Here is a 1,153,433-nt window from a genome sequence, read left to right on the forward strand (position 1 = left end):
TCTCTCTCTGTGTACATATACAGTATATGTATACTACATATGCATATATATTAAATAAAATTGTTCATTTGAATTTTACAATTCCTCTTTATTTTGAATCTAGTATCATCATCAAAATTGTTTGGAATGAAGTATCTTAAAGGTTCTAACACTTAGGGATCAGTACATTTCTCCTTGTATTTCTATCAGCTTAGTTTTATATGTGTAGCTTGATAATTTATTTCAGGCATAGAAGGTTTCATGACTTTACTTAAACCAATAAAGTGTATTTTTAGCTTGTCCCATTCATCAATCTGTTTTCTGCTATTATAATTAGCTCCACAGTGTTGGTACAATGTGTGACTTTTGTTATTAAAATTTGCCCTATATATTGATATATTTTCTATTATTATCACACTTTATGTTATCATAGTTTTCACTCACTCATATATGGAATATAGCTAGATTTAGGATTGTGGTTAACTTGGTTTCTTTCTTTTGTCATTTATTTATTTATTTATTTTATTATTTCTTGACTGCCTTCCTGCCTGATGCTGAAGATTTTGTTTATAATGAGGAAATAAAACTTGTGTTTATTGTACTTACTTAGTATTCCTTAGGTTGGAGTCCCCAGAAAGGAGAGCCAGAGGCAGGGAGCAGAGTAAAGTCAAGTGGAGAGAAAAAGGGAGAGTCAATAGAGAATATTTATGGAGCTGATGGTTGACCTTCAGAACCACCCTTCCAGAAAATGGTGTGAATCAGAACAGTATGGTCTCGGGAGAACAGGGTGGGAATTTATCCACTCACTCCTATTGCTCACTACTCAAAATTCTGGCTGATGGGATGTTAATTCTTCCTTGCCCTGTATTCTGGCTGCACATGGATGGGAACTGAGCAAAAATCCTTAGCTACCTGCAATTATCTGTGAAAGACGAAATGCTGGGAACAGGAGGCATGAATGAGGCATGAGGCAAGGGTGTTCACATGCAAAGCAGACACACCTGAAGAGGTTGTTGCATGTCTACTCAGAGTCAGTCTTCGCAGAGGTGGTTGGGAGAAGAGCAGGTGAATCTGAGAAGGTGAATGAATGGTGCATACGAGGTTTTTAGTATGGTCTTCAGTCTAATATCTGTTTGTTTAAAATCTCATTTTAATTCATCAAATTGTCTTTTCTCATTTTTTTTCTAGTTTTTATTTAATTTTATTTTAAAGATTTTATTAAAGTATAGTTGATTTACAATATTGTTAGTTTTAGGTACACAATAAAGTGAATCATTTATATGTATACATATATCCATTCTTTTTTAGATTCTTCTCCCATATAGGTAATTACAAAGTATTGAGTTCTCTGTGCTCTACAGTAGGTCCTTTTTAGTTATTTTATATATAGTAGTGTGCATATGTCAATCCTAATCTCCCAATTTATCCGTCCCCTCTTCCTCCCTGGTAACCATAAGTTTGTTTTCTACATCTATTATTTTATTTATTTATGTTTTGTAAATTAGTTCATATGTACCATTTTTTTTAAGATTCACAAATAAGCAATATCACACTATATTTATCTTTCTCTGTCTGACTTATCACTCAGTATGATTATCTTTAGGTCCATCCATGTTACTGCAAAGCATTATATATCATATGCTTAATAGTTACAACTGTTTAATAGTTATAACCATTTAATATACACATTCATAGAATAATGTTTAGTATCTATTTAGAAAATGAACATAACATACTTTCACTTTCCTATGTGCTCCATCTCCACCAGTTATCCTGTGTTGACATTCTCAAGGTTTAACTGAGTATTAATAAAATTTTTGCAATATTTCTGCATTATCTCATGATAACCATTACATATTTGTTTTCTGCATTAATGGGGAAAAATCTATTTTTGAGTTCACTGTTTTCTTTTATAGCTATATCCACTTCTCAATTCAACCCATCAAGTGAGTTTTCTATTTATTTTATTTCAACTGGAAATTAAAACCTTAAAGTAAACTCTTTTAAATGGCAACTGCCTTGCATAAACTGAGAAGAGTTGAGACAGGAGAGGTCCATCTACTCTAATAATTATGGTGATGCATGGCTAGGTGACCTCTCCTGTGCTTAGCATCCATTGACTCTGATTATGGGGGTCCCCTAGAGTGCTACCATATTAGCACAGGATTGATACAGAAGTCTGGAGCTCTGTTTTCTTATGTTTGTTTTATTATCTTCATAGTTCTTTCTAATCTCCTTTCTAAATTCCAGGGATTCCTCAAAATATCTGGTTTGCTAACAGCATTCTTCAGTTTTTGGTGCTCATTTGAAGATGTGCACACACATGCTCACATGTGTGTGTGTTTGTGTTCGTAGTCTCTTTTCCCAGTGGCACCCTCTCCCTGTCTCCTACCTCTTTCTCTCCTCCATTCTGCTTTTGCTCTCAGAATTTTTCTCATTATATAGAATTTGGAATAATAGAGTAGAACTGTATACTCAGTATATTCTGGTTCAATCTCCAGTACATTTTCTAATTAACTATATGCTTTTATTTTGTTACTCTTAGTTTTCATTAAAACATGTTTTTTTTTAAAATGCAAGCTGGATAATTGGGTTAGTATATCTGAGTGTATTTAGTAGATGAAGGTGTGTTAGTTGCTCTACTGTGTCCGACTCTTTGAGACCCCATGAACTATAGCCTCTGTCCATGGAATTCTCCAGGCAAGCATACTGGAGTGGGTGGTAGTAGTAGTAGTAGTAGTAGTAAATAAAAGTCACTAAGTCATGTCTGACTCTTGTGACCCCATGTAGCCTGCCAGGCTCCTCTGTCTATGGGATTCTCTAGGCAAGAATACTGGAGTGGGTAGCCATTCCCTTCTCCAGGGGATCTTCAACGGAGGATCAAACCCAGGTCTCCCACATTGCAGGCAAATTCTTTACCATCTGAGCCACTAGGCCAGCATGATTTAGTGGATAATCTTTTTAATTTTCAGCTGGTAAAGAATCCCCCTGTAATGTGGGAGACCTGGGTTTGAACTCTGGGTTGGGAAGATCCCCTAGAGAAGGGAAAGGCTACCCCCTCCAGTATTCTTGCCAGGAGAATTCCATGGACTGACTATACAGTCCGTATGGGGTTGCAAAGAATCGGACATGACTGAGTGACTTTCACTTTCACTTTTTAAATTTTAAACTATGTTAACCTTAGCATTTGCCCAGATACTGCCTGCCACCCTCCATTCTGCCCAGTTCCTGAATCAAAGTAATGCTTAAGCGATACATTAATAAACAGCAAAGTATTTGAACTTACCATCTTTTTAAATTATGTGACTTGATAAATTGCATGTTACTGCTTAAGATAAACATTAAAAACATTTAACATTGTAGGTTAAACTGTATTAGTCTAATCTAGAAGCCACATCACAAGTGAATATGTATTAATTTATAAATATAAATGTCTAACTCTGTCAATCATCTTACAGATTATACAGTTAGGATTGAATACCAGTTGTAATTTTTGTCACACACAAGGCTTCATATATGAGAGAAATACAAATAAAAATATGAAAGGAACTAATATGATTATTTGCACAATGTAAATATAGAAATAGAGCATGCTTTAGGGATCTTAAGGGATCTTGGGATCCATTACATTCCACAGTTGTTCTAAAATTATAGTGTCTCTCAAATTTTGAAAGCTAGAAGTTACCTTCAACTTAAAGCAAATTATAACGGCAAAATGTTACAATAACATATGGCACTAAGAATGGATTCTAAATGGCCACCTGTTCCTAATATCTATAATTGCAACAGATAATTATTGGGAACCTGCTGCTCAGCACTGTGTTAGCCACTAAGAGTTTGAAGATGATTAAAAGGACAAAATAACAACCCAGTACAATTCTTATTGTTGCCTTTCTCAAAAATGTTAGCAAATTGAGGAGTAATAGTAGTAGTTTTGTTATTTTGTTAAACATCAGACTTCCAAATCTAAGTAAAATAAGAAACTGTCAGGGAATTCCTTGGTGGTCCGGAGGTTAGGATTCTGAGCTCTCACTCCTGAGGTCCTAGGGTGCAGTCCCTGGTGGCCAAGACGGTAAAGAATCTGCCTGCAATTCAGGAGACCTGGGTTCAGTCCCTGTGTTTGGGAAGATCCCCTGAGGAAGAGAATGGCAACCCACTCCAGTATTCTTGCCTGGAGAATTTCACGGACAGGAGCGCCTGGCGTTACAGTTCATGGGGTTGCAAAGAGTGGGACAAGACTGAGTGACCAACACACACACACACACACACACACACACAGAGGGAACTAAGATCCTGCAAATAATGCATCATGGCCAAAAAAATAAAAAAAGATTCCAACCAGGTCCAGGAATCTTAGGGATCTGTGAAAGTCATAAAGAGTATCCTCCAAACTATTCAGTCATTTCCTTACAGAAATCAGTGTTTTACTTTTAATATCTTTGATGAGATCACAAAGACTAAAGGATCAGTACTTCCTTGCTTTTGTTGGAAATGAATGAACTCAATCTTTACCCAGTTTAGCACAGAAATAAGGTGGTAAATGAAACTGATAAGGTTTGATGACACAGATCCAGATTCTAATTCTTGTGTCTTATCACACCCTGGTGAATTTAGGCAAATTACCTCCTTGAAAAGGAGTACATCAAGGCTGTATATTGTCACCCTGCTTATTTAACTTATATGCAGAGTACATCATGAGAAACACTGGGCTGGAAGAAGCACAAGCTGGAATCAAGATAGCTGGGAGAAATATCAATAACCTCAGATATGCAGATGACACCACCCTTATGGCAGAAAGTGAAGAGGAACTCAAAAGCCTCTCGGTGAAAGTGAAAGATGATAGTGAAAAAGTTGGCTTAAAGCTCAACATTCAGAAAACTAAGATCATGGCATCTGGTCCCATCACTTCATGGGAAATAGATGGGGAAACAGTGGAAACAGTGGCTGACTTTACTTTTGGGGGCTCCAAAGTCACTGCAGATGGTGATGGCAGCCATGAAATTAAAAGACACTTACTCCTTGGAAGGAAAGTTATGACCAACCTAGATAGCATATTCAAAAGCAGAGACATTACTTTGCCAACAAAGGTCCATCTAGTGAAGGCTATGGTTTTTCCAGTGGTCATGTATGGATGTGAGAGTTGGACTGTGAAGAAAGCTGAGTGCCGAAGAATTGATGTATATTGCTCAAATTTAAATAAAACAGGATTGAACTTAATACCCTGGTAAATAGATATGTATCATCATAATCTATTAATATGTGTAAGCTCTAAAATAAACAAATACAATGAAACCCCACAGGCTCATATAAGTATAATAAGAAATATATTATGTGGTGATAAGTGATCATACATCATGCAAACGTGGCATTGCATGTATCTTTGTGTTTAGGAATATGCTTGCCAGCTATGCCACACTAGTCATCACTTCTTAACATATTCTGTTCTTAAATAGCACACAGATAAAACTAAAAAAGAATTAGCCCTATCTTTGATCAATGTTCAGAACAAATATATGGCAGAGAATTATTATACAGCACACTTTTTCCAGAGGGCAATAGATTATTCACTACCATGTCAAATCGTATAATTCAGCCTATTTAGATATGATAGATTACAGTAAAAAAGCATTATTTTAATAATGAGTGTAAAATAGTGTTAACTCTAATCAATCAGACATTTGTTAGCATGCTAACAACCTGATTACTGTAGTATCGGCTACCAAACAGGTAAGAGTATATGCTTATAAAAAGATAACAACATTGATTACAGTATATGGGTTCACTTATTCTAGGAACAATAAGTATAAAGATAAGTGTAGAAATAATAATTTGTTAATTAAATGTGTTTTAAAATCACAGTTGCTGACACTGGCTGCTTCTTTTCACCTCTCTGAATTTTAAATAAAAAGTGCCTTAAATAACTTAGAATTTTCTGCAATTCATTTATCAGTGCACTTAGCCTTCACCTAATAAAAATGCATTATTTGGCTTCAGCATGAAATTTCCCAGATAGTCCAAGGCAAATCTGCCAAATCTATGCCAATACTTTTCTAAGTATTTTGCAAATTAATCTTTAGAAAGGATGAAAGCTTACTTTCTTAACTTTGTAATTAAATGAATATTTTCTCTTCATAAACAGAACTTAATGAACCAATGTTTATGTAATTGTCTGTTTGCCAATTAAACACTTATCCTAGAACTTATAACTACCCTTCTTCGTCAAGGAGTCAGCAATAGAAAATTCTTTCTTTTCTGTCTTTTTTTTTAGTAACCTTTCTTCTGCCAACTTTTCCCTTATTCTTCCTCCTAACTGTTTTTGCTCATCCTCTTTGCTTTTTACTCCTTGCTTTTTCCATTTCTCCACCCTGCTCCACTTCCAGTGGAGTAGGAAGTGAGGGAATAGTGATATCTCATAAACAGCTAAGTGGGGAACAGCAGGTGAAGGTGTAGATCAGGCAGGAGAGGGAAGCCACGGTCATAAAGCTTGATCGCCTTGGTTTAAAACATTTAGAAGCTGAGATGGAGGAATTTTCCTGGCCCAGAATCTGGGAACTAAAAAAAAAAAAAAATTCCATTAGATTTTTCTCAAATGAAGAGAAGATTACATGTTCAGATGGTTCAATGTCATTGGCAGTGATGCTGAGGAAAAGCCAGAGAGCGAAGAGCTAAAAAAAAATAGGGGCAAACTGTCTAGTTGTGCACAGGAGAGAAGTTGAGCCCAAAGTTGAGATAATGAGAGTGAATTTGAAAGAGACAGAGACTATCGAAGGAATACAACATTAAAAGAATCCCTGGAGGAGTCAGCAATCAGTTGCAGAAAGGACAGAAGTGAGTCACAGATTAGCAATGGAATGAATGCACATTTATGCGTTCTTTCCTAGCTCCTTTCCTGAAAAGCACATATATCACCGGATGGTTATCTGAACAAGAGCCCCGCTGAAGAGGGTGACAATCAGCCTAAGCCAAGCAGACAAGTAACTCTGCTACAGGGAACAGCCCTAGAAACAGGTTTTATGATTTAGCATAGATATGTCTTTTTTCTTAAAAGAAACAATCTCAGCTTATATTTTATTCATAGAAGCCATTCTTTACTCTATTGCCTTGAGTGATTTTGGCGGTGAGTAGATGTGAGAGTAGTAGCTTTAAATTCACCCGTGCCCTTGAAACAGCAGTGTGCAGTACATTCAGCATTGTTACCCTGTCGCTCTTCTGCCTGCTTTGTGGGCCTGTTATGAAACTCCTCTTTTCAGAAAATTGTATTCTGGTGCTATTATTGAATTAACATTTTACTTAAATATACACACACACACATATCTCTGAGAGACCATGTAAATAATCCAAGGACAGCAAAACGGCATACTCTCTAGGAAAAATTTTTAAAATGTCTAAAATGCCCTGCTTACCTTAGTTTCAAGGGAGATGCAAGGACCTGTTATTGAGGCTGACCAGGTGACTCAGTGGTAGAGAATCCGCCTGCCACTGCAGGAGATGCATGTTCAGTCCCTGGGCTGGGAAGATCCCTGGAGGAGGAATGGCAACCCATTCCAATAGTCTTGCCTGGAAAATCCCATGGACAGAGGAGCCAAAAGGGCTACAGTCCATGAGGTATCAAAAGAGTCAGGCACAACCTACCGACTGAACAACCACCACCTTAGTTTCAAGGGAGATGCAGGGACTTATTAATAATGAGTGGACATATATACTAAGTAGAAAGTCAAAGTATATATTTTCTTTCAGATAGAAACAGAAAGCATGATATTCCTGATTCTGCTTCCCACATTAAAGAATAATTATATTCTGTATAAAACATAATGTTTATTTGTACACTGAATTTTAAAAGTTTAAAAGTTATCACAAACTTTTAAAGCATGTGAGCTGTGCATCCTAACGTTAGCTGCACATTGGAATCCTCTGGAGAATGTAAGAATACTGAAAACAGAATTCCACCCTGAGAAATTCTGATTTGTAAAATTCTCCCTAGTCAATCTCATACATAGCCAAGGTGGAAATCACTATATTAGGGCCTGCCTGTGGTTTAAAAAGTAATTTCTCTCCTACCAACATAACAATAAAATAGGATGTTGGAGGAAAGTTCCTTCTGAACTTTGTATGTGAAATCAATCTCATTCAATTTACAATTCTGTCACTGGATGATCCTGGTAATGAGTTGACCTGAGTCATCCCTTCATTGAAAGAACACAGTGTAGAAAGAGGAACAAGAACACTGGAATCAGGGATTTCCATGGGTGTTGGCCCAGCCATTTGTGGAGCTGCTGAGATGCTTTGAAAATGACTAAATCTCTGTTAATGTCAGTTTCCCCACCAATAAAGTAGAAGTGATTAAAATATACACTTAACAGCCCAGAAGCTGTTTATTTTTTTCACATATTTACCTTTTTATTTTTTGATGAGAACTCTCTAAGCAAATTTGAATTATACAATACAATACAATGCTATCAGCCCTTCATGGGTCACTAAATCAACCCTGAATATTTATTGGAAGGACTGATGCTGAAGCTGAAGCTCCAATACTTTGGCTACCTGATATGAAGAGCTGACTTGTTAGAAAAGACCCTGATGCTGGGAAAGACTGATGGCAGGAGGAAAAGAGGGCAGCAGAGGATAAGATGGCTGGAAGGCATCACTGATTCAATGGACATGAACTTGGGCAAACTCCAGGAGATGATGAGGGATAGGGAGGCCTAGAATACTGCAGTTCATGGGATTGCAAAGAGTTGCACCCAACTTGGCAACTGAACAACAAAGTTATTAACTCTAGTGACCATGTTATACATTAGATCCTAAGATCTTACTGATCTTATACCTAAAATTTATACCCCTCCTTATTTCATCCACCTCCTGCCCCTGGCAACCATTTTCTAACCTCTGTTTCTATGAGTTTGGTATTTTTTTTACAAAAAATTTCCACATATAAGTGATACTATTCATTACTTGTCATTCTCTCTCTGACTTATTTCACTTAGCATAATACCCTCAAATTTCACCAAACATTTTCTTGTTTCGAATTCCACACAGAATTGTCAGGTATGTGCTTGGAAATTATGACATCATTGTTAAGTTTCACCCAACTCTTTGCAATTGGCAGGAGTATCTTCTTTTTCATGGTGCAACAATATTCCATCACATATGTGTACCACATGTTTATTCATTTATCTGTAATGGACACTTAGATTGTTTCTATATCTTGGGTACTGTGAATAATGTGGCTATGAGCATGGGAGTACAGATACGAGAAGCTGTTTAAATTAAATGAAATAATATGTATAAAACTTGTCACATTGGAAATAATCAGCATGCAATTCCCTTTTCCTTTACTACTGAATTGTAACCTTTCATATGCTCTGGTCCTACTTTAGGATAAAATAGGCAAAATCAAGTGAAGGTGATCAGAATCAAGTCTATCTATTTATTGCCTTGTCAACAACTCTGTGGAGACTGGTACGAGGTACTTTTAAGTTTTAAGGAAGAAAAATGATTTTTTTTTAAATAAAACACACACAAAGCAGATATTTTTCTCTTAATATATACTGTTTAACTTAAAATAGTTGGTTATGAGAACTACGAGGTTATTACAAAGACAATGCTGCTGATGCTAAAAATAAATTCATACGCATACATGTGAAATTGTTTCTCGGAATTTAGGGCACATACAGAAGGATGACAATATAATGCAAGTACAGAGTCCTGGAGATGTGGACCTGAGACAACAAGCTAGTTTCCTAACTCCCTGGTTTACCTTTCAGTGGGCTTTTCAGGTGGTGTTAGTGGTGAAGAACCCGCCTACCAATGCAGGAGACCTAAGAGACATGGGTTTGATCATTAGGTTGGGAAGACACCCTGGAGAAGGGCATGGCACCCCACTCCAGTACTCTTGCCTGGAAAATCCCATGGACGGAGGAGCCTGGTAGGCTGCAGTCCATGGGGTCACCAAGAGTTGGACACGACTGAGTGACTTCACTTTCACTTCACTTTCATGCATTGGAGCAGGAAATGGCAACCCACTCTAGTGCTCTTGCATGGAGAATCCCAGAGATGGGGGAGCCTGGTGGGCTGCCGTCTCTGGGGTCGAACAGAGTGGGACACAACTAAAGCAACTTAGCAGCAGCAGCAGCAGCAGAAGTGACTTAGCACACACATACCTTTTAGTGGAAAATATATTTTGATGCAGATGGGAAGGAAGCAAATGTGGACATGGCAGGTAATGGAGGTTATCCAGGTGAGAGAGACGACAGACCCTGGACCAGCATGGGTGATGGAAACAGAGAACAGATGGTTTGTATGAACTATTTGGAAGACAGAACCAACAGGATCTACATACAAGGAGTATTTACCTCTAAACTACCTTTGTTATTATTATTATTTTTTTAATTTTAGCTGTGCTGAGTCTTTGTTGCGGTGCACAAGCTTTCTCTAGGTGTGGCACACAGGCTCAGTTGTTTTGCAGAATGTGGGGTTCCTGACCAGAGGTCTAACCTGCATCCCCTGCATTAGAAGGCAAAGTCTTAGCCACCAGCGGAGTCCCTATTTATGTACTATTTTACAGTTAAAATCAATAGGATTTGAAAGAGAAGTTTATGGGTGATAACTATATACCAGACTTAAGCAGTCACATAAATGATGCTACTATTTGATAAAATTGGGTATACTAAACAAATCTCTCATTTGGGATGAAAGATCATATTCCGAACACTTTGTGTTTGAAATTTGTTTGAAGTATCCAAGATGAGATGCCAGGTTAACAGTTGGGAGATGTCTCAGACCCATAAAGGAGAGATATGGGAAGCAGATAGACACCTATGCGTCATCGATTTTAGATGGTAAGACAGCAAATGAAGTGATGAGTACAGGGGATGATATTGAGATAAAGCACCTGGTGAAAAGAGTGTACACGTTGGTGTTAAGGGCTTCCTGTGATAACACTGACTGCCAGTCATGCCAGTGCTTTGTGTACAATAGCGTGCACGTGTGCTCAGTCGTGTCTGACTCTGTGACCCCATGGATGATAGTCTGCTCACCAGGCTTCTCTGTCTATGGAATTTTCCAGGCAAGAATACTGGAGTGGGTTGCCATTTCCTCCTCCAGCAAATCTTCCCAACTCAAGTATAGAACTTGAGTCTCCTGAGTTTCCTGTATTGGCAGACTGATTATTGTACATAAGAGGGAAAAGGGGAAGCCCCTTATGTACAATAGCAGAATTTAACTCATACGTCCTCTTTCTTAGAACTTGTCTGCAAGTGAAAACAAAGCTGCTCTTCAAGAAATGTTGCATATTCAGTTGACCTTGAACAACATGGGTTTGAACTACACAAGTCCACGTATATTTGGATTTTTTTGACAGTAGATACCACAGTACTACACGATCCAAGGTTGGTTCAATCCAAGAATTTGAAAGTGTGAATACAGAAAAGTCCTGGGTATAGAGGAACTGCACACATGGAGGGCCAACTATAAATTATACACAGACTTTGACTGCAGGGGTTTGGTGCCCCACATTATTCAAAAGTCCACTGACTTGAATGGCTGTGATCCAAAAGTCTACAAATAATAAATGCTGGAGAGGGTGTGGAGAAAAGGGAACCCTCTTACACTGTTGGTGGGAATGCAAACTAGTACAGCCACTATGGAGAACAGTGTGGAGATTCCTTAAAAAATTGGAAATAGAACTGCCTTATGATCCAGCAATCCCACTGCTGGGCATACACACTGAGGAAACCAGAAGGGAAAGAGACACGTGTACCCCAATGTTCATCGCAGCACTGTTTATAATAGCCAGGACATGGAAGCAACCTAGATGTCCATCAGCAGATGAATGGATAAGAAAGCAGTGGTACATATACACAATGGAGTATTACTCAGCCATTAAAAAGAATACATTTGAATCAGTTCTAATGAGGTGGATGAAACTGGAGCCTATTATACAGAGTGAAGTAAGCCAGAAGGAAAAACACCAATACAGTATACTAACGCATATATATGGAATTTAGAAAGATGGTAACGATAACCCTGTATACGAGACAGCAAAAGAGACACTGATGTATAGAACAGTCTTATGGACTCTGTGGGAGAGGGAGAGGGTGGGAAGATTTGGGAGAATGGCATTGAAACATGTGAAATGTCATGTATGAAACGAGATGCCAGTCCAGGTTCAATGCACGATGCTGGATGCTTGGGGCTGGTGCACTGGGACGACCTAGAGGGATGGTATGGGGAGGGAGGAGGGAGGAGGGTTCAGGATGGGGAACACATGTATACCATAAAGAAAAAAAAAAAAAGTCCACTGACTTGGAAGTCTTCAAAAGACAACCAAATTTTCCAAATGGCCCTTAGATACAGCCATTGTATAGAATGACCAAGTAAAAATCTCAGACTGGGAATTATAAAGATTGGTTATTTCTGTTTAGAATCCTGTCCAGAATCCCAAGATTCTTTTTTCTGTTGTTCAGTTGTTAAGTCATGTCTGACTCTCTGCAACCCTATGGACTGCAGCATGCCAGGCTTCCCTGTCCTTCACTATCTCCTAGAGTTTGCTCAAATTCTTGTCCATTGAGTCAGTGATGCTATTTAACCATCTCATCCTCTGCTGCCTCCTTCTCCTTTTGCTTTTAATCTTTCCCAACATCCGGGTCTTTTCCAGTGTGTCAGCTCTTCACATCAGGTGGCCAAAGTATTGGAGCTTCAGCTTTAGCATCAGTTCTTCCAATGAATATTCAGGGTTAATTTCCTTTAGGAGTGACTGGTTTGATATTCTTGCAGTTCAAGGGACTCTCAAGAGTCTTCTCCAACAGCACAGTTCAAAAGCATCAATTCTTTGGTGCTCAGCCTTCTTGATGGTCCAACTCTCACATTCATACATGACTACTGGAAAAACCATAACTTTGACTATATGGACCTTTGTCAACAAAGGATTGTCCCTGCTTTTTAATGTATTGTCTAGATTTGGCATAGTTTTTCTTCCAAGGAGCAAGTGTCTTTTAATTTCATGGCTGCAGTCACTGTCTACAATGATTTTGGAACCCAAGAAAATAAAATTTGTCACTACTTCTACTTTTTCCCCTTCTATTTGCTGTGAAGTGATGGGACTGGATGTCTAGATCTTAGTTTTTTGAATGTTGGATTTTAAGCTAGCTTTTCACTCTCCTCTTTCACCCTCATCAAGAGGCTCTTTAGTTTCTCTTTGCTTTCTAACATTAGGGTGGTATCATCTGCATATCTGAATTTGTTGATACTTCTCTCGGCAATTTTGATCAAGCTTGTGATTCATCCAGCCCAGCATTTTGCATGATATATCTGCATAAAAGTTAAATAAACAGGCTGACAATATATAGCCTTGTCTTAGTCCTGTCCCATTTTTGAACCAGTCAGTTGTTCTATGTCCAGTTCTATGTGTTGCTTCTTGACCTGCATACAAGTTTCTCAGGAGCCAGTAAGGTGGTCTAGTATTCCCATCTCTTTAAGAATTTTCCACAATTTGTTGTGATCCACACAAAGGCTTTCTTTTTAAGTCCCTGAAGAAATAGTTATCCATTGAGGGTTTGCCAAATAGTCTCTTTAGGAAAATTATTTTCATGGGCATCAGCTGTAGTCTGTGATCTAAAATTTAATTAAGAATTCTAAATCTCTCTTGAGTCTCTAATAATCAGTGACTATAAAGACATTTGCAGCTCACTAGTTCTGACTATCTTACTACAGAGAAAGGAGTGAGAAAGCTCCAGTGAAGGATTTTTCCTGTGTTAGGTAACTCCCTCCCTTCCATAATGTAGAGAAACATCTACTTTTTAGTTAACATTCTATTTCTATCCACCTTAGGTGGAATGGTTGAATTCTTAGTATTTGAAAACAGTGAATAATTTAAAACTCTAACAAGTAAAATTTAGTCCACCTGTTCTTAAATGCAATCTCACCTTCCAGGGTCAGGTATGCTTTGATAATTTGGGTTCCTAACAGAGTGGAGGAAGCAATTAAGAGCTTTGCTTTTGTAAATCATGTTTTGTATTCAGAATCAAAAGACCAGGTTTTCCTAGCCCGCCCAGTGCACAGGATGTACTGTGAACTGAATACAGTGGGAACAGAGAACTGTCTTCACTTCCCTAAATCCTCATCTTCCTTTATGAAAGTTTTGTCTTTTTTGTTGTTTCTCGTTATTGGACTTTTGATTTTATTGTGGGCTATTTCAGGCATTCGAGTAAGAATAAAGTGATATAAAAAAAGCATTATAGTCAACATTAGGGGTCATTAAAGATTAAATTAGGAAACAATTGTTTCTGATTTTTTTAAGAAGCTGAACATTACAAAGAGTTGAAGTTCCTTTTTGTCCTCTTCACCTGTATCATTTCATGCCCTTTCTCCTTCAATTTCACTATCCAAAGGTCAGTGCTCTTAAAAGAAAGGTTTTTGTTTGTTGGTAATGACTGAAGGTCTCCTGGACCCTTACCAGTTTCTGTACAGAGAGGAAATCAGAGAATGTACTAAATCTATAGAAACTGACCCTGTGTATGTTAAAACCATAACCATTTTGATACATATTATACTCTACACGCTCAGTAGATAGTGAGGTATTCAAAAACTTACATATGTGGTTTGCAGTTTTTGTTACCTTTTTGAATAGTATTATACTGCATGTAAAATTTTACACTTGTTCTTTTTTTTACTGAAGTATAATTGTGTTACAATACCATGTTAGTTTCTGCTGTACAACGAAGTGAATCAACTGTGTGCATATGTATATCCCCTCCCTCTTATACCTCCCCCCTTCCCTCCTCCACCCCACCCATCTAGGTCATCTCAGAGCACCAAACTGAACTCCCAGTGTACGCCTGGCTCTTAATATTTCATTTTTGAGTTTTATCTATGTTAGTAGCAGTAACTCTAATTAATATCAACTGGGGTTGGTACACACTACTCCAAAATATGACACCTTGGCATATTGAATATTTTAAGCTGAAGGAGTTTGAGAAAATAGCAGAGGCAGGAAGGTCACTCTGACTTCCCCTCCTTCCCCTGAAACCTTCTGATTCCTGGAGAAAAGGAGCATCTTTTTCTCCAAAGACAAGGTGTTGAGCAGAATCTGAACAAACTTTAAGGCTTTACTAAGTTTCCCCCCAGTTTATTCCACCTGCCTCATGTTCTTTGACCTATCATATTTCTCTGTGACTGTTAGCTCTTCACCAAGTATGCCATACTCACCATTTCTTTGACGCTTTGTTTCCTTGTGTAGGTTCCTATGTCACATGAAAACTATATTAAATAAATATGTAAGCTTTTCTTTTATTAGTCTGTCTTTATCAGTTTAATTTTCAGACCCAGCTAGGAAGTCTAAGATGGCCAAGGAAAACTTTTAGCTCCCCTACAGTAATATTCCATTTACAGTAATATTATAGTAATACTCTAAGGTATTATTCCATGTTCCCATAGATGAATGTGAGGTTGTTTATAGTTCTAGTATTATAAAAAAAATGAATCACTAAGCATTATTGTTCTGGTACATGCCTTCTTGTGTTTATATGTGAGAGTTTTACATATAAGATATTTATTGTTTGTTATATATTATAACATTGTTAACTTTATGTCATATTGCTAAATTGCCTTCTGAATTGGTCTTAAAAATATACATTCCCGGTAATAGTGGGAGGCCTCATTTCTTCATTTTTTGCTAACACCTAGTATTTTATTTTTTGTGTGTTGGCTCAATTTTATCTCAGACTTCTGTGATTAAGTCCATGAAAAATCTTGGTACTGCCACCATTTTCTTGGGTATCCTCTCCATAAACACTACCAGCTCCTTGATTCTTTTCAGATGAACAATTCTTAAACAGTTAAAATACAGTGAGCCAAATACTTTGTACACTTATTAGCTGTTGTAATCTATTATATAACTATGCCTAATCAAAACAACAGGAGTAAAACCTTCCATCTGTTATATTCACCTTATATTAGCTAAATGGTGACAATTAGAATAAATGTAATTCTGATTTAATAATGAAAAGTAAGAGGATAACCCAGTCATTGATGAGACCACACCAGATTCACCATGAACTTCAAGTTGCTGTTGTTGTTTAGAGTAAGATACTCAAAATTACATTCCTGCTTCAGTCACATACATTGTATCTTACCCCACTGGTAAACTAGGAAATCGGTCAAGGTACCAAATCCTTTTTTAGCTCCCTATATTCCCTATTTAAAATAAGTTTATTATGATTTTTGAATTAAAAAGAATATATTAACAATTTTTCCAAGCACCTTAGTTAATCTTTCTAAAGGATTTTTCATATGTTGAGGCCTTAATAAAGTCACATTACCTTTCACCTTTTTAACCTAACTTGGGCTTCCATGGTGGCTCAGACTGCAAAAAAATCTGCCAGCCATGCAGGAGATCTGGGTTTAATCCCTGAGTCAGGAAAATCCCCTGGAGAAAGGAATGGCTACCCACTCCAGTATCCTTGCCTGGAGAATTTCATGGGCAGAGCAGCCTGCAGGGTTACAGTCTATGGGGTAGCAGAGTTGAACATATCTGGGCAACTAACTCTTTCACTGTGTCATACTAGGGTCCCACAGTTTGGTGACCTGCCCAAACACACTGACCATGAAGAACAATCTAAATGATCAAGATTTTGTTGCCCCACTTATTTATTCTACATCTCACCTACTTCTCTATTATTTCAGGACTTTACTCCTTGATAACAAATCTGGGAAACTAATTAACCAGTACCAACAGTGGGTTAATGTCCTAGAAAATATTTACCCTAGAAAGTAGTTTTTAAGTCTCTCAAAATATTAGTCTATAAGCCTCAAACTAAGCTTATCAAATGTAGAAGGGGAACAAAAATAATATTAGACTCCAGCTTATTTTAACTCACTTAGGTACCCTTAAGAAAACTCCCATTTGATCATCCACCTGCCTCAATAAGGCCTGAGACAATCATACTCACCATTTAAATTCAAAGCCATAAGCATAGCATGCTAATGGAACCAAGGCAAATAAGTAGGTAGCAGTTTATTTTTAATGGCTATTAAATATTGTTAAATTGTAATGAAACATTTAAGAAAATATATGTGATATTCAAATGAACACCAAATGATTTCATTTCACACTAGTCAATATTAAATTAACTCCATATTACATGAAAATGTTGTACTTCACTGAAATAAGCAATAAAAGAAAATTATGCTCTAACCCACAAACATGTTATGGTTGGAAATTTGTTATTAAAAAAGAATAGGGCTAATATTGTAGAACTATTTTAAAGTCATTTATTTTTTAAATAATTAAGGGAAAATAACCACACCGGTAGTTCCATTATGTGTTTTAAATCAATGAATCAATGAAATGCACTAAAATGTTGGCAGGCATAAACAAATTGCTGTTGTACCATCCAAGGCCTACTAAAAGTTATGTAAGTAGTATAACAAAAATCTAAAAAACATAACATTTAACATTGAAAGTGAAATGAAAGTGTTCATAGCTGTCCAGTCGTGTCTGACTCTTTGTGACCCCAGGCTCATCAGTCCATGGAATTCTTCAGGCAAGAATACTGGAGTGGAGCCATTCCCTTCTCCGAGGTTCTTCTCAATGTTTCAAATTTGAAAGTTGAAATAATTAACTAAAAGAATTGATAACCTAAACAGCCATGAATGTGTAATATACACATGTAATTGGTCAACTGATATGAATATTTAAATTGTTGCAAATTATGGAGTTGAATAAAAAAGGTCCTTTTGCCTTTATACCAACTCTCATTATTTCCACATATTCATCCAAATTAAATATGTGTTTAGGAACTTCCCTGGTGATCCAGTGGTAAGACTGTGTCTTCCAATGGAGGGGGTGAAGGTTTGATCCCTGGTTAGGGGGCTCAGATCCACATAACCCATGGCCAAAATAAAACAAAACATAAAAAAAAACAGAAACAACATTGTAATAAATTCAATACTTTAAAAATACTCCACATCAAAAAATCTTCAAAAAAGATGTATTTAAATATTATAGATAAAATAATAAAGTCATAGTAAAATGCTCAGAGTAACAATAATAATTAATATACAATAATATTTTGATTAATTTCACCTCAGGCTGCTGCTGCTTCTGCTAAGTCGCTTCAGTCGTGTCCGACTCTGTGCAACCCCATAGACGGCAGCCCACCAGGCTTCCCCGTCCCTGGGATTCTCAGGCAAGAACACTGGAGTAGGTTGCCATTTCCTTCTCCAATGCAGGAAAGTGAAAAGTGAAAGTGAAGTCGTTCAGTCATGTCTGACTCTTCGCGACCCCATGGACTGCAGCCCACCAGGCTCCTCCGTCCATGGGATTTTCTAGGCAAAAGTACCGGAGTGGAGTGCCATTGCTAATCATACTCAAAAGATATTTATGGGTTGTTTGATTAATGGGTGATTTTAACTTAGATTTAATCTATGATAAACTGAAAGTGATTCAGTTTGGGTGGGATTTTTTTTATTGTTCTTGTTATCATTTTTGCTTCATACACCAATTCATTAAAATACACACACACTTAATTGAGTGCCTACTCTACAACATGCTGGGACACAGAAATAAGAGATCCTCCAGGACATCACAGCTTCATGTGACAAGCAAGAATGCACTGTGTGGCCTGCCTGCCATGGCACACTAGCAAAACACTATGGGATCTCAAAGGTGTGTGTGTGTGTGTTGAATTTGGGGCACCATCATTTTGTGGAGGAAGCATTATCTGGATTGAGAAAAGACTAGCATTTGACAGCTACACAAAGTGGGGATGAAGAGGGCAGTAAAAACAGCCTGGGTAATCACATAGAAGTAGCCAGAACATCATTCTCAGGAGACCACGGTCCTTAATTGAAGTGATGAGACAAGCTTAGACAGAGTGGGAGAGAAGTGGCTAAAGAGAAAAATCAAACACTGAATCAACAAAGGCCCTTGTGTCATTTTAAGGAACTGGAGCTTGATAACCAGACAGAGAGCATTCTGTGTTGAAGAATCTGCCTGCCAGTACTTGAGATGCTGATTTGATCCCTAGGTCAGGAAGACCCCCTGGGAGAAGGAAATGGCAACCCACTCCAGCATTCTTAACTGGGAAAACCTATGGACAGAGGAGCCTGGCCGGCTGCAGTCCATGGGGTCTTGAAAGAGTGGGACACTCTGCAACTAAACAACAACAATCAGACAAAGAAGTCCTTAAAACACTTAAACAGGGAAATGGCATTGTCAGATTTTCACTTCATATAGCTCACCCCAGTTGCCTCATTGTTGGTGAATACTTCCTACAATTAGAAAAGTGGACACAAAAAGAAACTGTGTAATAATCTCCCTTTACCCCTGGCTGTGGAGGGAGGAGTCAGAGTCCCCACAAAACATGGAGTACTGACCTTATTATAGTTTGACTCATGTTAAACTGCAACAGTAAGGAAAGGATGCAAATTTACTTAGTCCTTTGCTTCCCCCTCAGCTTAGAGGTAAACTCAAAGAGCTCAGGAATAGAGCTGCAAGTTTACTTTGTTGTTCAATAGCTCAGTCGTGTCTGACTCTTTGCAACACCGTAGACGTCAGCAGATCAGGCTTCCCTGCCCTTCACTATATCCCAAAGTTTGCTTCAATTTATGTCTATTGAGTTGGTGATGCCATTCAACCATCTCATCATCCTCTGTCATCCTCTTATTTAACTTAGGGATTTAACAACAAACTATAGCCAACTTCCTATATCCAGCCCACTCTCTGTTTCTATAAACAGAGTTTGATTGAAACTCAGTCACGTTCTCATTCTTTTATGCATTTTCTATGGTTCATTTTGCACCATGACACTAGAATGCTCACAAAAGAGAGTGCAGAATGTGCAAAGCCTACAATATTTACACTCTGGAGCCTGTGTAGGAAAAAAATGCCAATCCCTGATTTCAGAGATCACTCAGTCCCCAAGATGTATTTTTTCCACAGAGTTCTATCTTCTTTGCTCTTTATTCTTATACTTCAGACATATCTGGGATCATTTTCCTTCTGCCTGAAGTCCAACTTTTAGATTTTTTTCTATGAAAGTCTGCCATGCTGACTGTTCTTAGCCTTGTTTGATTGAAAACATCTTTTTTCACCAACAGTCACAAAATGTTTTACACATTAAAGAGATGATTCTTCTATCATACTTGGTTGCTGTTAAGAAGTCAACTGTCAGTCTAACTATTGCTCCTTTGAAGATAATCTTTCTATTTTGTTTGCCTCTGGCTTCTCTTAAGATTTTTCTCTTAGCCTTTTTTTTTCCTTCTAAAGTTTCAATGTAATGCAGTTAGTTGCAAGTTTCTCTTTAATTATCCTGTGTGGGATCTGTGGGATTCTTGAATCTGCAGATTACTGTATTTCAGAATAAAAAAAAAGAAAAAGTCAACCACCACTCTTAAGTTTTATTTGCTCTTCCACCACCTCTTTATCTTTCTCTAGAACTCTGATGACATATCCAAATCTTGTTGGGTTCATCCATGGTTATGTCTCCTTTGGTCTTTTTGGATAGAACTATAGAGAATTCTTTTCAACCTATCTTCATACAAACCAAGTCTGTCTTCAGCTCTCCTTGTGTGTCTTTAAGTCTCCTCACAGATAATTTAATTTCTAATATGTATTTTTCTAGAAGTTTTATTTCTTTTAAAACCTGCTTTGTCACTCTTTATTGTACCAAGCCCTCTAGGGATATCTTTAAATTGTTGGTTCTTTTATTTAAATAAGGTCAGCATAAGTGTTTTATGGTGGTGGTGGTTTAGTTGCTCAGTTCTGTCCAACTCTTTACAACCTCATGGAATGTAGCCTGCCAGGCTCCTCTGTCTGTGAGATTTTTCCAGGCAAAAATACTAGAGTGAGCTGCCTTTTCCATCTCCAGGGGATCATCCTGACCCAGGAATTGAACCCATGTCTCCTGCATTGCAGGCAGTTTCTTATGCTGAGCCACCAGAGAAGCCCTATAACTGTTTTATAGTTGGTGTCTAATTATCTTAACATCTTATGTCTGCATTTTACTGTGCTTCTGGTTTCTTTTTCCACGTTTTCTACATATCTTCATAGAGTCTAGCATGTATATGCATCTAGTGATCATTTTTGGTGGGATAAGCATTCTATATGAAAAACTATTTTAGGGCTAATTTGACAAACAACTTTTCAAAGACAAATTCTGTCACTGCATCAGGTCAAGATTTGATCCAGATAATTCAGTACATGACTATAATTATTCCCAGAATCTGCCATTTCTCCTTCACCTTCAACTCTTGGCCTAAGAGTAAATTCTTTAGGGTCTTGGCTTACCAAGAACAAAGAGTCCTATTCAACTTCTCAGTTTAGTTGAATTCTAGCCTTTGATTTTAGTCCCATTCTCAGAAGGCAACTGCCAAGAAGTTAGATACCTTCAGGGCAAAGTCAGTTTCTGTGCTGGCATAAATCTCTGGGTTTTCATTATTCCTTCATTTTGGTCTGGTAATTGCTTACTGTCCTGTTGTCTGTGTGATGTTCTTTTGTGATATTTTATCCAGCTTTTTTAGTTTTCAGCAGGAGGGTACCTGCCAATAGCCTGGCCCTCCAATTACTAGGAACAAGAAGTCTTTTAAATTACATTTTAAAGGTGAGGATATTAGTTTAAATGAGACATTAATTTTCTGCTAAAGGAGACCACTTACTCTGTTGCCTTGGTGAAGCAGGGGAAGTGTCTCAATTTTTTTTTTAAGTGCTTCACAGGTTTAAAGGACTATAGAAGACTGTGCTCTTTTTTGCTCCGACATTATAAAAGGCTCATGTTAAAATAACTACTCGAGGTCATTTTTGTCCATAAAGGGCTGTGGCTCTGGCAGATATCCAGAATTCCAAGAATGTTTTGCTGATGCCAATGGTAGACTGAGAAAAGGGCAATTCACTGCAGCTTCTTCCATCAAGTGTAGAGTCTGTTTTTTCTACCCTTTGAATTTGAGCTGTTTTCCATCTTACTCTTGTAGGTACAATGCTACAGAAAGGATGTTCTCCATGTTCTGAGCAGAGCTTTAATAATCTTTGAGTACACCCACTCTTACTTCTGGAACCCTGTGAACTTCACTTGAGCAAGTCAGTGCCAGACTCCTGGAGGATTTGAGACCACGTGGAAAGATGCCCCACTTACTCTAGCTGGGGGAACTCCCAGTTGACCACTGACCCATGAGCAAGCTCACCTTGAGTCATCTTGAATCAGATGACCTTGGGTCATCTGAGATCAATCAGATCTGCCCCAGACTAAAAAAATTCAACCGAACCTAGTCACCTTGCCAGCCCAGGGATTTATGAGTTGAATATCTGGTTGTTTTCTTAAGCTACTAAATCTAGAAGAGATTTTGTTTGTAGGAAAAGCAAACTCATATAGCTTTGTAACCGATATATTACTTAATTAAAAGTATTCTTTTAAAATCACTAATAAGCTCTCAATAGTCAAATCAATGAGCCTTTTTCTGTTCTTATCTAACAAGACCATTTTAAAGCATCTAAGAATCTTGATTATTTTAAAATGTGTACTCTCTTGATTTCTGTGACACCATAACCTCTTGCTTCTACTAGAACTTCTATACTGTCCTTTCTTCATTTCTTTGATGAATTTTATTATTTTTGTTGTTCTGTTTTTGTTTTTTTCTACAAGTGTTAGCATTTACTAGGCTTCAGTCTTCTTCCTACTTCTCTACCCACAAATTCCCTTTTTTAGCTCTCTTCAGTTTTTCTTTCAATGACCATTGGAATGGTTTTGATAAACTGTATCTTCATTAAAAACAAAAAAACAAAAAAAAACCTCTTCCTGCATTACAAACTTATGTAATCTCACAGCTGACTGTGCGTTATCTGTCCCCAGGCCCTAAGATTTAACATAACCCAAATTGTATAATCATGTTCTTTTCTTCTGTCTGATGATTGACTGGCTGGCTCTCCCTCATTTCAGACAGTGTCACCACCCGGCATCCAGCAAGCTGCTTGAGAAATCTCAGCATAATACTGAACTCTGCTAGACTCCATCGTCCTCATTATATCTGTGTCCTCTACTCCTACTGCATTTCCCCAGTTCAAGCCCTCCTTTGCTTTCTCTTGAAATGCTAATAGCATCTTGATGAATCTTCCTAACCTTGTTCATCTTTCTTAAATAGCCATCTTAAACTCATCTGCCAAAATAAGTTATTAAAAACAAACAAATAAAAAATAACTTTTAGAGGCTTAGCATTTACTGTAAGAGATTTGGAAAATCATAAGCACATATGCTACAACAATTATTTTCTCTGCCTCTGACAGTCATCACTATGTGATTTCTGCATTATTTTCATGTTATGCCTAGAATCCAACTTCACACAGATGGCCATTACTAGTGGATAAGAGATAGCTTTAAGGCTGAAATCTACTTGCCTTGGATTGTCAAAGATAAAACTGGATACTCGCCAGAGTGGTAAAAAAAATTTTGATCGGTGAAATATTACTGCAATAGATAGTGTTACAAGAGCTGAACTCAATTTTTATTGTACAGAAGTCACTGGGCATTTTAAAGGAAAAGGAAGAAGTGTAATTAGAGGCTCAGTAGAATTAGGGAAATGAAAACTTAAAAAAAAAGTGGTCAGTGTAAATGCCAATTGGGCCAGCTGTGTCTGTTAGATGGCAAATATGGAAGTTAGGATTTTATCCTCCCATGGAGACTGGGAGACTGAGGTAACATCACATGTTAAAGGAATGACTTTCAAGTCCTTGAGAAAGATACTGTTGAATTGTAGCAGATACATGTATATCTCGAAGGGATAGAGGAAAGAGTCGAAACTGAAAGTCCTTTTCAGCAAATGCTCTAAGAAAGAGATTTTTAGGGACAAATTTCACATGTTGTCTGGGGCCTTGAATTTATTCCAACAGGCACTTTACAGGAGGCTAGAGTCATTCAAGGGATGAGGTATTGAGTTCTATGTTTACTGTAGGAGGAGGAGAGTGGACAAAAGCATTTTTGTTGAGAGTCTATAGTTTTTATAGACCTAGTCTGAGATCTAGTCACTAAGAGGGCTCAGAGGAGGCTGGCTAGAGTTTGGTCAAGGAGAGAATCTTTGTCAGGATTAACGTCTATATGCCATAACATTATATTGTAAGAATAGGGTATTCATTCAGTAAAGACTTAATGATTGTTCCAGTTAATTGTATTTTGTTGTTGTTTAGTCGCTAAGTCGTGTCCGACTCTTTTGCAACACAATGGACTGTAGCCTGCCAGTCTCCTCTGTCCATGGGATTTCCCAGGCAAGAGTACTGTATTGGGTTGTGATTTCCTTCTCCAGAGGATCTTCCTGACCCAGGTTTCGGACTTGCATCTATTGCTGCATAGCAAATAACTCTTAAGTGCAATGGCCTATAGCCACAATAATAATTTACTTCACAAACAAATTATAGTTTGGGCAGAGCTCAGAGGGGAGCTCATCTCTACTCCATACAGCAGTAACCAGGGCAGCTCAACTGAGGCTAGAAGCTCTACTTCCAAAATGGGTCATTCACACGATTGGCAATATAGTGCTGACTGTGTAGTCTGGGATCTCAGCAGTAGGCAAGGAGTTTGTATTTCTCTCTATTTGAGTCTCTGCATCAGGCTGCTTGGGCTTTCTCATAATGTGGCAGCTAGATTTTAAGAGTGAGGGTTCTGAGAAAACCAGGCCATAAAACAAGTTTTAGGACAAAATCTGGAAAGTTCTAGAAGGTCACTTTCATCATATTTTATTGGCCAAATGTTAAGGCCAACCCTGATTCAAGAGGAAGGCATTCTACCTGTTGGGGAGAAGAATGTCAAAGAATGTGTGACTGTTTTTCTTCCACTATGCTGAGTGCTTGAATGAATGGAGTCGATGCAAGATTCTTTATTAGCTGTCCCCTGTCTATATCTTCTGGATTTTTTTTTTTCATTTCTCTTAAACATATTGTGTAAAAATAAGCAAAGAAAAATCTAAAAACGTATTTCCATTCTCTTAAATACTCCTTTCTTTTCCTCTGTTTCTCTATTGATGCTGTATCCTCAACAGAGAATGTCCATCCATTCTCCTACTATTTGCTTCCTATATAACTACATCTCTTTTAATAGTCAACTAAATTTTCTTTCAGGTATTTTTTCATGAAAGCATTCTAGATTCTCTTCCTTTGTGATTATGTCAAATCCTATATGAATCCTTCTAAATATAACTGCATGCAGTTTTGAAGATTTTTTATAATGTATCCATTCATCTCATTAGAACTCTGAAGTCAAGTATTACATTTTAAATGTCTTTGTATTTCTAATATTTAGTACATCTCCTAACAATTGTATCCATACAGTGGTTTTAAAATAAAGGACACTTAAAACAATGACCTCTCTAAACTCCAACAAAATTTGTGGACTCAAAACATCTGAGAATGGGTCATTCAGCTAGGAATTATGATTCCAAAATAACTAAGGGCTCTAGGCAACATTTTTCCTTCCCTCCGAGAAATTCTCAAGGAGTCCAGCTCTCTGAAGACAAGTGTTGTTTGACAAGTTTGTGAAATCAAGTTCACTGCTCTCTCAAATTCTGCCTGGTACTATGATTACAGTGCCTCAGCAGCTTGAATTTCCTGGGCAAGAGTACACTATGCTGTAATAATTCAGAAGCTGTTTTTTTGTTCTTGAAACATATGGTGCTAGCTCAGATTTATCTTGGGAAAAGCTGGTCAGGAAGAGAAACTGCTGAAGAGCTGAAATCTCTCCCAACAGCTAAGGAAACGATGGAGTGACACTGGCGTCCTTCCTTGGAGAGCTCAGGCTCTCTGCCAGTTTGTGGTCCATATCTTGAACCCAAGAGCTGCTTCAGGTCTAATAATGATTGCCTCGAGTTGCATAGGACTGATATTACCCCAAAGGGCTCATAGTTTCGAGCATGCTTAAATGAACTCAGCTAGAAAACAGAGCCTCAGAAAAATGGATTAGCACTGCTAAGAAAAGAGTTTATTTTTATTCTTCCTACTTACAAAGTTACAAGTTGACTTGTTCACAAAGAATTCTGGTTTTGCTCCACATTGATGTTCAGCTGGGTGCAACCATTATTCTGGGAGAACACATAGAACAGAATGTGGTAATAGAGAAAATGCTGTTATTGGCTTATCTCTTATAGAGAAGTTTGCAATGGGGCTGAGACCACCTGAAATGAATAACATCCTGAATGTTCAATCTATATCATCCTGTGATTTATTACTTCATTATAATAGACTGAATTTGAGTCAATAGTTTGCTCAGGAATTAGAAAAATATCTTACTTGATTTGTTTTGTGTGCTCTTTTGAAATATTTGCTTCATCAAGTAATCCTTTACCCCACTCTCCCTCCCCTAGCCTCCTCTCCTCTCCTCTTCTTTTATTCTCTTTTTCTACATATACATGTGTGTGTGTTTGTATAAATTAAATACATACTTATATATGTAAACATAAATATACACTGTTTGCATATATGCATATTAAGTGTTAAGTCTGGTTGAATGACTACAATTGAACTTATGATTTGAATATTGTACACACATTCCTTCCAGACAGAAGACTAAAGGTTAGTTTCCTAGCATTAAGGAGAGAAAGATAGGTTAGTAAACATATGGACACTATGTGCCCAGGGAAAATGTTTTTAGAAAAATAATGGCATTAGTAAAAGGCATAGAGAAAGCTGGAGAAAACACCAAATTAAAAAAAGGACAAAAGGCCTCTGCTAATTTTTTGTCTGGAGGAATAGTGTTCTATGAATCTTGCATCTTCAGTAATAAGAATGGATTAACAATGGAGAACAGCTGGAATAAGAAAATATTCTGATTAAATATTTAATATTTTAAATAGGTTTATTCTAATAAAGGTAGATTATATTTAACCAAATAGGTCAACCAAGTAAAGACTAGTTTTTAATCAATCATAATACTAATTTGTACTTGGCTTCTTAGGGGATGCATGTTCTTCATGGAATACTCTGATTTCTTCTCTAATACAGTTTTCCATGTGTGTGTGTGGGTGGGTGTGGGTGTTCATTCATTTTATTATGATGACTAAACACCTGTCATTTGTTGGAACAGGATAAACATTTTCCTATAAATATTGGTAGGTTTAGAAAACTTTATTTCAGAAAGAATAAAAGTGATCATTTCAGCTTAGTTTTTTCCAAATCATAATAATCTGAATAAATGATTTTGTAGTACCATTTTAGTAAAAAAAAAAAAAAGTTAAAAAGAAACTTTCTAAAAAATAATACTTCACAAAAGCCAGATTTCAAATTGAAAAATCAGAGATAGATAAAATCTGAATATTTGGTCATCTGAATATTTGTCATCAAGACATAGGTTAGGAAATCTCAAAGTTCCCCACCTACCCAAAAAAAGTTCCTCACCCCTTCAAAAAAATTTGTTTCTCCAAAAAAATTGAATCAGCTTTCCTAGCCCTGGCTCATTATAATGCTTTATTTACATTTTATAGAATGTTTTATAAACAGTTAAAATATCTGATCTTATCTCAGATAAATAAATGTATTGTTCACATGTTACACACATTTACACCCTTCCCCCCACAGGCTATCTTCCAAGCTACGCTTTCAACTCCAGAGAACAAGCACTGCAGGGTGTGTGGCCTGTTCTAATTCCAGTCACAGGACAAATGTTCTCAGCCAATAAGCACTTTGTGTTCCAAGTTGAGTGCATTCTTTATTTATTTTGCTGCACTCTCTTGTGGTGCCTCCATTTATTTTATTTTATGGTAAACAGTTTTCATCCACAATGGTTAAGAGAAACAATCTGTCAAACACAAACACCTAGCTGAATATGCTAGTATTAAACGAACATTGTTATGATGGCCGTGTGTAACTACAAGGAATGGTTGAAGGAAGAGATGAATATCAAAGATTGGTAGAAATATTTTAATGGTTTTATGGGCATCAAAAAATATCCCTCAATCAATTACAAATCACAGTGGTCCTTAAATTCAAGCATGCATCAGAATTACATAGTAGTCTGGTTAACTACAGATTGCTGGCCCCACCTTCAGAGGTTCTGTTCCATAAGTCTAGGGTAGGGCTTGAAAAGGCTCATCTCTAACAAATTCCCAGGTGATTCTGATGCTATAAGTTGGGGAGCACACTTTGAGAACCATTCTTCTAGAGTAACACCTAAAGGGTTCTTCAATCTGGATTTATCATAATTACTAAAATATTATTTGAGAATTGTTTGAAAAAAAAAATGGTGCTACTTACACAACTTCCACAGAAAGAATAAAAAATAACTAGCTCTATATATCGGAGAAGACAATGGCAACCCACTCCAGTGTTCTTGCCCGGAGAATCCCAGGGACGGGGAGCCTGGTGGGCTGCTGTCTATGGGGTCTCACAGAGTAGGACACGACTGAAGCGACTTAGCAGCAGCAGCAGCTCTCTATATATAGTTGTTTATAGTTGCTTTTATATAGCTGTTTTATATATACAGTTGTTTATAGTTATTTTAAAATATATAATTGTTTTATTATAATAAAATATAAATAAAATATAAAATACATATCATAAGCCCACTTGGACTTCCCCAGTGCTCAGTGGTAAAGAATGCACCTGAAATGCAGGAGATGCAAGTTTGATCCCTGGGTCAGCAAGATGCCCTGGAAGAGGGTACGGCAACCCTTCCAGTTGGAAAATCCCATGGACACAGGAGCCTGGTGGGCTACAGTCTATGGGGTCACAAAGAGTCAGACGCAACTGAAGCAACTGAGCACAAGAAATGGCAATCCACTCCAGTACTATTGCCTGGAAAATCCCATGGACAGAGGAGCTTGGTAGGCTACAGTCCATGGGGTCGCAAAGAGTCAGACACGACTGAGCGACTTCACATATTAATTCCACATTCTTTTTCTGCTAGGCAATTAGTGAAATATTGAGTAATACTTTAGCCAAATTTAACTAAGGGAAAAACTTGGTTCTGGCATAATCTGAACCTTCAGACACAGTAGACTTCTACTTTTTTTTTTTACTGCCTTCCCATTTTGGCTACTCACCCCCAGAGTAACATCCTGGAAAACGGTCATCATCTAAACCTGCTTTATCTATTACTTCTTAAATTCTATGTCACCTTCTTACAACCTCCTCGAAGTTTACAGACTCTGATTGCCTCCTTTTGATTTTTTTTTCCTCTTTTTTCTCAGTTTTTCAGTTCATTCTCTTCCTCCTTCTTTTTCTTTGAACACATCTGCACCTCAAAACCAATCACCACAACCATGAAGAAATGGCCATTATTTTTCTACCATTGCTTTCTTTGCATCCTATTTGGCCAAAATAATCCAACCTAATCATCATTTCCCCTTTGCTTTGCACATTATTCATCATCATTAGACAAATTAAAGGTAAAAGAACCTGTATATTTGCAGCTGAAATTTTGTGAATGCCAGTATTAGTTGGACAGTAGTCATACACGTCCCTATTAGTCTTCTCTGCTGTTTTCGCAGTCTGTATTTCAGATTCTCATCACTGAAGTCTCTTCTGACCATCTTCTCCATCACACTTTGGGAAAAAAAAAAAAACAAACTTACCTTCCATATAATAGTAGCCACAAGTCAGTTTTTCCCTACGACTTCCTTCACCCTTCCCTATGCTGATGCTTATGCCCTCGGTTATCTGTGCCTAATTCTTTGCTTTCCACTTCTGAGGAAAACAAGAGCAAAAGCAAGAACCAGCACATGGGTAGTGTCAGATAAATACCCTATTTCCCTTGATATTGAATATTTCTTACCACCAGCATGCATGTGTGCTCAGTCATGTCCAACTCTTTGTGACCCCATGGACTATGTAGCTCACTAGGCTCATCTGTCCATGGGATTTTCCAGGCAAGAATACTGGAGCAGGTTACCACTTCCTACTACAGGGGGTCTTCTAGACCCACAGATCAAACACAGTTTTCTTGAGTCTCCTGCATTGGCAGGTGGGTTCTTTACCACTTGGAAGCCCTTCTCACCACCAAAACAATGCCTTAAATCTTTGGAAACAAAGCCACTCTATTATATGCTGCTCTTCCATTTATTTTTAAAAACAAAACCAAAAATTCATTCTATTCAAATTATTTCTTTCCCAGCTTCTTGTCTCCTAAACTAGCCTGCGAGTTTTTTTTTTTTTTATTCCCTGTGAGTCCTACTCTTTACCTCCATCTTGTCTCCAACAGTTAACCTAGTACCAGATGCATTGCAGGGGCTACTCAGTCAATGAGCCAATGGGTCATTTCTCTGTTTTCATTGTCTCATCTCTGCCAATCCTCATTTTGTGCTCCTTAGTTATTTCCCGTTAGTTTTCTCATCTTGGCAATGATGTTTTTATTATCTGTCATTTGCTTACCCATTTGCCAAATGTTTACACCTTTAAAATATATATATTATTATCTCATATTATCTCATATTATATATATATATATGAGACATAAGAGCACAAAGAAGAGTCTCACTCCCTCAAAGGCAACCTTTGCTTGTATTTGTTAAATGATATTCTAAATACAGCTCCATGCATACTTAAAATGCACAGTCTCTGGGTCTTTTACTGGTTTCTTTTCTTTATTGTTTCTATTTCAATGGGGTTGGTGGCATGGTAGTAAACTGTACCTGGAGCAGCTATCAACCATGACTAGAATGGAGATTAAAGTCAGGGGTGGCAGGGCTTATCTTGGAACAATTCTGTGCCCATTTGTTGTTTCAAATATCTTCTCATAAAACCTGCTATGTCTTCAAACTTAGGAGCATCCCTCTCTTTCTAGCAATGAAGTCATGTGATATGATCAGATGGTCACTGCTTCCCTTCCCTTCTGGTTATCTATGTCCAACCATCTCCCTGTACTAAGAAACAGGATTGAAGACAGAAAGATGGCACACTGGCAGGATCCAATTTTCAGACTGCTTTCTCCTGTTTTGCCCTGTAGATTGGGGTCTGCACAGGGCCACTCTCCCTTCCTCCCTCGCAGCATGCACCCTTCTACACCTTGTCACCAGTGTCCATGGCACTCTGCTAGGGTCTCCTATACACTGAAATCACTTAAGCAGCCCAGGGTGTGTCTGCTGTACCCACATTTTTTTAAAATAAAGAAACTGAACTACAGAAAGCTTAAATAATTTGCTCTATTTCATCACACTGCTAGGTGGGGGAAGCTCTCTGTTTAACTCCAGTCTTGTCTATATTCTTGAACACTTTCCAAAATCATACCAAGTAACTCACTTTCCAAACAATTTGTGTCCATTATCATGTGATTCACACATTATCACCTCATTAATTTGTTCATTTTATTGCTCATTTCCAGAATGGTCTTGCTGCTTTTTTTAAACATAAAACATCCCAGCCAGTCTTAAAGAGCCAGTTTATAGCTTGACTTGCATCCTGTCCTTCCCCTGATTGTCCTAGTAGAAAGTAATATTTTTTCTATTACACTCAGGTGTGTTTGTGTCTAACATTTGTTTTAATTGAAGTATAGTTGATTTGGAGAAGGAAATAGCAACCCACTCCAGTATTCTTGCCTGGGAAATCCCATGGACAGAGGAGCCTGGCAGGCTATAGTCCATGGGGTCACGAAGAGTCGGATACGACTTAGCAACTAAAGCACCACCACCATAGTTGATTTACAATGTTCTGTTATTAATGATAGTTAATAGTTTCAGGTGTACAGAAAAGTGATTTTATATATATATATATATATATATATATATATAATTTTTCATATTCCTTGCCCTTATGAGTTATTACAATTTATTGAGTAGAGTTCTTCTGTTCTATACAGTAGGTCCTTTCTGATTACCTTTTTTGTGTATGGTAGTATGCATATGTGAATCCCAGACTCCTAATTTTTCCCTGCTCGTATCCTTCTGCTTTGGTAACCATAAATTTGTTTTCTATGGCTATACTTATTTATAATGAATCAATTCTTGTTAGAAATACAAGCATCACCTTAGATCTCAGAATTGTACTTTGTATTTCTCTCCCTATCTGGTATAAAACTATTTTATTTTTGTTTTCAATACTTGGTTTCGATAAATAGTGTGAAAAGTGGAGGTAAAATCAAATGAAAAAATAATGTAGCAGTTATTGTAAGAAGATTAAAGACTGAAGTCCTAGCATTTATTAGCTGTGTAATATTAGAAAATGCGACTGGGGCCCCTGGACCTTATTATTGCCATCAAGAAGAATGGTAGTAATGATAAAACTACATGTTTTACCTTTTATTGAGTTTTTAAGAGGGAATCACATACAATAATAGATATGGAAGTGTTTTATAAATCATAGAGTGCTGTGTAATGGCATTTTATTGTTGCTAATAAAAAACAGTCGATTGGTTATTTAATTGACTATTAGGAAGGAATACAGTGCACAGCAAAAAAAAAAAAAAAGAAAGAAAGAAAGAAAAACAAAGAAAGAAAGCTGAGACTGTGATCTTAAAATACAATTGTAGAAATTGTTGATGCTGTCTTTCCTGTAGCTGAAGTTACCTGATTCTGCCTTGCTTTAGGGCTTTTTCACTACCCCTTAAGATAAAAGACTAGAAGACAAATCCAGAAAAAATGCATAGCTAGGCAAAAGTCTAGCTGGAACTCAACGAAGCAAACCAAGATAAGTAAAGACCCACCTTGAGGTGGGGTAGAAGATATGTAATAATTGTTACTAACTACACAAAGTGACTAACTACACAAAGAAAGAGAGTTGCTTTAAAGTTGCTTAAAAACACAGGAAATATGGATGCTCCTATTGAATCTGCCTGTAATGCAGGAGACCCAAGTTTGATCCCTGGGTTGAGAAGATCCCCTAGAGAAGGGAATGACAACCCACTCCAGTATTCTTGCTTGGAAAATCCTATGGACAGAGGAGCCTGGCAACCATGGGGTTGCAAGGAGTCACACACAACTGAGCAACTCACACACACACACACACACACACACACACACACCCATTGAATCAGCTTAACTGAGTCACATACACATAATTATCTGTATCGCAAAGCAATATTGTAAATATCAGCAATGAGTTGTAAAGATTATATCACAGTGAATGACTATACTATCCTTTGTATTATTACCCAGCAATTACAAAAGACAGGTAAAATTAAATTTAAAAAGAAATTCTCTATGTTTAATCCAGACATTAAATTGTTATAAAAATTTTATTTATTTTACTTTGGAGGGAAGCTGAATTTGGAGAAATAACAATAATTTGATGTTACATAATGTCTAGGAAACAGTGTGTACATAACAAATATTTTTTGAGTCACTCAGTGAATGGTAGCCACTGGTGTATAAGGTAAATAGTATTTCTGGGTGAAAAGGCTGAAACATTGATTCTTTTGGCCCATAAGTGCTGGGATATTACTTACATACAGCAAGTTCCCTACATACACACCTTCAAGTTGCAATATTTCAAAGATGTGAATGTGCAGTCTTCAGCAACTTAGTGATGCTCATTGAGAAGCTAAAGCTAGATCTGCAAGGAGTAGGCTTCACTGAACTCCTTGCTGTGCAACATGAGGAGCTTACTAATGAAGACCTGATGGAACCGGAGGTCCAGAGAAGGGTAAAGAGAGACAAGAGGAAGAAGTAACTGAAGAATCAAAGAGATTTATGACTCAGGAAAAGGCAAAGGGATTTTCTTTATTTGAGGAGTCACTGTTGGTTTGTGAGGCCAGGCCTCAAATGTAGAATGGTACACAAAGTTGCAGCAGTGGTTCAGAATGCAATCCAGTGCTGCCGTGTCATCTACGATGAGAAAAAAAGAGCTATGACCCAGTCATCATTGGATCAGAGGGTAGATATAATCCAACCAGGAACCACCACCTGTACCGTCAGGCATGAGTGAAACTGTAGCCTGCCCTCCATTACCTACTGCTAGAGATCCTTCAGCTCTACCATCTCCCACCTCCTCTCCTTCCTCCAGTCAGTAACTCTTCTTGCCTCTTCACTTGATGCCAGCCCTTGGAGGCCAGCTGTTGTACTGTATACTGTACTTTTCAGGTACTGTACTGTAAGATTTAAAATATTTTATTTATTTTTGGTGCTTATTTGTTCTTTATTTGTGTGAGAAGTATTATAAACTTATTATGTTGCTGCTGCTGCTAAGTCACTTCAGTCGTGTCCGACTCTGTGCGACCCCATAGATGGCAGCCCACCAGGCTCCCCCGTCCCTGGGATTCTCCAGGTAAGAACACTGGAGTGGGTTGCCATTTCCTTCTCCAATGCAGGAAAGTGAAAAGTGAAAGTGAAGTCGCTCAGTCGTGTCCGACTCTTAGCAACCCCATGGACTGCAGGCTACCAGGCTCCTCCTTTCATGGGATTTTCCAGGCAAGAGTACTGGAGTGGGGTGCCATTGCCTTCTCCTATAAACTTATTATAGTACTGTCCTATATAGCCAATTGTGTTACCTGAGTACCTAGATTAACTTTGTTGAACTTAAGAAAAACTGGACCTACAAATGTTCTCTAGGAACAGAACTTGTTTGTATCTAGAGGTCTTTCTGTATTTAAAAAGAAAAAATAACTCTTAACCAAAAATAATTTTTAAAAAATTAAAATTTGGGAAAATGCATAAAATGTCACCTAATATTTTCATTGTTCCACTAAATGAATTTGTTTTAATTTGTAAGACAGTAATTATTGCATCTTGTCTCTGTGAAGACATATTTGTGAACCATTTTAAGTAAATCCTTTTTTCCTTTTAAATTTTCTAACAGTGGAGAAAATATTTTTTGTCCCTGAAATATGCGGTTAAAAATTATGAAATTGGATGGATAATTTATGGATAAAAATTATCATATATGTCATGGTGTGATTCCTTTAAAACTTAGTGGAAGGCTTTTAAAACTCACCTACTGTTTTGTAAGGGTATCAAGAATTAATATCTTTGAGGGTTTCAGAGGTGGCTCTAGTGGTGAAGAACATGCCTGCCAATGTAGGAAGCAGAAGAGATGTGGGTTCAGTCCTTGGGCTGGGAGGATCCCCCATAGAAAGAAATGGCATCACACTCCAGTGTTTTTGCCTGGAAAATTCCATGGAAAGAGGAGCCTCGTGGGCTATCGTTCATGGATTGTAAAGAGTCAGACACAACTGAGCACAGGCACACAAGCGCATGCACACACACACACACACACACACACATAGAGTAACTTTGAGGTATGGAGTAGTGAATGATGGAGTTTATGTTTTTGTTAAGTGTAAAGGGAAAAACATTCACACAGTAACTGCTGTTTATATAGTAGGTTCACAGTTACCTAATATACCAGCGTGCCAATTAAAATCGAGAACATGTCATTAAATAGGCTTATTCTATTCAGAGTTAAAAACATGACAGCAGCCAACCTTTATTGTTAGGCTTTACTGCAACAAAAGTTCTTTGGATGCTACTGCATTTCTAGTGTTAATTGACTGAAAGTGATAAAAGAAGTCAAATATCTAGACAGGGCTATATATTTCGGGAGATAAAAAAAAATTACTTTCTTACTTTCAGTAAAATCTCTCATTGATCACAAGAAGCAAATGTCAGTCCCCAGTTCTCTAACTTACAACTATAATGCATAAAAATGTACTACTTGAATCAGTTCAGTTGCTCAGCCATGTCTGACTCTTTGCAACCCCATGAACCACAGAACACCACGCCTCCCTGTCCATCACCAACTCCCGGAGTTTACCCAAACTCATGTCCATTGAGTCGGTGATGTCATCCAACCATCTCATCTTCTGTCGTTGCCTTCTCCTCCTGCTCTCAATCTTTACCAGCATCAGGGTCTTTTCAAATGAGTCAGGTCTTTGCATCAGGTATTGCACCAAAGTATTGGAGTTTCAGTTTCAACATCAGTCCTTCCAAAGAACACCCAGGACTGATCTCCTTTAGGATGGACTGGTTGGATCTCCTCGAAGTCCAAGGGACTCTCAAGAGTCTTCTCCAACACCACAGTTCAAAAGCATCAATTCTTCAACTCTCAGCCTTCTTTATAGTCCAACTCTCACATCCATACATGACCACTGGAAAAACCATAGCCTTGACTAGATGGACCTTTGTTGACATAGTACTGTCTCTGCTTTTGAATATGCTTATCTAGGTTGGTCATAACTTTCCTTCCAAGGAGTAAGCGTCTTTTAATTTCATGGCTGCAATCACTATCTGCAGTGATTTTGGAGCACACTAAAATAAAGTCAACCACTGTTTCCACTGTTTCTCCATGTGTTTGCCATGAAGGACTCGATGCCATGATCTTAGTTTTCTGAATATTAAGTTTTAAGCCAACTTTTTCACTATTGTCTTTCAATTTCATAAAGAGGCTCTTTAATTCTTCACTTTCTGCCATAAGGCCACCCTTATGTCATCTGCATATCTGAGGTTGTTGATATTTCTTTTTTTTTTCCTAAGTGGTTTATTTTTATTTTATTTTATTTAACTTTACAATATTGTATTGGTTTTGCCATATATCAAAATGAATCTGCCACAGGTATACATGTGTTCTCCATTCTGAACCCTCCTCCCTCCTCCCTCCCCATACCATCCCTCTGGGTCGTCCCAGTGCACCAGCCCCAAGCATCCAGTATCGTGCATCGAACCTGGACTGGCGACTCATTTCATTTTTGATATTATACATATTTCCCGGCAATCTTGATTCCAGCTTGTGCCTCTTCCAGCCCAGCGTTTCTCATGATGTACTCTGCAATAAGTTAAATAAGCAGGGTGACAATATACAGCCTTGACGTACTCCTTTTCCTATTTCAATGGAATGCATAAATGAGATATAAAGGTGATATTCTATGAGTAAAATGAAAAGGTCATACTAAACTGTGTACTTCTTGTCTTACTAATATTTACATTCTGTGGACTTAGCATAACATCTATTTTGAAATAGAAGCTCCTTGAGTATTTATTGAAGTTAACATAGTTTGATTATCTAAATTTAAATGTAGTTGAATTACATAAGCAACTAATTTAGCTTAAGTAGTTTTACTTAGCTGACAAAGATAGTGACAAAGATAGCATTAAGATGGACAAACAAATAAGTATACAAGAGTTTTGCAAGCAATTTTTGGAAAAGATGAGGTAGTAAATATTTTGAATTTAGGGTATCAAAATCGAGGATATTATGTAGTATTTATAAACTTATTTTTAAATGTCTATAAATACGTTTAAAATATAAATATTGTATGTGAAAGTGAAGTCATTTAGTCATGTTCAACTCTTTGTGACCCCCATGGACTATAGCCTACCAGACCCCTCCATCCATGGAGTTCTCCACGCAAGAGTACTGGGGTGGGTTGCCATTTCCTTCTCCAGGGGATCTTTCTGGCCCAGGGATTGAACCTGGGTCTCTGGCATTGTAGGCAGACACTTTATCATCTGAGCCACCAGGGAAGTACTAAATATTGTATGTACTATAATATAAACATAGAAATATAAAAAAACATTCCTAACTCATAGACAATACAAAAACAGGCACAGAGCATATTTGGTTCATGAGTCCTGGTGTGCTGATCCCAGAAGGAGACCTTGTACAATAAATTTGAAGATTTTATTCACAAATTTGACCTAAATGTTTCTGTAGATTTTGTCCTTCATAATGAAGATTTACATACAAAATGGTAGTGTAGTGATAGATTGCAATCAATCTCTTGTGAATTTGGAGTCAACAGTTGTAGTGACTGGTTTAATTGTGTCTTTATTTTGCCACATATGTTAGCATGATGTGGGTAATAGGGCTTAGATAAGTATGGATATTCTACTGAAGATGACATCATCAGGAGAAAAAATCAATGGGGTTTAAAGTACACCTTAGAAAACGGATGTGCTATGGGAAAGGGAAAATATTCTTCCTGGCAGAAGGAGGATGTTCATATCCAAATGGGCTTTGGGAGCTATGTGAGGCTCGGTTAGTTGCTTAGGAGTATGTCAGGCTGTTGTCCTTGAGATCCACCTTTTGACATAAGAACATCTGCATTGGAAATATTAAACATAAGTGCTATCTATTTATGAAACTGTGCTCTCCTTTGCCAGAAGGAATTCTACACCTCTAACATGATAAAACATGCAATCAAACATGCATGTGTGATGGAAATTAAATTTAACCAATTAATTTATCTACTTTAAACAAGATTTGACTGTGGTCCATTAGTGTTGCCTTTTTAAAGGAGCCATGGGTCATTTTCCAAACTGTAAATTCTTACATGTAGCACCTTTGAGTAGCATCATAGTAAAATTTAAGAAAATCTGAAAAATTATGAAGAAGGGCAAAGCTCTTAACCTTTATGAGTCTGTGTCCTCATGTATCAGGTGAAGAGATTTGATCTAATGAATGCTAATAATCTACTTTTTAAATTCCAGGAAGGTATGAATTTTCTAAATATCTAGCATGCAAAACTACTCACTGAATCACCTAAGGTACAAAAATCTACTCATATGAACTATTTTAACACCTAGACCATACTTCCCAAACTGTGTGTCAGAGTGCTCTGGGACACTACAGTGAACTCACAGAGACATCTGTCAGACACTACGCAAACTCCTGGATAGATGTAGGTCAATTTCAACTCATTCTTTTAATCCTGTCACATCTTTCAGGAACTAACTTTATGGTAGTTGCTGTGACAAACATAGTTCCATGTGAAAATCAATGTGAAACAGGAAATGAGAATGGTAGTGAACAGTCTAATTTCAAGGTTTGAGAAGTTTCACAATGACCAAGAGATTGAAAGCACATACATGATTATTCACATTCATTTTAGACATTTTAGGCTTCCCAAGTGGTACTAGTGGTAAAGAACCATCCTACCAGCTTAGGAGACATAAGAGACACCAGTTCAGTTTCTGGGTTGGGAAGATCCCCTGGAGGAGGGCATGGCAACCCACTCCAGTATTCTTGCCTGGAGAATCCAATGGACAGAGGAGCCTGGTGAGCTACAGTCCATAGCGTCGTGTCACGATACCTTTGAGGGACTTAGCATGCATGCACACTTGCACATGGTAAAAGAATGTTAGATATTTCATTTGTCCTAGTAGCATCATGAAAATATTACTAAGTGTGCTGTGAACCAGGAAAGTTTGGAAACTGCTGAGATGATGTATAAGTCATTTATGGGTCATGTGTTTCTAGTGCATTCGATTTTTCTAAAGCTAGTAATCTAAATATTGAGTATATCTGTCATACTAATTGTGATTCAAAAACTTGATCATACTCACTTTCAATCTATAGTTCTCCAACCGCAATCCTACATTGACTTAAACTACTCCTAACCCTTGAGAAATAAGGGTTCTCAGAAATAAGGGTGCATACCTAAAACACAATTTTTACATAATATGATGGTAATAGTGGGGTGGAAAGAGGATGGAATTTTAGTTATATTCAGGAGATACTACATTCTTTAAAATATTTTTACTATTATGCCATATTTCCATGTTTTCCTATGATACAATGAGAATTTAAATGTGATGAATCGTGGGTAGAAAAAAAGTGAGCCGTAGGGAACGGAACAGACCCTCTACAGGAAACTGTTATAGAGAAGTCATATTAGTGAATATAATTCCTGGTCAGGAGGTCAGTAAAATGAGAAAACAGATGTGCTCGGGGAGTAGATAGTCCTTGACATGATGGTATAGGCAATCTTTTCAAGAAAAGGGAACAGTCAGATTTCGCTTAATGTTATTAAAGGCAAGACTGAGCTTCCAGCTGAAGAAAAACTTAACATCATAAATCACTGTACCTGGTGTACAAGGGAAATGAAACTCAGCCTAAATTAAAACATGGACCAAAATAACAAACATGAAAAACAAAAAGAAGAGCCGTTGCTTTTCTAAGTGAACATAGAAAATATTTTTTCAGCTGCATAATGAAATGCAATGGACAGGTGCAAAGACACAGAACATAGTAAGCCACAGAAACAGATAAATTAGGAGTCTTGGATGAGCAGATTTATATGCAAGTGTAACTGAATCACTTTGCCGTACATCAGAAACTAATACAACATTATAAATCAACTATACTTCAATAAAGAAAAAGGAAAGAAAATGAAATCAACATGAGCAGAAAGGCTGGCGTTTAAAAAATTGACCTTAACTGTGTGCAGGAAGAGTCAGAGGAGCCCCACAGCAGGTAAATATCTAGGGCATTAATAAGAGTAAATGCAGTCCAGTGAGATCCCAGGAAATGTTCATATAAACAGAGCTCCCAAATTCAAGTGCAAAATGAACAGGATGGGCAGTGAGAATGAATGGACATGAGTTGCGTGAAACGCAGTGGACTAGAGCATGTTACTTGGTCAATCTCCAGCTTTTTGGAAGATTTTCAAGTGGGAAAGAGGTACCATTATTGTCAGATTTTCTAACTTTATATAAGCCAGATATTGGATTTTTATGTGAAATCTACTAATCTTAATATATTGACAGAAAATTAAAAATAAAAATTTAAAGAACATAGCGATCAAATAAACACATGAAGACCAAAGAGAAATTTTGGTTTTGCATTTCTTTTGCCAAAAGTCTTCACCAAAATGAGTATGTAAAGATTCATTTGTTATCTGATACACAGGTTTTTTTATTACACAAAATACATTGTATGTGTGTGTCTAGAGAGAGAGAGAAAGAAAGAGAGAGAGAGAATGACTACAGTTACCAGCTCATCATTAATACTTACTGTCTTAGTCTGTTAGGGCTGCTATAACAACATACCACAAACTGGGTGGTTTATAAACAACAGAAATTTATGTCTCACAGTTTTGCAAGCTTTTTGCAGTTTTGCAGCACAATCAGCTTCTGACATGGGCCCCCTTCTGAGATATATTCTGCCAACATTTTGCTCTGTCCTCGCATGATGGGAGTGCTTCCTAGGTGGTGCAGTGGTAAAGAATTTGCCTGCCAAAGTAGGAAACAAGACACGCAGGTTCAGTCCCTAGATCAGCAAGATCCACTAGAGGAGGGCATGGCAACCCACTCCAGTAATTCTTGCCTGGAAAGCTCCATGGACAGAGGAGCCTGGCAGGCTACAGTCCATGAGGTCGCAAAGAACTGGACACAACTGAGCACAAACGCATATGGTGAGAGGAATAAAGGAATCCATGGGGTCTGACTTATAAAGAATCCACCCCAATCATCTAATCACCTCACAAAGTTCTTGTCTCCTAACATTATCACATTAGGCATTAGGATTTCAACATATGAATTTTGAGGGAACATGGATTCAGACCATAGCACTTAGGAGGTTTTGGTTTTCAAAATGTCTTCCACACATTTAGAGAGATATCAGTTTCACAGCTGACTGTGGACCTGGGCCAACTCTTGTGACTTAATCAAATCAAACTGCATTTAAATTGAATCCTTTTCTAAAGAAACGGTATATTTTTCCCTTTAAACCCATTCCTAATATTATTTTAAATGTAATTTTTCAGAAAATTAGAAAGAGAAACAAAAATCTGAGGATATTACCAAGCAAACATAGAGTTTAGAAAGATCTATTTGATTACTTGGTTTAGAAGCAACTTTTCCATACAACTATATTCATCAATAACCCCAAGGTGACTGATCTATTAGAGGACTGCATAAATAACAGTAGAGAATGACAAAGCTATTAATCAATAGTTTAGTTATTATCAAAAGTTATTAATCAAAAGTTTAGTTATTATCAACATATTCTATATAGGAAGATAGGATAAAATTCCAGAGAGTAATGAAAACTTTCTACCATAAATATTTGTATAAATTTTCATAGGTTTGTAAGTGCTGGTAAGCCTTTTTATCTGGAACATTTCACTTCCTAAAATTGCCAGGCAATTTGCTACCAATATAATCAACAGTATATATAAAAGTAATACATTGCAAAAAAAAAATGCATGGGCATAAATTCCACCAAGTTTTATTTAATACCCCTTTCAACTGTGATTTCCTAATCTTCCCCAAAGAAATACAGTCAAGTCCTACAATTCACTAAAACTTGATTGTCTCATAATTTATTTTGATCATTATAATTTGATGACTATGATATTCCAAATTTAGGACTCTGCTACCTTCCAGCTTCTGGTTTTGCTTTTTTAGAACACTGCCTTGACAGAACCTTAAGGAAAAAAAAAAATGACTCTAGTCTTCTTAAGGATGAGAAACCAAGTGGGAGAGGTTCTAGCCAATGGTGAGCACTCAGAACTAACAAGGGGAGTGAGGCTTCCTTGGACCATCTATCCCCTTAGGAGCAATGAACTGACTGCTAGAATTAGAGATCTGAGGGAAGACCTGCAGAAGAGCTAACCAAATGAACTGAGCCCAAATTGCCAACCCTAGGGATTGGGAGCTAGTAAATGACTATTTTTCCTATGAAGTTTCAGGATGGTTAGTTACACAGCAGAAGTAAAACAATGTGTACTAATCAGGGGTCAGCAAATTTTTCTGAAGAAACCAAAAATCAGGAATATTTTTAGGCTTGTGAGTCATACAGTTCCTTACACAACCACTCAACTCTGCTCTTGTAAAACAAAAGCAGCCATAAACATGTAAACATATGAGAATGACTGTGTTCTAATAAAACTTTATTTACAAAAAGAGGTGGCTATTACACAAGTACTTATAGTTTGTGCAGCTCTGATATATATGTATTTGTATGTACACATTGAATATGTGTGCTTATATGCTCTCAAGTGGTCCATGAATATATGAAGTCTTTCATGATTAGTGTTAAAATAGAAGAGTAGATACTTAAGTGCAGAATGGAGAGAAGGAAGACAATAGGCAGATTAGAGACAGTTTGGATCAAAAAGAATGAAGACCACTAGTCAAAGTGAATAGGTTAATAAGTTCATTGTATATATACTTATTACATGTATACTTCTATCAGTTCAGTTCAGTTCAGTCACTCAGTTGTGTCTGACTCTTTGTGACCCTATGAACTGCAGCACACCAGGTCTCCCTGTCCATCACCAACTCCTGGAGTTTACCCAAACTCATGTCCATTGAGTTGGTGATGGCATCCAACCATCTCATCCTCTGTCATCCCCTTCTCCTCCTGCCCTCAGTCTTTCCCAGAATCAGGGTCTTTTCCAATGAGTCAGCTCTTTGCATCATGTGGCCAAAGTACTGGAGTGTCAGCTTCAACATCAGTCCTTCCAAAGAATACCCAGGACTGATCTCCTTTAGGATGGACTGATTGGATCTCCTTGCAGTCCAAGGGAGTCTCAAGAGTCTTCTCCAACACCACAGTTCAAAAGCATCAATTCTTTGGTGCTCAGCTTTCTTCACAGTCCAACTCTCACATCCATACATGACTACTGGAAAAAACATAGCCTTGACTAGATGGACCTTTGTTGGCAAAGTAATGTCTCTGCTTTTGAATATGCTATCTAGGTTGGTCATAACTTTCCTTCCAAAGAGTAAGCATCTTTTAATTTCATGGCTGCAATATATATGTATGGATTTATAAATATTATACAATATTTATGGAAAATACAAAAGGTAAAGTATTTATATGCATATTTTATCTATATGTATAATATATATTGTTATATATACTAAAATACCTTTTTTGTATTTCTATATATGTGTATTTATAAATATATGTGTGTACATGTACCTAATAATATCATTTTCTCTAAGAAATATTGCTAGCAAATTCATTCTTCATCTGTGTCAATGGCTCATTTCAGATATGATAGATATCTAGTTATATTACTCTGAAACTTGTGTTTTGGAAAATAAATCAATGAATGTCCATTTTAAACCTATTTCTCAAGTTTAAACTCATTCCCTTGGTGCTATCTCTTAAATAGTAATAAAAGGTTTTGCTCAAGCTGAGCCTGCCTAATCTAGACATTACACTCTTGTGAAAATAACCATTTTGATAATAAGGAGACAACCAGACTGCTAGAGATTCAGCCAGGACAGTTATGTTACTGTGTGGCTGATATTCAATCAGCCACATTATTAAGACCCAAGATACTGTAACAAATTTTTAATATATTATAAGGTGATACTAGTAATAATCTATAGTGCAGTGAGCAAAGACTTTCAAAAAATATTTTCCACTTAAATGTTTTTCTAACTTCATGTTAAAGATTGTGTCTGTGATCCTAGTTAAAGATCAAATCTTTAAAATATAGGTACTTTAGATCTGTATTTGTATTGAATTTGAATGTGAAGATCTTTGCTAGAATGCTTTGAAAGAGATTAGAAATATTGATTCTCATTTAAGTACTCTTAGATCACCAAAATCTCACTAATGAAGAATTTCTTTAGATAATGACCCTTATTGGCTAGTTAACAAACTATCCCATGAACATGTAATACATTAATCCCTCAAACATGGCCTGAAATCTCTAAATGAGATATTCTGTGGACAGGCACCGCAAATGGCACCCCCTCTCAAAGCTGATGGTGGTTGTTTAGTGGTGGTGGTGGTTTAGTCGCTAAGTCATGCCCAACTCTTGCAACCCCATGGACTGTAGCCCACCAGTCTCCTCTGTCCATGGGATTCTTCAGGCAAGAATACTGGAGTGGGTTGCCATTTCTTTCTCCAGGGGATCTCTAGGGATCTGCTGCAATGCAGGCAGCTCTTGCATTGCAGGCAGGTTCTTTACAGCTGAGCCACGACAGCACCCCCTCCCACCACCCCACCCCACCACCCACCCACCACCATCTATACAAACATCATAATGCAAGCCTCAGCCTTGGCTCTTCTGCTTTTGCCATGCTGCCCGCCCTGGACCCCGCATCTGCCAAGTATATGACTAAGTTTATGGAAGTTTTGGAAATACAATTCTTTCAGAAACTTAGTAGGCATATTACCTATTTTATCCCTGTCATGTTGTAACCACATGTAAAGTTTTTTGTAGACATGCTTCCTTTTTTTTTTTTTTTAATTGGAGGATAATTGCTTTAAAAGGTTGTGTTGATTTCTGCTGTATAACAACATGGCTTCTCTGGTGGCTCAGAGGGAAAAGCGTCTACCCACAATGTGGGAGAACTGGGTTCAATCCCTGGGTCAGGAAGGTCCCCCGAAGAAAGAAGTGGCAACCCACTCCAGTATTCTTGCCTGGAGAATCCCATGGACAGAGGAGCCTGGTAGACTATAGTCCACGGTGTCACAAAGAGTCAGACACGACTGAACAACTTCACTTTCTTTTTTCTATCAACCATAAGTGTACATATATCCCCTCTCTCTTACTCCTCACCACCCCCACATGTTTCTTAAACCTGATTGATTTCTCTAATTGTTTGCCTTCATACATTATATCTCAGTTAATTGTGGTGATTTGGGGACTTTCTGGCATGACAGTTTTGAGTGAGATGGCCACAGCCTTAATAGGATCTTTGCTTCAGGGCTGTATATGAATTGTCCTATATCATTCTATTTTTTTTTTCCTCTTAGCAGTTACTGTTAGTGGACTAAACAAAAGCTTTGATAACCATTTGGCACTCTCAAATTTGGACTCTCTAATTTATTTTGATTTATTTTAGCAATTATTTCCCAGACAAACATTTTATTATATTACTATCTCAATACACATAATTACTCTTATCTTTCAAAGCATTTTATTGAGAGCTACAGGCTCAGGAGCCCTACTTCTCAGTCTGTCTACTTCCTAAATCACTATTGACAACAATTTTACCTGATGGTTTACAACTGCATAACACGGGTCTCCATTCAAACTGCTTCCAGTATCAGTGACTTCCTTGCATTGCTGCCCAACCACTAAGCCAGTGCAGTATATATAGGTTATTGTGTACTGTGCTTAGTCACTCAGTCATGTCCAACTATTGTCCACCTCATGGACTGTAGCCTGCCAGGCTCCACTATCCATGGAGTCCATGGGGTTTCTCCAGGAAACAATATTGGAGTGGGTTGCCAAGCCCTTCTTCAGGGCATCTTCCCAACCCAGGGATCAAATCCAGATCTCCTACATTGCAGATCAATTCTTTACCATCTGAGCCATCAGGAAAGCCCTTTAGATAAAACAGGGCCTTATTTTCTGATACCAAAATCTCACTGTCAGAAATAAGTGAATTCACTATGAGTAAGTAAGTACCCGACATTCAAAAAACTAAGATTATGGCATCCGGTCCCATAACTTCATGGCAAATAGATGGGGAAACAATGGAAATAGTAACAGACTTTATTTTCTTCGGCTCAAAATCATGCAGATGGTAACTGCAGCCATGAAATTAAAAGACACTTGATCCTTGGAAGAAAAGCTATGACCAACCTAGACAGCATATTAAAAAGTAGAGACATTACTTTGCCAACAAAGGTCCATCTAGTCAAAGCTATGGTTTTTCCAGTAGTCATGTATGGATGTGAGAGGTGAACTATAAAGAAAATTGAGCACCAAAGAATTGATGCTTTTGAACTGTGGTGTTAGAGAAGACTCTTGAGAGTCCCTTGGACTTCAAGGAGATCAAACCAGTCAATCCTAAAGGAAATCAGTTCTGAATATTCATTGGAAGGACTGATGCTCAAGCTGAAGCTCCAAAACTTCAGCCACCTGATGCGAAGAACTGTCTCATTGAAAAAGACTCTGATGCTGGGAAAGATTGAAGGCAGGAGGAGAAGGGGATGACAGGATGAGATGGTTGGATGGTATCACTGATTCGATGGACATGAGTTTGAGCAAGCTCTGGGAGTTGGTGATGGACAGGGAAGCCTGGTGTGCTGGCAGTCCATGGGGTCACAAAGAGCTGGACACGACTGAGTGACTAAACTGAAATAAGTACTTTGTTTTGCTCTGTTTCCCAGCAAAGACTGTTTGTAGACCTAAATAAATGTCTTGCAAATATTTTACATGACCGTAATATGAGATTTTGCAGCTGTATACATATGCACACATACATACAGTATCCATCCTTTGAAACAATATATATGATCTTCTTGGGTCTTCACACTAAGTGAAGTCTCATCAATGTGATTAAGAGGTAGTCTTTTTTTTTTTTATTTCTTTGCCAATAACTCAGTAAGAGGCCAATGCTTTCCAATATTTTTACATAATATCAAAAATGTCTGATTAAGCAAAAAATTTATTTAATTTTATCTTTTGTTAGGGAAAAAAAAAGTCTATTTTATAAAATGATTATCTAAATTTCCAGTCATGAGGAAAGAATCTAATTTGCCAAAAATGACTCAGAATTAATTTTATATTTTACCATTTGTCCTTAGCACCCACTCAGGCCTGTGTGTACCTCTCTACTGATTGTGCTTTCTTGTAATTTTTCTCTTAGAGAGCTACTTTGTGATTGTAAAAATCCACACAAGTCAACACACCAGAATAGTTACAGATAATTAATTAGGCTCTATTAAGTTAATTTCAATCCTAGAAAAACAAAAGTTTATATTTTCTAACAATGTATGTGCTGAAATTGAGGACAGTCATCTGGTGAATCATTCATTCTTTTGTTTGTTTTTTCTAACCTCACAAATTTTCAGTGATTATATTGAAAAATACTCAGGCAAAGACTCCAAATAAAGAAATTAAAATTCTCAGAAGAGATATTATAAACAGATGGTAACATAAAGGTTAAAACCTTTGTGATTTAAAAAATCAATAATTAAGTTTTTTTTTTTAGTGTGACTTAGATCTTTAAAGCACAGATCAGATTGATTACTGACATAATCCAGTTTTTTAAACTCCTTTTTTATAGTCTAAAGACATGAGCATACATATATAATTTCAATCACCCAAAGCTATTTTGGCATCAGTGTGATAGCCTACTGTACTTCTGCAAATTACTTTATCTCCTTTACTGCTGTGCGATTCTTCCTGTCAATGCCATGTCTCTGATAATGTCACTTCGAACAGTGATTGTGTGAATGCTTGGAATCACTGATAATTTCCACAGACAGCATCTTGTAGTAAAGTAGTAAGGGAATGTTTTTCTATTCTGTGTAAGTGTCTTACAGTGACTGATTTCTTACAAGATGGCTTTCTTGGCATCCAATGCAAGGACTCTCATCCCAAGACAGAACTGTATGCACAAATTAGAAATGGATGAAAAAAGTCTTAAAATAGAACTGCATTGGAAAAATGCATTCTTTCTTAACAAACTCCTGAACTTCTATAATCCCTGGTTAACAAGGTTATCATAATTCCAGACAGAGAATTTTCTGAAGTAATAAACATGTAAATGTCTTTCATCTTGATAATTTTTATATTACTTCATTGAATATTATAGCTTGAAAAGAACAGAAATTTCTTTCCATATAAACTAACAACTAGACGATCCATTGCCTAGTCTAATTGTTTACAAAGTTAAATTTCTCTAAAATAATAAAATTCTAAGTTTAAAAATAAAATACTAAGATAAAGGGGGAACAAGGAGGTTGATGGGAAGTATAATAAATAGAGAGCAATAAAAAGGATTTTGGACTGGTTACAGATTTTATTTACTTTTATTTTATTTGATTTCTAAGTGCTATATCAACCATGTTTTATATGGTTAACTATGTCAAATAGCTAGAAACCTTGTCTATATGTTTAAAACAAGGCCCATAATATTAGAAAGATACTGATTTAACAATGACTCAGATTAGCTAGACAGAGGGATAGATAGATAGATAGGTAGATAGATAGATGATAGACAAGCATGGTATATATATATATATATACCAAAGCAAACATTTTATATGTGTATATACACTGCAGCATCTTTTTCAGTTTTAGTCAAATGCTCTTATGCATTACTATTTGATCATAAACTCAAAATGTACTCTAAAATGCTAATTTCTAGAAAATATAATGCCTGAGGCAATTTTACAGAACTTGTGATTTGTGTCATTACAGTCCTACTTATTATAATTTCAAAAGATTTATAGAACACTTCTAGTCAGTCTTTTTAAGAAAACCTAAACAGTGGTCATATATGGATGTGCGAGTTGGACTGTGAAGAAAGCTGAGCAACAAAGAATTGATGCTTTTGAACTGTGGTGCTGGAGAAGACTCTTGAGAGTCCCTTGGACTGCAAGGACATCAAACCAGTCCATTCTGAAGAAGATCAGCCCTGGGTGTTCTTTGGAGGTAATGATGCTAAAGCTGAAGCTGCAGTACTTTTGCCACCTCATGCGAAGAGTTGACTCATTGGAAGAGTTGACTCAGGGTGATACAATCCCTCTGATGCTGGGAGGGATTGAGGGCAGGAGGAAAAGGGGACGACAGAGGATGAGATGACTGGATGGCATCACCGACTTGATGGACGTGAGTTTGAGTGAACTCTGGGAGTTGGTGATGGACAGGGAGGCCTGGTGTGCTGCAATTCATGGGGTTGCAAAGAGTCAGACATGACTGAGCGACTGAACTGAACTGAACTGAAACATGAAAAATTTAAAATAAGCATTCTCTCTTTTTAAAAGACATGGGAATACCAGATCACCTGACCTGCCTCTTGAGAAACCTATATGCAGGTTAGGAAGCAACAGTTAGAACTGGACATGGAACAACAGACTAGTTCCAAATAGGAAAAGGAGTTCGTCGAGGCTGTATATTGTCACCCAGCTTATTTAACGTATATGCAGAGTACATCATAAGAAATGCTGGGCTGGAAGAAGCACAAGCTGGAATCAAGATTGCCAGGAGAAATATCAATAACCTCAGATATGCAGATGACACCACCCTTATGGCACAAAGTGAAGAGGAACTAAAAAGCCTCTTGATGAAAGTGAAAGAGGAGAGTGAAAAAATTGGCTTAAAGCTCAACATTCATAAAACTAAGACCATGGTATCTGGTTCCATAACTTTATGGCAAATAGATGGGGAAACAGTGGAAACAGTGTCAGACTTTGGGGGCTCCAAAATAACTGCAGATGGTGATTGCAGCCATGAAATTAAAAGACGCTTACTCCTTGGAAGGAAAGTTATGACCAACCTAGATAGCATATTCAAAAGCAGAGACAGTACTATGTCAACAAAGGTCCATCTAGTCAAGGCTATGGTTTTTCCAGTGGTCAGGTATGGATGTGAGAGTTGGACTGTGAAGAAGGCTGAGTGCCGAAGAATTGATGCTTTTGAACTGTGGTGTTGGAGAAGACTCTTGAGAGTCCCTTGGACTGCAAGGAGATCCAACCAGTCCATTCTGAAGGAGATCAGCCCTGGGATTTCTTTGGAAGGAATGATGCTAAAGCTGAAACTCCAGTACTTTGGCCACCTCATGCGAAGAGTTAACTCATTGGAAAAGACTCTGATGCTGGAGGGATTGGGGCAGGAGGAGAAGGGGACAATAGAGGATGAGATGGCTGGATGGCATCACTGACTCGATGGATGTGAGTCTCAGTGAACTCCGGGAGTTGGTGATGGACAGGGAGCCCTGGCGTGCTGTGATTCATGGGGTCACAAAGAGTCAGACACGACTGAGCAACTGAACTGAACTGAATCTGATTATACACGATAACATTGATTTACCCATTGTTTTTTATGCTGCTAGTTTTCTCTTTCACCAAGTTGTTTCTCGGGGTGATACATAGGCCCTTGTGAATATTATTCCTGGGAAAAATAATCTAACCACTCCCAATACATGTGTATCTTAACTAATGCAGATAAAATATGCAGAAGGAAATTGCAGATTTCTGAACCTGGAGTAGGATCAATGGGTCATAGTATTATAGACTAGAGTTTTTCAAACTTAGATATCAACAGAGTCTTGGAGGGTAATAAAAATGGATTAAACAGGTAGGTATAATCTTGTAGACTGTAATGAACATAGGAACCGATGTCCCCTCAAAAAGAGCCAATATCTACAAATGTCAGGCAATTGTTTTCTTGCTGAAATCTGGACTATATAGTACAGCTGGCGAAAAAGGCAGAAATTCATTTTTTGTATGTCAAGTTTCAATTCAGTGTAGTTATCTAATTCAAATTATTGAACAATATACACATCATACAAAACACATCTCTGAGAACTGTCAACAGTCAGTTTTAACACTATGTACATATCATTTGTCGAAATAACAAACTTTTTATAACAAAAATAAGTATGCAACATTTTTAATTGAATTTTAATATTTTTTTCAACACCAGTCAGTCATGACTCCTATCATTTCTTATTATCTCATAACTGTCAACTTTTAAAATTTATTTACTTTGGGGACTATGAATACTCTTGATATTATAACTATCAAAATTCTTATGACAATATCTGTGTGACCACTCATCAGTGGAAAAGAGGGTGGGTGCATAGTTGGGATGGGAATGAAAAGTTTAGGAAATTGTTTGCTAGGTTGTAACAGGGAAGTTTCTTGGTGGCTTATATAGTAAAAAATCTGCCTGCAATGCAGGAGACTTAGGTTTATTCCTGGGTCAGGAAGATCCCCTGAAAAGGAAGTGGCAACCCACCCCAGCATTCTTGCCTAGGAAATCCCATGGACAGAGGAGCCTGGCAAGCTACAGTCCATGGGGTTGCAAGAATCGGACATGACTTAGCAACTAAACCACCACCACCACCATTGGGGAGCTGAGGCAATTTCTCTTCCTTATCAAGCATGGCACCTCTTTATCTATTCGGGCGTCTCTAGCTATATGGGGGAAGAAAACATGAATTTATGTCTCTAAGGTGTTTTAAAATAGCAACAGAATTCTAACCTAAAATATTAGTCCAGGAAATTAAAAAAAAAAAAAAAGAATTGAAGCCATGTCCAAAATTTAGCCTGAGACTTTAAAAATGTTGAAGGTATTAAAGCTGCAGAACAGGCAAATGAAAAATTGCTATAAAATTATTGTAACAAGAATTCACCTACTGCTGGAACTATTTTTCCTTCCTCAATTCTCCCCAGTTCACCTCTAACACCACACAGGCTCTGCTCCTGGTTAACTTATGGAAAAAATTAAGATGGTTTCAGGATGGGAAAAAACATACTCAGGGTAAATCCTGACATGGCTACAAAAGATAAGCTCTCTACGGAAAACCATGTTCTTGCCTTCTATCTGTTCCACCTCTGCTCCCTTGAACTAACCGTGTTAATGATGAGCCATTTCTCAGTCACTGAGACTGTTCTTGGAGAAAAGTTGGTTCTCTTATACCCAGATCTTTAGGAGGTAGTCCTAAGCAAAGGTTCTATACCTCAGGCAATGCATCTCATCACGCTTGCTTCTCATTTAGAGTCACTCACTCCAGTAAATGATGCCTTAGCCATTTTAATATTCAGCTGGCATGTCAATTGTCCCATGCTGACAAATGCATAGATGTCAGTAATTGAGCAGCCTTTTTTTTTTCCTGCCTCTGGCCCAAGGGCCCAAACAAACCTACTTAGAAGGCTGTGAATATTAGCAACTTTTGAAATCACTGAATAAAATATCTTCACTTTTTTATTCAGTTATATATTTACAATGTATATTCCACATATACATTGGAATACATACATAACTAGTTTTGTTTCTTATTAAAATTATATTTTAGGTTAAGTGCAATATTTTGATTCTGTTCTAAATGGCAGAGAGAGCAAGACATTGGCATTCATTTTTTTTGTTGTTCATTTTGCTTATGCTATTATGATGTTAATTAAAAAAATCTGGATCTAGATGAAGAGAAACTTTATTTGAAAACATTATTACTAAGGAACTGGGGGGATGGACTTTTACGGTAGGAAGAAGGAGGTTAATGCAATAGAAGAACATAACCATGAGATCTACCAGCTTCTCAACAGCTAGTGGGCAATATTCTTCTCTTCGTAAGGAGGATTAAACAAAGCTAACAAAAAACAAGGTTTGAGGAAGTGAATGTGCAAGGATGAGATAGAAGGATCATAAATCAGAGACTGTTTTATGCTGCCATCTGACTATTCTCAAGATGGGAACTTAAGGAGGGGTTGTATACAAGCTTGGGCTAAGGATGGATCAAAATGCAGGAGCCTGGGAGAAGCAGAGGAACTTAACCAGAGTTTGGTTACAAGCATTTTGTTTGGATTAATCAGTGGGGACTCAACAGGTAATCTGATCATCTGTAAGGCAAAGAATGAGAATGTAGAGGATCTGTCTCTGACCTTGTCAGAAGTAAAGAAGAAGAACATCTATAGTCTTAACTGAATCATATGGGAAGGGTTGATTCATTGCAACAATCCTCTTCCTCAAAACAAAGGCATGGAAAGATTGCTTAACCATTGCTACTTCCCAGAATCACAGGACTCAGATACAACTCAGCATTGACATTCAAAATTTCATACTGAAGTACAAAGATAAAGTTTAAAGTAGTTTAATCTTGAGAAACTAGAATCTACTTTAATTCCTCGTAATGACTGAGTAATATTCCATTGTATATATGTACCACATCTTCTTTATCCATTCATCTGTCATTGGGCATTTAGGTTGCTTCCATGTCCTGCATATTGTGAATAGTGCTGAAATGAACATTGGGATGCATGAATCATTTCAAATTTTGGTTTCCTCCAAATATATGCCCAGGAGCGGGATTAATGGATTATGTGGTAAATCTATTTTTAGTTTTGATATTTTTTAAGAAGCCTTCAATCTGTTCTCCAAAGTGGCTGTATCAATTTGCAATCCCATCAACATTGCAAAAAGGTTCCCTTCTCTCCACACCCTCTCCAGCATTTATTATTTGCAGATTCTTTCATGATGGCCATTTGATACATTCTGATTATAGTTTATGATTTGCATTTCTCTAATAATTAATGTTGAGCATCTTTTCATGTGCCTCTTGGCCAAATGTATGTCACTGTAAACCAATTATACTCCAATAAAAAAACAAATGAATGTTCTTGGAGGAATGTTCTGTCATAGTTTATGAAGATAACCATACCTTCAGGGCAGTGGTTATCAGCTGGCAATTATCCCTTCATCCCCTTCCCCTGCAGACACCTGGAAATATTTTTGATTGTCCAAATGGAAGTATGGATGCTACTGGCATTCAGTGGGTAGAAGCCAGTTTTTCAGTCACTCAGTTATGTCCAACACTTTGCCACCCCATAGACTCCAGCACACCAGGCTTCCCTGTCCATCACCAATTACTGGAGTTTGCTCAAACTCATGTCCATCGAGTAAATGATGACATTCAACAATCTCATCCTCTGTCGTCCCCTTCTCCTCCTGCCCTCAATCTTTCCCAGCATCAGGGCCTTTTCTAATGGATCATTTCTTCCAATCAGGTGGCCAAAGTATTGGAGCTTCAGCTTCAGCGTCAGTCCTTCCAGTGAATATTCAGGGTTGATTTCTGCTAGGATTCACTTGTTTGATCCCCTTGAAATCTAAGGGACTCTCAAGAGCCTTTTCCAACACCACAGTTAAAAAGCATCAATTCTTTGGTGCTCAGCTTTCTTTATGGTCCAATTCTCACATCCATACATGACTACTGGAAAAACCATAGCTTTGACCGTATGGACCTCTATCAGCAAAGTAATGTCTCTGCTTTTTAATACGCTGTCTAGGTTTGTCATAGCTTTTCTTCCAAGGAACAAGCGTCTTTTAATTTCATGGCTGCAATCACCATCTGCAGTGATTTTGGAGGCCAAAAAAATAAAGTCAGCCACTGTTTCTACTGTTTCCCTATCTATTTGCCATGAAGTGATGGGACCAGATGCCATGATCTTCGTTTTCTGAATGTTGAGTTTTAAGCCAACTTTTTCACTCTCCTTTCACTTTCATCAAGAAGCTCTTCAGTTCCTCTTCGCTTCCTGCCATAAGGGTGGTGTCATCTGTATATCTGGGGTTGTTGATATTTCTCCCAGCAATCTTGATTGCGGTTTGTGCTTCATCCAGTCCGACATTTCATATGATATACTCTGCATATAGTTAGATAAGCAGGGTGACAATATACAGCCTTGATGTAGTCCTTTCCCGATTTGGAACCAGTCTGTTGTTACATGTCTAGGTCTAACTGTTGCTTCTTGACTTGCATACAGATTTCTCAGGAAGCAGGTCAGGTGGGCTGGCATTCCCATCTCTTGAAGAGTTTTCCAGTTTGTTGTGATCCACACAATCAAAGGTTTTAGCATAGTCAATAAAGCAGAAGTAGATGTTTTTCTGAAATTCTCTTGCTTTTTCTATGATCCAATGGATTTTGGCAATTTGATCTCTGGTTCCTCTGCCTTTACTAAATCCAGCTTGAACATCTGGATGTTCATCGTTCACAGACTGTTGAAGCCTCACTTGGAGAATTTTGAGCATTAGTTTGCTAGCTTATGAGATGAGTGTAATTGTTTGGTAGTTTGAACATTCTTTGGCATGATACCAAAATTAGATTGATTATATTCTTTGCAGCCAAAGATGGAGAAGCTCTATACAGTCAGCAAAAACAAGACCAGGAGCTGACTGTGGCTCAGATCATGAACTCCTTATTGCAAAATTCAGACTGAAATTGAAGAAAGTAGGGAAAACCACTAGACCAATCAGATATGACCTAAATCAAATCAAAACTGAATTTGGGTATTGGCCACCTGGTGATATCTATGTGTAGAGTCATCTCTTGTGTTGTTTGCTATGACCAGTGCATTCTCTTGGCAAAACCCTGTTAGCCTTTGCCCTGCTTCATTTTGTACTCCAAGGCCAAACTTGCCTATTACTCCAGGTATCACTTGACTTCCTACTTCCTACTAACAGAAGCCAGGGATGCTATTAAATATCCTATAGTATACAGGACAACTCCACAGGAAAGATTTATCTATACCAAACTTTCAATACTGTTGAGGTTCAGAAATTCTGCTTAAGGGAAAAGAAAAAAATTGATAACTGTGTAATTCTCTGCCATTGTCTGGCTGTGTAGACTCTCAGAAGTCAGTTACCTAGTCTGAGCCCCAGTTTCCTTATATGTTACCTGGGAGCAATGCTGTTTATTTCATAGGGATTGTTGGGAAGACCTGGGAAATAAAAGTCAGATAGAAAATATTAATTACTTATTTCCCAATTTTCCTTTCATATACTTTTATCCATTTCTCACATTGGCTTCTCCAAACTAACTTTTGGTTATCACCCATGTCCCAGTGGTTGGACAGAGATGCTAACTCAAGAATCTGGGGTTGAAGTAACAGAGAACAGAACTCGAATACCACCAGGATTAGCTTTCTGAACATAAGCAAAGCGACAAACTTATTCCCTCTATGTTTCAGTTTCCTTAACTGTCAAAAGGATAAAAAGACATTTTCCCTTACCTGTCTCGGGGATGAAAATAAATAAGTTAATAGGGAAAGCAATCAGCTTGCCCAGAAGAAGTGATCAATAAATGATTTTTGCTTCAACAAGATGTGAAAGCACTTTCAGAAGTTATGAGCATTATCTAAATTGAGGGATTTAAGTGGCCATTAAAATTTATTTCACTATAATTTATTTACCAGTCTTGTGATCATAAGGGTGCTCTTTAATTTTTTAGTTTTATTTTAAATTAAATAACTATCTACAAAAAATCTAAAACTATGTATGGATAAATCTCAAATTAAGAGTATAAAATTCCTCATATACTCAGATCTGTTTCTACTCTGGATACTTCTTTTCGTAATTTTTGAGTTTTATTTCTTTGGGTAGTTTCCTTTGTATTGTTGTTCAGTTGCTCAGTCATGTTTGACTCTTTGCAACCCATGGACTGCAGCCAGGCTTTCCTATCCTTCACTATCTCCCAGAGTTTGCTCAAACTCATGTCCATTGGTTCAATGATGTTATCCAACTATCTCATCCTCTGTCACCGCCTTCTCCTCCTGCCCTCAATTTTTCCCAGCGTCAGGCTATTTTCCAATGAGTGGGCTCTTCGCATCAGGTGGCCAAAATATGGGGGCTTCAGCTTCAGCATTAGTCCTTCCAATGAATATTCAGGGTAAATTTCCTTTTGGATTGACTGGTTTGATTTCCTTGCTGTCCAAGGGACTCTCAAGAGTCTTCTCCCACACCATAGTTTTGAGAGCATCAATTCTTGGGCACTCAGCCTTCTTTATGGTCCAACTCTCACATCTGTACATGACTACTGGAAAAAATCATAGCTTTGACTACAGACCTTTGTGGGCAAAGTGATATCTCTGGTTTTGAATATGCTATCTAGGTTTGTCATGGCTTTTCTTCCAAGGAGAAAATTTCTTTTAATATCATGGCTGTGGTCACCATCTTCAGTGATTAGAATAAATATTTTGATTTTTCATGATTTATTAATTTTAGACAGAATTATGTGATTCCACTCTTCAAAAGATTAATCATATAGTGACTTACCTAACTATATATGTCTCTTTTCCTTCCTGTGCTAAAGTTTACTGTTTATGCTATTATTTTAATGTTTCAAAGTTTATAAACTTCACACTTGATATGTAACTTGTTGTATTCCAATTTTACTTTGGGTAAATTCCAAAAATTTAAGTGAAATTTAAAAGCATCAAAAGCATCAATTCTTTGGTGTTCAGCCTTCTTCACAGTCCAACTCTCACATCCATACATGACCACAGGAAAAACCATAGCCTTGACTAGATGGAGCTTTGTTGGCAAAGTGAGGTGGGTTACAAAAAAAAAAAACAGGATTGGGGAAAAGGAAAGGCTGGGCTGTGAAACATGACAAAGTCCTCAACTTATCCCAGGAGAAGCTCTAGAGCTAAGATGCCACTTTAGAATTGTCCCAAACTGGGTCAAAGGAGAAGGCATTGGTGTGGGTTACAGCAAGGAAGGGGCATGATGTTGGGTATGATTGGTTGTTCCCATCAACAGGAAAGTTTGGGTGGTGGGTGGGGAGGGAATCAGCTGCCCACTATCAGCCACCCCACCAGTAATTCCAGCAGCTGCGGGAACTCAGGCTCCAGACCTGAAAGGGGTGACAATGAGGCAGGGAGGAATGTGGACAGCACAGAGTGGAATCCAAAACTGTCCCCAAGGAGTTATTTCTCATATGAGATCCTGGAACATTTGAAAATTTGGATTTGTCTTTTTCTTTATGCTTTCCTGGTAATTCGTCTGAGTAGATATTCTTTTCCTCAGGTTGTCTATTTTATCATCTTCTTAGCACACAGTTTGGATAAGTAAGTCTGCCAACCAGATACTTACTATAAGCTGTAGCTGTATCCTTTTTCTCTCTATGGAAGATTGAGGAATTTCTCTTCATCCTTGAAGTTCTGAAATCTCTCAGGATATGGATCCTCTTCAATTCCAATCAGTGTTTCTGTCTATGATACAAGGCTGTATCTTTTCTTTAGCTAAAGAAAATATTTTTATTTATGTATTTCATTGTTTCTTTCCATTTGTAATCCCAGTTCTTTTCATCTGCAACACTTATTCAATAAGACCTAGAATCCTGGATCTACCATAGAAGGAATCTGTCCTCTGATTATACTTGTCTTTGCCTTTTGTTTTTTTTTTTTGTCTTCTGGGACATTTATTCAATTTTTATCTTTCAGATATTCAGCTAGAATCTGAGCTTTATTTATTTTACTTTTCATTCTATATGCTGACTTTAAAAATATCTAGGTACTTTCTTTGTCTAGTAATATTCCTTTCTTTGGACAGCAATCTCTTTTATAAATGAAATAAATGCTTGTTTTTCTCTGAATATGCTAAATCTATTTTGTAGATGTTCTTTTCTTCTGTACGTCATTTCTATTTCTTCCAAATTGGCTCTATGTTTCTTTACCCTGGTGTTTGCTTTAATGTTTTGCTCACATATTTGGCAATTCATGGTTCATTGTTTCATGAATAAAAACAAACCTAATTTGACTAGTAAAGGTTGTTTTCATAGGTATACTCTGAAAATACATTTAAATCTGTCTCTCTAAGTCACTAAGTTATGCATGCATGGTGTGTGTGTATCACTGTGGACTAAATTTTATATATATATATGAGAATGTATGTATATTTAATATGTAATTGTATGTATTTACACTAAATATATATAATAGTTTGCATATATTGTATATATTGATATATATTATATATGCTTTATTTTATCTTTTGTTTTATGTATTTTGTGTTGTTTATAGGATATATATTACAAATATTTAATGTATTATTATATATAAGTAATACATATATATACACACTATGTATATGTGTCCTTTTTTATGTAAAATGTAAGTGACCTGAATGTTTTTTGACCATCAGTTCAGTTCAGTTCAGTCACTCAGTCGTCTCTGACTCTTTGCGGCCCCATGAATCACAGAACACCAGGTCTCCCTGTCCATCACCAACTCCAGGAGTTCACTCAAACTCACATCCATTGAGTTGGTGATGCCATCCAGTCATCTCATCCTCTGTCGTCCCCTTCTCCTCCTGCCCCCAGTCCCTCCCAGCATCAGAGTTTTTGCCAAAGAGTCAACTCTTCACATGAGGTGGCCAAAGTATTGGAGTTTCAGCTTTAGCATCATTCTTTCTAAAGAACACCCAGGACTGATCTCCTTTAGGATGGACTGATTGGATCTCCTTGCAGTCCAAGGGACTCTCAAGAGTCTTCTCCAACACCACAGTTCAAAAGCATCAATTCTTCGGCTCTCAGCCTTCTTAACAGTCCAACTCTCATATCCATACATGACCACTGGAAAAACCATAGCCTTGACTAGACGGACCTTTGTTGGCAAAGTAATGTCTCTGCTTTTGAATATGCTATCTAGGTTGGTCATAACTTTACTTCCAAGGAGTAAGCATCTTTTAATTTCATAGACATCTCTATTAGCCTCAAATTCTCATTACTTTCAATATTTTCATAAGATATTTTTGGTCATATTTTCTGCTCTTTTCTTTCCATCAGCATCCTAGTTTTTACTCCTTAGCTCCAATCCCACTCCTTGGTCCCAGGGAAATACATATAATCTGATTAGTTATCAATCAAATGTAATTAAGTCATTCTCATTAACGTCTGGTGGTTTAGTTGCTAAATCGTGTCTGACTCTTGCGACCCATGAAATATAGCCTGCCAGGCTGTTAGTTCATGGGATCCTCCTGACAAGAATACCAGAGTGGGTTGCCATTTCCTTCTCCAGGGCATCTTCCCTACCCAGGAATGGAACCTGTGTCTGTTAAATCTACCTATACTGGCAGGCGGGTCCTTTACCACTAGTACTAGAGTGTGAACTAAATCATACACATCTACCTTTTCTGCCTCTGTACTTGTTCTACGTCTTATCTATTTCCAAGGTGCTTTTGTATAGGTGAAAGAGCCACTGTGTGCCACAGTTTTCAGACCTGGCCATCTGATACTCATCTTCTCTCTACTTCCTTTATTGATGTCACAGTCTGAGGGTGATAAGTTCTTAAGGTAAAGGCTTCTGGAAACATATAAGGTCCCACATTTGTTGTTCAGTCACTCAGTCATGTCCCACTCTTTGTGACCACATGTATTGCAGCATGCCAGGCCTCCCTGTCCATCACCAGCTCCTGGAGTTTACTCACACTCATGTCCATTGAGTCGGTGATGCCATCCAACCATCTAGTAGTCTGCCTTCCATTTCTCCTCTTGCCTTCGATCTTTCCCAGTATCAAGGTCTTTTCTAATGAGTTGTCTCTTTGCATCAGGTGGCCAAAGTATTGGAAAGAAAGAAAGTCAAGTCACTCAGTCGTGTCTGACTCTTTGTGAACCCATAGACTGTAGACTACCAGACTCCTCCGTCCATGGGATTTTCCAGGCAAGAATACTGGAGTGGGTTGCCATCTCCTTCTCCAGGGGATCTTCCCAACCCAGGGATCAAACCCAGGTCTCCTGCATTGTAGGCAGACGCTTAACTGTCTGAGCCACCAGGGAAGCCATGTGGTGGTCCCACATAGGCTACTCCAAACTAGATGCAAGCAGAGCTGCTTACTAAGAGATCAGGCTTTCATGCAGCCCTTACAATTGTGTTTTGGTTCTCTATAGCTATTATTATTCCTGTTGTATATTGTCCTACTGAAATCACAGGCAAAAAAGTATAAAGGGCAAGCATTTGATTTAATGAAAACATCACCCTAAATCCCAACAGTACCCATTCATACATTCTCCTATGTCTACATGAATCCATTTAAAAATTATAAATATTTATGAAGTGCTTAGTCACTCAGTCATGTCCAACTCTTTGTGACCCTTTGGACTATAGCCCACCAGGGTCCTCTGTCCATGGGATTCTTCAGGTAAGAATACTGTAGAGGGTTGCCATTTCCTAATCCAATTTATGAAGAATAAAACCTATCTATCAATCAGCATCCACCACTGATTTTTTTCTCAGAGGATTATATTCACAAGGGCCAACAGACCCCCCGACCTTTGCTCCCCAACCTGCTCAGGAGACTGTTTTTTAATGGTAATTCCATTGATTTCACTCCAACTAGGTAAAAATAAAAGAACATTTCAATACAAGTGAATATTTTTATACTGAGAACATTGATGAAAATCTAATATAAATAATAAAATTTCCTTCACATAATCTTTGCATTTTATCTAACATTAGCAACTACAACTAGAATTAGTAACATTACTTTTGACATGCCTCTCTCCTTATTGGAGGAGGTCACTGAGAGGACATGACTGCTGGTTGACCCTTGGAGCTGGACTTGGGCAATGGGAAGAACCTTTCCTCCTCTCCTGTCTTTAGAAAATACCTTCTCTTTCTCTAGGAGCTACCTCAAAGATGCCAGCCCTGAGGGAGTCGTATGCTAATAAAACCACGACTGTATACATGACAACCCCATTAAAGCCTCTACATAAACTCTCAAAACTGTAGTAAGCAGATGTGGTGATCTATTTGTCTTGAGGTCACCCAAGACAGTGGCTCAATGGGTAAAGACTCCACCTGCAATTCAGGAGACACAGTAGGTGTCTTCCCTGGGTCGGGAAGACCCCTGGGGGAAGAAATGGCAACATACTCCAGTATGCTTGCTTGAAAAATCCAATGGACAGAGGGCTTGGTGGGCTACCGTCCGTGGGTCGCAAACAGTTGAACACGACTGAGCAACTAAGCACATGCACACAAAACCAAGACTCATGTAAATTCCCTTGCTTATAAAAGTTGCCACCGACCAGCCTGGAGTGGTCTGCCTATTTCTTTGGTCTCTCCTTGCTCACTGTGTATGGGGGTCAATTTTGAATTTCACCTGGGGAATTCCTGGGATTTAGGAAATCACTTCTGATTATGACATACCAATGTGTTTCTACTTCTGTACTTAGGAGTGTAGCATTAATGTATTGGCATAGATTATTAATTCCTTGATTTAAGTAGAAAACTCAAATAAAGGAAGTGGAATATAGATGCTTTGTTAAGAGTGAAGAGGATCCAAAGCATTTCATTACCTGCAAAGGCTACACTTGCCTATGTGTATGGTGGTGTGTGTGAGCTGGGGATCTGCATGGAGGGAGATTTGAAGGAGACGGTATGGAAAATTGGCCTTTCTTCATAATTTTTTCAGGAGCTTTTGTTGCTCCCCAGAGGGACTGTGTTAAGAGATAGTGAAACTGTATCACATTGTTTGAGTAAATGACAGAGCTCTGGGAAAAGGGTAAATGACCGAAGACAGAAAGGTGTGAGGTGACTTGCTTGGGCTTCAGAGTCTGTCACTCTGTTGCTGAGGCAACCATTGCTAGCAGAGAAATAAGATCCATGGTTACCTTTCTGGTGGTGTTGAGTTGTTGGGGAAAATATTAGCAAAGAATTTGGATCATTTGTTCCCAGGAGACCCATTTGAATCATCGAAGCTTAGTGTCATTTGTCTGTATCTCTTTCAAGTATGCATTCCACATATCAATTTGCTTAAATGGTGGGTGCACATGCCAAATCTAATTATCCCTTATCTCACAGAGTCATTAATCATTTCTATCCATTATTCATTGTCTACCGATAGCTACTCCAATCTTTAGTACATGAAACTTCAATACGTATTAGAATACCATGTTTGTAAATGGCATTTTTCCCTGAAATGCACTGCATGGCATTTCTTAGTTAGATGAAATATTTTGGGCATGAAAACCGGTGGTGTGTTTTATGTCTAATAATCTATAAAAATAATAAAATAAAAACAGGATGTTAGAGACAATTGTGAAGCTGCTAATACTTATTCATTATAATGTTCATTAGCATGGTAAAGTGAAAATATTATACAATCTAAATAGCATCCAAGAATCTCAAAACACATTGAAAAGAAATTATAACTTATCAAAAGCATCATGGGTGAATGATGTGATGAGGATATTTTCCTAGCTAAAATTTAAAAATTACGTGAAACTAGGGTTAGCTATGGGCTTCCCAGGTAGTACTAGTGGTAAAGAACATGCCTGCCAATGCAGGAGACACAGGAGACTCAGGTTCAGTCCCTGGGTTGGGGAGATCTCCTGGAGGAGGGCATGGCAACCCACTCCAATATTCTTGCCTGGAGAATCCCATGGACAAAGGAGCGTGGTGAGCTATGGTCCATAGCTCAGGGTTGCAAAGATTCAGACATGACTGAAGTGACTTCACATGCAGGATTAGCTATAGCATTCTCTAGCTGTTGAGTATCTTCAATTGCTGTGTACAATCATTATTGCCCCATATGCATTTTGACTCTCTATTTTCCTCCAAAATATTTGAGTGGTACTGAAATAGATGTGAACAATGATCAAGTTCAAAACATTTTTTTCAGACACTGTCTATTGCACAGCAGAGATTTAAACTCAGATTTCATGACTGCAACTATAGGTATTTCATCCATAGATAGGGATGTAGCCAAATATGTTCAGTGCCTCCTACATAACCAGTTACTATATATAGTGCCAGTACATATTATTTTCACTATTGGGAAGGCTAATTGTTTATATGTACTATCTATATTTCCACCTGTAACATCTATCAGCTGTCTTTCTATCAACCTATCTATATCTATCTATTGTGAAGGTAATCAAAGTTCAACAAGGTTAAGTGTCTTGCCCAAGTTTCCTAGATAACAAATGAATCTGCCAAGATTTGGATCCTAGTCTGCATATTTAAATTGTAATTTGCATGTTGCCAAACCCCTCTACCTTTTTTTTTTTTTTTAGTTTCATATAATGATGAGGAAGTAAAAAATAACATTTTCTTTATACTATAATGTTAACTTAATGTTAAATGTCAAAGATTCCACCCAGAGTAGCTTAATTCATCCAATTCACTTATTTTAAAAGTGTGAAAATGATGGTTCAACAAAGGTTACTGCTTTACATATTTATACCATTATTGTTACTGTTTCTTAACTTGTTATCTTGTTAATATTTTTACTACATCTCACACTTTCTTCTTGAGCTGCTCATAACTGGAATATCATGTCTTATTTTTCTTTTATTTCATTTTTTCTCTCCTTCTAGCAAAGATCGACATATATAAGATTGAACTCAAAACTTTTGTCTTCCATAAATTCTTGGCAAATTTCTAACACATAAAATGTTGTCTGTTGGAACTAAGCATATATACAGTATAATTAACCTTTTCTTACTGTGGCTTATTATTTATCCCTCCTTGTAATCATCTTTTTGTTTCTTTCTTTTTTGCTGAGACAGAAAATTTTTATCACATGTGTTAATATTTATTTTTACTTGAAGAAGAGAGTCACAGACAGAAAAACAAGCTGTTACTAGGTATTCGTAGAGTTCAGTGGTCTAGCATAACACCAGGTACATAGTAGGTGATTCAGTGGGCTTGGCAGGTGGCACAGTGGTAAAGAATCTGCCACTGCAGGAGGCACAAGAGATGTGAATTCGATCCCTGGGTCAAAAAGATCTCCTAGAGGAGGAAATGGCAACCCATGCCAGTATTCTTGCCTGGAAATTCCATGGACAGAGGAGCCTGGTGTGCTATAGTCCACGGGGTCACAAAGAATCAGACACAACCAAGCACATGCATATACAGGTGGTTCAAAAAGGACATGTCATTATCTTTCAAATGCCAACTTTTGGTACAGTAAAATATCAATCACTTTTTACATAAATGCCTTGCATGGTTGATTGGGTTTCCCTGGTGGTTCAGAAGGTTAAGAACATGCCTGCCAATGCAGGAGATGGGAGTTTGATTTGCAGGTTGGGAAGATCCCCTGGAGAAGGGAATGGCAACCCACTCCAGTATTCCTGCCTGGAGAAATCCATAGACAGAGGAGCTTAGTGGGCTATAGTCCATCAGGTCACAAAGGGCGTCACAAAGGGGTCATGCTGTGACTGTGTCACAGTCACACAACTGAGGGATTAAATCACTTGGATGGTTATACTACATTTTTGTCATTTAGGGACTATTTGTTTTTGTTTGGTTTTCTGATTTTTTTTTTTTTTTTTAGTTATCTTTAGAGGTTAGGTGATACCTAACCACTTCCCTCCCCCCACAACAGAATACTATTCTTATTAGAAGTTCCTAATACAGGCAATTCCAGAATGCAAAGTGTGATAGAACACATCTGGGAAGGTGAGAAATTGAAACCATAGTTTGGGGGTAATACATTGCATCACCGTTATCCTTGCAGCCTTCAGGTCTTCTGTGCCACCCTCTCCATTAAACCATTTAATGTGCAAGATCTTCATTTGTTTCACAATTTTTACCAGATTTTTCTGCTTTTACTAGATTCTCCAGCACCCAAATCCCTGGTTTCCTGTAGGCCTTAAGAAAAAATATATAGAGAGAAAAGGGCAAGTGTGGGTATGGGGTAAGACAGGGACAGAGAGGGGCCACCAGAGGAGGAGAGAGGAAACTGTTTGGCTAAACCACTCATCCTTTTAAAGACATGTTCATCTACTGTCTCACCAGCTGGGCAAAGAGTGCTGTGAGAGAAACTTGTCCGCTTTCTTGTAGCTCTTCATGCTTTCCAGTGTATTGACTTTGCCAAAGTGTGCACTCAATCAGTATTTGGTCATTGATTGATGTTTAGTCATGACAGAGGGCAAATCGTTTGGTCTAGTTCATTGACGAGGTACAGCAAGTCAAATCATGTGAACTTTTATCACTGAAAAGGGAAAAGAGAATTACAGAAGTTGGAAATTCACTGCCCACTACCATGGAGGTAGAAGTCAAAATAAGCAATTTTTCCCACCAGCTTTTCCCTTTGTGTGCTTCTAGGCCAATAAACTCAGTATTTTAACATGAATTGCCTAAAACTAACTGCAAGTGTCTATATTTCAAAATGTGTCTCTATTTCACCTTTGAAGCATTGACTTGTCTATCAATCCCTGAAAAGCTTCTGTAAGATCAACATAGCTGAAGACTGACCCAATCATGTTGAAGACATTTGTGGGCACATGCCATAAAAAGGAATGAAATTGTGCCATTTGCAGAGATGTGGATAGACCTAGAGTCCATCAGAGTGAAGTAAGTCCGGAAGAGAAAGTGTGAAAGTGTTAGTCAGTTGTGTCCAACTCTTTGTGATCCTGTGGACTCTAGCCTGACAAACTTCTCTGTCCATGGGATTTCCCAGACAAGAATACTGGAGTGGGTTTCCATTCCCTTCTCCAGGAGATCTTCACAATCCAGGGATGGAACCTGGATTTCCTACATTGCAGGCAGATTCTTTACTATGTGAGCCACCAGGGAAGCTCCAAAAGAGAAAAACAAATATCACATAATAGTGCTTATTTATGGAATCTAGAAAAATGTTACAGATAAACTGCTTTGCAAAGCAGAAATAGAGACACAGATGTAGAGAACAAACTTATGGATATGAAGGGGAGAAAGGGAAGGTGGGATGAACTGGGAGATTGAGATTGATCTGATCTGATGCATAAAATAGATAACTAATGAGAACCTACCGTATAGCACAGCAAACTCTATTCAGTGCTCCATGGTGACCTAAATGGGAAGAAAATCTATAAAAGAGGGAATATATGTATACATGTAACTGATTCACTAACATAACATGTAAAATAAATACACTCCAATAAAATTAAAAAAAAAAACACATATAAAGACCCTCAAAATTAGGCAAGGGAGATTAACAGAGGGAAAAATAATTCAGATGCCCTGTTGTATTTGATCCTCTCATTCATGTACTTATTGCCTCAAGTACCTTCAGAGTAACCATTTGGGGGACAAAGTGGGAAAACATGGAGAGACAAAACACTGGAGTATTCAGTAAACTTGATTCCCAAGTGCAGGAATAATTTAGGGTATCATTTCAGAGTAACTTCCACCTTAGCAAAAGCTTTCTTCACTAGATTTGTTGCTTCTCTGGAATAGGTTGCTGATTTGATAAATGGGTACCCCTTTACTCAAGCCCCAAACCTGAATGGTACCCTTTATCCTTTTCTGTCCCCCACCTACTACATCCATTCAACTACCAATTGTTGTTTATTGTGTCCCCTAAGTAGTCCTTGATTTTTTCTACTTCTCTCCAATCTGCTATTATCACAATAGTCTGAAGCAACAATATCTCTCACCTAGACAATTAACTCCTTCAAGCTAATTTCCATCCCTTTCTACAATCAAATAAAATACAGAGGTTAAGACTGCAAGCTTTCAACTCAGACTGCTCACTGATCAGCTTTGTGACACTGGGCAAGTTGCTAAAGCTTTTTATAAAGTGGAAATGTTTTCCACCTCACTGAGTTGTTATGAATATTAATATCTGAATACATGTAACATCCCTAAAGAGATCTAGTGTATAGGAGGTTCTTAGTATTACACTCAGCAGATCTAGTGATATATAAAATGAATAGCTGATCATCCCCTTTTCCAGCTTAAAACCATTTAATGACTTCACATTATTTTTAGAATAAAGTCCAAAATTCTTAATATGGCTTCAAATGAGTTTCCTTGACTTGGCCCTATACATATCTCCAGCCACATCTTTGCCATTCCTGTGTTCATTATTTCATCTTCAACAGCACTGGTTTAATTCACATTTCTTAGGCATTCAGGATTCATTTTGATCTAAACCTTCACATGCACAGCTTTCTTTTACCTTCCTTTAGCTGGATCTTCTCTCATTGTCCCTTAAATTCTGATGTTCTTTCAGAATCAAACTTAAATAACACCTCCTTGGAGACTTCCGTGGAGATTTGGGCTTCCCTGGTGGCTCAGCTGGTAAAGAATCCACTTGCAATGTGGAAGACCTGGGTTCAATCCCTAGATTGGGAAGATCCCCTGGAGAAGGGAATGGCTACCCACACCAGTATTCTGGCCTGGAGAATTCCATAGACTATATAGTCCATGGGGTTGCAAAGAGTCGAATACGACTGAGTGACTGTCATTTTCACTTTGGAGATATTTATTAAGTGACATTATTGTATGAGTACTCAAAACTAGATCAAATCCCCCTCTACATGCAATTTCATAATGTCTAAAATTAAAACTAGCTATTTGTGTAGTTATATGTTTTGTTCTTTTCTATCATGTAAATTTGATTACATTAAGCTTGTAGTGAAACAGGCAATATCTATTAACCAGTGAAGACACTGCTGCTGCTGCTAAGTTGCTTCAGTCATGTCCGACTCTGTGCGACCCCATAGACGGCAGCCTATCAGGCTCCCCCGTCCCTGGGATTCTCCAGGCAAGAACACTGGAGTGGGTTGCCATTTCCTTATCCAATGCATGAAAGTGAAAAGTGAAAGTGAAATCGCTCAGTCGTGTCTGACTCTTCGAGACCCCATGGACTGCAGCCTACCAGGCTCCTCCGTCCATGGGATTTTCCAGGCAAGAGTCCTGGAGTGGGGTGCCATTGCCTTCTCCATGAAGACACTATCACTAATCTAAAACAGTGCCTATCTAGCTGTTTAGCAAATTCTTTAATTCTTAATCGATCAGTCAATCAAAGGCTTAGAAGAATAACTGTAGAGTTACTCTAATTCTGTTCTTTGATTCTCTAGAGGCTTCATCCTGGATCTACTTACCAGAAGGAGAGCCAGAGATGCCTTAGATAATTCATCCTAATCTCCCATTTTATAGATAAACCCATCAATTCAATGAAGCAATATGAAAGGCTGTCTCCACTTTTCTCCTGTCGAAAGTTTGACTGCTTCCCTATCTACTGTCACTATGGAAAAATTCCCAAATATTAACCTGGACATTAGTAGAGATTAGTTGGCCAATTTATAAAGCTGTGTATTGTTGAGTCCAAAATTTAAATGGTAAAACTGAGATCAGTAAAATACTGTAATAAAAAAAATATTGAGACCATAAACAAATATCCCCTCTACCTCATCATAATGTTCTGTTTAAAATCATTCTTGAGCATAAAATATAAACTGTGATAGATATTGTTAAAGATTTCTTAAATTACTTCTATTAATAAACAGAAAAAGGTGTGATAATGGATAAAAACTTGAATCTTGACAGATGCCTTAAAATCTGACTGTTCTTATTCTTGCCAGTGTGGAAAAAGAAATATATTTTCAATATGAAAGAACTCAAACATATAAAATACAAACTTGAAAATCAGAAAAATTGTAAGTTAGTTACAAGATTTAAAAATATATTTTATTTCTCTGTTTCTTTAAATAGTGAGCCACTTAAGGGCAATGGATCCACAAATTGACTTTTTAAAATATTTCAATTAGACTTGCAAAAAATCATTATATTAGGATCAATAAAGGGTACTTATTTCACAACTGGAATTGCATCTACTTACAATGACCAGATACAAAGTTTTGTTGAAAGAGTTTCATTTGTTGAGCATTTCTGTTTTATATAATTGTATCTTAGTCTACAGCATCACTGCTATTGACTAAAATTATATGGCACTTCATACATTTCAAGTTATTTTGTGTTTTCTGTGCTCAGGCAATCTTGACTGAATATGAATTCTTTTTGTCAACCTGGAGTAGTTGAAGTATATTTATTTAAAAGCAATACTAATGATATAAATAGACGTAAGAAAGGTATCACCTGAATAGGCATTTTCAGGTAAAAGAAACGTTTATATTTGAAGTGGAGGAGACATAGTATATATTTACGAGTTGTTTTTTACACATAAATTTCAATGTTGTTTTAGTTCTTCTTCTTCAGACGCTCTCGCTCTTGTTCCTTTTCCTATGTCACAGACATTTATACTCCTCTTTTCTCAACGTAACCTTTCCCTGATTACAGGCATTGTGCTAATTACTCACTGTGATTCCAAGGTTGCACACAGCCAGCTTTGTTCTCACTTCTGCAGAGACACACAGCTGCATCCATATTCAGTAGGGAGTTCTTGAAAATAGCCTAAGTGGCACTTGGGAATAGATCTTCCTCCAGTGAGTAAATACCTATTCAAATAAACAAAATATACATTCAGTTAGCATATTTATGAAATGTTACACTTTCCAAATGAGTCTTTTTACAATGAAAGATTCATCATATGCTAATACAATTGTAAATATTGTGCCAGGTCATATCTAAAGATACAAAAGTCTAAATGCCTATTACCCTAGGTCTTCAAGATTTTTCTGCCAGAGACAATACACGATAGTAGCACTTTGTCACTGCAAAGAACCAGGAAGTTTGTTGCTGTAGCTTTGTTTTGTTTGGTGGAAGTATATCAGCAAAAGACACCAACTGTAGAGTCCTGAGTGTGTTTTGTTTCCCTAAATAGAATTCTGATTCTCTTGTTAAGATAATTTAATTAGTTCCTACTTAAAAAAAAAATCAGAAAATATTATATAAGTACTGGATTTCTGTTTTCTTTTGAAAACCATGAAGATCTTCCAACTCTGAGCCCCATCTCTGTCCCAAAGCAGTGACCACTGTCCAATAGCTCAGCTAGTAAAGAATCTGTCTGCAATGCAGGAGACTCTGGTTCAATCCCTGGGTCCGAAAGTTCCTCTGGAGAAGGGATAGGCTACCCATTCCCATATTCTTCGGTTTTGCTTGTGGCTCAGTCGGTAAAGAATCTATCTGCAATGTGACAGACCTGAGTTTAATCCTTGGTTGGGAAGAGGAGGGCATGGCAACCCACTCCAGTATTCTTGCCTGGAGAATCCCCGTGGACATAGAAACCTGGCGGGCTACAGTCCATGGGGTCACAAAGATTCTGAGATGACTGAGCAACTAAGCACAGCTCAGCACACAGGGATCTTTCTATCCTCAGAGGGAGGAGGGTTCTATTGTTTTCCTAATGTTAGTTAAAAGATATTTTTTCTTATATCTCTTTTTCCATCAAGTGTGGTAAAATTAAAAATGGACCAAGATGCTAGTATGTTTCAAATAAATGGAGAGCAATATATGGAGCCAGTATATTTCTTCATGGAAGCAACAAACATTCCATATATTTAATTTGTAGCAGTGTCTGCATGAAAGATTGCATCTTCAACACCTCGCCAGTCTCCCCTCTTGCACACATTTATATTAACTTACTTGCCTCTTAGGAGTTGTGTTTACAGCCACTATGACATAGTGTGAGCTGACTTTTGTAAAATGAGTGTGTGAACATGTGTACACTTAGGGAAAATTGGCGAAGGATACTCCCGATGTCAACTGCACTATTTCTGGTCTATGGGGTTGTGAGTGATTTTGACTTTACTCTGCTTCCCTTTTTTATATTATGAGTTTTTCACTGTATACTTGTGTTATTTTTAAAAAAACAGAAACAACAGTAATTTTTTCTTTCTTTCTTTTTTTTAATTAAAGAAATGGTTTGGTCAGAATGCTAAACACCCATTCCCCATTTGTTCCCCTCTGGATGCAATTAACGCATATTTCAATCTTTATAGAACCTAACCCCAAATGCAAGGATCTTTATAATCAACCTTGCCAAATTGATTTTCACTCAATCAAAAACCTCGTCTCCAGGCATATTGATTTTCTCATTGTCATTTAAACACACCTGAACCATGAACTGTTTTCCTCCTCTCCATTTTTATTTATTCTGTTAACCCTCTCAACTTGCATCCCAACCCAGAATATCTTATTTTGTCAATGCTCAAAATACTCACATCATTCAATGCCAGCTCAAAATCCTCATTAATGCCTCCCTAGATTTCTGAAGTGATCTCCCTAATTGCAATTGTACTAAACCAATTATAGCAGACAGCTTAATTTTACAATAATATTCCCTTATTTGTCCTCTGAGGAATACTAAGTCCTTGAGATATTAGCAACTTTTATAATATAAAAACCCAGTGGTTTAAAAACAAAACCAAATCTTTAGAAACTTTGGTTTCTTAAATGAAGTTAATGAGATTTATTAACTACAGTGCTGCTGCTGCTAAGTCACTTCAGTCCTGTTCGACACTGTGTGACCCCATAGATGGCAGCCACCAGGCTCCCCCATCCCTGGGATTCTCCAGGCAAGAACATTGGAGTGGGTTGCCATTTCCTTCTCCAATGCATGAAAGTGAAAAGTGCAAGTGAAGTCACTCAGTCGTGTCCGACTCTTAGCGACCCCATGGACTGCAGCCTACCAGGCTCCTCCATCCATGGGATTTTCCAGGCAAGAGTACTGGAGTGGGGTGCCATTGCCTTCTCCGAACTACAGTGCTAAGAATCATTAAATTTAAAATAAGAGAACCATTAAAATATGCATGCTCTCCTATTTATGTTGAAGACAAGAAGTTTTAAGATATGGTATTTTACAAACTCTTATCAGCATCAAACTCCTTTTTATGGTCTATATTTTTTGTAGAATTTCACAGAATACTATTCTGCAGAAGACAGTTTGTGTGGTGCTAGTTTATTCTGTAGTTCTATGTTTATGCTTTTCTTCCAAATCAGCTAGAAAATCTCTAAAGACACTGAACTTGAATTTGAGCTCTTAACAATATTTTTGTGCCTCAGAGTTCTTGGACAGTTATGAGCATATGGTAGGTACACAAAAACCACAGGGAGATGAGAACAGCCCTAAAGATGCATTGGCTATTAGCTGAGACAGAGGAGTAACAGCAAAGGGAAAGGAATGGGGCCAGGGGTGGGGCCATGCCTAAAAGAGCATTAGCTAATCTCTGAACATCTAACCTTTTCTCTTTGTGACACTTATTCTTTGTGACTATCCTGTTTGGATCAAATACTTTCAAACCCATGCTTCATGTGACTCCACTGCAAAGAGGAAAAAGAATAAAGAGATAGGGTCACTTCCATTCAAGGTGCAGCCTCATTTTTCCCTCTCTTGTTGGCAAATTGATGGGAACTTGACACCTGACATATCTTCTTTTAAAATGAATGTAGGGAAGGTGGATGATAATGTACTCGATTTTTTTTTTCAGTTTCAAAATGAATGGCACAGTGAAAATCCTTCATGAAGTCTTGATCCAAAGAAATTAATTCAAAGAAATATTTGAGCTGTCTACCTACCATCTCTAACAGATTTTGACCATTTATTTCTGAGCATGTTTATTTCTGAAGTACATACATGTCTATTAATTAATTAACATTCTTCTTGTTTATGTTTTCTTGTACATCTCATAATATCCTTAAACTGCCCAAGACTGGACTTAACGTGCCTTGTTCCATGTTCTGCAAAGGAGAGGTATATAAATATTGAACATTTAGTATGGTCTTAATGAATACATGAACTATTCATAAAATGCATTCCTATTGTTCCTCTTTGCCATGTTTAACCATTCTGTTTCCTGTCTTTTGTCAAACTATGTCCTTATTTTGCATGTATTCTGATTACACCCAAAAACCCATTCTCCTCAGTCTTCATTTCTCTCTGTCCTTATTTCTCAAATAGTCACAGAACTAGTAGCATTATCACCTGACAACTTGTTCAAAATACAGAATTTTAGATCCAACCCAGGCATAGTGAATCAGAATACACATATAAACAAAATCTCTTGGTAATTCTTATGGCTGCTCCTGAACATTTGAGAAGCTATATTCTAAGTGTCTTCTGAATTCCCACTGTGGTCTCAGGTATTTAGCTTACAGACTCCTTTCTTTCTCACTTTCTGTTATTGCAGGAATTTCGCCAATTTTTCTTTCTCTCTCTTCTTTTTTTTTTTTTTTAGCAAGTCAGCTGGCTTAGGAATCTCTAAACCATCTTCACAATCTATCTTCTATCTTTTCAAAACTCTCCTATCTGTACATCCTTCACTCTTACTCCAAAGATAAACATTTCATTGAACCTGCCTTCCTCATAGTTAATTGAATCACGTAGAATTTCCTTCTTCAAGATTCTCTGAAGAGGAGATTGCTCCATTTTTTAGGCATTCTGCAGGCCACTGTCTGCTTTTCTGCTCCATAACTCTCCTTAAACTCCTTCAACTCACAATTACATAAAATTTCTTAAGGTATGGAGCATTTCCCAAACTTCAGTTGATGTCAAAACTTTCTTTTCCCTCAACTTCTGTGGCATAGTCCTTTCCTGATTCTGCAAAGATTCAGATCTCTCGTTCTCATTTTCCTACATCTGCTTTCTTAATAAATATACTGTCTACAGTCATCTCTCTTCAGTTTCACTCATTTATCTCCCTACACAATTTCTGTAGGTGACATTACCTACCCTCAAGGTTTGAACTACCAAATTCAGTGCCACTGACTCTTTGTATCTCTGGCCTTGCCTTCTCCTGGGCTCCATGCCTTTCTTTGCCTGTTAGATAGCTCTCCTTGTCCATATGCCCCCAATTAAACTAATTTTCTCCTCCCTTTTTGCATTCTCTGTTCCTTAGCTGGGTTGGTAGAATTGAAATGCCCTTCTCAACTCCTCTTTTCCTTTACCCTCCATGTCCAATCATCTCTTAGTTCTGTCAGTTCCACTGTCTTAATCGCTTTCAAATCTATCTTGTCTCTCTTATCACATTGTTACTGACTCAGTCCAACATTTCTTCATTATTTCTTCCTTACACTGTTATAATTGTCTCCTAATAGATTTTCTTGCTCCTCATCTGCTGAGCTCCTTCTAGTTAATCTTTCTCACTTCCTCTAAAGTGAAAAAACTTCTTTCCTCAAACTGGAGTCAGCTTAGTGGGTTTCTCCTTGTGCTTAGTTGCTCAGTCGTGTCTGACTCTTTGCAACCCTTTGGACTATAGCCTGTCAGGCTCCTCTGTCCATGGAGATTCTCCAGGCAGGAATACTAGAGTGGGTTGCCATCCCCTCCTTCAGGGGATTGTCCCGAGCCAGGGACTGAACCCAGGTCTTCCACATTGCAGGAGGATTCTTTACCATCTGAGCCACCAGGGAAGCCTGGGTTTCTCCTTGCATGTTCACAAAAAGCAAGTAAGGTCTCCTGAGGTCACAACCTGAAAGGGACAGGAAGGTAGATAAACAACCCAAGTGAGGCGTGGTTTCTTAGGCAACATTTCTTTCTAGTAACTATGTATAAATGAAAATAAGGAAAAGGTTTAAATTGATTCTGGGTCGAGAATATGATTACAAATTGCTTTTAAGACTTCTTATCTTAGCCTTTAGTGAGTTGTTCTTAAATAAGCCCTACTAATTGCCCATCCATGTTTCATAGATGTGCATCATTTTCCTCTTTTATATCTTTGACTTACCTAAAAACACAGCTCAGGAATGACCTTCTCTCATTTCCAGATTCTTCACTCTCAATTTCCTTTTTCTTTTCCCCAAACTACGTCTTCTGAAAGGGAGACTGGAAATTCAAATCTTACAGTTTGAATTCATGGGCTAGGATCAGGAAAAAAAGGAATTATTCCAGGGGTTTGTGAAAGATTCCAAAATCTGAACAGAGGAAAACCTCAAAAATCACCAATTTATGAACCAAAGATGGAGATGATAATTACTGAAAATATCTTTCATGATATCAGCACCAAAGCTAAATTCTATGAAATGTACAATCCAAGATGATGGAAGACAAGAGAGGGTACAGGTGGAAAAGTCTTTGGCAAATACTCGTTATTACTGTGAGACATTGTACGGAATGGGGACCACTGCCTGGGACTAGCATTGACATTCAAGTACTTGGTTGGTGCAGAAGTCAGCCTGCCATGTTTACAAGACCAGGACTTGGTACACACCTTCCCTCAGAGCCTTGCTATGTGGAGGAAATGCCTTTCATTTCCACCGTATGCCTTGTTCTGCATTAGAAATGTGAGAAAGCCTGATCTAAATGAGGATGACAGAGAATCTCCAGATTAATAATAAGGGTGATAGCAATTCCAGGCAGAGGGCCTGGAATATTCCTGCAATGAGGAACTATCTTATTTAAATCTGTGTTCCCAGGATCTGTCATATAGTAGGCCCTCTAAATGCATTAATATGTGAGTCTGCAATTAGAAAGTCACAAACATAAGATAAATGCTGAAGCCAAACAAATGACCACGGAGTTTAAACAAATAGAACAAAACTGAAACTCATTTAAATTTGTCTATACATACTATTCTGGTATTCATTTGGTTGGCAGGGCTTCCATGGATTAAAAATATTCCTCAATTGGATGCCATTTAATAAACAGGAAAATTTCTAAATGTAACTGTGAACTACATGACCAATAGAAGATTAAGTAGTCCAACCTGAAGTTTCTTAACTACTTGAACTATAATAAAAACTTTCCATCTATTCATACCATTAGATAATCAGATATTTTGAATCCACACCTATTAAACCCTCCATGTGGGTATATTTGGGACATGTTCAAAACAGCATCCGAGTCAGAATTACTAGAAGTCTTACTAAAGAGTCCCAGTATCATTTCCACAGAAACAAATGTGCAAGTATGTTACTTCCTGTGTATTCAAATACAGAAATTAACAAACCACTCATTCTTTATTTTGCTTCCCTCAATGCCAACATGTAAACTTTAAGTTCATATGTGAAAAGTGGTGTTAATGGATAATCCTTAAAAATACAGATTAACAAGGGAAATTTCTCTTTAGGGACTTAAAGATCAGGGAACTGAATTAACATTGAGTTCTTACTGGATTCCAAGGCATTTAGATAGGTTTTCTCATTTGATCTTCACAAAAACTCTAAGTAACTGTTATCAATAGGAAACAAATGAGAAACAATGAGTGAAAATACCAGCGACTTCAGTTCAGTTCAGTTCAGTCCCTCAGTCATGTCCGACTCTTTGTGACCCCATGAATCGCAGCAGGTCAGGCCTCCCTGTCCATCACCAACTCCCGGAGTTCACTCAGACTCACATCCATCGAGTCGGTGATGCCATCCAGCCATCTCATCCTCTGTTGTCCCCTTCTCCTCCTGCCCCCAATCCCTCCCAGCATCAGAGTCTTTTCCAATGAGTCAACTCTTCGCATGAGGTGGCCAAACTACTGGAGTTTCAGCTTTAGCATCATTCCTTCCAAAGAAATCCCAGGGCTGATCTCCTTTAGAATGGACTGGTTGGACCTCCTTGCAGTCCAAGGGACTCTCAAGAGTCTTCTCCAACAGCACAGTTCAAAAGCATCAATTCTTTGGCGCTCAGCTTTCTTCACTTTCCAACTCTCACATCCATACATGACCACTGGAAACACCATAGCCTTGACTGGATGACCTTTGTTGGCAACGTAATGTCTCTGCTTTTGAATATGCTATCTAGGTTGGTCATAACTTTCCTTCCAAGGAGTAAGCATCTTTTAATTTCATGGCTGCAGTCACCATCTGCAGTGATTTTGAAGCCCCCAAAAATAAGGTCTGACACTGTTTCCACTTCTTAATGCCAAGAACTTTAATAGGCATGTGGGTATCTAGTATCTAAAGCTCATTTTGCTGTTGAGGGCTACTGCTGAGTTGATTGGTGACTTGCTTACAGAAATGCTACTCTTAAGTGGTAAAGTGGGGTGTATGAAGATTTTCTTACTAATTTCAAGGCTTGAGTTGCTTTTATTATAAGCACCTACAATCCTTAAAATAGGTTAAGGCCATTTGGGAAACAGTGAACTGAACTACTTATTTATCTGTCATTTAATCAAATCCATCTGCTTAAATGCCTGCCTGCTATTTTGTATTTGTCCACAATGCCTAGCATTGCATTCTGCCATACTTGACAACCAGTAAATGCTTGCTGAATTGATGGATGATCTTTTGTGTTCTGTTAAAGAACACTCATCAAACTCCAGGAACTGTTTGTCTTTGTGTTAATAAACAACTGGTTATGATGAACCTTTTAAAGAAAATTAAATTATTCTCCTCCAAAAACACACACATTTAGTAAACATGAGAATTTTATTATTTGGGGATATGTTTTTGAGGGTATTGATTTTAAACTCAGTTAAATCGCTAGAAGGCAATGGCACCCCACTCCAGTACTCTTGCCTGGAAAATCCCATGGACGGAGGAGCCTGGTGGGCTGCAGTCCATGGGATCACGAGGAGTTGGACACGACTGAGCGACTTCCCTTTCACTTTTCACTTTCATGCATTGGAGGAGGAAATGGCAACCCACTCCAGTGTTCTTGCCTGGAGAATCCCAGGGATGGAGGAGCCTGGTGGGCTGCCGTCTATGGGATCACACAGAGTCGGACACGACTGAAGTGACTTAGAAAGCAAGCAAGCAAATGGCTAGAAGAATGGGAATAGGATTGAAAAAATTTTCTTTATGAGCCATATCTAATAATAACTGTTTGATATGTAGATTTAAGTACAAATTCACAGAAATCCTTATCAAATAACTGATATACTGCCTTATGCTTGAGTGTACAATAAAATATCTCTTAATAGATCATTTAATGTATATGCTACATCTATATGTTAAGTATATACACTTACCCTATGTATATGTAACAATTTAAGCCTTATCCTCTAGACATAAAGAAAGGAGATGATATGTATTTTGTCTGCTCTGCATTTGGCAGCTGGCTGGAGAGTATGCATCCTTCCTAATACTGATGTTCAAAATAATCATATGAAACATATATTACTATTATTGCATTTAGATGGAGAAACTAAGTCAGGAAGACTTAGTTGCCCAACTCACACATCTTATTTAGAGTTTAAGCCTACCTGTCTGATTTCAAAGTCTTTGTCTATTGTACTTATGGCACACTAATCCCAGTAATTCAAAATACAAGGAAGACATAGTGATGCAAATAGAGCCTTCATCCAAAAGGATCAGAATAAAAGGGTAATGAATAATAAAATATTTACAATATCTGTAGGGTCAAAGATAAGTGCATTTTTGGAAAAAAATAAGAATGACTGGAAGGAAACACACCACAATGTGAACAGTGGTTTCATTACATTACATTTTGTTATTGTAGTAATGGAAAAATTTAAACTCATAATAAGGCAGGATGAGGGCATTGTAGGACAAGACTTCATATCAAATTAAAAGAGAATTATGGGAGAGGAGCCTTGTGAAGTTATCCAGAAGCTTGGGCAGGGAGAAGGGAAGTTCCAAGCTTCTACTCTGAATAACCACAGACAAGAGCACTTAGCACTCCTTCGTGAAATTACACTTTCATTTCAAACCCAGGATAAGAGCAGTAGTCATGGTTGGGTGAGAGTGTTGAGGAAAAGAACAGTGATGAAGTCTTCTACTTATCACACAGGCAGGAAGGTCCCAGGCTGACTAGACAATCAGTATGCTAGATGCTGGAGACAGTGGGTGAAGTCGTGTCAGGAGGCCCCACATGCTCCTGTGACATGTGACAAATGGTCCTACTCCTTGAGCTGTTGCAGGAAGGGGGACTCCTCCCAGGTCCTGAGAGTGGGCTCTTGTCTAATGCTCAGAAATGAATTGTCTGAAGAGACACACATGCTGACAAAGCAAGAGACTTTATTGGGAAGGGGTGCAAGCGGGAAGGCAGTAAGGTAAGGGAACCTAGAAGTACTGCTCTGCCACATGACTGGCAATCTCAGGTTTTATGGTGATGGGGTTAGTTTTCAGTTGCCTCTGGCCAATCACTCTGACTCAAGGTGTGATGGTGCACACATCACTCAGCCAAGATGGAGTCCAGTGAGGTAGACTCTGGGAAGTTGCTAGGAGGACTGGAGTTTCCTCTCTCCTTTGACCTTTCCCAAATTCTTCTGATTGGTGGTGGCTTGTTGCTTCCACATTCCTTGCCAGGACCTCCTATTTAAGATAACTGTGAAAAATTCTTCAAGAGATGGGAATACCAGACCACCTGATCTGCCTCTTGAGAAATTTGTATGCAGGTCAGGAAGCAACAGTTAGAACTGGACATGGAACAACAGACTGGTTCCAAATAGGAAAAGGAGTTCATCAAGGCTGTATATTGTCACCCTGTTTATTTAACTTATATGCAGAGTACATCATGAGAAACGCTGGACTGGAAGAAACACAAGCTGGAATCAAGATTGCCGGGAGAAATATCAATAACCTCAGATATGCAGATGACACCACTCTTATGGCAGAAAGTGAAGAGGAACTCAAAAGCCTCTTGATGAAAGTGAAATAGGAGAGTGAAAAAGTTGGCTTAAAGCTCAACATTCAGAAAATGAAGATCATGGCATCCGGTCCCACTATTTCATGGCAAATAGATGGGGAAACAGTGGAAACAGTGTCAGACTTTATTTTTCTGGGCTCCAGAATCACTACAGATGGTGACTGCAGCCATGAAATTAAAAGACGCTTACTCCTTGGAAGGAAAGTTATGACCAACCTAGATAGCATATTCAAAAGCAGAGACATTACTTTGCCAACAAAGGTCTGTCTAGTGAAGGCTATGGTTTTTCCAGTGGTCATGTATGGATGTGAGAGTTGGACTGTGAAGAAGGCTGAGCACCAAAGAATTGATTCTTTTGAACTGTGGTGTTGGAGAAGACTCTTGAGAGTCCCTTGGACTGCAAGGAGATTCAACCAGTCCATTCTGAAGAAGATCAGCCCTGGATTTCTTTGGAAGGAATGATGCTAAAGCTGAAACTCCAGTACTTTGGCCACTTAATGCGAAGAGTTGACTCATTGGAAAAGACTCTGATGCTGGGAGGGATTGGGGCAGGAGGAGAAGGGGACGACAGAGGATGAGATGGCTGGATGGCATCACTGACTCTATGGACGTGAGTTTGAGTGGACTCCGGGAGTTGGTGATGGACAGGGAGGCCTGGTGTGCTGTGATTCATGGGGTTGCAAAGAGTCGGACACGACTGAGCGACTGATCTGATCTGATGTGATGTAAGTAGTTACTATCAGGACTGGCCAGGGACGATGGATTCAGTCAGTGATTCCCCTACACAATTCCTTTACAGATCCCCTGAGAGGAGGTGTTCAGGCTACCTCTCACTGTATTCATGTGTCTTTTCCCTGCAGTGCTCCTGACGAAGCACTCTGGAGATTGTGGAGAGGAGAGTAGACTGGTAATGAGAGAAAATAGAACTTTGTTGTTTTTATTTTTCCTTCTACACAGCTTTTACTGCTTCCTTTTCCCCTTCCTTCATTTCTCCCTTCCTTCCAAATATGTGCATCCTGCAAGAATTCCCGCTTACCACCCCATATACTGGTCAGGTGTGGAGAATGTATTGACTATGGCTTTCTTTAACAATAATACAAAACTCATCTATTTTATTAAAAAACAAAACAAAACTCGGGTCTTATATTTCATTTTTAATGCCCCCAAAGAAAAGAAGTCACTAGCATCTTAAGAGTGCTGCTATATCAAATGCTGGTGGTGGTTTAGTCACTAAGTCATGTCTGACTCTTATGACCCCATGGACAGTAGCCTGCCAGACTCCTCTGTCCATGGGATTCTCCAGGCAAGAATACGGGAGTGGGTTGCCATTTCCTTCTCCAGCTACACCAAGTAGCCTACCCCTTAAAACTGTTTATGATTTTAAAACTGGACATTTTAAAGCTTGGAGAAATCATTTCTGGTCCCCAGTCAATGAACTTTTCTCTCATCTCCTAAGGAGGCTGACCTTAATGAGCTAAACGAGGGTCCTTTTAGTTCTAGTTTATGTGAGTAGTGATACCGAGCCACCAACCTAGCACAGAAGATAACTTCCTGTGAGTCTTTGAGGCTGGGTGTTCAATCTTTCATGTTTTAAGCATAATCCCAGACCATTCTGCAAAAAGATTTCTTGACTTCCACTTCAAAAATCAAAGGCAAGTTTTCTCACGGTTGTTGATTTTTATGCCATAAATGAATGTACAGGAAAGTCACAAAGCTTTTCTCTTTACCTTGGGCAGTCAAGCTTGCTAATTTGACCTCCTACTGTCATTCAGAATCTTCCACCAGGAGAATTTTTTTAAGAAGCAAGAAGCTGAGCACTTAGGCATGGAAGATTGTTTTAATTATTTATTTTTATGGGATGGAAAGAACTGAAAGAAAAAAAAAAAAGAGGTATCTTGTGTCTTTGAGGAATCTTTCATGGATGAGAAACTTTAGGGTACAAAACAACAGCTTTTCTCAGTTTATCCTGAAAATAAAAAAATAATGTGAACACAAATCACAATGCAACAAAAACTCTGAGGTGAGTTCTATACATGCCCAGATCCCTCTAAGCATACCTATGTGTGTTAGATTATCTCGGAGAGAAATTGTGTTGGAGTTTATGACAGGAAAAGTGCACCTGTGTGAGTTCTGTCTTACTATTTCTGTAATAGTGTAGATATTCAATGAACATATTTAGAACAAATGACAATGTTTTTCCAGTTTTATGTATTCTCATAGTATTTACAGAGACACATCAACTGGATAGAGTTGCAGCTATGAGCAAGAAAGTAAGGCCATAATATTTCACAAATTATTCCCCCTAAAAGCTCATGTATATATTCTCAAGAGATGTCCTCAGGCACTGAGTCAGAACCAATATATTTTTATGTTATGACCTATTCTACCATACATGGCTATCTCGTGTCTCAGGTCTAAACAGATTAAAAGAGAAAATGCCGCTAGCAATCGGCAAAGACAAAACATGCAGAGGGATAGATGGGAAAACCACAAAGCAGACACAGAGATTTACAGAGTCAAAAAATGAGGGACACCTATTTTAGGAGAAAACAGCTACAATAATAATCTTTGGGAGCGTGGCACAGAAATATATGTCTGAATATTGACTGAAGTTATCATATTTAAAACCCCCAGTATATGTAGAGAACCATGTAATAATTCTAGAAATCTGTCCATCCAAAATTGACTTTCAAATATTTTCACTTAAAGAGATTTCCTTTACCAATGATGGAGGATACATTTGGTCTGAGATTCAGTTAACTCAGTGTTTTTAGCATTAGGTGCAGGGGTTGGCTTCTCCCTTACATGGCCCAAATGACTTCATTTTCTTTTAAAACAGAGCCAGAGCAGTTAGCATGCATGCAAGCCATGGGGTGGGTGGGAAGAAGAGATACTTTGTGCTAATGGAAAATTAGCTCAATAACTCAAAGAGCATATCTGGCATCACTTTTGTATGTGAGAGACATCTATTTGGGTTTTCATTTTCTGATAGGCAGTGATAGAATTACAACTAATACAATAAATAAATAGAGCTTTAAGAGGTACAACAAAAACATCCCAACCCTGGCCAGTGATTTGATTTGCTCCGGCACATCTATTGACTGAGCCATGTGGCAGGGAACCAGGGTTTCCACACAGCAGTGGGTGGAGCCATGAATCAGGCAAGCCTCTTAGCAGAGAGGCTCATGGGAAAGTGCAAGATGAGGCAGTACTGCGACTGGCTGACTGCCCAGGCTGCAGAGGCTCTCAGCACAGGACAGGAAACGAGGGCTCCATACCGCTTTGTCCAGCCTGTTGGGCCAGGCCAGGTGTGGAAGGGATCCGGGTCCATCATCAAGCAAGGAATATCAAGCAGCAGGTGGGCCAGGCAAGGGAGGGAATCAGTCTCTAGTTCAGAAGACACCAATGAGCGTTGTAGTTTTAGGAGAAGTTCATTCACAGTAAAAGGAAAGGGGCACTAGATGAGGTGGAAAATTTCCCCAATGGAAAAGATACTGATGGGACTCCAAGTAAGATGGCCAGTCAAGGGACTAGAATTCTAGGTAGATAAAATCTAGGTAGATAAAAGCAAGGTATAGAGAAGACTGTGATTTAGAGACTATACCAACTACATTCCAGGCACAACTGTGCTGTTAGACTATTAGACAAAGAACCAATTCAAGGTTCTGCTTAACTATGGGACTTAGGCTGCCAGCACTTTCCATAATATCACATGTGGCTAGGCTAGACTTACGCTGAGAAATGAGGGTGACCAGTATAGAGGTTGGGATTCCCTGCTGGCTCAGATGATAATTTGCCTGCAATGAAGGAGACTAGGGTTTGATCCCTGGGTGGGAAAGATTCCTTGCAGAAAGGAATGGCTACCCACTCCAGTATTTTACCATGGGCAGAGAAACCTGACAGTCTATATAGTCCATGATGTTCAAAGTTTAAGAACAAAAATGTAGAGGATATAATGTAGGGACTGGCAGAGGCACTGGTGTGCATCACACTGCTCAGATAAAGCTTATAAATCTGCACCAAAAAAAAGGGTTTTATTCTAATTTGCTTTTCCAAAAGTTATATACATAAATGGTTGCCTTGCTTCATTTCTCCTCTACATGGGGAACAGGGGTGGCTATCTGGAGAAAAAAAAAAGGCTTATCAAAAAATTTTTAGTACCCTATTGAACACATCACTGCATTTTAATCTGGGACAGCGGGTGGAAAATGGCATCTGGTTAATCAGATGTTTCTAGATTATTTGATGATATAACTTAACTCTGTTGATGATGAAATGAAAAACTGCATGTCTTCCCTAGAGCAGCATTATAAAGCATTCTGCTTGGTACTTAAAATTGATTGTGCATTATATTGGTTAAAGAGTGACATTTTGAAAATAAAATTAAGGCTGGTTTGCATTTGTGTTGAAAAAGTTGTGCATCCATTTAATACGAATATTATTTTTCTTCTAGAACACATGTGTAGTTTGCATTTAAAATAACTCAATGTTTTTACTCAATATTGTTTTAAAAATAAGATGAATATGGATATAATCATTCATAAGGAAAATAACTCTTATGAGTGAGATTGGTTGCTATATATTTCCTTGGAAAAATAAAATGCAAATATATATTTTATTAATGATAGCATAAGCAATACCATAGTAAAAATACCAAAGTGGTTTAATTTTTTTAATTGAAAGTCTTTATAAAGCAGTAGGAAGCATTATATATTATTACCTTTTACATCTAGAGTTACATTTAGAGATGCTATCGGAATCCTGGATCAATATCTGTTTATTATGATTTAAGCTCCATGACTTTGTTGCATTATGTTTAATTTGTGTGTATTTCCTTGATTCACAACCTACAGTAAATTCTTATTACTTAGATCTGGGCAAAATGTCTTTAAAATTATCCATAACTTCCAGGTAGTAGAAAAAAATGAATTTCATATTGATGGTAAAGGAAAACAAACTGCTACCCATGTGTGATGCACATAGATTTATTATCTAAATAAGTCTTGAATTCCTCCTTCAAATATGATTGGGAGTTATATTCTTTCTAGAAAATTTCATTTTCCAAGGGTGCATTTGCAAAGATATCAGAGCAGCAATTAAAATAGCAAATAGTCCAGCAATTATAACAGAGAATTTGAAAATATTTGCCAAAAAAAAAAACTATCTTATTTAACTTAGGGTATATTACATGATATTTGAAAAGGGACTCAGGAGACTTGGTGTTCATAATTTTAATCACATAAGTGAAAAAATATATTGCTGTTATAAAATTTGTGTTATAAGATGATGTCAGAGACAAAAATAATAGGGAAGTTCAAAGATTGTGTTTTCAATTTTTAAGTGATTTAGGGTAAATCATCAAAGGACTCTAGGAAGACAGTCTCAATTTCTCTCTCTTTCTCACACACCTTAAAAGCCTCACATTTTAAAAGGCCAGGCAAATACTGTACTAAAAGTCAGTGAGTGAAATATATAGTAAGCATCTGATTGTAAATCTAGCCATAATCATCTAGAAAGATAGTTATAAAATGGACATTTTGGGCCGAGTATCAAAGATTTAATAAATTAAGCTTTGTCAAGCAAGAGAAGGAATTGAGTTTCAAAGCAGCCTAGAGGGGGAAAAGTAAGAATGGAAAGATACATCTAGGGTCTAACTGAGTAGTATTTAATTGAAAGACACATCTGAGAAAACAATAAACAAGATCTTGAGAGTATTTTGTTATAAAATAGAATGATGATTCCGTGGTAACGGTGCATTGATCAATCTCTGACCAGCAGGAGAGTGAGCTTGGCCAGTGAACTGGCTCTAATGTGAACCTCTTTGTCCCATACAAATGGTTCTAGGCCAGAAAATCTAAGCTCAAGGACACTGGATCCCACTGGAGAGCTCAGAGCATTTGTACATCAAACTACGTATTTATTGTGTTAGTCCTTATCATGTCCGACTCTGAGACGCCATGGATTGTAGCCCACCACACTCCTTGATCCATGGAATTCTCCAAGCAAGAATACTGCAGTGGGTAGCCATTCCTTTCTTCAGGGGATCTTTCCAACCCAGAGATCAAACCTGGGTCTTCTGCATTGCAGGCAGCTTCTTCACTGAGTTACCAGCGAAGCCTAATATGTATTTATCAAATGCCATGTAAGAAGCAGACCCTATGCTGGGTACCTAGGGCATGGGCATGAACAAAAGAGACAAAGGCCTTAAGGGAGGGTATTTTAGGGAAGTTAGTCAGGAAAGATCTTCCTAGGATAGCAGCACTTGATAGAGACTTGAAGGAAGTGGAAAGTGAGCATCATGGGTTTTAGAAGTGTGTTCCCTGTGAAGGAAACAGCAGAGACTCTCAGGTCCTGTTTAAGGACCAGAGAAGTGGTCAATGAAGCTGCAGGAGTAGGAGCAGGGGAAGAATGATGGGAGAAGATAGATCGGAGGTAGTGACAGCAAAGGGGCCAGTTCAATGAGAGCCTTAGAGCCACTGTGAAATCTGGCTTTTGTCTCAGTAAGGTCATTGAACAAATTTGAGTAAAAGAGGCTGCTCTGAAGAAATTGAAGGGAAGCAAGGGTGTAGGAGGGATATGAGCAAGCTTTAACGATCATCCAGATAAAAGATTTTAATAGCTTGAACCAAGTTTCTAGCAGTGGAGGTACTAAGATGTGACTGAACCCAGGATCACTCAGCAGGATTTGCTGCTGTAGTGGATATGGTGTGTGAGAGGAAAGAGAAGTGAAGAGAGGAGTAATTGATGACTCCAGGTTTTCTAATACAAGTAATCAGAAGGATGGACATGCCATTTACTGCAATACTTTATATTATGAGAGGGAGATAAATAGAGTTTTGGGCATGACCATTTTGAGGTGTCTACTGGACATTCAAGCACAAAGGAGAAGTTGAAGTATTTATCTTTGAAAGTAGAAAATAAATGGAATAGAGGAATATTGTAATATTACCAGATAGCCCTAAGGATCCACCAGGGATTATGAATTTCCCCAAGGGATTCTAATGTTAGTCAAGAATGAATACTGTTGGATAGGACAAGAAGGCATAGATATTCCATTAAGTTATTAAGGCTATCAAAATCCCTTGGCAATATATTGCACTCTGCACATTGTTTTTTGGGCATGGGAGTGGGGACTGGAAACTGAGTGGCTTTGAAAAGTTCCTTAATTGATTCCATAGATCGTTCTCAACATGGAAATCACTAACATAAATCAGAAGAAAATATTTTTTCTAGTTTCTTTCAGGAGCATTCTCAAATTAACATCTGTAAACTTGACATTTATGAAGGAGGCAAATGAAAATTCCAAAAGGCATGTTATGTCCCAAACACTGTATTTGCTGCTTTATGCATATTATCTTTTTTAAATTAAAAATTTAATTGGAGTATAATTGCTTTACAATATTGTTTTAGTTCCTGCTGTACAATACCGTTTAAGTCAGCTATATGTATACACATATCCCCTCCCTCTTGAACCTCCCTACCATTCCCCCCAACCCACTCCTCTAGGTCGTATTATCTTAATTGATCCTTCCAGCACACTGTTGAGATGGAGACTCAATTTGTAGAGATGAAGAAAAAAGGTTAAGGTATTTCACCTAGGTAACAGGGATAGGGAGAAGGCAATGGCACCCCACTCCTGTACTCTTGCCTGGAAAATCCCATGGATGGAGGAGTCTGATAGGCTGCAGTCCATGGGGTCGCTAAGAGTTGAACACGACTGAGCGACTTCACTTTCACTTTTAACTTTCATGCATTGGAGAAGGAAATGGCAACCCACTCCAGTGTTCTTGCCTGGAGAATCCCAGGGATGGGGGAGCCTGGTGGGCTGCTGTCTATGGGGTCGCACAGAGTCGGACATGACTGAAGCGACTTAGCAGCAGCAACAGGGATAGAGGTAAGATTTTGCCTTCAGTTTAGTCACTCAGTCATGTCCAGCTCTTTGTGACCCAATGGATTGCAGCATGCCAGGCTTCCCTGTCCAACACCAACTCCCAGAGCTTACTCAAACTTATGTCCATCAAGTCGGTGATGACATCCAACCATCTCATCCTCTGTCATCCCCTTCTCTTCCTGCCTTCATTCTTTACTAGCATCAGGGTCTTTTCTGAGTCAGTTCTTCACATCAGGTGGCCAAAGTATTGGAGTTTCAGCTTCAGCATCAGTCCTTCCAATCAATATTCATGACTGATTTCCTTTAGGAAGGACTGGTTGGATCTCTATGTAGTTGAAGGGACTCTCAAGAGTCTTTTCCAACACCACAGTTCAAAAGCATCAATTATTTGGTGCTCAGCTTTCTTTATAGTCCAACTCTTACATCCATACATGACTACTGGAAAAACCATAACTTTGACTAGATGGACCTTTGTTAGCAAAGTAATGTCTCTGCTTTTTAATATGCTGTCTAGGTTGGTCATAGCTTTTCTTCCAAGGAGCAAGCGTCTTTTAATATCATGGCTGCAGTCACCATGTGCAGTGATTTTAAAGGCCAAAAAAATAAAATCTGTCACTGTTTCCATTGTTTCCCCAAATATTTGCCATGAAGTGATGGGACCAGATGCCATGATCTTCATTTTCTGAATGTTGAGTTTTAAGCCAGCTTTTTCACTCTCCTATTTCACTTTCATCAAGAGGCTCTTTAGTTCTTCTTCACTTTCTTCCAAAAGGGTGATGTCATCTGTATAACTGAGGTTATAGATATTTCTCCTGGCAATCTTAATTTCAGCTTGTGGTTCATCCAGCCTGGCATTTCGCATGATGTACTCTGCATATGAGTTAAATAAGCAGGGTGACAATATACAGTCATTTCTACCTGAAGAAGTTGAAAGACGTTTCCAAGTGTTTGTTATAAGGCAGAGGTTTAATAACTTGTTTAAGTGCATACTGTCTATACAGTGATGTCCTTAGTGGTAAAGAATCCACCTGCCAATGCAGGAGATTCAAGCAATGTGGGTTCAATCCCCAGGTTGGGAAGATCCCCTGGAAGAGGGAATGGCAACCTACTCCAGTATTCTTGCTTGGACAGAGGATCCTGGTGGGCTACAGCCCATGTGGTCAGAAAGAATCAGACAGGGCTGAGTGACTGAGAACACACATATACCTCTATACAGTGATATGTTAGATTCTGGAAACACTTAAAGACTGTAAGTGTCATGAAGATTGAGTGTGCTGGATGCTGGTGTGTTCTTGTATTCTTTTATTCATCCAACTTTTATTTAGAGTTTATGATGGGTAAGGAGCTAAATAACACATAGCCTTGTTCTCAAGGATTTCCTATGCTATTAAGAAAGTCAGATAATAGTGCACTGTTTCTGCTTTAAAGGCTTTGTTCCTCTTGCCTATTTAATATTCATCAACTGCCTATAATCCTAGGCTTTGCAGAAATTATTTACTGCTTTCTGCAGTGATCAGTTAATCAAGCAGGGTCACAAAGGGGATCAAGCAAGGGTGGTAGAAATCTAGATCCTGGAATTCAGTAAAAGTCTCTGCTAGCTAGAGCCCAGGGTTCTAAATACAAAATTAGAGGCTGGGACACAGCAGTGTGTGCTGATAGGTAACCTGAACCTAGCAGATGAGCCACCAGGAGGGAGACCAGGTGGAAGCCAACACTGCTGGTTTCAGTAAAGGCAGAACAAGGTTGGAAATTCCAGGTCAGAAGGTCAACTGTTTCGAAGAGAAGGGTATTGCTGAAACATATGAATGAAAAAGCAGAGTTCAGAATCTCTACCTCCATTATGGATCTGCTTAGGTATCAGACTTTTTGGAGTAGGCTTTACTACTTTTTCCACACTCAGGGAAAGAGGAATGAATGTTTGATGGGTGTACTGACTGTCACTAGCAGGAAGAATCAGAGCTGCAGCCCCCCAGGTCCCTAGCTACATGAGTTCCTTGAGAGTCCCTGGTCTACTTCAGTAGAGGAACAACAGGCAGAGGGCTGCATACTTATTAGGACAGTCTTTTGCTGGGAAGATCCTCTGGAGAAGGGAACAGCTACCCACTTCAGTATTCTGGCCTGGAGAATTTCATGAGCAGAAGACCCTGGCAGACTACAGTCCATGGGATCTCAAAGAGTTGGATACAACTGAGCAATTTTCATTTCACCTTGCTGGAAAAGGGAATAGCAACCCACTCTGGTATTCTTGTCTGGAAAATTCCATGGACAGAGGAACCTGGTGTGCTGCAGTCCATGGGGTCACAAAGAGTCAGACGTGACTGAGAGACTGAATTGAACTGAACTGAACTGAGCGACTAACACTTTTTCCTTTTTCACTTTCTTTTGCTAGCACATAGCTGGGCAGATAACTCCTTTCAGAAACTAGAGGTTGAGAAATTAATTCTGAAACTAAAGAATAAGACAACTGGAAGAGGTGGTTTATTAAGATTATTAAACCAACAGCAGCAATGACACTTCCCAGCCTAAGCTGCTATTTAAGGCATATAAGATGCTTGCATAGACAGACTTGCTCAACAGACCTGAAAGAGTAATAAAATACGAGGTGAAGTAAAGGCAGAGAATGAATGGATTTGATCAGTGAACAGAGCACTATCCAAGTTACAGAATAGTTTCCACAAGGTTACAAATTCTAAAGGCAGGGAAAGTACAATAGGTTTAAAATGCACTGGAATCCTAAATATGCCAAATGCACTGCAGAGTCCAATAGACTTGATCCTGCTGGGGATGGTCATACCTCAATAGGGTTTAGTCTTCTGAACTTCACATCACTCATTTGATCTGAGGGCGTAAAAGTGTGTGGCATTGCAGAATAAGCACAATTTTGAACAATCTTCCCAGATACCCAAAGGTCCCAAGCACATTTTATTCTGTTCTTTTATCACACAACAAGTAAAGGGCAGAGGACAGAGAGACTGTCAAATGCTTCCTCTGACAATCCAGAAATTCCTTCAGCAGATCTTTACAAGTCTCGGGCAGATGGTCTTTGCTTCTCGGCAGCCTGGTTCCAGATTCATTTCACAATTTATCAAGCAAAGTAGTGGAAGAAAACACAGAAAAACTTTAGGCTGAGACCCTCTCTTTTGCATGACACCAGAGGGCTGTGTACAACCTGGGGTAGAATCACTTGGTGTATTTACTAACATTTAAAAGAGTACAAGTTTTTAATATAAAACTGATTGGTTCACTCAATTATTGTAAGGAGATGAGGAACTCATTAAAATGCTGGCCAAACCCAACCACAATTCTGGGACCTGGGGACTCAAATATTTTCTTAAAAATACCAGTGTGAAGGAAATGAGCATTATTACCCTGGAAGCAGTGAACCCCACTCTGAGACAAGAATACCCCACTCTGACCCATACTTCTAGTTGTTGGGGCAACCACTTTCCCTCTTTCTATGATTTTTCTTTACTATACATTGCATGTTATTCTTTGACCATTCTCATATGGATGGACTACTCCCTTCCCATGCAAAAGTTAGGATTCAGAACAAGGAGTCACTTAGCTCTTGTTATGTAGAATGGTTAAGAGTCCACAACCTCGACTTTTGAAAACTTGAATTTTCAGCCTGGGTCAGCTCTCCTATCTGGCCTTTTTATTAAAAGCTTGGAGAATTTATATGTGGGTTTTTTAAAGCAAATTTTGACTCTATGTATAGAAGAAGAGGAAAGAGAAACATGCAGTTGTTGAGTGTGTGTTACACAAATATTAATTAAGTCAATGGAATCAATGAAAAAGATACTATTTTTCAACTCATCTACATCTTTACTAATTTTTTTTGGGGGGGGGTCTAGTTCAATCAGTTGCTAAGAGAGGATTGGTAAAATCTTCAACTCGAATTTTATTTCTTCCTTAATAGAGGAGACATTATTAGAGGTTGAATTGTGTTCCCTCAAAATTCATAGTTTAAAGTCTTAGCCCCCAGTATCTCAGAATGTGACTGTAGTTGGAGACAGGGCCTTTAAAGAGATTATCAAGGTAAAATTAGGTCAGATGGGTGGCCTCTAATCCAATATTACTAGTATCCTCATAAGAAGAGGAGATGAGAAGGCTGCTGTTTGCAGGTCAAGAAACAAGCCCTCCGAAGGAATCAAACCTGCTGTCACCTTGATCTTGGGCTTCTAGCCTTCAGAAATGTGAGAAAAATTTTCTCACTATGGTTTAAACCACCCAAGTAGCATAATTTTGTTACAAAAGTCCTTACAAATATAACCATATATAAGTTTATAGTAGCTATGCCTTCGGTAAATTAAAACTCTATCAATATAAAATATCCCTCGACATCTCTGATAGTATATATTGTGTTAAATTCTATTTTTAGTTCAGTTGCTCAGTCATATTGGATTCTTTGTGACCCCATGGACTGCAGCATGCCAGGCTTCCCTGTCCATCATCAACTCCCGGAGCTTACACAAACTCATGTCCATCGAGTCGGGGATGCCATTCAACCATCTCATCCTCTGTTGTCCCCTTCTCCTCCTGCCTTCAATCTTTACTAGCATCAGGGTCTTTTCCAATTAGTCAGATCTTCACATCAGGTGGTCAAAGTATTGGAGTTTCAGCTTCAGCATCAGTCCTTCCAATGAATATTTATGACTGATTTCCTTTAGGAAGGACTGGTTGGATCTCCTTGTAGTCGAAGGGACTCTTAAGAGTCTTCTCCAACACCACAGCTAGAAAGCATTATTCTTTGGCACTCAGCTTTCTTTATAGTCCAACTCTCACATCCATACATGACCACTGAAAAACCATAACTTTGACTAGATGGACCTTTGTTGGCAAAGTAATGTCTCTGCATTTTAATATTTTGTCTAGGTTGGCCATAGCTTTTCTTCCAAGGAGCAAGTGTCTTTTAATATCATGGCTGCAGTCACCATCTGCAGTGATTTTGAAGGCCAAAAAACATAAAGTCTGTCACTGTTTCCATTGTTTCCCCATCTATTTGCCATGAAGTGATAGGACCAGATGCCATGATCTTCATTTTCTGAATGTTGAGTTTTAAGCCAACTTTTTCACTCTCCCTTTTTCACTTTCATCAAGAGACTCTTTACTTCTTTTTCACTTTCTTCTAGAAGGGTGATGTCATCTGCATATCTGAGGTTACTGATTTCTCCAAACAATCTTGATTCCAGCTTGTGCTTCATCCAGCCTGGCAGTTCACATGACATACTCTGCATACAATTTAAATAAGCAGGGTGACAATATACAGCCTTGAAGAACTCCTTTCCCAATTTGGAACCAGTCTGTTCCATGTCCAGTTCTAACTGTTGCTTCTTGATCTGCATACAGATTTCTCAAGACAGGTCAGGTGTTCCGGTATTCCCATCTCTTGAAGAATTTTCCATAGTTTGTTGTGATCCAGAGAGTCAAAGGCTTTGGCATAGTCAATAAAGCAGAAGTAGATGTTTTTCTGGAACTCTCTTGCTTTTTTGATGATCCAGTGAATGTTGGCAATTTTATCTCTGGTTCCTCTGTCTTTTCTAAATCCAGCTTGAACATCTGGAAGTTCATGGTTCACGTACTGTTGAAGTCTGGCTTGGAGAATTTTGAGCATTGCTTTGCTAGCATGTGAGATGAGAGTAATTGTGTGGTAGTTTGAGCATTCTTTGGCATTGCCTTTCTTTGGGATTGGAATGAAAACTGACCTTTTCCAGTCCTGTGGCCACTGCTAGAGGTTTCCAAATTTGCTGGCATATTGAGTGAAGCACTTTCACAGCATCATCTTTTAACATTTGAAATAGCTCAACTGGAATCCCATCACCTCCACTAGCTTTGTTCTTAGTGATGCTTCCTAAGGCCCAATTGACTTCACATTCCAGGATGTCTGCTTCTAGGTGAGTGATCACATCATCGTGGTTATCTGGGTCATTAAGATCTTTTTTGTTAGTTCTTCTGTGTATTCTTGTCACCTCTTCTTAATATCTTCTTATTCTGTTAGGTGCATAACATTTCTGTCCTTTATTGTACCCATCTTTGCTGAAATACCATGTTCCCTTGGTATCTCTAATTTTCTTGAAGAGATTTTCTAGTCTTTCCCATTCTATTGTTTTCCTCTATTTCTTTGGATTGATCACTGAGTTCAACAGGAAGTGAACTCTTTTATCTGATATTAATTCTGGCACTCCAATCTTCTTATGCTAACTGTTAACTTTCAACCTGTTTGTATCTTTATATTTAAAGTATATCTTTAATAAACATAAAATAGTTAGGTATTTGTTTTGCTGAAGGTTTTCACTTTCAACTCAGGTTCAGAGGATTTGTTAACAAAATAAGCCACTTGTTGTATACAAATAAATAATACAAACATTTATTAGAGAATTATCTAGTTAACTTATACTAGCATTAGAAGAGAAGAGAAATAGAGACAGCAGAGGATACATCACCAAACTGGGTTTTGACCAATATCCAGACTCTAACAGTGCTGGGAAGTAAGGTGACATAGCACATCTGGAGTCCCAATTGGGAGAAGATTCCAGGCAGAGAGGCAGCTCCATGGGTAGACTTCAGAAACTTCAAAGATTGCAGTTTGGGGTTCCCATTTACAATCCCAGGAAGCAAACCCATATCATCATCAATCTGTGAGCAAATAGCACTTCTGGTTTCATGTTAATGTTGTTAGTTTTGCCTTGTAAAACTTGGAATGTTGTTAAGCCTGGGGCTACCCTTCAGGGGTTCAACAGTCTCAGGACTATCTTTTTTTTTTTTTTTAATTTTATTTTATTTTTAAACTTTACATAATTGTATTAGTTTTGCCAAATATCAAAATGAATCCATCACAGGTATACATGTGCTCCCCATCCTGAACCCTCCTCCCTCCTCCCTCCCCATACCATCCCTCTGGGTCGTCCCAGTGCACTAGCCCCAAGCATCCAGTATCATGCATTGAACCTGGACTGGCATCTCGTTTCATACATGATATTTTATATGTTTCAAAGCCATTCTCCCAAATCTTCCCACCCTCTCCCTCTCCCACAGAGTTACTATCTTATCTATGGTTCAAGCAAGTCTTGCACTTCAAGCAGGCAGTCACTCACAGTCATTCATAGTCAGGGCAGCGTCCAGGCAGGTTACAATCAGGTTACAGGTTACAATCAGAGGCCTGTTCTGCTTTGTCTCTGAAGTCTAAACAAGACTATTTATTTAATTTCCCTAAAAGTATTTTAAAAATCCATTTTGACTATATCAGCCTTTTAAGCAAAAGGTTTAGTCCATTTACATCTACTGCAATTATTGACATAGTTATTTACCATTTTCTTTTATCCTCAAGATATCACTTTTTTATTTCTTTTTATGCTAAGTAACTTATTTATTATATTCTAGAATTCTGGACATTATATAATGAAGACCCTGGAGTCTGTTTTGTTCCTCCAAAGAATCCTGATATCTTGTTTGTTTATGAAGCAGATAAATTGATTGGACTCAAACTGCAAATTCTGTTTTTGTTTTTTGGTTTTTTTTTTTGGTAGAAGCCCAAAATTCAGTTAAGTTCTTCAATTCTTAGGTCATCTATTTGGAGTATTCTCTAAATGTCTATAGTTCATGGGTCAGCCAGAAAATTAAGCAGCATCTTTAAATGCTGTTTTATCTGCTTTGCAAGGTATAAGCTGAAGTCTGCCCTTAGATTAGATGCTCTGGAATGAAAAACTCCCTCAGTGCTGCTCCCTTCTTCCAAGTGTTGATTCCCTTTCAAAATGTGTCTTTTTCTTTTTTTTCCCCCTAATCTCCTTCCTTTAGCTATGTTTTTCATAACTATTTTTGCAGTGGTTATAGTTACTATTTTGGGGAAGAGTGGTCCAATGGAAGCTCATTTAAGAAGTAATTTAAAATAAAGTTTGGAAAAGTGCATGGGAGAAGGAAAGAAGAAAGAGGAAGAGGAAAAAGGAAAGAAGAGAGAGATTTCCAACAAACAGTGGGCAAATGGGAAAGACCTACAGGAAGGCACCTGAGATCCAGTCCATTAGATTAAATGACATGAAGAGACAGAATAACCGTTTCATGTGGACCTGAGAGAAAAGTGAGAAGGGCTAGTGGGAAAGGAAGAACCCCAGACACTAGTAAGAGTTATATGAGAAATACACACAGGAATGACTTCTAATAATAAAGCCCTTATGTAGTATAGTGTCCTCCCTTTGAGTGTAGGCAGAACCCATGGCTTGTTTCTAACAGATGGAATATGGCAAAGGTGATGGGATCTCACTCCCTTATTTATGTTCCATGATATGAGATGCCTGGTGGACAAACCAGAGTGAGATGCTCTCCTCCTGACCGTGAAGAAGCAAATGGCAGTGCTGTAAACTGCCTATGTCACATGGCAGAAACTATATGTCAATGGCTTCTAGGAACTGAGAGCAGTCTTCAAACAAGAATCAGTTAGTAATGGATGTTCTCTTTCATGTGTATTTTTGTTGTTGTTATTGTTGTTCAGTTGCAAAGACTCTGTGACCCCATGGGCTGTAGCATGCCTGGCTTCCTTGTCCTCCACTATCTCCTGGACTTTCCTCAAATTCATGTCCATTTAGTCGGTGATGCTATCTAAACATCTTATCCTCTGCCCCCCTTCTCCTTTTGCCTTCAATCTTTCCTGCCATCAGGGTTTATTTCCAGTGAGTCAGTTCTTTGCATCAGGTAGCCAAAGTACTGGAGCGTCAGCTTCATACAGCTACAAGGAAATAAACTCGACTGCAAAGTGACTGAGCTCAGAAGCAGACTGTTCTCCAGTCCCAGTTCTAGATGAGAACACAGTCCAGAAAAAAATCTTAATTTTTGCACTGTTAGATCCTAAGCTGAAGACCCAGCTAAATCATGCCACATGGAAACTTGTGAGGTAATGGACAAGTTTGTAGTAATTTGTCAGCAACATAGAAAACGAATACAGGGTGTAAGCCAAAAAGCACTGCTCTTCCAAGTTGAGTATCTCAAATGAAATCAGAAAAATGGCTATCTGTTCAAGACATTCAGGAATAGGAGGAAGAGGGCACACATCAGAGGGACTAAGTAACACTGACTCTGACTCAAGATTATAATGGCATATTACCAATGGAAACTCTGAAAGTGACCTCAGTCAGAGGCGGTGATTGGGAAAATTCAGTTATTACAGGGAGTCAAGAATTAGAGTGACTGAGCTTGGTCACCTTGAGGCCAACATGATTATACTGGCATGGATTAGAACTTTCAGGGGAAAATAATTATAATAAAAAAGAAAATTTGACTGTATATAAGAAAAGAAAAGTAGTGAAAGTCCACTACAAGAAACTCAAGACATTGACTATACCACCTAAGAGCTGTGCTAATATTTGGAAGGACTATTGTACACTGGGACTTCCATGGTGACTCAGATGGTAAAGACTCTACCTGCAATGCAGGAGACCCAGGTTCAATCCCTGGGTTGGCAAGACCCCCTGGAGAACAGCAACCCACTCCAATATTATTGCCTGGAGAATTCCATGGACAGAGGAACCTATTGGGCTAGAGTCCATGGGGTCTCAGAGAGTCAGACTTTCACTTTCACTGGTATACTAGAAATTTTGCTGATTTCATAGATCAGCATTGACCAAGAGAAATATAATGTGAGCCATATATATAATTTTTAAAAATTTAGTAGTCACACTTGAAAAGTAAAAAGGAAGATGTGAAATTAATTTTAATATTAGATGGTATTGAATCCAACATATTATTTCATTTAGTATTAAATATAAAATGTGTTAATGAGAATAAGATAGCTTCCTTTTTTTTTTTTCTACTAAGTCTTCAAAATCTAGTATATTTTTCACCTAGAGCATTGTGTTCATTCAAAACAAGTGTTATTTTTTCAATGTCATATTTTCACATTTAAGCACTCAAATAACAACTACATTTTTGTCTGTTTTATTTTGCTTTGTAATTATTGATTTTATTTTTAAAAGCAGTTTTAAGATTACAGAAAATGTGAGTGAAAAGTACAGAGATTTCTCATATACCCCTCACCTGTCCCATATACACTGTTTCCTTATTATTAATATTTTACGTTAATGTGGTATATTTGTTACAATTAATAGGCCAATATTCATATATTATTATCAACTAACTGCCATAGTTGGCATTAGGGTACTTTCTTTGTGTTGTATATATGATAGACTTTGATAAAAGTATAATGACATATATCCACGGTTGCAATATGATACAGAATAGTCTTATTGTCTTAAAAATCCCTGTTGCCCACCTATTTGTTCCTCTGTCTGTCCTCCCCTGAACTCCTAACAGTCACTGATAGTTTTTGCCTTTTCCAGAATGTCACATAATTAGAATTACATGGTATATAGACTTTTCAGATTAGCCTATTTCACTTAGTAATGTGCATTTAAGTTTCCTCAATACATTTTCATGGCTTGATAGGTCATTTCATCATTGAATAATATTCCATTGTATGTATATACCACGGTTTATATCCATTTGCCTAAAGAACGGCATGTTGGCTGTTTGCAAGTTTGGGCAATTATGAATAAAGCTTCTCTAAATATTTGGTGCTGGAGAAGGAAATGGCAACCCACTCCAGTATTCTTGCCTGGAGAATCCCAGGGACAGAGGAGCCTAGTGGGCTGCCGTCTATGGGGTTGCACAGAGTCAGACACGACTGAAGTGACTTAGCAGCAGCAGCAAATATTTGGTGCAGGTTTTTGTGTGGACAAAAGTGTTCAACTCATTTGGGTAAATAGCAAGACATGTGATTGATGGATCACATGGTAAGAGTATGTTTAGTTTTGTTAAGAAATTGTCAAGCCAACCCCCAGAGTGGTTGTGCCGTTTTGTGTTCCTACCAGCAATGAATGAGAGTTCCTATCGCTCCACATTCTCACCAGCTTTTGGGGCCAGTGTTTTGGATATTCGCTATTCTAATATGTATGTAGTGCTATCTCACTGTTTTAATTTGTAATTCTCTAATATCACATGATGTAAAGAACACCTACATTTTAACAACCATTAATACCACCACTACCACTACTTACTAACACTTAATTATCACTTCCTATGTACTAGACCAAGCACTTTTCACATACTTTCTCACAACATCATGAATCAGATCCTATTATTTTTAGGCATTTTTGCAGAAAAAACAAACTGAAGTTTAGAGAAGTTAAGTACATTCTAGCTAATGGTTTCTCTGACTCCAAATCTCATCTCTTAACTACTAGTATTTTTTCTTCCTCTCTCGAAGTGTGATCCTAGAATCTCTTACTTCAGAATCAACTAGGATGTTGATAAAAACTCAAACTCCCAAACACTCTCCTGACACTACCATGGGGAAAAAAATGGCAACCCACTCCTGTCTTCCTGCCTGGAAAATTCCATGGACAAAAGAGCCTGGAGGGCTACAGTCTGTGGGGTCACAAAGAGTTGGACACAACTGAGTGACTGAGCACATAGACATTACTCTATTATATCAAAATCTTCACAATGAGTATCTGGAGAGGGAGATGCTGATTTATATCCAAGACTGACAATCACTACACACTGTACTATCATATAAGGATTATTTAAAATCTAAGTAGAAGTTGTGATATTTTGTTGTACTTGATTCATGTATTTCTCTTTGAATCATATTTGTAAAATATAATTATTTATATAAAATAAACTATACTGGAAACAGTGAGAGAATAACTTCAATGTAAGTCAATAAGTGGTTCACTGTGTCTCCTCATTAGAGAATACATAAACAGTTTTCCCCACATATATCCAAGCTTGTATCAGAAAATATCTACCAAAGATTCTTATTATTAGTACATGCACTTGAGTGCAGATTATAAAATATAGGAGCTCTCACCTAGATACGGATTCTTAAATAATATATCTGAATGAGGAATAGAATAAAATTGATAGTTTTATAATAAGGAAGCATAGCTGTAATTCTAATAAGAGGGGAAAAAAAAAGTCCATTGAATAACTCTTAGGTATCCCTCTGTGCTAGATAAATTGGACAAAATCATACAAAATACTCCTAGTGTTATGATAGATTTGTCTAACTATATGTCTGTATACCCTTTTATATTGGGTATATATATATATATATATTATACCTATAAATATGCACATATATGGGACTTCCGCAGTGACTCAGTAGTAAAGAATCCACATGTAAATGCAGGAGATGCAGGCTCGATGCCTGGGTTGGGAAGATCCCTTAGAGAAGGAAGTGGCACCCAGTCCAGTATTCCTGCCTGGGAAATCCCATGGACAGAGGAGCATGGTGGACTACAGTCCATGAGGTTGCAAAAGGAGTTAGACATGACTTAGCAACTAAACAATAACAACAATGCATGTATATATGTGTGTGTGTGTGTAAAGTTTATAGTATATTTTAAACATCAACTCAGGCCAAGCAAAAATCAACAAAACAGAAAGTCTATAAAAACTTATGAATTAAATTAAATAGATATGTATTCCTTCTGACTTTTGACCCAAGACATTATTAAGGATATTCTCAATAGGATTACCTGTATTCAAATCCTCGTTATGCCTCTAAATAGGTTTGGAACATTGGATATTGAAAGACTTGGTTTACATCATTCTAGATGGAGGTAGAGATATATCTACACTGTAGAGTTGTTGCATTAAAACCATTAGAGAGTGCCTGAATCACATTAAGCAGTCAATAAATGTGAGTTATTATCTTAACTATTATTATTATTCACAGGAAAAATTCAAAAATGGGAAGGGACTTGATAGAGTAGTAGAGTGGAAAGAGGCTCGAATGCCAGTGTGGTACCTAATGGTATCAGGAAGTAAATGGTATGTGACGGATGCACAATGTAGAAATTAAGCACTCTAGGAATGGAAAACAGAAGAACTCACTTTTCACAGGAATGGGCACGGATGGTTTCTTCAAGAAACTTAAATGAGTTTGCAGTTGTCTTTAGGTGGAGAAAATGTGCATTTGAAGGGAGTGTGCTTTCAGGGATATACAAATTCAGAGATTTTAGCACTTCACAAATGGAAGAACCTCAATTGGACCCTCAGACAGAGCCCACTGTGCCAAGATTTGGAATGTAGGCAGAGAGAGATTCAAGATAGGTGCTACATAAGAAAGAAGCTCAGCTCCAAGTGAGAAGAAGGCATCTTTCTAGCACTAACTGAAGCTCACCTTGAGTAGTACTGCACAGCCTTGTACAGCTAGAAAACTGCAGACAGGACAAAAGAACCCTTTAGAGAAGATGCCCCTGAAGACAGAAGAGAAGAGGCATAGCTACAGGAAGCCACCAATCCTGCCAAGAAGAGCATTAACTGTTCTCTATCACACAGCCTGTGTACTTCTGCAATCAATAAGAATGAGTGGGCTCGGACTGGGCCTCATTGTTTTACCATGAAATTTGGAATTGAGCAATAGAGTCAATCTCCCATTTTCTACATGGTGTTAGACCGAAGCTCAGTTGACACAGCATTTAACAATATGCAAATGAGTCAATGGCCTTGAGTTAATGGTCTTGCAAGGAAGATCCCAAAGAGGATGCCCAGCAAAAGATAAAACTCCTTTCTCCTTACAACTTCTTTTGTCTATCTCCTTGTTGATCTCAGTATTTGCTACCTTGAGGAGTTCTAAAAGCATAAACAAGATTAGCTTTCCATTTTCAAAGCCATAAACCATTTTGGAAAGTCAGGAGCAATTCTGTAGCTGTACATACATTGAAGAGAGAGCATGACACTGAGCATAGAGCTTTACCATCACTCAAAACAATTTGGAAGGGATTATTCTAAAATGCAGTACCTATCTTTTATTTTCCATTTTTTTTAATAGACACTTTTTATTGTTTACTAAGAGCCAAGAACTCTATTAGGCATTTTTTAAACTGCTGTTTTAAAACAAAATACAAACACATGAAATCACAGAAAATTACTATAAAGCAAATACTAAAACACTATTATTTTAACCGAGCTTCCCAGGTGGCACTAGTGGTAAAGAACCATCTACGAGTGCAGGAGATGTAAGACACCTGGGTTTGATCCCTGGTTTGGGAAGATCCCCTGGAGAAAGGAATGGCTACCCACTTCAGTATTCTTGCCTGGAGAATCCCATGGACAGAGGAACCTTTAGGGCTACAATCTATAGAGTCACAAAGAGTTGGACACAACTGAAGTGATGTAGCATGCACACATTATTTTAACTACCACCTACATCAATGAATAAAACATTGCTAGATATCTAGAAACCTCTCCCTCCAAAAGAAGCTCTGTCCTCTCCCTCCAAAATTAAGCACTGTTCCGACTTTTACAGTAATCCTTTCCTTATGTTTTTTTACAGTTTATCCCTTAAATGTGCATCCTAAGGCACTGTAACCTAGTCATCAGTTTTCAAGTTGATATGTTTTTTTTTTTTAACTCCATTTTAATCGTCATCCCTTTCTCCTCCCACCACCAATTGCCTCCTTTTCTCTTTTTAAAAATGTATCTTTTTTTCTCGAGTTTGCTCTAGATTAGAGTTGCTAATTGCATATTCATGATGCAGCTTTTCAGGTTTTCTTTTCTGTATTGTGGGATACAGGACCCTTCTCAGACACAACTTTGCTGTTTTGGGTAAGACTATTGATGGTGCTGCGTTCGTTTATCAGGAGACACAACAACAATGACTAAAGGCTTAACATATCAAAGACTGATGCTTAACATGTCAATCCATCCATAAATATCTAATAAAAATTAGAGATTCCAAAATGGTAACATTCTAGCTCTATTCAATGTTTTTGTACATTAACTCTAATAGTTTTATGGATAAGGAGATGCTTCCTCTCATCTACAATTTGGTTACCCAGTGGTACAGTTCCAAAAAAGGCAGAATTAATGTTTGATTCTTTTCTTTCATCTAGTTTTCATGAGAACAAACTGGTTTCCTATCAACCTCAGAAGGGGACCAATTAAGATTTAAATGTATCTGGTGGATTCCCATCCACCGTAATTTCTATCCTTACCAAAGTTCAACATTTTCTTTGGCTCAGTAGAGGCATTTTAATGCTCCCTTTTAATTCCCCTTAACATTTTCACTTTGATGCACTGGAGAAGGAAATGGCAACCCACTCCAGTGTTCTTGCCTGGAGAATCCCAGGGACGGGGAGCCTGGTGGGCTACCGTCTATGGGGTCGCACAGAGCCGGACACGACTGAAGCGACTTAGCAGCAAAAGCCCCAGCAGCAACATTATCCTAATAGTCTTTGAACGTTTTCATGCTGGTGCTGCTGCTGCTGCTGCTAAGTCGCTTCAGTCGTGTTCGACTGTGCGACCCCATAGACGGCAGCCCATCAGGCTCCCCGTCCCTGGGATTCTCCAGGCAAGAATATTGGAGTGGGTTGCCATTTCCTTCTCCAATGCATGAAAGTGAAAGTGAATAGTCTTTGAACGTTTCTATGCTAGTTTATGTCAAAGTGTTTCAGGTTTATCTGGTACACTGCTTATTCCAGATACAGTGCATCTATTTCTATAAAAAGCCCTGGTTTCCTTTATGATGACAATCTGGCTGTAGGTGATAACTGTTGCTACTAGGGTTGCTAGTTCTAGCAAATAAAAATAAAGGACACTATGTTACATTTCAATTTTAAATAAACAACGAATACATTGTCCCAAAATCTACACAGGACAACTTGTACTAAAAAGTATTTGTTGCTTATCTGAAATCAAATTTAAATGGACAGCCTATATTTTATCTGACAACTGATTACAACTAGGCAGGTCATCTCTAGACAGTATTAGTCCAGGTCCTCTGAGAAGCAGATATGATTAGCTATGCAAGAGAGTTATGGGAGGAAATCATTATGAGGAAACAAAGCCAAGGGTTTGAAAAGACAGGGGAGCCCTCAGAGGGTGATGCAGGCTTGACTTCTGTGAAAGGCAGGGAGATGAAAGGAGAGTAAGAGAACCAGAGTCTCAAATTACAGTTCAGTTCAATACACATAAATATTTACAAATATATACATATCCCTGGTTCACATGTTATTTCCTTAAATATCTTAAATGTGTAGATTTATTTTCCCCTTAAGATAAAGTATTATTGTGGAAAAATCGAATGATAATATTAGTTAATTTTAAGTATTTTTTTGCCTACATGCCCTTCCAATTTTCTTCCTTTAAAACCTCTTAATTTTACATGGTGTTGATTGTGCTGTGTTAATAATCTCAGGCACATTATGTGATTTTTGAAAAAGTAGTTAAATTTTTTTTTCAATGTCATGATATTTTCTTAAATCATTGTTTTCAATGTTTCTTCTCCCTCCCACCTTGATTTGTTTTCCCACTAAGGAACTCCCATAATCTGTATGTTGGATCTTCCTTTGTGTCTGCAGTATTTATGGCTTTCTTTTGGATATGTTTATTTCTTTCTTCACTTCTTTTGGTTTTTTATCATTTTTCTCTTCCCACTTTGATTTTCCTTAGAAAGTAAATATTTAACTCTTTGCAGATCATTTATTCTCTGTCATAATACTTAACACTGTCATTGCACCTTGAAAATAATCATAAGTATATGTCAATGATCAAGTATGAAAAAGTTTTATATTCCAGTAACTTTATTTATAAAATAGGAAGTGGGCTGCAAACTATATTTTGCCAATCCTTGGTCTATTGGGATATTATTCTCCTTCTTTCTTGCAGGAAGTTTGTTTTAAAGGGAAACGTTTAAGTGAACTTTTAGATTGTTAGAAGTTCAGACAGGTTTTCTAACTTCAAATAAATCTTTTTTGTTTTCCTGTAGTGCTTAAAAAAACATAATAGCTTGTGCTCTTAGATTTCCCAGACCTGTTCACCTTTTGTCCATATTTTCTCTTTCCTTCATCTCTATTATTTTTATTCTGCTCAATTTTGATTCCACTTCTAGTAATTTTTCCTCAGTGTGTGGTCCTGTGTTGGAAAGAAGCCTTGGAAGGTCAATTTCAAAAGTTCAAAGGATCTAGGCTGCTTTAGCTACCTTAGACTTTGACATTGGCTTGTTAAAAGCTATGAAGTTAAGAACTATGAAGCTGTGAAGTGTTTGAGATTTTACAAGGCTTACAAGTTAACAAGTTAACCTACCAGTTTTATGGATATTTTCAAAAAGTATGAGACTCTTGAGTCAGAGACAAAGAATTTTACTACTTATAGCAAAGAGTATGAAAGTGAAAGTCGCTCAGTCCTGTCCAACTCTTTGCTACCCCATGGACTATGCAGTCCATGGAATTCTCCAGACTAAAATACTGGAGTAGGTAGCCATTTCCTTCTCCAGGGGATCTTCCCAAGCCAGGGATAAAACCCAGGTTTCCCACATTTCAGGAGCATAAACATCATCATATTCTATTTGTGCAAGCTCTCCTTGTCCCCAGGTCCCATGGAGGTGAGTGATTGGACCCAGATGAATGTTGGTTTATACAGTGGGTTACAGATGAGGAGGAACCCTGAGCTTAAGAAAGTCAAACCTTTTTCAGTGAGAAGTAAGGCGGCTCTTTGCCTTTGTTCCAGAGGAAGACCATGCTCCCTCTTTCCAGGATAATTGCTGTACAAATATACTTTAAAAAATACTCAAGAATAAAAGACCATTTCTTGTTAGTAAGGCCTGCAGAAATGGGAGAGATCAACTGGAAATTGATTCCCTGCAGAATCCCTTTCACTCACTATTGAAATGAACAAAACCTCTCCCAGTTATTTTTATATTGATCCACGGTGCTTTCTCGTGAATACCATCCACTGACTATTTTTTGGTTTTTTTCCTTGAATATTTTGGGATTGTAGGTATGTCATTTGCCCTACTGCTTCCCTCTGCTTTCTCTAGATACCATGGGTACTCAGGCTGCGTGGCTTCTGGTATTTACAGATTAGTAGAGGTGTTTTATTGAATGGATTTGTTGTAAATGTTGTGCTTCTGGTTTTGATGTCTAGTTCTCATCTAGCCTAAACCCATGCTGACATCACTGCAGTCCATCTTCCCAAAATAACCCTATCTTTTTAAAGAAAGTATGCCAAGCTGATTTTCCTTTTTTTTTTTTTTTTAATTCTCATTTTGGACACCAACTTTACTATGCTATGATATGGTTATACTCTGTGATCGTACTGAGTTGCAGTGGGGTGTTTGACCTTTTCTCCCTCCTCCCAACACTAAATGGTACTAAGTTTTTCTATCATTTTAACTGCAGGTCCAGTCTTTTTCTTTTCTGTTTACAAGATTACAGACTACATATTTTCCCATCTTGCTATTATTTGTGTATCTCTGCTGCTGCTGCTGCTAAGTCGCTTCAGTCGTGTCCGACTCTGTGCAACCCCACAGACGGCAGCCCACCAGGCCCCACAGTCCCTGGGATTCTCCAGGCAAGAACACTGAAGTGGGTTGGCATTTCCTCCTCCAATGCATGAAAGTGAAAAGTGAAAGTGAAGGCGCTCAGTCGTGTCCGACTCTTAGTGACCCCATGGACTGCAGCCTACCAGGCTCCTCGGTCCATGGGATTTTCCAGGCAAGAGTACTAGAGTGGGGTGCCATTGCCTTCTCACCCTACAGTAATTCCTGTTACCCTCTTTTTGAATATCTTACCCAAAGACTAGTAAATCAGACAAATAAACTTGTTTAAAACGTGTGCAGAGGTTGCAAAGGAAAAAGAAAAATGCTCTGAGTTTGGGCATAATTCTAGAAGATTCTGTTGACCTTGTGGTAGTTTTGGCATTATATGGACAGGCTATAGAAATTTAAACTGTGTGAAGATGACAAACCTTTGTGTTCAGTTCAATATAAGTTTACCTAGTATGGCTCCTCCTCCCTCAAATTCAGTATAAGATTTATATACAAGGTGGGAAATAGATGTCCATAGGAGCTGCATTGCCAATATAACTCTTATGTCCAAATTCATTTTTTCCTATGAGTTCTCAGTACTAGAGGTTCAGTATTTTACAGCACATACTGTCTGCTCATGAGCAGTGGAAAATTTCAAGTTTATTTGGCTTTCACTTAATGTTTTGTAACTCAGCAATATCTGGCAAGCCTTTACCGATATCCAGCCTCAGCTGGATCAGATCAGAGGATTATGAAGATTACATAATTGCTACTGCTAAGCCACTTCAGTCGTGTCCGACTCTGGGCGACCCCATAGACAGCAGTCCACCAGGCTCCCCTGTCCTTGGGATTCTCCAGGCAAGAACACCCTAGTAGGTTGCCATTTCCTTCTCCAATGCATGAAAGTGAAAAGTGAAAGTTAAGTCACTCAGTCGTGTCTGACTCCTAGCAACCCCATGGACTGCAGCCTACCAGGCTCCTCCATGGGATTTTCCAGGCAAGGGTACTGGAGTGGGGTGCCATTGCCTTCTCCGGATTACATAATTCCTACATGTTAAATAGAAAAACATAAAATATTCTGAGACAATAGTAAGATAGAAAAAAGATATTTTCTTTGGATGATGCTGCTCAATAAATTATATAAAAATAAGTTCATAGGAGATTGTGAGAGAGCTTAATATTGAAATGGTAAGGAGAAGAATTATTTTTTTTCAAAGTATATTTCATCCACGACTTCTTTTACTTAAGCAAGGAGACTGATATCGATCCTCATCCACAACCCCTGCACACACACAAACTGTACCTCTGTGCCCAGTAAGCTTTTCTGCCCCCCATACAAATTACAGTTTAGTAGAAAAGGTAAAATGTCTTTTGTGGCAATTAGAATGCTGAGCAAGCTAATGTAGAATAAAGGCATAAATTGTGTAGTGAGGTATACACTAGAAGACATGTTAATGAAGAGTGTCTCTTTGAACTTGACTTAGGAAAGGATGTGAGAGGAGCTTAGCCCTAATCAATCAATTACAGTTGAGAAGATGGACAAATGAGTGGATCGCTTCTCCACAAGTAGGAGTAGGGAACCACAAAAGAGACTTCCATCCATCCTATGAGGCTATTTTGATGTCCTATCAATAGGATTAAATGCTCATATGAATACTACTGACTCAAAAAAAATGGCCAATTAATTGCTATTTCTCTAGTCATTGGTTTGTATAAACTGTGATATTTGTTAGTGATTTTCTCCACCTCCTCCACTGATGCATGTAGTTAATTGTTAAGCGCAAAATGATAAACATTACAAGAAAATACAGATAATTGATAGTAATTGAAAAATATCAAATATAACTCAACTAGAGAAGAATAAGGAAATTAAAATTTGAAGTATGCTTTCTAAAATTATGTGAATACATACTATAGAATCAATGGCAGGTGCTATACTTAATACCTAACCAAAAGGAATTAAAGTATTTCACAATTCTTATGAAAACATTAATAAGAATATAAAAGACTTAATATACTTGGATAACCCTAATAATAATAGCGTTAGAATGCCTCTTTTGGTTTTCCCTCTTTCTTTTTCTTTTCTCACTTCTCCTTAATCTCTTCTTAATCTTTCTCCTTTTTTGATTTGAATAAAGATACATGAAGCTAGTAAATATTTAGAATCGTAGGATAGACATCAAGAGACTCAGTTATCTTCCCAAATAGATACAGATGACGGATAGATAGATGAATACAAGGATATAAGAAGTAATCTATATCAATAGCAAACAACTCATCTAGGTTAATATGTTAAACAGCGTTAAACAGTGTTCAGTAATAAGAGATGTATTTTATGTGCCTCATTTCAATAGAGGTCACATCCCAAGATGCCCTGAACTATATTTGCAAAATCTAAACATAGAACTCTGGGACGAAAGGACTGGCTGGGAATCCAAAGACTTGGCCTCAATTTTCTTTGGAGATGGTAGAAGGAAAGTTGCCAGTGGTAGAAACTCAGTGGGTAGAGAAGAATGCCAGGGGCCCTTTAATGCTAGTGGATGGTCTGGAGCCTTCTCATTTGAATCTGAGACTAGACTATCTTTAGTTTTCAAGAGGAAAATTCATGAGGGAGTGTGAATCTAGCACGAAATCCTTAAAAATACACTGAGCATGGTGAAATTGTTAAAAACAGAAAAGAAAAGAAAGTAGGAATTCTCTCTGAAATTAGTCAAGATCTCAAGTTTTATCTTTCAATTTATAAAAGATTTCTCTGAAAGAGAAATGTTCTTTTTGCTGTTCTGGGAATTATATAAGGAAAGGAGTCAGGTAACCACTATGAAGTCTGAGTGTAGAAGTAATAATGTACTTTCCAAGAACAAAGATAAAGAGGTTATTTTGAATCATTAGAAAATCTAATCCTGTTTAGGAAGTCAGAAATATCAGAGATATCAGGTTCATAGACACATTACCTGAAAAGAACAAATAGTATGCCAATGTTTCTGAGTACTTTTCCACATCTGACAATCCTTCTGTCATTTGTGGACAACATCTGATTCAGGAAACATGATTTCATTTCTGAAGAAATAGGAAGATAAGGAAATAATTATCACAAAAAAAAGGAAGGTATTTTACATTAGTTCAGTTCAGTTCAGTTCAGTTCATTCACTCAGTCGTGTCCAACTCTTTGCGACCCCATGAATCGCAGCACACCAGGCCTCCCTGTCCATCACCAATTCCCGGAGTTCACTCAGACTCATGTCCATCGAGTCAGTGATGCCATCCAGCCATCTCATCCTCTGTCGTCCCCTTCTCCTCCTGCCCCCAATCCCTCCCAGCATCAGGGTCTTTTCCAATGAGTCAACTCTTCGCATGAGGTGGCCAAAGTACTGGAGTTTCAGCTTCAGCATCATTCCTTCCAAAGAACATCCAGGGCTGATCTCCTTTAGAATGGACTGGTTGAAAAAAAAAAAAAAAAAGAATGGACTGGTTGGATCTCCCTTCAGTCCAATTACTCTTAAAAATCAAATAAACACAAACCCCTTGTAAAGCAAGGATACTGAAGTGAGTAGCCATTCCCTTCTCAAGGGGATCTTCCTGACCCAGGGATCAAACCTGGGTCTCCTGCAGGCAGATTCTCCACTGTCTGAACCATCAGGGAAGTGTAAAGAATCTAGTAGGTAAAAATAACAGGTAATTGCCCCCACATTCTAGATGTTTTGGTGTTGTGATTCAGCTATACATTGGAGCGAAAATATTAAATGGGAAAATCATGTTCACTGCTTTCCTGTCTGAATACTCATGTATGTCACAGAAGGACTGTTGGGGATAAAGATTCGAGGTGTTTTAATGTAACAACCAAGAGGACTGTACAGTCCTGGTCTCAGTGCCAATGAGAAGTTTGTTAATATCTTCCTGTCTCCAGTGAGCAACAAGAATGACTGTCAGGATATTGCAACTCTGTCTGCTTCCACCAGAGATCATAATTGGGCTATGAATTTTTATAACAGGAAAGTCTTCGTATCATAGACAGAGACTAACAAGTTTAGTTAAATTAATGCCCACAGCATCTCAGAACAGGATGAGCTCTGTACATGGGTATCACTCAAATATGTAGTGACACTACTTCTTTTTCTTTCTTTTTTTATTAAAACATCTTTGTGATAGTTTACTGGTTAGAGCTTCTGTTAATAATATATGTCTTATTTCTGAGGATTGCTCAGCATCCTGGTCTTCTGCCCAGTGACATGATATGCACTTCGGGGAATTCAAGAAGCCAATTGAGGTGAATAGAGGTGATTTATAAATCGAAAGCAAATGATAGTAGAAGATGTGAACCAAAGCTATTTCTTGATCTGCGAAAAGCTAATTGGGCACATTTCAGGCTAGGTCTCAAAGGCGCAGCTCATGAACTCTGTCTTCCTGATGTTGTGCTCATTACAGACACTCAATAGAGAACTGGCTAATGCTAGAGAAATCCCCATCAAAGTGGCCTTAACGTGACACTGCAGATTTACTTCTGGAAAGAGAGAGAAGCAAAAAGAAGGGAGAGATTCCAGGCAACCAGCCATTACAGAGTCCTATTTGCCTTAAGTAATTGATCTGAAACTGAAGAGTTTGTCTCTAAAGGCTCTCTGGGCTTCACACATCCTCAAGGGACTTTGTCTTCCTCTAACTTTTCAGGGTTTAGCCAGCCTTTATTTGTTACTGTTGTTGTCAGAGGAAATGTGGGATTTTATAACCTTTGATATGGAAGACTGAATATAGCACACATGATCTAAATATTCTGGAAAAATCCATTTTTGCCACTAATGCTTAAAAATGTTAATGATAATCTTCAATGAATTTAATTATCTAAATCTCATGGCCTATGCTCAGTCATGTTAATCATTCTAGATAAAATGAAATGTATGAGTTGGTATCATACTTTTAAAGAATCAAATATCAAGGAAAGAAAGACACTGCAAATGTTCACAATGTCATATGTGAGAAAATTTGGGGGTGACTTGGAAAACTTAAATCAATATATTGAGGAAGCAGCTTAGTGAGTTATGTTTACATGGGAACCTGTAAGTAGGATTTGAGTCAGTAAAATTTTTCCAAAGCGAATAGAGGAGTCTGAATTCTAGAAATTTTCCTGAATAATATGGCCACATGTTGCAAGATTTGGATATTTATAACCCCAAATAGGAGAGATTTTGGTGGACAATCTCTTCAGTTTTTGCAGTTTTAAGACCCTGATTCCATTCCACAAAAACTGTAGGAAAACTTCCTTTATCATTGCCTGACTGTTATAAAATGAATGCTTGTCCATGAGTTAGCTCATTAAATATATGAAAAAGCTACTGAGAAATACTGTATAAATCTCTACAAAACTCTCCTTAATAAATCTGTTTTTTAGAGATGATACACTATAAAGAAATGAATTTTAATTTTCTGAATTCTAAAAATAGTATCAAGACAAGAATTGTCAGTGTACACATATGTGTAACTAGAGAGCCGGGGGAAGTTTGGTGGATATTAAGGGTCTTTTGTGAAGTAATTTACTTATCTATTGATTTTTTGTGTTATTTTTGTAAATACTTGTCTAAGATTTAAAAGTATGTAATGTAAACATTTTAACATTTCAATGATACATGTTTGCTCCATAAAATTAATATATTGTCATAGAAATTTATAGAGAAAGATGAGATCTTAGTGGTCGTGTGCTCTAAAGATTTTAATTATACCAGGTAAGGAAGCAGATCCATAAGTGACTTTCAGTTCAGTCACTCAGTCATGTCCGACTCTTTGCGACCCCATGGACTGCAGCATGCCAGGCTTCCCTGTCCATCACCAACTCCAAGAGCCTACTCAAACTCGTGTCCATCGTGTCAGTGATGCCATCCAATCATCTCATCCTCTGTAGTCCCCTTCTCCTCCTGCCTTCAATCTTTCCCAGCATCAGGGTCTTTTCCAATGAGTCAGTTCTTCGCATCAGGTAGCCAAAGTATTGGAGTTTCTCTTCCAATGAACATTCAGGACTCATTTCCTTTAGGATGGACTGGTTGGATCTCCTTGCTGAACAAGGGATTCTCAAGAGTCTTCTCTAACACCACAGCTCAAAAGCATCAATTCTTTGGCGCTCAGCTTTCTTTATAGTCCAACTCTCACATCCATTCATGACTACTGGAAAAACCATAACTTTGACTAGATGGACCTTTGTTGGCAAAGTAATGTCTCTGCTTTTTAATATGCTGTCTAGGTTGATCATAGCTTTTCTTCCAAGGAGCAAGTGTCTTTTAATATCACGGCTGCAGTCACCAACTGCAATGATTTTGAAGGCCAAAAAAATGTCTGTCACTGTTTCCATTGTTTCCCCATCTATTTGCCATGAAGTGATGGGACCGGGTGCCATGATCTTCATTTTCTGAATGTTGAGTTTTAAGCCAACTTTTCCACTCTCCTGTTTCACTTTCATCAAGAGGCTCTTTAATTCTTCGCTTTCTGTAATAAGGGTGGTGTCATCTGCATATCTGAGGTTATTGATATTTCTCCCAGCAATCTTGATTTCAGCTTGTGCTTCATCCAGCCTGGCATTTCACATGTTGTACTCTGCATATAAGTTAAATAAGCAGGGTAACAATATACAGTCTTGATGTACTTCTTTCCCAATTTGGAACCAGTCTGTTGTTCCATGTCCAGTTCTAACTGTAGCTTTCTTGACCTGCATACAGATTTCTCAGGAGGCAGGTCAGGTGGTCTGGTATTCCCATCTCTTTAAGAATTACTTCTGCCCATACCTCCATGCATGAACTAGGGCATGAGACTAGGGTAAGAACTACAATACGATCACACCTAGTCTGGCACAGGTCCTTTTGTCTACACTGCACTAGCTTTACATCTAATTGTGTGGTTTTAAAACTTTGTAGATGTTTGATTGTAAATCAGTGTTTTATGTCTTTATACGATAATGTAATCAGAAACCATACAACACTCAGCTTCAGACATTCTCTCAGAATATAAGCCTTTTTTTTCCCTTGACCAGTGGAATTTTTCCTTCAATAAAGAATAAAGTAGAAAATCCTATGTTGTAATTCAAGGACATCACATTTCAAAAAAATAGAGTATGTAAGTTGGAGACATTAGTTTACCTGTGCTGTGGTTAGTCATGTCTTTTCAACTCCCTTGAGTGTAGTAGCCTGCCAGGCTCCTCTGTTGGTGGGAATTCTCTAGGCAAGAATATTGGAGTGGGTTGCCATGCAAGGTGGATCTTCCCAACCTAGGGGATCAAATCCAGGTCTCCTGCATTGCTGGCAAATTCTCTATTGTCTGAGCCACCAGGGAAGCCCAGTTTATCTGTGATTAAATTTTAATTAATGCCCTTAACTTAGATCCCAACAGCTGTAAAATAATCCTCTTAGCTTAGACAAAATAAGGACCCACCAAAAAGACAAAGACTCAAATTAAATCAAAGAAGCTTTCCTTTAAAAAATGATATATGCACACAAATACACATACACGAAACATACAACTTATGTCTTGAATTGTGACCCAAGTGGATTTTATAGTGAATACTGATAATGGATGCAAATTGAACAGCTTAATTCAATCAAATAAGTAATCTTAAGTAGAATGAAGATAACTGCCTTGTCCTATGTGGCAGAAATCTTTGTATATAACTAAATTCCTGCAAGTCAGTTGTTCAATATAGAACCAAATGCAAAGGATGACACATTGAAATAATGAACAGAAGAGCAAAATATAAAGACAAAAACACTTTTTGAATAATAGAGCTCCCTTTCTCCCAAAACGTTATATGTAAGGGAAAATCTGTATTGTCAGTTTTAATGGCTAAATTGCCCAATAGCTATTTTACTACTGTTTCATTTAAAATTTTTGTTTTGTACTTTTACAACTAGCACAATTATTCCTATGAAAATGGTCCAACACACTATAATAGGCCACTCATAATATGTACTTCATTACCTGTTTTTTAAAAGCCAGTTTTCTCTCCATCCAAATACTACCTTTTTCTGTAGAGAAAGTCATTTTATTCTCTAATCTACTCAAATCTGGTGAACCTGGCTTTCTTAAAAAAAAAAAAAAAGAAAGAAAGAAAAAGCATATCTTAAAGGCACTATTGCTACAATTAATGCTTAGGATAAGTGTGACAATGCATACCTTAGGAACTAACAAGGCAGGATAAAAACGTTTTTTTATCCTACAACATTCCCTCAGCTGTGTGTATGTATGTGTGCCTGCGCGCTCAAGTGTTGACTATTTGCTGCGACACCATGGACTGTAGCCTGCCGGGCTGCTCTGTCCGTGGAATTTTCCAAGCAAGAATTGTGGAGCAGGTCGCCATTTCCTACTCCAGAGGATCTCCCCCCACCAGGGATCAAACCCAGGGTCATCTCTTGAGTTTGCTAGGAGGTGGCTTGTTCTTGGACCAAGTAACTCAGAAAAGGATGGAGTTTGTCCTTAGCTAGTAAAACATGAGTCAAGGCGACTCCCCTCCCCTTCCCCACGCATTTTCTAGGTCCCTTCTGCCGAAACCTCACAACTTGTGTTCTGAATCCAGTAATACCAGATAGTTGACTCCTCCCTTCCAGTCTCTGGCAAGAAATCTCCAACAACCAGTGCTTGAGACTCACGGGCTGCTTGTTGCCCATCTGCTCTGGGCGGGTCCTTTCTACTATCCCGGGAAATCCGCGTGCTAGCGCATTTGGATGAAACTGGAGGACTTTGTTTTCTTATACCCACAGGGATTCGGCTCCAAAAAGCTACATTGACTCATTGTTTTGTATCCATGCTCCAGGCTCCCAGTACTCACTAAAACGTAAACTTTGAAAGGGAGAGAAAGTTGTGTTGAGGAAGGGAACGGTGTAAACGGACTGAAAATTTGAGGATTTTTCTTCGTGTCCAGAGACAGAGAGAAAAAAGTAGGAGTACCAGAGTATCATTATTTTAATTCAACCTTTAGGAATTCCACTGGCATTATTAACCAACTAGCCGGGGAATCCAGGCTGGAGGCTAAAGGATCCCTGTCTATTGACTCAAATCAGAAGACCGGTGGTAATCAGTCTACGACAACCTCTTCGGTCCCGATAGGTGTTGGTGCCCGGGATGGGGCTCTCGACCGACAGTACCCCTCTGCCCCCTGGCTTCTCGGAGCGCTGGAGCATGCCCAGTGACAGCGCAGGAGCCACCGAGGGCTTTGCAAGCGCGCACTCCGCTTCTCCGGGTTTTAGCAGGAGCCCGCGGGGGGCGGGAGGGGGTGAGGGGACCCGCGGAGCTGGGCAGCCTCCGCCGCGCGTGTGGGGAGCTCGCGCCAGGCGCAGTGCTCTCGCCCGCTTTGCAGTTGCTCCAGAGATGCTGGCGCGCGGCTCCCGGCTGCTCCACCTGGCGAGCTGAGCTCTGCGCGGGGAGCCCCCGGGGGCTGGCGGGGGGCGCAGACTGCGGTGGAAGGCGAGCCGGGCTCCTCCGGGACTGCGAGACAACGCTCCAGCACTGTCAGGTGCCGCTCTCCAGCCGCTCGCCGCTCCGCTAACTTGTCACTTGGTGGTGTCCGCTCTCCAGGGCTGTCTACGCCTTGGGGTGGTGGGGTGGTGGTGGGGGGCGGGGGGAGTGGGGAGTTAGAGGGTCTGCGGTGGCCGAAGGAGGGATCCTGCGAGGGGGAGCTTGCCTGGTGCCGCTCCTCTTCCCCTCCCCATCGCTCCCCTCCCCCCACCCCGTCGCTGCCGCTTTGCCTTCCGCCAATTCGGAGAGCATCGGGAGCCTGTGACATGCAATCCCTGCCAAGTGACGGTCCCCGAGTCTGAAGTGCCCGCGAGGAAGTGAGCGCCAACACGGGCCGCGGGCGATGACAGCCATGAAGCAGGAGCAACAGCCCACCCCAGGGGCCAGGGCGAGCCAGGCGCAGCCGGCGGACCAGGTGAGAGTTGGCAGCTGCGGCCAGGCCCTCCCAGGAAGGGAGACTCCAACCCGCGCTTCCCCCGCCCCTCCTCCAGGGCTCAGCTCCCACGCCTCCTTCTCCCCACCCACCCCCGCCCCAGTTCCAGGCTCTCCTCAGCTCATCCATGGACTCTGCACGAAGTTAGAGCCTCCGAGTGCGCTCCGGGGCCGGGCGAGAGGATGCGCAAGGTGGAGAGCCGCGGGGAAGGGGGCAGAGAGGTAAAGGAGGGGTGGCCTGGGCAACCCCTCGGGCCGGCCCCCGACGGAGGGGAGGTGGCCGGGGCCAAGAAATGGGGACCTCTTGGCTCCTATTGAAGCACGTTGGAGGAATTGCTGCTCTCTTGGAGGCTTCCACTTGCTGGGTTCGAACCCTGTTTTCACGTAGCTGAGACCAAAGCTTACCCGAGTAGGCAGATGACCTTTAGGCCATCAGAGTACTTCCTTTCCTTTCTGTTTTCCTTTGAGGAGACCGGGACGGGGGTGGGGGTGAGGGACGCAAAATGGGGGAAGAGGGTGTACCACGCATCTGTTGTCTGCTTGGAACCGAGCTTGGAGCAAAAAGGCATGATTAGGTGGAACTGGGAAGATAGTGGCTTTAGTGATTTGTTGAGTCCAGATGTGTTGTTTCTGCAGAAATGAGGGGGTGCGCTGTGCTGGCTGAGGGTAATTTTAGTCCGTTTTCTGTCTTTCCTCTCTGGTCACCCCGTTTTGTTTCGGTCTTTAGGAATCTGTAGCATAACCATACGGTGAATCTCCATCTCGTCTCTGTCCCTGGGTTGGGGTGACTCGTGAGTTCGGTGTCGTCTTTTCCCAAAGTTGGAGGGTCGGGAGCGCCGAGGTGCCCTGGCCGAGAGGAGGGAGGCTGTCACGTTTACTCATTTAGAGAGTCTGAACCAAGAGGGTTGTACTTAGGTCTGCGGATAACCACGGAGCTGGAGGATGGAGGCGCCGGGGTCCAGAGGTGGTCTCTCTGCCCCGAGCGCACTATTGAAGGCCTCTCAAAGCATTTCTGGCGGAGACACTTCGAGCTCATTGCTAGAAGTGGATGAAGGGGGTGCAAACAGCGAGGCTACAGTAGGGCTCAGCTCTTCGCATATTTTAAGCATTGAGGAGTTAGTGAAGGGGAGCTGTCCGCTCAGAGTGGTGGGAGGCAGAGGGGGCGACTCTAGGGCTGCCGTTATTAATGTTCTAGTCCTGGCTGTCGCTCCTGGCTAGTGGCCTCTCTTTCGCCCTTCCCCCACCCTTCTCATTTTGCTCACATATGTTTCACATAGGTGGTGAGGATTACTCAGACTTAAAGCCCCCTCCCTTTACTGAGATGGATGTTGCAGTTTTTATAAAGCACTTGTTTTCTTAAACCATTCTTTTTGCTCCTTACCCTGAGAAAAGTATGAAAATATTAAAACATGTATATAACCTGTCCTTTCTCCTTGTATCTCTTTTCCCTGCTCCCTCCAGCACACATCACAAGGTAGCAACGGGTTATCTGATTATAAAAATAATTTCAGGAGAGGAGCATGGATTTAACATCCTCTTTCAGGCTGACAGCTCTTAAATTTCATTAATAAGCCACTGAGCCTCTCTACTGCACTTGGAATGATACTACCAATAAGAATGATTAGCCAGGTGAGAGTTTCCACATGAAATCTTTACTCACTAACCTGTGACACCAGCTGGTTACTTGAGGCTCTGCAAACAGTTCAGTGATGGTGGAGGTGGGGAGGAAGAAGCAGAGGATACAGAAGCTGAAAATGTTTATGTAAATAGTGGACAAGCTGTATATCCACAGCAAAGCCTTTTTTCAGAACTAATCTGGTACTTAAAATTCACATGAAGACAGAGACTCAAGCTTGAATCTGTTGTTAGTGTGCATTTTTGCTTATGCCACTTCAAATAGTCAGGGAGTGGCCATTTGTAGAACTCATGTTTTAATTGAGTTTTTTTTAAGTGCCTTTCTGAGCACTGATGTGATTTTACAATGTCAATGGTATGCATATTACACTTGAGCTAAAATGAAAGAGATTGATTTCTCAAGGGAAAGGAAAGGAAGACTGAAATATACATGGCAGCACCCCACTGGGAGTTTTCCAGGCAATCCCAGAATATACCTATGTGTAGTCTATTCTTTGTCTAAAGCTTGACATACAAAATGATGAGCAGATGATGTGGACAATTGCTGTGATGGCTTAAACTATTTCTTTTAAGAGTCTAGGTTTTTTATTAATAGTATTAGTCATTGTGATTTAATTCTGCAGTTGTTAGGTAACTCTCATGTGGCCCCAGATACAATACCTCCATATAGACAAGATCGATTGTTCAAGTTTCTGTGATCTTTCCGGAAAAAAAAAAAAAAGATTCACAAAATTAAAAGTGTAGCTTTATGAAATCCTACTTAATGGTTTAATAGGAGGCATGTTCCAGTAAGTCACTTGCTAGGTGTTGATTTTGAGTGATTTAAGCTTTTGAATATTGCCAGAAAGGTCTTTTGCTTTTTGTGGTAGTGATTATTATGAAACCTCAAAGATGCCTTGTCCAGAGGCCATCAAATACCCATTTCTACGAACAGCATCATGGAAGACCAGAGTCTTTCTTCTCCGTGAGATGGTTATGAACCACATAATTTAATTGTTGTTGTGGCCTTTTAGAGAGTTCGGCGTCCCTATTTCACCTTATCTACTACTGTCTTCTAGCGTAGGGTGCCATGACCAGAGGTAGCCCCTCCTCTGGGAGCAGATGCAACAAGAGTAACAGGGACTGCATATTTTTATTACTGTTCTGAATCATTGGAGATATTTTCATCATCTCAGTAGTCTTGCCTTTAAAGCTTCATTGATTAAATAAATGTTTACAACAGTTACTTCTGTTGTTTTTATAACACTCCACATTTACAAAATGTCTAAAAATAAATGCTTAGCTGTGGGTAGAAGCAGTCATTCCCACTTAACGTAATCAATATCCATTTTACATCAGGGAATACATAATCTTGAGTGGCTAGTTGTAACTTATTATTGGATTTGGAAATCTCTTCCTGTGTGCTTGCCATGTGCTGAGTACTGTCCTCTGGGTTGATAAGGTAACACTCACTGAATGCATTTTCCTACTTGATCCTCAAAGCTGACAATTTTTAAGTTAGGTCTTGTTATTATTCCTAGTGTAGGAATGAGAACAGAGAATTCTCTCAAGTAACTAAACAACTTGATCAACCTTGTCTTCATAAGTGGTACAGATGAGACATAGTCCTAGTCTATGGCAGTTAAAAAAATAAGCTCTTTTAACTCTAAAGCTCCATCTTCTAACCTTTACACAATTACAGTTCAACACCCTTCTACTGGCATAATGCAGAAGAATTGCAAATATTACATATGCATGTGTATAAATTTACCTTGAATATAAAATAGGTAAAGATTTTGTTTAACTCTTCAACTGTAAATGTAAATAATAAATCTTGAAATTAAAAAATTAGGTTAGTATCTCTTAAAATAATATAAAACCAGATATATCCTGATAAGTACATAGGAACTTAAAAAAAATATTTCTATCATTTGCCCTTGGTAGTGGTAAGACTTTCGAGGCTTCTTAAACATACCTTTTTATAGTTAGACCTGGTTTAGAATTTGCTCAAGTTGCCACCAGGTGGCACCCTTCTGCTGAGTCCAATGGGTAAAAATATTTTCTAAAATGTTTGATAGGTCTCTCAGCTCCAAAAAACCAAACCCAACAACAAAAAAGCAAACAAACAAACAAAAAAATTAAACAAGAAAAAAAACGATAACCTTATTTCCTGAAGTATGACTAAAAAGTGTATTTTTATAAACAACTGTTTGGCTGCAGAGGCAGCATTAGTTATGCATAAAAAATCAACAACAACAGTAAAACTCATTCTAGTAGAAATCCACTCTCTTACTCTCTTACATAACAGCCTATTAATGAAATAGTTCATGAACAAAATTGGGGTTAAATAGATAATACGTAAAATGCCTTTTGTAAAATATTAGGGTACTTTTGACTTTTAGGTGATATTAACCTAAAGTTTTCACAAAGAAATTAGGATCCAGTATTTTTACTTCCACTTTGGTCAACAAACCTGATTAAAAATTTCAAATGAATACTTAATGAATTCATAAAAAAGTTATTCTTCCCTAATACATAAACATGTCATAATTTAGTTTATATTGTTTTTAACACAGAACGTCAAAGAAAGCTTTTAGAAATCATGTTAAGAAACTTTAACAGAAAATGTATTACTTCTCAACATTCAATATAAAATACATAGTATCTTATTGGTGGAAGAATTCTGTATCATTTGGTTATAAAAGACATTTGATACAGGTGCTATGTAGAAGTTTTTATAACTTGTTGTTCAGTCACCAAGTTATATCTGACTCTTTGTGACCCCATGGACTGCAGCATGCCAGGCCTCTCTATCTCTCACCATCTCCCGGAGTTTGCCCAAGTTCATGTCCATTGAATCAATGATGCCATCCATAACTTAGGAGATATATACATCCTAAAATGAAAGAAAGAAAGTGAAGTTGCTCAGTCGTGTCCGACTCTTTGCGACCCCATGGACACCAGGCTCTTCCGTCCATGGGATTTTCTAGGCAAGAGTACTGGAGTGGGTTGCCATTTCCTTCTCCAGGGAATCTTCCTGACCCAGGGATCGCACCCAGGTCTCCCACATTGTAGACAGAAGCTTTACCATCTGAGCCACCAGGGAAGTCCTATCATCCCTTAATTTCTTATTACATATATTATATATATATGTCTTACTGCAAATATGTACAACATTTTATCTGCTGAGTTTAGAACACACCACAAAACGTTCCTTGCTTATAAGCTTCTGATCTCTCTGTTTATTTGAAAGACTGAGCATATTGCACATTTAAGAAAGATTAAAGTATATAAAAACAAGTTAAATAAAATTGTATTATTAAATATTAATGCTGCATTATCTTATGAAGAGCGTTATATTGGAAACAAAACACTAGAACCAATTTCTCCTAGTCTAAGTAAAATTAAAATTATTTTCAAACTTTGGTTTCTTGGACCATTTATGATTATGTTTTAGACTTTTAGTACTTATAGACACATTTTAAATTTATTTATAGGGTATCATGTAGCATGCATGGCATGCTGAGTTCCTTCAGCTGTGTCCAACTCTTTGTGACCCTGTGGACTGACTATAGCCCTCAGGCTCCTCTGTCCATGGGATTCTCCAGGCAAGAATACTGGAGTGGGTTGCCATGTGCTCCTCCAGGGGACCTTCCCAACCCAGGGATTGAACCTAAATCTTGTATCTCCTCCATTGTGGGCTGGTTCTTTACCATTAGCACTGCTACAAAGCTAGGATGCTGCAACTAGGACTGTGAGTTTTTGTGCCATCAACCGGAGTATTTATTTACCACTATCTATATATTATGCACTGGAAAGCTCAGATTCAAATTCATATCTCAGCTCTGATAGTCATTGCTGTGTTTTGGTAGCAAGATAAGTCATTTTCTGTATTTCATCTGTGAATGGAGGTGGCTATAGATCCTATACCTGATTGTTGTAAGGACTGAATGAAATAATAAGTAAAAGCTTTTGAAAAATGCTTATCTCATACAAAGTGCTTTCATTACATGTATAGTTTGGGAACAGGAACCCAGGGAGGAAGAAACTTAGAGGATCATTGAGTCATGTACAGCTGCTATATCATTTTAGTATTTTCCAGAATATTGCATTAATTAGTACACATATGTATGTGATTACATATGAGTTTTCACATGCATAAAAATATTTTAATGATGTAGTAAATATTACTGAGTTAGGCATTGAGTTGGCAGAAATGCAGACTTTACAATATTTCATAACATCCTTATTTCCACTCAATGAAAACTCACTTCTCTACCAAAATTGAAAAAGACACATGTACCCAAATTTTCATTGCAGCTCTGTTAACAATACCTAGGACATGGAAGCAACCTATATGTCTATTGACAGAGGAATGGATAAAGAAGCTATGGTACATATATACAATGGAATATTACTCAGCCATAAAAAGGAACACATTTGAGTCAGTCCTAATGAGGTGGATGAACCTAGAGCCTATTATACAGAACGAAGTAAGTCAGAAAGAGAAAAGCAATTATTGTATATTAGTGTATATATATAGAACCTAGAAAGAGGGTACTGATGAACCTATTTGCAAGGCAGCAGTGGAGACACAGACATTGAGAACAGACTTATGAACATGGCTTGGGTGGGGTGGGCTGTATAGAGTTACATGGAAACATACATTACCATATGTATAATAGATAGCCAAAGGGAATGTGCTGTATGAATCAGGAAACTCAAACAGGACTCAGTAATAACCTAGAGGACTGGGATGGGGAGGGAGGTAGAAGGTATGTTCAATTGGGAGGGGACATGGGTAAACCTATGGCTGATTCATGTTGATGTTTGGTAGAAACCAATGCAATACTATAAGGCAGTTATCCTTCAAATAAGATTAAACAAACAAAAATTAAAAAAGCCTCACTTCTTTACTGTCCTACTCTATAAGAGGCCATGCTAAAAGTAAACATTGGTTAAGTCTCACTGCTGCTGCTGCTGCTGCTGCTAAGTCGCTTCAGTCGTGTCTGACTCTGCGCGACCCCATAGATGGCAGCCCACCAGGCTCCTCCATCCCTGGGATTCCCCAGGCAAGAACACCGGAGTGGATTGCCATTTCCTTCTCCAAGGAATTAGCTGCTGAACATGCATATTGTTTTCAATGTACTTATATTGGTAATAAGCATGGAGAAGGAGAAAAGAGGGGTGTGGCTTACAGAAATATCTCAGGAGATGAGATTTTAGTTTTGGAACAGGAAAATGTGCATCGCAAGTGGAGTCCCCTGAGGAGCCCAGGGTGGGTGTGCCTACTATCATTGGGAGTGAGACTAAGTAACCCAGTATTGGGCTCAGATAATTTGAAATATTTTTACACACACTTTTTTTTTTTTTTAACAGCTATTCCATTGCAATATTTAAATATACACAACATTTTTGATGTCTGACTATTAAAGTTACCTCCATGTATTTTCATGCTTTTTGAGTGACTCTGTGGGTTCTAATCAAGTTAATATCTTACTGAAACATTTTAATGGGGATAAGTACTAAAATATGTGTCAACCAGGAAAGGGTGGAGCTCTCCCTACTTGAAGACCTCTAAAAGCTCCAAAAGAGCAAAAATAAATAGTGGAGGAAACATAAACTTCTTCATAAACACATCTTCATATAAAGTTAGAAATACTTCAGTGAAAAGTGTATGCTGCCTCTCCTTGAGAAGTCATATAGTTCAGTACTGATTATTTCCAGCTCAGTCTTGTGTTAAAACTTGTACTTGACCTGGTCTACAAGCTTTTTGGCAATAGCCAACCTCTGTTTACTTTTCTCCATCTAGACAACACATGTTTTCCAAGGCTTTTAAAATGTGTGCCTACCATTCCCCTACCTGGTAGATATTCTTTTTTTTTTTTGATATTCTTATCATTTATTATGTATTCACTAAAAGAAGGCTTGTCATTTCCAGGGTAAGAGAGGAAGCTGGGGAGTAGGCTCAGTAGGGAGAATGGGACATTTAAGAGAGACTTCATCTATTATTCATTCATTTTCCTTAAACTGCCCTAAATTCCTAAGCTTTCTGACATACTTGTATGTTATGGTAAATATAACACCCAGCCGCCAGACCAAATGCAGAAAACTGGCTTCTATCCGAAGCTGATAGAAAAAACATTTTATTTCAAACTGTAATTGATGTTAACAGCACTCTTGGTAATGTCTTCTACATAATAGAAAATTATTTTCATTTTCTTTTCAAGTTTGTTCATCCCATGGTTTATTTCAGAATTGTTAAAGCATTAATAATGTTTAAACCAATTTGCAGATAATATGCTTTTTCCCACTAACCAGAACAGCATCTTCTGCAATATATTTTGGAATTGCCAAATGATTCTCAGATTAATTATATTTTGGAGAAGAAGGTGACATTATGTAGGGTTGAAAACAGAGTCCAACAATTTCAGACTGAATCTTTCTTTTGCCATTTGCTGTGCAATGTAGAGCAAATGATTTAACCCCTCTGAAACCTGTTCTTCTCTTTAAAGGAAGGGGATGGGGAGAAAGCAGCAAGGATTAGTGACAATCCATGTGAAGAGGCTTGCTTAACTTCTGTCCCAGGGTAAAACTTAGGGCATATTGGGTTGGCCAGAAAGTTTGTTCAGGTTTTCTGGTAACAGCTTATGGAAAAGCCTAAATGAACTTTGCTGGTCAACTCCATATTTTTATTCTTATTGTCACTATGTGTCTAAATTATCTGAGAAGATTATTGTGTTTTTTTGCAAGGGTAATTTTGTATTTACATTAATGAAAATACTAAACTTGATGAAAGTGAAAGAGGAGAGTGAAAAAGTTGGCTTAAAGCTCATCATTCAGAAAACGAAGATCATGGCATCTGGTCCCATCACTTCATGGCAAATAGATGGGGAAACAGTGGAAACAGTGTCAGACTTTATTTTTGGGGCTCCAAAATCACTGCAGATGATGACTGTAGCCATGAAATTAAAAGACGCTTACTCCTTGGAAGGAAAGTTATGTCCAACCTAGATAGCATATTGAAAAGCAGAGACATAACTTTGCCAACAAAGGTCCGTCTAGTCAAGGCTATGGTTTTTCCTGTGGTCATGTATGGATGGATATGAGAGTTGGACTGTGAAGAAGGCTGAGCGCCGAAGAATTGATGCTTTTGAACTGTGGTGTTGGAGAAGACTCTTGAGAGTCCCTTGGACTGCAAGGAGATCCAACCAGTCCATTCTGAAGGAGATCAGCCCTGGGATTTCTTTGGAAGCAATGATGCTAAAGCTGAAACTCCAGTACTTTGGCCACCTCATGCGAAGAGTTGACTCATTGGAAAAGACTCTGATGCTGGGAGGGATTGAGGGCAGGAGGAGAAGGGGACGACAGAGGATGAGATGGCTGGATAGCATCACTGACTCGATGGACATGAGTCTGAGTGAACTCCGGGAGTTGGTGATGGACAGGGAGGCCTAGTGTGCTGCAATTCATGGGGTCGCAAAGAGTCGGACATGACTGAGCAACTGAACTGAACTGAACTGAAGCATATGTGTGTGTGTGTGTGTGTGTGTGTGTGTGTGTGTGTGTGTGTGTACATTACCATGGGCTTCCCAGGTGGCTCATGGGTAAAGAATCCACCTGCAATGCAGGAGGTGTGGATTTGATTCCTAGGTAGGGAAGATCGCCTGGAAGAGGGAATGGCAACCTATTCCATTGCCTGGAGAATCCCATGGACAGAAGAGCTTGGTGGGCTCTGTTCCATAGGGTCATACACACACTCACACAAATGATCTTAATATGCTAAGTAATTACAGTTGATTTATTATAAGGCATTCAGTAAAAATTTATAACAACCCGACTGATTTGTACTATTTTCAGCTGCTTAACTGTTTAGGATCTTCTTTGAAGTGATCATGGTTTAATATTCTCTTTCCAGAAGTTTGGTTTCCAGAAATGACTGAATTTCCTTAGAAATTCTTTGCATGTGGGAACTGATGATATGTTGAGTTGAAATTTAAGAAAAGTGCATAATCAAAAGTGACTTCAGATCTGGGAGAGCCAAATCAAGTCATCTATATATTCTCCAGCCAAGTTGTATGTTATCTGACTTGAATATTATTGTAATTTATCATACTTATCGATTTTTCTCAGGTCAGTGCAAAAACCTATGTGTCAGGTTACAAGACAGCAAATGAAGAAAAGTGAGGAAACAAGCCATTTTTATTATCTTTATCCCCAACCCCCTTTTAAGATCTAAATACAGATTCGATTTTTTTCTTCTGTATGAAAGTCTCTGCTCTGAAAACCTAAATATGACAAATCTGAGGTATATTTTTGAGAAACTGAATAGAAAGCTCTCCTGCAATTTATTTTCAAATAATGGGCCAGAGAGACCACTCAAAGTTGCATTAATAAGGCTTATACAAGGTAGAAACAGGCCTTTTCTGTTATTGATATGTGATTTTAGTTTTTGCAAGAGTAATGGGTAAGTGAAAATTCTGGTACTCATGATTCCATTAATCACATCTCACCTCCAGGAAAGGTTTTAATATGTGTTAATGAATGCAAGACATGGATTTTTTTTTTCATTTCACATATTTTGAAACAAATGCTAGAACTTTCTTTCTTTTTTTTTTTTTTTAACAAAACAACCCTTTAAATCAGTGTTTTATGAACTTGCATAATGATTCTTCTCACTTAGACACAGAATACAGGATTACGAATCAAGATACCTTTGGAATAGAGGTCAAAACTATCTTTTCACAAAGAAAAATCTGAAATTCATGAAGAATGTCTCAAATGTAGAAATAGGTCATTTGTTTGGCTATGTTGGCATGTAATTTACATTTCCTGGGATTTATGAATTTATGAATAGATTTTCTATCTACTCCATTAGCTTTTAGAGATTTTAAGGGAAAAGACTATGCATTTCACTGTTTGTTTCCTCTTAGAATACTATGAAGAGTGTTTTTAAGATATAAAGAAAGCATATTTTGAAGGTATCTTCATAAAGTTGTTCCTTTTCCCTGATCCTATGAATTAAGTGGTTTTCATTTCTTGACAAGTCATGTTGGCAGTGATAGATAGGTGTGAATTGAACCTGGAGCTGAAATGAAGAGACTCACCCTCATATTATTATTGCAAATGGGATTTACCCAACATTAGTGCCAGAGTGGCATTATGGGTGGTTTCTTTTGCATCTGTCACTCCTTACAAATGTCTGTTTGCACACAGAATCAGAGCTTGTTATGTTACAGGATGGTCCCTTTGATTTCCTGTGTTTCCCTTTGCATCTGTGCCGTCTCTAAATCCAAATCCAGTTTTTTCTGCCTTTCTGTATTTCTGAGATCCAGTTTCTTTCCAAGACTAATTCCTTGAGTCTAGACAACTGCAATGTCCATAGTGACCTTGCTTTTCCAGATTCTTCCATCAAATAGCCATAAAGTCATCGATGATAACATTTTGAGAAACTCTCCTTGTCTTTGTTTTCAAATCAGGAGACAGTCAATGTAGAGGTGAGTGTCCTGTTTCAGATCACACCATTGGTTAGAATCGGAAGCAATACTTGATTTGGGGTCTTTCACTTATGTGCATTTTTCGTGTGTCATGCCACCAGAGTCAGTTATTGATATAGAGTCTCTGGTGATTTTTTGGTGGCACAGACACCTTCCTTAGCATTTGACATCAGAGTAAAATTTTTTTTTTAAATTAGTGTTCTTAAAGGCTTTGAATCTGTAGGTAAAACTCTTTGATATTTCTTGGTTTCTCCATTGTGATGTGCTGGTTCTAGGCCAGTGGTCTTTAGACTCTTGGCACCTGGCCACAAAACCATGGAACCATATAAGCATCTTCTCCAACTAGCTGTGGCAAGAGAGCACCTCAATGCCATAAAGCCATCATGAAAATAATCTGTGAGGTGCACTGTTCCAAGGAAATGATAGCAACTCTCACCATACGTGAAGACATGGGCATTCTTAGACCTCTCCTCTTCTCCTCAGCATAAAAGGGGACCCATTGATCTTTACACTCAGCACTTGAAATTGCAATTCAATGATGAATAGACAAGTGATTGGATGAGTCCCTTCTTGTGAATGGAGGGATGCACCCAGGTGCTCTAGAAAGCATCAAGGTGAATTTTAGAGCTTTCTCTGGAAGTTAGTAGAAATAACAGGCTTCTGATTTGCTGGAGTTCTTGGAAAACAGAACCATTTCTAGAGGATGTAGTAATTTTGTCAGTGTCCCACGTTTCAGTACTAGATCAGAGGAACTTTTATATGCTAAATATATAGGAAGCAGTTTTGACATGTGAACTACTTTGAACCAGTTTGACAAGTAGTTTTGTGTGAACATTTACACAAAATTCTTGTTAGTGGAAAGAACAATGGCTTTCTATTCATTTGATGATGTCATGCATACTTATCTTTGTGACCCCATGACTATAGCCCACCAGGCTCCTCTGTCCATGGGATTCTCCAGGCAGGAAAACTACAGCAGGTTGCCATTTCCTCCTCCAGGGGATCTTCCCACCCCAGGGATAGAACCCACACCTCTCTTGCATTAGCAGGTGGGTTCTTTACCACAGAGCCATCTGGGAAGTTACAACCTCAGTTTAAACTCTACTAACTAGTTTGAGCAAGTTACCTAGTCTCTTTCTGAATTTAATATTTCATCTGAAATGGTATGATGCTTACCTTGCTGAATTGTTCTGAAGATTAGCAATGAGATAGGTTTATTAATCAGGGGATGATGAAAATGACTGTGCTTGTATTGTTGTTAATGTATATTGGGTACTGGAGAAGACTCTTGAGAGTTCCTTGGACAGCAAGGAGATCAAACCAGTCCATCCTAAAGGAAGTCAGCTCTGAATATTCATTGGAAGGATGGGTACTGAAGCTCCAATACTTTGGCCACCTGATGTGAAAAGCCAACTCTTTGGAAAAGATCCTGATGCTGGAAAAGATTGAGGGCAGGAGGAGAAGGGGGTGACAGAGTATGAGATGGTTGGATGGCATCATCGACTCAATGGACATGACTGAGAGTAAACTCCAGGAGACAGAGGAGGACAGGGAAGCCTGGTGTGCTGCAGTTTATGGTGTCACAAAGAGTTGGACATGACTGAATGTTGAACAACAACAACTACCAGAGAAAGGCAAAGGGATGGGGCGTCAGGCTTCCGATGGACTGGAGGCTCTGGCTTCATCTTTTTTCTCTGTTACTTTGACTAAACTTCAGAGCACATTTAATATTGAGACTTTTTTTTTTTTTTTTGACATGGAGACTATATGGGTTCAACTTGGCTCCAAAGCAAAGATGGATTAGGTGTTGGTTAGTAAAATATCCATTTATTTTTAGATTCTTTATAAATGCAGAAAAATCAACAATGTTTGCATTCTGAAGGTGGAGAACTGAGTATGGATTTGCCTTTCCTGATTTTTTCCCCTCCATTCCATGGTTAAATATCCTACTCATACTTATGATACATTCTACATTTGGAATGCTGTTTCATTCCTATTCAGAGCTGAGAGCTGTAATGGCGAATCTAAAAAAACTAATATAGAATCACAGATGGTGCAAATATTTGAAAATAGGTAAATACAATCTAGGATTAGCTGTTTGGGCTCAGAAATGTCAGCTTCGTATTGCTTATTGGTCACACAAGACAGTTTTAGCTAAGGGGAAATCCAGGACAAAAGCATCATGGTATAAAATTTCTGGTTTGGAGCTATGCAGTATAACAAGCCCATGATTATTACATAAACTCCAGAATGAGTCTCTATATAGCTAGAAAAGGTGTTTTAGACAGGTCACAAAGTACCAAGAGGTTATATATATGATAAAAATTAAGTAAATATAATAGCATGGAACTGCTATCATTAATATCTGCTAAATTACATTTAAAGCCAATTTTTGAGGAGAAAATATCCATTCTTATAGAAATGCTGCAGTTTCACAGTACATGACCTGAGCATGGGAACTACTAGATTGCCAGCATAAAATCTGTAGATGGTAGTTATTAGTAGTAAGTGCTGTGTGTCCCTATTTCTGACTGAGAGTTTTAAGCAATATAATTTGTTTTTCTTTCACTTTTTTCCCCTATTACAGATAAGATTCTTTTAAAAGTTTCTTAGAATTAACTATGGTGATTGTGTTACCTGATTAACTGACAAGACAACTGAGAATGATATAGGCTAACTTGTTAAAGGTTGTAACCACTGATGAATTTAGAAACCAGAGTAGTTTAGTAATTAGAGGTCCTCTCTTCCAGTTTGGGAGTTGGTAGGTGACTCACTCAATCATGGGATCATAGAAGCCATGTCTGGTTGTCTGTGTTGTTGTCAGATGAAGTAAAAGAGGGTGAGAATTAATGGGAAGGTTCCAGCTGGTTTAGGTTTTTTTCTTTTACTTAAAAATTTTTTTTCTAGGCAGTAAGTTTAATAAGATTAAATCTATTATATATTGATCCTATCTGGAAGCATCAAGGAGCAGGTGGACATGAGTGTAATGGTTGGGTGAAATCTCGATTTTCTGCTATTTTTTATTTCTCAGATGAAGTGACAGAGAATGGAAAGATAGATTGTAGATTGTATACGATCTGTAAAGCAGCACTGATCCCTATCAAGTAAGAAATCCTGGCTTCTCATATAAGTGTATAGGGAACATATGTCAAGGATTTAACTTATTAATAAAGAAACCATCAAGATGGGAAAGCTGGTTTGAAAAACATGCGAGGAAGAGACTTGAAATAAATGACGTACAAAATCTGCAAACTTAGATCCAAAACTGGTTAATATTCAAAAGGGCATTTAAATTATAACCTTGGTAGTTATCTTTTATAGCAGACAGAATTTTTTTGCCACTTACCTATCTTCTACAAGTAACATCTAATAATTACTTTGGATCCATGTTGAGAGTAAATTTTAAGTCTAAGAAAGATACATTTTCCTAGAGTTGTATAATCCTTATGTGGGTTGATTAGAAATGCCGTGGTCTAACACTATAAAGATGGACACATTTCCAAATTCTCTAAAATCTTAACATCCCCAACCTCACAAAAATGATGCAGTCCAGGTCTACAGTTGATGTTTCAACCAACTTCTTAAGCAATTTTATGATAGCTTTTTACAAGCCCTTTGGAGCTTGAATGTCAGACCTGATTCATCAACAGCAAAGTTCTGGAATGCAGCCAGTCATCCAGTGCTGTTTGTCAGGTTGTCCCAACAGATTGGTCCAGGTGTTTTTGAAGGATGGGAGAGAACAGTTTGATAATTTCAAATAGCTCTCTGTGGAGAAGGTGAAGTATTTAATAGAATAATTGCACACAGGGAGGTGAAAAGCCATTCTTGAGGATTTAGCGAAATAAAGTTCAGATCAAGATCCAAGAGACATGTGTCCAATCCCTGGGTTTGGAAGATCCCCTGGAAGAAGAAACTAGCAACCCACTCAAGTATTCTTGCCTGGGAAATCCCATGGACAGAGGGATCTGTTGGGCTACAGTCCATAGGGTCATGAGAGTCGGACACGACTGAGTGACTAAACAACAAACAAACAAACAAGTTGCATAATAGTAGTGGTTCTTAGAAAATGGCTGCTTTCAGAGCTGCCCTTTGGAGGTGAGGGATACCATAAGCACTCCCACAGTCTGATTTAAGATGTATCCTAAGTTTTCCTCCTCTTGGCACTCACTTTCCTGACTGCAAGTCCAGGGGTAGCTCATCTCATCTGTCTGCAGATATCCGACTGAATTCCACCATGATTCCCTTTGGCCTTTTAACTTTAAGACTGAGTAGACAGTGGTCATGATATATGTCTAACTGCATTGATTTGAAATTCCATGGTAACTTGGTATGCTCTTCCTTGAGAACTGATATTTGGGCCAAGAGGAAATGAGGCCTTTATGAAAGTGAAGCAGTAGGGGTGGGAGAAAATAAACATAGATATGGGATTGAGAATCTCAGGAGGGGATGATCCCCTGCACATGGGGCCAGACACTTCCCTTAACTAACCCTCAGTTTTCTTATCTGAGTGAAAAAAAAAAAAAAAGATTTAAATTTAGATGAGTATTTTTGTATTATGTACAAAATATGTATGAGTATATTTGTATTATGTATCATCTGCATATCTCAGGTTATTGATATTTCTCCCATCAGTCTTGATTCCAGCCTGAATCTGTGCTTCATCCAGCCTGGCATTTTTCATGATGTACTCTGCATAGAAGTTAAATAAGCAAGGTGACACTATACATCCTGAACATACTCCTTTCCCAGTCTGGAACCAGTCTGTTGTTCCATGTCTGGTTCTAACTGTTGCTTCCTGACCTGCATGCAGGTTTCTCAGGAGGCAGGTAAGGTGGTCTGATATTCCCATCTCTTTCAGAATTTTCCACAGTTTGTTGTGATCCACAAAGACTTTAGCATAGTCAATGAAGCAGAAGTAGATGCTTTTCTGAAACTCTCTTGCTTTTTCTGTGATCCAACATATATTGGCAATTTGAACTCTGGTTCCTCTGCCTTTTCTAAATCCAGCTTGAATATCTGGAAGTTCTCAGTTCACTGAGAAGCCTAGCTTGGAGAGTTTTGAACATTACTTTGCTAGTGTGTGAAATGAGTGCAGTTGTGTGGTAGCATTTTTTGGCATTGCCTATTTTTGGGATTGGAATGAAAACTGACCTTTTCCAGTCCTGTGGGCACTGCTGAGTTTTCCAAATTTGCTGGCATATTGAGCGCAGCATTTTCACAGCATCATCTTTTAGAATTTGAAATAGCTCAGTTGAAATTCCATCACCTCCACTAGCTTTGTCTGTAGTGATGTTTCCTAAGGCCCACTTGACTTTCCACTCCAGGATGTTTAGCTCTAGGTGAGTGATAACACCATCGTGGTTATCTGGGTCATTAAGATCTCTTTTGTATAGTTCTTCTGTGTATTCTTGCCACCTCTTCTTAATATCTTCTGCTTCTATTAGGTCCATACCATTTCTGTCCTTTATTGTGCCCTTCTTTATATGAAATGTTTCCTTGGTGTCTCTAATTTTGGTTTCTATTTCCTTCTCCAAGAGATCTCTAGTCTTTCCCATTCTATTGTTTTCCTCTGTTTCTTTGTATTGTTCACTTAGGAAGTCTTTCTTATCTCTCCTTGTTATTCTTTGGAACTCTGCATTCAAATGGGTGTGTCTTTCTTTTTCTCCTTTGTCCTTTGCTTCTCCTCTTTTCTCAGCTATTTGTAAGGCTCCCTCCTACAATCATTTTGCCTTTTTGAATTTCTTTTTCTTGGGGATGGTCTTGATCACAGCCTCCTATACAGTGTTATGAACCCCCATCCATAGTTCTTCAGGCACTATGTCTATCACATCTAATCCCTTGAATCTATTTGTCACTTCTCCTTTATAATTGTAAGGAATTTGTTTTAGGTCATACCTGAATGGCCTAGTGGTTTTCCCTACTTTCTTCAATGTAAGTCTGAATTTGGCGATAAGAAGTTGATGATATAACAAAGTTACAAAGTAAATTTAGAATTATAAAAGGAAAATAGTTTTAGTAATAAAATTATTGGCATTTTTATTATCACTGACAGAGGGTAAAGTTTTGAATACTATTCATAAATGCCATGCAGTGGTCAAGTGCCTATATCTCATTTTATCCTCACCATAACTCTATGTGATAGGTATTACTTTTATTCCAGTTTTGCGTATGAGAAGCTACGGTTTGGAAGGTGAAGAGATTTTCAAGGTAGCACAGCTAGTAATTAGGGAAGCTATCTTTTGGTCACATACAATCATATATATTATAATAAGTATCAGGTGTTTCCTTTATCAAAATGAGGCCATAATTTGCTGTGTGTGGTTGATCAGCACATCATATTTGATTTTTTTACACAGAAAATAGTAGTACTAGTAATTTTACTGGAAGTTAACAGTAATAATCCCCTTTAGAACTCTGCAAGTTTGTACCATCATCCTTATGTTAAAAATGGGGAAATTGTGAGATCGAGTGGTAAAGTAGTTAGACTAGGGCCACATACCATAATTCTATGTCATAGATACTACTTTTATTCTAGTTTTGCAAATGAGAAGCTGCAGTTTGGAGGATTAGAAGATTTCCAAGAACCAGAGTGGCAGAACAGAAATCTGAATCCTCACCATCTGCCTCTGGAGCCCTTGCTCTTGAGTCCTCTACTACACAGTTCCCGAAGTGTTTAGTGCATACCTATTGTGTGTGAGGCAATGTGATAAGAGCATGGCTCCCGTCTTCTGTATGTCCATGACAAATGAAGTTTACTTTGAAATTATTAACCATGAGTAACTTCATGTTTACTCAAATATTTTAAGAAAAATGTTTCTCCCATGTCCAAATGTGTTCTTCAGTTTGTGTGACATATGAAACCAGCTTTAAAATTAGACATAGCTAATTTTAGTGTCTTTCACATGGTATCTTATGTCTACTAATAAACTAATAAATAAGTTTATTAGTGAAAAATGGTGAGAACTAAAGGATATAGGGTGTGTCTGTAAACTTCATCATGTAGAAGAACTTAAGATTGCCTTGCCAGTGTCTCACAATAACCTTGAGCGACACATGGGCTTCACTATTTTAATGAATGAAAAGGTGAATGCTTTCACCCTAGTTATTCAGCAACCTAAGTGTCAGATCTAAGCCTGATTTTGCAACACTCTCATGTAATTTTGTTTAGTTCAATGACCAATATTAACTGAATCTTTTTATATTTCCTGACTTTAAATACAACAATCTTCATTAATTTCTGAATAACATAATCAGGTGGTTCAAACATCAAAATTGGTATACATAGAGTGAGAAATCTCCCTCCTGCAGTTATTCCCCAGCTACTGAGTTTCTAATTCTATTATTTTCTAAATAGATAATCACTATTAATGTTTACATTTTTTTCTGTTCTTTGTTCTGGAGACATTTGTTGTATGTAAAACCTACTCAGTTTCTTTAGCTACCTCCCTTTCTATATAAATGTTAGCATATGTCGATTTAAAATGTGTGATATTTTAATTGTTTTGATAAATATCTGGATATTATTAAAATAGGCTAACAGTTGACTTCTTTGACACATTTACTCTTTTATTCATTATGAATTAGAGCTCTTTGTGTCCACTAAACCCATAGCCAGTTTTGGTGCCTGTGTGTGCCTGTGCACTTGTATGCATGTGGAAGAACTGTGCTCTTGAGACATTGCCTGAATATAGTACATTCCCACTAAACACCTGAGAAATTGTCTAGTGGAGCACACAGTAGCATAAACTCTAAAGGCAAATAGCCAGTATGCTTTTCTAATCAGCCACACATAGTAAGTCATTTACTATCGCTTAGATCACTTGTGAGAGTGTTAGTCTCTCAGTCATGTCTGACTCTTTCGTGGCCCCACGGACTGTAGCCTGCCAGCCTCCTCTGTCCCCGGAATTCTCCAGGCAAGAATACTGGAGTGGGTTGCCACGCCCTCCTCCAGGAGATCTTCCCAACCCAGGAATTGAACCTGAGTATCCTGTATTACAGGCAAATTCTTTACTGTCTGAACCACCAGAGAAGTTTAATATTATTTAAATATTTAATAAATCATTTAACCTCAATTTAATAAAAGAAAGCAATTGATGGTTATTAGGATGTGTTTGACTGTATGTGACCAAAAAGATATTTTCTCTACTTACTAGCTGTAATACTTTGGGAATCTTAACCTTTCTGAACCTCAGCTTCTCATTTGTAAAACTGGAATTAAGGTATGCAATTTGTTGACATTTACTTCACTGCTGTGTACATCTATGTATATATATATATTTAGCTTTATAACCTTGGTCTGTATATGTTAATTAGATTATTCTAATGGATTAAAAAGAGAATAGCATCCTTCCCATCTCAAGCATTAGACTTAGGAATAAGTGCCAACTGTTGCATATTCTAAAACTTTGCAGGGAATTTTTGAGCACTTCCCAGTGGATAGATAAAAAGGAAAGGGACATCTACTGTCATTTATTAAAGACAGATTTATACTCAATAAGTTACTTAGGGTAAGGAAATAAGACAAACTTTAGAAATTTTAATATAGCATTTTAAAAGTACCATGAGTTTTCTGTAACAATAAGAAAGATTTTATATCACTAGATGAATGAATGGTGTTGTGAAGCATAAAGTCTGCTTGTAGACAGGACCCAACACTGTGAAAATATCATTTCCTGTAATTTTATTACGTGGTATGGAGACTTTCAGTATGTGATGATGAATATATGTCATGCTTGCATTTTTGTGTATCCTGGGGGGTTTAAACTAATTTGTAAAATTGGAAGCATCTCTTTAAGAGTATACTATACTTGATTTTCATTAAAATGCTAAAATTATTTGCTTAGCCTAAAAATGCTGTATGTTGTTCTCAGCCACTGTTGACTTATTCTCCTAGTGAAGAAGAAAGAATAACCATAGTTTAGGGAGAGATGGAAGACCTTGTCCTTTGCAGAATCTTTTTTTTTTTTTTTTAATTACTAAAATAAATGATAAATTCTTATGTCCCTACAACCTTATATAGTGAAGTAGGTGAGAACCATTTCAAACCCACAAAATCTATTCAGTCAAAACATTCCCCTCTGTTCCACCAAGTAGTATTGAAAATTATTAACAAAAACACCAGGAAGAAAAATAGCAGTGATGAAATATTTTATTGATCCATTAAGGACGACCAGGTCTCCAAGGCTGTAGTCACTTTCACAAGGGGATGTTTTAGTTAAACTATTCTTAACAACAGGGAAAGAAAAGTTTTAAAAATTTCTTTTAAAATTCCATAAAGGTTACAGAGCTATTTAAAATCAAATAACTCCTTTTCTCAAAAAATTTTAAAGAAAAATCAATTTTTTACAATGCACTTCCTGAATTATGGTAGAGCATACTTGGTGGCAGGTAATCTTTAAACATTAGGTGAAAACATTTCATTTCTAATGGTTCTGGGAAGTCAGGCCACTAAATGGGAAGCAGTTATTAGAATCTGAAACAGGCAGTAATCCTTGATGTCCTGCTTGGGATATTAGGAGAAAGTGGGTACGGTTTAAGAGGTACATTGATGGAAATAGAGGTTTTATAATTCATTTTTCTTGATCTCTAAATAACCTAATCAGAAAACATATATGAAGCAATACCAGAAGAATTCCTGATTTCATACGAAGTGAATGAATATGACTTAAAATAAATCTTAATGTGTTAACTACTACATTTTTATACACAAAGACTGGGTAGCAGTATCATTTGATTTTATCATGAGGAATCAACCCTGTTGTGCATTTTAATTCAGCATCTCTTAAGTTAGTCTTTTGCTTTTCCAAATTAACCTGGAAATCTTAGGTCAGAATATTAGAGTGGGTAGCCTTTCCCTTTTTAAAAAATTTGGAGGCTAATTACAATATTGTAGTGGTTTTTGCCATATATTGACATAAAGCAGCCATGGGTGTACATGTGTTCCCCATCCTGAACCCCGCCTTCACCTCCCTTCCCATCCCATCCCTCAGGGTTATCCCAGTGCACCATCCCTGAGCACCCTGTCTTATGCATTGAACCTGGACTGGTGATTTGTTTCACATATGATAATATATATGTTTCAGTGCTATTCTCTCAAATCATCCCACCCTCGCCTTCTCCCACAGAGTCCAAAAGACTGTTCTTTACATCTGTGTCTCTTTTGCTGTCTCACATATAGGGTCATCATCACCATCTTTCTAAATTCCATATTTATGCGTTAGTATACTGTAGATTGGTGTTTTTCTTTCTGACTTACTTCACTCTGTGTAACAGGCTCCAGTTTCATCCACCTCATTAGAAGTGACTTAAATGTGTTCTTTTTTAATGGCTGAGTAATATTCCATTATGTATATGTACCACACTTTCTTATCCATTCATCTTCCAAGGGACATCTAGGTTGCTTCCATGCCCTGGCTATTGTAAACAGTGCTGCGATGAACATTGGGGTATACATGTCTCTTTCAATTCTCATTTCCTTGGTGTGTATCCAGCAGTGGGATTGCTGGGTTATATGGCAGTTCTATTTCCAGTTTTTTGAGAAATCTCCACACTGTTCGCCATAGTGGCTGTACTAGTTTGCATTCCCACCAACAGTGTAAGCGGGTTCCCTTTTCTCCACACCCTCTCCAGCATTTATTGTTTGTAGACTTTTTGATAGCAGACATTCTGACTGGTGTGAGATGGTACCTCATTGTGGTTTTGATCTGCATTTCTCTGATAATGAGTGATGTTGAGCATCTTTTCATGTGTTTTTTAGCCATCTGTATGTCTTCTTTGGAGAAATGTCTGTTTAGTTCTTTGTCCCATTTTTTGATTGGGTTGCTTATTTTTCTGGAATTGAGCTGCACGAGCTGCTTGCATATTTTTGAGATTAATTCTTTGTCAGTTGCTTCATTTGCTATTATTTTCTCCCATTCTGAAGGCAGTCTTTTCACCTTGCTTATAGTTTCCTTCATTGTGCAAAAGCTTTTAAGTTTAATTAGGTCCCATTTGTTTATTTTTACTTTTATTTCCATTACTCATAGAGGATCCTGCTGTGATTTATGTCAGAGAGTGTTTTGCCAATGTTTTCGTCTAGTAGTTTTATAGTTTCTGGTCTTACATTTAGATCTTTAATCCATTTTGAGTTTACTTTTGTGTATGGTGTTAGAAAGTGTTCTAGTTTCATTCTCTTACAAGTGGTTGACCAGTTTTCCCAGCACCACTTGTTAAAGAGATTGTCTTTTCTCCATTGTATATTCTTGCCTCCTTTGTCAAAGATAAGGTGTCCTTAGGTGTGTGGATTTATCTCTGGGCTCTCTATTTTGTTCCATTGATCTATATTTCTGTCTTTGTGCCACTACCATACTGTCTTGATGACTGTAGCTTTGTAGTATAGTCTGAAGTCAGGCAGGTTGATTCCTCCATTTCCATTCTTCTTTCTTGAGATTGCTTTGGCTATTAGAGGTTTTTTTGTATTTCCATACAAATTGTGAGCTTATTTGTTCTAGTTCTCTGAAAAATACTGTTGGTAGTTTGATAGGGATTGCATTGAATCTATAGATTGCTTTGAGTTGTATACTTATTTTCACTATATTGATTCTTCCGATCCATGAACATCTATTTCTTCATCTATTTGTGTCCTCTTTGATTTCTTTCATCAGTGTTTTATAGTTTTCTATATATAGGTCTTTTGTTTCTTTAAGTAGATATATTCCTAAGTATTTTATTCTTTTCATTGCAGTGGTGAATGGAATTGTTTCTTTAGTTTCTCTTTCTGTTTTCTCATTGTTAGTGTATAGGAATGCAAGGGGTTTCTGTATGTTAATTTTATATACTGCAACTTTACTATATTCATTGTTTAGCTCTAGTAATTTTCTGGTGGAGTCTTTAGGGTTTTCTATGTAGAGGATTATGTCATCTGCAAACAGTGAGAGTTTTACTTCTTTTCCAATCTGGATTTCTTTTATTTCTTTTTTTCTCTGATTACTGTGGCTAAAACTTCCAAAACCATGTTGAATAGTAGTGGTGAGAGTGGGCATTGTTCTCTTATTCCTGACTTTAGGGGACTTTGTTTCAATTTTTTACCATTGAGGATAATGTTTGCTGTGGGTTTATCATATATGGCTTTTATTATGTTGAGGTATGTTCCTTCTATACCTGCTTTCTGGAGGGTTTTTATCATAAATGGATGTTGGATTTTGTCAAAGGCTTTCTCTGCATCTATTGAGATAACCATATAGTTTTTATCTTTCAATTTGTTAATGTGGTGTATCACATTGATTTACAGATATTGAAGAATCCTTGCATCCCTGGGATAAAGCCCACTTGGTCATGATGTATGATTTTTTTAATATATTGTTGGATTCTGTTTGCTAGAATTTTGTTAAGGATTTTTGCATCTATGTTCATCAGTGATATTGGCCTGTAGTTTTCTTTTTTTGTGGCATCTTTGTCTGGTTTTAATGTTAGGGTGATAGCTTTTCTCTTCTCCAGGGGATCTTCCCATCCCAGGGATTGAACCCAGGTCTTCTGAATTGCAGGTGGATTCTTTACCAGGTGAGCCACAAGGGGAGCCCAATTTTAGATCAGATAATATAAATACAGTGAGACAGAGCAGTGTATCAGGATTCTCTTGATCCCAGGATATTGGTGTGTTAGGTGACACACCAAACCCTCTGTTTGCCTAACAACCAATAGAGTCTCAGGACATACCTCATGGATGAATTTTAAGTGTTACTCCTGGCAAAATCTAACTTTATCATCCTATCAATAGAAATTCATGTGTATATATACATCTAGACAACCAGGATTATGCTCAAAAAAAGCTATTCTGAATGGGGAAGTTTCTGCCTATTCTTTCAGTGCATGCGTGCGTGCTCAGTTGTGTCTGACTCTTTGCCACCATGGATTCTAGCCTACCAGGTTCCTCTGTCCATGGAATTTTCCAGACAAGAATACTGGAGTGGGTTGTTGTTTTCTCCTCCAGAAGGTCTTCTTGACCCTCCTCACCTGTGTCTCCTGCATTGATAGATATATTCTTTACCACTGAGCTGCATGGGAATTAAGTGTTTACTTTGGAAGCACTGAGGGTAACCTCAGACATTCTTCCTTAAAATAACTTACCTTCCTGCTTCTGCTTTTTTTCTTTTTTTCCTTCCTTCTTTTCATTCTTTTTAAACTAAAGAGACAGGAAGTAATACAGAAGTAAATAAAAGTCTATCACTTTATGGCAACCCACTCCAGTATTCTTGCCTGGAGAATCCCATGGACAGAGGAGCCAGGCAAGCTACAGTCTATGGGATCTCAAGAGTCAGACACAACTGAGTGACCAAAGACACACAGCACACAATGTAGTTCTATGTAGAGAATGTCGCTATAGTTGTGAGTGTATGTGTGTGCAGGTACAGATAAATAATGGAAACATCTCACCTTTGTTTTGATTTGTGAATACAGAACATTTCAATGCCATATTCTAACATGAAACTGCTTTACATCAAGACCTTTGAGGCACATCTGTTCTTTTTATCTTGGACCCTGAAAAATAATTTTTGGATAAGCATTTTGTTTCAAGATACTTGAAATGAGCAACAGTAATTTCTTTAAGTCACAAAGGAAAGTCTGGTGAATTATGGTGCTAACCTGGTAGCTGCCTCAGGCCAGACAACTAACAGGGAGGGACCACAGCCCAACTCATCAGCAGAGAAAAAGTTTAAAGCTTTACTGAGCATATACTGAGAATACACAGAAGAGCTATACCAAAAAGATCCTCCTGACCCAGGTAACCACGATGGTGTGATCACTCACCTAGAGCCAGACATCTTGGAATGTGAAGTCAAATGGGCCTTAGGAAGCATGACTACGAACAAAGCTAGTGGAGGTGATTGAATTCCAGTTTAGCTATTTCAAATGCTAAAAGATGATGCTGCGGTAGTGCTGCATTCAATATGCCAGCAAATTTGGAAACCTCAGCAGTAGTCACAGGACTGGAAAAGGTCAGTTTTCATCCCAATCCCAAAGAAAGGCAATGCCAAAGAATGTTCAAACTACCACAGAGTTTCATTCATCTCACATGCTAGTAAAGTAATGCTCAAAATTCTCCAAGCCAGGGTTCAACAGTACATGAACTGTGAACTTCCATATGTTCAGACTGGATTTAGAAAAGGCAGAAGAACCAGAGTTCAAATTGCCAACATACATTGGATCATTGAAAAAGCAAGAGAGTCCAGAAAAACATCTACTTCTGCTGTATTGACTATGCCAAAGCCTTTGACTGTGTGGATAACAGCAAACTGTGGAAAATTCTTCAAGAGATGGCAACACCAAATCAGCTGACCTGCCTCCTAAGGTATCTGTATGCAGGTCAAGAAGCAACAGTTAGAACTGGACATGGAACAACAGACTGGTTCCAAATCTCTAGAGGACTATGTCAAGGCTGTATATTGTCACCCTGCTTATTTAACTTATATGCAGAGTACATCATGAAAAATGCCAGACTGCATGAAGCACAAGCTGGAATATAGATTGCTGTGAGAAATATCAATATCCTCAGATATGCAGATGACACCACCATTATGGAAGAAAGTTAAGAAGAACTAAAGAGCCTATTGATGAAAGTGAAAGAGGAGAGTGAAAAAGTTGACTTAAAATTAAACATTCAGAAAACGAAGATCATGGCATCTGATCCATCACTTCATGACAAATATTGTTTCCAGGGGAAACAATGGAAAGAGTGACAGACTTTGTTGTTTTGGCCTCCAAAATAACTGCAGATGGTGACTGAAGCCGTGAAATTAAAAGATGCTCACTCCTTGGAAGAAAAGCTATGACCAACCTAGATAGGATATTAAAAAGTAGAGACATTACTTCGCCAACAAAGGTCCATCGAGTCAAAGTTATGTTTTTCCCGTAATCATGTATGGATGTGATATTTGGACTATAAAGAAAGCTGAGCACTGAAGCATTGATGCTTTTGAACTATGGTGTTGAAAAAGACTCTTAAAAGTCTCTTGGACTGCAAAGAGATCCAACCAGTCCATCCTAAAGGAAATCAGTCAGGAATATACATTGGAAGGACTGATGTTGAAGCTGAAACTTCAATACTTTGGCCACCTGATGCTAAGAAATGACTCACTAGAAAAGACTGTGATTCTGGGAAAGATTGAAGGCAGGAAGAGAAGGAAACGACAGAGGATGAAATGATTGGAAGGCATCACTGATTCAATGGTCATGAGTTTGAGTAGGATCTGGCAGTTGGTCATGGACAGGGAAGCCTGGTGTGCTGCAGACCATGGGGTCCCAAAGAGTCGGACATGACTGAGCGACTGAACTAAACTGACTGAGCATAACCCTGCCCTCCAGGGCAAGACTCAGTTTTCCCCACAGTCAGTCCCTCCCATCAGGAAGCTTGCACAACCGTCTTGTCCTCATCCATCAGAGGGCAAACAGAAGAATCAAGAAGTACAGTCCTATGGCTTCCAGGATGAAAATCATATTCATAGAAATCTAATGAAAATGATCTCATGGATCACAGCCTTGTGTAACTCAGTGCAGCTATGAGTCAGACCTTGCAGGCCCACCCAAAATGGATGGGTCATGGTGAAGAGTTCTGACAATATGTGGTCCACTGGAGAAGGGAATGGCAAACCGCTTCAGTATTCTTGCCTCAAAAACCTGGAATTATTCTGAAGTTGTCTTAGGCAGATTCTGTTTTTTGTTTTTTTCTCATAACCCATTGCTCAATCACTTGGTGGCTTAAAATAAAAACTACTTTATTTCTCATAATTTTGTTGTTTGTTTATCCTAGCAGGAATGGGTGACAGCTCTCCAGTTCCCTGCAGTGTCACTAACTCTACTAGGAGCGAGGCTACGTGAAAGGGCCAAGGAGGTGTCACTCGTGTGGCTGGTATCTTGGGACATGTTCACATGGCCTTTATCTTTCACCACAGTTAGCTTGTCCTTTGTGCCAGTTAGTTGTCTCCCAAGAGGGAACATTTCAAGCAGTGAAGGCAGAAATTGCAGATCTCTTAATAATCAACCTTGGAAGTTATAGAGCTTCTCTTCTGCCACTTTCTATTGGTTAAAGCAAGATATAGGGTCAACCCAAATAACAAAGAGGGAAAAATACTTTATTAGAGATGTGTAAAGAATTTGCAAGCATCTTAAAACTACCAAGACTCAAATAATGTTGGTAAAAACAGAACTATATCTGAGCATAAACGCTATATGAGCATGTGAAGAATTTAAAGGTGTTTAAATGATGAAAAATATTGTAAGAATGAAAATGATCCCATGAAATACAGAGAACAAACAGGTGGTTGGGGAAGGGAACAGGTGAGGGAAATAAGGAGGTACAACCTTCCAGTAGCAAAATAAATGAGTCATGGGTATGAATGTAAAATGTGGGGAAAATAGAGACATACTGTTTTTTAGTTGTGACTTTTTTTAACTTTGTATTTTATGTTAGAGTATAGTTGATTAACAATGTTGCAATAGTTCCAGGTATTCAGCAAAGGGATTTAGTTATGCATATACATTTATCTATTCTTTTTCAAGTTCTTTTCCCATTTAGGTTGTTACATTATGTTGAACAGAGTTTCCTGTGCTACACAGTAGGTCCTTGTTGGTTTTCTATTTTAATGTAGCAATGTGTAACTGTCCATTCAAACTCTCTTAACTATACCTTCCCCTCACTTTTCTCCCCTGGTTATCATAATTTCCTTCTCTAAATCTATGAGTCTGTTTCTGTTTTGTAAGTAAGTTCACTTGTATCCTTTCTTTTTCGATTCCCTTTATAAGCAGTATCATGTGATATTCCTTTGTCTGATTTACTTCATTGAGTATGACAATCTCTAGGTTCATCCATATAGTTGCAAATGACATTATTGCAGTCTTCTTAGTGGCTGAGTAATATCGCATTGCATATATGTGCCACATCTCCATTATCCATTTCTCTGTTGATGGACATATAGGTTGCTTCCATATCTTGGCTACTGTAAACAGTGCTGCAGTGAACACGGAGGTGCATATATACTTTCAGACTGTGTTTTTCCCTGGATATATGCCCAGGAATGGGATTGCAGGATCCTGTGATAGCTCCATTTTTAGTTTTTTAAGGCACCTCATACTGTTCTCCATAATGACTGAACCAATTTACATTCCCACCAACAGTATAGGAGGGTTCCCTTCTCTCAACACCCTCTCCAGAATTTATTGTTTGTGGATTTTTTTATGATGGCCAGTTTGACTGGTGTGAGGTGACATCTCATTGTAGTTTTGATTTGCATTTCTTTAACATTTTTTCATGTGCCCCTTGTCCATTTGTATGTTTTCTTTGAAGAAATGTCTATTTGGGTCTTCTGCCCATCTTTTGATTCAGTTTTTTTGTACTGTTTTTGTATGGTGGTGGTGATGGTTTAGTCATGTCCAACTTTTGCGACCCTGTGGATAGTAGCCCTCCAGGCTTCTCTGTCCATGGGATTCTCCAGGCAAGAATACTGAAGTGGGTTGCCATTTCCTTCTCCATTTGTATGGTCACTGACAGTAATCAGGTTTATCATGGTGATCATTTTGTAATGTATGAAAATATCAAATCACTATTGTACACTTGAATCTAAGTTGATTGTAGTTCAATTTTTTAAAAATTCATAATACCACTTAATATTTAAGAGTTGAGTATCAGACTAAGAATTTGAAGAGATGCTTCAGTGTTAATAAAAATTTTTTAAAAAGTGATATCATGGCGTCAGTGCTATGCTTGGCCATAATCTATCCATGTGAGCCTCTTTAGAATGTGGAGGCAAGTTGTAGTTAACAGAAAACAATCCTTCAAATGTAGTAATGCTTAAAAAGACACAAATTTATTATTTTCACTTAAACACAGAATTATATGTAAAGCAATCACATTTATCAAGGTATAGTCAAGAAATATATTTATTTGGAAATAAACTTAATCTACTATTTCATTGAAAATTTCATATGTTCTAAATAAACTTTTAACTTCAGAGAAATTATGACCATCTAGAATAATTTGGTGCCAAGAAGTAAAATATATATCTAGACTTCTGAGAAGGTGTACATTTTAAAGAATGGGACAACATTGTACATATAAGTTGGTTGTTATGGCTGCAAGGGTACTTTAATTCTGAGATATAATTACTTTAATGAATTCTGCCACTGTGAAATATTTTATCTGGTCACATTTCATGCTGGAAGAAGCAGCTATGCTGGGATCGATGGAATTCCAAAGATTTCACATGGAGTGAGCTTTTTCAGATAGGGGAAAATGATCCAAGAACAAAATCTTTGGGGTTCTCAGGAATATCATTCATTGTAAAATATTTTTAAAAATTATTCCTGTCACTCTTTAGACCTTAATAGTACTTGAAAATTATCCTGTTCTCGGTGGTGTTGCCTAAAAGTGGACTTCAGTGCTAGTCAGATACCCCTCTCCATGGTGTACATCCCTAGATATGGCGCCTTCCTTCTTTATTTACCCATGGATCAAGCAAGAGCTGTTAACTAAGGGAGAAGGTGGGAAGGCCATCTCAGAAGACCCTTATGTAATCTGAGTGATGGAAAGTTGCTTTTCTGTGCTCTCCCCTCCTCCACACTACCTGTTCTACTTGGAATACTGCTTCATATTTGCATCTTCCCTCACTTTTAGGGGAGATGGGAATGTAGAAACCAAGTAGTAAACTTACCACCTGAGAAGAGTAGTGTGGCTTGTTCCACAGGGATCACAGGCTGCCAAGAGTCCTTTTTGGAATGTGAAAAATTGTGTGTGCACACACACACCCAGTGAAGGAAAATGTGAAAATTTGCACACATGTGCGCATACACACACACAGTGAAGGAAAAGTAATAAGTTGCTTGGAGATTTCTCTTGGCACAATAACCTAAGTTGTGCAAAAGTATCTCTGACTACATTTTAAGCAACTCTCTCTTACTCAGAGCAGAAAAGAACATAAAATAATATTATCCACTGCTGTAATAAAATGTTTTGGTACCTCAAAATGCCACATAAAGATTCTTTTATTTCTTAGAGATGGGTACTTCTGTTTATACTCCAAATTCTATGAAAAAAAGCCCTATTCTTTTTTAATTGAATAAACATTTATTGAGTATCTATTATATGTCAAACATTATACTATTCCTAAACTTACAAAGTCAACCATCTAGTGGAACTTTATGTAGACACAATGATGCTACTGATGATTATTGCAGTGAGGTGCCCATGGTAATGATGGAGATGAAAATCGAGCACGAATAGGAAATTACTAAGTATCCCTGAATATCTGTAGAGATTTGCTCTTCAAAGTTTCACCTCAAAAACTCTTTTTACTTTGATTTGCTACCCTTTTATGTTGACTCTGACTTGCAGTCCTCGGGAATAAAGCTATGTGTGGCATTTTAAGCATTCTCTCTTGTTGGTTTCAGCTAAGTGCTCTCTAGCTACAATCTTTTAGAATCTTTTACTCCATCCTGTTTTGTATTTACCTGTTAACTGGTCTCTCTCCAAACAGCCACATCTCTTAAGGGCAGAGACTGGGATTTGTTAATTTTGAATCATCAATGAGAAAGTTTCAAAAAATTGTTGTGAGATTTGCGTTTGTGGCAGAAATGATTTGAAGAGAAAGAAGTTTGGCATTTAGATGAAGAGGTAATCTTTATTAAGCTGGTTAGTGTTTATCATAGCTCCCAATTTGTGGATCACTTTAAGGGTACTAGGGCCGGTGAAGCCTTGGTGAACTTGTTTTGACAGATGCGATGATCATTTAGCCTTTTGTTATATAATCTCACAGGAAAAGTTCAGAGTGAGATGATGTACAGCAGAAGGACAAGAACTCCAAAAGCTTAAAAACTCCAAAGATTAAAAGAGTGTTAAAGAAACTTGGAAGAACAAAGTCTGGGAGAAACAGAATCCAGAGGGTACGGGGCTTACAGGGAGTTGTGTTGGAAACTTTCTGTGTGACCAGGTGACCAAGAGCACAAGCTAAACTGACAGGTGAGTTAATTACATTAGTTTGAACTTCAAATCTAATCAGTATCTTGGGGTTTGAAGTCCAGATAGGGGGAGGGAATAGGCAACTCAATGACTTTCTGAATAAGCAATTGAAAGAGTCTATAAAACCTAATAATAAGAATAGTGACCCCAAGGGCAGGACCACTATTCCTGAGGAATGTCAAGAATCAAAAAGGGGACTTCCCTGGTGGTCTAGTGGTTAAGACTTCACCTTCCAATATAGGGGGTGCAGGTTCAATCTCTGATTGGGGAACTAAAACTGTAAATATCTAGTGGCCAAAAAACCAAAACATGAAACAGAAGAATATTGTAATAGATTTAATAAAGACTTAAAAAAAAATAGTCCACATCAAAAATAAGAAACAAACAAAAAAAAACCTTAAAAAAAAAAAAGTAAAAAAGGAAGCAGTACTTTAAACTCATGTCCAATCATCAGAATGATGTAGCCTTTGGCTATTATTATCATTATGGTTATTATTACTGTCATCATCATCATTATTATTTTGCCATAACTTGGTATATCAGGAAGAATTCTTGTGCTTCCTGATAAGAATTAACTGTGCAGCTGAGCTGACTAGGCTGGGTTGCATTGGCTAGAGTAGAAGAAGATATTACAAAAAGAAGGAGAAAGGAGAGAAAAATGTGAACATCTGTGGATGATATATGTAAAGTTCTTCCATTTCTTGAACTTTATAAGATGATGGCAGCAGGAACTTGACAAGAGTAACACTCTCTTTGGAGGTTGCCCTCCATGGATGCTCCCATTTATCACAACTTATAGAAGTCGTATGTGGGAGAATTACTTTAGACAAAGCCAACCCAGCTGTAATTAATGGCTCAGGCCAATACTGGGTCTTTGCAACAGGTGACAGCAAGTTGCCTGAAGTAGTTACAATGAAAGAGAATAATCTATTGGAAGCTATTATCCTAAGTAATATATTTTATACAAAACAGAGTTAAGGAAAATGAATAACAGTATTTAATAATGCACAATATGAAGTCAAAGAGAATTTTGAAAACCTTAAAAAATGCCTTATTGCTAAGTTCCACCATTGCTAGAGAAAAATTATATAGTAGTCTTTTGTTGTATGTTAGTAAAATATTGAAATAAAGGAGGAAAATAATATTGCTTGAAATTTTTATTTTTAGAATTGGATCAGGATTATACAATGAGGTGTATCGCAGCTTGTTTATAACTTTTGAATTCTGAACTTGTATAAACACTGGAACATTGTTTGAAAGGATCTCATGCTTAGAACTCACAGCAGGTTAACTGGCTTGTTCCTATGGCCTGCTTTTATAGATACATTTGTTGTTATTTCTTTTTCAGCTTTTAGATTATAAGTATACAACGAATTGCAGGAACTTCTGACCTGCTTGAAAAGCTTTGGAGGCTGAACTGCATTGTATTAATGAGTGAGAAGTTAAAGCCAAGAATTTAAATTTTTCAGCACTCATTAACATAAATGTAGAACATTTCACCAGAGAAATGAATGCAATGACAAAAGTTTTAAAGTATTACAAGAGTCTGAACTAAAAAAGAACTCATGAAATATTAACTCACCATTTTACGAAATTCATTTTGCAGAATAATTATTGCTAGAGTCCTAAAAAATGTTGGAGAGTTTCAAAAATTAAAAAAAAAGTATGTAAAAGTCAAGTTTTTAGCGATAAATATTTTAAATTTACGTCAATTTATACTAAGCTTCAAGTTTTTTTTAATTTCTGAAGAAAATTACATTAAGAATGCATGGAATATTTTAGAGTTATGACTAACAAACCAAGAAGAAAATAACATAAATATAGCTATTTAATGTTATCTAATTGGGCATAGATGGATGTGACTCTAATTCAGTGTAGCAGAAACTCCAGGAAGCTATTTTAACAAGAGGATATAGTCCAGACAATATTACATATGCAGGTCACCATATTTAGAGGTAATTACTGTAATTATAAACCTATTAGTATAGATTGTAATGCACGTATGTTCATTATAGGAATTCTCCAGGAATTGGAGTTCTCTAGGAATTGAGTCTTCTCTAGTGAAAAATATTAAAATTATTTTCAAGAATAAAGCTGATTACAGTATAATGGAGCAACTCCCCACCACCTTTACCTCACAATAAATGCACCCCATATTATTGTATTGGTTATGAATTTCACAGAATTCTTTAATTGGTTGAATTTCCCAAAAGTTTATTATATTAACTTAATTCCTTATAACTCTTTGGCAGGTAAGGAATAAGTTTCTTTTATTTCTTCCTCTATTCTCTCTCTCTTACTACTCAGTAATTCCATTGTTTTATTCTCTTCTTCATTCTTGGTCTTAGTTCTTTTTGCTTGTAAACTTGGTTTTACATGGATATTTTTCTGTGTAGAGAAAATAGAGTGCTCTTTATATGCTTGGGGTACCAGATGCACACAGATGAACCTTATACACCAGGAACTGTACTCATCACTGAAGTCATAGTTTTGAAGAAGATGATAGAGCTCTCAGAGCCTAAAGTGAAGTAAAGGCAGAGACAGACAAGCACACAGTGGTTTGGTGAAGGTAGCAGAGTGTGCAGTGAACGCTACAGGCATCTTGTAAGAGTCTTGCTCAGCTCATCCTTCAGTGTGGTAGTGGAAGGGAGTCAAAGAAGACTTTCCAGAAAAGATGACCTTTGACCTGAGACTTGAAACATGAGCCGAGATAGGATAAGAACGAGGGATGGTAATCACTTCAAGAAGGCAGTGTGATGCATGAATTGTATAGGTCCTAATCATTGTTACTTATGGAGAAATTACAAGCAATTGTGTATGACTGTCCATAAATTTCAACGAAGTGGTATGTGATGAGGTTGGGGGATGGAGGAGGCTTGTCCTAGGAATCATTGTCTCTATAGGGTATTCCTTTGGGCTTCCCTGGTGGCTTAGCAGTAAAGAATCCACTTGCTATTGTTGGAGAAGTGGGTTAGATCAGGAAGATTCCCTGGAGAAGGCATGGTAGCCCACTACAGTATTCTTGCCTGGGTAATCCCATAAACAGAGAAGCCTGTGGGCTACGGTGTATGGAGTCACAAAGAGTTGGATATGACTTAGTGACTGCTGCTGCTAAGTCGCTTCAGTCGTGTCCGACTCTGTGCGACCCCATAGACGGAAGACCATCAGGCTCCCCCGTCCCTGGGATTCTCCAGGCAAGAACACTGGAGTGGCTTGACATTTCCTTCTCTAAGACTTAGTGACTAAGCAACAACAGCAAATAGGATATTCATAGCAGCTTGGGCTATTCCCTAGCAAATGAGGAGACTGTTGGAGGACTTCAAGCAGGTGACACTCAAGGCCAATTTTATATGTTTCATTTGGTAGTTTTATATGTTTCATTTCTATGTAGGATGGACTTAGAGTAGTAATACTCTCCAGTGAACAGTCTATCAATAAGTGCAGATGAGATAAAGCACCTGGGCTAAAATTGTGGTTATAAGGAAAGAACAAAGTAAAAAGTTTGAAAATATAGTTTCAGTTTATCAGGCCTTGGGAGTCAAGTAGGATGATGATACATCTTCAGGGATGTATATTTAAGTATGGAACCTCTTTGAGGGAATATCATGAGTTCAGAATGCCTCACAGGTTTTTCAGTTTGTTGGCTCAGGGATGTGGTGGGAAGACTCGTAGAATACATAAGGAGAAACAAGTCCAACTGAGAAGTTAGTTTTTGGTATATGAAGTTTGAGATACTTTTGGACATTGTTGATCTGAGATTAAGTCTTAAAAAAGGAAAGTAGATATAAATTTGGAAGTCATCACTATATGTAATATATAATATATTATATATATATATTTTTTTTTTTCTGAAATTCCCTTGTTTTCTCTATAATCCAGCAAATATTGGCAATTTGATCTCTAGTTAATCTTCCTTTTCTAGACCCAGCTTGGAAGTCTGGAGGTTCTTGGTTCACATAATGCTGAAGCCTAGCATGCAAGATTTTAAGCATGACCTTACTAGCATGGGAGATGAGTGCAATTGTCCAATGGTTAGCACATTCTTTGGTACTACCCTTCTTGGGAACTGGAATGAGGACTGACCTTTTCTAGTCCACCAGGGAAGGGTGGATCTTCCCTGTACCTCAGATGGTAAAGGATCTGTCTGTGATACAAGAGACCCAGGTTTGACCACTGGGTTGGGAAGATCTCTGGAGAAGGGAATGGCAGTCCACTCCAGTATTCTTGCCTGGAGAATCCCATGGACAGAGGAGTCTGGCAGGTTACAGTTTGTGGGGTCGCATAGAGTTGGACATGACTGAGTGACTAACACTACTAGTCCTGTGGCCTTTTTTGTGTCTTCCAGATTTGCTGACATAATGAATGCAAAACCTTGATGGCGTCATCCTTTAGGGATTTGAATAATTCTGCTGGAATTTCATCACATCCACTAGCTTTATTAACAGCAGTGCTTCTTAAGGTCCATTTGACTTCACACTCCAGAATGTCTGGCTCTGGGTGACTAATCACACCATCATAGTGATCCGGTTCCTTAAGATCTTTTTATGCAGTTCTTTCATGTTTTCTTTCCATCTCTTCTTGATCTCGTCAGCATCTACTAGGACTCGACTATTTTTATCCTTTATTGTGCTCATCTTTGGTCAGATGCTCCCTTGATGTTTCCAGTTTTCCTGAAGAGGTCTCTAGTCTTTCCCCTCTTGTTGTTTTCTTCTGTTATTAAACCATGTTCATTGGAGAAGGCCTTCTTGTCTCTTTCATTGACCACACCAAAGCCTTTGACTGTGTGGATCATGACAAACTGTGGAAAGCTCTTAGAGAGATGGGAATACCAGACCATCTTACCAGTCTCCTGAGAAACCTGTATGTTGGTCAAGAAGCAGCAGTTAGAACCACGAGGAAGAGCATATGGGAAGTAAAACTTCAAAAGAGTTTTGCTGAGCAGGGAAGGAGTAAGACTAACAAGAGTAGAAGAATCATGGAATTCAGCAGGTTTTCTTGTTTCTTAAGTTTTATTTTGTATCACTTATTTGATTTCTCTTCTTATTTTTTAGGACAGCAGGAACTGAAAAATGTTTATAGACTACAGGGAAAGAACCAGTTGAGGCTAAGATGGAAACAATGGGAGGAAAGGGGATTATTAAGGAAGTGGTGTCTTGGGTATATGTCAGGTAACTGGATCTTTCTGTGTAAAGAAAAGCTTGGGCTAATATCTATTATGACTATTCGAATTTCATTGAATTTAACTAAAAAGAACCATGACTTGAGTAATTTTAAGCCTACAGAATTACATTAAGATAACAGGTAGTGTTTCAGAAAATTCATGCCCATTCAGAAAATTCATGGATGAGGTCATAAAACATAGGAAATCTGAGAAAGGTCAATAATAGAAAATGGGTAGAAAACAGAAATGCAAATACTTTCTAACTGTGCATAAGAGGCTCATATTTTCTCCTAAAAAAAGAAACTCAAATTGAAATTATACTGCAGTACCAATTTTCACCATTCTGATTGGCAGCAATACAAAAGTTTGGTAATATATACTGTTGTTGAGGCTCTCAGACTAGCTGGTAGAAATGCAAAATGGTACAATTTTATATGGAGACAAATTTGGCACTATTTAGTACAACTAGATGTACTCTTGCCCTTTGACTCAGCAATCACACTTTTAGAAATCAGTTTCAAAATATATTGGCAAAATATAGAAAAACAGAAAGTACAAACAAGGCAATTCATTGTAAGTCTATAATAGCCAAACACTAGAAGCAGCCCAAATTTCCTTTAATAGTATTGTGATACATCTATACCAATGCAGTACTTTGTAGTTATAAAAATGATTGATATATTTCTATTCACTATTACCATCATTATATATATGTTAAATATACACACACATTAGAGAAAAACATATATGCACTCACAATGTAGAGAGAAGTATGTATGTATTATATACTCTCATTTTCCCAAGAGGATCAATCTGCATATTCTTAGATAAATGGTACAAAATATAATTGTGTACACACACACACACTTATCTGTTTATACTTACAAATATAAACCTAGAAAGATAGACATAACCCTATAAATATTTTTCCCTGTTACAGGAAGAGGGCAATGATGTGACAGTGACAGAAAGAGAAGTATATTTTTCTTTGAAAATACATTATCTTGTAGAAGTGTTTTTGAATCTCTGTAAATACATAGTTTAAATTATGACAAACTAAATTAACAAAGGCATCTCTAAATATTAAAAATAAAACATACTAACATATCTAAATATGCATCCAGAAAGAAGCTATTCCAAGTGACTTTAAAAAGCAGCAATCTGAATATTATATGCCTAGTGGAATATCCTTAGATTAAAAAATTTTTCAGGAAAATAATTGTTTATAATTGTCATATTTTTTGAGTATTGTTATTATTTTTCTGAGACTCAGTGTGTGTGATATGAGCAAGATATCATGATCTCTGATGTATGGATATGAAAACTGAGAAGTTCAGAGAAGTTTGTAAACTTATCAAATGTAACATATTAGACAAACTGACCTTCAGGAGGTCTGACTTTCTCACCAGGACATTCTAGGCTCTTCCTTGCTGCTAATGTAAGAGCCTGAAGTGATTTTCTTTCTCCCTTTTTTTCCCTAGGCATTTTTAAAATATATGAATAAATATAACATTTTTATTGGTATATAGTTGATTTATGATTTTTTTTTAGTTTCTGCTGTGTAGCAAATGAATCAGTTATACAAACATATACATCCAGTATTTATTTTTTTAGATTTTCTTCTCATATTGATCATTACAGACTGAGTATTGAATAGCATGCCCTGTGCTTTTCAGTAGGTTCTTATATATATTAACTATCTATATATAGTTATCTATATTAACTCTCTATATATCAGTTCAGTTCAGTCACTGAGTCGTGTCCGAATCTTTGCTACCCCATGAATTGCAGCATGCCAGGCCTGCCTGTCCATCACCAACTCCCGGAGTTCACTCAGACTCAACGTCCATCGAGTCAGTGATGCCATCCAGCCATCTCATCCTCTGTCATCCCCTTCTCCTCCTGCCCCCAATCCCTGCCAGCATCAGAGTCTTTTCCAATGAGTCAACTCTTCGCATGAAGTGGCCAAAGTACTGGAGTTTCAGCTTTAGCATCCTTCCTTCCAAAGAAATCCCAGGGCTGATCTCCTTCAGAATGGACTGGTTGGATCTCCTTGCAGTCCAAGGGACTCTCAAGACTCTTCTCCAACACCACAGTTCAAAAGCATCAGTTCTTCAGCACTCAGTTTTCTTCACAGTCCAACTCTCACATCCAAACATGGCCACAGGAAAAACCATAGCCTTGACTAGACGGACCTTTGTTGGCAAAGTAATGTCTGCTTTTGAATATGCTATCTAGGTTGGTCATAACTTTCCTTCCAAGGAGTAAGCGTCTTTTAATTTCATGGCTACGGTCATCATCTGCAGTGATTTTGGAGCCCCCCAAAATAAAGTCTGACACTGTTTCCACTGTTTCCCCATCTATTTCCCATGAAGTGATGAGACCAGATGCCATGATCTTCGTTTTCTGAATGTTGAGCTTTAAGCCAACTTTTTCACTCTCCTCTTTCACTTTCATCAAGAGGCTTTTTAGTTCCTCTTCACTTTCTACCATAAGGGTGGTGTCATCTGCATATCTGAGGTTATTGATATTTTTCCTGGCAATCTTGATTCCAGCTTGTGTTTCTTCCAGCCCAGCATTTCTCATGATGTACTCTGCATGTAAGTTAAATAAGCAGGGTGACAATATACAGCCTTGATGTACTCCTTTTCCTATTTGAAACCAGTCTGTTGTCCCATGTCCAGTTCTAACTGTTGCTTCCTGACCTGCATATAGGTTTCTCAAGAGGCAGGTCAGGTGGTCTGGGATTCCCATCTCTTTCAGAATTTTCCACAGTTTATTGTGATCCACACAGTCAAAGGCTTTGGCATAGTCAATAAAGCAGAAATAGATGTTTTTCTGGAACTCTCTTGCTTTTTCGATGATCCAGCGGATGTTGGCAATTTGATCTCTGGTTCTTCTGCCTTTTCTAAAACCAGCTTGAAAATCTGGAAGTTCACGGTTCACGTACTGCTTAAGCCTGGCTTAGAGAATTTTGAGCATTACTTTACTAGCATGTGAGATGAGTGCAGTTGTGTGGTAGTTTGAGCATTCTTTGGCATTGCCTTTCTATTTCTGCTTTATTGACTAACCCTTATGGCAGAAAGTGAAGAGGAACTAAACAGCGTCTTGATGAAAGTGAAAGTGGAGAGTGAAAAGGTTGGCTTAAAGCTCAACATTCAGAAAACTAAGATCATGGCATCTGGTCCCATCACTTCATGGGAAATAGATGGGGAAACGGTGGAAAGTGTCAGACTTTATTTTTGGGGCTCCAAAATCACTGCAGATGGTGACTGAAGCCATGAAATTAAAAGACGCTTACTCCTTGGAAGGAAAGTTATGACCAACCTAGATAGCATATTCAAAAGCAGAGACATTACTTTGCCAACAAAGGTCCATCTAGTCAAGGCTATGGTTTTCCCAGTGGTCATGTTTGGATGTGAGAGTTGGACTGTGAAGAAAACTGAGTGCCAAAGAATAGATGCTTTTGAACTGTGGTGTTGGAGAAGAGTCTTGAGAGTCCCTTGGACTGCAAGGAGATCCAACCAGTCCATTCTGAAGGAGATCAGCCCTGGGATTTCTTTGGAAGGAATGATGCTAAAGCTGAAACTCCAGTACTTTGGCCACCTCATGCGAAGAGTTGACTCATTGGAAAAGACTCTGATGCTGGGAGGGATTGGGAGCAGGTGGAAAAGGGGACGACAGAGGATGAGATGTCTGGATGGCATCACTGACTGGATGGACATGAGTTTGAGTGAACTCTGGGAGTTGGTGATGGACAGGCAGGCCTGGTGTGCTGTGATTCATGGGGTCGCAAAGAGTCGGACATGACTGAGCAACTGAACTGAACTGATCTGAACTATCTATATATCTTGTTAAGTATCTATATATAGTTGTGTGTATATGTCAATTTTGAGCCTTTGTTGCTTGCTCCCTTTACAATAGGCTGTGAACACGTGCTATAATCTAGATGGTAGGGGATAGAATGAGCATTGGTGTGTGAAGTTGAATACATTAATACAAGATGTTCAGTACCATAGCAAGTTCTCAGTGTTGTATATTCTTGTGCAGATGCAGTCTTCCAGGTCCCCTCAGGAAGACAAAAAAAAAAAAAAGGTGCTTCCCTGGTGGCTCTGGTGCAAGAGATGTGGGTTTAATCGCTGGTCGGGAAGTATTCCATATGCTGTGGAGCGGCTGAGCCTGTGTGCTACTGCTGTTGAGTCTGTGTTCTAGGGCCCATGCACAGCAAGGAAGAGTGGCCTGATTTCACTGTAACTGGAGAAGGGCCATAACAGCAGTGAAGAGCCAGCATGGCCAAAAATACATAACTAAACAGAATTATTAAAAAAAAAAAAAAAGTCTTTCTGAAGGAGCTTTTGCTGTACTGTGCATAGGAAAAGAATTGCATTGGTCAGACTCCTAGGGTTGCATTTTGCCTGTCTGATAAATCTATATTGGGACACCGATGCAGATTTGGGGGTATATTTTGGGCATTTAACACATGTTAATTATCATCACTGACTGGGCAGACTTATTTGAAGAAACAACATGTGATTAGAAGATGAGGGGTGCTCTGTAATTCAAAAGCCTATTTCGCACTCATGAGACTTTGTTGGGGATACTAATTCTGACTCCTGGTGGCTTTCAAGGAAGATTTATCTTTAAGATCATATGATCATTGTCCCTCTCCTATTTTATCATTGTTGTATACTCTTAAAGATGTTAGGATTAAATGTTTTTTATGTTCTAATATGATGAAAAAAGGGCTTTCCCAATGGATCAGCGGGTGAAGACTCGCCTGCAGTGCAGGAGATACAGGAGACATGGGTTTGTTCCCGGATCAGGAAGATCACCTGGAGGAGCTCCTGGCAACCCATGCCAGTATTCTTGCCTGGAGAATCCCATGGGTTTAGATGCCTGGTGGGCTATAGTCCAAAAGGTCACAGAGTCAGACACAACTGAGCAACTAAGCATGCATGCATGATGAAAAAGACTCCTCCCCCCAAAAAGCACACACACCTGTAGAGATGAATATTCTGTTGGGTTTGCAACTCTAGAAGAAGAGACTTCTTTTTCCTGTTTGTCTCTCAAAAGTGTGAATATATTTCTGGATATTACTTTGAGCTTGTGCTTTAGAATCTACCCAGTTATTTACTTCTTCCCCCAAGGAGTCTGCACACATTCACATTCTCATGTCTACTTATGTTAATGTCTTTATGCCATTGTTCTGTCATAATAAATATTGCTTTGGCTACACATACCTGTAAATTATTATGATATATTTTGATCCTGAGAGTTGGATAACGATTAAAACTTGTGGGACCTCAGCTTATTCATTTAGAAGTGGTAGAAGTTTTTATTGCTTTGTCAGAATTCTTAACAGCTGCCTCTCCCTTAGTTTCATCCCACAGTAATCCTTCCTTAATGGCTCTTGTGGGGTATTTTGTGGCATTTCATTCTTAACAAACAAGTAACTCTTCAGTGGGCCCTCCGATTTTCTCTCACTTCTCTTCCACGTTGACTGGTGTACCAACACACAGTATATTACTTACTTTATTACTTCCAGTTTGGTGAAAAAGTGGATTTGACATGACAACCAAATATTTAATGGAACAGAAGTGTAGAGGAAGAACACGTCTTAAAAGAAATATAAGAAGCAGTATTTCATGTCAATCTGAGGTGTTTTCAGCATTGAGGAAAAAAATATGTGCCATTGAAGTGCAATTTTTTCAGAGACAAGAGTTCATTTTATTTATTAATTGTGGACAATCCATAAAGCACAGCAGTATTTTCCCAGAGCTTTCCCCCTGTGGTTTTCTAATTTATTTGAAATGTAGAAAAGAAAAATTTCAGCTGGGGCAGTAGAATTAAAGTTCAACTTAAATATATTTGATCACTGGGGCATATTCTTCCCTCAGATGACAAATGTTTAACAGAATATATTAACATCTGCCTTGCTTGACTCTTGAATCTGTGTGCCTCTCCTACTGGGGCTTATTATGCTGACAGTGGCCTACTAGGTTAGTTATTCTCTATTTTGTGAAAGAATATTTTTTAAATTATTACTATCAGATTATATTTTTAGTAAATTGAGATTTCAGTTTTCTATTTCAAAATATAATATTGTTAGAGTTGTGTTAATCCATGATAGCTAAAACTGATGCTACATTAAAATGTGTATATATGAATATGTGTATGTGTGTGTGCTAAGTTGCTTCAATCGTGTCTGACTTTTTGCAGTCCTATGGACTAAGCCTGTCAGGCTCCTCTGTCCATGGAATTCTCCAGGCAAGAATACTGGAGTGGGTTGTCATGCCCTCCCTCAGGGGATCTTCCCAACCCAGGGATTGAACCTGATTCTCTTATGTCTCCTGCATTAGCTGGCGGTTCTTTACCACTAATGCCACCTGGGAAGCATACATATATGTAAGCTACCCTTTCAATGGGTAGCTATCCCCAGGAAAGATAACTTTTCTAAAGGATCAACTTTAACATTTATTATTCTATAAGCAAAATCATGGTCAAGACCTCTGATCATATTTTCTTGGGGACTCTTAAGGCATTCATGAATCATTACTGAGTTCTCTGTTTGCACTTCTCACTTTGCTAGAGCATAAGAAGGTGTGAATATGGTGTGTGTAGGGCAGCTGTCCTGAAGGAGCTTATCAGAGAACAATTGGAGGACAAAGCACAATAAAGTCAAAACATTAGGTTTAATATAACCACAAACTATGATGAAATATATGGAGCTGAAAAGAGAAGAGCTTCCTATTGGGAGTTGCTTTATTATAATATTGGAAATTAAGTCACATCTTAAGATATGGATGGATAGGCTTAGTCCGGTCATGGTGAGATGATGGATGATGCTGGTAAATAAGTATGACATGGGCAAATATTTAATCACAGAGTACCTGGGAAACAGAGAAGACTGGAATAAATGGAGTTGCAAATATGGACTCATAAACTTACCTTCAGCAATTGTCAAGATACCACTGGTGGAAGCTGGTCAACTTCATGCATTTTGGCCACAGTAATTTAGTTAAGAATCCAGATTGTAGGGTAAGAGATCTTATTGGCTATATTCTTCAGAGGTTAATATATCATTTTCTGTACTGCATTTAAAGCACACTCTAAACCCTAATAGAAGACTTGCTTCATAGCCAAAATCTGGGATGTTGGTAAATCTTGGCCATAAAATTTAAGAGTTGGCTTATTTCATATCCTGTTTTAATGAAGCTGCAGGATCATTGGGGTCTTGAATTATGCTTAACAAAATGAATATACTGTGGCATTTGTAGTTGGTGTGATTCAGAATTCACTTGGGTAAACTGCATGTGTCTATACTCTTTAGGATCCTATTACTAACTTTTGTAGTAGTCTGCCAAGTGTGATTTTATTAATTTGTGGTATACCTATAGTCATGATAAATGCTCTTAATTCCCCATGATATGTACTAGGTTATATATTAATATACAGTGATTTTCACTTTGAAATATTTGTTGAGATTTGCTGATTAATATAGTATATTTCCTTTAAAACTCTTATGTATTTGTCATTCAGTGTAATTTCTCATTAAAATTTAGTGATCATATCAACATTATTTTCTTGGAAATGATTCATATAACTGCATCAAGATTAATAAAAATAGGTTTGTCCATCCTAAATCATTAGGCTAAGACTTAAATGAGTGATCCTTAGGTTAAAATCTTGCAAGTTTTCCTCAGCTCACTAAGAGTAAAAGCCAAAGTTCTTTTCATGATTTACAAGCACCCATGTTCCCTGATAGCTCAGTTTGTAAAGAATCTGCCTGTAGTACAGGAGACCCCATTTCTATTCCTGGGTTGGGAAGATCCACTGGAGAAGGGATACGCTACACACTCCAGAATTCTTGGACTTCCCTTGTGGCTCAGATGGTAAAGAATCCACCTGCAATGCGGGAGACCTGGGTTTAATCCCTGCGTTGGGAAGATCCCCTGGAGAAGGGAAAGGCTACCCACTCCAGTATTCTGGCCTAGAGAATTCCATGGATTATACTCCATGGGGTTTCAGAGGGTCAGATATGACTGAGCGACTTTCACTTTCAGTCATTGAGCACCTTGATACTTGTCTGAACTCATCTCCTCAAACTCCCTCTTACTCATAGCATTCAGCTTGTGGTACTGCTGTGGATTGTTGTGAGGGTACCAAATGAAATGTGTGTGTGTGTGTGTAATTGTGTACTCTCCCAGTTGGAGGTTTTATCCCTTAGTGTAACTATCTGATTCTATATGTGCACCCTGAAATTTTCGCTGTCCCCCAGTCATGCCTTTGCCTATGCTGTTCCATTAGTCTAGAATTAGTTTCTCTAAAATATCTTCAGGGAAAACTCCCTCAAATTCTCAAAGACCTTGATCAAATTAGTTCTTAATGAATCTTTTCCTACAAGGATTTTTTAAAAGTTGCACCACTTTTCTTCTAAGCAGTCTTTTTCTTCACAACACTTGCCACTTTCTAATATGCTATATTGTTTTTGCTTACTCTCTTTGTTGTCTATATCCCTTCCTCACACATAGAACATAAATTCAGAGAGAATAAGGCATTTTTTGCTTGCTTTTACTAGAGAATCTCCAGCACCTAATTCAGTCTGGTGTGGAGTGTCTAATAAATATGCATTGAATAAAGACTAGAATCTTCATCTAAATGCAAGTCTACCATTATTATCACTTCAAAACAAATAGATCTTATGGTGAAAAAGGATGAAACAGGTCTTAGCTTTTCTTCTAATCAGAAGCTATTATCATACTTGAAACATTAAATGGAACCAAATTTCTAGATTTCTTTCTATTTGCATCTCCAGACAACATTTACAATCTATCTAGAAACATGCCAGAGACTAATTACGATGAAATAGATAATAATATTATAGTAGTAATGGCAATAATCCTAGCTAACACTTTTTAAAATATTAAATCTCAGGCATAATTTTTATTAATTTTCCCCAATTTTCTTATTATTGACATACAGTACTGTATGAGTTTAAGGTATACAGCATAATGATTTGACATATACATTACGAAATGATTGCCAAAATAAGTTAATTTTTTATTTCTATTTATTAATTTTTTGTCTGTGTTCTGTGGCATCTTGGTTCCCTGACCAGGGATCGAACCCACACCCTCTGCATTGGAAGCATGGAGTCTTAACCACTGGACCACCAGGGAAGTCCCACTCAATAAGTTTATTGAACATTCATCATCTTGTATAGATACAAGATTGAAGAAATAGAAAAAAACTTTCCCCAGTGATAAGAACTCTTAGGATTTACTCTTTTAACAATTTTAATATACAACACACTGCAGATCAATTACATGTTGTAGTACTTATTTATCTCATGACACTAAGTTTGTATCTTTTGACTGCCTTTATTCAGTTATTTCTTTCCCTACTTTCTGGCTCTGGGAACCAAAAATTTGATATCTTTTTCTTGGAGTTTGCTTGTTTTTGAAGTATAATTGACCTGCAACACTATATTAGTGTTTTTATACAGCATAGTGATTTGATATTGCTATATATTTCAAAATAATCCCCATGATGTCTAGTTACCATCTGTCAGCAAAGATGTTACAAAATCATTGACTGTATTCCCCACATTGTACATTTTATGGTCGTGACTCACTTGTTTTTCAGCTGGAAGTTTATACCCCTTTTTCCCCCTCACCCATTTTTCTCCTTCCTTCACCCCCTGCCATCCAGTAACCTGTTATATCTTCTCTGTATCTATGATTCTGTTTCTGGGTCATTATACTTGTTCATTTGTTTTGTTTTATAATTTTATTTTATTTTTCTTGAGGTTGATCTCACAGTCATGAGATGCAAATAAAAGACGGTGATTTTTGCTCATCATTGTTTTGTTATTTAGATTCCACATGTAAGTGAGATCATATAGAATGTGTTTTTCTCTGACTTATTTCATTTAACATAATATTCTCTAGGTCATCTATGTTTTCCCATAATGGAAGACTACATTAATATATGACTAATATTCAATTGTGTGTGTGTGTGTCATATATATACATCACATCTTTGTTCATCTATTAATAGGCACTTAGATTGCTTCCATGTCTTGGCTATTGTAAACAATACTTCAATGAACATGTGAGTAAAGGTCTTCCCATGTGGTGCTAGTCATAAAGAAATCTCCTGCCAATGCAGGAAACATAAGAGCCATGGGTTCAATCCCTGGGTTGGGAAGATCCCCTGGAGGAGGGCATGGCAACCCACTCCAGCATGCTTGTCTGGAGAATCCCAAGGACAAGGAGTCGGGCAGGCTACAGTCCATAGTGTCAGGAAAGAGTCGGAAACAAATGAAGCAACTTTGCACACACGCACACGAACATGAGTGCATATATTCTTTTGGAATGAGTGTTTTCCTATCTTTGGGTAAATACCCAGAAGTGGAATCACTGGATTATATGGTAGTTTTATTTTGAATTTTTTGCAAAATCTCCCTAGTGTTTTCCATAATGACTGCGCCATTTAACATTACCATCAATAATGCATGAGGGTTTTCTTTTCTCCATATCCTAGCTGACACTTGTCTTTTGAATAATAACCATTCTAACATGCATGAAGTGATATCTATTGTGGTTTTGATTTGCATTTGCCTGATGATTAGTGGTATTGAGCACCTTTTCATGTGCCTCTTGACCATCTGTGTGTCTTCTTTGGGAAAATGTCTATTCAGATTGTCTTTTTTTTTTGTCTGCCTATTTTTAAATCAGTTTTTTTTTTTTTCTTTTTTGATGTTGTATGCGTTCTTTGTATATTTTGGCTATTAACCCTTGTCAGATATATTATTTGCTTTTCACATTCTGTAGGTTACATTTTCATTTTTTGGTCATTTCCTTCACTATGCAAAAATGTTTTAGTTTGATGTAGTCCCATTTGTTCATTTTTGCTTTTATTTCCCTTATCTGAGGAGACATATCCAAAAAATATCACTAATACTGATGTCAAAAAGTGTACTTTCCTGTGTTTTCTTCTAGAAGTTTTATGGTTTGAGGTCTTATATTTAAGTCTTTAATCCATTTTGAGTTTATTTTTGTGCATGGTATGAGAAAGTAGTCCAGTTTGAATTATTTTTTGGTTGTAGCTGTTCAGTTTTCCCAACACCATTTATTGAAGAGGCTGTCTTTTCCCTCTTGTATATTCTTGCCTCCTTTGTTGTAGGTTAATCGCCCATACAAATGTGGGTTCATCTCTAGGTATTAGATTTTCTTAAGCTTCCAATATATATATTTTAAAATTTTGCTAAATTTTATATAGATTTTATTAAATTACCTAATAAAAGTGTTAAATTTTTAACAAACATTTTGATTGGCAATGCAGAGCAATATGATGCCTGCATTAAGTATGATGGAAATCAACCACAGAAACTTAAATTAACTTGTCCAGGGTTAGACAGCTGGTAAGGAATAGATTTCAGATACCAAACAAGGATCTGCCTCAGAGTCCAGGCTTTAACCAATGTGCCAAGACTACTATTAACCACTACTCTGTTTCCTGAAGTCTAGCTGTGGGGGAGTACAGGACTCTTTAACCTCTTTTCTATTTTATTTGTTTATTTATTTATGCTTTTATTTAGTTAGTTGGTAATTTGCATGTATATGTACATATTTTTTTCTACTTGAGATTCATTGGGTATTTGTGTGGATTTTATGATAGCTATATCTAGTCTAGAGAATATAAGAGTCGGGTAAATTCTTTTATTTTCTAGGGGGGAATTTATTGGCTTCTAAACACAGGGAATCAAAAACTAATCTAAATAACTATTAAGTTGTTTCCATTTGACATTTCTGTTTTTCTTGTTATATTAAGGGCATCATCTTTATTAGTCATTTGAACTTTTAGGTCTTAGGTTTGAAAGTAGTAAGTACCTGAGAGAAGGTTTTTGTTCACACAGAGCCATGTAACTCTATCTTTATTTTAATATAATACTTTCCCCAAAAGTATTTGAGACGAAATCTGTGCTTCATTTTGGTTTTGACATATCTTGGTTCTTGTATTTGTTTTTTTTTCTCACCTTTTTGTGTTCATATCCTCTTTTTATTCTTTATCTTTGTTCATTGCACTGTGTAGTTTTAAATTCGTATTTAGACTAAACGATGATTTTAAGAAGGTAGTTCTTGTGTCATGTTCCCTTTTCATTCATTGTCTTCAAGACAGCTTAATATATCTGGCTTAATATATCTGTCTTAAGATAGCTTAATATATCTGGCTTTCATAAGGCATAGTCTATAGACTATATATATGAGTTTGAATATATGTCAAATAGTATGCAAAGCTCTCTACTTGACACTTTAGGGATCAAATACTATCATAACACTCTGTGTTTTAAATGAAGGCAGGTGTTTGACCTCCAATATAGCTGACCTTTAATCAACAGGGAACATATAAAATGTCCCTAGTGTGGAATGATAGTATTTAGATTATACATAAATGAAACCAACTCTCGGTCCCCTTACTATTTCTGTTATTCTACATCAGTTATTGCATCTGAGAAGCAGAGTACTTTCTGTTTCGCTACAGTTCATCTAGTTTGAAGTAAGAAAATTTAAGAGTGCAGCAAAACAAACTGCCTTTTGCAGCCGAACTCTGTCTTCTCTGACAGATGGTTTGGTTGGGCGTCTTTTCCATTCAGAGAAGTGTTATATTTGAAGAATGAAAGCATTGAAAGAGGCCATTTGTTTTATAGAAGCAGGGTTTCAAATAACCATTACCACTGCCAATCTCTACTGTAATTCTTGGTTTTTCACATAGGTGTACAAGAAGCCCTGGGGTGATATTAAACATTCAGGCAATGTTTTTTTTTTTTTTTCCCCTAAAGTCATTAAGCATCCAGCATTTAATCTTTTCTATATGCAGATTAAAAATGAAGCTTGATTAAATAGCAACAAAGGAAGATTCATTCAGAAAAAATTGCATCATTATTGTTGGTTTCTTTAGTGCAAATAACTAATTTATTATGCAGAAGAATAAGACTTTCTAAGAGTATTATTTCCCCAAGCAGATATAGCACTTGTGAAGGTTATGGAGTATCTGTTTACTCTGCTAACCTAATTCTCTGCCCATGCCTCTTGTCAATGCCTTTTTTCCATTCTGGTATAGAACAATCCACAGCTAGGACTATCCTACTGATTATACTTCAGGCTCTAGATCCTTCCTAAAACTGTTCTCATATATTGGTATCATGACTTGATTATACTGTCTACTTGAATCATTCCACCTAATGGGAACTTGCTTTTATAACAATTTAAAATATTATTGACTTACTTGCTGAATATATTTGCATTTTCCTAAGGATTACAGGGGCTTCCCAGGTGGCTCAGTGGTAGGGAATCTGCCTGCCAAGGCAGGAGACCCAAGAGATGTGATTTTTGATTCCTGTGTGGGAAAGATCCCCTTAAGTAGAAAATGGCAACCCATTCTGATATTCTTGCCTGGGAAATCTCATGGATAGAGGAGACTGGCGGGCTACAGCCCATGGGGTAGCAAAAAATCAGATACGACTTAGCAACTGAGCGTGCATGCACACAATGACTATAAAGCCTTGTCCTAAAGAAATAATGCAAATAGAGGGGAAGCAAATGTGCTTGTCATTCATTAAGAAAAAGAGAGAAGCAAGAAAATAATATTTGGGAACAAGAGATATTTCTTTGTTTTTCAATTCTCAGTACTTTGTCCTAGTTTAGGTTATCCTATGAGCCCCTTTAAGAAAGTAAATGGCAACTCAGTCACTATAAAATCTAAAAGATTAAAACAGCCCACTTACTTTGAAACCATAAGGTAAAGAATCCTCCTGCAGTGCAGGAGACACAGAAGATGCAGGTTTGATCCCTGGGTTAGGGAGAGCCTCTGGAAGGGGAAATGGCATCTCACTCCAGTATTCTTGCCTGTAAAATCCCATGGACAGAGGAGCATGGTGGGCTACAGTCCATGGGGTAGAGTCGGATACAACTGAGGGAGCAAAGAGTCGGATACAACTGAGGGAGCAAAGAGTCGGATACAACTGAGGGAGCAAAGAGTCGGACACGACTGAGGGAACACAATCAATCTTTCCCCGAACACATCTCACAGTTTTTAGGATATGGAGCCATTTTGCTAGCCACTTTGGGGACAGTTCAGGTTTTAAATATCACTTTTAAGCTAATTCCGTCTTATACTAGAATCTACCAGTTGTGTCTATGTGTGAACAGCAGAGGAGATGAGTCCAAGAAAGGTAATCAAGAATGATTTCCTCACGAGTAGGCTGTTTTTTTTCTTTTTTTTAAGGAGACTATGTTGTCCTTGAGGTGTATGGAAATCTTTCTTTAATTTTAGTTTACTTTGTATGTATCTTTATTTAAAAAATTTGTTGTTGGAGTATAATTGCTTTACAATGCTGTGATAGTTTCTGCTGTACAGCAAAGTCAATCAGCTATAAGTATGTATACATCCCCTCCCTCTTGGATTCTCCGCGGCCCCCAATCCCATCTCTCTAGGTCATCACAGAGCAGGGAGCTTGCTATATAGCAGCTTCCCACTAGTTGCATATTTTATGTATAGTGGTGCTTATATGTCTTATAGTGCTGCTCTCTCAATCCGTCCCACCCTCCTTTTCCCCTACTTGTGTCCACAAGTCCGTTCTCTATGTCTGCATCTCTATTCCTGCCCAACAAATAGGTTCATCTGTACCATTTTTCCAGATTCCATATATACGTGTTAATATATGATGTTTGTCTTCCCCTTTCTGACCTCCTTTACTCTGTATGATGGGCTGTAGGTCCAATCTTCTTCTTTATTTTTTTAATCGCTACTCCTCCTGCTCTGGACCTAGTTTCAGCCCCACGTCCTAAATATTGGGCCACAAGAGGAAAGTGATGCCCTGTTGTGTCTTCAGGAGCAATATTTCTGCATATTTAGAATTGCTACCCCATCAGGAAATCTTGAGGTTAAGAACCCTTATTTGAAGGAGGAAAATATTGGGGAATTAGAGACTGAATATCTTTCACTTCCTCATATTAATGTCTTTCTTTAAAATGTAGTGCTCTTATGTCCTGGGATGTGGCTCCTGTACTCTGAAGGTTTCTAAGTTTTATGTTAAATTAGTGCTTGTGCTTTCTCAAAATGCTAATCACCAATATTATTTTACATTTGATCAAAACTCAGCCACAGATACATAATTCATTTCCATTATTTAATTAATTATAAATTCAAGAAATTAGCACTGCTGATTTGAAAGTCAAGCAATTTTCTGTGACCTAGCAGCTTAAAGCACAACCTTCTCTGGTTTATCACTAAATGAAAAATACCTGCTAATTAGGTATGGGAAAATTGTGGTTTGGTGAAATTGAACTTATCTCAATTTCCTGACTAAATGCCCTTGGCATTTTAAGCTCATCTAATTCAGTTTCCTGATTTTTTTTTTTTTTTAATTGCTTAGCTTTGGTTTAAATACTTCCAGTGGACCTATTTTCCTCTCCTTATTTACTGGAAAGTCTATATATCTAACAGTTGTATTTTTTTGCAAATACTTCATTATTTTAAGTCTAAATTGGATTCCTTATAATTTTACTTGCTTTCATATTTCTCAGAGCAAAATTTTTTTAACATTAGAATGTTACTGTCTAATAACGCTTTCTGTAATGATGAAATGTCATATTATGTCCAATATATAGATGTAGCTATAGACTTTGAAATGTGTCTAATAGGACTGAAAAACTGAATTTTTAATAGAATCTTCTTATTGTTGTTGCTAAGTCACTTCAGTCGTGTCCGACTCTGTGTGACCCCATAGACGGCAGCCCACCAGGCTCCCCCGTCCCTGGGATTCTCCAAACAAGAACACTGGAGTGGGTTGCCATTTCCTTCTCCAATGCCTGAAAGTGAGAAGTGAAAGTGAAGTCATTCAGTCGTGTCTGACTCTTAGCGACCCCATGGACTGCAGCCTACCGCGCTCATCCATCCATGGGATTTTCCAGGCAAGAGTACTGGAGTGGGGTGCCATTGCCTTCTCCATAGTGACCCCATGGATTGCAGCCTAACAGGCTCCTCTGTCCATGGGATTTTCCAAGTAAGAGTACTGGAGTGGGGTGCCATTGCCTTCTCCATAATAGAATCTTAGCTAAATTAAATTAAAATACCCATTCATGGCTACTGGCTCTAATACTGGATATCAAGAAATATTGTTGTCACCAAGGGCACAGAGTAGAAAATTTTCTCTTGTATATTGCCTCACAGGTAATACACCATGCACACAATTTTCTTTCACAAGCATTTGAGAAAAAATTTTTGGTGTTAATGCTTATTTTGTCACAGAGATAAAGTCATAAGGAAAATCTCAGAATGTGGTCAACTCAAATTAAGAAAATAGGTACACATAATGATCAATCAAGGGTGAGATGGGCAGGGGAGGCATGGAAGCAGGCATAGAGAGGGCAGTAAGACAACCAAAGAGTGGCAGTTACTCAACTGCATTGTCCAGGTTCATGTTTCCTGCAAGAAGAGATGAGTCTTCAATATAAGAAATAGGGTTGCCTTGCAGTCTATTCTTTAAGTTTTTTTTTTTTTTTTGTATTTATCCTTTTTTCCCCAAGTTGTTGCCAGTGTGTGTTATTCAAAAGATCTTTGACATTTCTCAAATCTCTGCTGATGAGTCGACTCTGTTAAGTGTGAAAGAGCTATTAAGGTGAGGAGATGGAGAGTCATGTACATATATGCTTGTCTTTTATCTTTTGTACAGTTTTTCTCCATTCTTAATATCAGGGTAAACAGATTGGAGAGAAAGATGCTGAGTTGCATCACATTGGGCAGAGCTGAACTGATCAGAGCTAAGAGTGGTGGCCTTCCAAATTATTAAATTAGTTTACTTTCAGCCTCATTCAACTAGTGTAGTCATTTCCCTGCTCTTAAAAAATAAACACACACACACATAACACCTTGAAGCTGCTGCTTTTATGTTTTTTGGCCTCTACTTTCTCTTTTTGAACCTCTTTGTGACTTACCTCGATCTCCCTGTCCATGCATAGTATTCTTTATATCATACAATATATTTTATTATGTTCATTTCTCATTAAATTTTCCCTTCTCTCTGCCTTACCTAAACTCTTTCCCTGCCTTTAGAAGTTTACCTAATTATCATACTAAAGCAGTTCATACTCAGTTGTGAAGCAGTTCCCCAGGTTAGGAATAATAGAGAAAGTGAGTTATTCAAATGAATGTTTAAATGATGGAATCCTACAGGGGTGGGTGACTCCGAGCTGAGAAGATTTCCCTTGCCTACTATGAGCTGTCTTTTGTCATCCTGATTTGAACTGATTTTAGGGTTTTTGTAAAGAAAAGGAAAGCTAATTAGTGAAATTGTCTTCTGCAGTTAAAATTCCATTATGCCTTGTCTCCCTGTCTCTGCCATAAAGCTATGTATACACTGGTGGCCTCTTAAAACACTAAGTGACCGCTTCTCATTAGGCAAGGTATAAAAACACAAGTAGTAAAGAGGGTGATTTAACTCGCTCCAGGGAAGTCTTCTCTTCACACACATCCAGAACTGGCCACGAGTCAGACACTGGCCTCAGCATTTGTGGAATAAAAACAAAGCCTCTAGCCCCTTGGAGCTGACAGGAGCAATAGGTATGGTGAGGACTGCATAGATCCAGTGTGTAATTGCAGCAAATTCTATGATAGTAATGGAGAAAAATCTATTGAGCCTTTAGGCGATATAAGCAGCTTAGTCACATAAATTCTAATCTGCCAACAACCCACAAAGCAGATGTTACCACCTACATATTTCAAATGAGGGTCCTGAGGCTCAGAGACGTGGACCCTCTGGGTAAAACCTTTGGCCCTGTCTCTGGCTGCATCCATGCTCACAGGGCAAACGTGTCATGGAAGAAAGAGGAAGCAGCTCATTGTCTTTTGCCTGCCTTCCCTATCGGATAGTGACAACTCCTCCTCTGGGGCACAGTGACTCACTTCAGTGACAGGAATTCAAAAAGGGAAGAAGCAGCTTCTTACTTGTGGAGGAGACTAGTGTACACATTTTCTTGAAAGTGTTAGTTGCTCAGTTGTGTATGACTCTTAGTGACTCCATGGACTGTAGCCTGCCAGGCTCCTCTGTCCAGGGGATTCTCCAGGCAAGAATACTGGAGTGGGTCACCATTCCCTTCTCCAGAGTATCTTCCTGACCCAGGGATCAAACCCCGGTCTCCTGCACTGCAGGCAGATTCTTTACTGTCTGAGCCAAGAGGGAAACCCCATACATTTTCTTATGGGAGCATAAAGTTGCAGAAATGTTTCTTTGTCAACAGGTGACTAGGCTGCTTTCCACATGTGTTAGTGAAGGAACTCTGTTAGTGTGAGTAATGTAGTAGATAACCTTGAGAAACTGACTTCATTTTTAGAAGAATCTTTAAGACCTCAAGTCAGCATTTTCTGATATGTCCTCCACATGTGTTCATTAGCATTCCCTGAACAAGAGTTTCTTGTACAAAGAGGTAGATGTGGTCCATACTTATGGTTCCATGTGGGAGACACTTCCTACCAAATCCTTCTTACTCAGTGCTCTGAGAAGTACTACAGTAGAGAAAATATTGAATTTTGTTTATTTATTTTTAAATTTTTTTTAATTTTATTTTATTTAATAATACAAAAAATTTTAATAATAACAAAAAAAATTTACAATATTGTATTGGTTTTGCCATATATAAAAATGAATCTGCCACAGGTATACATGTGTTCCCCATCCTGAACCCCCCTCCCACCTCCCTCCCCATACCATCCCTCTGGGTCATCCCAGTGCACCAGCCCCAAGCATCCAGTATCATGCATTGAACCTGGACTGGCGACTCATTTCATATATGATATTATACATATTTCAGTGCCATTCTCCCAAATCATCCCACCCTCTCCCTCTCCCACAGAGTCCAAAAGACTGTTCTATACATCACTCTCTTTTGCTGTCTCGTATACAGGGTTATTGTTACCATCTTTCTAAATTCCATATATATGCATTAGTATACTGTATTGGTGTTTTTCTTTCTGGCTTACTTCACTCTGTATAATAGGCTCCAGTTTCATCCACCTCATTAGAACTGATTCAAATGTATTCTTTTTAATGGCTGAGAAATACTCCATTGTGTATATGTACCACTGCTTTCTTATCCATTCATCTGCTGATGGGCATCTAAGTTGCTTCCATGTCCTGGCTATTATAAACAGTGCTGCGATGAACATTGGGGTACACGTGTCTCTTTCCCTTCTGGTTTTCTCAGTGTGTATGCCCAGCAGTGGGGTTGCTGGATCATAAGGCAGTTCTACTTCCAGTTTTTTAAGGAATCTCCACACTGTTCTCCATAGTGGCTGTACTAGTTTGCATTCCCACCAACAGTGTAAGAGGGTTCCCTTTTCTCCACACCCTCTCCAGCATTTATTGCTTGTAGACTTTTGGATCGCAGCCATTCTGACTGGCGTGAAATGGTACCTCATAGTGGTTTTGATTTGCATTTCTCTGATAATGAGTGATGTTGAGCATCTTTTCATGTGTTTGTTAGCCATCTGTATGTCTTCTTTGGAGAAATGTCTATTTAGTTCTTTGGCCCATTTTTTGATTGGGTCATTTATTTTTCTGGAATTGAGCTGTAGGAGTTGCTTAAATATTTTTGAGATTAGTTGTTTGTCTGTTGCTTCATTTGCTATTATTTTCTCCCATTCTGAAGGCTGTCTTTTCACCTTGCTTATAGTTTCCTTTTCTTCCCACATTTGACCCTGGAATCATGTTGGTTTCTTTTTCCTCTTCCAAAGTCAATCTATTAACATTTCCGTAGAACATATTTGAAAAATATTTCATTAAATTAAAGGGATAAATGATGTGGAAAATTCAGGCATACTAGTGGGACTAGGGAAACATTTTTTTCAGGGTGTGGGTTGTAGACAACCATTTTGTTATTCAACTAGGTTTACACTTCTGGTGGTACCTGGTACTAAGTGGGTATCCTTATAGTTTTCTACGGTAATAGAACCAATTGGCTTGCATGGATTCTGTAAATGCTAACCAATGTTAAATAATAATGCTAAGATTAAGCATGTGCATCCTGTCTGCTCAGTCTGGATGCAGGACTGTTGTTGCTCTTTAGTTACTAAATTGTGCCCAACTCTTTGCAACCCCATGGACTATAGCCTGCCATGCTCCTCTGTCCATGGGATTCTCCAGGCAAGAATACTGGAGTGGGTTGCCATTTCCTCCTCCAGGGGGGTCTTTCTGACCCTGGGATTGAACCCACATCTCCTCCATTGTGGGTGGATTCTTTACTGCTGAGCCACCAAGGAAGCCCAAATGCAGGATAGTCTCAAAGAATTATGTGATACAGTGGTGCTATCTCTTTAACAGTCTTCAAAGATGTGATCATAAGATCTATAGAACTAGAAAGAAACCATGACTGAACAAATACGACTCTTGGAGATTTTTTTCAACAGCCACCAAGTGTTTTGTTGACTTTTCCAGACTTTTAAAAGTGCTGTAACTTCAACATTCAAACCTCCTTTTTGTGTGCATAATAAACATTTCTGCTCTGTATAATTTTAACTAGACCAAATGATGCTTACACTTTCCAGATACCAGCTGTTGAAGCAGCAACTTTCAAATGATTTTGCAGATTGGCAAACACATTATATCTTTGTGTGTTTTGCAGCTGTCTCTTCAGTGAGCCTTGCTTTGCTTTTTGTGAAGTAACTCATGTACAGTGACAGAAGAGTATTTGTTTTCCTCCAACAGTCTTAGCAATTAGTACTTTTCAAGCTCCAGTTTTCCTTCCATGCAACAGGTACCCTGTACTGTGGACCATTTACAAACCAAGGTAATGATGTGTAGGGTTTTTAAGGGCAATTAATTTACAGAAATAAAGGAGAAAGAAGGAATATGCTTTGTCCTGACATGAATAATTTTAAAATTATTTACTCAACAAATACTCAACACAGTGTCTTTGTGCTGAAGGCACTCTGCTAAGTATTTTACAGCAACTGAACAGTAAATTGTATGAATTAGTTGGATAAAGTGTAAAAGAGAAAGTTGTTCTAAGGAAAAACGAAATTTTAGAGGTGATAGCGCATCACTTTAGTGCAATAGAGGGGAACCCAATGAGGCTAGTGCAAAAAGTCCAAAATGAGAATATCTTAAAGTAAATCTTGGAAGGTAACGGATAGATTGTGGAAGGCCATGTTACAAAGCTTGGAACTGAGCCTGAGCTAATAGAAAGCCTTAGAAGGATTTTTAGCAGGGAGATACCAAGGTCAGATTTGTGTTTCTAGGCAAAGATGCCTTGGTATCGGATGGAGAATAAATTGGAGAGAGTCAAACTGGATGCAGAAAAACCCTAAGGATGTTATTGCCTAGTTAATTAACAATGATTGGCAAGAAGGAGGCAGTGGAAATGAAGGATCCCAGTAGTTTTCTTATACATGTCTATTGGCTGATATAGACAGTTGTGAGCTAGAGGATGATAGAATTTTATGTTTATTTTTTTAAATTGACTGTGGCCCAGATTCAGTTCAGTTCAGTTCAGTCTCTCAGTCGTGTCCAACTCTTTGCGACCCCATGAATCGCAGCATGCCAGGCCTCCCTGTCCATCACCAACTCCCAGAGTTCACCCAAACTCATGTCCATCAACTCAGTGATGCCATCCATCCAGATTATGAACTGCTTATTGCCAAATTCAGACTTAAATTGAAGACAGTGGGGAAAACCACTACACCATTCAGGTATGACCTAATCAAATCCCATAGGATTATACAGTGGAAGTAAAAATAGATTCAAGGGATTAGATCTGATAGAGTGCCTGAAGAACTATGGACAGAGGTTCCTGACATTGTACAGGAGACAGGGATCAAGACCATCCCCAAGAAAAATAAATGCAAAAAGGCAAAAAGGTTGTCTGAGGAGGCCTTACAAATAGCTGAGGAAAGAAGAGAAGCTAAAGGTAAAGGAGAAAAGGAAAAATATACCCATTTGAATGCAGAGTTCCAAAGAATAGCAAGGAGAGATAAGAAAGCCTTCCTTAGTGATCAATGCAAATAAATAGAGCAAAACAAGAGAATGGGAAAGACTAGAGATCTCTTCAAGAAAACTGGATATACAAAGGGAGCATTTCATGCAAAGTTGGGCACAATAAAGGACAGAAATGGTATGGACCTAACAGAAGCAGAAGATATTAAGAAGAGGTGGCAAGAATATACAGAAAAACTATACAAAAAAAAAAAAAAATCTTCATGATGCAGGTAACCTCAATGGTATGATCACTTACCTAGAGCCAGACATCCTGGAATGCAAAATGAAGTGGTCCTTAGGAACCATTACTATGAACAAAGCTAGTAGAGGCGATGGAATTCAAATTGAACTATTTCAAATCCCGAAAGATGATGCTGTGAAAGTGCTGTACTCAATATACCAGCAAATTTGGAAACCTCAGCAGTGGCCACAGGCCTGGAAAAGGTCAGTTTTCATTCTACTCCCAAAGAAGGGCAATGTCAAAGAATGTTCAAACTACCGCACAATTGTACTCATCTCACACACTAGCAAAGTAATGCTCAAAATTCTCCAAGCCAGGCTTCAACAGTATGTGAACTGTGAACTTCCAGATGTTCAAGCTGGATTTAGAAAAGGCAGAGGAACCAGAGATCAAATTGCCAACATCTGCTGGATCATTGAAAAAGCAAGAGAGTTCCAGAAAAAACATCTACTTCTGCTTTATTGACTGTGCCAAAGCATTTGACTGTACAAATCACAACAAACGGTGGAAAATTCTTCAAGAGATGGGAATACCAGACCACCTGACCTGCCTCCTGAGAAATCTGTATGCAGGTCAAAAAGCAACAGTTAGACCTGGACATGGAACAACAGACTGGTTCCAAATAGGGAAAGGACTAAGTCAAGGCTGCATATTGTCACCCTGCTTATTTAACTTATATGCAGAGTATACGAAATGCCAGACTGGATGAAGCACAAGCTGGAATCTAGATATTGCTGGGAGAAATATCAATAACCTCTGATATGCAGATGACACCACCCTTATGGCAGAAAATGAAGATGATCTAAAGAGCCTCTTAATGAAAGTGAAAGAGGAGAGGGGAAAAGTTGGCTTAAAACTCAGCATTCAGAAAACTAAGATCACGGCATCAGGTCCCATGACTTCATGGCAAATAGATGGGGAAACAATGGAAATACTGAGAGATTTTTATTTATTTTTGGCTCCAAAATCACTGCAGATGGTGACTGCAGCCATGAAATTAAAAGGCGTTTGCTCCTTGGAAGAAAACCTATGACCAACTTAGACAGCATATTAAAAAGCAGAGACATTACTTTGCCAACAAAGGTCAGTCTAATCAAAGCTCAAAGCTAAGGTTTTCCCAGTAGTCATGTATGGATGTGTTAGTTCAACTATAAAGAAAGCTGAATGCTAAAGAATTGATGCTTTTGAACTGTGGTGTTGGAGAAAACTCTTGAAAGTCCCTTGGACTGCAAGGAGATCCAACCAGTCCATCCTAAAGGAAATCAGTCCTGAATATTCATTGGAAGGACTGATGTTGAAGCTGAAACTCCAATACTTTGGCCACCTGATGCAAAGAACTGACTCTCTAGAAAAGACCCTGATGCTGGGAAAGATTGAAGGCCGGAGGTGAAGGGGATGACAGAGGATAAGATGGTTGGATGACATCACCGGCTAGATGGACATGAGTTTGAGTAGGCTCCAACAGTTGGTGATGGACAGAAAAGCCTGGTGTGCTGAAGTTCATGGGTTCACAAAGAGTCGGACACGACTGAGTGACTGAACTGAATTGAACTGATAGTTGATTTGCAGTATTATATTAGTTTCAGGTGTATAGAATAATAATTCACTATTTTTACAGATTATATTCCATTGAAAGTTATTAGAAGATAATGGCTATCATTCCTTGTGCTATAAAACATAGTCTTGTTGCTTACCTATTTTATACAGAGTAGCTTGTATTTTTTTTTTAGCATTTTTATTTATTCATTTATTTGGCTGCACTGGGTGTTGGTTCGGCATGAGGCAACTTTAACTTCAGCATGTGAATTCTTAGTTGCATCACATAGGATCTAGTTCCCTGACCCAGGATTGAACCAGGGCCCCCTGTGTTGGGGTCTTGTCACTGGACCAGGGAAGTCCCAGTAGTTTGTTCTTAATCCCTTACCCCAAACCTCCTTCTCTCCTTTTGTAACCTTAAGTTGGTTTTCTGTATCTGTGAGTCTGTTTCTGTTTCATTAAGAGGATGGTAGAATTTTAGATCTAGAAGATTCAGTAATCTAAGCCCTTGGTTTAAAGTGTGAAAACTCAGTCTCAAGGCAATTAAGTCAACTTGTTAAAACTTTTAAAGCTAGTTAGTAGGAAAGCCAGAATCAGAACCCATGTCTCTAGGGAAACTTGCTTTGTATCACCTCTCCATTTTTATTTTATTTTGTATTTTATGACTTTCATTTAGCCTTACCTGCATAGCATTGAGTAAAAGAGTAATTTCTTTCAATAATATTGTGAAATGCTAAAATAAGGTCTTGTAACAGAGGGGGAAGATTGAAGGCGGGAGGAGAAGGGGACGACAGAGGATGAAATATGTGGATAGCATCACTGACTCAATGGACATGAGTTTGAGTAAACTCCGGGAGTTGGTGATGAACAAGGAGCCCTGGCATGCTGCAGTCCATGGGGTTGCAAAGAGTCAGACATGACTGAGCAACTGAACTGAACTGAGCAGAGGGGGGACATTTAATGGCAGCTGTCTCTTCCTCTGCCTCTTGCTATTTGACTTTGAGCAATGCATCCATTTACTTCCAATATCTGGTTTATAAGTTTTGACTCAACCAGTCTCACATGTCTCCATCAGTCAGTAAACAAGTATTGATCACCACCCATGCTCCAGGGACTATAATAAGTGCTAGGTGTATATTTTGAGTAAAGCTCTGTCCTTAAAGCTTTGCAGCATAAGGCGAATGCACAGGGCAGCAGGGCATCCAACCCTTCTCTGGGTTCACTCTGACTTCCTGGGAATGAAACTTATTTAAGGGCAGTGCCAGTATCACAGTTTCAGATTGTCTGAAGTGTAAATTTAGGAGTAAATTGACAAAGCTGAAAAAAAATACTGTTCATATTTCATTTTTGTACCTCACCCTTGTGATTAGTTGTAACATATTTATTCTGAAACCCTTTCTGGAATTGGCCTTGTGGATGTCAGATCAATTCTGATCTCAGAGTTGAGTCATTGTAAATGGGTACCATGTTAGATTACTTGGGCCATGTTAGATTACTTGGTTCAGCCCTTGCGCTAGTGGTAATGATAGCAGTGCTTACCTCAAAGGCCTTCCTTAATGAACTTTGACATCCCCATCTTGATCCTAAGGAGACATCCTTACTTTTGAACATATCTCCCAACTTTAAACTGCAGCTCAATTATAAAAGTTAAACATTTTCATCTTAAGAAAAATGTCAATGCTCTCATAAAAATCCACATTCTGTCCAAGAGGCCAAATATGACTCTGTATGGAACACAGGCATGTTGGCAGAAGAAGAAACTGGGTACAAAGCTTGTATTCTGTATTCGTTTGCTCATTAATTGTTTTTATTGGATAGATTTGCTTAGCAAAATTTAAGATATGCACACACACTCACATTTGAAATAGTTTATGCTGCTGCTAAGTCACCTCAGTCATGTCCGACTCTGTGCGACCCCATAGATGGCAGCCCACCAGGCTCCCCCGTTCCTGGGATTCTCCAGGCAAGAACATTGGAGTGGGTTGCCATTTCCTTCTCCAATGCATGAAAGTGAAAAGTGAAAATGAAGTCGCTCAGTCGTGTCCGACTCTTTGCAACCCCATGGACTGCAGCCCACCAGGCTCCTCCGTCCATGGGATTTTCCAGGCAAGAGTACTGGAGTGGGGTGCCATTGCCTTCTCTGGAAATAATTTATAGTGAGGTTTAAATGTGAAGTTTTGGTGTGTGAGATTGTGATTCTCTTCTTCAGCTGCATTCTTGTGGGTTTTGTTTTTCTAGCATTTTTTGTTTCTTTGGTATTTTTCTTGTGTTACTTGTCTACTATGGTTTTTTGGGGTTTTTTTTTGTCCAGTCTAACTTTCTTCTTTTATGCCTTGCTCTAGTTATCTTGCTTTGGCTCTTGTTCATTTCCTGAGTAGGCAAACAAACCTCTGGGAAATGTGGTCTCACAGCTCAGAACAGCAAAGAAAAAATAAATAACACAGTAACTCCAAGGAAGGAACTGTGTTTCCTGGAGATGAATTCGTGCCAAAGCAGATGCAAGAAGCAGCAGCTCTGGCAGGAAAAGGGAAGAACTACAGATGTGTCAAGGTTGTAATTCCCAGCTTTAGTGACACCAATAGCAATGTAGACAAAAAGCACTGCGTTTCCACAATATAGTTATATAGATGCTAAAGATACAGAGAGGGAGATTGAATTAATCTCAGCAGTACAAATAAGACACCTTCAAGACATTTATATTTTAGTGCAGTTGGTTTATTTTGCAAACAAATTCACAACTATCTGAACTGTTGTATGACTAATTCCATTTTTGTGCTGTACTTTTAAGACTAAGGTGTAATGATTTGAATAGAGCTATTTATTAACTTTAGTATAATTTTGCTAAATTTATGAGTGCTTTTTGGAAAGCGAGTCACCTACTTAGTTTCTTTTGGTGATCTTTATGCATTTCACTGTGCTTTTATTTTAGACTATAAAATATTCTGTGAGAATATATTTTTGAAACGAGGATCTATCAGTGGGTCACAAACAGCTTCAATTTGCCAACATATTAAAACTTTTTTTTTTTTACTAATAAGATCACAGCTATTTTCTTATTCATTTGACATGGAAAATATTTGACTTTCCCTAAGGCAACCTTTTTTATTATCTCCCTTTTTAAAGAAGAACTCAACATTGTTTTTTACATTTGAGTAACATATGTTCAATTGAACAATATAAATGAAACCACAGTCAAATAATTAGACCCCGTAAATGGTTTTCTTTAGGTGTTCTTATTTATTCTAAACTTCGAATGGTTATGATATGTCAGCCAGAAAGATCCAGTTTGAATAAGAACAATAAATAATTTGATTTTTTTTTTTTCCTTTGGGATCCGTAGGAACATTTTATTTTTTTTTTTATTTTTTTTTTTAATTTTATTTTATTTTTAAACTTTACATAATTGTATTAGTTTTGCCAAACATCAAAATGAATCCACCACAGGTATACATGTGTTCCCCATCCTGAACCCTCCTCCCTCCTCCCTCCCCATACCATCCCTCTGGGTCGTCCCAGTGCACTAGCCCCAAGCATGTTCTGGAATTTGCCTGAACAGAGAACAGCCTGATGCGGTGATTAAAAGGATGGGCTCTGAAATGTGCCAGCCAAGAGGTCTGCATGCTCCTTCCTGTATGACATTGCTAAATAAGGATGATGATAACAGGCAAGTTGGCCTCTGGCTTCTTTGTAAAATGGCACAAATACCAGTGCTGACGTGAGAAGACAGTTTTGAGACAATGTAAGAAAATCCTTTAGCAGAGTCAAGCCCTAGGAAGTACTGACTAAATTGCCCTTGGTTAATAGTATAATTGGTTCTTCCAGGTAGCACTAGGTAAAGAATATGCCTGCAGTGCAGGAGATGCAAGAGCTGTGGATTTGATGTGGGTTCCATCCCTGGGTTGGGAAGATCCCCTGGAGTAGGAAATGGCCACCTACTCCAATATTCTTGCCTGGAAAATTCCACAGGCAGAGGAGCCTGGCAGGCTACAGTCCATGTGGTCACAAAGAGGCGGACACGACTGAGCACTCTGCAGTAGTATCATTACCATTTCTATAAGCTCTGCTAGTTCTGTTTATGAGATTAGTCATACATCATCCATTGTCAAATCTAAAATGTGACAACAAATTTTAGATTTAATAACATTGGTTGATTTAGCCCATTGAATTATATTCAATATGCAATATGAAATATATATATACACACACACGTATATATAATTCAAATAATTCCTCTTTGTGTTTATTTTCCACCCTTTTGCCTTAGACTATTGACTCTTGAGGGACTTTAATGCTATGTTGTTTCACTTAATATGGCAGTAATGTACTAACCATCAGTTGTGTATATCAGAAGCAGTAAAACCAATATGACTTTAGTACATTCATATTTTGAAAAATTTTTTTCATATATTGCTTAGACTCTAAGAAACAAATGATGTTGATACTTGCATGAAATAGAGTGAGAAATGAGCTATTAGGTATTTTCTTTTCTTTTTTTTAGGGTTGATTGTAAGAGGCAGCAAATGCTTTGAGTCTGAAATGTTTTCCTATCTCATTTATTACTCTTTTCTTGATTAACAAGTAAGTACTAGTTAAAGCTATTTGATGCTATGGCTGTTTAGCTTTTTACGCAAAAATGGATCAAAACCATTTGATAAGTGTGCATTTAGCATTATGCAAGAGCACTAACCCAGGATACATGGCTTAGATCTGACCTTCACCTGCAATTACTTATCAATGAAGCTCTGCCCAGGCCATTGTCAAGTACTTGTACATTATCCACATTATCCACAAATTATCTAATTTACAAGTTGAGAGGTTAGTCTTTATCTGTATTACCTTTAAACTAAATACTTATTGTTCCCTTAAGCATGTTAGTAATTTAGAAAACAAGGAGTAAACCTTTCTGCCTGAATCTGTTAGGTCGTAACCCTTCATCACAGGCTCTTTTGAAGATGTGAAGAGGCTTTATATGAAGATGATCAGAGAAGCCTGCTCAATGGGAAAGAATCAACCCTATGTGTATGACATGTAGTAGTGTCTTCCCTCACCAAAGGCCTACTCCAGTTATTTAGATCAGAGGTTGCCTTTCATTACCGTAGCCAAAATACTCCCCTTTGATCTGCATCTTCTTAGATTCAACATAAACTTTTATGGCACATATCTTTGAGAAGTCCTTATTGGCATGCAAGGGGTCACTGCATAGTGGAACTTTTAACATATGAAACAAAACAATATTAAAAAATGCTTTATTTATTTGGCTGCACTCAGTCTTAGCTGTGGCACCTAAGATTTTCCGTCTTTAGTTGCTGTATGTTGTATCTTAGTTCTCTGACCAGGGATTGAACCTCACCTCCTCCTTTGAGAGCAAGGAGTCCTAGCCAATGGACCACCAGAGAAGTCTCAAAACAATATTTTTGTGTTTGGTGGAATGATAATCTATGCAACAATATTGTAAAAGCTAGTTTTCTTTTTTTTTTTTTAATTTATTACTAAAAAAAATTTTTTTTTAAATTATACATGTGTTCCCCATCCTGAACCCTCCTCCCTCCTCCCTCCCCATACCACCCCTCTGGGTCGTCCCAGTGCACCAGCCCCAAGCATCCAGCATCGTGCATTGAACCTGGACTGGCATCTCGTTTCATACATGACATTTCACATGTTTCAATGCCATTCTCCCAAATCTTCCCACCCTCTCCCTCTCCCACAGAGTCCATAAGCCTGTTCTATACATCAGTGTCTCTTTTGCTGTCTCGTATACAGGGTTATCGTTACCATCTTTCTAAATTCCATATATATGCGTTAGTATACTGTATTGGTGTTTGTCCTTCTGGCTTACTTCACTCTGTATAATAGGCTCCAGTTTCATCCACCTCATTAGAACTGATTCAAATGTATTCCCTTTAATGGCTGAGTAATACTCCATTGTGTATATGTACCACAGCTTTCTTATCCATTCATCTGCTGATGGACATCTAGGTTGTTTCCATGTCCTGGCTATTATAAACAGTGCTGCGATGAACATTGGGGTACACGTGTCTCTTTCCCTTCTGGTTTCCTCAGTGTGGAAGCTAGTTTTCTTTAGTTGCTACCTGTCTGAAGCACACACATATATGCTAAACTGCCTTTTACTTTGATATATTTTTATCATAACATATTAATGTATAAATACATATTTGGGCATGTTTGTCCATAAATTCTTAGAGTGACATGTTTATTATTGCATGTTCTGCCTGAAATGAGTTCATGAGTTCAGTACTTGAGAAATGCATGTTATTCACATCAGGTTTATTATATATGGAATTGCAAGAGTTTATTTTACTTCTCTTTCAAGTCCATATAAACAATTTATCTATCTAAGTAGAAAACTGAGACATTCACATGACTAGCCATGCCCACTAATATTTAGTATTCATCACTCTGTTATCCTTTAAGTGAGTTCTTAAATAGTTCTGTTGAACTATAGGCCCAGTAAGGCCTATAGAATATAGTTGAAGATCTGATCAGCAGTTATAGTGAGAATTTCCGAGAGGAAATTTGGGAAAGTCTTCACTGAGGACTCATTTCAGGTAGCTGGAGTATAATACCCTCCTGGACCTAGAAGGATGCAGTGCATTTTTATTTCACATATTTTGTTTCAAAATCAGTAAGAGATACCTTGGAGTAGGAAGTTGTGTTCCTGACAAGCATTAGTTTAGAAAAGACTGAGATTGTAAACTCAAACATATTATAGACCCATTTTGCCCATCTCTTGCTTATAAGAAACTCTCTGTGCTTTTACCCTGCTTCACTGACCCACAGTGTGAAGAGATCATAAGAGTAATCAATACTCATCCTTAAGGCTTCAGAGTTTGTTTTATATGAGGTCTCCATGGAAGGATCTGTGTTTACTTTATCTGTCTTCATCCTGACTGATCATATACCACTTACCTTTCCTCTTTTCAAACTAAAATCTAATTTTTCTTTCTTTTTTGAAAATTTGTTACTTAAAATGTCTCCTCTGATATTCTTGTTCTGATATTATTGTTTGATGATTTTAGTAGGAAAGAATAAGGTCTGCATTTTTGTTTGTGAACTCTTCCTGGTTATTCTTTGACATTGTTTTTAGTTGTATGGCTAATATTTATGTTTGCTAACATGCATGTACTTAATCTCAAGTGAATAATAATAATGCATTACAATGTATAACATATCAAGATGATTAGCATATAACTGTTTCCTAAGTACTACAGTGTTTAAGTGTAAGTCTATAGCACTGAAACTACTATTATCTAGTACTTACTAGGATAAGTAGATTTTAGTCATATTTAAGAGCTTAATAAGCTGACTCAGGTCCCTAAAATAGTGTTTGTTATGCTGAAATAAGGGCAGAACTTATAGATTGAAAAAATTCAGCAAAAATATTTTAAACAAAAATATTAGGGTAAAATAACTTTTGAAAAAAAGCATTTAGAATTTGGACTTCCATTTTGCAGAGAAATTCTGTGTTTGAGAAGCAATCCTTCCCAACAGGAGTTGGGAAGCAGAATTCAGACCGTAACATAATTTTCTGGCAAGTGTGGCCAGTGGGTTGTAGAGTGCCATGCAAATTGAGAATGGTTGTCGCTGTGGAATGAATGGAGGTTTGGTCTGGGTGCCAAGTCAACGTAAGGAATGAAAGCTACATCCCATGAAGATGGTTTCATGACAACCCTGGCTTTCAGCACATTGATGAAAAGCTTTATTATTCCACTTCTGCTTCAGTTGCAGGCATCCTTTCAGGGGTTAAGCTTACCCAAGAGTATTACCTCATTTCCAAGTCTAAGCATCAGGTCCTGATAGATGGTATGAAATCGTCAAACCCTGTGGATTTTCAATGGCATTTTAAAATCATCTGTATCAACAGAAATGATGTTAAGATACACTGAGTTCATTTTAAATAATTTCTACTTCAGCCTACTTTGAGAGGGGGCAGATAGGGAAATATGAATCAGTATTGTCATGCGATGTGCAACTTCTATATGAAATAGTTAAAGTGTCACTAAACGTGTTTGTCTGGAAGTCGTATGAGTGTCCCAGTCTGTCCTTCCTCCAGACTTCCCCCTTTATTCAAAAACACTCCATGGCCATAATTTGAGCTTGTCTCCTGTCTCTGGGGAGATGTCAGAGGTTTGCCTGGTTTTCTGTATCAGCTCATCACTGGCACTGCCGTCCATTCCCTACCTGACTGCATTGTTGCTTTCCTGACAGAATTGTGACCCCTGGCTTCCCTGCGCTCTCAGGTTTCCCATCCACTCAGTCTGACTGAGGGCACACAGCTTGTTTTCCCTGTACTCATCTTGTCTAACTGAGATTACTGTCCTGTGGTTAACGACTATCTGTGTTGTGGACATGACATAATTTGAAAAAGGATAGGGCAAAAATTTTAACCTACTCCATTACCCAGTGGGTTTGGTTTTTAAAGTCTGTGTTTTTATTCTAGATGAGACAATTTATGTTATGATGTGGTATGAATTTTGTGGATATTTTCACTGTTGGTTATCCGGAGTTGCCACAGAACAAAGGTGTTGGTGTAATTCTCTAGGTCTGTCAGTATATTATGCTAGTATTAATGTGATGTCAAAGAGTGACTCCTTACAGTATTGCACCAAATAAAGACACATCTTGTTCTGTGCTAATCTCAGCCTACCAATAACCAGTGTTGTGGCTGGGCAGGCCCTTGTGGTTCTTATGATTGCAAGACACTCTTCAGCAGTAACATCAGGAAGCTATGAAAAATAAAAGTTTATTATGTATAGGACATAGAAATTACACGGGCCACACAGTGAGGTTGTGGGTGAAGAGAGAGAGAGCCTATGCCTGCAGTTCAGCTCTTATTGGTGTTAATCAATGGTGGGGACCTAGGGTTTCCACAGGCTCACTCTTTAGTGGAGAAGGGATTGGCAACCCACTCCAGTGTTCTTGCCTGGAGAATCCTGTGGACGGAGGAGCCTGGTGGGCTGCTGTCCGTGGGGTCGCACAGAGTCAGACAGGACTGAAGTGACTTAGCAGCAGCAGCAGCATTCTTTATTGGTGAATTTAAAACACAAAAGTGGAAATTTAAAGCTGGAAGAGAAAAAACAAGTGGCTCAAATGTCAGTTATCAATATCAGCCTAAATTTGTAAAGCAAAGGAGACTTAGTGAGGGGAGGTAGTCTGAATCTTTATCTAGTGTGTCTGGCAGTGTGCTTTTCTGAGATGACCCTGTTTGAACCAGATGCCCCAGCAATCAAAGCTTAAGTCAGGCACTTGCATTGAAAAAAGGAGAAAACCCAACTTTCAGGACTTACACTGTACATCTTTATTCCCATCTAACAAGAGATCACATGATTTCTTTTGATCATTTTAAAATTTTGAAATTTTTAAGTTCCTTGACCAACGTGATGAGCATTAAGTTGCAATTTTAACTCTGAAAAGAGACTTTGTAAAAGATGCAATATGATTTTATAAATCTGCAGAGTTCATGAAAAAAACTTTCATTTTAGAATAGGCCAGATGCTATTGTAGCTGATAGATACATGCAAAAATTTAAATCCTCCAAGGTCTATGAAGAGACCACAAAACTTTAAAAATTTCAGTGACTGATTTTATAACTATACATTATCTGATTTAACATAATAAAAACATGCATTAAAATTTTTGAGTTTAACGGCAAGGTACCTTTCAAATTTATACATGCAATCTGTTTGGATTTATTTCTTTATCTGTTCAATAAGTTTCTATTCATCCACAGTACCTAGTTTACTGAATAAACTTTAGTACTCAGTAAATTTTTAGTAAAATTTAGTAATTTCCCATCTTCTCCCAGATGAGTTATTTTTACTTCAGGGTTTTTACCAAGATACTTCATAATTAGGAGCTAGAAAGAAGTCTCAAACCGCTTAGTTTTGATTCCTAGATCTCTCATTACCAGCTGTTGACCTTAGAAAAATTATTTAATAACTTTAAATCTTAATTTATTTCATCTGCAAAATGATACAAGTGTAGTTGTTTAATAACAGTAACTGGCCCTCCTTATAAATGACATGACAATATGGTAAGCCGCACATAGAGTGTTTGTCATATAAGGTTAATTTAATATTAATTCTGTTTCTGTGATGGTTATTATTATTTATTTAGGACTTTGACATTTTTGTTTAATTTTTTGCTCATTTGACTATTTACCATATTATATGGAGGACTCTTTCCAGACAGAAATAACTTGGTCTGGTTTGGTCTTTCCTCAGTAGGTAACATGTGTCCTAAACATAATAGGTATTTAATTAATTTAAGGTGAATAAAGAAAAAATGCCATTCCTCTACAAAACGCTGCCAGAGGAACTTACTAGACACACAGTTCATCTTTCATTCAATGCTACCCATCACCCATCCTAAAGCATCTGATTTCCTATACATGAAAACCAAACTCCCTTGCAAACAACATCACTGAGGTTGACTTTGGTTACTTTGCCCAGCACTATTCATACTAAACTATTTCATCTGCTAAAGCACACTACTGATTCACATCTTCTTGCCTTTGCCTATGATTACTTATGACTAGAATTGTCTCTGCCTTATTTACCTGTTTAACCTACTTAAGGAGATCAGCCCTGGGATTTCTTTGGAGGGAATGATGCTGAAGCTGAAACTCCAGTACTTTGGCCACCTCATGCGAGGAGATGACTCATTGGAAAAGACCCTGATGCTGGGAGGGATTGGGGGCAGGAGGAGAAGGGGACGACAGAGGATGAGATGGCTGGATGGCATCACCGACTTGATGGACATGAGTTTGAGTGAACTCCGGGAGTTGGTGATGGACAGGGAGGCCTGGTGTGCTGCGATTCATGGGTTCACAAAGAGTTGGACACGACTGAGTGACTGAACTGAACTGAACTGAACCTACTTACTCCAAGACTCACATCAAGCATCACCCTTTCTCAAGCCTCTGCTAGGTTTAGGTCTACCTTCCATCCTCTGCTTTACTTACTTGTCATATGTTACTTGACCTTCACTGTTATTCATTTTTTTCTCTCTCGGTCATGTGATTATATTCTTTGTAAGGGCAGGCAAAGTTCTGGTCTTAATAATAAATGTTTTGCCTGAGAGTTTCTTAAAAGGGTCACTAAACATGTACTGAGCTGAACTGAATATGTTATATAGAGTTATACTTTCTCCATTCAGCTTTCTGACTTGCATTCAAAAGGATACCCTTTCTGTTTTTACATTTGCTGGTGTAAAATGTTACTTTGAAGCCCTTATCCCAGCTGTCAAATACAGGTAAAAAAACGAATTCAAGAGATAAGTATCTTTGAGGTTTTGGGAAAGGAGAGAAAAAAAGGATTTGGTTGTTCTTGAAGCATGACCTCTAACCTTATATATCTTTCCTGTGACTTTAATCAGTGTGTAGCAAGAAAGTTCTGCTGGGTACTTTTTTCTGGAAAAATTGTATTCCCTTACTTATAAATTGTATTTATACCTGGCTTCCTTAGAGCATGACATTTGAATGAAATATGTACCTTATGAAAATTTATTTGTTTTACACTACATGGTTTCCAGCTATGGTACTGGCATATCTTATATTGAAAGCAGTGGTCATGTCTAATGTTGTTAAAAAAAGAGGGTGTCTTTTAATAAACTAAGAGATGCATTGATTTCTTAGAAGTTTTTCTTAAGCTCCTCCCACCAAAAAACCCCCCCAAAAACAAGAGATAACAATTCTGGTCTAGTTTTAATATTTTATTTGGAGACAGTAAGATCTTATTCTGTTTGCATCCATTTGAACCAGACTCTGTGTGTGTGTGTGCGTGCACGAGTACATGCTCAGTCATGTCCAACTCTTTGTAACTCTATGGACTGTAGCCCACCAGGCTTCTCTGTCCATGGAATTTTCCAGGCAAGAATACTGGAGCAGGTTTCTATTTCCTTCTCCAGGGCATCTTCCTAACCCAGGGATCAAACCTGTGTCTCTTGAGTCTCTGCATGGCAGGTGGATTGTTTACCACTCTACCACCTGGAAAGCCCTGAACCAAACTATGTATTTCATATAAACTTTTTCTTTGAGGATGCTGTGAGTAAAATTTTTGACTTACTCTCCATGCCAAGGAGATCCTCTGTAGAGTAATATATACTGGAAATAATTATAATAAAATATGCTTTTGATTTCCCATGTCTAACATTTGAGTCTCTAATGTTTATGAAGTACAAATCAGTTTTGTGGTGATTGTTTTTCTGACCATAATTTAAACAGAAAACACTGCTGAATTAAACTATTTTAATTGAGAGGAAAAACAATGTCGATTTTTTTTTTTACTAAAGAAAGCCAATATCATATGTTCAAATTGAAGTTCATTTATTTATTGGTCTTAGAAGCATTATTATTACACATTCTGATATACATGATCATTGCCCACCAAAGCACTAGGATCTGTGATTAGTGATAATATGTTGTTCTATGCTTAGTGGTCTATAGCTCACCAGGGTCCTCTGTCAATGGGGATTTTACATTGTCTCTTTTATCAGAGTATCTATGCTAAGTCACTTCGGTCGTGTCTGACTCTGTGCGATCCCATAGATGGCAGCCCACCAGGCTCCCCTGTCCCTGGGATTCTCCAGGCAAGAACACTGGAGTGGGTTGCCATTTCCTTCTCCAGTGCATGAAAGTGAAAAGTGAAAGTGAAGTCGCTCAGTTGTGTCCGACCCTCAGTGACCCCATGGACTACAGCCCTCCAGGCTCCTCCATCCATGAGATTTTCCAGGCAAGAGTACTGAAGTGGGTTGCTATTACCTTCTCCGATCAGAGTATCTAGGGTACTATTATTATTCCCATTTTATGGATGATAAAAAAGGGCACAGAGAGTTCAAAGTAACATAGCTTAAAAAAGTGTTAACGGGTTTTAATTCTTCAGCCTAAGATAATACATATTCATAAAACAGGCTTGTATTTAGCTGTACTTGGTAAAAAGTTGAGTAATTTTGGTTTCTAGACTGTGAAGTGAACTTGAAAATGAGCAACATTATGTTGTATTTATTTCCCCACCATTTATTATGTAATAGGGATGCAGTCAGTTTTTGTATCCTGGTCTTGCATATATGTTCATATTTACTTGGTTTAATATTTCCAGCTCTGGTTCTTAGTACTTTTCCATGTTCATTTTACTTCTGTTTCAAGCCACAAACCACATGCCATTCTTAGTACAGATCTTTCTCTGTCCATGGTCCTGAAGTCAATAAGCTATTCCGTAAAGAATAACAATAAAAAGGTTCTCTCTTCATCAACCATCAGATAATTGATGTTTATCATATGTATTACTGAGATATAACCCAGAGAAGTTTGTATTTCTTGAAATATTACCCTATATTGTCAATTTAAAAGTTCTGAAAACTTAGTAACAGGAGAATAAAATGACCTCAAATGTCATTTGTCAAGCCCTGAGAAACAGAAAGTTAAAGAAACTGACCTAATTGAGCTTGGAACCTAGGCTCACAATTAGCTTGAAATTGAGCTTGGAAGAAAGCATAGCTATATTGTTTTATTTCCTTGTCCTTTAATGATGCTACACTGCCTTGTCTCTTACATTAATAAAGAGAAAATTTATCACAGAAGAATGTGAATTGTTGGACTTTTTCCTCAGAATTTATCATCTGTGATCAACAACTAGAAATGTGTGAACCAGTTGGTCCACCTAACTGTGATAGAGTGATGGCAGAGATTATAATAAACACCACCAATGATTAGCATTTATTGGGTTTTCACTGTGATCTTTACAAGCATCATTCAATTTAATCTTCCCTTCAACCCCATAAGAACTAAAATTATCGGTGTGATGGTGGAGATCCTAATACTCAGAGATTTAATTGCCCATTTACCTTGGCATTGTTGCAGGGTAAATGTTTGAAGCCAGGTTTTCTAACACCAAAGTCTATATCCTTAATCACTATTTTATATTGCCGACTTTGTTTCATACACTATTGTATCTATTGGTAGTTGTCAACATTGCAGGCGTTACCACTGCCACAGACTCTTTTTATGAGCTTGTTTGTGACAGTGATAAGAAAAAAATATAGTATATTTCCAATTAGTTATCTTTTGTAGATTTCCCACGTGATCCTATGAAAGACACCTTGGGTTTAGCATTGTTCTAGGGAAAATGCATTCAGGAATAATGATGTTACAAAGTCATCTGTTTGTAAAAGATTATGTGTAGTCTACACATAACCAGTCTTTGATAGGGGAGCAGTATTTCACCAACATAAATGACCTTGAGAAAGCTTTAGACCTGCTTAACTTGAAGTTCATTTAATTTTTATTTCTGAAAGCAAAACACACTATGCTTTTGAAGAATCTTAACAAGTTCAACAGAGAAATATAACAATACATCACTATTACTATAGCATGCACTCTACTGTGCATTTAACATAATTCCAATTATCATATCCATTCTTCAGAATATGGATCTATTTTTATATATCTATTTCTTAATGAATAGATATAATTTGAGGTAAATGTGAAATACACAGTGCAGTACCTGATTTAGATAGATAGATATTGTGCATTGATTATCTATATCTATATGGATAGATATAGATGGCATTATCACCTCCCTCAAAGCTCTAGTTATTGAGAATATCCTCTAGCATCTAGCAGCATTGTAAGCTGTTATCAGAAAATGTCAGGAAAGCTTAAATTCAATTTTACATACTCTTCAAGAAGACAGCATATATGCAAAACATCTTGTCGCTTAGAGTATTGCTGTCATTTGTCTCACTTGTAGATTTTGTTGTCATGATACATTGAACAGATTCTGGTAGTGGGTGGGTTAGACTGTCTAAGTATTATTTTCTATCCCAAAATGTTCATTATGCTCTTTTTGGTGCATTTTTATTAAGAAACTTAATTATTTAGAGTTCTAGCTATATATGTCTCATGAGTTGTACATATGGTGAATGTGTGCCAAGCAGTTTTGTTGAATCTGACACATTTCTACAAAGACACTGTGAGAAAAAGAAGTCAATAAGATCTACTTGCATTTTGAGTTAGAAAACCTTCCATTTAGTCATCATGTGGTTCTATTCTTTATTTCCATGAAAATTGTTTGAAACATAGCAAACCCATATTTTTGAATTTGATATCTATACTGTCAGTTTTCCATAGAGCAAAATAAAACTTAACAAGCAGGAACAAGATCTTTGACTGCCATGTAATAATGTGTCAGGTAATCTTATTCAGCTGTGAAATACTTAATACTTTTGAATGGCACTTTACTGAATACTTCTATCTATAACAGAATTTATTAAAATGCTCATTTTGACTACTTATAACAAGTGGATCAATTCAGTATTTCCAATAGTGGTTAAAGAAAGCTCAATTTCATTAAATATCTGTGAGGAGGAAATTGATTTCAGAACAAAAGTCACTATTTCAAATTACTTATTTGGACTTCAGTTTTGCTTGTTGGTGGAGTTCCCTTTGTATAACCAATTATAGTAAGTTAAGCTTTTCATTTGTTATAAGGGATGTGTTCCTGTCTGAAAAACTACAAATTTCAAGTAAATCAAAAGAAAGACAAACCATGGCACCAAGGGATTTACTGTAGACATTGAGGCACATTTCAAGTTTATACTGAAAGCTGGAAGCTCCGTATAAATTGCCATGTTCCTAGGACATTCTTACAGTTCTGGATGCAGGCAGACACTACATCTGGCATTATTTTGACATCAGGACATTTGGATGGGTCGGATCTTCTCAAGATTTCATTTTAAATTGTTTGGAGTTTCTGAAGTACCCATATGCTTCCTTCTTTTTAGGTGACATAAAATAAAATGTTTTGAATAGTCTGAATTATGTGAATATGTAAGATTCTAGAAACTTCATGAAATATAGAAATTATATTTTTCTGAACTGAAGTGGATGAACCTAAAGGCTGTTATACAGAGTGAAGTGAGTCAGAAAAACAAATATCGTATATTAATGCATATATATGGAATCGAGAAAAATGGTACTGAGGAACCTATTTGCAGGGCAGGAATGGAGATGCAGATGTAGAGAATGGACTTGTGGACACAGCGGGGGAAGGACGTGATTGAGAGAGTGGCACTGACATGTATGGACTACCATGTGTAAAATAGATAGCTAATGGAAGTTGCTGTATAATACAGGGAGCTCAGCCTGGCGCTCAGAGATGACCTAGACGGGTAGGATGGTGGGGGGCGGGTAACGATGGGAGGGAGGCTCTAGAGGAAGGGGACATATGTATTCCTATGGATGATACACATTGTTATATGGCAGAAACAAACACATTATAAAGCAATTATTCTCCAATTAAAAATTTAATTTTTTTTATTTTTCATTTTAATGCAGACTATTTTTAGCAATAAATAATTTGTCAGAGTGAGGTCAGTTTTCAGAATACCTGAAATAAGTTAGAAACATTTACCTTGCATTGGAGAAGGAAATGGCAACCCACTCCAGTGTTCTTGCCTGGAGAATCCCAGGGACGGGGAGCCTGGTGGGCTGCCGTCTATGGGGTCTCACAGAGTCTGACACAACTGAAGCGACTTAGCAGCAGCAGCAGCCACTCCAGTATTCTTGTCTGGAGAATTCCATGGACAGAAGAGCCTGGCAGGCTACAGTCCATGGGGTCTAAAGAGTCAGACACAGCAGAGCAACTGACACTTTTCACAGGAATATAATGAATCCTTGAGTTGTAATTCATGCTTTTTTGTTCTCTTTTTTCCTTAGGTCAAATTTATTGAGATGTAAATTGCATACAGTATGATTCACTCTTTTTAATAAATAGTTTTGACAACTGTATGCAGTCATGTAACTGTTAGCACAATTAAGATGCAGAAGTGTTCTCTCAAACTCTTTTGCCCTTAGTCACCCATCCTTGACTGTCAGTCCTTGGTAGGTACTGATACGTTTCTCGTCTCTATAGTTTTGCATTTTGCAGATTTTCATAGAAATAAAGTGATACAATCTGTAGTCTTTAGGGACTGGCTTCTTTTAGTTAATGTATTTGAGATTCTTTTCTGCTGTTGTATGCCTTAGGACTCCATTTCCTTTTATTGCTGAATACCATCCCATTATATAGAGATACCATAGAGTGTTCAGCCATTTTATGCTTTCTTTTTATTTTTCTAGGCAGGGTTTCTGCCATGAACACTTAGCATTCTGTTAGCACTTTGACTAATTATCATTTTATATACATTTATTTTCTTTAAGGCTTTTCAAATGAGCTTTCACAATTTTAGTTTTTGAAAAGCAGGAGCTTTTGGACTTACTATGTTATTTGTAATCATTTATACTTAAATAAGGAGAAGGCAATGGCACCCCACTCCAGTACTCTTGCCTGGAAAATCCCATGGACGGAGGAGCCTGGTGGGCTGCAGTCCATGGGGTCCCTAAGAGTCGGACACGACTGAGCGACTTCACTTTCACTTTTCACTTTCATGCATTGGAGAAGGAAATGGCAACCCACTCCAGTGTTCTTGCCTGGAGAATCCCAGGGACGGGGGAGCCTGGTGGGCTACTGTCTATGGGGTCGCACAGAGTTGGACACGATTGAAGCGATTTAGCAGCAGCAGCAGCATACTTAAATAAGCCCTAAGGTAGGAAATGACTGCCCAGTTCAGGATTCTTGTTGGGATAATCCCATGAAACAGAGGAGTCTTGTGGACTGTGGTCCATAGAATCACAAAGAATTAGACATGACTGAGCAACTAAGCAGTGAGCAAATACTTAAATAAGCATATATTGTATTTAATAAAAATAAATCATATTATAAAATATTCTATTAAAACCTCAAGATCTGGTAATGATTCATGTTCAGACATTTTTGGGGATGCCTTTTTGATATCAAATTAATTGTGAAAAATTTGAACTACAGACACTTATAAAAGAATAAAAGGAGAAAAATCTATAGTGTGCTAACATTGCCTATAGTTTCCTGGAAAATAAATATAATTTTTCTTAATCTCTAATGTCTGTAACCTTACTCTCAAAAATTGAGAACTATTGATTTATACTTAAGTTGGAAGGTTTAAAGTGAAACCTAAATTAGGTAATTTAGTTAACTTAGGGGAAGCAAGCTGAGTCTGTGAAATGTGAATACGAAAAATACTTGAATGTTCAAAATGTTAAAAAAAAAGAAAATTGTAATTTATTTTTTGAAATAACCTGTATTCTTCCGGGAGTTCTCTACTATTATTAACCCATATATTTCAAGTAGAGTTAAAGCTCAGTTATTTAAAGTTCTGTAGGAGAAGGCAATGGCACCCTACTCCAGTACTCTTGCCTGGAAAATCCCATAAGCAGAGGAGCCTGGTAGGCTGTAGTAGCGACCGTGGGGTTCGCTAAGTGTCGGACATGACTGAGTGACTTCACTTTCACTTTCCACTTTCATGCATTGGAGAATGAAATGGCAACCCACTCCAGTGTTCTTGCCTGGAGAATCCCAGGGATGGGGGAGCCTGGTGGGCTGCCATCTGTGGGGTCGCACAGAGTTGGACACGACTGAAATGACTTAGCAGCAGCAGCAGCAGCAGTAAAAAATAAGTAGTATAGAATTATTGATGGAAAAAATTGCTTACACATAATTAACAATCTAGGTTATGAAGTATGGAAGAATAATTTTAACTTTAATATCTTAAAATAAGAATGTGCATATTCTTTTACCTTTATCTCATTCTAAATACATGAAAATAAAATAATATGCATTCTACTTATATACATGTATGTTTATCCTATTGCACTGGGCTGGCTGAAAAGTCATTTGTGTTTTTCTATAAGATGTTACAGAAAAATCCAAATGAACATTTTGGCCAACCCAATACATATATTTGTAATCTTTTTTGTTATTGTTATATTCCTCATCTTTTCCTGTGATTTTTAAAAAATTATTGAAATATAGTTGATTTACAATGTTATATTAATTACTACTATACAGCAAAGTGAGTCAGTTATATATATATATATTGGGTTGGTATAAAACTTCTTTTGGTTTTTAAGTAAAAATAAAGGGCACATTTTTCATTTTCATCTAAGAATTTTATTGAACATCATATTCATCATTTCATTCCACTACCTTCTCCCATTTTTCAGGCAACTTTATAATTCCATCTCCCCAAAGCTTCTATTTCTTGAGCAAAGAATAGTTCCAAACACCTTTTACAGTTCAGAGAACTGCAATTTTTTCCATTAAGAAAATTTTGTAAAGAAAAAGACATCTGAAGGTGCAATTTCTGGTGAGTACGGTAGGTGAATCATAACTTCCTAGCCAAGCTGTAACAGTTTTTGCCTGATCATCAAAGGAACATGCAGACTTGTGTTATCCTGATATAAAGTTATTCATTTTTCTATTGACTAATTCTGGGCAGTTTCCATTGAATGCTGCTTTCAGTGTGTCTAATTGGGAACACTACTTGTTGAAATTAGTCATTTGATTTTCTGGAAGGAGCTCATAATAGAGGACTACATTCCAATCCCACTATGTACACAACATCACCTTCTTTGGAGGAAGACCAGCCTTTCGTGTGGTTCACGGTGGTTCATTTCATTCACTTGCCCCACAGTCTCTTCCATTCCACATTATTGTACAGTATCCATTTTTCATCATTCCGTAATGTTTTCTTTACATTTCAATAGAGAGTTGCATGTGGAAATATTGTGAAGAAGGTTTTTTTCACTTTAGCTATATGGAACTGACATATAAAAGCGATTAACATAACCAAGCTGGTAAAATGATTTTCAGCACTTGATTTGGATATTTTGAGTATGTCGGCTCTCTCCTGCACAGTGTAACATTGATTGTTGTCAGTGAATGTCTCTAATTGATCACATCAATCACAGAACATACAGTGCACAAATCTTTGTTTATGTTTCAGTTGTGTTTTTATCTTTCTGGAAATAAAAAAGCATATTATGCTGAAAATGTTGCCTTTTACTTCCATTTTAATATGAAATTGGCTACACACAAAAATCACCAATTTTTAAATGCATGTGGATATGACAGGTATCACAATACAATCTAACAAAATTGTTTTGAATGAAGTTAAAGTGCTAGTAGAGCATATTATGGGGATGGGGGGGGTGATGAACAGACTTTCTGGCCAACCCAAATATGTATAATTTTTTGTATAATTTTATGTTATGGTTTATCCCATTATATCAATTGATTATAGTCCCCTGTGCTACCTAGTAGGACCTTCTTGTTTATCCAGTCTATATATTCCAATTTGCATCTCAGACTCCCAGTCCATCCCTCTCCCACCTCCTCTCCCTCTTGGCAACCACCAATGCATCCATGAAAATTTTTAAGTACCCATTTTACATTTTGATTTATTTTAATGCTTGAATCTTTTGTATGTTATACCTATATTTAGAATTGAAAGGGATTTAAATCATCTTAGTTGAGGCAGCTCATTTTTCTGGAGAAGAAAGTAATCTCTTGAGTGGTTAGTGAACAGAAAAGTTCCAAAAGGTATGAGATCTCCATGTCAATTCAGGAGAATCTCCCCTATTTTTCATTTCATAGTTAATGGGAAGTGAATCCTATCAGAAAGAATTTTCTATACTTCTGTTTGAGACAAACTCTGGGCCCCAACTCTTTTATTCAAGAATTAGAAACATGAAATAAATCTAGTGCCAGAGTACACATCTTCCTGGGGCCCCTTCCTTTCTTCCTCCTCATACTCCTGTGGCCTTCATTCCAGATCAGTTCCATGTCATCTCATGTCAGACCAGTGCTTCTCAAACTTTGGTAAGCATGAAAATCATCTGGAGAGTTAACAATGCACACAGCAGCCTAGCTTGTTCAAACTGGGCTTTAGATTTTCATTAAATTCTACATTTGACAATTGACATTGTCAGTTGACATTGGTTCCTATTAGAGTTTAGAATCGCTGGTTTATAGAGTCCTGCCTGCACTGTTGGAGAAGCGCGCTCTCTGCTTAAATCCAGGGAACATACTTTACCTGGCACAAATGTTCTTAATGCAAGTCCATTGTTGTTGTTGTTTTAAATCTATATCATTGGCACAAAAGTGCATTTCCTGCTCTCAGTCTTGAATTAAATTCAGAGTTATTTCAGATAGAACTTTATTGGGCCTCATCAGGTTTTTCTGGAGAGTGAAAAACACCAAGGTTTTATTTTATGAGCTTTGAATATATTTCAATAACACTGAGCATAGAGAAGAAGGCACTGGGTTGCTAATAGATAACCTCAGTTATCTATTAGCTGCTAATAGCTGCTAATAGATAAGCTAGTCCTTAAAAATGCCAGGTTGTCCTCTTTCTAATTATCTTGCTTACAGTGTTTCACCTGGCCCTCCCTTTTAAATTTGCTCATCAATATGCAGATTTGATTTCACAGGCTCCAAGAAGCCTGTGATTTCCCCAGTGTTTTGTGCTTTCTTCTTCCTCTGAACATGTGTACAGTTGTCATGTAGCCACTGTTATGAAAGGTATTCTGACATGTATGAGTGTCAGTGTGCATTCTCATTATCGTCACACAAGGCAAGGAAACTAATTTTATTCCTTTTCATGATCACTGCACATTACAATCTCCCTAAAATGCATATTGCATGGAGTGAATACACTCATTTTGAGCTCTTAATCTTATGGCATTAATATTTCCTAGTAATCATAGTAACAGCTGCTGTTTATTCCATAGGTAATATACGCCAGCCTTGCTAAGTGTTTTATGTATATTACCATCCTTAGATGTCCTTACAGCCATCACTCTGAGATGTAGGTAGGTTTGTTTACTCAATTTCCCATGTGGAGCAATGTGAGGTTCAGGAAACAAATAATTTAATGTGTTGCAATAGCGGGTAGGGACCATAGCTGCCTCTTAAATATAAACGGTTAGCAGTTTCACTGATAGTGTTCATAATCATCTAATCTTGACTGTATGTATTTATGTATGTGTGTGCTCAGTTGTGTCCAACTCTTTGCAACCCCAGGGACTATAGCCCACCAGCCTCCTCTGTCCATGGGATTGCCCATGCAAGAATACCAGAGTGGGTTGCCATTTCCTTCTCCAGGGGATCTTCCTCGACCCAGGGATCAAATTCATGTCTCCTGTATTGCAGGCGGATTCTTTACCACTGAGCCACCAGGGAAGTCCAATCTTGATTGTAGATTGTCTTTTTTTTTTTAATGGATTCAAAGTGGCAAAGTGAAATAGGTGACTGACTGTCTTGTAATTTAAGGGCTTATAGGGACAGGATTTATTCTGTTATGCAGAATCAAAGATGATCTTTCAAGCAACTTGAAGGTTTGCAATTTTGTTGGAATCAGGCATGCATGCGTTTGTGTGATATTTGTTTTCATGCATTTCAAGTGAGGCTAGATGAGTGGTATTATGTTTTCCAGTAACTGATACCACTGTGCTTTCTGAAAGAAGACAGTCTAATTGCCTATTTCAAAAACTTTTTGTTATTTAGAGAATTTTATCTGCTTTTTTTAAAAAACAAACAAACAAACAAACAAACCTGGTTCTTGAATATAGTCCAAAGTAGAGTCCCATGGGCTTCCCTTGTGGCTCAGCTTGTAAAGAATCTACCTGCAATGTGGGAGACCAGGGTTTGATCCCTGGGTTGGGAAAATCCCCTAGAAGAGGGCACAGCAACTCACTCCTGTATTCTTGCTTGGAGAATCCCATGGACAGAGAAGAGTCTGGCAGACTGCAGTCCATAGGGTTGCACAGAGTCCAACATGACTGAAGCATTCAGGCACGTCTGTGTGATTGTCCACCCTTCTCCCTGAAAGTGAAAGTGAAGTCGTGTCTGACTCTCTGCGACGCCGTGGACTGTAGCCTGCCAGGCTACTCTGTCCATGGGATTCTCCAGGCAAGAATACTGGAGTGGGTTGCCATTTCCTTCTCCAGGGGATCTTCCTGATCCAGGGATCGATCCCGGGTCTCCCGCATTGCAGGCAGATGCTTTAACCTCTGAGCCAGCAGGTGACCACCTTCTTAGTACAGACCACACTCACCTCCATAGGCATCTTTTGGTTTGGAGAAGTCCACATCCCCAACCTCTGCTCTCTACTTTACCTCCTGGTGTTTCACTTTGAGGGGGATATTTCAATATGAGTTCTCTCTGAGGTTACATTTGATGATTCTTCTTAGAGACTTTGGGTTTCCTTGCATGGAGACTCAGTTTCTGCTGAGAGCAAACCACAACGGAGCCTGTCACAGACAGGAACTCCTCTCCCAGCTTACAGCCCACTGTGGGTGTGCACACGATGTAATCCCCAGGTAACTTCTGTACCACCCTCTGACTCATACAGCACTCACTTATCTTTGTCACATCAAATGTGGGGAGAGAGGCTATGCTACTCCCTACCCCCACAACACACCTCATCTCTGTTCTCCAATTTCTCTCCAACCCCAACTGTGTCACTTAGCTTTAAACAGAACATTCTAGATCTTGGAGTGAGTTACCATACCATTCCTTTCATCAGAGGATCTTCCCATCCCAGGGATTGAACCCAGATCTCCCACATTACAGGCAGATTCTTTACCACCTGAGCCACCAGGGAAGCACATTATGAGATATAAAAAGTGAAAGTGGAGTCGCTCAGTTGTGTCCGACTCTGCGACCCTGTGGACTGTAGCCTACCAGGCTACTCTGTCCATGGGATTCTCCAGGCATGAATACTGGAGGGGGTTGCCATTTCCTTCTCCAAGGGATCTTCCTGACCCAGGGATCAAACCCAGGTCTCCTGCATTGCAGTCAGATGCTTTAACCTCTAAGCCACCAAGGAAGCCCATGAGATATAAACTAGTCCTCAAACCAGTAGAAAGATGAATGAGGTAGGAAGGGAAATGCTTTTTATGTCACTTCAATCTTAAAGAAAGGGGAGTGGATTCTCACAAGTGATAGGACGAAGTTGAAGATGTTTTCTTTCAGATTCAGTTGTCCTCTAGTTTTATTATGAGAGTCAGTGTTTATCATTTTTAGGCTTTTAGGCTTCCCTGGTGGCTCAGTCAGTAAAGAATCCCCCTGCAATGTAGTAGACTCTCTGTAATGCAGGAGACCCAGGTTTGATCACTGGGTCAGGAAGATCCCCCGCTGAAAGAAATGGCAACCCACTCCAGTATTCTTGCCTGAGAAGTCCCATGGATAGAGGAGCCTGCAGGACTACAGTTCATGGGATCACAAAGCGTTGGATATGACTTAATGTCTAAACCACCACCACCACCACTTATCATTTTTACCTCCAGCCCACAATAAGAAATACATTTTGCATCATAATCTAGTTTTCTTGTCTCTGTCTTCCTTTCTCTCTTTTTTTCATACCCACACATATACAAACACACACACCCAAAATATATTTTAAAAATCCAGCACTTAGTTATACTATTAATGCAGGCCCTGCCCTATAATTTCTTCTTTTCAGTCCAGTCTTCAGGACATTTGTTTCATGGCCTACTAAACTGATTAGATAACCTTCAAATGGATCAAGTCTCACAATTTATAAACACTACTGTAGAAGGTAAAGGGTAATAAACACGTTGCCCTTTCTCTCCTTGATACCACAGACTCTCAGATCAATAGCTAGACCTTCCTAAAATTGGCCTTGAAAATTTTAGAATCTTAATTCTCAACAGCGGTTTTCTCTGCTGTAATTCATACACTACTGGGGAGCATTTGGAGACGAGAGATAAAGCAGTCTCTATGTTGTGCAACTGCTCATTGTGTACACTTTGACCAGAAAACAGATCTGTGTGGGTGCACACACACTCATATTTATCAGACCAGTTTTGTTGTTTTCCTTAAATACAACAATAATACATGCTTGTTGTTTAAAAATATTCTGAAATACTTGTTAAATAGTTTCTGTTTTTTTTTTTTTTTTCCACTCCTGCAGAGTAACAACCATTTCAGGTCATTTTCAGGCCCTACACAATACACATACACCCCCATGCACACATATTTTAGTAATCCTTGCATTTCTGTCAGGGCTTTGCTTATTCTAGAAGTTGATCATCATAGGCAATGTGACCTTGGCATGAGAGTCAGCTTTTGTTCTTAAGTTTAAACCGGCACCTCCCAGTTGCCTGGAAGGGCAAATTTATGATCTCTCTGGGATGAGAACTTGATTTTTAGACTATTAGCTTTTCTTCAGCTTCTCTCTCATTTCCCATGAAAATACTTAGGTTTTTCTTTTTAACTTTTTTTTTTCCTTAGCTTTTATTACACATTTGCTAATTTTATTCTCAGTGTGACCTCTCAGCTATCTACAGGGAAAGGCAAATTGCTCTAGAAAACCTCCACTCAAGGAAGTTCAGAAAATAGACTTCTCTTTGTAAGACTAATATGGTCTGGGAATGGTTTACTGGGGTGCAAAAACACTTGCACATCCCAAGAGAGCAGGAGAGTAGAAATAATGATCTGGATGGTGAAAACAATAATGAAGACTGTGCCTCAATTATTTTTTTCTTTTTTAAGTATTTGTCTTCTAAGGCACTGAGGTATAAATCTCTGGTTTCTAATTTGTAGAAAATAAGAACTGTGGATAGAAGGATACAATCTGTGATACAAACTCATTTAAAACAATATAATTCTATTTTAAAATGAAGTTGCCTTACTTGGTAATTTCAAAGCTGAGCATGTGATGCTATTTCCTGAAGTGCTCTAAATTATCCTAAAGTTGAAATTTGACGCTATTACCCTAAGAAATGCATTTTGTGGGATGGGCTTTGTGCTTGAGTTTGCAGCCTGGGCAATTTCTCACTGAAATGTTTCAATTGCTCTCTAAGCTCCAACCCTAGTTCCTTATCTCATGACTAAAATAGTTTTTTCTTGAATAAGGTATAGGAAACAACCAGCCAAAATAAAAATTATGTACACTGTCTTGGACACACACTTCAGAGTTCTGTTTCATTGTTCATGATGATGATTGTAACCCTCTGTCTAGTACTTTTTGTGTCTGTGCCTGACATTCTCCTGAACATTGTCATTAAATCCTTAAAATGAAACTCTGAGTATGTACTATCAACTTTTGGTAAAATGAAAAAAAAAAAAATGCTCAAGAAGTTTCTTACTAATGTAGCATGGTGGTGGAGCTTTTAACCCATGTCCTCAAGAATATACTCTGGACATGGTTGTTAGGCAGATGTTCTCAAGAACAGTTGCTCTTAGGTATTTAATGGCAGAGTCTTTCCAGACATCTAGCAGGAATTCAGTGGATGTCTTGTTTAGTGTGTTGGTGAAAGTATTAGTCACTCAGACATGTCTCACTCTTTGCGACCCCACGGACTGTAGCCTGCCAGGCTCCTCTGCCCATGGAATTTTCCAGGCAAGAATCCTGGAGTGGGTAGCCATTCCCTTCTCCAGGGGATCTTCTTGACCCAGGGATCAAACCTAATTCTTTAGCATCTGAGCCACCAGGGAAGCCCAGGATGAAAATCAAGGTGATAAGTATTCTCTTTGGTCCTCTTATTACCAAAGAATACTTTTATATTATTAATAAGTTCTTCAAACAAACACCAGGGAGTCTCATGTGTTTTCTTTTTCAGTGGCAGGCATTTTGAACTGATCACAGCATTCATCCTGGTGGAACGAAGTTTGTTTGCAGGATCATTCACAAAACAGCATTCTAGCCAGCCACCACGGATCAATCGTTGATGGCATCAAAATAGACACCATTGATTGGCATAAAAATTGTGCTATTATAGTCTTCTTCCTTCCTATGACCCACCTGTTCTGATGACTGAAAAGACAATTTTGAATTTTTAACTCAAATCCATAAGAGAAAGGTTGATTTGTAAGAGACACTTCTTAGGTGCTATGCAAGTGAAGCTGGACTCATAGGATACATTCTGTTGTGGAGTTAAGTAAGTTGGCTTTCCTTATTAATGAAAACAATTTTAACATTTTGGTGTTTCAGTGAGTTAAAATTTTAAGGAAAGGTTACATTTATACACTAGATTTTGGGATTTGACATGAACAATTTTCACTTAAGATAAGGATCTTAAAAAACCATTGTTTTCCTTGCAGCCACTTAATGCACAGGAGCAGCAACAACAACCACAATAAAAATAAAACTTTTCTGGCTTCTGGGGCTTCTGTGGTGGCTCAGATGGTAGAGAATCTGCCTGCAATGGGAGAGACCAGGGCTTGATCCCTGGGTCTGAAAGATCCCCTGGAGAAGGGAATGGCAACCCACTCTACTATTCTTGCTTGAAGAACTCCCTGGACAGAGGAGCCTGGCAGGCTACAGTCCATGGGGTTGCAAAGAGTTGGGCCCAACTGAGCGACTAATACCTTCACTTCACTTTTCATTTTCTGCTTTCCTTCTGGAAACCTAAGCTCCGTGTTGATAAGCCCTATATATTCAAATGCAATCTTTACAAAAAGCCTTGCAAAATGTTGTTCTACTTTTAAAACAGAATAAAACCAAAAATAACTGTGATTCGTCTTTCAGTAACTTGCTCTTCAACAGCACAACTCATAACTGACATATCCTACAGGGAATACCAGGTATGTCTCTCCATGTCTAAATCTTGTGATCTAACAATGAACTGAATGATAGCAGGGACTTGCCATGGTAAATATAAAAAATAAGTACTATTTCTAATATCTCTAAGGCAACTTTTTACAAACTTCATATTTAGATATTTTGCTAAAATGTAATATTTTGGGGTTTCCCAGGTGGCTCAGGGGTAAAGAATCTGCCTGTCAAGCAGGAGACATAGGTTTGATCCCTGGGTCAGAAAGATTCCCTGGAGAAGGAAGTAACCGAATCCAGTATTCTTGGCTGGGAAATCCCATGGACAGAGGAGGCTGGTGGGCTACAATCCATGGGGTCTCAAAAGAATCAGACACTGTTTAACGATTAAACAGCAGCAATATTTTGATTAGCCCTGGTAGCTGCAAGTTTCATAATTTTCTTTCTTTACTCTTTCTCTGAAATAACACAATATGCATAATTTCTAATATCATCAGAATCTTACCTTTGCATAGACTACTGATATAAAATAGCATTGGTATTATTCATAAAATACAGTATATCCTTAGATATTGTGATTTAAATGAATCAGTATTAGTACATCAGTTCTCCTTCCCCTCTACACTGGTCTTAGTGATGTTTGTGCTGGGAATTCTTTAATCATGGCATCATAACGAAAGAGATATATAAGCTGGACTTTTACTGTCAATCCAGCCACTTCCAGTTCCCCTGGACTTTTCATGAGCCTTATTTTTGGCTTTGTGTAAGGCAAAAACTCTTCATACTATGGAGTAGAACTGTACTGATGTGCGTTTAGTCTTCATCTTTGTTCATCATTTGACTTTGATGAAATCAGTCAGTCCTTCTGTGCTTAAGAATTTTACCTTGAATATGTGGATAAATGTAAGTCATAGGGTTGTCAAAAAGATTGTCATACACTTATGAGAAATTCCTTGGAAATTGTGTGTTCACTGACTTCTATTACTGTCACAGCAGTTACTTTGAAGATAACTGCTTCAAAGTAGGTAGCACTTGGATGTATAATTTTTAAATAGTTTAAAAAATGAGCCAATATACAGTTGTAAATAAGCTTACGTGGAAATACTTGATAGAAAAATGAATATTAATATCTATTATGTTAATTCTTAATGGTATTTGTTGATTTCTCTACCATCTCACATGAACTTTCTTTACTTTTCAAATAAATTCAAATATTGGTTGTATATAGAAAAATATGGGTTTCCCTGGTGGTTCAGCAGTAAAGACTCCACCTGTAGTGAAGGAGATGCAGGTGGGTTTGATCCCTGGGTGAGGAATATCCCTTGGAGGAAGGAATGGCAACCCACTCCAGTATTCTTGCCTGGAGAATTCCATGGACAGAGGAACCTGGCAGGCTACAGTCTGTGGGGTTGCAAAGAGTCAGATATGACTGAGCAAATATCTGTCTGATGTATACACACACACACACTCATGCAGATACAAACACCATAACTATACCATATCATGCCATGCTCAGTTGCTTGATGAAAGTGAAAGAGGAAAGTGAAAAAGTTGGCTTAAAACTCAACATTCAGAAAACTAAGATCATGGCATCTGGTCCCATCACTTCGTGGCAAATAGATGGGAAAACAATGGCAACAGTGACAGACTATTTTTTTGGGCTCCAAAATCACTGCAGATGGTGACTACAGCCATGAAATTAAAAGACGCTTGCTCCTTGGAAGAAAATTTATGACCAACATAGACAGCATATTAAAAAGCAGAGACATTACTTTACCAACAAAGGTATATCTAGTAAAAGCTATGGTTTTCCCAGTAGTCACATATGGATGTGAGAGTTGGACTATAAAGAAAGCTGAGCACTGAAGAATTAATGCTTTTGAACTGTGGTGTTGGAGAAGACCCTTGAGACTCCCTTGGACTATAAGGAGATCCAACCAGTCCATCCTAAAGGAAATCAGTTCTGAATATTCATTGGAAGGACTGATGCTGAAGCTGAAACTCCAATACTTTGGCTCCCTGATGCAAAGAACCAACTCATTGGAAAAGACCCTGATGCTGGAGAATATTGAAGGCAGAAGGAGAAGGGGATGACAAAGGATGAGATGGTTGGATGGCATCACTGACTCGATGGACATGAGTTTGAGTAGTCTCCAGTAGTTGGTGATGGATAGTGGAGCCTGGCATGCTGTAGTCCATGGGGTCACAAGGAGTCAGACAAGGCTGAGTGACTGAATTGAACTGAACTGATGAAATGTTGCTTGCCAGGCTTCTCTGTCCATGGAAATTTTTAAGCAAGAATACTGCAGTGGGTTTCTTTCCCTTCTCCAGGGGATCTTCCTGACCCAGGGATTTTACCTGGGTATCCCGCATTGCAGGTGGATTCTTTGCCATCTAAGTCACCAGGGAAGCCCTGTGTGTATCTATGTATACTTACATACATACATATATAATGTTCTTTATTCGTAGTGATGCTTTCTAAGGCCCACTTGACTTCACATTCCATGATGTCTGGCTCTAGGTGAGTGATCACACTATCGTGATTATCTTGGTCGTGAAGATATTTTTTGTACAGTTACGAACAAAGCTAGTGGAGGTGATGGAATTCCAGTTGAGCTCTTTCAAATCCTGAAAGATGATGCCGTGAAAGTGCTGCACTCAATATGCCAGCAAATTTGGAAAACTCAGCAGTGGCCACAGGACTGAAAAAGGTCAGTTTTCATTCCAATCCCAAAGAAAGGCAATGCCAAAGAATGCTCAAACTACCACACAATTGCACTCATCTCACACGCTAGTAAAGTAATGCTCAAAATTCTCCAAGCCAGACTTCAGCAATACGTGAACCGTGAACTTCCAGATGTTCAAGTTGGTTTTAGAAAAGGCAGAGGAACCAGAGATCCAATTGCCAGCATCTGCTGGATCATCAAAAAGCAAGAGAGTTCCAGAAAAACATCTATTTCTGCTTTATTGACTATGCCAAAGCCTTTGACTGTGTAGATCACAATAAACTGGAAAATTCTGAAAGAGATGGAAATATCAGACCACCTGATCTGCCTCTTGAGAAATCTGTATGCAGGTCAGGAAGCAACAGTTAGAACTGGACATGGAACAACAGACTGGATCCAAATAGGAAAAGGAGTTCGTCAAGGCTGTATATTGTCACCCTGCTTATTTAACTTACATGCAGAGTACATCATGAGAAACTCTGGACTGGAAGAAACACAAGCTGGAATCAAGATTGCTGGGAGAAATATCAATAACCTCAGATATGCAGATAACACCACCCTTATGGCAAAAAGTGAAGAGGAGCTAAAAAGCCTCTAGATGAAATTGAAAGAGGAGAGTGAAAAAGTTGGCTTAAAGCTCAACATTCAGAAAATGAAGATCATGGTGTCTGGTCCCATCACTTCTTGGGAAATAGATGGGAAAACAGTGGAAATAGTGTCAGACTTTATTTTTTGGGCTCCAAAATAACTGCAGATGGTGATTGCAGCCATGAAATTAAAAGACGCCTACTCCTTGGAAGAAAAGTTATGACCAACCTAGATAGTATATTCAAAAGCAGAGACATTACTTTGCCAACAAAGGTCCATCTAGTCAAAGCTATTGTTTTTCCAGTGGTCATGTATGGATGTGAGAGTTGGACTGTGAAGAAGGTTGAGCACCAAAGAATTGATGCTTTTGAACTGTGGTGTTGGAGAAGACTCTTGAGAGTCCCTTGGACTGCAAGGAGATCCAACCAGTCCATTCTGAAGGAGATCAGCCCTGGGATTTCTTTGGAAGGAATGATGATTAAGCTGAAACTCCAGTACTTTGGCCACCTCATGTGAAGAGTTAACTCATTGGAAAAGACTCTGATGCTGGGAGAGATTGGGGGCAGGAGGAGAAGGGGACCCCAGAGGATGAGATGGCTGGATGGCATCACTGACTCGATGGACGTGAGTCTGGGTGAACTCCGGGAGTTGGTGATGGACAGGGAGGCCTGGCGTGCTGTGATTCATGGGGTCACAAAGAGTCGGACACAACTGAGCGACTGAACTGACTGAACTGAATGTTCTTTGTATTCTACTGGGCTTACATTTTGCCTTCCAGTTTGTTGTAGTATAAAAGTTTTGCTAAGCATTTGCTTTGGCATAATATGAAAATTCATCTTGGCAGCCTCCAGTATTTCTTGTTACCAGCTTCATGACTGGCAATTACAACTATTTTTATTTTAGTTGTGGAAATATCCCACTTCTGGTACTGGTTTGGGTACAAGGTAAATTATGGTATGCACATTAACCCTAGAGACAACATCTCAATGACTGAACATGTAAGAATGGAAGTTCTCTTAATGTCTAAAAGAAAATGATGCTTAGATTTAATATATATACCTGTTTATATATATTTACATTATATAGTATATAGTTATATATATATGTATATATATATGCAAAGAATAAGGTTATTTTTCTGTTGTTTCATTTTCTCACATTCTTAAATTATATATTATTTTGTAAGTATTATAATTATAAAGAGGCTTCCCCAGTGGTAAAGAATTTGCCTGCAGTGAGGAGCTGTAGGAGATGAGGGTTTGATCTCTAGGCAATTTGGATAACAGAGAACAGCAGAGTGGAAAGCTCACCATAATCTTTGAGTTAATGACAGGTATGAAAGTCAAAGTCTTAGTTGCACAGTCAGGTCCAACTCTCTGTGACCCCATGGGCTGTAGCCCGTCAGGCCTCTTTGTCCATGGGATTTCCCAGGCAAGAACACTGGAGTGGGTTGCTGTTTCCTTCTCCAGGGGATATTCCTGACCCAGGGATCAAACCTGGGTTTTCCAGGTTGCTCGCAGATTCTCTACTCTTTGAGCCACAAGGGAGGCCCTAGTGAATGACAGGTATGGAAAACAATTCATATAAATTAAAGGCCATAACCTAGGCAACCACCAAGCACTTGATTTAGCCAAATCTGTATCATAATGTCCTTTGGCCCAGGATGGTGACTTCTTTTTTCCCCTTCATGCTATTTTTAATTTGACCATTTCTCTCCTCATAGCCACCAGAGAATGCTTTTTGACCATTAAGAAATATATGAGTTAGTTGTTTCAAACAATGTCTGTGCCTCTTTGAATGAGGATTTGTACAAAATGTAGTTAAATGTATTGGCTGAAATGAATTTTATTTTACAGATAAAAATAGTATAATATGATAATTTAAAATGATATAGTAATAATACATAACACAATAAATATAATTATGTATAAATATAAATATGTATAATAATACAATAATGTTATTAATTATATTATTATAGTATAATAATATAATAAATATAAAAATGAAAAAGAATATTAGAGTTTGGTAAACTACGTAGAGAATCTGTCTTATCATTATTTTGAAACCCCAAATTATCATTTTGTGTTGTCTGTCGTGTTTTAAGTTTGAAGTTTTTTTGTGTGTTGGATATTTACTACTATAGAGATAGTGACAACTTAAAATAAGAATTTAAATACTTATAATGATAAGTAAATCAAAAAACCTTTTGACATTAAAAGGAATTTTGTGATATTTATTTTTGTGTACATTAATATGAGAACTGAAAATAAATGCCCAGCGTTTCTATTAATATATAAATGACTGTAGTATATATACATATATACATGATACAGTGACCTTTAAAGTTACTTCTACAATTGCTATAATTAAGCCATAGTCTTAACAAAATATTTTTTCCAAGATGAAAGGAATATAAAAATGTTTCTGGCATTAAAAAATTGCAATAAAGAAGTTAGAAATCAAAGCCAAAATAAATAGCTTACATAGTGAAAACAGTGCTTTGTCTGTGGTAAATTTTTTGGCTGGGATAATGTAAAATATTTCTTAATTCTTGAAAGTAATTATTGTGAATGCTTCATAAAATGATAGGGTGAGAAAGAAAGCATTTTGTTTAAAAGCTGAAAATATGAATAGAAACATATTGCACAGTAGAGTATCTTAAAATTTTATAACAATTCTGAATAAATATTAATGGTAATAAAAATAAATTATGTACATATATATATGTATAGTTTTCTCCAATCTGTATCCCAAGGATACCTCTATCTTTACCATTGCTTTCAGATTTATTTTACAGAATTGTAAGCATTCTGTGAGACAACAGAATAGTTGTCATAGTAATACGTGATAGGTTTTCTCTTCTAAAAGTCTGTCACAAAAGGAATGGATTCTTATGTCCTCCTTATAAGTTTCTTAGGGAGACTGACAATGAAATCACTGTATTAATTAATTGAATATTAGATCTAAAACTCTATGAACTATTTCAGATACAGTGATAATTTTTTAAATTTAATTTTGCACTGATGTACTTCTGATTAGAAAAACATGGTCATAGTAACTCTTGGCTTAAGCCTTGAAAGAGTTAATGGATCTTTCCAAGTACTTGTCAGCAAAGAATACCATAAACACTGAAATGAGCTAAATGAAGTTGATGAGCAAGTAAAAGGACCTATAGAAGAAAAAAAATGTTAATGCCATAAGCTGAACACTGCATGGGAAATTAATAGGATGAGAACTGAAAAGACGTGATTGATATTACTGCAAAACAGCCAATGGTGTCTGACTTTGAGTTCTTTAGTAGAGTGATAGGATATGGAATCAGATTGCAGGAGTATATGGAAATAAGGAGAAACTAAGGGAAAGGTAGTTTGTCCTTTCAAGAAGGTTCTTGATGAAGGAAAGAAGGGAGTAGTGTTTGAAGAGAAAGCATAGTCCTTGTAAAGTCTGTATGCAAAGACAACAAGCCAAAGTGCTGTTTGGTTGTTACCCTTGATCCTATTCTGACTAATGGGGCTTTGCGGCCTCCTTCTATGCCTCGCCATTTAGTTCAGGTTCTTCCCAAGAAGGGTATTACATGGCAAATCATTGTGAATAGCATGTCTCCTCTGCCAGTTTTCTTTATTCCAGTTCAGGGGATTGTAATGATGTTCTATACCATTGACTGCAACAAAGGTAACAAAGATGTAAATGTGCCTTCCGCAAAGGTGTGGATGCCCACTGAATGGCTAATGCCTTTTCCACGAGGAGAAATTTCAGTATAATCCCACTGAAGTCAGTATTTAGATTTGCCTTGTACTTTCAGACTCTGACAGATTTCTGTAAAACAGCTCTTAGTTTTTATATACTCTTTTATGCTTAAATGCAATTCCCTCTCTCTAGGACTCAGGTATGAGTCCCACAGGAAAAGGGCTGGCACATGTGTGAAATGCCAGACCATGAGGTGTGGTCCATTATTCCTGCAGTCAGATGTGACTCATGGTTTTGAACTACACTTGTGTACTTTCACCCTCTTCTCCTTTATGATTAGATTTTTCACTAGGGGCTTCTCTGACTCCACTTGCAGACTTCTTTATGGGTCAGTCCACTTGTCCATCATGAATATGCAGGAATGAATGAGTGTGTATACAAATTAGGCTGCCAACTGGGGTGAACTGCTATGTTAGTTATTACAGAGCGAATGGTGAAGTGGGTGGAGTTGAAGTTGTTACTCTTGTTTGACAGTGAATAAGGGTGGGGAGTAGAACAGGAAGGGAACAAAGTCCTAATGATAATGAAAAGAGCAGTACTACCATAATGAATATTTAAAGAGGAAGTGCATATACAACCTTCTTTATGTGAAATATAATGAATATTAATATCTTAAGTACAAGAGTACAAATCATACTTCTGTTCCTGAACCATGATCTGAGAGGATGAAAAAAAAATATTAGATATATGTTCAAATTAGTTAGAAGACTCAGTAGAAAATCATGATGATGGTCTGGGTGACACTTGGAGTGGGAGACTTTAAAATAGGTGCATAAATATTTTTTGCAGCACATGAATATTATAAAAGACATAATTTGAAAGTAGAAATTCTTACAAAGCATTTTGAAATTTTGGTAATATGTTAATATTTTATTGGGAATTGATCAATAATTTTTGATGTCTTTATATGCTAGGGATTAAACCTAGTAGCTTTTCAACATTTAATATATAAAATGGGCTTCACTTGTGGCTCAGAGGATAGAGAATCCATCTGCAATGGAGGAGACCCAGGTTCCATCCCTGGGTTGGGAAGATCCCTTGGAGAAGGGACTGGATAAAATGTCACAAATAGATGAATCTGATAACTTGTCTTTCCTGTTTAATGAATGTCTTAATATAAAATACACTGTGAGAAATATTAAGTGTTGTAAGAAGTAAATTATTAAGGAAGTTCAAGCAGATTATGTCTACATGAAATTATTGGAGAATGTCTTATAAAAGATGACTTTTTACCTGGACCTTAATAATAGGTAGGACTTATGATATATGGCAAAACCAATACAATATTGTAAAATTAAAAAATAAAATAAATAAATAATAATAGGTAGGACTTAGAAATACAAGGGGAAATATGATGCATTCCAAGTAGAGGAAGCTGCATAGACAAAATGAGAGAAGTCAGTGAGCAGTGAGCACAGGAAGTGGCTTAATTTAAAAATTTTCATTTTATATTATAGATTTACAATATTTTGTTAGTTTCAGATATTCAGCAAAGTGATTCTGTTATACATTTACATATACCTCTTTTTTTAATTTATTTTCCCATTTAGGTTATTGCATAATTTTGAGTAAAGTTCCCCATACTATACAGTAAGTCCATGTTGGTTATCTATTTTAAATATAGTAGTGTGTATATGTCAATTTCAAACTACTGATTTATCCCTCACCACCACCTTTCCCCTTCAGAAAGCATTGTTTGTTTTTGACATTTGTGAATCTGTTTTGTAAATAAATTATTTTTGTACCATTTTTTTATGTTCAGCATATAAGTGATATCACATAGTATTTGTTTTTCTCTGACCGACTTCATTTAGTTGGATCACCTAATAGGTCAAGTGGTTTATGAGAAATGAGGTTGAAAGTGTAATTAGAGGATACATCATTGCATACAATATTAAGTTTGAGTTGTTTCTTAGAGTATTTTAAGCTGAGTTGTTACATGATCTGGTTTGGAACTTTAGAAATAAGTTCCTGAAAATATCAAGACTTCTGAGTTATATATATTTTAAAGCAACTTCTATAGAAGAAGGATAATTCAAGTCTGTGGACAAACCATCAAAGAAAAAGGAACTTTGCTTTTCTTTCTTAAAGAGCTAGTGGAAGTTAAAAAGGTGAACCCGGTTCCAAGAGAGGAACAATGAATCTCTGGGGTCAGGAATGCTGCTGTGGTAAAGATCAAACAAACAGTCCTTAATGATTGTGCAGGGGTAAAGAATCCACCTGCCAAGTCAGGAGACACGTTGGGAAGATCTTCTGGAGTAGGAAATGGCAACCAACTCTAGTATTCTTGCCTAAAAAATTTCATGGACAGAGGAGCCTGTCACATAGAGTCAGACACAACCGAGTAACTGAACATGCATGTATAATTATCTTGTATTTATTTTTATAATGAGTGATTTACCAGACAGTAAAGAAATCTGTACAGTAGCTGATCAAATACTGAAAAGACCCAGAAATATGATGCGTTTAGCTATTGAATTTACTATTTAAGTATTCCCCAAAGGTATTAAGTTTTTTGCTTCTTCTTACTCACTGGCTTCTCAGTTATTTATGTTCAAATATATTTCTTATTTACCTTTCTGGCAAGGTCTGAATGTATAGGCAAGAGCCCTTTTTTATTCTTTTGTAAAATACATATGCAGAGAGAGACTACAATGTGATAGATCCCATACCCCAAATCAGTGAATCTACTGCACACCGACTAATGATACAGCCTCTCTTTTGTGTATTTACCCAGACACAGATCTTGCCTTTTAGTTGTAGAGGTTAAAATTGAAAGTTTGTGTAAGGAGAGAAAGTCATTGATGGGCACATTGGACCATGTAAAAGGTATAAGCAGAATTTAGAAGAAAGGGAGAAGAATTGACCAGAGATGTGTGGGTGATGAATGTAGGGAAGTGGGAGTCAGAGTATGAATATGGAAAATTATGAGGCCATGGGTTATGGCAATGATAGCTTCAGCTCACAGGACATTTAATTACACACTCTATTTTGGTTCTTAAAGAAGATTCCCAGAAGAAATTACTGTTGCTATGAGTCAACTTAATAACAGCTTATATTCAAAATTGTGTTTGTATACATAATTATTCAGTTCAGTTTAATGGCTCAGTCGTGTCCGACTCTTTGCAACCCCAGGGATTGCTGCACGCCAGGCTTCCCTGTCCATCACCAACTCCTGGAGCTTGTGGAAACTCACGTCCATCAATCAGTGATGCCCATCTAACCATCCCATCTGTCATCCCCTTCTCCTCCTGCCTTCAGTCTTTCCCAGCATCAGGATATTTTCCAGTGAGTCAGTTCTTCATGTCAGGTGGCCAAAGTATTGGAGCTTCAACTTCTTCATCAGTCCTTCCAATGAATATTCAGAACTGATTTCCTTTAGAATGGACTGGTTGGATCTCCTTGCAGTCCAAGGGACTCTCAAGAGTCTTCTCCAACACCACAGTTCAAAAGCATCAATTCTTTGGTGCTCAGCTTTCTTTATAGTCCAACTCTCACATCCATACATGACTATTGGAAAAACCATAGCTTTGACTAGATGGACCATTGTTGGCAAAGTAATGTCTCTGCTTTTCAATATGTTGTCTGGGTCAGTCGTAGCTTTTCATAGATAGTTATTGGCAACTAGCAAAAATCTTCACTGCTTACAAAGTGCTATATGTTCCCACTCTGACCTAGAAAAGTCTTCTCTTATAACTGACTTTTAGAATTATATTAATGAAACAGATCAGATCAGATCAGATCAGTCGCTCAGTCATGTCTGACTCTTTGCAACCCCATGAATCACAGCACGCCAGGCCTCCCTATCCATCACCAACTGTTGGAGTTCACTCAGACTCACGTCCATCGAGTCAGTGATGCCATCCAGCCATCTCATCCTCTGTTGTCCCCTTCTCCTCCTGCCCCCAATCCCTCCCAGTATCAGAGTCTTTTCCAATGAGTCATCTCCTCGCATGAGGTGGCCAAAGTACCGGAGTTTCAGCTTCAGCATCATTCCTTCCAAAGAAATCCCGGGGCTGATCTCCTTCAGAATGCACTGGTTGGATCTCCTTGCAGTCCCAGGGACTCTCAAGAGTCTTCTCCAACACCACAATTCAAAAGCATCAATTCTTCGGCGCTCAGCCTTCTTCACAGTCCAAATCTCACATCCATACATGACCACAGGAAAAACCATAGCCTTGACTAGACGAACCTTTGTTGGCAAAGTAATGTCTCTGCTTTTGAATATGCTATCTAGGTGGGTCATAACTTTCCTTCCAAGGAGTAAGTGTCTTTTAATTTCATGGCTACAGTCACCATCTGTAGTGATTTTGGAGCCCAGAAAAATAAAGTCTGACACTATTTCCACTGTTTCCCCATCTATTTCCCATGAAGTGATGGGACCAGATGCCATGATCTTGGTTTTCTGAATGTTGAGCTTCAAGCCAACTTTTTCACTCTCCACTTTCACTTTCATCAAGAGGCTTTTGAGTTCCTCTTCACTTTCTGCCATAAGGGTGGTGTCATCTGCATATCTGAGGTTATTGATATTTCTCCCAGTAGTCTTGATTCCAGCTTGTGCTTCTTCCAGTCCAGCGTTTCTCATGATGTACTCTGCATATAAGTTAAATAAACAGGGTGACAATATACAACCTTGACGAACTCCTTTTCCTATTTGGAACCAGTCTGTTGTCCCATGTCCAGTTCTAACTGTTGCTTCCTGACCTGCATATAGGTTTCTCAAGAGGCAGGTCAGGTGGTCTGGTATTCCCATCTCTTTCAGAATTTTTCACAGTTTATTGTGATCCACACAGTCAAAGGCTTTGGCATAGTCAATAAAGCAGAAATAGATGTTTTTCTGGAACTCTCTTACTTTTTCGATGATCCGGCAGATGTTGGCAATTTGATCTCTGGTTCCTCTGCCTTTTCTAAAACCAGCTTGAACATCAGGAAGTTCACAGTTCACGTATTGCTGAAGCCTGGCTTGGAGAACTTTGAGCATTACTTTACTAGCGTGTGAGGCCTAGATCTGATAGATAGAGTGCCTGATGAACTATGGAACTGATTCAAATGTATTATTTTTAATGGCTGCAATAATATTCCATTGTGTATATGTACCACAGCTTTCTTATCCATTCATCTGCTGATGAACATCTAGGTTGTTTCCATGTCCTGGCTATTATAAACAGTGCTGTGATGAACATTGGGGTACATGTGTCTCTTTCAATTCTGGTTTCCTTAGTGTGTATGCCCATCAGTGCGATTGCTGGGTCATATGGCAGTTCTATTTCCAGTTTTTTAAGGAATCTCCACACTGTTCTCCATAGTGGCTGTTCTAGCTTGCATTCCCACCAACAGTGTAAGAGGGTTCCCTTTTCTGGAGCTTCCCAGGTGGCTCAGTGAATCCACCTGCCAATGCAGGAGACTCAAAAAACGTGGGTTCAATCCCTGGGTCAGAAAGATCCCCTGAAGAAGGAAATAGTTTGACTTGCATCCTATCCTTCCCCTGATTACCCTGCTGCTGCCACTGCTGCTAAGTCGCTTCAGTCGTGTCCGACTCTGTGCGACCCCATAGATGGCAGCCCGCCAGGCTCCCCTGTCCCAGGGATTCTCCAGGCAAGAACACTGGAGTGGGTTGCCATTTCCTTCTCCAATGCATGAAAGTGAAAAGGGAAAGTGAAGTCACTCAGTCATATCCAACTCACAGCAACCCCATGGACTGCAGCCTACCAGGCTCCTCCACCCATGGGATTTTCCAGGCAAGAGTACTGGAGTGGGGTGCCATTGCCTTCTCTGCCTGATTACACTAGTAGAAAGTAATACTTCTTCTATTACACTCAGGTGTGTTTATGTCAACCCTTACATTTTTTTTTTTTTTAACTATTGAAGTATAGTTGATTTGGAGAAGGAAATAGCAACCCACTCCAGTATTTGTGCCTGGAAAATTCCATGGACAGAGGAGCCTGGTGGGCTACAGTCCATGGGATGGAAGAGTTGGACACAACTTAGTGACTAAACAACAACAACTATTTCAAGCATGGTTTCTGTGGGGAAGCATGTATTGAACTTCAGTGAAATGCCAACATCAGTGTGTCCAAACTGTAACTGTCTTGTATGCTATTGGGGAATGTTCCACAAGCTGGGATTGCCATCTCAGAAGTGGGGAGGAGAATGAAAATAAGAGTCAGGCAAGGATCTGGTCCATGAAAGTGTTTCATGACTTTTTCTCCTACTGAAGTTATTGTAAGGAAGACAGAAATAATAGCAACTGCAGCATCTACGCAGGGCAGGTTTGTGTACTGCAGGAATCAAAGTACTTGTATCCACTCCTTTAGCTTAGAATCCACAACAATTTGAAACACTTTTCTCCCATTTCCGACAGCTTCACTAAGAAAAGCTCCACAGCTTTCTCTAAGAAAAGTTTTGAGAAGTAGGTGTGATTGGCCCAATTTTATTAATGATGGTTTTAAGGCATATTGAGATTGAGGCTGTCTCTGCTAAACCTAACACCTCTCTTTGCTAAACACAGTTCCTTGCACGTACATACATGCCTCACTCTTCTGCCACCTTTCTAGCTGCCTCCAATGGCTCTATAAATTCAGTCACTAGGGAAGTGTGAGCCTAATAAAATCTGATTAGAAAGTTTTACTTAAACCCTCAGCCCTAAAATCTTAGCTCTACATCTCTTTAACAAATATCCATGGTGGCTAATTGAAGTGCAAACGTAGAAAAAAAAAAAGAAAGAAAGAAATGAGAAAGTGATGTCTACCAAATAGCAGCGTAAGTATTTCTACTGTGCACTATCGTTCTCCCTTAAACAAGAAAATACCTTCACAGGAGCTAAGGATTGCAGGTGAGGGATTGTAGCACATGGGTGAAGCATTTTTGTTCAGTTTTCTAAGCCATGTCTGACTGTTTGTGACATGCACTGTAGCATACCAGCCTTCCCTGTACTTCACTATCTCCCAGAGTTTCTCAAACTAAAGACCTTATGTATGACTTGAAACCATGAAACTGCTAGAAGAAAACAAGGGGAAAAAAAGCTTTTAGAGATTGTTATTGACTGTAATTTTCTGGATATGACACCACAAGCCCAAGCAACAGAAGCAAAAGTAAACAAGTGGGACTATACTCAAGTGGCCATTGAGTCACTGGTGTTATCTAACCATATCATCCTTGTCGCCCCCTTCTCCTCTTGCTATCAGTCTTTTCCAGCATCAGGGTCTTTTCCAATGAGTTGGCTCTTTGCATCTGGTGATCAAAGTATTAAAGCTTCAGCATCCGTCCTTCCAATTAATGTTCAGGGTTGATTTCCTTTAGGATTGACTGTTTTGATCTCCTTGCTGTTCAAGGGACTTTTACCAGTCTTTTCCAGCACTATAATTTTAAAGCGTGAGTGAAGCATAGAAAGAACAAAAGGTGCATAGAGAAGGGTAGGAAAGATTGATTTGCCTTGCTCCCATCACTTCTCCCCCAAGCCTGAGCAATCCAACCATAGAGACAGGTCTCTGACCCACCTGGGTGTTGGCTAATTCTTATGGCCCTAGTCAGCTCCCATGGCATCAGCAATCAGTGGATTCCTGCTAACACAAGCTTCTGGCACATCTGAGTGGCAGCTAGCTGCCACATCCCCAGGGTGCGCCTGTGGACACAGGCTCCCAATTTACCCTCAGGAACTCAGGCTCCCCTCCATGCCAACTACCACAGACCTAGGCTTTCAACCCATCTCAGCACCAAGCTAGGTCCCATAGACCCAGCATCTTGACCCAACCCAACAAGAGACTAGCCCTCATGATTTCTATAAAGCAGGTTGAATCCTACGGACACACCCTTCTGGCCCACTGCATTGCCAGGCCAGTCTCCAGACTGAAATTGGAACCCTGTCTCACATCATTCACAAAATTCAGCTTAAGATGAATTAAAGACCTTATATATGACCTGAAACCATAAAACAACTTGAAGAAAGCAAGGGGAAAACAAGCTTCTTGACATTGTTCTTGACCGTAATTATCTGGATATGACACCACAAGTCCAAGCAACAGAAGCAAAAGTAAACAAACGGGACTATATTCAAACTGAAAATCTTCTGCACAAAAATAGGAACATTGAGTAAAATGAAAAGACAGGCTATGGAAGGAGAGAACATATTTGCAAATCATGTATTTAATGAGGGATTAGTATCAAAAATTGCATAAGTAACTCCAATGACCCAATGGTAAACAAACAGATAATGCAATTTCTAAAAAATGGACAGAGGACTTCAATGGACTTGAATTTTCCCTCTCTAAAAAACTAACCAAGCATAAAGATAGTGAACAAGTACATGAAGAAATGCTCAACATCACTAATCATCAGGAGAATGAAAATCAAAACTACAATGAGATACCACTTCCCACCTGGCTATTATTAAACAAAGGAGAAATAGCAAGTATTGGTGAGGATGTAGAGAAAAGGGAACCATTGTGCACTGTTGGTGGGAATTTAAATAGTACAGCCACTATGGAAAAAGGGATGGAGGTTCTTCAAAAAGTTAAATATAGAACTACCATATGATGCAGTAATCCTACTTTTGAGTTTATGTTTGGAAAAAAAAAATGAAATCACTGTCTTGAAGGATATCTTCATCTACATGTTCATTGTAGTATTATATGTGATAGCCAAGACATGGGAGTAACCAAAATGTACATTTATGATTAAAAGGATAAAGAAATGTGGAAGTATATGTGTGTGTGTGTGTGTGTGTTTACATGCAATGGAATATTATTCTGCCATGAAAGGAAAAGCTTTTGGACAACATGATTTGACCTTGAGAGTGTTGATTTAGGTGAAATAAATCTACACAGAAAGACAAGTACTTTATGTTTTCACTTATAAGCACAGTCTAACAACAGGAACTCATACAACTAAAGAGCAGAATAGTGGGACTGGAGAGTAATGAGGAAATATTGGACAAAGAGCACGAACTTACAGTTATAAGATAAATAAGTTCTGAGGATCTAATCTGTATAGCATAGTCACTGTAATTAACCATTTTCTATTATGTGTTTAACATTTTTAGGAGACTAGATCTTAAATTGGAAACCTACTCCAGTATTCTTGTCTGGAGAATCCCATGGACAAAGGAGCCTGGTGGGCTACAGTCCATGGGGTCGCAAAGAGTCGGACACGCCTGAGCAACTTCACTTTCTTTCTTTCTATAGTTCCTTTTGGAGAAGGAAATGGCAACCCACTCCAGTGTTCTTGCCTGGAGAATCCCATGGACAGAGGGGCCTGGTGGGGCTGTGGTCTGTGGGGTTGCAAAAAGTTGAACACAACTAAGCAACTAACACACACACACACACACACACACACACACACACAGATCTTAAATATTACCACCACAAAAAGAAATAATAATTATATGATACCACATAAGTGTTAATTAACTGACTGGAGTAATAATCTCATAGTTTATATGAGTATAAAGTCAGTGTTGTACACCTTTAACTTATATATGCTATATGTAAATTATAAATATCCCAGTAAAGCTGGGGGAAAAGAAGGAAAAAAAATATTTGAGGAATTAATGGCTGAATACTTCCAAACATGTTAGACAAAATAGAAATACATGAGTTTTTACTGAGAGAAAGAAAGGAAGGAGAGGGGGAAAGAAGGAAGGGGAAAAGGGAGGGAAGGAAGAAAAGGAGAAAGAAATAAGAAAAGAAAGGGAAAGGAAGAAAGAAAAGAAAGAAAAAAGGAAACAAAAGTTTTTCTTTAGAAGGCAAAATACTGTAAGAAAAAGGAATGATATTTTTCAAAAACCAAGGTCTCAGACTGTTAGGAGAAAGCTTAATAAGGAATGGTTATTTACATAATCTCAAAGTATTTTCTTACATAATACTTAATTACAAAGAAAACAAGGCCAACTTTACAGATACTAACTCTGATGATAGACATCACTGTAATCAAGTGATTAATGTTAACATCACCATAATTAGGATAAATGATATAGTCTGCCTTTTGACATAATGCACCAAGAATGATATAGCATCATGCACATGACATTCCTACCAAATATGTTTAATGTGAATCTAAACATGAGAAAATATTACACGAATGTAGATTGAGAGCATTTCACAAAATAGCCAACCTGTGCTCTTCAAAAATGTCAAGGTCAAGAAAGAAAAAGAAAAGTTGTGAGACTGTTTCAGAAATGAAAATGAAAAAGACAAAGGAGATATTACTAAGTTCTAAGCACAATATAAAATTGCATCTTGAACAGGAAAAAATGAGATGGTTGTTATTGGGAAATAGAGGAAGTCTGAATTTTTACTGTGGATTAGGTGATAATTTAACTTTAACACATTTTCTGAATTTTATGAATATATTGTGGATTTTACTTATACTTCAGAAGTATATTTAGAGATGAACAATGACGATCAATGAATGATCAATTGAATCATTCAATCAATGAAAAATATTTACTAGGAAATGGGATAGCATGTGAAAAATATTTACTAGGAAATGGGATAGCATGTGAAAATAATTAATCTATGAAGATTTACATATTTTAAGTCCAGTTGTTTTTCAATATCATTGTTTATTAAATATATATATACACACAGCACATACATATATATGTATATGTATGTATCAGATCAGATTCAGATCAGCCACTCAGTCGTGTCCGACTCTTTGTGACCCCATTAATCGCAGCACACCAAGCCTTCCTGTCCATCCCATCTCCTGGAGTTCACTAAAACTCACGTTCATCGAGTCGGTGATGCCATCCAGCCATCTCATCCTCTGTCGTCCCCTTTTCCTCCTGCCCCCGATCCCTCCCAGCATCAGAGTCTTTTCTAATAGTCAGCTCTTCACATGAGGTGGCCAAAGTACTGGAGTTTCAGCTTTAGCATCATTCGTTCCAAAGAAATCCCAGGGCTGATCTCCTTCAGAATGGACTGGTTGGATCTTCTTGAGGTCCAAGGGACTCTCAAGAGTCTTCTCCAACACCATAGTTCAAAAGCATCAATTCTGCGGCTCTTAGCCTTCTTCACAGTCCAACTCTCACATCCATACATGACCACAGGAAAAACCATAGCCTTGACTAGATGGACCTTTGTTGGCAATGTAATGTCTCTGCTTTTGAATATGCTATCTAGGTGGGTCATAACTTTCCTTCCAAGGAGTAAGCGTCTTTTAATTTCATGGCTGCAGTCACCATCTGCAGTGATTTTGGAGCCCCCAAAAATAAAGTCTGACACTGTTTCCAGTGTTTCCCCATCTATTTCCCATGAAGCGATGGGACCGGATGCCATGATCTTCGTTTTCTGAATGTTGAGCTTTAAGCCAACTTTTTCACTCTCCTCTTTCACTCTCATCAAGAGGCTTTTGAGTTCCTCTTCACTTTCTGCCATAAGGGTGGTGTCATCTGCATATCTGAGGTTATTGATATTTCTCCCGGCAATCTTGATTCCAGCTTGTGCTTCTTCCAGCCCAGCATTTCTCATGATGTACTCTGCATAGAAGTTAAATAAGCAGGGTGACAATATACAGCCTTGACATACTTATATATATACACACATATGTATGTATATATCTGGAGAGAGAGACTTCCCTGGTGGCTCAGCAGTAAAAATCTGCCTGCAGTTCAGGAGACTCAGGAGACACAGGTTCACTCCTTGAGTCAGGATGATCCCATGGAGAAAGAAATGGGAGCTCACTGCAGTATTCTTGTCTGGGAAATCCCATGGACAGAGGAGCCTGACAGGCTACAATACCTGGGATCCCAAAAGAGTTGGACATGACAGCACACAGTCATGCATATACATGCACACACACACACATATGTGTGTATGTATATATATGTGTGTGTGTATATATATATATACACACACACATATACCCCATGCAGAACTCATGTGAGGTAGTGAGTGGTCATAAATATACTAGAAATAGTTCTTATATTTGAAGTAATTATAAAGTGATGGACAAGTATATATTAGTATTATGTTCGAAGCTGTTTCTAAAGAATTAGAATTGAGAACATGGGAAAAGAACAGCCTTTGAAAACGTTTTAGATAGATTGTCTTTGGGCAGTCCCATCCTCCCAGTATCAATTCAGTTCAGTTCAGTCACTCAGTCGTGTCCGACTCTTTGCGACCCCATGAGTCCCAGCACGCCAGGCCTGCCTGTCCATCACCAACTCCCGGAGTTCACTCAGACTCACGTCCATCGAGTCAGTGATGCCATCCACCCATCTCAGCCTCTGTCGTCCCCTTTTCCTCCTGCCCCCAATCCCTCCCAGCATCAGAGTCTTTTCCAATGAGTCAGCTCTTCGCACGAGGTGGCCAAAGTTCTGGAGTTTCAGCTTTAGCATAATTCCCTCAAAAGAAATCCCAGGGCTGATCTCCTTCAGAATGCACTGGTTGGATCTCCTTGCAGTCCAAGGGACTCTCAAGAGTCTTCTCCAACACCACAATTCAAAAGCACCAATTCTTCGGCACTCAGCCTTCCTCATAGTCCAACTCTCACATCCATACATGACCACAGGAAAAACCATAGCCTTGACTAGATGGACCTTTGTTGGCAACGTAATGTCTCTGCTTTTGAATATGCTATCTAGGTTGGTCATAACTTTCCTTCCAAGGAGTAAGCGTCTTTTAATTTCATGGCTGCAGTCACCATCTGCAGTGATTTTGGAGCCCCCCAAAATAAAGTCTGACACTGTTTCCACTGTTTCTCCATCTATTCCCCATGAAGCGATGGGACCGGATGCCATGATCTTCGTTTTCTGAATGTTGACCTTTAAGCCAACTTTTTCACTCTCCTCTTTCACTCTCATCAAGAGGCTTTTTAGTTCCTCTTCACTTTCTGCCATAAGGGTGGTGTCATCTGCATATCTGAGGTTATTGATATTTCTCCCGGCAATCTTGATTCCAGCTTGTGTTTCTTCCAGTCCAACATTTCTCATGATGTACTCTGCATATAAATTAAATAAGCAGGGTGACAATATACAACCTTGACGTACTCCTTTTCCTATTTGGAACCAGTCTGTTGTTCCATGTCCAGTTCTAACTGTTGCTTCCTGACCTGCATACAGATTTCTCAAGAGGCAGACTGAAATCAGATTGATTATGTTCTTTGCAGCCCAAGATGGAGAAGCTCCATACAGTCAAAAAAAACAAGACCAGAAGCTGACTGTGGCTCAGATTATGAACTCCTTATTACCAAAATCAGACTTAAATTGAAGAAAGTAGGGAAAATCACTAGACCATTCAGGTATGACCTAAATCAAATCTCTTATGATTATACAGTGGAGGTGAGAAATAGATTTAAGGGCCTAGATATGATAGATAGAGTGCCTGATGAACTACGGAGTGAGGTTCGTGACATTGTACAGGAGACAGGGATCAAGACCATCCCCATGGAAAAGAAATGCAAAAAAGCAAAATGGCTGTCTGGGGAGGCCTTACAAATAGCTGTGAAAAGAAGAGAAGCGAAAAGCAAAGGAGAAAAGAAAAGATATAAGACTCTGAATGCAGAGTTCCAAAGAATAGCAGGAAGAGATAAGAAAGCCTTCCTCAGTGATCAGTGCAAAGAAATAGAGGAAAACAACAGAATGGGAAAGACCAGAGATCTCTTCAAGAAAATTAGAGATACCAAGGGAACATTTCATGCAATGATGGGCTCGATAAAAGGCAGAAATGGTATGGACCTAACAGAAGCAGAAGATATTAAGAAGAGATGGCAAGAATACACAGAAGAACTGTACAAAAAGATCTTCACTACCCAGATAATCACGATGGTGTGATCACTGACCTAAGTCCAGACATCCTGGAATGTGAGGTCCAGTGGGCCTTAGAAAGCATCACTACGAACAAAACTAGTGGAGGTGATGAAATTCCAGTTGAGCTATTCCAAATCCTGAAAGATGATGCTGTGAAAGTGCTGCACTCAATATGCCAGCAAATTTGGAAAACTCAGCAGTGGCCACAGGACTGGAAAAGGTCAGTTTTCATTCCAATCCCAAAGAAAGGCAATGCCAAAGAATGCTCAAACTACCTCACAATTGCACTCATCTCACATGCTAGTAAAGTAACGCTCAAAATTCTCCAAGCCAGGCTTCAGCAATATGTGAACCGTGAACTGCCTGATGTTCAAGCTGGTTTTAGAAAAGGCAGAGGAACCAGAGATCCAATTGCCAACATCCCTGGATCATCGAAAAAGCAAGAGAGTTCCAGAAAAACATTTATTTCTGCTTACCGACTATGCCAAAGCCTTTGACTGTGTGGATCACAATAAACTGTGGAAAATTCTTCAAGAGATGGGAATACCAGACCACCTGATCTGCCCAGTATCAATAAGGAAGCCTATATGAAAAATTGGCATAAGATGATACACATTCTTGACCATATCTAAAATTAAAAAAAAATACCCATGCCTATGAACTTTGCATTGTATCACAAAATAATGATACCCTGAAGCAGACTCCAACAGATTTTCCTCAGACAGACCACATCACCCTATAGATGAAAGAATTAATATGTCTTCCATGTGATTCAGAATTATTATTTTTTTAAATGTACTTAGACTAACAGATACTGTGGTCTGAACTTTGCTTGTAATACTAATTTGTTCAGTAAAAGATTGATTAAAATATGTAGCATTTGGAACTAATCGGTAACAGTTACAGAAAATTCATTTTTCCTCCCTGCAAAAGTCACTTCTTTCAATTATCTTAAGTAATTCCAGTGAATAACTTTTATTTAAATTATTTGGATAATTGCGTCTGATCAAAGTTGACCTCTCATGGGCTGTTGACCTATAGGATTATATCTGAAATAATTGCCAAGGTTATTGCTTAGTATAATGCTTGTTTAACTCAGAGATATACATGCCTCACTGTTAACTGTGTTCTAAACCCTTCTCATCTGATTGATCATGATTTATTGAGAGCACCCTTTTTTCTCTGTGTGTTTACTTCAGTTCACATAACCTAAAAGGGTGTGTGTGTGTGTGCAGAGAGTTGGCAGTGGGGGCTCTGTTGGATTTGATGCTAACTTTAGTTGTTGGTCTTATACTTAATCAAGATTTTATTTTAAACTTGATCCAAAGAATAAAAAGTTCAGATTTTTTTTATGGACTCGAGTGAAGGTTGCCTAAATTCTTTAAAACTGTACATCTCAATTTACTTCTTAGATGGGTTTAATGCATCTCTTTCCCAATTGTATTCCTTGAAATGAAAAATATCTTTTGTAACCCTCTAGCTGTAGGGAGTTTGCCAAAGACAAAGTTGTTTACAAAGATTTTAATTTCTGACCTATGATTTCAATCTTCTTTTCATCTTAATATAGGTAATGGTAATATGTATGCAATATGTCTCAATATGTCATTGTTATCTGTAAAAAGTGAAAAACTAAAGTAGAAACCCTATCATTTTAAACAGGTGTTTTCTTCTAACTTACATAAAATTACATAATTTTTTTCTAAGTTATATTCATCAATTCCTATATGTGCACTTTGTTTGCACATATATGTTTGCTTTAATGATATAACTTCAGTTCAGTTCAATTCAGTCTCTCAGTTGTGTCCGACTCTTTGTGACCCCATGAATCACAGCACACCAGGCCTCCCTGTCCATCACCAACTCCCGGAGTTCACTCAGACTCACGTCCATCGAGTCAGTGATGCCATCCAGCCATCGCATCCTCTGTCGTCCCCTTCTCCTCCTGCCCCCAATCCCTCCCAGCATCAGAGTCTTTTCCGATGAGTCAACTCTTCACATGAGATGGCCAAAGTACTGAGTTTCAGCTTTAGCATCATTCGTTCCAAAGAAATCCCAGGGCTGATGTCCTTCAGAATGGACTGGTTGGATCTCCTTGCAGTCCAAGGGACTCTCAAGAGTCTTCTCCAACACCACAATTCAAAAGCATCAATTCTTCAGCGTTCAGCCTTCTTCACAGTCCAACTCTCACATCCATACATGACCACAGGAAAAACCATAGCCTTGACTAGATGGACATTTGCTGGCAAAGTAATGTCTCTGCTTTTCAATATGTTATCTAGGTTGGTCATAACTTTCCTTCCAAGGAGTAAGTGTCTTTTAATTTCATGGCTGCAGTCACCATCTGCAGTGATTTTGGAGCCCCCAAAAATAAAGTCTGACACTGTTTCCACTGTTTCCCCATCTATTCCCCATGAAGTGATGGGACCGGATGCCATGATCTTCTTTTTCTGAATGTTGACCTTTAAGCCAACTTTTTCACTCTCCACTTTCATCAAGAGGCTTTTGAGTTCCTCTTCACTTTCTGCCATAAGGGTGGTGTCATCTGCATATCTGAGGTTATTGATATTTCTCCCGGCAATCTTGATTCCAGCTTGTGCTTCTTCCAGTCCAGCGTTTCTCATGATGTACTCTGCATATAAGTTAAATAAGCAGGGTGACAATATACAGCCTTGATGAACTCCTTTTCCTATTTGGAACCAGTCTGTTCCATTTCCAGTTCTAACTGTTGCTTCCTGACCTGCATACAGATTTCTCAAGAGGCAGGTCAGGTGGTCTGGTATTCCCATCTCTTTCTGAATTTTCCAGAATGATATAACTTATGCTCTACATAAACCTCTACATGAGGTTTAAAATTATTTTATAGGATATTTTTAAGATAATATTGTCAATGGAATTGATTTTAAAGTATATGAAATACCATGTGTGAAATAGATAGCTAGTGGGAAGCTGCTGTATAGCACAGGGAACTCAGCTCTGTGCTCTGTGATGACCTAGAGAGGTGGAATGGGGTGGGGTGGGAGGGAGGTCCAAGACGGAGGGGATTATATGTATGCATATAGCTGATTCCCTTCGATGTACAGCAGAGACCAACACAACATTGTAAAGCAATTATACTCAATAAAATATAAAGTTATAGAGAGTTCTAGACGAATTTTCTGTTCAGAGAAGGCAAAATGTGAAAAGATTGAGAACCACATGGGATTTCCATTGAAACTGAAAAATACATAGCCTGACTTCTTTTTCTCTCTATTCTTATTACTACTTCAAATTCTTAAGTAGAAGCAGCTGTCATGAAAATTTGGGCCTGTTTCTTTTTAAAAAGTAAATTTGATTTATTGGTGCCAGAAACATCAATAAAACAAAAATACAGTTGACCTTTCTATACAACATGGGTTTGAACTTATACATGGGTTTTTTCCAACAAATATATAGTCCATGATCTGAGATTGGTTGAATCTGCAGATGCAGAACCACTCTTGTAGAGAGCCAACTGTAAAGTTATACATGGATTTAAAACTGTACTGGGGAGTCAAGGCCCCAATCTCCACATTATTCAAGGGTCAAATGCACTTTCAAATTAATTTTATTATTGTCATGGTACACTGAAATAAGATTTATCCTAGTTTATGTATCTGAAATTACTGTATTATGCAAAAGGATTAGAAATGAGAAATTTAAGCAAGTCGACAGTGAAAATGCTGTCAGTAGCTTATATTATTTGAATACTCACTGGCTGCCAGCTGCATGCATTTTTATCTCAATTTTTATGGCAACCCACTGATGGCAAAACCATTCAGAGTTGAAATAACTGATTTGAAAACAAGAAAGTAAAGACAAGAACTTAGGAATAAATCAAATTTTAAAAACATTTAAACCTCAAAATTCAATTTGGCAAATTAAATCTTCATAAAATTTAATTAATGATGAAATTAAATTCAATATAGAATGTTAATAATAAACATGTACTCAGCATTTTAAATAAGAAATATAAATTTCATTCTACAGAGAGAATGTCTACTTTTACCCATGTACATCACCACTGAAGTTTATGATCAGCCACATTTATCAGAACATAACAAATAACAGTAGTTTAAGTAAAGTTGATACGTATTTCTCTTATAAAGAATATCTAGAGGTTGGCATTCCCAGGCAGGTATAGGCAGCAGTTATTTCCTGCACCTTGCTTATCTTATTTCCTGCACTTAACACTTATCTCCAACTTGGTGCTGGAATTTCAATCACCATGCCTGTGCTCCAGTTAGCAGAGGGAGGAAAGACTACAAAGGCAGTGTGCTTCAACTATACCTTTTAAAGAGCCTACTCAGAACCATCCTCATAAAACTTTTGCTTACTGTTCACTGTTCAAAGATTTTATCATATGACCACACTTAGTCACAAGAGATTCTAGGAAATACTGATATATAGTCTGTACCTGGACATATTGCTGCCCTAAGAATAATCCTTTTTTCATTTTCTTTTTTTTTAACATGTTAAATATATACAGTTTATCGAATGTCAAATATATTTCAGTAAAGATGTTTAGAAGGAAAAAGCAGGAGAATACACCAAGCAGATATTAACAAGAACAATAATGAAAAGATTATTTCCGGCTATATTACCTGAGACAAAACAAATTCAAAGGCAAAAGTCATCATTAGTGATAAAAGTTAACTGTGTAATGATCAAAGTTCAATGCCTACCAGACATTGTAAGTCTAAGAATATAAACTTGCAAATATATATTGTTAGATATAAAGATATGAAGTTATACACACAGATAGTATCAGAATATCTTTTAGTACAAATTCCAAGGGATATTGACAAATTCCTCATTTCTGTGGAAATTTTCAATATCTCTCTCTCAGTTATTGGCATGTTAAATACACATAAAATTAGTGAGGAATAATGAAATTAATATGGTTGATATAATCAATGTAAATAGACTTACCTGCTCTAAGTATAATTTTGGAGTTGCCAAATAGAAGTCTCAGTCCTGGCCTATTTTCATTCAATATACAATGATTTAAAAAGTACACATGCACATATACACAAAAACAGTATGTAGTGTGATATATATATAATAAATATGTATTTATTAGAAATTTTTATTTATACTTGCTTTAGTATATTCAATAATGGTTATTTATCAGTGAAATATATGACCTCTTTTTGTAGCTCATAATTTAAATCTATTTTATCTCATAAATGTATACCTTTACAAATAAGTTTTTAAAATAATAATTTTGAAATTTCCAATGTTTATTCACTATTTTCCCCCAGATTAACCCTTCTAGAGTCAGTCACTATTTTTTATAAACTATATATGTTAAATGTTACAGTATTTTCAATTATTTGGTCAATGTCAATGACAGTTTGAAAGTTGGAGATATGTTCAAATCATTCTGTTGATATTTGGACTTGCTTTCTTTTGGGGGTGCTTCCATGGTAGCTCAGCTGGTAAAGAATCTGCCTGCAATGTGGGAGACCTGGGTTTGATCCCTGAGTTGGGAAGATCCCCTGGAGAAGGGAAAGGTTACCCACTCTGGTATTCTGGCCTAGAGAATTCCATAGACTATACAGTACATGGGGTCGCAAAGAGTCAGACACAGCTGAGTGACTTTCACTTTCTTTTTTTTTTGATATGATAAGGATTGCTTGGGCTTCCCTTATAGCTCAGTTGGTAAAGAATCTTCTGCAATGCAGAAGACCTCAGTTCAATTCCTGGGTAAGGAAGATTCCCTGGAGAAGGGATAGGCTACCTAGTCCACTTAAGTATTCTTGGGCTTCCCTTGTGGCTCAGCTCGTAAAAAGAAACTGCCTGCAATGTGGGAGACCTGGGTTCGATCCCTGGGTTGGGAAGATCCCCTAGAGAAGGAAAAGGCTACCCACTCCGGTATTCTGGCCTGGAGAATTCCATGGACTGTATAGTCCATAGAGTCACAAAGTGTTGGACACGACAGAGACATTCACTTCACTTTCAAGGATTGCTTATTTGTTTACTTTTTTATCATTCCTGAGTCAAGAAACTTGGAGATCATATGAATGTACTTGCTTTTCAGTTAAGGGTCAGATGTTCAATTTAAGAAAGGTTAGGGATGAGGTAAATCAGTGTGTTCTAAGATGACTCCATAAATCCAAGACACTGGCCAGGAAAAAGAGAGTATGTTTCTCAAAATCTCAGTAACAACTGTTATTGGCTCCTTGAATGTAAGGTACTGTTGTTCAAGAATGTGTCATAGTTTATAGAACTGTGCATCAATGTCTATACTAATTAGTAATACTGAGTGTTTACTGAGTCAAAAGGGATAGATATATGATTTTAAAAGCCATTTTGTATAGCTGTTATTTAGAATTTTAAACTTTCTTAGTGTGTTCTTCGTAATTTACCTTAATTGTAAATGTTCTTTTGAGAAGTAAAGCTAAAATTTGGGGAATGGAAAGTACTTTTAAAATCAGAGCCTCTCCTCGAGTTCGCTAGTTCATTAAATTAGAAATTAAAAGTTGAGGAAACTGACAAGGGAATTGGGGCATACTCTGGAATTACTTTCAAAGCTAAACATGAAAGTAAAACTGTGTCAAAACCATAATTAGTATTTGCCCTTGAATTGTCCTTGTTAACAGAAGTGGAACAGTGGAAAACACTGCATAGAAGCATTGGCTGGAAATAGTGCCTTTCATAGCCAATAAATCTCAACCACTTTAGCAGAATATAATTAAGAGGAGGGTTTATAATCTCTGTTGCTTAAAAAAAAGCAGAGCACATCTTTTTCTACATTTCTAAATTCTCTCATGGAATCAGCTGAACCTGTGTCTTTCAAGATTTCATTGCTATCCACAGTTAAAAGCTGTATTGGAATTTTTAAACTACTCTAGATAGCCCGGTTTTATTGAGTCTAAAAGGCAGCAGGTCATACTGTTATTTTGGTGGGTCATTTCCACTTTGGCTATTTCTGGTGGGAACCATAGGAGAATTAAAGGAAACCTCTGGTGAAAAAGTAGGGCTAACTGGGTCAGGATTGAAGAGGTTTGCCTTGGAATCATGGTGGATTCTCATTCAGCCTTGAAAATTTTTAAATAGGATAACTTTTCTGTCCCAGCACTTTCTTATAATCTTATTTATCTTTTGACTTTTTTTCTTGTTGGAAGAAAATACATTTGCCACCTATTTCTTGAGTGCACATCTTGGAAAGGACTAGGCCAGGAGTTTATTTGTATGAATTGCCGACATTTTGTGTCTGTTCTAAAATCATCAACAAATGTTTAAATGTTTGGAAAGTAGGTGATTCTCTTGTACTACAGCCAGTGGTTATATAAAGTTTGTCTCATTTCTCTTTTTAACCTTTCCCATATTCTACTCATTATAAGGCATAGGTATTTTACTTATGTCTATATTGCCATGTATTTTGCAACATTTAGTTATATTATTATAACTGTTCAGAGAAGACCCAGACATTCTCCCAGAACATCTCCCATGAAGTTCTACTAATATAAGTAGTGGCTATGTTAACTTGACCCCAGACAAACAGTCTTGAAGTATCTTACCCCAGACAAACAGTCTTGAAGTGTCTTATCAGTTCGGGATTTCAGCTATAGGCAGTTGACAAAGGATTAAGGATGAGCTGGCAAGCAGCCTGCAGAACTAACACTTGGGAAAATTGTCAGGAGAGCTTAAGTGCTTAAGTGCTGAAGTTGAAATAAAACTGTCTTACTGAAACTGATCTGAAAATGCTGAGCAGTAAGGTAGAAACCAGGTGTGAGACAAAGGAACCAAAACAAACAAGTGGGATTGGAATATAGATTAAGAAACTAGAGCCAGGGTACCTTCATTTTGGTGCCTAAATAACATGCGTATGTTTTCTCAAATGGAGAAAGTAGATCTCAGGATCCTCAGTTGATTTCAGTCTTTTTTGAGGAGGGGCGGATTGTAACCTCAGGGGTATAACAGCATTCTCCTCTTTGACCTTCCTTGAAAACTACCCAGAGCAAATCTAAATTTATTAAACACTGTAGTGAGGGAGTAGATCACACTGATGCTCAATAGGGAGAACTCATGGAACTCTATTGAATTTAGGAAGAGTTCAAAGCCAGGAAGATATAAAGAGTTCATATTTTCCCCTTTATATTGGGAAAATGATGACCTATTTGGTCAGAGTTTCAGAGAAAATTGGTGAAGCTGCATTCTTTATTATATTTACTTTTTAATTTTACTTTTAATTGGAGAATAATTACTTTATAATATACTTATGGTTTCTATCATACATTGACATGAATCAGCATAGGCATACCCATGTCCCCTCCCTCCTAAACCTCCCTATCACCTCTTGTCCCATACTATCCGTCAAGTTGTCATAGACCACTGTTTTTTTTATTATTAAAAAAAATTTTTTTTAATTATTATTATTTTTTAAATTATTATTATTTAATTATAATAGTTTTAATGCCATTCTCGCAAATCATCCCCTCCTCCCTCTCCTGCATCATACAGCAAATTCCCACTGGTTATCTCTTTTACATATGGTAATGTTTCATCCTACTCTCTCAAGTTTTCTACCCTCTCCCTCACTCACTGTGACCAAAAGTCAGTTCTTTATGTCTGTATCTCCTTTACTGCTCTGAAAATAGGATAATCAGTACCATCTTTCTAGAGGCCATATATATGTGTTAATGTATGATAATTGTCTTTCTTTTTCTTACTTCACTCTGTATAATAGGCTTTAGGTTTATCCACCTCATTAGAACTGACTCAAATGCATTCCTTTTTATAGCTGAGTAATATTCCAATGTGTATATGTACAACAATTTCTTTATCCATTTATCTGTCAACAGACATCTAGATTGCTTCCATGTCCTAGCTACTGTAAATAGTGCTGCAGTGAACATTGGGGTATATGTCTTTTTCAGTTATGGTTTCCTGAGGGTATGTGCTCGGTAGTGGGATTGCTGGGTCATATGGTAGTTTTCATTGCTAGTTTTTTAAAGAATCTCCACACTTTTCTCCACAATGGCTATATCAATTTGCATCCCCACCAACAGTGCAAGAGAGTTCCTTTTCCTTCACACCCTCTCCAGCATTTATTGTTCATAGATTTTTTGATGAGACTCATTCTGACTGGTATGAGGTGATACTACTAGTTGTACCTGACACTTTGTAACCCCACAAGCTGTAGCCCTTCAAGCTCTTCTGGGATTTCCCAGGCAAGAATGCTGGAGTGGGTTGCCATTTCCTTCTCCAGGGGATATTCCTGACTCAGAGATTGAACCTGTGTCTCCTGCATTGGCAGATGGATTCTTTATCACTGAGCCACCAGGGAAGCCCCATCCATAACACTAGGCCTATAATAAACCATATTCCAATATATGGGTCTGGGACCTATATTCTTTGCTCTGTTTTTCTATATTTATATCTATATTTGTAAAGTCACTTATAACTTGTAACACTGTTTCCCACCTTATCTTATTCTTTTTTTGACTCAAATAAAATTTGCTAATTCATTGTCATTTGCTCACTCATATGAATATCACAATGACATTTTTCAAATTAAAAAAGAAGTTTCTGAGATTTTGGTAGAAACTTGATCAAGCTGGTGATAAATTATACAGCTTTAAATTTATTTAGACTAGGTTTAAAAGAACAGATAAAGCATTATAATTTTACAAAAAATACTGTGCATTGTTTCAAATTTCTTTCTAAATATATGTGTATGTATATAGCATATATATGTATATATACATATAATTGATATTATTTTTATTTTAAATTCAGTTATATCCTTGTTTCATATTTGTAGAAGTCATTTTGTTTGTCTGCAGACCCTGGAACTGGTTAGAGACTCTGATAGATTTGAGAATTTCTGCTTTGTGTTTTTCTAAATATAAAGAATTTCATTTATAGATAGTGACAGTTTTATTGCTTACTTTATAATCCCCTTACATTTTGTTTCTTTTGCATCTGCTGTGCTGTGCTTAGTTGTTCAGTTGTGTCCGACTCTTTGTGACCCCATGGACTGTAGCCTACCAGGTTCTTCTGTCCATGAGGATTCTCAAGGCAAGAATATTGGAGTCGGTTGTCATGCCCTCCTCCAGGGGTCTTCCTGGCCCAGGAATCGAACCAGGGTCTCCTGCATTGCAGGTGGATTCTTTTATCAGCTGAGCTATCAGGGAAGTCCCTTCTTTTGCGTATGTCTTATTATATAGAAGTGTCAGTAGCTCTCATTCTTATTTATTTCCTGGTCTTGAAGGAAATGATTTAAGCATTTGCTTTAAATGCTTATCATGTGATAGAAAGCACTTATCATGTTAAAGTTCCAGGACTATTGTATTCAGTGCCCCTGACCCCAGAGCAGGTCACTGTTGATTCACACCCCTGCTGTAGGTGCCTGACAGCCACGGGCAAGTCTGGCTCAGTCTCTTGTGGGGTCACTGCTCCTTTCTCCTAGGTCCTGGTGCACACAAGGTTTTGTTTGTGCCCATAAAAACTCTGTTTCTCCAGTCCTGTGGAAGTTCTGTAATCAAATTCCACTGGCTTTCAAAGTCGTATTCCCTGGGGGTTCTCAATCCCTTTTCCAGATCTACAGGTTGGGAAATATGTTGTGGGCCCTAGAACTTTCACAACAGTGCGAGAAGTTTTTTGGTATAACTGTTCCCTAGTTTGTGGGTTGTCTGCTTGGTGGCTGTATGGTGGGGCTGATACTCTGTGCCTCCCAGGTCTGCTGCAGCCAGAGCCCCTGTCACCACGGCAGGCCACTGCTGACCTGTCCCTCCACAGGAAACATTCAAATTTGGAAAACTTAACAGTGGCCACATGACAGGAGAAGGTCAGTTTTTCATTCCAATCCCAAAGAAAGGCAGTGCCAAGGAATGTTCAAACTACTGTACAATTGCACTCATCTCACATGCTAATAAAATATTGCTCAAAATTCTCCAAGCAAGACTTCAACAGTATGTGAACAGAGAATTTCCAGATGTTCAAGCTGGATTTAGAAAAGGCAGACGAACCAGAGATCAAATTGCCAGCATCCATTGGATCATAGAAAAAGCAAGAAAATTCCAGAAAAACATCTGCTTCATTGCATATGCTAAAGCCTTTGACTGTGTGGATCACAGGAAACTGTAGAAAATTCTTAAAGAGATGGGAATACCACCTTATCTGCCTCCTGAGAAATCTGTATGTAGGTCTGCTGCTGCTGCTGCTGCCAAGTTGCCCAAGTCGTGTCCAACTCCATGTGACCCCATAGACAGCAGCCCACTGGGCTCCCCCATCCCTGGGATTCTCCAGGCAAGAACACTGGAGTGGGTTGCCATTTCCTTCTCCAATACATGAAAGTGAAAAGTGAAAGTGAAGTCACTCAGTTGTGTCCGACTCCTAGCAACCCCATGGACTGCAGCCTATCAGGCTCCTCTGTCCATGGGATCCTCCAGGCAAGAGTACTGGAGTGGGGTGACATTGCCTTCTCCGTATGTAGGTCTAGAAGGAACAATTAGAACCAGGAATGGAATAATGGACTGGTTCCAAATTGGTAAAGGAGTATGTCAAGGCTGTATATTGTCACCTTGCTTATTTAACTTCTGTTCAGAGTACATCATATGAAATGCCAGGCTGGGTGAAGAACAAGGTAGAATCAAGATTCCTGTGAGAAATATCAATAACCTCAGATATGCAGATGACATACCCCTTATGGCAAAAAGTGAAGAGGAACTGAAGAGCCTCATGATGAAAGTGAACAAGGAGAGTGATAAGCTGGTTTAAAATTCAACATTCAGAAAATGAAGATCCTGGCATCCAGTCCCATCTCTGCATGGGAAATAGAGGGGGAAACAGTGGAAACAGTGAGACTATTTTGTTGGTCTCCAAAATCACTGCATATGGTGACTGTAGCCATGAAATTAAAAGACACTTCTGGAAGCAAAGCTATGACCGACTTAGCACATTAAAAAGCAGAGACATTACTTTGCTGACAAGGTCCGTCTAGTCAAAGCTATGGTTTTTCCAGTAGTCATGTATGCATATGAGAGTTAGACCATAAAGAAAGCTAAGTGCTTTTGAAAGAACTGATGCTTTTGAACTGTGGTGTTAGAGAAGACTCTTGAGAGTCCCTTGGACTGCAAGGCAATCAAACCAGTCAATCCTAAAGGAAATTAGTCCTGTATATTCATTGGAAGGACTGATGCTGAAGCTGAAGCTTCAATACTTTAGTCACCTGATGCAAAGGGCTGACTCATTAGAAAAGGCCCTGATGTTGGGAAAGATTGGGGGCAGGAGGAGAAGGGGGTGACAGGGTATGAGATGGTTGGATGGCATCACCGACTCAATGGACATGAGTTTGTGTGAACTCCGGGAGTTCATGATGGACAGGGAGGCCTGCTAAGTCACTTCAGTCGTGTCCGACTCTGTGCAACCCCATAGATGACAGCCCACCAGGCTCCCCCATCCCTGGGATTCTCCAGGCAAGAACACTGGAGTGGGTTACCATTTCCTTCTCCAATGCATGAAACTGAAAAGTGAAAGTGAAGTCACTCAGTCATGTCCGACTCCTAGAGACCCCATGCACCACAAGCCCACCAGGCTTCTCGGTCCATGGGATTTTCCAGGCAAGAGTCCTGGAGTGGGGTGCCATTGCCTTCTCCAACAGGGAGGCCTGGCGTGCTGCAATTCATGGGGTCGCAAAGAGTCAGACACACCTGAGTAACTGAACTGAACTGAACTGTACTGTTGATAGATATTTAGGTTGCTTCCATGTCCTGGCTATTGAAAACAGTGCTGCAGTAAACATTTGGGTGCATGTATCCGATTATGGTTTTCTTCAGATATATGCCAAGGAGTGGGATTGCTGGATCATATAGTAGCTCTCTCTTTAGTTTTTAAGGAAACTTCATAATTATTTTCATAGGGACTATACCAATTTACTTTCCCATCAACAATGTAGAAGAGTTCCCTTCACTCCACACCCTCTCTAGCATTTATTGTTTGTAGACTTGATGATGGCCATTCTGACCAGTGTGAGGTGATTTGACATTGTAGTTTTGAGTGGTATTTCTCTTGTAATTAGTGATATTGAGTATCTTTTCATGTGCTTCTTGTCCATCTGTATGTCTTCTTTGGAGAAATGTCTATTTAGATCTCCTGCCGCTTTTTTGAATTTTTTTTTTTTTTTATATTAAGCTGCATGAGCTGTTTGTATATTTTGGAGATTGATCCCTTGTCCTTTGCTTTGTTTGCAAATATTTAGTCCCATTCTGAGGGTTATCTTTCTGTCTTGTTTATGGTTTCTTTTGCTGTGCATAAGTTTGTAAGTTTAATTAGGACCCATTTGTTATTTTTGTTGTTATTTTCATTACTGTAGGAGCTGAATCAAAAAGATCTTGCTATGATTTATATCAGAGAGTTTTCTGTTTATGTTTTTCTCTAAGAGTTTTATAGTGTCTGCCCTTACATTTAGGTCTTTGATACATTTTGAGTTTGTTTTTGTGCATGGTGTTAGAGTGTGTTCTAATTTCATTCTTTTATATACACCCATCCAGTTTTCCCAGCATCACTTATTCCAAGAGACTTTTTCTCCACTGTATATTCTTGCCTCCTTTGTTATAGGTTAGGTGTCCAGAGGTGCATGGGTTTATCTCTGAACTTTCTATCCTATTCCATTGATCTGTATTTCTGTCTTTGTGGCAAATACTGTCTTGATAGCTATAGATTTGTAGTATAGTCTGAAGTCAGGGAGCCTGATTGCTCCAGCTCTGTTTTTCTTTCTCAAGATAATTTTGACTATTCAGGGTATTTAGGTTGTTTGTCTTTCCATACAAATTGTAAAACTTCTTGTTCTAATTCTGTAAAAAATGCCCTTGGTGATTTATTATGGATTGCATTGAGTTTGTTGTATAGTCACTTTCACAATATTGATTCTTCATATCCAAGAATATGGTATATCACAACATCTGTTTATGCTATCTCTTATTTCTTTCATCAGTGTCATAATGTTTTCTGAGTATATATCTTTTTCTGCTTTGCTGCTGCTACTGCTGCTAAGTCGCTTCAGTCGTGTCCGACTCCGTGCGACCCCATGGACTGCAGCCTACCAGGCTTCTCCGTCCATGGGATTCTCCAGGCAAGAACACTAGAGTGGGTTGCCATTTCCTTCTCCTTTTCTGCTTTAGGGAGGTTTATTCCTAGGCATTTTATTCTTTTTGATGTGATGCTAAATGGGATTGTTTCTTTGGTTTTTCTTTCAGACGTTTCATTGTTAGTGCATAGGAATACAAAATGTATTAATTTTTATCCTGCAAATTTACTGAATTTCTTGACAAGCTCTAATAGTTTTCTGGTAGCATCTTTTCTATGTATAGTATCATATCATCTGTAAATAGTGATAATTTACTGCTTCTTTAAAATTTGGATTCTTTTTATTTTCTTTTCTCCCATAATTGCTGTGGCTAGGACTTCCAAGTGAACTCTGGGAGTTGGTGATGGACAGGGAGGCCTGGCGTGCTGCGAGTCATGGGGTCGCAAAGAGTCGGACACGACTGAGCGACTGAACTGAACTGAACTGAGGACTTCCAAAACTAGGTTGAATAATAGTGGCTAGAATGAGCATCATTGTCTTGTTTGTGATCTTAGAGAAAATGCTTTCAATTTCTCTTGTTCCTGATCTTAGTTTTTCACAGTTCAGATACTTTTTTTTTCACAGTTGAGAATAATGTTTGCTGTAGTTTTGTCATATATGGCCTTCATTATGATGAAGTAAGTTTCTCTCTATGCCCACTTTCTAGAGAGTTAAATCATAAATTTGAGTGTTGAATTCTGTCATAAGCTTTTCTTGCATCTATTAAGATGGTCATTTTTTTATTCAATTTGTTAATGTGGTATATCACACTGATTGATTTATAGATTTTGAAAAATCCTTGCATCCCTGGGATAAACCTACTTGACCATGGTGTCAGTTCAACTCAGTTCAGTCACTCAGTCCCGTCCAGCTTTTTGTGACCCCATGGACTACAGCATGCCGGGCTTTCCTGTCCGTTACCAACTCCTGGAGCCTACTAAAACTTATGTCCATTGATTCAGTGATGTCATCCAACCATCTCATCCTCTGTCGTCCCCTTCTCTGCCCACCTTCAATCTTTCCCAGCATCAGGGTCTTTTAAAAATTAGTCAGTTCTTTGCATCGGGTGGCCAAAGTATTGGAATTACAGCTTCAGCATCAGTCCTTCCAATGAATATTCAGGACTGATTTCCTTTAGGATGAACTGGTTAGACTTCCTTGCTATCCAAGGGACTCTCAAGAGTCTTCTCTAACACCATAGTTCAAAAGTATCAGTTCTTTGGCACTCAGCTTTCTTTATAGTCCAACTCTCACATGAATACATGACTACTGGAAAAACCATACCTTTGACTAGATGGACCTTTGTCAGCAAAGTAATCTCTCTGCTGTTTAATATGCTGTCTAGGTTGGTCATAGCTTTTCTTCCAAGGAGCAAGTGCCTTTTAATTTCATAGCTGTAGTCACCATCTGCAGTGATTTTGGAGACCAAGAAAATAAAGTCTCTCACTGTTTCCATTGTTTCCCCATCTATTTTCCATGAAGTAATGTGACTGGATGCCATGATCTTAGTTTTCTGAATGTTGAGCTTTAAGCCAGCTTTTTCACTCTCCTCTTTCACTTTTATCAAGAGGCTCTTTAGATTTCTTCACTTTCTGCCATAAAGGTGGTATCATTTTGCATATCTGAGGTTATTGATATTTCTCCTTGCAATCTTTATTCCAGCTTGTGCTTCATCCAGCCTGGAATTTTTCATGATGTACTCTGCATATAAGTTAAATAAGCAGGGTGACAATATATGGCCTTGATGTATTCCTTTTCTGATTTGAAACCAGTGTTGTTCCATGTCCAGTTCTAACTGTTGCTTCTTGATCTGCATACAGATTTCTCAGGAGGCAGGTCAAGTGATCTGGTATTTCCATCTCTTTAAGAATTTTCCACAGTTTGTTGTGATCCACACAGTCAAAAGCTTTGGTGTAGTCAATAAAGCAAAAGAGATGTTTTTCTGGAACTCTCTTGCTTTTTTGATGATTCAACGAATGTTGGTAGTTTGATCTCTGGTTCCTCTGCCTTTTCTAAATCCAGCTTAGACATCTGGAAGTTCACGATTCTCCAAGTCTGGCTTGGAGAATTTTGAGCATTACTTCACTAGTGTGGGAGATGTGCGCAATTGTGCGGTAGTCTGAACATTCTTTGGCATTGCCTTTCTTTGGGATTGGAATGAAAACTGACCTTTTCCAGTCCTGTGGCCACTGCTGAGTTTTCCAAATTTGCTGGCATATTGAGTGCAATACTTTCATAGCATCCTCTTTTACAGTTTAAAATAGCTCAAATGTGATTCTGTCACCTCCACTAGCTTCGTTTGTAGTGATGCTTCCTAGGGCCCACTTGACTGCATTCCAGGATGTCTGACTCTAGGTGAGTGATCACAGCATCCTGATACCTGGGTCATGAAGATTTTTTTTGTATAGTTCTGTGTATTCTTGCCACCTCTTCTTAATATCTTCTGCTTCTGTTAGGTCTATACCAGTTCTGTCCTTTATTGTGCCCAGATTTGCATGAAATATTCTCTTGGTATCTTGAAGAGATAATCATCTTGAAGAGATCTCTAGTCTTCCCCATTCAATTGTTTCCCTCTGTTTCTTTGCATTGATCACTGAGGAATGCTTTCTTGTCTCTCCTTGCTGTTGTTTGGAACTCTGCATTCAAATGGGTGTATCTTTAGTTTTCTCCTTTGCCTTTAGCTTCTCCTCTTTTCTCAACTGTTTGTAAGGCCTCCTTAGGCAACTATTTTGCCTTTTTGCATTTCTTTTTCTTGGTGATGATCTTGATCACTGCTTCCTGTACGACGTCAAGAACCACTGTCCATAGTTCTTCAGGCACTCTGATTGTGGTGTATGAAACTTTTATTGTGTTTGGGTTTAGTTTGCTAGTATTTTGTTGAGGATTATTATTATTTTTTTAATCTATGTTCATTGCTGTTATTGGCCTGTAATTTTCTTTTTGGTGTGTGATATTTTTGTCTGGTTTTGGTATCAGGGTGATGATGGCTTTGTAGAATGAGTTTGGGAATGTTCCTTCATTTGCAACTTTTTGGAAAAGTTTCAGAAGAGTAAGTGCTGACTCTTTATGTGATAGAATTTGCCTGTGTAGCTGCATCTTTAGGTTATTTAGTTATATACCATCTGTGTACCTAGGAATATTTATTACCTGTAGGTCTTTTCTGTCTCATAGTATGTGTACAACAGTTTTATTTGGGTTATTTTCTTCCTAGTCATTCATGTTTTTTCTAAGATTTTGCTTTGGATAGTTTTCTTTTCGGTCTTAAGTTTTAGGAATGCCTTTTGAAAATGATTCTGATAATAAAAGCAATACTAATACCTGAGTTTTTAGCATATGTATTCAGTTTCTACTCTCCACCTACAAAAAATCCCCTACTGTCCCCTCCAAAAAGACTCCTTAATGCCTGTGCTTATTCTCATTTTGAAATTCTCTCTTTAATTTTAGAATTATAAAATTTCTTTCTTTGTAACACAATTAGGTATTTCTAAAATACCTAACAAATGAGCTAGCTCACATTTATATGTGTTTTAGCAGGAAAAGGGCACGTATTATTTCAGTGTGTCAATTTGCCCCTAATCAAAAACCCTGAACTATAATTTTTTAAATTCATTGCCATTATAGACCTGTTTGGTTTAGCACCTCATCTTTTGTCATGGATCTCTCTCAATTTCTTCTAGTCTTATTCCAGATTTCATTCATGTCACAGTAATTACTTTGTGTCATCATTCCTTTACTCACCACTATTTTATTATTATATATTTTCTGAAAAACCTAAAAAGTCATGGATATAACTCAGTATTTATTCATTTTGACTATATATTCAGAATATCACATAATCTGATTCAACTATTGATTATTTTATATATATATATATATATAAACATTTTAACAAAGCATTTAAAAAAAATACTTATGCTTCTTTCTGTCTCAAACATAGGTCTTTGTCAGTAATTGATATGTTGAAAAATGCAATGTTTAACAAAAATACCATTAATTAAAAGGCAGATAAATCAATCTTAATATTAAAAGCACTGATGATTCTTAGATAAATTGTGCACTGATAAATTAACGTTAATAGAAGTGCCATATGCCAAGCATTTTCTTTTTGCCATACTAGCATCTCTGTATTCACTGCTCTCATTAGTTATTTTTCCCCCAGACCCTCGTAAAGAAGATAAACTCATTATAATGCATTGTGTATTAATTCCAAAATTCCATGTATTTCTACAAGGGGGAAATATAAGCCACAATCATGGTACATTTCTTTGGAACCAGCAGAGTAATCCTACACTTATATCTCATTCCCCTTTAAGTAACAGTGTGTAGCTTGAGCCTTCCACAGTAATGTTTAAAAGTGTCAATAAAATATTAGCATTTATTGCCCTCATTCTGGAAATAATAGCTTTATCCTAGATCAAATCATCTTATGTCCCTAGATGTAGTTTTTCATCCTACAAATATTGTATAGAGCTTATCTACAACAGAAGTCACACTTCTTTTATCTTACTAATGTGTCCATTTCAGTAAGTAGCCCAGCCTTTGGTCCTGGGCCCAGATTGATCTTTGGGGATATGTTACCCATGGGAGCTATGATTCTTTATCTAATGAATGCTTAAGACTCTCATTGTCCTGACTCCTAATCAAGAGTTGTCCTTTTTAAGTATTTGACAATGATATGTGATGTTCTGTCTTTTGAAGATCTTCCCAGGGACAGACTTGGTAGCTTCAAAATGATTACTGATTGTGTTACTTTAATAGTTTTATCCTATTAATAACTGCAATCTGTGAAAGTCTTATTCTTGTTTTTAAAAAGTACATTCCAAAGAGTCATTAATAGAAAGTAGAGTAGAGATACTCATTAATAAGCTAGGAGTTGCTTCATTGGTTTGGCTTTTATTTCCATATGCTTTTCTCATATACTTGTTTTATAGGTTTTTCCCCCTCTTAGACTATGTTCAAAACTTTAATTTTCCTTCAAAAACAGTAGTGCAAAAATTCTATATGTGTTCACACATTCATGTGTGCACACACTCACACACACACACAAGCCCATTATTAAATGCATTAGCTGGCAGCCAATAAATCTATATCCATTTCCATAATTTTTTTGGTTATTATATGTCTGAATTCAAGTAATTATGAATTGCATTAAGTTGCATTTTAATTCATAATGAGAATGGGAAGTAGTTAAAATGATCTCCATACTAAAGATTCAGTATAATTATAAACAAAGAAGAGTATATGTACCAAGAAAATCATGCTGAAAAACTTAAATTATTGAGGCTGTTCAAGAGTGCTAATGGATATTTTATGATATATTTTTAGGGATTTATGTTACATTATTAATATATTATGGTTTTGAGTTATGACCTATATTAGTTTTTATTAAAATAATGCTCCATAACAAGCCATCAAAAATCTCAAAGCCTAACAACAAATATTTCACTGAAATGACTGTATTGCCTGCTGTGGCTATGCTTCACACTACTGGTTAGGTTTGTGTCTCCGTGCCTCTCACATTCTGGGATTGATGCTTACTTGAGGAGTAATATTTGCATGGTTTAAGGCAGGATTGCATATACCAACCAAGTCCTACATGTACATCTAAAGCTTGACTGAAAAGATTAATTATATTAGCACACATGTCAACAGTTCAGACAAGTCATTTGCTCACGCTCCAAGTCAGTGAAGAGGACAGGTATATACACGTTGTATATTCACCCCATTTTCAGATGGAGAAGGAAGAAAGAATTGTGAACAAATAATACTATGTGCCACATGAAATATGCTTAGTAATATTATTTGTAAGTATTTGTAACAAATTCAAACTATTCTTCATGAAATATAGCAATGAAGTCATGTATTTTAGGATTATACTGTTTAGACAGATGGTGCTATTTCAGTTCTGTAAGCTATTTAATGTTCATTTGTAGATCATGTATGCATTAAAATATCAAGATTTAATTTCATAGTGTATGTGAAAAGTGGATACCAAATTCTGGGCTGTGTAATAAAACTATATAGGAAATGGTCATGAGAAAATCATGAATTTAGCAAACTTCTATTTATGGTTTATATTAAAGGCCCCAGATGTTCAGTCTTACACAATGAGGAAAACGGAGCTTTTCTTTCATATTGTTAGGTTCTACAACTTGCTGGTATTACAACTTGCTATAGATGACACTTGAGTTTTTAGATGATTCAAAGATCCTCACTGAAGCATGTGTGCCACATAGTCTTGTGCCAATTTGAGCCATCTCTAGGCTGCATTGCAAATAAAATTTAACTAGCAATTTCACAGTTCCCATTTTTCTCATTCAATACATATTCATTGGTGCTCCCAATGTCTCCATTCTGTTCTTTAGTTTTGGTTTTTCCTTGTATGTTTTTTATTTTCTCTGAATTTAATTCATCTTACTGTCCTAAAGTGACAAATGCTTTCATTATAAGCATTTATTTAATATAGAATTCTGTATTAGATACTCTATATGTAAGTTAGTAGGGAACATGGTCTTCTAGGACAGTGGTTTTCAAATTAAAAAAAAAATAAATTGGTCCTATAAGAAAAAGATATTCATTACAATCCCCTAAACACATACATCCTGCTGCTGCTGCTACTAAGTCACTTCAGTCGTGTCTGACTCTGTGTGACCCCATAGATGGCAGCCCACCAGGCTCCCTCGTCCCTGGGATTCTCCAGGCAAGAACACTGGAGTCGGTTGCCATTTCCTTCTCCAATGCATGAAAGTGAAAAGTGAAAGTGAAGTTGCTCAGTTGTGTCCCGACTCTTCGCGACCCCATGGACTGCGGCCCACCAGGCTCCTCCATCCATGGGATTTTCCAGGCAAGAGTGCTGGAGTGGGGTGCCATTGCATTCTCCAGCATACATCCACATACATATATAAAACAAAAATTTTGTGTAGATAATAGTTACCTTACTGCATGTGATACATCCTGATGTATTCTATTTCATTGGGGTAAGGTCTGGTAGCAACTCACTAAATGTATGTTAGTTCCTCTAATATGTCTCATTTCACTGTAAAATGCTACTTTAAAATTTTTAGGTCCAGCTGGATGTTAGACTTAAGGACAGAGGAGAGGACACTTATGCATTCATACATTCTCTGGTATCTGTGTATGTGTATGCTTAGTTGATCAGTTGTGTTCAACTCCTTGCAACCCTATGGACTGTAGCCTGCCAGGTTCCTCTGTCCATGGGATTCTCCAGACAAGGTATACTAGAGTGGGTTGCCATGCCCTCCTCCAGGGGATCTTCCCAACCCAGGGATCAAACCCAGTTATCCCACATTGCAGGCAAATTCTTTATTGTCTGAGCAACCAGGGAATGCATTCATACATTCTCTGGTATCATTAACTGCTAAACAAATGGTACAGATCATAAATACTAAAAGAGTTTGGTAAAGGAGGAAGCTAATCTAATTATAATAGTGATATCAGACCTCATTAAGGATGAAGAGGTGACACTTGGATTGCATATTGGTGTTTCAAAAGGATTAATGTGAAAAAGTATTTTGTTACAGTGGCGTGGTCATCAGGAGGACATATTGTGGGCAGTATGAATTAGATGAGACGGATTGAGATGTGGGGGTTCATTTTGAGAATCTGTGAGAAATAAGCATGCAATGAAAGACTAATTCCAAATTATATCTTTATATGAATGTCAGGCCAAGAATCTTAAAATTTATTCTTTGGGCAATAGGAAGTTTCTTTCAGTTTTTTATTTTGGAGGCTGGAATAATGTAAAAAGTGTTTAAGAAAGTGAATTTGATGGGTGACATAAAGCATCAACATTTTACTGCTATTGTATTTTTGCAAGTTTCTTTTTTAGATTTTCTGATAAATTCTTTGGTGTTGAAGTTGTTAATTGCTGAACAGGGTTAATCTCTTACACCTTTCTGGGACTTGTTGGCATTTTGACAGGAACTAAATTGGATAGTGTTTTAACACTTGTGAATGTTACTCTTGAGAAAGTGTCCATGGGGATCAGATGCATTCACCTCTCATATATTCTATCCTGAGAATTTTATGTGTTCTTAAAAGTGTTATTTTCAGTGTCCACTATGCATTGAATCTGCTCCCTACTCTCTAGAGTGGTTTTATCTTTATTAATGATCTTAATTTTTTTGAGGACTGTGATAAGAAGCTTCATATTTCAGAATGATAATAATTTGATCAGCCTTTATGTTCTAAGAAGTTAATTATTAAAAGTACTTAGAAAGACAAAATAGCATGAAATATTAGTGACCATATTAGTGAAACAGGTTGTTGTATCCTCATAAGTTATTTTGCAAAGGATACAAACAAAGAAAGCCCTTATTTTTATTTTTATTTTTTTTGCTGGGAGGAGCAGGGAATAAGACTATTTATATTATGTTTGTTTTATTATAGGCAGAAACATGTTCTTCCTTTAAGCTTCTGGTCACTGTCAACGCCAGAGGGCTATTGAATTTTTCTACTTATCAACCCCTGTAGGGTGTTCAAGGCTAAAAACATCTTAAATGCCATATAAGTTAGTTTGAAAACTTTGCTCTGTAGTCTATATAAAGATGCAAATATTTATACCATGAGAAAATCAAGGGATGTTTAGAGGATGTATTCCTATACAGTTTAGATTATCATATTGGAAGCAAATCATATTTTCAGTGAGATGTCTTTCCATCCTTATATCAGAAAGGCATGTCTCTGTGCCTTGAGAGAGAATATTTAAAGACATTTCTAATTTCACAAATAGGAATACTTTGGAATAGCCGAGAGTTGTCATTAGGGAGGAAATCTGCTACACATTAGCAAGCACTGTTAAATGTAAAGCTTCCCTGGTGGCTCAGATGGTAAAGAATCTGCCAACAAAGCAGAAGACCTGGATTCGACCCTTAAGTCCCAAAGATCTCCTGGAGGAGGGTATGACAACCCACTCCAGTATTCTTGCTTGGATAATCCCCATGGACAGAGGAGCTGGGCGGGCTACAGTCCATGGGGTCGCAAAGAGTCAGACATGACTGAGCGACTAAGCACATTATATGTAAAGGTGATGTCTCAGGCAAATAATGGATCAAATTCTTGAAAAATCAGGGTACCTTCATTATCATGTAACTGAATTTCCACAGTGTTTTTCACCAATCTGTGATGTACTCAAAGAAAACTTTTCTGTATCTCTCTGCTCTTTTCTCCTACCCTCTCTCTTTCACCACCTGTATCTGTCTTTTAATCTTGTCACAGTTGCTTTTCCAGTACTTTCCATCCTCAGGATATTTGCTCATATAATTTCCTCTACTTCATATACTTCTTTTCTTCCTACTGCTAAATATAATTCCTCACCATAAAAATCAGTCTCAAACCACAGAATCTTTAAGATGTTTCCCCAGACTTTCATCATATTTAATCTTATGTACCCATTTTCACTGTGACTTGTGTTTTAAAAATTATAGTTCACCTTCATTTTCTTACTTAACAGTAATTTATGTATATCCACTTATTCTTTCCTTAATGTTCTACTGTAGGTCAAGGGCTCACATACATCATAGTCATTGACACAGAAATTTGTAGAGTTGGCAATTAATAGATATTTAGGTGATTTAACATTATTTCTATGCTGTAAATACTTAAAATTATATTTTCCATTTATCTTTCAATTTTCATACTATTGTGGCTTCATTAGATATAATCATAAGGGTAAGACTATTCATCTTCATACCTGCTTTACTTGAACATGTTGTTTTATATGACATAGATGCTTACTAAATGTTATTTGGGAGACAGCATGAATTGTTGTAAAGCTCAATATCTTAAATTCAAGGTTGTAACTTGAAAAGTTAACACCATTTTACAGAAAAGTAACTAATGTATTGAGTTCCTATTAAGTTATTGTAGGATACCAGGAGTAAGAATATAGAGCAACTGTATTAGTTATCTATTGCTACATAACAAATTACCCCCAAACTTCTGGCTTACAACAACTAACATTTAACATTTGTTATCTCACTGTTTCTTTGATTAGGAATCTGGAGCCTGATTTAAGTTTTCTCGTGAGGTTGTAGTAAAGCTGTTGACAAGGGCTGCATTCTCATCCGAAGAGAAGGGGAGAATTATTTCCAAATTCACTGTTGTAAGCCTCAGTTTCTTTCTGGCTGTGGCCAAGAGCCTGTTCTTGGTTTTTTGGTTTGGTTGTTTGTCCTATAGATTACTCCACAAAACTGCCTCATGATATGACATCGTTTTCCCCAGGTTGAGCAATCAGAGAGACAGAGACAGAGAGACAGACAGATACTAAGCGAGAGAGAGAAAGAGAGAGAGAGAGAAGATGGAAGACCAAGTCTTTTTATAATCTAAATTGGGAGTGACATTCCATCATTTTTGCTACATTTTATTGGTTTAAAGCAAGTCACAAAGTCCAGCCCACATTCAAGGGCATGTGAGACATAAATATAGAAGGGGGATTTTGGGGTCCCATCGTATAGGCTGTCTACCACAATACTTACCCTCTTTTTTCAAACTCAGTTCAGCATACTGAAAATGCCCAAACTGTTTCCCCTATAGTATAATGCTTTCATATCATTTTATTGCTGCTTAAAGGAATTTGCATTTTGCTATGTATAAAGTATCAACAAATTGGTGTTGTACAGCCAATTTTTTTTCACTCCATAGAGGAAACTGATTTGTACAACATTAAGAGAGACATTAACTATATTCCATATCTATGAACTGTTACTGACAGTTTTAATACAGCAGGGTATTTTGTAGCTGATAAGGTTTTAGAATAAGGAAATCTTGACAGAAGTTTTGAGTGTATATTCTTTATGCTTTCATACTGTGAAAACTATGCACTCTCCTAAGAAAAGATTTTGAAGTGACACAAGGGATCAGTCTGAAAATTGACTTCTAGAGTCTTTGCTCTGCTGGTTTTATCATTTTTTTTTTTAAACTATTGACCACTCTCTTTTTCATGTTTATTTCTTTTTTTTTCTTACTGCTTTAAGAAATGTAGTGACAAAATCTAATTTCTCACAAAAAGAGTAAGCAGTAGAGATACTAGGTACCTTTGAACAGCTGTGATGTCTTCTGAAAATATTTATACATGTGAACTAGAACTTCAAAATCTACCTGACAGCTGAAATATAAATTGTAAACAAAAGCAGGTTTAAATAAGCCATAGGTGAAAAACATTTGAGTAGGAAAGTATGAAAAAAATGGTAAAAACTGCATTATAATTTGATATCTTCAGTAAATAATTAATATTAATAGTGTAGGTTCTTTTTATTAAAATTTGACTGGCAGATGCTTTACCCTCCAAACCACCAGGGAATATTACTTAAAATTTGACAAATGATAACAAAAATCATTAGAAATGTTATTTTTCCAACAAAGGTCCATCTAGTCAAAGCTATGATTTTTCCACTAGCCATGTATGGATGTGACAGTTGGACTATAAAGAAAGCTGAGGACTGAAGAATTGATGCTTTTGACCTGTGGTGTTGGAGAAGACTCTTGAGAGTCCCTTGGACTACAAGGAGATCAAATCAGTCAGTTCTAAAGGAAATCAGTCCTGAATATTCATTGGAAGGACTGATGTTGAAGCTGAAACTCCGATACTTTGGCAACCTGATGCAAAGGACTGGCTCATTGGAAAAGACCCTGATGCTGGGAAATTTGAAGGTGAGAGGAGAAGGGGACAACAGAGAATGAGATGGTTGGATAGCATCACTGACTCAATGGACATGAGTTTGAGCAAGCTCTGAAAGTTGGTGATGGATAGGGAAGCCTGGTGTGCTGCAGTACATGGGGTCACAAAGAGTTGGACATGACTGAGCGACTGAACTGAACTGTACAAAAATAAAAATAACAAAAATTAAAAATTGGTATTTAATTGTAAAATATGAAGATGACATAATTTTTTTTTAAATTCCATGATTTCCATTTGTGTTGAGAACACTTTTATTTAGTCAAATATATGTGAAAATGTTATCTTGATAGACTTTTAAGAGTTTTAATAAAAGATACAATCAGTGTAAGAATACATATTCTATCAACTGGTTTTATTCATACACTTTGGGAATAATCTGATAATGATGAAACATGAAAGCACTAACATAATAAAATTGAACAAAAAATCTTCTCAAATAAATTGATGTTACTGTTTCACGGACAGCTGGTATTGTTATAAATCATTCTACTTACATTGTCGTAAGTGCTGTCTGTGAAATGAATCAGCTTCACCACGTAGAATATACAGTAGAAGGTTGCTAACAGGTTGTTAGATGAAGTGAACATTGGATTGTGTCGTAATTGGCATTGTTAGGCTGACAGACATTGTAATGCCTAAATGGGCCTCTTCAGTGTTTTTTCTAGAAAAATAATCCAGCTTGTAAGGCTTGTAGAAATGTTGTAAATGAACAGAAAAACTTTCATTTTGACCTAGAATGTGTGAGTTTATTAAAGGATAAGTATGTCAAGTTTGTGCTAATTTTAACTACCTTTTACCTTGAGCCACTGAAGGGTAAAGAGATTAGAGTCAAGATCATTATGGATGTGAAATGCTTCATGATTCAAATATTTATCTCATATATGTACTCAAATGGTAATAGGAAACAAAAATACCTATCAGATTTTCATTGTGATAGTGAAATATCTAAAAGAGTGGGATTGCTTTGCTGTAATTTATCTTGCTGCTTAGGTTTATTTGGTAAAAATGACCAAACTTTTATTAAAAGCAGTTGTTTTCTTTTATACATATAAGGTGCCATTTTATGATAGATATTGATAGATACATAGGTAGTTAGATATTGATAGATACATAGGTAGTTAGATATGGAGAGACAGAGAGAAAACTCCCTTGTATGAAATTTAGCTTTTCCCTTGATTGTTTAGAAATTCTCTTGTTTCCCCATTTAATGTCAATTGGATAGCCAAGAGTGGAGTGTATTTGTTTTCTAAAAGCACATTTTTTTTCCATCTTTATTTTTTGTTATTCATTCACTCTAAATATCTGTTTGAATTTACTCTAATACTTTCCTGTCTAACCAAGATTATCTGTACCTTTTATTTTTCACATTTTGTCTGGAGAATTTGCTTTTCATGAGGTCTCACAAACAACTGACATTTATGACTACCTTGGGCTTCCCCAGTGATTCAGACAGTAAAGAATCTCTTTGCGATGCAGGAGATCTGGGTTCAGTTCCTGGGTCAGGAAGATCCCCTGGAGAAAGGAATAGCTACTCACTCCAGTATTCTTGCCTGGAGAATTCCATGGACAGAAGGAGCCTGGTGGGTTATAGTCCATGGGATGGCAATGTCAAATATGACTGAGCATATTTTATTTCAAATCAAGTATTTCAGAACAGTACTAGAGATTTGAAATAATGTTTTTAAAAATTATCAAAATGATTGTTGTTTTTTCTGACGCTAAAGAGCAAACATTGATTGTAAAGATTGAATTTGGAACATAAGGCCAATATGGTAGTTTCCCCAAACTGTTTTGAGTAGAAAACTAGTGTGGTAGTCTTTCAGTAGGATTCCAAGGCCACATAAATTTCAGAATTAGAATTAACGCATTGTAGCTGCCCTGTGAAATGTTTCAGTCTTTACTATGCTCAGATACATCATGCATCTGCTAGCATCTGGGAAAAGTCGTGTAATAAGGTGTGCCAGTTGATTGGTTGGGCAAAGAACTCCCGCCTCCCTCTGTGAAGCACCTTAGGGAACCAGTTTTCTTGTGCATACAATTTGAATCCTCAGTTAAAAGTTATTATCTTAGTCAGTCTTACCTTTGGATGATAATCTTATTATAGGTAATTGTATAGTTATGCTTCAAAATAGTCTATCTGTTTTATTTTTAAAGGTGATTTTAAAGCTTTACTGTTATGAACTCTGCTACTTCATGTGGTAATTCTTTAACTCTAGAACCTACAAAATTAAGCCAACTCTGATACTAAAGCCATCACTTCTTTGACCATCACTTTCCCTAATTCTTAAGTGAAATTTGAGATTTGATTTGTTATTATTGCTATAGTGGTATGGCCGGAGTATTTTTTATTTCTTTTTTCTTCTTTTCATTTTTGTTTAATCTGCAGAGAAGTTCTGACACCCTCTGGAACTCTAATGGGAAGAACTGTAGAATGTATCCACTGCCAAAAGAACTAATAAAAAATTTACACACTGGAGGCCTTAGTTAAATGAATTATTCATCAACAACTGTCCATCAGGGCATTAGAAGTTTATGGCAGTATGAGCTGTGGAAAATAGAAAGAAAAATTACCAATCACCAACTCTATAAATGGGAAAATCAGAAATTCAGATTGAATCTGAATTTTAACTTATGCACATAGAAAGACACCATGCAAAATATTGAGAGTGACTGCAAACTTTTTATACACCTCATTATTTAATAAACATGCAATTGGCTGCCAATTAACAGTTGTAGACTCTTTCTTGTTTTTCTGTCCCTTCATCAAGCATAATATTAATAATAGTGGAGAAAAAGCATGTTCTGGTTTCTAGTGTTAACCTTCCTCTTTAAGATTGCTCAGCACTTCAAGCAGGCAAACTGTGTTCCCAGAATAGAATCCTATTTTGGCTTTCTTTTGTATTAGAAACAGTCCATTGCATCTTGACAAGGTGTTTTGAACCAAAGGAAGAGGTCAATGATTTAAACAAGCTTTCGTAAAAGTGTATATAGAGAAAGCTGATTCTTAGCTTTCCAAAATTAATTTTAACAACCACCTGTAATTGAAGGCACTTCACGCAGGGACCTTCACAAAACAGACGTTCAAAAATTGCAAGTTGACCCGTACTGCAGGAGAGTCATTTTGTGCCTTTGAAAAGTTCCCTGGGATAAATCACACAGTGTCTGTATTGAGTTCTCTGATTAAATAATAATGTCTCCCAGTCTTTTTCATTCCTCTCTAGCTAGTCATTCATCTATCTATCTGTCTACATATATGTGAATGTGTGTGCATGCTAAGTTGCTTCAGCCATGTCCAGCTCTTTGCGACCCTATGAACTATAGCCCTCCAGGATCGTCTGTCCATGGGATGCTCCAGGCGAGAATACTGGAGTGGGTTGCCATGCCCATACACACACATATTCAAATATATTTTATATAATTTATCTATTGATGTATATTAATCGGTAAATACTATGGATCCAGCAGTTGTTGAGGGCATGTGACTTAATATACACTTGCAAAAATTTATGAAGAAAATAGTTATTAATATTTTATATATTCTAAGTCATGGCTCAAAGAGTCTAAGGAATTTTTCCATGTTGACCTAGTAAAGGAAAAAGTTACTGTATATGTCATTTTAGTAGCAAATACCAGCCTTTCTCTTTTTTTCTGGATATTATGTAAAAAATGTACGGACAAGTTTCTTCATAAACTCATACCATAAGAACAACTCCTTGGTTTCTATCATATTCTTGGGGACAGAAACATCTTTCTTAAATCTCACCCAGAGATGAATTGCACGCTCATCTTTTTCTGATAATGAATATGTGGGGACACCAATTACAGTTTTTCTTTTCTCTTGGCTTTTAGCATAGTTATTGATAATGAGAAAATACTCAAATGGCAATTTGCCAGTTGGAGAAGAGGGAACAAAAATTCGTAGAACCTGGCCAATCCAAATTTGAAACAATCGCCTTTTAAGAAATGGAGAGTTCACTGTGGTTGCTCATGAATGTTGTCACTTGTATCACTTAAAAGGATAATTTATAAATGGCTGGGGGAGAATCCCAGGCCCAAATATGCTCTCTTCTCTGAAAAGCAGGCAAACACATTTTGAGCTAATTTTATCTGCATTTTTGTCTAAGAAAAAGATGTTTCATAATTCTACAGACAAGTGATTTTGTTTTTTCTAAATATGGGCTTCCTCTAAGTATCTGAAATCGCTCATACTCGGGACAGAACAATCCTGAGCTGAGTGTCCAGGGGGAGACTGTCATGGGAGTTGGCACATTAGTGAGAAAGGAGACATTACTTCAGAGGAACTTAATGATGCCATTTTTTTTTTTTTTTCTGGTACTCCAAGGTACAGCCGCCATTAGAGAGATGACTCTGAGAATTCTGTAAGATACTCAATGATATATAATCACCTTTATTGGTGACATTATGAAGCATGAGACATTTTAGCAAGATCATCTTTTGTCAGAGACATGTTTATCATTTCTCTTTCGTTAAGTCAGTGCTAATAAAGTTTCTGATTCACTGCTGTTTTACTCCCAGAACTGCACTAAATAGGATTATTTTCATAAAACTCATGACTTGGGCTTCCCTGGTGGCTCAGTGGTGAAGAATCTGTCTGCCAACGCAGGAGACTCAGGTTTGATCCTTGGTCTGGGAAGATCCCACTTGCTACGGAGAACTAAAGCCTGTGTGCCACAATTAGTGAGCCAGTGCGCTAGAGCCCGGGAGCCGCAACTACTGAAGCCCTTGCACACTAGAGCCTGTGTTCTGCAACAAGAGAAGCCACCGCAATGAGAAGCCTGCACAGCACAAGTAGAGAGTAGCCCTCACTTGCTGCAACCAGCAAAAAGCCCATGCAGCAGGGAAGCCCCAGCATAGCCAAAAAAAAAAAAAAAAAAAGTGACTAAAATGACCTGCTTTTGACCTATGTCCCTCTATTTCTGCGGTGATCCAAAAGATATTTCAGCACAGAAGTACATGCCAACAGAAGTTTAAAGTTTACAATTTTAAAGTCCTGTTTATTTCTTACTTACCCAAAATTCTAAAATGAATTTCTTAAACAATTTCAATAAGATTGAAAATAAAAGCAGTAATATTAAGAAATACAAATTATACTTTGTATAATTTCACTTATAAGTTAGATATTTTTTAAACAAGTCAAGAAGTAAAATCCTAAAGAAATATTTTCCATGTTTTTCCTGTCTCAGAATTGGTGTAAACAACCACTGTAAACTAAAATATAAAATATGTTCTCCATTCTCTACCAGTAAGGGAATCTTGGAGTATCTGCTCTGTGCTTCTTAGAGACCAGCGAAGCTGTGAGCGAGGCAGATAATAAAGTGCAGTGTAATGAATAACTTTATAGAACTTCTAGCCTTTAAGGGCAGTCAGTTTGGAATACTATGCTATCTTTTAGCACAGTGTACTTTTTGATGTCACCCTAGGGATCTGAGAGAATGAGACTGCTACTTAAATCCTGCCAGGTTTTTTTTTTTTTTCTTCTGTACTCAATAGCACTTTCCCTATATTCTATACATGACATTATGTTACAGGAGAAAATGTTTTATAGCAAAGTCATTTGGGCACTTCAGTCACTATGTTCCCTTGGATACTTATAAAGAATAACCAGTTTTATAATAAAAGCCATTCTAGTGATATATGCATACTTTTTTGGATTCCTCCTATTTTTCTTTTAGGAGTTGAAAGTTAATGAAACTATAGCATTTCTTGAGAACAACTTATGTAACTATTTGTTGTTGTTTAGTCTCTAAGTCATGTCTGACTTTTTTGTGACCCTATGGACTGTATAGGCTCCTCTTATGGGATTTCCCAGTTGGGAATACTGGAATGGGTAGCCATTTCCTTCTCTAGGGGATCTTTCCGACCCAGGGATTAAACCCACATGTCCAACACCGGCAGGCGGATGCTTTACCACTGAGCCACCAGGGAACCCCTTATGTAACAGTATTCCTTTTAAAATAAGTGTACATTTTTGTTACTCAACATATCACGTAAACCAAATTCTATGTGTTATGTATGAAGTACTGACTTTTAACTTTCTTAAAGTATATGTAATTGAATTTGTAAGTTGTTACAAATTATTTTCTTCATATCGCCATAAAAAAAATTAAGGTTGGCAGAGATATCGATCTTCCCTGGGGGCTCAGATGGTAAAGAATCTGCCTGCAATGCAAGAGAGCTTGGTTTGATCCCTGGGTAAGGAAGATCCCCTGGAGAAGGAAATGACAACCCACTCCAATAGCTCAGTTGGTAAAGAATCTGTCTGCAATGCAGGAGACCTGGGTTTGATTCCTGGGTCATGAAGATCCCCTGGAGAAGGGAATGGCAACCCAGTCCAGTATTCTTGCCTAGAGAACTCCATGGACAGAGGAGCTTGCTGCTGCTGCTGCTGCTAAGTCGCTTCAGTAGTGTCCAACTCTGTGCGGCCCCATAGACGGCAGCCCACCAGGCTCCCCCGTCCCTGGGATTCTCCAGGCAAGAACACTGGAGTGGGTTGCCATTTCCTTCTCCAATCCATTAAAGTGAAAAGTGAAAGTGAAGTCTCTCAGTCGTGTCCGACTCCTCTCAACCCCATGGACTGCAGCCTACCAGGCTCCTCTGTCTATGGGATTTTCTGGGCAAGGGCTGTAGTTCATGGGGTTGCAGAGTCAGCTGCAATGAGCGACTAACATTTTCACACTTTCCAGTCAACCTCCATTAATGTTGTTGATCTATATTTACAATCAGATGTTTCATTGCTGTACAGTTTGATGAGGTGGTTAAGACCATAGCCTGGGAGACAGGCACGGATGCCAATTCTGTTTCAAGCTTCTCTACTTATGTATAACTTTGGACATTCCACTTTTTCATTCTGAGGCTCAGTTCCCAACTCTTAATGTAGAAATAACACTTTCTTCATAATGTAAAGTTGTAAGAATTCAACTAAATGTCATGATTGCTCCTATGATAAAGTCATTGAGAGCACAGGCTACCCACTGCTTATGATGTGAAACTGTTTCTTTGTGCTCTGTCTAGAGCCTGAGCTCTTTATTTCTGGAACAGTTATTGATTGTACCACTTACTTATCTATTAAATTCATTGTTATAGATGCCTTTTGAGTCTGGCTCATCAGAAGCTGTTCTTTTTTTTTTGAACAGTTTTAGAGATAATCTATACACCACATAGTTAATTAGTTTAAAAATAGAATCCAATGTGTTTTACAGAGTCATGCTGCCATCACCATATGAAACTATAGAAGCAGGGCACTCAAAGCTGGCGCTCTGGGACAACCCAGGGGGATGGGATGGGGAGGAAGACGGGAGGGGGAATCAGGATGGGGGGGCACATGTGCACCTGTGGTTGATTCATGCTGATGTATGGGAAAAAACACCATAATATTGTAAATTAATTATCCTGCAATTAAAATTAATTACTTAAAAAAAAAAAAACCTTAGAAGAAAACACAAGAGTAAATTCTTATCTTGGGTTACACAGTGATTTCTTAGATATGACATCAAAAGCACCAGTGGTAAAATTAAAAAAAAAAAAAATAGAATATAGGGAACCCAAAGCTGGTGCTCTGTGACAGTCTAGAGGGATAGGGTGGGGAGGAAAGTGAGAAGGGGCTCTAGGAAGAAGGGGACACATGTATGCCAATGACTGATTCATGTTGATGTAAGACAAAAACCACCACAATATTGTAAAGTAATTATTCTCCAATTAAAATAAATAAATAAAAAATAGATAAGTGGAATTTCATCACAATTAAAACCTTTGTGCTTCTGTGAACCCCACCAGATCAGAAGCCCTTCTTTTGCTATGTGAATGACCCATAGACTTAATTGGTCTGGAAATGGACATTTAACCCATGGTAGTTTGACATAGATTTTCTCATGTAGGAAACTGAAGTAGATACAAGAAAATATCATGAAGGGAATCTCAATTAATCTATTACTTGTAAACTTCAGAAAACTTCATTCATCATGTTTTATTCACTATGTAAAACGAGAAGCCCAAAAGTCAATTAAGAAAGAGAAGGAAAAGTGAGGAGATTTTGATCTAGAATAATGCGCTCAAATTAAAAGACGCTTACACTTTGGAAGAAAAATTATGAAAAACCTAGATAGTATATTGAAAATCAGAGATATTACTTTCCCAACAAAGGTCCATCTAGTCAAGGCTATGGTTTTACTAGTGGTCATGTATGGATGTGAGAGTTGGACTGTGAAGAAAGCTGAGCACCAAAGAATTGATGCTTTTGAACTGTGGTTTTGGAGAAGACTCTTGAGAGTCCCTTGGACTGAAAGGAGGTCCAACCAGTCCATCCTAAAGGAGATCAGTCCTGGGTGTTCATTGGAGGGACTGATGCTGAAGCTGAAACTCCAATATTTTGGCCACCTCATGCGAAGAGCTGACTCATTGGAAAAGACCCTGATGCTGGGAGCGATTGGGGGCTGGAGGAAAAGGGGATGACAGAGGATGAGATGGCTGGATGGCATCACCGACTCGATGGACATGAGTTTGAGTGAAACCCAGGAGGTGGTAATGGATAGGGAGGCCTGGCGTGCTCTGATTCATGGGGTCACAAAGAGTCGGACATGACTGAGTGATTGAACTGAAATGAACTGAATGTGCTCAAAATGTTGCCTGTGAATCAGTACCAGGCCATGAATTGCTTATTACTGGTTTCTACATGATAAGGAGTGTGTGCAGGAATGTCACAGTTCAGTTGGCATTTGCATTTGGTAGCAAGAATTGCCCAATTAAAAGCAAATTATTTGTTATACATTTCTAAAATACTTATTTATTTGACTGTACCTGGTCTTTTGTGCAGCCTGTGGGATTTTTAGTGCACATGTGGGGTCTGGTTCTCTGACCAGGAAAGGGATATAGTCCCCCTGCATTGGGAACATAGTGTCTTAGCCACAGGACTGCACCTTGAATACATTTTACACAATCTTGTTAAGGACCAGCTTTTTGTGTGACAGTCTTCTAGATTATTGGGACATAAATCTTTTTTAAAGTATTCCTTGTATCTTTCCTACAATTTTATGTCCAATGGTAGCAGGTTGCTTGCCCTAATCATGCTTAATAAATACTGATTGAATTAGTTGTGGAAAAGTGAATCCAGTTGCAAGTTGAATTTGGAATTATATAAAAAAATGACATGATGAAAGATGTGTCTTTAGGATCAGCAGGCCTGTGTGGAAATGAACATTTTTATTAGCCTTAGAAATAATAAATAGTAATGAATAATAAATAGAAATGAAGTTATTTCTGTTTTACTAAAATATGGACAAAAAGTTAAAATCTATGTCTTTACTTTTAAGCAATGGTAAAAACAAAGAATGAACATTTATTTATTTAATTTATTAAATGACAATTTTATTATATATGTGTGTCTGGAAGTCTTAAGTCTAAGGCATAAGAATGCAGGCTTTTCCCAGGAAAACAGTGACTTCTTGAGACATATTTTATAAACCAGCCCATGTTTCTTTAGTCATCTTTTATGATTTCTCACACAGACCAACATTATGTTGATTAGACAGACAGTCATAAAATATCAGTAGTTTCCATTGGGAAAGTATTTAAATGCAAAGCAAGATGTCACATTTGTTATTATGTATTCCACATATGTTTGGAAATTATCTCTTGAAGATTTCTGTAATTAACCTTGGACAATTAGCCTTTGTTCTTTACTATGTTGAGATATGTTCCCTCTTCGCCTATTTTCTGGAGAGTTTTTATTGTAAACAGGTATTGAATTTTGTCAAAAGATTTTCTGCATCTTTTGAGATGATTATATGGTTTCCATCCTTCAATTTGTTGTGGTGGTGTATCACATTGGTGGATACTGAAAAACACAAAAGCCTTACTACATCCCTGTTATGAATCCCACTTGCTCATGGCATATGATATGTCTAATATATTGTTGGATTTGGTTTGTTGGTATTTTGTTGAAAACTTTTGTGTCTATGCTCATCAGTAATATTGGCCTGTAATTTTCTTTTTTGTGGTATCTTTGTCTGGTTTTGGTGTCAGGGTGATGGCTTCATAGAATTAGCTCAGAAATGTTCCTTCCTTTTCAATTTTTGGGAATAGTTTCAGATGGATAGGTATTCATTCATCTCTCAATATTTGGTAGAATCAGCCTGAGAAGCCATCTAGTCCTGGACTTTTGTTTGTTGTAAATTTCTAAATCACAGATTCAATTATGGTACTTGTAATTGGTGTCTTCATATTTTCTATTTTCCTCATTCAATCTTAGGAGACTGTATCTTTCTAAGACTTTGTACATTTCTTCTAGGTTGTCCATTTTATTGATACATTGCTACTTGCAGTGTTCAAGGTTTGAAAAACTATTTTCTCCACTTAATATGTTATATTATAAATATTCTGCCTCGGATTTGTGAGAGAAAATTTCTATTTTACTCTTGTTTTTCTAAGAAAGGTCCTATGAAGGAGTACCTTAAATATCCTGACCCTATGGCTAATATATTTTTGTTCTCACCTGATTTCTTTCATACTCCTTTAACCATGAGAATTCTATCTTATCTCCAACAAAAGCTATAATTGAAATAACTACATCCATAAATTGGATGTAGTGGAATTCAGCCCCTAAAAACAATATTATACACACTTTTTTGTGTTTGCTTTTTCTCAGCTAGACCATAAACACAGGTTTTAATTTTTTATTTTACTTTTTATGTAGTTGCTTCCAAACAGATTTTCACTACATCCCCTAAACTTAAGTTTTCTTTTACTGTTTTCACTCTTAGAATAAAGTGAAGCTCTTGCGTTATTTCAATAGGAACTGGAAATACATGCTTTAATGAGGCAATTTCTGATTCTGTATCAGAACTGGGTACAATGTGTTTTTTCGTTTCAGAAGTAAAGATAATCCCCTGTTCTTGCTGGTGTGTGTTTCAGAGACTTTTTTTCTTTTGCTTGTTTGTTTCTACTAGTTAGAAATGAGACAGAATTCCCATAGAGTAATTTTATCTGAGACACTACACACTTGAAAACTTCATAGAAAAGGAGGCTTCTTCCTCAGTGGAGCTCATTTGCTAATACATTATTTTCCACATGATCAATGCTGGTTTGAAATGGAATAACCAGTGTATCTGTGCCTCTTGGTAAAATCACAAGTCCACCAGAAAAAGAATACACCTGTAGGAGAAATCCTAGCTTCTTATTTTTAAAAAGTACATATGATCTTACAACTCCTATTGTTTTAATTACTGTTGAAATTAATGATTTGCCTCTATCAGTGCCTAGCAAGAAATGGTATTCAACAAATGTTAGTTGAGTTAGTGAGTACTTTAGTCCACTTGGGGCTTCCCTTGTGCCTCAGCTGGTAAAGAATTTGCCTGCAGTGTGGGAGACCTGGGTTTGATAGTTGGGTTGGGAACATCCCCTGGAGAAGGGAAAGGCTACCCAGTCCAGTATTCTGGCCTACAGAATTCCATGGACTGTATAATCATGGGGTCACAAAGAGTCAAACACGCCTGAGTGACTTTCACTTTCACTTGGTCCACATAGTATAAGTCATAGGATATAAATATATGTGATCGTTTATCCTCTGATGTATATACACTACTGACACTATGTGTAAAATAGATAACTCACGAGAACCAACTGCATAGCACAGGGAACTCTACTCCATGCTCTGTGGTGACCTAGATGGGAAGGAAATCCAAAAAAGAGATATATGGAAACATATGGCTGATTGACTTTGTTGTACAGCAGAAACTAACACAACATTGTTAAAGTAAATATATTCCAGTAAAAATTAATAACAAGTATACATGATCCTTATTCCAATATCAAAAACACTGGATATCTTAAAATATTATAAAGTTAAATGTGGAAAATTTTTGCTGTGCTTTATGATTATGAAAGCAATAGCTGTTCACAATAAAGTATTCAAAAATATCAAAATGTTTATGGGGTAAGAAGACATTTCAAGAATTCTAGAATTCTAACCCAGGAATAATCTTTAAGTTTATCATTGATTTTGTATTTTTTGTTTAAAATTTAATATTATTATTATGTTTATAAAATGTATATTCTTTACTTTGAGTTGGCAGTGTGGAAGAAGAGAATCCAGTTTTGTACTTTAATACTAAAAAGTTTGTATAAACAAGTGATAACCTAAATAACCTTAGTACCTTAAAAAAGTACTGCCAACTTATAATATGTTTTTAATAAATGCATTTAGGATGATAAATATGCATCAAACAGAATTGTGTGACACAGTTATGGTTGGCTTTACTGATGTATTTCCATACAATAAAATCCACCAATTTAAATGCAGTTTGATTAGTTCTGACAAATGTGTAGAACTATTGGCATAATATTGGCATAATAATATCATTTATAAAGCACTTCTGTCACTCAAGGATTTCAGGTTTTCTTCTAAAACTTTTACAGTTTATCTATTATTTTTACATCCATAATGCTTCCCAGTTAATATTTTTATGTGATATAAAGTCATGATTATGGATCATTATTTTGCCTGTGGATAACCAATTATGCCAGTATCATTTCAATAAAAGATGATCCTTTTTCCCCTTAAATTCCTTTGGCACTTCTGTTGAAAATCAGTTTGTCATTTATGTGTGAGTTTATTTTTTTTATAACATTCAATTCCATTCACTTATGTATCTATCTTGACCTCAGTGCCATACTGTCTTGATTATTCCAGTTCTAGAACAAGGTAGAAATCAGGTAGTGCAAATTTTCCAGCTCTGTTCTCCCTTTTTCATATTAGTTTGACTATCTAGATCTTTTACATTTAAATATCAATTGTAGAATCAGTTTGCAGTATCTAGACAAAAAACCTTCTGAAAATTTGATAGATATTGCATTGAATCTATAGATCATTATGGGAAGAAATGGTATCTTAATAATATTGTCCTGCAATTGATAAACATGGCCTATATCTCATATATCCCCTTTATTTGATCCTTATTAATTTATCTCAGTGAAAAGTAGTTGTCAATTAATGTCTTGCACATATTTTATTAAATCTATCCTTAAATATTTTATATTTTGATGCTATTGTAACTGGTCAAGGATTGAACCTGCATCTCTGCGTCTCCTTTATTGGCAGGGAAACCCTATGTATTGTGTATATATATATATCTATATATATACACACTTCACATACAATTGATTTTTAGATAAGTGAATATCTTTTTATTTTGCAAATCTGCTTTTCAGTTCTAGGACTTTGCCCTATATTCTCTGGGATTGATTTTCTGTGTAGACAATTGTGCCATTTGTAAATTCAGTTTTATATTTTCCTTCCTAATATCTGAATGGCTAGTATTACTAATTTCCCCCCAGTGGCTAATATTTGCTTTTGGTTTCTGAAAGTACACTCAAAAGCTATGAAGTCTTTTTCCCTGAATCCCACTCCAAAAAATATTGCAGAGCTATATTTATTACATTTTATACTTATAGTGTCTTACCTATAAAAAAACTTATAGGCAAGGCACTTTCAGGAGACTAGTTCTTTCATTTTGTACTAAGAGCCATGAGGGTTTGCATCGCAGAGGATCTTATCTAGGAGGTAAACTTCATCAGCAAGTGTAGTATCTCACCAGCTAAGTTTCCTTGAAATATACCAGAACCTAGTTAAATATCAGAAGCTGGATATCCTGTGTTTAGAGATGAAAAATAATATCCAAATTTAAGCTCTGTTTTAAACCAGCAGCAGATATTGAGATGTTTTGGAGTGTAAGTCTCTTCAGTAAGATACCATTCCGGTCCTGTACCTTATTCCCCACTTTGACAGCAGAGCCTTAACTCATTCTTTACATATAGAAAAGCTTTTTGCTCCTTTCCATGCTGGGATAAGGATTATATCTATATGTGCATTTACAATATAATTTGGACATTTGAATATTTTCTAACTTCCAATAAACCCCATTCACATGCCCTTCTTTAATTGGATCCTATATCTGGCAATGATTTTCCTCTTATTTCCTGGTACTAGCTCACTCTTCTTAATTTGAATCTCACTTCTGGTCCTGGCCTCTTTCACAAGTACAAAGATAGTATAGATTTTTATATCATAGGGCTGCCTTGAGCTGATGCAAATCATTCAATTACAGTAGTGTAGATAAGGCGAGGGAATATTTCATGCAAAGACGGGCACAATAAAGGACAGAAATGGTATGGACCTAACAGAAGCAGAAGATATTAAGAAGAGGTGGCAAGAATATACAGAAGAACTAAACAAAAAAGATCTTCATGACCCAGATAACCACAACGGTGTGATTACTCACCTAGAGCCAGACATCCTGGAATGCAAAGTCAAGTGGGCCTTAGGAAGCATCACAAAGAACAAAGCTAGTAGAGGTGATGGAATTCCAGTTGAGCTATTTCACATCCTGAAAGATGATGCTGTGAAAGTCCTGCACTCAATATGCCAGCAAATTTGGAAAACTCAGCCGTGGCCACAGGACTAGAAAAGGTCAGTTTTCATTCCAATCCCAAAGAAAGGCAATGCCAAAGAATGCTCGAACTACAGCACAATTTCACTCATCTCACACATTAGCAAAGTAAGGCTCTAAATTCTCCAAGTCAGGTATCAACAGAATGTGATCCATGAACTTCCAGATGTTCAAGCTGGATTTAGAAAAAGCAAAGGAACCAGAGATCAAATCGCCAACATCTGTTGTATCATCAAAAAAGCAAGAGAGTTCCAGACAAGCATCTGCTGCTGCTGCTAAGTCGCTTCAGTCATGTCCGACTCTGTGCGACCCCATAGACGGCAACCCACCAGGCCCCGTCCCTGGGATTCTCCAGGCAAGAACACTGGAGTGGGTTGCCATTTCCTTTTCCAATGCATGAAAGTGAAAAGTGAAAGTAAAATCACTCAGTCGTGTCCGACTCTTAGCGGCCCTGTGGACTGCAGCCTACCAGGCTCCTCCGTCCATGGGATTTTCGAGGCAAGAGTGCTGGAGTGGGGTGCCATTGCCTTATCCGAGACAAGCATCTACTTCTGATTTATTGCCTATGCCAAAGTCTTTTTGAACATCTGGAAAATTCTTCAAGAGATGGGATTCCAGACCAACTCTCCTGCCTCCTGAGAATTCTGTATGCAGGTCAAGAAAGCAACAGGTAGAACTGGACATGGAAAAACAGACTGGTTCCAAATTGGGAAAGGAGTATGTCGAGGCTGTACACTGTCAGTCTGCTTATTTAACTTATATGCATCATGAGAAATGCTTGACCAGATGAAGCACAAGCTAGAATCAAGATTGTTGGGAGAAATATCAATAAGCTCAGATATGCAGATTATACCACCCTTATGGCAGAAAGTGAAGAAGAACTAAAGAGCCTCTTGATGAAAGTGAAAGAGGAGAGTGAAAAGTTAGCTTAAAACTCAACATTCAGAAACTAAGATCATGGCATCCGGTCCCATCACTTCATGGCAAATAGATGGTGAAACAATGGAAATAGAGACTTTATTTTGGGGTACTCCAAAATCACTGCTGATGGTTACTGCAGCCATGAAATTAAAAGACACTTGCTCCTTGGAAGAAAAGTTATGACCAACCTAGACAGCATATTAAACAGCAGAGAGATTACTTTGCCGACAAAGGTCCATCTTGTCAAAGCTATGGTTTTTCCAGTAGTCATGGATGGATGTGAGAGTTGGACTATAAAGAAAGTTGAGCACCAAAAAATTGATGCTTTTTAACTGTGGTGTTGGAGACTACTCTTGGACAGCAAGGAGATCCAACCATTCCATCCTAAAGGAAATCAATCCTGAATATTCATTGGAAGGACTGATGCTGAAGCTGAAACTCCAATACTTTGGTCACATGATGTGAAGAACTGACTCATTGGAAAAGACCCTGATGCTGGGAAAGATTGAAGGCAGGAAGAGAAGGGGCAACAGAGGGTGAGATTGTTGGATGGCATCACCGACTAATGGACTTGAGTTTGAGCCAGCTCCAGGAGTTAGTGATGGACCGGGAAGCCTGGTGTGCTGCAGTCCATGGGATTGCAAAGAGTCGGACACAACTGAGTGACTAAACTGAACTGAACTAATAAACTTTATAATCAGACTGAAATTAGTGAATGACAAAATCTGTGATACAGAACATTACATTTTTGGATGGACAGTTTTTAAATTCTAGCAATGAGGAAGTGATAACTACCTGCTGAAATTTTATGTTGACTGACTCTCCTCATGCTGTTTTTGTTTTTATTTATTAATTTGGCTGCATCAGTTTCTTAGTTGCCTCACATGGAATCTTCATTGCAGTATGCAGGCTCCAGAGTACATCAGCTCAGTAGTTTCAGTGTGAGGGTTTAGTTGCCCGGCAGCATATGGGATCTTCGTTCCCTGACCAGGGATTGAACCCATGTCCAATGCATTGGCAGGTAAATTCTTAACAACTGGACCACTGGGGAAGTCCCTTTATGCTAACTCTTTTAACTGTGTTTATTATTTACTGTTTTATGTTGGTCACTGTTTTAAGTTCAAATAAGTAGTCACTTTTAATAACTCGTGCTTGTTTATCTTAGATGTGAAGTATATGGTACAATTTTATTAGAGATTTTGACTGATTAATCAATCTAGTTGAACACTAATTGAAGCTTAGTGTTTAAATTCTGTCTGAAGGTGCCATTACTGGATCAGGGAAGGATGGAATAACCAGCCTTGATTTCTGATCAGTCTGACAATCTCTAAAAGTAGAGATACACACCCTGAGTGTGTATGCATATGATATTGAGTTGTGGTTGTCTCTTAATTATAAGCAAAATTACTCTCATTTTCTCCTCAATATCAAAGTTTTCATCAATTTTGAGTAAAGAATTCACAGAAAGAAGGAGAATCTAGATCAATGTGCTGAAAATTTTTGCTTAGTTTCTGTGTAATCATGGCTGTTAACTACCTACACTATTAATTTTTGGTGACACATGAAAATTACTTTCACAATAAGCCTGTTCTTTATAACACCCACATTTGTTTAGCATAGTCGTGTTTCTGTTAAACCCATTGAACAGAGAGAGCCTATCAATTTATCTTTAATGCATTATCTTTTGAAAGCACTGTGAATTCTTTGTTTGTATTCTCTGAGTGGCCTTAGTAAGTTAAAAAAAAAAAAAAAGACCTAATATTTTAACCTGTCAGACCTTTAGGCACTAAGTAATTTTTCCTGCACTATTAATTAATGGTACATGGTATTATCTATGCTGTAAATATGTTAATCAGTTACAATAAAATAGGACATACCAGCTTTTGGCTCAGTGGGAAAGAGAAAGTAAATATATTTTTGTTGTTAGAATAAAACATGTTACACTGTTGCTATAGGAAATAGATGCTTCTGAAATAGGTTCAAGGCAAAGGAAACCTACAAGTTAAAATATATATTTTGTAAACCTGTACCTCTAAAGTATGTTGACAGAAGAAAACCTAACATTTGAGAGTTAAGTTTATTTGGAGATCATACTGAGAATCATATCCCAGAGATGTCCTCTAATATAGCCCTGAGGAACTATTCCAGAGAGGTAAGGAATGACCCAGGTTATATAGGAGTTTTTTTTCTGGGGAAAAAATGTAACTGGACATCAAAAGATTAATGTTATTCACAAAGAACAGACATCTCAAGTTAATAATTTTAGTACTTTTCTTTGTATGAGAAAGATGCAAGGATTGGGGCTCGTTGAAGTTGTTTCTTAGGTATGCATCTCAGCTATCTAGGGCAAGTATCCAAAGCACAGAATATTTCCTGCTTTTCTCCAGCCTGAATTCCCCCAGCATGTACCTTTGATGGCCAGTTGTAGTGACTAATGACTTGATCCATTACAGAAGTAGGATGTACTTTGGTGCTTGGTCACTCAGTCATGTTGGACTGTAGCCTGCCAGGCTCCTCTGCCCATGGAATCTTCTAGTCAAGTATACCAGAGAGGGTTGCCATTCCCTTCTCCAGAAGATCTTCCCAACCGAGGGATCAAACCTAGGTCTCCTGCACTGCAGGCAGATTCTTTACTGTCTGAGCCATATAGAGCTTTCCTAGAAGTGGGATGGCGGGCACCTTTTTTTGTTTACTAGAATGGCAAGCAACAACATTCCCTGTCCAGGGTACCACACAAAAGAAGAGGCTCCAGTGAGGGAGGAACAATGGGTTTACATGTTAATGTCACATTCAGTTCAGTTCAGTTCAGTCACTCAGTTTTGTCTGACTCTTTGCAACTCCATGGACTGCAGCACGCCAGGCCTCCCTGTCCATCACCAACTCACAGAGTTTACTCAAACTCATGTCCATTGAGTCGGTGATGCCATCCAATCATCAATGTCACATTAATTTCTACTTTATCCTTTACATCACTTCTCTTTATTCTTATTTCCCTTAAAATGTAGTTTTTCTTCCAAACTATAGCCATAACCTATTTACATAAAATTCTTAGGTTATCAGTGATGTTTCCTACTCATTGTGTTTTAACATCTGAAGTGTGGACTTGTAATTAATTATCACAATATTTAACTTAAATGTTTGTCCATAACATGCTTGGCTCTGTGCTCAGGGCTTAAAACTCATTAACTCATTTAAACCCCACAGCAAAACTCTGAAGTTGTGAATGGAGAGACCAAAGCTTCAGAAATTTAGCCATAACTTTAGATGAATAGCAGAGCGAGTCCTGAGTGCATGTCTTTCTACAGTGACACCCAGTCTCTTAACCACTGCTCTTTCGCATGTCACCTTATTATTGAGTCACTAAGTCATGTCCAACTCTTTGTGACCCCATGGACTGCAACAAACCAGACTCCTCTGTCCTTCATTGTCTCCCAGAGTTGCTCAGATTCGTGTCCATTTAGTCAGTGATGCTGTCTAACTGTGTCATCTTTTGTGCCTTCTTTGCCTTTTGCCTTCAATCTTTTCCAGCATCAGGATCGTTTCCAATGAGTCAGCTGTTTGCATCATGTGGCCAAAGTATTGGAGCTTCAGCTTCAGAATCAGTCCTTCCAATGAATATTCAGGGTTGATTTCCTTTAGGATTGACTGGTTTGATCTTGCAGTCCAAGGGACTCTCAAGAGTTTTCTCCAGTTTTCAGAAAGATAATTAACATCCACTATTTCATAAGCTGAAAGATAGATTACCTATAATATTAGAATTGTGATATCCAAATGCAGGTATTAGAGAACATATACTAGAGAATAAAAGTGAAGGTATAGTAGGAGGGATAATTATATATGTCTTGACTTATTTTTAAAATTCTTTGGAACGTGTGCAAGTACACTGGTGACCTTTCTACATAGACCTCCAATGAGGAAAGGTATCCCTTTGTTAGATGAAACCCTTTTCATTTCAAGCATGTAAGCAGTACCACACTTGGTGGATTAAAGATCGATTTATCTCAGCAAGCAAAAAACATTGTCAAATTGGTCAGTCCTCCTTTCTGGCTTTCTCTTTTTTCTAGGAATGGGAAAAAAAAGAGGGCTTTACTTTCTACTGTCTCAGAATCTTGTACCTAAAGCTACAATTGCTACAAATAAAACCCAAGAACAATTTGCTTTGTGGTTTCCATATGTAATTACATTATAACTGCTTCTCTTTGCCCTGTAGTCACAGTTGCAGTTTGTGATTAAAATATAAATGGAAATAAAGTAATGACCCATTGTAGTTAATGAAGCATTTTCTTTATCTGTAGTTTCTTTATTGCCTTTATTTCTTTTTCACAGGTTAACATATGTATGTTAATTTTTATGCATGCTGTATGCTGAACTTACATTTCCGTATATTATTTAGGGAAACTTTTACATTAGCTCTAATAAATAAACTGTTAAGTTTTAAATCATAGTCTTTACTTAATTTATTTCTATTTGCTCATTTTTTCATTACTCCAGGAGGAAACAGCCTGGTGCTTTATTTTTATAATAAAATTCTCTGAGAAAGAGTTATTATGGGTTTTAACACTGGTGTGAAAACATCATTAAAGTTTACAAAGCAATAACTTTTAAAAACATTTGGAGAGATTTTTGGCTGATGCAATTTTTCTGCTAATATTTTTGCTTCTAGATAAGGGAAACTGGATTTAATTCTTCCTTAGATCCTATTAGATTTACACAAATTTAACTATATTTCCTTTTATGATACACATGTAGAGTCACATCATTTTCACTTTGAAGTTATTAAATATGATTTATTTTTCTGTGTTTGTGGCCTGTGAAGTTTAAAGTGAAAAAATATACATATGCACGCAGAGGGCTGAATACTGAACCAGTATTGACTCATTCTTCACAATGGCAATTAGAACAGAATTTAAGGAAAGGAATAGAGGATGTGTGTGGAGGAGGGAGATGAGGGTATGGATTAGGGGTGATGAGAGTGAGCAAAGAGAGAGGAGTATAGAGAAGGAGAGAATGAAGTTTATTGTTAAACTCTATAAAAATGCTCATTGTTTCGATGGTCATTTTACTGTTGTTTTTACTATCCATGAAAAATGAATAAGATCACTGAAAAGGTAGCCAGTATCAATGTGATTCTGATAGCAATGGGCTTCCCTCATGGCTCAGCTGGTAAAGAATCTGCCTGCAATGCAGGAGACCTGGGTTCTATCCCTGGGTTGGGAAGATCCCCTGGAGAAGGGTTAAGGCTACCCACTGTAGTATTCTGGCCTGGAGAATTCCATGAACTATATATAGTCCATGGGGTTGCCAAGAGTCGAACAAGTCTGAGCGACTTTCACTTTCTTTTTTTCCTTTCCTTTTCTGAGACCAAAGGAATTATAGTGCCCACATCCTTTTGAAAAAGTTTCCTGAAGTCACATAACACTGATTTGTTACAAACCAGATGGGCAATGGCAGTCTATCAAATTCACATTTCCTGCTTCCGTGTGTACAAGACCTGTCTATATGAGAGTTTGCTAAATTCTTATTGAAATATTCAGAAATACAAATTCAAGTATGTATTTGTGATCTTGGAGAAATGATGACATTTTTAATAATTGGATTTCTTTACTCTGGAAAGGTGGAAAATATAGGACTATAAATTCAGCATTCATGAAATTATTAGGGATGTGTTTAAACAGAACAAGGGATTAGCAAGTCCCAGTGTGTTCATATCAGAAAATGGAGTAAAGGTAGGATTCATGGAGATTTCAATGAAATTTAAAAGAGATAATTATCAAGGCAAATGAAAAGTACTGGTACCTGATTCATGTGAGATTTGTACATTTTACTCTATGTAAATTTCACCAAAAAAGTTAATGCCATAAATAGCAAGTTAATAATTCTGAAATCTGGCTGCTGGGTACGTAGCTATTCACTTTTCATTTTCTCCAAATTTTCTATATGTTTAAAAATTGTAATAATAAAATATTGGGTAAGAAAGTAAAAGTTCCTAAGACAATGGTAAGAAAATCCAAGTCTATCTGGTAACAATAGTTGAAAAATAAATTATTTTTTTAAAAAAGCATTTTGATAATCATGACTTTTATAAACAGTACTCTCTGAAGGCCCCAATATTCTTCTGACTTTGTTGGAATCCTGGACTTAATAGCTGTGTGTGTGATCAAGAGTATCCAGTTTTGACATACTTTTGATACAAAAGGAATTGTCATACACAAATATTTGGCAGAAAATTTTCTAAAGTCATATGGTCTACTGCAATGCTTCTGGGCATACAGGACCTATATGTGAAGATTGGCTCAAATCTTACTAAACCATTCAAGAATATAGGTTGAAGCATGTATTTGAGACCTAAACTAAAACAGAGATGAGATCAAAATTGAAAATAGCCTTGAGAAAGTTGAAAATAGCCTAAACCAAAAGATATCACTGATACAGGATTAGTCAACATTTTTCTAAATTGATACAGTATGTGTTTGGGGAAAGACATTTGTTTTTTCCTTAAGTCATGATACATCAATAATTATGTACATGCAGTAAGTTTGTCTCTGGTTTCTCTAAGACACCCAAATTATTTGGGGTTCAGTTCAGTTCAGTCACTCAGTCATATCTGACTCTTTGCGACCCATGGACTGCAGCATGCCAGGTCTCCCTGTCCATCACCAACTCCTGGAATTTACTCAAACTCATGTACATTGAGTCAATGATGCCATCCAACCATCTCATCCTCTGTCGTCCCCTTCTCCTGCATTCAATCTTTCCCAACCTCGGGATCTTTTCAAATGAGTCAGTTCTTCGCATCATGTGGTCAAAGTATTGGAGTTTCAGATTCAACATCAGTCCTTCCAATGAACACCCAGGACTGATTTCCTTTAGGATGGACTGGTTGGATCTCCTTGCAGTCCAAGAGACTCTCAAGAGTCTTCTCCAACACCACAGCTCAAAAGCATCAATTCTTCAGCGCTCAGCTTTCTTTATAGGCCAACTCTCACATCCATACATGACTACTGGAAAAACCATAGACTTGACTAGATGGACCTTTGTTGGCAAAGTAATGTCTTTGCCTTTTAATGTGCTGTCTAGGTTTTTTCATAGCTTTCCTTCTAAGGACAATCTTATAATTTCATGGCTGGAGTCACCATCCACAGTGATTTTGGAGCCCAAGAAAATAAAGTCTGACAATGTTTCCATTGTTTCCCCATCTATTTGCATGAAGTGTTGGGACCGGATGCCATGATCTTAGTTTTCTGAATGTTGAGTTTTAAGGCAACTGTTTCACTCTCCCTTTTCACCCTCATCAAGAGGCTGTTTAGTTCCTCTTCACTTTCTGCAATTAGAGTGGTATCATCTATATATCTAAGGTTATTGATATTTCTCCTGGCAATCTGGATTTCAGTTTGTGATTCATCCAGCCTGGCATTTCTGTATACACTGTATATATAATATACAGTGTAAACTGTTTTGATCTTATTTTAGAGCAGCATTTTTCAAACTTGCTTACTAAATAGTAACAAGGAAGGCTACAGACTGAATATGATTACTTCTTGAAATATCTTTGAAGTTTAAATTATTTGTCTTTACAACATGTTATATAGCTTTTGCTCTCCATGAAAAATCTTGCTTACTTTAAAACATCATATCTTAATATATTCATTAGGTAAAAAACTTGTACACATCAAATGTTCAGGTAGAATGGATTCTCTGTGAATGGATTTTGAATTTACTCTGCATCTTACCATATCTTTGGTCTGCTGCCGGGATCTCCAAAGTGATGTGTAGCAAAATTTGGGGAGCATAGTCTTAGTGGATTACAGATATAATATATTTTTGGTTATTGTTTTACCAAAAGATTGTTTACTGTATCCGCTGAACACGTAGGTATCAAATTGAAGCACTTTCTTTAACTGATGTGAACATTGTCATATTATATATATTAGGCTGGGATGTTGGTAAATACCTTACTGAGAATGATAACTAAATCTATGATATATGTCTACTATGAAAGTTTGAAAGACAAGTGAATACCAAGTTGAACTGTTACTCAGTGAAATCAACTGGTTGCTCTTCATTTCTCATAACACTCCTTTTATTTTGATGGATTCACCTAAAGACAAGATCTGCTACTCAGATTTGGGGAATAGATATACTGATACTTAAAATCATATTAAATGCATCTACCTCTTGGGTGCAGATTCGTATTAAACAACAGCATAGAGACTGGCAAAGAAACCACATTGCTAAGGTATAAATTGATCTAGAAAAATGACCTTGCAGCATGTAGGACTTGGATCAGTTTAGTCAAGCCTTTCTGTCCTTATTGACAGACTTTCAGGGAAGTTAAATGAACATCTAGAAGTTGCTTGGTGAACATGAAACCAGAGCAAGGAAAATTGGTTATAAATTTAAGATACTTGATAATCTTAGCCCTGTATTCTCTTATATGTTCATTTCTTCAATAGGAGTTTTTGTGTCTAGGGGATCACAGTTAATAACTAGGAGAGCACTGCTGTATATTACCTCCTTCTGTTTGCTGAACAACTTCTCTACCTATAACAATCTAGGCAGAATATAGGCCATGTTCCTCTTCACAAACTGGGGCCAGTTCTGTTTCTTATGATTCAACCACAAGAAAGCAATATTTTTCTTTATTCCCTAAATTTACTGTGGTACCATTATGTTGTACAGAAAATCTTCTGGAAAGGGAAGAATAAGGGAAATGTTGAGCTGTTCAGAAACTGTGGAACTTACAGCACACACATCATTAGAGTAATGCATCTAGTAAGAAGAGAGAGGTAGAATGGAGATTTAGAAATGATCTTTTAAAAGGAGAGAAAAAGAAGGTGAGGAGGACAGTTATGGTGGGTTCATATATCCTGGGTCATCTTATGAAAGTTCATGTTTAATCATCGAGTCTGAATCAATACAGACATCTGTAAATGTCTGTTTGTGATGAAGGAGCAAGCCCTGGGTTTCATCAAGTACTTTTTTTTAAATATCCTTTATCTTCCTTTTAACAATCAAATTGAGGAAACCAGATAAGGAATTTTTATCATGGAAAATTATAATAAAGAAAATGTATTTTACCTTGGGACAAATAATTTGCCAATCTTATATCTTATAAAGAATTAATATTCCAAGTATGTAAGAAACTCATACAACTCTATAGCAAAACCAAAAAAAATCCCAAAATCTGATTGAATAGTGGATAGAGGACCTGAATAGACAGTTTTTCAAAGGAAACATACAAATGGCCAACAGGTACAGGAAAACGTGCTCAACATCCCTAACCATTAGGAGAACAGAAGTGAAAATCAGATTGAGATATTATTTTACACCTATCAGAATGATATCAAAAAAGACAAGAAATAACAAGTGTTGATGAGGATGTACAGAAATGGGAACACTTGTGCACTTTTGGCAGGAATAAATTAGTACAGCCACAATGGAAAACAGTATGGGGATTCATCACAAAGTGTGAAACAGAAATATTATAGGATTCAGCAACCCCACTTCTGAGAATATGTGAAAGAACATTAAATCAGGATCTTAAGCAGATATTTACTGAAACATTAATCTCATTAGCTAAGATATGGATACAACCAGTGTCCATCCATGGATGAACGGATAAAGACGATGGGTATAGTTATGTACATACAATGGAATATTTTTCAGCAATGAGAAAGGAGGAAATCCTGCCATTTTTGACAACATGGATGGACCTTGAGGGCTATGCTGAGTGAGATAAGTCAGAGAGAGAAGGGCAAATACTATATGATATCACTTATATATGAAATCTAAAGAAGTCAAACTCATAGAAATAAGAGTAGTTACCAGGGGGAGGGCAGAGGAAATGGAGCAATGGTGGTCAGAGTATAAACTTCCAGTTATAAGATGAATAACTTAGAGTTAACAATCATATATTGGACTTTAAAATTGCTAAGAAAGTAGATCTTAAATGTTCTTACAAAAAAGAAATGTAAATTTTATGAGGTGATAGAAGTGTTAATCAGTGCTCCTGTGGCAACTGTTTCACAATACATAAGCGTATCAAATTAGTGCTTGGTATACCTAAATTTTATACAATATTATGTGTCAATTATATTTCAGTAAAGTTGGGGGAAAAGAAATATGCATTTTCTGAAAAGGAAGACCCTCAAAACCACTAGTTGTGTGGCTTCTAAGCCAATCATCCACCCTGCCCCCATTCAATAAATATTTGTTGATTAAAGAAAATAGTCTAGTGGAAGAGACATATAAAACTAGACCATCAGATGTAATTTAAGTGCTACCATCAGGGTAAGCCAAGGTGCCATCATGGAAGGGGGCCTCATGCAAACCTGGGGGCATAAATGCATCATTCTAGAGAGACCAACAAGGCCATCATTATAAGTGAGCATACATTAACCAGGAGGATGATCTCTGGAAAAAAACATGCTTCTAGTTTTAGAGATTTAATTATTTATTTACCAAATATAGGTTGAAGTTTTACTGTGCATGGGGCTCTTAAATTAGTTCTGTGCATACACTGAAAAAAGAAACAAGATCCCTGGAGTTTGTATGCCAGTAGGTAAATTGTGTATATTTTGGATTGTTGTTGTTTAGTTGCTAAGTCATGTCTGACTCTTTTGGATCCCATGGACTATAGCCCACTAGGATCCTCTGTCCATGGAATTTCCCAGGCAAGAATACTGGAGTGGGTCTCCATTTCCTTCTTCAGGAATCAAACCTGGGTCTCCTGCATTGTCAGGAGACCACTGAGCCACCAGGGAAGCCCATATATTTTGGATTAGGTTTTGCAAATTTAAATCTGGGAGAATTATTTTCTCTGCCCTATCCCCATTAGTTTGTTGCTTTTTTGAAGAAGAGAGCCTCCAAAACAGTGCTTACAGCATTTCTTCTTTGAATAACTGTTCTTAAATTTATCTTCAAAAATCTCTTCTATAAAGCACAACAAAATGAGCAATGATATGGGTCTCTTTTGGTAAGCTTATTACTTGTAACTAGTAACTTAGAATCCTTACATCAATGTTTTTTTTTATGAGGAGAGAACTTATGATTGGTTTGAGACATCTATTAAGCATCCTCAAATTCCGAGAATGCTTTTTTTATGCTAATAAATATCACAAGAAAGTGAGTTGATGATGTCTATCATGTGGCCAAAGCAGTGATGGTTTTCCAGAGGGACAGACAGGAGTCGGTTATCTTTTCCTGGTAGGTGGATTGTCACTGCCCATTTCCTCCCCAACACAAACTTAAAGCTGATTGAATTTGTGACCCCATGGACTGTAGACCACAGGGCTCCTGTCCATGGAATTCTCCAGGCAAGAATACTGGGGTGAGTAGCCATTCCCTTCTCCAAGGGATCTTTGCAATCCAGGGATCAAACCTGGGTCCTCTGCATTGCAGGGAAATTTTTTATCACCTGAGCCACCAGGAAAAGCCCTTTATATCTCTGGGAGAATGAAAATATGACATGCAAAACTTAAAAAATATCAAATTTAGATTTAAACTCTCCAGTAATTCTGGCAAAATGAACATTTAGAGCAAACTTCTTTTGAAAGAGATTGGGGGATGGTCAGTTTATAACTAGAGTACTGAGGGGACATTCTGTTGAAGGCTGCAGATACTGACTACTGTATTCACAGACCAGGGGAAAAAAAGACTCTCTTCAGCATATGAATAGAAACATTGACTGGCTTTGAGGCAAGTAATTGCCTTACTCATCCGCGCACACAAATTTCAGCCAGAGAAGTCCTCATTTAAGCAGAGCACAAATGATGCATGATGCATACTTATGTCGATGAAGTGTAATTTACCTTGGATTTATTTAATTATTCTTGGTCCATGGGGTTTCTGAAAAATATCCAGGATACCACATTACTGCAGATTTAACTAAAAGGTCCACATCTTTGTTAATTTCTTATTTCTTCATTGCATGATGTGTACATAGAGTATATATGTGTTAGAATTGGTCATAACCATCACAGGGCAATAGAGAAGTTGAAATAAACACATATTCTTAACATTTCCAATTAAAAGTAGTACAAGAATGTTGATTAACATAGTGAAAATATAATTCTTTCCTTTTTAAATACCTGTATGATACTTATTAACATTTTAATGGCAAAAGCAATAAAAATAATTAAAAGCACATTTAGTTCCTGTTCTGCTCTATTTCCCTGATTCCTGCTCTTTTTTTCTTTTCAAGCGAAAGTTGTAAAATTGGTGTTCTAGCTGTAACTGCCTACTTATGATATTAAATTTCTACATGTGAAGGAAGAATTAGAAAAATTTTTTCCTACACAAATTCTGTGTTTCAGTTTGGGAAAAAAAAAAAAGTGGTTATACCTCCATTCTTGCCATTTGAAGGGCAGAATTGAAAATTTTAACAATAAAATGCTTAATTTTCAAAGTTCATTATACTTTTTCAGGGTTAAAAATAATAGATAATAAGTAAATATGTGAAAAAATCAAGCTATGAGCAGTGTCAAATGTGTCTGTTTCTATTTCAACTATTCAATTATTTTCTACTGCTGAGAACCCTGCAGTAGTAAAGAATTCATCTGCCAATGCAGGAGACACAAGAGATGTAAGTTCGATCCCTGAGCTGGAAACATCCCTTGGAGAATAAAATGGCAACTCACTCCAGTATTCTTGCCTGGAAAATCCTCTGGACAGAGGAATCTGGCAAGCTACAGTTCATGGGGTCTCAAAGAGTAGGACACATCTGAGCGACAGAGCACACACATGTGAGGACCCCAAAGGTTTTTTTACTGAAAGAGAATTCTTCCTCGCCACTGACTCTCCCCCTTGTGTGCCTAACTGAGAAGTGACACTTGTTCCTGAGGAGGCCAGCGATTTCCAGATCCCGCCCAATGCACACAGACTTCCTGGGAAGATTTTTGGCTGGTAATTTGGTGCTAGTGATATAGAAGTCCAGTTAGTTTAAATAAGGAAATCTGGTGAATTGCCAGATTTGTCCCCAGATGCTCAGCAGCAGCTAAAGGTCAGCTGTGTTATAAAGAGCAAATTAATAATGCTGGCTTTGAACTTGGCCTGTAGCTACAGCACCACTTGTTCTTTTCAAGCAGTCTGGCTTTGCCAGTGGTGCTATTTTCTTAACCTTTGTTTGGAATCTTATTTGACTCTTGGACAATGGCAACCTTTAACTAACCACTAGAAAAAGAAGCCTATTAAATATACCTTGTTCAACTGAAGAGTTAACAATGAATAGTTTCTCCCTCAGCCTGAGGTGAACTTTTTCTGTCTTTCACCTATAAGCTCTTCCTGATCCAAGTCTTAGCTAGGAAAGGGTCAAAATAGATTTGGTCTTTAGTATACCTAATATTTAACACCATTGCGGGGGTGGTCTTCTCTCTGGATTCCTATCACGTTCAACTTCTTACACTACAGTATTAATTTTTTAAGAATATTTTGTGTTATTTTCTTCTATTGTTTAATAATCTGTTGATCTCCCCAACTAGGTTGGCAGATTGTCACTTATTTGAAGGTAATAAACTCATCTGAATTCCTTACAATCCTCCCTTCCTTCCTTTCTTCCTTTCTTTCTCCTTCCATCCATCATCCAATATAAGCTGACATCTGTCCTTGCAATAGACTGAAACTTCAAAAATGTATATTCTCATTAAGACTTTGCAAAAGTTTTATAAAACTCTCTGTTTCAAAGGAACTGCTTTTCCTGATTCAATGACAGTTAATACTCATGAACAATTGCATACAATTTTAAAATTTAAATTAGAGATGGTTACAAAATTTAATACAGCCTAAACAGTTTATGAATAGTTTTCACTTGCATGATTTCTTTCAAGGCTCACAGATATCATATGCAAATTGGTAATGTCACTTCTGTTGTATGTGTGAACAAAGCAAAGCTGTTTTATCTAGGAGACAGAAAAATGGAGATGATTTTTGGGAAGTACTGGCTGCATTAGACAGTGTCCAGTGGCATTATTTGGACATAGGCTGCTATTTCTGACTGATGTCTAAGAAAATGAAAGCTAAGCTAAGCTAAGCTTGAGTCACACAGGTAAAGTGGGTAGACCAGGTTGCTAGATTTTACTCTTTTCTCTCTCTCTATGTCAAATACTCCACATTAAACATGGATAATCTGTTGTTAAGTTAGTTTTATATCACACTTTGATATAAAAGTAGTTTTATATCTGTTGATATAATAGTACTGAAAATTAAGATTTGAAATTCTGAAAGTAACTGCAAGATAAAGAAAAAGTATTGTCCCACATCCCCCAAGTAGTTTCTTAGTCTATTACATTCATAACATCAGTGAATGTGGGTAGGTCCACCATGTTTCAAAAATTGTGCTGGGCATCACAGATACAATGAGAAATGACTAGCTTCACTGCCATCCTCATAGGCAAGAGGATAGTTTGCTAAAATATTGGAACTTTGGGAAAACTTAATGAAAGATGATGTCTGCAGCCTTCTCAGCTGAAACCACACTCAAAGATGATTGTCTGCCTTGTTGGCTACTCATGCTGACTAATGAATCCCAGAACTTTAGGACTGTTGATCCCAGTTTGTAGATCACTGAGATTCTTTTAGTGGTCTTTAAACAATAAGCATACATTTCCTGAGATGAGCCAACAACTACTCTCCTGGGGTGCCTTTTCTCTTTAGATTACAGAGAGAGATAGCTAGTTCATCTCCTAGTTCTCAAATGGCTGGGATGACTCCCTGGAGATTAAAGACCTTATTCTTTACTCTTAAAGCATAAAGCTGACCCCAGTCGGCCAGTCCAAATAGTTTGTGAACACTTACTATGTGCCATACCAGTTGTAGGGGATGCAAAGATGAGTATGTAGTGTTTTCACTTACAGATGAGGTGGAACTCAATTGAGATTGAAGCAAGATTTGGTAGGAAGAAGATAATAAAAGTGACCATTGTGTCTTAGGCACTATCTGTTGGATTCATAATTATGAAATATTAGGTCAATCATATATGTTAATAGAGCTTATAATTATAGAATTTGAATATAAAATCAAGATATACTGATGCCAAAGCTGCTAACCAATAATGTATTCACCAAATTTCACTGAGGTTGAAGTGCATCATTTTAATAGTTTCAGAACTGTATTACTAGGACATAATCTCTATAGTTGAGATTCTCAGCCTTTAGTGTGCACAAGAATCTTCTGAAAGCTTGTTAAAACAAAGGTTATTCAGGACCCAGAAACTCAATAAGTCTGTGATGGAGCCGAATAATTTGCATTTGTACTATCTCAGAAGTGACACTACCATTCTTCGAGTAGCACTGACCTCAGGGATGTTCATCTAACTTTAGCAAACAGCAGAATCACTAGGACAGATTTTAAAAGACATTGTTGGACTGGGCCTTCCATGGAGATTCAGCAGGTCCAGAATGAGGCTAAATACTTTTTATTTCAAGCATGCTTTCAGATGATGTTCAGCAGCATCTAAAGGTCAACTTTAGACTCTGCTGGTTCATGGACTGCACTTAGGACTAAGGAACTTTCTAACTAGGTAAATGTAAATAACCTAATAAGAAACTCAATTTTGAGAGATGTAAACCCTTTGACCAAAATAAGTATTTTACCTAACTTGGAATTCTCATGGGAAAAGTAGAAAAAAATTGTGTAAAACTGCATATGTGAATGGCATAAATCTGGGAAGCAGTAAGTCCTTCAAGTGACAAGTGATAGTGATACATGTGAAAGTGAAAGTCACTCAGTCGTGTCCAACTCTTTGTGACTCCATGGACTAAACAGTCCGTGGAATTCTCCAGGCTAGAATACTGGAGTGGGTAGCCTTTCTCTTCTCCAGGGGATCTTCCCAACCCAGGGATCAAACCCAGGTCTCCTGCATTGTAGGCAGATTCTATACCAGCTGAGCCACAAGGGAAGAATACTGGGGTGGGTAGCCTATCCCACAAGGCAAGAATACTGGAGTGCGTAGCCTATCCCTTCTAGAGTGGATCTTCCTGACCCAGGAATTGAACCAGAGTTTCCTGCATTGCAGGTGGATTCTTTACCAACTAAGCTATGAGGGAAGTAACAATGATACATGAAAAGATGTTATACATATAGAGGGCAAAGCTAGGCTGCTTGAAAGATACAGTGATGCCTTTAGCTCCCTGTTTTCTTAGAGATCAATTTTTTAATAGCTTGTCCATACATTCATTTTAAATATTTAATGTATAAAATTAATTAAAAATCTTTGAATGGTGTAAAATGCCATTAAATGCTATCACTAGAAATTGTGTTCATATAGAGGAAAAAAGTGGGCCTGAGCCAAGCCTGGGGGAGCTCCACAGTTTACAGTTAAGTCTAAGAAAAAACTAGTAAAGAAAATGGAGAAGTAGCTCATGATGGAGGATAAAAAATTAGGAGAGTGTGGTATCACAGGAAAGACTTTCCTGGGAGGATGTGTTGGTTAATGGTTTAGGTTGCTGCTAAGAATCTGTGTAAAATAATGGAAAAATTGACTGTCTGATTTGGCACCATAAAGACCATGAAGTCGTCTCATCTAGGTGTCATGTGAAGCCCCAGTTGGCCTTCTTACAGAAAGAAGGTATAATGAGAAATTGGGGTCAAAATCTAAATAATTTGTTGATATCTGTGTCCATGGATTTTTTTTGAAATATAATTTTAATTAGTGTTTCTATTGTTATAATATCACATTTTTTTATTAGTACAGGTTTATATTACATGTAATATCCAGCATGCATCATGATTTTTCTTTCTTTCTTTTTTTTTTTTAAAGCATTCTATCTTCAAATGATTATTTTTCCAGACTAATTCACAGTAATTTTATCAGATCAAGGGAAGAGTTCTTTTAGAGTTTTGTTTTTTGGGGACTGCTCTAAATTTTTAGTTTAATCTAGGAAGATGAACATTTTTTTCCATACTGAATCTTGCTTAAGAGCGATTCAGTGATTCCTACATCCTTCAAGTGATCTTAGATGCCCTACAGCAAAGTTATGTGGTTTTCTTTCTTTGGACACTAAAACTTTGTAAAGTCACTTAATATATCTGCTGCTATCATGTACATTTCTAAATCTGTGGCAAAATATGCATAACATGAAACTTACCACTATAATTTTTAAGTGTGCTACTCTCTTTGGTAATAAGAGTGGTACCACTCTAACTGGTATGAAGTGCATTCATACCATTGTGCAGCCTACATTAACATATACCTTTAGAACTTTCTTGTCTTCTAAACTGAAGCTCCATACCCATTAAACAATGACTGCCCACATACAGACAGATATCAAAATGACTCTTTTACAGTTCCCTCTTTCCTATTTTACATAAATGATAACAATTATATATTTATATTGTGTGTCAATTAACACAGACAATCTTTATCTTTTGTTTTTCAAATTCTATGTGTGTGTGTGTTAGTGGCTCAGTCATGTCTAACTCTGCGAACCCATGCACTATAGCCTGCCAGGTTCCTCTGTCCATGGGGATTCTCCAGGCAAGAATACTGGAGTGGATTGCCATTTCCTTCTCCAGGGAATCTTCCCAACCCAGGGATTGAAGCTGGGTCTCCTGCATTGCAGGCAGATTGTTTTCCATGTGATTGTGGTTTCAGTCTGTCTGCCCTCTGATGCCCTCTCTCAATGCCTACCATCTTACTTGGTTTTCGCTTACCTTGGATGTGGGTTATCTCTTCACAGCTGCTCCAGCAAAGTGCAGCCTCTGCTGCTTACCTTGGACATAAGGTAGCTCCTCCCTGCCATATGCCCTGACATCGGGGGTGGGGTAGCTCCTCCTGGTCACCACCACTGACCTCGCATGTGGAATAGCTCCTCCCAGCCGCTGCCCCTGACCTCCCGGATGTGGGGTAGCTCCTCACAGCTGCGTTTGTGCGCTGTCTTAGCTGCCTGTGCTGTGGAGCCATCCAAGACGGACGGGTCATGGTGGAGAGTTCTGACAGAATGTGGTCCACTGGAGAAGGGAATGGCAAACCACTTCAGTATCCTTGCCTTGAGAACCCCATGAACAGTATGAAAAGGCAAAAAGATAGGACCCTGAAAGATGAACTCCCCAGGTCGGTAGGTGCCCAGTATACTACTGGAGATCAGTGGAAAAATAACTCCAGAAAGAATGAAGGGATGGAGCCAAAGCAAAAGCAACACCCAGTTGTGTATGGGACTGGTGATAGAAGCAAGGTTAAGTGCTGTAAAAAGCAATATTGCATAGGAACCTGGAATGTTAGGTCCATGAATCAAGGCAAATTGGAAGTGGTCAAACAGATGACAAGAGTGAACGTCGACATTCTAGGAATCAGTGAATGAAGATGGACTGGAATGGGTGAATTTAACTCAGATGACCATTATATCTACTATTGTGAACAGGAATCCCTTAGAAGAAATGGAGTAGCCATGATGGTCAACAAAAGAGTCCAAAATGCAGTACTTGGATGCAATCTCAAAAACGACAGAATGATCTCTGTTCATTTCCAAGGCAAACCATTCAGTATCATGGTAATCCAAGTCTATGTCCTGACTAGTAACGCTGAAGAAGCTGAAGTTGAACACTTTTATGAAGACCTACAAGACCTTTTAGAACTAACACCACCAAAAGATATCCTTTTCATTATAGGGGCCTGGAATGCAAAAGTAGGAAGTCAAGAAACACCTGGAATAACAGGCAAATTTGGCCTTGGAGTACAGAATGAAGCAGGGCAAAGGCTAATAGAGTTCTGCCAAGAGAACAGACTGGTCATAGCAAACACCCTCTTCCAACAACAAAAGAGAAGATCCTATACATGGACATCACCAGATAGTTGAAGCCAAAATCAGATTGATTATATTCTTTGTAGACAAAGATGGAGAAGCTCTATACAGTGAGCAAAAACAAGACTGGGAGCTGACTGTGGCTCAGATCATGAACTCCTTATTGCCAAATTCAGACTGAAATTGAAGAAAGTGAAGAAAACCACTAGACCATTTAGGTATGACCTAAATCAAATCTCTTATGACTATACAGTGGAAATGAGAAAGAGATTTAAGGGACTAGATCTGATAGTGTGCCTGATGAACTATGGAATGAGGTTCATGACATTATACAGGAGACAGGGATTAAGACCATCCCCAAGAAAAAGAAATGCAAAAAAGCAAAATGGCTGTCTGAGGAGGCCTTACAAATAGCTGTGAAAAAGAAGGGAAACAAAAAGCAAAGGAGAAAAGGAAAGATATACCCATTTGAGTGCAGAGTTCCAAAGAATAGCAAGGAGAGATAAGAAAGCCTTCCTCAGCGATCAATGCAAACAAATAGAGGAAAACAATAGAGTGGGAAAGACTAGAGAACTCTTCAAGAAAATTAGAGATACCAAGGAAACATTTTATGCAAAGATGGGCTCAATAAAGTACAGAAATGGTAAGGACCTAACAGAAGCAGACGATATTAAGAAGAGGTGGCAGGAATACACAGAACTCTACAAAAAGATCTTCACGACCCACATAATCACAATGATGTGATCCCTCTCCTAGAGCCAGACATCGTGGATGTGAAGTCAAGTGGGCCTTAGGAAGCATCACTATGAACAAAGCTAGTGGAGGTGATGAAATTCCAGTTGAACTATTTCAAATCCTAAAAGATGATGCTGTGAAAGTGCTGCACTCAGTATGCCAGCAAATTTGGAAAACTCAGCAGGGGCCACAGGACTGGAAAAGGTCAGTTTTCATTCCAATCCCAAAGAAAGGCAATGCCAAAGAATGCTCAAACTACTGCACAATTGCAGTCATCTTACACTCTAGTAAAGTAATGCTCAAAATTCTCCAAGCCAGGCTTCAGCAATACATGAATCATAAAATTCTAGATATTCAAGCTGGTTTTAGAAAAGGCAGAGGAACCTGAGATCAAATTGCCAACATCTGCTGGATCGTCAAAAAGGCATGAGAGTTCCATAAAAACATCTATTTCTGCTTTATTGACTATGCCAAAGCCTTTGACTGTGTGGATCACAATAAACTGTGGAAAATTCTGAAAGAGATGGAAATATCAGACCACCTGACCTGCCTCTTGAGAAATCTGTGTGCAGGTCAGGAAGCAACAGTTAGAACTGGACATGGAACAACAGACTGGTTCCAAATAGGAAAAGGAGTACATCAAGGCTGTATATTGTCACCCTACTTATTTAACTTATATGCAGAGTACATCATGAGAAACGCTGGGCTGGAGGAAGCACAAGCTGGAATCTAGATTGCTGGGAGAAATATCAATAACCTCAGATATGCAGATGACACCACCCTTATGGCAGAAAGTGAAGAAGAACTAAAGAGCCTCCTGATTAAAGTGAAAAAGGAGAGTGAAAAAGTTGGCTTAAAGCTCAACATCAGAAAACTAAGATCATGGCATCCGGTCCCATCACTTCATGGCAAATAGATGGGGAAACAGTGTCAGACTTTATTATTTGGGGCTCCAAAATCACTGTGAATGGTGACTGCAGCCATGAAATTAAGATGCTTACTCCTTGGAGGGAAAGTTATGACCAACCTAGACAGCATATTAAAAAGCAGAGACATTACTTTGCCAACAAAGATCTGTCTAGTCAAGGCTATGGTTTTTCCAGTGGTCAAGTTTAGATGTGGGAGTTAGGCTATAAAGAAAGCTGAGCACTGAAGAATAGATGCTTTTGAACTGTGGTGCTGGAGAAGACTCTTGAGAGTCCCTCAGACTGCAAGGAGATCCAACCAGTCCATCCTAAAGGAAATCAGTCCTGGCTCTTCATTGGAAGGACTGATGTTGGAGCTGAAACTCCAATACTTTGTCCACCTGATACAAAGAGCTGACTCATTGGAAAAGACCCTGATACTGGGAAAGATTGAGGGCAAGAGGAGTAGGAGACGACAGAGTATGAGATGGTTGTATGGCATCAGCGACTCAATGGATATGTGTTTGGGTGGACTCCTTGAGTTGGTGATGGACAGGGAAGCCTGGCGTGCTGCGATTCATGGGGTCGCAAAGAGTCGGACACGACTGAGTGACTGAAGTGAACTGAGCTGAATTGTTTACCATGGGTCTCCAGGGATGTCTTCAAATTCTATAAAATTTAAGATAAAGTGTGGAATTGGCAGCCCAAATTACAAAAATACTATTTTTTGTTTGTCTTCTTATTTACCCTTATGGGTTGCTTTGCGTTTTCATCTGACTTCAAATTATTTTTCTTTTGTTTCAGCTTGAATGACTCCCTTTAGCCTTTGTTGTGGGGCATGTCTAGAGGCATTGAAATCTTTCACCTTTTATTTATCTGGCGATGTCTTAATTTTACCCTCATTTTCAAAGAATGTTTTTGCTGGACATAGATTTTTTGTGGTTGATAGTTTTTTATTTTAGTCCTTTAAATATATTATCCCACTGTTTCTGGCCTGCAAATTTTCTGCTGAGAAAACCATTGCTATTGCTCATAGAGCATATTTCTAATAGCTGTTTTAAAGTCTCTCTGTAGTAAGTCCAGAACATGTTATTTTACAGTTAATTTCTAGAGATATATTTTGTTCTCTGACTGGACCATGTTTTCCTTTTTCTTTTTCTGTAAGCCTGTGGTCTTTTGTTTAAAACTGGGCATTTGAATAAATAGCCACTTCTTCCAGTCATTAGAGACTGGATTTTTGCAGAGGAAGATGTTCTCTAATCAGTTCAGCAGGAAACTTCAACATATTTTCAGGTTTTTTTTGCATTTGTCTTCCCTAGACCTGTGTGTCCATGCCCCCCACCCTACATTCTTCCTTCCCCACTTCTCACCATTTCCCAGTATACATGGTTCTTTTAAAATGTCTTGATTTCTCTAAGGGTTTCACCCTAGCTTTATCTTAAGGTGTTGAGTATTATAGTTTATTTCTAAGCAGATAATCTATTTTCCTCAAATTCTGTTTGTCTACAGACCTCCTGCAGTTTTCATTCACCATGGAAGCCTCTGTGGCCTTCCATGCCTTCGACATGAGATCTAAGCTATTGCTGCTACTTCTCTCAGGCAAGACAGAAACCAGTCTCTCAGGTAGCACACAGATAGGCCGGAGCATGCAAACAATTCCCGCCCATTTCTTCCATCTGAAGAAAGGAACTGGGAATTGAGTCCCTTCCTCCTGAGCGTACCATACTATGCCAGCGAGGGAAATAGGGCATTCAGACATGCCATGACATATCCCGCCTTTTTAAGTATGGCTTTTTCATGGTTGGATATTTGCTTGGTTGCTACAGATCCTTAGCTGGTTTAGAGTTCCTATAATGCTATTTTAATCAGTCCATTGTTATTTACTTGGTGTTTCCATGAAGGCCTGGAGCATCCTAGTCTGCCATCTTGCTGATAGCAGATTTGTTTGTTTGCTTTTTTAATTGATGTTTTACAGTTCTACTTGTGGTTTTGAAGTCTAAACAGGTTCAGAATCTTAGGAGATCTTCCAAACCTATAAATCATGATATTGTGAAAATATTACTGAAAAACACATTGCTGATAGCTGTCATGTTTGTTTTGTTTCTAATTTAATGGTGATCCATGTAGAAGTGTGTCACAAACAAACATAATTATCAGGGAGTGATGAATGCCAAATTACAATTGGGATAATTGCTACTTCTTTTATAAACAAATTAATGGTGAACAAATAAAACCAAATGAGAATGTTTTTAAAATAATAAAGCAAATAGCAATAAAGACTCTTGCCTTGTATTTCTAATATTTCCAGGTGATGATGCTGTGGTCTGTAGGTCACACTATGAGTCGCACTAGCTCAACACTGCCTCATGTACACTGGTAACATGAAGCTGTAACAGATATCATTTTTAAAAAATATATAACTTGTGTTCATTTACCAAAACTGTGCACTTCACTTGACATAGTCTTTTAATTGGAGATGGATGATAAATTAGAAACTTGTGAATGTCTGCAAGCATAATGGGCAATCTTAAGAAGTGGTAGGTATTATCAGCATTAAATTACAAATTAAGTATGAAAAATAATTTCTACAGTTATATTTTCATTACTAATATTCATTACTAATATTACCACCAACTCCTGGAGCCTACTCAAACTCATGTCCACTGAGTCAGTGACATATTTATTATATACATTTATATTCTTTTGGGACTTCCCAGGTGGATGAGTGGTAAAGAATCTGCATGCTAATGCAGAAGATGCACGTTTGATCCCTTGGTCAGAAAAATCACCTGGAGAAGGAAATAGCAATCCACTCCAGTATTCTTGCCTGGAAAACCAATGGGCAGAGGAGCCTGGCAGGCTATAGTCCCTGGGGTAGTAAAGGGTCAGAAGTGACTTGGCAATTGAGCATACCCATACATTTATATTCCTTTTTCTTAATTTTTAGAAAGTTGGCTTTGCTGGTTTAGCTTTTTTTCCCTTGTTTTGCACAAAGAAATTATATATCAGTCAGTACGGTTGCTCAGTCATGTCCAACTCTCAGTGATCCCATGGACTGCAGCAAGCCAGGCCTCCCTGTCCACCACCAGCTCCCGGAGTTTACTCAAACTCATGTCCATCACATCGGTAATGCTATCCAACCATCTCATCCTCTGTTGTCCCCTTCTCCTCCAGCCTTCAATGTTTCCCAGCATCAGGGTCTTTTCAAATGAGTCAGCTCTTCGCGTTAGGTGGCTAATGTATTGGAGCAGCTTCAACATCAGTCCTTCCAATGAATATTCAGGACTGATTTCCTTCAGGATGGACTGGTTGGATCTCCTTGCAGCCCAAGGGACTCTCAAGAGTCTTCTCCAACTCTACAGTTCAAAAGCACCAATTCTTAGGTGCTCAGCTTTCTTTATAGTCCAACTAACATATCCATACATAACTACTGGGAAAACCATAGCTTTGACGAGATGGACCTTTGTTGGCAAAGTAATGTCTCTGCTTTTCAATATGCTGTCTAGATTGGTAATAACTTTTCTTCCAAGGAGCTAGCATCTTTTAGTTTCATGGCTGTGGTCACCATCTGTAGTAATTTTGGAGCCCCCCAAAAATAAAGTCTGTCACTGTTTCCATTATTTCCCCATCTGTTTGCCATGAAATGATGGGACCAGATGCCATGATCTTAGTTTTCTGATGTTGAGCTTTAAGCCAACTTTTTCACTCTCCTCTTTCACTTTCATCAAGAGGCTCTTTAGTTCTTCTTCACTTTCTGCCATAAGGGTGGTGTCATTTGCATATCTGAGGTTATTGATATTTCTCCCAGCAATCTTGATTCCAGCTTGTGCTTCTTCCAGCCCAGCATTTGTCATGATATACTCTACATATAAGTTAAATAAGCGGGGTGACAATACACAGCCTTGATGTACTCCTTTTCCTATTTGGAACCAGTCTGTTGTTCCATGTCCAGTTGTAACTGTTGCTTCCTGACCTGCATATAGGTTTCTCAAGAGGCAGGTCAGGTGGTCTGGTATTCCCATCTCTTTAAGAATTGTCCACAGTTTATTGTGATCCATGCAGTCAAAGGCTTTGGCATAGTCAATAAAGCAGAAATAGGTGTTTTTCTGGAACTCTCTTGCTTTTTTGATGATCAAGCGGATGTTGGCAATTTGATCTCTCGTTCCTCTGCCTTTTCTAAAACCAGCTGGAACATCTGGAAGTCCATGGTTCATGCACTGCTGAAGCCTGGCTTGGAGAATTTTGAGCATTAGTTTACTAGTGTATGAGATGAGTGCAATTGTGTGGTAGTTTGAGCATTCTTTGGCATTGCTTTTCTTTGGGATTAGGATGAAAACTGACCTTTTCCAGTCCTGTGGCCACTGCTGAGTTTTCCAAATCTGCTGGCATATTGAGTACAGCACCTGCACAGCATCATCTTGGCTTTAGACAATTATTATTCTAGACTGTCACATTTGCACTTAATTTTTTAGATAACATAAAAACATTCAAAGGCTTTGTGGAATAAAGTGATGTAAATGAAACCAAGATTGAGAAATATTATAATGGTAATGAATTTAAGATGGATGAAAAGAGGGAATGAGAGTAAGAGTTCATTAAGTCTGCTTTCCTAAGCAGGGACTTGAAGATTCCTTAGGTAGTGATGGGTCATTTTTAGAGGAGCCTGACATTCTTATGTGTATCTCTTTATGAACACCAGATAAATATTTTTACTCAAGTATGTTTTACAATTTTTAAAATGGTATATATTTTTTTACTATGCCATTAGGGAAAATATGAATTTATTTGAAAGCATTACAGAATTCAGAAAAGTGTTTATAAAACTGTGAATTTTTCAAATATGTAGAGGCTCAAATTATTCCTTGATTTATTGGTTTATGGACTGCTTCAAGAAATATTTACTTCTAGAACAGCATATTATTGGGTGAGCAGGGTTTCTGAACTTAGACTTTTATGGGTTGGAACTTGAGATATTCTACTCATTAAGAGTGAATGTAATTGTTATTGATCTCTCTAAATCTCATTTTTTGATGTGCAAATTTGTCAAAATAATAGTACCTTTACTTATTTATTGTGAGGATTTTATGAGATTGTGATTATAAAGTGTCTAGTACAGTACCCAAACACATAAGATATCTATTATTGCTGTTAGACAGTGTTTGGTAGACATTATAGTAATATCATGTTCAAAAACCAAAAAACTCACTCTGAAGTCATTTTTCTGGTTATTTGCCTTCAGTTTCAGTGAGTGAATCAAAATCAGAATCAGTAGATATAAAATTGTAATTTCCTCTTGATTCTTTTGAACGTGAAAGTGAAGTCGCTCAGTCGTGTCTGACTCTTTGCAACCCCATGGGCTGTAGCCTACGGGGCTCCTCTGTCCACAGGATTTTCCAGGCAAGAGTACTGGAATGGGTTGCCATTTCCTTCTCAAGATTCCTTTATTGGACTGAACAGTCGGTTATAATTGCTTACAGTTACTCTTTTTCCCTTTTCTTACACATCCCCTTGAGTTAATAAATGTGGCAGTGCTTGTGATTGTTGGCCAAGATACTCACTTCTTATTGTTTGTTGCCCCTCTTTTCATTGTCTTAGTTCTTGAGATGAGTATTTCACAACTTTTTGCCCATCTTAGCCTTCTTTTCAGGGCTTCCCAGGTGGTGCTAGTGGAAAGAACTTACTTGCCAATGCAGGAGAAGTAAGAGATGTGGGCTTGATCCCTGAGTTGAGTAGATCCCATGGAGAAGAGTATGACAACCCACTCCAGTATTCTTGCCTGGAGATCCCATGGACAGAGAGCCTGGTGGGCTACAGTCCATAGAGTTGCAAAGAGTCAGGGTCTGAAGTGACTTAGCATGCATACACGCACAGGGTTCTATTAATACATAGAGCATTGCATCTCTGATCTGTCACTCTTACTTCAGAGTAGTCTTACCTGACTTGTGCATGTGAGCTCGGTTGTGACTGACTCCTTGTAACCTCATGGACTGTGTAGCCCATCAGGCTTCTCTGTCCAGGCAAGAATACTGGGGTAGATTGAACCTGTCTCTCCTGCACTGTCAGATGGATTCTTAACAACTAAGCCACCTGGGAAGCCCTGTGAGTAGCCTTAAGTAGAACCTTCATATGGAAAATAACTGTTCATCACATCGCACAGATTCTAACAAAGAAATTGACCTATCAACCTTCAGTCACATTGCATTCCAGAAAAGTGTTTCTGGTCTGGGACAACTATTACTTGTCTTTTTTTAATTTATTTTTGGTTGTTCTGGGTCTTTCTTTGCTGCTGCACAGGTTTCTCTCTAGTTGTGGTGAGCGGGGACTGCTCTCTCGTTGTAATGCACAGGCTTCTCATTGCTGTGCCTTCTCTTGTTGTGGAGCATGGGCTCTAGAGCACAGACTCAGTAGTGGTGCCACACCAATTTACTTGCTCCGTGGTATGTGGGACCTTCTCGGACCAGGGATCAAACCCGTGTGTCCTCCATTGGCAAGCAGATTCTTTACCACTGAGCAACCTGGGAAACTGTATTGTTTGTCTTGATGTTGCTGCTGCTGCTGCTGCTGCTATGTTGCTTTAGTTGTGTCTGACTCTGTGCAACCCCATAGATGGCCTCCCGCCAGGCTCCCCCGTCCCTGGGATTCTCCAGGCAAGAACACTGGAGTGGGTTGTCATTTCCTTCTCCAATGCATGAAAGTGAAAAGTGAAAGTGAAGTCACTCAGTTGTGCCTGACTCGTAGTGACCCCATGGACTGCAGCCCACCAGGCTCCTCTGCCCATGGGATTTTCCAGGCAAGAGTGCTGGAGTGGGGTGCCATTGCCTTCTCTGCTTAATGTTGTTACTTTAATGCTAATGATTTGATAATCTACTGTCTCAACTTATATGGAATAAGTTTATAAATGGAAATTCTAACCAAAATGCAGGAGGGGTAGAGGTATTGAACAGTAAGCATTAATAAGCATGAACAAGAGGTGTGGCGTGAACCATTTTAGAAAAAGGAGTGAGATTGACTTCTGCTGGATTTGGTTCATCAGAATGAAAGATAAACCTAAATGGACTGATCTGAGAAGGCGTAAACATTAAGAAAACACCCTCTATGCATGGTTTATTCTAGCATTTATTTAGGACCTAGTTTTTAAGTCCAAAGAGTTTATGGCAGAATTGAGTGCACTGTCACTATGTGAAAATTGGCTTCAGTGCTTTAAACTGTGAGTCACAATAACCCATTTATAGTTTATCAAATGTTTATATCATATTTTACTTATCTTTTTAAAAGAAAGACTGGGGCTTCTTGGATGATTTGTGTATACACTGTGAACTGGAAACCTTTATGTTTTGTTTCATTTGTCCCCAAATCATTTGACTATTTTTCAATAAAGAAGGTTTTATTGGGAATGGAGTAAAAGAAATTGGGAATTGGGGTAGAGAGAAAGAAACAAGAAACTTAGTGTTTTATAAACTTTATTGTAAAGAAAATCTGGCATGTATTTCAAATCAGGGTGGTCTATGCTTTACTTTGGTGAATGATGCTCATATATTTCTAGTCAACAGAATGGAACACAGATCTGAAAATTGTAAAGTTTTACTATGCATATAGTAAAAGATGCTCAAGTTTCTCCTTCTCTGTCAGTCATACCTTCTTGCCAATATTATGCGTGCTGCCCAGGGAGAAGATGTTGTTATCTATTGCTATGGAAGCAATTGTTTAATTTAGTTACTACATCCTCTTGATTTTTATGAGTAGTGGTAAAAGAGGACTTTTTATATTGACTAATGTGCACCGGTCTGCATTGAGGGGGGATTTTGAATTATTTTCCCATCACTAATCTTTTTTTACCCCTTTACCAGTTAAAAAAGTAGTCTATAGTGCTTCAGGAATATTAATATTTAAATCCTCATTGTAGGGTCCATTGTAGCAAGAAAAATGTAAATGGGCACACTTTATTTCCATATTATTTTGCAGAGTATTTTGGCAATCATTCTAGTGTTTATAGTCAATGTATTTTAATACCATCCACATTTTGGACAGCAGGCATAAAGCTCTGCTGGTTTATCTCTTGGAGAAGTAAGATTGCCCCTCATAAGATAGCCATTTATAATACATGCACCTTTGAATAATTAAATGAGCCACTGAAGAGGAAAAGGATTCTAATCAGTTTTCAAACTGTGATTCTTCCATGCACTGAATCATTCCTTTATGAATACATTTCTCTTGGAACATGTATAATTATGAAACTTCTTTTTTTTCTCTCTCTGTAGGAACTGGGAAGTAACAGCCCTCCACAGAGAAACTGGAAGGGAATTGCTATTGCCCTGCTGGTGATTTTAGTTGTATGCTCACTCATCACTATGTCAGTCATCCTCTTAACCCCAGGTAATCTGTCTTTATTACTCTCTTATGGTGGTATTGTGGATGATAATTTCACATTGAAATATCTAAAGAGGATAATCTTATATGGTATCTTAGGACACATTAACATTGGTTGGAATAAAAAAATGCATAACCAGACATTTTGCAAATGGCACAGTCATTTTGTGGTTTAAATATCATGCAAGATATTTTGGGGACATTGGAATATAAAATATATATGTGTGTGTGTGTGTGTATATATATATATATATATATATATATGGAATGCTAAGGAGATCTTTGGTCTCTATTGCTACTGAGAGACTTATTATGATTGTTACTTTAATAAATGTGGAGCATATTTGACTTTTATTGCAATGAGGAGATGAGGGAGTAGAGTCTGGAAGTTTCCATATGTAGGAGATAGCTCAACTGTACTGATGGTGGGAAGGGAGGATGTGATGGACAAAGAGATTTAGATCAAAAGAAAATGAGCTAAGCCTCTGAGTATGATACCTCAAATTTCTTCCTCTCTTCTTTCTCTGTTGTTTTTACATTCCTAGTTTCTGTCTAAAGATACTCTCCAAGCTGCTCTTGCATTACTCTTTAAATTTTGTTCTTTATATTAAATGGTTGAATTCTATTATGTAAATTATCAGTATGTTTAATTCTTCACTGGTATTTATTTCAGTACTTGGAATTTTACTGCTCTTTGGTAGGTGCTATTACAGAAGGCAGAGAAAGGCTGCTCACATTTTAAACTCACAAACTGCCTTCCAGGAACAAAAAATTTTGTCATGGTGCTACAACCCATCCAACTAGCTTGCTCAAAGACTGGTCACTGTATAAGGCTCAGCATTATAAAAAATAATCATTTCTTATACCTATAACTAGTCCAAAAATAGATAAAGCTAGTCCAAATTATGCAGTTACAGCCTGTTGTTAAAGACTATGTATTTATAACTTCACTTCCTGTCCCAGTTTTGTTATTTACAAACCCTTTAAAAATGTTGAATTTATCTCCTCATGTACAATATTTGATTAACAAAATGACCTCTTTCACAGGTTCATTTAGTCAACTAATTATTGTGGCTAATTATACAAATTGCAGTATCCATTGTTCCAAATATATAGATTTCCAAAAATTTAGTTCATAGTTGTTATTTAACATATGAAGAGCTGGAGAAAGAATTTGAGGGAATCAGGAAAGAGGAAAGAGGAGGGAAAGAGAATTTTAAACAAAGATAGAAAAAACATTCCTGATAAGAACTGGTTTATCTATCATTCTCCTTAGGAATTTTCTCTTACAGCCTCATTTGTGCATCTGCAAGACAGTGTAATGAATGGTGTGATGGCTATGAGTTGTTGCCAGTTGCCAAGAATCTTTGTTAAAGGAAAATGAGCTTATGTTTGGTGCAGTGTTTCACTTAAACATAGAAATTTTGACATAATTATTAAAAACTGAATGACATGCCTTAACTGCTTCTATTGGTGACTGTTAACCAAATGGAAGAAATTAGTTTCATAAAATGCCTCTGTGTTTCTCCTTAATTTTTTTCTGTCTGAGTCTAGTATCCTTTTCCTAGTTGTTGACTCTTTGAGGCCACAGTGATACTTTGGTGTCTTTGGGATATTGGTATAACAAAGACCTATAGGGTTGGTTACTCACTCTGCAAAACCCTTCCCAATTTGCCCCAGTAATAAAAATACAGGATGGTTGCATTTATTTTGTCATGCACTTATTCATTTATTAAAGCAAGAGTTTACATAAAATACACTTTGGTTTGAATTCTGGATCTAACAGAACTAGTTTTGTGAAATTGGCTAATAGTTAAACATTATATCTACTACTGTGGGCAGGAATCCCTCAGAAGAAATGGAGTAGCCATGATGGTCAACAAAAGAGTCCGAAATGCAGTACTTGGATGCAATCTCAAGAACGACAGAATGATCTCTGTTCATTTCCAAGGCAAACCATTCAATATCACAGTAATCCAAGTCTATGCCCCAACCAGTAACGCTGAAGAAGCTGAAGTTGAACGGTTCTATGAAGACCTACAAGACGTCTTAGAACTAACACCCAAAAAAGATGTCCTTTTTATTATAGGGGACTGGAATGCAAAAGTAGGAAGTCAAGAAACACCCGGAGTAACAGGCAACTTTGGCCTTGGAATATGGAATGAAGCAAGGCAAAGACTAATAGAGTTTTGCCAAGAAAATGCCCTGGTCATAATAAACACCCACTTCCAACAACACAAGAGAAGACTCTATACATGGACATCACCAGATGGTCAACACCGAAATCAGATTGATTATATTCTTTGCAGCCAAAGATGGAGAAGCTCTATATAGTCAGCAAAAACAAGACCAGGAGCTGACTGTGGCTCAGACCATGAACTCCTTATTGCCAAATTCAGACTTAAATTGAAGAAAGTAGGGAAAACCACTAGACTATTCAGGTATGACCTAAATCAAATCCCTTATGATTATACAGTGAAAGTGAGAAATAGATTTAAGGGACTAGATCTGATAGATACAGTGCCTGATGAACTATGGAATGAGGTTCGTGACATTGTACAGGAGACAGGGATCAAGGCCATCCCCATGGAAAAGAAATGCAAAAAAGGAAAATGGCTGTCTGGGGAGGCCTTACAAATAGCTGTGAAAAGAAGAGAAGTGAAAAGCAAAGGAGAAAAGGAAAGATATAAACATCTGAATGCAGAGTTCCAAAGACTAGCAAGAAGAGATAAGAAAGCCTTCTTCAGCAATCAATGCAATGAAATAGAAGAAAACAACAGAATGGGAAAGACTAGGGATCTCTTCAAGGAAATCAGAGATTCCAAAGGAACATTTCATGCAAAGATGGGCTCGATATAGGACAGAAATGGTATGGACCTAACAGTAGCAGAAGATATTAAGAAGACATGGCAAGAATACACAGAAGAACTGTACAAAAAAGAGCTTCACAACCCAGATAATTACGATGGTGTGATCACTGACCTAGAGCCAGACATCCTGGAATGTGAATTCAAGTGGGCCTTAGAAAGCATCACTATGAACAAAGCTAGTGGAGGTGGTGGAATTCCAGTAGAGCTATTCCAAATCCTGAAAGATGATGCTGTAAAAGTGCTGCATTCAATATGCCAGCAAATTTGGAAAACTCAGCAGTGGCCACAGGACTGGAAAAGGTCAGTTTTTGCCGGGAGCCAGAGTGAGGACCTCCATCTGTGGCAAAGGTCATGGAGAAGGAGGCTCGACATACGCAAAGGCGGGATCGAGCCTCAGGAGTCCCCCTGGAAATTCTCGAGCATCTACCCCCAAAAACCAGAGTCTGCCTACTTTACTGCTTTGTGCTCTCAACTTTGACTTTAGTTGGGGCTGTCCCCCACCACCATCTCGCTCTCTCTGATAAAGAGTTAACTTACAGCTCCAGTTAATAAGTTCCTGGGCATTAGGAGTGTTTAAATCCAAACCCCTCAGATAGCTCTCTAACTCGCCTGACAAGTTTACCCGGACTCCTACAGCTATGCATACGATTGTTTACCGTCTCCCAGCCTGGAAAGGCATGGGAAGCTTAAGATATTCAAATAGCTTAGAGCCTCTCAGAGAGTTAGAAACTGTCAGAATAAAACTAGTAAAAGATTTCATTGATGAGCCAATGCTTGCTGCCAACTTTCCACATCCCCTGTATTGTATCCTTGAATGTGTATTAATTAATATAGTTGGTATGTAGAAAAAATAAGTAGTGGCCTTGGTGTTAGCAACTTTAGACCCTTAAGGTAATAAATTCTTTCCTTTGTTGTGAACCCACTGCACGTTTGCCCTATAGGAATGCAACTTTATCTAACACCTCTGGAGGATGGCCCCAAACCTTAAAATAATTACTCAGAGAAACTAAGTCTTATCTTTGACAAACCTTTGTCAAGAGTCATAAAATGTTAATAGGCCTTCTGGCCAGAAGATGATGTAAATCACCTAAACCATTTGTATATGGTAAATTTGCAGAAAAGAAACCCTGGTTTTGATAAGGATCAAAGACTGCTGACTTTGCATGATTTCACACCCCCTATTATCCTCTATATACAACTTAGGGTATAAAAGCCCCTGTTGAAAATAAAGCTACAGGCCTTGTTCACCAAAGCTTGGTCTCCCCATGTCATTCTTTCTTTTCACATTCCGGCTGAGTCTCCATCTGGAGCGTGGAGGTCCTCTGCGACCATTTATTTATCTGGGCTTCTAAAACCCACTCGAGAAGGTGTCTAAGGTGGGGCACCTTACCCTATTTGAGAGGGCGCTGGCGGCCTCCGTGGTCAGAGCTAACCTGATGTCACAGGTTATATTGATTTTCTGCGTAAACCAAGCTACTCAGCCTCTTTTCTCTGCTGAATTTTCCTACTGAGCTATCCTCATTCTGTTACTCTTTATATCTCTAATTAATATTTAAATAAAGCTATAAGCTACTGTATCCAGAGAACTCACCGAAGCTGGGGCTGGACCTCGGCAAGTTTTCATTCCAATCCCAAAGAAAGGCAATGCCAAAGAATGCTCAAACTACCGCACAATTCACTCATCTCACACGCTAGTAAAGTAATGCTCAAAATTCTCCAAGTCAGGCTTCAGCAATATGTGAACCGTGAACTTCCTGATGTGCAAGCTGTTTTTAGAAAAGGCAGAGGAACCAGAGATCAAATTGCCAACATCTGCTGGATCATGGAAAAAGCAAGAGAGTTCCAGAAAGACATCTATTTCTGCTTTATTGACTATGCCAAAGCCTTTGACTGTGTGGATCACAATAAACTGTGGAAAATTCTGAAAGAGATGGGAATACCAGACCACCTGACCTGCCTCTTGAGAAACCTATATGCAGGTCAGGAAGCAGCAGTTAGAACTGGACATGGAACAACAGACTGATTCCAAATAGGAAAAGGAGTACGTCAAGGCTGTATATTGTTACCCTGTTTATTTAACTTATATGCAGAGTACATCATGAGAAACGCTGGACTGGAAGAAGCACAAGCTGGAATCAAGATTGCAGGAAGAAATATCAATAACCTCAGAAATGCAGATGACACCACTCTTATGGCAGAAAGTGAAGAGGAACTAAAAAGCCTCTTGATGAAAGTGAAAGTAGAGAGTGAAAAAGTTGGCTTAAAGCTCAACATTCAGAAAACTAAGATCATGGCATCCGGTCCCATCACTTCATGGGAAATAGATGGGGAAACAGTGGAAACAGTGTCAGATTTTATTTTGTGGGGGCTCCAAAATCACTACAGATGGTGACTGCAGCCATGAAATTAAAAGATGCTTACTCCTTGGAAGGAAAGTTATGACCAACCTAGATAGCATATTCAAAAGCAGAGACATTACATTGCCAACAAAGGTTCATCTAGTCAAGGCTATGGTTTTTCCTGTGGTCATCCTGTGGTCATGTATGGATGTGAGAGTTGGACTGTGAAGAAGGCTGAGTGCCAAAGAATTGATGGTTTTGAACTGTGGTGTTGGAGAAGACTCTTGAGAATCCCTTGAACTGCGAGGAGATCCAACCAGTCCATTCTGAAGATCAGCCCTTCAATTTCTTTGGAAGGTATGATGCTAAAGCTGAAACTCCAGTACTTTGGCCACCTCATGCGAAGAGTTGACTCATTGGAAAAGACTCTGATGCTGGGAGGGATTGGGGGCAGGAGGAGAAGGGGACGACAGAGGATGAGATGGCTGGATGGCATCACCGACTTGATGGACATGAGTCTGAGTGAACTCCAGGAGTTGGTGATGGACAGGGAGGCCTGGAGTGCTGAGATTCATGGGGTCGCAAAGAGTCAGACACTGAGCAACTGATCTGAACTGATCTGATCTAAACCTTGTCTTTAACTTCACTCATCTGTGTTATGGATGCAACTCATAATGGCAACTTTACATTGTTGTTACTAACCAAGGTTCTTGACTTCATTAATCAATAGAAATTAATAAGAAGCCAGACAAAAAATTCAGGCAAGGCTTTCCTGGGGCCCCTGCTGTAGCAGAGAGGAGCAAAAAACAAGCAACAGGTTCCCTTTCTTGCTCACTTGCTCCCCAAGCGGGACATGCTGGTTCTTTATATGGGGTGACAGTCTCAGGTCCAGGGCTTGGCTCAGAGGGATGACTTAGGTGTTTTGCCCACCCCTTTGGTGGTGCTGTGTGCAGGGGATATGCACAGTACCCTCCTCTTGCTCTTGGTTCTTCAGAAGTGGCAGTTGGGATCTTTTGCTCTTTTTGTATTTTGTTGTCAATGGTTTGTCCAAACTGGGCATGCACACAGTTATTTTTGGTCCCTTATAGTTTTTTTTTTTTTTTTTTTGTATTTTTTTGCTTGAGAAGATGTTGGGCCATGTGTAAGCACTGCAGTAAAGGGTATCGGGTTCCAGGTCTTAGCCTGTCTCAGTGTTACCTCTCAGGGATAAATCAGCTAATAAAATTGAGGTGTTTGGTATAGTGTGTAGAACTACTGCTACCATTTGTTTTATTATTTTTATTGTTAAGTACTTATTGACCACCAGACACAATGCAAAACACCGTTACACGAGGGAGACTGCTAAGAAAAAATATAAAGTCTTTTAGGAGTATAGATCTTCTCTGATTTCAATGTTAAGTTTTGGCATGTGGAAAAATACCAAATATTTAATCTGGAGTCAGTCTCTCAGTATTCTGTTCATTCATTTATTCATACATCAATAGATGATAATGGATTTCTTACAACTTTCTAGGTACTATACTAGTTGGTCTGTCTCCTGCTTTGTATCTTATCTTTATATCTTCCAATCTCCTTTTTCCACAACTACACAGGAGCACAACAACCACACATCCCCAACTCAAAGAAGTGAAGTTTTAATTTCATATGAGATTAATTATACAAGTGGAAGTGGCAATTGTTTTTTACATTAATAATGTACTAAATTTGTTTTCCCTGGAGAAGGAAATGGCAGCCCACTCCAGTATTCTTGCCTGGAGAACTCCATGAACAGAGGAGCCTGGTGGGCTATAGTCCATGGGGTTGCAAAGAGTCAGACACAACTGTGCTAACACACACACACACACACACACACAAATTTGTTTACCACATGTTCGAATATGTTTGCATTGCACTGTTATTTTTGGCAGGGATGTTATGAAATGAAAAACAGAAGTCAGTATACTCAAGTGGAAAAAGTATTATTACAGAAACAACCTGTGTTCTATACTCTATAAATTCAGTGTCACCAGAATTGGAAGATTATGCAAACTGATGAAGCAGATAAATGAAATCATGGTGGTTAAGAATTTTGCTTGAGTTGTGAGTAAGCAAATACTATCCTGACTACATGACCATCGTGGTGGGCTCACACCAAACAGCAGAGTGAAATATAAGGTCAGAAGATTTATTAGTTTGTGGCCTGAGTCCTAAGACTGGAAGTACTCCCAGAAGTTATCTAGTCTTGCCTCCCTCATTAGACAGGAAACAAACAAGCAAAAACCAAATAAAACTGAGTTTGTTTGTTTGTTTGTTTTTAACCTCTGGTTCTGAGGGCTAGCATGTTCATTGAGACCATTAGTGTGGACCTTTGATTTCATGCATGTATGCTTGTGTTTATCTGTGACCAGACTAGTGCTCTGATTACACAGAACCTTCCTCTTTTTAACCTCAGCAGTGCTACAACAGACCAGCAAGGGAAAACCTGTGACTGAGGGAATAACGTGCTACACTCCCCTCTAATCTTCACTTTGTTCACAAATACGTCCTGGAGGCTCAGCTTTCTATTAGTCCGTCAGACAGATGGCAACTTTCAACCAGGAAGAGGAATCCACTCAGGAGGGGAAGCTTCTGATGGTGAAATTATTCATCAGGACACCTGACTTTTTAGAATAAAGGACTGACTCTAGAACAGTCCATCCAGCAAGGGTGGAGGTCAGAAATCCGTTTGCCTTTTATAGCTCTATGACCTTGGGCAAGTCACTTACCTTCGTTTGTTACTGGGAAGAACAAAATCTGACTCCATATTTAATCTGCTTCTTTTGCTTTAACCTTTGTTTTACATTACTTTTGTTCACAAAAAGGATAATGTTTATACATAATATCATGCATCAGCGAACCCTGCCTCTCTGCCTGAATGGTAAACTAAAGTGCCTTTGTTCAGGATCCTGTCCACATGTGGTTGTCCACAGGAAGGTAGGCTTCCCTGGTGGCTCAGAGGTTAAAGCGTCTGCCTGCAATGCGGGAGACCGGGGTTTGATTCCTGGGTTGGGAAGATCCCCTGGAGAAGGAAATGGCAACCCACTCCAGTATTCTTGCCTGGAGAATCCCATGGAGGGAAGAGCCTGGTAGGCTACAGTCCACAGGGTCTCAAAGAGTCGGACACGACTGAGCTAGTTCACTTCACTTCTCCCTGAGGTTACCATTCCAAGAGATATTTGCAAGATTAATGGTCTTTTGACTTTACTTCCTCACATTCACCCCCTACCCCACCCTGTTCTATAAAAGAACCTGGTATCCAGAACTTGATAAGACGGGTTTGTTTTTTTTTTTTTTGGAGTAACAAGTCTGCCTTCCTCTCAGTCGGCCAGCCTTCCAAATAAAGTCTTAATCCTTTCCTCAACACCTCACCCCTTGGTTAATTGACCTGTCATGTAGTGAGGAGAGCTAGATTGGACTCAGTGACACTGTGATATCAAGTGTTTTGTTGACAAAAGGGGCATCTTTGTTTTGCCAAAATTTGAAGTGATTTATTGAAGCTCATTACAGTCCTAGTATTTATGATCTAATAAAACAATAGTAATAATAGTGGCTTCCTTAGTAACATACTAAATCTGATAAACTCTCTCACTGACCCTTCCTACATTGGAAATATATTTAATTGTTTTGAGGGGTAGATGGAGGAGAAAGCATACAAGGAATTACCTAGTCTAAGAAATGATTTAGAGACTGTGATTTCAAAATAGGATCACATTTTGCAGGTTAATTCTAAGACATGCAAGCCTATAACCAGAGAAACACATGTTCATTGTAATTTTGGTTTGATTGCAAATTTTATTACAGAAGTAATTTGACACAGGTGTCTTAATTTCCAAGATTGTCAGCAACTTCCCTGTCTTGTGAAAAGAAATCCTAATTATTTTTGAAGAGTGGGTTAACCATTTAAGTGTTTCTTTAATAAGTAACTATTTCTGAAACCAAAACTTTTCATTTTTTTTTTCTGATTAAAGGGTATAATTACTTGGATATGTTGATTAAGCCCACATATCTTTTTATTTGCACTGAAGTCACTAATAAAAAAAGAATACCCACATTTATTTTCAGAATAGGTAACAATAAGATCAATAATTTAGCTTCTCAGGTGGTGCTAGTGATAAAGAACTTTCCTTCAGTGCAGGAGACTTAAGAGATGTGGGTTTGATCCCTAGGTCAGGAAGATCCCCTGGAGGGGTTAGACAACCCTCTCCAGAGCTCCTAGAGAATCCCATGTACAGAGAGACCTGGAGGACTATGGTCCATAGGGTCACAGAGAGTTAGACATGACTGAAGCGACTTAGCAAGCACACAAGATCAATAATTATACTCTAAAATATATGGGTGCACATTCATGCTTAAAGTCCTGGAAACCAGTTTTAGGTAGCTATACATTTACTCTACAGTCTCATATTTATATTTAATATGCAGAATGACAGTGAACATGGTTAGGAAATGTTTCACACAGGAAATAATTACCCATTTTGACCTGTTTTGAAAAATAGAGAAATGTATTTTATGAATTAGAATGTATTTGGTAGAGAATATTCATCAAGCTCTTCAGTCTTGTTGCCATATTAAAATAACCACTATGGACTGTGTGTATTACACCAGTTCTTCAGCGGCACTGGCCTGTTGCCCTTTGATTAATGTCTGTAATAAGTCAGTGTCAAAACAGGGTCATCAGGTTAATTTACTCTCATGGTTGACTAAAGGAAACATATAAGGTAGTGAAATTGTGTCTTCATCATTAGCTCTAGCTCTCACTTTTAGGCAATTTTTTCTCCCTTTAGTTCCTTCTCCAGGTGTGCACCTGGGGTTGATCCTCACAGGTCTATCAGAGTATAAAAGAAGTCAAGCATTAAGGTGTAAGATATGAGAACTCTGCTTGATCTAACACAGTAATTTAATAAGGACTGTCCATTTCCATCATATAAATTTACTTATTTTCCCTAAAAGGTATCTCTAATAGTAAGAATTTTACAATAAATTTAGATTCCATTTTGGAGAAAATTTACAGAGGTTGAGATTGCCACTGTGATGCTGATGATAGGTAAATCTTTAATGTCAGATAGGATTTGATCCATGAAGTTAGACTCAAATAGTTCATTTGAGCCAAAACTTAGAACCAAGGAAGTAGAGGCTACCCAAGAAATATATATAGTCCTATTGTGAAAAATAAGCAAAAGAAAAAATTGAAGTTAGCCATTAAGGATGAGTGCCTTTCTTTGAAGAAATACCTACTTATGTATATTTTCCAAAGAGAGTGAACAATCATCTCATTTACTCATCACACACAAATTTAATAGAGTAGTTTTTTAGGTAATAAGTCCGAGGTCAGCAGAATGTGGATGAATTAGGTGCCTAGTTTACAGAGAATATGAAGCAGATAGACTGATTAAATTGACCTTGATATCAGACTGACTTGAGTCCATGTTCTTGCCTTGATGTGCATGTTAGTTGCTTAGTTGTATCTGACTATCTGCAACCCCATGGACTGCAGCCTGCCAGGCTCCTCTGTCCATGGGATTCTCCAGGCAAGAATATAGACTAGGTTGCCATTCCCTTCTCCAAGGGATCTTCCCCACCCTGGGATGAACGTGGGTTTCCCACATTGCAGGCAGATTCTTTACTGTCTGAGCCACCAGGGAAGTTCTCCTTGCCTTGATATGTGCCTGCAAATATGGCTTTGTAGCAAAGAATTTGCTCTTTCTATTGTCTTAGACATTAAATTAAAAAAAAAAATGAGTGAAGTAAGCCAGAAGGAAAAACACCAATACAGTATACTAACGCATATATATGGAATTTAGAAAGATGATAACAATAACCCTGTGTACGAGACAGCAAAAGTGACGCTGACGTATGGAACAGTTTTATGGACTCTGTGGGAGAGGGAGAGGGTGGGAAGATTTGGGAGAATGGCATTGAAACATGTAAAATATCATGTATGAAACGAGATGCCAGTCCAGGTTCAATGCACGATACTGGATGCTTGGGGCTAGTGCACTGGGACGACCCAGAGGGATGGTATGGGGAAGGAGGAGGGAGGAGGGTTCAGGATGGGGAGCACATGTATACCTGTGATGGATTCATTTTGATATTTGCAAAACCAATACAATTATGTAAAGTTTAAAAATAAAATAAAATAAAAAAAAATGATTTGACCCTTTGAAATGAGGCTTTAAAAAGATTAATCTGTCCCTGTTTATCAAAAAGATAATTTTCCAGAAAACAGTTGATAAAATTAAGTACCTTATTGGACTAATGACAACTGATTTGTTATTGTTATGCAAAAACTCAAAATGAATTTATTCTAGTTACTATTATGTCCTATGAAAATAATAGCTGCTGGTTATAGTTAGTTAAAATGTCATGTTATATTATGTTCCAAGCAATCACTTGGCAGCTGTAATTTAAAAGGTGTCATTTAAGTATCTGACCTGTATTTTAAAATGTCAAAGCAACGATTAAAGTCTCCCATTATGCTTTTATGAGGGTGAAATAATATTTTACAGATTTTGAGATTTGCACTACTCAGTTATAAACATCAACATCAACCAAGATGCAAATTGTTTATTTTATTTTGTTGAATTAAGAAGGGAGATATGTTGTATTGACAGGCATAAGCTAAATTGTCTTTGCTTGTTTTTCCAAGAACAGCACAGATGAACACATTTGAATATGGTATTAACCAGGCATAATCAGGCTGCCAAAGAGAAAACAATGACAGATTTTAACAGTTTCCCCCTAGATAACACGGATTGTGGTTGCTTTTCTAATAGATTTATCTCTTAGGTTAAATGGAAAACAATTTTATCTGGCACTAATAAAGTCAGAGTAATGTTTTTTGTCTTTGCTTTATCGTTGCATTTCTATTTTTAAGTCAAATTTTATTTCCTTATTTATTTTCATATTTTTGTGTTGTTTAATCAGATAAGTAATGGATTTAGTTCACATTTTAATATGTTGATTTTAATAAGAGTCAGAGGAGAATTTGTTTTAATAAGTAACATTTATTTATCTGCTTGCTACATGCCAGGTTTTTTTTTTTTAATTTTAATTGGAGGCTAATTACTTTACAATATTGTGGTGGTTTTTGCCATACATTCACATGAATCAGCCATGGGTGTACATGTGTTCCCCATCTTAACCTTCCCTCCCACCTCCCTCCCAATGCCATCCCTCAAGGTCATCCCAGTGCACCAGCCCTGAGCCCCCTGTCTCATGCATCGAACCTGGACTGGCAATCTGTTTCACATATGATAATATACATGATTCAGTGCTGTTCTCTCAAATCATCCCACTCTTGCCTTCTCCCCACAGAGTCCAAAAGACTGTTCTATACGTCTGTGTCTCCTTTGCTATTTCGCATATAGGGTCATCATTACCATCTTTCTAAATTCCATATATATGTGTTATTATACTGTATTGATGTTTTTCTTTCTGACTTACTTCACTCTGTATAATAGGCTCCAGTTTCATCCACCTCATTGGAACTTATTCAAATGCATTCTTTTTAATAGCTGAGTAATATTCCATTGTGTATATGCACCACAACTTTCTTATCCATTTGTCTGCCAAGGGACATCTAAGTTGCTTCCATGTGCTGGCTATTGTAAACAGTGCTGTGATGAACACTGGGGTACATGTGACTCTTTCCATTCTGGTTTCCTCGGTGTGGATGCCCAGCACTGGGATTGCTGGGTCATATGGCAGTTCTATTTCCAGTTTTTAAAGGAGTCTGCACACTTTTCTCCTTAGTGGCTGTTATAGTTTGCATTCCCACCAACAGTGTAAGAGGGTTCCTTTTTCTGCGCATCCTCTCCAGCATTTATTGTTTGTAAACTTTTTGATAGCAGCCATTCTGACTGGTGTGAGATGGTACCTTATTGTGGTTTTGATTTGCATTTCTCTGATAATGAGTAATGTTGAGCATCTTTTCATGTGTTGATTAGCCATCTGTATGTCTTCTTTGGAGAAATGTCTGTTTAGTTCTTTGGCCCATTTTTTGATTGGGTCACATATTTTTTTTCTGGAATTGAGCTATAGGAGCTGCTTGTATATTTTCAGATTAATTCTTTATCAGTTGCTTCATTTGCTATTATTTTCCCCCATTCTGAAGGCAGTCTTTTCACCTTGCTTATAGTTTCCTTCATTGTGCAAAAGCTTTTAAGTTTAATTAGGTCCCATTTGTTTATTTTTGCTTTTATTTCCAATATTCTGGGAGGTGGGTCATAGAGGATCCTGCTGTGATTTATGTCAGAGAGTGTTTTGCCAATGTTTTCCTCTAGGAGTTTTATAGTTTCTGATGTTACATTTAGATCTTTAATCCATTTTGAGTTTATTTTTGTGTATGGTGTTAGAAAGTGTTCTAGTTTCATTCTTTTACTAGTGGTTGACCAATTTTCCCAGCACCACTTGTTAAAGAGATTTTTTTCTCCATTGTATATTCTTGCCTCCTTTGTCAAAGATAAGGTGTCCAAGGTGCATGGATTTATCTCTGGGCTTTCTATTTTGTTCCTTTGATCTATGTTTCTGTCTTTGTGCCAGTACCATACGGTCTTGATGACTGTAGTTTTGTAGTATAGCCTGAAGTCAGGCAGGTTGATTCCTCCAGTTCCATTCTTCTTTCTTAAGATTGATTTGGCTATTCAAGGCTTTTTGTATTTTCATACAAATTGTGAAATTATTTGTTCTAGTTCTCTAAAAAATACTGTTGGTAGCTTGATAGGGATTGAATTGAATCTATAGATTGCTTTGGGTAGTATACTCATTTTCACTATATTGATTCTTTCTATCCATGAACATGGTATATTTCTCCAACTATTTGTGTCATCTTTGATTTCTTTCATCAGTGTTTTATAGTTTTCTATGTATAGATCTTTTGTTTCTTTAGGTAGATTTATTCCCAAGTTTTTTATTCTTTTTGTTGAAATGCTGAGTGGAATTTTTTCCATAATTTCTTTTTTTGTTTTCTCATTGTTAGTGTATAGGAATGCAAGGGATTTCTGTGTGTTAATTTTATATCCTGAAACCTTACTATATTCATTGATTAGCTCCAGTAATTTTCTGGTGGAGTCTTTAGGGTTTTCTATGTAGAAGATCATGTCATCTACAAACAATGAGTTTTGCTTCTTCTTTTCCAATCTGGATTCCTTTTATTTCTTTTTCTTCTCTGATTGCTGTGGCCAAAACTTCCAAAACTATGTTGAATAGTAGTGGTGAGTGTGGACATTCTTGTCTTGTTCCTGACTTTAGGGGAAATGCTTTCAATTTTTCACCATTGAGGATAATGTTTGCTGTGGGTTTATCATATATGACTTTTATTATTTTGAGATATATTCCTTCTATGCCTGCTCCAGAAGGAAGGTTTTTATTATAAACGGATGTTGAATTTTGTCAAAGACTTTCTCTGCATCTATTGAGATAATCATATGGTTTTTCTTTTTTAATTTGTTAATGTGGTGTATCACATTGACTGATTTTCAAATATTGAAGAATCCTTGCATACCTGGGATAAAGCCCACTTGTTCATGATGTATGATCTTTTTAATATGTTGTTGGATTCTGTTTGCTAGGATTTTGTTAAGGATTTTTGCATCTATGTTCATCAGTAATATTGGCCTGTAGTTTTCTTTTTTTGTGGCATCTTTGTCTGGTTTTAGTATTAGGGTGATGGTGGCCTCATAGAATGAGTTTGGAAGTTTACCTTCCTCTGCAATTTTCTGGAAGAGTTTGAGTAGGATAGGTGTTAGCTCTTCTCTAAACTTTTGGTAGAATTCAGGTGTGAAGCCATCTGGTCGTGGGTTTTTGTTTGCTGAAAGATTTCTGATTGCACTTTCAATTTCCGTGCTTGTGATGGGTCTTTTAAGATTTTCTATTTCTTCCTGGTTCAGTTTTGGAAAGTTATACTTTTCAAAGAATTTGTCCATTTCTTCCAAATTGTCCATTTTATTGCTATATAGTCACTGACAGTAGTCTCTTACCATCCTTTGGATTTCTGTGTTGTCTGTTGTGATTTCTCCATTTTAATTTCTAATTTTGTTGATTTGACTCTTCTCCCCTGTTTTCTTGATGAGTCTGGCTAATGGTTTGTCTATTTTATTTATCTTCTCAAAGAACCAGCTTTTATCTTTGTTGATTTTGGCTATGGTATCCTTTGTTTTTTTGTATATATTTCTGCCCTAATTTTTATGATTTCTTTCCTTCTACTAACCCTGGGGTGCTTCATTTCTTATTTTTCTAGTTGCTTTAGGTGTAGAGTTACATTATTTATTTGATTTCTCTCCTGTTTCTTCAGGTAAGCTGATATTGCTATGAACCTTCCCCTTAGCACTGCTTTTACTGAATCCCATAGGTTTGGGTTGTTGTGTTTTCATTTTCGTTCATTTCTATGCATATTTTGATTTCTTCTCTGATTCGTTGGTTATTCAGATGTGTGTTGTTTAGTCTCCATATGTTTTTATTTTTAATAGCTTTTTTCCTGTAGTTGAAATCTAATCTTACTGCATTGTGATCAGAAAAGATGCTGGAGATGATTTCAATGTTTTTGAATATACCAAGGCTAAATTTATGGCCCAGAATGTGATCTATCTTGGGGAAGGTTCTGTGTGCACTTGAGAAAAAGGTGAAATTCATTGTAATAGGGTGAAATGTCCTTTACATATCACTTAGGTCTAACTAGTCCATTTTATCATTTAAAGTTTGTTTCTTTGCTAATTTTCTGTTTAGTTTATCCATAGGTGTGAGTGGGGTATTAAAGTCTCCCACTATTATTGTATTACCATTAATTTCCCCTTTCATACTTGTTGAGTTCAGTTCAGCTACTCAGTCATGTATGACTATTTGCCACCCCATGAAGCACAGCACGCCAGGTCTCCCTGTCCATCACCATCTCCTGGACTTCACCCAAACTCATGTGCATCGAGTCGGTAATGCCATCCAGCCATCTCACCCTCTGTTGTCCCCTCCTTCTGCCCCCAATCCCTCCCAGCATCAGGGTCTTTTCCAGTGAGTGAACTCTTCACATGAGGTGGCCAAAGTATTGGAGCCTCAGCTTCAGCAATAGTCCTTCCAATGAATACCCAGGACTGATCTCCTTTAGAATGGACTGGTTGGATCTCCTTGCAGTCCAAAGGACTCTCAAGACTCTTCTCCAACACCACAGTTCAAAACGATCAATTTTTCAGTGCTCAGTATTCCTCAGAATCCAACTCTCACATCTATACATGACCACTGGAAAAACCATAGCCTTGAGTAGACAACCTTTGTTGACAAAGTAATGTCTCTGCTTTTTATTATGCTATCTAGATTGGTCATAACTTTCCTTCCAAGGAGTAAGCGTCTTTTAATTTCATGGCTTCAGTCACCATCTGCAGTGATTTTGGAGCCCCCCAAAATAAAATCTGACACTGTTTCCACTGTTTCCCCATCTATTTCCCATGAAGTGATGGGACCAGATGCCATGATCTTCATTTTCTGAATGTTGAGCTTTAAGCCAACTTTTTCAGTCTCCTCTTTCACTCTCATGAAGAGGCCTTTTAGTTCCTCTTCACTTTCTGCCATAAGGGTGGTGTCATCTGCATATCTGAGGTTATTGATATTTTTCCCAGTTAATCTTGATTCCAGCTTGTGCTTCTTCCAGCCCAGCGTTTGTCATAATGTACTCTGCATATAAGTTAAATAAGCAGGGTGAAAATATACACCCTTGACATACTCCTTTTCCTTTTGGAATGAGTCTGCTGTTCCATGTCCAGTTCTAACTGTTGCTTCCTGACCTGCATATAGGTTTCTCAAGAGGCAGGTCAGGTGGTCTGGTATTATCATCTCTTTCAGAATTTTCCACAGTTTATTGTGATCTACACTGTCAAAGGCTTTGGCATAGTCAATAAAGCAGAAATAGATGTTCTTCTGGAACTCTCTTGCTTTTTTGATGATCAAGCAGATGTCGGCAATTTGATCTCTGGTTCCTCTGCCTTTTCTAAATCCAGCTTAAATATCTAGAAGTTCACGGTTCACGTAATGCTGAAGCCTGGCTTGGAGAATTTTGAGCATTACTTTACTAGCGTGTGAGATAAGTGCAACTTTGTGGTAGTTTGAGCATTCTTTGGCATTGCCTTTCTTTGGGATTGGAATGAAAACTGACCTTTTCCAGTCCTGTGGCCACTGCTGAGTTTTCCAAATTTACTGGCATATTGAGTGCATCACTTTCACAGCATCATCTTTCTGGATTTGAAATAGCTCAAATGGAATTCCGTCACTTCCACTGGCTTTGTTTGTAGTGATGCTTCCTAAGGCCCACTTGACTTCACATTCCAGGATGTCCAGCTTAGGTTAGTGATCACACCGTTGTGATTATCTGGGTCATGAAAATCTTTTTTGTACAGCTCTGTGTATTCTTGCCACCTCTTCTTAATATCTTCTGCTTCTGTTAGGTCCATACCATTTCTGTCCTTTATCGAGCACATCTTTGCATGAATATTCTCTTGCTGTCTCTAATTTTCTTGAAGAGATCTCTAGTCTTTCCCATTCTATTGTTTTCCTCTATTTCTTTGCATTGATCGCTGAGGAAGGCTTTCTTGTCTCTCCTTGCCTTTCTTTGGAACTCTGCATTCAGATGCTTATATCTTTCCTTTTCTCCTTTGCTTTTTGCTTCCCTTTTCAGAGCTATTTGTAAGGCCTCTTCAGACAGCCATTTTGGTGTTTTGCATTTCTTTTCCATGGGGATGGTCTTGATACCTGTCTCCTGTACAATGTCACGAACCTCAGTCTATAGTTCATCAGGCACTTTGTCTATCAGATCTAGTCCCTTAAATCTATTTCTCATTTCCACTGTATAATCATAAAGAATCTGATTTAGGTCATACCTGAATGGTCTAGTGATTTTCCCTACTTTCTTCAATTTAAGTCTGAATTTGACAATAAGGAGTTCATGATCTGAGCCACAGTCAGCTCCTGGTCTTGTTTTTGCTGACTGTATAGAGCTTCCCATTTTTGGCTGCAAAGAATATAATCAATCTGATTTCGGTGTTGACCATCTGATGATGTCCATGTGTAGAATCTTCTCTTTTGCTTTTGGAAGAGGGTGTTTGCCATGACCAGTGTGTTCTCTTGTCAAAACTCTATTAGCCTTTGCCCTGCTTCATTCTGTACTCCAAGGCCAAAGTTGCCTGTTACTCCAGGTGTTTCTTGACTTCCTACTTTTGCATTCCAGTCCCCTATAATGAAAAAGACATCTTTTTTGGGTGTTAGTTCTAAAAGGTCTTGTAGATCTTCATAAAACCATTCAACTTCAGCTTCTTCAGCATTACTGGTTGGGGCATAGACTTGGATTACCGTGATATTGAATGGTTTGCCTTGGAAATGAACAGAGATCATTTTGTCGTTTTTGAAATTGCATCCAAGTACTGCGTTTCGGACTCTTTTGTTGACCATCATGGCTACTCCATTTATTCTAAGAGATTCCTGCCCGCAGTAGTAAATATAATGGTCATCCAAATTAAATTCACCCATTCCTGTCCATTTTAGTTCGCTGATTCCTAGAATTTCGATGTTCACTCTTGCCATCTCTTGCCATCATACTGGTTAGCATTTGCCTTATATATTGCAGTGCTGCTATGTTGGGTGCATATATATTTACAATTGTTATATATTCTTCTTGGATTGATTCTTTGATCATTATGTAGTGTCCTTCTATGTCTCTCTTCCCGGCCTTTATTTCAAAGTCTATTTTATCTCATATGAATATTGCTACTCCTGCTTTCTTTTCATCTCCATTTGAATGAAATATCTTTTTCCAGCCCTTCACTTTCAGTCTGTATGTGTCCCTAGATTTGAGGTGGGTCTCTTTCAGCCAGCATATATTGGGGTCTTGTTTTTGTATCCATTTAGCCAGTCTTTGTCTTTGGGTTGGGGCATTCAACCCATTTACCTTTAAGGTAATTATTGATAAGTATGATCTTATTGCCCATTTTGTTGTTTTGAGTTTGAGTTTATAAACCTTTTCTGTGTTTTCTGTCTAGAGAAAACCCTTTAGCATTAGTTGAAGAGCTGGTTTTGTCGTGCTGAATTCTCTCAGCTTTGGCTTGTGTGTAAAGCTTTTGATTTTTCCTTTATATTTAAATGAGATCCTTGCTGGGTACAGTAATCTGGGTTGTAGGTTTTTCTCTTTCATCACTTTAAGTATGTCCTGCCATTCCCTTCTGGCTTGAAGAGATTTTATTGAAAGATCTGCTGTTATCCTTATCCCCTTGTGAGTTATTTGTTGTTTTTCCCTTGCTACTTTTAATATTTGTTCTTTGTGTTTGATATTTGTTAATTTGATTAGTATGTGTCTTGGGGTGTTGCACCTTGGGTTTATCCTGTTTGGGACTCTCTGGGTTTCGTGGACTTGGGTGGGTATTTCCTTCCCCATTTTAGGGAAGTTTTCAACTATTATCTCCTCAAGTATTTTCTCGTAGCCTTTCTTTTTGTCTTCTTCTTCTGGGACTCCTACGATTCAAATGTTGGGGCATTTAACATTGTCCAGAGGTGTCTGAGATTGTCCTCATTTCCTTTAATTCTTTTTTCTTTTTTCCTCTCTCCATTTATTTGTACTATTCTGTCTTCCACCTCACTTACCCTATCTTCTGCCTCAATTATTCTACTGTTGGTTCCCTCCAGAGTGCTTTTGATCTCAGTTATTGCATTATTCATTGACTCTTTTTTGTTTCTTCTAGGTCCTTATTAAAGTTTTCTTGGGCCTTCTCAATCCTTGTCTCCAGATTATTTATCTGTAATTCCATTTTGTTTTCAAGATTTTGAATCATTTTTACTATCATTATTCTGAATTCTTTCTCAGGTAGACTCTACATCCTCCTCTTTGGTTTGGTTAGGTGTGCTTTTATCATGTTCCTATACCTGCTGAATATTTCTCTGCCTTTTCATCTTGTTTAGATTGCTGTGTTTGGGGTGGCCTTTCTGTATGCTGGAAGTTTGTGGTTCTTGTTTATTGTGGAGGTTCCTCCCTGTGGGTGGGGTTGGACGAGTGACTTGTCAAGGTTTCCTGGTTAGGGAAGCTTGCTTTAGTGTTCTGGTGGGTGGAGCTGGATCTCTTATCTCTGGAGTGCAATGAAGTGTCCAGCAGTGAGTTTTGAGGTTTCATTGGGTTTGGTGTGAGTTTTGGCCGCCTGTATTTTAATGCTCAGGGTTATGTTCCTGTGTTGTTGGGGTGTTATTGGTATGTCTTGCTCTGGAACTTGTTGGCTCCTGGGTGGAGCTTGGTTTCAGTGTAGGTATGAAGGCTTTTAGATGAGCTCTTGTTGATTAATGTTCCCTGGAGTCAGGAGTTTTCTGGTGTTCTCATTTTGGATTTAAGCCTCCCGCCTCTAGCTTTCAGTCTTATTCTTACAGCAGCCTCAAGACTTCTCCCTCCATAAAGCACCTATGATAAAACATCTAGGTTAATGGTGAAAAGATTCTCCACAGTGGGGGACACCCAGAGACGTTCACAGAGTTACATGGAGAAGAGAAGAGGGAGGAGAGATAAAGAGGTGACCAGGAGGAGAAGCATGGGAATCAAAAAAAGAGAGAAAAGTCAAGCCAATAATCAATTCCCTGTTTACTCTCAACAGTCTGTAACACTCAGAGAGGTCCACCGAGTCCCATAGAGAAGAGAAGAGGGAGGAAGGAGATAGACGTGACCAGGAGGAGAGGAGAGGGAGTTGAAAGGAGAAACCAGTCTAGACTGTGATCAGTTCCCTAAGTGTTCTCCACAGCCCAGGACACCCAAAGAGATTCACAGAGTTAAGTAGAGAAGAGAAGGGGGAGGGAGGAGATAGAGGTGACCTGGGGGAGAAAAAGGAAAGTCAAAAGGGGAGAGAGCAATCAAGCCAGTAATCACACTGCTAAGTAAAAATGTGTACTGAAGATTGGATTCTTAAAGGTACAGAATTGATAACAAATACCAAAAAGCAAAGATTAAAAATCTAGAGTAGAGGTTAGAGTCTCAGAAATACAATATCAAAAAAAAAATGCAACAAAATCACAAAAGTTATAAAAATATATATATATATATATGAAATTTGCTTTAAAAATAGGGTCTTTTTTCAAGGTAATAGGTTTTAAAAATAAAAATTAAAGGATTAATAAAGAAGTTAAAATTAAAAAAATAAAAAACATTAAAAAATGATAATAGTAAAATATATCTAGAAATTTCTCTGGAGCTGTTGAGGGCAGTGTAGGGTCGGTTCAGTTTCAGATAGTTCCTTGTTCCAGCTTATACTTCTGAAGGTTTATAGGTCCCTTCCAATGTAGCCAATGCCAACTACAAAGTTTTAATCTGTTGCTCTTGTCACTTCCAAAGTGGTTCCCTCTTCTTTGTTTATTTTGGCTTCCTCTGTTTACAAGTCTCTTCAGAATCTAACTTCCACCCTGACAGAAGGGGGTGAAGGTGATCATTTATTTAGGCTCACTTGTTCAATTGTGCTGTGGGGAGGGAGGAAGACTGCAAAGAAATATCACTGGCATGTGTAGGGAGTGCTCGCAGGGTCTGGGCCACACTGGGTTTGCCCCTGCTTACAGTGTGTGTGCTTTCTAGGTCAACACTGCACAGGCTCCAGGTTGCTCTGCATGGGAACTGTCTAAGGCAGGCCCTGGGTTGCATGCACTTCCCGGGTCTAAGCCATGGAGGTTCAGGTTCTTGGGTACTCCACAAAGGCACAGACTTGGCTAGGCCTGCATTTTGTGCCCTTCCCAGGTCTGAGCAGCTCAGGTGACCAGGTACTTGGTGAGCACACTTCCCAGGTGGGCAGTGTATCTTATCACCTCCCTCATCCCAGCTGTTTGGTTTCCTGGGTGCACAGTGGGAGTGCTGTCTCAAGTGTGCTGTGTATCTCCTCTGGGGAGCATATGTATGGCTGCGACTCTCCTGGCAGATGTCAACTGTCCAGGATCCCAGGAAGACTTGATTTGCAACTGGGAGCCTGCATGCAGTTTGGTAGAGGATGCAGTCTCTTGGGCTGAACTTGCCCCTTGCCTTCTGGCTCTGACTGTCGCCCGCCTGCCTCCCTGCCTCTGGCGGGGGATGGGCTGTTCTGCAGCTGGCTAGCTCTCCTCTGGTATTTGCTCAGTCCTTCCTTCTGTGAGTGGGCCAGCAGTGCCTTAGGTTAGAGCTTTTCAGGGGAAAGTTCTCTCTCTCTCTTTTTTTTTCTCTCTCTCTAGCTATCTCACAGTTTGGGTTGCTATCTCATGTTAGCGCCTTCAGATTGCCCTCAGGGCATTCTGGCTCAGTCCTTACCCTAAGCAATGTAGCCCATGTCTCCCTGTTCAGCCCCCGCTTGCTGGTGGCCAATGTGAACATCTAGGCTACTTTGCTGCTGGGAGTTGCCATTAGACACGTAATCTGTGGGTTTTATTTATTTTTTTCCTCCCAGTTATGTTGCCCTCTGAGATTCCAAAACTCCCCACAGACCCACCGGTGAGAGGGTTTCCTGGTGTTTGGAAACTTCTCTTTTATGACTCCCTCCTCGGGACGTCTCCCTCTCCATCTCCAACTCTTTTGTCTCTCTTTTTATCTTTTATATTTTGTCCTACCTCCTTTCGAAGACAACTGACTGCCTTTCTTGGTGCCCGGTGTCCTCCGCCAGAGTTCAGAAGTTGTTTTGTGGTATTTGCTCAGCGTTCAAAGGATCTTTTGATGAATTTGTAGGGCAGAAAGTGGTCTCCCCGTCTTATTCCTCTGCCATCTTAGGACCGCCCCCGCCTCCAGGGGTTTTCTTAAGTACTTTTAATGTACTGATTATTTATGCTCATGCCACTAACATGAAATAGATACTATTAATTTATTTATTCTACATTATTTGACTGAGTCTTGCAAGTTACAGTAAATTGGCTGTCACACAATTAGAATGTGGGGAAGTTGGGTCTCTACTCTAGGGCTTTTTGGCTCTAGCACTTGTCTTAATCTTGAAATGAAAGTTAAAGTCTATACTGTATCTATGGACTGTATAGGCAAAGATCATATTAGAAAAAAATAGAGAAATGAACTATGCTTTATTCTGAACCTTTATTATTTTTAATAAGTGAATTAATTCTGTGTATTTCTATAAGGGAATGCAAAGCAAAGAATGAATTAATCTGGAGGTGTGACCAAAAGTAGCTAGGGAGAAATAACAAGTGGTTGATTAAAAAATACACATGTATATTCTCTTTCAGCTATCAATTTTTTTTTTTGAAATCTCAAATAGTCATGATAAAATATAAGTGAACATTTTCTTTCCTAAACTGCATTGTATAAAAAATATTTACATGTCACTGTATAACTTTAACTATGTTGTTGTATTTTTATTTGCTTGTTTCTAATAGAAATATTTACTTTAGGGGTATAATAGCTTGATCTCTGAAAATGAGGGATCAAAATAGTGCTTATGAAGCAGTTTCCTTATGAGAAGGAGTTGCATCCAGTTGCCCCTCCTCCTGGAAAAAAATTAACATAAATTTCCCCCTTGTATTTGTGAAAGGGGTTATTTTAATATGCAGTTATTTACCAGGGACTTCAGCATCCAGTCCTTTGGTTTTGAAGTATAACTGAAGCCACTTCATTCCAGAGTTCATTTATTGGTATGAGAAGATACAGTATCTGTTAAAAAAAAAAAAAAAAAAAAAAAACCAAAGCCCTTAAGTTAAATAGTGTTTTAAACTAAATAATATCATACTCTCTGCCTTTGCTCTGGAAAATGAAATTTTGGCTGGAAAAATTTCAGTGTTTGTTCATTGTTTTGGCTTATTTTTTCACCTCTTATTCCTGGTCTAAGATTGCTCAAATGAATCTTAAGTTCCAGCTAAGAAACCTTTCTAGAGAAAGTGGAATCAGTGAAACTAGACTTGGGAAACATCCTTACTTAAATGGAAAACTGGCCTGTATAAGTGAGTATAATAATTTTACTTTGGCATGGAGAGTAGATCTCTGATCCTAGACTCACAGCCTACTTTGCTTTTTCTGGGATAGCATAGGACGCTTACTCCTTGGAAGGAAAATTATAACCAGCCTAATGAAAAGATATACCCATTTGAATGCAGAATTCCAAAGAATACCAAGGAGAGATAAGGAAGCCTTCCTCAGTGTTCAGTGCAAAGAAATAGAGGGAAAAAAATAGAATAGGAAAGACTAGAGATCTCTTCAAGAAAATTAGAGATACCAAGGGAACATTTCATGAAAAGATGGGCTCAATAAAGGACAGAAATAGTATGGATCTAACAGAAGCAGAAGATATTAAAAAGAGGTGGCAAGGATACACAGAAGAACTATACAAAAAAAAATCTTCATGGCCCAGATAATCATGATGGTGTAATCACTCACCTAGAGCCAGACATCCTGGAATGTGAAGTCAGTGGGTCTTAGGAAGCATCACTATGAACAAAGCTAGTGGAAGTGATAGAATTCCAGTTGAGCTATTTCAAATCCTGAAAGATGATGCTGTGAAAGTGCTGCACTCAATATGCCAGCAAATTTGGAAAACTCAGCAGTGGCCACAGGACTGGAAAAGGTCAGTTTTCATTCCAATCCCAAAGAAAGGCAATGCCAAAGAATGCTCAAACTACCACAAAATTGCACTCATCTCACACACTAGTAAAGTAATGCTCAAAATTCTCCGAGCCAGGCTTCAGCAATACGTGAACCATGAACTTCCAGATATTCAAGCTGGTTTTAGAAAAGGCAGAGGAACCAGAGATCAAATTGCCAACATCTGCTGGATCATGGAAAAAGCAAGAGAGTTCCAGAAAAACATCTATTTCTGCTTTATTGACTATGTCAAAGCCTTTTTGTGATTTTGTGGATCACAATAAACTGTGGAAAATTCTGAAAGAGATGGGAATACCAGACCACCTCACCTGCCTCTTGAGAAACCTATATGCAGGTCAGGAACAACAGTTAGAACTGGACATGGAACAACAGACTGGTTCCAAAAAGGAAAAGGAGTTCGTCAAGGCTGTAAATTGTCACCCTACTATTTAACTTATATGCAGAGTACATCATGAGAAACACTGGGCTGGATGAAGCACAAGCTAGAATGAAGATTGCCGAGAGACATATCAATAACCTCAGATTTGCAAATGACACCACCTTTATGGCAGAAAGTGAAGAGGAACTAACAAGCCTCTTGACGAAAGTGAAAGAAGAGAGTGAAAAAGTTGGCTTAAAGTTCAACATTCAGAAAACGAAGATCATGGCATCTGGTCCCATCACTTCATGGCAAATAGATGGGGAAACAGTGGAAACAGTGGCTGACTTTATTTTTCGGGCTCCAAAATCACTGCAGATGATGATTGCATCCATGAAATTAAAAGATGCTTACTCTTTAGAAAGAAAGTTATCACCAACCTAGACAGCATATTAAAAAGCAGAGACATTATTTTGTCTACAAAGGTCCGTCTAGTCAAGGCTATGGTTTTTCCATTAGTCACGTATGGATGTGAGAGTTGATCTATAAAGAAAGTTGAGGGTCGAAGAATTGATGCTTTTGAACTGTGGTGTTGGAGAAGACTCTTGAGAGTCCCTTGGACTGCAAGGAGATCCAACCAGTCCATTCTAAAGGAAATTAGTCCTGGGTGTTCATTGGAAAGACTGATGTTGAAGCTGAGACTCCAATATTTTGGCCATCTTATGCGAAGAGCTGACTCATTTGAAAAGCTCCTGATGTTGGGAAAGACGAAGGCAGGAGGAGAAGGGGACGACGAAGGATGAGATGGTTGGATGGCATCACCAACTCGATGCACATGAGTTTGGGTAAGCTCTGGGAATTGGTGATGGACAGGGAGGCCTGGCGTGCTGTGACTCATGAGGTGGCAAAGAGTCGGACACGACTGAGCAACTGAACTGACTGAACTGCGACAACATATTAAAAAACAGAGGCGTTACTTTGCCAACAAAGGTCTGTCTAGTCAAGGCTATAGTTTCTCCAGTAATCATGTATCGATGTGAGAGTTGGAGTATAAAGAAAGCTGAACACTGGCGAATTGATGCTTTTGAACTATGGCATTGGAGAAGACTCTTGAGAATCCTTGGACTGCAAAGAGATCCAAGCAGTCCATCCTAAAGGAAATCAGCCGTTAAGGAGGCCTGGCATGCTGCAATCCATGCGGTTGCAAAGAATCGGTCACGACTGAGCACTAAACTGAACTGCACTGATTAGCAATTATACAGTATTAACAAACAAGGCTAAGGATTTTACTTTTCCATATGAGTTATTCCATATACCATAATATTATCCACTTTCAAGTGAACAGTTTAATGGCATTTAGTATATTGACAATGTATGTAACCACCAAGTCTATTCCAAAATATATTATCACCCAAAAGAAAGCCCAGTGCCCATTAAGAAGTTACTCTTCATTTTCCAGTTGTCCAGATCCTGATGATCACTGGTCTAGCAGTTTCTATCAGTTTACTTATTTTGAATACTTCATGTGAATGGGACCAACCTATACATGTCCATTTTAGTTTGAGTTCTTTCATTTAACATGATATTTTAGAAGTCCATCCACATTGTCACATCCATTCATCCATCCACTGACAGAAATTTGGGATGTTTTCATCATTTGGCTCTTGGGAATAGAGCTGCTATGACCATGTGCTTACATGGATTTTTTTTTCAATTTTTTTCATTTCAATAATATTATGGGTATACATCCAGGAATACAATTGTGAGATTATGTGTTAATTCATTCATATTTAACTTTTTGAGAAACTACCATATTATTTTCCACAGCAACCAAACCATCTACATTTCCAACAACAATATACATATGTTCTAGTTTCTCCACATACTCACTAACACTTGTTATTTTCCATTTATTATGTGATCATCATCTGAGAGCTCTGAAGTTGCGTCTCTTTTGGTTTTAATTTGAATTTCCTGAATGATTAGTGATGTTGAGCATCTTCTCATATACTTATTGGTCATTTGTATATCTTCTTTGAAGAACTGCCTATTCAAATCTTTTGAACATGTTTTCATCACTTTGTGTGATTTGCTGATGAGTTGTAGCAAAGAGATCCAACCAGTCCATTCTGAAGGAGATCAGCCCTGGGATTTCTTTGGAAGGAATGATGCTAAAGCTGAAACTCCAGTACTTTGGCCACCTCATGCGAAGAGTTGACTCATTGGAAAAGACTCTGATGCTGGGAGGGATTGAGGGCAGGAGGAGAAGGGGACGACAGAGGATGAGATAGCTGGATGGCATCACTGACTCGATGGACGTGAGTCTGAGTGAACTCCGGGAGTTGGTGATGGACAGGGAGGCCTGGCGTGCTGCGATTCATGGGGTCTCAAAGAGTCGGACATGACTGAGCGACTGATCTGATCTGATCTGATTCTAGATATTAATATCTAGCTAGATATATAATTTGCAAATATTTTCTTCTGTAGGTTATCTTTACTTTTGTGACAGTGTCCTTTGATGTATAACGTTTCTTAATTTTTATGCAGTTCACTTTTTCTTTTGTTGCTCATAGTTTTGGTGTCATATCTAAAAATCCATTACTAATACAGAGCCATAAAGATTTACCTGTTTTTTTGGAGGTTTCTGGTTTTCATGTCTATAATTAGAGCTTTGATTGAAATTGAGTTAATTTTTGTATATGGTGTGAGGTAGGTTACAATTTTATTTTTTACATGTGGATGTACATTTCACCTAGAAACATTTGTTGTTTGTTTACCCACTGAATTTTTTTCATCCTTGTTGATTATCATTCACCTTTGTTGATTATATTGGTTTATTTAAGGATTTGCAACTTTTATCAATTGGTCTGTTTCTAACCTTAACCACTATCATATCATGGTTTTGAGTACTTAGTGTTATAATAACTTTTGAAATTAGAAGATATGGGTGCTCCAACTTTGTTTTCTCTTTTATTTTTTCCCCCTACTTGGATCCTTTTACAATTCCATATGAATCTGAGAATTGTCTTTTCCATTTCTACAACAACAACAAAGGCAGTTGTAATTCTGATGTTGATTGAGCTGAATCTGTGGATCACTTTGGATAATATTGCCAACTTAGAAATATTCTTTCAATTATTAAAAACAATTGTCTTTTATTTTATTTATAGCTATAACTTCTTTCATCAGTGTTTTATAGTTTTAAATGTAAATTCTTTACATCCTTGGTTAAATTTATTCCTATGTATTTTATTTTTTTGCATGTGATTTTAAGTATAATTGACTTCTTATTGCTGGCATAGAGATATACAACTGAATTTTGAGTGTTGGTAAACACTAAATTTACTCATTAACTATAGAAGTTTGTTGTATATTATTTGGGTTTTCTATATATATAGTGGAGAGATATTTGTGTCATTTTTGTGACAGATATTGTGTCAGATATTGTGACATTTATGAATAGACATAATTTTGTGTCTTCATTTCCAGTTTAGCTGTCCTTTATTTCTTCTTCCTGCCAGGCTAGAATTCTGGTTAGAAATTCCAGTACAATTTTGAATAGCAGTGGTGACATTGGCAATCATTTTCTTGTTCCTGATCATGAGGGAAAGCTTTCAACATTGACTACCATTTTAGCTGTCGGTTTTTCATAAAGACCTTATTTCCTGTTGAAGTTTCCTTCCATTCCCAGTTTTTGAAACATTTTTAAAAGAAAAAATAATGAATTTTCTCAAATGCTTTTTATTATTAGTTGAGATGAGAATGCTATTTTCCTCCTTTTTTTCTATTAGTGCAGTATTACATTGGTTGCCTTTTTTTGATCAGGTTACCTTACATTTTGAAATAATTCTCTTTGTTAATAATTCATAATCCTCTTGATATGCTAAAGAGTATGGTTGGCAATTAAAAAAACAATTCTGCCATCTGATACTAGTATTTCATTGAAGGTTTTTGCATCTATTTTCTTAAGGAATGTTAATATTTTTTTCATGTGTTTTTTTGGCTTAGAATCAGGATATTTCTAACCTTACAGTATGAGTTATTAAGTTTTCCTTCCTCTTTTATCTTTTGGAAGAGCTTGAGAATAATTGGAGCTAATTCTTTCTTAAATATTTGGTAGAATTTGTAAGTAAAGCCATCTGTTCCTGGATTTTTCATGCTGGGTTTTTTTTGGCTATGAATTCAGTCTTTTTATTAGTAATTGATCTGTTCAGGTTTTTTATTTCTTAAATCAATTTGGTAGTTTGGGTGTTTTTAGAAATATGTCCATTTTATATGTTATTTAAGTTGTTAGCACACAGTTGTTCAAAGTACTCTCTCATGATCCTTTTAAATTCTATAAGACTTTAGTAATGTTCCAAGTTTCATAAGTGACTTATTACTTGCATCTTTCTTTTATATCTTAGTCAACCTAAGTAGAGTTTGATCAATTGTGTTCTTTTCAAAGAACAAACTTTTGCTTTTATTGATTCTTTCTATTGATTTTCTATTCTCTAATTTCATTTATAATCACTCTAATATTTTATTACTGTCTTCTACTAGACTACAGTTAATTTGCTCTTCTTTATCTACTTCTTTACATGCAAAATTAGGTTATTGATTTGAGATATTTCTTTTTTAATGGAGTTGTTTTTCTCTTTTAGTAATACCTCACTGTTTTGAAATGTATTTTCATTTTCATTGTCTCAAAGTATTTCCTAATTTCCCTTGTGATTTCTTCTCTGAAATATTGCTTATTAAAAGTGTTTTGTGTAATATCCTCATACAAGTGATTTTTCCAGTTTTCTTTATGCTATTGATTTTTACTTTTACTCTATCTCATTTAGAGAATATATTTTGAGTAATTACAATATTTTTAAGTTTGTTTAAGCTTGTTTGGTGACCAAACATATGGTGTATCCTGAAGAATGTTCCATGTATTTGAAAAGAATGTATCCTGGTATAGTTGGATGTATATATAGATTAATAGATCAAGGGATTGATGATGCTGATATACTGATTATTTTACTGATATTGATGTATCAAATTGGGGAAGTCAGTATTCATTGTAATGAATAGTCTCTGAAGTCTCTATTCCTTTAGTTTATATACAGTTAGTGTTTTTCAAATATTTCACTGAATGTTAGGAATCAAGAAGTTGGGGCAGGCAGGGGGAAAAAGAAAGAAAAAAAAATTTTTTTAAAAAGAGGGGACAAAATCCACTCTCATTCTTTTCAAATTAGTCCTGTGCTTGGATACTTTTTCAGATCATCTGCATTTCTACTTTAGCCTTCACTTCATGCATGTACTGAGCCTAGAGTTTAGCCAGAGGTGAAAACTCGGGGTCTTTTCAGCTCTTTTTAGAGCGTGCATATGGCTTTCCAAATGCTCCAATATATGCAGGCGTTTTGAATTCATAATTTTCCAGAAAAAGTAATTTTCCAACTTTCCCTCCCAGCTTTTGGTTCTCTGTGTTATATCTTAACTGTGTCTTTTTCCCCATGTAGCTATAGCCTGTTCATTTGCTTTAAGACATTTTTGAGGAATATTCACTTTTCTGCCCTGAATGTTCTGAACCAGATGTAACAAAAATGAGTGCTTCTATTAGTTAAGACAGTTTAGAGCAGGCAAGCACAGTTCTTTGGGAATAAGAACTACTTTTCTCCTTCTAGAATCAGAACCATACTTCAAATGCAGGCACCTGACTCAAAGATTGCCACCAAGACCATGAGGGGAATGGGGGTAATGGCCAATAAAAATGCCACAAACTTTCCTGTTATTTTTGAGTTGCCTTTTTCTTGATTTAGTGTTTCCTTGACTTCTATAAATATTTGACTGTTTTCTAGACTTTTGACAAAGTTTATTCTGACAGTTTTGCTTAGTTTTTTTTTTTTTTTTTTTTATGTTACGATGGGGAAATTGTGTTTTTGAGCAGCCTACTTTATGTGCATTCATCACTCTAATAACAAATTTTACTGATACAACTTATATGCAACTGGCCTCTGTCATTTTTGATCAACCCAAATTCCTTGTTATATTTGAAACCATCAAGCATAGGTTTTATATCTTTACTATTTGTACAGTTTCCTCCACTTATTTTATGATGCATAATAGTTTACACTATCAGTACAAATAGTTTACACTATCAGTATACTACCAATACAATATTTAGTTTCCACTAAATATTGAGTAGTGACAAATAATGCACTTATTCACTCTTGTATTAAAAATTAGAGAATATCAGAGAAATAGTTCAGGGAAGTTCTTGATGCTGAACATAATAAATAATAATACAACATAGTATAATAATTAAATCTGATGTTGTTACCAAATCAAGAAGCTCTGTATCTGTGGAGACCTAGGATAATACTATAATCTTGTTGTTGTTTAGTCACTTAGTCATGTGTGACTCTTTGTGACCCCATGGACTGCAGCACTAGGCTTCCCTGTCCTTCACCATCTCCTGGAGCTTGCTCAGACTCATGTCCATTGAGTCAGTGATGCCATCCAACCATCTCGTCCTCTGTTGTCCCCCTTTCCTCCTTCCTTCAATCTTTTCCAGTATCAGGGACTTTTGCAAGTCAGGTCTTCACATCATGTGGCCAAAATATTGGAGCTTCAGCTTCAGCATCAGTTCTTCCAATGAATATTCAGGATTGATATCCTTTAGGATTGACTAGGTTTCATCTCCTTGCTGTCCAAGGTTTCATCTCCTTGCTGTCCAAGGGGCTCTCAAGAGTCTTCTCCAACACCAAACTTAAAAAGCATCAGTTCTTCAGTGCTCAGCCTTCTTTATGGTGCAACTCTTATATCCATACATGACTAGTGGAAAAACCATAGCTTTGACTGTATGGATCTTTGTTGGCAAAGTAATGTCTCTGCTTTTTAGTATGCTGTATAGGTTCGTCATAGCTTTTCTTTCAAGGAATAAGTATCTTTTAATTTCATGGCTGCAGTCACCATCTGCAGTGATTTTCTAATTAGTCAGGTCTTCATTGACCCATAACCTTAGCAGTTTGAAATGAGGATACAATAAACTTAATAAAATACACAAAAAAGTACACATAGGAGAGCTTAGTGTACTAAGCTCTCAACAAATCCTTGAAAACACAAAAATTATTTTAGGCATTTGAATTATACCTATATATATTATCTGAATTAGAAATTAAAAAATAATTTCTTAGAATTTTTATGAAATATCTTTTAATTTATTTAAAATGGCAAAATAAGGCTATTAAATGTAAATATGCATAATATGTAATGAAAAATATATTTTCAAACTTTGGTGAGAAGAATGTCATTATTTTATGTGTTTGCAAATATTTCACATCTGGCTCAATAGAATTCTGCAGGATTCTTCTATGTATCTTTTGTCAATTCTTTTGCAATAAGTTGCTTTAATTGAAGTATATGAAGGACTTCTGGCCTCATGAAGATATGTAGTTAGAGCCTGAGGAATTTTTTTAATAGCTTTTTCACATAATTGTAGATTCCTTTCCTTGATACTTCTTGAAAACTTGTGGTAGATTCTAAAAAGCTAAGTGATACATTCTCAATGGTTAGTTGCAGTGTGAAACCTGAAGCCGTATCAACAAAATGTCAGTACTCTTTAAAATCCATTGGTCCATCTAGCGCTTTAATAGGATCTTTTACCTATGCATGATTCTCTAACATTATGTATTGGTCATTTGGAAAATATTAGTTCACTGAGTTATACACACCTTCCAAATGTTGGTAGAGTTTATTGCATAGTGTTATAAAAAACAGTGAAAATCACTGCTAGTAAAACTAGAAAATTCTCACTGAAGGAGTATTGGGAAGTGGTCAAATTCAAGGTGGAGAAGACAAATTTTACTCGAAAGCTTGAATTTTATAGTTTGTGGTAAATACAAACAGTTGTGTTTTTTAAGTGAGAGACTCATTTTGTTTATTTTGAAGAAAACATTTGCCTGATACTTAAATCTAAATAATTATAATTTGTTTTCATTCTTTCGACTAGAAATAATGTTCTATGGGAAAAAAAAAAAGAAACAACAGTTCAGTTCTTAACTCAAGCAACTGCCCACATACATTTCTTTGGAACAGCTGTCATGTTGCTACGCAGTGGATGTGTTTTGATGGGCCAAGGGTAGGAGATATAACTCCATTTTCACCACACAAATATTAAAAGGATCGCAAGGGTTCAGACTGAATACAATGAATAATTTTTAGAACTGTATTTGGGAAATTCTTCACTGGAATAGAGTTTTTAAAACATTTTTTTGAGTATCTGTATAAAGAACAGGATGATGACAGTATAGTTTGATGCCATAGTGTTGACTGTCAATGAGATACCTGTAGTTTGGTTTTGCTCCAGGCGTGAGAATTTCAACCCAGTGTAAAAGAAAGATGTATCTTAGTATTACAAATGTAGTTTTGACTTTTGGGACTGCTGTCCACTAGTTGTCCATGGATTAAGGACTGCTAACTTCTCCTGTAGAGCCATGTATATCTGGAACAAAAATTTGCTGATGGTGAGATCACTGAAAAAAGTATTCTTGAAGAAGCAACTTAAACTTGGTTATATAAGAGCTCAAAGGCCCAGAGTAGTGCCACATCACTCTAGGGTAAAAAGAAGACTTCATTCTAATGTGAGTGTGTGTGTGTGTGTGTGTGTGTGTGTGTGTGTGTACATGCATGTTTGTGTATATGTATGTGTGAGGTGTGTGTTATGTGTATATATGTATCAGTCTGTAAATGGCCTTTATTTCTCACAATGTGAAAGGCCTTTAGGCAAGTAAATTTTTCATATTTATGTTTCCTACTCAAATTCAGGAGATTTAATTTGGGAAAAGTCTCAGAAAGAGGTTTGAGAATGATTAGCACTTTCCATAATTGACTAATTTGACTAATTAAACCTATGAGTAAATCCTAAAGCTCTTGATTTATTTATTCAAGAGATGACAAGTTTGAGGTGGAATTTAATAAATCCTTCAGAACCTAAAAGCCATACGTTATTTGATGAACACTTAGAGTCTCTGCTGAAAATAAGGAGAATGAGTACAAAATATAACAGAACTTAGGGCGTCTTAGAGATGCAAGCTACTTTATATGCCACAGTGCGTATGTTTGTGTGAGTGCATGTGTGTGTGTGCATGTGTGTGCACACACACGTGTGCATTTGGTATGCTCAATAAAACTATATGAAGAAACCAAATATGTTGACAGCACAGATATTCTAGTTGAAGAGTTTTAACCATGTAATCCTCATCCACCCTTGTCCTTTCTCTGCCCTAAGAGAGTTTGTTAGAGTCTCTAGAACACAACTAGCCATAGTGTAATTAGGTCCAACTCTTTCTCTTCACAAATGAAGAAACTTCTGCCTGAATAGATGGAGTGATCTAGCCAAGGGCACATATACTAAGGGTTTAACTAGGATTAGAATATAACCGCCTAGCTCTGATTACTGTTATTTCAGCATTAATTCTTGTCCCTGTCTGAGTATAGAGAGTGGGAGCATGATCAAAACTGTGTATTGGGAGACTTTGAGAAGATGAATTGATCATAGGAGGCAAATACCTTGTAATCCATTTTTTGATATTTTGTATTCAACATAAATTTCCTGTAACTTTTCCTCATGGATGGTGAAAAGGGGCAGAATTGGGAGTGACAGCTAAGTAAATATTTAATACCTTCCTTGCTAGCTGTCCTCTTCATTCTATTCCATATAGACCCAGCATTAGTTATAATTTAATAAATTTCCACATAGTTGAATTTTTAAATGACTTTTTGTAATTAAAATATGGCTTTTTTACATGAAAGCTACATGCTGGAAATATGTGGTACTTGAGAAGGAAAGACAATTCATTGGAAGATAATCTGATTTAGGAAGTAAATTCTTTTTGAGAGGATATATAATTAGACTTTATAAAATATGGGGTTCATCTGAGTTAAAAGTGGTTCTAGATGATAGAATTGATGAGGATAATGGATTGCCTGGTCTCTTTATTCAGGAAACTTTGCTAGTGCCACAACACAATATTAGAGTAGGAAAAGGCAAAAGAAAGAGATAAAGGAAACTCTGGGCATACCAAGAGGAACAAAGGTAATTATCTGGGACTATAAAACAGATGGCCGGCACTGCACTAATTCCCTTTGTTCTTTTGTTCAAATGGATGAATCAGTGTCCAGAATACTAAGTGACAAGCTGCTTCAAGTTTCCTTCATTGACATGGCTGATTTACAATTTATTTGTGTGATCCATATTTTTGACCATCCAAATTCAAAATAACTGAATACTCTTTTGCAAAAAGAGACTTCTGGGACTTCACTGGTAGTTCAGTGGTTAAGAATCTGCCTTGCAATGTAGGGAACACCCGTTCAATCCCTGGTCTGGGAACTAAGATCCCATTTGCTGCAGAGCAACTATGTCCATGCTCTGCAATTACTAAGCCACGAGGAAGGATCCCACATGATTCACAAAGATCCCACATGATGCAACAAAGACCTGACTCATTCAAATAAATTTTTTTAAAAAAGAGACTTTTAAGTAAATTTTACATTTCACTAAATTTTTTCACCTAAAAGGTACAACTCAATACTGTACTTTTGGTAGGTACTTACAAAAACATATTGGTAATATTTGGGCTAAAGGAAGCTATGAAAGAGACAAAAACTCAAGAGGGGAGAAAAACATTTTGTTTTGTGACTTTGAAATTTCAAAATTCAAATTTGCTTTGTACTGACCTATACCTTTTAACATTTTAGTAATAACATTTTAATATTTAACATTTTAATAATAATAATGACAGTGGCTAACATTAAATGAGGTGATTACCTTGCCTAACGATTTCCATATACCTCTTCATTTAGTAATAAAAATCAAAGGAGATATAGCTTGTACCAGAACATATCTTGTAATTTTCTTCTGTTTCAATGATACATACTTTTATTCCTCTAATTTACATTCTAAACAGTATATATAGCTAAAGATGATGCTGTGAAAGTGCTGCACTCAATATACCAGCAAATTTGGAAGACTCAGCAATGGCCACAGGACTGGAAAAAAGCAGTTTTCATTCCAATCCCAAAGAAAGGCAATGCCAAAGAATGCTCAAACTACTGCACAATTGCATTCATCTCACACGCTAGTAAAGTAATGCTCAAATTGTCCAAGCCAGGCTTCAGCAATATGTGAACCGTGAACTTCCAGATATTCAAGCTGGTTTTGGAAAAGGCAGAGGAACCAGAGATCAAATTGCCAACTTCCGCTTCATCATCAAAAAAGCAAGAGAGTTCCAGAAAAACATCTACTTCTGCTTTACTGACTATGCCAAAGCCTTTGACTGTGTGGATCACAATAAACTGTGGAAAGTTCTGAAAGAGATGATAATACTAGACCACCTGACCTGCCTCTTGAGAAACCTATATGCAGTTCAGGAAGCAACAGTTAGAACTGAACATGGAACAACAGACTGGTCCTAAATAGGAAAAGGAGTATGGCAAGGCTGTATATTGTCACCCTGCTTATGTAACTTATATGCAGAGTACATCATGAGAAACGCTGGGCTGCAAGAAGCACAAGCTGGAATCAAGATTGCTGGGAGAAATATCAATAACCTCAGATATGCAGATGACACCACCCTTATGGCAGAAAGTGAAGAGGAACTAAAAAGCCTCTTGATGAAAGTAAAAGAGGAGAGTGAAAAAGTTGGCTAAAAGTTCAACATACAGAAAACTAAGATCATGGCATCTGGTCCCATCACTTCATGGGAAACAGATGGGGAAACAATGGAAACGGTGTCAGACTTTATTTTTTTGGGCTCCAAAATCACTGTAGATGATGATTGCATCCATGAAATTAAAAGATGCTTACTCCTTGGAAGGAAAGTTATGACCAAACTAGATAGCATATTCAAAAGCAGAGACATTACTTTGCCAACAAAGGTCCATCTAGTCAAGGCTATGGCTTTTCCAGTGGTCATGTGTGGATGTGAGAGTTGGACTGTGAAGAAAGCTAAGCACCGAAGAATTGATGCTTTTGAACTGTGGTGTTGGAGAAGACACTTGAGTGTCCCTTGGACTGCAAGGAGATCCAACCAGTCCATTCTGAAGGAGATCAGCCCTGGGATTTCTTTGGAAGGTATGATGCTAAAGCTGAAACGCCAGTACTTTGGCCACCTCATGCGAAGAGTTGACTCATGGGAAAAGACTCTGATGCTGGGAGGGATTGGGGGCAGGAGGAAAAGGGGATGACAGAGGATGAGATGGCTGGATGGCATCACGGACTCGATGGACGTGAGTTTGAGTGAACTCCAAGAGTTGGTGATGGACAGGGAGGCCTGGCGTGCTGCAATTCATGGAGTGGTAAAGAGTCGGACATGACTGAGTGACTGAACTGAACTGAACTGGAAATGGTAATCCTTTTTTCATTTTCTTGGTGATAAATTAGAAAATATTAAAAAGAATTTGAAATATTGTATATTTCAAGATCTCAAATGACGTATATTTTGACAACATTTAGTATTCTGAGTCACAGTTCAGCATCCTAGTGAAACAACAGAATAGGAAAATGATGGAAAATCAAAGGGGAATTAGTGCTTTAGTTGTTAAATAGTAAAACAAAAGTTTTAAGTCTGACTAGGAGATTCACAATCAACAAATATTTTGAAAACATATGAAATTTGGTGTGACCGCTATCGTTTGTATTCAGTATTTTCAACTAGTTATATAAGGAGGGGGTGTTCCCAGTGCACCAACCCCAAGCATCCAGTATCGTGCATTGAACCTGGACTGGCATCTCGTTTCATACATGATATTTTACATGTTTCAATGCCATTCTCCCAAATCTTCCCACCCTCTCCCTCTCCCACAGAGTCCATAAGACTGTTCTATACATCAGTGTCTCTTTTGCTGTCTCGTATACAGGGTTATCGTTACCATCTTTCTAAATTCCATATATATGCGTTAGTATACTGTATTGGTGTTTTTCCTTCTGGCTTACTTCACTCTGTATAATAGGCTCCAGTTTCATCCACCTCATTAGAACTGATTCAAATGTATTCTTTTTAATGGCTGAGTAATACTCTATTGTGTATATGTACCATAGCTTTCTTATCCATTCATCTGCTGATGGACATCTAGGTTGCTTCCATGTCCTGGCTATTATAAACAGTGCTGCGATGAACATTGGGGTACACGTGTCTCTTTCCCTTCTGGTTTTCTCAGTGTGTATGCCCAGCAGTGGGATTGCTGGATCATAAGGCAGTTCTATTTCCAGTTTTTTAAGGAATCTCCACACTGTTCTCCATAGTGGCTGTACTAGTTTGCATTCCCAGCAACAGTGTAAGAGGGTTCCCTTTTCTCCACACCCTCTCCAGCATTTATTATTTGTAGACTTTTGGATCGCAGCCATTCTGACTGGTGTGAAATGGTACCTCATAGTGGTTTTGATTTGCATTTCTCTGATAATGAGTGATGTTGAGCATGGTATGGGGAGGGAGGAGGGAGGAGGGTTCAGGATGGGGAACACATGTATACCTGTGGTGGATTCATTTTGATATATGGCAAAACTAATACAATTATGTAAAGTTTAAAAATAAAATAAAATTAATTAATTAAAAAAATAAAATAAAATAAAACACAGAATAGAAAAAAAATAAAAAATAAATAAAAATTTTATATTTTGGGAAAAAAAAAAAAGGAGGGGGTGTTACCCTTTCCATGAACTTTAAACAATCAATAATGTTTAAAAACAGAAATGCACTAGAAGACCAGTCTGTAGCAATGTTAAAGATGGGATATGATAATAAGCTTTAAGAATAAATAAAGATTTAAAGGTAGAGTTGGGAAATATAAGTGGCAGTATACTGGAAATCCAGAGAAGATAGAGAATGCCATGAGCAGAAAGAGTTCTGAATAACTACCTGATTAGACTTTTCTTTTTATTACTGTTTTAATATGACATTATTTCAAATTTAAGATTTACATTAAAAGAAATATTTCTGAACCACTAATATCAAGAGTAAACCTATTAAAATTAACACAATTTCAGTAGAGAAAACACGTACTGAAAGTCACAAATTAATTTTATTCAGCTTAGTACTGAAGAACTTTCTTTTCTCTTCTAAGATTATACAGCTAACTTATTTCAAAAGGCCATTTAAAAACAAGATTGGAGTTTTGGAAGAAAGCATAGAAATGCCAATAGAAGTCTATGATCATAAATGACAGACTAGTACAGAGAAAAGAACATGGAGTGAATTATTTAATGTCAATTCTGTTTCCTATTCTGTTGCCAAAGATTAATCTTTTAGTTAAGATTCTATGTCTTGTAACAATTTAACAAGTAATTACTGTTTCCAATTCATTAAATACTTGTGATCATTGTCATATTGTGCATCTCTTTGGATCTTTGTGCTCTTATTCATAATTATAATCATAATCATAGGATTCTATTAATATTTGGTCAGCAAATATTCAGCATTTTAATTGCAACTATTAACATATATTAGATTTTAAGACTTTTACACATGTACCCACACTCATATGTATACACACACACATTGCAGAAATGTATTTTGTTACAAAATAACTAGAGATAAGATGTGTTACCCACTACCTTACTAATGGAGGATAAGGTCTATGAAGAGAAGTGAAATTTGCTCAGTCATGTCTGACTCTTTGCAACCCCATGGACTAGTCCATGGAACTCTCCAGGCCAGAATACTGGAGTGGGTAGCCTTTCCCTTCTCCAGGGGATCTTTCCATCCCAGGGTTCAAACCCAGGTCTCCCGCACTGCAGGCAGATTCTTTACCAGGTAAGCCACAAGAGAAGCCCAAGAATACTGGAGTGGGTAGCCTATCCCTTCTCCAGGGGATCTTCCTGACCCAGGAATCTAACTTGGGTCTCCTGCATTGCAGGCTGATTCTTTTACCAACTGAGCTATGAGGGAAGCCCCAAGGTCTATGAGATGAATATTAAATTTAAGTAATATATATTTTTTGATATTAGGAAACAGATACTGATATCAGAATTTCTTCCTCTGAGGATTTCTAAGAAAGGAGTTGTGCATGAGGGATCATCTCTCAAAGTTATTTACAATCTAATACCAATTTCCTTCTAAGCTACCTTCTCAGTGTCTAATGTAAGTGATTGCAATGAGTGCGAGCCATGGAATGAATGCAAGCCAGGCTTCTCTGTTTAAGTGCAACAGTGGAGTTAAAATAGAGAGAACATTAATAAAATGTATCAAATAGTCAGGTTTCTCAAGTTGATTCTAACATAAATTATCTTAGAAGTCAAGTTGCAATTGAGTTATACGTATTTGCTGATGAGATGTAATAGGTGATGCTACTAATATTAGTACTAAATAGCATGCAACAGTGAGCCGAGGGTAAATGTGGAGTTTCAAGCTGATGTATTATAGACAGTTTCCTAAAGGAAACAAACAAAAGCCTCACTGTTTTGTGAATGCTCTGACACTGCTCTATGTGTGAAAATAGACGGACACTTTCCTGAGCAGGCTGGAATAGAATAGGATGCTAATAAGGTCTGGAGAGGTACACAGAGCAGTTGAATTTCAATAGGAGAAAGGTTCTTGTAGCTGTAAAGAAGTAAGAATATTCTCAAAGTTATCTCTATAAAATTGTATATTTAAAAAATTTAATTAACACAATATTAGTGAATAAGGGGCCTCCCAGGTGGTACTAGTGGTAAAGAACCTGCTTGCCAATGCAAGAGGCATAAGAGATGCTTGTTTGATCTCTGGATAGGGAAGATCCCCTGGAGGAGACCATGGTAACCCACTCCAGTATTCTAGATTGTAGAATCCCATAGACAGAGGAGCCTGGCAGGCTAGAGTCCAGTAGGGTCGCAAAGAGTCAGACAAGACTGAAGCAACTTAGCAGGCACTCATGCAAAGAGAATGAGGAAATAAAATTTATTTTGTGAGTCATTGTAGCTTAGTAAGTCAAAGAGATGTAGGCCCCAATTTCAGTCCTGCCTCTTACTGACCACGTGACCTTTGTCGAAATCTTTAACTTTGCAGAGCTTAAGTTTCTTCTCAAGTGAGTTTGCTAATATACAATATGACTTGAGGGAACATCTGGAAGAGAGATGGTAGATTACAAAGGATGGAGACCCCAAAAGACTGTGATGAGATGTGGAGATGAAAGGAGGTAGGGGATAAAAGTCAGGCTCCAAGGTTATTAAAACAGAAGCTTACTTATTCATTATGTGTTGAAGGAAGAAGTCTCTATTCTAGGACTGAAAAATTCAAGAGACCTCAGTGATAGTGCCTCACAGCTAAGGAAAAATTTAAAGAAATGAGCCAAGAATAGAAAAAACAGAAAAGAAATGAAGTACAGAGCTCACTCAGTAATGAATGAAGACAAATAAATTAATCCTTATGTTATGTTTGAGTATTGTTTAAATTTTAGATTTCATCACAATAATTTGAATTACTTTGATGAATTGATTTTATAATAAGTTCCAGAGGCAATTGGAGTTAAAAATCCTTACTATTAAATTATTAAACTATTTCAGATTGCCAAAATAAATGAAGTTCAAAATCCTTAATAAAATATTGAAATGTTAAATGATCAATACAATAAAAATGAAAAAAAAGATCATTAGTTTAATTCATTAAAAATGTAAACATTTAAATAAATATTTAACATATTAATCTAGCAGTATAGAAGTAATAATAATTTTCCATGAGCAGTTGGATTTTGTTATAGAAATAATGGTGTTAGAATAAGGAAATTTCTTTTAAACAATTTTTATATCAACACATTAAAGGAAAATATTTTTACATAAAAGGCTGTAAGTGTATCATAACATAATTTCAAATAAAAATTTTAAATGTCATGGTAATAAAAACAAATTACTTAAGAATGATAGAGATTCCTTTCCAATAATCTAGAAAATATATTAAATAATGAAATATTAAAGATGCTGCCATAATAGAAGAAAACAACAGGATTGTTATTTTTTCATTATTATTCAACATTGCTTTGACAATGAAGCTAATGAAAGCATTCACTAAAATGAAATAAACATCTTTTAATTAATGGTGCTGGAGCAGTTACTTGTCATGCAATGTGCCCAAAAAATAAAATAAAATATGAATCTCTAATTGTTCCTCATATGATAGAAAAAATATATCTCAAGATCATTCAGGGAGTTATATGTAGAATATAAAACTATGAATCTTTCAGGATACAAGAAAATCTTCAGTGTTATTTGAAACATTCTAAGTCTTGACAGCAAAAGTGTGATTTATAAAATGATAAACTAGACTTCATCAAAACTGAAAAAACAAAAAACAAAATATCTTTTCTTCTGCAATAGTCCCTTTTAAGAGGATGAAAAGAAGCAAGAGAGTTGGAGGAGATTTGAGTTGACATATCAACAAATGATTTGTATCAGAATATAAATACTCTCTAAACTCAACAGTTAGCCAATCCCACAAACAAAGCAATCCAATTAGAAAATGTTCAAATGACATTACCAGACATTTCACTGAAGAGGATATAAATATCACAAATAAGCACATTAAAAGATGTTCATTAGCTCTCAGGGTAATGCAAGTTAAAACCACAATGGCATTCATTATACGCATGTCAGAATAGCTTATTAAAAAAAAAATCCTTGCAGGAATGCAGAAAAACTTGATTTTTTTTCTTACAAAAATAAATATGTACCATATGACCCAACAATTGCATATTTTGGTATTTATCCCAAGGAAATGAACATTTATGTTTACATAAAAACCTATAAATAGTTTTCATAACAACTTTATTGATAGTAGCCCCAGACTACAAATGATAACCCAGATTTCCTTCAACAGATGAACAGTTCAACAAACTGGTACGTTCATGCCTTGGAATATCAGCAAACAGCAAAAAGAAATGGAGTACTGAAAGACTCAATGACTAAAGTGGATTTCAAAACAATTATGCTGAGTGAAAAAGGCCAGTCTCAAAATATTACATAATGCATGTTTCCACAACACCCTTGAAATTGCAAAATTATAGAGATGGAAAAGTAGATTAGTGGTTGCCAAAGGTTTCAGAGAGAGGCTATGTGACAAAAGGGCAACACAGGAGATCCTGGTGACAGAACTGTTTGTGTTTTCTGGTGCTCATCATATTTGATACAACTACATAGAAATAAATACGGCCACATATACACACATGTACACAAATGAATACATGCAAAACTGGTGAAATCTGAATAAAGTTGATGGAAGATATAAATTTTCTTTTTGTGCTATTGACTATGCAGATATATGTGACTGATGGAAACTGAATGAAGGGTATAAAGGATCTGTCTTTCTGTATTTTTTCTTACAACTGCATGTGATCTGTAATATCTGAAAATTTTATATATCTTTTGTATATGCCTGTGTGTATATATTTTACACATAAGTGTATGTATACATATAAACATATGTATATGTATGTGAAAGTGGAAAGTGTTAGTCACTCTGTCCAACTTTTTGAGACCCCCATGAACTATAGCAAGCCAGGCTCCTCTGTCCATGGGATACTCCAGGTAGGAATACGGGACTGGGTAGCCATTCTCTCCACAGGCTCTTCCCTAACCAAGAATTGAACCCCGGTCTCCTTCATTACAGATTCTTTACCGTCTGAGCCACCAGGGAAGCCCATATATATGTATGTGCTGTATGTATGTATGTGCTGTGCTTAGTCGCTCAGTCATGTCTGACTCTGCAACCCCATGGACTGTAGCTCACCAGGCTTCTCTGTCCATGGGGATTCTCCAGGTGGTAATATGGGAATGGGTTGCCATGCCCTCCTCCAGGGAATCTTTCCAACCCAGGGATTGAACCTAGGTCTCTAGCATTGTAGGCAGATTCTTTTACCATCTGAGCCACCAGGGAAGCCCATGTGTATGTAAATATACGTGCATACATATATGTATAAATTTAAACTTTATGAAAAGGAAAAAATATTTTCAGATGATGTAACCAAATAAGTAGAAAAGAAAAGATTTCATTTCCATTGGCATTTTAAAGCAAATGTGATATGGTAAATAATGTAATGATTAACTCTATGTGTATATAAAGTTATTTAGATTAAGAATGGGAAATATTCTGTTCACAGTAACAAAACACATGTGAGAGAAAGTTGCTCAGTCGTGTCCGACTCTATGCGACCCCATAGACTATACAGTCCATGGAATTCTCCAGGCCAGAACACTGAAGTGGGTAGCCTTTCTCTTCTCCAGGAGATCTTCCCAACCCAGGAATCGAACCCAGGTCTCCTGCATTGCACGTGGATTCTTTACCAGCTGAGCCACAAGGGAAGCTCAAGAATACTGGAGTGGATAGCCTATCCCTTCTCCAGCAGATCTTCCTGACCCAAGATTACAACCGGGGTCTCCTGCATTGCAGGCAGATTCTTTACCAACTGAGCTATCAGGGAAACCCTAAACAAAACATACATACTTACTAGTAAATACAATAGTAAATACAAAGGATCTATATGAAAAGTAGAAGATGAAACAATTAGTGTACATAAAATATGAGTGAACTAAGTTCTGAAAGAAGAACCTTTATATTACAAAATGTTTAGAGTTTTTCTATTCACTGTGTATATGTTTTGCTATTTTAGTAAGATTTCTATTTTGGTGGGTTTTAATATGATTTTCAAGCTCATATGAAAGAATGCATGTTTGAGAAATAGTATTTGAAAAACTATTAATACTTGAAAATAAGAATTATATGGTGTGGTGTAATTGCTTTAAAGGTGTTTTTTGTTTGTTTTATATCTGCCTAAAAGATGCAGTAAATAAAATATGTGGAATTTACCTAGGAGCAAAATTATAGTTAATTTTTCAATTCAGTTGATAAGGATCATTTTTAATGTATTGTGTTAGAATAATCTACCCTCCCATTGAAAGTTAGATCCTACCTCCCACTCTTAGCTGTATTAATTTCCTTGGATCAGCTAAATAAATGCCTATCAAATAGAGATGATGAAATATAATCATGTAAAAATTGAAAGGATTGGACTGGACAAATTATGGTGCTTTTATATAATCTCAGGAAACTTTACATTGTGAAACTTACCTATAACAAAATCCGGTCTTATTGAGCTATTTCATTGAATAAATATATTTTCTGAAATCCTAATAAAATTAGCTCATTTTATTAAAATCCCAAAGTCCTATGACAGAAAATTAATTATAGAATCATGGCTCTTTTTCTTTGTCAAACAAAAAGCACTCGTCCTTCCCGCTAAAATGTTCTCATTCCTTCATTTGTCCATGCCATTCCCTTTCTCTGTATTTTGAAACCTGAAAGTAGTGTCAGCCACTTAGTCATGTCTGATTCTTTGCGACCCCACGAACTGAACCCTGCCAGGCTTCTTTGTCCGTGGGATCCTCCAGGCAAGAATACTGGAGTGGATTGCCATTCCCTTCTCCAGAGGATTTTTCCCGACCCAGGGATCAAACCCAGGTCTCCTGCATTGCAGGCAGATTCTTTACCATATGAGCTACAGGGAAGTTCCACAAAGGAAAGATCCAGAAATGAAACCTGAAAGGCCCAGGTCATTTAACTTTAACATAAAAATGAATAGATTTTATTTTCAAGAGAAATTTTATGTTCATGGTAAAATTGAACAGAAGGTATAGAAATTTCCCTTTTACCTTCACCTGGGTGAAACCTTCTGCACTGTTATTATCCCACCCAAGATATGTTTGCTACAATTGATGAACTTATATTGACATATCATTATCAGCCAAAGTCCGTATTTTACTTTAGGGTTCACTCTTGCTTTTGTACAGTCTATGAATTTGGACAAATGTAAAATTACATGTATCTAGCATTATAACTTTTCATACTGTTCATGGGGTTCTCAAGACGAGAATGCTCAAGTGGTTTGCCATTCCGTTCTCTAGTGGACCCTGTTTTGTCAGAACTCTCCACCACGACCTGCCTGTCTTGGGTGGCCCTACATGTTATGGCTCATAGTTTCATTGAGTTAGACAAGGATGTGATCCATGTGATCACTTTGGTTAGTTTTCTGTGATATTTTTAGAGTCTTCAATGTTTACATTTTTCAGTGTGTTAAGTAGTTGGAATCATACAGTATGCAGTCTTTTCAAATTGGCCTCTTTCATTTAATAATTTAAGATTCTTCCATGATTTTCATGGTTGATAGTTCATTTCTTTTTATCACTGCATAATATCACAACATCTGGACCACAGTTTATCTGTTCACCTACTGAAGGACATCTTGGTTGCTTCCAAGTTTTAGCAATTATGAATAAAGCTACCATACCCTCCATGTGCAAATTTTTGTGTGGCTGTAAGTTTTCAACTCATTTGGGTAAATACCATAGAACACAATTGTTAGATTATATGCTTAGTTTTATAAGAAACCACCAAACTGTCTTCCAAAGTATCTGTACCATTTTTCATTCCCACTAGCAATAGTTGATATTTGTTCATTTTGTTTTTCACTGAAGTCTTTTCTGATTGTTTTTGCAAGGTATTTTCCTTCCTTTCTTTCTGTTTATACAGCACTCTATATCCTCATTCTGACATCTATCATATTCTTTCTTGCTTTGTGTGAAGCCCTTGGGACATGAAATAGATATGTCGCCTGTACCTTATATTACTTCACTTAACACCTTGAAAATTAAGAGCCCTATTATTTGTTGAATGAATAAGGTAATTTTAAATTTTGTCATATGAGACTGTCAAATGGAGCATTTTTTTTTGCAAATAATTTTATTCTAGGCTTGGATCACATGATTCTCACTAGTTCCACTTGTTATCTATTTTTCAGTTGTTTCTGAGCAATTATTTTGTGGGTTAAATACATGCTTGACTCATATTGAAGGAAATTGCATTTAAAGTTATTGATTTTTTTGCCCCAACTTTTCTACTGGAAGAAACAAAACCTTGCTGCAATAAGTACTGAGCCTTTAAAAAAAACAATATCTAGTGTTCTTGCCTGGAGAATCCCACGGACGGGGGAGCCTGGAGGGCTGCCGTCTATGGGGTCGCACAGAGTCGGATACGACTGAAGTGACTTAGCAGCAGTAGCAGTAATGATGTTAGCATATATTCTTAAGACTTTATTTTCAACAAGAGTTTAGGTAACAGCTGAAAGGTCACAAAGATGGTTTTATACAGTAAATAAACAATGGCATTGTTTTACAAAGAAAATAAAATATCCCAAACTTGTGTATAGACTTTTTCATCTAAAAACTTGCTTGCTGTGTTTAATTTTGGTGCTTGGGAAATTGTGTTCTTCTATTTCTTAGATTTTGGAATTTAAAGGGAAATACACCTAGTGTATGTGTCAGGGACTTATATGAATGTATACTTTTCATTCATATTCTGGCATTGTATTACTTTTGCAATTTTTGCATTTGACTCCTAGACTCAGTATTTGTTGGATGGTAATTATTTGTTGAAATTTGGCATTTATTCTGTTTATTTGGTGAATTTGGGAAGTTTTATTTATCATATTTGTTTATAACATTTACCTCTTCATCTTTGATATTTATAACGAAACTATAAATTTATCATTAGAATATGTTGAAGTTATTTTGGAAAATAGTGGGCTGGATTATGGTTAAACAGTGAAAAATGTGTCCTTTGAGGCACAATTCACTGTTTTCATATTATATATCACAACATAAAGTCATGGAACAAACTTCTAAAGCCAAAGAACATTAACATTGCCATTTTATATTGTTATTAACATGTTTTTGAAGCAAAATAGTCCAAATATTATAATTCATTAGTTTTTAAAAGTAACATAAGTGTCTAACCTAAATTTTATTTTATTTTAGATGAACTCACAAATTCATCAGAAACTAGATTGTCTTTAGAAGACCTCTTCAGGAAAGACTTTGTGCTTCATGATCCAGAGGCTCGGTGGATCAATGGTATGTATGTATATTCTTATACATCATGTTTATTTCATGTTCTATATGGTGAAAATTAAATAATGGGATTTGTATTAATATTTTAATTGACATTATTCTTCAATGATTTTGTATACCATTTAATCAGAAATGTACACCTTGGCTCTTATGAATAAAAACCTTTTCTTAAGTCTTCAATAAAATCATCCCCCAAACATTAGATTGACTGCTCTGTATCTGCTTTTCCCTCATAATCATTAATTATGTGACTTGAAACACATATTATATCTCTAGCATTTCTCTAGGTAATTCTCATTGGTGTAGAGGTATAGATATGGGGAGTCTATATGTAAGTGCTTTAAATTTGACAATCAAGTTAATTTTCTTTTCTCTGTAGTTTTTCTTTTTTAAGTTTAAATGCCACAAACTAAGGAGACTCTAACAAAGCTGAAATGACAGAAAGAGCATGGGAATATATTGCATTTTGCCTTTTTCTGGCTTGGCTAAGAAACCGCCTCAGCTTTCTCTAGGTTATTCCTTATTTTGTTATTTTTCAAAAAGTTTAAAAAACATTTAGATTTTAAATTAATTAATTAACTCATATCACTTAGTGGCTCCAGGGACTTCAGTTTGTCTTTATGGGAGTTTGTGGGGGGAGTTATTGTGTAATCCAGTCATAAGAAATGTGTTGGTGAAAAGTAAATCAGGGGATTCCCTGGTGGTCCAGTGGTAATGACCCCATGTTTCCACTGAAGATTGCAGAGGTTCTATCCCTGGTTGGGGAACTAAGATCTCACACACAGCATGATACAGCCAAAAATAAATGAAGAACTAAAAATTGTCTTTTAGAAAAGAAAGAAGGAAATCAAATTTCCATTCCTTGAGTTTTACAATTTGCCTAACCATAGTAATCACTGTGGTTGTTGTTTTTGTTTTGTAGTCTCTAAGTAAAGTAGGACTCTTTTGTGACTCCGTGGGTGGTAGCCCTTCCAGGCTTCTCTGTCCATGGGATTTCCCAGACAAGAATCCTGGAGTGGGTTGTCATTTCTTCCTTTGGGGGATCTTCATGACCCAGGGATTAAACCCATGTCCTGTGTCTCCTGCATTGGCAGGTGGATTCTTTACCACTAGGGACACCTGGGAAGCCCCATCACTGTGGCTTGATAGCTGTTAATCTTTGCCCTTCACTTTGTTTAGACATAATATGTATATATTTTTGCTTTATCTTCAAGGCCTAGATTATTTCAAAGCATAGAGCTTTGCCTTTTTATCTAATAAGTACTGTCTCACAGTCCATCCTTTCTTCTCTAATATCCTAATTAAGTACTTTTATGTCTGCAAATTAAGTGTTAATTTATGGAAGCTATAAAAATAATGTAATTTAATTCACTAGGGCAGGGGCCAAATCATACTTGTTTACCTATCATAGATACAGTTTTTGGAGATTAGCAAGCACTTAAGGTAATTTTTTTTCTTTGAATAAATAAATGAAAGCATTTAATTGAATTTCAGTTTTATTTTTCTATAAACTCAAGTTTCAGTTGAAATTGGTTGCAAGATAAATATCATGCTGATGATATTACAAATAGAGAAAATATGATAGCAATTTTATTAATCTATTTTTGTGTATTTTCATTCTGAATTCTTCATAAACTTTAGTCTTGCCATATTGTTGCCTTTGCATTATGATTATTTCAGATATACAAAACTGTGATTTATTTCAGATGAGTACTATTACTAAATGTTAAGAAGGGATATAATTTTCTAGTATTATTCTAAGTGGATCTCTCACAAACTGTTCTCCTGATGTGCTAATGTAATTTTGCAAGTCATCTTTTTACTTGCTAGCCAGTATTTTCTATTGAAGGAGATGATCAAAAAAAATGTGAGTCATTAAATTTGAAATGCTGAATAATATTCTGTTTTCTTCACCATGATTTTTTTAAATTTTATTTTATTTTTAAACTTTGCATAATTGTATTAGTTTTGCCAAATATCAAAATGAATCTGCCACAGGCATACATGTGTTCCCCATCCTGAACCCTCCTCCCTCCTCCCTTTTCTTCACCATGATTTTGATCAAACTGTTAGAAATTTGTGTAGTCTTTTACTTTGGAAAGCAAGAAAAATCATGGGTCTCATCTCCCTTCTCAGGTTAGATTGGGCTATTTTAAAAGTCATTTACTCCTGTGTGTACCTGCACTTCAGTATCGAAGTACCAAAGGACTGGAGGGATGTGTAAGCAGTGAACCGCATGCTAAATTAGGCCATATTTCAATATCTAGGGCACACATTCTACTCTAATGCTTTACAAGGTATCACAATAGTGTTATTTGGAGCAAGTCATTTTAATCACTTTTTCATAATTTCTTTACCAATCATTGGTAAACTTGATTTTGAGACTATATCCTTGGATAAAGCTGCAATGTTATTATTGTAGTCTAAGTAAAACCTAAAATCAATAATACTTATAAAAGAATTTGACATAAAACAACCCTTTAAACAGGATTAAACAAAATCTAAGCTCTTAGAGGCATGCCGTCTTCATAAATCCTACTGAAGGAATTGATTCACTGTCAGGAGATTGTGTGTGCTGGGTTGCTTTTTGAGCAGGGGGATAGATTTGTCTTCATTTATTCCTGTTATGCAATCCAGATCACCTTTCTGGCAATCACTAGATACTTGGCCTATTTATGTATTCCTCACAAAGCCAGAAAATACAATGGTAACTATGAGTACAATGTGTAACCCTGGCTTCATTGTCACAGATTATGTCTGGATGTAAAATGTGAGCTTCTTTTTGCTAATAATGTTTCACCAGGATTCCAAAGTATATAAGTGGATTATATAGGAGTCTAACCTATGCTCATTTGGAAGGAGTCTAACCTATGCTCATTTGCAAACTTTAGTTAATTGTTATTACATATATTACATAATATAATATGTAATTATATTACATATATATTATATACACACATATATATATAATTACATATATATATGTAATTATTTAATACATTGCTAGTGAAGGAGACTGAAGGCTTATAGATGACCCTGATATGTGTAGGCTGAAGTGCAGTAATGTCATTCATTATGCTCCTTCACCATTAATATGTATTTGAATGTCAATGCAGCCTTGGATGGGTGCTCATGTTCCTGGTTAGCAGAACATCTGCCTTCCCCTATACCTACTCAGATATCTGAAATCTCCATTTTTATAGTGTCTTCTTCCTAGTTATGTCACCTTGAGTCCTGGACATCTATCTTCTTTAATGTTATTCATCTCCCACATACATTTGAGGATCAATCCATCATCAAAGAAAAATCTAATATTGAGTGGTTTCTATGCTAGGCTTTGTGCTGGATATTTATGAATGTATTTCATACATAGCATGTAAGTTATAATGGTGAACTCCAGAAAACTAAGGCTAAAGCAAAAAATTTATCCAAAACACAGCTGATAAGAGTTGGAGCCTTCTTTAAATCAATATGTTCAAAGTATAAAGCCTATCTTCTTTCACTGTCACTGAGGTGCCATTCCCAATTTTTAACACATACAGTAATTACCTCCTTGATAGCCTCATGGTTACAGATGTCAGTGTGACTAATCCTTCATGTTGAATATTGCAATCATGTCATTTCCCAGGTGTATCCATATAATGGTAACTCATGTGGTCACTAAAAGAAAAATGTATAAGCATATTTATTGATGTGTATGGTAGAAGGAGAAGAGGGCAACAGAAGATGAGATGGTTGGATGGTATCACAAATGCAATGGACATGAACTTGGGCAAACTCCAGGAGATGGTGAGGGACAGGGAATCTTGGCATGCTACAGACCATGGGGTCACAAAGAATCAGATATGACTTGGTGACTAAAAACAGCACGGTATAAAAAGTGAACAAAGATGTCTTTAAAACAGAGTGGATAGTATATGGTTCACACTGTCTCTCCTGTATACCAGTGAAAGTTTACAAATGCCTGGATTTTGACCTGATTTTTTTTTTCTTTTTGCATATTCATTTTTTCTAAATTTTATTTAATGAATGTATACATTTATGTGATTTTATAACTAGTTTTTATTTTTAAAATTTTTAATTCAGTTTTTATTTTACAAGTGAATTTTTATTTGCAAGTGGATTTGCAAGTAAAGTTGTGTTTGTCTTAAGTGTACAGCAAAGAAATTTAGTTATGCATATACATATATCCATTCTTTTTTAGATTCTTTTCCTATATAGGTTATTATAGAATATTGACTAGAGTTCCCTGTGTATAGTAGGTCATTGTTGATTACCTGTTTTATATATAGAGGCATGTATATGTTAATCACAGACTGCTTCATAAATAAGAAGTTTCATGGGTCTCTAGACCTCCAGCAGTCTCCTGGCAAATATAACTTTGTAAGGCTCAGCTAAAAATTGTAAAGTTATTTCTCAAAAAAATCAGAGGGACCCCTTTGCCAGTTGAATAAATTTCAAAGTCTTCCCAGTGTATTCCAGGCCTCTCAGAACCAAGCTTGGCCTCTTTCCTACTCCTCTACTGTACATTATGTTTTAGAGATATTGAACTACTTGATATTTTTCATAGGTCTCAAAAGTTCTTTTGACTTGGTACTTTTGTCCACACGGTCTTCTGTACCTGGAATCCCTTCCCCAGTCAGACAGCCTACATTTTTATCCCACTTGAAATCTGATTTTCAGGTGCAAAGACAGTGACTATTCCTTTTCCTGCCATCAGTAAGGGACATTATCTTCCTGTAAACCCCAGAGGCTGATTCTCTCATATAGAAATTTCTGCCTTGATTATAACATATTTTAACCTACTCTAAGACAGTGCTTCTAAAACTATTATGAAAGACCACTATCTTAAAATTTAATAATTTGTTTTTATTTCTTATTTGGTATGAATCTATATTTTTGAAAAATACAATAAAAAATGAATTACTAGAAAATAAAGTGATAAATAGGCATTTCATATACAGTCTCCAAATTTATCTTCTTATAATCAACCATTCAAAAATTACATTGCAAAAATATAATACATACCACAATAAAAATGGGCTCCAAAAAAAGAAATTTCATATCATGCTTTGTTTGAGAGAGGATATACAGGCAACTCATAGAAAGGATTGTTACTGGTAATTTTTGTAATTCCTAAATCAGAATTAAACAAACAGTGAGAGAAATAGTGGTTATTCACTTTACATGCCAATTCTCAGATTTTGAACAGAAACTAGTATGTCAACAATATTCAGAGGTTTTAATGTAGGAAATGAACTAGCTTCCTTCTTGTTAACTAATCTAGGTTAGATTGACAACACTAATCTCAGGGGATGCTGTGTATCTAGACTATCTCTATTTTTTTTTTAAATAACATTATTGGTGAGAAGAAATCAGTCTCTAAAATAAGGATGATGGCAATGGAAGTAGAGATCTTATAGCAATTTTAACAATTTTGGGATATTGACTTTAAAGTTTTATACAAAAGGAATCAAATGATACTATATTTTTAAACTCTATCTTCAACTCTTTACCACTAGCTAATGTCAAAATTTATTCTGTAGGTTATAAATCATTTATCCATCAAAAACAGATTTTGGATTTTAAGTACATCTGGGGTATAGTGAAAAGACTACAGTTAAGTCCATAACACATGCTGGGGGTCAGGAGACCCATGAAATTTTTCATGGGAGAAAGCCAAGCTTCTGCTCAGGTATTAATAAATTAGTTCATTTATCATGCATTTGGATCTTGCAACACTGTCAAATTGCTACCAAAGCATCTAAATGCTTATCTTCAGTTAAACTTACCCCATTGTGGACCAGTGGTCAACAAATTGCAGTTGGGTGAAGTCTAGCAATGTCACTCTAAGAGCAGCTCAGTTCTAAGAGACAATAAACCCTGAGAAATAGGACTTGTGTCACATTGATGTAAAAGTCAACCCATCAATTAGCACATTGCTGGGATCCAACTAGGATTCAAAATAGTTCACTTAGCACAGTGAGATACATTTCCTGGTATATGAAGGTGGGCCCCTTTGACCCACAATCAGTATAAGTTTCTTTATGGTTCTCTTTCTTATGGTGCGCATAGATTTTTTTTTTAATCTATACAAAGTTGTCTTTGCCAATATCCATCCCATATATGAGATTTTGCAGTGTTGTTTTTTTTTTTTTAATGGCTAGCTGGGATGAGTGATCATGTGTGAGGCTCTGGATATAACTGTGATTTTATTGGACTAATTGTTGGAGCCAGCTGAACTTGTCTATCACATGATACTCAAACCTGTTATCTTCAAAATGATGTGTCGAAGTATGACATATTGAAAATAGGAAAAAGTCCTTAAAAGGAGATTAACCAGATAAAAGAAGATGAAAAAAAAATCAGCTATTTTAAAAAGCTTTCCAAAGCTTGGTTTCTTCATCAATATTTGGGATAATATTTCCTATAGGTAAGAGCACAATGAAAATAAGCTATAGTTTATAAAACACAAAGATAAAAGGTAAATGCAAAAAAATAAGAACACACATATGAAAAGCAAAAATCTAGAACCTAATAAATCTTCAAATAGTAGAGATCCTGACGACAGCTTTTAGAGATGCTCTGGGTAATTAATAATTCTTTAAAATACCTCCAGCAGGCTTATGCTGATAAATTATATTCAAGATTTTTAATATAAAGTAAAAAGCCATTCTTGTAATCTTCATGAAAAATAAAACAAATTGCTGAAATAGTACCAATAATATTTACAGTAATAAGGGAACTCATACTTAGGGAAATCAGACAAAATAATCAGATTTGTTTCTTTGCTTGTTTGGCATTGTTTTAGCATGCAAGGATTTTTGTCCCTCAGTTCAATTTTATTGTGTTGCAGAAAATGGATTTATTTGTGTGCAGGGAGCTAGTTACACTTCTGACAGCATTATGACTCCCAGCCCTGAGTCAAAATTTTAACTCTTTCAAAATTTTAACTCTTTCAACTTATTTTTAATTTTTCTCTCTTTTTCGTTTTTTTATATATAACCATCAGCAAAGCTGATATTTTTAAAAGTTAGAGTTGAATTTGTGACTATGAGTTTTTGAGAGTAATTTATATTTTTAGTGAAACATAATTTAATTAGTTTATCATGCCTGATATATTTTAAAGTAAGGATGTCAAAGTATCTTGCTATCAAGAGTAGATCACTTCCTGCCAAAATTAAAGTGTGCATGATAATATGTCATTAAAGCATATTTACTTTTATGCATACTGCCAAAAATGTTCTCTTTATTACTATGGGATTTATATGCTCCACATGCTTTCATGAACATTTAAATTAATCTGTATTAAAAACATTAGAAATCAAAAATAAAATTAAAATATTTACTATAAAAATCAAACTGTGGTAATTTTACATACCAGTTGAAAGTATTCCTACTTTTGTTTGAAATTAAAATATAGTTTTTTTAAGAAAATATTTTAAAGATTCCAGCTTATGTTAAAGTGATAATATTTATACTAAATGATTTACCCATAAAATCCAGTGTTAACATTTCAGGGGGAAAATATTAGGAAAATAAAATTCCTGTGTTTAAATAACACATGGTTTACTTAAGAGTATTTAAAGGGAGTTGAAAATATAAACTGAACTTTAGATTTTGAGAACTAAACTTTCATGTTACAACCTACTTTTTATAGTAGAAAAGTATATTTTGATTTTTTAAAGGGAACAAAAAAGTCTGTGTGAGTGGTAAGAAACATTTATGCTTATATTCATCAAGCATTATTGAATTCCAAAACTATATGCCCTGCACAGTTCTGTATATTCCAGGTGGAACCTGTTGACATTTAGAAGGTTTGCAATAAAACAGATTGTGTACTTACAGTGCATTCCACATAATCATGGTTGGTCTTGGCTTTTTGGCCCAGGAACTGGGTTTCTCAGCACAAATGTAGATTAATAGACACTTTGACATCTATTTTTCCCTCAATTTATCCATCTATCCTTTTATCCATTCAAGATATATTTACTGAGAATAGACAAAAATTCTTCTAGATATAGGATGTAAAAATCAATAAACACAGTTTTTTTTGGTCAGGGAAATTATGAATGCATTCCCCATTGTTTACAGTATCTATTCTGATATAGAATGTGAAGAAGTAAAATTAGTAATCAAAATACTGTGATTGGAGTAGAAAGTAGAGATAATTGGCGAGTTGCCAGAAATGTTCCATTCGGACTATGATGAGGTTTGGTTAACATTCTTTTCCCCAGAATCCAAACCACATCTCCATTTTCCACACTTCTGTCCCTGATATGATACAGGAACTCCAGCACATTTTGGTTTTTGAATTCTTTTATTCTCTTTGCCTCTCCTTTACTTGATACAGTTTCCTCTTATATGTGATAGTAGTTATGGCTAATATATACATGAACCACTGACATGTTTAAAAGAAATAAAATATAATTATGGTACCCAGGGAATTCAGAAACTAGATGAAGATAACATGCCTGAAATAATCAGACAACAATTTGATGATAAACTCTTGGGTCATTACTGAGGGGAAAAAAAAAGAACTGTAAAAGATCAATTTGAGTTAAGAATAACTAGAGTCATCTTTATGGAAAAGGTGAAGTTCAGTCTTAGTGTAGAGGTCAGATGAGCCCAAGACTAGAAAGAGGATGTCCCTGGAACAACAAGGAAGTATTATGACAGGGTCATAGGAATTGGCATAGTGTGTAAACTATCTGTAATGTCCTATGTCTGTGTGTGTGTTTAAAATTAATGGTGAAAAAAGGCAATCAACTCAGATTGGTGTATATTTAGAATATTAATACTATCATTTTACTATACCTGTTATACTTTGATCTACTTTAGCAGAATCATATTATTAAATTATGATTTTAAAACAGAAGAATTTGAAGTTACTCAGATCATTACCAGCTATATCATTTTCCTTGGAACTAGAATAGGAATTTCACCTAATATGTTTATGATACATTCCTGTTTACATTTACTCTTCCACTTTTTTAAGATGTTTCAACATGCCTTAGATATTTGTGTTTCTTTGAAAAACTTTGGAGGCAGAGTGGGCATTAATTTTGTGTTATACATGAGTAAGTTGAGCCACTGTTTTTTTCTTCACGTCTCCCCAATTCAAAATCAGCACTTAAGTCTGGCCAGAACCCAGGTTTTCCATGTTCAATGTTGGGCAGAATACATCACCGTAGAGAAAATGTCTTCAGTGAACTATTTTTGTATTTTCCTTAAACTAATTTTTAATACTGTTTATAAACTATCAAAAACACATATCTGGCTTAAGGAGAGACATATTAAGAGGAAGATTAGTAATAATAAGGGAAGATTTCTTTTGACTCTTATCTGACAGTTTGAATTTGAACAGAATTTTTAGGTGATTTTGAGAAAGCATAATCATTTTTGTATCATCAATTGTAACTATAAAAAAAAAAAAGTCTTGCAAAAAAAGTAAAATAGTGACATTTACACATAAAGCTTTTAATTCGACTTGCTTTGCCTGAGTCATGTTTTGTGCTTGTGTGTATGGCAGGGGGCAGGGGGGTGTGCATTTCTTTCTAAGGCCAGTTTTACTTAATCATGTTAGTCATGTAGTCAGAGGCGATGGGCCATTGAGACCTTTGGGTAACACACAATCAACTATTCTGCTATGTTATATTGGATAAACAAGTATTAAACACACAGGTACATTTCAGAAAGTCTTTAGTTAGAAGAATTGCTTGAGATAATTTTGTTTAACAGTAAAAGGCTAAGATTCTCTATAGTAATTCACTTCAAGCATGAGCATTTAGTCAACTGAAATGTTCCATCTTGTTCACAGTGGCTTGGTTTCACATCTGCTCAAAGAGGCACATACAATAGTATATCTAGCATTTTACTTCTATTTCTTTTCAATATTTATCTTTTATTTTTGGTAAATATTAAATACTATTTTTATATAGTCCTGTAGGGCTGCAAAAAGTTTGTAATATATTCTTTCATTAATTTATTTTTAATGTCCATAATATGTTATTTTGAGATTTATCTAATAGGAGCTAGTAACCATGCTTGCATTTTTAACTTATCATACATGATATTTATAGTTCTCTAATTTAAGTGAAGATACATTCATTTTATAAATCAACAAACTGAAGTTTCAAGCAAATGTGGCTTTATCAGGTCCACACAGCTAAAAGGAGGCAGATTCAAGCTTTAAGGTAATATATCGTACTATCAATTTCAGGCAACAATGAGCATAATAACTATAAACAAATTAAAGTTTTAGAAATATAATATTAAGAAAAGATATAACACGTATAGAAAATAGTTTTTAGATGTAAGATTAAGCATAAACTATATAATTTAATGTTGGAAAAGTGAAACTTCTCTAATCAATTTATACAAGAACTCTGAAATAAGATGTGCACAGAATTTAATGTGGGATTTAAAATTTAATGTGGCTAGAAAACAGAGTATTCCACTGGGATTCAGGAGCCTGGCTCAGCAGCTGAATATTCCCCTTGGGAAGACCTCATCACCATTGCTGTGCTGGGCCTCAGGTTCTTCTTGATCAGTGGGTTTGATTGAATAACACAGTCAATTAGATATCAATGAGTGGCACCAGTTTTCTCACATTTGGGATTACCCAAATCTGCATGTGGTTGCACAATTGGCCTTAAAGTAATTGGCAATGTGACTACAATGCATACTTCTGAACTTCCTATTATCTAGTTTAAGTGGAAGTTTTATTATTATTATTAGCAGTAGTATTAGATGAATTTTAAAATTCTCTGTTATCACTTTCAAAACTTGATTCTACTCCATATCAGTTTCTAAGAGACTTACCAAATGACACCAGTTAATCTGATAATGCAGTTTACCTTGTCTTGTAAGATGCCAAGATTTTAATCATCAATAATGAGAATAGCTTAATGACCTATGCATTTATTTATGAGTTAAAATATTAGTTGTGTCTTGTTTCAAATGAACATTGAGAATTAGGGGCAGTGAAGAAGGTCTGAGAAGGGGATATTCTGATCATGCCATTTATTATACAATTTTTATAATTTAACTTTTTCTGTTATACATAAAAGTGAAAAAAAAAATAGTGTAATCAGCCTCTAAGTAATTATGATCAACTTGTGAATGATTACCAACATGCTATGGTAATTATTCAGCCAAGGATACAAATATGAGTGTGAAATACAAAAGACTGGAAAAATGAAAGGAATAAATCTAAATGAAGCAAAAAAGGAGAGTTGTTGTTGGTGATGTGCTAGAGGGGAGGATTGCATGCTGATCTCGAATGCTGATCTTTTATGATCTGGAATGCTGATGGATTCATGATCTGGAATGATCTGCATGCTGATTCCATGGTTCCTGTGCTAATTCTGAATGATATAACATACCTTAAAAAAAAACATATATATATATATATTTATTTATTTATTTATTTTGGATTGTGCTGGGTCTTCATTGCTGCACAGGCTTTTCTCTAGTTGTGGAGACCAAGAGCTACTCTCCAATTGTGGTATGTGGGTCTCTCTTGTTGTAGACCTTGGGCTCTAGAGTGCATGGGCTTCAGAAATTGTGGCACGTGGGGTCATTAGTTGCAGCTCCTGGGCTCTAGAGCACAGGGTCATAGTTATGGCACATGGACTTATTTGCTCCACAGCATGTGGGATCTACCAAGATCAAGGATCCAACACATGTCTCCTATGGGTTAGATCTCCAGGTAGATTCTTTATCACTGAGCCACCAGGGAAATGGATACATTTATCTTTAAGGGTAAAGGCAAGGAAATTAAACCAGAATTATGAGTGTGAATTCTTGCAATATGATTGAAAAAATCAGACCTCGAGAAACAAGAAATTGGAGGTGCTATCAGAACCATCATTGGATGCAAAAGGCAATCCTGTTAGTAAGGGGTTTGATTTTTCATGCGGATTTCAGAGTTAACAAAAATGAAAGCCTGTGGGGATGGATGTCTGCTCAACTGAAATATGTTACATGTAACAAGCATAGTCTTCCATCTTTTGATGAGGCTAGTTTAGGTAAAAAGAAGTGATTTCTCCACTGGGCCCCGGTGCCCGGAAACACAACGGCCCGCACGGCGCGAGGCCGCGGCGCCCCCTGGCGGCCGGCGAACCCCTAACCTCAGCGAGTGCCGGCGATAGGACTCCTCCAAGTGGATCGCACAGAGAAGGCAATGGCACCCCACTCCAGTACTCTTGCCTGGAAAATCCCATGGATGGAAGAGCCTGGTAGGCTGCAGTCCATGGGGTTGCTAAGAGTCGGACACGACTGAGCGACTTCACTTTCACTTTATCAATGTTACAGAGAGGTTGTGTGATCATGTGATAAGGATGCCTTAGTAGGATTCATATAATTGATAGAAAATTGTAAAAGATCTCTGAGTGTAACTTTAGTTCTGAGACTTCATAATTTTTTTTTTCCTCCATGTCAGCATAAAGTCATGGTATAAACCACTGTTTTAACAGTTCTTTGGTTTAGGAAACCAGTTGGTACTTTGGCCTAAAACCTTAAGGAATTGTGTCAGCTTTCACAGAAATTCCTTTGCTTCTTGTTCCCATACCAGAAACCTCCAGTATATGACATAACAGTGTTTTCTCTTTGTTTTGACTGGCCATATGGAATTTCTGAAACATAATTTAAAAGCTGATCTCACTTTGCACTTTCAGTTGATAACACCTTGGCATACTTCTTTGTGCTGTCAATACCTGTGCCAGTTTTAATGAGTTTGAATATTCATTACTGGAGTTGTGTACTCAAACCATTAACCTGTCACTTCTTTGTTCTTCTAAATAGCATCTGAAAGCAGATAGCTTGCAGCTACCTGGTCCCTGGTGATATTCAATTTGTAAGTGAAAAATTACACACATTAATTAGTTCTATGTGTATATGTTTCCCACTTTTTCCTAGGAGTATGAATGTTCACTAGGTTTTCTGTCATTACCAGTTTTGCTAATTGTTTAATTTTTCTTTTGATGAAGCTAGTTTAAGTAAAAAGTAGTGATTTCTCCATTCCTTATTAATGTTACAGAGAGGTTGGGTGATCACATGATAAGGATGCCTTAGTAGGATTCATATAATGGATAGAAAATTGTAAAAGATCTCTGAGTGTAACTTTAGTTCTGAGACTTCATAATTTTTTTCTCCATGTCAACATAAAGTCATGGTATAAACCCATGACAAAATACTTTTTACATAGCCATTCTTGAGTTTTAATTCCACAAAGATGCTACTATATTCAAAAGATTATAAAAAATATAAACTCTCTTAATAAGAAAAGAGAGTAACACCTCTTGTAGCACCAAGTACTGCATAATCTTTTCTGACTGTTGATTTTAGATGACTGTGTTGCTCTCTGAGGTCCTCCCAACCATTGAGGTGGAGAAGCAACCTGTCTATATGTCAGGGCAGAATGCTTGACAAAGAAAAGGTTAGGTCTCCAACAATCGGAACTTTACATCTGTCTCTGGTTGAGCTGGTAGGCAAGTCACTCCACTTCTTTAAGCAGCCCAGTCATTACTCACAAGACTGAGAAGATAATTTGTCTTTCACTTCCTCCTAGAGCCACTGTGAGCATCACCTGGGATGTAAGTTCTCTAAAAATGTTAAATCATGTAAAAAGTTCTGTCTCTGTTCTTATTTACAGAGAGTTGATATTCATTTCACTAAATAGTATGGCCTTCGCCAAGTCAACCAATATGCTTGGCATTACTTTTATCAAAGTACCATAGTGAGAATCACAGCATCTAATTATTACTTGGGTGTTGAGTATGTGCCAGGCAATTGGTTGTTTGTAATGTTCGACTTTATTTAATCCTCACAACAATGCTCTGAATAGTGTTTATGATCTCCGCTTCACTACTGAAGAAACCAAACCCAGAGACCTTAGAAACTATCCCAGGCTCCTATAGCTAGTAAGTAGCGGACCTGGGGAGAGATTCCTCAGATTATAGGATGAGGAGAGATTAAGGGTACAAAGTTTCAGTTATGCAAGATGAATACATTCTGAGGATCTAATGTACAGCAATGTGATGACAGTTAACACTATTGTACTGTTTTTCTAGACATCCGCTAAAACACAAAAGAAAATAAAAGAGAAAACGTTAACTGTGAGGTGAAAAGTGAAAGTGAAAGTTGTATCCAACTCTTTGCAACCCCATGGACTATACAGTCCATGGAATTCTCCAGGTCAGAATACTGGAGTGGGTAGCCATTCCCTTCTCCAGGGGATCTTCCCAACCCAGGGATCGAACCCAGGACTCCCACACTGCAGGTGGATTTTTTAACCAGCTGTCACAAGGGAAGCCCAAGAATACTGGAGTGGGTAGCCTATCCCTTCTCCAGTCGATCTTCCCAACCCAGGAATCAAACTGGAGTCTCCTGCATTGCAGGTAGATTCTTTACCAGGTCAGCTACCGGGAAAGCCCTAACTGTGAGGTCATGGGTGTTAATTAGTTTGTTGTGTTGATTAATACATAGTGTATAAGCATATATAAACCAACTCATAGATATGAGTTTGAGCAAGCTCTGGGAGTTAGTGATGGATAGGGAAGCCTGGCATGCTGCAGTCCATGGGTTCACAAAGAGTCAGACATGACTGAGTGACTGAACTGATATATTAACATCAACTTGTACACCTTAAATATATACAATTTGCATTCACCAATCATGCCTCAATAAAGTTGGGAGAAAAAAAATTAATTACTTAAAATTTAGTCAAAAAAACTGCTTAGATAAGAGTACAGAAGAAAAAGATCATGAAATGTCCTACTTTAATTTTTTGTTTGTTGTGCTACTTTAATTTTGTTTTGTTTTGGCCAAATTTGCTAAATGTCCTGCTATCACTTTCCCTATCTGCTTTGAAATCCCAACTCTTGCTATCATATTTGAGGGCACATTTGTCAGTTCTTATTACTTTTAGTTCCTGTTACTCATTGAATGAGCTGAAAAGCCATGGCATGTGCAACTCTTGTGACCCGATGGAGCCTGCCAGGCTCCTTTGTCCAGTGGGATTTCCCAGGTAAGAATACTAGAGTGCCATTTCCTTCTCCAAGGGATCTTCCTGACCCATGGATGACCTGCATCTTCTGTGGCTCCTGCATTGGCAGATTCTTTACTGCTGAGCTACCTGGGAAGCACCACCCCCCATCCCCAACCAACTGAGTGACTTAATGTTTATTAAGTTTATTTAAATATAAATAAATATAAATATTAAACATGAATAAACTTGTTTATTTAAACAATAAAGTTCTTATTGTTTAAAAACCCTATAATTCACTGAATGAGCTGAAAAGCCTTGGTTACACACAGCTGGTATTTGCTCTTAGCAAACTACCACTTTCTACTCTCCAAAACTTGCCATACCAAAGAAAAGTGCTCAAACCATGGAAAAGGCACACACTGGCATGTTCCCCAGTTGAGTTTATGTCCTCAAACCTTTCTTTTCTATAGCAGAAGTAGAAGCTTCAGTTCTGCTTGAAATTCAACCCTGGCTTTCCTAGTCTTCTCTAGTTTTTGAGAAAGCCTCCTGGACTAGTTTATGCTCAGCTGTTTGAGACCTTCACTGGTAAAGTCAGTTTCCTCAAGCAGAAATGTTAAATTTTGTCTGTATTTTCAGATTCCAAAAACAATGTCTTGCATGTAGTTATTTTCACAAATGAATTGGTAATTTGGTGCCACACACAGACCCGCATTTTAATTTGAAAACAGACATAATTGTGAGGGTAGGCTTTAAAATGTTTCCTCACAGATTTAGAAGCAATATATATAATAGAGGACATTATTTCTTCTTTCAGCAATTCAAAGGAAGAAAAGCATTCAGTTTATTTAAAGCTTAACAAAGGAACTAAATTATCTTGATGAACTATTATGACCAGTCATAGTGTGGATTTTGATTACTGATGGGCAAACTCCCATATCAAGTTACACACATTTTAAAAAATGAATATTTTTTTCTCCACAATTGGTGAGACAAGTTGTAAAGACTAGACATATTTGTTTCTGTTGGGATCCCTGAAATATTCATTTTTGTCATGGAATTACACTTGAGTCAAAACCAAATATCTCAAACTAGAGGAACTATGCTAGAATTCAGTACATTGTTGGAGGTCTCCTGCATGCCGGCAGGGCAATATATATTGCTGAATTATTCTCATTATTTAGGGCTTCCCAGGTGATTCAGTGGTAAAAGAATCCACTTGCTAATTCAGGAGATGCAGGTTTGATACCTGGGTTGGGAAGATTCCCTGGAGGGGGGAATGGCAATCCACTCCAGTATTCTTGCCTGGGAAACCCCATGGACAGGAGTCATGGGGTCTCAAAAGAGTTTAAAACTACTTAGTGACTAAATGACAGCAGCAGCAGCATTATCTGTAGTTGCACCATAAAAGACAAATACAAATATGGAAACTTCTAAAATATGAATAATTTGGACCCTTAAAGAGAGTAGTTTTGGGCTACTGGGTAGGTTGGTTCCTTAGAGCTGATTCTTTATACCAAGAACTGAAAATGTCTGCAGATCCATGTAATCAGGCAGAAAATAGGTGAGTTGCTCAAAATATACCATATCTTCATGAGCATCTATTGAGTTTTTATGTTCAGAAATTTCTTTTCTTTTTTTTTTTTTTATATTGGGTTTCTATGTATCAAGTTACTGTTTTTTCTTTGATTTTTCAAACTTTTCATTACACTGGCAATTGATCCAGATAGGCAAAACTGGAAGAGGTTTTAGAAAATTATTCCTTGGTGTACCATAATATTTGAAAGTGAGAGCAATGTTGAGTTTATTTTAATTCTGTGGGGTCCATCTCAGTGCCTGACACCTTTTTGGTGTTCAGTAATCTTTTAGTTAAATTGTGCATTACCTGCCACCATCCACAGTCCTCATACCAAGCCCTGTGTTAGACTTAAGTGAATCTTGTGATAACTGTGGGTTTTCTCAAGGTCATAAAAACACAGAGAGTCATAGTCAAAACCAACCCAGTGATTCTTATTTTTGTTGTGTGCTGTGCTCAGTCACTCAATCCTGTCTGACTCTTTGCAACCCCATGGACTGTAGCCTGCCAGGCTCTTCTGTCCATGGGGATTCTCCATGCAATAATACTAGAGTGTGTTGCCATACCCTCCTCTAGGGGATCTTCGCAACCCAGGGATGGAACCCAGGTCTCCTGCATTGCAGGCAGATTCTTTACCATCTGAGCCACCAGGAAAACTTTATTATAAATCAGTATTAGTTTATAAATTTATATTCCTGTTATAAATCAGAAATTTTTAGTATAAATCAGTGTTACTATATTACTGGCTTTTCTGACCTCTATAGTAATTTTCTGATTGTAGATTTATTGATTTCATGCAATCTAAAAGGTCGGTTTTAAAGGAAGACACAGTGATTGGTAGAGTTTGCCTGGGGTTTTGCCAAGAAGTGACATTTTGACAACAGAATTATCTGGTTTCTTCCCCCAAAGAGACCCATAATGCTTAAGGTGATTCTTTGCTCTGTCTTTTTTACCTATAATTACACCAGTTATTACTTCCCTCTCTTGACTAAGTTGCATATTTCAAGAGCTCCCCAAATTTACCTTCCACATGACTTTTTTTCCATCTTCATTTAGGCATCAGTTCTGCTAAATGAATACCTCCAATGCTTCTATTGAAATTCTGGCTCTTGAAGGCCTTAACTATATTTATTCTTCATATAATTATCCATTTTATTCTTTACAGTTTGTCTATGGTTATATTTGCCACATACTATCATATTTCATTTTAATTTACTAAACAGATTTATTTTATTTTATTTTTTAACTTTACAATATTGTATTGGTTTTGCCATATATCAACATGAATCCGCCACAGGTATACATGTGTTCCCCATCCTGAACCCTCCTCCCTCCTCCCTCTCTGTACCATCCCTCTGGGTCATCCCAGTGCACCAGCCCCAAGCATCCAGTATCGTGCATCCAACCTGGACTGGCGACTCATTTCATATATGATATTATACATGTTTCAGTGCCATTCTCCCAAATCATCCCACCCTCTCCTTCTCCCATACAGTCCAAAAGACTGTTCTATACATCAGTATCTCTTTTGCTGTCTCATATACAGGGTTATTGTTACCATCTTTCTAAATTCCATATATATGCATTAGTATACTGTATTGGTGTTTTTCTTTCTGGCTTACTTCACTCTGTATAATAGGCTCCAGTTTTGTCCACCTCATTAGAACTGATTCAGAAGTATTCTTTTTAATGGCTGAGTAATACTCCATTGTGTATATGTACCACTGCTTTCTTATCCATTCATCTGCTGATGGACATCTAGGTTGCTTCCATGTACTGGCTATTATAAACAGGGCTGCAATGAACATTGGGGTACACGTGTCTCTTTCAATTCTGGTTTCCTCAGTGTGTATGCCCAGCAGTGGGATTGCTGGGTCATAAGGCAGTTCTATTTCCAGCTTTTAAAGCAATCTCCACACTGTTCTCCATAGTGGCTGTACTAGTTTGCATTCCCACCAACAGTGTAAGAGGGTTCCCTTTTCTCCATACCCTCTCCTGCATTCATTGCTTGTAGACTTTTGGATCGCAGCCATTCTGACTGGCATGAAATGGTACCTCATAGTGGGTTTGATTTGCATTTCTCTGATAATGAGTGATGTTGAGCATCTTTTCATGTGTTTGTTAGCCATCTGTAGTCTTCTTTGGAGAAATGTCTATTTAGTTCTTTGTCCCATTTTGTGATTGGGTCATTTATTTTTCTAGAATTGAGCTATAGGAGTTGCTTGTATATTTTTGAGATTAGTTGTTTGTCAGTTGCTTCATTTGCTATTATTTTCTCCCATTCTGAAGGCTGTCTTTTCACCTTGCTTATAGTTTCCTTTGTTGTGCAGAAGCTTTTAAGTTTAATTAGGTCCCATTTGTTTATTTTTGCTTTTATTTCCAATATTCTGGGAGGTGGGTCATAGAGGATCCTGCTGTGATGTATGTCAGAGAGTGTTTTGCCTATGTTCTCCTCTAGGAGTTTTATAGTTTCTGGTCTTACGTTTAGATCTTTAATACATTTTGACTTTTTAATTCATTTTAATTTCTTTTTAAGAAAAATATCTAGTCTTCCATAAACAGGTTAGTATCAGCCATTATCTCTCCCTCTCAGTCCCCGAGATTATATTCTGTAAATTTTTTATCATAAACATTGTGTTGCTGCTTATCTTTGGAGTAAAGACTGTCTGTCTAGACTCAGCATTTATTCCTATTGACTCTGCTGGGTCTTCCAACTATCCACATACAGAACAGGTGAAACTGTATCTGCTTTGATACTTTTTAGCATCTAAGCAGACTCCAGCTTAGTGACATCTTATGAAAATGAATATTGCCTCTTTTCCCATCTCTTCAATTCTTGCCCCTCTAATACTTTCCAAGTGAAAGTCGCTTGGTAGTATCTGACTCTTTGCCACCCAATGGACTGTAGCCTGCCAGGCTCCTCTGTTCATGGAATTCTCCAGGCCAGAATACTGGAGTGAGTAGCCTTTCACTTCTCCAGGGGATGTTCCCAACCCAGGGATTGAACCCAGGTCTCCCACAAAGCAGGCAGATTCATTACCATTGGAACCACCAGGGAAGTCCCTTTCTGACACTTTAAACAGTACTAATGAAAAATATCATGTTGCATTCCCAAGAATCCCCTTTTAGGAAGGTTCGTCTTGCTTGTATTCAAGTCTGTATCTCTTTACTTATAGGACTACAGATTATAAAACCTATGGGCTCCATCAATGTTTTCCCTAGTCCTTCCTATTTCCCAAGTATTTTCTAAAAGCTGACATTCTAATGGATATTGTAAGAATGACATTGTAAGGAGGAGAGATTGAGAAAGTATGGTAAAGCATGTATGATATTTTAAATAGCACCTAAGCAGCAGACTTAATTATCTGGTTAATACACTCACTTGAATTTTAGATCCAAGGGATGGACAATGGTAGCAAATGGGAGCAAAAGACTCATGTGTGTGCGGGTGTCTGTGTGTGTGTGTTATGTATTCATTTATGACAACATAGCCTGGTGATCCAAATACTGGAGTTTTTAATCCAACTCTTAAGAAGATGATGGAAATTCTTCCCAGTTTCTCAAAGGTTGATGTTTCTATTTTTTAGCGAGGTGTGATAATTGCTAAATACAACTATATTTGTTAAAATGTATAATTTGGTAGTTTCCTAGATGGTGCATTGGTAAAGAATCTGCCTGCCAATGCAAGAGACATAAGGGATGCGGGTTCGATCCTTGGGTTTGCGAAGATCCCCTAGAGAAGGAAATGGCAACCCACTCCAGTATTCTTGCCTGGAGAATGCCATGGACAGAAGAGTCTAGTGGGCTATAGCCCAAGGGGTCACAAAGTTTCAGACATGACTGAGCACACACAGTGCTCACACACATAATTTGGTAGAATTTTGGGAGAACATCTTGAAAGTACTGCTAGTTAGATATCATTTCATATGAATAAACTTTGGACATTTTTTATTTTTTAAGTTCTGAATGACATTTATTCTGTTTTGACTTCTTCTAAGGTTGTTCAGATCACCAAAACATTCCTTGTAATTTAAAGGAAATTTAGGATCAATAAATCACTGAAAGTCTGATGAGATGCAGCATCAAAGCAGCTCTATTCACCAGAAAGGAGTTACAATGACTAATTAATAAGCACTAATGAGCTTCTGCATCTTTACATGAGTTATATGCTTGATAATTTTTTATTTTGAAGTTTTAATGAAATTAAAATTCTACACAATAGCTAATAAAGATAGCTTTAATATTTATAAAAACAGAAGATATTTGAGAGACATTTTATTAGAAAACTTGAGATTATCCCATGTCTTGGATTGGATTTTAAGATTTCCAATTGACATCAATTTAGGAATTAAAAAGAAAAAAAGAATACCCATGCCCTAGTTGTGCTTCCATTTCATGTGTAAATTTGGGAACATTCTTAATTTTAGGGATCTCACTTAGTTGAAGGCCGTCGGTGAGTTCAAAATACTGTTTCAGGGGCCTCACAGTAAATTAGAGTTTGTGATAATTATTAAAGAACTCCCTGGACTTCTTACAGCTTTGGTTTTCCATCTCTTTTTGTCTTGAGACTTTGTTCTAACAAAAACACACATGAAAGGAGCGAGAGAGAAGAGACAAAGAAAATAACTCCTCTGAATAAAGTTTAAATCCTGCAGGAGGTCTGGAGTTTGCCAAATGTCTCTCCTTTTTTCCTGGCAGCCCCTGGAGTCCTTTGTGAAAGCTTGAGGGCTTCAAGGAGCACAGGATGGAAACTACAGCACACAGCATGTTTTCAAGATCAAAGGATATATTCGGACACTTGTAGTAAAATGCAAAGTATCCAAATATAATGTTCAGTCTTATTTTACTAGTAATTTATTTCTTTGTAATGTATCTATCCATCATTTTTTCCAACTCATTACTTCTTTTAAAAATCTGAATTAGTATATGATACTTATTATTTTGTAAAATTAATTGGTATTAGAGTATAGCTGATTTACAATGTTATATTAATTTCTGCTGTATAGCAAAATGAATCAGTTACGCATATACATTTAGATTAGTTTCTCATATAGGTCATTACAGAGTACTGAATAGAGTTCCCTGTGCAATACAGTAGGTTATTATTAGTTATCTATTTTACATATAGTAGCGTGTATATGTTCAGTAAGTGTTATGGTGAATTAAGTCCCTAATTTGAATCAAATATGATCAAGAGGGAAGAGAAGAAATATTAATTTTTAAATTAATTTAAAATTTATTATATAAAATTTATTATTAATTTAAATTAATTAAAGCAATTTTAGTGCTTTATGTGATTTAATGCTATGTGGTGTTTTTACTGGAGGTCTCTATGTTATGCATTTGTACAGATATGAGTTTGTGAAAGGCTGTTTTTCTTTTTTCCTTGAAGTACTAAAAGTATTTTCTTTGAGTAAAATTTGAAACCATTGTGGAAATTTATGATATTTACCAACTGCCTTTATATGGTCATATTACTCTATGGTTAGTTTATATCTCATTATTTCTGTGATTGCCAGCTGGTCAAATATATACTTTTATTTGTTTTACTTGCTGATGAAACTGAGCTGTTTTCACTAATTATAACAGTTACTTCGGATAAGCATGTTAGTCACTTAGTCATGTCCAGCTCTTTGCAGCCCCATGGACTCCTGTCCAGGGATTGGGCAGGACAAGCCTGTCAGGCACCTCTGTTTGTGGGATTTCCCAGGAAAGAATATTGGAGTAGGTTATTATTTCCTCCTCCAGGGGATCTTCCCGACCCAGGGATCAAATCTGTAAGCAGATTCTTTACTGTCTGAGTCATCAGGAAGCCCATAATCAAATAAATCAAGGACATGATTGATGAAAAGGAAATGTTCTCAAAAGTATTTCAAAAATTGAGATTATTTTATAAACTGATCTATATTTTCACAATAAAGCAGAAAATTGAAGCTGTATTATTGTGAACAGCAACAACAAAACACTTGCCTCAATATAATTTCATGAATTTCTTTTGATTTTTAAAAAATTTTACATGAGTAAATTTCTTGATTTTCTTCTGCAGTTTTGATTACTTAAATATACACATACTGAGTTCATATATATGCCACACCTATGTATGGTTTTGGAAATACAGATGAATGACGATTTATATATTAATTCAAGGGTAAGTTAGAAATGTAGGCAAATAATTTCAGTAAAATGTTTGGGTATCATATGAGGTTAGAAATATACCGAAGACAAAATTTATAGCAGAAGAAATATTGACTTTCTGTGGTGGAACCTTTACAAAAGAAATACAGCTTGTGCAGGGGTTTCAAGAATGAATAGAAATTTCTAAATGAACAAAAATGGGTCAGAGAGTAGTACTGGGTGAGGGAACAATGGTGTCTTTACATGCAGAGATGCAGCCCAAATGCTTTTCTGTTTAATATTTGAGAAATGTCTTGTTTCCATCTTTTATTCTTCAACTGGCTGATTGTTTTACCCAGGACAAATAAATGAAAAACACAAAACTTTCTGTTAGTAGTAATTTTTGTAAATCTATCTGTAATACATACAAAGGTATCTGGAGAAGAAAATGTTTTAGATCAAAGTTTTTAGATTTGACTGTGCAGAAGTTTGGATTCCAAAAACACTCTGTGAAACTGCAGAAGCAGCAACGGCATGAAAAGCTTTTCTGATTCTCTACTTTAACCAGAATAGTCTCACCTTAAACTGGTTTTAATATTGAGGTTCTTCATTTAGGAAAGGAAAAAAAAAAAACAAAAAAAACAGCGTTCTATCACAAAAAGTAAATGCACAGGCAAGATATATTTAACTGAAATCCCTTATAGACTTAGACTTGTGGTCATTTTCTCTTTTCTTTTTTTATATGTTTCAGATGACAGGATAATTGAGAGATTGTTTATTGACTTGGAAATTCTCATCCCATGAAATCCATATTTACTTATTTGCAGGTCACTCATTTTTCCCCTGATAATTTTAGAAAATGTCAGGGAAAAAAGACACAGTGATTGATCATATTTGGATAGAGTTAATCCATGAAAAATTAAAACTTGATCTTGAAAACTGTAATGTATAACAATTTTCAGAGAAAAAGAAAATAGTTAAAGGCATGGGGAAAGAAAACATGGAGCAAAAGCTGCATAGTGTCAAGTATGGACATTCTGGTCCCACTTCTACTATATGTAGAAAAAAATAAACCATAGAAAGTTAAGGTTTAATTCCTATGATAAACCTATACAGCATACTAAAAAAGCAGGGACATAATTTTGTGAAAAATGTCCATCTAGTCAAAGATATAGTTTTTCCAGTAGTCATGTACGGATGTGAGAGTTGGACCATAAAGAAGGCTGAGTGCTGAAGAATGGATGCTTTCAAACTGTTGTGCTGGAGAACTCTTGAGAGTCCCTTGGACAGCAAGGAGATCAAACCAGCCAATCCTAAAGAAAGTCAACCCTGAATATTCGTGTGAAGGATAGATGCTGAAGCTGAAGCTCCAACACTTCGGTCAGCTGATGTGAAGAGCCAACTCACTGAAAAAGACCCTGATGCTGGGAAAAATTGAAGGCAGGAGGAGAATGAGGTAATGGAGTATGAGCTGGTTGGATGGCATCATCGACTCAATTGGCATGAGTTTGAGCAAACTCCCCGAGATAGTGAAGGACAGGGAAGCCTGGCATGCTGCAGTCCCTGGGGTCACTGAATCAGACATGACTGAGCAACTGAACAACAACAATCTGATTTTTAAATAAGTATTTTTAAACAAGAAGATAAATTTAAATAACAGTACGTGTCTTGGAGCCCTCCACCTGTTTGTATCACATACTGTAAATAAATATGCTTAGGAAATATAAGATAAACCAAGTATAAGAGTGGGCTTCCCTGGTAGCTAGGATAGTAAACAGTCTGCCTGCAATGCAGGAGACCCGAATTCTATCCCCAGGTTGAAAAGATCTCTTGGAGAAGGGAATGGTACCCACTCCAGTATTCTTGCTTGGAGAATTCCATGGATAGAAGACCCTGGCGAACTACAGTCCATGGGATTGCAATGAGTTGAACACAAATGAGTGACTAACATTTTCACTTTCAGAGTGCATCAGAATCACCTGGAACTATTGTTAGAATATAAATTGCTGGTCCTCATGCCCAGAGTTTCTGATTCAGAGGGTCTGGGTTAAGCCAGAAAATATGCTAGGTGACACTGCTGGTCCCATGACTAACACTTAAGAGAGAAACAGATCATATGAATTTGAATTACTGAAATTCTGTCTTCAGATAAGAAGAAAATAATGATCATATTTCTACCTACAGGGTTGTGGAGGTCTTCTTTATTAAACAAATTTCATAGTTTTGTTTTAGAAATTAAGTTTAGAAAGTTTGCAATAATGACTGTAACAATATCCCTTACTGCTATTTTAACTCAATTTTTAGGTACATAGAGCTTCTTCCTATTAATATTTTCCACAAAATTGATTTATGTTTAATTATAAACAAATTTAACTTATTCTGTATTTTTTTTGCTTTTGTAGTATACTACTCTGGGAATTTAAAATTTTACATTTATATTTTCAAGATGAACTCAATTGAACCTATGTATATCTCTCAAAAAATTTTACCTATAATTTGCATAACTTGAAACCAGATGGCAGAAGTGATTTCTTATATAAACATATGATAATATTTGTAAATTTATCTTTTCAAAAACAGTCAGCCAAGACTTTTCATTAAAAGATATGAACCTGAAGTCTTTAAGAAATACCATTTGAAGATTATTGATTTTTAAACCAAGTTTGCCTTATTAAATTTCTTTTCCTTTCCCTAAAAAAAAGTCATTTTACCATTTTCAATATCATTATGTAAAAGTATATTGTAAAAACATTATGTAAAAACACTTTATGAATGTTACTTTTTCCTGAGTATCATTATTTGGGCACACACCCAAACCTACTGATAATGCTGCCATCCTCACAATGCAAGAGAAATATACTGAAGGGAGAATAATTTTGATATCCAAATATTTGAAGAAGTAACATTTGAAAGGGATATAGATTTTGGTTTAGCATAGTGTCAGTGGAGGGAAGTTATAGGAAGACATATTTTATCCTAATGTAAGAGAAAATATGTGAACAGAATGATAGAGCAATTAAATAATTCTCTGATGCACTCTATAAGTGTCTTCAAATTATGAGTGTGTGCTTATAAGAAATCCTGTACGATAGATTCTGAACAAGTTTGAGTGTTAGAATGGATGCTGTCCTGATTTTTTTATGGTTCTTATAATTTAAGCTAGTTTTTTTCCCCCTAAAGCTCATTTTCTTTGTTATTTTATTAGCTTTTTAAGTCTTTTTAATATTCATGTAGGTAAGAGTTTAAAATTCCTTGGAGCCTTGCATTCCAAAGATTTTTTTATTAACACATGCAATTTGTTGATCATTTTGTTTAAACCATAGACATAAGTTGAAGAAATGCTATTCTCAACATGAATTATGGAAGGAATACAACTGAAAAAAAGAAAGACCTTAAAGAGAAAGAAAAAAATGGGTGCATGTAAGGTCTTTTGGTTTTAAAAATAAGATAGTTTTTGAAAATTGCCATTCTTTGGTTATTTCTTTAGCTTCTAGGTGTCAGTCTAGATGGTGAATGGAAAGATAATCATTACCCTTCAGAGGTAAGAAAATCTCCACAGGTTTTATAGAACTTATTTGATTTCAATAAGCATTAAAAGGTTTTGTAATTTTTGCACTGTCCCACATTCAGTGTAAAGCCAGGATTGATTCTGCTCTGAGCTCAGCAGGATGAAACTCTTAGCAAGTATGAAACTCTCTTAATTGGCCCACATCCTTTCAGTAGGACTATTACTCAGTCAGAGGCCATTATTTGTGATAACCCACTACTGACTTGGCAACTAGACCAGGGAAAAAGGTTGTTAATAACCCCTGCTCAGAGACCAGATTAGTTGACCAGTCCTGGAGTTTATAATCCAGTATATGGAATAAACATATAACCATCACTGCAGTCAGACTACTTTAAGCCCTATACCTGAGGCGGTACAGTATATGAGAACTAAGTGTAGCACTAGGGTCAAGCTTGTTTTAAAATCCTAGCTTAGATTTTACTTTGACATTATGCTAATTGTTTAACTTATTTGGGGCACTAGAAATATAAACACAATCAAGACATATTATCTGCTTACTTTTAAGGAAATTATTACTAGCATATTTGTTAATGCAGTCAGTTATTGTTATTACACTTTGTAATATCCACTGTGTATAATTGTAATGGACTCTGATGGTGCCACACTAGAGATGCTGCATCTTGGAAGCCACAGAAGGATTGCCTGACTACTTAAGGAGGTCAGGACAAGTTTCCTGGAGGAAAGAACAATTGAACTAAAACTAGTAGGAAAAGTTGAATTAATAGCTCTTTAGTAAATATTGTGTGTTTATTTGTGTCGAACACATAATTTCCATAATAGTGAACTAGCTTAGTAGGACAATCCAACGATATAGGAAATCTTATTCCACATGAGAACATAGATGTTTAGGGAGATTATATAAGATCATTATTTACATACAGCATGTTGTAGCTGAGCTCAAAGTCCAAACAAAGTTAATGCTATCAACCTATTTGCAATATTGTGCAGTGTTAGACAAATAGAATAGTGAGTCTTCACTGTCTTACCTCAAAAAAAAAAAAAAAGGATTCTATGAAAACTGATTAGAATGCTACTTGACAGTAGAATGAGGGTGGAAGATCTGAGCATTATTTCAGGAGGACTCCTTCCCATAAAAAACTAGCTGGAGAAACGAGAAATGGGAATAATGTTTCAAAAAAGAATAGTTAGAAAGATAACATAAAATTATGATGGATTTAACACTTTGTATTTTACCAGTAGTGTTTGACTAAAGAAATTCATTAGGTTGTTGAGGGTAAAAGCCTGAAAACAAGGCATTGGGGATGAATGTTGAAAGAAGGAGTAGATGAAGGGAGTAAAGCCCATTCTTGCGAGCCATGAACATGTAATGAACATTTGAAACACATACACCTACACACACACACACACAAATATATATATATATATATATATAAATATATATGTACATTATATATATATTTCAAACATATATATATATTTAAAAAAATGCTTGTTTGTGTGCACACTAACTAGAGACTTTTAAAATAAATCACTTCTCTTTTTACTGATACACCATTTTGTTCTAAAATTGTGATAATCAGATGGAAGTGGGGGTAGGTTGCATTTTGAAGTGTAAATTCTAGATGTGAACATCTTTAAGTATTTTAAAATTTGTCCTCACTGTTAGGAAAAGGTGTGATTTCACAGTATTCTTTGCAAAGAGTAGAAAGACAAAATTTAGAATATTATCAAGGAAGTAGTCTATCACTTTTTTTTTCCTCTCTCTCTCTTTAGCTCTGCTCTTCCAGACTGGCTTTCCAATCTTGAATTTCACTAATAAGCCCTACTGCTTCTAATGATTTCTTTCCACTGCTCTGTCTGTATTTAATTCTTATTATTAGGTCTGCTTTCCCATCTGAATTTGCTTTCAATGGAGAAGAGGTATCAAATATATGTAGGACTATTTCACTGTTAAGCAGAGCTTGATATGAATATAAATTAAAAAAATACATAAAATGAAATAGTTTTTGCCTCTGTCTACATTTATCCCCACCCACTCAATTATTATTTTAAAGGAGTCCATGAGAAATAATGGGAGAAATAAAAAGAATGAGGGAAAATATTGAGAAATAAATAATTTAAGTTTTCAGCTTGGGAAACTAGAAAAAGAAAAGCAAATTAAATCCCAAGAAAGTAAAAGCAATACTATGAATTAAAACAGAAATCAATGAATTACAAATAAGAGAATAGGGAAAATCAACAAGCACAAAACAAGTTCTTAAAATGATGAATAAAATAATAAGCCCCTAGGTAGGCTAACTAGCTAAAAAAAGAGAGAGGAAAATATTTACTAAAAAAGGAAATAAAAGAGGGGTATCATTATGGACACTATGGACATTAAAAGGATAATAAATGAATACAATAACCAACTTTATGCACACAGACTTGATAACCTAGATGAGATACACCAATTCCTTGAGGGAGACAATCTGTCAAAACTCACAGAAGAAGTAGACAATCTGAATAGTTCTATTTAAAAAACTGAATTAATATCTAACAACCTACCACAATAGAAAGCACCAGGCTTAGATGGTGAATTCTACCTAATTTAAGGAAGAAATTACAGTAAACCAACTCTCTACAGTCTTTTCAGAGGATAAAAGCAGAGAGAATGTTCTAACTTACTCCGAGGCCCACGTTACTCTTATACCAAAACCAGACAAAGACAAAGAAAGAACAAAACCATAAACAAAAATATAGATCCATATTTCTCATGAATATAGATGCAAAAATCCTTAGCAAGCCACATCTAACAAAGTAGAAAAATTATACACTGTGACCAAGTGGGATCTATCCTCAGGTATGCAAAGTTGGTTCAACACTTGAAAATCAATAGGTGCAATCCATCACAGCAAGAGGCTAAAAAGAGATGCAGAACATGATCTGACAAAATGCAACACCATTTAGTAAATCTTTAATACAATTTTCTGTTGATGAGTGGAGCTGTGTTCCCTCCCTGCTATTTGCTATGCTAAGTCACTTCAGTCATGTCCGACTCTGTGCGACCCCACAGACGGCAGCCCACCAGGCTCCCCCATCCCTGGGATTCTCCAGGCAAGAACACTGGAGTGGGTTGCCATTTCCTTCTCCAACGCATGAAAGTGAAAAGTGAAAGTGAAGTTGCTCAGTCGTATCCGACTCCCAGTGACCCCGTGGACTGCAGCCCACCAGGCTCCTCCATCCATGGGATTTTCCAGGCAAGAGTACTGGAGTGGGGTGCCATTGCCTTCTCCGCCCTGCGATTGACCTGGGGTCAAACTATGGTGGAGGTAATGAAGATAATGGTAACCTCCTTCAAAAGATCCCATGCATGTACTGCTACACTCAGTACCCCCAAGCCTGCAGCAGGCCACCACTGACCCATGCCTCCTCTGGAGACTCCTGGACAGCAGAAACATTACTTTGCCAACAAAGGTCCATCTAGTCAAGGCTATGGTTTTTCCAGTAGTCATGTATGGATGTGAGAGTTGGACTATAAAGAAAGCATCAATTTTTCAAATGATGCTTTTGAACTGCAATGTTGGAGAATACTCTTGAGAGTTCCTTGGACTGCAAGGAGATCCAACCAGTCCATCTTAAAGGAAATCAGTCCTGAATATTAACTGGAAGGACTGATGTTGAAACTGAAACCCCAATACTTTGTCCACCTGATGCGAAGAACTGACTCATTTGAAAAGAACCTGATGCTGGGAAAGATTGAGGGCAGGAGGAGAAGGGGACGACAGAGGATAAGATGGTTGGATGGCATTACCAGCTTGATGGACATTAGTTTGAGTAAACTCCAGGAGTTGGTTGTGGACAGGGAGGTCTGGTGTGTTGTAGTCCATGGGGTTGCAAAGAATCAGACAAGACTGAGCAACTGAACTGAACTGGCTGAACACTCATTCATGGTAATACTCTCAGTAAACTAGGAATAAAAGGGAATTTTTTAACTAATTTTCCATCTGGAGTAATTAAGATTGACCAAAGAGGTAGGATTGAATTTTAGGATTTATTAAATTTGTTTTTTAAATGTTTGTCATACTGTATGATAATTAATGGTTAGACAATTTATATACCTTATATTCATTACTTAAAATCTCCTAGGAAATTAATTATACTAGGCAAACTTTACTAAAGAGGCATGAATCACTGAAATATTATTAATTAAAAGGATCAAATGAAGATAATAAGACTTCTTTGTTTCTTGTGCTCCAAGTAAAAGTATAAAATTCTATGTTATGGGATAAATTCATTTTTAATATATTTTTGTCAATCAATAAATACTTATTGATTGCATGTTAAGTTCTCAAAAAAAAAGCTATGGGAAAATACAAAAATATGAAAGGCATAGTTTAAAATTTTCAGCTTTAATTGTGAAACTAATATATGTATGTATGTGTATTTATACTTTTATATTCTTTTACGATTGAAAATTCCAAACATGCAAATCAGTGGAGAGAAGAGTAAAACAAAACTTCAGCAATTCCTGGGTCTGTTTGTTTTTGTATACATTCCACACTTTTGCCTGCTTACTTCTGTGTTCTTTGTAATGGGAAGCAGACCCAGTGAGTTAGGATTTTCAACCTTCTCTGTCCTTCTCACCTGATTCTAGCAGTGGGAGACGTAAGGAATGGGACTTGAGGCCCCCAACAGGTTTCTTCTTATCCTTTCATACTCACTAGCTTCACAGAACATGTTAACATGTTGCTTTATTAACCTCATCAACGTTTTTCTTAATTTTAAATAAATAACAACCATCATGCTGTTTTACCCATAAATACCTCAGTAATGCATCTGGAAAAATAAAAACATTGTCCTCATGACCAAACTATCATCATAACATCTAACAAAATTAGCAATAATTTCCACACCATTTTTTTTTTGCATTTTTTAATAATCTTAACTGTACTTTGTCCTTTATATTTGAATTGTTTGAAACATACTTCAATGAAGATCCCCATATTTTAGTATATCTCATGCAATATTTGGGGCTATTTGTACCAAAAGAGTAATTTTCATTTATCTGAATTTCAAATTTAACTAAATGTTCTATGTTTTTATTTGGTAAATTTAGCAATCATACATCTAATTTGGTTATTATGTTTTTATAGGTTATGAGTGTTTGCCAAGTCTTGGTTCAGTTACCAGTAGTAAATATGATGAGATAGTCAAGGTTGTATGGCACTTATATTATATAAGTAAGGATGCTAATCAAGCAATAAACAATTGGATGAATAAGATCTTGACAAGCACCATAAGAAAAAAAAAAGTGGTGAATGTGACTGGAAGATGGGGACAAATGCACACTCAGGGAAAATTCCTCTTAGGAAATGACATTGACCTGACTGAAAAATTACAGAAGGCAGCCAGACATGTGCAAATTCTAAGGAAATGTGTTTTTAGAATAGAGGATTGAAGATGTAAACTTTCTGATGTGGGAACAAATGATATATACTTTTTTTTGTTTGTTTTTGTTTTTACTGAAGACTGCAATAAGGTATTTGTTTCTGGACTGTCTTGAATAAATAGGAAAGTGTTCTGAGATAAGAGTCGAAGAAGTAGAAAGGCACCATCAGGTAGAAAGACACCACGTTATTTAGAGGGTTTTTGTGTCATCAGATGGGCTTCCCTGGTGGCTCTGATGGTAAAGAATCTGCTTGCAATGCAGGAGACCTGAGTTCTATCCCTGGTCAGAAAGATCTCCTAAAGAAGGGAATGGCAACCCACTCCAGTATTCTTGCCTGGAAAATTCCATGGACAGAAGAGCCATGGAATAGCATTTTGGGCTCTATGCTTAAGTATAATGGAGGGCTTTAAAGTAGGAAAACAACAAGAAATTATTTTCTATGGGAAGAGATCATTTCGGCTGCAGAGAACTGTTAGAGGGGAATGGTGGATTTTAGACTAGTTTGCAGGGGGTAATTATGGTAGACTAGCAGGAGGTCTAAGTAGTTCAGGCAGAGTAGCAGTGGAGACAATAGAGGAGGCAGTCTGAAAACCTGGCCTTCCAGGGTGATTCAACCAGCTGTACTTAACCTCTTTCCTTACACTTCTAATAGTCTCCTGAGTAAAACACCCACTGTTACCACATCTAAAATGCTATATTGAAATTTCTGATTATGCTATGTTTTCCCTTCCTAGACTTATATACCTCTTCGGGACAGACTAAATGGTTTTTCATAGCATCTTGCTCATATTCAGTGCTCAAATCATATGTGGAGAGGAAATTAATTAATGGGAACTTGTTTCACATTCCATAAATACTTTTTAATGAATGTGGCTCCTGCAGTTTTATTAATTAAAAAGCCAATATATAAGATATATAACTATGGCTGTTATATATGATATATATTATATATGACATTTATATAAAATATATTGCTATATATCAAGCATATGATATGTAATTAAGGCATTATAGAAACTTTAAAGCCTATTTGTTTTTTAACCCTTGAAAGCTAAGTTTGGAAAAATATGTTTGTAAGCCACTTGGGATCATAACAAAAGTAATCAAACACATGTTTTTAACCTCTTAAAGAAAGCCAGATGTAATTTCCTCAATTTTCATGACTATATTGTATGTTTGATATCAGACCTCATTTTTTCTCCTTTTTCATTGAAGGCCAATCCCTGTTATCTTATAATCTGTAATATCTTCACACCTATCAACTTAATGAAATCACTTTTCAAAATGTCACAACTGCATTGTGATAAAAAAATGCACCCAACTGCAGCATTCCCCCCCTGCCTGCAGTTAGATGCCCTTACAGTAATATCTCACACACACACATTCTACTGGATTTCAGCTACATGAAATTTACCATATTTCATGAAGCAATATAATGTCCTGGTTCTTTTACAATTATGATTAGTAATTAACCATTTGTGTCATAACTTTAATTTTTATTTACCTTTAACACTTGGGGAAGGAATCATTTCTATTTTGTTAAATTTTCTTTGCCTCAGATGAGCTTGAAGCTTGGAATTCAGCAAGTTTATCATGAATAAGTAACTGACATAATGAACTAAATAGTAGCCTTACTAAACCTAATGATACAAAGTCAACTGTGGTTATCTCCCTAAGGGTGTTGAGGGGGTAGAAGGATGAGAAGAGTTCTGGTTAGAGGTGTACCCATGAATTAAAACAGCCACTGCTAACAAAATTGCACTCACCATATTCTAGGGAAGCTCAACATAATATAATGCATGAGGACTTTGGGACATTTTTGAGAACATTATTCATAAAAGTAGTATTTGATATACAAGTATCTTATAGCCTCTGTGTGAATGCTTATTTGTTAACCATGTGAGATTTATAGAATTACCTATCAAGGCTTCTCTGTAATTGACTAGTATTTCATTATTTAGCACAGCTCCTTTGTTGTAAGACAATCTTTAATCTATCCTGTAATTATGTTCTTATCAAATCAAAGCTGGTCTATACCTTATTCCCCACAGGCCATAGGAAAACTTGAGAATTCCTTTGTTATATAAAATCCATCTACATTCAGCAAGATTCTTCTGAAAACCCAGTCCCTCATTTTGTTACATATTTTTGCCTCTCTAGTTCTTACTTCAGTGAATGGAAACTTTTTGATACCGAAAACTATTTGTTATGTAAGTTGAAGGAGGAAAAAGAACTTGAGTTGAAACTAGGGCAAAAGCAGCTTTTAAGAGTTTGTGTCTGTGTCTCCATGGACTCTTGTTGAATACACAAAAACACCATGCTGGAGTATAATCACCCCAGGAAATGAAGCTAAGCTGAGACAATCCCCACAAAGGCTGTTTTTAGTCAGTAATAATTATATGTTAACCAACTGGTGTTTTCTGCCAAAGGGTAGATGACATTTCTGTTGATGATAAGTTGCATGTTCTGTAGCTGCATCTTCATAGCACAAACGGCTTTCACTAAATTTCTCAGCAGTGTGGATTAACTATCAGATGATCTTGCTCTTCTTGTCACTGTTTTCTCTTTTATGCTCTGCTTGATATAAATAGGGGTATCGGACATTTCTCAAATGATCTTTATTGTATCTTTCCTTCCACATATCAGTTGCTCCCTTTAACACTCAAGTTTATTGTTGAAAGAGAAATAAACTGGGTCTCCTCTCCCCTGTCCCTGTTTTTTTTTTTTTTTTTAAGTTTTGATGGTTGATCAAAATGAGAGCACCATTTTTCCTTCCAAAGACTTTATAGGATAATTGATGTGCTAAAATTTCACACACTGTACAAGGTGTATTTTGTTGTTGTTCAGTCCCTAAATCCTGTCTGACTCTTCCAGGACCCCATGGACTATAACCCCCTCAGGCTCCTCTGTCCATGGGGTTTCCCAGGTACGAATACTGGAGTGAGTTGCCATTTCCTTCTCCAGGGGATCAATAAACTGCATATCAAAATTATCTAGATCTCATTAAAAACTAGAATTAAGTTCCTCATTTTAGTAAAGAAGTTGAAATTAGAGATTAGATCATGTGTCTACAGTCTAGAACTAAGTCGCAGGATTATTGACTGCATCCCAGAGTTCTTGTGTCTTCATAATCACTCTCATCTTACATTAGTTATCTTTTCCATCAAAAGGAACACACACATAAAATATTACTCTTTCTGTCATTGTTTGAAATCCCAGTATTGATTTCATGAGGACCATCAGACAAAAAAAGTATAGTTAAAATGGAAAATAGAGAAGAACCTAGAGGAAGGAGAGCTGCTCAGAAGGCTGATGTATGTGAGTTTTACAAACCCATGAGTGTATTAGTTTCTTTAGGAACCCAGAGTAGAAATCAACATTTACTTAACATGTGACATATAACACCATTATTTTTAATTAGCCTGTTGTATTTGGGAATATTTTACTGATCCAGAGTCTTTTAAAGCATGGATATAAAACAGCAAAATAACGATGAGCTACTAGGACTTCTCCCTGCTTATACTGGAAAAAAAAAAGCAATTTTTAATAATGCCAACAAATATAAGGCTTCCCTCATAGCTCAGTTGGTAAAGAATCTGCCTGCAGTGTAGGAGACCGTGGTTAGATTCCTGGATTGGGAAGATCCACTGGAGAAGGGATAGGCTACCCACTCTGGTATTTTGGGGCTTCCCTTGTGTCTCAGCTAGTAAAGAATCCACCTGTAATGCGGGAGACCTGGGTTTGATCCCTAGGTTGGGAAGATCTCCTGGAGAAGGGAAAGGCTACTCACTCGAGTATTCTGGCCTGGAGAATTCTATGGACTACACAGTCCATGGGTCACAAAGAGTCAGACATGACTGAGCAACCTTCACTTTGACTTTCAATAAATATAAAGGCCTTGCAACTGAATACCTATCAGGTGACCAGTGTAACACCCTTACAGGATCACATTGATCATGGAGAGTGATTATGTTCTGAAATCATTCTATTTCATGACTGCTAAAATAGGCTGTATTCTAGGTACTATGAGAACATTCAGGGTGAATACTGACATCTAGAAGAAAAAGATTTTTGAAATAGTATATGAAATGGCTATGTTCATATGTCAGACAGATCTACCTTTGAGACTTGAATCTTTAACTTTTTTCCCCAATCCATATCCTTTATTAGTAAATGAATAGATCTAGCTCTGCTTTTGTATAATTGTTGATATTCATTTCTGGTCTGAACCTAAAGGAAAACATAAAAACCTCATGATTGAACCACAGGATGCACACAGGTTTGAGTCCTCATCTTAATAAGTTTAGGAGCTTCATCAACTGTTCTCTCTAAACTAGTTTCCAGGTCTATACAAGTGAAATACCAGCATCTAAACTATGATGTATACTGAAATATGTGTGAGACAATGTGACTTTAGCACATATAAATAGTAAATAATATTTATCATAATTATAAATATATATTTGTAAGTAATTAGTCCAGTGTTCATAGCCTGCCAGGCTTCTCTGTCCATGTAATTCTCCAGGCAAGAATATTGGAGTGAGGTGCCGTTGACTTCTTCAGGGAATCTTCCTGACACAGGGATTGAACTCTCATCTCTTGAGTCTCCGGCACTGCAGGCAGGTTCTTTACCATTTGAGCTAGCAGGGAGGCCAAATAACTTTTTATCATAATTATATATCTGTAAATAATTTAGCCCAATGTTCATTTTATTAAACTGAGGCCAAAATTAAAACAGAAAAAAATTTTTTTTTCTCCTCTAAGTGAATGAGAGAAAAGTACAAAGGGAGTTGTGGGGGTGATGAATGAGGAAGTCACTGTATTTACAATTGTTGTTTAGTCACTCAGTTGTGTTTGACTCTTTGTGACCCCATGGATGGCAGCACGCCAAGCTTCCCTGTCCTTCACCATCTCCTGGAGCTTGCTCAAACTCATGTCCATTGAGTCAGTGATGCCATCCAACCATCTCATCCTCTGTTATCCCCTTCTCGTCCTGCCTTCAATCTTTCCTAGCATCAGGGTCTTTTCTAATGAGATGGCTCTTCATATCAGGTGGAGCTTCAGCTTCAGCATCAGTCTTTTCAATGAATATTCAGGACTGATTTTCTTTAGGATTGACTGGTTGGATCTCCTTGCAGTCCAAGGGACTCTCAAGAGTGTTCTCCAACACCACAGTTCAAAAACATCAATTCTTCAGTGCTCAGCCTTCTTTGCAGTCCAACGTTCACATCCATACATGACTACTGAAGACCATAGCTTTGTCTCTAAAGACCTTTGTGGGCAAAGTAATGTGTCTGCTTTTTAATATGCTGTGTAGATTTGTCATTAGCTTTTCTTCCAAGGAGGAAGTGTCTTTTAATTTCATGTGTGCCCTCATCATCTGCAGTGATTTTGGAATTCAAGAAAATAAAGTCTGTCACTGTTTGCATTTTTCCCCATCTATTTGCCATGAAGTGATGGGACCGGATGCCATGTCTTAGTTTTTTGAATGTTGAGTTTTAAGCCAGCTTTTTCACTCTCTTCTGTTACCTTCATCAAGATGCTCTTTAGTTTCCCTTTGCTTTCTGCCATAAGGGTGGTGTCATCTGCATATATGAGGTTGTTGATATTTCTCCTGGCAATCTTGATTCCAGCTTGTGCTTCATCCAGCCCAGCATTTCACATAATGTATTCTACATATAACTTAAATAAACAGGGTTATAATATATACAGACTTGATGTAGTCCTTTCCCAATTTGGAAGCAGTCTGTTGTTCCACGTCCAGTTCTAACTGTTGCTTTTTGACTTGCATACAGGTTTTGCAGGAGGCAGGTAAGGTGGTTTGGTATCTACAGTACACCAGTTCAGTTCTTCATTTCAATGTAGGTAGATCTTAGTGAATTAATGAGCTAGACAATAAGATTTTCTATTATCAGAACCTGAGTGTCTCAACAGAAATAGTATTGACTCAAAACACCAGGGACCTGTGTTCTCTCAGTAAGTTCTCCCTATATGACTCAGGACCACTCAGCTGGGTATCCACTTTCTCATCTGTATAATAGAGTGCATGTGTGTGCTCATTCATGTCCTACTGTTTGTGAACCCATGAGCTATAGCCCACTAGGCTCCTCAGTCCATGGAATTTTCCAGGCAAGAATATTGGAGCAGGTTATCAATTCCTTCTCTAGGGGATCTTCCTGACCCAAGGACTGAACTCCCTGTCTGTTGAGTCTCCTGCATTGGCAGACAGGTTCTTTACTACTGTTCCATCTGGGACTGAGTCCTAAAGGTCTTTCTAGACACAGATTTCCATGGTTCTGTGAAAATCCATATTCTCCACTTGTTAACATAAAAAAAAATCCTTCCATTTTGTGTTGTCAAATGGGAAATAAATTCAAGGCCTCACATTATAATATCATCTTGGCTAATTTTGCTGTCTTTCCCCTCAAGCCTAGAATTACTGGCAAGCTGTAGCACCACTGAAACTTACTGAGGCTCTAATCTTCAATGACCTTTTGTTTTAAAAGCTGTGCTGGGTTTTATTTTCAATGACTACTTCCTTTTAAAGAGTGGTGGTCACTTTGATATCTCGTTAATAGAAAGGTCAAAAAATTGTCAGTCTTAAGGATTCATAAATTGTTGAGCTGTGCTTTGTTATTTTCCCATTTTCAATTTTTATATTTCCCATACAAAGCTGTGTGCTTTCATTGAAAAAATACATAATTGCACTCATAACTGCAAAATATTACATATAGAGAAAATTTACTTCGGGTTATAGGTGAAAAAAAACTCTATGCCTAGTGAATTTAACCATAAAGGACATTATTTTTAGGACTGTCTATTAGATGAGCAAGCAAGTTACATATCAGACTATTTTAATATAATTTCATTTCAGTGGTCATGATTTAAACTATAGCAAATCCTAACATTTCCATACAGATATATTGTTTTATAGTTTCGTTCTTTATATTTATAGTCACCATTACGTGAGATATTCAGTATAGTGAAAACAGTAGCTACAACTCTAGAATTCTAGTTGCTGCTGGAGTTCCCATGGCAGGGTAAATTGGGACATGAGGAGAAAGGAGCACATTGAATTCATTATTGGTCCATTCAGTTTCTGGGCCTTTGTACGTCTTCAGTAAAAGAAAGAGACAGAGCTTTGGAACTTGTTATTTTTTTTCAATTCGCAAGAGGCAGGCCTTTCTTTGGTCTGGCTTGGTTAAAGGACTTAATATAGTAGCAGATCAGCCTCCCAGATGTGCTCTGTCTCACCTGGTTTTTGAAGACAGCAAAATCCAAGCTGAGATGCGTGAACCTGAATTGTCCAGGCCACCTCAGTGAAGATAGCGTATTATGGCACTCAAGCCAATGAAACACCATATACTATGTGTAGGGCCATAGCAGAGAGAATATGATTTATTTTAGGACCTGAAAGAAGTTTGTAGTTAATGGTAGGTAGACATAAGGCAGTTAGATGTTAAGAGTTGGGACTGACAGAGGGAAGTGGATTAATTTAGACCATTATACAGAAACTGACTTCCTTAGAATTTTCTCAAATGTATAAAGAAATTCAGAATTCATTTTTAAAGCCATATGGAGACACCTTAGTATTTTAAGTGAAAAGTGACATGATCAAATTTCCATTTTAAAAATTGGAATGTAAAATTATTACAGTCTTCATATTTCAGAACTTCTGAAGCTGGAGGACAAAAAATGGGGCAGACATTTTAAGTAAGAATACAGTCCTTGCCTCAAAATCACAGTGTTCTTGAAATGTAAGTGGAAGGACTGATGAAACCCACCCGACTGCTCTTTAAATTACTCTTTTGGGAATGTGGAAGATGTTACAATTATTTTTTAATAAAAATGTCACCTTATTATAGGCTGCTATGAGTAAAATGCTTGTGCTTAGTCAGTCAGTCATGTTAGACTCTTTGCAACCTCATGGACTGTAGCCCACCAGGCTCCTCTGTTCATGGAATTCTCCAGGTAACAATACTGAAGTGGGTTGCCATGCCCCTCTCCAGGAGATCTTCCCAAACCAGGGATCGAACACAGTTCTCTCACATTGCAGGTGGATTCTTTACTGTCTGAACCACTGGGGAAGCTCATGAGTAACATACAAGAGAAAGAAAGAAAAAAAAAAGCCCATTAAATGTTACCTCTCCATGAAACTAATGAAATGGTTGAATAATTTATTTGTAAGGCATTTATTCTAGCAAGATACAATTTTCTAATATGAGAGCAAGTTGAAGATTTAAAACAGCTATCAAAATAGTTCATATTGGGTGAAATCATTTTTCCTGAATTACGAGACCATTATAAAATAGGAGTCTAATCAAAGGGGTTGTTCAAAGGTTAACCCTCTATCCAACCCAGGCATCCTTGAACTCTTTAATCAAAGAAACTGTTAAGAAGCCAGAAGAGACTTTCAGACGAGGGTTTGTGTGTGTGTGTGTGTGTGTGTTTGTAGTTGATTTATAGTGTTGTGTTGATTACTGCTGTACAGCAGTGATTTAGTTACACACATATATTAAGTATGCATATACACATTCTTTTCTCTAATATTATTTCTCATTATGGTTTATCATAGAATATTGACTAGTCCTCTGAGCTATACAGTAAGACCTTTATTGGTGCTTCTGGAATAGCACAAGGGAATAAACACAAGAAACAGGTATCCTTGACTGATCTTCCAGGAGCCAAGTTCAGATCTTAAATAGAGTGAGGGTTGGGCAGATCTGAGGGTTTGGGCCAGAGGTGTGCTCTGGGCTGTCCTTTCTCCCTCTTTCCCTTCCTGGGTGCCCTGTGCAAGGATCAGTCACATCACTTCAAACAGCGTGAACCAGCTCACTACTGCCACCCTAGGAAGATGGAATAGTGGTCGAAATTCCCCTTTTGAGCATGCTGATGCTGGATGTTTTGAGCATGCATGATGCCGGGCTGGTCTTAGCTGCCTTTGTGGTCTCCACTTCCAGTTTCACCAGCTGGTCAGGTGCCTCCTGCTCTGAGTCAGTTTCCTATTTGTTCAGGGAGACACTGTCCACGTGCTACTGTTCTGGCAGGTTCCAACTTATCTCAGTATGAAGTGGAGCAAAACTCAACCCACTGCATGGTATAGTGATGTATAAAGTTTGCATTTACTAGAGACCCCAAACTGAAGGCAACTAAACAGCAGTATTTCTACACTTATGTTACATGCCATTTTCTCTAATATACTAATCCAGGAAAACTTTCTGGCCCATAACCAGGGCTAGCTCCACTGCAACTCCTGAACACTACTCTGCAGGGAAGGCCATGTGGAGAGTCTGGGTTTGGGGGATGGTCACTGGGGTGGAAGGCATGGCTCCTTCCTTTCTGCGCATCTGGCCAGCAGAGGATCACATAACTTTACTGTCCAGGAGCAGAGGAACCACATTAACTCCAGTGGAGATCTCCAATTTCAATAGGGGATCGCCTCCTATTCCACCCACTGAGACCCCCCTCCCCAGACCCTGCCCGGGCATGATCATGCCGTTCACTCTGGGGCCCTGCCTGCCTGCCACATCCTCCTGCAACAGTATGCACCTCTGAGCTTCCCCGAGGCTGCTTTCTCACTTCCAGAACCCACAGACCAGCGGGTGATCCCAGAGACCCTCCCGTAACTCATTGGACCCCCAGCCCGGCTCTTTCGCCTTTCCCCTACTTAGGTGTGAGGTCCAGCCTGTCCTCCCTGAGGATGCAATCCACATGCTCATCTTCTTGCCCTATTCCTCCATGTTGCTGGCAGCAGCCGCAGCTGCATGGGTCACCCCAGGAGTACAGCACTTCTTGTTTCAGCCACCTACTCGCCTGGCCTCTACCTCTCCAGCGCGGCTGCCTGATCGCAGTCTCTGCCCATCCATGGGTGTCTGCCCCTACATCCACTCCCTGGTGGTCCCAGCACTTCCCCGTGGAGGGTGGGCCCTGCCTTCATACCTACCATATTTAGAGTCAGACTGTCTCAACCCTACTCTTTTGCTTAGGACAGTGCAGATTTTTTTTTTTTTTTTCATGCATGTAGGATCTTAGTTCCCTGGCCAGGGATCTAACCTCTAACCCAAGATTCCTGCAGTGGAAACTCTTGGGATCTTAACCACTGGACTGCCAGGGAAGAGATTTTATTTTCCACAGGTCAAATGATTATACATTCCTCCAAATATATTTTTTATAATGTATTCATCTTACTTGGCTGTGGGACTTCCATAAATAATAACAGTAATAATTATCTAGAATTTCCTGCTGGGGCTTCCCTGGTGACTCCACCATAAAGAATCCACCTGTAATGCAGTAGATGCTGGTTGAATCCCTGGGTGGGAAAGATCCCCTGGAGAAGGAAATGGGAACCCACTCTAGTATTCTTGCCTGGAAAATCCCATGGGACAGGGGAGCCTGGTTGGCTACAGTCCATGGGGTTGCAAAGAGTTGGACATAATTCAGCGACTAAACAACAACAACAGAATTCCCTGCTAAGAGTAATGGTATCTGTGTTATCCAAAGTTGAGAGTGAGTGTTGCAAGAGAGTTAAAAATCAAGAATGATTATTTTGACCATAGAGAAATGAATGATTTCTTCCTTCCATCCAGTTGTTTGTCTTCTACTTGTAGGAAAAAAAAAAAAAAAAGTACTCTCATGTTCTCAAAACTATTCATGTAATAGGACTCTTCCTCTGAATTAATTTGCTAAGGTTGCCACAATCAAATACTACAGACTGGGTGGCTTAAACGAGAGATGATTATGTCCTCATAGTTTTATCATGTCCTCTGAAAGACTTAAATCAGAGTGCTAGCTGACTTTGTTCCTTGAGGACTCTCTTACAGGCTTACAGATGGCTGTTCTCTCCCTATCCCTTTGCACGGCTGTGCCTCTGTGCATATGCTCCTAGGGTCTCATTGTATGTGTCCATATCTCCCCTTCTTGTAAAAACACCAGTTAGAGTAGGTTAAAGCTTACTCTAACAGCATCATTTTAACTTCCAATTTAAAGATCCTATCCCCAAATATAGTCACATTCTGAAATACAAGGGGTTAGAGCCTCAGTGTATGAATTATGGGGGGACATAATTCAGTCCACAATAACTACCAAAAGTTTCACTGACACCTATCAGCTTTTAACTGCTCTGATTTTCCACCCAGGCCCTCCCCTAGGGCTTTATTTTTGCTTTATTTTACTAATTAAAGTATGCTAATTAAATTTACTAATTAAAAATACTGTTTAATAATTAAAGTGTCTTTGCATATCAAATTCATTATCCAATAAAGGTCTATAGCTTTAGTTTCCAGTTCACTAGATCCTACCTAGTACTGACTTTATACCTCAGCTCAAAATTTTCACAAATTCTTTTGTAGGTAAAAATCTTTGCTGGAGATAAAACTCGTGGGTAACTGATAGACACTTTTCCCCTTAATTTTGCATTCTTTTACATTGAATTTTGATTATTCCATATATTTCCATTGTCTGCTTGTCTAGATTTTAGTTGATTTAGGATGAAAATGACATTTTATATTCACTGTATATCTTAATAATGTCCAGTAGCATGTTGTATATATATCATATTCTCAAATTATCCGATTTGATTGAATTTCTGATTAGTGAAGTATGCAGCTACTTCAATCCGTTTATTTTCAATGTTACCTTAATTGGCTTTGTGAATTCCCAGCACTTTCATTCAGCACTTGTCATCTACAGTGCTTGAATGAGCTAACAGTTGCATGCTTTGGGTAGCACTCTAGGCATGAGGGTTACCTCGATACTGTAATCCTTGCGTACCTCAATGCACATCTATTGCCTCATAGACTGCCAAGCTTGATTTTACTGACATGGATGGATGGTTCATTTTTCTTTATGTGTCCTTTCAAGAAGATTAGCCTGCCTGAAAGACAATTATTTCTTTTTAACCAAGGTTATATGAGCATATACAGCTTTTTTGTGATAATCTTAAAAGTTATGGTCACTTTTGAACTATGTTAGGTAAAAGATTCATATTGACTTCCATGAATTATCAATGTTTGTTTTCAGAACACTGGTGGAATAATGTTTAGGAATAAGTTGATATCTGAACTCAGTATCCAGTAACCCATGTCAGTTCCTTTTGTGATTTGTTAAAATGGTAATTCTTTAATCTAACTCTTTCACCTTGGAATAATATACAAAATATCAGTATGCATAAAGGGCTCTTGGAAGTCATTGTTTATTTATTGTTTCTTCTTTTGTGTGTATAGTCATGCACCTAACGAAAGAAATAGCACACAATGTCAACAGCTCCCACTGTGTTAGTCTTTTACTATCCCAACATATGCCCTAATATTTAAAGAGCAATAAAAGTCTGCTGCTTCCACAGTCATTAGCTTTGGTTGTTGCAGTCAATCACCCATAGAAGTCAGAGTCATATTAGTTTTTTTTTTTCTTCCTCATTGAACAATCTAGCCATCATTCTCCTTTATCATTAAAGGAAAAATGAACTTAGGAGACTGCCCAGACACTAAAGTGCATTTGCAACATGAGAAAACTCTCATCACTTTACTTGAGGAAAGGTACCTCTGTCCTGTTGAAGGAACAGTAAAAATGAGGTTAACATTATTGATTAATGCATTAGCCTATCTTCTTTAAAGTGGATTGATAGTTTCTAGTTTTAAAATATGTGTTAATTCAAGAAAAGAACTATATGAGTAGTTTACTGAAATACTTAGATAATTTTAGAGGATATTCACTCTGGTCTCACTGATTTGATTACTTTTGCTTAATCATAATTAGTAATGGAAATAAGATTATTTCCAACCTGATGTATCTGTAAAATCAAGAAATTAAAGAAAGATATAAGTTGGTCATGTTTGAGCGTCCTTGGTGGGTTATGTAACCTTGAAATAATTTCAGCTAGGTTAGGGAGAGTAATTTGGGAGAAGGCAATGGCACCCCATTCTAGTACTCTTGCCTGGAAAATCCCATGGACGGAGGAGCCTTCGGCTACAGTCCATGGGGTCGCTACGAGTCGGACACGACTGAGTGACTTCACTTTCACTTTTCATTTCCATGCATTGGAGAAGGAAATAACAACCCACTCCAATGTTCTTGCCTGGAGAATCCCAGGGATGCGGAGCCTGGTGGGCTGCCGCCTACGGGGTCGCACAGAGTCAGACACGACTGAAGTGACTTAGCAGCAGCAGCAGCAGCAAGGAGAGTAATTAAATTTTTTTCAATAACCTCATTATGGAGAAAAACTAGAAACATAGGCAATTTTATATTTACTTTATAAGATAAAAGTAAATACTATTTTTAATTTTATTTCATTTGAACTGAAGCAATTTCATTGATAATAAATTTTGCATTTCTTCCATCATTCCAGAGTCATAATTATAAGTGAATAATGTTAAATTTCAATTCTTCTGATATTCAGATCAAATTTTTATATTTGTGTTAAATATATATGAATTACAGAACATGAGTTTGGAAGTGAGCATCTAAATATCATCATGAAAACTATACATAAGTACTCTTATTAAATGTAAGTTGTAGCACTGTGTGATTCACTGGTGAGGCAGGGAGCTAATGTGTTGTCACTCAGGCTCAGCTTCCTCTTTAGTCTCTGACCAGTTGCTGGCCCAGAGTTTTTTTCCTATGCTTTTGGCCAGAACTTTTTGATTATTCAGATTACTTGTCCGCCTCCTTTGAGGTAGGGTTTTCAGAGTCAGTGTTGGCTAGGTCTATCTATATCCCCTCACATGTTTGTTTTCGTAACCAGTGGTCCTTGCTCCTGACCACATGCCTCTCTGATCAGTCGCAGTTTTGTCACCTCAGCACATCGCTGGGTTATTAGTGTGAGTTGATCTCATAGAACAACATCACATAGAACAAATGTTCATGACTGTTTTGTAATTTGATAAAGTGATGAAATTTATGGATATGTCTCTCATAAAGATGTTCTTCACACAAGCAGTTGCATAACATTTCAGGACTGATTGATGACCTTAGAACTCATGGTGAAGAGGTGCCTCTGGATGCATTTCCTTGGATATTTTACTTAAGTGTGATTTTTTTTCTTTCTTTTTTCCCTCGGTTATGTTAAGCTTCTTATTAATAGTAAGGGAAGCCGTGCTTAAAAACTAGATTATTTTTTTATGTATGAATATGTGGCAAAATTTACTGCAACTTATATGATTTATTAAACTAACTCAATCCTGAAGCAATTGCATTATTAAGTAGTTAAAAAATTCATGACATGTCCTTAACACAGTGAGAGTGCCTTGGAGGAGCTCATTCATCCAATAAATATGTGTTTAACAAACTGCTTGAAATGAATCTCTTTTATGGGTTTTTGTAATTATTGTTCTTATTTAAGATTTATATATATGTGTATATATATATATGTATATACACACACAGCATAAATAACAGAATTTGTTTTTAACATAGGGTTATGGTTTGTTTCTGAATGCACGTAGTCACAGTCCTTTGCTTGTGAGTATGTAATAAAATGCTTTGTTGCTTCATTAAAGCTACTCAGTAGGCTGTGGTGTCCTAGACATATTCTCTACATGGTGCATAGCTACCTTTCTATTTTGAGATTTAAAGGAGCACTGCATTGAAAACTTTCTGTGATTTCTTATTCTGTATCAGATGCTGAGCTCTAAGATGCAAATGAAGATCTTAAATTTTAACTTTTCTGAATTTTCAGCCAGATATTTTCAAAACTAAAGGGCTATGTGAAAAAAAAAAAACACACCATTTCCTGTGTCATCTTAAAAAGAGGTGGTTCTGCTTATGTCGTATTCTGAGATATATGCAATCAGTGGCAAGCCTCCTCAATAACAGATTGTAAATCTGTTATGACTACAGACACATAGAGAACACAACTGTCTAAGAACTGCAGTTTTCAATTCTTTTAGCATTTAATTTTGTTTTAGTTTAGTTCAGTCTCTTAGTTGTGTTCTACTCTTTGTAACCCCATGGACTGCAGCACACCAGGCTTCCCTGTCCATCACCAATGCCCAGAGCTTGTTCAAACTCACGTGCATGGAATCAGTGGTGCTATCCAACCATTTCATCCTGTGTCATCACCTTCTCCTCCCACCTTCAATCTTTCCCAGCATCAGGGTCTTTTCCAGTGAGTCAGTTCTTCACATCAGGTGGCCAAAGTATTGGAGTTTTAGCTTCAGCATCAGTCCTTCCAATGAATATTCAGGACTGATTTCCTTTAGGATGAACAGGTTGGATCTCATCGCAGCCCAAGGGTCTTCTCCAACACCACAGTTCAAAAGCATCGATTCTTCAGCTCTCAGCTTTCTTTATGGTCCAACTCTCACATTCATACATGACTACTGGATGGGTCTTTGTTGGCAAAGTAATGTCTCTGCTTTTTAATATGCTCCCTAGGTTGGTCACAGCTTTTCTTCCAAGGAGCAAACGTCTTTTAATTTCATGGCTGCAGTCACCATCTGCAGTGATTTTGGAGCCCCCCCAAAAACAAAGTCTGACACTGTTTCCATTGTTTCCTCATCTATTTGCCATGAAGTGATGGGACCGGATGTCTTGATCTTAGTTTTTTGAATGTTGAGTTTTAAGCCAACTTTTTCACTTTCCTCTTTCACTTTCATCAAGAGACTCTTCAGTTCCTCTTCACTTTCTGCCATAAGGGTGGTGTCATCTGTGTATCTGAGGTTATTGATATTTCTCCCTGCAAACTTGATTCCAGCTTGTGCTTCATCCAGCCCGGCATTTCTCATGATACACTCTGCATATAAGTTAAATAAGCAGGGTGACAATATATAGCCTTGACATACTCCTTTCCCAATTTCTAATCAGTCTGTTGTTCCATATCTGGTTCTAACTGTTGCTTCTTGATCTGCATACAGATTTCTCAGGAGGCAGGTCACGTGGTCTGGTGTTCACATCTCTTGAAGAATTTTCCACAGTTTGTTGTGATCCATACAGTCAAAGGCTTTGGGGTAATCAATAAAGAAGAAGTACATGTTTTTCTGGAATTCTCTTGCTTTTTCTGTAATCCAATGGATGTTGGCAATTTGATCTCTGGTTCCTCTGCCTTTTCTAAATCCAGCTTGCTGCTGCTGCTGCTAAGTTGCTTCAGTCGTGTCCAACTCTGTGCCATCCCATAGACAGCAGCCCACCAGGCTCCCCCGTCCCTGGGATTCTCCAGGCAAGAACACTGGAGTGGGTTGCCATTTCCTTCTCCAATAAATGAACACCTGGAAGTTCACGGTTCACATATTGCTGAAGCCTGGCTTAGAGAATTTTGAGCATTACTTTACTAGCGTGTGAGATGAGTGCAGTTGTGTGGTGGTTTGACCATTCTTTGGCATTGTCTTTCTTTGGGATTAGAATGAAAACTGACCTTTGCAAGTCCTGTGGCCACTGCTGAGTTTTCCAAATTTGCTGGCATATTTGGTGCAGCATTTTCACAGCATCATCTTTTAGGATTTAAACAGCTCAACTGGAATTCCATCTCCTCCACTAGCTTTGTTCATAGTGATACTTCCTAGGCCCATTTGACTTCACATTCCAGGATGTCTGGCTCTAGGTGAGTGATCACACCATTGTGGTTATCTGGGTCATGGAGATATTTTTTGTATAGTTCTATGTATTCTTGCCACCTCTTAATATATTTTGCTTCTATTAGGTCCATACCATTTCTGTCCTTAGACTTGTGTTATTGCTTAAGCATCATATTTTTTGACTCTGTATTGTGAATTAGTGTTTATTGGTACCACCTCTTGCCTCATTACTTCTATTTCTACTAGTATCATCATCCCTAAAAATTATAATTTTGTGAATACTCCTACTCTGACTGACATATAGAAAAGCACTTTATTTTAATCATGTTGCACATAAAGAAACTGAGATATAGTAATTTTTAAATGACTTGCACAAAATCACACATACAAAAACTGTATTGGGAAGATAAATTTTTCTTTTCAGTAATCCACATATGTAAACCAAAGACCCAGAATAATAGTAGCCTAAACTACTGCTCAGACTATTACCAGGCCCTTTAATTAAATAAAGCACATTGTTTAGTTATGATTTATAACCTACCTAAACTGTTGGAATAATCTTAAAATTATTCTGTTTTCCAGCTACATTATTTATTTACCTGTGAAAGAATCTTGAAATTTTGCCTTAGAATCAATCCACATACTATATGCAGCAGTTTTATGCATTCATTTACCCTTTATTTTAGAAGTTTTGATATATTAACTTATATGCTTTTTATTTTTTAAAAATGTTATTGGAGTATAGCTGGTTGTCAATGTTTTGTTATCTTTAGGTATACAGCAAAGTGAATCAGTTATGCTTAAAGACCTGTTGATGTATCTGAGTAAAAATATAACTTTAAGACAGGAAAAAAAAAAATTGTTTTATCATAATTCCACCCAACTCCTCTATAAAAAGTCTCAGATAAGTCTCTTGACTGACTGAATTTACCAAATAAATATGGATGAAAAGAAGTGAATGAATCCCATCCAATAAAGGAATTTCAGATTAATTATTTAAAGAACCTAGAAGTAAATACTCTTATTTAAATTACAATGGACTTTTGCTTATGGCAGCATGAAGATGTTGCCAAATTCTCCCTCCTGTCCCACTCCCCAGATAAGTATAAAATTAAAAGAAAAATGTCAGAAACAACATTTGAAGGTACTGGATACCAACCAAAAGCAGATGAAAGGTTAGTAAAAATTTACTCATAATTAACTCAAGAGCTATAGGTTAGAAGACAGAGTTATCTATGGCTTTTTTTGTCTAAGTTACTTCCATCTTTACTTCACTCCCCAATAGGGTCAACAAAAGCTATTGTTTTAACCATTGACATGAAAGCCACAAGCTCCAAAGTCATAGGGAACTGATTCAGTTTGGAGTTGTCAGTGAAAACCTATGGTTTTGGCAGCTAATGTGGGAATTTAGATAGGACAAAATTGGGAAGGAGGGGAAATTTATATATTTGTTAGTCCAGTGTGGTCATCCTGATTGGGATAGACCAGTCTGAAATTTAATTGAAAGATCCTAGAAATCGGCTCCATAGAAAATCTGAGATAAGTTCTTCACGTATCACTGGCTGATGGAAAAGTTTGCATATTTGTCAGGGAAACCTGAGAAGGCTTGAGAAATATGTGATGATGCAGACTTGAGGACTAGCTATAATTCTGAATGTGTTTCCCAAACCACTCACTAATCAACCTGAAGAAGGTTTGCACCTTATGGGAACAATGATTTAGAGCACATCTTCTATCCAAATAATGAGATAACCAATAAACCATAAAGACACGGGGGAGATTATCTTTCCTGGTGGCTCAGAGGGTAAAGCGTCTGCCTGAAATGCTGGAGACCCGAGTTCGATCTCTGGGTCGGGAAGGTCCCCTGGAGAAGGAAATGGCAACCCACTCCAGTATTCTTGCCTGGAAAATCCCATGAACTGAGGAGCCGGTTAGGCTACAGACCATTGGGTCACAAAGAGTCGGACATGACTGACTGACTTCATTTAAGCATAAACATAATGAGAATAATAATAATGAGAAAAATAAGTAAAGAATCACAGGCTGCTCATCATGGGGGAGACAGATTCTACAATAAGATTAGGAATTTAATTAAAAAAATACAAAACTCACAGGACTATAAAACTTATTTTAGACTTGGTATCATATGTTCTCAAAAATGTTAAATTTTCACCCCCAAATTATGAGCCATTCAAAGAAACATAAAGGACTGTATCTATGAAAGTTGATTGATAGGACCAGGTGTAAAATTTAACAGGACAAAAAAAAAAAGCAGCTATTGTAAATATCTTCAAATTAAAGGAAACTGTATTAAAAAAAATAAGAGATATAATGGCAGTGAATCCACAAATAAAGAATATCAATAGAGAAATGTAATTATAGTTTTGAAATGAAAATAAAAATTATATTTTTGAAAAGTGAAAATATAGTTTTATATTTGAAATAACTGAAATTAAAACATGATCAATGTATATAATAGTAGATCTAAAGTTGTAGGAAATAATATTCAGAAATTAGATGATAAATATGATTTTTGAAATCTGAATAACAGAGAGAAAAAAATTGAAGAAGAGTAAAGACTCTGAAACAGGTGAGACAACATAAAACTATCAATGTCACAGTAGAAATTATTGGAAAAGCAAGTAGATAAGCAGAGACAATCAGTAACCAAAATTTGTTGTTGTTTTTTAATGGTAGGTAAAAGAGATAAACATTTAATTAGACTGATTAATAAAGAAAGAGAAGAAAAAACTACCAAATTCGGTAATAAAAAAGAGAACTCAGTATAAATTCTTCAGAAATTACAAAAAACACTATAAGAATAGTATTTGACAATTATAAAAACCTAAGTAAAATGGATACATTAATGAAAGACTGAAATTACCAAAAGTAACTCCAAGGGTTGGGGGGGTAGGCAAATCAAGAGATTTAAGTCAAGTCCAAAAAAAAAAAAAGGTTATTAATTAGTGCTCTTTCCTCAAAGAAAGCCTTTATGTAGATAATGGATTAATTCTATCAAGCATATACAGGAGAATACCTAATAATGCTTTACAGACTATTTGAGAAAATAGAGAAGGAACACTTTTCAATTTATACTTTGAGGTGATTATCACCCTGACACCAAACCTGACAAAGATGTTTCAAGAAAATAAAACTACAGAGAATATCCTTCAGGTACAAAGGGAGCAAAATTCTTAATGGGCTGGTAAATTGAATTTGACAACATGTAAAAAGGTTATACAACTTGACCAAGTGGGGTTTACCCCAGGAATTCAAGATTAGTTCATCATTCAAAAAATAAATTATTATAGTCTTAATACAAGTGAGAATCAAATAAACAAGTGAGACTCTCAAATTTTTCTCAGTTGATGCAGAAAAAATTTATTAAATCTAACACAATTATGGTGAAAATTTATCAAGAAACTGTATAGAAGAGAATATCTTCAAATTAATAATGAGCACTTATGAGAAAGCTATTCCTAGTATAAAAGGTGAAAGGATGAATAATTTCACTGTATGATTGGAAAAAATGTAAGAGTATCTAAATTCATCTTTTTTACTCAACGTTGTTAAGGAGTTATACCAATGCAATAAGACAGGAAATAGAAATTAAATACATAAAGTTTAGAAAGGAGAAAATAGAAAGGTTTTTATTTTTAGATGACATGATATTGTATGTAAAAACGCTAAAACATCTACAGAACAATCAGTAATATATAATAAGTTAATTTAGAAAAGTGACAGAATTCAGTCAATATACAAAAAAATAGTTTTTTACATACTAATAATATCTGATAATCTAAAATATGAAATAAAGAAAATCCTATCCACACTTTTAAGAAAAGTTATTTATGAGTATATTTTTTAAGAAATATATGTTCTTTAGAATAAAAATTGCAGAACATTGTGTTTTTTTACATTTTAAAATTAAGAATTTTATTTTTAAAAGTAAATTTACTAAATTAAAAATATGAACATTCTAAAAAATGTTACGAATATTGTTAAACTGCATTTTTTTTCCTGTAACTCTCTTGCTTATTTTATTTTATTTTTAAACTTTACAATATTGTATTGGTTCTGCCATATATTGAAATGAATCCGCCACGGGCATACACGTGTTCCCCATCCTGAACCCTCCTCCCTCCTTCCTCCTCATACCATCCCTCTGGGTCATCCCAGTGCACCAGCCCCAAGCATCCAATATCGTGCATCAAACCTGGACTGGCGACTCGTTTCATATATGATATTATACATATTTCAATGCCGTTCTCCCAAATCATCTCACCCTCTCCATCTCCCACAGAGTCCAAAAGACTGTTCTATACATCAGTGTCTCTTTTGCTGTCTCATTTACAGGGTTTTTGTTACCATCTTTCTAAATTCCATATATATGCATTAGTATACTGTATTGGTGTTTTTCTTTCTGGCTTACTTCACTCTGTATAATAGGTTCCACTTTCATCCACCTCATTAGAACTGATTCAAATGTATTCTTTTTAATGGCTGAGTAATACTCCATTGTGTATATGTACCACCGCTTTCCTATCCATTCATCTGCTGATGGACATCTAGGTTGCTTCCATGTCCTGGCTATTATAAACAGTGCTGCGATGAACATTGGTGTACACGCGTCTCTTTCCCTTCTGGTTTCCTCAGGGTGTATGCCCAGCAGTGGGATTGCTGGATCATAAGGCAGTTCTATTTCCAGTTTTTTAAAGAATCTCCACACTGTTCTCCATAGTGGCTGTACTAGTTTGCATTCCCACCAACAATGTAAGAGGCTTCCCTTTTCTCCACATCCTCTCCAGCATTTATTACTTGTAGACTTTTGGATTGCAGCCATTCTGACTGGTGTGAAATGGTACCTCATAGTGGTTTTGATTTGCACTTCTCTGATAATGAGTGATGTTGAGCATCTTTTCATGTGTTTGTTAGCCATCTGTATGTCTTCTTTGGAGAAATGTCTATTTAGTTCTTTGGCCTATTTTTTGATTGGGTCATTTATTTTTCTGGAGTTGAGCTGTAGGAGTTGCTTGTATATTTTTGAGATTAGTTGTTTGTCAGTTGCTTCATTTGCTATTATTTTCTCCCATTCTGAAGGCTGTTTTTTCACCTTGCTAATAGTTTCCTTTGTTGTGCAGAAGCTTTTAAGTTTAATTAGGTCCCATTTGTTTATTTTTGCTTTTATTTCCAATATTCTGGAAGGTGGATAATAGAGGATCCTGCTGTGATGTATGTTGGAGAGTGTTTTGCTTATGTTCTCCTCTAGGAGTTTTATAGTTTCTGGTCTTACGTTTAGATCTTTAATCCATTTTGAGTTTATTTTTGTGTATGGTACTAGAAAGTGCTCTAGTTTCATTCTTTTACAAGTGGTTGACCAGATTTCCCAGCACCACTTGTTAAAGAGATTGTCTTTAATCCATTGTATATTCTTGCCTCCTTTGTCAAAGATAAGGTGTCCATATGTGCGTGGATTTATCTCTGGGCTTTCTATTTTGTTCCATTGATCTATATTTCTGTCTTTGTGCCAGTACCATACTGTCTTGATGACTGTGGCTTTGTAGTAGAGCCTGAAGTCAGGCAGGTTGATTCCTCCAATTCCATTCTTCTTTCTCAAGATTGCTTTGGCTATTCGAGGTTTTTTGTATTTCCATACAAATTGTGAAATTATTTGTTCTAGCTCTGTGAAGAATACCGTTGGTAGCTTGATAGGGATTGCATTGAATCTATAAATTGCTTTGGGTAGTATACTCATTTTCACTATACTGATTCATCCAATCCATGAACATGGTATATTTCTCCATCTATTAGTGTCCTCTTTGATTTCTTTCACCAGTGTTTTATAGTTTTCTATATATAGGTCTTTAGTTTCTTTAGGTAGATATATTCCTAAGTGTTTTATTATTTCTGTTGCAATGGTGAATGGAATTGTTTCTTTAATTTCTCTTTCTGTTTTCTTATTATTAGTGTATAGGAATGCAAGGGATTTCTGTGTGTTGATTTTATATCCTGCAACTTTACTATAATCATTGATTAGTTCTAGTAGTTTTCTGGTGGAGTCTTTAGGGTTTTCTATGTAGAGGATCATGTCATCTGCAAACAGTGAGAGTTTTACTTCTTCTTTTCCAATTTGGATTCCTTTTATTTCTTTTTCTGCTCTGATTGCTGTGGCCGAAACTTCCAAAACTATGTTGACTAGTAATGGTGAAAGTGGGCACCCTTGTCTTGTTCCTGACTTTAGAGGAAATGCTTTCAATTTTTCACCATTGAGGATAATGTTTGCTGTGGGTTTGTCATATGTAGCTTTTATTATGTTGAGGTATGTTCCTTCTATTCCTGCTTTCTGGAGAGTTTTTATCATAAATGGATGTTGAATTTTGTCAAAGGCTTTCTCTGCATGTATTGAGATAATCATATGGTTTTTATTTTTCAGTTTGTTAATGTGGTATATTACATTGATTGATTAGCGGACATTGAAGAATCCTTGCATCCCTGGGATAAAGCCCACTTGGTCATGGTGTATGATCTTTTTAATGTGTTGTTGGATTCTGATTGCTAGAATTTTGTTAAGGATTTTTGCATCTATGTTCATCAGTGATATTGGCCTGTAGTTTTCTTTTTTTGGCATCTTTGTCAGGTTTTGGTATTAGGGTGATGGTGGCCTCATAGAATGAGTTTGGAAGTTTACCTTCCTCTGCAATTTTCTGGAAGAGTTTGACTAGGATAGGTGTTAGCTCTTCTCTAAATTTTTGGTAGAATTCAGCTGTGAAGCTGTCTGGACCTTGGCTTTTGTTTGCTGGAAGATTTTTGATTACAGTTTCAATTTCTGTGCTTGTGATGGGTCTGTTAAGATTTTCTATTTCTTCCAGGTTCAGTTTTGGAAAGTTATACTTTCCTAAGAATTTGTCCATTTTTTCTACGTTGTCCATTTTATTGGCATATAATTGCTGATAGTAGTCTCTTATGATCCTTTGTATTTCTGTGTTGTCTGTTGTGATCTCTCCATTTTCATTTCTAATTTTATTGATTTGAATTTTCTCCCTTTGTTTCTTGATGAGTCTGGCTAATGGTTTTTCAATTTTATTTATCCTTTCAAAAACCCAGCTTTTGGCTTTGTTGATTTTTGCTATGGTCTCTTTTGTTTCTTTTGCATTTATTTTGGCCCTAATTTTTAAGATTTCTTTCCTTCTACTAACCCTGGGGTTCTTCATTTCTTCCTTTTCTAGTTGCTTTAGGTGCAGAGTTAGGTTATTCATTTGACTTTTTTCTTGTTTCTTGAGGTATGCCTGTATTGCTATGAACTTTCCCCTTAGGACTGCCTTTACAGTGTCCCACAGGTTTTGGGTTGTTGTGTTTTCATTTTCTTTCATTTCTATGCAAATTTTGATTTATTTTTTGATTTCTTCTGTGATTTGTTGGTTATTCAGCAGCGTGTTGTTCAGCCTCCATATGTTGGAATTTTTAATAGTTTTTCTCCTGTTATGGAGATCTAATCTTACTGCATTGTGGTCAGAAAAGATGCTTGGAATGATTTCAATTGTTTTGAATTTACCAAGGCTAGATTTGTGGCCAGGATGTGATCTATCCTGGAGAAGGTTCCATGTCCACTTGAGAAAAAGGTGAAATTCATTGTTTGGGGATGAAATGTCCTATAGATATCAACTAGGTCTAACTGGTCTATTGTATCATTTAAAGTTTGTGTTTCCTTGTTAATTTTCTGTTTAGTTGATCTATCCATAGGTGTGATAGATCTCCTATGGATAAAAGTAATAGTAATAATAGTAATAAAAGTCTCCCACTATTATTGTGTTATTGTTAATTTCTCATTTCATACTTGTTAGCATTTGCCTTATATATTGAGGTGCTCCTGTGTTGGGTGCATATATATTTATAATTGTTATATCTTCTTCTTGTAGTGATCCTTTCATCATTATCTAGTGACCGTCTTTGTCTCTTTTCACAGTCTTTGTTTTAAAGTCTATTTTGTCTGATATGAGTATTGCTACACCTGCTTTCTTTTGGTCTCTATTTGCATGGAAAATCTTTTTCCAGCCCTTCACTTTCAGTCTGTATGTGTCCCCTGTTTTGAGGTGGGTCTCTTGTAGACAACATATGTAGGGGTCTTGTTTTTGTATCCATTCAGCCAGTCTTTGTCTTTTGGTTGGGGCATTCAACCCATTCACGTTTAAGGTAATTATTGATAAATATGATCCCGTTGCCATTTACTTTATTGTTTTGGGTTTGAATTTATACACAGTTTTTGTGTTTCCTGTCTAGAGAATATCCTTTAGTATTTGTTGGAGAGCTGGTTTGGTGGTGCTGAATTCTCTCAGATTTTGCTTGTCTGTAAAGCTTTTGATTTCTCCTTCATACTTGAATGAAGTCCTTGCTGGGTACAATAATCTGGGCTGTAGGTTATTTTCTTTCATCACTTTAAGTATGTCTTGCCATTCCCTCCTGGCTTGGAGAGTTTCTATTGAAAGATCAGCTGTTATCCTTATGGGAATTCCCTTGTGTGTTATTTGTTGTTTTTCCCTTGCTGCTTTTAATATTTGTTCTTTGTGTTTGATCTTTGTTAATTTGATTAATATGTGTCTTGGGGTGTTTCGCCTTGGGTTTATCCTGTTTGGGACTCTGTGGGTTTCTTGGACTTGAGTGATTATTTCCTTCCCCATTTTAGGGAAGTTTTAAACTATTATCTCCTCAAGTATTTTCTTATGGTCTTTCTTTTTGTCTTCTTCTTCTGGGACCCCTATGATTCGAATGTTATAGCATTTAATATTGTCCTGGAGGTCTCTGAGATTGTCCTCATTTCTTTTAATTCGTTTTTCTTTTATCCTCTCTGATTCATTTATTTCTTCCATTCTATCTTCTAATTCACTAATCCTATCTTCTGCCTCTGTTATTCTACTATTTGTTGCCTCCAGAGTGTTTTTGATTTCATTTATTGCATTATTCATTATATATTGACTCTCTTTTATTTCTTCTAGGTCCTTGTTAAACCTTTCTTGCATCTTGTCAATCCTTGTCTCCAGGCTATTAATCTGTGATTCCATTTTGATTTCAAGATTTTGGATCAATTTCACTATCATTATTCGGAATTCTTTATCAGGTAGATTCCCTATCTCTTTCTCTTTTGTTTGGTTTGGTGGGCTTTTATCCTGTTCCTTTACCTGCTGGGTATTCCTCTGTCTCTTCATCTTGTTTAAATTGCTGAGTTTGGGGTGTCCTTTCTGTATTCTGGCAGTTTGTGGAGTTTTCTTTATTGTGGCGTTTCCTCGCTGTGTGTGGGTTTGTACAGGTGGCTTGTCAAGGTTTCTTGGTTAGGGAAGCTTGTGTCGGTGTTCTGGTGGGTGGAGCTGTATTTCTTATCTCTGGAGTGCAATGAAGTGTCCGGTAATGAGTTATGCGACGTCTATGGTTTTGGGGTAACTTTGGGCAGCCTGTATCTTGGAGCTCAGGGCTGTGTTCCTGTGTTGCTGGAAAATTTGCTTGGTATGTCTTGCCCTGAAACTTCTTGGCCCTTGTTGGTGCTTGGTTTCAGTGTAGGTATGGAGGCATTTGATGAGCTTCTGTCAATTAATGTTTCCTGGAGTCAGGAGTTCCCTGAAGTTAGGGTTTGGACTTAAGCCTCCTGCTTCCAGTGATCGGTCTTATTTTTACAGTAGTTTCAAAACTTCTCCTTCTATACAGCACCATTGATAAAACATGTATGTTAAAGATGAAAAGTTTCTCCACCATGATGGCCACCCAGAGAGGTTCACAGTGTTACATGGAGAAGAGAAGAGGGAGGAGGGAGTTACAGCTGACCCGAATGAGATGAGGTGGAATCAATAGAGGAGAGAGCGGGCTAGCCAGTAATCATTTCCTTATGTGCACTCCACAATTGGACCGCTCAGGATGTTCACGGAATTATACAGAGAAGAGGAGAAGGAGGAAGGAGACAGAGGTGGCCAAGAGGATAAAAGGGGGAATGAAAGGAGGGAGACAGATCCAGCCAGTAATCAGTTCCCTAAGTGTTCTCCACCGTCTGGAACACACAGAAATTCACAGAGTTGCATAGAGTAGAGAGGGGTTAGGGAGGAGACACAGGTGACCTGGTGGAGAAAAAGGAGAGTCCAAAGAGGGAGAGAGCAGTTGAGCCAGTAATCTCGCTCACTAGTGAAAGATGGGTACTGAAGATTGGGTTCTTAAAGGTACAAAATTGGTAACAAATACATAAAAGCAAAAATAAAAAATCTAGAGTAGAGTTTGGCATTTCACAAATACAATGTTAAAGAAAAGAAGAAGGAAAAGAAAGAGAGAAAAACAAACAAACAAACAAAGTTGCAAAAATTACAAAGAAAATATAGGTACAAAATTGATAACAAATACCAAAAAGTAAAAGTTAAACATTTAGAGTAGAGTCTGGAATTTCAAAAATACAATGTTAAACAAAATAGAATAAGAAAAAGAAAGGGAGAAAAAACATACAAAAACAAACCAAGTCACAAAAATTATAAAGAAAATATAGGTACAAAATTGATAACAAATACCAAAAAGCATAAATTAAAAATATAGAGTAGAGTTTGGAATTTCAGATATACAATGTTATATAAAAGAAGAAGAGAAAGAAAGAGAGAGAAAAAAAGAAATAAAAAAAGTCACAAAAATTATTAAAAAAAATATATAGGTATAAAATTGATAACAAATATCAAAAAGCTAAAATTAAAAATCTAGAGTAGAGTTTGGAATTTCAAAAATACATTGTTAAAGAAAAGAAGAAAAAAAAACAAGGTCACAAAAATTATAAAACATATATATATCAAGTTTGCTTTTTAAAAAAAAATGGTCTTTTTTTTCTTTTTTTTTGCAAAGTAATAGTAGGTTATGAAAGTGAAAATTAAAGGAATAATAGAGGACTTAAAATTTTTTTAAAAATTAAAAAAAAAAAAGAAAGAATGATCATAAAATTAGTAAAAATATATCTAGGACTTTCTCTGGTTTTGTTTTGGGTATTGTGGGGTCAGTTCATTTTCGGCTAGTTCCTTGGTCCAACTTATATTTCTCAAGATCTATAGGCCCCTTCCTATGTAGATGGTACTAACCACAGGGTTTTAATCTATTGCCTGTAGCTTCCAAGGCAGTTCCCTCTGTTATAGCTTCTTCTGTTTGCTGGTCTCTTCAGTGTCTGGTTTCCGCCCTGACACAAAGTGGAGGACACTTTTTTTTTTTTTTTTTAGGCTCACTTGTTCAGTCGCGCTGTGGGGAGGGAGGGAGGGATGCTGCAAACAAATAACACTGGCGTGTACTCACAGTGCCTCAGCCACACTGGGTCTGCCCTGGCTCACAGCGCGTGTAGCCTCCCTGCCCACACTGTTCAGGCTCTAGGTTGCTCTGCGGGGAACCATCCGTGGCTGGCCCTGGGCTGCCTGCACCTCCCAGGTCCAAGCCGCTCAGGTTCAGGCACTCGGGTAGTCCTCAGAGGCGCAGACTCGGTTGGGCCTGCGTTTTGTGCTCTTCCCAGGTCTGAGCAGCTCAGGTGATGAGGTGTTTGGCGAGAGTGATTGCTGCGACTTATCGCCTCCTTGCTGCTTGGTTATTTAGGTGTGCACCCGGCACCCCTTCTCAGGCGGATGTTGACCGTCCAGACCCCCAAGAAGTTTTAGTTAGCAAAGAAGCCTGCTTACAGTTTTGTAGGTAATGTCTCTCTGGGGCTGCAATTGCCCCCTTCCAGCTCTGGCTGCCTGTCACCAGAGGGGGACGGTCTGCAACCGGCTATCTCTACAGTCCTTTGTTCTGTGCGCGGGCCTGGCGGTGTCTTAGGTTAGGGCTGGCTTTTCGCGTGGTAGATATCCCACAGTCTGGTTTGCTAGCCCAAATTATTTCGCTCAGATAGCACTCGGGCTATTCTGGCCAGATTCTTATTCTAAGCGATGCAGCCCGCGCCGCGCCTCCCTGCCCAGCCCCTGCTTTCTAATGGCGGATGCAGGCGTCTGCGCTGCTTCTCTGCTGGGGAAGTTACCGTAGGGCTCGCAATCTGCAGGTTTTAATTGTTTATTTATTTTTCCTCCCTGTTATGTTGCCCTCTGTGCTTCCAAGGCTTGGCACAGATTCAGCAGTGAGAAAGTTTCCTGGTGTTTGGAAACTTCTCTCTTTTTAAGACTCCCTTCCCAGGACGGAGCTCTGTCCCTCCTTCTTTTGTCTCTTTTTTTGTCTTTTATATTTTTTTCCACCTCCTTTCGAAGACATGGGTTGCTTTTCTGGGTGCTTGATGTCCTCTGCTGGCATTCAGAAGTTGTTTTGTGGAATTTACTCGGCGTTTAAATGTTCTTTTGATGAATTTGTGGGGGAGAAAGTGTTCTCCCCATCCTACTCCTTCACCATCTTAGCTCCTCCCCCAGAACATTGTTGAAGATAATAAAGAATACCTAAATAGGTGAAGATATCTGCCAAGTTATTGAATTAGAAGATTCATTATGTTTCAGATGATGATTATCAGCAAGTTAATTTGTAGATTAAATGCAAATCTTATCAAAACCCCAGCAGGCTTTTTGTTGTGGAAATCAATTTACATGGAAATGCACAGGACATAGAATTAAACAAATAATTTTGGAAAAGGAGAACAAATGTAGAGGATTTATACAATTGATTTTAAAAATTATTGTAAAGCTACATAATACACTGAGATACTAGCATAAAGAAAAAGTTATAGGTCATTGAGAAATTAAATAGGTGGTCTAGAAATAAAACTGAATATTTATGGTCAACTTACTTTTGACAAAATTGCCAAGATAATTCAATGGGGGAAAGGATGATGTTTCAACATGTAGTGCTAGAATAATTTTATGTCCTTGCTTTACATAAAAATTAACTTGAAGTGGATTATAGACCTAAATGTAAGAGTCAGAATTTCAAAACTTTCTGCAAATGTCGTAGAAGAAACTGTGACCCCAGGAAAAGTGATTTTCTTTTTTTTTTTTTTAAATGGCACCAAAAGCCCAATCAAGAAATTATAAAAATAAAACTACTTCACAATATTAAAAACATTTGCATTTCAAAAAAACATTAAGAATATGAAAGGTAAGCAACTTACTAGAAATAATATTTGCCAATCATATGTCTAAAACTACCTTTATTCATGGAAATTGAAAGTCGCTCATTGTGTCCTACTCTTTGCGACTCCATGGACTGTAGTCCATGCAATTCTCCAGGCCAGAATACTGAAGTGGGTAGCCTTTTCCTTCTCCAGGGGATCTTTCCAACCTAGAGATCGAACCCAAGTCTTCCTCGTTGCAGGCAGATTCTTTACCAGCTGAGCCACAAGGGAAGCCCACTTTTATTCATAATATATAAGGAATTTTGACAAATTAATAATTTAGCCAAAATGTTAAAAATATATCAAAATTTTTAAGTCACTTAAGATGATATATGAACAACAAATAAACACATAAAATATACTCAAATTTCTTAGTTATTAGGCAAATACAAATTTTTATCCATATTTGATTTCACCTACCACTTAATGGAATGGTAATAAACAATCAGAATGACAATGTGAAGAGATGGTGAAAATATGGAGAAAATGCAGCTCTCAAACACTTTTGATGAAAGTGTTAAGGACAATATAACCACTTAGGAAAACAGTGTAACAGTTTCTTAAAATGTTAAACATTTGCTTACCACATGGCCCAGCATTTCCACTCCTAGCCATCTACCTAACAAAATAGAAACAAATGCCCATTTAAAGATCTATATGTTCATATAGCAATACAGTATTCATAAAAACCCCAAACTGGAAACCAGTGGTCATCAACTGGTAAATGGTTAAACAAACCATTACATCAGGAAGTGGAAAGCTTATTATCAGTAATAAGAAAGAAACTATTTCAATATGCAACAACACATATGGACCAAAAAACATTTTGTGAAGTGAAAGAAGCCTATGTATTATATGATTTAGTTTACATTAAATTTCTTTATAAGGCAAAATTACAGAGACAAATATCAGTGTTTCCAGAGGCTGTTTGTGGGATTGACTGGAAATTGATGTAATATTTTGTAGTAATGAAAGTGTTTTAAAACTGGTTTGGGATGATGGCTGGACAACAGTATAAATTTACTAAAACTTCTCAAATTGTACACTCAATGTTATATTATATAATTTATACCTCAGAAAAGGTCTTATGATATTTCAGTTCATTTTCTTAAGATTTGTGCATGGCGTGTTTGTTATAGCTTAATATAATTTTAGTGAAAAAGTAAATCTTATCTGCTTATTCATAAATACAAATAAGTATTTATATATTGTTGTTTCTGTTGGGTGTCCATTTTCCATGGAAATAAAATTATAAATGTTGGGTAATTTTTCAAATAACCAACAGTTTTGTTTTAGGTCATGATACCGTTCATCCCAAGTTTTCTTAGTTCCTGTGGGTTATAATTTTCCTAGTTTCTGTATTATTCCTCAAATGTTTACTTAAAAAAAAAAAGCAATTGCAGAAACAGCATTACTTTTCAGACATTATATCACATCACACATTTACATGAGCATCTACTGTGAACCATGTGTGATGCTGTGCTTTAGAGATAAAACTGACTTAAGAAAAAACAAACAAAACAGTATTTTGTTCCATATAAAACCTCATTTTAAGATCCAAATTAGATTGCAAAAAGCATATAAACTGAAAGACTTTGTCAGGGACTGGTAAGGGTTCAGAGCAAAGGGAAAGTTCTTCCTACTTGTATTCGTATTGAATTGACTATTCAGAAAGAGCTGCTGTCTATAAAGATTTATTATAAAGGTTATAAAGATAAAACCTATAAAGATTTTGTTATTACATTGGAAAAAATTAAAAAGACTCATGCTATAATATTTGTATCACTTTAAATCACCCATTAATTACAGTGTAAATTCTAGATTTATGAAGAATAGAACATCTTTAGACAGTTTGACTGAAAAGGGCAGAATTTGAAGAACAGCAACAACAAAACACCCTGTAAATACAGGTCTGTACTTGTAGAGTCACTGAAATTTAAATTTCTTCAGAATTCTTCTCAATGAATGTTTAATTAGCATTTTCATTTGAATAATTAAAGCATTAATGGTACTGGGTTGACAGCAGTTGATTTTTGCAGTGATATGATCCTTTGTAGTGACTCTGGGTGACTATATTAGCTCTCCTTGACACAAGACTAAGCTCTTCTGATCTGTTCATTGAAGTGCAAATACCTGAAATTATTCATCCTTTTGTACTCAATGTATTATTAAGGTTTTCTTCCCACTTACTATTTTTTTAAGCTTATTGTTTGGGAGAAATAGAGATCTTTAACTTTTATAGAGAAGAGAGATGACTTTTCTAATCTGAGTATGTGACCACTTAATGTCAAAAAAAATGTGTGCCTTCACTGTATTATTTAGGGGGATTCAGAGAGTCCCTGTTGTACCAGGGCAAATAGTATTCATGATTGTTTTACTTTTTAATATTAATACCTTAAATGTCTCTCAGTCGTGTCTGACTCTGCAACCCCATGGACTGTAGCCCGCCAGGCTGCCCTGTCCATGGGATTTCCCAGGCAGGAATACATTAAGTAATTACCTGTAAAATCCTAATGCCATCAATCATTCTGCCACATATAATTTCTCTTTTCTGGGATGTCTGTGTGTGCCATAGCCAGATATTGTTTTCTGAGGAGTGGTTCCCTACACAGGGACCACCCAGTGTTGTGCCACGAAGCTCTAGCATTTGAAACACAGCTCGGTGGACCAGTGAAGAGTATCTGAGGAAAAGGCAGTTTTCAGTAGATGAGCTAGAAGATCACACAGTAACCTGGCCCACAAAATCTGCTCCACATCTTTATTCTGCTGAATAGTAATTGGCAGCTATTCAGCTACTTTTTCTTTTGCTGTCTGAAATGTAGGAGAAACAGATGCAAAGAGAAACAGAAACAGGAAAAAGTCAGTAAACAGAGACCATGAATTAGAAAATTCATAAAATAGAGTTAAGTAATTGTCAAAAAGCAGAAAATAGTGGCAGAGCCCCCACAATAGTGGGACACTAGAATAGGTTATCTCTTCACAGTGAGGTTTGAGTAAATTAGATTTCTTTCTTTATATTTTCTCTGTTTTAGGTAGTCTACAATAAGAGAATGTTGCTTTCATGATTAGAACAATATGTACAAATAGCATAAATGCATCTAAAATTTTGAAAAAAATTACTAGCTTGATTTAACTAGATTTTCCTTTGTTTATCATCATGACTCTGCAAAAGCTACTGCATCTGTTCCTTTATGAATGAAATACTGATTGGGCAAACTGAAATATAGTTTCTTATATCTCATATTTAGGCTTCTGTAAAAAACGTGGTTTCTGAATAAAATGCAGACATAGGTTTCTACTCTGTGTTTCAGCTCAGGGACAGTTTGTGGAGGATGGGGAGTTTCAGCCTGTTAGTCATCAAGTTTAATTCTCCAGCTGTCATTTTAGTCATTTGGCTTTGTCTAAGGAAGATAATTCTATATTTCTCAGTGATTTTTTTTTTCATTGAGATTTCTCTGTCACAGTGGATATCTTCGACATTGTCACTGGAGCCAGAGGAACTTGATATATGCTTCTGATTCAGAGGTCAAGGTGTCAGAGACACAGTTTTGTTTTGTTTTGCCTTTTTCTGAGGAGGAGTCATTAGTTTCTTCCTTTCATTAGTATAAACTAGATTTATGCCAGATCTATTCAGGTGCTACCAGATGATTAATGAGTATATAATCACCATGTCCAAAACTCTATCGGTGTGACATGAGACTTCAGAATCTTGCTTCAAACCTAGACTTTAAAAATAATTTAATCCAACTCTCTTATTGTAGAGATGAGTCAGTGTTGTCTGAGACAAGTGAAGTGACTTGCCACAATTATACAAAAGCATATGATAGAGCAGATTCTAGATCTGAAGCCTCCTCCTTCTAGCCAGGTGCTTGTTCTGCTGTGCTGTAAGAGAGGTACATTCTGTTTGTCTTTTGTCCCAACATGTACTATATTTCTTGATACAGAGTAGGTGCTCAATTAAAATCTCTTATAGGTGTCCGTGAATACTGAGTACATTCTATCACTTATCAGAGATATGCACAATTCATCTATGGAGAAGCTTTTATCTCCACACTATACATTGTTACAGCAATTTTTAAGACTGACATATATTTAACATCAAATCGCCTTCATTAATATACATGGAATTGTGCCTGGCACTCTGCCAGGATCTGCCCAAAGAAAATAATATAAAATTTGCCTTACCTTTCTAAATATTTAATCTCTCACATAGTCCAGAGAGAGGGAGAGACTTCAAAAAAGTGCTAAGCTCCTGAATGCCTAAGGCAAGGCAAGCATCAAACACAAGAATGCAGAGCCACTATTCCCCAGATCAACATCAAGACATAACGCTGTCTTCAGGAAGACCCTGAGAAGGAAAGCACTGCTAGTGACCCGAATTTTCCAGATTATCACTGATAAGCCATGTGAGTCAAGATGCAGACAGATTTTCTGAAGTGCTGTCACCAATATCAACTTTGAGTCTTCCTGTGTCATCTGACCGCTTCATCATTATCTCAGATCTGGGCTTTCCTGGTATCCTTTTCTATTCTTGAACTCTCACTTGGGTCTGGTGATCTATGGTCCTATTATTGATTTACATTTATTATTAGCCTGTCTGCCTAGTAAAAGAGATGTTTAATTCTGCTCACATTTCTCCTCTTGCCTTCCTAACAGGAGTTACACTTTCTTTTCTCTTTGTCATTATTCTTTAAACTTCTGTGTGTCTAGCTGTACTTTGACCAATTTAAAGTACAGAGGCATGGATGTCAAAGATAGATACAGAAACAGCTGTTAAGATGGGGTCTTGGAATTTTTAGTAAAGCTAGGTCTTTTGACATTATTATTTGTTCAACAGTTGTTTCTAAACGGTTGACTTCTAAAGTCCATCCTTATGTTGACCATCCTTTAACCAAGTTCACTGCTTAAAATTAAAATAGAAAGTAGCACAGTCTATATTAATTAAAAGATCCTTTAAGGGATCAAGGCCAAAATCTGGGTAAATGAAATCTTGCCAAGTGCACAGGCCCAGAAATAACTGCACCTTCCTTTAGCAAGAATTCTACAGACTATCACACTCATATATATGACTTTCCCTTAATTTTGTGCTAATATATAAACTGAGGGTCCTGCTTGTCTTTGTAATTACCATTTACATGATATATATGCACATGAAATAGTGGAGTTTGTGTATGTATATGTCAGGATAGGGCTCCTGACCTTGTCACTGGGAAATAAATCTGATTGTGTAGATGGCCTACTTGATATGTTCATGTAAATATATATACATTCATGTTTATTTTAATATCAGAATATTTGAAAATTACAATGAGTTTTTAATATAGTAGCATTCTAATTCTAGGATTGTTGCTATTTCTCTGTACAGCTTCAAAAGTTATCAATACACATATCTGAAAACAAAACTGTCAATTTGAGGTCATTTGTGTTTACTCTCTCTTCTGAGAATATCAGACTAATTAGATTGCTGCTGCTGCTGCTGCTTAGTTGCTTCAGTCGTGTCCGACTCTGTGCGACCCCATAGACAGCAGCCCACCAGGCTCTGCCGTCCCTGGGATTCTCCAGGCAAGAACACTGGAGTGGGTTGCCATTTCCTTCTCCAATGTGTGAGAGAGAAAAGTGAAAGTGAAGTTGCTCAGTCGTGTCTGACTTGTAGCGACCCCATGGACTGCAGCCCACCAGGCTCCTCCGTCCATGGGATTCTCCAGGTGAGAGTACTGGAGTGGGGTACCCCTAAAAACTGAAATTATATTTTGTTGTTTGCAACTAGATAATATTACAAAATAAGTTGCCATAGAAAGACTACTCCAGTAGCTATTCAGCAGGCATTTTTCTTAGCCAAGTCATAGAGTGAAGTAAAGAGGTGGGCGTTATGTTGATAGAGTGCAACAGCTAGTACCAGTTCAGTTCAGTCACTTAGTTGTGTCCGAGTCTTTGTGACCCCATGGACTGCAGCATGCCAGGCCTCCCTATCCATCACCAACTCTTGAAGCTTACACAAAGTCATCTCCATTGAGTCAGTGATACCATCCGACCATCTCATCTTCTATTATCCCCTTCTCCTCCTGCCTTCAATCTTTCCCAGAATCAGGGTCTTTTCAAATGAGTCAGTTCTTCACATAAGATGGCCGAAGTACTGGAGTTTCAGCTTCAACATCAGTCCTTCCAATGATTATTCAGGACTGATCTCCTTTAGGATAGACTGCTTGGATCTCCATGCAGTCCAAGGGACTCTCAAGAATCTTCTCCAACACCACAGTTCAAAAGCATCAATTCCTTGGTGCTCAGCTTTCTTTGTAGTAGGAGCCCCTTGTGGCTCACACAGTAAAGAGTCTGCCTGCAGTACAGGAGACCTGGGTTCGATCCCTAAGTTGGGAAGATCCCCTGGAGAAGGAAATGGCAACCCACTCCAGTATTCTTGCCTGGACAATCCCATGGATGGAGGAGCCTAGCACTCACATTCATACATGACTATTAGAAAAACCATAGCTTTGACTAGATGGACTTTTGTTGGCAAAGTAATGTCTCTGCTTTTGAACATGCTGTCTAGGTTGGTCATAACTTTTCTTCCAAGAAGTAAGTGTCTTTTAATTTCATTGCTGCAGTCACCATCTGCAGTGATTTTGGAGCCCAGAAAAATAAAGTAAGCCACTGTTTCCACTGTTTCCCCATCTATTTGCCATGATGTGATGGGACCAGATGTCATGATCTTAGTTTTCTGAATGTTGAGCTTTAAGCCAACTTTTTCACTCTCCTCTTTCACTTTCATCAAGAGGCTCTTTATTTCTTCTTTTCTTTCTGCAAGAAGATTAGTGTCATCTGCGTATCTGAGGTTATTGATATTTCTTGCAGCAATCCAGCTTGTGATTCATCCAGCACAGCGTTTCTCATGATGTATTCTGCATATAAGTTAAATAATCAGGGTGACAATATACAGCCTTGATGAACTCCTTTTCCTATTTGGAACCAGTCTGTTGTTCCATGTCCAGTTATAACTGTTGCTTCCTGACTTGCATACAGAATTCTCAAGAGGCAGGTCAAGTGGTCTGGTATTCCCATCTCTTTCAGAATTTTCCACAGTTTATTGTGATCCACACAGTCAAAGGCTTTGGCATAGTCAATAAAGTATCAGTTCAGTTCAGTTTAGTCGCTCAGTCGTGTCTGACTCTTTGTGACCCCATGAATCACAGCACGCCAGGCCTCCCTGTCCATCACCATCTCCCAGAGTTCACTCAAACTCACGTCCATCGAGTCAGTGATGCCATCCAGCCATCTCATCCTCTGTCATCCCCTTCTCCTCCTGCCCCCAATCCCTCCCAGCATCAGAGTCTTCTCCAATGAGTCAACACTTTGCATGAGGTGGCCAAAGTACTGGAGTTTCAGCTTTAGCATCATTCCTTCTAAAGAAATCCCAGGGCTGATCTCCTTCAGAATGGACTGGTTGGATCTCCTTGCAGTCCAAGGAACTCTCAAGAGTCTTCTCCAAAGCCACAGTTCAAAAGCATCAATTCTTCGGTGCTCAGCTTTCTTCACAGTCCAACTCCCACATCTATACATGACCACTGGAAAAACCATAGCCTTGACTAGACGGACCTTTGTTGGCAAAGTAATGTCTCTGCTTTTCAATACGCTATCGAGGTTGGTCATAACTTTTCTTCCAAGGAGTAAGCGTCTTTTAATTTCATGGCTGCAGTCACCATCTGCAGTGATTTTGGAGCCCCCAAAAATAAAGTCTGACACTGTTTCCACTGTTTCCCCATCTATTTCCCATGAAGTGATGGGACCGGATGCCATGATCTTCATTTTCTGAATGTTGAGCTTTAAGCCAACTTTTTCACTCTCCTCTTTCACCTTCATCAAGAGGCTTTTTAATTCCTCTTCACTTATAAATAGACGTTTTTCTGGAATTGTGTTGCTTTTTTGATGAGCCAGTGGATGTTGGAAATTTGATCTCTGGTTCCTCTGCCTTTTCTAAAACCAACTTGAACATCTGGAAGTTCATGGTTTACATATTGTTGAAGCCTGTCTTGAAGAATTTTGAGCATTACTTTACTAGTGTGTGAGATGAGTGTAATTTTGCAGTGGTTTGAGCATTCTTTGGCATTGTCTTTCTTTGGGATTGGAATGAAAGCTGAGACATTTTCCAATCCTGTGGCCGCTGTTGCGTTTTCCAAATTTGCTGGCATATTGAGTTCAGCACTTTCACAACATTGTCTTTTAGGATTTGAAATAGCTCAACTGGAATTTCATCCCCTTCACTAGCTTTGTTTGTAGTGATGCTTCCTTCCTAAGGCACACTTGCCTTCACATTCCAGGATGTCTGGCTCTAGTTTAGTGATCACACCATCGTGGTTATCTGGGTCATGAAGATCTTCTTTGTATAGTTCTTCTGTATATTCTTGCCACCTCTTCTTAATATCTCCTGCTTCTGTTAGGTCCATACCATTTCTGTCCCTTATTGAGCCCAACTTTGCATGAAATGTTCCTTTGGTATCTCTACTTTTCTTGAGAAGATCTCTACTCTTTCCCATTATTGTTTTGCTCTATTTCTTTGCCCTGATCACTGAGGACAGCTTTCTTATATCTCCTTACTATGCTTTGGTACTCTGCATTCAAATGGGTATATCTTTCCTTTCCTCCTTTGCCTTTCACTTCTCTTTTTCATACTTATTTGTAAGGTCTCTTCAGACAACCATTTTGGTTCTTTGCATTTCTTTTTCTTGGGTATGGTCTTGATCCCTGTCTTCTGTGCAATTTCAAGAACCTTTGTCCATAGTTCATCAGCCAGTCTATCAGATCTAGTCCCTTAAATCTATTTCTCACTTCCACTGTATAATCATAAGGGGTTTGATTTAGGCCATACATGAATGGTAGTGGTTTTCCCCACTTTCTTCAATTTAAGCCTCAATTTAGCAATAAAAAACAGTATAGATCCCTGCTTCCCTGGTGTGCAGAGTACACATTGAGATTTTGAAAATAGAGCTAATTAGTGTATTCCTCCCTTTATTCTCATAATTTGCCAGTATTGGTTCCATATCTATTTAGAGTAGAAGACAAATCATATTTAAACTGGCAGCTTCCTCATTGTGTAGCTAATACATATGGATAAGTAAAATTAAAATCATGGCTTAATCTAGCCAAAAGAGGTGCATGGAAAATTGATGGTACCTTCTGGATGATCTTGAACCATACTACTCAGAAGCATTTTCTTACACTTAACATTTCTGTGTCAAGTACTTTACTAACTTAGGTGTATGGTAAAGAAAAGGACCTTGGAAAATTTTGTCAAGACATTCATATGCTCAAAATACCATTAATTGATTAACATATTAATCAATTAAATAAATTCCAGTTCATTTGTATGCCTTCCATGTTGCAAGTTGTTACTAATTCTGAGTTCTGGCTTTATAAGAGATAAACATGATAAGCCATTTGTATATGTCCACTGAGGGCTCAAAGTCTTCCTTGTGAATTAGATCAATAAATGCACAATTATAAGGCTATGTTCCATTTTCATGAATAGAAGTTTACACAAGAAGATTGAAATCTATGAGAACATTTATAGAGTTTAGACGTAGAGAGGATTGTTCAAAGCAAGGAACTACATCAGGTTGGGGGATGGTGGAGTGGGGGTCTTCACTCGTGTAACTGCTTCCTGGTAACGTCGTACTGGTACTTTTATCTTAGATCATTTCAGATACTTGTTCTGTAATATTTATACAGGCAGAAAATTCTGTTGTTGTCACTCATGCTTGCTATATAAGACTGATAAAATCTTGTGTCACCCTTTTCTATGGGAAATTGATGTTGTAAATTTAAGTGGACTCTGGTAAAAATATTTCAGAGCTCCACAAGATAGATCCAAGTCTTTGAATATGAATTTGTTGGTACCATGTATTGTAGGTTGTCAAAGGTCCACTAGAAGAAAGTCAGTGAATTCAAACTCCCAAATAATGGGAATATGTTACCTTTTCTGGCTCTTAGGTAGTGGTGTCAACTTGTTTCTAATGTATATTCCTGTATGTTGTGGGAATGGAGTCAATTTGGAGGAGCTTGGGAAAAGATTTGTAGTTTGGAAAAGGAGTAACCTCATATAAATCTTTGTAACAGTTTACTTAAATATTAATAATAAATAATTTACCAATATACTTGATTTAGCAAGCTCTTCTATAAGTAGTATTTCCAGTGCTTAATATATATTAATTTTTTTGATCATTGTAACAACTCTATGATGTACTTTTTATATCATCGCATTTTGTATATAAGAAAATAAAGGCAAAAAGAGGTCAAGATTGTCTAGGACCACAGCTACTAAGTGTCAGAGTCTGGTATTCTCTTCAGCATTGTACTTAATGCCTCTGAATTTATGATGCCCTGCTCTTTCTCTCATCTGGTGCTTGGTGTTTGTTGTACTTATGTTAATTTTTCAGTTGAATCATCTGTGTTTTGCAGGTATTCAGTCATGCTTTCAATATATTTTATACCATTATCTAGAATTTTTCTCTATTATTTTTTTTTTTTTTTTGGTTTGTTTTGATCTAATTATGTTGACCAATACCGCCAGAATAATAGTTGTGATAGTAGGCATTTTGCCTAAGTGGAATGCTACAGTTGTTTCCCACTGTATCTATGATATAGGCTTTGTTCTGCTGCTGCTGCTGCTAAATCGCTTCAGTTGTGTCCACCTCTGTGTAACCCCATAGACAGCAGCCCACCAGGCTTCCCCGTCCCTGGGATTCTCCAGGCAAGAACACTGGAGTGGGTTGCCATTTCCTTCTCCAGTGCATGAAAGTGAAAAGTGAAAGTGAAGTCGCTCAGTCGTGTCCAACTCTTAGCGTCCCCATGGACTGCAACCTACCAGGCTCCTCCACCCATGGGATTTTCCAGGCAAGAGTACTGGAGTGGGGTGCCATTGCCTTCTCCTTTGAGTTCTAGCTAGCTAGATTTCATAAAATTAAGGTTCATGTGAGGAAGCAAGTTCAGTAATCCATGTGAAGAGAAATATTGAGAGTTTGACTCATTTTGAAGGTGGAGTTGATTGCCTGATTATTGGGTTTGGATTTGCAGGGGGTCTTTCTAGGTGGCACAGTTGTTAAAGAACACATCTGCAACACAGGAGACACAAGAGACATGGGTTTGATCCCTGGGTTAGAAAGATCCCCTGAAGGAGAAAATGGCAACCTATTCCAGTATTCTTGCCTGGAAAAGTCCATGGATAGAGGAGCCTGGCAGGCTATTTAGTCCATGAGGTCATAAACAGTTGATCAGAACTGAGCACACATGCAAGAAAATTAAACTATTGGTTATACCACTTTAGAGATTATCATTGACCTTGACAAGAGCAGTTTCCATGGGGAAGTAAAGGCATAAGCTTGACTGAAGTGAAACCAAGGAAGAATGAGAAGAGACATTAGAAAGAGTTCTTTCAAGCAATTCAAGTAAGGAACACCCAGAAGAGACGGTAGCTATCAATGAAAGAATATGTAGGGTTAACTCACTGTTTTTAATAAAATACATTGTAGCATGCTATACACTGATAAGAATTATCTAGGAAAGAGGGAAAGATTGGTGCAACAAAGACAAATGTAATTGATAGACGTTTGTTCTTCAGATGAAAAGGATAGAATTTAGGTCTTGAAAGGAGGCATGATCAGAGAGTGGAACAAGGTAGTTGATCCCCAGTCACAAGGAAGACAGAACATAGGACCAGACAGGTATGCACACAGGGTGCTGAGCACACTTGCATGAAAATAAAGAAGAGGGAAGAGGTATTTGTAGAAGAGAAAAATATGAATTGTCTAAGAGAGTGGTACATTTGTACAATCTAGAAACAGCTATTCCTTCAAAATGATACTTTTCTGTCATCTTCCAGAAAATTGGTGAAATACACTAATCAACAATGACTGTGAATGTATTATAAATAGGGCCCTCTATGGTTGGGCAATGCCCCAGAAATGTATGTTGATGATAGTTTTAGGAAAATATAGTAAGAGATCATAGTAGTCATTTGCTGAGTGAATGAATATAAAATATAATAGTTGTCTTAAAAAGAAACTTAATGAAATCTAAGATGGATGCTGAAGGTTATAAATATATTTTGGTCTTTGAGATATACCAAAATTAGGAGTATAATTAAAAGATAAAGTCCACCATTAGCTTCATGATTTAATGTTTTGCCCAGTTTATCACTGTATCCAAATTATTAAAGTAAGCTTTCAAACATTTGCTTTAAAATAGACCATTCTTTTCTATTCTTTATGAATTAAATAGAGTCCATTTTCCCCCAAAATGTATGTGCAGCTTGAATTCTATAGAAAAGAAAGAACTAAAATGCATTTTAAAAATACCTAAGGCCATTAAAACGTCTCCTGGTGATATTTAAAGTGAGAAATAGGGCACTACTTAATTTAAGTAGTATATTAATAATGTGGAAATGGGTTCAATCTTCTCCTCTTGGGGTTCTAGAACTTTCCTCTTGCAGCTGTCTATATCCTTAGATGACATATATTGTTATTAACTGAGAGCTAAAGAATGTCTTACGAAAGTACTTTTTACTCAGGTTAACATACTTCATGTAAAATACCAAGTGCGAGTTATCAGAGGAAGAGGTGAGGTTTTGGTGTTTTTCCAGATTATTGTGGTTCAATTCATAGAAAACCCAAATCCTGTCCTGCTAATCATGACTTCTCCCCACAGAGTTCCTGTACGTGGAGAATCTGTATATTTAGGTATGAAAGTACCAACTTTAACAATAGCCTTATACATATTTTATCCTCCAGTGCAGATATCTGGACTAAGGATGAATTGGCACAACTGACCTAGACTCAAGGCTTGAAGGAAATTTTCTACTTTCCCTTCTCCTTTATAAGCATGCTTGCAGGAAATAGAAATATAAATTTTTTGCTTGCAGCAAAGAGAAATTTGAACCAAAAAGAATCCATTTATGTTGATGTCACAAAATAGAGTTAAAGTGGGACTGAAAGAGAAGGGATGGAATGAATCATGGATAGTTGGTTACTAAGGCACTATTTTATTTTATCTTAATTTTTATTGGAATATAATTGCTTTACAATGTTGTATTAGTTTCTGCTGTACAGTGAAGTGAATCAGTCATAAATTTACATATATCCCCTCCCTCTTGGACCTCCCTCCCACCCAACACTCTAGGTCATCAGAACACTGAGATGAGCTCATAGCAGCTCAGATGTGCTTTATAGCAGCTTCCCACTAGCTATCTATTTTATAGATGATAGTGTATATATGTCAATCCCATTTTATTGCCCCAAATGCCTTATACTCTCACCAGTGAGATTTACTACTCTTCCTTCACAGAAAGATCTGGAATAAACTGTGTAGAGCCAGGACCACTTTGAGAAGTATACCAGAAGCCAAATGTAATGTTTTGAAGATGTTGAACCTCATCACATTTTGACCTCAATTGGTATTATTTGCGGAATGGCAATTACTTTGGAGGCCATTTACTTTAACTCACTGATAGTATCAGTGAAGTAATGGAAATCCAGAGGGCTTAAATGTCTTGTCCAGAGTTTCAGAGAAATTTAATAGAACCAGCACCAGAATTTGACTCTTCATTTGTGAATTTTTTGATTGATATAGTTCATAGATAAAATCTCTGACTGCTTTCATAGGATTCAGAAATGTCTGATCAATCGGTGGGAATACACCACTAACAGTCTGTTTCAAAGGAAATACTGAAATGTGTCCTGGGGGATAACTATGCCAAAGATGACTTCTTTGTGGTTCCATCCAATAAGTAATACTGAGTTTGATAGACTCTTTTATAAAAGGGGATGGAGTGAGGTTGTGAGGTGGATTATCCAGGCAGCTGAATATCTGCGATCCCCACTTATTGCTCTGACACGCCCAACATGTACTAGAGATCAAAGAACTAGAAACTATGGGTAAAAGAGTGAAGAAACGGTTTTCACTATAGATAGTTTAAAATATAGGGATCATAAACTATATTCCTGGCTCTCTGTCAAACAGTTTAATGAAAACAGTAGGATTCTCTCCTCTTTGGCATGAGACATCATATTGCCTGGACATGTTGTGGGCTCCCCAAAATATAGTGAAGTCATAACTTTGGCTTATCAGGGATGAGGGATTAGAAGCTCTTGAAAGCAACACTGGGAGAAGTCCTCTGAAATAGAAACCTCATCTGAGATCCAAAAAGATGGATTGTTCTAACCCATACTGAAAAGTGTTGCTTCTTTTCTCTGTCTCTTTCTAAGTGCATTTAATTTACCAATTATTTATTAAACCATGTTCTTGAAAGGCAGACATGACTCAGATGCTAAAAAATCTTCTTGCAATGAGGGAGACCCGGATTCAGTTCCCTGGGTCAGGGAGATCCTCTGGAGAAAGAAATGGCAACCCACTCCAATATTCTTGCCTGGAGAATTCAATGGACAGAGGAGCCTGGTGGGCTACCGTCCCTGGGGTTGCAAAGAGTGAGACAAGACTGAGCAGCTAACACTACCGTGTTATCATTAATAGCTTTATACCTATATATATATATATATATATATTTTTAAATGTCAAACCTGAAAATCATCTTCAACAACATCAGCTTATTTTTATTAATCCAGTTCAATTAGACTTAGACAAATAGTGAATAATATAGGTGGGAATTCCATAAGGTACTAAATTATATGGACGTGAGTCTGAGTGAACTCTGGGAGTTGGTGATGGACAGGGAGGGACTGGTTGGATCTCCTTGCAGTCCAAGGAACTCTCAAGAATCTTCTCTAACACCACAGTTCAAAAGCATCAGTTCTTTGGCACTCAGCTTTCTTCATAGTCCAACTCTCACATCCATACTAGACCACTGGAAAAACCATAGCTTTGACTAGATGGACCTTTGTCAGCAATGTAATGTCTCTCCTTTTTAATATGCTGTCTAGGTTGGTCATAGCTTTTCTTCCAAGGAGCAAGCATCTTTTAATTTCATGGCTGCAGTCACCATCTTCAGTGATTTTGGAGTCCAAGAAAATAAAATTTGTCACTGTTTCCATTGTTTCCCCATCTATTTGCCATGAAGTGATGGAACCAGATGCCATGATCTTTGTTTTTTGAATTTTAACTTTAAGCCAGCTTTTCACGCTCCTCTTTCACTTTCTTCAAAAGGCTCTTTAGTTCCTCTTTGCTTTCTGCCATAAGGGGTGGAGTCATCTGCATATCTGAAGTTATTGATTTTTTTCTCCTGGCAATCTTGATTCCAGCTTCTGCTTCATCCAGCCCTAGGTTTCACATGATGTACTCTTAATGTAAGTTAAATAAGCAGGGTGACAATATACAGCCTGGACGTACTCCTTTCCCGTTTTGGAACCAGCCTGTTGTTCCATGCCTGGTTCTAACTATTGCTTCTTGACCTGCATGCAGATTTCTCAGGAGGCAGGTGAGGTGGTCTGATATTCCCATGTCTTGAAGAATTTTCCGTAGTTTGTTATGATCCACACAGTCAAAGGCTTTGGCATAGTCAATAAAGCAGAAGTAGATATTTTTCTGGAACTCTCTTGCTTTTTCTATGATCCAATGGATGTTGGCAATTTGACCTCTGGTTGCTCTGCCTTTTCTGAATCCAATTTGAACATCTGGAAGTTCTTGTTTCAAATACTGTTGAAGCCTAATTTGGAGAATTTTGCTCATTACTTTGCTAGCATGTGAGATGAGTGCAATTGTGCGGTTGTTTGAACATTCTTTGGCATTGCCTTTCTTTGGGATTGGAATGAAAGCTGACCTTTTCCAGTCCTGTGGCCACTGCTGAGTTTTCCAAATTTGCAGGCCTCTGAGTGCAGCACTTTCATAGCATCATCTTTTAGGATTTGAAATAGCTCAGCTGGAATTCCATCACCTCCACTAGCTTTGTTCATAGTGATGCTTTCCAAGGCCTGCTTGACTTTGGACTCCAGGATGTCTGGTTCTAGGTTAGTGATCACACCATCATGTTTATCTGAGTCATGAAAATTTTTTTGTATATTTCTACTGTGTATTCTTGCCACCTCTTCTTAATATCTTCTGCTTCTTCAAAGGTTTTTAGTAAATAATCACAATTCATATACCTTTCATTTTTTAATGCTATGTAAACTTGGGTTGATAATAGAATAAATAATTTCTAGTGCTCTCAATCGTGATAGTGGTTTAGTTCAGTTAATAAATTAAAACTGTAAAAGTGTGTTCATGTCCCTATGACATTCTCACTGTCGGGACCATTTGCTCAGATTCATTTATACATGTGAAAACTTTTTAATTATTTAGCATTGAGAGAGATAATTATATTCCTGGAAATACCATTTCCCATCTATGTGTGGCCACAGTCCTGAAAATATCCTGAGTTCTCCCTAGAATATTGCTGTTCAGCTGAGCTGTAACAGGAGATACAAATTCAAATAAGAAGTTTAAATTGTCTAGTTGTTGTTTGGTTGCTAAGTCATGTTTGACTCTGTTGTGATTCCATGAACTGTAGCCTGCTAGGCTCCTGTGTCCATGGCAATTTCCCAGGCAAGAATACTGGAGTAGGATGCCATTTCCTTCTCCAGGGTATCTTCCCGACCTAGGGATCAAACTGAATCTCCTGTGTTGGCAGGCAGATTCTTTCCTGATGAGCCACCAGGGAAGCCCCAAATTGTCTAGTAGCCACACTGGATTAAAAAAAAAAAAGGTAAAATTAATTTTAATAAAGTATGCTACTCAATCCAATATAAATTTAAGCATTTACCTCATGGTACCAATATAAGAATTGTTAATGATATATTTTAGATTCCTTTAAAAATGTGTTGTAATTTGTACTTATAGAATATTTCAACTCAGACTAACCATGTATGAAGCACTCGATAGTAAAATATGGTTAGAATGGCAACACTATTTGCAAAGAGAAACTCTAGGGTATGTTTTTTTATGGATATATAAAACTATTATTTTGTGGAAGCATAATAAGAATTATGAGTTTTAAAAATATTAATTAAAAATTCAAATGATACTTGCCATCTTTTGTATAATATAAAAAAAAATCAAAGTTTTTTTTTTTTTCCTGTTCTTTAATATGGATATTTTGCTCGTATACATAGCTCCCCCTGCCTGTGGAAAGTTTCTCCAGAAGAAAATAATTGAAAGGAAAATAATTGTTTTGCCTAGAATAGTAGCAGAGAAAACTGGGAGAAAAAGGATGTTCCAGTGTTACTTAAAGCAAATTTTAGCTTAGGCATCGGTCATCATAACTTGAACGTGAGTTTGAGTGAACTCCAGGAGATGGTGATGGACAGGGAGGCCTGGCGTGCCGCAATTCATGGGGTCGCAAAGAGTCGGACACGACTGAGTGACTGGACTGAACTGAAGGAGTATTTACTGAGAGAAGTGCTATAATGTTACAACTGTGCAACTAATGGCAGTGCCTTGTGGAAATGCTGTCTGAGACTAGTTGATAAACAATATTTGGGAAGTATGATTGCTTTATTATTTGATAACTATGCTCATCAACAAGGAAACTTTATATATTGCCTGTTATATTTGCTTAACATTGTTACATATTATATTTAACTCATATGAATTAATCTTTAACAAATAAAATGGAAGAAGAGTAGGAGGTTCCAAAGCTTACATCTCCCACAAAAACAGTAATAAATAAACAACTTGAAACTAATGAAAGTAACTCAGGGAAACTCTAGACTACAACAGAGTAGCAACAACCACCCTGGGATCTCAGATATGAGGATGATGGCAAAGAAATGTATATGAATCAGTTTATCTACATCACTCCATCCTTCCTGAGGGTGGCTCAGTGGTCAAGAATCCACCTGTAATGAAGGAGATGCAGAGACACAGATTCAATCCCTGGCTCAGAAAGATGCCCTGGAGAAGGAAATGGCAACCCACTCAATTATTCTTGCTCAGAAAATTCCATGGACAGAGGAGCCTGATGGGTTGCAGTTCATGAGGTCACAAAAGAGTTGGACACAGCTGAGTGACTAAACAATAGCATCCTCCAGGCCAGAGCATCTTGGTGCCAGGAGAGAGATTCTTGGGGGAATTTCACCCCATGTAATGGGAAAAAGGAGAGTGGGAGAACCCCAGCAACCAGTGTGGACAGTTGCAGCATGTGCTACTGAGGACTCCTACGGGCCCTGGACCAGAGTTGTCACTGCAGTGAGACCTGCCCCCAGGGGCCATGCCCCTGCCAGGTTTCAGGTTGTGGCTTTGTCCTATCCATATTGGGGCAGCCACTACTGCTCTGACACTCCCACTTCCACAAGTCTAGGACGCAGATTATTGTGAAGATCCACCTGGCTGATTTTCCAGTTTTAGCAGCAGGACCTCTGGGTCCCAACACATGGCTTTACTAGGCCACTGCAGGGGACATGCTACTGCTGTTCTCTCACTGCCCTCTGGGGCCAGAGTGGGGACTTTGACTCACCATATCAGGTCGTGCCACTTTGCACCGTGTACCCTAGGCCCAAGCCACCGGTGTACCCTGTCATCCTAGAGCTGCAGTCTGCACTGACGTTGACCCCAACTGAGGAAGATGCATGACTACTATGTGTTGTGTGCTCCTGGGAAATAGACTTTGCACCCTTCCCAGATGGCATCCTTCCAACCACCTTCAGGACAGACTGTAACCTTAAAGTCTGTCCACACTGAAGTCAGTCTGAAAAGGCTGAATGAGATGACTCTTTCAAATATACAGATATCCATGCAAAATCATTAGAAATGTGAGAAAACAAGGAGACATGACACCACAAAAAGGATGTGATCATTTTCTACTAACAAACTCCAAAGAAATGGTGATATGTGAGTTATCTGAAAAAAAAAAAACCAAAAAACTCACAGTGATTATTTTAGGGAAGCTCAGAGAGATTTAAGAGAATGGAGACGGACAGCTCAATGAACTTTGAAAAACAATATACGAAAAAAAAAAAGTTAAGAAAACAGTGATAAACTATATTAAAAATAAGAAAACAAATTCTAGAGCTGAATAATTTAATGAATTAAATTAAAGATACAATAAAGAATTTCAACAATAAACTTAAAGAGGCAGAAGAGAATCTGTGAACTTGAAGACAGATACCTTGATATTATCCAGTTGGAGGAGAAAAAAATATTAGGATGCAAAACAGTGAGGAAAGCCTATGTGAATTATGGGACACCATCAGACAGAAAATATTCACATTATGGGAATATTAAGGATAAGAGAGACGGAAAGGGAAAGAAAACTTCTTTAAAGAAATAATGTCTGAAACTTACCAGATCAGGGAGAGACATATCCTCAAAGAGAACTTAACCAAACTGATTCATCCAAAAAGAACTTAACCAAAACATATTATAATCACGCTGTCAACCATCTAAGACTTTTTGATGGTTGATTTTGATTCTTTTCTAAGAATTTTGAAAGCACAAAAAATGGCTCATCACACAGAAGGGGATTCTGTTAAGATTATTTTATTGATTTCTCAGTAGCAACCTTGCAGTCTAGGAGAGAGTAAAATGACATATTCAGAGTACCCAAATGGGGAAAAAATGCAAAAACTCAATCAGAAAACTTTGCTAGCCTAAGAAAAAAGAGAGATGGCTCAAATTAATAAAATTATAAATTATAAGGGGGACTATTTCATCATCGTGATACTGAAACCAGACAAGGACATTATAAGACAAGAACATTACAAGCCAATATCCCATATGAACATGATGTAAAATTCTCAACAAAATACTAGAATACCTTTCAAGAATACATTGAGAGGATCATACAGTGTAATCAAATGAGATTCATCCCTAGAATGCAAGGATGTGTCAATGTATAAAAGTCAGTTATTGTGATACACCACATTAACCAGATAAAGGGTAAATATCATAGATCATTTCAATAGATGCAGAAAAAGCAGTTGGTAAAATTAAACATCTTTTCATGATAAAACTCTCAACAGATTTGGTAGAAGCAATGTTCTTCAACACAGTAAAGACCATACGTGACATGCCCACAGCTAACATAATACTCAGTGGTGAAAAGCTAATGCTGCTGCTGCTGCTGCTAAGTCGCTTCAGTTGTGTCCAACTCTGTGTAACCCCATAGACGGCAGCACACCAGGCTCCCCCGTCCCTGGGATTCTCCAGGCAAGAACACTGGAGTGGGTTGCCATTTCCTTCTCCAATGCATGAAAGTGAAAAGTGAAAGTGAAGTCACTCAGTCGTGTCCAACTCTTCGTGACCCCAGGGTCTGCAGCCCACCAGGCTCCGTCCATGGGAGTTTCCAAGCAAGAGTACTGGAGTGGGGTGCCATTGCCTTCTCCCGAAAAGCTAATAGCCTTCCTCTAAAATCAGGAATAAGACAAAATGCCTACTCATGCCATTTCTATTCCACCAAGTACTGGAAGTTCTGCCCATAAAAGTTAGTAAAAAAAAAAGGAAAAACAGGAATCCAGATCAAAAATAAGTAAAATTATTTCCATTTGTAGATGATCTGATCTATTTAGAACCCCCTATAGACTGCATACACACACACACACACATAAGGAAATAGCATTGAGGAAGAAAACTCTTCTCATGTATGAAACTGGAGGGCATTATGTTAAGTGAAATTAGCCAGACAGATAAAAACACATACTTTATGGTATTACTTATATGTGTTATTTTTTTTAAAGGCAATTTCAAAGGAATAAAGGACAATATTGTGACTGCCAGAGGCTCAGGGAAGGGGTAAAATGAGTGAAGTAGATCAAAAAATAGGGGCTTCTCTGGTAGCTCAGATTGTGAAGAATCTACCTGAAATGCAGGAGACTTGGGTTCAATCCCTGGGTCAGGAAGATCCCCTGAGAAAGAATGGCAACCCACTGCAGTGTTCTTGCCTGGAGAATCCCATGGACAGGGGAGCCTAGTGGGCTATACAGTCCATGGGGTTGCAAAGAGCCAGACACGACTGAGCAGTTAACACAAAAACAGATTAAAGAGTATAAATTTTCAGTTATAAGAAAAATAAGTTCAGAGGATACAATACACATCATAGTGACTCTAGTTAATAGCATGGTATTATATACTTGAAACCTGCTGAGAAAAGATCTTAAGTCTTTTGCCACACAGAAGAAAAGTTAACTATGTGAGTCGATGGATGTTGTAATTGTAATGTTCTTGGTAATCATTCCACTGTGTATTTATATATCAAACCATCATATCGTACAGTTTAAAAATGCACATCTATATCTGTCATTTATTCCCCAATAAGTTTCAAAAAAGTCTATTGTTGTATCTCTTAGAAGTCTGTTTCTTCAAATTATTCCTTTCTTGTCACTTTGTTACTTTTGCTTCAATATGACATATTTTTTTTCTAGTAAGATGTGTTTTAAAATAAAAAAATAAATATAATTAAAATTTAAAATAGTCTAGAATAATATATAATATCTAATAATGTATATGTATATATATGTTAGAGATTCAAAAATGTATTTTAATGAAAAAAAGGAATTGGTTATAGCTGATTTATACAGTCATCATTCCTTCTCTGCTAAAACTTCTGTGGAAGCTACATCATTTGCTCAGGATTATTTATTCTTGCCTCATAAAATACTGTTGCCTAAAACTAAAGTTTCTCTGCCTTGCATTGCAGTTAGTTTTATTTTTCTTAAAGTGTTGGAAAGAGAAGGGTGGTGGTGAACAAGGCGGGGGATACTTTTATCACCAGTGGCTTGCTACAGGCCACGTTTTTTCCTGGGAGATTTTGACTAGGCTGAGCGCTAAACATGAGAGGGACATGAGTATTTCATCCATACAATTTGAAGTGATATAAAATTTTCAAGAAACTGGAGCAGTTTAAGGCTGATTTAGGATCCAATAGAGAGATCATGGGTATCCATAGCAGAGTGTGCATACTAGAAATACTATTGGGTACTCTGTAAAAGTATGGTTTTCACTTTTTTTTAGGAAAGTGGATGACCTAACATTATAGTTTCTATCATAATTTTAACATGCAAGCTTTTACCTAGCAATACCTCTCCTAGGAATTTTCAAAATGATATTTCTTACAACATTATTTATAACACTGAAGCAAAACTAAAGTTCTACAGATAAGAAAGTGGCTAAAAACTTAAAGAGTTTCTTAGAATATTTTGCTGCTTTTAAAAAAATGAACTACATGTATATAACAGATGAGATATAGTTCAACCCATTTTTTTTTAATATATATGACTGCCTGATAGGTAGGAGAACTAAAGAGAAAGGTATAAAGGATTAATGAGTGTATAGAAGAAAGAAAGAAAAAATGCAGGGAAAGTAAATTAAGGAGATACATGTTAAACTTTAACTGTGGTTATTTTTGTGAATAAAATTACAGTGAATAAAGGAGGAAATTTTTTCTTTATATTTTTAAGGTTTTTTTCCCTCCAAACTCCTTATATTACTTTTGAAATATGTTACATAAGAAAAACATGTAAATATGCTATTCTTACCTGGGGGCTGTTATTGTTTTTAAAATGAAATTATATTTATTATATACCCCTCACTTTATTTGGGAAAAAAAAAGAACTTGAGCTTTATAAGAAAACATAAAATTTAATAAATTAACATAAATATAGTGTTTGGGGGAAATGATAATATAGGATGTGATCATAAGATAGAGTAGTAATGTGATCTAAAAATGCATAGCATAATGTCTAATAATGTGGTTCCATGCTGTCTGGCATAGAAGAATCGTTCAAAAGACAAGATTTGTTTTATGTACATAATAATAAAAGCCAACTGACACTCCTGTAGTCTCTCCAGGACTTAAAAAACTTGTGCATATTTTACAATTAGAATACACATTAAGAGACTGCCCGCTTTCCCAGGATCAGATCTTATCTGGCACCTTTGCTTGGTTTATTTTGTCTTAATACATAACCTTCTCCTAAGAAAAGCAAACAAACAATTAGGCTGAGGGCATTAGCAGTGTATGGATGATAATGGAGCAGACATTTATTAACAGACATTTAGAATCTTGAATGATTCATGATTATCACACTCCACTCTAGTGAATAAGACATGCCAATTATTACTGTGTTAACCTTTTTTCATTTTGTGAATATGTATGTGAACAGCCTAGGCCAGGTTCAGAGGAACATGTGATTGGAAAGGTAAAGGTAGTGCATCTGACAAAGAGTTGAAGGGTTGGGGAGGTCTTTCAAAAAAATAGGGGGAGGGCACAAGAACTGTGTGATATCTGTTTTCAAATACTTAGAAGGAAAATGCAAAGGGGGAAATAAATGAAATGAATTAATAAACTAGGACCTGAAGTTGGAGGTTAGAGGGCAGTAGATTTGGGTTTGGAGTCCCTTGGACTACAAGGAGGTCCAACCAGTCCATTCTGAAGGAGATCAGCCCTGGGATTTCTTTGGAAGGAATGATGCTAAAGCTGAAACTCCAGTACTTTGGCCACCTCATGCGAAGAGGTGACTCATTGGAAAAGACTGTGATGCTGGGAGGGATTGGGGGCAAGAGGACAAGGGGACGACAGAGGATGAGATGGCTGGATGGCATCACTGACTCGATGGACGTGAGTCTGGGTGAACTCCGGGAGTTGGTGATGGACAGGGAGGCCTGGCGTGCTGCAGTTCATGGAGTTGCAAAGAGTTGGACATGACTGAGTGACTGAACTGACTGACTGACTGAACTGACTCAGAAAAGATTGTCTAAAAGAGTGTATCTGCTCACTGGTGACATTAATTGTTTCAAAAATGATGTTTGCTAGTTAGCTTTGACTGAATTATTACAAGACCAGGGCTTAAATATTGGAAAAGTTACTCAACTAGACCATTTTAAGATTTCTAAAATGTTTCCAGATCTGTGGTCAGTTCTTTTTTTTTTATTATTTAGTTATTGAGTGATATGAAACTAACATGAATCATTGTGAAACATGAAACACACACCTAAAACAAAGCATAATATTTTTGTTTCTTAATGTAGCACAGTGGAAAATGAGATTATTTAACATTGGAAGAATGAAAATAGTAGCACTGTGATTTCTCTTCATAGATTTTTAGTCTTTGCCAATCAAAGTTTTCAAGTACTTGTTGAATTCAGCTGTTTACCAGAAGTAAGATATTCCAAATAATACAACACTAACAAAGAAAAATTAATATATTCTAGGGAAAAAAATTTGTAAATAGTATTCCTTTTACAGCACATATGAAGAAATAGCTAAATTGGTAATCCCAGGTTTTTGTTTTCTATTGAATTTTCTAACTGAAAAGCCTCGGGCAATCCCTTTTCAAGAATGGTATTCTTTTCATATATAGTTTAATAAAGACAGCACAATGCCAAGATCCTTGAAATGGCAGATGAGCAAATTGCTCTGTGTTTTACTGCTCACTCAACTCCTGCATTGGTAGTATTTGACAAGTAGAACTTAAATGGGAGCGCTTTTCTAAATTTGTTCTTTTCCTTAGAGAGGGCAGTTACTCTAAAAACTTACTGAAGTAAGGTGGCATAAATTTCCCTCCTCATTTATTAGGATCCAATCTGCATGTAAACTCTGCCAGGCATATTATACTAGGTTGGTTAAACAGATATGATACTAGCTCTTTAAGAGAATGAAAATCAGATGATATCAAAGTAGAGACACAAAGCTATTATTTATACCAAGACACTGTCATTCTTCATGAACTAATATCTTGCAAAAGAAGAAGAATCTAGGGGTGCTGCAATAAATATTAGATGATCTGTTCTGACCAGAAATCTAAGCAATCAAGCTAAGCATGATAGACTTTTAGGAGCATAGAGAACAAATCTATGAATCTCATTAGGTCAAAGAGAAAGAGGCAAATATATACATATAGGTGTGATTTAAGGCAATAAGGAGTAAAGGATCCAGGATCAGGGAATATAATAGAGTCAGTGCCTAAAATAGAGTCAGTGCCTTATGAACACATCATGGTATCAGAGTGTCAACAAAAATTTCCTTATATTAGTAGGTATGGATCTAGATTAGGTAACAAAATACAAATGGACTGCAAAAATGAAGTTTGATTCTGAAGTTAAGTAGAGATGGTGCTTCAATTGAGGGACTCTGGAGAGGCTACTCCTCAGCATGTCCCAAAGGCGCTATATATTGAGCCCCAGTATCTGTTACACAAGCCGTTGGGGATTCTTCTGTCCTTTCTTTTCTCTGTGCCAAGGATCAGACCAATGAAACTGTGAGCACTGGTCAGATATTTAGCAAATTTTCCGGCGGGCTATGAAGGGGATTCCTTGGCACATTTTTCTTTTTTTTTTTTTTGGATTTTTTTTTTAAATTTTTTTTTTAAACTTTACATAATTGTATTAGTTTTGCCAAATATCAAAATGAATCCACCACAGGTATACATGTGTTCCCCATCCTGAACCCTCCTCCCTCCTCCCTCCCCATACCATCCCTCTGGGTCGTCATAGTGCACTAGCCCCAAGCATCCAGTATCGTGCATTGAACCTGGACTGGCATCTCATTTCATACATGATATTTTACATGTTTTAATGCCATTCTCCCAAATCTTCCCACCCTCTCCCTCTCCCACAGAGTCCATAAGACTGTTCTATACATCAGTGTCTCTTTTGCTGTCTCGTACACAGGGTTATTGTTACCATCTTTCTAAATTCCATATATATGCATTAGTATACTGTATTGGTGTTTTTCCTTCTGGCTTACTTCACTCTGTATAATAGGCTCCAGTTTCATCCACCTCATTAGAACTGATTCAAATGTATTCTTTTTAATGGCTGAGTAATACTCCATTGTGTATATGTACCACTGCTTTCTTATCCATTCATCTGCTAATGGGCATCTAGGTTGCTTCCATGTCCTGGCTATTGTAAACAGTGCTGCGATGACCATTGGGGTACACGTGTCTCTTTCCCTTCTGGTTTCCTCAGTGTGTATGCCCAGCAGTGGGATTGCTGGATCATAAGGCAGTTCTATTTCCAGTTTTTTAAAGAATCTCCACACTGTTCTCCATAGTGGCTGTACTAGTTTTCATTCCCACCAACAGTGTAAGAGGGTTCCCTTTTCTCCACACCCTCTCCAGCATTTATTATTTGTAGACTTTTGGATCACAGCCATTCTGACTGGGGTGAAATGGTACCTCATAGTGGTTTTGATTTGCATTTCTCTGATAATGAATGATGTTGACCATCTTTTCATGTGTTTGTTAGCCATCTGCATGTCTTCTTTGGAGAAATGTCTATTTAGTTCCTTGGCCCATTTTTTGATTGGGTCATTTATTTTTCTGGAATTGAGCTGTAGGAGTTGCTTGAATATTTTTGAGATTAGTTGTTTGTCAGTTGCTTCATTTGCTATTATTTTCTCCCATTCTGAAGGCTGTCTTTTCACCTTGCTAATAGTTTCCTTAGATGTGCAGAAGCTTTAAGGTTAATTAGGTCCCATTTGTTTATTTTTGCTTTTATTTCCAATATTCTGGGAGGTGGGTCATAGAGGATCCTGCTGTGATGTATGTCAGAGAGTGTTTTGCCTATGTTCTCCTCTAGGAGTTTTATAGTTTCTGGTCTTACATTCAGATCTTTAATCCATTTTGAGTTTATTTTTGTGTATGGTGTTAGAAAGTGTTCTAGTTTCATTCTTTTACAAGTGGTTGACCAGATTTCCCAGCACCACTTGTTAAAGAGATTGTCATTAATCCATTGTATATTCTTGCCTCCTTTGTCAAAGATAAGGTGTCCATATGGGCGTGGATTTATCTCTGGGCTTTCTATTTTGTTCCATTGATCTATATTTCTGTCTTTGTGCCAGTACCATACTGTCTTGATAACTGTGGCTTTGTAATAGAGCCTGAAGTCAGGTAGGTTGATTCCTCCAGTTCCATTCTTCTTTCTCAAGATAGCTTTGGCTATTCGAGGTTTTTTGTATTTCCATACAAATTGTGAAATTATTTGTTCTAGCTCTTTGAAGAATACCGTTGGTAGTTTGATAGGGATTGCATTGAATCTATAAATTGCTTTGGGTAGTATACTCATTTTCACTATATTGATTCTTCCAATCCATGAACATGGTATATTTCTCCATCTATTAGTGTCCTCTTTGATTTCTTTCACCAGTGTTTTATAGTTTTCAAATCATTCCAAGCATCTTTTCTGACCACAATGCAGTAAGATTAGATCTCAATTACAGGAGAAAAACTATTAAAAATTCCAACATATGGAGGCTGAACAACATGCTGCTGAATAACCAACAAATCACGGAAGAAATCAAAAAAGAAATCAAAATTTGCATAGAAACGAATGAAAATGAAAACACAACAACCCAAAACCTGTGGGACACGGTAAAAGCAGTCCTAAGGGGAAAGTTCATAGCAATACAGGCACACCTCAAGAAACAAGAAAAAAGTCAAATAAATAACCTAACTCTACACCTAAAGCAACTAGAAAAGGAAGAAATGAAGAACCCCAGGGTTAGTAGAAGGAAAGAAATCTTAAAAATTAGAGCAGAAATAAATGCAAAAGAAACAAAAGAGACCATAGCAAAAATCAACAAGGCCAAAAGCTGGTTCTTTGAAAGGATAAATAAAATTGACAAACCATTAGCCAGACTCATCAAGAAACAAAGGGAGAAAACTCAAATCAATAAAATTAGAAATGAAAATGGAGAGATCACAACAGACAACACAGAAATACAAAGGACCATAAGAAACTACTATCAACAATTATATGCCAATAAAATGGACAATGTGGAAGAAATGGACAAATTCTTAGGAAAGTACAACTTTCCAAAACTGGACCAGAAAGAAAGAGAAAATCTTAACAGACCCATCACAAGCACGGAAATTGAAACTGTAATCAAAAATCTTCCAGCAAACAAAAGCCCAGGTCCAGACGGCTTCACAGTTGAATTCTACCAAAAATTTAGAGAAGAGCTAACACCTATCCTGCTCAAACTCTTCCAGAAAATTGCAGAGGAAGGTAAATTTCCAAACTCATTCTATGAGGCCACCATCACCCTAATACCAAAACCTGACAAAGATCCCACAAAAAAAGAAAACTACAGGCCAATATCACTGATGAACATAGATGCAAAAATCCTTAACAAAATTCTAGCAATCAGAATCCAACAACACATTAAAAAGATCATACACCATGACCAAGTGGGCTTTATCCCAGGGATGCAAGTATTCTTCAATATCCGCAAATCAATCAATGTAATACACCACATTAACAAATTGAAAAATAAAAACCATATGATTATCTCAATAGATGCAGAGAAAGCCTTTGACAAAATTCAAAATTCATTTATGATAAAAACTCTCCAGAAAGCAGGAATAGAAGGAACATACCTCAACATAATAAAAGCTATATATGACAAACCCACAGCAAACACTATCCTCAATGGTGAAAAATGGAAAGCATTTCCTCTAAAGTCAGGAACAAGACAAGGGTGCCCACTTTCACCATTACTATTCAACATAGTTTTGGAAGTTTTGGCCACAGCAATCAGAGCAGAAAAAGAAATAAAAAGAATCCAAATTGGAAAAGAAGAAGTAAAACTCTATTTGCAGATGACATGATCTTCTACATAGAAAACCCTAAAGACTCCACCAGAAAATTACTAGAACTAATCAATGACTATAGTAAAGTTGCAGGATATAAAATCAACACACAGAAATCCCTTGCATTCCTATACACTAATAATGAGAAAACAGAATGAGAAATTAAGGAAACAATTCCATTCAACATTGCAACGGAAAGAATAAAATACTTAGGAATATATCTACCTAAAGAAACTAAAGACCTATATATAGAAAACTATAAAACACTGGCATGTTTTTCCCACTGCTTTTTCCTCCTGTCCTTCAACTCTCTCCTGGGACTCAAGCCCGACCAAAACTAATGAAACTCAGGCTCTGATGTCTCATTGCAAAAATTCATTGAGAGACAAAGTGATAAGAGGTAGACTTGGTGTGAACCATTGCTGTTGGCAAGGGCTGGGGCCATGGAATTAGGCCTGGCTAGGATTTGTCATGGAGAAGGCAACGGCACCCCACTCCAGTACTCTTGCCTGGAGAATCCCATGGACGGAGGAGCCTGGTAGGCTGCAGTCCATGGGGTCGCTATGAGTCAGACACGACTGAGCGACTTCACTTTCACTTTTCACCCTCATGCATTGGAGAAGGAAATGGTGACCCACTCCAGTGTTCTTGCCTGGAAAATCCCAAGGACAGAGGAGCCTGGTGGGCTGCCGTCTCTTGGGTTGCACAGAGTCAGACACGACTGAAGCAACTTAGCAGCAGCAACAGAGATGGTGCTTACCAAAATCTATCTACCTAATGCCAGTGTGATAGAGAAAAATCACAGGACATTCCTTACTCCTCTGTGGATCTTGACTTCACCATTGTGCTAATGATACTCACTTCTGGTCTCTAACACTTTGGTGGTCTAACCAGCTCACTTTCCTTTATCTGTGACCCAACCTGCACAATGTGCATGCCCTGGGTGTCAGCTGTCCACCCCAGCATTTGCTCTTACTTCTTCTATTTGAATGTAAAAATAGGACAAGTGGGCACTTGTGTCTGCCTAAATATTCATGTGAACTACATTTTGAACACTAGCATTCTAAATCTCCATTACCGCAGGATGTCTATAAAGTTGGATTTGGAATTTGATTAGAATAATGGCAGAATTATTGCTAATAAGGCAAATAAGCTGTTTTCAAAGCTGAACAGAAAGCCCATCTACTTTATCTGGGAAAAAATCATGTCAGTAAGCACAATAATCAAAGCTGTATAAATTACACATGCTCTAAATAGGGAAGCAGACAAGGCACTCTTAACCAAAAAAGGGATTTCAGATCATTTTTTTTTACTCAGTTTTCTACTCTGAAATTCATTGTTACCTATCAATTGCCTTTCCTTAGCCAATGTCAAGTCTATGGACAAGTACACTTAATTATGTTAGCTGGAATGTTCAGCTCCATGGCAGCCTTCATCAGTTCATTGCTCTTTTTTATTTAAGCTGTTACAGACTTTGCTAAAATCTAAAGGAAAGGAGAGGCAATTTCTTCTAGGAAATAATGCCTGAAATTAAACACTTGATTTCCAACAAGAAAGATATATGTAAATATAGAAAGAGTTGGTCTGCTGGTTTTGCGGCAGTCAATCTGAGGGACTTTAACTTTCACCTCCAATATGGGTCTTAGCTTTCTCATCTGTGACGTGAGAGGATTAGATTTGCCCATGTGGAGGCCCATTTCCTTCTTTTAGACTAGAGAATTCTTGATGAATAGACCAAATGATTGGCTGACTGGATTTCAATTTTGTATGTTTGAAATAATTTGAGTTACGTTTAAGGGGTCTTTGTTTAAAAGGCATATACAAGTGAACATGTCTGTATGTGTGTGTATCTTTTTGTCAGTACTTATCAACAGGGGGCAATTGTGCTCCTCAGTGAACATTGAACAAAGTCTAGAGACCGTTTCAGAGACCCAGAGATGGCATGTTATGTCTTCTGGTTGGAGAAGCCACAAATACTGCTAAACATCCTATTGTGCACAGTACAGCCCTCCCACAACAAATGGTTTTACAGTCAAAAATATTAACGATGTCAAAGTTGAAAACTCCTACAGGTAGTTATGGCCCAGGTTGACTGCATACCCCATATTTCTGGATATTGTAACAAGTCCAATTGTGACTTGTCATATAGATTAGACAGAGCAGGATCTTTTCCTGACCCCATAAAGAAAGGATTTCTCAGTTTTGTCTTAAATGCTAGGGATTAGAGGCCAGGTTTATTCTGGTGCTTAAGATTTCACCTTATTGTGAAATTAACAGTCATGATTCGAGAATTCTGTACATGTATTTCTTTTTGGGCTTCCCTTGTAGCTCAGTCGGTAAAGAATCTGCCTGCAGTGCAGGAGACCTGGGTTTGATCCCTAGGTTGAGAAGATCCCCTGGAGAAGGAAACAGCAACCCACTCCAGTATCCTTGCCTGGAAAATCTCATGGATAGAGGAGCTTGATGGACTTCAGTCTATGGGGTGGTAAAGAGTCGGACACAGCTGAGCGACTAATACTTACTTACTTACTTATTTCTTTTTATTATTAGTTGATATATTGTATCCTTCCTAATGTACAATATAAAAAATATTTCAAGGTCTATGAAAGCAATATGTTATCCATTTTTATGTTGTGGTGTTAGTACGTATTAATACAATTGATATTATGGGTTGACCTCTAGGTTTTCTATATATTTATAGCCAACTGAAAACCAATAGATATTTTCATGATTTCTATAATTTTAATGATTTTCTATATTTAGGTAGAATTGATTTGACTGTGTGTATGTTGAAATAAATATATGCAAAAGCACATCTATAAATAAAATAACTAAATTTTTTATTTCTATGATATCATTACTTCCAATAGCATGATGCTGTTTTTTATGTGTAGCACAAATTTTTATCTAGCTAAGGTCTACATTTACTAACTTTTTAATATACTATTGATTTCACTTTAAAAACAGATTATCAGGCTAACACATGGTTGTCCTTCACATTAGGTATATCTGCAGGGCCTCAGAAAATGAAAACATTCGGTATTTTGCTCCTATTTCTTTTATTAATTCCATTTATTTCTTTATTCCCTTTAACAAGAGGGCTGGTATTTTCAAAGATTAAGTTATCTAAGAGAGCTTCTCACTAACTTTAATAAAGATTTGTCCTTCATGTACCATTCATCTATCATGACTAACATGCTCCTATCCATATCTAAATTTTTACCTTATAAGATTTTGTAAGTTTCTGGTTACATGACTCATAGCCTGTCTCTAACAGTCATTTTACATTTCTTTAGATAAATAACGTCTATATACTGTGATTCAGTTTCTTCTTTAATAATCTGGTCACAGTTTTCTGTTCAATTTACCCCAGAAATGGTGGGTTAATTAATATTAAGGCACTTTGAGAAATATCTGAGATGCAATAGATGTGGGTTTGATTCCTGGGTTGGGAAGATCCTGAAGAGGAGGGCATGACAACCCAATCCAGTATTCTTGCCTGAAGAATGGACAGAGGAGCCTGGCAGGCTACAGTCCATAGGGTTGCAAAGAGTTGGACATTACTGAAGCATTTTAGCACACATACACACACGTACACATGGGTAATGTTGGTAGTATAATTTTTACATGAGATAGCAGTACCAGGAGCAACAAAAACATGAATTTACTGGGGCAAATTAAAAAAAAGCTATGATATAAAAATGTTCCTGCGTTATTTTGCATTCAGATTATGATTCAGCTATAATTGGAAATTTGAATAATTCCTTCAAAAATCTCTATCACCAAAGCTTCTGAAATACAAGCTCACTTCAAGGTCAAGTAAATTATGTCCTTTATTGTTAAAGTTGAGCAAACACCTGCAATGTACCACATATTGAATTATGTCCTGGGAAATACCTGGATGAATCAAATTGGTTTCTTGTCCTCGAGAAGCATCCGGTTCAGGTGAAATGGAGTGACAGACGCAGTAATAGAGTCATGTGCAGCAGGAGTGGAACATGAGGAAGCACAGGTAAACTCTTCTTGGTCGGAGGGCTCAGTATCAGTTCAGACATTTTCTCTACTGTGGCTTGTCTTTAGCCCTCCTACCAAGAAGAGTTTACCTGTGCTTCCTCGTGTTCCACTCCTGCTGTATATGATAAATATTTGGGGGTAATTTTTACTTCAAAGCCGTGGCCTGTTTTGAAGCAAAGACCTTTGGTAAGTGGTGTAGAAACCATCAATGAAGACAGGTATGCTGTTGTTAGTGCTGACTAGACTCTAGAAGAGAGGCATCTGCCAATGGTTTTTGGGCTGTGGGTAACCAAATCATCTTTGTGATCATGCACAGTTTGAAAAGCTGTACAAAAAATCTTTAAACAGTTTCTTGGGATTAGAGATTACACATATGTAAAACAATTTAAATATTTTCTGTATGTTTGATGCTAAATGAATTATTTTTGTTTTCTAAAGGAATGTTTATTTACCAAGAAAATAAGTTTGACTTTTATGTGCATCCACACACACACACACTTTGGTAAGAGTAAATGTATATTCCATATTTCCAGGAAATATTTAGGAAATTTCAACTATTGTTTTCTTTTCCTTTTAAACTTATCAGTAATATGAATAGAAATGTAACACATTTTAACAATTAATGTTTTATTCATTGTGTTTGTTTCTGAACTGTTATGGTGTTTGGAAATGTGTACCTTTTACAACTGCATGTTAAAATTCTTTTCCAAGTGCCTGAGTAAATTTGGTATCAACTTCAAAAATGCAAAGTATTTCTTTCTACTTTATCATATAAAGTGCATAAAATGATATTTTTAGCAGATAAAGACTTTTTGAAGATAATTTAAACTGAGGACATACTCTGCAAGTATAATCTGAAATATGTGGAGCACTGTCTTATTCAGAGTCAAGAACATCAATTTGATTTCAGATTGCAGTCTATTTCTACAGCAGTGTGGCAGAGTGCTTAAGAGCTCAGCCTCTGCCAGTCAATGGACCTAAGTTTGAATTTCTGCCACTATCCTGTGATTAACTGTGTGCTGGCATGGTGCTTAAACTTTCCGATCTTTAGCTGGTCCTTGAGTATTGTTAGGCTAAAAATAATACTTTTTAAAAAGGTTGTTGAGACAGTCTAACAAGACTGTGTGTGTATGTGTGTGTGTGTGTGTGTGTGTTTATGAGCACATGCATGCATACTTTGCAGAGTGGTCAGTAAAGAAGCATTTGATTTAAGGTTAACTGTTATTATTGTATTATTATTTCATTATTATTATTAATATAGTTTTGTGCTGAAATAAATCCCTGGTCCCTCAGACGGTAAAGAATCCAGCTGCAGTGTGGGAGACCTGGGTTCAATCCCTGAATTGGGAAGATCCCCTGGAGAAGAGAATGGCTACCTACTCCAGTATGTAGTACTGCTGTCTGTTTATGAGGTATGACTCTAAAGTAATACAATTTTAATTTTGTGATCATAAAAAAAAAAAAAAAAAAAAACGCCTGGAGAATTCCATGGACAGAGGAGCCTGGCAAGCTACAGTCCATGGGTCATAAAAGGTTGGACATAACTCAATGACTTTCATATTCATATGCTAACATGCTAATACATTATAAAGTGCTTTCCAGCTGGCTCAATGGTAAAAAATCTACCTGCCAAGCAGGAGACACAGGTTCGATCCCTGAGTTGGGAAGATCCGCTGGAGAAGAAAATGTCAACACACTCCTGTATTCTTGCCTGGGAAATTCCATGAACTGAGGAGCCTGGTGGACTATCATCCATGGGGTCACAAAGAGTAGGACACGACTTAGTAACTAAACGCATCAACAATGCACTGTAAGGCAGGTTTCTCATTCTCTTTTCCAGATACATACAGATGTCACTTCTTTGAAATGAATATCCAGGATATCCTTGAAGAGAAGGATATGACAAAACGAACATGAAATATGTCCAAGGAGTGTGCAGGGAGGAAGAAGAGTAGTTGCCTCTATTTGAAAAAGTAGGGTCAAACCTTTGTTCACGTGACTTTCTCTCTGAGACAGCCTACTTCTTTTTGGCTACTCTCTAGGTGTTAATTCCTTTTCTATGACTTTCCTTAGGACCTTTTTGTTGATCAGACCTCTTTTTAACCTTTCATCCTCCTACACCTTCCTTCTATCCCCAGCCTTGTAGAGTGACCACTCCTCCCTTGATTCTACAGTCTGCTATACCTAGTGCATACATGGCATATACTAGATGTGATGTTTAACTGGAGTCTTAAGTATATGCATGTCTTCCCTTAATAGGCTGTAAATCCTGCTTATTTTATTTCTATATCCCAGAAATCTAGTAGTTTATCTAGGAATTTCATACAGTTTCTATGTGTGAATGAATGTGACAGATTCTCCATGTCATAAGAGGATGGACAGAAGCTGTCTGATTGCTGTAGCAAACCAAATATCCTTGGGTTAAAATGATGATCTGTATTGGCTACTATTGAACTATTCCTGCAATTAGATAAATGATGAGAAAGTGTGTCATGATCACATGCTATGAGCCCAGTGGTCTATTCTGTAATCTTAAAAATCCAATGACGTAAATTCATGTGAATTAACTGTAATGAAATACTCCTCTGAAGAAAAGAAATTGACCTTTCTGAGGAGGAATCCATGACTGTAATTTCAGTACCACAGACAGCAATTCAGGATCCCTTGTTCCATGGTCTTACAGAGGGAATGGACATCTGAATGCTATATTCAGCTAGAGAACATTGTCACTGCAGCATTTGCTTAGACTCCATGGAAAAGGGATGTGGGTGGAAGCAGAAAAAGTAATTTTCTCAGTGAAAGCCTTAGGAATTCTCACGTATTTTGAAACTTAAAAATGAGTCAAGAAACTTAAGGATAGTTTCACAGAAGAAAAATGTGTATAGCAAGTTGATTTTGGCATTGAGAATAGGGTCATGCAGAGTATCAACAGAAAATTTATTTTAGTCTGGTCTTCTCTTTTTTTCCACTGATGACTCCCTGACCGTGATAGTCTTTTATCATCACTCCCATCTTTGTAGAAGTATGGCTTTTTTTTTATCTTTCTAAAGCTTACTCCCATCTATTATCATTTTTTTTTGTTCTTTCATTCCTCTGAGTATCCCTCCTCATTGTTATCCATAAGCTTTTCTATTCTTAATCCCTTCTCTTTATTCCTTCTACATACTTAGAATAACCTGCACTTCTTTGACCCTTTTCTCAAGCTTTCCTGTTTTCCCACTTTACCAAAACAATTATAAGCAGCTTGTTTTACTATTTCAATCCTCATTGATTGTCAAGGCTTATCTACAAACCATCCAATCTATCCAAGTGATTTTCAAATCCCACTAATCATCAAAGGCATTTAATCCTATGAAGTTTTAGGCTACATTCATGGAGATTAGATTTTGACAGCTCTGTTTCCAAGAAGGTCTAACTTTATCAAACACATTTGATGATCAGGAAATATATATGCTATCTATTTTTCTAGTTAACCTCTGGCCTCATATCTAATACAGTTTAATTATATTTTGGCTCAATTATTTAATCTTTGTTGATCATTTTTTCTAAGATTTATTAGAAACCCCTTGAATATTAAGGCCATGTATTATATCATTTTATCTAACTATAGATAATAATTAAAGCATTTTAAATTTAGCTAATTTTAAGGAAATAAGCCCCCCCATATATATAATATATATATATATATATTTACTGTTTATATCTTTAATTTAGTGGAAGAAAAAGTGAAATTTTAACTTCTAGGATGAGGCACCTAATGACAAGGGATTTGGATGGTATAAATAAGTGAGAAGCAGCCTCACTGATGGAGTTTTGTATCAGCTAAAGAGACATGAGGCTGGGGCAGAAACATCTCTGAAGTTCTACTTCCAAAAGTCATACTTGCTAAGTAATCATCCTGGTATAAAATACAAAAAAATGTTAGTGTGCATGCACACATACAAATATATGCACACAAACGCACATGCACAGAGTAGACTTCTTTTTGCAGTTCTGCTATTATGAATTCCCTTTCCATGATTTTGCTAAATATTAATAGCATCAGTCCTCCAACACTATGGTTCAAGTTTCATTTACTATGGTATATTAGTTGTGTGCAATTTGCAAAACATATATTTTACTGGTAGCTCAGTAGTCCAGAAATCACTATGTAAATAAGAGATTGTATCATGATTCATGACCAATTATGTCCTTTCTTAAGGTCTGTCTGTTTGGTCACTTAACATCTCTTATTTAGTTCATAGACAGACAGCAAAGCATATTTTTATGTCACTTCCTTATCTCAAGTTGATAAGTCCATGTGACATTTTACAAAAATGAGTGAACAAAATAAGAAACTGGCCAGCACAAATGAAAGTACATCAAACAAATTAAAACTGATAATGCTGGGAATGAAATTTGAATGGAATGCAAATACAATAGCTGATGTAAGGAAGTTGATATTGACACCATTCAAGAATACATAGAAAGCCAGAGGAACTTAGTGAAGGGCAAAGTGAAAATGAAAGTCGCTCAGTCATGTCTGATTCTTTGTGATCCCCATGGACAGTAACCTGCCAAGTTCCTCTGTCCATGGAAATCTCCAGGCCAGACTACTGGAGTGGGTAGCTGGTCCCTTTTCCAGGGGATAGTCCCAACCCAGAGATCGAACCCAGATGTCCCACATTACAGGTGAATTCTTTACCATCTCAGCCACCAGGGAAGTCCAAGAATACTGGAGCGGGCAGGCTATTCCTTCTCCAGCAGATCTTCCTGACCCAGGAATCAAACCGGGGTCTCCTGCATTGCAGGTGGAATTTTTACCAACTGGGCTACCAGGGAAGCACAGTGAAAGGGAACCTGTGACCATAAATGAGGGAAGTGATTTTGAAAAAGTGGATGAAGATATCACAGAGGAAGTGATATGCCCTAAAAAACTTCACATTAAAGGAACTCTCAGAGATATTTCATGACATCTCAGGCAAAAAAATAGAAAATGTTAGAAGCATATCTAAACATAAAAAGGAGTATTACAACTTACCATGTTGTTTAAAATATACTTTATTATCATTAATTTATATAATGAGAAAAAATACAAGCATAGTTCAAAATATTCAATAAATTTCTTATAAGAAGCACTTTAAATTTCAATATTCCTAATGTTTTAGATTACATCATACTAAATAAATAATAGTTTTACTACTTCTTTTCATCGCCCCATATATGTATAACCAATGATAAGATAATTTTTTTTAACATTTTGAAAACATTTTTCAAGTGCCATGGAACAATCATAATTTTTCCCATTAAGTTCACTTTGCAATATCAGTCAAAGCTTTCATGAACGTTTTTGCAGTCACACATACTATATACAGAAAAAAACTGCTTGAATATTCTTTAAATGAATAATCAAACTTGCCACAAGGTAAAGAAAATCCTTTGGACTAGTGAAAAATGCATGTGTTTTTCAGACTATGTATGTTCGTGCAGATCCTAAAGTTTGAGTTTTTATGGGGCAAGAGCATTCTAGAAAAATGGACAAATATGAGAAAAGTACCACAATACAGTGGCTTGAACAAAGGGAATGTTAGTGGGTTAGAAAAAAATGAAGTAAAATATTAAAGGAATGAGGTTCTGGGGCTTGTTTTGTCTATCAGATAAATGTAATTTTTCTTTAAGTTAAAGCATTTGGACCTTTGTTATCGTGAGTGACAGTATCATTTTTTTTGTTGATTTTTGAAACACCTTAGGTAACAGATTATGGCAACAAAGATAATTTTTTCAGACATATCAACAAAAAAATCTATTGTGATGCAAAAATAACATGAATATATTGGATGTGGAATGGTGATAAAATTCTGAAATCTTAGTTGATAAGTGACCACTCCACTCCAGTGTTCTTCCCTGGAGAATCCCAGGGATGGGAGCCTGGTGGGCTGCCGTCTATGGGGTCGCACAGAGTTGGACACGACTGAAGCGACTTAGCAGCAACAGCAGCTATGATGACCTGTTGAACATATTCTATATGCCTACCTGTTTTTAGTATTGCATATAAACTTAGAACAGTGGATAAAATTGATGGTATTTGGTTTAAATTTTTGTCTACAGATCTTGCTGTAATAGCTTAGGCATTTGATATGATTAAATGTTTTTGATCTTGAGACAAATGAGCTGTAAATTGAATATTTTAATTTCTTGTTCTAAAATGATACTGAATATAACTTACAAAAGCATGTAATAGAATCCTTTGGTGATATAAAGATTAAAGCACTGAATTAAGTCCTAGATTGTTGTTCTTATTTAGAAAATGCCTATTTTAAGATAATCAATGGATTCCTGACCACACTCATCAGTGCTCAAATATTAAATGTAGTCTATCAACCATTTTAAAACACCGTTTACTGATGACCATTTAGAGCCTTGGATACAGCAGAGGACAAGGTGGGTAGTAAAGAGACAATAATAAAAAATGGAAATGGCATGAACTAAGACTTGGAAGTTTTAAAAACAAGGAAAGTTAGTTTATCTAATGAGACATTTTCTTGATCTAGTTCTGAAACTTCATTCAATTTGTGTATATGACTATGTTTTGAAGAAAGTATTGGGATTTGTATGAAGTACTTTCAAAATAATCTGTATTCAGATTAATTAACACTTTTGCTACCAAAATAATAATAATAATATATTAATTGTTGATATGAAATTTAGGGTTAATAGTCTATAAAATGAAAGTAAAAAAGTTGACTTAAAACTCAACATTCAGAAAACTAAGATCATGGCATCCGGTCCCATCATTTCATGGCAAATAGATGGGGAAACAGTGGAAACCATGAGAGACTATTTTTTGGGGCTCCAAAAATAGTCCATTTGGGCAGATGGTGACTGCAACCATGAAATTAAAAGAAGCTTGCTCCTTGGAAGAAAAGCTATGACCAACCTAGACAGCATATTAAAAAGCAGAGACATTACTTTGCCAACAAAGGTCCATCTAGTCAAAGCTATGGTTTTCCTAGTGGTCATGTATGGATGTGAAGTTGGACTATAAAGAAAGCTGAGCACTGAAGAACTGATGCTTTTGAACTGTGGTGTTGGAGAAGACTCTGATAGTCCCTTGGATTGCAAGGAGTTCCAATCAGTCCATCCTAAAGGAAATGAGTCCTCAGTACTCATTGGAAGGACTGAAGCTGAAACTCCAAAACTTTGGCCACATGCAAAGAACCAACACATTTGAAAAGACCCTGGTGCTGGGAAAGATTGAAGGCAGGAGGAGAAGGGGACGACAGAGGATGAGACTGTTGGATGGCTTCACCAGTGCTACGGACATGAGTTTGAGTAGTCTGCGGGAATTGGTGATGGACAAGGAAGCCTGACGTTCTGTAGTCCATGGAGTCGCAAAGAGCTGGACATGACTGAGCAACTGAACTGAACGGAACTGAAAATATATTAATTTTATAAAGTAAAGATATATAATAATTCTCAAAAGGAAGCATAGCGTTTCATTGGTGATTAATCATGTGACTACATAAAGGTAAATCAGAATATAATTTATGATAGTTCAGTTAAGTTCAGTCACTCAGTTGTGTCCAACTCTTTGTGACCTCATGAACCACAGCAGACCAGGCCTCCCTGTCCATCACCAACTCCCAGAGTTTACCCAAACTCATGTCTGTTGAGTCGGTGATGCCATCCAACCATCTCATCCTCTATCGTCCCCTTCTCCTCTTGCCCTCAATCTTTCCCAGCATCAGGGTCTTCTCAAAAGAATCAGCTCTTCGCATGAGGTGGCCAAAGTACTGGAGTTTCAGCTTCAGCATCAGTCCTTCCAAGGAATATTCAGGACTGATCTCCTTTAGGATGGACTGGTTGGATCTTCTTGCAGTCCAAGGAACTTGCAAGAATCTTCTCCAACACCACAGTTCAAAAGCATCAATTCTTCGGTGCTCAGTTTTCTTTATAGTCGAACTCTCACATCCATACATGACTCTGGAAAAACCAAAACCTTGACTAGAAGGACATTTGTTGGCAAAGTAATGTCTCTGCTTTTCAATATGCTGTCTAGGTTGGTCATAACTTTCCTTCCAAGGAGTAAGCGTCTTTTAATTTCATGGCTGCAATAACCATCAACGGTGATTTTGGCCCAAAATATAAAGTCTGCCACTGTTTGCACTGTTTCCTCGTCTATTTGCCATGAAGTGACAGGACCAGATGCCATGTTATTAGTTTTCTGAATGTTGAGCTTTAAGCCAACTTTTTCACTCTCCTGTTTCACTTTCATCAGGAGGCTCTTTAGTTCTTCTTCACTTTCTGCCATAAGGGTGGTGTCATCTGCATATCTGAGGTTATTGATATTTCTCCCGGCAATCTTGATTCCAGCTTGTGCTTCTTCCAGCCCAGAGTTTCTCATGATGTACTCTGTATATAAGTTAAATAAGCAGGGTGACAGTCTATAGCCTTGACGAACTCCTTTTCATATTTGGAACCAGTTTGTTGTTCCATGTCCAGGTCTAACTGTTGCTTCCTGACCTGCATACAGGTTCTGAAGAGGCAGGTCAGGTGGTCTGGTATCCCCTTCTGTTTCAGAATTTTCCACAGTTTATTGTGATCCACACAGTCAAAGGCTTTGGCATAGTCAATAAAGCAGAAATAGATGTTTTTCTAGAACTCTCTTGCTTTTTCAGTGATCCAGCGGATGTTAGCAGTTTGATCTCTGGTTCCTCTGCCTTTTCTAAAACGAGCTTGAACATCTGGAAGTTCACGGTTCACATATTGCTGAAGCCTGGCTTGGAGAATTTTGAGCATTACTTTACTAGCCTGTGAGATGAGTGCAATTGTGTGATAGCTGGAACATTCTTAGGCATTGCTTTTCTTTGGGATTGGAATGAAAGCAGATCTTTTCCGGTCCTGTGGCCACTGCTGAGTTTTCCAAATTTGCTGACACATTGAATGCAGCACTTTCACAGCATCTTCTTTTAGTATTTGAAATAGTTCAACTGGAATTCCATCACTTCCACTAGCTTTGTTCGTAGTGATTCTTCCTAAAGCCCACTTGACTTCACATTCCAGGATCTCTGGCTCTAGGTGAGTGGTCACACCATCGCGATCATCTTTGTCATGAAGATCTTTTTTGTATAGTTCTTTTGTGTAGTCTTGCTACCTCTTCTTAATATCTTCTGCTTCTGTTAGGTCCATACCATTTCTTTCCTTTATCGAGCCCATCTTTGCATGAAATATTCCCTTGTTATCCCTAATTTTCTTGAAGTGATCTCTAGTCTTTCCCATTCTATTGTTTTCCTCTATTTCTTTGCATGGATCGCTGAGGAAGGCTTTCTGATCTCTCCTTGTGGTTCTTTGGAACTCCGCATTCAAATGGGTATATCTTTCCTTTTCTCCTTTGCTTTCACTTCTCTTATTTTCACATGCACATCACCAGATTGTCAACACTGAAGTCAGATTGATTATATTCTTTTCAGCCAAAGATGGAAAAGCTCTATACAGTCAGCAAAAACAAGACTGGGAGCTGACTGTGGCTCAGATCATGAACGCCTTATTGCCAAATTCAGACTTAAATTGAAGAAAGTGGGGAAAACCACTAGACCATTCAGGTATGACCTAGATCAAATCCTTTATGACTATACAGTGGAAGTGAGGAACAGATTTAAGGGACTAGATCTGATAGACAGAGTGCCTGATGAGTTATGAATGGAGATTCATGACATTGTACAGGAGACAGAGCTCAAAACCACCCCCAAGAAATAGAAATGCAAAAAAGCAAAATGGCTGTCTGGGGAGGCCTTGTGCTAAGTCACTTCAGTCGTTTCTGACTCTGTGCAACCCCACAGATAGCAGCCCACCAGGCTCCCCCATCCCTGGAATTCTCCAGGCGAGAACACTGGAGTGGGCTGCCATTTCCTTCTCCAGTGCATGAAAGTGAAAAGTGAAAGTGAAGTCACTCAGTCGTGTCCAACTCTTAGTGACCCCATGGCTTGCAGCCTAACAGGCTCCTCCGTCCATGGGATTTTCCAAGCAAGAGTACTGGAGTGGGGTGCCATTGCCTTCTCCAGGGGAGGCCTTAAATATTGATAATTATGTTTCCTAAAATGCAGATATTTTTAGAATTGTAAGGGATGTCAAATATCATTTAATCTTGCCCCCTACATGATTTCGTCTGATGAATAAGTTCTGTGGAAAAGATGTATTTGAATCAACCTCAAATGATGTTAAGACATTCTCTAACACTGATTGAGAATTTTTTCTGTGAATTATTTTTATCTAGTGTGAAGACCAAGTAGCAAACTGAACTCTCTGTTTACTGTGTAGCTCCTTTACAAATGTCAACCACCCTTTGCTTTAACCACTGAGGGAGGGTTCAGCTTTAAAGAAGAAATATGTTTTATCAATTTTATACTTTTCAGGGCATGTTGAAGCTGTGGCCCACCTATATCTCATGCCGACTTCCTTATGGAGCTGCTACTTATTTGTAATACAATATTTATTGGCCCAAGTAGCTGGAATCTGTCTCAGGTCCCCCCTAGAGACTTCATTTCATGATACAAATTTAAAAAACTGGAGTCTATGAAGTCCAAGTGAAGTGAAAGTGATTAAAATAGTTACTTCCCCAGCCACATTAACTGTATAAGTGAAATATGTTAACAGATTATCAGACTGAATCTGAAAGAGCAGAGTTTCATTCCCCAAGTGTTAAGCTTGTTAAGCACAGCTTTTGCATTATTTTTTTCTACAACAATCTCAGATACAGGTCTCCATGGTACTTTTAAAAATGGGAAGTGATGCTGGATAGGAAAACAGATGGCAGCTTAAATATTCATAATTTGGTGTTCCTTTACCTTAATCATGCAGTAAGCGACAGCTTGCACCACAGTGTGTGAAACATATTAAGAGTATGACTAATATGTTTAAGTTCACTCAGGAGGAAATTGGTGTGAATTTTGAAGGTGATAAATGACTCTCTTGGTGGTATTGTAAAAACTGTCACTAAAAAATGAACAATAATGGTAGAATTTTTTTGTTGTATCTCAATCTTCATTCAAATAATTTAATTTTTATAACAGGTATTTTAGTTTACTAAGTGTATTCTAGGCATTTCATAGTGCCAAACAAGTGATACGCATGGACATCAAGAATAAAAGTCATATTTATTTTATAGAATGTATTAAAAATATTGTTAAGCCATTTATATTACTAGGGATTCAAACTGAAAGAAAGAACTTTTACTGTGGATGAAATTTCAAATTTAAGCAGCAACTATGATAAAAATAGTGTGGTCAAGCACATGAAAAGATGTTACACAACACTGCTAATGAAATGCAAATCGAACTACAGTGAAATATTACTTCTCATTAATTAGAATGACCATTATAGAAAATAAACCAAAAGCGGAAAGTAGCAAATGTTGTCAAGTATGTGGAGAAATTGGAACCTTTATGCTTTCCTGATGGGAATGTAAAATGGGATAGCCACTGTAATATACAGTATGATGGTTCCTCAAAAAAAAAAAAAAAAAAAGAAGCATAAAATTACCATAAGATCCAGAAATTCCTCTTAAGGTGTGTACTGAAAATAATGGAAAGCAGGCACTCAGGATATATGTACACCGATATTCATAACAGCATTATTCACAGTAGCCAAAAAGAGGTATAATTCAAATATCCATCAGTGGATAAATGGATAAACAAAATGTGGTATATACATGAAATAAAAAATTATTTAACCTTTAAAAAGAATGAAATTCTGATACATGTAACAACATGAACACATTTGAAAACCTTATGCTAACTATAAAGAAAACTGAGCACCAAAGAATTGATCCTTTTGAACTGTGGTGTTGGAGAAGACTATTAAGAGTCCCTTGGACTACAAGGAGATCCAACCAGCCCATTCTGAAGGAGATCAGCCCTGGGATTTCTTTGGAAGGAATGATGCTAAAGCTGAAACTCCAGTACTTTGGCCACCTGATGCGAAGAGTTGAGTCATTGGAAAAAACTATGATGCTGGGAGGGATTGGGGGCAGGAGGAGAAGGGGACAACAGAGGATGAGATGGCTGGATGGCATCACTGACTCGATGGACGTGAGTTTGGGTAAACTCTGGGAGTTGGTGATGGACAGGGAGGCCTGACGTGCTGCGGTTCATGGGGTCACAAAGAGTTGGACACGACTGAGAGACTTGGACATGGAACAACAAACTGGTTCCAAATAGGAAAAGAAGTATGTCAAGGCTGTAGACTGTCACCCTGCTTATTTAACTTATATACAGAGTACATAATGAGAAATGCTGGGCTAGAGGAAGCACAAGCTGGAATCAAGATTGCCAAGAGAAATATCAACAACCTCAGATATGCAGATGACACCACCCTTATGGCAGAAAGTGAAGAAGAACTAAAGAGCCTCTTGATGAAAGTGAAAGAGGAGAATGAAAAAGTTGGCTTAAAGCTCAACATTCAGAAAACTAATATCATGGCATCCAGTCCCATCACTTCATGGCAGATAGATGGGGAAACAGTGCAAACAGTGGCAGACTTTATTTTTTTGGGCTCCAAAATCACTGTTGATGGTTACTGCAGCCACAAAATTAAAAGACGCTTACTCCTTGGAAGGAAAGTTATGACTAACCTAGACAGCATATTGAAAAGCAGAGACATTACTTTGTCAACAAATGTCTTCTAGTCAAGGCTATGGTTTTTCCAGTGTCATGTATGGATGTGAGAGTTCGACTGTAAAGAAAAACTGAACACGAAAGAATTGATGCTTTTCAACTGTGGTGTTGGAGAAGACTCTTGCGAGTTCCTTGGACTGCAAGGAGATCCAACTAGTCCATCCCGAAGGAGATCAGTCCTGAATATTCCTTGCAAGGACTGATGCTGAAGCTGAAACTCCAGTACTTTGGCCACCTGATATGAAGAACTGACTCACTGGAAAAGTCCTTAATGCTGGGAAAGATTGAGAGCGGGAGGAGAAAAGGATGACAGAGGATGAGATGTTTGGATGGCATCATGGACTCAATGGATAAGTTTGAGTAAGCTCCTGGAATTGGTGATGAACAGGGAAGCCTGGCGTGCTGCAGTTCATGGGGTTGCAAAGAGTTGGACGTGACTGAGTGACTGAACTTAACTGAACTGACCCACTATTGAATTATAGAGTTTCTGGCTTTGATTTTTGTAGTAGTAATTGCATACTCTCCAAAAGACATAGTTTAGGTGCTACTTATCCTAATTTTTCACTTTATAAATTCTTTTGATTATCATTTTTTAATATTAGTAGTATTTCTATGAAATAAACCACTTGCCCTAGTAGAATTTGTACTTAAATAGAAAATGTGTATGTATTTCCATATATTATATGAAAAGTGAATTTTACTAACAACAAATTTTCTCCCTTAAAGAAAAAATGTTATTTCATTAAGAATTATTAAACTGACATTGTTTTTCTTTTACACTGGTTTTCAGAAAGTTTGTTGGCATATTAACTATACAAGCCCTACATAACTTCCTGTATTGGTTTTATTTTTTTCTCCTTTTTTAAAAATTATATTCCTCTTGTATCTGTATTTTCTTCTTTTTAATTTAGTGTTATGAATATTTTATTATTTCACAGTAGTTTTTTATTTCAACTCCAGCAAGATTTTGAGGGAACTGATAAACCCAAATTCAATAAAACAGAACAATAAAGCTAGTCACAATAATAAAATTGGAAAATAAAGAAGATGTAGTGTAAACAACCAAAAGTGTAGTTGAATAATCATGCTGTATGGATCCAGAGACAGGAACACACACTTCCAGCTGAGTTCTTCAGCATGCCATGGTGTATATGATTTAGATTCAGCAACCTCATGTGGGACTTGAGAGATTTTATTACCTGAAGTCGTGAGGCATAAGTTGGGAAAGAATTTTACATGTGACCAATATATATGTCCATTTGCAATTCAAAGTCATATAAACTAGTATCTCCTTTAGGAAACTTTTCTACCTCTGTCTGTTCATGCTTAGGATCTGTGATTACTATGCTTTTTCAGGATGACCTATACGTGTGTTAGCAAGGTCGTGTACCTCTGTTATACTCTAGACCTGTTTTTTTTTTTTTTCAATACCTCAGCCACTAGCCACATGTGGCTAGTGAACACTTGAAATGTGACTGTTCCTTGGCTTTGAGTTTCTGAAATCACACATAGTTAATATCAATTTAGACTCCAAATTTGTTTAAGAACTTAGACCCAATAATTTGATTTATCATGGGACACTTTATTTTTTTTAAATCCCTCTTAGCCCCAGATCAAGAAAAGGTTCTTAGTTTCTTGCTCTGGTAAGTAGAGATTTTTTTTTCCTCCACTTGGCTTGCACTCCTGTGAAATCATCTATTTAATATAGTAATCTCAGTTCTGCCCTGTATGGACACCAAAATCCAATTCCTTTATCATAACTAGCCCAGTGATCCTGCTCGTACTTATCAGGGCTGTTACTAGTCAGACTGGCTGCCTAGTACTCTAGGTTTTCTTTTTTTTTTTTTTTCCTTTAACTCTCATAGCTGTTCTACGTCTGTGACTCGCATATGTGTGTATGTGCGCACCCCCATCCCCCACACACACATTTCATCCAATCATTCTTGGTGTTATTTTACAAGTGTTGCTGAGTTACCCTAATTCTTGATGTGTTTAATAGTGTTCAGTGTGCAGTGTTCAGTGGGGCATTGCCTAAAATTTTTAAAAGAAGATCAAACTGATGTTTCAGGAAGATTAGTTTGGTTACTCACGTGTGAACATGTGAGTAGATTATAAAAAAGAAGACAGTAACTCAAGATGCCTTTTATTTAATGCCTTTGATGATTACTGAGATATATCAAGTTTTAAACTGAACACAAATCTAGAGGAAACAAATTGATAAATGAAGTCTGTCTTTTATGAATATAAATAGAGTAGTTCCCCTTTGCAACTATATTAAAAACTATTATCACGGACATATTTTTTCTAGAGATTTCATAAGTGAAAAAATACAACATGAAAAGATTGAGCAGTTAACAGCTGTAAAAATTATCAATATTTTTCCTTCATTTATAGAATAACTGTTGTCTTGAACAGTTAAACTATGTGGCTTTAGTTTTTTTTTTTTTTTCCAACTACAATTTTATTTTAAACTTTACAAAATTGTATTAGTTTTGCCAAATATCTGAGAATACACAGTTAGAAAGCTAAGGAGAGAAACAACATTGTCTGAATAAGAAGGAAGGTTTTAACAAGAATCAAGCCTATCCATATGGATGGTAAACTATTTTATTTATTTATCCATTTTTATTTTAAATTTTATATTCTGCTGACAAAAAGTCTTTTAAAATTTTAACATTATGTTCTATTAAGTCTTTGATTTGGGTTTAAGTTACAAAGCTTGCCAGGTGGCTCAATGATAAAGAATTTGCCTGCCAGTGCAGGAGGTGGAAGAGATGTGGGTTCAATCCCTGTGTCGAGATGATCCCCTGGAGGAATAAAGGCAACCCACTCCTATATTCTTGCTTGGAAAATTCCATGCAGAGAAGGAGCCTGGGAGTCACAAAGAGTTGGAGATGACTGAGTGACTGAGTACATACACACACACTACTGAGATACATGATTTTCATTAGTACCAGTGATGCACATACTATTTTGTATAATATTGTATAGTATTTTAAATTCTTTAGCATTTTGAATTCTTCAAGGCTTAAAACAAGGCTTAAAACAATCTGATCACATGGACCACAGCCTTGTCTAACTCAGTGAAACTATTAGCCATGCCATGTAGGGCCACCCAAGATGTACAGGTTATGGTAGAGAGGTCTGACAAAATGTGGTCCACTGGAGAAGGGAATGGCAAACCACCTCAGTATTCTTGCCTTGAGAACCCCATGAACAGTATGAAAAGGCAAAAAGATAGGACACTGAAATATGAACTCCCCAAGTTGGTAGGTGCCCAATATGCTACTGGAGATCAATGGAGAAATAACTCCAGAAAGAATGAATAGACAGAGCCAACACAAGAACAGCACCCAGTTGTGGATGTGACTGGTAATAGAAGTAAAGTCCAATGCTTTAAAGAGCAATATTGGAGGGGAGGAGCTAAGATGGTGGAGGAGTAGGATGGGGAGAACACTTTCTCCCCAAAAAATTCATCAAAAGAACATTTAAACACCGAATAAATTCCACAAAACAACTTCTGAATGCTGGCAGAGGACATCAGGCACCAGAAAAGCAACCCAAGTCTTCGAGAGTAGAGAGAAGAAATACAGCTCCACCTACCAGAACACCGACACAAGTGTCCCTAACCAAGAAACCTTGACAAGCCACCTGTACAAACCCACACAGAGTGAGGAAATGCCACAATAAAGAGAACTCCACAAACTGCCAGAATACAGAAAGGACACCCCAAACTCAGCAATTTAAACAAGATGAAGAGACAGAGGAATACCCAGCAGATAAAGGAACAGGATAAATGCCCACCAAACCAAACAAAAGAGGAAGAGATAGGGAATCTACCTGATAAAGAATTCCAAATAATGATAGTGAAATTGATCCAAAATCTTGAAATCAAAATGGAATCACAAATAAATAGCCTGGAGACAAAGATGGAGAAGATTCAAGAAAGGTTTAACAAGGACCTAGAAGAAATAAAAGAGAGTCAATATATAATGAATAATGCAATAAATGAAATTAAAAACACTCTGGAGGCAACAAATAGTAGAATAACAGAGGCAGAAGATAGGATTAGTGAATTAGAAGATAGAATGGTAGAAATAAATGAATCAGAGAGGATAAAAGAAAAACGAATTAAAAGAAATGAGGACAATCTCAGAGACCTCCAGGACAATATTAAATGCTACAACATTCGAATCATAGGGGTCCCAGAAGAAGAAGACAAAAAGAAAGACCCTGAGAAAATACTTGAAGAGATAGTAGTTTAAAACTTCCCTAAAACGGGGAAGGAAATAATCACTCAAGTCCAAGAAACCCAGAGAGTCCCAAACAGGATAAACCCAAGGCGAAACACCCCAAGACACATATTAATCAAATTAACAAAGATCAAACACAAAGAACAAATATTAAAGGCAGCAAGGGAAAAACAACAAATAACACACAAGGGAATTCCCATAAGGATAACAGCTGATCTTTCAATAGAAACTCTTCAGGCCAGGAGGGAATGGCAAGACATACTTAAAGTGATGAAAGAAAATAACTTACAACCCAGATTATTGTACCCAGCAAGGATCTCATTCAAATATGAAGGAGAAATCAAAAGCTTCTCAGACAAACAAAAGCTGAGAGAATTCAGCACCACCAAACCAGCTCTCCAACAAATACTAAAGGATATTCTCTAGACAGGAAACACAAAAACGGTGTATAAACTCGAACCCAAAACAATAAAGTAAATGGCAACGGGATCATACTTATCAATAATTACTTTAAACAAAAATGGGTTGAATGCCCCAACCAAAAGACAAAGACTGGGTGAATGGATACAAAAACAAGACCCCTATACAAGAGACCCACCTCAAAACAGGGGACACATACAGACTGAAAGTGAAGGGCTGGAAAAAGGTTTTCCATGCAAATAGGGACCAAAGGAAAGCAGGAGTAGCAATACTCATATCAGATAAAATAGACTTTAAAACAAAGGCTGTGAAAAGAGACAAAGATGGTCACTACATAATGATCAAAGGATCAATCCAAGAAGAAGATATAACAATTATAAATATATATGCACCCAACACGGGAGCGCCGCAATATGTAAGACAAATGCTAACAAGTATGAAAGGAGAAATTAACAATAACACAATAATAGTGGGAGACTTTAATACCCCACTCACACCTATGGATAGATCAACTAAACAGAAAATTAACAAGGAAACACAAACGTTAAACGATACAATAGACCAGTTAGACCTAATTGATATCTATAGGACATTTCATCCCAAAACAATGAATTTCACCTTTTTCTCAAGTGCACATGGAACCTTCTCCAGGATAGATCACATCCTGGGCCATAAATCTAGCCTTGGTAAATTCAAAAAAATAGAAACCATTCCAAGCATCTTTTCAGACCACAATGCAGGTTAAGATTAGATCTCAATTACAGGAGAAAAACTATTAAAAATTCCAACATATTGAGGCTGAACAACACGCTGCTGAATAACCAACAAGTCACAGAAGAAATAAAAAAAGAAATCAAAATTTGCATAGAAACTAATGAAAATGAAAACACATGAAAAGATACTCAACATCACTCATTATCAGAGAAATGCAAATCAAAACCGCTATGAGGTACCATTTCACACCAGGCAGAATGGCTGCGATCCAAAAGTCTACAAGCAATAAATGCTGGAGAGGGTGTGGAGAAAAGGGAACCCTCTTACACTGTTGGTGGGAATGCAAACTAGTACAGCCACTATGGAGAACAGTGTGGAGATTCCTTAAAAAACTGGAAATAGAACTGCCTTATGATCCAGCAATCCCACTGCTGGGCATACACACTGAGGAAACCAGAAGGGAAAGAGACACGTGTACCCCAATGTTCATCACAGCACTGTTTATAATAGCCAGGACATGGAAGCAACCTAGATGCCCATCAGCAGATGAATGGATAAAGAAAGCAGTGGTACATATACACAATGGAGTATTACTCAGCCATTAAAAGAATACATTTGAATCAGTTCTAATGAGGTGGATGAAACTGGAGCCTATTATACAGAGTGAAGTAAGCCAGAAGGAAAAACACCAATACAGTATACTAATGCATATATATGGAATTTAGAAAGATGATAACAATAACCCTGTGTACGAGACAGCAAAAGAGACACTGATGTATAGAACAGTCTTATGGACTCTGTGGGAGAGGGAGAGGGTGGGAAGATTTGGGAGAATGGCATTGAAACATGTATAATATCATGTATGAAACGAGTTGCCAGTCCAGGTTTGATGCATGATACTGGATGTTTGGGGCTAGTGCACTGGGACGACCCAGGGGGATGGTGTGGGGAGGGAGGAGGGTGGAGGGTTCAGGATGGGGAACACATGTATACCTGTGGTGGATTCATTTTGATATTTGGCAAAACTAATACCATTTTGTAAAGTTTAAAAATAAAATTAAAAAAAAAAATGAAAACACAGCAACCCAAAACCTGTGGGATACTTTAAAAGCAGTCCTAAGGGGAAAGTTCATAGCAATACAGGCATACCTCAAGAAACAAGAAAAAAGTCAAATAAATAACCTAAAGCAACTAGAAAAGGAAGAAATGAAGAACCCCAGGGTTAGTAGAAGGAAAGAAATCTTAAAAATTAGGGCAGAAATAAATGCAAAAGAAACAAAAGTGACCATAGCAAAAATCAATAAAGCCAAAAGCTGGTTCTTTGAAAGGATAAATAAAATTGACAAACCATTAGCCAGACTCATCAAGAACCAAAGGGAGAAAAATCAAATCAATAAAATTAGAAATGAAAATGGAGAGATCACAACAGACAACACAGAAATACAAAGGATCATAAGAGACTACTATCAACAATTATATGCCAATAAAATGGACAACGTGGAAGAAATGGACAAATTCTTAGGAAAGTACAACTTTCCAAAACTGGACCAGGAAAAAATAGAAAATCTTAACAGACCCATCACAAGCAGGGAAATTGAAACTGTAATCAAAAATCTTCCAGCAAACAAAAGCCCAGGTCCAGATGGCTTCACAGCTGAATTCTACCAAAAATTTAGAGAAGAGCTAACACCTATCCTGCTCAAACTCTTCCAGAAAATTGCAGAGGAAGGTAAACTTCCAAACTCATTCTATGAAGCCACCATCACCCTAATACCAAAAGCTGACAAAGATCCCACAAAAAAAGAAAACTACAGGCCATGCAAAACTAATACAATATTGTAAAGTTTAAAAATAAAATTAAATTAAAAAAAAAAACTACAGGCCAATATCACTGATGAACATAGATGCAAAAATCCTTAACAAAATTCTAGCAATCAGAATCCAACAACACATTAAAAAGATCATACACCATGACCATGTGGGCTTTATCCCAGGGATGCAAAGATTCTTCAATATCCACAAATCAATCAATGTAATACACCACATTAACAAATTGAAAAATAAAAACCATATGATTATCTCAATAGATGCAGAGAAAGCCTTTGACAAAATTCAACATCCATTTATGATAAGAACTCTCCAGAAAGCAGGAATAGAATGAACATACCTCAACATAATAAAAGCTATATATGACATACCCACTGCAAACATTATCCTCAATGGTGAAAAATGGAAAGCATTTCCTCTAAAGTCAGGAACAAGACAAGGGCGCCCATTTTCACCATTAATATTCAACATAGTTTTGGAAGTTTTGGCCACAGCAATCAGAGCAGAAAAAGAAATAAAAAGAATCCAAATTGGAAAAGAAGAGGTAGAACTCTCACTGTTTGCAGATGACATGATCCTCTACATAGAAAACCCTAAAGAATCCACCAGAAAATTACTAGAACTAATCAATGACTATAGTAAAGTTGCAGGATATAAAATCAACACACAGAAATCCCTTGCATTCCTATACACTAATAATGAGAAAACAGAATGAGAAATTAAGGAAACAATTCCATTCACCATTGCAACGGAAAGAATAAAATACTTAGGAATATATCTACCTAAAGAAACTAAAGACCTATATATAGAAAACTATAAAACACTGGTGAAAGAAATCAAAGAGGACACTAATAGATGGAGAAATATACCATGTTCATGGATTGGAAGAATCAATATAGTGAAAATGAGTATACTACCCAAAGCAATTTATAGATTCAATGCAATCCCTATCAAGCTACCAATGGTATTCTTCACAGAGCTAGAACAAATAATTTCACAATTTGTATGGAAATACAAAAAACCTCGAATAGCCAAAGCAATCTTGAGAAAGAAGAATGGAACTGGAGGAATCAACCTACCTGACTTCAGGCTCTACTACAAAGCCACAGTTATCAAGACAGTATGGTACTGGCACAAAGACAGAAATATAGATCAATGGAACAAAATAGAAAGCCCAGAGATAAATCCACACACATATGGACACCTTATCTTTGACAAAGGAGACAAGAATATACAATGGATTAAAGACAATCTCTTTAACAAGTGGTGCTGGGGAAACTGGTCAACCGCTTGTAAAAGAATGAAACTAGAACACTTTCTAACACCATACACATAAATAAACTCAAAATGGATTAAAGATCTCAACATAAGACCAGAAACTTAAGACAACATAAAACCTTAACATAAACAAAAACATAAAAACTTAAAACAACATAAGACCAGGATGGGGAACACATGTGTACCTGTGGTGGATTCATTTTGATAATTGGCAAAACTAATACAATTATGTAAGGTTTAAATAAAATTAAAAAAAAAAAAAAAAGAAACAAGACCAGAAACTATAAAACTCCTAGAGGAGAACATAGGCAAAACACTCTCCAACATATATCACAGCAGGATCCTCTATGACCCACCTCCCAGAATATTGGAAATAAAAGCAAAAATAAACAAATGGGACCTAATTAAACTTAAAAGCTTCTGCATAACAAAGGTAACTATTAGCAAGGTGAAAAGATAGCCTTCAGAATGGGAGAAAATAATAGCAAATGAAGCAACTGACAAACAACTAATCTCAAAAATATACAAGCAACTCCTACAGCTCAACTCCAGAAAAATAAATGACCCAATCAAAAAATGGGCCAAAGAACTAAATAGACATTTCTCCAAAGAAGACATACAGATGGCTAACAAACACATGAAAAGATGCTCAACATCACTCATTATCAGAGAAATGCAAATCAAAACCACTATGAGGTACCATTTCATGCCAGTCAGAATGGCTATGATCCAAAAGTCTACAAGCAATAAATGCTGGAGAGGGTGTGGAGAAAAGGGAACCCTCTTACACTGTTGGTGGGAATGCAAACTAGTACAGCCACTATGGAGAACAGTGTGGAGATTCCTTAAAAAACTGGAAATAGAACTGCCTTATGATCCAGCAATCCCACTGCTGGGCATACACACTGAGAAAACCAGAAGGGAAAGAGACACGTGTACCCCAATGTTCATCGCAGCACTGTTTATAATAGCCAGGACATGGAAGCAACCTAGATGCCCATTAGCAGATGAATGGATAAGAAAGCAGTGGTACATATACACAATGGAGTATTACTCAGGCATTAAAAAGAATACATTTGAATCAGTTCTAATGAGGTGGATGAAACTGGAGCCTATTATACAGAATGAAGTAAGCCAGAAAGGAAAACACCAATGCGGTATACTAATGCATATATATGGAATTTAGAAAGATGGTAACAATAACCCTGTGTACGAGACAGCGAAAGAGACACTGATGTATAGATCAGTCTTATGGACTCTATGGGAGACGGAGAGGGTGGGGAGATTTGGGAGAATGGCATTGAAACATGTATAATATCATGTATGAAACGAGTCGCCAGTCCAGGCTCAATGCACGATGCTGGATGCTTGGGGCTGGTGCACTGGGACGACCCAGAGGGAGGGTATGTGATGGGAGGAGGGTTCAGGATGGGGAACACAGGTATACCTGTGGCGGATTCATTTCGATATTTGGCAAAACTAATACAATATTGTGAAGTTTAAAAATAAAATTAAATTAAAAAACAAAAAATAAAGAGCAAGATTGCATAGGAACCTGTAATGTAGGTCCATGAATGAAAGCAAATTGGAAGTGGTCAAACAGGAGATGGCAAGAGTGAATGTCAACATTTTAGGAATCAGCAAACTAAAATACTGGAATGGGGAATTTAACTCAGATGACCATTATATCTACTACTGTTGGCAAGAATCCCTTAGAATAAATGGAGTAGCCATCATAGTCAACAAAATAGTCCAAAATGCAGTACTTGAATGCAATCTCAAAAATGATAGAATGATCTCTATCTGTTTCCAAGGCAAAGCATTCAGTATCACAGTAATCCATTCAATATCACAGCCTATGCCCTGATCAGTAAGCCTGAAGAAGCTTAAGTTGAACGGTTCTATGAATACCTCCAAGACCTTCTGGAACTAACACCCAAAAGAGATTTCCTTTTCATTATAGGGGACTGGAATGCAAAAGTAGGAAGTCAAGAAACACCAGGAGTAACAGGCAAATTTGGCCTTGGAGTACAGAATGGGACAGGGCAAAGGCTAATAGAGTTTTGCCGAGAGAATACACTGGTCATAGCAAACACTGTCTTCTAACAACACAAGAGAAGCCTGTATACATGGACATCACCAGATGGTCAATACCAAAATGAGATTGATTATATTCTTTGCAGCCAAAGATGGAGAAGCTTAGCAAAAACAAGACCAGAAGCTGACTGTGGCTCAGATCATGAACTCCTTATTGCCAAATTCAGACTTAAATTGAGGAAAGTAAGGTAAACCACTAGGCCATTCAGGTATGACCTAAATCAAATAAAAAATACAATCAAGTGAAAAATAGATTCAAGAGACTAGATCTGATTGACTGAGTGCCTGAAGAACAGTGGATGGAGGTTTGTGACACTGTACAGGAGACAGGGATCAAGAGCATCCCTAAGAAAAAGAAATGCAAAAAGGCAAAATGGTTCTCTGAGGAGACCTTACAAATAACTGTGAAAAGAAAAGAAGTGAAAGGGAAAGGAGAAAAGGAAAGATATACCCATTTGAATGCAGAGTTCCAAAGAATAGCAAGGAGAGATAAGAAAGCCTTCCTCAGTGATCAGTGCAAAGAAATAGAGGAAAACAATAGAATGGGAAAGACGAGAGATCACTTCAAGAAAATTAGAGATACCAAGGGAATATTTCATGCAAAGATGAGCACAATAAAGGACAGAAATGGTATGGATCTAACAGAAATGGAAGATATTAAGAAGAGGTGGCAAGAATACACAGAAGATTTATACAAAAAAGATCTTCATGACCCAGATAATCACAATGGTATGATCACTCACCTAGAGCCAGACATCCTGGAATGAAAGTCAAGTGGGCCTTAGGAAGCACCACTATGAACAAAGCTAATAGAGGTGATAGAATTCAATTTGAGCTATTTCAAATCCTAAAAGATGATGCTGTGAATGTGCTGCACTGAATATGTCAGCAAATTTGGAAAACTCAGCAGTGGCCACAAACTGGAAAAGGACCATTCTCATTCCAATCCTAAAGAAAGACAATGCAAAATACTGCTCAAACTACTGCACAATTGCACTCATCTCACACAGTAGTAAAGTAATGCTGAAAATTCTCCAAGCCAGGCTTCAGCAATATGTGAACTGTAAACTTCCATATGTTCAAGCCGGATTTAGAAAAGGCTGAGGAATCAGAGATCAAATTGCCAACATCCATTGGATCATCCAAAAAATGAGAGAGTTCAAAAAGTGTCTACTTCTACATTATTGACTATGCCAAAGCCTTTGACTGTGTGGATCACAGCAAATTGTGGAGAATTATTAAAGAGATGGGTATACCAGACCACCTGACTTGCCTCCTGAGAAACCTGTATGCAGGTCAGAAAGCAACAGTTAGAACTGGACATGAAGCAACTGACTGGTTCCAAGTGGGAAAAGGAGTACGTCAAGACTGTAGACTGTCACCCTACTTATTTAACTTATATGCAGAGTACATCATGAGAAACAGGGCTAGATGAAGCACAAGCTGGAATCAAGATTGTGAGAGACTTTATTTTGGGGGCTCCAAAATCACTGCAGACAGTGACTGTAGCCATGAAATTAAAAGATGCCTGCTCCTTGGGAGAAATATTATGACCAACCTAGATAGCATATTAAAAAGCAGAGACATTACTTTGACAACAAAGGTCCATCTAGTCAAAGCTATGGTTTTTCCAGTGGTCATGTATGGATGTGAGAGTTGGACTATAAAGAAAGCTGAATGCAGAAGAATTGATGCTTTTGAACTGTGGTTTTAGAGAAGACTCCTGAGAGTCCCTTGGACTGTGAGGAGATCTAACCACTCCCTCCTAAAATAATTCAGTCCTGAATATTCATTGGAAGGACTGATGCTGAAGCTGAAACTCCAATACTTTAGCCCCCTGATGCAAAGAGCTCACTCATTTGAAAAGACCCTGATGCTGGGAAAGATTGAAGGTGGGAGGAGAATGGGAAGACAGAGGATGAGATGGTACACTGGATGGCATCACTGAGTCAATGAACATGAGTTTGAGTAAATTCTGGGAGTTGATGATGGACAGGGAGGCCTGGCGTGGTGCAGTCCATGGGGTCGCAAGGAGTTGGATGGGACTGTGGGACTGAATTGAACTGAAATAGTTGGAGCAGTTTTCGCAGTACTTTCAACCTTCAAAGGCAGAAAGTACACAATTGGTAGTAAAGGCTCCCCTCCCACACTTTTATCTCTTCATGTGAAAAGTCTGTGATTAACAAACATTTTGTTGGTGTTCTCTAAAGAGAATAGTGTTCAAACTCTTAGACTTTGTAACTTTACAGCAATGTTCTTAACACTTGATTTCAAGACATTTTTATTCACTGGAAATTTGAGTGCCTGTTGTGTGAATAAACAGTAATGAACTAAACGGACACTGCCTTTGCTGTAATTGAGTTTAGAATTTGGAAAGGAAGATGGACATTACATTTGTGAATATAGCTATTCTATATCTTACCTAAGGAGAAGCGTGGGATTTTACAATTGGTGTTGTCAAAGTTGTTTAAGTGAAGATGGTGTTTCTCAAGGGGGCTTCCCAGGGGGTGCTAGTGGTAAAGAACCCACCTGCTAGTGCTAGAGATGTGAGACTCGGTTCTATCCCTTGGTTGGGAAGATCCCCTGGTGGAGGGCATGGCAGCCCATTCTAGAATTCTTTCCCAGAGAATCCCATGGACACATGAGCCTGGTGGGCTACAGTCCATAGCATTCCACAGAATCAAACTTGACTGAAGCGACTTATCACACACTGTGTTCCTCAATATGCAGTTCCCAGACAAGCAGTATTAGCAACACCAAGAAACTTGTAAGAAATGTAAATTCTAGGGCTGCACCCGAGACCTGCATGCAGGTTGTCGCTTTAGTAGTGTCTGACCCAGTGTGATGCTATGGACGTTAGCCGGCCAGGCTCATCTGTCCATGGAATCCTCCAGGCAAGAATACTGGAATGGGTTGCCATGCCCTCTTCCAGGGGATCTACCCAACCCAGGGGCCGAACCTACATCTCTTACCTCTCCTGCATTGGCAGGGTTTTATTTTTTTTTAACCACTAACACCACCTGGGAGAAGGCAATGGAACCCCACTCCAGTACTCTTGCCTGGAAAGTCCTATGGACGGAAGAGCCTGGTAGGCTGCAGTCCATGGGGTCTCGAAGACTCGGACATGACTGAGTGACTTCACATTCACTTTTCACTTTCATGCATTGGAGAAGGAAATGGCAACCCACTCCAATGTTCTTGCCTGGAGAATCCCAGGGACGGGGGAGTCTGGTGGGCTGCCGTCTGTGGGGTCACACAGAGTCGGACACGACTGAAGCAACTTAGCAGCAGCAGCAGTACCACTACCACCACCACCTGGGAAGCCCCCATCTGAGACCTACTGAGTCAGAAAGATTAGGGATGAGTCTAGCAATTGTGGTTTTAACAAATACTCCAGGTGGTTCTAATGGCTGAAGTTTGAGAAGGACTGATCTAGGTCATGATTTCTGAGTGTGGGCACCACTGGTATTTGAGACAGATAATTCTTTGTTGTGTGGGTCTACCTTGTGCATTGTAGCCTGTTTATTAGCACCCCTGGCCTCTAACCAGTAGATGCCAGTGGCATCTCTCAGCCCGTCAACCAAAAATGTCACCAGATATTGTCACCAAGGGGCAAATTCTTGTTGCCAGTTCCCCCTCCTCACATCTCTCCATCTGCTCACATGTTAGATAAAGTTCAAATAACATACTCAGCCCTTTATCTTGTGATCACATAGTGTGTGGTTAAGTGCTCTGAAACAAATGAAATAGGGATTCTACCACATTTATTCAACAAAGAATCCTAAATTAATTTGATCTTAAATATAAACAGAGAGAATCTAAGTTTTGGTCATGCTGGTCTCTCCTTCATCACTTGCTTTCAACTTTTTTCTTTTCCTTTTTAGTTCTTCCCTATTTTGACGTCTGTATTTTTCTTATCCTTCTCTTTTTTAAAGTAAGGAGTGGATAAATACTGTTATAGATTAGTTCTGTTTTGACCTTAAATAGTAACTCATTCTGTTTCTCTTCTAAATTTAGCAATTTGATGAATCTCATGTAATTAAAATGAAGTTTATTTTCACATAAATTAGACTGAAGCACCTGCTGTTTCCTAAGACTTTGAACATATAAAAGTAAAGAAAGTGAAGGGTGCAATTTTCATTTTATCTTATATTAGCAAAAAATCAAAATATTCCCACTGTTGATTTATATTGTCTAGAATCCTCAGTCAGTCATAGATTACTTGGGAATTCATTTATTTTCAGGTCATTTAAAAAAAAATTTATTCATCCATTTTATTGATATTTTAAAAACTTTCCTCAGCCCTGGTTATTGGATAAGAAGATGTTCTAGTTTCTTATGACTTTGAAGCAAACTCCAAAGCCCTAATTTGAGGATATGTTGCCAGAAGTCAAATAGATAAAAGTAGTTGCAGTGAAAAAGCAGAGATCTCTCCTGATCCAGCAGTCATTCATTTTGAAAAGTTCATAAACATGTGCATACTTTCTGAAATTGTTAATAGACCCAGCCCAATTGCATGTTTCCACAAGTTAGTTATGCTAGCAGGCCTATAGCAGGGGTTATAGGAGTTAATTCTCAGTAACATTTGACTGATACTGATAAGGATCGGAGAGGGGTCAAGGATATTTTATCTCCATTATTAACATTCTTGAGCAGGATTATAGTTAATAAGTTGTTTACCATAGATAATGGGGATGATGATGATGGTGATCATAAATAATATGTATAAATAGCTGGAAAAATTTCAGACAGGTTGAATCAAAGATAACATCTTCTGGAATTTTTTTTTTTTTTTAATAAGAGTTCTTTGTTGATGACTGGAAAAGGCAATGGCAACCCACTCCAGTACTCTTGCCAGGAAAATCTCATGGAAGGAGGAGCCTGGTAGGCTTCAGTCCATGGGTTCGCGAAGAGTTGGACACGACTGAGCGACTTCACTTTCATTTTTCACTTTCATGCATTGGAGAAGGAAATGGCAACCCACACCAGTGTTCTTGCCTGGAGAATCCCAGGGACAGCTGAGCCTGGTGGGCTGCCATCTATGGGGTTGCACAGAGTCGGACACGACTGAAATGACTTAGCAGCAGCAGCTTTGTTGATGACAATGTAGTGTCATGGGAGGCGGATAGTAGCTGAGTACTAGATAGCCCCAGTACCCTGGGGATCAGGTATACATTATAGAAAGGGAATCACAAATAGAGATGGGGAAGGTGGGGATTGAAGAAAGTGTGGTTGATTGGGGTAGGCCTCATCGTAACCTGAATTTTTGAGGATGCAGCTTGTAACAACCTTTGATGCCCTTAGGCTTACTCACAAAAATAAAATCTTATGTCCCCAGTGAATCCAGAATCAGAAGACAGCTGGATGGTCAGGGACAATCAGAACAGAGACAGAATAAAATGGTGACTTAAGAACAGGCAGAAATGGGGAACGGCAGGAAAGAGACAGCCAGGATGGCCAGAAACAGCCAGTGAGGCCAGAAACCATCAGGAAACAGAGCTGGAGACAGTCAGGTTCAGACAGCCAGAGCAAAGGGAGCCTGAGCCAGGAGAACTGAAAGTTTTCTGAAGCAGTGTTACCAATTTGACAGCATGCTTTGAGGGTCAATGTGGCCTCAATTGAGCAGAAGCTCTGACTCCACTTGTAATATATTTATTTATGCATAAAGATGTAAGTGCCTCTCAGAAGCCAGCAAAGAGATATATAACTACAGGAGGGGTCTGGGTTCAGGGTGGGAGCCTTGGCACAGAGCAGTGGAATGTTTTCTGTGCAACAGGGAGGCAGGGTACCCAAACACCATCCCAAATATTAAATTATTAATTTGCCTTGTAAAAAATCCTTATAAGGTGAAGCACAAGGAAAGGAGGATGGGGAAGCCAAAGACAAGATTTGGGCTGGGGGGATGGGGAGGGAAGCTGCCCTCATTGTCCCCAGGCCAAATAAACATGTGGAGGTCCTTCATTTCATGGTAGGGAGTCCACAATTCTCTCCTCCTTTCTCTCTTTTTCCTCCTCCTTGTTTCCCAATCTTTCTTCTGCGTGGCATTTGTTGTTTTGTGTCTAAAGAATTCACAGGGTAAGAAGGGAGGGTGAGTTCAAGGAGTCAAAAGGCTGATTACTGCCAAGGCATTTGACTTTGTGGACGTGTAGGCTTCCACCTTTAGGCAGGGGAAGACAAATGAGCACAAACAAAGGATTATCTGCAGAGATGGCATCAAAGAGGACTTGAACTTGACTGTGTTTCAAAATTGAAGCTATCAGGTTTGGGAATGCATCTTGGCTGGTCTGGAAGAGCAAGGTGATGGTGGTAGGAGCATCTATTTGAAGCCATCTTCCTTAGCGGATACTGTCCCCCACAAACCTCTCACCTGTCACTCTAGAAAAGCCTTCACTTCTCCTCCTCCTGGAATCTCCTCTTGGGTTCTTCTAGGCACAGCATGGGCTGGCAGGCCCAGTTCCACTGCTGTGTTTCAATGAGAGCAGAGGTTGTGAGATGTGTTTGGTAGTGAAATAGATACAGCATCACTCAGGTTTTGGAGGGAAGAGTATAATCCATGTTGCATGGGGAACACTGAGAACACATCTTTGTGCTCAATTGTATCCAACTTCTGTGATGCTGTGGACTGTAGCCTTCCAGGCTCTTCTGTCCATGGAATTTTCCAGGCTAGAATACTGGAGCAGGTTGCCATTTCCTACTCCAGAGGATCTTCTCTGATCCAGGGATTGAACCCATGTCTTCTGTGTCTCCTGCATTGCAGGCAGATTCCCAGAGGTTAGAGCATGTCTGCCATGTGGTTAATCAAATGATTGGTTACTGGGAAGGCAGAGGATAATGACCTGCATTTTTAATGCACAGGACGAGGAGGACAATGAGGGGAAAACTTGAAAAATTCCATTCTTAGGAAGAAGTAAGCAGAATGAAAAGTGAAGCTTCCCCTTAAAGATTCAGGAGGGTAAGGAAAGAAAAAACAAGAATTGGCCCTCTGTGAATAAAATACCATTAAAGAACAAGATGTCAGATTAAAACAGGCCAATGACAACAAGAAAACAAGAACAGCAAGATTGGCTCTGTATTAAAGAAACTGCACAACTATACTTCAATGTAGCATGAAGTGCATGCACCTTTGCACTAAGATGCATAATGAGCTACCCTACCCCTCAAGTATTATCTGCTGTCATTCAGTTCAGTTCAGTCCAGTCGTGTTCGACTCTTTGCGACCCCATGAACTGCAGCACGCCAGGCCTTCCTGTCCATCACCAACTCTCAGAGTTCACCCAAACCCATGTCCGTCGAGTTGGTGATGCCATCCAACCATCTCATCCTCTGTTGTCCCCTCCTCTTCCTGCCCTCAATCTTTCCCAGCATCAGGGTCTTTTCAATTGAGTCAGCTCGAAAAGCTAATTCAAGACATAATCCTGATCATAAAGAAACTAGGACCCAATATTTATAAAACTTACTGTGTGAAGAAAAGTATCACCTACTATTGCCAGACAAGAAAAATTCAAGATAAGAAATCATCATCATTAAAAAGGAACCCAATATTCACAAAAATGTATACATGAAGAAATGGCACAGAATGAATATTTATTGAATGAATTCCTCAATTTTTGTTTTAATTCAGAAGCGCTCATGAAAATACATGGGTAAATTTAAAAAATGCTTACTTCATTTCATTCAAGCTCTGCTGAACGGAGGTATCCACAGAGTTGCCTTCTCAGACCACACTTTCTCAAATAATTCTCCCCAATCACTCTCTTCATGGAAAATACCACTACCTGAAGTTTTACCCTATCATTTTTATTGGTATATTTTCTGTCTCTGCTACTAGATTAAAAATACCATGTGGTCAGCAAATTCATTTGCTTTAATTTATCTCTCATATCTAAAATAGTGCTGGCCAAACAGAAGGCACTCAATAAATAACTGTTGAATGAATAAATGAATGAATGAATCCATTAAATATTTTCGAAGGGATCTGTATACAAACTAAAAATGAAATAGTGAAATGTTCATCAACTTCAATCAGATATTTGAGATGGGTCCAATTTATCTGCTTTGACATGTAAACTTATTGTGACTTTGTTTTAATACTGTAATTTTAACAGGAAAATATATTTCTAAATGAGTCAGCTAGTACATTTTGGAAAACAGTTGGTGCAATAAGTACTGGGAGAGAGCCATGGGATCAGGCCAATGAAACATTCATTTTACTGTTGGAAATTTTAATAAAACAGTAAGATTATTGATGTTGCTTCTTATTAGTAAGACTTACCAGAGCAGCATATGCTGAGAGGATAAACAAAGATGAGAAGTATAAAGTCTGGTTGATCTTAGTAGTTGAGGTGACTGTGTTAACATTTGAGAAGAAAAACAGTGTTCTCATTTTAACATTCACTGCACTCTTATCACTGATGCTGAACCTGGCATTTCTTACATTTGATGTGGAGTGAGAGTGGTTTGTCTTCAAAACCCTCTTGGCTAGGGCCAGTTGAATTTATCCCTGCATCTGACACATGAATGTCTAACACAACAAAGTGTTCTTGGCTCCATTACATTGAATATCACGTTTAGGGAGGTCCTGTGATGAACACATGTCAGTTTCTGTCCTAAATGTTAAAATCAGAATCACCTGTTTAATAGCCACTTGGCGTTAAGCTCCAAGTGGTTGGAGCTTAAGCTCCAATCAGCTACACTGCTGCTGCTACTGGTGCTGCTGCTAAGTCGCTTCAGCTGTGTCCGACTCTGTGCAACCCCGTAGATGGCAGCCCACCAAGCTCCTCTGTCCCTGGGATTCTCCAGGCAACAGTACTGTAGTGGGTTGCCATTTCCTTCTCCAGTCAGCTTCACTGATTCCACTGAATCAGTGGATTCAAAATATTTCCCAAGCTGCTGCAAAGATGTAAGTCATAGACCCTCCATCAGATCCTCAGCATGTTTGTAATAGGAATTTGTAACTGTGGATTATGAGGCAGTCATGGAAGTTACACGAAAATTATCTATATCTTCCCTGGTGGTGCAAGTGGTAAGGAACATGCCTACCATTGCAGGAGATGCAAGAGATGTGCGTTCAATCCTTGGGTCAGGATGATCCCCTGGAGAAGGAAATGGCAACCCACTCTAGTGTTCTTGCTTGGGAAATCCTATAAACAGAGGAGCCTGGTGCGCTGCAGTCCACGGAGTCCCCCCAAAATCTGAGTCCCAACACAACTGAACACACACATGCTTTAAAAACATGCAGGTGCTTATAGTCAAGAAATTTGTATGGTAAAATTGATTAAAAACAGGAACTTTAAGTATGTAATTATCCTTTCATTTTTTAAGATAGAGTAAAATAAAATGCCAGAGGTGTGAATTTATTTTTCTCAAGCCCAAGAATTATTCATTAGCAGAATAAAGACATGAATTGAGGCCTCTTGAATCCCAATTCTTTGGTACTTTCTAATAGGTGCAAAAAAATCATCTGAAATCTGATTAAATAAATCTTTCAGCTAAGTTTTGTTACATAAAATTTTGATTTGTAAAAAACATTACAAAACAAAGAAACATTGAAATGTAAGATACAGATATATAAGCCAGTACTTGAGATACAATAAAAAGAAAACTACCAAATAGATTCCAAGGCCAGGATATAGTCAGCATTACTTTTTTTTTTTGTCACTTCTAGTACCTTGTTATTGAGATATCTGAGACAGGCAAAAAGGAGATCAAATATGACATTCACTTGTTCTTCATAGCTCTGAATATTTGCTGTCTAATGTGTAAGCTTTTAGCTGGGAGGGGCTGCTAGCCATTTACTGTCTCTGTGTGTTTGGGAAATTGTGCTGAGCTCTGATGGCGTAGTCATTCCCAAGTCATTCACTCCTATTTGTCTGTCTTTCTTTACTGTACATCTGTGCACATTTAGAGATTTTATTTGCTGTAATATTCAAAATGCAAGATAATAAAATATGAACATAGAATTCTCTAGTATATAAATGTTGTTCCTCACAGAATATCAAATCCTCTGTGATAGGGACCAGTGTTCTTATGGTTGTCTTATTCATGTAGAGGCTGAGGCTTGTAGATTGCAGTTTGACAGAAATGACAAACCGACTAAATGACAAAACATATAACAGGGATTTACAAGGAAATCAGTGATTTTCCTACTGGAGCCCTCATACTCTGTATGTGGGAATATTAAATAATGCAACACAATTTAACAGTTTCTTTAAAAGTTTTTAGGTGACATAGTAAGTATGTGCCCAGGCAAAATGAGACGTGTGTGTGTGTGTGTGTGTGTATCCTGTACATACATATATACACACGCACACTACAAACCTGTATGAAAATGCTCATTAGAATATTATTTGCATGGGCAAACACTGGAACCAATCCAAAAGTTTATCAACTGGTAAATGAATAAACAAAAGTTGTGTATTTGTGTAGTAGAAAACAAATCAACAATAAAAACAACCAAACCCTGATGTATACTACAAAATGAATGAACCTTGAAAATATTGTATGAATCCACTCATATGAAATATTCAGAAGAAAAAAAAAAGAAATATCCAGAAGAGACCAATTTACAGATACAAACTGAAGACTCTCTGGTGAGATTGCACCAAATGGGCTCCAGAGAATTTTTAGGGGATGATGAAAATGATCTAAAACTGAATTTTGGTAGTTAATGTCCAACTCTGCAAATTTATTATGACTCTTTGAATTTTGTACTTATAATAGGTATTTTAAAAATATACATTTTACCAAACAAATACAAAGTGGGTGGCAGTGGTGAGGAAGGGAGGGAGAGACAGGGAGACACTCAGAGACTGTTAACAATAGGAGAAGCCATGGGAGCCATTCTAGATGTAATCTAAGGGAATGGCAAACCACTTCAGTATTCTTGCCTTGAGAACCCCATGAACAGTATGAAAAGGTAAAATGATAGGATACTGAAAGAGGAACTCCCCAGGTCAGTAGGTGCCCAATATGCTACTGGAGATCAGTGGAGAAATAACTCCAGAAAGAATGAAGGGATGGAGCCAAAGCAAAAAGAATACCCAGCTGTGGATGTAACTGGTGATAGAACCAAGGTCTGATGCTGTAAAGAGCAATATTGCATAGGAACCTGGAATGTCAGGTCCATGAATCAAGGCAAATTGGAAGTGGTCAAACAAGAGATGGCAAGAGTGAATATCGACATTCTAGGAATCAGCGAACTAAAATGGACTGAAATGGGTGAATTTAACTCAGATAACCATTATATCCACTACTGCGGGCAGGAATCCCTCAGAAGAAATGGAGTAGCCATCATGGTCAACAAAAGAGTCCAAAATGCAGTACTTGGATGTAATCTCAAAAATGACAGAATGATCTCTGTTCATTTCCAAGGCAAACCATTCAATATCACAGTAATCCAAGTCTATACCCCAACCAGTAATGCTGAAGAAGCTGAAGTTGAACGGTTCTCTGAAGACCTACAAGACATTTTAGAACTAACACCCAAAAAAATGTCCTTTTCATTATAGGGGACTGGAATGCAAAAGTAGGAAGTCAAGAAACACCTGGAGTAACAGGCAAATTTGGCCTTGGAATAAGGAAGAAAGCAGGGCAAAGACTAATAGAGTTTTGCCAAGAAAATGCACTGGTCATAGCAAACACCCTCTTCCAACCACACAAGAGAAGACTCTACACATGGACATCACCAATGGTCAACACCAAAATCAGATTGATTATATTCTTTGCAGCCAAAGATAGAGAAGCTCTATAGAGTCAACACAAACAAGACCAGGAGCTGACTGTGGCTCTGATCATGAACTCCTTATTACCAAATTCAGACTGAAATTGAAGAAAGTAGGGAAAACCACTAGACCATTCAGGTATGACCTAAATCAAATCCCTTATGATTATACAGTGGAAGTGAGATAGATTTAAGGGCCTAGATCTGATAGGTAGAGTGCCTGATGACTATGAAATGAAATGTGTGACACTGTACAGGAGACAGGGATCAAGACCATCCCCATGGAAAAGAAATGCAAAAAAGCAAAATGGCTGTTTGGGGAGGCCTTACAAATAGCTGTGAAAAGAAGAGAAGCAAAAACCAAAGGAAAAAAGGAAAGATATAAATATCTGAATGCAGAGTTCTGAAGAATAGCAAGAAGAGAAAAGAAAGCCTTCTTCAGAGATCAATGCAAAGAAATAGAGGAAAACAACAGAATGGGAAAGACTAGGGATCTCTTCAAGAAAATTAGAGATACCAAGGGAATATTTCATGCAAAGATGGGCTCGATAAAGGACAGAAATGGTATGGACCTAACAGAAGCAGATGATACTAAGAAGAGGTGGCAAGAATACACAGAACTGTACAAAAAAGATCTTCACGACCCAGATAATCACGATGGTGTGATCACTGACCTAGAGCCAGACATCCTGGAATGTGAAGTCCAGTGGGCCTTAGAAAGCATCACTACGAACAAAGCTAGTGGAGGTGATGGAATTCCAGTTGAGCTATTCCAAATCCTGAAAGATGATGCTGTGAAAGTGCTGCACTCAGTATGCCAGCAAATTTGGAAAACTCAGCAGTGGCCACAGGACTGGAAAGGTCAGTTTTCATTCCAATCCCAAAGAAAGGCAATGCCAAAGAATGCTCAAACTACCACACAATTGCACTCATCTCACATGCTAGTAAAGTAATGCTCAAAATTCTCCAAGCCAGGCTTCAGCAATACATGAACCGTGAACTTCCTGATGTGCAAGCTGGTTATAGAAAAGGCAGAGGAACCAGAAATCAAATTGCCAACATCTGCTGGATCATGGAAAAAACAAGAGAGTTCCAGAAAAACATCTATTTCTGCTTTATTGACTATGCCAAAGCCTTTGACCGTGTGGATCACAATAAACTGTGGAAAATTCTGAAAGAGATGGGAATACCAGACCACCTGACCTGCCTCTTGAGAAATTTGTATGCAGGTCAGGAAGCAACAGTTAGAACTGGACATGGATCAACAGACTGGTTCCAAATAGGAAAAGGAGTACATCAAGGCTGTATATTGTCACCCTGTTTATTTAACTTATATGCAGAGTATATCATGAGAAATGCTGGACTGGAAGAAACACAAGCTGGAATCAAGATTGCTGGGAGAAATATCAATAACCTCAGATATTCAGATGGCACCACCCTTATGGCCGAAAGAGAAGAGGAACTAAAAAGCCTCTTGATGAAAGTTAAAGTGGAGAGTGAAAAAGTTGGCTTAAAGCTCAACATTCAGAAAACTAAGATCATGGCATCCGGTCCCATCACTTCATGTGATATAGATGGGGAAACAGTGTCAGACTTTATTTTTCTGGGCTCCAAAATCACTGCAGATGGTGACTGCAGCCATAAAATTAAAAGACGCTTATTCCTTATATGTTTGAGACGGATTATGATCTAATCAGAAAACTCAGTCAGCATCTACTGTCATTCCACTTACTTCCCTAGCTAAATAACTAAATTAGAAAATTTGTTAAATCTGATGAGTTCTAGGTAAAAATAATGACCAGTGAGGATCTAATGACTTCCTGTGGACTCACATATTTTTCTAATTTTTAGCTTCACCGTGGGTTTCCTCACAGCAGCTGTGTTCATTCCATCAATAAGATCACATTCTTATATTTATAATGTTTTTAAACATTTAACTTTTCTCTCACTAATTTCAACATCTCAATTTTAAAACTACCTAGTGCAACACTGTGATTTTTTTAAGGTTTTTTTTTTTTTTGTCTTAGAGAGTGGAAACTAAGATGTCCTCAAAGAAACACAGCATGCCAGTTTTGACAATTTCTAGAATGTTGAGTGAACTCTGGGAGTTGGTGATGGACAGGTGGACAGGGAGTCCTGGCATGCTGCGATTCATGGGGTTGCAAAGAGTCAGACATGATTGAGCGACCGAACTGAACTGAGAATGTTGAGACTTTTGGAGTTACCAGCCATGTTGAAATAAATTATGATACATTGATGTTCAGTACCTCAGTCATGTCTGACTCTGTGCGACCCCATGGACTGCAGTACACCAGGCCTCCCTGTACCTCACAATCTCCTAGAGCCTGTTCAAACTCATGTCCATTGAGTTGGTGATGCCATCCAACCATCTTGTCCTTTGTCCCTTTCTCCTCCTTCCTTCAATTTTTCCAAGCATAAGGGTCTTTTACAATGAGTTGGCTCTTCACATCAGGTGGTCAAAGTATTGGAGCTTCAGTTCAGTTCAGTTTAGTTTAGTCGCTCAGTCGTGTCTGACTCTTTGTGACTCCATGGATCGCAGCACTCCAGGCCTCCCTGTCCATCACCAACTCCCAGAGTTCACTCAAACTCATGTGCATTGTCGGTGATGCCATCCAGCCATCTCATCCTCTGTCGTCCCCTTCTCCTCCTGCCCCCAATCCCTCCCAGCATCAGGATCTTTTCCAGTGATTCAACACTTCACATCAGGTGGCCAGAGCACTGGAGTTTCAGCTTCAACATCAGTCCTTCCAATGAACACCCAGAACCAGTCTCCTTTAGGATGGACTGGTTGGATCTCCTTGCAGTCGAAGGGCCTCGCAAGAGTCTTCTCCAACACCACAGTTCAAAAGCATCAATTCTTCAGCTCTCAGCTTTTTTCACAGTCCAACTCTCACATCCATATGGAAAAACCATAGCCTTGACTAGATGAACCTCTGTTGGCAAAGTAATGTCTCTGCTTTTGAATATGCTATCTAGGTTGGTCATAAGTTTCCTTCCAAGGAGTAAGTGTCTTTTAATTTCATGGCTGCAGTCACCATCTGCAGTGATTTTGGAGCCCAAGAAAAGAAAGTCTGACACTGTTTCCACTGTGAGCTTTAGCGTCCTTCCAATGAATATTCAGGGTTGATATGCAAGACTTATAAAAAGGAAAAAAAGTAGTTTTCTTAAGTGAAAAGAGATAAGATCTATTTGTACCATGCATACTTTACATACATGTAGCTAATCTATAAATCTATTAACATGCCTATTTTAATTGAGTATATATAATATGAACCCTCTGCTACTGCTGCTAAGTCGCTTCAGTCGTGTCCGACTCTGTGCGACCCCAGAGATGGCAGCCCACCAGGCTCTGCTGTCCCTGGGATTCTCCAGTTAAGAACACTAGAGTGGGTTGCCATTTCCTTCTCCAATGCATGAAAGTGAAAAGTGAAAATGAAGTTGCTCAGTTGTGTCCAACTATTCACGACCCCATGGACTGCAGCCTACCAGGCTCCTCTGTCCATGGGATTTTCTAGGCAAGAGTAGTGGAGTGGGGTGCCATTGCCTTTTCCGTAATGTTAAATATAAAATATTCATACTAAAAATATATGCTCAATATATATATTGCTGGGTTCTTCTCTAATCAATGGAATTTTTACCTAATTTTTGCCTTGATTCTGAAAGTAGAGACAAATAAAGATAGAACCTTCATGGAACATGTGTTCTATGGCAGAGGATCACAATTGACAACTGCCACTGCAAACAGCATTGGTGGCCATCTATGTTAATCTCTCTGAGGCCCCATTGCTGACTTAGGTGGATACATGGTAGACAGTTATCAAAGTTCAGGATGTGTGTGTTTGCCCATTGCTCAGTTGTGTCTGACTCTTTGTGGCCCCATGGACTGTAGCTCGCCAGGCCCCTCTGTCCGTGGAATTTTCTAGGCAAGAATACTGGACTGGGTTGCTATTAGCATGTTAATTTTCCTGGAGTGTTCACCAGCTCTTCCAGTAACCAAGTACCCTCTAGGGATGAAAAAGACAGTTTGAAGAAAGGTGGGCCTCAAAGTACACTGGAAAGAAAAAAAATTTTTTGAGGAACAAAAAATGCATGCAATATGAATCCAAATCTAAGGGTATATTTTCAAGTAAATGTTACCAACTTCCAATAACTGAATAATTGGGATTATTTTTAACTTCTTCAAGATTAATTTTAGTCCTACAACTAGAGTTTAAAGAAAAAAATTGGGAAGATATCCATACCATAAGTCCACCCTTAGGTATTATTAACTTGCAAGGCTTACATAAGGAAATACATACTAAACATCTTTATTCAAATCATGGTCCTAGATGATGTGGATATAAAGCAGAGTGGAATATGGAATTTGTACTCAAGATAGAAAATCACATTAAATTTTTTTTTCTCTCTTCTCAGCATATAACCATAAATGAAGTAGTTTTCCTTTTTAAAATTAGTAACTGTGGTATTCATGTGAATATTCAGTGGTGATGAGAAATTCAAATTTTAGCTTTATAGGCACTTCCTAGTGACTGATACAATAGGTTTCAGAGGCCCGTTAACTCTACCTGGTGACCACATAAGTAATTCACACTCTGTTGTATGAATGGGTTACATTTTTCATAATGGCCTGAAAATATAAAACCTGTCTTTCTTTCCCAATTAGTTATCCTCTTTTGGCATATAAGTGGAAGAGACATAATGAAGTACCAGAAGTTTTATCTGTTTGAGCTCAAGTAATACTTCCCAAGGTGACATTTCATGGCTAAAGAGGCAGTATTCTTGGTTTTGTGTTTGAAAACACACTTATTTAGATTGAGATTTAAGATGGTATTTTTATTTCCACAGGAATTTGAAAATGCTTAGCAAACATACACTTGATCATTTCCTTTTACAAATATACTGAGGCTTCTGAATTTCAATAATGAACTCTTCTTTTTGGCCAGTTGCCTGTATATTTATCTATAAAATTAGTATCATTGTGACGAGGTTGTAGTTATATAATTGTTCCCTTACTGTTAGATTCTGGGTCTCTCTCATTTTGCCCTATCAGAATCCTGGGAAGTAGCAGAGAAGGTCACTGCAGGTTCCAGTGAACATCAATTTGACTTCACAACTGCTATGCTTTGTCAACTAAAAGGAAAAAAAAAAAAAGAGTTGGGCACTGTGAGCAGTTGGAGCACCGTCAAATGAATTTGATCAGGAGATATTCCCTGGCCCAGCCAAAGGTTCTTTATACATGGGATTAGTCCCACATGAGAGTGGGGACCTTTCACATAATAAGGTGGGGAAGTGACCATCTCTGATTAAATTTCAGAATTATGGAGAGAGGGGGAGGATAATGGTAGAGTACATTCTGACAACAGATCAAAGGAAATATGAGATTAAATCCAAGAGAAATATATTCCTGAATGCAAACTTAATTGCTTAACCAATTCTTACTGATTAGGGCCTCTGTCTTCTATAACAGGAGCAGGATAAACTGAATAAAAAGAATGTGTCCTTATGCCTTGTCATCACAAAAGCCAGAACAATGCTGAAACATGGTCAGATCAGATCAGATCAGTTGCTCAGTCGTGTCCGACTCTTTGCGACCCCATGAATCGCAGCACGCCAGGCCTCCATGTCCATCACCAACTCCCGGAGTTCACTCAGACTCACGTCCATTGAGTCAGTGATGCCATCCAGCCACCTCATCCTCTGTCGTCCCCTTCTTCCTCTTGCCCCCAATCCCTCCCAGCATCAGAGTCTTTTCCAATGAGCCAACTGTTTGCATGAGGGGGCCAAAGTACTGGAGTTTCAGCTTTAGCATCATTCCTTCCAAAGAAATCCCAGGGCTGATCTCCTTCAGAATGGGCTGGTTGGATCTCCTTGTAGTCCAAGGGACTCTCAAGAATCTTTTCCAACACCACAGTTCAAAAGCATCAATTCTTCGGCGCTCAGCCTTCTTCACAGTCCAACTCTCACATCCATACATGACCACAGGAAAAACCATAGCCTTGACTAGATGAACCTTTGTTCGCAAAGTAATGTCTCTGCTTTTGAATATGCTATTTAGGTTGGTCATAACTTTCCTTCCAAGGAGTAAGTGTCTTTTAATTTCATGGCTGCAGTAACCATCTGCAGTGATTTTGGAGCCCAGAAAAATAAAGTCTGACACTGTTTCCACTGTTTCCCCATCTATTTCCCATGAAGTGATAGGACCGGATGCCATGATCTTAGTTTTCTGAATGTTGAGCTTTAAGCCAACTTTTTCACTCTCCTCTTTCACTTTCATCAAGAGGCTTTTTAGTTCCTCTTCACTTTCTGCCATAAGGGTGGTGTCATCTGCATATCTGATGTTATTGATATTTCTCCCGGCAATCTTGATTCTAGCTTGTGCTTCTTCCAGTCCAGCGTTTCTCATGATGTACTCTGCATATAAGTTAAATAAACAGGGTGACAGTATACAGCCTTGACGAACTCCTTTTCCTATTTGGAAGCAGTCTGTTGTTCCATGTCCAGTTCTTACTGTTGCTTCCTGACCTGCATACAAATTTCTCAAGAGGCAGATCAGGTGGTCTGGTATTCCCATCTCTTTCAGAATTTTCCACAGTTTATTGTGATCCACACGGTCAAAGGCTTTGGCATAGTCAATAAAGCAGAAATAGATGTTTTTCTGGAACTCTCTTGCTTTTTCCATGATCCAGCGGATGTTGGCAATTTGATCTCTGGTTCCTCTGCCTTTTCTAAAATCAGCTTGAACATCAGGAAGTTCATGGTTCACGTATTGCTGAAGCCTGGCTTGGAGAATTTTGAGCATTACTTTACTAGTGTGTGAGATGAGTGCAATTGTATGGTAGTTTGAGCATTCTTTGGCATTGTCTTTCTTTGGGATTGGAATGAAAACTGACCTTTTCCAGTCCTGTGGCCCCTGCTGAGTTTTCCAAATTTGCTGGCATATTGAGTGCAGCACTTTCACAGCATCATCTTTCAGGATTTGGAATAGCTCAACTAGAATTCCATCACCTCTACTAGCTTTGTTCATAGTGATGCTTTCTAAGGCCCACTTGACTTCCCATTCCAGGATGTCTGGCTCTAGGTCAGTGATCACACCATCATGATCATCTGGGTCGTGAAGATCTTTTTTGTACAGTTCTTCTGTGTATTCTTGCCACCTCTTCTTAATATCTTCTGCTTCTGTTAGGTCCATACCATTTCTGTCCTTTATCGAGCCCATCTTTGCATGAAATGTTCCTTTGGTATCTCTAATTTTCTTGAAGAGATCCCTAGTCTTTCCCATTCTGTTGTTTTCCTCTATTTCTTTGCATTGATCACTGAAGAAGGCTTTCTTTTCTCTTCTTGCTATTCTTTGGAACTCTGCATTCAGATATTTATATCTTTCCTTTTCTCCTTTGCTTTTCGCTTCTTTTCTTTTCACAGCTATTTGTAAGGCCTCCCAGACAGCCATTTTGCTTTTTTGCATTTCTTTTCCATGGGGATGGTCTTGATCCCTGTCTCCTGTATAATGTCACGAACTTCATTCCATAGTTCATGAGGCACTCTATCTATCAGACCTAGGCCCTTAAATCTATTTCTCACTTCCACTGTATAATCATAAGGGATTTGATTTAGGTCATACCTGAATGGTCTAGTAGTAGTATTTATTTATTTTTTTGTTTTGTTTTTCAGTAAAACTTAAAACTTAGTGACTAAAAGTGATCTTTTTGGAGTAGTTGAGATGTTCTGTATCTCAGTTGTGATGGTAGTTGGCTGTTGTTCAGTCACTAAGTCGTGTCCAAACTTTGTGACCCCATAGACTGCAATATACCAGACTTCCCTATCCTTAACTGTCTCCCAGAATTTGCTTAGATTCATGTCCATTGAGGCAATGATGCCATCCAACCATCTTATTCTCTGTCACCACCTTCTTCTGCCTTCAATACTTCCTAGCATTAGGGCCTTTTCCAATGAGTCAGCTCTTCACATCAAGTAGCCAAAGTATTGGAGCTTCAGTTTCAGCATCAGTCCTTCCAATGGATATTCAGGGTTGATTTCTTTTAGTATTGACTAGTTTGATCTCCTGGCAGTCCATGGAACTCTCAAGAATCTTCCCTAGTACCACAATTTGAAACCATCAATTCTTCAGCTCTCAGTCTTCTTTATAGTCCAACTCTCACATCCTATATGTATACTGGAAAAACCATAGCTTTGACTCTGTGTACCTTTGACTGCAAAGTGATGTCTCTGCTTTTTAATATGATGTCTAAGTTTATCATAGTTTTTCTTCAGGGATCAAGCATCTTTTTAATTTCATGGTTGCAGTCACTGTCAGAAGTAACTTTGGAGCCCAAGAAAATAAAGTCTGTCACTCTTTGTACTTTTTCTCCATCTTTTTGCCATGAAGTGAAGGGACCAGATGGCATGAACTTAGCTGTTTAAATATTGAATTTTAAGCCAGTTTTTTCACTCTCTTCTTTGACCTTCATCAGGAGACTCTTTAGTTCCTCTTTGCTTTCTGCCATTAGAGTGGTATCATCTGTATATCTGACATTGTTGATATTTATCCCAGCAATTCAATTCCAGCTTGTGAGTCATCCAGCCCAGCACGTTGCATGATGTACTCTGCATGTAAGTTAAATAAGGAAGGTGACAATATATAGCCTTGATGTACTTCTTTCCCAATTTTGAAACAGTCCGTTGTTCTATGTCCATTTCTAACTGTTTCTTCTTGACCTGCATACAGGTTTTGCAGGAGGCAGATAAGGTGGTCTGGTATTCTCATCCCTTTAAGAATTTTCCACAGTTTATTGTGATCCAAGCAATCAAAGGCTTTAGCATACTCAGTGAAGCAGAAGTGGATATTTTTTTCTGGAATTTCCTTGCTTATTCTATGAACCAACATACATTGGCAATTTGATCTCTGGTTCCTCTGCCTTTTCTAAAACCAGCTTGTACATCTGCAAGTTCTTGGTTTATAATGTTGAAGTGTAGCTTGAAATATTTTGAGCATTACCTTGTTAGCATGTGAAATGATGGTAGTCAGTCAGTCAGTTCAGTCGCTCAGTTGTGTCCAACTCTTTACAACCCCATGAACCACAGCACTTCAGGCCTCCCTGTCCCTCACCAACTCCCGGAGTTTACCCAAACTCATATCCATTGAGTCGGTGATGCCATCCAACCATCTCATCCTCTGTCGTCCCCTTCTCCTCCTGTCCTCAATCTTTCCCAGGATCAGGGTCTTTTCAAATGAGTCAGCCCTTTGCATCAGGTGGCAAAGTATTGGCATTTCAGCTTCAACATCAGTCCTTCCAATGTAGTATATACCTATTATATATATATTTGTTAAAACTTATTGACCTAGGCTGTTAAAGTGGGTGAATTTCATTATATATAGATTACGTCCAAAGAAAGCCTATTTCAAAAATTGTAACTTACCTTTCTCTTTCTCACTGATGTGATAGAAATTCTATGTATTATTTGCTTTGAGTAGAGATATTGCAATAAAGAATATGCAATGCTTCTTTGTGCACCAAGAGATTATGTTCCTTTTGTCTTGATACTCTATTGACCATAGAGTCATTTTCAATCTCACTCCCTGAAATGAAAGTGTTAGTCACCCAGTCATGTCTAATTCTTTGACCGTGGACTATAGACCACCAGGCTCCTCTGTCCATGGAATCCTCCAGGCAAGAATACTGGAGGGGTTGCAATTCCCTTCTTCAGGTGATGTTCCCAACCCAGGAATCAAACTCAGGTCTCCTGCATTGCAGACGGATTCTTTACCATCTGGGCCACAGGAGAAGCCCTCCTCCTCAGCAAACTTCCTTCCCTCTTTCAACTACATAAACAAAAATATACTTTGATAAAGAAATGCCCTTTCCTGTGGGCCTCTCAAACCCCATGGTACTTCAGGATTATTTTTTTTTTAAGCATTATATCTTTCTACTACTGGAGAAGAGAGGAAAATAGCACCAATATGCTACTGGAGAAGAGTGGAAGAAATAGCTCCAGAACAAATGAAGAAGCTGAGGCAAAGTGGAAGCCACACCCAGGTATAGATGTGTCTTGTGGTAAAGTCCAATGCTATAAAGAACAGTACTGCATAAGAATGTGCAATGTTAGGTCCATGAATCAAGCTAAATTGGAATTGGTCAAACAGAGGATGGCAAGAATGAACATCAACTTTTTAGGAATCAGTGAACTAAAATCACCGGAATGGGCAAATGTAATTCACATGAACATTGTATCTACTGTTGTGGGCAAGAATCCCTTACAAGAAATGCAGTAGCCCTTGTAGTCAACAAGAGTCCAAAATGCTGTACTTAGGTACAATCTCACAAATGACGGAATGATCTCTATTCATTTCCAAGGCAAACCATTCAATATCACGTTAATTCAAAACCATGCCCCAACTACTAATGCTGAGGAAGGTGAAGTTGAATGGTTCTATGAAGACCTATAAAACTTTCTAGAACTAACACCAAAAAAAAAAAAAGATGTCCTTTTCATCATAAGGGACTGGAATGCAAAAGTAGGAAGTCAAGAGACACCTGGAGTAACAGGCAAGTTTGGCCTTGCAGTACAAAAGGAAGCAGGACAAAGTCTAACATAATTTTGCCAAGCAAACATGCTGGTCATAGCAAACACCCTCTTCCAACTGCACAAGAGACAACTCTAAACATGGACATCACCAATGGTCAATACCCAAATCAGATTGACTGTATTCTTTGCAGAACAAGATGGAAAAGCTCTACACAGACAGCAAAAACAAGACTGGAAGTTGACTGTGGCTCAGATCATGAATTCCTTATTGCCAAATTCAGACTTAAGGAAGGTAGGGAAGACCACTAGGTCATTCAGATATGGCCTAAATCAAATCCCTTACAATTATACAGTCTAGTGACAAATAGATTCAAGGAATTAGATTTGATAAGAGTCCCTGAAGAACTATGGATGGAGGTTCGTGATATTGTACAGGAGACAGGGATCAAGACCATGCCCAAGAAATATAAATGCAGAAAGGCAAAATGGCAGTCCAAGGGGGCTTTACAAATAGCCAAGCAAAGAACAGAAGCAAAAGAAAAAGGGAAACGGAAAGATATACCCATATGAATGCAGAGTTCCAAAGAAGAGCAAAGAGATAAGAAAGGCTTCCTCAATGATCAATGCAAAGAAATAGAGGAAAACAGTAGAATTGGAAAGACTAGAAATCTCTTCAAGAAAATTAGATACCAAGGGAACATATCATGCAAATATGGGCACAATAAAGGACAGAAATGAAATGGACCTAACAGAAGCAGAAGATATTAAGAAGCAGTGGCAAGAACACACAGAAGAACTATACAATAAAGATCTTAATGAGGCAGATAACCACAATGGTGTGATCACTCACTGAGAGCAGACATTCTAGGGTATGAAGTCAAGTGGACCTTAGGAAGCATAACTATGAACAAAGCTAGTGGAGGTGTGGAATTCCAGCTGAGCTATTTCAAGTCCTAAAAGATGATGCTCTTAACCTGCTACATTCAATTTGCCAGCAAATATGGAAAACTCAGCAGTGGCTGCTTGACTTGAAAAGATCAGTTTTCATACCAATCCCAAAGAAGGGCAGTGTCAAAGACTGTTCAAACTACCACAAAATTGCATACATTTCACATGCTAGTAAAGTAATGCTCAAAATTCTCCAAGCCAGGCTTTAACAGTATGTGAACTTAGGACTCCTAGATGTTTAAGCTGGATTTAGAAAAGGCAGAGGTACCAGAGATCAAATTGCCAACATCCATTGGATCATAGGAAAAGCAAGAGAATTCCAGATTTACTTCTGGTTCAATGACTATGTTAAAACCTTTAACTGGGTGGGTCACAACAAACTGGAAAATTCTCAAGGAGGTGGGAATACCAGACTACCAACCTGCCTCCTGTGAAACCTGTATGCACATCAAAAAGCAACAGTTAGAACCAGATATAGAATAACAGACTGGTTCAAAATTGGGAAAGGATTTCGTCAAGGCTATATATTGTCACCCTTTTTATTTAACTTATATGCAGAGTATATCATTAGAAATGCCAGACTGGATGAAGCACAAGCTGGAATCAAGATTGCAGGCAGAAATATCAGTAACCTCAGATATGCATGTGACAACACCCTATGGCAGAAAGCAAGGAGGAACTAAAAAGCCTCTTGATTAAGGTGAAAGAGGAAAATGAAAAATCTGACTTAAAACTCAACATTAAAAAAACAAAGATCATGGCATCCGGTCCCATCACTTCATGGCAAATAGATGGGGAAACAATGGAAACAGTGAGCGATTTTATTTTCTTGGGGTCCAAAATCACTGCAGATGGTGACTGCAGCCATGAATTTAAAAGATGCTTGCTCCTTGGAAGAAAAGCTATGACCAACCTAGACAGCATATTAAAAAGCAGAGACATCACTTTGCCGACAAATGTCCATCTAGTCAAAGCTGTGGTTTTTCTGGTAGGCATGTACAGATATGACAGTTGGACCATAAAGAAGGCTGAGCACTGAAGAATTGATGTATTTCATCTGTGGTGTTGGAGATAACTCTTGAGAATCCCTTAGATTGCAAGGAGATCAAACCAGTCAATGATAAAGTAAATCTACCCTGAATATTCATTGGAAGGACTGATGCTGAAGCTGAAGCTCAAATACTTTGGCCACCTGACTTCTTAGAAAAGACCCTGATGCTGGGAAAATTTGAAAGCAAGAGGAGAAGGGGACAACAGAGGACGAGATTGTTGGATGGTATCACCCACTCAATGGACATGAGTTTGAGTAAGCTCTTGGAGATGGCGAAGGACAGGGAATCCTGGCGTGCTGCAGTCCATGTAGTCGCAAAGTATAGGACACAACTGAGACTGAACAACATATATCTTTCAGAAATTGAATAGTATTTGGAAATTATCACCTTGTTTTATTTTACTATTTTTCTACTAAAAAATTGAGATTTTTACCATCCACAGAGACACCTCAAACCGCATGTTCAAAGTTAGGTTCAAAACTGTTCCTCACCAACTCTTTCCGCTGTTTTCCAGACTACAGCTATGATACCATCACCTGCCCATCATATAGAACTCCTCCATGATTCCCTTTTTCTGATTCCTTTCTGCACATGGCATCCAGTTTCAATCAGCTCTACCTCCTTACCACTTCTTTGTCTCATTCCCTTATAGTCATCCCCCTATTTCAACCTCAATTCAGACTTCATTCATTGTTTGCCTAGCCTACTGTTTTTTCTATGTATTCTCCTTTAAGTCTTATCTCATCAGTCCATATACCTTGTGCCTAAAAGTTCATCATGAACATATGAAATTATTTCTGTCTTTTTCTGATTTAATCTTCTTCTCCTGACTTCTCATTGCCTATGTCATTATAACCAAAATTTATTGGTATGACACACAAGGTCCTCCATGATAGAGGCTGTCCACCTCTTCAATACTGATTACAAAACCTTGCCGTATTTAATAGTTTGGTCCTGGTATGGACTGAATATTTGTGCTCCTCCAGAATTCATATTTTGAAATCCTAACCTCCAGTGCAATGGCATTAGGAAGTGAGATCTTTGTGTTATGTCATAAGGGTGGGGCCTCATGAATGCAATTAGTGCCCTTGTAAAAATAAACAGGAGAGCTTCTCTTTATGTTTCTGTTTTTTGCCATGTAAGGCTAAACTAAGACAGCCATCTGCAAACTAGGAAGTGGCTTCTCACTATTGGTGATGGCATCTTGAACATGGATTTCCCAACTTCCAGCACTGAAAAATGTTGTTTAAGTCATGCAGACTATTGTAAAGTGTTATAGCATCTTTGCAATCTCAAAGCCATAGTAAGCTGTCTAATTCATTTGTATTGTTGTTTAACCTATTTTATGAATGGCCTTCAAGGTATATTAATTCCAGGCAGGTGGAAATAGTTACAGTGTAGACCACATTTGGAAATTATTAATATTCATCTGAAGGAGAATTTAATGTTTTCTTATCATTTGAAAAGACCCTGATGCTGGGAAATAATGAAGGCAAGGGAAGAAGGGGACAACAGAGGATGAGATGGCTAGATGGCATCACTGAGTCAATGGACATGAGTTTAAGTAAACTCCAGGAGTTGGTGTTGGGCAGGGAGGCCTGGCATGCTGCAGTCCATGGGGTTGCAAAGAGTGGGACATGACTGAGAGACTAAACTGAACTGAACTGACGAGTCATCATCTCCTGTGTAGTGCAACAACTTTCTTTATTTTGTTCCATTTGTATCTAATCTATTGCATTACCATATCATGCACTAGATTCAGCTTCCCTTTAGGCAATGCTGACTCCCTTGGTTAAACAGGCTCAGTCTGTCAGCTAGGTCCCTCTTTGGACTCTCACCATAAAATGGTATCTAGGCAAGATTTGATTTCCTAACCTCATGCTGCTGAAATAATATTTATGCATTGTATTACCCTCTGGCATCTCTGGACTCTAGTGCTTTTATCCTGTTCCCTGTGGTTTGCTTTCTCTCTGTTGATCTTAATGGTGAGCTCCTAAACTGGTGGAATCCAGACTGGCATCTCTCATTTGCATTGGATAGAAACTAGTGGTGCTCTCTTATCTACTTAGCCTGTGCTTGACTCATGATGGTTTACAGAATCCCTGAATCACGATCTGAATCAGCCTCCATCAGGTCATCACTGTTTAATCTCCAGGCTACTTTGCATGTCCAGTTCTATTCACATTGCTCTCAAATGAGTCAGATGATACTCTGTGACTCCTCTCATTAACCAGAATGATGTGATCAGAACAGGACCAATCATAATGTCTTTGGGGCCAGAGCAAGAATAGAAAGGGAAATGCTTTTTCACAATAAATATTTAATTCATAAGTCATGCTGTTGGATTGTTAAATAAAATGTAGTTCAATCTGTTACCTTAACAAATATGTGGCCCTGACTATCTGGGAAGTTACATTTGAATTGAGAATTATATGACTCTGGGCTCCTCTTGTGGCTCAGCTGTAAAGAATCCACCTGCAATGTGAGAGACCTGAGTTCAATCTCTGGGTTTGGAACATCCCCAGGAGAAGGGAACGGCTCCCGACTCCAGTATTCTGGCCTGGAGAATTCCAAGGGGTCACAAAGAGTTGGACATGACTGAGCAATGTTCACTTTGTGACTCTTTAGATTTCTGAATCAAAGCTCAGTGGCACAGGAGAACCAGAACCTGGGATCTGTCACATGGCCAACCTATCATCTTAGTGCCTTTAGAGCCTCAGACAAGCATGTGGATACCCCAGCCTGCATGGGGAGAATGTTCACACTCTTCTGGAAACAACTATTTGTCCCCTACTATTTGTCAGTCTCAGCAGTGTCCACCTAGGTGGTTTAATCTATTCTAAAGGAGGAAAGACCCAAGGAATGAACTCTCCTAGGCTCTGGAACAAGGATCCAGTAAAACTTTCTTACAGTCCTGGGCAGGTATGGACTGCACATGGGTATATTACCAATGGATAACTATGGTACACCCTTGGCCATGGAATCCTTGCCCCATGAGTAGGAGTGTGGCTAGAAGGGGGATAGAGTAGCCTAGAGAGTACAGGGGTTAAAGTTGCCTTCATCTATGTGCAGTGTTGATCCATGCACAGTAGTTATCACAATCTCAAGAGGAACAGGTATGTGCTCCTGTGCACCACCTTTATTAAGTACTCTGTTGTCTTCTCTTTAACCATTCTGTGCTCTGGTTATCCTTTACTTGTTCTCAAGAGGACAAGTCACCAATGTAATCTACCAATGTAATCTACAATATGTTTTGGGGTCCATCTTAAAGGAGAAAAGGTTCAAGGAATCTTAAACAAGGAATAGGTATTATTTAATATTCACTGTATCTTTTCTCTGTCATGCGTGTAAAAATTGCACGTGACTCTTTCTAGGTTGAAGTAACATGTATTCATAAATTCAGCAGTTAACTTCTTTAGCTTTGCCAATAGCTCTGTTGATTATTTCTTTAAATAGTATGCTTATCTTATTGTGAAATGTGAACTTTGCAGTAAATCTATATATTAAAATGTGACTAAAAATGAGAACAGATAAAGGAAGTGGGAATGCTACATTTTGAAGGATCTAGTATATTTTTCACACCAAGGGGAACAAAAGTTATTGAAATCAATTGTCCTGTGGCAAAATGTTATTACAGAATGTAAAGGTTAATGACAATAGTTGAATATTCTTGCTCAAGTATGGTAAATTATGTTTTAGGATTTGAGGAAATGCTAAATATATTGAAATAGGAAGTGAGAAATAATAAGCGCAACATTTTTATTATTTAGTTGATATATCTATAGGTTTTGAGTTTGCCTTGAACCAAACACTATGGTTCCCCCATTAGTTTACTTTCTTATTTGCTTTGCTTCTTAAGACACTGATGCCAAATTCCGTTATTGGTAACCATGATTAACCTTATTTTTAAACAATTCACCTTTACTATTTATGTGAAGACTAATTTAAAAGTATGAAAAACATTGTTTGTCATCCATATCAACAAAGTGTTCATTTCCAAATCCCCAATTTAATTATTTTCTTCCTTTAAAAAAAAAGAGTAGACCCATGCATTACAAACTGTGTGGAAATAACAGTCCACGCAGATCTTTATTTATCAGGAAATTTTAAGTTTCTTTAAAATGCATTTTGTATTGTTTAAGATGGGAATTATAATGTGATGTTCCTGAACTTTTAAAATCATGAAACCCATAATTTGGAGTACCAGGTAACATTTTACGGAAGCTAGTATTCTTGAAAATAGAGACTGATATGTTTGGTGGAAACTTCTTACAAACAACATGTCTAGGAATATGAATAATCCCCAAATGATATTAGAAACCTACACTTAATTGATGTATCAATAATAACTTATTTCAGTTTTTGAAGATTGTTGCCAAAACTTCTTACTTATGAAAATGTCCTCTAATAAACCTAATGTAGTCCTATCTGTAGTGTTAATAATTTACAGTAAAATTAAAATTTGAGATGATAGAATAATATAAATAGTATTACATTTGTGAAAAACTGAAAAGGCTATCTATTAAAACTTTAGTTTTTTAAAATCTGACTTTTTAATTATTTGTATAATTAGTAATTTACATGACTCTTGAAACATTATGATACAGCACTAAAACATAGAGATTTTTGTCTAGATATTGAACTAGAAATCTAGTCCAGTGTTGGTTTCTTCACTAAGTATCAGTGTGACTAAGGGCAGGTTAGTGCATCTCTCCAGATTCTAAAATGGTGATAGCATTATCCTCCTAAAAAAGGCTGAGATATTAAAGAAATGACATATATATGGAAAGTACCTGGCCTATAGTGGGAATATTGATTACAATTAACCTCTCTTCTCCATATATTTTCTTAAATTTCAATTATTATCCTGAGGAGGTATCTAGCTTTCATATAAAAGGTTAAAATTTCCTCAGAAACTTGGAAAACCTAGGGGAAATTTAGTATAATGTTAAAGAAGAAAAGCAGAAGTATAGACAGCATTGGTAACAATGAAGAGAAAGCATAATACATACATGCTCAGTCACACATGTGCATAATATGCCCACACAATGCACAAACTAAATCCCACATGAAATAACTCATTCAAAAATCAGCAGGGAATAGACTCTAAAACTTGCTCTTATGTTAGGATATATTGAACTGAACTGCTACATTTTAATACAGCAAACTGAGGGACAGATTACATTTTTAATGAAAAGTTTTATGTCAATGTGAGAATAATGATATTTGAAGTGTTGACTTTTGGCTTCTTAGTAAGGATCATTATATAGAACAATTTGTACCCCAGCAAAGCATTGTGAAACAGAAATTATCACCCTTAGCAGTCAGGAGAGATTACAAATATAAACTGAGATAACAGAGTCAGGGCCTTGTTTGAATGCTATGTTCCAGGTTTGCTAAATGGATGTTGGAAGAATTTGGGCAAAAAAGGAGAATCAAGAAAATTATGTAAAGAAAAGTGAAATATAAATGTATGTCTTTGGGGCTGGTGCACTGGGACGGCCCAGAGGGATGGTATGGGGAGGGAGGAGGGAGGAGGGTTCGGGATGGGGAACACATGTATACCTGTGGCGGATTCATTTGATATTTGGCAAAACTAATACAATTATGTAAAGTTTAAAAATAAAATAAAATTGGAAGATTTAAAAAAAAAAAAAGAAGAAGAAGAAAAAAACAAACAAAAAAAAAAAAAAAAATAAAAAATAAAAAAAAAAAAAAAAAAAATAAATAAAAATTTAAAAAAAATAATTAGAAAACAGTAAGGAAAGACTAACTTTACTTTCAAATTAAAATTATTCTAAAATAAGGTTTTTTGTGCTTGTTTTTTTTTTTTTTTTTTTTTTAAGAGCAATTGCCAGGAGTTTTTTTTTGTTGTTGTTGGTCTAACAGAACAAAACCAGGCAGAGAAGTCCCCAAGGAAACACTTAAACACTTCATTGCTGTTTGCCATTTGGTCCTTCATCTTCTAAGCTCTTACTGTATATCCTTTTAAAGATTTAAAACATTTATTTCAATCACAAATGCAATCTAAGTGTGAATAAATAAGTGTATTATCTTTTAAGACCTCCCCCCTTCATGTTCCTTTAAAGAGAAGAGGTGCTAAATGTCTCTTCATAGCCTATTTGGCCATAGTTTTCCCACCTGTGATTTTAAAAATAGATCTGAAGTCTTTTCCTCATTTCATTAAAGAAATCCTGGGAAAGAAGTCCTATTGATACTGTTGATAGTCTCCAAAATGTAAAGATAGTAACTGGGCTGAAGGCAACTCGGATGGGCCTTCAGCTAACAGAGCATCATTAGGAAGTGGTGCAGAGGCAAATCTTGTCAACAAGATACCAGCTCCTTCCACTAAAGCCAGAAGAATGGCACCCATTGCTGCTGACCCAACCATGGCTACTGGTACCTTTCTTGCTGCCATCATGGTTCTTGTGAAAGCATCACTCTTGATGGAGTTCTAGGGATCTTCTTTCTCTCTGACTTGAACCATATTATAATCATTCATGGAAAGCAGACCTCTCCCAACTGCAAAGCTATGTCCAACTGCAGAGCCCTGGTTTTAATAGCTGTCAAACTGCTTCCTAGCCTGTGCTTTACTCCCAGCAGAGAATTGTGAAAACCTTTGCTTTCTTGAAGGATACCACCATCTATGCTTCTCATCTTGAAGTCCCCACTGCAGTCATCCATGATTCTCTAGGGGCAGGGCGGGCCTGCATACTCTTTTATCTTGACTTTGTGGCTAAATAAGTTTTTAAATTCAGTTTAATCTAGGGACATTGTTGATTAAATTTTAGATAACAGTTTGGTATCTGATTGAGATAATGAGAACACAAGACAGATTTACTGATCTCTATTTTGTACTGTGTGAATTTAGAGTATAGTCAATTTAAAGGTCTGCTAGTTAGAAAGTGCTGCCTCTCTATTACTACAATCAAAACCTTTCGGACTTTAATTTTATCTTTGTTTAAAGAATTAAGATCCTTTTAAAAGTTGTTCAATCACAGAATGGAATTATTTTTAAAAAAAAGTTAACTCCTTTAGGTTTTACTTAAAAGATAGATTCTTAAACTCTTAGATATCAGTTAAGATCTGTATATTTTATTGAATATACATGCGTTGGATTAATTAAATTCAAGTGGTGCTGGGAAATCTGGTCAACCACTTGTAAAAGAATGAAACTGGACCACTTTCTAACACCATACACAAAAACAAACTCAAAATGGATTAAAGATCTAAACGTAAGACCAGAAACTATAAAACTCCTAGAGGAGAACATAGGCAAAACACTCTCCGACATACATCACAGCATGTCCTCTATGACCCACCTCCCAGAATATTGGAAATAAAAGCAAAAATAAACAAATGGGACCTAATTAACCTTAAAAGCTTCTGCACATCAAAGGAAACTATTAGCAAGGTGAAAAGACAGCCTTCAGAATGGGAGAAAATAATAGCAAATGAAGCAACCGACAAACAACTAATCTCAAAAATATACAAGCAACTCCTACAGCTCAACTCCAGAAAAATAAACGACCCAATCAAAAAATGGGCCAAAGAACTAAATAGACATTTCTCCAAAAAAGACATACAGATGGCTAACAAGCACATGAAAAGATGCTCAACATCACTCATTATCAGAGAAATGCAAATCAAAACCACTATGAGGTACCATTTCACACCAGTCAGAATGGCTGCGATCCAAAACTCTACAAGCAATAAATGCTGGAGAGGGTGTGGAGAAAAGGGAACCCTCTTACACTGTTAGTGGGAATGCAAACTAGTACAGCCACTATGGAGAACAGTGTGGAGATTCCTTAAAAAACTGGAAATAGAACTGCCTTATGATCCAGCAACCCCACTGCTGGGCATACACACTGAGGAAACCAGAAGGGAAAGAGACACGTGTACCCCAATGTTCATCGCAGCACTGTTTATAATAGCCAAGACGTGGAAGCAACCTAGATGTCCATCAGCAGATGAATGGATAAGAAAGCTGTGGTACATATACACAATGGAGTATTACTCAGGCATTAAAAAGAATACATTTGAATCAGTTCTAATGAGGTGGATGAAACTGGAGCCTATTATACAGAGTGAAGTAAGCCAGAAGGAAAAACATAAATACAGTATACTAACGCATATATATGGAATTTAGAAAGATGGTAACAATAACCCTGTGAACGAGACAGCAAAAGAGACACTGATGTATAGAACAGTCTTATGGACTCTGTGGGAGAGGGAGAGGGTGGGAAGATGTGGGAGAATGGCAATGAAACATGTAAAATATCATGTAGGAAACGAGTTGCCAGTCCAGGTTCGATGCATGATGCTGGATGCTTGGGGCTGGTGCACTGGGACGGCCCAGAGGGATGGTATGGGGAGGGAGGAGGGAGGAGGGTTCGGGATGGGGAACACACGTATACCTGTGGAGGATTCATTTTGATATTTGGCAAAACTAATACAATTATGTAAAGTTTAAAAATAAAATAAAATTGGAAGAATAAAAAAAAATAAAATAAAATAAAATAAAATGAGACAAATCTAGATTGAAGGGAAAGATACCTCAGTAAGTAGAATTGTTGCAACCTAGTGTCTACTTTTTGGAGAAGGAAATGGCAACCCACTCCAGTATTCTTGCCTATAGAATCCCAGGGATGGGGGAGCCTGGTGGGCTGTCGTCTATGGGGTTACACAGAGTCGGACACGACTGAAGCGACTTAGCAGCAGCAGCAGCAGTGTATACTTTATGGCTTCCCTGGTGGCTCAGTGGTAAGACTCTGCCTGCCAATGCGGGAGACATGGGTTTGATTCCTGGGTCAGGAAGATCCCCTGGAAAAGGAAATGGCAAGCTACTCCAGTGTTCTTGCCTGGAACATCTCATGGAGAGAGGAGCCTGTTGGGCTGCAGTCCATGGAGTTGCAAAAGAGTCAGATATGACTTAGTGACTAAACAACAACAAACAAGTCTGTACTTTAATTGGGAATTTTCAAAATACAAAATATTTATCACTGCAGCAACCAAACAAAATCCTTATTTATACAAGTCCTCTTTTCTAAAGAATTTTGAATTTGAATGTCTACTCACAACAAAAAGAGAGGCTTTGCCTTTTGTCCTTTGATATAATGTGGTTATTAGATGTTTGATTTTAAAACATTATAGAAGAATCTTTTGGGGGCAGACATGTTGGTAAATCTGTTTCTGTAGCCAAGAATATGAATAAATCCCAAGCTCTCATCTTGGTGAACTTCATTTATCATCCTGTCACTGCACCATCTTTTTACAGTTTCATCCTGGACCAAGGTTTCATGGCACAGAATAATATTCTGGGCATCAAACCATAGCATATGAACAAGTGGATGGCCCAAATGTTTGAAAGCGTAAATGTGCCTCTCTCACTGGGCACTGGTTGAGAGGGTTGAAGCCCATTAGTTGTAATTGCCGTTCAGACTAGAAGAAGAAACTGTGTCCAGATGAGAAAAAATTTCAATGTTTGTGTGGATTTGGATTTTAATAGCGTCTGTCACATTCCATCACTGTTTACTTGAGTATTTCCCCAATCTGCTCTTGCAGCACTGCATTTCTGCATGCTTCTTTACAGCACTCATTGTTTTCAAAATGTGGTGTGCCATTCTCTCCTTTCCAGTCCAGTAGTTATGTTTGCAATTTAATATTAATAAATGGTCAGTAAAAATATAGATCCCTACAAGCTTAAGTTCTGAAATAATATTGATGATTTAGTGTAATATTTGCTCTATGATCCCATGGACTATAGCCAGTCAGGCTCCTCTGTCCATGGAATTCTCCAGGCAAGAATATGGGAGTATTTCCTTCTCCAGGGCATCTTCCCGACCCAGGGATTGAACTGGGGTCTCTTGCATTGCAGACAGATTCTTTACCATCTGAACCACCAGAGAAGTCCAATATTTATTTACTTTTACATTTTATTTACTTCTAATTTTTTCTTTCCTTTTTGTTCTCACTCATCTGAAGGTGCATCTCAGTCTTAGTTAAAATTTTATTCTTTTCAAAATTAAATATTGGGAATTCTCTGGTGATCCAGTGGTTATCACGCTGCACTTTCACTGCCATGGAGCTGGGTTTGATCCCTGGTTAGGGCCTCCCTGGTAGCTCAGCTGGCAAAGAATCCACCTGCAATGTGGGAGACCTGGGTTCAGTCCCTGGGTTGGGAAGATCCCCTGGAGAAGGGAAAGGCTACCCACTCCAGTATTCTGGCCTGGAGAAACCCATTGACTATATAGTCCATGGGGTCGCAAAGAGTCAGACACGACTAAGCGACTTTCACTTTCCACTTTTCCTCAGGGAACTAAGATCTCACAAGCGTATGATGTGGCCAAAAAACAAACAAACAAATAAAAAGCCCCTAATTAATGTTGATTGTGTTGTTTAATTTCTAAACCCAAAGGAGCCTAAAGTATAAACTTTTTGCATAAAGAAAATACATGGAAGGAAGTTTGTAGTGTTGAGCCATGCTGCTGCTGCTGCTAAATCACTTCAATCGTGTCCAACTCTGCGCGACCCCATTGACGGCAGCCCAACAGGTTCCCCCGTCCCTGGGATTCTCCAGGCAAGAACACTGGAGTGGGTTGCCATTTCCTTCTCCAATGCATGAAAGTGAAAAGTGAAAGTGAAGTCGCTTAGTCGTGTCTGACTCTTAGCGACCCCATGGGCTGCATGCAGCCCACCAGGCTCCTCCGTCCATGAGATTTTCCAGGCAGGAGTACTGGTTGAACCATGAGAGAGTAATAAATATGGTCTGTCAATGACACTGTTCAGAACACTATTGTCTTGGGAGGAAGAGCATGCCTTACATAAGGCAAAGCTGCTGGTCTTCCAGTGGCACATTCAACACTGAGATAGGGTGTATCAAAGAGGTAGAGTACAGCAGACTTTGAGAAGTATGTTAATAACACACTATGGAGAAATATTTAGGGTGGGTACCAACTTTGAGACTGGGATGTGTACTTTGGTACTGTCCTTGAATGTTGGCACAGCTGTGCTGTTTGTATCTAGCTATTTAAGACATTGAAGACAAACCAGGGAATCTTACTAGGGAAGGAAACAAAGGATGCAGATCAAAGTTAAAAAAATGATTTCAGGTATTATTGCTGGTTGCTTATAGTTATGGGTTATTCTATCACCAATTTAGAATATACTACCAGTACTTTGGCCACCTCATGCAAAGAGTTGACTCATTGGAAAAGACTCTGATGCTGGGAGGGATTGGGGGCAGGAGGAAAAGGGGACGACAGAGGATGAGATGGTCGGATGGCATCACCGACTCGATATATGTGAGTTTGAGTGAACTCTGGGAGATGGTGATGGACAGGGAGGCCTGATGTGCTGCAATTCATGGGGTCGCAAAGAGTTAGACACGACTGAGCGACTGAACTGAACTGATACATACATATATATATATATATATATTTGTTCATTTCACTTTTTATAATGTTATATCAATATATTAGTCTACCATTATTCCTCCCAGAACAGTCTCCTTTCTTACTACTTTACTGTTCTTATGACATATCACTGTGACTATTGTTAATTAATTAATTAAATAAGGAAGTCCTTAGACTAAAGTGGCTCTAACGTTTTGGATGCCTACTAAGCAAACCAGAGCCTAAGCCAGAATCAATGCACCAAAATCCATAAAAACAAAAGTAAAGAACAACTGACCACAAACTGCCTGCTAGGATTTTCCAAATAAGTCAACTGCTTAAGCTATAGACAATCAAATAATAGATTTGTTTTTCTTCTCTGTCTTCTCTATTAAAATAGTTTCCCTAACTTCTGTCAGCAAGGAGCTCCTAAGCATTTTTGGTCTGACATTGTCCAATTTGAGTTGACCCTTAAACAGACATTTGGAAAAAAAAAATAATGTGCTTCAGTTCAGTTCAATCGCTCAGTCGTGTCTGACTCTTTGCCACCCCATGAATCGCAGCACGTCAGGCCTCCCTGTCCATCACCATCTCCCGGATTTCACTCAAACTCATGTCCATCGAGTTGGTGAGGGCATTCAGCCATCTCATCCTCTGTCATCCCCTTCTCCTCCTGCTCCCAATCCCTCCCACCGTCAGAGTCTTTTCCAATGAGTCAACTCTTAGCATGAGGTGGCCAAAGTACTGGAGTTTCAGCTTTAGTATCATTCCTTCCAAAGGACACCCAGGGCTGATCTCCTTTAGAATGGACTGGTTGGATCTCCTTGCAGTCCAAGGGACTCTCAAGAGTCTTTCCCAACACCACAGTTCAAAAGCATCAATTCTTCAGTGCTCAGCTTTCTTCACAGTCCAACTCTTGCATCCATACATGACCACTGGAAAAACCATAGCCTTGACTAGACGGACCTTTGTTGGCAAAGTAATGTCTCTGCTTTTGAATATGCTATCTAGGTTGGTCATAACTTTCCTTCCAAGGAGTAAGCATCTTTTAATTTCATGGCTGCACTCACCATCTGCAGTGATTTTGGAGCCCCAAAAAATAAAGTCTGACACTGTTTCCACTGTTTCCCCATCTATTTCCCATGAAGTGATGGGACCGGATGCCATGACGTTCATTTTCTGAATGTTGAACTTTAAGCCAACTTTTTCACTCTCCTCTTTCACTTTCATCAGGAGGCTCTTTAGTTCCTCTTCACTTTCTGCCATAAGGGTGGTGTCATCTGCATATCTGAGGTTATTGATATTTCTCCTGTCTATCTTGATTCCAGCTTGTGCTTCTTCCAGCCCAGCATTTCTCATGATGTACTCTGATATAAGTTAAATAAGCAGGGTGACAATACACAGCCTTGACATACTCCTTTTCCTATTTGGAACCAGTCTGTTGTTCCATGTCCAATTCTAACTGTTGCTTCCTGACCTGTATACAGGTTTTTCAAGAGGCAGATCAGGTGGTCTGGTATTCCCATCTCTTGAAGAATTTTCCACAGTTGATTGTGATCCACACAGTCAAAGGCTTTGGCATAGTCAATAACGTAGAAATAGATGTTTTCTGGAACTCTCTTGCTTTTTCCATGATCCAGTGGATGTTGGCCATTTGATCTTTGGTTCCTCTGCCTTTTCTAAAACCAGGTTGAACATCTGGAAATTCATGGTTCACGTATTGCTGAAGCCTGGCTTAGAGAATTTTGAGCATTACTTTACTAGCGTGTGAGATGAGTGCAATTGTGTGGTAGTTTGAGCATTCTTTGGCATTGCGTTTCTTTGGGATTGTAATGAAAACTGACCTTTTCCAGTCCTGTGGCCACTGCTGAGTTTTCCAAATTTGCTGGTGTATTGAGTGCAGCACTTTCACAGCATCATCTTTCAGGATTTGAAATAGCTCAACTGGAATTCCACCACCTCCACTAGCTTTGTTTGTAGTGATGCTTGCTGCTGCTGCTGCTAAGTCGTTTCAGTCATGTCCGACTCTGTGCGATCCCGTAGATGGCTTAGTTTACCTTTTAACACTTCTTATATTTCTAAAACAAGAGGAACATTTTCCTGAAAACTTCTAACCTTTTCTCTTTCACCTGGAAAGTAGACCTCTCAGACTGATTTTGTTTTATAAATTATAAATGTCTTATGAGTGTTGGTGGCTATCTGATATTGTAATAGAACCCGAGCATTGATATTCATTTTGGTTGGCATGTCCAATTTATGAAATTCAAAATTTATTTTCATAACCTGGCTTACGAAGGGTATATTAAGTGAACACAAATTTTAGAGGCTTGTTGACTTAGTAGACTCAATAATAGAAAAGGACAACTGTCTAGCTATCAATAGCTGTGGGAATTTAGAGTGGGAAAGAAGAAAATATGCCTTTCTCCTTAATAATTCTTTCATTAATACCTTAGTAACCTCCTACATAACATCACTTACTCCCATTTAATTTATTCTCTTTGTATATCTCCTTTGGCTTTCCTAAAACAATACAGTTAATTTTATAGAGGGAATTCCTAAATTCAAGTCCCAGGAAGGGCAGTGCCAAAGAATGTTCAAATTACCACAAATTGTACTCATTCACATGCTAGCAAAGTAATCCTCAAAGTTTTTCAACACTCAGTGTTTTCAAAGGCTTCAACACTGTGTGAAGTGAGAATTCCCAGATATTCAAGCTGGATTAGAAAAGTCAGAGGAACCAGCAATCAAATTGCCAACATCTGTTAGATCATAGAAAAAGCAAGAGAATTCCAAAAAAACCTCTACTTTGGCTTCATTGACTACCTTAAAGCCTTTGACTGAGTGGATCACAACAAATTGTGGAAAATTATTTAAGAAATGGGAACACCTGACCACCTTACCTGTCTCCTGAAAAATCTGTATGCAGGTCACGAAGCAACAGTTAGAACTGGACATGGAAAAATGGACTGGTTCAAAATTGGGAAAGGAGTACGTCAAGGCTGTGTATTGTCACCTTGCTTATTTAACTTATATGCAGAATATGTCATGTGAAATGCTAGACTGGATGAAGCACAAGCCAGAATCAAGATTACAGAGGAAAATATCAATAACATTAGGTATACAGATGACACCACCTGTATGGCAGAAAGCAAAGGTGAACTAAAGAGCCTCTTAATGACAGTGAAAAAGGAGAGTGAAAAAGTTGGCTTAAAACTGAAGATTAAAGAAACAATGGGCTTCCCTGGTGGCTCAGATGATAAAGCGTCTCTCTGCAATGCAGGATACCTCAGTTCGATCCCTGGGTTGGGAAGATCTCCTGGAGAAGGAAATCCACACCAGTACTCTTGCCTGGAAAATCCCATGGATGGAGGAGCCTGGAAGGCTACAGTCCATGTGGTCGCAAAGAGTTGGACATGACTGAGCAACTATGTGTATATATATATATATGTGTGTGTGTGTGTGTGTGTGTATGTGTGTATATATATATATATATATAGTATAAAGAAACAAAGATCATGGCATCTGGTCCCATCACTTCATGACAAATAGATGGGGAAACAATGGAAACAGTGACAGGCTTTATCTTCTTGAGCTCCAAAATCAGTGCAGATGGTGACTGCGACCATGAAATTAAAAGCCAGTTGCTCCTTGGAAGAAAAGGTATGATGAACCTAGACAACGTATTACAAAACAGAGACATTACTTTGCCAACAAAGATCCATCTAGTCAAAGCTATAGTTTTTCCAGTAGTCATTTATGGGTGTAATAGTTGGACTGTAAAGAAGGCCGAGTGATGAAGAACTGATGCTTTTGAACCATGGTGTTGGAGAAGGCTCTTGAGAGTCCCTTGGACTGCAAGGAGATCAAACCAGTCAATCCTAAATGAAATCAGTCCTGAATATTCATTGGAAGGACTTGATGGTGAAGCTGAAGCTCCAGGTCTTTGGCCACCTGATGCTTAGAGCCAACTCATTAGAAAAGACCCTGAAGCTGGAAAAGTTTGAAGGCAGGAAGGCAACAACAGAGGATGAAATGGTTGGATCACATCACCAACTCAATGGACATGAGTTTGAGCAAGCTCTGGGAGATTGTGAAGGACAGGGAAGCCTGGAGTGCTGCAGTCTATGGGGTCCCAAAGAGGTGGACACGACTGAGTGATTGAACAACAACCTAATGTCATATGTTCTTTAGAATAGTATTGGGCAGTGCAATGACCTGGCTTTTCAGTGTTTCTTCCCACCACCACCTTCAGGAAGTTTGCAATCTTACACCTTGAAAACCACTTTCAGTTCCTGCAATGGTCGGACTATGGCTAGTTCAAGTTTTATGATTTTATTCATATTGTCTCTATTATCTTCCTATTACAGTGGGACAGTTTTCTAACATTTTTTGAAGCTTTAATGAAACTATAATTTTTTTTTTTCTCTTTTAAATTCTTCTTGGAGCTTACTTCTTCTGAAGTAAACTTCTGAGATAGGTGCTCTTTTTATGTGCTTGCTTAATGCTTATGTATTTAATACTAGTTGCCTTTTAGATTTTTTTTGGTTCACTTACTTCTCCCAACAACCCTGTTGAGTAAACAACTGTAATTTTTATCAGCTTCTTCTTATACATAAGGAAACTGAAGCAAAAAAAAAAAAAAAGAAAAAAAACCTGCAAAAACTAGTACTTGCCTAATGTCTCACAGCTAAGTGATAGAATGAGTTTTGAAGACAGGTCTAGTATATATACCAGTGCTGTCCAACAAAAATCTGAGTACAAATGTGATTTAATTCATAAATTTTCTAAAGAACACATTGAAAAAGTTAACAGAAACTGGTGAAATTAATTGTATTAATTTATTTTGTTTAATACAGTATATCCCAAATAACATTTTGACATGGAATCAGTATTAAAAATCAATATTAAAAATGAGGTATCATAATTTTTATGCTGTCTTCAAAATGCAGTATATATTTTATAGTTAAAGTATATCCCAATTTGGCCTAGAGTTTTACATTGAATGTGGCTAATTGCTACCTTTAGTCAATACTGAATAGCTTTACTCTTAATCACTGTACTCTTTGTACTGAAATAGTTTTATTTGCCTATATCCCCTACTGAACTCTGAACTAAATGAGTGAGGAAGTTTTGTATTTTTAGTACATAGACTAGGTATTGCATGATATATAATAGAAACATGACTATTTATTGAATTTTGTTGCTGAAGTATATTGTCAAGTTGAAATTTCAAGAGATTCAAAATACTTGATTAAATGCATACATTTGCCACTCTTGAGCAGATCATGAGAGAAAATTGAGAAGATATCCAGGAAAATGGTTGTGTCAGGGACAACAGGATATACTTAAGATTCCATTTTAAGAATATTATTATATTATTATTATTATATATAATAATGTAATATTATAAGATTATCATTATAATATTATTTTATCATGTTTGATAAAATCATGAGTGGAATCATGCTTCATGCATTGTAGATGCCTAATAAATCATTTCTAATTTTATTTTATTTTATTTTTTTGAGCCAGGGCTAGTAACCTCAACTCCTACAGGTGTTTATTATTTATTTGAAATCCTATCCAACTTGCCATTAGTTTGGACAAGCTGGGACAGTTTCTCAAAATGAACTCCATTATAGTGAAATTGTTCCATCTGTTTTCCCCAAATGAAGGCAGCTTCCCTCGATGCTAGTCAAAGAGTGAGGGCTCCTTGACTCAGAACCAGATGCAAGCTTAATACCAGCCTTCCATTTCAGCTCAATTACATTCTTGGTAGCCTATGAGACTCATGGGGTAAACTTTTTATAACAATTATCAATATCAGCCAATTTTTCAGAATGGGCAAGAATAAACTTCAATAGCTCCAAGATGAGTTTTCAGTGTTCCAAAGGTTCTGTCTGGCTGACTGCCACGGAGAATATTGTAGGAGCGTAAAGAGTGCAGTTTTATGCAACATTCTAGAAAATGGCTAACTTTATGTTACTTAGATTCCAAAGATTTTATCAAAATAAATTAACTATTTACTGCTCTTTTTTTGGTATAGTTTTTTTGTGTGTGTGAGATAAGGAAAATGACTTTTCCTGTGATATTTTATATATGGAACTGCAGCTGTGTGTGTGTGTGTATGAATATTTTCTAGCAATGCTTGGAGACTGGCCTATCATTCACTCTCTCATAAAACTATTGTGGAGCGAAGAGAGAGAGCATTCTACTGAAGGGCTATAGGCTCAAAAATAACCTGAAATTTTGAGATTCTCTGTAGACTGGTATATGTTTATTGGGGTTGAAATTTTGTTAGCAGTAGAATTGGAATTCAGGCTAATTTGAAATGATATAAAGTCCTTGAACCCAGGAATGGCTAAATCCTGTCATTATTTAGCATTCTTTTGTCTTATAACATCAGATACATCATTATACAAGGAGCTATTAATTATATTGAGTGTCCATAATCACAAAAGTGAAATTCTTTTTTTTTTTAATTATAATAGGGCATCTAGATTTAAGTGAAACTTCCCTTACCTCAGAAATCTAAATTTTAGCACCATGCTGCTCTAAAAATGAAAGCAAATATTTTCTATAAAATAGAAGAGGGTAAGAAGTTATAATTGTCTTCTTGCCTCTGAGCAAGGCTCTAATGGGTTCAACACATGGAAGCAGACATTTTAAAAAGCACCAGAGACCATATGGACTTGGCTTCTTAGGAATTCAACCACAAAGACTCTGGAAGCATAACAAATAGCAGTACTTCAACAATGACTTTTGAACATAGTGACTTCTCACATAAGTAATTTTTAACTTGATTTATACAACTATGCCTGCATGCATGCTCGGTCATTCAGTCATGTCCAACTCTTTGTGACCCCATGGCCTATAGCCCACCAGGCTCCTCTGTCTTCATTGGATTTTCCAGGCAAGAATACTGGAGTGAGTTGCCATTTCCTTCAACTTTGTATTGCATAAAAGAATATCTTATAAATTACAAAAGTATAAAATTGTATTAAAGGATTTACAATAACCTTTTAATCAATAAGTTTATAATTGACGTAAAAATTCATCAAGTCTGATTTAAAATATTTAATATAAAAAGATAGAGCTAGCTATATTGTCTTTTTAAGTGTTTTCTAGAGAAACAAGGCCAATTTTCTCTTGTCTGTCTATCTATCTATCTAGAGAGAAGAAGAAAGAGGGAGGGAAATGGAGAGAGAGAGATAGAGAACAGGGAATACTAGTGGGTCCATTCAGTCTCTGTCTGATGTGCCAAGAACCAGGAGGACTAGTATCTGAGGGCAGGAAAAGAGACACCCCAACTCAAACAAAAAGAGTAAATCCACTCTTCTCTTGCCTTTTTGTTCTGTTTAGAACCTCATTGGACTAGATACTACCCACCTACATTGGTGGTCTTTATTCAGTCTCTCTCAAATGCTAGTCTCTTCCAGAGGCATGCTCATAGACATACAAAGAAATAATGTTCTATTACCTATCTGAGAATCCCTTCACCCAGTCAGGGTAACACATAAAGTGAACTATCTCAAGAATGCATAGAACTTTAATTTCCTTTTTAACATTTCCATTCATTTCTAAAATACATTGTGTTACTATTTAAGTCATAAATGCGGGATGAATAGAAAACACCAGGATCTATCACCCCACCTAGATGATGATTGTATTGACAGAATCAGTCTGATATAACTATTTTGAAACCTTGGAGTCTATTAAGGCTTGTAACTTCCAGGGGGAGGTTTGGATAGCAAATTATAGATGATATCAGTCAGTTTCAACTCTTAGTGCAGTACCAGCTACCTGTCCCTCACACCTCAAGCTGGGGCAGAAAGCAGTGGATATATTCCAGGAGAATCTTGCAGAAGCTAGAGTGAACAAAAAGGACCCTACCTTCTAACTATTAGTGATCAGTGTTCTTATTACTGATTGTTGCTTCTGATCATAGAGGTACAGACAAAGAAGTGGGATCTTTGTTATACCTACCTCTAGTGTTGCAAGCTCCCCTTCTTTTGGCTGAAGTGACTTCTAGTGATATTTAAAGGGCTAGCATCTTCCGCCCTTGCCTTTTCTTTTCATTCTTCCCCCCACCCCCTCCATTTTGGTAACCAAACATTAAAGACTGACACCTTCATTCCCAGGGGAAAGCACAGTATCAGAAAAGATCTGAAAAATTCATAAGCTTATACATCAATGATCTTCAGCTCAGCTAGCCTACAATAATCAAAAACAAAACAAAACAAAAAAACCCCAGCAAACTCTGGGGAAGGAGGATAATCTAGTTTCCAGAATTATCACAATACTACATTTAAATGAATAATTATCGACAAAAGGTAAAAAGGCATAAAATGGGACAGGGAATTGTGACCTATTCAAAGGTAAATGAAAAGTAAACCTTCAACAACTGTCCCAACAAAGGGACCGTAGTAACTGGTTCTGAAGTAGTCTGGTGGAAGATCGACTAGACAAAGATTTTTAAACAATTTTATACATACTCATACAGCTAATGGAAGACATGGAAAATGTGAAAAAGGTAATATATAAACAAAATATAAATATCAATAAGAAGACAGAAAACATACAAAGAAACAAAAATGAAATTCTGGAGCTGAAAAGTAAAATAATTGAAATGCAAATTTTTTCAACAATATTATCAGCAGATTTCTTACCAGATGAATTGGAGGCCAGAAGGCAGTAGGTGATATATGCAAAGTGCCAAAAAAATTTTTTTAAAGCTCAACCAAAAAGTCAATATCCAGAAAAACCATCCTTCAAAGATGAGAGAGACATTAAGACATCCCCAGGTAAATAAAAGATAAAGGAACACAATAGTGTTAAAATGTTCTGCAATAAATTCTAAAAGAGAGCTATACATGTTGAAATGAATGGACACTAGACTGTAACTCAAAGCTGTAAGAAGAAATAAAGATTTCAATAAAGGTAAATATATAGAAAATTATAAAATCTATAGTTATTGTAGCAATGGTTTGTAACTTCATTTTTTTTTTTTGGTTTTCTACATGATATAGTAGGTTAATACATTTAAAAATAATGTATTAGTCTAAAAGCTAATATTACTGTAAATTGGTTTGTAACTCCACATTTTATTTTCTACATAATTTAAGATACTAATGCATTAAAATGGTTTGTTTTTGGACATACAATATGTAAATATATAATTTTGTGACATCAACAACTAAAAGGAGTAGGAAAGTAAAGCTATATAGAAGCAGCAATTTGTATGTTATTGAAGTTAAGCTAGTATAAATTCATATCGACTGCTACAACTTTAAGGATGCTAAATGTACTCCCCACAGTAACTACAAAGAATTAGCTATAGAATATATGCAAAAGGAAATGAGAAAGATATTTAAATATTTCTCTATAAAATATCAGCTAAACACAAAAGAAGATTAATGCAGGAAATGAAGAACAACAAAAATAATGAGCCTCATAGACCACAAATACACACAAAATGACAGGGGTCTTTGCTTATCAGTAAAAATGTTATAATTTAAATTAGTAATTAAATGTAAATCAATTAAATTCCTAAAGACAAGATTATCAAATGGATAAAAGTATATAATCAGTAAATTCTATCTATAGGAGACTCACTTTGAATACAAAGACAAGAAGAAGTTAAAGCCAAAAGATAGAAGATATGGCAAATAGTAACCAAAAGAGAGCATCTGTGACTCTACTAATATTTAAAATATACTTTAAATCAAAAAAGTTTGCAAAAGACAACATTATATATTAACAGATGGCTCAATTCAAGAAGATATGACAATTATAAACATTTATACATGTAATAATAATCAAAATATATGAAGCAAAAATAGAATTAAAAGAAATTAGGTATCTCTGCAATAATAACTAGAAACTAGAAGATAAATAAATAGAATACTAGAACAACATAGTCACCCACCTACCTCTAACAGAGAGAAAAATCCACCCAAAAATAAGAGAACAGACATTCTATTCAAATGTAGATAGGGCATTTTTCAAAATAGGCCATATGTTAGTTCACAGATTTAATCTCAATGGATTTTAAAATGTAGATGTCATACAAAATATGTTTTTTTTATTTTATTTTTAAACTTTACATAATTGTATTAGTTTTGCCAAATATCAAAATGAATCCGCCACAGGTATACATGTGTTCCCCATCCTGAACCCTCCTCCCTTCTCCCTCCCCGTACCATCCCTCTGGGTCGTCCCAGTGCACTAGCCCACAGCATCCAGTATCGTGCATCGGAACCTGGACTGGCAACTCGTTTCTTACATGATATTTTGCATGTTTCAATGCCATTCTCCCAAATCTTCCCACCCTCTCCCTCTCCCACAGAGTCCATAAGACTGTTCTATACATCAGTGTCTCTTTTGCTGTCTCGTTCACAGGGTTATTGTTACCATCTTTCTAAATTCCATATATATGCGTTAGTATACTGTATTGGTGTTTTTCCTTCTGGCTTACTTCACTCTGTATAGTAGGCTCCAGTTTCATCCACCTCATTAGAACTGATTCTAATGTTTTCTTGTTAATGGCTGAGTAATACTCCATTGTGTATATGTACCACTGCTTTCTTATCCATTCATCTGCTGATGGACATCTAGGTTGCTTCCATGCCCTGGCTATTATAAACAGTGCTGCGATGAACATTGGGGTACACGTGTCTCTTTCCCTTCTGGTTTCCTCAGTGTGTATGCCCAGCAGTGGGATTGCTGGATCATAAGGCAGTTCTATTTCCAGTTTTTTAAGGAATCTCCACACTGTTGTCCATAGTGGCTGTACTAGTTTGCATTCCCACCAACAGTGTAAGAGGGTTCCCTTTTCTCCACACCCTCTCCAGCATTTATTGCTTGTAGAGTTTTGGATCGCAGCCATTCTGACTGGTGTGAAATGGTACCTCATAGTGGTTTTGATTTGCATTTCTCTGATAATGAGTGATGTTGAGCATCTTTTCATGTGTTTGTTAGCCATCTGTATGTCTTCTTTAGAGAAATGTCTATTTAGTTCTTTGGCCCATTTTTTGATTGGGTCATTTATTTTTCTGGAGTTGAGCTGTAGGAGTTGCTTGTATATTTTTGAGATTAGTTGTTTGTCAGTTGCTTCATTTGCTATTATTTTCTCCCATTCTGAAGGCTGTCTTTTCACCTTGCTAATAGTGTCCTTTGATGTGCAGAAGCTTTTAAGGTTAATTAGGTCCCATTTGTTTATTTTTGCTTTTATTTCCAATATTCTGGGAGGTGGGTCATAGAGGATCCTTCTGTGATGTATGTCAGAGAGTGTTTTGCCTATGTTCTCCTCTAGGAGTTTTATAGTTTCTGGTCTTACGTTCAGATCTTTAATCCATTTTGAGTTTATTTTTGTGTATGGTGTTAGAAAGTGTTCTAGTTTCATTCTTTAACAAGTGGTTGACCAGATTTCCCAGCACCACTTGTTAAAGAGATTGTCTTTAATCCATTTTATATTCTTGCCTCCTTTGTCAAAGATAAGGTGTCCATATGTGCGTGGATTTATCTCTGGGCTTTCTATTTTGTTCCATTGATCTATATTTCTGTCTTTGTGCCAGTACCTACTGTCTTGATAACTGTGGCTTTGTAGTAGAGCCTGAAGTCAGGTAGGTTGATTCCTCCAGTTCCATTCTTCTTTCTCAAGATTGCTTTGGCTATTTGAGGTTTTGTGTATTTCCATACAAATTGTGAAATTATTTGTTCTAGCTCTGTGAAGAATACTGTTGGTAGCTTGATAGGGATTGCAGTGAATCTATAAATTGCTTTGGGTAGTATACTCATTTTCACTGTACTGATTCTTCCAATCCATGAACATGGTATATTTCTCCATCTATTAGTGTCCTCTTTGATTTCTTTCACCAGTGTTTTATAGTTTTCTATATATAGGTCTTTAGTTTCTTTAGGTAGATATATTCCTAAGTATTTTATTCTTTCCGTTGCAATGGTGAATGGAATTGTTTCCTTAATTTCTCATTCTGTTTTCTCATTATTAGTGTATAGGAATGCAAGGGATTTCTGTGTGTTGGTTTTATATCCTGCAACTTTACTATAGGCCAATATCACTGATGAACATAGATGCAAAAATCCTTAACAAAAGTCTAGCAATCAGAATCCAACAACACATTAAAAAGATCATAAACCATGACCAAGTGGGCTTTATCCCAGGGATGCAAAGATTCTTCAATATCTGCAAATCAATCAATGTAATACACCACATTAACAAATTGAAAAATAAAAAACATATGATTATCTCAATAGATGCAGAGAAAGCCTTTGACAAAATTCAACATCCATTTATGATAAAAACTCTCCAGGAAGCAGGAATAGAAGGAACATACCTCAACATAATAAAAACTATATATGACAAACCCACAGCAAACATTATCCTCAATGGTGAAAAATTGAAAGCATTTCCTGTAAAGTCAGGAACAAGACAAGGGTGCCCACTTTCACCATTACTATTCAACATAGTTTTGGAAGTTTTGGCCACAGCAATCAGAGCAGAAAAAGAAATAAAAGGAATCCAAATTGGAAAAGAAGAAGTAAAACTCTTACGATTTGCAGATGACATGATCCTCTACATAGAAAACCCTAAAGATTCCACCAGAAAATTACTAGAACTAATCAATAACTATAGCAAAATATGTTTTGTGATCACAATGGGATAAAGTTAAAAAATCAATAACAGAAGAAACACTTTAAAATTCACAAATCTGTGGAAATGAGACAGCACATTCTTAAAAATTAATGGAACAAGGAAGAAATCACAAGGGAAAGTAAAATAAACTTAGATATAAATTAAAATGAGTGTACCTCTAAAATATCTTGGGGACAGTGAAAGCAGTGCTGGGAAGAAATTTATAAATGTCAGCAGTTACATTAAGAAAGAAGAAAGCTTTCAGATCAACATCCTGATTTTGTAACTTAATAAACTAGAAAAAGAAGAAAAAACTAAACCCAAAAAGCTAGAAGGAAGGAGATAATAAAATAACAGAGATAAAATAGATAATATAAAAACTAAAACATTGAAACAAAAATTTATTCTTCAAAAATATCAACAAAATGGACAAATCTTTAAATAGTTGGACTGTTAGAAAGAGAGAAATATAGAGAAAACATTCAAATCTCTAAAATCAAAATGGAGGTGGGGACATTACTAGTGGTTCTACAGAAATAAAAAAGGATTTAAGAGAATAGTGAGAGCATCAACAATTTGGATAATGTACAAATTCCTAGAAAAATAAAACAGTAAGTGATGAAGGAAAAAACAAACAAACAAACCAGTAAGAGCAAGCCCGTAACTGGAAATCTCCTAACAAAAGAAACCCTGAATCTAATTGTTTCAATGGTCAATTCTATCAGACTTTAAAGAAGAAATATCATGGAACCTTAAAGCAATTCAAGAAAATATGAATAAATGGAAAGATATACCATATTTAGCAGTTAGAAAACTTGATATTGTTAAGATTTAAGTACTACCCAAAGGGATCTACAGATTCAGTGAAATCCCTATGAAAATTCCAGCAATAACTTTTTTGCAGAATAGAAAACCCCATTTTCAATTTCACATGGAATCAAAGGGACTGTATATAGCCAAAACGGTCCAGAAAAAGGAGAACAAATTTTGAGGACCCAGATTTCCTGATTTCAAAGCTGACTATAAAGCTATGGTAGTCAAAACAGTGTGATACTGGCACAATGACAGACATACATTATAACAATGGAATAAAACAGGGAATCCAGAAATAAACCTTAGCATATTGATCACATGATTTTTGACAAGAGTTCTAAGAATATTCATTGGAGAAAGGACTTTTTTTTTCTTTGACAAATGATGCTGAGCGATTGCATATCACCACACAAAAATAGTGAAGTTGGACATTTACCTAAAAACATATATAAAAATTAACTAAAAATGGAACAATGACTTAAATTGAAAACTTAACGCTTTTAAAAAATCTTGGAAGAAAACAGAGCAGAAAGGCTTCACAACATTGCATTTGCCAATGATTTATGTGTATGCATGTGCGAGTGTGTGTGTGTGTGTGTGTGTGTCTGTAAGACACCAAAATCACAGATAAACAAAAGAAAAAACAGAAAATTTGAGGCTCTTAAAAAAAATTGTTTACATCAAAATAAACAAACAATAGAGTAAACGACAGTCCACAGAATTGAAGAAAACATTTGAAAGTCATGTATCTGATAAGGGATATCCAGAATGTTTAAAGAACTCCTAAAACTCAACCACAAAAGCACCAAACAATATGCCATATAACTTTTTTTTTTTATTTTACTGACTGAATTTTAGTTGCCATTTTCTCCCCTTCATATTTCCAAGAAACATGGTAAACACTTGACAAATAGTTGTTTGATTACTCTAACCATACACTAAAAAACTGCATTTTTTTTGTTTTATCAGAATACTTTAATAAGGACACAAATAGTGATTGTTTTCTCTATTATATCTGCATCTGTAAACATAGTCATCTACTAGCTTGTCGTATCTGTGCTTCCAGCTGTGTACCAGGGCAAATGTTATGAGGATGAAATGCAGGTGATTTGGGGCAGGATTTGCAGATGGGGCTCTTATCTGCTTAATGATGTGAAAAATGTCATATTAGGAAGAGGACAGGAAGGTTCATCTTTTTGAAGCAGAAACATTATTTCCAATGCAAGGAATCTCATGTTTTCTAAAAGATCATGGGACACAAAAAAGGTGATATAAAATGCTTATTTATTTGTAAAATGTTCTCTCTGATTCCTTCACTTCAAACTTGGAGAAACAAAGCAAAGAGACAGTTAACTCTTGTGTTTTGTCAGGCCTAGATCTTTAGCTCTTGTATAAAAGTTAGCAAGCAAACTGCCATCTGTACAAACAGGTGGCTTGAATGATGTAGGGTATTAGAAACAAATCATTTTTGGAAGGATGACAAGGAATAGAAAATTTAAGGAAACCCAGAGTTCCTTTAATAAGATGAGAAATGTGAATCATTGATTGTGTCAGTGTTAGAAGATAAAGTGTGGAAATATTTGTTCAAGAAGTCTCTGCATTGCACACATTTTCCCGTTGTGATTCTGTAATCAGTGTGCTCACCCCAAGGAGCCAATGGAGCAGTTACCCTTGTGCCTTCACAAGAGACTTAACTGAGGTCATCTTAGAAACTGTAGTAGGGAAGATGACTTAATGCCACAACATACCTAAGGTATTGCTCACCCTTGACTTAATTATGACTTCATAGTGATTTTCCTGGCTTCATAATGAAGTTCTTCTTCAAAGCTCAACTTTGTTCTCAGGACTACTTTTATTAAAAAAAAAAATCTGTAAAAATTACTGATAAACCAACTAAATACTCTCATAAATCTGTATGTCTAATGTTAAATTTTCAGTTTATTCATGATCTACTATGTGTAGAGCTTGTGTTAATAGAAGTAAGGGTGAGAAGGTTCAAAGTAAAGAAGATGATGAATTACAGATTACAACCAGAACACAGAAACAAACCATTTTTGTTTTGAAGATGATGAAGAGTTTAGCTTTATTTTTGAATAGTTGGAACAAATATCAGGTAAATAGCACATATATTTCTTTTTTATTCCACCAGCAGTTTTACTTTTATAGCCAAAATAAATCTAAAAATGTATTTTTTAAACTTTTTTAGCATTTCAGTCTTCTATTCTTTGGTCTTCTTTACCTTTCTTCTGATTTATTTATTTTAATAAATCCATCAAGGTAAAATTCATATAGCATAAAGTTCACACCTTTAAAGTATACATTTCATTGTCTTTTAATATCTTCATAGAATTATCCAACCATTGCCCCTATCTATTTCTAAAATATTTTCACTGCCCTTGATACTCATTAGTAGTTATTTCCTCTTTTCTTTTCCCTTTCATCCCTGGCAACCAGTAATCTACTTTCTATTACTATGCCTTTTCCTGTTCAGACATTTCTTATACATTGAATTATGCAATATGTGGGTCTTTTAGAAGAGCTTCTTTCAGTTAGATTGTTTTCAAGCTTCATCCCTCCTGTAGCATGTATCATCCGCTCCCTTATTGACAATGTTCCATTGTATGAATATATCACATTTTGTTTATCTATTCATTAATTTATCACATTGAGTTGTTTCCACTCATCATTGGCTTTAGACCTTAATATCCTTTTATAGCTTATATTATTCAGTGAGAAATTAACCCTTGTAACTTTTTTATTCTTGCATAGTCCTCATAGAATGTATCTGATGATTATATAAATGCACAAAATGGAAAGATTTAGACATTAATTCAGTGAGACACACAAATACCAACTATATATTCAGTTCTATTCTAAGTAATGTGATAAATAAGAAAATATGAATATTTCCTTTTAGAAGGAGTATCTGTACTTTTTAATGATTAAGCAATATCTGATAAGAATGGAATATAAGTCAAGTAGAGAATTCTTTTTAATGCTAGCCAAATCATCATAATTGGTTTTGGTACCTCCATCATCAACAAAGTCAGGATCACTTATTGGGCACATAACTCTCTACAAGATATTGCAATTTTTTGCATATATCATTCAGATACCTAATTGGGACTTTTTTTTTCTTATTTCTAATGACAACAGTAAATTGCAGATAACTAATATAACCACTCCAAAAATTAAATACTTGGGAAGTAAAAAAGTCAGTTTTTATCTCAAATCTCTAAACCATACTTCATAAATATATGCATATATGCATGCCTAGAATATATGTGTATATATATATACATATATTCTATGGGATTTCCCAGGCAAGAATACTGGAGTTGGTTGCCATTCCCTTCTCCAGGGGATCTTCCTGACCCAGGGATCAAACCCATGTCTCCTATACTGCAGATGGATTTCTTACCATTGAGCCATCAGGGAAACCCATATATATATAACATACACACATATTTTTATATATTGATATTAATTTCATAGCTGAATAAGATTGTTGAAGGAACAGACCTTGAACTTACCCATGGTGTTTAACATTCACATTTGGTTAATCATGCTCAGAGTTGGGGTTGAGGTCAGTAGTTTGAGGAAAACAGTTACAGTGATAAAAAGCATCATTACCATCACAGTGGTGTTATACCATTAAATGATTGATTTTAAATAGTATGTTTAGGTTTTATCCTTATTGGAAAGACTAATTTGTAATTCAGTCCATTGTTTGGCAAATCTGAAGTCTCTTAACAACTCAACCGGAGACATAAAACTTTGATGGAGATTTGTGATTCTTCCAGGACATGCATCTACATCTCCTCAGCAGTCTCAGATCAATCTGCTGCCAGCGTGTTTTTCCCCCCCTCAGTAGAATGCATCCTGGCAAACCCATTCAATCCTCCTGGCCAGCTTCCCCAGTGGGCCACAACAATCTTATGCTTTCAGGCAAAATAATTTTCCTCTAAGGCAAGTGTGACTTAGGAATATGGCAAGGCCCCAAGTAAATTGGAAAATATTCTCAGAATTTTAACAATTACTAAAAATATTTCCTTTTATGGGCCCATTATTCTGCAACCAAGTACCCGTTTTACACACACACATACACACACACACACATACACACTTATAATCAACTGTGCTGCACTTTCCTGCATGATAAAATGTCCTCTTATAGTAAGTTTGGAGAGGCATTGTTTTTGTTGTAAATACCTTCATAAATAAAATGTTTACCTCAATTCATATACACTGTATAATAGATCTGTTGTCTGTTTCACTTATCCAGACTTGACCCTGTCCTGGCATCCACAAAACAATTTCTCCTTTAAAAAAAAAATACATACCCAAACTTCAGTAGAAGTGAACATGAGATTTAGTCCTATGCTTGTTAGTACATCACACACCCCTAACAACCCAAGGCAAGAATGTGCCTGTCCAATGAGGACCAAAGGGGTAATGAATCTCTTATTGAGAATCCTAGAAGAAGAATCTTAATTTTTCCTGTTGGCCTTGAAAGTGAGAGGCAATAGATTTTACTGATATTTGGATCATAAAGGGAAAGCCTATTAGAATGAAGCCATCTGAAAAAGACAGAACAAAACTGTAGTATACTACCCATGCCTAGATGATATCATTTGAGCCTCTGCAGCAATAGAAACCTTGAAGTCACAGACAATACAGGTTTTGTTTTTTTTTCTTCTTCTATTTTTTGAGTTAAATCCATTAGGGTTGGGGCTTTCAATACTTGAAACTGAAATAAGCCTCTACTTTTCTCCCAGTTCCTACCCTGGTGTATAAAATGGTAACAATAAAATATTTCTGTGTTCTTATCTGATGTTTTCTTATAAGAATATAAATTTGTATAAGAGCTGTTTATAATTAGGTAAATATCACCTTTAGGCTTATTACAGAATATAATTAACTCCTTTATACAAGTTGGACTCATCAGTCTTTTTTGTTAATTAATTGAGTTTTTCTAATGAACTTTAACACTATTAAAAAAAAAAAAAAACTAAATATGCTTGAGAAGTTATTTCAAACAAACTTAAAAGCCAGACTTATTGCCCAAGGTTATTGCCTCTTTTTATAAACCTGCCTATAGAATTAATAACAATTTTCTTACATTAATATTCCCAGAGTCTGATTGTCAGAAAGTGAATTTTTAAGCAGTGTTTTAGTTACTTATTTCAGTGTTGTTCAAAGTTGTTTCTGTTAAAAGCAATGCAATACTTCCATTTTACTCCACTAAATTAATTTCCTATTCAATTAAGTCTTACCTTATGGTTCAAATATATGCTTCTTTAGTGCAGTGATCAATTTTAATCTCTAGAGATTTAACTGAAAATGCAGAAATTGATAAAGGTATGTAATTATGCATTTGAAAAGTCACAGCATCTGTTGTTTAGATGTATTAATTAGTTGTACAACAAAAAAATTCGTCAGTGCTATTTTGTGAAACTATGTTCAGGGCTAAAATATCTACATTTACTTTATTGTATTTTAAAATGTTTTTGCTTTTTCTTTTCTTTATTTCCAACTATGATGCCCTAATTTATTTTTCTTTATATAATGTCCATTTGAACTGAAACTATTAAACATTTGAAATAGCCAGTGGAGAATTTTTAATGGTAAGGTATAATGCCTAATTTACAATTTTAAGAGGAGTAAAAGGGATGGAAGGCCTGACTTATGTTGAGATATCAACTACAAGTTTTGTAAGGAAACATTAAAATTTCAGTTATTTTTCCTTAGTATATTATCATTATACAAATTTTCTGTAATGAGTAAATATTACTTTATAATCAGAAAAGAAGCAAAAAGTTACTGCCTTTAATGTATGTCTTTTTCTTTTGTTATCTTGAGGGTTTTAATAATAAACATGACTGGAAAAACATTTTCATAGGATGAAAATCTGCCTGAGATAAGCTGGCACTAGACAGGGAAAGGTAACAGATCCATCTGTCCATTCAACTGGAAGACCCATTTTAAGATACTGTATCTTGATAAGAAGGACATAACCTTATCAAATATAGTAGAGAGTAAGCATGTTTGTCAGTGGAACAATGTCAGTTGTTAATGGAAATTGACTAAAGTACATGAACTGGTCACACAAGATCCAAGTAGTTAATATATACATATTTAGATATAGACATGTAGATATAGATATTTATATCTAAGTATAAATAGATATCTATCTAATCTACCTATCTATCTGTATATATAAATAGTGGATTTCAGAGCTTTAAATGGCAGTCAGTGTTGTAAGATTCAAGCACAAATTGGATGTGTAGAGTTAATGTTCATTTTGAGTCTCTAATTTACAAGTTTGGTGTAGATTATTTGATTTATTATTGTTAATTAAATGTCACTATGCAATTTGAGACCGTGCTATTAATGATGTTGAAATTAATATTAAAATTAAAACCTTGAGAGAAAAGGAGGAGATGTTTAGAACTGAGGAAGGATAACTTGTAAAGCAGTAACTAAATTGTCTGAAATTTTTCTCTGCTTGTTAGCTCACATATATATATATATATATATATATATATATATATATATACATGAAGCCTATGGATCACAGACAAAGAGAGTTTATTAGTCATAGCAACAGACAAATCATCACAGGGCAATGTGTTGAGAGCCAGATGGTACCTTCTCATACAGTGAGGTGCCTTACAGGAATGGAACCCTGTTAAAAGAAGCCTTTTCTCTTGCATAGAATTGCTAGTGACTGCCCATCCACAAATGTACATTTGGAGGCTGTGGTCAGCCCAGTTTATTCTTTCTAGCCTAAGGAAAAATTGAGAGAAGTTTTGTGCTCAGATGCTCAGTCATGTCTGACTGAGACCCTATGGACTGTATCCTACCAGGTTCCTCTGTCCATGGGATTCTTCTGACAAGAATACTAATGTAGGGTGCTGATCCCTCCTTCAGGGCATCTTTCCAACCCAGGGATTGACCCATGTCTCTGATGTCTGCTGCATTGGTAGGTGGATTCTTTACCACTAGCACCACCACCAGCCCAGGGGCTGACTAAAACAAAAACAAAATTAGAGAAGAGAGAAGTGATTTAAGTGTTTTCACAGTCTGTTATTTTATCTTTATATTTTTAAGTTTACATGTTACCTTAAAATAAGCTCTATTCTTCGTATGTGCCATCGTAGTGTAGACTTCTAAACCTTTCAGATCCTAGCTGTCATTTATATTTCATGTAAGATGCTTGGTGAAGGGAAGACATGAGTCTGTCTTCTTTTTGCTTTCAAACTTCAGTAGATGGGACCACTCAAGAGAGATATATGTGTTTGACATTAAGAAAGCTTTGGTAAAGCTGTTGTTATTTTTGAAAATTTTATTTTTTATTAATTTATGTTTTTATTTTTGAAAATTTTAACTGAAGAAAGTTAAAAAACACTTACAAGTGGTATTTATTTGCTGCTGCTGCTAAGTCGCTTCAGTCGTGTCCAACTCTGTGCGACCCCATAGACGGCAGCCCACCAGGCTCCCCCATTCCTGGGATTCTCCAGGCAAGAACACCGGAGTGGGTTGACATTTCCTTCTCCAATGCATGGAAGTCGCTCAGTCATGTCTGACTCTTCGCGACCCCATGGACTGCAGCCCACCAGGCTCCTCCGTCCATGGGATTTTCCAGGCAAGAGTGCTGGAGTGGGGTGCCATCGCCTTCTCTGATTTATTTGCTACTGCTGTGCAAACAGACCTTCTAGTAGGAAGACGTATTTTAAATTCTGGAGAGTAGTATTTAAGTTTTCTCTTAGGTGACTATTTTGCAAATAATCTAAAAAATGAAATGATCATATAAGAAATGCTGCTATTCAAATTTTAGCTACAGATCAAAATAACATCATTTAGTTGAGTGGTCATCAACGGTTCCATCTAGTCTGTAAAGGGCTCTTTATCACAGGAAGTGTCATTCATAGGATTGACATTTCCATATGAATTAATGATGATTACTCAGAATTATGACAACATTTAAATTAAGACAGCTTTTAATCTGATTACAAACTTTTAGGAATATAACATTTATTTTTTACATTTGTCTTTATCCTACTTAACAGGAATTCAGATCCAATTTTAAGGTAAATATACCTCTCATGGCAGATTGGGAAACAAAAATTCTTTCAAGTGTATAGTTATTTGGGGGATCCAAAAATAATTCTTCTAGTGACATTGCAATGATCAGGGACTAATCTAACATTTATAAATATGGTAAGTAAAGTGAAAGATATGTTCTTTGAATGAAACAAACAACACAGAAGTCATCAGATTTTTCTTTAAAGTTATCAGAGACTAAATGTTTTAGGTTTTGTGAGTCATATAATGTGTGTTGCAGCTACTAAAATCTGCTATTGCAGTGCAAATGCAGTTACAATACATAATAAATAATCATGTAAATGAGTAATCATGACTGTGGGGAAAATTTGGTGCCCCCAAATCTAGACCACATCAACTGCCAGAGTTTATCAAACACTGATCTAGCATACAGAGAAAATATCTCTGTCTGTATCTCTCTGTATAATTTATATATATTTCAAATATTTCATTTAACATCTTAATTAAATCAGTATCATAGGGCTTATATTGATTAATGTTGACTTCAGTTTAGTTGAGTTCAGTCACTCCGTCGTGTCTAACTCTTTCCACCCCATGAACTGCAGCACGCCAGGCCTCCCTGTCCATCACCGACTCTCAGAGTTCACCCAAACTCATGTCCATTGAGTCAGTGATGCCATCCAACCATCTCATCCTCTGTCGTCCCTTTCTCCTCCTGCCCTCAATCTTTCCCAGGATCAGGGTCTTTTCAAATGAGTCAGCCCTTCACATCAGGTGGCTAAAATATTGGATCATGAACTCCTTATTGTCAAATTCAGATTAAGTTGAAGAAAGTAGGGAAAACCACTAGACCATTAAGATATGACCTAAATCAAATCCCTTATGATTATACAGTGGAAGTGAGAAATAGATTTAAGGCACTAGATCTGATAGAGTGCCTGATGCACCATGGACAGAGGTTCATGACATTGTACAGGAGACAGGAATTAAGACCATCCCCAAGAAAAAGAAATGCAAAAAAGCAAAATGGCTGTCTGAGGAGGCCTTACAAATAGCTGTGAAAAGAAAAGTGAAAAGCAAAGGAGAAAAGGAAAGATATGCCCATTTTAATGCAGAGTTCCAAAGAATAGCAAGGAAAGATAAGAAAGCCTTCCTCAGCGATCAGTGCAAAGAAATAGAGGAAAACAGTAGAATGGAAAAACTAGAGATCTGTTCAAGAAAATTAGAGATACCAAGGGATCATTTCCTGTGAAAATGGGCTCAATAAAGAACAGAAATGGTGTGGACCTAACAGAAGCAGAAGATATTAAGAAAAGGTGGCAAGAATACACAGAACTGTACAAAAAAGATCTTCACAACACAGATAATCATGATGGTGTGATCACTCACACTCACCTAGAGCCAGACATCCTGGAATGTGAAGTCAAGTGGGCCTTAGAAAGCATCACTATGAACAAAGCTAGTGGAGGTGATGGAATTCCAGTTGAGCTATTTCAAATCCTGAAAGATGATGCTGTGAAAGTGCTTCACTCAATACGTCAGTAAATTTGGAAAACTCATCAGTGGCCACAGGACTGGAAAATGTCAGTTTTCATTCCAATCACAAAGAAAGGCAATGCCAAAGAATGCTCAAACTACCACACAATTGCACTCATCTCACACAGTAGTAAAGTAATGCTCAAAATTCTCCAAGCCAGGCTTCAGCAATACGTGAACCATGAAATTCCAGATGTTCAAGCTGGTTTTAAAAAAGGTCGAGGAACCAGAGATCAAATTGCCAACATCCGCTGGATCATGGAAAAAGGAAGCAAGTTCCAGAAAAACATCTATTTCTGCTTTATTGACTATACCAAAGCCTTTGGCTGTGTGGATCACAATAAACTATGGAAAATTCTGAAAGAGATGGGAATACCAGACCACCTGACCTGCCTCTTGAAAAACCTATATGCAGGTCAGGAAGCCACAGTTAGAGCTGGACATGGAACAACAGACTGGTTCCAAATAGGAAAAAGAGTATGTCAAGGATCTATATTGTCACCCTGGTTATTTAACTTCTATGCAGAGTACATCATGAGAAACGCTGGACTGGAAGAAGCACAAGCTGAAATCAAGATTGCTGGGAGAAATATCAACAACCTCAGATATGCAGATGACACCACCCTTATGGCAGAAAGTGAAAAGGAACTAAAGAGCCTTTTGATGAAAGTGAAAGTGGAGAGTGAAAAAGTTGGCTTAAAGCTCAACATTCAGAAAACTAATATCATGGCATCTGGTCCCATCACTTCATGGCAAATAGATGGGGAAACAGTGGAAACAGTGGCTGACTTTATGTTTTTTGGCTCCAAAATCACTATGGATGGTGATTGCAGCCATGAAAGTAAAAGACGCTTACTCCTTGGAAGGAAAGTTATGACCAACCTAGATAGCATGTTGAAAGGCAGAGACATTACTTTGACAACAAAGGTCCATCTAGTCAAGGCTATGGTTTTTCCAGTGGTCATGTATGAATGTGAGAGTTGGACTGTGAAGAAAGCTAAGCTCCAAAGAATTGATGCTTTTGAACCGTGGTGTTGGAGAAGACTCTTGAGAGTCCCTTGGACTGCAAGGAGATCCACCCAGTCCATCCTAAGGAGATCAGTCCTGGGTGTTCATTGGAAGGACTGATGCTGAAGCTGAAACTCCAATACTTTGGCCACCTAATGCGAAGAGCTGACTCACTGGAAAAGACTCTGATGCTGGGAAATATTGACGGCTAGGAGGAAAAGGTGATGATGAGGATAAGATGGTTTGATGGCATCCCTGACTCAATGGACATGGGTTTGGGTGGACTCCGAGAGTTGGTGATGGGAAGGGAGGCCTGGCGTGCTGTGGTTCATGGGGTCACAAAGAGTCAGACACGACTGAATGACTGAACTGAATTGAAAAATAAATTAAATTGAGAAATATTAAAAAGAATATTGTAGTAGAGGGAAAAATTCATTAAGATCCTTCATTGGGATGGATGCCATATTATTCTGCTCTACAGAAATTATAAACTGATGAATATTAGTTCTCTCAAAGTATCACCAAAATAACCTTATGTACATGAAGAAGCAGAGATGAGTTTGTTGCTTACTTGGTAAAGATCACTTTCTTGCCCACTTGAAAGTGGGCAGCATATTCTCCAAACAGAGTGGCAAAGGAGAGGTGTTTTTTATGAGGTTTTGGGGGGATGTGGTTTTACAGGTCTTTCAATAAGTAGTATTGATTAGGACTGGTTGAAGTTTTGTGTTGGAAATGTTGGGGACTAGTGAATTTTAGAAGGTGAGGTCTTGGGAGAAGATCTTGAATAGTAAACAGTCATTTGGTTGAGTTATGTATTGTTCTGAGAAAGAAATGTTTACTTTAGTGAGCATTAGTTGAGTAATCTATTTTTCAAATAAAAGGGTTTTCAGAAAGTTCCTGAAAAAAATAAAATGATGAGGGTATTTGCAACCCCATCTTCCTGGCAAGAATGTTATGAAATATTAAAGCCATATTAATGCAGACACTTGAAGAGTAAATTCATGTTAATATACACTGTGGAATATGTGTGTATGCAGTTTCACTTCTGAAAGGAACAAGAGATAGAGTGTTTCTGGAATTTGTAAAGTAACTGAAAACCCAAAATAAACACATTGATATTGAATAAAAATAGATAGTAGAAATATTTGAAAGAAATTATATGATTAAATATTAAATGATTCATGTAGAAGTGCAGAAAAGAGACATACAGAGTAAAGACGTTAGAAGTGCTGAGAATCTAACAATGCTTTAGGAAAGATGAAAATTCTGGACAGGACTTGGTCTTTGAATACTGGATATCATAAGCAAAATAAAGTGGGAGTGAAAAAAGACTTCTGGACAACTCTCAACAATAGATGATTAGGGCTTTTTTTAAAAATAGAGATCAGGAGATAATAAATAGGGAAATATATGCTGAAGCCACTCAGTGAGTAACCTGAGTGCAGTGACTGTTTTCCAAGCATATGAGAGAATTCCAAGTGTTCTTTAGGATGTTATACTATGTTATGGGAATAAACTACAGGCATAAAGAACACTGAAAAAACTAAAGCAATCCTCCAAATGAGAGGTCATAAGGCATAATATTAATATAGGAGTAGAAGAGAAAGAGAAGATGTAATGAACTTATATGTGTATATACATATGCATACATACATAGATACATAAATATATATATGTCTGCTATGTTTTATGTATCTGCAAGACATGTATGTCATCTAGCATAGAAATGGAAATATAAAGCCAACATACAGGAGAGGTCAGGGCTCAAAAGTTTAAAAAATCAATTTTGGAGGTTTTGAGGTTTCCCAAGTAGCTCAGTAGTCAAGAATCTGCCTGTCAATTCAGGGGCTGTAGGAGACATGATCCCTGGGTCCAGAAAATCCCCTGGAGGAGGAAACGGCAAACCACTCCAGTATTCTTGCCTGGGAAATCTCATGCACAGAGGAGCCTGGCCTGCTATGGGATTACAAAGAATGGGATATGACTTAGTGGCTGAGTGAGAAGTAGAAATGACCACTCAGAGAATAGCAATTGGGAAAAAAAGAGCTCAGAGTTGAGCTTTGCAGGGTGTCTTTGTTTAGACAACAACTGTTTGAGTAGAATGTGTAGACTTTTTTTTTTTAATTTTATTTAATTTTTAAACTTTACATAATTGTATTAGTTTTGCCAAATATCAAAATGAATCCACCACAGGTATACATGTGTTCCCCATCCTGAACCCTCCTCCCTCCTCCCTCCCCATACCATCCCTCTGGGTCGTCCCAGTGCACTAGCCCCAAGCGTCCAGTATCGTGCATTGAACCTGGACTGGCATCTCGTTTCATACATGATATTTTACATGTTTCAATGCCATTCTCCAAAATCTTCCCACCCTCTCCCTCTCCCACAGAGTCCATAAGACTGTTCTATACATCAGTGTCTCTTTTGCTGTCTCGTTCACAGGGTTATTGTTACCATCTTTCTAAATTCCATATATATGTGTTAGTATACTGTTTTGGTGTTTTTCCTTCTGGCTTACTTCACTCTGTATAATAGGCTCCAGTTTCATCCACCTCATTAGAACTGATTCAAATGTATTCTTTTTAATGGCTGAGTAATACTCTATTGTGTATATGTACCACTGCTTTCTTATCCATTCATCTGCTGATGGGCATCTAGGTTGCTTCCATGTCCTGGCTATTATAAACAGTGCTGCGATGAACACTGGGGTACACGTGTCTCTTTCCCTTCTGGTTTCCTCAGTGTGTATGCCCAGCAGTGGGATTGCTGGATCATAAGGCAGTTCTATTTCCAGTTTTTTAAGGATCTCCACACTGTTGTCCATAGTGGCTGTACTAGTTTGCATTCCCACCAACAGTGTAAGAGGGTTCCCTTTTCTCCACACCCTATCCAGCATTTATTATTTGTAGAGTTTTGGATCGCAGCCATTCTGACTGGTGTGAAATGGTACCTCATAGTGGTTTTGATTTGCATTTCTCTGATAATGAGTGATGTTGAGCATCTTTTCATGTGTTTGTTAGCCATCTGTATGTCTTCTTTGGAGAAATGCCTATTTAGTTCTTTGGCCCATTTTTTGATTGGGTCATTTATTTTTCTGGAGTTGAGCTGTAGGAGTTGCTTATATATTTTTGAGATTAGTTGTTTGTCAGTTGCTTCATTTGCTATTATTTTCTCCCATTCTGAAGGCTGTCTTTTCACCTTGCTAATAGTGTCCTTTGATGTGCAGAAGCCTTTAAGGTTAATTAGGTCCCATTTGTTTATTTTTGCTTTTATTTCCAATATTCTGGGAGGTGGGTCATAGAGGATCCTGCTGTGATGTATGTCGGAGAGTGTTTTGCCTATGTTCTCCTCTAGGAGTTTTATAGTTTCTGGTCTTACATTGAGATCTTTAATCCATTTTGAGTTTATTTTTGTGTATGGTGTTAGAAAGTGTTCTAGTTTCATTCTTTTACAAGTGGTTGACCAGATTTCCCAGCATCACTTGTTAAAGGGATTGTCTTTAATCCATTGTATATTCTTGCCTCCTTTGTCAAAGATAAGGTGTCCATATGTGCGTGGATTTATCTCTGGGCTTTCTATTTTGTTCCATTGATCTATATTTCTGTCTTTGTGCCAGTACCATACTGTCTTGATAACTGTGGCTTTGTAATAGAGCCTGAAGTCAGGTAGGTTGATTCCTCCAGTTCCAAGAAAGGATTCCAGGCCAAGATAATGGTTCAAAGGCAAAAGAGGATTTAAGAATCCTTCTGCTCATTTTAAGTGTCACACAATGCAAAGTTGAGTAAGATGGGGATAAGCATGGGGGGAAAGCACATTGGATTTGGTTATCCCAGGTCAGTTTTGATGTTGGCAGCTTGTTATTGAGGGGAATGAGGGCTGAAACTGCTTTAGAGAGATACGGAGAATTACATGTATGGTGGGCACACAGGCTAAGTCTGAAACCCCTTGTACAGAAGATTTATTGAGGCTTATTTTGAAAGGACAAAAGCCTGGAAAAGAGCAAAGAGCTGAATGATAGTGATTATTATTATTAATTTCTAATATAGAGAAGAAATATATACACCATGAAAAATACAAGTAACTGGCAAGATGTATACCTGTGGCGGATTCATTTTGATATTTGGCAAAACTAATACAATTATGTAAAGTTTAAAAATAAAACAAAATTTAAAAAAAGATATTTAAAATTATGGAACATATTCAATTTGGTTAAAAAACAGCTGTTTTTTTTTTTTTTTTTAGCTTTTGAAATAAGAAAGAGCGTCTCTTTCTAGAAGTCTGAGGAAAGAGAAAAATGTATATGGAATGATATTTTGAGGTAGACAAAAAGGACAATAAGCCATTTCTGATGGCCTGAATGTTCACAGGTGAATATATGAAGCTGGGGGTCTTTAAAAAGTGAGGAAAATTTCTACAGATATGAGCAGTGTTTTAGGAGAGATGGTTTAGGGCCTACTGTGTTTCAGTTATGATTAATTCAATAGTCTAGATTTACTATTGATATCTTTAAATAATGATTAAATCTTATTTTGATATTTAACATATTCTTCCTGAATTTATTTGAACATTTTCAGTGATTATTATTTCATTATTTTGTTTTACTGTTCTTTTTTTCTAATTTTTTCAATTTGATTGAGTGTGAATTAAAAAAAAAAGATGCCATAGAATTTTTCTTTGAGATATGTTAAAAAATAGATTTTTAGGGCAAAAATCACATTTGGATTAAAATGTTTCAAGCCATCAATTTGTCAAGATTTTTTCCACTTTTTGAAAATTCTCTCCACAGATGGATGATGGATGATAGATTTAATTTTGAAACATTAAAAGCAAATTATCATGTTAAAATTAAATGCATAATTATCAATAATAACATTAAAAAATAAGGTGACTTTATATAGATATTCAGGGAAAGTGAATTTCATCAGCTGTCAACACCCAGAATAACCTGTTATGCGAAGCTGAGTTTATTACCTATTTTAGTCAGGGAGGGCAATATTTTGACTGTCTTAGAATGTCCAGAAGGAGGGATTGGTAGGTTAGGATGGGATGGGGGTTATGTATAGGGCTGGAAATCTAGAAGTGAATTGTTAAGACAGCTCTTCCAGTGTGAGGGTCTGATTGAAGAGGTGTGCATTTCATGATGTAACGGCCTAGGTAGATTGACACTGAGAGACAAATATCTTGAAGTGACTCTTAGAGAAACAGTTACTAATAAGAATTATGGTTGTTCAGTCACTAAGTTGTGTCCAACTCTGTGGCCCCATGGACTGCAACAGACCAGGCCCCTTTATCTCTCACTATCTCCCAGAGTTTGCCCAAGTTCATGTCCATTGAATCTGTGATGCCATCCAACCATCTCATCCTCTGTTGCTCTCTTCTTTTTCTGCCCTCAATCTTTCCCAGTATCAGGGACTGAATTAACGGTTGATAATTTGCTCAGATTTGGGAGCTTATGGCTCAGATACATTACTTTTAAGAAAGTTTCTGAAACAAAATTAACTTTTGTACTAATTTACAGTCTTATATTCATGGGCTAAAACTTGCAAGCTCTAAAAGTAAAATCTTGTGGATGTAGATCCTGACAGTCTGGGTGAATGCAGAGGCCTCAGTTCTAAATTTCAATAGCAATTTGAGAACTGAACTATAATATGAATTGCATTACTACCTGCTTTGTGTGGACTAGGTATAAACTAAAAGCTTACCTTTACCTGAAAGAACTTAAATTTAGGATATAGTACTATTTTTTCCTTTTGCTACAAATTATAGAAAAAGGAATTAGAATGACAAGAATTTGGGGGTGGGGCAGACACAAAAAACACATTCATATAGCTCAGGATGAAAAAGCTAGACAGTGATTCTCTCTTGTCATGTCTTTTCATTTAAAAATAAAAGCATGACTGAATTGAATATGTCTTCAGGATAATTGACTCTTAACTTTCAATGAGCTGAAAAGGAAGAAAGATTATTTAATCAAAGTACTGTATAGACATGTCTAATACAGTGTTTTAAGAATTTTTCAAGTACACTCACCTTGATCTTCTTGTGTTAAAACACTTTACTCATTGATCTAATTCACTCATATTTCATTACTTAATACTAAAGAAAATATGAGGTGACACTTGTAAAATAAATTCCAGAAAGTAATTTATTAATGCTATAATAGGAGTTTCAAAACTAGGAGATTCCACTAGTGATTATAAATCAAATAGTAAAGTAGCATAAATATGACACCCAGAAGATCAGATTTAAAGACCAGAAAAAAATTAAAGAGAATTAATAAAGGCAGATGTTAGATGCTTTTAAAATAATTCATGCAGAAATCTGTTTCAAATGTTAACCTAGAGAGTTACAGTTAAATTTTAAAAAAGAAAGGTTTCTTCTACTAATACAACACTGAAAGTCCACTAGTAAAATTTGCAGGAGTGCAGATTCAAAGGCATTTATAAACACAAATCTCTACAGATGTTTTTCAAGTCTAAATGATTATCCAATTAATTTACTTTAAAAATATTAAGTGTAGTCTTTATCTTCTCAAACAAGCTCCATTTACTTCTATTCTGATTCTAAGGGAAATATTATAAAAATGAATGTTTCTTACCCCACCCCAATATAATCCATCACCTGCTGAGGGTTTCCTCTTACAATGAGAGACAATAATGACATGTACTACTTTGTCACTTCCATTGAAGAAGAATCACTGTTCATGCTCTCTGAACTTTTCAGTTCAGTTCGGTTCAGTCACTCAGTCATGCCCGACTCTTTGCGACCCCATGAATTCCAGCATGCCAGGCCTCCCTGTCCATCACCAACTCCCAGAGTTCACTCAGACTCACGTCCATCGAGTCAGTGATGCCATCCAACCATCTCATCCTCTGTCGTCCCCTTCTCCTCCTGCCCCCAATCCCTCCCAGCATCAGTCTTTTCCAATGAGTCAACTCTTCGCATGAGGTGGCCAAAGTACTGGAGTTTCAGCTTTAGGATCATTCCTTCCAAAGAAATCCCAGGGCTGATCTCCTTCAGAATGGACTGGTTGGATCTCCTTGCAGTCCAAGGGACTCTCAAGAGTCTTCTCCAACACCACAGTTCAAAAGCATCAATTCTTCAGCACTCAGCCTTCTTCACAGTCCAACTCTCACATCCATACATGATTACAGGAAAAACCATAGCCTTGACTAGACGAACCTTTGTTGGCAAAATAATGTCTCTGCTTTTGAATATGCTATCTAGGTTGGACATAACTTTCCTTCCAAGGAGTAAGCATCTTTTAATTTCATGGCTGCAATCACCATCTGCAGTGATTTTGGAGCCCCCAAAAATAAAGCCTGACACTGTTTCCACTGTTTCCCCATCTATTTGCCATGAAGTGAGTTTATTGAGGTTGGACTTTTGATTCAAGTAAGCATTGATTGAGAGCTATAAGACAGGAGACCAGAGTCAGCTGGCAAGACTGAATGAGTAACACAGGTGACCAGGGTTGCTGTTGAGCCTGTGCCCATAACTATGAGATAGAAAGGAAAAGGAAGAGAGGGAAAGAATATAAATATAAAATATTTATGTGTGTAAAACCTGTTATTTTTTTACATCATGAGAAAGGTCAGCAAGTAAAGTTCATAATGAAAAGAACCTAAATTTTTTGTACGTGATGGAAGAAATTGAGAAGGTGACAGAAGACCTTATTTTAAAGATCTCATAGGTTTATCTTTCAGTACATCTAAGTACAGTTCAGATAGTAACTTGGAAATCTTTGTCTCTTCTTCTTCTGTCTTAAAACACTTTGTCTTTTTCTGTGGCCCATGTCTTTCCATCTTTCCCTTTCTGTGTCTTTCCAACGTGTCCCTGTCCCCATTTGATTGAAGTCAAGAAGAATCATTGACCTCTGTGTCATCCCTGACTCTAGTAGGAGAGTCATATTGGGCTCTTGATCTTCTGAATGAAATGCTGAAGAAAAACAAACTTTATTTTTGCTAGTATTAATTGCTTCTCATCATAACTTCTAGGTGTTACTATTTATAAGGTTGCAATAACTAGAGAACAGTCAGAAAACCTTGCTCTGTCAAAATGTCAGGCATTTGCACATATTCTTGACAATCCAACATGTAGTATTTATTTACTGCCAGTATATGGATGATGACCATTGGGTTATATAAGTTATATGTAACTTATATAACTTTACTTACTGTGAATAATAGGTCCAATCCCTCTCAATATTGCCTTTTTTTTTTTCAAGACTGTACATAGGGTTCAATTCATTTCAGTTCAGTTGCTCAGTCGTGTCCGACTCTTTGCGACCCCATGAATTGCAGCACGCCAGGCCTCCCTGTCCATCACCAACTCCCAGAGTTCACTCAGACTCACGTCCATTGAGTCGGTGATGCCATCCAGCCATCTCATCCTCTGCCGTCCCCTTCTCCTCCTGCCTCCAATCCCTCCCAGCTTCAAAGTCTTTTCCAATGAATCAACTCTTCACATGAGGTGGCCAAAGTACTGCAGTTTCAGCTTTAGCATCATTCCTTCCAAAGAACACCCAGGGCTGATCTCCTTTAGAATGGACTGGTTGGATCTCCTTGCAGTCCAAGGGACTCTCAAGAGTCTTCTCCAACACCACAGTTCAAAAGCATCAATTCTTTGGCACTCAGTACATAGGGTTAGGGAAGTACATAGGGTTAGGGAAGTGTAATACCATGGAGAAGTTTAGAACAGTAAAACTGAAAAGGAGGTTATGCTCATGCAAAAAAAAAAAAAAAGACAAGACTACTTTTGTTTGGGTATCTTTCCTTTTATCTAATTACATATATATGTATATATTATATATAATTTATATATCTTTTATGTGAATATAGGTATCTTTCTTTTCTTAACTTCTGAGTACTCTTCCTGGCAATTTTTCTCAAGTTGATATTTTCAGGTGTAGAGTTCTTAAAATGGTTTAATTTCCTGGTTAATGTGGCTGAATTAAACACAAAATTATATAACATTATCAGTTCTCCAAACTAAATGCAGCTATTTAAATTGAGGACAGCATTCTCTTTAAAGTTGACAAAGTGGATACAATGGTTGGCATTGTACCAGTCTCAGAGATTTTGACCTTTGATCAGACAACCCAGGCAAAATATCAGAGGCATAATTCGAATCCCAAGGGAAAAAGAAGTTGAGTAGAAATTGAGTGGTGGCAGTACTGGATACATGAAAAAATTTGCATGAATGTGGTTCATAATGACAGTCTCAGAAATATGTCTAGTTATGTTTCAGGGGCAACCTCGTTAAAGTTTAACTACATCACTAATCGGTAACAGCTTCAGAAATGGGAGGTGCTTCTCTTTGTCTCTTCTTTCTAAGCTCAGAATGGGCAGCAGGTTGCCCATATTTTAATTACTTTTCATTTGTTGAGCCAAGAATCTCAGTGACCCTCTCACTAACCCTGTTTTCTTTGCACAATAGGCCATAGGCTAGACAGGCTTCCTGATCACTGAAGAGGATTAATATGAGCCAAGTGTAGAGATCTGCTCAGGTTATTAAAGGCTAACAGTCATTGTTCCAATGAGCCTGTTTATTATGCACATTATCTTCTCTATAGCCATTATATTACCTAGTCAATGTGTTTGTCAATTGTTCATATCTTTGTTGTTGCAGATACAGATGTGGTGTATAAAAGCGAGAATGGACATGTCATTAAACTGAATATAGAAACAAATACTACCACATTATTATTGGAAAACACTACTTTTGTAAGTAATGAATAATTAATTACTTTAATCATTTCGGTGTTGTTTAGAATGCTCTCAAAGTATACCTAATGGCCTTTTGTTTTAGCTTCAGTACTTGCAAAACTTTTCAGGTGACGTTCAGTTCAGTTCAGTCGCTCAGTCGTGTCCAACTCTTTGCAACCCTATGAATCGCAGTACGCCAGGCCTCCCTGTCCATCACCAACTCCTGGAGTTCACTCAGACTCATGTCCATCGAGTCAGTGATGCTATCCAGCCATCTCATCCTCTGTCGTCCCCTTCTCCTCCTGCCCCCAATCCCTCCCAGCATCAGAGTCTTTTCCAATGAGTCAACTCTTCGCATGAGGTGGCCAAAGTACTGGAGTTTCAGCTTTATCATCAGTCCTTCCAAAGAAATCCCAGGGCTGATCTCCTTCAGAATGGACTGGTTGGATCTCCTTGTAGTCCAAGGGACTCTCAAGAGTCTTCTCCAACACCACAGTTCAAAAGCATCAGTTCTTCGTTAGGGCTAGTATATTATGTCGAATCAGGAGATCTATTGATAAGAAATACTCATGTGACCATGTGCTTTGTTTCTTCCCCATTGATCCTTTTTAGTAAATGAATAAGTATTTCTTTTTTTTTTTATAAATATTTCTAAGAATATTGTTTTTTGAATGAATATTTATTCCAGTATTTTCTATGTCAGTTTAAACATAAAAAGGCCAATTTTTTAAAAAAGTTAGTATAACCCAGATCATTATAACTTTTTCTCTCCATTTACTTCTCATTCTTCCTGACTTGCTTTTAATTGTGATTTTGCAAATCAAGTAGAAGACAGGCTTTGTAAAACTGGCCTTTTGTTGAGGTTGCTGTGTTTTACCTTTATAATTTTGCATTCTGTCAATATCATTCCTCTTCTCCTGAATCATTGTTTGGCCTAGCAATGATCAAATAAACAAATGAATGTATTTTGTTCTTATAAATGTATATGAACTTTGGGGTAAATTAAAACCTCTTTGTTTAGATTTGCATGGAAACCCACCCCAGTATTCTTACCTGAGGAATACACATGGACAGAGGAGCCTGGCGGGCTATAATCCATGGGGTTGCAAAGAGTCAGACATAACATGACTGAGTGACTAAGCAAACCATCTTAAGGTTATATTTAGCTGTGATTACCTAATGAGTAAGTGATAGTTAATTAACTATTTCAAATGTTCAAAATCTAGCTATCAAACACCACTGAAAAATAGTATACAGTTATTTGCTTACTGTTTTAGATAAACAAAGGTTCAATGTATTTCCTATTAAATGTGTTAATACGGTATAGACATAGTACAAGGCCTCAGAAGACCTTCTGTACAAGTTAAAGAAATAAGCAAATTATCACATACTTTTTGTATTTATTCCTACTGGTACATTTGCAATAAACATCTGGTCTTCATGTTTATAACAGAGTGGTCAGGTGGAAGAGATGAACTAAAAATTTTGTTGTTTGGTGTTTTTATTTAATAAGAGAGAAGTGGTTGTTGAAATCATGAAGTGATTGCATATGTATATATCTGTTAGACTAAACCAAACAGCTCATGTACTTTAGCAATTAGGCTATTAACTAAATAACAATGACATTTCTGTTTTTAAATGAATCAGTCATTTCACAGATATTAGAAGAACAGGTACTCTGAATGCAATGTGTAATTGTATTAATACTTGTGGAATGCCAAGGAAATATGAAGCATATTTCTCACTTTCTAAAATATGGATTTCCTTGAGGGAGATAATGCTAACATTCCTGAAAAAGCTTAATAAACAGCATGGAACAGTATTATTTATTTTTCCATTTTTAATTAAGTAATATATTTATTTTTTATTTTCGCTGTGCTGGGTCTTTGTTGCCGCTCACAGGCTTTCTCTAGTTGCAGCGAGCAGAGGCTACTCTCTGTTGTAGTGTATGAGCTTCTCACTGTGGTGGCTTCTCTTTTACCAGAGCGTGGGCTCCAGGGCACCGGGCTTTAGTAGCTGCAGTACTCAGGCTCCAGCGCCTGGCCTTAGTTGTTGTGGTTGATACTTGAACTTAGTTTCTCTGTGGCCTGTGTAATCTTCCCAAATGTGGGTTCAAATCCGTGTCCCCTGCATTGGCAGGTGAATTCTTAACCACTGGGCCACCAGGAAAGTCTCTATTGTTTCTTATTTTGGTGGTCCTCTGGGATATTAGAGAAGAGGCTAAGGAATCATTGAGAGATGTTTTAATCAGTGGGAAAGAAGGCATCAGTAGGAAATAGGCCAGGGGGTAGAAAGCAGAAATTGATAATGATGGCAGCTAATGATTTGCTGATTTAAGTCAATGCAAGTTAATTTCAATAAGACTAGTTTGGAGAAGAAACTTAAATGCATTTTGTATTTTGTTTCCTTTATTATAAAGTAATATTTTTGATGAGGATGGGTATAGGCCTTTAGTGGTCAGGCATTTAAGAATAGACTCTTAATACCTGAATATCTGGTGTGTGACTTTCCCATATTGATCATCCCCTTACACAGGTTAATGAGGTCTTCTAGTTAGGCAGGTAGGTAGTTTAATCACTCAATCATGTCCAACTCTTGCAATCCCATGGACTGTAGCCCAGTAGGCTCCTCTGTCCATGGGATTTCCCAGGCAAGAATACTGACGTGGGTTGCCATTTCCTTCTCCAAACGAGGTCTTCTACTGGTTGTTAATTATCTTTTTTTTTTTTCCCCCAGAATTTATTCCTTGCTTTATTAGTCTCTTTGGTGCATCAAAAAAGAAACAAAACAAACAAACATTTTTGGTTATTGTTCCCTTCTGCTGTTGGTACTTCATACCAATCCCATCTCATTGTGGTTTTCTCCATGTGCTGATTAATAACATTTTATCATTATGCTTGTATGTTTAATCTTTTAAAAATCCTTTTGAGGTCTTTTTCTACTCTTCTATAGTTAGTCATGACTCTTAATTACCACTAAGTAATATTTAACAAATATTCAAATTTACTGATCTTCTAAGATTCATAGGATCCCTAAAGACATTTATCTCACAGCACAGATACTTAAGCAATTTATAAGTCCTGGAGGTGTCAGAATTCAACAGAGGAGGGTGAGGATAAGGATTGGAATGTGGCTTATATTTGCAACTAGTTAACTTAGATCTGCAAACAAAAAATACAAATTACCATGATTCCAGATAAATTCAAAGGTACTCATTTAATCATTTCCTCCTCCTAACTCCAAGATAGCATTATTAAACACAGTTGTGTTTTAAAGTGCATACTAGGCTAAGTTCTAGATATATTTTCTCTCTCAGGCTATTCTCTTGGGAAAAAAATCTATCGGAGCATAAAAATTTTATTCATACTGCAGTTTCATTTTTTTTCATTGAACAATTAGTGATACTTTAATTACAATTATAATTAATTGGATTAGATGTCTATAAAAATCTTTGTAATAAAAGTGTACCAAAGCAATTGAAAAAAAAATTACTTAAAATGTGAAAGCAGAATAGCCTTTTGTTTAATAAGATATATTTTAAAAAAATGTGACTGTCAATTTATTTTAAAAATTAAGATAACACCATACTGTCAGTTCTCTTATATATTTTTTAAATATGAATATGATTAGCTGTGTAATCATATAGAGCAGACACTATGATTAAAAATAATATTGACCCTGACTGTCAAAATAAAACAAAAGCAAATAATTTTTCTGAAATAGTTGTCTTAAGGCATTCTTTTGTTTTGAAGATAGGTAGATTTGTAATGAAAGAAGAAATTAAAGGGTATATAGCTTTTTGAAAAGGAGTTATGTGAAAGAAATGATTTAGCCCCCAAACTGCTCTTAATCATTTCTAAGTGTTTGGAAATGTTATCTCATAAACCCAGAACTATTTCAAACAAAGCTAATTCACAGTGTCATAATTATGAAAACGTTTCATAAGTATTAGCTGTATTCTTTCTATTGTCAATAATTTGAATATTGCCAGTGGTCTTGGCAGAAAACACCAGTATTCATAAATAGTTCTATCAAATCTTTGTTTGACATTAGAAAGGAATTGAAAACACGATTCCAAGCCATATGCTTAAACATTATTAAGATTTCTTTTTTTAAAGAGACAGCTTATGTACTAATATTGGAAGAGACATGGAATATCTGTAAGATATCTGTAAGCTTTTAAAAATATGCTATTAAAATAGCCTAAAGCAGAGAGGGGAAATTCATATATTTTAATGATTCCAAGGAATGTGACCTGCATATGTTTTGGTCCAGGCTCAGCCTGCAGCAGCTTGAAGCAGGATTTGGTTTCCTGGCCAGAGATTGAAGTCTGACTGTGGCAGTGAGAGTCCTGAATCCTAGCCACTAGACCAGCAGGGACAATTGACAAGGCCCTGGCCCACTGCTGTGTAGAATTGAATTTTCACATAGAAATGGGAAGCAGTGAAACAAGTAAAGTGCGTATTCGAGGAAAAGAGTATATGTGGATAGACCTAGGGGGAGGCTCAGAGATAGTCACACCCTTGTGGTAGTTTGAATCACTTCAGTTCACTTCAGTTCAGTCACTCCGTCATGTCTGCTCTTTGCGACCCTGTGGGAAGGAGCAAGCCAGGCTTCCCTGTCCATCATCAATTCCCGGAGCTTATTCAAACTCATGTCCATAGGGTCAGTGATGCCATCCAACCATCTCATGCTCTGTTGTCCCCTTTTCCTCCTGCCTTCAATCTTTCCCAACATCAGCATGTTTTCAAATGAGTCAGTTCTTTGCATCAGGTGGCCAAAGTATTGGAGTTTCAGCTTCAGCATCAGTCCTTCCAATGAATATTCAAGACTGATTTCCTTTAGGATGGACTGGTTGGATCTCTTTGCGGTCCAAGGGACTCTCAAGAGTCTTCTCCAACACCACAGTTCAAAAGCATCAATTCTTTGGTACTCAGCTTTCTCTATATTCCAACTCTCACATCCATACATGACTACTGGAAAAATCATAGCTTTGACTAGATGGATCTTTGTTGGCAAAGTAATGTCTCTCTCTGCTTTTTAATATGCTATCTTGGTTGGTCATAGCTTTTCTTCTAAGGAGCAAGCATCTTTTAATTTCAAGGCTGCAGTTACTATCTGCAGTGATTTTGGAACCCCCAAAAATAAAGTCTGTCTCTGACAGACTTCCATTGTTTCATCTATTTGCCGTGTAGTGATTGAACCGGATGTCATGATCTTAGTTTTCTGAATGTTGAGATTTAAGCCTACCTTTTCACTCTCCTCTTTCACTTTCATCAAGAGGCTCTTTAGTTCTTCACTTTCTGCCATAAGGGTGGTGTCATCTGCATATCTGAGGTCACTGATATTTCTCCCAATAATCTTGATTCCAGCTTGTGCTTCATCCAGCCTGGTATTTCTCATGATGTACTCTGCTTATAAATTAAATAAGCAGGGTGACAGTACAGAGCCTTGATGTACACCTTTCCCTGTTTGGAACCAGTTTGTTTTTCCATGTCCAGTTCTAACTGTTGCTTCTTGACCTGCCCACAGATTTCTCAGGAGGCAGGTCAGGTGGTCTGGTATTCCCATCTCTTTAAGAATTTTCCACAGTTTGTTGTCATCCAAACAGTCAAAGGCTTTGGTGGTCAATAAAGCAGAAGTAGATATTTTTCTAGAACTCTCTTGCTTTTTTGATTAATCACTTACACAGGTCATTTCTTCCAGGTTACCTTTGGCCAGTTATCTTGCTTTGTCTGGTTCTGATTCTGTATTGAAGGTCTGTATATGAGGGTCTTCCCATATGTGTGTGCATTTCTCTGCCAAGATGGACACTAGCGAAAAGTCTGTCACTTACTATGGGGTGGTACCCCCTCCATTATGGTTCTTCAAGGAGCTGGTCTTTACACGTTCTATGTATTCAGGAATGTCTCTGACTTTGAGAATGAGGAATATGTCATCCTTTATCTCTTATCTGGGCTGGGCTTAGCCTCTCCTCCCTCCTGCTATTTTGGAGTATCTGTCTACAGGCGAGAAACTCCAGCTGCTCAGCCTGGGGCCCATCTATCGCCTGCCTCACAACTATTTATTTATAGATCAATATGAAATAGATTTGACTAGAACCAAGAGAAGTTTTTGGACTTATCATGCATAGAGATAGCATCAGTTGATTTGCATACCACTGTATTATTTTTGCTTAATATTCACTTATTCTGCCACTGAGCATTTGGGGTAGGAGATAGATACAAATCTTTTTACCACCAAGAAATTAAGGAACTTATTTTCTATCCATGATAGAGTAAAGAGCTACCTGATGAAAAAAACCCAAAAAACAAAAAACAATGTTACAAGCAAATAATTGTTGGATAAAGATAACCAAAATGTCACCTCTTAAGATTTGAAATAAAGTAAAGTTTTTGGAAACTTCTGATCAGCCAGATGGTTTCACATACTGGCTATAATCATGGAAAACTTATTTGTTAAAAGTCTAGCTTCAGGTAAGGCATACAAAGATGGCAGAGTATTAAAACCCTAAGTTCACCTTCTCTCATGGGCATATCAAAGTTACAATTATTTATTGAACAAGCACTGATGAGAGAGACCAGAATCTACTAGAAAAGATCTTCCACAAGAAAGGATATAAAGAAGGAACCACAACAAGACAGGTAGGAAGGGCAGAGTTATAGCGTATATTCCAGACCCATTCCTCCAGGAGAATGATCCACAAATGAGAGAATAATTACAAATGCAGAAATTCTTCCCAATGAGAAAGGAATCTGAGTCCAACACTGGGCTCTCCAGCCTGGTGGTACTAAAGCAAAAAGTAGAGCCACCAAAATGTATGGGTTTATTTATACATTTATGCAAAACATATGTGTGAAATTCAGAGGAGCTTACTTTAGGAGATCCAGAGGACTGTGGAGCATAGGACTTCACTTACAAAGCACATACATAGACAAAATCGCAAACATTGTGGGACCCAGGGCAGAAGCAGTAGTTTGAGGGGATCCTAGGTCAGACCTATCTGCTGATCTTTTGAGAGTCTCCTGGAGAGGCAGGAGGCAACTGGAGCTCACTCTGAGGATATAGGTACTGGCAAGAGTCATTTTGGGGAGCTCCTTCTACCAGGTGGATACTGATGCTATCAAAGGACATCTTGGAATCTTCCCTCTAGCTTTTTTAAACAAGACCCTGGCTTGCCCCCACCTACCAGCCCATAGATACCAGTACCGGAACCCCTCAGGACAAGCAACCAGCTGGGCAGGGAGGCAGTCCCACCTACCAGCAGGCAGGCTGCCTTAAGACTTCTTGAGCCCATACCAGCCCTGGAGAGGACCCTGTCCACCACAGGGTCCATGAAGAATACTCATAAATCAGTACACAGGTACTAGATCAACGACCCCCAGGAGGGCCCTGCAGCCAGAGACCATGGGACACTGCTTTATCCATCGGTGGGCATGAATGGTCCCTAGAACCTTCTGGGCCCTGGGCCCTCCCAGCAGCCATCCAGTTCTAACTTTGTGGTCAGCCTCATTCACTAGCAGTTCAACACCAACACCCTAGGACCCAGCTCAGTCTTCCAGCAGATGGCACTAGCCCTTGGACCTGGCTTTATCCATGATGGGTGAGCACTTTGTACTTCTCTGCCAGCTGCCCCACTCTCCAATGACCAGTACTAGCTTTGGGATACCCTAGAACCTGTGGCCAGTCATGTAAGGAACCAGCCTAACCCACCAGCAGGCCAACACTAAATCCAAGAAAGCCAAAAGCCCAAAAGCCATCTGCCTAGAACCTAGCACTGCCCTGGAGTATGCCAGCACTAGCACTGGATTCCACAGCCAGCCACCATGTGACTGGGCTCCACAGTGGCTGTCAGTCTTTTGTACAAGACAGGGGACTGGCAACCAATCATACCAGGGGCTAGCACACTTACCATACTGCCTAAAGTAGGCCACCACGAGAGAAGGACCCACATAGCCCACATAGGGGCACCCCAAGAGCATAGAGCTCCAATGACCAGAGGGGAATGTGCTGCTGAGATGCAGGATATCTACCTCCTACAAAAGACCACTTCCAAGGCCACTTTTCCAACTTTCCAAGGTCAGGAAACCTAACCAACATACTAGAAAGAGAAACGGCAAATTAAGGAAATGGGCAAAGTAACAGAGGAACAAGTTCTAAACAAAAGAACAAGACAGAACCCCAGAGGAACTGAGTGAAGTGGATAGAGATATATGGTCTAATAGATAAAGAGTTCAAGATAATTACAATAATCAACAAACTTGAGAGAAGAATTGATGAAGAATGAAAAGTTAGACGTTTTAACAGTGTACGAAAGTACTGGATTGGCCAGAACGTTTGGGTTTTTTAGAAAAATGTTATGGGAAAACCCTAACAAACTTTCTGGGTAATCCAATATAAAGAAGAACCAAATAGAGATGAAAAATACAGTACTGAAAAAAATACACTAAAAGGAATAAACCATAAGTTAAGTGATGCAGAGGAACAGATCAACAAGTAGGAAGACTGAGTAGTGGAAACCACTAAGGATGAAAAGAAAAAAGAAAAAAAAAGAGATAAAAAAGAAATAAGGACAGTTTAAGAGGCCTCTGGTACAATGTTAAGCATAGTACCATTGATGTTATAGGGGTCCTAAAGAAGAAGAATTAGAGAAAGGGTCAAAGGACAGGTCTGAGGACATGATAGCTTAAAACTTCCGTAACCTGAGAAAGGAATCAGACACCCACATCCAGGAAACACAGTCTCAAACAGGATCAACCCAAAGAGAACCACATTAAGACACACTGAAACTAAAATGGCGAAGTTAAAGAGAGGAATATTAAAAACAGCAGAGGCAAAGAACAAGTTATGTGCATGGCAACTCTTACTAGGCTCTTAGTTATTTCAGCAGAAACTCTGGAGGTAGGAAGGGTGGCAGAATATATTTAAAGTAATACAAGTGAAAAATCTACAACCAAGGAAACTACCCAGCAACAGTTTCATTCAAACTTGAAGGAGAGATCAAAAATTTTAGACAGCAGAAGTTAGAACTATAGCATCACCAAGCCAGCTTTACAAAAAGTGTTAATGAGACTAATCTAAGTAAAAAAGAAAAGGTCTCAACGAGAAACATGAACATTATGAAAGGAAAAACTTCCTTAGTAAGGCCAAATATACAGTAAATATATTTTGGATATTAACTCCTATCAGTCATGTCATTTGCAAATATTTTCACCCATTCGGTAGATTGCCTTTTCATTTTGTTTGTGCTTTTATTTGGTGTCTGAAAGCTTTTAAGTTTAATTAGGTCCCATTTGTTTATTTTTGCTTTTGTTTCCTTTGCCTGAGGAGACAGATTCCCTAAGAAATATTGCTATAATTTCCATCAAAGAAATTATATATATGCCTATATTTTCTTCCAGGTGGTTATGGGTCTTGCATTGAGGTCTTTAATCCATCTTGAGTTTATGTTTGTATATGGTATGAGGAAATATTCTACTTTCATTCTTTCATATGTAACTGTTTGGTTTTCCCAGCACCACTTATTGAAAAAGCTGTCTTTTCTCCATTGCCTATTCTTGCCTCCTTTGTTGTTGATTAATTGACTATAAGTTTGTGGGTTTCTTTCTGGGCTGTGTATTCCATTCCATGGATGTGTGTGTCTACTTTTGTGTCAACATATGTTATTTTCATTACTATAGCTTTGTAGTATAGTCTGAAATCAGGGAACTTGGTTATTGCTGCTTTGTATTTTTTTCTCAAGATTGCTTTGGCAATTTGAGGTCTTTTGTAGTTCCATATAAGTTATAGGATTATATGTTTTAGTTCTGTGAGAAATGTCATGGATATTCTGATAGGGATTCCATTAAATCTGTAAATTGCTTTGGGTAGTATGGGAATTTTAACAATATTAATTCTTCTGATCCTTGAACATTGGATATTTTTTCATTTCTTTGTATCATTTTCAATTTTCTTTATCAGTGTTTTATACTTTTCACAGTGTAGGTCTTTCAAGTCCTTGGTTAAGTTTTTTTCCTCAGTATTGTATTCTTTTTGATGTGATTTTTAAATGGGATTGCTTTCTTGCTTTCTGTTTCTTTTAGTTCATATTTGTATATAGAAAAGCAACAGATTTCTGTATATTATTCTTATATCCTACAGCCTTACTGCATTTATTTACTAGCTCTAAATTTTTTTGGTGAATATTTCAGGGCTTTCTATATACAGGCTCATGCCATCTGCAAATAGTGACAGTTTTATTCCTTCCATTCCAGTTTGGGCACTTTTTCTTACCTGATTGATGTGGCTAGGATTTCCAATACTATGTTAATTAGAAGTGAGTGTTGGCATTCTTGTTTTATTCCTGATTTTAGAGGAAAAGCTTTCCAATTTACACTGTTACGTATGATGTGGGTTTGTCATAAATGTCCTTTTTTATGTTGAGGTATGTTCCATTTGGACTTCTCAGGTGGAGCCAATGGTAGAATCTGCCTGCCAACGTAGGAGACTAAAAGATGTCAGTTTAACCCCTTGGTTGGGAATATCCCCTGGAGAAAGGCATGGCAACCCCCTCCAGTGTTCTTGCCTGGAGAATCCCATGGATGGAGGAGCCTGGTGGGCTACAGTTTATAGGGTTTGCAAAGAGTCTGAAGCAATAGGCACGACTGAAGCAACTGAGCATATAAGCACGCACGTTCCATCTACATATTCTATTCTTACCAAAAGTAATAGTAAATACAAATTCAGTTTATATAGATAATCTTACAGCTTTATATATACTTATATATTTAGTAAAAAAAAAAAAAGAAGGCAAATAAATTCACATTGTTAGTTCTGTTTTTTGGGAACAAAGCATTTATTTTTACAATCTCTCATTTAGTGTAATATTATTTTTACAGTCATATGGCTTTCTTCTTATTCTTTGTCTCATAATTTATATGTGTTCATAAAATATTAACAATTGATATTTTGTAAAATTAGTATAAAGAATATATTACTTTTAGTCTTCCTCATTGACATTTTAAAGATGACATAGTGAAAACATGGTTGGAAAATATATACAGTATATTGGCTTATCCAATAAGACGGTCACTAGCCACATATGACTATTTAAAATCTAATAAAGTTAAAAACTCTATTTTTTAGTTACAACAGCCACATTTCAAACATTCAATATCCAAGTGTAACCAGTGGCTACCAATTTGGATAATGCTCATACTGAGCCTTTCCATTATCATAGAAAGTTCTGGTATTATTGTTGTTGTTCAGTTGCTCAGTTGTGTGGACTACAGAACGCCAGGCTTCCCTTGTCCTTCACCATCTCCTGGAGCTTGGTGAAACTCATGTCCCTTGAGTCAGTGATACCATTGAACCATCTCGCCCTCTGTCATCCCCTCTTCACCTGCCTTCAATCTTTCCCAGCATCTAGATCTTTTCTAATGAATCAGCTCTTCATATCAGGTGTCCAAAGTATTGGCTTCAACTTCAGCATCAGTCCTTCCAATGAATATTCAGGATTGATTGGTTTGATCTCCTTGCAGTGCAAGGGACTCTCAAGTGTCTTCTCCAACACCACAGTTCAAAAGCATCAATTCTTCAGCACTCAGCCTTCTTTGTAGTTCAACTCTCACATCCATACATGACTACTGGAAAAACCACATCATTGACTAGATGGATCTTTGTTGGCAAAGTAATGTCTCTGCTTTTTAATATGCTGTCTAGGTTTGTCATAGCTTTTCTTCCGAAGAGCAAGCCTCTTTTAATTTCCTGACTGCAGTAAACATCTGCAGTGATTCTGGAGCCCAAGAAAATAGTCTCTCACTGTTTGCATTGTTTCCTCATCTATTTGCAATAAAGTGATGGGACTGAATGCCATGATCTTTGTTTTTTGAATGTTGCGTTTTAAGCCAGCTTTTTCACTCTCCTCTTTTACCTTCATCAAGGTGCTCTTTAGTTCCTCTTCACTTTCCGCCATAAGGGGTGGTTTCATCTGCATTTCTGAAGTTACTAATATTTCTTCCTGCCATCTTGATTCCAGCTTGTGCTTCATTCAGCCTGGCATTTCAAATGATGTACTCTGCATATAAGTTAAATAAGCAGGGTGACAATGCAGCCTTGATGTACTCCTTTCCCAATTTGGAACCAGTCTTTTGTTCTGTCTGGTTCTAACTGTTGCTTCTTGACCTGTATACAGGTTTTGCAGGAGGAAGGTAAGGTGGTCTGATATTCCCATACTTAATAAAGATAAAATTTTCCCTCAATATTACATTTTGAGGGTAGCAATTTATCTATTTGTTCAGTTCAGTTTCTCAGTCATGTTCTACTCTTTGTGATCCCATGGACTGCAGCATGCCAGGCTTCCCTGTCCATCACCAACTCCCAGAGCTTGCTCAAACTCTTATCCATTGAATCAGTGATGCCATCCAAGATATTTGCACCTATCATAAATTTCTCCAGAAATGTGTCTATGATCTGTACATAAACAATATATCTCAAATATGTATATATTTATGTGTGTAAGTGTTTATTTCCACAGCATGGATGATTACCTTTTTCATCCACTTAATAGTATAAATTGAAGATCTTTTTTTATGATGCCTTTTTTTCCCCTCTGATATGATTTAGTGAGTTCATAGAATTCCCTTGCATAATGTACTACCATATATTCATTTCCTATTATATTCCTGTAAATATACTTGACAGTCATCTTTGAAATATATTTGTGGGCTAAATTCATAGCAGTATGTAAAAAGAAAAGTTTATTTGAAATTTAATAGACAGTATTAAATTGTGGTAAGCAAGTCCACCAATGTTATATGATACTGCCTGTTAATCTACTCTGGCCATCACTAAGTATTGCCAACATGTTAACCATTATCACTTTGGCTGATGAAAAATAGTAATTAATTTTATATGGATTTGTGGTTATTTAATTATGAGTGAGACTGAGCATTATTTTGTCATATGTGCATTGACAATCGATTCATTTTGTCTATGAATTCCTTTTCATAAGTTTTTAAAATTGGGACTTAGAAGTGACACCCATGTGGCAAAACTTTAAATATTTCTACTTACCTTGAATCATACTGGAATGATTCATTCACCACCATCTAGAAAGTTCAGTGAAAGTTTTTTTGTATTACATAGGTCTTATTCAGTTCAATTCAGTTCAGTGGCTCAGTCATGTCCAACTTTTTGTGACCGCATGGACTGCAGCATGCCAGGCTTCCCTGTCCATCACCAACTCCTGGAGCTTACTCAAACTCATGTCTATTGAGTTGGTGATACCATCTAAGCATCTCATCCTCTGCTGTCCTCTTCTCCTCTTGCCTTCAATCTTTCCCAGCATCAGTTTCTTTTCCAAGGACCTGTATCTGTTATTAACCGGTGGAAGAAGGAATGAATCACAAGTATTAGTGAAGGAAGAGCAATGGGAGGATTTGCGAGTAAATGTCTATAATGACCTCATTTAACTTTAAATATTTATTTAACAAAACAATCAGCTGCTCTATAAAGTGTTAGAAGTATATACCTTAATTTTTCTCTCAGTTGTCAAAGTGAAATAAAATTAATACTAAAAAAAGAAATAGGCAAACTGAACACACTCTTCATGCTTTGAACTTAATGTAACCCTGAAAATGTGTTAAAAAGAAAAAAGAATTGATCTTTGCATTCTATACATTTTGTTAAAAATATTGAAGCTATTAATAAACATTTCTGATAAAGGGGACAATGCAAGAAGTAACATGGATTTTGGTCATTAAAATGCAAAATTAGTAAATGACAATTCATTTTTCTATCTATGCTTATGGCATCCCACTCCAGTACTCTTGCCTGGAGAATCCCATGGGCGGAAGACCCTGGTAGGCTGCAGTCCATGGGGTTGCGGAGGGTCGGACACGACTGAGCAACTTGACTTTCACTTTTCACTTTCATGCATTGGAGAAGGAAATGGCAACCCACTCCAGTGTTCTTGCCTGGAGAATCCCAGGGACCGGGACCCTGGTGGGCTGCCGTCTATGGGGTCGCACAGAGTCAGACACGACTGAAGTGACTTAGCAGTGTTTTTTTTTTGGTGCATGCATAACAGCTGCTAAGCACAGTTAAGGAGATCCAGAAGTGTTTCCAATTGAGACTATTAGATGATAATAAAAAACTGTTTCTTTAGATCTTGGAATTTAGGCTCAAGACATTGAGCAGGAGGCAGCCTCTAATTGTTCCTTATTGTCATTCCATGGGATTTGCTTTGATTACAGGACATTTTTCTATCCCCAAGTAAGCAGAAAGTTCTGTGTCACCACGGACGTAAATCTGAAATTACTCTTTTCTTTTACTATTGTCCTTTGATTTGGCAGATTAGGGCCATTTATATTATATCTGCTTATTAAATGGATACTGAAAAAGAAGGAAGTGGAGAATCAACTTATTATGATTCCAGAGCAGGAGGAGAAATAATACATCTGTTAATGTACTCAAGAAATACTTTGTTCAAAACTGAAAACCTGAATCTTGTTACTCTTTGGTTTTTCATATGAGTTGCATATTCAGATTCTGCCTCCGAATTGTCATATTCTATGGTTTTTGTTATTTGTATCCTGTATCTATTATAATCTGTGAAGATCATTAGTTAGTTGAAAAATATTAGTGTGTAATTAATATAACAATTCTTCCTATTTAATTGAAAAAATAAGCTAAAAATATAAAAACACAGTTCACAAAAGAAACACAGAAACACATATCATTAATAAATAAATACTTAACATAATTTACAAACAGAAAAAGGATAGTCAAGAAAGAGATAGTATTCTGTACCTATCCCACTGGCAAAGTTTAACTCTGACGTCCCCAAGAATTGAAAAGAATGTGGAAAACAGGGCCTCTTAATCATTGCTGACAGGAGGGTAATTTGTGTTTTTACTTTGGGTAACAGTTTGTCATTTTGTGTGAAGTAAAACATTCACACACCCTACAACACACGCGTTTCTCACTTTCTATTAATAGGCATTTCTAATAAAGTGAAAAATAAAGAATTACTTTCAGGTTTGGACCATTAAAGTGAAATTTAATGAACAAATGGCAGCTCAACTTTTCAACTAATTCCCTCTGGAAAATATTTTTATATCCTTGGGTTTTTGTTGAATGTCTAACTCAGTTTGGTTATATATATGTTTACCTAAATGACACATTTTTTTAGTCTTAGTTGGTTTTGAACTTTTAATAGAGGCATCAGATGGTCCATGATATTATGCATCCTACTTAAATGTCCTCAGCATTCTGTTACAGATTCATGCATATTTACATGTAGTTGTAGTTCACTGACTTTTATAGGCTATTATATTATTTTATGTTATTTTCCTATTGTTATCTGGTTTGTCATTATTTCTGTAGATTATAACATATTTGCTGTGTATCTGATATTTAAGTTTAACTGGGCATCCTGTGTTTTTACAGGTTAAATCTCTTGTGAACAACACTTAGTTAAGTGAAAGTGAAAGTCGCTCAATTTGTCCATCTCTTTGGACCCCCTGGACTATACAGTCCATGAAAATCTCCAGGCCAGAATACTGGGGTGGGTAGCCTTTCCCTTCTCCAAGGGATCTTCCTAACCCAGGGGTCAAACTCAGGTCTGACAGAAAAGTTATTAGTCTAATTCCATGTATTGAAAGTCTATTAAGATGAAAACAGCAAATAAATGTTACACTATTTATATATTATGATTTTATCAAAGATAGAAAATAAGAGAAAGTAGATATCGAACTTGATATTGTTAAAGAATATACCAGAATACATTAAATCTCAACAAATAATTTTCTTTTTCATTACTAACCTATGTTCTCTTATTTTCTTTGAAATTACTTATGGCAATGCTAAACTAATGATGTCATACCAACTTATGATCATGTCTCAAGAAAATTTAATTTTTACAGCATTAGTATTATCCTATGTTTTCCTCATATTGAAAGATTTAGCCAAGTTAATTTTTTTATGAAGCAATATTGGTCTTTATATTTTCTTTCTAGAAATGTAAAAATTGCATAGTTTTTGGTAACCATACCCTGGCCTATGTCAGATATGAAATCATTTCACTGACAAAAATACTTGAAATGTCTATATCATATTTTAAAATATTAACTCTATTAACTACAGTTTTCTTTCTAATATTTACCTAATGGAATATTAGCAAAAATTGTACTTAAGTAATTTGCTACTGGAGGAGTCTAATCAACCTATCTTATAAACATTATATTGAATAAATCATATTAGACCATGATTAGGAAAACTTATCCAGAAATCCTAATGTGATATATTATTAGGATTCCATAACTTTTCTATCTACTGTATTTTTAATACAATTAGTATGTTATATTCTTTGCCTGAATATAATAGCATCCATTTAAAAAATATGTTTGAAATATTGTGATTAGGAAATATTAAGACAAGAAGAATGAGAGTAGCACAGCTGACTTCAGAAAAATAATTTGCATATTTTGTAATTTATAGTCTCTCTATACTTTCTCCAGCTTCAGTTCAGTTCAGTTCAGTTCAGTCTCTCAGTCATGTCCAACTCTTTGCGACCCCATGAGTCGCAGCACGCCAGGCCTCCCTGTCCATCACCAACTCCCAGAGTTCACTCAAACTCACGTCCATCGAGTCGGTGATGCCATCCAGCCATCTCATCCTCTGTCGTCCCCTTTTCCTCTTGCCCCCAATCCCTCCCAGCATCAGAGTCTTTTCCAATGAGTCAATTCTTTGCATGAGGTGGCCAAAGTACTGGAGTTTCAGCTTTAGCATCATTCCTTCCAAAGAAATCCCAGGGCTGATCTCCTTTAGAATGGACTGGTTGGATCTCCTTGTAGTCCAAAGGACTCTCAAGAGTCTTCTCCAACACCACAGTTCAATTCTCCAGCTTAAACTTTCCTAATTTATTGTATTCTTGAGTGGAGGAATACTGACATTCTTTTCTAAGTCACCTAGTTGTCCCTGTTTTAAGTTATTAATAGAACTCAGAAACCATTAGCTGTCACCTTCTATTAAAGATAAAATATTGTTTTTTAAATGTTTTAGTGTATGGAATATGATCCAAATCAATAGAGTATTAATTGGCTGTTCATGTTTATTGAGCAATAAAGATATATGTGAGGCATTCTGCATGAGTTAGTAAGTACTGATTTAATAGTCTTAAGAGCTACCTACTGGTGCCATGGCATTTTCGTCATTGAGTATTTTAATAAACTATTCTAGTATCTATAAAATGCAAGTTTCCAAGAAAAAAAGAGTGACCATATTTTATGTTTATACAAGATGAATGTCCGAGATATCACAAAGAAATATAGTTCAAACACTCTTCTAAGTAATTGGGTAGCTAAGAAAAGACAACATTAAAAAATACAATAATGGTCTGATTTTTTTTAATCTTTGCATATAAACACAGTTATGGTGGTAACAAACAATCATGTTCTTATTTAGATCTGCAAGATAGAAGGTAATCTCTTTGCCTCTTCCTTGTTCCTTTTATTTGAAGTTAGGCAGAGAAAGAGAGCCTATCTTTGGTATCACATAATAGATTACAATTTGGTTTGTATTCTTTTCTGCCTTCTCTCAATCCTCTTTCCCTTTTAATCAATGACATAGTAACCATTTCTCTCCTGCCATTCACTTAAGTTCAACTGGCTTTTTGAAATCTTTCCTTATGCTCATTTCACAATCACTTATAGTCTACATTGCCAAAGAAACTTTTTCAAAACATTTGAAAATGTAATATTTTATTTTCTTCTAGAATAAGAGATGACTTTTCAAAGCATTTTCGTCAGTTATTAAAATGATCAGTTTAAAATTAAATTAGATAATTAGGGACATTATAGCCAAATAATTTAACATAAGGGGTATTTGTGTTATGTGTGTGTAGTCATTTTGGTTGGACGAGGTGAAGAGAGCAGAAAATAAAAAAAGACCATACGGTTCTCAAAGACTTGTTTTCTTGTTTTCATCATTCTATATTTGTTGAAAATGTACTCTTTTACACTCTAAGACTTAGTTGATTCTCCAGCTAAAGTTTTTAGATCAGTATTTTTGTTGTTGTTAAATAGAGATGCCTATGCATATGTTAGGACTTCCCAGATGGCACTACTGGTTTAAGAACCCACTTGTCAATGCAGGAGAGACGTAAGAGACACAGGTTTGATCCCTGGGTCGGAAAGATCCCCTGGAGGAGGGCCTGGCAACCTATTCCAGTGTTCTTGCCTGGAGAATCCCATGGACAGAGGAGCCTGGTAGGCTACAGTCTATAGGGTCACAAAAAGTTGGACACTACTGAAGCAACTTAACACTCATATATTTTATATGAGTGTTAACACTTAAATATTTTATATATAACACATATTTTATATAACACTTATATATTTTATATTTATATATAACACATATATTTTATATATAAAATATATATATATATATACCACGTACATGTTATAAGATATAGAATAATATTCACCTAAACTGTACAGATCTTATGCATCTGACATTTCTCAGTTTTAAAGTACCCAAGCTTTCTTACCAACTTTTGTTTTATTTTTAATTCAATCTCTGATTCTTCTCCTCTTGATTAGTCTTTTCTCATCCTTAAGTCACACAAATGCATATTTTATATTTTCTGGCACTTCTGACATTTAAGTTTGTGTTTAATGATTTCTTGCCATGATATTCAATATCTGACAACTTGGAATACCATCATTATCTATTTCTATCTCCAGTTATAATGTTTCTGACAAGAATGAATCATTGCAATGGAGCCTCTTAATAGGGGCATTACTGTGGCAATAGATGTAAATTGAGATTCCAAACAACCCAGAAGAGCAATCAGAAACAGTGATCAATGATGAGATGGACTGCACATATAATTATATACATGTGACTCAGATGAATCGCTTGTGCTGAAAAGGACAGAAAAGGCTTAAAGGGGGAGAATTAGAATGATCTTTGTGAGAAATAAAAGTCAAATAAGGAGCAGGGAGAGGTGATGCTGTTACAGCAGGTGGGACAGATTGAACAATAATACAATGATAAAACACATTCAAAGAATAAAAGTAATAGTAAACATTACTCAAAATAACTGTATTGTTTCTGATCCACCCATGGTAAAACATGTTGTTTGATAATTTTTTCCTTTAATTTGGGAATTAATTTGCATTGGATGTAACCTTTTATGTAATATTCCATAAAGTCCCAAATATTTCATTTAAATTTCAGGCTTTTGCACAAAAATCTGAAATATCCCCTGTTAGGTTTCCACAGGGATTATAACCACAGCATTATCTAAAATTGATATGTCTAAAATTTTCCTTAAAATATGCCTGTTTTTTGCTTTTCCCCAACTGAGGTTGCAGTAGCAACATTAACCCATGGATTAAAAATGTGAAAACCCATATTTGTTTTGTAGTTTCTTTCCTTGGTTTTCAAATATAGTCATTAAATTATTTTGTTTTTATCAACCATCTCCCTTGCATATGTCCCCTTCTTTCTATGCTCTTGGCTCTTTCTAAACTTCTTGACATTGCTTATCTGGATGACGATGAGAACCTCTTACCAGATCTAATTGACCTCAAGATATCATTAGAACCAACTCATTTTCTTTTCCACCCAATTGTCAGAGGAATTATTCTAAATTCAAATCTGACTTTATTGCTTCCTTGGCTTTAAATTTCACCATTCATGGATTTAAATTTCACCATTCAGCACTAATCCATGGGGCTGGCCACACCTCTTTTAAAGCTTTGTGCATATTTTTGAAGATTGTTCTCATAATATAGTCTGCAATTTCATATAACTGGAAAACACTGGATTATGAAGTTTTCACTGACTTTACCACCAAGTATATGAAGTGTATACCATTCTTTTTTGTAACTCTCCCAGCATTGCCCCTCTGACCCCCACCTCACCTTTGTCCTTATGGCAGTTATTGCTTTACCAAAATTTAGCAAACTAGTAGCCCCTAGGCAAAATATGGTAGCCATATATATTTCAAAATACTGGGCTATAATTTTAAAATCTTATTGTGAATTATATTAGAACTACTGTATATAATTTCTTAAATGATAATGGTTATTGAAACCAAGGGGCTACTGCCCCTTTAAACAACCTAGTCTAAGGGCTACTTGCCCGCTAGTCCATTTGGCCTCAGTGTATTCAGACATCCCTTTTCTATCACTACACACCCAGTCTTTTAAGTCATTTGGATTTTGGACTCCTGCTGTATCATGGAAAAGCACAGTTCTTATCTTATCCTGCCCAGTATGAGATGGGAAAATTTCCAATGACTTTGTTTTTCAACTTTGTAGCACCTTCAGTGTTTACCATGATGCTCATCTTATTTTGAACGTTCAGTAAGTTAGTTTTGGTACAGTTGAGTGATATACAGAATGAGGTACTACAGAATCTTCCCAAGCTGCCTGAAAGCATGCATTTGTTTCTCAACTTGATCAGATAGATGTCTTGTTTTCATTGTTGTTAAATTAACAACCAGCATATCTGTTTTTCTGTTTCTCTCACCTGGCATGTCTTTAATTGAATGTTCCTAGATGGCAGAGTTCATGCATTTTAATGCTCTTTGTCCAAAAATGCACTAGTAAGCATCACTGCTGAATAATACCAATAAGCACATGTAGAAAATATCTCTGCATCCTTTTATTGCAATAGTAATGAAGTGATTAAATACATAGGTAACAAAATAGCATTATTGACAATAATAAACTTCCTAAAATACTAATTTGAGGCCTTATCAAGTTGAGAGTCAACTGGAACTATATTAATGTCTGTAATTAGGGTCAATATACACCAAGGAGTCTCTGGGGTCTGCTAGGAAGAATTAATCTCCCAGATGCAACAGATGATAACGTAAATGGCTTATGCTAAGAGGGATTTTTCCTGAGATTTCCATGTCCCTTAGCTAAGCAGCAAGAATGTCTGTCTTATACGTGTATCATCAGCAAGTCTCTTTGCAGCACCACCTGTGCACAGCTCTCTAAATTTAGAGAAGTTTCTATAGCTTGGGCCTCTGAAAAGGTATTTGGAATGTTTCCCAGGTTGTGTGCTGCATAAACTTGGAGGCAGTATAGTGATAATTAATAAAGTGCCAGACTAGATAATTGTAGGAACTGTAAAAGATACTAAAATGTTGTTACCAGGGGCTCAGATGCACCTGTGAACGTGTGAAGTTAATTTGTGTGAGCAACATCATATGAGAGTGGATGGGGACAAGGGAGGTGAGATTTTCTTGAATTCAGACTTCAGACAGTGTGGCTCTCTAAAAAAAGAGAGAGAAAGGAGGAACGAGGGAAAGAAGGAGGAAAGAAGGAAAAAAGAGAGGGAGAGATGGAGGAAGGGAGGAAGGGAAGGAAGGAGGGTGAGAGGAAGGAAAGAAAGAAGGAATGAAAACAAAAAAGAACCTCCTGTTGGTGCAGGGCTTGTGAAAGGAGTTCCCCCTTCATTCTTTCATGATGTATACTTCTCTGTGACCTTGACAAAAGTTTAAGAACTGTTATAATTAAAGTTATCTTATTCCCATTGGACTGGAATGATGGGTATTGCCCTTTTAACCAATTTTTAAATAACAATGAACCTCATCTGTGTAACAATGCACCTCCTAATACTGCATTCCTGTGAGAGAGAGGACCTTGTGTTCTCTATGTGACTCTGAATTTCATACAGGCTAATATCCATGGTTTCTATGTACACTAAGTTAGTGAAAAAATTAGAATGAGGATACCTTCCTTACAGCTTTGTCATGGAAGGAGTGTTGAGAACTACAGAGTTCAAAGCAATTTCAGAGCTTATAATATGATAGATGATAGCTCTACTAATTGTGATGGTATCTCCTCTGTTGTGATTGTAGTTTGTTGTTATTTTCATTATTATTGAAATGGCTTTTTGAAAAAATGAAAAGCATATCTAGCTGAGAAATGAAAAAAACTATGTTATTTCAACAATTCTGTAGGTGTGTGTGTAAGGGGGTGCTTTCCCCTGGCTCAGCAGCTAAAGAATCAGCCTGCAGTGCGGGAGACCAAGGAGATGTGGGCTGGATCCCTGGGTCAGGAAGATACCATGGAGGAGGAAATGGCAACACACTCTAGTATTCTTGCCTGGAGAATCCCATGGACAGAGGAGCCTGGCAGGCTACAGTCCAAAGTGTTGCAGAGTCAGACACCACTGAGTGACTAAGCACAGCACAGACTTACAATTCAATTCTTTCTGATACTAATTACCCAGAGTTAGTGAAAAACCCACAGGTTAAAGACACAGTGACTGCCCCCAATTTGATAATGTGATAGAATGATACAGAAAGAGCTATAGTTATGATCACTGGTTTATTGTAAAGAATACAAATGAAAAGCTAGATGAAGAGGTAAATAGGGTAAGTGAAGAAGGGTCCTAAGCACAGACTCTGTCTCAGAGTTGAGACGCATCCTCTTCTGCTACACTGATATGTTTATTATCAAGGAAGCTTCTACAAATCTCATCATTCAGAGGCTTTCACTGAGATTTTGTTAGCTAGGACTGGTTGATTAAATTGCTGGCAATGTGATTAAACTTCATCTCCAGTGCTACCACCCTCCCTGACCTCCAAGTAGGGTCCAAAGTTCTACCCCTCTAATCAGGTGGTTGGTTCTTCTGGTGACCAGCCCCCATCCAGAAGCTATTTGGTCACTCTCCCCTCATGGAGTCATCTTATTCAAATCAGATCAGATCAGTCGCTCAGTCGTGTCTGACTCTTTGCGATCCCATGAATCGCAGCACGCCAGGCCTCCCTGTCCATCACCAACTCCCGGAGTTCACTCAGACTCACGTCCATCGAGTCAGTGATGCCATCCAGCCATCTTATCCTCTGTCGTCCCCTTCTCCTCCTGCACCCAATCCCTCCCAGCATCAGAGTCTTTTCCAATGAGTCAACTCTTCGCATGAGGTGGCCAAAGTACTGGAGTTTCAGCTTTAGCATCATTCCTTCCAAAGAAATCCCAGGGCTGATCTCCTTTAGAATGGACTGGTTGGATCTCCTTGCAGTCCAAGGGACTCCAGAGTTTTCTCCAACACCACAGTTCAAAAGCATCAATTCTTCAGCACTCAGCCTTCTTCACAGTCCAAATCTCATATCCATACATGACCACTGGAAAAACCATAGCCTTGACTAGACAAAACTTTGTTGGCAAAGTAATGTCTCTGCTTTTGAATATGCTATCTAGGTTGGTCATAAATTTCCTTCCAAGGAGTAAGTGTCTTTTAATTTCATGGCTGCAGTCACCAACTGCAGTGATTTTGTAGCCCAGAAAAATAAAGTCTGACACTGTTTCCTCGTCTATTTCCCATAAAGTGATGGGACCGGATGCCATGATCTTCGTTTTCTGAATTTGAGCTTTAAGACAACTTTATCACTCTCCACTTTCACTTTCATCAAGAGGCTTTTTAGTTCCTCTTCACTTTCTGCCATAAGGGTGGTGTCATCTGCATATCTGAGGTTATTGATATTTCTCCCGGCAGTCTTGATTCCAGCTTGTGTTTCTTCCAGTCCAGCGTTTCTCATGATGTACTCTGCATATAAGTTAAATAAACAGGGTGACAATATACAGCCTTGACATACTCCTTTTCCTATTTGGAACCAGTCTGCTGTTCCATGTCCAGTTCTAACTGTTGCTTCCTGACCTGCATACAGATTTCTCAAGAGGCAGGTCAGGTGGTCTAGTATTCCCATCTCTTTCAGAATTTTCCACAGTTTATTGTGATCCACACAGTCAAAGGCTTTGGCATAGTCAATAAAGCAGAAATAGATGTTTTTCTGGAACTCTCTTGCTTTTTCCATGATCCAGCGGATGTTGGCAATTTGATCTCTGGTTCCTCTGCCTTTTCTAAAACCAGCTTGAACATCAGGAAGTTCACAGTTCACATATTGCTGAAGCTTGGCTTGGAGAATTTTAAGCATTACTTTACTAGCACGTGAGATGAGTGCAATTGTGCGGTATTTTGAGCATTCCTTGGCATTGCCTTTCTTTGGGATTGGAATGAAAACTGACCTTTTCCAGTCTTGTGGCCACTGCTGAGTTTTCCAAATTTGCTGGCATATTGAGTGCTGCACTTTCACAGCATCATCTTTCAGAATTTGGAATAGCTCAACTGGAATTCTATCACCTCCACTGGCTTTGTTCGTAGTGATGCTTTCTAAGGCCCACTGGACTTCACATTCCAGGATATATGGCTCTAGGTCAGTGATCACACCATTGTGATTATCTGGGTCGTGAAGATCTTTTTTGTACAGTTCTTCTGTGTATTCTTGCCATCTCTTCTTAATATCTTCTGCTTCTGTTAGGTCCATACCATTTCTGTCCTTTATCGAGCCCATCTTTGCATGAAATGTTCCTTTGGTATCTCTGATTTTCTTGAAGAGATCTCTAGTCTTTCCCATTCTGTTGTTTTCCTCTATTTCTTTGCATTGATCGCTGAAGAATGCTTTCTTATCTCTTCTTGCTATTCTTTGGAACTCTGCATTCAGATGTTTATATCTAGTCATCTCATTAACTTTTATTATATATGGTCAAAGTGGTCTAGTTATCAATAACAAAAGACCCTTCTATCACTCAAGAAATTCCAAGGATTTTATTGTTTAAATCATTTTTAAGAGATTTCAATTATTTATTTATCTGGTGGTGCTGCAGGGTATATGGGTTCTTAGTTTTCCAAACAGATCAAACCCATGCCCACTGCAGAGGAAACCTGGAGTATCAACTATCAGACCACCAGGGAAGTCCCCCAAGCATTTTAGAAGCTCTGTGTCAGGAGCCAGGAAAAAAGGCCAACTATATATTTCTATTATACCACAGTTTGCCAAATATTGGTTAGTCTGAGTTTCCTATCCTTTCCAATATGTTGAAAATTTGTAAGTACTAAAACCTTGACTTCATCGTTTTTTTGTTTTTTCTTGGAGAACTGTTGTGGAAACTGCCCTGTATACAATTATTTATACATGTATTTCTCTGCAAAAACCATTAAAAATTAGTTTGCTTAAAATCCATATAGAGTTTATTTTTTTGTTTGTATTTTGTAGGCTTTTGATGTGCCAACTCAATTTCCTTGCCTTCTCTAGATTTGAAGTTACATATAAACTCTACTTCAAATAAAACAATTTCCCCACTCTCTATTTATCCTTCACCTTATTTTCAATTCTTTTCAACATCAGATCTATTCAATGGTAAAATTAAGGGCTCAAAATAGAACATTTGTATCATGGTTGTTTATATACCATATAAACACATTTCAAGTTTGTATGAATTTGAAAGTCACTCAGTCGTGTCCGACTCTGCGATCCCATGGACTGTAGCCCACCTGGCTCCTCTGTGCATGGAATTCTCCAGGCAAGAATGCTGAAGTGGGCAGCCATTCCCTTCTCCAAGGGATCTTCCTAATCCAGGGATTGAACCCAGGTCCCCCACATCTAGGAGGACTCTTTACCATCTAAGCCACCAGGGAAGCTGTATATGCCATATATATATATAGACATACATATATATATACATATATATGGTAATCAAGATAATTAAAACATTTGTGTCTAAATCTGCTCCACTCTGGGAGTTTTCTTTAAGGAGATTTTGTCTTTAATATATGTCTTTTCAAAAATATAAATATATAACCAGTGATAAAACTAAAGTGCAAAGACAGAATATCATGACACCACAGAAGGCCACTATTTCTTTTCCTTTTGACTAATCCAGCATGCAAATATAAAAGCATTTTGATTACTTTGAAGAAATTCAATGATGTTTTGCTTTTGTTTCTATAATGAAAATATTAACTTAGTCTATAATGTTAAAATGTAGGGGACATATAGGGCAAATATTTTTCTTAATGAAATGTCTAATATAGGCTCTTCCAAGTTTTTATGTCCATCTGTGTGCATGACTATTTAGACTTAAAGTGTGAATGAGAGTGCTTATTTTACAGTATTATGAGGATAATGGAGATATTTTTAATATTTACATATCTAAATGCTTATTAACCTTTCTATTATTAAACATTTTAAAATAATTGTTTCTTTTTACTTTCAGGTAACCTTCAAAGCATCAAGACATTCAGTTTCACCAGATTTGAAATATGTTCTTCTGGCATATGATGTCAAACAGGTAAAGGAATGAACTTCTTTGCAAAAATGTTTTATTTGTGGTTCACTCAGGTAACAGTTCATAGTTTTTCATGTCATCTACTCAACTAGAGAAAATTTGGCATATCCAATAGCTACTGGTGATTATTGATGACTAAGATGGCACAAGAGAATTTTGGTGATAGTGTCCTTTCTTTCATACCTAGCTAGTAAATTACTGGAGCAATCTGCTAGGTACTGGCTAGATACAAGGCCGTCTCTTTTAGTGGGGAGTGTGGCAGAACTCAGGAAATCCAAAAAATGGGAGCTTTTGATATTCCCACATAAGGCTTAATATCTACTTAACTGTCATATGTATATGTGGATTAAGGAATTTCCTAATAGCTGTTCCCTGAGCTGCAGTGTGTACTGTTGGAGGGGACTGGTGAAAACATTGATTCAGTTTATTGTCAATGGATTCTTTGTTGGTGTTTGAGCATAACCCTACAGTTGCAGAAAATTCTGAAAGTGGGATAAGGCAAAGAATCAATTCTGAATAAATAAAATGTTCTAACTGCAATTAGCATTTCATTATCCCATGTCAGCTCTATAGCACAATTAGAGTAATATGCATGGTTGTGGAGTATCTTATACTTAGATATAATTCGCATTGTTAAAAAGCAAAGTAAATGTTGAGAAGGCCGTTCAGCAGATTGGATTCTTTAGAGAATAAATGATTGGAAATTATTCAAGGAAGTTTTGTGTGGTTTAAGGCAGATAATAAAAATTTATAGACTTAAAGCAGAAAGCTTCATATAATGCATTGAAAGCCTTTGAGCACATGACAGTTTACAGTTCAAAGAACCCTCTCCTCGATGGTTTTAGTCTTTTGAAATATACATATGCTATACTTTTAGACAAGTTTATGTTTCTTATTTTAAAAAAGTAATTTATACTTCAAAAGGCAAGGAGATTGTAATCAGACATTTTTTTTATGTTATAAAATTTGACCCTTTTCCTTCACCTTTGTTCTGTGTTCTATTCATTGAAATTTTGAAAACCATTAAGGAAAAATGCTCGTTTCAGAAGCAAAAATAATACAGTGTCCCCAAGTTTTTGAAATAATATTTATCTAAAGAGTTTTAATTAAAATGACTGCTACATAGCTTTCAGTAACTACCATAATTAAAGACATATAGAACTAGCAGAAGGGTAAATACACAGATGAATGAAACAGAAAATAGAACTCAAAAACAGACACATCCAAATCTGCCTAACTGACTTTTGACAGAAGTACACAAGCAATTCAGTGACAGAAAGATAGTACTTTCAACAAGTGGTCCTGAAGCAATTGGACATCCATGGGCAAATCAAGCAAGCAAAAGCCCCATAAATACATTGACTTAAGTTTCACATTATGTAAAATCTCAAAATGTAGTATGGATTTAAATGTAAAATTTTAATCTATAAAACTTATAGAAAATACATAGCAGAAAATATTTCATATCTATAGCTAGGAGAATTTTCTTAAACTGTATATTAACTGGTCACACTTAGCTACTCTGGAATGTAATATGCAAAATTAGGTTGACTTTGGATACTAGCCAAAATATATCAGAATTATGTGAAAATATACTTAACACCAAAAAGATACCTATAGATCAATCTTAATAACCCCATTTTATATTTTTGCTTAATTTCAGAAAGAATGAAGATATTTTATTGACACAGTCTTTGAAAGTGAGAGGAAGCTCACTTTAATAAGTAAAAAATGATCAAATGAAATTTCATAATCTTCTATACTTCATTCATATATTCTTATTTATTCATCATCTATTAAGTACAAACTCCTGGACTATACATTCTGCAGGGTGTGGCATGTGCACCTATAGGCACACACAAGATTGAAGCTTCTCCTTTAAGAAACACACAGTTACAGGTGATACCACTCAAACACTTATGTCCACATACAGCCTTTGAAGGATGTGTTATAGGCTTGATGATATTAAACAATAGAAAAAATTCCATTCAAGATACTCATGATAGAGAGGGAAGCATGGGTTGGGCTCTCAGAGTCAAATAGGTAAGGATGAATAGAAAGACATTCCAGGTGGGCAGACTACAGGAGGCTTCTTAGAAGCAACATTAAGTCTTTGAGGTATAGCAGTCAATTCAGACTAGCCCAGAGACTGACAATTTAGTGAGGAAAAAGAAAGAAACCTGTAAGTTTTTTTGAATCCAAATTAAAGACAATTTAATAGAAACCATGGTGTACCCTGAAATGGCAATTTGGGATCATTGGTTTTAAAGAAATTAAATGCTGTGATTACCTGGTGTATCTGTCAGTGTGTGCACTTACAGATAATGCCCATTAATAGAAAGAGGGAAAAGGTTCATATAAATTCCAACCAACCCAAACACATCCACTCAAATTATTATGGAATGTTTTAATCCCTTTATCTCCCTATATATAAAAAAGTAGAGAAACAGAAATTATCATATATAAAACATTGTTTTAGGCAGTTTTGAAACTGTTTTTGAGTGTATCCCCCTTTTCTTGAATTAATATTTTATGGAATCCATTTTTATAAAAGGAGTTTATGAAGGAAAAGATATAACAAAATTTTAACTGAACTGAAATTCATAATAGTTAACAAAATTAACTATATTAAAATGTACAATTCAGGGGTATTTAATACATTCACAATACTGTTCAAACACTCTCTATTTGGTTCCAAAAAATTTTAATCATCCCAAAAGAAAATCTTATTCCCATTAATCAGTAATTCCTCATTCTTCCCTACCCTATGCTCTGATAATCATGAATCTAATTTCTACCTAAGAATTCACTTATTTTGGATATTTTACGTGAATGGAATCATGGAGTATATGACCTTTCATCTTGTTTCTTCCACCTATTTTTTTTAGGTTTATCTGAATTATAATATATGTTAATACTTCATTCTTTTTTATGGTTGAATACTATTTCATTATATGTATGTACCATGTTTCTTTATCCATTCATCCATGGAAGGTCATTTGGCTTTTTTTCCCTCACCTTTTGACCATTATAAATAGTGCTTCTGTGAACATTTGTGCACAAGAAGTTTTTTGATTACATATTTTTATCTTTGGCGGTAAATATATTGAGGTGTAGAATCACTGGGTAAAATGATAATTCTGTTTATCTTTTTGAGAAACCACTAAACAGCTTTCTAAAGTTGCTGCACCATTTTACATTCATACTGGCAATGTGTAAAATGTACCCATTTGTCTGAGTCCTCACCAGTTGTTGTTATTTTCCATTCTTCTTATTATAGCCATCCTAATTGGTATATCATTGTGGTTTAGGTGTTAACCTCCATAATCAGACTAATGATGTTAAGTGTATTTTAATATGCTTGTGTGCCTTTTGTGGTTTCTTCTTTGGAGAAATGCTTATTCATATCTGTTACCTTTTTTTTTTTCTTATTGTAGTTGAGTTTGAGAGCTATTCAGACATTCTAGATAGCAGACCATTATCAAACATAAGGCTTGCAAATATTTTCTTCTACTCAGTATATTGTCTTTTCACTTTTTTGATAATGTCCTTTGGTGTATACATTTAAAAATTATGATGAAGTATGATTTATCTATTTTTTTATCTTATTACACATGCTTTTTGTTACTATGTCTAAGAATACATTGCCAAATTCAAGGTCATGAAATTTTAACCTTAGGATTTCTTCTGAGAGTTTTATAGTTTCATTCCTTATATTTAAGTGGTTGATATATTTCAAATAATTATTTTTGATTGAAATAGGGGTTCAGATAGAAAATATTTTAAGGGTCTTGTTATATATTGAAAAAATGTTTTCCAAATAGTTGTGCGATTTATACTGCCCTTAGGCAATGCATAATCTGCTATATTACCATCTTTACTAACAAAGAACTTTATCTTAAATATGGACTAATTATTAAATTCATAGATTCTATACAGCCTAACTACTAATTGGATGCATTTACACCCACACATACCCACACACATCACACACATATACCCACACACATCACACCTACATTATACACCATCTGTATTAGTTTTATTTTACTATGCAATAAATTACCTGAAACTTAGTGACTTTGGAAAAAAAAAAAACCAAAAACCTTTTTTCACAGTTGTTTTTGTGTATAAGGAACTGGGGATTGGCTTAGGTGGATGGTTCTTGCTTTAATGATGTTGCAATCAGGTATCAGCTGGGGCTGCAATCATCTGATGGCTTGACTGAGGCTGTAAGATACATAGCCAAGGTAGAGCTCGATTAACTAGTGCTTGCTGATGGCATGAGGCCTCAGGTTTCTCCACATGAAACTCGTTTCAGTGCAACTTGTGTGTCCCCATGATGTGGTACTGGGATTGTCCCAGGGTGAGTAAGCAGAAGATAAAGATGGAAATATCTGTTACTTTCACTTTTTTTTTTCTTTTTTGTCACATGAGTCAGGTCTAATTCAGTGCTGGAAAGGACTACCAGATGATGAGGACTTGGGGAGACCAATTTAGAGGACGGCTAACATAGTCCCCAAATATTTCATATTCATCCTACATGAAGGAAAGTTACATGGCTCAAAATAGCCTGGAGTTAAAATTCCCCTCCAGATCCTCCCCACCATTGTATGCAAAACAAAGAACTCTCTCACCCCTAGAAAGAAAATGGACATTTAGATTGATTAAGCCCAGCTCCCAGCCGGTCTCAGCCTGTGGCAGATCTCCAGAATTCCTTGCCCCAGCCATTTAAGAGATAACTACTTCAAACAACCTTGGAGAAGAACAGACCCTCTTAAGACAGTAGATTTCCACATATGTGCCTATATATACTTACTCTTTTCTTGGGTTAGTGCAGCAGCTCACTACTCTGACTGGTGCCCCTTCTCGCCTCATTAAAGGTGATCTGTCCCTGTAAAGTGTTGGTATCGTTCTTTTTCCGAAGCTCTCCTTCTCTAACTCCCTTACCCTACACTACACATGAAGTATACTCAAACCCCCAAATTTTATCCATTATGATCTAGTATTTTAGTCAAGCAAATCCATCTGCCTAGGCATGTTTCTTGTGACTGTAGTCTCTTGAGTATATTTATATAATCATATATTAAAGTAAGTATACTCAATATATATCCATATATTTGTATCCATATAAACACTATAAATATACACATACATTTTAGTATGTATTTAAATAAAAATTTAGCTATTATTCTCAGGGTTTTTTCTTTAGTTTTATTGTGAATAATATTTTATTTACTCCATTTATCTTTTCTAGTCTTAGTATTGTTTAAACATTTGTGTGTATAATTCAATTATTAATTTTATTACCATTTACTTAAATACATCAACAATTTTTTGGCTTTAATTATTTTTCTGACTTAAATAAATCTTGAATTTTGTGATTAAATTTATTTTTCACTTTGTTATGTTGACTTTCTTTGTAGGCTTAGAGAACTGCTCACCAATATGTTAAATATGTAATTATATTTTTTTATTTGTATACATTTTGTGTGTAAACATTCATTCTGTTTTACTTGTAACTGTTTAGGGTGACAAGTGATCAAAAACCTCTCCTTCTAATGATATTAATAATGGAAAGACCTATCTTTCTTATCAGTGAATGTGATCAAAACCAATCTTCCCCAAATGGAAAACTCCACAGAGACATTTTCAATGTATTATGAGAAAACCACCCAACACAATAAACTGTCATGAGTGCCACACACGTCTTCAGTTTTCCCATAACAATACGGAAGAAAGGGAAAATACGAATACTTCTCAGTTAAGTTCAGTCACTCAGTCGTGTCTGACTGTTTGCGACCCCATGGACTGCAGCACACCAGGCTTCCCTGTCCATCACCAACTCCCAGAGCTTACTCAAACTCATGTCCATTGAGTCAGTATTACCATCCAACCATCTCATCCTCTGTCGTCCCCTTCTCTTGCCTTCAATCTTTCCCAGCATCAGGGTCTTTTCCAGTGAGTCAGTTCTTTGCATCATGTGGCCAAATTGTTGGAGTTTCAGCTTCAGCATCAGTCCTTCCAAAGAATATTCAGGATTGATGTTTAGGATAGACTGGTTGGATCTCCTTGCAGTCCAAGGGGCTCTCAAGAGTCTTCTCTAACACCACAGTTCAAAAGCATCGATTCTTTGGTGCTCAGCTTTCTTTATAGTCCAACTCTCACATCCATACATGACTACTGGAAAAACCATAGCTCTGACTAGATGGACCTTTGTTGGTAAAGTAATGTCTTTGATTTTTAATTCTTCTCAAAGTTACTCAAATCTACTATCCTGAAAAATTTCCTGGTGTAGAGAAAAATCTCACATGTTGATAATCCTGCTTCTAGGATTCTGTGAGAGAGTTTCACTGATATACAGGATGTAGCATTGTTATTTTGGAGTATGGGGGTCTTAATGGGGAGAGCTTATTTAGTTTTCCTTCTCTACTAATGTCTTCAATTGGAGTCAAATGTCAATAATTGAGTGTAGGCCAAATTTAGAAAGTATGTTCTCCGTCAACAACTGAGTCCTTCCGTGTGTCATCTGTTGAAACACTATGTTACTGACTTTGAAATGCTTTATTTAGAGCTTAAGTTGGCATCTAAGCTATGAAGAGTATGATTCTTTCTTAGACTTTTTTTCATGTTAACTTGTACTATTTTAACAGACAATAATTATCCATAGACACAAAGCAACTATGATTAATAATATAGGGTTATGGACACTTTTTTAAGAATCTGTATCAAGAAGATCATGTAAATGTAAACCAATAATGTTTTAGTCTTTGCAAAGAAGCCAAAATAATATTCATTTTTGTATCAATGTCAATTTTTATTGAACTTGGGCTAAATCTTTTCCCTTGAGATGCTTGACTATTAATTAACTCAAATATGATAATATGAATGCTAGTTCCAGCATTATTGGCATGGCCAAGAAGTTTGTTTGGGTTTTTCCTAACATCTTACGGAAAAACTCGAACAAACTTTTGAGCCAACCCCTTATTTTACTTCCACAATATCAAAAAGGTAATTTCAACAAAGTAAGAAGTTGCTGGATCATCGAAAAAGCAAGAGAGTTCCAGAAAAACATCTATTTCTGCTTTATTGACTATGCCAAAGCCTTTGACTGTGTGGATCACAACAAACTGTGGAAAATTCTTCAAGAGATGGGAATACCAGACCACCTGACCTGCCTCTTGAGAAACCTGTATGCAGGTCAGGAAGCAACAGTTAGAACTGGACATGGAACAACAGACTGGTTCCAAATAGGAAAAGGAGTATGTCAAGGCTGTATATTGTCACCCTGCTTATTTAACTTACATGCAGAGTACATCATGAGAAATGCTGGGCTGGAAGAAGCTCAAGGTGGAATCAAGATTGCCAGAAGAAATGTCAATAATCTCAGATATGCAGATGGCACCACCCTTATGGCAGAAAGTGAAGGAAAACTAAAAAGCCTCTTGATGAAATAGAAAGATGAGAGTGAAAAAGTTGGCTTAAAGCTCAACATTTGGAAAATGAAGATCATGGCATCCGGTCCCATCACTTCATGGGAAATAGATGGGGAAACAGTGGAAACAGTGTCAGACTTTATTTTTGGGGCTCCAAAATCACTGCAGATGGTGACTGCAGCCATGAAATTAAAAGACGCTTACTCCTTGGAAGGAAAGTTATGACCAACCTAGATAGCATATTGAAAAGCAGAGACATTCCTTTACCAACAAAGGTCCATGTAGTCAAGGCTCTGGTTTTTCCAGTGGTCATGTATGGATGTGAGAGTTGGACTGTGAAGAAGGCTGAGCGCCAAAGAATTGATGCTTTTGAACTGTGGTGTTGGAGAAGACTCTTGAGAGTCCCTTGGACTACAAGGAGATCCAACCAGTCCATTCTAAAGGAGATCAGCCCTGGGATTTCTTTGGAAGGAATGATGCTAAAGCTGAAACTCCGGTACTTTGGCCACCTCATGCGAAGAGTTGACTCATTGGAAAAGACTCTGATGCTGGGAGGGATTGGGGGCAGGAGGAGAAGGGGACGACAGAGGATGAGATGGCTGGATGGCATCACTGACTCGATGGGCGTGAGTCTGAGTGAACTCTGGGAGTTGGTGATGGACAGGGAGGCCTGGTGTGCTGCAATTCATGGGGTCGCAAAGAGTCGGATACAACTGAGTGACTGAACTGAACTGAAGAAGTCACTTTTTTTTTTTTTTTTTCTGACCAGATGAATGTTTCTCATGGTTTGGGCATGTAACATGGTTCCTAGGTCATTATTCTGCACCATAAAATTGGAGAATGTTCTATTCTCATTGTGGTAATCAGTAGGCACATCAAGATGAATGCTGTTTGGCTGTAAGAATTTTACAGTGTGGTAGAGGCTCTATCGGAGAAGGCAATGGCACCCCACTCCAGTATTCTTACCTGGAAAATGCCATGGATGAAGAGCCTGGAAAGCTGCAGTTCACTGGATTGCTGAGGGTCGGACACAACTGAGCGACTCTACTTTCACTTTTCACTTTCATGCATTGGAGAAGGAAATGGCAACCCACTCCAGTGTTCTTGCCTGGAGAATCTCAGGGACGGGGGAGCCTGGGTGGCTGCCGTCTATGGGGTTGCACAGAATCGGACACAACTGAAGTGACTTAGCAGCAGCAGCAGCAGAGGCTCTAAGATACATATTATACCTATTTATGGAAAAATAGGTAGATAAGTGGGGGAAAGAAGATGAGTCTTACTGTAGGGAGGTAGAGACTGATTTTTTGAGAAGATTGCCCTCTCCACAGGCACATTGGGGTGATCTTATGATCCTTTAGAGTGTTAGGGTTATAGTTATTCCCTTTACCCCTTTCCAAAGGAGAAGTCTACTGGTGATGGTAGAGCTTAAGCTTCAGTGTCCCTGCTGGAGTGCTTTAGTGATGGCAGGGAATCTTTCAGATTGTTTGATTTTTCTCTTTCCCAGAAGGCTTGTCACAACTTGCAGGAACAATCGACCCCTGTAGACATCACAGTTAGTGACCCTATTTACATGTAAACGGACTCCAAAGCAAATCAAACTTATAAATCTTTAGGTAATATTCCTGAAATTCTGGAGAAAATGGCATGGAGTCAGATAGTCTTTGACATTTTTTTCTTTTTTTTGAAAAAAGAAGATATTAAACTTGCATAATAAAAGGGAAAATAAAGCTAAAATACGTCATCTCATATATCAGATTATTGAGTTTATCTGGTGCTATTTTTGGAATGCAGCAGTAGTTGAGATAAATGGTATATTTTCTGTATTATTAGACCAAAGAAAGAGAACTCACTAAATGCTTTTTTCCTTGGCTCATGGCAATCATTATGAACACTGATTACTCTACAGTAACTCAGCAAGAGTTTTCCTGCCTGGTTTCTCACATCTGTGTCCTTGTCTGAAGGATGGGGTACAGAAGAATAAAGAGCCTGGAGAGAAAGACAAATACTGTAAGACAAATAGAGAAAGACAAATGTTATCACTTAAATGTAGAATTTAAATAATGCTACCTTGTAAAAACAGAATACAATGATATTCACCAGGGAATGGCAGATGGGAGATTAGGAAAGATGTTATTTTAGGAGATAACCTTACAAGGAGTAGTAAGTAAACCCTAGAGATTATAATGCACATATAGACAGTAATATTATATGATAATTACCAAACTTGCTAAGAGACTAAAACTTAATTATTTCAAGGACTAAAAAGAAAGTGTAATTATGTAATGTGATAGAGGTGCTAATCATTGCTACAGTGGCAGTCATATTACAATATATAAACTAACATGTACTCATTAGACTTACACAATGATATATGGAATATATTTCAATTAAAAGAAATGGGTGAATAATATGCTTACACCATCTCTTGTTGGAAAGAATGTCATAGCCTTAGCAGGTTTTCCTTTAATCACTCTTCTTCCTCATTTTTTTCCCCTATTTTTTTGAGCACACCATGCTGCATGCAGGATCTTAGTTGCCCTGGCCAAGGACTGACCTATTCTGTGTGCTGTGAAAGCATGGAGTCTTAACCAATGGACCATTAAGGAAGTCCCTTTTCTTCCTTTGATTTCCTACACTCAAGCTAAACTGATCCTAAAAAAAAATAAATAAAACTGTCATTCTCTGTTTAAAATCTTCCTGAGGCTTTTGGGATAAAGAAGTCATAACACAATGCACAAGATCCTGCCTGCTGTTTTAACCTCATCTTCCACAACCTACCCACCCCCTACCCCTTGCTCTCAGCACTTCTGGATTTCCTTTATTTCTTCAAATCACCATGCTCCCTCCCATCTTGGGGTTTTCACTACTCTTCTGCCTAGAACAAGTTCCTGTCCCTTTTCTTCATATTGGTATTTTTTACTTATTCTTTAGATGCCCATTCAAGCATGTGTGCCTTAAACTTACAGGCTGTTCCAGACCTTCTCTGACTTGATCAATTCAGTTCAGTTCAGTTGCTCAGTCGTGTCTGACTCTTTGCAACACCATGGACTGCAGCATGCCAGGCTTCGCTGTCCACCACCAACTTCTGGAGCTTACTCAAACTCATGTTCACTGAGTAGGTGATGCCATCAAACCATCTCATCCTCTGTCATCCCCTTCTCTTCCCACCTTCAATCTTTCCCAGGATGAGGATCTTTTCAAATGAGTCAGTTATTTGCATCAGGTGGCCAAAATATTGGAGTTTCAGCTTCAGCATCAGTCCTTCCAATGAATATTCAAGACTGCTTTCTGTTAGGATGGACTGGTTGGATCTCCCTGCTGTTCAAGGGGCTCTCAAGAGTCTTCAACACAACAGTTCAAAAGCATCAATTCTTTGGTGCTCAGCTTTCTTTATAGTCCAACTCTCACATCCATACATGACTGCTGGAAAAACCATAGCTTTGAAGAGATGGACCTTTATTGGCAAAATATGGCTCTGCTTTTTAACATGCTCTCTAGGTTGGTCATAACTTTTCTTCCAAGGAGCAAGTGTCTTTTAATTTAATGGCTGCAGTCACCATCTGCAGTGATTTTGAAGCCCCCCCTCCCAAGATAAATCTGTCACTGTTTCCATTGTTTCCCCATCTTTTTGCCATGAAGTGATAGGACCAGATGCTATGATCTTAGTTTTCATGATACCCTTCCTTTCCTTTGTAGAATTTATCACAATTATAATTGTGTCTAAGGGGTTTCCCAGGTGGCTCAGTGGTAAAGAATCTGCCTTCAATGAAGAAGACTCGGGTTTGATCCCTGGGTCAGGAAGATCCCTTGGAGAAGGAAATGGCAACCCGCTCCAGTGTTCTTGCTTGGGAAATCTCATGGACAGGGAGCCTGGCGGGCTACAGTCTATGGGGTCGCAAAGGGTCAGACACGACTGAGCTGTGTCTCACAATTATGAGAATCATAATTGTGTCTAACACAATGCTTGACACATTGTTACTTAAGAAAAAAAAAAGAATGAATAGAAACATAATTTATGAATTAATAAGCCAGAACCTCAAGTAAACTTTTCCTTAAAGTGCTGGGCAAGGGTCAGTTGCACTTCTCTATGCCTTTATGGCATCTGGTATATACTCACATCTCAATATTTCTGTCATTGCATTGAACACATCCATTATGTGTATGTGCCCTTGACTAAACTATAAGACCTTTAAAGTCAAGAATTTTGCTTCATTCATTTTAATGCCCATAGAGTTTTCTGAAGTGAATGGCACATAGTAAACAGTCAAGTGTTTGTGAAACTAAAACCGTGATTATCAATCTTGGCTACACATCAGAATCACCTGGAGAGTTTTAAACATTATTGATGGTTAAGTTCTATCCTGCAGAACCCTGATTTAATGGTTTTGGCATAAAGCCCAAACATTGGAATTTTGAAACTCTTCAGGAGATTGTCATGTCAGCCAGGCTTACAGACCACTGAATTTAAGTGAACTGGTGTCTTCCACCTATTGAAGACTTTTCAGATTTCAAACAAAGGAAAGGCAAGAAATAAAAATTAAAATACCTGCTTTTTTGTACTGTGCCTACTCAGTGCCAAAGTCTTTGCCTATATATCTTCATTCCTTACCATTTCTCTTTACAATAGTTGCTATTATTTTATTAATGAAAGTACATACAGAAACAAAGGAAATCCCCAAATTTGCATAATATGACTTAAGATTCATTCTTTATTTTTCTTCCAGGAACAATAGTTCTCAATATATAGTCCCATAATAGCAGCACCAGAACCTCCTGAAAATTATTAGCAATGTAAATTATTGGGCTCTTCCCAGACCCACTGAAGCAGAAACTGTGGGTATTGGACCCAAGATCTTGGGGTAACAAGCCCTCCAGGTGATTCTGATAAAGCTCAAGATTCAGGGGGAACTGATTCCTTCAAATTCAAGAGCTCTACTTGGGAAAAGACCTAAGTAGCCAGAGCTTAACCATGTATATGGCAGTGATTTAGAGAAAATATCATTTAAGAAAGTTAATTTGCCATTTTCTCTTTTAGTATTTAGTATTTCTAAATAATGTAATCCTGGATTTAATGTTCAGTTGTTCCCTTCTGATGCTGGCCATTGTTCTGGCATCATTTACTCTTCAAGGTTGATGCTTAATGTTTACTCTGCCATATTATAATTAGGTATGGCTTAGTGGGGAATGCACGGAATTTGGAGGAAAATAGGTGAGTTTATATTCAAATTGAAAATAAAAGTATTAGTCCGTCAGTCATGCCCAGCTCTTTGTGACCCCATGGACTATATGGAATTCTCCAGGCAAGAATACTGGAACGGGTTGCCATTTCCTTCTCCAGGGGATCTTCCTGACCCAGGGATCAAACTGGGGTCTCCTGCATTGCAGGCAGATTTTTACCTTCTGAGCCACCAGGTAAGTCCGGATTATTCATACTTATATTTTATGGACATACGGTGAGGATAGTCTAAGTAAGTTTTACAGCTGAGCATATCTCTATGACTATCACCCAGATTAAGAAGCAAAACATTACTGTGTTCCTTTCCAGTCACCACACACCTCCAGTCACAGTTCAAGCTGTTAACAACCTACATTATTTTAGTTCAATTTTATATATATATATATTTTTTTCATACAGTATATACTGTTTTGCGTATGTCTTCTTTTACTCACCAGTAGGTTTGTGCAATATATCCATATTATTCGATAGTAGAATAGTACCTGGTTTATTTTCCCAACTACATAGCATTCCACTGCATATATCACTGTTTATACATTTGGACTATAAAAAATTTGTATCTGAAACATAGATTTTTGGTGTTGGATTATGTCTCTGAACACTCCCTTTACTATTTATTCCCTGCCTCTTTTTTAGCACCTATTTCAGAAGGGGATTTTAGTAGATGAAACAAACTTTTGTTGAGTACTCGAACAGTGCCTCTTTATGAGAAGTCTGTCAATTTAAACCTGTCAAAATCCTTGTTCCCTAGTCAGTGATATATTTTACTAAGGTGGGAGACTTAGAGGTGTTAACTAACTGACTTAAATAAGGGTCCCTCTTCCCAGGTGCAGAGCTCACATTCAATCCTGTCTTTCTAGCTCCAGAGCCCCTAGTCTTTTGATCATACTGCCACTTTGTGAGAGTTCTTACATATCTCCGTAGGTTTATTCTACAATCTGTCATAATTATTTATCAATTCATTTGCAATTATATCTGCTGTATTCTAATTAAGTAATTAGAAAACAAATGGAAATTGTATTTCGTATTAATTACTGGCAATACTTGGGTAGAATTTATTATATTTCTCCAGACTTACTGGTTATGCATTTTATTTTTATATTTCCTTCTTAGAAATTGTTTCTCAAAAATAGTCAACTAAATAAATATGGAATGCATTTGGATACCATTAATTTGAAAATATTCCTGAAGAAAAAAAATTAGTGTTATAAAATATAATTCAGTCTAGATTTTATGAAATTTTGATTATCAGAAAATTTATGGTTAAGAATTATCATTTTGTATATGACATGTCCCATATCAAACAAAGTTATTTTTCCCTCTATTCCAAGTGATGCTAAATCATAAATAGTTTTAACCATTTAAATCAGGTTTTCCTTATATATTATTCCAAGACAAGTGAAAGTATTAGTCCATTCATTATTTAACAATTGCAGTAGTAGGAAAGCCAGTAGTATAATGCATTTATAAATATATATTTAACTAAAACAATAAATAATGGAAACAAACATTTAAAAATTGTTTAATATAGTTTTCTTACTGTTTGAATTAATCTTGCACATTCAATAGACTAATAAATACCTAAATTAACTATTTCCTTTAATTGCCAACATCCTTATTATGTCTTATGTTTGGGGTCAGAAACTTTAATTACATTTACTTTCATTTAGGCATAATTAGAACTGTCCTTTATACATAATAGGAGATACCTCTTCATGAAAATAAGCTCTTTCTAAAAAGCAAAGCAAAACAACAACAACAAAAAGGAACAAATCTTTCAAACCATGTCTAACAGAAGGAACAAATCAGTTACACATGTGCTACAGAGACTGTTGACATCTGTCGTTCAAAGTCAGTGCTCTGCAGAAGATCAGTCTTGTATTTCTCTAGTGTTATAGGTATTCACTTTAGTTTATGTTTCTACTAGTCTTGTAGACAAGACCTTCTTTATGATAAATATCTATTGTAATTCACTGTACCATGAATTCGGCATGCACTACTCTCTGAAAAGTAACTCTTCTCTAGGGAATTATCTAATTAAATTCTAAGCCTTAATACTTCAGTGCTTTACAATTATAGACACATATTTAAGAAGTTTATGGGAATGAATGATCTGATCATGGAATTATCTAAGCTATTGATATTCATGCACTTGGGGAGCACTAATATTTCAAATAATCCTATTAATAAGAAACACAGGGAAATCACAGCCTAGGAAAGTGACAGTATTCAAATATATGGAACTTGGAATCCCATGTATTTGGATTCTGAGAGCCTCTGCCTTCCAGTGCCTGTAGAAAGTACCTTCTTGGTTCCATTGTTGCTGCTGTTGCTAAACTGGCCTTTCTAATTAACCTCCTCCTTGCTAAAGAGAGATAATAAGGCATGAAAAAACATTAACATCAATTTTTGATTTTTTCCCTTGCTTGAAAAAGAAGAATCCTAAGAGACAAAAAAAAAAAAAAAAAAGAAAGGAAGGCAGTGAGAGAGGGAAGGAAGGATAGAGGTAGGAAGGAAACCTAACTTTCGGAAGATAGCATTTATAAAACCTCATTTTTGTAGTAGCTATAAATGTATTTATCAGTGTATCATTAATTCAACCACATAGCATTTATTTGACTTTGATTTTGAAAATATAGTATAGTATGTGTGTGCTTAGTCATGCCTGACTCTTTGTGACTTTTTAGACTGTATCCCGCCAGGTTCCTCTGTCCATGGGATTTTCCAAGCAAGAATACTGGAATGGATTTCCATTTCCTCATCCAGGGGATCTTTCCCATCCGGGAATCAAAAGCCCTTCGCCAACATCTGCTGCATTGCAGGCAGCTTCTTTGCCACTGAGCCATTGGGGAAGCCCAAAGTGTAATATAGAGAACCTGAAAATACTGAAATACATGAAGATGATTATAATGTGTGTTCAGATCAGTTCAGTCACTCAGTCATGTACAACTCAAGGTGACCTCATGGACTGTAGCACACGAGGCTTCCCTGTCCATCACCAACTCCCAGAGTTGACTCAAACTCATGTCCATTGAGTCGGTGATGCCATAAAACCATCTCATCCTCTCTTATCCCCTTCTCCTCCCGCTTTCAACCTTTCCCAGTATCGGGGTCTTTTCAAATGAGTCAGTTCTTTGCATCAGGTGGCCAGAGTATTGGAGTTTCAGCTTCAGCACCAGTCCTTCCAATGAATGTTCAGGACTGATTTCTGTTAGGATGGACTGGTTGGATGTCTTTGCTGTCCAAGGGCCTCTCAAGAGTCTTCTCCAACACCACACACAGTTCAAAAGTATCAATTCTTTGGTGCTTAGCCTTCTTTATAGTCCAACTCTCACATCCATACATGACTACTGGAAAAACAATAGCTTTAACTAGACAGACCTTTGTTGGCAAAGTAATGTCTCTGCTTTTTAATATGCTATTTAGGTTGGTCATAACTTTTCTTCCAAGGAGAAAATGTCTTTTCATTTCATGGCTGCAGTCACCATCTGCAGTGATTTTGGAGCCCCCCAAAATAAAGTCTGTCACTGTTTCCACTGTTTCCCCATCTATTTGCCATGCAGTGATGGAACCAGATGCCATGATCTTAATTTTCTGAACGTTGAGTTTTAAGCCAACTTTTCCCCTCTCCTCTTTCATTTTCATCAAGAGGCTCTTTAGTTCTTCTTCACTTTCTGCCATAAGGATTGTGTCATCTGCATATCTGAGGTTATTGATATTTCTCTTGGCTATCTTGATTCCAGCCTGTGCTTCATCCAGTCCAGTATTTCTCATGATGTACTCTGCATATAAGTTAGATAAGCAGGGTGACGATACACAGCCTTGACATACTTTTTCCCCAATTTGGAACCAGTCTGTTGTTCCATGTTCAGTTATAACTGTTGCTTCCTGACCCACACACAGATTTCTCAGGAGGCAGGTCAGGTTGTATGGTATTCCCATCTCTAAGAATATTCCACAGTTTGTTGTGATCCACACAGTAAAAGGCTTTGGCATAGTCAATAAAGCAGATATAGATGTTTTCCTGGAACTCTCTTGCTTTTTCCATGATCCAGCGGATATTGGCAATTTTGATCGTGGGGCCTCTGCCTTTTCTAAATCCAGCTTGAACGTCTGGAAGTTCATGGTTCATGTACTGTTAAAGCCTGGCTTGGAGAATTTTGAGCATTACTTTACTAGCATGTGAGATGAGTGCAATTGTGCAGTAGTTTGAGCAGTATTTGGCATTGCCTTTCTTTGGGATTGAATGAAACTGACCTTTTCCGGTTCTGTGGCAACTGCTGAGTTTTCCAAATTTGCAGGCCTACTGAGTGTAGCACTTTCATAGCATCATCTTTTAGGATTTGAAATAGCTCAGCTGGAATTCCATCACCTCAACTAGGTTTGTTCATAGTTATGCTTCCCAAGGCCCACTTGACTTTGTATCCAGGTTGTCTGGCTCTAGGTGAGTGATCATACCATCGTGATTATCTGGGTCATGAAGATCTCTTTTGTATAGTTCTACTGTGTATTCTTGCCACCTCTTCTTAATATCTTCTGCATCTGTTAGGTTTGTTCATAGTGATGCTTCCCAAGGCCCACTTGACTTTGTATCCAGGTTGTCAGGCTCTAGGTGAGTGATCATACCATCGTGATTATCTGGGTCATGAAGATCTCTTTTGTATAGTTCTACTGTGTATTCTTGCCACCTCTTCTTAATATCTTCTGCATCTGTTAGGTCCATACCATTTCTGTCCTTTATTGTGCCCATCTGTGCATGAAAATTTCCCTTGGTATCTCTAATTTCCTTAATGATATCTCTAGTCTTTCCTATTCTATTGTTTTCCTCTGTTTCTTTGTATTGATCACTGAGGGCGGCGTTGTTTTCTCTCCTTGCTATTCTTTGGAACTCTGCATTGAAATAGGTATATCTTTCCTTTTCTCCTTTGCCTTTTTCTTCTCTTCTTTTCATAGCTATTTGTAAGACCTCCTCAGACAACCATTTTCTGTTTTTGCATTTCTTTTTCTTGGGGATAGTCTTGATCCCTGTCTCATGTACAATATAATGCCTGTATTTACCTCTTTTAGAGAAAACCATTATTAATATATTTATTTATTTCAAGTCTTTTTTGTCATGCATAGATCTTTCTTTCATTTAAACACAATTATTAGAATACCTTGAGAGCTACTGTGTAGACAAAGTTTGTCATACTAAGCATCAAGATTTTGTTCAAGTAACCTAAATTGACTAATTGACTCCAAACCTTTGTGATATAAAACAGTTTTATCTTCATGGATTCTGTGTGTTCTGCAAGGGCTCAGCTATACTGTTTGTTCCCACTTGCCTTCTCATACGTGATTACTGTAGGTGTTGGTTGGGGCTGCAGTCAAGTGCAGAGCTGACTGGGGATAGAGGATCTGCTTCCAAGGTGGCTTACTCATGTGATTGAAAGTTAATACTGGCTGTTGACTGACAGCCTCAGTATTTTTCTATGTGGACCTCTCCAAAGGGTTACTTGCTATTTTCATGACATAGTAGCTGAATGGGATATCCAAGGGAGCAAGGTGGAGTCTGCAGTGCCTTTTTGGATCTGGTCTTGAACCAAAAAAGCCTTCAATACCACTATGTTCTGTTGGCCACATAGGGTCAGTTGTGATTTCAGGTGGAGGGAGAGTATTCTAGGGCATGAAAATCAGGAGATGAGAATCATTGTGTGTCATAGATTCTAAGATAAAGAAATTAAATTGCATGAAGGTTTTGGACAGTTTATCATGACACCAGTGTAGCATTAATGGAGATAACATGATGAATGCTCGTGAAGTTAGGTGGCTTTGAAACTGCCTAACTACCAAAAGAGTTATGATTAGTTAGTATTATGTGTGAGCATCTCTGTCAATATATCACAGGCCTATGTTATTCTTATTGTCCCTTCCTATTCATTATGATTAAACCAGTTTTAAATAAATAGATAAAAAATGCTGATAAATGTTTAGAATGAAAGTTGATTTAGTGGACTACAAAATCTAGATTACAGATTGTCTTGATGTGAGAATGCTAACCCAAGGCAACACAGTTACATTTATTAATGGTTAGTGTGAATTTAAGCATGTGTTTATTTAAAAATCTGGTTCTTAAAATAAAGGATTTGGGATAGTAACTGGTATCCTAAGTTGGGTACTTTTATTGATCTTAGACTCAGTGTGGACTTTGACTCTCACATGAATTTTAAAAACATCTATATATTTTTTTGTTTGAATTAATAGAATTAAACTGCCTAGAACTGTGCTTTCCTATATTGTAGCCACTGTCCACAGGTGCTAAATGAGCATCTGAAATGCAGTTAGTCTAAGTTCAGGAGTGCTGTAAGCATAAAATATACATTCCAGATTTTGGAGGCTGAGTTAAAAAAATAAGTAAAACATTAATAATATGTCATGTTCAACATATATAAGATAGCATTTTATATAGAAGTTAAATGCAATGTATTCATGATTTGTAAACATTTTGCTCCTTTTGTTATTAATGGAGCTACAAAAATTAAACTTACTTGTGTAGTACTTGCATTACAGTACTCTTGTTCAGTACTGCACTAGAACACATGAGGTAAATATTCCAGTGTTCTAAGTGCCAGATGTTAATTTGGGATGCTGGGCCCACCTGAAGATCATATGAAAGGAGATAGTCGTGATTCTCAAAGACTTAGAAACTGTTGATATAATGAAGGAATTAGATAAGTAGCTATGAATAGAGAAAACTTGGCAAAATACAGGGAGAATAATATGCATCTTGGGTGTTAAAGGGCTGTCAGAGAGAATAGAAGCTAGATATATTTCTTATTGTAAAACTCAGGCTGGTAATAACAAATGTCATCAGAAACATTTGACTCAACATAAAGAAGGCCACTCTAACAGTTCCTTGTTCAGTGATACAAGGGCAGGAGTGGGAGGCAGAAAGCCTACTTTCAAATGGTAGATGGATAACTCTGCATTATAGTCACTATAGAAAGAAATCTTGCACAGATGAACTGTGTTGGAAAGTCTTTCATTATTCCAAGAAAAACAACAGCTTTTTCTCTGAAATACATCATACCATAAACATAGGAAGAAAGAGTTGTGTGATTCTTCCACTAATATGTCAAGTTTGAAATCTTGCAGAATATACAGTCCTGGGATTTTATTTCCATAGATGTCAACCAAAAGCAGTAGACATTGCTTTATTTAGCCATATCTATTTTGAAAAGATGAAACATAGAAAAACTTTTCAGAAAAAAAATAACAAAAATCATTCTTACATTTCAAAGTAGAAAATTTCAAGTAAGAAAAAAAATATGTACACATGGAAAGAAATTCAGATATAGGGTTTTCTGATTATACCAAGGGACAACAATGTTATGATTCCTAACTGAGATTTACACTAATTAACTTGTAATTGCTTTTATGTTGCCTATTTTAAAAAGAAAAAAAAACAATTAAAGATTGTGTGTAAGTAAATTAAGCAGCTCAAAGATAGTGTGTGGTATAAGGAGCCTCTTAATTAGCCAAACTGAAAGGACCTAAGCATTTTTGAATAAAGAGGGAGCAGAGAATGAAACTAGAGTAATGAGGCCATGCATTTTTAAAAGAACTCAGCCAGAAAATGACCAAGACTTACTGTCAAAAAATTGAGACTTCATTTTTAAGAGCACTTTTTTGTTTATATATAAGATTTAATTCTATGGACAGAGAAGCCTGGTGGGCTACAGTCCGTGGGGTTGCAAAGAGTCGGATACGACTGAGCGACTAACACATACAGAAACACACAATTCAGTGTACCTGAACATAATGAAATGCTGCATAATCATACTTAATTTTACTTATTTGCACTTAATTATGTTCAATACATGTTTTTATACATTTTTCTCCTCTTGTAACTTTGAGATCATTTAAGCCTCTAACTAGACATTAATTTGGAGAAGGAAATGGCAACCCACTCCAGTGTTATTGCCTGGAGAATCCCATGAACAGAGAAGCCTGGTAGGCTGCAGTCCATGGGGTCGCATAGAGTCGGACACGACTGAAGCGACTTAGCAGCAGCAGCAGCGGACCTTAATTGGTGTGACATCCCCAACACCAAGTTCCATGCAGCTGAGCACCATTGTCATTTGTTTCTTGAACAAGTGGATGACTCCACAAGGAGGGGGCAAAAATTCACCTCCCAGGAGGAGAAGACCTACTCTCTGGCTCTTCTGCTTAATAGCCTTCCAAGGCTCTCTATCAAAATAAGAGATACTTTACAAAGATGATGAAAAGTCAGTGCTATTCATGTGAAATTTGATCTTCATAAAAGAGATAAATGAAATAATCAGAGTTCTTCACATCTAATTTTTCATCTTGAGCTAGTTTTTTCACCTATAATTTTACACTTGCATTTATGAATAGTAGCTGATTGACAGTTATTTACTCATTTTTTAAATTTTTGAGTAGAAAAATGGTTCTGGCTATTATAATACCAATGCAAAAACATTAACAGTTTTCAATATAGGGTATCACTTTGTCATTATTACTTTTCCCTGTATATAGAATTGAGGAGCAGATTTTTATCATTTATGTTTACCATTGTATTTCACTTAATATGGTGCCTATCATGCATAATAACATTCTGTTGCCTTTATATGTAAAATCAGTCATACCTTGAGACCAAAATAGTGATATGTATGTTCATTTACTCTCTCTTATAATTGACACAGAAAAGTATTTTTATGTTTATTGGTGTGATACAGAATGGAGGTACATTTGATGCTGTTGCTAGTCATGATGTTAAGAAGGAATAGAAATGTTAAAACTGACTATAATTGAATTATTGCACATTAGAGCTGTACCTATTAATTATTTATTCATAATAGAAAACAAGGTCTTGGTTTTCAGAAAAATGCTCCAAATTACTGTAATTTTCATCAAAAACACAAAGCCCTTTTTCCTGTAGTTGGACATTTAGGTTATTTCAGACTTTCCCTCTATCTAAATAATGTGTAATTATCATCTTTGTACTTAAAACTATGTCCACATTTCTAATAAATCACTGAGTTGGATAATATCAATTTTGTAAGGGTTGTACTTGTTTCTAAGAAGCTCATCTCAAATAACACTTCTATTACCTCTGAATTATCATGTGTTCTTTTAACTTAAACTTTTAGCATTATTAATATTGTTGATGAGAAAATTGAATAAATCATTTAAGAGATTAGATGAAGACCTACTAGATAGACAATAGCAGAACTGGTATCAGAATCAATAGTCCTGATATTAATCACAATGTTAAGATGGTTTTCCTTGAAGTAAGACGTTCCAGTCATCCAACATAAATTTATTCAACACCTGTTTATAGAGAGCTTACTCTGTGCCCAGCACTGTTCTACGCATCATGGATACAGCCCTGGATAAAAACAATGAGAATTTCTTGTCCACATGGAGCTTACATACTGAAAGAGAAAGAATAGTGAAAATAAATGAATAATTTATATATCATGTTAGATAGTGCTGAGTGCTAGGGGACTTTATTTTTATTTCACTTTTATTTACTTTTATTTTTAAATATAGGTTCACAAGAAATTACAACATAGCACAGAGTCGTGTCTGTACCCATCACCAAGCCTTCTCACTTGGCTATATCTTACATTAACAATCATGCATTCTTAAAGCCAGGAATAGTGTATTTATCAAAAATTATATGATAATATTACTGAGAATTTACCATATTTTGCATACACTCATCTTTTGGCAAGTCCTTGTATGTATTTCTGTTGCATTTTCTCACTTATAACCGATGTCACTACCATAATTAAGATACACATCTGTCACCACAAAGGGAATCTCTTATGCTGCTTCTTTATAGCTATACCCTCCCACCCCTGCCTCTAAACTGTGGTGACCACTGTTCTCCATCTCTATAATTTTAGTATCTCCAGCATGGTATATAAATTGAATCATACAATATATAATATTTTAAGATTGACTTTTAGTTTTTTATTTTCAGTATAATGCTTTTAAGGTCTGTATAAATTGCTTTGTGTTTGTTCCCTTTTATTGCCAAGTAGTACATAGAAATGTATGAAGCAGAAAAGATGTATGAAGGAAAAAATGCCATAAGAAGGGTAAAGTTTTCAAGAGTGGTTAGTACAGGTATTCCCAAGGAAATGGCATCTAAGCATATGGTTAAGGATGTGAGCAAAGATGTGAGCAAAGTTAAAGATGTGAGCAAAGCACTCTTGTGCTCTGAAGAAGAGCTTCTTAGATGGAGGGAGTATCAAGACCTTGGTCCTGAGTAAAAGTTTGGAACAGCAAGGAAACTGATGGTGGCTAGAGTGGTAGGAGAGAGAATGGCCAGCACGAAAAGATGACATCAAGGCTAACGGGGGGAATCTCTTGATTCTCTACAGACCCTCCAAAATTAATATAACTGCAATGACCATATAACTCGAGTGATTATATAACAGCTGTGACTCAACAAAAGTTATTTTTTAAAGATGAAAAGAGTGAGAATAAAAACCAGTGCTCTATAATTACAAAATACCTTTTTGTTTAAAGTGTAATTTTATCTTTAAAAAGGATTAACTGAATTTTTTATTCCATTTGTGAATTGTTTGTGCTGATTTTATCAAATTGTTTAAGTGATTTTGTCACTAAGTGGAAGAAACATATATTCTATTTCTTTTCATTATTTATGACCCACTGGTATCTGCAGACCTCATTCAGAGGGCAAAAAATTTTAAGAATTTACTGGAAGAACAGAAATGGCATCTCCTGTGATTCAAAGGGCATTCCATCAAAGTATGGTCTTCATTATAGCAAAATCTCATGGAAGTCAGGGAAAATGAAGGCGAAGTCTTACCAGACACGTTCTGTGGTTCTTTGTGGTCATCTCAGATGTCACTCAGTGAACTCACCAGAAAAGCCAATCCATTTGGAAAGTTGTATGAGCTGAGCCAAGTGTTAGCTTTTACCCATTCAAAGAATAGGAGTCTACTTTGTCTCTTTGACAGTTCTCAAAAGCAGCTCAATAAATGAACAAACAAATTCTGAATTGAACTGGTATTGGAAAGAGCTGGAAATCCTAATCTTTCTTCACAAATATGCTGATAATAAACAATAAACTTCAGGTAAAAACACAGCCACACAAATAGTAGTTCATTCATTTCAGCTAAATACCAGCTTCTCCATGAAAACTTTCTCTCCTTCCTTCTGTACTATGCAGTTAGAAACTTACCTCCTCAGCATGTGATGCTGTATTTCCACCATCAAATATAAGCTCCCTGAGGGCAGATACTATTTTTTCCTTCATTTGTTTTTCCTACCATACCTAAAATGGAGTAAAAAGCAGTAGACACTCTGTAAAGAAAGAATACATTTCTCTTGCATCAAGGAACACAAGTTATGACTTGCAGGTGTGCTTGGAAATATGGCTACTGCTGTAAACAATTCTAGACATTCCTTTAATGAGCATCAATATCTGATTACTATCCCTTCTATAAAACAAGGAATTAAGAGATGAAACCTAACTGCCAAGAACCAATAGGGGAAATTTTTCATTCTGTTTATTTGAGTGCCTGCTGTGCAAGTGACATATTAATATTAAATGTGTTTTTAATAATCACATCATAAAAGGGGAAAGAATTGATTATTTGAAAAAATTAAAAGCATTTACTACCCACTGTGTAGGTAAATAAAAAAAAAAAAAGAAAAAAAAACTGAAGAAACAGTAGCTTTCACATGCTTATTTCTCCCCAAAAGTGTGAGATGGTAAAACTGAGAAATAAATTAAAATGTGCTTTTAGGTATTTATAATATTGTGTCATGAAAACAGTAATAAAAATTCCTTTATGAGGTTCATTTATAGGATATTAAATAATCCTTAGAACATTGTCAATATAGTCAGCTTTCTGGGATTACAGGTATTGGTTGTTCTTGTTCTAATTTCTTGTTTTACATTTAAACATCCTGGGCTACCTGCCACACAGGTGTTTATGATTGATATAATGGACGATAAACATTGCTATTTCTGCAGGTTCTTTAGCACTGAGATCAAGTTTTGCATTTACTTTTTATTAATTCCTAGACACTCACATCTTTAAACATTAGGGATGAAAGTGTAATCTCAAAAGAAGCAATAGGAAATACAAGACAACTTGGTCAAAGTTGTAAACTTCATACAGGAAATTATTTGGTATCTGTCCCAGAATTCATTCTAGTGCAAAATTTAACCATACATCCAAAAACTATTTATTCAGCCCTTTTCTCCAATCAAGTGTAGAGCTCTGATTAGAAGTTTTGCAGTCTAGCTCAGTTTAGGTCTGGTTCATTTTATGGATTAGAGCTAAATTAGGCCAAGTATACTCAGACAAGTTCCCACTTAAGGGCAATGTAACATAAGACATTAAAGCATATGCTGCTTTAAAATTGTAGCCCCACATATAAAGAGGTGCAAAATGTTTCTCATCTGCTGCCAGAGGTGAATTGAAATGGTGGAAATGGACCTAGTGATAGTATGGGACTATTTCCATTTGCTTTATTTCATCTTATATTTTCTATTTGGTAAATAGACCATCCACTGAAGTTTTGTCTTCAGCATTTGTTGCCCAAATTATTTCTTTTTTTTCCAGGTTAAAAGAGGTGTTCTGGGAGAACAACAAGTTACCAACTTACCAACTGAGAAATTGAGGCCCAGAAAAGTCAAATTACATAAGGCCATATAGTGGCAGAGTTCAATCTAGATATTGGTTCTCTATATTCCAAGGTTTTTTTCCATTGTTCTTCAAAATATTCTGTATAGTTAGGAGAGGGAAAACTTATATTCCCTCCAAAAATGTTTTTAAAAGACACAGGTATCTTAAGCCCTTTCGAATACTAATTATATTATAGATTTCCCATATATCTACTCATTCATTTTCAAGTAATTAAATATAAAGAAATGTGCTAAGAATTAAGAATAAAAATAGTTAAATATAATTCCTGCTTTTTGTTTGAAGAGTTCATACTCTAGTGGGCAAATTTGTATAAATGGAAGAATTAAATGTGAATGAGGATTGATCAAGAGCCAAGAAAGTTCAAAATTTCCAGAAAAGAACATCAAAACTCTACCTTCAAGATTGGGTAGGAGTTGTCTAGGATTAAAAAAATAAAGTGGAGAGATGCCTTGAGGCACAGACAGAACCAGAGTTATAAAAGGTCCCAGCTTGTGTACAGAGCAGTGAGATGCTTGGTGTGGTAGAAATGTTGGAAAGTGAAATGTAGAAGTGATTCAGAAGAATTTTATCTGCTTGCTAATTATTGTCAGTCTCTGAATTTAGTGTGTGTGTGTGTGTGTGTGTGTGTGTGTGTGCATCTTCAGCAGTCACTTCAGCTGTGTCAGACTCTTTGAGAGACCCATGTAGAGTAACCCGCCAGGCTCCCCTGTCCATGGGATTTTCGCAGAAAGAGTTCTGGAGTGGGTTACAATGCCCTCCTGGTATCTTCCCGACCTCGGGATCAAATCTGCATCTCCTGCATTGCAGGTGAATTTTTTTTTACCACTGAAAGGTTGCAGCTGTGAACAGTGAATGACACTGGGATTTGTGGCCTCTGGAGTAGAGGAATTCAATCCAGGACCCGAGAGGAGGCTTGATCACTCGGAGCTTTTGTGTAGCAGAGTTTTATTAAAATATCAAAGGGATAGAGAAAGCTTCTTTCATAGACATCAGAAGGGGACAGAAAGAGTGACCCCTTGCTAGTTTATAACAAGTAATTTTATACCTGTTAGCATGCTGCTAGGAGATCCAACCAGTCCATCCTAAAGGAGATCAGTCCTGAGTGTTCATTGGAAGGACTGATGTTGAAGCTGGAACTCCAATACTTCAGCCACCTGATGCGAAGAGCTGACTCATTGGAAAAGACCCTGATGCTGGGAAAGATTGAGGGCAGGAGGAGAAGGGGACAACAGAGGATGAGATGGTTGGATGGCATCACCGACTCAATGGACATGGGTTTGGGTGGACTCCAAGAGTTAGTGATGGACAGGGAAGCCTGGCAGTTCATGGGGTCACAAAGAGTCAGACATGACTGAGCGACTGAACGGAACTGAACTGAAACAGATAAAAGAAACACCTCAAGACTGAGTTGCACCAGGCTCCTCTCCTACAATATATATTTTGAGATAGAATCATCTCAAAGGGGATAGAATCATCTACAAGGGGAATCATCTCTGGCCGTAAAACAATTCTGGCCATAAAACAATTGACATGAATCTTGAAGAAAGGCAGATTTCCAAGCAAATACATCCTTTCATTGACATAGCATAAGGAAATATTTCCATAAGAAAAAACATTGGTTAGCTCAAGGTTCAAGATAAAGTTCAGGCAGATCCAGGTGTCTTCATGATAACACAGGATTAGAAGAAAAGAAAAAAAAAAAGTCTACCACTTACAGTTTATTTCCTTCTGCCACTTGAGAACCTCTGCCCTCCTTCCCAAAGCTGTTAACCCTCTCACCAATGAGCCACTGGAGAAGTCCTCTAAAGTTAAATGTGGTGAAATAAAAGCATGAATTCCCAAATCCTCACTTACAGACTCCAAAGAGCACATGAGTTTTTGATATCAGGCAAAGCTGCCAATTTGTTATCAGAGAGTTTGCCTCTGTGTGGCACCTCTGGGCCTAATGAGCTGGGCAAGATCATAAGAAACTACAGGTTCTCTTTTCCCCTCTCTGACCTAAGATTAGTGGTGAAAGTTGCTATTTTGATCCCCTATCTTCCATGTCCTCATGCTTGGTACTCAGGACTTTTCTAATCCTTCTTAACCTTATTAATAATCTCTTTATTTGGGGGTGGAAAAAGGGGGCAAACAGAAGCTCTGAGCAATCCCTAACTTTAGGAATGTCCCTCTTAGACTTGATTTGGGGCATGGTATAATTTTCTTTGCATTTTCTATTTCTGAGAGGCAGTGACACTGATAGATTTCATCCTCTCCCTTCCCAACTGATCACTAAAATTTCTATCAGAGATAAACAGTCAAGACCTACTTGACTGGATATTTTCAGTCAGATGAACATTTCATTGATTAAAATTTAAATAAGAAAATTGATTAGCAAGTGCTATTCTAACCCAGTATTAAGTATGCATATTTTGTGTATATGTGTATGTTGATATGTATTTTCATTCGTGTAGGTAGACCATTCTGTAGTTATATTTATATTTGCAGCTGTACTCAATCTGGATAAACTAAAATGTAAAATACATTCCTGGTTCCCTTGCAATGGGATAAGAGATGTATTTTCTTCCCTCTCATTTTTTTTCTTTTCTTTTATTTTTTAACTTTACAATATTGTATTGGTTTTGCCATATATCAACATGAATCCGCCACAGGTATACATGTGTTCCCCATCCTGAACCCTCCTACCTCCTCCCTCCCCATACCATCCCTCTGGGTCATCCCAGTGCACCAGCCCCAAGCATCCAGTATTGTGCATCAAACCTGGACTGGCGACTCATTTCATATATGATATTATACATATTTCAATGCCATTCTCCCAAATCTCCCCACCCTCTCCCTCTCCCACAGAGTCCAGAAGACTGTTCTATACATCAGTGTCTCTTTTGCTGTCTCGTACACCGGGTTATTGTTACCATCTTTCTAAATTCCATATATATGCGTTAGTATACTGTATTGGTGTTTTTCTTTCTGGCTTACTTCATTCTGTATAATAGGCTCCAGTTTCATCCACCTCATTAGAACTGATTCAAATGTATTCTTTTTAATGGCTGAGTAATACTCCATTGTGTATATGTACCACCTCTTTCTAATCCATTCATCTGCTGATGGACATCTAGGTTGCTTCCATGTCCTGGCTATTATAAACAGTGCTGCGATGAACATTGGGGTACACGTGTCTCTTTCAATTCTGGTTTCCTTAGTGTGTATTCCCAGCAGTGGGATTGCTGGATCATAGGGCAGTTCTATTTCCAGTTTTTTAAGGAATCTCCACACTGTTGTCCATAGTGGCTGTACTAGTTTGCATTCCCACCAACAGTGTAAGAGGGTTCCCTTTTCTCCACACCCTCTCCAGCATTTATTGCTTGTAGACTTTTGGATCGCAGCCATTCTGACTGGCATGAAATGGTACCTCATAGTGGTTTTGATTTGCATTTCTCTGATAATGAGTGATGTTGAGCATCTTTTCATGAGTTTGTTAGCCATCTGTATGTCTTCTTTGGAGAAATGTCTATTTAGTGCTTTGGCCCATTTTTTGATTGGGTCATTTATTTTTCTGGAATTGAGCTGTAGGAGTTGCTTGTATATTTTTGAGATTAGTTGTTTGTCAGTTGCTTCATTTGCTATTATTTTCTCCCATTCTGAAGGCTGTCTTTTCACCTTGTTTATAGTTTCCTTTGTTGTGCAGAAGCTTTTAAGTTTAATTAGGTCCCATTTGTTTATTTTTGCTTTTATTTCCAATATTCTGGGAGGTGGGTCATAGAGGATCCTGCTGTGATGTATGTCAGAGAGTGTTTTGCCTATGTTCTCCTCTAGGAGTTTTATAGTTTCTGGTCTTACATTTAGATCTTTGATCCATTTTGAGTTTATTTTTGTGTAAGGTGTTAGAAAGTGCTCTAGTTTCATTCTTTTACAAGTGGTTGACCAGATTTCCAAGCACCACTTGTTAAAGAGACTGTCTTTAATCCATTGTATATTCTTGCCTCCTTTGTCAAAGATAAGGTGTCCATAGGTGTGTGGATTTATCTCTGGGCTTTCTATTTTGTTCCATTGATCTATATTTCCGTCTTTGTGCCAGTACCATACTGTCTTGATGACTGTGGCTTTGTAGTAGAGCCTGAAGTCAGGCAGGTTGATTCCTCCAGTTCCATTCTTCTTTCTCAAGATTGCTTTGGCTATTCAAGGTTTTTTGTATTTCCATACAAATTGTGAAATTATTTGTTCTAGTTCTGTGAAGAATACCGTTGGTAGCTTGATAGGGATTGCATTGAATCTATAAATTGCTTTGGGTAGTATACTCATTTTCAGTATATTGATTCTTCCAATCCATGGACATGATATATTTCTCCATCTATTAGTGTCCTCTTTGATTTCTTTCACCAGTGTTTTATAGTTTTCTATATATAGGTCATTAGTTTCTTTAGGTAGATATATTCCTAAGTATTTTATTCTTTTCGTTGCAATGGTGAATGGAATTGTTTCCTTAATTTCTCATTCTGTTTTCTCATTATTAGTGTATAGGAATGCAAGGGATTTCTGTGTGTTGATTTTATATGCTGCAACTTCACTATATTCATTGATTAGCTCTAGTAATTTTCTGGTGGAGTCTTTAGGGTTTTCTATGTAGAGGATCATGTCATCTGCAAACAGTGAGAGTTCTACCTCTTCTTTTCCAATTTGGATTCCTTTTATTTCTTTTTCTGCTCTGATTGCTGTGGCCAAAACTTCCAAAACTATGTTGAATAGTAATGGTGAAAGTGGGCACCCTTGTCTTGTTCCTGACTTTAGAGGAAATGCTTTCCGTTTTTCACCATTGAGGCAATGTTTGCTGTGGGTTTGTCATATATAGCTTTTATTATGTTGAGGTATGTTCCTTCTATTCCTGCTTTCTGGAGAGTTTTTATCATAAATGGATGTTGAATTTTGTCAAAGGCTTTCTCTGCATCTATTGAGATAATCATATGGTTTTTATTTTTCAATTTGTTAATGTGGTGTATTACATTGATTGATTTGTGGATATTGAAGAATCCTTGCATCCCTGGGATAAAGCCCACTTGGTCATGGTGTAAGATCTTTTTAATATGTTGTTGGATTCTTATTGCTAGAATTTTGTTAAGGATTTTTGCATCTATGTTCATCAGTGATATTGGCCTGTAGATTTCTTTTTTTGTGGCATCTTTGTCAGGTTTTGGCATTAGGGTGATGGTGGCCTCATAGAATGAGTTTGGAAGTTTATCTTCCTCTTCAATTTTCTGGAAGAGTTTGAGTAGGATAGGTGTCAGCTCTTCTCTAAATTTTTGGTAGAATTCAGCTGTGAAGCCATCTGGACCTGGGCTTTTGTTTGCTGGAAGATTTCTGGTTACAATTTCAATTTCCATGCTTGTGATGGGTCTGTTAAGATTTTCTATTTCTTACTGGCCCAGTTTTGGAAAGTTGTACTTTTCTAAGAATTTGTCCATTTTCTCCACGTTGTCCATTTTATTGGCATATAATTGCTGATAGTAGTCTCTTATGATCCTTTGTATTTCTGTTCTGTCTGTTGTGATCTTTCCATTTTCATTTCTAACTTTATTGATTTGATTTTTCTCCCTTTGTTTCTTGATGAGTCTGGCTAATGGTTTGTCAATTTTATTTATCCTTTCAAAGAACCAGCTTTTGGCTTTGTTGATTTTTGCTATGGTCTCCTTTGTTTCTTTTGCATTTATTTCTGCCCTAATTTTTAAAATTTCTTTCCTTCTACTAACCCTGGGGTTCTTCATTTCTTCCTTTTCTAGTTGCTTTAGGTACAGAGTTAGGTTATTTGTTTGACTTTTTTCTTGTTTCTTGAGGTGTGCCTGTATTGCTATGGACTTTCCCCTTAGGACTGCTTTTACAGTGTCCCACAGGTTTTGGGTTGTTGTGTTTTCATTTTCATTCGTTTCTATGCAAATTTTGATTTCATTTTTGATTTCTTCTGTGATTTGTTGGTTATTCAGCAGCGTGTTGTTCAGCCTCCATATGTTGGAATTTTTAATAGTTTTCTCCTGTAATTGAGATCTAATCTTACTGCATTGTGGTCAGAAAAGATGCTTGGAATGATTTCAATTTTTTTGAATTTACCAAGGCTAGATTTATGGCCCAGGATGTGATCTATCCTGGAGAAGGTTCTGTGTTTGCTTGAGAAAAAGGTGAAATTCATTGTTTTGGGATGAAATGTCCTATAGATATCAATTAGGTCTAACTGGTCTATTATATCGTTTAAAGTTTGTGTTTCCTTGTTAATTTTCTGTTTAGTTGATCTATCCATAGGTGTGAGTTGGATATTAAAGTCTCCCACTATTATTGTGTTATTGTTAATTTCTCCTTTCATACTTGTTAGCATTTGTCTTACATATTGTGGTGCTCCTATGTTGGGTGCGTATATATTTATAATTGTTATATCTTCTTCTTGGATTGTTCCTTTGATCATTATGTAGTGACCTTCTTTGTCTCTTTTCACAGCCTTTGTTTTAAAGTCTATTTTATCTGATATGAGTATTGCTACTCCTCCTTTCTTTTGGTCTCTATTTGCATGGAAAATCTTTTTCCAGCCCTTTACTTTCAGTCTGTATGTGTCCCCTGTTTTGAGGTGGGTCTCTTGTAGACAACATATGTAGGGGTCTTGTTTTTGTATCCATTCAGCCAGTGTTTGTCTTTTGGTTGGGGCATTCAACCCATTTACGTTTAAGGTAATTATTGATAAGTATGATCCCATTGCATTTACTTTATTGTTTTGGGTTCGAATTTATACCCCCTTTTTGTGTTTCCTTTCTAGAGAATATACTTTAGTATTTGTTGGAGAGCTGGTTTGGTGGTGCTGAATTCTCTCAGATTTTGCTTGTCTGTAAAGCTTTTGATTTCTCCTTCATATTTGAATGAGATCCTTGCTGGGTACAATAATCTGGGCTGTAGGTTATTTTCTTTCATCACTTTAAGTATGTCTTGCCATTCCCTCCTGGCTTGGAGAGTTTCTATTGAAAGATCAGCTGTTATCCTTATGGGAATTCCCTTGTGTGTTATTTTTTGTTTTTCCCTTGCTGCCTTTAATATTTGTTCTTTGTGTTTGATCTTTGTTAATTTGATTAATATGTGTCTTGGGGTGTTTCTCCTTGGGTTTATCCTGTTTGGGACTCTCTGGGTTTCTTGGACTTGAGTGATTATTTCCTTCCCCATTTTAGGGAAGTTTTCAACTATTATCTCCTCAAGTATTTTCTCATGGTCTTTCTTCTTGTCTTCTTCTTCTGGGACCCCTATGATTCGAATGTTGTAGTGTTTAATGTTGTCCTGGAGGTCTCTGAGATTGTCCTCACTTCTTTTAATTCGTTTTTCTTTTTTCCTCTCTGTTTCATTTATTTCTACCATTCTATCTTCTAATTCACTAATCCTATCTTCTGCATCTGTTATTCTACTATTTGTTGCCTCCAGAGTGTTTTTGATCTCATTTATTGCATTATTCATTATATATTGACTCTTTTTTATTTCTTCTAGGTCCTTGTTAAACCTTTCTTGCTTCTTCTCAATCCTTGTCTCCAGGCTATTTATTTGTGATTCCATTTTGATTTCAAGATTTTGGATCAATTTCACTATCATTATTCAGAATTCTTTATCAGGTAGATTCCCTATCTCTTCCTCTTTTGTTTGGTTTGGTGGGCATTTATCCTGTTCCTTTACCTGCTGGGTATTCCTCTGTCTCTTCATCTTGTTTATATTGCTGAATTTGGGGTGTCCTTTCTGTATTCTGGCAGTTTATGGAGTTCTCTTTATTGTGGCATTTCCTTGCTGTGTGTGGGTTTGTACAGGTGGCTTGTCAAGGTTTCTTGGTTAGGGAAGCTTGTGTCGGTGTTCTGGTGGGTGGAGCTGGATTTCTCCTCTCTGGAGTGCAATGAAGTGTCCAGTAATGAGTTATGAGATGTCTATGGTTTTGTGGTAACTTTGGGCAGCCTGTATATTGGAGCTCAGGGCTGTGTTCCTGTGTTGCTGGAGAATTTGCTTGGTATGTCTTGTCCTGGAACTTGTTGGCCCTTATGTGGTGCTTGGTTTCAGTTTAGGTATGGAGGCGTGTAATGAGCTCCTGTCTATTAATGTTCTCTGGAGTCAGGAGTTCCCTGGAGTCAGGGTTTGGACTTAAGCCTCCTGCTTCCAGTTATCAGTCTTATTTTTACAGTAGTCTCAAAACTTCTCCTTCTATACAGCACCATTGATAAAACATCTAGATTAAAGATGAAAAGTTTCTCCACCGTGAGGGTCACCCAGAGGGGTTCACAGCATTACATGGGGAAGAGAAGAGGGAGGAGGGAGTTAGAGGTGACCTGAATGAGATGAGGTGGAATCAATAGAGGAGAGAGCGGGCTAGCCAGTAATCACTTCCTTATGTGCACTCCTTAACTGGACCACTCAGAGATGTTCACGGACTTATACAGAGAAGAGAAGAGGGAGGAAGGAGACAGAGGTGGCCAGGAGGATAAAAGGGGGGAATGAAAAGGAGAGAGACAGATCCAGCCAGTAATCAATTCCCTAAGTGTTCTCCACCATCTGGAACACACAGAAATTCACAGAGTTGGGTAGAGTAGAGAGGGGTTAGGGAGGAGACACAGGCGACCTGGTGGAGAAAAAGGAGAGTCCAAAGCGGGAGAGAGCAGTCAAGCCAGTAATCTCGCTCCCAAGTAAAAAATGGGTGCTGAAGATTGAGTTCTTAAAGGTACAAAATTGGTAACAAATACCTAAAAGCAAAAATTAAAAATCTAGAGTAGAGTTTGAAATTTCAAAAATACAATGTTAAAGAAACGAAGAAGGAAAAGAAAGAGAGAAAAAGAAAAAAAAAAAGTCACAAAAATTATAAAGAAAATATAGGTACAAAATTGATAACAAATACCAAAAAGCATAAATTAAAAATCTAGAGTAGAGTTTGGAATTTCAGAAATACAATGTTAAGAAAAGAAGAAGAGAAAGAAAGAGAAAAAAAAGTCACAAAAATTATATTTAAAAAATAGATACAAAATTGATAACAAATATCAAAAAGCTAAAATTAAAAATCTACAGTAGAGTTTGGAATTTCAAAAATACAATGTTAAGGAAAAGAAGAAAAAAAAAGAAAGAAAGAGAAAAAGAAAAAAAAAACAATATCACAAAAATTATAAAAAATATATGTATTAAGTTTGCTTTTAAAAAAAATAGGGTCTTTTTTTTTTTGCAAAGTAATAGTAGGTTATAAAAGTGAAAATTAAAGGAGCAATAGAGGACTTAAAAATTTTTTTAAATTAAAAAAAAAGAAAGAATGATCGTAAAAATGGTAAAAATATATCTAGGACTTTCTCTGGTATTGTTGTGGGTATTGTGGGGTCAGTTCATTTTCGGCTAGTTCCTTGGTCCAGCTTATATTTCTCAAGATCTATAGGCCCCTTCCTCTGTAGTCGATACTAACCACAGGATTTTAATCTATTGCCTGTCGCTTCCAAGGCAGTTCCCTCTGTTATAGCTTCTTCTGTTTGCTGGTCTCTTCAGTGTCTGATTTCCGCCCTGATACAAAGGGGGTGGTGGTGGACACTTTTTTTTTTTTAGGCTCACTTGTTCAGTCGCGCTGTGGGGAGGGAGGAACGCTGCAAACAAATAACACTGGCGTGTGCTCGCAGTGCCTCAGCCACACTGGGCCTGCCCTCGTTCACAGCGCATGTAGCCTCCTGCCCACACTGCTCAGGCTCTAGGTTGCTCCCTCGGGAACCATCCGTGGCCAGCCCTGTGCTGCCTGCACCTCCCAGGTCCAAGCCGCTCAGGTTCAGGCACTCGGGTAGTCCTCAGAGGCGCTGACTTGGTTGGGCCTGCGTTTTGTGGTCTTCCCAGGTCCTAGCAGCTCAGGTGATGAGGTGTTTGGCGAGCACAGTTGCTGCGACTTATCGCCTCCCCACGGCTTGGTTTTCTGGGTGTACAACCGGCGCACCTTCTCAGGCGGATGTTGACCATCCAGAACCCCAAGAAGTCTTAGTTAGCAAAGAAGCCTTCTTACAGTTTTGTAGATAATGTCTCTCTGGGGCTGCGATTGCCCCCTTCCGGCTCTGGCTGCCTGTCACCTGAGGGGGATGGTCTGCAGCCAGCTATCTCTGTTCAGTCCTTTGTTCTGTGCGTGGGCCTGGAGGTGTCTTAAGTTAGGGCTGGCTTTTTGCATAGTAGTTATCCTACAGTCTGGTTTTCTAGCCCAAATAAGATCGCTCAGACAGCGCTTGGGGCATTCAGGCCTGATCCTTATTCTCAGCGATGCAGCCCGCGCCTCCCTCTCCAGCCCCACCTGCTAATTGTGGATGCAGGCGTCTGCGCTGCTTCTCCGCTGGGGGAGTTACCTCTGGGCTCGTAATACGTGGGTTTTAATTGTTTAATTATTTTTCCTCCCTGTTATGTTGCCCTCTGTGCTTCCAAGGCTCGGCACAGACTCAGCAGTAAGAGTGTTTCCTGGTGTTTGGAAACCTCTCTTTTTAAGACTACCTTCCTGGGACGGAGCTCTGTCCCTCCCTCTTTTGTCTCTTTTTTTTTGTCTTTTATATTTTTTCCTACCTCCTTTCGAAGACAATGGGTTGCTTTTCTGGGTGCCTGATGTCCCCTGCCGGCATTCAGAAGTTGTTTTGTGGAATTTACTCAGCGTTTAAATGTTCTTTTGATGAATTTGTGGGGGAGAAAGTGGTCTCCCCATGCTATTCCTCCACCATCTTAGCTCCTCCCCTCTTCCCTCTTATTCATTTGTAGTTATCCATATCATTTTTATTTCCTTTTCAACATTCTTGCATGCATGCATGTTAAGTAAATTCAGTCATGTCCAACTCTTTGTGTTTATGGACTGTAGCCCACCAGTATTCTCTATCCATGGGACTTTTCAGGCAAGAATATCGGAGTGGGTTGCCTTTCCTCCTCCAGAGGACCTTTCCAGCTCAGAAATCAAACTCACATCTCTTATGTCTGCTGAATTGGCAGGTGGGTTCTTTGCCACTAGCTCCAGCTGGGAAGCCCTCACTCCTTATTTGCATGATGGCAGTGGCAACTAACAGGGTTATCTACTCTCATTAAAATGAATTAAAATAATCATTGTGTGATGAAATATAGATGTAGTTGTTACTATTCAGTTACTAAGTTGTATCTGACCCTTTGCGATCCCAGGAACTGCAGTATGCTAGGCTTCCCTGCCCATCACTATCTCGCATAGTTTGCTCAAACTCATGTCCATTGAGTCAGTGATGCAATCCAACCATCTCATCCTTTGTTGCCCGCTTCTCCTCCTACCCTCAGTCTCTCCCAGCATCAGGATCTTTTTCCAATGAGTTGGCTCTTCCCATTATGTGGCCACAGTACTGGAGCTTCAGCATCATTTCTTCTAATGAATAGTCAGGGCTGATTGCCTTCAGTATTGACTGGTTTGATCTTGCTGTCCAAAGGGATTCTCAAATGTCTTCTTCAGTACCACAATTCAAAAACATCAGTTCTTTGGCACTCAGCCTCTTTATGATCCAACTCTCACATCTGTATATGACTACTAGAAAAACCATAATGTTGACTATATGGACCTTTGTCACCAAAGTGATGTCTCTGCTTTTAATATGTCATCTAGGTTTGTCATTGGTTTAGAGATAGAATAAAAATGAAGACACTGATAATTGAACCTCTTAAATAATAATATTGCTTGCATTTAACTCTTTTCTTTGCAGATTGTAAAGGGCTTGAGAGTGTTTTTGAGGAACTGAATGTCTAAATCCTTTGGAAGAGCTGTCAAAGTGGGATAGTATAGTTAATAGGATGAAAACTTGGGGAAAGACAGACATTTTACCTATTTTATCATGTAGGACTATGGGGCTTTCCTAGCTCCTCTTATTATGTTTGCAGTGTTGCAGTTTCATCACATCTACATGTGATGAACATTAATTTTTAGATCTTACTATTAGACCTACTATCTGATGAGCCTGATGGGAAATGATTATGAAATCCTTGGAAGTTATGACCCTAGCCTTTGAGAACGTTGTAATTTGATATTCTTTCCTTGACTCATTTTTAGATCTGTGTTCTACCCTTATCCCTGATACCAAATGTCACTTCATATCCATTTCCATCTTGATATTGCCTTACAGAAAAACTCTAAGCAAGACATGAATGATAACTTACTATAAAATTCCCAGTGAGGTCATTCTTCATCTTTCATTTTGTTAAATAATTGGAGAACTATTTTAAAAGCTGTCTGGCTGTAACATATAAAGCCATTTTGGAAGGATGTTTTTGCAGAGTTATAGCACTGAAATCATTTTTATTAGAACTTCAAGATCTTTGAAAAAGTTCCTTTGTACATGAGAATATTTAAGGCTTCTATGATATATTAGTAGCTTATATTAAAAAGAAAGCACAATGCCTTATCTCATTTGCTGTTTCTAAATCTGTTTCATAAGTCTACATCAGATATGCTTTTCTAAAAAGGCTTATAAACGATTTTATTAGGGAAAAATGTTAGAGGAACAGGAGTATTTTATATTTCTTTACATGTAAGAATAGCACTCCCTTAATAGTCTTGGGTAGAAATACCAGTTTTACTTATTAGAATAAAATCTATTTCTTTTATGTTTCATTGTTCAAATGCATTTTACTTAATACTCCAATTAGACTTGAAAATAGTACTTGAATAAATAAGTCATTTTAACTTTTGCACAATAAAATCTTGATTAGCTAGAAAAAAACTAACAAGAAATATCAATTTACCAGAATTAAATTGTAAGGCAACTGAAAAGTACCTGGAATTCAGAAAACTATATTAGAAAATTTGAGGGAATTGTGCTAAAGGTTATAATCATCTAATCTGATTATTTTGCTTTTTATTGTTTTAAAATCACAATAGATATTTAAGTCTTCTCAGATCATTAAAGCAAGTTTTCTTCTGTTTCTTAGGTTCTTCTTACAAACTAGGAAGTGGAATAAAATTTTAATAGCATAATCAACAAAAAATGAAAGAAAATCTTCTGATGATTCCTTAGTTAACCAGGGTCAACATAACTTCTTTGCTGGCATTGTGTTGAAAATACATACATGGAGAAGTTGATAAGGGGGTTTGTCAAATAGACAAATTAGAACACAAAAGTACAGAAAGACAAAGACTTAACATACAGGGAATATTCTTTAACCTCAGTGTCAAAAAGTCAGTGATGTCATGGAGAGCTTTAGCTACTTCCTCAGCAGATCTCTAATCCCTTTTTTATTCAAACATTAGTGACTCTAAAGAAGACATTATTCCTGGCCTCTAGGAATTTACCATCTAATGACAGAAAGTGGAGGAAGCTAACAGCTGCATAAAGTGCCATATGCACCAAATTTAATTACTAATTAGACACATTTAAAATACTCATCAATAAATGACATAGCCATGGTGGATGTATCTACAGTATAAACAAATCTGCACTTTAACTACCAATTGCTTGAAAATAGCATTTATTTCCATCTCAGTTACAGTTAGTGTTGCTTGATTCTATGGAAACAAGGCAATATATCTTGTAACTAATTTATAATAGTTATAAAATTATCCTTTTCTTTTACCAAAGTATAATATTCCCTCAGTTTTTCTGTTTCTGTTAATAGTATTATTACCCATCTAACTAGCAGACTTGAAGTTCCAGTTATCTTTGTATTCCTATCATCATCAAATCATCCTAATGCTTCTGCATTTCCACTGCAAAGACTTACTAAGGCCTCTTTTAATCCTTTCCTTTGCTATGGTTGTGGTTTAGTAGCTAAGTAATGTTCAATTCTTAGGTTTCCTTAGCTGGGACTCCAGAAATCACTTCCCCACTACTTCCAGATACATACAAATATTAAAGCGTTGCTTTGTTTGGATAAATTGATTTCCTGAAAACCTTTTCCTGAAAATGGTCCAGTGCTTTCTGTTGAATAATGTACAAAGAAGTCAACCAGGCATCACGCCAATACAATAAAGCCAGATCTGACTTTTTCTGACACTGCTTTCTCTGTCTACATTAATGATCCCTTTGTGCCATAACCGTGCATAGTTATACTTTGACCTGTCCCAAACGGTTCACCTTTTCCTTTCTTACTACCTGTGCTCACAGGTGTTGCTCTCTCACCTCCATCACTGTTTATAATACTTTATCTATCCTTTACTCTTTAGTTCAAAGATGTAATCTCCCATGTGTTCTTTCCTTATCCCTTCATTTCAAGATGATCTTTTCTATCCCTGAGATCTTACAAACTTGTCCACTAGTCCTGTGATACTTTATACATATTGACTTCTGTAAGTCAAGGCATCTATATGTCTCTTTGCCCTCATCTATTAATTACATTTCTATAATACCATACTCCTCAGAATGTCTATCATCTTTCACCTGGACTGCTACAGTAGACTCCTGATTGGTCTTCCTACTGCCACGGCCTGCCACTTCCTTTCTTGTTCATTCTCCACCCAGAAACAAGGATGATTTCTTAAACAAAACACAGATATGAGCATGTCAGTCATTAAAATCAGTGAATGACACCACATTAGGATAAACCCCAACCTTTTTGAAGGTTTACAGTGATTCATAAACTCTGGATTATGTCTGTATCTCTGGCTTTTTCTTTCTCCACTATCTTTCTTTACTATCTATGCACCAGGGGCATTTGATGAAATGTATTTTTGAGTATATTATACTCCTTCTTACTGCAGACTTTACATATACTAATCTCCCAACTGTAATGCCCTTTCCTACAACACAATCATGTTTGATCCAGGCATGGATGATGTTCAGTACAGCATCCTTTATACATCCTTTGTATAATACACTACTTGATATTTGGAAAGCAAGTCCATCCATTCAGGTTAGGTAGAACCAGTCCCACTCATGAAATGTAGGTCATTTCAGTTATACAAAAGGTGGGAGAGAAAATTTTCTTAGAAAAGTCCAAATGCTATTAAGAAAATGAAATAAAAAGAATAGATTCTAGTTTGGCAACAGTGAAACTCCACTATAGTCAGTGATGGCATGTAAGTATAACCATACATAATTACAGAAACTCTTTACACAGTTGTGAATTACATCAATAGTTGGTTAGATTATGAGATATGAATAAAAAATAAACAAAACCTGTCATCATATATTATATGCATATCCATCCAACAGCTAAAGTTAGCTGACTTGATTCTTTGGCCCAGGTAGAACTTTTCATCCTTATAACATCAATTTCTTTAACATCATTATTGTCATTGCTCCTCAGAAACATTGCTCTGCTCTGACAGCTGTAATGAAATACACGATACATACAAAATGTTCTTGAAACCACACTCAAGGGAATATGCAGAGCACATATCTGAAACAGATGAACAGAGTCCCTAGTGCACTTTACATCACAGAAATATCTACTTCATTTTCTAACTGCTTTTCATGCAGAAACTGACCCCCATTTTTGTTTATTTCGTGAAGTTCTCACTAACCATCTGCTTAGCCTATGACCTATTTTATTTCTCAAATTTTCAGTTGAAATGAAAATCAACTTTAAAGCTTTTTTAAAGGAATGTGAAAAAGCTAAATATGGGGTTGCAGCTGGTTCAGACTTTCTGTTGAAATTATTATGGCCTGTATAATTTAAGATCTATTTATGTAATTGTCTTGAACCAGGGAAAACAATCAAAGAAAGCTGCATGTTACATCATTTTGTCACAGTCAAATATATTAAAAGAGACATTGTCCTTGTCCTCTTGTTTAAATAATTTAACTCCTAAATAATAATCTTGCTCACCCACAGATGTGTTAGGTTGACCCTCATGGTGTTGGTTGAAATACTGACTTAAAAAGTTCAAAAACAGTTTAGTTGTCAGCATTTGAAACTGGGAAATTGTACATACAAATCCATATTTTTTTTCCTCTTAAAAACTTGGAAGATCTTTCAATATTGTCATATTGGGATGGGATTTCCATGGGCAAATGATGACTGGCCTTCAGAGATACCTTATTCTCTTTTGGTTAACCTTGGTACTCGTAACTTGTTTGTTTGTTTTCTTTTATTGTGAAGTAAAAGTCACTCAGTCATGTCCTACTCTTTGCGATTCCATGGACTATACATTCCATGGAATTATCCAGGCCAGAATATTGAAATGGGTAATCTTCCCCTTCTCCAGGGGTCTTCCCAAGCCAGAGATCAAACCAAGGTGTCCTGCATTGTAGGCGGATAATGTTGTCTTAATTTCAAGTGTACAGCAAACTGACTCAATTATACACACACACACACATACACACACATATTCTTTTTCAGATTTTTTTTCCTTATAAGCTACTGCATGATATTTTGTATAGTTCCTTGTATGATATAATAGGTTGATTGTCTACTTTATATGTAGTAGTGTGTATATGTTAATCTCAGTCTCCTAATTTATTTGTAACCTCCCCCATCCCTCACCTCTCTCACCTTTGGTAACCACAGATTTGTTTTCTTTCTTTTTTTTAACTATTTTTTTAATATTGGAGTATAGCTGATTAACAATGCTGTGATAATTTTAGGTAGACAGCAAAGGAACTTGGCCATACATGTACATGATTCCATTCTCCTTCAGTTCTTGCGTACTCCACTTATTTATACTATCTGTCAAGCTTTTATAGACATTTCAGAATATAACAATTACTTATCAAAATTAGAATCTTGGAAAGGAGTTGACCAAAATGAACAGTATATGGAGTTCAATATCAAATAAGATTTGGGCGTCTGTCTTACCCCTGGTGGGCTCCAGTCCATGGGCCACAAAAGTCACACATGACAGTGACTAAACCACCACCATGAAATAAGATCAATTTCAAGCTTAAGAACAAATCATTGAAGTGATGAACAAATTACAAAGTGAATAAACTAGAAATGCTTGCAGCTACAAGTGAAAGCAAATCCAAATGCAGTTGGTTAAAAAAAAAATTGTATTAGTTTCATACAAGAAGAGGTCCTAAAGTAGTCAGCTAATGTTATGTGTTCTGTGACTGTACATAACTGGGCTGGCATCTCTAAATGTGATTAACTTTTTCCTCCTGTCTGTCACCTGGTTGTTATATTAATAGAATAGCTACTATAAGAACAGATATCCTATATCTACTCTAGGTAGAGAAGTGAAGGTAATAAAATGGGAAGGGCTATATCAATTCTGTTTGCACCTTTTTATCAATTAAACAAAATATGTCCATGAAATCTCAACTAGCTAACTTTAACTAAGGCAACATCTCTGTTCAAGAGAAAATAAATTATAATGAGTCATTTAGAAAAATCATAATTTATCCCCTTGGGATAACATAGGGTTTGCCCTCCCCAAGATTGTTACCTCCTAGAATTTTCTTAGCACAACATATGGAAATGAGGAGGAGACAGCTGTGTAGACATTGATCAAAATTTGTCACACAAGACTTCTATGCCCCCAATCAATTTCAAAGGACTTCACTATAAATTTTGTCTTGTACTTTAGAAAGGCTCCTTCCAAAATAACCATTGTCTCACACTAACAGAATTATTATCAAACCAATCAATATTTTCTGATAGATGAGGCCACTGAGTTGTTCATTCTGGAGACTTTTCATCTTTTACTCTGGGTTTCAGTTGACCTTGGCAAGTGATACGTATGTTGAGGGAGGTGGAAGATTTTCTAAGGCAGTATAATTTTAGGGTATAACAAATTCAGGGGGCAGAAAAAAAATTTTTAAAGCATCTTTGTTAGAAGTCCTTTGAAATTGGTTGGGTGCAAAGAAGTCTTGTGTGACAAATTTTGATCAATATCTACACAGCTGTCTCCTCCTCATTTCCATATTCTGTGCTGCATATTGAATAATCATTGATAAAGTATATTATTAGTTCACAAAATTCAAGATTGTGTTTTCCAGACTGGGATGGTGTTAAAGAATGAATTAAGCAGAAAGAAAAGGTTGGGAAGAGATCAAAATTTCTTTATAACTTCTGTCTTTTTAAAGCATTTCTTTTCCTTTGATTTTAGGCAAGATGAGATTACATAATATGTGAAACAAATCTACTTATACTTTAAATTCCTCTATTTATGGCCTGAAATTTGAAACTAGGTTGACCCAGCTGTGATGAATCAAAAGATGGTAAGGAGAATAGAGGACTTAGATCAAAATCTTCATATAGTTATGGTTGTCTGGCTAAGGAATGAATGGATTTAAGGGGAATTCACTATTGCAAAAGCAATTCAGATAAATTTAATGTGAACATTTCCATGTGAAATTTTGAATTATTCATGTTATCCAGATTTTATCAATTTATAAATAAGTATGTAGTCATTTGACTTTCAAAAGCATATCCTGTAAATACCATAGGCTTGATATACTTGATATAAATTATGAAATCACAGGATAACATTACCATGAATTTTTATATTCAAATGCAGACTATCTCTTTTCTCATAGCTCTTCTTCTTACTCATCTAAATAATATGAAGCCAATATAAATTATATTTGTTATAAACTTATATTTGTAAGTTGGAATTATCACTGTTTCATGATTAAAAAGTATATAAACATTAATAAATTGTTTTCAAATCTGTAATTGTATACACTTATAGTTCTTCCTCCGGAGAAGGCAATGGCACCCCACTCCAGTACTCTTGCCTGGAGAATCCCATGGACGGAGGAGCCTGGTAGGCTGCAGTCCATGGGGTCGCAAAGAGTCGGACATGACTGAGCGATGTCACGTTCACTTTTCACTTTCATTCATTGGAGAAGGAAATGGCAACCCACTCCAGTGTTCTTGCCTAGAGAATCTCAGGGACGGGGGAGCCTGGTGAGCTGCCGTCTATGGGGTTGCACAGAGTCGGACACGACTGAAGCGACTTAGCAGCAGCAGCAGCAGAAGCGACTTAGCAGTAGCAGTAGCAGCATAGTTCTTCCTCAAAAAATTTCTTTTTCATTTTAACTTTGAATGTATAAATAGAATGGCATATTAACATAAAATATTTTGATCATTGAGTATCATACATTTGCAAAAGCTTCATACAAAAAGAAATGAAAGGATCCTAATTGTATGAGGACATTGTTTGAATATATTACTGAGTAAATTGAATTATTTACAAAACAAATGGTGTATTTCACTTTGTACTATGAGCTTTCTAGCAAAATGATCTATTTTAATTCTTTCATATAGACCACCCCATAAGCACATGATTGGGACCGTGCTGGGAAGATGCCCTCTGATGCTCTTTTGGCTCAAAAAATCATGCTGCGGTGTGCTTTTCCTGAGATGATTTTTATATGCCATTCAAACAACTCCCTAAATAACATACTGTGAGCTGAATTATTCAATTTCAGGTGGAGTGAATAGACAGAACCAGATCCAGATTAGTTTCTCTGTTCTATCTCTTTATTTCTCTGTCTCACTCTCTCCCAGACACACATACACACACACACATACACACACACACACATACACACACACACACACGTACATGCATGCACATAACAAAAGAACAGCTTCCTCTATAAATATATTAACCGAAAAACTTTATCTTAGTTTAAGGCCGGTGGTTATTTAGTGTTATTCTCTGCAATTTACTTTGCCCCCTACCTAAAATTTTGACATGACCTTTGGCACAACTTAGGGAGTTAAAATTGCTGAAATTTTTATCAGACATGAGAAAATAGAATTTAAATCATAAATGTGCCCTCACATGAGTTCACCACAACGAAAGCAAATGGTAACAAGAGAATCAAGATTCATTACATTTTCAGTTACATTATCATTTTTCACCACTAAGATAGTCATTTATTATTTTTGAAAAGGACACCATCAAAGATATTATTCCCTAAGCTTACAAGTATAGTAAAGACTAATATTCGTTCTTGGGCAATAGCAATTTGAGCACCTACTATGTGATGGGAAGATTAAATAAATATATTAAATACGTATGTTCCCAGCCCTCAATTACTACATGTATTGGTCAGAGTAGACTCCATCTATACTGCATTCATAAATCAAACCTGATCTCAGACAGTTAATGTAATCTCACACCCCAGAGATAACTGTTACTAATGACTTCCCCGTGGTTCAGTGGTAAAGAATCCACTTGCAATGCAGGAGATGCAAGTTGGATCCCTGGTCAGGAAAATCCCCTGAGGAAGAAATAGGAACCCACTCCAGTATTCTTGCTGGGAGAAACTGGGACAATCCCACGGACAGAGGAGCCTGGTGGACTACAGTCCACAGGGTTGCAAAAATGTCAGACACAACTGAAAGACTGAGTATGCACAAATGGTTCCTCATGAGTCCTTCCAATCTTCTTTCTTCATAGCAACATACACACTGAAGCACATACAGAGTTTTATACAAAGGAACTAGTATCCGGGAAGCTGTTCTGTAGGAAGCCTTATTTATATTTAACCGTTTTTATAAAATATCTTTAAATGAAAAAAACCCATAAATATAGTCTTCTTCTTTTGCATCAAATCATTAAAATCATTTCTTTGGCTTGTATTATAATCTCTGCCTCTTGTTCAAATTTACCTATTTACTGTATAAATCACCCACTACCTATTTGGATTGAATATTCTGTTGGAGTTCTTTCCAGAAACATTCATTTCTAATACAGAGGTATCTCTATCTCTCTCTTCAACTCCTTATGAGTGCTATGAAAAAAAGTCTTAATTCCTGTGCAAATACCCAGATTTTCATGCCTCTGTAACAGAGAGAAGAAGGTGACTGTGATAGGACATCAGTATCTCATTCCTACTGCCCTTATTTTGGTAACTGATGTTTGATACCAACATTAATGAGGGAATTTATACCCAAACTAAAAATCAGAGGCAGAAATAAGTCTTCTTTTCAAAGGCATTGCTTCCTGTCTTATGTTCTGTTCTCTAGAGATTGGGAACACATGATTATGTTCCTTTTTCTTATCTAAAAACCATACCCCCCTAACTCATTCTTGATCTCTTCCTACTTTCTTACATATTAACACTTAAGGAAATAGTGAATATACTAATGTTTGGAAGCCTGGTATGCTGACTTGTGTATGTCATTTTTGGCATGAGTGAATTTGTTTTCAGGGAGTGAGGAGAGGCTATGGGGTTACCTGGGGAAGATTTTTCTGTAGCTTCTAGTTTCTTCGAATATATTGCCAGAGTATGCACTTATTTCTGTATGTATTTCCAAGACATCATCAGTAGCACGCACTAACTAGTTGTTGTTTTGTTGTTCAGTTGCTAACTCATGCCCAACTCTTTGCAACCTCATGAACTGCAGCATGCCAGGCTTCTCTTTCCTTCACTATATCCTGGAGTTTGCTCAAACTCATGTCCACTGAATAAGTGACACCATTCAGTCATCTCATCCTCATTTTTTCCCCCATTGGAGTGTAATTGTGTTAGTTCCTGCTGTACAATGAAGTGAATCATCTGTAGATTTACATATATCCCCTCTCTCTTGAACCTGCCTCCCACCCCTCCCCACCCCACCTATCTAGGTCATCACAGAGCAACGAGCTGAGCTTTCTGTGCTTTATAGCAGGTTCCCACTAGTTGTTTTATACATGTAGGGTGTACATGTCACTTCTAATCCACTTGAGAACCTTCAGAATCTTTGTACATCTTTGAAACAGGAAGAGTTTTTTTGAGTACTAAAAGCATAACCTAAGTTAAAGATTAAGTTAAAAGGTTAACTTCTAGGTTGTTTCTTTAGTATGGTCTTAATTCAGTTGTACAGAAGATAAGAAAACTTCGATTAATTGACTGATACTCTTTAGAGCACTAATATGATCCTGGGAAAGATAAGAAAATTAGCTAGAAGGTGAGAAAGAGGTGTCATTACATTTAAAAATGTGCCTCATTAACAGTGACTGCAATATCAAAATCTGAATTGTGCACCAAATAAAAGTACTATCAGGATCTTTCTGCTCTTAAAAATGGGTTTAATTAGTGCTCACTTTCATGCATTCATTATATATATTCTCATATTGTCTTTTTTAAAAATAAAAATGTAATGCATCCCACAGTCATTTCTACGAGGACATTCTGGCTAAATTAATTTAATCAAGGTGCTAAAATCTATTGTTTTCTCCTTCAAGGTAACAAAAGCACTTTAGAGCTACTTTCAATGCCTGGAATGGGTCAAAATTGATTGAACAGCTTTCTGTTTATACACTATGATGTGTGTATACACCACTTTATATACCATGATAAAGTTATAAAATGTACAGCTTACACAGTCTTGTGATAGAAACAATTTTATGCCGTTTTCAGGTGAGCATAATAAAATGTGTCATTTGTCCAAGGCCCCAAACACTGGTAAACTCAAGATTCAAACAAATACATTTTTCTGACTGCAATGACCATTGTGTTTTTACCTTACTTAGTAAACCATGAAAATTCATGGCTTTACAATTGCAATTTGGAAGTACTCCAAAAATTCTGTAAACAATATATTGTATTATATTATGAGTTAAACTTCACCATGTTAAGCATATACGTGTATTTACGTGTGTATGTACTTAATTTCTTGATGTATTGAAATGCTGTCAAAAGAGTTCTAGTTACTTCACATTTTTTCAGCATGTCAGTCATGAAGAGGAAAAAAATGAGAGATTTCTGTATAAAGAAATTGAATCATCTTTTACAACATATCACCAAACCAGCTGCCATTTTGATTCTGCATAAGACAATCATAGAATTATCCATCATTGGTTTTTCCATCCAGAACTTTTCCTGTCACCTCTATAGAGATTACCAGGTTAAGGTCTACCTCATTCAGAATCTTCCCTTTTGCTCTAAACCTGACTTCTCACAATTACCCTTCTAAATTCTATAATAACTTCCTTTTCTTGGGGTATAATTTTCTATAATCTGTTGAACTGGATTTAAGATTTGTGCACATATTGTAGAAATACTCAGTGATACCTAGAATATTTTTCTAAGTGTTCTAGAGGGCACAGATCCATCATGGATTATAAAACCTTTGGTGAATAAAAAATGGATCAAGGTCGGACTGGAAAAAAAATGGCCTACTCCTATTTGTCACTGATTCTAAAATGCAAAGGCTTATACTTAGGAAACCATTTTCAGGGGCTGAGAGGTCTCCTGAGATTTTATTTACTGTGAAGTTTTCAATCGTCAACATAAATGCAGAATTAATGCTGCAAAAGAGGAAGCAACATCGTCTAGTGAAAAAGAATGGATTTGGAGATTTAGAAGTCAGATATTATGGAGTTTGTTTTTAATCTCTATCACTTAGTACCTGGGGAATCTTGGACAAGTTTCTTAAAATGATATTATATGTACTTTATAAGATATTATTTTGTATACTTTATATATTTCTATATAAATCAATATATTATATATTGTGTGTGTGTTTATACGTGTGTATGTCTTCAAGGAGCAGACCCAAGATGGAATTAGATATGAAAGAGATTTATTAAGGAAAAACTTGAAAAAGAAAAAAAATGAAAGATCAGAGGTACAGAGCTCAAATTTGACATTTGTGAAAGTAAAAGGGCAGGGAAGGAAGTATCTCAGACTATATGGAGGACATAAGAAATTTTCAGACAGGACTATTTTAGCAATCTCTTAAACCAAAGCTGCCCTTCAGAGAATTCTACCTCCTGCAGGAATAGGCTTGCACTTGTACCTTCTTGAGAGCAGCCCTCAGGAACATGTGAAAGTGAAAGTGTTAGTCCCTCAGTCATGTCCAACTCTTTGCAACCCCATTGACTATAGCCCACCAGGCTCCTCTGTCCATGGAATTCTCCAGGCAAGAATACTGGAGTGGGTAGCCATTCGCTACTCCAGAGGATCTTCCCAATCCAGGGATCTAACTTGGGTCTCCTGCATTATGTGCTGATTCTTTACTGTCTGAGCCAACAGTGCAAACTTGATAGTGATTCCAGCAGACCAGCAGATGGGACTACTCTGCAGGGTCTCTTAAGGGAGATCTCAGTGAGTTATGTCCTTGTACTGTGGCATGTGAACTAGAAGTTGCACAGATAATTTTGGAGAATGAGAGACAAAAGCTTTGTACATTATAAAAATGTCTGTCTTTATTGAATAGATTATATGAGTAACTGTTATGAGAATTACCAGTCAGATTTTCAAGTTACATTCAGGGTTTGGCTAAAAATGGTGGTCCTAAACTCAGGTATTATGATTCAATAGAGAGGTAATGGGGTCCCTAAGAGTCGGACACGACTGAGCGACTTCACTTTCACTTCTCACTTTCATGCATTGGAGAAGGAAATGGCAACCCACTCCAGTGTTCTTGCTTGGAGAATCCCAGGGATGGGGGAGCCTGGTGGGCTGCCGTCTATGGGGTCACATAGAGTCAGACATGACTGAAGTGACTTAGCAGCAGCAGCAGCAGAGAGGTAATAAGGAATGTGCATTGTGTGTGTGTGTGTGTGCGCGTGTGTGTTTTCAAACTTTATTTTGTATTTTTTCACAACCATTTTTATTTTTTACAATGTTGTTGTCTATATTCCCCATAATGTATATTTGATTCCTATTAATCATTTACTTTGTAACTGGGAGTTTCTGTCTCTTAATCTCCCTCACACATTTCACTTATACCTCCACCTCCCTCCTAACTGGCAACCACCAGTTTCTCTTTTGTGTATTTGAGTCTGTTATTATGTTATGTTTGTTCATTTGTCTTGTTTTAGATTCCACATGTAAGTGAAACCATATGGTATTTGTCTATCTCTGTCTGATTTATTTCTTTTAGTGTAATAAAGTCCATACATGTTGTTGCATGGGAAAGGAAATGGCAGCCCACTCCAGTATTCTTGCCTTGAGAATTCCATGGACAGAGGAGCCTGGCAGGCTACAGTCCCTGGGGTTGCAGAGTCATACACAACTGAGCAACTATCACTCACTCACTCATGTTGTAGTCTAATAGTCCATATATATGTACATATACATATATAATATATATCATATTTTTCTCATTCATCTGTCAAGAAAAACCAGTAATTTCCATATCTTGGCTATTTTAAACAATGCTGCAGTGAACATAAGGGTACATATATCTTTTCCAATTAATGTCTTTGTTATCTTTGAATAATATCCAGAAGTGGAATTGCTAAATCTTTGGTAGTTCTTTTTAATTTAATTTTTTGAGGAAACTCCATTGGCTGTACCAATTTATGTTTTATCTACAGTGTAAAAGTGATCCCCTCTTCACTGACAGTTGTTATTAGTTACCTTTTTTTATATAACAGCAATTCTGATAGGTGTGAGGTGATATCTTATTGTGGTTTCAATTTGCATTTTCCTAAATTATTAGTTATATTGAGATTTTTTTCATGTATCAGTTGGCCATCTGTATATCTTGGAAAAATGTCTGTTAAAGTCCTCAGTTCATTTTTTAATCTTATTTTTTTTTGACATTGAGTTATATGAGTTCTTTGTATATTTTGCATGATGTATTAACCTCTTATTGAATATACTGTTTGTAAAATAGATTTTCTCATTCAGCAGGCTACCTTGCAGTTTTGTGATAGCTTTTCTCTCTGTGCCAAAACTTTTAAATTAGATATAGTCCCATTTCCTCATTTTTGGTTTTGTTTCTCTTGCCTAAAAAGAGATATCTAAAGAAATATTGCTAAGGCAGATGTCAGAGGATCTTCTGCCTGTGTTTTCTTCTAGAAATTCTACAGTTTCATAAGATGTGTAATCTTTAGTCTATTTTGAATTTAGTTTTGTATGTGGGATGAAAAAGTAGTCCAATGTGATTATTTTGTATGTAGCTGTCCAGTTTTCTCAGCACTATCTGTTAAAGAATCTGTCTTTTCTCCACTGTATATTTGTGACTCCTTTCTTATAAATTAATGGACCAATAAGTGAGGATTTATTTCTGGGCTTTATTCTGTTCCATTGATATGTATGACTGTTTTTGTGCCAGTACCATGTTGTTTTGGTTACTGTAGCTTTGTAGTATAGTTTTAAATCAGGAAATTAGATACCTTCACCTTGTTCTTCTTCCCAAGATTCTTTTGACTAGTAGGGGTCTTCTGTGCTTTCATACTATTTTTAGAATATTTATTCTTATTCTGTGAAAAATTGCTATCAGTATCTTGAAAGGGATTGTGCTAAATATATACTTCTTCCAAACCATAAAAATGATGTATCTTTTCATTTGTTTGCATTTTCTTCAATTTCTTTTTTCAGTATACTATAGTTTCCAGAGAAGAGGTCTTTTACTTGGTAATATTTATTTGTAGATATTTTATTCTTTTGTAATAGAATTATAAATGAGATTTCTTTTAAATTTCTTTTTCTAGCAGTTCATTTTTAGTATATATAAACACAACAGATTTTTTAATTTTACTGAATTCATTTATTAGCCATAGTAGTTGTTTGGTGTCATCTTTGGAATTTTCTATATAGTATCACATCATCTGCAGTCACAGTTTTCCTTTTCCCTTTCTAATTTGGATTCCTTTTATTTCTTTTTATTATCTGATTATTATATCTAGGATTTCTAGTTCTGTGTTACATAGAAATGGGTAAGAGTGGGCATCAGATCAGATCAGATCAGATCAGTTGTGTCCAACTCTTTGCGACCCCATGAATCGCAGCACGCCAGGCCTCCCTGTCCATCACCAACTCCCAGAGTTCACTGAGATTCACGTCCATCGAGTCAGTGATGCCATCCAGCCATCTCATCCTCTGTCGTCCCCTTCTCCTCCAGCCCCCAATCCCTCCCAGCATCAGAGTCTTTTCCAATGAGTCAACTCTTCGCATGAGGTGGCCAAAGTACTGGAGTTTCAGCTTTAGCATCATTCCTTCCAAAGAACTCCCAGGGCTGATCTCCTTCAGAATGGACTGGTTGGATCTCCTTGCAGGCCAAGGGACTCTCAAGAGTCTTCTCCAACACCACAGTTCAAAAGCATCAATTCTTCGGTACTTAGCCTTCTTCACAGTCCAACTCTCACATCCATACATGACCACAGGAAGTGGGCATATTTGTCTTATTTTTGACTTTAAGCTTTCCAGTATTGAGTATACATGGTTTTTATTACGTTAAGGTAGATTCCGTCTAAACCCACATTGTTCAGAGTTTTATAATAAATGAATATTGAATTTTGCCAAAGAATTATTTCAATTTATCATCATATAATTTTTATTCTTCAATTTGTAATTGCTGTATATCACATTGGATGATTTGCAGATATTGAAGCATCCTTGTATTCCTGAGATAAATCCTAATTAATCATAATGTATGCTCCATGTAATGTACTGTTAAATTCAGTTTGCTAGTATTTTGTTGAGGATTTGTTTGCATCTATGTTTACCTGCAATCTCTGTGCCTGCAGTTTCCTTTTTTGAGGTATCTTTGTCTGTTTTGGGGCAGGGTGAAACTGGTCTCAAAAAATGATTTCAGAAATATTCTAAGAACCCTGCAGTTTTATTCTTCACTAATATTTAACTTTTTGATGTATTTTATACCTACTTATAGGTTATTTTGCTTCTTTTATTTTTAAACTTTTCTACTGTCTTTATAAGTGGTTTATTCTACCTTTGCTGTATATTTACCTTGGCTATTGTGAGTTTTTTCTTTTAAAACTTGTATATTTCTAGTTGTGGTGTTTTCCTTCTTACTCAGAGAAGTCTGTTTAACATTTCTTGTTAAAGCTGGTATAGTGAATCTCTACTCTTTTAGCTTTTACTTATCTGTAAAATATTTATCATTCCTTCAAATGTGAATGATAATCTTGCCAGGTAGAGTATTCTTGACTATAGTTTTGTTTGTTTTTTCATCAATTTAAATATATCTTGCCACTCCATTTTGGACTGCATAGTTTCTTCTGAAAAGTTGATTGATATATAGGAGTTCCCTTGTACTTGTTGCTTTTCTCTTGTTCTTAAGATTCTATCTTCATCTTTAATTTTTGACATTCTAAATTACAGTATGTCTTGATATAGACTTCTTTGGGTTGATGCTGATGGGGACTCTTTGTGATTCCCAGATCTGGATATCAGGTTCCATTCCCAAGTTAAGGATATTTTTAGCTATTATTTCTTCAAGTAAGTTTTATGCCCCTTTTTCTTTGCCTTCCAGGACCACATAACACAAATGTTCATATGCTTGCTGTCATACCAGAGATCTCTTAAACTATGCTAATAATTCCTTTTTTCTCATTTTTTTTCCTGTTCAGTTTGAGTGATTTCCATAACTCTGTATTCCAGTTCACTGATCCATTCTTCCATATCATCTGATTTTCTGTGGATTTCTTCTAGTATTCTTTATTTCCACTATTGTGTTATAATTTGCTTCTGTTTGGTTCTTTATGTTTTCTAATTTTTTGTTAAAATTCTCACTGTGTCCATCCATTCTTCACTAGAGTTTGCTGAGTATCTTTATGATCATTATCATGAACTTCTTATTGAGTAAATTGCTTAACTTTATGTCACCTATTTCTTCTTCCAGTGTTTATTTTGTTCCTTCACTTGGAACATATTCCTCTGTAGCCTCATTTTTTCCTTACCTCTCTGTTTTTATTTGTATGTATTAGCTTTGGGGGCCTCTTAATCTTGGGAAAGTTGCCTTGTATAGGATACAGCCTATTGGTCCCAGCAGCACACTCTCACCTGGTCACCAGAACTATATGCTCTAGGAGAAGTTCCCAAAGTAGATTGTGTGATCCTTTCTGTTGTGGCAGAACCAACTAATACAGGTGAGCTGGGAAGCAGGGCTTACCTTGGTCTGCTTGGCTGCCAGGTCCTGCCTCATACAGTGGCTGCTAGCCCACTCGAGGGTGGGACTGGGTCCCAGCACAGCTGATCTCCAGCCCAGAGAGTCCTACGGCTAGTGTTTGCCAATTGGTAGATGGTCATGGGTCCTGTGACAGCTGGCGATGGGGCTCTGGGATTCCTGGGGCCATTTCTTACTGATTGGTGGGCACATAAGACCCTAGTACTAATAGACTAGTGAGAGAAATACAAAATGAGAGGATCTTTCCAACATCAGTGTCCTCGTGTTAGAACAAGCTCCACAAAATGGCTGCCAATGACATCTATTTTTGCAGAGGTATGCTATTTACCTCCTATCTCTGAGAGACTCTCCTAAAGCAATGAGTAGGTACGATCTAGGATCTTTACAATTTACTGTCTCCACACTAGATCTTAAGAGAGTGTGAGTTTTTGCATTAGCCCTTTAAGGTTAGCGCCTCTGTTTCCTAAAACGTCCTGCCTCTCTTGTATGCAAGCCCCTCTGGCCTTTAAAGCCAGATGTTCTAAGCGTTTGTATTCCTGGTGTAGGACTGCAGGTTGGGAGCCTGATTTGAAGCTCAGAACCGTCACTCCTTGAGGAGAATCTCTACAACTGTCATTATCATCCTGTTGTTTGGTTGTCCACCCAAGAGTGTGGTCCTTGACTTTCTGGTATCTCCACTCCTCTAAGCCATCTCATTGTGGTTCCTTCTTTATCTTTAGTTCTGGGGAAAAAAAAAATTCTGCTAGTCTTTAGGTCATTCTTATCAAGAATTGCTCTGTAAAAATGTAATTTTGGTATGGTTGTGGGAGGATGTGAACACAGAGTCTTCTTACTCCCCCATCTTGGCCACCTCAATGATGTGTATTTTTAACAAATAACCAAAGGATTCTGAAGTTTCTATGCCACAGCCTGAAAAAACCTAAGTCATATAGAATATATAAAACCACAGTGATTATTATACACCCTATTTAAAATTAGAAATGGTTTTATATTTTAAAAATCTACTCGGGAATTATTTTCATTTATTCAAAAATTGTATTTTGTATATGATATTATGCAACCAAGGCATAAATAGATTAATAATTTTTATGGAAGTTCACAAGGGAAGTAGAAACTAGCAGCCATTCAAATAACCTCATTTTCCTTTTTTAGCTGCTATCTCTCAGCTACTCCAAATACCCATATCTACTTTAATCATAATGAATCACTGCATTTGTGAATGATGGGTACGTAGTTATGCAAATGAATTGCCCACACTGAGCTAGTTTAGTTGATCAAGCTTTCCAGGTCAAGTAGGGCATTTCCCTAGGTAAGACTGAGAAATGATACTTCCCAAATCTCTTGGAAGATAAAGAGAAAATCATTACAGCATATTATCTATTTGTAATTTCAAGTAGTATTTTTGTCCTTAAACTGTTCCCCAATTATTGGGCAGATTCAATATAGACATTATTTCTTGGAATATTTATTATAATTCTTTTTTGAACTCTATTATTTTCCTGTTGTTCAACTTCACAAAAATGTACTCAAGCGGGATAAGTATTCCAATAGGAATATGAACATTATATTAAAAAACAAGCTCAGTATAAATGCAAATTGCTCCATAAAAATATTGTGAAATACTCTAAAAGGGGCTAATTTAATGTGAATAAAACATTTTAAAGTGACTTTTAATGTTAATGCCTATAATTTTTCAATATACTGAAAATAGTAATTAGTGACAAAATTATAATTTTATAACAATACCCTACTTAGTTTGAAAGTACTGAATAAGGTCATTCTTATTTATTTTACATTTTTATTTCTAATTTACAAACTTGAATGAGACTGCCTTCTTGGTGCTTAAGTTAATCTAGTGTAATATAAATGATGCTAAAATGATAGAATGGTACATTAGACTTCACTTTATTTTCCATTAAAGTTAAAATTATTAGTTTGTGGCTGATGTTTTTGTTTTTATAACTATGTGAAAAGAATTGTACTTTTATTTTCCAAATGATGTACAACCTAGTAGACAACCATGTCAACCTTACAGCTGCAGTGCTCAAACAGTATCTTGATTTTTTTTTTTTTTTTTACATATAACAAGATCAAATGAGCAGGATCGGCAGGCCACTTAACAAATATTCAAATTTGTTATAACACGTTAATTTCTGGTGGAAAACATTTTATCAAATTATTTCTAATGTTATTATGAGTTTATGATGGTTCTTTCTTAGAGATGATATCTGCAAAGAATACACTGTTTCATTGTTTTAGAATCCTGACTTTGATCTACTTTTGAGCAGGTATTCATGAATCTGAAAAGAAAAATCTTTTCATATGTATGAACTGGTCATGACTGTCCACTTTAAATTTTCTCTCTTGGGCTTGAGGTCTCTGTTCAAAGAATGCATTGCTGCAAAAGAGTCAACAGTGTCTTCTTGCTTTGTAAAATAATAAGGCAAGCTACCAAATTTCTTGTTGGAAATGTATTTAGTCTTCAAGATGGTGGTATTGTTGCTAACTACCTAACAGTAGAGCCCTCAGAGATCTAGCCAAGCCACACAGATAATTCTCTTTAATATGCAGGTGGTGTGACCTGCTGAGACTTAGGATTATACCAAAAAAGATCAAGCAAGTTGAGACTATAGCCCACCGGACTCCTCTGTCCATAGGATTTCCCAGGCAAGAATACTAGAGTGGGTTGCCATTTCCTTCTCCATGGGATCTTCCCGATGCAGGGATCAAACCTGTGTCTCCTTCATTGGTAGGCAGATTCCTTCCTGAGCCACCAGAGAAGCCCATCAGGGAGGAGCATTTATAGAAAGAACACATAAGAAATGAATATTTAAATCATCACTATTAAATTTGTCTTACCATGGCCATTATGACCATTTACTCTTCCATTCTAAAATGAATTGGAATGTTTTTAAATGCATTATCAGGCCCTCTTTGAGTCAGTGATCCTGATATCTCCTGATATGGACACCTCTGTTCATTTAGGTATCATCCCACTCCATACTTCCCAGTGAAGGGAACAGAAGAAAGAGTAAGTTATCAATAGAAGCAGTTCTTTCTGCAACAGAGAATCTATGGGTTCTTTTGTCCTTTTATAATACGAGCCTTAAGGAAACTAGCCATTATTTATATTGAGCTGATAGAATTGCCTGCTGAAATCTCAGGGGTGAATGGAATAATCTACTGCAAAGTTCAGTTCAATTCAGTTCAGTCGCTCAGTCATGTCCTACTCTTTGCGACCCCATGGATCCCAGCACGCCAGGCCTCCCTGTCCATCACCAACTCCCGGAGTTCACTCAGACTCATGTCCATCGAGTCAGTGATGCCATCCAGCCATCTCATCCTCTGTTGTCCCCTTCTCCTCCTGCCACCAATCCCTCCCAGCATCAGAGTTTTTTCCAATGAGTCAACTCTTAGCATGAGGTGGCCAAAGTACTGGAGTTTCAGCTTCAGCATCATTCCCTCCAAAGAAGTCCCAGGGCTGATCTCCTTCAGAATGGACTGGTTGGATCTCCTTGCAGTCCAAGAGACTCTCAGGAGTCTTCTCCAACACCACAGTTCAAAAGCATCAATTCTTCGGCGCCCAGCCTTCTTCACAGTCCAACTCTCACATCTATACATGACCACAGGAAAAACCATAGCCTTGACTAGACATACCTTTGTTGGCAAAGGAATGTCTCTGCTTTTCAATATGCTATCTAGGTTGGTCATAACTTTCCCTCCAAGGAGTAAGCGTCTTTTAATTCCATTGCTGCAGTCACCAACTGCAGTGATTTTGGAGCCCCCCAAAATAAAGTCTGACACTGTTTCCACTATTTCCCCATCTATTTCCCATGAAGTGATGGGACCAGATGCCATGATCTTCATTCTCTGAATGTTGAGTTTTAAGCCAACTATTTCACTCTCCACTTTCACTTTCATCAAGAGGCTTTTTAGTTCCTCTTCACTTTCTGCCATAAGGGTGGTGCCATCTGAATATCTGAGGTTATTGATATTTCTCCTGGCAATCTTGATTCCAGCTTGTGCTTCTTCCAGTCCAGCGTTTCTCATGATGTACTCTGCATATAAGTTAAATAAGCAGGGTGACAATATACAGCCTTGGCATACTCCTTTTCCTATTTGGAACCAGTCTGTTGCTCCATGTCCAGTTCTAACTGTTGCTTCCTGACCTGCATATAGGTTTCTCAACAGGCAGGTCAAGTGGTCTGTTATTCCAATCTCTTTCAGAATTTTCCACAGTTTATTGTGATCCACACAGTCAAAGGCTTTGGCATAGTCAATAAACCAGAAATAGATGCTTTTCTGGAACTCTCTTGCTTTTTCCATGACCCAGCAGATGTTGGCAATTTGATCTCGGGTTCCTCTGTCTTTTCTAAAACCAGCTTGAACATCTGGAAGTTCTCGGTTCACGTATTGCTGAAGCCTGGCTTGGAGAATTTTGAGCATTACTTTACTAGTGTGTGAGATGAGTGCAATTGTGTGGTAGTTTGAGCATTCTTTGGCATTGCCTTTCTTTGGGATTGGAATGAAAACTGACCTTTTCCAGTCCTGTGGCCACTGCTGAGTTTTCCAAATTTGCAGGCATATTGAGTGCAGCACTTTCACAGCATCATCTTTCAGGATTTGAAATAGCTCAACTGGAATTCCATCACCTCCACTAGCTTTGTTCGTAGTGATGCTTTCTAAGGCCCACTGGACTTCACATTCCAGGATATATGGCTCTAGGTCAGTGATCACACCATCATGATTATCTGTGTTGTGAAGATCTTTTTTGTACAGTTCTTCTGTGTATTCTTGCCATCTCTTCTTAATATCTTCTGCTTCTGTTAGGTCCATACCATTTCTGTCCTTTATCGAGCCCATCTTTGCATGAAATGTCCCCTTGGTATCTCTAATTTTCTTGAAGAGATCTCTAGTCTTTCCCATTCTGTTGTTTTCCTCTATTTCTTTGCATTGATCACTGAGGAAGGTTTTCTTATCTCTTCTTGCTATTCTTTGGAACTCTGCATTCAGATGCTTATATCTTTCCTTTTCTCCTTTGCTTTTCGCTTCTCTTCTTTTCACAGCTATTTGTAAGGCCTCTCCAGACAGCCATTTTGCTTTTTTGCATTTCTTTTCCATGGGAATGTTCTTGATCCCTGTCTCCTGTACAATGTCACGAATCTCATTCCATAGTTCATCAGGCACTCTATCTACCAGATCTAGTCCCTTAAATCTATTTCTCACTTCCACTGTATAATCATAAGGGGTTTGATTTAGGCCATACCTGAATGGTCTAGTGGTTTCCCCTACTTTCTACAATTTAAGTCTGAATTTGGTAATAAGGAGTTCATGGTCTGAACCACAGTCAGCTCCTGGTCTTGTTTTTGTTGACTGTATAGAGCTTCTCCATCTTTGGCTGCAAAGAATATAATCAATCTGATTTTGGTATTGACCATCTGGTGATGTCCATGTGTAGAGTCTTCTCTTGTGTTGTTGCTAGAGGGTGTTTGCTATGACCAGTGCATTTTCTTGGCAAAACTCTATTAGTCTTTGCCCTGCTTCATTCCATATTCCAAGGCCAAATTTGCCTGTTACTCCAGGTGTTTCTTGACTTCCTACTTTTGCATTCCAGTCCCCTATAATGAAAAGGACATCTTTTTTGGGTGTTAGTTCTAAAAGGTCTTGTAGGTCTTCATAGAACCGTTCAACTTCAGCTTCTTCAGCATTACTGGTTGGGGCATAGACTTGGATTACTGTGATATTGAATGATTTGCCTTGGAAACGACCAGAGACCATTCTGTTGTTTTTGAGATTGCATCCAAATACTGCATTTCGGACTCTTTTGTTGACCATGATGGCTACTCCATTTCTTCTGAGGGATTCCTGCCTGCAGTAGTAGATATAATGGTCATCTGAGTTAAATGCACCCATTCCAGTCCATTTCAGTTTGCTGATTCCTAGCATGTTGACATTCACTCTTGCCATCTCTTTTTTGACCACTTCCAATTTGCCTTGATTCGTGGACCTGACATTCCAGGTTCCTATGCAATATTGCTCTTTACAGCACCGGACCTTGGTTCTATCACCAGTCACATCCACGGCTGGGTATTGGTTTTGCTTTGGCTCCATCCGTGCATTCTTTCTGGAGTTATTTCTCCACTGATCTCCAGTAGCATATTGGGCCCCTACTGACCTGGGGAGTTCCTCTTTCAGTATCCTATCATTTTGCCTTTTCATACTGTTCATGGGGTTCTCAAGGCAAGAATACTGAAGTGGTTTGTATTGCCTTCTCCAGTGGACCACATTCTGTCCGATCTCTCCACCATGACCCACCCGTCTTGGGTTGCCCCACGAGCATGGCTTAGTTTCATTGAGTTAGACAAGGCTGTGGTCCTAGTGTGATTATATTGACTAGTTTTCTGTGAGTATGGTTTCAGTGTGTCTGCCCTCTGATGCTCTCCTGCAACACCTACCATCTTACTTGTTTCTCTTACCTTGGGCGTGGGGTATCTCTTCACGGCTGGTCCAGCAAAGCTCAGCCGCTGCTCCTTACCTTGGACAAGGGGTATCTCCTCACCGCTGCCCTTCCTGACCTTCAACATGGGATAGCTCCTCTAGGCCCTCCTGCACCCGCGCAGCCACTGCTCCACAATGGTCATATTTACAAATGGCTTTGAGGGAATTTAGGTAATTTTTATGAAAAAGTCATTGTAGCATGTATAAGTAGTATTTAAATTATAAGATAAATTAGATAAATAATTATTTTATGTAAAATAAAGCATTTTTAGAAATAAAATCATCAAAGTACTTGAGATAAAAAAGAACAATTATCTAAAATTTGAGCATCAATTTTCCCAATGAAAGAGATTATTCAAATACATACTAATGATCTCATTCTCATCTTTTGAAGTTTTGGGGGACATATTTTGGAAAAAATAAATGTCTATATGTAGAATTTCTTACATTAGCATTTTAAATGCTCTGAATCAGTATTGCACTTATCAACTTCTGCCAAAAGAAATCAAAATTAAAGAAAACAAAAACTATTCTGTGGTATCTTTTAGAGTTACCTTTATCTGATTCTCAAAACGGTACTGGTCTTTAAGTGCCTTTCTGGATATATTATTAATTTCTTCCTTTAGAAAATCTGATAATTGTTTGTTGAAATCACAATCCATAAAGGCTCTGTGGGAAGCAATATTTTCTTCCAATCCTCCATGGGTTATAGAGCCAGGAAGCAGAATAGATACTGTATCAGCTCCTCATTACAATTTCGAAATAATTTCCCACTTTTCCTATCTGAGAACCCAGATTTAAAACAAAGCAAGCAAGCAAACAAACAAAAAACTCAAGGCATATAGCTCTACAAATCTCTCTCTTTCTCATAGTCATTATCTACTAACATTATCTACTAATAGTATGCTGAAGCTGCAAAAGATTGAAGATGGGAGGACAAGGGGATGACAGAGGATGAGATGGTTGGATGGCATCACTGACTCAATGGGCATGAGTTTGAGTAAACCCCGGGAGTTTGTGATGGACAGTGAGGCCTGGCGTGCTGCTGTCCATGGGGTCGCAAAGAGTCAGACATGACTGAGCGACTGAACTGAACTGAACTAGCTATAACTAACTATATTTGCCACTCGCTGCCATTTATTTATGGCTTGAGATTCTGGCTCACTCTTTCTCTTCATCTCTACTATATTCTGGTGCTACTGCTGCTGCTAAGTCGCTTCAGTCGTGTCCAACTCTGTGCGACCCCATAGACAGCAGCCCACTAGGCTCCTCTGTCCCTGTGATTCTCCAGGCAAGAATACTAGAGTGGGTTGCCATTTCCTTCTCCAATGCGTGAAAGTGAAGTCGCTGAGTTGTACCTGACTCTTAGTGACCCCATGGACTGGAGCCTACCAGGCTCCTCCATCCATGGGATTTTCCAGGCAAGAGTACTGGAGTGGGGTGCCATTGCCTTCTCCGCTACTATATTCTACATGACTTCAACATCAAAATGCTCCTAAAGCTTTTATTTGCTTTCAAAATCTTTTTAGTTCAGTTCAGTTCAGTCGCTCAGTCGTGTCCGACTCTTTGCAACCCCATGAATCACAGCACACCAGGCCTCCCTGTCCATCACCAACTCCCGGAGTTCACCCAAACTCATGTGCATCGAGTTGGTGATGCCATCCAGGCATCTCATCCTCTGTCGTCCCCTTCTCCTCCTGCCCCTAAGCCTTCCCAGCATCAGAGTCTTTTCCAATAAGTCAACTCTTCGCATGAGGTGGCCAAAGTATTGGAGTTTCAGCTTCAGCCTCAGTCCTTCCAGTGAACACCCAGGACTGGTCTCCTTTAGGATGGACTGGTTGGATTTCCTTGCAGTCCAAGGAACTCGCAAGAGTCTTCTCTAGTACCACAGTTCAAAAGCTTCAATTCTTCCGCGCTCACAATCTTTTACTCTATGTTAAATCAACTTATCATTTCAAGGCTCAAACACTAAATTTTTTCATTAGCATTACTCATCTGTGATCATTCATGATTCAAAGAATTCTACATCTTAACATTTTTTTACCTTGTTATATTATCCCCACTCTGTTAATTACCTCTATTGCTTTTCATTATCCATCTTCTCCTTCTATTTCTCTTTTTAATTAGCATAGATTTCAAAGCCCAAAATAATATTTGCTTCCTTGCAATCAATCTAAGTTATTTTGTCTCTCTCTTGCTGAGACATAATCATGTGTCAGATCTGGGTTTTAATCATTGCTTTGTTTCAACCTTAAATAAAAAAACCTCCTCAAATGCACACCCATCTCATACATACCTAATTCAGTTTCTCATTTCATACCTTCTATTTTCTATCAGGCCTTCCCTGGTGGCTCAGACGGTAAAGCATCTGCCTACAATGCGGAAGACCTGGGTCTTTCTAAAATGACTTCTGATCTGAGTAGTCAAATAATTTTCATAAGCTATCAATTTAAACTCATTTGTACTTTTATCATATTCAGGAAGCTGAGGGATCAGAACTAAGGTAATACATTTTTCACAGTAATTAACATATGAAGTCAATTGACTATCTCTATTCCTTCTGACAAATATTTATATATAAATGCATGAAATATTCAACTACCTTTCCTTGAATATATGAATACATATTAGGACTAACTTACTTTAATGAACATTGTGAACAAAACATGAAAAAATAGAACAATCATCTCTTAAACATGTCAATCAATTATCATACTTATATAAATTTTGACATTATGATTGTTTCTGGAGCATGTACTATTTGTATTTCATTATTATGCCTCTCAGCATTTTTACTATTCCTAACTCATTGTAGATATCTTCAATGTATTTATTTGAAATATATATTTTATTTTTCCATTAGGTCTTATAACTGTTAGTTTATGTCAGAGTTCAAGATGAAAAATCTTTAAAAGTCTTATGTTTATTATAAATAACACATCAAATGTCTTCTGATAGTACAAAGCAAAATCCCTCTCAAACCCAAAACAGCAGCTATACAATCACCTGAGAACAAGGAAAGGCAGATAAAAAGAAAAGAGACTCATTTAAGCTTTAAGAACACTCAAAAACGCTAAGTGAAGGGATTAAAAAGATATTTCATGTGAATGGAAGCAAAGAGAGTCAGAGTAGCTACACTTACAACATACAAAATAAACTTTAAGTCAAAAGCTGTAAATAATGACAAAAAAGGGTATTATATAGTGATAAAATTGTAAATTCATCAGGACTATATACAATAATAAATAGATATGTACTCAATATTGGAGGACCTACATATATTAAACATTTATTAACAGATATGTAGGCCAAAATAAATAGCAATATAATAATTATAGGAGATTTTAATATCCCACTCCCAATAATGTATAGATCATTCAGACAATCAATAAGAAAAAAATTAAGAAAATAATGGACTTGAACTATGCTTTAGAGCAAATGTACTTAACACACATATACCGGCCATTCCATCAAAAAACAATGGAATACATGTTCTTTTCAACTGCACATGGAACATTCTCTAGTACAGATGACATGTACTAGAGGCTACAAAACAAGAGAGAAAGAAACTGAAGTCGCTCAGTCATGTCCAACTCTTTGCTACCCCATGGACTGTAGCCTACCAGGCTCCTCTGTCCATGGGATTTTCCAGGCAAGAGTACTGGAGTGGGTTACCATTTCCTTTCTCCAGGAGATCTTCCCAATCTAGGGCTTGAACCTGAGACTCCAGCATTGTACACAGACGCTTTACCGTCTGAGCCACCAGGGAAATCTCTACAAAACAAATGTGAAAAAATTTAATCAGACTGAAAACATACCAGGTATCTCTTCTGACCACAGTGGTATGACACTAGACATCAATAATATAAGAAAAGATTAAAAATTCACAAATATGTGGAAATTAAATAGCAGTATGTATGAACAGCAAATGAGATATCAAAAGAGAAATAAAAATATTGAGACAATTGGAAATGGAAACACAGCATACCAAGCAGACAATTCTGAGAAAGTTTACAAGATAAATGCCTGCCTTAAGAAAAAAAGAAAGATTGCAAATAAACAAATTAATTTTATACCTCAAAGGACTAGGAAAAGAACAAACTTAGCCCAAGTTTAGAAGAAAGAAATAACAAAGATCAGGGCAGAAATAAATGAAATAAAGATTAAGAAACAATAGAAAAGATCAATGAAACTAAGATATTTTATTTTTTAAAGATAGAAGTGACAAACCCTTAGCTAGATTAAAAAGAGAGGGGTTTCAATTAATGCAGTTATAAATTATATAGAAGATATTACACCTGATATCAAAGAAATACAGTGGATCATAAGAGACTATTCTGAACAGCTAGTTCGGTCACTCAGTCATGTCGGACTCTTTGCAACCCCATGGACTGCAGCACTCCAGACTTCCCTGTCCTTTGCCATCTCCCGGAGCTTGCTCAGACTCGTGTCCATTGAGTCAGTGATGCCATCCAACCATTTCATCTTCTTTCATCTCCTTCTTCTCCTGCCTTCAATCTTTCCCAGCATCAGGGTCTTTTCCAATGAGTCAGTTCTCACATCAGGTAGACAAAGTATAGGAGTTTCAGCTTCAGCATCAGTCCTTCCGGTGAATATTCAGGACTGATTTCTATTAGGATGGACTGGTTGGATCTCCTTGCTGTCCAAGGGACTCTCAAGAGTCTTCTCCAACACCACACACAGTTCAAAAGCATCAATTCTTTGGTGCTCAGCTTTCTTTATAGTCCAACTCTCACATGCATACATGACTACGGATTTTTGTCGGCGAAGTAATGTTTCTGCTTTTCAATATGCTGTCTAGGTTGGTTGTAGCCTTTCCTCTAAGGAGCAAGCGTCTTTTAATTCCATGGCTGCAGTCATCATCTGCAGTGATTTTGGAGCCCAAGAAAATAAAGTCTGTCACTGTTTCCATTGTTTCCCCATCTGTTTGCCATGAAGTGATGGGACCAGATGCCAGGATCTTACTTTTTTGAATGTTGAGTTTTAAGCCATCTTTTTCACTCCCCTCTTTTACTTTCATCAAGATGCACTTTAGTTCTTCACTTTTTGCCGTAAGGGTGGTGTCATCTGTGTATCCGTGGTTATTTATATTTCTCACAGCATTCTGGATTCCAGCTTGTGCTTCATCTAGCCTGGCATTTCACATGATGTACTCTGCATAGAAGTTAAATAAGCAGGGTGACAATATACAGCCTTGACATACTTCTTTCCTAATTTGGAACCAGTCTGTTGTTCCATGTCCAGTACTAACTGTTGCTTCTTGACCTGCATGTAGATTTCTCAGAAGGCAGGTAAGGTGGTCTGGTTTTTCCACCTCTTGAAGAATGTTCCACAGTTTGTTGTGATCTACACAGTCAAAGGCTTTGGCATAATCAATAAAGCAGAAGTTGATGTTTTTTCTGGAATTCTCCTGCTTTTTCTACAATCCAATGGATGTTGGCAATTTGACCTCTGGTTCCTCTGTCTGTTCTCTTGTTTCCTTTCTGAACACCTATTCACCAACAAATTTGATGAGTAGAAGAAATGGATGAATTGCTAGAAACATACAACTTATCAAGACTGAATCATGAAATAATAATAAAATATGAACAGACTAGTAACAGGGAAGAAAATAAATCAATAATCAAAAATCTCCAAATAAAAACCTAGAACTGTATAGCTTCACTGGTGAATTTTACCATATATTTAAATAAGAATTAATATCAGTCCTTCTCAAAAACTTACCAAAAAATGAAAAGGAAAGATACCCTTCCAAACCCATCTTATGAGATATTAGATACTATAATAAAACTGCACGTTATTATCCCCCATGAACATAAATGATGTCCTCAACAAAATACTTGCAAACTGAACTCACAAGCACATTAAAAGGATCATTAACCATGATTAGTTGAGATTAATCCCTGTGATTCAAGGATGTTTCAACATATGCACTCAATAGATGTGACATACCATATTAATAGAATGAAGGATAAATAGCATATGATTATTTTAATAGATACAGAAATATTATTTGATAAAATTTAATATTTCTCATGATAACAACTCTCAACAAATTAGGTATAAAAGGAATGTGCCACACATAATAAAGGCCATGTATGATATCCTGACAGTTATCATTATATTCAATGGTGAAAAGTTAAAAACCTTTCTTCTAATATCAGTAACTAGACAAGAATGCCCACTGTCACCATTTCTATTCAGTATTGTGCTAGAAGTCCCAACAGAGCAATTAGGCAAGGCAAAAAAAAAAAATAATAATAATAATAAAAGGCATCAAATTAGAAGAATTGAAACTGTCTCTATTTGTAGATTTGTGTGTGTGTGTGTGTGCAGCCACTTAGTGGTGTCCAACTCTTTGCGACCCCAGGGATGCAAAGCCTGCCGGGCTTCTTCTATCCATGGAATTTCCCAGGCAATACTAGAGTGGGTTGTCATTTCCTCCTCCAGGGAATCTTCCTGATCCAAGGATCAAACCCACATCTCCTGCTTGGCAGGCAGATACTTTACCACTCAGCCACCTGGGAAGCCCCATTTTCAGATAATATGATATTACATACAGAAAACCCTAAAGACTTAAAAAAAAAAAAAGAAATATCCTGTTCAAATTGATAAATAAATTCAGTAAGTTTATGAGATACAAAATCAACATGCACTATGAGTTTTATTTTTTCTTCATTTACAATAAACCATCTGAGAGACATTAAGAAACCAGTTTCATTTACAATAGCACCAAAAATAATAACATACTTAGAAATATTTGACCTGAATGCTGCAAACTATAAGACATTGTTGACAGAAATTGAAGACACAAATAAATATAGACATCCTATGCTCTAGGATTGAAAGGAGGACTTTGTGAAAATATCCATACTATATTAAGTGATCTACAAATTCAGTGTAATTCATTTCAAGATCTCAATAACATTTTTCACAGAAGTAGAACCTAAAATTTATATAGTACTATAACAGAATAAATAGCCATAGCAATCTTGAGAAAGAAGAGCAAGCTGCAGGCATCATATTTTCTGGTTTCAAACTGAATTATAAAGCTGTAATAATCAAAACAATATTGTACTGCTATAAAAGCAGGCACATAGACCAGTGAAACCGAATAGAGAGCCTAGATAGTATTACAGCATATATAGTAAATGAGAGCATATGTATTAAACTAGTTTTTTGACAGAGTTGACAACAAATAAAAAAAGGATAGTTTCTTCAATAAATGTTATTGGAAAACCTGAATATCCACATGCAAGGATGTGGATGTATTAGGGATGTATTAGGATCCCTGTCCTACAGTACTCACAAAAATAAGCTAGAAATGATCAAATAATTAAATATAATACATGAAACCATAAACTCCTAGAAGGAGACACAGCGCAAAAAACTTTGACAAAGGTCTTAGCAATAATATCTTAGATAAAGCACCAAAAGTCCAGACAATATAAACAATTGGGATTATCACATTGAAGAACTTTTGCCAAGCAAAGAAAACAGTCAGTAAAATGAAAAGCCAAACTACAGAATAGAAGAAAATATTCACAAACTCGGGGGCTTCCCTGGTGCCTCAGATGGTAAAGAATCTGCCTGCAATGTGGCAGACCTGGTTTCAATCCCTGGTTTGGGAAGATCCCCCGGAGGAGGGCATGGCAACCCACTCCAGTATTCTTGCCTGGAGAATCCCCATGGACAGAGGAGCCTGATGGGCTACGGTACATAGGGTTGCAAAGAGTTTGACACAACCAAGTGACTAAGCACAGCACAATCTCCAAGTTATACAAAAACATCAGGCAATTCAATAGAAACATTTCAAAGTTATACAAAAACATCAGGCAATTCAATAGAAACATTTCAAATTATTATTTTTATTTAACAATGGGTAAAGGACCTGAATAGACATTTTTCTTGAGAAGATATTCAGATGGCCAATAGCCATTGGCAAGTTGCTCAACATCATTAATCAACAGGAGAATGCTAATCAAAACTGCAATGAGATGCCACTTCGCACCTGTTAGGATGGGTATAACAAAAAAACAAGTGAGAAGAAGAGGTGGCAGGATGTGGAAAAAAGGGAACCCTTTTACACTGTTGGTGAGAACGTAAGTTGGTAGAGACACTATGACAAATTATGTATTTTTTTCTCAAAAAATAAAAATAGAACTACCCTATGATCTAGCAGTACTTCTGGGCATATAAGAATCCCCCAGCTTTTCAAGGTTTATGCCACTTTGCTTTTATCAAAGACCTACATTAATATCTGCTTTTGTGAACCTAAAGAAATTAAAAGAGGATTTTTACTTTTATGAGAGAAGGTGATAAGCACAAAAAGCCTTCAGAATTTCTTTTGCTGCTATCTGTTAGAGAGGCATTGTGCACTCTGAATAGTGAAGAGTGGCATTGCTAGTTTCCTTCCCCTGGGACTACACTCAGCATTTCAGCATCAAGCCCTTTACCTCTGAACTGTGTCTCTAAAGTTAGTATGCCTGAGGCAGTGGGTGTGTGTGCATGCGTGCGCTCAGTTGTGTCCAACTCTTTGGGACCCCATGGACTATAGCCGGGCAGGCTCCTCTGTCTGTGGAATTTTCCAGGCAAGAATACTAGAGGGGGTTGCCATTTCCTAGTGTGATTTATCTGGATTTATTGTGTGCATCTCTTAGCAAGACATGTCCTAAAGTAACTGTTCCTTTGTTTAATGTCTTAGGTTTAGGAAAGTTTTCACAGGAACACTCTACTTTTAGATGGGGGTGGCGTTATATATCCAAAGAAAACAAAATCACGCTTGAAAAGATATCTTCACACCTATGTTTATTGCAGCATAATTCACAATAGCCAAGGTTTGAAAACAAGCTAAGTGTCCTCTGACAGATAAATGCATGAATAAGGAAACATGGTGTATTTATACAAACACTCTCTCTCTCTCTCTTTCACTGGAATGTTATTCAGCTGTAAGAAAGAAGAAAATACTGCCATTTATGATGACATGATGGACCTTCAGATCATTAAAGTGAAATAAACTAGACAGAGGAAGACAAATACTGTGCGGTATCACTTACATGGGCTTCCTAGATGTCTCAGCAGTAAAGAATTCGCCTGCCAATGCAGGAGATGCAGGAGACACAGGTGTGATCCCTGGGTTGAGAAGGTTCCCTGGAGTAAGAAATGGCAACAGCCCCAGTGTTCTTGCCTGGAAAATCCCATGGTGGGCTACAGTCTGTAGTGTCTCAAAGAGTCAGAAACCACTGAGTGACTAAGCATGCATCACTTTTATGTTGAATCTAAAAAGCCAAACTCCTAGAAAGGGATAGTAGAACGATGGTTGGAGGACGCTGAGGGTAGTGGAAATGGTAAGATGTTGGTTAAAGGAAACAAACTTCCATTACATTTAATATTTCTGAGTTGTGTGCTTGAGAGTTGCTGAGAGCAGATCTTAAGTAGTCTCACCAGGGAAAATAACTCTGTGAGGTAATTCATATGTTAACTATCTTAATCTTGACATATGAGTATCAAATCATCATATTGTATACTTTAAACACATACAATATGTGTCAATTATCTCTCAAAAATAGAAAAAAAAGTTGAAGTAATAAAAAAGAGGATATGATTCTATTTCAAGTATGAAGAGTGATGTAGAAATATGCTGGCATTTTGGCCAGATGGGGGGCTCAAATTTTGTGTCTACCACTTAATGCTTAACATTGTAAAACACATCTTTATGATAATAAAAAAGACAATTTTATATCTAGTAGGCACTTGGATCAAGTTTTTTCTCTCACTTTTCCTACTCCTATCCCTTTGTTCTGAGATAAAATCAAATTCAGAATTAAAATAATGAAATTCTTGAGACATTTTAGCAGAAAATAGCAAATTTCAGGAGACTGTAGCAAAATATCTGAATTATATAAATGACAGAGAATTTTGTGCCTTGTCCTCATATCAGTGGGAGACTGGGAATGAGATTTTTTTTTCTAAAATCAACTGGTCCAATCAGCAATTCTAAAATGATGAAATAAAGCTACTCTGCTATAGTCAAATTTTTATGTAAATAGTGTTTAATTTTCAAATATTTGCTCTTTCTTCTTGACTTTAGCATCTTCTATACCTCATTCTGAAACTTCTTTTGGCTACTCTTTTGGAACATAAATTGTATTTGTTTAAAAATACAAGGTCTTTAATACTCAATATATCTTCAGTCATGGAAAAACCTTGGACAGAGTAAGTCTATTTAAAAGAGATCTTTAATCATTTTTCACTAAAATTTTATCATATGGATATTTATGTGTGTGTTTTAATCGGCTTTTAAATGTTTTTCTTCTGATTTTATTGAACTTTAGGTTTAGGGAGAGAAAGATGACAGTAAGACACATTTAAATGTAAACTGTTAATAACTGTTAACATAAAAAGAATGTTCTTTCGAATATTTTCTGTATGCAGATACACTTTCACTTGAATACAATCACACTTTATACTAACTTGTACCTAAATTATTTTTTATTATTTGTATATCACAGAGAGGCTTTTATATAAATATACACATATATCATTGTTATTTTTTTCTATGATCTTGTAGTGCTCCAAGATATAAACTTACTGTGACTTATTTCATTAATATTCTTGGAAATTTAGAGGATATAATGATTCAATCAGATGAACTCTTAAGTTATAATGACTTTTTGAACACTGAACTCAGGCACTATCTAGTGTTTCCAATTGTTTTACTCAAAAGAAAATCTTGAGAAGCACATTGTATGGTAAACTGTCATTTTGAAACGGTGTTTCCCACAGTAAAATTATTGACTTCTTTATCTTTTGCAAATTTAGCTTCCAGTTTAAAGAACATTTTTGTATTGATTTGTTTTTTTACTTAAAGAAAAATTGAGTCTTAGTCATGCTAGAGTCAGAAGAACTGGAGTTCTAGAGGCAGATTCCAGACTTAGACTCGGTCTGTGAGGCTTGATTTTGAGAAACTAAGTGTATCACCATTCTGTCTCAAAGAATGATAACCTGAATGTCCTTACTTTGATACCAAATGACCTACTTATTTTCTATGATACTGTGAGGAAAACAATAAAAATACATTATAATCGAAGCATAAAGCAGAAACTTTCTCCTACCCCTTGAAAAGCATGAGGTAGCAAACTCAGAAACTTGTAGTTATATGGATGTATGGGTGCCCTGAAAATAATTTATTTTTTTTTTTTTTATATTTTAAAACTGTAGAATTTGAAATAATTTCAGATTTTAAAAATATTACAAGATTATTTAAAGTAATATTGTAAACCCTTTGCCAAGATTCTTTCTTTATATATGTATGCACATATGCACTTTACACATAAACAGAGGCATTTTTTTCCTGAATCATCTGAGAATAAGTGATAATGCCCCTTTAGTCCTAAGTGCATTAATTTTTCATTTTAGGAAAAAGACATTCTTTTAGAAAGCAATAACATGATTATCAAATCAGGGAATTTATATAGATACAATATTATAAAACCTATTTAAATTTTGCCAGTTGTTCTACAAATGTATTTTTAGGGGGCAGGGGAGAGGGAATCTTGGCCTAGGATCCCATCCAGGATCATGCTTTATTTTTGTCTGTTTTGTCTTCTTTTATCTGGACTATTTCCTTAATCTTTGTGTCTTTTATGGCCTTGGCATTTTTAAGGAGTACAAGTCAATTATTTTATAGATCTTCCTTCATTCGGGTCTGTCTGAGATTTTCTTTGATTGAGTTCAGATGATGTATTTTGGGCAATGACAGCAGGGAGGTGACTTTGTGTCCTTCATGGTGCAACAATTCAGGACCCACACTCTGTCTATTTGTCATTTTAATGGCAGTGGTTACTTTAATCATTGGGTTAAGATAGTGTCACTTTCAAATTTGTAAGTATCAATCATTTTCCACAAGAGAATACTATGGCTTTATATAAATGGCATGTTCTCTATCAAATTTCCCTAATGTCTTAGCATCCATTGCCTTTCTTTCCTGAAACAATTATTATGGTGGTATTTCTAAAATTTTAGTAAACTTTTTTCTTCCATATGTTTCATCTACATTTGAATTCTTCTCTAAGGAAACACTTCCCATTTATCCCCATTCATCTGTTTTATCCTATGGGTTATCCATTAGCATTTATTTTGGTGATCCAATTTTCCAGAGTTTTCCAATAGGATCCACTTCAGGCTGGCGATCAGTAGGTTTGATGATAATGTTGTATCTCTACTAATTTTCTGTATTGATTCAAAACATTTCCATAATTCCATAAACATTTGCTTACTTTTTGTTAGGTGTGTTATTCTAGGCTTATCTTGAATGTTTCCTTCTCCAATTTAAGAATCAATCATTTATCTTGTTTATTTCTTTATATTAAATAGCAATATTTAGGAACCTAAACCTTGGATTTAGGTGTGTTCATTATTACTATAATGACAAATAAGCACATCTGCATACTATGATTATAGATACTTCACTATATCAGTTTCTAATGTTTTATTAATATTCATTATTTTATATTGATATTCCAGTTAATATTACAGGGTTCATTTTAGCCTTCCCTTTTCCTGTGTTCTTACAGTCTTACATAGGGAGAAATTTGGAATCAATTCTCCACAATATATTGAAAGATTTGGTATTTCCTCAGCCTTAAAGTGGGCTTCCCAGGTGGCCCAGTGGTAAAAAATCAGCCTGCCCATGTAAAATACACAAGTTCAATCCCTGGTCGGGAAGATGCTCTAGAGAAGGAAATGGCAACCGGCTCCAGTATCTTTGTCTGGGAAATCCCATGGACAGAAGAGCCTGGAAGACTACAGTACATGGGGTCACAAAGAGTTTGACATGATTTATGATGCAGCCTTAGAGTATGCATAAAATAGTTTTATATTGCTAAATAATGCCATGTGGAAATGAAAATAACTCACTACTCTCTCTCTCTGTATGTATTTTAGACTCCAGATTTCAATAACATGTTTTCTGTATTATTTTTTTATTTATAGAAAAATTGAATCTTAATTGCATTAGAGCGGGAAGAGCTGGAATTCTAGAGGGAGATTCTGTACTTGACCTGTGACACTTGATGTGAGAAACTGAGACTATTTCCCTATTTTCATTCAGACAGATTATTATGAAAAACAACTATAAGCATATATGTCAAATCTCAATTTCAGATATTAAATTATAGTTTTTCTTTCAGAACATCTAGATTATTAATATGAAGTGTGCTTTTTCCCACACTTGTAGATTTTATATATCATTTGTGTATCTTAATTTATATCCAACATTAAAATAATTCTTAAAGTTAAAATTGTACAAAAATATATACTTACGGTGTTCTTACTTCCTCTGTTCCTTTCTATCTATCCTTTCTTAAGCCACCAAACTTCCTTCCAGGTTTAACTCACTTCTTATACATATACACATTAGTTTCTGGTTTATATCTTCAGTGCTGCTTTTTTCAAAAATGCATAGATACAAGTACCTTACCTCTTCCCTTTTGCATGAAGCATAGCGTACCGTAGATACACTTTTGAATTTTTTATTACTTTTGTACCTTTGTATCTTTTGTGCTTCTTATGACTTAATGCAGTATCCTGAGTATCACTCCATATCACACTTCTTAATATCTCAATTATTTTTTTTAACTAAATAGTGAGGATGTATGCAAGATTACCCACCTTCTCTCACATAGTGATGTTTGGCTTGTTTTCAATTTTATGTATAGGCATTGGGGCTTGATTTCAATTTTTAGCAATTATAAAGACTGCTTCAAGGAGAATTTCTAGATGCTGACTTTCTTGGACAAAGATAAATGCATGTGAAGTTCTATTAATTAAATGTTGCCAAATTTTCCCTTACAAAGTCAGCATTGATTTGCATTCACAGTAGCAATGTTTGAGAGTGCCCATTTCCCTTGAACTTCACCAAGAGAATGTTAAAAATATGTTTAATTTTTTCCAATAAGATTGGTAAAAAAACTATTTCAGTGTATTTATATTTGCATTCCCCTACCTGGCTTCCCTGGTGGCTCAGAGGTTAAGTGTCTGCTTGCAATGCAGGAGACCTGGGTTTGATCCCTGGGTCGGGAAGATCCCCTGGAGAAGGAAATGGCAACCCCTCCAGTATTCTTGCCTGGGAAATCCCATGGACAGAGGAGCCTGGCAGGCTACAGTCTATGGGGCCACAAAGAGTCGGACATGACAGTGACTTCACTTTCACTTTTCACTTTCACCTGCACTTGAGACTGAATACTTTCCTTATGTTTAAGAGCTAATTTGGATCTGTTTATGCACTGATTTTGACATTTGCTCAATTTTTATTATACAGTTCATTATTCCAAACCAATTTAGTTGCTAAGAGTATGTGTCTGTTTATGATATTATGTTATTCAGTTCAGTTCAGTTCAGTCACTCAGTGGTGTCCGACTCTTTGCGACCCCATGAACCGCACCACACCAGGCCTCCCTGTCCATCACCAACTCCCGGAGTCCACCCAAACCCATGTCCACTGAGTCGGTGATGCCATCCAACTATTTTATCCTCTGTCGTCCCCTTCTCCTCCTGCCCTCAATCTTTCCCAGAATCAGGGTCTTTTCCAATGAGTCAGTTCTCACATCAGGTGGATAAAGTATTGGAGTTTCAGCTTCAACATCAGGCCTTCCAATGAACACCCAGGACTGATCTCCTTTAGGATGGACTGGTTGGATCTCCTTGCTGTCCAAGGGACTCTCAAGAGTCTTCTCCAACACCACAGTTCAAAAGCATCAATTCTTCAGCGCTCAGCTTTCTTTATAGTCCAACTCTGACATCAATTATTACATGGCCACTGGAAAAACCATAGCCTTAACCAGACGGACCTTTGTTGACAAAGTAATGTCTCTGCTTTATAATACACTGTCTAGGTTGGTCATAACCTTCCTTCCAAGGAGTAAGCGTCTTTTAATTTCATGGCTGCAATCACCATCTGCAGTGATTTTGGAGCCCAGAAAAATAAAGTCAGCCATTGTTGCCACTGTTTCCCCATCTATTTCCCATGCAGTGATGGGACTGGATGCCATGATCTTCATTTTCTGAATGTTGGGCTTTAAGCCAAATTTTCCACTCTCCTCTTTCACTTCTATCAAGAGGCATTTTAGTTCTTCTTCACTTTCTGCCCTAAGGGTGGTGTCATCTGCATATCTGAGGTTATTGGTATTTCTCCCAGCAATCTTGATGCCAGCTTGTGCTTCCTCCAGCCCAGCCTTTCTCATGATGGACTCTGCATAGAAGTTAAATAAGCAGGGTGACAATATACAGCCTTGATGTACTCCTTTCTCTATGTGGAACCAGTCAGTTGTTCCATGTCCAGTTCTAACTGTTGCTTCCTGACTTGCATATAGGTCTCAGGAGGCAGGTCAAGTGGTCTGATATTCCCATCTCTTGAAGAATTTTCCACAGTTTATTGTGATCCACAGTCAAAGGCTTTGGCATAGTCAGTAAAGCAGAAATAGATGTTTTTCTGGAACTCTCTAGCCCTTTCGATGATCCATAGGATGTTGGCAATTTGATCTCTGGTTGCTCTGCCTTTTCTAAAACTGGCTTGAACATTTGGAAGTTCACGGTTCACGTACTGCTGAAGCCTGACTTGGAGAATTTTAACCATCACTTTACTAGTGTGTGAGGTGAGTGCAATTGTGCAGTAGTTTGAGCATTCTTTGGCATTGCCTTTCTTTGTGATTGGAATGAAAATTGACCTTTTCTAGTCCTGTGGCCACTGCTGAGTTTTCCAAATTTGCTGGCATATTGAGTGCAGCACTTTCACAGCATCATCTTTCAGGATTTGAAATAGCTCAACTATAATTCCATCACCTCCACTAGCTTTGTTCGTAGTGAAGGCCCACTTGACTTTACATTCCAGGATGTCTGGCCATAGGTCAGTGATCACACCATCGTGATTATCCGGGTTGTGAAGATCTTTTTTGTACAGTTCTATCATAAAAAATATAATGAGACTTGTATTTTATGTATTTATAAATCTAATATGAAATATGGAATATATGATATATATTATATATCAAGTGATTGATATTACATATCAATCATTGAGTAATAGTGTGTATGACCTATGTATATTTTAATACATATTAAATAAATTTATAATATGTAATACATCATACATATGATATATATTTAATATTTATATGATATTATGCATAATAAAATATATGTAAGATATATATTATATCGATTAATCAATTAGCAAGTTTATATATACACATTTATAGTATATATCTATTATATATTATATAAACATATAAAATATATATCTAATGTATCTAATGTAATGGTACTGTAATATACTATAATTAGAAAATGTATGATATAATATATTTTACATATTAAATAATATAAACAATAATATATATTATACAGTATACCAATAAATTCATATTATATAATACATCAATCATTTTGTAAGAAGGTGTATATATATTTATACTATATTGTGTTGCCCAAAATATTCGTTTGAGTTTCTAAGATGTGATGGAAAAACCCAAATTAACTTTTTATCCAATCCAATATTTTATATAAATATATAAAATATATATGATATAATATATATTTTTGTATTTATGTGTATGTGATATATTGCATAATAAAGAGCACATATGATATATATAATATACCAATCAGTTGGTAACAAAGTATATATATATATATATATTTATTTATTTATCATATCATATACATGATCATATATATATCATATAATATAATTTATATGAACATGTATATTTATCATACAAATATATATGTGAATATATCATGTATTTACATATATATGTAATATATACTATATTTCACATAAATATATATATTCATATTATATCTTTCATATATCATATAACTATAAGATGTAAATATGTTGAATATATGTATTAAATATATATTCATACTATAATATATAGATATTTTGTCATGTGATATAATTTTAAAAAATTTGCACTCAGTTTATCAGTTTGTCTTTGAGTTTGTCTATGACATTTAATATATTTTAAAATCTAGTTTCTGTTCTCAGTGTTTTATTGTTTCTGAACTTTGAACTATAGTTTCAAAACCCTTGTGTACAAACAGGGCAAAAAGATTTTACAGCATTTACATGTTTTCTTGTAATATGGTTTCATTTTTACATTTAAACCTTTAATTTATTAGAATTTGATCAGGTATATATTGTAAGATACAGATCTAATTTAATCCTTTTTGACACTTAGCTATTGTCAATTTATTTATTAAACTATTTATTAAAATGTTATCTTTGCCCAGTTATTTGAGATGTCCCCTTTACTATATACCAGATTTCTTATTTAGTATATATTTTGCTGCATGAGGTTTTTGTTTTACCTCTGTTCATTGTTGCCTTACTTTTTATTTTTTAGAGAAGTATAATGCCTAGTTAACTTCTTTGAATAGTTTATCTTTTTCCTTGGCATCAATATTTTAATACTGATACTTAGTATATATGTGTGTTAGTCACTCAGTCATGTCCAACTCTTTGCAGTCCTATGGACTGTAAACCACCAGGCTCCTCTGTCTATGGGATTCTCCAGGCAAGAATACTGGAGTGGGTTGCTGTGCCCTCTTTCAGGGGATCTTCCCAACCCAGGGATAGAACCCAGGTCTCCTATACTGCAGACAGATTCTTTACCTTCTGAACCATCAGGGAAGCCAGTGGATACTTAGTCTTCCTTAATTCTTTCTCCTGCTTATGCCTGAACAAAGGTCTTTATTTTTTATAGATGTGCTCAAGAAATATCCTGTTCTTTGTACTATATTAGTTATACTGTACAGCAACTATGTGAGGTTTGTACTTGCATTAAACCTAGTATACAAATTAAAAAAAAAGAGAAATCAAGTTATAGAAAGTTGAAGTAATTGAATTCATATAGCTAGCAATTTGTGCAACCTGGTTTTAGACTCAGGTCACCGGCTTTCAGAGCCTGAACTCAAAACCAGTAATCTGTATGTTGCATGGAATGAATGAGCATTTTATTGATTTTGAAAATTCCAAGATATATAATCCAGTATCCTAAACTTTAAAATGAGAAGAGTTGCCTAAAAATACAGTACGTAAATGAGCTATCTGATTTTAACTAAAAAGGCAATGGTATGCTATATTACAAATATTAAATATAATTTGGTAATATAAGGTCTGTCTAGTCAAAAATCTGATTTTTTCCAGTAGTCATGTATGGATGTGAGAGTTGGACTGTAAAGAAAACTGAGTCCCAAGAATTGATGCTTTTGAACTGCAGTATTAGAGAAGACTCTTGAGAATCCCTTGGACTGCAAGGAGATTCAACCAGTCCACCCTAAAGGAAATCAGTCCTGAATATTCATTAGAAGGACTGATGCTGAAACTGACACTCCAATACTTTGGCCACTTGATGCGAAGAACTGACTCAGTGGAAAAAACCCTGATTCTGGGAAATATTGAGGTCGGAGGAGAAGGGGGTGACAGAGGATGAGAATGTTGGATGGAATCACCAACTCAATGGACATGAGTTTGAGTGAGCTCCAGGAGTTGGTGGTGGACAGGGAAGCCTGGCGTCTGCAGTCCATGGGGTTGCAAAGAGTCAGACATGACTGAGCGACTGAACTGAACTGAATATCAGTAGTTTTAAACATTAATTTATGCTTAATGAGATATACCAAAATATTATCCTTCAAGAGGGAGAGGTAATTATTACAGAATTCATTAATAAGAGATTGAAATGATCTATTTTCAAATATACTTAAATCATGTATACATAACTGAGGAATATGTATATATTATTCAGGACTTGTATGATTCAATAAGAAATGATCAGTAGGAAAGTACACCTGATGAATTTACTTAATGAAAATCATTATACTCAATATGGACCACTGCTAATATGTATTCACAGTCACACCCTTGTACAGACTGTGGACTGCATGAGTACCTTCCCAGGCTAGGGGGCCCTTGCAAAGTCCTCTAATTCAGAAATCAGGGAGAACCTGAAAGATTCAGTTGACAGTGGGCATGATCAAAACCGTATTTATTATTATTAGCTAATTGTAATCACAAATATGAACTAAAATTAATTTAAAATAAAATGGCACTATACCATGTAGGTATAATGGTCATCTGAGTTAAATTCAGTGAAAATGTCTATTTCTGCTTTATTGACTATGCCAAAGCCTTTGACTGTGTGGATCACAATAAACTGTGGAAAATTCTGAAAGAGTTGGGAATACCAGACCACCTGACCTGCCTCTTGAGAAATCTGTATGCAGGTCAGGAAGCAACAGTTAGAACTGGACATGGAACAACAGACTGGTTCTAAATAGGAAAAGGAGTACGTCAAGGCTGTATATTGTCACCCTGCTTATTTAACTTATATGCAGAGTACATCATTTGAAATGCCAGGCTGGATGAAGCACAAGCTGGAATCAAGATTGCAAGAAGAAATATCAATAACCTCAGAGATGCATATGACACCACCCTTATGGCAGAAAGTGAAGAGGAACTAAAAAGCCTCTCGATGAAAGTGAAAGTGGAGAGTGAAAAAGTTGGCTTAAAGCTCAACATTCAGAAAACGAAGATCATGGCATCCGGTCCCACCACTTCATGGGAAATAGATGGGTTAACAGTGGAAACTGTCAGACTTTATTTTCTGGGACTCCAAAATCACTGCAGATGGTGACCGCAACCATGAAATTAAAAGACGCTTACTTCCTTGGAAGGAAAGTTACGACCAACCTAGATAGCATATTCAAAAGCAGAGACATTACTTTGCCAACAAAGGTCTGTCAAGTCAAGGCTATGGTTTTTCCAGTGGTCACGTATGGATGTGAGAGTTGGACTGTGAAGAAGGCTGAGCACCGAAGAATTGATGCTTTTGAACTGTGGTGTTGGAGAAGACTCTTGAGAGTCCCTTGGACTGCAAGGAAATCCAACCAGTCCATTCTGAAGGAGATCAGGCCTGGGATTTCTTTGGAAGGAACAATGCTAAAGCTGAAACTCCAGTACTTTGTCCACCTCATGCGAAGAGTTGACTCATTGGAAAAGACCCTGATGCTGGGAGGGATTGGGGGCAGGAGGAGAAGATGACGACAGAGGTGAGATGCCTGGATGGCATCACTGACTCGATGGACATGAGTCTGAGTGAACTCCGGGATTTGGTGATGGACAGGGAGGCCTGGCATGCTGCGATTCATGGGGTTGCAAAGAGTCGGACACGCCTGAGCAACTGAACTGAACTGATACCATGTAGAGGGCTTCCCTGGTGGCTCAGAGGTTAAAGCATCTGCCTGGAATGTGGGAGACCTGGATTTGATCCTTGGCTTGGGAAATTCCCCTGGAGAAGGAAATGGTAACCCACTCCAGTACTCTTGCCTGGAGAATCCCATGGAAGGAGGAGCTTGGTGGGCTACTCCACGGGGTCGCAAAGAGTCGGACATGACTGAGCGATTTCACTTCACTTCACTATACCATGTAGAAGAGAAAATTATTCAAAACTGATTAAAAGATAATCAGAAAATATATTTTCATATCATCAGATTTTATTTTAAGTGAGGTTCATTGCAAGTGAAATTACCTTAATCTTCTGTGTGAAAAAGAACCTGAGGTCTGTGGTCTGAGGAGAAAATTTTACATAATTTTACACTTCCATCATTGTTGTTGCTTTCTGAAGAGTCTGAAGAAAAATCAAGACAACCGGAAAACTGTTTTATCTTTTATTCCTGCTGTTTTCTAATCTTATGAAAGTGACACTCATCATAGGTTAGTTGTTAGAAACTGAAAAATAAATGACATTCTAAGACTGTCTGCAGAAGCAAAATAATCAGGAGACCTTGAAATAATCCCATTAATTCAATATAGTCAAAACAGAGTAAAGGAGGAAAATCCTTAATCCATATTTACCTATACTGGTTCAACAGTTTCAGTGACATACTTGTAAAAAGTCATTCTTTTCTGTGCTAGACATTTTCCTCATGTTTCATCAGGAGCAAAATACTTGATTAGAATGTCTAGCATTAAATATTTTTGTATTTCAAATGAAGTCTATACTTCAGATACAATAGAATGCCCACAGATTTCATGAGAACTTAAAAATGTGTTGTGGGGATTTCCTTATAAAAAATCACCCCCTCCATCCATCATCTTACTTGGTCATCTTCAAATGCATGCCAAATATATGTTCTGAGTTAGTGCTATGGCATAATTATTTTAACTTCCTAAGAGGAAAGTGTTTGTTGCTCCATCAATCTGACTCCTTGCGACCCCATGGACTGTAGCCTGCCAAGCTGCTCTGTCCATGGAATTCTCCAGGCAAGAATACTGGAGTGGTTTGCCATTTCCTACTCCAAGGGATCGTCCCAACCCTGGGATCTAACCCAGATATCCTTCACTGCAGGCAGATTCTTTACTGTCTAAGCCATTAGAGATGTCAATTAAAGGAGAAAAGGGCCTTAAAATAAAGTTATTTTGTTAAAAACCTAACTTTAGAAATGCTTTTCTTTTAAATGTATTATTAATTAATCTACTGAAATAGATACAGGCTTCCCAGGTGGTGGTAGTTTTGGTGAAGAATGTGCTTGCCACTGCAGGAGGTGCAGGAGACCTGGGTTCGATTGGGTCAGGAAGATCCTCTGGAGCAGGGTCTGGCAACCCACTCCAGTATTCTTACCTGGAGAGTCCCATGGACGGAGGGGTCTGGCAGGCTAGAGTCCATAGGGTCGCAAAGAGTCAGACCGGACCAAAGCTGCTAGCACACGTGCTAATGGATACAGAAATGGATACAGTAATTCTGCATGATCAAAGACTGTGTATAGTTTGAACAGATAACATTAATGTATGAAAGTAATGTGTATGTTTAATCACTAAATTGTGTCTGATTCTTTGCAATCCCATGGACTGTAGCCCTCTGGGAAGAGTTACTGCTGAGCCACCGGGAAGAAATGTAATAATATGAGACAGTATTGTCCTTCAGGATAGCTATGTCTCATATACCACCTAGCGTCATTCTTTGCTGTTGGTTGACTCACTGACTCCCACCAGTTGAGAGGGCTATTGGTGGGTGTCAGGCACAGTGTGAATCAGGATGTGGAGATGCAGTCAGTCCTTGGCCCCAGGCACCTGCACACCCACTAAAGGATCCAGGAAGCCAGGGCTAACTCCCCTGTGCTTGCTCTCAGCCCAGATCTTTTTACTTAACTCACTAAAATGTAAAATAATTAGACCCACTGAGACCTAAAGTATGAGTCAGTGAGATGCAAAAGCTATCAAAGTGTTCAGTCACTTATATCACCTTGAATGTTGGCAGTATCTTTAATCAAATATGCAAAGTGTAGAAATATGTTAGGGCAGCAGACTTAAAATGGACATTTTTACCATGTCACTGCTCCCCCTTAGTCATGAGGACCTGGCATAAGGAAGTTTAGCTCTCTTTTGTTTCAAAACATCAGGTATAGTTGTTTGTTGCTTTTCCTGATTTTAGAAGCAGTGTGTTCTCACTCTGGAGAACATAAAAATTAGAGAAGATTTTAAAAGAGGAAATTAAAAACCACTCACCCAAAAAGGAAACTCCTGAACAATTTTTGATGTATTTATCGCCAAAATCTTTGTGTGTATCTGCATGTGTGCACATGCGTGTCTGTGTATCTTTTATAGAGAAAAAACATGCATTCCCAAAGGAAATATAGAGTAAATTATTTTCACCTTTCTAAGCTAAATTGTTAAAGGCTTTTCTTACATTGGAAAATCATAACACTCAATTTAAGTAGAAAGTATTTTACCCAACTATCATCTGAACAAACCAAAGTTGTTTAATTACAGTATTACATATTGTATTCTTTAAAAAGCTTAATGTATTTACAGATCAAAGCATGTATCATAACACCTGGGTTGCTATAGAGATGCCTAATTTTATCAAGATTTAAAAAATGTAACAGTAAATCCATTTGCTTTGTAAGTATTCTAAAGACTTACCATGAACACTTCTTTCATCAACTGTATATGACAAATACAGGTACAAGATCTTTTATATACCTTTTAATTAGCTCCATTTTCCAATCTTTCAGTTTTCTGATACATTCTGTCTATATTTCCTCACTTTAGAATTATCAGTGAAAAAGTTATGTTCTTCAAACTTTTTAAACTTGGCCTGCCAACCTAATAATGTATGTATACATGTGTATTAGGGTTCCTGGTAGCTCAGCTGGTGAAGAATCCGCCTTCAATGCAGGAGACCCTGGTTTGATTCCTGGGTCAGGAAGATCCCCTGGAGAAGGGATAGGCTACCCACTGCAGTGTTCTTGGGCTTCCCTGGTGGCTCAGTCAGTGAAGAATCCGCCCGCAATGGAGGAGACCTAGGTTTGATCCCTGGCTTGGGAAGAACTCCTGGAGGAGGGCATAGCAATTCATTCCAGTATTCTTGCCTAGAGAATCCCCATGGACAGAGGAACCTGGCGGGCTGCAGTCTATGGAGTTGCAAAGAGTCGAAAATGACTGAGTGACTAAGCACACATACACATATGTATATTGTACACACACAAATACATATACACGAGCTGTGCATGCATATGTATTTGTTCGTTCATGTTGTTCAGTTGCTAGGTCATGCTGATTCTCCCCATGGACTGCAGCATACAAGGCTTCCCTGTCCTTCACTGTCTCCCTAAGTTTGCTCAAACTCATGTCCATTGAGTTGGTGATGCCATTCAACCATCTCATTCTCTGTTGCCCCCTTCTCTTCCTGCTCTCAATCTTTCCCAGCATTGGAGTCTTTCATATCTTTTTCTTTTTCCCTCTATGTATGTGTGATATAACACTAGCATGAAGATTCTAAAATTGTTCATGGGACAGAATCAAGGTCATCTGATTACATAAGTCATTATTTAGATTCATTTTTTGTAATTTCATGAGAGTTTGAAGAGAATATTTCTTGGGACCTAAAATGTTAGTATTGCAGTTGTTGATTTAACAGAATCTTTAAGAAATCATTCAGTTATTAATGAAGACCAAAGCTTATTATTCTGTTTTGAACTGTCTTTGAAAAGATGTGGGGTAACTTTGGGTCTTCCAGAAGGTAACTGACTTGGGTAGATAATGACTATTTCATGATGCCACTTGAAGAAAAGTAGTGAAGAAGAAATTGGATCTGTAATAACAGAATTCTGTAATAATAGAATTCCATCTGTAATAACAGTACAGAGAAGATATATTGATTATGGCATAAGATGTATCTAAATGCTTCATTAGAGTCATGAAAAAAGGTTGTCATTATCCTTTGGAGGTACAGCAGAACTCATTAGCCAGATTCCCAAGACAGCAGAAATTTCAGAATGCTGAAATAAAATTCAAGATAGAGAGTGAGAGAACCTACTAGTGGCAAGTGGGAACTAGACCAGTGGTCAGAGAATGATGGAATCATATCAATGAACAGAGCAGTGAAGTGAAGAGCTATAAATACTTACTGCTGAAGTGCTAGCCATGCCTGCATACAGCCTGTATGAAACCCAGGTGTCTGGAGATTTTTGAGCTTCTGTATTTACAGTGTGATTCCCATTTTCTTATAGCTCCGTACGTATATTGTAAGAGCTCCTCCCTTTACTTGAGTTAGACTCAGTCTCTACAGCTTGACCCATTGAAGCTTAGTGAAAACTATGTCCTTCTTAACACAATTCATGCTGGGCATTGTAATTTTCTTTAGCTTCTGTAAGCTAATTCAGTCACCAGCAAAGTCATACACATAATCTAAGAACCTCATAATCATACTTCACTTTCCTCTCCATCTTACCAACTCCCTCTATTCCCCCATCTTCACTCTATCCCCTCTACTGCCACCTAGTTCTCAGGATTAATTAATCCTTTTCCTCCTTAATACTACTCTCTCACCAGGGTAATGTCTCTACTGAACTACTCTGAAAGCATGGAACTATTTCCCTCCCCTCTGTTTTGTTTCCTTATCATCCTCTACATTTTATTTGCTGTGCTGTGCTTAGTCACTCAGTCAGCTCTGACTCTTTGCGACCCCATGGACTGTAGCCTGCCAGGCTCCTCTGTCCATGGGGATTCTCCAGGTAAGAATACTGGAGTGGGCTGCCATGCCCTCTTCCAGGGGATCTTTCCAACCCAGTAATTGAACCCAACTCTCCCACATTGCAGGCAGACTCTTCACTAGCTGAGTTACAAGGGGTAGGATAATCCATATGTGATATGATTAGAGCCTTAGCACAGGCTTCTTGCCTTCCTGTATGAAGTTTTCTGTGAATTGGCTCTCTCTATCTCACTAGACTGTAACTCCTCCAACACCTCCTGTCCTGTTGTCTCCGACTCAAATGCCTGCCGCATCTCTATTTGCTTAGTATCTCCACTTGCTCTTCAACACCTAACTGAACTATCATTGTCTCCCAGAAGATTTCTAAAACACACAGTGGTTAGACCCTCCTCTGAGCTTCCAAAACTGTGATGCCTGTATGTAGCATTGTCCACTGAGTGAACAACTTAATTGTCTGGTTTTTTTTCACAAAGCTATAAGCTTACTGATGCTGAGGACAACTGTTATTACACCCAAATCTGAAACAGCACCCGGAATATGCCAGTGACCAATACATCTTTTCTGAATGTACTTTCCCTGGACCTTGCAATCTCTTGGCTTTAAATGACCTCCTGGGCCCTCTCCCTGCCCATTTTAGCCCAGTCTTCTCCATAGAAGGATTGACAGCAGCAGCTTGTTTACCTGCTGTGCCAAACCCAGATTGTGGCCAGTGCTGGGGCTCAGAGGAGCTTAGAAGGAAGCTCCTATAAATAGTGAGAATTCCTTAATGGTTTCCCTGGGAGCTGATTTTCTTAAAATCATCTTCCCATGCTCAGTTTTATCAACTTTACCTTGATTAATCATGCATCTAGAAGAAATCTTCAGTTTCTACTTTTTATCTTTATCCTGTGTTAAAAAAAAAAAAATTGCTCTTTTAGAAAGATGTGTTTTGATACTAACAGAAGGGGTTCTACAGCCAGGGTAGAGTGTAATGAAACAACAGGCCCATCAGGGATCAGACTGCATACTTGGACTTTGGGGTAAACATAAATAATAATAGTAATAATAAACCTTGCTCTTGCTTCATGATATTTTGTTTTGATTTTTTTGGATGGAATCTGTCTTGAAGCATCATCATAAGGAAGTGAGAGTTTGGTACTGTTTTAGAACTTCAACTTGAAAAGGATTTCAAGTGTGCAGATTCTGAGTCCTCTGGAGACATTTCATAGGCACCATCATTAGGGATAAGTGGAACAGCCCTGTGGGCTCTTTTTCGTTTATAGCCCTTGTTCCTGAAGGATGAAAAGTAGTTTTTCCTTGTACATACAGTAGCTCGAAGCTCACCACTTCCTAAGAAAGTGCCAGCTCTGTGGCTGAATTCAATTTGTGTTCAAAATTGCCTAAAGCAGAATTTCAGACTGTAGCAGCAAAACAGGATCATATCCTTATAATTACCCATGGTTGATGATTGTGATGGGCAGAATAATGTTCCCCCAAAATGTCCACATCCTTATCCCTGGGATTTGTGGATACATTGAATTATAAGGCAAAGGGAATTAAGGCTGAAAATCACTAAATCTTAAAACAGTAAGATTATACTGGATTATGCTGGTGAATCTAGTGTAATCACATAAGTCCTTTAAAGCAGAAGAAGGAAGAAAAGTCACCCAAAAGCCACAAAGATGAAGGGAGGGCATGAGCCAGAGAATGCAAGAAACCTGGAAGCCACTAGAAGCTGCTAAATACCCTCCACTGACAGCCAGCAACACGGACCATAGCTCTATAGCTGCAAAGAGCTCAATTCTGCCAACAATGTGAATAAGTAAGGAAATGGGTTCTTTCCTGGAGCATCCAGAAAGCCTCCCTGCTCACACTTTGATTCGATTCTAGTGAAACATTTGTCAGACATTTGACCTACCAAACTGTAAGATAATAAATTTGTGTTGTTTTAAGCCCCTATGTTTGTGACAATGTAATATAACAACATAGAAAACTAATACAGTGATCTATTAAACACTTACCCGTGGCAGGGACAAAATGCCTTTGAGAAGATTGCAGTTTAATTGTCAGGAAAGATATAAATACATGGGAATTTCCACGGTAATGAAAGAACAAGGCAATATTTTGAGACAGTAATTGTTTTAGTGGCATAAAACAGTGCTTGATAAATTGCCAAATGAATTCTGCTAAGTTTTAAGCAGAGTTTTAATGAAGAGGTCAAAAAAAAATGAGGTTCAGGTTCATGGTCTCAAGTATGTTCCAAGAGGCTAAGCACAGCTTTGGTAAATAACCTCACAAACATTGGTTTATTTAATGTGAATTGGCATTATATCACTAAGTGGAACATTTTATGGCACTGAATGTAAGAATTCACAGTATTCAGTTGAAGTTTTCAGGAAAATACTGAAAGGAGATTGAATAAGAACCAAGCATGAATGTCTAAGTAGGATTCATTTAGAAAAGGAGAGGAGAGAGAGGCTTTATAGAAGATAACAAACTGACCAATATTTCAAAGTGGACAATGTCTGCTTACCTATGGGACAATTAAGAATAATGCACATTTGCTGAAAAACACCCACAAAATCTGAGTGATAACTCCAGTCCAGGTACATACACAATCACAAACATATACCTCCCTCTCCTGAGCAGTTGGCAATACACAGTTTCTAAAAATGAGACAGAATAAAGAGTAATCTCTCATGTGTTCTCCACTAACCAAACTGAGATAGAGCATAAGTTGTAAGAAATTTAAGAAAAGAAGCCCCAGCATTTTGGTTTCTAATTCCTTTCAAGTTGGGACTCAAAAGGTCACTGAAAGTCAGGAGAAATCCTCAAATAATACCACCCTTCCAGCCAAAGTTGAGACTACTAAAGAACAGGAGATTTTTTTTTTTTTTGGTGGGGTCAGGCGGGTGGGGTGGATCAACACAGCTCTTGGATAAGCCCCGATGTTCCCTCTGTCCCAACAAGGATGATAGCCAAAGCAGTGAGGGCCCCCAACCGTCAGAAACTGTCCTAGCTGCTCACTGATTTCCAGGCCCAAAAAGGTCAGTCATTAGGCAGATACTGCGTCTTCTGTCTCCTCCTACCTGGAGACCCATAGAGCCAAATCCTTCTGAAGCAGGAGGCCCAGGAAAGACACGTAGAGAGAAGACATGGGTGTAATTTGTGTCTTCATTACTGATTAATAATGGAACTTCATGCCAATCAACAAACTTCTCTAGGCTTTAGTTTCTTCATTTGTAAAATTGCACTGATGATATTAAAGTGCCTGTCTCAGAGTAGGCTTTTATGTCCTTTAGTGTGTGTGTGAATTTTAATGAGATCATACAATCTTTGAAAGTGCTATAAAAATGTTAGTACTGTTGTAGTTATTATTGTATTAGTTCTCTAGGTCTGCCATGACCAAGTACTACAGACTGGGGACTTAAACAATAGGTATTTATTTTCACACAGTTCTGAAGGCTAGATGTCTAAGATCAAAGTGTTGGTGGGGTTGGTTTCTTCCCAGGCCTCTCTCCTTGGCTTGTAGATCATCACATTCTCCCTGTGTCATCACATGGTCTGCCCTCTGTGCCTATATGTATACAAAGGTCCCCTCTATTATAAGGACACACAGTCATACTGGCTTGGGATCTACTCTAATGACTTCATTTACTTCTTTAAAGATTCTGTTACCAAATACAGTCACCTTCTGAGGTACTGGGGGCTAGGGCTTCAACATAGGGGACAGGAGGTAAAACAGTTCAGGTGATAATAATTATTATTTGATGATTATGATTAAAGCCAGTTTAGTGGTTAAAATAATTTTTTTTTGTATTATATCAGTTATGAACTTCATCTGTAAAAATAGTGAACACCTCTTTTGGGTCCCTTTGAGGCCTTAAAGTCACAAAGTCACTGCTTCTTAGGGGCAGCAAAAGCTGGCAGCATGGCTCTGTACCTCCTCTTTGCTCAAGTATTCATGCTCTGAATCCAGTGCCTAGGTCTCTGTGGGTTTTGTTACTTTTAACAGGAAGTTAAAGTGTTAGTCACTCAGTCCTGTACAACTTTTTGTGATCCCATGGAGGATTCCTCTGTCCATGGAATTCTTCAGGCAAAAATACTGAAGTGAATAGCTATTCCCTTCTCCATGGGATCTTCCTAATCCAGGGATCAAACCCAGGTGTCCTTCAATGCAGACGGATTCTTTACTGTCTGAGCCACCAGGGAACCCCCCTTATCAGGAAAAACTCTCCTCACATTATGGTCTCATAATGTGACCATGAATGTGACTTTCGTGCATCATGAAGGTATTCAGTCCAACTGTAGAAATTTACTCCAAAGACAAAATTAATGTGGAAGCTAACAACTTTTCTGCAACAACTCTAAATTCTCTTCTGGAAAAAAAAAATGTTGCTAAAATCATCGTGCTTAGTTGGCGTTTCCTATTGGAGCTTTTCTCCACTAGGCATAGAGACTGGACTGACTAATTCAGGGTAAAGGGCTATATTCTAGTGTATCCCAAACTCCCAGGGACCTCATTTATATCCACACCTCAGACAAGCAGAGATATGGGCAGTAGGCAACATTTATCCTGGGGGAACTGATCAAAGAAGAGAAGGCACCTGGAAAAATCAAACCAAGGAAACCCACCGACTCAACTATAATTTGAGATGCTAATCGTTCCAGAAGCATATCTTATTGGTTCATTTAATTTGATTTGGGGAGAAATCTTCCACAAGGATTTGGGGATTTTTCAGACCTAAGATACTGACAGAAAAAGCAAAGTTTAATTTACTATATTAGCTGCCTCTGTGGAATCACTTCATCAAGGCTCCTAATAACCAAAGCACCGGCTTTCAAACTTTAATGTCACTAAGAATTATCTAGAGCACTTGTTAAAATGCCACTGGCTCAAAAGATTCTGATTCATCCAGTCATATGGGGGGCCCAGAAATCTCTATTGTCTCATGCTTTCCTTCTCAGAGGCAATTTTTATTTCCCTAACAAATACTTACATAGTGTTTATTACATACCACATACTATTATAAACATTTTATAAGTGTTGAGTGAGTGAGTGAGTAAAGTCGCTCAGTCGTGTCCGACTCTGAGACCCTGTGGACTGAAGCCCCCCAGGCTCCTCTGTCCATGGGATTCTCCAGGCAAGAATACTGGAGTGGGTTGCCATTTCCTTCTCCAGGGGATCTTCTCGACCCAGGGATCGAACCCAGGTCTCCCACATTGCAGGCAGATGAACTAACCTTCTGAACTGAAGGGTTTAGAGGCTGTCAAATGGACATGACCTATAAAGGCAGTTTTGATGGTTTTACATAGAAATGACCTCTAATGGAAGAGAACACAAATGGGAACTATTTGAGATATATTTCTATGTAAAATGTAGTTAGCACATAATTCAGCATTTTAAATGAGCACTCTGCAACCGAGACCAAATATCAATCATCTCTTGAGGTTTTCTACTATGTACCAACATCAAATCTACATAGGAATAAATGTTACTCCTGCTTTTCTCTTCTATATCAAATGTCCTGATGCCTTTGTGTCTCTCTGGAGAGAGGCCGAGTTTCTGAAGGCGTATTGTTGGCTTCTGATAAAGAAGGCAGAGCACCAAAGAATTGATGCCTTCAAACTGTGGTGCTGGAGAATACTCTTGAGAGTCCCTTGAACACCAAGGAGATCAAACCAGTCAATCCTATAGAAAATCAAGCCCGGATATTCATTGGAAGGACTGATGCCAAAGCTGAAGCTCCAGTACTTTGACCATTTGAGGTGAAGTACCAACTCATTGGAAAATACCCTGATACTGGGAAAGATTGAGGGCAGGAGTAGAAGAGGGCAACAGAGGATGAGATGGTTGGATGGCATCACTGGCTCAATGGACATGAGTCTGAACAAACTCCAGGAGATAATGAAGAACAGAGAAGACTGGTGTGCTGCAGTCCATGGGAAATAGTCAGACAAGACTTAGCAACTGAACAACAAAGCTTCTGATAAGTCACAAAACACTGTAATTTTTTTTGTCTGCATTTTATAAGAGAGGAATGAAGGCAAGTTGTTTACCCAAGGACATAGTGCTAATAAGTGGAAGGGCTGGGATTTGCACCCAGGCAGTTTTGTTCAATAGTCTATGCTCTTGGCTACTATGATATGCTGCCACCTCATCTTGATGCATATTTTCCAGCAGTCAGGGTATGAGAAATGCCACAGTAAAAACTATTCATGCAGATATAACAACTGATCCCATTAAGCAAATGATGTCTGTCAATCATGTATACCTGTTTGGGGAAAAGCAAAACACAAGCATTTGTGGAGTGCCTACTCTGTCAGAAGCTCTGATAACCACACAAACTTTATAGGAGAAATGACTTAAAACATTTTAAATGAAAATACTTTCAAGCCCACTGTGTTTCTCTGGGTCCTAATGAATGATCAGGAAGCAACATAAAAGTTGTTTCCAGATGCCCAAACTGCTGCTGGATGCAATCTCCAGCTCTTCCAACATATAACTTAGGAATTTGCTGGTATTAAATCTTTTTTCTTTTAAAAACAATTTTTATTTGGAAGCAATCTCAATATTACAGAGATATTACAAGAACAAACATTCTGCAAATGATTATCCCTCATATATTCTTTAGCCTGGATCTTTCATTATTAAAAATTTTACATAATTAATTCCTTCATGTGTTCAGCTATTCTCTCCCTTTCCTCCCGCCTTCCCTTGGTGCCCTCCCATCTTCCAGCTCTGGAAAATGCACCTGAATGTGGAAGTCTTCAAGACATATTTTTTTGGACAAACATCCATTGGACAAATAAGGAAAAGGAGACCCAAAACAGTTAAATCATTTGACCAAGGTCAAATTTCTGGAAAGTGACAAAGCAAAGATGTATTGTAGATTCCACATTCTTATATAGTGTACATTTAATCATCTGAGAGAAATAAAAGGAGCATGACTGAGGCTCATATTTTTGAGTTTTCAGTGGTGGAGCTTCTGTGTTCTTAGTGGAAAGTTCTTTGGTATCAGTCTTAGGAAAAAGTTTTTGGATACATCTCCTCAAGCAAGGGAAACAACAGCAAAAATAATTAAATGGGATGACATCAATCTAAAAAGGTTCACACATAAATGTTTCTGTCTTTCTGTGATCACTGGGCTCAGCTCAACTGCAAAAAATAATTTGACTCAAAAATAGTGAGTACTCAGTAGTAGTATGAATAAAGCGCTTTTGTTTTACAGATCTCTATATAATCATCCTAGTATTGTCAGCTGCCTTATGTCATTTTACTTCATAATAGGTCAGTGAATCAGGGCTTATTACCCCCTTACTATGAATGAGGAAATTGAAGCTCAAGGAGTTAGTGATTTCCTCAAGGTCATATAGCAAAAATGTGATTGAGAACTGGTGCCCAGGTTCCTAGTTTCAGACTTGATCTTTGTACTAACAAGCTTCTTGCTCAGCCACACACACTACTAAACTCTGTTATACAAAATAACCTGCTAAGCAGAATTAGCAAACCACTGACCCATACAAAGTTGTAGGTATGAAAACAACAAGATTCTCAGTGGTACCCACAAATGACCATTATCCATGGAGTAAATGCTACTCAGAAATGCTAAAAGACTCTAGGAAGTTGTGCAACTTCATCTTGTCCTTTGAGGATAGGCATTTAGTGGACCTGAATCTTTTTTTTTGGACCTGAATCTTATTGTGACCCTAGAAACTGGTTTCCTAAGTGACTAAGGGAAATGAATTCAAAGATCAAGCATCTTTTCTGTAGATGTCTCCATTGTGCTCACCACAAAGTACAAGGACTTGAGACAAGACATGGATCTAAAGATTTTCAGTCCAGGGAAACAGTAGACTGTTATCATCAGGACTTCCCAGATGGCACAAGTGGTAGAATCCGCTTGCCAGTGCTGGAGACACAAGAGACTTGGGTTTGATCCCTGGGTCAGGAAGATCCCCTGGAGAAGGAAGTGGCAACCTGCTCCAGTATTCTTGCCTCGAAAACTCCATGGACAGAAGAGCCTTGCAAGCTATATAGTCTGTTGAGTCACAAAGAGTCAGGCATGACTGAGTGACTGAGTATACACACACACACACACACACACACACACTCACAAACATCATCATTATCATCATCATTAGTGACCAACACAAGTATTTCATATTTCCTAGCAGTTTTAACTTCATAAACTTTGTTAATAGTAATTGACATATTTGAATCTCAATGTAGTGTAGATCAGTAGATATGTAACAATTGTCATATTTCAGTGGAATTCTCAGCAATGTTAGTGATTCAACTAATATCTTGCAGTTAATTTTACTCTCCTGATGCTGAGCCTTTCCTCTTGTCACCAGTCAGCAAAGGGGAAGAAGAAAAAATTGGTACATGCTTGCTTGCTATGCACTATGCAATCAGTTAACACTCATCTTCTCATTCTCCTTGCTTTGTAATTATTTTATCATCTTGCATCTCTGTGAGATGATCAAATATTATAATCTCCATTTTTATGAATGAGAAACTGAGGCTCAGAATGCTTTTCAAATTATTTCTAAATAGAAGAGAAATTTAAGTTCAAAAAGCAAAGAATGGGAAAAAAGTACAGTGAATATTTTCTTTAGGTTTTACATATGTTCCAGGTCACATTCTAAACAAAGTGCTCCCTCTTAAATTTCTCTGTTGTCAAGACTACTAGGAAAATAGTTCCTTTCTAGCCTCTTTAGTATCATTTACTCAGTATTATTTCAGTTCAGTTCAGTTCAGTCGCTCAGTCGTGTCCGACTCTTTGTGACCCCATGAATCGCAGCACGCCAGGCCAGGCCTCCTGTCCATCACCAACTCCCGGAGTTCACTCAAACTCACATCTATCAAGTCAGTGAAGTGATGCCATCCAGCCATCTCATCCTCTGTCGTCCCCTTTTCCTCCTGCCCCCAGTCCCTCCCAGCATCAGAGTATTTTCCAATGAGTCAACTCTTCGCATGAGGTGGCCAAAGTACTGGAGTTTCAGCTTCAGCATCATTCCTTCCAAAAAATCCCAGGGCTGATCTCCTTCACAATGGACTGGTTGGGTCTCTTTGCAGTCCAAGGGACTCTCAAGAGTCTTTTCCAACACTGCAATTCAAAAGCATCAATTCTTTGGCTCTCAGCTTTCTTCACAGTCCAACTCTCACATCCATACATGATCACTGGATGAATATGAGGGATTGTGCTCATTCTCTTCAGTTGTTTCCAACTCTGTGTGACCCTATAGACTGTAGCCTGCCAGACTCCTCTGTCCATGGGATTCTCCAAGGCAAGAATACTGGAGTGGGTTGCCATGCCCTCCTTCAGGGGATCTTTGCAACCCTGGGATCAAACCCATGGTGTGTCCTGCATCTTTTGCATTGCAGTCGAATTTTTTACCCCTGAGCCAGCTGGGAAGCCTGAATCTGAGGGATTACAATGATTAATTTTTAGATAATGTCAGTGCATTCCTGAGAAAATTTTCCAGGAATTATTTGTTAATCTGTTAAGAATATTTGGAAGGAATGATGCTAAAGCTGAAACTCCAGTACTTTGGCCACCTCATGCGAAGAGTTGACTCATTGGAAAATACTCTGATGCTGGGAGGGATTGGGGGCAGGAGGAGAAGGGGACAATAGAGGATGAGTTGGCTAGATGGCATCACTGACTCAATGGATGTGAGTCTGGGTGAACTCCGGGAGTTGGTGATGGACAGGGAGGCCTGGTGTGCTGCGATTCATGGGGTCGCAAAGAGTCAGACACGACTGAGGGACTGATCTGATCTGATCTATGTTCATGTACTATTAGTTTCTTTGTGTGTGTTAACGTTGTTTGTTTTTATGTCTTTCTTTTTGTTAAATAGTATCAAAGTCATAAGATGAGTTAAGTATTCTTTATTTTATGGAAGAGTTTATGTATAATTGATTTATTTATTTCTTAATTGTTTGGCAGAATTTACCAAAGAAGCCATCTGAACCTGTGATTTTTCTTTTCTTTTATTAGTTGAACTAATAAAAAGTTCAACTTATATAATTAATATAGGACCATCCAGGTTATGTATTTTTTCCTTGAATGAGGTTTTAACATCTGAAGGATGTTTATGATACTGGTGATTTGTAACTTCTCTATTATTAGTTGAATATTTTAATATAAGTATTTTTCAATGAACAAGATTTGGCATTATTTATTTTCTGTACTGTTCACATCTTTTCTTTTTTGTTAATTTGTCTTTTAGCATTACTATGTTCTTTTTCTATTTACTTTGGGTTTACATTGATCTTCTTCTATATCCTCTAGATGATATCTAAAGCTAGAAATTACCCCCAAGTTCCTGACTTCAGGCTTAGTCCATTTTTTAAAATCTTTTTTTTCTCTCATTATTTTTTTGACTTAATTAAATCTGTTGGTAGGTCTTCAAGTGCACTGATTTTCTCTGTCATTTTTTTTCTACTTGCAAGCTCATCTATGTTTATTTCAATTCTAACATTTCCTTTTATTTTTTTTTGTATTGTCTCTCTTTGTTGAGATTTCGTATTTTCATTCATTATGAAGGCATATTCATTTACCTTATAAAATATAGCAGCTACTTAACCATCCCCATCTGATAATTCTAACTTTGAGCCATCTGCTTGTCACCTGTTGATGATCTTTTACATTAGAATTTAGTCACATTCTTCACCTTCATATGTCTAGATATTTTGGGTTGTGTCCTGGACATTGTGACTGTTATTGTGTATAGACTCTGGATTTTGTTTTGTTTTATTTTCCCAAAGATTTTATATATAGATAGATACAGACATAGATGTAATTTTAGCAGGCAGTTTACTTGTTAAGACCTTAATTTCAGTCCTTCACACCTGCATTGCTTAGTGACTCACATTTTCCTTGTTTGGTCATTTTTATTTGTAATTTGCTTTAATTCTGTTCACCAGCCCTACTCCCCACATGAGTGATTCAGTAATTAACTAGAAACTTGAGCTGAGTTTGTGTATAAATTAAAGTTTAATGTTTCCCTCCTCCAACTCTTTGGCAGCCCTTGTTACCTCAGAGCTTCTCCTAGTTCCTCTGACCAGAAATCTTTTTAGCTATCTCCTCCAAAACTGCGTCTACCCTAAGGATAAAGCACCAATAAAATGGGGATCAACTATGTGCTGGTCACTTTCTCAAAGTTTTAACTTATTTCTTGGAAATTCCATTTTGTCCAGCTTCTAAAGCCCTCAACTAAATCTGCTTTTTGTATTTATCCAGAATTTAAAGCTCTTATTTATGTGAGAAAAGGTTTGTTAGGGGCTTATTTCTCCAATTCAAAAGTATAAACTTCATGTTCAATAAATTTTAATAACTAAAAGAAAGAAGAAATGAATTTTCCCTCATGTGAAAGATGCAGATTTTAATGCATTTTATCAGATTCATTAACATACAGTTTGAAAAAGAACAGTAACAATGGTGATTTTCTGAAATTTGTATTTATATATCAAGCCTTTTAAATGAGTTAGTTGATTTCAATATACGTATTGAAATGCACAGGACTAAAGTGTTCAGATAATCTGTTCTTACACATCATTGGGGAAATGATTTCTGCTTGATTGCCTCTAAAGCAAGGTTCATTCACATTTAATTAGCATAAGAGTAGACCACTTATAACATTAATCCACAAAGCTGAATTTATAATTTGTAAGAGGTGGCAACTTTGAAGTTGACATTTCTTTTATATCAGTGAGATTGCAGCTGCAGATGAAGTACAAATGACGTATTATGCAAAATAAAAATTTAATTATGAGGGAAAACTTGAATATTTCCGTTTGATTAATAATATAAGCAGATACCATCTAATTTAAATTTACACAAAAGCATAACTGCCGTTGAAAAACTGCAGTGTCAATTTAACACTGACACCAATCCAAGTCTCTCCCTAATCTTTCTGTATAGGCAAAGCTAGTAGTCATTTGGGTATGAACCAGTCTTTTTAGAATTAATGCCTAGGAAACAGAAAAAAATAAAATTTTATTTTAAGCCCTTCTATTTCATGCTCATTCACTTATTTATCTTGTAAATGTTCATTTTTTGGGGCTTATGGTACTAGAATATTTTTCAATTTGGCTCTAGTTGCCTACTTTTAGAAAAGAAAAGCATTCATTCATTCAAATTCTTTGAGCTGATATTTATGGGAATTGTTCTAGTTTGCCAAAGACACTCTTAATGTGCTGACTAGAACTGAACACAGAACTTACTCAAGTAAATTATGATATATTTCACTTTTAACATTATCTGGATTTCAGAATGATATTAACTTATTGTAAGATTTAATTAGTTGTTGGTTTGTTTTTGTTTTTGGGTTGGTTTTAGCAGTCTTGCTCTTGTGACAGCAGCAATACAAACCACAAAGCTACCAAAGTATATATTGATGACTAAGTTCTAAAACTTTTTCACATTAAATGCTGTTAAGTCTGCATTTATATATATATATATATATATAAATATATATATATATATATAAATTTACCATTTGGCAGTTCTGTCTCCCAAAAGAGGAATCTATAGAGACAAATGAAAAAATCATTACTTGGGTTAATGAGCATTACATAGGGAGATAGAAAGTCTTGTTCTCTACTAGTTGAACAACACTAATTGTATAACTTTGAAACCAGGCTCCCCTAAAACTGAATTCCCTTGCAGAATTTAGGATTAATCTCTATGTCTAAAAGTGTATTATCTTTCTTTTTCCACCCCTGTTGTCCTCAGGATTGAGGAGTATCCGAGGAAAGAGGAAGAGGGTAGGAAGAAAGAAGCAGGAGCTTGTGGGGCCCCTATAAGCTACAAATACCCCTTGTGTCCCCTATTTCTCATTTGTAGAAAAAGGGTTTTTGTCTCCCAGGCCTTTTTCAAGTTCCAAAGAGCAGATTGAAGCAGTTAATGTTTAGAACTAAAGAGTTACAGGACTAAAGAGTAACAGTTCCTTCTGAAGGTTGTAGATAAGAATCTAATGTACATATTTGGGTTGTTCTGCAGAAACTAAGACCCTTACCCAGTGGAGGATACTGACTACATGATGACCACAGCATTCAAACCCAGGCTGGTTGAAATCAGAAAGTTGATGATTGAAATACCCTAAATATTACCCTATTAGCTCACTGCCAACCAGTCAGAAAAAGATCCATGAGCTAAACAGGCGTCCTATGACCCTCCTAACACTGTCTTTAAAATCTTTGCCAAAAAGCCATTGAAGAGTTTGGGTCTTTTGAGCATGAGCTACCCATTCTTGCTTGGTGCACTACAAATAAAGATTGCACTTGCCTCACCACAACCGAGTGTCAGTAGACTGGCTTTGCTGCAAGTCAGGTGAGCAAACCCACATTTAATTTGGCAACAACTTTAGGCAAATCTTTCAACATCCCAAGTTCTCTATTTCTTCAACTGCTAAATTAGATATATTTTGTATTAAATGATCTTTTAGTTTTGTGTTTCCCCCCAAATTAACATTTCTATGAATAAACTCCTTAAAACATGCAGGGAGTTAACAGTCTTTAGGTAAAAGTCTGTTTGTCAAAAGGATAGAAGACTCAAAGCAATGATGTTTCTCATAATCTCATTTGTATATTTTCTGAGGACTCAGAGATCTATTAGATATGGTATCTGTCTGAAGGAGCTGGCTAATTTTATGGAATGGTGGAGTTATATATAAGAAAACATAATGAATGTTTCAAAAAATGCTACAGGAATGTATGTTTCCAAAGTCAATGTATGTTTTTAACACAGAATCTTATAAAGACCTCTTAATCATATTTATACATCATTAAAAGTTAATTTCAGCCTTCTGTTTTCCTGGCTATCTGTATTTCTGTTGTCCAGTGAGATTATTTCATTCAATATCTAAAAGCATTTCCTCAAAACCACTTTTTTTCTTTTTTTAAAAGCTTTTCTACTTGCCCTTTTAAGCCATGTAGGTTTTGTCTTTATTTTTCCTTTCTACTTTTTCATGTGAAGTTGCTGATCTTAAGAGACTGGGATTTTTACAAAAGAAAAGAAGGATCTTCCTGGCAGGCAAATGATCTGTGTGAAAAAACAAAATGCATGTGTTTGCAAGGTGAAAGTTCTTCAAGGGAGTCACTCACTGAGCAGCCATGGTCCACACAGATCATGGAATAATAGCTGTGGGGGCTGTGGGGAAGTCAGAACTTACTTTGTAAATTGCTCTAATTTTATCTGCCAGAGTCAATACTCTGAAATAACCACTTAATTAAAAATAGCCACTCACTGGCTATTTTTAATAATAGTGCAATGGATAGACATACACGTTAAATTGGTATATGCTCTCTTATTTCCTTGAAGTAATTTCTGTGATATATAATTATACAACAAGGTTAAGGTTACAATAATTTAAGGTACTTTTAAATGATTACTATTAAGATTCTTAATATACATTGATATACTATCTCCCAGGAAGTTGGTACATTTTCTGTTTTACCTGGAATGTTTTTTTTTTCTGTTTGTTTTGTTTTTTTTTTTATTGAAATATAGTTGATTTACAGTGTTATGATTACCTGGAATATTTGAGTCATATCTACTTTCCTTCCTTTCAACATTCTAGATATTATCACTTAAGAATGTTTTTAAAAATCCATATAAATTTCCCATATGGTAATTGAATATATCCTGCTGCTACTGCTACTGCTAAGTCACTTCAGTCGTGTCCGACTCTGTGCGACCCCATAGACGGCAACACACCAGGCTCCCCCTTCCCTGGGATTCTCCAGGCAAGAACACTGGAGTGGGTTGCCATTTCCTTCTCCAATGTAGGAAAGTGAATATATCCTATGGGAAAATAAAAGACTAGTTTTGGAACAAAGTTTTCTAGTCAAAATATAGCCTGTCATTTTCTTATACTTCGGTTGGTGACAAGGATACCATACTATCTGTGAATTGTGACTTTAAAAAGGCACAAATAGGAGTCCAGTCTCAACCCTGAGCCGTGGCAGTGATCAGGAAAATAGAACAGATCTGTTTTCTCAGGTTTCTCTACTCTCCCCAGTATCTGAAGAGACAGATAAACTAGGGTGTGGGCTCTTGCTCTCATGTAACATTTGGGCATAACAGAGTTTGCCTGAAAGAACTTCGCCTCCCTTCAGGTCTGTTTATCTTTGGTTTCTTGACAGTTATTTAACATGTCAGCCTAGCAGCAAAGAAAAGGAGAAAAAGTATCAGTCCTGCTATGTGCAATGCTGGCATATTTTTAAAGGTACACTGAGTGCAAAATAAATCTTAACTATTTCAGAACAGTGATATTTTTTCATCAGAATTTGGATCAGTGAGTTTGATCCACTGTCCAAGATGTGTGATAAGCATAAGGCTGATTTTTTTCTGAAAGATAAAATATTATGAAGTGACTTTTTAAAATTGGGAAATACTTATTAAGCAGCACTCTGCAGACTATGCTTGGTGCAGACTCTCTTTGCAAACTTAAACCAAGGTAAACATGTAGGAATTTACTTCTTAAGACATAAGGTGCATTAGCAAATGAATGTTGAATAAGAACAGGCATTTATAAAGATTTAGTTTATAAAGGAAAGAGGAAAATGTATCTTAGGTACAAGCCACAATTTGAATAAACTTTCTTTCAAGCTATTTTATTTGACAATAGCAGCTTAGAAACAGTGCAGTCTTTCAGGATATACAGATGACCTTTGAAATGAATTGATATTGAATGATAAGCCTGCTTGTTTTTGTTAAATGGGGTGATGACAGCTGATTCTCAAGGTTGTCCTTCCGCAGGGTAGCCTGGGACCCTATTTTCAGAATTGATCAATTTTCTAGTCTTCTCTGTATATCCCTCAGAACCTCCAGTCTCTTGGCATCGATCTTAAAATAATATATCTTATATAAGGACCTGTCCAACTTCTGATTTAAAATCAAGCTGCCTAAGTGTAATCCTCATACCTGTCATTTCTTCTCTGACCCCAGAGGAACTATCTCAACCTAGACTGCTCACCCACTCGTTGAAGCATAACAATGCTCTGAGCCTGAACTGGTCACCCACAGTTTTTCTGTTCTATCAAGGTAATTGCTATCATGTTTCACAACCACTGTCTCTTTCACTCAAGGCAATGCCAGTCATATTTATCCTACTTCCTTCACCTTGAATATCACCACCTAAATCCAAGGCTTTTTCATTTTATGACCCTAAACCTGCAAGCATCTCTTAACTATTATCTCGCTTTCTTCCAATGTGCCAATAGCAATAATATCATCCATTGTACTTTTTCATCTGTTCATCTATTTTTTGAAAACATTAAATAAACACCTCTTTCTCACCACATTATCAAAATGCCTTTATGAGACTGTTAAGGTCATTTATAGCTGAAAATCTCCAATTTTATCTTATTCTCATCACAAAAGTGTGGGGAAACATTAATTATCCAACAAATTATGTTCTTTTATTGTATTTTATTCTAATTTTTAAATGCTTGTTATAATTTAATAAATGACTTCATGCATACAGGCATGCTAAATCGCTTCAGTCGTGTCCGACTCTTTGTGACCCTACAGACTGCAGCCCACCAGGCTCCTCTGTCCATCAGACTCTCCAGGCAAGAATACTGGAGTGGGTTGCCATGCCCTCCACCAGGAGATCTTCCCTGACCCAGGGATCAAACCCATGTCTCCTGCAGTTCCTGCGTTGCAGGCATATTCTCTGCTGCTTAACCCCTGGGGAAGCCCAAAATGACTTCATGACCCACTGCTAACTTTTTATAACGTGTTGCTTAAAGATGAGTTCTATAAAGTTTTCCATGATTTTACAACAGTGTATGTGAATGGATAGATGATAATGTGACAGAGAAAATTAATAACCAATATCCACCTACTTTAAAAGACTAGGTCATGGCTAGAATTCTGGAAAATAAAGACATTTTGAAAGTGTGTTCTTGGGCAGATGATAGTTAACCAGGCATTTATTGGATATAGTCTGTGTCTGAGATACCACACATGTTATATCATTTCATGCTGATAAGAAAAATACTAGTTACATTACTTCTCCAATTTTGAGGTTGAGAAGACTGTGAGTTAGAGAGACTTTGTATTATCAACTAAAATATATTCACAACCTAGGGGTTGAGAGCTGTGTTTTATTTTGCAGACATACTGGGGACTTCAAGACTAGGAGACATCATCTCAAATAACACTGAGAAAACTTCTCTGAGAATTCTAGGGAGGAGCCATGGTATATAGGAGTTTTGCAACAAAGAACAGTTAGTAGGAACAAAAGATTATTGTTAATAAAAGAAAATTAGGTCTCTCAAGTTAAGGAATTTAGCACTTTTCTATGTATGGGAAGACACAAGACTTTGGGCTTACTGAAATCATCTATCTGGGGCCAGTTTCCTCTGTTTTTACATTCTGAGTTTCCTCAGCTACTAGATGGCAGGTATTTGTTTTATTCCTGAGTTCCCTGGGGGCTTACCAGCTCACTGTAGGTGGTAGCTAAAATCATTGTTGGCTTATTAACATGGCAGACAATATTTTATTCCTCAGTAGGTATCATAGTTTTTCTAAGATGACACAATGTGTGAGCTAAGGGGTCAAAATTTAAATTTAAACTTTGCTATCACCCTATGCTATCTCCCTAAATGGTGATGGTAAAGATTTTCAATAATGCCATTGCCTGTCTAATAAATTCAATTTCTACTTCCTAATCTGCCCAAATTCTCATTAATTTCCAACTCTTAGAATCTAAGACATTTCTACATTGTCTCACGATAGCATTTAACAGTATAATATATATTTCAGTATTTAAAAACTCATTAAGGCATGGGAAATAGTATGTAGTAGCACGTGGATAATTTTCTGCTGATGTTCTGGTGATGTTTCCAAACCAAAGAGTCAGTTATTTCTTGCATTTAAATTTTGTAATCTGAGAGAAAAGACAAAGATGGAGGAAGAGGCAGAAGGAAAAAATGAGAGAAAGAAAGGAGGAAAGAAAGAGAAAAGGCAGAGAAGAAAAGAAGAAGGAAACATGTTTTAATGTCAGCACATAAGTAAAATTTTGGAATCTCTAGGATTAACACTATTCCGCTCTCAAATAGCCAGAAGTAAGCAAGCACACAGGGTATCTGTGAAAGTAGATAACAACAGGGAATTCCCTGGCTGTCCAGTAGTTAGTTAGGATTCAGCACCTCCATTGTCATGGAACTGGGTTCAATCACTGGTCAGGGAGCTAAGATCCCACAAGCCATGCAGCATAGCCAGGAAAAAAACCAAAACAGAATAGTAGAATAAACAACAACAAAACTGCACATGGCATTCACTGTCATGTGTTCCATACTCCCAGAATAAAGTCTCACATTTTATTTATTTTCTAATTATCTGCACAGAAATTGAAGTTGGCATGCATGTAATTGAAAATTATGGAAAAATACCTAATTTGGTGTATCATTTTCTGAACATTTTTCTTGCCAAGAGTCTTTATAAATGTTAGAGAATTTATAATGGATCTGTGACTCACACCTTGTGTCTGAGTCTGTGTCTGCGTCTGTCTCTTAATCCTTTTACTTGTAGGAAATAGGTTGTATATTACTTGACTTGCCATTTATTGAACCCATGGTTTTTAAAAGACTTCTATCCATTTTAGTCATTTAGTGTGACTATGAAGTCCTACAAAATCCAGTGACTTAATGTACCTCATAGTAATTGAATAACCTCCCAAACTGTGAGTTAAACTTTTTGTTTTATCCGAAAACCTCAAATTCCAGTTTTCTTAGGTTATTATTTTTTTTTTAATTTTAGGTAGGTATTTTCTCAATTTTACACTATTTCTGTTTTTCTTATATTCTGATTCTGTTCGTGCTGAGCAGAAATGTATTTTCCTCTCAAATTTAAGTGACTTAATTTGGCACTTGTCCTTAGTTTTCATTTATAGAATTACTTGCAGATGAGAGAAATGAAATAATAAAGAGGGAGAGAAAGCCAACAGAAGAGCAGTTTCTACCTATTTTCAAATCATTTTATGGTCTAGCCATGAATATTCCCATCTTGTGATCAAAACAACTAAAATTTACCCAAATAAATTATTTCAAAACCAGAAATGTCTGCCTTGTGTGTCTTTTAAACTCAGATTAAATCAACATGTATGAAGTACCTACTATGTGATAGATCCATCTTCTCTTTCATCTTCCCAACAATACTCTGATTTACTGATTACATAGGCAATTTACTCTGATTTACATAGGCAATTTACTATGCATACTATATAGACCAGGAACTAAGCTCTGAAGTTAACTGATTAAAAGTCACATAGATTCAAATCCAGATTTCATGATCGAAAAATTCAGTGTCTTTGATTTTTTATATATCTTTAGATGATTTTGCATCTGTCAAATTCATGGTGTAGAGTTGGTAATACAGAGATGTCTAGCTAAAATTTAAAATTGACATACAAGTTAATACAAATGATTTTTAATGAAAAATTTTGTTAAGCATTTTAGTTAACATATTGTTATTAGTGGGCTTCCACTGTGTCTCAGTAGTAACGAATCTGCCTGCCAATGAAGGTGGCACAGGAGACATGGGTTAGATCCCTGGGTTGGGAAGATCTCCTGGAGTAGGAAATGGCAACCCACTCCGGTATTCTGGCCTGGAAAAATCCATGGAAAGAGGAGCCTAGTGGGCTACAGTCCATGTAGTCTCAAAAAGTTGGACTTGACTGAGCAACTGAGAATGCATCCAAACATTGATATTAGCTCACAAAATTAAATTTTCATTGACTAAAAAATAATGGCTTAATAGGTGTATTTTATTTTTTTTAGATTTTACCTTCTCTTTTTTTATTTTATTTTATTTTTTATTTTTAAACTTTACAATATTGTATTTTTAAGCACTGGTAACAATCTGAGATGCCAGTAAGTGAAAGTGGAAGTCACTCAGTTGTGTCCGACTCTTTGTGACCCCATGGACTACACAGTCCTTGGAATTCTCTAAGCCACAATACTGGAATGGGTAACCTCTCCCTTATCCAGGGGATCTTCCCAACCCAGGGATCAAACCCAGGTCTCCTGCATTGTAGGTGGATTCTTTATTAGCTGAGCCACAAGGGAAGCCCAAGAATATTGGAGTGGGTAAACTATCCTTTCCATGCCAACTGAGCTATCAGGGAAGCCCCTGAGATGCCAGTAACAATCTTAATTCCTGAAAGAAAAAAATACTTTTTAAGATTCTACAGGGGAATTTCAAATATTAGAGATTAACTTCTCATATATATGTTCACAGTTTTTTTTTTTTATAACTGCAAAAAAATAATATATTTAAAGGAAGTTTTTATTAACATCCCAAGCATTATTTTAGCTAAAAGAATAGATTCAAATTGAAACTGTTTAAGTCTAGAAGATAAAACCAAGCTAAAAGAAATAATACTGCTTAAAACATAAGTCAAATGTATTCTTATCTTTTCTTGTCAACTTCATCCTGTGTATCTTGTCACTGCTTACTGATTAATTTCCTTTGAATTGTTTCTCTCACTTTCTTCATGAGAGCTTGATTGCTGGATCTGACAGCAGATCAGATACTCATAAATAGTTGGCTGAAGGATTCTCAATCTGATAGTGGAGAACTTTGAGTTCAAATGAGCTTAGGATTTCCAAAGGAATATCCTGAAGAAGCAAGGGACAAGGGTTCATCTCTGTTCATTAGACTCAGTCCTGCTGTGAAGATATCACAAAAGTCAAAGTTAAAAACAAAGAATGTGAATGCCAGTGTTGATTTCCTGGGCTGATCCTTAAGGAGGTTTTTGGTTTGCACAGTAAGAGGTTGGTATAATTGTTCCTATTATAAAGATAGTAACTGTGTACCTTTTTTTTTTTTTAAGTTCATAAAAACCCATGTTCTTTACCACTTTGGGAAATTAATGATGAATAGCATATCAGGCAAAAATAAGGAAAAGAATGAAAGAAAGCTTATAATCTCCTTCTTATAACTCAATTGTTACTGTTCAGTTGCTCAGAGCCTGCAGGTTTCCCTATCCTTCACTATCCAACCATATCATCCTCTGTCACCCCCTTCTCCTCTTACCCTCAATCTTTCCCAGCATAAGGGTTTTTCCCAATGAGTCAGCTCTTCACACCAGGTGGCCAAAGTATTGGAGCTTCCACTTCAGCATCAGTCCTTCCAAAGAATATTCAGAGTTGATTTCCTTTAGGACTGACTGGTTTGATCTCCTTGCTGTCCAAGGGACTCTCAAGAGTTTTCTCCAGCACCACAGTTTAAAAGCATCAATTCTTTGGCACTCAGTTTTCTTTATAGTCCACCTCTCACATCCATACATGACAACTGGAAAACCATAGCTTTGATTATATGGACCTTTGTCAACAAAGTCATGTCTCTGCTTTTTAATACACTGTATAGGTTTGTCATAGTTATTCTTTCAAGGAGCAAGCATCTTTTAATTTTGTGGCTGCAATCACTGTCTGCATTGATTTTGGAGCCCCCCAAAATGAAATTTGACACCATTTCCACATTTGTCCCATTTATTTGCCATGAATTGATAGGAATGGATGTCATGATCTACATTTTTTGAATGTTGAGTTTTAAGCCAGCTTTCCCACTCTCCTCTTTCAATTTCATCTAGCTGCTCTTTAGTTCCACTTTACTTTCTGCCATTAAAGTGCTATCTCAATTAGAACTGGCCAGATGCAGTCCAGTCCTTGACCATCTAAAATTGGGATGACTCTTGATTAGTCTGTGGCTTCCCTGAAAGTATTGAAGAAAGGAGTTCTAGGAAGGAAAACCAAAAATTCACAGAAAAGTTAGCAAAACTAAAGTCTAAAGTTGATTCATGAAATTATATTAGCCCAGATGGGTACTCATTGCTTTTCCATGAGCTCTTCCATCATCTTGTCAATTACTTGAATACTAATGTCAGAGAAGGTATACTTATCATATTTGTAGATATGGTAGACATGACGAATGTACTTAAAAATAACATAAATTCACTCAAATATATTTCAATAGTTTAAAAAATTATATTTTCTCACAAGAAGAAATTTAATGCAAATAGATATGGAAAGTCACATTTAGTAAAAACAAACAAATGAAAGTAAACATATTTACACAAATATACAGGGAGAGATGGTTTTTAACAACTGTTTATGTGAAAAAATATACATAAGGATTTTAATGGATTATCTTTAGCACAACATGAGCCAATATCATGAAGTGGCTGTTAAAAATATTGTCCCATCACTTTCTGTAGTATGTTTCTAAGCCATTTGTAAAAATAAAAGCAGATAGTTCTTCTATGGGCTTCCCTCATAGCTCAGTTGGTAAAGAATCTGCTTGCAATGCTGGAGACCCTGGTTCGATTCCTGGGTTGGGAAGATCCCCTGGAGAAGGGACAGGCTACCCACTCCAGTATTCTTGGGCTTCCCTTGTGGCTCAGCTGGTAAAGAATCTGCCTGCAATGTGGAAGACTTGGGTTCGATCCCTGGGTTGGAAAGATCCTGTGGAGAAGGAAAAGGCTACCTACTCCAGTATTCTTGCCTGGAGAATTCTGTACAGTCTATGGAGTTGCAAAGAGTCGGACACAACTGAGCACCTTTCACTTTCAATCCTTCCACTACATTGTCCCTTTTTTATGTCCTTTAGAATTTTTTAAAATTTATTTTTAATTGGAACATAATTGCTTTACCAACTCAATGGACATGAATTTGAGCAAACTGTGGGAGATAGTGAAGGACAGGGAAGCCTGGCTTGCTGCAGTCCATGGGGACCCAAAGAATTGGACATGATTTCGGAACTGAACAATTGGTTTATAGTGCTGTGTTGGTTTCTGCCATACAACAACATGAATGAGTCATAAGCTAACATATCTTCCCTCCTTCTTAAACCTCCCTCCCACCACCCATCCCATCCTACCCCTCTAGGTTGTCACAGAGCAGTAGGTTGGGCTCCCTGTGTTATACAGCAACATTCCATTAACTATCAGTTTTATATATCGTAATGTATGTTTCAATACTACTCGCTCAATTCCTCCCACCCTCTCCTTCCCCCCTCCCACTGTGTCCACAAGTCTGTGTCTCTATTCCTGCCTGCAAATAGGTTAATCAGTACCATTTTTCTAGTTTCCATATATATGCATTTGTTTTTCTCTTTCTGACTTACTTAACTCTGTATAACAGGCTTCTAGGTTCATCCACCTCACTAAAATGACTCAAATTCATTCCTTTTTATGGCTGGGTATTATTTCATTGTATATATGTATCACCCTTTATCATTTGTTATGGCTTAAAGCTCAACATTCAGAAAACGAAGATCATGGCATCTGGTCCCATCACTTCATGGGAAATTGATGGGGAAACAGTGGAAACAGTGTCAGACTTTATTTTGGGGGCTCCAAAGTCACTGCAGATGGTGATTGCAGCCATGAAATTAAAAGACACTTACTCCTTGGAAGAAAAGTTATGACCAACCTAGATAGCATATTCAAAAGCAAAGACATTACTTTGCCAACAAAGGTCCATCTAGTCAAGGCTATGGTTTTCCCTGTGGTCATGTATGGATGTGAGAGCTGGACTGTGAAGACAGCTGAGCGCCAAAGAATTGATGCTTTTGAACTGTGGTGTTGGCGAAGACTCTTGAGAGTCCCTTGGGCTGCAAGGAGATCCAACCAGTCCATTCTAAAGGAGATCAGTCCTGGGTGTTCTTTGGAAGGAATGATGCTAAAGCTGAAGCTCCAGTACTTTGGCCACCTCATGAGAAGAGTTGACTCATTGAAAAAGACTCTGATGCTGGGAGGGATTGGGGGCAGTAGGAAAAGGGGACGACAGAGGATGAGATGGCTGGATGGCATCACCGACTCCATGGACGTGAGTTTGAGTGAACTCCGGGAGTTGGTGATGGACAGGGAGGCGTGGCGTGCTGCGATTCATGGGGTCGCAAAGAGTCGGACACGACTGAGTGACCGAACTGAACTGAATATTATTAAAATTCGTTTCTTTACATGTTTAATGTATATCTTTTTACTAGCTTATTAGCTCTCCATATCACATGTTTTATTCACTAATACATGTTTAAACTATGCCTAGTATAGCACTTGGCCCAACATATATTTCTGAATGTCTGAAATATGGTAAATGAGGACACTTCAGTGAGGTGAATGAGGACAGGTTCTATATTTTCTTCAATCTAGAAAAGTTGGAGCCCTGGGTATATATGTCTTATATTGCAACTCAGGAAACAGGCTCAGACTCAAAGTGTAGAAACCATGGAGAGATTAATTTAAATTCAACATATTATATTTTAAATATTCTAAAACTTAATGTTGAGGTTTGAAGGAAAACAGCAAAATTCTTTAAAGCAATTATCCTTTAATTAAAAAAAAATACTCTAAAACAGAGATATTCCAAAATGGAGTAGCCTAGACTTCTAAGTAAACATGGTAGAATAGAAATATTTGTTTCTCTGGTATTGGAGATGCCAAGTCAGATAAAGGAACAAGTGCTTATGGAACAGGGAGAAAGAGATACTTAGTCTATACCCTGAATGACGACACAGCTCCCACTCTCCTAAACCCTGCCCACTAATTTTACTGTCTCCTGAAAGGATTTGGAAAGCTTTTCTCTGAAAATGGAGAATTCTAAGAGAAAAGATGCATAGATATTGCCGAATAGTTATCACAAATAAGATGAATGTCTGGTTACTCTACAGGAAGAATCACCAATCCTGAAGCTCTGTCTGTGATAATAATGTCCAGTCATCCCTTAGCATCTTTTTTCTTAAATGTGAATGATTCAGTGATGATCAAATAATGGGCATAAGCTTCTAACTGGAAATAAACTAGAGATATAAAATGAAAGCAATAGAGACATTGGGAGAAGTATAAGAACAAAAAACTACCATTAATATCCACAGAGAATTTGTTGTTGTTGTTGTTTTTTGTTGTTGTTAATGAGAGGATGCTGTATTAAGGAGTATGGAAAAGGAAAAACAAGTTTGAAAAATTTTTAAATATATATATATATATACCATGTTCTAAAATTTAATGCAAATTTCATTAAAGTTGAAGATGTTAACATATCTGTAATATATATTATACAATATTATATAATGTATATCTGTGATATATATTATCATATAATATAAAAAGGAAATTAAAACAATTGGATGGCAGTCCATAAAGACCAAGAAGAAAATAATTTAAAAAAAACAACTGTTTTCAATATATATATATATATTTTAAAGATATATATTTCTAGACTGAGTACCAATGGCAATGGGTGAGGGGAAAAAAAGATTCATTCAAAGGCATATTAATATGAAATTTCAGAATGTAGAAGAAAAAGAAAAGTCCATAAAGTTTTACAGAGAAGAAAATAGATTTGGAAATACAGAGGAAGACATAGCAGACAGATTCTTCTCAATGGCAAAGTTATACATTAGAATACACTGGGAATTACTTTCAAAACACAGGGAAAATTATGGGGCTTTATACCTAGTCAATTGAGCATGATGTTAGAATGAGGACATTTTCAGATCTACAGAATCTCAAAACAATGTCTCTCTCAGGAAACTAGTAGGGAATATGTTTCAGGAAAAAATATAAATCAGAAAAATGAAGACATGATATTGGTATCCATAAGTCACAGGATCATTCACAGGAGACATGAAAAGTGAATTATCAGAATGGTAATGGAAAGGTATGCCATTTTAACATCAGGAAAATGGTAAGCTCTCACACAATGTGTCCAAATTAAAATTAAATTAAGTAAGTAGATAAACATAAAAGCAAACACTCTGGTAGAACACTAGAACCTACTGTAACATTTACAATCTGTTTGGAAAATTCAGGGTTAAATTAGCTTTCATTATATGCTATGCTATGCTATGCTAAGTCACTTCAATCGTGTCCGACTCTGTGTGACCCCATAGACGGCAGCCCACCAGGCTTCCCTGTCCCTGGGATTCTCCAGGCAAGAACACTGGAGTGGGTTGCCATTTCCTTCTCCAATGCATGAAAGTGAAAAGAGAAAGTGAAGTCGCTCTGTCGTGTCCGACTCTTAGCAACCCCATGGATTGCAGCCTACCAGGCTCATTTGCTTTAATAAAACCAAAATTGTTTCAAGTAAAAAAAGCATGCAGGTAATGGCTCAGCTCTGGATAGTAGAAACAAGCTTAAAGAGAGAGAGAGAGAAGGAAAATAGGAAAAAAGAAACAATAAACAATACTGGCCAGAATAAATTAACGTTAGAAAACATACCTTTTAATAGAACATTGATATTCCTGGGCATGTCAGGAAATTAATCTGCCCACTCGATAATGGTTGCAAATTAGTATCTTAAAGCATGTCTTTTCCCCTACATATCTATATTGTATCAGATCAATGTAACTTGCATTTTCACAGCACAAAGCAAATAGAATTTTAATAAAAACTGGATTGTGTGACTAATACTTTTGAATTTTAGTGCATAAAAAACCTTCATGTAGGAAATGAAAGAGAAAAAAATAACCAAGTCCCTAACTTTTCAGTAGGGGAACCAAATGTAAAATGATTATGGAAAATATATCATTTTCAAATTAGTATTCCGCACTTCAGAGGAAGAACATATTTTTCTCCTGCATAAATTATGTGGCAACACATTTCTAAAACCCAATCTTAATCTAAGCAATGAACATTTCAAAAAGTAAATTAATATCTTCAAGGGAATGAAATACAGCATGTTAGGGAGCCAACTCCAGCACCACAGTAATTATGGCTTTGCCAACATTTCTGCAAAAAGCCTGATTCTGAAACAGTATTTTCCCTACTTTCCCAGCCTTGTTGATGACAGAGTCTAGTGTTGATCCCAGGCTCTGAATACAAAGCTGACCTGTTTTTTTTTTTTTTTTACCTTCTTCAAGTGAAACTCATTTATAGCAATTTGGGTTTCTAACTTCTTCTAGAGAAATATGTATGATTCCAGATTTCTCTCATTTGATCTGTTGTAGCTTACAGATGGGAGAAGGAAATGACAACCCACTCCAGTATTCTTGCCTATACAATCCTGTGGACAGAGGAGCCTGGTGGGCTGCTGTCTATAGGGTCTCACAAAGTTGGACACGAAGAGCAACTTAGCATGCATGCATGCATTGGAGAAGGAAATGGCAACCCACTCCAGTGTTCTTGCCTGGAGAATCCCAGGGATGGAGGAGCCTGGTTGGCTGCTGTCTATGAGGTCACACAGAGTCGGACACAGCTGAAGTGACACAGCAGTAGCAGCAGCAGCTTACAGATATGAGAGTATCATCATATTGAAGAATGATTGAATTTTACAGCTGAATTTGGGGATCATGTTGCTGAAGCCATATCATAAGGGGTGGGGTGGGGGCAGGGATCAACTTATAAATGTTTAACAAGTGCTAATCTTGAAGTCAGCATGCGTACTACATTTTCTTGAAGTCAGCATGCGTACTACATTTTCTTTTTTTTTCATTTGTCCATCAGTGGAAATATAGGTTTTTCCATATCTTGGCTATTGTGAACTATGGGAGTGTAGATAGTTCTTTGAGATCCTGATTGTTGTTATTTTGGGTAAATATTCAGAAGTGGATCATATGGCAAAGAAAATGCAATTATTCAGAATACATTTCTAGGCTCAGTTCAGTTCAGTTCAGTCACTCAGTCATGTCTGACTCTTTGCGACCTCATGAACCGCAGCACACCAGGCCTCCCTGTCCATCACCAACTCCCGGAGTTCACCCAAACCCACATCCATTCAGTCGGTGATGCCATCCAACCATCTTATCCTCTGTTGTCTCCTTCTCCTCCTGCCCTCAATCTTCCCAGCATCAGGGACTTTTCAAATGAGTCAGCTCTTTGCATCAGGTGGCCAAAGTATTGGAGTTTCAGCTTCAACGTCAGTCCTTCCAATGAACACCCAGGACTGATCTCCTTTAGGATGGACTGGTAGGATCTCCTTGCAGTCCAAGGGACTCTCAAGAGTCTTCTCCAACACCACAGTTCAAAAGCATCAATTCTTTGGTGCTCAGCTTTCCTATGGTCCAACTCTCACATCCATGCATGACCACTAGAAAAACCATAGCCTTGACTATACAGACCTTTGTTGACAAAGTGATGTCTCTGCTTTTTAATATGCTGTCTAGGTTGGTCATAACTTTCCTTCCAAGGTATACGAGATATATTGCAATATGGAAAGGCAATCATGCCCATTTTTGACACTTTCCAATGGCCCTGGATCAGAGAACTGTATGAAGATCGTGAAAAGTGTCTGTCCAAAATTCATATTTTTATACCTTCATCAGCTTCTCACTATTTGCTTGACTTGACTTCTTTTTAATATGACCAAATTAACATCTTTATGAAGCATAAAATGTTCCAAACAATCTCATTTATAATCAATAAGACCCAGTATTATAAATATTTGGTGATACCTGTCATGATATTTTCCCCTGGACCAAAGATGGAAGCCATTCTGGAAACCAAGAGCATTTAATTAGAATATACCAGTGCTTTCTCTTTCTGTGATGACTATTCTTATGAGTTTCTAGTTGGGAGTATTTGCAGAATTATTTTACAAATATAGTTTGGCTAAGTAACTCCTCATTACATACCTCTGTGAAACCTACTAGAACAACATCATAATTTCATAACTGTAATTTCAGCTACTCATTTCTTCCACATGTATAATGAAGTAGAATGTATCTCTTTAGTTCCCACCAATAAGTTTATATGATGATATCCTCTGCCCAAATGTAGCAACTGGGAAGAAAGTGCTTTGCAGGCAGAAAACCTGGGCTGTAATCTCATATCTGCAAAATACAATTATAACGATCCTGGGAAAGTTACTTAATGTTTCTGTACCTCAGTTTCCTCCTTTGTAAAATGAGATTAATATACCATCTCTTCTAAGGCTATGTATTAATAATATATTCTAACTATATATATATATATATATATATATATATATATGAAATTATACAAAATTATAAAATAGATACAGTGGTATCCCTAACACTGTTAGATGCATTAAAAATGCTGAACACTTGAATTTTTTTATCCCTTTCATAACTTTCTGTTTAATCACAATAACAGTATTGTGACTGGTAATATTAGGAGTAATTTTACCACTAGACAGAGTTAATAAATCAACTGTGTAAAATGGGATATAAAGCAGAGAATGTGTTTTTTTGTTTAATGATTATAACCATGACTGCTACCTGACTTTCATATTTTATTCCTGAGAGGATGCCTATTTATCCAAGACCTAAAAGAAATACATTCTCAGAGTATACTAAATACTCTGGTTATCGAGTGGCTTGTTTCTGTGACTTGATGTTGAAGAAATCTCTAGAACAGCCACATATTTGGATGCTATTTATATATATGTATATATATAGGAAGTGAATCTCCATATGTTGGAAGTTCTTGGCATTGGTATTCTCTCTTTTGCTAACTGGCCTGGTAAGTGTCTTAGTCATAAGTGAAGTTCAAGAAATCTGAATGCTTAGTCAGTGTTCAATAAGCACTCAGAAAAGTATGTGAATGCTAACATTGGAATAATGTGTCTGTGGTTTTGGATTTATATGTGCTGATAGAATATCTTTTGGTGTTCAGGGTATAGAAACCCTTGTGTTAATTTATCATCAGATTAGTTCTGTGTCTGAACGTCCAAAGTGCTTCCAACTTGCTTATCTAATATGGCTACTGCCTCTCCATGGTGTGGAATCTGCACTGTGATTCAGAGTCATCCTCTGCATAGAGCAGGCTCAATATTCCATTGTTCTTGTCCCTACTAACATAAGCCCCCATCTTCAGCGAATCCTTTCCTGACAGCTTGAATAAATACTGCTAAGACACACCCCTTTTCTGAACCTCTTTAATACTTAGAGCCAATACATAATTGTCTCAATTTGTATTCCTGCAAAGGCAGACTCAGGCATGAATTTGAGTAGAAGTAGATTATTGGGGAGATGATCTTAGGAAATCCCATGAGAAAGCAGGACAGTAAAGATATAGCAAAGGGTATATTATCAAGTATCTTAGACTGTGGGCACCTGATTTTAAACCCTCTGAGGAGCTGTGCTTTGGGAAATGGTATTATAATTCATACCTCAGAAATATTTCCATGCCTGTCCACAGGAGAGATAAGGGTGGACTCAATTCTTGACTTAAAAATGATCTTAGGGACACTTGCTACAAACCACTTCCATGGATGGCTGAAGGGGAGGCCCAAGAGATCCTTGGAGCAGAGCAACAAAAGTATTATCGGATGGAATTCAGGGTGCACACTGAAATGTAAGGGCCAAAGGATAAGGACAGAAAACTGAAAGGTCTACCATCATCACCTTGAGAACTTTTCCCTTATTCAGTTTTAGAATTGGATAGAACTTTAGAGATCAGTTCTCAGCTTACATCTCTCAATAAAGTTGTGGATTGTGCTTTAGATGCGACAGTTGTTCAATGAATGGAGCCATGTATGCACATGGCTGGACCTGCCCATCCAGTGCCATTCAGGCACCTAATTACTCAGACTGTATGAATCAACCTTGCAGATTTCCAGGTGCCTTCTGACAGTAGCACGTGTGCATGCTTAGTTGCTCAGTGGAGTTGGACTCTTTGCAACTCTATGGACTGTAGCCCGCCAGGCTCCTCTGCCCATGGAGTTTTCCAGGCATGAATACTGGAGTGGGTTGCCATTTCCTCCTCCAGGGGATCTTTCTGATCCAGGGATCGAGCCAGTGTTTCCTGGGTCTCCTGCATTGCAAGTGGAATCTTTACCACTGAGCCACTGGTAAGCCTGGACAGTAGCGTGACTGTTGATTAAAAATTTCTCTGACTTCCACAATTCTACAGGGGAAGGAAATCTCTCTTGGAGAGGGTAAGTGACTTCCTTAATGAGGCAACCTGAGTGCATGTCTCCTGCAGTGAGGACCGAGATCATCTCTTAGAGTGAGACCGTATCAGAGATTATTTTGATACATGGGTAACAGTGAACACATAAAAAGTATAAAATCATATGAGAGTGGGAAACATATTAAATTATTACGTGTACTAGTCAAGTTCAGTTCAGTTCAGTCACTCAGTTGTGTCCGACTCTTTGTGACCCCATGAATTGCAGCATGCCAAGCCTCCTTGTCCATCACCATCTCCTGGAGTTCACTCAAACTCACGTCCATCAAGTCGGTGATGCCATCCAGCTATCTCATTCTCTGTCATCCCCTTTTCCTCCTGCCCCCAATCCCTCCCAGCATCAGTCTTTTCCAATGAGTCAACTCTTCACATGAGGTGGCCAAAGTAGCCTTACATTTATTTCCCTGTCTAAATTTTTCTACCTCCTTTCTTAAGTGTGCTGCTGCTACTGCTGCTGCCAAATCGCTTCAGTCGTGTCCGACTCTGTGCGATCCGCATAGATGGCAGCCCACCAGGCTCTGCCATCCCTGGGGTTTTCTAATTATTATATATGCACAAAAAGACAGAGAAAATCTATTTAAAATTATTGCAATTCAGAACAAATATATACACATTAAAGAGCATGTATTTTGTTGGAACAACCTTGCTATTGTGACTGGTGAAGCTTACGCGATGCCTGCTGTAATCCCAGGATGCTAACACAAACAAGATACTTGTTTACCTGAGTAGCTTCATCTAGCAGAGCACTCTCCAAGAGCTCAGTGTTGTCCAGCTCACTAAGTGGGTAATTTCTTTTGCCATGGATTCTTAAGCAAATGGAATCTAGTTAGAAAAAGGGTGAGATAATGAGAATGAGGGTATTTTAAAACAACATAGCTCTCTTCTTTTAGTATAGATTATATGTCCCTACTCCTGGGGCCTGTGTTATCCATCTCTATTAGACAAGTGCTTCCAGACTCATCACTGCCTCTGAGAAGTGATAGGCTATTGGGTATGTATTTCTTTCTTTCTTTTTTCTTTTTTTTTAAGTAAAGTTGATTTACAATGTTATGTAAATTTCTGATATATATCACAGTGATTCAGATATACATATTTATACATATTCTTTTTCATTGTCTTTTCCATTATGGCTTGTTACAGAATATTGGATATAGTTCCCTGTGTTGTACAGTGGGACCTTGTTATTTATCTATTTTATATATACTAGTTTATATCTGCTAATCCCAAACTCCTAACTTACTTCTCTTCTACCTTCTTCCCATTTTTAAAAGTGGCTGGAGAAAACTAGGAATAAATATAATTTTAAGGGAGGAATTAAGAACATATCAGGATTAGAACACTTAAAAATAAAATTAAATAATTCTGATGTTAAGCAAATGAGGAAAAATGAGAGTAAAAATTTCAGTTTTCCTTTCGTCTGTGAAAAGAAAGAAAATCAAGATTGAAAAGAAATTAGCAGGTTCTGAAATTTATAAAAACTGTCAGGAAAGCAATGAAGAAGTAAATAAATATTTAATAGTAAGTTATAGTTATAAAACTGTTTATATTTTTATTACATCTGAAAATTTGCTAGCCAATTACTATATTAATTCAGTCCACTTAAAACGTGCAATTACATATACACACACTTACACATGCACATTTATTTTTATCTCAGGCTATTTTACTTCTAAAATAGAAATATATGTTTTGAAAAATAAGCATTATTTATTGTGTCTCATTGACTTATTGTAAATTCTAGAATGGCATGAAGTTACAAGTTGCATCACAAGTGACTCCATAGAGTAGATGAATACAAATTCTAGTTACAAGATCATAGAATTACAAAGTAAATGTATTCTCAAATTGCTGTAGTTATGTATGAAAATATTAGCTCAAGCAAAAGGGTAATTGTTAAAGGAGGGTAGAGCAACATGTAATATTAAACAAAAATCTGGAAACCACTGCTTCTTATTGCCAAAGCATATCTGCTTAAGGTTATTGCAATTATTTAGGGGAATTAAGAAAATTAATGCCAAACCTAATGATTTGAAAACATAGTCAATCATGTAATATGGAATGAGAAATTTTATCCTGAATTTCTTTCCTTTCTCTTTGCAGAGAGAATCGAAATGATTATACTAGAGAATTGAGTTTGACTGTACAATTAGAAAAATGTAGCACATGTCAATTAAATAGAAGTGAGAGATACAGGGAATTAATCTTCCTGTCCCAGGGTGTACTTTTTCCTACATTTCTTTTACTCACAATTTTCTACTGCTAACTTTATGCTGTACCATAAAATTTCAAGTTTCTCTTCCTCTAATATTCTTTTTTCTCTCTGTAATGACTTTTTCTGATTAGCTCCATTCATTCTTTGGACTTTAACTCAGATATCACCTACATTAAATAGCCTTCCAAAGTCTAGGTATTTAATCTAGACTTTACTTTTTAATTTATTTTTTTTAATCTAGGTATTTAATTTATACCTGTATGGCAACACCGTTCACTTGTCTTTCAATCTTCCATACCATTTATAGTTCTAAAATTCAGGTATGGACATACTAGTTCCCTGCTTAAAATATTTCATTTGTCCTCAGTATCTATAATAAAAACTCTAATATTCTTAGCATGGCATTGCTTGTACTTCATATCTTCTCACAGTGCTCTCATCCTTTTCATAAAAGATCAATACTCAGTTACAGATTCACTGACAGTTTTCTGAATAGGTGCAGCAGTTTCTAACCTTCCTGCCACTACCCCTGCTGATTCCTCTGTGTGATCCTCTTCTATTCTAGTAACCCGCTCTCCTCTCAAGGCTCAGTCAACCATCACACTGTGAGCTTTCTGCCCACCCAGGCATAGAACTGACTTTCTCAGTGTGCCTGTGTTGCTGACCCTCCCAAGTTAGTCCCCAGAAAGAGTTCTTCTGCTCCATGAGGCACACACCAATAGAAGGAGACCAGATTCGGTTCAGAAGCAAACGAAAGCTTTATTCTTTGATCAAAAAATGGAGAGATGTGAGCTTGCTTTCTAGAGTACACATATTCCGCCTGAGAGACTGTGGGCAGGTCTGCTTATAAGGTTCTGTCAGTGGGGAGGGGTGGGGAGAGAGTTCGCGTGAGGTGGGTGCATGTGTGTTGTTCATGCTTCAGATCACAGCATCTCTGTGAGGGCCCACTTCTGCCATCTTGAATTACAATGCCGTGCACAGCACTTTGCCACATGACCCAGGAGCCGAGATGTCATTTCATACTAGGAACTCCAGTCTGAAGTTCTGGGAGTGAGGCTTCTGCTCATGACCTCCTACGAGCAAGTGAAACAAAACTAAGCACAAGGGGGAAAAAAAATAAAAGTTAGACTTTATTTTATAATCCAGATTCTATTTTTACTCCCCTGTAACTCTTAATGGTCTTTGTCTGTGACACCTGCTTTATTCTGTCTCAATGTCTATCAAAACACGTGTTATCACTTAGTGAATCCAGTCATTTCCTATTCTGTCTTTTTTCCAGCAAACCTACTGAAGATAGGGCTTTGTTTTTTGATTTCCAACAACAGATAGAGTGGATACCTGAGAGTTGGTTATTATTTGATTGAGTAGATAAATGAGTCAATTGTAAAATGTGGAAAAGATACTGAAATGGGCTCCAGAGTTGAAACTATATTCTTAATAAACCTAAATTAAGGAAGACTTATTCCATGTGTTCAGTTTTTCCCTCCAAGTGAAATAGCTTCACATTCATATATAGCATATTGGAATGTTCTGCCACTGCTGCTTTACAGACGGATGTTCTCATCTCCTGAAATCTTTGCTCACTACCATTGATTTAAGAAGCTCTTCTCCAGGATGACAGCAGTACTACCTGAAAATCAAGTCCTTGCTTACCGAACAGAGCACAGGGCCAGCTTCACATTGAAATACAGTCACCAATTATGTGCTAAACTACTCTCCTTCCTGCTTTATCTCTTTCCTTTCTGCACACACTCACACATATTTTATATTCCAAAGAATAATGTTAAGTTTCAGTTCAGTCACTCAGTCGTGTCCAACTCTGTAAACCCATGGACTGCAGCACACTTCCCTGTCCATCACCAACTCCCGGAGCTTGCTCAAATTCATATCCATCAAGTCAGTGATGCCATCCAAGCATCTCATCCTCTGTCATTCCCTACTCCTCCTGCATTCAATCTTTCCCAGCATCAGGATCTTTTCTAATTAGTCTGTTCTTCGCATCAGGTGAGCAAAGTATTGGAGTTTCAGCTTCAGCATCAGTCCTTCCAATGAATATTCAGGACTGACTTCTTTTAGGATGGACTGGTTGGATTTCCTTGCAGTCCAAGGGACTCTCAAGACTCTTCTCCAATACCACAGTTCAAAAGCATCAATTATTCAGCACTCAGCTTTCTTTATAGTCCAACTCTCACATCCATACATGACTACTGGAAAAACCATAGCTTTGACTAAATGGACCTTTGCTGGCAAAGTAATATCTCTGGTTTTGAATATGCTGTCTAGGTTGGTAATAGCTTTTCTTCCAAGGAGCAAGCATCTTTTAATCTCATGGCTGCAGTTACCATCTGCAGTGATTTTGGAGCCCCTCAAAATAAAGTCTCTTACTGTTTCCATAGAGTGGATAGCTGTTCCCTTCTCCACATCTTCCCAAACCCAGGGATCGAACCCAGGTCTCAAACATTGCAGGCATGTTCTTTACCAGCTGAGCCACCAGAGAAGCCCAAGAATACTGGAGTAGGTAGCCTATATGTTAAGTTTAATTCTTAGCATACATAAGAATGTTTTAAATAGGTACGATAGTCCTTGACATGGAGCATTTTTAAATATGAGAAAATGGAAGATGAACCCCATTAATTTAATAAACACATTTTTTCTTTGATTGTCTATTTCTGAAGGTTGTAAGATTCATGGATGGTAAAACAGGGATTTTAAACATGCAAGGATCATTTCTATAGTGGAACTCTATAATGCAAAATCTACAATGCAAATTTCAGCATGGAAAAGATAATGGGAATATTCCTAATCTCAATATGGTTCCTTAAGTGAACTTAGCACCATATGGAGTGCCATATACTTAGAGTAGCCTGGTAAATACTAGAGATCCATTGACTCTTATTTTTTTCCCTGAATTGGCTCTTTAACAAATATTTTCCTCATATTCTTTTATACCTCTTATATGCATAGCCTTGGCCTTCTTTGGAAGAAAAGAGAATATAATTTATTTGTTTTGAGATATTCTCCTTTATAAAGTTTATTCTATAGAAAAATAATCATTGCAAAAGATAATGAATACCTCTGACAGTGAGTCATTTCTTTAAGTGTTAGAATATTTTTTTTTTTTTTGCATTGAGGAGACTTTCATTACATTTCTTTCTTATCTGTATTAAGGGCAAATTAATTTTAACTTTCTTGGATGACCTTTCATGATTTTGCATTCCTCATCTGTGAGTTAAAACAGTACTTTTCAAAGTATAATACAAAAATAACTGACTCTCAAGGATTTCAAGGACAATCAAGTTTAGGAAATGTTAAGTATGTTTTTATAATACCTTTTAGCATTCCCTGGAACTTGTTTAACACAGAACACTTTTTTTGAGAAATACTGACTTAAAGGGACTAGGATCATTTTCAAAAATGTCTCACAAAGGGGAGCCCAATAAAGGAACCAAACATTTTCTTCTATCATTAACTGGAGGCATGGGGCTTTAAAAAAGCTGGTTATAGTCAAATGTAATATTCTATAGGAAAATGGATTCATTCCTTTTCTGAATCCTTTATCTAATCAGTCCAGACTAACTTCCAGCAAACATATTCTGTTGATCATTGAGTCAGCTGAAGGAAAATCCATTTCTACTACAGGAAAAAATTTCCCAGCTAGTGTTGAATATAAGGGTGTGTAGAATGTAGCATGATCTATTATTATACAGTCAGCGTATGGTGATTACTTTCCTTGGCTTTAATCCTTGTGTTATAATTGGCATCTGAAAAGGATAAGATGAATTCCCTAAACTGCATGCACATTGTATTTTTTAATCTTGTTGTTAAAGAAGTTATAATAGTTTGGTAAAATGATTCTTAATGCTGTTAGTAGACATAGGCCACTTTGGGAATCTGATTCATGCTAAGTCACTTTAGTTGTGTCCAACTCTTTGTGACCCTAGGAACCATAGCCTGGTAGATTTCTCTGTCCATGGGATTCTCCAGACAAGAATACTGAAGTGAATTGCCATGCCCTTCTCCAGGGGATCTTCCTGACCCAGGGAATGATCTAGTGCCTCTTACACCTCCTACGTTGGCAGGTGGGTTCTTTACCACTAGCAACACCTGGGAAGCCCACAGACCCAACAAAATGCAAATAAGCACATAAACACAGATATTTGCATATAAATTTAGGGCTAACAACCCCTTTACTTTATCCTTGGGTCAGTGGTCTCCAGATTAAGACCCTTGCTACTATGAGGCTCGAGTCTCTTAAGAATTCTTACTTGGATTATGATTTTTACTACACTTATTTTTAAGAGAGTAGGTTGTTCAGGAAATGTTTATGAAATGCCAAACAAATGCCAAGCATCATTTTAGCAATGGGATTACAAAGATTACTATGACAGAAAACCTGTCTTTAGCAGCTCACAATCTAGATGTAATTATAATCTAAATATGACTAAATATTTACATATGGAGAAGGCAATGGCACCCCACTCCAGTACTCTTGCCTGGAAAATCCCATGGGTAGAGGAGCCTGGTGGGCTGCAATCCATGGGGTTGCAATGAGTCGGACACGACTGAGTGACTTCACTTTCACTTTTCACTTTCATGCATTGGAGAAGGAAATGGCAACCCACTCCAGCATTCTTGCCTGGAGAATCCCAGGGACAGGGGAGCCTGGTGGGCTGCCATCTATGGGGTCTCACAGAGTCGGACACGACTGAAGTGACTTAGCAGCATTTACATATAACTGAATTTCCTAGCCACATTCAGGTGTGTCTATAATTACTCTTAAATATATTTATTTTATTTATATAAGAGTAAACTCTGGTGGCTTAGTGGTAAGGAACCCTCCTGCCAGTGGGTTCACTCTCTGGGTCAAGAAAATTCCCAAGGAGAAGGAAATGGCAACCCACTGCGGTATTTTTGCCTGGGAAGTCCATTGACAGAAGAGCTTGGTGGGCTACAGTCCATGAGATTGCAAAGAGTAGGACATGACTTAGTGACTAAAATAACAACAACAAAAACTCATACTTCAAGGTTCTCAGAAAAATAAACCTAAAAGATGCAAAGACAAGTGAACCAAAGCACATCTGGCAAAATTGTCATAACTATCATTATATTGGATATTAATATGGTGCTTTTTGTAGAGTTCACACATATCTTTCACATGTATTTTGTGAGCTGGGTAGAATTTTCTTACCATTTCATTTTTGCTGACTGAGGTTCAGATGGCAATAGCCCCATGCCAAAGTTTAGATGTTTTAATCAGCATAAGAATCGTTCTAATTCTAAAAACCTGTGCACCTTTTACTTCCCTGGTTTCAATGTATATTTTTTAAGAAAGATTAGTTTTGAAAGCGGCAAATCCTGGAGACTGCATCAATGAATTGATCAGTCAGAGTACATCATGCTTAGAATCTAGAGGTTAATCCAGAAAATCACAAAAAGGAGCGAAAGAAGAAAGTGTACAATGAGAATCAAAGGCAATGGCTAACAGATTGCTTCATTGTCAAGGGTGAGGAAAAGGTTTTTATTTACATCCAGATATTTTCCTGATTCTTTACTGTCTAATCCACCAGGTGGGGCTAGTGGTAAACAACCTGCTTGCCAGTGCAGGAGACTTAAGAGACACAGGTTTGATCCCTGGGTTGGAAAGATCCCCTGGAGCAGGAAATGGTAACCCCCTCTAGTATTCTTGCCTGGAGAATCCCATAGACAGAGGAGCCTGGTGGGCTACTGTCCATAGGATCACAAAAAGTCCCTCATGACTAAAGTGACTTAGCACATTTTCCTGAATTCATGCCTGTGGATTGCCTGAAAAGTAGATCAAAAGCTTTTCATTGATTTTCATGTTCATGCAAGTATGCATTCTCACAAAATACATGGATTCTGAAAGAGCATTCATAACTCAGATTTTAGCAAATTGAATGATTTCACTAGTAAAAGGAGGCCATATGAATCACTTAGTATAGTGGTTGGAAATACTCTGCCCCTTTTTTAAAATGTGTTTTTAACAGTTTTATTTAGATATAATTTACATGCCATAAAGTTGACTCATTTGGGAGGGAGATTCAAAAGGGAGGAGATATAGGTATACCTATGGCTGATACATGCTGAGGTTTGACAGAAAACAACAAAATTCTGTAAAGCAATTATCCTTCAATAAAAAATGAATTAATAAAATAAAATACACAATGAGTCTATTTTCAGAGCTGGGTATCCATCACTATAAACTAATTTTAGAGCATTTTCATCATTCCTCCAAAGTAGTCCTTAATACATTGGGAATCATTAACCATTTGTTCCACTATTTACCCCTTGACCAGGCCCCATCCATAGACAACAGCTTATGTATTTTATGTCTGTATATATTTGATGATTCTACATATTTCATATAAATGGCATTTTATACTATGTGAACTTTTGTGTCTACTTCTTTCACTTGATATAATGCTTCTGAGGTCTATATGTGTTGTAAGCTGTATAAATACTTTATTTCTTTTTATTGTCTAATAATATTCCATTGCATGGGTATACCACAGTTTATTTACCCATTCATCAGTTCATGTAAATTTGAGTTGTTTCCACTTTTGACCATCAATGCTACTGTTTATGAAAATGTTTTTCAATTTATTTGCTTATTTTGTATATATATTTCCATCCCTCTTTTTAGAATTCTATTGCTGAGGCATATGGTAACTCCCTTTTTAACCTTCTGAGAAACTGCCAGATTGTTTTCCAAAGTGGCTGCAACCATTTTACAATCTCTCAGCAACATATAAGGCTTCCAATTTCTCCATATTGTTGCCAACACTTTTCCAGCTCTTTATTTTTTTTTTCTTTTTTTTTTCTTTCTTTTTACTTTTTCTTTTTTTTTTTTTTTAAATCTTCCAATTTTATTTTATTTTTAAACTTTACATAATTGTATTAGTTTTGCCAAATATAAAAATTTCCAGCTCTTTAAAATGTATTTTAGTGTTCTCAAAATTATAATTATCGCTTATGCCTTTTTTTTTCTTTCTCATGTTTTCCTTTTTTGAGCAATTCATGGCTGTACCAGTCTCAGAAATACTTTCATAATCTCCTTGAGAGATTTTATCAAATCTCATAGAAAAAATCCCCCAAAAGACATTTTTATAGATCACTAATGATATTGAGGAACTCTGATTGTTTGGATAAATAAAAATGTCTTGGAACACAACCACACTCATTCATTTAGTTTTATTTCCTATGGCTGTTTTTGCAGTATAATGGTGAAGTTGAGTAGTTGCAAGAGAATATATAATCTGCAAGGTCTAAAATATTTATATCCAGACCTTTACAGAAGTTTGCCAACCCCTGCTTTATCAAATAAAAAATCACATCCATAACTATGTTTTATTTACATGAGAATTTCTATATATCAGTGTCCTTAATGATAGAGAAAAAAGTGTATCTAATTGTATATGGAGAGGAAGACTGAAATGACTGGATACACCTATGAACTTAGTGTTAAGTTTCTATTTATTCCTTCACTCATAGTCATTCAGTATGCTTATCAAATATTCATTTATTTCATGTATTTATTAAAGTCTTACTATATTCCTATAGATGCATTAGACTCTGGAGACATTGCAGGAAGGATGGCCAATAGCTCTGCTCTAACCAAGTTCACAATTTATGTAAAGACTGCCTTTTACAGAGTGAAAGTGATGAAGAACAGTGGTGACAGAGCATGAGGGAAGATGGGACATGAGAGTGGATAAAGATTAGTGGAAGGGACTGTTAGAGCAGTATTTCCCAAAGTATGAAAATATTTATCAATGTCGCGAGAGGAAAAAATAAGTATCTCTGATATATTATCTTTGTGTCTGAAGAACCAATTTCTTTTTCTATATAGTGTCTCAGAAACTTTAATATGTAAAATATGCACTGCAGATCTCTAGCTGTATTTCCCAGTTTCCCAAGATCACCTTTTAGTTTGACAGAGAATTTTTATAGGAGTTAGACCTCCATGAAACATTTTCTGGGGAAAAAAAAAAAAGAACTTTGCTATTCAAGAATTGAGTTGAAGATGGAAAAGATTCATAAAAGCTTCTGGAAAGAAAACGAGGTCACACACTCACACCTTTGGTTTTCTAGTACGAGGTTACCTTTCAGATCTTGCAACTTCCCCTTGTGTAGATATTAGGCCTGTAAATTAGTTATGATAATGCCTCTTTCAAAGGGTCTTTGAAGTTTAGATTTTTTCCTTTATTAAATACCTGTCTTTCATTTGAATTTTCTAAAGCACTTTAAGATTACAGAGAAGAAAGTTCAAGGAAAGATAATATAATAGATTATTCTTCCTTCAGCTCTAACACTTTTGAAAGAATTATTTCTTACCTTTTTGTTAAATTGACTTAGATAAATTTTTCAAAGTGAAGTGTTTGGTTCTCAAAAGCTAGCAATATCTTTTCATCCTTTTTTTTTTTTTTCCTAATATTTTCCTTCTTTGACCAATTCATGCCTGGATAAGTCTCCAAAATACTGTCATAATTCCCTTGCCATTTTTTTTTAAAATCAAAACCTTCAGAAGCAAATTTCCAAAAAGCAAGAGCAAGCAGCATCAAGAATGTTCAGTTAACCAAGATTAGAAGTGCAGATAGCAAGCAACCTATGAGAACACCTAAACTTCTGCTATGTGCAGCCAGTAACAATTCTGAACCTTGTGAAACTCAAGCTCAATTACACTGCCATTTAGCACTGTGTACTTGATATGATTAGTTACCTTCCCCTCAGTTTCCTCTTTTGTGTCATCAAGAGACCTAAGGATACGTATCCCAGCCTATTGTGAGTTCCAAGTAGACAGTTGGCATGCAGTACATATAACTGCCAATACAAAAATTGGTATAAAAATGATGAAACATCTGTTAGAACATTTTTTTTTTAATTTGGTGAAAACATTATTAGTGCCTTGAGGCAAAATTCATCTGCTATAATGCATCAGAGTTTGTGTAAAATTTGTATCACTTTGTCATGACTTGAAGCTGGAGGGGATTGATAATATGTTGGATAACCAAAGAATGACCATATCATATTGACAGAGGTATGATGCATCTAATTTATTAGATAATAATATTACTATATATATATAATTACTATATATAATATAATATTACTATATATATAATTACTATATATAATATAATATTACTATATATATATATAATTACTATATATAATATAATATTACTATAATATTATAGACATAATATTAGAAAATTAAGAAATTGGTAAAAGACCCTTATTTGCATCAAACATAGTCTTACAAAAAGTCTATGAAATGAAAGGGGTGAGTGTAGAAAATACTCATGGGTTTAAAATTACTGTAAGAGCAAAATGAGTTAATGATATGATAAGGAGACACATGTGCCCAAAACAGTCCACTGTAATTATAATTTCCTCAAATAGATAAAGTATCTGCAGCCATAGCGATTTTCGCCCTCCTCAGATTTGGACTTGATTCTTAGAGTGCTGGATTCAGATATAGTCACTCCACTCTGAGGGATAAAGATAAATGCTAATATATTCAAGAAAATTAAGTAGTTGTTGGTGGCAGCTGTTAATAAAAAGATTAAGATATTAGGGGCAGTCATGTAGATTTGAAAATCAAATACAAAATTATATAATTGAAAATAATAAAACCACTTTGCTCCCACAACCCCAGGTGAATTTGCCTTAAAGAGGATCATCCATTTGTGATAGTGATGTGTACTCAAGGTTTGAGCATTAGTTGTAACTTTAAAAGACTAGAAGCATCCTAATGTTATGGTTGAATAATTTATCTACAGCCACTCAGTGAAATAGTATTTTTCATGAAAAAAGATGAAGTAGTTTTCCATGAACTGATGTGATTTCTAGGATACATAGTGTAAAGAATGAGTACAGAATAATATATAGTATATTATATTATGTAATATATATTTGTATAAATATATTGTGTAATATATAATATATAAATATATTATTATGGTACATAATAATATAATACATAATATATTATGTGATGATATATTACATAACTTTTATGTAACAGATAAGGGGAATTAAGAATAATTGATTTTCTCTTTCTTGAGATATCTGTATCTAAATATCTGTCTATACTATTTTGGCAAAAAGAAGCAGAGGGCCACTTAATAGAAGCTAATGAAAATAGTTACGTATAAGGAGTAGATGAAAATGAAAGAGAGGAAGTAGGAATAAAGGTGTGCCTTCTCTGAAGTTCCTTCATTATATAGTTTGATGTTTGAACTATAAAAATATTTTGTATATCTAAAAAATAAAAATGTAATTTAACCAAATACAAATAAATAAGCCTAACCAAATAGCCAGTTAATAAAACCACACTAAGAAAATAACTTAATTAAACTTACACTTAAAATTTAATTAATTTACTAATAAACATATTAATTAAAATATTTATTTGTTGCAATGTTAGTCATAAAACACATGCTTAGAACTAGATGTATTGTGAAGTCCAAAACCGCTGTACAAATAGGATCTTTTTTGTAGGTTTGTTGTTGGTAGTTATATTGATGAGATAATTCTGAAACAATACTGTGTCTGTAATGCAGGAAAAAATAAATGAGTATGTATATAGATGTTGTTGGGAGACAGAAGATATAAACATGGAACAAAATAATGTAGAAGAACACTGCAGTGTAGGATTTTATTAAGAAGTCTTGGTTATAACCACATCACATGTGCGCACGCACACACACCCCACATACATATATTTGATATGTCCTTCAAACACAAGCCCTTATTTATCCGTCTGGAATCTATCTAACTCTTCTACATTCTAATAATATACTTTCCTCTTGGTTAAAGTATGTCATGATATCATTTTGTGCACCTAAAGCTGAGATCATGATTTCTAAAATCTGTTTACTGCATGCATATTAAAAACTAGGAAACTTAAAGAAATCGTTGGTTTCAGGTCTGAACAGGAAAAAACAAAGTAAGTCTTGTACTCAAAGATTAATGGGGTAAGAGAGGGTACAGATATGGTGTATAGGGAATTCGGATCTCCTAGGTGGCTCATTGGTAAAGAATCTGCCTGTAAATGCAGGAGATGTAGGTTTGATCCCTGGGTCAGGAAGATTCCCTGGAGGAGGAAATGGAAACCCACTCCAATATTCTTACCTAGGAAATCCCATGGACAGAAGAGCCTGGCAGGCTACAATCCATGGAATCGCAAAGATTCAGACATGGCTGAGTGACTGAGCATGGGCACCACATAGGGGATTTATTGATCTAATTTGTAATATATAATATCTGTAAGAAAAATATAGAATGGCATATTAAACTGAAAAAAAATGCATACACGTGTCTGCAGTGATGCAAGAGATAGAGAAGAAAGCATAAAAATAGGGGTCGTCATTCAGTTGCTAAGTTGTGTCCTACTCTTTGCGACCCTGATGGACTGTAGCCCTCCAGGTTCCTCTGTCCATGGGAGTCTCTTTTTTCAATAGAATGACATGTTTTACAAAACAGTTGATCTGGACTTTTCAAAAGATTCAGTAGGAGAAGACTAGGAGAAGTCATTCATTTTAAATGAAAGACTGTAATGGCATAACAGTCTAATACAATATATTAACTTTGTATCATGTATCAAATTATATGTATATATATCAAATTATCTCTCTCTCTATATATATATATATCTATATATATAAAGCTTCCCAGGTAGTGCTAATGGTAAAGAAACTGCCTGCCAACACAGGAGATATAAGAGACACAGGTTTGATCCCTGGGTTGAAGGATCCCCTGGAGGAGGGCATGGCAACCCACTCCAGTATTCTTGCCTGGAGAATCCCATGGACAGAGGAGCCTGGAAGGTTATAGTCCATAAATTCACAGAGTCAGACATAGCTGAACAACTTAGTATATACACATAAAACATTTATATGACTACTGGTGAATTTTGCGTATAGGTTCTGTGTTGGATAATGTTAAGCTTGATTTTTCTTGGGCATGGTAATTGTGTTATGGTCGTATGTTCTGGACAGGCATGTTGAAATGTCATACTATGTGCAATTTAATTTACATTGGTTAACAAAACAGATTTGTGCAAGTGTGTGTGTGGGTGTGGGTGTGTGTTGAGAAACAGATGAAAGAGATATGGCAAAATCTTGATAGTTTTTGAATACAAAGAGTATTTAGGTCTTTGTTTTACTGTTCTTTTAATTTTCCTTCATGTGAAAATCTGAAAATAAAAAATCATAATTAACCTACATTATACTGAAATGTAAGGAGAAGGCAATGGCAACCCATTCCAGTACTCTTGCCTGGAAAATCCCATGGACGGAGGAGCCTGGTAGGCTGCAGTCCATGGGGTCGCGAAGAGTCAGACATGACTGAGCGACTTCACTTTCACTTTCCACTTTCATGCATTGGAGAAGGAAATGGCAACCCACTCCAGTGCTCTTGCACTGGAGAATCCCAGGGACGGGGAGCCTGGTGGGTTGCCGTCTCTGGGGTTGCACAGAGTCGGACACGACTGAAGCAACTTGGCAGCAGCATCAGCATACTGAAATGTGAAAACCAATCAATTATTATCAAGAAATAACACAAAGAGGGAGACAGATTTCTATTCCCATGTCATATATAACATAATAAAACTCAAGAAGATGGGATCTTGAAAGATTCTGAAAGAATGACAAACTACAGAAGATGGGTAATTTACTTAAACAGACCTCTCACCAACAACCAATAGAAACCCCAAAAGAGTGGAACAGTATCTTCAGTGAGATGAGACAGATTACAGTTCTGTACCAAGCAATATGTCTTTCATGAGCATGGGTGAAAAGAGATATTTTTAAGCATACAAGCTGAGTTAAGCCAAAATAAATGACTCTCTAAGAAAGAAATTCTAAATATATAATTTAGGCAGAAGGAAAATGGAAAGGCAGAGATGCAAGAAGAAATTATGAGCAATGATAATGGTAAATATGTCATTAAAGCTAAACAAATGATGACTATATAAGACAATAATAATTTGAAATTTTGTGAAGAGAAAAAAATCATCTTAGAAATTAAAAAAAAATAATAACCCTGATGACAAAATTGCCTACAGCTACATGAGTAAAGTGTAGTATAAAATCATCTTTGTATGGTGTGAAAGTGGATAACTTAATTATCCTTGTTAAGTTAAATTAGGATAACTCCTGAAAGGATAGACATAAAGCATAAACACTCAAAACCAGAGGGGAAAAACAGAAAAAAAAAAAAAAAACCTTGAGAAACATGAAAAAATGCAATGCCTGATAGAAAAGTTTGGGCAACAACAAGATTATAAACATTGGAGATTTTAGAAAACCAATACAGTGTAATATTGGGCAAGGATATCTAACAGGTGAAGAAAAATAGCAACACCAAATTGTGGATAAATATTGCTTAATAAGAACTAAGACTGAAAATATTATTGGATTTACTAGTGAGATCAGAAAAATAGCATGTTTCATAGACAAAAGACTGATTAAATTTCTGTTTTCTTGAGGGAAGGGGGTTACTTATCTAAGCCAGGGATAGACAAAGCTCTCACCAACTGACAGCAAAGGTGATGATGCCAGTCAAATCAAACTTGTGTGAAGTCCAATTAAGCCTGAATATTAAAAGTCTTGTGACCACTGCAAATATGGCATTCAGTTGGTATAATTCAAATATAAGAGTGAAGAAATCAAATTGTGTAAAGACAGTGGCATGTAGATTAATATCAAGAACTCTGATTCAGTATTACATTAAATGTAGGATATAGAAGAGAATCTGAAAGTTAATAAAATCTTTGGAATTCTGAGATCATTTTTCCACTGAATAAGCCTTGTGAAAATCTCTGATGTATGCAGTTTCATATGCTTCTGTAATTTCTCCTATTTTTAATGGGTGCTGCTTTGTGATTCTTTGGAAAGAAAAAGTATCATGAGACTTAGAAATCTATCAGTTGATTGCACATTTCTTGTTCAGTCAAAACTGACTCAGAATTCTAAGTGTACTAACACTGTGCTTGAAGGGTTGATAATGAGTGATTTAATTCTTTGAATGTTATATATGATTACAGTCTGGAAGGCTGAACCCTTTTGGTGATGGTCAATGATGCAGTAAGAAGGTTAACACAATTTGCACTGGTAATTTCTCCCTCATTTGTATATTTCAATCAACCTTGGCCTTTATCTCTAAGGGCAAATAGAAGTGCCTGTACACAGAAGTCCAGAAGAGAATCTGGCTTTTCCTCTTTTAATCCTCGAATTTTAGGGCAAAATGGCAGTTTCCCAGGTGTCTCAGTGGTAAATAATCCGCGTGCCAACCAGGAGACGTGGGTTTAATCCCTGGTTCAGGAAGATCCCCTGAAGAAGGAAATGGCAACCCACTCCAGTATTCTTGCCTGGAAAATCCTATGAACAGAGGAGCCTGGTGGTCTACACTCCATGAAGATAAAAAAGAGTCGAACATGACTGAGCAACTAAACAGCCACAGCAGCAGGCCAAAATGCCAAGTAAAAGTTTTGTGACTACATCAGTACTGATTTCTAGGAATAAAATAGTTTCTAGGAATAAAGGTAATGTGAATGTATCAATATTGATTTCTAGGAATAAAATAGGAATGCCTGAAGGACTGTATGTATTTTTCCCCTATAGTTCACACAAAATAACTGGGTAGTCTATTTTTTTTTAAACATGTAAGGTTTCCATCATCCTACAGCATTTCCCTTTGATATCCCCCTCTGGACTGTAAGGACTTTCCTGATAGCTCAGTTGGTAAAGAATCTTCCGGCAATGCAGGAGACCCCTGTTCCATTCTTGGGTTGAGAAGATCTGATGGAGAAGGGAGAGGCTACTCACTCCAGTATTCTTGGGCTTCCATTATGGCTCAGCTGGTAAAGAATCTACCTGCAATGCAGGAGATCTGAGTTTGATCCCAGGGTTGGGAAGAACTCCTGGAGAAGGGAAAGTCTACCCACTATGTATTCTGGCCTGGAGAAATCCATGAACTGTATAGTCCATGGGGTCACAAGGAGTCAGACACGCCTGAGCAACTTTCACTTTCACTTTCTGGACTGTAAAATATGAAGGGCATGGACTGCGAGTTGAGCTGGTTTAATGTGTGTTCATCTCATTTCCATCAGTAAAACAGAGCTGCTTAAATCACTGTAGGCATAAGGATTCATTCTAAGAATTATACTCTACATTAATATGGGAGCATCAGATGAGGTGAAAGTCTTTAATGGAGAAACGGAAGATTAGAAAGAGAATCACTAACAGATTTGTCTAAAGCACTGCCCAGGTACACAGGTAAGACCTTGCAGTCGAATAGAAGAAACTGAACAAGTCTACCACCAACCTTCTCTGGTGGTTTAGACTTTAAAACTCTGCCTGTAATGCAGGAGATGCGGATTCAGTCCCTGGCTCAGGTAAATCCCCTGTAGAAGGGAATAACTACCTACTCTGTGGTAAGTGATACCTTACTACTATCCTAAGGTAACCTGAAAGTGGTGTTTTCTGTTTCTCTTCTACCTTTCATACATAAGTGTTCTCTTCTGATCATTTCTAACTGGAACCATAAGGAAAAGGGTATTTTGCAAATGAAAGTACCCATTATTAGCCTGAATAATCAACTCAATGATTGGGAGTGTAAAACAGTAGACAAACTAGGAATAAAGAGATCAATAATAGTTACAGGGAAATAAGCCAGTTGTTATATGCAAGGAGAGCAGACAGGAAAGAAAAGTGTCCAGAAAGACTTCTTCTGACCTGATGCTTTATGTCATGTAAGTATGTGCAGGTGGCACAATGGTAAAGAATCCGCCTGTCAGTGCAAGAGATACAAGAGATGTGGGTTTGATCCTTGGGTCTCGAAGATCCCCTGGGGAAGGAAATGGCTATCTGTTCCAATATTCTTGCCTGGAAAATTCCATGGACAATGGAGCCTGGTGCGCTTTAGTCCATAGGGTCACAAAGAGTTGGAGATGACTGAGCACACACACACACACACACACACACACACACACACACACATGCAGCAGTGTGATCTTTTACAACAGTAGAAGATCAAGGAAAAGATTGGTTCCAAATCAGGAAAGGAGTTTGTCAAGGCTGTATATTGTCACCCTGCTTATTTAACTTATATGCAGAGTACATCATGTGAAATGCCAGGTTGGATGAAGCACAAACTAGAATCTAGATTGCTAGGAGAAATATCAATAACCTCAGATATGCAGATGACACCACCTTATGGCAAAAAGAGAAGAAGAACTAAGGAGCCTCTGGATGAAAGCAAAAAAGGAGAGTGAAAAAGTTGTCTTAAATCTCAACATTCAGAAAACTAAGATCATAGCATACAGTTCCATCACTTCATGGCAAATAGATGGGGAAACGATGGAAACAGTGACAGACTTTATTTTACTGCACTCCAAAATCACTGCAGATGGTGATTGCAGCCATGAAATTAAAAGACGCTTACTCCTTGGAAGGAAACTTATGACCAACCTAGACAGCATATTAAAAAGCAGAGACATTACTTTGTCAACAAAGGTCCATCTAGTCAAGGCTATGGTTTTTCCAGTAATCATGTATGGATGTGAGAGTTGGACTATAAAGAAAGCTGAGTGCCAAAGAATTGATGCTTTTGAATTGTGGTGCTGGAGAAGACTCTTGAGAGTCCCTTGGACTGCAAGGAGATCTAGCCAGTCCATCCTAAAGGAAATCAGTCCTGAATATTCATGTTGAAGCTGAAACTCCAATACTTTGGTCACCTAATGCAAAGAACTGACTCACTTGAAAAGACCCTGATGCTGGGAAAGAGTTGGTGGGAAGAGATGGGGATGACATAGGATGAGATGGTTGGATGGTATCACCGACCTGATGGACATGAGTTTGAGTAAGCTCCAGAAGTTGGTGATGGACAGGGAAGCCTGGTGTGCTGCAGTCCATCAGATCACAAAGAGTCTGGACTGAACTGATTTATGCTAGGAGCCAAAGTGAAGTGAGACTTACTGCTGAGCTGATAAGGGCTCATAGATGAATGAACATCAAATTTGCTGCAATTTTCTTTTTCCCTTCAAATATAATTAACAGGAAATTAATTTCAGAAAATGTGTGGTACTTGTGAAAAAATGTAGATTTCTAGAGCTTCCTTATAGACCTAGGAATCCGAATTCTCTAGGGTTTGGATTCAAGAATCTATGTTTTACAGTATGCTTAAAAGTTTATTCTACACAATGTAATTTGGAAACTTACACTTGTGGAATGGCTAATTTATGCCAAGCATATGCCAAGTCCTTTAGAGGCACTGTTGTCTTTCCTCACTATAACCAATGACTGAAATAGAGACATAAAAAAATAAATTAAATTTTTAAGAAGCTAACAAATAGAAGAGATATTGCTATTTTTTAGAGAAAAGAAATAATTAAGCTAGAGATGGCAAATAAATTATTTGTCACATATCTATTAAGTGATTGAGTCCATATTCAAATTTAGATCTTTTTGGCTCCAAAGTATGCCCTTGGGATGTTAAATATGATAAAAAGGCCAAGCTCACTGAATCACATACCATCTTGATAAATAAGCATGAGCAAGATTCCTCCAGGAAGAATGAATAATACTGTTCTTGCATTAAGTTATGTCTGAGTGGATTTCTAAAAAAGTCCTAGAGGTTGAGATGCCTCATCCATTCCCCAAACAAGCAAGTAAGTAATAGACAAAGGAAGGGTTTGAGAAAAGACCTTCCAAGAAAAGGAGAATTTCCCACTTGCCCTGTTTCCTGTTTCACCTCCTCCTCCCTTTCTACCAACCTACCACACATGATGAAGAAGTCCTGCATATGACTTATGTCATCTTTGTGTGTCCTTAGCATTGGGGAGCATTCTCATTTCTTCTCAGAAAAAAAAAATACATTGTTTAAATGATATTAATTTTATAGTTAATATATAAAAAGAGTCTCTTTACCTATCTTTTTAAAAGCAGTACTGTGGACTCCCTATGGCTGAATTATTTGTATTTTTGAAGGAATAGGTGAGTGTGAGTGAGAAAGCTGTGGAATCAGATTTTAACCTTAGAGGTGAACCTAGCTGTTGCTGTTGAAATGTCACCTGAAATGCCTGTATTCTAATTTAGACTCTGTTATGAAGCATTACCAAGACAACTAAATTGCTGGGTACCTTTTCTAACAATCAGAGGTGGTCCAGTTGTTTTGAGTTGTCTTGGGCACTAGATAATTCTTCTCCATGTAAGATATTTTTGTAGGGGCTTATATTTGCATGGAGATGTAAGTTTCAGTCCCTCAACCTTTTTTTTGTTGTTCTATTACTATCATTCACCAAATGATGGTAAAGCTATCTTTCTTCCCATGTCTTGCTGAATTCCTGCTAAGACTGACAAGACAAAAATTTGTAAAATAGCTTTGAAGATATGTAAAATTATGTATATTTTATGGTGTGCACATAGGAAAGCACTCTTCCATCAGCAACAATTTCATTGGTTCCAATGTCTCAAATCTGGATGCTTTTTACTATTTCTCTTAGCCCAAGCCATCATGGCTCATTGGCTCACTAATAGGATTCTAAATGGTCTCCTTTTGTTCTGCCTGCTTCAAGAGCCCATTACCTATTCAGAGTAATTGAGATGCTATCCTTTCCTTGCATGAGAATGTATCACTACAAGTCTCACCATGGCTTCAAGGCCTTATGTGGTTTATCCTCACCTGTTTTTTCAGGTCACTTCTCCTACCAGTGTCCCTTTAGTTTTCTATGTTACAGCATCACAAACTTGCTTTTTTATCTTCAAATGTGTCCAGCTCATGCCTACTTTCATCTTTGCTCCTCTCGTTTTGTTCAAATATTACCTCTTCAGAGAAACCTTCAGATCAGATCAGATCAGATCAGTCGCTCATTCGTGTCTGACTGTTTGTGACCCTATGAATCTCAGCACACCAGGCCTCCCTGTCAATCACCAACTCCCGGAGTTCACCCAGACTCACGTCCATAGAGTCAGTGATGCCATCCAGCCATCTCATCCTCTGTCGTCCCCTTCTCCTCCTGCCCCCAATCCCTCCCAGCATCAGAGTCTTTTCCAATGAGTCAACTCTTCGCATGAGGTGGCCAAAGTACTGGAGTTTCAGCTTTAGCATCATTCCTTCCAAAGAAATCCCAGGGTTGATCTCCTTCAGAATGGACTGGTTGGATCTCCTTGCAGTCCAAGGGACTCTCAAGAGTCTTCTCCAACACCACAGTTCAAAAGCATCAATTCTTCGGCACTCAGCCTTCTTCACAGTCCAAATCTCACATCCATGCATGACCACGGGAAAAACCATAGCCTTGACTAGAAGGACCTTTGTTGGCAAAGTAATGTCTGCTTTTGAATATGCTATCTAGGTTGGTCATAACTTTCCTTCCAAGGAGTAAGCGTCTTTTCATTTCATGGCTGCAGTCACCATCTGCAGTGATTTTGGAGCCCAGAAAAATAAAATCTGACACTGTTTCCACTGTTTCCCATCTATTTGCCATGAAGTGATGGGACCAGATGCAATGATCTTCGTTTTCTGAATGTTGAGCTTTAGGCCAACATTTTCCACGCTCCACTTTCACTTTCATCAAGAGGCTTTTGAGTTCCTCTTCACTTTCTGCCATAAGGGTGGTGTCATCTGCATATCTGAGGTTATTGATCTTTCTCCCGGCAATCTTGATTCCAGTTTGTGTTTCTTCCAGTCCAGCGTTTCTCATGATGTATTCTGCATATAAGTTAAAAAAGCAGGGTGACAATATACAGCCTTGATGAACTCCTTTTCCTGTTTGGAACCAGTCTGTTGTTCCATGTCCAGTTCTAACTGTTGCTTCCTGACGTGCATACACATTTCTCAAGAGGCAGGTCAAGTGGTCTGGTATTCCCATCTCTTTCAGAATTTTCCACAGTTTATTGTGATCCACACAGTCAAAGGCTTTGGCATAGTCAATAAAGCAGAAATAGATGTTTTTCTGGAACTCTTTTGCTTTTTCTATGATCCAGCGGATGTTTGCAATTTGATCTCTGGTTCCTCTGCCTTTTCTAAAACCAGCTTGAACATCAGGAAGTTCACGGTTCACATATTGCTGAAGCCTGGCTTGGAGAATTTTGAGCAACCTTACGTCACCCTAAATCAATTAGCCTAAACTCCTTCCCACTCCCACTGTCCTCCTTTATTGTCTTCATAGTACTTCAGTTCAGTTCAGTCGCTCAGTTGTGTCTGAATCCTTGTGACCCCTGCAGTGCGCCAGGCTTCCCTGTCCATCACCAGCTACCAGAGCTTGCTCAAACTCATGTCCATCAAGTCAGTGATATCATCCAACCGTCTCATCTTCTGTCCTTCTCTTCTCCTCCTGCCTTCAATCTTTCCCAGCATCAGGGTCTTTTCAAGTGAGTCAGTTCTTTGCATCAAGTGGCCAAAGTATTGGAGTTTCAGCTTCAACATAAGTGCTTCCAATGAATATTCAGGACTGATTACCTTTAGGATTGACTGATTTGATCTTCTTGCAGTCCAAGGGACTCTCAAGAGTCTTCTCCAACACCACAGTCCAAAAGCATCAATTCTTCTGCACTCAGCTTTCTCTATAATCCAACTCTCACATCCGTACATGAGTACTGGAAAACCCATAGCTTTGATAAGATAGACCTTTTTCGGCAAAGTAATGTCTCTGCTTTTCAGAATGTTGTCTAGGTTTGTCATAGCTTTTCTTCCAAGGAGCAAGTGTCTTTTAATTTCATGGCTGAAGTCACCATCTGCTGTGATTTTGGAGCCCCCCAAAAATAATGTCTGTCACTGTTTCCACTTTTCTCCATCTATTTGCCATAAAGTGATGGGACCAGTAATGCTAGTAAAGTAATGCTCAAAATTCTCCAAGCCAGGCTTCAGCAATACGTGAACCGTGAACTTCCTGATGTTCAAGCTGGTTTTAGAAAAGGCCGGGGAACCAGAGATCAAATTACCAACATCCGCTAGATCATAGAAAAAGCAAAAGAGTTCCAGAAAAACATCTATTTCTGCTTTATTGACTATGCCAAAGCCTTTGACTGTGTGGATCACAATAAACTGTGGAAAATTCTGAAAGAGATGGGAATACCAGACCACTTGACCTGCCTCTTGAGAAATGTGTATGCACGTCAGGAAGCAACAGTTAGAACTGGACATGGAACAACAGACTGGTTCCAAACAGGAAAAGGAGTTCATCAAGGCTGTATATTGTCACCCTGCTTTTTTAACTTATATGCAGAGTACATCATGAGAAACGCTGGACTGGAAGAAACACAAACTGGAATCAAGATTGCCGGGAGAAAGATCAATAACCTCAGATATGCAGATGACACCACCCTTATGGCAGAAAGTGAAGAGGAACTCAAAAGCCTCTTGATGAAAGTGAAAGTGGAGCGTGGAAAATGTTGGCCTAAAGCTCAACATTCAGAAAACGAAGATCATGGCATCTGGTCCCATCACTTCATGGGAAATAGATGGGGAAACAGTGGAAACAGTGTCAGATTTTATTTTTCTGGGCTCCAAAATCACTGCAGATGGTGACTGCAGCCATGAAATGAAAAGACGCTTACTCCTTGGAAGGAAAGTTATGACCAACCTAGATAGCATATTCAAAAGCAGAGACATTACTTTGCCAACAAAGGTCCATCTAGTCAAGGCTATGGTTTTTCCCGTGGTCATGCATGGATGTGAGAGTTGGACTGTGAAGAAGGCTGAGCACCGAAGAATTGATGCTTTTGAACTGTGGTGTTGGAGAAGACTCTTGAGAGTCCCTTGGACTGCAAGGAGAGCCGACCAGTCCATTCTGAAGGAGATCAGCCCTGGGATTTCTTTGGAAGGAATGATGCTAAAGCTGAAACTCCAGTACTTTGGCCACCTCATGCGAAGAGTTGACTCACTGGAAAAGACTCTGATGCTGGGAGGGATTGGGGGCAGGAGGAGAAGGGGACGACAGAGGATGAGATGGCTGGATGACATCACCGACTCGATGGACGTGAGTCTGGGTGAACTCCAGGAGTTGGTGATGGACAGGGAGGCCTGGTCTGCTGCAATTCACAGGGTCACAAAGAGTCGGACACGACTGAGTGACTAAAGTGAACTGAACTGATGGGACCAGATGCCATGATTCTAGTTTTCTGAATGTTGAGCTCTAAGCCAGCTTTTTCATGCTCCTCTTTCATTTTCATCAAGAGGCTCTTTAGTTCTTTGCTTTCTGCCATAACGGTGGTGTCATCTGCATATCTGAGGTTATTGATATTTCTCCCAGCAATCTTGATTCCAGCTTGTGCTTCATCCAGCCCGGCATTTCCCATGATGTACTCTGCATGTAAATTAAGTTATGCTTAACTTATGAATTTATGAACTTAAATTCATAGTGCTTAACACTATCTAAATCTATTCACTTACCAGTTTATATATTCATTATTAATTTCCTGCTGCTGCTGTTGCTGCTGCTGCTGAGTCGCTTCAGTCATGTCTGACTCTGGCTCCGCCGTCCCTGGGATTCTCCAGGCAAGAACACTGGAGTGGGTTGCCATTTCCTTCTCCAATGCATGAAAGTGAAAAGTGAAAGTGAAGTTGCTCAGTTGTGTCTGACTCCTAGCGACCCCATGGACTGTAGCCTACCAGGCTCCTCCGTCCATGGGATTTTCCAGGCAAGAGTACTGGAGTGGGGTGCCATTGCCTTCTCCGAATTTCCTGCTACTAAAGTGTAAACTCAATAAGAGTAACACCTTTTATCTGTATCCCTAGTTCCTAGAAGAGTGTCTTTCATATTCTGGGTTCAGTGTACAAGCTGAATAAATCAATAAACCAATGGGAGAGACTTGCATGTGTTAAGCTCAGTGACTGGTCAGATTCAGGGAAATTATGGGATGTGGGTGGCTCCAGTGGATACCCTTTTTTATGTCATTCCATGTATCATAGTTTCACAAAGCATCATGCTTTTTAGCCACAGAGTCTGAAACAATGAAACAGAGCATACAAGTTGGCTGTGGACTGCTTCTCCCTTAGTGGCATGGAGTAATGAGCAGAAAGTTCATGCACAATTTAAGTTGATCACTTAAAAATAATCCTTTCCAGCACATAGACAAAGGATGAAAAGGGCATCAGTTTCTAAGTCATTGGCTTTTCAGTTGTTAGAAAAAATGATTGTAAATATGTTATTTGCAAGTTACATTTATTAAAACTCTAATTAAAAAATATTTTCTGTTTTCAAAATAGACACAAATTTAAATAGAAATGAGGTGGTGCCTCATAAATACAATTTGATGATATTTATTTAATACATAAGATACTGTGATGTTTAGTTGTACAGGTTAACTTGACTGGGACACTGTGCCCAGAAACTTGGTCAAACATTCACATTATTGTGGATATTTCTGTGAAGATATATTTTGTTTTGTTTTGTTTTTTGTTTTGGATGAGATTAATCAGTGGACTTTAAGAAGGTAGAGTGTTCACCATGATGTAGGTAGGCCTCATCCAATCTATTAAAGCCCTAATGGAACAAAAACTGACCTCCTCTGAGCAGGAAATAATTCTGCATGCCAATTGCCTTTGGACTTCAAATGCATCTCTTCTCTGAGTCCCCAAACAGCCAGTTCATCAGATTTTGGACTTGCCAGGCCTCTAAAATCGTATGAGCCAATTCCTTAAAATAAATATGTCATTAATAGAATGTTGACAAAATAAACACATTTTATCACCATCCTGCTGGTTCTGTTTTTATGGAGAACACTGACTATTACAAATATATTACTGTTATGGGTTTAAAATATACTTTTGAGGAAAATTTACATAACCTGTCCAGATATTTATTTGGTTAATCATTCAGTTAAATATATAGGCTGTATCTGTCACTTCAGAAAGCTTATTAGTACATTGCTATTAAGAATCAAAAGATGATATATAATATCCCATGATATGTGAATCATTCAAATTATTTAACATAAATTAAAAGAAAATGAAGGAATAAACTCAACTTAGTTCATTTTCTCTGATTCAGCAATTAAAGTCGGTCTTGGCCCTAGCAATAAAATTATCTGAAGAAAAGGTAGAAAGAGCAAGTATGACATTAGTATTCAGTGTAAATGATGGCCATAGTAAGCTAGACTTATATAAGCTGTTATAATATGTAGAACTCATCACTGTAGTTCAAAGTTATGCTCAGCATATTTTTTCTTCTTAATTGCTCAAGACACTCCACTGTGACATTGGCTTCTTTGGCTGCATAGAGAATTTAAAGAATCAACTCATTGTATTTTATGGTTAACATGATTGCTAATAAAGAACAGTAATGGCATGAAAATTTGCAGAGAGACAGTAAAATGGAAAGCTCAAGGACTCCATGTGTGCAAATTGAAAAATACATATTCTGCACAAAAAGTTGAAAAGGGAAATAAAGATAAAGCCATGATATGGTGACTTAATTCAAGAGGTAATGTATCTGACTTAGAATATTTGACAATGTTAGTGGCATAGGGCACACATGAAATTATATCAATAGAATTATTCTCCAAGACCCTTTATAAGTTGCAAGAATTACTGTTAATTATTGATTTTGCTTGCAAATGTGTCTATATTCAGCATACTTCTAGAAAGCTGATCACAAAGTTTCATTGTTTTTTGTCCTCATGAAATATCTTAATTCCTGTCCGCAGGTCTTTGTATTTGTTCAATTCATTTCACTTCAGTGGCTCAGTCATGTCCAACTATTTGCGACCCCATGAACTGCAGCATGTCAGGCCTCCCTGTCCATCACCAACTCCCAGAATTCACCCAAACCCACATCCATCGAGTCAGTGACGCCATCCAGCCATCTCATCCTCTGTTGTCCCCTTCTCCTCCTGCCCCCAATCCCTCCCAGCATCAGAGTCTTTTCCAATGAGTCAACTCTTCGCATGAGGTGGCCAAAGTACTGGAGTTTCAGCTTTAGCATCATTCCTTCCAAAGAAATCCCAGGGCTGATCTCCTTCAGAATGGACTGGTTGGCTCTCCTTGCAGTCCAAGGGACTCTCAAGAGTCTTCTCCAACACCACAGTTCAAAAGCATCAATTCTTCGGTGCTCAGCCTTCTTCACAGTCCAACTCTCACATCCATATATGAGCACTGGAAAATCCATAGCCTTGACTAGAAGGACCTTTGTTGGCAAAGTAATGTCTCTGCTTTTGAATATGCTATCTAGGTTGGTCATAACTTTCCTTCCAAGGAGTAAGTGTCTTTTAATTTCATGGCTGCAGTCACCATCTGCAGTGATTTTGGAGCCCAGAAAAATAAAATCTGACACTGTTTCCACTGTTGCCTCATCTATTTCCCATGAAGTGGTGGGACCGGATGCCATGATCTTTGTTTTCTGAATGTTGAGCTTTAAGCCAACATTTTCCAGTCTCCACTTTCACTTTCGTCAAGAGGCTTTTGAGTTCCTCTTCACTTTCTGCCATAAGGGTGGTGTCATCTGCATATCTGAGGTTATTGATCTTTCTCCCGGCAATCTTGATTCCAGTTTGTGTTTCTTCCAGTCCAGCGTTTCTCATGATGTACTCTGCATATAAGTTAAAAAAGCAGGGTGACAATATACAGCCTTGACGAACTCCTTTTCCTGTTTGGAACCAGTCTGTTGTTTCATGTCCAGTTCTAACTGTTGCTTCCTGACCTGCATATAGGTTTCTCAAGAGGCAGGTCAAGTGGTCTGGTATTCCCATCTCTTTCAGAATTTTCCACAGTTTATTGTGATCCACACAGTCAAAGGCTTTGGCATAGTCAATAAATAGATGTTTTTCTGGAACTCTCTTGCTTTTCAATGATCCATCAGATGTTGGCAATTTGATCTCTGGTTCCTCTGCCTTTTCTAAAACCAGCTTGAACATCTGGAAGTTCATGGTTCATGTATTCCTGAAGCCTGGCTTGGAGAATTTTGAGCATTGCTTTACTAGCATGTGAGATGAGTGCAATTGTGCGGTAGTTTGAGCATTCTTTGGCATTGCCTTTCTTGGTAACTTGGGTAAGGATGTGACTAAGTATGCCCAGTGAAAACTCTTATCACTCTTATCCTATGGTAAGAAGGAAGAGCTTATTTTATGCTGTTACTTTGTATCAGCAGAGACTTAGCCAGAGAGCTCTCTCCCTCCAGTCTAGCTTACTTACCAAGGGAAATAAAAGGTTTCTCACTTAAGGGATCATGAAAAGGATCCATCAGAGCAGGCAGAATGGTGAGCCTTATGATTCCTTTATTTAAAAGTAATCCATTAGAATTTTGGTCTTCCCAGGTGGCTCAGTGGTAAAGAATCCGTGTGCCAACCAGGAGACGTAGGTTTGACCCATGGGTCAGAAAGATTCTCTGGAGAAGGAAATGGCAACGCACTTTTCTGGGAAATTTCTGGGAAATTCCATGGACAGAGGAGCCTGGCAGGCTGCAATCCATGGAGTCACAAAAGGATTGGACATGACTTAGCGACTGAACAACAGCAGCAATTAGAACTTTTTGCGACTAGACTGTCCTAATTAATTTACATTCATTTTACCATGAGAGAGGAGAACATGTATGAGAACTTATTAAAGAGTGAGGTGAGAGTTCACAGATTAATGGAGTAGAGATTCCAACCCAGTTGGAAAGCAAATAATAATTGAAATCATATGGAGGGTCCTCACCATTCATCTTTGTTTTCTTAGCACCTACCAAGTGTTGAATGAGCCAAGTTTAAAAGATTAATGGCTTAGAGACACCAACCCAGTTGGAAAGCAAAGCAGTAATTAAGACCAGGCAGAGGGACTAGCACAGAAGTGTCCATATTGTTATGATTATTCTCCTAAAAATGTATCTTTCCAGCATTGATGGTAAGAGAAGAGTAAAACCTAGAGAGAATTCAATGGCATGGGGAGAGAAGAGAGGAAATGATACAACAGCAAGAATAAGAATATTAATGGCAGGAAATAATGTATCTTCCCTTGGATGCATTAGTGAATTAAAGTTTAAAATGACCAGAGTGATTTGGTCAAATATTTAATATAAATGAGAGGAATTATTCTTATGTTCCTTATTCTGAGTTCATTAACAACCAAAGGGATTTTAATGGACTTTGACAGAATTAAGTGACAACCAACAAAATAAGATAGGAGTTCATCATGGAGAATATTGTATTTTGTGGTAATATTAACTTTGCACAAGACATTTTTGAAACTACAGCTTAAGATTTCCTATATTCATATGTTTTGGTTTTTAAATCTTTATTCCTCCTTCAAAATGTTCTACATATAGAAACATGATGGGCAGGGAGTCATTGATCAATGTCCTATTAATTTTTTCATCCTTTTATATTACCTTTTAAAATACAATTATGATTCTTTTAGACTACTTTAAAATAATCTTTGGGGTTAACAATGTTCTGCTTTCAGTGGTAAAAAAGGAGAGAATTCAATTAAATTTTACATTCCCTCACCACATGGATTCTAAAGTACTATATACTTTATGAACTTACTATGTTTTATGCTCTATACTATTTAATTTGAATGAAACTGTGCCTCATATTTTCAGAGTATATATTCTTTAGTTATTCATATTAGTTCAAATAGTGAGAAAATAAATATATCTCCATTTTTCTTCCTGCACATTGGCTTCTAACCAGTCACAGATTTTCTTTCCAGCCTTAATACTTACAAAAAAGCTGATTGCTATTAATGTCAGCTGGCAAATAACACATTTTCTCCAGTATGGAAGAACTAAAACATATTTTTGTTCACAGTATGTCAAATGTATAAAGTCAGTGAACTTCTGATTTGTTGGCAGAAAGTGAGACTAAAAAGCAACGTTTGATATTCTCCTGTGGTTTCTATTAATTTGTTGGCACAAATAGTTTTTATATTATAAATGATACTCAACTTCTTTGATGGCCTCACTTTAAGATTTTGAACCAAAAGATCTTAACCATATAGAATTTCAGTCACTGGGTGTTTTTTTCAGAGGTATTTGGTACTAGAAAGTACCTTTTATTCACTTCAGCTAGAATCTATGTACTGGATTTCCTATTAATGTAATTATTTCAGGGAACATCTTAACTGAGTAACATTTTATGACATGACAACTTTTATCTCCTCAATCTTGAAAAATATGGGTCACAACAAAGGTACATGCTGGTGTGGGGTGGTGTGGGGTAAGCCACTTGGCATCTTGTAAGGATAATTGTATATTTACTGTTTGTTTAAATAATTAAAGTGTTGATTTGTCAAGATTATGACTATAGTTTCTCTTTTTAATTCATTATACATATTGCTGCCAAAGAGATTATTCTGTCTCATATATTCTGGCTGAAAAAAATATATACAGTATCTCTGTACTATTTTCAGAATTTTTTTTTTCTTCTTAGAAGAGTACACTGGTCCTTTGCATCATTGCCCCTACTTGGCTCCCAGCCTCATCTGCTCTTCTCTCACCATGATGACTCCTGCCCTTAGCAATGGTGGTACAGAGTCATCCTCACAAACTCCCTGCTTTGGGTCATGGACTTCCATTCTAGTGACACCTTAACAAGAAAAGAAAAAGAAAGAAAAGGAAAGAAAGAACTCCTGCACATTTTTGAGGCTCACCTCAAGTATCCCCTCCCCCTTATCTTTCCCAAATCCCCCTGATAGAGAGCCCTATTCTACCATCTATTGTACTGTGTCAACACACAGAAAATTCATCCAATTTTGTAAAGGATTTTCATGGTTTTCATTTTATCTTACAGATGATTTGGAACTTGAGGGTAGCTTCTGAGTCTTGTGTATCTCTGTATCCTCCATCACTTAGCAGTAAATAGTGGTAAAACTTTTCTTTTTTTTTTTGAAATAAGGAATGAAGGGACAGCACAAGTTTTTATAAACAAGAGAACAAAACAAGCAAGTCAACAAAACAGTACTGATTCACTCAATCCTATTTGCATAATAGAAGTTGACATCTGAATTAGTCTTTTTAGTTGTTAAATTGGAAGAAAATTAATGATCCTGAAAATGAAAGGTAGGGTGTCACATTATCAGCATTCTTAGAATATAACTAGGAACTTTCATTCCTTCTGTTGTCCTCTTTTCCTTTTCTGCTCTGAATTATCTTCTAACATGGTTCACCCAAGTAGAAAGTTAATTAATTTTTATTAAGCAGTTAAAGGAAGAAAAGTAATTTTCATTTCCTAGTCAAAGAATTGGAAAGAGAGAAACTGATTTCTTAGAAATGACCATCTTAGAGGCCAAAAGTTTGCCTACATATAGCAAGATCAAAAGGATGAATATTATGGGAATATTACATGGGTAATGCAACATGTCTGTCAATGTGGAGAGATATATCTCGACATCAACTTTGATCACATGATGGAGGGAATTTTTGTTGTTGTTTAGTTGCTAAGTTGTATCTGACTCTTATGACCCCATGGATTGTAGCCCATCAGGCTCCTCTGTCAATGAGATTTCCCAGGCAAAAATACTGGAATGGTTTGCTATTTCCTGGGTCAGGGGATCTTCCTGATCCAGTTGGACACGACTGAGCAACTTCACTTTCACTTTTCACTTTCATGCATTGGAGAAGGAAATGGCAACCCACTCCAGTGTTCTTGCCTGGAGAATCCCAGGGACGGGGGAGCCTGGTGGGCTGCCGTCTGTGGGGTCGCACAGAGTCGGACACGACTGAAGTGCTTAGCAGCAGCAGCAGCAGCTTCCATTTTGCTGTAAAGAGAATGAGTAAATAACTTCCATGGTTGAACAGCTTTTTGTTTCTTATATTTATTTTAATTGGAGGATAATTGCTTTACAATATTGTGGTGGTTTCTGCCGTACATCCACATGAATCAGCCATAAGTATACAGATGTCCCCTCCCTCAGAAACCTCCCTCCTACCACCTACCCCATCTCACCCCTCTAGGTTGTCACACAGCACTGGGTTTGAACTCCCTGAGTCATACAGCAAATTCTCACTGCCTGTTTTACATATGATAATGTATATGTTTCATGCTACTCTCTCAATTCATCCCACCCTCTTCTTCCCCCACTGTGTCCACAAGTCTTGAACAGATTTTTAAATTTTGCAGATTTTTAATCTTTCTACAAACAAATAGTGGCATACTCTACTCTTCAGGCTAACCGAGTTAAACTGAATTGGATTTCACCATTTCACTAGCTATAACAAGTAATGATCAGTTCTTAAAGCCTCTAAGGAGTACATCAATGACATCTATAGCTTAAGAGCATGCCATAATACTCAGAAATACATAAATTCAAAATCTGGACCCCATAATTGGTTTGTTCCGTGATGTTGGATAATTTAATTTTCATCTTTAAGGCCTGATTGTCTCAGTTATAATATAAAATTGGAGTCTTTTGAGGATATAATGAATAATAAAAATATCTAATATAAACTGAGTACTTAGTACATGCCAGTCTTTTTTCTAGGTGCTTTATACAAATTAATGTATTTAAACAATACTGATAATTTATTATTTATATACAATTATTATACCCATTTTACAGAAGAAGAAACTGAGAACCAAGTAAATGATAAATTATTTGTTAAATTAGGTATATTGCACAGGGCCTGATATGTAGTGAGCAACAACTAACTGGAAATGGATGCTGCTTATTTCTATTATTCATATGTCATTTATATTATACATGTGAAGACAGGTAAGTAGATTGATATGAGAGAGAGAAGAGATTGAGAGAGACAGAGATTCATTGTAAGGAAATTATATTGACACTGAGGAGTCCAACAACTGCAGTCCCCATGCTCAAGACCCAAGGGAGACTACGGTATAGTTCTAATCTGAGTCTGAAGGTCTGAGCACTGGGAAAGTCAATGGTTCTAGTCCTAGCCTGAATCAAAAGGCAGAGAAGAGCAATGTCTCAGTTTGAGAAGAGTCAGGCAGAGATATAAAATTCTTTCTTATTCTGCTTTTTGTTCTTTCTTCAGTGGATTGGATGAGGTTCACCCACAGTGAGGCAGGCAATCTGCTTTACTCATTCTATTGATTCAAACTTTGATCTCTTCCAGAAACACCCTCACAGACACACTCAGACTAATGTTTAACCAAAGATCTAAGCACCTATGGGCCAGTCAAGTTGACACAAAAGATTGACCATCACACTAAATTTCAAAGGAGGCAATGTTTATGGAATCACTTAAAAACACATTCTTAAAGTGAAGCTTATAATTTCATTTTACAAATGGAAGCATAAATGAAGGTGGAGTCTGGTCCACAACTCAGACACAATAAACATTTTATTCAGTGAATAAATCTTCCCTTAGAGGTGGATATGCTAAATTTAGAACATTGTTGCAAATAATTGAAAGAACAAGGTACAAAGGAAGTCCAAGTAGAAGATAATTTAGGAAAAGCAGAGCAAATGAAATGATGGTAAAGGATATATCCACATATCTCAAGTAACTGAGGTATCTACATAGGTATTGGTTTTAGGAATTAGACAACTGGACAAAACATGAAGTAGAATTTGTCTAACTGAAGTTGAAAAAGAATTTTAAAAATTATTCTTGGAGTAATGATGACTATACAGAAAAAAATATAAAACCATAGCTTCTTCTGTTGGGCCCTATCTCAATCTATCCTCATTAGTACCAGTAGTTTACTTTTAAAACGATACCTGTAATTCACATACTTAAAAATATTTTAGAGAATCCCCACTGTCTAAATGGAATTCACACTGCTTTGTATACCATAGATTCTCCTAGCATTTTGCCTAACTTTTCATTTGCAGACTCAATTCTTTCCACTGCTCCCTCTAAATATACTCAATTCTATCTGCAGTTAACTACTTATACTCCTTCTCTTGTCTAAATGACTCCAAATCCCCTTTTTCAACTGATGAGCCCTGCTTCTTGAAAAGCAAGTTTATGATGGTAGCAACAATAATGGGAATCACAATATAATGGGGAAAAAGAAGAAAGCGATGGAGATTATAGCTCTTTTATTGATTATTGCTGGCCAAGTCTTTTAAAGAACATCTTAACTGTGTTATTTCATTTAATTCTTACAACAAATCTTGGTTCAGTTATTCATAGATTATTGTTGTGGGAATTATAGCTTAGAGAGATTTGAGGGCCTTGCTCAAGGTCACCCACTTAATAAAAATAGCTTTAATTTAGGCTGAATACCAAGCCCACATAGCAAAATATTTCTAAAAATCCTTTTATTAATAATAAAAATTTAAAATTTGTGAAGTTCTCTAGTATGTTGTTTTTTATATTGTATTTTTATAAGAATTATTTACACATCAGACTGCTCAGTTGATTTGATTTCCTTAAACTGAGAGAGGAGTTCCATCAATCTGGTTGCCCCTTGCCTTGCACAGTGTTAGGTTCATCATAAGTAATTTATAATCTTTTATTAATAAAAACAAATATAAAAATTCTAAATATACCCAAATTAAGGCCTACAACCCCAATAATAAAAATAAGAAATCAAAGCAAATTGCTTTTGCTATTTTAAATGTTAGGAGAGATAAAGTCTTATTAAAATTCCCCTCTACTGGGATGTCAACAGATAAACATACTGGACAAAAATAAGCACTAAGCTTAATTATTTCACTTAATTATTATTTGCGGAAGTTCTTTGGAAAGAGAGGTATAAAAGGATACAAAAAAAGGAAGATCAAGAAATATGCCAAATTGGCACTAATTTCCTGAGCAAACAGAATAATCTATAAAAAATCATTGTTTGGGGGTAAGAGTTGTGCTTGTTTCAGTCACAAAAAAGCATGAAAATTATAATTTGTTTTAAAATAATCCTGTCATAGGGGAACTCAATATGCTTCTTCCTATATTAAAAAACAAAATGAATTTCTTGTGTGGCTGCCCATTATGAGGAAGGATAATGATCTTTGTCGCTTATAGCCTGATCAATAGCTTTCACTCCCAATGTGCAACCTCTGTGTCACCATCAAGACAGCAGAGGGCAAAAGAGATGCAATAAATGCTGGCACAGGCAGGATGAAGTAGCAGATGGACTCTTTAGAGTAATTATCAGAGATAGAGAATTCTCCCAAAACTAATTCCTACAACTGTAACCTTTTGATTGGATTTCTTCATAGAATTCAGCCTGTCTTTTCTCATTTTAAAAATTGTGCATTTGTTCTCTAGTTTTCCCTGTCTTTTACAGAATTTCTTTGTAAATATTCTCTATAAGTAAATATTTGAAGCGCAATTAATGCATTTTTCTTTTTTTTTTCCAGCTTCACCCTACGGTCAATTTGTAAATACATTCAATTGGAGATAGATAAATGCTATTTATAAATTTCAAGTTCAACTTGAAATTTAAATCCCCTTATCCTTTTTACTAAAATATACATTGCCATTGTGTAATATTTGTAACAACCCACATACATAACTTCTGTACCATTTTCGATTATAAGCATTTGCCTAAATAAGCACAGTTATCATTGAGATTCTGGGACTCAAATTTGAAATGACTGAGTACACCCATAATGTGTACTCTTTGTGTGCTATTTGCTAAAAAGTACTTCTAAATACTGTACATGTATCAGAATAAAACAAAATTTTTGGTGTTAATCAAGGAATAGCAGGTCCTTTAGAAGACTTTTTGTAACAAATGATACAAAAGTTAAATCATACTATATAAATTTTGAATCTGTGAAAGTCACAATTTGTGTTTACTCATCCATGATATTTATTTATATCTTGTCTACTCTATCCTCTGTTTCCTTCTAGATGACTCTACTGGGTGAGTGGTTCAGATACCTATTAAGTCATATGGATCTGTGACCTTTTTCTATAATTTTGTTTTTTTCAAATTCTAATCTTTACTTAAATCAATAACAAAATACATGAATTTACAAACCACTAAGAGGTTGGTCATATAATTGTTCAACATCTTCCCACTGAGTTGATTCTATTTTTCAGAGAGTTAGTGTTTTCTTCAAGATAAGTAAGTTTTTAGGGGAAGACTGGGAGAGAAGACTGAAAGATAAAGAGTTGGTGACAGGTATTAGTTACTATGGGAGAGTCAATAATAATATAATACATTTCCAGATACTATTCATGTTTGAATTACTTTTTCTTAAGTCTCAAGTTTAAAATTTGGAGCTTACTTTTTTTTTTTTCTTAAATTCTGGAAGGATAAAAAACTGGAGGCTGAAGCAGCTTTGGAATATTACTAATATTTGACATAAAGATGTGAATATATGAAAGAACTTTTATATCTTAGCATAGAAAAGGAGAAAGACAAAACTGTGCGTAAGAGAGAAAAATTATAAATTCTACTTAGGAATTAGTCTTCATTTGGTTTCATCTCAATATCACAAAAATGTCTATTTATGATTAGAACTGCTCATATTTAAAATTCAGAAAATATAGAATATTATAAAGAAGAAATTATAAATTAACTGAAATGCCATGAGTTGAAGAAGATCACAGTATACTTGGCATATATTCCTCAAGAACATAAATAAAATATGTTAAAACACAACTAATATCTTGACATGCTTATTATTTATCTTATAGAAATATAATCATTCTATATAAAATTTATAAAATATCTTCTCATATAATTTAGAATGACTATGAAAAAATGCAGAATTATCTTAAATTATAAAATTAAATTAACACTTTTGCTCCTATCAGCATTGAAACATAATTATATATCAGAAATAAATTTAAGGTAAACCTCTTTCATTTGTTTAAAAAAAAAAAGTATAAACCTAGAAGTAGATATAAAATGATGGTAGTAATAAATTTCCTCAAAAAGGTTACATGCAAACCTAATTAATCGATGATGAAAATAAAGATTAAAGAAAATGTCTCATGACTTTAAAACCAGCCATTTCACAGTTGTGCAATCATGTGTCAAGTTCAGTGCTTATTGCAATAAGTGGCTCTAAATAAGAGTACATTTCTTTTAATTTATAAAATATTAAATGGTTTTTTCTCTAATTTTTAAGGCATTATTTAATCTGTATTTTTTATTTTACTATTTCTTTTTTCTCATTTTAGCCTTTATTATTCTCTCCTTTCTCTCAGCCTGGTCCATTTGCTCTGCTTTTCTCTATTCTGCCTTGAAATTCTCAGCCACCATGAGGTGGATTCCCATTAATGATTACTTTTAGAAGTTCTTGTGTATTTAAAGCTGTTTTGGAGCAACCTGAATGCTTGGAAGTTATATAATCACAAGACTTAAAAAATGATAGTTATATTTACATTTATGTAATGAAAATGAAATGTCCTTTCCACATTAATGGCTACTAGCAATAAATAGCATTAGAAATTCTCTCAGAGAATTTAAACATTTATGTCTAATGTGTTTGAAAAGGTTTCTTGTTTAGTGGATCTCAGTAGAGCATATGTTCATGTTCTTTTTTCTTTCAATATTTAGGGCATTATCTGTGATATCTAAATTGTACCCAAAATAATAACACTAATGACTTTTTTTTTTTGCCAGCAATGTAAAGTAGCACACATGTGTTATCTCTCAGTTTTTTGCATCAGAGATCCAGGCATGGATTAGCTGGGTCATCTGCTCAGGATCTCACCAGGGTGCAGTTGAGGCATCAGTCAGAACTGAGCTGCAGTCTCATTTGCCATTTAGGGGTCCTATTCCAAGCTTACTTGTTATTGGCAGAATTGATTTTCTTAAGGCTATAAACTGCAGCTTTTAGCCCCAGTCTGCCTGCTTTTTAGCATCTGCAGGACATTCCTTGTCACGTGATTCTCTACACAACATGGCATTTTGCTTCTTCAAGGTCAATAGGAGAATCTAGTATCTGCTCCTGCTACTCCTGTTTCTGAATTCTAGTCCCAGTTTTAAGGGGCTCACTTGACTAGGTCAAGCCATTCAGGGAAATCTCCCTTTGGATTAATTTAAAAGCAACTTAATAGAGATTTTAAGAGATTTAAGAGACCCAACAGAGACTAAGACAGAACTGTGTTTGAGTGTCTCCTGTGAAGGTACGGGTCAGCAGTGGACTGCCACAGGGGCTCATGGATAAGGCATTAAGACCTCTTGGAGGAGGTCACCATTACTCCACCATAGAGCCACCTGAACTTACAAAGGACTGGGAAACAGACTCTTGGCAGGCACAAACAGAGCCTTGTGTGCACCAGGACCCAGGAGGAAGGAGCAGTGACCCCACAAGAGACTGACCCAGACTTGCCTGTAAAGTGTCCAGGAGTCTCCAGTAGAGGCGTCGGTCAGGGCTGGGGGCACTGGGTGCAGCAGTGCATGCATGGGGCTTTTTGAAGGAGGTAGCCATTATCTTTATTACCTCCACCATAGATTGGCCCCTGTTTTCCAATGAACTGTGGAAAATTCTGAAAGAGATGGGAATACCAGACCACCTGACCTGCCTCTTGAGAAACCTATATGCAGGTCAGGAAGCAACAGTTAGAACTGGACATGGAACAACAGACTGGTTCCAAATAGGAAAAGGAGTACGTCAAGGCTGTATATTGTCACCCTGCTTATTTAACTTATATGCAGTGTACATCATGAGAAACGCTGGGCTGGAAGAAGCACAAGCTAGAATCAAGATTGCCAAGAGAAATATCAATAACCTCAGATATGCAGATGACACCACCCTTATGGCAGAAAGTGAAGAGGAACTAAAAAGCCTCTTGATGAAAGTGAAAGAGGAGAGAGAAAAGTTAGCTTAAAGGTCAACATTCAGAAAACGAAGATCATGGCATCTGGCCCCATCACGTCATGTGAACATGGCCTTGCCCATCAAAACAAGGTCCAATTTCCCCCTCAGTTAGTCTCTCCATCAGGAAGCTTCCATAAGCCTCTTACTTCCATAAGCCTCCTACTGCATCTGAGGGCAGACAGACTGAAAACCACAAGCACAGGAAACTAACCAACCTGATCACATGAACCAAAGCCTTGTCTGACTCAATGAAACTATGAGCCATGCCATTTAGGGCCACCCAAGATGGACGGGTCATGTGGAGAGTTCTGACAAAATGTGGTCCACTGGAGAAGGGAATGGCAAACCACTTCAGTATTCTTGCCTTGAGAACCCCATGAACAGTATGAAAGGGCAAAAACAAAAATAGGACACTGAAACATGAACTTCCCAGGGCAGAAAGTGCCCAATATGCCACTGGAGATCAGTGGAGAAATAACTCCAGAAAGAACGAAGAGATGGAGCCAAAATGAAAACACCCAGCTGTGGAGTGACTGGTGATGGAAGTAAAGTCCTCTGCTATAAAGAGCAATAATGCATAGGAACCTAGAATGCATAGGTCCAAGAATCAAGGCAAATTGGAAGTGGTCAAACAGGAGATGGCAAGAGTGAACATCGACATTTTAGGAATCTGCAAACTAAATGGACTACAATGGGTGAACTTAACTCAGATGACCATTATATCTATTACGGTGGGCAAGAATCCCTTAGAAGAAATGGAGTAGCCATCATAGTAAACAAGAGTCCAAGATGCACTACGTAGATGCAATATCAAAAATGACAGAATGATCTCTGTTCATTTCCAAGGCAAACCATTCAGAATCACAGTAATCCAACTCTATGCCCTGACCAGTAATGGTGAAGAAGCTGAAGTTGAACAGTTCTGTGAAGACCTACAAGACCTTCTAGAACTAACACCCCCAAAAGATATCATTTTCATTATAGGGGACTGGAATGCAAAGCAGGAAGTCGAGAGATACCTGGAGAAATAGGGAAAGTTGGCCTTGGAGTACAAAATGAAGCAGGGCAAGGGTTAACAGAGTTTGCCAAGAGAACACGCTGGTCATAGCAAACACCCTCATCCAACAACACAAGAGAAGACTCTACACATGGACATTACTAGATGGTCAATATCAAAATCAGATTGATTATATTCTTTGCAGCCAAAGATGGAAAAGCTCTATACAGTCAGCAAAAACAAGACAGGGAGGTGACTGTGGCACAGACAATGAACTCCTTATTGCCAAATTCAGACTTAAATTGAAGAAAGTAGGGAAAACCACTAGACAATTCAGGTATGACCTAAATAAAATACCTTGTGATTATACAGTGGAAGTGACCAATTGATTCAAAGGATTAGATATGATACACAGAGTGCCTGAAGAACTATGGACACAACATTGTATAGGAGGCAGGGAACAAGACCATCCCCAAAGAAAAGAAATACAAAAAGGCAAAATGGCTGTCTGAGGAGGCCTTACAAATAGCTGTGAATAGAAGTGAAAGGCAAAGGAGAAAAGGAAAGATATACCCATTTGAATGCAGAGTTCCAAAGAATAGCAGGGAAAGATAAGAAAGCCTTCCTTCAGAGATCAATGCAAAGAAATGGAGGAAAATAGAATAAGAAAGTCTAGAGATCTCTTCAAGAAAATTAGAGATACCAAGGGAACATTTCATGCAAAGATGGGCACCATAAAGGAAAGAAATGGAATGGTCCTAATAGAATCAGAGGATATTAAGAAGAGATAGCAAGAATACACAGAAGAACTGTACAAAAAAGATCTTAACGATCCAGATAATCATGATGGTGTGATCACTCACTACAGCCAGACATCCTGGAATGCAAAGTCAAGTGGGCCTTAGGAAGCATCACTATGAACAAAGCTAGTGGAGGTGATGGAATTACAGTTGAGCAATTTCAAATCCTAAAAGATGATGCTTTGAAAGTGTTGCACTCAATATGCCAGCAAATATGGAAAGCTCAGCAGTGGCCACAGGACTGGAAATAGTCAGTTTTCATTCCAGTCCCAAAGAAAGGCAATGCCAAAGAATGCTCAAACTACCGCACAATTGCACTCATCTCACACACTAGTAAGTAATGCTCAAAATTCTCCAAGCCAGGCTTCAACAATACATAAACTGTGTACTTCCAGATGCTCAAGCTGAATTCAGAAAACACAGAGGAACCAGAGATGGCATTGCCAACACCCACTGGATGATTGAAAAAGTAAGAGAGTACCAGAAAAACATTTACTTCTGCTTTACTGACTATCCCAAATCCTTTGACTGTGTGGACCACAACAAACTATCGAAAATTCTTAAAGATATGGGAATATCAGACTACCTGACCTGCCTCTTGAGAAATCTGTATGCAGGTCAGTTAGACCTGGACATGGAACAACAGACTGGTTCCACTTAGAGAAAGGAGTATGTCAAGGCTGTTATATGCAGAATACATCATGAGAAACACCAGGCTGGATGAGGCACAGGCTGGAATCAAGATTGTCGGGAGAAATGTCAATAACCTCAGATATGCAGATGACACCACCCTTATGGCAGAAAGCTAAGAACTAAAGAGCCATTTGATGAAAGTGAAACGGGAGAGTGAAAAAGTTGGCTTAAAACCCAACATTCAGAAAACTAAGATCATGGCATCTGGTCCCATCACTTTATGGCAAATAGATGGGGAAATAGTGGAAACAATGACAGACTTATTTTGGGGGGCTCCAAAATCACTGCAGATGGTGACTGCAGCCATGAAATTAAAAGACGCTTGCTACTTGGAACAAAAGTTATGAGCAACCTAGACAGCATGTTAAAAAGCAAAAATGTTACTTTTCCAACAAAGGTCCATCTAGTCAAAGCTATGTTTTTTTCCAATAGTCATATATGGATGTGAGAGTTGGACTATAAAGAAAGCTGAGCACCAAAGTATTGATGATTTTGAACTGTGGTGTTGGAGAAGACTCTTGAGAGTCCCTTGGACTTCAAGGAGATCCAACCAGTCCATCCTAAAGGAAATAAGTCCTGAATATTCTTTGGAAGGACTGATATTGAAGCTGAAACTCCTATACTTTGTCCACCTGATGTGAAGAACTGACTCATTGGAAAAGACCCTGATGCTGGGAAAGATTGAAGGCTGGAGGAGAAGGGGATGACAGAGGATGAGATGGTTGGATGGCATCACCAACTCAGCAGACATGAGTATGAGTAAACTCCGGGAATTGGCGATGGACAGGGAGGCCTGGCATGCCGCAGTCCATGGGGGTCACAAAGAGCCATATACGACTGAGCGACTGAACTGAACTGACTGAATAGAGATTTTAGAACATCTGCAAAATCCCTTCACTTTTGCCACCTACAGAGCACACTCACATACTCATGTGGAAAAAGTCCCATTATATTTACAGTTCTTGACCGTACTCAAGGGGAAAGGATTCTGCAGCGTTTATGTACTAAGAAGATATATCAGAGTTCTTCCTGACGTAATTTTATGTTTTAAGAAAGTGATGGCTCTTTGAGTATAGCAGTTACACATAGGGCTATTATGTTTTCAAGGGGAAAACATAATTTTATTTCCTCTTAATTGGCTACGAATTATTATATAATATCAAATTAAAACCTTGGTCTTCTCATCCAACCATCTTGTCTATTATTACATAGTCTCAAAAGGAGTATGTACATGCTTTTAAAGTCTAATTATGCTAAAAAGTCAAACTAGCTTTTCAACGTCAATTTTTATAAAAGTTACACGTTTACTTTTTTATTGTCTTTTTAAAATTGATGTTCAAAGATTTATATTATACGTGTACAGAATAGTGATTCAAAATTCTTAAAACTTATAATTTCATTTATAGTTATTACAAAATATTGGCTATATTCTGTGTTGTACAATATATCTTTATATCTTATTTTGTACATAATACTTTGTACCTCTTAATCCTCTATGCCTATACTGCCCACCTTTCCCTCTCCCCACTAATTTGTTCTCTATATCTGTGAATCTGCTCCTTTTTCATTATATTCACTATTCTGTTTTATTTTTTAGATTCCACATATAAGTGGCAATGTAGAGCATTCCTCTTTGTCCGATCCATTTCACTTAGCATGATATTCTTCAAGTCCATCCGTGTTGTTACATATGAAGACATTTCATTAACTTGTATATATATCTATGAATATGTAAATATATGTATTTATATAATACAGCATATGCTTATCTCCTTTTTCTCATTTAATAGGTAATACATTATGTATAATATGTAAATTATATTATTGAAAAGTAATAAAACTAATGACATTTCATGAGGCCACGATTTGTTAATTCTTCAAGACAAATTGCAAAGACTATTCTATTTGGGAGGAATTTCCTATTCTGGACTGTTGTGCTTTTGGAGAAGTACATATCCAGTTCACATTAGTCACTCAGTAGTGTCAGTTAAAACTGGACATAGAACAACAGACTGGTTCCAAACAGGAAAAGGAGTACATCAAGGCTGGATATTGTCACCCTGCTTATTTAACTTATATGCAGAGTACATCATGAGAAACGCTGGGTAGATGAAGCACAAGCTGAAATCAAGATTGCTGGGAGAAATATCAATAATCTCAGATATGCAGATGACACCAAGCTTATGACAGAAAGTGAAGAACAAGAGAGCCTCTTGATGAAAGTGTAAGAGGAGAGTGAAAAATTTGGCTTAAAGCTCAACATTCAAAAAACAAAGATATTGGCATCCAGTCCCATCACTTCATGGCAAATAGATGGGGAAACATTGGAAACAGTGGCAGACTTTATTTTTTGAGGCTCCAGAATCACTGCAGATGGTGACTGCAGCCATGAAATTAAAAGACACTTACTCCTTGGGAGAAAAATTATGACCAACCTAGACAGCATATTAAAAAGCAAAGATATTACTTTTCCAACAAAGGTCACTCTTGTCAAGTCTATGGTTTTTCCAGTAGTCATGTATGGATGTGAGAGTTGGACTATAAAGAAAGCTGAATGTGGAAGAATTGATGCTTTTGAACTGTGGTGTTGGAGAAGACTCTTGAGAGTCCCTTGGACTGCAAGGAGATCCAACCAGTCCATCCTAAATGAAATCAGTCCTGAGTGTTTATTGGAAGGTCTCATGTTGAAGCTGAAATTCCAATACTTTGGCCACCTGATGCAAAGAGCTGACTCATTTGAAAAGACCCTGATGCTGGGAAAGATTGAAGGCAGGAGAAGGGGATTACAGAGGATATGATGGTTGGATGGCATCACCGACTCAATGGACATGAGTTTGAGTAAACTCTGTAGTTGGTGGTGGACAGCGAGGCCTAGCATGCTGCTAGGGGTCGCAAAGAGTCAGACAAGACTGAGCCACTCAACTGAACTGAACTGAATTGACTGTGCCCATCTTTACATAAAATATTCCTTTGGTATCTCTAATTTTCTTGAAGAGATCTCTAGTCTTTCCCATTCTATTATTTCCCTCTATTTCTTTTCATTGTTCACTTAGGAATGCTTTCTTATCTCTTCTTACCATTCTTTGGGATTCTGCATTCAAATGGGTATATCTTTCATTTTCTCCTTTGCCTTTCACTTCTATTCACAGCTATTTGTAAGCCCTCATCAGGCAGCCATTTTGCCTTTTTGCATTTCTTTTTCTTGGGGATGGTCTTGATGACTGCCTCCTGTAAAATGTCAAGAACCTCCCTCCATAGACAGGCACTCCATGTATCATATCTAATCCCTTGAATCTATTTGTCACTTCCACTGTATAATCATAAGGGATTTGATTTAGGTCATACCTGAATGGTCTTGTGATTTTCCCTACTTTCTTCAATGTAAGACAAAATTTGGCAATAAGGAGTTTATGATCTGAGCCACAGTCAGCTCCTAATCTTGTTTTCATTGACTGTATAGAGCTTCTCCATCTTTGGCTGCAAAGAATATAATCAATCTGATTTCAGTATTCTGGTGATGTCCATGTATAGAGTCTTCTCTTACGTTGTTGGATGAGGGTGTTTGCTATGACCAGTGTGTTCTCTTGCCAAAACTCTGTTTACCTTTGCCCTACTTAATTCTGTGCTCCAAGGCCAAATTTTCCTGTTACTCCAGGTATCTCTTGACTTCCTACTTTTGCATTCTAGTCCCCTATAATGAAAAGGACATCTTTTTTGGGTGTTAGTTCTACAAGGTCTTGTACATCTTCATAGAACCATTCAACATCAGCTTCTTCAGCGTTACTGCTTGGGGCATAGACTTAGATTACTGTGATATTGAATTTTTTTTGGAAAATGAATAGACATCATTGTCATTTTTGACATTGTACCCAAGCACTGCATTTCAGACTCTTTTCTGACTATGAGGCTACTCCATTTCTTGTAAGGGATTCTTGCCCACAGTAGTAGAAGTACTGGTCATCTGAGTTAAATTCGCCCATTCCAGTCCATTTTAGTTCACTGATCCCTAAAATGTCAATGTGGATATGGATACATATCCAGATCCAGATCCAACATAACTCTGTTCTTTAAGCGTAGTAAATGCAGCAGCTGCTGCTGCTGCTAAGTCGCTTTGTGTCCAACTCTGTGTGACCCCATAGACGGCAGCCTACCAGGCTCTTCCATCCCTGGGATTCTTCAGTTGAGAACACTGGAGTGGGTTGCCATTTCCTTCTCCAATACATGAAAGTGAAAGTGAAGTCACGACTCTTCATGACCCCATGCACTGTGGCCTACCAGGGTCCTCCATCCTTGGGATTCTCCAGGCTAGAGTACTGGAGTGGGTTGCCATTACCTTCTCCAGTAAATGCAGCAAGAGTATGTAAAAATAAGTTAAGCTGCTTAAAAATAATGTAATTGATAGGCACTCTACAGAGGTTTCTTTCTACCATCCCATCCATATTTTTTGGTACTACTCTGTAATGTCCTCAGATTTGACCCATTTACCTGTCCTTTCTGTGCGCAGTTTCTTTCCCTGTCATGCTTAGGTCTAGCTGACAACCTTTTCCTTGAGGATGATTTAGGCGTCATAACACCTCTCTCTCTTTTTTATATTTATTTCTGTTTGTCAGCAAACATAGTTATGACTTGCTGTATTTCACTCCTCAGAATGTTAATATCATCCATAAATTATGACCTATGGTAGGCCCTGGTTTTTATCAATCATCAGGGAGCAGTTGATGCTGATTGAATCAAATAAATGTGATGTTTGCCAAGTTATGACCTTGTCAGTTAACTTGGGCGCCGCAAATCTTTTAGATCTATAGGAATGGAATGTAAAAGATAACTGAAGAAGGCAAACTTCCATTAATTAAAATAATGGCTTTTGTCTTTGAATAGTTTTTTATTTATAACATGGGATAATCTAAAAGCTCTGCATAAAAAATAAAAAGACACCCATTGCAAATCTCCCTCATGTGGAGTCACAGAGTAAAGGACAATTGCCAAGAAAATTAAACATGAAAGAAAGCTTGCTCAACTTCCCATTTTCTAACTACACTATGTAAGTGAGAAGGGCTTCCCTGGTGGCTCTGGTGGCAAAGACTGCCTGCAGTGCTGGAGATCTGGGTTCGATCCCTGCATTGGGAAATTCCTCTGGAGGAAGACATGGCAACCCACTCCAGTATTCCTGTCTGGAGAATCCCCATGTACAGAGAAGTCTCGTGGGGTACAATCCATGGGGTCACGAAGAGTCAGACATGACTAAGTGACTAAACATATATAGGTGTGAGAACAAGATAGGAAGGATTGTTCCAGTTCATTCAGTGAGCTTTAGCAGACTTGAGACGAAAACTGTTTTCCTCACTGACTCCACATTCCATCTCCTGCAAAGTGATTTTTTCCTACACTGAAAGTGATTTACAAAACATAATTTAGGATTAAATCTATTTCCAGTTAGCTTCAAAAATGCAAATAGAGTCCACTTTAATATACATCTCTAAAATGCTGCAATTCAGATAAGGCCCTGAGGCTACATTCAAATATGAGAAGAAATAAAATTAACATGAATTGTGTTGATTTAGCCACAAGTTGGTGATTTGTGTTAGCCACGTTATTTTTTCCCCCATAAAATGACTGAATTTGAGACAGTATTTCCAGAACATGCACATAAGCTTTAGATGATGGCCTTAATAGTAATATAATAATTATAAGGTAATTGTCTATATGTCTACTATACAGAGACATATCCAAGGATTTTAAATGTTTGTCTGCTTGTTGTAAGAAATTCAGTTGGTAACTCTTGCAAGGAAGAACTCATTAGTTCTCAGTCATTTGTCAGTTGTACCAGTCCCAGGCAAATTTCTTTCTGTTTTGACTTTCTATTAATCAACCATATCCTAAGTGCTAAAAGCAATGAGTCATCTCAAGAATTTATGTTTTGTATGTCATCATTTCTAGTTTTGCCATTTTGTACTCACAAACAAGCCACAAATGGATTAGTCATTGTATCATCTAAGGGTATAAATCCATGGCATGGAGGTTAATTTAAGAAATAGGTTGTCCTAGAATTTTATAATAACTTCATTTATTGAAACCCTGTTATGTGACATTCAGTGTGCTAGGCGGTTTCCATTTATCATTGCCAACTTGTAACTGGCAACTATTTAAGGATTATCTAGTTGAAATCCTTCCCTTTACACAATGAGAAATTGAAGCTCAACAAATTTGGGCATATTGCTAAAGGTTGGTGAATGAAATAGCTGTCATTAATTCTTGGTCTCTGGATCCCAAATCTTATGTTTTCACCCTTCATCATTCTGATTTTGTGTATCTGAGAATTTAGAGAGAGTCCTTTTGGCTTTTCAAATCACCACCCCTTGACAGAAACAATTGGATGGATGAAAAACCATCTCAGGAGATACTCAGGTCATTCCTTAACATCAGGTTTCTTTATTGTGCAAGTGTTTTGACACCAATGCTGATTTTCTCTTCACATGGTTTGAAATGGAACTTATGTAAATCAATGCCTGAAGAAAATATAGTGAGAGAAATACACCAGAGTAAATAATACCAATAAAACCTAACTTGCAGTGTACTAGTTAGACCAGCTACATAAACTGTGGTGCCAGGGAAAATAAAGATGTGAGATCCCTCATTTAAGAAGCAGGAATAAAGTGCCATTAAAGATGTTAATACTAAAATATTTTTTTATTTCCTCTATGGTCTCTGTCTCTTTCAGCTTGTTATGGTGTTGTGGATTTTATTATTATTGCAATTTAATTTCATTCTAAATACAGAAAATAATAATTATTAGCATGAATTTTAACATTGGTACTTATATTGCATGATACCAAATGTAAGTGAAAATATTAGTTCTTATCTCATATGTGGAACTGAAGATATACAATTCATATTCCTTTTTAGCTTGTATATGAAAAAGTCTTTCTTTCTTACTTGACAATGGAAACACACTGAATTCAGCTGTTTTATTTCACTTTTTGATTTGGATATATTCTGCTAACAATCTCTGTGTACTTGTGCTAAGTCGCTTTAGTCCTGTCCAACTCATTGAGACCCTATGGACTGTAGCCCACCAGATTTCTCTGACTCTGGGATTCTCCAGGTAATAATACTGGAGTGGGTTGCCATGCCTTCCTCCAGAGGATCTTCCCAGTCCAGGGACTGAACCAAGTTTCTTCCATCTTCTGCACTGGCAGGCAGGTTCTTTACCACTAGCGCCACCTGGTCTACTTTTGGCTCTAAGATGTGTAAGACAGAACATCAAAGGAAAGGAATTATGGGTTTTTCTCCTGCTTCCTTCAGTGACATCATTTTCAGCTTAAGCAATTGACTAACATAAGGAAGTAGCACACATAAAGACAATATGATGTCGTTCCTTTCTTTTTTTTGTTTTAAATTCAGATAAGTTCTGGTTCAAACAGAGAGGATTGCCTCTTGTGGCTGTTAAGCCTCCTTGCCTACTCAACTGGGGACTTGGCACAATTACACTCAGTTTGAGTATTGCTGAACTACCACACATTATGAGTTTATCAGAATTTGGTGAATATGATCATCTTAGATAGTATCTATGAATGGGATAACAAGCAATGGCAGACATGTCTATTGTGCATATCTTCTTTGGTCACATGTATGCTCCGCTATCCCAAAAGACTTTTGTTATAAAACACAAGTTCAAAGACAAGCTGTTAAAATGTCAACATGTTAAAAACCAAGCACAAAGTCTTTCTGTGTCTGGGGCCTAGGTCACAGACTTAACTTGTAAAGGTGAAAACTTGCTGTGTCTAAAGAATATTTACTATATAAAGAAGAATTAAAGAAAGACATTTCCTTCAGAAATATTTTACTTTTTAAACATAGTATTGGAAGTCTTAGCCACAGAAGTCAGACAGACATTATTTGTTTGTTTATTTGTTTGCTTTCTTCCTTACAAGAATGCCCCTTTGAAGTTGGAGAAATTTTAAGAAGTCAGGAAACTACTAAGAGAATACCTGGGAAACAAGACATTGTGCAAATTTTAACTTCATTTTGTTGAGTGGCCATAATGCTTCTAAGCTAGATGGAATTTAGACTGTATTATTGTTGGGGGAAAGAAAATGAACAAGGGATTTAAAATCGGAAAACGTATACTTACTAGATAGATAAAATATAAATAAGTTATATAACTTGATCTGTAAAATGAGAATGATCATGCTCGTCTCTCGGAGTTTTGCAAAAACACAACTCTAATATACACAGGGGGGTTCTAATAAAAGTTCCAAGATGAATATGGAATCTGACATAATAGATATTTTATAGATAATAAATATCTTTTTAAAAATGGAAATATCCTATGACACTTGAGGAAAAATCTTATTAATATGCTCTAAGGGTCAAAAATAATTTTGGAAGATAAATAAAAATAGGACAGTATACATTTGAATCTTTGAAAGTATCATAAAAGATAAAAACAGTAAGTGACAAAGTGACAAAAAAAAAAAAAAAAACTGAAATATCATGATGAGTTGTTCAACACTGCAAGAAAAGAATCAGACCAAAAAGAAGGCTATCCCAGAAAGAGAAAATTGAGGAGAAATGAGGAGTTGATTTTACAGTTCTGTTTGAAGCGTGATCCTGGAGAAAGAGTTCCATAAGGCCCTGTCTGATTTCTATACCCTATATTAATCTTGTTTTTCTCTGAATCAGCACTATATCACTTAATTATGTACCTCTTAAATCATGCCCCACTCCAAATGTCTGTGTCTCATGTTCATCACTATTTTACAGATTTCTTGGTCATTAAAAACCAACTATGAAAATTCATTTTTTTCTTTTATTTTCTCAGTATATGGCAAAATAAAAGTTAATTGTTTTTCAGGTGCTTACTTTATTTTTCACATTCCTATGACTGTTTCTATGGTCATTATAAAATAACAATTCAAATATTTGGATAAAAATGAGAGGCTTAGGCTAAAGATTATTGAGTCATTTTTGGGTTCAGAAGTTTATTATATACATGCCCCTGGAAAACGGAGATTTCTTTAATGAAAATAGATGATTTGAAGCCTAATAATTCAGTGTTTACATAATCCAATTTCCTTAGAAAACAATTCTTCTATTTGTTTAAAGTCCACGACCCTAACTACCATCTTATACCGGGTCCTATTGTACTTCTTGTTCTTATGTTTTCCTTCATTTTCTTCATTTGTTCTGTCTGCTTCTTTGTACCTTGTTTCAGATTTTATTTTTATAGTTCCATTGCATGGAGATGTATGTTTTATTCTGTTCTGCTTTGCTTTGCCTTAATTATAAGAGTCTTTATTTGGAATTAAAAAAATATTTCCCATAAATGACAACATTATTTTGTACCACATTTATAGACCAATTTCTTGGCTAATTATTTGGCCAACATTCTGAGACAGTTATTTAAAAACACGAGTGTTCTGTGTCATCATATGAAAATCAAGAATAATCATAAGAAATGTGTGCAATTAGTTGATAATTCATTTGCTATAGACTCTATGTTTTTACAAATCACTATAGATAAAGGACCTGTATACAAAAGAAATAAAGAATTCATCATTAAACATTAACAATAGCAATAACATAACAATCTTCTTACCCACTACCAATAATAAGACAATATTTCAAGATATATGTTCAAGGAAAATATACAGATAGCAATTAATATGGACATGAAAAAAAATTCAAGATGATAAGTCATTAGGAAAATTCAATACCACTACACACTTAACTAGAAGGGGAATATAATAATTGTACCAATGAAAGTGAAAGAGGCGAGTAAAAAAGCTGGCTTAAAACTCAACATTCAGAAAACTAAGATCATGGCATCTGGTCCTATCACTTCATGGCACATACATAAAATGTAAATCTATGTTCACACAAAAACCTGAATCTTGACGTTTATACTATTCTTCAGATAATTATCAACAACTTGAACCCAACCAAATGTTCCTCAATTACAGAATTAATAAATTTTGGTATATCAATATAGTCAAATACTATTCAGCTATAAAAAGGAAAAAACTCCTGACAGACACAACATGCATGAACCTCAAATGCCTAATGCAAATGAAAAGAAAATAGGTTTAAAGGGCTACATACTGTATTAATCCATTTATATGACATTCTAAAACTTGTAAACTATGGAGACAGAAAACAAATCCATAGTTGTAATGTGCTAGAATTAAAGAGAAAGATTGAATACAGAGTGAAGTGGGGTAATTTTTTGGTGTAATGGCTCTATTCTCTACCTTGATGGTAGTGGTGGTTCCATGACTAAACAAAGTTGTTAAAACTTACAGACCTGAACAGTAAAAGGATTGAATTTTTAGTACTTAAATGGATAGTGAGCTATTTGTCATTAGACATAAGGCGAGATACACAAGATGTATAAAGAAAGAGGGTATTTTAAGAAAACTGTCAATTCATTAAGACATTATCAAGTATCACTTCAGTTCAATCACTCAGTTGTGTCCTAATCTTTGTGACCCCATGGACTACAACATATCAGGCTTCCCTATCCATCATTAACTCCTGGAGCTGACTAATGTCCATCGCGTTGGTGATGCCATCCAACCATCTCATCCTTTTCAGGAAAGTAATGTCTCTGCTTTTTAACATGGTGTCTAGGTTGGTCATAGTTTTTCTTCAAGGAGCAAGCATCTTTTAATTTCATGGCTGTAGTCACCATCTGCAGTGATTTTGAAGCCCAAAAAACAAAGTCTGTCCAATAAGTCTGTTGTTTCACGTCCAGTTCTCACTGTTGCTTCCTGACCTGCATACAGATTTCTCAAGAGGCAGGTCAGGTGGTCTGCATATGATTCTGTAAATGAGGAAGAATTGGCTCTTTATTTTACCGTATTTCGATAAAGCTAAGACGTGCATTTTTTCACATTGTATCATCCCTTGAATTAAGATGACTATAAAACAAATGGGACATCATAACTGAATCACTTACTGGAACACAAAATAGTGCTATATCTTTCAATTGATGATATCTCAGATTTGATGAAATTCAGTAATTATTCTCCTTTAGCTAGCAAGTTTTGGGAAGTATATCTTTGTCAAAAGGGTTAAAGGCTGAAACACTGTGACTACTGCACTTTGCTGACCTTCATTCCACAAGACACTACTAATTACTTCACAGCAACTGCTAAATGGAAGAACACAATCAATATGATATTGAGACATTTAGTGCGTCACTGGAGTATTTAAAGCAAGATTCCAGGGAACTGTAAGTTAAAAAGGAAAATTAATTTCTAACTGCTTGAACCAGCATGGTCAATAGAGCCTTCAGAAATGATGGACATGTTCAGTCTGCACTGACCACAAGCCACTTGTGACTATAGAATGCTTGAAATGTGACTACTGCAACCGAGAAACTAAACATATAACTTTCCATCACGTTAATTTAAATTTAAATGGCAATGAAGCAAGTTTAACCTGACTGAGGCACAGAGAGAATTCCAGCATGGTCAGAGTATGCCCAGGGGGAAAGAGGAGTCACAGGGCAGCAGTCAGAGGCAGGCAAAGGCCAGTCTAGAAGGGCCTTGTGAACCCTGGGACTTTTTTTCTATGTGTAAAGGGTCACCCTGGGAGGGCTTTAAAAAGAGAGTGATCTGACAATTGGTCTTGAGAAATCTGTATGCAGTCAGAAAGCAACATTTAGAACTGGACATGGAACAACCGACTCGTTCCAAATAGGGAAAGGAGTACGTCAAGCCTGTATATTGTGACCCTGCTTATTTAACTTATATGCAGAGTACATCATGAGAAACGCTGGACTGGATCAAGCACAAGCTGGAATCAAGATTGCCGGGAGAAATATCAATAACCTCAGATATGCAGATGACACCACCCTTATGGCAGAAAACAATGAACTAAAGAGGTTCCTGATGGAAGTGAAAGAGGAGAGTGAAAAAGTTGGCATAAAGCTCAACATTCAGAAAACTAAGATTATGGCATCTGGTCCCATCACTTCATGGCAAATAGATGGGGAAACAATGGAAATAGTGACAGATTTTATTTTTGGGGGCTCCGAAATCACAGCAGATGGTGACTGCAGCCATGAAATTAAAAGATGCTTGCTTCTTGGAAGAAAAGCTATGACCAACCTAGACAGCATATTAAAAAGCAGAGACATTACTTTGCCAACAAAGGTCCATCCAGTCAAAACTATGGTTTTTCCAGTAGTTATGTATGGATGTGAAAGCTGGACTATAAAGAAAGCTGAGCACCAAAGAACTGATGCTTTTGAACTGTGGTGTTGGAGAAGACTCTTAAGAGTCCTTTAGACTGCAAGGAGATCCAACCAGTCCATCCTAAAGGAAATCAGTCCTGGGTTTTCATTGGAAGGACTGATTTTGAAGCTGAAACTCTAATACAGCCACCTGATGCAAAGAACTGACTCATTGGAAAAGACCCTGATGCTGGGAAAGATTGCAGGGGGGAGGAGAAGGGGACGACAGAGGATAAGATGGTTGGATGCTATCACTGACTCAATGGACATGAGTTTGAGTAAACTCCAGGAGTTGGTGATGGATAGGGAGGCCTGGTGTGTTGCAGTCCCTGGGGTCGCAAAGAGTCAGACATGACTGAGCAACTGAACTGAACTGATCTGATCTAATTACCTATCAACACTACCAAGGCTTCTGGGTAGAGAAGGGGAGGGGAGAGAAGTGGGCAGAGAGAGCATTTAGGAAGCTGTAGAAGGGTCCAGGTGAGAGCCTCTTGTGGTTTAACTAGGAGGGGCAGACGTAAGCTACTCTCCAGTACTGGACGGTGCTGGGAAACTGCCAGAAACCTCTGGGGGGTGCCTGAGAGTGTCGCTACTGGACCAAGATAGAGCCACTACTCATCCATTAATTTATTTAAAATATGTATAGATTGAGCATCTGCTCTTTACCAGGAGTTGTGCTAGGAGTTGGGATTACAGCAATGAAAGGTACAGTCATGGTCCTGACCTCTTGGAGATTATAGTCTGGGGGGTATTGAATAGAAGACAACCAACGAAGACATCGAAAAAGCAATAGAGTCCAGAAAAACATCTATTTCTGCTTTATGACTATGCCAAAGCCTTTGACTGTGTGGATCACAATAAACTGTGGAAAATTATGAAAGAGATGGGAATACCAGACCACCTGATCTGCCTCTTGAGAAACCTATATGCAGGTCAGGAAGCAACAGTTAGAACTGGACATGGAACAACAGACTGGTTCCAAATAGGAAAAGGAGTATGTCAAGGCTGTGTATTGTCACCCTGCTTATTTAACTTCTATGCAGAGTACATCATGAGAAACACTGGCCTGGAAGAAGCACAAGCTGGAATCAAGATTGCCGGGAGAAAGATCAATAACCTCAGATATGCAGATGACACCACCATTACGGCAGAAAGTGAAGAGGAACTAAAAAGCCTCTTGATGAAAGTGAAAGAGGAGAGTGAAAAAGTTGGCTTAAAGCTCAACATTCAGAAAACTAAGATTATGGCATCTGGTCCCATCACTTCATGGCAAATAGATGGGGAAACAGTGGAAACAGTGTCAGACTTTATTTTTCTGGGCTCCAAAATCACTGCAGATGGTGACTGCAGCCATGAAATTAAAAGATGCTTACTCCTTGGAAGAAAAGTTATGACCAACCTAGATAGCATGTTCAAAAGGCAGAGACATTACTTTGCCAACAAAGCTCCATCTAGTCAAGACTATGGTTTTTCCAGTGGTCATTTATGGATGTGAGAGTTGGACTGTGAAAAAAGCTGAGTGCTGAATAATTGATGCTTTTGAACTATGGTGTTGGAGAAGACTCTTGAGAGTCCCTTGGACTGCAAGGAGATCCAACCAGTCCATTCTGAAGGAGATCAGCCCTGGGATTTCTTTGGAAGGAATGATGCTAAAGCTGAAACTCCAGTACTTTGGCTACCTCATGGGAAGAGTTGACTCATTGGAATAGACTCTGAAGCTGGGAGGGATTGGGGGCAGGAGGAGAAGGGGATGACAGAGGATGAGATGGCTGGATGGCATCACTGACTCTATGGACATGAGTCTGAGTGAACTCCGGGAGTTGGTGATGGACAGGGAGGCCTGGTGTGCTGCAATTCATGGGGTCGCAAAGAGTTGAACACTACTGAGCGACTGAACTGAACTGAACTGAACTGAATAAATTTATTGCTGTTGAGATCAGCTCTGAAAAAAATCTAGATTTCCTCCTGTAAACAATGGGGAGACATTGATGGTACTGATGCTTTACACTTATTTTTTTAATTGATGTATGTCTTATAAATAGTAGATTGTCCAGATCGAAAATGCCCCTCATTATGAATTATAACCACCACTCAGTCAAGATTCAGAATATTTTCAGTGTGTTAGTATTCAGTTAAAATTGTTCCACATGTAGATATATTTTTCATGTGTTAGTGGTGGGAGGTGAGTACCATTTCCTCCCACTTCATCATCCTGATCACTTCCAGCCACCGTAATGCTAATTGCAATTGTTAGGAGTCAAAATGTGTCTAAAAATATCTAGATAATTGACTTATATGAAAATTATAATTAAAAAATGTAGTTTGCAATGATTAAGTTAATAATAAAAATCCTAATAATTAATACTTCAAACATGATATCCTCATAATAACAGCAGTGGCAGCAGCAACAGCAACATCAACAGTAATAATAATATTTGCTGCTGCTGCTAAGTCGCTTCAGTCGTGTCCGACTCTGTGCTGCCCCATAGACAGCAGCCCACAAGGCTCCCCTGTCCCTGGGATTCTCCAGGCAAGAACACTGGAGTGGGTTGCCATTGCCTTCTCCAATGCAGGAAACTGAAAAGTGAAAGTGAAGTCTCTGAGTCTTGTCTGACTCTAAGCGCCCCCATGGACTGTGGCCCACCAGGCTCCTCCATCCATGGGATTTTCCAGGCAAGAGTACTAGAGTGGGGTGCCATTGCCTTCTCCAATAATAATGTTTATTGAACACTTAAGATATACTAAGAACTTCACAACCATTATCACAGTTAATCTATACAGTAAGCCTATGAGGTAGGTCATATTATCATTCTTATTTTCCCCATATGAGGCCTTAAACTCACACTGTCCAAAATGTAGTTCACTGGAATTTAAATGTAGTAGGCTGCTGAGCATAAATTCTAATAGCACATTAGGTCCCTTAGCCAAGTCATTGAGAAAATTATATTTCTTTTGTCCAATTTTTTGTCATCTACTTGTTCAATATCTTCTGATAGTTTCTGGAATTCTGCATGCTATTTTCCTCCACAGTCAGAACTGTGGTTATTTTCTCATATATGGGTTCTTATAACTAATTCAGAAGTTCAAAGCCTCAATTAAGAATAATACTTAAGTTAAAGAAAATGTATCATCTTCTTCAATGTTACTTAAAAGGGTAATTTTCCTTTATAATTCAGTGTGTAATACCTGCTGCCAAGTATATTACCCTCAGCCTAGCTGCTGTTTTCTTTGAACCAGGAAAGATATTTGATACCTATGTACTCCTAGATTCTGCCCATGATACTACATTGGGAAATCATTTTAAAACTTTGTATATTTTCTTGTAAGAATCACTTCTTTAATGTACTCTAAACTGAACAGGATGATGGACTTCACATTAGGGAAGAACACTGACTCTGAAGCCCTTTTCTCATGTTTTATAATGAAATTTCTACAGCCCCTAGTTTTTCTGTTCACTCACTTTGCCTCTGAAAAATGGAAGTTCTCATAGAGTAGGATAGCATTTCCCAAACCTGCCTGACATAAAGAATGACTGGAGTCACACAGTAAATTATAGATTTCAAGATCTCTCCTAGGTGATTTCCTGGAATTCATAATTTTATAAAGTTCTTCTAATGATTTTATGATTCAGAAGAGTTGAACTCAGTGCTCTGTTGTGACCTAGCTTGGTGGGATGGGGGTCGGAGTGAGATCCCAGAAGGAGGGGGTATATGTGTACATATAGCTGACTCACTTCATTGTACAGCAGAGCCCAACTAACCTTTGTAAAGCAACTATGTGAGTGTATGTGCTCAGTCGCTCAGTGGTGTCCAACTCGGCAACCCCACGGACTATAGTCCACCAGCTGTTCATGGAATTTTTCAAGCAAGAACACTGGAGTAGGTTGCCTTTCCTTCTCCTAAAGGGGATCTTCCAGATCCAGGGACTGAACCCATGTCTCCTGAGTCTCCTGCATTGGCATGTGGATTTTTACCACTGAGCCACCTATACCCCAATTTAAAAATATCTGAAATCAAAAGACATTTTTTTTTAAGAGGGGAGGGGAAGGAAACTTTGGATTATAGTAAGTCTCCTACATACGTACAAGCCTTCAAAGATGTGAACGTGCTACTACCCGGACTTCACTGCATCATTTGTTCAAGAGGGTAGATAGAATTAAATCCATCAAGGAACCAGAACGTGTGCTGTAAACATTGGGTGTGAGTGAAATTGCAGCTTGCCTTCCATCTCCTATTGCTGATGATCTTTCAGCCCTACCATCTCCCACATCCTCTTCCTCCTGCAGTCACTAACTCTTCTTACCTGTTCACTCAATGCCAGCCCCTGTATGCTGGCTGTTGTACTGCACTTTTCAAGGTCCTGTACTGTAAGATTTAAAACGTTTTCCTTATTATTGCGTTTCTTTTTTTTTTTTTTACCTATCTTTTTTTTTTAATTTTATTTTTAAACTTTACATAATTGTATTAGTTTTGCCAAATATCAAAATGAATCCGCCACAGGTATACATGTGTTCCCCATCCTGAACCCTCCTCCCTCCTCCCTCCCCATACCATCCCTCTGGTTCGTCCCAGTGCACTAGCCCCAAGCATCCAGTATCGTGTGTTTCTTTTTTAATGTATTATTTTGTGTGAAAAGTATTATAAACGTATTACAGTTCAGGACTATATACTCAATTGGGTTGGTTGGGTACCAGGCTAACTTTTTTGGTCTTACAAACTGATCGAACTTAAGAACACGCTCTTAGAATGGAGCTTGTAGGAGAGTTACTGTAGGAGCCTTACTGTGTCAAGACACTAATGAGTCCAAGTGCAGCACTGGGACTCTGGGGTCAACCAAATTGGGCACAGAAGTAAAGGAAACAGATCCACGTACTTTAGCTTTTCAGATTTTGGGTATAAATCATATGTACTTGCAAGTATTATAGTTCATACAATATATAGGTTTCTAAGAGGGATAAAAGGTCTATTTTTGATCCTTCGGCTCTGGTACCTGCTCTACCTGATGGTTTCTGAATGATCTGTTTATCATTTTGAAGGCTCAGTTGGTTCAATTGAGAAAGTCCTGCTTTTAGTAATAATCAAATTGGCATATGCCACTTTTCCAGAGGGATATACATGAAGATTGAGATTGAAAGTCAATTCTTCATATATTTGATTTTCATGCCATTAGAAATGTTACAAATAGAGGGATCAGAGCGATTTTATATTGAAAATCAGTGGAGCATTATCTTTGCTACTTGGGGTGACAACTTCCTTTAGATATTAATGTCACAATTTTGTTTCAAGTTCTGTTTTCTTTTGAAAAATAAGTATTTCCTTATAGCTTAGAATTCAAGTCAATTTTATAAGCAGCATATAAAAGCACATTCATTTTTATGGATGTCTGCCTATGTATTTATTCCAGGACTATTCTCAAATATTTTCAGCCTACAACATTTACCCTTAAAAGAGTTCTCTATTAACTCTTTCAGTAACTTCTTATCCTTAATTAAAAAAAAGAAAAATTATTGGCGTATAGTTGCTTAACATTATTGTGTTAGTCTTAGCTGTACAGCCGTGATTCAGCTATACATATACATATATACATTATTTTTCAGATACTTTAATCATATAGGTTATACAGAACATTGAGTAGAGTTTCCTGTGTTATACAGTAGGTCCTTGTTGGTTATCTACTTTATATATAGTAGTATGTATATGTTAATCCCAAGATCCTTATTTATCCCTGCCTGCTATTTTTTCCCTTTTGTAACCATAAGTTCGTTTTCAAAATCTGTGAGTCTATTTCTATTTTGTAAATAAGTTCAGTTGTATCATTTTTAAACATTAGATTCCACATATGTGATATCATATGATATTTGTCTTTATCTGACTTCGTGATTATCGTTCATGATTATCATTCATTATCATTGAATGATACTGATTATCATTCATCTAGTATGATAATCTCTAGATCCATTCATATTGTTGCAAATGAAATCATTTCATTCTTTTTTATGGCTGAGTAGTATTCCATTGTCAGAGAAGGCAATGGCACTCCACTCCAGTACTCTTGCCTGGAAAATCCCATGGGCGGAGGAGCCTGGTAGGCTGCAGTCCATGGGGTCACACAGAGTCGGACACGACTGAAGCGACTTAGCAGCAGCAGCAGCAGTATTCCATTGTAGATACATACACATTTTCTTTATCTATTCCTCTGTTGATGAACATTTAGGTTGCTTCCATGTCTTGGCTATTTCAGATAGTGCTGCAGTGAACATTGGGTTGCATGTATCTTTTTTGATTATGGTTTTCTATGGATATATTCCCAGGAGGGGCTTTCCAGTTGATGCTAGTGGTAAAGAATCTGCTCACCAATGCAGGAGACATAAGAGATGTGGGTTTGATTCCTGGGTAGGGAAGATCCCCTGGAGAAGGAAATGGCAACCCACTCAACTGTTTTTGCCTGGAGAATCCCATGGACAGAGAAGCCTGGTGGGCCACAGTCCATGGGGTCACAAACAGACACGACTGAAGCTGTTTAGCATGGACACAGATGCCCAGGAGTGGGATTGCGGGATCATATGTTAGTTCTGTTTTTAGGTTTTTAAGGAACCTTCATACCATTCTTCATAATAGTTGTATCAATTTAAATTCCCCTCAACAGTGTGGGAGGGTTCCTTTTTCTCCATACCCTCTCCAGCATTTATTGTTTGTAGACTTCTTGATGATGGCCATTCTGACTGGTGTGAGGTGATACCTCACTGTAGTTTTGATTTGCATTTTTCTGATAATTACTGATGTCAAGCATCTTTTCATGGGTTTTTTTTTTTGGGGGGGGTCATCTGTATGTTTTCTTTGTAGAAATTTCTATTTATGTTGATCTTCCACCCATTGTTTTGATTGAGTTGTTTGTTTCTTTGACAGTGATTTGCATAAATTGTCTAGATGTTTTGGAGATTAAACCCTTGCAGAGAACATATTTACAAATATTTTCTCCCATTATGAGGGTTATCTTTTTGTATTGTTTATGATTTCTTTAGCTGTGCAAAAGCTTTTTAGTTTAATTAGGTCCCATTTGTTTATTTTGGTTTTTATTCTCATTTCTCTAGGAGAAGGATCCAAAAAGATAGTGCTGTAATTTATGTCAAAGAGTGTTCTACTTTTGTGTTCCTCTAAGAGTTTATAGTGCATGACCTTTCATTTAGGTCTTTGTTTCATTTTGACTTTATTTTTGTACATGGTGTTAGAGAATGTTCTAATTTCATTCTCTTGCATGTAGCTCTTCAGTTTTCCTAGCACCACTTATTAAGAGACTGTCTTTTCTCCATTGTATATTCTTGCCTCCTTTGTCATAGACTAATTGATCATTGGCATGAGGGATTATTTCTGGGCTTTCTATCCTGTATCCCATCCTTAAGAAAATCATTGATTCTTCTTGAAGATGTTTTTATCACTATGAAAAGACAAAGTTATGTCACTTGTTCAAGTTTTCACAGTAAATGTTGAACCAAACAATCTACAAACTTTTACACCCAATCCACAGTCTTCATATTATACTGCTCTGCAAGCTTATGATGATAGAAGATATTAAATTAAAACAGGAACAAGTAAATTATGCTCATGACCAATAAAAGTATATTTTAAGAAACGGACTCAAGTTTTTGAAAGTAAGAAACAATAACCTTTCATTTGACAACAATTAATCCTATTCTTGGTTTAACTGGAATTTAATCAGGAGTGTAACTGGAATTTAATCAGCAGATTAACACCTGTACTTAGGCAAGATTTAGAGTGTATGTATGTTACAAAAAAGTGAAATGAACTAACTTTCTCAGATGTTTAGTTCAGTTCAGTCACTCAGTTGTGTCCAACTCTTTACTACCCCATAAATTGCAGCACGCCAGGCTGCCATCACCAACTCCTGGAGTTCACTCAAACTCGTGTCCATCGAGTCGGTGATTCCATCCAGCCATCTCATCCTCTGTCATTCCCTTCTCCTCCTACCCCCAATCCCTCCCAGCATCAGGGTCTTTTCCAATGAGTCAACTCTTCGCATGAGGTGGCCAAAGTATTGCAGTTTCAGCTTCAGCATCAGTCCTTCCAATGAACACCCAGGACTGATCTCCTTTAGGATGGACTGGTTGGATCTCCTTGCAGTCCAAGGGACTCTCAAGAATCTTCTCCAACACCACAGTTCAAAAGCATCAATTCTTCGGTGCTCAGCTTTCTTCACAGTCCAACTCTCACATCCATACATGACCACTGGAAAAACTATAGCCTTGACTAGACGGACCTTTGTTGTTAAATATGTATTTTAAAGTTGTATTGTAGTGATTCTAGTCAGAAAAAAAGATCAGTTATAGAAGGCATTTAGGATGTTCATTAAATAAAAAGATAAATTACAAATCAGTTATACTGGAGAACAGCCTGGTTATTGGGGGAAGGAAACAACTGAATTTATGCTACTGCTAAGTTGCTTTAGTCATGTCCAACTCTGTGTGACCCCATAGACAGCAGCCTACCAGGCTCCTCCATCCCTGGGATTCTCCAGGCAAGAGTACTGGAGTGGGGTGCCATTGCCTTCTCCGAAATGAATTTATACTTCACCCTTTAAACCAAAAATAATTTTAGGTGGATAGACGATATCATGGATTTTAGAAGTACTAGAAAAATAACTGTTTAAAGTCTATAGTGTTGAGGTAATGAAGCTTCTCTTGGCACAGCACTAGGATCTGAAAAAGTAAATAGCTTAGAAATAATCACACAGAGATTTAACATTTCTCTTTAGAAAATAACCAGGGCTTCCCTGGTGGCTCAGATGGTAAAGCGTCTGCTCACAATGTGGGAGACCTGGGTTCAATCCCTGGGTTGGGAAGATCCTGTGGAGAAGGAAATGGCAACCTACTCCAGTATTCTTACCTGGAAAATCCCATAGACAGAGGATCCTGGTAGGCTACAGTCCATGGGGTAGCAAAGAGTCGGACACGACTGAGCGACTTCACTTCACTTCACTTAGAAAATACACATAGACAAAGAGAAAAGGCAAACTTTAGTTGGGTAAAATATTTATTGAATGCATGAAAATATATTTTCAATTTGTAATATAAAAAGAGCTTTTAGATATCAACAAGGATAAGACCAACAATCTGTTTGAAAAGACAATGATAGGTGAGTCACAAATGAATAAATACAAATCTTTAGGAAAAATACAAAGCAATATGACAAGCTAGTTAGGCTTAATCATAATCTAGCTGCAAGTTTAATAATGATGTTTGTTTTCATTTTTGCCATTCAAACAATCTAAATCAGCACAATGGGTAATATTATTTTATTGTGGTATTAAAGATAAGCTATTATACTTGTAAAGCACTTAGCATTATAAATTATTTCTAATCTTTCTAGAAAATGACTTGGTAATATGAAGCAAAATGTAAAATGTGCAAATCTTCTGACCTACAAATTTTACTTTGGGTCACGTATCCTAAGAATATGTGTAAATATCCAATGAAAATAATTTCAATATTTTGCTTATGTGAAAATTTTAATAATCTAAATAGCTATTAACATGTAAATACTTGCATAAATTAAAATATATTCTTTAAAATTATGTTTTTAATTTTTTCTCTTATATTTTAGCAATTATTCAAAACAAATGAGTCACTTATTTATGGGGTTATGGTGTTATAAAAAGTAACTAGTATGAATTACATACAATTAATTTTTATGGTTGTTTTCCTTTCCTGATTGATAGTGAGAGGTTTCTTAAATTTTAAAATTTCAATTGCAATAATTTTGAGTTTTCCTGATTTTGATGGGAGTTTTGATTTAGTCTCATGTGATAACTAAATAGTTTCCTTATAATTTTTCATATATTCTTTGAAAGCGAACGGTTGGATATGTTTTGCTTTCTCCATTTTCCTAACGAATAAAGCAAAAAGTTTAAATAACTTGCTCAAGTAAACACAAGCTAGGACTTTATTCCATTGAAATAAAGAAAGGACCTTTTCATCAAGTTGCTGGGGAATTAAATTACTAACTTCCTATTCTGCATACTTGGTTCAATCAACAAGGGCCTGCAAATACCTCCAAGTATTGTTGAATCAATTATTTTAATCCTTGTTTTTCAAGCAGCAGTACTAAGTGGAAACAGCTTGAGATTTTTGTCTCTTGCATTGTTGTTGTTGTTGTTATTCAGTTGCCAAGTTGTGTCTGACTCTCTGCAGCCCCATGGACTGCAGCACACCAGGCCTCCCTGAGTCCCGTTGCAATAGATTTATTTCTTCACTGACATGCTTGAGAGAAATCTAGTGTATGGGTATTTCGATGATATTTAAGTTTTGCACTTTACAATACAATTTGAAAACCTGCTTGCACTACTTGTCAGCAATTGACCCTTAAGTGCTATTCAGGTTATCAAACCAGATGTGTTTAATATTAGGACATAGGAAATAGTATAATGTCAGGTGGATTGAAAGTAGTTTATTCACATGAATTAATATAGAAAGGTCTGGTATATGAAAATATTTTATTACAAAAGGTGGCACTGTCAATGAGGTTGGTACTTTAGTCAGCAGTATATTATGGTGAAAATTACCTGTTAAATATGAATAATTTAAAACTGATGCCAGGGAGCTTCTTTGAAATGAAATTTTGTATTATAGACAACTTCTCATGAATAAAATTATAAGAGTAATTCTAGGACTTATTGTTATGATGAACAGTTAATGTTTTTAACAGGAAATATATCAGAAAATGGTTTCTTTCTCTCACTCAGCAATCTTGTATAATGAAATATACTCTTCGCATACTAGTTGCTGTTACTTTGCAAGCCATAGGTTTATATCCTGGGCACAACAAACCTATATGAAATTGAAAAATGATACCCAGGTCATTTTTTTTTTTGTCTGCTTTAAAGACTTGAGTCATTAGCCATCCATTTTCTTATACAAAACAAATGTTTTAGATGAAATCATGTTTGAAAATGAAAGTCACTCATATGTGTGATTCTTTGCAACCCCATGGACTATAGCCTGCCAGGCTACTCTGTCCATGGGATACTCCAGGAAAGAATACTGGAGTATTGGCTATAGTTTTGTAGCTAGTTTTCATTTGCTTCATGTAGAATATGAACTCTACCCTGTATAACTTTTACACATTTATTGTGTTCTGCATGCATGAGTGCTCAGTTGCTTCAGTCATATTCGACTCTTTTCAACCCTATGAACTATAACCCTCCAGGCTTCTTTGTCCTTGGTATTCTCCAGGCAAGAATATTGCCTGGGCAATATTCTTCAGGCAAGTGGGTTGCCATTCCCTTCTCCAGGAGATCCCAACCCAGGAATCCAACCTTGGTCTCCTGCATTGCAGGCAGATTCTTTACCATCTGAGCCACCAAGGAAAATTTAATTTACTCTTATTAATCAAATTAATTATCTACGTATTTTTATTAGGTTGTCCATTTTCATAGTACAGTGACTGTACTGTATTTCAACTTAGTGAACACACTATGAATACTAAGAAAAAAAAACCAATGTCCTATCTTCTCCAAATGGGAAGCCTACTAGACTCACATAAAACAAGAAAGAGTAAATATTGCTATATATTCTATGTGATGATGACATCATGATGCCTTTAGGCTAACAGAAAGACTAAATTGGGTTGTGAAAAATTGTCTTTTTTTAATTAGCAAATTTATTTTTATTTTATATAGGTTTTGCCAAAATTAATGCTGAATTTAAGCAGCATCTAAACTTCATCTTCTCTAGCATCATTTATGTTAGTCTCACCCTCTTGAATATTTTACTGTCTGCCACTTACCGTAAAGGTAATACAATGAAAGAATCTTACATGATTCTTTTATGTGGTAACACTTTAAAACATGCTTGCCTGTGTGGAATGTATAAGATTTTGGTTCCAATCATGGTTTTAACTTGTTTACCTCGGAGGAGGAAGAGGTTTTTTTTTTTTTTTCTTTTTTCTTGTATACAGGATTCTTTGTATTTCTTATAGGATAAAACACAGGAAAAAAAGTTTTTTTTTTTTTTTGCAGGTGCATGCTCAGTTATGTCCAACTCTTTGTGACCCCATGGAATGTAGCCCACCAGGCTCCTCTGTCCATACAATTCTCCAGGCAAGGATACTGGAGAGGGTTGCCATTTCCTCCTCCAGGGAATCTGCCTGACACAGGGATTGAACTTGCATCTTCCGCATTCACCAGTGGATTGTTTAACCACTGAGCCACCTGCGAATCCCAGAAAACATTTTTATCCACTTTCAGATTGAGGATCAAGGGTATGACATCAGTGAAAATCTCAAAGTAGGGAAATCTAGGGTGTGCTCATCCCAAGAAGCACTGACATAGGTAGTAAAACCTGTCAGTAATGATCTTATCAATACATATAAGTTTTTTAAAATTAATTTTTATTGGCATGTAGTTGATTTACAGTGTTGTTAGTTTCTGCTATACAGCAAAGTGAATCAGTTATGCATATACATATATCCACTCTTTTTTAGAGTCTTTTTCCAATATAGGTCATTACAGATTATTGAGTAGAGTTTCCTGTGGTATATGGGCTTCCCTGGTTGTTGAGATGGTAAAGAATCTGCCAGCGATAAGCGAGACCTAGATTCAATCCCTGGCTTTCAAACATCCCCTGGAGAAGAGGACTGGCTATCCACTCTAGTATTACGGCCTGGAGAATTCCATGAACAGAGGAGCCTGGGAGGCTACAGTCCATGGGGTCACAAAGAGTGGGACACAACTGAGCAACTTTCACTTTCACAGAGTGTTCATGTCAATCCTAAGGACTAAGGAAAGGAGACTAAAATATGACAAATATTACTTAGACCTTTAATACCCTCCCATATTTATTTTCTTTTTCTACTAGTACTTGCTGTTCACAATGTTCACAGTTGTTGTTTTTTTTTAATACAGTGTCTTAAAACAATTTTTGTAGAACTGCATCTTGTAATTTTGTGAACCCTAATTACCCCACTAGAGTTTCCTACCTGATGGTCTGTTTTTTCATTGAATAATAAAGATAAAATTTCCAACAACAGAGCCACTCCTTACTCATTGCTAAAGTTATTATCCTAGAACAAACTTCGCATCATACCATTTATTTCCAAGAGAAACAAACACTTTGTTGCCTACATGGTCTTTTCTCTCACTGCCATTTTTCACAAGTATTAATATTATTTATTGAGAGACTTACTTCCTCACACTTTAGTTTTCCTAACTGTCTGATTTAATGGCAAATCCATAGTCCTATTTTAAATATTCTCAAGGCCATGAAAATGCATGCTATTTATTCCAGTTCGGCAGTTTAACTGCGGTGCATAGGTTTGGTACCTAGAGATTTAAGCCTCTACTTAAGCATAAATTACTAAAGCACCCTTTCTTTTTTTCTTGTAAATGTAACTCTCTTTAACATGAATCTCCATAGATGTCTTAAGTAATAACTGATATTCCAAGAAAAAAATCTGAAAAACAGCTAAAAGAGAAGGGGATTTACATTTTTAATCTGATATATTAGATCATCTTTCAATGAAATCCCTGTTAACTGTGATAATCACAATTAATTCATGCCTACTCTTGTCCATAAATCTTTGGGTGGTGCCTTAAAAGGTCTTTCAGAAATAAATCTTTTGCAAAGCTGGAGTCATGCTTCCTGTCCCAGGTCCCTGAGAGAGTGTACAGAGAGATTAAGTCATAATATGAGTTGTAATCGGACAGATGTAGGTGCAAATTGTGGCTCTGTCTCTTACTTAAACTTTCAATGCTTCCAGAGCCTGTCATATGAATTATGAATTACACTTTCTACTTCCTGAGGTTGATTTAACATAAATAATATGTGTATAGTGCTCGGCAGTGTCCAGTATATAGTAAGTCTTCAATTCAATAATTATATTAGTCCCTTCTATGCCTAACTCAGCCGTTATCTTCTTTATGATTGCATCTTGAAACAGATTACTAACTGCTTTTTGGAAAGCTTATGGTTTATAATTTGCAAGTCCTAATTTAACCAAGACCTGCAACTAGATGCCCTTATGCTAATATGTTTCCTAACTTTGCCACTGCAAATGAATGAGTTGTGGGCAGGGATCATATTATAGGTTTTGCATTTGGCAAGGTACTTGATTTATGTGCTTGCATATAATAAGTATTCAACACATGTTTATAAATTGACCAACAAATATCAGATCAGATCAGTAGCTCAGTCATGTCCGACTCTTTGTGACCCCATGAATCGCAGCACGCCAGGCCTCCCTGTCCATCACCAACTCCCGGAGTTCACCCAGACTCATGTCCATTGAGTCAGCGATGCCGTCCAGCCATCTCATCCTCTGTTGTCCCCTTCTCTTCTTGCCCCTGATCCCTCCCAGCATCAGAGTCTTTTCCAATGAGTCAACTCTTCGCATGAAGTGGCCAAAGTACTGGAGTTTCAGCTTTAGCATCATTCCTTCCAAAGAAATCCCAGGGCTGATCTCCTTTAGAATGGACTAGTTGGATCTCCTTGCAGTCCAAGGGACTCTCAAGAGTCTTCTCCAACACCACAGTTCAAAAGCATCAATTGTTCGGCGCTCAGCCTTCTTCACAGTCCTACTCTCACATCCATACATGACCACAGGAAAAACCATAGCCTTGACTAGATGAACCTTTGTTGGCAAAGTAATGTCTCTGCTTTTGAACATGTTATCTAGGTTGGTTATAACTTTCCTTCCAAGTAGTAAGCGTCTTTTAATTTCATGGCTGCAGTCACCATCTGCAGTGAATTTGGAGCCCAAAAAATAAAGTCTGACACTGTTTCCAGAGGAAATAAAAATTGTCAACTAATACTCCTTTGTATTTCATTCTTTTTAAAAATGGTTTTTATCACCATAATCATTTTTTAAAATGCTGCCGAGTGCAAAACTGTGTCAAAGAGATTGTGTACTAGACATTTGATAACTGAATGGATGTAGCTAGTATTCATTTACTTCATGTAGAGCATGAACTCTACCCTGGATAACTTTTATACATTTATTGTGTTCTGCATGCATGAGTAAGTGCTCAGTCGCTTCAGTCATATATGACTCTTTGCATCCCTATGAACTATAGCCCTCCAGGCTTCTTTGTCCATAGTATTTTCCAGGCCAGATTGTTGAAGTGGGTTGCTATTTCCTTCTCCAGGGCATCTTCCTAACTCAGGATCAAACCCATGTCTCCTGCATTGCAGACAGATTCTTCACCTATTGAGCCACCTGGGAAGCCCTTTTGTGTTCTGGCAAGCCTTAAATATGACTGCTATTTTACCTTATTTCTTCTAGTAATATCTCATCCTATATCTATGTTATGTGTATAGTTGGTCTTCTATATTTAAGGATTCTGGAATTGCAAATATGCCTATTTTCTAAATTCAATTTGTAACTTCAGGATCCATATTTGCTGCACATTCTCAGTCATTCAAGACAAGTGCTGAACAGGAGAACATTTGTGATGCCTGGTGTGCACTTTCCCAGGTGAGATCAAAGACGATGATGCAATGCCTTCGTTTTCCAGCTTTCATACTGTAAATTAGTGTCCTTTTGAGGGTTTTTTAGGGCTATTTTTTCATGTGTTTGTGTTTGTTTTTTTTTTTCCATGATTTTACTGTTTAAAGGGCTCCCAAGCATAGAGCTGAAGTGCAGTCCAGTGTTACCAGGTACCAGTAGGCTATGATGTGTTTTAAAGAGAAATTACATGAGTTAGGACTGAACAAAAAAGATCTTCGTGACCCCAAATAATCACAATGGTGTGATCACTCACGTAGAGCCAGACATCCTGGAATGTGAAGTCAAGTGGGCCTTAGAAAGCATCACTATGCAAAGCTGGTGGAGGTGATCGAATTGCAGTTGAGCTATTTCAAATCCTGAAAGATGATATTGTGAAAGGGCTGCACTCAATATGCCAGCAAATCTGGAAAATTCAGCAGTGGCCACAGGACTGGAAAAGGTCAGTTTTCATTCCAATCCCAAAGAAAGGCAATGCCAAAGAATACTCAAACTACCGCACAATTACACTCATTTCACAGGCTATTAAGTAATGCTCAAAATTCTGCAAGCCAGCCTTCAGCAATACATGAACCATGAACTTCCAGATGTTCAAGCTGGTTTTAGAAAAGGCAGAGGGACCAGAAATCAAATTGTCAACATCCTCTGGATCATCAAAAAAGCAAAAGAGTTCCAGAAAAACATCAAATAGTATTTCTGCTTTATTGACTATGCCAAAGCCTTTGACTGTGTGGATCACAGTAAACTATGGAAAATTCTGAAAGAGATGGGAATGCCAGACCACTTGACCTGCCTCTTGAGAAATTTGTATGCAGGTGAAGAAGCAACAGTTAGAACTGGACATGGAACAACAGACTGGTTCCAAATAGGGATAGGAGTACCTCAAGGCTGTATATTGTCACCCTGCTCATTTAACTTATATGCAGAGAACACCATGAGAAATTCTGGGCTGGATGAAGCACAAGCTGGAATCAAGATTGCCGGGAAAAATATCAATAACCTCAGATATGCAGATGATACCACCCTTATAGGAGAAAGTGAAGAAGAACTAAAGAGCCTCTTGATGAAAGTGAAAGAGGAGAGTGAAAACGTTGGCTTAAAGCTCAACATTCAGAAAACGAAGATCATGGCATCCAGTCCCATCACTTCATGGCAAATAGATGGGGAAACAGTGGAAATAGTGGCAGACATTACTTTTTGGGCTCCAAAATCACTGCAGATGGTGACTGCAGCCATGAGATTAAAAGATGCTTGCTCCTTGGAAGAAAAGCTGTGACCAACCTAGACAGCATATTAAAAAGCATAGACATTACTTTGCCAACAAAGGTCCATCTAGCCAAGGCTATGGTTTTTCCAGTGGTCATATATGGATGAGAGTTGGACTATAAAGAAATATGAGCGTTAAAGAATTCAAAATACTTTTGAACTGAGATGTTGGAGAAGACTCTTGAGAGTCCCTTGGACTGCAAGGAGATCCAAATTATAATGGGAACTAGTCCTGAATATTCATTGGAAGGACTAATGTTGAAGCTGAAACTCCAATAATTTGACCACCTGATGTGAAGAGCTGACTCATTAGAAAATACCCTGATGCTGGGAAAGATTGCAGGTGGGAGGAGAAGGGGACGACAGAGGATGAAATGGTTGGATGGCATCACCTACTCAATGGAGATGAGTTTGGGTAAACTCGGGGAGTTGGTGGTGGACAGGGAGGCCTGGCATGCTGCAGTCCATGGGGTTGCAAAGAGTCGAACATGACTGAGTGACTAAACTGAACTGAACATGAGTTAGGTAAGCTTCATTCAGACATGAGTTATAATACCATTGGCCATGAGCTCAATGTTAATGAATGAACAATATTCAGTGTTAGATGCCACTTTTTCAAGTTAAAAAGAAACACATTAAAAATGTATTGATTATTTGATCAAAATGTAACCAGAGGCTCATAGAAATCTAATCCTGTATTTCTCCTAGGAGAAATCATTCAGCATTTTCTAATTCAATGTTCATGGTGACTTATAGATCATAACAGCAATAATGATAATCAATTATACCATTCATGATGATTAACATTTAGTAATCTTGTATAAGTTCCTAGAGATGATTGGAATCGGATTGGTTTGTGGGATCCTATGATATTTTCTGTACCTCCCAATACCTTTTGGTATCAGGAGACTGAATATCATGTCAAGTCCAGCTTCCAGGAGTATATATTTGATCAAATTTTTACATAGTATGTCTCAGTTTTGCCCCATACCTACTACCTTTGCCATAACTATTCATACTCTGTAACAAACAGTGGAGCATCATTTGCAGAGATGAGCTGAATATGTAATTTTTGACCATGAAATTTCTTTGTCCCCATGGATCTTATCAGATGTTCAATTTGGCCCTTATTTTACAGCAGCCAATAATTACAGTAAAAAGACTGTTTCTAACCTTAGGGATTCCACTTTCATCTTCTCATCATAAAACAAGACCTACATAGCCAATGTAGAAGAGATATATATGATAAAAGGAAGTGAAGAATGTTAAAAAAGAATAGAAAAAACTGGAAATACAACTGCCATATGACCCCGCAATCCCACTGCTGGGCATACACTCCAAGGAAACCAGAATTGAAAGAGACACGTGTACCCCAGTGTTCATCGCAGCACTGTTTACAATAGCTAGGCCATGGAAGTAACCTACATGTCCATTGGCAGATGAATGGATAAGAAAACTGTGGTATATATACAATGGAATATTACTCAGCTATTAAAAAGAATGAATTTGAATCAGTTCTAATAAGGTGGATGAAACTGGAGCCTATTATACAGAGTGAAGTAAGTCAGAAAGAAAAACACCAATACAGTATAATAACACATATATATGGCTTTTAGAAAGATGGTAACGATGATCCTATATGTGAGACAGCAAAAGAGACACACATGTCAAGAACATACTTTTGAACTCGGTGGGAGAAGCCGAGGGTGGGATGATTTGGGAGAGTAGCATGGAAACGTGTATTACCATATGTGAAATAGTTCACCAGTCCAAGTTCAGTGCATGAGACAGGGCACTCAGGGCCAGTGCACTGGGACAACCCTGAGGGATGGGATGGGGACGGAGGTAGGAGGGGGATTCAGGATGGGGAACATATGTACACCCATGGCTGATTCCAATATTGTAAAGTAATTAGCCTCCAATTAAAATAAATAAAATTTTAAAAAAGGAATAGAAATGCCATTCAAGGAGAGAGATGCAGATTAGCACAGACTGAATTTATTCCAATGTGCCTTAATATAGATGTTCAATAAAACCAAGTTCATTTCTTCTTGAAAATTCCCCCTTTTAAAATCCCTGCAACACTATGCAAACAAACATAAAGAAATGTCTATCTCTAACCCTGTTCATCTCCTACCTTGTACTATTTATATTTTATGGTGGACACATAATGTAATTTAGTTATGGGAAAATTACAAAACAAGAAGTATTTGAGATCTTCTGAGTACATGCACACACTCACACACACACACACATACACATCAAGGATAGTGGATTTAGTGGAAAGAGTTCTAAGCCAGGAGAAAAGGGTTAGGATCTAATTACCTGTAAACTGCAAACTATTGGCTTTTTAGGGAACCTATAGTTGAGGCTCAATCTCTATGATATGTTTGCTATGTGTTTGCAGGTTGGGTAGGGTTAACTTTTTTAAAAAAATTATAGTTCACTTGCAATATTATATTAGCTTCAGGTGTACAGGGCTTCCCTTGTGGCTCAGCTGATGAAGACTCCGCCTGCAATGTGGGAGACCTGGGTTCAGTCCCTGGGTTGGGAAGATCTCCTAGAGAGGGAAAAAGCCACCCACTCCAGTATTTTGACCTGGAGAATCCATGCGGTTGTAAAGAGTCAGACACGACTGAGTGACTTTCACTTTCAGGTGTACAACATAGTGAGTCAATATTTTTATAGTTTATGCATATACAATATTATTAACTATACTTGTGACTTATTTATTTTATAACGTGTTGTTTGTACCTTTTAATCCCTTTCACCTGTTTTCCTCATCCTCTGTTCCTCCTTCCTCTGGCAAATGCTAGTTAGTTCTCTGCATCTGCGAGGGTTAAATTCTTTATTATGATCTTCCATTTCAACATACCAGCTGAGAGAAACAAATGCTGTATCAAGCTAAGAACTACAAAGCAGAAAGTGAATTTATATATTTTTCTCTCTAAATCCCATCATTGGAAAGACATCTAAGTTCTTAGGATTCATACACTGAGAAGAGCCCGTAACCTCTATAGCTCTACGTCATATAAATATGATAGAAAGAGACCAACATTCAGTGATTATATTCATCCAGTTTTGTGTCAGCGATTATTTTGGCTTGCTTTGACTAAAACAGTAGTGAACAGGAACTCTTTGTCAAGAGGGATATGAACCTAGAATTCATAGCAGAGTGCATTAGGTAGATTAACAGATGGAATGAATAGTTTGTTTACAGATGGAATGAATAGTTTGTTTCTACCCATAACATCATTTAAACATTTGTCTGATTTGAAGACCACTTAATGACTTGGCAGTTTACTTTGGCAACAGAACTTTCTGAGATGGGAAAACAAAATGTAGAAGTGGTCACAGTTCTCACCTCTTTATCAGCTATAGTAGTAAATTCAAGATTTAAAATTTGTAGTCAAATATGGAATTTTATAGAACACAATATGAATGCCAAAATAGACACCAGAAAAAATATTTTTCACCTCTATGACTCTATAGTGAAGGTGATCTCAGGTTTAATAGTTATTCCAAAAGAAATGGAGGAAACACTTCATTATGAAACACAGTAATATAACAAATTGTGGGAGGATTGTAATTTCAATGCACAGAATGAACACTAGTATTTATTTACCAAATATGTGGCCAATAATGTTTAATTGAAGTTATTATTGCAGTGAGAAGAAATAATAATTTGACTTATGAGGAGTTTTAATTGACAGTATTATATTTGTGCAATGTACATCGACTATAGGATAAGAGAAGTTTTTATAATTACATGCTGAAAAATGAAAGTATCAATATAAGCTCTATGAATCATGTAAATAATAATATAACAATATAGTTAAGTGGAAAAAAGTTTCTTCACTGGATCCACATAGCTTAGAAAAATATAATTTCATTAAAATGTCACAACTTATCATCTCTCGCCCTAACCTATCTTTTACAATTTTCCTCATTTTCTCTGTATTCCATTATTTCATCATCTTTAATTAGTAAGAACCAACATTTACGGATATCTTTGCATCATCCACTATGGTCCTTAATGTCACCTCAACACGGAAGCTGTGATCCTTTGGAGGATGCCCTTTAGAAAGAAACAGGACTCTTTATAAGATGATATAAGATGTCTCCTGAAGATACATACTTGCAACCAATTATTTAACATATAATTTTCAGATATTTCTATGAAGTGCTTGGGGTATTATCCCATTTTGTCTCCACAAGCACTTCCATTTGCAAGAGATTTTTCCCCATCAGAATCATTATTCAACAAATATTGATTGCATGTTGCAGGCAAATATGATACCATATAAGGTAATATGGCAGATGCCAAGGTAATACACACCTGGACCTGATTCCAGTGGGAAAAGGAAATAAACACTTAAAATCTTATCTAATTTATGCTACAAGGTGTGAAATGGCCTAAGAGTAAAAAGTAAACTTTGAGAGAAATTCTCTAGATAGGCTGTAATGGAAGGAGGAAAATTTTTCATCTGAGTGAAGTTAGGATATCCTAAAAAAATAAATTTAAAAAAAAGAGATATTCAGAATATACAGAAGGAATTTATCTAATATAGCTGGAGTATAGACTAGGTGAAGAGAAGTAGTGGATGATAAGAGAGGAAAACTGTGTAGAATACAAATACCAAAACACTGGAGTGTCAATGTTTCGATATTCAAACTTGAATAAGGTTTGAACTTTATTTTATAGGTAATGAAGAATCACATTTTGAATTCTCTCTAAAACCAATTTTGCATTTCCAGAATTTAGTAAAAAACATATATATACTCATTAAAATAGAGCCTTTACTCCAAACTATAACTCTTCTTTTTGTTTCAGATTTTTCATTATTCATATACTGCTTCGTATGTGATCTACAATATACACACTAGGTAAGTTCTTTGATCATCTGGTTTCCATGAGCAACCGTCCAACTGAACTGTAGGTGTAGGTGTCAATTTGTTCATATAAAAATATTTACCTTTTTTCAAGGGAAGTTTGGGAGTTAAATCCTCCAGAAGTAGAGGACTCTGTCCTGCAGTACGCAGCCTGGGGTGTCCAAGGGCAGCAGCTGGTAAGTACAGGCATTAATATGCACCAAACACTGTCAGCCAGGGCCCTATGGGAAATGCCTATAGAAGGCAATGTCTTTAAAAGTTGTCCTATTATATGGATGTTTTCCATTTACTTTAATATCTTGTATCTAATACTCCAATTTAAGAATATATCAAACAGTACCAATATTATGTTGTCAATTAATTAAATAGTAAAAATTTATAAAGTAATGTGTGATTAAACTGTTAGTTGATCATGAAACCCAGAAGAGATCCAAGAATATGAAGGCCAGTTCTGCAAAATTCTGGTTACATCATGTTTTATTTATTCTTAAAGCAAAATTCAGAGCAAAATTTAAGATAGAAATCTACACTTGACAGTGTTCTCTTAAGAAAAGGTTTTTTCATCATCATAATTTGAAATAATTTTGAAATTATCACAAGTTCAAAAAGAGAATGATTGATGTAAAAGCAATTTGAGCTTCATGATATTCTTGTACATGTCTCATGCAGGCCTGGATATAGACTTTAAGGGCAGACTGCTCAGAAAGTGGTATTGCTTGTGTGTATGGCTTGAGCATGGTCAAAAGTAGTACACATGGCCAAACTGATTTCTAAGTGTTTTTGTGTGTTTATATGCCTACTAGCAACAGTGTGAGAATTCCTTTTGTTCCGTATCCTCATCAATACCTAGTTTTTCCAGGCTGTCATATTTTTTGTTAATAATGACATTATTGCTTCTTTATTCCAATTTCTATACTTTTTATTTTATTAAAATCTTTTTGCACTAGCTAACCTACAGATATGTCTAGTTATGGTGTGATAGTTTCTTTTTTTGTGGAAAGATTTTTTTAAATTATTTTATTATGACTGTAAGATTAAGGTTTTGGTAATCTATGCATTTATAAAATTCCATTTCACCTAAATTTTCAAATTTTTATCATAATACATTTAACTTCTCTGTTTTTTAAGCTTTACATTTGTTTCTGTATTTATTTTTTCGTGTTTTCTAATATTATTTGTAGGTTCTGTTCTCTCTTTTTTCATGGTCAGCTTTGGTTGATATTTATAAATTTCACATTTGTCTTGTCAAAAAGCCAAATATTGAATTGATTTTATCCTTCCTAGTATAATGTTAGTGTTTCCTTTTTCTTTTGTAAAAAATAACTGAAGACTAGAATTTTCTCTAAATTTTCCTTAATATTCATTCAAGTTTGATAGTGATATTTTTATACTAATTTGGTTTGAATATGTAGAAAATAGATCATATGTTCTTACTTCTGATGGGTTATTTTGATGTTTGTTTTCGAATTTACAAAACTATGAACTTGGATTTGAAATTGAGTTCTAAAGTTCAAAAGCAGGTCTCTGTAATACTGACTTTGGAAATAATAAGAGTTGATTAATGGCTTAATATAAACTTTTACAGATGTTTTCCATGTGGGAAGTACAATGTTTTATATGTGCCTATTAGGTCTATCTTAATACATAATTAAGTTTTTAAGACTTTTTAAAACAAAAGTTTGTCAATAACAATGAGAGAAATGCCAGATGTTAGACTTGAAGCTGCTTAAGCATCTTTATGGTTGTATTTTATAAAGAAATCCTGTGTAACAGTGTATTCATTGTCATATCCACTCTAAATGGTTGATTAAATTATTTTAAAAACAATAAGTAGTAATTTAAAAATGAAAAAAATACTGCTGTGTTTCTGTCCTCCTCAAAAGAAGGCAGAGGTTACACTAAAACAGGTCTTAATCCAGGCACCTGCTTTGAGGGTGCCAGACCTAGAGAAAGCATTCCATCTATATGTCCATAAGAAGGAAGACATAGATTTGGGAATGTTAACTTAGAGGTTGGGACCTGAACCCCAGTCACTGGCATACTTGTCCAAGAGGCTCCACCCAACCACCTGAGGCTGGCCTCCCTGCCTTCAAAACCTTGCAGTCATTGCAAACTTGATAAAAGATGCTTTAAAACTTGGGGGCAAACTATTTTTATTAGACACCAAGTGAAACAACTCCTGAATGGGAGAGGTCACTTATGGATGTCTGATCAAAAGATCTTCAGATACTAAGTAATATTTAACAAAATCCTGCTTGTTTGAGCTACAAGTGGTCTGTCATTGCAGATCTTTTTAACAATGAAACAGAAGGCAGAAGACCATATTAATAACAACAAACTAGTTATAGTTACAGCTTGGTTACAGCTCAGGTGGGAAGCAGGCAGGGGCAAAGGGCAGTGGCTTTCCAAGATGCAAGAGCAGGGCAACCCCTAAAGCGGTCCTGATTCCTCTTGGCTTCCCTTTTTATCGTTTCTGTCTCCTCCCTGTGAAGCCTGGTGGGTTACATCCTGTGAAAAATAGGTGGTGGTTCAAGTATTCACCAGATTGTTTATGCCCAGGACCAGAGGTTCTCACTCAGGTCCTCGACTTCCTCTTTTGTAGGTACCCCCAACCTGCATTGTTCTGCTATCTTGGACTCTATTTTTTTCTATTCTAACTACCTGACAATTCTAATACCATAGATTATAAGCAGTGTGTTTGTCTTTATCATGGGTCTATTTTAGAAACATTTAAAACAGTGTGTTTATATTCCTATGTAAGACTGTCTCTAGATCCATTCCATTATGATATTCCTAAAAGCTGGCAGCAGAAAATGCACAGAATATGCTAGATATAAAGGTGCAGGTCTGATTCAGAGATGGCAAGAATCAATGTGTTTATCAGCAGTGGTGAAGTGGGCAGTTCTATAGTCTTACTCACTTTCCTCTGCTGCTGACAAGAGAGCTGGTTCATAGGGCAGAAGCAGATTCTAAACACACAAAATGTCAGAACACAGAAACCCAAGTTAACCTCATGTTTGTGGCACTAGAGAGTCCTTGGGACAAATCTATAAATGACTCTTGTTCTGCAAGTCTGAGAGGAGAAAAATTCTGTGCCAAAGTTTATGACAAAATAATAGTTTCATACTCTCAATGAAGTAGTATTAGTTGCATGCATTTTCTCTAATGATTCATATTTGCTATTGATTCATTATTCTTTAACATATTTGAAACAATCATAAAAGTGCTAAAAGTTTATAAAAAGCATAGATCTTCTCAAGGGAGTTATTTTGCAGGTGATTGAATCCTCATACATCTATCTTTGAGACTGTTACTTAATCTCCATATGCCTTAGTCTCCTTATCTGTAAAGTGCTGACAATAGCAATGCTTTACTAATAATGCTATCATGTTTAATAAGTATCAATCAAGCATATAGGATTTTAGAGGTGTTAGATTTAATTGTTTTTAAAAGATAAAAAAAAAACTTTGTTACTTGAATTTTAACTTCTTTAGGACTTTTTATGTCACTAAATTTGTGAAGAAATGAGGTTAAGTTCTGTGTAATGGCATTTTTCAAAGTCATTTGGGAAAGTTTGCAGTGAATTCCACTCTTATTGAGGTTATGTTTTGTGCAAGTAAACATAAATTCAATGCATTATCATTAAAGAGTTATCTCTACAAATAGCTATTGGTCCATTTCATGTGAATGACAGGCTTTGTCAATATTTGAAGCCATTAGCAAACTCTTCAATGTGATTTCTCAAAGATGAGCCATTGCAATTAATTTAAATGAGTCTTATAGTGTTTATAAACTAAGGACAATTCATTTTTCATCTTTAATTCTCAGTTTCAAATTTTATTTGCTGTAAAATAAACTCCTGGCTATAAAGAAGAAAGGAAAGAGGTTAGGCATAATTCATAGATAAAGAAAGTCTTAATTAGAATTTAAACGATGTAGAATTTTTTAGTAGCACTAGGTGTAGGGGAAAACAACTTCGATGGATCTAACTACATGAGGAAAGAATCTGACACAATACAACATGTATTATTTATAAAAGGCAGTGAGTACATTACTTTACTTGTAGCAAATGTATTATAGAAGGAAATAATAGATCCTGAAACAGGAAAAGGTATATTAGTCATTCATTTGAAAAAAATTCTGGTTTAAGATGATTTAGCCTTTTTCTTTTCAAAATAGCTTCATCATATGAAAGTTAAAATCACTCATTGTAAAACATTTTGAAAATTCATATAGTTCCTATAATTATATGAATTCTTCTAAATTCATATAATGGAGAAGGAAATGGCAACCCACTCCAGTGCTCTTGCCTGGAGAATCCCTTGGACAGAGGAGCCTGGTGGGCTATAGTCCATGGAGTCAGAGTCAGACACGATTGAGTGACTGACACACACACACAAATTCATATATAAAAATTAATTATACTTACCTATAATTCTACCATAAGAATTGAAAGATTTTGAAAATCAAATGAAATTTGAACATAAGGAAAAAACATTTCACTGACTAAAACACGCTATCTAGAATTAGAAAAAAAAACTCAGTTCAACCTCAGATTCTGTTTTTTATTTTGTGACTTATGGAAGGTTGAAAGCGTTAAGCTTGCTTGTTTTAAAAATGAAAGAAAATCATAGCTATCCTCAGTTTAAATGAGATAGGTCATATGCACAAGTTGATTTCCAGAAAACAGTATTAACCATGTATATGTGTATATATGTGTATGTATCATATGTATGTGTATGTGTATTCAGAGAGAGAGAGAGATAGGAAACTTGACTCATGCAATTATGGCAGCAGTCTGGTCAGCTGGAAACTCTGATAAGATTTAGTATCACAATCTTGAGCTGCAGAACAGAGGCAGAAGTCCTCCTTCAGGAAGCCTGTTTTTGCTGTTAAGGTTTTCAACTGATTAGAAAGGACAAATCATATTATTCTTTAGTTAAGGTGAACTGATTATAAATGCTAAGCATACCTTTTAATTACATTCACAACAGGAGTAGTATTTGACCAAAGAGACACCAAAACTTATCCAAATTTACATATAAAATTAGCCATCACAGCATAGTAAGCACACAATAAATGATATCTATTCATTTGATTCTCACTTGTCCTTTCACGTATTAACATAGTTAGTGCAGAATTTCATCATCTTTACCCTAAAACATTTTACAGCTTATTTTCTAATATCCCTTCTTCAGTGGCTAGCCACTCTAATTCACACCTGCAGAGGTATGGTTAATAATGCAGATCCTTTACAGCTGCCGCAAGCTTATGAAATGTCACTGAGGTGACACAGAGTGCCACTGATGTGACTCACAAGATGTGACTAAGGTGTCACATCATCTGACTCCTGACACTTCATCACAGTGCACAGCACAGAGTTTGCTCTGCCTGAACTAAACTCTGTAATTTGCAGAGGGTGACACAGGGCTGCTTTATGTTCTAAGACATTTCCCTTTCTATACCCATTGTTTTCCTCAGAACTCTTTGTCAAAGACTTTCTATCCTCTTTGACAATTTTTTCCCAATATGTCTACATCTAAGTGAATTTCTTACTCCTCAATAGTCTAACATTCTTCTTTTTTACCTCAAATTTTAAATATTTTATATTATTTATATACATTGCTATCTTCCACCACTGACCTATAGTCATTTCCAGGGCAGATGGAATAAAGACTATGCTAAATGTCTCTGTCCTCTCTCTCTTCCGTCTTTCCCTCATCTTCCATCCCCTCTTCCTCCTTCATAAAAAATCATTTAGCACAAGGCAAAAGGTTTATTTAATAAGAAACTAATGAAAGACTAACTGTTGTCTCCATGGATAGTGGGATGCCAAAGAAGGTTTTGAGAATGGCATAATATGAAAAGATATCATACATGTAAAGACACATTTGGCAGGAAAGTTTATAACAGAGTGTAGGTAACTAAAGGCAGAGAGCTAGGTTTAGAGGCCATTAGTATAACCTAGCACTGATTTGATAAGAAACAACATATTTAAGAGATGAATAAATCAAGTTTTAAAATGAGAAACTTTGCTTGCAGTTGAACAATGAAAACTGTAAAGTGTTTATTACACATAAATTATGTGTATTTCATTACATTTTACAAATAATCTCATTTAGACTCCTAATTTATTTAAGCCACTTTATTGAATATAAATAAAAATTGATGCATACTAAAGGCTGTACTTTGCATTGAATACATACAAAAGACTGTACATATTTAATGTATAAAAATTGATGAGATGAAAATAAGTAAACACCATGAAAGCATCACCACCATAAACAATGTAAACATATCTATCACCTCCAAAAGATTTTTACTGCTCTCTACTTTTTCATGTGATAAGAACACAGCATAAGATAGATTCTTTGTTAGATACTGCTAGTATTTCTTTCAGTCTATTTAGGGTACAATAATCACCATACCTGATCTTTCAGTGGCATAAAGCTTTAAACATATTCAGTGTGTTAATTTATCACAACTTAGGTATTTAAAGAAATCACATTTCTGCACTTTATTATATATATTTCTGAAAAACATAATGTTTAGGTAATTCTCCATATACAAACTGTTGCTGTTGGTTAGTTGCTGAGTAGTGTCTGATTCTTTGCAACCCCATGGACCGTAGGCTGCCAGGCTCCTGTGTCCATGGGATTTCCCAGACAAGAATCCTAGAGTGGGTTGCCATTTCCTTTTCCAGGGGATCTTTCAGATAGGGCAGGTAGATAGTTTACCACTGAGCCACCAAGGAAGCCCTTCCAAATACAAGTACAAAACTGTCAAATTTTCTATCACCTGTGTTTTTACCTACTAGATATTTACCTTAAAATTGTATTAAAATCTTAAGTGATTAACAAGGGTTCTTTGCCTCTCAGTTCAGTTGCTCAGTTGTATCCGACTCTTTGCGACACCATGAATCGCAGCATGCCAGGCCTCCCTGTCCATCACCATCTCCCGGAGTTCACCCAAACTCACGTCCATTGAGTCGGTAATGCCATCCAGCCATCTCATCCTCTGTTGTCCCCTTCTCCTTCTGCCCCCAATCCCTCCCAGCATCAGAGTCTTTTCCAATGAGTCAACTCTTCGCATGAGGTGGCCAAAGTACTGGAGTTTCAGCTTTAGCATCATTCCTTCCAAAGAAATCCCAGGGCTGATCTCCTTCAGAATGGACTGGCTGGATCTCCTTGCAGTCCAAGGGACTCTCAAGAGTCTTCTCCAACACCATAGTTCAAAAGCATCAATTATTCAGCACTCAGCTTTCTTCACAGCCCAACTCTCACATCCATACATGACCACTGGAAAACCCATAGCCTTGACTAGATGGACCTTTGTTGGCAAAGTAATGTCTCTGCTTTTCAACATGCTATCTAGGTTGGTCATACCTTTTCTTCCAAGGAGTAAGTGTCTTTTAATTTCACGGCTGCAGTCACCATCTGCAGTGATTTTGGAGTCCCAGAAAATAAAGTCTGACACTGTTTCCACTGTTCCCCATCTATTTGCCATGAAATGATGGGACCAGATGCCATGATCTTCGTTTTCTGAATGTTGAGTTTTAAGCCAACTTTTTCACTCTCCTCTCTCACTCTCATCAAGAGGCTTTTAGTTCCTCTTCACTTTCTGCCATAAGGGTGGTGTCATCTGCATATCTGAGGTTATTGATATTTCTTCCGGCAATCTTAATTCCAGCTTGTGCTTCCTCCAGCCCAGTGTTTCTCTAGAACAGTTTCAATTTCTTTGGCGTAACTTGCTTACATTTTAATTAATAAACATTTTGAACTATTTTATTGACTTTAGAGTTGACCTTAATCCTTCTTGATTTAAAAGCAAATGTGTAAGTTAGCATTTTTTTTTAATTTTATTTTATTTTTAAACTTTACATAATTGTATTAGTTTTGCCAAACATCAAAATGAATCCACCACAGGTATACATGTGTTCCCCATCCTGAACCCTCCTCCCTCCTCCCTCCCCATACCATCCCTCTGGGTCGTCCCAGTGCACTAGCCCCAAGCATCCAGTATCGTGCATCGAACCTGGACTGGCAACTCGTTTCTTACATGATATTTTACATGTTACAATGTCATTCTCCCAAATCTTCCCACCCTCTCCCTCTCCCACAGAGTCCATAAGACTGTTCTATACATCAGTGTCTCTTTTGCTGTCTCGTACACAGGGTTATTGTTACCATCTTTCTAAATTCCATATATATGCGTTAGAATACTGTATTTATGTTTTTCCTTCTGGCTTACTTCACTCTGTATAATAGGCTCCAGTTTCATCCACCTCATTAGAACTGATTCAAATGTATTCTTTTTAATGGCTGAGTAATACTCCATTGTGTATATGTACCACTGCTTTCTTATCCATTCATCTGCTGATGGACATCTAGGTTGCTTCCATGTCTTGGCTATTATAAACAGTGCTGCGATGAACATTGGGGTACACGTGTCTCTTTCCCTTCTGGTTTCCTCAGTGTGTATGCCCAGCAGTGGGGTTGCTGGATCATAAGACAGTTCTATTTCCAGTTTTTTAAGGAATCTCCACACTGTTGTCCATAGTGGCTGTACTAGTTTGCATTCCCACCAACAGTGTAAGAGGGTTCCCTTTTCTCCACACCCTCTCCAGCATTTATTATTTGTAGACTTTTGGATGGCAGCCATTCTGACTGGTGTGAAATGGTACCTCATAGTGGTTTTGATTTGCATTTCTCTGATAATGAGTGATGTTGAGCATCTTTTCATGTGTTTGTTAGCCATCTGTATGTCTTTTTTGGAGAAATGTCTATTTAGTTCTTTGGCCCATTTTTTGATTGGGTCGTTTATTTTTCTGGAGTTGAGCTGTAGGAGTTGCTTGTATATTTTTGAGATTAGTTGTTTGTCGGTTGCTTCATTTGCTATTATTTTCTCCCATTCTGAAGGCTGTCTTTTCACCTTGCTAATAGTTTCCTTTGATGTGCAGAAGCTTTTAAGGTTAATTAGGTCCCATTTGTTTATTTTTGCTTTTATTTCCAATATTCTGGGAGGTGGGTCATAGAGGATCCTGCTGTGATGTATGTCGGAGAGTGTTTTGCCTATGTTCTCCTCTAGGAGTTTTATAGTTTCTGGTCTTACGTTTAGATCTTTAATCCATTTTGAGTTTATTTTTGTGTATGGTGTTAGAAAGTGGTCCAGTTTCATTCTTTTACAAGTGGTTGACCAGATTTCCCAGCACCACTTGTTAAAGAGATTGTCTTTAATCCATTGTATATTCTTGCCTCCTTTGTCAAAGATAAGGTGTCCATATGTGCGTGGATTTATCTCTGGGCTTTCTATTTTATTCCATTGATCAATATTTCTGTCTTTGTGCCAGTACCATACTGTCTTGATAACTGTGGCTTTGTAGTAGAGCCTGAAGTCAGGTAGGTTGATTCCTCCAGTTCCATTCTTCTTTCTCAAGATCGCTTTGGCTATTCGAGGTTTTTTGTATTTCCATACAAATTGTGAAATTATTTGTTCTAGCTCTGTGAAGAATACTGTTGGTAGCTTGATAGGGATTGCGTTGAATCTATAAATTGCTTTGGGTAGTATACTCATTTTCACTATATTGATTCTTCCAATCCATGAACATGGTATATTTCTCCATCTATTAGTGTCCTCTTTGATTTCTTTCACCAGTGTTTTATAGTTTTCTATATATAGGTCTTTAGTTTCTTTAGGTAGATATATTCCTAAGTATTTTATTCTTTCTGTTGCAATGGTGAATGGAATTGTTTCCTTAATTTCTCTTTCTGTTTTCTCATTATTAGTGTATAGGAATGCAAGGGATTTCTGTATGTTGATTTTATATCCTGCAACTTTACTGTAGTCATTGATTATTTCTGGTAATTTTCTGGTGGACTCTTTAGGGTTTTCTATGTAGAGGATCATGTCATCTGCAAATAGTGAGAGTTTTACTTCTTCTTTTCCAATTTGGATTCCTTTTATTTCTTTTTCTGCTCTGATTGCTGTGGCCAAAACTTCCAAAACTATGTTGAATAGTAACGGTGAAAGTGGGCACCCTTGTCTTGTTCCTGACTTTAGAGGAAATGCTTTCAATTTTTCACCATTGAGGATAATGTTTGCAGTGGGTTTGTCATATATAGCTTTTATTATGTTGAGGTATGTTCCTTCTATTCCTGCTTTCTGGAGAGTTTTTATCATAAATGGATGTTGAATTTTGTCAAAGGCTTTCTCTGCATCTATTGAGATAATCATATGGTTTTTATTTTTCAATTTGTTAATGTGGTGTATTACATTGATTGATTTGCGGATATTGAAGAATCCTTGCATCCCTGGGATAAAGCCCACTTGATCATGGTGTATGATCTTTTTAATGTGTTGTTGGATTCTGATTGCTAGAATTTTGTTAAGGATTTTTGCATCTATGTTCATCAGTGATATTGGCCTGTAGTTTTCTTTTTTTGTGGGATCTTTGTCAGGTTTTGGTATTAGGGTGATGGTGGCCTCATAGAATGAGTTTGGAAGTTTACCTTCCTCTGCAATTTTCTGGAAGAGTTTGAGCAGGATAGGTGTTAGCTCTTCTCTAAATTTTTGGTAGAATTCAGCTGTGAAGCTGTCTGGACCGGGGCTTTTGTTTGCTGGAAGATTTTTGATTACAGTTTCAATTTCCATGCTTGTGATGGGTCTGTTAAGATTTTCTATTTCTTCCTGGTCCAGTTTTGGAAAGTTGTACTTTTCTAAGAATTTGTCCATTTCTTCCACGTTGTCCATTTTATTGGCATATAATTGTTGATAGTAGTCTCTTATGATCCTTTGTATTTCTGTGTTGTCTGTTGTGATCTCTCCATTTTCGTTTCTAATTTTGTTGATTTGATTTTTCTCCCTTTGTTTCTTGATGAGTCTGGCTAATGGTTTGTCAATTTTATTTATCCTTTCAAAGAACCAGCTTTTGGTTTTGTTGATTTTTGCTATGGTCTCTTTTGTTTCTTTTGCATTTATTTCTGCTCTAATTTTTAAGATTTCTTTCCTTCTACTAACCCTGGGGTTCTTCATTTCTTCCTTTTCTAGTTGCTTTAGGTGTAGAGTTAGGTTATTTATTTGACTTTTTTCTTGTTTCTTGAGGTGTGCCTGTATTGCTATGAACTTTCCCCTTAGGACTGCTTTTACCGTGTCCCACAGGATTTGGGTTGTTGTGTTTTCATTTTCATTCGTTTCTATGCAAATTTTGATTTCTTTTTTGATTTCTTCTGTGATTTGTTGGTTATTCAGCAGCGTGTTGTTCAGCCTCCATATGTTGGAATTTTTAATAGTTTTTCTCCTGTAATTGAGATCTAATCTTACTGCATTGTGGTCAGAAAAAATGCTTGGAATGATTTCTATCTTTTTGAATTTACCAAGGCTAGCTTTATGGCCCAGGATGTGATCTATCCTGGAGAAGGTTCCATGTGCGCTTGAGAAAAAGGTGAAATTCATTGTTTTGGGATGAAATGACCTATAGATATCAATTAGGTCTAACTGGCCTATTGTATCGTTTAAAGTTTGTGTTTCCTTGTTAATTTTCTGTTTAGTTGATCTATCCATAGGTGTAAGTGGGGTATTAAAGTCTCCCACTATTATTGTGTTATTGTTAATTTCTCCTTTCATACTTGTTAGCATTTGTCTTACGTACTGTGGTGCTCCCGTGTTGGGTGCATATATATTTATAATTGTTATATCTTCTTCTTGGATTGATCCTTTGATCATTATGTAGTGACCTTCTTTGTCTCTTTTCACAGCCTTTGTTTTAAAGTCTATTTTATCTGATATGAGTATTGCTACTCCTGCTTTCTTTTGGTCCCTATTTGCATGGAAAATCTTTTTCCAGCCCTTCACTTTCAGTCTGTATGTGTCCCCTGTTTTGAGGTGGGTCTCTTGCAGACAACATATGTAGGGGTCTTGTTTTTGTATCCATTCAGCCAGTCTTTGTCTTTTGGTTGGGGCATTCAACCCATTTACGTTTAAGGTAATTACTGATAAGTATGTTCCCGTTGCCATTTACTTTATTGTTTTGGGTTCGAGTTTATACACCGTTTTTGTGTTTCCTGTCTAGAGAATATCCTTTAGTAATTGTTGGAGAGCTGGTTTGGTGGTGCAGAATTCTCTCAGCTTTTGCTTGTCTGAAAAGCTTTTGATTTCTCCTTCATACTTGAATGAGATCCTTGCTGGGTACAATAATCTGGGCTGTAGGTTATTTTCTTTCATCATTTTAAGTATGTCTTGCCATTCCCTCCTGGCTTGAAGAGTTTCTATTGAAAGATCAGCTGTTATCCTTATGGGAATTCCCTTGTGTGTTATTTGTTGTTTTTCCCTTGCTGCCTTTAATATTTGTTCTTTGTGTTTGATCTTTGTTAATTTGATTAATATGTGTCTTGGGGTGTTTCTCCTTGGGTTTATCCTGTTTGGTACTCTCTGGGTTTCTTGGACTTGGGTGATTATTTCCTTCCCCATTTTAGGGAAGTTTTCCACTATTATCTCCTCAAGTATTTTCTCATGGTCTTTCTTTTTGTCTTCTTCTTCTGGAACCCCTATGATTCGAATGTTGTAGCGTTTAATATTGTCCTGGAGGTCTCTGAGATTGTCCTCATTTCTTTTAATTCGTTTTTCTTTTATCCTCTCTGATTCATTTATTTCTACCATTCTATCTTCTAATTCACTAATCCTGTCTTCTGCCTCTGTTATTCTACTATTTGTTGCCTCCAGAGCGTTTTTAATTTCACTTATTGCATTATTCATTATATATTGACTCTTTTTTATTTCTTCTAGGTCCTTGTTAAACCTTTCTTGCATCTTCTCAATCCTTGTCTCCAGGCTATTTATCTGTGATTCCATTTTAGTTTCAAGATTTTGGATCAATTTCACTATCATTATTCGGAATTCTTTATCAGGTAGATTCCCTATCTCTTCCTCTTTTGTTTGGTTTGGTGGGCATTTATCCTGTTCCTTTATCTGCTGAGTATTCCTCTGTCTCTTCATCTTGTTTAAACTGCTGAGTTTGGGGTGTCCTTTCTGTATTCTGGCAGTTTGTGGAGTTCTCTTTATTGTGGTGTTTCCTCGCTGTGTGTGGGTTTGTACAGGTGGCTTGTCAAGGTTTCTTGGTTAGGGAAGCTTGTGTCGGTGTTCTGGTGGGTGGAGCTGTATTTCTTCTCTCTGGAGTGCAATGAAATGTCCAGTAATGAGTTATGAGATGTCTATAGTTTTGGGGTGACTTTGGGCAGCCTGTATCTTGAAGCTCAGGGCTGTGTTCCTTTGTTGCTGGAGAATTTGCTTGGTATGTCTTGCCCTGGAACTTATTGGCCCTTGTGTGGTGCTTGGTTTCAGTGTCGGTATGGAGGCATTTGATGAGCTCCTGTCAATGAATGTTCCTTGGAGTCAGGAGTTCCCTGGAGTCAGGGTTTGGACTTAAGTCTCCTGCTTCCGATTATCGGTCTTATTTTTACAGTAGTTTCAAAACTTCTCCTTCTATACAGCACCATTGATAAAACATCTACATTAAAGATGATAAGTTTCTCTACAGTGAGGGTCACTCAGAGAGGTTCACAGGGTTACATGGAGAAGAGAAGAGGGAGGAGGGAGTTAGAGGTGACCCAAATGAGATGAGGTGAATCAATAGTGGAGACAGTGGGCTAGCCAGTAGTCACTTCCTTATGTGCACTCCACAACTGGACCACTCAGAGATGTTCACGGGGTTATACAGAGAAGAGAAGAAGGAGGAAGGTAACAGAGGTGGCCAGAAGGATAAAAGGGGGAATGAAAAGGAGGGAGACAGATCCAGCCAGTAATCAGTTCCCTAAGTGTTCTCCACCGTCTGGAACACACAGAAATTCACAGAGTTGGGTAGAGTAAAGAGGGGTTAGGGAGGAGACACAGGCGACCTGGTGGAGAAAAAGGAGGGTCCAAAGGGAGAGAGAGCAGTCAAGCCAGTAATCTCACTCCCTAGTGAAAAATGGGTCCTGAAGATTGGGTCCTTAAAGGTACAAAATTGGTAACAAATACATAAAAGCAAAAATTAAAAATCTAGAGTAGAGTTTGGAATTTCAAAAATACGATGTTAAAGAAAAGAAGAAGGAAAAGAAAGAGAGAAAAAACGAACAAACAAAAACAAACAAGGTCGCGAAAATTATAAAGAAAGTACAGGTACAAAATTGATAACTAATACCAGAAAGCAAAAATTAAAAATCTAGAGTAGAGTTTGGAATTTCAAAAATACAATGTTAAAAAAAAAAAAAAGAAGAAGAAAAATAAAGAGAGAAAACAAACAAGCAAATACGAACAATGTCACAAAAATTATACAGAAAATACAGGTACAAAATTGATATCAAATACCAAAAAGCATAAATTAAAAATCTAGAGTAAAGTTTGGAATTTCAGATATACAATGTTATATAAAGAAGAAGAGAAAGAAAAAAAAACTATAGGTACAAAATTGATAACATATACCAAAAAGCGAAAATTAAAAATCTAGAGTAGAGTTTGGAATTTCAAAAATACAATGTCAAGGTCAAAAAATTATAAAATATATATATATGAAGTTTGCTGAACAAAGTAATAGGTTATAAAAGTGAAAATTAAAGGAACAATAGAGGACTTAAAATTTTTTTTTAATTAAAAAAAAAAAGAAAGAATGATCGTAAAAATTCAAGATCTATAGGCCCCTTCCTATGTAGTCCGTAGTAACCACAGGGTTTTGATCTATTGCCTGTAGCTTCATAGCACTTCCCAGGTCAATCGGTTCTGCGGATGTAGGACCGGGCGCCTCAAACTCAGGCAGATGTTGACCGTCCAGACCCCCAAGAAGTTTTAGTTAGCAAAGAAGCCTGCTTACCATTTTATTTTATGGAAATTGTTTCTCTTCTCCAGTTGGTGCGCTAGCCCAAATCAGCCCCGATAGCGACAGGGTGCTTTTTTTTTTTTTGCGAAGTGAGTTGCGGTTATTCCGACGTGTTTTTTTGTTGCACTTTCGTCGAAGTAGAACGTGCCTATTAATCAACACGATTTGAAACTTCATTTGCCAAGTATCTGTTTTTTTTTTCCAGTATAAAAGTGATCATTTTAAATATCATTAAGATTTATTCAAGAGATATATGATAAGCATTTGCAAATGTAAGATATACATGTGCATACTCATACATACATTCACTCCCTGCTGCTGGTGTCATGTACATTTGGAAAAAATGTCATGGTTTAGCGTCTCAGCATACCAGCATTCCAGAGGGGACATAGAAATAAAGAAAAGCAACCACTGAGAGTCAAGGTCTGTTTGTGTGTGTGTGCTCAGTCACTTCAGCGGTGTTGCTTCAGTGGTGTCTGAAGCTTTGCGACCCCATGGACTATGGCCTGCCAGTCTTCTCTGTCCATGGGATTCTCGAGGCAAGAATACTGGAGTGGATTGTGATGCCCTTCTTCAGGGGATCTTCCTGACCCAGGGATCAAACCTGCATCTCCTGTGCCTCCTGCATTGCAGGTGGATTCTTTACCCACTGAGGCATCTGGGAAGCTGACACAACATCTATTTCAAGTTAATTTTTGCTGTGTTGTGTGTGTTATGGTGCTTTTTCCTAGTGAGTACTTTGGTGCAGGAAAACTTCCAAGAAATTTATACCATAACATCTTCAAGTGTTTGCAGTGATAAACTTTTCTCATATAAATGAAGTTGGACCTTTTTAAAAACTGCATTTATTTTCATTAATGGCAATATGTGAAAGCAAGATGACTTTTTCATTTATCTGGAACAATATTTTTTTGTGTTTTTATTTCCATGAGATAATAAAAGCAGTGATTCTTACTACATTCTAGTACTAGATATACCTAATGGGTCTCACTTCAAGTTTGGGATAAGGAAAATCAGTATCAAAAAGTATACTATTTTTCTATAATTAATATTTTGACTAGTAGTAACTGATGAACCAAAATAGGATAATTGGGTTTAAAAAAAAATCACAACAAAAATACCCTTAAAATATCACAAGCATTTTGATTGATACTTTTGCATTGTATTCAAGTACGTGTTTACATTAATGTATCATGTTAGCAGGGGTTCCCTGATGGCTCAGCAAGTAAAGAATATGCCTGCAATCCAGGAGACACAGGAGATGTAGGTTCGATTCCTGGGTCAGGACGACACCCTGTAGGAGGAAATGGCAACCCACTCCAGTATTCTTTCCTGGAAAATCCCATGGACAGAGGAACCTTGCTGGCTACAGTCCATGGAGCCATAAGGAGTTGGACAGGATGGAGTCACTGAATACATGCTCCCACATATCTACATACATCATGTAGGCAAATGAGACAGAAAGTACATTCTCACATAAGTAAAATAAGATAACAGTTTAAGTATATATGTGGAAAACTATGTAATTACAATATATAATTTAAAGGAAAAGTAATTTCCACTACTATCCAATATAAATCTCTTCAGTTCAGTTCAGTTCAGTTCATTTCAGTCGCTCAGTCATGTCCGACTCTTTGCGACCCCATGAATCGCAGCACGCCAGGCCTCCCTGTCCATCACCAACTCCCGGAGTTCACTCAGACTCATGTCTATCAAGTCAGTGATGTCATCCAGCCATCTCATCCTCTGTTGTCCCCTTTTCCTCCTGCCCCCAGTCCCTCCCAGCATTAATCTTTTCCCATGAGTCAACTCTTCGCATGAGGTGGCCAAAGTACTGGAGTTTCAGCTTTAGCATCATTCCTTCCAAAGAAATCCCAGGGCTGATCTCCTTCAGAATGGACTGGTTGGATCTCCTTGCAGTCCAAGGGACTCTCAAGAGTCTTCTCCAACACCACAGTTCAAAAGCATCAATCCTTCGGCACTCAGCTTTCTTCACAGTCCAACTCTCACATCCATACATGACCACTGGGAAAACCATAGCCTTGACTAGACGGATCTTTGTTGGCAAAGTAATGTCTCTGCTTTTCAACATGCTATCTAGGTTGGTCATAACTTTTCTTCCAAGGAGTAACTGTCTTTTAATTTCATGGCTGCAGTCACCATCTGCAGTGATTTTGGGGCCCCCAAAAAATAAAGTCTGCACTGTTTCCACTGTTTCCCCTGTTTCCCCATCTATTTGCCATAAAGTGATGGGACCAGATGCCATGATCTTCGTTTTTTAAATGTTGAGCTTCAAGCCAACTTTTTCACTCTCCACTTTCACTTTCATCAAGAGGCTTTTCAGTTCCTCTTCACTTTCTGCCATAAGGGTGGTGTCATCTGCATATCTGAGGTTATTGATATTTCTCCCGCAATCTTGATTCTAGCTTGTGCTTCTTCCAGCCCAGCGTTTCTCATGATGTACTCTGCATATAAATCTCTTAGTGTCTTCTAATTATTTAAGCAGCATATTTACGACTTTTCTACCAAATTCACAGATTTCCAAAAGAAATGGAAAATGAAATTCCTATCCTTTATGAGCACATATTTCAGATTATTTTCTTTCAGTTATGTGTTGCTTATTTCAGTGTGAGGAGAAAACTTAGCAACTCATGTACTGTTAGCTATACTTGTATTGCTTTTAAAGGGTTTGCACTGGCAGTATTAGAAGTCACTTGGTAAGTAAGAGGTGACTTGACTTTGATGACTGCCTTGGTCTATAAACAAACTCTTTGACTGCTTTGGTTTTTAAACAAATTCTCTGAAAGCAGGAGTTCAAATTCTGTAATTCTCATAGCATGTATAACTGTATATTGAACTATGGAGTTAGTAGCATGAATTTTTCATTGAAAATAATAAAAAAGAAACTGCTTAGAGAAGATGTTATAACCTGTGCTAGTATGTGAAAATGGAAGATTTTTAGATACTGACAGTTATAAGTGAGGCCAGCCCTGACTTAGATTTAGAGAGTGACTAGAAATACTACCAAACTTATATTTAATAATAATACTATTAATAACTAAAAACAAGAAAAGAACACCATCAGTACACTCTATGCCATTTGAGAATACCATTTATGTATGCTGTATTTATTCAACATTTGGGAAAATCAAATGGAAATCAATACTGTATATATAAAGTGCCAATTTTAATGACAGAACATCTAAATTTTACTTATCTCTTCTGGGCGGAGGTGGTAGTCTTTATTCTGATTTAAAATGCTTAGTTTGGTTTAACCAGTATGAATTATAAAATTTTATAGAGCTTTTCACTAGGTCTTATGAACTTGTTACTTATTAGGTGTATAAATGGCATAATATCTATTCTAGGAACTCAAAGGAAATAAACTTAAAGATGAAAATACTCACCTTTGGAAACACCTGCAACAGGAAAATTCTAACATGGACCTCACCTTGCAGGGGGAGTCCTCTCTGAGGTGATGGAGCAATTTCTTGGAGGCAGTAACCAACCAACTGAGTTTTGGAGTTATATACCAAGATTTAGACCATTACATAAGACATCTTCTGGACTATAAGGAAATTCTCAGTTTGAAAAGAAATAGAGTAGACTGGTATGGAATCATGCTTGAATTATTTTGTTTATACTTTTAATAAGAGAAACTTATAATTTATACATTATTCCCAAACATCTCATCTTTTGAAAAAAATAAACTATAAATATATGTCAGCAGACTTGAACTAGAATGAATAACCATAAAAATTCACTGTAATAAAAACTCACTATGTTTCCCTTAACTTACATTTAAACAATTTTGAGTCATTTAGTAATAATAAGATAAATGCAACAGCCATATCATTTTTCCCTATTTGTTTGTTTCCCAACATAAAGAATAATTTCTGTGGCACTTCTTGTCTCATGCTGCTCCTAATGTTGAATTAAATAGTATATTATGGTGTTAGAGCTAGAGACATTCTAGGTTTGCAGATTTTTAAACTAAAAATCTAGACCATACATAATCCAATGTACTGACTACTTTGAACAGATCCTGCTAAGCAGACCATTTGAATGGAATAGCAACATAGATGATGATCAGTGAAGGTTTTTAAATATAAGTCTCTTTCTGTTTCATTGCAGCTAAGCTCTTGTATATCTATTATTCTTACTTTTAACCATACAGGGTTATTCAACAGTGCTGCCAAGTCATAGTCCCTTAACGGTCTAAATAAAAATTTTAATAATAAGATTATAGTAGTGTTTATCATAAGATATGAAACCATCCTATACAAACCATGAGGTATGAAGATTCCAATTAGGAAAAGTTCAGTATTCTAGTGATTTGCTGTTTTTTCATAAAATGGCATGAAGAGAACGCTCTGAGAAAACTGGTCTACATTGATGTCAAGATTCCTCATGTCATAAATAATTCCAGGTATCCTTCTGTAATGTGGTAGAGGAACTCTCCCCTTGCTCTCCTTTTTAAGAATGACAAAGATACTGAACATGTGAAAAGAAACTCTATATTTTATGATACTATGAATCGACCATAACCTAAACTATTGTCTTTAAGGAACATGAAATAATAATAATAATAATTCTCCAGAGCCAGGAAAAAGTTGAAAGCAAATATACTCTTTAGCAGATTTCAGAAACTCAGAAAAAGAGACAAATTGACAATTTTGGCTGGTAATTTCAATGCTTGTCTTATAAAAAATATAGTCTTATGGAAAATCCATATAGTTATATGGAAAATCAGTAAGGATATAAAAGATTTAATCAACATAATCAATCATGACACAGTACCCAACAATTACAGAATACAGGGCATTTTTAAGGGCACTTAAAGTGGTCATAAAGTCATAAAGTCTCAATAAGTATAGGATAATGGGATTCAAGCAAAGTATGTTCTTGGGCCATAAAGGAATTAAATTAGAAATAAAAAATAAACATAAACCACACACACACACAAACACACATTTTTAATGGGCCATGAGTATATCCATTAAGAAATATAGTATCTATCCATTCTAAATATAGATTTTATCCTGTGGCTATATCATACCTATGTCTAAAGACATCAGAAAACTTACTGTAATATTATTTATAATTAAAAAATTAATAAAAGAATAGAAACAACTTTAAGTCATCATTATGAGACTAGTGAAATAAATTAGCGTGCATGAAATATAAAATATTAAGAAGCCATTAAAACTAATATGATCCTTCCACATGTGCAGATATTCAGTGCCATCCACTAATAAAAGTTAATTAAATTAATAAATATGCTCATTATTGTAAGTAAAACAACACTAATTATATATATATATATATAATTTAAATATTTCTAGAATCCACAAGACATTCTAAGAGTAGTTATGCCGTAAGAGTGAACTGGGGTTTGAGAGAGACTTTTAATATTACTTTATTGTATTTTCTTGAACTTGTCTTATTTTTAAATAAAATACATTTTTATTGATACATATAATAAAACAAAATTACACATATATGTGTACTGTATGTTAGGAATGGATATATAAAATGAGATTTCACCTGTGCTACAGTATGAAACCTAATCAGGGAAAAATGTATCAAGGAGATATATGTTAGTAAAAAAATAACTCCTGGTTTAGAGTAGCAGTATAATAGGTAATTTAGTCTTTAAAAATATTTGATGTTATTATATTGTTTTAATAATTAGAAGAGAAATTAGTTTGAGAAAGAATGAAGGACATAAAAAAATTGCATATATAAAGCTAAATGAAAAGCAACCATGGCATGCATCTTCAATTCTACTTGTTAGAAAAAAAATTGCTGATATTGAAGATGAATATTAAATGATTTTGGTCACTAACCGGCTAACCTACTATGAGGAAGTAGAGTGTTCCTGTGAAACCCCTATTTAGGAGATGAATTGGCATAAATTAAGAAGCAATTACCAGAGGACACATCTTGCTAATGGATTCACAAAGTTAATCAAGATACACTTGCTCATACTGTTCAGAGCTCTGATGGCTTGTCTCACATGGATGTAGTTCCTGAGGGAGGTGCTAGGTGGCGCCACGCTCACTGATAGCTGTCTGCTCTGCCTTTGTGATGCCCTCCCTGCAAAGCAAAGGCAGAACGCTATTTGAGCTTTTCTCTGTGTTTTGTTAAAACAGAAGTTCTCTGGGTTTCTTTCCATTAGTGAAAACAGGAACTAATCTAATAGGTCTTTCTAAAAGCGAAGTGGTATAACTTTTTCGGAACGTGGATATTTCTGTCTTGTTTCTAAGGTAGGCTAATATGAAAAGTAGAATAGAAGGTGAAAATGAAAATGCAAGTTGCTCAGTGGTGTCCTACTCTTTGTGACCCCATGGACTATACTAGTCCATGGAATTTTCCAGGCCAGAATACTGGAGTAGGTAGCCTTTCTGTTTTCCAGAGGATCTTCCCAACCCAGGGATCAAACCCAGGTCTCCCCCTTTTCCGGTGGATTCTTTACCAGCTGAGCCACAAGGGGGAAGAATAGAAGGTAATTATATTAAAAATTGGTACTCAAATCTCTATCCATTCAAAATTATTCTAATAATCACACTTTATGTACCCAGAACTAAACAAGAACATGGGGTGAACATAGCCAAGTTTGGCTTTTTGTTTTAATATAAATTTATTTATTTTAATTAGAGGTTAATTACTTTACAATATTGTATTGGTTTTGCCATACATCAACATGAATCCAAGTTTGGCTTTTAAGAGGAAATAAACTTGTTCACTAATAGTAAATAGTAAATAAACGTTCACTTTTGAGTTCTTTTTATGTTATCCAAATTGAATATTTTCCAAAGTAACTTTCCTTTGGAAAATTTATACTATATTCTAACTAGTTTTAAATCTGATTTTTAAAAAAAAGTCCTATCTTGTCCTTGGAACCATAATGATGTGTATCTATTAGTATGTCAGATCTTTCATTCTTAGAACTAGAATCTTCCTCAAATTTAAACCACTATAACTTTAAAAATTATGTTACTTACCCAATACCAATGAATTCAATCTGAAAAAGAAACTATATATATTACACCAGGAATATGATAAATTTTATACTGGAAAATTTCTTTCAGCCTCCATATCCAGAGCATTCTCCATTTAAAGTTGAATAAGTGGTTTCTCAAACCTGATATGGAGGATTGAACTTTTATAGTCTTCATGCAAATTCAACTATAAACTCTGGACAAAACATTAAAAACAAAAAAGAAAACTATGCTGGAGCCTGAACAAAAGTGAGCAGGTTTTTGGAAGGGAGCAAAAAATAATAGTAAAGTGACACTCAAGGTGCAAACTCTTCATTTTGTATGTTTCCTTTAGGGTTCTATCCTAAGAGTAGCTATATTTGAGGCAGAGGTGGACATGTAGTGAGCTGAATCTTTGAAAGTAAACATCTTTGTCTTTCAGACAGGACCCAGAGAAAGAGTCCCTTGGTGACCATGACTGTCAGAGACTAAGAAGGAATAGAATTTTCAAGCAAGGTCCTCAAAGTTGCCTTCTGTGTTCCATGAGTGTTTCAAAAATAAATGCATGAAGAAGTGAAAAGATGGAATGTATCAACAAAGAAATATATATATATAAAATATGTAAAACCTGTGTATCTCCATATCTATTTATTTGTTTAGCTACCTATCATATATAAAATATTTTATACACATATATACAAAAATCTTTAAAAAGCTAAAATGGACATTTTTAGAATTGCTGCTGCTGCTAAGTCACTTCAGTCGTGTCTGACTCTGTGCAACCCCATAGACTGCAGCCCACCAGGCTTCCCCGTCCCTGGGATTCTCCAGGCAAGGACACTGGAGTGGGTTGCCATTTCCTTCTCCAATGCATTAAAGTGAAAAGTGAAAGTGAAGTCGCTCAGTCGTGTCCGACTCTAGTGACCCCATGGACTGCAGCCTACCAGGCTCCTCCCTCCATGGGATTTTCTAGGCAAAAGTATTTTTAGAATTGCTAAACAATACCTAAAAAAAGTTAACTGAATGAGATTTAAAGCCAAATAAAATGAGAGAGCAGTGACATACAGATTAGTACAAATTATTTAATCTGAAAAAATTAATGAGAAGGTTTTAAAAAAAGTAAAAAATAGAGCCTCACAAACTAGTAATAAAATTGCAAGAAGTCAAATTTTATGTTAACCAATATTTTAAAAGAAGAGAATGAGACAGGAAAAATATTTGAGGAAGTGATAATCAGAAATTCTAATATTTAATAAAAATTATAAATTCACATATTCAAGATGTTCAGTAACACCCCTCCCACCCCCAAGAAAAAAAGTAAATTCCAAAAGAACCATGTTGCTTTTGTTTAGTCACTAAGTCATGTCCAACTCTGCAACGGCATGGACTGTGGCTCACCGGGCTCCTCTGTCCATGGGGTTTTCCAGGCAAAATACTGGAGTGAGTTGCCATGCACTTCTCCAGGGCACTCTTCCTGACCCAGGGATTGAACCCTCATCTCCTGAATTGGCAAGTGACTTCTTTACCACTGGGCCACCTGGGGAACCCAAAAGGACCATCTTGGGAATAAATTAATCAGACTACTGAAAACGGAAGTAAAAGAGAAAATGTTGAAGGTGCCAGAGAAACACTACAATATAAAACATACAAAGGGACAATTAGAATGCCTACAAAAAACAAAAAAGAATACCTACAGACTTTCTGAAGAAACCATGGAAAATCAAGGTGAAAGGAAAGCAATTTCAGGTAAAAGAAAAATTAAAAAATTGATCACCAGATCTATGCTTAAGAAATTTCTTCAGTTTGAATAAAAATGATACCAGAGGGAAACTTAGATCTTCAGGAATGAAAAGCAGAAGATTGGAAATATTACGCATATGAGTAAACACTAAGCACTAAATTATCTCTTCATTTCTGTGTAAAACATACGACTGTTAAAAGCAAAAATGATGATACGCTTTGACCTTATAATGTATGTACATGTGAGACTGCTTACAACGATTAACAATAAAAGTGGTTGAGGGGTTAGAAAACTACATTTACAGCATTTCTATATTGTACATGAGCTTATGAATTTCCTCAGAGAAGGCACTGGCAGCCCACTCCAGTACTCTTGCCTGGAAAATCCCATGGATAGAGGAGCCTGGCAGGCTGCAGTCCATGGGGTCGCTAAGAGAGTCGTACACGACTGGGCTACTTCACTTTCACTTTTCACTTTCATGCATTGGAGAAGGAAATGGCAACCCACTCCAGTGTTCTTGCCTGGAGAATCCCAGGGATGGAGGAGTCTGGAGGGCTGCCGTCTCTGGGATCCCACAGAGTCAGACTCGACTGAAGCGACTTAGCAGCAGCAGCAGCATGAATTTCCTCAAAGGTAACTTATGCAAGGCACTTCAAGTTGTTAGTTGACTAATACAAATCAACTTATCAGTTAAATAATTTTAATATGTAGAGGTATGTGATAGTCTATTTACTCTCTTCAATCAGAATTAGTAGAATCATGCATTCATAAGAAAATGCTAATTTTATAAAACATGTTTGTTCCTATTACATTTTATAAGTTGAAACCAGTTTTTCTGAAGGTGCCTTATAAGTGATTAACAATATATAATTGTTTCAACTTCTTTTTAAATTATTGTAAGTTTTTGTGATTCTAGTTCTTATGGATTTTATTTCTAAAACCAGGGTATATTCTTTTGGTGGTTGATCCAGTTTTAATTATATGGTTAATAAAATATGTATTAAGTAATTCAGTTAGCATGAATTCCATTCTGATAGCATATATTGCCTCTAAAGGTGAAGACCTTCAAGAATTAAGTTAGTAATATGTAGAAAACATTTCTTGTGTAAAAAAAAGCCACTAGAGTTTTTAGAGAATAAGTAGCTTGTCTTTAGAATCTGCTATGTTAGTCACTAGAGAATCTGGTTAGAGTGAAATTACAGAATTGCTGAGACATTTAAAATCTAGAAGCAGAAGATGATAAATCAAGAAAACTGTGGACAAATATGCAATAGTTATAGCACAATAACATGCATATAAGGCTAGTTGAATGCATCCATTTTTTTTAATGAGGGAAATAATGGGTTTATTTCTTTGGAATAATGGTTGTTTTTCTTTTTCTTTTTTTGGAGGGGTAAGGGTTTGAAAATAATGTGCATTTATTTTCAAAATAAAAAGAGACTTTACAAAAGAATAAAGTTATTTGAAAAGACTTTGGGGGAAAATTTTATATATTTGCTCGGGACATTTGGATCATTGTATCAGAGAATCTAAAAGATGATGAAAAACAAAATAAAGGATCTGATGGGACAGAAAAGGCTTGACTTAGTTTGCCTGGAAAGCTATAGTGGTTAAATATTTGGTGTATTGTAAACCCTGTTTTTAAGAATAATAAGAAAGTGTTGCTCTAAATCAGTCAATTCATTCCAATCAATTCTAGATGTTTAATTTCTCAAGATGAGTTTTATTACTGCTGCTGAATTTTGCTGACAAAAATTTGACCTATAACTTGCAGAAGTGTTACTGCAGTTTGAAAACTGAAAATAATAGGTCTTTAAGGATACAAATAATGATCACATACCAGTTAATTTTTATTTAAGATACAAGACGCATTTTAAATGACATGTAAAAAAAAGTTTTTCCTAGAATATTTTGCCTGCTAAATGGTCTGATTTTTTAAAATCATGGTCAAATGTACTTAGAAAACATTATATGGATCTCAGTGTTTCACAATGAAATTAGCAAAAGCTTTGAAGAATCTTGAATAGAAAGGATGAAAGACATAAAGAAAGAAAGGGTGAGAGAAATAAAGAAAAGAAGAAAGGATAGAAGAAGGAGGAAGAAAAAGAAGGAAAGAAAGCAGGATGGACAAATGAAGGGAAGAAGAAAGAAACTGTTAATACAGTTCAATTCAATATTTCTTAGTTGTTTACCCCAAACGAAGGGTCAGCAAACCATTTTCTATGACAGGGCCAGATAATAAATATTTTTGGTTTTGCAGGACAAGTGGCAAAATCAAGAGCATTATGTAAGTTTTTATATAACAAGACAGAAAAGAAGTTGCCAGAAAATTCTCCTGAAGTAATTAAAAAAAAATTAGATACAATGTTTTATAATACTTATCTACTCTTGAGAAACTTGTATGCAGGTCAGAAAGCAACAGTTAGAACTGTACATGGCACAACAGACCTGTTCCAAATAGGAAAGGAGTAAGTCAAGGCTGTATATTGTCACCCTGCTTATTTAACTTATCTGCAGAGAGCATCATAAGAAACGCTGGGCTGGATGAAGCACAAGCTGGAATCAAGATTTCCAGGAGAAATATCAATAACCTCAGATATGCAGATGACACCATCCTTATGGCAGAAAGTGAAGAAGATATAAAGAGCCTCTTGATGAAAGTGAGAGCTGCTGCTGCTGCTGCTGCTGCTGCTAAGTCGCTTCAGTCGTGTCCTACTCTGTGCCATCCCATAGACAGCAGCCCACCAGGCTCCCCCATTCCTGGGATTCTCCAGGCAAGAACACTGGAATGGGTTGTCATTTCCTTCTCCAATGCATGAAAGTGAAAAATGAAAGTGAAGTGACTCAGTTGTGTCCGACTCTTAGTGACCCCATGGACTGCAGCCCACCAGGCTCCTCTGTCCATGGGGATTTTCCAGGCAAGAGTACTGGAGTGGGGTGCCATTGCCTTCTGCGAAAGTGAGAGAGGAGAGTGAAAAAGTTGACTTAAAGCTCAACATTCAGAAAACTAAGATCATGGCATCTTGTCCCATCACTTCATGGCAAATAGATGGGGAAACAGTAGAAACATTGGCTGACTTTACTTTGGGGGGGCTCCAAAATCACTGCAGATTGGGAAATAGATGGGTAAACAGTGGAAACAGTGTCAGACTTTATTTCTCTGGGCTCCAAAATCACTGCAGATGGTGACTGCAGCCATGAAATTAAAAGACGCTTACTCCTTGGAAGGAAAGTTATGACCAACCTAGATAGCATATTCAAAAGTGGAGACATTACTTTGCCAACAAAGGTTCATCTAGTCAAGGCTATGGCTTTTCCTGTGGTCATGTATGGATGTGAGAGTTGGACTGTGAAGAAGGCTGAGTGCTGAAGAATTGATGCTTTTGAACTGTGGTGTTGGAGAAGACTCTTGAGAGTCCCTTGGACTACAAGGAGATTCAACCAGTCCATTCTGAAGGAGATCAGCCCTGGGATTTCTTTGGAAGGAATGATGCTAAAGCTGAAACTCCAGTACTTTGGCCACCTCATGCAAAGAGTTGATTCATTGGAAAAGACCCTGATGCTGGGAGAGATTGGGGGCAGGAGGAGAAGGGGACGACAGAGGATGAGATGGCTGGATGGCATCACTGACTCAATGGACATGAGTCTGGGTGAACTCTGGGAGTTGGTGATGGACAGGGAGGCCTGGCGTGCTGGGATTCATGGGGTCGCAAAGAGTCGGACACGACTGAGCGACTGATTTGATCTGATCTGATCTGTGATTGCAGCCATGAAGTTAAAAGATGCTTATTCCTTGGAAGGAAAGTTATGACCAATGTAGATGGCATATTAAAAAGCGGAGACATTACTTTGTCAACAGAACTCCATCTAGTCAAAGCTGTGGTTTTTCCAGTGGTCATGTATGGATGTGAGAGTTGGACTATAAAGAAAGCTGAATGCAGAAGAACTGATGCTTTTGAACTGTGGTGTTGGAGAAGACTCTTTTTTTTTTTTTTCCTTGAGAGTCCCTTGGACTGCAAGGAGATCCAACCAGTCCATCCTAAAGGAAATCAGTCCTGAGTGTTCATTGGAAGGACTGATGTTGAATGTTGAAGCTGAAACTCCAATACTTTGGCCACCTCATGCGAAGAGTTGACTCATTTGAAAAGAATCTGATGTTGGGAAAGATTGAAGGCAGGAGAAGGGGACAAGAAAGGGTGAGATGGTTAGATGGCATCAATGACTCAAAGGACATGAGTTTGAGTGAACTCCTGGATTTGGTGATGGACATGGACGCCTGGTGTGCTGTGGTTCATGGGGTTACAGTGTGGGACATGACTGAGCGACTGAACTGAACCAATAAGAAGAATGAATTTTTTTTTTTTATGGGATAACATTTCACTTAATTAGGATTCCAAGTAAGTGTTTCTTGCCATCAAATAAATTACACATGTTCATCTGCAGAAATCATTCTTGGCTCATGAGTCATACAAAAACAGGGGCAGACTAGATTTTGCTCATGCACCATAATACTCTATCCCTCCATAGACCTCATGGTCTTTTGTTGTTGTTGTTGTTCTTCATACAATGGCTATCAGATTGGTATTTTTATGACTAGTGTTTTAGAATATTATTTTTCTGCACTAAAGAGCCAAAGAATGGTAAAGCTGGATGCCATGAACCTCCTATGAAAAGGATTTTTTATAATGGGGTTGAAGAATTATGTTCTAAAGGAACCAAAGGGAGCAATGAGCATCTTGAGGTATGAGATGATAAACAGGGATCATTAGAGAGGGCTTCTGGGTAATAATATCCTCAAAGGAGACCAGGGTTCAGATATAGCAAAGAAGGAGAAGGGACCCGTAGACAAGGGAAAAAGTAAAGAGAAATTGGTTGTTTTTGGAGTGCTATACTAGTTTTCAAATATAGAGTAAAAGAGCATAGACAGTTGAGAGGGTAAAGTGCTGGGAGTATTGACTGCTCTTATAGGGGTGATGACATGGTGGAAGATCAGTTGTTAGTGGCCAAAGCTAAAATCTGGAGTGGTCTGATGCAAACAGGAATAAATGACAGGAGAGATTTCACTGATAAAGTCTGTGTGAGGATCACTTAGCTTGGAGCAAGGAGATTTAATTGCTGCAGTGATGGGTTCTGTGCAAAGCTTGATGGTCTTCTTTGGTAGAATAAAGGATATCACAAGACATCTGTTTACTTGAACTATGTGATGAAGGATTCTGGACAACAGATTTGCAGCCTATGCAGCCTAAATGAATTGAGGAAATGTATTCTTTGTGTATTTCATCAATTCTCATTCTTGTCTTCATCTTTTTTTTTTTTTTTTGCCCTCCTCTTTTTCATCATCCTTCTCCTTCTTATTACTTAAAATTATCTTACTCAGGGATATGCTTTGAAAGTTTAAGTGAAGCCGTCATGTCTTTTGACCTTGTCTTATTCCATCCTCCATTTAAACCCAAGAATGTATATGCACTAGAGAACATGACCCTCCCCTCCCCACCTAGAATTATACTATTCATTTGTTTCTGAATCATACTATATCTCTTCAAGGCTTATGATATCAAGTTATCTCTGGAGGCTGAATTTAGAGTTTCCTATTAAAGCATCTTGCTATCTGTCTGGGCATCTGATTTTCAATCACTAGTAGTCTTTGTTTTGAATATTCTAACTTTAAAGGAGTATATGCATTAATCTTATAAACACACCCACCACCCACCAAAGGCTAATGTGAAAATGAGTCGATTTTAAGAGGGATCATATTGTTTGTCTACTGTATGAATACCTGTAAAATCAGGAGATCCATATAGGAAAGCTATTTGGAGGTATAGTTGTAAACAAACTGTGGAAAATTCTGAAAGAGATGGGAATACCAGACCACCTGATGTGCCTCTTGAGAAATTTGTATGCAGGTCAGGAAGCAACAGTTAGAACTGGACATGGAACAACAGACTGGTTCCAAATAGGAAAAGGAGTACGTCAAGGCTGTATATTGTCACCCTGTTTATTTAATTTATATGCAGAGTACATCATGAGAAACGCTGGACTGGAAGAAACATAAGCTGGAATCAAGATTGCCGGGAGAAATATCAATAACCTCAGATATGCAGATGACATCACCATTATGGCAGAAAGTGAAGAGGAACTAAAAAGCCTCTTGATGAAGGTGAAAGTAGAGAGTGAAAAAGTTGGCTTAAAGCTCAACATCAGGAAAATGAAGATCATGGCATCCGGTCACTTCATGGGAAATAGGTGGGGAAACAGTGGAAACAGTGTCAGACTTTATTTTGGGGGGCTCCAAAATCACTGCAGATGGTGACTGCAGCCATGAAATTAAAAGACGCTTACTCCTTGAAAGGAAAGTTATGACCAACCTAGATAGCATATTCAAAAGCAGAGACATTACTTTGCCAACAAAGGTTCGTCTAGTCAAGGCTGTGGTTTTTCCAGTGGTCATGTATGGATGTGAGAGTTGGACTGTGAAGAAGGCTGAGAGCCGAAGAATTGATGCTTTTGAACTGTGGTGTTGGAGAAGACTCTTGAGAGTCCCTTGGACTGCAATGAGATCCAACCAGTCCATTCTAAAGGAGATCAGCCCTGGGATTTCTTTGGAAGGAATGATGCTAAAGCTGAAACTCCAGTACTTTGGCCACCTCATGTGAAGAGTTGACTCATTGGAAAAGACTCTGATTCTGGGAGGGACTGGGGGCAAGAGGAGAAGGGGACGACAGAGGATGAGGTGGCTGGATGGCATCACTGACTCTACAGACATGAGTCTGGGTGAACTCTGGGAGTTGGTGATGGACAGGGAGGCCTGGCGTGCTGCCATTCATGGGGTCTTAAAGAGTCGGACACAACTGAGCGACTGATCTGATCTGATACTTTAGTTAATAGTATAGTATCATTGATATCATTGAGATCTCATTCCATTTCCTGCTTCTCCAAGAATAGAGGGTAATGATTTAAATTGACTCAAATGGTAGAGTCTATGATCATGATTAAAAATTTTCCCAAAAAACTTTACCGGTCATTGTATCTCTACAAATGAACCAATATTATTCTAGTCAGTTTTTAGGTGAAACTTCTTTTCAGAATGGTCATTCAAACTAGTAAATGGTAATTGCTAAGAAAGATTGCATTCTTACCTCCTTATGTTTCTCTCACTTCTCTCCAGCTCTCCAATAATTCATTATCTACAGTCTGGCTTCATTCCCCCTCTAACACATCTCATTGTCTTGTCCTTTTCCTCCTTATCTTTCTACCTTTTTTCTATATACTGTGTTTTCAACATCTTATCATTTAAACCCACCTTTTTTCATGCTATTTCCTCTACTTGAATTTTGTTTTCCTTTTCTCTGCCTAGCAAAATCCACCTGAACTTGTAAGTTCAGCCAAAATATCATGCATCATCTGAAGCCTTTTCTGACCTCTGTATTCCTCAATAGGGCTTTTCATAGCTGAGTAGGTAAAGAATCTGCCTGCAGTGCAGAAGATCGGGGTTCGATCCCTGGGTTGGGAAGATCCCCTGGAGAAGGAAATGGTGACCCATTCCAGTATTCTTGCCTGGAAAATCTCATGGACAGAGGAGCCGGGTAGGCTTCAGTCCATGGGGTCGCAAAGAGTCAGGCACAACTGAGCCACTAACACTTACTCTCACTTACTATTCCTCAATCAGATTCAAACTGTCTTGTGTCTTTCATTCACATCCTAAAAGTAATTTGTGTAACAGTATATCATAGAAATGACATGTATTTTGTTAAATAGTGTTTTTCTTATCTTTCTCATTTTAAACTGTGAGTATATCAGCAACAGGGACTAAGACTCAGTCAACATCATCTCACAGACGTGGTACACAGTAGGAGTGTAGTGAAATTGCAAGGAAATGAGTTACCTGTAAAAACTCATGCCTCCATGTATACCCCATACACATAGCTTGCCATCTTCTTTCATCTTTAAACTTTCTTCATTAAGAAACTTACAAATATTTCATCAAGTAGTAAATAAATATAATTATGTGTGTGTGTGTTAAGTTGCTTCAGTCATGTCTGATTGTGCAACCCTGTGGACTGTAGCCTGCCAGGCTCTTCTGTCCATGGGATTCTTCAAACAAAAATACTAGAGTGGGTTGCCATGCCCTCCAGGGAATCAAGCCTGTGTCTCTTATATCTCCTGCATTGGCACTCAAGAGGCCCCATATATAATTATATGTGTCTTTAGTAAATATGAAAAGTACAACATCATCTGACATTCAGTTCAGTTCAGTTCAGTCGCTCAGTCATGTCCGACTCTTTGCGACCCCATGAATCACAGCACGCCAGGCCTCTCTGTCCATCACCAACTCCCAGAGTTCACTCAAACTCATGTCCATCGAGTCGGTGATGCCATCCAGCCATCTCATCCTCTGTCGTCCCCTTCTCCTCCTGCCCCCAATCCCTCCCAGCATCAGAGTCTTTTCAAATGAGTCAGCTCTTCGCATGAGGTGGCCAAAGTATTGGAGTTTCAGCTTCAGCATCAGCCCTTCCAATGAATAACCAGGACTGATCTCCTTTAGGATAGACTGGTTGGATCTCCTTGTAGTCCAAGGAACTCTCAAGAGTCTTCTCCAACAGCACAGTTCAAAAGCATCAATTCTTTGGCTCTCAGCTTTCTTTACAATCCAACTCTCACATCCACACATGACTACTGGAAAAACCATAGCCTTGACTAGATGGATCTTTGTTGGCAAAATAATATCTCTGCTTTTCAATATGCTATCTAGGTTGGTCATAACTTTCCTTCCAAGGAGTAAGCGTCTTTTAATTTCATGGCTGCAATCACCATCTGCAGTGATTTGGGAGCCCCAAAAAATGAAGTCTCAGAGAAGGCAATGGCACCCCACTCCAGTACTTTTGCCTGGAAAATCCCGTGGATGGAGGAGCCTGGTAGGCTGCAGTCCATGGGGTAGCTAGAGTCAGACACGACTGAACGACTTCACTTTCACTTTTCACTTTCATGCATTGGAGAAGGAAATGGCAACCCACTCCAGTGTCCTTGCCTGGAGAATCCCAGGGACGTGGAAGCCTGGTGGGCTGCTGTCTATGGGGTCGCACAGAGTCGGACACGACTGAAGCGACTTAGCAGCAGCAGCAGCAAAAATGAAGTCTGACACTGTTTCCACTGTTTCCCCATCTATTTGCCGTGAAGTGATGGGACCAGATGCCATGATCTTCATTTTCTGAATGTTGAGCTTTAAGCCAACTTTTTCAGTCTCCTCTTTCACTTTCATCAAGAGGCTTTTTAGTTCCTCTTCACTTTCTGCCATAAGGGTGGTGTCATCTGCATATCTGAGGTTATTGATATTTCTCCTGGCAATCTTGATTCCAGCTTGTGCTTCTTCCATCCCAGCGTTTCTCATGATGTACTCTGCACAGAAGTTAAATAAGCAGGATGACAATATACAGCCTTGATGTACTCCTTTAGCATTTTTTAAAAGTGTTACTTCACAAGAAACTTGATGTTCATTTCAAGGTAGATTTTTCTGTATTTTATGCCAGTGTCTTTTCAAGGAAGAAGAAAATAAAACAAATATAGACCAAAATTGTACTATGTGAAGGCAAATGAATGAAATTTACTAGGGTAGAGATTGCCTTAGAGGTGGATTAGTGCATAAATCCTAAACAGTACAATTTGCTTAGAATTTTAATGTAATAATTTGACTTTTATTCTTTATGAAATGCTCAATAAAAAGAAAACTTTAATTGGACAAAACCACAGTCAAAAGAGTGACACAAAATGTTTGTTTTGTCATTTTATTGGATAGATCCAAGTAGGAGAACTGAAGGGAGGAAAGCAGAGAATAACCTACTGCAAACACTAAACATGCATTACTAAGAATCAGAAATGACTTTATTAAACATCTTCTTACATTGCTTCTTCCACAAAATAAAAAGATATTAGTGTATATTATGTTACAGTTACACATACATCAGAGATAAGGTTTAGTTATACTTCATTGTAGCAGACAGATAACTGAAACAGAAGAAATAATCATTTCTATAGAATTTCACAAGGGGAAACAAAGAAAGAAACAGCAAGGAAGTATTTCAGGTGATTTTTGTTCTGCATTCCAAGTTATGCTTGTGTTTAAATGACCCTCATCCTCCATTGATCATCAGCTCAATTAAATTTAAGTTTTTAGAAACATTATCTAGAATAAAATTAATTCTGGACACAGACATTCATTATGAGGTTGTATTTTATATGGTTATTTTATTGATATTTAGTATTCTGGAAGGATAGAGTAAAAAATGTTTGGATATTCTTGTGTTGGAAAAAGAGCCTATATTTTTCATTTGTGATCAGGGATGCCTTGAAATTGCATGAAGTGGAATAAAGAGTCTAGAGCTGTGGGTAAAATGTGCATGGGAGATAGCCAAGGCTGGTTCCACCTTCTGCATTTTTCAATTTGTTTTCTTATCAACATGCCCATAAACTGGAAAGCATTAGGCACAGACACATTGATAAGCATATGAGAATTACTCCCACTCTTCCTCAAACCTCTGTCATGGAATCTCTTTTGAAATTTTGGATTCTCCATTTGAAATACAAGGAGTTACAATAGAAATGTAAAATCAAATTGATTTAATATCAGTGAATAAAGTGTATATACAGCCTGCTTTTTTGTGAATCCTGGGATAGATGAGAACTGGAAATAAAGAGGGGTTAATTCAGCATGCTCTCAGCATAACCGACAGTGAAGGGCTTTCTTACCCATGAGGGCTTAACTGTTAAGCTGTCATGTGTTACCTGGAAATTAGGATTCCTGGAAGAAAGCAATAGATGTGGACTCACATTCATTTCAACCCAAAATGAATTCATTAAATAGGTTTCTGAAAGCTCTCAGAATCAATGAAAAAGCTGGAATTCCAGGAAGGAGAAATGAACAGAAGCCATGAGTGGTCAGTCATTGTTGAATATAGGATTTTTTTAGGAAAATTTGTTTGCAATGCCACAGGAAAATATGATTATGATCCTGCAACTGGCAGCTACATCAGTTGTACAAAGAACCTACCAGGATTTAATCTCATGTCTCTCTAATAGAAATCCCACTTTCTACACTTTTCCTTTTATTTTTATTTTCCATTGACAGAGGAGCCTGATAGGCTACAGTCCATGGGGTTGCAAAGAGTCAGACACGAATGAGCGACTTCACTTTCACTTTCAAGTTCTACTACCATGACACATATTCGGCAGTAGCGTTTCTCACTAAATTCATATCCTCATACATTTGGTTTTACTTTTCTTTACTGGCCACATCTACAATAATTTGTGTATTCTTGTATAGGAGTGGAACATTATATCATAAGATCTTGCTTTTTGTCCTCAAAACTTAGCACAGTGTCTAGCATATAAACAATTCCAGATACATATTTGATATATAATGAAGGACTAGAAAAAGGGTAATATGACAAGAAGATGGAATGGTGAAAGAACAATAAAAAATAAACTAGAGTAGAGGAAGAAATGAATCCACAATGACTAGATAATACAATTCTTTATCATTCTGATGCATATAAATCAGCACATTAAGAATTTTTTAAAATATTGTAATAATGTTGACTGTCTTCAATGGATCCCAGTTTATTAAGTATTTTTAATTGATTTTTCAGCAATTTCCAAAAAAAGCAATTTATCATACAGTCTTCTCTTACTTTAAATGAGTTTTAGGGACTGATGCAGCCAAGAGATAGTCTTTTGTTACATATCATTGATGGAGTTGGTTTTCAGTGACAGTTTGCTAACTTTATCTGGTATCCATTTTTCTCCTAAAAAAAAAAAAAAAAAAAAAAAAACATGAATAAAAGTGCTTTGGAACTGAGGAGTGACTTGCCTAATTATGAATCTAAGACAAAGGGATATATTTCACTTCTTTGAGAATGTGTAATGTTCTATAAAAGTTTTAAGAAATAAGAACTCTTTGAAAGGGCTTCCTCATGTGAATAATTGCAAATGTCAAGGGATGAGAGTTCTCTGATAGTGATTCTATCTCTAGAATGTCAGGTACTGGTGCAAAAGTGACATGAATGATTTGAGTGAGTTATTCTATCCCAGAGATGCTCCTGCAGAGAAACGAAAGCAGTATTCTATAAACGACAGACAGATTTATTCAAAGCCAAAATGTCAGAGGTAATCAAACTTTAACTTGTGCTCATAGCTTTACTTTGCATTACATAAATGGGCACTCAGAATTTACTACATACTGGCAAATAAAAGAAACAATTTTTATAAAGTTGAATGATACACTGTGGCTTTCAGTAAAATATTGATCATTTTTATGGTAGCATTTTCAATGAATAATGATTACTAATAAAAATTCTGCATTTTTTTTCTTTTTCTTTGTTTAAAAAAATATGCAGCAAATATGCAGACTTGATTCGTGTGAACAATCCCATTTTCACAGCGCCCAGAGTAAAAACAGACATCATTCATATATCAGAAACCAAATTTTGCTCTTTGCTAGTGTTACCAAACCAAATGTGTTTGCTGACCCACCACACAGCAAAGCCAATCTACTGACACTGAATTGTTGGGAAGGAAAGTATAGCATTTATTTATAGGATGCCAAGCAAATAGAATTGGCTGCTAATCCTCAAAAGACCAGAACTCCCTGATAGTTTTCAGGGAACAGTTTTTGAAGGCAATATTTGGGGTGCGGGTGTTGTTGCAGCTTGTGGACTTTCTTCTGATTGGTTGTGTAAAGGTAACAGGGTGATCTTTCAAGAATCAGAATCATCAACTTTCTGGTTCCAAACATTCTGGGTTTTATGTGCTTGTGGTCAGCATATGGTCACCACCTTCCACCTGGGTAGGGTTCTTAACTTCTGTTCAGCGCAGTTCAGTTACTCAGTCATGTCCAACTCTTTGAGACCCCATGGACTGCAGCAAACCAGGCTTCCCTATCCATCACCAACTCTCAGAACTTGCTCAAATTCATGTCCTTCGAGTCGGTGATACCATCTAATCATCCATCTCATCCTCTGTTGTCCCCTTTTCCTCCTGCCTTCAGTCTTTCCCAGCATCAGGTTCTCTTCCAGTGAGTCAGTTTTTTGCATCAGGTGGCCAAAGTATTGGAATTTCAGCTTCAGCATCAGTCCTTCCAATGAATATTCAGGACTGATTTCCTTTAGGATGGACAGGTTTGATCTCCTGCAGTCCAAGGGATTCCTAAGAGTCTTCCCCAACACCACAGTTCAAAAGCATCAATTCTTTGCACTTAGATTTCTTTATAGTCCAACTCTCACACCAATACATGATTACTGGAAAAATCATAGCTTTGACTAGATGGACCTTTGTTGGCAAAGTAATGTCTCTGCTTTTAAATATGCTGTCTACATTGGTCATAGTTTTTCTTCCAAGGACCAAGTGTCTTTTAATTTCATGGCTGCAGCCACTATCTGCAGTGATTTTGGAGCCCCCAAAAATGAAGTCGGATACTGTTTCCACTGTTTCCCCATCTATTTGCCATGAAGTGATGGGACCAGATGCCATGATCTTAGTTTTCTGAATGTTGAGTTTTAAGCCAACTTTTTCACTCTCCTCTTTCACTTTCATCAAAAGGCTCTTTAGTTCTTCCTTACTTTCTGCCATAAGGGTAGTGTAACCTGCGTATATGAGGTTATTGATATTTCTCCCAGTAATCTTGATTCTAGCTAGTGCTTCCTCCAGCCCAGCCTTTCGCATGATATATGCTACATATAAGTTAAATAAGGATGGTGACAATATATAGCCTTGACATACTCCTTTCCCGTTTTGGAACCAGTCTGTTGTTCTATGTCCAGGTTGCTTCTTGACCTGCACACAGATTTCTCAGGAGACAGGTCAGGTGGCCTGGTATTCTCATCTCTTGAAGAATTTTCCAGTTTGTTGTTATCCACACAGTCAAAGACTTTGATGTAGTCAATAAAGCAGAAGTAGATTTTTTTCTGGAACTCTCTTGCTTTTTTGATGATTCAACGGATGTTGGCAATTTGATTTATGGTACCTCTGCCTTTTGTAAATCTAACTTCTTTGGTATAGCTCAAAGATATGTATGGTTCAAGCTGTCTAACTGATAAAAAGTGATATGTACATAATTATGTGATTTAGTAGTGTCTCTATGACAAAAGTTTTTTATTTTTTGAAAAATGATAACATCTGTCTCTAATAGTGACTTCATATCACTCAAAATATTTTTGTGTCATTTAATTCCAAAATACTATTACATTAAATTCACTTTAATATCACATATTTAATTTACTCCAATATAAATTATTTAAGAAACTGATAAACTTGCATGTTTAAAAATTAAATCTATTCTTGATCAAGCAAAAAGCAAAGATTCCACACAAGTTTTGGAGCTACTATTGGACCAGGAAGTATAATCAATTTTGAGAATGGTTAATAGGCCAGGAGCCAAAAGGAGTCAAGGATATGGTTTGGTGAATGTTCACATTCTCTTGCTGCTGCTGCTGCTAAGTCGCTTCAGTCGTGTCCAACTCTGTGGGACCCCATAGACGGCAGCCCACCAGGCTCCTCCGTCCCTGGGATTCTCCAGGCAAGAACACTGGAGCGGGTTGCCATTTCCTTCTCCAATGCATGAAAGTGAAAAGTGAAAGTGAAGTTGCTCAGTCATGTCCGACTCTTCGAGACCCCATGGACTGCAACCCACCAGGCTCCTCCGTCCATGGGATTTTCCAGGCAAGAGTACTGGAATGGGTTGCCATTTCCTTCTCCACATTCTCTTAGGTCAGGGCAAAAGATAAGAATTGCCTATAATTTGAAGGGTATGAAACTAGTGTTAAAAGATTCAAGAGTTGACTCTGGAAAATGAAACATAACAGGATGCAAGTGAGACATACTAAATATTGGCACTAGAATTTGCCAACATCTTAGACATAAGCAGGAAGTTATCTGTTGACAATTTGTCATATGATGTCATTTGTCATCCATTTGACAGTTATCATCCCTATTAAGCAGAATATTTGAATTATCATCTACCATTTCCCCTTTACAGTCTCTCATTTCCCCTTTACATTCTTTCATTGCCAAAAATTATTTTCCTAAGTAGGGCTTCCAGGGTAGTTCAGCTGGTAAAGAATTTGCCTGCCATGCAGGAGACCCTGTTTCGATTCCTATGTTGGGAAGATCCCCTGGAGGAGGGCATGGCAACCCACTCCAGCATTCTTGCCTAGAGAATCCTCATGGACAGAGAAGCCTGGAAGGGTACAGTCCATGGGGTTGCAAAGAGTCAAGACTATTGAGCAACTAAACACAGCACAGCATTTTCCTGAGTAACCTCCTAATCACTCAACTGTTTATAAACAACTTAATGCTGTCAATTACCAAAAAAGGAGAGTTTAAACTTTGGTCTAGTATTCAAGTTATTCTATGATTTGGCACCATCTTAACTTTTAGAGCAACCACAGGTGTATAGAAATATATTTGAATCTTACAGAACTGTTCTCCTTAACATTTCTATAGTTGTCCAGTTTTGGCTTTAGCTCATTCTGTTCCCTCAGCCTGGAGTTTCTTCCTCTCCACTTTCCCAATCCTATGGAATCACTGTTTGTCCTTAATGACACAATTTAAACTCAGTAATCTTTAAAAGTCTGTATGAACCAATTCCCCCACACTGACTCCTGATGCTCATGGCTAAGCCCTATAATATGTGTTTTTCCTCCTTTGGGTTTTAGAAGTTTGCCTACCTGTCTCTCACATAAATTTGTAATCTCCTTGGAGACAAGGACTACACATTTTTTTTTTTATATAACTCAGGCATACTTACCTAGAGTTCTTTCTAACAACAAATTACAAATTGGCTTTTAAGAGCTTGAGTAATTTATTTTACTTATATGGAACATATATATGTGTTCTCTAGGATATTTTATTAATTCCAACATTTTTCCCAGAAAGCAAGCAACAGTAGAAGGCTACCCCCATCATATCCCAACTTGGTTATAACTATAAATTCTCTTAAACCAGTACAACACATGGGAATTTTTTGAATGATCTAGTTTTCTCATTTAAAATTATCATAAAAATAATTAAAATCAGTGAAGGTGGGATAGCTTTTCAGTAATATTTCAGCTAAAATAGGTGTAACATTCAGTTATATTTCTGTTTTATTCTGATGTTCTTTTTCAATTAAATTGACTGAAAGTTTGTAACAGTTGGCTCTTACAAGTTTGTAGTAGGCATTGTCTTGGATTAAATCAGCCACAGTAGGGTAATTTACTTCGCAGTTGTTCTCAAACTCAAAATCTTAATGACTTTTAACTTTAAATGAACTTTAGGTGTTCATTTCTTGCCATATGTCCATCACAATGTGGCTGGGAAGGGGAAGGAATTTATTCCATACTTCTTTATCCAGAAATCCTAGCATCTGGGGCAGCCATCACTGAAGCATTACTGGGGTTGTGGCAGTGGGGAAGAGAAGGTAGAAAATTGAAAATCAGCTCTTAAAGACTCCTGCACTACAATGACACATATTGTGTTTAATCACTTGGTGATGAGTAATATCAATTAATGTTTTGATTAGAATAATTTCTTGGGTCATTTATTGCATACTTCTCATTTTGTCATGATTCCACACCTAACATTTCAACTGTATTCCTGTTGCTTTTGTGGTGACTTTACCAATTTTGAATTATTTTGTAAATGTATTAAGACCATAGATTTTGAAGAACTGGACAATTGGCTTGCTCTATTAACTGAAAAGTTAACTGGTCAAATAGACATCACTGACTCAACGGACGTAAGTCTGAGCAAACTCTTGGAGATGGTGAAGGGCAGGGAATCCTGGCATGCTGCAGTCCATGGGGTCACAGAGTCAGACACAACTGAGCGACTCAACAACAGCTATTTAGGGGGCTTATTGAAAGAATTGATCAAAGGCATAAAAATATGATAATTTAATCAATAGTATTAGGATAAATGACATTAGTATTTGTCATATTTTCAATGTGGTTTAAATCTAGTCACAGCCCTTGATTATTGTCATTTGGATCCAGTTTAGTTTCATCAGTGGGCCCAAGTAGTACCTGGGAGTATTTGCAGCTCTTATATTGCTAAGATAGTGATGAGAGTTTGTGATTGTTATTTGAAACTAATATAATTCAAGGAAAACACTTTGGTAATTTTAAAAGGTTTAGAATATTATTAAAGTACATTTTTATAAAGCCAGCCACTAATTTTTCTCCACAGATAAAACATATTAGGGACATCCCTTGGTATTGCAGCTTCTAGCAAATGGTATTAAAATTCTAATTCCGTATTGCTTGTTCTTTTACATTGAAGCAGATGTCAATTTTATATGGATTTTGAATATCATCCAATCTGTTCTTCAAATATAAATGTAATTACTGGTCAATGGTTTTGGATAATTTATACATCTGCTGAAATCATGGAGTTTTTATTAATTATTTTGACTTAGAGTTTGTTGCCTTCAAAAAGCTGAGAATTTGGAGCAATATTATGTTGGGTTAAATCACCCTTACTTTTGACAATAGTCACATGTGCTTATATAGTCTGGGTGTGGATAATGTGAATTTCTATTTACTTACAAGTACTGATAGAAGATTCTGGTACAAAAAGAGGATTCCCTCCACCTAAAAATGATTTTGTGTGTCTATGTCATATACTGTTTGTGAAAGGCAAAGGAGGTAGTATGTGTTTATGTAAAGGTTAACCTTTAGATGACTATAATAAAGTTAATGTTATTTCTCAGTAATGAGATGTTGCTAAAGTCATAAAAAACAACTTCCATCCAGTTTTAAGTTTCCTGAGATATAGTTCTCAAACTTTTGCCAAAGTGTAACCCATATGCCATAATAATAAGCTTATGTCTTATATTCTTATCACTTAAAACTTTCTAAATGAAGTGAAAGCAGTGGATATCACTCTCTTGCTCTCCTCCTAATAGTACTAACACTAATGCTATAACTATTCGTAATACATAGTCAACATAATATAATTATCCTAACAGTCAAAATTTGTGTTAATTTATTCATCAGCTGAAGCATAGCCCTAAAGGTTTTAATTTGATTTAGAATCTGCAATGCCTGCAAAAGTGTAAGATGTTGAACCAAATTATCTTGGATAAAGTCAGCCTTGCTTCTAGTAATGGCTACATGTGTTATATGTTCTACATTCATCTCGTTTCTTCTTCACATCAACTCTCTAAAGTAGGTGTGAGACACCCACATCTTATAAAAGAGAGGATTGAAATTTTGAAAGCTTAAGCAAATTATTAAACTTATCTGGATTTTAAATTTAGGCTGCCTGATTATAAAACACATGTTTAAACATCTATTCCTTCCATCCTTCCATCCTCCCCCCCTCCCCACTGGCAACAATTCTTATTCTTATCTTGGCATACTCACCTGTAGTATAAACAACAGGTTGTGGTGGATTTAGTCTGAGCCACCAGGGAAACCCTAACTAAATACACTTACTGTTAAATGTTTGCTCACCGGAATCAAAGTAGAATGTCAATAAAATATTCTGGTTATTAAGATTGCCTTCATCATTGTGCACATCAAATATTAAAATCTAGGATCTCTAGACAATTATTTCAGATGTTCTTTTGTTTGCCTTATCTACAATCGTAATGATCCTACAGCATGCTGGAACACACAAGGACTAGGCTGTCTTTCACCTTCTTAGAAGAATGTCAATCTAAATAGCAGTTGACCTTTCCCTGAACAATATTCTACTCCCCCAAACATGTGGATGAAACATAGTTCTGTGATAGTTATATCATCACATAGGCCAAGAGTTTGAAATGTTTTGCACTAAAAATATTTTAAACTGAATTATAGGTAATTTTATCCTGAATTATCTCTAGTAAAGACATACATTTAAGTGTGGATAGATATTGTTAAATTTCCACTGATGTTCCTTTGTTGGGATTGCTGTTGTTGTTAATGATGATGTTGATATTACTGAAAGACTTTCAATGTTTTGGAAGAATCTGTAATGTTTTCATATTAAAATTCCTTCCTGAATCCTCAAGCACAAGGTTATTATTACTGTTGCCCTATTTAAGAAGGAATTACCAGGGAAGTTTGGAGCATAAGGAGATGTGTTCCACTTTACAATTTGAAGGAATCTTGTCATTGTTTCTTTTCATCAATAGATCTGTGAGTTGAACTGGATAGAATGAGAGAGATTTTCTAAATATTATTTCATTTATCATGATTAAATAAATCACCAATTTATTTTTTTTTGATAAAAGACCCCAACTTGTAGTTTTTCTTGAAGTTTGCTGTTACCAAAATTGTATCTAGTATGGTTATCCATCTCTTGAAAAAGTGAAAGTCACTCAGTCATATCCGACTCTTGGCGAACCCATGTAGCCTACCAGGCTCCTCTGTCCCTGGAATTCTCCAGGCAAGAGTACTGGAGTGGGTGGCCATTTCCTTCTCCAGGATTAATCTCTTAAGTATGCAAAATAGTAGCTTCCCTAGTAGCTCAGTTGGTAAAGAATCTGCCTGCAATGCAGGAGACCCAGCTTCTATCCCTGGGTAGGGAAGATCCTTGGAGAAGGAAATGAAAACCCACTCCAGTACTCTTGGACAGAGGAGCCTCGCGGGTTACAGTCCTTGAGATCACAAAGAATCGGACACTACTGTGTGATTAGTATATATACATATTAGTGTATGCAAAATATTACCTCAAACCTAAATCAACTTTGTACTATGAGAAAAAGAATATTAAGTAGATGAAACATTGTTGTTGAAAATGTGGATTTAGAAGCTTCAATACCTAGTACCATGTAATTTCTAAATCATAACTGGGTATTGATATGATAGGGAAAGAAACAGCCATTAGTAACTGAAAGCAATGAAAAATATGCATTAAATAAAAACAAATTAAAAGGAAATAAGTAATGAAATACTTAGTTATTCAGCTAATATTCTGCAATATGAAAGTGTAAAAAAATGTTTCCTAATATTTTTGGTTTATTTGCATGTTTCCTGATACAGATTTACATTTTTGAAAATAATATCTACTATCAACCTGATATAAAGAGTAGTTCATTGCGACTGACATCTTCTGGAAAAGAAGGAATTATTTTTAATGGAATTGCTGACTGGTTATATGAAGGTGAGTTGAATAGATTTAGCTTCAAAATCATACAAATGACATATTTTTATATAATCTATAAGAAAAATCTGTTCATTCTGGAGCAATACTTAGAACACTATTTCTTCTCCTCATTTCCTTTCAAAATTGCCTTCATGCTTTCGTATCTTTGTATTGCTCATATTTTGACTGGTTATGAACATGATTCCCTGTTTGAGACATATATATATATTTATATATATTAATACACATACATATTGTTCAGGTTAAATAGATCTTATGCATGGTATTATTGAGGCATAAAATTTGAGAAAAAGGAAGTCACCAAGAACCAAGAGGCAGTAACCTTAAAAATAATCTGGGATTTCAATTATTTTTCCACTATTAAATGGGGAAACTTATACAGCTTTTCAAGCAATGAAGTGCCAAGATTAGATCTTCCTCATAAATAGATCATTTTAGCTACCGTGTAAGGCGGAATTGAATAGGAAAAAGAACCATTGAACAACCAGAAGTCTTTTCCTATGTTCTATCAAAAGAGAATGAGCAATAGGACTAGGGTTAAAGCAGTGAAAAGGAAAGAAGATTCTAAAATTGATGAGGCAGTCAAATAGGTAGATCTTAATGTTTAAAAGGATGCAATGAGTTGAAGAAGTCAGGAATGATTCTTCGACTTCTGGTTGGATCACTAGTAAATATGGTGGTAGCAGACACAGTGAGCAGACATTCAGAAGGAACACTGACTCAGCAGAAGAGGAATAATTTAGCGGGAACACTGGTGCTTCTCAGTGTGCTGGTATGCTCACTGGGTGACAAAGTAGGATCCTTTACACAGAAGAAATTTTGAATTAACTGGGAGTAAACTTAATGTACAGTGTACTGAATTGACCATTGATCAAGATGATTCAGGCCTCTGTCTTTTAGGGAAAGCTTCATGAAGTTTATGGAATTACATATTTGAGGAAATTGTAAGGAGATAAATCAAAGACCATTATTTGAGAAATAGAGCTACTTTCTTAATTAGAGAATAGAAACCTATATATTGGGGCTGAAACTGAAAAATGTGTTGGGTAAAGGCAGGACCAATGGGTAACAAAAACTTTCAAGACTACACAGTAGGTCGGACACTTTCCAAAAAACAGGAAAATGGGAAAATTATGGTTTTTGCTATTCAAATTAAAGTTACACCTTTGGTCATATATTCTACATATACTAGGAAATTTCAGATATGCTGTGTGAGTTAATTCTTACAATCCTAGTGTATTATTTACTGAAGAAACCAAGACTCAAGGAGGATAGGTTTCTTGGGCATGACCTCAGCTTCATGAGGGCAGAGCTGGGGCTTGAATGTGTGTCTTCAAAGCCAGTTCTTCATCCTGGGCTACTCTTTCTGTTACAGTGGAAGGCCTTTCAGTGTTCTCCAAAGGATGATATGCATTATGGACACAAGGTGTTAGATTTCTCTAGTCTGTTTCATCAACCAGACTCTGAACTCTACTGTCCATGGACTTACCTCAACTCTTGCTTCATTTCCAAGAGAAGGGACCCTACCAAGGGAATCTGTATTAAGGTCTGGCAGAGGGATCTAGGCAATTCAGATGTCATTGAGTTTTCCCTCAACATTTTGCCTGCCATCCTCAATCTATGCTTCAAGAGTCCCACATGGACCTTAATAATATAATAATAATAATATAATATAACTTACTATTACTCAGTCAGACATGACTGAGCAATTGAATTAAACTATTATTTTACTTGTCCAATGTGCCATCAGCTCCCAGAATCCAGACCCTCTCTTTTCCCTTCAATATGCTCATGAAAATATAGTACTTTCTGTTAGGAATGCATGTGACCTTTAATGGGAGCTTCCCAGGTGACTCAGTGGTAAAGAATCTGCCTGCAGTGCAGAAGACACTGGTTTGATCCCTGGGTTGAGAAGATCTCCTGGAGGAGGAAATGGCAACCCACTCTAGTATTCTTGCCTGGAGAATCCCATGGACAGAGGAGCCTGGTGGGCTACAGTCCATGGGGTTGCAAACAGTCAGACACAACTGGCAACTGAGCATGCATGATTTTAATAGTATGTGTGTCTTACTCTAGTGTGGAAATTTCTTTTTTATTACTTTCCAGAAATCAACTACAATATGAATTAGTGTGTGGGGGAAACCCAGGAAGTAACATGTACCATTTCCACTTTTTTTTTTAATTGAAATGTACCTTCTATAATTACAGGAAAAAAAAGTTTGGAAGAATCACATTAAAGATAATAAAATGTTTTAAGGCAAATTTTAAGTGCATTAATTTTTTAGGACTTAATTTTTTAGGGCCAGGCCAATGTGTGAGTGTAGCTATTGCTTCCAACCACTGTCACTAAAGTAGTCTTTAAAAGTCTTTTAAAAGTGCAATTGTTTCCATGTCTAGTATTATTCAATTCCTAAGGAAAGTAAAAGCAAATAAAATATAATGTGTTTTAAAAAGTTGGTGAAGTTCAGAAGAAAAAGAGAACTTTGTGCTAAAAATGAAACATTTTAAATATAATTTACACAAGGCACCTCAAATCTTATTCATATAAATTGACATATTTAACAAAATAAAATATCAGATCAATGTTTTGTTTAAAAAGGTAGAGTTCACAGTTGCTAAGTTTACAAATTTGAAAGTTTCTATGAAGTATTGAATCTGTTAAATAGAAACAAAAAATTACTTAAGTTCTATTATTTGAATGTATAGAATAATGGAACTAATATGCCTACATGATTTATAAATATATTTTAGAATCTCATATTTTAAAGTAATCCTTCTTTGAAATTCAATTCAACAGTTATTGAGCACAGATATCTGTCAGGCATTATCTGAGAGCAATATCATGAGGAATATGAGCTTCTATGTTTTGGATATTTCCAACTTAGTGAAGTGAAATACCGTAAACAGCTATTATATAATGAACCATCTGGAGCATGGTAAAATAGAAATAGAACTATTGTTGTTCAGTCACTAAGTCGCATCCAACTCTTTGTGACCCCATGGACTGCAGCACAGCAGGTCTCCCTGTCCCTCACTATATCCCAGAGTTTGCCCAAGTTTGTGTCTATTAAATCAGTGATGCTATCCAACCACCTCATCCTCTCCCTCCCTCTTCTTTTGCCTTCAGTCTTTCCCAGCATCAGGGTCTTTTCCAATGAGTCAGGTCTTTGTATTAGGTGGCCAAAGTATTGGAGCTTCAGCTTCAGCATCAGTCCTTTCAATGGATATTCAAGGTTGATTTCCTTAAGGACTGACTGGTTTGATCTCCTTGCTGTGCAAGGCACTCTCAAGAGTCTTCTTCAGCACCACAATTTGAAAACATCAATTCTTTGGCTCTCAGCCTTCTTTATGGTCCAACTCTCACATACATACATGACTGCTGGAAAGATTATAGCTTTGACTATACAGACCTTTGTTGGCAAAGTGATGTCTTTGCTTTTTAATATGTTGTCTAGGTATATCATAGCTTTCCTTCCAAGAAGCAAGTGTCTTCTAATAGAAATATATGTCATCATATTAAATATATGCATAAGTAGAGTTAATTCTGATGGGTTGGGGGAATATAGAGGGGTTTTATAGAAGAAAGAGTTTTTGCACTGAACTCTAAGAATGACAAAAATAAAGAAATGAGACTAAAAATAATTTCAAGATAAACAATATCCTTGTCAACAAACTGGGATTGTTAATTTTTTGTTATTTGGTAAGAACAATGTGAAATGCCTATATTCACTTCACTTGTACCTTTTCATAGACACAGGGAATCACATTTACCCATTAATTGATTCAAAAAATAGTTACTGAGTTTTTACTAAATCCCAGTAAAACTGAACTGTGACAGATAAAAGGAAAATAAATTAGAGATGCAGCCATGGAAGCCAGAGGAAGATATGGTAAACAATGATGCTAAATCCAAGGTCAAAACAGCTAAGGATTCCAAAGTTGCTGTTGGATTTGCTATCAGAATTTGATAAGAGCAAAATCAGCCAATTGGTGGTGCCATAAGCAAGATCTCAGTGGATGGAAGTGTAAATGGGAAGCAAGAGCTTTTGAACATAGACAATACTTTCAAAAAGTTGACAGTAAGATACAAACAGTAAGGGGAAAACTCAACCACAAACCACAGGTCAGTAACATCCTCAGGAAATCCTATGTAAATGTATAAACTCAAATGGATAAAATCAGCTTACTTTTCAGAAATGTTAATCTGAACCCTATGATCATATATGAGTTAGTTTTCAGTGAATGCTTTGTGTTTAGGCTATATTTTTGAGTGTTTGTGATATAAAACAACATGTGTTGAAAACTCCATCTGCTCTGCAGTGAGATTTTCTAAATCAGTATAATAGAAACAATGAAATGGAATGGGATGCAATTTGTAAAATGCATTGTTTGTAAATAGTATGATATAATTACAGGAAGTTTAAATCCATGAGTAAAAGTCCCTCTGAGTTGCAATTAAAGAACTGCCTTGTCCAAGAGGACTTTTAAACAAATTCATATTAAAGATTTTTTTTTCATTTATCTCCTTTCTATTTGGTTAGCTTTATTTTTATACCTGAAGGAAGTCACATAACTCTTTGTACTACTTTGCTATTTTGGCATTTTTGTGAGGAGAAACTTTAGGCGTAAGTCACTCTAAAATAAATAAGAGCAGATAGTGTCTAGTTTCTATTGAATACTGCCCTCAAATTGGAGACCTTCTTTTCTTGGAAAATACTTGTGTATACATACTTCATTCTTGCCTGGAGAATCCCAGGGACCAGGAGCCTGGTGGGCTGTAGTCCATGGGGTCGCACAGAGTCGGACACGACTGAAGCGACTTAGCAGCAGCAGCAGCAGCATACATACTTCAGCACCCAGGACAGTACCTGTTTCTTAGAAACCCTGAGTGTTGATTTTGGGCAACACACTGTTATCTCTCTGTACCTACAAGTCTCATAAGACTTAAGGTTAAACACTCAATTGTCATTTAGCATGTTTTTTCTTCAGTGTGTTATGTAGATGACTCATGTCTCCTCATCTGAATTTTAAGTTATTTAAGTAAATCAGTGTCAGGATCACTACTGGAAAAAATAAAAAGTCACTATCAAAATAGTATTCAGCTTTATCTGTGAAGGAGCCATTTAAAAATGACAAGGAATATCCAACCTGGGACTAGTAATAATTCAGCTATTAAAATCTGAAGAGGTGTGGCAGCTGTTACTAGGACCTAGAAGGAGGGAAATGTGTGATTTTCACAGTTCTAGAAGCAGTAAGCTTTGGTTGAGGAACAGAGCCAGACCTACATGACTTCATGGGTGGGAACCAAAGGAATAAATGCCATGTACTAACTTCTTTTCTCTTTATTTGATTTGCCTGGTTTCATATTGGCCATACTTAGACTAGACACCATGGGAATACTCTTTTCCAGTGAAAAGGTTGTGGTGTCAAAATAAGAGCATACAAAGTCCCATCTGGTACTGTTTCATTGTAGAGTAATATTAGTCCAGTAATATTCCTGTATGAAATTGATAGCTACAGCCAAATACTTGTGTTCTTCATAGAAGATTTGGGGGTAAATGCCCCTATTAAGAAAAAAAAAAAACTTATCATAAGACTTTAATTGGTAATCAAAACACCTTCAACTATTCATTCTTTTTCCCCTTTATCTTCTGCCAGCATTTAGAATAGACAGGCTATTTACCTGGTGCATCAAATCAAGACTTTATTCCTGATGAATCTTATTCCTTTGCTTCCTCTTCTTAATTAGGTTGCAACCATTTTAGTTTTCCATTAAAATGGAAATTGCAGTATGGAAATGTAGAATTGGAAAATTAGATGGAATTATACCAGAGAATACTTGTGAATCTGCTAAATTCCAAATAGATTCTTCCTTGTCCTTTTTTTTTTTATAGTAAAGGCACATTATCTTCCTGGCAATGAGATTAATCCTTGGACCCAGCACAGTGACTTTTTTTTCTGTCAGTTTTTTTGCCCCCAGTCATACTGAGCCCAGAATGGTCAGAGAGAAATTTCAGTTTTCAATTCAAAGGAACAGAATTATGGCTTTGTTCCTTGTTGAGGCAATCCTCCTTTGGGCATGAGGATTTCTAAACCCACCAAGCGTATTATCATGAAAATAAGAAACAGAATGTGCCCAATGGATTACTGGTGTGATAGTGAAAGAGAACATTACACTTTTACCCCTTAACCTTGACCTATGCTTCCTAGTAATTCAGGAGGAACACAGAGCCTCCTCTGCTGTGGGTGTACTCAAGTGGACATTAAGTAGGACACTAATATCTGTAGGATAATATCCCAACTTCAGGAATATTTTCAAACAAATAGTGCCAAAATTGAGATAGGGCCGGCTGTTTTACTCTTCTGTCAAGCCAGGTATGTACAGCTAATGAGGGACATGATGAAATCATTGAATCCCATTTGAGCCCATTGCCCCTCTTTTTGCTATAAATAGTTACTGTTTGGAGGTGGCATAGTGTGAGTTATTGTGGCAATGGATAAGTTATTCTGTAAACCCATGAAGAGCGGTCCTGATAGGACTAAAGGCAGCAAATGCACAACCATACCTAGACCATGTGTCTATCTCTGTAAGAGCAGTGCTACCCCTTCTTCATGGAAGAGTTTCCATGTAGTCCACCTGTCATCAGGTAGTCAACTGGGTCTTCTGGTAAATAATGGCATGTGAAGAGTTTATTAATGATCACTATTATTGACAGGTCATGGTGGCGCACTGACATGCACTTGGTGGCCATACTGTGATTGGATCATTAAGAACCTCCTCTGCTATGGATATGCTCTGATCGACATTAAGCTGGACACTAGTATCTTCAAATGTTTATATTTTTACACCTTCTGACAAGTCCATACACTTACCTTTCCCTAGACTTCCTGTCACTAATTCTGTAATTTTACTTTTCTCTATCCCTGACCAGGTAGACTCTTTTATTTGTTCCTGTGCAGAAGTCTGGATGGCCCCATGCTTTAATCCAAGTCTCCTTCCACAAGAAGTGGAAAATATATATCTTGTTCAAAAGCCTTCCAGCTGGGGGAGTTTATGTTTGTTATAGTCTTTTAATATCACTCCTGAATCAGATTATAGTACAGTGAAGTGAAAGTTTCTCAGTCGTGTCTGACTCTTTGCAACCCCATGGACTTCTCTAGGCCAGAGTACTGGAGTGGGTAGCCTTTCTCTTCTCCAGGGGATCTTCCCAACCCAGGGATCGAACCCAGGCCTCCTGCATTGCAGGCAAATTCTATACCAGCTGTGCCACAAGGGAAGCAGAGCCTGTCTAATTCCAATGTGCTGAAGTACATCATGCAAACCTGCCCATAAACCAGGCTTGCATTTATTCCTCCTCTGCCAGTTTATGTTAGAAAACACACCCTGAGGCACAGATGTGAAATAGAAGAAAGAGGATAAAGTAGAGGATGCCTGTATATAGAGTTCACCTATATGTTCTGGTCTAGTTCTATATAAACCCCTTCTATCTTATAGTGGAATATAGCTGTATATGTTTAGTTTTGTGGTCACTGAATCAGATAGAAATCAGTTCATAACTGGTAGTTTGATTGCATTGTCACTTGGCATCCCATGGTCAGGCTTACCATAGCTCAATAGAGAGCTGCCTTTGAATTGGGGAATATTTATCAGCACAGGAGAAAATGGCCTTTCTGTAAACCTTGTAATGCCTGTGGTTCAACGGTCATATGGTAATTGTCAGGAGTTGCACACAAAATCAGTTTGCCATGGATGCTTATATCACTATCATATCTCTGGGTCACAAGGTGAAGATGGTAGGGAAGGTTGTACCATGGCCCTGATATGGTACACAACCTTCTCCTGCTCAGGTTCTACTCAGAACTGGCAGCTTTACAGGTTTAAGTGAAGTGAAAGTTGGTCAGTCATGTCTGCCTCTTTGTGACCCCATGGATTGTAGCTGCCAGGCTCCTCTGTCCATGAAATTCTCCAGGGAAAAATACTGGAATGTATCGCCATTTCCTTCTCTAGGGACCTTCCTGAACCAGGGATTGAACCTGGGTCTCCTGCATTGCAGGCAGATTCTTTACCATCTGAGTCACCAGGGAACCTGGGAGCAAAACCGGCCAACATGTGTGAATATGGGTTATGTTCTTCAAAATCCTGAGTCCAGGACCTCTACACATTTTTTTTTTAATTTTTAAAATTATGCAAATATGATGACACATTTACAGAAGAAAATACAGAACAAGGTTATATAGTTCCACTATATATAGCAATTAATTTTAAGTCAATAAACTAAGATTTTTAGTTGGAGTTTCAATATCAAGCTCTCAAAAATTAATAGAATGAAAGACAGAAAAGTAGAAGGATATAATAGATGTGAAAAAGCACTATGAACTAATTCAACATACTTAAGGTTTATATAATTTTCACACAATAGCAGCATACAAAATCTATTCAAGTTCCCATAGACTAAACCAACGGACAGTGGAACATATCCAGGAACATAAAACAAGATGCAAAAATTTCATGGTCTAAAGATATTGAAATCGTACAGAGTCTGTTCTCTTATCACTGTGGAATTATGTTAGAAATTAAGTGTAGGCCCTCTAAACTTTTAAAGAAATACAATCCAAATAAATCTTCTCTCACTTGATAAGAGATATCCTACTCTTCCCTAGGGATGCCAACTCATAAGCTTTACAGGAATTCATTTTATACTCTGCCTTTATGCAGAGCAGGTCTAGCTCCCTTGGATAGAGGTTGCCTCAGTCAGCAAGAAGATTTGTGGAAATTTTGAGGTTCAAAATCTTTAGCCATTGTAAAACTGGTTATTCATGAGACTGGTCCAAAAAGCATTGAGTGTGCTGCACACATCTACCTAAGCATTCTTATACTGTGTCAACTCCAAATACTTCCCCAGTACTGCTCTCAGCTCTAAAACCCATAGTTTGTGATTCAGCTCTGCAATACAACTTAGACCTTAGCCACATCTGCCCTTCCATCAGATGTGGGACCTCTCACCACAGAAGAGAGGAATACCAAAGTTGTTATGGCTACCTTTTGTGTTTTCCTGATTTAGTGGTCATGATTTCCATTTCTGTTTATCTCTATGTAATCCCTCTGAGGTCTCGTAAAAACTCACAGTCTTTACAGTTGCCCTTGCTGCAACAGCTGAGTGTCACAACCACTTGTCCTTCCAACACTTTTCCTCTCTAGCTGCATTTCATCCTATGTCATCACCAGTGACAATTGATTATTTGTGATTCCAAACCTCACTATGGACTATCTATGCTCCAGTTCCCCCAAGAAATTTTATTATCACATAAAAGATATACATATAGATAGACAGATATAGATTAACATCAACATATAGATGTAGATAGATACAGATACATCTCCAACCTAGTCTCAGAATCTAAATTTGAAGCTCTCTTTTCTGGGTCTTAAAAGGAAAAGAGTTAGCATATTCAATAATTTGAAAGGGGTTTATTTACAAAAAGATAAATAGCAGAACTATAATCTAGACTAATAGCAGCCAGGCAATGATGACCTCTATGGTAACAGAAGTGAGCCATTATCAGATACAAAAGGAGAAAATTGTGTAGATGAGGCTGCATTGATGGGAGAGTAGCATCATTTAACATACACAGCAACTCTTGGGTGATATTACAGGTCATAGTCAAGGGAATGCATATAGCCATTTCACTCGTCTTCTTATAATGTCTTGCCAAAGGACCAGAATGGCCATACTCTAGAGTGCATGGGAGCTCTTTTGATAGAGTTCATACAAGTTAATTTCCTGGGCCAGAAATCAGATATATTAATGTGGATAGTGGATCTTGGGTCACACAAAAGGTATGTAGTATATTTTTATTTCCTTAGAGTTTAAAATAGTTTAATCTGCAGGGTATTCAACTAGTTTGATGATAAGAGGATGGAAATGTGACTGAATGCAAATATGAATGATGACACAGATATGGTTAGTGTCATATTTCAGTCTTCAACTACTCTTCTCCTCTTCTTATTCCTTTTACTTCCATTGTACTTTCACCTCTGTTCAAATTGCTGGCAATCCACAAAATCCTAACTTCACTGCTTTCTTCTTTCCTTCCTTTGCCTCTGGTTTTCCTGAGACTGAAAGGGTAACCTGAAAATAGAGAATTCTCCATGAAATTGAATCAAGTCCACCACACTGTGTAGAAAATATTTATGTACAATGGAGATTTCAAGGACAGACATTTGTGGGTCAATGAGCCCACATCTACAGTTGGTTTCAAACTAACACTCATTTATTCTAGAGGAACTTCTGCATTCTCACATCGCCCACTGGTGGTCACCAGATGGAGAAAGGCTCGCCTTCCTAATGATAAATGATTCCTTGGTGCCTAACATGGTTATCCCTCGGTTTACTGGAGCTTTGTATCCCAAAGGAAAGCAGTATCCATATCCTAAGGTAAGTCCTGTGGGAATGCTAGCTTGTTCTCCTTCTCTCTGCACCAGTGAGTTGATCAATAGTATTCTTGGTTCAGAAACAAGTTGTCTTGGGAGAATTAAAGAAACCCCCTTACTTGTCGACAGACTTACAATTTTAAGAGCACGCGATAGTCTATCCACTGTGTTTGCATAGGCACAGGTGAAGATGATTCAAGATTGCAGGAGCTTCTGCTTCATTTCTTTCCCTTTGATGCTCTCAGTCTTTATCTCTCACTTTCACAGTTAAAAAGAGAGTGAGAAAACATAAGTCAGCACTGATGCCAGGGCAAAGGTTTCTCCAAGGTATATTCTGTGAGTTGTTTATCACAGTCAAATAAGCTGGGAATTCTCAGTTAATAAAAACATCTAGTTTTTTTCAGATGATTTCTCAGAGCAGTTAATATACTGTATGCTAATGTGTATTATAAATCTCATATAAAAAGTAGACTAAGCATAAAGGATCTCCAGTAAGGAATAGACTAAACATAAAGAATCACCAATAAAGAATAGACTAAGCCTAGAGAATTTATTAGTGTTAATATTAACATCAGTATTCTTTTGGCAGAGCATACTCTGGAACATACTTTATAAAATGCTGGGCAGAGCCATAGTCAGGCATAGCTGGAATAGCTGGAATTGTTATATTGTGTGAAGTGAATATGGAACTCTTGCCCAGATAGCAAAACTATTTTTTCTATGAGTAGCACAATTTCTCTTATTCCTAACGCTAAGTCCACAGGCCCTGACTCCACCAATCCATTCTTGCCATATCCTCTGTGAAAACAAACTGATACTGAAGAACAAATAATGGATATCTTTTTAAGGAGTGATAGTGAGTTCTCATGATGAAAATTTATTATAAGTATTTTTCTTCAAAAGTGTTTAAATATTTTAATGTGATGTAAAGTCGCTCAGTCGTGTCCGACTCCTTGCTACTTCATGGACTGTAGCCTACCAGGCTCCTCCGTCCATGGGATTTTCCAGGCAAGAATATGGAGTGGGTTGCCATTTCCATCTCCAACCTTTGCATCTTTCATGAAACTAGAAAGAAGTCGTATTCAGCATGGAGGTTTAGAAAAATCCCGCTCTTCTTCTGATACCCTGAAGTCAGCCTTGGTCAACCACAGAGTATATGCTCAGTAACAAGGTCATAAATCAATTTGCCTTTTGAGTCTCTTGGTATATTTTTATTCAGCAAAGCTACTTTTAAGTGTTGGGTAAGGCCTCTGAAAGCAGGCTGCAGAAACATCTGGAGTGTATTGGCTTTTCTCTTATATGTCATTTTTAATTAATCTCATTCTTGCTTTAAAGCTAATTTTCCCCATGTTTACAAAAAAAAAGAAAAAGTGAGGTAGCCCTAGACATTAGTCATGTAAAGAAGTCTTATAGAAAACTTTTAAATTCCAGTTTACACATTTTAACTTTTAAGGAGGTAAGAGGCGGCTGTTGATTTTATTTAGAAGCTGTTTTTAAGCCATTTCTTTAGTGAGTTGTACTTTGTGTTTACAAAGTACAATAGATTGTACCTTTAAATGTATGCATTACCTTAACTGCTATGCAGAGTACTAGAAAAATTATGCATCACATGCATTCTTTACTTCTGCAATGAAGGTGTGGACGGTAGGAAGGGGAGGTGACTGCTGATATTCCTGTCATCCACAAGACTCCTGGGGACAGGAGGAAGGAAAGGAGTGAATATTAAGAGGGATGAGAAGACTATTTGCTCATGGAGAGTCTGTGCTTTCTCTCTCCCCATCCCATCTTCCTTCCAGTAGGCTGTAATATCAGTGTGACTGACTGGCAGCTATGGAAGGCAGCAGGATTGAGAAGAATCTGATTCCACCATTCTGAAATATCATTTTTAGGCCATTTTCTGGGCATAGATCTGAAAACACATATACTCAATGCTCCTCAGGAAAATATGGCAGTTTGACCTAGCAACAAAATAATTATATCTCCCAAGGCGTTTTTATGGTACTTCATGTAAAATCTTTATGTCTTCTCCAGTTGTGGATTTACCCATATTTTATGGATGACAGCTTATGCCAGTATAACATACCTGCACCTTTATTTTTACCAGAAAAAAAGTGAAAAGACTTCTGAAATAGATTCTCATCCCATTGGATTTACTTATAATGAAAGTTCACCTGACCATGTAAATACAAAATGAATAATAGGTCTTTGTTGTGGAAACAACATGTCAATAGGCAGGACAGTCACTCAGGATGTTCAGTGTGCACTACATGAAGGGCATAAAGTCAAATCTGGGGAAGGGGCCACTTTCTGTAATTAATTTCCCAAGAGAAGTGGGGATTTTAGGATTCACAGAAAAGCCATATGTCATAGCTGCATCGTCAAGTTGCCTTCTCTGTTACAGACTTGGTGCTTGAACTTGGACATTCCTAGGCCTTAAAATTTTATTGTCTGTGGCAAACAAATGGAAATATAAAAACATTTGAGAAAATCTAAATAAGTTAGCAGTAAATCAGAAGATTCTGTGTTGACAAACCTAGACAATGTATTGTTATTTATGTTATCATTTAATTAATATTTTTTAATAGTAAGTAGGCATAAAATAAAAATAATGTTTATGTATTAATTGGGTAAATCATGTATGCTAATAATATGCTATATATTTTCATAGAGACATTTCACTTTTTTTCTTTATTTGGCCCTCTTCACAATTGCCTCTGGTTTACAAATGGGCAAAATAAGGCTCTAAAAGGCTATGTCCTTTTATAAAAGTCATAGTTATTTTGAGAACAGAGAAATAACTCAAATTTATTGATTCTGTCTCTCTCTCTGTAAAACTACCAGAGGTTAACTTGTATCTCAGAAGATGTAGCTAGAATCAAAATATCGCCTTGTCAAGTTAACTAATAGATGTGGAGCTCTGGTGGCTCCATTAAGTACAAATGACTCAGCTCTGTATGAGTAACTTTCATAGACAGCATCAAACATGTTACGTGTGCGTGCTCAGTCGCTCTGGTTCTGTCCAACTGTATGTGACCCAGCAGACTGTAGCCCAACAGGCTCCTCTGCCCTTGGGATTCTACAGACAAGAATACTGGAATGAGTTGCCATACCCTCCTCCAGGGGATCTTCCCGACCCAGGGATCAAATCCACATCTCCTGTCTTACAGTGGATTATTTACCACTGAGCCACCAGAGAAGCCCCACATATGCTATATATGTAATAAACGATATATCTCCAGGGGATCAACCTGTGCTTCTTGCATCTCCTGCATTGGCAGGCAGATTCTTGACCACTAGCACCACCTGGGAAGCCTCATATCTAATGCATGATGTGTGTTACATAATAAAGGTCCTGAGTGTATTCATAACTACCGTTGCTGCTGCTGCTGCTAAGTCGCTTCAGTCATGTCCAACTCTGTGAGACCCCATAGACGGCAGCCCACAAGGCTCCCCCATCCCTGGGATTCTCTAGGCAAGAATACTGGAGTGGGTTGACATTTCCTTCTCCAATGCATGAAAGTGAAGTCAAAGTGAAGTCGTTCAGTTGTGTCCGACTCTTAACGACCCCATGGACTGCAGCCTACCAGGGTCCTCCGTCCATGGGATTTTCCAGGCAAGAGTACTGGAGTAGGGTGCCATTGCCTTCTCCATAACTACCGTTAAGGAGTATTAAAAATAAAGACAAGACATATAGTGGCCAAAGAGAAAGAGTTCCAAGTCCTCAGGTGGTTGTCACTAGAAATATCTGCAGATACTTAAGGCAACAGAGCTCGAAGAAACTAGTTTTGGGTTTTCATCCTGTTCTCAGAATAAACTTCAGTATCATTTTGAGTCTATTACTGGAATTTTCAAAATCTCATTATTTTCTACTCTGGTTTAAAAAAGAAATGTTTGTTAATTTTTCCACTAACAAATATGTTATTTTGATTTGCTTTTACTTATGCAATAAACTTTCAAAAAGTTGTCCTTTAGACTTTTCAGTAACGCATAGAATTCACACTAAATTGTGCTTCAAATTAAACTAGATTAAAATGAGTGCAGCAAATACCCAATGTGGTCAGATTTCTAATGAAATACTTACACTAAACAAATATATTTGTATTTTACTTAATTCAGCATGATTCAGAACTCATAAAATACCCTATCATTAGCAATTCAGCACAAAAAAGATACACAATTATATCTTAATAACCTCAGGTTAATCTTCTTAATTAAAACATTATCTCGTTTAATGACAATTTGGTTGCCAGTAAAATAAGGTTAATTATTATTGAGGCTTGTGTTTCAGAATCATAGAGGGAGGATTCTGTGGATTTTCAGTCTTTGTAGCAAATTAACTATAAAAGCCCAATAGATGAATCCTCTAATTTGCAAACTATTGAAGCAATTCAAATATTAAAAGGTACAAGTGAATTTGCAATGTGCACTTAATTTCAAAACTCCATGGGAAGAAATCAAATTGAGATTATAGAATTCTAAACAGCTGAATTTTAGAAACAGCTTAATGTTTGGTTTTGGCCACATGGAAGCTAACTGGAATACCAGTTATCCTTACAGTCTTATAGATCAGAAAAAAAAAAAAAACTGCCTTAATATATGGTAATTACCATGTATATTTTCAACAAAGTATGTCATAGAATTATGCATCATTGATGAGTTCACAAAAACTGATCAGATTTAATGTAATTTGTCATTGTCTTTAATCAGTTTACTGAAAGATTAAAAAATATAAACAGAGTAAAAAAAACTAGAAAAATCAGTGTCTAACCATTATATTTAATTCATGAGTTAGTTATTTAAGTAAATGTATACTATTTTGGGCACCTTTGTAAATCATCATTTTTGTTAGTCCATATAACAAAAGTATGAGATGGTTGTTTTCCACAGAAACAAAATCTATTTTGACTCAAAACTTCTGTGACATATTCTCAGAAAAACATTGTCTCATTTTTGATAATCAAATAAAATAATACTTCAGAATCTTTCATGTCCTATACAATGTCCATATCCAGTAAATAACAGTCAAAATTTGAACCCAGACTTCTCTGATTTGTAAACTGAACCAGTTCTCAAAATGTAGCCCTTTTACTAGCAGTATCAGCCACATCTGGGAAATTATTTGAAGTGCAAATTCTCACATCCCATCCAAACATTAGAAATGCTGCAGGTGGAGCTCAGCAATCATAGGTTTAATAAGCTTTCCAGGACCTCTGGATGATTTTCATGAAAGTTCACCTTTAATAACTGCTGAGCAGGAATATGTATCTATATGTAGATATGCACATATTAATATATAAGTATTTTGTTAACATTTGCATACTAATTATAATTATCCAGAAATCTTGTTAAAGGCCAGGTTCTTAGATCCACACCCCAAGATTCTTATTCTGAGTATGAATATAGGTCCAGTTGGGGCCATGAATTTGTGTTTATAAAATTCTCATTTATTCTGCTGGCTAATGAACAGCATTTTGAATGACATTGCAAAATACTGTGTCCCCACCCTAAATTTTAGCATATTTGATCAAGCTAAAGAAATGATTAGACTCAAAAAATACAGAGAAAGACCAATACTTTCAGGGCAGAACATGGCAGTTTAATTACAACAAAAGTGATGTGAAAAAGTTACTAAGGGAGGAAGAAGGGTATATTGCTCAAGACAGAGGAACCTAGGCACTGGAGCGTTTCAGAATAAAAAGCTTTACAAAATTTGGCACCAGAGGCTTCTCTGTGAGGCAAGTTCATTGCTTATTTTCCAGGAAGGCCTTTATCATATGAACCATTTTCATAATCTCTGTTTATGGTCACCACATTTCTAAAATGAAAGTTTTTCCAGACTCCTTTCTTTGGATCAAACTCCTGACTTGTGTGTGATACACTTCCACAGATGTACTAGTCAGTTTTTTTAAATGAAGACTGTCTTTTTTCAGAGCAGTTTAAGATTCACAACAAACTTGAGAGGAAGGAAAATATTTGTGCCCTATATAACCCCTTTTTGCCACTCAACATCCCCCACTAGTGGGTTTGATACAACTGATGAAACCCCATTGACACATTGTAATCACCCGAAGTCCAGAGTTTGCATTATGGTTCAACCTTGGTTCATGTATTCTATGAATTTGGACAGATGTGTAATGAAAGATACAGAGTATTTTTCTCTGCTCTACAAATCCTGTTTCTTCATCTATTCATCCCTCCTTCCTCCCCTCCATGCTCCTTATTTTTAATAAGTTAACAAGATATTCTTGAGGAGCTATTACTGATTGTTGGTGGAACACATCATGTTGCTTCTGGTCCTAATTTAATTCTGGATTTTGTTAGTACCAATTCCTTGAATGTGAATCTTCATTATCTTTAAATCAGCGCTATTATTCTCCTTTGGTTTTTACCAGGTCTTTTAATTCAGCTCACTTTTAATTTCCTTGTCCTTTGTATATCTCACGTGGTCTTCTCTTCACAAAGCAGCTAGACCACAATGATGGTGATGTGTTTTTTAGAAACACATTGAGCTACAAGTAGTCAGTTGATTCTATTATTTATTCACACAAACATTCTTTCATTCATTCATCCAACATACTTGCGATACATTGATTTAAGTTCCCAGGTCTGCTCCCTAAAAGTTCACAGTATATTTTAAAAACTTAGATGATGATTGCCTAGGAATGAACTGAAGCATAACTAGAGCAGTTAAGAGCATCCTGGGGTTAAATACTGGCTCCCTTAGTTATTGGATGCTTCCCCTTGAACAATTTCCTTAGCTTCTCCATCTGGGAAATGGTTTTAAATAGATCTTAGGACTGTAGTAGGAACATACAATAAGATAATGCATGTGGTGCTTTAACACACATGAGGAGCCAGAAACATACTAACTGCTATACAGCCTAGTTACTATTTCACAAATTTTGGTTTGATAGACTCAAATTACAGTTTCTTACCACTGTCTTTCTAGTCTTCAAGCTAGGTGCATAGTGAGGGCAATCTGCTCCATACTACATCCTACGGGAATTTATACCTCATTTTAGTATTCATTATAATTTAAAAGAAAGCCTGTGATGACTAATGTATGGAGTAGATTAGGTATTGTGGAATTTTAAGCACCAGGATTTGGTATGTTTTCTTTTTCTTTCTTCTCCCTCTTCTTACTTTTAAATTAACCAAGCTCTCTTCCCTTTGCATTTCATATCCTATAGTGTGAGTTGTTTTGTAAAGCCAGCCATTCTAGTGTCATTCTAGGGGAAGAACACAGTAGTTCTGCCTAATGAATAAAGTCATCATGATTTTCTATCACCTTTAATTGTCTGACTAAAATGCTTGAGAAGCAGCAATCTACAAAAACAATTGAAAGCAATCAAGTTGTTGAATTTAAAATCATTTCTACTCCAGAGAAATTAAACGTTTTTCCCATTCTAACACAAAATTGCAAAAGAATCAAAATGCATTTTCTTTCTTTCTCAATATATTCCAATGCTTAATATATTTGCATTGCAACTTTCATTTTCTCAAAGGCAGGTCAAGTGAACCCAACAATCAAATTATATGTTGTAAACCTATATGGACCAACTCATACTTTGGAACTCATGCCACCAGATAGCTTTAAATCAAGGTATGTAATTTCAATTTCACTTTTACCAGAAAATAGATCTATTAACTCCAATGATCATTTTGTCGGCATTTGGAGAGAGATGTGATCAGCTCAACAAATTCACTTGAAAATAAAACTGAAGTTGCCTCCATTAGTGTAAGAATGAACTCATTCTGAATCTCTTCTTGTTCCCAGGAAGAATTTAGAGTTTTAAGGTGATTACCAGCACCACAAAATGACTAAATATACTGATAGCAAGAATTAGATCTTCAGCAGGAGACATGTGTGAGAGAGATGGGGGCAAAGGATAATTTTCTATTGAATTTTCTTCCTGAAAATAACTGCTCCATATTTTTAAATGTCTCTCCTTAAAAGAGTACCATCTTCCTAAAATGTGTGTGCCATTCCAACTTTTTCCCTGTTAACTTGCCAATGATTCCCTAGCTTTGTTCTCCAGGCAGAAAAATTTAATGCGATTTTGCTTTAAATAGCCTACGTAAAAATCCCATTTATTTAAGCCCTAGTACAGAGAAGCCAGTGGCACCCCACTCCAGTACACTTACCTGGAAAATCCCATGGATGGGGGAGCCTGGTGGGCTGTAGTCCATGGGATCGCTAAGAGTCGGACACGACTGAGCGCCTTCACTTTCATGCATTGGAGAAGGGAATGGCAACCCACTCCAGTGTTCTTGCCTGGAGAATCCCAGGGAAGGGGGAGCCTGGTGGGCTGCCATCTATGGGGTCGCACAGAATCGGACACAACTGAAGCGACTTAGCAGCAGCAGCAGCACCAGCAGAAGGGACAAAAGAAATACATCATATGGATCAAAAGCATCATTTTAATATTAGTAAAATCTCCAATATTTTAGTATTAGTAAAATCTCCAATAACTGAACAGCTAATAAAATAATCATGTGGATTGTGAAATCCACAGTGATCTCAAACTTGTAAATTGACTTTTCAAATTTTTAACCTGGTGAAAATTTACAACATCCCTGGAGATTTTACACTACAAGTGAGTGAAGTCGCTCAGTCATGTCTGACTGTTTGTGACCCCATGGACTGTAGCCTACCAGGCTCCTCCATCCATGGGATTTTCCAGGCAAGAGTACTGGAGTGGGATGCCATTTTCTTCTCCAGGGGATCTTCCCAACCATATAATTTACACTATATTGAATGATATAACTAAGCTTATAGTTTGTTTTTTTAATATCAAAAATAATTACAGGGTGACTAATTGAAGTTGAAATACCACTTAGTGTTCCATTGACATATTTGGGAAATTTTCATCATATTTGGGGTTTTCACAGATAGTGCAGCCTTCAGTCTGTGGACATTTTTCCTGCTTGAAGAGTTGTTAAAAATATACGTAATGCTTCCACTGGAAAGGCCTCCATTAACCATCTAGTATCGACTTTTCCTATTATTGACGGAAAAGATGAAGTCCAAAGTAAAAGTATGCTTGACGTAGAATCTTAAGATTAGTTGGCAGGAGAGATAGAAAGTGAAATAAAACATCTTTCAAGTTATAGAGCATTACATCTAGATTGTGATAAAATACTTTTATCACAAAATTGACATATAGAATACAGTGTAGGTTGACCAAATCAGATGAAACTTCAACTTCTGAACTCGGTTTACCAGCAGTGAAAGTTTTACACACAAATGAAGCGATTATGAAAATTATTGATATGTTTTGTGATCTATACTTTCTCTGATTTGTTTAGCACTCTGAACTAACAGAAAGGGCACTGGATTGGAGTGTCTGAGTTATATATCTACTACCACTTTACTATATGACCTTGGATAAGTCACTTTATCTCTCTCTGGGACTGAATGCCCTCATCTTAAAATAATAATTTCTAATTTTCATTAATTTTTAAAATCTTTAAAGTGGAAGTCAATTTTATAATGTCCAGATTTCTTTCTTGATACTATTACTTAAGAGCCTTTCTAATGAATTCACCAGATAGGACATGGTAGTGTCATCAAATACAAAAATTTCTAAAGGTGGAATCAGTTGTCACTATTAGAGTATTAGTTAAGCACATTTCTCTTTAATATTTGAGGTAAAATGTGATCAAGTTAGGTACCCATTGCAAAAAGATATTGCATATCTTTAAATGTTGGAAATCCAATTTATAGAAATATAGAATGATGTACTAGATCCCTCTAAGAATGAAGAAGCATCCTGTGAAGAAAAAGTTCTTAGGTGTAATTCAGGTATGTTGTTCTGGCAATGAATTTGATCTACATTTGGAAGAGTCAGGTAATACCTTATCTACACAATATATGTAGCATGTTAGCATGTTTTGTTTTTCTTCCATAATTATGTAACTTGGAGAAGGAAATGGCAACCTACTCCAGTATTCTTGCCTGGCAAATCCTACAGACATAGGACCCTGCAGCCTATAGCCCATGGGGTTGCAAAGAGTTAGACACAACTTAATGACTAAACAACAACACAACAATTATATAGCTGCAATTTGTTATATGTGAAATGCACCAACGTGTATAATTTACTCTTTTTGTTGGAAAACTCAAAATCAAAGTTTACTTCAAAATGGTGTTTTCAAATATTCCCCATGCTTCAGTTTTCATGTTTCCTTATGCATTTCCTTATTCATTTATTCTTGATGAACACTTTAGTCCAATTTCCTATCACCTATATTTAGCCTCTCTAAGCACAGGTGTTAGTTTAATGGGTCTAAAAACACACAAGCATGAACAACATAGAAATATTCTATGATGCAAATCAAAGAATGCTACATTTATCTGCACATCAAAGGGAAATTAATCTCATACTTTCTCTTGATTTTGCTTTAGGATTTTCAGTATCTATAATAGTTAATACTCAGTACTTTAGCCGTATGGAAATTTGCTAGAAAACTATTGTGCCCTCCCTGGTTAGATACACATTTGAGATCTAAGAGTTATCATTTTTCTTAATTTATTGGTCAGGGTTCTGAAAATTAAAAAGATGACACACTCAAGAGGTGCAATTGAAATGCATTAATTAAGGGACCTTTAGCAAAGATATGCAGAGAAGGCAATGGCACCCCACTCCAGTACTCTTGCCTGGAAAATCCCATGGACAGAGGAGCCTGGTAGGCTGCAGTCCATGGGGTCGCTGAGGGTCGGACATGACTGAGCGACTTCACTTTCACTTTTCACTTTCATGTATTGGAGAAGGAAATGGCAACCCACTCCAGTGTTCTTGCCTGGAGAATCCCAGGGACGGGGGAGCCTGGTGGGCTGCCGTCTATGGGGTCACACAGAGTCGGACACGACTGAAGTGACTTAGCAGCAACAGCAGCAGCAGCAGCAAAGATATGGGAAGGATTAAAAGGAAACTCACAGAGATGGGAATGCAACAAAAGAGTCTGCAATAGCATAAAGCTTTTACTGCCTCAGGACTGAAGAAACAAGGGGCAGACTCACTTAAGAAGCCTGAAAAGGCCTGTAGTAAAAGAACAGGATGGACCAGCAGGTAGAACAATTCAGTAATTGCCAAACCAGATCCTAATGGGGGGAGAGTGTCCAGAGAATAAAACTGAATCCTCTCCTCTAAAGCTTTGAGTTCCTCCAGAGGTCTCTCTTGGGCTAGGGAACCTGTTGGTCGAGTTCAGGCTCTGGAAACGTGGAAGCAAGGGGCAAATTCCAGACTAGATCTGGCAAATGGAGACTATTCAATGCAAATGATTTAAGGATAATGTTGACCTTAAGAAATTTATCATGGTTATTACTTTAGGGGTGAGTTGGAGATGTCCACCAGGATACACAATAATTTATCTGAAGCCATGTGAAAAGTCTCTGTTTCTGTCTCTGTTTCTGGTTCTGTTTCTGTCCCTGTCTCTTTTTCTGTCTTTGTGTATGTATAGTGTGTGTGTGTGTGTGTGTGTGTGTGTGTGTGTGTGTTTCAGTCTTTCTCTCTCTTTCTCTCTCTCCACACACACAAACACATACAGACACACACACAAGCCTATACATACAAGATGATTTATCTTAGTATTATTTGTGCTTTTCCTGAAAACTTGCCATATTTTTCTCAAATGCATTGTAGATTATATAACTGTTTCAACTGCATCAGTGTCTTTTGGACATAGAGTTTACCCTAGGTGATACTTTGTGCTGTGTGCTGAGTCGCTTAGGTCATGTCCAACTCTTTGCAACCCCATGGACTGTAGCCTGCCAGGCTCCTCTGTTTTGGGGGATTCTCCAGGCAAGAATACTAGAGTGGGTTGCCTCCAGGGGATCTTCCCAACCCAGGGATCGTACCCAGGTCTCCCGCATTGCAGGTGCATTCTTTACCATCTGAGTCACCAGGGAAGCCCTTTGTGGTACTTTAGGTATCCTTTATAACTTATTTTCCTTTATCTGTCTTCCCAATCTTATTTACCATGGTATTCTTAAATCATTCAAAACTAACAAAAACTCTTTATTTTTGTAACTGTTAGATATATGGGTGTGTACTTAGTCGCTCAGTTTTGTCCAACTCTTTGCGACCCCATGGACTGTAGCTTGCCAGGCTCCTTTGTCTATGGATTTTTTTCCAGGCAAGAGTACTAGAGTGGGTTACCGTGCCCAACTCCAGGGGATCTTCCCAACTCAGGGATTGAACCCACATCTCCCGCACTGCAGGTGGATTCTTTACCATCTGAGCCACCAGAGAAGCCCCATTAGATATATAAATATACAAATTAGTTTATTGGTGCCAACATTAGTAGCAATACTTCCATATTTATTAGGTGCAGTATTCCCATAGATGTTAGAGAATTTAGGTATGAACTTAAAAATATATAATTAACTTTTAGAGGAAATCTTTTTATAATAATGAGTCATGTAGATTTTTCTACATGGTAGCGAATTGTCACACTGTTTTGGAGAAGTGATCTTCTCCTGTGTTCATTCATCTCTAGGCTGAAGAATAAAAATAATGGTTTATCTTTAGGTTCTCCTTACTCTCCATCTTTGACATTATTTTGTTTACCTGAAATCTTTCTTTTTTCATTCAGCCTTTGTGACCTATTGTTTTCAGACTGTTTCATTCATGTGATGCTCTGCCACTGTCACTCTGGGCTTAAAACTGCCATGCTTTTTATTCCTATTTAATTGAAGCATATCTAGTCTGCATCTCTTATTTTTCCAATGAATGTCTATGCCTTCCAAAAATATAATTAATAAATGTATCTTTTTTAGGGAAATGACCCTTCTTATAAGTAATGCATATTTACTATTAATAACAGAGGTCTACAGAGGACCTCGGAGAAGGCAATGGCAACCCACTCCAGTACTCTTGCCTGGAAAATCCCATGGATGGAGGGGCCTGGTAGGCTGCAGTCCATGGGGTCGCTAGGAGTCGGATACGACTGAGCGACTTCACTTTCACTTTTCACTTTCGTGCATTGGAGAAGGAAATGGCAACCCACTCCAGTGTTCTTGCCTGGAGAATCCCAGGGACGGGGAGCCTGGTGGGCTGCCGTCTATGGGGTCGCACAGAGTCTGATACGACTGAAGTGACTTAGCAGCAGCAACAGAGGACCTAGCTGTGAGTTAGTCATGAATGTCATCACAATACATTAATGGGCAGAGATCTTGGATTATCTGGAAGCATGTGAGCATATTTGCACAAAGATTGTTGTGAACAAAGGGGAGTGATTGGACAGGAAGCCAGTGAAAACACAGGTGTGACTGGCACCTGTCTGCTGGTGATGCTGGCACCTCCATTTCACACACCCTTTTGAACAATTAGATCTCCTGTACCAGACCACCCAGCTAGTAGAAAGTCTTTCTTTACTTGAGTGCAATCCCTCTAATCTGCTTGTCTCTGTCTCTGTGGCTCAAGAGGACCAGAGAAATCCTTGAGGACTTCCTGGGTAATCCAGAGCCACGGAGACTAGGAACAAGCAGGAAAGCCAGTTAGAAGGAAGGGACAGTTTTGCTGGCCACTGGTTGTGGGACACCAGATCTAATGTGTTCATGAGATGAAGTTCCAGGAGGACAGCCACATTTGCAACAGGCAGGCCAAATAGTGTGGCCTTTTCAGGTAAGGGCATGTCCTTACTTCCTCATTCAGAGCAACCCTAAATATTTACATGCAAACTGAAAAAGTCTTTATGAATCATAAGGAGATGTGCACCTAGGATCTTGAAACAAAGAAAGAAAGAATATGGGATGTGATCTGCCCTCCCCTTTTTAGGTGTCAAGTTCCACTTTATCTTTCATTTTGGGTATTTCCAACACTTTATCACGGAGATTTCAATGGTTTGAAATTATCCCAATGAACTTTACAAGTTTTATTTTGTGGAGAACTCTAATCCTTATGAATATGTGTACTAAAATGTCTCACATAAGACTAAATTTTGCTTATGAACATAAGACACATTATGCACAAATGCACAAAATAATATTATTTGATCAAAGAGAAATATAAGTGGTATGACTATAAATAATGATTTTTAACTTAATTTTACACCTAAGTTAATTTCCTTTTAAAAATCATTTATTCACCAAATTTGCACCAGTTGAATTTTGTTTTTATTTGAATTTTAATTGTTTTTATAAATAAAAATTTTCTTTTAAGTCAAGATTTCCTATCATAGGTAAAAATATAATGTATCAATATCTGGGAAGACATTGCAAATATGTTCTTAAAACATTTCACTTGAGGAGTATATTGAAAGGAAAAACACTCAAAATGAATATTTAAATTTTATTTGTTGTTCCTGTTGTTATCTATTTTAAAAATAATTCATGTTAGTTCTCATTTGGCACAAAGTATACTACCACTCACTTTAGTTAATTGAGACAAATTTCTGATCATTTATAAAATTCTTCCATCTGGCATCATTTTTCAATAAATATGGGCACTTTGATTTTGCAATCTAGGATCAGTTGTTTGTAACAATCAAATTTGTTTTCCTTCAGTTTTGAACTTTTATGCCAATTAATGATAAATATATATTATCTCAATTCAGCATTTTTTCCTGATTGATTATAGTATGCATTATCATTCTTCTCCATGCTAAAATGTCTAAGTATTTCTTAAAAGCTGATGCTTATATTTTTTCCTTTTTAGTATTCATACTGCCAAACATAATACATGTAAAATAAATCAGTTTAAAATAAAGCATAGTGAAAATGAACAAGATATAGATATATAGAGAGAGATATATTTTTTAAGAATTACAAGTTCCATTGATTTGGCCAAAGATTAGTCATAAATCAGTTGCATATTTTATTCAAAGTTGCTTTGTTAACTTTATTGAGGGAACTTTATTCTATGACTTCACTAAGTTTCTAGGCAATTTTCATGTGGGACTCACCTGGTTGTGAAAGCTACTGGGTGCCTTGAAGAGCTTGTTGAAGAAGATATGGCAGGATTCACTGTGTAACAAGTTATGCTTGTCTTTCCACTGATATTTTTTTCTCTTTGATGGGCTAACACATTTTCTAGAGATAGCACTAACTACTCAATAATGTTAATAATGTGAGATTCAGGTAGCTGAATGTCTAACCCAGATGTGTCTAAGGACAGAAGGTTTTTCTTTCATAAGTGTTTTTCTTCTCAGTCATATAAAAATCTGATGGATTAATTTTAACATAATATACATGGATGGCATTTTTCAAACCATTTCTAAAGCATCCCATATATTCTTAAACTGGGCAATTTTGTTAAATTTTTCTTATCATAAATTGAATTATGGATGAGTGCCTTTGTTATGTGTGGATTGGGGGATTTTGTGACATACTATGTAAATTTCCAAACACAGACTCTCTAATGAAAAAATATAAACTGTAAGGGAAAAATATAACTTTCCCCAGTCCACTACCAGTCTGAGGACATCATAGTCATCATAATTAGCATCCTCAATATACCTAAAATTCAGTAGCCCTTCATTACTCTCCATTTGATTCTTTGTATGCTTTAAACTTTTTCAAATGAATAAGCTAGAAAAGCAAAATTGTAGGAAGTATTATAAATAAGATTGAGAGTGGCCCTTGTCCCACAAGCAAAAAGACCAAAACAAACTATTCATGACTCTGCACCTCAAGTCCCCATGGATAAAGTGAGATGGCATGGAAGTCATACCTAAGAAATAATTATTAAATCAATAATAAGATTTGCATTTTAATTTATTATTGAATATTTTTGAAAAAGTAAAATAGAATATAGCTTAGAAAGTTTTTACTTATTTTGCACATATGTTAGTACTGTACTAATCAACAAAAATTAACAAATTATTTATAAAGGTGTAGCATTTTGATTATTTTTATTTTTCTAAAATGTTCCTTCTGTGAAATCATCCAGTTTTAAAATTAGTCTCAGATTTTCTGTATATTTGTAAATGTGCACATGTTTACATATATATGCATACACATAATTTGTATTTATATATGTCAATACTTGAAGAAGCACATGTATATATATATATATTAATGTAACATGACATCCTTAAAGTGTTTCCTTTATTCTGTATATAAAATAACAAGTATAATTTTTGGAACTATGCAGGTTCTCTGGCTCTAAATGTAAATTCTAATTTTGTTTCCAAACTAGAGAATACTATATCACTATGGTTAAATGGGTAAGCAACACCAAGACGGTGGTCAGATGGTTGAATCGACCTCAGAACATCTCCATCCTCACAGTCTGTGAGACCACTACTGGTGCTTGTAGCAGAGTGAGTATGATTTGATTTTCTTTATGCTTAAAATAAAATCTTTTATGCTACCTCTCAAAGGAAAATTAAACAGTCATTTGTGTAAAGACTTCAATATTTAACTCCGAAGGTAGTAGAAGAGTCATTCTGTTAGCAGTGTATACTTTAATTCATACGTCTTACATACTTTGAAGTAAGAAATACAGATGATAAACCAAAGAGAATAAACTAGGCTTTAAAACAATGAATTCTTATATATAAAAGATAGTCCAAGCCATGTTAGTTTCATTCTCAAATATGAGCTTTCTCTCTACATTTTGACAGTGATTAACTTCAGAACATGGGATGTTTCTTTTCTGTCTTTTTTAAACACACTCCAAAAGATTCAGTGATTTTCTGTAGTTCAGATTAGTCTTCTAAAAAAGTGTCTCTGTCTTTAAATTAATCGAAAATAGTAAACAAACAAACAAACATATTCTTAAATACTTTTGAAAGTATATTGTATTTAAATTCTATAATCATATTTATAAAATATTCAATCGATTCTATACATATAGTTTTTAAGATCCTTAATAAAGGAGATACTTGAATAAGTTTAAATTATTATAATACATATTGGTTACTTGATAAAGAATTCTCAATTATTTAACAACAAAATTTTCAGACTTATGCTTCTGGATATGATGGAGTAAATGTTGCCAGCCTAGTATCTCTACAGAAATCAATTCTAAAACTTTACAAAATTCATTAAACAACTATAGTCAGATATTGGACAGTAAGACAATTGAGGCATGAAAGGTGAAATAAACCTGTAGTTTCCTACTGGTGACACATTTGCGGCACATTGTAAGGGAATGGCATCCAAGAAAAGCACAACTGATCCATTAAGACAGGGAGAATTAGTTTGAGGCTATTGTGGTGGCTGAAATTTGCAGGATAAGTACCACAGGATGGGAGCTATATAGAAAAGAACTTCAGCAAACTATGTAAAGGATGTCTTAAGTCTTTATCTCAGTACTTAGCTGTGTAGGTAAAGGGCCTATCTCAGAAAGAGAAGCAAATAGAGAATATGCAAGTTGCACAATGCTTGGAGACTTTGGAGCAATGAACAGCAAAAATAGATCTTTCAGTAAAAGCCCTGAGTTCAACTCAGAGCCCAGAAAGAAAAAGTATTAGGAATAAAACTACTGTAAACTCCTTATAATAAACCTTCAAATTAAACCTTGAAGGAATTGAATTCATTTGCTTATGAACTAGCTGCCTGACAGAACAAAGTCTACTCTTCAAAAAATATAAAAATGAATTCTCAAAACAGCATTCACAATATCAATCATACAATTAAAATATGTTATATACCTAGAAACATAGAAAACATAACTCACCCACCTCCCCCAAAATAAGTAGCAGACTTATAAAGGATGTAGATATTGGAATTAACAAACAAACTTAAAAAAAAAATAAAAGCTTTCACCTGTTTTTTTTTTTTTTTTAACAAGTTAAAGAGTGGCTATAATTAGTAAACAGATGAAAAATCTCAGTAGCTAAATAAAAACTATGAAAATAGAACAATGGAATTTCAGGGACTGAAAAATACAGTGTCTGAAATTAAAAATTGCTTGGATGAACTTATCAACAAGTTAGAATCTGTGATAGTAGGAGAAACAGAAATAATTCAAACAAAATTCCTAAGGGAAAAAGGCTGGGAAAAAAATGAACAAAGCCTTAATTACCTATAAAACAATATAAACTGGTATATAAGTTCAATTATGTATACAGAAGGCAAATTTTGAGATATTGGGGTGGGAAATATATAAGAAACACTGACTTAAATATCTCAAATTTGATGAAAAACCATTAATCCATATATCCAAGAAGTCAGCAAATCTCAAAATAAAGATAAAATATGTCATCACATACTACATAAATTATTTCAAACAAAAGATTAAAAAAAAATTTAAGTATCCTGGGAGAAAAAGCACGTTACATATTGTGAAATATAATGATGAGTAATACTGCTTCTGTTTCACCAGAAACAATGCAAACCAGAAAGCAATGGAAAGACATTGTTAAAGGACTGAAGGAAAAAATGTATCAAACTAAAAGTCTACATCCTATGAAAATACCCTGCAAAAATGAAGACAAATGATGATAGATTCAGATAAACAGGAACTGAAATAATTCATCAAAAGTAGATCTGCAGGAAAGAGAGTTATTTAAGCTAAAACACATGATATCAGATGAAAACTCAGATCAAAATTAGGGAAGTACAGGTGCCAAATATGATAAATGTGGGAGTAAAATAAAATCCACTCTAGTTTTGAGCTTTTCGAGAAATAGAGAAATAAAAGTTTTAATATTAACAGAATAATTTAATAATGATACAGTGTCAATTGATTAGGAAGCTATAACAATTCTAAGTACCTATGTATCTAATAATAAGGATTCTAAATACATAAGCAAAATTTATAATCAAAAGCTGACAAAGCTAAAGAAGAAATAGAAAGAAATATACTTAGGGACTTAAATATGATTTTCAGTGTATTGGAAGAAATAAGTAATCAAAAAGTCCATAAACATAGTAAAGGATTCAGACAATACTAACAACTTATATTGATATTTAGGAAAATTTCATTCAACGACTATATAATCAACAGTCCTTTTGAGTACAAAGGAAATATTCACAAGTCTCAAAATGCAGAAGCTGAAATCAAGCAGAGTATATTGTTTGACTATAAGAGAATTAAATTAGAAATTGTTAACGAGTGTTAACTGGAGAAGAGTATGGCAACCCACTCCACTATTCTTGCCTAAAGAATCCCATGGATAAAGGAGCCTGGAGGGTTATAGTGCACATGATCAAACAGAGTCAGACATGACTGAAGCAACCCAGCATGCCTGCAACTAAAGAATATTTGGAAAATATTTGAAAATTTTAAAAATGTTCCTAATAATTCATAAGTTAAAGGAAAATCACACAAAAAAATTAGAATTCAAGCACAATGAAAAAATAACTTGTCAAACTATTATTATGTGGATGAAGAAAATGATCTATATTAAAATGGAGTTTATATCTTTAAATGCTTATATTAAAAAAGGAAGAAGGTATTCAATCAATGATAAAGCTCTAAGTTATGAAGCTAGAGAAAGAAGTATAAATTTAGTTCAAAGCAATTAGAAAGAATGAAATATAAAAATAAAATCACAAATAAACACAAAATAGTCTATAGAGAAAATCAGTGAAAGCAAAAATTATTTTTAAAAGATGAAAACCTGATGAATACTTAACTGTACTGAAAAAAGAAACACCTCACAAAGTGCCAGTTTCAAGGTGAAAGAGTTCCAATGGATATATTGAGGGCATTTTTCACAGAATTAGAACTAATAACTTTGAAATTTGTATGAAAAGACAGAAGGCCTCCAGACAGCCAAAATAATCTTGAGAAAGAGGAACAGAGCTGGAAACATCATGCTTTCTTGCCTTCAGATGATACTGCAAAGCTACAGCAATCAAACCAGAATGGTACTGACACACACTAGACATGATCAGTGGAATGGAATAGATAGGCTGGAAAGAAACCCACACACTTAAGGTCAATTAATCCACAGCAAAAGAGGCAAGAATATATAGTGGAGAAAAGAAAATCTCTTCAACAAGTGGTGCTGGAGAAAGCAACATATAAAAGAGTGAGATTAGAACATTTCCTCACTTAGTATACACAAATAAACTCAAAATGGATTAATGACCTAAATATAAGGCCTGAAACCCTAAAACTCCTAGAAGAAAACATAAGCAGAACACTCTTTGACATAAATTGTACCAATATTTTTTTAAAATGTCTCCTGAAGTGAAAGAAATTTAAAAAAAAATTTAAATGAGATCTAATTCAACTTAAAATCTTTTGCACAGCAAAAGAAACCATTCACAAAATTGAAAGATTATCTGGTGCATGAGAGAAAGTATTTGCAAATGCTATGACTCATAAGGGATTAATACAGAAGATATACAAACAGCTCATAAAAGTTAATATGTTAAAAAAAAAAGCCTGATTAAAAATTGGTCAGAAGGCCCCAATAGACAATTTCCAAAAGAAAACCTCCAGATGGCCAACAGACACATGAAAGTATGTTCAACATTGCTAATCATCAATAAGCCAATCAAAACCACAATGAGATACCACCTCACACCTATCAGAATAGCTATTAAAAAAAATGTTCAGGAGGATGTGGTGAAAAGCAAACACTTGTACACTGTTGGTAAGAGTATAAATTGGTGTAGTCACTTGGAAAACAGTATGAGGTTCCTCAGAAAACTAAAAACAAAACTATGATATGACCCAGCAATATACTCTTGGGTGTATATATATCTATATGTAAAATCAAAACCCCCAAATGCTAATTTGAATATATACATGCATTCCATTCTTCATAATAGCATTATCTACAATAGACAAAATAGGAAAGAAACCTAAGTTGTTTAATCAGAGTATATACACATAATAGAATTCTGCTCGGTCATAAAAAAAGAAATGATGCCATTTACAGTAATGTGGATGAACCAGGAGGGTATTATACTTGGGAAAATAAATCTGACAGAGAAAGAAAATTGCTGTGTATTATGTCTTATACGGGAATCCTAAAACATAAAACAAATGAATGAATATAACAAAACAGTTATAGACTCACAGATACAGAGAACAAACTAGTGGTTACCAATGGAGACAGAGAACTGAGAGGTGCAAACTACTATTATAAATAAGCCACAAGGATATATTTTACAGCAAAGGAGTATAGTCAATATTTTATAATAAGTTTAAATGGAGTATAAAGATTTTATAACACTGTTGTGTACTTGAAAACTAATTTTGTAAATCAACTATAACCTCAATAAAAAAAGAAAGTGGATATCATATAGTGCAAATAAATATTTTGATGTAATAAACAAGTTGTATGCCATAAATTCTTGAGGATATGATATGAAAAATACCATTCAAAAGGTAAAAATGACCAAAAATGACATATATGAAGAAGAAAAACATTGAAATAGTTCCATATCAATTAGAGAAATTAAATTCCATGATCAGAAATCTTCCCACAACAAAAACTCCAGAAACCAGTGGCTTCAGTGATGGATTTCTTTAATGATTTAAGAAATAAAAGAAGTCACATGTGTCATCAAGGTGGCAACAGATCATTCCAGACTTTAGTCTCTCTGAGAAGACCAAAAGCAATATCCATATATAGGACACTGTTGTGAAAATCCTAGGACATGGAGATGAGACTGAAGCACCCCCTGGGCCACAGAGACTGAAAAGAACCCATTAAAAAGATAAGAGTGGCTACACTCTGACCATATAACCACCCCCTCCTCTCAGGCCGGTATTGTGTGCCACACTGAGAGGTGTCTCTAGGCCTACAGTTTCTCCAGTGGAAAAAAGAGAGTCCATGGTGGACATCTAGCTCCTCCAGAATTGTGATTTCTTCATGGAAGGCTCACTTGGGTCTTGCCTCAGGAGGATCAGGAAGGGGAATTTGGAGGATTAGACCACTGCAGATTGTGATGGAAAAGGGTAGGGTGGAACTTGTAGCCATCAGCTCTCAGATCTCGGCAGACATTTCATTCTCCCGGTCGTGCTCAAGTAGAAATTCAAAGTAGCATCTTTGCCACCTGTACAGCCAAGACAGTGATCCTATCCAGACAGGGAACTAGGTTTGCAGTTTTATCCAATTCAGGATCCCAAATGGCAAGCACAGTCAACATTGGAGCCTGTTTGTAGCCCTGCAGAAAGAAGCTAGTTCATAGCTCTGTCTACTACTGAGTGCAGCTCAGGACTGTCTGATCAGGAAACCTATATTGCCCAGTGGCACCAGAGTGATCAGTAAACACAGCCAGTGGTTTGCCCTTCTGCAGATCCAAAACTAATGCTGGTCTTGCCAGGGAGCTTGGTGCACAGTTTAGCATGATTCAGTCTTTAAACAGTAGCCTTGCCAATCTTGGGTCCTAGTCTGTGAACTCACCCAGGTAAAGAAGCTACTTCATATCCTCAATACATTGAATTGAGAATTGAAGCTAATTCAATGCTCAATACAACCGCTAGCCCCACCCAACTGGTAAACCTAACCAGAGCACCCAGGATGCTGCATAACCTGTCCTATATCCTCACTTACAGTGGTATTTGAACAGTACATCCAGCCTTCTATACCCACCTACAGAACAAAACCACTGTCCCTGTCTTCTCAGGAAACTCATTGTTCAGATTTGCCTGATTTGGAGTCCCTTACAATGTGCTCTGCCGGCATTGGAGCCCACTCTCCAACCCTCCCTGGATAAGGAAGCTAATTTATAGCCCTGTCTACTATACTTCCCAATCCAGCTCACTAGGAAGTTTGATGGGAGCAATAGTAGAGCTCATCCTACAGTGAAGCTTGTACAGAAAAGCAAGCAAGTCCTATCTAACAACACATACACCTCAGAGTTTCAGAAGTGGTTTTGTCCCAAAATAGACCCCAGTAGCAAACTCCATCTTCCAGGACAAGATGATAACAGCTGACCTGTCTAGAATGCCATCCTATCTCAACAATGGATGTATCATTGAGGGAATAAAGACAATAGTTGATTTTAACAATGCTATAGACCAAGTGGAGTTAATAGACACATATAGAACACTCCCATGCAACAGCATCAGAATACACATTCTTCTCAGGCACACATGGAAGTTTTTATAGGATAGATTATATGTTATGCCACAAAACAAGTCTCAGCAAATTAAAGATTAAAATCATGCTTTTTTTCCTTTTCTTACCACAGTGATATGAAACTAGAAATCAATACAGGAAGAAAATTGGAGAAAACATAAATATATGAAAAGTAAACAACGCACTCTTGAACAACCAGTGAATCAAATGAAAAATAAGGGGGGAAATAGAAAAGTATCTTGACCCAAACAGTAATGGAAACACAATATACCAAAACTTATGGGAATTATTTAAAGGAGGTCTAAGAAGAAAGTATATAGCTATTAACACACACATCAAGGAAATAGAAAGCTGTCCAAAAAACAGCGTAACTTTTTATTTCAAATAACTAGAAAAAGAATAAATTTAGCCCCAAATTAGCAGCAGGAAGGAAAAATAAAGATTATAGCACAAATAAATGAAATGGAGAGTTGTAAAACAATTTAATAAAATAATAAAATTAAGACCTGGTTCTTTGAAAATATAAACAATTTTGGCAAACCTTTAGCCAGACTGGCCAAAAAAGAGACAAGACTAATACATACATACATATATATATACACACACACATATATATATATATATGAATGAAAGAGAGAACATAATAATTGACATAGATATTTCAGAGATACAGAAGTTCATAGAAGATGGCTATGAAAAATTACATGCCAATTTATTGGAAAACCAAGAGGAAATGGATAAATTTCTAAGAACATTAAACCTATGATGACTGAATCATGAAAAAATAGAAAACCTGAATAGACCAGTTACTACTAAAGAGATTGATCAGAAATAAAAATCCTCCCAACAAAGAAAAGCCCAGAACCAGATGACTTCACTGGTGAAAATTACCAAGTACTTAAAGAAGAATAAACACTAATCCTTTCAAACACTTCCCAAATGTCAAAGAGGAGGGGATACATTCAAACTCATTTTATGTGGCTCTCATTCCTCTGCTACTGAAGCTAGACAAAGATGCTGCAAGAAATAACAAATAAATGTAAAAGTTCTCAACAAAATACAAGCAAATTCATTTCAGAAGCATATTAAAAGGATCATACACCATGATCAAGTGAAATTCATCCCTCAGATGCAAAGATGATTCAACATATACAAGTTCATAACTGTGATACACAACATTAATAGAATGAAAGATAAAAATCATCTCAATAGATGAAATATGTTTAACAAAATTCAACAGCCATTCATGAAAAAAAATTCTCAACAAAGTAGATATAAAGGCAATATACCTCAACATAATGAAGTCCATATAACAAATGTATAGATAACTTTAGACTCAGTGGTGAAAAGCTAAAATAAAAGCTTTTCCTCTAAGCTCAGGAAGATGAGGGTGTCCACTCTCACCACTCCTGTTTAACACAGTACAAGAAGTTTTTCAGATAAGAAAAGAAATAAAAGACATCAGACCTGGACAGAGAAAAGTAAATTTGCTTCTATATGCAGTTGATTTCATACATAGAAAATACTGAAGACTTAATTAAAAACCATTAGATGTAATCAATAAATTCAGTAAAGTTGCAGGACACAAAATCAACATACATAAATCAGTACTGTTTCTACACAATAACAAACTATCAAAATAATAAAAAAAGATTCCATTTACAATAGAATGCAAAAAATAAAATATTTAGGAATGAATTTATCTTAGGAGGTGAAAGATACTTATATCAAAAACTATAGGACATTGATAAAAAAATGGAGAAAGAAAAAAATGGAAAGATATCTTGTGTTCATAGAATGGAAAAAATTAATAGTGTTAAAATGTTCACTTGTAGATTAAATGCTCTTTCAATCAGATTCCAATGGCATTTTTAACAGAAATAGAAAAAAAGATTATAAAATCTCTATGGAATCATAGAAGACCCTGAATAGCAGAACAATCATGTGAAAGAAAATCAAAACTGGAGTCATCATGCTCTCAGCTTTCAAACTATGCTTAAAAGTTATGTTAATGAAAACAATATGACAGTGGCATAAAAAGACACATATACCCATGGATCAGAATAGAGAGCCCAGAAATGAACTGGTACATATGTATTCAACTGCTGTTTGATAAAGGAGCCATGAACATGCAATAAGAAGAGGACAGTCTCTTCAAGAAATGGTGCTGAGAAAACTGTATAACCACTACAGAAGGATGAAATTGGACCCTATTTACACCACTCACAGAAAATGAAATCAAATGGATTAAAGACTTAAATGTGTGTGTGTGTGTGTGTGCTCAGCCATGTCAGACTCTTTGTGACCCCATGGACTGTAGCCCGCCAGACTTCTCTGTCCATAGAATTTTTCAGGCAAGAATACTGGAGTGGGTTGCCATTTCCTACTCTAGGAGATCTTCCCAATCCAGGGATCAAACCTGGGTCTCTTGGGTCTTCTGAGTAGACAGGCAGATTCTTTACCACCGTGCCACCTGGGCAGCCTAAAGACTTAAGTAACAGACCTGAATCCATAGAAATCCTTGGAGAAAACAAAGGGGGAAACTTTCTTGACTTTGATCTTGGGATTGGATTGTTGGATATGACATCTAAAGCACAACAAAAAAATAAATGTACAAATGTCAAATTAGAAAGCCTATGTACAACAAAGAAGAAGTCAACAAAATGAAAAGCCAACCTAAACAATGGGAGAAAATATCAGCAAATCGTATGTCTGATGCTGGGTTACTATTCAGAAATATATAAAGAACTCATACCTCAATAGCAAAAAAGTAATAATTCAATTAAAATGAGCAAATGACCTAAAATAGGTATTTTCCAAAGGATATAGTCAAATAGCCAAGTGCCCAGTATCTCTAATCATTAGGAAAATGCAAACCATAATGAGATATCACCTCTTACCTGTTAGAATAGTAATAATATATTTGCAAGTTGCTGAGAGAATCTTGAAAATTCTCATATCAAGGAGAAAATCTGTTATCTATGTATTGATAAATATTAACAAAACTTCTCTTTTATTGGTCATTTCATAATATATACATATATCACATCATTATGTTGTACAACTTAAACTTACACAATGTTGTATGTTAATTATATCTCATTAAAACTAGAGGAAAATGGATTTTTTTTTTTTTACCTTTCCTACGTTTTCTAGAAAGTGGGAAAGAAAGAGAATTTCTCAACTTTATTTTTATTTTTTTTATTTATTTTTTTGTGTGTGTAATAAAGTTTTATTAAAGTATAAAGGAGACAGAGAAAGCTTCTGACATAGGCATCAGAAGGGGGCTTGCTAGTGTTAACAATGAAGTTATATAATCCAAAGAATGTCTGGAGGTTGTAAAGACCTCATCAGATCTACTCCCATAATTTACATTTTAAGATAACACTGTCCTCAGGCAGATTATTTTTATAAGAGAACATTGTCCTGTTATCAAAACTAGACAAAGACATTAAAAAGAACATTTTAGACTGATATCTGTTGTGAATATGTATATAAAACATTTTTAGCATATTAATATATCCTTCTGGCGAATATAAAGAATAATGCATCATGACTAAATAGGATTTTAGCCTGGAATTTAAGATTAGTTTATATTTAAAATCAATGTAATTCACTATTTTAACAGAAAAAAATAGAAAAACAAGTAGGCAATTATCTTAGATGAAGAAAAAGCAACTAACAAAACTCAACATCCATTCATGATAACTTTCAACATAAATGAATAGAAAGTAATATCTCCATTCTGATGCAGGATACCCACAAAATAACCAACAAATATTATACTCAATGGTGAAACATTATCCATGTTTACCTTAAGATCAACAATAAAGTAAGGATAGACAGTCTAACTCTACACATTAAATAAATATTAGGGACTCTAGTCAGAGTAACTTTCATGGAATATCTATCATGATGATTGGCAAGGAAGAAGTAAAATTATCTTTATTTGTAGATAATATTATTGTATAAACAAAATGTAATAAATTTACCAAAAATACCAGAATAGGTCACAATTCATAAGAGAATTTCTCAGCTTATTTTTATACGTCAAGGCATCAACTGTCAGGAGCCGCGTTAGGCATTACTGACAAAATGGAAGCACGGCCCCAACCCCCTCTCCTCATCCTGCAGGCACGGTCCCAGGATGAAGGAGTTAGGTCTTGTGATTCTGATTTGTTCTTTCCTTTCTTCGGTTGAGTTGGCTGGAAAGAATGTTAAGGTGCTTATTGTTCTTGAGAGAAGCATGAGAAAGCACAAAGCCTTCTGCAGTTGTGCCCAGAAAATAATTCATAAAGTTAACCATTGACTTTTGTTCAAGGATCTTTACAAAGAATGTTCCAGGATGAGCACGTAGGCCACAGCTTGAGGCCATGGGAAGAATTGTTATCTGAGACCTGTTTGTGAGGGAAATGTTTATGGCAAAAGAAGTTTGCTGAGTTTAAGGTTTAGGAGTAATTAAGAATAGTTAGAAGCTAAAAATTTAAGAAATGTTGTAGTGTTGGCATATTTTACTATAGCTTATGGAGATTAGGAATTTTAGAGATATTAATAGCTAGAAGCCTTTTTAGGAGATAGTGAGCTTAAGATACTAGGGGCAAATAGGATTTAGAAAGATAAGAAATAAACTGAGGGATGTGGCATGAGTTACAATGTAATCACAAGTTAAGTATAGGACACATAAAAGGAAGTAGATAACGGATAGTAAAACCGATTTGCTGAAGCAGGAACTCTGTTTGAAGGGCAACAGTAATTTCTGGAGACAATAAATCTGGGTGAGGGGGAACTGAAAATGTCAAACCTCTGACCTAATGCTTTTGTCAAAGTATAAAAGAGAACCTGAAGCTTGAAATAAACATGCAGTCCTGCACCTTGAGTCAGAATAAACATCATTCTCTGCTGACACCGCTCATCCCTTCAGGCTGATTCCCTGGCTGCTGGAGCTGGACTCCAGCAATCAACTTCAATTGTTTGTTCTGTTTCCTGATTATTATTCTTTTACTGTAAAAACATTTTATTAATAATATAGGATACCACAGTTTTCTTAAGAAATCCTCACTGAATTATTCTGGGGTAAATGGAAACAATACTTCAAAATTGCTATCAAATTGTTTAGAAAAAAATTAAATTTCTAATTGATTTTGAAAAAAATAGATTTCTACTAGACTCACAAATAGTTTAGAAACAATAGAGAGATATAAAAATAAAACAAATGTGTCAAAATATAAATACATGAGGAATATGTCTAAGGGATATGAAGATGCTTCTTGAACAGGTCTTTTAACTTGTCTGTAAGCTTACACTTATTTCAAAGAAAGATTTAAGAAGCAACAAAATGTATCTTTAAGACTGGTATTATTATGATAGATGGGGAAACAATGGAAATAGATAACAAATAGATGGAGAAACAATAGAAACAGTGACAGACTTTATTTTCTTGGGCTCCAAAATCATTGCAGATGGTGATGGCAGCCATGAAATTAAAAGACACTTACTCCTTGGAAGAAAATCTATGACACACCTAGACAGCATGTTAAAAAGCAGAGACATTACTTTGCTAACAAAGGTCTTTACAGTCAAAGCTGAAGTTTTTCTAGTAGACATGTATGGATATGAGCAATGGACCATAAAGAAGGCTGAACACCAAAGAATTGATGCTTTTGAATTGTGGTATTGGATAAAAATCTTGAGAGTCCCTTGTACAGCAAGGAAATTAAACCAGTCAATCCTAAAGTAAATCAGTCCTGAATATTCATTTGAATGACTGAGGCTGAATCTGAAACTCCAATACTTTGGCCACCTGATGCAAAGAACTGACTCATTGGAAAAGACCCTGATGCTGGGAAAGATTGAAGTCAGAAAGAGAAGGGGATGACAGAGAATGAAATGGTTGGATGGCATCACTGACTCGATAGACATGAATTTGAGCAAGCTCTGGGAGTTGGTGTTGGACAGGAAAGCCTGGGTGCTACAGTTCATGGGGTCACAAAGAGTCAAACGTGACCAAAAAACTGAACTGAACTGACTGAATATTATGATGGAAAATAAAAATATTATTAAGATCTTTAAAAAATGAAATGCATATGAATATGTTTAACAAAGAGTGGCAAAGTCCTAATATTGAAAACTAAATCATTCCTGCAAGGCATTGGAAAAGACCTACATAAATAGAAGCTAAGCTACATACCTGTATCGAAAGACTTAATGTTGGAGATGTCAGTTCTACTCAAATTAAACTGTAGTTTCAATACAATACCAATTAAAATCTCAGCAGACTTTTATGGTAGAAATAGAAAGGATGGTTTTAAAATGCATTTGGAAATGCAAAATACCTGGCCAGCTAAATCAATCCAGTTAAAAAAGAAAAAAAAAATTGGAGATTTACTACATAGTTTCAGGAATAACCAGAAAGACAGAAACTGAGATTGTAGTGGAGGAAGAGAACACACACACGAATAGATCACTTGTACTGAATAGTCTTTCTAGAAATAGATCCATATTTATATGATCAATAATCAACATAGGTGCCAAAACAATTCAATTGGGGGAAATGATGCTGGAACTATCAGTAATCAGATGGAAAATACAAGGATAGTTGACATTTCTTACATTATATTCTAAAACTAATTTGAGACACATTGAAGTCTTAAATCTAAGAGCTAGTACCATCAATCTTCTAGATGAAAAGATGGAATATAACTTCACTATACTGAATAGACAAAGTAATCATTTATTGTAAAAGAAAAAAATAAAGTATACATCATCAAAATTAGAAACTTCTGATGAACAAAACAAAGCATATCAATACAATGACATTCCAATCTGCCACTTGAAACAGAATGCTGATATACTCAACAGTATGAATGAATCTCAAAAACATGTGATGTGAAAGAAACCCCACAAAAAAGAATATATAATATGTGACTCCAGTTATCTGAATTTCTAAAACAGGCAAAACTATCTATGGAAAAAGAGTTTGTAGGAGTAGCTGTCTTTTGAAACCTCTGTGAAGGGACTTGAGGGAATGTGTTTAAAAATGTAAAATTCTCATGTCTTAATGGGAGGTAAATACATTTATCAAAACTCATCACATACACTTAAGACCTATACATTTCACTATATGCAAATTATACAAGTATTTTAAACATTATTTTTAAATGGTCTGTAAAGGGTAGAACTAAAGAGGAAAAAAGTTATCTGTGATTGGAAAGATGAGCATAGATATGACAATAAAGTACAACAGATGGGCATCAGCCATTTCCTTACTGGGTTTCACTGATGTTCTTTACATTTAGCTTGTGCTTGTTAGAAAATATGTTTTAATTATCTTCTTCCATCTGACTGGCTTATAGGCTGATCAGAATTTCATTATTTATTTAAGTGTTCTGGATGGTTTCCTAGTCAGTTGATTACACAGTCATTTACAAATTGTTCATGCGTATGTTCTAGTTAGAGAAAACCTGTCAATTGTCTATATAGGTAGGGATAATCTATATAGGCAAAATGCTTCAATAGAAAAGCTATGGGAACCCAATCATGTTCCAGAATTGATACCTTATTGATATTCTATTTCAATTTCTTTATGGAGTTAGAAAGATTTTGCTTTCTACTATGATTGAAATAGTAAGACAAATAATTGCATGTGAAATTTTGGACCTTTGTGCATTGTAACAAAACTTAGTGACACTAATAAGCAGGGGCACTGATACGTTTTTTTATTGAAGGATAATTGCTTTACAGAATTTTGCTGTTTTCTGTCAAACCTCAACATGAATCCGCCATATGTGTACATATATCCCCTCCCTTTTGAACCTCCCTCCCATCTTCCTCCCCATTGCACCCCTCTAGGTTGATACAGAGCCCCTGTTTGAGTTTCCTGAGCCATATAGCAAATTCCTGTTGCTATCTATTTTACATATGGTAATGTAAGTTTCCATGTTACTCTTTCTATACATCTCACCCTCTCCTCCCCTCTCTCCGTGTCATATCTGTGTTTTACAGACATCAAGGATGATTACTGTCAAAATATGAATAGGAAATCAAGGAATGATTCAGTTAGATGTTTTTCTGATATAGGTAGATAAATTAAGAAAAAATCTATTTGAAGAGAAATGCCCTGAAAAGGGGAAATGGTTAGTAGTTATGTAATAATAACATGTATTTAAAAGGGCAAATTGGTAAAAACAAACTATAAATAAATAATTATTATTATTTATAATTTGAAATGATATAATTTGGCATACAGGTAAAATCACCAATATATTCTGATTTAGTTTTCTCCATTTGAATACTTTTATTATAGAATCATTTTTCCGGAGAACCATAAGATATAAGTTGCTCCATGTAAATAGCATTACTAAAATTTGCCTTATATACACATATTCAAATTGAGATTAGTCTAATTTTGCTTTTTGATATGTAACTTTATTCTGATCATGTGTGAAATTATTCTAAAGATACAAAAAGCTTTGCCATTTCGAATGTTTAATTATTTTACCTAGGAGGAAAGAGTGACTATGGTAAGACTGGATCGAATGACAGTATGTCCACACTAAAATTTTATTCCTGGCTGTTTGCCCAGTTTTTTTGGAAGGTCTTAATCATTTTGTATTCTGATGATGGCCAGAGGTGAAAAGAGACAGTGTCTAGTGACTCAAAACAGTTTGAATGATGTAATCAAACAGGATTGGAAAGTTATCTTCTATCTCTGGTGAAGTACAACTGAGAATCCTGAAGGGGTTCACCAAAGAAAAGATGTTGTAATTAAAATAGCATTTCATTTCAGTTCTGTACTTATTCATTCAGCTTAAATCAATAATGACAATGGGATTTCTCATGGTATTTCACTAGCTGCAAGGAGGGGAAAAGTGCCTGAAGGATAACATTGTTGGAAAAAAGTGAAATCAATGCATGTTCATTCTGGTCTTCAGATACTTCATGGATTTAATTGTTCTGTTTCAGAAATATGAGATGACATCAGATACCTGGCTGTCTAAACAGGTATGGTATAGACGGTCTCTTTATGTCACATTTTGTCATCATCTCTGCCATATTCACTCTTTTGTTTTATATATAACTTTTTCTTAAAAGTTATTTCAGTTCTATGAATTTTAGGCTCTGTTATGCTTGAGTAAGTGAGTCTTTTTTGTTAAAATATATATGACCTGGGTTTTATGACATCATTTGTGAAAAGATTACTTTTTTTTTAATAGAACGCAAGTTGTTGAATTATTACCAGGATCCATTTTCAGGACCATTCATAAAAGTAAATATTTGTGTTGAATAAAAAGGTGCAGCCCATATAAACTAAGAACCATCAGCATTGCTCAAGTTGCCCAGAAAGCTGACCAAATCTCCACATAAATTGCTATTCAGATGAACATTTCCTTAGATAATTTCTAGTTTACACAGTGCTAGCTTGTGATGTAAATGGAGCTAGAATCCAGATGATCACAAATGTCTCCACAACGTGCTAACTGGATATTTCAGAAGGAAACACAAGATTATTCAAATATAGATAAACCCATTTTACTACTAACTTCATCACTGCTTTTTGCAAAGGAAATGTTTTGCTTGGCTTATTTGGTTTTGATTTGTTTTGTTCTTTACAGTGCTCTTTTATTTCATATTCTCTCCCTGGGTGTCATATACATCTGTGGTTTCAATTGCTACCTCTGACTGTATAGCCCCTGGCAGCTCAATTCTCTGAGTTCTGATATATGCTTGGCATCTTCTCCTAAATCTATAAAAGTAACAGCATACTCCTCAGGTTCAAACTAAACTCCATTCTCTTCCAGTAAGTCTGTATTCTTATCATAGAAGTCACAGACGTATTTATCCATCCAGCTATCAAAATCATAAACCTACTGAGGATTATTGAACTTTTCGTATCCTTATCTGCATATGTTACTCATCACCAAGTTATTTTGATTTACTCTCAAAGACTTCACGTCATTTACTTTTCTCCAATTCACAAACACTATACAGGATCAAACTATTAGCACTGCACATCCTCCTTGACTGGTGAACTCTCAGTCCCTTAGGAAGCTGCCAATCTGTTCACATTTCAGCCTGGCTGAGTGATCTTTTCAAAACACATAGCTAATTCTACTGCCCCAAACACTCTGATATTCTCTCACAACTGAAAATTTGTATCTCCCCTTTGTTCTACAGATAAAGACCAACATCCTTAAAGGGTCTATAAGAGATTAATTTGAAAGCTTTTCCAGCTCTGTCATATCATCTTTTCCAGCTCTGTCATATCATCTTTTCTCCCATTTTCTCCATTAGCCTCATATTCACCAGACCTTTATGTGAACTCTTCCTTCTGAACAGAATTTTCTCAATTGCTTTCTTACCTGAAAGTTGCTTATTTGTCAAACTTCAGCCTATATTACCTGCTTAAGAAGGCACCTCTTCAAAACACCCTAATCAAATAACATCCCCCAATAAAACTTAAAGTCCAGTGCAATATTTATGTAAACTTACACAGTTAGTTCTGTGACTTTTTTTTTACAAACTTCACAAGGACAAGAATTTTGTTCATTTTTTTTTATTAATTATATAACAAATGCTTAAAATACAGTCTGGTTATAAGAAGAGTTCCATATGTACCTGTTGAATAAAAAAAAAAAAAGAGAAAGAAAGATTGTGAATGTGCTGTAGATATATCTCTCTCCCTATCTGCCTGTCTGTCTATCATCCATCTGTCATCTCTTTCTCCATAGATAACAATATGAACTATTTAATTGTAATCAGTGTGCAAAATTAAATTGAGGGAAAAACTGACTTTATTTAGCACAAAAAAAAATCAAAATTAAGTTAAATAATTGAAAATAATAAAAACAGATATGGATTTATTCTAAATTACCTGCATTATTAAACCTACTTTAATTGTCAGTGACATTCATAATAAACATACAACAACACAATGCATGAACTTTTAGGATTATGTTACCTATATTTTAAGTCCCAAATTTATGAATATTTAATAGAAATTTACAAAAAACACAGTTATCAAGTATTCAATAAGAAAATGTAGGAAGTAGTTTGTTACAGTTGATTTTTTCTCCAAAAGTTCTAAGGGAATTTCATGAAATACTTAGAATTTGGTGAAATTAAAAGGATGAGAATGTGTTATAAGGTGAAGCAAATTTCCAAGAAAATGAGAAATTTAATGTAATACTCATGCTTGTTTTCTGTTTGGTGAGAAGAGCAGAGAGAAGTGAGCATGTTTCTCCTAGCTTTCAAGAGACTTATAATTGGAATAACCAGTATAAAAAATGTTTGGTCAAGAGGTAAAGTGTGCTATCCTCAGTCCATTGGCCTGTGTGTCATAAACACTGCCTTGCTTAAGGTCATAAACATGGACAGTGAGATTGGCTTCATTCTTTATTTGATTGTAGGAAAGGCTCTATATAGAGCTGTATAACTAGTTTCTGTCTGGTGGTGAAAGTTTTTAAACCCAGAAATGTATTAGTAATTATAACCCCCATCTATTCCTTAAAATGAACTATTTCCAAGGTATGAGAATTGGAGGAAGAGGGACTAACATAAAAAGGACAATGCTCAGATTTAATTTTGGAGTAAAGCACAGGAGCAGAATCTTGAATAGGGAGGAGCCAATAGTTTGGAGTAAATGTAGTGGATAAAGTGATATATGTAACAAATATTTTTGCCCATTGTACACATGCATTCATCTGTGCAGTTATAAGTAGGTCACCTACTGTGTCCTAGGGAAAAAAAATAAAATTACAAACTTACTTTAATTATTACTTGCCTAGTGAAGGAAGTCAACCATATAATAGAGTGCACTGAAAGTCATGAGAGATGAATACAGAGTACTACTTAGAGTCTCCAGGGATAGATTTCCTAAATAAGAGGGGCTTTCTAGCTACAGAGATTTAAAAATGGTTTCTGTTTTGAGTTTAAGTAAAAAATGAGGAAGATATAGCACAAAAAAGATGAGTGAAAGCTTACTTCAGACAGAAGAAATCCCATTGAAAAGGCAGAGAGAGATATTACATATAGGCAAGGGATAGAAAATACAGAATTCTTGACTCTATCAGAGTTGCCAACATCCAGTGGTTCATAGAAAAATCAAGAGAATATAAGAAAATCATCTACTTCTGCTTTGACTCTGCTAAAGCCTTTGACTGTGTGGATCAAATCAAACTATGGAAGATTCTTCAAGAGATGGGAATAAAGATCACCTTACCTGCCTCCTGAGAAACCTATATGCAGGGCAAGAAGCAACAGTTAGAACCAGACATAGAACAATAGACTGGTTCCAAATTGGGGAGGAGTACATCAAGGCTGCATATTGTCACCCTGCCTATTTAAGTTATATGCACAGTACATCATGGGAAATGCTGGGCTGGATGAATGCTGGGAGAAATATCAAGAACCTTGGATATGCAGGTAACACCACCCTTATGGCAGAAAGTGAAGAGGAACTAAAGAGCCTCTTGATGAAGGTGAAAGAGGAGAGTACAAAAGCTGTGATAATACTCAACATTCAAAAAACGAAGATCATGGCATCTGGTCACATCACTTCATGGCAAATAGATGGGGAAACAATGGAAAGAGTGACAGACTTTCTTTTTTGGGCTTCAAAATCACTGCAGGTGGTGATTGCAGCCATGAAATTAAAAGACGCTTGCTCCTTGGAATAAAAGCTAAGACAAACCTGTTAAAAAACAGAGACATTACTTTGCCAGCAAAGGTCTGTCTAGTCAAAGCTATGGTTTTCCAGTAGTCATGTATGGATATTGGAGTTGGACTATAAAGAAGCCTGAGAGCTGAAGAATTGATGCTTTTGAACTGTGGTGTTGGAGAAGACTCTTGAGAGTCCCTTGGACTGCAAGGAGATCAAACGAGTCAATCCTAAAGGAAATCAGTCCTGAATATTCACTGGAAGGACTGTTGTTGAAGCTGAAGCTCCAATACTTTGGCCAACTGATGCAAAGAGCCAACTCACTAGAAAAGACCCTGATGCTGGGAAAGATTGAAGGTAGGAGAAGGGGATGACAGAGGATGAGATGGTTGAATGGCATCAGTAACTCAATAGACATGAGTTTGAGCAAGCTTCAGGAGATGGTGAAGGACGGGGGAAGCCTGGTCTGCTGCATTCCATGGGGTCACAAATAGTCAAACATGACTGAGAGACTGAACAACAAATCGCACTGCAGAATGTGATTCACTCAATCAAATATCTTGTCAGTATTTATTATCTGCCTTGCAAAGCATTTTTCCCACCCTTGTGTTGTATTAGTTCAGACTTTCAAATTTATTACACATACCATTTACATTTTCATGAGTGTCCATACAGTATACAGTAAAAATAATATTTTTATTTTTTATATTTATTATATTTTCTATTAGTAACAATAGAATAAAATAAATAAATAGAATAATTTAAAAAGAGTAAAAATATTTATTATATTTTCTATTAGTAAGATAGAAATATTAGTAAGATATTTCTATTTTACTAATGAAACTATAATCAGACTCGAGATTATTAAATAGTTATTAATTTGCTTATTCATTCAATAAATGATTATTAAATACAGCTTATGCAATAGTCACTGTCCTGGGTGCCAAATGCAGAGCAGTGAAGAATACAAGGTTTTTGCTTCATGGAGCTTACATTCTAGAAGAACCCCTTCTACTTCTCATCTACTTACCTACCTATATGCACACATACACACATCCATTCATATACAAACAAACGAATACATATATAAAATATATGTTGGATGGTATTAGGTGGTATGGACAAAATAGAAAGTCGCTAAAAGAGTGATGGGGGATTCAAATACAGTTGGATGATCTAGTTTCCCCAATCACAATTTACATGGGATTACCAGAAAACACCTGCCTGATAAGGTAGATTTAGAGCAGAGAAAGGATGAGATCAATGAAGATCTTTTTGCAGCAGCATGGATGGACCTAGACATTGTCATACTAAGTGAAGTAAGTCAGAGAAAGACAAATAACCTAAGTTATTGCTTAAATGTGGAACTTTTAAAAGATGGTACAAATGAATTTACTTACAAAACAGAAAAAGTCACAGATGTAGAAACCAACTTTGGTTACTGAGGGGGAAGGGAAGGGAGGGATAAATCGGGAAACTGGCATTGATGTATGCACACTACTATCCCAGGTGTCAGTGGTAAAGAATCCACCTTCAATGCAGAAGACCCAGGAGACATGGGTTTGATACCAGGGTTAGGAAGATCCTTTGGAGAAGGAACTGGCAACCCACTCCAGTATTCTTGCCTGGAGAGTCCCATGGACAGAGTAGCCTGGTGGGCTATAGCCAAGGGGTTGCAAAGAGTTGGGCACAACTGAGTGACTGAGCACACATGAGTATAAACAAAATAGATAAATAAGAAGAACCTATTGTATAGCACAGGGAAATCTACTCAGTGCTCTGTAATGGCCTATATGGGAAAAATCTAAAAAAGTGGATATATGTATTACCGATTCAGTTTGCTGTATACCTAACACAACATTGTATATCAACATTAATCATCAAAATAAATGAGTTCCACCAAAAAAGAGAGTGAAAGAAAGAGTGAGGGCTGAGAAAGAGCCAGACAAAGTGAGGGAAAAAAGTTAAAATGTGCAGACTCTGGAGCAGAAAAATGCAGGATGCAGAAGGAAGGAAGAAGAGATGAGAGAGAGTGGAGGATCAGGTCATTTAACAGTGCTTGAGCCATTCTGAAGACCTGTTAAGGAAACCATATCAAAGCCTTACTTTATACCATATGTATAGTCACTCTTCCCCTTTATGGATCACAGCCTTGTCTTGGAGAAGGGGCTTGTGTAACTCATTGAAGTTATGAGCCATGCCATGCAAGGTCATCTAAGACAGATGGGTCATAATGAAGAGTTCTGACAAAACATGGTCCACTGGAGGGAGAAATGACAAATCACTTCAGTATTCTTGCCACAAGAACTCCATGAATGGTATGAAAGGCAAAAAGATATGACACTAGAATGTGAGCCTCCCAGGTTGGAAGATGTCCAGTATGCTCCTAGGGAAGAGCAGAGGACAATCATCATTAGTTCCAGAAAGAATGAAATGGCTGGGCCAAAGCAGAAATGACACTCAGTTGTGGATGTGTCTGGTGGTGAAAGTCAAGTTGGATGCTGTTAAGAACAATATTGCATAGGAACCTGCAATTTTAGGTTCATGAATCAAGGTAAATTGGACATGATTAAGCAGGAGAGGGCAAGATTGAACATCAACATCTTAGAAAACAGTGAACTAAACTGGACAGGAATGGGTGAATTTAATTCAGATTACCATTATACCTACTACTGCGGGCAAGAATCCCTTAGAAGAATTGGAGTAACCCTCATAGTCAACCAAAGAGACTGAAATGTGGTACTTGGGTGCAATCTCAAAAATGACAGATGATCTTGGTTCCTTTCCAAGGCAAACCATTTAACATCACAGTAATCCAAGTCTATTCCCCAAACACTGATGGAAAACAAGCTGAAGTTGACCAGTCCTATGAAGACCTACAACATCTTCTAGAACTAACACTAAAAAGAAGTCCTTTTTCATCATGGGGGATTGGAATGCAAAAGTAGAAAGTCAAGAAATATCCAGAATAACGGGCAAGTTTGGCTTCGGAGTACAAAATAGGCAGAGCAAAGTCTAACAGAGAGACTGTTCAAGAGAACAGGCTGGTCACAGTAAACACCCTTTTCCAAAAGCCAAAGAGATAGCTTGAGAAATGGATATCACCAGATGGTCAATATAAAAATCAGATTGATTATGTTCTTTGCAGCCAAAGATGGGGAAGCTCTATAGAGTCAGCAAAAACAAAACCTGGAGCTGTCTGTGGCTCGGATCATGAGCACCTTACTACAAAATTCAGGTTTAAATTTAAGAGAGTAGGGAAAACCACTAGGCCATTAAGGTATGATCTAAATCAAATTCCTTATGATTAAACAGTGGCAGTGATAAACAGATTAAGGGATTAGATCTGGTAGACAGAGTGCCTGAAAAACTATAGACTGGTTCAAAACAATGTATAGGAGGCAGTGACCAAAACCATCCCAAACAAGAAGAGATTCAAGAAGGTAAAGGGGTTGTCTGAGGAGGCTTAAAAACTATTGATGAAAGAAGAGAAGCAAAAGTCAAAGGAGAAATTGTAAGGTATACTGAATGCAGAGTTCCAGAGAAGAGCAAGGAGATATAAAAATGTCTTCTTAAATGAACAATGAAAAGAAATAGAGGGAAATAATAGAATGGGAAAGAATAGAGATCTCTTCAAGAAAATTGGAGATATCAAGAGAATATTGCTTACAAAGATGGACATGATAAGGGACAGACAGTAATGACCTAAAAGACGCAGTAGAGATTAAGAAGAGGTGGCAAGAGAGAACTATACAAAAAGGTCTTAATGTTACCACTGATAATCACTATGGTGTGATCACTCACCTGGAGCCAGACATCCTGGAGTTTGAAGTCAAGTGGGCCTTAGAAAGCATTACTACTGATGAAGCTAGGGGAGGTAGATGAATTCCAGCTAAGCTATTTCAAATCCTAAAAAGATGGTGCTGTTAAACTGCTGCACTCATTTTGTCAGCAATTTGGAAAACTCAGCAGTGACTGCAGGAGTGGAAAAGGTCAGTTTTTATTCCAATCCCAAAGAAGAGTAATGCCAAAGAATGTTCAAACTACAGTACAATTTCACTCATTTCACATGCTAGCAAGTTTATGCGCAAAATCCTTCAATTTCAACAGTATGTGACCTGTGAAATTCCAGATGTACCAACTGGGTTTTGAAGAGACAGAGGGACAAGAGATCAAATCGCCAGCATCTATTGGATCATGGAAAAAGCAATGGAACTCCAGAAAAATATCTACCTCTGCTTCTTGAACTATGCTAAAGCCTTTGACTAGGTGGATCACAATGAACTATGGAAAATTCTTAAAGGGATGAAAATGCTAGACCACCTTACCTTTCCTGTCTCCTGAGAAACCTGCATGTGGGTCAAGAAGCAACAGTTAGAAATGGACATGGAACAACTGACTGGTTCCAAGTTGGGAAAGGAATAGAACAAGGCCAAATAACTGTCACCTTGCTTATTTATCTTATATGCAGAATACATCATATAAAATGACAGGCTAGATGACTCACACACTGGAATCAAGATTGCCAGGAGAGATATCAATAACCTCAGATATGTAGATGATACCATTCTAATGATGGAAAGTGAAGAGGAACTAAAGACTCTCTTTAGATGAGGGTGAAAGAGGACAGTAAAAAAGCCGGATTGAAACTCAACATTCAAAAAACGAAGATCATGGCATCTGGTGCCATCATTTCATGGCAAATAGAAGGGGGAAAAGTGGAAGCAATGTCAGATTTTATTTTTTTGGCTCCAAAATCAATGCAGACAGTGACTGCAGCCATAAAATTAGAAGACTCTATCTCCTTGGAAGGAAAGCTATAACAAACCTAGACAGTGTATTGAAAAGCAGAAACATTCCTTTGCTCACAAAGGTCTTTATAGACAAAGCTATGTTTTTTTTCCAGTAGTCATGTAGAGATGTGAGATAAAGAAGGTGGAGTACCGAGAAATTATTGCTTTTGAATTATGGTGCTGGAGAAGACTCTTAAAAGTCCCTTTGACAGCATGGAAATTCAACCAGTCAAGCCTAAAGGAAATCAACCCTGCTTCATTCAGGGGATGGACTGATGCTGATGCTGAAGCTCCAATACTTTGGTCACGTGATGTGAAGAGCCAACTCATTGGAAAAGACCCTGATGCTGGAAAAGAATGAAGGCAAAAGAAGGAGGCAACAGAGGATGAGATGGTTGGATAGCATCACCAACTTTGAGCAAACTCCAGGGAATTGTGGAAGACAGAGGGGCCTGTCACATGCAGTCCATGGGGTCGCAAAGAATCGGACAGGACTTAGGGAATGAACAAAAACAACACAGTCACTCTCACTAATCCAAAAGAAAGAACTCAATTTTTTGTTATATAAATCCAATTTCTTAATGTTTCCTCTTACACAAGAGAAAGCAGTCTATAAGTATAGCCTCCATCATTTAATTTTCAAAAACAATTGTATTGATTTAACATGCCACTGAAGTTTAATTTAAAAATCATCAAATGGGCATCTATGTTTGTGTGTTTGTGAAAAAGTGAACAGTGAGGATGGGAAATTTGAATTAAATCATTTTCAATTGATTGGTTCCAATTTTGCAGTCTTTTTGTATTTACAGTAAATTTATATAACATCATCAGAAATGTATCTTCAATAACTTCACTTGCTGAGTAAAAGATTTCAGGAAGATGTATTAAATAGTGTATGTTATACAATTTTCCAAATTAAAAAGAGATTTTGATAAACTGTTACAGCTGTTCATATTTTCTTAATTTTTGAAGGGTACATCTCTAAGCACAATCATATGTGAAGATATGAAAATTATTTTCTGAACCAGTTTTAAAACTGTCTTTAGTCTAATTGTGAATTATTTCTATTCAATATGCAAGATACTTTTACATCCATCTCACCTTTCAAAAACACACATATGCCCATGGGCCTAAAGCATCACTGAGTTCACTTTAAAAATATTATGATACTTTTATATTTTAAATAATAATTCAACCTTTTGCTAAAATAAACCAATTATTTGTCTAATCCATGAATGTATTGGTAGTAGTTGGCAGCACAATTTTCAGATGCCCTTTTGAGATTGTTATACGTGCTTCTGTTTTTTAGAATGAGGAGCCTGTGTTTTCTAGAGATGGTAGCAAATTCTTCATGACAGTTCCTGTGAAGCAAGGGGGCCGTGGAGAGTTTCACCACATAGCTATGTTCCTGGTCCAGGTAAGTGCTGTGTTCCTCTTCGTTGCCATCTACATGGTATTCTGCATCGATGGTTAGTATCTGTGGCATCCAGTCACATATCCAACTCAGGGATGTTTTAGGAAGAGGATCCCCATCCATAGCCCTAGTTCAAGCGACCCACAAAACATTTTCAGCAGTCAATAAAATTTAGTGAGATACACATGTGTGCTATGAGTTGAGGGCCTTGGGATATAGAATTTAATAAATAGAAAGAACCAAAGTCCTACTTTCAAAGACCTGAGGAAACTCGAGAGACAATTTCTCATTCAACAAATATATATCACCTATTTGATACAAGTAATGTTTTCAAAGTGTTACAAAATTTCAAATACCTGAAGCAACCTGAATGTCCATCAAAAACTGAATAGTTAATAAGTTATGGAACACTCACAGAAGGAAATGCAATGCAGATTCTAAAAACCAGGATAAAATAGATTTCTTAGGTGTTGTCAAAGTCACAAAGTCTGTGCTACATTTTTATGGACTTTTGGATAAAAAGAGAATAAAATGTTATTTTTCCTCTACATTTCAAGTGAATGTTAACCAGTTTATGCAGTTTTACTAATTATAAAAAGGATCAGGGAATTCACAATAAATGATTAAAATATGGTAAGGTTATGAGTCAATTTGAAACTAATTACCAATAAAATATTCATGAGAAATAAAGTTTCCTTCAAAATCAAATAAATGGTCTAGTAACAGGTAAATGACGATTTATCAAGATAAAGCATTGTGGATAAATTGGAATCTTTCTTAAGAATGTTATAAACATACTAGCCAAGAATCAATTTCATACTTACTTTGTTGTTGTTCAGTTGCTCAATCATGTCTGACTCTTTGTGACCCCATAAACTGTGGCACACCAGGCTTCCTTGTCTTTCACTATCTCCTGGAGTTTGCTCAAACTCATGTCCATCGAGTCAGTGATGTCATCCAACCCTGTTGCTTCCTTCTGCTTTTGATCTTTCCCAGCACACCAGGGTCTTTTCCAACCCCGGTGCTCTTTGCATCAGGTGGCCACAGTATTGGACCTTCAGCCTCAGTATAAATCCTTCCAATGACTATTCAGGTTTGATTTCCTTTAGGATTAACTGGTTTGATCTCCTTGTAGTCCAAGGGACTCTCAAGAGTCTTCTCCAACACCACAGTTCAAAAGCATCAATTCTTCAGCATCACAATTCAAATGGGTGATTATCTTGTGGCTCAGATGGTAAGGAATCTGCCTGAAATGCAAGAAAGAGACCCAGGTTCAATCCCTGAATCCAGAAGATTCCCTGGAGAAGGGAATGGGTACCCATTTCCAGTATTCTAGCATGGAAATTTCCATGGAAAGAGAAGCCTGGCAAGTGACAGTCCATGGGGTCAAAAGAGTTGGACATGATTGAGCAACTTTCATGCTTGCTAAGAATAGAATAAAAATAAATTTGACAAAAGATCCCTAAGCAACCTGAGTGCTTTTATGTTCTTAATATCTTCAAGTCTTGTGCATATTCATAAAATTTTACCATTATCCATATACATATTTACATTGGGCAGCTCAGAAATTTGAATTCTTAAAATCAATGTCAATAACTTAAAAGGCAGCACTTTTCCAAAGTCTGTACTATTAAAGTAATTGTCATGATTTTAACTTTAATTTTAAACAAAGCTTTGACCATACATAATTTCCACAGTGGAGAAGTAGATCATTTTTTATTATTAGAAAAATAAGTTATAGAGTAATATATGATGTGATATCATTTATGTTTTTAAATAAATGAATGCATTTATATATGAAAAAAATTGGGGGTGATTCTATACTGAACTATTAAATGATTATAACAGGTGATATTAATGGAATATTTTTGATGTTTATGTGAACTGGAGGAAGCTTTACCAGCAAATTGCTGACCTGATTCACTTTTGCTTGTTAATCATAAATTTTGTTATTATAAATACTAGGGATATACTTGTGCCAAAATAATAAATCTTCCAAATCTTACAATTGCTTGTGGTGACATCTTATTAAAATTTTAATTATCTGCATTTTTATTCAGTAATCTGAATACAAACCAAAGTAGTCACAATTATATACAAATTGTGAATATATTCATAAGATACAGAGAAAGGTAGAGAAAGATGTATAATACATCTATAGATGAGTAAATGTAACATAAATGGACTTCCATTGGCTCAGCAGGTAAAGAATCTACCTGCGGTGCAGGAGACACAAGAGATGCAGGTTTGATCCTTGGGAGGGGGAAGATCCCATGGAGGAGAAAATGGCAACCCACTCCACTATTCTTGCCTGAAAAATCCAAAGGACAAAGGAGCCTGGCAGGCTGAAGTCCAAAGGGTCGCAAGGAGTTGGACACAAGTGAGCAACTAAGCATATCTTAAGTGTTAGTCATACAATTGTGTTAATTCTTTGAGACCCCATGGATTGTAATCCACCAGGCTCCACTGTCAGTGGGATTCTCCAGGCAAGAATACTAGACTGGGTTGCCATTACCTTCTCCAGGAGATCTTCCAGGGGTCGAACTAGTGACTCCTGTATTGGCAGGCAGATTCTTTACCTTCTGAGCCTCCAGGGAAGTCAACTAAGCATATACATATGGAGAAGGGAATGGCAATCCACTTGAGTATTCTTGCCTGGAGAATCCCATGGACAGAGGAGCCTTGTGGGCTACAGTCCATGGGGTCGCAGAGAGTCAGACAGGACTAAGAGACTTTATATATATATATATATCTTAGAAGATAGTCTATCCAACAAAGTAGGAAGTGAAATGTCATTTTGAAAGTGTGGACTTGGCAGAGCGGGGGTCAGGGATGAACATGTTGACATGTAAGAACTGAGGTATTTATATACTTAACAAAATTTTCTTTACAAGCCTTGGGAAGAAATACCTTCTGTCTCCCAATCAAACCAATCTGAAATGCAGTCTAATTCATTATTTCTGAAATGTTCAGAAGAACAACTTCATAGAGCAGATGTGTTTACTTTGTTCCTCTTCCATATGGAGATTATAACAAAATTTCATTGAACTAGAAAACATTTTGATATATTCTGGTTGCAGTTCAGAGAACCTGAGGTTTGCCTCACTGAGAAATAAACATGGCTGCATGATTATTTGAGGATATTTTGGCAATGTGGCTAAAGTTAACTTACTTTGTTAATGAATCAGAGGTCAGTGCCTTGGTAAATACAATTTATTCTTAAGTTAACACATATATACAAACAGAGAATTTTAGTAAATATTTTGAATCTCTTTGGCTCAATTTTAAAATAGCTAACAAAAAAGCTCTTTAATGAATTGTTTATAATTACCATATTGACATCTACATATATAACACTATAAAAATTTGTAAAGTAATAACTGAATAAACTAAATAAAGGTATATATAACATCAAATATGGTCTCATCACCCCACACTGGCACATTGCAAATCAGTTTTTGTATATATTTTGAATTCCTTTTTGCATGAAAAATATGTCATTTTTCCCTAAAAACATACAAAGCTATATATTAATTTGTAACATTTATAGAGTAATTTATGAGCATTTTCTCACATCATTTAATTGCATTTCTAATATTTAATATTATTTTAAAATGTGATTTTAATAGCTACTCTACATTATGTCCAGTAAACATATCATACCATATTTAAGTGAATTACTTTTAATCATCAAATTTATTTCTATTTTTGATACTAAAAAGTATTCAAAGGTAAACATTATTCCTATAAATATATATTTCTAGATATCAAAAGGTACCTAGGCAAAGTGTATGTGTTCATATATGTCTTTGCTTAAGCTTTGATATAGAATGTAAAATTGGACCTCCAAAAATAGTTTAATAATTTACTGTCTAAACAGTAATGCATGTCACCAGAGATGACTTTTTACCCCTCCTTCCTTCTTTTTACATGCCTGAGGATACCACCGAAACTGATGTTCCCAGAGAGAGAGAAATGACAGGGACAGAGAGCTTAGCAGCCAATAGTCAGGAAGACTAGTTTTGTAGTACTAGATGCTAAGCTACATTTGAGAGCTTCCCCATTGACTGAAAATATATTTATCTGTTTGAACTCTTACCGAATGAAAGTAGTAAATTTTTGCAAACATTTTTCTCTCTTACACAATTAGTAGGTAAACAAAAATGCATTGGTTAGAGACCAGGCTACAAATTAGTGTTTCAAGATATATTCATTGCAGAAATGGACAATTTTCCTTACAAATATTTTGGTGTTTTTTCCCCCCTCATTTACAAAACTAATGCCTGTTAAAATAATTCCAAAATATAAAAGTAGAAAAAAATTATGACATTTTCCTCCAGTATTCTTTTAAATATGATTATAATTTTATGTAAACTACAGCATTTTATCCTGATATTTTAATTTAGAAGCAAAATCGTCCCATAGTGGTAAACAATTTTGAGTACAGTTCTTTTGAATATTCATATTTAGTTGACTGGGTGTACCTTCCCAGGTGGCACTAGTGGTAACAGATCTGCCTGCAATTCAGGAGACCTGTGTTCAGTCCCTGGGTAGGGGAGTTCCTGTGGAGATGGGCATGGCAACCCACTCCAGTATTCCTGCCTGGAGAATGCCATGGACAGAAGAGTCTGGCGGCATACAGTCCATAGAGTTGTAAAGAGTCAGACATGATTGAAGTGACAGCACTCACGCACCTACTTAACCATGATTATTCAGTGTTTAAATTAGTGACAATTTGCTGTAGTTATAGATTTCACTATGTATAAAACTTACTTTATTATAAATTATTTCTTTAATTTTAGTTTCAGAACTGGAATTCCTATATCAAAAGTAAAATATTGTTAAGCCCTATGTATTTCCAGATACTTTTTATATAAATATGACAAAACACAATTTATGAATAAGGTTTCTCTGCTTTTATATATTCTGTTAAAGATAATAATAAATTTAAAAACTGAGTTTTCCAAAAATCTATATAGTTCAGTTCAGTTCAGTCGCTCAGTCATGTCCGACTCTTTGCGACCCCATGAATCGCAGCACGCCAGGCCTCCTGTCCATCACCAACTCCCGGAGTTCACTCAAACTCACGTCCATCAGGTCAGTGAAGTGATGCCATCCAGCCATCTCATCCTCTGTTGTCCCCTTCTCCTCCTGCCCCCAATCCCTCCAAGCATCAGAGTCTTTTCCCATGAGTCAACTCTTCGCATGAGGTGGCCAAAGTACTGGAGTTTCAGCTTTAGCATCATTCCTTCCAAAGAACACCCAGGGCTGATCTCCTTTAGAATGGACTGGTTGGATCTCCTTGCAATCCAAGGGACTCTCAAGAGTCTTCTCCAACACCACAGTTCAAAAGCATCAATTTTTCAGCGCTCAGCTTGCTTCACAGTCCAACTCTCACATCCATACATGACCACTGGAAAAACCATAGCCTTGACTAGACGGACCTTTGTTGGCAAAGTAATGTCTCTGCTTTTGAATATGCTATCTAGGTTGGTCATAACTTTCCTTCCAAGGAGTAAGTGTCTTTTAATTTCATGGTTGAAATCACCATCTGCAGTGATTTTGGAGCCAAAAAAATAAAGTCTGACACTGTTTCCACTGTTTCCCCATCTATTTGCGTGAAGTGATGGGACCAGATGCCATAATCTTAGTTTTCTGAATGTTGAGCTTTAAGCCAACTTTTTCACTCTCCACTTTCACTTTCATCAAGAGGCTTTTTAGTTCCTCTTCACTCTCTGCCATAAGGGTGCTGTCATCTGCATATCTGAGGTTATTGATATTTCTCCTGGCAATCTTGATTCCAGCTTGTGCTTCTTCCAGGCCAGTGTTTCTCATGATGTACTCTGCATAGAAGTTAAATAAGCAGGGTAACAATATACAGCCTGACGGACTGCTTTTCCTATTTGGAACCAGTCTGTTGTTCCATGTCCAGTTCTAACTGTTGCTTCCTGACCTGCATATAGGTTTCTCAAGAGGCAGGTCAGGTGGCCTGGTATTCCAATCACTTTCAGAATTTTCCACAGTTTATTGTGATCCACACAGTCAAAGGCTTTGGCATAGTCAATAAAGCAGAAATAGATGTTTTTCTGGAACTCTTTTGCTTTTTTGATAATCCAGCGGATGTTGGCAAAAATCTATATAAGCTAAAATAAATTTCCTTCTGAGTAGAACGTGCAATATGCAGTATTGGAAACAGTTTGATCCAAGCAATGACGCAATTTTTTTTTTTTTTAACAATAGACCACTTTAGTTTCCTTTCCCCTTCTCCCTATGGCATTCCTTATGTAGAGTCTAATTTCTGAGGTCCCATATTTGATCCTCTATCTTACAATGTAAGTTGCAGTTAAGAAATGGTTTTTGTCAAGGATATGGCTGCCTTTTCCTCTCTAATATGGGATAAGCAGAGTTGCAGTCATGTTAAGTGGTTCAGATTTATAAGCATAAGCAATTGCCCAGTTATCTTCCAAATCTGTATTAAATGAAAAAAATTTATATGTTGGTGAATTCATTCACTGTCTCTATTCAGCAGTACAGAGTTTTGCTCATGAGAGCTGATGATTTCACTTGGAATAATTTTAAATTATTCATTAGAAATACTGTAGAAAATAGCATGCCCCCAATCCTCAGTTCTATCACCTAATCAACCCAATACAATTTTTTCATTACATTTCACTGTTGTGTCTGATAAGGACATTGTCTGAAAACAATTCTCTCACTGCACATGTTGAATAGACAATAAATTAAAGCATGCTATTTTTAAGCATTGCAGTATTTCCCATATTTAAAAGCTGTAAAAATTAAACAGAATTTATTATAAGAAATGAATGAACAGTGTATAATCAGGTGAAAAGCATGTGTGTCATTAAACTTTTACTGATACTAATATGTTTTCTGCTTGTGAATATAAATATCAGTATTGAACTGTCTGAGTAAGATAAACTCTCTGCCAATTCAAGGAAAGGTGCCTGGTTTCTGATGTCCCAAATAAAAACATTTTATTTCCTATATTTTCAGTTCTTTTAAAAATAAATGAAGTTACTAGTTTTATTGCTGCTCTTTGAAAATTAAAAGTGAAAAATGAGTTCAATTTGAAGTACATTGCCATGTTGCCCTCGTCAAAATTCCACCATGGTTTCAAATTCATAATCAGTGTTTTTATTCTACTAAGTTAATATAATATAGATTGTGGTTTCACAGAAAGAAAGAATTATTTCTGTGAAGTAAAATAATTATTCTTTCCTGCTTTTTAAAATTACTTTTCCTGTGATTATATTTCTACTGAAGGTGGCTGGAAAATTAAGGTAAAGACACCCCCTCATAAAGACTAGCCAAGTCTCTTGTTATTTATTTTAAATTTACTGTATGGGCATCTATCATATTGTGATTGGTACTGGGATTATTTACCCAGAGTACAGATCAAACTTAATATGCTCACTGTTATGATATAGCTAGTACTATTATTGGAAAAATAGCTTGAGTCTTATAACTATAACTATACAAGACAGTCTATGATAGTACATGTGAATGAAGTGCCACTTATTCCCCAAGCCCACTGTGGCTGTGGTAGACATAAAATAAGCAAAGAAATTATAGATGTTGAATAAAGTGCAAAGGTTTGTGAGGTTGTTATTATGTCTACCAACAAGAGATATTTTGCTTCTACACTTAGAAGTATATTTTGATCCTAGATGCATCATTTTTTAATATTTTTTATTTATTTTTAATTATTATTATTATTTTTTACTTTACAATATTGTATTGGTTTTGCCATACATCAACATGCATCTGCCATGGGTGTACACGTGTTCCCCATCCTGAACCCCGCTCCCACCTCCCTCCCCATACCATCCCTCTGGGTCATCCCAGTGCACCAGCCCCAAGCTTCCTGTATCCTGCATCGAACCTGGACTGGCGATTCATTTCTTATATGATATTATACATGTTTTAATGCCATTCTCCCAAATCATCCACCCCCCCCCACAGAGTCCAAAAGACTGTTCTATACATCTGTGTCTCTTATGTGTAATTTTTATTTTCTGTACATTGTTTTCAAACAATTTTCATATCATTGGATTTTTACTCATGATCACTTTTAATGTGGTCACTCTTATTTCCTTAAAAGACACATAAACACACACCAAAATTCTCTGAAAAACAAAGTACAATCAATCTAGAAATATGTGAAAAAAGCCTATCTCCAAACAAATATTGATCAAAATCTCTTTACTTTTTAATGTTTTGAGATTTTGTTCATCGAGAAATTGAGTACCGAAGATGCATTAAAACCTTGAGCTGTTAGTATTCTTTCTGTCCTTGGCCAACTCAAAACAGGATCAAAATGATTAAGTAAGGCCATTCACTGGGTGGTTGTTCTGTGGAAATTTGACAATTAAATATGAGACTTCAGAACTCTACAACAAATTTTAGGCTGTGTCAAATCTCAGAAATTTGGTTTTATCTTTACATTTATACTTTTTTCCAACAAATGCTTGTAAAGTGCTGTAATTTATCAGACAGCATATGAAGAAGTTAAAGTAAATTACATGCTTGTTGTTGACTTTGACCAGCTAGAACTCCCTTTAAGAATATGGAATAGTTGATTTAGGTAGATGTTTGAAATACCAATGTGTACCAAAAAGTCACAAGTATTTTTTTTTTGAAAGAAGATTCTAATACCACCTATACATAGTTAAGTGACCATTTAGTTTCTGCCTCAAGTAGTCTAGAAAAGTGTATATTTAATAAAACTTTCCCACCTCAAAATCTTAGATTCTTTATATATTTATACCAAACATGTTATTCATGTTTAATATGTTATTCAGCTAATAGATTACATTCCCTGAAAGTAACAAGATTGAATTAGAAGTAGCAACAATTGTAACTTTATATTTAAAATATTTGAAAATAAAGTATACTTTCTAAATTTATGGTGGGTTAAAGTATATATGTGGTTCCAAATAAGAAAAGGAGTATGTTAAGGCTGTATATTGTCACCCTGCTTATTTAACTTATATGCAGAGTACATCATGAGAAATGCTGGGCTGGAAGAAGCACAAGCTGGAATCAAGATTGCCAGAAGATATATCAATAACCTTAGATATGCAGATGACACCACCCTTATGGCAGAAAGTAAAGAGGAACTAAAAAGCCTCTTGATGAAAGTGAAAGTGGAAAGTGAAAAAGTTGGCTTAAAGCTCAACATTCAGAAAACTAAAATCATGGCATCTGGACCCATCACTTCATGGCAAATGGATGGGGAAACAGTGGAAACAGTGTCAGACTTTATTTTTTTGGCTCCAAAATCACTGCAGATGGTGATTTCAACCATGAAATTAAAAGACACTTACTCCTTGGAAGGAAAGTTATGACCAACCTAGATAGCATATTCAAAAGCAGAGACATTACTTTGCCAACAAAGGTCCGTCTAGTCAAGGCTATGGTTTTTCCCGTGGTCATGTATGGATGTGAGAGTTGGACTGAAAAGAACGCTGAGTGCGGAAGAATTGATGCTTTTGAACTGTAGTGTTGGAGAAGACTCTTGAGAGTCCCTTGGACTGCAACGAGATCCAACCAGTCCATTCTAAAGGAGATCAGCCCTGGGTGTTCTTTGGAAGGAACGATGCTAAAGCTGAAACTCCAGTACTTTGGCCACCTCATGCGAAGAGTTGACTCATGGGAAAGGACTCTGATGCTGGGAGGGATTGGGGGCAGGAGGAGAAGGGGACGACAGAGGATGAGATGGCTGGATGGCATCACCGACTCGATGGACGTGAGTTTGAGTGTACTCCGGGAGATAGTGATGGACAGGGAGGCCTGGCGTGCTGCGATTCATGGGGTCACAAAGAGTCGGAGACAACTGAGCGACTGAACTGAACTGAATGTTATTTATAATTATATAATACATATGCATATGTAGAAGGACATGAGAAATGCAACAGTAGGATTTGATGAAATAGAAAGTAAAGGCAAAATTAAAAGATTTTGCCAAATAAACAGTTGGTTCTTTGAAAAAATCATAATTCTCTCTGGAATGTATGCTGCTAATTCGCTTCAGTCGTGTCTGACTCTGTGCGACCCCATGGACTATAGCCTACCAGGCTCCTCCTTCGGTGGGACTTTCAAGGCAAGAGTACTGGAGTGGGGTGCCGTTGCCTTCTCCACTGGAATGTATAACAAAATTAATTTAAAAATGGGCAAGCCCCTAAAATGCAAGTAAATCACACACAGGTAATTTTTAAAGGTGAATTCTACCAAATATTCAAAAGCCTTAGAAATTTAAAAATAAAGGGAACTTCTTTAAGTTGACAAAGGCATTCATCAAAAGCTTAAAATATTCTATAGTGGAAAAGTTAATAATATTTCTTTTAAAAATCAGGATGAAGAAAATGAATCAGAATGAAGCTACTTGAATATGCACAAAACTGAAGATGACAGGTTTTAAAATTTACCACCTAAGAAACAGGAAAAGAAATAGAAAAACACTTGATAGAGACAGGCATCTCTTAGAATATTGTTGGCAACAGGAAAAGTGAAAACTAGTGATAGAAATTAAGAACTCTACAGAAAAATTTATCATTGTTGTTGTTCAGTCACTAAGTTGTGTCCAACTCTGCAACGCCATGGATGGCAGCACACCAGGCTTTCCTGACCTGCACTATTTCCCAGAATTTGCTCAAATTCAAATCCATTGAGTTGGTGATGCCATCCAACCATCTCATGCTCTGCCACCCTCTTCTCATTTTGCTATTAACCTTTCCCATCATCAAGGTCTTTTCCAGTGAGTTGACTCTTCACATCAGGTGGCCAAAGTGTTGGAGCTTCAGCTATTCAGCATCAGTCCTTCTAATGTATGTTTAGGGTAGACTTCCTTTAAGATTGACTGGTTTGAAAAAAATATTTTCTACTCCTAATGGTGTTGCATCAGGGTACTTCTTGGTGTACTAGTTCCCAACTAGTAATAGTGCTCCTCTGAAACACTGCTCCTTTTACCATTTAAGAGAAATATCTAATATCTCACCGTCCTTAAGCATCTCTATTCTGGAAGATCTGAGATACTCATAAAGAACAAAATATCATTGGCAATAGGTTTACAAAATTACTATATATGAAAACAGAAATTCAATAAAATTTTCCAATGCATAAAGATACTTTTCCTGGATAAAGCAATGATGAGTCATACAAATTCTATAAAACAATACTCCAGAAAGAATGATGTATCATTAAATAAGCATTTGTAGATAAAAAATTATCAAGTAAGAAATTCAAAGCCTGGAAAAAACCTCATACAGTAGAAAAAAATATACAAACCAAAAAGTGGCAGATTTCAGGAATGAAATGGAAAGAGCAATACAAAATAATAACGGAATTAAATTAATTGAAAGATGCCCATGGGTAAATAGATCTTCCTTAAAATATACTAACAGATGGCAAGAAGAGAAATAAAAACAGCCAGTAAAAAGAAATAAAATAGAAAGGATTCTAGTTACATGCGGGCTTCCCAGAGCTGCAGTAGTAAAGAATCTGCCTGCAGTACAGGAGACGCAAGAGACATGGATTTGATCCCTGGGTCAGGAACAGCCCCTGGAGTGGGAAATGGCAACCTTTTCCAGTACTCTTGTCTGAAAAATTCCATGGACAGAAGAGCCTGGCAGGCTACAGTCTATGAGGTCACAAAGAGTTGGTAATGACCAAACACATACACACACACACACACACACACACACACACGCATTTCCTTCTCCAGGGGATCTTCCTGACCCAGAGATCAAACTCGGGTCTCCCACATTGCAGGCAGATGCTTTATCGTCTGAGCCACCAGGGAAGCACAATAAGCCTAGTAATCAATAATATGTTTTAACAAGTTTCCAGTAGCTAGTATTTTAAGTAAATCTAATTAAACAATTTATTGGAGAATTCAAGTCACAATTCCCAAATAAATTAAATAATAATAAGAAAAAGAATGGCACACTTTATATCTAAATAAGTTGTCAGAATAAAAATCATAAGTTAGCAGGCTTATAAAAATGAAAATGCAAGAATGAAATGAATTGAATCCTCAAGTCAAACAAAATTATCAGAAAAAATGCAATATACATTAAAAAAGTGGAAATAACTAAAATTTGAAATGGAAATGAAGTACTTTATAAATAGAAAAAGGTAGAACTAATAAGTGAAAAAAATAATTTTTACCCTTTGAAGATAAACACACACAGAAGACAAAGCACATACTCATTCAGTCAAAGAAAATGAGAGAGAAAGCAAAGTAATGCAAAATTAGAAATGGCTAGTGGGAAATAAAGGACTATTTAATAAATCATAAGAGAGAATGTTGCAGACCTCTATGTCAATTCATTTGAAAACTCAGATGAGATAAAAATTTCCTAAAGAAATAAAACTGTCCCCAGGAGAGCTGCAGAACTTAAACTGATTAATGACATAGAAGAAGCAGAATGTTACCAAAGAACTACACTACAAATGAGCACCATGTTCACACGATTCCATTAAAAGAATTTTGTTAGGCTTTCAAAGGCAATGCCAATACAATTTAAACTGTCTATAGCATAGATTTTCTTTGTAGTTGCTATAAAAAGTCTTTTTAAAAATTTAATACAAATTTCTGGTTAAAATATATATGCGTTGTGTGCTAGATCACTTCATTTGTGGCTGACTCTTTGTGATCCCATGGACTATATAGCCCACCAGGCTCCTCTGTTCATGGGATTCTCCAGGGAAGAATACTGGAATGGGTTGACATGCCCTCCTCCAGGGGATCTTCCTGACTCAAGGACTGAACCTGTATCTCCTGAGGCTCCTGCATTCTTGGCAGATCCTTTACCATTTAGCCACTGGGAAAGCCCCCAAATATATACATATATATATATATATGTATATATTTATGATAATTTCTCAAAGTGATGAAACATGTATATCTCAGACCCTAAATAATCATTCTAGTGCCATTCCCATCATCAACATCAGGAGCAAGGGAGAATGCATACTATCCACTATTATGTAAAGTGATTTTGAAAGTTAATGAGACAAGAATAAACAACCAGATATAAAATTTGGAAAAGCATTTAGTGAGACAGTAACATAGATATTTAGCATATAGAAATAAATAACTTTCATAGATGCAAAATATAATCAATTAAAAGGGTCTGATAAAAGAGAGAGGCCTATATGAACTACTTAGTAATAAAAATGAAAGTGAAAATATATGATATGTACAAAACACTTATGAGGACAACATTAAAACATTCTGGAAATATATAAAGTAGACTTGAACAAATGGGAAAATACCTATATTTTCCTGTAGAATAACTGAAGATAATAAGATTATCATTGATTATAAAACTAATAGTATCCCAATAAGATATTTCAATAAGTTTTTATTTGCTTGAACTGTATATGCTTATTTTTACATTCCTATGGGAAAACAGACATGTAATTATATCTAGAGGAATCCTATAAAAAAAAAAACAATGAGTAAGAATGAATCCTAGATAATATGGATATTAAAAAATCTATAACTAAAAGTGTTTGGTGTTTGGACATGACTTAACAGAGATTGCTGCTGCTAAGTCACGTCAGTCGTGTCCAACTCTGTGCGACCCCATAGACAGCGGCCCACCAGGCTCTCCCATCCCTGGGATTCTCCAGGCAAGAACACGGGAGTGGGTTGCCATTTCCTTCTCCGATGCATGAAAATGAAAAGTCAAAGTGAGGTCGCTCAGTCGTGTCTGACTCTTAGCGACCCCATGGACTACAGCCTACCAGGCTCCCCCATCCATGGAATTTTCCAGGCAAGAGTACTGGAGTGGGGTGCCATTGCCTTCTCCGTAACAGAGATTAGATATAGCTATATAACAGTATAGATATAATACAGATGTAGACTCAGGTACATATAGAAATTTAATATATAATGAAGGCGGCATTTTAAATCACTGAAAAAATGAACTTTTTGTAAAATTACTTTAGGAAAACTGGTATAGAAGTAGTTCCAGACTACCACCATAACTCTAAAATGACAAAGCTCTAATTTTAAAAATTAAACCTTACCTGTACTAGGAGAAAACACCAGTAAATTCTTTGTAAACCTTTAAACTACACATCATCTACTAGAAGTAGTATAGGAATATGTTGGTAAACTTGATTTTATAAGGAACAGAAAAAATGGGTGGAAAATACCAACATAATCAGTGTCAACACAAAATGAGAAACCAGGAAAATATATTTGCAGTATATATTTCACAAAAATGTATATAAAGAATTCTAAAATACACAGAAGATCAGAATTCAAAGAAGTCTCAATAGATAACATAAATATTAGAATCAGATAAAAGAATAATGCAAATAGCATTATATATGAAAGTGAAAGTGAAAGTGAAGTCGCTCAGAGGTGTCGAACTCTTTGCGACCCCATGGTTGCAAAGGCTCCTCCTTCCATGGGATTTTCTAGGCAAGAGTACAGAGTGGGTTGCCATTTCTTTCTCCAGGGAGTCTTCTCAACCCAGGGATCGAACCCAAGTCTCCCTCATTGTAGACAAATGCTTTACCATCTGAGCCACCAAGGAAGTCGTAGCATTATATATATTTGTGTATGCTGCTGCTGCTGCTAAGTCGCTTCAGTCGTGTCCGACTCTGTGCGACCCCATAGATGGCAGCCCACCAGACTCCCCCATCCCTGGGATTCTCCAGGCAAGAACACTGGAGTGGGTTGCCATTTCCTTCTCCAGTGCATGGAAGTGAAAAGTGAAAGTGAAGTCATTCAGTCGTGTCTGACTCCTAGCGACCCCATGGACTGCAGCCTACCAGGCTCCTCCGCCATGGGATTTGCCAGGCAAGAGTACTGGAGTGGGTTGCCATTGCCTTCTCCGATTTGCATACATACACACACACACACACACACACACACACACACACGAACATACATGTGTTCTAAGTCACTTCACTCATGGCCAACTCTTTGTGACCCTATGGACCATAGTCCACCAGGCTCCTCTGTCCATGGTATTCTCAGTCCATAATACTGGAGTGGGTTGCCATTTCCTTCTCCAGAAGATCTTCCCAACCCAGAGATGCAACCTGCCTCTCTTCTGTCTCCTGCATTGACAGATAGGTCCTTTACCACTAGTGCCACCTGAGAAGCCCCTAGGCATTAGCATATATAAACATAAAGGTACACAAAGATGTTCAACTTTTCTTCTAAGAGAAATGAAAGGTGAAATTACACCAATATCCCTGTCATAAATTGAGTTTCACAAGAAGCTCCTTATGAAATAAAGATTAGCTTGCAGGCCAGTTTTTACAGAGATAAATATCTTTGAAAAGTAGAAGAAAGCAAGATTGGGCAGAAGAATTTAAGCAGTGGTGCCATCTGAATGAAGGCCTCAGCCAACCCCACAGAGACTTCTGGACAAGAACAGCCTTTTAGAGAAGTCCCAAGTTAAGGCAAGAAGAATGAACTTCTATATTCAAGTCTTGATCAGGTTGTCCTTTGAAGGACTGTTGAAAAGAGATATGATCTTGGCAGAGGCCATTTCTTTGGTCCAGGCCATCCCCAGAGAAGACTGACAACTGAGAGCCTTTTCCCAGCAGCACCTCTAGCCACTGGAGAGATGGGTCCTTCTAGAAGGAAGTTCTGGTTGGCATCTGTCATGTCTACCATAGCAACATAGCAACATTTCTCAGATTAGCAAAAATTCAAACACTGAACAATGTGTTCTGTAACATATTCATGGAAAGACTGTACTTTCATGGATCATTTCTGCAGATCACTGTATGTCCATGGGAAAACAGGCACCTTATAATACATTACTGGTAGATGGGAAGAATGGTACTTTCCATGTGGAGGAATGTATCCCTAAGATATTTCCCTACATGTTAAACCACAAACATATACACAGGGTTAATCACTACAGCATTTTTTGAGATGTTCATCATTGGAGGATAGTTGAATAAATTATGATAAACCCACACAAGGGAGAGCTATGTAAGAATTAAGAAGAAGATACATAATAAATAATATAAAGCACATCCCACACACTCTCTAATTTATATATATATATATATATATATGAAATTAGCTTTGCATTTATATTTATAGCAATAAAATCTTAATTTTAATTATAAAAATCTCCACCAGAAAAGAAGGATAAATAAATGCCTAGTGACAAGAAGTTATTTTTTTCCTCTGTGTTGAAACAGGTTGAGATCAAGACTTCTGCCAGTGTACATGTATATGTATACATATACATTTTTAACATATTTTAAAATTAAAAAATGAGGGTATGAATTTTGAGATATGACTAAGAAAACACACACATCTGCACACACACAAGACATGTGGACATCTCTCTCGGTTTACCTATTTCTTGTAAAATCATCCAGAACTAACAACATTAGAGTAGCAAAGAGTGTACCTAAACTCAGACTTTGATATATAAACATAATCCAGTGGAAAATATTTCTTGAGCAATTATTGATTATGAGGGTTTAGCTTGAAGGGGTTCCCACTAACCCAATTTTGTTAATTTCAGTATCATAAAGAGTAACAATAAAAAGAATGACAATAATGGAACATAATATATCAGATGTAAAATGTTTATAGATGTTTATAGTAGTATCAGAAAGAGAGAAAGACAATGAACACATGTAAGCGTGGAAAAGTAAGGAAAGATCTTTAACAGAAGAATATTGTTCAGTTGCTCAGTCCTGTCTGTTTCTTGGCAACCCCATGGACTGCAGCATGCAGGCTTCCCTGTCCTTCGTCATCTCCACGAGCTTGCTCAAACTCATATCCATTGAGTCGGTGATGCCATCCAACCATCTCATCCTCTGCCGTCGTCTTCTTCTCCTGCCTTCAATCTTTCCCAGCATCAAGGTCTTTTCCAATGAATCGGTTCTTCGCATCAGGTGGCCAAAGTATTGGAGCTTCAGTTTCAACATCAGTCCTTCCAATGTATAGTCAGGATTGATTTCCTTTAGATTTGACTGATTTGATCTCTTTGCTGTCCAAGAGACTCTCAAGAGTCATCTCCAACACCACAGTTCAAAAACATCGATTCTTGACACTCAGCTTTCTTTATGGTTCAACACTCACATACGTACATGACTACTGGAAAAACCATAGCTTTGATTAAAAGAAACTTTGTTGGCAAAGTAATGTCTCTGTTTTTTAATATGCTGTCTAGGTTTGTCATAGCTTTTATTCCAAGGAGCAAGCGTCTTTAAATTCCATGGCTGCAGTAACCATCTGCAGTGATTTTGAACTGAAATAAAAGAAAGTCTGTCATTGTTTCCATTGTTTCCCCATCTATTTGCCATGAAGTGATGGGACAGGATGCCATGATCTTAGTTTTCTGAATGTTGAGTTTTAAGCCAGCTTTTTCACTCTCCTCTTTCACCTTCATCAAGAGGCTCTTTAGTTCCTCTTTGCTTCAGAAGAATACTATGTAATAAATGTAGAAGGGATGTTACAGTGAGAAAATCACTTTGAAATGATAATTTAATCAAGGAAAGGTCATGAATCATTGACAAAACTACTGAGCAGATAGTTCATTGAAGAAAACCTAGTCACGTAAAGTGCATTATCATCACACTTTTAATTTCAAGGTGAAATGTATTTTTACAAAAAATGTATCTCCCAGCTACCCTGTAAGCAGGATCATGAAAAGTGAGAAGATGAGTACCAGTGTGTTTCCTGATGTGAAGTATAAGTTCAGTTTAGTTCAGTCGCTCAGTCGTGTCTGACTCTTTGCAACCCCATGGACTGCAGCATGCCAGGCCTTCCTGCCCATCACCAACTCCCGGAGTTTACTCAAATTCATGTCCATTGAGTCAGTGATGCCATCCAACCATCTCATCCTGTGTCATCCCTTTCTCCTGCCTTCGATCTTTCCCAGCATCAGGGTCTTTTCAAATGAGTCAGTCTTTGCATCTGTGGCCAAGGTATTGGAGTTTCAGCTTCAATGTCAGTCCTTCCAATGAATATTCAGGGCTGATTTACTTTACGATGGGCTGGTTGGATCTCCTTGCTGTCCAAGGGACTCTCAAGAGTCTTCTCCAACACCACAGTTCAAAAGCATCAATTCTTCCACACTCGGTGAAGTAAAAGAGGTATCCATTATCACCTCTATAATATCCTTGCCAAAAATGTTAGTCTAAATTGTATCATAAAAAAATAGATAATCCAGAATGCTGGGCATTCTATAAGACTGCTGGACCAAGAGTCTTAAAAATGTTCAATATTTTAGAAATCAAAATATGATAGGATAACATTTACTTTAAAAGAGACTAAAGAGGCAACAACCCAGTGCAATTATCAGATAGATGATAGAAAGATAGCTAGATATATATAGATATGGAGATATTTGGGTTACTTAGGGCACTGTGGATATTAGAATATAGACTATACATCTAGATGATATTAATATTATTATTATTTGAACTGTGGTGTTGGAGAAGATTCATGAGAGTCTTTTGGACTGCAAGCAGATCCAACCAGTCAATCCTAAAGGAAATCAGTCCCGAATATTCAATGGAAGGACTGAGGCAGAAGCTGAAGCTTCAATACTTTGGCTACCTGATGTGAAGAACTGACTCATTGGAAAAGACCCCGATGCTGGGAAAGATTGAGGGGAGGAGGAGAAGGGCACAGCAGAGGATGAGATGGTTGGATGGCATCATTGACTCAATGGACATGACTTTGAGCAAGCTCCTGGAGTTGGTGATAGACAAGGAAGCCTGGCATGGGCAGTCCATGGGGTCACTAACAGTTAGACATGACTGAGCACTGAACTGAATGTTATTATTTGGGGCTTCCCAGGTGGTGCTAGTGGTAAAGAATCTGCCTGCCAATGTGGGAGATGCAAGAGATGTGGGTTCAATCCCTGGAGTAGAAAATGGTAGCCTACTCCAATATTTTTGCCTGGAAAATTCCATGGGCAGAAGAGCCTGACAGGCTACAGTCTATTGGGCCACAAAGAGCTGGACATGATTGATCAACTGAGCACCAGCACACACAATGTTATTTTCATAGGTGTGATATGCCATTTGCTTATATGAGAAAATATTCTTAATTTTGAGAAATTCACACTGAAATATTTAGAGCCAAAATAGTCTGATGTTTTCAACTTAGTTTCAAATATTCAGCATACGAATAAAGGGGGAGGGTGAATATTTGAAATATTGATGTTTGGTGAATCTCAGTAACACTCAAATGGATATTCATGTTCTGTTCATTAACGTTTCTGCAACTTTGAAAGTTTTCTTAATAAAAAGGTAGTGGGACATAAGTGGGACATGCTCCTAAGCAGCCAAGTCATTTCAGTCATGTTCTACTCTGTGCGACCCCATAGATGGCAGCCCACCAGGCTCCGCCGTCTCTGGAATTCTCCAGGCAAGAACACTGGAGTGGGTTGCCATTTCCTTCTCCAATGCATGAAAGTGGAAAGTGAAAGTGAAGTCGCTCAGTCGTGTCTGACTCTTCAAGGCCTCATGGACTGCAGCCTACCAGGCTCCTCCATACTTGGGATTTTCCAGGCAAGAGTAATGGAGTGGGTTGCCATTGCCTTCTGCCATTATGTGGGACATAATGGGATATAATTTCGTACTTATTAATTTGACAAAAAAAAATAAGTCATGAAATTAACAGTTGGTGAGGAAGTGGAGAATTTTAAGCATTACTTTACTAGCATGTGAGATGAGTGCAAATGTGAGGTAGTTTGAGCGTTCTTTGGCATTGCCTTTCTTTGGGATTGGAATGAAAACTGACCTTTTCCAGCCCTGTGGCCACTGCTGAGTTTTCCAAATTTGCTGGCGTATTGAGTGCAGCACTTTCACAGCATCATCTTTCAGGATTTGAAATAGACCATTCCATGGGGATGGTCTTGATCCCTGTCTCCTGTACAATGTCACGAACCTCCATCGATAGTTCATCAGGCACTCTATCTATCAGATCTAGTCCCTTAAAATTATTTCTCACTTCCACTGTATAATCATAAGGGATTTGAGTTAGGTCATACCGGAATGGTCTAGTGGTTTTTCCCTACTTTCTTCAATTTAAGTCTGAATTTGGCAATAAGGAGTTCATGATCTGAGCCACAGTCATCTCCTGGTCTTGTTTTTGCTGACTGTATAGAGCTTTTCCATTTTTGGCTGCAAAGAATATAATCAATCTGATTTTGGTGTTGACCATTTGGTGATGTCCACCAGTCCATTCTGAAGGAGATCAGCCCTAGGATTTCTTTGGAAGGAATGATGCTACGGCTGAAACTCCAGTACTTTGGCCACCTCATGAGAAGTGTTGATTCACTGGAAAAGACTCTGATGCTGGGAGGGATTGGGGGCAGGAGGAGAAGGGGACGACAGAGGATGAGATGGCTGGATGGCATCACTGAGTCGATGGACGTGAGTCTGAGTGAACTCCGGGAGTTGGTGATGGACAGGGAGGGCTGGAGTGCTGTGATTCATGGGGTCACAAAGAGTCGGACATGACTGAGCGACTGAACTGAACTGAACTGAGGAAGTGGAGAAAATGTGGAGTAACAGAAACTGATATTGCTAGTAGATTCTAAATTGCCACAGCTTTTGAAAATCATCTGTCACAAGTGACTCGGTGGTAAAGACTCCGTCTGCCAAGCAGGAGACTCAGGTTTGTTCCCTGGGTGGGGAAGATCTTCTGGAGAAGAAAATGGCAACCCACTCCAGTACTCCTGCCTGAGAAATCCCACAAAGAGAAGAGCCTGGTGGACTCAAGTCCGTAGGGTCTCAAAAGAGTCTGACACAACTTAGCAGGTGGATATAGATAGAAGATATATATCTTTTGACAAAACAATCTTACACATCAGTGTTGCTTTTTTTTAAATTTTTTAATTGAAGGATAATTGCTTTACAGAATTTTGTGGTTTTCTGTCATACATCAAGAATCAGCCATAGGTATACCCATGTCACCTCCCTCTCAGACCTCCCTCCCATCTCCCTTCCCACCCCACCCTTCAGAGGGGTTCTGTTGCAGAGCCCCTGTTTGAGTTTCCTGAGTCTTACAGCAAATTCCCATTGGCTCTCTGTTTTACACATGACATTGTAAATTTCTATGTTACTCTCTCCATACATCCCCCCTTCTCCCTCCTCTCCTCCCACCTTGTCTGTAGATCTGTTCTCTATGTCTGTTTCTGCATTGCTCCCCTGAAAATAAATTCATCAGTGCCATTTCTTCAGATTCCATATATATGTGTCAGTGTATGGTATTTATATTTCTCTTTCTGACTTACTTCACTCTGTATAATGGACTCTAGTTTTGTCCACCTCATTAGAACATATTCAAATGTGTTCCTTTTTATGGCTGAGTGGTAATCCATTGTATATCTGTACCACAGCTTCTTTATCCATTCATCTATTGATGGACATCTAGGTAGTTTCCATGTTCTAGCTATTGTAAATAGAGCTGCAGTGAACACTGGGGTAAATGTGTCTTTTTCAGTTTTGATTTCCTCAGGATATATGCATAGAAATGGGATTGCTGAGTCTTATGGTATTTTTATTCCTACCTTTTTAAGGAGTCTCCATACCATCTTCCATAGTGGCTGTATCAGTTTACATTCCCACAAGCAATGCAAGAGTGTTCCCTTTTCTCCACACCCTCTCCAGCATTTATTGTTTGTAGACTTTTTGATGATGGCCATTCTGATTAGTGTGAGGTGGTATCTCATTGTAGTTTTGATTTGAATTTCTCTGATAATGAGTGATGTTGAGCATCTTTTCATGTGCTTGTTAGCCATCTGTATGTCTTCTTTGGAGACATGTCTCTTCCGGTCCCTTTCCCACTTTTTGATTGTGTTGTTTGCTTTTTTGGTATTGAGTCATATAAGCTGCTTGTATATTTTGGAAATTAATTCTTTATCAGTTGTTTCCCTTGCTATTATTTTGCCCATTCTGAGGGTTGTCTTTTCACATTGTAGTTTTCTTTGTTGTGGAAAAGCTTTTAAGTTTAATTAGGTACCACTTGTTTATTTTTGTTTTTATTTCCATTACTCTAGGAGGTGGGTCATAGAAGATCTTGCTTTGATTTATGTCATCAAGTGTTCTGCCTATGTTCTCTTCTAAGAGTTTAATAGTTTGTGGTCTTGCATTTAGGTCTTTAATCCATTCTGAGTTTATCTTTGTGTGTGGCATTAGGTAAGTGATCTAATTTTATTCTTCTGCATGCAACTGTCCAATTTTCCCAACACTGCACCACTTATTGAAGAAGCTGTCTTTGCCCATTATATATTCTTGCCTCCTTTGTCAAAAAATAAGGTACCAGGTACCCATGGGTGCGTGGGTTAATCTCTGGGTTCTCTATTTTGTTCCATTCATTTATATTTGTGTTTTTGTGCCAGTACCATACTGTCTTGATGAGTATAGCTCTGGTGTATAGTCTGAAGTCAGGACGGTTGATTCCTCCAGCTCCATTCTTCTTTCTCAAGACTGTTTTTTGCTATTTGGGGTCTTTTGTGTTTCCATATGAATTGTGAAATTTTTCATTCCAGTTTGGTGGAAAAAGCCATTGGTAATTTGATAGGGATCACATTGAATCTGTAGATTGCATTTGGTAGTATAGTCATTTTCACAATATTGATTCTTCTCACCCAGAAACATGGAATATCTGTCCATCTGTTTATGTCGTCTTTGATTTCTTTCATCAGTGTCTTATAGTTTACTGTATACAGATCTTTCATTTCTTTAGGTAGTTTTATTCCTAGATATTTTAATCTTTTTGCTGCAATGGTGAGTGGTATTGATTCCTTAATTTCTCTTTCTGATTTTTCATTGTTAGTATATAGGAGTGGAAGTGATTTCTGAGTATTGACATTGTATCCTGTGACTTTGCTGAATTCGCTGATTAGCTCTTGTAATTTTCTGATAGTATCTTTTGGGTTTTCTATGTATAGTATCACGTTATCTGCAAACAGTGAGAATTTTACTTCTTCTTTTCCAATCTGGATTCCTTTTATTTATTTTTCTTCTCTAATTGTTGTAGTTAGGACTTCTAAAACTATGTTGAAGAACAGTGGTGAGAGTGGACACCCTTGTCTGTTCCTGATCTTAGAGGGAAAGATTTAATGTTTCACCATTGAGAATAATGTTTGCTGTGGGCTTTTCATATATGGCCTTTACTATGTTGAAGTAGGTTTCTTCTATGCCCATTTTTTGAAGCATTTTTATCATAAATGGATGCTGGATTTTATCAAAGGCTTTTTCTGCATCTATTGAGATGATCATGTGGTTTTTATTTTTCAACTTGTTGATATGGTGTGTGAACACCATTCTATGGTTTGCTAGAATTTTGTTGAGGATTTTTGCATCTATGTTCATCAGCGATATTGGCCTGTAATTTTCTTTTTTTGTGTTGTATTTTCTTGGCTTTGGTATCAGGGTGATTGTAGCCTTGTAGAATGAATTTGGAAGTTTTCCTTCCTCTGCAATTTTTTCAAAGAGTTTCAGAAAAATAGGCATTAGCTCTTCCCTGAATGTTTGATAGAATTCCCCTGTGGAGCCATCTGGCCCTGGGCTTGTTTTGGGGGAGATTTTTGATCACCATTTCAATTTCAGTGTTTGTAATTGGGTTGTTCATAATTTCTATTTCTTCCTGGTTCAGTCTTGGGAGGCTGATCTTTTCTAAGTATCTGTCCATTTCCTCTAGGTTGGAAAGGAACCAACCTTAGCATATAGTTGCTCGTAATATTCTCTTATGATCCTTTGTATTTCTGTTGTCTGTTGTAACCTCTCCTTATTAATTTCTAATTTTATTGGTTTGATTTTTCTCCCTTTTTTCTTGATGAGTCTAGCTAGTGGTTTACAAATTTTGTTAATTTTCTCAAAGAACCAGCTTTTAGTTTTATTATCTTTGCTATTGTTTCCTTCATTTCTTTTTCATTTGTTTCTGCTCTGATTTTTATGATCTCCTTCCTTCTGCTGACTTTGGGTGGTTTTTGTTCTTTTTTTTCCAGCTGCTTGAGATGTAGAGTTAGGCTGTCTATTTGATGCTTTTCTTTCTTCTTGACTTATGGTCATATTGCTATAAACCTCCCTCTTAGAACTGCTTTTTACTAAGTCCCATAGGTTTGGGGTCATCGTGTTTTCATTGTCATCTGTTTCTAGGAATCTTTTGGTTTCTTTTTTTATTTCTTCAGTAACCTCTTTGTTATTTAGCAATGTATTGTTTAATCTCCATGAGTTTGTGATTTTTGCTGTTTTTTCCTGTAGTTGATATCTAGTCTCATAGCATTATAGTCAGAAGACACTTGATGCAATTACAATTTTCTTAAATTTACTGAGACTTGATTTGTGGTCCAAGATGTGGTCTATCCTTGAGAATGTTCCATGTGCACTTGAGAAGAAAGTGTATTCTTCTGTATTTGGATGGAAAGTCCCGAAGATATCAATTAGGCCCATTTGGTCTAATGTTTCATTTAAGGTTTGTGTTTCCTTAATGATTCTTGGTTTTGATGATCTGTCCATTGATGACAGTGGGGTGTTAAAGTCCCCTACTATTATTGTGTTGCTGTTGATTTCTCCTCCTATGTCTGTTAGTTTGCCTTATGTATTGAGGTGCTCCTATGTTGGGTGCACAGATATTTACAATTGCTATGTCTTCTTCTTGGATTAATCCCTAGATCATTATGTAGTGTCCTTCTTTTTCTCTTATGATGTTCTTTATTTTAAAGTCTATTTTGTCTGAAATAAGGATTGCCACTCCAGCTTTCTTTTGGTTTCCATTCACATGAACATTTTATTCCAGCCTTTTACTTTCAGTCTGTATGTGTCCCTAGGTCTGAAGTGGGTCTCCTGTAGGCAGCATATATATGGGTCTTGTTTTTGTATCCATTCAGTCCGTCTGTATCTTTTGGTTGGTGCATTTAATCAATTTACATTTAAGGTAATTATTGATACATATGTTCCTATTGGCATTTTTTTTGGGGGGGGGTTTGTTTTTGTAAGTTTTTCCTTTCTCTTGTGTTTATTGGCTATGTAAGTCCCTTTAGTATTTGTTGCAAGGCTGGTTTTTTGGTGAATTCTCTTAATTTCTCCTTGTCTGTAAAGCTTTTGATTTCTCCATCAATATTGAATGAGACCTTTGGTGGGTAGAGTAATTGTGGTTGTAGGACTTTCTCTTTCAGTAATTTAAATATATCTTGCCTTTCCCTTCTGGCCTGTAGAGTTTCTGCTGAAAAATCTGCTGTTAATCATATGGGTTTTCTCTTGTATATTGTTGCTTTTCCCTTGCTGCTTTTAATATTCTTTTTTTGTGCTTAATCTTTGTCTTGATGTGTTTCTCCTTGGGTTCATCCTGTAGGAGAGTCTCTATGCTTCTTGGACTTGATTATTTCCCATGTTGGGGAAGTTTTCAACTATAATTTCTTCAAAAATTTTCTCAGTGCCTTTCTTTTTTTCTTCTTCCTCTGGGACCCCTATAACTCAAATATTGGTATGTTTAGTATTGTCCCAAAGGTCTCTGAGGCTTTCCTCAATTCTTTTCATTCCTTTCTCTTTATTCTGATCTTCAGCAGTTATTTCCACCACTCTATCCTCCAGCTTACTTATCCATTCCTCTGCCTGTTATTCTGCTATTGGATCCTTCTAGTATATTTTTAATTTCAGTAATTGTGTTATTCATCTCTGCTTATTCTGTATTTCTTGTATGTCCTTGGTCATTGTATTAACTGTGTTAAATGCTTCTTTCATTTTCTCCATTCTATTTTTAAGTCTTGGGAGGATCTTTACTATTATTATTTTGAATTTTCTTTCAGGGAGCTTACTTGCTTCCTCTTTATTTATTTAGTCTTTTGAGTTTCTACCTTGCTCTTTCATTTGTGTTTTATTTCTCTGTCTTTTCATCATCATCATTTTTTTTTTCTAAATTGGTCCATTTGAGGTCTCCTTTTCCCAAACTTTAGGGTTGTATTACTTCTTTTTTTGATTTTTGCCCTTGGAGGGAAATGTTAGTTGGGTGGTTTGTGTTGATTTCTTGTTGGGTGACTTGTGCCTGTGTTCTAGTGGGAGGAGATAAAGTAAGTAATTACAGAAATACTGGGACATATACATACACACTTCCACATATACAGTTACAACCAAAGCGTTCTAAAGAAAAAAAGTACAAGAGATTGACTTGGTGAGCCAGGGAAACCAGAGGTGATATCAACCAATTGAAAGAAGAGTTAACTGATTCTCAGTCTGATAATCTGAGCACAAGCAGAAGGCCAATTGGGGAATATAGCATAGAGAGCTCAACAATTTAACTTGGTGAAAGCAGAGTGAGGGAAAAAAGGGAGAATAAAAAAAGAGAGGAAAAAGAAATAGGAGAAGGGTGGGAAAAAAGAAAAAGAAGGGATGGAGAAGAGGGAGGACTAAAAAATAAAAAGAGAAAGAGAGAAAAGAAAAAAATAGAAAAGCAAAGATGAATAGACATGTGTGGGAAAAAATATATTTTATATAATATATATATATATATATATGTTCAGGAATATATATATATATATATATTCCCTACAGCCAGTAAAGAACAGTAGGAAAAGCAGATGAATGTATCCAAAACAAAATCCAAAAAACTCATCAAGAAAAAAGAAAATAAAATTAAAAAAAAAAAAAGTGAGGAGGAAAAAAGAAAAAAAAAACCTAAAATGAATTTGTTCTTGCTTTTTTTTTCTTGACAGAAAACACAAAGAGGAAAACTCTACAGAACTGCAGAAGGCTAATAGGGAGGTGGAAATATGTAGGGGGAATAAACCATATGATTTATAAGAAAAAAAGGAAACAAAATCTTAAAATTATTATAATTTTTTAACAAGGAAAACACAGCATTGCAAAAAGCTAATGTGATAGTGGAAATATGTTGGGGAATAAGCAGTGTGATTTATAAGAAGAAAAAAATCTTAAAAAGATTTTTTTTTTTAATAACAAGATAAAAAAGAGGAAAACACAACACCGCTAAATGCTAGTGTGAAGGTGGAGATATATTGGGGGAATAAATGGTGTGATTTATAAGAGAAAAAAGTGAAAAAGGAAAAAAAAATTAAAAAGGGTTTTCAAGGTAGTAGTTGTTGGTTGTGGAGTTTGCCTCTGTGGATGGGGTTGGCTTAGTGTCCTGTGATGTTTTCCTGGTTGGTGGAGCTTGTGCCTGTGTTCCGGTTGATGGAGCTGGATCTTGTCTTTCTCAAGGGCAGTGCCGTTTCCAGGAGTAGATTTTGGAGTGTCTGTGGGTTAAGTTTGCCTTTGGGCAGTCCTAGCTTTTGCAGTGTTGCTGCTGCTGCTCCTGCTAAGTTGCTTCAGTCGTGCGAGTCTATTTTCACAGCTGCTTCAAAGTGTCTCTCTCAGCATACATGCAGTGCAGCCTACATGTCCCTGGGATCATTGCTGGTGATTCAGTTCCCCTGTCCCACCCTGCACTGCTGGCAGAAACTTCCTAGGTAGGTGCTTGTGTGGATCCTTCTGCGTCGCCGCGACTTGTGTGGGATTCCCTCAGCCCCCTAAGCTCATCCTCTGTGTCGCAGGGCTGTGTGCACTTGACTCTCAGTTCCCAAGGTCCACCCTCTGCGTCGCGAGGTTTGTGTACACCTGTTTCATCTCACTGCCTGCACTCTTTGTCGTGGGGGTTGTTCTTCCAGCTATGCCGGGAGGGTTGTGTGCGCTGCCCAAGTTTGTATGCCTTCCCACTATGGGAACCCTAGTCCTGCCCTTTGCGCAGGCTGTGTTTGTCTGCTTGGTACCTGGGCCTGCCCTGTGTACTACTTTCTAGCTAGGTTCATCTGCCCCATCACACTTGCTACCTGGGACTGCCCTCTGTGCTGCAAGGGTTGTGTGTGCTGGCTGGGTTTGTATGCCACACCACTCTCGGTTCCCAAGCCTGCTGTCTGTTTGGGGTCACAGTCCATGAGCTGTTAACGAATTGAGAAGTACAGCTTTCTCTGTTTACTGCCCTCCAAATCTCTGATTTGGAGATGGCAATGGCACCCCACTCTAGTACTCTTGCCTGGAAAATCCCATCAACAGAGGAGCCTGGTAGGCTGTAGTCCAGGTGGTCGCGAAGAGTCAGACATGACTCGGAGACTTCACTTTCACTTTTGACTTTCATGTATTGGAGAAGGAAATGGCAACGCACTCCAGTGTTCTTGCCTGGAGAATCCCAGGGACAGGGGAGCCTGGTGGGCTGCCGTCTATGGGGTCGAACAGAGTCGGACATGACTGAAGCAACTTAGCAGCAGCAGCAGTAGCAGCAGCAGAAGTCCCTGATTTTCCAAGACTTCGTAGCTCCCCTTTGGGCCTATCTGTGAGGGAGTTTCCCTGTTGCATGGGAACTTCTGTTTCATGGCTCCCACCCTCCTCTGGGGTACAAGTTCCTGCCCAGAAGTTCTCTGTCTTTTCCCTTTTGGCTCCTTTCTCTCTCCTACCTCATTTCAGAGAGCTTAGCCTGTCCCTCTGGAGGCCTGGGGTCTTCTGCTGTCACCTAGAGATTGCTTTGTAGGAGTTGCTCCATATCTTGATGAGTTTTTATGTATTTGGCGGGAGACTGGTGATCTCCCCGTCTTACTCCTCCACCATCTACTCTGTGGTCCCTCCAGGAGTTTTCCCACTTACCAGCGTTTGTTTCAGGAAAACCCTGCCACATGCACAAGGAGACATTAATAAAGTAGTTCACAGACAACTTGTTTTAAAGAGCAAAAATTTGGAAAAACTCAAATATCAAAAAATAAATTTTTCTGTATTCATGCATACAATAAATTACCATATAGCAGTGAAAATAAACTATGTCTACAAGTATCAACATGAATTAATCTCAGAAGTAAATTATTGAGTGAAAATAGCAAATCTATCAGTATTATTCTCAGTACACATGCTGCAAAGGTTAAAAGTGTATAACACTTAAAATCTATTTGAAATGAAGTTTGTTCTAAAAGTTTTATTCAAAGCTATTCAAACCGTTTAGCTGTCGATCATTTAGATTAACGTTATCAAAGTCCTGTGTCTATACTAAATGCCAAGATGACTTCCTATGTCAAGGTGATGCTACCCATGTAGTCCTATGTGGAGATGTTTTGTGAATTATTTTCCTACAACATAGGAATAAAGGTACTGTCTTGCCTGTAACTATGGTTATGTGAATGTGTATTCATTCTTGAGATTAAAAACAAGAAACTCAATGTTAACTGAGAACTAAAGAATTAAAAGTGACAGGGGCAGTTAGCACTTTGGTATTGACCAGACAGATGCTATTTAAATAAAAGGGAAATCAATATTTTCTATTTCTTTGCAGAGTAAAAGTGAGCAAATTACCGTGCGGCATCTGACATCAGGAAACTGGGAAGTGGTAAAGATCCTGGCGTATGATGAAACTACACAAAAAATGTGAGCGTTTTTGATTCTCTAGTCAAGTTGGAAGTCAGTATTGTTAAATGCAATCCTATCTGCCAGATTTATTTTTGCTTACCATGGTCCTAATCCAAGTAGCCTGGCCATGTAAAAAACAACCTTTAAGACTCTCCTGCAGCTTCACCCAGAAAGATGCTTACACAGACACATTTGCACAGACACATGCACGCACACACACACAGAGTCACACTCAGAGAGATTGTGAGAGACCATAGAAAAAAATGTATGACAACATTTTAAGAAAAGAAGTTTCCCAAATGGATCAAAGCCCTGCTGTTGAATAATAGAAAAGCTCTTGCTTATTCTTTGGTAGTTGGAAAATTCAAGTGAAAACTCAGTGTTGCAAAAATTGATTGGTGCCTGAGGTTTGTGTTGTTTTTTTTTCATGGGCAGTTACTTTCTGAGCACCGAGTCATCTCCCAGAGGGAGGCAGCTGTACAGGTAAGCAGTGTGAGAGGACCTTCCTGCACAGGTTGGTTACTCAGGGGCCATCCACACAGCATAATCATAGGATGGAAAGATCTGAAGTTGCGTTTTTGGTATGACTAGGAGAGAGCCAACTCAGTATGACAAAACGTCATCTCTAGACCATTGTGAGCCTAAAGGTTTGCAACTGGAGTGGAGACCATCTTATTCCTCCTTTATTTTTCCCTCACTTGTTTTTATCTTTTCAAAAAATCTTTTTTTTTTTTTTTTGAGGCTTGCGTCTCTGAATGACACATACCACTAGCATTTCCTTATTTCCCAAATAGCTTTTCATTCTGCTATGCCTCATTTAAAGTTTTCAGTATATGAGGCCTTCCCTGATCAAACCAGTCGATCCTAAAGGAAATCAATCCTAAATATTCATTGATTCTGAAGCCAAAGCTCCAATACTTTGGCCACCTGATGTGAAAAACTGACTCACTAGAAAAGACCCTGATGCTGGGAAAGTTTGAAGTCAGGAGGAGAAGGGGATAACAGAGGATCAGATGGTTGGATGGCATCACCAACTCGATGGACATAAGTTTGAACAAGCTCTGGGCAGGATGGTGGACAAGGAAGCTTGGCATGCTGCAGTCCATGGGATCAAAAAGAGTTGGACAGGACTGAGCAGCTGAACTGAACTGAATTGGTGTCTCAGATGGTAAAGAATCTACCTGCAATGAAGGATACCCAGGTTCGATCCCTGGGTTAGGAAGATCCCCTAGAGAAGGGAATAGCTACCCATTCCGTACGCTTGCCTGGAGTATCCCATGGACAGAGGAGCCTGGTGGGCTATAGTCCACGGGGTTGCAAAGAGTCAGAAATGACTGAAGGACTAAGCACATATGCAATACTGTACACATGTGATTTATCCCTGAACAAATTAAAGCATTGTGGACATTTAGTAGAGTAGATCAAGTGGCAGTTTTTCTCTCCCCACTCTCAGAATGTGTAAAATCCATAGATTGCTATTTAAGCCAGCCATGGCCCTTGCTTACTAAAATAGAGCTGTGGACGGGGACTATTTTCATCTCTCCAATTTTCCCAGAGGAAAAGCTATATTCATAAAAGGGTTTAAGGTCATACCTATTTAGTATTAAAAATGCCTCCTCACTCAGAAAGCTTTCACCAGGGCTTCCCAAGAATGACTTTCATTTTTGTCTGGCAAGCAACTTATTAATTCTAGACTTCATATATCCTTTCTAATTTCTGTTTCACAGATCCATTTTTAAAGTGTCAAAACTGCCATGGCATATTCTCAGTGGAAATTCATCATGTTTGAAGCAGTGTCACCAGTGATTCTTACCAAGTAGCCTAGACTTTCCTTTGAGAGCAAAAATGCATGTTTCAAGTACCCTTACTCACTCTAATTCACTCACACACTCTTATTTATGCATAAATCACTGTCATCTGAAGTGAGCCACTCCTCGTTTTAATCACATATCGCAATATGTCATTTTCACATTCTTTGTTTTTCTCTCTTAGAGTCTGGAACACATGTTCTCAATTCTAATGACTTCCAAAGGAAGAACAGCTATTTATTTAAAGAGACTGATTCTAATTTTAGCTTAGACATCTTGATTAAAGTATTGGTCACTTTCTAGTTTTGGTTACCTAAAACTTATCTTTCTTAAAACTTATATTGTGGTTAATATTGGCAGTCAAGAATAATCCTTTAGAGAGATAGAAATACTTGACTGATATTTTATTTCCCCCATTTTGTAAAACTCTTAAAGAAAAATGAGTGTCAGAAAATTACATTTGGCTAAGTTCAGCTAATGGAGCTGCCTCATCCTCTTCTCCTTTTTTTAGCCTAAAAATGTGACTTGAGTAATAATGAGTTCTTAGATTTGTGTGCTTGTCCTATGGGCTTCTCAGACAGTAAAGAATCTGCCTTCAATGCAGGAGATTTGGGATGGATTCCTGGGTCAAAAAGATCCCCTTTGAAGGAAATGGCAACCTCCTCCAGTATTCCTACCTGGAGAATTTCATGGACAGAGAAGCCTAGCAGGCTACAATCCATGGGGTCACAAAGAGTCGAACATGACTGAACGAGTAACACACTTACGGGTTTCCGAGGTGGGACTAGTGGTACGGAACCTGCCTGCCAGTGTAGGACATGTAAGAGACACGGATTTGATCCCTGCATTGGGAAGATCCCCCGGAGAAGGGCATGGCAACCGACTCCAGTATTCTTGCCTGGAGAATCCCCATGGACAGACAGCCTGAAGGGCTATAGGCCACGGGGTCACAAAAAGCTGTACATGACTGAAGCAAATGAGAACACACACATCTCTAGTGACTGAGGCAAAGCAGTACAACAGTCAATATATCTGTGGCCTACACTACTGTAGAAGACTCGGTTATAATGAAAATTTACAACCAATAAATTTTTCTTTAAATGGCTCATCAAGTGCCAGTTGACTTGACTATAAGATAATGTTAGTGTTTAACCCAAAAAACTCAATCATTGTCTTGTCCAGGTCCATAAAAATATTAATTGGTTGATTTAATCTATAGGATTAACAGAATCAGAATTGCTACCATATTCAGTGTCATAATTTTGTCTCAAAGTATGCTTTTCTTTGTTTTTAGTAATTTCATAATCTAAATAATGAGAAAATACAAATATAAATTTTTTAGGGAACTTGGATCTTAAAAATTATATGACAGAGTAGAGAGAGAAAAGTTAAATTCTGTGTGTGATTGCCACACATTCATAGTCTCTCGGTGGCAATAGTTGTGCAATATTGTGACTGAAATAAACCATATACTTGAAAACTGGCTAAAATGGTGAATGTTGTTTTACCACAGTTTAAAAGAAAAAAAAAAGGCTATGATTTATCATAAGGATGAAACTAGCTAATGCATTTAAGTGCCTATTATATTGATCACTTTGGGTGTAAAGGAAAATTTGGGTTTATAATGAACCCAAAATGTTTCAAGTGTGAAGTTGTGACTTCGTGAAGTATAGTATACTATGTGTTTTATTCCAAAATGAAACTGAGAATATTTTGTCCAGCCAAGTTTAAAAAATGTATCATTAGCAGTGTTTTTGTCTAGCAGCACAGATAATTTATGATTATTCATAATTTATTAGTTCTCTCAACTAATATTATTGCTAGTGACTATGCTTGTCTGTGTGGGTAATTTCTTTTTAGACTGTACAAAGAAATATCTATAAAAATATAACTAAGAATAAGTTATATTGAGTCCTGGGAAAGTCAGTTTCTTTAAAGCATATATAACTATATACATGCTACATATGTATAGGTGTTTGTAATTTTAATTTTTTTACTGAGAAGAAAAATGTGTATGTCATAACATTAGTAATGGAAATTGACTTTGCATTTTTATGATAAGTGATAATTTATGAGGAACTTCAATGTAAGTAATACTGTAACATCTTTATGTTAATATTAAAATAATGATAACACATATTTAAGTACATGGAACAGTAGTATTTCTCACTTTCTTCTTCTTTCCCCAGTGCTTCTACTGAAGGCTTATTGAATCGTCAATGCATTTCATGTAATTTTATGAAAGAACAGTGTACATATTTTGATGCCAGTTTTAGTCCCATGAATCAACATTTCTTATTACTCTGTAAAGGTAATAATTGATTTCTGTTAAAATTTATTTTATCAATTTTGTTTGATCAGTTTCTATTACTATCAGTAGTAACGATTACCCTCGATCTACGATTTTATATTCCTTGTTTACACAAGTTTTTGTTAAAAAGTAATAAATAAGGGTCTTTTGTGATATAAATTTTATCCATTACTTTATTTAAAAGACAAAAATTGGGAGTAAGTCAGTATATATACAGGTACATGATCAATACGTGCTATTTTATATGAATATTTTTTAAAAGTGATAAACATTTACATTAGCAAAGTCATCCTAGAATAATAAACTAATTTACCTAGACTTTAGGAAAAGCAATACGTGTTGAAATAATGGCTTTGTTGTTAAGAAATGGCTTTGTTGTTAATTCTTTGGGTCTAGCCTCCTTAAATTTTGAGAAAGTGTGTTCACCCCAGTTATTTCTTCTATATGATAATAGTATGCTAAGTCTTACCTAGTGGTATAGTATGTCTAGGTTATACTAGTAGGAATCATTGTACCTTTAATAGGATACTCTGATGAAATGGGAGATATCCTCTTATAATGCAATGGATTGAGTGTTACAGCTTTAGCTGGTATCTTGTGCAGTCCTGTTTTAAGATACCATGAGGAATAGACCAATACTTGCTCTTTTTCATTATTTTTTTCTCTTGACACCTTACATAATCAAAAAAGAGAAGTACTTGTTTGATGACACCAGAGAAAAACCATTAGCCTCCAAATAGAGTTCATTAGGGAAGTGAAGTTTCAAGATAACATCTTATAGTTACACCTGAATTGTCCAGTGTATTTGAAATAATATTCCAGTTAATATATTTTTAAATTAATATAAGATTAGCTTTGAAATTTAATTTGTCTTGTGGATGGAATATTTCTAATATGCACGCATTCTTTCTTTCTTGGCTGAGTGGTAAATAGAATTTAATCTTGGATGAGAGGGTAAAAGGTCACAGGTTTGGGAATCAACTGACAGATCAGTGACTCTTCTATTAAAGACTAGAGAAAAAGACAGTAGGGTGCATTAGATTGGCTAAAACCATAGAAATACTGATATATATGGCATTTTAGAGAAGGGAGGATCTTAGCAATAATCTTGTAAATAGTTTATTTCCCCATATTTTTTACTTTTCTGAATAAAATATGCATAGAAAGGAGTGAAATCTAATAATCTGATTTCTATTTCATCATGTTTTAACTATGAAATGCTTACATGTGGAAAAAAAGAATTCTGTCATCTAGCCTTCCAATAGTTATTATTTAGATGTCTTTAAAATGTTTCTACATATATTTCTAAAATCCAGGTCCAGGGGTTCCAGTGGTCAGCCTACATAGCACAGACAACCCAGCAAGTAAGTACATGAACACAACAATGCAGAAGAATCATGGTTGGCATCAGTCTTTGATATGATCTTATTCATTTTGAGTTTTGTACTCTATAGAACCGTCTTCAAAGGAGCCCTCAGATTGGGGAAAGAGGCATAGGTACCATCGATATGACATTGTGTGTGTAAGAGAAATAATAAAGCAAATAGGTCGGGCTGCCTTATAATTGGAGTTGGATCTTATCAATGTATGCCCGAAATGGGGTATCTCCTGTATCTAAATTGACTGAGGAGTGATTGATGAAGTTCATTTAGGTACATTTCAGTCTATTGACCCATTAGGGCTCTGGTTTATTCTTTCTTGAACCTCATGCAGATTATTTCTCCAGATCAACACACTTATTTTAGAAAAAAAATATGAAAAATATATTGTTTCATATATTTTATATCCTATTTATTTTAGTTATCCATGACTAGTTTTACATATTCATTTATGTTTTTATATATTTATTAAATTGTCCATTATCTATTGAGTGAAGACTTTATTAGGATATATGGCAGAGATTGGGTGTTCATTGCTAGTAAGATGTGGTCAATGTATTTAAGAACTTTGACAGTAAAGAGTATAAGCACAAACACGATTGAGCTGATCTGAAAACTGAATAGCCAAATTACTTCCTGACTCTTTTTTCCTTATTTTCATCTATCCTTCTTTTCCTTCTTTAATTTAAAATTTTTATTTAATCAATACCCTCATGCTGTAATGATTTATCATAGACTATTATAATCTATTGTGAAACTTAGTCTCTCAGTCATGTCTGATTCTTTGCAACCCCATGGACTATACAGTATATAGCCTGGAATTCTCCAGGCCAGAATACTGGAGTGGGTAGCCTTTCCCTTCTCCAGGGGATCTTCCCAACCCAGGGATCAAACTCATGTCTCCCACGTTGCAGGCGAATTCTTTACCAGCTGAGCCACAAGGGAAGCCCAAGAATACTGGAATGGGTAGCCTGTCCCTTCTCCAGTGGATCTTTCTAACCCAGGAATCGAACCTGGGTCTCCTGTGTTGCAGGTGGATTCTTTACCAACTGAGCTCTTGATTATAGGAAATCCCATAATCGATTGTAATTGAGGCTTATATTTATTAACACATTTACTCCTCAGAACACCCCTGATATTGTTAATTGCATCACCCGCTTTTACAGATGAAGAAATTGAGTCCCAAAAAGGTTAAAAAACTTGGAGAGAGTCACTCTAATATAATAGATAGCACAGGTGGGAATCAAATAAGACATGCTGACTCCAGAATAGGGTTTATGATCATCACTGTAAAGCTTATTATATTGTTTTTGTCTCTCTCATGACATCAGTTCAGTTCAGTTCAGTCACTCAGTTGTGTCCAACTCTGCGACCCCATGAATTGCAGCACGCCAGGCTTCCCTGTCCATCACCAACTCCTGGAGTTCACTCAAACTCATGTCCATTGAGTCAGTGATGCCATCCACCCATCTCATCCTCTGTCGTCCCCTTCTCCTCCTGCCCCCAATCCTTCCCAGCATCAGAGTCTTTTCCAATGAGTCAACTCTTCGTTCACATGAGGTGGCCAAAGTATTGGAGTTTCAGCTTTAGCATCAGTTCTTAAGTATGAGTCTTACTTAAATGCTTTGACTTAAAGGAGAGATAATATAAAAATGTAATGCTGAAGGACAAATACAATTTTTAGAGGACAGAGGAAGAGTATTTACACTTTTCAAATATCACCATATGGAGACATCCAGCCTCATAGAAAAAGACAAAACTTCTAAATAGCGAATGGAGTTTTGTGTGATTTTGGAAATCATTTAGCACATCTTCTGGTTTCTACTTATCACTGTAAATCCTAAAAAGATTATGGTAAGCATATTAAATCTGTTGAATATTAACACTGAGAGCAACAATAATGATAATAAGGGCAGTATATTTGATAAAATGGAAAGAAGATTGAATTTCACAGATACAAAAATTAGTGTATAAAGTGAGTCTGTCACATATCTTTTGTGGGTATAATCTCATAGAATCTATTTCCTTGTAAAAAAAACTAGCAAATGAATTTTCTGTGAGGATGAGCTATATTTGCAACATAGGAATTACTTGATAAACAACTATTTGTGTTACAATGCATATTCTGCCAAAATGATAACTTTTTTTAAATTTCCAACCTGAATTTAATTAAATATATTCTATTGTTAAAAGTGGATGTTGTTGTCTAATAACTTTTGTTACAAATTGTGACACACTTTTGTTTCAGGCAAATCTTTCATATTTTCTCATTTATAATTCTGTTAGTCTCAAGATCAAGAAAATAAATGGACTGTAAACAGTGATCAGGTGCTTAATTTTATTTTCTAAAGACAACTATTTATTTATATAAAATTTAAATTTGATTGTAATTAAGTTTTTGGGTTAATGGATCTTCAGGTTAATCTTTATTAAACTAAGTGAAAGGTTAGAGGCTCAGTTAAGTCTGACTCTTTTCAACCCCATGGACTATAACTCACCAGGCTCCTCTGTCATTCTCCAGGCAAGAATACTGAAGCAGGTAGCCATTCCCTTCTCCAAGGAATCTTCCCAATCCAGGGATGGAACCTAGGTCTCTTGTATTGCAGGCAAATTCTTTACCATCTGAGTCACCAGGGAAGCCCCTGCTAAACAAATGAATTAGTCATAACTCATTTGGGGACCACGAGAAGTACAATAAAGCATCAAAAGTATATTGAAAAAATGAAAAAAAAAAAAAAACCAAATATGAAAACCCTTTAAACTCACCAGTTATCCAAAAATGCAAAGTAAAACACTACCAAATATTTTTTCCTAACAAATTAATAATATAAAAAAATTTACATTGCTAATGAGGCTCTTATAACTTGCTGGTAGAAATATAAATTACAGTAAATCTTTTGGGAAAAAATAGCCATAAGCATTAAATCTTTTGTATCTATTTACCCTATATTTTTCTTTTTTATTGGTTTATACTGAGAAGATAATTCTAAATAGAGAAAATTATAGATGTGCTACTGATAATAGTGAAAAAAAACACAAATAATGAAAGGTGGGATTTGTAAATAAACTTTAATGGCATATTAATTTGTGCTCTGAATATCTTTCATTAGTCTTTTCAGAGCCACTCTTAACTGTTTTTTCTCTCCCGTGGTCTCTACCCAAGAAAGATTTTGTTTTGATGATTTAAGTTCTGCAGCTATTTATTGACAATTGGATTCAGCTAACGCAAATCCTATAGGTGACTGAAGAGAGGCAGAAAAGTGACTTTGGAGTCTGTATTTCTCCAGCATTATCCCTGTGGAGTCACCCAGGCTGCTGTGACTCTTGGGTGAAAGTCACTGTGGGTCTTTCATGCAACCATCTCCAAGTAACTGCTCTCTCTGACCTACACACCAAACCACTGTCATGAGCCCTGGGTTGTGGTACTACCCCTTATGATCCCTGTGCCATTTTCCTATATTTGTAAATGGTCCTTTATTAAAATTTCATCAAATTGTTCTAATAAAGTTGCCATTAGTTCCCCACTAGGATTAAAAATAAAAATATGTTTTTATTTATTTATTTATTTTTTTTTGAGATTGGTAAAAACCTGTCTGCCAATGCAGAAGACATAAGAGACGCAGTTTTGATCCCTGCATCGGGAAGATCCTATGGAGCCGATTAACAGTGTAATGATAGTTTCACGTGGCCTGTGAAGGGACTCAGTTATACATATACATGTATCCAGTCTCCTCTAAACTCCCCTCCCATCCAGGCTGCCACATAATATTGAGCAGGGTTCCCTGTGCTATACAGTAGGTCCTTATTGGTAATCCATTTTAAATATAGCAGTGTGTACATGTCCTTCCCAAACTCCCAATCTGTCCCCAACTGATTCTGAACTCAGTTGTCCAAGGACCACATTCTGAGAATCTTTCTCTTTCATGGTGCTGTGACCTCAATCCTCAACCCATCTTCATCATTTATCTTTAGCAATGTGATAGACACCTCATTTTTTTCCCCATTGATGGGTCTTCGCACTGTTGTAGGAAATCAATTGACCACATATGTACTGGTCTATTACTGAACTCTCAATTCTTTCTCAATGTATGCATGCATGCTGGGTCTCTTCTGTAATGTCTGACTCTGCAAACCCAGGGACTGTGAACCGCCAGGCTCTTCTGTCCATGGGACTCTGCAGGCAGGAATGCTGGGGTGGGCTGGAATGTCCTCCTCCATAGGATCTTCTGGATGCAGGGATCAAAAATATGTTTTTAAAAGTCAATTATTCAAAACTGTTTAAGTTATATTTCTAAATGATTGTGCAATTCAAATACTTATGCCACTTTAAAAAAAGTACTTAAAAATGCATATAAAAATTCTGGAAGACAACATTTGCAAACAGTAAAAGGTCTTGCATTTATGTGGCAGCCTTTCAGGTGATTTTTTTGTTCTCTTTTCTTGAGTACTTTCCTAATTTTCTACAATGAACATATATTATCTTTAAAATGAAAAAGAAACCCTTCATTAACATGTTCAGTGACTTGGAAAATGTATAAATATGCAACATTTTACTTAGTATTTCAAAAGTCCTTTGTCTTATATTTCTATGATTCTTTTCCTCTTTTATATTTTCATTTTTCTCCTTAATTATTCATTTATGCTTTATTTCTTTTACTTTAATTTATTTTAGTCTCTTTCCTTTCTTCTTTTCTCTGCATTGTATATCTTTCTTCTCATCCCTCCTTATACTTCCTTTCTACTTTCTTATCTCACCCTCTTTTCCTTCTTCCCAACTTTCTGTTCTCACTTTATCCTCTTTTCTTCCCCAATCCCACAATTATATCATGTCTTAATAGTGTCTTCTCTTTATAAAGTTTCACAAAACTTTGTATGAAATATGTTTTCTGAAAATACCATGAAAAAATTGTTTGCTTTTGAAAATGACTTTATTATCTTCTGTATTTTTTCCTTAAATAGAATTTTATTTCTCTGTGACCATGAATTGATTTTTTCCCATGAGCAGATAAATATCGTTTGATTTAGAAGTAAAATTTTCAGCTACCTCTTATCTCATGTAATTTAATTTTTCCTGTTCATTTTTGGTAATAAAAAAGAACCATGATAAATTATTCATATATTACACTCATATCAATACCTCTAACTCATTTAGTCAACTAATCATTTTAATACAATAAACATATTTTCCACTTTAAAAATCCTTATCCAATAAGATGACTTCTAGTTAAAGGTATAAAGGAAAAATTAACAGTCTGTAAAAACTGCTGCTTATGTAGTTAACAAATATCAGATGATTTCTTTTGAATCCAAAATGAATGCTTTTATCAATGATTAGGTTTATTAAGTGCATTTTTATGACAGGTCTTAAACATTATAAATTCTGAATCCTTAACAAAAGTATATAAAGTTGAAATGTTCACATTTTAAATTTTATAATTGAGTGTTTGGGATAGATTCCTTGAAAATATACTATATTTAATAATCAGAAATTTCTTATATTAAGTCGATAGAAGAAATCTCTGGAATCAGCTAATTTCCCAAATTCGTATTATAGAAAGTGATACTTATTTATAGGAGAGGTGGTTTGATGTGTCTGAAATTCACACAGAATTCTCAGTCCAAAGCAAGAATCAGAAAATGTAATGCTTGTAATAGAATATAATAATTTCTCTTGTAGAAGTGTGCACCTTTCAAAAAAAAGAGGGGGAAATCAGTGGAAAGCATTTCTGGAAGAAAGAATGTGAATGCACAATCATGACACATGAAATATTTACATTTGCAAGATAAAAATTGTTCAGTGTGGCTGGAACAAAACATTTAAGATAAAAACAAAAGATATAGGCTACAGGGCAGGCTGGAACCAGATCATGAAAGCCTTATGTTTCATTCTAAGGAAATTGTACTTAACAATAAAGTATCAATGATAAGCCATTGACAATCAAAAATAAATATTCTTACTTGGCCACAGAGTACATGGAAGTAAACATGGGCTCTTAGCCAAAAGACAGAAAATAAAATAAAATAATTTTTTTTAAAAAAGCTGTGTAAAATACATGAAATAACACCTTTCAAACGTGGGACAGTAGTCATGATAGGGTAGTGATTCTTGAATGAAAGGAAACCAATGAGATTAATGTGGCAATTGCCCTGGCTTTCTGGCCAGAGTTATTTTCTGAAATCCAGTGTAATGAGGAAGAATGAAATAAGTGTATAAGAGTACCTCAGAAACAATGGAGACAGAAATTAAACTCTGAAGGGTTGAAGCTTTTGGAATGTTGGGAGGGTAGATAACACTGGAACAGAATTCCCTGGAGGCAGAGAAAGAACACCAGGAATCTGCATAGAGCTGTGGGGGATCATCTGTTGCTGAAAATACTTCGCTGAGTATGCATAGGAAGATACTTTGTGCTTGGGAAAGCCAAAAGTCACACAATGCTGGGGTATATTAAAGTTCCAACTAATCAGAACACTGGAATGTTTAGAAGAGATCCCAGAAGAGTCATGCCTTTTGTAGTATAGCTTAACAAGTCACACTAAATAAAATATTTTTAAAAGCTTTTAAATAATTAAGCTGACCTCCAAATAGCTTAAACATCTGCTATAACAAAGACCAACAATTTATAAAAGAACAGAACAATGTTTAGAACTCAACAATATAAATATCACAATGATTAGAATCCAATAAAACATTACTGGTTATGTAAAGAAGCTAATAAATATAACTAGCTAGAAAAAAGAAAGCCAGTGAATTGAGACAGATTCAGATATGATGAAAATTATGGAATCCCCTAATGAGTACAATAAATGGGCAATTATAAAAATATTGAATGATATTAAGAAAAAATGAATGTAGTGATAAAATAAATAGAATATATTTTAAGTTTAAATATATGAAATTAAAACTTTACAGAAAAATATTGCAAGCAAATTAAACACTGCAGAAGAAAATATTAATGAGTTTGAAACATTATCTATAAAAACTTCAAGACAGAGAAAAATGATGAAAGAAATGAACAGAGCCTAGTTAACTTAGGCTAATATCCATATCTATAATATTTTAAACTCAGAATGGAAAAATATATTTGATGAAATAACATCCAAATCCAAATCTGATGAAAAATATGAAATTGCTCAGCAAACCTCAAGCAGGATACAAAATTAAAAAGACATCCACACATTATATACATAGTAAGAAAGCCAAGAATGACTGCAGACTTCTTATCAGAAAAAAAGAATGGAGAAAAATCTTTTGAATACCAATGGAAAGCAAAAATAAAACAAAACCAACCTAGAAAAACAAACTTTGAAAATATCCTTCAAAAGTAAAGCCAAAATAAAGAATCAAGAAGAATAGAAACCAAGAATCTTTTGTCATCAGATTTGCATCTTTAAATAACACAAAGATCAAAGAGGAATTTACTTATTAGAAAAATAATTGGAAAATATTTGAGCCAAATGAAAATGAAAACACAACTAATCTGAATTTAGGGATACTTACAATCCCCTGGATAAGGAAATGGCCACCCACTCCAGTTTTCTTGCCTGGGAAATACCATGGACAGAGGAGCCTAACAGGCAAGAGTCCATGCGAGTCACAGAGTTGGACACAACTAAACAAGAACAAAAACATCATGATTAGAAACAGGTTTATGTCTCTAAATTCTTATTTTATAAAAAAGGGAAATCTTTAAAATCAATCACCTAAGAGTCTGCCTTAAAAAACTAGAAAAAGAAGAGCTAAAGAATAGAAAGTAAGTTGAAGGAAGGAAATTATAAAGTCAGAGTGGAAATAAATGATATAGAAAATGGATTGACAGTAAACAAAATATATAAAAACTAAAAGATTTCTTAGAAGAATAAGTAAAATTGATAAAATTTTAGATAAAGCCATAAAAGGAAAAGTGCACTATCATTTTCACTAATGAAATAGACGATGTTAATAACAGCTTCTACAGACGTTTGATGTAGATGATAGTAATGGAATGTTATAAGTAGTTTTAATGGTAGTAAATTTGACATCTTAGAAAATGGGTAAATTTCTTAAAAGAAAAATTGCTAACCACTCAAAGAATATGTATAATATATAAATATCCCATTATCTATTAAAATTTTTAATTCACAGTTAGTACTCTTCCCATAGAGAAGGAAATGGCAACCCACTCCAATATTCTTACCTGGAGAATCCCATGGACAGAGAAGAAGACTGGCAGGCTACAGGCCATGGGGTCGCAAGAGTTGGACACGACTGAGCAACTAAACCACCACTACCACTCTTCCTAAAAAGAAAATTCCAGTACCAGTATCTTCACTGGTACATTCTGAGCAATATTTAATGTACTAATACCAAGCTCACACAAACTCTCAGAAAATGTAAAACCAGCATTGACCAGGTTCCAAAGTCAGCATAGATATAACAAGGACAAAAAAATAAATTTTTCTCAGAATATTGATGCAAAATTTCTTAACTAAATACAAGCAACACAAATCTAATAATTTATAAAAGGGTAATGACATTTAATAATTAATCAATGCAACTTACTATATTATTCTGTCAACAACTCAAAGGATTTAGAAAAAAATTATAATGAAAACAATAATAATAAGGTAATAATAATAACTGAAAAAGAAGAAATAAGTGATTTAACTTAATGATTGTTATCTACAAAAATACTAAAACTGATATCATATTAATACTTGATGTTGAAGACAATGCATTTCTCCCAAGACTGGGTAAAAGTAAAGAGTGTTTGCTATCACTACCTCATTGTAAATTGTATTAGAAGACTTAATGAAATAAGGCAAGAAAAAGAAATATAGGTGAAAAACTTGCCTTTATTTTCAGAAGATATACTTGTAAACAAAACAGAAATCAAATAAAAAATATGGAATCCACATATACTCATAACAATTTTAGATATAATGAAGGGATTTATCATGATTATAGTTTAATATACAAATATCACCTATTTTATATACTATAAGGCAATGCAAAATGTAAAAATAGATCAAAATAACCATTTAAAATATTGTTAAGAACTATATAGGATAGTTAAGAACTATCCTATAATACATGTAATAAATGTGTCAGTCTCCTAAAATGAAAGTAAACATTTCCAAAAGAAATTAAAGACTCAAATATATACGTATATACACATATAGTTATTTATGGATTAAAGAGTTCACCATTTTTATATATAAAATATCCCCAATAAGTCAATGTATTTAACATATCAATCAAAATTCCAGCAATTTACTGATGCTTCTTTCACTTCATGTTTTGTCAATTCTTTGTCTCTTTTTCTTTTTTGGGTGTTTTATTTTTTATGTTGTCTATCACTATATTGTCAAATATAGTTAATTAATCTTTTCTTCAGCAGTATCTAGTATGCTATTAATCCCATCCAGTATTTTTAAATCTTAGATTTTATAATTTTTATGTGCCTCAAATTTTTCAGTTTTTTAATTTTAGAATTTTAACTTCTTTCTTTTTAAACTGTTTTTTTTTTCATACTTCTCCCTATTATCCTCAGTTTTGTTTTTTTTTTTAACTTACTGAACACATGGAATTTAATTAAAATATGCTTTAATGCCATTGTCTATCCATTATACGCATCTGTGGCATTTCTGGGTTCTTTCTATTGAATAAAATCTGTACTCATCAAGGGTGATGTTTTCCTAATTTTTGCATGCTTAGTAACTTTGTATTCAAATTCAGCCACAGTGACTTTAAGTCATTGGATGCTAGATAGTTTTGTATTATTTTCAATATATTTTTAAGCAGAACCATAGGATGATCAGATTTACATTTTGAAAATGTAAACATGTTCCAAGTATAGGGCAACTGGGGACAATTTCACTAAAATAAGGAGGCCCAGTTAGAAACTATTACAGTAATCCAAGAGAGAAATTATGAGAGGTTAATGGGTGCCTAGGGCTTCCCTGGTGGCTCAGATGGTAAAAATCTGCCTCCAGTGCAAGAGACTTGGGTTCAATCCCTGATTTGGGATGATCCCCTTAAGAAGGGAATGGCAACCCACTCCAGTATTCTTGCCCACAGAATTCCATGGACAGAAGAGTTTGGTGGGCTGTAGTCCATGAGTTTCCAAAAAGTCAAACACAAATGAGTGACTAATACTTTCACAATTAGTGCCTATCAAATGGTAATGCTGGATAATTATTTGTGTTGTGCTGATTCTTAATCTAATTATTTGCACTATCCTTTCTGATTTATAGAATATTTTATTTTGGAAAGCAATTCTATGCTGAAGGAAGCTATCCTGAAAAAGAAGATAGTAAAGTCAGAAATTAAAATGCTTCATATTGACGACTATGGTAAAGTTTTGTGCATGCTTCATCATTCAAGAACAACTTTCTCTGCACCTTAGAGTTTTACATATAAATGACTCTCCATCTTTAATATTTTGCTCTTTCTTTAAAAGAACTTCCTTTACAGTTGTCCTTTCCCAAAGATTTTATGGACCGAAACCAGTATGCTCTTCTGTTAATAATGTAAGTATTTTATTTGTTTTTGAAATAAAGAAATCTAAAAAGTTTAGTTTTTTTTTATGTCTCACATGCCAATATTCTGATTAAAAAACAACAGAAGAAATCCCATGTGTGTAGTTAAGCAGGACAGCTGTCAGTTGTGTGAGTTCCTCAAGGACACCACCGCTAAATAATATGAAAGTGTGTATAATTGTTTTTGCTTCTTGCATCCCAAACTGAACTCAGTGTTATTCCTGGGAATAATGACTCATAACATTTAGTTTATGGATGTCTGATTAGCAATTACTCAAGCTCTACCTTCCCTTTGTTTTTTTCTTTTTTTTTTTTAACTTTACAATATTGTATTGGTTTTGCCATACACTGACATGAATCCGCCACGGGTGTACATGTGTTCCCCATCCTAAACCTCCCTCCCACCTCCCTCCCCATCCCATCCCTCTGGGTCGTCCCAGTGCACCAGCCCCAAGCACCCTGTATCATGCATTGAACCTGGACTGGCAATGTGTTTCACATATGGTAATATACATGTTTCAATGCCATTCTCCCATATCATCCCACTCTTGCCCTCTCCCACAGAGTCCACAAGACTGTTCTATATATCTGCATCTCTTTTGCTGTCTCGTATACAGGGTTATCGTTATCATCTTTCTAAATTCCATATATATGTGTTAGATACTGTATTGGTGTTTTTCTTTCTGGCTTACTTCACTCTGTATAATAGGCTTCAGTTTCCACCTCATTAGAACTGATTCAAATGTTTTTTTTTTCTTAATAAATGATACTGGTCTATACTTTTTTTTTCTTTGTGATATATTTATCATATCAAAGTTATGCTAAATTTTTAAAAGTCATTTAAAAAAATTGTGGTGAGAGCACTTAAAGTGAGATCTACCCCCTGAACAAAATGTTAGGTATGTAATACAATGTTGTTAATTATAGGCACAAGGTTGTACAGCAGATCTCTGGAACTATTCCTCTTGCATGATTGAAACTCTGCTCTCATTAAACAGCTACTCTGCCTTCCTCCCCCTACCCGTCCCCATCCTGCTCTCTGCTTCTATGAATCTATTTTAGATGCCTCACTTAGGTGGAATCATGCAATATTTGTTGCCTTCTGTGATCAGTTATTTTAGTTAGCATAAAGGTACATCGGTGTTTTCACATCTAAGCCTTTTACTTTTTATCAGCTCTTTTGCAACATTGAGGAAGCGTTTATTTCCACTGCCAAAACAGTCAGTTAAATTTGAATCATTCTTATCAGTTTTCCTTCTTGGATTTAAGACCAGCGGGAAGCCCTTCCCATCCTTAGAAAAACCTGACTCTTAGGTTTTTCCAACTTTGGAATTGACTATGGAATTGAAGGCATCCATATTTTCTGTGAGACTACGCTGTGACTACATAGTATTGGGCACAGAGGCCTCTAACACCTATTGGTTAACCAACTTGATATTGATATAGAATTGTTTTCCTGAGCGTAATTATTAATAGTTATTTTCCTTATTGAGAACCCAGCTAACATTGCTTTGACAGCACTTAAAAAAAGAGTAGAAATGAAAATGGCATTACTTGTTATGACTACTGAATGTGGACAATAAGTCTGTGTAATCAAACTGTCGGAGTTCAAATCCCAGTTTTGTCATTCATTAACAGTGTATCCTTGAAAACATTGCTTAACCTTTTTTAAGGCTCAGTTTATCCAAATATAAAGTGAGAATTATAGTTTATCTTATGTTTTAAGGCTGCTTTTTAGATTAAATGAATTAGCATATAAAGTGTCTAGTACAAATGACTTTTATAACTATTGTGATTATAATTCATTATTTTTATGCAGATTGCATTAATTTAGATATTTTGATACATAGAAACAATTTATCATTTCATTTTAATAAGTCAGATAATACAGAAAATGCAATAGTCAATGGTTTTACTTCCTCTATTGTTTATTCCTAACTGTGATACCATGACCTAACTTTCTCCTTTGTCATTTATGGCCAGAGGCCCTGAAAGTTCTTGATGTCTTCCTGAAGAAGTTGTTATTTGCTCTTATGTTAACTCCTTCTTCTGTAACTTCTCTTTCATTTAGTTCTTTTTAATTTTCTCTTTTTTTATTGAAGTATAGTTGATTTACATGTCATGTATACAGCAAAGCTTTATATATGTTCTTTTTCAGGTTCTTTTCCATTAGGGATTATTAGAAGATATTTACTGTAGTTCCCTGTGTTCCTTGTTGCTTATGTATTTTATATATAGTAGTATGTATATGTTAATCCTAAACTCTTAATCTATGCTTCTTCACCCCACTTTCCTCTTTGGTAACTATAAATTTGTTTTCTGTGAGTCTATTTCTCTTTTGTAAATAAATTGATTTGTATCATTTTTTTAAGATTCCACATATAAGTGGTATCATATGACATTTTTGTCTTTCTCTGGCTTACTTCATTTAGTATGATAATCTCTATTTGCATTCATGATGCTACAAATGGCATTATTTCATTCCTTTCTGTGGCTGAATATTCAATTCTTATTTGAATTATATGTGTGATTTATTGGGGAAAATATCTCAGGCACTAAAATGAGGACAAAATGAAAAAAAAAATTCTCACCCTCATCTTCTGTCTCATTATACCTCCTTTTGGGAAAAGAAATTGTTCTTTGTAGTCACTGAGAAATAAGGCTTCTCAGGGGAAAGAACCCTAGTAGGCATCTTTCCTTGAAGCATGACTTAACATATGCAGGGGGACATATTGGCAGTTCTTCCCATCGGTATATCCTCTGGTTCCAAAGTGTAACAACACTTTGGGGGAAAATGTAGACAAGAGTTCTAATTCTCTTTGCAGCTTTGAGTCAAAGAATCCAGCTAGCTTGTCCTACCATCAGATTTGTGCTTTGGTCTGAGTGATTTTTAGTTCATGAGAGGAATATGAAGAATAACCCAAGACTCAACTCTCTTATTAGAAAGAGTTAAGTCTTTTTTTAGAGGCAGGAGAGTAAAGATAGTGGTTTAGGAATAAGGTAGCCTTTAGGTTCTAATCTGAGTTCAAAGATTTACCAGTATATTGTTTAATTTTTTAAGCTTCAGTTTCCTTATAAATCAACTGAAGACAATAACATGGAATAGTTTACATAAACATGTCACCATAGTGTCTGGAAGAACATAAACATTTGTACTTAGTGTTTAATAAATTTTAACCATAAATATAATTATTATTAGTAGTAATAGTCTTTTTAATATTTAAAAGTATCAATATAGATATTTAATACTATATTTTAGCATCCACAAAATTAGTTAATAGACATTATTAAAGCAGATAAGATAATATAGTTAGGCCTGTAGAGTTTACTTTGCTCCTGTTTTTGTTAATGAAAAAAATAAAAATGAGTATTAATTCATTATTTTTCATTTGTTTTCATATGCTGACTACACTAAATATTAATTTACATTATCCAAACTCCTTGATTTTCAGAGGTAAATTCTCAGAAATTTCACATAATATAACTTACAAAGCCCAACTGAGGAGTTTTTTATTTTATATTTAAAAAATGATCTATTGCTTTGAGCTGCATGATAATTCCTAAAATATTTAAGTTTGGAAATCCATATAGGTCAGAATGGTTTTAAGTGTTTTTTAAGTGTTATTAGATAAAGTGTTGGAGAAGGAAACGGCAACCCACTCCAGTATTCTTGCCTAGAGAATCCTGTGGACAGATGAGCCTGGTGGCTGCCATCTATTGGGTTGCACAGAGTCATACACGACTGAAGCGACTTAAAAGCAGCATGAATGGCTTATAGCCTGGGAAGAAGCAGTGTAAACAGATGTACTATTTATTAGAGAACATTCTTTTTTTCTTTGTTTGCTGTGTTCCTGAAGACAAGTATAGCAAGCTAAGGAGTTTCATACAGTACCAAGAAATCATCATGTCTTCCTATTTTCTTTTTTTTTTTTTAATATATATATAATTATTTTATTTATGTTAACTTGCAATGGGTTTATTGTGATTATTTTTATTTATGTCTTCCCATTTTCTACTTTTTCATGTTCAGCTTGTCCATGCCACCCTTGATAAAGGTCTAATGCAGGGAGACAGTGACTATTCAACAAATTACATTAATTTCCAGAATGCAACATACTCTCTCATGCTCTTATGACTTAGTTCCATCTCACTGAATTCATCTTCCTTGAAATTATAATGAAATCTTGTTCACCTATCATCTTATCTTCCTGAAGCTTTCTTTCACCATGCTCATCAGCCCATCTAACAATCTCAAATCTATGCCTCCTCCTACAGTGACAGCTTTCTGTTCAGAGTTTTCACATATATCTTAAACAATGTTGATCCAGCAGTTACTTTTCCAGCTCACCCTAATTTTATGAGGATATTTTTAACACAGTATTTAGAGAATTTCTGACTCCCATTAGATTTTGCACCAATGTTTCTGAATGAAAATCTACAATCTAGAAGTAAATATTCAGATAAATAATTTGTAAAATGAAATTATTATATCATGAAATATTTTAGCATCTTGAGAGAGATGTTAAAATTTTTATTTTACATATTCCATATATTAAATGATACCTTACTTATTTGTATATTTCTCCTAGCAACTAGTTTTGCAGTCACTACTCAAGCATGCATTGAGTGAGTAGATAAATAATGTCCAGAAACCAGATAAATATGGTTATTACCACAGTGCCCCACTGTGTCATTTTAATTTGAGAGTACTACTCTTTTTTATCTAGTATTTGTATCATTTAATCAATGGTATTCATATCAGAGTCCTACAACTTTGTCATCTTAATGGAACTGAGTTGTTTGTCAGCTCTTTTGTATAGTTAATCTGTTAAAAAAGCAGGATATAATTAATTGACACATTGGATAATCCAGCTACTCATCTCCAGTAGTCAAGATAATATCACTACTTTTTTCATACACACATTTTCCTTTCAATAAACAATACAGATATTGTTTAAAATGTTGAATACCAGAGGTACCTTGTTTTGAGTTTTGAACCTATGGGATCATCCAAGGGCCCACAATCTTCTTCAAGTCCCACACCAGGAAGATGGTATATCTGGACTAGTCAATTCTAATCTGCCACCCTGCTCTCTACCTATACTTCCTTTTCTGTGATTAAGTGCTATATCATCTCCTAGCTAGTTTTTCGGAGACCGCAATGGCACCCTACTCCAGTACTCTTGCCTGGCAAATCCCATGGACGGAGAAGCCTGGTAGGCTGCAGTCCATGGGGTCGCAAAGAGTGGGACACGACTGCGCGACTTCACTTTCACTTTTCACTTTCATGCATTGGAGAAGGAAATGGCAACCCACTCCAGTGTTCTTGCCTAGAGAATCCCAGGGACGGGGAGCCTGGTGGGCTGCCGTCTCTGGGGTCACACAGAGTCGGACACGACTGAAGTGACTTAGCAGCAGCAACTAGTTTTTATTCCACTGATGCTGGTATGAATTTTCTGAGATCCATATCTGAAAATGTGGCTCTCCTGGGTAAAATACTCTCACTATTATTCTTCAGTTGATTTAAAGTTCATATTTCCTAACACAGCATACAAAACAATCTTCATCTGATTTCCACTTAACTCTCCATCTCATTCTGACTCCATCCACCTCTAAAGAGAGATTCACTGCTCTAGATATTTCTGAAAACTGTTTTATTATGGGAAATACTAGCTTCTCAATCATTTCTCTCTATATTTTCCCACAGTCTTCCAGTACCTTTAGTTTCCTTTTCCAACTGGAAAAGTTCTATTAATATTTCAAGCAATACTTTTATATAACTCTATGTACACCTCTGTCGTAACATGAAACCACACTAGGTTACAATATTTGCTTTGCTGTCTCTTCTTTTAAACTATAAACTCATTCATGATAACAGCTCTTTTTGTATTGTCTTGCCTTAACACAGTGTTTGGAGCATTTATGTTCATAAAGTATTGATTGACTGAATGGGTATATGAATGAAGGAACACATGAATTAGAATAAACAAAGAAATTAATCAACCCTAAGTTAGTCATCAGGAATGACTGATGTCATAGTAGAGAAAAAGAGAGAAATAAATGATTTGAGAGTTTATAATGTGTTACAATTAGACTTTTGGTTGAGTAAATTTCTCTGCAGTTGTAGTTTCCCTCTCAGAAAAACATGAGGTGAGCTTCTCATTTCCCTTACAATCTTTTTGCATAAAGCTAAATAATTGGTTTCTGTACTATCTTTTCACTGTTTCTCTTTTGATTATTGAGCTTATCTTCTTAAAGTAATAGGATTTAATAATAGCTACTATTTATTGCTTACTGTACAAGGGACATCATGCTAAGGATGTATAAATACCATCTTTAATCCTTATAGAAACCAAGTGAGATAAATATAGTTGTCCTCAGTTTAACACAAGGAAACCATGAATTTATATAATATATAAATCCAAGATCATGAACAGGACAAAATTAGGGTTTGAACTCAAGGTGTTTTTAATTTTCTTTTCAGACCAGAAAGCTCTGCTTTTTTTTTAAATTACATAATAGTCTACCTAGATATTCTATTATATGATAATTATCATTGGAAGATTATCAAAAATGCTGTCCAGAATCAATAAAGACTTCTCTAAAACCCAAATCATATGACCTTTTGTGCCTTCCACTTAACAGTTTATAATAACCTCTGGAATGTAATATTTTCCACCTGCCTCATGTTAATGGTTTGGTGTAAAGTAAAAATTCCAAACATCTTGAGTAAGTTCCTAGAAGGTCCACAAGAAAGATCAAATACTCAGTCCGCATTATTTCATATAATTCCAAATTCTGATCAAAGAATTCACTTTATGGGACTTCTTTCTATTTATTATTTATCCTTTTATTCTTTTTATTTATTATGTGGCTTCATAGACTTTTGAGCAGATGAGATTGTTAGAAGTAAGCTTGTTTCACTTTCCAAGAAAAAGACATATATTTTCAAAATTTCTATAACATTATTTAAATATGCACTTGTTCATGCCAAGTACATACCTATTTCACTTAAAGATAGCACATTTACTGAAAGTATTTGGACAAGAGAGGTAGCTAATACTTCTCTCAAAAAATCGTTATTACTGCTTTGCTGTGTAAGGAGAGTCAAATTTAAGTTACTGCTTTTCTTCATTCTTGTTCTTGTTCCTCATTTAGGTGGATGTAAAATGTACTCACATTGTAATACCCATGAAATAATTAGAAGTCAGTGGCATTTAATCTTGATAATGGAAATGGAGAAGGTGATCATTGCTTTTTATATTATTCTTGAACAGATTAGACCTTGTTCTTCACAATCTATAAGTAATATGTCTTAATGTCAATATTAAATTCTAGAGTCAGTCAGTTCAGTTGCTCAGTCATGTCTGAATTGTTGCAACCCCATTTCTGCCACATGCCAGGCCTCCCTAACCATCACAAACTCCCAGAGTTTACTCAAACTCATGTCAATTGAGTTGGTGCTGCCATTCAGCCACCTCATCCTCTGTTGTCCCCTTCTCCTGCCTTCAATCTTTCCCACCATCAGGGTCTTTTCAAATGAGTCAGCTCTTCACATCAGGTGGCCAAAGCATTGGAGTTTCAGCTTCAATATCAGTCCTTCTAATGAATATTCAGCACTGATTTATTTTAGGATGGACTGGGTGGATCTTCTTGCAGTCAGGGGACTTAAAAGAGTCTTCTCCAACACCACAGTTCAAAAGCATCAATTCTTCAGTGCTCAGCTTTCTTTATACTCCAACTCTCACATCCATACATGACTACTGGAAAAACCAAAGCTTTAACTAGACGGACCTTTGTTGGCAAAGTAATGTCTCTGCTTTTTAATATGTTGTCTAGGTTAGTCATAACTTTTCTTCCAAGGAGTAAGTGTCTTTTAATATCATGGCTGCAGTCACAATCTGCAGTGATTTGGGGGCCCAAAAAAATAAAGTCTACCACTGTCTCCACTGGTTCCCCATCTATTTGCTAGGAAGTAATGGGACCAGATGCCATGATCTTAGTTTTCTGAATGTTGAGCTTTAAGCCAACTTTTTCACTCTCCTCTTTCACTTTCATCAAGGGGCTCTTAAGTTTTTCTTTACCTTCTGCCATAAGGGTGGTGTCATCTACATATCTGAATTTATTGATATTTCTTCCAGTAATATACTCACCAGCAGAAACACAGGCTTTGAAACTGTAAGAAGGAGTCTGGTTAGATGCATAAATAAACTTGTCCATATCAAACAGCTAGAGTAACAGGCAAATTTGGCCTCGGAGCAGAGAATGAAGCAGGGCAAAGGCTAATAGAGTTTTGCCAAGAGAACACACTGGTCACACAAACACCATCTTCCAACAACACAAGAGAAGACTCGACACATGGAGATCACCAGATGGTCAATACCAAAATCAGATTGATTATATTCTTTGCAGCCAAAAATGGAAAGGCTCTATACGGTCAGCAAAAACAAAACTGGGAGCTGACTGTGGCTCAGATCATGAAGTCCTTAATGCCAAATTCAGACTTAAATTGAAGAAAGTAGGGAAAACCACTAGACCATTCAGGTATGACCTAAATCAAATTCTTAACGATTATACAGAGGAAGTGAGAGAGAGATTTAAGGGATTAGATCTGATAGACAGAGTGCCTGATGAAATATGGACGGAGATTCATGAAATTGTACAGGAGACAGGGATCAAGACCATCTCCAAGGAAAAGAAATGCAAAAAAGCAAAATGGCTCTCTGAGGAGGCCTTACAAATATCTGTGAAAAGAAGAGAAGTGAAAAGCAAAGGAGAAAAGGAACGATATACCCATTTGAATGTAGAGTTCCAAAGAATAGCAAGGAAAGATAAGAAAGCCTTCCCCAGTGATCAGTGCAAAGAAATAGAGGAACACAATAGAATGGGAAAGACTAGCGATCTCTGCAAGAAAATGAGATACCAAGGGAATATTTCATGCAAAGATGGGCTCAATAAAGGAGAGAAATGGTATGAACCTAACAGCAGTAGAAGATACTAAGAAGTCGCAAGAATATACAGAGGAACTGTACAAAAAGATCTTCACGGCCCAGATCATCATGATGGTGTGATCACTCACCTAGAGCCAGACATCCTGGAAAGTGAAGTAAAGTGGGCCTTAGGAATAATCACTATGAACAAACTTAGTGGAGGTGATGGAATTCCAGTTGAGCTATTTCAAATCCTTAAAAGATGATGCTGTGAAAGTGCTGCACTCAATATGCCCTCACATTTGGAAAACTCAGCAGTGGCCACACAACTGGAAAAAGGTCAGTTTTCATTCCAATCCCAAAGAAAGGCAATGCCAAAGAATGCTCAAACTATGGCACAATTGCACTCATCTCACACGCTAGTAGAGAGATGCTCAAAATTCTCCAAGCCAGGCTTCAACAATACATGAACTGTGAAATTCCAGATGTTCAAGCTGGCTTTAGAAAAGGCCAGGGAACCAGAAATCAAATTGCCAACATCTGCTGGATCATGGAAAAACAAGAGAGTTCCAGAAAAACATCTATTTCTGTTTTATGACTATGCCAAAGTCTTTGACTGTGTGGATTACAATAAACTCTGGGAAATTTGAAGGAGATGGGAATACCAGACCACCTGACCTGCCTCTTGAGAAATCTGTATGCAGGTCAAGAAGGAACATTTAGGACTGGCCATGGAACAGCAGACTGGTTCCAAATAGGAAAGGAGTATGTCACCTTTCCAAATAGGAAAGGTGTATTGTCACCCTGCTTATTTAACTTATATGCAGAGTACATCACGAGAAACACTGGGCTGGAAGAAGCACAAGCTGGAATCAAGATTGCCAGGAGAAATATAAATAACCTCAGATATGCAGATGACACCACCCTTATGGCAGAAAATGAAGAACTAAAGAGCCTCTTGATGAAAGTGAGAGAGGAGAGTCAAAAAGTTGGCTTAAAGCTCAACATTCTGAAAACGAAGATCATGGCATCCGGTCCCATCACTTCAAGGCAAATAGATAGAGAACAGTGGAAACAATGGCATACTTTATTTTCTTGGGCTCCAAAATCACTGCTGATTGTGATTGCAGCCATGATATTAAAAGATGCTTACTCCTTGGAAGAAAAGCTATAACCAACTTAGACAGCATATTAAAAAGCAGAGACATTACTTTGCCAACAAAGGTCTGTCTAGTCAAGGATATGGTTTTTCCAGTAGTCATGTATGGATGTGAGTGTTGGACTATAACGAAAGCTGAGCGCTGAAGAATTGGTGCTTTTGAACTGTGGCGTTGGAGAAGACTCTTGAGAGTCCCTTGGACTATAAGGAGATCCAGCCAGTCCATCCTAAAGGAAATCAGTCCTGAATATTCATTGGAAGGACTGATGCTGGAACTGAAACTCCAGTACTTTGGCCACCTGATGTGAAGAGCTGACTCATTTGAAAAGAGCCTGATGTTGGATAAGATTGAAGGAGGGAGGAGAATGGGATGACAGAGGATGAAATATTTGGATGGCATCACTGACTCATTGGACATGAGTTTGGTTAAACTCTGGCAGTTGGTGATGGACAGGGAGGCCTGGCCTGCTGCAGTCCATGGGGTCGCAAAGAGTTGTGAGTGACTGAACTGAACTGAACTGAATATCAAACGCTCCCCTAGTTGTAACTCCAGGACACGTAATTCAATGAAAAATTATTTGTAAACGAACAAGTGATCAGAAATATGAAGGTTATATTATTATTTTCCTAATGGAAGAAGATAGGAATGTGGACAAGAAACAGTTCTCTGACATAAAAATATTCTTTTTTCTTATATGATGTAATGACTATTGGAGAAAACTCGTTCTGCCAAACTGCGTATTGGATAGTCCTTCCATCCGAGGAAATCTATGGATGACAAAGTCAGAAATAGAAGTGACTGACCAAGAAGCCCTTGACCAATGGGTGTATTTTCATGTATATATTGCTTGAAAAAGTACAAATTTCATTAGCTTTTAGATATACTTACATTGCAACTGTATCATCGCAGACTATAAATTTCTATAACATAAATTTCAGATTAAGACAAGACAAAATTGTTTCACTCTAGTTTACTCCTATGTTAAACTCATGTTCTATTGTACAATGAGTTCTCTCCCAAAGAACAAAATCAAAAGTCTTGACAATTCATCTTCCCTAAGAATTTACTGTGACATATCACAGCATCATTTTCCTTTCTCTTATCATGTGTTCCATTCTGTTCTTTATCCTTCTTTTCACACTCTTTTTTATTTTACTATATCTAAAATAAAAATGCAACCCAGCTCACAGTGAACCCACTCTAATCTAGCACTTATGCAGCTCAAGTGGATATATTCTATGCCTAGAAAGAGAAAAGAACTAAGAAGACTACAAGCAATTTTTCCTGTGTTCCTTTCTTCCACGACCCAGTAGATACAGATACCCTGATGTCCGTGTAGCAGTTTTGAAATTCTGTGGTGTAGGAAAAAAAAAAAATTCTGCCATTCAATAGATCTCTTGTGGAAAGTACTCTCACTGGTAAATATTTGCCTTTTATTTATTCTAGCCAAAGGTTTAGTGGTAAGGAAAAGGCTTTTTAAAATGTACTCTACATGATATTAACTATTTACAAACCTGGTGGCTCAGATGGTAAAGAGTCTGCTTCCAGTGTGGGAGACTCGGGTTCGATCCCTGGGTCGGGAAGATCTCCTGGAGAAGGAAATGGCAACCCACTCCAGTATTCTTTCCTGGAAAATCCCACGGATGTAGGAGCCTGGCAGGCTACAGTCCATGGGGTCGCAAAGAGTTGGACATGACTGAGTGACTTCAGTTTCCTTCCTTCTATTCTATAATGAAAAAAAAAAATAAAAAGAATATATAATTGCCAGGGTTAACTGGTAACAAAGTCAGGACCAAAATCTATCTCTCCTGAATATAAATTCACCTCTTTTCATGAATTCAAATAGCACCATGTGAACCTGACAGACGTGTGCTCTGAACAAATCTCTTCACTTTAATTCAGGTTTTGTTATAGATGATGTTTTGTTATGTTATGAAGAAGTGGTTTGTTTTGCCATTTTAAAGGTCTATTGAATTTTATGTGTTTTGCTTAGCTTTTTTATTATTTACTCATATTGTGTATTTTTAATCTAAACAGACACCACTGATTGATTGTTCAATGTATTAATATTAAAACAGATGCCAAAGTCTGCCTTTGAAGACCTTAACTTGTAAGAAAACTTTAATCTTAATTTGATTTTGCTTCCTGTGTTAGGAAGTGGACACATTTAGTATTGCTATGGACTTTTCACTAGTTAAAACAGATTGAATTTTTCTTTTCATTAAACTTTCAACAAAAATATGTGCCCGTATTCTCAACCTTGAAGCGCTGTTCTTTATATGAGTCCCCGGGGATTTCTGAGACAGAAAGTAAAACAAAAATGTCAGGAAAAAAGATGTGGCATACAGAAAAAAAGCAAAGAGGAAGCAAATGCAACTTACCAATTCTGTGTGGCCAACACAGTTGCAAGTTGTAGTACCCATTTATTATATGATAGGTGATTTGGTCTATGGTACATTCCTATGGTCATCCCTACCACCACATATCTTGCTATTGCTGCCTCCTCAAATAAGTAATATTTTCTTGCCTCAATTTGTATTTAAAAAAATCTAGTATTTTCTGGTCCACACTTTGTGAAAAATTTTCCCTTTGCTCCTGCAAGCCTCTGACTTGTTCCTTATACTGATGATGCTTACCATCATAATCCATGTCCTTTTATAATTAATCTTGAAATAGATATACCTGTATTCTGCACCAAAAAAGAAAGAACAACACACCCAGTTAGAGCAATGTGTTAAAATTATTGACTGATAATGGATTGATAACATTTTGTGTTCAAACATTAAAAGCAGGTGAAGCAAGGTTGAAGTTAAAAATGGCAACTTAGAAAACAGAGCAGAGGAGGAAACTGTATTTTCTTGATATTGCAAGCATGAGTAAGGAATTGAGTTTTTGCCTTGAAAAATCTTCAATCATTTGTTAATCATAAGTTTGAAAAATGTTCAATAAATCACATAGTAATTTTGTATTGCTTGCTATATTTCAAAAAGTATTTTTCAAGTACATTATGCCACTTAATGCTTAAAAATTCCTTGAGGAAAGCACAGCAGATTTTACCATTATTAAAGATAAGGAAACTAAGTCTTAGTGTTTTAGTATCTTTCCTATCTATGTTCAGAGTGAAGTTGGGACTTAAACTGTCATGTACTTACTAAGCTTAAATGTTAAAGTTAATCCTTGTATCTTGTTCTCTGTGAATCATATTTTGCTTTCTAAAGTTCTCAATAAATCTCCAAGCTTCAAAATGCAGGATTTATGAAGCTTTTCAAGGTCCTTTCATTTTAAACTTTACACGAGTCTACTTTCCCTGAAAGCATCTAGTTCAGCAAGCATTTTCTATGTTCTCCATGCACCAGAAAGTGTGCTACGCATGATGATTCATGCCATTTCTCAACTGGTAGGCAAGTTATATCAGTACCATCTGGAAATGTGGAAAAAAATACCAATTTTAGACTTCATTCTGAATTAGGCAATTGAATTTCTAGGGAAAAGAATGTGGAGATGTTTAGTCATAATTCCTAATAATCTGACCAAGACCTAACTGTGCAAAAAATAAAATGAATTTAAAAATTTTTAATTAAATTTTATAAAAGAGATCAAGATTGTAAACATTGCAGAAGGACAAAACAGATCTAGGTTTGGATCATGTAATCACTCTGAAATGTGTGATTTACAAAGGAATGGAGTAGGTCATAATTAAAACCCATCCATAGTGCTTGTTATTTAAAATGTAGGAATTAGAACACATGCAGTAAGTCGTCATTCAACAGACAGCTACCTCCCCGAAAAGATTAAGTAACTCTTGATAGTTTATAGTAAGTTAGTTAAAGGATCCTAAGTGGTTAGGTCTCAAAGGTCTTTGCATTAATTTACTAGGGCTGACATATAAAATACCAGCCTGGGGTATCTGAAACAACAGAAATTTATTTCGTCATAATTCTAGAGGCTAGACCTCCAAAAGCTAGGGTTCAGCAGGCTCTGTTTCTTCTGAGACCGCTCCTTGGCTTGCAGATGGCTGCCTTCTCGGATCCTCTTCTCATGTTCTTTTCCTTGTGCGTGCCCACCCCTAGGGTCTCTGTGTGTCCTAATTTCCTGCTGCAAGGACACAGGTCAGATTAGATTAGGGTTCAGCCTAATAGCCTCATTTCAATTTAATCACTGCTGGAAAAGCACTATCTCCAAATACATTCAGATTCTGAGGTGGTACACATTACAGATTCAACATACAGTTTTTGAGACACAGTTCATCCCATAATAGCATTCAATGCATTTTAGTTGTCTGACATTTTGCCCTATTCCCTGTTTCCTCTTTAGGTCCCACTCAACCTCTGCATCTACTCAGGTCCACTTGCTGCTCAGAAGTTTTTTCTTTAGCAAATCTGATAACCTCAGAGCTTGTTAATGAGGATTAGTTTGTGCATTGGTATATTTTAGTGCTTCTAAGCAATATATTTGCATAGACTTGAAGGCAAGTTTGGTGTCTTTACAAGGGAGTGTGTAGGGTGAAATTTTCTGGTATGTAGCCTATGAATCTGCACCTCCTGCATTGCAGGCAGTTTCTTTACTTCTGAGCCATTGCACCACTGGAGAAGCCATTGGACCTAGATAATCTGTGTGATTTTTATGAGAGTCTGCTTTTTTTTTTTTTTTTTTAACCTTTCTGTATCCCAAAGAGAATAAGTTATAAATACCACTGTAATGTGACATTTTAAAATTGTATCACCTTTTCCCTCTGGAGAGAATGTTCATGCTTTATAATCGGTGTGTCCTTCTTTACTTCTAGCTTTCGAATTTTTCAAACGTATGTGTCTCTGCTTCCTTTTCTTGCTGTCAGCCTTAGAGATGAGAAATATCTTTTTCTCACTCTTTGCTTAAATTCTTCTCAGTGAGAATTCTGTCACAAGAAACAATTCAGGAAATATTAATGCAGTGTTTCTTTTTAAATCTGATATGCTTTAGGATTGCACATCTCTTGTTAAATTATTTTTAAGCCTCCACGACTGATCCTTCTTTCTATCAGATCTCTAACCCCTTGTATACCCTCTGTAAGACATTTTGAAAACACTGTAAGAAATCCAGTAAAGTAGGGCCTGTATGTCAACTTCATGATCATCCTTTAGAAATGTCTATGAAAGGTGTGTGTATTTTTCTTTGTTCTCTTTTCAAAATGAATTAAAATAGTTTCTCATGAATAGTTTTAAGTTCTGTTTTATATTTTCATTTCATTCAAGAGTTTTCCATTCAAAAGTTTACAGAGGGACATGACATATTTTTCAGGCTTAATATAAAGAATTAACTGAAATTTTAATAATCAAAATGGGTCTTTTCCATAATTTTTAACTAATAAGTAAGAAAACTTAGATTTCTACTGCATTATTAATTGCTCTTGTATTGAGTCAATGTATCGGTATTTTCAGGGATGAAGAACCAGGAGGCCAGCTGGTAACAGATAAGTTCCATATTGACTGGGATTCAGTGCTTGTCGACACGGATAACATCATCATTGCACGGTTTGATGGCAGAGGAAGTGGATTTCAGGGCCTGAAAATTTTGCAAGAGATTCATCGAAGATTAGGCTCAGTGGAAGTAAAGGACCAAATAGCAGCTGTGAAGTAAGTAGGTGTACATCTTCTTATTGTTTGTCCTATGTGAATGCTAGGTATGTGATATATAATACTATTAATGCTAAGAGGTTTGTGTTTTAATGATTAGACAACTTTCTAGGTTAATTATATAGACCAGTAGTCCCCAGCCTTTTTGATCCCAGGGACTGGTTTCATGAAAGACAATTTTTCCATGGATCAGAGAAAATCTAATGCCACCACTGGTCTGACAGAAGGTGGAGCTCAGGCGGTAATGAGAGTGATGAGAGAATGACTGTAAATATAGACAAAACTCCACTGACTCACCTGTCTCTCACCTCCTGCTGTGTGACCCACTTCCTAAGAGGTTATGGACCAGTACCAGTCTTTGGCCTGGGGAAAGGGACCCCTGATATAAACTATTTTTTCAAGTATCTTTCACACTCATTGACATAATGAAAGAATTATCATACGTCCCCCTCTAGAATTAGAATTCACTTTGGATTTGTGAAATGGGAGAGAGCTTCATTAAACTACAATATTATTATTTATAATAATCACAATGTCTATTATTTTCCCAGTTAATTACAATTCTTGAGCTTTCATAAATACGTTTCCCACATAAGTGAGAAAAGGTGAACTGAGAAAGCTAATAGGTTCTTTAACACAGCGTATAGATATCACCTAGGATATTGTTAAAATGTAGATGCTAATTCAGTAGGCCTGTAGTGGACCCGAGATTCTGCATTTGTTAACAAGCTAACAGGAGTGACACCCAAACTGCTCCACTACTCTGAGAAGCAAGACTTTGGTATACAGTACCCTTCCATATGAACAGAGTTCTAACCACTAAAGCAGTTCTTGTTTGACTTCTGTTTTGGTTTTGGTTTTGTTTTTTTTCCCTATGGCTAAGAATGAATTTCCATGGTTCATTTAACTCAAGAAGATATAACTATAATTTTTTTTCATTTCAGATTTTTACTGAAACAGCCATACATTGACTCCAAAAGATTAAGCATTTTTGGAAAGGTAAACAGTAGAAATATGTGTGCGTACATTACCTGTTTCTATGTGTACTTGTATAATTATTCTCTTCATATTACTATAATTTCTGTTATCCTTTAAAATTAAATGTAATTAATTTTATATAAATTCAGTTATTTATTAATTCAGCAACTATGCACTGTGTATCTCTAATTGGAACCTGGTATTAGAAATAGAGCAACAGTAGGACAAAAAAAAAAGGAATCTGTTTTCATGAAGATTATCTTCTAGAGAGGAGAAAGAGAAAGTAAACAAGTAAATTAAAAGCATAGTTTCATCTGGTATTGTGTCTTTTAAGGAAAACAAAACAAGAAAAACTGATGGATGAAGGGACCAATGTTATTAGATTAAGTGGTCAAGTAAGGCCCCTCCAATTTAAGTGATATGTAAGTGGATACTTAAATAACAAGAAATAATCAGTCATGTAAATCTGTTGAAGGAGCCTGTTATCCAAATAAGGAACAAGCACCACAGACTTGGCAAAGACTACAGGGCTTAGAGACTAAAAGACGACCAGTATTTATAATTATGTTGCTGTGCTCTTGGATGATATTTACTTCCTTTTAAAATAATTTTCTATTAAAGTATAGATGGGACTAGTTATAAAGAACCCACCTGCCAATGCAGGAGAAAAAAAGAGACGTGGATTTGATCCCTGGGTCCAGAAGATCTCCTGGAAGAGGGCATGACAACCCACTCCAGTATTCTTGCCTGGAGAATCCCATGGACAGAGGAGCCTGGTGGACTACAGGCCATAGGGTTGCAAAGAGGCAGGCATGAGTGATTATACAAGCACAATTATCCCATATAGATACAAAACTAATTAGGAAAAAAACAAATTTTCGTTGAAATGGGCACTCTTAGGATTTACTATCTTGTTGTTCTGTTGTTCAGTTTCTGTCATGTCTAACTCTTTGCAACCCCATAGACTGCAGCATGCTAAGCTTACCTGTCCTTCACCATCTTACGGAACTTGCTCAAACTAATGTCTATGGAGTCAGTGATACCATCCAAACATCTCATCCTCTGTCATCCCCTTCTCCTCTAGCCTTCAATCTTTCCCAACATCAGGGTCTTTTCCAATTAGTCAGATCTTCGCATGAGGTGGGAAAATTATTGGAGCTTCAGTTTCAGCATCAGTTCTTCAAATGAATATTCAGAACTGATTTCCTTTAGGACTAACTGGTTTGATTTTGGACTGAATTGGTTTGCAGTCCAAAGGACTCTCAAGAGTCTTTCTTCTCCAACACCACAGTTAAAAAGCATCAATTCTTCAGTGTTCAGCCTTCTTTATGGTTCAACTCTCACATCCATACATGACTACTGGAAAAACTGTAACTTTGACTATATGGACCTTTGTCAGCAAAGTAGTATCTCTGCTTTATAATACGGAAAACTCGGCAGTGGCCACGGGACTGGAAAAAGGTCAGTTTTCATTCCAATCCCAAAGAAAGGCAATGCCAAAGAATGCTCAAACTATTACACAATTGTACTTATCTCACACGCTAGTAAAATAATGCTCAAAATTCTCCAAGCTAGGCTTCAGCAATACGTGAAACATGAACTTCCAGATGTCCAAGCTGGTTTTAGAAAAGTCAGAGGAACCAGAGATCAAACTGCCAACATCTGCTGGGTTTTCAAAAAAGCAAGAGAGTTCCAGAAAAACATCTATTTCTGCTTTATTGACTATGCCAAAGCCATTGACTGTGTAAGGGAAAGGGAAAGGGAAAGGGAAGTTGCTCAGTCGTGTCCGACTCTTCGTGACCCCATGGACTGCAGCCTACCAGGCTCCTCCGTCCATGGGATTTCCCAGGCAAGAGTACTGGAGTGGGGTGCCATTTCCTTCTCCATTGACTGTGTGGATCACAATAAAGTGTGGAAAAAATTCTGATAGAGCTGGGAATACCAGACGACCTGACCTGCCTCTTGAGAAATCTGTATGCAGGTCAGGTAGCAACAGTTATAACTGTACATGGAACAACAGACTAGTTCCAAAGAGGAAAAGGAGTCAATATACAGTCAATGCTGTGTATTGTCACCCTGCTTATTCAATTTATATGCAGAGTATATCATGAGAAATGCTGGGCTGGATGAAGCAAAACCTGGAATCAAGATTGCTGGAAGAAATATCAATAACTTCAAATATGCAGATGACACCACCCTTATGGAAGAAAATGAGGAAGAACTAAAGAACCTCTTGATGAAAGTGAGACAAGAGAGTGAAAAAGTTGGCTTAAAGCTCAACATTCAGAAAATGAAGATCATGGTATCTGGTCCCATCACTTCATTGGAAATAGATGGGGCAACAGTCTGGCTGTGAGTGAGAGACTACACCATAGTGGTTATCCGGGTCATTAAAATCTTTTTTGTACAGATATTCTGTGTATCCTTTCCATCTCTTCTTGATCTGATCTGATTTTATTAGATCTTTGCCATTTCTGTCCTTTATTATGCCCATCTTTGGATGAAATGTTCCTTTGATATTTCCAATTTTCTTGAAGTGATCTCTAGTCTTATGCTTTCTGTTTGTTGTTTTCCTCTTTTCATTGCATTGTTCATTGAGGAAGGCCTTCTTGTCTCTCCATGCTTTTCTGTGGAACTCTGCATTTAGTTGGGAGTACCTTTCCCTTTCTCCCTTGCTTTTCTTCTTCTCTTTCCTCAGCTATTTGTAAAGTCTCCTTAGACAAGCACTTTGACTTCTTGCATTTCTTTCTCTTCAGGATGTTTTGTTTGCTGCTTCCTGTACAATATTGTAGACCTAAGTCCATAGTTCTTCAGGAATACTGTTTCCTTGATTTCATCCCTTGAATCTATCAGTCACCTCCATAGTATATACATAGGGGATTTGATTTAAGTTGTACCTAGCTGGCCTAGTGATTTTCCCCATTTTCTTTAGTTTTAGCTTGAGTTTTGCTATGAGGAGCTGATGATCTGAGTCAGCTCCAGGTCTTGTTTTGCTGACTGTATTCAGCTTCTCCATCTTTGGCTACAAAGAATGTTATCAATCTGATTTCAGTATTGACCATCTGGTGATGTCCATGTCTAAAATAATCTCTTGTGTTGTTGAAAACGATGTTTGCTATTGACTGGTGCATTCTCTTGCAGAATTATATTAGCCTTTGTCCTGCTTCATTTTGTACTCCAAGGCCCAAATTATGTTTTACTATAATTATCTCTTGACTTCCTACTTTGGCATTTCAATCCTCTATGATGAAAAGGATGTCTTTTTGGTGTTAGTTCTAGGAGGTCTCCTAGGTCTTCATAGAACTGATCAACTTCAGCTTCTTTGGCATCAGTAGTTGGAGTATAGACATGGATTACAGTGTAGTTGAATGGTTTGTCTTGGAAAAGAACTGAGATCATTCTGCCATTTTTAGGTTGCAACCAAGTACTGCATTTCAGACTCTTTTGTTGATTATGAGGACTACAGCATTTCTTCTACAGGATTCTTGCCCACAGTAGTAGATACAATGGTCATCTGAATTAAATTAACCCATTTTTGTCTATTTTAGTTCACTGATTCCTAAGATGTTGATGTTTTTTCTTGCCGTCTTCAGCTTGACCACATCCAATATACCTTGATTCATGAACCTAACTTTCTAGGTTCTAATGCAGTACTGGTCTTGACAGCATCAGATTTTACCTTCATCACCAGAAAAATCCACAAGTATTTCTGCTTTGGCCGTCACTTCATTTATTCTGGAGCTATTAGAAGACCTCCTCCCTCTTCCCCTGTAGCATATTGGACACCTTCCAACCTCAGGTGGGGCTCTTCCTTTGGTGTCGTATCTTTTTGTCTTTTTATACAGTTCATGGGATTCTCACAGCTAGTGTGCTGGGGTAGTGTTCCATTCCCTCCTCCAGTGGATCACGTTTTGTCAGAACTCTCCATTATGACCTATCTGTCTTGGGTAGCCCTACAGGGCATGGCTCATGGCTTCACTGAGATACACAAACCCCTTCACCATGACAAGACAGTGATCCACAAAGGAGCATTTGTAACATACAGCAGTATCAACTACATTTATCATGTGGTATATTATATATACCTGGTACTTATTTATCCTATAACTAGAAGTTTGTACCTTTTGACTGCCTTCATCCAATTCCCCTACCTACCTCTACAATACTGCGTTAGTTCCTGTTTAGTGTCTGTTTTCACAACATAGTGATTTGGTATTTCTTGGTGTTGCTGAGCCGGGCTAAGTCATGTCCGACTCTTTGTGACCCCATGGACTGTAGCCTGCTAGGCTCCTTTCTTAAAGGGATTTCCCAGACAAGAAATACTGGAGTGGGTTGCCATTTCCTTCTCTAGGGGATCTTCCTGACTCAGGGATCAAACCCTCATCTGTTACTTGGCAGGCAGATTCTTTACCTCTGAGCCACGGGGGAAATCCTACTAAATCAGAGGGAGCATATTATAATTACAAACCTGTTCTTCCCTTTTTTTCATCTTTTAAATTGAGATATAATTGACATACTAAAAATCACTGTTTATAATAATATTGTATCTAGAAATGAGATAGTAGAAGTTCTTCTGTCTTGTTCTTTTTCAGGGTTCTTTTATCTCATCTAGACATTGTATTTCTTTATAAATTTTAGAATCACCTTTTGTAATCTTTTTTTTTTTTTGACTATATCACACAGCATGTGGGATCTTAATTCAAGGACCAGGGATTGACCTCATGCTCCCTGCATTGGAAGCACTGAGTCTTAAACAATGGACCATCAAAAATAGACCATGGGGATTTTCTTGGGAATTCTACTGAATCTGTGGATCACCTAGGAAGAACTGGCATCTAAGAAATATTGCCAGTTTCACTTTTTTTTTTAAGATATGTTTTCTTTGCCATTTTATAATTTTTGCAGTATGTGTATAGTTATGAATATCTTTTTATTCATCATGTTTGGGATTTGATGGGTTCTTTGAATATGTTTAATTGTCTTCCATTAATTCCATCAAAACTGGGATTTTATACTTGGGATTCTTTAAGGCTTATATTACATTTGTATTTTTGTGTTTGCTTTGTTTTGTTTTAATTATACTTACATGATACATTGGGTCAGCAAACACTAATGTTGACCTATGGCTCAAATTTTTAGTCAAGATTAGTTTTTTTCATTGATTCAGTACAAGTTCATGACAAGAATGAAAACAAAATTATTTCACCAATCCTTTTATGCAGCATAGTTTTCTCTTGTCATCTTTAGGGCTAGAGCTTTGTACAGTCTCCCTTTAGTTTGGAATCTATGCATTTTGTCTACATCATGCATTGAGTCATCAGCAGAAGGCCTAAATCACTTGCATTTGCAAAACAAATAAAGAAACAAGCAAGCAAAACTGGCTTTATGCTTGTTTACCTCTCAAGTTCACAGTTTTCAGTAATATCTGGCCTTTGTGAATTCATAACCTTTGTGCCAGCTCAATGTTGTATTCCAAATTACTTTTAGTTGTTTTAGTTCTTTATTTTTTTAATTACCATTTTTTATGTATTTATTTTTTGTTTAGTTTTGGTTTTGTTTTCAGTTGAATCTATTAAGATGTCAGTTTCACCAAATGCTAGAAATGGTATTGCCACACTTCATGTTTTTACCATCAATGAGGCTAAAGCACTGTTCCCTTCTAAGATTCTAGGCTGAGTTATAATTTATTGTGAAAAATGTTATGATTCAAGTGAGGTGTTCTAGAGGGCCAGGAATTTTAATTTCAATCAATCTTTAACCGACTTATTTCCTTTAGCTGTATAACTATTTGATTGAGTTTCCAGGTTTTTCTTCCCTTTGGTCTAAATTTCATTCTGTTTTTTTATGGTCTATTATATGTATATAACTATATCTACATCTATATCACCCTCACTAAATAATTGATTTCATTCATTATAATTGACTTTGTCAGCAGGAATGAAATTTGCTTGGAAGTTTTCAGGTACATTTCACTGTTGGTCTCCATAAAGCTGAAATATAGCACTCTAGGAAATTGGTCAATATTTTTTATTTTATGTGTAATTTGTTCAGTTTAGTCTCTCAGAATTTGAAAAGCAATATTATTCTTTCTACCCTTGTAACCTGATTAAGGAATATAGAGTTTTTAGTATTTCTAAAAATGTATTTTGTGTTAAATAATATATAATTTTGGACAACATCCCTACCTATATTCTATTAATTGAAATAATAAGCCTGTAAATGCCAGGAAAGCACTGATTAAATAAATGCATTCTCTTCAAAATTATCACATGGATACTAGAGAAAAACTTCAGCCAACATAAAAGATAATGCTTGACTTTTTATATCCAATTTCATTTTAATATTGCACACATATTCTATAGGTAAACAAAATTAACTAAAAAGTTTTAACTATTACCTAACATAGTTTTTAAGCTTATTCTGAGAGTTATTTATTGTTCCAAATGAATTTTCTTCAATATAGTTAAGCCAAAATTTTTACTGGTTATAAGTATTTCTTCCACTTTTTACTTCACTGCTTTTCTTCATAACTTTTAATTTATTTCTAATAACAGCCTCAAGTCTGTACATGGGTTTTATAATTCTACTTCTTATTAAGTCTCATTCAGAGGTCCTTGCCTCCATTAATTATTCACTAAATTTCTCCCACTGGAAATCATCATTCCCTCCTGTGTATTGAAAGAACACTTTGTCAGTCGTTTCTTATATTCATTATATCATAATATAGAACATTATATTTATTTGTGTTCTTATTTCATTTCTTATGTCAGACTGTAAGCCTTGTCAAGGTATTTATGTTTTATTTGATTTTCAGTTGCAAAAACATTTGAATTGAACCCATTTCATGTTCTTTCTCTCCTCTGGGATTTTCTCTTTCCTGCTAGATAGCCAACCCTTATCCCTTAGGGGAATACACTGCGCTTTTTGGCTTTAGTGTTTTCATCAAATTTGGAGAATGTACAGTTATCATTACTTCAATTTTTATTTTATTTTTTTGCTGTTCCAATTTTCCAAAGTTTTCAAATAGGTATGTAATTATGCCAGTTGAATTTTTCCCTAAGCTCACCAAAATATTAATATTTGATATTTTAATATTTTTAAAAAATATTTGTCTCTGTGTGCTTCATTTTTTGATATATTATGCTGTTGCCCATCAACTATACTCTTACAGGCAGGAAGTTGTAGCAATCCATGGAATTCTCCAGGCCAGAATACTGGAGAGGGTAGCCATTCCTTTCTCCAGTGGATCTTCTAAATCCAGGGATCAAACCCAGGTCGCCTGCATTGCAGGCAGATTCTTTACCAGCTGAGCCACCAGGGAAGTTGCTCAGCTGCCTCCAATTCTTTGTGATGCCATGGACTGCAACCCCCCAGGCTGCTTTGTCCTTGGAATTCTCCAGGCAAGAATGCTAGAATGGGTTGCCATTTCCTTCTCCAAGAGATCTTCCCAACCAGGGCTGGAACCCAAGTCTCCTGCATGGTAGGCAGATTCTTTACCATCTGAGCCACCAGGGAAGCCTTGGTGGGTATAGTATGCTTAATAATAATTCATTTTAATATTTTAAAATATTTCCCACTTTTTGTTCTTTTCTTTCAAGATACCTGTGACCTACTGCTCTTATTTTCTCCACTTTCTCAAATTCTTGCAAAACATTTGGCTATATTCTTTTAACTAAAATTTAATTTAAACAATATTTAATTTGAGAATAATTAAAATTTTCAAAAGATGCTGCTTTGATTGAATGACATAGTACATCTCTTTTATTTAATCCTTTTTGCATTTTTCAATAGAAATTTTAGTTTTCTTTATGGATGTCAATATCTTTCCTGCTTTGTTTATTTCTATGTATTGTGTATTTTTAGTGCATTTTAATGTTTATTGTGAGTAGTATGTTTTTGTCAGTGTTATTTTCTAACTTGTTTGTTAGATAAATGGAAAGCTTATACTATTAGCATATTTAGCCATTAAGTGGCCATCTGTTACTCAATAATTATTCAAATAACATGATTAAAGATGTTAAACCATTTTAGTTTGAATAATTATCCTTATGACCTAATCAAGTTCATAAAATACAATATAATAATATTAATGTTCTTTGTACCAAGTAATTATATTTAAGTGTTAAAAGTAAAAAAAAAAAAAACTGCTGAAAAAAACTTTTCTGACATTTTTTTGATTGATGACACAAATTAAAAATAAATGGCAAAATTTAATACCCTATATGCATCATACTGAGAACTTGTATTGCTGTGGTTACCAGGCCAGCATTAATGGAATTAAAATGTATTCATTCAACAAACATTTACTGAGTGTATACTATGTGCCTAGCACTTTTCAGTTGCTGGACATATAGAAGTCACCAACACAAACCAAAAGCAAAAATAAAGTCTATCTTTTTAAAAAATTGTTAATGCAATGAGGAGAGATAAATGAAAAACAAATAATTAGAAAAGTATATAAAATGTCAGACATGATATTGCAATTCAGAAAAGTGAAGCAGAGAGACAGGAGATCAAGATTAAAGATGAGTTAGCAATTTTCAATCATGAGACAAGAACTATTTCACTAGGAGATATTGATTGGTCTAAAATAGGGAAATTTGAGGAGACAAGAGACAAGAGACCTTCCTGGGGAAGGCAAAAGAAATTTTAAATGCAATAAGTATGGAAGTTTTTCAAGCAACCTATGGAGGTAATTATTTATTATTTATAGTCTTATTAATAATAGTCTCAATATGGGTAAGAGTTTGTTAGGGACACTGAGTCACTTCTAGGAAGGCAGGAATATAAAAATTTTAATATAGTATATGTGATTACATTAAACAAATTTAACAGTTTTCATGCAAATTAATATAATAAATTTTATTATTCATAAAGTATTTACAGTATTTTTACTTCAAATCAATTCACTATATATTAGAAGTGATGTGATTCAGAGGGAATCATACAAGTCTAAAGCTGCAGGAAAACTTTTTTTTTTTTCAGCTCTGTTACTGTGTATTTTTGATTACAACCATGAAACCTTTAGGGCTTCCCTGGTGGCTCAGAGGGTAAAGCATCTGCCTGCAATGCGGGAAACCTGGGTTTGATCCCTGGGTTGGGAAAATTCCCTGGAGAAGGAAATGGCAACCTACTCCAGGTTTTTTGCCTGGAGAATCCCATGGACAGAGAAGCCTGGTAGTCTACAGTCCATGGGGTCGCAGAGTCGGACACGACTGAGCGACTTCACTCACTCATGAAACCTTTTTGCACACTGTGTCAAAAAAGTCACTTTATTATTTCAAAACATGAGTCCCATGAAAATGTAAGTCCTCAGTAAAATGGTATTACAGATTTCCCCTCTCCCCTGCTCTTCTAGTCCTTTTGTCTATTGGATTCAATTTCTTACACCAAGGGTAAAATATATTTTTTAAAGAAATAACATTTTCTATACTTTAAATCCACAGAATAAACTTTTAAAAATCTAGATAAATTTGTTAAAATTTTACAAGTAATGCTAAAGATATTTTGCAAATGCACATGATGTAACAATTGTAATGAATGGAAAAATCTGATCACTGAGAATACCAATAAGATGACAGCACAACTGAAACATAGCAGCCTATACCAATTATTGACCATTATTGGTCTATATCACATTAATAAAAACATCCTCTCATTAACTGCAGTCAATATGATGAACCCCGGGTTTTGGCATCTTCCTGATAGATATGAGTTGCTTTGAAAATTAAAGCACCATTCCATATCTAACTAGAACTTAAGATTCCTAACATCTTGTGGGATATTATTTTTCCAAGAACTTTTTCATGATCTATTCTTTTTATTATTATATATTTTATTATTTTAATTAGAGGATAATTACTTTACAATATGGTGACTTTTTTTCCACACATCGAGTCAGTATTAGGTGCACATATGTGCCCTCCCTCTTGAACTTCTTTCCACCTCCTCCCCATCCCACCCTTCTAGGCTGTCACAGAGCACTGGCCTTGGGTTCCCTGCATCATACATCGACTCCCACTGGCTATCCATTTTACATACAGTAACGTGGTAGGAATGAAAACTGATACAGAGAACAGTATGGAGATTCCATAAATAAACTATGATAAAGCTACTATGATCTGTTCTTATATTCAGTAAATAAATATGAAATGATAGAGAAGAAGGTAAGCAATTAAAATTAATTTTAATCCTGCCAGTATTGATTTTCTTTTAAAAATAGAATTTATTAGCTGAAATAAATCAGATTAAAGCAGTATTTTGAATTAGATTTTTAACTGCTATAGAGAGAATTTTACTCAAAACCTTTCAATATTGTTAAGTTTTCAATTTACTTTCATTGATCCCAAAAGCCAGATATTTGTTTTTTAAGAAATCAGATACAATGTCTTATGCAGCAGCAGTGATTTACAACAGTACTTTCACTTAGAATCACATGGAGAACTCCACAGCCCATTCTACACATATTGATTCAATTGATTTTGAGGGCATTGGTATACACACACACACACACACACACACACACACACACATATATATATATATAAAGTTCCACTAGTCTAGGGAATTCTGGCTGAAGTTAGAAAGATAGTCTGGTGGGAATCCCTATTACATTATTACACAATAAGAACTTTCTATTCAAAATATGGACCAGCAACATAAAGACCTCCTGGGAGTTTGTTAAAAATGCAAAAGCTTGGGCCCTATCCCAAATCTACTGGTTTAGAATATGAACTTAAAAAGACTCTCAAATTGAACTCAAAAAGAACTTTCAGGTATTTTTCTGAGATCTGCCCCTCCTGTGAAAGATACCTTTCTTACTTCCTGGAGTTAAACAGACTCACTCCAGGAATCATGTGAAACTGAGATAAAAAACAATACAATCTATTAATTTGTATTATTTAAATATGATATACATTTATTCTCAGAATAGTTATATTCAGTTATTCTCTCAAAGTAGTCAAGTTATATAATAACAGAATCATAATCATAATCAGAAATCATGGTAGTTATGGAATTAGAACCAGAAAAGTTATCAGCTAAGATGCATTTTTCACTATGAGAATACTGTTACAGCTTGGAAAATATTTGAAACCTCTTGTCTGCAACACCATGGTCTCAATCTTCACGATAGTGAACTAGAAACTTGAAAAGTTCCTTATAGGAAGAGAACTTTCAGTCTCTCAACACTTTTGCTCTATAATTGCTATTTATTTACATGTTTTGTATGACTCATTCATTTCTTCATACTTCTGAAGAGGAGCAGAATATGCCGTCCCAGAATATGTTTCTTTGGCAAAACATTTTTTTGAGCTGATTATTTCAAGAAACAGCATAAACAGGAGAAGCTTTAAAAACAGAGTAGAAGTTACCCTTTTGCAAGGGACATTTACATTTGTAAAGAAAATCTGTGTTTATGTTTCCCTCTCTTTACAAGGAAGTGAATCTTGTTGTTTTTCAGGCCCTAAGACATGTCCAACATTATGCCACTCCGTAGACTGCAGCACGCCAGACTTCCCTGTCCTTCGCTATTTCCCAGAGTTTGCTCAAGCTCATATTCACTGAATCAGTGATGCCATCCAACCCTCTCATTCTCTGTTGTCCCTTTTTCCTTCTACCTTCAATCTTTCCCAGTATCAGGGTCTTTTCCAATGAGTTGGCTCTTCATATCAGATGGCTAAAGTACTGCAGTTTCAGCATCAGTCCTTCCAGTGAATATTCAGGGTTGATTTCCTTTAGGATTGACAAGTTTGATCTCCTTGCTGTCCAAGAGACTCTCAAGAGGCTTCTCCAGCACCACAGTTTGAAAGCAACAGTTCTTTGGTGCTCAGCCTTTTTTACTGTCCAGCTCTCACATCCATTCATGACTACTGGAAAAACCATATCTTTGACCATACGGACCTTTATCAGCTAAGTAATATCTCCGCTTTTTAATATGCTGTACTATTGTTTTTGACGACTACTCCCTTTTCTCTGCATCCCCTCCCTTCCCTGATTAGCCAGTTTGAACCTGCCCTTTGGAACTCAGGGAAGGCCATGGATGTTGGAATCTTATCTACTCCCTACAAACAAGAAAAGGGGGACAGATAGTCTTCTGTGCCCAGGAGCCCCTCAGACCTGCTCAGTTTCAACAGGGAAAGAGAAAAGGGGATATAGGTATGTTAAGAGAGAGTAAATTATTTTTGGGCTTCCTTGATGGCTCAGATGGTAAAGACTCTGCCTGCATTGTAGGAGACCCAGGTTTAATCTTTGGGTGGGGCGAATCCCCTGGAGAAGGAAATGGCAACCCACTCTAGTATCCTTGCCTAGGAAATCCTCTGGACAGAGGAGCCTGGCAGGCTACAGTCCCTGGGGTTTCAAAGACTTGGACACAACTGGGTGACTAATGTTTTCACTTTCTTTTCAAGTTAGTGTTAGTAAACACATGGGGCCTTAGAAGAATAGATGGGAGGCAAGGCTTGTGACACAGTGAGTCTGGGTGTGGTGTCAATTTCTAGTCTCCTTTCCTGTGACAAGAATCAATCTTCCCTCAGTGATGAAACTTCCAAGTAGGGGCCCTTGAACTTTTGAAGGATCTGCCTTTAGGCAGATACAGGCATTCAGAGAAAGAAAAGCTTCCCTCTGGATTTGCTGTTTTTGCAAGTGCTTACAGCTCAAAATAATTAATATGCCAAGTGGTGTACTTTTGGGTGGTATATTCTGCTACTCTTCACATATATTCTCTCAACCACTGTAGTAATGTCTGATTACATTTTGGACTTTCCAATACCCATTTTTAAATGATGCTTTAGAAAAGCATAAATGACATTATTTATTTCTCAAGAGCTATAGAGAAAATAACAGTTTCCTATAGCACCAAAACACACTAGAATCATCTTCAAATCTTTCACAAATAGAGCTTATCATGAACCAGTTGCATTCACTTCAGTTCAGTTCAGTTGCTCAGTCATGTCCGACTCTTTGCAACCCCATGAATCGCAGCACGCCAGGCCTCCCTGTCCATCACCAACTCCCGGAGTTGACTCAGACTCACGTCCATCGAGTCAGTGATGCCATTTAGCCCTCTCATCCTCTGTCGTCCCCTTTTCCTCCTGCCCCCAATCCCTCCCAGCATCAGAGTCTTTTCCAATGAGTCAACTCTTCACATGAGGTGGCCAAAGTACTGGAGTTTCAGCTTTAGCATCATTGCTTCCAAAGAAATCCCAGGGCTGATCTCCTTCAGGATGGACTGGTTGGATCTCCTTGCAGTCCAAGGGACTCCCAAGAGTCTTCTCCAACACCACAGTTCAAAAGCATCAATTCTTCGGCACTCAGCCTTCTTCACAGTCCAACTCTCACGTCCATACATGACCACAGGAAAAACCATAGGCTTGACTAGATGGACCTCTGTTGGCAAAGTAATGTCTCTGCTTTTGAATATGCTATCTAGGTTGGTCATAACTTTTCTTCCAAGGAGTAAGCGTCTTTTAATTTCATGGCTGCAGCCACCATCTGCAGTGATTTTGGAGCCCAAAAAATAAAGTCTGATACTGTTTCCACTGTTTCCCCATCTATTAAGGCTTGAATATTAATATCTTTATTAATAATACCTATCAGGATATTCCAATGTCTGGCAAAATGAAACACAACACCAAGAGCACAGCAAAAATTAATGCTTAAAATGCACTGACAACTTATTAGGTCATCCCCTTAACCCAGCATTACTATAGTTATTAAAATCTCCTCTTGAATTTTTCTAGTCAAAAAAATAGTCTTCAAAAGAAAACTAGACACCTTGATTTATATATTTTTAAAATGTATAATTAGATTTGTTCAAAAGCATTTCAAGGTGGATATTTAAAAATTGAATTTAAAAATAATCCAATACATCTAACTAGCAAAAGTATTTATCATATATGAGTTCTTTCAAATGTTTAGTTGTGTGGATTGAAAACAGAATCTATACTTATGATGATATATATTAAACATTTAATACTTTCTTAATTCTTAATAATCATAATTTTAATTATTTTATTAAATGAATATGCTGTTTTATTAAATATATATGTCTAAAATGATATATGATTTAGTCACTGGGCTTCCCAGGTGGCACTAATGGTAAAGAACCTGCCTGCCAATGCAGATGGGGGTTCAATCCCTGGGTCATAAAGATCCTCTGGAGGAGGGCATGGAAATACACTCCAGTATTCTTGCCTTGAGAATCCCATGGACAGAGGAACCTGGTGGGCTATAGTCCATAGTCACAGAGAGTCGGACATGACTGAAGCAACTTAGCATGCATGCACATATTACCCTGATTTCAAAGTATTTGGATCTATTCCCAGATATCAGATCAAAGAGCAAATATTTGACACTTGATGATAAATAAATTTTATATTTTACCTAAAGTTATTGAAATAACATTATATAAAAATGTAAATAACTTTTCAAAATTTTCATCTGTATATAACCATGTTTTGTGTATTCTTTGCTTAAAGATGGAGCATTATGAGACATTCTGATATGTATATTAACTGCTGCTGCTACTGCTAAGTCGCTTCTGTCGTGTCCGACTCCATGAGACCCCAGAGACGGCAGCCCACCAGGCTCCCCCGTCCCTGGGATTCTCCAGGCAAGAACACTGGAGTGGGTTGCCATTTCCTTCTCCAGTTAGTATAGTAACTAACAGTGACCAAAAGGTAAAACATTAAAATGTCTCCAGGAATAATCAATAATCTTACATATATAAACCTTTTTTTTTTTTTGTCCAGGGCTATGGTGGCTATATTGCATCCATGATCTTAAAATCAGATGAAAAACTTTTTAAATGTGGATCAGTGATTGCACCCATTATAGACTTGAAGTTGTATGGTGAGTAATTCCTACAGACTGACCTAAAATAATGTATTGATTTATAGAAACAAAAGTCCTCACGTAGAGATGCTCAGTCGAGGTCATTTACCATGTACTATCAGAGATGTTTTCAGCAGTTTATCACCTCTCTGATTCGATCAGTTTTACTGGTGCATGACAATTAAATGTGAAAGGTAGAAACTAAATAATGAAATGTGCTAGTCAAATGGTTTTTAGTGTATCCTTAAATTTCTGTGTTCTTGGATCATAGCCTCAGCTTTCTCTGAAAGATATCTTGGTATGCCATCAAAAGACGAAAGCACATACCAGGTAACTAACTTAAAAGCAATGAGTAAAGAATAGTATTTTTATTCTAAAACTGCTGAATGCAAATATAGGTTAATCTCTATATACAGATTCTTGTGTTTTTATTTATAGGCATCTAGTGTGCTACATAATATTCATGGCTTGAAAGAAGAAAATATATTAATAATCCATGGGACTGCTGACAGTAAGTAGCTGCTTAGTGTCATTTGCTGCTTCTTAATTGATGGAGTCTGACCTTGAACAAAGGGGCACCTCCAAGGATTTGCTTACAGGAGGTGCTGTAACCTTCTGGGGAGGAGAGCAGAAGAGAATGGCACAAGCAATCGGATACCTGGTAGGAAGTGGGCAGAAGGACATCAGGACTAAGAGTGGAGGAGGCAATGGGGCTTGATGGCAGCCACTGTGCAGTAAAACTCTGTGATGATGGAAATGTTTGTGCAGCTGAGCACAGTAGCCACTGGCCATGTGTGCTTGACATATTTAGTATGACTGAGAAACTGAATTTTTAAATTTTATTTAATTGTAATTAACTTAAATATAAATAACCATGTGTGGTTACTCACTACTAGGATCATGTTGTTCAGCATACCGCACATGGACTCTAACCTGAAAAACAACAGCATAGCAAAAGGTGCCAGCACTGAGATGAAATTCTGATGAGATTTCTCACTTAAGTTAAAACAAAAAACAAAAAAAGCACTTTTATATCATCTTCTTTTTTATTATTTTATACATTGGAGATGGATGTGATTGATATTACTAGTAATAAATAATATCATTTTATATTCACCTGAAGTGTTAGTGGCTCAAAGAAATTATATCTTTTTTCACATTATTTTATGTGAAATTTTACAACAGAGGGCTGAGTATTTATAGCTCCACTCACAGATGAGAAAAATCAATTTCAAGGAGGAAACTGATTTATCCAAGACTACCTGGCAAGTGAACAAGAAGAAGCAAAGCCTTGAAGCAATATTTCCTAAATCTTAAACTTGTTTTTGTCAGTCTACCCTGCCTTGCCTCAGTATTTTTATCCCATTTTACAGAGAATATTACTAACAAGGGCTTACAGTGAAGATAACACTAGCCCTCAAACTTGACTTTTAAGCATGTCAGGTCATAGTTAAAATAGTTAAATTAGAGCTCATATCAATACCGATATACAGTATGTATATATTATGTTTATAGTATATATGTGAATAAATAGGTAAATGAGGGAGAAGAGACAAATCTCCCTTAGGTAGATTTCCAAACCATTTTCGTAGGTGCCCCACCTCAAAGAGGCAAAGCTCAATCCTCCTCCCTTCACCCTACTTAGTGATTTGCTTCAAAAGCCTACTAACTGATGAGAGCCTGAGGAATAGCACAGGGAACTGTCAGTGCTCTGTGCTGCTTCACCTACCTGATAAAATGTGAGTAGACCTTCAACACCGATCACTTCAAAGGAAATGCGCCTATGTGTTTGCACACACACACACAACAAATGTACTCACACACACACACACACACACACATATTCCATATGGGACTCATAGATTATAGGCAGTCAATCAGTAGTAATATAATACTACCATTGTTAGTATTATCTTTCAAAATTATCATCAAATCAGGAAACTCAACCAATTAGACTTAATGCCTCTATTTAGTTTTAAGAAGGGATACACGGCAATTATCAACATGCTTTGCACTAGAAACTAAACAGAAAAAAAAAACTAGAAAATCCATTTGCACATTTATTTTCAGCTTTATCCATAAAGCTGAATGATGGAGTCTTTTTCAATTTGTTTTCTACAATAAACAAATGAGGTATATAGAGTATCATTTTACCTCAGTCATTACCCTATTTATTAGCATTTCTGGTAGCTTACCTTTATGGAGCAATTTGCACAGTTATTTAGAAATGACATGGCAATTTTCCCATTAAGTACAATAAGAGAATGTTGGAAAAGATTACCAGAATTTTAAAAGATGAAAATGATTATTTAGAGTCTTTTATTGTCTGCTCTGTAGCAGGATCAATCAGTACCATAGCATTAGAGCAATGAAGTCTAAACTATTGGTAAGACTGCCCTACTTTTACAAAGACAGTTGAAACACATTAGCTTAAAAGTTATTTACAGAAATTTGAAGATGCACAGTTTAAGAATGTACAGCCAAGGCAGCCTATGAGCAAAATGCTACACAAAATTATTGAAGTGATTTGTCCAAGTCTTCATAGCTAGTTCAGGTCAATGTTGCTGCCCACACTTAGGCTGCTATGCTACTTATTTCGGTTTTGTAACTGAGGTTCAGGGAGTAGCAAGTTAGAAAGAAAGAGGAGAAACCAATATGGTCCACATTAAATATTTAGCCCTGAGTAATATCAATAACCTCAGATATGCAGATGACACCACCCTTATGGCAGAAAGTGAAGAGGCACTAAAAAACCTCTTGATGAAATTGAAAGTGGAGAGTGAAAAAGTTGGCTTAAAGCTCAACATTCAGAAAATGAAAATCATGGCATCCAGTCCCATCACTTCATGGGAAATAGATGGGGAAACAGTGGAAACAGTGTCAGACTTTATTTTGGGGGGCTCCAAAATCACTGCAGATGGTGACTGCAGCCATGAAATTGAAAGACACTTACTCCTTGGAAGGAAAGTTATGACCAACCTAGATAGCATATTGAAAAGCAGAGACATTACTTTGCCAACAAAGGTCCGTCTAGTCAAGGCTTTGGTTTTTCCTGTGGTCATGTATGGATGTGAGAGTTGGACTGTGAAGAAGGCTGAGCGCTGAAGAATTGATGCTTCTGAACTGTGGTGTTGGAGAAGACTCTTGGGGGTCCCTTGGACTGCAAGGAAATCCAACCAGTCCATTCTGAAGGAGATCAGCCCTGGGATTTCTTTGGAAGGAATGATGCTAAAGCTGAAACTCCAGTACTTTGGCCACCTCATGCGAAGAGTTGACTCATTGGAAGACTCTGATGCTGGGAGGGATTGGGGGCAGGAGGAGAAGGGGGCGACAAAGGATGAGATGGCTGGATGGCATCACTGACTCGATGGACGTGAGTCTGAGTTAATTCCAGAAGTTGGTGATGGACAGGGAGGCCTGGCGTGCTGTGATTCATGGGGTCGCAAAGAGTTGGACACCACTGAGCGACTGAACTGAACTGAACTGAATGAGATATGCATGCTATTTTCTCAAGATGTGCTTTTCTTCTTAATTTGATATAAAGCAGAATGTCAGTGTTTGAGATTGACCTTAGTAAACCTCAGAAACAAAGAAGGCTGGTTTGCTGTATTACTATCCAGACAGGCATTCACTCTGTTAAAATTATTATCATGGTATAAAATATGTGAATAATTAGAAATAATAAATGGCATTCAGTAAAGTAAATCTAACCACAATTCTGTAGAGTAAGTAGAGACTTAGTAGTAACTCCTGCTTTAATGTATTTTTTTATAATGTGAAGCTCAAAGTTTTATTACCATTGTACAGATTGGCTTTCCAGGTAAAGCTAGGTATCAGTCTTTTAAATGTGCACTGGATGTAAAGTAAAATACTTAATTTCTTTGAAAAAATGTTATAAAAATGTTTTAATCCTGAAAAATGTATTTCCTTCAATATCATAATTTAATTTCTTGCAGCCAAAGTTCATTTCCAGCATTCAGCAGAATTAATCAAACACCTAATAAAAGCTGGAGTGAACTATACTATGCAGGTAAGCCACTTTTTCAGAAGAATGTGTTGTTCTACCTTAGTTTCTTGTCGTGAGATACAGAACACAGTTTTTGCATGATTCCATCTCCCACCCTTTTATTTGTTTTTGATTTTTGTTCTTCTTTTTTCTTTTTTTACCAAATTGTCTTTACTTCCTTATTACAGTGAGAATGTAGATCATCTTGTTTTACATGTGAATTGCATAAACTCTTTCAAAAATGCTTGTTTCTCAGACATTTATTCATTATCATTGATAAGAAATTCTTTTAAAATGATAAATTTTATTTCCCTTCTGGTCCTTTTGTCTTTCTTATGGTCTCCATCACTCTTTTCATGAAAGATAGGGGGCGAAGTGTTTTGAGTAAATATCACAAGAAAAAAGGGAAAAGAGAAAACATCATTTACGTTTCTGCATTCAACCATATTTAGTAAATATTTATCAAGGACTTAATTTACATGAGTCTCTATACTAAATGGATCAAGAAGACATACTTTACACATCAAGGAACTTTCAGTCTGGTGGAGTAGTTATGAAAGGGAAATAAAGTTACTTTCATTCCTAAGCATTTGGAAGAACTAAAAGTGGTTCAGCTTATCAAAAGTATAGGTACCACAGTTAGAATGATGAAAAATGAAGATGTAGCAATAAACAAATGGAGGGTCATGGCACTGACCATAGACTGTGAGGCTTTACTCAGAGGGAAATGTGGCACTAGCTAAAAACTTTATACTCAGGAATTGCTGTGACAATATGTTCACTTATGTTTTTAAAAAAATCACTCATGTTGTTTATATTGAAAAGGACACTGTCAAAGTAAAATTTTCATCGTGCCAAAGTAAACAAACAAGGAAAATTTTACTTGGGACTACTGCAATAAGGGAGGAAGACTAAACTCAACTCTTTTGAAACAATGGGCTGGGGAGTTTTTGAGAGTCCCCATGAGGGATTCATTGGTCCTGGTGTTTGGTAACAGGCCAAGGAAAAGTAAAGTAAGTAAAAGTAAGGAAAGGAAAGGAAAAGTAAACTTTCTTGTACCCTTATGGTAAGAGATAGCTTGGAGACTGGGAAATGGGGATGTTCTCTCCTTCAGTGTTTACATTTTAAAGTGATGATTTCCAGGACTTCCCTGGTGGTGCAGTGGTTAAGACTCAGTGCTTCCAATGCAGGGGGTGCAGGTTTCATTCTTGGTCTGGGAACTAAGTAACCACATGTTGTATGGTGCAGTCCCCCTGCCCCCAAAAATAACTAAAAGTAAAAAAAAAAAAAAGAAAAAGAGAGAGAGAGATGGTTCCCAAGTCCTTGAGAAAGATATTTCCTGGATTGTAAAACTGACGAAAGTCTGAAAGAAGATTTATATAAATTTCAAAGGGGCAGAGAATGAACTTACAGTTGCCAGTTTTCTACATTAAATACTCTAAAGGGAGGTCAGGGGCCTATAGTCAGGATGAAACAGCCCAAAATGTAGCTAAGTTGATATTAATGTCATCTTGTTCAGTGTGAACATAGAAGGCTCTAACTTTTTGGATAACCAATCCTAATTTATTTACTTTATTTGTTTATTTTTTGGCTTGCAGGATCTTAGTTCCCCAACCAGGGATTAAACTCCAGCCCCCAGGCAGCAAAAGGGCAGAATCCTAACCACTGGAACACCAGGGAATTTCTAACAAATCCTAATTCACAGGCACAAAATTGCATTTTGTCTCAAGTGTCTTATTTTGATCTAATTAAAATAAAAATGAAATATTTAGCATGAAAGACTCAGAATTGAATACCATGAGATTTTGGTTAAATATTGTTTTCCGAAGTTCCCTTGCCATGAAGCTGAAGTAATGAATTCTGAGAGAGAAGGCTTTCTTTGACAACTTTAAATCTCCTTTCCATTCAATATCTTAGGTCTACCCAGATGAAGGCCATAACGTATCTGAGAAGAGCAAGTATCATCTCTACAGCACAATTCTCAGATTCTTCAGTGATTGTTTAAAGGAAGAAATACCAGTGTTGCCACAGGAACCAGAAGAAGATGAATAAAAGACCCTATTTATATAGAGCTGAAGGGGATATTGAGGCTCAATGGAACCTAACGAAGAGACTGTAATATTGTAGATGCTCCAGAATTTCAAGGGCAGCTTAAGGAGATGACACTGGAACAGCACACTCAGAGACAATGAACTAGAATTTGAATACAGAAGTCCATGTCTACTGTGTTGCCAAGGGTGCAGAACCTGTTTCTTTGTGTAAGAAAAGTCAAAGGGTTGGTTTCCGGGGAGAAATTAGTTTTGCATTAAAGTAGGAGTAGTGCATGTTTTCTTCTGTTATCCCCCTATTTGTTCTGTAATTAATTGCTCTCATTTTAATTTCAGTGGCCACCGTCATCTTTGCATATAATGCACAACTTCTCAGTACTACAGTCCCTGATCTTTGATGGCCAAGCTGCAATCTAACACTTTACTGTACCTTTAAAATAAGTGCAATTCCTTCATTGTCTATTATGATGCTTAAGAAAAGAGTCAGTTAATAAAACCAGAGTATTTTATGTAACTTCTGTTTATAAAAAGACATTTTTAAATGGGTCACAGGTCATGTAGAAATATGAGTTTCAGCACCTTCCAAAGTTCAGCCAGTTATCAGTAGATACAATATCTTTAAGTCAACACATGAGTGTACGTCTCACAATATGTATACACACGTGTGCATATGCAGTCAATAAATCTATCTTAATGTGTTATTCATGCTACAAAGGATAAACTTGATGACTTAGAAGAGATGCTTACAGGCTGTAATGGATGCTTTGTTTAATGAGCCAAATATGATGAAATTTTTTTTCAATTCAAATTCTAGCTATTGCTTTCCTATAAATGTTTGGGTTGTGTTTGGTATTGTTTTTAGTGCTTAATAGTTTTCTAGTTGCAGTTTAATTTTTTGAATATGATACCTTGTCACATGTAAATTAGGTACTTAAATATTAAATTATAGTTTCTGATAAAGAAATTTTGTTAACAATACTATACCACTGAGTGCTATTTTGCTCTTTTGGTGGAAAACGCTTTTTTAAAACACTTAATCCTTTTTCTTCTCTCAATGAAAAACCAATTCTCATTTTCATTGTAAAAGCAAAGAGCTGGGTTATTTCATTTGCCAGTTCTTATTTAGTATCCCATGCCTGCCCAATGCATCTGTTACTGTTTAATTTAAATCCTTCTGGTGAGATTTAGAAATGAAATACTTTTTATTCATTGGCCAAAAAAGTTCACAAACAGCAGTGTTTACTATTTAAGGCACAAAATGCATTAATTTCTGTGCTGTGTTGATTTGCAGTAGTGAGTAATTGAGAGTGTAAAATAAACTTGACTGTAATGAAGTCAATTTAAGTTATGAGAATATTAACTTTTCTGACAAAAATCAAAGAATATCTTCTCATTTCACTGGAGGGATCTTCCAGAAGATATGTCCAAAAGTCAAGCACAGAAGTTCAGGTAAATCTAGGCAGAAGACTGGGTTTTTGTGGTTTTAAAAATTTCTTAGGACAGGCTAGATTATAATGACATCAGAATATCAGGAGGAAACTTAAAAATTTCGTGGAATTGCTCAGTAACCCTCTTGTTTTATGAAGGCATCAACCCTAAAATCTGGGTGTTTGGAAATACATAAGTCATTTTTTGGGTATTCTGCTTTTCTCCCATATTCTTTGGAGCTGCATCTTCACTGCTGTGTTGGATTCCATTTAAAATGGGAAAAATTTTTGAAAGATCCATTTCAGGTCTTTTTCAAGACTAGTAAAACACATTTTTTTTAAAAAAATAAGTATACTGTTTTAAAAAATAAGTGTAAAAGGAAAGCTTTGCCTATTTTATTAAGATGGAAATTTCTTTTTTAGGCTGATTTGAAGTCCAATTGAAGCTTTTGAATCAATATTTTAAATTTCAACAACTAGAGTTTTTATGATGCAAATAATTATGTTGTTTGAAAGATGTGGTGTTATTGTCTATTTGAGTAACATTTAAAAAGTACCTTTTACTGTTCCTCATTTCTCTTGTTTTATTATTATTATCAGTGTTTATTTTTCAATTAATTTAATACAGCTTCTAACATGAAAGACATTAGTCTGGAACCCGCTTTCACCTTTAAGGCTAAATAGATATCCAGTGAAAACTACTGATTTGTAGGAAGGTGGAAAATATTTGTTCCTGTGATTATCTGGCTTTTCATAATTGGGCTATTTTGGAAAAGGGAGATGCTCACTAAAACACACAGGCACCAAACATTAAAGGAATCATCTAACTGGATTTTGTCTTTTATACATTTACCCTTGGTCATAGACTCATTATTTCATATGTGTTCATAAATTCTAATAGTTTCCTAGAACTTTCCAAGTATTATTTCCAAGAGCAAGCTTTCTAAGTGCTGTTTTCCCCCTAAAGTTAAAAAAAAAAACAAAAAGACTCAAAACAAACTATAAGTTCCATAATAAGAAAGTAAGTGGTATTCAGTCATTCACAGAGGTGGGCATATAATATTTTGAAGCTATTTTAAAAAAAGAAAGCAATTTCTCATCTTAATTGTCTCCATTGAGGTTTCTAAGTCAACACTTGGGACTAAATAGATTTTGTGGATTGTTTTTGTTTCTTGACAGAATTTAGGGCAGAGGACTCACTTCAAAACATGAATCTCAGGCCTCCCTGGTGGCTCAGGGATAAAGAATCTGTCTGCCAATGCAGGAGACTGGTTCGATCCCTGGTCCCAGAGAATCCCTCATACCACAGAACAGCTAAGTCCATGTGCAGCAGCTACTGAGCCTGTGCTCTAAAGCTAGGGAACTGAAACTACTGAGGTCCACACACCCTAGAGCCTGTGCTTCACAATGTGAGAAGCCACCAGAATGAGAAGCCCACACATCACAACTGGAGAAAAGCCCCTGCAGCAGTGAAGACCCAGCATGGTCAAAAATAAATAAATAAATCTATAAAAAAACAAACAAAAAAAACATGAATCTCAGTTCACCTGGAGACTGTGTCTTCTTGATTGGATGTTTAGCACTGAATTCACCATTGAGGGTCTCACAGTTGTAGATCTACTAGAAAAAGACGACAAACTTTTGTTTTTGCCATAAAGAAAATTACTTAAGCCATGGAGCTCAAATGGTAGGCTTTGAAACAGAAGTATCTGGGACTGAATTGCTTTCAAATCTCAAGAGTCATTGAGGACACATGACTGCTAGGAAGACTCATGTATGAAATGCCACTTGTCAACTAAAAATATAGTCTCTTAAAGTAGAGAGTTATTTTATTTGGTGAGAATGATAAGGACTCTGAGCCTGGAAGATAGCATCTCAGTAGCTCTGAGAAAACTGCTCCAAGGAAGCAGGAGGGGGAGTCAGGCTATCTACAAGTTCGTAACAAAAGGAGCAGGCAGTCTGAACAGAAAAGATTATTGTGAGGTAAGAAAAATCAGATATCACGTTAAGGAATGTTGCATTCTATGTATGGGAAGATGCAAGCCTCTGGGCTCACCGAATGAACTCCTTTCATAATGCACCTCAGCTATCTGGGGGCAATCCTCTTTCGTTGTTCACCTTAAGGAGTGGCAGATGGCTGCTTCTTGCATTCCCCCAGCTCCTCAGCAGTCATCATGGGGAATGGCATAATCTGCTGGATTGCAGTTTTGGAAGCCCTCATTCACATTTGGAGGCCAGAAATTTCTGATGGCTGTGACATTTCTTGTATATTGGTATGACAGGAGATATTTTCATTTCACACACTTCTGTCCTTCCTCACATGGTTTAATCACCTACACATCCTGCAGCAACCAACATTGTAGTAAATAAACCCTGACACCTCAGCTGGGCTCTTTCTCACTTTCTCTTCTCTGCTGCTAATGTTGTCTATCTGCTAGAACCAACAGTCTCATCACTTACATACTACAAACCTATATGACAATTTAATGGCTCCACAGAAACCCAATTAATGGAAGACAGAAGCAGCTAACTATATGTTCCTCTTTTCCTTCCCTTAGATATTGTACATGGTTCTCAAAGGCCCCATGAAACTCAGCTGTCCACCTCTATACATACTTCGATGTCCCTCTTCCCTATTTCTAGCCTCTCAGTCCTATTTTCTAGAATCACTTCCCAAAATAAACTACCTGTGCACCAATGTTGAATTAGATTTTACTTTCTGTGGAAACACTTTCTTCCCACCAGAGCGTATCATGGTGAATATTACAGGACGAAGAAATAGTATGAGAATAAAGAAGTGGTTTCTTTTCAGGTTGGAAGCTGTTACTACCCAAAAGTTATTGTACTTTTACTGAATACCAAGCATGCAGCAAGAACTTTATATTGTTTATCAAATTGAATCTATTCAATATGCTCTGAAATAGGTATTATGATTCCTATTTTATGGATAAAGAAATTGAGTCTCAGATAAGTATGTAACTTGTCAAATTTGCATAGTTAATGAATTGTTTTCATTCAGGTGCTAAAGTCCTATCTCATTTGCTGCCCCAAGGGCTGCAGCATGTCAGGCTTCCCTGTCCTTCACCATCTCCTGGACTTTGCTCTAACTCATATCCATTGAGTTGGTGATACAATTCAACCATCTAATCTTCTGTCACCCCCTTCTCCTCCTGCCCTCAATCTTTCCCAGCATCAGGGTCTTTTCCAATGAGTCAGCTCTTCATACCAGGTAGCCAAACTATTGGAGCTTCAGCTTCAGTGTCAGTCCTTCCAGTGAATATTCAGGATTGATTTCCCTTGGGATTGACTGGTTTGCTCTTACAGTCCAAAGGACTCTCAATAGTCTTCTCCAGCATCACAGTTCAAAGCAACAATTTTTCAGTGCTCAGCCTTCTTTAGAGTCCAAATCTCACTATATGTACCTTTGTCAGCAAAATGATGTCTCTGCTTTTTAATGTTTTCTAGGTTTGTCATAGCTTTCCTCCCAAGAAGCAAGTGTCTTTTAATTTTATGGCTGCAATCACTATCCACAGTTAATTTGGAGCCCAAGAAAATAAAATCTGTCACTGTTTTCCACTTTTTCCACTTCTGTTTTCCATGCAGTGATGAAACTAGATGCCATGATCTTAGTTTTTTGAATGTTGAGTTCTAAGCAAGCTTTCTAACTTTCCTTTTTCACTCTCATCAAGAGACTCTTTAGCTCCTCTTTGTTTTCTGACTTCAGCTTGAGCTTCATCCAGCCAGGCAATTCACATGATGTACTCTGCATAAGAGTTAAATAAGTAGAGTGACAATACACAGCCTTGACGTACTCCTTTTCCAATTTTGAACCTGTCTGTTCCATGTCCTATTCTAACTGTTGCTTCTTGATCTGCATACAAGTTTCTCAGGAGACAGGTAAGGTGGTCTGATATTCCTATCTCTTTCAGAATTTTCCAGTTTTTTGTGATCCACACAGTCAAAGACAATTTGGTCTCTGGTTCCTCTAAATCCAGCCTTTTCTAAATACAGCTTGTACATCTGGAAGTTCTCTGTTCATGTACTGTTGAAGTCTACCATGAAGAATTTTGAGCATGATCTAGCTAACATATGAAATGAGTGTAATTGTGCTGCAGTTTGGACATTCTTTGGCATTGCCCTTCTTTGAGATTGGAATGAAAACTGACAGCTGAGTTTTCCAGATTTGCTGAGTGCAGCACTTTAATAACATCATAATTAATGAGTAAATACCATAAAACCCAGCTCAAGCCAACTTAGAAACCCATTCTGTTCTAAACTATTCCTGAAATGAGGAAAGTTTTAACTCACGTTCACCTCAACTGAGAATAGATTTTAAATATTTAAACATTTAGTTAGAGATATTGTTAGGAAAATTTGATAGCAATAATACTGAAAGGTAAATGATAGTCCAGTGTAGAATATTGACATGTTTGAAGTTACATGGTTTCCCTAATGTCAAGAGTACGTATATAATATTAAAACATGTTTTATTTTTCTGTTGAAGATATGTAACATTTTTATTTTTCTGTTGGAAATATGTAACAGCTATCTCTATCCATTCAAACCCTTGCTCAGAAAAATCATAACTTTATACCTAGAAAGTTGTAAGTAAATTCCCTTGCTCTGGCATTAACCTAGGACATTCCAAATACTCCAAGAGGTATTCAAAGCATTATGTTAATCAAAGCGCCCAGGCTTATAAACATGAAGAAAAGAAGACCTTGTCTCATCATCAAACACTGCAAATTTAGATGTAATAGCTGGCGTCCACCATCCAATTTGCAACCTGACTTAAAAACGTGTTATCTTCCACCTTTCTGTCATTAGGGGGAGTAGATTTTGCTTATACTGATCAGCTCTGCTAACATTATTTTCATTTCATTTAACAATATTCCACCAATTCTGGAGGAGAGAGCCTGTGATTTAAAAATTTACTCTTGGACTACCCTGGTGGTTCAGTAGTTAATAATCTGCCTTGCAATGAGGGGACAAAGGATCAATCCCTAGTCTGGGAATATTCCACATGCGGCGGGGCAACTAACCCCATGCACCAAAAATACTGAGCCCTCATCCAGTAACTACTGAAGCCTGTGTGCCAAGAGCCTGTGCTCTGCAATGATAGAACCCACTGTGACTAGAAGCCTACAGCTAGAGACTAGGCCCCTCTTGCCATAACTAGAGAAAGCCGTATGGCAACAAGGACCCAGAACAGTAGTAAATAAATAAATAAAAATTTCACCAATGCAGACAGGTTTTAAAGAAGAAACCAGCCATATAAAAGTGCAACTTTGTTTACATTTAAAAAAAAATTCCAATTAAGTTTAACATAGCCAGGTACAGGAATCACAAGATTTTGATAGAGCAATTTGGTTAAAGAAAAGTCTCTGGATTGATTGCCACAATCTACAATTTTTCTATCAGACTTAGCACCATTTAACTAAGCAATCTTAGGCATGAAAGAACCTTGACAATACAGATTCCATGCCACCAATAGCATCACAGAAAAAGAACTCACATTTGTTTAAGACCTAGACTTCTTAATTGCATAATTTCAACTAATCTTCAAGCCAACTGTATGAGATAGATGACATTGTTCTCTGAAGAAATCAATATTCAGAGAGGTTAAATAATGTTTCAATAGGATGGCGCTAGTGGTAAAGAATGCGCCTGCCAATGCTGGAGATGCAAGAGATGCTGGTTCGATTTCTGGGTCGGAAAGTTCTCCTGGAGAAGAAAATGACAGCCCAATCTACTATTCATGCCTGGAGAATCCCATGGACAGAGGACCCTGGCAGGCTACAGTCCATCGGGTTGCAAAGAGTCGGACACAACTGAAGCAACTTAGTATGCAAGGGTCACACTGTGTGTAAGTGACAGAACCAGGATGTGAACACAGATCATGAGGACCTCAAAGTCCTCAACTGCCATAATCATATCTCTGCATTTTTTAACTAGTGAATTGCTAAGGTTTGTCATGCATATCTTTAGATTGGATTCAACTTTCAAGTCTCTCTCTATTCAGTGTTGCCATTTAGTATACTTGTGGCTTCTAGTAACTGAATAGAAACTTAAAAGTTGCCTAAATACTTGTGACTCAATATGTAAGAAGTTTGGGCATCACCCTTGTTGGTTAGAAATGCAGACTCTCAGGCACTGCTTCAGCTTTCTAAAGCCGAATCTAAATGTCACAAGGTCCCCAAGTGCTTGAGAAGCACTGGCTTAAGTGATAAGAATTATGTTTTGTTTATCAATTATTTTTAAATTTATATTTAATTGGAACATAATTTTTACAATGTTGTATTCATTTCTATTGTACAACAGTGTGAACTAGCGATATGTATACATATACACTCTGCTCTCTTGAGCCTCCCACCCACCCCATCACACTCCTCCAGGTTATCACAGAGTACCTGAGTTCTCTGTGGTATGCAACAACTTTCGACTAGCTATCTATTTTACACATGGTAGTGTACATTTGTCAGTGCTACTCTCTCAGTTTGTCCCACCCTCTCCTTCCCTTGCTGTGTCCACAAGTCTGCTCTCTATGTCTGTGGCTCTTCCTGCCCTGCAAATAGGTTCATCAGTACCATTTTTCTCGATTCCATATATACGCATTAATAGACAATATTTGTTTTTGTTTTTCTACTTAATTCTGTATGACAGAGTCTAGGTTCATCCATATCTCTACAGGTGACCTAGTTTTGTTCCTTTTTATGATTAATATGCCATTGTATATGTTGACTCACATCACAAGAGATGCTTGTTGGTGCTTCTAGGAGCAGTTTAACAGACCAAGTTGGAAATCAAATTCCAGCCTCCCCCACCCTTTCCCTTCTCCAGCTCCAGTGCGCTGCTCATCTGCTTCATTGGCTGCAGCTGATGCGAGCAGTACATTCTTTCATGGCATGTCCAAGGATAGTTAGGCAAAGAGTGACTATTGCTTTTAATGAGGAAAGATAATTCCTTCAAGTCTCATTGTCCACAGTTTGGTTGCAAGCCTCCATCCTAGATATACAAGAACCTGGTAAGTTTTGTATATGAAATTGCAATATCCTTCTCGAGGGTGCAACTAGTAAGAATGGTTCATGCATGCTAAGTCACTTCAGTCATGTCCAGTTCTTTGTGTCACTATGGACCATAGCCTTCCAGGCTCCTGTGTCCATGAAATTCTCCAGGCAAGAACACTGGAGTGCGTTGCCATGCCCTCCTCTGGGAGATCTTCCCCACCAGGGATCGAACCCTTGTCTCTCATGTCTCCTGCATTTGCAGGCAGGTTTTTACCAATAATGCCACCTGAGAAGCAGTAAGACTGGTAGGAGAACTGATGTAAAATAGGTGCCCAATGTATGTATTGCCCAGAAGAAGTAAGAACACCCTACTAACGATGATCCTTAGTCCTGGCATTTCAGCCACAGGATAAGGTATTGACAGTGAGACTGGGTAAACACAGACCCTTCATTTGAAAGTGTCTCACAAGACCCTGAACTCCAGGCTTTGTTTCCAAGGGTTAGTACACCTTCCCTAACCAATATCTTCTCCTTTCTCTTCTGTTCCTCGTCAGTGACACATTGTTGCCTTCAGAAAGGCAGTTTTGAAATATGATTGCTGTGCTAACAGTCCCATTTTTCAGGCTTTATTTGCTTTAACACAATTTATGAAGGCTTGATTATCTCTGTATAGCCTGAGTTGCTAGTCACACCATTGATTCTCCTGATTGATTGATTATATAAGGCATATTCCAGTGGGAAAATAAAAAGTCCTATCAAAGAAACACAGGTAACACAGGAGACCCCCGTTCATATACATTTTTTAGATTAAATTTTTATTTTTTTGTACAATTTTAAAAGTTACTTTCTATTTATAGTTATCACAAAATATTGGCTACATTATACAATATGTACTTGAGCCTATCTTACACCCATTAGCTTGTGCCTCCTACTCCCCAACCCCTATGTTGCCCCACCGCCACTGGTAACCACTAGTTTGCTCTCTATATCTGTGAATCTACTTCTTTTTTTGTTATATGTTTTAGATTCTCTATATAAGGGATATCACATAGTATTTCCTTTTCTCTGTCTGACTTATTCACTTTTAGTGGTTGTCATTCTTATTACCTGACACATCTTCATCCCTTTAGGATAGCAAGTGCGGATTTTAAAAATCTGTATGTTGTAAATGAATTTTGAGTAGCCTTTAGGGAGAACAAAATTGCTTTGCCCAGATACGTGGGAAATTCCAACTTCAACATTGACTTCAAATCAAAATAAAGCTCAAAGATTTTGTGCCAAAGTCAGATACTGTGCTGTTTGATACAGCATTAGCATCCTTTTTTACCATTCAATCTAATGAACATATCTAATGTATACATGGATCAGTTCAGTTCAGTTCAGTCGTTTATCCGACTCTTTGTGACCCCATGAATCGCAGCACACCAGGCCTCCCTGTCCATCACCAACTCCAGGAGTTCACTCAGACTCACGTCCACTGAGTCAGTGATGCCATCCAGCCATCTCATCCTCTGTCGTCCCCTTCTCCTCCTGCCCCCAATCCCTCCTAGCATCAGAGTCTTTTCCAATGAGTCAACTCTTCACATGAGGTGGCCAAAGTACTGGAGTTTCAGCTTTAGCATCATTCCTTCCAAAGAAATCCCAGGGCTGATCTCCTTCAGAATGGACTGGTTGGATCTCCTTGCAGTCCAAGGGACTCTCAAGAGTCTTCTCCAACACCACAGTTCAAAAGCATCTATTCTTCGGCGCTCAGATTTCCTCACAGTCCAACTCTCACATCCATACATGACCACTGGAAAAACCATAGCCTTGACTAGAAGGACCTTTGTTGGCAAAGTAATGTCTCTGCTTTTCAATATACATGGATATCTTAGTTCAAACGTTTTATAGCTGAGTCATCATTTACTAAAAATATCAGCATATTCAGTTCATGTTTTGATTTTCATTCTTTTATAGTGATCCTTATATTACAAATGGTACTCCCTTGGACCCATTCCCTTTGAATAAATATTCCATAATGAATCAACTTGTTTTATTCAAGTTAAAAAACCTTCACATGTCCGCTACCATACTGAAGAGCAGTTGCTCTGCATTCAGGTTTCTGTCTCACTCACAATTTTAAGGAAATTTATAGTAAAGCCCTTCCATTTTCTGGCAGTTATTTCTCAATCCAAAACACTCATGGCAGAAGGACATGGATTTTAAAAAGAAAAATAATATTTAGTTTTTTTTTCATTGTATTGCATTAGCTTTTCTTACCTGAAGGAAATCATTCACATCCTATGGAAAGATAAATATTTCTGGAGTATAAAAATAGTAAACAAAGCAACCTGCTGCTCCTGGCACACTGCTTGCTTTGGATCTCAGCTGAGTCTCTGTTCACCTTGGACCCAAAACCAGTCTTTTTCTCTGAACGTCACTAACTTTCCAGTAGGCGTCACTCATTTTCACAGTCCAGGAGAGCATATTATTTGCATGCTTTTCTTTGTCTCCATGTAGATGGGTACTAGTGAAAAGAGTTCAAAGGTTTGGCATACAAAATTAATTTTCAAAATTCGTCTGGACTCTGTATGATACTGGAGACTTTCTATAGCTGATCCTTATTCACTTTTCTATCAAATTCTAATTTATCTCTCTAAATTATTTTCAATTCACCCCAAACACCAAATTCTCACTCATTATCTTATTTCACTGAATATAATGCTCGCTCACATACACTCTTTAATATGTGTAATTTAGATTATACTCTTACCTGTAATTTGCTAGGGAAATAAAATGATAATCATCATCATCATCATAGTAATAGTATTCATAAAAATAAGTAACATTAACTTGTTCCTTAATTTGTTCCAGGTCCTAGGATAAGCTCCTTAATACACATATTTATGTAATCTTTAAGATAGTTGCATAAATTAAGTACAATCACTATCCTAATTTTTACATGAGGAAACAGTAATTTTAACAATTAATTGAGTTACTGAAAGTCATTGGATTAGTCACAATAAGATATATGAATTAGTGCCATGAAATTTTAAAAAGTTAATTTCGGTATGTTAAGAACTTTTTAATATTTATTTTTATGAATTTATTCATTTGCTGTGTTAGGTCTTAGTTGCGGCACACAGGATCTTTGATCTTCATTGTGGTGTGTGGGATCTAGCTCCCTGACTAGCAGTCAAACTCAGACACCCTGCATTGGAGCACAGAATTTTAGCCACTGGGATCACCAAGAAAGTCTGAGTATGTTAAGTAAATAAATCTTTACTTCTCACATGATGTCACACATGGGCAGGAGAGTAATTTTACATCCCCCTGGCATCTGAAACATGGACCTCCATGCTGTTACTTCAAAGGAAGAGAAGATTGAAGAAGACACATGATACCTGCTTACAATTACCACCTTTCTGAAGTGACACCATTACATCTGCTTGGAGTTCATTTTTCAGGACAGGTCTCAGCATCTCACCCTAACAACAAAGAGACTGGAAATTGCAGGAGAATGAATGGAGAATTTAGAGACCACTAGTGCTGCACTTTATTTTTTGGGGCTCCAAAATCACTGCAGATGGTGACTGCAGCCATGAAATTAAAAGACACTTACTCCTTGGAAGGAAAGTTATGACCAACCTAGACAGCATATTAAAAAGCAGAGACATTACTTTGTCAACACAGGTCCGTCTAGTCAAGGCTATGGTTTTTCCAGTAGTCATGTATGGATATGAGAGTTGGACTGTGAAGAAAGCTAAGCATTAAAGAATTGATGCTTTTGAACTGTGGTGTTGGAGAAGACTCCTGAGCGTCCCTTGGACTGCAAGGAGGTCCAACCAGTCCATCCTAAAAGAGATCAGTCCTGGGTGTTCATTGGAAAGACTGATGCTAAAGCTGAAACTCCAATACCTTGTCCACCTCATGCGAAGAGCTGACTCATTGGAAAAGACCCTGATTCTGGGAGGGATTGGGGGCAGGAGGAGAAGGGGACCCCAAAGGATGAGATGACTGGATGGCATCATCAACTCGATGGACATGAGTCTGAGTGAACTCCGGGAGTTGGTGATGGACAGGGAGGCCTGGTGTGCTGCAATTCATGGGGTCACAAAGAGTTGGACACGACTGAGTGACTGAACTGAGTGACTGACTGACAGTCACTGACATAGTCCACCATTCTGGACATCAAACATTTCACTTGCTCCTTTGATTCCTCTATACAGAGTACAATCAATCCCACCACAAAGGACACAACCTCAGCCCTTTCCAGCTCAAGGTCCAGAATTGCTGAGTATTGTACATTAGTCCATGTAAGACTCCTTTCAGTCTGAAGATATTTAAACTTTAAAATGATCAAAAAATAAAAAAATAAAATGATCAGTTTTCTTTCCCCCGGGTTCCTAATACACAAAAGTGACGCAGGGATGGGATAACCAAAATAAACGGTCCCCTTTGAAATGGGAAAAAAATAAATCTGCATTAGGGTGCAATGCAACTTTCCTATTACCATCAAACATTTGGTATATGTAAGAAAAGCAAGACAAATGCCATGGTTTTTCCCTTTACTTAAAAATTTTCAAAAAATGAAATGATTCTTCATTATTTTCCAAATTTACTGAGGAAGATTTTTATTTTTTCAAGATTTGTATAAACTTATGGGTAAAGAATCTACCTGCAATGTAGGATCCCTCGGTCATGTCCCTGGAGGAGGGAATGACAGCCCACTCCAGTATTTCTGCCTGGAGAATCTCATGAACAGAGGAACCCTGGTGGGCTACAGTCCATTTAGCAAAAAGTCAGACATGACTACTTCATGAATTTAAACATATTTTATACATATTGTGCTTAGTCGCTCAGTTGTGTCAGACTCTTTGTGACCCCATGGACTGTAGCCCGCCAGGTGCCTCTGTCCATGGTGATTCTCCAGGCAAGAATATCGGAGTGGGGGGATCTTCCCGACCCAGGGATTGAGCCCAGGTCTCCCGCATCGCAGGTAGTTTTTTTACTATCTGAGCCACCAGGGAAGTCCTTAAACCTGTTAGTATCCTAACTGATAGTTAATGCATGCCTGCATTATACAATCTCAGCATATTTAAATTGGTTCTTGAGTCCTTTTGGCATTATCTGTGTAGTTTCTGGAAGGCTCTAGGGATGTTTTAGTGGACAGAGCTAGAAAATACATTTTAAAAGTAATATACATCTTGAGTTCAACACTTTTTGTCTCTTTTATCAAGTACTTTTTTTATATGTTTTTAATTTTTTGGCCATACAATGTGTCTTGCAGCCCTACCAGGGACTGAACCCATGCCCCCAGCATTGGGAGCACAGAGACTCAAGCACTGGAGCACCAGGGAAGGCCCTCATTTTATCTCTTAGTGAAACTAAACATTTATTTATCTATTTTAAACCATAATTCAATTTTACAGTGGCAGGGAAAATATGCCAACCTTACTGACAATTAAATTATTACTATATATTATTTGGGGCTTCCCTGGTGGCTCAGATGGTAAAGCGTCTGCCTGCAGTGCGGGAGACCTGGGTTTGATTCCTGGGTCGGGAAGATCCCCTGGAGAACTATGGAGATAAATTGTATTTAGAAACTACTATGAGAAAAAAATTTTTTTCAGTATGATTATACTGTATACTCAATATAAAGTTATTGGTTTTGTTTTCCCTTACATGTTTTAGATCTGTTTATTACATTCTATTTTGATGTATAATAATCTAAAATATTTGCATGATTCCAAAAGGAAATTTAAACTAGATTCAGTTCCTCTTCTCTCCACTCATTCTCTCCCAATACATATAGTACTTAAAATATGGTTTATATATTCATTTGAAACTATGATTTGACAGAACATGCATATGTTGGTATTTACCTCTAGCTTCACAAATAAACAGTGCCGTATTGAGACACGTTTATCCACCTACAGTTTTCACTTAAATTCTTAACTCTTTAGGAGTATCAGTATATAATCCTTGTGCCTTATTATTACTGCATATTACAATGATGTAATAGCAATAATGCCTGCTATTTGGGGCACTGTATTGAGTTTATTAAATTAGCAATATATTTATCATGCTGATCCTTCCTAAATAAGAACACGGTATGTATTTTGATTCATGTTTTATTCAGAAGTGTTTCAAAGTTAATATATGGATTTACACTTCTCATTTTAACCTAGATATTTCCATTTTTGTCCTTTTTGTTATTATAATAATTAGGTTATTCTCTTATAACAATTTTTTCTTTGTATACATGAAGGCTAATAATTAAAATTCAGTTAGTTTCAAGATAGACTTTCCTTGATTCCTTCAACAAATTATCATATGTGTGTGTATGTTTGTATGTATATATATATGTATATATACACTGCTGCTGCTAAGTCGCTTTAGTTGTGTCCGACTCTGTGCCACCCCAGAGACGGCAACCCACTAGGCTCCTCTGTCCCTGGGATTCTCCAGGCAAGAATTATGGAGTGGGTTGCCGTTTCCTTCTCCAGTGCATGAAAATGAAAAGTGAAAGTGAAATGGCTCAGTCGTGCCCGACTCTTAGCAACCCCATGGACTGCAGGCTACCAGGCTCCTCCGTCCATGGGATTTTCCAAGCAAGAGTACTGGAGTGGGGTGCCATTGCCTTCTCTGATATATATATATCATATACGAATACAGGTACTTCTAATTTTTCCTCTCTAATTCTTATACCAATTGTTTTTGCTAGTCTATGTTGACTGAAGATAGGATTTTTCCCTGATTTGCTCTTAATTTTAATGGTGAAGAATAAGTGTTTTTGTCATTAAGAAAGAGGATAACTATTGGTTTAAGGTATTTATTTTATAGGGCTTCTCTGCTGGCTCAGACAGTAAAGAATCTACCTGCAATGCAGGAGACCCAAGTTCCATCCCTGGGCCAGGAAGATCCCCTGGAGAAGGGAATGGCTAGAATGGCTACCCTCTCTAGTATTCTTGATGGGGAATTCCATGGACAGAGGAGCTTGGTGGACTATAGTCCATGGAGTCACATAGAGTCAGACAGGACTCAAGCGACTTAGCATACACACACACAGTCTGCGTGGACTGTCATAAAAGGATATCACAGACTAGATGTGTTAAACAAAAGAAACTTACTTTCTCACAATTCTGGACTTGCAGGCAGGGCTGATTTTGTCTGAGGCCTCTCTTCCTGGCCTACAGATAAGTGACTTGACTTCTTACTGCATTTCATGTGGCCTTCCTTGTGAGTGTGTGTGTGTCGTGATGGGGGTGGGGGTGAGGGGTGTGTGTGTGTGTATGCATGTGCACACATGCATGCAAGAAAAGAAATCTGATAATCTTTCTCCTCTTATAAAGGCATCCATCTTAATAACTAGTGTGTCCTGGTTTCAGTCCCACTATGCCTACTGTTTTTTTTTTTTCCTTTTTCCTTAAGAACTTCTTCCCTCCAATTTTTTTGTTTGTTTGCTTTGTTTCACAAAAGAATCACCACTTTATTTCTTTTTCATTTGACTTCATAGCTTAAGGGAGTATAATGTTTAAAAGAAATTTCATCTCCTTTACAAAGTAAAACACTAAGCAAATGTGAAAATTATTAGCATTTTAATAATCTTTATGAATGTTGATGTGGAAAATTGAGATAATTACATAAACCAGTGGCCCCTGATATTTACAATATATATAATTTTTTGTATACTCCTTTTTTGGGGAAAGCTTTTATCTGAATTTAACTTTGTTTTTTAAAAAATAATAAACCATTTTCCTATTTTGATAATAGTTACTAAACTTGTACAACAAATTTTGAATAATTACCAAGGGTCACACACAGTCCTAGGCACTGAGGAGTCAGCATTCAACAAAATATACACAAATCCTTGCCCTCATGGAGTTTGGTAAGAAGAGGCAGGCAGTAAATATTATAGATATGTTAAATATCTAGTATGGTGATGCATACAATCATGTTGGAAAGGAGATCTAAGTGGGAGGAATTCCAGTTTAATCAAGTGTGACAGTTGAGTAGAAAACCTAAACAAGATATATGACAGTTATCTTAGGGGAAGTTCATTTCAGGCAATGGAAAAACACACGCAAAGACCTGAACTGAGACCATGTTTGTCAAGGAGCAAGGAGGTTATAGTGGCTGGAGGAGTATCATGAGGAGAAATGAGTAGAAGACATTAGAAAGGCAGTTATGTGGGTCCTTGTCTATTGAAGGACTTGCCTTTTGCCTTCAGAGAGATGCAAGCAACTAAAGAGTTGAGCAAAGCAGCAACATGGCCTGACTCATGATTTAACAAATTTACTCTGGATGCTGTATTGAAAATAGAAAGACAGGAAGACCGCAAGGAAATAGACATTAGACCAGTGAGGGTGCTACCTTGGAAAACAAGGGGAGAAATTATGGTGACTTGGATCAGAAACATGGAGATGGAGTCCATATTGAGAAGTTGTCTGGTTCTGAATATATTCTGAATATAGAGTTATGAGGATGTTAACATACTGGATGTAACGGATGGCAGGAAGAGAAGAGTTAAGAGTAACTCCAGGGGTTTTGTTTGCTTATGTGTTTGACAACAAATGTAAAGAGGACTTGCCATTTACTGAGATGAAGTAGGTGTGAGACAACACATATGTTAGAGGCAATTAGGATAATTAGTATGCATGTATGTTTAGATGTTAAGTAGGTAGGTAGATATCTAATTCCAGGATTGAGAGGCTGGGACATAAACATTTTGAGAGTTGTCAGTAAATAGATGATAGTTACATCTGCCACACAAGATTATATCACAAAGGGAGGGTGAATAATGTAAAATGAAAAGAAAGTAAAATGTCAAAGGAAAAATTGGAGATTCTGATTAGATGCAATAACTTTTATGAAACTGTTATTATCATTCTCTTACCAATTATTTATTCCAGTACTTCCTGATTCTATTAATATATTACACACATACCAACTTACACAATGACTGAACATTTAGTTCCTGACAGAAGAAATAAATTCCTATTTATGCATCAAAAATTGTGTGCTTTTTAAATATATATATATATATTTTTGCTGTGCTAGGTCTTAGTTGCAGCATATGGGTTCTAGTTCCCTGACCAAGGATCAAACCCAGTCCCCCTCCATTGGGAGCGCAGAGTCTTAGCCACTAGACAACCAGGGAAGTCCCCAAAATTGTGTGCTTTAAGGCTAATTTGATTCTAATACATCTCCTGTTTCAGTCTTGGTAAATTTTTATATCACTCATTTCAGTTCAGTTCAGTCGCTCAGTCATGTCCGAACTCTTTGCCACCCCATGGACTGCAGCATGCCAGGCTTCCCTGTCCATCACAAACTCCTGGAGCTTACTCAGACTCACATCCATAGAGTCGTTGATGCCATCCAACCATCTCATCCTCTGTTGACTTTATATATCCTTAAGTTTATTGATTTCATGAAGTTTCTGAAGTGTGATAGTTTTGTGCTTTTTCAGCCTTTATTATTCCAGATTATTGTCTTTTTTCATTATTTTTGAGTATCATTTTGTGATAAGCAACTGATGACTACAGTTTTTAAAACAAAATATAAGTGAAGGGAGTCCATATTCTAATTTTTTGAAGCAAGAGCATCTATCTTTATATGATCATAAAACCAGCATTAAGAATGTTTGTCCATAATAGGAACAGAAATGTCTGTATTGAAAGAGTAGAAAAAGACATAAAGGAAGAGAGACTCCTTGAATAAATAAATAGAACTGCTAAGAGGTTTTTCCTAATTTTGGAATTAATTGGAAAAGAAGAGTCTTAGTTAAGACTTAATTTTAGTTGATATTTAAAGAAAAACCCTTTCTATTAGTATAATTGTATGAAAAAAGCTTGCATTATGGTAACATTATAAGTGCTTCTAATCAGGAGAATAACATATGTGGTCCTATATTTTCTTATGTCTGTAGAGGTGAAGGTAAGGAGAAAATCTGAAACAGTCTTCTTCTGTTCAGGCTTTAGTCCAGTTCTTATTTGGTGACAAAGTCTAGTCAGCATCACACTTAACACTATACACATTATCTTGACAAATAATTTGAAATATTACTAAAATGCCTTGGATTCATTAACCAATTTATTCATCACATTTTTTATTGAGTGCCTTCTGTGTGCTCAACAACATTTTGGATGCTAAGAACTTTGTAGAGAGTGAGTGCATGTATATGTACGGCAGAGTTCCTTTGCTGTCCACCCGAAGCTATCACTAGATTGTTAATTGGCTATACCCCAATATAAAATTCGGAGAAGGCAATGGCACCCCACTCCAGTACTCTTGCCTGGAAAATCCCATGTACGGAGGAGCCTGGTGGGCTGCAGTCCATGGGGTCGCTACAAGTTGGACACGGCTGAGTGACTTCACTTTCACTTTTCACTTTCATGCATTGGAGAAGGAAACGGCAACCCACTCCAGAATTCTTGCCTGGAGAATCCCAGGGATGGGGGAGTCTGGTGGGCTGCCATCTATGGGGTCGCACAGAGTCGGACACGACTGAAGCAACTTAGCAGCAATATAAAATTAAAAAGTTAAAAAAAATAAATGGTAAATTGCATTGGAATAAAAGAAACTTGCATTTTAGCAACAAAGAAAGAAATATATGAATACATATTTTAAGATATGTTGTGTTTTAAAAAGAAAATACAAAAGAATAAAGGGAGAAAGGTGGTGTCATGGCTAAGAATCCACCTGCTATTATGGGAGATGCAAGAGACGAGGGTTCCACCCCTGGGTCAGGAAGATCCTGGAGGAGGAAATGGCACCCTACTTCAGTATGCTTGCCTGGAGAATTCCATGGACAGAGGAGCCTGGCAGGTTACAGTCCCCGGGGTAGCAAAGTTTCAGACATGACTGAGCACAGCACATACATAAAGGGATAAATAGTGACAGCCGTGGGTGACAGAGATCTGAAAAGTCCTCTAAGAAGATATTTGAATAACAGCTAATGATGAAAAAGACCTAGTATACACACACACACACACACACACCATGGAGATTATTACAAAAAAAGGGAAGTTTTGCAATAAATATGTAAGTGTTCCCTCATTCATCTAGGAAGCATTTACATAATAACTCCTAGATGCTGTAATTCAAATAATACAGTAAATTCTTGAAGCTCTTATTGTGTCTTGGTCTAATGAGCATTCTTATCAAGCTTTAATATTAACAGCAGTACCGGGAGCTGCGAGTTGAGTTGGGTGCAGCAGTTTTTCTTCATTAAGAACAAGTCTCCTGCTCATTAGGAAGAGGTAGGTGGTTGCCTCTGTTCCACTCCTGTTTTTTTCTGTATCTTTCTGCTGCTTGTCCTTATTATGCAGAGACTTATATAATCTTTGTGAAACTTTTTCTGTGCCCAGTCACTTCACTGATGGGACACCTCTGCCCTTTGCACTCTTTTCATACCTTTTCCACCTCCTGCACATTTTGAATTGTATGCAGTTCCTGCAATTTCAATAGTCTTTCTTGTATACTTTCAGTTTCCTGTAGAATGTACCTCATTAACTTGTCTTTTCCTCAATGTCATCATCTGTTTTTATGTTATGACCTATTTTTAAACAACCTTTTAATTTTAGAGTAGTTTTAGATTGACAAAAAGTTGTGAAGGTAATAAAGAGAGTACTTATATAACCCACAACAATTTCCCTCATATAATTAGCATATTGCATTGTTCAGTTCAACTCAGTTCAGTTCAGTTGCTCAGTCGTGTCCAACTCTTTGCGACCCCATGAATCACAGCACACCAGGCCTCCCTGTCCATCACCAACTCCGAGTTCACTCAAACTCATGTCCATCGAGTTGGTGATGCCATCCAGCCATCTCATTCTCTGTTGTCCCCTTTTCCTCCTTCCCCCAATCCCTCCCAGCATCAGGGTCTTTTCCAATGAGTCAACTCTTCGCATGAGGTGGCCAAAGTATTGGAGTTTCAGCTTTAGCATTGTACAATATGTTAATTATAGGGGAACAATGATAATAATTAATGAACCTTTATTTATACGTTGTTGTTAACTAAAGTCCATACTTTAATTACGTTCTCTTAGTTTTTACCTAATACATAGTCTTTCCCAATCCCATCTTGTATATCACATTGCTTTAGTTGTCCTGTCTCCTCAGGCACTTGTTGGCTGTGACAGTTTCTCAAACTTCCCTTGTTTTAATGACCTTGACAAATCTGAGATGTACTGGTTAGATTTTCTGTAAAATGCTCCTCAGTTTGAGCTTATCTGATATTTTTCTCATGATTAAATTGTGTAGGGATTTTGAGAGGAAGATCACAGAGGTAAAATTCCTATCACAATACATCAAAGATACATACTACAAGGTGACTTACCGCTGCTGATGTTGACTTTGATCACCTGGCTAGAACAGTATTTGTCCAGTTTCTCTACTGTAAAGTTACTCTTCCCCTCTCCTTTATATACAGTGCTTTGTGTATTAAGTTACTAAGCACAACAGCCTACACTAAAAGAGTGGGGATTGTGATCCACTTTCTTAAAGGTAAAGTGTATACTTAAATTATTGGGAATTTCTCTGCACAGATTTGTCTCTATCTATCTGTCTACGTCTATATTTTTCAATTGTTAATTTATGTTAATATGGACTATTGGATACTTATTTTAATTATTTTGCTTCTCAAACTGTTAATTGTGTTTTATTATCTTGTCCCACTTCAAAAGCAAGGGAAAACTTCCTGCCTTTTATTCTTTTCTAATTTTCCTCTTCTTTGTCAGAGGAAGCCTATTTTGGGAGGTTACTTTGCATTTTGGGGTTTAGGGGCTGTTTTTTAATCATTTGTTAAACTTATGAAGAAGAAAGCCCTGCCAGGATTTTCTTTGGGGACCCCAAAAGACCCCCAATTTTTTTTTAATACATTGATGGCAATACTTCCCATCATCTCATTGGTTCAGGAGAAGTAAAGAACTGAATCTGGGACTTTCTGGTGGCACTAGCGGTAAAGAATCTGCATGCCAATGCAAGACATTCAAGAGACATGGTCTCGATCCTTGGGTTGGGAAGATTCCCTGGAGTAGGAAATGGCAACCCACACAAATATTCTTGCCTGAAAAATTCCAGGGACAAAGGAGTCTGGCAGGCTACAATCCATGTGGTTGCAAAGAGTTGGACACAACTGAGCACGCACACACACAAAGAACTGAACTAAGAGGCGGAGGAAGGCCAGAAGCAATGAAGTTCCCTGCCTGATGAAACGGAGAAGGCAATGGCACCCCACTCCAGTACTCTTGCCTGGAGAATCTCATGGACAGAGGAGCCTAGTAGGCTTCAGTCTATGGAGTCGCATAGAGTCAGACACGACTGAGCAACTTCACTTTCACTTTTAACTTTTTATGCATTGGAGAAGGAAATGGCAACCCACTCCAGTGTTCTTGCCTGGAGAATCCCAGGGATGGCAGAGCCTGGTGGGCTGCCATCTATGGGGTTGCACAGAGTCGGACACGGCTGAAGTGACTTGGCAGCAGCAGCCTGATGAAAACACCTTCATGGATGGGCCAAAGATTCAAACCTGCAACTGTTTTGTTTTGTTTTTCCCTATCACATATTTAGAAAGTACTCTTCATTCTCATTTTACACATTTTTCATAATCTAATTTCTCTACAGTCTCTTGAAATCTCATGTCTATTCCATCATTTGTTGTTGTCACTCACATCCAACTCTTTGTGACCCTGTACACGGCAGCACATTATGCTTCCCTGTCCTTCACCATCTCCCTGAGCTTGTTCAAATTCATGTCCATTGGGAAGATGATGCCATCCAACCATCTCACCCTCTGTTGTCCCCTTCTCCTCCCGCTTCAATCTTTCCCAGCATCAAGATTTTTCTAATGAGTCGACGTTTTGCATCAGTTAACCAAAGTATTGGAGCTTCAGTTTCAGCATCAGTCCTTCCAATGAATATTTAGGACTGATATCCTTTAGGATTGAATGGTTAGATCTTGCTATCCAAGGGACTCTCAAGAGTCTTCACCAGCATCACAGTTCAAAAACATCAATTCTTCAGTGCTCAGCCTTCTTTATGCTCCAACTCTCACATCCATACATGACTACTGCAAAAATCATGACTTTGACTACATGCCAGCTTTGTTGGCAAAGTTATATCTCGGCTTTTTAATAAGTTGTCTAGGTTTGCCATATCTTTTCTTCCAAGGAGGTCTTAATTTCATGGTTGCAGTTACCATCTGCAGTGATTTTGGAGCCCCCCAAAATAAAGTTTCTGGCTGTTTCCATGGTTTCCCCTTCTATTTCCCATGAAGTGATGGGACCAGATGCCATGATCTTCGTTTTCTGAATGTTGAGCTTGAAGCCAACTTTTTCACTCTCCACTTGCACTTTCATCAAGAGGCTTTTTAGTTCCTCTTTACTTTCTGCCATAAGGGTGGTGTCATCTGCATATCTGAGGTTATTGATATTTCTCCCGGCAATCTTGATTCCAGCTTGTGCTTCCTTGAGCCCAGCGTTTCTCATGATGTACTCTGCATGTAAGTTAAATAAGCAGGCTGACAATATACAGCCTTAATGTACTCCTTTTCCTATTTGGAACCAGTCTGTTGTTCCATGTCCAGTTCTAACTGTTACTTCCTGACCTGCATATAGGTTTCTCAAGAGGCAGGTCAGGTGGTCTGGTATTCCCATCTCTTTCAGAATTTTCCACAGTTTATTGTGATCCACACAGTCAAAGGCTTTGGCATAATCAATAAAGCAGAAATAGATGTTTTTCTGGAACTCTCTTGCTTTTTCCATGATCCAGCAGATGTTGGCAATTTGATCTCTGTTTCCTCTGCCTTTTCTAAAACCAGCTTGAACATCTGGAAGTCTGTCTGTTCTAACTGTTGCTTCTTGTCATGCATACAGGTTTTGCAGGAGGCAGGTCAGGTGGTCTGGTATTCCCATCTCTTGAAGAATTTTCCAGTTTTTTTGTGACCCACACAGTCAAAGGCTTTGGCATAGACAATAAAGCAGAAACAGATGTTTTTTCTGGAAATCTCTTACTTTTTCTATCATCCAGTGGATTTTGGCCATTTGATCTCTGGTTCCCTTGTCGTTCCATCATTCCTCTAGAACAGATTCTAAAAGTTTAATGGTTTTTTTTCCCATTATATTATCAAAATTCCAACACGTGAGCAGCATACTTCATACAAATGACCTAAGTCCTTGGTAAGCTTTGTTTTTACTGGTAAATCACTGTATTCTTCACCAGAAATACTGATGAGAGATATATAAGGGGGCCCTCTGTGAGTCTCTTGGGCTCAAATATAGGTTTTTCTTGACACCATTGTGTATCAGAACAAATTACCTGTCTTGGTAATCAGGATTAAATTATGATGACCCCCTTTCTCTGCTTTGGTCCACTCACCTAAGTATTTCAGGTCAGGGGCATTATTAACTTCAAATGTAATGGAAATTTAGCTTATTAATGCTGCTTAAAAGCCTACAATGTTACAAATTTACTGGTGAAATAAACTTCAAACCTTTAACTTCCAGAACATTTTATCTGAATTTGCTTTCACAGTTGTTAATGTGTTACCTTGTATTTTAGGTATCTGAACAACTACCTTATTTCCTTTAGTAACTGAGAAATTAATTAAAGCCGATTCTGCATTTTAAGTTATCTGGCATGCTTATCATGATATAAGAATTGATATACATTTTTTTAATAGGTCACTGAAATACATCATTTCCAGTTACCATGTTTGTTATGTTAATAGTCTTAAGAAAATTTACTACCTTCCTTTCTTCTTTCCTTACTTTATTATCTGATAATATCCTGAATGAGATTATAGAACAGCAATAACGACAATGGGAACAAAATGACACTAATAGGTGCTAAAGAAAGTTTGGACTTCATTTATTAATAATATCTCAATATTAGTTCATTAATTGTTACAAAGGTACCATAATAACGTAAGCTATTAGTTAATAAAGAAACTGAGTGTGAGGTGTATGGGACCTTTGTACCATCTTCAAAACTTTATTTTATGTAAGTCTAAATTTATTCTAAAATGAAAACAAGTTCATTTTAAAAGTTTGTTAAAAGCCACTAGGTAGCTCGAACAGGGTGTGGAATACTGGCTGCAGCCCTAGCAAGAAGGATGTCAGAAAAAGACAGCTGTGGCAGCTAGGATCAGCACCAGGAGGACTTTGGGGCAGAAAAAGAGGGCGTTCTAGAGACTGAAGATATTGAAAGGGACTGATCAGACCATTAGACACACATGGGTATCAGGAGCCATGTTTCTGCTCTGTTCAAATAAGGACCAAAGATGGAGGCAGGAAACAATGAAGACTGATGAACAATTGGAATGAAGATGTGGGACAAACTTACTTTGAGGCATAATCTATGAAATTACTGATCTGCAATATTTGAAAACATGAAGAATTCATGGAAATCAAGAAAAAGACTGAGAAACTGTTCCCAATAAATGAAATGCAGCATGGGATTCTTTTGCTCTAAAGAACATGACAATTGGCAATTACTGTTTCTACTCTTGCTAAGTCTTCAAAAGAAAAAAAAAAAAAACTGGAAGTTAAATAACATTATGTTCCACTTTTAAAAATTTGTACCTTATACATACACTGCTTTTTTTTTCTCATAATAGACTAGAGAGAAATATTAGCTCAGACTACATAAGAAATTTAAAAATTATAAAATAAGTTTGATATCATATGTTCCAGATACATCTGACATTTTCCCCAGTCATTCTGAATTATTATCTGCATGTTTTCTTGAGTAATTCTTTATTTATTCTTTACAGTCTTTCTACCTTAGTTGAATATGCTTTTTTCTTGTTGCTCAAATAAATTGTTGACTTAAATTTGAACTCTAATCAATTTCAAGATGGACAAGGTCACTTGAATTTCAATTAAAATTGATCTTGGCCTGTACCTGAGTTCAACACCTTCATAAATTCTATCCTTAGAACATTTCTGTCATTTTTCTTATAAGAACCAAACTAAAAGTGGAATGAAATAATCTTACATCATAAGATGTTTAAAAATTCTTTGTCCTCTTTCTATATTTCTTTTTTATTCTTTATGTATCTTTCTTTCCCTCTTCCTTTATCTTCTTTGTTTCTTTCTCATAAGAGCACAATTATTTCATTTGTGTACTTTCATTTAATGGTACTAACATTTACAATAATTATAGAAAAGAAAATTACTTAAGCAAAACATTTTATATTATTTTCTTTGACCGTAGTCATAGGATTAAAGGCAGTGGACATGAAAATCTCTAAGGAAACACTCTAACTAAAATATTTTGGAGTAGAGAACATAGAAATGATTTATGTTACTTATCCAGAAAGACTGGCATGTTTGAAAATCAAGTAGTACATTTTATGATACACTGATCACTCAGAAGAAAATAAAGGATAATTTATCAGGAAATTATTTCTAATTGGGGCATTTTTAGAATATTGAGATTTTAAGCAAAATGGTTTCATGATTTTTTTTTTGTAAAACACAGTTTAAGAGACTGAACCCAGATCAACTTGGTCACTCTTTCAACAGCTGAGACAACAGCCCAACAGTGGGCCTACAGTTGTAAATATTCAGATTTATTCTACTTTGCAGCCTAGAGGAAGTAGCTGAGAAATGGAGAACAGGAGAACTGACCTTATAACTTCACCTTACACTTGACACAGCAAGCAGAAATTCTATTCTTTCTTCCAAGATACTATCCTTCAGCCATACCCCAGAGTTTATTTCTAACTTCCCCTTCCCTCCAATCCTGATAGCCCTTAGTACCTAAGTACTATTTTTTCTCCTTTGAATAAATTCTCTTTGCCCTTTCTCAATCTGCTTTTATTCACTCTTAGATCATTGGAGCAGTCTACTCTCACTTCTGGAATATTGAAAATGTTTTTATTTCTACACTTGCTTCCTTTCAAAACTTACTGAGGATTACTACTTAGAGTAATTTTCCTAAGATACTGCTTTTATTATAGCTCAAAACTCACTATTGTCTACTGAAAATTATCCAGATTTCTATGTGGCACTCCAGTCACTGCCATCAAACTGCCATCATCTCCTTTCCAGGTTTAGTTTCCATTACTCCCATAAATGGACCTTCAACTCTAGTTAAACAAGTCTGCTTATGTCCTTCTACCTACTGTCCTATTTATCATGTATGCGTCCTTATTTATTTTAGCTTCTTATCCATTATATAACTAACACTTCTACCCCACCCTACTCCCATCTCCTTATCAAAACTGTGTCAAACACTAATATTTAATTTAAATTATTTTTATTTTTGCCTTTCTTATAAGGACTCAACTCAAAGAAACTTTTCATTCTTAAACACCTAGAAGAATTGTTAAGTTGTGTTGTTCATTTCATATTTTATTTGTTAGTTTACATCCTTCATATTTCTTCTTATATATAGTGGAAGACTCAGGTATTATAGTTTTGTACATATCTGACCTTGCTGAGAAGAAACTACATTTCTGAGAATTGCCTTTCTTTATATTGTCTGACTTTTCCTAGATCTGAGCAGGCACAGGTACAGCTTGTTATTGAGAGGTCATCAGGTAGAGACTGATGCAGGTTGCAGTATGTCCTCATGAGTTTCAGTTTATCTTTACAGATTCTATTTTTCCCCCCTCCTCCACTTCTTATCCAACTCTCTTTTCTGTCTGCTAATCCCGTTGACACCTACTGTCTTTAGGCCAAAAATGCAGAGGCAAAAGTCGTGTGTTGTCATCACCAGCAGCCGAGTGTACTAATTCCAGAATCACAAGTAAAAAAAAAAAAAAAAAGAACAGTATAAGTAAAATGGTAAGAGAATAGAAAATGGGATATATTAATATTTTAACATTCAATTAAAACTGAAGAAAGCAGGCAAAGAGGGGAAAACAAGAAACATTACAATGAATAACATACACAACTTAAATGACAGAGCTTGTCAAGAGAGGATGAAAAATAAGACCCACCTATAGATGATTACATGCTTTCCTAGTGACTCAGATGGTAAAGAATCTGCCTGCAATGCAGGAGACCCAGATTCGATCCCTGGGTCTGGAAGATCCTCTGGAGAAGGGAATGTCCTGGAGAATTCCATGGACAGAGGAGCCTGGTGGGCTACAGTCCATGGGGTTGCAAAGAGTCGGCATGGACTGAGTAAGTAACAAACACACACATAGATGATTGCAAAAACAAGAGAGAGAAAAAGGAAAGCATTTTAAATATAAGAATTCAGCTTAAAAGCAAAGATATGGAGAAAGATACTCTGTAAACATATCAAAAGAAAGATGCAATAATTAAATTTATTTCAGACAAAGCAAGCTCTAGAGCAGGAAAATTATCAGAGATAAACAGAAGAAGTATATAATGATAAAAGGGTCAGTTGTTGAAGAACAAATCTTCATGTGTATGTGCCTAATACCAGAGCATTAAAGAATGTAGAACAAAAACTAATAAAAAAGCAAAAGGAAATGGGCATATCCAGCACATAAAAGCTAGTAAAGGCATGAAAATTGCAAGTGTAGCTGCTCAGTCACATCCAATTTGTTTGTACTCCACGGACAGACAACAGCCCACCAGGTTCCTCTGTCTTTGGGATTCTACAGTCAAGAATACTAGAGTGAGTTGCCATTCCCTTCTTCAGTGAATCTTCCTGACCTAGCAATCAAGAATGGGTCTCCCACATTGCAGGCGGATTCTGAGTCCCCAGGGAAGCCCAGGAAAGGCATAGCTCAACTTAATATCACCAGTGATTAGCAAGATCAAATAGGCATTTATAGGACACTTAACCAAACAACAGCAGAATACATTCTTCTCAAATTCCCTTAAAACATTTATTCAGATAAACAACACTGTGGGTCATAGAATATAACACATGTGAAAGAATAGAATTCAAGCAATGTATTCTCACAGACCTCAATGGAATTAAACTAGAAAATGAAAGGAAAATAGTTGAAAATTACAAAAACATTTGGAGATTAAAAAATGCAGTTCTCAATAACACAAGTCAAAGAAAAAATATGAAAAATGTTTTTAGCTAAATTATAATGAAAATACCCCTTTACACAATTTGTGAGATGTGAAGAAATTAGTGGTTTTTAATTTTTTACTTATTTGATTGTAAAAACTTCCTAATCAAGGTTTTAACATAGAACACATTTCTTGAATAAATTGGAAAGTTGAAATATAAGTGTTAATAATGTTGAAATATCAATCACCATACATACAGCAACTGGTAGGAAAAAACAAAACAGCAGGATTGCACAATCTATGTAAGAACCAAAGTCTTCTTCGCAGATACCTCCTACACCTTCCAAGTGTGTTATGCTGGATACGGAATTTAGCACAGCTTCTGGGGTCACATTTGGCCATGGTTGCAACTCAAAGAACAATCACTAGCCTGGGCCTTGGTGGTGTTGACTCTGCTCAAAAGCAAAGCAATCACCAGCACATTCAAACAATACACGGACATCCTAAATATCAAAGTAGGCATAAGAAGGCAACACAATGATGTTATCAGGAAGATAATAGCAAATAAGCACAGTTAGGTGAAACCCGAGGCTGAAAAGTAGCTTATTAGCTCATTTCTTTGGCTTCTTGGGCAATGCTCACTGAATAACAACATGTGAAGAAAATTACAGCATTGAATAAACATAAGAGAAAAGAACAAAAGTCTAAGATGAATTACCTAAGCTTCCACCCTAGAAAATTAGAGTAAAATTGCCATTTACCTTAATGGAACCATAATAAAATCAATAAAAATCAGAACAAAATATCAATAAGAAGAAAACAGGGAAACTATTACTAAAGTCACCAAAATCTTGCTTTTTGAAGACATCAATAAATTTGATCAAGTCTTTTCCAGGAAAACAATAGAAAATACAAAATTGAAGGCCTAATAGCAAGGAGATTCAGTGATGTAAGTTCCAGGCCAAAAGCTGGCAGAAACTCAGTCTGGGTCCAAAGGCAGGAAAAGTCTGATGTCCCAGGTCAAATCAGTCAGGCAGCAGTTATTTCATATTCAGCCTTTTTGTTCCATTTGGCTGTACAAAGATGTAATTTTTGGCAACAGCAACATAAATAAGGTGTGGGAGTCACTGTGTAAGAGCAGAATTATTGAAATTAAGTTGGTATCAATTCAAACTTAATTGGTATAAATTCAGGATGCTAAATGCAATCTCCATAGTGATAAATCTAAAAATATACACAAAATAAATGAGAAAGAGGTCAAAATAGCTCTCGACACAAATCCTCTAAACATAAAAAAAGCAATGAAGAAAATTAAAACTTAAGAAAGAAAGATTATAAGGCATACAGAAAACAAATAACAAAATGGCAAAAGCAATTTCTTCTAATTATTAATTACTTTAAATGTAATTTATATTAAAAAAGAAGAAAGATCCCAAATCAATAACCTAATGTTACATTTTGAGGAACTAGAAAAAAGAAGAGCAAACTGAACTCAAGCTAGAAAAAGAGAGGAAATAATAAGTATTACAGCAAAACATAAATAAAATAGAAAACAGAAAAATAATAACAAGAATCAAAAAAGCCAAAAGTTAAGTCTTTGAAAAGATAATAAACTAACAAACATTCAGCTAGAATGATAAAGAAAAAAAGAAGACACAACTAAAATCAGAAATGAAAATGAGAATATTTTTTACTGAATTTACACTTATAAAAGTAATTATAAGGTAATACTATAAGAAATTACACCCCAGCAAATTATGTAACCTAGGTGAAATGAAAATATTTCTAGACAAATTACTTAAAATTTAAAAATCTCTACAGGTCTATAAGAAGTAAATATATTGAATAGGTAACCAAAACCATCTTGACAAAAAAAAATCAATATAGGTAATTTCACTGATGGGTTTTGGCAAATATTCCACGTACGTAAAAAGAAAGAAATACCAATCCTTCTCAAAGTCTTCAAACCTTCTCAGTCTTAAAAAAAAAGAAAAAAAAAGCACGAGGAGGGAACACTCTTAACTCATCCTATTAGCTTAGCATGACCTTAATAACAAAGTTAAATAAAGTTATTACATAAAAAAGAAAATTACAAAGGAATAAAGGGCTTCCCTGATAGCTCAGTTGGTAAAGAATCCACCTGCAATTCAGGAGACTTGTTTGACTGCTGAGTTGGGAAGATCCCCTGGAGAAGGGATAGGCTACCCACTCCAGTATTCTTGGGCTTCGCTTGTGGCTCAGATGGTAAAGAATCCATCTGCAGTGCGATTCCTGGATTGGAAAGATCCCATGGAGAAGAGAAAGGCTACTCACTCCAGTATTCTGGCCTAGAGAATTCCATGGACTGTTTAGTCCATGGGGTCACAAAGAGTTGGAGAGGACTGAGTGACTTTCCCATTCTTTATTAACATAGATGCAAAAATCCTCAAAAAAAAAAAAAAAAAAAAAACCAGGACACTGAATCCAAGAACTAATGGGATTTATCCCAGGAATGCAAGGGTCATTTAACAAAAGAAAAGAAACATAATACACTACATTAACATCACAAATACCATGATAAATACCAAAAATACCATGATCATCTCATTTGAAGTAGAATAGGCATTTGTCAAAATCCAACATCCTTCTATAATTAAAATCTTCAGAAAACTGGGAATAGAGGGAAACTTCCTCAACATGTTTCTTTTGTCTTTTTATTCAAAATTGGAACTTTCTCTTCCTCTTGAGTTAAGCTATGTGTTTAATTATTTATTGCTTTTCAATTAAACTTTAAAAGACATGGTGATTTTTGTTGAGTATAGTACCAACCATTGAATAAATTAATAAACAGAGGAGAAGGGACAAATCTCCCATGAAGAAGCGTTCCAAATTAATTAAGTAAACTTTCCTCACTAACAAGGGAGAAGCATAAATCTCCACATCTTCTCTGTGAGCTGTGCTTAATGACTGTCTCCCAAAAAGTACAGTATAGAAAGGAAGGAAAAAATAATTTTACAGACACTATTTAAGTCAGATGATCAAGGTCAATGTAAATAGTCATAAATCATATTCGTTATAACACCCTTGATATGCTGCAATGTGAATGACACTTTGTCCCTGTTTTCTTCCTCACCAAACCCAAAACAAACACAATTTGTCTAAGGAAAAACATCAGACAAATTCTAATAAAAGGATATCTTTTAATATCCTTGACTAGTCCACTATACCATTCAAATCCTGTAAAGGCAATGTAAAAAAGTTTTTCTGAGAAACTGTCACACTCAGAGGGGCCCAAGGAAAGATAATGACTAAATATATTGCCATCATGATGTTGATGAAAAATTAATCAGTCTATCTAAGAAAGGAGTGTAAAATTTTATTCAAGCCTAAGTGAACCCAGAACAACCTTTCAGAAAGCTTTGAGAACTGTTCCACCTGCTAGAGGTCAAAACACGGTTATATGAGTTTTTTTGAGACAGACATATTATTAATTGACATTAATAATAATGCTATTAATTAAACATCATTCAGTTCAGTTTAGTCACTCAGTTGTGTCCGACTCTTTGAGACTCCATGAACCACAGCATGCCAGGCCTCCCTGTCCATCAACAACACCCGCAGCTCATCCAAACCCATGTCTATTGAGTCGGTGATGCCATCCAACCATCTTATCCTCTGTCGTCCCGTTCTCCTCCTGCCCTCAATCTTTCCTAGCATCAGGGTCTTTTCCAATGAGTCAGCTCTTCACATCAGGTGGCCAAAGTACTGGACTTTCAGCTTCAACATCAGTCCTTCCAATGAGCACCCAAGACTGATTGATTTCCTTTCGGATGGACTAGTTCGATCAGCTTGCAATCCAAGGGACTCTCAAGAGTTTTCTCTAACACCACAGTTCAAAAGTATTGGTTTTTCTGCACTCAGCTTTCTTTATAGTCCAACTCTCACATCCATACATGACTATTGGAAAAACTAAGGCCTTGACTAGATGGACCTTTGTTGGCAAAGTAATGTCTCTGCTTTTTAATACGCTGTGTAGGTTGGTCATAATTTTCCTTCCAAGGAGTAAGTGTCTTTTAATTTCATGGCTGCAATCACCATCTGCAGTGATTTTGGAGCCTAGAAAAATAAAGTCTGACACTGTTTCCACTGTTTCCCCATCTATTTCCCATGAAGTGATGGGACCCGATGCCATGATCTTAGTTTTCTGAATGTTGAGCTTTAACCCAACTTTTTCACTCTCCTATTTCACTTTCATCAAGAGGCTCTTTAGTTCTTCTTCACTTTCTGCCATAAGGGTAGTGACATCTGCATATCTGAGGTTATTGATATTTCTCCAGCAATCTTGATTCCAGCTTGTGTTTCTTCCAGTCCAGTGTTTCTCATGATGTACTCTGAATATAAGTTAAATAAGCAGGGTTGTAAAATACAGCCTTAACGTACTCCTTTTCCTATTTGGAACCAGTCTGTTGTTCTATGTCCAGTTCTAACTGTTGCTTTCTGATCTGCATACAAATTTCTCAAAAGGCAGGTCAGGTGGTCTGGTATTCCCAACTCCTTCAGAATTTTCCACAGTTTATTGTGATCCACACAGTCAAAGACTTTGGCATAGTCAATAAAGCAGAAATAGATGTTTTTCTGGAACTCTCTTGCTTTTTCCATGATCCAGCGGATGTTGGCAATTTGATCTCTGGTTCCTCTGCCTTTTCATAAAACCAGCTTGAACATCAGGAAGTTCACGGTTCACATATTGCTGAAGCCTGGCTTGGAGAATGTTGAGCACTACTTTACTAGCATGTGAGATGAGTGCAATTGTGCGGTAGTTTGAACATTCTTTGGCATTGCTTTTCTTTGGGATTGGAATGAAAACTGACCTTTTCCAGTCCTGTGGCCACTGCTGAGTTTTCCAAATTTGCTGGCATATTGAGTGCAGCACTTTCACAGCATTTCTTTAAGGATTTGGAATAGCTCAACTGGAATTCCATCACCTCCACTAGCTTTGTTCGTAGTGATGCTTTCTAAGGCATTCTTGACTTCATTCAAGATGAATTCAAGATCCTCATTCCAGGATGTCTGGCTCTAGATGAACGATCACACCATCGTGATTATCTGGGTCGTGAAGATCTTTTTTGTACAGTTCTTCTGTGTATTCTTGCCACCTCTTCTTAATATCTTCTGCTTCTGTTAGGTCCATACCATTTCTGTCCTTTATCAAGGCCATCTTTGCGTGAAATGTTCCGTTGGTATCTCTAATTTTCTTGAAGAGATCTCTAGTCTTTCCCATTCTGTTGTTTTTCTCTATTTCTTTGCATTGTTAGCTGAGGAAGCCTTCCTTATCTCTTCTTGCTGTTCTTTGGAACTCTGCATTCAGATGCTTATATCTTTCCTTTTCTCCTTTGCTTTTCACTTCTCTTCTTTTCACAGCTATTTGTAAGGCCTCCCCAGACAGCCATTTTGCTTTTTTGCATTTCTTTTCCCTACAGAATGTGGTCCACTGGAGAAGGGAATGGCAAACCAGTTCAGTATTCTTGCCTTGAGAAGCCCATGAACAGTATGAAAAGGCAAAATAATAGGATACTGAAAGAAGAACTCCCCAGGTCAGTAGGTGCCCAATATGCTACCAAAGATCAGTGGAGAAATAACTCCAGAAAGAATGAAGGGATGGAGCCAAAGCAAAAACAATACCGAGCTGTGGATGTGACTGGTGATAGAAGCAAGGTCCGAGCTGTAAAGAGCAATATTGCATAGGAACCTGGAATGTCAGGTCCATGAATCAAGGCAAATTGGAAGTGGTCAAACAGGATGTGGCAAGAGTGAATGTCGACATTCTAGGAATCAGTGAACTAAAATGGACTGGAATGGGTGAATTTAACTCAGATGACCATTATATCTACTATTGTGGGCAGGAATCCCTCAGAAGAAATGGAGTAGGCATCATGGTCAACAAAAGAGTCTGAAATGCAGTACTTGGATGCAATCTCAAAAACAAAAGAATGATCTCTGTTTGTTTCCAAGGCAAACCATTCAATATCACAGTAATCCAAGTCAATGCCCCAACCAGTAATGCTGAAGAAGCTGAAGTTGAACGGTTTTATGAAGACCTACAAGACCTTTTAGAACTAGCACCCCAAAAAGATGTCCTTTTCATTATAGGGGACTGGAATGCAAAAGTGGGAAGTCAAGAAACACCTGGAGTAACAGGCAAATTTGGCCTTGGAATACAGAATGAAGCAGGGCAAAGACTAATAGAGTTTTGCCAAGAAAATGCACTGGCCATAGCAAACACACTCTTCCAATAACACAGGAGAAGATTCTACACATGGACATCACCAGATGGTCAACATCGAAATCAGATTAATTATATTCTTTGCAGCCAAAGATGGAGAAGCTCTATACAGTTAATAGAAACAAGACCAGGAGCTGACTGTGGCTCAGATCATGAACTCCTTATTACCAAATTCAGACTTAAATTGAAGAAAGTAGGGAAAACCACCAGACCATTCAGGTATGACCTAAATCAAATCTCTTATGATTATACAGTAGAAGTGAGAAATAGATTTAAGGGCCTAGATCTGAAAGATAGAGTGCCTGATGAACTATGGAATGAGGTTCGTGACATCTGGGTACTTAGTCCTGCCCAACTCTGGGATACTATGGACTGTATGTAGTCCATTAGGTTCATGGATTTTCCAGACTGGAGTGTGTTGCCATTTCCTCCTGCAAGGTGTCTTCCGGTCCCAGGGATCAAATCCATGTCTCCTACATTGGCAGTGGGATTCTTTAACACCGAAGCAACATAATGCATCTGTATCAGTCGTTTAATAGTTACAAATGTGCCCTACTAATATACAATATTAACTATAGGGGAAACTATATGTGAGGGATAGATTGGGACTCTGCACTATCTGATCAATCTTTCTATAAATCTAAAGCTTAAAAGAAGTCTATAAATAAAACACACACACAAGAATTGAGCCATTCTTTTTCAGAGTTCAAGGTCAAAGAGCAGCTGTGCTGCACTGTGCTTAGTTGGTCAGTCGTGCCTAATTCTTTTGACTCCATGGACTGTAGTCCACCAGACTCCTCTGTCCATGGAGATTTTCCAGGCAGGAATACTGGGAGTGGGTTGCCATGCCCTCCTCTAGGGGATCTTCCCAACCCAGGGACTGAACCCAGGTCTCCCGCATTACAGGCAGATTCTTTACCATCTGAGCCATCAGGGAAGCCCAAGAAAACTGGAGTGGGTAGCCTATCCCTTCTCCAGGGCATCTTCCCAACCCAGGAATCAAACCGGGGTCTCTGGCATTGCAGTCAGATTCTTTACCAGCTGAGCTATCAGGGAAGCCCCAAAGAGCAGTTGCTTCAGGTAAAAATGAGAGTTAATCTAATTCTAGTAGTGGAGATACTTCTCCTTAGTCATTGATCATTCTTGGAAAATTGGATGATACTTCTTAAATCAGTTCTTTCCCAATACAGAACTAAAAAACAGAAACAAAAGAAAGAGCCAAAAGGAGAGAAATACAAGAGTTAAGTAACCCCATTTTCTTACATTTACTCCTCCCTGCCCCCCCTCTATTGTCAATGTAGTGATTTTGAACACACTATCTCCTTCACCATCCCCAGCTGGGTGTGATATTCCTTCTGTGGGTCATAACTTTCCATAAGGGGAATATTTGATCTGGATAGTTAAGAGAATTCAGTGTCTCAAGAAAGCAGATAAAGATTTTTGCTGGTCCTTGAATTCAAATAAGATCCTCAATAAGTTCTGTGATATTGTGTGTCCCCTTGTAATTTTCTTTAAATATGCTGATTATTTTCTAAAAGGAAAGACAATGCACTCTGAAGCATTATATTAACCTACATTACAGCTTTCTAGTCTGGCTTAGGTATGTATTTTCTCTTATTCTATGAAGATTTCCATTACGCTTCTTTAGACTTTTGTCACATTTATATTAATGCAAGTTAAGCAAAAACAACATTGGGTTACTAAAAGATTTTTTATAAGCAAAAGATGCTATTGCTTTTTATTTCTTTCTGATATTACTTAAGTCTAATATTTTGTTTGCCACTTTAGCTTTAGGATCATATTGGTTTGAGACTCTAAAGATGGCACTCAGGTCTCAAACTCTTGAATTTAGGTAATTGCTTAGAACCACAGTTTTATAAACAGTTTTACATGATTTATTCTCATTTGCCTTGATTTTTATTTGATCTGTAGCTCCCATTTTTATTCCCTCAGAAATTCAATTAACCAGTATTTATTGAGCCACCCACTCAAGCCCAGACATTATTCTAAAAAATGCTAGATCACCAGCAAGATGGATAAATTAACAGTTTTTAATGTTTTACATTCTAGTGAGGTAGCAGACAATAAACAAAGATGAAAACATACAATACAATGTCAGAAATTACTATTAAGAAAGAAAAATCAGTTTTAGAAGATCAGCTCATAGCAAAAAGGCATGTAGTTTATATATAGAGTCTCTGAGGAGAAAACAATTGATCAGCAACTTGCATGAGAAGAGAGTGAGCTATACAAATACCTTAATATATTCCAGGCAGAAAGAAACTCAGAAAGACTATTAAGATCTTCTCTGATTCTTTTTCAAACAAAAAGTATTTTGGGGCAAATAATGTTGGTGACGAGGTACAGACTGTCTATATTACAGAAGGACATGAACCGTGACTGGATGCTCTCCAGTATTTAGATATCTTGTTCAACAATTGATGGGCTTCCGTTGTGGCTCAGCTGGTAAAGAATCCACCTGAAATGTGGGAGACCTGGATTTGATCCCTGGGTTGGGAAGATCCCCTGGAGAAGGGAAAGGTTACACACTCTATGGGAATTCCCTGGCCTGGAGAATTCCATGGACTATATTCCATGGGGTGGCAAAGAGTCAGACACGACTGAGCAATTTTCACTTTTAGATTACCTCTTTGAGTCCCATGTTTATTGCCTGTGAAATTAACTAAATTTATGTATTCATTGTTGTAAGTCAAGGATAAGAATGAGGCGAGGTCTGGGTGCTGATTATATTTTATCCTTTGATTTTGATGATGGCTGCACTTTGTGTATACTTACAAGTTATGTTGCTGTTGCTGCTAAGTCACTTTAGTCGTGTCCGACTCTGTGGGACCCCATAGACGGCAGCTCACCAGGCTCCCCCGTCCTTGGGATTCTCCAGGCAAGAACACTGGAGTGGGTTGCCATTTCCTTCTCCAATGCATGAAAGTGAAAAGTCAAAGTGAAGTCGCTCAGTTGTGTCCGACTCTTCGCAACCCCATGGACTGCAGCCTACCAGGCTCCTCCACCCATGGGATTTTCCAGGCAAGAGTACTGGAGTGGGGTGCCATTGCCATATCCAGCATGTATGTTAAAGTTCTACAAAAACGTTAAAAATACACAGCTATTTAGCAATGCTCTAGTAAAAGAAAACCAAGTTAATAAGTGTATTTATAAAGTATTAAGTAAAATACCTGGTACATATTTGCAATATCTCTTATCTTTTTTTCCCCCTAGCTCAGCAGTCCTAGAGATTTCAAACTCCTTCTTCCTTTGACTCAAAAGAGCTGAGTATAAAGTAAATGAAACAATTGCAGAAAAAAAAATGATAATTGTTCAATGATAAGTAAAAAAACCCTGAGATTTTCTTTCTCACCAAAATATTTTGACCCACCTCTCCCTTTCCTACAAGATATTTCTTTTCTGTGAACAGTTTTATTTGTTTTCTCAGTAACATTTATTTAGTTCTGCCACCTTCCTTTAATTATCTTTCCTATACATCCTTGGGCAGTTATTAAAAAAAAAGAAAGAAAGGCAAAAGTAGGAATGAGAACACATGCAGAATACTTCAAAGCAATGAAGTTTGGAGAGAGTAGGCATATTTAGAAGTTATTAATGTCCCTTTTGAATTTTTCTGCCACTTTCTACATTCAATTTCTCAATATTTCTGAACATTTAGTTTAATATTTTTCTAGCTGTTGTAGTGATGACCTGCATTTGTTTCTGTCATTACACTTCTGTTGTGTCAATGGATTTAGAAAGGAAGAAATAAATCTGTGATTATGCAACATATCAAAGTGGAAGCACTATTTTCTAACATTTTTAATATATATTCAGAAAAAGTTTTTTCTATAGTATGTTAATGCTTTATTTTTTATCTTTTGGGATCAAAGTTTTATTAATTTGAAATATAGAGGTTTTTAATCACTGAAATCATTCATCAATGCAAGTATTATCCACTCCCACAACATGAAAGTGTTTTCTTAAGACAACGTTTGATTTTCACCATTCCATAAGTTTCTACCTTTACTTGACAAATATAGGTTTATTTATTTTTCTCACTCACTTCTTTTGGAATAAATATCAGTGTAGCTTACTAGAGGTCATCTAGGACAAATTATCTTGTATATTTTTTATTTTACTTTAAAAAAAATTTGTTTATTTTTAATTGGAGAATAATTGCTTTACAGTATTGTGTCGGTTTCTGCCGTATATTAACATGAATCAGCCATAGGTATACACATGTCCTCTCTCTCTTGAACCTCCCTCCCACCCTGCACCATATCCCACACTTCTGTTACAGAGCACCAAGTTTGAGCTGCCCATGTCATACAGCAAATTCCCACCGGTTATCTATTTTATGTATGGTAATGTATATATTTCAATGCAGCCCTCTCGATTTGTACCACCGTCTCCTTCCTCCACTGTGTCCACAAGTCTGTTCTCTTTGTCTGCATCTCCACAGCTGCCTTGGAAGGAGGTTCATCAGTATCACCTTTCTAGATTCCATATATGCCTTAATATACGATATTTGTCTTTCTCTTTCTGACTTACTTCACTCTGTATAATAGGCTCTAGGTTCATCTACTTCATTAGAACTGATGCAGATGTGTTCCTTTTTATGGTCAAGTAATATTTCATTGTATATATGGACCACAACTTCTCTGTATAGTCTAATTTATCTGTCCTTTCTCTTTTCTTGTTTCCTTTTCTTCTTTCTCTCTTCTTTTTTCCCCTGTTTTTTGTTACTGCTTTTAATTTGGCTACCCCTTGATGTGACTTGTTTTGTATGTTTATTTTGAATATCAAAGCAAACACCCAACTAGTAATGCAGGACTGAAGAGGTGTAATGCAATGCAATTACAACTAACTACAGCCGTGTCTGAGGTGTCTTCTCCCAGAAACTCTCCTCACTTACAATCACCCTCATCTTAAGAAACCAACCAATCCCTAGACTCTCCTTATGTTATGGTACTTGCTGCTGCTACTGCTAAGTCGATTCAGTCGTATCTGACTCTATGGGACCCCATAGATGGCAGCCCACCAGGCTCCTCCATCCCTGGGATTTTCCAGGCAAGAATACTAGAATGGGTTGCCATTTCCTTCTCCATATGGTACTCGAGTAAATTCTAAATCTAACCCATATGTACAAAAAAACTGTACACTCACTTCTAAAATGATGTTAATTTAGAATTACTGCTGTGGTATTATTTATGCTATCAGAAATCAATAAACCTCTATGCTATTGTAACATGATTGAATACTTTTACAGTTTGGAGGAGATAGTGAAAGTCAGCAATATAGTTTTTCCCTTTTGAAGTATAGTTGATTTATAGCTATGTTAGTTTCTGGTATACAGCAAAGTCATTCAGTTTTGTTTTGTTTTGTTTTTGTGTGTGTACACACACACATACATATATATATTCTTTTGCAGATTCTTTTCTATTATAGGTAATTACAAGATATTGAGTATTGTTCCCTGTGCAATATAGCAGATCCTGCTTGCTATCTGTTTTATATACAATATTGTGTGTTTCTGTTAATTCCAAAAATCCCAATTTATCCTTCCCCCACCCTTTACCCTTTGATAACCATACCTTTATTTTCTATAAGTCTCTTTCTGTTTTATAAATTCATTTGTATCATGATATTATTGTATCATTTATATCAGAGCCCACATATAAGTGATTACATGATATTTGTCTTGTTCTATCTGACTTACTTCACTCAGTATCACAATCTCTAGGTCCACCCACATTGCTGTAAATGGCAATATCATTCTTTTTATGGCTCAGTAATACTCCATATATATATCTTAATGACATGGACTAGGGCCTTTTAACCAGATGACTTCTAGGAAAGTATCTTGAGGGTGTTTTGTCTCTTCTGCTTGACAGTCTTGACCTAAGCTGAATTTGAGTCCCAGTTTGATTAAACTTCTCAAACCATGATTTTTTATTCTGTTCCCAGAAAACTGAAATTCACTTGTCAGAGTATTTTTTATTTTTATCAGAATTGTCTGCTGAAAACATTCTTGATGACATTATGTGCTTCATCTAACTTCATATATCTCAGTCTGTTTTGTCAAAACTTTTGTCCCCTGATGCAAAAACTTGACCCATTGGAAAAGACCCTGATGCTGCAAAAGATTGAGGGCAGGAGTAAAAAGGGAACAACAGAGGATGAGATGATTGGATGGCATCATTGACTCAATGGACATAGTCTGAGCAAACTCAGGGAGGTAGTGAAGGACAAGGAAGCTTGCCATGCTATGGTCCATGGAGCCGCAAAGAGCCAGACATGACTGAGCAACTGAACAACAACAACAATTGTTTGTCTAAGAAAGAAGAATACTATAGACTCATCAACAGAGAAAGAACGAGAGGGTCATGAGACATCTGTGGTTAAGACCATCCCTGAGTAAACATGTTTCAGGTTTGGCAGGCCAACATACTTTGGTGGATAAGCTTTGCTCTTAAGTCACCATCAAAATCCTAATATGAAATTTATTGATTTTATCCTGGCTTTCTGTGTGAGTTGATTTTGGAATCAAAATCCCACAACTACCCTGTACCCTACATCTGTCTTCTGGGTGGATAGTTGGGAGTCAAATCACAGATGGCAAAGCCTCTAGATGGGACTAAGAGATAATGAAGGGCAGAAGCAGGCATTTTAACAGAGAGTGTAAACTTTAAGGGCGTCTTTCTGTTCCAAGTCTTACCTCTGCCAGGCTAGACATCTGCTTCATATATCTATATACATATACTTAATGTAACAGAAAATTGTAGCAATTACATCTAGAATACTTCAAAATTATAGTGGTCACTTTGAAAATTTTCAATACGAATACAATCACAAATGCATATCTTAGAAGTAACAGAGAAAAACCACCTTCTAATTCAATGATGCATATTTTTAAAATGAGTATAAGAATATTCTAAATAGAATTCTGACTCCAAAATAGCTGTATTAAAGGATGCTTTGGCCATAGCTGGTGCACTGGGATGGCCCAGAGGGAGGATATGGGGAGGGAGGAGTAAGGAGGGTTCAGGATGGGGAGCACGGGTATACCTGTGGCGGATTCATTTCGATGTTGGGCAAAACTAATACAATATTGTAAAGTTTAAAAATAAAATAAAATTTAAAAAAAATATATGAAAATTTAAAGACTGTCTCATTTATTAATTTGCCAAAGTCTAGCTTCTCTTAATATTATCTTTATATCACAATATCCAATCACCAATTTCTACATCCTTTTTTTTTTCCTGCAAAATCTATTTTCTAGTCCTCAATTATCCTCCTTTGATTGTATCCCCAAATAAAAATTTACTTTAACATTGGATTGCCAAAAAAAAAAAAAGAAAGATATCTGCCCTGAAAATCAGATTTTAAGTCATAGACTTAGTCTGTGTTACAGACCATTATTAAAATTTCTTTGAACTCCTATAGGAGAGGCATACATTTATTGAAAGATCTGGACCAACTGAGGATCTAAAATTCTATTGTAGCTGACCAATATCAGTTAATACTGTAAAAATAGATCCTTATCTACTTAGTAGGCTTCCCTTGTAGCTCAGTTGGTAAAGAATCTGCTTGCAATGCAGGAGACCTGAGTTCAAACCCTGGGTCAGGAAAATCCCCTGGAGAAAGAAATGGCAAGCCACTCCAGTATTCTTGCCTGGAGAATCCCATGCACAGAGAAGCCTGGCAGGCTACAGTCCATGGGGTTGCAAGAGTTGGACACTAACTGGCGACTAAAAAAATAGGTAGATCCTTCTGATTCAAAAGGGTGAACTAGGTTAAAAAAGAAAAAAAATAAAGAAAGAAATAAAAGACCTAGAAACTAATGTAGCTTTTCCTGAGGTACAGTGAACAGAACAGGAGACTAAAGAAATAAATAAGCAAAATCAAACATGATATAGAAAAATCTTTGCCAACAATTACACAAGTTAAATTCCAGTAAAGAATGGTTTGACTTGTAAGTTAAAAAAAAAAAAGAATGTATTCGTTGGATATTTTAGCAACAAATATTTTGAAATATAAAAGAGAAAATAGTAGAATCTTCCATAGAGATAAAGAAAGAAGAAATAATCTACCATGGAATAAACATCATATTGGTAATAGACTTTTCACTGGACCCACTAGATATTAGAAAAAATGGGGTGATATAAAGAAATTATATAAGAAAAAAAAAGTTATGAAGTGAGAATCCTGTTCTCTGCCAAAGCAGCATTCAATTTTGGAATGAAACAAAAGTTTATCAATAGTGTCATACAAATACAGTAAAATTTTAATGGATATATTCAGAATTTAATGGTAACATAAAAACTTATATAGGAACAAGATTTCTGTACAAAGAGAAAAAAAAACATATATATATATATATATCAATGTAACTAAAGAGAGAAAAGTGAGAGGAGGAAAGTAATAAGAAAGTACACAAAACAATAGCAAGAAGTTTAAATCTATCAGTAATCAAAATACTTAAAAGATGAGATGAAGATTTAGCTACACAGTAGTACAAAGACATGAAACTAAACAGGAATGAAATTTGAGAATAAAGGGAAAGAAAAAGTTTACTATGTACATTAGTGTATATACTAATGGTGATCAAATAAAATGTGTAGCAATGTATTATACAAAATAAAAATGAGTGTGCAATGCCTAAATGATTGAAGAAATGAATATTTAATTAAAAATAACATTCAAAATGGACATCTGATTAAGAAGTATCTAGATACCCTAATGCTGGCAAGGGGAATATCTTTTTTAAAGATTAAAGTTTATTCAAAAAGCTTGACAGAGACTAAGAGAATCTCCCCATTCATTTATTGTGATCAGCCAATGGTCAAGAAATTTTGCCCATGATACTCTCCAAACACTGACTTTTGGGGTGTTCCCAGAGTTCTTTATAAAATCTAAATTTTGCCTCAATATAGAAGCAAACAAAATTCTGAAAAAAAGATCTAGATATAAGTTGAAGTGAAGTGAAGTGAAGTCGTTCAGTCGTGTCTGACTCTTTGTGACCCCATAGCCTGTAGCCTACCAGGCTCCTCTGTCCATGGGATTTTCCAGGCACGAGTACTGGAGTGGGGTGCCATTTCCTTCTCCAGAGGATCTTCCCGACCTAGGGATTGAACCTGGGTCCCCCGCATTGTAGGCAGACACTTTACCATCTGAGCCACCAGGAAAAGCCCTAAAGTGATATGAGAATAATTTTACTAATGAAATAGTACTGGAGTGGATTGCCATTTCCTTCTCCAGCAGATCTTCCTGACCCAAGAACCGAACCCGGGTCTCCCGCATTGTAGACAGAGCTTTACAGTCTGAGCCACCAAGGAAGTCCTAAGATATGTTAGAAGAAGATAATCTCTAGCAGTCCATTGATGTGCTACCTGATAATGCTGGAGTATTTCAAGTGGGACTTTGCTAAGTTCTTATATGAAATGACCCGCTCAACAAAGATAAATTGGTCACCATTCTTAACCCACACTAATGGGGTAATTTTGACAAAATTGCTAAGATAGTCTTCAGCCAGTGATTCATCCATGAACAATTTAATTCTAGGAAAACTATCAGTTCAGTTGCTCAGTCACATCCAACTCTTTGAGACCTCATGGACTGCAGCATGTCAGGGCTTCCCTGTCCATCACCAACTCCAAGAGCTTGCTCAAACTCAGGTCCATTGAGTTGGTGATGCCATCCAACCATCTCATCCTCTGTCATCTCCTTCTCCTCCAGCCTTCAATCTTTCTGAACAAAAGGGTCTTTTCTAATGAGTAGTTCTTCACATCAGGTGGCCAAAGTATTGGAGTTTCAGCCTCAGCATGAGTCTTTCCAAATAATATTCAAGACTGATTTCCTTTAGGATGTACTGGTTGGATCTCCTTGCAGTCCAAGGGAATCTCAAGAGTATCCCCATTCTTATCATCAACAGATATGAACATCTTTACTTCAACACCCTCCTAAGTAATGTAGGAGAGAGGAAGAATAAAAAAAAAAGCAGGTCTCGGCAAGGGCCGCAAAAGAAATTTATAATTATTGATAAATTGGATGCTATAAGGCATGAGACTCTTGGAACAAGTCCAGAGGGAATAGTTCATAGTCTTGAAAACAAGATATGATCCTGGGGTTGGAAAACTGACCCCAGACTGTTTCTCAACTGGTACCTCAGAGTCACATGTTTTACATATCTGGTGGAAAATCTATAGATGAGAATATTAGTCTTAGTTACTGATGTATTATTGAGTACTGTTCCTTAGTTACTTAATGGTTAATGATCACTTTGTTCTTTGGCCCTGAAGGCCACATGAGTTATAGCTTAACTCCCTGCATATTCTTTCCTTCACGGCTGAAAGTATAATAAAACTGGCTTGGATTCAGTTTTGCCGCCTTCACCTTGGAGCAGTGTTGGTCTCCTGATCCTCACTTTTCCCTGAATTTTTATGTCTTGTTTCTCGTTCTCCCACCGTATTGAGCTTTCGGAAACCCTGCTTACAAGTAAACTTTGTAAAACCTATAACCCGGAGTCTTGGTTTTCTGGAAAAGACATCAAGGGAGTACAGTCCTTGATCCCTGATAGAAAGAACTTTAAAAGGTGCTTTTAACAATTGACACACGAGTCTAACACTAAAGAATCTATCTTTGGATCCACGTCTTCCAAATAAGGAAACAAATCATCCCTTGGCAATAGCTATGGTAGTCTGAAACAGAGATTCCAAACAGAATTTGTGATAACCTTTTGAATCTGTGTGTAGCCTGAAATCTTCTAGATACTTCTCCTCTTGTTCAAGTATACAGTGACACAAAGCTGACAAGTTATATTGAAGATCTTCAAAACAAGATATCCAAAAGACTAGCCAAACATCCCAGATTAGTAAACCCTTCTCTTTCACTCTAATTTTATCCTTGCATACTTCTTTCTACTTTGTCCAGTTTGCCTTTAGAAATTTCTGATAGCATAGCAATTATAATATGACCTCGTTGAAGACACTTTTATTAAAATGGCTACACTTTTTTTCTTTATTTTCGAAGGATTATAAGCTGTTTCCAACTCTATCACTAGAACCTCACAGATGGTGAACACAGACAATGAATTTTATACCATTTGGATGAAAATCAAATTGACACTACTTTGCCATGGACTCTTCTGGTAGTTGAAATAACTCTACACTATTAATGTCTAGTCATGTAAAACCTGAACTCTAACTGCAGAATAGAAAAATGTTATGTGAAATGAAATATGGCAGTCTCCATGGCAGCTCAGGATACAGCTGGGTTAAGTATATAGATCTTGGGGCATCAGTAGTCCATGTGCTGTGTCCAGAGAGCCCTTGACCTTCAGCATATGAGTTATTTAATTCCACTCAAGTAATTTGCCTTCCCCAACAAAGAGAGAACCAGTGTAATGGTGTGATGCTAAATAATATATTGGAGAAAGAAATGGCAACCTACTAGAGTATTCCTGCCTGGGAAATCCCATGGACAGAGGAGCCTGGTGGGCTATAGTCTATGGGGTCACAAGAGTTGGACACAATTTATTGACTAAACCACCATCATATAATAATTAAAATTTTATTTTATAAGGGAGATACATGTCTTCATTCATTTTCTACTCAGAAACCTTATTGATAACTATAGGGTGATTGTTAGAAAGTTTCAGGTATATAAGAACCTGAAACCATGGACCATTTCTCATGAACCATGGACCACTGAGTGTGTACTCAGAAACTTACCAATGAAATCAGCAGAAGCTAATTAGAAGATTTACTCACAAATGTCATTAACTTGATTTTATGTACACTGTTCACAAATAATAATTCCTACAATTAAATTATAAAATTTAGACTAAGAAATGTATTATCAACCTTGGTCAAAATTATAAATGATAATTCTATCACACTGAAGGATTGAAGGATTAGTCAACATTTAAGCTCTTGGATCAAGTGATGACAGACAATGCAATAACTTTAAGGTTTCTGTTAGTTAGCAAGGCAGTGTCTGTACTGTTGCTAAAACTTTACATTGTACTTGTTATATTACTCTGCTTGGACTGCCATAACAAAATATCATAGACTGGGTGGCTCATGCAAAATACAGTTCTTTTTTCAAGTTCTGAAGTCTGGAAATCCAAGATTAAGGTGACAGCAGGCGTGGTTTATAGTGGGGGCTCTCTTCCTAACTTGAAGACACCCGGACAGGCTAATACAAATTTTTTACTCAGAAGTGGCAGGTTGCTATACTAAATATCTAAAAATGTGAAAGTGGCATTGGATCTGGGTAAACATTAGAGGCTGGAAAAGTTTTGAATCACCAGCTAGAAAAAGCCTAGATTGTCTTGAAGGAACTGCTGGTCGAAATAAGAGTATAAAATACGATTCTGGTAAAAGGTGATTTTGGTAAAATCTCAGAAAGAAAAGTGGAAAGCCAATAAGAAGGGTTCTATCATCTTAAAGAATGCCTATATCATCATGAACAGAGGTTGGTAGAAATGTGAATTTTAAAAGTCCTTCTAGTGAAGTCTCAGATGGAAATGAGAAACACATGATTCTAAACTGGAAGAAAAGAAGACCCTCAATATATATAGTAGCAAAGAACTCAGCCAAAGTGTATTCTAGTGATCTTGGGAAAGTAAAATTTGCTTGTGTTGAAGCTGGATATTTAGCTGAGATTTCTAATAAAAGTGTTGAAGGTGATTTCTCCTTATTGATGATAATAAAATGCAAATGGAGGAACATAAATTGAAGGAATTGTTAAGCCAAAACCCCCAGAATGTTCAGATTTGGCAAAACCTCTGCCTATCAGGATTGCAGAAAGTAATAAAATATGTTCTGGAGAAGACACCAAAAGTGTGGCTAGACAATCACTCCATAAAAAGATTACTCACAGATTTAACCATCCATCTTACCTAGAGCCAGAACAGAGATATGAAATGAATTAGGACCCTACAGTCCTTGCTTTCCCCACATGTCCTCTTCCTGATTTTGCCTGTGAAAAACTTTAGTCAAAGAATAAGTTTAATCAGAAAAATGAGAAGTGAAGAAACCAGAGATAAACAGTCAAAGAAGACCAAATAATAAAAATGTTGTCATTAAGCATGGTCACAGAGAAGGCGATGGCACCCCACTCCATTATTCTTGCCTGGAAAATCCCATGGACAGAGGAGCCTGGTGGACTGCAGTCCATGGGGTCGCGAAGAGTCGGACACAACTGAGCGACTTCACTTTCACTTTTCATTTTCATGCATTGGAGAAGGAAATGGCAACCCACTCCAGTGTTCTTGACTGGAGAATCCCAGGGATGGGGGAGCCTGGTGGGCTGCTGTCTCTGGGGTCACACAGAGTCGGACATGACTGAAGTGACTTAGCAGCAGCAGCAGCAGCAAGCATGGTCAAGGGCCTTTAGTTATTTCTCAAGGTTTATAGATAGAATTCTTAGCCATATTCTGTGAATTGTCTAGTAGATACTAAAACCCCAAGTGAAGAAGTTAACTACATGATGACCACACTGTACCCATGACATGTTCTTCAGTACCTCAGTTGTGTCTGACTCTTTGCAACCCCATGGACTGCAGCATTGCCAGGCTTCCCTGTCCTTCACCATCTCCCAGAACTTGCTCAAACTCACATCCATTGAGTCAAGGATGCCATCTAACCATCTCATCCTCTGTCGTCCCCTTCTCCTCTTGCCTTCAATCTTTACCAGCAGCAGGGGCTTTTCTAATGTGTCAGCTGTTCGCATCAGGAGGCCAAAGTATTAGAACTTCAGCTTCAGCATCAGGCCTTCCAATGGATATTCAAAATTGATTTCCTTTAGGGTTGACTGGTTTGGTCTCCTTGCAGTCAAAAGGACTCTCAAAAGGTCTTCTCCAAACCACAGTTCAACAGCATCAGTTTTTCAGCCCTCAGCATTCTTTATGGTCCAACTTTCACATCCATACATGACTACTGGAAAAACCATAGCTTTGACTATATCAGCAAAGTAGTCTCTACTTTTTAATATGCTGTCTAGGTTTGTCATTGCTTTTCTTCCAAGGAGCAAGGGACATGAGCCGTCACAATTCTGAGAACTGTCCTAAAAAAAAAAATGAAGCAAAAGGACTCTGGAACTGGAAATTAACCACACCTAAAACAATCAAAATGATGCTGGTCACACCACTGATGACCAATCTGAAGATGATTAGCAGAGCTAATGTGCTGTTTCTGCATGTAGCTGCCTTTCCCCCTACCCCCCCGCAACCACTTCTGTCTATGAAAGCTCTTGCCCCATTTGTTGCCAGTGGCAGAGGGAAGTTGACCTTTGGACATATGTCCACCCTTTGCCCCCACTGCATCCCAGTTGCCAGCACCTGAAATAAAGGAAACTTTTCTTCCCACCAACCTGGCCTGTTTACTGGCTTTTGAGCACAAGCAGCCGGATCCCACATACTCTTTTGGTAAAAATACGATTATACCAACAGGAACACTGCCAGCTGGGACTAAAATGTATGATTAAAATAGAACAGAATGGTGGAAGGATTTCTGATTTCTGAGACTCTACAGGATAAGACAACAGAGCTATTTGGCTGAGAACATGTGTTATATTTCAAGAAAAAGGAAGAATGACTCCAAAGACAATTCAGAGATCAAGAGGACTGCCACTTTGAACACAGGCTCAGGAGGCAAGGCTGTTTCCTCCTCAGATTCAGCAGGTGGGGTCACCCTGCACAATGATGTAGGTGCGGCCAGCCTAAATAGTTGAGTATGGGGGCCACTGCTGGGGCCATGGGTGTGATGTTGCCCATTAGACCTGGAAGGAAGAGCATCTAGCAAAGAGGATTAATCTTGATCATTAAGACATCATATGAGAATTGGAGGCAAGAAAAGAAAAATGGTGGACTAGGAGTTTCCAAAATTTCTGTCACCCCTACCCCCGATCCTAAACAACAAAAACTACCACTAACACCCACAGACAAATGGGGATCCCCTGGTAGTTCAATGGCTAAGACTCTATGCTCCAAATACAGGGGCCCAGGTTCAATCCCTGGTCAGGAAACTAGATCTCATATGCTAAAACTAAGAGTTTGCATGTCGCAACTAAGACCAAGCACTGCCAGGTAAAAAACAAAAACAAATACAAACCAATGAAAATACTTCTGGAAAAACTTCAAATACAATGAAGAAGGAGCGGAAACCCTGAAGCACACAAAGAAAAGATGGCCACACAGAAAATTTTTTTACCTGCTTCATAGCATTCTCCAGAAGGTCCCTTGGAGGAGGAAATGGCAACCCTTCCCTCTACTCTTGCCCGGAAAAATCCCATGAACAGAAGAGCCTGGTGGGCTACAGTCCATGGAGTCTCAGAGTGTACCACATGACTGAGGAAATGAGCCTGCTCAACTAGTCCCTCAACATAGCATCTCAGTGCCAGGGGTATCCTCTCAGAGGAATTTTGCCACACAGGGAAAAAGAAGTCTATAGAATACAAATATTTCCTCATTAATGCTGTGGACCTCTCTGAGCCTTTGTACTGATGATCCCTGCAGTCTTTGCTGAAACTGAACACAGCTGTCAGAGCCTAGAGCCCCAACCCCTGTATCCCCTCCTCAGGGATGATGTGGATGCTGTGCTGAGCTCTGCCTCATGGACGCAAGTCACTGCTGTACTCTGTTCTGTGGGGTCAAGCAGCAGGCATCTTATCATCCCTGGAACAAAAGCTGCTGCCCCTACTCCCTATCCCAACCAGTCCAGGCTTAGACCTGCCATGCCCAGGGCTGCACTGCTTCTGTGCCCCATAAGGGGGCCCAGGCACCACTGCAATCCATTAGTCTTCCCTGCTCGAATGATCCCAGTGAGACCCAGAATCCCCAACCCTGGCTCCTCCGTGGGCTCTGAGGCATCCTGCAATGCCTCACCTACTGGCATCACCACCAGAGCCAGTGTGCCTGTGCTAGCAGCTCAGATCCCCGTGGGAGTTGCACAGGGCCCTAAGTAACTCTTCTCTTCGGACAAGAGAGACTAAAATGGCTACCGCAATCCTATCAATTATGGAATTTCAACTACAGAATGCTTTGTGAGTCTTATAAAAGTCTTTTTCACCCAGAGCTTCTCTTATAATGATGCTAAAGAAATTAAGTCATGCAAAATCACATCCTAGTTCTTTCATTCTGTCTTAGGAACTTCTGAGCACAAACTGTAAGTGAAAACAAGCCTATAAAAATATGCACCTTTCCTCTCAAAGGGCTTCCGTGAATTCGCTCAGTTGGTAAAGAATCTGCCTGTAATGCAGGAGACCCCGGTTTGATTCCTGGTCTGGTAAGACCCATTGGAGAAGAAATAGGCTACCCACCCCAATATTGTTGGGCCTCCCCTGTGGCTCAGATGGTAAAGAATCTGTCTGCAATGCAGGAGACCTGGGTTTGATTCCTGGGTTGGGAAGATCCCCTGGACAAGGGAAAGAGTACCCACTCCAGTATTCTGGCCTGGAGAATTCCATGGACTGTATAGTCTTTGGGATCACAAAAAGTCATACATGACTGAGGGATTTTTACTTCCACTTTCACTTTCCTCTGAAAAGAAACATTTTCAGATTTGTCCATGCAGCATCCTCTATTGCTACATAAATTGATAAAACACATTTTGCTTATACCACAGGTGCTTTAATTTGAAAAGAGAAATTTTAGTTTAAAAGGAGTTTTCAGTTTAGTCAACAGTTTTACTACTCCCCCGCCCCCAACCAATGCCTTTATATATGATTTTAACATTATTAGTCCATTCTGCATTTTATGGTTTTATTGTTACTTTCAAATGTTTTAGTTTGATGCATAATCTGTTTATAAATTGTGTTTGCATGACATGGTTTACAGTGTCTGTTTTTTGCACTGCTGTTTATATGTATTATTGTATAATCTATTCTATAAATATTTGATGGATATTTCAAAGTAAATTTGTAAGTAAATTTGTACTATCTTTCAAAAAGATCAATTTATATTTGCTTATCATCCATTCATGGGGCTTCCCTGGTGGCTCAGCGGTAAAAGAATCTGCCTGCAGTGGAGACACAGAGATGTGTCTCAGTGAGAAGTTCGCTCTCTCAGTCAGGAAGATCCCCTGCAGAAGGAAATTGGCAACCCACTTCAATATTCTTGCCTGGAAAAATCCCATAGACAAAGGACCCTAGTGGGCTAGAGTCTATGGGGTTGCAAAAGAGTGGAGACCACTTAGGGACTAAATCACACCAATCTGTCTTAAAGAATTATGGTAAAATCTTTAAACTAACCAATCTGATCACATGGACCACAGCCTTGTCTAACTCGATGAAACTAGCTATGCCATGTAGGGCCACCCAAGAGTTCTGACAAAATGTGGCTCACTGGAGAGGAAATGGAAAACCACTTCAATATTCTTGCCTTGAGAACCCATGAACAGTATGAAAAGGCAAAAAGATAGCACACTGAAAGATGAAATCCCCAGGTCAGTAGGTGCCCAATGTATTACTGAATATCAGTGGAGAAATAACTCCAAAAAGATTGAAGAGACAGAGCCAAAGCAAAAACAACACCCAGCTGTGGATGTGACTGGTGATGGAAGTAAAGTCTGATGCTGTAAAGAGCAATATTGCATAGGAACCTGGAATGTTAGGTCCATGAATCAAGGCAAATTGGAGGTGGTCATGGCAAAAATGAACATTAACATTTTAGGAATCAGTGAACTAAAATGGACTGGAATGGGTGAATTTAACTCAGATGACCATTACTACTGTGGGCAAGAATCCCTCAGAAGAAATGGAGTAGCCATCATAGTCAACAAAAGAGTCTGAAATGTAGTATTTGGATGCAATCTCAAAAATGACAGAATGATCTCAGTTTGTTTCCAAGGCAAGCCACTCAATATCACAGTAATCCAAGTCTATGCCCCGACCAGTAATGCTGAAGAAGCTGAAGTTGAATAGTTCTTTGAAGACCTCCAAGATCTTCTAGAACTAATACCCAAAAAAGATGTCCTTTTCATTATAGGGGACTGGAATGCAAGGGTAGGCAGTCAAGAAACACCTGGAGTAACAGGCAAATTTGGCCTTGGAGTACAGAATGAAGCAGGGCAAAGGCTAATTAGAGTTTTGCCAAGAGAACGCACTGGTCATAGCTAATACCCTCTTCCAACAACACAAGAGAAGACTTTACACATAAATATCACCAGATGGTCAATACTGAAATCAGATTGATTATATTCTTTGCAGCCAAAGGTGGAAAAGTTCTATAGAGTCAGCAAACACAAAACCAGGAGCTGACTGGTCTTGTTGACCAGACTCAAATCATGAACCGTTTTTGCCAAATTCAGACTTTAACTGAAGAAAATAGGGAAAGTCACTAGCGATTCAAGTATGATCTAAATCAAATCCCTTATGATTATACAGTGGAAGTGTGAAACAGATTCAAGGGATGAGATCTGATAGAGTGACTGATGAACTATGGACGGAGGTTTGTGACATTGTATAGGAGACAGGGATCAAGACCATCCCCAAGAAAAAGAAATGCAAAAAAGCAAAATGGCTGCCTGAGGAGGCCTTACAAATAGCTGTGAAAAGAAGAGAAGCAAAGAGCATAGGAGTAAAGGAAGGATATACCCATTTGAATGCAGAGTTACAAAGAATAGTAAGGAGATAAAAGAAAGCCTTTCTCAGTGATCAGTGCAAAGAAATAGAGGAAAACAATAGAATGGGAAAGACTACACATCTCTTCAAGAAAACCAGAGATACCAAAGGAACATTTCATGCAAAGATGGGCTCAATAAAGGACAGAAATAGTATGGACCTAACAGAAGCTGAAGATATTAAGAAGAGGTGGCATAATACACAGAATTACTATACAAAAAAGGTTTTCATGGTCCAGATAATCACTATGGTATGATCACTCACCTAGAGCCAGACATTCTGGAATGTGAAGCCAAGTGGGCCTTAGGAAGCATTACTATGAATAAAGCTAGTGGAAGTGATGGAATTCCAGTTGAGCTAAATGTGCACTCAATATGCCAGAAAACTTGGAAAACTCAGCAGTGGCCACAGAACAGGAAAAGGTGAGTTTTCATTCCAATCCCAAAGAAAGGTAATGACAAAAAAATGCTCAAACTACCATACAATTGCCCTCATCTCACACACTAGTAAAGTCGTGTTCAAAATTCTCCAAGCCAGTCTTCAACAGTACTTGAACCTTGAACTTCCAGATGTTCAATCTGGAGTTAGAAAAGGCAGAGGAACCAAAGATCAAATGGCCAATATATGTTGGATTATCAAAAAACTAAGAGTTCCAGAAAAACATTTATTTCTGCTCTATTGACTATGCCAAAGCTTTTGACTGTGTGTATCACAATAAACTATAGAAAATTCTTAAAGAGATGTGAATACCAGACCACCTGAACTGCCTCTTGAGAAACCTGTATTCAGGTCAGGAAGCACCAGTTAGAACTGGACATGGAACAACAGACTGGTTCCAAATAGGGAAAGGAGTATGACAAGGTTGTATATGGTCACCCTGTGCATTTAATTTATATGCAGAGTACATCATGAGAAACACTAGGCTGGATGAAGCACAAGCTGGAATCAAGATTGCTCGGAGAAATATCAATAACCTTAGATTCTGATGCTGGGAGGGATTGGGGGCAGAAGGAGAAGGGGACAACAGAGGATGAGATGGCTAGATGGTATCACCAACTCGATGGACATGAATTTGAGTAAACTCCAGGATTTGATGATGGACAGGGATGCCTGGCGTGCTGCAATTCATGGGGTCGCAAAGAGTCAGACACAACTGAGTGACTGAACTGAACTGAACTGATGCAGATGACACCACCCTTATGGCAGAAAGCGAAGAACTAAAGGGGCTCTTGATGAAAGTGAAAGAGGAAAGTGAAAAAGTTGGCTTAAAGCTCAACATTCAGAAAACAAAGATCATGGCATCTGGTCCCATCACTTCATGACAAATAGATGGGGAAACAGTGGAATCAATGACGGACTTTATTTTTTGAGGGGCTCCAAAATCACTGCAGATGGTGACTGCAGCCATGAAATTAACAGAGGCTTGCTCCTTGGAAGAAAAGTTATGACCAACCTGGACAGGATATTAAAAAGCAGAGACATTACTTTGTCAACAAATTTCCATCTAGTCAAGACTACAGTTTTTCCAGTAGTCATGTGTGTATGTGATGGTTGGACAATAAAGACAGCTGAGGGCAGAAAAATTGATGCTTTTGAACTGTGGTGTTGGAGAAGACTCTTGAGAGTCCCTTGGACTGCAAGGAGATCCAACCAGTCCACCCTAAAGGAAATCATCCCTGAATATTCATTGGAAGGACTGATTATGAAGCTGAAACTCCAGTACTTTGGCCACCTGATGTGAGGACTGACTCATTGGCAAAGACCCTGATTCTGGGAAAGATTGAATGAGGGAGGAGAATGGGAAGACAGAGCATAAGATGGTTTGATGGTGTCACCGACTCAATGGACATGAGTTTGAGTAAACTCCAGGAGTTGATGATGGACAGGGATGCCTGGCATGCTGCAGTCCATGGGGTCACAAAGAGTAGGATATGACTGAGCGACTGAACTGAACTGAACTGAAAATCTTTAAAACATTGTGTTATAATAATTTCTTTTTGACAGAGCCAAGAATGGGAGAAGAGCAGGCTGTCTAAGCAGCACCTCCCTGTCCTCCTTGCCTCTCTTCTCACCTCGCTCTCGCCACCTGCTTGCCCTGCTGCTTTGCTCGGCGCCCAGAACACCTTCCACCATGGCCACCTCGGCGAGCTCCCACTTGAACAAAGGCATCAAGCAGGTGTACATGGCCCTACCTTAGGGCGATAAAGTCCAAGCTATGTACATCTGGATCAACGGTACTGGAGAAGGACTGCGCTGCAAGACCCGAACCTTGGATTCTAAACCCAAGTGTGTAGAAGAGTTGCCCGAGTGGAATTTTGATGGCCCTAGTACTTTTCAGTCTGACGGCTCCAACAGTGACATGTATCTTGTCCCCCCTGCCATGTTTCGGGACCCTTTCCGCAAGGACCCCAACAAGCTGGTGTTCTGTGAAGTCTTCAAGTACAACTGAAAGCCTGCAGAGACCAATTTAAGGCACACTTGTAAACGGATAATGGACATGGTGAGCAACCAGCGCCCCTGGTTTGGAATGGAGCAGGAATATACCCTTATGGGCACTGATGGGCACCCCTTTGGTTGGCCTTCCAATGGCTTTCCTGGGCCCCAAGGTCCCTACTACTGTGGTGTGGGAGCAGACAAGGCCTACGGCAGGGATATTGTGGAGGCTCACTACCGGGCCTGCTTGTACACCGGCATCAAGATCGGGGGCACGAACGCCGAGGTTATGCCTGCACAGTGGGAATTCCAGATAGGACCCTGTGAAGGAATCGACATGGGCGATCATCTCTGGGTGGCCCGTTTCATCTTGCATCGTGTGTGTGAAGACTTCGGAGTGATTGCCACCTTTGATCCTAAGCCCATTACTGGAAACTGGAATGGTCCTGGCTGCCACACCAACTTTAGCACCAAGGCCATGCGAGAGGAGAATGGTCTGAAGTACACTGAGGAGGCCATTGAGAAACTAAGCAAGTGGCACCAGTACCACATCTGAGCCTACGATCCCAAGGGGGGCCTGGACAACGCCCGGCGCCTAACTGGATTCCACGAAACCTCCAACATCAAGGACTTCTCTGCCCGCGTGGCCAACCATGGTGCTAGCATCCGCATCCCCCGGACTGTTGGCCAGGAGAAGAAGGGCTACTTTGACGACCGTCGCCCATCTGCCAACTGTGACCCCTTCACCGTGACCGAAGCCCTCATCCGCACATGTCTTCTGAACGAAACCGGCGAGGAGCCCTTCCAGTACAAGAACTAAGTGGACTAGACTTGCAGCCCTCGAAACCCCTCTTAATTCTACATCTTACTCCCACTCTCGCCCCTCTCAATGTTATAGCTATAACTCAAAGGGTGGAATATCAAGGTCTTTTTTTTTTTTTTAAATTCCTCACACCCAGTTAATATCTCTTGCTTTCTTTGGTCAGGATTGAAGGGGTCAAGTTCTTAATCACTTCATAACCACCTACCTACCCCTGCCCTTTTCTTTTTCCTATCACTGAAGCTTTCTAGTGCATTAGTTGGGAGGGGGGCAGGGGAACATAACCACTGTTTCCATTTAATCAGGTGTGTTTGTCCAATAGGCATAGCTCTCCGGACAGAGAGCCCAGTCGTTGTGAAGGGATGGGGAGGACTTTTTCTGAGTGGTTACTGAGTCGGGGACAGGGGTGCTGGATTCTATGGTTAGGTTAGGATTTCCCTTCTTGGTGGGAAGTTCCATTACTTACAAGGTTGTAACCAACTTTCTATCAAAAGTGAAAATTAGGGGGGAAGGAAGGGTGGGAAGTCAGGTAGGAAAATGCCCTAGATCTCCTGGTGTGGTGCTTCCCTTGCCTGGGGCTCAATGCCCTAACAGGCTCTGCACAAATGGATGGATGGTCCTACCTTAAAAGAAAAAGTTCTCATTGTGTGGTCTTCCATTTATAACACAAAGCAGAGTAGTATTTTTATATTTAAATATAAAAACAAAAAAATTATATATATGGGTGTGCAGATAAATGTGTGTTTTCTCTTTAGGGAGAAAAAGCCATTCTGGTTATGGGGAACCCAAATTTGAGACTAAGTAGTCTGGTTAGAAATAAGGATCTCCTTTTGAGTGGGTGTGGGGATGGGAGAGGCTGTGCTGGAAGAGTTGGCTGTTTGGGGCTGATATTCCCTCACTACCACTTCAGGGCTTCTCTCTGCCCCGCTTGCCCTTCTGGGAGGCTGACGTTGGTTGGTTAACAGGTGGAAGCCCATGATAGCAGTAGCCATCACCTGAGCCCCAGGTTTAAAAGACACACGTGTACTTGTACACACAGGGGTTTGGAAATATGAGTTGGCTGGTCAACTTGGCTGACGTTGGTTGGTTAACAGGTGGAATCCCATGATAGCAGTAGCCATCACCTGAGCCCCAGGTTTAAAAGACACACGTGTACTTGTACACACAGGGGTTTGGAAATATGAGTTGGCTGGTCAACTTGAGCATGTTACTGACAAGGGGGTATTGGGGTTATTTTCCGGTGGGACTAGCATGTCACTAAAGCAGGCCTTTTGATAATATTAAAAAAAAAGTGTTTTTTTTTTTTTTAAAGCAAAACAGAATTTTAGATTTTAATCATATTTGTTAGGGTTTCTAAGTCTTTGTATTACAGAATTGCTTCTTTGCTTCAGCTGTCTCCTCCCCATTTCTGCTCTGGAGGAGATGGGACAAGTCTGGAGTCTAAACAGTTGTAATTTTGTATCTTGGTGTCTGTTCTCTGAGTGTGAAATATTCCCTTCCTTTGTTAAGATTCCTGAGGAGTTACTATTTTTTTTTCTTTTATAATAAAAACAAACCCCACCTTTGTCCTTAAAAAAAAAAATTTCTTTTTATGAGTTTTCAGAATTTTTTTGTGAAGGTTTGTAAAGTAAACATCAGAGGAATAGGAATCTGTTTCATCCAGACTGATGGTTTCCATTGAATTTGATTTTGCTCTCATTCTGCTTTCTTTTATTGTGTTTAGGTAAAATGTCTCTGCATGGCCACTATTTTCAACATTACAGGCATATCTCACATGGTGCAGGTTCAGTTCCAGATCACCAAAGTGATTCATGTAATTTTCTTGGTTTCCTAGTGCATGTAAAATGTTTGTTTACGTTATAATGTAGCCCATTAAGTTTTATACAGCATTAGGTCTAAAAAACAATGTACCTATCTTAATTAAAAATACTTTATTTCTAAAATACACTAACCACCCTGTGAACCTTCAAAGAGTCTTAGTCTTCTTGCTGGGGAAGGTTTGAAATTTTATGAGAACTACCAAAATGTGACAGAGACACAAACTGAGTAAATGTTGTCAGAAAAATGGTACCATTAGACTTGCTTGACACAGGGTTACCACAGTCTTTAATTTTTTAAATTTAAAAGAAATGCAATATTTTTATAGTATGATAAAGTAAAAAGCAATAAAACAAGATATACCTGTATTAATAACAAGTTAATCACATTGCTCACTTTATTTAATTTATTCAGTTAAAAATGTTTATGTAGATAAACTGGGTAGACACATTTGCTGGCAACCAACAATATCCCATCTTTCTTCCTAACTAAATAATAAAGATATGGTCAGGAATCAGGAAGTAAGGTGGCTTTTCCAGGGGGTGCATTATTAGTGATCCAAATCAGTTGGGGTAATCTCCTTATTCTTTGCCTGTGAGGTTTAAGGATTGTTATATAATCCAGTTTTCCAAATGAGATGAAAATGGAAATTTACTTGTTAAATTCCAGGAAAGCTTTTCTCCTTGAATCAATTAAATAGACCTTGGATAAGCCCATTCCCTCAAATGCCCTCAGGTAACTTCATGACCTTTTTGTAATTGATAAACAACCTGATTCTTAGAGCTGTAGGAGCCACATTGTTTCCATATGAGGAAAATCCAAGAAAATTGCAAAGAAACTGATCAACTGGCAATAAATCATTTAATTACTGAGTTAAACAACTCCTATCTACCTGTGGATAGATTTGGAAATTTTTCTGCTCGTCTTATAGACTTCTTGGCCTCAGTTTTCTCATCGTAAATATGGATAATAAAAGTGATACCTTTTTAAGGTAGCATGAGGTCAGTAAAACTAAACAGAGATGATGATTATAATATACAAAGTGCTAAAAAATGCCAGCTATTGTTTTATTATTGTCTTAGTTAAATTTCTTTTTTCAGTTGTTGTGATACTTGCAGTCAGATGTGTGCTGTTACAACCACATATGTAGTAGGGTCACCTTGACAGATAAATACAATCCCTTGGTATCAGCAGGGGATTGGTTTCAGAATCCCAGTAATGTCAAAATCCATGGATACTCAAATCCCTTTTATAAATGGTGTAATATTTGGATATAACTTCTGCATATCTGTACATTTTTAAGTCATCTCTGGATTACTTATAATACCTAATACAATGAAAATGCTATATAAGTAGTTGTTGGCATGCATAAACTTCAAATTTTGCTTTTATGGACTTTCTGGAATTTTTTTTTTTTAAATATAAAATTTCAATCCTAGTTTGGTTGGATTCACAGATGCAGCTCCCATGGATACAGAGAGTCTGACTGTAGGCATCAGTTTCATGGCATATACTATAATTATAGCTTAGATTTAGATAGCTTTTATTTCAATAATGATCAAGGTGATTTTCTATTTAAGGTCTCATTAATTTATATAAGATAGTTATCCTTATTCTTTCTTCATTATAAAGCACTGAGAAACTCTCCTACCACTTCTCTGCCACAGGAAAAAAAAAACTGCCAAGTAGAGCTAAGAAGAGATTTGATATCTCTCAGTCATTGTTTTCTTATACTGAAATTTCTGATATTGCTGTCAAGGTTTTAAGCCCCATTTAAGAATATATGTTCATTTGATTTTTTTTAATTATCCAGCTTAATTTATTTTTATTATTGAATGTATTTTTTGCAGATAGATTCAACTGTGTCATACTTTAGATTCCAGATATTAGCGATATTATATGGTATGTCTTTCTCTTTCTGACTTAGTTCATTTACTATGATAATCTCTAGCTGCATCCATGTTGCTGCAAATGGCATTATTTCATTCTTTATTATAGCTAAGTAGGACAGGTCATGGTGAAGAGATCTGACAGAAAGTGACCACTGGAGAAGGGAATGGCAAACCACTCCAGTATTCTTGCCTTGAGAACCCCATGAACAGTATGAAAAGGAAAAATGATAGGATACTGAAAGACGAACTCCCCAGGTCAGTAGGTGCCCAATATGCTACTGGAGATCAGTGGAGAAATAACTCCAGAAAGAATGAAGGGATGGAGCCAAAGCAAAAAGAATACCCAGCTGTGGATGTGACTGGTGATAGAAGCAAGGTCCAATGCTGTAAAGAGCAATATTGCATAGGAACCTGGAATGTCAGGTCCATGAATCAAGGCAAATTGGAAGTGGTCAAACAGGAGATGGCAAGAGTGAATGTCGACATTCTAGGAACCAGCGAACTGAAATGGACTGGAATGGATGAATTTAACTCAGATGACCATTATATCAACTATTGTGGGCAGGAATTCCTCAGAAGAAACGGAGTAGCCATCATGGTCAACAAGAGTCCGAAAGGCAGTACTTGGATGCAATCTCAAAAACGACAGAATGATCTCTGTTCGTTTCCAAGGCAAACCATTCAATATCACAGTAATCCAAGTTCTATACCCCAACCAGTAACACTGAAGAAGCTGAAGTTGAACGGTTCTATGAAGACCTACAAGACCTTTTAGAACTAAAACCCAAAAAAGATGTCCTTTTCATTATTGGGAATGGAATACCAGAGTAACAGGCAAATTTGGCCTTGGAATACGAAATGAAGCAGGGCAAAAACTAATAGAGTTTTGCCAAGAAAATGCACTGGTCATAGCAAACACCCTCATCCAGCAACACAAGAGAAGACTCTACACATGGACAAAACTAGATGGTCAATACCAAAATAAGATTGATTATGTTCTTTGCAACCAAAGAGGGAATAGCTCCATACAGTCAACAAAAACAAGACCAGGAGCTGACTGTGGCTCTGATCATGAACTCCTTATTACCAAATTCAGACTTGAATTGAAGAAACTAGGGAAAACCACTAGACCATTCAGTATGACCTCAATCAAATCCCTATACAGTAGAAGTGAGAAATAGATTTAAGGGACTAGATCTGATAGACAGAGTGCCTGATGAACTATGGATGGAGGTTCATGATATTGTACAGGAGACAGGGATCAAGACCATTCCCATGGAAAAGAAATGCAAAAAAGCAAAATGGCTGTCTGGGGAGGCCTTACAAATAGCTGTGAAAAGAAGAGACATGAAAAGCAAAGGAGAAAAGGAAAGATATAAGCATCTGAATGCAGAGTTCCAAAGAAGAGCAAGAAGAGATAAGAAAGCTTTCCTCAGTGATCAATGCAAAGAAATAGAGGAAAACAACAGAATGGGAAAGACTAGAGATCTCTTCAAGAAAATCAGAGATACCAAGGGAACATATCATGCAAAGATGGCCTTGATAAAGGACAGAAATTGTATGGACCTAACAGAAGCAGAAGATATCAAGAAGAGGTGGCAAGAATACACAGAAGAACTGTACAAAAAAGATCTTCATGTCCCAGGTAATAATGATGGTGTGATCACTGACCTAGAGCCAGACATTCTGAAATGTGAAGTCAAGTGGGCCTAGAAAGCATCACTATGAACAAAGCTAGTGGAGGTGATGAAATTCCAGTTGAGCTATTTCAAATCCTGAAAGATGATATTGTGAAAGTGCTACACTCAATATGCCAGCAAATTTGGAAAACTCAGCAGTGGCCAAAGGACTGGAAAAGGTCAGTTTTCATTCTGATCCCAAAGAAAGGCAATGCCAAAGAATGCTCAAACTACCGCACAATTGCACTCATCTCACATGCTAGTAAAGTAATGCTCAAAATTCTCCAAGCCAGGCTTCAGCAATATGTGAACCGTGAACTTCCTGATGTTCAAGCTGGTTTTAGAAAAGGCAGACGAACAGAGATCAAATTGCCAACATCCGCTGGATCATGGAAAAAGCAAGAGAGTTCCAGAAAAACATCTATTTCTGCTTTATTGACTATGACAAGCTTTTGACTGTGTGGATCACAATAAACTGTGGGAAATTCTGAAAGATATGAGAATACCAGAACACCTGACCTGCGTCTTGAGAAACCTGTATGCAGGTCAGGAAGCAACAGTTAGAACTGAACATGGAACAACAGACTGGTTCCAAATAGGAAAAGGAGTATGTCAAAGCTGTGTATTGTCACCCTTCTTATTTAACTTATATGCAGAGTACATCATGAGAAACACTGGACTGGAAGAAACACAAGCTGGAATCAAGATTGCGGGAGAAATATCAATCAGATCAGATTAGTCACTCAGTCATGTCCGACTCTTTGCGACCCCATGAATCCCAGCATGCCAGGCCTCCCCGTCCATCACCAACTCCCGGAGTTCACTCAGACTCATGTTCATCAAGTCAGTGATGCCATCCAGCCATCTCATCCTCTGTCGTCCCCTTCTCCTCCTGCCCCCAATCCCTCTCAGCATCAGAGTCTTTTCCAATGAGTCAACTCTTTGCATGAGGTGGCCAAAGTACTGGAGTTTCAGCTTTAGCATCATTCCTTCCAAAGAAATCCCAGGGCTGATCTCCTTCAGAATGGACTGGTTGGATCTCCTTGCAGTCCAAGGGACTCTCAAGAGTCTTCTCCAACACCACAGTTCAAAAGCATCAATTCTTCAGTGCTCAGCCTTCTTCACAGTCCAACTCTCACATCCATACATGACCACAGGAAAACCCATAGCCTTGTCTAGATGGACCTTTGTTAGCAAAGTAATGTCTCTGCTTTTGAATATGCTATCTAAGTTGGACATAACTTTCCTTCCAAGGAGTAAGCGTCTTTTAATTTCATGGCTGCAGTCACCATCTGCAGTGATTTTGGAGCCCAGAAAAATAAAGTCTGACACTGTTTCCACTGTTTCCCCATCTATTTGCCATGAAGTGATGGGACCAGATGCCATGATCTTCATTTTCTGAATGTTGAGCTTTAAGCCAACTTTTTCACTCTCTACTTTCACTTTCATCAAGAGGCTTTTGAGTTCCTCTTTACTTTCTGCCATAAGGGAGGTATCAACTGCATATCTGAGGTTATTGATATTTCTCCTGGCAATCTTGATTCCAGCTTGTGCTTCTTCCAGCCCAGCATTTCTCATGATGTACTCTGCATATAAGTTAAATAAACAGGGTGACAATATACAGCCTTGACATACTCCTTTTCCTATTTGGAACAAGTCTGTTGTTCGATGTCCAGTTCTAACTGTTGCTTCCTGATCTGCATACAGATCTCTCAAGAGGCAGATCACGTGGTCTGGTGTTCCCATCTCCTTCAGAATTTTCCACAGTGTATTGTCATCCACACAGTCAAAGGCTTTGGCATAATCAATAAAGCAGAAATAGATGTTTTTCTGGAACTCTCTTGCTTTTCCCATGATCCAGGATGTCTGGCTCTAGGTCAGAGATCACACCATTGTGATTATCTGGGTCATGACGATCTTTTTTGTACAGTTCTTCTGTGTATTCTTGCCATCTCTTCTTAATTGCTTCTGCTTCTGTTAGGTCCATACCATTTCTGTCCTTTATCAAGCCCATCTTTGCATGAAATGTTCCCTTGGTATCTCTGATTTTCTTGAAGAGATCTCTAGTCTTTCCCATACTGTTGTTTTCCTCTATTTCTTTGCATTGATCTCTGAAGAAGGCTTTCTTATCTCTTCTTGCTCTTCTTCGGAACTCTGCATTCAGATGTTTATATCTTTCCTTTTCTCCTTTGCTTTTCACGTCTCTTCTTTTCATAGCTTTTTGTAAGGCCTCCCCAGACAGCCATTTTGCTTTTTTGTGTTTCTTTTCCATGAGGATGGTCTTGATCCCTGTCTCCTGTACAATGTCATGAACCTCATTCCACAGTTCATCAGGCACTCTATCTATCAGATCTAGGCCCTTAAATCTATTTCTCACTTATACTGTATAATCATAAGGGATTTGATTTAGGTCATACCTGAATGGTCTAGTGGTTTTCCCTACTTTCTTCAATTTAAGTCTGAATTTGGCAATAAGGAGTTCATGGTCTGAGCCACAATCAGCTCCTGGTCTTGTTTTTGCTGACTGTATAGAGCTTCTCCATCTTTGGCTGCAAAGAATATAATCAATCTGATTTCGGTGTTGACCATCTGGTGATGTCCATGTGTAGAGTCTTCTCTTGTGTTGTTGGAAGAGGGTGTTTGTTACGACCAGTGTATTTTCTTGGCAAAACTCTATTAGTCTTTGCCCTGCTTCATCCCGTATTCCAAGACCAAATTTGCCTGTCCAGGTGTTTCTTGACTTCCTACTTTTGCATTCCAGTCACCTATAATGAAAAGGACATCTTTTTTGGGTGTTAGTTTTAAGAGGTCTTGTAGGTCTTCACAGAACCGTTCAACTTCAGCTTCTTCAGTGTTACTGGTTGGGGCATAGACTTAGATTACTGTGATATTGAATGGTGTGCCTTGGAAATGAACAGAGATCATTCTGTCATTTTTGAGATTGCATCCAAGTACTGCATTTCAGACTCTTGTTGACCATGAGGGCTACTCCATTTCTTCTGAGGGATTCCTGCCCATAATAGTAGATATAATGGTCATCTGAGTTAAATTCACCCATTCCAGTCCATTTCAGTTCGCTGATTCCTAGAATGTCGACATTCACTCTTGCCATCTCTTATTTGACCCCTTCCAATTTGCCTTAATTCATGGACCTGACATTCCAGGTTCCTATGCAATATTGCTCTTTACAGCATCGGACCTTGCTTCTATCACCAGTCACATCCACAGCTGGGTATTGTTTTTGCTTTGGCTCCATCTCTTCATTCTTTCGGGAGTTATTTCTCCACTGATCTCCAGTAGCATATTGGGCACCTACTGACCTGGAGAGTTCGTCTTTCAGTATCCTATCATTTTGCCTTTTCATACTGTTCATGGGGTTCTCAAGGCAAGAATACTGAAGTGCTTTGCCATTCCCTTCTCCAGTGGACCACATTCTGTCAGATCTCTCCACCATGACCCGCCCATCTTGGGTTACCTCACAGACATGGCTTAGTTTCATTGAGTTAGACAAGGCTGTTGTCCTTGTGTGATTAGGTTGACTAGTTGTCTGTGAGTATGGTTTTGATTTGTTTGCCTTCTGATGCCCTCTTGCAACACCTACCGTCTTACTTGGGTTCTCTTACCTTGGGCATGGGGTATCTCTTCATGGCTGCTCCAGCAAAGCGCAGCCATTGCTCCTTACCTTGAATGAGGGGTATCTCCTCACCGCCGCCCTTCTTGACCTTCAATGTGAGATAGCTCCTCTAGGCCCTCCTGCACCTGTGCAGCCACGGCTCTGCAGATTACACCACCCTTATGGCAGAAAGTGAAGAAGAACTAAAAAGCCTCTTGATGAAGGTGAAAGTGGAGAGTGAAAAAGTTGGCTTAAAGCTCAACATTCAGAAAATGAAGATCATGGCATCTGGTCCCATCACTTCATGGCAAATAGATGGGGAAACAGTGGAGACAGTGTCAGGCTTTATTTTTTTGGGCTCCAAAATCACTGCAGATGGTGACTGCAGCCATGAAATTAAAAGACGCTTACTCCTTGGAAGGAAAGTTATGTCCAACTTAGATAGCATATTCAAAAGCAGAGACATTACTTTGCCAACAAAGGTCCATCTAGTCAAGGCTATGGGTTTTCCTGTGGTCATGTATGGATGTGAGAGTTGGACTATGAGGAAATCTGAGCGCTGAAGAATTGATGCTTTTGAACTGTGGTGTTGGAGAAGACTCTTGAGAGTCCCTTGGACTGCAAGGAGATCCAACCAGTCCATTCTGAAGGAGATCAGCCCTGGTATTTCTTTGGAAGGACTGATGCTAAAGCTGAAACTCCAGTACTTTGGCCACCTCATGCGAAGAGTTGACTCATTGGAAAAGACTCTGATGCTGAGAGGGATTGGGGGCAGGAGGAGAAGGGGACGACAGAGGATGAGATGGCTGGATGGCATCAGTGACTCGATGAACATGTGTCTGAGTGAACTCCGGGAGTTGGTGATGGACGGGGAGGCCTGGCATGCTGGGATTCATGGGGTCGCAAAGAGTCGGACAGGACTGAGCGATTGAACTCAACTGAGTATTCCAACAGTGCCTTACTGTACAGCCCAGAGAATTACACACAGTACCCTATGATAAGCCATAATATAAAAGAATATTTTTTAAAGAATGTATATATAACAGAATCACTTTACTGTACAACAGAAAATAAGACAATATTATAAATCAACTTTACTTCAATAAAAAAGAAAAAAAATTTTTTTGAAATAAAGCAGCACCAAAGTACATGGAGATTTAAGATGCTGTCTGTGTCATTATGATAACCCATTCCTGGGGACAAACCAGCATTACTATCTCCCTTCCATTAGGTCATCTGGACTTGTCTGATCCATGCAGAGGCAATATAATCAAAACTATTAGATGAGGGCCTGTCTGCTACTTTGTTGTCAGCAAATGCCCATCTTGCTTGTACTTTCCAAACTTCTTTTAAAAAGTCAAACAGCTTCCTTTCTCCCTTCCTACCTCTCTCTCCACCCCTGTTATAACCCAAAATCTACTCAGTATGATTTTTATCTAGCTTGTGAAGTCACTCAGTCATGTCCGACCCTTAGCAACCCCATGGACTGCAGCCTACCAGGCTCCTCAATCCATGGGGTTTTCCAGACAAGAGTACTGGAGTGGGGTGTCATCGCCTTCTCCAAAGCATGAAAGTGAAAAGTGAAAGTGAAGTCACTCAGTCGTGTCCGACTCTTAGCAACCCAATGGACTGTAGCCCACCAGGCTCCTCCATCCATGGGATTTGCCAGGCAAGAGTACTGGAGTGGGGACCATCGCCTTCTCTGTTATCTAGCTTATGAAGGGAATAAAAGCATTGCTTTTCAAGAATCACCCCCTGAAGTGATAAAAGGAATCTGGAATTCAAGATGTAGTCAGAATATTTCAAGGACATTACAGTGTACTGTATGCATACTTCGGTCTTTTGGGCAGTAACACTGGACCACTTTAAGTGAAGAAATAAAAACACTCGTGAAAATAGATTAAATTATGCACAGTATTATGAATTTTCACTGATATCTTTTATTTAGTTTATAAAAATGAATAATTGCCTTAATAGACTTTATTTTCTGAAGTCAGGCTATTCTTGGTATTACCATATATCTCTTCTTGTCTCATATAAACAGTTAATGTCTTATAAACAAATGTCTGTGATGAGGAAAACAAAAGTAGATTGAGCAATCAAGTCAAATTATTGTATTACTTATATCACACATCCTTTCAAATAAAATGTGATTACATTGAGTGATTTGCACATGTTCCTGCCCCAAATGCCAAGAAACCACACAATTTCTTTGAAGAATTTATTTCATACTTAGTATAAAGCTCCATACCCACCATAGAACTGGTAAAGAGAGCAAAAGAGTAAATCAAATTTTAATAAAAATAATTTTAACCAGGGTAATGTGTTAAAAGTAGAAGGCCAAAATGGGAAATTAAAGGGATGTGAATATTGGTTTTTCCAGCAGTCATGTATGGATGGAGAGTTGGACTATAAAGAAAGCTGAGCAGTAAAGAATTGATGCTTTTGAACTGTGGTGTTGGAGAAGACTCTTGAGAGTCCTTGGAACTGCAAGGAGATCCAACCAGTCCATCCTAAAGGAGATCAGTCCTGGGTGTTCATTGGAAGGACTGATGTTGAGCTGAAACTCCAATACTTTGGCCACCTGATGCGAAGAGCTGACTCATTTGAAAAGACCCTGATCCTGGGAAAGATTGAGGGCAGGAGGAGAAGGGGACGACAGAGGATGAGATTGCTGGATGGAATCACAGACTCAATGGACATGGGTTTGGGTGGACTCCAGGAGTTGGTGATGGACAGGGAGGCCTGGCATGCTGCACATGTTCCTGCTTCACGGGGTCACAAAGAGTCGCACACGACTGATCAACCGAACTGAACTGAATATTATGGAGAATCTAAAGACATATTAAAATCCATTGTTGTTGTTGTTATTTAGTAACTAAGTCGTGTCTAACTCCTTTGTGATAGTGTGGACTATAGCCTGCCAGGCTCCTCTGCCCATGGGATTTCTCAGGGACAGAGGCAAGAATGCTGGAGTGGGTTGCCATTTCCTTCTTCAGGGGATCTTCCCAACCCAGGGATCTACCCAACCCAGGGATCTACCCCAGTCTCCTGCATCTGCAGGTGGATTTTTTACCACTCAGCCACCAGGGAAGCCCATTAGAAATCACACTTGAGAGTAAAGGTAGTAAAGATTCAGTTTTCATACTCACACTGGATTTAATCTTGGTATTATTTCACCATATTCTCCTTTTGAATAGAATTCAGTATTTAACAAGCTGCATGAAATTTTGGATATTGGAAAGTGCATATGATTTTGCCTCCAGTTTTCTTTGTTTTTCCACCCCTGAGGTCTTTCTTAATGTATAACTTATGCTTGCTATAGATTAAATGATAGTCCTCCCCACATTTCTACATTGAAGCCCTTATAACCAATGTGATGATGTTTGGAGGTAGGGCCTTTGGGAGATAAATGTTTAAATAAGGTCATTAGGGCTGAATCCCCATGATGGGATTAGTGCTCTTACAAAACAAGAAAGATATATAAGATCTGTCTTCATGCCTGAATCAAGAACTGGGCCTGTGAGGACAAAATCACAGAAAGAGAAACCTCACCTATCATGCTGGCACCCTGACCTAGGACTTTTAGTCTCCAGAACCATGAGAAATACCTGTCTCTGGTATTTCATTAGAGCAGCATGAACTAAGACAATGCCTAATATGACTTTTTGATCCTCAAGGTCAGGGTTCATAAGGGCCCCTTGCACTTGAAGGGGCCTATAGCATTTTAAATGATTGGTCTTTCAGAAATGAATTTTTCCTATCTGAAGGCCTTTTAAAATCCATTATTATTTGTTATTTGTGAAAAGATAATATTTCTGGGAGTTCCAAGCAATGCAAATAAATATGGCATAGCTTCCTCTTATACCACAAAAAATCATTAATACTTTAAGGAAAGCACATTGGGCTCCTTAGCACTATAAGGAAATGAACAATGTCTCAGACTATTAATGATAATAATAGACTTTCCCTCCTGCTTTTGCAGTGATCAAAAATTTATGTGAGAAGAGTGAAGAAATTTTATGACAATTTACTTCTTTTTTAATATAAATTTATTTATTTTAATTGGAGGCTAATTATTTTACAATATTGTATTGGTTTTGCCATACATCAACATGAATCTGCCATGGGTGTACACATGTTTCCCATCCTGAACCCCCTCCCACCTCCCTCCGCATACCATTCCTCTGGGTCATCCCAGTGCACCAGCCTCGAGCATCCTGTATCATGCAATGAACCTGGACTGGCAATTTGTTTCACATACGATATTATACATGTTTCAATGCATTCTCCCAAATCATCCCACCCTAACCCTCTCCCACAGAGTCCAAAAGACTGTTCTATACATCAATGTCTCTTTTGCTGTCTTGCATACAGGGTTATCATTACCATCTTTCTAAATTCCATATATATGCATTAGTATACTGTATTGTATACTATACAGGCTTACTTCACTCTGTATAATAGGCTCCAGTTCCCTCCACCTCATTAGAACTGATTCAAATGTATCCTTTTTAATGGCTGAGTAATACTCCATTGTGTATATGTACCACAGCTTTCTTATCCATTTGTCTGCTCATGGACATCTGGGTTGCTTCCATGTCCTGCCTATTATAAACAGTGCTGCGATGAACATTGGGGTACACGTGTCTCTTTCAATTCTGGTTTCCTTGATGTGTATGCTGAGCAGTGGGATTGCTGGATCATAAGGCAGTTCTATTTCCAGTTTTTTAAGAAATCTCCACACTGTTCTCCATAGTGGCTCTACTAGTTTGCATTCCCACTAACAGTGTAAGAGGGTTCCCTTTTCTCCACACCCTCTCCAGCATTTATTGCTTGTAGACTTTTGAATCGCAGCCATTCTGACTGGCATGAAATGGTACCTCATTGTGGTTTTGATTTGCATTTCTCTGATAATCAGTGATGTTGAGCATCTTTTCATGTGTTTGTTAGCCATCTGTATGTCTTCTTTGGAAAAATGTTTGTTTAGTTACTTGTCCCATTTTTTGATTGGGTCGTTTATTTTTCTGGAATTGAGCTACAGGAGTTGCTTGTATATTTTTGAGATTAATTGTCAGTTGGTTCATTTGCTATTATTTTCTCCCATTCTGAAGGCTGCCTTTTCACCTTGCTTATAGTTTCCTTTGTTGTGCAGAAGCTTTTTAATTTTAATTAGGTCCCATTTGTTTATTTTTGCTTTTATTTCCAATATTCTGGGAGGTGGGTCATAGAGGATCCTGTTGTGATTTATGTCAGAGAGTGTTTTGCCTATGTTCTACTCTAGGAGTGTTATAGTTTCTGGACAATTTACTTCTTTTTACTTTCATTCTCTTAAATCTTGGTACCAGCTATAAGTTGGTACTACATAAGGCCTCTATTTGGGGCTTCCCTGGTGGCTCAGACAGTAAAGAATCTTCCTGCAATGCAGGAGACTCAGGTTTTATCCCTGGGTTGGGAAGATCTCCTGGAGAAGGGAATGGCAATCCATTGCAGTATTTTTGCCTGGAGAATTCCATGGAGAGAGGAGCCTAGCAGGCTATAATCCATGAGGTTGCAAAGGGTTGGACATGACTGAGTGACTAGCACTCACTTTATGGCCTCTATTTAACAAACAAAATTTCTCTAAAGTTTTGATGTCCAGTGGACAAAAACCAGCATTCAGATGGAGCTACTTAAATTAGTTAAACTGACATAAAATTGAAAATTTGTTTCCTGAGTTGCACTTGCCGTGTTTTAAGATCTCCATAGCCACAGTATACAATATAGAATAGAACTTTACCATCATCGTAGAAAGTTTTATCAGAGAGCTGTGCTAAAGGTGGTTTTGAACATTTGGCTACAGCTGAGAAATGTCTACATATTTAATTCATTTTAACCAAATTAAGTTAATAATATTATGCCCTATTTATATAAATAGGGATGTAGTTATTGTGATTAAGTTCAGTTCAGTTCAGTTGCTCAGTTGTGTCCGACTCTTTGCGACCCCATGAATTGCAGCATGCCAGGCCTCCCTGTCCATCACCAATTCCCAGAGTTCACTCAAACTCACGTCCATCGAGTTGGTGATGCCATCCAGCCATCTCATCCTCTGTCGTCCCCTTCTACTCCTGCCCCCAATCCCTCCCAGCATCAGAGTCTTTTCCAACGAGTCAACTCTTCGCATGAAGTGGACAAAGTATTGGAGTTTCAGCTTTAGCATCAGTCCTTCCAAAGAATACCCAGGACTGATCTCCTTTAGAATGGACTGCTTAAATCTCCTTGCAGTCCAAGGGACTCTCAAGAGTCTTCTCCAACACCACAGTTCAAAAGCATCAATTGATCGGCACTCAGCTTTCTTCACAGTCCAACTCTCACATCCATACATGACTACTGGAAAAACCATAGCCTAGGATGCAATAATTTAGCAGTATAAAAACCTGTAAGAACTTTCTACCTTTAATAAAATGTTCAAAGTACTCCCTTTGAGAAAAGGATCAATATAAATTGACTTACAGTAGTAACTGTGAACATTTTCTATTTCATATTTTTGCTTCACTAGCAGGTAGAATAAGGCAAGAAAAACAAATAAAGGTAAAGAGATTAGAAGGAAGAAAAAAATGAGTCATTATTCACATATAATATAGTATGAAAGAATATCTAAAGATTCCACAGCTAAATATTATTTTTAGTAAGAAAATTTGTGAATAATTTTGAATCAATGTATTTTAAAAAGCAATGTGTTGATATATAAAAGGAAAAATAGAAATTTAAATATCTGATTTCCAAGAGCATCAAAATAAAAATACCTAGGACTAAGTCTAACTAAAGATATAAAGAATTTTATGGAAAAATATAAAAATATTGAGTTTCATTAAAGAAGATCTAAATGAATGAAGGAATATAAAATGCTTCTGGGATGGAAGAAACAGTAATATAAAGATGGCATTTCTCATCACACTGACCTCCAGATATAATGCAATTCCAATAAAATCTCCAACAATTAGTGTGTGTGTACACACATGTGTGCATATGTATGTATGTATTTAAATTGACAGTCGAAATTCCAACATTTTTACAGGCTTAGAAAGGATAGCTACTACTAAAATATATTTGAAGGAGAAAATAGTGGGAGAATTTACGAGTTGGAAAATATATAATAAAGCAGTAGTAATTAAGAGAAAATGGAATTGTAAAGAATGTAAATTGATAATGTAACAAAACTGGACCTAGAAGTTGATTGACATAAATATGGCACCTGATAAGTCTATCACAATCTTTGTTCTAGTCAATGAATATTTGAAATATTGTCTCTCCAAGTGATAAAATATACCCATCCCAAACATTCAGTCATATCAACAAACTCAAGCACCATTTTCCCTGAAGAGGTATAGTGAGTTCTAACATAAAGTGCAGTTACGGACGCTATTGAACACAATTTATGCTAAAAACACAAATTATGTACACTCCATACATCTAATATATATTGATAATTGGGATTTAGAAAAAATCTAGTCACAACAAACAGTGCTATTTAGGAAAGAGAAAAATGAGGACCATGTATGATCCATTAGTCTGTAGCAACTCTAAAATTTCATTGAGCAGACATTCCAAAGGACATATATTCTGAGATTAGTGGGTAGGAATAAACTATTAAGGTATGAATCCCACTCCATTTATTCTTCTTAAATTTATAATATGTATTTCTGTGGGTTGCCTTGACATGTCTTCTGTGGTCTTGTCTATAAGACACTGTGAATGGTCTGAGAGTCTACCATATTTGTGGTTAAACATATCTGCTATAGTTTCATAGATGTTGATAGAAAACATAAGTCCTGGAATAGAGGCAAATAATTTTATTATTCACAACAACAGCACTACCAAGAAAGTCAACATTTTTTGTGCCTGTCTCCTCCCCCAATTCCCGCAGTGTGACACTAAGAAGACCAGATGATCCTTGAATAATACAGTGGGTTGCATTATTCCAAAAAATATGAATTTAAGGAACACATGTCTTTTATAAGGGGCAGTAAGACTACCTGACTCAGAAAGAGACATTATCTTTCTTATTATGGACAGTAAACATTACAGATTTTTGCCTAAAGAGACATTCTTTCTATTTTCCAAAGCTGTTCACTATGTAAACATCATTGCAAATACAGCTCAGAACTATATAGTCTCTTAACACTTGCCTTTTTATCTTTGTCCTGGGCCAGCTTTGAAGTAGGCATTTCAGAATAAGTCCTCCAGGTGAACTAGGACAGGGGTTAGAAAGACTTTTTTAGATTGTTTCCTGATTGTAAAAGGTTTGGGCAGTCAGAATCATTTTTTAGTTCAGTATTATTATGCCTTTGGCAGACAAAAATCTTCAAATTTAGTTTAAAAAAATTTTGCTTGTTACCTATTTGCTTGTATACAACTCCATGTGTCATTAACCATATGTGTGGGCTTAGATTAGACATTTCTTTTTATTTGGTTTTATTGTGGATATGCTGAGCCCAACGGTTTGATAAGAGAGCCAACATCCTTACCATAAAAAAAAAAAAAAAATTACTGTTAAGACTACCTGGTTCTTTCAACCCATTCAGGTATTTTAAACATTGGTGTCTGGATTTAACCTAGATTTCCTAGTTGCCATTATGCTGAGTTCTCATTGGCCTTGGTGGCTCATAGCATGTCTCAATTTTGTTTTTTTATTTTTAGAATTAATATGTTGCCACACCCAACTCTCCAGTCCCTAAATTTCTGAACTTTATTCCCTTATACGCCTTCTTGCAAAGGGGAGATTTTTTTTTTTTCCCCTTAGAGTAACCATATCAAATGCAACCAAATAGAAGCCAATAGACATTGGCTTTATTTTATTATTAACATTATTAACATTCTTTTTCCCAACTTCTATTCCTAAAACCATAGCATGTATTAGAGCCATTGTCTGCCTTTCAAATCACAGGGGAAAATATGAACTAGTATCATGCCTCTTCCTTCCATGGACTGCCGTGTTTCCAACTCTCAATAGTAGTTTGCTTATTTCTTACAGCCAGGTGTTTATTTTAGGCTTTTTAAAATTTTGATGATTATGAAAACTGGTACCCTAATTCTAAATACCAGTTTCTATAACACATTCTGTAATTTTCTATAGCAAGCAATCCGCAAAGTCTCAGTTGTTTAAAGAGAGATTACTTTCCTACACATCACATATGTCTTTTGAGTGTAGGTTGGAATTTGTTGCTTCTAATAGTCTCATAGCAACCTAAACAGACAAATCAACTTCTTTTTTGAATGTTATGGGACACTGAGCCAGAGAAAGAAAAAAGTAGTCGGGGAAGAGAGTCTTGCACTGACAATTAGATGTTCAAACCCAGGAGAGACACAGTTATTTTCTTACAATTCATATTCTTGACCAGCATACCTCACTCAGCCTCAAAATGTCAGCAAGTATAATTGGTGCCCATGTTTAGATGATTGTTGATGTTTAGTCGCTATATTGTGTCCAACTCTTTTGCGACCCCATGGACTATAGTCTGCTTGTTTCCTCTGTTCATGGGATTTTCCAGGCAAGAATACTGCAGCGGGTTACAATTTCCTTCTCCAGGGGATCTTTCTGACCCAGAGATCCAACATGCATCTCCTGCATTGGCAGGTGGATGCTTTACCACTGAGCCACCTGAGTCCCATTTAGATGGTAAATAGTGTAATCATAATTTTTATGTGCTCTGGGAAAGTAAAAATTTTGTGTGACTCATTTCATTGCAAAAATCATTTCATTTCAGGGATTAATATATTACATGATAACAATATATTAATATAAATAGAAAATTAGAAATGTACAATAGAAAATAATTTTCATAGCAGTTGAAATGTTTATGAAGAATGGGGAGGAGAAAGCACATGATGTAGGAACAGTATATGGTAGGGGGGCTTGAAAAGTTTCCGGGAGTTCTGTGTCTTCATCTGCTAAATGGTATGGGTATTCACTTCATAATGAAGGAGGATGAGAGAAAGGAGGTTAGATTCAGAAAATCCAGTGACCTATCCCTTTCAGAATACACATGGGGCCTGAAGACATGTACATATTGGGCAGGGGGGATGGTGGGGGGTGGTATGTTCTGTCACCTACAAGGTTGAATGTTCAGCTGAATCCTGTTGCTGGAATGTTGCTGCTTCTGCCACAGATGCTGACAGGGCTCCTGAGGCCTGAGCTGAATACTCAACCAGAAAAGGAATAATAATACAGAAGTTTGGAAATGGAGAGTAATAAGCCGAGGTGCCAGGAGTTGCTGATAATAGGGACCTTAGGAGCTGAGTTGAAGAAAGGCATTCTGTGCCTCTTACGAATGATTCCTGAACCAGCCATGGGCAGGGGACAGATGTGGCTGCTACAAGCTCTTCTCTTTACTTGTGTGACATGTTTGATCTATATAATAGAATTAGACACAGTGAGACAGTATAACATAGCTAAATATGAATTACTTTGAGATTAGGCAAATCTGTACTGAAATATCAGTTCTACTATTTATATGTGAACTTAGAAAAGTAATTTAATGATATATAAACATTTTATCTGTAAAAAGCTGTGATGCAAATATTCAATTACTAGGGCACTGTGAGTTAATACTTAAGAAGTACCTGAGATAATGCATGGCACAAGGTTGCTATTCAATAAATGTCAACAGCTGGTATTATGATCATTGATAGTATCATTTTTTATTTATAGTCATAGTACCTGATGTTTACTTATATGTCCTCTTTAGAAGTCAGGAAGTCAGTAAATACTTTGTGTTTCCTATTTAATGTGGTATGCTATGTACTTTATTATCTATTCCATATTATTTTTCTATTTTTTATACAGTCATTAAAGCAGAGAATGGAGAAGGCAATGGCAACCTACTCCAGTACTCTTGCCGGGAAAATCCCATGGACGGGGCAGCCTGGTGGGCTGCCATCTATGGGGTCGCACAGAGTCGGACATGACCAAAGTGACTTAGCAGCAGCAAAGCAGAGAAAAAAAATATTACACTTTTGTAGAACACAGCAGAAACAAGTGTTTAATTATAGAAAAGTACTTTGATAAAACTCAACAATAAAAAGACAATGAAAATACCACCACACACTTTTTCAGAACAGCCACAGTCCAGAACACTGACAGCGACAAACGCTGGCAAGGTTGTGCATCAGTTATTCGTTGGCCATGGGGGTACAAAATGGTAGAGGCGTTTGGGATGACAGTTCGGCAGCTTCTTACAAAACAAAATGACTCTTGGCCATACACCCAGCCATCACGCTTCTTGGTACTTACCCAAATGTGTTGAAAGCTTCTGTCCACACAAAAATTTTCTTACAGATGTTTATAGCAGTTTTATTCACAATTATCAAAACTTGAGATCAAAAAGATTCCCTTCAGGGCTTCCCTGGTGGTTCATTGGTAAAAAATCTGCTTGCCAATGCAGGAGACATGGGTTTAATCCTTGATTCAGGAGGATCCCATGTGCCACGAAGCAACTAAGCTTGTGTGCCATAACTACTCTAGAGCCTGTTAGCCACAACTGTTGAGACCATGTGCCATGACAATTGAAACCCAAGCACCCTAGAGCCCTTACTCCAAAACAAAAGAAGCCACCATAGTGAGAAGCCTGAGCACCACAATAAGAGAGCAGCTCTCACTCTCTGCAACTGGAGAAAAGTCCTTGCACAGCAATGAAGACCCAGCATGACCAAAAATAAATAAAATTTTTTAAAAAAGATGCCCTTCAATTGGTAAATTATGAGCAAAGTGCGGTACATCCAGACATGCAATATTATTCAGGGGTAAAAATAAATGAGCTATTCAGCCATGGAAAGACATGGAGGAACCTTAAATACATAATATTAAGTGATGGAAGCCACTGTAAAAAGGCTACATACTATATGATTCCATGTATATGGAATTCTGGGATAGAAAAAAATACAGAGACGGTAAAAGGATCAGTGGTTTCCAGAAGCTGGAGGAGGTGGGAGTGAAGAAAAGAATGGATAAACAGAGCACAGAGGATTTTGAGAGTAAAAAATATTCCATATGATACTGCAATGGTAGATAAATGTCATTATACATTTGTCTAAATCCATTGAATGTAATATGGACATGAATTTGAACAAACTCCAGAAGATAGTGGAGGACAGGGAAGCTCGGGGTGGTACAGTCCATGGGGTCTCAAAGATCAAACATGACAGCGAAAGAACAGCAACACTTGAATGTAAAATAACAAGCTATATACAACCATAATACAAATCAAAGACATTGAAAAGTTAATGATGTATCAATGTAGGTTTATGATTGCAACCAATGTGTACTGTCAGGAGGTGGGAAGTTCATAGCAAGTGAGGTTTTGTTGAAACAAAGCTACATAGGAGTTCTCTATACTTTCTGTTCAGTTTTGCTATGAACCTAAAATTACTCTAAAAAAGAATATTGATTAATTTAAAAAAGAACTGAAATTGAAAAAATATTAAAAAGTTGTTACAAAAGTATTTGCTACTTTGATTAGTTGGATCTCTTTATTGATTCTTATGGCAAGATATATAGGATAAATTGCTCCAGTGAAGAATCACACAATTACTCACAGGGAAATGAGGCAAGCAGAAAGTTAATCTTACATTAAATTATTTGAAACATTCCCTGTTCCATAAAAGCAGGCCAAGGAATGCTGACATATACTTCATCTCTCTTCATTCATCTTGCTTCTTTAGAGGGAGATGTGCATAATTAAATTCAAGTTGTCAGTATTTCCAGAAATATGTAGCTAAATAAGACATTCATGTCACTTTGTCTTTCTGATAACTTCCTGGAAAGTTATTCAATTAAATAGGCTAACACGCTGTTATAATGGGAGACATCTCTATGTAAGTTGCTACAAGGCAAGAGTGACTAAATCAGGCTGCTAGTGTTGCCTCTGAGCCAAGTTTTGACAGGATTTTTAACTTCTCTCTCTCTTTTTTTTTTCCCCCATAGAGTTTTGGCTTTTCAAAATGTGACAGTGAAACAGAAGAGGCTGCAGTTGATTCTGTTCCAAAAAAGGAAAACATCTGGAAGTAGGAAAATAGACAATGGTGCATGTATGAGCTACTTGATACATGCTGTGCCAGGTAGAATTCCTTGCCAGACCTCCCTTTCTTTGTCCTGTTTAACAATATAGTCATCCTGCAGTATTCGCAGGGGATTTATTCTAGGATCCTTGCAGATAATCTGCAGATGCTTAAGTCTCTTATATAAAATAGCAGTGTTTGTATATAATCTATGCCCATCATCTCATATATTTTATCTCTGTGCATGTGTGCTAATTCACTTCAGGCGTGTCTGACTACATGACCCTATGGACTGTAGCCCACCAAGCTCCTCTGTCCATGGGATTCTCCAGGCAAGAATACTGGAGTGAGTTGCCATACCCACCTCCAGGAGATCTACTCAACCCAGGGATCCAACCTGAGTCACAGATATCTCCTGCATAAAAAACTGGCAGTCAGTTCTTTACCACTAGCACCACCTTTTATCTCTGCTGCTGCTGCTAAGTCGCTTCAGTCGTGTCCAACTCTGTGCGACCCCATAGACGGCAGCCCACCAGGCTCCCCCATCCCTGGGATTCTCTAGGCAAGAACACTGGAGTTGGTTGCCATTTCCTTCTCCAATGCATGAAAGTGAAAGTGAAGTCGCTCAGTTGTGTCCGACCCTTAGCGACCCCATGGACTGCAGCCTACCAGGCTCCTCCATCCATGGGATTTTCCAGGCAAGAGTACTGGAGTGGGGTGCCATTGCCTTCTCCGCCTTTTATCTCTAGATTACTTAAAATACTTAACATAATATAATTACTATGTAAATAGTTGTAAATACAATGCAAATGTTGAAAACTGTTGTCAATGAGTAGCAAGTACAAGTGTTAACTTTGTTTTTTTCTTTCATTCATTTTTGTTTGTTTTCCTAACTGGGTCATGCAGCATGTAGGATCTTAGTTCCTAGAGCAGGGATCAAACCTGCTCTTCCTGCAGTGATAGTGTAGAGTCTTAACCACTGAATCACCCCAGACTCAAGTTTTGCTGTTTGGAACTTTCTGGATTTTTTTTTCCAAATATTTTTGTTAGGATGTTGGTTGAATCTGGGGATGCAGAACCCATAGATAAAGAGGTTAACTGTACTGAAGCTGTGGCCGGTAAACATTTTTCTTTTGCCGCTGTCTCTAGAGTAGACTTTGTTAATAAAAAGAGCTAGAGGGGGCACTGTAGGGCTTTTTCCTTCTTCTGATGTGTTATTTTTGATAGCAGGAGACCCAGTACGTCAGCTTGTTGGAGGTCTAATAGCACTGATTTTAGGGACCTTTGTAGACTAGCTATGGTTCTTACCATCCATCAAGTTTTCAGCACTGGACAGGCCACTCTTGCATATGAGCTCTGGGTTGTTGTCTCTGGCAGGTTTCTTCAGCCCTGGGAGGCTGGTATTCTAATGCAGCCACACCTTCTACAAGAGATCTGAGTTTAAGCTGGGGGATAGAAAGATACATTAAGTCTGTTAACTTCTTATTCTCATTTCCTGGGTTCTCAGGAGAGTAGCAATGGCACCCCACTCCAGTACTCTTGCCTGGAAAATCCCATGGATGGAGGAGCCTGGTGGGCTATAGTCCATGAGGTCACTAAGAGTCGGACACGACTGAGCGACTTTCCTTTCACTTTTCATTTTCATGCATTGGAGAAGGAAATGGCAACCCACTCCAGAGTTCTTGCCTGGAGAATCCCAGGGACGGGGGAGCCTGGTAGGAGGCCATCTATGGGGTCGCACAGAGTCGGACACGACTGAAGCGACTTAGTAGCAGCAGTAGCAGGAAAGTAGTAGCTGAGTTACACATTTACAACTCCTATATACCTTATAATTTTCTTTTAACCTTTAATCACCTAGTTAACATTTTTTTTTCAAATTCCTAGCAGTGGTATATCTTCTAACTAGATGCTGATTGATACACATATATTAAATATAACTACTGTCAATTAAAAAAAATATTGCCTACTATATATGTGAACAAAGGATGTTACAGTGAGCAAGCCATCACATTACAGTCGCCCTCACAGCTAGCCTGGAGGGAACCTAGAGTAGGAACAGAATGCCTGCCATTAAGCTATCAGCCCCTGTAGCCACCCTCCAAAGTTGCACCCTGAGGAGACTCAAGATGAGAAAGCACAAGATACTCGCCCTAGAGAGCTGAGATGCATATCAAAGGAATGATTTCAGTGAGCCCAGACTCTTACATCTTCCCATGCATAGGAAAGTGCTAAATTCATTGACTTGAAATGTCTGGTTTTCTTTATATTTTGTAATATTTTGATATTCCAACTACCTGGTATTTGTTGCAAAATCTCCGATATAACCTTTCCTCTTTGAAATAGTTTCAGAGAACTGAGAGGCTGTGTCCAAGGTTTAAGTCCTCAGTTTTGTTCATCAAATAAAACATAATTCTCAGTTTTCAGATTGTGCATTTTTTTCAGTCAGCACTGCTTAGTAATAGGAAGTCCAAACACAGTGATATGAAACAAATTATTTGAAGAGTGGTGGCTGGGCAAAAAAGCTTATTCTCTCATAATCTTGCTTTGTAACAATGCAAATATTTAAATGGAGCACTCATTTCATGGATGAGAACTAATGAAAAATTAGTATCTACTAAGATGGGGAAACAATGGAAACAGTGACAGACTTTATTTTGGGGGGCTCCAAAAATCACTGTAGATGGTTACTGCAGCCATGAAATTAAAAGACCCTTGCTCCTTGGAAGGAAAGTTATGACCAAGCTAGACAGCATATTAAAAAGCAGAGACATTACTTTGCCATCAAAGTTTCATCTAGTCAAGGCTATGGTTTTTCCAGTAGTCATGTATGGATGTGAAAGATGGACTGTAAAGAAAGCTGAGCACCGAAGAATTTATGCTTTTTAACTGTGGTGTTGGAGAAGACTCTTGAGAGTCCCTTGAGACTGCAAGGAACTCAAACCAGTCTGTCCTAAAGGAAATCAGTCCTGAATATTCATTGGAAGGACTGATGCTGAAACTCCAGTATTTTGGCCATGTGATGTGAAAAACTGACTCATTAGAAAAGATCCTGATGCTGGGAATGATTGAAGACGGGAGGAGAAGGAGATGACATGGGATGAGATAGTTGAATGGCATCACTGACTCAATGGACATGAGTTCGAGTAAGCTCCAGGAGTTCCTGATGGACAGGGAAGCCTGGCGTACTGGAGTCCATGGGGTCACAAAAAGCTGGACATGACTGAGCAACTGAACTGAAGAGATAAATTCCAACTGTTAATGAAGGATATATGTGTATGTGTCGGGGGGTGTGTGTGTGTGTGTACATTTTTAATACAGGATCTCAGAAGACAAACCCACTAACTTTTTTTTAGATTTCAATTTCTTTTTTGTCCCCACTCCAGTACTCTTGCCTGGAAAATCCTATGGATGGAAGAGCCTGGTGGGCTGCAGTCCATGGGGTCCCTAAGAGTCGGACATGACTGAGTGACTTCACTTTCACTTTTCACTTTCATGCATTGGAGAAGGAAATGGCAACCCGCTCCAGTGTTCTTGCCTGGAGAGTCCCAGGGACAGGGGAGCCTGGTGGGCTGCCGTCTATGGGGTGGCACAGAGTTGGACACAACTGAAGCGACTTAGCAACTTAGCAAATGTGTTGTGTGTGCATGAGTCACTTCAGTAGTGTCTGACTGTGTTACACTATGGACTGTAGCCTGCCTACACTATGGACTGCTCCTTTGTCCCTGGGATTCTCCAGGCAAGAATACTGGAATGAGTTGTCATGCCCTCCTCCAGGGGATCTTCCAGACCCAGGGGTGAAACCTGTATCTCCTATGTATTCTGCACTTGCAGGCAGGTTCTTTACCAGTAGCGTCACCTGGGAAACCCACATGTGTTGTTAGATTTATTTATTTAATCTACACTATCTTCTAGTTTCTTGAAACAATAATATATTCTGCTGTATAATAATTCTACTTCCCTTATTGCTGCTGCTGTTTAGTCGCTAAGTTGTATCTGATTCTTCGACCTCACAGACTCTAGTCCACTAGCTTCTCTGTCCATGGGATTTCCCAGGCAAGAATACTAGAGTGGGTTGCAATTTTCTTCTCCAGGGGATCTTCCCTTATTAGTATAATGTATAAAAGGAGATTATCCAGCACCTACACGCTTTGTTTAATTGTTCATTTAATTGTCTTACTTTTACCAGTATGAATATTGCAATGTACCTCACACATAGAAGTTAAGCAGTTTTGGGAAAGAAATGCATATCTTGTCTGGTGGACAGAATAAATTGTAGAATTCTCAATAGCTATGCTGCTGCTTCTTCTACCTATGTATTTTCTAAGGTAAAATCACTGATTATTTGTTAGACGAATTTTAATGTATGGGTTTAAGTTTCCTGAAGGAAGAGAATTTTTCCAATTCTGCTTTATTTACCACAACGAAGAGCATTGAGTACCTGCTTGCTAAAGCAGGTTGATCTCTCTTAGAACTGTAAAAGGATAGCAATAATTCAAAATTCAAATATCCTGAATTTCCCCTTATTCACTGTTACATATTACTCCATTCTTTTGACTTTGACTTTCTTCAATTCTAACCCTTTCTCTCATTTTATTCTACTTTAAATTACATATTATCTACTTCTTTAATTAATGTCCTTGTTATTGCCCTCACCCCACTCTTCTCAATGACTTTAAAAATTTTAGGAGGACCATACAAATAATAGAAACAACTCACTCATCTGTATTTGTGTTCTGATATAGGTTTATATCATGACTGCCTTTCCTTTTGGAGAAGGAAATGGCAACCCACTCCAGTGTTCTTGCCTGGAGAATCCCAGGGACGGGGAAGTCTGGTGGGCTGCCGTCTACGGGGTTGCACTGAGTCAGACACGACTGAAGCGATTTAGCAGCAGCAGGAGCAGCAGCCTTTCCTTTAACATTTGTATAATGACTGCCTTTCCTTTAACATATCACTTTGATCATGTTTCTTAAATGCTTTGAGCCTTTCTTTAGATAATAGTAATAATATGGTCTATGTGATATTTAATTTTGTAATTATATGAGTCAGGGTTCTGAAAGATAATTCTGTGTAACAAAGAGTTCCATAATTTCAACAAGCATTTACTTATTGGCCAAATCTCTGAGGTTTTCTGGGATAGTTCTACTCAGGATATGGTCCAGGTTCAAGTCAGTTTCATGTCTTTCATTCAGGGACCTGCAACTACCCCGACATAATCCTATTATGATAGATACTAAAACCCAGGGCAGGCCTGTGTGTGTGTGTGTGTGTGTGTGTGCGCACGTGTGTGTGTGTGTGTGCTGGATCACTTCAGTCATATCTGATTCTTTGCAGCCCCAAAGACCATAGCCCAATAAGCACCTCTGTCTATGGGATTTTCCCAGCAAGAATACTGGAATGGATTGCCATGTCCTCCTCCTGGTAATATTCCCAGCAAAGGGATCAAACTCTCATCTCCTGTGTCTCCTGTATTGCAGGCAGATTATTAATGAGCTACTGGGGAAGCCCTGCCAAAACCTAAGAGGCCACACTAAACAAAAATTTAAATAAACATATTTAAATGCTTTATTTATATTACCTCCACTAGTATTTCTTGAGTAAGCCTCTATTTTGTTTCTTGTGAATAGGTCCCACACCATTGTTCCCAATGACTCTTTGCTCTGGCCCATGAGAGCATACTTGTTACATACTGTGGTTTCTACTTATATATTACCTCATGCTATGAATAATGTTATGTATAGTGTGTATTTACATATGCCAGATGTTCAAGCTGGTTTCAGAAAAGGCAGAGGAACCAGAGATCAAATTGCCAACATCCACTGGATCAACAAAAAAGAAAGAGAGTTCCAGAAAAACATCTATTTCTGCTTTATTGACTATGCCAAAGCCTTTGACTGTGTGGATCACAATAAACTGTGGAAAATTCTGAAAGAGATGGGAATACCAGACCACCTGACCTGCCTCTTGAGAAAGCTGTATGCAGGTCAGGAAGCAACAGTTAGAACTGGACACGGAACAACAGACTGGTTCCAAATAAGAAAAGGAGTACATCAAGGCTGTATATTGTCACCCTGCTTATTTAACTTATTTATATGCAGAGTACATCATAAGAAACGCTGGGCTGGAGGAAGCACAAGCTGGAATCAAGATTTCCAGGAGAAATATCAATAACCTTAGATATGCAGATGTCACTACCCTTATGGCAGAAAGTGAAGAACTGAAAAGCCTCTTGATGAAAGTGAAAGAGGAGAGTGAAAAAGTTGGCTTAAAGCTCAACATTCAGAGAGCTAAGATCATGGCATCTGGTCCCATCACTTCATGGGAAATAGATGGGGAAAGAGTGGAAACAGTGTCAGACTTTATTTTGGGGGGCTCCAAAATCACTGCAGATGGTGACTGCAGCCATGAAATTAAAAGACGTTTACTCCTTGGAAGGAAAGTTATGACTAACCTAGATAGCATATTAAAAAGCAGAGATATTACTTTGCCAACAAAGGTCCGTCTAGTCAAGGCTATGGTTTTTCCTGTGGTCATGTATGGATGTGAGAGTTGGACTGTGAAGAAAGCTGATCACCAAAAAATTGATGCTTTTGAACTGTGGTGTTTGAGCAGACTCTTGAGAGTCCCTTGGACTGCAAGGAGATCCAACCAGTCCATCCTAAAGGAGACCAGTCCTGGGTGTTCATTGGAAGGACTGATTCTAAAGCTGAAACTCCAATACTTTGGCCACCTCATGCGAAGAACTGGCTCATTGGAAAAGATTCTGATGATGGGAAGGATTGGGGGCAGGAGGAGAAGGGGATGACAGAGGATGAGATGGCTGGATGACATCACCAACTTGATGGACATGAGTTTGAGTGAACTCTGGGAGTTGGTGACGGACAGGGAGGCCTGGCGTGCTGTGATTCATGGGGTCCCAAAAAGTCAGACACAACTGAGCGACTGAATTGAACTGAACTGATAATACGTATATGTGCATACATTATACGTTACCTCACATTATGTATAATGTATAATGTTAGTAATTATACATTACTTATAAATTACTTCATGTTGCTCTCTTCTACATCCAATCTTGCAAAAGAGTTTCCTTGATAGCAGCCAGTGTATAACACTACTATAAAAGAAATTGTGTGTTTGTGTGTGTATATGCACTGCAATAAGCCTGTGAAAATACTTAACTTTCTTATAAATCACCAAGAAAATGCAAACAAAAGCAGAAGAAATGTGACAACACTCTCACCTGTCCATTTGTCAAAAACAGTTTGTGTCTGCTGTAGAATCTGCAGGGAAACTGCCACTCATTCACACAATTGTAAGATGTTGAGAGTATAAATTGCTAAATCTTTAAGATAGTAGCTTGCCAGTATCTGTAGTAAAAAGTATGGACCATTTGAATATTTCCTGGGAATTTATCTACTGGATACACTGACAAAAAATTCCAAGTTATTTATGTGAGGTGTTTATTGCAGCATATTTGCAATAGAAAACTTTAAGTAATCTAAATTCCCATTAATATATCATTGTTTAAATATAGAATGTTACCTACAACAGAAACATCCACAATTATTGAAAGAAATTAAGGGGATCAATGTTTACATACATGAGATTAAGTCAAAGATATATTCTTAAAGGGAAAGAATAAAGGATAAGGTATAGTGAGTAATTATGTATTAAAAAAGTTCAAGCACTGATGTGTTGACAAATACACATGCTATAACAGGGAAGAAAAAAATATGACTCTACATTGGATCTGTTTGTTTTACCTTAGCATTTGTATTCTATTGCTTTTTCTAAAAGTTAATCAATAAAGGGATGATGTCTATAGCTCAAAGTATCCATAATGGCCTATTTGTATATCAGTCCGAGTCTAGAAGTTGCCTATAGCTTTAAGTATTCACTAATGGCCCCTTTGTAGCCCGTCCTGACAAGGACTACCTGGGAATGGCTGCAGGAAAGTAGAAATTAACACATCCTCACTCCCCCACTCCCAGTCTGGCAGGAAGCAGGAAATAGTTGCAACAACTTATCACCTTTTTTTTTTTTTTAACTTTACTTCCTCACCTCTGCATCTTTCTCTATAAAAGAAACTAATATCCAACCCAGACAAGATGGCTTTTAGGGTCACTAGTCCACCATCTTCTTGGGCTATTAACTTTCTGAATAAAGTCACTATTTCTGGCCCCAACAGCTCATCTTTCCATTTACTGGCCTACTGTGCCATGAAGAGAATGAGCTTGGACTTGGTAACAATGCCACACCAACAAACACACACATGTTTTCATTCCATTGGAAGGAAACACAAGGAAAAGTTAACAAGCTTTGATTTGGGGGAAAATGTCTAATCCTCAAAATTTTTACAATGAGTTCAGTTTAGTTTAGTTCAGTCTCTCTGTCGTGTCCGACTCTTTGCGACCCCATGAATTACAGCACACCAGGCCTCCCTGTCCGTCACCAACTCCCGGAGTTCACCCAAACTCATGTCCATTGAGTTGGTGATGCCATCCAGCCATCTCATCCTCTGTCATCCCCTTCTCCTCCTGCCCCCAATTCCTCCCAGCATCAGAGTCTTTTCTTTTTACTTACAATGAGTAAATATTACTTAAAAATAAAAAATGAAATTAGAAAATAAAGTTACTCTGCCTAGTGTGAGAAACACACTCACCAGCCTAAAACCAGAGAATGGATTGGGAGACACATGGTGCGGTGGGAAGAGAGGCTTTAATGTGGTCAGGCATGCCCGGAGTTTTTACACCGAGCAAGTTATCCTAGCACTCAAGTCCCTCCCCAGTTCCTCATTGGCTGAGTACTATGGGGTGAACAATCTTTCTGAACGTGGCCTAGGTTTGTTCCCTCCCTCTTTATGGGCTGGCCCCTCTCTGACACCTTATCTTCTCCTTTCCTGCATACCTATTCCTGTTCTGTTTTGAATTCACCAATAGGATGAATCTGCTCAAAACCCTAATCCCATTCTTATGAGGAGCAGCTATAAATACAGACGAAGGTTTGCTCCCTTGTCTGCTGCTCACTTCCTGGTATGCAGCAGGGCTCTTAACAGATCACAGACCAGGACCAGTACCAGTTCATGCGTGGCCCAGGAGTTGGGAAACCCTGCTCTATTGCTCTATTGTACTTCATTTGTGGCTCTTTCCTACCCAGCCTTTCTTATTAGAATATCAAGAAAATAGAAACTATCACCTCTGTCTGAGAGGTCAAAATATTTTCCTGTGTTTCTAATGGAGGTTCAATAAAAATACACAATTCCTTTTTTAATGAAACTGAAGACAAGTGTTAAGAATTTAGCTAACTACATCCAAGGAAAGTTTTTCTTATCTTGAGAATTTCTTTTTGCTAGATAAGTAGACAAATTTAATGGTAAGAATTAGGATGTGGAAGCCCTTCTCGCATCAATCTTAATATCAATTTGGAAAAGTAATCTGCTTTTTCATATATGTTGATAGTGCATTACCATGGTTACTAGCCCATAAAACAAAGCAACATAGGCTCAGTCACATTCAGGTGTACATTGCCTTTGTAATCCTTGTATTTTCCTTATTTTCCAAAGTATAGGCATCAGCAGATTTGCAAGCCATACTCTTTGCTTCTACAATAGATATTTTTTGGGGTCTTCAGCGTCCTGCTGCATGCTATACAGAAATTTTCTTATTTTTGCATAAGAATAAATGTTTAAATATAAGTAATAAATACACATAGATCACCAACTTTCTCATACATGCTCTGTTAAAAAAAACAAAAACAAAAACAAACCCAGACTTGGTTAGGAGACACTTTACACTAAAGGAGGAAGTGATCAGTGCAGCAAGGAAATCATTCTGACTATTGGATACCAAGTGCCTCAAAGGTTCTGCAACGACAGTTTTCTTTTATAGAGAAGAGTGAACAGGACTACAGAAAATTGGGTGTGCAGAAATGAAACAAAAAGTTGTGATGTGATTGGACAGTAGATTCAGTATTGTTTTATTCTGAGGCCATTCTCTTCGCAGGAGTGCTGTTAAGGACGAATTGGATGCTGTCTCAGGCTGAGGGTGGACCCAAGTTCAGAGGCCCAAGGAAAAGAAGTTTCGTTAACAAGCTATGGAAGTAAACACAGACCAATTAAATGAGATAGGCAAAGGTTATTTATTCAGAGCTTGCAAGAGCAAGGGAGTCAGCCACTGTCACTTGGATTTGGCTGAAGCAGGCAGAGACATGGGAAGGCTTTATAGTGGAAAAAGTAGAAGGCTTCAGATGTGCCCTGATTTGAAGCTGTTGGCATGAGGAAGCCATGGGGCAGGTTCACTAGAAGCGAGGTTTCCTATGTGATTAGTTAAGTGTGCATATTTGACTTTTTCTGTTTGGTTCTAAGTTGAAAACAGGCACAAAAATTAGGTTCGATATCAGTTATTAACCAAGTCCTAGCCATTTGGGGCTGATTTGTACAGAAGTTATTGTTTAGTTTTGTGGACTGTCACTAGAGATAGCAATCAGACTAGGCTGGCTTCCTGGGTTGTTTGTTGTAGACAAAAGTTAGATTTACTGATCAGGTGACTCATATATGGTCCGGTAAGTTTTATATATGGTCTGTTTCATTTGTATATTCCTCATGTCAAAGCATTTTGTTTTAATGAATCAGTTAGGACAAAACAACTCAGTGAATCATTTATTAGTTAAGAATGGGAATTTGGAAGGCTTATGTTTGGGATTTTCATAGGTAAACACAGGACATATCTGGGTATATATTAAAGCAATTTAGGAGAAGTATGACTGGTTTTTCTAAGTAAGCCATTTCCAGGAACATAAAAGTGTGTGTGAGTATCTGTGTGTGGTGGACGTGGTTCTTAATCTTTGCTGTTTTCCAGCATACTTGGACTCAGGTAAAATCCAGCATTCTCGTTCCTGACCATTATTAATACAGCCATCTTCATATGTATATGGAGAGATTTGTGTTACTGATGGACACAGATGGCTCACAGAAGTTAATCTGAACATGTCTATTGTATATATACATTTATATTATTTCATCTCAAAAGACAAAATATTTCATTTTCTTCATCTTAGTATGAAGGACACTGACATCTTTTTATTCAACCCTGAGTTTAGATGATTGCCCTGAGAGTCTTATAAAAGTTCAGGGAGCACTGCTTGAAACAGAAATAATAGACACTCAGTCTCAGTTCAGTTGCTCAGTCGTCTGCGACTCTTTGCGACCCCATGGACTACAGCATGGCAGGCCTCCCTGTCCATCACCAACTCCTGGAGTTTATCCAAACTCATGTCCGTTGAGTCAGTGACGCCATTCAACTATCTCATCCTCTGTCGTCTCCTGCTCCTCCTGCCTTCAATCTTTTCCAACATTAGGGTCTTTTCAAATGAGTTAGCTCTTCATATCAGGTGGCCCAAATACTGGAACTTCAGCTTCAACATCAGCCCTTACAATGAACACCCAGGACTGTTTTCCTTTAGAATGCACTGGTTGGATATCCTTGCAGTCCAAGGGACTCTCAAGAGTCTTCTCCAACACCACACTTCAAAAGCATCAATTCTTCAGCACTCAGCTTTCTTCACAGTCCAACTCTCACATCCATACATGACCACTGGAAAAAACATAGCCTTGACTAGATGGACCTTTGTTGGCAAAGTAATGTCTCTGCTTTTTAATATACTGTCTAGGTTGGTCATAACTTTCCTTCCAAGGAGTAAGCATCATGGCTGCAATCACCATCTGCAGTGATTTTGGAGCCCCCCAAAATAAAGTCAGCCACTGTTTCCACTGTTTCCTCATCTATCTGTCATGAAGTGATGGGACAAGATGCCATAATCATAGTTTTCTGAACGTTGAGCTTTAAGCCAACTTTTTCACTCTCCTCTTTCACTTTCATCAAGAGTCTCTTTAGTTCTTCTTCACTTTCTGCCATAAGGATGGTGTCTTCTACATATCTAAGGTTATTGATATTTCTCCCAGCAATCTTGATTCCAGCTTGCACTTCCTTCAGCCCAGCGTTTCTCATGATGTACTCTGCATATAAGTTAAATAAGCAGGGTGACAATATACAGCTTTGATATAGTCCTTTTCCTATTTGGAACCAATCTGTTGATCCATGTCCAGTTCTAACTGTTGCTTCCTGACCTGCATACAGGTTTCTCAAGAGTCAGGTCAGGTGGTCTGGTATTCCCATCTCTTTCAGAATTTTCCACAGTTTATTATGATCCACACAGTCAAAGGCTTTGGTGTACTCAATAAAGGATAAATAGATGTTTTTCTGGAATTCTCTTGCTTTTTCGGTGATGCAGCGAATGTTGGCAATTTGATCTCTGGTTCCTTTGCCTTTTCTAAAACCAGCTTGAACATCAGGCAGTTCACGGTTCACGTATTGCTGAAGCCTGGCTTGGAGAATTTTGAGCATTACTTTACTAGCATGTGAGATGAGTACAATTGTTCAGTAGTTTGAGCATTCTTTGGCATTGTCTTTCTTTGGAATTGGAAAGAAAACGGACCTTTTCCAGTCCTGTGGCCACTGCTGAGTTTTCCAAATTAGCTGACATGTTAAGTACAGCAATTTCACAGCATTATCTTTTAGGATTTGAAGTAGCTCAACTGGAATTCCATCACCTCCACTATCCTTGTTCATAGTGATGCTTTCTAAGGCCCATTTGACTTCACATTCTAGGATGTCTGACTCTAGGTGAGTGATCACACCATCATGATTATTGGGTCATGAAGATCTTTTTTGTATAGTTCTTCTGTGCATTCTTGCCACCTCTTCTTAATATCTTTGGCTTCTGTTAGGTCCATACCATTTCTGTCCTTTATTGAGCCCATCTTTGCATGAAATGTTCCTTTGGTATCTCTAATTTTCTTGCAGAGATCTCTAGTCTTTCCTATTATATTGTTTTCCTCTATTTCTGTGCATTGATAACTGAGGAAGGCTTTCTTATCTCTTCTTGCTATTTTTTGGAACTCTGCACTCAAATGGGTATATCTTTCCTTTTCTCCTTTGCTTTTCACTTTTCTTTCTTTCAAAGCTATTTGTAAGGCTTCCTCAGACAGCCATTTTGTTTTTTTGCATTTCTTTTTCTTGGGGATGGTCTTGATCCCTGTCCCCTGTTCAATGCCATTAACCTCCATCCATAGTTCATCAAGCACTCTGTCTATCAGATCTAGTCCCTTAAATCTATTTCTCACTTCCACTGTATAATCATAAGGGATTTGATTTAGGTCATACCTGAATGGTCTAGTGGTTTTCCCTACTTTCTTCAATTTGAGTCTGAATTTGGCAATAAGGAGTGCACCATCGGAGCCACAGTCATCTCCTGGTCTTGTTTTTGCTGACTGTATAGAGCTTTTCCATATTTGTCTGCAAAGAATATAATCAATCTGATTTTGGTGTTGACCATCTGGTGATGTACATGTGTAGAGTCTCCTCTTGTGTTGTTGGAAGAGGGTATTTGCTATGAGCAGTGAGTTCTCTTGGCAAAACTCTATTAGCCTTTGACCTGCTTCATTCTGTACTCCAAGGCCAAATTTGCCTGTTACTCCTGGTGTTTCTTGACTTCCTACTTTTGCATTCCAGTCCCCTGTAATGCAAAGGACATCTTTTGGGGGTGTTAGTTTTAAAAGGTCTTATAGGTTCTTCATAGTACCATTCCACTTCACTATGCTTTAGGATATACCAAGATTGTATTATGATTCAGAGCTGAAAAAAAATACAGAAAAACTTCATTCTTAGGATTGTTTATTATCACTCCCCTCCAGGTAACCATAACAACTCAATAGAAGAGCCTCTGGAGATGTGAAAGGGCTATTTAAACAGAGTGATTGCCTTCTTGGTGTGGACATCTCTTTGATCACCTAAAAGTGAAATGAATTAGAAGTGGCATTCCCATTGTCACTGTCTCACTGATTAGCCTTTATCAGAGCTGTATACACATATCAACCCATTTCAGTCTTAATGCATGTGGGGCTTTCAAATATGAGCCATCAATCATTTTAAAAAAATAATAAAGAAAAGGAAACAAATTTCTTTTTATATAGGAAGCAGCATTCTAAAATTTAATTTTGTAAGGATCTCATTTAGAAATGTGAGATGCATGGCATAAAATTTAGTGAACAACACAGGGTCACTAAACATGTGAACACAAATATGAAATGAGTGGACCAAAGTAGTATATTGTGGTGGTCCTAATGTGAGAGAAACCACTTACAGAATCTAATTCAAAAGATGCTAAAGAAACTCCCAGTCTCCCCAAGATAAGCAACTACACCTGATTAAATGTTAAAGTATGCCATGTATATATTTGAATCCTCAAGTATCAGTGGGGAAAAAACTGGATAAACAACTGTGAATAATTAATATTTGAATTTGAGGAGTTTTTGCTTGCTTGTTTTAGATTAGTAGGGATCCATATAATGAGAAATAGAGGAAGGAAAGCATTGTAATGAATAGCCAAGACCCAAATATCCCAATACAGGCATATTTAGGATTAGCTCAAAGAGGGGGGAAAGTAGCAGAATGGGTAAATGAGAGATACCAGGTAAGTTTCACAAAATATAGCTTTGATTGTATTAGGATAATTTTGCTATTGGTTTTGAATCAGATTCTAAAAGAAATCATGTGTAATTAATCAGATTATGAGAAAGTTGAGAATTTTGGGAGCAAAGTGTCAAAGTGTTAGTCACTTAGTCCTGTCTGTGGCTGACTCTTTGAGCCCGATGGACTGTAGCCTGTTAGGCTCCTCTGTCCAAGGAATTCTCCATGTAAGAACACTGGAGTGCATTGCCATTCTCTTTCCAGAGGCTCTTCCCAATCCAAGGATCGAACCTGGGTCTGCTACATTACAGGCAGGTTTTTTTTTTTACCATGTGAGCCACCTAGGAGCAAAGTCCAGCTTAAAAAAGTAAACAAACTTAAGCCGTTGGTTTCCTGTATAGACAAGAAAGGGGAAGCAGAGGTGAAATAACTGGAACTGCAGGTTAACCTGTTCCAAATCTTCCATTTTTTCACTTTGCCTCTACAATAAATGCATAGCAGCTAGACTGACCTAGCATATTCTACAAAGCTTTTCAGGTTTTGTTTTTACTTTTTATTTGTTTGTTTTTAGTTTTCAGTTTTATTTTTTTGTATTTTTACCCCAAACATTAATTTGTTCAAATGTTATTTGTTATTTGAATAACAAAGCTGTCACAGATGTTGTTATGTGCCCCACCTAAATTCCCTTATCTTCAACAACTTGATGTAAACTCACCTGACTCCCAGCTGCTAGAATCTATATTTCTTTACTGAGCTCCTTGTCTGGCTAACAAGCAAGATTCAAACCCTAAGCAGGTGACCATCTCTGCTGAGGAATTAGGGCCACTTGGGAGCAGTGCTTAACCAATGTTTAAAGGGAGGTGATGAAAAAATATACCCATCTCCTTGACCTTCAGGTGGGATAATTGGGAGGCATGACCTTCTCATTGGCTTCTAGGGTTTCCCCAGCAGAATTAAGCTTCAGGGATCCACAATGGTAGCTAGCTGTGTAATGTGCCTTCCCGTCCTTTTCTTACTACCCATCCCTTACTAACCATTTCCTTCATGTGTCACATAAACTAGTTACAAAAGATCCTGACCCTAAGATCTACCACTGAGGAACTCAAGCTAAGGCAAAAATCAGCAGAGCAAGTTATTTTATATAACGTAAATATATCTCCATTAAATCCTCAGGTTATAAGAATGTTAGGACAAAAACAACCTGTCTGGTAATTGACTGGCTCTCTGAAATCACTGTTTGGATCTAGAGAGAGATAAAGAGAAAGGGAAAGAGAGTGTGTGTGTGTGTGTGCGTGTGTGTATGTGTTTGGGTATTTTAGTGAATATGAGAAATAAGACTCATTCTGGTGGAGCCATTTTCAAGAAGTGAGGGGTGCTGTGAGCAGCAGCTCATAGTTGAAGTTAGTGATATGGGCATGTGGACTGAGCCATCACTCTGACCTCCTCTCCATATGCTCTGCACAGCTGGCCAGGCTGCTGGAGGACCCTTCTGTAGTGAGACAGACTGCTGGGCTTGAGATAAAACACACCTGCTCCTCATTGTTTCCTTCTGGGACCTTCTATGCTAAATGAGATCATCTCTTTCTCAATAAACCCTGGGCTCAATGATGGGCATCCAGCAGGCAGTGGGTGCCAGGACTGAGAAAAAAAATGCCAAGATCTGCAGAGGGAAATTGATAGGACATTATTCTAGGTGAAAAGAGGGTTGTATCTGCCAATTTATACTAGTCTCATACCCACTAGTGTTACGGAGACATCACAACCGTTAAAAGAATTTCAGGAGGAAAAATAAGCTCAATCCTCAAAGGACCACAGATTTGCATTTGGTTCCAGTGGTCCACTGCCAGTTGCATGGCTGAATATTGGGATCCTTTAAGTGAAAATGTTAGGGAGACCTACTGAAAAATGTAATTGCTGTATAAGTTGATCGCCAGTCTCCTTAAAATTCAAAGTATATTTAAGCAGTATGTTTACCTATGAAAATCTAAAATAATCCAGCCAACAGTACTCTGTGATTTAAATTATCCCAGATGTGTTTTTCATGTGCATTTTCTGCTTATAGACTCTAAGGATCAGAAATTCCCACTCAAGAATGTTAGATGGTTCTTGAATAAATATGTAATCCTTGCCTGATATAAGCATTTCTAATAGATTCATTGTTTCATGGTGTCTCAGAAGCTGTTACTGAGAGTTGCTGTCTTTTATAAGCCAGAACAATCTGAAATTTAGGAGGGTGGACAGAGACCACGTCCTTTAAATAGCTCTGGGCTAGAGAGACCTTCCCCCTATTTCAATTTTTCTGCTGGAGCTTCTTTGCAAAGTTTAGCTCATTGCCCCCACCCTAGTAGAGACAGCACAACTCTTGTTTGATCATTCTGATATGTGCTCGGCAGGATTGGGATTTACAGAAGCATTAAACATGAATTATTTCTATTTTCTCTAGCTATTTCTTGTTGATTCCCAGGTGTTCTGATTATCATTGATTAAGGAGCCTGGTGTACAATGAGGCCACATTTGGACAGAAGTGACTGCCATTTACACATTTTGGAAAACCAAACACAAGAAGGAGAGAGGCTTTCATAATATTTCTCTAAGATTTTCATAATTTTTCTCTAAGATCCCATGTTAGTCTTCAAGAAGCCATTACATGACGGTGTTTTCTTCCCTTCATATTGAAAAGTGAAGAGCAATATGCTAACTTAAGACCAAGTGAGAAGTGTTTTCAATACTTTACTATAGCTCCTTTGATGACATCTTCAATCAGGAGTTGCTTATAAATATCTGTGTGCATCATTTTGAGAAAGAGAAACTCATAGCATAGCTCAACTTGCCTCAGCAGTATTCAGTATAGATCTAATGCAAGACACATATGTAATTTCAGATTCTCTAGTTGCCACATTAAAAAGTTTCTTAAAAGGTAAAATTAATTTTAATGAAATTTTTATAATTTAATATCATTTGATATCTTACAATTTAATCAATATAAATTTATTAATGAGATATTTTACATTATCTTTGTATTAAACCTTTGAAACCTGGTATGTGATTTACAATTACAGCACATCCCAGCTTGGACTAGCCACATTGTAAGAGCTCAATAGCCACACGTGGCTAGTAGCTATCAAGGCAGACAGCAGATTGATGTGGGATCTAGATAAAATATCTGAGAATGAAAAGTGCTGCTACTTGCAACCTCTGTAACACACTCCTTTGCTCTGATGACATTTGGAGGAAAGAAGGAAACATATAATACAGTGATAAAAACTCAACAACACATAATGCCTTTTTCCAAAATATTAATGAGTTACTTACATTTAAGCATTAGGTCTACTGCTCACAGATATGAGAGTTGGACCATGAAGAAGGCTGAGTGCTGAAGAATTGATGCTTTTGAATTGTGATGCTAGAGAAGACTCTTGAGAGTCTCTTGTACAGCAAAGAGATCAAACTAGTCAATCCTAAAGGAAATAAACCCTGAATATTCACTGGAAGGACTTCAGCATTCATTGATGCTGAAGCTGAAGCTCCAATCCTTTGGCCACCTGATGTGAAGAGATGACTGATTGGGGAAGACTCTGATGCTAGGAAAGATTGAGGGCAGGAGAAGGGGTGACAGAGGATGAAATGGTTGAATGGTATTATTGACTCAATGGACATGAGTTGGAGCAAACTCTGGGAGACAGTGAAGGACAGCAAAGCCTGGTGTGCTGTAATCCATGGGGTCACAAAAAGTCAGACATGACTGAGCAACTGAACAAAAAGAAATAGGTCTATTGCTCAGCACTATGTATCTTGGAATCATCTCAACTTATTCCCTGCAACTGCAGAAGGATTCAGTGACTTATTGCTTCTAGGACATGATTTGTTTGGTATTTCAAAAGCAAACAATGACAAAAAGTATGGAAGGTATAAATATTGAGGGGTGTTTTCATTGTACACTTTGGGAGTTTTTAGAATAAGAACAGATTAATTGTTCTTAAAATTAATCTTAATTGTCCTTAACAAAATAAATTGTTTTTTTTGTTTCCTCCATACTAGAGTTAGTTTATTAAGGTAGCACCGTGACTACAAAGAATACTACAAAATTATTGAGTAAGACATCCTCTGCTCTACTAAATTGCCTTTATTCTCAATAGAAAGTGAAAATAAAGGCTATTTGAATGGCATCTTCTTTGTTATTTGTCTGCTCACTACCTGCTGCAAAGAATGAAGTAGATTAGCTTCAATTTGGATGCCTTGGATCTGGAACTGTCCTGATTTGTATCCTGGAAAGAGATCATTTCTGGTTACTCCTCTATAGCCATGAAGCATCAACAAATGTGAAACTAGAATGCTATTTCCATTAATGCTTCAGTTCAGTTCAGTTCAGTCACTCAGTCATGTCCGACTCTTTGCGACCCCATGAATTGCAGCACGCCAGGCCTCCCTGTCCATCACCAACTCCAGGAGTTCACTCAGACTCACGTCCATCGAGTCAGTGATGCCATCCAGCCATCTCATCCTCTGTCGTCCCCTTCTCCTCCTGCCCCCAATCCCTCCCAGCATCAGTCTTTTCCAGTGAGTCAACTCTGCACGTGAGGTGGCCAAAGTACTGGAGTTTCAGCTTTAGCATCATTCCTTCCAAAGAAATCCCAGGGCTGATCTCCTTCAGAATGGACTGGTTGGATCTCCTTGCAGTCCAAGGGACTCTCAAGAGTCTTCTCCAACACCACAGTTCAAAACCATCAATTCTTCGGCACTCAGCCTTCTTCACAGTCCAACTCTCACATCCATACATGACCACTGGAAAAACCATAGCCTTGACTAGACGGACCTTTGTTGGCAAAGTAATGTCTCTGCTTTTGAATATGCTATCTAGTTTGGTCATATAAAATCTTTTGTCAGGATATTAACACCATTTATATAATTCTGACTATTAGCAGCAAAGATGTGAAGCTAACATAAATTACTGTTTCTTTTCATTTTTCACATTGCAGTAATCTAGTGTTTCTGTCTGACCCCTTGACTTTCTCCTTCATACTCCTTCAGGGTTTTGCTCAACAGAATAAGGTATATTATCCTGTTCAGGAATGTTCCCACTACCTTTGTTTCAATAGAAACTATAATTGGGGCTTTCAATTTGTCAATATTTACTTCTCAGCTCAGCAGCACCTGTAAGAGTCAATCGATAAAATCTCAACTACAAAATACCAGGTTATGGTGATAAATATTCTATATTAAGGTATCTCAGTTTTTCACAAAGTATATTTAATATTCCTTGCTAAGCCTGAAGTCAAATACCAAGATGACTTGTAATAACTCATGAAAATTAAAAAATTTAAAAAAGGAAAAAAGATCTTTATAAGAACTCTAGGAAAATAGCAAGTTTTGTTTTTAATTGGATCATGAAACATATACGATGAAGTTAATTCTGGAATTTTGCCTAATTTTATCAGTAAATGTTAGATGTTAAGTTAGGTATAAACCAGACTTAGAAATCATTTCCCAACCATGGGATCTCCCTCTTCATATTTCCAGAATATGTAACAATATTGTAAGAATTTCAACTTCAGAATAAATGAAGTCACATGATAAGAACATGATATGGTAAAAAATTGTTAAGAACATGATATGGTAAAAAAGAAATGAGAAGGAATATTGAAAGTTGTAAGGAGGAGATTTTTTAAATATTTTTCTTTAGTTAAAATTTTAAAGCCAAAGAATAGTTTAACCAAACCTAATATCAAACTTCAGTTAGTAGAAAGAGTTTTTTTAAAATATGTGCTTTGTGGAATGCTCTAAATCACAATAAGTATTAGGAAAATATTTTCCTAAAAATAAACATTGAATTTCATATGTGGATGAAGACCCAATCCTGGAGACATAGCCACTGAAAGTATTTATTATATAAAGAAATTAATATATATATATAATATTAAAAATAAATATATTTTTTATTATATAAAGAAAAAAAAATCCATTTGAAACCAGCACTGATGAGAAGAATATATGAGTGAAAAAGAGAAATTGACCAGAGTCATACATTTTAAGTGATGTGCATTGAATTCCCAGGTTGCAAGGAATCTCCCTGCCAGTGCAGGAGACTCAAGAAATGTGGGTTTGATCCCTGGGTTGCGAAGATTCCATGGAGCAGGAAAATGCACCCACTCCAGTATTCTTGCCTGGACAATTCTATGGACAGAGGGGCCTGAAGGGCTATAGTCCATGAGGTCCCAAAGAGCTGACCACGACTGAGGGACTAAGCATGCATGTGTAAGCAAGATTGAGAATGCAGAGAAAATTGAACATGGTAAAGATGAAATACTCAGGGGATCAGATAAGTTTCAGAGGGAAAGCAAGTCATGGAACAGACTCAAGCAGGCAAGCCATGGTCAGAAAGAGGATGATGCGCAAGGATCAGAGAAAGCAGTGGTCCAGAATTCATTTGAGAACAAAATTCTGAGGTTCAAAGATTCTGGAGTGAAGAGGAAAGATGAGGTGTTCAAAGGCCAGGGAAATAGGTATGCACTAAAGGGCAGAGCTGACCAGCAAGAGCATCTGAAACAAAGCAGTGACTTAATACCCAGGCAATGTCTAGCTGGTATGAATTCCGCATGTATACAGTAATATTGAAATGTCATTGCAGGGTTGAATTTATTTGTTCATGTTTCATTTTCTTATTGTTTTGTAGCAGCAGGTGAAAATTCTTACAGAATCTCCATGGGCCACTGATTCTCAACTCAGGCTCTTATTTGAATGTTCTGAGGCACTTTAAAATGCTCTGATGACTAGGCCCCTCCCCTGAGATTCCAGTTGAACTCTCCTGGGTGTAGTCTGGGCATCTGGAGATTTGGTAGTTCCCCAGGAGATTCCACTAGCCTGACAGAGAGCTGCGCATATGTAAAGTTGACCATAGCCCAGCTGCTCACAGGAGAGGGGAGTAGAAGAACCTGTGGCCACTGATTCTCTCCTCCCAAATCCAGTCTAGCTTGTGAAACAGAGCCTTTGGGGATACTTAACAATACAGAAGTCTGGTCCCGCTTCAAATCTATTGATTATGAATCTGAGTGTTGAAGGTAAGACAGAGCATGAATAACTCTGATATACAAATCCTGTTTAAAATCCTCTGCTGCCATACCCCCATTTTAAAATACTTTTTAATCAATAGAAAACAGCTATTTAAAACATTTATTTAACAGTATACTTTACAGCACATCCGTAAGTGGGACTCAAATGACTTGCTATATATTAAAAAAAGTAATGTAAATAAAACAATGTTATTTAATTATGCTAGAAACTCTTTCCTGTAAAAACTCTAAGCCCCAAGCTCATTTTTTGAGGGTTTTTTTGGGGGGGAGGTTCTTTTTTTTTTTTTTGGAAAATTGAAGTGTACTTGATTCACAATGTTGTGTTAGTTTCAGGTGTATGGAAAGTGATTCAGTGATGTGTGTGTGTGCGTATATGAGCATGCCTGCTAAGTCACTTCAGTGCTGTCTGACTCTTAACGACCTTAGGGACTGTAACCTGCCAGGCTCCTCTAATCCATGGAATACTCCAGGCAAGAATACTGGAGTGGGTTGCTGTTTCCTGCTCCAGGGGATCTTCCCAATCCAGGGATGGAACCCGCATCTCTTATGTCTACCTGCACTGGCAGGTAGTCTTTACCACTAGTAGCACCTGTCTTTTTTAGATTCTTTTCCATTATATGTTATTGCAAGATATTGAATATATCTTGAATATATCCCTGTACTATTCAGTTGGTCCTTGCTGTTTATCTATTTCATACACTACATGGTAGCAAAGTTTATCTATTTCATACACAATGTGTAAAACCCAAGCTCCTAATTTACACCCTCTCCTTTTCCTTTGGTAACCATAAATTTGTTTTATATTTCTGTGAGCCTATTTCTGTTTTAAAACATACTTTTTAAACTACTTCTACAGATAAAGATCTTGACTAAGTTTCCAAACTTCTTCTGAAAGACAATACTTTCACCAACTCAGTTCTGAAGATTCAGGGCTGTTTCCAGTTCTATATTAAATAATAACTCTAATTACTATCAGTTAAGAATTATGTGACAAGATATTGCTAGTCCCTGAAGGTACTAAAAGAGTCAAGCCTTCATCCCTGTTCCTTTAAGGATCTACCACCTAGTAGAGGAGAAACAAGTAAATATTTATGATATGGTTTGTGTGTGTATGTTAGTTGCTCAGGTGTGTCCAACTCTTTGCGACCTCACGGACTGTAGCCTGCCAGGCTCCTCTGTCCATGGAATTATCCTGGCTAGAATACTGGAGTGGGTTGCCATTTCCTTCTCAAGGGGACATGATGGGTAAGTGCCCTAAAAACCCTGGGAGGAGCATGAGGATGGGCACAGGCAGGGAGAAGCTCACCAATGCTGCCCAAGGATTCCAGGTGGGAAAGTTTCCTTGATGGGGCACATCAGAGGAAACTTTGGGTGACCACAGATAGAAAAGGAGCGTGACAGACAAATAGGAAGAGCCTAAAAGCCAGGAAATACAAAACACTCTAAAATCATGCAAATTTCCAGATTTAAACAAGACATAGGCTGATTTCTCTGGGGGATTTACGATACCTCTCAGCTCCCTCCTCCTCTTTGTAGTTCTGTCTAGTGAAATATATGCACAGAGGTCTGTAGTTTGGTACAGGACACATAAAAAGATTCAAGAAGCATGTCTGTGCCTTTTAGGACCTGCATTCTGCTTCCTAGTAGAGGAGTAATTAATTAATTTTAATCTCTGGTCAATCATAACGGCTAATCTACCTCTGGGAAATAGATTGAAAGTGGGTGATGGGGCCCAGGAGAGGAGGCAGAGCAGAGCTTTCCCTTCTGGTCATCCTATGACAAAAACCATGAGCTACTTATTTATACTCATTCTCTTTTTCTTCCTCAATAACATAACTCATATTTTGTGCAGACTCACATGTGTCCAGTTAGAAGCAATATTTACCATTCCTATTTGAAGTACTGATGTCTGTGTCTGTCCTGTATGGTGTTAATGGAGGTTGTTGAGTAGCGCTTCAGAGTGTGGCATACTCTAAGAATGTACTAGCTTTCATACTTGGCATTGTTTTGCTCACTAAACTGGAACTCAGATGCAATGGCTGCAGGCACAGCAACCATCTTATGAGAACTAATATGAGGGTTAGTAGCCTGAGTCACCAGAGAAGGCAATGGCACCCCACTCCAGTACTCTTGCCTAGAAAATCCCATGGACAGAGGAGCCTGGTAGGGCTGCAGTCCATGGGGTTGCTAAGAGTCAGACACAATTGAACGACTTCACTTTCACTTTTCACTTTCCATGCATTGGAGAAGGAAATGGCAACCCACTCCAGTGTTCTTGCCTGGAGAATCCCAGGGACGGGGGAGCCTGGTGGGCTGCCGTCTATGGGGTCGCAGAGTCGGACATGACTGAAGCGACTTAGCAGCAGCAGCAGCAGCAGCCTGAGTCACACATGACAACATAAAGTGTGATGGTAGTATTGAAAAGCCTATCTTGAGAGTTACCCTTACTAGTCAGTTCAGTTCAGTCACTCAGTCATGTCCAACTCTTTGCGACCCCATGGACTGAAACACACCAGGTTTCCCTGTCCATCACTAACTCCCGTAGCTTACTCAAACTCATGTACATTGAGTTGGTGGTGCCATCCAACCATCTCATCCTATGCCATTCCCTTCTCCCACCCTCAGTCTTACCCAGCATCAGGGTCTTTTCCACGGAGTCAGTTCAAAGCATCAATTCTTTGGCACTCAGCTTTATTCATAGTCCAACTCTCACATCCATACATGACTACTGGAAAAATCCTAGCTTTGACTAGACAGACCTTTGTTGGCAAGGTCTCTGCTTTTTAATATGCTGTCTAGGTTGGTCATAACTTTTCATCAAAGGAACAAGCATGATTTAATTTCATGGCTTAATAGAAACTAAGTGACAAATAGATTTAAGGGATTAGATCTGATAGACAGAGTGCCTGAAGAATGATGGATGGAGGTTCTTGGTATTGTACAGGAGGCAGTGATCATGATCATCCTAAAGAAAAAAAAAATGCAAAAAGGCAAAATGGTTGTCTGATGAGGCGTTACAAATAGCTGTGAAAAGAAGAGAAGTGAAAGGCAAAGGAGAAAAGGAAAGATACACCCATTTGAATGCAGAGTTCCAAAGGATAGCAAGGAGAGATAAGAAAGCCTTCCTCAGTGATCAATGCAAAGAAATAGAGGAAAATAATAGAATGAAAAGACTAGAGATCTGTTCAAGAAAATTAGAGATATCAAGGGAACATTTCATGCAAAGATGGGCACAATAAAGGACAGAAATGGTATAGACCTAATGGAAGCAGAAGATATTAAGAAGAGGTGGCAAGAATATACAGAAGAACTATATAGAAAAGACCCTCATGATGCAGATAAACAGGATGGTTTATCCTAGATAAACCATCTCACCTAGAACCAGACATCCTAGAATGAGAACTCAAGTGGGCCTTAGGAAGCATCACTATGAACAAAGCTAGTGGAGATGATGGAATTCCAGTTGGGCTATTTCAAATCCTAAAAGATGATGCTGTGAAAGTGCTGTACTCAGTATGCCAGCAAATTTGGAAAACTCAGCAGTGGCCACAGGACTGGAAAAGGTCAGTTTTCCTTCCAATCCCAAAGAAAGGCAATGCCAAAGAATGCTCAAACTACCTCATGATTGCATTCATCACACACGCTAGCAAAGTAATGCTCAAAATTCTCCAATCCATGCTTCAGTGGTACATGAACTGTGAAATCCAGATGTTCAAGCTGGATTTAGAAAAGGCAGAGGAACCAGAGATCAAATTGCCAACATCCATTGGATCTTCAAAAAAGCAAGAGATTTCCAAAAAACATCTACTTCTGCTTTATTGACTATGTCAAAGCCTTTGACTGTGCGGATCACAACAAACTGTGGAAAATTCTGAAAAAGATGGGAATACCAGACCACCTGACCTGCCTCTTGAGAAATCTGTATGCGGGTCAGGAAACACCAGTTAGAACTGGACATGGAACAACAGACTGGTTCCAAATAGGAAAAGGAGTACGTCTTGGCTGTATATTGTCACCCTTCTTATTTAACTTATATGCAGAGTAGATCATGAGAAACGCTGGGCTGGAAAAAGCACAAGCTGGAATCAAGATTGCCGGGAGAAATATCAATAACCTCAGATATGCAGATGACACCACCCTTATGGCAGATAGCGAAGAACTAAAGAGCCTCTTGATGAAAGTGAAAGAGGAGAGTGAAAAATTTGGCTTAAAGCTCAACATTCAGAAAGCTAAGATCATGGCATCTGGTCCCATCACTTCATGGCAAGTAGATGGGGAAACAGTGGAAACAGTGTCAGACTTTATTTTTCTGGGCTCCAAAATCACTGCAGACGGTGACTGCAGCCATGAAATTAAAAGACGCTTACTCCTTAGAAGGAAAGTTATGACCAACCTAGACAGCATATTAAAAAGCAGAGATATTACTTTGCCCACAAAGGTCCGTCTAGTCAAGGCTATGGTTTTTCCAGTGGTCATGTATGGATGTGAGAATTGGACTGTGAAGAAAGCTGAGCACCGAAGAATTGATGCTTTTGAACTGCAGTGTTGGAGAAGACTCTTGAGAGTCCCTTGGACTGCAAGGAGATCCAACCAGATCGTTCTAAAGGAGATCAGTCCTGGGTGTTCTTTGGAAGGACTGATGCTAAAGCTGAACCTCCAGTACTTTGGCCACCTCATGTGAAGAGTTGAGTCATTGGAAAAGACCCTGATGCTGGGAGGGATTGAAGACAGGAGGATAAGGGGACGACAGAGGATGAGATGGCTGGGTGGCATCACCGACTCGATAGACATGAGTTTGAGTGAACTCCAGGAGTTGGTGATGGACAGGGAGGCCTGGAGTGCTCCAATTCATGGGGTCGCAAAGAGTCAGACACAACTGAGTGACTGAACTGAACTGAACTGAACCTATATCCTTACTAAGGCCCCCAGCTGAGAAGTAAATAAAAGACTTACAATCACCTCCATGATATTTTGGATTAGAATAGACATAGACTTAATATTTTTGGTATTTTAACTCGGAAAACCACTGGATAAGTTTTAGTCTTAATAAACTCAGCATAGCTGGGGACAGGAGGGAATAGGGGTCCCAAGACTATTTTTTCCATATTTGACTCATTTAATAGGATTAGTGGCTTTAGTTTCATACATCATAACTGTTGTATCAACCAAGCAGAAAACTCCAGTCTGGTTCTTCGAGTCCTGTTTACTCAAATATCAATTTCTCCTCCATCAATAGGCACATTTAAAAAGAAAATTACCAAAACTGAATCCAATGAAGAATCTTCCCTCCATTTGCCACTCACTTTATATGTATCTCTATCTTATTATGACCAACTGTAGACAGAGACTGTGAGATGCAGAGCTTGCCCTGGGGATCAAGAAAATGCCAGTGTATCAGAGATCAGTCAGCCTTCACTAAGCCCATATCTTAGACTCCTTTGCAGTTGATGTGTCATATACATCTTTCCCTTTTCATTAACTTGATGCAGGTGGGTTTGGGAACCTTGGAGGTAAGGTTTCCAAAGATCTGAAATAGAAGAAGAGCCTTGATATTTTGGAGGATTTGGTTTTTGGGGATTTGATTGTGCTGTGCTATGCTTAGTTGCTCAGTTGTTTCAGACTCTGAAACCCCATGGACTGCAGCCTGCCAGGTGCCTTTGTCTTTGGAGATTCTCCAGGCAAGAATACTGGGATGGGTTGCCATGCCCTCCTCCAGGGGATCTTCCCAACCCAGGGATCAAACTCAGGTCTCCAGCATTGCAGGATGGTTCTTCACCATCCAAGCCACCAGAGAAGCCCAAGAATACTGGAGTGGATAGCCAATCCCTTCTCCAGAGGATCTTCTGACCCAGGAATCGAACTGAGGTCTCCTGTATTACAGGCTGATTCTTTATCAGCTGAGCTACCAGGGAAGCCGGAGAAGGCAATGGCACCCCACTTCAGTACTCTTGCCTGGAAAATCCCATGGACGGAGGAGACTGGTAGGCTGCAGTCCATGGGGTTGCTAAGAGTCGGACACGACTGAGCAACTTCACTTTCACTTTTCGCTTTCATGCATTGGAGAAGGAAATGGTAACCCACTCCAGTGTTCTTGCCTGGAGAATCCCAGGGATAGGGGAGCCTGGTGGGCTGCCATCTATGAGGTCACACAGAGTCGGACACGACTGAAGTGACTTAGTATAGCATAGCATACCAGGGAAGCCTGGGATTTGATTGACAGTGGCTAAGTTATTTAACTAAGTAAGCAGTAAAAGAATCATTAGTATTCCTCTAACTCCGTGATATCCTCCTCATTTTGTAGGCCTCTCAAGGTAGGTAATCTGTCTCTTCCTTTCTCAGGTATTTATATGAAATATGCCCCCACCCTTTTTTGCCTATAGTCAAGATTTACACACCTCTTCCAACAATGCCAACCTATTTCCTCTCTCAAAACTGACCACTTTTACCTCGTGTCTTCATGGACAGTTTTTTTTTTTTTTTCAAAAGTAATTAACTAATTCACTCAAATGTGTAAATACCTAGCTATGATTGAAAGCATTGCCCTTCAAGTGCTAACACTTATATGTTTAAAACTTCAACCCACTAATTTAAATTAATGACTAACATTAGGAACATAAATCAAGTGACCAACTTTCAGAAGACACCCTAGCCTAGGAAGATTTTTGGTCCTTCAAAACCACATCTCATAATGTGTTTCTTATTCAGTGATGTGCAAAGTGAGTCATCAGCCTGACGATCAGACGGTAACACCGTGTTAAGGATTATATTCTCACTAGATCAACCATATCCTCACCATTACCATCCTCCCATCTACTTACCCCACCCCCTGCCCAACCATGAAGTTTATATTTTCTGGAAAATTTGAAATTGCTATTCTTTCCAGTGAATTCATTCACTGGCAACTTGTTTTCTCCTCCCTCAGATGCCCTGCTGACCCATCCTCTTCCCTCAGACACCCTGATGATCCATGAAGCCTGAAGCCAGGGTGATTTCATTGAGGAATATGAATTGTTCTGTCAATTTCCCAAGTTATAGATCAGTTAGGAAATAGTAAAGCCTACATTAGAATAAAATAAAGTACGTAACTTCATAAGGGCTTCTCTGGTGACTCAGATAGTAAAGAATCCACCTGCAATGTGGGAGACCTGGGTTCAATCCCTGGGTTGGGAAGATCCCCTATAGGAGGGCTTGGCAACCCATTCTAGTATAGTTGCCTGGAGAGTCCCCGTGGACAGAGGAATCTGGTGGGCTACAGTCCATATGGTTGCAAAAAGTCAGACACTACTGAGAGACTAAGCACCTATGACTTCATGAAGATTTACAAATAATGCTCTGCCCTTAAACTTGTCTTACTAAAGGGTACTTGATTTATTACAGAAATATTCAGTTGAAAAAGTCAAGTCCATTATCACAGTAGGTCAAAAGTGTTCATGTACACTTCTAAAAGTTTGCCTACACAGCTTTGTACAGAGTGGCTACCATGTAAGTGATTTGTTGCATGTAGATGGCTTTCTGGATAGAGCAGCCTGAACAAAACAGAATCTACAACCTTAGAAATGTCCAATGGCCTATATTATTCTGTCTGAATGCTTGAGTAGATCTAAAAACCTGGCAGCATATTGGATTGTTAAGTGGATGAGAGCTCAGACTTCACGCTGTTCTTCTTAGAAGATACTCTGTCTGTTTTCCAGTGAGCTTGTGAAAGTGCTGGGGCTGGGAAAGCTTGCCAAAAGGCCTATTCTTATCAGGGTTTCTAATAGCCAATTCATTTGTACATGGCCCCCTGTGCATTAGCGCAAATTGCTAAAAATGCCATAAAAAGAGTTATTATAGAATTATTGAAGTTCTGATAGATGATTGATGTCTTAATTAAGCCTGTTAATAGGCTTCATAGTGGTATGTTGTAATAACTAAACAGTCAGGTTGGGATTTAGGGTCACTGTATTAGTTTGTTGAGTGCCACTAAATGAAGTTTTCTCTTCATAACCAAATTATAATTTTATAGCTAACTCATAAAGTTTACTCTGCTCAAATACTGTTTAAAAGGCTCAGAGAGGTGCTTATTTACCAAGCTGTGAGCCACTAAGCTTTAAACCATAAAACTTGAATTCCAGCTATTAGAACTCTCAGTCTTGATAAAACCCCTTCTAAATAATGTCCTACATTTCACTAAAAAAGAAAAGGTAAATTGTATTGTATGAAATAGAAAGTTGTTAAGTATGAACATAGTAATATAAAGTTACATTCATTATTTCTCTCAATTAAAAGAGAAAAATTAATATATGTTTTCAGTTCTCAGTGTTCAGTTCAGTTCAGTTCAGTCGCTCAGTCATGTCTGACTCTTTGAGACCCAATGAATTGCAGCATGCCAGGCCTCCCTGTCCATCACAAACTCCCAGAGTTCACTCAAACTCACGTCCATTGAGTCAGTGATGCCATCCTGCCATCTCATCCTCTGTCATCCCCTTCTCCTCCTGCCCCCAATTCCTCCCAGCATCAGAGTCTTTTCCAATGAGTCAACTCTTTGCATGAGGTGGACAAAGTATTGGAGTTTCAGCTTTAGCATCATTCCTTCCAAAGAAATCCCAGGGCTGATCTCCTTTAGAATGGACTGGTTGGATCTCCTTGCACTCCAAGGGACTCTCAAGAGTCTTCTCCAACACCACAGTTCAAAAGCATCAATTCTTCGACACTCAGCTTTCTTCACAGTCTAAATTTCACATCCATATATGACCACTGGAAAAACCATAGCCTTGACTAGATGGACCTTTGTTGGCAAAGTAATGTCTCTGCTTTTGAATATGCTATCTAGGTTGGTCATAACTTTCCTTCCAAGGAGTAAGTGTCTTAATTTCATGGCTGCAATCATCATCTGCAATGATTATGGAGCCCAAAAAATAAAGTCTGACACTGTTTCCACTGTTTCCCCATCTATCTGCCATGAAGTGATGGGACCAGATGCCATGATCTTAGTTTTCTGAATGTTGAGCTTTAAGCCAACTTTTTCACTCTTCTCTTTCACTTTCATCAAGAGGCTTTTTAGTTCCTCTTCACTTTCTGCCATAAGGATGGTGTTGTCTGCATATCTGAGGTTATTGATATTTCTCCCAGCAATCTTGATTCCAGCTTGTGCTTCTTCCAGTCCAGCATTTCTCATAATGTACTCTGCATATAAGTTTAGTAAGCAGTGTGACAATATACAACCTTGATGTACTCCTTTTCCTATTTGCAACCAGTCTGTTGTTCCATTCCCAATTCTAACTGTTGCTTTCTGACCTGCATACAAGTTTCTCAAGAGGCAAGTCACGTGGTCTAGTATTCCTATCTCTTTCAGAATTTTCTACAGTTTATTGTGATCCACATGGTCAAAGGCTTTGGCATAGTCAATAAAGCAGAAATAGATGTTTTTCTGGAACTCTCTTGCTTTTTCCATGATCCAGCAGATGTTGGCAATTTGATCTCTGGTTCCTCTGCCTTTCTTAAAACCGGCTTGAACATCAGGAAGTTCATGGTTCATATATTGCTGAAGCCTTGCTTGGAGAATTTTGAGAATTCCTTTCCTAGCATGTGAGATTAGTACAATTGTGTGGTAGTTTGACCATTCTTTGGCATTGCCTTTCTTTGGGATTGGAATGAAAACTGACCTTTTCCAGTCCTGTGGCCACTGCTGAGTTTTCCAAATGTGTGGGCATATTGAGTGCAGCACTTTCACAGCATTGTCTTCCAGGATTTGAAATAGCTCAACTAGAATTCCATCACCTCCACTAGCTTTGTTTGTAGTGATACTTTCTAAGGCCTCTTGACTTCACATTCCAGGATGTCTGGCTCTAGGGGAGTGATCACACCATAGTGATTATCTTGGTCGTGAAAATCTTTTTTGTACAGTTCTTCTGTGTATTCTTACCACCTCTTAATATCTTCTGCTTCTGTTAGGTCCATACAATTTCTGTCCTTTATTGAGCCCATCTTTGCGTGAATGTTCCCTTGGTATCTCTAATTTTCTTGAAGAGATCTCTAGTCTTTCCCATTCTGTTGTTTTCCTCTATTTCTTTGCATTGATCACTGAGGAAGGCTATCTTATCTCTCCTTGCTATTCTTTGGAACTCTGCATTTAGATGCTTATATCTTTCCTTTTCTCTTTTGCATTTCGCTTCTCTCCCTTTCACAGCTATTTGTAAGGCTTCCCCAGACAACCATTTTGCTTTTTTGCATTTCTTTTTCTTGGGGATGGCCTTGATCCCTGTCTCCTGTACAATGTCACGAACCTCATTCCATAGTTCATCAGGCACTCTATCTATCAGATCTAGGCCCTTAAATCTATTTCTCACTTCCACTGTATAATCATAAGGGATTTGATTTAGGTCATACCTGAATGGTCTAGTGGTTTTCCCTAGTTTCTTCAATTTAAGTCTGAATTTGGCAATAAAGAGTTCATGATCTGAGCCACAGTCACCTCCAGGTCTTGTTTTTGTTGACTGTATAGAGCTTCTCCATCTTTGGCTGCAAAAAATATAATCAATCTGATTTCAGTGTTTACCATCTGGTGATGTTCATATGTAAAGTCTTCTCTTGTGTTGTTGGAAGAGTGTGTTTGCTATTCCCAGTGCATTCTCTTGGCAAAACTCTATTAGCCTTTGCCCTGCTTCATTCCATATTCCAAGGCCAAATTTGCCTATTACCCCAGGTGTTTCTTGACTTCCTACTTTTGCATTCCAGTCACCTATAATGAAAAGGACATCTTTTTTGGGTGTTAGTTCTAAAAGGTCTTGTCGGTCTTCATAGAACCATTCAACTCAGCTTCTTCAGCGTTACTGGTTGGGGCATAGACTTGGATTACTGTGATATTGAATGGTTTGCCTTGGAAATGAACAGAGATCATTCTGTCGTTTTTGAGATTGCATCCAAGTACTGCATTTCAGACTCTTTTGTTGACCATGATGGCTACTCCCTTTCTTCTAAGGGATTCCTGCCCACAGTAGTAGATGTAATGGTCATCTGAGTTAAATTCACCCATTCCAGTCCATTTCAGTTCGCTGATTCCTAGAATGTCAGCGTTCACTCTTGCCATCTCCTGTTTGACCACTTCCAATTTGCCTTGATTCATGGACCTGACATTCCAGGTTCCTATGCAATATTGTTCTTTACAGCATTGGACCTTGCTTCTATCACCAGTCACATCCACAGCTGGGTATTGTTTTTGCTTTGGCTCCGTCCCTTCATTCTTTCTGGAGTTATTTTTCCACTGATCTCCAGTAGCATATTGGGCACCTACTGACCTGGTGAGTTCCTCTTTCAGTAACCTCAAAACCTATCATTTTTCCTTTTCATACTGTTCATGGGGTTCTCAAGGTAAGAATACTGAAGTGGTTTTCCATTCCCTTCTCCAGTGGACCACATTCTGTCGGACCTCTCCACCCTGCCCACCTGTCTTGGGTGGCCCCACACAGCATGGCTTAGTTTCATTGAATTAGACAAGTCTGTGGTCTGTGTGATTAGACTGACTAGTTTTCTGTGATTATGCTTTATGTGTCTGCCCTCTGATGCCTCTCGCAACACCTACTGTCTTACTTGGGTTTCTCTTACCTTGGACGTGGAGTATCTCTTCACAGCTGCTCCAGCAAAGCACAGATGCTGCTCCTTACCTTGGACAAGGGGTATCTCCTCACAGCTGACCCTCCTGACCTTGAACGTGGAGTAGCTCCTCTCAGCCCTCCTGCACCCACTAGCCACCGTTTCTTGGACACGGGGTTGCTCCTCTTGGCCACCGCCCTTGACCTCGAACGTGGGGTAGCTCCTCTTGGCCACCGCCTCTGACCTTGGGCAAAGGGTAGCTTCTTACAGGCGTGCTTCTGCCATGCAGTCAGTCGAAGCCGGCACACTTCTGCTTCTCAGTGTTACGACAACATTAAGCCTATCCCTGATCAGTAATGAAAGGTACCAAAAATATGTTTGATTTCAAAGGCTGTACAAGAAAAAATGAGACCTTTATAGCTGAAGTTCAACATGGGAGCATCTCACTCTTTTCGTTAAAAAAATACTTATTTTATTATTTTACTTAATTCTATATTTGACCCACCTAGACTTCAACATTTATTATGTTATTAACAAAGAAAGATTTTCCATATATAAAAGAAATTGAGCTTGCTTAAATTCTGATCCATAAATAGTATACTTAAATATTCTTAATTTTTTTTAATCTTATGCTGAAAGATGCTTTGAGTGTGACTTTCCATATGTTCTGTCACTTGTACTAAACAGTACCTGTAGACAGATAGGGACGAGAGACATACAAAGAATTCCATGCTTATCTGGGTCAATGGGCAAATCAATTGCAAAGTTTCCTACCTAACCTACATGCCTTGAATCTGTGCACTAAACTTTTCTGAAACAATTCCTCACAGTATATGGGTAAAGTGAGTGAGCTAAATAGGAAGATACATTTAAAAATGAAACTTTATAAATATGGGCCCTCTGCTATGAATGTGGAAGCAAGAAAAAAGCTATGCTTCACCCAGGGGGCCCTGAGATTTTAGAGTCAGTTTGTGGAATTCCTGGTATTTGTGGAGAATATGGAGGCAGCTGGAGGTCAGCATTGGATGGTGTGATAGAGAGGCGGAAAATACACTGACTGAAAATGGAGGTGCTGAATGTGAACCAGTGAGCTTAGAAGTCCAGGAAAAAGCAAAATTAGGGAAGTGGATAAAGGTAGGTTAGAAGTAAAGCAAAAAGTAAGAAAAACAAGTTTCACAGTAAGTGAATAATGGATGAGAAGGCTCGTGAACTAGTGCTTCTAAGTTTACAGAAGTGTTTACATTCTCCTAACATATGTCTTTCAGTGAAGGCAATGGCACCCCACTTCAGTACTCTTGCCTGGAAAATTCCATGGACGAAGGAGCCTGGTGGACTGCGGTCCATGGGGTCTCTAAGAGTCGGACACGACTGAGAGACTTCACTTTCACTTTTCACTTTGATGCATTGGAGAAGGAAATGGCAACCCACTCCAGTGTTCTTGCCTGGAGAATCCCAGGGATGAGGGATCCTGGTGAGCTGCTGGCTATGGGGTTGCACAGAGTCGGACATGACTGAAGCGACTTAGCAGCAGCAACAGCAGCAACATATGTCTTTACTAGCATGTGAGATGAGTGCAATCGTGCGGTAGTTTGAGCATTCTTTGGCATTGCCTTTCTTTGGGATTGGAATGAAAACTGATGTTTTCCAGTCCTGTGGCCACTGCTGAGTTTTCCATATTTGCTGGCATATAGAGTGCAGCACTTTCACAGCATCATCTTCCAGGATTTGAAATAGCTCAACTAGAATTCCATCACCTCCACTAGCTTTGTTAGTAGTGATGCTTTCTAAGGCCCACTTGACTTCAAATTCCAGGATGTCTGGCTCTAGGTCAGTGATCACACCATCATGATTATCTCGGTAGTGAAGTTCCTTTTTGTACTGTTCTTCTGTGAATTCTTGCCACCTCTTCTTAATATCTTCTGCTTCTGTTAGGTCCATATCATTTCTGTCCTTTATCGAGCCCATCTTTGCATGAAATGTTCCCTTGGTATCTCTAATTTTCTTGAAGAGATCTCTAGTCTTTCCCATTCTGTTGTTTTGTTCTATTTCTTTGCATTGATCGCTGAGGGAGGCTTTCTTATCTCTCCTTACTATTCTTTGGAATTCTGCATTCAGATGCTTATATCTTTCCTTTTCTCCTTTGCTTTTTGCTTCTCTTCTTTTCACAGCTATTTGTAAGGCCTCCCCAGACAGCTATTTTGCTTTTTTGCATTTCTTTTCCATGGAGATGGTCTTGATCCCTGTCTCCCGTACAATGTCACAAACCTCCATTCATAGTTCATCAGGCACTCTGTCTATCAGATCTAGTCCCTTAAATCTATTTCTCACTTCCACTGTATAATCATAAGGGATTTGAGTTTGAGGGAACTCCGGGAGTCTGTGATGGACAGGGAGGCCTGGTGTGCTGCGATTCATGGGGTCGCAAAGAGTGGACACGACTGAGTGACTGTACTGAACTGAACTGAACATATGTCTGCAACCAGATGATGTAAGAAGAATCCTCAGGAAGAGTAGAGACCAGGTTGGTGTTTTCACAATTGATGTTTAGGATACCTCATAACCAGGATGTGCTTAAGAAAGTCAAAGTTGGCAATTAGAATGTTCATTTGGTCTAACTATTTGACAAAATATACAGTCGGACTCTGTGTACAGTGCACTATTGTTTGCATATATTATCAGTACTTGTTTTAAATCTTTCCATGTTTAGATATTACAAAAATCTTGTGAGCAACCTTGTTTTGGAGAATGACTACTTAAGAGAAGTTCATTTTCAAAATATGATGATTAATCAATGTGTTCCTTCATTTATCAGTATTTATTTCTGAATTCTGTGGTGCCAAGCCTGGTAAAAAACACATGACAGTCTAGTGAAGATTCATGTAGCCTGTAATCAAATCCTGAATCCAGCACTTACTTGATGAGTGATTCAGACAATTCTGAACCATTTGGTATCTTTGTTTTCTTATCTTTAAGACAAGAGCAATACTAGTTTTACAGGGTTGAATTGAGAATTAATTTGTTTAAAAAAATTGTAGAACAGTGTCTTGACACAGTGTAAATAATTTTTGTATCATTATTATTATGAAAGGAAATAAATGTTATTTCTTGCCTTCAAAGAAAATACAGTTTAATGTGAAGCAAAAAAGTTCCATAATAGAGGCACAAAAAATGTTGAGGGGTATGATGTACATAATCAGTGATGTGTGACACACTAGCTGGTTCAAATTAGTGTGAATACTAAGAAATCATTCTACCTCTCAAGTCAGTCACTGTGATGAGAGGCAATGGCCTTGACTTCTGTATGAGCCCAAAGACCTATGCCAGGGAAAACATCAAGAAAAACACATTAAAGAGGCTGTGGAGTTTAACTTCTGAAAACTGGATTCTGATTTAGGAAGCAAAAAGGACATAAACTCAGATATAGTTTTCAGTTCTGGTTCTAAAATTACTGCGTGGTAAACCCAGAAAATTTTCTGTAACTTCTTGCTCAGCTTTTGCTGAATATTAGTAATTTTGCACAGGATTCATTAACTTATTAGAGATGTTGGAAAATGGTAGCTGCTGTAACTCATCATTATTTAATAAAAAAATACATGACAAATATGAAATTTAAACATGTCATTTCTTTGCTTATAGCCTTCAATATGTCTTCAAGTCCTTTAACATAAAATCTCAGTTCCTAAGGATAGTCCATAAACCCCTTCTAGACCTCACCTCTCCTTCATCTCCTGCCAACTATTACCACTGCCTCCCCACCCAGAGAACCTGCATCATATTCTACCATTTTACTATTGAACTCTAAGATGAATACTAGTTAAACAAGCACATGTTAGTAGAAACGCAAGTTGCTTTTCATCAGAATGCTGGACTCAATGTTCCCCAAAACCATCTCTGAAATTTCTGCTTGGTCATGTCTGTGAAATGTTTAAAGGGGAGAGGGGAAATCAATTCAGTCCAGTTCAGTCACTCAGTTGTGTCCAACTCTTTGCAACCCCATGGACCGCAGCCCACCAGGCCTCCCTGTCAATCACCAACTCCCAGAGTTTACTCTAACTCATGTCCATTGAGTTGGTGATGCCATCCAGACATTTCGTCCTCTGTCATTCCCTTCTCCTCCTGCCCTCAATCTTTTCCAGCATCAGGGTTTTTTCCAATGAGTCGGTTCTTCGAATAGATGGCCGAAGTATTCAAGTTTCAGCTTCACCATCAGTTCTTCCAATGAATGTTCAGGACTGATTTCATTTAGGATGGACTGATTGGCTCTCCTTGGAGAACAAGGGACTCTCTCAAGAGTCTTCTCCAAAGCCACAGTTCAAAAACATCAATTCTTCGGTGCTCAGCTTTCTTTATAGTCCAACTCTCACATCCATATATGACTACTGGAAAAACCATAACCTTGACTAGATGGAACTTTGTTGGCAAAGTAATGTCTCTGCTTTTTAATATACTGTCTTGGTTGGTCATAACTTTTCTCGCAACAAGTGTCTTTTAATTTCAAGGCTGCAGTCACCATTTGCAGTGATTTTTGAAGACCCAAAAAAATAAAGTCTGTCACTGTTGCCACTGTTTCCCCATCTATTTGCCATGAAGTGATGAGACCAGATGCTATGATCTTCATTTTCTGAAAGTTGAGTTTTAAACCAACTTTTACATTCTCCTCTTTCACTTTCATGAAGAAGCTCTTTAGATCTTCGCTTTCTGCCATAAGGGTGGTGTCATCTGCATATCTGAGGTTATTGATATTTCTTCCTGCAATCTTGATTCTAGCTTCTGCTACATCCAGCCCAGTGTTTCTCATGATGTACTCTGCATATAAGTTAAATAGGCAAAGTGAAATACACAGCCTTGAATGCACTCCATTCCCTATTTGGAACCAGTCTGTTGTTCCATGTCCATTTCTAACTGTTGCTTCCTGACTTGCATACGGATTACTCAAGAGGCAGGTCAGGTGGTCTGATATTCCCATCTCATTAGGAATTTTCCACAGTTTGTTGTGGTCCACAGAGTCAAAGGCTTTGGCATAGTCAATAAAGCAGAAATACATGTTTTCCTGGAACTCCTTTGCTTTCTTGATGATCCAATGGATGTTGGCAACTTGATCTCTGGTTCCTCTGCCTTTTCTAAATCCAGCTTGAACATCTGGAAATTCACATTAACATACTGTTGAAGCCTTGCTTGGAAAATTTTGAGCATTACTTTACTAGTGTGTGAGATGAGTGCAATTGTGCAGTAGTTTGAGCATTCTTTGGCATTGCCTTTCTTTGGGATTGGAATGAAAACTGACCTTTTCCAGTCCTATGGCCACAGCTGAGTTTTCCAAATTTGCTGGCATATAGAGTACAGCATCATCTATTAGGTTTTTAAATAGCTTACCTGGAATTACATCACTTCCACTAGCTTTGTTCATAGCAGTGCTTCCTAAGGCCCACTTGACTTCACATTCCAGGATGTCTGGCTCTAGGTGAGTGATCATACCATCTTGATTATCTGGGTCATGAAGCTCTTTTTGTACAGTTCTTCTGTGTATTCTTGCCACCTCTTCTTAATATCTTCTGCTTCTGTTAGGTCTATACCATTTCTGTTCTTTATTGTGCCCATCCTTGCATGAAATGTTCCCTTGGTATCTGTAATATTCTTGAAGAGATCCCTAGTCTTTCCTATTCTATTGTTTTCCTCTATTTCTTTGTACTGATCACTGAGGAAAGCTTTCTCATCTCTCCTTGCTATTCTTTGGAACTCTGCATTCAAATGGGTGTATCTTTCATTTTCTCCTCTGCCTTTCTCTTTTCTTCGTTTCACAATGATTTGTAAGATGGATGGGCCACGGTGGAGAGGTCTACAGAATGTGGTCCATGGGAGAAGGGAATGACAAACCACTTCAGTAGTCTTTCCTTGAGAACCCCATGAACAATATGAAAAGGCAAAAAGATAGGACACTGAAAGATGAATTCCCCAGGTCAATAGGTGCCAAATATGCTACTGGAGACCAGTGGAGAAATAACTCCAGAAAGAATGAAGGGATGGGATGGAGCCAAAGCAAAAACAACACCGAGTTGTGGATGTGACTGATGATGGAAGCAAAGTCCGATGCTATAAAGAGCAATATTGCCTAGGAACCTAGAATGTTAGGTCCATGAATCAAGGCAAATTGGAAGTGGTCAAACAGGAGATGGCAAGAGTGATGGTCGACATTCTAGGAATCAGAGAACTAAGATGGACTGGAACGGGTGAATTTAACTCAGATGACCATTATATCTACTACTGTGGGCAAGAATCCCTTCGAAGAAATGGAGTAGCCATCATAGTCAACAAGAATCTGAAATGTAGTACTTGGATGCAATCTCAAAAATGGCAGATTGATCTCTGTTCGTTTCCAAGGCAAACCATTCAATATCATGGTAATCCAAGCCTATGCCCTGAGCAGTAACACTGAAGAAGCTGAAGTTGAAGTGTTCTATGAAGACGTACAAGACCTTTTAGAACTAACACCCAAAAAAGATGTCCTTTTCATTACAGGGGACTGGAATGCAAAAGTAGGAAATCAAGAAACACCTGGAGTAACAGGCAAACTTGGCCTTGGAGTACGGAATGAAGCAGGGCAAAGACTAATAGAGTTTTGCCAAGAGAATGCACTGGTCATAGCAAACACCCTCTTCCAACAACACAAGAGAAGACTCTACACATCGACATCACCAGATGGTCAACACCAAAATCAGATTGATTATATTCTTTGCAGCCAAAGATGGAGAAGCTCTACACAGTCAATAAAAACAAGACCAGGAGCTGACTGTGGCTCAGATCATGAACTCCATATTGGCAAATTCAGACTTAAATTGTAGAAAGTGGGGAAAACCACTAGGGCATTCATGTATGACCTAGATCAAATCCCTTATGATTATACAGTGGAAGTGAGAAATAGATTTAAGGGACTAGATCTGATAGACAGAGTGCCTGATGAACTATGGATGGAAGTTTGTACAGGAGACAGGGATAAAGGCCATCCCCAAGAAAAAGAAATGCAAAAAAGCAAAATGGCTGTCTGAGGAGGCCTTACAAATAGCTTTGAAAAGAAGAGAAGTGAAAAGCAAATGGAAAAGGAAAGATATGCCCATTTGAGTGCAGAGTTCCAAAGAATAGCAAGGAGAGATAAGAAAGCCTTCCTCAGGGAACAAAAGGTCTGGTAGGTCTTCATATAACTGTTCAACTTCAGCTTCTTCAGCGTTACTGTTCGGTTCATAGATTTTGACTACTGTGATATTGAATGATTTGCCTTGGAAATGAACAGAGATCAATCTGCCATTTTTGAGATTGCATCCAAGTACTGCATTTCAGACTCTTTTGTTGACTATGATGGCCACTCCATTTCTTTGAAGGGATTCTTGCCCACAGTAGTAGATATGATGATCATCTGAGTTAAATTTACCCATTCCAGCCTACCTTAGTTCGCTGATTCCTAGAATGTCAACAATCACTCTTGCCATCTCCTGTTTGACCACTTCGAATTTGACTTGATTCATCGACCTAACATTCCAGGTTCCAATGCAATATTGCTCTTTACAACATCAAACTTTGCTTCTATCCCCAATCATATCCACAACTGGGTGTTGTTTTTACTTTGGCTCCATCTCTTCATTCTTTTTAGAGTTATTATCTCCACTGATCTCCAGTAGCATATTTAGCAACTATCTTTTTGTTGCCAAAAAGTATTTCAGTGTCCTATCTTTTTGCCTTTTCATACTGTTCATGGGTTCTCAAAGCAAGACTACTGAAGTGGTTTGCCATTCCCTTCTCCAGTGGACCACATGTTGTCAGACCTCTCCACCATGACCCGTCCGTCTTGGGTGGCCCTGCATGGTATGGCTCACAGTTTCATCAAGTTAGACAATGCTGTGGTCCATGTGATCAGGTTGTTTAGTTTTCTGGGATTGTGGTTTTCAGTCTGTCTGCCCTCTGATGGAGTAGGATAAAAGATTTATGGAAGCTTCCTGATGGGAGAGATTGTTTGAGGGGGAAAGTGGGTCTTGTTCTGATGGAAGGGGCCATGCTCAATAATTCTTTAATCCAATTTTCTCTTGATGGGTGGAATTGTGTTCCATCCCTGTTATTTATTTGGGGCCAAAGTATGGTGGAGGTAATAAAGATAAAGGAGGCCTCCTTCAAAAGGTCCCATGCATGTACTGCTACACTCTGTGCTCCCAACCTTGCAGCAGGCCACCACCGACCCACACCTCCCCTGGAGACTCCTGGACACTTATGGGGAAGTCTGGGACAGTCTCTTGTGGGGTCACTGCTCCTTTCTCCTGGGTCCTGGTGCACAAGGTTCTGTTTGTGCCCTCCAAGAGCCTATTTCCCAGTTCTGTGTAAGTTCTGGCAGCTCTATGGTGGGGTCAATGGCAACTTCCTCCAAGAGGGCTTATGCTATACCCAAGTCTGCTGCACCCAGCCATACCCAAGTCTGCTGCACTCAGAGCCCCTGCCCCCGCGTCAGTCCACTGCTGACCAACAGGAGACGTTCAAACACAATTCTGTCCCAGTCTCTGTGGAGTCTTTGGGTCCTGGTGCACACAAGGTTTGTTTGAGCCCTCTGAGAGTCTCTGGTCGGTATGGGGTTTGATTCTAAATGCAAATTTGCCCCTTCTACCATCTTGCTGGGCTTTGCCTTTGCCCCTGGACATGGGATATCTCTACAAAGTTCCCCCAGCATGGTGCAGCCACCGCTCTAGGGCCTACCATCTTGCTGGGACTTCTCTGACCTTGGACGTTATCTCTTCATGGCTGCTCCAGCACTGCACAGCCGCCACAGAGGGGAAATAATCACAGTTAATCATTGAGATGGGGTCAAAGTTTTCACCTCCTCCACTGTCTGCAAGCTTCAGAACTTCTTTGTGATCTTTCAATGCTCTCTTGTTCATAGTTTGTGACATTACTGAAGGGGAAGCTAGGGAAGATATCTCGTCACCTGTTAATTACCTATTCTTCCTTTCCACTTCTTTGATCTATGGAAAGAACCGACATGTTAGGCAATGTATCCTGTGATCAAAAAGATTTTAAAGGTGTGATCAGGCCAAGGATGTGCAGAGCATGGTGGTGCCTGCTTTAAAGTTAAAAGACAAGACAAAGGGGATCCCCTGCAGAGAGCTCTTTCCCACTAACGCTGCTTACAATTTCTCCATGACCTTGCTCACATACTGTTTCTTCTGATCAGAAGGTCCTCTTTTCCCAAAAGAAAGACTTATTCATGATTTATTTCTTGCAAGAAACTTTCACTCTCTCATCTCTACACAAAATGAGGTAAGTTCTCTTCTTCACTTCAAAGCATTTATGAGCACATATATCTTGGCATTCTATTACAGTTGTCTCTCTACTTTTCTGTTTCCTTGACTTGAATTCTTTGAGAGAAAAGACAGGCTTTCACACCTGCCTCTTAGTTGGAAACCTAGCACCAAACTGGTAACATAGAAGTTACTCAGTAAGTGTTTGCAGAATGAATGAATCAGTGCTTTGAAAAACGTAAAATGTAAGAGTAAGCAAAATCAGATTATGAATTTAAAAAGCCATTTAAAGTACTCAAGGAATTTGACAAGATAACCCTCCCCTCCTGATAAGGCTCTTGTAGTTTTGGAAATTTTTGCATGCAGAAATATCTGGTTAAAAATTTCAGTTAAAGTGAATGAATCTTTGTTTCTGAGGAATAGAGAGGGCTCTAAGGGGAGAGGTGTGTGTGTGTCTATCACCACCAATTAATTTTTAGTCAGGTAACTCTGAGCATTGGGCTTTATAAATTCTTACTTATTGCATACTCTTTTATTGTCAGGGAGTTTTTAGCTTAACCCCAAATGAAATCTCTTTAAAACAGAGAATCTACTTCATAATACATCTAAGGACTTCTGATTCCAGATGTTTTTATGAACTGGCATACTCTTGGGAAATTAAATGTAATATGTAGGCAATAGCCTGATTAATCAAACTTAGAAAAAAACCAGTTTCTTTCTCTTCTCTTTACTTCTGGCAAAACTAACTCAGCTGCTTTTAGCTGGAATTTCCCACACAATTATTTCTCCTCCATTTTGTTTGATTGAGGAAGCCTGACCACTGGCACTTATGGCCCTGTTTCCTTCATGGTCCATGATCTGTTGGTTGAGAATAAGAAGTCACTCAAATTAACCCTAGCCAAAAATGAGAAATTGTTTATAAGAAACAGAGTAAGGGCAATAAATGTAGTCAGACTCTCAAAATACTTGACTTGGTACCTGGAAAACAGGAAACAAAGCTATTTCTCTTCAACTTTTAAGACTGTACCATCATGCCTTTCTGCCTCTATATGAGTATCTCATTATTTTTTTTCTCAGCCAAATGCTTTCTTCCTGCTTTTCCATATCAGTAGTAAAATGTTGTTGCATCACAACTTGTCAGTTTATGTGTCTCATCAGTTTGACTAATAAAAGAAACTACATGTCATCTTTCAATCCTCTTTCAAATGCTTGGGAGAAAGAAACCAATTAGCCCAAATGGATCAGTTGTCTACCTCAATCTGTGTAATGATAGGATGGCCTTGGTCATAAAAGATTCTACATTTGGCAGGGTTGATCCTAGTCAAGTTTGGAAACATATTTTGAACATTTCTTTGGGTAGATTCAAGTGGAGCAGCTGCTTACCACCAAGAACAGTATTTCCAACCAAAATAAATTGGCAGTTGTCCTCTGTAATTACCCTGTACCAATATATATTCACCACAGTGAATCAAGTGCAGGGAATGAGAATCACAGGCTATATCTATATTAGCACTGAAAATTAGAGACAAGACAGATGTTAGTTCTTCTCCAAATATTTGATGGAATTTGCCTGTGAAGGCATCGGGTCCTGGACTTTTGTTTGTTGGAAGTTTTTTAATCACAGTTTCAATTTCAGTGCTTGCAATTGGTCTGTTCATATTTTCTATTTCTTCCTGGTTCAGTCTTGGAAGATAGTACCTTACTAAGACTTTTTTTGTTTCTTCTAGGTTGTCATTTTACTGTCATAGAGTTGCTAATAGTAGTCTCATGATCCTTTGTGTTTCTGTGGTATTAGTTGTAACTTTTCCTTTTTCATTTCTAATTTTATTGATTTGAGTCCTCCCCCCCTGCTTTTTTTGTTTGTTTGTTTCATCTGGCTAAAGGTTTATCAATTTTGTTAATTTTGTTAATTTTTGTAAAGAACCAGTTTTTAGTTTCACTGATTTTTGTTATTGTTTTCTTTGTCTTTACTTCATTTATTTCTGCTCTGATCTTTTTTATTTCTTTCCTTCTGATAACTTTAAGTTTTGTTTGTTCTTGTTTCTCTAGTTATTTCAGGTGTAAGGTTAAGTTGTTTGAGATTTTTCTTGTTTTCTGAGGTAAGACTAAATTGCTATAAACTTCCCTCTTAAAACTGATTTTGCTGCATCCTAGAAGTTTTGGCTATGGTTAGATGACATCACGAACTCAATGTACATTATCGTTCAGTCACTAAGTCATGTCCAGCTCTTTGGGACCCCATGAACTACAGCATGCCAGGCTTCTCTGTCCTTCACTATCTCCTAGAGTTCGCTCAAACAGTCTGTGATGCCATCATATTTTCAGGGTTCATCCATGTTGCTATACGTGTCAGTGCTTTATTGTTTTATATGGTCATTATAGAGTTATACCACATTTATTTATGCATTCACCAGTTGTTGTACATTGAATATGCTTCTACCTTTTTTTGTTGCTGTTATGAATGAAGCTACTATGAACATTTATGTACAAGTTTGTATGAATACACATTCCACTTATGTTGAGTGTATACATGGGAGAGAAATTGCCGGGTCAATTGTTATGATGGTTAATTTTATGTGTCTACTTGACTAGACTATGATATCCAGTTATTCAACCAAATATTAATGCAGGTATGACTGTGGAGGTATTTGGTAGATCTCACTAGTATCTATAAACAAATGGCTTAAGGTAAAGGAGCTTATCCATTATATTATGTGTAGGTCTCATTCAGTCAAGCCCTAGAAGAAACACTGAGGTTTCTATAAGAGGAAGAAATTCTGCTTCAAGACAGAAATATCAGCCTCTTGATGAAAGTTTACAACCTGCAAGATTGGCCTATTAATTTTGGATTTGGCCACCCCCACAATCATGAAACTAACTTCTTAAAATAAATAAACCCATATATCCAAATGGTTATGTTTTTCTGGAGGTATTCAGTCTGACTTATTCAGACTTTGGTACTGAAAGTTTTTTGAAGAAGAGAATCTTTTTATTTTAATTGAAGTATATTGCATTTATTATGTTGTGCTAATTTCTGCTATACCAAAAAGTGACTAGCAAAATGTGAGTATACATATATACATATGTATATATATTTTTTTAATATTATTTTCCATTACAGTTTATCACAGTTTATTGAATATAGTTCCCTGTGCAGTATGATGAATCTTGTTATTTATCCAGCCTGCATATAATAGTTTACACCTGCTAATCCCAAACTCCTAATCCTTCCCCTTCCCCAGCCCCTTTTGGCAACCACAAGTTTATTTTCTGTCTGAGTCTGTTTTGAGGAATGGAATGTTAAGAACAGTTTTCTGCTTTGGTTCTGGGAGTATTTTGTGGTTTTTTGGCGGGGGGAGATTGGTTCTCTAATCTGATTATGTTTCAAGGCTCTGATGACTATTTACACTGGAAGAGAGAGCACTGATAGTTCACATGGCAGTGGAGATGTGCAAAATAACATCATTTCCTACTTGTAATCAAATGTTTGTAAAAGATAAGTTTCTGGGTGACAATGTATTTTATACCTTAGAGCAGCTCTGTAAAATTAATGAATATAATGAAATTGGCTTTTTGCTCATAACTTTCGGAGAAAGTAGGAGATCTAAAGGTGCTCAGGACTTCACATTTACAGTTTAAGCTTTGCATAAATGACCTGAAATTTTCTGAAATTTACCCTGAAAGAAACCATCATCTCCTGCAGTCATAAGGATGATGTTTCTGAAAATCAAAGCCAAACTCTCATTGTCTTATTGGCTAAATCACAACACAAATCGAACTCCTAACGCCTCAAGGAGATTTCAGTTCAAGTGAAGGCATTGGTTGAGGAAAAAAATGGATCTTGAAAATTAGAATAGAAACATATTGTAAGATCCCATTGAAGCTAGAGTCATCAAAACCTGAATTCTTCCTTTTTATCTGTAGTCTGACACACCTTTCTAAGGAGTTCAGTCTTAGTCTGAAGAGTTTAAACCAGCTTTGCCTGAAGAAACATCCTCTGAAGTAGTTGCCTTGCAAGGTACTACTCCTCTGCCCATATTTTCTTCAAGACCTATGACTGAACTCAAGTCCCAACAAGCCCAGAAGGGTAAGGACAATGTGTGAACTACACAGAGATGGGCTGTATATCAAAAAAGCCATTTGATTTTTCCAGTGTGTATAAATAGAAATCAGAGAAATATGTATAGTAATTAATTTTAAGGGTGACAACTAATAATGGTGGAGGAAAAAAAAGTTGGATGAGGCTAAATTATTCATATTAAACCATTGAGCAGAGAATCTGGATTCAACATTGAATTCAAAGGACTACAAATAGCTCTAAAAATTTGATTGCCTAGTTGGGTGAAACTTGCACCAATAAGTGGCCTACATCAAAAGAAGTCAAAATGCCATAACAGTCTTGGTATACCACAGAAGAAGGCATCCAAAAGTTCAGGGAAATTAAAATGGTAGATTGGATTTATTATGCAAGACCTGGTCACTAACTTTAGTAGGGTCCAAAAGATACACCTTTCACTAGCACTCTGAAAAAAAATTGCAAAGTATGTCCCAGCTTTCTTCACCATCTTTGTGATTGTTCTTTTCTGCAGGTCCGAAATTAAAGTTAAAACTGTTACCACTGAACTCTGGTTGTTGAATGCATTGGGGAATAGATAGATGCCAGGATGACAAGAGGCAATGGCAACACTAAATTGCCAAAGACAGGCAGACATCATTGTCCTAATAGACAGAAGGTCAAAACAGTAATTAAAACAGTCTGACTCAGAGACCTAAGACACTGGCCAGTTGATCATGGTGTTTCTAGAAGACAATTACATTTGTAGTCTACTAAATTCTTACTCGATCTTTATAAGCAGAAGACTTCTAGGTCAAGTGAATAGAAGTTTAACTTGAATCACCATAACAGAGTCATGAACTCTCAATAAATTCCTGGATTGTATCCAGTTTACAAACCTAGACCCCTTGAGTAAAGGAAAGTCTAGACCTGCTTACAGAAGGATCTTATTTCATTAAAAGTGATATTGATAATTGATTATAGTGATTGTACTAATAATCTTCCTTGACACTTTTCAAAGGGACCTACAGCCTTTTAATAGATTACTACTCATGGGAAAAATAAATGATCAGACTTGGGATTTCTAGACTCTAGCTTTGAACTATTGCTTATTCCAGGAGACCCCAAACATACATAAGTCTGATCTACCAGTCAGATCCAACTATAATTTTTCCAGTAGTAATATATGAATGTGAGAGTTAGATCATAAGGAATGCTGAGCACCAAAGAATTGTTGTTTTAAAATTGTGGTGCTGGAGAAGACTCTTGAGAATCCCCTGGACAGCAAGGAGATCATATCAGTCAACCCTAAAGGAAATCAACCGTGAATATCCATTAGAATAACTGATGCTGAAGTTCTAATACTCTAATACTCTGGCCACCTGATCTGAAGAGTAGAGTCATTGAAAAGACCTTGGTGCTGGGGAAGGTGAAAAACAAAAGGAGAAGAGAGTGGCAGAGGATGAGATGGTTAAATAGCATCACCGACTCAATGGACATGAATTTGAGGAAACTTTGGGACAGTGGAAGACAGAGGAGCCTGGCGTGCTGCAGTCCATGTGGTTGCAGAGTCGGACATGACTTAACGACTGAACAACAGCAAAATCAATCTCATGGCTTTCTTATGATGGGTCCACTGGGTCCCTGAATTCATTTTCTATTTTCAAAGTCACAGTATTTATACTTGACATAGACGTACTTAGCAACTGGCAGAATTCAATTACATTTGAATTAATTATTGATAAGTATGAACTTACTGGAGAAGGCAATGGCACCCCACTTCAGTACTCTTGCCTGGAAAATCCCACGGATGGTGAAGCCTGGTGGGCTGCAATCCATGGGGTCACTAGGAGTTGGACACGACTGAGCGACTTCACTTTCACTTTTCACTTTCATGCATTGGAGGAGGAAATGACAACCTACTCCAGTGTTCTTGCCTGGAGAATCCCAGGGATGGGGGAGCCTGGTGGGCTGCCGTCTATGAGGTCACACACAGTCGGACACAACTGAAGTGACTTAGCAGTAGCATCGTGAACTTACTATTGTCATTCATTAATTGTTTTTTGACTGTTTTGTAACTCCTTTGCTCCCTTCTTCCTCTCTTACTGTTTTCTTTGTGGGTTGATGACTTTTGGAGTGTTGTGCTTTGATTCCTTTGTGTATCTACTATAGATTTTTGCTTTGCGGTTATGAGGCTCACAGTCATAACAGTATATTTTAAACTGATAACAGCTTAGCTTCAATTACATAACCAAATTATAACAATTTTATTCTTCCTCACCCAACATTTTTATATTTTTGATATCACAACTAGTATTTTTATATTGTGTGACCATTAATAAAATATTGTATTTATAGTTATTTTAAATCTTTTTGTCTTCCAGTTTTTATACTAGAGTTAAAAGTGATTAGCACAGCACCATTACGTACACTAGATAGTTCTGAATTTTGGTGTGTATGTACCTTTACCAGTGAATATTATGCTTTCATATATTGATATATTACATGATACTGATTAGCATGAACTTGTAAGCTTTCTTTGGGGTATTTATTTTCATTTTGAGATATTTTTCCTTTTTGATTTCTTTTTCTGAGAGTTTTTATTATAAATTGGTGTTGGGTTTTTAATGTTTTCCTCTGTTAATTAACATAATTATAAGATTTTTCTTCTTTAGCTATTTGATATGGTGAATAATATTGTTTGTTTTTCAAAGGTTCAACTGGCCTTGAAAAACACAAATAATCTCACTTGGTGATACCATTTAATTTTTTTTTAATATATTGGATTCTGCCTGCTAATACATTGTTGATAAATTTTACACCTAGATTCATGTTATTTATTGTTCTGGAGTCAATTTGTTGGACGACTGACTTTGTTTGCGTTTGGTATTAGGGTAACACTAGTTTTGTAAATTGAATTGGACAGTGTTCCTTTATCTTCTGTTTTCTATGGAAGATTGCATGAAATGTGGTAAATATTCTTTAAATGTTTGGTGTAATTCTCAAGTGAAATCATATGCACTTGGAAATTTATGTTTTGAGAGATTTTAAACTATTAATAAAGTAGTTTCTTTTTTTTTATGACTATAGAGCCCTTCAGATTGTCCACCTACTTTTGTTTGAGTTTTGGTAGCTTGTGGTTTTTAAGGAAAGGAATTGATCTATTTCTTCTAAGTTGTCAAATTTATGAGTGTGAAGTTGTCTCAAGTGTTCCCCAGCTATCTTTTTAATGGCTGCAAGATCTCTAGTGATATCCTTTATTTCATTTCTGATAATGGCAATTTTTGTCTCTTCTCCTTTTATATTGTCAATCTCATTGAAAATATGTCTTGTTCTCAAGACTGCTATTGTAGGACTGTTCTTGGAAATGTTCCTGGGATTAGCACAATGCTCTTGTGTCCTCATTTTCTCTCATAAATGTTTTGCATTCTTACAGCACAAGCAGATAAACTACGTAGTATCTTGGAGCAGAGAATGGCAACAGGGACTGAGCATCTGGTAAATATAGAAGAGTCCAAGGGTGCTAATGAGAGTGATGTTAAGAATTTGATAGTATTTGTCCAGATGCGTAAGAGATGGGTGATTCTATTAACAAACAAACAAAAACAAAACAGAAAGATAGGAAGAAAAAGAAAGAGAGGAGAAAAAGAAAGAGAACAGTTCATGTGTTTATCATATCAAATATGACTTTGGGTGTAGTTCACTGGAGTAGCTCTGATAGGAACCAGATTGGTAGAGGTCCAGGTGGATATACCAGGTGGCACTAATAGTAAAGAATCTGTTTGTCGATGCAGGAGACACAAGAGATACGGGTTCAGTCCCTGGGTCAGAAAGATCTGCTGGATAAGGAAATGGCAACCCACTCCAGTATTCTTGCTTGGAAAATCCCGTGGACGGAAGAGCCTGGTGGATTACAGTCCATGAGGGTTGCAAAGAGTCAGACACTACAGAGCATGCATTTACACACACAAACAGGTTGCAAAGAAGTACAGGCATCAGATTATTACCAGTTTATCTAGAAGTAAGAAATGAGGGCAAGGAGAGAATAACAGACTAGTGGGGCTACTTATAAGAAACTGAGTCTTTGCTCAGTGTAGTAAAATGTGTGCATATATTCAGAAAATTAAAAAGAATGACAAATTTCCAATGATTGATAATTAAGAGAATTCCATAAAGTTTTGCTTAAAAAGTGGTTTCAGACATCTATTTATACACCCTTTAATTTAGCTGATTTTAAATACTAACTACAAGCAAGTGATATCAATATCAAGGTATTTATTTTATCAATCTTTTGGAAAGTTTACTTGTACAGCTTTGGCAAATGTAACTCCAAAGATTCCAATAAGAGCATCATGCTAATGCAGAGGCCATTTCCAAGCACCATCTTACAAAAGCATTCTTGAAAACTGGGATACTAGAGTCTATAGTCACAATGAGGATATAGTTACTGTTAAAAATAAAAGCAAATGATGTACAGGTGGCTTTAGCTAGAAAACCATGTGCTTATGTCTGGGAGGTATTCCAAAAGACAAGTCCTGAAAAAGATATATAGCACTGGCAATGGACCGGGTAGATAATCAGGTAAGCTCTGTGATTCTAGACCACATACAATTTAAAGCAACTCAAGGGAGAAAATTCTAACAAGGAAACCACTGTAATAAAATAGCCAAAATTATTAGCATTTAAAAACTGAACATTAAGATTAAACTCAGTGTGCTGTATCTGTTCTCTAAAAATGGGACACTTCGTGGGGAGAAAAAACTCTGAGTAAAAAGTCATCCTCAGTATAATAAAAACAAAATTATATTGAAAATCTGGGGTCACTTGAGGTGTGGTAACAGAGAAGGCAATGGCAACTCATTCCAGTACTCTTGCCTGGCAAATCCCATGGATGGAGGAGCCTGGTGGGCTGCAGTCCATGGGGTTGTTAGGAGTTGGACAGGACTGAGAGACTTCACTTTGACTTTTCACTTTCATGCATTGGAGAAGGAAATGGCAACCCACTCCAGTGTTCTTCCCTGGAGAATCCCAGGGATGGGGGAGCCTGGTGGGCTGCCGTCTCTGGGGTCGCACAGAGTCGGACACGACTGAAGCGACTTAGCAGCAGCAGCAGCAGAGGTATGGTAAAGTCTTCTCACTTTAATACTTTGATATATTTAAAAGACCTGGCTATTTGTTGCCTAAAAATTCAGAGCATTTGGAGAAAGTAAGTCATATTTAGATTTCTTAGGATGCTGTGGGTATCAGCTCAGGCTGCCATAACAAAATACCACTGACTAGGTGGCTTACACAACAGATATTTAATTCTCACAGTTCTGGAGGCTGAAAGTCCAAAAGCAAGGTGCTGGCCAATTTGTTTGCTGGTGAGGGCTCTCTTTCTGACTTGTAGATAGCCTCCTCACATGTAAGAGAGATAAATGTCTTATAAGGTCATCAATCCTATTGATCTGAGGCTTCCCCAGTGGCTCAGAGGTAAAGAATCTGCCTGGAATGCAGGAGACACAGGTTTGATCCCTGGGTCCGGAAGATATCCTAGAGAAGGAAATGGCAAGTCATTCTTGCTTGGAGAATCCCATGGACAGGGAAGCCTGGGGGGCTACAGTCCATGGGATCACAAAGAGCTGGACAGGACTGACAGGACTGAGCACACACACACCTATTGGATTAAGATCCCGTCCTTATTATTATTATTATTTTTTAACCTTGTTGCTGCTGCTGCTAAGTTGCTTCAGTCGTGTCCGACTCTGTGTGACCCCAGAGACGGCAGCCCACGAGGCTCCCCTGTCCCTGGGATTCTCCAGGCAAGAACACTGGAGTGGGTTGCCATTTCCTTCTCCAATGCATGAAAGGGAAAAGTGGAAGTGAAGTCGCTCAGTCGTGTCCGACTCTTAGCGACCCCATGGACTGCAGCCTACCAGGCTCCTCAGTCCATGGGATTTTCCAGGCAAGAGTGCTGGAGTGGGGTGCCATTGCCTTCTCCGTTTTTAACCCTAATTACATCTTAAAAGGCTTATCTCCAAATGTAATTCTATTGGGTGTTAGAGCTTCAGAAAACAAATTTGGAGGGTGGAAGGACACAATTCAGTCTGCTGTTCATTTGAATGGCTTATTTGAGTCAAAGTCTTCAGTGTGGTCCAGTATATATGGAGACATAGGCCCTGGGCTGTGTCTCTAACCTTCCTGTCCACTCTGTTTAAGCTTCCTGACTTCTGGCTGATTCTCAAAATGCTGAATATATTTTCCTCTCAGTGCCTTTATATGTGGTGTTTTCTTTGCCTGCTTACACACTACTTTCTGTGCTTGGCTCATATCATTCAATAAGATCTCCTCCTAACCCTAATCCTAACCCTAATTTTTAAGATACTTATTGTTACTTATATCACTGAGCACTGTTTTGTTCATTGTTAATTGTGAAGTTAAGTACTAGATAAATGTTTGTTGAATCAAATCCAGAATACATGAGTTTGGGAAAAACTTTGTATTGCTTTCATGCCAAAGAGGACCTAAATGTCTAGCCTTCTCAGTTGTTTATATATAAATGTCTTATAGGCTTGAGAGAAACCAGACAAAAAAAAGTAAGCCCTCTCTCTGGCCCTCCCAGTTCAGGACCTATTCATAAATACACATATCTAACTCTCTTTTGGTATCCAATGTAATCAGTAGCTCTTGAGTACACTTTCCTACTCATCCATAACTGCAGTTTGTATCACAGTTTCCCAAAACAATTAATGGATGTCATTATAAAGGAGTCTTTCAAAGGGAGCACTTATTACAATCTCATCTTGGGAAATACAAAATTCATTATATCAAACAGTCAAAAAGAAAGAAAGAAAGAAAGGAATAAAGTAAGAAATACCACTTAATGATCTTGATTGGAAAAAGCAAATTTTCCTATTGTTGTTTTAAGTGAGGAATGATTTTCTGGAAACTTATTAGTGAAACTGAATCTATTGATGACTCATCTTAACTCTTTTGGAAGATATAAACTTTCTTGGTGACAACAAGGAGCAGGAAGAAACCCCCAGGTAATTAGACACTGCCCTAGAGGAGTGGCTCCATTTCATCTTCTCCTAGTCCTAGCATTCCTTCCTGTGCTGCAGTGGTCATCAGGCATAGCACAAAATCATAGGGTGTTGACACTATCCTATTTAAGTTATCAGAATGCAATAACCATTTTTTTTTTTTTTTTTTGCCACTTTATGAAGCATGCAGGATCTTAGTTCCCTGACCCAGGATCCAACCTGTCCTGCCTACAATGAAAGTGCAATCTTAACCACTGGACCTCCAGGGAAGTCTCAAAATAACCATTCTTAGTTCAGAGACTCAGCACATTTTCTTTGAGTTACAATACAAAATTTGTTCTCCTGTCATTTCTTGCTTATCCATTCCTCAGAAAAAAAAAAAAAAAACTTTCAGAATTTTCTGGACCTCCCTTGAATGTATATGTGTAACTCAACCCTGATATACTGGCTATCTCAGTTGCATATAGCATTTCTTCTAACAATATATTTGGCATGTAGAGGCAGTTATAAAAATACACACTTAGAACATCCTTTCCTAATCTGGTTAACTTCGAGACCCATTGGAATATAACTGATTAATCTCACATCTTATTTATCTCACATCTGTCCGTCAACTATATAAACTCATTTCTTGCTAGCCAAAGTAATTTCAACACAGTATTTAAAACACCCAAGAACTTATGTACATATGATTATCTTGGATAATGTTGCTAACTTTTAAATAAATAACAATGACTTTTTAATTTATAAGATAATATATATATCAAATAACATATATGATGGTATATAAATATATAATCAAATATATTTATCATTTTATCATATATGATATCATATATATTATATATATGATGATTTATATATATGAACCATAGCATATCATGTATATTAATCATATCATATCATGTATATGATCATATACATTATGATATAAATAGGATATAATGATATATACAAAATTTATCAATTTTGTATGATACACTTTTTATATAATTCTATCTTCTCTTTAATGACAGGGGAGCTGAAGCATAAAGAGATTGATTACTTGCTAATGGTTTTAAAGGCAGGAGTTCAAATCAGTATTTGAACTAGATCGTAAGGCTACAGAAATTATTCCTTTCTTTCATATGCTTTTCTGCCTTTCAGAGAAGGCATTGATTTATTGAACAATTTGTTCAATACATTTTCTTATGCACTTTATGTGATCTTATAAAGAACTTTGCAGAATGCATAGGAGACAGAAAAAAATAGACTTGGGAATAACAGGAACTTAAAATATTCCAGAAGGTTATGAAAGGAAGAAAATGCATGTCTAGGAAGTCATCACTTTGGTGACTTCAATGCTAATCCCAGTATATTAACTGTATGATATAACTTTTTTAATTCTCAAAAGTATCCTAGTTTGAAAGTTAAATTATATTATCAACCTTGTAATGAGACATCATGCTATTGAACTGTTCATTAACTGGGCAAATTTTACAAGATGAAAGATTTATACATGTATAGGGAGTGCAGGTAACAGCAGTGAAATCAGTCATATCTAACTGTGTGTGTGTGTAACTGACTTTTTAAATCAAATGTGATCCTCAAGAATCTGCTGACATTTCCTCCTGTTTTTCCCTGTGGGGAGAAACACTTACGAACTGAAGTAAAAATTTTACCCGCGATTTCCTGGGGAGAAAGTTAGACCTAAGTGCATTTCCTACAGTATAAGTGATAAAATGTGTGATCAGAAAAAGGTTTAAACCTGTTACAAACTAAGAAAATTTAATGCAGGGAATCACATGAAGCCTGAAAATGCCCCCAGAAAATGGAATAAATAAGAAGAGATTTACAAATGGCATGTGCAGCGATCAAAATCCTGATCTAAAGAAATTGTTCTTTCATCTAGATGCACATAAAATTATTTCTATGATGAAGATCCACAGTGTTAAACCAAACAAAAGAAGTATTTTATGTGGTGCTACCACACAAATACAAGGAGGGGTAATGGAAGGCCAGTCAGCTACAGCTTCTCTTTCTGAGCTCAAGTTCAGAATGAAAGAGCTGCTTCCTCAAATCTGAGCCAGGAAACCTCCATTGTTATTTTGTTTTGCTACGGTTGTCATCACTCCAAAAGGAATGGTAATTTGAATTCTGTAGATCTCTGAGGATGAAATATCCATATGCATTGCTTGGGTTCACTGTGAAGAACTCTTTAGCCAGAAGTGAGATAAAACTAAAACAAATTAGTTTGACAACAGAAAAACATGTATAATGGAAAAGATGATTATTTCTCTTTTTCTCTTCCTAGTATTCAGTTATTTAAGATTGTTATCTTTTGAGTTAAAATTGAGATTTCGCCACCAAGGCAGATTTTTTCCACATATAAAATAGAAAAAAAAATGGCCAGAGTCATAGTTTTCTTAATGTTTTGAATATTCAGTTTTAACTTTAATAAATTAAATACAAGCCATTTTTCTTTTTTTTTTTTTAAGCTTTTTATTTTATATTGGAGTATAGCCAGTTAACAATGTTGCAATCGTCTCAGGTGGACAGGAAAGAGACCCAGCCATACATATACATGTATCCATTCTCCCCCCACACAAGCTGCCACATAACACTGAGCAGAGTTCCATGTATGGTTGTCAGGAGGGAAAGATGTGGGAAGAAGGGATAGTTAGGAAGTTTGGGATCAACATGTATACACTGCTATATTTAAAATGCATAACCAATAAGTACCTACTGTATAGCACAAACCATCTTTCTAACAATTTATCTGAGAGGCTGTGTGAGACTGCTTTGATATTGGAGGGCAAAAACTATTGTATATCTCTCCCTATAATACATATGCGTGTGTGTAAATTATGGCAGCTTAGTATGTAAGGATGATATTCCATAACTTTGTGATTTTTTTTTGGCTGGGGGGATACATGAAACTGTTATAATATAAAAGCTGGAAACATCTCAGAACAATTTTGCTTGGAAAAAAATGAGGGGCAGGGAGTGACAGAGACAGGGAGAGAGAAAAAGAGAGAGACATAGACAGAGATAAGCAGAGAGACAGAGGAAAAAGGTAAACAAATTCAGCACTGAAGTTGAGGATTTTGAAAAGTAAATAATAGTAAAAGTGTAGGATGAGAGGAAGGATGGAGTTAATAAATGACAAAATAGAAAACACATGAGAAAAAAATGTAGTACTAATATGTACATCCAAATAGGATTCATTTCAAAAACAATAAAATCTGGCCTAATCAGGAAAAGATAAGGAGGAAAGCCTTAGACACAAAAGATTAGAGAGGAAATGGTAAAGAACCAAAGATACAGAGGAAATTCAATGAATTAAACAATTCATCACTTTCTTCAAGTCAGTTTGAAAGCTGAATATAATAAATGAGGTTTTTGAAAATGCAAATTGCTAAAATCAACACATGAACTGACAGGAAACATAAGCAAACCAATTGCACGAGAGAAACTAAACAAGCTCAAGAAGAAAATAGCCTCCTCGTCATTGCATCTCTAATCTGCACAAAAGGCCAAAAACCAGAGGTTATTAGTGGTGAGTTTTATCAATATTTCAATAAATTGATCATGGCTGTGCTATTTAAACTTGTCCAGAGCACTGAGAGCAAAGGAAAAGTTCAAAACTATTTTTAAAAATCAAACATAGCCTTGATATCAAAACCAGAAATGTCAGTACGAAGAAAGAAAACTCATTTAAAAATATTGATTTAAAAGTCTCAAATAAAATAGGAGTTAAGCCAAAAAACTAAATTAGGAAATACCATAGAAAACTGAAGTTTGTTTTCATAATAAAGACTGATTTAGTATTAAAAAATATTTGCTTATAGCTTAGTATGAAACATATATTAGTATAAAGCAATACCACATAGTGTACATTACTGTAAAAAACATACACATATAACTAGTATAAAAACATGTGAAAGCTAAATTGATGGCTGGAAGATGCATGATAAAATTTAAAATATAGTTTTAAATCACCTAACTCCAAATAAAAATGTAATTGATGTATACTTTCAGAGTAATGTTTGGTGGTGGAACATGGAAAAATTTACTCTTACATTCAGAAAACATAAAGGATGTGTATTACCAGCATCACTATTCTGAATACTATTCCAGTATTCAGAAATACTAGTCAAAGTAAATACACAAGAGAAACATGTATGTGTATAAAATGTATTTGTTAAGGAAGAAGCAAAATTACCCTGTTTAATGATGAAGAGATTATATAAATAGTTATATCATGTATTTAAATTGAAAATCTATTAAAACTCTTAATAAATTCATCAGTATAGATACAAAATTAATATCTTCAACTTTCATGTTTATAAACAACTTCTTGGAAATAGAGATTTTATTTACAATGGTAAACATATGCAAATAAATTATTGAAATAAATGTAAAAAGAAAGGTCCAGGACCCATAAGAAGACACTTTAAGTATTCATCAGCTCATTACATGTAATTAATCACCTAAAAACTTAGTGGCTTAAAACAATGATAACATAGTCACCCTTGTTTCTGTTTGTTGGCAGTCTGGGCCATGTTCTGCTGGAACAATGCTTTGTCCCATGTCTCAGTGTTTTCCTTGATTTTATCTCTACATGTTTTTTCATCCTTTCAGAAATAAGCCCAGGTTTATTCATGTTATGGCAGGTGTGTATCAGGACTGTAAAGTCATAAACCACAAGGGTTTTTTAGTCCTAAATCACTTGGAACCTGAGAAAATTGGAATAAAAATTATATTAAGCTGAAGACATTTGAGATTCAACAGATGCAGGAAGAAATCTTCTCAGGGCTTTTCCTATCTAACAGCAGAAATTTCTGAGAAATGACAATGCCATTAATTCCCTCTTTGGGGTGATTTCTACACCCAAAAGACAGGCGAGAAGTAAATCTACTGAAAATGTCTTCTTTGGAGGAGTTGTATAGTACTGAAGATGGCCACTCATATCTGTGTAGACTAGTATTATCATAAACTTTCTTGTCTTCCATTCTACTAAAAATTTTTCTTCCTAAAGAAATCTATTTGCTTTTCCCATACAAGCCATTTCTTCTCCCTTCTTTTCCCCTACTAAAGTAGATATATAAGCCTTTGACTTCTATATCTCTTAGATATATAGCTTAACTGATATATATATAGTTATACATTGTTGTATACAGATAGATAGATAGATGGTTTAACAAGCTAGCTACCTCTTTGTCGACTCATGTGTACATACAAATAGACATTTCTCCTGTTAATTTGTCTGTCAGTTTAACTTGTAGGTTCAACGTGCCAAATATAAGAGAATAGCGGAAAAGGCTTTTTCCTCCCTCATAATATCAAGTTGTAAGGCTGGTCTAGAGTCAACGTTCTGGAAAATAGATTCTCTCTCTTGATGGGAGAAGCTACAAAGATTTTGTGACCGCTGTTAACTTACCATATTTACAAAGGGAAATAATCTGTTGTTAGTCAATAAGGATAAATGTTATAAACATTCCAATTCTTTCAAAATTAATCTGGAATTTAATGGAATCTAAAAAAACCCTCCTGGCAGATTATTTATTTTTTTGACAACTTGATGCCAACATTTATGTATAAAAGTATGTAACAGTAGGCATGAATAGTAATGATAAAAATAATACTGATAATGATAAAACATGATAAAATCAATATTAACCTTCGGTAATAACAAAATTTCTACAGATATTAAAACATATTACAAAAACACAGAGCTAGAAACTTTTGATGCTGGCACAGAAATCAGCAGATAGATAAATGAAATGGGTTGAAGACTTCATAAAATATATTAAATGTATAATAAAGCTATCATTTAAAAACAATAAGAAATCCATGAATTAATCTATAAAGAATAATTGCAAAATGGAAAATCCAAGTAAAAATAATCAAATCTATATTGTTACAACATTTTTTATACCATACTACCCCCCAATAAAATTAGAGGATAATATAGAGGTTTTTTATTTTTCATAATAATCTTGCAAAAGAAATATTTTTGCTAAATAAAAAAGAATCCAGAATTTACAAAATACATTTTATAAATTTGACTATCTAAGATTAAAAAATATGCATGAGAAAGGAATATCAGAAATCAAAATACTAAAGACAAACTGAGAAATGCATAATAAGCAATTAAGAATCAGTAAGAAAGATACCATAAACCTGATAGTAAATAGAATAGGCAAAGGATATGAAGAGGGAATATAATGATTAATTTAATCCATCAACTGGATCAGTTTAAGAAATATCCAGCTTAGCTGGTAAAATGTTATGTCTGGGTTTGTGTGGGTATTTCTGGAAGAGATTAGCACTTGATTAAGTTGAATAGAGAGATGTATCTTCACCAGTGTGAGCGTCATCCGATGCACTGGGAGTGAAATGGAGCAAAAAGACAAAGGAAGGGTGAATTTTCTTTTTTCTTGAGCTGGGGGATTTGTCTTCTTCTGACCATGAACATCGGAGCTTCTGGTTCTCCAGTCTTTTGACTCAGGGACTTACCTATGGACCCCTGGTTCTCAAACCTTTGACCTCACACTTGGAGTCACACCACAGATTCCTCTGGTTCTCAGTCCTTTGGAATAAGATTCAATCATAACACTGGTTTTCCTGATTCTCTGTTGCAGTAGAGACAGTAGACTGTGGGACTTAGTCTCCATGATCACTTGAGCCAATTCCAATAATAAATATCTCCTTGCTCTCTCTCTCTTTCTATAGATAGATAGATAGAGATAGATAGATAGATAGATACTGTACTGGCTCTGTTTCTCTGGAAAAAAATAATAAAGGGATGTATTAAAACTCAAGATCAAATATGGCATAAATATATAAAATTATCTACTCATGACCAACCCCACGTCCAAGGAGCCGTGGCTGCGCGGGTGCAGGAGGGCCTAGAGGAGCTATCCCATGTTGAAGGTCTGGAAGGGTGGTGGTGAGGAGATACCCCTCGTCCAAGGTAAGGAGCAATGGCTGCACTTTGCTGGAGCAGCCGTGAAGAGATACCCCACACCCAAGGTAAGAGAAACCCAAGTAAGACGGTAGGTGTTGCAAGAGGGCATCAGAGGGCAAACTCAGTGAAACCATACTCACAGAAAACTAGTCAATCTAATCACACTAGGACCACAGCTTTGTCTAACTCGATGAAACTAAGCCATGCCTCTGGGGCAACCCAGGATGGGCGGGGCATGGTGGAGAGATCTGACTGAATGTGGTCCACTGGAGAAGGGAATGGAAAACCACTTCAGTATTCCGGCCTTGAGAACCCCATGAACAGTATGAAAAGGCAAAATGATAGGATACTGAAAGAGGAACTCCCCAGGTCAGTAAGTGCCCAATATGCTACTGGAGATCAGTGGAGAAATAACTCCAGAAAGAATGAAGGGATGGAGCCAAAGCAAAAACAATACCCAGCTGTGGATGTGACTGGTGATAGAAGCAAGGTCCGATGCTGTAAAGAGCAATATTGCATAGGAACCTGGAATGTCAGGTGCATGAATCAAGGCAAATTGGAAGTGGTCAAACAAGAGATGGCAAGAGTGAATGTCGACATTCTAGGAATCAGAGAACTGACATGGACTGGAATGGGTGAATTTAGCTCAGATAACCATTATATCTATTACTGCGGGCAGGAATCCCTCAGAAGAAATGGAGTAGCCCTCATGGTCAACAAAAGAGTCCGAAATGCAGTACTTGGATGCAATCTCAAAAACGACAGAATGATCTCTGTTCGTTTCCAAGGCAAACCATTCAATATCACAGTAATCCAAGTCTACACCCCAACCAGTAACACTGAAGAAGCTGAAGTTGAACGGTTCTATGAAGACCTACAAGACCTTTTAGAACTAACACCCAAAAAAGATGTCCTTTTCATTACAGGGGACTGGAATGCAAAAGTAGGAAGTCAAGAAACACCTGGAGTAACAGGCAAATTTGGCCTTGGAATATGGAATGAAGCAGGGCAAAGACTAATAGAGTTTTGCCAAGAAAATGCACTGGTCATAACAAACACCCTCTTCCAACAACACAAGAGAAGACTCTATACATGGACATCACCAGATGGTAAATACCGAAATCAGACTGATTATATTCTTTGCAGCCAAAGATGGAGAAGCTCTATACAGTCAGCAATAACAAGACCAGGAGCTGACTGTGGCTCAGACCATGAACTCCTTATTGCCAAATTCAGACTGAAATTGAAGAAAGTAGGGAAAACCACTAGACCATTCAGGTATGACCTAAATCAAATCCCTTATGATTATACAGTGGAAGTGAGAAATAGATTTAAGGGTCTAGATCTGAAAGATAGAATGCCTGATGAACTATGGAATGAAGTTCGTGACATTGTACAGGAGACAGGGATCAAGACCATCCCTATGGAAAAGAAATGCAAAAAAGCAAAATGGCTGTCTGGGGAGGCCTTCCAAATAGCTGTGAAAAGAAGAGAAGCGAAAAGCAAAGGAGAAAAGGAAAGATATAAACATCTGAATGCAGAGTTCCAAAGAATAGCAAGAAGAGATAAGAAAGCCTTCTTCAGCAATCAATGCAAGTAATAGAGGAAAATAACAGAATGGGAAAGACTAGAGATCTCTTTAAGAAAATCAGAGATACCAAAGGAACATTTCATGCAAAGATGGGCTTGATAAAGGACAGAAATGGTATGGACCTAACAGAAGCAGAAGATATCAAGAAGAGGTGGCAAGAATACACAGAAGAACTGTACAAAAATGATCTTCACGACCCAGATAATCACGATGGTGTGATCACTGACCTAGAGCCAGACATCCTGGAATGTGAAGTGGGCCTTAGAAAACATCACTACGAACAAAGCTAGTGGAGGTGATAGAATTCCAGTGGAGCTATTCCAAATACTGAAAGATGATGCTGTGAAAGTGCTGCACTCAATATGCCAGCAAATTTGCAAAACTCAGCAGTAGCCACAGGACTGGAAAAGGTCAGTTTTCATTCCAATCCCAAAGAAAGGCAATGCCAAAGAATGCTCAAACTACTGTACTGCTGCTGCTACTGCTGCTAAGTCGCTTCAGTCGTGTCCGACTCTGTGCGACCCCATAGATGGCCTCCTACCAGGCTTCCCCGTCCCTGGGATTCTCCAGGCAAGAACACTGGAATGGGTTTCCATTTCCTTCTCCAATGCATGAAAGTGAAAAGTGAAAGTGAAGTCGCTCAGTCGTGCCCAACTCTCAGCAACCCCATGGACTGCAGCCCACCAGGCTCCTCCATCCATGGGATTTTCCAGGCAAGAGTACTGGAGTGGGGTGCCATAACTACCACACAATTGCACTCATCTCACACACTAGTAAAGTAATGCTGAAAATTCTCCAAGCCAGGCTTCAGCAATATGTGAACCGTGAACTTCCTGATGTTCAAGTTGGTTTTAGAAAAGGCACAGGAACCAGAGATCAAATTGCCAACATTCACTGGTCATGGAAAAAGCAAGAGAATTTCAGAAAAACATCTATTCTGCTTTATTGACTATGCTAAAGCCTTTGATTGTGTGGATCACAATAAACTGTGGAAAATTCTGAAAGAGATGGGAATACCAGACCACCTGATCTGCCTCTTGAGAAATTTGTATGCAGGTCAGAAAGCAACAGTTAGAACTGGACATGGAACAACAGATTGGTTCCAAATAGGAAAAGGAGTACGTCAAGGCTGTATATTGTCACCCTGTTTATTTAACATATATGCAGAGTACATCATGAGAAACGCTGGACTGGAAGAAACACAAGCTGAAATCAACATTGCCAGGAGAAATATCAAAAACCTCAGATATGCAGATGACACCACCCTTATGGCAGAAAATGAAGAAGAACTAAAAAGCCTCTTGATGAAAGTGAAAGTGGAGAGTGAAAAAGTTGGCTTAAAGCTCAACATTCAGAAAACAAAGATCATGGCATCTGGTCCCACCACTTCATGGGAAATAGATGGGGAAACAGTGGAAACAGTGTCAGACTTTTTTTTTCTGGGCTCCAAAATCACTGCAGATGGTGACTGCAGCCATGAAATTAAAAGACGCTTACTCCTTGGAAGGAAAGTTATGACCAACCCAGAAAGCATATTCAAAAGCAGAGACATTACTTTGCGAACAAAGGTTCGTCTAGTCAAGGCTATGGTTTTTCCTGTGGTCATGTATGGATGTGAGAGTTGGACTGTGAAGAAGGCTGAGCGCTGAAGAATTGATGCTTTTGAACTGTGGTGTTGGAGAAGACTCTTGAGAGTCCCAAGGACTGCAAGGAGATCCAACCAGTCCATTCTTAAGGGCATCAACCCTGGGATTTCTTTGGAAGGAATGATGCTAAGCTGAAGCTCCAGTACTTTGGCCACCTCATGCGAAGAGTTGACTCATTGGAAAAGACTCTGATGCTGAGAGGGATTGGGGGCAAGCGGAGAAGGGGACGACAGAGGATGAGATGGCTGGATGGCATCACTGACTCGATGGACGTGAGTCTGGGTGAACTCTGGGAGTTGGTGATGAACAGGGAGGCCTGGTGTGCTGTGATTCATGGGGTTGCAAAGAGTCGGGCACGACTGAGCGACTGATTGATCTGATCTGTTTAGAATAAACTGATTCATAACAGAATGAAGCAAGTTAAAACTCATATCACATTATATTAGCAAACATAATCCAAAGATAATGATATGTAATAAAGTTTAGCTTAGAAAGGAAAATAAAAGTTTTTATTAATTCTTAGTAGGAGGACATATGGAGAAGGAAATGGCAACCCACTCCAGTGTTCTTGCCTGGAGAATGCCAGGGACGGGAGAGCCTGGTGGGCTGCCGTCTATGGGGTCGCACAGAGTCGGACACGACTTAAGAGACTTAGCAGCAGCAGCAGCAGCAGGAGGACATATTAGTGATAGCACTTTGGAGAACAATTTCACAATATCTAACATACAATGTAAACCGTAGTCTTTGATCCAGTTTCATTCAAAGCTTTTGACCTCTGGCTTAAACAGAACTTAGCAAAAAGAATGACTATCAGCTCTGGTTCTGAAAATGTCCTGGAGATATACTATGTAGTGTGATTCAGAGCTTGAGCCATACAATTAGCTCTGCTTTTCTTTTTTGATCCCTCAGACAGATTTGTCACAAGAAAATGTTCATTGTAGCATTGTGTTACAATAACAAAATCTAGACCTGTGTGTGTATGAGTGTATGTGTCCCCATCAATAAAAGCTAAGATAAATAAGATATGGTAAATGCATATCATAGAATACTTTTACAAGATAAAGAAAAGAAATTAGGTTGATGCACTCTGCCAAAATGGATAGTTTCATCCAAGTGTTTATTTGAAAAAAAAAAAAAAAAAGTTTTTAGTACTGTGTCTACAATTGGCTTCTATTTGCTATTATTTTTTTAGAAAAGTGAAAAGTGAAAGTGAAGTTGCTCAGTCGTGTCCGACTCTATGACCCTATGGACTGTAACCTATCAGGCTCCTCAGTCTATGGGATTTTCCAGGCAAGAGTACTGGAGTGAGTTGCCATTTCCTTCTCCAGGGGATTTTCCCAACCCAGTGATTGAACCAGGGTATCCCGCATTGTAGGCAGAGGCTTTTACCGCCTGAGCCACCAGGGAAGAGCCAATTGATATACAAAGAAATCTGGTGGGGGGGTCCTGGGGACCAGGGAGCTGGACTTCCCTGATGGTCCAATGACTAAGACTCCATGCTTCCAATGCAAGGGGTCCAGGTTCAATCTCTGGTCAAGGAACTAGATCCCACATGCCTCAACTAAGTGGTCGCATATGCTTGTTTGCTCAGTCATGTCCAACTCTTTGTGACTCTATGGACTGTAGTCTGCCAGTCTCTTCTGTCCATAAGATTTCCCAGGAAAGAATACTGGGGTGAGTTGCCATTTCCTTCTCCAGCAGATCTTCCCAGACCAAGGATGGAACCCACATCTTCTGTGTCTTCTGCACTGGCAGGCAGATTCTTTACCAATGTACCATGTGTCACATTCTGCAGTTAAAAAAATCCCTTATGCCACAGCTAAGATCCTGCACAGCCAAATAAATACATACCTAAAAAATAAATACTAATATATACATATATATATATATGCAAAATAGCTCCTAAGAGTACAATTTCTTAAGAGTTAAAGGTATGATTTTTGCTGTGTGGTAGTTTATAACTAATTGTAGGGTCTTCTGCATTTGAAATATTTTACTTTGAGAATATATTCGTTTAACAAATTAGAATATTTTTTAATTACTGAAGTACACTGATCCTGATCATAGTTTATTATGAAAGGGATCAGATAGAAAAATATTATTATGGGGAAACAAGAGATGTTTTTAATAAAATACAGCGCTTGAGTTCTGGCTTAAGGGATAAATAGAAGTTTTGAGCTTGGATGAGAAGATGGACATAACATCAAACTTATGCCACTAAAATGAATTATTCAATCTGGAACTGTCATAATGTGTTTTGTTTTTATTGTATATTCAGACCAATTTAGATAATTTGCAAAAAAAAAAATTGAAGAAAAAATTTTCATCTTTATATAATTCCAAATAACAATTTCTACATGATTGTAATCAGCCAGGACTTTTTTTAGATATTTAACTTAAATACAATTAAGCAAAAAGAGAGATCTATTTAGCTCATGCTCTGAAAATGTCCTAGAACTAGACTAACTAAACCCAAGGCACAAATGTTGCACTTTGGATAAAAGTGCCCTTCATTTCTTAACTCTGCTTTTCTTTTTTTGTCTTATTCTCAGATGAACTTTCCACAAGATAGAAATCAACAATTCCAAGTTTATTATTCCAATGATATTTTAGGCTTCTCTGAGATAAATTAAAATTTGTTGAGTCCTTTTGTTTTACTGCAAAGGAGACTAGTATCCTGAATTCACCAAAGCATAAGTTCTGGGACAAACATTCCACTGCTAATGCACAGAGAAGCAACACAGCGGGGAGGAAAGACTACTGCTGTATTCGCAGCCTGGCTCTGTCCAGGATTACTCTGTAACTCAGGACAAGTCTGATCTTTCTTTTGAGTTCTTTCCATATGTATAAAATAAAGATAAGGATGTGTATCTCAAGGGCGTTTTGAGAGGGGAATGAGGTTTAACAACAAAGGACTCATCATCTCTCTGGAATCACAGGTTTAATGTCTATGTTAATTCCCTTCCTCCCTCCCCTTGCAGATGCCTCATCCTGTGCTCTTTACTGCCCCTGCCAGTCTGACCTTTTTCTCAGCTTGAGTGGTTGCTGACAAGCTCAGTTTCCATTTTCTAACCCAGCAGTTGTCCTTATTTGAAATATTTCTAAATTCCTATTTTCCAGAATGAAAGTTCATGCCACACCAGGCAGCTTCACCGTGGGTGGCCTCAGCACTCTGTATAAAGGATCATTAGCAAAGAATCCTGGAGGTCAAGCCTAAGGGAGGGAGCTCCTGCTGCTAATAGCAGGAGTGTTGGCTCAGAACTGACTGTCAGCCATGTTGAATGCATCAGCAGTCTTCGGAATTTAATATTGTACTTCGTGAATGACCTATGATAACCATGATCCTGAACGTCATGGGATGACCCTAGTGAAAGTCCTACTAGTGGGAGGAGGCAAAAGATCCCTACTTCAGGGATCCCTTGAAACCAAGCACCAAAACCACCCTGTGGGGCTCCTGGGCACAAAAGCCTTTCTGTGTCCCCCATTTCTCGATTACAGGAAATAGGCTCCACTCAGCCTCCATGATCTTCCCTGAGTTCCAATGAGCAGGTTCAAATAGTTGCTAATCAGGGAAGGGAGGGAATGCACAAACAGGGAGGACTAGTCAAAGGAAATAATAATACAGACTTGAGGCAGGGCCCTGGTTCCCCATCAGGAATATATGAGCTGTTTTGTAGATACTGATATTCCACCATGTAGGAGAAGTTAACTGTATGCTGCACATAAGCATGGAGACCCCAGACTGCTTTGAACCAGATGGTTGATAATGCTGACTCCCACTTACCTTGTCACCAACCAACCATGTCCATGAGCTGATCATACCCTTCTTTTGACCCATTACTATAAAACTTCCCCTTACCCCCTCCAGGTAAGACACACAGGTTTGAAGGCATTTGCCCCTATTGCCTGTCAATGCAATAAAATTATTCTTTCCTACTCATCCAAAACCCTATCTCTGAGATTTAACTCAGTGTCAGGGTATAGATGCTGGATTTAGCTTCATTATCAAGCTAGAGAACTCCCAGAGTCAGAGTGGAGAGGAACTGGTTAAATAAGGGTGCAATAATGGAGAAAGGAGGGGCTTCACAGGTGGCACAGTGGAAAAGAATCCACCTGCCAATGCAGGAGACTCAGGAGATGTGGGTTCGATCTCTGGGTCAGGAAGATCCCCTGGAATAGGAAATGGCAACCCACTCCAGTATTCTTGCCTGGAAAATCCCATGGACAGAGGAGCCTGGCAGGCTCCAGTCCATGGGGTTGTAAAGAGTTAGATATGACTGAGCAACTGAACACAGACACACACACACACACACACACACAATGGGGAAAGGAGCCCATGTTCACCACAGGGTACTTAACAAAGCATATATGGTTACTTCAATAGAACAAGTAAACTCTATTTTAACTATACGGTGAGATTTGAAACCAGTGTATTTTTTATTATTAAGCTAAACCATTCTAGGAAGAAAAGTACTGTAGTGCTTTTGTGCTAAATGACACTGGATAAGGCAAAAATAATTTAGCTGCTTGCTCCAGGAAATATATGATCCTGTGAACCAACTAAACAATTTATTAAAACAATTTTTCATCAAGACTCACTTTTAAGACAGTCACTTCATTTTACCGTGCCCGTTAATCCAAAATTATTAGGTCATGTACTTTCCCTGACTCATCTCAACCAGGTCCCTACTTTAAACGCATCTTAAAATGACCAGACCAAGCTACAAACCTGAATTCTAGATCCAAATTTTCCCATTTAGAGACACTGTTAAGAATTGGTCAAGATAATGTTCTCACTTACTGCTCAGTTTGCTTGAATAACAGATTTTACTGGCAGTCTTTTGGGGAGTTGAGATTTGAGTACATCAATAAAGACATTTGGGGAGGTAGGTTAGAAGGCACCAGATGTTAAGACACAGTATTCCTAGGCTGGCAGTTACCCTCCTGATGGCTGCTACATATCTTATCACCATTAACTAAATGATAATATTTTTTAGAGCCACAGTCATTCAGTGTCCTCTTTTCTATATAGAAATGAGGAAACTGATACCTAACGATTCTAAATAAATAGTTGACATTGATACGTGGAATTTAAGATACAGTGAGGGCTAGAGACACAATTTCCCAACTTTCAAAATTAATTATTCCATTTCATTAAAATAATGCTTATTTCTGAGGATATCTATATCTATACATTTTATGAAAGCATAACCTTTAAAATGATTCTGTGAAATTTAAAATATTCTATGAAATTTGAAATATTGACTGAAACACTTTTAAAATGGTACTATAGGTAAGAATATTACCAGCACACAGTTCATTTATTTTAGGGATATGTGTAGAATTTTGGAGTAGAGTTTCTTAAACTTATCTGGCCATAAAAATTGCTTAGAATTCTTAATATTATATAGTCTTGGCTCCTCCTTGGTTTACTGAATATTTTTATGGGAGGTACCTGAGAATTTGCTTTCTTATCAGGTTTTTATAACCTTCTTGACCTAAGGTAAGTGTGGAAAATGGTGTATTTTAGGCCAGTGGCTCACAATTTTGTTTGCAATTCTGAGTCACCTAGGAAACATCTTTTAAACTACTCATGCCTAACAGTGGTAAAGAAGCTGCTTGCCAATAAAGGAAGCATAAGATATGTCTGTTCAATCTCTGGATTGGAATGATCCCCTGAAGAAGGAAATGGCAACCCACTCCAATATTTTTGCCCATGGACAGAGAAGCCTGGTGGGCTACAGTCCGTAGGGTTGCAGAGTCAGACACAACTGAAGCGACTTAGCATGCACACAAGCCTATACCCTAGATCAATTAAATTAAAATTGTTTAGTAAGATACCCAAGTATGTGTGTTTTATGTTGCCCTGATCTCAGAGAGATAGCAGTGAGTGGTAGCTTGAGGTGAAATCTTAGTTCACTCCCCCTTGGTAGCCTGATTGAAAACCAGGAATCCTAGCTGCTGCTAGTCAGCTAGGAGCTGGAAACTAAAGGCAAAATTGCCTTGGCTCTTGCCCTGTTTGCAAAATGAATTTCTCAGGGAGGCAAAAACTGCAAAAGAGGACAAAGTTTTATTATCAGAGACACAGCACAACATATGGAAGGGCAGACAGAGAAACTATTTAAGACAGAAGCAAGGCAGTAATATGCATCCAGAGAGATTGGGTGTGGGTGTTCTCTCTAGTGATGAGGGCTGCTGTAAAGGAATGGTTAAATGATTGATTCAATCATTTATATAGGAGCAGTCTTTCAAGGGTTTTGTTTACTTTCGGCCAATTATCTCATTTCTTTTCCACACCTAACCTGTCCTAGGGCCCTCTCCATGATGCATGTGCATTGTTTTGCCAAGATGGATTTCAGCCTGGAGTCGCAGAGTTGGACAGGACTGAGACTTTCACTTTCATTTTCACTATGAAGTGCTACAGGCTTTGTCAATGACTCAGCAGTAAAGAATCGGCCTGCATTGCAGGAGCCGCAGGAGACACGAATTTGATCCCTGGGTCAGGAAGTTCCCCTAAAGGAGGGCATTGCAACCCACTCCGGTGTTCTTTGCTGGTGAATCCTCATGGACAGAGGAGCCTGGCCGGCTACAATCTGTAGGGTTGCAGAGAGTCAACACGACTGAAGCGACTTAGCAAGCAAGCATGAATTGCTACATTTCTAAGAAGTCCCCAAAGTAGGTTATACCTGCTGCTCAGCAGGTCACACAATGAGTGACAAGAAATTAGAATAGCAATGTACTGATTCCCAGGCCAGGGACATCAACTTCACCTGTAAATTTGTAAACATGAAAATTCTTGGCCTCACTCTAAACCTACACAGTCAGAAACCTTGAGGTCAACCCTTTGCCTTTACAATGCCCCACAACATCCTCACAATAACAGCAGATTCACTGTCATTTATTCTACACACTGAGAATACACTACTCATAATTTTGCTTAGGAGTTCTGAAATCAACAATGAATAACAATTGGTATATAGGTACACAAGAAAACCTCACATTTCTGGAAAAATTCTAGATTTGAAATCAGAAAATCAAACATTGTAGCTCGATTTTCTCTTAGTTATGTGAGCTTGTGAATCATGTAAGCTTTAGTCTCAAATTTCTTAACTGAATAAAGTGCTAAAAGTAATACAAACACCTTCCTTATCTGCTTTACATATTTGCTATGAGGAACCAAGTTAGTATTGTAGGTAGTAGAAATATATACTTGGTAATGGTAGGTAGAGTAGGTAAAGAATAAACTTTAAATTTGGTTGCAATTGTATAGACTTTCAATCAATTTGGAAGCAGAAGTCAATAAGAGAAGCAAAGAGAAGTAAGAAGTTGCTGGTAGGAAAAAAGAAAAGGATTATAACATCTACTGAAGACCCATTTGGTGCTATAAATATGACATTTCATTTTTCCAAATTCTCAATAAATTACAAGTGAGGAAATTGGCATTGCAAATAAATTTATAAATTGCATTTGGGGCTAATTAACGGCTTTCGTATCAGAAGACCTAAATTTGAGTAATACTCTATCAGTAGCTAGGTGACAATTGATTAAAATTCTCTGCTTCATTACATCTCTATAAAATGGAGATAATATCTGCCTTACCAAGTACTTAGTATCCATAAATTCAAAAAACATATGAAATTGTTATTAAAACTTTAAGGATTTTACAGCAGAGTTAAATTTATTAAATAAGTGATTGTTATGCAAATATAGTGTGTAAAAAGTCTTAGGATAAAGATAGCAATTTTATTATTTTGCTAAATTCACTTCAATTTTTTTGATGCAGAGGCAATACTGAGTTGTAAAGTAGACACATTAACCTTCTTTTCCACACATTTTAATTTCATAAGTTTTTTTAATGTATAGCATTTTTTCACTAATCATTACCAGATCTCTGAATATAATCATGTTGAAATATTTTTTTGCCTGATTGCTAGTTCATTTCCTTTTGTCTGAAGGGAATTCATTACTAATGGTGATGTTACTGGTAACTTCTATGGTTCAATTGTATTTTAAATATTCAGAATTTTGTTTTTTCTGGTCTTTAGGGGAAGGTCCCTCTCTCTTTCTTTCTCTCTCTCCTTAAGATGCTTACTCCCTTGTGGTTTTCCATTTGCTTCCATGCAGCTCCCCAGGGCTCCCGGCTGAGAACTGGATCTCGTGGATGTGGCTCAATTCTTACTCCATGGTGACTGCAAATATTGCTGATCCAGTAGCCAACACAGCAGGTGTGTCTATCCTGCTGCTTCTAAGAAAGCAGAGGTATCTGAGCCATGCTGACAGCAGTGGTTGGCAGAAACTTTTTTTTAGTATTTTTGCTTTTATAAGCAAAAGTTCTTTATCATGCTCTGTTTTTAACATTGCGGAAAATGTTTATTTCTTGTAATCCAATGTGAGTCAAAATCTCAGCTGCTTCTTAATCTGAAACCTGGAGTGCTCCTGGCTTCTGCTCTGATCTGTGCATTGTTTTCTGGTTCTCAGAGGAATTTGTTTTGTTTTGTTTTGTTTGTCATATCATATGGCTTTTGCGATCTTAGTTTCCTGACCTACCAGGGATTGAAATTGGGCCCTCAGCTCTGAGAGTGTAGAGTCCTATCCACTAGATCAGCAGGGAATTCCAAAAGGCATTTATATATTAAATTTTACAGCATGGTTACATCTTTTAAAATTTGTCTTTTTTCTATTATTATTATTATATCTTTCAAAATGAGGAAGGGCCTTAGAGTCTAACACTGATTGTCAGCGTAACCAGAAATATGATGTTAATTTGATATTCTGAATGTTAGAGACATTAGGATAAAAAAAAAGTGAAGACAGCATCAAAAAAAAAGGATGTGATAGAATCAAGGAGGCAAATGAGATTGCTGATGTGTCACAAAGCCACGCCCTACTCTTTCTGACCCCACGGACTGCAGTATGCCAGGCTTCCCTGTCCTTCATTATCTCTCAGAGTTGGCTCAAACTCACTCCAGTGTTCTTGCCTGGAGAATCCCAAAGACGGGGGAGCCTGCTGGGCTGCTGGACCTCTATGGGGTCGCACGGAGTCCGACACGACTGAAGAGACTTAGCGGCAGCAGCAGCAGCATGTCTGTTGAGTCGGTGATGCCATACACCTGTCTCATCCTCTGTTGCTCTCTTCTCATCCTGCCCTCAGTCTTTCACAGCACAAAGGTCTTTTCCAATTAGTTGGCTCTTTACATCAGGTGGCCAAAGTATTGGAGCTTCAGCTTCAGCATCAGTCCTTCCAATGAATATTCAGTGTTGATTTCCCTAAGGATTCACTGGCTTGATCTCCTTGCTGTCCAAGGGACTTTCAAGAGTCTTCTCCAGTACCACGATTCAGAAGCATCAATTCTTTGGTGCTCAGCCTTCTTTATGGTCCAACTCTCACATCTGTACATTGGCTACTGGAAAAACCATAGCTTTGTCTATGTGGACCTTTGTTGGCAAAGTGATATCTGCTTTTTAATATGCTGTCTAGGTTTGTCATAGCGCTTCTTCCAAGGAGCAAATATCTTAATTTCTTGGCTGCAGTCACAGTTTTGCAGTGATTTTGGTGCCCAAGAAAATAAAATCTGTCACTGAGATTACAGTAATTTTTGCATATTTGCTCTGCAGGGACTGAAGTGGTGCCTGCCCAGCTTCAGCTATGTGGAGGCAGAGCCAATCTTTCTTATTCTACTGTTTGCCAGTTCATTGCTTTTTCGCCTCAGTTCGCACCTGGGGAAGTGAGCTTGTTTGGTCTTAACAGTGCCTTTAAATTGGCCATTTTTCAGTTGAATTTCTCCCCAGCTTGCTGTGACTTAATCAAATCAACCTTTTGCAATTTGATGGATTGTTCTATCCTCTATTATAAGGAAGGTGGAAAAAAAGTGACAAGAAAGATGTCAGTTGTAGACTTTTCCTGTGGACATGTTTCCCTGCCCTATGGCATGCTTGTAAAACTTACTTGTTCAGTACTCCATTATAAAATACTTGAAAAATGGTTGGTTAAGAAGCCTGAGTAGAGTTTTTATCACCTTTTCAATGAATGAGTTATTTAAACCCTTGGATCATAACTGGATAAAGCTATGTTGTCATATTACCTTCTGGTTTTGTCTCAGTGGAGACACAGACCTCCTCATCACTGGGGACTTATCCTGAATAATATTCCAAGATGACTGTACATGAAAATTGCATTAAAAATATAAGGGGTTCATTCTCAGCATTACTACTGAGCTTCCACATTTATTTTTGTAAAAGTGGGAAATGTGAGTTGATTTAGAGATTTTTTTCCTTTTTAAAAATGATCTGGAAGCATTTAGAAACCATGGCAATATAGTTTATTTAAATATAGCTAGAATATTTATAGAAAATAAACATAATTATAATATGCTTTTCATTAAGGTATTGTTATTGTTGCTTAGTCTCTAAGTCATGTCTGACTTTTTTTCGATCCTATGGACTATAGCCCTCCAGGTTCCTTTGTCCATGGATTTTCCCAGGCAAGAATATTAGAGTAGGTTGCCATTTCTTTCTCCAGGGGATCTTCCAGACCCAGGGTTTGAACCCTCATTGAACCTGCATCTCCTGCATTGGCTTCCCTGAACCACTAGGGAAGCCTTCATGAGGTATACATTTCTTTTTAACTGGCAATGTAGAAAAATTTCTATTGAGGAACAGTGTAAGTGGTGAATGAATCAGTGCATAGATTAATAGTGATTAAAATGAGTAATAATGTGTTAATGTTGAAAAAAAGAACAGAATATTAAGTTCAAATTTTTTCTTAAGTTAGGAGTCTTAATAGTGGTCTAACCATTAATGAGGGGGAGGGCAAGAGATCATTAAGCAAGTTTTCCAACCCTTATTTTATTCTGCTCCTGGGTAGATTTCAACAATGAGAAATTCTCTGAAGAGTACAGTCCATATGCACTATGTTTTCAGAGAGGATGAGATTAAACTGGTTCCACTTCCAGCCTGTTGAATTCAGGCTTAAATATATGAATGAAGAAACATACTTGATTCACTCTTGAAATAGCCTCTGATTGCAGAACAGAAGAAATGGTCAAAGTGGAACAACACGGTTCTTCTACCAAGAAATGAGCTAAAATCTTGTTCCTCAGGCTTAGGCATTGATGCTTTGGAAAGGATCCTTGGAAGGGTCCATGCTGGAGAAGATTATGTGCAGGTGTGAGGTGTCCTCCATTGCAATTCACTGAGCCTGAGGCTTATGGGTTATGAGAAGCAGTTACCCAATTTATTTATCATTTATGACATGCAACTATAGTTAATAATAGCCAGTAATATGGGAGGGAGGGCTCTTTGAAGAATGCACAGAAATTTCCTTGAGAAAAAACATTTGAGGAACTTGGTATTCTAAATGGACTGATGATACATTGCAGCTCTAGCAAGGAAATTATTTCTGATTTCCCCATCACTTCCTACCTCTTATTCAATTCTGGAGAAGCAAAATGTAATAAAGAGACAGTTATGAAGAATGCTCATAGATAGGAAGTGATGGAAGGACTGAAATATATCTAATATTCATGTGGCACTTGGATGTTAAATGTTATTATACTCTAAATATGCATGATACTTAGTAGACACTACATATATTACAAAGAGATCCTCATTCAGAATACTTGAAATGAGGTCTTAATATGACCGCCTGTTGGTCACTCCATTTTCGTCCCATATATCCTCTGCCCAGGTGGCACAATGGTAAAGAATCCACTTTCAAATGCAGGAGATGCAAGAGATGCAAGTTTGACCCCTGAGCTAGGAAGATCCAGCAGAGGAGGAAATGGTAACCCACTTTTGGGTGGAGTATTCTTGCATGGCAAATTTCATGGATAGAGGAGCCTGGCAGGTTACAGTCCATCAGGTCCCAAAGAGTTAGGCACAACTGAGCAGCTGGGCACTATGTCCTCTGCCTAATCACAAAAATAAAGCCCATGGCTGTCTATCAAGTTGGTAGACAAACTATAGCTCATGTGGCCAGCCATATATATATATGCCCCTGTGTCTCTGACAGAACAAGGGTAATTTGGAGAGTGTGGCCCTTCCAACTCACCTGTATCCTGTATATTAATATATTCCATTTCATTTCCTCTGCTCAGTCCTATTTGTTCTAAATTAATTTATTATTCCACATGATTCAAGCACTTTTATTTGGTTTGGGAGCATACCTGTTCTTTGGCTATTACTGCTTGCATAGTTATGTACTTGTAGACTGTGGCCCCAAGGTAGTATTCCATGTGATGGCTTCTCATGCTGTAAGTCTAGCTTTCATTCAAGGTTTGTAACAAAATAGCTGTTTATTTCTTATATTTTAAATACCATGAAGCCAGAAAATATTTCTTCAGTGCCTCCAAGAATGCACAGGATATATCAGGCATTCGATAAATATTTGTTGACTACATAGATAAATTGTTAATTGTTTAGTCACTAAGTTGTGTTCTACTTTTTTGCAGCCCCATGGACTGTACCCTGCCAGGCTCCTCTGTCCATGGGAATTCTCCAGGCAAGAATACTGGAGTGAATTGCCATTTCCTTCTCCACAGGATCTTCTCCATCCAGGGACTGAACTCACACCTCCTGCATTGCAGGCAGATTCTTTATATTGAGCCAACAGGGAAGCCCACATAGATGACTCTTAGCAGGCAATTATGGACTTTAAAATTTTTTGAAAGATTTTAGATTAAAGATTTGAAGAAATCTTACGGAGTTCCCAAATAACCTTCACCCACATTCCCTTAATGTTAAGATATACTATTAACTGAATTACAGACTTGATTCATATTTTGCCAGATTTCCAGTAATGTTCTTTATTCACCTCACAATCCAATCCAGGAAGCCAAATTGTATTAATTGTTGTGTCTTCTTAGTCTACTAAGGAACGGTGACAATTTCTGAGTATTCCTTTGTCTTTAATAATCTTGAAATTTTGAAGAATATTTTTCAAGTATTTTGCAGGCTATACTTTGATTTGTGTGTTCCTGGTACTTTCTTCTTATTGGATTAAGGTTATACATTTTTGGTTATGTGCCATCTCTTATATGTCATATCAGATGATGCTAAGTCACTTCAGTCGTGTCCAACTCTGTGCAACCCCACAGACGGCAGCCCACCAGGCTCCCCTGTCCCTGGGATTCTCCAGGCAAGAACACTGGAGTGGGCTGCCATTTCTTTCTCCAATGCATGAAACTGAAAAGTGAAAGTGAAGTCGCTCAGTCGTGTCCGACTCTTAGCGACCCCATGGATTGCAGCCTAACATGCTCCTCCATCCATGGGATTTTCCAAGCAAGAGGTACTGGAGTGGGGTGCCATTGCCTTCTCTGTATCAGATTATACAGAGTGTCAAAGTCTTATTATTATTTATTATCATTAACATAACAATCATATTTACTTTAAATCACTTATTAGCGAGTTTCTATGTTGTCTATGTCATTTATGAATCTAGTTCTGATGATTCTTTGTCTCTCAGCGGTGTATCATTTTCTCTTGCCTTTTTGTTTGTCTTTCTCTCCCCTGAAAGCCTGTTACATTGTGTAACACAGTTGAGACTGAGGTAAACAGATTTTTAAACCTAAAGATGGGCACACTTTTCCTTTTACTGGGTCTTCAGGGCACCAGTGTGAGCTAATCTAATTAGAAATGGGACTGAGTTTGACCTTTGCTGTCTTTGTGGTTACCCTGTGTATCACAGATGTTAAATTATCTATGGGATACTTTGTGCTTTGTGTGGGGGCTGGTTTGCCAGGTATTTTTTGTGTTTTTGTTCTCAGATTTAGGGCTTTCCTTTCTACTCCATCTCAGCAAGTTTCTGACTTTTGCGAGTCACATACCATGAGACGTTTGTTAGCGTGTCTGTGGGGTGTTCAATGTGGGGGCACTTTCTATTTTTCTGACCAAAATCCCACCCTCTGACATACCCCCTGTCATGTCCCTGAGCCTTAAGAATGTCATTTTTTCAGTGTTCACTCGCTTCCCATAATTCTGATTCCAGAAGCTATTCTTGATCCTGTCTCAAAGTTGGAAGATTTTTCAGCAGCAGTGGGTTTTCCCTGGTACCTCCAGCTCTACAGCTCATATTGCTTTTCTTCCATAGATGAAGGCTTTCATTTCATACAGGAGACAGACTTTCAGGTTCAAAGTCTCATCTTAGTTTCCTGGCTTTCCTGAAGCAATTGCTATTCCCAGCTCTAGTTCTGAAATATAAGAGACTTGCTGATGATTCTCTTACTCTTTTCAGGAAATATCTTATATGAGGTTTGTGGAAAAAAAAAAAAAGTTAAAAAAAAAAAGAGGCTTGCAGAGAGTCTGGACTCCGCCCCCGTTCACAGTTCTTGGGGACTTCACCATCTTTCCAGTACTCCCCCATCCTCCCCCAGGACCAGTGCCCTAGATGGACTCTTTTCACCTATGTCAGATGCATCTTGCCCAGGTACTTCAGTGTTTCTGTCTCCAGTGCCCCCAAAGTTACCTGTCTTCCTCTGTTGGATTTGTTGGTTGCTCTACAACCTCCTAACACTCAGGGATTCAAGAAAAGTGATGAACTTGCTGTTTCCTGGACCATTTCTATAAGCTTGAAAGCAGAAATCTTTCTCCCTCTCTGTATCTCCCAGTGGAAACCCACAGTCTTAAGACTCCCACTGTCCCTCCAGACATGTTTTTATTCTGTTTTGTAACATGAGAGCTGGGTAGGAGCAAAGACTGAAAAGATGTAAAGTTATACCTTAAATTTTGTGATCTCGTGATAAGAATCCAAAAACTGAACTCCAAAATTCAAGTTTCTTCCCTAGCACTTACACTTTTGGAAACGTGGGCAAGTTAAGCTCAGTGCCCTCATCTGTAAAATAGTTACAAGTATACAAATGTCACACTGTAGTTTTCCATTAGTCATCATCAAATCAAGGTACTTTACAGTAGGAGTCTCCAGCCTCTGGGATCTAATGCCTTGATGATATGAGGTAGAACTGATGTAATAATAACAGAAATAAAATGCACGATAAATGAAATGTGATTGAATCATCCTGAAATCCTCCCCTGCTCCAGTCCAAGGAAAAATTATCTTCCACACAACTGGTCCCTGGTGCCAAAAAAGTTGGGGACCACTGCTCTACAGGAAGCAAGTAAGTAACACGAGGATGAAAGTTACCCCTTTCACCTTAAAGTGAAGGGTCTTTGGATTTTCTGACTTTATGGTTGAGATGTACCAGTAAGTTTTAATGTGAAGAGATAATGACTAAGAAAATGAAACCAGGGATATATGAATGTAAAATATGGCGTGCAAAATAATATTTCTTGTTTGGGGGCTTCAACTTAAGAAAATTTAGTATCATGAGGTCATAATAGTAAAAGGTAAGCCTAGGAGTTTGGATAATGGAAATCTCAGTGAAACTAAAAGGCTCTTCATGAGGGTGTAAAGAAATAAGATTGAAAGCAAAGTCAAGGGGATGATAAAAGTAAATGTACAGAGGTATGTGGTATTTCTAAAGAGGGTAGAATTTAGAGTTTAGGAGATGACTCAGTCATGTATATTTTGAGTCACTTTTGGCAAATTATTTCATCCCTTTGTACTCATAAGTCCCTTTTGGGAACAACCATTCAAATCAGTTCTGACCTCTTCATCTACTACTTCAGATTCTGTGTTGCATTTGTATTTCACTGTCTGCTTGCATGCGGAAGGCCCACCTGTGTTTACTGCTTCTGAGCTCAAAGTTTTGTCTTCCCAAAGTATTCCCAAGGAGACTCGGAGTTCCATGAGAGCAAGGACTAGATCTTCCTTCTGTATATCTCCAGGATTTCTCGTAGCCACACATAGAACAGTGTTGGCTCTCAAGAGTGTCTTTAATTCAGAATATAAGAAAGAAAGCAAGAAGGAAGAAATAAAAAAAGAGAAGAAAACAATATGGCTTAGTATTGATTCATTCATACTCAGAGGCCGGCTCAACTCTATAATTAGGGTCACACATGTAGGAGACAAATTCCACAGGGAGAAGTCAATCTGTGCATGAGGAACAAAGTGAGGTATTGGGGATGTGGAAAGACAATAATGAAAATAATTAACACAGATTTTCAAATCACTAACACAAATCAAATCAGTGAGCTAATAAGCTTTTAGCCTTCCATCCTTAGATGGAAGGAGAGAGCGAAAGAAGGAGGGAGTAAGGGAGAGAGAGGATGAATACAAGAAAGGAGATTGTTATTTTGAAACTGGGAACTCAAGTTGTGCTCTCCAAAATAGGCAATATTCACTACCAGCCATCTACACTGATTTTCAGGTAATGTTTGTGGGGATAAAAAAAAATGGAAAAAAAAAAAAAGATGAGTGGAGTAATTACCAGTATGAGCCTAGCATTAAGAAAAGCAGTGGTTTTTCTATCTGCTAAAACAGCAGTCGGACAGTTACTGTCAGGACTATTTGGCCTGCTGAATGGGTAACAGATTTTCCCAGCCACTAACTCAGAGTCTAGTCAAAGTGCTGGAGATATTCCAAGAGACACTCCCTTTCACTTATCAGAGGTAAGATCCTACATCTAGACAAGACTATCCATATGATTTGACTTTGACTAAAGACCCTTTAAGTCAAGTCTTCACAACATTTTTCATCTCAAATTTCACCATTCCTCTGAATCCTCTTCCATCAAGCTACTCCTCATTGTTATGAGCCATATACAGACTCTCCATTCTGAAATCCTAAATCACTTCAATCAGTGACATTTAGACTTTTCCTTTGCAAAAGAGCTATTAGTTGGTGTTGTAGTTCTTAATGCAAAATTCAGCATGGAACTTCAGTGTGGCAGAAGAGCTCTGGGGGAATGAGCTGAGAGGGAGTAGGTTTGAGTCCTATTTTCATGCTGTTTTTATGCTAGTTCTGCAATAGCCCATTGGGGAAAGAAAAAAAAAAGAAAAATGATCAGAAAATAAGGTTCTAATTTTAGCATCACAAAACTGTGTGAGCTTCATCAACTCAGCTCACTTATCTCACATCATTTAATATAAAAAACAAGGGGATGGAAGAAAGATATTTTGAAGTTCTTTTCAGTCATAAAATTATTTAGAGGGAAATAACCCATTACATGGGCTTCCTGATGGCTCATCAGGTAAAGAATCAGCCTGCAACGCAAGAGCCACAGGAGACTTGGGTTTGATCCCTGGGTTGGGAAGATCCTCTGGAGGGGGAAATGGCAACCCATTCCAGTATTCTTGACTGAGAAATCCCATTGGCAGAGGAGCCTAGCGGGTTACAGTCCATGGGGTCACAAAGAGTCTGACATGACTGAGTGACTAAGCAATAACAACAAGTCTATTATATTGGTGATTTTAATCCCAATACATCAAAAAAAGGGTTTTGGCATCAAAGATTTAGGGGAAAATGTCAACAAAAATATTTGTGCATTGAGGAGCATAGGTTCATGTGACTATTGTACAAAAAGGCTGTTCTTCATTTAGAGCATTGATTACTTACTGACTTGATGGACGAGGAGAAAGATCTATAATAAATGAAGAAATAGCTATGAAAGCCACATTCTTCAATAAATCATACAACCAAATTCCCATGTGTGTATGTTATTTCTCTCCTTTATGTAACACCATTTGAACCAAATATTTCATTGTTATGCCCCAGACTATTTTGTCAGCTCAAATAAATATTGGATTCCCCAGATATAAAAAGATTTTTCACCTTTCAAAGGGACTTAGTAAGGTTCCAGTGACCTGTTCCTTAAGCAAACGAAATGTCTTTTTCTGCACATAATTTTGAGTTGAGAGAAGGTAAATCAAAATGACATTTTAAAACTTAGAATTAGTTTTAGTGAATCTAATATTGACAGTGTACTACTTGGGAACACCTGACACTTGAAAGATGAGAGATGTCTCTCAGAGAAATCCTGCTCCTTTCCCTCAAGCATGTCTGCATGCTAAATTGTTTCAGTCACGTCCAAGTCTTTGCAACCCTATGGGCTGTAGCCCCAGGCTCCTCTGTCCCTGGTATTCTCTAGGCAAGAATACTGGAGTGGGTTGCCATGCCCTCCTCCAGGGGATCTTCCCAGTCCAGGGATGGAACTCGAGTCTCTTATGTTTCCTGCATTGGCAGGTGGGTTCTTTACCACTAGCGCCACATGGACTGCCAGAGGAATATGCATTTATTTCTTTTGGAAACTTTAAATGTGAAATTGGGCATCAGAAATAACAGGTTGACAAAAATAATATTATGCTTAATTTTTTTAACTTGTTTTAAGTGCTTTCATGTTACTGAATTTAATTGCCTTAATTTTGGTAAAAGTGAGATAGAATTTAAAGTTAACCACATAAATCCTGTGTGTGAATTTTTTCAAGTGTATATACATCTATAATGATCCTCAAGCTGAAGAACCCAATTAGCATATCAGGAACTTCCCTTGTGTCTTTTCTCAGTTAATTCTCATCCTGTAGAGATAATTTTTTCTGTGATTTTTAACTGCATAAATTGGTATTGTCTGTTTTTGAATTTCACATAAATAATTATACAATACCCAATACTATTCCATCTGGGTTTATTAACAAAATTTCCATCAGATGTAGCTATGTTATTATATGTAGCAAAGTTTATTTATTTCTATTGCTGTATTATATTTCATTAAAAACATACCACACTTTATTTATTCTAAGATTGATAAGCAATTGGATAATTGCTAGTTTGGAGTTACTAGAACTAACATTGCTATCAACACTCATGTAAATATATTTTAGAAAATTTTAGAGTAATATTTTTTTTATTTAACTTTATTAGTAACTACCAAAAGTATTCCTGAGCAGTGGTTGCAGTACTAACTTACATGCTCATCACTAGTGCCAATGCTAATTTTATTATCATGTTATTGATATTTTTTAAATTAATAGTTTCAATTTGAATAGGTTTAAACTGATGGCACACTTTGTTCTTAATTTTAATTTCTCTAATGTTAGTTATGTGAATGTCTTTAACAGTCTCATTCTATCAAATTTATATGTTGAATTCTAAAATTTTGTTAATTTATTTTAAGTTCTAAAATTTCCAGAATTGTTTTCAGTTTCCTAGTGGAATTCTCTCTCTCTCTCTCTCTCTCTTTTTTTTCTTTTGGTAGCACCAATATCTGGATCACTCAGGTACTTTTTTATTATTTATTTTTACTTTTTGGCTATTTGATTCTCTTTCTTGACTGAGAGAGGGGATCAGAGGACAGACAGACTGAAACCACAGTCAGAGACAATTAGCCAATCTGATCACATGGACCACAGCCTTGTCTAACAAAATGAAACTAAGCCATGCTGTATGGGGCCACCCAAGATGGATGGGTCATGGTGGAGAGGTCTGACAGAATGTGGTCCACTGGAGAAGGGAATGGCAAACCACTTCAGTATTCTTGCCTTGAGAAGCCCATGAAGAGTATGAAAAGGCAAAAAGATAGGACACTGAAAGATGAACTCCCCAGGTCAGTAGGTGCCCAATATGCTACTGGAGATCAATGGAGAAATAACTCTAGAAAGAATGAAGAGATGGAGCCAAAGCCAAAACAACACCCAGTTGTGAATGGAACTGGTGATAGAAGCAAGATTCAATGCTGTAAAGAGCAATATTGCATAGGAACCTGGAATGTTAGGTCCATGAATCAAGGCAAATTGGAAATGGTCAAATAGGAGATGACAAGAGTAAACACTGACATTCTAGGAGTCAGTGAACTAAGATGGACTGGAATGGTGAATTTAACTCAGATGACCATTATATCTACTACTGCAGGCAGGAATCCCTTAGAAGAAATGGAGTAACCATCATAGTTAACAAAAGAGTCCAAAATGCAGTACTGGTATGCAATCTCATAAACAACAGAATAATCTGTTTGTTTCCAAGGCAAATCATTCAATATCACGGTAATCCAAGTCTATGTCCTGATCAGTAACACTGAAGAAGCTGAAGTTGAACACTTCTATGAAGACCTACAAGACCTTCTCGAACTAACACCCAAAGAAGATGTCCTTTTCCTTATAGGTGACTGGAATGCAAAAGTAGGAAGTCAAGGAACACCTGGAGTAACAGGCAAATTTAGCCTTGGAGTACAGAATTAAGTGGGGCAAAGGCTTATAGAGATCTGCCAAGAGAACACACTGGTCATAGCAAACACCCTCTTCCAACAACACAAGAGAAGACTCTACACATGGACACCACCAGATAGTCAACACCAAAATCAGATTGATTATATTATTTGCAGCCAAAGATGGAGAAGCTCTATACAGCAAGCAAAAACAAGACCAGGAGCTGACTGTGGCTCAGATCATGAACTCCATACTGCCAAATTCAGACTAAAATTGAAAAAAGTGGAGGAAACCACTAGACCATTCAGGTATGAACTAAATAAAATCCCTTATGACTATACAGTGGAAGTGAGAAATAGATTTAAGGGACTAGATCTGATAGAGTGCCTGAAGAACTATGGACAGAGGTTCATGACATTGAACAAGAGACAGGAATCAAGACCATCCCCAAGAAAAAGAAATGCAAAAGAGCAAAATGACTGTCTGAGGAGGCCTTACAAATGGCTGTGAAAACAAAGGAAGTGAAAAGCAAAGGAGAAAAGGAAAGATATACCCATTTGATGCAAAGTTCCAAAGAATAGCAAGGAGACATAAGAAAGCTTTCCTCAGCGATCAATGCAAAGAAATAGAGGAAAACAATAGAGATCTCTTCAAGAAAATTAGAGGTACCAAGGGAATATTTCATGCAAAGATGCGCTCAATAAAGGACAGAAATGATATGGACCTAATAGAAGCAGAAGATATTAAGAAGAGGTGGCAAGAATACACAGAACTGTACAAAAAAGAGCTTCACGACCCAGATAATCATGACAGTGTGATCATTCACCTAGAGCCAGACATCCTGGAATGTGAAGTCAAGTGGGCCTTAGAAAGCATCACTACAAACAAAGTTAGTGGAGGTGATGGAATTCAAGTTGAGCTATTTCAAATCCTGGAAGATGATGCTGTGAAAGTGATGCACTCAATATGCCAGCAAATTTGGAAAACTCAGCAGTGGCCACAGGACTGGAAAAGTTCAGTTTTCATTCCAATACCAAAGAAAAGCAATGCCAAAGAATGCTCAAAATATCACACAATTGCACTCATCTCACATGCTAGTAAAGTGATGCTTAAAATTCTTAAAGCCAGGCTTCAGCAATATGTGAACCATGAACTTCCAGATATTCAAGCTGGTTTTAGAAAAGGCAGAGGAACCAGAGATCAAATTGCCAACATCTGCTGGATCATCAAGAAAGCAAGAGAGTTCCAGAAAAAACGTCTATTTCTGCTTTTTTGACTATGCCAAAGCCTTTGAATGTGTGGATCACAATATACTGTGGAAAATTCTGAAAGAGATGGAAATACCAGACCACCTGACCTGCCTCTTAAGAAACCTATATGCAGGTCAGGAAGCAACAGTTAGAACTGGACGTGGAACAACAGACTGGTTCCAAACAGGAAAAGGAGTATGTCAAGGTTGTATATTGTCACCCTGCTTATTTAACTTATATGCAGAGTACATCATGAGAAATGTTGGGCTGGAGGAAGCACAAGCTGGAATCAAGATTGCCGGGAGAAATATCAACCTCAGAAATGCAGACAACACTACCCTTATGGCAGAAAGTGAAGAAGAACTAAAGAGCCTCTTGATGAAAGTGAAAGTGGAGAGTGAAAAAGTTGGCTTAAAGCTCAGCATTCAGAAAATGAAGATCATGGCATCCGGTCCCATCAGTTCATGGTAAGTAGATGGGGAAACAATGGCTGACTTTATTTTTGGGGGCTCCAAAATCACTGCAGATGGTTATTGCAGCCATGAAATGAAAAGATACTTACTCATTGGAAGGAAAGTTATGACCAACCTAGATAGCATATTCAAAAGCAGAGACATTACTTTGCCAACAAAGGTCCATCTAGTCAAGGCTATGGTTTTTCCAGTGGTCATGTATGGATATAAGAGTTGGACTATGAAGAAAGCTGAGCACCGAAGAATTGATGCTTTTGAACTGTGGTGTTGGAGAAGACTCTTGCGAGTCCCTTGCACTGCAAGGGTATCCAACCAGTCCATCCTAAAGGAGATCAGTCCTGGATGTTCATTGGAAGTATTGATGTTGAAGCTGAAACTCCAATACTTTGTCCACCTGATGCGAAGAGCTGACTCATTTAAAAAGACCCTGATGCTGGGAGGGATTGGGGGCAGGAGGAAAAGGGGACCACAGAGGATGAGACGACTGGATGGCATCACTGACCCAATGGAGATGGATTTGGGTGGACTCCAGGAGTTGGTGATGGACGTTGAGGCCTGGCGTGCTGCGGTTCATGGGGCTGCAAAGAGTCAGACACGACTGAGTGACTGAACTGAACAGAACTTCACATGCCAATTAATTTTTCACTAACTACTGAATCCTCTATGCTTTGAACGATGCTATCTTTTTCCAGAGAGGGTTTAATTTTACTCCTACAGGTCGATAAAGTATAGATAAATCACCTTATTGCAGTGGAGTCTTTGTTTCCAGTTTTAATAAGGATGCCTGATTTTAGTTTGCTCTTAGCCCCAGGGCATAGCTCCCACTCACACAATATAGCCTTTTTATATATTACCTGAAAATCTTCCTTCCTTCCTCCCTCCCTCCCTCCCTTTATTTCTCTCTTTTTACTTTCATAGCCAGTCCTGAATTTTATTAATAACCTCTTTGTGACTAGGCAGCCAAATTATTTTCTAAGTTTTATAGCTTTTCAGTTACTGCTCTTCACTTGCTTTTTCAGAGTCTCAGCTCATACATAGGAAATTACCTATAGTTCTAGGCTTATTTACTTTTGATTTCCTGGTTCTGGTGTTTTTGGCCTCAAGTTTTTTCCATTATAGGAACCCCAAACTCCAGATTATCTCTCTGTTCCCTAGTTTGAATGTCCATATTTTTAGGCTACCTTGGCTTTCATTTCCCTAAAATGTGATTGGTTAACTTTCTGAGGCAAACCCAGAAGTGAATGGGGACTTACTTTGGTGTGCTTTCTTGCTCCTGCCTGCCCTCGTTACTTTCCTGTGACATCAAATGGTTGTTTAGAAACTTTATCTATCCTTTATAGTTTCTCTCAGTGGTAGGATGAATTTGTTACATGTCCCGTTATCATGGTTGAAATATATATAGGAAGTGAAGACTAAGTAAACATTTCCTATGATCACACAGAAAGGCTTTTGTGGACCAAGAATTCTAATTAGTCTCAGAAACTTGTGATCCAAGCTTTTTGTTTCACACCCTTCAGATTTCATATACTCTGAAATTCCATAGTTCAATTTTTGTCAGATTATATTGAAGAGGAACATTAACAAGCCAATGATCTCAGCTTGCAATGAAACACAATCTTGGTATTCTGGTAGTCAGTACTATGAATGCTGACTTAATTGAATATTACATTAAAGGGATAGGAAGACGTTTTCTTGAATTAGCAGCTACTCGTGAAGTCCACAATTAGAATATAGCATATAGAATACTGTAGAAATAAAATGACTCCTAACATCTCTTAACATGAATTCTAGCACTATTACCTTGACCAGAAGTCATATGTCAAATATGTTGATATATTAGAATGTATTCATAATATCCAAGCCAGTGGCTGACAAGTGGACTTTTCAATGGAAAATGACATTTATTTTATGACATCTTAAAATGCTTACAGTGATTTGCATTTACTATCTCATAAATACTTTACCGTGATGTTATAAAGTAGTTCCCTCTTATAGAGAAGGAAAAAATAAAGGATGCATAGTTATGGTCACAGGAATTTACCAGGGCAATGAGGAATTTGTGACAAAATCAGAAATGAAACTCAGGAAAACCTCAATGTTTTATGGATAAATCCCAAGAACTTTAATTCACTCTGTATATCTGGATCTATCCTCAGGTATTGAAAGTGAATGAACTCCTGGAAGAAAGGTTTAAGAACCTTAGGATAAAAATATTACTGGAAGCACCTGCTGTTTAAAGTGTAACTGGAATCTTTCTCTCTTTTAATTTTCATATGCTCTCATAGGAACTCCAACCCTTTGTGCAGATCTTTCTTGACTCAGGAATTTAGAGAGTTCTCTATGGGAATTTTATTTGAACATCAGGGACACAATTTCCATTGATCTCAGAGTGAATGATAACCCCTGATTTATTGGTATTAGGTTTAGACTCAGAGGTTCTTCCACGATTCCCTTGTATGTTCTAACAATAAGATTTCTAGCAATTTCCCTTCTAATACTTGTCACCGTTTTTTCCAGATGTGACTAGTCTTAAAAATGTTCTAGAACTATTCACAAATCTTTTTTCATGTAAAATATTGATGAGCTGTTTGATTCCCCAAACAATTAAAACTTTTAATTTTTTAAAAACTCAAAATACGAGAGTTTGAATCTCTTTCTTTATGGTACACTTCATTACAGAAATCCCAAAGCAGTAAATGTGAGACAAAGTTTAATGAAAAGACCACCCAGTGGATATGAATTTTGTGACACCAACCTTAGGAAATACATACTGTTGACAAACGCAATTACTCCCTCTCTGATGGATAAGCCATCATTAGATACAAAACTCTTTGTTCAGAAGTCTTCTCTCAGCTGACTTTTCATTGTCATTTCAAGAAATTATCATCAGAATAGCGCACAATTTCTAAGACAGTTCTAAAATCTCTGCATTTCTCAATATAGAATTGGAACTTTCCATTATAGTAATCATAATAGATTTCATCTATAGTTTGAAGAGACTGGCTAAAAAACAATTGTACAAAATAAATACAGTAAAATGTTTATGTCAAATTCATAGTGTTGACCATCACTAATCATAGAAATAGGCATTTATGGACAGCATAGTTCTTCACTGTTTAATTAGACTATAATGGTCCTCATTGTCTAATAACTGATTTATTTAGAGATATCATTGTATTTTAGAAATTTGAGCCATCAATTTTTGAATCATCATAGTTAACTTCTAACTCTTATTGAACTTAATTACAAGCTACATAGAATTTGGTAAAAATTGTGCTCTCTCTTTTAATAAAAGCTTTCTTTCTGAATCTTAATATGGAAAATAGATTAAATTATACTAGGAGGAACTTTTACCACAGTAGGCTAAGGAAAAAGAAAAACAAACTATTAAACCCTTTCCTCTAAACATATGAGTGTTCAAAGATTGCCATTTCATAGGTTTGTTAATCCTCAAAAAAAGAATGATTCAGATAATTGCTATGATTTCTTTCCTTAGGGGTTATCACTTGTAGTATGATATTATTCCATCACAGAATAAAAGGTTAAAAAAAAAAAAAGGCATTGGTAATTTCCTAAAATGAGCCTTCTTATTTTGCTTAAGAATTCAGAAAAGATCAGAATTTAATTAAATGCATTTTGTTCAGAAATGAAACTACTTGAGAAAAGAGAGTGGGTGGGGGAAGGGGAGAGAGTCAATTGTAATATAGGTAAGATTTTTACCAGCAATTGCTCACTTTGAATGGAGAAAATATAGTTACCTGTGAGCAACAGATGCTCAAGTGAACTTGTGTTTCAGTGCCAACTGCTTTAAATTGCTACGTAATTTTTGAGACCTAAATCTCCAGATTTTCTTTTGTTTTTAGGACAAGATAAATGCTGCTACTTGAAAAACCTGTGAACATGTGTCAAATTACATGATCTTGGTTGCCATATTCAATGATGAAAGTTGATCAGAAAGAAAGAATTCATATTTCTTTCATATGTATAACATATTCATACAAATAACAGGAAATAATTCAGTATTTAGTGAGATAAACATTACTAATCACTGCCTTTCCATATTGCCAAAGCTGTGGTTTCTCCATTAGTCATGTATGGATGTGAGAGTTGGACTATAAAGAAGGCTGAGCTCCGAAGAACTTATGCTTTGTGTTGGAGAAGACTCTTCAGAGTCCCTTGGACAGCAAGGAGATCAAACCAGCCAGTTCTAAAGGAAAGCAGTCCTGAATATTCACTGGAAGGACTGATACTGAAGCTGAAGCTCCAATTCTTTGGCCCCTGATGTGAAGAACTGACTCATTGGAAGAGACCCTGATGTTGGTAAAGTTTGAAGGGAGGAGGAGAAGAGGGCAACAGAGGACGAGATGGTTGGATAGCATCACCGACTCGATGGACAGGAGTCTGAGCAAACTCTGGGAGATGACAAAGGACAGGGAAACCTGGCATGCTGCAGCCCATGGTGTTGCAAAGAGTTGGATACAACTGAGCAAATGAACAACTACCATCACTGCCTTTTAAACAAAACCAGTCCATCTAATTCTGTATTCTGACAGGTCATCCATTGCTCCTGAATGTTCACATTTTTGACAAGAAACTGATAACATCAATCAAGGCAATAATTAGTTTATTGTTGGGATTTGAGAAATATTGACATGGTTTCAAGCAAGCATGTATTTCTTAAAGGGTAGAAAGTGTTTCTTTAAATATTTGAGAGCAAAGCTGCAGCAAAAGTTAATTTGGTACTAACTTCAGATATGTGTGTGTGTGTTAGTCATTCAGTCGTGTATGACTCTGCAACCCAATGGATAGGCCACCAGACTCCTCTGTCCATAGGATTCTCCAGGCAAGAATATTGGCCTGGGTTGCCATTCCCTTCTCCAGAGGATCTTCCCAACCCAGGGATAGTACCCTGGTCTCCTCATTGCAGGCAGATTCTTTACCATCTGAGCCACCAGGGAAGCCCAACTTCAGATATAGCTCAGCTTAATACATAGATTGCTATCATCTGATGAATGGTTATTTTTGGGTACATGGCAAGTTTTCTCCATATTTTGAATATAGTCTGATGGCTGCTATCTTGAGGGAATAATTTTTTTTTGCTTTATTGTGAAAAATCACAGTGCCTATCCATGATTATTACAGCACAGCCACAACCATGGCTTATGTGCTTATGTTTCTACATTCAATCTAACCCTTCATGGTTTCCTTATTAATTTAGCCCCAATGGCTCAATTTCTTCTTTGTTAACCTTCTCTCAATTTTTTTGCATTTGGTTTCAATCATGATGATATATTTTTGTGTATGAATATTCTAGCTGTAGGCTACTTAGGCCTCTATACCATCAATGATTCCCATGGAGGGGGATTATTCCCTCACTGTTCATCAAGGTAGACATGAGTGGTTCAAGTCTGGAAATAAAGTCTTCTTATTATTTTTTTGTTTTTTATACCAAGTTGAACATTTATTCAAAATCTTTTAAAAAGACAGTATGTATTATCACCTCAACTAGACTGTAAACTAGTTATTGTATCTTCTATGATCTTCACATTTCTCCTTGGTACCCAGTGGGAGAATTATGTATTTTTATTTCATATTACAATCTGCCAACATAAGAATAATTAATGGAGAGATCATAAGATGTTATTAGTCTTTCTGATCCTTTAGCTATTTCTTTCATAATAAAAAAAACTCTATATTTATTGCATATATTCAGGTTTTATAGCATTGATTTAAAATCACAGTCAGATTATCTCATATTAGAGTTTCCCTTCCTATTTGAAGTTCTGAACTTTCTGTAATCCATGGGCTTATCAAGATCATCTTAATTCAGATATTTTGGCCAGATGTTTGTGATCTGGGTTGTTCAATTGTGTAAATGTCAAAATTAGGATATTCTCTTATCTTTGTATTGCCTAGTAACTATGTTGAGGTATTCATTCATCTATCCTTTTTGTATCTATTTTGCTCTTTGTCTCCTTTTCTTCATTCCAGAAATCATTTCTCAAAGGTTTATTATGCACTGGAGGGTAAAACATCCAAGAGTGTCCTAACATAAAGAAGTCTCAGACGTCCAGAACTCAGAAGGTGAGAGGTGAGGGGATGAAATCACCCCCAAATCAAAACTGCAATGCAATGAAATTCTCTCTCTTGTGTACTGGTTTGCTGCTGCTGCTGCTAAGTCACTTCAGTCGTGTCCGACTCTGTGTGACCCCAGAGACGGCAGCCCACCAGGCTCCCCCATCCCTGGGATTCTCCAGGCAAGAACACTGGAGCAGGTTGCCATTTCCTTCTCCAATGCATGATAGTGAAAAGTGAAAGTGAAGTCGCTCAGTCATGTCTGACTCTTAGTGACCCTGTGGACTGCAGCCCACCAGGCTCCTCCATCCGTGGGATTTTCCAGGCAAGAGTACTGGAGTGGGTTGCCATTGCCTTCTCCGTGTACTGGTTTAGTGAAGACAAACCAGTTGATTCATTAGGGAAAGTGAAGAGGATTCTACTTAAAATATGACACACATAACAGATCTTGAAATATGAACATGTTTACTTAGAATGGAGAAAGTATGGGATGTCTTCTAGGTAGGGACACAATAATTATAAAACCAAAGAGAAATGAAAGAACACAGGGTGTTTAGGAAGAGAAAGTCTCTCCATGGATGCATCTGCAGTTGTGATCCCCTTGCTCCCTTATCACAGTGGGGGAATGATGGAGGGATGACCCAGAAGAGGTTCCTACACAAGACACATTAATAAAAGGTTACTCCTGCAATTGTGCTCTGAAACTGGTTGTTTGAAAAAACTTTTCCTACAAATTTTACTGAGTACATAAAAAATATATCAGATTATCAAGCAAATAATTTTGAAAACAAGAATGACACAACCAGAAAACATACTTCCAGGAGAGACATGCCTTTCTTCATGTTAAAAAGGATCCTTTAAAATGAGTTAGAATATATTTTCATGTGGCTCTTTGAGGAAAAATGGCTTAGTGCCCAATCTACCCACTGGACATAATTAGTTAATCATATGTGTGTTGTCCTAGTGATCATTCTTTCTCCTTTTTAATTGGTATTACTTCTCCTAATGTATTTTTCAGTTACTGTGAGTCACTGTTCCCAGTCAATGTTTGTCCCTGGCAATCTGAGCCCCTTAGAAAACTGGAGAACCCATGGACATCATCAACCAATTAGGTTTGAAGGTTAAACATAACGAATGGGTTGTATGCACAGGTGTAGGTTCCCATTTTCTTCTACTCTTAGCAGGAGAATCTAATTAGACACCATCGTTTGAGCTCTAAGAAGAGAGCCACGATGTACTCATTGACATAAGAGCCTACGGGCTAAAAAATTCTTGTTGCTACAGTAAATTAAATGTAATCTGAAGTGACTTTAGTGAGCATATGCATGTATGCTTCTTCAACTTCAAGAATATTTAGATTTGTGTTTCTTGCAGTTAGATAGTACATTTTACTTACATCTTGTAAAGAGAAAATATCTCTGTGTGTATGTGCTGTATAAGTGCATGTATTTATGTTTGTAAAATGAACACCTGGGAGTAAAGACGTCAGACTAGCTTGAGAAACACTTCAGTGAAAGGTAAATGTTGATTTCTAGCCACCATTTATAACAGACACTGGATTTGCCATCCCAAACCAACCAAAAACTAGACAACATACGTAAAATGATGGTTTTCATATATTGAACATTGATCGTGCAGGACAATGATACCTGAGACATAGGAAGGAGATAAATGAGGTGAGCTGAAGATTGTCCCAATTTGCTATCTAGGGAGTTTGCAAGCTAAAACACAGGTACTAGGAAACTAAGTGAAGGCAAGAAATATTCCAGATTTAAAGAGACAAAGTTGAGAGACCAGGACAGACAAGGCAGGGGGAGTTCACTATATTACAAGAGAAGAGAGGAGGATTACCATTAAGTCTTGAACTAGTAATAATCAGTGCATGAATGTAAGAAAATTGGTAAAAGTTGAGGGGAGAACCACACCAAACTTTTTTTAAAGAAATGATTATTATTATTATTACTATTGAATTTTATATCACATTAAATAAACAATTTTAGTATGAACAATTCAGGGCCATGTAGTATATTGAAAATGTTGCTTAATCAATACTTCTGTCTAGTTTCAAAATATTTTTATTATTACAAAAGGAAACCCTGTACCCATCAAGAAGTTCCTCTGTCTTCTCCCCTAGCAACCAACAGTATGTTAATTGTTTAAGTATCCATGTTCAATTATTTGAAGTTTATTATTTAGAAGTGGTGTTTATGGGTCATATGGTAATTCTGTGTAACTTTTTGAAGGTCTGCCAAACTGTTACCTATATTTGCTTAACTACTTAACATTCCTAATAATAATGTACCAAAGTTTCAATTCCTCTATACCCTTTCCAGTACTTGTTATTTTCCATCAACAAAAATAGCCATCATTTTTGTTGTGAAATAGTGCATGTGTGTGTGTGTGCTAAGTTGCTTCAGTCATGTCTGACTCTGCGATCCTATGAACTGTAGGCAGCCAGGCTCCTCTGTCCATGGGATTCTACAGGCAAGAATACTGGAGTGGGTTGCCACGTTCTCCTCCAGGGGATCTTGTCAATCTAGGGATCAAATCCGCGTCTCTTATGTCTCCTGCTTTGGCAGGTGGGTCCTTTACCACTAGTGCCGAATGGGAAGCACCTGGTGTGAAACAGTACCATTTGTGATTTTGAGTTGCATTGCCCTATGATATACTTTCAGATGATTGTTAGTGGCTTGGATATCTTCTCTTGAAAAATGTTTATGTAAGCCCTTTGCCCATTTTAACTGTCTTTTTGTTTTTGAGCTTTAAGACTTTATACAGTTGATTCTCCATATCTATGGGTTCCACATTCTTGGATTCAACTGATTGTGAATAATTTCAGAAAAATATTCCAAAAGTTCCCCAAAATAAAACTTTAGTGTGCCATGCTGGTAATTATTTATGTAGCATTTATATTGTATCATGTATTTTATGTAGTATAGAGATGAATTTAAAGTATATGGGAGGATGTGTACAGATTATACACAAATATTACACCATTTTATATAAGGGAATTAAGCATCCATGGATGTGGTATCCACAGGGGATCCCAGAACAATTCTATCCTAGACGAAAAGGGACCACTATGCATTCTGGCTTTTACACCCTTATCAGATTTATGATTTCCAGAATTTTCTACCATTTTGTAAATTATCTTTTCACTTCCTTGGTAATACCCTATGATACACAGAAGTTTTTAATTTTGATGAAGTACAATTAATGTAATGTTTTTTGTTTTTGTTGCTCATGCTTTTGTTGTTCAATCACTCAGTCATGTCTGATTCTTTGCGATCCCATGGACTGCAGCACACCAGGCTTCCCTGTCCTTCACTATCTCCTGGAGCTTGTTCAAAATCATGTAAAGATTTTGAAATTTTGAAAGAATTGAACTGTTTCCAGCTATATTTTTCAGCAATTAAAAATATTGAAAATCCAACAAAGCAAATTTTGATGTCTAACTTTCAAATAAGCAAGAAAATTAAGTCCATAATAAAGAGGAAAATCAAATCATATAATGAGAAATTATGGAATTACTGGGTAAATGCACTAACATTTTTATAAGTTCATTTTTTATACCTCAAAAATAGAAGATGACAGTTGTTTTTAAGAATAAATTCAAACTTTGGGATTGAAAAACATCAATATCTGAGATGAAAAAGACACTCAATAGAATTGACACTAGATTTGTCCAAGTAGAAGAGACAGTGAATTTGAAGGTAAACTGTTGATGTACGTATTTAAAAATATTTTCATCTGTATTTTGAAGCTTCACTGTAAAAATCTTGAACAAGTTTTCTAAGATTTATACCACAGTATTTCATGGTTTCAATGCAATAGTAAATGGATACTTTAGAAATTTTAGTTTTTTATTGCTTGTTCACTTGCTCAGTCGTGTCCAACTCTTTACAGCCATATGGACTGTAGCAACGCAGGCTTCCCTGTTCTACACCATCTCCCAGAGTTTTCTCAAATTGAGTTTGCTCATATCCATTGAGTTCATGATGCCATACAACCATCTCATCCTCTGTCACCATCTTCTCCTTCTTTCAATCATTCCCAGCATTAAGGTCTTTTCCAATGAGTCATATCTTTGCATTAGGTGGCCAAAGTATTGGAGTTTCAGATTCAGCATCAGTCCTTCCACTGACTATTCAGTGTTGATTTCCATTAGGATTGACTGGTTGAAGCTCCTTGCAGCCGAAGGGACTCTCAAGAGTCTTCTCCAACACCACAGTGAGAAAGCATCAGTTCTTCGGCACTCATCCTTCTTTATGGTCCAACTCTCACATTCATATATGACTACTGGAAAAACCATAGCTCTGACTAAACAGACCTTTGTTGACAACATAACATCTCTGCTGTTTAATATGCTGTCCAGATTGGACATAGGTTTTCTTCCAAGGTGCAAGCGTCTTTTAATTTCATGTCTGCAGTCACCATTTGGACCCCAATAAAATAAAGTCTGCCACTATTTCCATTGTTTCCCCATCTATTTGCCATGAAGTGATGGCACTGGATGCCATGATCATAGTTTTTTGAATGTTGAGTTTTTTTTTTTTATTCTATTGTTTTCCTCTATTTCTTTGCATTGATCACTGAGGAAGGCTTTCTTTCTTTCTTTCTTTCTTTTTTTTAAAATTTTATTTTATTTTTAAACTTTATATAATTGTATTAATTTTGCCAAATATCAAAATGAATCCGCCACAGGTATACTCAACATGAATGTTGAGTTTTAAGCCAGCTTTTTCACTCCTCTTTCACCTTCATCAAGAGGCTCTTTAGTTCCTCTTCACTTTCTGCCATAAGGGTGGTGTCATCTGCATATCTGAGGTTATTTATTTTTCTCCCAGCAATCTTGATTCCAGCTTGAGCTTCATCCAGCCCAGCATTTCGCATGATGTACTCTCCATATAAGTTACATAAGCAGGATGGCAATATACAACCCTGATGTACTTCTTTCCCAATTTGGATCCAGTCTGTTGTTCCATGTCCAGGTCTAACTGTTGCTTCTTGGCCTGCATACAGGCTTCTCAGGAGGCACATAAGGTGGTCTGGGATAGAAATACAATTGAATTGTGTATGTTGACCTTGTATCCTGTGACCTTGCTAAAATCACTTGTTAATTCCTGTTATTTTGATAGATTATTTGAAATTTTCTAGGTTGATTCCCATGTTGTTTGCAAATAAAAACAATTTTATTCTTATTTTCCAAATTGAAAAGCTTTTATTTCTTTTTCTTGCCTAAGAGAAGTGACTAGATCTTTTAGCAAAATATTACATAGGAATAATGAAAGAAAACACTCTCTCCCTGTTACCCATCAATGGGTAAAATCATTCAGTATTTTATATTTAAATACAATGTTAGCTGTAGCTTGTTCACTTTTAAATATCTTTTACCAGGTTGATGAAGTTCTTTCCTACTGATTTTTTAAAGTTTTTACCATTAATAAATGCTGAATTTTGTAAACAGCCATGTCCTTAATTTTCTGAGATGATCACAAAGTTTTTTATCTTGTTAGATCACAAAATGTAATGACTAATTTTCTACTGTTGACTCAATTTTATATTCCTGGGATAAATTCTGTATTATTATTGTTATCCTGAAAAGATTAACACAAACAAACAAACAAACTTACAGAACTGCTGAACTATAAAAACCATATCTAACCAGTTCTACTTTAGAAACAGTATTTTAAGTAGCATAATTTTCACTTATTCAATTGCTGTTAAATTCATTAACTGATTGACAAGTGCTACTTTTAGCTTTCAACTAAGACTTAAGAAGATCTTTATTTTAGCCATTACTTGAAATATGAAATAATACAGATCAATAAATAGTCAAAAAGTTAGACTTATGGATTAAGTGCAGTGGTAACAATGGCAGCAATGTAATTGTATTTTCTGTAGCAGAAACTAGGTGAGGCACTATATTATGTTAGCCCTTATCCAGCCCTTGTTCTCTCCATCCATTTAACGTACAGATGTTTTTCTCTCTTGCTTGCTTGCTTAACTGCATTCTGAAAACTATTTCTCTCTAGCTACACCTGACGTTTACCTGCTCCCAACACTCCTTTCCTCTGGGAGCATTCTTCATTTCAGAAAAAATGTCATGGGATGGTGACCTTCAGTTCAGTTCAGTCGCTCAGTCGTGTCCGACTCTCTGCGACCCCATGAATCGCAGCATGCCAGGCCTCCCTGATCATCGCCAACTCCCGGAGTTCACTCAGACTCACATCCATTGAGTCAGTGATACTATCCAGCCATCTCATCCTCTGTCACCCCCTTCTTCTCCTGCCGCCAATCCCTCCCAGCATCAGAGTCTTTTCCAATGAGTCAACTCTTTGCATGAGGTGGCCAAAGTACTGGAGTTTCAGATTTAGCATCAGTCCTTCCAAAGAAATCCCAGGGCTGATCTCCTTCAGAATGGACTGGTTGGATCTCCTTGCAGTCCAAGGGACTCGCAAGAGTCTTCTCCAACACCACAGTTCAAAAGCATCAATTCTTCGGTGCTCAGCTTTCTTCACAGTCCAACTCTCACATCCATACATGACCACTGGAAAAACCATAGCCTTGACTAGACAGACCTTACATGGTGACCTTGAAGCACCAGAAATCACGGGATGACAGCCCAAATGATCTCAATGCCCCCAGGAGGAGAAGAATGCAAAACCACGTCAGCCCTTATCCTTATCTTCAGCCCCATTTTCTATCCTAAAGTTATAAGACCTCTTCCAATTTGCCAGGAAGGGGGCACAGCCTTGGAAGTGGTGGCTTGCTGTTGTCCCCCTTTGCCTGGCAAAGTAATGAACTTACTCCTTTCTACTCTTTCAAACACTGGGCTGGAAGAAGCTCAAGCTGGAATCAAGATTGCTGGGAGAAATATCAATAACGTCAGATACGCAGATGACACCACCCTTATGGCAGAAAGTGAAGAGGAACTAAAAAGCCTCTTGATGAAAGTGAAAGAGGAGAGTGAAAAACTTGGCTTAAAGCTCAACATTCAGAAAATGAAGATCACGGCATCTGATGCCACCTCTCATGGCAAATAGATGGGGAAACAGTGGAAACAGTGTCAGACTTTATTTTGGGGGCCTCCAAAATCACTGTAGATGATGATTGCAAAAGCAGAGACATTACTTGCCAACAGAGGTCCGTCTAGTCAAGGCTATGGTTTTCCCCTTGGACTGCAACGAGATCCAACTAGTCCATTCTGAAGGAGATCAGCCCTGGGATTTTGTTGGAAGGACTGATGCTAAATCTGAAACTCCAGTACTTTGGCCACCTCATGCAAAGAGTTGACTCATTGGAAAAGACTCTGATGCTGGGAGGGATTGGCGGCAGGAGGAGAAGGGGACGACAGAGGATGAGATGGCTGGATAGTATCACTGACTCAATGGACGTGAGTCTGAGTGAACTCTGGGAGTTGGTGATGATCAGGGAGGCTTGGCATGCTGCAATTCATGGGGTCGCAAAGAGTCGGACATGACTGAGCGACTGAACTGAACTGAACTCTTTAAAAACTCTGTTTTTCTATTTGGCATTGATGAACAGAAGCCGGTTTTTTTTTTTTTTTTTTGCAACACATTAGAATTTGCAGATGAAAGGATATCCCTGATCCATATGATTGAACACTAGACTCTACATGACTGAAAAAGCCCAAGAAAAGGTGTATTTATTTACTGTAGAAGTGAAGTTGGATCTTTTGACAATAGAAAATATAATAGGCACAAAATATTTTAGTAGATTAGTATATTTTAGCTAGTTCAAAATATAGGTATACTAAATTTAATATACTATATAGTATACTGAAGATAGCTAAAATATACTAAATTTTATTTTATGTCAAATATTTGAGTCAATATTTAATTTTCTATCTATTTGTATTAAGATATTTAAAAGTTAAGAAATATTCTGGATCACACAGCTAGCAAGTCTTATGGCTAGAATTCAAGCTCAATATTTTCTGCCTTTATAGTCTATGATACTAATATCATAGCTCAGTCTGCTAGTCTGAGCACCAAGATACAAGTTAGGGCAGATTGGTTGAGATCATACTGGAAAACACTAAGCAGTGCCTAACTATTTATAAAGGTTTGAGCTTGTTGATCATAATGTATGAAACAATGAGAGAGAGAAAAAACAAAACAAAACAAAACTGTGGGGTTTATGGGAATGTCATAGAAACTCACATAAAAGAAAGGTTCCAAAAGTTTCCAAAAGGAAGAAAAATTTCAAGTGAGGCATTATACTAGCATATTTTGTCCCAAGTTAATTTCTACTCACTCTCAAAGATGTATATATTACCCTGGGTTGTTCCTCAAATAAAATAGGAAACGGCTTAATGTTATAGTAGATTTACATGAACATTATACAAAGAACAACTTTCTCATAGTGATCATTTTGTAAAAGATAGAAATATTTAATCACTATGTTGTGTTCCAGGAACTAACGTGGTATTGTAGGTAACTTGTAATTTAAAAATACACAAACTCATAGGAAAAGAAATCAGACTGGTGGTTACCAGGGGTGGGGAGAAAGGGAGAAGGGAAACTGGATGGAAAACATAATAAAATAATTTAGGCTGGAGATAGATAGATGTGTTCCAGATGTAGCAGCTGGAACCTGTTCCCCATGGACAGATATGCCAAGGTAAAGATAATGGCAGGAGCAAGGAGGAACTGAGTCCTGTTTAGATAGAAGATAAAGAGACCACATTTCTCATTCTTGAGGTCAAGGAGACTTCCCCAACTACAAAAGTGCAGAAAATCTCCTCAGGAGATTGGGTGGGACCCACCCATAATAAAATGGATGGGACCACCTCATAATAGGTGGTATCAATCTCCTCATAGAACTCTGTGCTGGAGTCCATCTTGGCAATAAAAGACAGGTATATCTGTCAGGGAGGACCCTAGAACAGGTCATGTGTGGAAAAGAAATGAAGTAATTGGCCAAAAATAAACAAAGACTTGGAGGAAATATGCTATAAAGTAACATGATCACCTCTCTGGGATGATCCTCCCCACACCCTTTCTCTCCAAGTGTGTATCTCTGCCTTGGTTCTGTCTTTAATAAACAAATTATTATCTCTGTGTACTCTCTGACTTAGTGTGTTGTGTCTCTAACTATAAACTTTGTACCTGTTTTTACGTTTTTTGCCTCCTTGAGAAGTTCATTCTTCAACAAGGACATGAGCCAAGGCAACTTTGCTTCTAGCCAGCCTCTATCCCCTGGTGGACTGGTGTTTACAATTCCTGATTTTCACCCAGGCTACCCAGGTTCAATTCCTGGGCAGGGAACTAAGATCTTGTGTCACACCACTACTCATTGTTGTCTCCTGAGATCAGAATGACTTCCTCAAATTGATTGGTAAGGATAAATTTGTTTTCCCAGATCAGTGGCCCTCAAATTCAATAGTGCTTCAGAATCCCCTGAAGGTTTGTTAAAACAGCTCTCTGGGCCCCAGTCCCAGAGTTTCTAATTCTGCGATGGGGCCTAAAACTCTGTGTTTCTAACAAGGTTTCAGATGATGTTATGTTGCTGGTCCTAGTATCAACCTTGGTAACTGCTAAGATACCCTAGATCATTGCAGCTGTAATCTTCTCTCAAGGGCTGAGTCAGCATACCATATTCCTAGTAACAGTTCCCTAACCTCCTATGTGGCCATGGGAAAGATGCTGAGCTCCCTAGATCTCATTCCCTCCATATCTAAAATATGGGTATGAATTGTTGTTGTTTAATGGCTAAGCCATGTCCAACTCTTTTGCAACCCCATGGACTGTAGCCCACCAGGCTCCTGGGTCCATGGGATTTCCCAAGGAAGACTACTGGAGTGGGTTGCCATTTCCTTCTCCAGGGGATCTTCCAGAACCAGGAATTGAAACCACATCTCCTGCATTGCAGGAGGATTCTTTTACCACTGAGCTACCAGGGAAGCCCTGGGTATGAATTAAGTGACTATTAACATTTTCTCCAGCTTTATAAATTTTTATCTTATATAATTATTTTCATTATTTATAATTGTTCTTTTTTTTTTTCATTTTTTGTAATGATTTTTTCATTTTATTTCAGAAGTCTGAATCTTTCTTGGAGCATCTTACTACTACCAGATTTGAGAACAATTCATTTTTTCATTAATTTATAAAATACTTATGATGTTTACTTCATGCCAAACATCAAGCTGTAAAATCAAGAAATTTTTCTTGCTTTTCAGGGACTATATCTAATATTATAGACCTCCAACTTTACTGTACATAAGACTCATTTTGCCAGAATTAAAAACAACTAGACCTTTCCCTGTGGGAAGATTCCCTGGAGGAGGGCATGGCAACCCACTCCAGTATCCTTGCCTGGAGAATCCCATGGACAGAGGAGCAACAAGTCCATAGCATCGCAAAGAATCAGACAGGACTGAAGCAACCTAGTATGCTGGCCTTTCCCTGAGATGGTTATTCATTAAATCTAGGCAGAGTCTTTATATCTGAAATGGCGATGAATCTCACCAATGATTATACTAAGCATCCAGTATCAAGAATTAGTGGTTTAGTGGAGGCAATAGGTACAGGAAAGAGGCTATCAGAGTGGCATATTTTGGGCACCAAGAGAAACCTGGCATAAGGTGAAGGAGTCAAGTGAAACAGCTTATATTTCATGAGCACACACATCAATCCTCCTCTCCCTGAATATTCTATCCATAATAATAATAATAAAAAAAAACACCTCCCATTCAAAGGGCTAAAATTAAGATAAAAAGGGAGATCAAAAACTCTGTGGCCTGCTCCTCACTCTTGAGGACACCAGTTCTTATCTCAGAGTGTATAGCTTTCATTTCTGCCCTAAATAAACTGCTTCTTTCTCTTTACTCCTCTGCCTCAGGGTTTGTTTGTTTGTTTTTGCTTGCTTTTTTATTTTACATTTGTATTTTGTGTTCCTCAACCAAATTCTTCTGGAGAAACCAAACAACTTTTTGTTAAAGCCTTTCTGGTATCAATTTTGCCCAACTTTTTGCTCCCTAAAGGCCTTTTCTGGGCTGTTTGCACTCACTCTTCTTTATGTCTGGAACATTTTGCCCTGTCTATCTACATGGGTTAATTTCCTCTCATCCTTTAAGTTTTTGCTTATATGACATTTACACAAAGAGAAACTGCTTAATAACCCTATTTAAACTGTAGCACACACACAGACATTTCACATTACCCACTTATCTACTCTATTTTTTAATGTGCCATTTAATTCATTTTTTTCTTTCTGTATCCTCCTACTCAAATATGGCTCCTCTAGAGATCATATACATATGAGATCATATATATATATATATATATATGCACATATAGTATACATACTCTGTTAATGTTATTGTTTTCTGATGAGTTCCCAGGATCTGGACCAAGTGACTGGCACACAAACCCTCAATAAATACGTGCTGTATTAATACTCATGTCCATGTAGTTTCATATGTAGATTGGACCCAGATATTTTTCTTTATCAGAAATGAAGGGTAACAAGATGAAGCATAGGAGTCTCCAGTGATTTGTGTTAGGAAACCAAATTTCAATGTGAGTTTTCTTTAGCTTGCACATGATAGGTTGTAAGTCTTACTAATTGAGAAGCTAAATAATAATGATTAAATTGGTTTTAATTTAGCAACATAAATCAATCTTCACTTTAATAATCACAAAAAACATGACACATAAGCAAATTGTTTGCAGTATGATGTGTTAATATATTCTGAGACCATGTGAGAAGTTTAAAAGCTTTTCTTCCTGGATTTTGAGATTGATTTTAGTACTCTGAAAAATTATTTGAATATATGGAATAAGTATACCTTTATCATAATGGCAAGTTTACAGCTATTTTTCATATTTTACTAGAGCTTTATGGGTTTTATAAATATGCAACATATCACTAAGCAAATGCATATACTGGAACTCTTGAAATACAATGAACTATAAAAATGGTAACAGAGACCACTTTTGCAAAGTTACAGATTTTAATTTTAATTACATTGTTGCTCTTCTATTTAAAATATATGTTTAACTTTGGAGTATTATTTTTTAAAATATATGTTTAACTTTGGAGTATTATTTTTACTATATTTATTTATTTACTTTTAATTCTTATAACATTTTAAATTTTACTATTCTTTATAAATAAAATATCAGTAATCAATGAGAGATTTCTCACTCTATATTTAGATAACAGAATGAATTTCTGAATGAATGAATGAACAGAATGAATGAATGTCTTCACTTGCAATCTCCTTTGCTTTCCTGGAATAAATCTACATTAGTTTTGTAGTGTACTGTTATTTTGATACTTCATTTGGTTGTATTTTTTAATATTTACTTAAATTATTTTGTATCCACATTCTTACGCATTCTGAACACTTGCTCTTTACCCTGCAGGTGAAGAGTATGCAATAAATGATACATAATTATAGGACACCCAACACTGGGAAGATGAGATGGTGGTAGTTTATTTGCTACACGTGCAGGGCCATACCAGTGATTGCACTTGGAAGCAAAGTGACCCAGTGGGGCCCACAGGAAGCAGGCTTACAGTATCCAGAGGATGAGAAAACACCTGGTTCCATCAGAAACCTGTGACTGGCTTCTTGGAAAAGTTTCATGAGTTGGCAAAGCAGTGAAATGTAATAAATTGAGGACAGGAAATGGCTGATCAGGAAACGGGGCTGAGGAGGGGAGCATTTCCTCCTGCAGAGGGCTGGGGAAGTACATATCTGGCCAAAACAAAGGAACTCACAATTAGGCTTTTATGGGGCCCTGTGGAGACTTAAAGATGTCAAGAAACACTTGAAATTTTACATTTTCCAACACAACAAATAAGATTTATTTTTTGCAGTTCCTTCAGTAGAATTTTGTAATAAATGTATGTAAGCCTTATACAATAAATCAGAGAAATTTTTAGAATATTTTTTTCTAGAACATATTTCTAATACTAGGATATTATTTATAAAATATAAATATTCTAGAATACTTATAATGAACTCAGTGATTCTTTAACAGATATCAGTTGTAAAGCAAGCTGATTCTGATAATGTTTGAATCACTTCTGCTGCCCCTTTTATGTCAAAATAGTAAAATTATTCTCAGGTTAGTAGAAATTATTTTATTTTGCTTAGAAATAATTAATTTACTCTAGGTGTTGATGTTTTTGTCACAGATTTATTCATGGTATCTTATTTTTATTTTACTTATGCTTATGTATAACCCCAAGTCTGAGAAATATAAAGTGCTTCTTTTTCTATTTCTAATCTTGTTTTTTCATTCTTTTTAAGTTAATCATGTTCATAAAGGATATTCTATTAATCTTTTCTGAAGACAAGTTTGGATTTATCTTCAAATATTTATTTTTATCTCATTGATTTCAGTATTTATTATATTCTTAGCTCTAATATCCGTGTCCATGTGGTTATATTGTTCATTTCTTAATATCTTAAAAAATAAACTGATTTATGTTTGTAAAAGTTTCAATTACCTAAATGCTGAAACTGAGAAGCTAATTCTTGTGAAACTGATTTATTAAAGGAGCAGCCACTAGGGGAAGTCTTTAATACAATACTCTGAAGTATGGTATTAATTGTAGGATTTGTTAAATCTCCTCTATCAGATTAAAAAAATCCTCTTCTATTCCTCTATCTGCGTCTATTGATGTGACCACATTTTACCTGATATTCTGTTCAAATAGTGAATTACACTTAATTTTGGAATGTTGAAGCAACTTTGAAATCTGATATAAAGCCCACTCATGATATATTAATTTTTTCACATTGTGGTATTTACATTGTAATTTTCTCCTCTAACTGAAAGCAGAACCTCATTTATATATTTTTAAAAAGCTATAGTTCTTCTTGTTACAGGTGTCCTTGTGTTTATTATTGGAGGCTTCACCTGCCAGATTTTAAGCTTAAGTTTATTTGGTATCTTTTCATATCTTAGTGTTGGAGAAAAAGAAGTACAATTAGAATTGGCTATTTGGCTAACCATTGTGTGTGTGTGTGTGTGTGTGTGTGTGTGTGTGTGTAGCCAGTGCTCAAGCAAGAGGGAAATGAAGAAATGCCATTTAGTGGATATCTAATTTCAGTTATGCAAGATGTATGCATTTTAATTTAGCCTTTTCAAGTTACTATGACAAGTTTTGAACTTATTAGATATTTTTCTTCTTATCTCAAATTCTTCTATACTTTCAGCAAATAAACTTGGTGACTTCAAATGTCTTAAATAAAGAAGATAAAAGTTGAAATTATGATGATGTCTGGCAGATGAGATGAGAGATAATATGTTAGAAATATTCTGTGTTTCATCAGAATTAGTTAGCAACAATATGTATTTATCATAGAAAGACAAATATTTCTGCTTATTTCTTAAGGGCATGGACAAGTCATAGGAAATTTGCCTAGAGCCTTTTGTATGTCATATTGTGGTTTTCATACACAGAAACTCAATTTAAAGAGGGTTTATATTAGAGAGACAATTTGGTAAAAACAGAGACAAAAATTGCAAATAAAACTACCAAATTTCTGTCTTACTTAAGTGGGACTTGGATTTATGTTATACACAATTTTATGTATTCAATACAATTCTTAATAAATATTCAATAAAGGTATATAAAGTATATTGAAAAAAATTTATTAAAGGATATCCTTAGCTACATAGATCAAAGATTAAAGTTCCCCGGTATCTTTTGGCTTGTAATATATCCATTCCTTTTGTCTGAAGAAGGATGTATTTATTTTACCCAATGGACTCAATATGTCAATAGTCTTATTATTTTTTTTGACAGTACTCAGCACTCATTATGACAATCTTTTATTATAAATGCTAAAGGGTTTTGATTAAATAAAACATTATTTGAATCTTATTATAAAACTTTATGATAAAACTTATCATAAAAAAATTCAATATCTTCTTCCTATAATGTTTAATGTAGTAATTGAAAATAGTTACCACAAAGAAACTTTATAAATGAGTATGACTGTAATGACCATATCCTTTTACATAAAATTTATGTCTAAAAAGACATATATATATATCTCCTGAAATCCTTCATATATCAAATAAACATGAGATTTATATTTTCAATTCCCATGTAATATATAATTTGATGATGAATGATACAAAGAGGTTGGTTGCACATGAAATTACATATTTTGACAAACTTTTCTATTTGCTTACATTTATGGTAATAGCAGACTCAGGAAACATTATTTTTAGCAGAACCTGCATGAGCATGCATAGTGTTAGTCATTCAGTCGTGTTCGACTCTTTTGCAACCCCATGGACTGTGTAGCCTGCCAGGCTCCTTTTTCCATGTAATTCTCCAGGCAAGAATACTGAAGTGACTAGCCATTCCCTTCTCCAGAGAATCTTCTCAACCCAGGGATTGAATCCAGGTCTTTTGTACTTCAGGCAGATTCTTACCAACTGAGATGTCAGGGAAGCAAACTGTGGGAGATAGTGAAGGATAGGGAAGCCTGGAGTGCTGTAGTTCATGAAGTCACAAAGAGTCGGACATGACTTAGTGAAAGAACAACAACCAACATGAGAATACAGTGAACTGGAATAAGAATATAAAGATCTTTGCCTTCCAAGACCCAGCATTGGTAAATAAGTGGTGCTTCTATGTCCGCTGAAGGGAAGCCAGTTAGTTCAAAACCTTTGGAGCATTTCTGTCCCTGAGTGTAGCAGAAAAAGAGAAAGTTTCATGAAATTTTTTAGACCCAGTGAAAACTCCTCTGTTATATATTTTAAAAATAATCTTAACATATTAAGGGAGGATGTCAACCTTATATCTTCTTACTGCTCTTTACTGGAGAAGGAAATGGCAGCCCACTCTAGTGTTCTTGCCTGGGAAATCCCATGGATGTCAGAGCCTGACAGTCTACAGCCTATGGAGTCCAAAAGAGTTGGACACAACTGAGTGACTTTAATTAATTGCTCTTTACACAGTAGGTGCAAACACATACAGATGACTGACAATGATTATAAGTCTTCCTCGTTGTTTCTATTTATCTAATATCTGTTCTGGCCCCAGGAACTGCAATCTGAATCAATCTCATGACGATTTTTTCAGGAGCCTCCATTTAACACTATTGTAGCTTTCTTGGAGCAAGACCAAAATAGTAAAAATGATTCTTTCAGAGAAGGGGTGGATGAATACACAGAGTGAGAGCTCCTCAGGACAGACTGTAGCCTGCTGAAAGACAAAATGATCCAGAGTAGGTCAGGAATGATCCCCTGGAGAAGGGAATGGCAACCCCCTCCAGTATTTTAGACTGGAAAATTCTATAGACAGAGGAGCATGGTGAGATACAGTTCATGGGTTTGAAAGAGTTGGGCACGACTGAGCGACTAACAGTTTTCCATCATCAAAGAGGAGTCTTAACAGGTAGACGGAGAAGGCAATGGCAACCCACTCCAGTACTCTTGCCTGGAAAATCCCATGGACGGAGGAGCCTGGAAGGCTGGAAGGAGGCTGGAAGGCTAAGAGTCAGACACGACTGAGCATCTGCACTTTGACTTTTCACTTTCATTCATTGGAGAAGGAAATGGCAACCCACTCCAGTGTTCTTGCCTGGAGAATCCCAGGGATGGGGGAGCCTGGTGGGCTGCTGTCTATGGGGTTGCACAGAGTCGGACATGACTGAAGCAACTTAGCAGCAGCAACAGCAGCAACAGGTAGACATTTGTCGAGTAAAAAGTGCTCATCTTAAACTGGCTCACAGGCAATAACTGTTAAATATTCAGGAAATTTGTGAGCTGATAAAGCTATTATCAAAAACTAAATTACATAAATTTATGATCACAAAACAAATGTGCTGGGTACTTAAAAATCATAATTTTTAATTTTATACTGTATTTTGCCATTATCTATGCTCTTAAGTATTCTTGCCTGGAGAATCCCATGGACGTAGGAGCCTGGTGGGCTACAGTCCATGGGGTCGCAAAGAGTCGGACACGACTGAGCGACTTCACTTTCACTTTCTAAGGCTGTTTTTGCTATTGCAACTGAGGGATGGAAATTCTAATAATAGTAGCTGCTGCCTGTCTCTTTTCTACATTCTGTAAGAATAGACTAGCAGCTTGAAATCAGCCAAGGTGGGAGTAAAAATATTATGGAAATTGACAAATGCTACAAACCTGGGTTTGACTTACTGCTTTTTTGAATAAAGTGTGAATCAGGCAGATTAAAAAAAAAAAAAAGTGTTCATCTTTTATCTTTCCACTCCTCATTCAGAAAGCAACTTTCCAAACCCTTTTGTCAGGATATTGCACTTAATGTCAGTATTAAGGCTTTCCATCTTTATTTACATTTGCATTTCTTTATCTTTTTCTGGCTAAATTATATTTTGTACAAAATGGGCAATGAATGTTTAATCCAACATTTCAAGTTCTGTTTAATTTTTTGAGTCTTTTCTTCTAGGTTTCCTATGTAAGAATGATTCTCTTTATAGCTATTAGTAAGCAGTAGTGAGCAAGAAATTAATACTCTTAGTATAAATATTTTGTATTCAGTGCAGGTAATTAAATCCCTGATCCCCTTAAAACATGAACATGTAAGCATTCAGGAATGTATGAGTAGGTATATAAAGCACATGGACTCACCACTACCAGATGACAAATAGAGAAGAAAGAAATCGAATATTGCAAAGTAAACACCTGATTCTGGGCTTTACTCAGAAGCTGCAAATGGAGACATATGGAGTAACTTGAAAAAGGTGGATGGCTACTGTGGTTGGTGTGATGAATGTGGTAAACGTGCAAAAAATCACTAGACTTTTAAAAGATAAATATTTTCTCCAAAGGAAAAGATAGCATGAAAGAATAGATTTGATTGGTACTTTCTATAACAGAAGTTCTTAAACCAAGATCAATAGGCAACATGAAATCTTTGAAAGCTCTGTAAGCTATCTGCAACACTTCAAACAACCTGACAAATCAAACCTGATGACAAGTTTGTGCATGTTAACTAAAATCCCAAGTGTTTTTGTTTTCTTTGAAATTACATCAGTGTGGCATAGTAATTCCTCCTACATGTAACTAATAACACCATTTTAGCAGACAGTGATGGTGGGAAATAATGCAAGGGGTATTATATAGATCAGTGTTTTTCAGTTGCTAAGTTTGTGTCTGACTCTGCAACCCCTTGGACTGCAGCATGCCAGGCTTCCCTGTCCTTCACCATCTTCTTCAGTTAGCTGGAATTTATGTCCATTGAGTCAATTATGCCATCCAACCATCTCATCCTCTGTCACCCTCTTCTACTCTTGCCCTCAATCTTTCCCAGCATCAGGGTATTTTCCAATGAGTTGGCTCTTCACATCAGGTGGCCAAAATATTGGAACTTCAACTTCAGCATCAGTCCTTCCAATGAGTATTCAGGACTGATTTCCTTTAGGATTGACTGGTTTAATCTCTTGCCTGTCCAAGGGAATCTCAAGAGCCTTCTCCAGCACAATTTGAAAGCATCAATTCTTTGGTCCTCACCCTTCTTTATGGTGCAATTCTTACATCCATACATGACTACTGGAAAAAAACATAGCTTTGACTATATGGACCATTGCCAACAAAGTAATGTCTCTGATTTTTAATATGGTGTCTAGGATGCTTCCCTGGTAGCTCAGACAGTAAAGCGTCTGCCTACAATGTGGGAGACCCAGGTTCGATCCCTGGGTTGGGAAGATCCCCTGGGGAAGGAAATGGCAACCCACTCTAGTATTCATGCCTAGAAAATCCCATGGGCTGAGGAGCCTGGTGGGCTACAGTCCATGGAGTAGCAAAGAGTTGGACATGACTGAGAGACTTCATTTCACTTCACTTCACTAGGTTTGCCACAACTTTTCTTCCAAGGAGCAAGCCTCTTTTACTTCTGTGGTTGCAGTCACCATCCACAATGATTATGGAGCCCAAGAAAATAAAATCTGTCAGTGTTTCCATTTACCCCCCATCTATTTGCCATGAAGTGATGGGAGTGGGTGCCATGATCTTAGTTTTTTGAATGTTATATAGATTTTTAAAAATTATTTTCTTCCTCCCCCTGCTACATTCACAGGAAACTTAAACTTCCTATATTTTTTATTTTATATTTATCTTATGATCTGCTTGGGATGAGGACATCAGAAGATGGACAATAGAAGCTTAAAAAATACTTTGAATATTTTGATATTTTCTCTTGCACCTTTGCCCTCATCATGAATTTATGGTGCTATGGTACTCTCACTAGCATGCTGCTAGAAAAAGAAATATTTGGAGTAGAACTGGCCCTAAGTAGCTGCTGAACGCCATCTAACCATGCCCACCTTAGATCATGCAGCACCAGTCAACTCACAAACACTTGAAGGAAAAACAAGTCTTACTGCTGTATGCCACTGAGATTTTTTCTTTTTTCTTATTTAATAAATGACAGTTAAATCCAATGAATACTAAGAGATCTTGCCATAAAAATTGGGAGAGGAGCTTATTTATTGCATAAATCACTTCAGAGTTTATTTATGAAAAATGAGAATTTTTTGAAGACTCAAAAAGAGTGGCTTAGAATTCCCACTTGGGTAGTTTATTTAGTTGGATCAGTGGAGAATAGATTTTAAAACTGGCTGCTAAAGTTTAAAAAATAACAATGAAGGAGGGAGGAGCCAAGATGGCAGAGGAGTAGGACAGGGAGAACACTTTCTCCCCCACAAATTCATCAAAAGAGCATTTAAACGTCGAGTAAATTCCACAAAACAACTTCTGAATGCCGGCAGAGGACATCAGGCACCCAGAAAAGCAACCCAACTCTTCGAAAGGAGGTAGGAAAAAATATAAAAGACAAAAAAAAAAAAAAAAGAGACAAAAGAGGGAGGGATGGAGTTCCATCCCGGGAAGGGAGTCTTAAAAAGAGAGAAGTTTCCAAACACCAGGAAACCTTCTCACTGCTGAATCTGTGCCGAGCTTTGGAAGCACAGAGGGCAACATAACAGGGAGAAAAAATAAACAATAAACTCGCAGATTGCGAGCCCTACGGTAACTCCCCCAGCGGAGAAGCAGCGCACACGCCATTAGCAAGCGGGGGCTGGGCAGGGAGGCGCGGCGCGGGCTGCATCGCTCAGAGTAAGAATCTGGCCTGAATACCCTGAGCGCTATCTGAGTGAAATAATTTGGGCTAGCAAACCAGAATGTGGGATATCTACCACGCGAAAAGCCAGCCCCAACCTAAGACACCGCCAGGCCCGCGCACGGAACAAAGAATTGAACAGAGATAGCCGGCTGCAGACCTTCCCCCTCCGGTGACAGGCAGCCAGAGCCAGAAGGGGACAATCACAGCCCCAGAGAGACATTATCTATAAAACTGTAAGCAGGCTTCTTTGCTAACTAAAACTTCTTGGGGGTCTGGACGGTCAACATCTGCCTGAGAAGGTGCGCCGGTTTTACGCCCAGATAACCGAGTGGCGGGGAGGCGATAAGTCGCAGCATTGGCGTTCGCCAAGCACCTCATCACCTGAGCTGCTCGGACCTGGGAAGAGCACAAAATGCAGGCCCAACAGAATCTGCGCCTCTGAGGACTACCCGAGTGCCTGAACCCGAGTGGCTTGGACCTGGGAGGTACATGCAGCCCAGGGCCGGCCTCGGATTGTTCTCGGCGGAACAACCTAGACCCCGAGCAGTGTGGGCAGGGAGGCTACACACGCCGTGAGTGGGGGCAGACCCAGTGTGGCTGAGGTAGTGCGAGCGCACGCCAGTGTTATTTGTTTGCTGCATCCCTCCCTCCCTCCCCACAGCGCGACTGAACAAGTGAGCCTTAAAAAAAAAAAAAAAGTTTCCCCCACCTTCCCCTTTGTGTCAGGGCGGAAGCCAGACACTGAAGAGACCAGCAAACAGAAGAAGTTATAACAGAGGGAAACGCCTTGGAAGCTACAGGCAATAGATTAAAGCCCCGTGGTTACTACGGACTACATAGGAAGGGGCCTATAGAGCTTCAGAAATATAAGTCGGACCAAGGAACTAGCCAAAAATGAACTGAACCCACCATACAACAAAACCAGAGAAAGTCCTAGATATATTTTTACTATTTTTACGATCATTCTTTCTTTCTTTTTTTTTAAGTCCTCTATTGTTCCTTTAATTTTCACTTTTATAACCTATTACTTTGCAAAAAAAAAAAAAAAGACCCTATTTTTTTCTTCTTCAGCAAACTTCATATATATATATTTTATAATTTTTTGACCTTGTTTTTTTTTTCTTCTTCTTCTTTTCTTTAACATTGTATTTTTGAAATTCCAAACTCTACTCTAGTTTTTTAATTTTAGCTTTTTGGTATATGTTATCAATTTTGTACCTACAGTTTTTTTTTATATAATTTCTGTGACTTTTTTTTTTTTCCTGTTTCATTCTCTTCTTCTTTTATATAACATTATATATCTGAAATTCCAAACTCTACTGTAGATTTTGAATTTATGCTTTTTGGTATTTGATATCAAATTTGTACCTGTATCTTCTTTATAATTTTTGCAACATTGTTTTTGTTTGTTTGTTTTCTCTCTTTATGTTTCTTCTTCCTTTTTTTTAACATTGTATTTTTGAAATTCCAAACTCTACTCTAGATTTTTAATTTTTGCTTTTTGGTATTAGTTATCAATTTTGTACCTGTATTTTCTTTATAATTTTCGCGACCTTGTTTGTTTTTCTTTGTTTGTTTTTTCTCTCTTTCTTTTCCTTCTTCTTTTCTTTAACATCGTATTTTTGAAATTCCAAACTCTACTCTAGATTTTTAATTTTTGCTTTTATGTATTTGTTACCAATTTTGTACCTTTAAGAACCCAATGTTCAGGACCCATTTTTCACTACGGACCGAGATTACTGGCTTGACTGCTCTCTCTCCCTTTGGACTCTCCTTTTTCTCCATCAGGTTGCCTGTGTCTCCTCCCTAACCCCTCTCTACTCTACCCAACTCTGTGAGTTTATGGGTGTTCCAGATGGTGGAGAACACTTAGGGAACTGATTACTGGCTGGATCTGTCTCCTTCCTTTTCATTCCCCCCTTTTATCCCTCTGGCCACCTCTGTCTCCTTCCTCCTTCTTCTCTTCTCTGTATAACTCCGTGAACATCTCTGAGTGGTCGAGTTGTGGAGTGCACATAAGGAAGTGACTATTGGCTACCCCACTCTCTCCACTATTGATTCCACCTCATCTTAACTGGGTCACCTCTAACTCCCTCCTCCCTCTTCTCTTCTCCATGTAACGCTGTGAACCTCTCTGAGTGACCCTCACAGTAGAGAAACTTTTCATTTTTAACGTAGAGGTTTTATCAATGGTGCTGTATAGAAGGAGAAGTTTTGAAACTACTGTATAAATAAGACCGATAACTGGAAGCAGGAGGCTTAAGTCCAAACCCTGACTCCAGGGAACTCCTGACTCCAAGGAACATTAATTGACAGGAGCTCATCAAACGCCTCCAAACCGACACTGAAACCAAGCACCACACAAGGGCTAACAAGTTCCAGGGCAAGACATACCAAGCAAATTCTCCAGCAACAAAGGAGCACAGCCCTGAGCTTCAAGATACAAGCTGCCCAAAGTCACCCCAAAACCATAGACATCTCATAACTCATTACTGGACACCCACCAGAACACCAACACAAGCTTCCCTAACCAGGAAACCTTGACAAGCCACCTGTACAAACCCACACACAGCGAGGAAAAGCCACAATAAAGAGAACTCCACAAACTGCCAGAATACAGAAAGGACACCCCAAACTCAGCAATTTAAACAAGATGAAGAGACAGAGGAATACCCAGCAGATAAAGGAACAGGATAAAAGCCCACCAAACCAAACAAAAGAGTAAGAGATAGGGAATCTACCTGATAAAGAATTCCGAATAATGATAGTGAAATTGATCCAAAATCTTGAAATCAAAATGGAATCACAGATAAATAGCTTGGAGACTAAGATTGAGAAGATGCAAGAAAGGTTTAACAAGGACCTAAAAGAAATAAAAGAGAGTCAATATAAAATGAATAATGCAATAAATGAAATTAAAAACACTCTGGAGGCAACAAATAGTAGAATAACAGAGGCAGAAGATAGGATTAGTGAATTAGAAGATAGAATGGTAGAAATAAATGAATCAGAGAGGATAAAAGAAAAACGAATTAAAAGAAATGAGGACAACCTCAGAGACCTCCAGGACAATATTAAACGCTACAACATTCGAATCATAGGGGTCCCAGAAGAAGAAGACAAAAAGAAAGACCATGAGAAAATACTTGAGGAGATAATAGTTGAAAACTTCCCTAAAATGGGGAAGGAAATAATCACCCAAGTCCAAGAAACCCAGAGAGTCCCAATCAGGATAAACCCAAGGCGAAACACCCCAAGACACATATTAATCAAATTAACAAAGATCAAACACAAAGAACAAATATTAAAAGCAGCAAGGGAAAAACAACAAATAACACACAAGGGAATTCCCATAAGGATAACAGCTGATCTTTCAATAGAAACTCTTCAAGCCAGGAGGGAATGGCAAGACATACTTAAAATGATGAAAGAAAATAACCTACAGCCCAGATTATTGTACCCAGCAAGGATTTCATTCAAGTATGAAGGAGAAATCAAAAGCCTTTCAGACAAGCAAAAGCTGAGAGAATTCTGCACCACCAAACCAGCTCTCCAACAAATACTAAAGGATATTCACTAGACAGGAAACACAAAAACGGTGTATAAGTTCGAACCCAAAATAATAAAGTAAATGGCAATGCGATCATACTTATCAGTAATTACCTTAAACGTAAATGGGTTGAATGCCCCAACCAAAAGACAAAGACTGGCTGAATGGATACAAAAACAAGACCCCTACATATGTTGTCTACAAGAGACCCACCTCAAAACAGGGGACACATACAGACTGAAAGTGAAGGGCTGGAAAAAGATTTTCCATGCAAATAGGGACCAAAAGAAAGCAGGAGTAGCAATACTCATATCAGATAAAATAGACTTTAAAACAAAGGCTGTGAAGAGAGACAAAGAAGGTCACTACATAATGATCAAAGGATCAATCCAAGAAGAAGATATAACAATTATAAATACATATGCACCCAACACGGGAGCACCGCAGTATGTAAGACAAATGCTAACAAGTATGAAAGGAGAAATTAACAATAATACAATAATAGTGGGAGACTTTAATACCCCACTCACACCTATGGATAGATCAACTAAACAGAAAATTAACAAGGAAACACAAACTTTAAATGATACAATAGACCAGTTAGACCGAACTGACATCTATAGGACATTTCATCCCGAAACAATGAATTTCACCTTTTTCTCAAGCGCACATGGAACCTTCTCCAGGATAGATCACATCCTGGGCCATAAAGCTAGCCTTGGTAAATTCAAAAAAATAGAAATCATTCCAAGCATCTTTTCTGACCACAATGCAGTAAGATTAGATCTCAATTACAGGAGAAAAACGATTAAAAATTCCAACATATGGAGGCTGAACAACACGCTGCTGAATAACCAACAAATCACAGAAGAAATCAAAAAAGAAATCAAAATTTGCATAGAAACGAATGAAAATGAAAACACAAGAACCCAAAACCTGTGGGACACGGTAAAAGCAGTCCTAAGGGGAAAGTTCATAGCAATACAGGCACACCTCAGGAAACAAGAAAAAAGTCAAATAAATAACCTAACTCTACACCTAAAGCAACTATAAAAGGAAGAAATGAAGAACCCCAGGGTTAGTAGAAGGAAAGAAATCTTAAAAATTGGAGCAGAAATAAATGCAAAAGAAATAAAAGAGACCATAGCAAAAATAAACAAAACCAAAAGCTGGTTCTTTGAAAGGATAAATAAAATTGACAAACCATTAGCCAGACTCATCAAGAAACAAAGGGAGAAAAATCAAATCAATAAAATTAGAAATGAAAATGGAGAGATCACAACAGACAACACAGAAGTACAAAGGATCATAAGAGACTACTATCAACAATTATATGCCAATAAAATGGACAACGTGGAAGAAATGGACAGATTCTTAGAAAAATACAACTTTCCAAAACTCGACCAGGAAGAAATAGAAAACCTTATCAGACCCATCACAAGCACGGAAATTGAAACTGTAATCAAAAATCTTCCAGCAAACAAAAGCCCAGGTCCAGATGGCTTCACAGCTGAATTCTACCAAAAATTTAGAGAAGAGCTAACACCTATCCTGCTCAAACTCTTCCAGAAAATTGCAGAGGAAGGTAAACTTCCAAACTCATTCTATGAGGCCACCATCACCCTAATACCAAAACCTGACAAAGATCCCACAAAAAAAGAAAACTACAGGCCAATATCACTGATGAACATAGATGCAAAAATCCTTAACAAAATTCTAGCAACCAGAATCCAACAACACATTAAAAAGATCATACACCATGACCAAGTGGGCTTTATCCCAGGGATGCAAGGATTCTTCAATATCCGCAAATCAATCAATGTAATACACCACGTTAACAAATTGAAAAATAAAAACCATATGATTATCTCAATAGATGCAGAGAAAGCCTTTGACAAAATTCAACATCCATTTATGATAAAAACGCTCCAGAAAGCAGGAATAGAAGGACCATACCTCAACATAATAAAAGCTATATATGACAAACCCACAGCAAACATTATCCTCAATGGTGAAAAATTGAAAGCATTTCCTCTAAAGTCAGGAACAAGACAAGGGTGCCCACTTTCACCATTACTATTCAATATAGTTTTGGAAGTTTTGGCCACAGCAATCAGAGCAGAAAAAGAAATAAAAGGAATCCAAATTGGAAAAGAAGAAGTAAAACTCTCACTATTTGCAGATGACATGATCCTCTACATAGAAAACCCTAAAGACTCCACCAGAAAATTACTAGAACTAATCAATGACTATAGTAAAGTTGCAGGATATAAAATCAACACACAGAAATCCCTTGCATTCCTATACACTAATAATGAGAAAACAGAAAGAGAAATTAAGGAAACAATTCCATTCACCATTGCAACGGAAAGAATAAAATACTTAGGAATATATCTACCTAAAGAAACTAAAGACCTATATATAGAAAACTATAAAACACTGGTGAAAGAAATCAAAGAGGACACTAATAGATGGAGAAATATACCATGTTCATTGATTGGAAGAATAAATATAGTGAAAATGAGTATACTACCCAAAGCAATCTATAGATTCAATGCAATCCCTATCAAGCTACCAACAGTATTCTTCACAGAGCTAGAACAAATAATTTCACAATTTGTATGGGAATACAAAAAACCTCAAATAGCCAAAGCGATCTTGAGAAAAAAGAATGGAACTGGAGGAATCAACCTACCTGACTTCAGGCTCTACTACAAAGCCACAGTTATCAAGACAGTATGGTACTGGCACAAAGACAGAAATATAGATCAATGGAACAAAATAGAAAGCCCAGAGATAAATCCACGCACATATGGACACCTTATCTTTGACAAAGGAGGCAAGAATATACAATGGATTAAAGACAATCTCTTTAACAAGTGGTGCTGGGAAAACTGGTCAACCACTTGTAAAAGAATGAAACTGGACCACTTTCTAACACCATACACAAAAATAAACTCAAAATGGATTAAAGATCTAAACCTAAGACCAGAAACTATAAAACTCCTAGAGGAGAACATAGGCAAAACACTCTCTGACATACATCACAGCAGGATCCTCTATGACCCACCTCCCAGAATATTGGAAATAAAAGCAAAAATAAACAAATGGGACCTAATTAACCTTAAAAGCTTCTGCACATCAAAGGAAACTATCAGCAAGGTGAAAAGACAGCCTTCAGAATGGGAGAAAATAATAGCAAATGAAGCAACTGACAAACAACTAATCTCAAAAATATACAAGCAACTCTTACAGCTCAACTCCAGAAAAATAAATGACCCAATCAAAAAATGGGCCAAAGAACTAAATAGACATTTCTCCAAAGAAGACATACAGATGGCTAACAAACACATGAAAAGATGGTCAACATCACTCATTATCAGAGAAATGCAAATCAAGACCACTATGAGGTACCATTTCACACCAGTCAGAATGGCTGCGATCCAAAACTCTACAAGCAATAAATGCTGGAGAGGGTGTGGAGGAAAGGGAACCCTCTTACACTGTTGGTGGGAATGCAAACTAGTACAGCCACTATGGAGAACAGTGTGGAGATTCCTTAAAAAACTGGAAATAGAACTGCCTTATGATCCAGCAATCCCACTGCTGGGCATACACACTGAGGAAACCAGAAGGGAAAGAGACACATGTACCCCAATGTTCATCGCAGCACTGTTTATAATAGCCAGGACATGGAAGCAACCTAGATGTCCATCAGCAGATGAATGGATAAGAAAGCAGTGGTACATATACACAATGGAGTATTACTCAGCCATTAAAAAGAATACATTTGAATCAGTTCTAATGAGGTGGATGAAACTGGAGCCTATTATACAGAGTGAAGTAAGCCAGAAGGAAAAACACCAATACAGTATACTAACGCATATATATGGAATTTAGAAAGATGATAACAATAACCCTGTGTACGAGACAGCAAAAGTGACGCTGATGTATGGAACAGTCTTATGGACTCTGTGGGAGAGGGAGAGGGTGGGAAGGTTTGCGAGAATGGCATTGAAACATGTAAAATATCATGTATGAAACGAGATGCCAGTCCAGGTTCAATGCACGATACTGGATGCTTGGGGCTGGTGCACTGGGATGACCTGGAGGGATGGTATGGAGAGGGAGGAGGGAGGAGGGTTCAGGAGGGGGAGCACATGTATACCTGTGATGGATTCATTTTGATGTTTGGCAAAACTAATACAATTATGTAAAGTTTAAAAATAAAATAAATTAAAAAAAAAAACAATGAAAAGGAAAGGCTGTTAATATACAAATGTCAAATATATTTAATATATGCATGCATACTTATTTGCTCAGTTGTGTCCAACTGTTTGTGACCCCATAGACTATAGCCTGCCAGGCTCCTCAGTCCATGGAATACTGGAATGGGTTGTCATTCCCCTCTCCAGGGGATCTTCCTGACCCAAGAATCAATCCAGGGTCTCCTGCATTGCAGGCAGATTCTTTACTGTCTGAGCTACCAGATATTTGACAGTTATTTGCACTAATAAATGTATTGTTTCACAGCTTCAAATCCACCCTTTATTACCTGCTCTGTTATTATAGAAGACTCGGTAAACAATTCTCCTTTATTGCTGGCACAACATTAAGCATTTTCAGTAGACGTCACATAAAGGAGACTGAAGAAGGAAATATTTCTCTTCTTGATACAGGTGTGTTTCTTTTGGCCCTTTCTTCCTGCCTTAGAGCTGCACACCCAGACCACACAGTCCCTTGGTATATTTGCAGCCCTCCTGGTTACCAACTCACTATAATTTTCTCAGTAGGGTCACTGTGCTCCCTAGGCCTCATTGTATCCACTCAGGAAGCAGAATCCTGGGGCTTTGATGTCTATTGTACACACATCTCTGAAGTCTGGTCAAGGTGAATCTCATAGGTATGTCAAGAAGCACCTAAAACAGACACCACATATCTCAAGTCTCACACCACTAGCCGCAAAGCAGATCCTAAAGTTCTGACCAATTTTTGAGCACCTTCCCACCAGGCATGGTCTCCTGCAGCCCAGAGAGTGTTTTCCTTGCTTGAAAATCAGGAAAAAAATGATACAAGAGAACATATATACATAACAGAAATAGAAACTTCCACAAACTTATGGTTACCAAAAGGGAAAGGAGGGTGAGGATGACTTAGGAGTTTGTCGTTAACATATATATACTACTATATATAAAATAGATAACTAACAAGGACCTACTGTATAGCACAGGGAACTATACTCAACATTCTGTAATAACCTATAATGGAAAATAATCTGAAAAAAATAGATATATGTATATATAACTGAATCACTTTGCTGTATACCTGAAACTAACAGAATGCTGTAAATCAGCTGTATTTCAATTAAAAAAATTAATCCAAATAATAAAAAGAAACTCCTCTGCTTCCAAATTTGTTTCTTACCTTGGACACTCTTCTTCAGCAGTAGAGTATTTTTTAGAGTTGTCCTTATTTTTTATTCCCCTGATATAGTCTTTATATTAAGTTTTCTCATTTCAAATTACTGTGTGGGTTCTGTCTCCAGAATGGATTTTAATTGACAAAGAACTCAGTTGAATTAATTGTAAGCATGAAGAAGAGAGCAGGAAGGGTGATTCCAAGATATGAACAGATTGATGGTGGCACTTTTGACTAATATATGAAGTAGGCACAACTGGGGAACAAAATCAATTCCTTTCTGAATCTGTGCAGTGTGAAATACTTGTAGGGCATTCAGAGGTAATTGACCCTTAGGCAGTGAGATAGAATAGCCGAAGTTTGGTGAAGAGAGGGGACAGTTAGAAGAAATGGATTCATGAATTATCAGCATTCAAGAGGAAGTTGAAATTATGAGAGTGGAAGTGATTACCTAAACTACAAAGTCCAATGAACGATAAAAAGCAGAGACCTAGGGACAGAAGTCTGTGGAAAATTAATATGTAATAATTCTCAAGAATAGCTTAGAAGTAGCCATGAGAGCAAAGGAGACATTTCTCAAGTAAGGAGTGATTAGTGATGCTAAATATAACAGAAAGTGTTATTAATATAAGGTCAGGGAAGTTTTCATTAAATTTGACAGTTCAATTCTATTAAGAAAAGTTTCAGTTCTTTTGTGAGAATAGGAACTAAATTATCATGACCTGAGAAATAAATTTTTGGTGAGATGACAGAGTTTAGTTTTCTCTTTGTGAAGTTTAAGTGAAATGGGAAAACGATTAAACATTGTCTTGCAGGGCTCAGAGCATAGAAGGCAAAAGAAAAATTAGTTTTTTGCTCTTGTCAAATTTTCATAAATATTTACACCAGTTGGTTTTTCAACTAGCAGGATATAAAAGAGACTATTTCACAGTGTGAGTAAACGTTAGGTAGAATTCTATACAGTACTCAAGATCAATTGCAAATTCCTATTTTGGACAATTTTAGACCTAATATGGAACAATGGAAAGAGTATAGACTTGGTCTGAGAAAGTCCAGTATTTCAGTGCAAACTCCCCACTTTAAGCTGTAGGATATTATTTCCTTCTGATCTTGGTTTGATTATTTGATTATTACAATTAAATCTGTAATAAATATTAGTGCAATACTTAAGTGTGTAAGTTCTTACATTTCTAGGAAGGCTCTCTAGCAGTTTATTTTCTCTCTGAGTCTGAGTTTCTCATGTTTAATTAAAATCAGGGTAATTTTTATTAAGTTGTTGCAAAGGTCAAATGAACTAAATAATGTATATAAAGTCCATGGCTCAGGGCATCCACAGAGATTTAAGTTTGTGATTGAAAAGTAACAGAAAATGTAAATTTTCCTATTCATCCACACTGTTTTCCTTTCTTTAATCCAAATGTCTAAGAAAATTCACATACACATTTATTGTATTAAGCACTTGATCCCTCTGATATTGACTTACTTTTCAAAGCCACTATCAAATATTTTTTAGAACATACACTTTTAATTAGCAATTAATTGGTCAAAATGGCAAGAATCACATAAAAACAAATCATTGAAATATTCACAGAGAAATGAGTAGATAATTTGCAAATATAGAGGAAGACTGCTATTTCTAGGACTATAGAAAAGTAAATATTCCTTTTGGTACCAAAATAACTTGGAATCACAGATAAAATGCAACAAGTATCCTCAAGAGTGCATAGTTGAGATAGAAGAAAGATATAAAGATAAAAAATAACAGAGGCTGAAATCAGCAAAGTAAACAAAATGTGAGATAAAATCTTTCTACACTTATGTGCTTATACCAAAAATTCAGTGTCTTGGTTTTAAGTCTTCAGGAGAAAAAAAAAACAAAACAAAACAGAACATTGGTTTTACACCAGGAGAAACCTCAAATAAGACTTCTTCAAAAAGCTAGGGACTTCATCTCCATGAAAAAAAGACTGTGATTAAAAAAAAAAAGCCTTCACAGTGTTTGAAGTTTGATTTTCAATGACTTTCAAAGTCTGGGAAAGGTCAAATAGAGTATTATTTTTAATGTGTATTTATGCTAATATTACCTTAGATTCCCTAATACTCAAATTATGATCTACAAACACCCAGAAACATCCAGATCACCTGGAAATTACCTAGAAATATAGAAACTCTCACTCTTTCCCAGGCCTACCATCAGATTCTTTTGTGTTATTAACAAGATCCTAAGATGATTTGCTGGAGAAGGCAATGGCACCCCACTCCAGTACTCTTGCCTGAAAAATCCATGGACAGAGGAGCCTGGTAGGCTGCAGTTCATGGGGTCGATAAGAGTCAGACATGACTGAGCAACTTCACTTTCACTTTTCTCTTTCATGCATTGGAGAAGGAAATGGCAACCCACTCCAGTATTCTTGCCTGGAGAATCCCAGGGACAGTGGAGCCTGGTGGGCTGCCATCTATGGGGTTGCACAGAGTTGGACAGCACTGAAGCGACTTAGCAGCAGCAGCAGCAAGATGATTTGCATTCACATCTTTATCTTTACTGCTGTAACAAACTTAGCAGAGCAAAAAAAAAAAAAAAAAAAGAAGTAACTACAACTTACTGGAAATAAACCCAAATGTATTATCTTATTGGAGACCAGAAGTTCTAATATCAAGGAACTGGAAGTCCACATTCCTTCTGGAAACTGTAGATGAGAATCCTTCCTCTTGCCTTTCTAGTCTCCTAGAGACTGCCTACATTTCTTTTCTTGTTTCCTCTCCTCCCTCTTCAGAGTCACAGTGTGACATTTAAAATCTCTCTCCTTTTCCCTCTCTGTTTTTCCACTCTATTTCTAGCACAACATCTCCTTCACTTACTGTGACCCTCCTGCCTCCCTCTTATAAGAATCTTTGTAGTTACATTGGACCTACATGCATAACCCAATGTTATTAACTAAACTCCATTTGCAGAGCCCCTTTGGCAAAAAAGGTAATATATACTCAAGTTCTGGGAATTAAGACATGAGGATTTTTGAAGGACTTTTATTTTGTCTACCACACAAGGTACAAACTGGGAGGTATTGGCTTAGAAAGCCTAAAAGAAGCAAATGCAAATACGCTCTAAAGAAACTTAAGCTCAACCTAGCTACTGTGGGATTTTCACTGAATAGAATTAGCTGAATAAGAGCCCCAAAACAGAAATTCTAAATTGATTGAAACAATACAGCATGTGGGAGAGTGCACAGAAAGAACAAACAGCAGAGAGAACAAAATGCAATATTAGAACTGCAGATACTTGCAGCACTTTCACAGCATCATCTTTTAGGATTTGAAATAGCTCAACCTGTAATCAGACTACATACCAATGTTGGTAGCAAACTATTCAGTCACAATAATAGAAGCCAGACACAGTAGAATATGTTTGTAGGACTGCAAGAAATAATTTAAATCTGGAATTATATAATTAGCTAGGAATTAAAGTTAAGTCAAGTGGGCCTTAGCAAGCATCACTACAAACAAAGCTAGTAGAGGTGATGGAATTCCAGTTGAGCTGTTTCAAATCCTAAAAGATGAAGCTGTGAAAGTGCTAAACTCAATAGGCCAGCAAATTTGGAAAACTCAGCAGTGGCCACAGGACTGGAAAAGGTCAGTTTTCACTCCAATCCCAAAGAAAGGCAATGCCAAAGAATGCTGAACCTACCGCACAGTTGCACTCATCTCACACACTAGCAAAGTAATACTCAAAATTCTCCAAGCCAGGCTTCAATAGTACATGAACTGTGAACTTCCAGGGGTTCAAGGATTTAGAAAAGGCAGAGGAACCAGAGATCAAATTGCCAACATCAGCTGGATCATGGAGAGAGCAAGAGAGTTCCAAGAAAACACCTATGTTTGCTTTAGTGACTACACCAAAGCCTTTGACTGAGTAGATCACAACAAACTGTGCAAAATTCTTCAAGAGATGGGAATACCAGACACCTGACCTGCCTCTTGAGAAATCTGTATGCAGGTCAGGAAGCAACAGTTAGAATGGTACATGGAACAACAGACTGGTTCGAAATTGGAAAAGGAATATATCAAGGCTGTATATTGTCACCCTGCTTATTTAACTTATATTCAGAGTACATCATACAAAATGCTGGGCTGGATGAAGCAGAAGCTGGAACTAATTGCTGGGAGAAATATCATTAACCTCAGATATGCAGGTGACACCACCCTTATGGCAGAAAGCGAAGAACTAAAGAGCCTCTTGATGAAATTGAAAGAGTAGAGTGAAAATGTTGGCTTAAAATTCAACATTCAGAAAACTAAGATCATGACATCCAGTCCCATCACTTCATGCAAATAGATGGGGAAACAATGGAAACAGTGAAATACTTTGTTTTGGGGGGTTCCAAAATCACTGCAGGTGGTGACTGCAGCCATGAAATTAAAAGACACTTGCTCCTTGGAAGAAAAGCTATGACCAACCTAAACAGCATAGCAAAAAGCAGAGATTACTTTACCAACAAATGTCTGCCTTGTCAAAGCTATGGTTTTCCAGTAGTCATTTATGGGTATGAGAGTTGGACCATAAAGAAAGGTGAGCGCTGAAGAATTAATTTATGCTTTTGAATTACGGTATTGGAAAAGATTCTTGAGAGTCCATTGGACAGCAAGGAGATCAAACTAGTAAATCCTAAAGGAAATTAATCCTCAATATTCATTGGAAAGACTGATGCTGAAGCTGAAACTCCAATACTTTGACCACCTGATGTGAAGAACTGCCTCATTGGAAAAGACCCTAATACTGGGAAAGATTGAAGGCAGGATGAGAAGGGGATGGCAGAGGGTGAGACGGTTGGATGGCATCACCGATGTGATGGACATGAGTTTGAGTAGGCTCTGGGAGTTGGTGATGGAGACGGAAGCATGGCATGCTGCAGTCCATGGGGTCTCAAAGAGTCGGACATGACTGAGTGACTGAACTGAACTGAACTGGAGTTAAGTAAATCTTCTTTCAATATAATATCACATATTTCACAAGGAAATATATATATATATATATATATAATAAAAAGTATTTGAAATGTAGATAGACCCCACCAACTGAGATAAGCAGTCACATGCCAAAATAAATTTTGAAAAGAGTAAACAAGCAAGTGACAGTTTTCCATACCCCTCCATTCTATTATGACATCCGAGTTTATATAAATCTAAAACTATCATACTTTATAAATGTGAGTTCCCTTTATTATTCTACACCAATCTCATATGCAGTTGTCTCTCACTCATGAAACTGAAGTCAAATTTAGAAGAGCTCTGGAAGCTCATGTAGCACTTCCAGTATGGTCTGTGCATTGCTGCTAGTCAATGAACTGCTTGTTAGAATCATGACTATATGATACAAAAGAGATGTTCTGAAAATGTTTATAACAATTTAACATTGCTGCACCATTCAAAACATCATCAGGGACCTCAGTCCCTGAATAGGAAACAGATTCATTTAGGAGTTCATGACGTTTTGCGATAAATTATATTGTGTATGAATTAGGCAGTACTCGTGTGATATTTTAAGATTAATCTGTTAAATGAAATTCAAAGGTATGGAAAATATGAAGAAGCTTAAGCATTTAGTTATCTACATTACTTATTCTTTTATAAACATCTTTTTTATCAAGCTTTTCAAAACATAATTTTATTGTTGTTGTTTAGTTGTTGATTCATGTCTGACTCATTTGTGACCCCATGGATCATAGCTCACCAGGCTCCTCTGTCCATGGGATTTCCCAGGCAAGAATAAGAATACTGGAGTGAGTTGCCATTTTCTTCTCCAGCGTATCTTCCTGACCCAGGGATCAAACCCTATGGCTCCTGCATTGGCAGGTGGATTCTTTACTGCTGAGCCGCCATGGAAACCCATATAATTTTATAGTATTAGCTGAATTAGGAAAGTATAATTTATGCTATTTATTTTTCACTCTTATTTTAATATAGTGAAACAAATTTGTTACTGTTAGAGAAGAATTATTATGAATTCTCTTGCTTGAAGCAGTAGTTGTAAGCCTAATGACAATGACACAAATGATCCTAAACAAAACCAAACTGCTAATACTAACATGACAGTGACTGAACAACAGCAATAATCATACAAATATTGAGATTACTTTTATAGGCATGATTCGTAATGAGGTGCTAGAATAACAGTGCACTATTTGTGAGGGATGTACTGGGTAATGAAGCAAAGATTCTATTACAACTTAAGTAGCAATTATATATAAAATAAAGAAGAACACATTCAATCATATATATATATATAGATGCTCAATAATTCAAATACAAATATTGATTCATATAAGAGGGCTTCTTAACATGAATTAACACATCACGTTGAAGACTAAAAGACTCTATTCAGTTGCTGAGGTGTTAGTGAAAATTGTGTTAAAGATGTGCAACTATGAATGTTGGGTAAATTGATGGCAATGAAGGCAGGTCAAGAATCAGTTAAGTGTTATAATCCTGACATTTTAAGGAAATAGTTAATGATATGGAACACCAAATCTTAGAACAACATAAAGCTTTCAAAGTATTTTGCATTTAACACAAAATGCCTAGATATTTTTAAAACAGCAGTTTTTTTTTGTAATGTGATGAAGATAAAAAGAATGATTCCTTTGTTTAGCTTCATTCTATAAAATAGAGCCCTAACATAACATATGCATCTGAAGGGCATAACACTGTAGTAGTACATTGTGTGAGACCTTATTCCAATGACCCAGCTACAAAGACAGTAAAATATTATAGGTTAGTTGCTCAGTGTATCAGTTAACTGATGCTCTTAACAAATCACCCAGAATTTGATGGTTTAAAAAGTCAAACATTTCTTTTCACACCATTTCCATTGGTCAGGAATGTGGGACATCTGAGTGGGTTGTCTGGTTGAGGTTGGTTCCTGAGGTTCTAGTCAAACTGTTGACCAGAGCTGCAACCATGTGAAGACTCAGATGAAGCTGAAAGATCAGCTTCCAATAACTCACATGGCTGTTGGAAGGCCTCGGTTGTCACTAGCTTTGGCCATTTGATTGCCTTGGTGGTGTCTTCATAGAAGCTCACAGGGTGAGTGATCCAAAAAAGAATGAGAGAAGGTGAGCACCCTCCAGACAGAAGTTGCAGTCTTAAATAGTTTTACTTTAATGTAATTGCATACCATCATATCACCACATGCTGTTGGACACAGATCAACTCTGGCACAAATGGAGCTGCTCAAGAAGACAATACCAGGAGGTGTGGTTCACTTTGGGCCATGCTGGAGGTTGGCTATCACACCCAGATTAAAAATTTACATAAATGTAAATCATATACTGCTTCCTTCAGTTGAGTAAGTATTGTCTCAAAATGCAAAACAAAGCAATAAATAAAAAACAGAACCTTCAGCTTCACTAAATAGTATTGTTAGTGTTTTAGTAAGAAATGTGGGGGAGGAGTCGCAGCAGCCAGGCAGTCCAGCTCCAGGAAGGCTATTGGCCACCACCACCCGCAGGGACAATGCCCAAGAGCAAGGTCAGATGCTCTGAGGGCCTAGTGAAGGAGGAGCCCAAGAGAAGATCCCGAGGTTGTCAGCTAAACACGCTCCTGAAAAAGTGGAAACAAATCTAAGAAAGGTGGCAGAAAAGGATAAATCTTCAGACAAAAAAGTGCAAACAAAAGAGAAAAGGAGGAACAAAGTGAAAACAGGTAGAAGAAGCCAGCCAAGAGTCTAAAGACTTACCTGCAGAAAACAAGAGAGATTAGAAACAAGGACAGCCCAGCCTCTGATGAAGCAAGGGAGAAAGAAGCCAAGTCTGATTAATATCACACACCCAATCTTATCAGTGGCCTCTGTCTCCCTCTTTGTACAATCCAGAGGAATATTTTTATCAACTATTTTGTAAATGCAAGATTTTTAGTAGCTCTAGAAACATTTTGAAAAAGGAGGGAATCCCAATACCCCCTCTTTTCTTTTTGAGATGAAATCGTTTAATTTACTGTTGTTGTTTTTTTTTTTTTGTACAATAGTGCGATATTGAATATGAGATGCTTTGATTGTCTTGGTGTCAGCTTAACATTTCACAGATGGGGAAGCTTTTATATCCTATAATACAAAGCATACTAAATGGCAGTTTGGAGTCAATTGTGCTTTTAATGTCTTGAACACTTAAATTACTTCTCATGTTGTGTTTGGTAGAATTGTTTCCTAATGCAAACTGCTCACTCCTTGAGCTTGGCACTCCTGCTCAGAATTTTGTGCACTCTATAACATCTTTGGTCATGGTAGTCCAGTTTTCCTACCAACTTTGTTAATGTGCTGTGAACAATTGACAGTTTGAGGATGTAGTGTATATGATATTAAATTGTGAATTAGTGGGACTTCTGCTGTGACAGCATATCAACATTTGAAGATATGGGTACTTGATAGCTTGTTAAGGAAGATCCCTTGAGGAGGGTGTGGCAACCCACTCCAGTATTCTTGCCAGGAGCATCCCATGGATAGAGGAGCCTGGTGGGCTATAGTCGATAGGATCCCAAAGAGTAGGACATGACTGAAGTGACTGAGCACACACACATGCAAGAGTTGTATACAAATTGATATGTCTGTTTTGATCCTCAAAACAACCAATAAAATCTCAATTATGAAAAAAAAAAGAAACGTGAATTACTTAAAGAATGTATATTTTATTTAAGATTATTTTGTTTTCTACATGATAATATTAAAGCTTTATAAATGTATTGCATGCTGATAAAAGAAAATTATCTCAGTTTTACTTGAATTATAGACAATTTTTGTGTTACTGTGAAGTAGGAGATCAGTTTAGTCCTGATATAAACATATAATTTGGACAGCCACTGATTACTTGTTTATCATTATTATTTTTAATTATTTTAATAGTTGCATGCAAAGAAGAAATGGATGTGTTTTCAATAGCTTGTTAGATAAAAAGGCCCAAACATAGTTTGGGAAACTGCAAGAACAGAGGCTTAAAAATTGTTATGATATTCTACAATTTAAGGATAATTATCAATTAACTTGGATTTTGATACTGTACATCTGTGAAAACCTATCACCAAACACCTTAAAAATTATAGTTTACATTATAAATTACATAACATTCATATGAAATGTTTATATGAACATTATGAGTTACTTTTCTGCCAAGAAAGAATCCATGCATAGGAGGTATATGATCAAAATCTATTTCTTTTGTCAAAAGACAAATCTAAGTTTATAACTTACTGGGGCTTGTTACACTTTGGATAAAAGTTTAAAAGAATAATCTGAGCTCACTGAAGTTGCTTTAAATCACTTCTATTTCCATTAACACACCATTGTGACATTGATTTGCTACTATGAATGTTATCAAAACAAGCCATTGAAGGCAACTTCTTAATTCCATCTTCCCCCAAATTGTATCTTTTTGAGCAAAGAGCTGTTTTAGGTGCCTTTTACAGTCTTACAGGGAATTGAAATTTTTTCCATTAAGAGAATTTTTTTAAGGACCAAAATAAATGTCCATCCAAAGGCATGTTCACCATGTCTGATGAATACGATGGATGAATCAGAACTTCCTAGCCAAGCTTTAACAGTTTTTGACAGGTGGTCAAAGAAATAAGTGGTCAAGCATTACCCTGATGAAAGATTATGTGTTTTCTGTTGATCAATGTCAGATGCTTTTCATTGAGTACTGCTTTCAATTGGTCTAATTGGGAGCAGTACCTGTTGAAATTAATCATCTGGTCCTCCAGAAGAAGCTCACAAGAGAGAATTCCCTTCCAATAGTACTGTATACACCATGTCACCTTCTTTGGATGAAGACCAGCCTTTGGTGTGGTTGTGCTTAGTCACTCAGTGGTGACAGACTCTTTGCAACCCAGTGAGTCGTGGGTCGCCAGGCTCCTCTGTCCATGGGAAGTCTCCAAGCAAGAATACTGGAGTGGGTTTCCATACCCTCCTCCAGGTTTGGTGTGGTCAGTGATGATTCATTTAGCTAGCCCCGTAATCTCTTTCATTCCACATTATTGTACAGTATCTGCTTTTCATCTTCCATCACAATTTGTTTTAAAAATGAAACATTTTAGCTATATTTAATTAGAAAATTGAATGTGGAAATATGGCTTTTTTTCACTTAACTTACGTGGAACCCCAAAATCAGAGTGATTAACATAACCAAGTTGGCACAAATTATCTTCAACTTTTGATTTGGATATTTTGAATTGTGGTATAACCTTAATTGTTGTCAATTAATGTCTTGATCACTATCAACTTTAACTGGTCTACTCAAATGTGGAGCATCATACAGTGAGAAATCTCAAGCATGAAACTTTGCAAACCACTCTTCACACGTTCAATTGTCACAGCACTTTCTCCATACACTGCACAGATCATTTTTTTTTTGCATTTCAGTGTGTTTTTACATTTCTCGAAATGATATAATATAGTATACTGAAAATGTCATTTCTCTTCCATCTTCAATATTAAAATGACTACACAAAATTTACCAGTTTTGGTAAGTTTTTAAAATAGTGCACACTGATAGGACAGCTGTCACAGTACAATCTAACTAAACTTTCTAGATGAAGTTAAAGGCAACTAAGCACTACTAGGTCCATGTTATGGAAAAACACTGAACAAATCTTTTGTCCAACCCAATACATATTATTTTCTGTTAGTAACAGTATTGTTAATGCAGCCTACATTAGATAAGTCAGTAAGGGCAAGCTCATTTATCACATTAACATTTCACTGTTAATATAAGAGATATTTATTTAAAATGTGCTTGCAGATCTTTAATATGGAGAATCATTATATCCCTCATACATTTCCATTTAGGTATAAGTGTAGAATGACAAAAAAGTGATGTAGTCTTTTTATATTAATTGATTACTCACATTTGCAATGAATAATTCATATATTTAATTATTTCCTAATGTTATGCTTGTTCTGATTGTATTAAAATTTCATATGCCTATTAGCTTTAATGAATGAAAAACCTTGGGCTTGTATATTATACACCTTTATTTATTTATTTAGCAATTCATTTTAATTCTTTTAAGTGTTAGACTGTGATGTATTGAGATCTTTAAAAAATTGTTTTGTCAAAGATATTTAGAAAATGCTGATTTAGAGGATTCTTAGTAAGTTAATTGCATTCGTTCTCAGTTGCTCAGTTGTCTCGGACTCTTTGTGACGCCCAGGACAGTGGTCCGCCAGGCTCCTCTGCCTATGGGATTATCCCAGCAGGTAAGAATACAGGAGTTGGTAGCCATTTCCTCCTCCAGGGGATATTCCCCACTCAGGGGCTGAACCGGCATCTCATGTGGCTCCTGCATTGGCAGGAGAATTCTTTACTGATCAGTAATCTGGAAAGCCCAGTAAGTTAATCACAAGTTTATTATAACTACTTTGGTTTGGGCCCCACAGAAAAACTGTAACGGATTCAGAACTCAAAACAGGTTTCCCCACTATCTGAAAGTAGAGTATTTCTATGAAACCTTTAGTCAGCCAAAGTGGTGTAAAGTGAAGAGGCAATTACCTTTAGGACACATCTTGCTAACAGATGCACAAAACACATAGAGATAAAGTGCAGGTGCTCACAGATGCAGTTCAGAGCTATGGTGCTTGTCGATGCTGAGATGCTAAATGAAGTTCCCGGGGAAGAAGGTCGACGACGCCACTCCCCTGCACAGGTGCTTGCTGCCTCCTAGCAGCTCACTGCTATAAAGTAAACACTGAACCTAATCATTTTTGCCTTTTGCTTTTTTCCATAAAAGTGAAAATCCTCTTTGGATGTCTTTCTGAGGGCAAAACAAGTAATAATGTAGGTATTTCATAAAAGCGAAGGAGTGTGAAGTGAACTTCTGAAAAGTGGAGGTTATCTGAATAGAGAGAGTGGGGAGGGGAGAGATAAATTAGGAGGTTGGGATTAACAAATACACACTACTATATATAAAATAGATACCTAATAAGGACCTACTGTATAGCACCTGGGAACTCTACTCAATATGCTGTAATGACTTATATGGGAAAAGAATCTACAAAAGAGTGTATATAAGTATATGTATAACTGATTCACTCACAGCCAAACCTAACACAAGACTGTAAATCAACCATACTGCAACAAAAATTTAAAAACTAAAACAAGAAAAGTTGTATAGGGTGTTTCTCAGGGAGGAATGGTAAAAGAAACAAAAATGAAAAAACAAACCACACAGCATTCAGTCTATGGAGTTTTAAAGTCTGAAGAACCTCGATTCTTTTTCTTTGGCAACTTAAAGAAGACAGAGAAAATGAATGGAATTTAAAAGAGCACCTTCAATTTTTTCTCACTTTTGCATAATGGCTTTGCCAATAATGTTGGTAAAGAGCTTTGGTTCTTTAGAAAAATGATATAGATTTTATCTGATTGCCTTGAAATGTTTTTCCTTTCCACTGAAATTATTCAGTGGTGATGTATAAAAATTGATTCTTCTATGTAATTTAGAGACTGGTATTTCTGTAGTACTAATGAAAACAATAACGCTGGTGTACTTTGAATTTAGATGAAAAGATGAAAACTGCTCAAATTATTTATGAGAATGCTCATCAAATTTTTCTTTTGGTGCTAATTTTATATATTTCATGTACAAAAATTACACTGAATCAGAAATCATCATTCATGTGAATATTACAATATTTTGAGACCTTTTATGTATGTTATATATTTTTACATTTGTTAAACTATTGCACATGTTAGATGTTTTGTATGCATTTGATTTAGTTCACACAAGAATTCTGCAGAATAAGTAGTGTACCATCATTCTGCAGATAGAAAAACTGAGGCACAGGAAAGTTAAGTAGTATGCCCAAATGCACCAAAGTGAATGATGTTAGCGATGTAATTTAAACCTGTCTTTCTGGTTTCTTTTCTACTCTATTATTTCAATACAATATTCATTCACTGACATAATTTCACAAATGACTTTGCATTAAAACTAAAAATATCCATAAATTGAAAAAAAATACTAGGTGAAAGAAACAAAATGGAGAAAAATTACCATTTGATTACTTGGAATTCAGTACAAACAAAACTAGTGGAGGTGATGGAATTCAAGCTGAGCTATTTCAAATCCTATAAGGTGATGCAGTGAAAGTGTGCACTCAATATGCTAGCAAGTTTGGAAAACTCAGCAGTGGCCACAGGACTGGAAAATGTGTTTTTATTCCAATCCCAAAGAAAGGCAATGCCAAAGAATGTTCAAACCAACGCACGGTTGCACTCATCTCAAACACTAACAAAGTAATATTCAAAATTCTCCAAGCTAGGCTTCAACAGTACGTGAACTGAGAACTTCCAGATGTTCAAGCTGGATTTAGGAAAGGCAGAGCAACCAGAGATCAAATTGCCAACATCCGCTGGATCGTGGAAAAAGCAAGAGAGGTCCAGAAAAACATCTACTTTTGCTTTATTGACTACACCAAAGCCTTTGAGTGGATCACAACAAACGGTGGAAAATTCTTCAAGAGGTGGGAATACCAGAACACCTGACATGCCTCTTGAGAAACTGTATGCAGGTCAAGAAGCAACAGTTAGAACTGGACATGGGACAACAGACTATAACAAACAACAAACATTTGAACAACAAACAACATTTCCAAATCGGGAAAGGGGTAGATCAAGGCTGTATATTGTCACCCTGCTTATTTAACTTATATGCAGAGTACATCATACAAAATTCCGGGCTGGTTGAAGCACAAGCTAGAATCAAGATTGTCGGGAGAAATATCAATAATATCAGGTATGGAGATGACACCATCCTTATGGCAGATTTTTTTTATATCAAAAGTCACTGCAGTTGGTGACTGCAACCATGAAATTAAAAGACACTTGCTCCTTGTAAGAAAAGTTATGACCAACCTAGACAGCATATTAAAAAGCAGAGACATTACTTTGCCAACAATGTCAGTCTTAAAGCTATGTTTTTTTCCAGTAGTCATGTATGTGTGTGACAGTTGGACCATAAAGAAAGCTGAGTGCCAAAGAATTGATGCTTTTGAACTATGGTGTTGGAGAAGACTCTTAAGAGTCCCTTGGACAGCAAAGAGATAAAATCAGTCCATCCCAAAGGAAATCAGTCCTGAATATTCATTGGAAGGACTGATGCTGAAGCTGAAACTCCAATACTTTGATACCTGATGAGAAGAACTAACTCACTGGAAAAGACCCTGATACTGGGAAAGATTGAAGGCAGGAGGAGAAGGGTACGACAGAAGGTGAGATGGTTGGATGGCATCACCGACATTATGGACATGAGTTTGAGTAGGCTCACCTGGATGGTGAGTAGGCTCACCTGGATGGTGAGTAGGCTCACCATCCAGGAGTTGGCGATGGACTAGAAGCCTGGCGTGCTGCAGTCCATGGAGTCGCAAAGAGCTGGGCACAACTGAAAGACTGAACCTAACTTCATTGAAGCTGTTAGATTTTTTCTTAATGAAATTTGCAACATAAAACCAAATCAGTTTGCTCTATTACTAGGACAATTTATATTTCAGTTGGCAATCATGAAATAAAATAGCAGTTAAAAAACTCTACAAGGGGATGTGTTTTCCAAACTATTAGTTTATATGAATGAAAAATGATCTCTGGATAAATGTTATTTAGCTATGTGACTATTCTGTAATTAAATGATTAAGAAATCATTTCTCAAACTACTTGTGAAGTGATTCTATTTTCCATGTATCTTCTAGTTATGTAATTTTCCAACCAAGGTGAGGTAGCTGCTTGTGGAATATCTAATACATTTTGCCTGTCTCAAGAACCAAGCAAAATTTTGTAGCTGATTTTTCCTTTTTCTTGCCCCATAATGTTTATTACAAGTCAACAAATAAGCAAATGTGGTGATTCTTCCTTCCTATGATGTCCAATAACTCATCAAGAGCCAGCAATTTCAACCAGCTACTGCTTATACTGGTTATATACTGGGGCTGAAATCTTGAGCTTGAAATATTAGAGCAAACTTTTGGTCCTGATTGTCCAGTATAAGTAGCTTCTAGCCTCATGTGATTAGTGAGTACTTGAAATCTGGCAGCTGCTTAGAGTGACTAGCTGATAGCATAAACTACACACTGGAGTTGAAGGTAGTATTTTTTAAAAGAATAAAGACTATTTGAAAAATAATTTTATACTGATTTTATATTAAATAACAATATTTTGAATATGTTGTATTAGATAAAACATATTCTGAAATTAATTTTACTTCTTTTGTTTTACTTTCCTAATGTGGCTACTAGGTAAAATTGCTATGATCTAGGTAGATCTCATTATATTTCCAGTTTTTTGTACTGCTCTGACTGGCCTCTGTAGCTTCTGACTTAAATTTAATTTAACATTGTGCTGCCAAAGTGGCCTGTCTAAAACACAGTTCTAGCTACTTGCAGATGGTGTACAGAGCAGCTTGATGGAGAATTTGTAACCAGAGTAGAATAATAAGACTTGAGTTTAGAGACAGTTATGTTAATGATACAGTAATCCTTAAAAAGAGTTAAATATAGATAATTACCAATGTGTCCATTGTACAGCAAACTGATGCTCTGAAATCAACATTGCATAACAGGAGCTAAGAAAATGAAACAACCCTTGGTGAAAGCACCAACATCTCTTTTCAACACATACTTACATGAGTGCCCTAAAAACTCTCCAATGTTAAAAATAAGAATTTCAGTTGCAATTAAAAATAAAATCAATCAAAACCAATATTTTAAAGACTATCTATTTCTAGGCATATTAGTATGGTTCCCTATTTCTCTTCTCTACAAAATAAGATAATCTACTTCTCAAATAAAAAACTTAAATGTAATAATATCATATCACATTAACATTTTTAATAGTAGAGGGACAATAGTACCTTGCAGCTACCTTTTTCTCCTGAAGAAATTTGAAGAGAAATGAAGTATATCATTTCACTCATTTTTTTAAACTCATGTTTACATTTAGTAGAATATGTCATGGAAGGTGATTTGGGTTTAACAATTTTTCTCTTATTTACAGCAAATCATCATAATGCCATCTTCCTTTAATTTTCAAAAGAATGTTTTCCTCAGTGATAAAAAATGTAATCTGACATTTGTTTGGAAAGCATTTAGTGAGGGGTAATGATGCTGCTTAATACAGTATTGAACTAGATTTAGAAGGTCTATGAAAAGATTGAATGGGAATCAGATTTCATTATCAGTCCAGTGATTCAAGTTCCTCAGCTAACTGGCCTCAAACAAAATGGAAATAATTAGCAGGTGATTTTTAAGGTAATCAGAGTGAGAAAACACCCTGGGGAGTTTCATTTCTATGCGGATGTTTGAACTTCATGAATGATAAAAAATTTCAGCCATTTATTTTTATTTTTAAAATATGTCACAGTTTCAGTACACATGAAAACAGTGACATAAGATTTGAAACATAAGGAAAGGCCCAAAAGGCTAGAAATTAAATAAACTAATTCTAATGAATTTTAATAAATGTATTACAAAAGTTCTACAGAGCATGTGTCATGAGAAACAGTAGTTCTGTATGTGTGTAGCAAAATGGAAAAAAAAAAAAAATGACGGTGACTTCCAGAGAATCCACATTTTTTATTCCTTTGAGAACACAAAGAAAACAAAGCATAACTAGTATATGAAACACTATTTTCAACATACTCTTCTTTTTACAAAATCTAACCGGATAAAATTAATAAAGAACTCGGAGTCTTTCACACTAAAGAAGGAAATGCTATCTGACTGAACTAGGAATTTATTCCTATTTAAACATGAGATAAGGCATATGAAAATTGATTTATCTATGTATCACATGCATGTATATTTTTATTGCTAATATAACTATTAGCCTAATATAATTAATATAACTATTATAATATAACTAATAAATACTATTAGTTACATTATAAAATATTATATTATATAATAAATATATATAAATGTTATAAGTATACAATAATATATTACATTATATAATATATAATTAATATATATGATATATAATATAATATATAAAATAAATATTATAATTGTATAATAAATATAATGTATTATAACTAACAAAGTTATAATATAACTAGTAGATTATAACTAGTATAAGTAATATAACTATTAGCTAATATAACTGTTAACTATATTGCTAATATAACTATTAAATATTGATGTGCCATTAAACTTAGCTGAACAGATGTCAAAATATGCTTGCAAATAATCTGTATGAAACTTTATTTACACTGGTTTTGCATACAGTATCTGTAATTTATACAAGAATATGGTTGAATAAGTATAATACTATCAATTTACCAAAAAGAAAACTGAGACACAGTAAAGCAAATGATTTACTAAAAATCACACAGATTGACTCTGACAGGGTTGAAAATTGCCTCCAACTCTCTGATTCCAAAGTCCTTTGTATTTATGTTGTGTTATTCTTATTTCACACATGAATGTAACTTTTGTGTAAGAAGTAGACTTTCATGTTAGCAAAATGGGCATAAAATGGAAAAACTGCATTATGTAAAACTTTGGTAAGTTAAGGAAAGTTAATGTCAGCCTTCAATCATTTGGCATCTTGCTTATCTGTTGCATTGCCATGGTTATGGAATCAAGCTGAACTTCAGGATATTTCAAACATAAAACTGGATCAGTATGCTCTACTAATTTGGTGATAGATAGTTCTATCTGCTATACAAAATGGCCATTAATGAAGCTTCCTATGGTGACACCCTTTCAGAAAGTTATAACTTATCTGAATAAAATATGATCTCTGAGTAGAGGCTATAGAAATATGTTGTGAATCACATAACCATTTCCAAAACTTCCAAGAAAATGATTCAGTTTCCCATATATGTTTTATTAATATGTGTGAGTTATTTATTTAGTTGTATAAATAAATTTATAAATGGCTTTAAATGTACTTAAAATGTTAAATATATTTGTTTTGTGGAATATGTAATACACTTTTATTTGCTCAGGAGCCACATAATATTCCTCTAAGTCTCCACTCATATTCAATAATATTTGTTCTAATATTCTAATATTAACCTTTGAAGGTGATCTATCTAACACAACTGGACCTGTAGTATTTATAGTTTCTGTAATTATTATTCTTTTGTGGTAGCTCCATCACCTAAATGATAAAATCAAAGTCCTTAACTTATCTCACTAGGTCTTTCACAATATTGAAAGGTTGTTGTTGAATCGCGCGAAGACACAGGGATTCTTGGCCCCCGGAGAAGAATTCAATCCGGGGCCAGAGACGAGGCTTGATCGCTCAGAGCTTTTGTGTAATAAAGTTTTTATTAAACTATAAAGGAGATAGAGAAAGCTTCTGACATAGGCATCAGAAGGGGGCAGAAAGAGTACCCGCTTGCTAGTGTTAACAATGAAGTTATATAGTCCAAAGAATGTCTGGAGGTTGTAAAGACCTCATCAGACCTACCCCCATAATTTACATTTTAAGATAACACTGTCCTCAGGCAGGATACATCCTTGTAAAGACCAGGTCTACTCCCATAATTTACATTTTAAGATAACAGAAGGTTTAATCCAGAGACTGTCCTTAGGCAGGATACATTATTGTTATATAATTCTAAAGAATGTGGAGAAAGAAAAAAAGTTTGTCCTTTCTTCCTCCTTGAGAATTCCAGACCCCTCTCTCCTTGGGGACCCCTAAACTCCTTATCAATCTGCCTAGGAACTGACTCTCTCAATATGATGGTTATTCGTTTTCTGACTTGATTTCTCACCATCCACTCCCTTGCCTTTTATGCTCCAATAGCACTTAGCTCTTAGCCATGGTGTTTCTGGTCTTTGGTTATTTGCTTAGGTTATTCATTTTCATTCATTCATTAAAGACATTTATTGAACACCTACTTGAGAAAGACACTGTGCTTGGTGTTTGGAAATTAAAAAGGAAATTATTGCTTCTACTCCAAAAAGAACTCATCATTAGGAATGGAAAATCCTTTCAAAGAACAACAACCAAAAAAAAAAAAACCACCAAAAAAACCCTCCACTATAATACAACAGAGTAGGTTCTTAACGTCCAAGAAAATTATACTTCTTCAATATCTTGACTCTTCTTTGTCATCTACTTGCTTTTTACTCATTTCCAACTTAACAAATCAGATCACCATCATTTTTTAAGCATCTACCATGGCATGAACCCAGCTAGGGGCTAATGGACACACAGAATACAGAGAAGATGGGGGTGGTTCCTCACAAAAAGTATACAATGTATTACAAAAAGGCTTAAGTGAAAAGACTAGAGATCGATTTAATTCAGGATCAATAAACTTTTCCATAAAGGACTATATAGTAAATATTTGGCACTTTGTGGGCCATGCAGGCTTTGATTCAACTGCTCAACTCTATCTTTGAAGCATGAAACCAGCCACAGATGTGTGAATATGCAGAGCTGTGCTTCATAAAATTTCTTTTACAAAAATAGGTGTCAAGCTGGATGTAGCCCTGCAAAATTGCAGGCTGGAGACCCAGGTGAGCCAATAGTCTAGTCCTAGTCTCAGTTCTAAGACCAGAAAACAAAGAGAAACAATGATGTGATTTAAACCAAAGGTCAGCAAGTTTGATCCCCCCAAAAAACTTTTACTTTGAATTTGAAGACCAAGAAAACCAAAAACCAATTTCCCAGTTCAAAGAAAATCAGGCAGGAGAAATTTTTTCTTATTTTAGGGAGAGTCAGTTGTCAGTTTTTTGTTGTTGTTGTTGTTCTGTTTAGGCCTTCAACTGCTTGGACATGGCCCACCCATATTTGAGAAGGCAATTTGGTTCAGACACTAAAGAATCTGACAACAATGCAGGAAACCTGGGTTTGATCTCTGGGTCAGGGAGATCCTTTGGAGAAAGGAATGGCTATCCACTCCAGTAGTCTTGCCTGGAGAATCTCATGGACAGGGGCCTGGTAGGCTACAGTCCACAGGGTGGTAAAAAGTTGGACACAACTGAGTGACTAACACTTTCACTTTGCTTTACTCAGTCTATCAATTTAAATAATAAACTCATCAAAAATATCCTAATGGAAACATTCAGAATAATATTTAATATCTGGGCACACCATGGTTCAATCAAGTTGACATGTAAAACCAAGACAGCATAGGCTGAGTTTTTCAAGCCAATTTGCATATCAAGAGTCATGAAAGTCTAATTTCTTTTTACAAAAACTATTTCCTCTTGTTCCATCACCATACCTACACACCTCTTCTCCAATCTACCTAATGATACAGTAAGAAAAAATAAAATATACTTACCATTAAAAGTGAAAGCCATTTAATACCACTCTTTTTTAAAAAACCTCCATGATAGTCAATTACAGTAATTAGTTTTTATAGTTTCACTGTATTTTCTCTTCTCTGTTGACACACATACACAAATAATCCACTTGCAAAATAACAGTTCCATATAGTGATATATTGTACCTTCTCTTTTCTATAGTGCAGAGTGTATTCTGCCTTGTTGCATTCAGCTTTTTAAAACTATGTGTGGAGAGATGACAAATAGTGTTTCAACTTGTTTATTTTAGGATTTTATTAATTCAGTATGATACTAGATGCTAGGCTTCCCAGGTAGTGCTTGTGGTAAAGAATCTTCCTGCCAATGCAAGAGACATTAGAGACGATCTTCCTGGGTTGGAAAGATCTCCTGGAGGAGGGCATGGCAACTCACTTCAGTATTCTTGCCTGGAGAATCCCATGGACAGAGGAGCCTGGCAGGCTCCAGTTCATAGGGACACAACGAGTCAGACACAACTTAAGTGACTTAGTATACACACGTGCACTATATTCTGCCATAGATGGTAGAAGGTGTATTCATAAATTTTTTACTTATTTAAATTTAATTAGCAACTTACAATTATTACAATCTATTTTTAATCCTCTTTAACATAGCACAAAATTTTTAAAAAATTTTATTTATGCCACCCACTCAAATAAGTTGCAACATTCCATTGCTTAAGGAAAGATTAATCCTACTTAGGAACTGCTATCTGGCATTGTCAAACATTGCTTCCCTTTACATCTCTTTAACTCTGTCCTTTGTTCCAAACATCATTATCCAGTTGCGCTAAGGAAACGAACACATTATATTTTAATATAGGAAACCAGTGGGGAACCAATCACTTTGTTATGGGATCCTTTTAGATAGGCACACATTTCTGAAACTGAGTTTCTCTTGACCTAATTCTTTAGTTGATTTAATTCTCAATAGTTTAGAAACTCTTTTGAGTCTTGGATTTATAGTTTCATTCTTATAAAAGTGACTGGCATCTATCTTCTGCAATCCTCTTTATAGCAAAGAATATATAGTTGGAGGTTTGACAAAACAGCCTTCCTTTACAGGATTTCTGATGAAACAATAACTTTAAGATTGAAACATATTTGAAGTCATCAATTTCTGGTCCAGTTATAAATATGTCGAATGGCATTCTTCTAAGTAAATAGTAAATATTATTTGTCTCTTATCCCCCTTTCTTCCTCTGAAATTTCTGAAGCTGTCCTCAGAGCAAAATAAAGCTTAAAGGAAAAAATATGATTTGTGATTGAGATTTTCTGTTAACCTTCAGTCTGTATTGGTTGTGTTCAATGCTTTTATTTTTCTTCTGGCAATAGTAAATTAGTGTGTTAGTAACTTTTCAGAAATCCCATCTTGGAGTACAACTTATACTCCATATTGCATTATAAATACTGATCTGATTCAAACTTCATATGTACTCCCATGTAGAAACCAACTAGACAGTGAAGTCATTATTCAATTTAATCTGCAACATTTATTACCCATGCTGGATATGTATGTGCTAGTTATATTCCCAAAAAATGACATCTGGTTTTGAGGTATGCCTTATGATCTTCAAAAATTACTTACATTTCATGCACCTTATATATTTTTTCTTCTCTGTGCTTAATGTGCCACCTCATGAGAAGAGTTGACTCATTGGAAAAGACTCTGATGCTGGGAGGGATTAGGGGCAGGAGGAGAAGGGGACAACAGAGGATGAGATGGCTGGATGGCATCACTGACTTGATGGACATGAGTTTGAGTGAACTCCAGGAGATGGTGATGGACAGGGAGGCCTGGTGTGCTGTGATTCACAGGGTTGCAAAGAGTTGGACACGACTGAGTGACTGAACTGAATTGATAGAGAAAAATGTATACATAATTGGGAATTAAGTTACCACATTTGATTTTAGAATATGATTTTGTCTGAATAGGAATCTTATACATCACTCTTCTGGATTTATGTACATTATAAATTTTGGAAGCATAATAATTTATTTACCCTAAATTTATTACTATTTATTTCTTAACTTTCCCATTCCATCCTTTTTGATTTTCAAACCTTACTTATGTATTTTTCAAATCTTCTTTTGTTCTTGTTATCTGCCTTTTCTATCCTTTTTGTCAGTGTTTATTTCTTACAATGTCAGTAATAACATAGCTTTTGTCTTGGTGCTCTGTTAAGACATCTAAGTTGATTGTGCAATGTAAAATAAAGAGATAAATATAAAATTTCAACTTTTTTGAGACATGAGATGAACAACAAGTATTTCTGTGGGCAATGGCAAAACGTTGGAAGTATAACTGTTGGTTTGGGCACTGCTTCAACAGTATGATCCAACCTGGGATAAAATTTTTCTCCATCTATGAATCTAGAAGATATGTACTTCTTCCAAAATAAAATGGTGGAACAGGCATAGAATAGACATTCCTACTCCAGAGAGAGAAAAATAAATGAACAAAAAGGTCATTCAAATCCTAACAAGTTCAAAATCCATCAGAGAAAATTTCATTAAGGTTCAAAGCCTGAGAATAATCGTCATGGCTTGACGTTTTGTCCTCTGAGTTGTGGGTATGCCTCTTCCCTCCAGGGTTTGTGCTGCCTTCAGTTATTCTTTCTTTTTGGAAATATGTATCTGCAGCCAAGTAGCAGTCCATGGGGTCACAAAGAGTCAGACACAACTGAGCGACTGAACTGAACTGAGCTCTATGATTCCATTCTTGCCTGTAGAATTATAGAGATCTATCACCAACTCAATGGACATGAGTTTGAGTAAGCTTCGGGAGTTCATGATAGACAGGGAAGCCTGGCATACTGAAGTCCATGGGGTTGCAAAGAGTCGGACACGACTGAGTGACTGACTGAACTGAACTGAGCAGTCTATCATCACTGTGTCCTGTTTCTTCACCTTTCAGCCTAAGATGGTAGTGTTCCTGCTGATATAATATTATAAAAAACCATGTTGGTATCCTGTGTGTATTTCAGGTTGATGCCATTAGACAACAGTCTTCCACAGATCTTTCCTGCATGATCTCGTCTCTACTCTTGGCTTCTACTGAAATACTTCACTGGATTCATGAATCACCTTCCTGATTCCTTCAGCAAAATGTTGTCTAGCCACACCTCTGGCTTTCTTTTCAGAGCATTCTTTCTGAACCGACATTCTCCCAGTATGTTCTGAAGCTAATTCCTCTGACATCAGCTAAGTGTCGTATGATTCAATTCGATGTGGACACTTATAATCCAGAATTTTGGTAGACCCCACAAGTTAAGGGCAAATTCTTTCAATTCTAATGCCTCTGAATTAAGGTTGAATCTTACAAGTTAAAGGGCAAGGTTCTCAACAAGACTGCCCTTCCTTCAGATGTCAGCCACAGAAGGGCTCCCCAAGCTACTTGCACTTACGTCTGAGTTGGTTACAAACTTTTAGATTCCCACAACCCCTCTTCAGATTCTTGGGCTTGTAGTTGTACATCTTTCATCTCTACTTCAATTTTCACAAGGGCTCCTCCTTGATATCTTTGTGTTTTTCTTGTTCTGTAGGAATGTCCATCCCATCCTAAATCCAGGAAAATCTCAAGATCTTTAGTGTAATTACATGCCCAAAGACACTTTTTCAAATAAGATCACATACATAGGCTACAAGGTTTACATCTCTTTTGGAGGCTACAACTCAATTCACTGTACTCTCCTACCTTTCTAATTTCTTTCTCTCATTCTCTGTCATTCTCACTATTGCTGTTTCTTTTATTTAACAAATTGATATAATGAAATATCTTTTAAGAAACCAGTGATTATTCATGACAAATTTTATTTTTAACTAGTAGAGCCAAGTTAGCATTTTCAAGGTTCATTGAGTACCTCTCCAATGGTTTAAACATTGATAATTTGAATTTTTCCCCTTCGCTCACTTCCTTAAGACATTAAAGCATTTGCAGCTCTGATTGCTGTGTGTATTAATGCTCAGTTTAAACTGATTATCAATTTATTAGACTTTATTTCCACTGTACCTTAAGCTAAACATGTCCATAATGTTTTAACTTGTGTGTTCATATAGATAAAAATAATTTTCAACATATAACATCATTAAATCTCAATAGCAATCAAACTCAATAATTGTTTATAGAACTCTTAATGTGTGTAGGGCCAAGTTGCACTGCCTGTCAAACTATTACTCAGCTGATTGAAAAAGACATTGAAAGAACTTGTTAATTGAGCACCCTAAAGTATAATCCCAGACCTATGGTATGGCTCTGAACAAATACTAAGACAATAAATGACAAAAAAATTAGGGGCTTTCTACTGTATACTTCTAGTGCATTGTGTATACATGTGTTAGCATACAAATAAGGGACACAATAAAATGTACAATGTTTAGCTTAGAAGATTGTTGTTATGCCACATTCATTTCTACAGGACATAGCATATAGCTGTACCTATGTCATTCATCCTTGAAGATTCTGTGGTATATTAATCAAGAGCTAAAAATAGGATTAATTTTTGTAATAGTTGTAAGATGCTAAACATAGTTGTCAAGATATTCTGGAGGCCCAGTTCCATCATAAACTTCATATTGAACTGAACAGCTCTGTCTTTGTTAGTAAGGAAAAATTGTAAAGTATCTTTCACTGAGAATTATCATGAGGAGTATATATATTAACTACATAAAGTAGACCTCAGAGTATGGAACAGAGTTCCCTGTGCTATACAATAAGTTTTTATTAACTATCTATTTTACATATAATAGGGTATATATGTCAATCCCAATCTCCCAACTCATCTGTTCTCTACTTTCCCCCATGGTAACCATAAGTTTGGGCTTCCCAGATGGAACTAGTGATAAAGAACCTGAAGCTAATGCAGGAGACATAAGAGCATCAAGTTCAATCCCTGGGTCAGAAAGGTTTCCCTGGAGGAGGGTGTGGCAACCTACTCCAGTATTATTGTCTGGAGAATTGCATGGACAGAGGAGCCTAGAGAGTTCCTACAGTCCAGTCAGTCAGTTCAGTCACTCAATTGTGTTCGACTCTGTGCAACCCCAGGGACTGCAGTACACCAGGCTTGCCTGTCCATCACTAACTCCTGGAGTTTGCTCAAACTCATGTCCATCGACTTGGTGGTGCCATCCAAACAACTCATCCTCTGTTGTCCCCTTTACCTCCTGCCTTCAATCTTTCCCAGCAGCAAGGTCCTTTCCAATGAGTCACTTCTTCATATCAGGTGGCCAAAGTATTGGAGTTTCAGCGTCAGCATAAGTTCTTCCAGTGCATATTCACTACTGATTTCCTTGAGGATTGACTGGTTTGATCTCCTTGCAGTCCAAGGTACTCTCAAGAGTCTTCTCCAACACCACAGTTCAAAAGCATCAATACTTCAGCGCTCAGCTTTCTTTATGGTCCAACTCTCACATGCATACATGACTACAGGAAAAACCATAGCTTTGAATAGATGGACCTTTGTCAGTAAAGTAATGTCTCTGCTTTTTAATATACTGTCTAAGTTGGTCATAGGAGCAAGTGTTTTTTAATTTCATGGCTGCAGTCACCATCTGGAGTGATTTTGGAGACCAAGAAAATAAAGTCTGTCCCTGTTTCCATTGTTTCCCCATCTATTTGCCATGAAGTGATGGGACCGGATGCCATGATCTTATTTTTTGAATGTTGAGTTTTAAGCCAGCTTTTTCACTTTCCTCTTTCACTTTCATCAAGGGGCTCTTTAGTTACTGTTAAAGTCTTATCAACATGGATTGAACTCCTTGAGCAGAAAAGATCTTTCAGCAAAACTGTAAATCTTCCTCCTTTTTCAGAGGACAAGACAGGTTCAAAGTAGCTTGTTCCTATGATGAATGAACTTACTGAATCTACAATAAATAGCAATCAAGTAACACTATTGTGATATTTTAGCCATGCCTCTAATGCTGCAGCCTTGCTAAGCAAAGGATATATGTCTAAAAATTAGACAGACTACAACTTAATAGCATTTTCATGAGTCTACAGAAATCATCATCAATTTCTTACACTCATGGGGTGGAAGAAAATATGGAGGTGACTAATTCCTATCTACTGTAGCAGGTACTTGATAAAAATATTTGTTCAATAAAAAAGAATACATTTTCAGAATTTAAACATTTAATTGATTAGCATGTTAAATGTCATGGGACATTACTCATCTCTCACTTTTCCCCTAGTGTTTAATTAACACAGGGATCAACCTGTGTTAAGTCTGACCACCACCGTGGTGTGTCCTGAAGTGGTTTCTAGGACCCCCTAGGATTTTCCTTTATGCTTGCTGGTAAAAACATTCTCTCTGCCTGAAGATACACAGAACTGTACTAGGAAATTGAGTGGATGACCTAAAAAACTTTACTGTCTATTTAGGGACACAAGTATTACCATCCATATATAAAAAAATTGTCTTCTGTCCTTCCCATGACAACTTTTCATGTGGAGTCATTTAATTCAAATTGCTTTCCTTTTATCAAACAGATTCTTCTAAGGAATTGTGCAAAGGTTTCAATTTTATAAGACTGTATTTTAAAAAGCTTTTCAAATAAAATAGGAGTAGACCCCTTTGAAAGTACATGCTAAAAGTTGTGTCCTTCTGAAACAGTCTTTCTTCTTTTTAATGGTTCTCTCAGTGTTGAAATTAGAATAATTGCTCTGGTTAACTTTCACACTTCTATGTTTAAGTCAACTGGATAAAAAAATACTTTTTTTTTTCTAAAGCAAAGATTGTTCTTATGTTGCTTTTTTCATGTTGAAGCAATTTCTTTTCTACCATATCAAAGAAAATTAGTGTCTTCATTTTTGCTACTTGATCTTCCCTATTGGCTCAGATGGTAAAGAATCTGCCTGCAATGAAGGAGACTCTCAAGTTTGGTCCCTGAGTCAGGAAGATCCCTTGGAGAAGGGAATGGCAACCCATGCCAGTATTCTTGCCTGGAGAATTCCATGGACAAAGGAGCCTGGTGAGCTACAGTTTACGGAGTTGCAAAGAGTTGGACAAGAGCAAATAACACACACACACACACGCACACATCTTACTTCAAAGTCACAATCAGCTGGGTCCCTCTTTGGTATATAACATAAAAAGCATGCTATTTCTCCATTTCAAAAATACTTCTGTCTTATGTTATTTTCCCTCTATCTCTGCTGCCTAATAAGAATGATCTGAAATCTTGATTCAAGCAAAGGTATTCAAGGTTGAACCCTGCACAAGGAAGCTACCAAGAAGCCCACTTGAAGGGGATTGTCTTCCTCATTAGCATAAAGGGACCATCTGCTCACCAAGTTGTGCATCAGTAGATTTGTATCTGTCCAGAATGAAAAGCCTTTTTCAGTTTGCAGAAATATCCCTTTTCCTAGAGTTTTAGGTCTAGTTGTGAAATTTACTGGAGTTACATGTAGGTAGGGATCTTTACAGCAAGCAAATAGAAATTTACTTTGGCTAATTTATGAAATAGTAATGGAATTTGTTTGAAAAGATACTGCAATAGGATTATGGAATACTAAGGCTTTCAGAAAGACAGACACCTGTGCACCACTGCAGTGTCAGCAGCAGGAAAAAAAAAAAAGAGGACAGCACAGTTAGCTAACAGCTAATGTTTGCCTTCTTTCTTCATAGCTCTAGTTTCAAATTCTCTGGGAGATTATGGTTGACCTTGTTACCAAAAGAATTAGGAAGACATTGTGAGTAAATTAGAATAATAAGTCTCAGATCATGAACTCCTTATTACAAAAGTCAGACTTAAATTGAAAAAAGTAGGGAAAACACTAGATCATTCAAGTATGACATAAATCAAATCCCTTACAATTATACAGTGGAAGTGACAAATAGATTCATGGGATTAGATCTGATAGACAGAGTGCCTGAAGAACTATGGATGGAAGTTCATGACATTGTACAAAAGGTAGTGATCAAGACCATTCCCAAGAGAAAGAAATGCAAAAAGGCAAAATGGCTGCCTGAGAAGGCCTTACAAATAGCTGAAAAAGAAGAGAAGCTAAAGGCAAAGGAGAAAAAGAAAGATGTACCTATTTGAATGCAGAGGTCCAAAGAATAGCAAAGAGAGATAAGAAAGTCTTCCTTGGTGATCAATGCAAAGAAATAGAGGAAAACAGTAGAATGGGAAAGACTAGAGATCTCTTCAAGAAAATTAGAGATACCAAGGGAATATTTCATGCAAAGATAGGCTCAATAAAGGACAGAAATGGTATAGGCCTAACAGAAGCATAAAATATTAAAAGAGGTGGCAAGAATACACAGAAGAAATATATAAAAAAAGATCTTCATGACCCAGATAACTGTGATGATATGATCACTCACCTAAAGCAAGACATGCTGAACTGAAAAGTCTAGTGAGCCTTAGGAAGCATCACTATGAACAAAGCTAGTGGAGGTGATGGAATTCAAACTGAGCTATTTCAAATCCTAAAAGATGATGCTGTGAAAGTGCTGCACTCAATATGCCAGCAAATTTGGAAAACTCAACAGTGGCCACGGGACTGGAAAAGGTCAGTTTTCATTCCAA

The 1,153,433-nt window shown here is 37.2% G+C and overlaps 1 protein-coding gene, 2 long non-coding RNA genes, 1 other non-coding gene and 2 pseudogenes across 6 annotated transcripts; 2 read left to right on the plus strand and 4 right to left on the minus strand.

The window, feature by feature from the left end:
- Nucleotides 1-8,982: 8,982 nt before the first annotated feature.
- LOC133236329 (small nucleolar RNA SNORD121A) lies at nucleotides 8,983-9,059 on the minus strand. The gene has a single exon (XR_009732842.1). It is a non-coding gene; the product is annotated as a small nucleolar RNA SNORD121A (small nucleolar RNA).
- Nucleotides 9,060-115,931: 106,872 nt separating this feature from the next.
- On the plus strand, nucleotides 115,932-927,221 carry DPP10 (dipeptidyl peptidase like 10). Of its 3 annotated transcripts, none has more exons than XM_061439625.1 (26): nucleotides 115,932-116,012; nucleotides 294,159-294,273; nucleotides 342,203-342,298; nucleotides 528,633-528,727; nucleotides 554,773-554,847; nucleotides 746,536-746,588; nucleotides 746,689-746,770; nucleotides 790,158-790,278; nucleotides 800,563-800,717; nucleotides 808,219-808,316; nucleotides 816,856-816,979; nucleotides 832,613-832,651; nucleotides 842,409-842,516; nucleotides 871,804-871,895; nucleotides 872,313-872,360; nucleotides 875,875-875,996; nucleotides 877,313-877,360; nucleotides 887,609-887,707; nucleotides 887,815-887,884; nucleotides 903,401-903,595; nucleotides 904,540-904,594; nucleotides 919,324-919,423; nucleotides 919,677-919,735; nucleotides 919,844-919,916; nucleotides 923,362-923,435; nucleotides 925,329-927,221. In XM_061439625.1, exons 1-26 carry the CDS (start codon nucleotides 115,941-115,943, stop codon nucleotides 925,461-925,463), a joined length of 2,403 nt encoding a protein of 800 aa, XP_061295609.1. In that variant the 5' UTR covers nucleotides 115,932-115,940; the 3' UTR covers nucleotides 925,464-927,221. The 3 variants fall into 3 exon arrangements, with proteins under 3 accessions (XP_061295609.1, XP_061295617.1, XP_061295613.1); XM_061439629.1 differs by lacking the exon at nucleotides 115,932-116,012 and adding an exon at nucleotides 116,128-116,251; XM_061439633.1 differs by lacking the exon at nucleotides 832,613-832,651.
- On the minus strand, nucleotides 489,736-501,471 carry LOC133235275 (mitochondrial import inner membrane translocase subunit Tim17-A-like; annotated as a pseudogene).
- LOC133261063 (uncharacterized) lies at nucleotides 800,031-802,381 on the minus strand. The gene is made up of 3 exons (XR_009741024.1): nucleotides 802,283-802,381; nucleotides 800,849-800,971; nucleotides 800,031-800,411 (listed from the first exon to the last, which is right to left on the minus strand). It is a non-coding gene; the product is annotated as an uncharacterized LOC133261063 (long non-coding RNA).
- LOC133261055 (uncharacterized) lies at nucleotides 834,198-854,117 on the minus strand. Its single transcript, XR_009741023.1, has 3 exons — nucleotides 854,000-854,117; nucleotides 843,338-843,760; nucleotides 834,198-834,265 (listed from the first exon to the last, which is right to left on the minus strand). It is a non-coding gene; the product is annotated as an uncharacterized LOC133261055 (long non-coding RNA).
- Nucleotides 927,222-980,762: 53,541 nt separating the features above from the next.
- On the plus strand, nucleotides 980,763-983,267 carry LOC133261071 (glutamine synthetase-like; annotated as a pseudogene).
- The last annotated feature ends 170,166 nt before the right edge of the window (nucleotides 983,268-1,153,433 follow it).

The sequence above is a fragment of the Bos javanicus genome, chromosome 2, assembly GCF_032452875.1.
Source record: "Bos javanicus breed banteng chromosome 2, ARS-OSU_banteng_1.0, whole genome shotgun sequence".
NCBI classification, from domain to species: domain Eukaryota; kingdom Metazoa; phylum Chordata; class Mammalia; order Artiodactyla; family Bovidae; genus Bos; species Bos javanicus.

Bases quoted from the DNA above. Each gene is read 5' to 3' on its own strand.
- DPP10 (XM_061439625.1), top strand. From the start codon at position 115,941: ATGACAGCCATGAAGCAGGAGCAACAGCCCACCCCAGGGGCCAGGGCG. The intron at 919,736-919,843 runs GTAACTAACTTA...TTTTATTTATAG, and splicing joins AAGACGAAAGCACATACCAG to GCATCTAGTGTGCTACATAA. The intron at 919,917-923,361 runs GTAAGTAGCTGC...AATTTCTTGCAG, and splicing joins AATCCATGGGACTGCTGACA to CCAAAGTTCATTTCCAGCAT.